This window comes from Leucopleurus acutus, assembly GCF_964270905.1.
Source record: "Leucopleurus acutus genome assembly, chromosome: 7".
NCBI lineage: Eukaryota > Metazoa > Chordata > Mammalia > Artiodactyla > Delphinidae > Leucopleurus > Leucopleurus acutus.
Window position 1 is genome coordinate 10,847,772 of NC_139150.1, and position 1,153,433 is coordinate 12,001,204.

General features: G+C 44.7%; 7 protein-coding genes across 12 annotated transcripts in view; 4 read left to right on the plus strand and 3 right to left on the minus strand.

The window, feature by feature from the left end:
• The first annotated feature begins 1,274 nt into the window (after positions 1-1,274).
• PSMB7 (proteasome 20S subunit beta 7) lies at positions 1,275-60,758 on the plus strand. The gene is made up of 8 exons (XM_082843499.1): positions 1,275-1,369; positions 1,804-1,897; positions 2,899-2,996; positions 4,531-4,671; positions 10,233-10,348; positions 29,785-29,843; positions 57,249-57,400; positions 59,962-60,758. Exons 1-8 carry the CDS (start codon positions 1,308-1,310, stop codon positions 60,071-60,073), a joined length of 834 nt encoding a protein of 277 aa, XP_082699625.1. The 5' UTR covers positions 1,275-1,307; the 3' UTR covers positions 60,074-60,758.
• A 319-nt stretch (positions 60,759-61,077) lies between these two features.
• Positions 61,078-145,730, minus strand: NEK6 (NIMA related kinase 6). The gene is made up of 10 exons (XM_082842432.1): positions 145,611-145,730; positions 103,487-103,605; positions 93,737-93,877; positions 92,218-92,280; positions 89,039-89,149; positions 84,526-84,634; positions 83,371-83,478; positions 72,640-72,734; positions 66,066-66,179; positions 61,078-62,805 (listed from the first exon to the last, which is right to left on the minus strand). Exons 2-10 carry the CDS (start codon positions 103,574-103,576, stop codon positions 62,695-62,697), a joined length of 942 nt encoding a protein of 313 aa, XP_082698558.1. The 5' UTR covers positions 103,577-103,605; positions 145,611-145,730; the 3' UTR covers positions 61,078-62,694.
• Positions 145,731-291,304: 145,574 nt separating this feature from the next.
• On the minus strand, positions 291,305-310,193 carry LHX2 (LIM homeobox 2; the record flags this gene model as incomplete). Of its 2 annotated transcripts, none has more annotated exons than XM_082843335.1 (5): positions 291,305-291,592; positions 301,091-301,296; positions 306,931-307,334; positions 308,310-308,512; positions 310,074-310,193. In XM_082843335.1, 5 exons carry the CDS (start codon positions 310,191-310,193, stop codon positions 291,305-291,307), a joined length of 1,221 nt encoding a protein of 406 aa, XP_082699461.1. The 2 variants fall into 2 exon arrangements, with proteins under 2 accessions (XP_082699461.1, XP_082699460.1); XM_082843334.1 differs by having other exon boundaries at positions 306,931-307,358.
• Positions 310,194-372,377: 62,184 nt separating this feature from the next.
• Positions 372,378-920,628, plus strand: DENND1A (DENN domain containing 1A). The gene is given in 26 exon segments (XM_082843076.1): positions 372,378-372,485; positions 416,343-416,413; positions 519,740-519,783; positions 543,071-543,120; positions 545,481-545,529; positions 545,532-545,542; positions 553,849-553,968; positions 633,427-633,496; positions 660,276-660,356; positions 664,277-664,330; positions 679,360-679,470; positions 699,180-699,280; positions 715,958-716,003; positions 739,528-739,629; positions 770,877-771,002; positions 853,942-854,046; positions 854,417-854,504; positions 856,423-856,463; positions 858,798-858,869; positions 860,093-860,149; positions 868,665-868,796; positions 894,720-894,776; positions 901,051-901,139; positions 915,095-915,223; positions 917,981-918,236; positions 919,331-920,628. Coding segments are annotated over 26 exon segments (3,270 nt in total). The 5' UTR covers positions 372,378-372,468; the 3' UTR covers positions 920,522-920,628.
• Positions 750,375-751,217, plus strand: LOC309963586 (mitochondrial fission regulator 1-like; the record flags this gene model as incomplete). The annotated part of the gene is made up of 1 exon (XM_082842037.1): positions 750,375-751,217. One exon carries the CDS (start codon positions 750,375-750,377, stop codon positions 751,215-751,217), a length of 843 nt encoding a protein of 280 aa, XP_082698163.1.
• Positions 920,629-924,795: 4,167 nt separating the features above from the next.
• On the minus strand, positions 924,796-946,280 carry CRB2 (crumbs cell polarity complex component 2; the record flags this gene model as incomplete). Of its 2 annotated transcripts, none has more annotated exons than XM_082841945.1 (13): positions 924,796-925,020; positions 926,932-927,049; positions 927,690-927,806; positions 928,642-929,425; positions 930,180-930,345; positions 930,924-931,432; positions 931,522-932,394; positions 935,785-935,898; positions 936,073-936,258; positions 936,756-936,895; positions 937,026-937,221; positions 939,564-939,903; positions 946,191-946,280. In XM_082841945.1, 13 exons carry the CDS (start codon positions 946,278-946,280, stop codon positions 924,796-924,798), a joined length of 3,858 nt encoding a protein of 1,285 aa, XP_082698071.1. The 2 variants fall into 2 exon arrangements, with proteins under 2 accessions (XP_082698071.1, XP_082698072.1); XM_082841946.1 differs by having other exon boundaries at positions 939,564-939,887; positions 946,187-946,280.
• A 157,199-nt stretch (positions 946,281-1,103,479) lies between these two features.
• STRBP (spermatid perinuclear RNA binding protein) overlaps positions 1,103,480-1,153,433 on the plus strand; it is a 68,306-nt gene continuing 18,352 nt past the window's right edge. For 3 of the 4 annotated variants that reach the window (XM_082842516.1, XM_082842514.1, XM_082842513.1), the window contains exons 1-15: positions 1,103,480-1,103,593; positions 1,106,816-1,107,036; positions 1,111,921-1,112,086; positions 1,116,404-1,116,548; positions 1,124,134-1,124,225; positions 1,124,762-1,124,857; positions 1,125,991-1,126,102; positions 1,126,770-1,126,867; positions 1,127,066-1,127,177; positions 1,137,796-1,137,888; positions 1,138,278-1,138,477; positions 1,142,717-1,142,875; positions 1,146,134-1,146,268; positions 1,146,472-1,146,612; positions 1,149,246-1,149,369. In XM_082842516.1, coding sequence (XP_082698642.1) covers positions 1,103,591-1,103,593; positions 1,106,816-1,107,036; positions 1,111,921-1,112,086; positions 1,116,404-1,116,548; positions 1,124,134-1,124,225; positions 1,124,762-1,124,857; positions 1,125,991-1,126,102; positions 1,126,770-1,126,867; positions 1,127,066-1,127,177; positions 1,137,796-1,137,888; positions 1,138,278-1,138,477; positions 1,142,717-1,142,875; positions 1,146,134-1,146,268; positions 1,146,472-1,146,612; positions 1,149,246-1,149,369 — 1,897 coding nt within the window. In that variant the 5' untranslated portion in view covers positions 1,103,480-1,103,590. Of the gene's footprint in view, positions 1,103,594-1,106,815; positions 1,107,037-1,111,920; positions 1,112,087-1,116,403; positions 1,116,549-1,124,133; positions 1,124,226-1,124,761; positions 1,124,858-1,125,990; positions 1,126,103-1,126,769; positions 1,126,868-1,127,065; positions 1,127,178-1,137,795; positions 1,137,889-1,138,277; positions 1,138,478-1,142,716; positions 1,142,876-1,146,133; positions 1,146,269-1,146,471; positions 1,146,613-1,149,245; positions 1,149,370-1,153,433 lie in introns of those variants that run through there. The other variant, XM_082842515.1, reaches the window with a different exon arrangement.

Below are 1,153,433 nucleotides of genomic sequence, written 5' to 3' on the forward strand. Positions count from 1 at the left end.
AAATATTTATTGAACACATAGTTGTGACAGGCACGGTTCTGGGTGATTGGGATGCCATTCATTCATTCATTCATTCATTCCTAGAAACAAGCTTGACACATAGTAGGTGCTGAGCAAATAATTTCATTACATAATTGAATCATTTAAATATTTGCTGAGTGAATAAATTAATTCAGCCCACAATTATTGCTGCTGTGATCTACTTGCTGTGTAAATTTGAGCAAGTTACTTTACGTCAATGAACCTTAATTTCCATCAGTAAAGTGAGTTGAATTACATAGTTACCTTTGAGGTTTGTTGGCAGGATGAAATGAATATGCTATTAACAATAATAGCTATTTATGGAGAAGTTCTACATGCCAGGATAAATGCTCTCTACATACAATTTTCTTTTTTTCTTTTTAAATTTAATTAATTAATTTATTTTTGGCTATGTTGGGTCTTCGCTGCTGTGCGTGGGCTTTCTCTAGTTGTGGTGAGCAGGGGCTACTCTTCATTGCGGTGCGCAGGCTTCTCACTGTGGTGACTTCTCTTGTTGCGGAGCACGGGCTCTAGGTGCACAGGCTTCAGTAGTTGTGGCGCACGGGCTTAGTTGCTCTGTGGCATGTGGGATCTTCCTGGACCAGGGATTGAACCCGTCTCCCATGCACTGGCCGGTGGATTCTTAACCACTGTGCCACCAGGGAAGTCCTCCACATACAATTTTCAATTTTCACAGCAGCTTTTTAAAAACTGAAATTAACATAACAAAAATTTCACCATTTAAAAATGTGCGGGGCAGTGGCTTTTAGTATATTCACAATGGTGTCTCTAACGACTAATGATGGTGAATAGCTTTTTTTACAGGCTTCTTGTTCATTTCACAGAAGCCTTTTGAGGCAGCTATTATCCCCATTTGACAGCAGAGGAAACAAATTCAGACAGTTGAGAGGACTTTTGCTCATTGCAAGGAGGTGGTGGAGCGGTGCCTGGAACTTTAGTGTCTCTGTCTCTGAAGCTCCATGTAGTCGAATTAGCAGTAGAAACCGCTCTGGTCTGGTGGGCAGGAGGCCTAGTCTCTGGTGTGCCCACCTTGGGTAAGTCCTTTCCCCCCCGACTTCTCCGGGTGTCAGTTTCTCCTCCGCGCCACTTGGGGTGCTATACTCCAAACATCTCCAGGCTCCTCTAGGAGCCCCTAACTCTAAGATCCATCACCCTAGCGCGGAGTTTCCTCCGCCCCTTCAGCCCTAGGTTGCCGGCGGCGCCGGAAGTGCATGGCTATTTTCGTTTGCTCCCGCCCCCGGCCCGGAAGTACTTTTTCGGGAAAGATGGCGGCTGTGTCAGTGTATGAGCCACCGGTTGGAGGTTTCTCTTTCGAAAACTGCCGCAGGTGTGGCCATGTCCCGGGCAGGGTTCAGGGCGGGAGTGGGAATGCGGTGCCGGGGTCGGAGTTGGGTTGCGGTCTGAGCCGGGAAGTCCGAACGAATGGTGGAGCGCGGGGCCCGCGGCCCGCGCGGCACCTGTGACTCAGGGGAATTAGGGCCTGAGCGTGTTTCTCCTGAGGCCGGGTCGGCTCTTCCACTTCCCCAGCGCACCGGGACACCCTCCATCTCCGGGACGGTGGTGCGGACCCTCTCAGACGCTCCCTTCGCAGAAAAGCGGGACGGTAGTCCTGCTGTTGGGAGGAGCCAATGAAACAGATGGGCTTGAAAGCAAATGCTAGTAGTTTTTGCTTCTCCCGAGTTCCCTATTAGAAACTCTTCGTGCCAGTGCGGCGCAATGTGGTCCTGCCCTTCAACCCTTTATTCTCTCATTTGCTCTCAGAAATGCCATCTTGGAAGCCGATTTTGCAAAGAAAGGATCCAAGCTTCCAATGGCCCGGAAAACTGGGACGACTATCGCAGGAGTGGTTTATAAGGTAAGCCGGGACAGGCTGAGAGCAGCAGTGTCAACTAATTTCAGGAACCAGGCCCCTTGGCCTCTTTTACTTCTCTGGGCTGTGTGAGGAAGGGCACATCTTACAGAGTACTATATCAGGAAAAGCTCCTTTAGGAGAGACTACGTCAGTTTTGTGCACTTATCGGCAGTTTATATTCCTTGCTCACTCTGCAGTTTTCGACAGGAAGCCAGTTTTCTGTCTTAAGTTACTACTTTAGGAAGCAGTATGATGTAATGGGAGAAAACAAAAATGTTTAACCATTTAGCTTTTTTGCGGCCTCTAACTTTGGGCAGGTCATTTTCCTTCTCACAGCCTCACTTTCTAATCCATCAGGTGGACATAACTCCTGACCTAAATTGTTGTAAGGGTTAAAAGACATAACTGGTTATTGTTGTTAATGGTAAAAAGTGACATCTTTTAAAAAGAAATTGACAGGCGTGGCTATTTTTTTTTTTTTTTTTTTTCCGGTACGCGGGCCTCTCACTGTTGTGGCCTCTCCCGTTGCGGAGCACAGGCTCCGGACGTGCAGGCTCAGCGGCCATGGCTCACGGGCCCAGCCACTCCGCGGCATGTGGGATCTTCCCAGACCGGGGCACAAACCTGTGTCCCCTGCATCGGCAGGCGGACTCTCAACCACTGCGCTACCAGGGAAGCCCAGGCATGGCTATTTTAATGGAAAGATGTCTGCATCTTAATCCAGACTTTTCTGATATTGGCTCTGTGATTTGTAAGGAATTCACTGAATCTCTGAGCCTCATTGAAAACAGGAATGATAGTTCCTACTGCCTACTGAGGGTTCAACCAATAATGTTTATTAATAAGCTTTTCGTTGAATGCCGAAAGTATAGCACAATATTTCAGCGCGTGGTGGGGTGGTTGGGGGAGCAGGGGATGGTCAACATTGTTTTTCCTAAACTAGAGTAGAGAACTGTGGTTTGTATATGTGAAGTTGTTTTAAAGTATATATTTCTTAAAAATAGGATGGCATAGTTCTTGGAGCAGATACAAGGGCAACTGAAGGAATGGTTGTTGCTGACAAGAACTGTTCAAAAATACACTTCATATCTCCTAACATTTAGTAAGTATTGATTAGTTTGAATGACTCATTTTTAAACATGTCAGGGGTAAAATTGAATTTACTCTTTCTCTCTAAAACCTGTTGTTAGCCTGTATTTTCTTTCTGTCTCCCTTAAATGGCATTTCCATCCATCTGAGCTAGCCATCCCCAAGTCCTCTTTTTTATTTTAAAAAATATTTATTTATTTATTTATTTGGCTGTGCTGGGTCTTAGTTGTGGCACCCTGACGCGTGCGGGATCTTTAGCTGCAGTGTGCGGGATCTTTTAGTTGCGGCATGCAGGCTCTTAGTTTCGGCATGCGGGATCTAGTTTCCTGACCAGGGATCAAACCCGGGCCCCCTGCACTGGGAGCACAGAGTCTTAACTGCTGGACCACCAGGGCAGTCCCTCAAGTCCTCTTTTTGCTTTAGTCTTCAGTTCATTTGGTACCCAGTTCTGCCTTCTGTGTGCCTTTTGAATCCACTCCCTTCTCTCCTTCCCTCTACTAAGGCCTTAGCTCGGATTCTTTTTTCTCAGCTGGATTATTGCAGTTGTCATTTAAATGGTCTCTCTGCCTTTGGCCTTTTCTTTATTTGTATTGTTCACTCTTCTGTCATGTTGGGTTTTGTAAAACATGGATCTATTATGTCCCTTTCCTGTTTAAAAACTTTTCAAGAGATTTTTCACATTTCCACACTGCTTTCAGGATAAAATCGAAACTCTAGCATGATATTCAAGGTCTTGTACAATTTCACAGAAAGCTTACCTTTTCATCCTATTTAGCTGCTGTCACTCTATGTTCCAGTTATACCTGCGCTGTCCCTATTTCCCTCATGTCCCTGTTCTCCACATGTCCAAGCTGTTTTACCCTTGCTTTTGCTAGCCCCTCTGCTTAGAAATGCCCTTTCCTCTTCTCTGTATAGTGTTTTTATTCTGTCCTTCCAAATCCAGCTCACATGAAACCTCTTCTCAAAGATCAGAGTTAACTGCTCTCTTCTCCAATTTCCTACAGCATTTTCTACCTATGCTACTATATTGTATTATATGTCTCCTCCACTCAAGTTTGAAATCAAGTGCTATTACTGTGTCATATTTTCTTTATTCTCAACACTTTGGAGCTTAGTACTAGATATTTGGTATCTAGTATCTAGATATGGTATCTAGATATTTGGTATCTAGTATCTAGATATGGTATCTAGATATTTGGTATCTAGTACTAAATACTTGGTAAATGTAAATTGCAAGGCTTTTGACATTCCTTGCTCTTTTGTACAACTTGGATATTTTCTAGGATCAGTAAAATGCACACTCTGTTCAGAACATAGAAACTAATGATTTGAAATATTCCAATGGGCTACAGAAAATATATTTGTATATAATTAGATGTGCATTCTTAATTTTATGTCTATTTAAGCTTGGTTAGAGCAGTTACAGTGCAGGTATACTCAAAAACATCTATGTCCCTGAACTTTGTGGAAGTTTTCCAAGAAGCTCCACTTCTAATTGAGCCCTTTGGTAATTGAATTTCAGCTACGTTTCTAATTGTATTTTTTAGTTGTTGTGGTGCTGGGACAGCTGCGGACACAGACATGACAACCCAGCTCATTTCTTCCAACTTGGAGCTCCACTCTCTTTCCACTGGCCGCCTTCCCAGAGTCGTGACGGCCAATCGGATGCTGAAGCAGATGCTTTTCAGGTAAGGTTCCAGGATGGGGATTTCTGTAGTATTTTTTTCTCATGTCTTAGATTTTCAGCCAAGGGAAGCCTGGAAGCTCGAGGAAAGGCATTAAGAAATACACATTTTATTCCAGAAATCAGTTGTTACTAAAAAGACACTTTAATTTCATAAGGCTTTTGATAATGTATTTGAATTTACAGGGTCTGGGTTTTTTTTTTTTTTTTTCATGACTGAATCACATGTGACCAATTGAGTCATTTCCTGAGGCTTAGGGTATTGCTGGATAAAAAAACCTTTTTTGTTCATAGTAAGAAAGAGCTGGAAGGAACCTTTGAGTTCTTCTTGTGAACACACACAAACACAAATGATTGTTTTTTCTTCCTTTTTTAGGGGCAAGATAACAGTGAAATGAAAAGTGATTATTTGTAGTTGGCTGTAAGTGGGTAGGATAGCGTTACTATTAACCAACATTTATTTGTTTGTGCCAGGCCCTGTGCTAAGTGCTTTATGCATGATCTCACTTTATCCCTTTAACTCTGAGTTAGGGGCTATTAACATGTCTAATTTGTAAGTGAACAAACTGAGGCTTAAAGAGATGCATTCATTTGCCTGACCTGACGTTCACTCCCTGCTGACTCCCACAGAGTTCCTCTTAGTAGTTTTGTTTCTCTTTAGTCCTTAACGATCACATCATCACTTTGTGTTTGTATAGGTCTAGACAGTTTTCAAATTTTAAGTCCATTTTCTCATTTGCTCCTCATAAAGAGAAGAGAAGCAATGTAGTATAGTGGAAATAGCCTGGACATTTAGTCTTGGGTTGGAATCCTGGCTTCTCCTTTTGTGACCTACCTTAGCTTTAATAAATTCTCTCCTCTTTCCTTCTTTATAGAATGTGTATCATGATACCTTTTTAAAATTTTTTAAAAAGTTGGTCAGAGGCCTATATTCTGGTCCTCATCATTCATTAAGCAACCTGCACAAGACATTTTCTTTTTCTCTGTCCCAAGTCGTAGCAGCTGCATCCAGGCCTGTGAGAGTTAAAGGGGAGCAGGAACAGAAGGCAAAGGTTGTAAGCCGGCAGCTCACAGGCCGTATTCAGCTTGTAAAGAAATTTCATTTGGGTCACATAGTGTTTTTAAAAAAAATAGTGGCAAATAATTATAAATTGGGAGCTTTGAATTTACAATATGGATTTCCAGCTTCTTCTGATAAAAGCTCATAAAGCGGGCGGTGATGTGGGACTGAGTGGCCGTTGTTGCCTTTGGAAGTGGGAGCATGTGTTCTGGCCTGTCAGACCTTGCATGGCTCACTTCTCTGTTTCCTGCCTGGCCCTTGCCTTCCTGTGAACTTGCAGGTCTTCGTCTCCAAGTGTAGCATGGCCCCTGGGCTCTCAGGAAGTGGATATGAGGTTTAATATAGCTACGCAGCAAGGCCGGTAGAATAGTTCCCATTTTACAGCAGAGGATACCAGGGTTTATGAGTCATATGGGCAGGAAGCCTGGTCCATATCTACCCAATTCCTACTCTGGCTGTACTGAGCCTTTATGTCAGTGATTTCCATTTATTTATGTACGTAATCATCATCCTAATCCTGGAGAATTATCACCTATCAAATAAATTCTTCCAGTGCAGTGTGAGAACTTGTTAAAGCACATCTGTTGTCAAGATAACTGAAGACATTTGTGATTTTGAATGTAAAGCTCCCTCTGGTGGTTTGTGTGGTGCATTACATTTAAAACAATTTTTAAATTTGTAAAATTGCAGTAAATATCATTTCAAGATTGCTTGCAGTGTCATTTAGCATTTAGCTAAATCTAGCAGATGTTTCTGTTAATCTCTTTAGAATGTTTCAGGAATTCTAAATTCTCTTTTTTCAGTGTTTTATTATCTTTAGTTTAACATACTTTGTAAAAGTTAAATTTTATCAAAGTTTTGAGAAGAACACAAAAATTTAAACCAGGATAATTATGGTTCTTTATGTCTTTTGACATTTTTGTTGAGTTACGTAAAGTGGGTCACTAGTATAAGAGAAAAATCATAGGATTTGACTTTAGAACTTTGCCTCAGATCCTGTCTACAATGCTCACATTTGTGTAACTTTAGGCTGTTCACCTCACCCTTCTTATCCTCAGTTTCTTCCTCAATAAAATGGGGATAATAGTTCTGTCTCTCTAACTTTTGGGGAGGAAATGAATAAAGAAACAAGGCTTATGCAATGCCTAGTACAGGGCCTGATACATAGTTAGATCCTCATTCAGAGGCTGAAAAAAGAATACAAGGTGTACTCTTGCTGTTTTCTTCCCCCTGAATAATCTATTTCCTTGTATGTGAATAAGTGAGAAAAGAGGGTTTGATAAACAAAAGTGGACGTCTTTTTCCTTCCTTAAGCAGTACTTTTATTTAACTTCTGTGGTGGCTATGTAGAAGATACCTGTGATACTTGTTCCTTCTGAACATAGAGGCTTCTTGTTGAGTCTAGCAGAAAGCTTTGATATGCTGTTCTGTATATACTATTCTGTATATACTATTCTGTATATACTGTTCTGTATTCTGGAAACTATTTGAATATGTAGAGGCTTTAAAATTTTATTTTATTATATTGTAATTTTTTTTTCCTTACAAAAGTACTATGTATTCATTGTAGAAAATTCTGAAAATACTGTAAAGCGCAAAGAAAAAATAGGCGAGAATCACATTTTGGCTGGTTGTATATACTCCTAGACTTTTAAATTTATTTATTCGTTCATTCATTCACTTGATCATCCCTTCCTCCCGTATTATAAGTGCATGTTCACAGTAAAAAAGCTAGAAGATATAGATAAAAAATTATAGAAATTATCTGAATTTCTACCACCTATAAGCAGTCGGTGCTAACAGATTATGGTACACTCTTCAAGGTTTTTCCTATCTTAAATAATACATATTTTGTTCTATAAAAATGGGATCATAGTTGTGCTTTCTATCCCATAATGTAACCTAATCTTTTCACCTACCAGTGCCTCTTCAATAGTTTCCATGTTGGGGTATTTCAAAAAGAAAACCTTTTTATAAATTATTATAAAAGTAATGTCTGATCATTGTAAAAAATTCAGACACTATGGAAATGTGAAAAGAAGCAAGTAGATTTCAGCTGACACTCTGCCACTTAAGCACATACACTGTGAATCTTTGAGATCTGTTTTCTTAGACCTTTTATACTAGGCATGTATACTCATGTATGTATTTGCAAAAATGGAATCCTGCTATATGTGTTGTTTTGTAAGTGACCCTGTTCACATAACAGTATATTGTGAATATTGTTCCCATCAGTAGACGAGCTCGGCATCCAGAGATTTTACCTTGAGCCCGTGGAGGACTTCTGGAGATCTGTAACTCCTGAAATAGTGAAAAATTTTTGTGTGTACACTTGTTATGGGCCAGGGTTCCACAATTTTAATCATTTTTTCCGTGGGGTCTGTGCCCCCAAAAGTTTAAGAACCATAGATCGGTATCCTAATTTTTGTTGGACCACAGTAATCTATTTTATTAACCAATTTTTGAAGATTAACAATATTGCTTACTTTAAAGTGTTTAAGGTATTGTAAGGTATTCTGCCGATCCTTTGGAATATAGAATCTTTAGGTACTTGTGTTATTAATTCTTTAAGCTATATTCTAAAATAAATTCCTAGAAGTAGAATTGCTGGGTCAAAGGTAGGCACATTTAACATTTTAATATATATTGCCAAAATTGTCCTTGAGAAAGATTACCATCGGTAGTGCATGAAAAATGCAGCATGGTTTTTAACGATTGTGTAGTGTTCCATTGTATAGCTGTATTAGTTTAGCTAATTCTGACTGTTTCCACTTTTTTAGCATCATAAGCAGTTACCACAAAAAACATTCTTATGCATTCATTTCTGCGTATTTGTCCTTTTATATCAATAGAATTAGATTCCTGGAAACAGAATTTCTGGATCCATTTTTAAGTATTTCATTGACTTGCCAAAATATCTTAGACTCTTCTAAAGTTATCGAACAGATTATGTTTTAGCTTGGAAGGGAACTAGCTGGTTATTAATTGACTTTAACTAAGCAGCGTGTTTGGCAGGCAGTTGATATAGTGGATCAAGCACTGGGCTGCGGGGGGAGTGGTGGATCTGGTGATTCTGGCTTCTCATCCCAGAGCGCTGGGATCTAGTCGTGACCCTTCTGCCAGCTCATGCGGCTTAGGACCAGTTTCTTCCCTTTTCTGGGCCTCTGTTCCCTCTTGAGGCTGCTTTTAAAATCCTTTCCTGCTCTTTATTTTTTCACTTATAAATGGAAGATTTGAAATAATAAATTGGTAATCAAGGGACACAGGAAATACTGGACTCGACCTAGAGCGCTTTCTGATGGGTAGCTATGTCTCAGACAGTCTAAAATTATGACTTTGATTGGTTCTTGTGTTATTTATATCAGTTTTAATGATTGTATCATTAGGCAAATTCAGCATGTGTTGGTTTCATTTTTCTTCCCAGAGATTTAAAGGCTCACAGTGGAGAACTTTAAATCCAGCATGTTTATCTAGCATAGCAGTTCTAATGGTAAAAAATTGAACCAGATACAAGGAAAGCAATCTGTAGAAGCGGAAAACCAACTAAGTAGAGGGTCCAAAGGAACAAATACGTGCAGAATTAAACAGAGGTGGGGGTGAGGCGGAAAATGTATTCTTGCCCATGTTCCTGAGAGATGCAGTTTCAAACTGTGGGCAGGAGCAATGGGTTTTATATAGGCTGTCATGGAGTTACTTCATTCACTTCCCTGCATGATGAAATACTTCTTTCTTTTACTCAGTATGAGCTCATATCTGTCATAATTTTGTGGATTTATTCAAGGGAAAGGTTTTTTTTTTTTTTTTTGCGGTACGCGGACGTCTCACTGTTGTGGCCTCTCCCGTTGCGGAGCACAGGCTCCGGACGCGCAGGCTCAGCGGCCATGGCTCAGGGGCTCAGCCCAGCCGGCATGTGGGATCCTCCCGGGCCGGGGCAGGAACCCGCGTCCCCTGCATCGGCAGGCTGACTCTCAACCACTGCGCCTCCAGGGAAGCCCGAGGGGAAAGGTGTTTTGACATTAGCTATTTTCCTATGAGGCTATGGTGAGGTTGATAATTTGAACAGCTTTAGTTGAGCAACAACTCACTGTTGACTTGGAAGGGAGCTTATCTGCTAAACACAGAGAGGTATGATGGGAGGGATGCTGATGATCTTTGGAGTAAGCCAAGCTTGGCTCTGAGGCTTAAAAATGTCTTTGGGTTGGTTTTCTCTTCTCTACCATGAGAATTATAGTGTCTTCTTTTGAAGGGGGTTGTGAGACTAAGATTATGTAAGGCACATGGAATGCCTCACACAATTTACAGTTTTTATTGGCTGATAGTAGATGTTCAAGTATGTTCGCTCCATTCCCTATTTTTTTCCCTTCAAAACAGTAATTATTTAATGAAGCAGTAGTAGTGTAAGAAAAGCTTTTTATTGTCTGACTTCAAATACAACTTTCAGTTAAGTTATAGTGATGCAATGTAGACTCATTTTTGTTTTTTCTTATGCATACTCTTATCACCAGGTATCAAGGTTACATTGGTGCAGCCCTAGTTTTGGGGGGAGTAGATGTTACTGGACCTCACCTCTACAGCATCTATCCTCATGGATCAACTGATAAGTTGCCTTATGTCACCATGGGTGAGTGTAATGTTTCCCTGATGTTTCAGAATCTTCTTATTTACTAAGGTGGTCTCTTAAAGTCGGTTTATTTCCTGATAGAGGAGGCAGTGCAGTACAGTGCTTTGATTCCTTCTACAAGTATTATTGAGTTCCTCCTAGGGATTAGGCCCTGTTTTATGTGCTTGGGATATAGCAGTGAACAAAATTCAGATACAGATTCTTGCCTGCAGGGAGTTTATATTTTAGTGGGGGTGGACAGACAATAACAGCAACAATTATAAATATATTTATATGTTAGAAAGAGATAAATCGTAGAGAAAAAAACAATGCAGGTGATATTGTACTTCAGTTATGCAAGATATTACCTTTGGGGGACACTGAGTCAAGAGTGTACAAAAATGTGATGTATTATTTCTAACATCTGCATGTGAATTTACAATTATCTCAAAACAAAAAGTTAAAAAATGTTAATGCAGTGCAAGGGGACTTGAGAAGGTTAAAGAAGGTTCATGAAGAAGGTGAGGTCTGAGTGGATGGGCCTCCTGGGCAGAGGGAAGGCTAGAGTGGAGGCCTCACTGGGGGAATAGGCCCGCACAGAGATTTTTTTTTTAAGCTAGAGTGACCAGAGTTCCTCTTTGCCACTTAATCTCTGAGGGATCCTGGGCATGTAATTCCTCTCTGAACCTTGATTTCCTTACTTGTGAAATGGTATCAGTAATACCTACCATGCATACCAGGTTATTTATAATGATTAGAAATAATGTGTATAAAGCATCTGGTCCAGTGCCTGGCCTATAAATAGTAGCTACGCCTTTTAGATCAGCCTTGTACATTTGTATTTTAGCTCTAGATGCTAGGTAAGAGTACTTTTTTTTAAATGACTAAAAAAGTGATAAAATTATATTTAGAAGAGTTGGGATTTTTGAATTTAACTTTCATGCTAAATTTCTGAGTGAAGTTGCATATGTCCAGGGACTTCCCTGGTGGTCCAGTGGTCAAGACTTCACCTTCCAATGCGGCGGGTGCGGGTTCTTTCCCTGGTCAGGGAGCTAAGATCCCACATGCCTCATGGCCAAAAAACAAAAACAGAAACAATGTTTTTTGTTTTTGTTTTTGTTTTTTTGCGGTACGTGGGCCTCTCACTGTTGTGGCCTCCTCCACTGTGGAGCACAGGCTTCGGAGGCCATGGCTCACGGGCCCAGACGCTCCGCGGCATGTGGGATCCTCCCGGACCGGGGCACGAACCCGCGTCCCCTGCATCGGCAGGCGGACTCTCAACCACTGTGCCACCAGGGAAGCCCAGAAACAATGTTGTAACAGATTGAATAAAGACTTGAAAAATGGTCCATATCAAAAATAAATCTTTAAAAAAAAAAAAGAAAGAAATTGCATATGTCCAGTAACTTGAACAGGTCATTTGTAGCTGGCGTTTTTCCAGCTGTTGTTTACCTTTTGCATTTTTTGTCTTGGTATCTTGGCTCTGCAGAGCCAGGAATAATGGCTGCCTTGAATAGTTTGGAAATTGCTAGCTTGAGACTTTGCTATTCCATTCCATGTAATGCACAAGCGTCTTATAAGATTTGTATGCAACAGATGTTCCATGTTTGTGAGAAGAATGATTTGTCCCCAGATACCGTATGGAATAATTATTTTTAAATGAAGATACTTACAGTAATTTTAGAATTGCTCTGTTCCATTTTATTTGTTATTTCCATCAAAGTAGTGTTTTTATTTCCCTCCATTTGATGCCTTTAAATGGTAGTAAAGGTGGAATAGCCTTTTCTATTAAGTAGTTTCATTTCTTCTTTTTTTTATTTAAAAAAAATTTCACACTTGCAGGAAAGTAACAAAAATGTACAATGAATAGTCATATATACCCTTTACTCGTGTTTGTCAATTGTTAACATTTTACCACATTTTTGCTCACTCTCTCATACATTATTGTTATTTTTTGGTGTATGGAACCATTCGAGAGTAAATAGCAGACACCATAACCCTCTATCTCAAAATCCTTTAGGATGTTCTCTTACATCACCTTGATAAAGTCATCAAAATCAGGAAATTTAATATTGATACAAAGCCTTTTCATTTTTAAGATGGAAAAATTGAATTGGTTTCTGTTGTTTTTGAACTGTAGTAATTTGTCTTATGAGCATAATCCTGAATTTAGGAAAAGTTGTTGAAAGTGAGTAAAGCAGATTTGTGTCTGCTCATTTCATTCCTGCAACTCCACTTTGTGCTCTGTCCTGGCTGACAGTGATCTTGCTTCCCTCCAAGTCCAATGTGAGTCCAGGGTGATGGCTCCACAGCTTTGATTTTATGGCATACTTCTGCTCAGAAATCATCACTCTCCACAGTCTGGTTTTGCTTTCATAAGAGATTAAGAAGATTAAGAAGAGCAAGACATCAGTAACACCTGATTTTAGATACACAAGTAAGTTGTTACTTTGAGGTTTAGTTTGTTTGTTCATCTGTTCATTTATCAACTATTTCTTGAGTGCCTTCTGTGTAAAAGCACTGTAGCAGGCTCCACAGAGAGAGGTTGAATGTCTGGATCCTTACCCTCAACATATTCCCAGTGTAATGGGGGAGATAGCTGTATAAACTGACAAGGGCAGTAGGTACAAAGGCCATTGGAGGCCCAAGGGAGAAAGGGTCTAAACTGGAAGATTTCACGGAAAGCTTCACTTCACTTGAGCTGAATCTTAAAAGAAGGATAAGTTACTTTCATTCATTTATCAGATATTTATTTAGCATCTGCTATGTGCTAGGCACTGGGAATATAGTGGTCAACACAGCACCTATCCTCAGAGCCTATAGTCTCTGCGGGAGATAGGAATTAAGTAAATACACATTAATCTAAAAGAATGCACTGTGCTAAGTGCCCTGGAGGAAAAAAACAGTAATAAGAGAGAATACAGGAAGGAGCATGTGGATAATGGGTGTTTGGGAAGTCCTTACTGGGCAAGTGACATGAAAACATTTTCTAATGAAAGTAATTTATGAACATGACAAAACATTCAAGTGGGGAAAAATATTACATGAAAAATAAGTCTCTTTCATATTTCCCCAAAATAACCACTGTTAAGGGTTTATTGCGTTTTTTTCTCAAGAAATGTTTTATGATCCATCTATATATATCTCTATCATCTGTCATCTATCTGTCAATCCCTATTAAAAATACACAGCTGAGGTCATGCTGTAGATTCTGTTCCATTACTATTAACTTGTTTTGAATAAGTTTTTGTATCAGTGCTTGTAGATCTATATCAAATCTACAACAACACCTTCATAGAATTGTATTACATGTCTCTACCATGATTTAGTGACCCATTCTCCTATTGATAAATATATGTCTTGGTGTACTTGTGTAAGTACATCTGACAAATTCCTAGTAGTGGAGTTCTGGATTAGGGTGTGTGCATGTATTGCTCAGAATTCTCTGTTGTAATCATTAGAATCACTGGATGATTTAGGAAAGGAGGAATTTTTATTTTTTAAAGGATCGTAGGTGGCTCACAGAATAGCTAGGAGGGCAAGAACTGGGTTTGGGGCCAAGAACAGTTTCAGAAATAATGCTGCAGAATGGGCCATTGCAGGCGAAGGCAGAATGCTGCAGATCACACTGCTGGCCCAGCTGGCGCAGGCCCTGGCTCGCTGCTCACTCTGCTGCCCTGGCTGCCTCATCTGTAACTGAGGCTTCCTGCCATCTCATTCACTGTCCGAGAGTTCCTTATAGGGAAGGGTGGGTGCTTGGTTGGTGATGATTGGTGAGGCTCAGTCGTCTGTTTATAAGGTGGGGGGGTTCCCCAGACATAGAAAGGAAGTATAGCTACTGGGCAGCCCCCAAAAGTGACAGATGGCTGGTCATACAGTGCATTTTACCTTTTGAGAGCTGTTGCCAAATTGCCCTCCAAAAAGATTGTACTAGTTTGTATTCCACCAAGAGAATATGAGAATGCCTTTCTCTTATAAACTCTCCTACTTTGGATATTCTTGCCAGTCTGGTAGGTGAAAGATGGGGAAAAGAAACACTTAAGCTGAGACCTGTATGATAAGTAGGAATTAGCCAGGAATTTGCCACCCTACTCCCTACCCCCAAGGGAAAGACTTTTCAGGCCCTGCAGTGCACGAGGGACCAGTATGGTCAAAGAACTGAAAGGCCAGAGTTTGCTGGATGGGTGAGGCAAGTGCAGTGGCTGGGGGGAGTGTTCCATGCTGGGGGCACAGCGGAAGAGGTAGAGGGATGAAGATGTACTGACGTTTAGGAGGGTGGGGCAGAGGCAAGGCTGGAAAGCTAGGCCGGAGAGAGTCCCGACGGTACAGGCTAAGTTGTTTGATTTTGTCCTGGAGGTTCCCGTCTACTCTTTTCAAGCCAGGGGATGATAGGATAAGATTCGCTTGTTAGAGCAGCCTGACAGCTGTCGGAAGGAGGATTGGCATGTGGGAAGTCTAGAGGCAGAGACAGAGATTACACCTGGCCAGAAATGTTTATGTGTGCATGGGTCCAGTGGCACAGGGATGGTCACGGTCGTCACAGAGAGCACTCAGAAACCAGCCAGCCATTAGGCCACATGCCGGATCTCTGACCATCCTCTCCTGTCTTCCTCAGTGCCAGTTCCTTCCTGGCTCTTGACCACAGTGTTGCAGTAACTCCTCCACCGGGGTCATCTTCCTTCCAGTCTGGCTTTAGACCCTTTTTCTTCTTCCTCCTCCACATGTACCTTAGGTGTTTGTGGCAATAGGCCCCTTGCCCCGCTCTGAACTGCCTTTCCCACCCCGCTGCTGCTGTGCTGCCTTCTTTCAGAAATGCGTTTCTGCCCGGAGCGCTCCTGCTCCTCATCCAAGGCCTAGCCCAGAGGCCGTTCCCTCGTGACTGCCCCAGGCTGTTAGCGAGTCCCTCTCCGGTGATTTGGTGTGCGGCTTGATTCCAGGATTGCAGCCGTGTCCAGACTCCACTCTCCCCAGCTCTTGTCCTTCCTGCCCCTACAAGAATCTGAGATCTCTGTCAGTAGAATCTGTCTCACTCCCAGAGTGTCACGGAGTCCTGTGTGACTCAGTGAATATTTGATGGTGAATTAATTTTCTGATTCTCTAACTTGCTTGTGCCAAAGCATGTGTAAAACCTAGTGTTAGAAACCTTAACTGCTCTTTATTGTTTGTGAACAGTTTACAGTACCCCTGGAGTAGAGTTGGTTTAGATTGTTCCATTTGTGTGGCTCCAGTTGAGCTGTAAGGGAACAGCACAAAGCACTGCATATGTGATAGGTCTTTTTTTTTTTTTTTTTTTGGCTGTACGCGGGCCTCTCACTGTCGCAGCCTCTCCCGTTGCGGAGCACAGACTCCGGACGCACAGGCTCAGCGGCCATGGCTCATGGGCCCAGCCGCTCCGCGGCAAGTGGGATCTTCCCGGACCGGGCACGAACCCGCGTCCCCTGCATTGGCAGGTGGACTCTCAACCACTGCGCCACCAGGGAAGCCCCTTTTTTTTTTAAAGCTTAGTATTATTTTAAATTTAAAGCATATTTGGAAGTGTCTCTGTGCCAGTGTCTGCTGGTGCCATCGCATTATTTTCAGTTAAAATTCTGTGCAAGGGATGCTATCATTACCTGCTTATTGATGAGAAACCTGAAACTTAGATTTACTAACCTGCCCATTGCTGCCCTGCCTGTAAGCAGCAAAGCTGGGATTTGTCTTTCAGCGCAAGCAAGCCTGAGCTCATCATAGCTGCTTTGATTTTATCATCTTACAGATATTCTTTCATTAAGCTATTAAGTTTTGCTCCTGAATACTAAAAATATTTATACAAATTCCCAAGGGGCATTTATTTGTTTGGCATATTTTCGACTGTTCTTTGTGTGGATTTTCTTTCCTGCGTATTAAAAACAGTATTTACTGAAACAGCTTTAAAGTATCAAAGGAAATTTTAAAAAATTATACACAATTCTACCATCCGAAGGCAATATGAATTTTATATTTCATTTCTTTCTGATCCAAGTCCGTTGTGAAGAGGCGCCTTTTATCGGAGAATGTGAAATAAAATACAGTTTTTGTGCTGTTCAGCTTTTGTCTTTGCCATTCTTTTAGTTTCTTTTGGCCATTGTTCACTTTTGAGCAGGGCTTGATACCTCTCCCTGCTGTGCGAGGTGTGCTGCGCTGCCTTTCCTCCTGATGGAGTTCTGGCTTCTGTGGAGGTGGTGGTGGTTTTTCTTTCTTCCCTTTTTTTTTTTTTGAGGGGATGGGGAGCTGGATATTGAGAGAACCCCAGAAGTGCCAAAATTTGGTGGTTTTGTTTTAATTCATGTGACTTATTTTGGGTGAGCTACAAACCAAACCTCCAGCTACAGATAAAATAGAAGGCCCTCCTAACTGAAATGTGCCCACAGAACGTTAACATTCCCTGTGGGATTGAGGCTTTCCGTAAGTGTGGTGTAAGTGAGAAAATGAATATTTCATGTAAATTCTCATGTTTTAGTGAAAGTAGGAGTTTTTTATTATAAGTAATAAAAATACAACTTTGTAATGAATCTTTTCTTTTTCGTGAGTGATTTGACAGTAAGAGCTGGAAGCTACAAATTACCTGTAAGACAAGGGTGTCTACATTTTGTCTACCCATGGGCCTGTATTGGCGACTAGCCAGGCGCCTGAAGGCTACTCTTAATTTATATCGAATAGAAGACACCTGTCTTGTCTTGTGCATCTCTAACATGCTGGCACAGCTCCTTGAGCACAGGGTCCAGGAGCCTCCTCGCTGAGGGCTTGCTTTCCCAAGGGTTTGCTTAAGAGAAGAGGGTATCAAACTCCTCGTGGTGTGGCCCTCCCTAAAACCTTTTTTGTGAACGGGGTGTTGGCCATAATGATAGCAGTGTTCGTCCAGCAGCTTGCCAGCTGCAGCGCCAGCAACTGTTGTGAGACACTTGACTGATTTAGTCTTTGCACCGCTGTGAAGTGGGTACTATCATCCCTGTCTTGAGGGTGAGGCAATTGAGGCTCAGAGAGGTATGCTGGGGTCACACAGCCTGGAGGTGAATGATCTGGCATGAGAGCCCTGGTCTCTGTGACTTTTCGCCCTTGGCTTTGTTATTGCTGTGAGTAGTGTGTGGCATGTGGTCCAGACGAAATGTGTTTTGGTCCATTCTCAGAAAAGAAGAAAGGACCCCTTAGGTTTCATTTAATTATTTATTTTTTAAGAAAATAATTTGTAAGAGACTGCAGGTGGTTGATTAGCGTGATTGTGGAAAACCAGGCAAGATTTTTGACTTTCCTTTAGTAAGAAAGGGAAAAGGGTTATAGTTTTTTTTTTATAGACAAAATACGGGTTCTTTTAATTCTCAGATTAATTAGCTTATTCTTTTAACTTGCCAGCTTTTCTTTATTAAGCAAACTGAAGTACTGTCAGGAGAAGCTTGGGGACCATCTTTTGCTGTTAGTTTGGCAGTGTTCCTTGTAGCTGCATTGGCAACATACATAAAATTTTTATTTTGCCCACTTATTCACATAGAGAATTAATATGAATGAAATTTAAAGCACGACATTCCTGGAAATGAGGCCCTTGGACAATTTAGGAATACTAACTTAAGGAATAAACATTGATATGCACCATTAGGGAAGACTTTGGGTCACTGCCAGGGCCGTCCAGGTAAAATTCTATCTCTAGATAAACTGGTTATACAATTTCCTAATTACTGGAATGTACCTCAAGTCCCAGTTTACAGAGCCCCCTAGCAATTAAAAAGATTCGGGACAGAGTAGTAAACATACCAGATGTCTCACCTTGTGGGCAAAGAAGCGTCTTAGAATTAAGTTGGAACTTAGGAACATCAGTAGGGAATTCAGACCTGCCATTTCTCCATATTTTTACACTAAAGTGCAACCTTTGTGCAGACATTTTGTTATCTCCACATGACTCGATTTGAAAGATTGTCCTGCGCTGTATCAAATCAGTGCACTATAAGATGGCAAGTATTTCTTCCACATTCATTTTCAATGCTGAAGTCAGATGTGAACTCAGCAGCACTGTATTTAGTTTATAGGTCCACGTAAAGCCTTCTCAGAGGGCACATGACCTTGTAGCTCTAGTGTTGCTGGAAATTCTTTTTCCTGACTAGTGTGGGCCAGGTGACTGTGCAGGCATTCTGTAAGCATGGGTCTCCATCAGGACTGGAGTGAGTCTTGTCCCCTGATCTCTGTGGGTCAAGGACTATGTGGTGGCGGGAACCCCATCCTGGTGGGAGCTTTGTCTGTACAGCCAGGGACCATCCGGAGCCGGCTTTTCTGTAACCAGCTGAGGTATTACCTAGAATGCTAGAGAAAGGGATGGAAGCCCTGGCTTCAGTCACAGCCCTGATTGACCAGAGCTAGTCATCACCTAACCTCTCTGAACCTCAAACCCCTCATTTCTAAAAAGAAGCTGATTTTTTTTTGACTTGAAGGTCACTGGGTTATTGGGATGCTGCCATGTCATGTGTGTGAACACGCTCTGTAAAGCACTATGTGCTTTTCCCCTGCATATGTTGTTGGAGTTGTTTTTAATTTTCTGAAGTAGGGTGGGATAGTGAAAAGAGCTGGGCTTTGTAGTCATACTGGGTTCAGATCTAAGTCCAACATTTATTAGTTGTTTGACTGTGAGTGTTGATTTCTCCTTCAGGAAAATGGAGGTTAGAGGATCTGTTCCATGGGTAATGTGTGAGGATTAAGTGAGATAACCACATGTAAAAATCTTTGTGTGTAGAACATCACTGATGTTTGATGCATGGTGTTCTGATAATTTTAGTGCTAACACATTCTGTGTGCAGTTCTGTGTACTGAGATTTTTCTGGCAGTTTTTCCTGCTTTGATTAATATATATAAGATGAATTTCAGAAGATTTAAAATGTGCGATGCATGGATGTTACATCTTAAAATTTGTACCACTATGGAATGCCAGGAATTAAGCAGCTGGGAACCAAAAGCCCATGAAAGTTGGGTTATGCATCTTGATTCCTGGTTGTTGCAATGGTGGTACTAAGCCAATAGATGGTGCCATTATGTTAGGAGATGAGAAAATATTTACTTCTGCAAGTCATCATGTTGTTTCAGGGAATGTAATAGAGCCAGTCCTTGCTGGTTCTTTATCTGTTCTAATTAGAGTAGACTTTGTTCTTGATTCTGTGTAGAAAGTATTAAATGTCTCGTAGGTAAAATAGTGAGATATTGAATTAATGTTAGGGTGCTCTTCCTCCTGTTTTTTCTGCTCTGACATTTCACCATGAAGTCTTTTGTGATTTGAGTTCAGTCCTTAGTCTATAACCAAATAAAAGCCCTTGCTAGGAGTACATTTCAGAACTTAAATGCAATGCGCACAGTTTTAAGTCCTTTGCTTTTTAAACCCCATTTCAGAGAGAGTGGGGTTAATTAGTTCATCTTTACCTGCTTTTGTTTCAGAATTGGCCCTACTACAAAAAGTGCCTTTACCTTCTCGTAACCTAGTGCTTGATGATCTTTTACTTTCTTGTTGGACAGACCAAGTGGAAAGTCATTTTATACATCAGAAGACTTTTCATGTGGAGGTCATGTAACTAGGGATTTGTTGGCAACCAGATCTGCCATTACTAGCTGTGTGTTTTTGGTTAGGTTCCTTTACCTCTCTGACCTTAGTTTTTTTTGTTTTGTTTTTTTGAATCTATAAAGTGGAGATAATGCCATCTAGTCCACAGAGGAATAAAGTGAAAAAATATATGTAACAGTGTTTTGCACATTTTTCCGGTAAATAGGATTTATTATTGTTTGCACAAGGCTCTATGGACAGATAAACCTTTACTTACAATTAAGACTAAGTGTGTTTTTATAAATTATTAAACTCTGTAGTCCTTTGTCCTAGAGGGTTCTAAGGGACAGGAAAACTTGGAAAAGGCCCGCAAAGGGATTAACTTGCAGTTTGGGAAGATATTTTGAAATGCGGGCCAGAGTAAAGGGTGCCTTTGAAAGACCTGTCAGCTCTAACTGCCTCGAACTCCTGCAGCGGGAGAGAAGTGTGTGCCCCGCGCTCTGCAGTGCTGAGTGAGAGCTAGTTTCCTGGTGGGGCCTGATGATTGTGGGAGCCTGATGATTACGAGAGGTAATTTTAAGGTAATTTTCATCCTCCATCTTATCCTTTACACATAGGGTTAGGTGATGACTCCTCTGTTTGAAGGAGAACAGTTTTCTGTCCTCATACCTTGTGGCATTTCATTAAAATACATTAATAAAACACAGCCTTTCACTTTTTAGGCCTGGATGCCCCAAATGTTAGTCTTTTCTTAAGAATAAGTGTTTATAACCTGTCAGGTCAATGAGACATTGCAGTTGCAATTATAAGAAAAATCCCTGTTCTCTTCGAGTGGTGTTTTACATTATTTACGTAGAGTAAAATTTAACTCCTTTTTGACTACATTACATTTAGAAAAGGAACTGCATTTTTTGAGAAATTAGTTTCTGAATGAAATGTTGTTGGATGCTTTAAAATCTATTTCTTAGCATATTAAATGGAATATATATATGTATGTATATTTTCATTGGGGATAAAATGACATTGAGGTACATTTGCTGATGAAAAGGAAGCATTCTTTCCCCTCACGAGGGGTTTAAATGTAATACTCAGTGCTTACTCAGGAGTGAAAACATCAAATTAAACTGCTTATGCTGACAAAGGGCAAATCTGGATTTCAGCAACCCATGCAAGATTGTCTGATTGCTTGGCCTGCCTCTCCTGGAAGCTTTTGGCCAAGACTTACAATGAAATGCATGCATACATTTGAACCATTTCAAGTCAGTGTCTGAGTTTTCCCAAGCTCTAAGAGGAGTTCCACTGCTCTCTAGTGGCTGAATGTGGTCCCCCGACACCAACATTCTTTTATTTTCATGAATCAGCTCTTCACACATTGGCAGTATTGGCCTCCAGAGCAGGCACCAACACCAGGAGACCAGACCTTGTAGACAGAAACAGACTGAAAAATGATCCCCATCCATGGGTCCGTGGAGAGCACCAAATTTTGTCCAGGATGAGTGGCCAGTTGACTAACAATGAGCAGTGTGAGTAAGCACTCTGTCAGGGAGAGCTGACACTGATGGATGAGAAAGTTCTTGGTGTTACTCTTTTATAGCTGCATACATCTTACACGTTGGCAGGCCACGGTGGCAAACAGGTCCTTGGGTGCTTAAAATGGACCACTTCTTAGCAGAAGGAGCAGCTCTTTTCCTGAAAAGATCTGGTTGAACTGATTTGGGGGAAAAGCAGTTAGAAATCCATTTCCTGCTGCCTCTCAGAACTTCATGACTTTGAGAGAAGAAATTTTAAAGACCTCCATTTCTGTTAAAGACCTGAGACTTGTTGAGAATGATTGTATAAAAGAGCCCCTGGAGGACGGGGACCTTGTGTTAGAGTATTTGTAACAGCTGACTTTTATTGAGCTTTTACTATGTGCCAGGCATTCTGTTTTACTTGTGCCATCTCATTCAGGTCTCAGCCGACCTATGAGGAAGACACATTCTATCATCTTCCCCTTTGTGCAGGGAGGCAGCCAGGGCAGTAGGGCTGCTGTCCTGTAGTTTCTGGGGCACCATTCACCTTGTGCTTGCTGTGGTGGTGCCGCCTGGAGCAGCTTGGCAGTCGTGCAGGGCTGGGAGGGCCTCAATGGTGTGCTGTGGGAAAACAGGCAGGAAGCTCAGCTGTGCCACATCTTTTGCATCCGTGTTCCAGAGCCTGCCGCTCAGTGGGCACCTGGGATGGTTGGTTTGAAAGAATGAGTGGAGAGTTGCCCTTCTGAAAGGTGCATGGGCTAAAGAGCCACAAGACCTAGATTTGAATCTTGTCTCCCCTTATTGCCTTTAAATCAGCTGAGCCTCAGTTTCCGTGTCTGTAAAATGAGGAAATACCTGCATCACATGAGTTAGGGTCTGGGACCGATAAGGTCCTAAGGGTAAATATTTTCCCTTCCCCAGTGTGAGAATTTGTGAGTCTAGACCTTATTAGAAAAAGCAGATTTCTACCTGCTGGCTTTCAGATCCTTCCTAGAGCTTGACTTAGAGCAGCATGTTTTAGAAAATTATTTGTCTTTTATAGTTTCTTCAGCATGTCTGATAAAATAGGTTCTAGAATTGCCAAGTTTGATTTCATACTTGAGTGAACCCTGACATGTATAAAAATAACACGTTTCATGTTTTAAAAAAATTCCCACTCTCCTTAAGCCATATTAATGGAGGCATTTTTTAAATATATAGAGCAAGTAAAAGCAATATCTTAGTAAAATTTTCTTGATACATTTCAAATTTTGTCCTGAGTTGGATTGTTCTCTCAGAAAAAGTTAGGATTCAAATTGAACTACTAATACTAATGCTGATAAACTAAAATCAGAAACACTCTCAGAGGATTTAGAAAATGGAGACTAATTTCACTGTTTTATTTTATTTTTTTTGAATGGGGCTATTTAAAAATAAATGCTTAGATACTTGAACAGCATTGCTAAATAGTGAATGGCATCTGTTTAATCATTTAAAACATTTAACTGAAATCCCAGTCTCATTTGAATTTCCAAGCAAAACAACACAAATTAACTGTATCCAGATGTGTGGAAATCATTCTGCTGTAATCTGAGCAAAAAGTAAGTTAGAAAGCATGCTTTTGGGGGTGGAGAGTTAAGAAAATAGAGCTGCTTCCATGCTTACTTGCTAATCTTAATTTCAAGCATTTGGCTCTGTAATTTAAGAGGCAGCACATGGAACAGAAGCAGTGTTGGACACTTTAAATTTAGGATGATTGGGGCTCACATTCCCAGATTTGCTAATCACTAGCTGTGTGATCTGGGCAAGTTCCTTATCTCCAAAATTCAGTGTTCCCTCCTGTGAAATGGGACTGCATTTACCTGCCATGTCTGAGGAGCAGACAAAACTCATGTGACTGTGCTTTGAAATTTCATAAAACACCACGTGGACTGTGTCTGTTGTGGTCTGTTTAGTAATTTGTTTGCCACATAGTATACTTCTGGATAAGTGAGATCTGGCTTGGTGCTGATATGCTCAAAGGACTTCATTGTTAAGATGATTTTATCTCTTTTTAAAAAATTTTGGTGCCTGTTCTAAGGAAGCCCTCCTAAGGACTGTGGTAGAGAGACATGGTGTGTTTATTTGTGATGATTGACTGCTGTTGTTCCTTGGGACTGTTGACGCATGCGTGGGTTGACCTTCAGGCCCCTGTGTACAGATTTCAGGACTAAGCTGCCTGCTGCTGCTGTTACACAGCAAGACTGTGACAGCTGGCAAGGTCTTGGTCTTTTGGCTTTTTTTGTTTTTAATCCCTTAACAAAGTTGAATTCTTATTTTCTCCAAGTGTATATCTTAAAAAATTGTAAGTAATGCATTGTCTTTGAAAAAAAATAAGAAAACACAAGTAAACAAAAGAGTGTAGCACCACCCAGAAATAAGCATAATTTTTAAAAATTTTCTTGCAGATGTGTATAATATGTATTATATAAACATATCTGTTAATTTTGCTTGGGAACATGTTTTTCCCTCAGTAAATATTGTATCATGGATATTGCCAAAAAATATTATATTTAATCACCATGTATATAGTATTTTTTAATTTTCCCTATCTCCTGATTGTTGGTGTTGGACCTTTACATTTACCTCCAGTTTTTGTTACTGTTGCTGTTGTTACTTTTGCTTTTTTCTAATCTAAACAGCGATCATAATGTCATTTGGGTACTTATCCATTTATTTCTTTAGAATATGTTTCTAGCAGAATTGCAGGTTTGGTGGGTGTGTATATAGCTTTATGCTTTCTGATTGATGTTTCTAAATTGTGTGTTAGAAAAGTTCTATCCATTTGTGCTTCTACAAGAATGTTAGATTGCCCTTTTTACTACATCTTTGTCAGCACTGGGTATTATTCTTTTTAATTTTTGCTAATCTAAAAGCCAAAAAATGGCTATTTAGTTTCAATTTATATTTCTTTGATTACTAGTGAACTTGAACAGTGTCTCTAAATGTGTATAGGCCTCTGCTTTTTTTCTTTTCTGTAAACTGCTGTGTCCTTTTCTCTGTTGGTGTATTGATGTTATTTATCTGTGAGCTCTTTTTACTTATTAATGCCCTGTGTGTTGCACATATTTCTCTGAGTTTCAGGGCTTATATTTTACATTGTTTACAGGTATTAGTCTTTTTTTTTTTTTTAAGCCAGTCGCTTATTATTAATAAGACAGATACTTCATTTTAAAAGCATGGCTGGTCACAACTACTGAGCCTGTGCGTCTGGAGCCTGTGCTCTGCAACGAGAGGCCGCGATAGTGAGAGGCCCACGCACCCCAATGAAGAGTGGCCCCTGCTTGCCACAACTACAGAAAGCCCTCGCACAGGAACGAAGACCCAACACAACAAAAATAAATAAATAAACTAAAAAACTCCTACCCCCAACATATAAAAAAAAAAGAAAAAAAGAAAAGCATGGTTGGAGATGTGACCCTTGTGGCGTTTATGCCTGAGCCCTCTTCTCCTGGAGGTCTGCAGTGTGGGTGCCCCATGGAGTCATCTTGAAGGTCTGAGGGTGAGTCAGGCCCTGGCAGTCAGAGATGGGGAGCAAGACCGTGCTTTCTGGGACTCACAGGGGCGTCTGTTGAATTCTTTTAATAAGCATCAAACCTGGACAGCCAGGGTAAGGCGGTGCCCACCCAGGTGGCTGCAGTGGATCAGGGGGTGCAGAGCAGTTTCTGTCCCTCGTGGATGAAAGAGGGCTGAGTTGCGTACCCTTCCCCCCATTCCTGTCTCTCCCCACAGCCTGCGTGCTGGGCGGTTTGGGAGTTGGTGGTTGAGCAGATGGGTGTGTGTGGATGGCGTGGGTGAGCTTGGGGAAGGACGGTGGGTGCAGAGGCAAGTCAGTGGGTAACTAGGTAGCCGTCACAGTGTCGTGCACACCCTCTCTCTAAACGCTGGTCACTGGATTGTACCTCGTATTGCTGTTTTGAAGAGCTTTGTTCTGAAAGCTGGCTTCTAGTGACTGTGGGTGGGCTGAAAAAGGCAGACTTGGTGGAGGTTGCTAAGGAGCAGCTACCTGGAAACTACTGATGAGACAGAGCTTTGGTAGAAAAATGCAGAAATGCAAGGAGGGCGTTTCATTCCTGTGATATCATAGAGTTCAGACCAGACTAGGACGTATAATAGGACATGGTTTTGTGGGTTTAAAGGCTTCTTTTCTTTCGAAAATTGACTTGCTTTACATTTGAGTTTGTCTTATATTCATCCCGGTGTGATAAATTAGGGAATAAATGTTCTTCTACACTTTATCAAGGCATTTATTGCTGTCACTCCTTCAGGGCCAGCTCCGTTTCCCCAGCTCCTCCATTTGAACCGTTGTACTCAAATCAGCCCAGCCTAATGTAGCAAATTCTATTTAGTGCTCACTGTGTGCCAGAGACTGCTAGGTATGGCGGATGCAGCTGTGAAGGGATGGACAGTTGGCAGAGATGAGAGTGATAAACTCTCATGGGGGTGTGGTGGTCAAGGAAGCCTTCTAGGAGGAAGTCATCTCGCAGTCGGGGTTGGATGGGTGCCTCGGAGTTCTGTGGACTGTCAAGGGGGCAGAGGGAATAGCACGTGCCAAGGTGGGATAGGCTTGAAATGGTCTGGGCATTTAGGAAATTCTTGTCAGTTTAGTGTTGATAGAGTGTCAAGTGTGTGTGTACATTGGGGAGGAGGAGGGGCTGAGCGAGCCAGAGACCTGGTCATGGAAGGTCATGTGTGTCTGCTCTGAACTATATTGTGGCCTGTAGAACTTTCTGTTTGAGAGAGTGACATAGGGTCACACCTGAGACAGGAATCCTGCCCGGTGCTTGTTAGTCCTGTAATCCTAGACAAGAAGCTTTATCACTTCACTGGGTTGCTGTGAGGATGACCAAATGACAACATATGATGTGTGGCCCACGGTGGGTGCCCAGACAGAATGCTCTTGTTCTTCCCTCTTGGCTTCCTTCTCTCTCCTATAAGGGAAATTGAGGGTAGGTCTCGTACCCCTTGCTCTTAGAGCTCGTCCTGCATTTGTGGAAAGCATATTCCCTCTGACATCCATTTCCTTCACCTGACACGCCCACTGTCTAAAGCAGAGCCCCCTATACCCGGTACACTGTCCCCTGGCTTTTCTGTTTGTTTAGTCCTTAATGGGAAACCAGGCCATTCTGACTGATTGTCTAAGGTGGCCTTGTTTTTGGAATAAAAAATCAGGGTAAATCCTTCAGAGGATTTTTGCCTTGTTTTGGGTATGAGAGTGCCAGGTTAATAGGTTGATGCTGAAATCATGGAATGTCTATGGACATTATTATTATTATGGTTTATGGGGAAAATGGGATATGATATTTAAACATTTTGTGAGTCAAATGGCTGCTCTATTACTATGGAATTTGATGATTTATTATATATAGTTTTAAGTGGCATTGAAATAAAATCTGGGAAACTTGAATTGAAATTATTTAAAAAGACCTGTCTCATTGAGTTTACCATCTTTTTTCTTTTTAATGGCAAACTCCTTGTTCCTTCCCCCGGTTGCATTGCCTTGAAATTATGTGAGGATTTGCATGTTGTTCTCTTGCCATTTTGGGCGTTTGCAGTCATATTTGAAATTCTGTCTTCTCTTTTCTAAGCAGCAGACACACATTCAGAGTTTCCTAGAAACCTGTTGACAAAGTCAATTGCACTCCATTTCCTAGCACTTCTGTGTACTTCTGAAAAGGGGGCGCCAAAGTCCTCCTTTCCTAAAAATGCTAGGAGCAGGAGCTAATTTGCAAGTGATTTAGAAATTGTTTTTAATGTTGAATTTCCCCTTTTTTTCAAGTTTATTTGGAGTCCACTTATCTTTGATCTCAGGGGAAGCAGAATCAGGCAGTTTAGCAAGCTCCTGTTTTCCTGAAAACATCTCAACTCTGTGCACGTGCATGTGTACACCTGCATGTATGTGTGTGTGTGTGTAAGTTGGTGTGTGTGTTTTGGGGGTGTGTGATGTAAATGGGGAAGCAGAAATACAGTGTAATAGGGATCCCTGTGTCCTTTCTATGTTTACCTCTCCTACACCTTCCACTCTAAAAAAAAAAAAAAATCACCGTGATGAGAAGCGTCACTACATTGATAGACACTTTTTGTTCTAAGAATTTAGATTTAGCATGTACTTCCACTTATGGAAATTTTTTCTGTGGTGGTGTTTCTCATGAAAAAAAGCTTTTGATAAAGGAAGAATTATTATATTAGGAGGGAAATAGTTTTCATTTCTTAAAGTATTAGGTGAAGCTAAGTAGAAGGAAATATATGTGCCTGGGAAAAATTAGAGTAAAATTAATTTCTTGTGAAACTGCGAAAGAAAGGATGGCCCAGGAGAAAATACAGGCTAGTAGTCTTTAGGGAAAGATGTCTTTAAGGTAAGTTGTGTTTCCCCTTTTACAGTAATTGATTACAGTTTTCCACAAAATTGTTAGCTCTTAGGTAAATAGCCGTCCTTCCCCTGTCCTTTTCTAATGTGTATTTCTGGCCTCTGGTGCGTTTACCCTTGGGCTCTTTGCAGAGACATTCTTGGACCAGGTTGGAAAAGAAGTATTTTTTTTCCTGAGGTTTCCTTATTTGCAATTTTCTTGTTTCTTCGTGACAGTTGTCCTCTGTTTTCCATACAAAACCAGCTCGTTTTTTACTACGAAGTCTGAGACTGGTTCTCACCAATGCCTTAAAACAGGTTACTTTCCCCCCTTGATCCCTGAAACTCAGAGTAAATGTGAGTCACAAAACATTGGTGAACTTTGACTCTATTTCCAGATTTTCCAGGACACATAAACTATGAAATTGCAAGGTTTGATTTTGGTGAATTTGTGTATATATATCTAGTTTTATTTGGGTACACTAGTTTTATATCTGTTTAATTTCTCTTTCCTTTCTAAGGGGCTTTTAATATCTCTTTAGGTTCCTTTTTTTTTTTTTTTTTTTTTTGTGGAGAAAAAATTGTGAGAGGGGGAAAATGGGGTTGCCTTTTGCTCCCAAAGCTTAAATGAATAGTCATTGCCCGTAATGCCGTCTATGCTCATAGCTTCCCCCTGCTTTAGATGCGATGTATCCAGTGCTGTGAAGGTAATGATCCTCAACCACAGCAATATTCCCTAACAGGAGTATCTGTCATATTCATTGGGATTACCATGTTCATTGATTTGTGTCTGTAAATCTGCTGTTTCTACCCTTTAAATTTGATCTATAATTGGACCTCCTTAAATGGTTCAGATAAGGTAGTCTGTATTTTCTCAATGCAGCGATGCTGTCAACTTCTCCTTTTTCATTATACATTCAGCAGACTTGATAAAATCAGCAGGACACCTCATTTGAAACTGTTTAATCGCTGCCTTTTTCCTTTGCTAAACCATTGAGGTGGTCAAGCGATGTACACAAATCATTTTAAATAGAAAATATGGTTTTCTCTGTGACCCAGCTAAATAGATAGTGTTATGCAAAACAAGTTAAAAAGTAATAAATGCCAAAAAAATCTTCTAATTGGAGTAAAAAATTGTGGGCAACTCTATCCTCTCTCCAAAAGTAGAGTATCCTAAAATATTGCCAGGACCCTGTAAAGACAAGATGATGGTTTTCTAAAGATTCTCTGGTTTCTGAACAAAACAAGTTTAAATTTTCATAGTGCTGAGCTGCCTTTTATATCCATTCAAAGGGAGCCCATACTTATTTGTAATGCCTTTACATCCTGCTTTTGTAGGGAGAAATTTGCTGTCTGTTAATATCTGTGCAGCATAACCTTTCAGCCATTTGCTATTGTGATGATAAATTTTTGTTTCTTTGTCTGTCATTTTGTCTACTCAGCTGTTACTCCTCAACGTACGAACTAAAAATAATAGCTCCAAATAAATGCCACATAATAAAGTGTTTTACAGTTGTAGCTGGAATAACCTGGTGGCCGTAGCTCACAGTCCTATTACCATTGCTGGTGCTGTAGTTTCTTCCCCGTGTGTCAAGGTGACTCTACCGGGGCCAGCTCATTAAAACAATCTATTCTTTCTAACTGGCTTGGTATTTAGTGCTATACCCAGCAGCCTGCCAAGGCACAGCTTTGGAGCACAAGAGTCACAGCGCAGGATATATGAAATTATGTGGCATTCATTTTTGAACAAATACAAATTATCCATAACCTCATTTTCATGCTTCAGGATTTTATTGTGAATGATTTACAGTTACTCCTGTCAATAGTAGAAGTAGGGCCAGTTGCAGGTTTACCCAAGACAGTGGTAAGTGTGACTCCAGGCTTTTGAAGAGCAGTGTTTACCTGGTTTTTGTGGCCCTATAGTGTTAATATTTACATTGTACTTGAATGTGACATTGGGTGTGCTTTGCCATTTTTACTGCCCTGAGGTAAACTTGAGATGGAGAAGCTGGGAGTTGGTAAATATGCTAAAAATGCATCTTTTTTCCTACAGGTTCTGGCTCCTTAGCAGCAATGGCCGTGTTTGAAGATAAATTTAGGCCAGATATGGAGGTATGTAAGTTCCTACAGTTTTATTCTCTTTCACATTATCTTTCTAGTTGTATGTTGCACATTTACAAATTGATTGCTGATTCCTCCAAAGTTTGAACAGCACTGCTGTTAGTTGGAATGCTCTTTGGCACAGGTACTGTGTTTGCTGAGAAGACTGGTTACTTGGGAAAGCTTCATTTTGGAGTGGCCTGCTATGCCCTCCCTCAGGCTTGAGGAGCCTGTACTGTTCAGCTTTTTGCTCTGGCCTTTGGGCTGTCTGGGAATCTTCTTGGCTGTAAATGCTGCTGCAGTGTAGCATGTTTTCTTATGCGTTATCACAATGTCTCAAAATGACAGGTGTTTTGTTTTTTCACTAAGAATAGAGAAACTGTGTATGTCTTTGCATGTCACACAGACCTGGCCTGAAAATGCGGGCAGTTTGAAAAATCCCTATAGGTTGTTCTGCATTTGGCAGAAGATGGGGACAATACCATGTGTGTAGTGGCCTGTTATCAGAGCATGATGTATGTATCTGGTGTCTCACATATATTTATAAGACATTCTTTTATTATATTTTCTTTGGTAGTGGGGAGGGTGGTATCTTCTGAATGACATTCCACCTGTGTCTGCGTTAATGATAGATGTACCTCCATTAAGCAACCCCCTAGACCCCAAAATCTCCAAGAACAAGCCACAGGTCTTTCATTGTCGCTTTGGAAGGAGTGTTCAGTATGCTTGGATACTTTATGGTACCATGTTATTCCTCCACTGTGCTTTATCCTCGCTGCTGAACTAGCTTGTAGGCACATTACGTCCTGAGGGCAGCCCTCATCATCTGCCCTTGTTTTTTCGATAGATGTTAATTTTTTCATGGGTAGTATCAACTTGTTTTCAACAGTTATTAGGCTGTTTATGAGTGGTTTGCCCTATTCCTTAATATGTAGGTTTCTGCTCTTCCTGCTTTTGCAGTAGTGTTTCGTGTAGATACCAGTGGGTGTTTCTGGGAATTACTTTTTGACAATGCTTTATGCCTAATCATCTTTGGAAAAGATTGCATGTTTAAAAGTTTTTGTTCTTCTCTAGCTCATTGTCATTAGAGCATCAAATGTCATTGGAGCTCGGAAGCTCCCTGATCTTCAGGTTTGGGCCAAGTGCCAGGAGAGCAGAGAATGTAGGGTCGTGGATGCTGCTCAGCCAGGACAGGGGTCTCCTGCCAGAAGCCACTACATCCTTGGTATTTGAGGATAGCACATGTAAGGGACTTGGTCACTGATGGCTAGTTTTCTCCCCTTTCTTGAATTATCTGCAGGAATTAAAACGTGTGACTAAAGATAGAATTTAGCTATAGGTGTTTTGTACTAGAAACAATAGTCTTGCTCCAATTAAGAATAGTAAACAGGTCCAAGTATCAACTGTAAATGAGATTAGAATTCTGTTCTCATTTCTCAATGTGAACATTTATTCCCATATCAGCATTATTTTCTGTTTGGGGTTCTTAAGTACAGAGGAAAAATAAGATATACTAGGTCACTTAAAAAGAAAAATTAAAAACGATCTCCCAGTTTTCAAACTAAAGGAGAGGAATTCCTAATGCTCCACAAATCCATTAGAACTAATGCAGGTATAGAGAGAAAGACTGATGATTTTCATTTAGAATATCACCTCAGTAGTGTCAGGCCCTCCTTTAAACCACATTAATCTTTTCAAATTTTCTTGAAAGCTGTGTCTGTTTCCAATTGATTGGGACTTCCATATGTTAAAGAAAAATGAGAATTGCATAAAAAGTTGAAAGCATGAGGTATATTAAAAGTGATTTTACAAAAATAAGCTCAAAATGGATTAAAGACCTAAATGTAAGGCCAGAAACTATCAAACTCTTAGAGGAAAACATAGGCAGAACACTCTATGACATAAATCACAGCAAGATCCTTTTTGACCCACCTCCTAGAGAAATGGAAATAAAAACAAAAATAAACAAATGGGACCTAATGAAACTTCAAAGCTTTGCACAGCAAAGGAAACCATAAACAAGACCAAAAGACAACCCTCAGAATGGGAGAAAATATTTGCAAATGAAGCAACTGACAAAGGATTAATCTCCAATATTTATAAGCAGCTCATGCAGCTCAATAACAAAAAAACAAACAACCCAATCCAAAAATGGGCAGAAGACCTAAATAGACATTTCTCCAAAGAAGATATACAGACTGCCAACAAACACATGAAAGAATGCTCAACATCATTAATCATTAGAGAAATGCAAATCAAAACTACAATGAGATATCATCTCACACCAGTCAGAATGGCCATCCTCAAAAAATCTAGAAACAAATGCTGGAGGGGGTGTGGAGAAAAGGGAACACTCTTGCACTGCTGGTGGGAATGTGAATTGGTACAGCCACTATAGAGAACAGTATGGAGGTTCCTTAAAAAACTACAAATAGGGGCTTCCCTGGTGGCGCAGTGGTTGAGAGTCCGCCTGCCGATGCAGGGGACATGGGTTCGTGCCCCGGTCTGGGAGGATCCCACATGCTGCGGAGCAGCTGGGCCCGTGAGCCATGGCCGCTGAGCCTGCGCGTCTGGAGCCTGTGCTCCACAACGGGAGAGGTCACAGCAGCGAGAGGCCCGTGTAACGCAAAAAAAAAAAAAACAAAAAAAAAAACTACAAATAGAACTACCGTATGACCCAGCAATCCCACTACTGGGCATATACCCTGAGAAAACCATAATTCGAAAAGAGTCATGTACCAAAATGTTAATTGCAGCTCTATTTACAATAGCCTGGAGATGGAAACAACTTAAGTGCCCATCATCAGATGAATGGATAAAGAAGATGTGGCACATATATACAATGGAATATTACTCAGCCATAAAAAGAAGCGAAATTGAGCTATTTGTAATGAGGTGGATAGACCTAGAGTCTGTCATACAGAGTGAAGTAAGTCAGAAAGAGAAAGACAAATACCGTATGCTAACACATATATATGGAATTTAAGGGAAAAAAATGTCATGAAGAACCTGGGGGTAAGACAGGAATAAAGACACAGACCTACTAGAGAATGGACTTGAGGATATCGGGAGGGGGAAGGGTAAGCTGTGACAAAGTGAGAGAGTGGCATGGACATATATACACTACCAAACATAAGTTAGTGGGAAGCAGCCGCATAGCACAGGGAGATCAGTTCGGTGCTTTGTGACCGCCTCTAGGGGTGGGATAGGGAGGGTGGGAGGGAGGGAGACGCAAGAGGTAAGAGATATGGGAACATATGTATATGTATAACTGATTCACTTTGTTATAAAGCAGAAACTAACACACCATTGTAAAGCAATTATACTCTAATAAAGATGTAAAAAAAAAGTGATTTTAACACTCTGCTAAAGTAATTTTATATTATTTATTTAGACTTTGGATTTGAAATGATTCAAAGGCCATGAACTTAATATTGCTGATTTAGGGAAGCAAAGGGAAATGTGAATCATCCCTTCAATAAAATTTCTGATATTATCAGTCTGAAGAGTTGTGTTCCTTAGATCAATTTTATCTATAATTCAGAGCACTTGTTGTTTTGTATTAGCTGCCAGAGCTTGAAACAGGTTTACTGAATTCCCATTTCAGGTTGTTAATTAAATTTACAATTTCAGGTGAGTGGTTTTTATTCGCTGAACTTACTGACACTTGACACAGACTGACAATCAAAAAAAGTCAGTTTATTAAGGAGAAGGTAGTACTTGCTTCTCCAGTGAAGTGACTTTAAATAGAAGGCAATGGTAATACTTTTAAAAATCTAAAGGGAGGGCTTCCCTGGTGGCGCAGTGGTTGAGAGTCCGCCTGCCGATGCTGGGGACGCGGGTTCGTGCCCCGGTCTGGGAAGATCCCACATGCCGCGGAGTGGCTGGGCCCGTGAGCCATGGCCGCTGAGCCTGCGCGTCCGGAGCCTGTGCTCCGCAATGGGAGAGGCCACAACAGTGAAAGCCCACGTACCGCCAAAAAAAAAAAAAAAATCTAAAGGGATATTAGATAATAAAATTATTGTGAAGACCAGGCAACTAACTGCTGGCCACCCTGCTTTCTTCTGGTGACGATTAAGTGATGTGATTTCAGTGCAAGGCCGAGACTGCTTAGGAAAGTTGAGAGAACCCTGTTTTAGTGACTTTGCTGTGAAAGATAATTCGGCCAGGGTGTCATTTCTGGCTCTGCATTTGTATAGAACTCATGGAAACATTTGGTTTCAAATTTCCAAACTTTATTTTTCTTTCCATGGAGGCTTTCTGTCTTTCTGTGGCAAGAAGCCCTCCATAACTTTTCTTTCTTGCCTATTTTGAGACTGAAGGGTTGGAATGACTAAGTCTGCTTATTTCCCTTCAGTAGGGGAAAGGATTCTGGACGTGTCTCAAACAAACCCAGGAGACCTGCCTCTCAGGTCTTGCATGGATCTCCAGGACAGTAACTGCTGCTCACTTCATAGAGAATTGCATGGGGAGGGGAAGTTTCAGGCTCTCATAATTACAAATCGTTTGCCAAACAGTGATTTTTAGGCCAGACTCATGAAACAAACTCTTGGCTTTATTGTTAAAACAAATAAATTAGGAAAAGCCCATAGTCTTTTTTTTTTTTTTTTTTTAACTGCAAACCTGTGCCTTGGACAGTGCTGGGCCTAGACTGTAGTATTTATGGAATGAAAGTCCCTGCCTCCTTAAAAACCTTTAATGTTTTCTCAGTGTCTTTGGCTGCACAGTCTGGTATGGTAGCCACCAACCACATGTAGCTGTTGAGCACTTGAGTGTAGCTAGTCTGAATTGAGAGGTGCTGTAAGTAGAAAACACATCCCAGATTTCAGAGACTGGGTCCAAAAGTTTAAAAACATATCTCATTAGTAATACGGTTACATGTTGTAACAATATTATTTTAAGTATATTGGGTTAAATGAAAATATTATTAAATTTTTTTCACCTATTTTTACTTTTTTATACGTGGCTACTAGAGAATTTAAAACTAATATGTGGTTCACATATTTCTATTGGACAGGGCTAGTCTTGAACTTGTCATTTGCATACTACATTTAAGGATTCTGCCATGTCTGGATGCCACCTCTACTGTTATTTTTCTTGAAAATTTTCTTTTACATCAGCTCACTGTTTTATAAATTGAGTTATCATTTACATAAAATAAAATGCACAGATCTGAACTGTATAGTGCGATAGATTTTGGCATTTGTAATTACCCAAGTAACCGTCAATCAGATCAAGACAGAACATTTCCTTCACTGCAGAAGTTCTCCTTGCAAGTCAGTTCCCTTTCCTCTCTTCCCTACAGCCACTCTAGTTCACCTATTTAATTTAAATTTATTTTTAAAATACAGTTTGTATCTATGAAATCCTGGGTTTGATATGATGGTTATTTTTCCCCCCAAGACATGAAAATGAGTGCATACTATTAATATAAATAAAAAATGTATTCCTGTATCACCATCATGTAAGCCCAGGGCTATTAATATTAAACTTAGGAAACATAGGTCTGCATTCCTTCTCCACTTCAACCCTTCTCGCCTGCTTGCTGTTCTTTGAATACAGTGTGTACTGGCTTGCTGTCGAATCCTGCTCGCTGCCGGTGCCTGCCAGCAATGCTCTCACCTGCTTCCTCATTTATTTGTGTTCCCGTACTGCATTGTACACACCTGTCCCATTGTTTTATGGCTGTTTTCAGGGGCATCTCTGCTACTTGCCGAGAGAGGGGAGACCCTTGAGGGCAGGGACCATGAAATCATCTCTCCTCTTCAGCTCCTGATGTTCAGTACATGTTTGTAGAGTTGAGACAGGATAACCCGGAGCTAAAGCAAAATCTGAGTCATCAAAAACCACCTGGGAAATGGAGGGGACTTTCTCTTCTTCCCATCTGGAAAGTGCTGAACTTTTTTCTTTTCTTTTTTTTTTTTTTTTTTTGAGATAACAGAAGAAGATAACTAGTACATTTCTCATATAATACACAGTATTGGGCCAGAGTCAACAAAGCAAACACCCCATTGAGTACACGGCCAAAATGAAGATGGGCCAAAGGGCAGATGCTCATTGGGAAATTACAGGCCAAAAAGCAGAACAGTGAAACCTAGCTGGGATTCATAAATGCCTAAGATGGGCTTCTGCCTTTAGAAGTAATCTGAACCAGTGATTTGCTTCAGGTAGAAGCTCTGACTCAAGGTTTCAGAGAAACTGCTGGCTAACTGTGAGTTTAAGGCCCATTAAAAATCTTTTAAAATTCTCATCCAGTTGTGGCCCTAACACTGCCTGTCCTAGTCTTGGGATGCTCATTTTCTTGTTTTTCTCCTTGCTGTTAGCCTGGAAGTTCTCTGAGGGCAGGAACTGTGCTTATTCGTTTCTATTTCCTCACACCTAAAATGGTGCATAGTAGGTAGTCAGCCAGTATTTGTTGAATGAGTGGATAAAAAGGTGTCAGAAGCAACCTTTCTTAGTTGGTCCCAGATTTACATTCCTTTGAAACAGTTTGATAACTTCACCTTTAGTGTTCATAGTTCTCAGATGGATAAAAATGAAGGCATTAAAAAATTGTATTACTGCTGATAAATCTCATTCTTTGTTTTTATCAACAAAGGTGCTTATTTGGACACTGTACCTATGTATTAGCAGAATAGTGGATTTTGAAATGTGTGAGTTGACCTAATGACAGGGGTCAGTTGTATTAGAGGGTTTTTGGTGGCGATGAATTGTGTGGAGCCATTCCCCTAGAATTTTTTTTTTTTTCCTATTGTTAAGGCTGGCATAAGAACTAAGCCCCTTATCCTGGTTATTATCCACAGGCTAGCTGGACAGGAAATTAGTGATAAACACACTGTGGCCTTCTGAGTCCATTTTCCAGTTAAGTTATGAGGAATTTGACCATTGTACCTGGAAATATGGTGTTAGCTTTGTGCGAGTATGTATCTTGAAAATTGCTGAAATAAAAACTTTTATTTTAGGGTGGGGAGGGTTAAGGAAATGAATCTGATAGCTTAGGTTAGTTTTCCTTCCATCCTGTTTCTTTGTAAGAAGGAATGTTTCCATTTGGCCCAGTGAGAAATTTAAAGTCTTGAAGATTATAATTCATAAAAATGGGTAGAAGATTAATATTTAGTCTGTCAAGATCAGTACTGTCCCCTCTTTGCACTAATTGTCAGAAAGCGTGTGAGGGCTGCTGAAGGGTAGCGGTGTGCGGCAGGACCCTCACATCACAGGGAGATGATTCAAAGGCAAACTGTCCTGCACCCTCTGGTATCGACTTGCAAATTAGCATCTGGAATCTAATTAAACAAGCTTAATGAAAGTAGCAGCTGAATACTGCTGGAAAAGACAATCAGCTTTTTTCCCCTCTCTGATACATACTCTGTACTATTGAAGTTGGTCAACAAACACATCATGTGAGCACAGTTAAAAAAAAATTAGCATTTATTTGAAGAATAGAAACTGTTTTTCATTCTGTTACGCATTTGGCATGCTTTGGCGTCCCATGAGAGCCATGCCACAGCAGATAGTGCACAATATTTATAAATCCATGACAGGCAATAATAGCAACTTGAAAAATTCTTTTGCTAGAATCTCAAGTTGAGAGCTGCCAAAAGCTGAGAGGATCAGATCTGCAGTGGCAGCTGCTGTGCCCTACAGTTAGAATTCTAGACTTTGAAGATGCTCAACTTAAAGAAATGAAGACTGCAGGCTTAGCCAATTTTTGCAGGTTTCTAGAGCTCTGGCTCTCTGCCTTTTGAAGATGAGTTGCTGAAGCTTCTACCACTGCCTGAGGCGTGCTAACACCAGCAGGATCTTTTTTTCCCCCCAGTCTTAGTGTGTCTTCAGTTTTAAGTAGCACATGCTTAGTCAGTGCCAACTGTGATGGTCCTTTTTCTGGTCACAATACCGAGGGATGAGCTCTTACCCTATACCCTTTAGAGAGAAGCTGCAAAGATAGATGGTGACGTATACAAGTGCCACTTCAGCCGTCTGATTTATGGAGTCATATTTTATCACTTGGCAAGTGCTGGCCTCTAGAGAAGCCCTTATTGCTAAAGATGTGAGCAGTTATCGCCCTAAAGGCTTGTGTTTACCTCACAAGCGTGATGCCAAACACGTAGCTACGGAGGAAACAGAATTAATCTGTCATATCAGGCAGCTATAGATCCACTTTACATAATGAAAGAGTTGATACCAATATGGTGTTCTATAGCAAATTTTAGAAGTGAGTGTAGTTTTTTGTTTGTTTAAGTCTAATAGTAGAAAGACACTGAAGTTTCAGATTTATTTGTGCCATGCAGACGGACAATAGTGTAAGAGATCTGCGTTATTTTGATTAAAAAAAAAGAATCTATTCAGTTTGGCACATAGACTGGTCCCAAGGGGAAGCATAGAGCATGAGTTCAATGTGGTCAGATGGAAAAGGGCACAGGAGCTTAGGAGCTAGAGGACTGGCCTGTGAGTGTGTTTCCACTGTACGCACGGCACGACTGTGGGCAAGCCACAGCCCGGCACTGTTCATCCAGAAGATGGGGATCCAGAGACCTGCCTGTGGGTTGCTGTCAGGATTAGATGTGGTCTGTAAAGCACGTCATATGACGGCTCACACAAAATTGGCTCTAAAATATGGCAGCTGCTTCTGTTTTTTAGTAATTCAGTAGTAGGATACAAACATCACATAGCAACGACTAACATTATTTGTACTTGTGTCAGGCTTGATGATATAGATATGATTCTTTTTAAAAAAAGAATTTATATTTTATTTATTTATTTTTGGCTGCGTTAGGTCTTCGTTGCTGCACCCAGGCTTTCTCTAATTGTGGCGAGCAGGGGCTACTCTTCGTTGCGGTGCGCGGCCTTCTCATTGTGGTGGCTTCTCCTGTTGCGGAGCATGGGCTCTAGGTTCGTGGGCTCAGTAGTTGTGGCTCGTGGGCCCTAGAGTGCAGGCACAGTAGTTGTGGCACACAGGCTTAGTTGCTCCACGGCATGTGGGATCTTCCTGGACCAGGGCTCAAACCCATGTCCCCTGCATTGGCAGGAGGATTCTTAACCATTGCGCCACCAGGGAAGTCCTAGGTATGATTCTTCTTTCTTGTCTGAAAGCTTAAAATCGGAGACAGGCCTAGCTAGTGGTCATGACAGTAGAAGAAGCCTGTTTAACACACAGCACAGGCTATGGAAATATTTGCCTTTTTGCTATGGGGTGAAGGTATTGAAAACACAGCAGTCATAGTAGCTGATGCTTTTTGAGTGCTTATGCTGTGCCAAGCTCTTTTCTAACAGCTTTGTCTGCATCATCTTATTTACTTTTCAACAGTCGTGTGCGGTCTGTACTTTGTTATCCCTGTTTTGTTGAGAAGAAAAATAGGGTGTAGGGAGGTCACATACCTTACCCGAGGTCACACAGCCGGGCAGTGATGGAATCATGGTTTGAACCCTTGTCAGTCTGGCCCTCCGATGTGATCGATCACCCTGCTCTTCTGCCTCTTTGCTAGGCCTGTAGTTCTTTGACAACAGAGTGGGGAAGACATCTTATTCCAGGTGAGCAGAGGTGTGGGCTGCTTGGGCTATTCCTTTTCTCGGATGAGGTCTTGTGAAGATGGCACGAAGCCAGATGAATGTCAGAGGAGGTGTATAAACCTCTTTGGTGAGCTCAGTGACTGGAAGGAACCCAGGGATGGAAAGATGCAAAGTTAGAAATACAGAGATATTGGGAAATATAAGTAAGTCCTTTGGCTATGGAAGGTTATTTTTTTCTTCTCTTTGAATTCATCAGAATTTATTTTCATCTTTTAATTGTCCTCCCCCGCAAATATCCTGAGGTTGTTCTTTCCCTCAGAGTTTTCAGATATTTACAGGGGAGCTGTTTTTCTCTATATAGCTAATGTTTAGATGGCATAGCCTTCTTCAAATTTAGTAATGAGACCAATAAGCCTTTAAATATTGGTGAATGGCATTTGTCCATTTGAGGCAAATCATAAATAACTTGAACCAAAAATAAATAAATAAGCAAGACTATCATATTTGAATAATGAGGTGTTCTTTTTACCCCAACTGCCAAAACTTTTTAATCTTCGTCAACAATTGTTCTGTCCTCCGTCTTATTTAGGTTGCATCTGTGCGACTCAGCTCAGGAGCCCTGACAAGCGGCATATGAATTCTGTATTCATTAGTGATCTTGATCCAAATGCCTCTGTCCCTGCCACGGGGGCTCAGGTGTGGAAGCTGCTGGCTAATCCCACCAGCTGACATTCAGAGGTTTAATGACTCCATAGGAAGGTGACCACTCGCTGGGAGGTTTTGCTGGCGGAACCCACACAGCAGACAATGGAGATCAAGGAAGATGATCAGTGTTTAGCTGAGCACCTTCCTGTGTGACTTGAACCCTGCTAGCATCAAACAGAGTTTTAAGTAAATGCAAAATTAAAAACAAAACAAAACAGAAAACTTGCCCTCGATAGCTATCATAAACAATGATTTTCCTGTCTGTATTGATATTGATGGTGTTTAAGACTGTTTTTCTTGTAGCAGTTTAATAGGTGTCAGCTTGATAAGCTGAACTTGACTCATTTTTCCAGATTTTTAGATTTTAAGGTTATGTTTGTCTGGTACTACATCTGTTTAGGTATCTTGTATATCTGAGAAAAAATATATATATTAAAGCCAAAATTAATTCTTATGAAATGTTCCTAAGAATCTATGCTGACATTTTTGTTTCTTGTGATCTCTAGCTTTAAAAAAATTACTATCAGAATGTGATTCTTTGATTGATGGGTGACATGTCACTAGATGTTTTGACTTTTTTTTAGGTCCTCTGTTCTAAAAATGTTGGATGCCTTATTATTTTAATAACAGCTTCATTGAGATATAGTTTACATGCATACAGCTCACTTACTTTAAGTGTACAATTCTGTGGTTTTTAGTATATTCACAGAGCTGTGCAACTATCACCATAATCCATCTTAGACCATTTTCATCCCCCTCAAAAGAAATGCCATATCCATTAGCAGTCACTCCCCATTTCCCCTCAGCCCTCCCAGCCCTAGGTAACAGCTCATCTGCTTTCTGTCTCTACAGATATGCATGTTCTGGACATTTCATACAATAGGAATCATACAATATGTCTGTTGTGACTGGCTTCTTTAACTTACAGTATTTTCATAATATTTCATCCTTGTAGCATGTATTGATACTTCATTTTTTTATGGTTGAATAGTATTCCATTGTATGAATATGTCACATTTTATTTACCCATTCATTAGTTAATGGACATTTGGATTGTTTTCACTTTTTGACCATTATGAATAGTGCTGCTGTGAACATTTGTGTACAGGTTTTTGTGTGGACATATATTGTCATTTCTCTTGGGTATATATATACCTAGGAGTAGAATTGCTGAGTCATGTGGTAACTCTCTATGTTTAACTTTTTGAGGAACTGCCAGACCGGTTTACAAAGTGGCTGGGTCACTAGTAGTGTATAAAGATTTTAGTTTCTGCACACCCTTGACAACATTTATCATTTGGCTTTTTGATTATAGCCATCCTGGTGGGTGTGAGTTGGTGTCTCATTGTCTTCACTGATGGATTCCTTATTGGTTAAGAACTAATGCAACTACAGAAATGTTTAAATGTAACTATTGAAACATTTGACACACTTCTTTATGCACTGGATTTGGGCAGTAATTGGGATAGTTGTGTGTTTAACTATTGGAAGGTCCCTTTTAGAGGCTCTCCCTGAGGCTGTTTCTGTCATTTGCTTTTGGTCCTAATTCCTGCTTATTTGTTTTCCTTAAAACCTGAAACATTAGACATAGTAAAGTGTGTCTTTTTTGTTAGATCAAAAATGTATTAATTTTTCTCCAGTAATTTTCTCTTGTTGTATTTAACGTTAAAAAAAAGTTTTTAGAGGTGTCAGAACCCAAAGATATAATCCCTGGGGCCCTGTATAGAATTATTCCTGGTAGTGATTTCCAGTGGAGTTAAAGACTTAATTTTAGAAATGAACAGATACTAAAGTTGGCCTTATGGTTCAGTGAGTGATTTGGAGAATTACCATTCAACCTTTAGAACAGATGATAAGACACTGTTGATGGTTTAAAGCTTCTCACCAGCATCAGATGTTTTGAGTTGCCCCCTTTTGAAAGAGTGAGTTTGTTCTCCTGAATTTGAACCCACTGGTGGGCCAGCTTTGGAGAGGCAGAAAAGAGAAAAGGACTTCTTGAGTTAAGTGTACTCCCTTGGATCTTCTTGCTCACATTTTCATTTTGTGGTGTTTTGTAAGGCAGATGCAAGTTCTCTCTGCTGTTCCACCTGATGATTCAAGAGCAGGACTTTGCTCCCTACCATACAGAGTTTGGAATGTCACAGATATATAATTGCTTCTCTCCCTTTGGATTCCTTCGTCTTCCTTGACTTAGAAATGGCCACTTGGGGCCAGGCCTCTGGAATTCAAGAATCAACAAATCTAAGGGAATTGACCCTCTGTAAAATTTGAAGTACTCCATTTCGAATTCTTTGAAGAGTAATGAGAACACTGCAAATGGTATACTGCCATAGTTATTGACTTTGAAAACTCGTTGTTGATTTTGCCACCAAAAATATTTCTGTGCAAAAATTTTTCCAGGTCTTCTGCCCTGCTGCGTATACACTGAACTTCATTTTCTTATATAATCAATAATATGTAATCGATCAGCAGGTGCTAATTGGGTACCAGCTGAATGCATACACTTGGTGCTGTAATTCAGAGGTAGTATTGAAAGAGACCATTCTGTATGATGGTGGAAATTCCTTAAACAGCTATGGGCAAAGTAGCTTGAAAACAAGGGATTATTTTACTCGGTAGTAGATAGGTGATTATTTATGATGCATTTCTTTGGAGCAGGTGTTCCATTTGAGATGTTTTTGCTTTACATATTTACTGTAACTGTGGAAAGGTAGGGGAAAATACACTGTACAGGAGAAATAGTTCACAAAGTATGTTGCTTGCTGCACCTGTGGCAAGGATCCAGCAGACAGAATGTAACTTCTTTGTGACCAGAGACTCTTGAATCAGAGAGCGGTAAGAGCTAGGGATAATGCTGGATAGAAATAAATGTTTGGTGACTTTCAACTATACAGGTGGAATTAAAAGGAAGGTGTTATTGCTGATATATTCGGCATCATGATATCAAAGAGAAAAATAGACTTCTTTATCTCTTATCAAATTGAATTGCCTTTGCTAACTTGGGACTCAGGGACATAATTTAAGGTACTAAAAAATGCTTCCTTTATGTAGGTTGTCTTTTTTGTTACTCAAGCCAAGCCAAGACTTGGAATGTCATAGCTCCTTGGGAAAAGAAGTAAAAGAAGCTCTTTTATTACTTACTGATTTCATTCCATTCTAGAAATCGTATTTTGTAAAAATTTTGAATCATAAAAACATTGAACGGTGGCTTTCAGGAGAAGATGGGAACCCACACCCTCCACCCCGGCTGCTTGAATTTCACTGTCAGAAGTGAGGCTCTGTGTCTCAAATCCAGGAGGTCAGCTGTGGGTAGAGACTTGCAAGCTCTTGAACAATGGATTTCTACTTTTCTTGTGTATAGGTTAGAGAAATATAAGAAATGAAATATAGGACTGAGTGTTACTGTATGGTAGCTTAGAATCTTATAAGTTTTGCCTTGGCAGGTAATTTGGCATAAATTGTTAATGTAAATCTGGGTTAGTGGTGAAGACGTTATTTTAGTAAAAAAGATAAACTGCTGATTAATTCAGCATAGAACTCAATTACAAATTGAAAGTGTCTCTGCGGGACTCCCGGACCCTAAAGACAGCAGATGTTGAATTGATACTCCAGCATATTTCACAGTGGTATGAAATATTAACATGGTTTATTATACTTGTGTGGTGTGCAGTATTAGAAAGGGGGAGGTAGTGGGCATGTGGGTGTGCAAAGCAGCCACACATTATACATTCGCTAATGTACACTGAAGTGTGATTAAGGATTTTGAGGAAGTTTTGTCTTCTTATTTTTAAAAAATCAAATAGCTCTGTGGAAAAATTAAGTTTAAAATAACATTTGGGGCTAAATATTTAAATGTGATACCTATGTATGTTTACATTGTACATGTAAATGAACATAAATATGGTAAACTTACTGACACAGGATATTTAAATGTTAAATGGGACCACTGCCTACAAGAGTAGGGGAACTTGAGGGCTTGAACTGTATTTTAATGAGTTAATTGTAAGCTTTCATGGGCTGGAACGTTTTCATGGGCTGCTGTACTGTTTTTACCTTCTGATCTAAAACATATGGTAATTTTAAAATGCCCCTATAATTTTCACAGGCAGAGAAGTTTCATTTCTAGCCAAAAAAAAAAAAAAAAAAGCTTTTATAAGGTTTTCATATATCTGCATCAACTCAAGGGGGGAAAAGTCAGCAAATTTTATGTATCGGAAGACCTGAATAAATGGAGCTGCCAATATTTGAAGGGATTGGCAATTCTTAAGAGGTATGAGAAAGTTGGCTTAGATGAGATATTTCAAAGCCATTACTACTATTATGACAGTTATTTTTTTTGCATCTCAGCCTGTATCAAGTCTAGGTTTTGCTAACCGAAGTAAAAACAGTTCCAGAAATAGCCAAATGATTACAGTAAGAACAAATGTACCTTGGATACCTCTGCTGTTTTGAAGACTTTTTTAAAAAGGTGCTTTCTCAAAGACTTCTGAGACACATAAAAGTTGGCAAAGGCAAACGCAGTGGGCAAAGAAACCAGAAGTTTCTTGGTACCTACACGACCGGAAGAACATCTTCTATATCCCCATTAGAGTCACCATTAAGGCTTCTGTAAACTATTGAGAGATGGTGGTCATTCTGAGATGTGAAGGGCGGCCTTGAGATCCATTCACCTGAGTTCTATTTATCTCCAACCAGGTGCCAAGCTCTGTGATTATGAGGCAGGGCCCTTTCTTAGTGACATTTACAGCCTAGGGGGGTGGTGGACAGGCCCACAAACAGTACTGAAAGTATGAGAATGGTGCATATAAGGGGGGTGTAGTGGTCACGATCAGAGGAATTGGTGAAATCTGTCTGGGGAACTTTAAGGTGGCCTCAAAGAGTATGTGACTCCTCACTTGAAATTCTTTTTGTCTTGGGGTTTGACGAAGGGGTGGGGTAGGGAGACTGAAGAGGAGAGGAAGCTATTCCAGAAGAGGGGCATCACCACATACAAAGGTGTGAGGACTCCTGCTCTTTTTCTCAGTTGTGTAATCCTGGAAGTTTGGGCAGCTGAACATGTTTGGAAATAGGAAAACAGAACTCCAGACAGTGTCTAAAGTTGTCTGAGTGGTCATTTCCCAAGTCAGTGTGGGCTTTTAATTAGCATCCGCTCTTCAGTGTGGGATAAGGCCGCGCTTAGCATCCCTGTCCCGGCGTGTGAATATTAGTTTAGAAAGCTGCCACGTTCCATTAGAGGTGGTTGTGTTTCGGCAGTGGGTGCAGGAGCTGTGTAGACTTTTCAAATGTCCTTTGAGATTTACGTTACAATGTAATTGGGAGATGCTGGTACTTAGTGTGTTGTGCATGGCAGAATGTGAGATTACCTGCTGTAATGAGACCCCAGCAGCATACCTCAGGAAGGTAGTTAAAGTTTTAACCTTAACAGATAATGTTACTTGCTGGTTTCTGTGAGGTAATTTATACCACTCTCCCCTAACCCTGAAATTGTGCAGAAACAAAAATTTTTTTAAATGATATGAAGTTGTGCTAAATAGATATTTTAAAATTCCACCTAGTAGTACAGATTTTTGAAAATATTTGCAATGAACATTGTATCTGTAGAACACAATCACACTCATAGTCGTTGTCACCCTGTCATAATGTTGGAATATGTTTTTTTCTAAAATCAGAACTGTGGTGATATTGGAATGCTGAAAAGACTTAAGGCCTCATTAACTTTGATTCCTTGACAAATATATTAGTTTCTTTTAACTCAGATAAGTTGAATTGGGGTGGTAGAGGAATAAGAACAGGGCCTGGTGGAAAGTGTATGCATGGACTTGGAAGAGGTTTAGGTTGAAGATTGATTTTTGCTTCTTCTGTAACACCTGTAGCCCCAGTTTGTAAAATATAAAACTCATTTGTAAAATGGGCTTAAAGTCAGTACCTGAAGGAATTGTTAGGAGGACCATATTTGTAAATTGCAGTCAGGCTTACAAAAGTTTGCTCTCTTATCCTCTGACTACTTCTTGCCCCAAAATGTTAAAAGAAAATTAAAATGCCTTTTTCTTGGTCTGTTTCAGTTAAGATTTACAATCAACAAATGGCCTGATGGGAAAATTAAGTTAAATGGTATCTTTTTTATTGACATACAAGGTGGTTAAAAAACAATTTGACTCTTTCTGTTTGCTGAGAGGTTTATGCTTTTTTTTTTTTTGCGGTACGCGGGCCTCTCACTGTTGTGGCCTATCCCGTTGCGGAGCACAGGCTCCGGACGCCCAGGCTCAGCGGCCATGGCTCACGGGCCTAGCCGCTCCGCGGCATGTGGGATCTTCCCGGACCGGGGCACGAACACATGTCCCCTGCATTGGCAGGTGGACTCTCAACCACTGCGCCACCAGGGAAGTCCTATGCATGTATTTTAGGGAGATATAAACATTTGAATGTAGTACTGATACAGTGAATTTGATAGGCTTTTTGCTTTGGGATTTGATGAATGTACATTCTGTATTAGAAAAATTCATCAGGATGTTCTTAACAAGCCAGATGAATGATGGAATGATAGAGTAGCATTATTTAAGCAATATGTTTGCAACTTTGAAGAATTTTAGAGGTACTTTAAAAAGATAAACCCATGAGTGATTAACCAGTTATATCTAAGGACTAGACAAGTATCATTACTGTTTTTGGATGCTAATTGTTTGGAGGTTCTGCTGTCCTGAGCGAAAAATCCATGGGCTCTGGAGTTAGACAAAACTATGTTGAACCTCAGGCCTTCTAGCTGTTGGCCATATGCCTTTGGGTTAGTCATTTTCCCTCTCTGAGCCTTGGTTTCCTGGATTTGTAAAATGGGTGTAAGGGGTAGTACCTACCTTAAAGGGTAATTTGGAAGAGTAAGTGGAAGAATGTACTCGGCACAGTGCCTGCAAACAGTAAATGTAAGTTCTCTTTTCTCCTCCTTTTAGAATAGAATTTCTAGTGAAGTATAATAAGTGAAAATGTGCTACTTAGTACACTTCTTATTGACACGGCAGTGAAGTTTATGGAAGATGCTCATGTGAACAGTTTTATGGCATCATTTTGAATTTTATTTGCAGTATAATTGCTTGTTTCATAATTGATTTGCTTTGAACTAGAGGTTGAAAAAACAAAGTGTACTGAGTTATTATCGGTTGCCCACTGCATTGGTAGTTCTGAAAGGGTTAAGCTTTTTTTTTTTTTTTTTTTTTTTTTGCGATACCCGGGCCTCTCACTGTTGTGGCCTGTCCCGTTGCGGAGCACAGGCTCCGGACGCTCAGGCTCAGCGGCCATGGCTCATGGGCCCAGCCGCTCGGTGGCATGTGGGACTGGGGCACGAACCCGTGTCCCCTGCATCGGCAGGCGGACTCTCAACCACTGCGCCACCAGGGAGGCCCAGGGTTAAGCTTTTGATAACTGTCTGTGTAAGTTAGAAAGAGGGGTAGAATCCAATCAGGTTAACATTCATCATGGGTTTCCTGCATACCAGGCACTGTGCTAGCAGTTTCTCCTGTGCAAAGAGTCTTTTAATCCTCATAACTGCCCTAGTGCTAGATGGTTTTAGGCCTTTTTTGCAGATGAGGAAATTGGGACTTAAAAATGTTGAGTGACTTTACCACCGGGGTAACATAGCTGTAAGTAACAAGACTAGATTCATACCTGGATCTCCTGGATCTTAATTCTCTTGCCTCTGCCTCTTCCCTCCTCCTACCCAGCCCCCATCACCATGATCAATATGGCAGATATATCCATTGGCTCCAGAAGTTTCTTTACGCCCTTTTGGAAGGCTCCCTCTTCCCCCAAAGAACCTTAAGTAACAGTGTATCTGAAGGCCATGTGTGCCTGGGGTCCCAGGAAAAGGTGGTTGCAGAGGCCTCGTGGAACAGTATCTGAGTTGGTAGCACCTCATGATCGGGCTCACCTGCCCCATCCTGTCTCTGCTTGTCTGCTTTACTTAGGCCTGTCTGCTTCTGCTTCCTCAGAACTGTACCTTGCACATGGCCAAACCCTTGTGACCATGAATCTCCCTTAGAGATTTCTTCTTTACAGTCTTTTGGCTCTTGCCCCCGTAGGTAACTACTCCCTTATACTCTTTCTGCCACACTCCAGAGGCCAGACAGGAGTATTTTGAAAGCCCTGCCACCAGTGAAGTGGCATTTAGAGGTTGGTTCCAGCCCAGGTCATTTTTTCCAGAACAACCTCAGTATACTTTCATTGGCTTTGCCTTTATCTTGTGCCTTTTTGGTGACACCTTCAGAGTTCCTGCTGCAGAATCTATAATTAAGTTAATCATTGTCTCCCATCAACCCGCCAGAAAAACAGCTGCCAAGAAGTTACAAAAGGCCTTTCTGTGAAGGCTGAGTTTGCTTAGAGTTTGGTCAGTGTTCACGACTGATGCTGAACGTCCAGGTGGCACTCTCTGCTTCTCCCTCTCCTGCACGCCCCCCCGCCTGCTGCCTCCTCCTCTCCCACATTCACCTCCCAGTCCTGCTGTTGGTCCTCCCCCGCCAGCCCAGGCCCACCATCACCGGCACTCCCCCCATCACCGGCACTCACGGGGAATACTATCTCCTGCTTTCCTGTCGCCTGCCTTTGGCCTCTCCTCCCCCACTGCTTCCAGGCTGCAGTTTCAAAAAGCACACATCTAACTACATCATTTGCCAACTTAAAATTTTCCATGTCTTCCCACTAGTGTGAAGGGTCAGCTCTCTGCATGGCCTGTGAGGCTGTCTGGGATTCAACCATGCCAAACTAGCTACCTGACCACACCCTTTCTCCTTCCCATTTTCATAGCTTTATTCCTGCCATCACTTCTGCGCCTTGGCTTGGCTGCCATTTACTTGAGTGTCAAGACTCAGCCCAGTCTTTATCACCCAAGCCCCGTGAGACCTCTGTACGCTCGTAGTTCCATTGTCAGCCTTGCCTCTTAAGGACTCTCACCATATGGTACTTGTTTCCCTCTGGACTCTACACTCTTTGTGGGCAGGATCTGTATCAGTTCAGGCCTTAATGCCAGTGTTTGTCATAGTGTCCGTGGAGTGTATTAGTATCAGAGCAGAGCATTAGTAAATGTTTGCTGAACTAAGCTGACCTGTACATTTGTTTCATGGGTTTTGCATCATTTGAAATTTGCCTCATTTTTAGCCATCTTTTTTTTTTTTTAGCCATCTTTAAATGTCCTAGAACAAGGGTGCTCTGTACTTCCTTGGATCTCCTTCCAGTCCTTCCTGATCCCTGTGGGGCTGTAGAAGCAGGATCATACAGTGTAACAGCCCCTGTAGCCTTCCCACGCACCCTACACTCGGCACAGGTTTCCTACCCTACAGGCTTTGGAGGTAGATAGGCTTGATGTGAACGTGGCTATTTTTTACCTTTGTTGTGACCAATTTACTTCATTTCTCCCCCGCCCACCTCTTTTCAGGCCATAGCCCTTGCAACATCTCCAGGAGTTTATCGGCAGAGTTATCACTGACCGCATTGTTTTATGGAGAGAGAGAAATATTATTAAGATCTTACTACTACCTGGGGCGGCTTGGTTTTCATTTGGAGGATTCTTGAACATATTTCTCACTCTTTCTTTAAACCCAGTCTTTCTTGTATTTTGTTTTTTTTCTCTGATTATATTTGATTCAGTGCAGCCTTGGAAATATATATTTGTATACACATATGCTGTGAATGCTGATTTCTTCTCCTTGTGGAAAGCAATATGTTCCCGTCTCTCTTGGTCCTTTTCCCTCTGGAAGCCTAGGTGTTTTTCCTTCCATTCGCTGTCTCAGAATCCAGCAAAACCTCTTGCCCACCACCTTTTTTCCTGTGGTGGGATAGGAAGACGTAGGCTTTGGTGGTGCCAGGCACTAACTTGGCACAGATCCCCGAGTCCCACTTAACACACAGCTGTGTGCCTTGATTGCACCAGCCAACCATTCTTGCCCCTTAGTTTCCTCTGGTACAGGTGGAGATAATGAGGATTAAATAAGTAACATAAGTGTTTGGCTCAGACCCAGGGATGTGGTGGGTGCCATGTTAGTTCTCTCACACCCTTACCTCTTTCCTTCTAACCCTTGAACTTGCTGCCACTTCTCTTTGTAAAGTCTGTGTGTCAGGGGCATTCCCTTCCCTTTATTCCTCCCAACAGCCCTTGGACAGAGGCATTATCCCCATTCTGATGGCCCCCTATGGCTCAGAGAGAGTTAAGCACTGTGTTCATTAGTGACCCAGTTCTTCCAGGCTTCTCTTGTTCTGGGATGGCCTTTCCTGGCCCATTGTGGTTGTGCAGCCTTTCATATCTCTCCTAGCCCGGGTTGTGCTCAGGCTTTTGCATCATTCAGTGATCTGGGACAGGCCAAGTTGGCAGGGACTTGGTTGGCAGTTCCTTGAATATGAACTCCCCTTCCCATCCCGGCTACAAACCTCTTAAATCACTCCTGCACCCTCAGCCGGCTTGTCCTTCATTATTTGCATCATCCAGATATTGGATGCCACAAAAGCTTCTGAGGGAAGAAATGGCAGCACCATCTAGACCTTAAAGACACAGTCACTAACTCACCCCCCACTCTGGACACACTTAGCACCCGCTGCAGCTCAGTTACACCTGACAATTCAGGTGTTTACACAGGCAGACCGCGTTAACCCAAACAGCTCAAGCCAAAAACAAAACTCAGACACCTTTGCTTTTGTCACACAGTCTACTCTGAAAAAAAAAATTAAATTAACTTTTTCCATTGTAAAATATGTGGCTATACAGGGGATACATCAGGTCTGTTGCATGGTACAGGAAGCACTGCTTTTGGGGGGACTGTTTTAAACACTTTCTTAAGCTGTTTAAATTTTATTCAACCATCAGCCATGAATGACTCCTTCAGGCCACATCAGTGGCATAGTCAGAACCTCAGCTTGTCAACAGGCCACTGCAGAACATTGTGTTTAAACCTCTTCCTTTTGTGTGTTTAACTGTCTTTGAATCCTCTTGCTCCCTGGTCCCCAGTTGGGACTGGTGCAGTTAGGGAATTAGCCCATTTTGGTATTGATCTGTTTCATAATTAATTTTATGCTTTAGTTTGGCAAAGCCGTGAATGCATTTGAAGTTGATGTTTCATTTTTTTCATTTGTCGACATTCATGCCAAGCACTGTGCTAGCTGCCTGGGATGGAAATGGCATGATTTTGGTCCTCTTTTTAGAGTCCAGACTCTTGTCACACCCAGACTTTAATCTGTTCTGCTGCAGATCATCAGAGCAATAGCTTTTTTTTGCTGTTTCAAATCAGAGTGACAAAAGATTATGCAGATTTTTTCCAAGATGAATTTGGACTGCTTCAATTCTTATTGAGTAAGATCGTTAGTTTTTAGTAAAGGAGCAAACTGTTGTGAACTAAATGGTCCTTGTAGATTTAACTGCAAATAGGAAAATTGTTGAAAATTGTGAGAGAGTTCAGCTATGATGCCACCCACATCCTTATTCCCCTCGAGCAAAGATAGGAGAGCCACTGTCCCCTGACTCTTGCCTTGCCGGTGGGACAGAAAGCAAAGGGGTGCCTCTGAAATGCCCTGAAGAACAATAGAGCCAGGGGAGCTCCCTTCTTTATGAAGAAGGCTGAATATTTCTTTCTTTTTCAACTGCCTTAACGTTAGCGCCTCAGCCACATAAATGGAATGTATTTTCCAGCAAATAACCAATTTTATTTTAACTTCCTTAAAAAATTTTAGTTACAAATCTATTGTTTCAAACGACTTGCCATATATGTGTATTTTCAGATTCCAAAGCTGTATTTTAAATAGTATGTTAGGTTTTTAGTCAAATGCATATTTAATATTTCGCCTGCCCCCAATGTAAGTAAAGCACTGTTCAGAAAGTAGAACTGAACGGTAGAATGTCGAGGGTTTATTTAAAGAGTGTTAATTTGATGCTGAACTGTCCAGGGTGCCCATTGGCTGGAGCACCTACATTTTACTCTGGTGACATTCCCAATCTAAAAATCACTTAAGTGAGAAGAGAAATTTGATTGTAGCTGTAGACAAGAATAATGTGGAAAAGTTTCTTTGCAGCACTACTTTGGACTTGTACCATAGCGGATGCTGAGGTAATCTATCAGTTTGTGAGTGTCTACAAAATGCAACTCTCTAGATAACAGGTTTAAAGTAAAGATTTAATACAGCCTCCATCTCCTGTGATGTTGCAGTGACAGTTTAAAACTCATTCTCTGAATCTCAGCAGACTTTATAGCTAGCAGTGGGCCAATATAAAGTTTAATAGCATTACAACACATAAATCATCTTTTAAAGATGCTACTAGTAGCTGCAATATTAAATGCAGACAGTCGCCTGTGTTATAAATAATTTATCAAACACCGTTTCAGATTAGCCTTCCATGCTGAGTTATTTATTTTAGCCTTTTCTGTACGATTCCTAAGGCACTTTTTGAAAGATCCATTACTGGTCAGTTTAATGAACTTGGGGGTCTGTTTTGTCCCCTCAAGCACTTGGGTACAGCTGTGGTGACCATTACATGGCCGACATGGACCTCTTTTTGCCTTTTACAAGTGCTGCCCATTTGTCATGTAGCGGTAAACGGAGCTGCACATTGGAGTCCAGGGACACATTGTGCGATGCAGTGATGGAGACAAACAGATAGCTCTATAAAGTGCTGCTTGTCACAGCTGACTTGTAGTACAAGTAGTACATCACTCTTATTGTAATCTCATTTAAGAAGCAGGGGCGGCCCGGGGGACTGATATTCCCAGTTAGTTTGGTCTTCGTAGCCATAAAGCAGGAAGTGCTCCTTTTATATTCTCTGAACTTTTAGGGGGTGTGCTCTTTGCTTGGATTAATTATTATAGGAGCTTCTCCACAGCACTGTGTGAAGATTTGTCAGCAGGTTTGTTTGGACCTCCTTCTTCTGGCCTGGGGTTTGGTACAGGCAGTCACTCCTTAGAGATAAATTGTGTTTCTAGGAGCCCTCTGGATTGCTGTATTAATAAATAAGTTACCATTTTTTAAGTAATAGCTATATGCCAGACCCTATAGTAGGTGCTTTCTATACTGCATTTTTATATGACAGAGGAAGAGCATGAACTCAGAGAGGTGAAATGACTTGCCCAAGGTTGCACAGCTGTAAGTAAGTAGGAAACTGGAGATTCAAACCCAGTCTGTCTGCTTCCACATCTGCCAGATGACCTTGAACCTGGGTTGCCCAATTAACTTTCGAGCACCAGGATCATGGTGATCTTTTGGCTGAGCAGCTCAAAGTAAAAGGAAGCTGCCATGGCGTGGAGAGCCTGTTTTAAAAAATTCATTATTTATTTTAATAGCCTGGATGAGTCTGGCTGCTCTGTCTACACATTGAATCCAAGTTCCCTTGTGACTAGCAACGTAAATCCATGAGCAGCTGGCCAGGGGAGCATGCTGGCCCGGCAGTGGGAGAGAGCCTTACAGCTGGGGTCACAGGCTCTGCAGGGCCCTCGTCAGAGCCCCTCTGTAGCAGCTGTCCCCAGGCGGATGCTGCTCAGAACTTACTAGGTCACTTTGCCTCTTCCAGAAAAGGGAGATGCAATTTCCTCATGAAGAATGAATCCTAAAGGAAGAAACAATGCTTCTGCATTTATTGTAAGCCAGAGACAGATAAAAATGTGGTGTTTTCCCCACCTCTTGCTTTTAGTTTATGGTTTTTCTCAGTAGTTTTCCTAAATATTTTGTAGCACGTGTTAAAGACAAGACTTGTTTAATTATGAAATTCACTATAAAGAAAACACAGTATGAATATGCCCAGTAGCATATTTGCATATGTGTCTAGAATTCTGGGTATGGCAATACTGTGGTAAAAGACCGTATTTGTCATATGATACAATTCCTGGCACATAGTAGGTGTCTGTAAATATTTGTTGAAGACATTAACTATGTAAGTAATGGGCAGACAAAAGAGCCTTGGTAATTTTCACTCTGCCTTTTGAGGGTTTTTGGTGGAGGTGAGGAATATGTGAAATAAGACTTTGGATCTTAATATTGATTTCTGCCATATCACATTGTAGAAATGTTTAAGTGGTGGTCTGTGGGCAGTTTGGGAAACAGTGCTTCCCCCTGCCATGGAAATGACCATCAGAGGGACTGCTAGCTGGCTCAAAGAGAAGATGGCAACCACCATCTTTCTCTTAAACTTGCTCAGGTTCTGAAGATCCTTGCTGATGGGGGAATGACACCCTGAATCAAGGGACTGCTGTCCACTGTCCCCAGCTTGCTCAGGAGCCCCCAGCTCAGAGCTGAGACAGATTACTTATGAGCTGGTGTGGTGCTGTGGCATTCTGGCTCTGGAGCCCAGTGGGCCTGTTTTAACTATTTATTAGCTATGTGGCCTTGGGCAAGTCATTGACACTCTCTCAGCCTTAGTTTCTGACAGTACCAACCTCAGAAGATGGTCAAGGGCAGGGGTAAAAATGATGATCATCATCAAAGTGCCTAACTCAGTATTTGGCACATTATAGTAGGTGCTTAATAAAATGTAAGCTTTATTCCATTTCATAACATCTTCAGTCCTGTGTGTATGAGAGGTGGGTAGGACTGGGGAAAGAAAATCAGAGACTTGTGATATTTCCTTCCTTAATGAATTATCTTCCCTGGAATTGGGGGTGGGGGGTGGGAGGAATTTAAACGGTATATTTCTCCAATTTTTATTTATTTTTATTTTATTATTATTAAATTTATTATTTATGGCTGTGTTGGGTCTTCGTTTCTGTGCGAGGGCTTTCTCTAGTTGTGGCAAGCGGGGGCCTCTCACTATCGCAGCCTCTCTTGTTGCAGAGCACAGGCTCCAGACACACAGGCTCAGTAATTGTGGCTCACGGGCCCAGTTGCTCCACGGCATGTGGGATCTTCCCAGACCAGGGCTCGAACCCGTGTCCCCTGCATTGGCAGGCAGATTCTCAACCACTGAGCCACCAGGGAAGCCCCTTCTCCAATTTTTAAAAGCATTACACTTAAATAATAGCACACATGATAATTTTATGAGTAACTCAGGCTATATGTAATATATTTTACACATTTTTAAGTTTTATAAGTTTATCTACTCACATTAAAGAATATTTGCAAAATAGAGGAAGATTCACCTGTAATCTCAGCATTGTCAGCATCCTGGTATCAGTGGATTGTTTGTAATGGATTGATGTCAGATATGCACGCCTAATACAATGTGTATATTTCAGTTTCTTGTAAGTCTTCCACCATCTCCGTCCCCAAATATAAAATAATTTGGGAAATTTAAATCTGCAGTACTAAGTGCTGCCAGTAGCATTTGTGACATCCACTTGGTACTATTGGCTGGCTCAGGGCATCAGCAGCAGTGATGAGAAAAGCAGTGATGACAAAGCAAAATAATAAAACAGCAGAGAAGAGGAGATGTAGGTCAGGAGCAGAGGTATAAGCAAGATGCTCTGATACACAGGACGCCCCCCAGCCCCACCCCACGGGTTATTTATTAACAGGCGCAAGTTGGAATGCTTTTGCATTTGTTAAGTTAGTGGTTGGATTTTGCCGTCTCTGTGGTAGCAGCGGCAGCGGCAGCGGCCATCTCCTGCTCTAAGGTGCTTTATTTGCTACCACCTTCACTGGTTCTGGTAAGGCTTTTGGCCTTCTTAGGCTTGGGAATCCCAGGAGAGAACTTCTGATTAGAGGATCATGTTTGAATGAATTCTGTGGGGCTGTATGTGCACAAGAGAATAACTGGTTCCGTTGACCCCACATAGGTGCCACTCAGGAAGTGGAAAAACCTGGTGGGATAAAGGTCAGAATAACCCGCCCAGCCCCTGCTGCTGGGTTGCTGAGGATCCCATTTCCAACAGGGCCTTCTCTATCCTTCTCTGAGTCTGAAGAGGGCGCTCATGTCACTGGAATCCCACTTACTGGCTTAGGGCCGGCAGAGGAGCAGGAGCTCTGAGAGCTCTCTCCCATCTTCTCAGGGCTTGAAGACAGTGGACCTGCTCTTTGATCTCAGGCTGGAATTTTGGGCAGGGCATCCGTGTTTCTCCAAGGATGTTACTTGGATGAGCTCTTTACTTCAGCTTGCATGTTTATGGACTCCCATGCCCTGGTGTACGGGGAAAGTGGGCTACAGCTCAAGTTAAAGTCTCTTCTTTGGGAGATTGGTTCATTTTTTGTCCTTGTTACATAGAGAGCTTGAACTTGGTGTTCCCCGGGTCCTGCCCTGCTGCCTCTGGCGCCTGCCTTCTGTTTCACTGCCCTGTTTTCTGAGTGCCTGGTGTGCAACCTGTCCTTCAGCCCTCCCTGAAGCTTTACGGACCCCAGCCAGTGTTCTCACAGCTTCTTCTCAGTTATCCGTTAGCCCTTATTACACTGCATTGTAGTTAACCTGAGTCTGATGCTTCTTGGTAAGAAATAAATTAATCTACTTTTCCACCAGTAATTCTTGGAGACTTAGACTTGCTCTTAAAGGAAAAGTAAGAGAGTGATTCAAAGAAAGGAATCACTTCAGTGAACATGCAGACTCATTAGTGGGAGGGGATAGATTCTTTTGGGCAAGAGGTCCCACCCTCGGCTCTGCCAACATTTCCCCAGGGCTGTGTTTTGGTGTTAGTTTTTTCCCCATGATATTGACTTTCTTCATTATGTTACCAGGAAGCAGATTCCAGCCATTTTTGGACGTTTTTGATCAGGGGCCTGCAAACTACACTCCATGGGCCAAATCCAGCCCAGCGCCCATTTTTGTTTTACGAAGTTTTATTGGTACAAGCCACGCCCACTTGTTTGCATATTGTCTGTGGCTGTTTTGTGCTACCATGACTGAGTTGAGTAGTTATGACGGAGACTGTGTATCTACAAAGTCTAAAATATTTACTACCTGGCCCTTTGTTAAAAGTTTCCCAGCCCCTGTTTTAGATGATAAATTGCCCTGTCAGCCCACAGTTCTCAGTTATGTGGTGAGCGTCTGATGTGAAGCAGTTTGTTTAGGAGGGAGTGTGTGCATAGGGAGCTTGAAAGGCCTGGGTCTCTCACTTACCAGCTGATAAACCTTGGGCAGATATTGAGGTACTTTGAGACCTTTCCTTCATTTATAAAACAGGCACTGAAAACAATGCCTACCTCACAGGTTGGCTTTCTTTTTTTTTCCTTTTCCTTTTCTCTTACTGCTTGTGAAAGCACTCTGTGGACATCAGAACAGGCCCTCCATTTGACTGTGGACACTATTGTTACTATTTGCTTTCTCAGGAGGAGGATGCCAAGAAACTGGTGAGTGAAGCCATAGCAGCTGGCATCTTCAATGACCTGGGGTCTGGAAGTAACATTGATCTCTGTGTCATCAGCAAGAGCAAGCTGGATTTTCTCCGCCCGTACTCAGTGCCTAATAAGAAGGGGACCAGGTAAGTGAAGGAGATTCTTCCTGTGGCCACCCTTGTTATATTCATGGCATCTGGACAGGGTTTTCTTGATTCTTACCCACGTTAAGTAAAGCCAGAGTCCCCAAGCCAGCTTTATTCAAGAGACCTTTGAATCATTATTTGTTTTATGATTGTGGGCTGCTGTCAGGTGTAGAAAAGTGATACAATTTGTAAAATGTTGATGGAAAGACTCCTAGACTGGGGATTGCGGGGAGAGCTTTGAATCACGTGCTGTCCTTTCTCTAGTCTCTTAAAGATGCCTCAGAATTCCGTATGAAATTCTGTAAGAAGGTACATTCTCCAGGGCATCCAACCCATAGCTTTTCCTCAGAGTGGTTTTCATTCCCTAGATGGTTATCAACCATTGGTTAAGAGTCTCTGAAAGTTGGCCTTGGGAGCTAACTGTTGCTTCCTGCTCTGGAGGGAGCCATGCCATTGAGCCCATGGCACGTGCCGAGCAGGCACTGCTCTCCGTGGTGCAGTCCAGCTCGGAGTCAGGGGCGAGCTTATAGTTGATTTGCTGGCGGAACTGGAAGATGTCCAGCCCTGGTGGCAGGTGAGCTGCTCATCAGCAGTCCTGTATGGCCGTCCAGCTGCCTGACCTCTTCCTGGAGGCCGAGCTGCTCAAAATGTGGCTTCTGAGCTCTGCTCCAGCGTCTTCATCTGAATGCACACAGCAGCATTTATAAACTGAGCCCCAAGCTCCGCTGGAGGAGAGCAAGCACATCACCAGCCACGATGGTGCTTTAACTCCCACCACATGTACTCAACTCCAAGTCAGGAGTAATTCACAAGGAACAAATAGAACAGAGAACCAGCAGGTATTCACCGCAGTGTGCGCTCAGCATTGTGAAGACGTGTTCACGATGGGGTAGGGCAGCACAGCAGCAAAGAGCTCTGGCTCGGGGTGGGGACCTGTCATGGCCTGGTGTGGTGACTTTGGGCACCTGTCTTGGAAATGATGGAGCAAGACTAGGTGATCGCTAATGAGCCCATGGAATTCTCGGGCCCTAGGTGGGGAGGGAAGCAACCTTTCAGGCCTGGGGCTGTGTTGGACCTGGCCTTGCAAGTTCCCATTGGCTCCTCTGCAGCCCTGTTTTGCAACCCACTGTTGCTTCAGGTAGAAGCCCTCCCTTCGTGCTGCTGAAATAGGTGCTGTAAGCCAGGATGGTGAGGAGGCTCTTGTTGTGTCCAGACCTCCCACAGACGTTGTGGTTCAGATGAGTCAGGCGCACAGAAGTCACATGGGGCTCTGGCTCCAAGGCCACAAGCTGCCACGGGTCCATCCAGCGTGGGGGAAGGAACAGCGTCTTCACACCAGCAGGGGAGGGGCGGGGCACATCTTAAAAAGGTGCTGCTGCTCGGATCCTTTCAGAGAACTTTGTGGGGCCTGTGGGAAGGTTCCGCAGAAATAAAGGCCAGCTTTTCTTGGCTGTGCCTACTCCTGCTTTTGTACAGAGCTCTGTTGTGTCGCCCTCTTCGAGCACAAGCTCCCATTTGAGAGGCTGGCTTTTCAGGGAGCACGTAGTCGTGGCACAGCCAGCAGCCTCCTCCTAGTCCATGCCAGGCTGACAGAAGTAGTGTCCCAGCTGGGGACAGATAAGAGACAGCTGGACTTGTGCTGCTGCTTGACAGTGTTGTAATTCCTGGCCCCACTGTAAAATCAGCCGTTGAGATTTTTATCTTCTAGACTGCCTTGTGCTCAGAGAAACCTCTGTCAGATTCACCTCGAGAAGGGTGGTATTGGGTGTGTCCTCGTGCTGATCTACCATGTCCCTCTTGAGTCTCAAAGAGTGTGGTCAAAAGTGACAAGCCCAGGGCTTCCCCGGTGGTGCAGTGGTTGAGCGTCCGCCTGCCGATGCAGGGGACGCAGGTTCGTGCCCCGGTCCGGGAGGATCCCACATGCCGCGGAGCGGCTGGGCCCATGAGCCATGGCCGCTGGGCCTGCGCGTCCGGAGCCTGTGCTCCGCAACGGGAGAGGCCACAGCGAGAGGCCCGCGTACCGCAAAAAAAAAAAAAAAAAAAAAAAGGTGACAAGTCCAGAGTCTGGCTGCGGGTCATTTTTATACTGTTTATGCTTCCAAATATTTTTAAAGTGTTTAAGGTAACAGTTATGTCATTCTTGTTACTTCAAGAGAGTGGCCATGGCAGCTTAATGAAAAGGATTCGCTTCCTCCTGGTTACTGAAAGGTACTTTAGGGAGGTTGAAGCTTGAAGGCAGAGGCCCAAATGCTTTCCAGCATCTTCTGGGGATGGTGAGGTGGGGAAGGAGATTTGAATGTCCACCTAGTGCCAGGTGCTCTGTATTATCTCTTTTCACGTGCATCATGTCTATGAGGTATCCCCATTTTGTAGCACTTGAAAGCCGAGGAAAGTGAACCTTGGGGGAGCTGAATCCTCCCAAGGTCGCAGAACTGGGAGTCAGGCGAGCCAGGATTCCAGTCCAGGCCTGCTTGCTGCCTGCATACTTGTCCCTCTCTCCAGCCCTCCATCATGCCCCTTGGGGGGATCCTAACTCTCTGCGTTTGTTTTTCTCTCATTAGGTTTGGCCGGTACAGGTGTGAGAAAGGGACCACTGCAGTCCTCACTGAAAAAGTCACTACTCTGGAAATTGAGGTGCTGGAAGAAACAGTCCAAACAATGGACACTTCTTGAATGGTGTTGGTGGATGTCTGGTTATTGCTCTAGAAGACTGGGGGCAATGGAGGCTCCCCCTGTAAGACATTCGGCCAGTGTTTGCTGAATGAACCCATTAAAAATGAAAACCAAGTTAAGTGGCTGAAGTCTCGGGGCTGTGTGGTTTTTTGGGCTCCTAAGGCCCATCGACCTGGCCTCCCCTTCAGGATGTTACTCCCTCCCTGAATACTACTCTGCGTTCAGGTGGGTGTAAGAGCAGTTTAACCCTTCTAAAAACAGACGAGGCCTCATTTGTTGCAGGAAGTCAGACTGGGTTGCTCTGATTCTTCAGTTGAACATTTATTACACGCAGCTCTTGTGCTAACTTACTTACTTTCTTTTTGTTCAGGGTAGCCCCAGGTTTTTGTTTTTGCTTTTTTTAGGATGAGTGCAGCACAGCCTTTTACCCCAACAGCCAAGTAGGAAAGAAATAGAGATGATCAGTTCTGAGTACCAAGAAAAAGCAGGTAGGTGGACAGTTTTGCTTTGCTATAGCTGCATGAACCTGGGTGAACTCCACTTTGGCCAGTTTCACGAAGTCAAAAGAATGCTTTGAGCCTTACTATCTGTAATAATTAGGATATGATCGTTTCTCAAACACTCAAGCCTGGTGAATGGTTGAAATTGTATACCTCCAGAGGGTCCGAGTAGTAGGCAGAATTGTTCTCATGGTGTCGAAAGCGGATGGCATGCAGAAAGCAAGTTCATCTATGTCCAACGCTGATACTGCCAAGGGAGACAGACACAGTAGGGATTCTGAGAGCCGTAAGCAGAGTATTTGCAAAAAATCTGTCTGGAATCAGAAAAACTTTCAGTGGTGAGTGCCTGACTGTCCCCCAGAGCGAGCATGGCTGGGGGGACAAGAGAAAGAGGCCTGGTGCCATGGTCTTCCAGAGTGAGCCCACTCTTGGGCCAGCCTCCCTCGTTAAACTGCCAGGAGTGGGTGGGGAGAACAATGGAATTATTTAGGATAGCAACTTGGCTGACGATTTATCAAAATTATCTGGGGAACTTAAAAAAATTCCCAGATTACTTAGAATGTCTGGGGCCTGAGAAATTGTGTTTTTAAAGGAGGCGCTAGAAATTGTGCTGCGGTGTGAAGCTGTTGTAAAATTACTCATGAATCGTACTCATTCACAGAAGGAACCCCGCTTACCCCATTTTATTTCAACCATGGAGAATGAGTACAAAGCAGAGGCTGCATCTGAAGAAAATTTCTCAAACCCGACAGTGTTACAGTAGAACAGAGTTCACACGTGGAAACAGCGCAGTGGCCCAGCCCAAATCCTTTATCCCCAGGGAGGCCTGGTCGGAGCTCCTGACCAGGACACCAGTGGAGCGGACAGGCATGTCCTCTTTCTGGAGGGCTGAACTGTCACTAAGTCGTGGGTGACAACTTAGACCATTTGAGGATTAACTTGAGTGTAAAAACAAAATTCAAACTATTTCCTTCAGAGCTTGAGTTTTCCTTAAGTTCACATTTATAAATTAGTCTTCACAGTTAATCCTATTTGGGAACAAGAAATAAATGAACACATTTCTGGTTTCCTACAAATAATACAGTTGTACATTAACTCTTGACTTACATGGTCCATGGACTTCAGCTTTGTGAAGGGGTGAGTGGCTATCATTTTTGGATCGTCTACAATGAACTGTAAGGTAACTTACATATTTTATTTCAGATTCTGTCAGCAACCCTGAAGGTAGATGTTATTAGTCCCATTTTACAGATGAGGCAACAGGCTCAGAGAGGCTAAGAAACTAGCCCAGGGTCATACTAGGAAGGTGCAGAACCAGAACTTGTACAGAGAATAGCCTGAGGGCAAAGCCCGCATATTTTTCGTATCCTGTGCTTCCTTCTCATGGAGGAAAACACTTAACACTGATCATTAAATGAACTGCCAGCATTCAAGCAGGTGAGGTGCCTAGTACTAGCAGGTGTTCAGGAGAGGATGGCTGAGCCGGGCTGCACAGAAAACACTCATGGCTTTCAAATACTATTTGCCTCTATACCAGATGCTGGGTTCGCCTCATCGTCATTCATCAAGTTATAAACGTAGATAAAAATATTAGGAGAATCTCCACTCTACTTAAAAAATTATTTCCACTTTCTCCCCTTACAAGGGAGTAAATTAAGCACACAGCTTGATTGTTTGAAAAGATTCTAAGAGCTAAACCAAACTTACTACTAACCATTTTAAAAGGCTCACTACAAATCACACAGTCTCCTGGATTCTCCTGTTAGTTCAAACCTTGACAGGTCACTGAAGGAATTATCCGAAAGATTCACATTACAATCCAGATATAAGAGGTGCCTCAGTGGCTCACTGAACCATCCACCATTGTTAACAACCCAGCTGAGAGTGTTCACAACAGTTTAAAGAAAGGACTTTCAAATTTGACCACCAGTAACACGTGACCAGTGCCCCTCCCCCCAGCAGCCCTGTATTCACCATCTGCTGTAAAGCCCAGCCCCTCTTTGGGGAACCTGCTGAACCCTCTTGTCTTAGTTGGTCTCGGCTACCAGGTGGCCACTTTGGAGAGAAGACTCAGGTAAGGCAGAGCGGCGTGGCTTCTGAGAAGGCGCGCTGCATCCACGCTCAGGTGCTCGAAGTCCACACGTGCATCTGTTTGGCAACCTGGTGCACGTAGCTGATGTCGGGTCTCTGGTTGGGGTCGGGGTGGATGCACATACTGACCAATTCTCGTAACTGCAAGGGAGAGAATGATAACGTATTATTCGTAAGCAGCCTTGTCGAGGCTCTGCATTAACTCATGAACCCTCAGGGCAACTAGAAGATGAGGAATGGCGCTCAAGACAGGTGAGCGGTGGGCGAGGAGTCACAGTCACCAGGGGAGAGCAGGACCCGCACCAGGCCTGTCTGGCCCCAAAGGCCATGCCTGGAGACCCTGAGAGTGGTATCTCCAAATAATTTTGAACTTTCAACTGCCTACACTACTGGCTAGATCTGTGTGTACAGTGTGTGTGTCTGCTGTCAGTCATGCAGATGCCCAAACCAGAGGACAAAACTCAAGGCAAGGGCTTATTGATCATAATAGATGTATTAACATGCAGCAGAGCTGCAGTCTGCCTACCCCCTGGCCTCTTTATTGTGCTCATGAAAGACGGAGCTTTTAATTATACGGACACTGAAGGCTGCTCCTGCCTCGGGGTGGGGGAGGGGCACCTTGATCCTCTGATCACCTCCATTCTTCTGATAGCCAGAGTGCCAATTATTTTAATGGTAATTAAAATAATGACCTTCAAAAGCCTACATCTTAACTTGCATCACTGGGCTCACTGCAATTTTTTCATTTAAATACCTGCTGCTGGAGGGGCTGGCCAGGGCCGCAGCAGGGAGAGGGGAGATCCTGACTAAGGGGGCTCACGGGGACTCTGCGGCCATGGTCAGCAAGTCTGGGGTGGGCACGAGGGTCATGCGGAGGCCTGGGCTACGGTGCACACTCCCTGTTTCACTCCTGAGGTGTTGTAGGCTGAGGGGCCTGGGGTTGCTCCCCCAGGAGATGCTCCAAACTGCCTGCTGCCTTTCTGGGGATTTCACTGCTTTATAAACACTCGGAAGCCCCTGGGCAGATGCAGCTGCGCCTGCAGCCGGCTTGGACACTCCTGGAGTTTGAGGTTGCCCACGATGAGACCATACTCTTCAGAACCTTACAGCATTCAGGGGAAGGTAGCTGTGGTTGGCCTCTGACAGGTTAAAGTGCCCAGGAGAACCACATTAAGGTAAAGTCTCTGTGGCCCGAATTGCTCATTTATAAACCACACAGTTGGCAATAAGTGCATGTTTGTAAAGTTCAAAAGAGAAAGTGTCTTATTTCCATTTCTAAGAGGACATATAACTTCACACGTGAGGTGTGCCGAGGAGCTCCAGTGCTAAGAATTAGCACCTCCAGAAGTTGCACGTAACCAGTGAAAGCCAGGTGCTCTGGGGAGTAGGAGATCTGGACGCTGAAGGACTGACTTGGGAGGGAAGAGGGCTGAGGGCTTTACGTGGACTTGTTCATTTCAGCTTCATAACCATGAGGCAGAGGTTATGGTTCCCATTTATAGATGGGGAAACTGAGGCACAGAGAAGTTGTCATTTGCTCCAGGTGGCATGGCTCCAAGCTTCTTAACAAATTCCAACAAACAAAATTCCAAATTCTAACGAAAGATGGGGAAGAAAAACCAAATGCAACTATTAACTTGGTGAAGAGCTCTAACTAGTTTTTCCTTTCCTGCCAACTTCCACTCCGGAGCATAAGTACTTCCTCCAAAGGTACTCATAAGAACTCTGCAGGAATCTGCGCTCCTGACCCTCACTCTGGCTGCTGGGAGTCCGCAGAGCCGCAGGCATGGCACTGGGAGCAGAGGGTGCCAGGAGAAAGGTGGCTGATGACCTTTCTAGCTGGCCTGCCGGGATACAGGGTTAGTGCACACTGGGGCACCTGGTTGCTACAGCTTGGCCGGCCCAGACCCAGGGCCCTGGTGGGCAAGGGCTGCTCCTTCCAGAGCTTTCAGGATTGTGAAGTGAGCAGCATGGATGGCTCCTCACTGTGGCTGGATGACTGGCTATAGAAGAGGGGCGGGTGCCCTCAAGAAACAGGATAGCGCAGTGGCTACGTGCAGGCCATCTGGGCCAAACCCTGCCTTCGCCACGAGCAAGTTACGTGACTTGGGCAAGTTACTTAACCAGTCTGTATCTCAGTTTCCTTCCTGGTAAAATGGCATTAGTGGGGTGGGGTAGGGGGGGATTCAACACAGTAAATCATAAACGTGAGCTGTTATTATTGTGAGGCAGTGGCCTGTGGTCCTGCAGGGTGGACCCATGGAGGACTCAGACTCCTGATTACACACACTAGCATTGACCTTGAACAAAAATAACCCATATTGAGCATTTACTCTGAGCCAGGCCCTGTGCTACGGCCAGATGATGATGGTTGTAAATGCATTGCCTTAATCCTTAATCCGGTAAGGTAGATTCCAGGATTATCCCATTTTACAGATGAGGAACCTGAGACTCAGTTCAGTGATTTGCCCAAGAAAGGTGAGGGGAGTGTGTAAACCTATGCATCTGTTTACACTTTTTTTTTTTTTTTTTTTTTTTTGCGGTACGCAGGCCTCTCACTGTTGTGGCCTCTCCCGTTGCGGAGCACAGCCTCCGGACGCGCAGGCCCAGCCGCTCCGCGGCATGTGGGATCTTCCCAGACCGGGGCACGAACCCGTGTCCCCTGCATCGGCAGGCGGACTCTCAACCACTGCGCCACCAGGGAAGCCCTGTTTACACTCTTAACCACGCTGTGCTGTAAGCCTGTCATCTCATCCTCCCTTTTTATCCATGAAGGCAAAGTATTAGGCCTGTTTTCAAGATGAGGGAACTGAGGCAGATGATGCTCTCCCACAGCCTCACCTGTCACAGCCTGATGGCCAGACCTGTCAGGCTGTCCTGCGCTCAGTGTAAAATATTGAAAATAAAAGGCCAAGGGGTCTGACCTAGGTCTGTGGTGGCAAGGAGACCAGGCTGCTTGCTTTGGTTCCCTGTCATGGGAGCGGAGGGGCCGCCAGCAGTGGTGTGGGGCCGGCCAGGCCCTGCTACCCCCTGCGTCTGGCTCCTGTTGCTGGACGCTGGGAGCCTGTCTCTGGGCCCCGCAGCAGCGAGCCTCCCACTCGAGCGCTGGGTTGGCAGCCAAACGGGCAGGAGGGTGCTGACGGGGCAGCTCCTGCTGGTTCCTGCCAGTGGGTGGCCTGCAGCCCTGCTGTCGGGGGGCCCACACTGGTCCCTGAGACCTCCGGTAAAATCAGCCTGCTTGTTTCCCCTTCTGAGTCACTTCCCCAGAAATCTTCCTTCTCGGCTCTGTTAAGTGAACCCAAGCTCAGCCCCACAGCCCTGGGATCTTGGAGCTGCCCCTCTTCGAGCCCTGTGGGTCGCCTGGAGCTCACCAGGCCCAGCCCCGGCGGCAGCAAACTCACCTTCTCAGAGTAATGTTCTCCGGGGAGAGGCGGGTAGTCACACTGCTCAATCTTCTGGCAGAGGGAGAAGAGGTTCATTTTATCTCCATAGAAGGGGCTCTGAAGAGCTGCCATCTGCAAGGAGAGGGGGATGAGAGATGAGTTTTCAGCCTTGAGGTCCAGGGCAAAAGGGGCCGCTGCAGATGGGGGTGTGGTGCTTCCGGGTCCTCACCGCAGCGGCTGTCCAGCCAGACTCCCCTGTGTCCTGAGGAAGCTGGGGTTCAACAGAAAGTGGCAGTTTTTACACAATCCTTGTTATATAAGCAAATTAAACAGGACAAACGTTTCACTGACAAAACTGTAAAGTCAGTAAAGAAGGGGCAGCCGAGTCCTGAGGGCCAGCCGTGAGCAGGCACACGCCTGGCCTCTGGTTTCCTCATCTAAAATGGACGCAGCTCCACCTGCAGGGCTGTGGTGAGGCTTGGCTGGCACAGGAGGCATCACAACCTGAGTGGACGTCGTCTGGCTCCATCCCGAAAGCAGGCCCTCTGCTGGGGGACCGTGGAGGCCCCAACGGGCTCTCACCCAGTCAGGGAACTACCCGGACTTCCCACCCCACCATTCAGAGCACGACGGGGGGGTGTCTTCAACAGGGGCACACAGGAGCCATGCTGCCCATGAGGCAGCCCAGCACGGCGCCCGCCAGCCATCTCCGCAATGGGATGCAAGCTGCCTGTCACTCCCGCTCACTGTTGCCTGCCTCCAAATGACGGCCCGACGACGCCTGCTAATGAAGTGCCGTTGGGTAATGTGCCCGCCTGTCCGTTTGGCCCTGGTTCCCTTCAAGGAGCCGGGCTGCCAGGGCCACTAGGCACAGACCCCACAGCCGGGGCCTGTGGGACACCTGAGGAATCCTCACTCCCCTTCAGGCTCCGGAAGGTGGGTGGGCGAACCCTGTCTCCGGGCTGGGGGAACCCGTGGTAGCCCACCAGCTTTAGTTTCCTGGTCTGCCCCACGCTCTGTTCACCCCTGTGAACAGGTCAGGTGATACCAAGAGGAAGAGCAGGGCTTCTCCTCCAGAAGAGCACAGGGGCCTTCAGAGCCCAGGCAGTGCCCTTGGGCGTCCAGATGGCCTTGGGAGAGGCAGTGTGGCCTGGAGACTTGGGGGGGCCAGGTGCCTGGGCCCTGACTGAGTGCTTTCAGGTGGGTGTCTCCTCCCCCTGGCCAGGGGCTTGGGCCCCTCTGAGGAGGGCTGGGAACCCACCTGGACGGTGAAGCCCACCCCTGCGGGAAGGCCCTGGCACTCGGCGGGGCAGGATGAGTATGCAGAGGCTCTGCCCGCTGTGGGCTCAGGCAGCCTGACTGAACTGGCTTTACCATCTAGCATGCAAGATGGCGTCACTTGGGTGATGTATTTCCAATAATTAAAATGAGGACCTCGGTGCAAAGGGTTAATTGGGCAGTTTCAAAAGGACATCTGTTGCTACAGTAGAGAGCAGCTGAGGCTCCAGGGCAGTCATTCGGGGTGATGTGGTGCCCTTCAAGTCATGGCAGGAGGATTAAGATGGATTTTCCTGGAAAGCGTGTCTGTTCAGAGTAGAAAGGATGTCGGCCCCACTAACACAGGCTCTGGTTTTTCACGTGTCTGACCTGGGAGAGGGACTGGGTGATCCTTTCGACAAGCCAGCCTGATCTGATTTGCACAAAACTTGCTGTGTGGGACTCCAGAAGAGCCCCAGAATGGCGAGGCATGAGCCCCGTATCTGCCGTTCCCTTCAGAGAATCTCTCCATCCTTCCTGGCACCTTCCCCACACTGTTTCAGAAAAGCTTTCTGAACAGGGTCAGCAGCGAGCTATGCCAGAGGAGCCCTCTCTGCCTCCCTGGCCCCCAGTGGCTTCTGCATCCATAAATGCAGATTCTAGCGGAAGCAGCGTCCCCGCCTGCTGCCCTCCAGCTGCCGGCCACGGGCCTTCCACCCAGATCAGAGCACTGGGCTGTGAAGGAACCTCTGGGGCTGCTTGAGACACTGGGATTAGAACGGTTACCCCGGATGGCGAGATCTCCTCGTACCGGCGACCACCCACCTCTGACTGGTTGAAGCAGAGGAGGAATTGCTGTTTGGGGCCTCGTTAGAACTGCCAAAGCCACGGCTCTCAGTGCTGCTCCTCAAACGCAGAACTTTTCCTGCCTGGCGTTACTGGGATGACACATAGCTGGGGAAATGGGAGAGTGTGGACACTTGCCCCCGCCGGGAGGGCTCAGGGAAACTGGTGTGTGACTTAAGACGTCAGAAGGAGAAGGGGATTCTGACTCAGAGTGGACAGCGACTGCCTTTGACTCTGGCCCTGTCAGGGCCTCGGACATCCATCTCATCACCAGTATCTCCCGAGCTCTTCCAGGAGTGAAGGTTGAACCCAGAGGTTAGTTGCCAAGCAGTCTGCAGCCCTGCTTCCCCACGAGGTGGGGGGAATCCAGATCATTCTCTGGCTCAAGCCAGAATTCCAAAGCAGGATTCCATACAAGGCACGGCTGCACCTGTCCCCTGGCCCACTTTCTTGCTGGTCTCAGCCTCCTCTGGCTGAGGCTGCGGTAAGAAGGCCCCCCACTGAGGATCCTGATTCCTTCAGCTCTGTGCTCAGAGCTGAGCTCCCATAGAAAAATAAATCAATCCTGCAGAGCCCAGGCGGCCTGCTGAGTGCCTCCCGGGGTGTGCCGGGTAATGAAAATAAAGCGCCAGGTCTTCCAACAGGCCGAGCTTGGGCATCCCTGCTGGGAGCTCCTGGAGGGGCCACTGAAGTGGCTGGGGGATCCTCACAACCGGGCCTTCCCCTCAAAGGGGCTCTGAGCAGAGGCCCTGCATCTTTCTCCAGCAGTCACGCCTTCCCTGGTGGCTGGAGAGAAGGGGAGAGGCCCTGGCTCCACAAGGACCACTGGTCCCTTCCTGGCTCCTGCTCACTGGAGGGCAGGCATCGACAACCTGGGTACCAGTGCCCATCTAGGTCACTTCCTTGCTGTGTGACCCTGGGAGGTCTCTCCGCATCTCTGAGCCCGCTTTCTCCCTTACAGCAAAGCTGGGACTCGCCTGGTGTGATTCTTGTGATTCACTACAGTGTCCAGGGCAGTGCTGCTCCCGGAGGCTGAGCTGTCTGGCCCGTTTCTCCTATGCTGACCTCTTCAAGACAGATCCCACTTGGCACCCACCCTGAGGAGCTCAGGCCAGGTATCGTGCTTTGTGGCGGCTCCTCACTAGCCACGGGTCAACATCAGCATCTTAAGTTGACCTCGGGAGGTCCTCAGTGGACATCTGGACGCCCAGGTGGAAGGGGGTGTGGTGGGCTGAATAAAGGCCCCCAAAGATGTTCATGTCCTAATCCTTGGAGCCTGCAAATGCGTTGCCTTATATGGCAAAATAAATTGGGCAGATGTGATGAAATTAAGGATCCCCGGATCGGGGGAGTGTCCCAGGTGATCCAGGTGGGCCCTAAGTGTAATCACAGTATCTTTATAAGAAGGCGCAGAGGGAGATTTCTGAGTACAGGAGAAGGAGCTGTGTTGACTTAAGTGATACGAGGAAGAGGCCACAAGCCAAGGCATGTGGGTGGTCTTTTCCTTTTCCTTGCCTTTAGTCCACTGAAATCGATTTTGGACTTCTGGCTTCCAGAGCGTAAGAGAATAATTTTACGTTGTATGAAGCCAATTGGTAATCTGTTACAGCAGCCGTAGGAACCTAACCCAGGGGGCTCCTGAGACTTCCAGCCCGCACCGGGGCTTGTGGGAAAGGGCAGGCCTGTCCCCACTGTGGGCAGGTTTTCTCTGGCTCTGTGCCGTCACCTGCCGCGTGGCCCAGGTGTGTTCCCCTGGCTCTGCCCAGAATCCTCGGATGTGATCTGGGTGTGCGGGTGAGGTGGGGAGCCTGTCGCAGATCTACAGCTGGCGCCCTCAGGACGCACCACAGGCTGTGCAGCGGGGGCTCCGGTCGTGTCTGGGGGTCGTTGCCTCCCAATTACCACGGCCCTTCCTGTCTGCTGGGAAAACGTCTGGTTCTGTCTTCCCACAGGGCTCAGGGGTGGCAGCCTGGGGAAGGGCCCCCACCGCCTTTTGCCCTTAGAGGGGCCGCCACGCCAGCCCTCTTCTGTGGGAGGCCCAGGGCCACTGGGTTCAGGTCAGCTGTCCCCGCGGACGCAGGACTTGACTGATTTCATTGACTTGCTACTGCTGACACGCCCCTCCCTGGCTGCGAGCCTCAGTGATGAAATAAACCGGCACCTCCAGGCTGGGGCGCCGCGAACAGACGCTGCCTCTTTAGAAGTGCGTTTAGGCGCCCAGGGCAGGGACTCAGGACTGCAGTCTGCCTCTAGGGAGCTGGTGGCACCAGCTCGGGAGCCCTGAGCACAGGAGCAGGGCCCAGTCACACCCTCGTCTACTGTTTGTCTACGTTTGAAGACTCACACGATTCACAGAGGCAGGAAGTGGCTTACAGAAATCCTGAACGCAGAATGGAAGAGTAAAGAACTCTGGACTAGGGACAGCATCCATGAGGGCAGGAGGACAAAGCCGAGTCTCCGAGGGGACAGACAACGGCTGGACTTTGGCTCCCCGCTGGCCAAAGCGAAAAGGGAAATGTGGCCAGCTCCTCACCGGCACCAGCTCAGGGGGCTCTTGGGCAGCGAGGTGGGCAGTAACGGCGCTGCAAAGACCTGCCCCGCACTGCCGGAGGGCCGTCTGAGCCAGGTGCCGTCCACACCTCATGAGGCAGGTGTGACTCCCATTACACTTGGGCAACTGAAGCTCCTGGAGCTCCAGGGCCTTCAGGGGGTGAGCGGGTGCTGAGCTCTGACCTCGGGTTGGTCCTTCTGACCGAGGTCTGGGCCACACCAGGCCCCGCCTCTCTCCCACCCAAACTACCACAGCTATGGGAGCTGCGTGCTCCCCACGAGGGAAGGATTCACAGCTTTGCCCTCCTCATCCCCAGGGGCCAGAAGCCACTCTGCACCCTCATCCACTGCGGCCCCACTGGCAGCACCGCCTGGATGCAGCTGCTCCCGTTCGGTGCTCATTAAAAGAAGTCCTCCTACAGCAGACGCCCCTGTGAGTCCCAGAAAGCACAGTCTGCTCCCCACCTCTGACTGCCAGGGCCTGACTCGCCCATAAACCTTCAAGATGACTCTGTGGAGCGCCCACACTACGGACCTCCAGAAGAAGGGGGCTCAGGTACAAACGCCACAAGGGCCACATCTCCAATTGGCTTCATCTTTACCCACAAGGCCACTCTTTTAAAATGAAATGTCTGCTATTAATAGGAGGCCACTGGCTTACAAAGAAAGATGCTGTGAAGTGTAAACCTTGTGGAGGGATCAGAGTTTTGATTTCATGGTCTCCGTCTGTAATGCAGGGAGCGGGGAATCCCAGTGCCAAGAGACCCCGACCGCATAGCTGCCCTGGTCCCTGTGCATCAGCAGTGGGCAGCTGAGTCCCGAAGTTTATACCCACGGGCCATGAGGTCAATTCCCACCATCGATACTCCCAAGGAAGCAAAGAAGTCAGTCTCTGCAACTCCAAGACACTCCTAGTGGTCCCGCAACATTATCCTGTGCATCGCTGCCCTAGGAGACTTCAGCTATCAGTTCCAAGCCAGATTCCAGGGATGCGCAAGTCCACCCCAGGGAGAGCAGAAAAATAATCAAGGTTCCAACTTTAAACCGAAACCATGCTTGGTGTCTCATAGCCCTAGAGGGTCCTCAAAGTCTTTCATAACTGTTATTTCATTCATCTGGCCTATGACAATGCAGGACAGCTACTATTCCCATTTTACAGATGAGGAGACCAGTGGAATCCTGCCCAGCACGGGATGGGCCAGGACCAGGGCCAGGGCGGTGGGAGGGTGTGGCCGCCAGCTTGGAGATACTAGAGGGCTCAGGCTTCCCCGCCTCTCACCGGCAGCTGCAGCAGCTTCGTGGCCAAGTGTGGCTTGTGCTCCCTAGACCCCCGGTTATCCAGGGTCCCCGGTGGCTGGCCAAAATGGATGGGGGCTTTACGAGTTCATGTTGTCTCACGTCTGAGCCTACCAAGACTCAGAAATATTCCTGTCCCTCCGTCCAAGGTGGCCAGCAGATCTGGAAACGGCCATCTGGTGGCTCCATCTCCCAGCCCAGGGGAGACAGTGGTGGTCTCTAGGGAGACCCACGTTGCTGAGCTTGGAAGAACGTGACTGCCCCTCATTGGGGAGCGTTTCAGAGGCATGGGGCCTGATCCATGGATAAATGCCAAATAGTGAACAGAATCACCCTGGTTACCAGGGAAACCGGGGCAGCCAGATCCCCCTGCCTGTGCTCCTTCCATCAGCAAGCAGACACTGGACTCTCCGTCTGGTTCTAGTTCATCTCCCTTCCCAGATCTGAGCATCCCAAGGGGGAGTGGCACCTAGCCTGCAAGTGACCACCCCTCTAACCTCTTCCAGCCTGACGCTGCTAATCAGGCAGACGTTGGACCGAGTGGGGTGAAGGACAGGACCCAGATGGTACCAGGCCTGCCTCAGCTGGGTGCCCACCATGCACGCCCCACCAAATGCCACTGAGCTGCAGGCCAGACACTCACCTCATACAGCAAACAGCCCAGAGACCAGATGTCAGACTTGAAGTTGTAGCCGTTCTCATGGATCCTCTCCGGTGACATGTAGTATGGTGTCCCCACTGAAACACAGCAAAAGGATGCGTGCTTATCCTCTGTGCAGGGGCTGCACAGGAGGGAGAGGTGGGGAGGGTGAGGGCTGGGGAGAGGCCTGGCCTCAGCCTCACCAGGATCCTGGGCAGCCCCCTCGCCCTCTCTTCCTGTCCCCTCCTCTGTCAAATGAGAGGGCTGGGACAGACTGGAAGTTCCCACGCTGGCAGGGCCCTAAAAGCCCCTGGAGATAGGGACCCACCCAGACCTGACAATCAGTCTGGGGGCTGAGTGGCTCAAGACTGGCGTTTCTGCCAACTGCCCGGGGGGAGTGGGACACAGTGGCCAGGCTCTGGGAAGCAACGGACCAAAATACCCTCTAAGGTGACTGTTTGAATCCCAGAAGAGTCCAGATAAGGCTCTCAACAGTGAAAACAACCACTGTGAACGTGGACCAACCACGGTGTGTGTGTTAGCCCATTTTACAGATGGGGAAACCGAGGCTCCGAATAGTGGCAGGACTGAGGTTCAAACACAGATCTTCAGGCTCCAGAAACTGAACTCTTAGCCACCACCCTTGGCTACTAGCACCAATCAGCATGTCTAGACTTGGGGTTGCCTGAGATTTCTTAGCCAGAATAGAAGAGATACTAACCATTAAAGAAAAGATTGATTAACTGGACTTCATTAAAATTAGGAACTTCAGTTCACCAAAAACCCATTCAGAGAGTTAAAAGGCAAGCCACAGAGTGGGAGAAAGTCATCTCAAAACATATACCCAACAATGGCCTCATATATAGAATATATTTTAAAACTTCTATAAATCAATATACAAAAGACAAACATCCCCCTCCCTCAAATTAGCAAAAGACTTGAAGGGGTATTTCACTAAGGAGAATATCCAAATGGCCAATAAGCACATGAAACGATATTGCGTTTCTCATTACTCATCAGGGCAATGCAAATTAATAGCACAATGAGGTACCACCTACCACCTACCCACCTGAATGGTTAAAGTTAAAAAGACTGAGATAAACCAAGGTGGTGATGTGCGGAGCAACTGGAACCCTCATGCATTGCTGACGGGGCCATAAAGTGGCACGATCACTGTGGCAGCATCTACTACAGCTGAACACTGCCTACACTATAACCCAGCAATTCCACTCCTAGGTACACGCCCAAGAGAAATGAGTGCTCTGTCCATCAAGAGACATGATCAAGAACGTGCAGAGTGGCTTTATTCATAATAGCCGGAAACTGGAAACAAATGGTAATCACCAGTAGAAGAGGTAAACTGATAATGTGGTCTATTCACACAATGGAATACTAAACAGCAATGAACAAGAGCAAATCTCAGGTATGCGCCACAAAATGGATCAACTGCACAGACGCAATGTTGAGGGAAAGTAGCCAGGCACAAAAGAGCACCCACTATTTGATTCCATTTTTATCAAAAACAGGAAAAATTACTTTATGGGGGAAGTGATCAGGAAAGGGCTTGAGAGAGCTTTACTGTATGCATATCATGTCTTAATTAAAAAGCAGAGGAGTCACACTTGAATATCTGGAGCTGGGCAAAGATGGGAGGATTTCCTGACAGGTGGTAAGCTCCCCATCGCCAGAGGCGTGCAAGCTGCAGCAGAGGGGCTGAATTGGCATGGCCGAGGAGGGGCCCAGGAATCTGGATTTGTAACCACAGATTTGTAACCTGAGATTCTGATATCAGTCCATTTGGAGGATGACTGTTCTGGAGGCTTTAGGACCAGATTTTAAAGGTTGCTACACAGAGGACATTTTCACTGGCCTGGAGTCACCATGTGAATGTGACAGTGGCTGCTGCTGTTTTGGCCAGAGTCTGTGAAGGGAGCTGGAGTCCAGTGTGGCAGAGGCTGAGCCTGAGATGTGGGCTGATGACCCTAGGAAGGAGGGATGTCCAGCACCACACGTGGGAACACAGGGGACCCTGGGAGGGGAAGAGGCCTTTTAATGAGCTAGACTAGGAAAGTGACGGGTGCCCCAAACCAGGGGCCCAGACTTCAGGCTGTCATGGGCCAAAGATGTTTCAGAGCAACTTATGTTTGCTAAGTAAAGGTGTTTAAATAAAACACAAAATCCCAACTACCATTTCGTGTCACTACTATTCAGTTTAACACTAGAACAAGTATTTGCGTTGGCCAAAAAGTTTGTTTGGGTTTTTCCATAAGATCTTAACAGAAAACCCAAACGAACTTTTTGGCCAACCCAAATAGAGACTCCATCTCAAGATCAAGGACAGTACTTCACATTGAAAAAGTTCAGCTGTTTGAAAACTTTATCGTCTTGCTTTTCTCATCTCATTGGAGATGGGTGAGAAATTCTATCATGCCTGACTTGTAGAGGCTGTGAACAGTGTTGGAAACCCACGCTCCTGGCATGAGCACGCTGGCGGCAGGACCGTGTTACCAAAGTGTCCCAGTGCCCTGCTCAGGGCTGGGTCATAGCAGGCACCTTCTAAGCATATACTCACTGAATCAATGAACCCATCTGCATGTTATCAGATAGTATGTAGCAGGGTTAACACTTTTTTTCTTGTAGTCTAACACACTATTTACTTAACTGATGTCTGCCCAGGAGGGACTACCTGATTAGTGCTTTATCAGGGTACCAAGCATCCTTTGATGGCAATAATCCCAGGAGAGCAGACATCACTTAAATACATGTTTTGCGAACTGTGTCATCCTATATGCATACTTAATGGCTGAAATCAGGGGGCTAATTGCTATTCAGCAGAAAGAGCTGTCAGTCAACACATGAACCCATGTGGGATTCTATAAGCAAACTGCGGCTTCCAGTAGCAACCCCTTGTATATTTCAGCCACAAGGGAGCAAAATGAAAATGAACGGGCAAGTGTGAAATGGATGACTTGTCATAGCCAAACCACAGGATGAAATCCAAACAGTTCTCACTTAACAGCGGGAACCTCAGACCAAACTGTAAGTGTTTCTAGCACTCAGGGTGCTGTGGGGGCACGTGCCTATGAGGTGAGAACAGTCTCCTGCAGAGAACAACCACAGGGGGCTGATGGGGTGCAGAGACAGCGGGGGAGGGGCAGAGGTCAGAGGCCCTGTCCTCAGTGAGGGACAGCAGTGCCCACCGTCTGGCTGCACCACATCCTTAAGACCCCTGGCCAACCCCTGCCCCCGACCTGGCCAGGCTGGGAGTGTGGGCTGGCCCTGACACCTCTCACCACCCTCAGTCTTATCCTCTGCTCATTCTAGATGAGTGGCCAGGCTTTGGTCTAGGGCTGCCTTGGCCAGGCCCATCCAAAAATGAAGTCTCTGAGCAGCTGTTCCTCCTGCTCCAACCCCGGCCTGCCCTCCAGTTCACCTCTGTGCCTCTGCCTCCTGGTGAGTTCCTCAAGGTCAAGTTAAACTGCCCCCTCCCCCGGCCACAGAGAGCTAGCTGCTTGGTGAGGTCTGGACATTTGGTTTGTCCCCCTGTCCCTCTGCTGGGCCTCCAGATCCCTGCCTCAGCCCTGCTTGGGGTAAAAGCCTGGGGGCACCAGGGAGAGAAAGGTCGGGGGCTTCACCACCCCTCCCCTCCACTCTCCACCCCAACCTTCTACCTCTTCATTGCTCCTTCTGCTTGTACCCCAGTTTCCACTGGTGTTAAGGGGGGGGAAGGCAAACGCCCAAATGTGATTTGTACTTTGTTCAAAGATGCCACTGCTGCATACGCCATTCCATCCATCCATCCATCCATCTATCCATCATCAATCCGTCTGTCCATCCATCCATCCACCCACCCATCTGTATTCAATGTTAACTGCGCCTTGACGCTGTGCTGGGCCCTCCCAGGAGTGGGTCCATCAGGAGGTGGTGAGTTGCCTGGCCCAGCAAGTGTCCAGAAGGAGCCAGCTGTGCAAGGAAAGACTGGACCGATCAGTGGCTGCAGCCAAACCACCTGGAAGAAGTTGTCAAAAACCTGAACCCCCAGCCCAACCCCAGGCCTGTGGAACCAGAACCTCCAGGGCTGGAACTTGGACACCTGCATCTCCCACAAGCTCCCAGAGTGTCTGATACGTGTTACAACCTGAGAGGGGCTGCGCAAAGCCTCCCAGACCTGCCCTCCTTTCAGATGCGCAGAAACATCGTGGAACAAATGAATTCATGAAGCATTAACGGAGGGAAGTTTGGCCGGCCACTGGGTCCTCATGTTCCTGCCTCTGGGCAGCTTCTCTTGTCCCCTGACCCCAGGGGAGGGGCTGCTCCCCCCCCCCCCGCCCCCCGGTCTGTGCTCTGCCTCATCAGAGGGGTTCTCACCTTGTGCTAGAGGCATACAAAGCTGCAGGGGGCGAACACAGCACCTCGTCCCGTTTTGCCAGCTTTCCCCGGGAATAAGCCTGTAAAACCCGATTTTTATACCAACAGGAAGTGCTCAAACATTATAAAGGATAATGCACAACCTGCGTGAGTTTTAAAGATAAAAATGAGAGACTTCAAAGAAGTTCCAAGCTTGCAGCGGGCCCTGGAGGATGTGACCCTGAACCCCGGGGGAGTGGTGATTCTGGGGAAGAGAGGTAGAAGCTGGCACGGGGAGGAGCTTCCACAGACAGTGGCCCTGAAGGTCTGGCTCCCTGTCCTGCCCAGGGGTGGGGTGGGGGGTGCCCCTGTGGGCCCTTCCAGCCGGCAAAGCAGCAGCACAGTCCCACGGAGATGCTCAGACGCAGAGCGAACACAGCCAGGGTCTCAAATCCCCTTCCAGCATCTCCCCGTCAGACCTGCAGGCTCCCAGCCCCGCCCCCAGCCTCCCCTCTGGGGATGGAGCTCTGCATATGAAAGAGGAGCCTAACAAACCCTGACCTTCCCCGCGTCTTCACCTGGAACTCCCAGATTTCAAACCGGGCAGATATCAGAGGAGAACGCGGGACCTCAAAGCAGAGGCTGATTAAAGGGCCCCGCTTCCCAAGATGCGCCACTCCTGTCAAAACAAACTCTGCCGTGTTTTGAAATGCTCACGGTGTTTGAAACATGTTCATTAGATATGAAAAAGGCAAAGATTTCACATGAAGGGGAGGCTGCGTCTGTGGGCTGCACTTCTTCCCCAAATGGTGGTTTTGAAAATGGCTGGGAAACGGGGTGTGGGTGCTGACACGCATCCGCTGGGCGGGCCGCGAGGCCTGGGCACCATCCTGACGGCAAAGGAGCTGCACCCCAGCCAGTCTGAACCCACTGCAACCACTGGTGAGCAGAGAACTGAACGGCTGTCTCAGCCTCGTCTCCCCATCGGTGGAACACGGGGTGAACTCATGGTCCTCGGGGTCCTCTCTGCCACACTTCAGAGCCTCGGTCTCCCTCTCTGGAAAAGGGGGATAGTTCAACCTCCTGGCACACAGACATGCAGGCAGAAGGGCTCTGGGAAGCCTCTGCTGCTACCACAGACCCCGGGGGGTGGAGCTGGGGGGCAGTGAGGGGAGTGGACTGAGGAAAGGGGGGCTGGGGGTGGCCAAGTGGGCAGAACAAAGGAGCAGGTGAGGACCAGATTCCTCCTCTGTGCTGCACGAGACCCCGGCCTATGAAACTCCCTCCCCGCTGCCCCCAACATCAATCAGGCCTCACATCCTGAGGGGGCTGGCCGCTGCCCTAGCAGCTCCTCCTCACCTGGACGACTGGCGGCTTAGCCCCCCGCTGTCCTGCCCCTTCCCACCTGTCCTACACCCCAAGGCAGGGGCCGTGTCCCTGCCCCTAAGGCCGACTGGCTCATCCCTCAAGAGAGAAAAGCCGGGTCCTCAGCCTGGCATTCGACTCCAAACTCCAAACTCTCCCCACTCCCCGCAACGCTGGAACTCTGGGCAGCAACACACACACATACGCACGCACACACACACGCACATCCCTACAGGCTCACCTGTGCCACCACTTGTTATCAAGTTCTTAAATTAATTACCAGCTGACCCCATGCCAGGCTACACTGGGCCCTCTGGAGAAGCAGCGATGTTGAGAAAACACTGCACTTTTATCAGCGTTGACTTGATTCCAGACTGTTATATCTGCCTATTTTTAGTTCCCACATGGAACATCTCTAACAGATATGAGAGTCAGGTAGCACGATTCTGCGCTTCTACGCAGGACCCTGTGTTTTCCAGGTATCAGGGGCTCATCCAAGGTGGCTCAGGGAGCCTCGGATGAAAACCCTGGCGTGGCCATGCCTTGCCCGCCACGTGGCTCTGGCTGGAGCACCACCCACCTGGCATCACAAAGGTGCTAGCCTCACTGCACCTGGAGTTCCTCCCCTGGTAACCGGCTGTGATGATTCCCACCCCCAGGGCGGAGACACCACCTGGGACATGGTTATTAGAACAGTGCTTCCCCCGCAGGCTGTGAGCTCCAGCGGGCAGGGGCCTCCCGGGTGAGCGGCCCAAACCTCTGAGTGAGTGAATGAACAAGCTGGGGTTTGCATCCTAGGCCCGGGTCGATTCCTCACTGGCCATCCCCTTGAGCCCTTCCCTTCCCTCCCTGCCACCAGCTCATCTTGTTCTAACGGTTTGTGTCCCTGAAAATGCCAGGGATGCGGCAGACAAGCCAGGAGCCACTCACCAGCCACAGGTGATCTCCCCCCGCCAGGTGTCAGCGCTTAGAACCTGGGCTCCGCCTGCTGAAGCAGGTTTTCTGGACCAGTTGTTCCCAGGTGTCCTGGGCTGCCAGGACGAAGCAGGAGGTCTCCAGGGACACATCTGCATGACGCTCTGAGCCCACACTGATGGGACCCTCGGGGCGCCTGGCCGTGGGCACACTCACGGGGGCGCTGTCCTGACAGGAGAGGCTCAATCCTCCTTCCCTGTGGCCCAGGACAAGCCCCAGGTCCCACGCGGCCCACAGCTATGAGGCTGGGCAGGCTTCCCCACAGGGCGCTGTCAGTGTTCCCCACCCAGAGAGCTCACTGGGCCCCAAGCCCACTTCCCGGCTGGTGCCGTGGAGAGCTGCTGACCCCCCAAGGGCTCCAGTCCCTGCCTGCCCAGGGACCACAGGGATGTGGTAGCACCTCTCTGAGCCTCAGTCCCGTCATCTGTCAAATGAAGGTATAAGCCTTATGGGGATAACGTTTTAAGAAGCAACATGTTTTTCAAACATCCTTTAAGCCTTGTCTTCTTTGTTAACCCACCTCCTTGGCGAGTTCAGTGACTATAGAAAACGGAAGTAAAGAGCAGCCCTGGGATGGGGTGAGGCAGCTCCAGGCCCCCAGTGGACCCTGGGCTCCTCATGCACAGCTGAGTCACGGAGCCCAGCACTGTGCCTGCACACAGTGGGCCTGCAGGAGACGGTTCTGCCTGCCCTCCCCCAACACCACCCTGGGACTGTCGGTCTCCCCACCAGTCTGGGGGCCCCCTGAGAGCAGAGAAGGCTGCATCCTCTCATGTCCCCATAACCTCACGTCTCAGGCCCAGCCCAGGGCCAGGGCGTTCGGCTCGGGAACGCGAGAAGGAGGGATTTATGCCCCACGGCCATGCCGGGGCTCAGCGGCCTGGGAAAGCCAGCATGCCCTGACCGCAGGTACCTGACAGGGGTTGCCCCCAACTGGACCTGTTCCCCCATCCCCCCGAGAGGCAGTGTGGAGCCCTGCACCGGCCTGGGTGTGAGCCTGCCTTACCTCCCACCCCTGATCCCAGCCCGAGGCTGCCCTGTCTCCTCTGCGGAGTGGGAAGGGCCTTGCTCTCCCAGCCCCACAATTTGTCTTGCAGCTGCTGCCGTTGCTTGGAGCGAGACTCTTGCTTGTAGCTTGTGAGCTGCGTGTAGGCAAATCTTTCATTTTTCTTTCATTATGCCGGCGTGTACTGTCACTTAATTTTTATGTATGCAATCCTTCCTGACAAATATGGTCTGCTGCCTGGTAATTCGTCTGACGCTCATTCTGTTCTGCGCTCTAATTACGGCTCCTATTCCTGACACCGAAGCAGCCGCTCTGCCACCGCTGGGTACCGCACCTGTCAGCCCGGCCATGGCATGACTAATGCCCTTTCATGCCAGCCTCGTGTTAGCAAATACGGAGGCGGGGAGGGGGCTGGGGGAGGAGGAGGCAGGAGGAGATGGGATGTGCATAAGCCCTGACGTGGGTCAGCAGCCTCCGGGGCAACGTGGCTGCCGGGGCAATGTGGCTGCCACCAGGGCATCCCCACATAGTAGGTGCGCAGAGATGCAATGGATGCATAATTCCTACCCACGCACAGGGTGTGGAGGAGACTCCGCCCCCCAAGTCCTTCCCGCGTCACGACGCAACTGCAATTAGTTCAATCTCCTGTGCCACCAAACGTGTGCACAAGACTTAGCTGTGTGCAGAACCTCGCTATGGAAAGGGGCTCTTTCTCCTGTGTCTTGGAGACCTCAGGCCCTGGGCTTTGGCTCTGCACTGATGCCGTCATGGGGCCTGGCCCTCAGTTCTCAGTTCTCGCAGCAGGGCCATGCCGAGCCCATGCTTCTCAGCTCGGTGGGCAAACGGCCCCAGGAGGGCTCCTTCCACCCACCACGCAGCCCGTCAGCCACTCAGAGGCCTCGGGAAGAGCCAGGCTTACCCGGGCGGCCTTTTCCCAAGTTCCAATTCCTTCTCATTAATATAATAAGTGCACCAGTCCAAGTCAATAAACTCACACTGTCGGACGAGCCCGAATTTCTGCCCGTTCCTAATGATGTGATCTTAACCAGCTCTGACGAGTGCCGCAGTCTCTTCCCCAGCGGGACGGAGGAGGGCTGGGGCCTGACTGACAGGGGATGGGAGACAGTGGCTTTAACTCTGCTCTTTGACGGTTCCCCTTGAATTTCTGGCCTTTTTGAAGCTCTTAAACCAGAGGGGTAAACGGTCCCAAACTGACAAGACACACTGATTTTCCCAAAGAGAAGGGTCTGAGGGGAGCGGGGAAGACAGTTTCCTCCCAGGAACGGGGGGTTGGTGGCTGAGTTCCCGAGGGAGATCCTTCCAGGACCTCTGAGCCTGGTCCCCTGGAAGAAGCATGGGCCCTGCACCGGGAGGCCTGCATTTGGGTCCTGGCTCTGCTGCCACACGACTCAGAAGAATCACTCAAGTTCCTTGGGTTTTAGATTCCTCGTCAGCACAAAGGAAGGATCCCACAGACCCTCACATCTGTTTGAGGCATGAATGAAGTGTCACGAACTCACGGGTTGGCGGGTCCTTGAACATCCTTTCATTCTGACCTAACGGAAGAGCCATGACACGCCAGCTGCTAAGGAGGCCGGGCCAGGGGTCCTCCGGGGTCAGGTGGGGACGAGGGTTTCAAAACGACACACACACACTCACACACACACACACACACACACACACACACGTTCCCAGCTGGAAGCTGCTGATCTCTGAGTTAGCATGTTTCTCCAGACTGTGTGCTACACCCTGAGAGCCTCCAGCCATCAGGACCTGTATGAACAGTGACAGTTTCCACCAGGAAAGTGTGCCTTCCAGAAAGCACCTCCGCCGTCACCAGAAGACGCTGTGTGTCTCCCGGCATGCCGCAGGCTCTCGGGGACAGGGAGACACGAGATGTACTGGCTGGGCCGTGGAGTGCGGGGCAGATGAGTGCAGAACAGAGTGGTTTTCAAGGGGCCAGGCCTGTGGACGCGGCAGCACACGGGGAGGTGAGCCTCAGGCACCGTCCCCTCAAACGCCACCCCAAAGAGCCAGGAATTGCTCAGGGAAAGGGGAGGTGCCCCTACACCCCTCCCCATCATGAAACGTTCCCCCACGGCCCTGGTCATAGCACATAGGGGACCCTACTTCTGTGTTCCACTGGGGACTTTGCTGGTTTCTAATTAAATGTCATTCTAATTAAACGTAAAATTCTCCATGGGTCCAAGTCTTGCATTCACTCACGTATCCGGATTCCGAAGCTGGGCAGTGCTTAACGTGACCCAAAACACACACGTGACCTCCAAGTCTCCACCGGCGTCCGGCCCTCAGCTCTCCAGCACTCCTGGGGTGGTGCCTACCCACTGAGCTTAGCATTCAAGGCCCCGCCCACCTTCCTTGCCACCCAAGGTCCCTCGACCCTGATCACCTCATCCCTTCCCCCATGCCCTGCCAGCTCCTATTCACTCCCCACAGCTCAGCTAGAAAGTCACCTCTACCGGGTGAGCACTTGGTCCCCACAGCTTTGAAAATGCCTATTTAAAAGCCCAAAACGGGAACAGCTCAAACGTCCCCCAGCAGGAGGAACAGCCCGCGTAGGTGAATGAAGTGTTGAGAACTCACGGGTTGGCAGGTCCTTGAACATCCTTTCATTCTGACCTAACACAAGAATCACGACGCACCAGCTGCTAAGGAGGCCGGGCCAGGGGTCCTCCGGGGTCAGATGGGGACAAGGGTTTCAAAACAACCAGACGCACACACTCACACATGATGGGATACCACGCGGCAACGAGAAAGACGGAGTGGCTGCCAGTGCGACCACAGAGCCACATCTCCCCATCCCCTAGAGCGTGAGCGCGTGAGGATGCAGGGGAGCCCCATCCTGGGCTCCTCGGGGCCTTGGTTTACTCCCCTCTGGTCACTGTTCTGAAGAAGAATGTCTGGGGTTCAACGAGGCATTTTGCTGCACTAACCAACCAAAGGCACCATGGGGACAGGGTCCGCATCTTCCCATGTCATCCAGGACCCTGCGGGGGGTTGGGCGTGGACAGGCCCCTTACCTAGGGAGTGGGCCGCGGTGGTCTCGGAGCTGAAGAAGCGGCCCAGGCCGAGGTCACCGAGCTTCACGATGCCCGTGGCTGTGATGAACACGTTGGCAGGCTTGATGTCTGCAGGGGAAGGACAGGGGTTGGTGTGGGATCAGAGGTGGGGATGGCTGGGGAGGGGCAGGACGGAGGAGGCGGCCTGGGGGTGGGTGGAGGGGAGGGCCCTTCAGGTGATGGGGGCTGAGCCGCCAGTCCTGCTCCCTCAGGGCGAGGCCCCAGCCCTGCCTCTGCCCAGCTGTGGACCTTGAGAAACGTAGCCTCAGTTTCCTCATCTGTGAAATGGGTCTAACTTCACTACGTCACAGGGCTGCTGTGAGGTCTAGGAGGGCAGGGATTTTTGCGCTCGTTTCCTCTTTTACAGCTAGAGCAGGCACTCTGAGAAAATTTGTGTAACAGATGAGGGAGGCGCTCAGGGAGGTAACCTGTGCTGTTCCCCAGTGACTAGGGCAATGCCTCGCACACGGCAGACACTGATAAATGCAGGTGGAATGAATGTATGGACGAATCAGTGAAGTCATCTACGGGACTCCTTCCAGCAGGCTCCTTCCTCACAGTTCAGGATGATGTCAACTTTCAAAAACACTTACCTCCTCTGCCCAGCCAACTCCTACTAAGACTTCAAAGCCCATATTAAAGTTCCCTTTTCCAGGATGCTTTCCTTGCCCTCCCAGGCAGAGCTGGTGGCAGTACTGGAACTGGCCATGAACCGGTCACCTCTCTCCCAGTCTCTCCACCCAACCCTTGCTGCAGCCCCCTCTGTGCTGGCTCCAGGCTGGTGTTGGGGGCTGGAGAGTATGTGCCGAGCATGGTCCCTGTCCTTGGGGTCCATGTAACTACACGGTATTTGGTGCTCCCACCATGGGGGGCCCCTGACAGGGGCAAGAGCCACGAGGCACGGGTGTACATTCGAGCCTGGGGCCTCACACGCCCATTCTCTGACCCCATAAGGACAGGCGAGATGCTGGACACCCACGGGATGGGGAACACAAAGTGGTCCAACTTCCACATGGCTGTCCCTTAAGAAGCCCGGAGCCGAGGGGAAAGCTGCGTCCTGGGGTCCAGCCTCCCTGCCGGCTCTGGGCCCCGAGGCCCCGGCGGGCCAGCACGTACCTCGGTGCATCACCCGGCGGGAGTGCATGTGTTCCACGGCGCTGCACAGCTGCACAAAGTACTTCCACACCGTCCTCTCGGGAATGAGCCGCTTCTGCTTCTTGAAATACTGCAGTGGGGGAGACAGACACATGGGCAGGCCTGGGTGATGGGCCGAGAGGAAGGGCAGCGGTAGGGTACTGGCCCCGTCCTATCCCCAGCAGTCATCTGTCCGCCGCCAGCACCAGCATCGGGCTCCCTAAGGGCAGGGCAGACCTTCCCCAAGGCGGATGTCCTGGACGGCTTTGCTGAAGGAATGCCTGGACCCCATGTTTTTCTTTTTTAAAAAAAATATTTATTTATTTAGGCTGTGCCGGGTCTCAGTTGTGGCACGCAGAATCTTCGTGGCGGCATGCATATGGGATCTAGTTTCCTGACCAAGGATTGAACCTGAGCCCCCTGCACTGGGAGCGCAGAGTCTTATCCACTGGACCACCAGGGAAGTCCCCCCGGACCACATTTTGAAGGCTACTCTCAATCACCCTTTCCCTGGAATCTCCTGGACACGCATCCGTCTCCTCCCACTGCCCGACAGGGAGTTCCTTGCAGGAGTGACTGGTGTGGACTCTCTGCCCTGGCCCTGCTCTGGCCCAGGATGGGGACCCACCCATGCTTGGTGGTTCAATCACAGCTCCCCTCCTTGGAGCCAGCGAACGCCAGCACACAAAACCATTAACAAGCATGGCGAGAACCTCAAGGAAGCGGGCTTGACATTCTCAAATGGACCCCCTCAGCTTCCACAGGCAAAACCTACTCTGTTGCCTGGAAAATCATACACAATGCTCCAGAAAAAAAACAAACCAAAAAACCAAAAGCCACCCGGGCTGCATGGAGGGAGCTGTAAGTAACCAAAGGTCCTGGAAGAAGTAAACTGGGAACGTGCCCTCGTCCACTGTTCAGATCAGCATCGCTCTGGGGGATCTCCTGTGAGCCAGGCCTGTGCGGGTCGGGGGGCACGACTCACATGCTGGTACCTTGGAACCAGGTTTTCGTGCCCTTCAGAGCAACCATCTTTTTCCAAAGCAGCCAGGGGAGAAGCCTTGGCCCCTTTGTCAGGGCAGCCGAGCTGGCACAGGGAAGACGGGGACCCAGGACACACTCCCAGCCTGGGATGGGGCATGGGGTAGAAGGTGGGACCCGAGCTAACCTCTGCTAGGCACATGTCACATGCAGTGTCTGTGCTGGGCCCCACACAGGGATGACTGCACCCATCTCACAGACAAGGAAACTGAGGGCCACATGGGAGCTAGTAAGGGGCAGAGTCACAACAGCTCAACCCCAGGCCTTCCACTCAGGAAACCCAAGTTCTTAACCCACTTCTAAGGACACCAGTAACCACCTGATGAAGGATCAAGATCAGAGAGGTTCAGTCACTTGCCAAGGGTCACCCAGCAGGGGCGGCAGAGCTGGGATTGGATGTGGGCCCCTCCAACATTGGGACAGTTACAGCGGAAAGCCCCTGGCCTGGCACTACAGCCCCAAGAGGCTCCATTCTCGGAGGAGGCCTCATGTGTGATCTGCCCCGGGCTCCTGGCACAGACCCCCCAGCACAGGACCCCCATCCCTCCCGGGCCACCCCAGACCTCTGCGGTGGGCCGGGCTGGGCTGTTATTTATGCCATGATGTTAGCTTATCCTCATTAGAGCATTTAAGTGGGGATGTGCACGGCTGTGAGCCGTGACTTTCTAAATGTCACGTCCGATTGGTGTGTGTGACATTTAGCAGGAATGTGCAGAGTCTCTGGTGGGTTCTGGGGTGGCAGCAGCTCCCGGCTTCACCATCCACTGTAAATAATGCCGGCACCATGGCCCTGGTGGTGTTGCTTGGCCCCTGAGGCTGGGGGCCCTAGGGACTCAGGGTCTGCTGGCCAGTGGCCTCCCAGGCCAGACCTTGGTATGGCCCCAGACTGAGCCCTGGCAAGGCCCCTGTTCCCCTCAAAATCCAGAGGTGGCTAGAGAGTGGGACAGGCCAGAGAAACCGAGCTGCTACCAGGCCCCAGGCACTGTGCTGGGTGCATTACAGACAGGGAAACTGAGGCACAGGGACCCGTCCAAGGTCACCCAGCAGGTGTATCTGACTCTGGGCCCAGGGTCTTTCTACTGCCCTGCCCTGCCTGTCCCGCCTGCTGGGGACAGCACCCAGCCAGGCTCTGCAGGTGAAGGGCCACAGCAGGGGGAACAGGCTCAGGGAGGGGCAGGGCAGGGTGAGGGGCCCCCTGACCGAGGGAGGGGAGGTGCCAGGCCAGGTGAGGAGAAGGGCTCCCGGGGCAGGAGGGCCTGAGGCACCCGGAAGCCGGGCCACTGCCCCCAGAAACCCAGGGGGTGAGTGACAGACTTGAACCCTGAGCCAGGGTTGGCCCCAGGGAAGCCTGGGAAGGGGCACGTGGTGAAGCGAAGGCACCCCACCCCAGGCCAGGCACAAAGGGTGCTGGACACCCACGTGCCTCCCTCCTGTCTCTCCTGGCTGGAAGAAGCTTGCATCCGGGTCCCGCAGCTCCCACACGGCCGTCCCCTGTGAGGCCCCCGGGACAGGGGTGGAAACTGAGGTTCAGGGAGGGGAGGGATTTGTAATTTGCCCAGCACCCCCTACCCCACTGTCTGACTCCAGCCCCACTCCATGGACTGAGAGGCTGTGAGGGGGTCTGGGGTCCACTGGGGCTGACAGGGTGCAGCACCCTCACCACAGGCCATATTCCAGGGTCTTTCCTCCCGCTGTTCTCCCCCCAGCCCCGCCCCTCCCTCCACTGGGCATCCAGTCCTTCTTCCAGAACACAAAGCTGATCGTGTTTACTCTGCACCACGAGTCTCAGGAAGCTTCTTGCTGACCTCGGGGCAAGGTTCCAAATCCTAAGCCTGCATATGAGGCCCTGGTTGGTCCGACCACCCTCCGCCTCACGCTCTCCACCCCTCCCCTTGCCCAGTGCTCTCCTGGACCAAAGTACTTTGTGGACCCCTGGGTTTCCATCCCTCTGGGCTCTGGCACAAGCTGTTCTGCCTCTGGGCTGCAGGTATCCCCTCATGGGTCTCTGCTCATGTGTCACCTCCTCCAGGAAGCCTTCCCTGGCTCCCACAGACCCTGAACTTGGCTTGTTCATGGCAGCTCATGACTGCTTGTTCGCAGCCCTGCCCTCCCATTAGAAGGTGAGCTCCCTGAGGGCACTGCCCCGCCAGCAGCATCCCTAGGTCTCAGCATGGGGGTGGGCACACGGTGGATGCTGGATGCATGCGTGTGCTGTGAGAGAATGGCATGGGAAGGAGAAACAAAGTGGGGCGGGGGTGGGGGGGAGAAGAAGAAGTAAGACGTGATATAGCACATCTGTTTCCACCAGGGATCTGTGTGGAGATTAACGTCCCTGCAAATGCATTAATATGTCAACGAAAATATAAAAACAGGTGATAACAGCTCAAGTAATGCCGCTTCCCAGAGACGCCTGTATTCCTAGGAGCCAAATTTCAGAATAGCAGGCGCCGGGCAATTAACTGCTCAATCCCCAGTGCCTGTGGGAAAGGTAGAGAATCCATGTCTGGCCCTGTTTCCAAGTGTGGCTGAGAGCAGGGTGTGGGCTTGAGCGTGGCCCAGCGTGGCTCACGGACAGACTGGGCTCCTGGGAGGGAGGCGATGCAACCCCACGACAGCGCTCTGTGGATGAGGGTCTCGCCAGCAGGGGAGTGAGAACCTTGAGGAAGGAGCAATGAGTGAAGCTGAGAGCTCAGGCCCGGGGGTCCCATTTAGAGGCTGTGCTGCCTCAAGCAGGTTACTGAACCTCTCTGAGCTTCGCTATCTAAGGACGATGTGGACTTGGTGAGTGATGCATGTACTCGGCAGGGCTGTGGCCCACCGTAGGTGCCCATCAGTGGAGCCGTGATGGTCCTCGAGACTCAGGCGGACCTGGTCCTGGGCCCAGGGAGGTGGGGCAGGGGGGGCGGGGCAGTCTGGGGACTGCTTGTGGGACTTGGCACGTTGCCCCACCACTCCGAGACCCCCAGCCTCAGCCATCATATGGGAAGGAAGACGCCTCTCCAGGGCCGGAGGGGCCGCAGGAAGGTCACCTGGGGGATGATGTCCACTGGAGGGCCCTAGGCCAGGAAGTAGAGACCTGGGCCAGAGGCGCCGGTCTGTCCCCACGTGTGGGATCCTCGGGCAAGTCTTTCAGCCTCTCTGGGCTCAGTTCTCCCTTCTATAAAATGAGCCAGTTGGCCCCAATAGACACTTTCCCAGATTCCATGAGCTGGGGTCCGACCTCCATGGGGTCCCCATCCCTGTGCAAGGCAGAAGTGGCCCACGAGCCACTGCCCATAGCTGGCCTTCTCCCAGCAAGTGCGGGTGGAACCCGAGAGGGGCCACAGCTGAGGCCTGTGAGCATCGGCAAGGGGGGCTGAGTGTCCCGCAGTGGCCACCTCTGCCTGAGGCCAGGGCAGTGAGGAACCCGGTCGGAGGAGGGGCCCCCGACCCGGCCCCCACCAGGCGCCCTCACCTTGATCATCTGCGAGAGGTCGCCCGCGTCTGCCAGCTCCAGCACAATGTTCAGCTCGCTGTCCTCAATGAACGAGTCCAAATACTTGATGATGTTTGGATGGTTCAGTTGCTGTCCGAAGAGAGAAAAAGAGGGAGTAGGGAGCCCCTGAGAGGCGGTACAGCTGGAGAGGTGGGGTGTCTGGGGGGAAAGGCCTGCGCTTGGGAGTCAGGCAGACCTGGGTGACACTGGGAAAGCCATTTTGCATCCCCGAGCCTCAGTTTCCTCCTCTGCAGAATGGACATAATGTTTTGGAGAGAAGTTGTGAAGATTACAGGGGCTGATACCCTTGAAATGTCTGACATGGTGACTGCACAGAGCTAAGACTCACTAGACACTGTGGAAATGACCCCCCTCTTCACCACCCAGGCCCCTCTAGGGCGGGGCCAGGCCCCCACTGCTCCGTCACTGCACTCCGCAGAGCACTTAGAAGTGTCCGTCTCCTTCCTTCTTCCTTCCCACTTCCTCAATTTCTGACCCACTTTTTTTTTTTAATTAATTAATTTATTTATTTATTTTTGGCTGCACTGGGTCTTCGTTTCTGTGCAAGGGCTGTCTCTCTAGTTGCGGCGAGTGGGGGCCACTCTTCATCGCGGTGCGTGGGCCTCTCCCTATCGCAGCCTCTCTTGTTGCGGAGCACAGGCTCCAGACGCGCAGGCTCAGTAGTTGTGGCTCACGGGCCTAGATGCTCCGCGGCCATGTGGGATCTTCCCGGACCAGGGCTCGAATCCGTGTCCCCTGCATTAGCAGGCAGATTCTCAACCACTGCGCCACCAGGGAAGCCCCTGACCCATTCTTTGTGAAATCTTGGGAAAAAAAATCATTCCTGGTGTGAAAGCTGCCCTGAGTGTGGTGCTCAGTGCCAGAGCCCTGCCTCTGGCCCGATCACCATCGCCCGTGTGTTCTCCAGACAGGACAGCACCCCACTGACTGGAAGTCAGCCCCTGGCTGGCTAACAGGAGACCCTGGCAACTGCTTATAACTGAAACTGTTTACACCAAAATGATTCCAGGATGTGGGGAAGGCACAGGGGACGCAAATATTCTGTCACGGTGTGGTCGCCTGCCCACAGGGGCTCCCCTCCAGAGGCCACTTGAAAGCACATTTTCCCAAAGGCCCAGAAGGTTGCTGGGCAAGGGACGTGCATCTATGCTGCATGCCGCCCTGCACCCAGTCTTGGATTCTGAAATGAGGGGAACGTCGGCAGACATCACACAGCCACACATCCGCCTCTTGTTCTCTCCCTAAGCCAGCCCTGGAGGCTCCTACAGGGCTCGCCTTCCTGCCCCACGCCTGGCAGCCTCTCAATGGTCCTGGCATGAACGGTATGAACGATGTCGCCCAGTGGCCCCTCCGAGAACCGTGTTTCCCTCTGTTTTGTAGGAAACACCTCGTGCCCTGGAACATCCTGTTGACTTCCACGGGCAGGCCGGGGAGGTGGGTCAAGTTCTGGAAAGGGGCTGGCCTTGGGGCAGAGGTTATAACCATGGCAACGAGGGCTGCCTCTGACCAGACGCTACACTGAGTCCTTCCAATGCATCTTCTCACTAATTCCACCAACACCTCTGAAGACACAGCACTGCTGTCAATCACCCCCTTTGACAAATGAGGAAACTGAGGCCCCAAGTGGTCAGCAACCTGCCCACAGCCCCACAGCTAGTGAGCAAGGGGTGGGTCTGCCTCGGAAGCCCACGGCCGACCGCACTTGGCGGCACTGCAGCCTGGGGGAGGGTCAGAACGCCCTCCCCCAGGAAGGCCGGGTTCACGCCACCTGGGGCGGCCTCACCAAAGGGGCTGTGGTCACACACTTCTGCGCCCAGGAACCGAACAGCCTGGCTCAGTGTGCACACGCATACAGTTCCTCACTCGTGTGAGTGGTACACATGCTCTTGGCCACAAGTGGGAAGACAGGGCAGGGTGATCATGACAGCTGTTCCCCAGGGCTGGGTAATCAGTTCCCAGCATCACAACCAGGTCCCGAATTTGACCATTTCGTAAAAGTTTAAAAATGTTATTTGAAGGGTATTTTTGGACCTGTGATAGCTACAAGCCTCCCGCCTCCAGCCTTGCCCCCAGGGCCCATCGAGGCCAGGGGCCACCCCAGCGAGCGCTCACAACTCCCATCTGGCCACGGCCCCTCCCTTGCTCGCAGCCACTACAGGGCCCCCCCTCTTGTTCCTATGTTCAAGTCTCACATCCTGAGTATGGCATTCAAGGCCACTACAATCTGCCCCCCTCCTTCCACACTGAATCTTAAGCCTGGGGAGTAGGGCGGGATCCCCAGGAGAGAGCAGCCCTTAGACCAGGCTTGGTCTAGTCCAGAAAGTTCTGTCATCTCTGACTCTCAGGAGGCCAGTGGGGAAGCCAACGGGGAGGGGAAAGGAACGACTACAGACACCACCACCATCCCTCGCCTTAGATGGGCCCCTGCACGTCTGTCCTTCACATGACCCTGCCCAGTCAGCCCAGCTCTGGCTGAACCAAGGACTTGCGCCCACAGAGGAGTGGGCATACCAGCTACCCCCTGGGGAGACCCATCCCCAACTGTGCCTCCTCCTTGTGGGAGACCTAGCAAGAGCCCAACAGGCTGACAGCTCAGGGGCCCTGGGCCCCTCCCGCAGCCAGAGCCCAGGGCCACGTGCTTGGCTGTTAACTCTACCCAGTGCCCCAGGCTGGCTTTGCTGAGTCTCCCCAACAGAGAGCATCTCCTGGGGGGAGTAAGAGGATGGGAGAGAAGAAAAGAGAACACACTGTGGCTGCATATTCAGATATGCGTGTCACCACGTGTAAATACAAGAATACGAGACTGAGAGGAAAGACAGGATGAGACAGAGAGGGAGACAGAGACAGACAAACTGAAGTTCAACCCAATGCCCACCCTCGCTCCTTCCCCAGTAGCCTGGTCCACGGGCCGCCACATCCAGGATCCACGTGGGACAAGGACAGCCAGTCTGGGGGCAGAATGAGGACTGGGCAGAGGTGAGGCGGGGTCCCTGCTAGGCCACAAGAAAACAAACAAGCTGCTGTCCCCCGCAGGTAGGTTGTTTCTGAATCTAACGGGCTGAGGGCTGTGATGGACATGATGCGGCCCAGACTGGCCCAAGGAAGTGAGGGACCCCCGCTCAGCCCAGGGCACTCACCTTCAGGAGGCCGATCTCCTTGACACAGTCCTGCCGGGCCTTGGCGTCCATCATCTCAAATATCTTGGGTGAGAGGAAACAGAGAAAGAGTGGTTAAAACCCAGCACCCCCAGAGGGGTCACGAGGCCCAGGACCCCAGTCCGGGTTCTCCCACCTCCTCGCCGAGGGAACCCTGTAAGGACAACAGTTCGTATTACTGGGTGCCCACCACGTGCCAAGTGCTGTGCTGACCAATTTCCACCAAATCATCAGGGCAACTCCCATGAGGCAGGAGTTACTGTCGCCGACTTACAGAGGAGGAGACTGAGGTCCAGAGAAGCCCAGTGACTTGCTGAGGTCGTGCACTGGTAAGTGGCAGGAAACATGCTTGGAGCCTCAGTCTTCACGTCTGTAAATGGGGCCAACAGCCTGACCTCACAGGACCGTCATGTGGACCGAGTAAGAAGAGGGGGTACAGCATGCGCCCCCTGACCCCCAGCCCCCCTAGTGTTCACTGTGTGGGTCCTCCCAGCATCTTCTAACTCACAGGAACAAACAGGAGGGCGACACTGCAGCAGCCCCACCACAGAACCCATCCTGGCACTAAAAACCAACACCAAGAGAACCCGGGTAAGCCCTTCCTTGGCAGACAAAGAGCAGAACACAGGCCTTTTCTGAACCGAGGAGCCCGTCTCTCCTCCGGCCATCAGAGGCCTCACGTGCAGCTCACAGATCAACAAGGAGGCGATCACGCTGGCCGGCTCCAGGCGGGGGGTCTTCGTCTTGTCTCCCCACCTCGTGACTGTGTCTCAGCTACCTTCTCTCTCCCGGGCCTCCTCTGCCCAGACTGTTAATCTCATTCTTTAAGGTAAATGAGCAAATAGAGGGACCCTGGAAGCTCTGCTGGAGGATTCAAGACCGTTCCTGCAGCAAAGCAGCGTTCAGACGGGCTCAGTGGCTCTCATGGAAAAGCTTCCTGCCCGGGCTTTGCTGCCTAAAGCCCATCTGCCCGACCCCACTCCTCTGTTCAGGAGGGACTCAGAGGTCGGGCAGGGCACTCAAGCCCAGAGCTGACCACAAGCGTCAGTGGCCACGGATCTGAGTCTCAGCTCCCTCCAGCCCTGGTGAGTTTTCCACCTCTGGGAGGATGAAGATCCCTACCCACAGGGGTGCTGTCACAGTTCCGTGAGCGCCAGCGTGATCCAGTATACAGCAGGTGCTCAGCACATGCTCCTTCTTCTTTTCCTTTATGGCTTACAGTGAGCTTCCACAAAGACAAGTCGCCCTGATTCTCCCACAGCCCCAAGAGTGAGATGAGATGGTACTAGTTTCCCTCATTTACAGAGGAAGGGGGAGGGGGAAGGGGAGGGGAGGGGAAGGGAGGGGGAGAGGGGAGGGAAGGGAGGGGGAGAGGGGAGGGAAGGGAGGGGGAGAGGGGAGGGAAGGGAAGGGGGAGAGACGGGACTAGACCAGAGCTACAATGTTCGGACACAAGCCACTCCTGCCATGTGGTCTTGACCCCATGGGGCTGTTGGCTCACCTGCACCTTCTTCAGAGCCACTGTCTTCCTGTCCAGCAGGCAGGTGGCCTTGTACACCTCGCTGAACTGCCCGCGGCCGATCTTCTTCTCAATCTGGAAGTCAGCCAGCGAGCAGCGAAAAGACAGGGCGTTCGGGTGCCTCTGGAGGGGAGGAACAGAGGGCATCGGTGACCAGCCAGGCAGAGCGGAGGGCCAGGAGCCGTGGGGGGCGGGGGCGGGGGGCTGCTGCCCCTTCCTGAGCTCCAGCAGTGCCCCTACAAGGTGAAGGAGGGACCCTGGTTGCCAACCCCACTATCAGAGCCCCCCTCGCCCCCTGGCGCTCTCCACACCAGCTCCATTTGATGCCAAGGACCCCACTCTGCAGATGTGATCTCTTCCGCAGCATTTATCGCCACCCCTCAGTATGTGATCACTTTTTCCTTTGCTCATTTCTGTCTCCGCCCCCTGAAGGCTGGCTCTGTGGGCCAGCGCCTTGCCTGCCTTTGTCACTCCTGAATCCTTTCCGTCCCGGTGGAGCCGGGCAGCAGAGTAGGTGCAATAAATGTCTAAGGAAGCAACTCACCGAAGTCACACAACCACGGGGAGGCCCTGTGGGCCCTCCACGTGCAACCTCAACCCTAACCCTGCAAGTCGTCCTAAAAGCGGCAACTTCCCTTCCCGGGGTAGCCAGTCCCATCACAGAGACGAGAACACGAAGGTTAAACTTGCAGCCTGACGCTCTGAGCCCATTTTTTGGATACACTGCCTCCTTTATGGCAACGTGAAGAATCTGGAGACTTCGTGATGACTCCCCAGGGGCCAGCGTTGAAAGCCATGATTAAGCTGTAGGACCTGCCCAGGGATGGAGCCAACAGGTGAGGCAGCAGTGGCCAGGTACCTCCCCGCCGCCGACACACACACAAACACACCTGCAAAGGTACTCTCGGGAAGAGGAGAGGAGGGGGCGCCAACGCTGGGCCCTGGGAGGGGAAGGGGGGAGAGAACGCCCCACGTCAGCCTGGCGGGACGTACCCTCCCTCCTGCTACTCTCAGGCGGAGGATCACTGACACTGGGGACCCTCCCCAGCGGGATGGTGGCATGAAGAAAGGGTCTCTGTTGTTGCCAGATGACTTCCATATAGTAGGTGTGCAGAAATGTGTGCAGGATTCAGTCTGGGGAGCAGGGGTGGGGCAAAGAACCCTGAAAGCCCCACTGCAGCAAGAATAAGCCGCTGAATTTTCTGAAGTGAAAAATGTCTCTTCCAGACTTGGGCCAGATCGTCTGAGAGTGTGGAAGATCAAGTATTTCACTGGGCTGTGTTCTGGAATTCTCCCTACTAGGAATGCCAACGACAGACCAGTAGGCCCTGGAAGAGCCTTGGGAACCCCGACAGTGGAGCCAATCAGCCTGGGTCGCTGGCTGGTGACCTTGGCGGTTACACAAGCCACCCTGTGCCTCGGTCTCCTCATCTATAAGGGAGAAGTAGGGTGGCCATGAGGGTCCTATGAGATCGCTGAGCCCTGCACACAGTAGGTGCTTCGTGGTTGCAGTCATGTTACTGGCAGGAGTGAGGAAGCCAGGGGGGCCCCGAGCAACTACCCACCGCCTCTGCACTGGCCCAGGCTCAGCCGTGGGCCAAGGAGACCCTAACGGGGACCCTCTTGCCAGGACTGAGAAATGGAACTCAGCCTCGCAGCCCGCAATCCCGCTGCCTCCTTCCCTCAGCAAGATGACAGCTGGGCCCGCCCCGACTCTGAAGTCTCCAGGACTCCAGAGATTTGAAGATGCTCCACCCGGGGACCCGAGCAGAAGGGAGGGCTGGCGGAGGAAGAAGACGATGCTCTTACCAGCACCTGCTGGTCTCTGTCAGGTAAGTTCTTTAGTCACAGCAACTGACCTACCTGTACGCTGCGTGTCCACCTAAGACAAGCAAGCATGCATTTACTGAGCGCGGACTACATGCCAGGCACCGTGCAGAATGCTTGCCAGGACCTGCGAGCGGACATCATCGCAATCTCCATTTCAGGAAACCGAGCGGAGGCTCCAGACCCCACCACGAGTAACGGCGGGGATTTGAACCCGGGGATGGGTACTCCAGAGCCTTCACCCTTCGCCTATACCCGTCACCCTGCGCTGTGTGGCCTCCCAACTCAGATGCCACTTCTGCGTTTCCTCTGAGACCCTGGGACTAGCCAGGCCTACACCTCCTGCTTCAGCCACCTGGGTCCCACCCATCCCCCCACCATGGGCCTCACCAAGTGGGCCCCTGTCTTAGTCCCCTTTCTGCCCCTCGAACTAAGGCTCTGACCCACTCGAAGCAAGTGCTCAGGGCATGTTTGTCAAATGACACAACGCAATGCACCCAAAACGGCCTGGTGCAGAAGGGACTCTGACCCAGTCACTGTCACTTCTATGGGTGCAGCTGAAATCACACACCCTAGAAAAAGGTAGCTTTCTTGGCACTTGGAGGGATCACACGTGGTCATGAAAATAACGACGACAAGCTTTCGTGTATTAGGCACCACTGTGCGTCCGCTGCTGTGCTAGATGCTTAGACAGGTCTCAGGACTAAAGTCTCCTAACGGCCTTGTAAAACAAGACTTTTTTTTTTTTTTCGGTACGCGGGCCTCTCACTGTTGTGGCCTCTCCCGTTGCGGAGCACAGGCTCCGGACGCGCAGGCTCAGCGACCATGGCTCACGGGCCCAGCCGCTCCGCGGCATGTGGGATCTTCCCGGACCGGGGCACGAACCTGCGTCCCCTGCATCGGCAGGTGGACTCCCAACCACTGCGCCACCAGGGAAGCCCAAACGAGACTTATTAATCCCACTTTATGAAGAAGGACGCTGAGGCACAGGCAGTGGGGAGCTGGGACTTGAACTCCCTGACGATAGAGACCCAGCTGCGCTGCCAGGTGACGTGGGGCAGTGAAGAGTCTGGGGGATGTGCTCACTAACGATCCTGGCTCTGCCAACGTGGGGCTGCTTCCCTCCGTGGCGAGTGGTCAGTCCCCAGTGCTCTCCACCCACCCCAAGGATGTTCCCCAGAGGCCACGTGGCCCCGCTCCACAGCCACTGGAAGCTCCCAGAGGATGCGGGCGACTTCCCAGCCACCATCGCTGAGACCGCCCTGCACATCTGCATACGCGATGACCCAGATTTGCATTTCCCGTCACAGCCCATTCGACCTAATTAGAGGAAAGTTCTGAGGAGGGGGCAGGTTACCCGGGCAGCAGCACAGCGGTGAGGGGGCTCAGGGGCCTCTGCTGCCCTTACAGGGGTTAGGACCGGGCCCTGTCCCCAGAGGGGCCTCTGCTCAGGTGGGGGTCACCACGGGACACGGGGCTCCTGGGCGCAGCTGCCTGAGCCAGCAGAGTCCTGACCCCGATTTAACTCAGGGGCTCGGAGACAAGCTGAACTGAGCTCTTGCCCCCAAAGGCCAGGCCTCTCCCTGCTGCCACCCACCTCCTGGGTGGGCCCTGGCAAGTTCCACTCTTGTTCCTGCATCAGAGAGAGGTCACCCATGATGGGGGATGTTAGAAACACCAGCCCAGGACTTCCCGGAGGATTCCAGGACAAGAGGGTCTGGGGAGCTCTAAACTGCTGGGCAAACACGGCGCTGGCCCCGAACAGCTCCCATGATGGCGGCTCCAACACATCCTCCTGATGGCCTGTCTGCAAATGGCTCATGCAACGCTTACTGTCCCCTGTTATGTCTGGGACCCCGTGCTGCCTCCCGGGGAAAATAAACACAATCCCTGGGCCCAGGTTGGCAGAGAGGTGACTGCCACTCTGGCTCTGTCGGTTGAGACACTAAAGCTGGGGCCTGGAGGCCTGGGTTCCAGTCCTGGCTCTGCCACTTCCCGGTGAGCCCTCTGGGCCTCGGTTTCCTCATCTGTCCAACTGAGATAATCAGCGCGCCATCCAGAGGGTTGTTGGCGGTTAAATAAGTTAATGAGTGAACACTTAGAAGAGGGCCCAGCACTTAGGAAATGCCACGTGTTTGTGTTATTATTACTATTGGGTTGGCGTTGTAGAATGTCTGGAGAATGGCAGCACCTACTTCCCAGGGGCTGGGGGTGAGCTGAGGCAGGGTGTGCCTGGCCTGGCGGGAGCCTGGCCCAGGGACCCAAGCACAGGGAGTTGTCAGCTGTCATTATCATCACCCCCGTCCACACCCCACCAAGGGTCTGTGCCGGGCATATTTCCAGCCCCAGGCTCTTTAGCTATAAAAACTAAAATGAATGTTTCTTCTTCTTCTTCTTTTTTTTTTTGGCCGCGCCGTGTGGCCTGTGGGATCTTAGTTCCCTGACCAGATATCGAACCCAGGCCACAGCAGTGAAAGCGTGGGGTCCCAGCCACTGGACCACCGGGGAATTCCCTGAAATGAATTTTAAAATACAAGAATAAGATCAACGACATCCCATTTCCTTAACACCCCTGATGCTGGGTACCATGCTGGATGTTTAAAGTACACCATCTCACTTAGGTCTCCCCAGCCCCATTTCACATATGAGGAAACTGAGGCTCAGAGAGGTCATTTACCCAACATCCTCTGGCTACAGGAAAGTGGTGAGGTGAATGTACCTGCAGCTTCTGACTTCACCGACCTTGTGCCACTCACCCAGGGCCTGTGCTAGACAACAGGCTCGCCTCCCTTTCTAGGCTGTGCTGTGGGCACCAGAGGCCATTTCTGACCTACTCATCCCCCTTCCCCAGAGTGGGAGCCCCTTAGCTCTCCCGAAAAGGTAGAAGAGATGGGTGGAGGGGCAGGGAGGAGGTGGCGGTAGGCCTGGGGAGGACTCGCGATCTCAGAGAGGAGGAGCCTCTGGGAGCAACTCCCTGGGCAGCCGGAGGAATTTGGTGGGATCAGGAGTCGATGACGCGGCCGAGGTCCTGAGTCACCTGCAGCCCCGATCGCACCCTCCCAAGAAATGGAGGACACGACCAGACATACAGCAGGGGGAGGGAGCGTCTTGGACCACCCCAGAAAGCTCGGAGAGACCCAGCTCTCTTCCCCAAGTCAGATCAAATTAGGCCACAAATGCTCCCCCCCCCCCGTGCTAATTTGAGTTTAAAATGTTTGAACCACAATAAGCCTCAGTCATCGACAAATCCTTTTTTTTTTTTCCAAACAGGAGCATAAAATTCCATGTTAAAAGAATAAAAATGCATTCGCCCAATTAATTTTCTGAAATCTCATTAAAAAATTTAGCCTGACTAAGTCAGACTTCTGACCTGAATTTTAATCATCTTTACACTGGATGGGTCTTTTTTCCCTGATATTTGCAATGCATCATTAATTTTAAGGCAACCGCTTCTATGATTTTAAAAAGCACGCTTCATCAGAATGACATTTCCTGTAAACGAGTTTCACCTTTAAAGACATCTGACATCGTGTGCAGGGAACTTCTCGTGGCTGCGGTACATGCGTGTAAAGCAATGCGCTTTAAATCTGTGTGGCACGAAAGAAGGGTGCGATTTACAAAGAGTCCATATTGTCAGACTCTGTGCGAGGCCAGCCCCACTCAGCTCTTCACGATCTGGCTAATTTTGTCCCCGAGGCCAGTCTCCCCTCCTGCAGCCCTCGTGGCAAGAAAATGCTCTGCGGGGCCGCAGGGCCTGGATCCACCCCTGGCTCTGGGCTCTGCCCCTCAACGGCAAAAAGGACACGTTACCGCTCATCTTGGTTTCCTCCCCCGCAAAATGGAGCTCTGAATAAGGTCTCCTTCTCTTGAGTTGGTAGGAGGACGAGATGAGGTAATGCCAGGCATCGCAATGTAGGTACAACCACCACGGTGACTGTCTCAGCTTGGAAGTCTGTCTACACTCAGCTTTGCGCCATCAGCGCGTGCGAGCGCCGAGCAAGACGCCGGAACGTGGGAGGCGCCTGATGACAAAGCCTAAGGCCGCCTCGGTTGTGGCAGCTGCCCCAGGACGAGCCTCACTGACCCAGCTCAGAGAAAGCTGAGCTTGAACACACGGATGAGAGAGCCTGGAACCAGCCCCAACGACTAACAAGCAAAGACCTGAAGGGAAACAAACCATAAAGAGCGTCGGCCCCCATGCCAGCAGGCTGGCCACGTCCTCTACCTCCCTCTCCCGGATCCCTTCGGTTACCAAGGGCAGTTGGATTTTCCCCCTGGAAGCCTCTGGCGTCTTCCCTCCCTGTGTCGGGCCCATTTAAGGCCAAAGCATCACGTGACCTCCCATTTTCACCTACCTTGTGCCTCGGGCCCCAGCTACCAGTGACCTAAAACCCAAGCCCCTTGTCAATTTAAACCCCAAATGGGCTCCCCATTTGCTACAGATTCAATTCCAAATGACAATGTGGATTCCAGGCTTTTCATAAACACCAGCTGTTACCTTTTCTAAGCACAGGTATTTAAATCCTTATCCAACCTGGCTGGTCCTGCACCTTCAGGTCTGGCTCTTTCCTCTTCCTGGAACATCCTCCTCTCCCTGTTTCGCCCCAAACTCCTGCTCATTGTCAGCCCACGTGTCATCTTCTTTCTAGAGACAGCTTTCCTTGTCAACCCTGATGCCCCGGGCAGAACAAGCCACCCCATTCTCTGGGCTCCCCCTGCATCGGTCCATCCCTCCCTGGGAGCCTCACCTCTGCATCATCTTTATTTACTTATGTGTCGGGCTCGTCCGCAGACCCAAGGCTGACCCAACGAGACAAGCACTTGCTGAATTTACAACACTTAGCAAACACTTTTTGAATTTTAATGGCTGTTAATATTTGGTCATTAAATCTTATCTATCATCATTGTTTTGGGAAGATTTTCATAAAGATTTTGGCGCAATGCAGAACTAATGACAGCTGTCCCCATCCCCTGCAAAGTTATGCACATTCCTCTGTCTCTGGACAGTGCCGAATATAACTGAACTTGGCACGTCCCAAGCAGGTTTGCAAAGACTTTCCAGATGGAAGACACATTAGCCAGGGATTTCTCAGACAAGAACACCTTTCTCCTTCTTGGAAATTCATGTGTTTCTTAGTGGGTCAGCTGAGCCCTGCGTTTCTTTCCTGATGAAAATGCTCTGAAGCAAATTGGTAAAACCATAAACCATGGGGGCATTTTAAGCTCTTCTTCTCAACTCCACTCATTCATTCATTAGAAACCTCAATAAAACCAAGCACGTTCAGCTTTCCCAAGTATATATGAATTTCACATATGATTCAACCCAGTTCAGCAAACATATTTTCATAGGCTGACAGCACCCAGAGCTAGAAAGTTCCTTGAAATGAACAAACCACTAGCCTTGGACACAGAAGGTTAACGAAAGCCAGAGTTTGAGTATTCGCTAAATTGTTCTTTCTACACTGGGGGTATTTCCAGCCCTGGGCTCTTTAGCTGTGAAAACCAAAATGATTTTTAAAATATAAGAATAAGATCAATGACATACCATTTCCTTAACCCCAACAACGCTAGGTACCATGCTGGGTGTTTAAAATATACCATCTCACTTTCTTCATGGCCCCATTTTACAGAAGAGGAAATTGAGGCTCAGAGAGGTCATTTACCCAATGTCACCTGGCTGGTGAGGGATGGAATTGGGAACCAAACCCAGCCTGGTCCAGAGCACAGCATTTTGCCATCATGCAGCCCGGCTCTTTTCTCTCAGGGTGATTTCAGGGAAACAGCAGTGCCTCCTGCCGTAAAGGAAAATGCCTGTGCCGTCACTTTGAGGTGTTTCTATGTCCTGAAAACAGGCAAGATTCCAGCCGTGATCTCTCCCCAGACAGTGTTTAAATACCAGTGCTCTATGAGACGAGGAGAGAGAAAGCGCCTGTTTTCATTCCAGCCCTGACCTGCAGCAGCCCCAGCGTCAATGCGGCTGTGCCCCAGGTCTGCAGACCCGGCCAGATGCTGGCGAACCAGGGGCATCTTTCCCGCCAGCCGCTAGCCAACGCTGAGTAATCGTATCTAATTACACTTAACTATGTCATTACCCACTCCAACGTGCGAGGAGACACCCAGAAGAGGCCGCTGCCACGGGCCCCCGCCTCCTCGCCTTGTTTGTGACAATTGTGGGGCTCCCTGCTCCGCCAAATGAGGCTGTAATTAACCCTGATTGCTCAAAATGCAACTGGCTAATTCTGGGAGATTAATCAAGGGGGACTCAATTGTTAGTGAACGACTTAATATGACAAATTGCTACATTACCCGAGGAAGCCCCACTGCCCCCAGCCATCGGGGAGGTGTTCTGGTGGGCCCTGGACCAGCAGTGTCTATGGGCTTCCCAGCTTTCTCCCCAAATTCCAGCCAGTAACTGGAATGGGGAGGATGAATAGCATAGATGCCTTTGGACCCCCTGTGCGTGTGTGCATGCACATACACGTTTTCTCCTACTTAACGCGTCACCTCTGTGTGAATCTATAGATGTGCCCCTTCCCTTGGGCTGATGCAGTGTCACACCAGGAAGCACAGTTTGATGACAGCTCAGGCGCAGGAGGATTTCAGACTCACCTGCCTCCTTGGCCAGGCACCTTTGGGCAGTGTAGAACCTATACAACCGTACATGGCAACCCTGCCCAAGCAGGTCGAACACCGGTCCACCTGAAGTCCTCCAACAGGACTAGGCAGTCAGAAGCTGTGACAATCCCTTCCATGGCGCAGGAAGGTGGCTGACTCTGAGTCTCCTCCTGACTTAGGTCTCCAGGCCTGGGACACGAGCCAACTCTGGACAATTACTTTTCATCATTCCAGGCTGCCCACAGGATGCTACAGCACCTGGCCCTGGCCAATCTGCCCAGCCAAGCTCTCTGTCCCCTCTAGTTCTTTGCAAGTCACTTCCTCCAGGAGGCCTCTCTGGTCCCCTAGTTCAGACCACGTTCCTTGCTGGAGTTCCACTGACCCCCAGTGTCTTCTGCTTTCTTTCTTGTCTTTCTCTCCTGTGAGGATGTGTGCTCCCTAAGAGCAGACCTGGGTCTGTTCACACACGGCGGTGTCCTGGGTGGTGCACTCCATGAATCTGCAGTTCATGAACTTGGCAGGCGAAGCCCCACCCCAGAGGCTTCTGTCCAGGAAGGGAGGCAGACCCAGGCACCAGTGCCCCAGCGGATGCGATCACGGCCATGACCTAGTGCCTGTGCGCAGGTGTGGAGACGGCACAGAGACGGGAGTGCCGTGGAACAAGAAGGCTCCCCAGAAGCAGCGGCGTTTGGACTGAGGCCTGGAGGTGTCAAGGAGGGCACCCCAGGCCCAGGGAATGGCATGTGCAAAGGCATGGGGTGTGCGAGCAGCTCACAGCCCCAGAAGCTGCCTGGCTGAGAGGGTGGGGCCCGTGTAGGGAAAGCAGCATCCCCGAAGCTCTGCGGGTCCTAGAAAAGCGGCTAAAGAGGCCCAGAACACAGCTGAGACCGGAAAGGAGGCAGACCAGCTCAGAGCCAGGAAGCGCACCCCGTCCGCTCGCCTGCGCCCCTCACTCTCCTTGGGGCCTCCACGACTCCCTCTACGTCTGTCCTTCTGAGCAGTGCTGACCCCTCTGAGATAACGCTGTTCCATTCACACGGAAACCCCAGGGACAGGACCAGGGCCTGGCATCCCAGCCCAGAGTGTGGGACAGAGAGGCATCTGTGTGTGTGGCTGACTGGGATGGAGGGCAGAATGGTCAGGTAGTGACTCTGCTCCCATCACTGGAAGCATTCAAGGTGCCTGGGGGCTGCCAAGGGGCATCCTTCCGTGGCCGGGACAAAGCAGCCTCAGGGATCTGTGTTCCTCCAAGACTCTCCAGTGCACTGCAGATGAAGGAGGAGGGCTTACCTGTGGGTCGGGAGGGTGCGCGGGCCCCGGGGTGTGGCAGAGGTTGTTCGGGCTCCCTCCATGGGGCAGGTGGCTAGGCTGTCCTGCCATCCTGCATGCCAGCCTCACGAGGACACGGGCTGCAACAGAAAAGAAGGGCTTTCTTACACACAGGCCTGTGCACTTTCTCTTCTCGATGGCCCTCGGATCAAGGAAGTAATTTCACTTGTCCCATTTTACAGATGCGCAGGCTGAGGTGCCAAGCTGTTAGGTAACTTGTCCTTGGTTATGCGGCTTGGAAGTGGCAGAACTAGCTCGACGGCCCATGTGACAGACCTCCCTCCATCACGCTGTCCCAACAAGGTTGCTAGGGCTATCCCCGTTGGATAGAGGGGAACACAGATTCTGTGCAGGGAAAAGTCTAAAGGTGCCCCCACCATCCAGCAAGGGAGGCGCCAGATTCAATGCCACACGTGCCGGACTCCAAAGCCCGTTCTTGCCCCGTTACTGTCCTCTGGGCCTCACCCCCATACAAACCCAGGCTGGCAGCCTAGTGGCCAGAAGAGAGAGACGTTGAGTCAGACTGCAAGTAGCAGCTGCAGGAAGGACCCCACATGCCTGTCCTTGCTGGGACCTGGTGCACCCGACACTAGGAAGGCCGAGGCCACGGGTCCTACTCAAGTCCTGCACAAACCTCCAGGCAGGGGCAGAGCCCTCTGCACAGGGAACAGCCCCCTCAACCTCCAGGGCTTGGGCTGCCACATCGGAGGCCCCCAGGAGAGTCAAGGATGCCACTCGCCAGCGGCCATAGTAACCGCAGTAGCTGTCCTGATTAATTGCCCACCATGTGCCCAGGCCTGAGCTAAAGGCCATCTCAGTACCACCCCCAAGATCGCTTCCACTGCTGGTGCCACAGGCAGCCTCTGCTGGCCTCCCCTGCAGACAAGCACTTCCAGGGCAGGACCCAGGGTCAGGCGCACAGAAGACGCTGTGTGGCTCGCGGTGCTCCTGGACGCAAGAGGGAAAGTGTTCCTCCTCGGGAGGAAAGCCCTCCGTTCACCCACAAGCATTTCTACAACACCTAAACCTCGGTGTCCAGGGCCAGGCCTGGGTTCCCCCAGGATGCCTGGAAGACACGGGGCGCAGGGCGGGCATGTGGCGAGGGCCCCCTAATCAGGCTGCTGTTCCTTCCACCAGACCCCGCCCTGGCATTCCCACGGGCACCTCTCACTTGACCCTCCCCAAACAGAACCCCGAAGGGCTGGCCAGGCTATCAGAGCAGCTTCATCTATACCCTCTGGAGCGCTGGAGTCCCTAGGAATCAATGACCCAGGAGGCGAGTGTGCAAGCCAGTTCCCCTGCCTCCGGTCAGGATGCTCTGGGGGTAAGTCACTCCAGAGACCCGAGCGGGGTAGTGATTTGGTCCGAGATCACACCCTGCTTGTCTGCCTCCCCCACTCCCTCGTGGTTTCCCCCATACAGTCTCGTCTCGGGGTCTGCTTCTGGAGAACCCAACCCAGGACATCGTCTTTCTCTCTAGACGGACTCTGCCTCTCGCCACCTGTAAGTCACCTGGTCACCTGCACCCCCAGCCATCCCCACCAGCCGAAGCCCAAGCTGATAGGCGTCGCCTGGTCCAGTGGGTTGGCAGGTCCTGCTGCGTGAACCGGGTGATCTGGGCAGTGGGAAAGGAACCCACACCGATGGGGCTGTTACGGTCAGGGCCACTGAGATCTGGTCACAGATCACACTTCCTTCCTCCCCACTGTAGCTCTGTCTGGTAGCTGACGGGCCAGCCCTCCCGGGCTTAGAGATGTCTACGACACCTGTCGGAGTCTGGCCACCAAGCCCTGAACTGCCTGCCGAGCTGCACCTTCGGCCTCCCCGCCTCTGCCCTTGAAGGCACTCCGAGCCTCTCTAGAATCTGCACGCTGGCGTCCAGCACCCATCCTTCCTCTGTGTCCTCAGGGCAGGCCCAGCTCCTCCCTCACACCCCTTTCCTCAGCATTTTGGGGTAAAACTGCTCTCTAGCATACAAAGTAGATGGCAGAAAGCAAGGACACATGGAGCAGGGGCATGGTCTGCAGACGGTACCCGCCTCAGCCTAGCGGGGAGGCCCTGGTGGCTGAGAGCAACCCGTCAAACCCAGCCCGGCCTGTGCTGTGTCCTGCCTGTGCAATTGCCGGTTTTGCTCCTCACGCACGGCATCTTACGTGCTTCGTCCTAACGTGTACATATAAAGAGGTAGATCTCGTGCTGTCGTCTCTTTGCTCTTATCTCAAAGGGGTGTCATGTGGAGGGTATGAAGGGGTGTGCCTGTACTTCTGAGGCCTCTCCCCAGCCCCATACTCCCACCTCTGCCCCAGCCCAGGCCTCGCCCCCGCCTGGACTCCTGGGTCTCCACCAGTGCCCGGTGCCCTTTCCGCCAAGCCCTCCTCCTCCAGATGGGCCACCAAGGTGGCTTCCTGCAATGCAGATGGGGCCACAGCACCTCCCCACCATCTGCGCCCGAGCTTCCGCACTGGAATGCACACCCCCCGGGTGACACAGTGAGGACCTGGGTATGAAAAGCCCCAGGATAAACAGATAAACACGAGCAGCTTCCCAAGGCAGTGCTGTTACTCAGGAGGGAAATGTGTGCGGCAATAAACGGGATACAGAGGGGACAAAATGTAAAATGCGCATGAATTTTAAGATAAAACCGGAGACTCCGCAGGCTCTGCAGCTGCTTCGGGCTGCAGCCCCAGACCCCTCGGGGTGACATGTTCACCGTCCTCTGCCCTTAGGGAGACCTCCGGGGGAAGGCTGGAGGAGAACTGTCTGCAGCAAAAAGGTTCTGTCTTTATCTCAGAAGGCACCAGGTGTGGCCCAAAGGCCAGGTCCACACGTGACTGGCTCACCTGCCCACCTGCTCACAGGCCACGCGGGCTGGAAACCACAGTGCCTCCATCTCGGGCTCCAACGTCCCGCCTCACCCAGCCTCCTAGGGCCAGCGGGCCTGGGTTTGTATCTCCACCCTGTCACTCCCCAGCTGGGACCTTGGGCAAGTCACACTGGGCAGAGACCTAGGAGGTATTTGCGAATGTCATTCCCCACGTGGCGATCTAGCATCTGCACCCAGAGGCGGTCTGCAGGCTCTCAGGAGCTCACCTTGTTCCTCACACAGGGCTCCAGGAGCAAAGTAAGGGGCTCTGGCCTCATCAGAAATAATAGTAATAATGATGGTAAGCCATCATTAAAGGGCCCATGCTGGGCCCTTTCTTTATACATTTCATCTCTGTTAGCCCATCTCACCACCATCTCACTAACACCACCTCCACGAGACAGCTTCTGTTACTGTTCCACTTTACAGATGAGGAAACTGAGGCACAGGGAGGTTGAGAGATTTGCCCAGATCACACGGATCACAGGTGGTGAAGCCAGGACTCAAACCTGTGATGCCACCTTTGCCCATAACCCCTGCACTGCACCCCTCAAAGGCTCTTACCAGCAATACATCACTTCCTTTCCAGTGGCTCCTTCAAGCCCCCTCCACTCAAGAATGGGGCAGTGCTGAGTGGGTAGGGGTGATCCCAGGGCCGGTGGGCCACGAGGAGCCATTCCCCTGACAGGGGGCCCAGAGCCCTCTCCCTTCGGGATGGCAGCGAGCAGATGCAGCACTGCTGTCCACACGCCTGGTGTGCCAACCCCCTGGGGTAAACTGCTGTGCCTAAGAGCAGTTCTGCCCGGAACCTAATAGAACCGGCTATACCTCATGTCCCCGCGAGGAGGAAGGGCCTTTGCTCCAGGAAAGGAGTGTGCAAGTCACAGCCCACCCCCGCACCCTGCCCCCCAGTGCCAGAGAGGGCCAGATAAAGGGTAAGGGGGCAGAGGGGGAAGGAAGGGGGAGGAGAGAGGGAGGAGGAGGGAGGAAGGAAGTGAAGGTTCTCTGAGGCGTCCAGTGGCCAGATCTCTTCCACTTAGCCTGGGCTGTTGACAGACCCATTTTACAGACGGGGAATCAGGCTCAGAGAGGGGAGACTCAAGGTCGTGTTGTGAGTAGGATACAGAGGGCAGATCTGAACCCAGCTCTGATTCCGACACGCCTCCCAGGTCCAAGACAGCCTCGGCCTCTTGAGGCTCTCCAGCGTGTTGGATTTCAGAAGATTTGCATTGTTTGTCTGCACCCCAACAGAAGCCCAACCCCTTTACCCTGGACATTCCTGCCAGAAACTCCTTCTTAGGGGGTTCAGATGCAGAAAGACCAAAGGGATCCGGAGGGATGAGACACGGAGAGCAGGGAAAAGCCCGGGAAAAGCCCCTCCGTGCACTGGGCACCTCCGGGAGCTGCCTGTGCCCTGCGGCTCCTGCCAAGTTGCAGAACAATGGGGCCCAGGCTGCCAAGCCCAAGTCAGGGGCCAAAAATCCGTGGAATGTGAGACCCGGAGCCCCAGGCCACACGGAGCTGCCACCTCAAAGAGGGCCTTTCTTCTGCCGGGAGCGGGCACTGGGGTGGCAGAGTGCTTCCCAGCCTGGGTTCCACACATGTGCCCGTCTACCAGGCACCCGGGGCCTGGATGAGGATGAGTGCCAGGGTAAGGCCGCGGGTCTGCTTGGGAGCCTGACTTTCCTGGGTTCAAATCCTGGCCCGGCTTCCTTTAACCACGCAGTGTCTCAGTTTCCTCATCTGGAAAATGGGGCTAACAGTAAGATCTACCTTTCAGGGTCATTGAGAATTAAATGTGTTAACAGATGTAAAATCCTCAGGACAGAGCCTGGCACATGTGAAGGGCCCTCTGAGGCTTTAGCTGTTACCAGCGTCATTACCACCGACCATCCCTGGGCAGTGGAGGAGGAATTGTCTCCATGTGACAGACACAGGAACTGGGGCTCAGAGAGCGGCAGGGACTTGCCCAGGGTCACACAGCTGGTAAAAGATAGAGCTGGGGCTGCTGGACCCCCAGATCATTCTGTCTACCGCACTGCACGGCCTCTCTGGAGCAAATACCCTCTTCGTCACTTACGAGATCTGGGGCTGCCTTTGCAAAGCCCCCCCGACATGCTCCTCCCGCCCTGGCCTTCGGCAAGCCTCTTACTAACGTGGGGTGTGTCCCAGGGAGACGTGGGGGCTTGGGTTTAATCCAGGCACTTCCTGGAAGCGAGAGGTTCCCACACTGGGCTGGGCTCTGAGGCTTGCCGAGAGGCTTTTCTTTTTTTTTTTTTTTTTTTTGGTACGCGGGCCTCTCCCTGCTGTGGCCTCTCCCGTTGCGGAGCACAGGCTCCGGACGCGCAGGCTCAGCGGCCATGGCTCACGGGCCCAGCCACTTGGCGGCATGTGGGATCTTCCTGGACCGGGGCACGAACCCGCGTCCCCTGCATCGGCAGGCGGACGCTCAACCACTGCGCCACCAGGGAAGCCCCCAAGAGGCCTTTCTGACCGTGACTGTCACCTGGGGCGCTTGCTTCCCAATTTCTAAAACTTCGTCTAGGGGAAAGTCACATCCCTCCTTTGTCTCCTGCCAAATACCACACTTCGTGGAGGCTGGCGGCTTATCGAGGCCGTACCCTCCCAGTAAAAGACGACCCAAGACACCAGAAGGCTCAGGCCAAAGACCCAGCTCGGGGCAGGTTTGGGGGCCTGAGTGGATAGGGTCGTGTGGGTGCAAGTATCTGTCCACACCTCACCTGGCTCCCCAACCCTGAGGTGGAAGCAGCGAGTGTCTGCCTGCCCGCTTCTGCATGCTGTATGTGCATGTATGCGTGTACGGTCAGGCCACAAGGCTTTGAGCCCAGCCGTGCTCTCGGTCTGTCCACTGGGGTAGGGGCGTCACTGCCCCTGGTTTGGGTGGGGCTGGTAAAGGCCCACGTGGCTCCCAGGCTGACGGGGAGAATCACAAAGACAACCTTGGAGACTCAGCTTCGGCTGGACCCGGACCCTGTGCCGTTTCTCTGGGGAAGAGGCCCCTTTTCACTCCTTCCTGCTCCATGAACAGCTTCACACGTTGTTTTCCCAAAGGAGGAAACCATCCTGGTGACTTCACACCCTCCTACACACACGGAATGAGTGACCCAACGCCAGTGCAGGCACCAGGGGCTATCTCTGCTTGTCCAGCAGGCTCCTGGCAACAGAAGCTTAGGATAGATGCCCGCTGCTGGGGGCCTTCAGCCAGCCGGGAGAGGAGAAGCGCCACAGACCAGTACGGCCCAGCACACCCCTATACAGATGGCGCTCTGAGGCCCAGCGGGAGACCAGGCAGCTCACAGGCTGGCCACTGGTGAGGCCAAGGCCGGACCAGCTGCAGCATCAGCCAGCATCCACGGCAACACCTCCCCTGAGCTGAGTAACCTGACATCTCCCAAGAGACGCAGGCGGTGCTATCACCCCCCTTTTGCAGGTGAGGAAACCAAGGCTCCACGGGAAAACGTGACTTGCCAAAGTCAGTCCACACAGAGGAGAGAGCTACCATTTGAACCTGCTCCTCAGACCAGGGAGCCTGTGAGTAACGAGAAAGGGATGCCACCGACTTCGTGTCCCCACACGAGGCCTGGGCAGTAAGGAACGCCCCACCCACGCAGACCGGCTGTAATGACGGCGCATCGCTAGCGGAGCCCGCACTGCGGGTGCGCCAGGCACGCACCAAGGGCCGTGCACGCCTCGTTCCACCTCACAGCCACCCTAGGTGGGGGCCGCTATAATCCACGTAGTGCAGAGGAGGAAATGAAAGTTCAGACTGGTTAAGCAACGGGCCCAAGGTCACCCAGCAGGCGTTAGGCAGAACTGACACTTGAAACCACGTCTGCCAGACTCCCGTAGTCCACACCTCCTTGGACAGTGAGGGACTGAGTGAGTGAGTGAGTGAGTGAATGAATGAATGAATGAATGAATGAATTCTGGCCCAGAGGTGTGGCTCTGGCTACTGTGTCCTTCCCCCACCCCGGCCCCCCTTCCCTTCTGGTCTTGGGATAAGCAGACGTTGCCCATTCATCACTTGACAGGAAGCAGCTCGATCTCAGGCCAGAGTCACGGGGGCCTTGGGAGCTGTCGGGGATGAGCCACAGATGGTGTCTGGTTTCCTGACTGGGCCTGGGAGCCCTCACCACCCGCCCCCACCCCCGCCGAAAGCCACACTTGCCACTCAGATTCCGCAGCTCCACGACCAGCAGGAGCCTGGCTTCTCTGAGACACGGGACCCCGTGCAGCCCCGGGAAGGGCGGTGCAGCCTTGCAGAGAGGTCCCTGAGCCCCCTCCTCAGGGCAGTGGGGCCTCTCACGGGGTGGGTCTGCAGAACCCGGAGGTCAGCGGCTGAGGGGCAATGCAGCACCCACCCAGCTCACCTCCCCGGCACCCTACCCCATCCTTTTCTTCCAGCTCCCCTCTCCTCACCCACCACCCACCCCCATCTCTCTCCAGCCTGGGGCCTCCCTCCAGAGCTCCAGACGCCAACCACCAAAAGTTCCAGGCACTGAAGACTCACCTGCCCTTCCCTGGGTCTTCATCTCAGCGACGGGGTCTCCTGTCTGCCCAGGAACCCGGCAGGAACCCAGGCTCCTCCTCCGGACGCCTCGCCCTCCCTCATAGCCCACACCTGGTCTTCATCCAGCGCTGCTGATTCTTTCCCCAAACAAGTCTCCACTTACCCAGAGCCCCTGCCCTCTGCTGGCCTGGCCCCTTCTCTGTGGGGTCCCTGTAGTTGCCTCCTGCCTGATGACCTGACCTCCAGCCCCACCAAAGGAGGGTCCCCCCACCAAGACACAAATCTCAACCTGCTTCTCCCCACCCAAAACCGCGCAGAAAAAGGCCCACACGCCTGAGCAAGGCGTCCCAAACTCCGTCCAGCTGGCGCTGGCCTGCCCTCCTTAAAGTCTACCCCGCCCCAGGCCCCTGCACGTGGGGGCCTCCCCTTCCCAACCCCTTTCCCTGCACGTGGGGGCCTCCCCTTCCCAACCCCTTTCCACCCTGGACCTTCCACACACCAGCCTCTGCCTGGAACCTATGACCTCTCATGGGGTAAAGTCCCCCTCCTGCGTCAGGACCGGGTCCTGGGTCGTAATCAGGCTCAGCACTTCTCGTGGGATCCTGGGAGAGACCCGCCCCCTACCTCATCCATAAAGAGGAAACAGCTGGACCCCGCAGGGTGGCCTCCCAGGGGCAGCCGGGTGGTACCAAGCAGCCTGCAATCTCCCAGTCAGTGGAGGGGGGCTCCTCCACCCTCCTGACGCCCCAAGCAAGAAACATCTGTGTCCACGCTCAGGATCCCCGAGGTCTCAGAGCAGGAGAGACCACCAGGCAATTCACAACACATCACACCCACACTGCAGGGCTTCCCTGAGCCTTTCTACAACTGAGGCGGCTCCAGATTGCCTTTCACTTTCTCCTTCTCGGGTAATAAAAGCCAATTCTGGAAGGAAAAAAATGTAGGAGCTGTAAAGGTCTCTCAGTTCAAGGCGCAATGAGGCATTTGGGTTCCACCCGGGAAGGCCTTTGGCTCCAGGACCTGGTGAAGGAAGATCCGCTGAACACTTGCTCTGCACCAGGGAGTGACACGCAGCACCTCGGCACACTCCTCCGCAACATCTGCGCTGCCCTCTTACAGAGGAGGAAAGATCGGGGCGAGGGGTGAAGTGACTTGCCAAGGCCTTGCCGCTCGCGGGTAAACGGCACGCACCCGTGTTAGGACCCAGATCTGACTCTCTCCGAAGTCTGGGTTTTAATCTCATCTACCTGGGGACATCCTTGGAGACCACTATGGAGCTGGGGGAAGCTGGGGGGTCTCACTCTGCGAGGAGCCTCAGACCCCTTAGGTAGGTCCACCACCCCAAGGACCCCTGCCCTCCAGGGAAAGGAACTCGCTCTCTCCTCGAGGCCTTGGCAGGCTCTGCCTCCCCTGCCTGGAATGAACTGCCTCCCGGCAAACCTGGATCCTCCTTCTAGGCCCAACCCAGGGCACCCGCTCTAGGCAGCCTTCCTGGACTCCTCTAGTCCGTCACTCCCAGGTTCCACCGACCTGGTCTCTGTGCCGTCACTGCCTGCACACATGTCTTCTTCTCCCTCAAGTGGAGATTTCCTCAAGGGCAGAGACCAAATCACTCTCCTTGTGGCCCCAGCAGGCCGCAGAGGGGGGGTGACCCAGTACGTAAACACCAGAAGCCAGGAGGGAGAAGCCTGGGGAGAGCAGAAATTCCTCTTCTCCCGTATCCTGTCTCAGACCACGACGGCTCCTGCCCTGCCAACCGACAGCCGAAGGGGGAAGCCCAGCAGAGCAGCCCTCAGGCAGATGGAGGCTCAGGGTCTGTAAAGAGCTTGCCCCGGGCCCAGGAGGACATCCATAATCCCACCGGTGGCCTCTACACAGGGGAAGTTCTTCAATCCCTGGCCTCCCCTAATTCCCTCTCCTGCTCTCTTTTTAAGGTTTGAAAGGGTGGCTATTCCTCGCAAGAGAAACTTCTGTGGAGAACTCACTGCTCAGACATCAGGAAGGGGCCCACGTAGCCAAGACCCACGCGGGAGACATAAGAATTCCTTCTCCTGTTTCCCTCGTCACCTCGGGAGTTCTGGCAAAGCCCGGGATCACCCAGCATGAAACTTCCCCCCATTAACCTGAGCAGTGACAAAGGTCATGCCGGGCTGATGGCACTGGCCCACGGGCAGCTTCCCCCAGGTGGGTGGTCAAGGGGGCAGCGGTGGCAGAGGTGCCACCAAGAGCCAAGGTCAGGTGCTCCGTGAGCCCAGGCCCCGGAGGTCGCAAGGGCCTGCCTCCCTGTCACTTGCTAGGCATACCCTCAAGGGCAAAGGCTGTAGCCCCAGGTGGCAGGAAAGGGTGAGGGGCTCCCCACAGCAGAGGCAGGGCAAAGGCCGTTACCTTGCAAAGTGGCTCCTGAGAAGCTCTGGGGAAGGTCTCGGCTCAGGGTTGAAGTAGATGTGAGCACGGTACCGGGACCTCTGGGGATCTGGGTGGCCTCCCCGTGCCAGGGCTGGTGAAGGAGGGGAGGCCAGCCCTGTCTCCATATGGGACTTCCCCTGCCCAAGACTCCTGTCCCCGGCCACTGCCAAAAGGGAACTCCCCCACCATGAGCTGCTCCAAAAATAGCTCTGGCTGCCACCTCCGTGGTGAAAGGGACTTGTCACTGCCACCAGGGAGCCCACTGCTCACCAGGGACTGGAATCTGATGGCAGTGGCCGTGGGGTCAGTCCTGGAGAGAGCGCAAGTGTGCCGGAAGCCAGGGGGCTTGGCATGCAATTACAGTCCACTCTGGGATTGCCCAATCCTGCTCCCCCATTTTACCCTCCAGGAAACTGCGGCAGGAGGGCAAGAGACTGGCCCCGGGCCATGGGCACAGCAGGACCCAGCCTCCTAAACCCACCCCATACCCACATGGTCAGGCAAAGGACTTGCCCTGTAGGCTCTACCAACCCCTCACCGCCACCCCAGAACCCAGAACGCTGACAGTAAACGCCGAGGTCCAACCAGCCTGGGAGGGATGAGGGGTGCTTCCCTCACCCACAGGGCTCCATTCCCACCCACCCCCATGGGGGCCAGCCAACGCTAAGAATCATAAATGTTCTTGCTGTCCCTTTAAAAGCTTAACCCTGGGGGCTTCCCTGGTGGCGCAGTGGTTGAGAGTCCGCCTGCCGATGCAGGGGACACGGGTTCGGGACACGGGTTCGTGCCCCGGTCCGGGAAGATCCCACATGCCGCGGAGCGGCTGGGCCCGTGAGCCATGGCCGCTGAGCCTGCGCGTCCGGAGCCTGTGCTCCGCAACGGGAGAGGCCACAACAGTGAGAGGCCCACATACCGCAAAAAAAAAAAAAAAAAAAAGAAAGAAAAAAAAAAGCTTAACCCTTCTAATCTCTCTTTTGTGAGCTGAACCAAAAATATCTGCTGCCTAAGAGATGACAGCCTTGGTAGGCAGCAGCCCTGGGTTCAAGTCCTGGCTCTGGCGCACCCCAGCTATGTGGGCCCCAGGGTTCTCGCAGGTAAAACTGGGACACAAATAGTGTGCATCGCCCCGGGCTGTGGAGGGCTCCACAACAACAGGGGCCTCAAAAGCGCTTAGCCCCAGGCCTGACACCGAGCAGAGCCCCAGTCACTGGAGCTACTGTTGATTATTAATCCTTATCCTGGCCCCGTGCTCTCGCACACCAGGCTGTGGATCCAGGATCTGAGTGTTCCCACCTTCCCTTCCTTCTACACCTCCTTCCAGCTGCTGGCTCCGTTGAGGGCCTGTGCTGACCACGGGTGACCCCAAGATCGCATGGATGGAAACCCCCTTGCTCTTACGGGGTCACAGGAGAGAACCCAGAAACACAGGGACGGATAACCGCAAGCCAGAAAGAGCATGAAAAGTGTCCCCAAGAAAAGGACTGAGAGACCCTCACTTCGTGACCCAGGCAAGATCACGGACAGCTTCTTCCAAGAGTTGGAGTCTGGGGTAGCCTGGAAGGAGAAGCAGGGTGAGCACCAGAGGGACGGGAATTCCAGCCGAGAACGCAGTGGGGTCAAAGGCACGGAGGCTGGCGGACCTGCGGGCATGTGGGAGAAGGCAGGGACGCCTCCAGGCCAGCCCCAGCCCTCCATCTCCGAAAAGAGCTCCCGTGGTCGGAACACGCCTTCCTCTCCAGAACGAAAGCCAGCTCCACCCTGGGCAAGACCCACCCCCACCCCCCGCGCCCCATCTGCAGCTCGACCGCGGGGACTGACGAGGGCATATGGCAGCTGAGGCCCCAGAGGACACACGGAGCCAGATCCTGGCACCGGGACTCGGCCACCTGCCGGCACACCTTCCCCGCCAGCCGGGCCCAACTGTCGGGCATATGCCAGGTGCCGGCCCCTGGGTGACTGCAGCCGGGCCCAGGCCAGCCGTCCACAGGCCTGGGTGGACTCCCCGCCCAGGCCCCGGCTCACGGGGCACCCCTGGAGGACCGTCCTCCACGACCCGGCGAGGTGGGCGGCATCAGCCTGCACGCACAGCAGAGGCTCCAGACGGGCCGGTTGGGCCCCCAAGTTGGGCACTTTCTGCCTAACCATTGTTTTTCTTCTGCTTCCGGCCTCCTTTCCGCTGAGAGGAATTCCCTCCAGGGCTCCCATCTAGGACACGGTAGCACCCAGGGAAAACACGGATTCCTGGAGCCTTCCTCTTCCTCCTGGGCCAGGATGGCAAGAACCTTCCTGAAGTTTACCTTGGCTCGGATCAGCCGCCATGCCCGTGGGCACACACGCACTGCCAGTCACTCCCCGCCTGTCCACCTGGGACACAGAAGAGAGGGTGGAGCTGTGCTGAGGGGCACAGACGGGCTCGCAGTCCCATCAGTGCCCAGACTCTCAGGGCCGCCTGGGTCACCGGGAGCCTCCAGCGTGACCTCCATGCAGCTCAGCGAGGCTCGGTCTGTGGGTGACAGTGTCTCCTCCATTAGTCCTGCCACCCCACGCAGAGTTACGGGCCAGCGCACCATCTCCGCTTCCAGGCCACACCACAGTGGCCCTGGACCTTCCTGTGTCACATTCCCCACGGGATCCTCGTGGACTCCGCGTCGGGCCTGGGAAATTATGAGTCCATTTTTAAGCCCTCGAGGGTGAATCCCGCTCTGAGCCACGGCGTGTGGCATGGTGGCTCAGGACTCACAGGGTCTGGGACTCTCAAAGGGCCGCGTGGCCTTGGGAAAGTCATGGCCTGTCTCTGGGTCTTGGTTTCGCCACCTACAACATGGGTGGGTCGGGCTCTGCAGTCTTGGGAGAGCTCTTCTTGTGCCAATACTTTTTATGAGGCTGATGGAGAATTTGCAACTCGCTGGCGTGCCCTGAAACTGAGCTCCAGGAGCTTGTTATCTAATCCTGTGCTCATGTCTGGGAGGAAAACCAGACCTTCTGGGTCTGGAATTGCTAAGGGACACTCTCTCTGACCTTGGAAGATTTTGTGAGCCCCCCAGCCCCCTGCACACCGCCCTCCCCACTCGCAACAAGCCACAGCCATATGGGGGGATGGCTCAGAGGCCTCCCAGCTCCCAGACACACAGCCACGGGAGTGGCGATGTGTACACAGTGCGGTCCACACACAGAGCACCCCTTAACTGCCAGGTGCAGGGCCAGATCCTTGAGGGGTGTTGGCAGCTCACGTGCTTACAAAACGACCCTGTAAGGCAGACAGTGCGTCCATTTGACAGATGAGGAAAGTGAGGCTAGTGAGGTCACGTGACTCGCTGGAGGTGTCCCAGCTGGAGAGAGGCAGAGCCTGGATGGAAATGTAGGTCTGAGTCCTCGTGGTCGTGGAGGAACCAGACCCAAGTGCTTAACGGTGTTGCAGAATCAAAGTAGGGGCCATTGATTCCAACTTGGGCCAGTCAAGGGGGCTGCAGGGAGATAGTGGCACTGGATCTGGGACCCAAGGGCCAGGAAGTAAGGTAAGGCCGCCCAGCACAGGCTCTGGAGTCTGACGTTCAAATCCTGCACTGCCTCTGTCCAGCCGCAGGAGCTCGGGTCAGGCCTGTAGCCGTGTCTCTGCAGTTCCCTCCTCTGTAAACAGGGGGCTGTGTAGGACCGACCTCGTGGGGCTGGTTATGAGGACCGCGTGGGGGACATGCCGGCAGAATGCCAGCAGCTCAGGGCTATCAGGACTAAGTATACACAAGAGCTCAATCAATGTGGCTGTTGCTACTATTATGCTTACCGTTATCACCATTAAAAACCAGTGCTGGGCTTCCCTGGTGGCGCAGTGGTTGAGAATCTGCCTCCAATGCAGGGGACACAGGTTCGAGCCCTGGTCTGGGAAGATCCCACATGCCGCGGAGCAACTAGGCCCGTGAGCCACAACTACTGAGCCTGCGCATCTGGAGCCTGTGCTCCTCAACAAGAGAGGCTGTGACAGTGAGAGTGGCCCCCGCTCGCCGCAACTCGAGAAAGCCCTCGCACAGAAACGAAGACCCAACGCAGCCAAAAATAAATAAATAATAAAAATAAAGGAATTCCCTTAAAAAAAAAACAGTGCTCATTCAACAGCGATATCCCTGCAACAAATATTTCTGGCAACCCACTCTGTGAACCAAGTGTCACAATAAGGCCGGTCTTCCTTCCCCAGGGGACCCCAGTCTCGTGGCCAACCAGGCCCCTGGGCCTGTGAATGTGGCAGGCGGGGCCCACGGCCTCTGGGGATCTCCCCCTTTTAGGGAGGATGGGAGAGGCCACACTGGCTCCTGCTGCATTCTCCCAGAAGCTGGAAGTGATGGCAAAGCATTTTACAAAGTTACCAGGACGATGAACCTGAGTCATCCCCCTCCCCCCACTGCCTCAATAAAATAAATCTTGGCCGGTGCTGGCTGGCGAGAGACCCTATATATTTACATGACGATCGTGCCTCATGATCACACGGCTCGTGATTCCAGCAAGCAGCGTGTGGCAGGGATGACAGTGGTCCTAGGAGACTCACTATTTTCCGGCGACTTTTATTGTCCATTATATCCCGGCGTTTACAGGGCTCTGCTCCGGGCCTGGCAGGAATATCGCACACGGTGGGGCTGGCAGGCCTTAATATTCCAGTCGCAGTGCTGCGGATCAGTTTTCGCATCTCATCCACGCCACCCCCCGAGTCTTTGTGTGATACCGAGACCGCAGGCAGCTCCAGGGGCCCTGGAGGGAGAGGGTTGAGGGGTCTAGAAGCACAGGTAGGCCCACCCAAGCCATCTGCTTGGTTCCAGTCTGCTGTCCCAGACCAGCGGACACTGCTAACTCCGTGGCCTTCCTTGGGCATAGGAGGGGGCTGCACAAAGCAGAGGGGTGCACAGGTGCACTGGAGCCGCGACTCATGGCTTGCAGGGGCTGCTTGCTAAATTCTCAGGGACTTTGTGAGACAGTTATCATGTTGGTGCCTTGCAATCAGGCACGCTAGGAATACTTACACCCTCGAAATTGGCAAATGCTACAAATCAAGGCTTTGTACAGATCCCTCTCCCTCCCACCCCGCCACCCCTCTGCCCAGGGACCTGTTTGTTAAATACCAGCATATCCCAGGGAGCGGGTGGCCCAGCAGGCCCTCGTGAGCACCTGGAAGGACACGCGGACTTAAGAGTCAGTTGTGAATCCTGACTTCCTCACATACCACTTGTGTGTGAACTTAGGTAAAGTTACTTCACTTTTTGAGCCTCAGATTTCTTATCTGTAAAAGGGTGACACACCTAAACTCCCAGGTTGCTGTCAGGATTACAGCACCTCGTGGCAAGTTCCCTGGGTGATGCTTGATATATAGCAGGTGCTTAATAAATGGTACCTATTGTCATTCACTCATGCAACACTTACTGAGCACCTACTCCGTACCAGACGCTGTCTGAGTGATAGGGATACAGAAATGCCCCAGGGGATGACAAATATCTAATCCTTCACATCCGGACAGATCTTGATTTTCTGCAGAGGGATTTTTACCCACACCATCTTACGAAGCCTCATGACAACTTTGATAGGTGGACACAGCAGGAATGGTGCCCAATTTTGAGATGAGGACATGGGGGCTCAGGGCTGGGCATGACTTGCCCGAGGCCCCTGCCAGGGCCTATCCAGATAGGGCTCAGCTCCAAGTCCACTCCAGGCCCGCCATGGCACCCATCTCTGAATTCCCAGGCCCGGCCGGGCTGGCCCCCCTGATGGTGCCGGGAGAACCCAGGGCGAGGGGACTCCGGGTCTAGGATCCTCGGCTCTAGCCTCGGCTCCACGGCTTCCCTGCTCTGGGTCCTTCCCCTCCTGGGCCCTCAGCTCCCCATCGGAAGGCTGAGAGGACTGCACTCAGGACGCTGTTGGCCCTGATGGGTGAGGGTCTGCCTCTAGGCTTCCTGGCTTGGCCAAATGTCCCTCTGTCCCCCCAGAGCCAGGGAGGTCTTGGGCATATAAACATCTCCTGAGCCCCAGCCAGAGCCCAGGAGAGCCAGGACCTCTTAAGCAGGAAGGAAGAGGGCCGTGAGCTGGGGCTCCCATCCCCCTATTCTGGGCTTGCCATCTCACCCTGCTGGCGGGGCTCACCCACCCATTTCACAGATGAGGAGACTGACGCTCAGAGAGGGGTGGTATCACCAGCCTGGGAGCAGGATTCATCTCCTAGGCTGGCAGCTTCCAGAGCTCGTGGCTGCAGTGCCCACCGAGCCCCTCGGTTCCGACGCCTTGGCGGCCTGCAGATGAGACCGTCCTGGCCACCCAGCCTCAGCCCAGAGTGGTCGAGGAGCGTTTCGCTGAAACAGGAGAACAAGAAAAGTACTGGCAACTCTGATGACTCAAATAACCTTTGAAACCAGGAGGTGGGCGGAAGCGGGCGGCATTTCTGATGGGTTTCACCTCACTTCCTAGAAGGATGTATCACCAGCTTCAGTTTAGTCAACACTCACCCGACCGTCAACGCAGACCTGTGCTCTGGGCGGCACGTCTCAGCTCGCTTGCCACCAAAGACATTACAGGCTGGCAGGTGGGAGTCACCCAGCCTGTCGTCGGGGGTTGGGGGGAACTCTTCTCATTTTACAGATGGGGAAACTGAGGCCCAGAAAGAGGGCAGGGGTTGGTTCAGGGATGCACAACAGGGACTTAAATCTTCAAACTCCTTTGCCAAAAGGTTAATTTTTCTCTTTGGGGAGATAGAAAAGGAGACTCTCTCGAGCTTTCAAAGGAAAAAAGGGAAGAAAAAAGAACTAGCAACTGAATGGAATTGCAACAAGGCCCCCAGCCAGCCCGAAGAGGTTTCCAAAATTCTGTACAGTCTGAATTCTTACGGGCTGAGGGGTCATGCGACTTCCCTTCAGAAGGCAGAGTTGAAACAGTCTGACTGAGGGGGCCAGGGGGAGGAGAGAAGTGTCCACAAGACTAGGAATCCTGAGTTTCTGTCTGGCTGCTCTGATGACTTTCTGGGTGACCACGGTTGAGTCCCTTGCCCTCTCTGGGCCTCAGTTTACCCTGATTTATTTACTATGCACCAAGCCTTACTCTAATGCACTTAAGTGAGCTTAACCTACTTACCCCTTATATAACACCGCTGGGGTTTGAAGCCAGCTAGCGTGGCTCCAGCACCCACACTCCAACCACTGAGCCACAGGGCCCTCCGGCCCGCAGCAGGCATATCTCCAGAGCCCTTCCTGCCCTCAGGGGCTTTGCCCATCTGTGGCCTGGATGCCAGCAGGCAGGTTTCTAAAGACACTACACCATCCTCCTTAACTCGCCTGCTGCTCTGAGCTGCTACCTTATCCGTGAACTCTGATTCCTTCACTTTGTTCAGCAGTCTTTATAACTATTTTAGCTTGGGAGACCCTCGGGAAACTCCCAGGTCACGGCAGCCAACGACCCACCTCTTTGAGCCTCGCTGGGAGCCGAGAGTCCAAGCAGGAACGGATGACCCTGCTCTGATGTCCATTTTGGAGTTTTACACTCAGGTCGGCCTCTGGGACCGCAGGAGGGAGATTGCCATTCAGGCATCCAAGAAAGAGAGAAAAAAACATCTATTCATAGCCAGACAGAACCTGCTCTATGGAAATCACGCTACCGACGCGACAAGCAGCCCAGCTGTGTAAGAGATTCCCGAAGAGCCTGACCTGGGAACATCCACGTGGAAGGCTCAAAGGCTTGGGTGGTCACCAAGCTTATAAAATCTGCCTGGATGCTCAACCATGAAATTCCTGAGGGCATAAGGTTCTGACCCAAAACCTGGGCTTGTCTTCCAAAACAAAATTCTTCAGACAACGGACATTTTTTGGCTTCAACGAACAGGCTGCTGGTCTCTGTTTCACTCTGATCTCTATCTAGAGTAAGGAACACCATGGTGAGAACATGCTCCCACCCCATGCCACGCACGGTGCCACGTGTTGGGGTCTACCCGGTCATTCCCAAAGGTGAGTGTTACTATCTCCATTTTGCAGATTGGGAGACTGAGGCTCAGAGAGGTGCTGACTCCCACAGCTGGGAGACGGCAAAGGTGGGGTTTGAAATCTGGTGACGGTCTGGAGCGTAGGGGGTTGGGGATGAATCCCAGTGGAGCCTGCTGTCTGCATCATGAAGGGGAGCTCCAGCCGGACATGGAAGCGTAGGGAGAATTCTGTGGGGCGGGTGCACACGGAATCTCGGACCCTAGACGCACACAGGCTTCCCTCCGCACGTGGGAAGAATCCCTGCAGAGGGACGGGTTGGGAGGGTTGGCCCAACAGCAATTAAAATCACCCCGTCGAGGCTGCCTCAGTCCCAAAGACACTGGAATCCACTAATTGGGAATGCGGAGCTGAGCACCCAGAAAATCTCCCACGCTGCGTTCGTATCATTGCATCAATGGCAGGTGATCATTAAACACACGTGCAGTGGCTGCCACGCCACTGTTTTACTCCTGGGAGCGGGAGAAACCCTGAATCCACTCATCTGAGGCCTCCTGTCTCACCAGAGACCTCAGAAAAAACCCCGAAGGATCCGCCAGTCTACTTCCTATACTTGAAAGCAGGAGGACAGGAAACCGAGGCTCAGAGCAGAGAAGTGATGTGTCCAAGGACATTAAACCGTTTGTTCAATCGACCAACACATAGTGGGACCAGCCTCCGTCCTCAGTGGGGCTCCTTGTTTAGAGAGAGACAGGAGTCGCATAAGCCGACACCTACAGCCCCACGGGATGGCTGCTTTGTACACCCAGGGTGTGGAAACACAGGGAAAGTTCTGTGCGGTCCGCCTGTGGAGGCGGGGGTGTTTCCTCGTAATAGGAAGCTGCTCTGAGCGGAGGAGCAGGGGGAGGCCACTCCCGGCGGAAGGCACAGCCTGTGCAAAGGCCTGGAGGCTAGGCGAGCCCAGCATCAGCTGCGGGACAGAGGCGCTAAGGACAGCAGTGGCCTCAGGTCTGCAGAGGGGAGGGACCGAACATCTGCACACAGAGCTGGTAAGGGGTGCAAATCCAGGGCCAGAACTCGGGTTTCCAGACCCCCCTTCCAGGGCTCTTTTGCACACTCTGCCTCCTGTGGTACCAAATCTAGGTATGATTTACTCAACGGGTTACGTGATGAATTAAAGCCCCAGTCACCGTTTAGCAGCACCCAGCCTCCACCTCTGCTACGTGCACACTGGCCTCCCCACCCCTTCCCTGGTCATCCCAGGTAACTGTCCACGGACAGGAGGAAGGAAATGCCTACAGCGCCTCCCTCTCAGGAGACCCTGCTGGGGCCCTATCTCAGGAGGGCCATGAAGTGTACATTCTGGGCTCCAAGACACTCTCTCCTATTTGGTATTTATTGAGCATCCAATGTGTGCCAGCCTCCGTGCCAGGCACCGGAAGGATTCATAAAAGGTGGTTACAACCTCTAACTCACTCAGCCATCCCCTAATCCCGAGATGGGCAGAAATCCCTACTCCTATCACCGGGAGAGGAGCTGTGAGGCTCAGAGAGGCCTGGGACTTCCTTGATCAAGATCACTGGGCCAGGACGGGTCGGGCTGGGACGCTCCCCCGGAAACGTCTGGTTACGGGGCCTTTGCCAAAAGAGATAAGCGTCCCTGGGGAAACAGAAGAGCCTGGATCCCTCCTTCCCGCCCTGCAGGCTGCCCTTTACCCACAAAGCAGGCAGAGGCTGCACTGGCAGGCGCCACCCAGAAGGGCGGGGCACTGTCATTATGGGGAGGGGCCCCTCTCCCAGCTCAGGGAGCACAGCCAGGGTTGGCGGCTCATGCAGGGAGAGGAGAGGCTCTCGGCTCTAAGCTGCCCGGGCCGGTGCCACGGAAGGACTAAGTGCTTGTGGCCAGTGAAGCTAGGACGCAGAGCACGGACACTGGGGTCAGCGACCCCCTGGCCAGGTCACCTCCCGAGTCTCTGAGTCTATTCAGCGGGGGTGACACGACCCGGCCCTGGCTATGGTGACAGCTCTCCCTCCCTGGACTGGGGTCCCTGGGCGCCATCCGTCTCCTCTGTGGGAATGTTGGTGGGGCCCCTGGGTACCCTAGTTAACCCAACCCAAATGGCTGCAGACACGCCGAAGTACTAAGGCTCAGCTACGCCCTATCCAGACAGGGCTGCCTCCTCACCCCTCCTGTACCAGGTCGAACAGCATCCCTACAAAACTCACGTCTACCTGGAACCCGGAAATGCGGCCTTAACTGGAAATAAGGTCTTTGCAGATGGAATCAAATTAAGATAAGGTCACACAAGATTAGGGTGGCCCCAAGCCAATGGCTGGCATCTTTAAAAGCAGAGGGAAACATGAACTCAGAGATGCACAGGGAGAAGGCCATGTGACAACAGAGACAGAGATTGCAGCGATGTGTCTACAAGCCAGGGAACGCCAAGGACTGCTGGTAACCACCAGAAGCCAGGAGTGAGGCATGGAACAGACTTGCCCTCAGAGCCTCCGGAAGGAACCAACCCTGCCAACACCTTGAATTTGGACTTCGGGCCTCCAGGACTGTGAGAGGATAAATTTCTGTTGTTTTAACCCACCCCGTTTGTGCTGATTTGTTATGGCAGCCCTAGAAAACGAATATGCTCCCCACCCCGGCCCACCAACCCCAGCACAGCTGGCTTTCACGTGCAGCTGCAGTTTCCCAGGTTCTCCAGGCACTGCAGACTTATCGAAGAGTCCCTCAGCCTCAACTTCTGTTTTGGGTGCTGCAGAGGAAGTAAATCAGTGGTTCCCAGGTCTGGGGATTTCACAGGCCTGTAAAGCGTCCCCCGAATTCTGAAGACAAACATAAGGTTGCCAACGTTTTCTGACATCTAAATAAAATTTCTATCTGTGATCACCATCCTGCGTAAAAGAAGGACACCCGACACAAGAAAGTAGCTGATGCCAGGCCTGTCCTTAAGTTTTCTCATGTCACCATGGATCAGCGAGAATGTCACACAGTTTGGGAACCAAACTCCAGCCGCTGTGCCCTGCTGGGTGACTTTTTGCAATCCTCGCCGAGGAGAAGGGAGGCTAGCCTCCTCCACTCTCCTCTGAGTACAAAAAGGAGGTTTTCTCCATCTCAGAAACTTGGCAAGTATATTCCAGTTAACCTGTGGGTAACTCCAGTTAATCCCCTCTGAGGACTGGGTGATCTCCCAGCCCGAGGGAGGCGTTCCAGGCCAGTCAATGAGGGAGGATCAAGAGGAAAAGAAAATAAAAAGGAAAAGGAGGAGGGAGAGGGCGAGAGAAGCACTGACCCTTCTTGTGAAAAGAAAATCAAATTGTGAAATCATGCAACAAGCAGACATCACGGTCCGCATGACTCCAGCCCTCTTCAAAGACACCTCGTAAACCCACGCCCAGCCTCGGAGGGAGAGGCCAGATGCCTGGCGCTGTGGGGAGGAGCTTTCGAAACATCTGGCCCCGGAGGCCTGATGACCCAATGGAAGCCAGTCACCCTGTGCTCCGTGACCGCTGAACCCACGTCTGCCTCGTGGTGACCAGAGGTGTGCCGGCAGAGCCGCTGGGGATAAAAAGCTGTCTGAGTTCAAAGAATGTTTCTTTTCCAGTAACTCGAGAGCTCTAATCCCATCTCAGAGATGCCCCCCAACACTGGGGAAACTCTGGCCTGGCCGTGCCGGGGTGGCCTCGCCGGGACAGTCTCAAGAACCTCAGATGATAAGGCCGGATGCCCTCGCCTTGCAGGGCTGGAGTCCGTCTCTCCCTCCCTCCCCTTCTGCACGCCCAGGCCAGGGGCAGGGTGGGCCCCAGTTCTCAGGAAGCCAGGAAACACACTCTTTTCTGGGCTAAATGCCCAGATTCCTTGAGCAGTCATAGGACACGCTTTTTCTGAGCTGATCCAAAGCCACAGGCACGGACTGGAAGCTTCTCTGGGCGGCATGAACCTGCGGGGACCCAGGCGCACCTGGAATTCCAGGCTGAAGGCCGGTCAGCGAGAGAGGCCCCAGCTGGCCCCGGATGGGCAGGGGCTCCACCCTGCCCCGGTGGGTGACTGAGGGCTCAGAGCTGTGCTCTTGTGGGCCTCTGTTTCCTTTCCAAGAAAACGAGGTTCCTTCATTCCGTCATCATTTGCCAGGCTTTTCTTGAGAGGCTCGCGGAACCAAGCACTGTCTGCGGCACAAGGCAGAGAGGGCCTTGTCCCTCCAGAGGTGTGTGGTCAAGAGGTGGATCCAGACATGGCAGCAAACAGACACGGTCATTTCTGACACAATAAGTGCTACGAGGGAAATGCAGCTGAGGAGTGGGCCGGCGGGTACAAATAAGGCTTCACGGGGTCGCTGGGACAATGAAATCAGATGGTGCAGCAAATTGCTTAGCAAATAATCAGCACTCAGCAGATAAGTGGTGTCCTCCCTTCGTCCCACTGCACAGGTGGGGCAACTGAAGCCAGAAAGAGAAGGGCTGCAGCAGGCTGTCTAAGGACTGGGGTGCTTTGGGGGCCTTACTGCCCCATGTTTCCTGGGCAGCCAAGAGAGGCCCCACCGGCCCCACCTGACCCTGCTGGACTCCCTGCTCTTTCTTGGTGGGAAAGCCTCTGATATCATGCCCCAGGCTAGACCACTGAAAAAGTCTATCCTTCTAAATCATCAGGCCCCCGGCCAGCCCACAAAAACCACCCGTTCTCCACCAGCAAGACTGTTCCAGCAGGTGAATGTCCCCCCTGAATTTAAATCTGGGGTCCTTCGCCTATTTGCTAGGAAATCTTGGCCAACTTTCATCACCTCTCTGAGCCTCACTTTTCATGATCTGAAAACGGGGAGCCCTCCCTAAAAAGCTTGCTTGACACGTTCAATAAGATCATGGAAGCAAAGTGCCCAGGGTGTGCCTGGCACACAGGAGGCCCACCTGCCCTGCCTCCACCTGCACCAAGGGAAGGGGGAGTGTGGACCTGGTCTGGGCAGCCGGGTCCAGCCCTAGGGGAGCTTGGCATCAGGAGGGAAAGGCTAAGTAGAGGGGCTAGCGCTCTAACCGGAGTGGAGGGTCAGACACGTGTGAAGAGCGGCCCCGCGCCTTCTTTGCTGGGTGTCTTGGCCACGACCCTCACCTCTCTGAGTCTCAGTCTCCCCGGCAGAAAAATGGGTTCTGGTGATGATGCAATGAGACCTCACCCAGGTATGTGAAGTCACCCAGACAGTATGTGGCACGTTAGTCCACTCGCCCTCATTCATCCAAAAATGTCTGGGCTGCATCCCAAGTGGGGGCTGGACCCTGTGGGGGGCCAGGGTGGGAGGGGTGCGGCCCAGCCCCTTGTTGGTGGGCAGACCCGTCTCCTCTAGAACCACCCTGGCTCTGAGAGGGGGCACAAAGGGGGTCCTGGGTTAAGCTAGGCTCACCCTCTGTGGGAAACGATGACCGGACAGATCCTGGGAACAGCCGGCTCACCCCCTGGGTGCCACTCACCCCATAACACGGCCTCACACCAAACCTGACACTGTGAGCCCCTCGCTGCGTGCCACACATCAGCTGTAAGACAGGCCAATGACCGGGTAGGCCAGGGGAACCTCTGAGCCCAGCCCGCTCCCTGCAACACTCCGCAACAACGTGCCACAGACAAACATTAAAGCTCAGAGCTGCTCGTCTGAACAGCTTCCCCTCTGACTCCCCCAGACCAACCGACCAATCAATCAGTCAGTCAGTCGATAAGGCGAGAATCGGAATTCAATCATGCTGACAATACAATGGGCTCCCCAGGAAGCGAGTTAGAAAACCGGGCCTCTTGCAGATTAATGAGACTGCCTGGAAATCTGGGAAAATAAATGTATTCCCGGGGCGGACGCACTCCCATTACCTCCGGCTTCTCATCCCAAGAAGACAACATGCAGAAATTCAGATTTAGGGAAAATAACACATCCCTGGCACTTTTTTTCCCTTCGCAAAGCGGCTGCTGTGAGCTTTACATATTTTATCATTTATTCACACACTGTCCCCAGCAAGTTGGTAGGCGCCGGCCTTGTTTTTCACAAGAAAGCTGTGAGAGAGGCTGGGGATGTGGAGGTGAGGGGCCTCCCGCCCCGACACCCAGCTGACAACGGGCTGGGGCGGTGGGTGGGAGAAAGCCAAAGGTTCTTTTTTTTTTTTTTTTTTTGCTGTACGCGGGCCTCTCACTGTTGTGGCCTCTCCCATTGCGGAGCACAGGCTCCGGACGCGCAGGCTCAGCGGCCATGGCTCACGGGTCCAGCCACTCCACGGCACGTGGGATCTTCCCAGACCGGGGCACGAACCCGTGTCCCCTGCATCGGCAGGCGGACTCTCAACTACTGCGCCACCAGGGAAGCCCCAAAGGTTCTTTTTGGGTGGAATTTCAGCCTCAGGCAGCTGAGAGGCTCTGGGGGAGCCCACAACGACAACCACACCAGCCTCCTGGGCCGAACGCCCTCCATAACACCAAACTGTTTGCCACACACGCCACCAAAAACGCCATCCTGGCCGCACCTCCCTCCCTTATCAACCTTCAAGGCTTCCAGGTAGTCGTGACTCTAGAGCGCAGCATCCAAGGCCTCCTTCCTCCTGACCCCAACCCCAGCTGACACCGGTCATCCACCACATCAGCTCCACAGAGCCTCTTACTATTTCCTGCAACCCACTGCTGCACACCTCTGGCCCCTGCACATCCTGTGCCCTCCACCTAGCTCCCCCCTCCCCCCACCTGGCTAACCCTACTGATCCTCAGGTGCTTCCAGGGGAGACAGATCTGGGTTCAAATCCTTGCTGTGTGATCTTGGATAAGCCACTTCATGTCTCTGGGCCTTGAGTTTACTTATAAAATGAAGCCATGCCAAGGTGAAAACTAGATGATAGCACATGTAAACCCCTGTTGGATGCTCTGTTAAAAAGGAAATAATAGCAGTAGGAGGAGGAGTTGTTTAAAAAAAGATAGCTGATAATTCTATATAAATAATTCCATACTGTTAAGAGAAAAGAGCTGGCATTTGTGGAGGAGGCACCGGGCGTGGGGCATGGAGCCCCCACCCCAGCCAGGCCTTTCCCCTCTCAACACACCCCCGCCACACGCAAGCCCCCTGCTCACAATGAGCCACTGGGGAGTCAACAGCCCCTTCAGTCTCTTGCAGGAATTCCTTGTTGCTTCCTGATTCTTCCTGTTCCCCCCTCACTCTTAGTCTGACCCTATGCGCCGTGGCCTCACTCCATCCCCACCCCCACCCCAAGTCCAGGCATCAAGTCAAAGGGCAAAGAGCTCATCACCCCTTCTTTACCGATGAGGACACTGAGACGGGCCCATAAGGAGTCACTCCTGAGGCCCTGAAGCAGTTTAAGCCACAGCGGAATATTCTTTCAACTTGCAGCCTCGACTTCGCCCCCTGACACAGGTGTCTCCAGGGAGGAGCCCAGACTGCTGACACTGGGCCCCTCCTCATCTCTGCTCCAGGCTGCCCATCTCTCCCCCACTCACCAGGCCAGCCCCCATCCCCTCTCATCCACCCTAACACCTGCAGCGCCCTCCCACATCGCCACCACCAGCCTCCACACAGGCCACGCATGTGCTTCAGGGAGCCACTCCCCAACTCAAGACCCTTCCAAACGCCCATCTCCCATAGGCTCAAACCCTGGATCATCATAGGATCGTAGGATCATCGCCCGTAGACTCAAACCCTTAAGGGATCACCTGCAGCAGCCCCATAAGGTGTGTGTCATGACATTCCTCCCCTCGGAACAGGTTCTCTCCCTCCAGCCAACCCATTTGCCCCCAACAGAGGCCTGGGCTTTGGACACAGTGTCTAAGTCTCGAGTTTCAGCTGTCTCCGTGATAACGACGCCTGAGGAGCAAACTGAGGGTGCATCACTCCTTCCCCCTCATCACTGTCACCAAGGCCTTCATGGGGCCAGGCCCTGGGCTGGGCCTTGGGCTCACAGAGGAAAGTCGGCTTGTCCCAGCCCTGGAGAGGCTCCAAGTCCAGGGGACTGACCCATCCGTGGGCCCAAGGGATAGGGGCACGCCAAGAGGGTAAGCACAGGGGGCTGTGGGGCTCAAAGCAGAGTCCTAAGTAGTGTCCTGAGGTCAGAGGAGACTCCAGGAGGTGGTGAGGTTTGAGAAGCAAGAAGAAAGGCATTACAGCCCAAGAGAGCCTCGAGTTCAGCACAGCAGAGGGATGGGGCCCGTCTGGGGGAGAAGGGGTGCAGCTGGACCGGACATTGCTGAATGCCAATCTGCCCACCTATGGGCTCTGGGTTCCCTGATTGTTACCTCCTTGGCCACTCCTCACCACAGTCCCATGAGGAACTTCATTTCAGAGACGAAGAAACCGAGGCTTGGAAAGGTTATTTACTCAAAGGCAGCCAGCAAATTAGTGACATGGAGGGGAGGGTCTTGGTTTAAATATGTGGGCACCTAAATCTCACCCCTAGAAGTTTAAATATGTGTTTTTAAAAACATTCACTATAAGAGAATCCCAATGAACAGTTCTTTCAGAGATGGCAGAGCCTTCATCTATCCTTCCTTCCGGTATTTGTGGAATTCCCAGCGTGTGTCAGGCACACAGTCTCGCCCTCCCCAAGTTTACAATGTGATGAAGCACACAACTAACTCAGAATGAGAACAATGACCCCTGGGGTCAGAGCTCAGGTTAAGAATTGTATTAACTTGAGTCTGGTCCCTCTCAGACCTCCTCTCTTCATTCTTGTGCACACAGCAGACATTGCTAGTCAATCCCAAAGCCTTCTCAACATGCCCTCTCAGGCAGCCATTACCAATCTATCAGAACTGGCACTGGAGGTGACAATTATTGCCATCCCTGTTGCCAAGGGGCACACAGGACGTTAGGCAGAGTGAGTAAAGAAAGTCCCTCCCCACTTCCCTCCTCCATTCTCAGGGGCCCAGATGCCTGAACTCCCACCATCAGATAGTGTTCAGCACTGCCCTCAGCCAGCATCATTGTATAACAGCAAAGACCCCTGGATGCTGGCTCAGTCGTGTGGAATCAGGGGCTGGAGCAGGGCAGGCTGGTGATGGGCATCTGGACTTGGGAGTCCTCGCTCTGCTACTTCCTATCACCTCTTGGAGGGGCACTGCTGTTCTCCAGAGGGCGGCCCAGGAAAACGAACAACCCCCGGAGCTACCACGTATGAAATATATGATCTGAAGCAAGTTTCTGGATTCTCTGAGCTTCTGTTTCATCTGAAAACAGAGCCAATGACACCCACTCCCCATGACATACCCAAAGCGGCTGGCACAGGGTCAGGCATATGTGACGACCCCATAAATACTGGGTCCCCCTCCTTCCCTTCCTCTGAACTCAAGGTGTGAGTTCAGGGTGACAAGCCCTTTCCTTATGCGTTGGGGGTAGGAGCCATCCAGGTCCTGTCCACTCTCCTCCGAGACGTGTCCCCGTGTGGCCTGCTGCCCCCTTCCTCCTTGGCCCAGTTTCTTAGGACCCAAGGCCCCATCCATTTGTAAGAGTTTGGTTTCTCTCTCTCTTTTTTCTTTCCTTTCCCCTCTAAGCAGAACTGCTTGGCGGCTGCTCCTGCCTCTGCTCCCAAGGCAGTTCCTAAGGGCCCGTGTTGTCCCGCAGAAGTGATGGCGGTAATTCCGTTAATGGGAAGCAAGACGAATGGTACCTGGTGCCCAAAGGGTACGAAGCGAGCCGGAATTGGAGGAAAGTGTTGCCGGAACACACCCTCCTTTGGGGCCTTATTAGGTCTTGAAAGAGCTGCCGCACTCTCTAAAACCTGCTTCTGCCAGCAGAAGCTTCATTTTACAAATATACAACAACACAAAAACCCGTAAATGGGAAGAAAACCCTGAAGACTGCGCTCCCTTGCTGCAGCGAGGCGGCGAGCTGCCACTCAGAGCGGAAGTCTTTAGCCTCGACGGCTCCGGGTTTAAATAAATGAGCCTGAACGCCAGCTCACCATTTTGTGAACACAGAACATGGATGTTTCTTTGCCGTTTAAGGACTGTTTGCCGGTGGTGGGACGGGACAGCTTTGGGAACGTTTCCTTTTAAAAGGCTTGTTGGTCCCAGATGCCATAAAACCCTACGGCCCTTTCATCAGTCCCAGGAGGAATCCCTGACACAGCTCTCTTCCCCCAAGTCACACCCACAGGCCCTCATAACACACCATCATCTCTCCCGGCTTCTCCTGCCCTGAGAATCAGTGGCATCTCAAAAGCAACTTCACTGCAGAAGGGGCGTCCGTTTCCACAATGACCCAAAGGGCTCACCCCTCCCCCCAGTTGGGGGTCAAGCTGCTGAACTGTTTTGGGGGCTTCAGTGTGTCCAAATGCAAAATGCGGGTGGAGGCCGGAGCTGGGACGGACATAGCCAAGGCAAATGACAGGCAGAGCAAGTGGACATGAAGTCAGGCTGCCCGGGGCTGTGTGACCTCGGCAAGCCGCGGAACTCCTCTGGGCCCTGGCCTCCTCATCCGTAACACAGGGCTAACCCCACCCACCTCCCAGCCCTGGAGCAAGGAGTAAATGCAATCCCAGCTCACTGGGCAATGGTCGCTTCCCAGGCCACTTTGAGCACTGATGGTCTTCTGTTCTCAGCACACCCTCCCATAGTACCCAGCATCACCCAGACACATAGTAGGCCATTCACACTAGAGCAGACTGGTTTAGGACATATGCTTCGAGAGCCAAAGGCCTGGGTGCAAATCCTGGCTCAGCCACAGACCCACCGTGTGCCCTTGGGCAAAGGACTCAGCCTCCCTTCCCTCGTCTGTAAAATGGGACTAATAGAACCTGCATCACACAGGGTCACTGAGGGGAGTCAGTGCCATAATACATGGCCAGGGCCTGCCTGGGGTGGCCCGGGGGCCAGCAGCCCTGAGAGGGAGTGGTTGAGAGTCCTGGGGGAGCCTGAGAAAAACTCCTACCTCCTAACTGGGAAAACCACTTTCTCAAAGACACTGGAGGCAAAGCAACCCAACGAGGCCATCTCGGGCCCCCTGGGAGAGCCGGGACCTTGAACAACAGGCAGCATGTTAAATCCCCAACAACAACCTTCCCAGGGCGTTAAGAGACTTCGGAGAGCCTCACCCCATGAGGCAGACTGGGGACACCAAGCCCCCCACATCACAGCCCCTGGTCATCTGTCTCTAACACCTGGACCAGGGGCGCTGAACCTGCTTTCCCCATTTCTTGTTTCCGGCCGGTCTCCCCACAGGAGTGCCAGCTCCATTTTGTCTCTTTTGTTCATTACGCGTCTTAGGACAGTGCCTGGATCTGTGGGATCAGTGAATGACCAAGCAAAGCAAGGAAGGGATGAACTCCCCGGGGAGGGCGGTCCTGGGCTGAGTGATTTCCAGCGTGTCCCAGCGTGGAGAGGTGTTCCTGAGTGTCACAGGTGCCACCACGCTGCAGTCCTCGCCCCACAGTGTCATGAATTCTCAATACGATAACGGCCGCCAACGGCTGAATGCCTGTTACGTACACGCTCACCTCACTGGATCATGAAAGAGTCCCCAGAGACAGGAACTGAAATTACCCCTTGCTTTGCAGTGAGAAAACTGAGGCCCCAGTGCGAAGCGACGAGCCAAGGAGACGCGGTGAGCAAGAGGCACAAGTGTGACTTGCATCCAGGTGTGTCTGACCCACCATCGCCCTGCTTCCTCTCTGATCCGAAGAGCAGCCCCAGGGCTGGCTGGATCGTGGAGGAGGAGAGCTGGAGTTGGAGCCTCGGGACCGCTCCCTGCCAAGAAGGGTGACTGCCCAGAGGCAGGAGCCGGCAGACAGCAGAGGCTGCGGTCCAGCTCCCTTCCCGTTCCACGCACACGCGGCGGTGGGGGCAGCGGCTCAGCCGGGCGGTGACCCCAGCCATCCAGCCACGCCTGGGAGTCTTCGAAGAGCAGTGGCTTTGGGGATCGCCCGGGCCTGGGTTCAAACCTCAGTTTTCCAACCATGTGGCTTATGGCTTTGGACCGATGGCTTCTTTCTCTGAATTTCAGGTATCCTCATCTGGAAAATGGGGTCAGCCTAAAATCGTTGCAAGGGTTAACTAAGGGAACACAGATAAAGCACTTGGTCAGATCGCTGGTGCACAGTAGGTACTAAATCATAAGCATTAGTGAACTCTCCCAAGCCTCCCTCATTCATCGCTTTGGGAATGGCCAGACATGTACATCCTGTGGCTGCCTGGCTCTCCAGTTCCAGGGCTGGGAACAGCGTGGGTGGCTGGTGGAATCCGAGTGCCCAGCCCTCTCTGATCTCCAGGGCAACACCTGCTTGGCATTGTTCCCGAGGAAACAGGTCAGCAACCTTATCATTCGATTTCTGACCCTTGTCACTCAGGAAGTCAGAGGCGATGGGTTTGTCAACACAATAACATCCGGCAACAACGTAAGAGATTAAAGCAGGGAGGGCGTTTTCAAGGAGGCCCATGATCACGGTGTGTCCTTTGCACGAGACGCCCAGGGTGAGGAGGGAGGCCAGCGGGCCACCTGATAGCGGTCACGTTCCGGGCCAGCGGTCTGTAGACGGTACCTCCCAGCAGAACTTTCCCTTCCAATAAGACTGGCCTCAACCACATGTCGAGACCCGATACCGGGACCTTGCTCTTTTTGAAGGGCTGTAGTTCTCCCAGCAGGGGCAGCTTCACGGGCAAGAGATCAGCATCGGCACATGTGGCCCTGTCCTCGGGAGGCAGCCCCTCGCTTGGAGTTCCATGCTCTGTGTGCACTCTCTCGAAAGTCTTCACCTTATCTTTGAACTTGTGTTTTCTAAGCGAAGTTGGTGGAACAATGGTGCATGTGCTGGGGGTGTGAAGTCTCAGCTCACAAGTGGTCCTGCCTTGCCCAGGGCGGGTCTCAGCTGCCCACCTCCCTGCCCCCAACAACCTCTGCTGTTCTCCACCCTTGGCAAGGGCGTGGCTGCAGACATGGCGAGGGCTGGGGTCAGGTGTGCCTGCCCACCGAGCCACAGGGTGGAGCCGTGGGCACCTGCGAGGGTCTGTACTCACCCTGTGAGTGTCCCTGTGCCCAAGGGATCATGGGCACAATAACAAATTAAAAACATCACGACAGGTGGGGAGAGAGACTGTGAAAGGAAGGAAAAAGATCTCTGCCTGCTTTTTGAACAGGGGACCTACATTTTCATTTTGTACTGGGCCCCCCAAATTACGTGGCTGGCCCTGCCTTCCATTTATTTATTGATCCTTGGGGACACCCCTGCACCTCTGCAGAGCTAGAAGACACCGCTCTCGGGTCTGAGGCCATCACTGCCTAAGAAGCTTCTCATAACAAGGCCCCCCCCACCCCCTACCCACCCTGCCTGCCAGGCTTGTTCTTTGAACCCCTATCATTGGTCACTTATTGCTGTCTTCTGGGCCAGGTCTGGTTTTCCGGTGCCAGGGATGTGACGGTAAACCAGATCACACAGCACTGATGGAAACAGGCAGGAACGTTGGTAGCATAGTCAGGCGGTCCCGCAGAGCAGCAGGGGGGGCGAGGTGGGAAGAGCTGGCACGTGCAGGCTGCCTCTCGAAAGCAGGGACGTGGGGGTCGGCTCTGGGAGACAGGCAGGAGCTCCTCCATCAGTAAGGTGGGGCCACCCTGACTCACCTCCCGGGGCTGTCGGAGACTGAAGGGGCTATCGCGCCTGAGGGGTGTCTCCAGCCGGCTGGGGCACGCACGGCAGAGAGAGGGGACGGCACAGGCACGGGACACTAATGCAGGGCAGTCAGTAGCGGACTCCCCAAATGACTGCAAAGCCAACAATGAAAAAATATCGGAGGCGCAGCACCGCCATATCCTGAGCCCCTACCACACGCCAGGCACCTGGCTAAGGTGGCTTGATCTCACCATCGGCCCCCTCCTGGGGTAGATATTTATTCCTGTGGTTTCTATTCCCACTTGACATTTTACAAACATCACCTTACTTTCTGTGGTTTAAAAAGTCCAGTTGGTACCGAGCACGGGGTCAACCATGCTTTTCTGATATGACGTGTCACGGATAGAGAAGAATTCACACTGACTAAGAGCTCAGACTGCACAGTTGGGCCAACCTGGGTGTGATCTTGGACCACCCCCCAGCTGTGGGTTCTGGGGCAGATCTGACCTGCCCTGGGCCTCAGTTTCCCATTTGTAACTTGGGGTTAACAAGAGTCCCATCCTGGAGGGGTTGCTGTGATGAGTAAGGGAGGTGACGTCAGTGAAGGATGCAGCACACAGCCAGTGCTTGACAAACGTCAGCCAGTGAAACCCCAAAACATCCAATGAGAAACCCGAGCATCGCGTGGCGCTTCCCGGGACCGTGCGAGTCTGCTCCCTCCTTCCTAGCATCTGCCACAACTCTGCTCCGAGACTGCTCTCTCCCCCCATTGTCATGTCACATCAGTCCATAAATATTTAAACAACATGTCATCAGATTATTATAACATATGATCTATAGCACTGATGTGCTGCAGTTCTGCGCATTTGGGCTTCATTTTCGGAATATCGAGACATAAAATATTTATATATTTAGCCAACCACGAGATCTCACATTCTGTCTCAAAATGCTGGGTGGTGGCAAGACGCTGAACTGACAGGCAACGTGTGAAGGGGATGCCTTGTTCTCACGTCGGTTCCTGGGGCATCTGGATTGTTTCTGGTTCATTCCGGGGACGTCATTGTGTGGCCCGTGAACGGTGGCTGGCCGGGTTTATCGCAGCAAGCAGAGGGCCGGGACTAAAAAAACCCCATAAGACGGGGCAACAGTTCAAATCACTTGGGCTCTGTCATTTTCCTTTCTGTATCGCCACAGATCTGCGCATAGTAGGTGCTCTTAAACGTCTACTGGAAAACAAGTCAATTCACCTGCAGCCCACAGCACCACCCAATGGGCTGGCGTCCAGCAGGGATTCAGTCACATTTGCTCCCCTGTTTCATTCCATCCCCACTGCCCAGCACCAGGCCTGGCCCGGAGTGGGATCCAGTGAATGTTGCTGGATGAACGGCAATTGAAGGAATAAACGCGTGACCAGATAAATCACTTAATTAGCTAATAAATGAATGCGGGATAATGACTCTGGTCATGTCTGCTGGTCGGAATTATACTGTGTAAGACCCTCCTCCAGAGAAACAAAGGCTCTCCAGTCACCCGTAGTGGGTAGGCAAAGGGGTTTTCCTGGGTAATTAAATACCTCGATTGCTAACATTAGCACATCACAGTGACCATATGTCTTGGAATTTTCAGTACTATGCAGTTTCAATGATGCCATCCCCTAAGCCATTCGAGCATCCAGGAACTTCTCACACACCAGCGACGAAACAGCTTCTTCCAAAACTGTCTCTCCTGTCCCCAAATGTCACTAAAATGCTTTTACAGACCACTGCTGTTTTGGGTGTTTGGAAACAGTGGTCATCATGTGTCCAACCTAGAGATGATCGACATCTGACGTCCTGGGAGGTCACAAAAGTATTCGCAAATTAAAGTTATTTGCTTGGAGTAAAAGTATTTTCTTTGTGTGTTCCCCAAATGCCATGCTGTCACCATCAAGAGCTGGCATGCCCCACCTTTGTCCCCAGCCTCTGCATAAAAATCCAGTCTTCATTTCCTCTTGGGTTGGCTGAGGCTGGCATTTAAAACAAACACAAAAGGCCACTAAAATTCCTGAGGGAGACGAACAAAGGAGATGCACACGCACTGAGTCAGGCAGGCCAAGTCCATGCTTGAGATCCCGGTGTAACTAAATCCGGCTGCACTTGGCTGCACCCGCCAAATGCATGGGGTGGGCTCCCTGTCTGTCTGCCATGTGCTGCCCAGTGGTCCTGCCACCTGGGCACCCACCCTGGTGGTCCACCAAGGCCACACCAGCTAGGGAATCGATTCCTCTTTCAACCCAGGATTCCCTGTTTTCTGGGCTGGGGCAGAATCTGGGCTCTTGTTCATTGGCTGCCAAGCAAATGTCTGTGCGCAGAGGTGGCGTGGGAGACTTAACCCCTTCCCCTTCCCTGAGCAACCCCCCCAAAGATATGTCCTCTAAAAAATAAGCGTGGTTTATAGACAATGCAGCTTTAAGACATGGCGCCCACCAACTCCTACCCAAAGCCCCCCCCCTACAGACTTCAGGAGGCACCTCTGCAGAAAAGGGGCAAAGGAGGGAGACCCCTGTAACTCTGGGAGGTAACCTCCGTGTTTAGGTTCCTCTACTTGGAAAAATCCAAGGGCAAGTCTTTCTCTCAGAAACCTTCTCTGCACAGGGGAGGGGCCGTCGGGCACAATTCAGCCTTTTGCTGGCCACTGGGAGGAATGAAGAGGGGGTGCTTGCAGCCAGTCGAGTTTGCCACCAGCTTCAGTAAGTCCATAGAAACATTCTTCAAGGATCCTGTCACTTACCCACTTAAACCTTTCCATCCATTCAGCAACTATTAATTGAACACCTGTGTGCCAGGCACGGTACTGGACACTGAGGTATAGCTGTGGTCCACAGACCAACTCTTACCCTCATGGAGCTCACATTCCAGTCTGGGAGGCAGATAACAAACACACGACGTCAGGGATGGATAAGGGCCCTGAAGAAAAATAAAGCTGGGCCAGGGAATGGGGAGTGAAGGACGTGGGATTAATTTTGACAGAGTGGGGATGGTGGGGTCTCTTTGGAGAAGTGACTTTTGCAGTGTCCCTATGAAGGCTAGGAACAAGTCATGGGAAGATTAGGAGGAAAAGGATTTCAGGGAACAGCAGGTACAAAGGCCCTGAGGTGGGAGTACGCTTGGCATGTTTGAGGAAAGGTAAGGAGGCTGGGGCAGAGTGAGTGAGGGGGAGACTGCTGAAAAGTAAGGCTGCAGAAGTAGCAGGGGCCCCACTGCTCTTGCAATAAAGACCAAAGCTCACAGATCCTGGGGGGCCTTGGCAGCCTCCTCTCCCACTATTTGCCCCCTTGGTTCATACTTTTCCTCCCAGCTGCCTAGGAGGCCCTCGGCCTGGCCTGGCCACCAATGACAGCCCACACAACGATCTGATTTCAGCCACAGAACAGCCACAGCCTGCGTGGGAGACCTTAGGCTGGTCACAATCTTTCTGTGGGCCTCATTCTCCCTATCTGTGAAATGGGAGGCTTTTAAGCTTTTATTTTTAAGCATCAGAAACTTTTCTTTTTTTTTTTCATTTCTTTTTTATTTTTGGCTGTGTTGGGTCTTCCTTGCTGTGCGCGGGCTTTCTCTAGTTGCGGTGAGCGGGGGCTACTCTTTGTCGCGGTGCACGGGCTTCTCATTGCAGTGGCTTCTCTTGTTGAGGAGCACGGGCTCTACACGCGCTGGCTTCAGTAGTTGTGGCTCGTGGGCTCTAGAGCGCGGGCTCAGTAGTTGTGGAGCACGGGCTTAGTTGCTCCGCGGCATGTGGGATCTTCCTGGACCAGGGCTCGAACGTGTGTCTGCTGCATTGGCAGGCGGGTTCCTAACCAGTGCACCACCAGGGAAGCCCAGAAACTTTTCTTATAAAAATTTTTTTCCAAATAAAATCAACCATTTTAAAGTAAAAATTAAGGGGCATTAGTACATTCCCAATGTTGTGGAACCACAACCTCTACCTGGTTCCAAAACATTTCCATCATCCCAGAAGGAAACCCTGTACCCGTTAAGCAGCTTCTCCCCATTCTCCCCTCCTCCACACCCCCGATAACCACCAACCTCCTTTCTGTCTCTAAGGGTTTATAGATTCTGAACATTTCGTATAAGAACCTTTCTTAAAATGACACCTGACCAAAACCTCCTTATATAAAACAGGAAGGAGGAGAAGGGCCGAGGCTGAAGACGGTAGGTTTATCTCTTCCCCTCCCCCTTCGGGGAGCTGACATCCCCCATCCTTAGTGGCCTTTCAGGGAAGGCTCTGATCCCAGACCCTTTCTTTTCAGAGTTCTAATCCTAAACTTGGGTTTCTAAGGCAAATCATCCCAAACGGTGCCCGAGAATCAAGGGCCTTGAGCCTGGCGTTACTGGCCCACTTGCCAGATGAGGAAGTAGAGGCTGGGCCCACATGAAGCCCTGGCCTGAGCTGACTGCTGGGGAGGTGCTGGATTCAGAGATCTCCAGAGCCTGCCGATGCTCTCCCCTCACCACACACACCAAGGTGGGGTCTCAGATGTGAAGAGCTGGCCAAAAGCCCACAGAAGCTACCTCACGAGGGCAGCCAGTCCCGGGAGACAAAGGTCACTCCTCTCCCTCGGGGAAGACAAGCCAGCCTGAGGGAGCCCCAGTAGCTTAGGGGGCGCCAAACACGCACAGTCTCCCTCAGCCCTCGCTGTGCAGACTCTCTGTGACGACCCTGTTGGTGCAGAGGGCCACCTGCTCACTTCCAACCAAGAACTGCCTGCCCCCGGCCCAGGTCTGCGACAGCCGCTCCGTCAGCACAGACCTCTGATGGGGCCAGTGCTGTGTAAATAATTAACAAAACATCTGCCTTGCTTAATAACACACCGTGGCTGACACAGCTCTCGGGGCCTCCCGAGACCCTTCAACTCCAAGACGACGCACCAAAGGCTCACTTTCCTCTCCGTGGGGCTGGCGGGGGGGCAGGGTAGACAGGAAAGCAAAATACTGATTTCTAAACATTTCCCTGAGATGCCCAGGGCTACCCTGACATTTAAATCTTGCCTCTTGGGACTTCCCTGGTGGCACAGTGGTTAAGAATTGCCCTGCCAATGAAAGGGACACGGGTTCAAGCCCTGGTCTGGAAAGATCCCACATGCCGCGGAGCCACTAAGCCCGTGCGCCGCGACTACTGAGCCCGCGTGCCACAACTACTGAAGCCCGCGCGCCTAGAGCCCGTGCTCCACAACGAAGAGTAGCCCCCGCTGGCTGCAGCTAGAGAAAGCCCGCGAGCAGCAATGAAGACCCAATGCAGCCAAAAACAAATAAATAAATTTATTAAAAAAAAAAATCCTGCCTCTTTCCAATCCTGCCAAATTGTCATTGTCTCCTCCACTCTATTTTGAGGGTCATGGTCATCGAAAAGTGCTTCAGTGGCACCTACCTGGAGGGGCCCCCGACACCCCCTTTTAACCTTGTTTCGGGCCTCAAGATACAGGGGCACTGAAAATGCTGCTGACAAAGAGATGACCTTCCCAGCCCTGTAACTCTGGGCGCGTCCTCGGTAATTAAATAGTTCCTGGTCTCTCACCAAGCACCCACGTGCTGAGTGTTTCATATGCATTATTTTATTTAGTTCTTCCCTAGCACTTTATGAGGTCATAATACTGCTCCTGTCTTCTGGATGAGGAAACAGGCTCCCAGAGGTGAAGGACTTCTTCACAAGCGGCAGGTCTGGGCCTCGCACCTCACTCATTTGGATTGTGGGTGAGTGCCTTCCCCCTCTGGGCCTCAGTTTCCGTCCTGTAAAATGGGCGTGCAGCTCTTCTCTGGATGGCGAGCCTGCCGAATTCTTCACCTGCAGCTTGGACTGATCAGAGCTGAGGGTGGTTTGCATGGTAACTCTGTCCCTTTGCAGGTCTCTTCCCGACAATCCCCAATTTCAAAGACTTTGGGGACAATAAGGAACAAGAGAGGGCAGGCCTTGGGGAAAGGGGTCGAGTACAAATTCCACCTCCACTGCCCACTTGCTGTGAGAACGGGTCTGAGGGACTAAACCCCATGGCCTCAACTACAACTCAGGGACCTCGGAACATTCTCCTTAAACAGCTCTCGGCTCTCCATTCACTAGGATCGAGCACTGCCCCCTCCCCCAGCCTAATTTTGAAGTGTGAGGGTTAAACAACTCCGGGAAACGCAGGCCCTGCAGGCTCTCAGTGGCAGCCTCCCTCCCCCTTCCCTTGTCGGAATTCCTTCACACTCTATGGAATTCTTACATAAAGCCCCTTTTTCTTTTCTGTGAGGTCACCATCATGCAGATGTCTAAGAGAAAGAAAGACTGGCTCCACATGGATCAAGGCCGTTGGAACTGAATGCGTTTCATATCCCAGCTGGCCACCTTTCAATTCTGTAGGCCCCTCATTCAGCCCCCCTCACCCCCCAAAACAGAGCCAGCTACAGTGTTGAGTTGGGTTTGGGGGGCAGTGATCCTGCTGGTACATGCTGAGAAGGCCTGGCGAGAAGACCCGGCCTTTGCCACCAGACCACCCGAGAAGTTGTCTGTGGGAAAATCCAGAATTGGAGGCAACGGCAGAGGTTATGTATGAGGGTTTGTTTCCACACAAGTAAGTCTTGTTAGAGGGACAGATGTCAAAACGCTAGATCACTCTCCAAGTTCAAGTTCCCGAATTAAACGTCACAGGAAATTACACCACCAACTGATCTGCCCCAGTGTCAGCTCCTGTCTGAGGAGGCCGTTGGTCTATTTCAGTTTGGGCCAAAGGAAGGGTCTGTGCGTACGCCACCCAGCTCAGACAGGGATGGATGAAGCCACTGGCCTGCTTTTTTTCTCCTTAAGTTAACATTTTCCCAAAAGGCTATCTTGTCACTACCCAAGAATCAGAAGTGAGAAAATAGGCAACTACCAAAAGCCACCGAGGGTCTTTGGCCAAACGTGGCCATCCTTCACCTTTCAAAGCAAATTCACAGACACCCAGGGGTGCCCAGACCACCCAGACACCCCCTCACTCCACAAGCACCCTTTCCCCAGAGCTCCAAGTTCTGACCACCATCTGAGGCGATGGCCAAGGAAGGGCCCATGGGCAAAACAGTTTCCTAAGAATGATGTCAGCAAAAAAAAAAAAAAAAAAAAAAAGAGAGAGAGAGAGATAAAAATGTAGAAACAAGGACTATTTTTACCTCCCCAAATCACAGGCCAGACGGGAGAGAAATCCATCAATGCCAGAAATGCGGCTGGGCCTTCGCACAAGATCTATTATTTCACACCTTAAATTAACGCATCTCAAAGCAATTTGCAAATGTTCATCAATTTGCAGAACATACTTGCAAGGGAGAGAAATACCTTTATCTTTTCAACACCAAAGGACGCTCGCAGGAGCACCCCACACCCAAAACCACACAGGTCTTCGCACACAACATTCCTTTCCAGTACAGTGTAGTATAAACCGTGGTGTAAATGGAAATGAACGGGGAAGAGAGACAGGCACGGGACTGAAATGGTAAGGAAGTGACAAGAAGCCTACGTAGAAATGATGCTGTTGTCAGATATTCAGAATTGAGAGTCCGGCCCCGTGGGGGTAACTCGCCATCATCAGGGGTCAGGACGCCGGGCTCTTCCTGAGGGCAGTGTCCTAGGTTGCTTCCACCCCACACAAGCCTGGAGGTGCCAACCCGTATTCAATCTCGGATGACTCACCAGGGCCCTCCACTCTCCACCCTCTACCTCCCTGGCTCGGTCTGACCCAAGAAGGGGAAGGGAATAGTCTTCTCTTTTTGACAACTGTTTTTGACACTTCCCTTCTGAAACCAATTTTTGGCACTTTGAGAGGAAAGAAAAAATGTAAACCGTGGCCCTTTCTATCTGACAGCTCTGGTTCCTCTGCACCAGAGGGGCAAGTGTGGACGAGGAAGGATGGCAGTGCCTTCAGGAAGACCTCTCCCAGAAGTCTGGAGCCCAGCAAAGAACCCAGCGTGTCTTAATCCGCAGCAGGACAAAGGCAGACAGACCTGGTTTAAAGTTAAGAACTTCAGCTCTGGAATCAGAGATGTGGGTTTGGATCCTGACTTTGCCATTTGCCAGTTTACGACCCTGCCCAAGTTACTTCATCTTCCTCTCTGTAAGATCAGGATAACAACCCCAAACGTTCGCACTGGGCCAGACACATGGTGCACAGCCACTGTGACCTTCCAGGTTCGGTGGAGAGACTATGGGCTCTGCCCAGTCACGTCTGGGTTCAAATCCAAGATCAACCGTATATCATCATGTGATCTTCAGCACATGATTTAATCTCTCTGTGCCCTAGTGCCCTCACCTGTAAAACGGGCATCATGATCGTTCCCATCTCATGATGTTGGTGAGTGGACTGAGTGAAATAAGGCAATTAAAGCTTTTAGTACCGCGCCTGGCACATGGAATACCCTCCATGAATGGTGGCCACTAGCCACGGTGCATAACTTTCATAAAATTGTGCACATTTCATCGCTGAGCCTCATTCTTCTCATCTGTAAGATGGAGATAATAACCCCTACCTCACAGTGAAAATTAACTAAGTGTACGTACGTTTAAAGCACCCAGCACCCAGTCTGTGCCCCTTCAGAAGGCAAATCCTGGTGCAATGGAAAGAGGATGGGCTTGAAGTCAGGCAGGTGATAGGATTCTGCTGCCACCTCCTCTCTGTGGTCCCAGGACACTGCTCGAACTCTCTGAGCCTTAATTTCCTTGTGCGTATAAAACCAGAAGCCACGCTCCACAGCCTGACTTTTGGGAGGACTGTGGCGCCCAGAACAGTGCCCGGCACACAGTGGGTGCTGCATAAATGTGAATTCCCTTCCCCCGCTCCTTCCTTGCTTGAAGCCTCCAGAAGTCCCATCTGGCAAAGCCAGGAGCTCCGTTTCTTGAACCCTGAACGGCCCTCTACCCAGACCAACCTGGGCTGCTGCTTACGTCGGAGACTTTAGTTTGCGGAGGTAGAAACTACTTTTTAGTCATTTCCGAAGCAGACAGGACGGCAGAGGCTGACAAACCGCAGGGACCATTTTAAATCCTGGGCCTTTCTTCTGGGAAGTTAGGCAAGAACCTTCCCAAATGTTTGCCCGTGGGGCTCTCTGCCAGGGAGTGACTCATCCACAGCTCCCCACAGGCATATTTTATTTGGGGGTGGGGGATTGAGGGAGGGCCTGGCCTTGTTGGGGGAGGGGAGGCAGCATTTCCAGCACACCCAGAGGTGGGTTTGGGGTTTTTTTTTTCATTTTTTAGGACAAAAAAGAAAAAGAATGTGGGTCTTTTTTGTTTCCTTCCAGGTTTTGTTTGCTAAAAGAAGACATCCAGAGTTCACTCAGTAAGCTGCTGCGTGGGGAACAGGCGTTTTCAGCCGGCTCTGCAGCCCTTTCAATGAAATTCTTCTTCCATTAACGCCACGGTTTTTAAAATGTCCCTCCAAGGTTCGCCTGCGCACACACTGAGCTCCTAAGACGACATGTTCCCCTCAGAAAGGCAAGCCAGATTTTGACAATCCAGAGGAACTAGGGAGCTCCAGAGATTCAAAAGTTTGCCTTAAAGCAATTAAGACTTTCGACTGCAGAGATTTTCAACATTTATAAAGCACACCAAAAACTGTCAGTTAAAACATCAAGGACAGACCTCGGAAGACAGTGTCCAAAGCCTGCTGTGATCAATTTGTTACCGTCTTGGGGGCTCACACTTGGAGCCCAGGCTCCATACAAGTAAATCAGATGAATATCTATCTACTTAGGCAGGCAGAGAGACACCCCCAGATACACAGACAAGTGTCCCCGGACCCCTGGTCTCCCCAGGGTCAGCCCCACCCTGGGCCTGGGGAAAGGGTTAAAATTCACCAGGGCCAGAGAGGGGCTAGAACAAAGCCAGGGGACACAGAAGAGTTTTTGGGAAAACTGAATACAGGTCCTCCAGTGCCAGGCCAAGAGGCTCCACCAGGCCCAGCGCAGCCCCAGCCCAGTCTGGAGCCCCTTGGAGGGTCCTGCCAGTGGTCCTGCCCAGGCCCGGCGGGGCTCTGCGATCTGACCTCTGGCCTCTCATTCACCAAAGAAAACCCAGCACCCACGGGGTGCCCACACCAGGCCTGCTTCTCTCCACGGGTTCCCCTGACATCCGGGCCAGCGGCGGGCACATCACGCAGTAGGCCTGGTGGGCGCAAAGCGGGGCCCTCAGCCTCCACAGCAAACATACTCGCACGCTCCTGTACACAAATTACACACTCACATCCACATAGGTACACTTTTGCCCTCAAGGGCTCATAAATACACACACAAATCACTTGTGAACGCTCCCACGTGTGCGCGCGCACACATACACCCAGAATCCACACATTCTCGGTCACAAAAATGAGATCCCACACGAAGCGCCTGGCGCATAGTAAACACTCAATAAATGCCTAAGCGGGAGCCATGCCCGCTTGCCCCGCACTCACTCACACCAAACTCCACCACCCCACCACGCCGACGCTCCGAGGTGCACACGCACCAACTCGGCCACAGGCACGCGCGCACTCCTGCGAACACACCAAGAGGGACAGATGGACACGCCGCCCACGCACGCTCGGACGCACGGCCGGGGACACACTCAGACACGCACGCTCACGCGCGTCCCGACCTCCCGCATGCACACCCGCCCGCTGTCCCCCGCGGAGCCTCGGGCGCGTGCGCGGGCACGCGCGCCCCGCTCGGCCCGAGAGTGGGTGGCTGCCCCGCGGCCCGGCCTCCGCCCCTTCCCCGGCCCGCGCCGGCCCGATCCGGTCGGGCCCCGGCCCCAGGCCGCTCACCGGCTCGCGGGCGGGCTCGGCTGCCGTAGGGAGGACCGGCGCACGGTCGGCGGGAGCGGTGGGTCCCACACGAGTTGGCGGCGCCGCAGCTGCACGCTCGTCCGCTGGGTTCCGCCGCCGCCTGCGCGGGCCCGCGCGCGCGCTCCCGCCCCTCCCCGCCGCGGGGCCGCGCCGCCCCCTGCGCTCGTGCGCGCTGCCGCCACGCAGGCTTGGGGGGCGCCCGGGCGGCGCCCTCACCGAGGCCGGATCCCCTCACTCTCCCAAGCCCACTTAGCCGAGGACCCCCTCCCCATTTCAAAGCTGGGGAAACTGAGGCCCAGATCACACAGCGAGTCAGGTCCAGCATCTCCCCTTCTTCTCGGGCTCTAGACACTTCGGGTCTGCAGTCAGTCAACCCCGTGGACCCCTCCCACGCATCTTTGCATACCCATCACCTAACTTTGCTCCGTCACAACCCAGGAGATACTAAAATCGGTTAATCAACAAGCGCTTATTTTGCGCCTGAATGCGGGCACTGAAGTAGGCTCCAAGGGTATCTCGCTGTGGTGAAGGCACTGCTCTCTGCCCTCAGAGGGCCAACGTCTCCTCATCTGGAGCTCCCCACTTCCTGTACACCCCAAGACCAGTAAGAATCAACGTGCAGAGGTTTCTGGAAGAAGTAAGACTCTGCTAATGAATGCTTAACACCCCCTCGAAGGAGACAGAGTCTGTATGGGGGCCCAAAGGCAGCAGCTCAGCTCCCTGCTTCACTTCCTAGGGGGACCCCACCCCCCAAAAGGGGACGCTCCTGGCCCAGACAGTTCCTGTTTCCACACTCGCTGCTTTTCCTCTACATGCAAAACTGTGCTGTGTCCCGCAGGAGGGCAGGAACCAGGGACTGACGCTGGCTGCCTGCCAGCTGTCCAGCTTGGTCACCGTGCTGGGCACAGGGGGATACCCACTGGGCCTGTTTGCCCAGTGAATGGACATGTTTCAGCTGGCTCGGATGTCTGACAATGATGACACCAACTGAACACCCACTGTGTGCCAGGCTCACGGCTGCACACTCTGCCTGCCTGGTGCTGTTCAGTCCCACAGCCATTATTTGAAGGAGACTTTATGCTGCTTTCGTGCCCATTTTACAGATGGGGTAAATGAGGCCTAGAACTGAAGCTTAGAGTAACAAATTCTCTTGCCCAAAGTCACCCAGCTGGTAAGTGGTTGAGCTAGAAACTGGACCACAGATGATCTGATTCCTGTGCCTGTGTGCTTAATTTAGGATGTGAACAGTAGGGTTCTGTGCTGCTGATACAAGAAGGGGCAGACGGGGCAGCAGCCCATCCTTGTAGAAGCCAGCCCTTCTACAAAGCGACAGGGATGAAATGGATCATTTTGCAAATTGGTTAGCCGTTAGTTGGGGATCTGATTACAGCCTCACCTCACATGATATACTTCACAATAAATGCCAGATAGATTGAACAGTTAAATGTAAAAAATAAGCATTGCAGAAAACAAGAGGAAGTAATAGAAGTTCTGAGATTGTGTGGCAGTCTTACTAGTAGGTGAGTGATATTGACTATATTCCTGCAGGAAACATCCATCCATTCATTCATTCATTCACTCGACACATACAGCACCTTCTATGGGTCAGATGCTATTCTAGGCACTGGGTTACAGTCATGAACAAAATACAGCCCAGACTCTCTTGGGCCTTCAATCTGGGGGTGGGAGGTGGGGGAAAAGAGAAGTATCTGGCATGGCAAGGAAAATAGGTTTGATGGAGAAAATAAAGCAAGGAGGGAGGAGGAAAGCCCCCCAGGGGTGCTTTTTCATAGAGAGTGCTGGGAGAAGGCCTCTCTGATGAGGTGACATTTGAACAGAGGGCTGTATGAGGGAGTGAGGGAAGAGGTCCTCTGTGTATAGGACAGGTTCGTGCTCCAAGAACCATCCTAGTACGCTACAGAGCAAGAACCTGAAATTCCTCTTTGAAGGAAACTTTGGGAGCAGCACCTGACCACCGAGGAAAGCAGCGCTGGGACCCCCACGCATGTCTGTATAAGAATCTACCATTTGCAAAGCCTGTTCCCAGCCTCACAGAGCCCCTGTAACAGGTACTCCCAGTGTCCTCATTTGCCATTTAGGAAACGGAGGCTCAGAGAGGTCAAGAAGTGTGCCACAGGTCACACAGCCAACCACCATCAGCAGAGATGGGTCTGGCTGCAGGCCAGCTGTTGGCTGCTGCTGAGTGTTAGGGGACTGAAGAAGTCCTGGCCGCCCACTTCCCTCCCTCTGGGACTATAATTCAGGAACAGGAGGGCCTAGGGCATCTGCTGTAGGCTTCTAGAGACAGGAGGGTGCAGCAGCAGGACTTGAGGGGTTGCGGGGGAGTCATCCCCACCCTGTTTTCCTGGCCTTCCTCTTCCTCACCTCCTACTTACTTCCCTCTGGCCTGGTCTCAGCCCCTGGTGACATGCTGGGGGGAAAATCAGGTTAAACTCTGCCCAGAGACCCTCCAAGTGCCCTGCACTACCCTCACTACCCTGGCCACGGCAGGGGTAGGTAGAGAGAAACGGTACAATGCAACCTGAGCCCCACTCAACTTTTGTTTTTAACGCAAAGCATTTTTCTGTGAGTCCCCAAATGAGTCACTGTTAAGAGGTGCTTTGCAAAACGAGTCCCAGAATTAGAATCAACATCTCCCCACACACAGTGCCTGACACTCCCTCCCACGGCATTTGTGAATCTTGTCTAGGAGAAAGGCTCTCTGTTCACCCCCAAGGGTTTCAGGATTAAGCCTGTGTCGTTTCATTATCTCTCTGCATTAGGGGAAGAGAAACTACTCTTGCTTGGCACCTTCTCCATGCCGGGCTCTGCATTTTCCCAGCATCCCTCGAGGTGGGGGTCAGGATTTCTGTTTTACAGATAAAGAAGCTGAGGCTCAGAGAAGGAAGCTGGTTTGGACCTGGGTTTACCAAAAGCTTATATTGTTGTCAGTATTTTGGGGGAGTGGTAGTGGGGGGAGAGGGAGCCATAAAGTACTAGGATCACACCATGTTCTTTGAAGCCCCTTTGTCCCAAATGTCCTCTTGCCAGCTTCCCGATGGTGGGCATTTTGGGGGGATGGTCTGGGTTTTCCCAGGAACTCTTGTTTGTTCTTATCGTCTGAGTGTGATTATTAATAGCACTCCTTTTCACTTCGAAAGTGTCTTGGTTTATTTGATAAACTTTAATTTAATTAAAGTTTAATTTAAACTTTAATTTAATTTAATTCAGATTTTACTTTATGAAATAGAGGCCTCTTGTCTGCTGGGCTCCTCTCCACCTCCTGATGTCTGTCTGTGTATCTGACCAAGAACTTTCACAAGAGTTTATGGGGATTTTCAGGAGCAGCAAACCCAGCTGGCTGGGAAGGGAGTCAGGACTGGAGTCAGGGCTCCCTTCCACCCCAGCTCTGCCCTTTGCTCCCTGTGTGACCCTGGGTCAGTTTCTTGACTGGCAAAATGCGACCTTGACCTTTTAGGATTTCCCCTTGCTCAGTGCAAGCTGGAAAACCAATTGAACATTTTGCTAAGGGCTGGGAATGCAGGAAGCATCGCTGCCCTCCATGCCATCATATGGCTGACTTTTAAAAATAGCAAACCTTCTTTTTAGCTAGTTTAATTTTTTAAAGATTTATTTTTTGAATAAATAAATGCCCACAGTTGCCCACAGTTCAAAGTTCAAAGGTGCAGGAAAAAAATGGTGAAAATTTCCTTTCCACCCCAATCCCCAGCTACCTCCTTCTTTTCTCTGGAGGGAACGAGTGTTGCCAAACACACTCTGTTCCCAGACAGTGTGCTTTGTGTGTGTGTGTGTGTATACACGTGCTTGTATTTTTTCTTCTCTTCTTTTTCATGCAAATGATAGCATCTGATCTACAATGCTATACAACTTGTGTTTCCTTCACTTTTTGGAGACTACTTCCTATCACTCCATAAAGAACTATTTCCTTGGGCTTCCCTGGTGGCGCAGTGGTTGAGGGTCTGCCTGCCGATGCAGGGGACATGGGTTCGTGCCCTGGTCGGGAAGGATCCCACATGCCGCAGAGCGGCTGGGCCTATGAGCCATGGCCGCTGAGCCTGCGCGTCCGGAGCCTGTGCTCTGCGGCGGGAGAGGCCACAGCAGTGAGAGGCCCGCAGTACCGCAAAAAAAAAAAAAAAGAACTATTTGCTTTTCTATGACTGTGTAGTATTTCAGAATATTTGCATTTAATCCACATTTAGCAAGCACCTTCTCTGTATACTGTTCTAAGCACTGTGGGATATGACAGAAGTTTCAGCCATGGTCCCTGCCCTCAGGGACTTATGGTATGATTGGGGAACAAGAAAAACAGAAAACATTGGAGGGGCATAGAAGAGCAGTTTCTCCAATGGCCCCCATGTTCATTGTGAGGTTTGGCTTTGGGGCTAATTTTTCTTTTTTATTATTCTCAGCTCCAGAGATGCGTTGGGTGGATGAAAGAGCCCAGACATGGGTTCTTTTGAAACTTGAAAACTCAGCTGTGTGCATTCAGGCAATCCACTTCTTCATTCTGGGCCTTGGTTTGCTCATCTGTAAAATGGGGACAGTCAGCCTCTATCACAGGATGACAGTGGTCACATGAAATTGTATTCCTGAAAATGCTTGGTGAAGAGTTAAGTGCTGTGCTCCTAGGCTAGAAGATCTGGGGAGGCTAAGACGATGCCCTAAGAAATGGTACATTAAGTGCAAGGTGTCAGCGCTCTTCTGCCCAGAGGGAATCATCCTGTAAGCTTTTCATGCTTTGCTGATCCTGTGATAACTGCTAAACTGTTATCTCCTCCAGCCTTTGGCAGCGTTAGTCGCCAACTTTGAGTCTGTTAGAGGCTTGACCTGGTAGACCCCCCCCCCCACCCAGGAGGCCCCGGGATGTGGGAACAACACAAGTTAACTGTCTACAGTTAAGGTGGTGGTGGAGGGGGACTTTAGGGATTACCATTCCAGATGGGACTGGCTCAAGGGCATGCAGACAGGAAGAGGCAGAGATGCACCCAGTGATGTTGCTACGTCCCTGCAGGTCCTGCCTCCAAACCTCCAATACTTGGTGTTTCAACAAACAGATTCAAACCCTGACTTGTAATGAGCACCAAGAACTGTGCCTTTCACGTATGTTCTCTTAACTGACCTCCTCAACTACAGTTTGAGGTAGTGATGCCCATTTGCCCATTTTGCAGATGAGCAAACTGAGACTCAGAGACTGTTGATAGTAAATTAACAAAGGAGTGGGTGCTCTGTCAGTCCCCGCTAGGAGCACTCAAAACCACTGCGCCCCTATGTAAAAGGGCTGGCATTTGTGGCTGCCGAGAGGCATCAGATGTGGAGATGGGGGACTGTGGAAATGTTATTTTGGCCTCCGAAGGATTTTCATAAGCTCACAAAACACTGGGACTTTGGCCCAGCTTTGCTTTCTGGATGCCTGTTCTCTCCTGATATTGAGCTGAGGGAGACTGTCTGGCTGTGGCTTCTTTTCTCTCCTCCCTGGGGGAGGGGTGGTGATAGATTCGCCTGGGCCTCATGCAGCTGCCCGGAGCCTGACACAGGGGAGACATGAGATTCATGGTGTGACTGGAAGTTCTTGCGTGCCCAGGACAGTTCTGGGCTATGCCTCCTGTCTCAGCATCAATGGTAGTGTCCCCTTTCACTCTCAAAAGTGTCCTGGATTGGACAATAAGTTATATGGCCACCCTGTTATTCATGTCAAATAAAACAATAACTTGCCAGGTGAATAAGTAACTGACCATCTCAGTCGGGCACTGAGTCACGCCCTTGCGTGGTCCACTCATTGGCTCTGTGTGTGACATGGGTGTCAATGTTCGGATGAGAAAGTTTACAGATGAGAAAATTAACGTGGTTAACCAGTCTGTCTAAAACACAATTTAAGGGGGCATCTGGTGAGTCCAGAATTCTGCTTTGAGCTGAGTTAGCAGGGTCCCATGCAGGCCATATTTCTCTCCCAGGCATCCAGGTGTCTACCTGGCTTTGGGGGCCAAGTGAGGGGTCCAACTGCCCTTCCTGAAATTCCTGGGACATGGGGCTAAAGTGAGTCTCCTCTGGGCCTGAGGCCTCCCCTGTGCCCACCACGGGGCTGGATGCTCTCAGAGCAGATGGAGGCTGGGAGACCTCTGGATTTAGGGCTGATGACACCATCCATCCATCGACCCCAGATACCCCAAAAGAGGGAAGTGCTCTGAAGGAGGAGATGGGCCTTTGGTTGCTAGGTTTCCCAGCCCTGCCCCTGGCTTTCTGGGAATGGGTGTCATTTTTCCAGGCATCAAGACATGCCAGGATTGTGCTGGGGGCAACGGGGTGGAGGGACCAGATGGAGGCTGGAGGCTGGCAGAACGGGCACGGGAGCAAAAGGAGGAAGACGGCTGTGGCGGGAATCAGAAGAGGCTTCATTGGGTTTCCCTGAGGAGGGGCTTCGCTGCCACTCCCTGCCCCCAGCCCCAAAGCAGCCCTCTGTGCCAGAAGTGGGAGCAGAGAAGGTCTAACCCATTGTTGGGAAAGAAAATGCATTTCCCCTCATTCAGTGATAGTCTGAGGGACTTGGTCCAGGGCGGCCATTGCTGTTTTGGGGTGATTCCCCTGAGGCAGGGTGTATGGGTAGAGAGGTGCATCGGAGGAGAGGCAGTGAGTCCTGGGGGCTCCAGAGCCCCTGAATAAGGAGCTGTGTTTGGGCACTGCTCAGCTCAGAGCTGCAGGCTTTGGGTTCTGAGCCGTGTTGCTCAGGCCGACCTAGGCAAGGCAGCCACTTTGACCCCACGCGTTCTGCCTGAAGCCAGTTGCCAAATACCACAACCCAGGCTCTGCAATCAGCCCCCCAGAGCTGGGCTGGGGCCAAGGCCCTCGGCAGAAGCTCAGCCCTGGAGCCAATCAGACCAGGCTTCGAAGTCTGCTTTGCCACCTACTGGCAGCACAGCCCTGGATGAAGCTACCTCACCAACCAGAGCCTCAGAGTCCTCACTGGGAAACCTTCTCACCAGGTTAGGATGAGATGAAGATACCAGGCCAGCTCCTGGCTGAAAAGCATATCAGTATCAACTGTTTGTCAGTCTCAGAAACTAGCACTTTACATTTTACAACTGTCATTTCTTTTAATCATCCCAACAAGCCAGTGAGATGGGCGCCAGGGTTACCTCCCTTTGCACCACCCATCCAGCTGGGTGTTTGCCGCAGTTTCTCTGCCTGACAAAACAGGCTCAGAGAGGTCAAATGGCTCGCCCAAGCTCACACAGTGGGGAAATAGTGAAGCTGTAATTTATGTGATATGCAGATACATTTCACTGGTACAGCTAGCTCCAGGGTCTTATCTATAAAATAAGCATAATGATACCATGAGTCACTTCCTACTTCCGGCAAATCCCATACTATATGCCTTTACTAGAAACAAAAAAATCCCTTAGTAGTGTTTGCCAATTTCCATGGTGTAAAGTACTCCCAGCACAGCCGATTTAAACCTATCAACATCTGCTCTGGAATTCCCAAATATTTAACAATCTGCTCTTATTCAACAGCTAGCTCTCACCAGCCAGTGCAAACCAGCTCTCATACATCACTGGGTCCTATTATCCCCCCCTTAGGCCCTATAAAGGGGTGGCCCTAGTCTCAGTGCTTTAAGGTTCCATTTTCCTTTGCTAGGAAAGAAGGAAGGCAGCCAGCCTGTACTGAGTACCTACCGTGTGCCAGGAGCTATGGCACTGCATCCAAACCTAGAACTTCCTTTAATCTCTACAACCCTTCAATGATCCCCATTTAATAGGTGAGAAAACTGAGGCTGACAAAGGTAACACCTACTGGCCACGGTCATGCAGAAAGTAAATGGCAGATTGACGTGTATACACTATTGATACTATGTATAAAATAGATGAGGACCTTCTGTAGAGCACAGGGAACTCTACTCAATGCTCTGTGGTGACCTAAATGGGAAGGAAATCCAAAAAAGAGGGGATATATGTGTATGTATAGCTGATTCACTTTGCTGTACAGTAGGAACTAACACAACATTGTAAAGCAACTATACTCCAATAAAAAATGTTAAAAAAGAAAAAAAACAGTAAATGGCAGAGTCAGTTCTGCCTGACAAGACTCCACCTGAGTGGGCTGCGTCTTGGGAGCTCTGGGTCTGACGTGGGCAAGCCCTGGCCCTTTCTGGGCTTCAGTTTCCCCATCTGTAAGAAGGAGTTGGACAAATCAATTTCTAACCATCCTTTCTGGACTAAATGAGTCATCATTTTAAGATTCCAAGAGCAGAGCGGGGTGAGGGTGAGGGCTTACATCAATGGAAAGAACAAATCCCTAAAGGGAAGGATTTTGCTTGTTAACAGGGGAGAGGTGTGCAGGAAGGGCATATTTCCAACTGTGCCTGGGACGCATGTACTTGGAGGTGGTGTGGTGCTGCAGAACCAGCCTGGATTTGAACTCTAGCACCTCCACTTCCTGGCTGTGTGACCGTGGGCTACTAGCTTCACCTCTCTGATTGGTCCTGCAAGAAGGATCTTCCTGTTGTTCTGGAAGCCTAAGGGGCAATGAAGGGTCCCCGATGTGCAAACTTCTGCACCAGGTAGATGTGGCAACGTCCCTCTACCTTTACAAACCAACACAACTTCTTTCCTTTTCTGGCCCTCATCTCCCCAAGTGGATTGAGCAAAAGCCAACCCTCTTTTCTCCCTGGCCTGGAAGCCCAGAGCAGCTGAAAGGGGATGGGAAAGCCTGAGGTTTCTCTTTCCAGCGAAGGCAGAAGCCAAGCCCCACCTCCCACCCCCCAACACACACACCCCCGTCTGGGCCCACCTCCCTCTGGCCTGCACCGGCTGGTTGGTCTTCTCAGATTTCTGAAAGCCTATGTTCCCAGAGGAGGCATTAAGGATGGAGGAATGCAGACCCGGGTGTGCCGCGCTGAGGGGGCTGTGAGAGAAGCAGTCTGGGGGAGAGCACCCCCCCCCCAGCCCCGCCAGCTGCATCCCAGCCCCCACCAGAGAGGAAGAGAGAGGAAGCGGAAAGGACAGCAGTACAGCAGCTCTCAGAGGAGTTCAGGATTCTTGCATGGGGAGGCGTGGGGAGTCGGGAGGGCCCAGACTACTTGCAGAGCATGAAGGCACTGGTGAGTCTGGGGGGGTTGCGATGACCGTGGACAGGGTCCCGGTGCAAGGGCGCTGTTGCTGAGGATGATGGAAGGGGAAGGATATTCTCTGAGCAATGATTGTTTTCTGAGCATCGTAAAGCTCTTTACCTGCAGAGCCCAGCTGTAACTGGGCCTTCCTGCCCCCAGCCTGAGAGCAGGCTTAGCAGGGAGTCACAGCTAAGAGGAAAACGAAGCAACCAACCAGCAAAGCAAATGCATGAGATTAAAAAAAAACCATCCAACTCAAATCCAATTCCCAAACCGCTGCAAAGAGGAGCAGCTCTTTACTGAAGCTCTTCTGGAACACTGGCAAGGGGAACTAGACTAATCAGCACGTCCTGCAGGAGAACGTCCTAGAGCCAGCGTGAGACCTCACGCCCTCTTCTCACGGTCCCTGCTCCCACCTCCCACCGCCCCTCCCCTCTGCAGCTCATTCTCCATTTCTGCCTCTCCTCTCATCGCCAGGGTCATAGATTCCAGTTTCCGTAGGACACACCAGGCTCGTGTCTGTTTATTACTAATAGTGCCCTCTTCCGTGCCCGAAAGTGTCCTGGCAGAGCAGTAAAGGGTACGGCCTTCCTCCCCACGCCCCACTGGCCGCTGAGCAAAGGACACCCATAGAAGGCGAGGGAGGGAGCGAAACTCTTACCCGAAGTGTTCTCATTTATTCTACACCATATCGACCTCGCCAATCAAGTCCACGTTCTAGAGATGAGGAAGTGAAGGCCCAGAACTTAACACTTGCTCAAAGTCAAAGATGCAGGACATCCCAAAATTGAGACTCAAGCTTGACTCTGCCCGAGTTCAAATCCCTCACGTTTCCCACAAGGTCAGGTAGCGTGGCTGGTCGGAGAGGATCAGCTTGGCACTCTCTTCATTTCCAAGGGAGAAATCGACAGGCTTCCTCATGCTGGCTATGGAGACCCTGAGGCCCAGAGAGGGTTTGTGCCTTACTCAAGATCACACAGTACATAAGCAGCAGAGCTTGTGCTAGAACCAGGCCCCTTATTCCCAAAGCATCCCTGAGTTTTTCCTGAGCAGACAGGGGGCCTCAGTGACACTCTGGGGCCCTTGACTGAGCCTCTCCTCCTAGCCCACGCTTGTTGGACCCTCTCCCAGGAGAATGGAGCCAGACCCCAAGCAACGCCGCTGCCCCAGGTAGATGTCATGGGCCTGGGATGGGAGGAGTGTACAGACCCCGGAAACTCCCACTGCTGTGCCCGTTCGTCAGGGTCACAGGCATGGAATGCCACATCAGAAGTATCCTAAATGAAAAGAAGGAAAAGAAAGAAGTATCCTAACTGTGTCCCCCAAACTTAGTTTGGTATTCAAGACCTTCTCTTCTCCCCACCCGCCATGTGCATCTTACGCTCCAACCATATGGTTCTAGGCAGACCCTGCTTTTTCTGGTCCTCAGGCCTTAGCACATGCTGTTCCCACTGCTGGGAGTGCCCTTTTTTCCCACATGTCTGAAGAATTCTTATCCATCAGGACACAAATCAAATGTCCCTTCCCAGGGCATCAGAATCACACTGATGGGTCTAGGGCTTGTGTACAGCCAGTGTCCTTTCTGATTGGCCAGTGACCATGGCAAGCAGGTTGTTAAATGTTTAGACCCTCCACTGTGAAGTCTCTCCTTTCCGCCTCCTGTCTGTATTGTACATCCCTCTGCTGCAGCCCTTGTCCCACTGGCTGGCTTGGTTCTGCCAAGCAGGAGCCATGACTGGTCCATCACGGCATCTCCCCAGGGCTACACCAGTACCCAGGCAGGTGTGCTAACTGTTTGGACACAGGTTCTGCTCCTTGGAGCTGGAGGGGCACCAGGAAACCTTAAACAGCTCTCATTCCTTGATGGGAAGCGCTTCCTATGGGCTCACCCCTTCCGTCTGATGAGTATTGGTCCCAGATGGAGAAACCAAAGCACAGTGAGATGAAGAAACTTAGCCAAGTAAGTGATGGGACTGGGACTTTTGGGGAAGGGTCAGGGGAAGTCACAGGGTTCAGCACATCTGGAGTGCAATGGATGAGGCTCACCCTGGGAAAGCCACCTTCGTGACCATGGTATCTCTCCTGCCAGGTAAGTTGGGGACTGGGATTTGAACCCAGGTTTCAACCTACAGTCTCTGCTCTCTCCATGCAGTCTCTGAATCCCAGGCAGCCCTGTTTGGGGAAGGGCAATCTCAGCTTGGGGGACTCGGCCCCCGCCTGCCGGACCCCTGCTCAGAAGAGTGAGGAGGGTGCTGACGAATGCAGGCTTACTCCATCCGCCTGCGGGGCCCCTGGCCGGGAGGGCCACATGACATGGACTGAACCTTTGCCCTCAGCCTCCCTTCTCAGGCCTCCAAGGGCAAGCCTGGTCTTTGGCTGCCCTTGGCAACCATTCCAGATAAGGATACTAGGAAGCAGTTCTGCAAAAGATGTGGGACTTTCCAGGACAGACCGAAAAGAGAAGACACAAATGACCCTCCCACACGGTCACATTAGCCCTGACCACTTAGGTCCTCTCTGTCCCAGATATCACCCACGTGTCCAACTGTTTGTAACTCTCAAGGGGACTTGAAGGTGGCTTGGTGGAACCAGCCCCAAGCCTGGAGTCATGAGATCTGGGTTCAAATCTTGGCCTCAGGGCTGAACTTGCCCTGTGACCTTGGCAAGCCACTTGACCTCTTTGACCCTTGCTGGCTTTGTAAATAAAGGGATTGTTGGAAAAATTAAACGGAATAATACGTACCAAGCGCCTAGCGTGGGGCTGAAGTTCCCTCTACAAATGGGGATTGAATTGGAGTCTGAAATATCCCTGTTCCTCCAGAGAAAGTCCCTTGTTTCCTTCCCTGCCAGTCTTGGTAATCTACAAATTCCCCAGATACGATCAGCACGCCTCCTTGCCTTAACTAATCTAGTCTGACCTTCATGCTCCGTGGGTGGGGAAAGCACAGTCTCCGCTTTCCTCTTCTGTCCAGAGCCCTCTCCTTTTGAGTCCGCCTAGGGAGGCCCTGGACCTCTTTTAGATGAGATTATTGCTCCGAAGAAAGTCCCTGTACTATGAAAATCGTAGAAATCGGAATCTTGCCACCTCCACCTCCAAGTGGTTTGAACTATTAATAATTTTTCAGAATTCGGCTGAGCTGCAAACCCAATATATGAAAGTTCCAATTTACTGAGCACAAAAGTCATGCCTGAGGATTCACTGCTGGGTTCATTTAAGTAGTCAGTTCCCCCGTGCTGTAAATGGGTCTCCCTTGATAGAATTTCAATCTCCACACGACTTCTCAGATGCTTCCATGGAGCCAGATCAAGCTGGGTCTGCCTGTTCCACGTTCTAGAAGTCACCTGAGCAGGCATTTCAACTGCAAGCTTCTACCCTGAGCTTCGTAGATCACGAAGCCAGCTCACATCCAGAATCTCACCTACAACAGACAGCAGAAGCTTACTGCGTCCATTTTCCAGTCTGAGAAATGGAGGCCCACAGGGTGGAAGGGGTTCACCTCAATTCCTGTGTGGAGTCAGGGCCGATGAGGACTACAGTGACCTTTCCCGGTGTCCCTGAGCACTCTCCAATCTTAAGGCAGAGTTTGTAACATTTCCTTCGCTGGTGATTTCTCTCCTCCCGGCTCCCTGTAACCAACAACGTGAAGTCCCAGTTTCTGAGGATGACAGCCTCGTGTCCTGGCATCTACTGACTTCTCCAGCCCCACTTCCGGTGCTCCCTTTGTGTTCTAGCTTCACAGGACATCCTTCTGGCCCTGCATGTGACTTAGAATTGTTGCCCATGTCAACCCCTCTGCCTCAAAGCTGCTGACGTGCCTGGGGATGGCGGGGACGTAGGGATGAAAGTCATAAATGGGTGAGTGTGCACTTAGGGCTGCGCTAGGATGAAGCACCCTAGACGCTCAAGGTGCAAAATGTAAGGAGATGGTTCCTCAGTAAGTTCCACATAGATTAGCATATGGCCCAGCAAATTCCACTCCTAGGTGTAAACCCAGAAGTACTGAAAACGGGGGTTCAAACAAAAATTTGTCCGTGATCGTTTATAGCAGCAGTATTCACAATAGCAAAAGGTGGAAACCATTAAAATGTTCATCAACAGATGAGTGGGTAAGCAAAATGGGATACATCCACATAATGGAATATTAGTGGCCATGGCCGTAAAAAGGAATAGAGTAATGGTATATGCTACAATGTGGTTGAACCTTGAAAACATTATGCTAAATAAAAGAAGCCAGTCACAAGTGGCCACATATTGTATGATTCCATTCATGTAAAATGTCCAGAATAGAGAAATCCATAGAGACAAAAAATAAATTAGTGGTTGCCAGGGGCTACAGAATGGAGAAATGGGGAAGGATTACTAATAGGTATGGGGTTCCCTTTTGGAGTGATGAGAATGTTCTGGAACTAGATAGTGGTGATGGTTCCACAACATGGTGAAGGTACTAAAAACCACTGAATTGTACGCTTTAAAATGGTTTTAATGGTAAATTGTATGTAAGGAAGAATCACTCTTGGGTGCCAGCCTGCGCTTGCAAGCCCCGGGGGTGACTGCCTTCTCACATTTTGTGCCCTGGTTGCCTCACTCTAAGCCTGGTCCTGGTGTCCACAGCCTCCCCCATGGATGAGAGAATTCTGTTTGCTTGTAACTTCTCCTCCGCCCACCACTTCCCTGGAGAATCCTTTCGTTTGGCAGTTCAGTTCATGGGCTGATGCAGAATAAGGACGTTTGGTAAAAAGAGGCAGAGACAGAGAATTAAGAACAGGAATTGTTTGGGAACAGCCAAGAAATACTTAATGAAGAGAAGAAAAATTATAGAGAAAGGAAGTGGAGAGGGAAGAGACAACTCACCAGGCTCAGTTTTTTAAACGGCTTTATTGAGATACAATTCTCATACCATACAACTCACCCATTCAAAGGGTACAAGGCAGGGACTTCCCTGGTGGTGCAGTGGTTAAGAATCCGCCTGCCAATGCAGGGGACACGGGTTCGAGCCCTGGTCCGGGAAGATCCCACATGCCCAGAGCAACTAAGCCTGTGAGCCACAACTACTGAAGCCCGCGCACCTAGAGCCCGTGCTCTGCAACAAGAGAAGCCACTGCAGTGAGAAGCCCACGCACTGCCACGAAGAGTAGCCCCCGGTCGCTGCAACTAGAGAAAGCCCACGCACAACAACGAAGACCCAACACAGCCAAAAATAAATAAGTAAATAAATAAATTTATAAAAAGTGTACAAGCCAGTGGTTTTGAGTATTCAAAGGGTACCAACTTGCGGTTATAAGAAGAGTAAATTCTGTGGATCTAAAGTACAGCATGGTGACTGTAGTTAATAATACTGTATTGTATACTTGAAAGTTGCTAAGAGAATAGATCTTAAAAGTTTTCACCACAAACACACACACATGATAACTAGGTGAAGTGATGGGTGTGTTAACTAACTTTGTTGTGGTAATCATTTCACAACATATACATATATCAAGTCATCTCATTGTACTTTAAACTTACATAATGTTATATGTCAATTATCTCTCAATAAAGCTAGAAATGAAACACATTTAAAATCTGGCTTTTAGTATAGTCACAGATATGTAAACTTATCAGCACAGTCAATTTTAGGACATTTTTAATCACCAAAAGAGAAACCATCCTCCCTTCCCCAAGCCCTTGACCTCTGCATCAGTGACTCAGTGTTCATGCCTACAAGGATGAGGAATCTCTGGAAGGAGGGGGTGAGCCTAAACCAGGAAGCAGCATGGCAGCAAAAGGCCCTGGGCAGTCATGGGTGGAGGGGTGTTTGGTTGGACCGCTGAAGAGAGCAACCTCACGGTCCCTAGCAAAGGCAAAGATTCGCATGCCTAATGACCCAGCAATTCCACTCCTGATTGAAACCCTTGAGAAACTTTTGTATTTGTGCACAAGAAAACTAAGTAAGGGCATTGGCTGCAGCAGTTTGTGATGGGGTGGAAAAAAGGACACAACCTAAGTGTCCCTCAACAAGGAAAAGAATAACTATATTTTGAAACATGCACACAGTAGGCTATCCCATGACTGTGAAAATGAATGACTACAGGTGCATGTTTCAACATGGACATGTTTTGAAACCATGATGTGGTATGAAAAAAATCAAGTTGTAAAAGAATGGACGTTGTCTAATGCCATATATGCAAATTTTTATCATACAAAAGCAATCATATATAATTTCTAACTTTTTATTTTGAAACAATTTCAGATTAGAGTTGAAAAACGGAACAAAGAATTTCTGTATACTTTCGGTTTCCCCAAATGTTAGCATTTTACCACGTTTGCTTTATCATCCTCTCCCCCATATTAAAAAATATATATATATACATATACACGTGTATCTATACATATATATTTGTGTGTATATCTGATTTATCATTCTTTCCCCTCCAATCTCACTCGGTAGGCGTATAGATATAGTTATAGATATAGATATATACACACATACATATATACACATACATACATATGCATGTGAGAGGCATGTTTATGTGTGTATATATACCCACATATACATAAGACATCATTTTTCTTTGAGCCATTTGAAAGTCAGGTTTATTGAGAAATGAGTTACATATGGTAGATTCATCCTTTCTAAGTATAGGCTTTGATGAGTCTTGGAAATTGAATACAGTCTTGTAACCACGACCTCAATTGAGATACAGAACACTTCCATTACTGCAAAAGTTCTTCGTGCCTCCTTGTAGTCAATCTTCACTCCATCTCCAAGTTCCTGGAAACCAGTGATCTGGTTTCAGCTCCTTTAGTTTTGTGATTTCCAGCCCATTATATAAATGGAACCATAGAGTGTGAGTCTTTAATATCTGACTTTAATTATTATCATGCTTTTGAGATTTATCCATGTAGAGATTGTCCCATGTTTCAGTAGTTCATTGTGTTTAATTGCTGAGTGGTATTCCACTGTGGGAATGACCAAGTTTTGCTTATCCATCCACCAGTTGTTGAGCATTTGGGTTGTTTCCAGTTTTTGACTATTATGAATAAAGCTGCTATGAATATTCATGTACAAGTCTTTGTATGGACATGTGTTTTTGTTTCTCTTGAGTAAATATCCAGGAGTAGGATCATTGGGTCATATAGTTAACTAAATGAAACCGCCAAACTATTTTCCAATGTGGTTGTACAACTGCAGGAATCTGCCAGCAATGTATGTTTTAGTTGCTCCACACCCTTACCAGAAGTTGATGTTGTCAGGACTTAAAATTTTAGCCATTCTGTAGGTGTGTAGTGCTGACTCACTGTGGCTGTAATTTGCACTGACTAATGAATAATGGTGTTGAGTATTTCATGCACTTATCTGCCACCCATCCATATGTCTTCTTTGGAGAAATGTCTCTTCAAAGCTGTTGCTCATTTTATTATTGGGTCGTTTGTCTAACTTAAAAGAACTTTAAGGGAATTTCCTGGCTGCCAAGTGGTTAGGACTTGGCGCTTTTCACTGCCAAGGGCCTGGGTTCAATCCCCTGGTCGGGGAACTAAGATCCCACAAACTGTGCGGCATGGCCTAAAGAAACAAACAAAGAAACAAATAAAAGAACATTAAAATTTTTAAATTCTGGATCCTAGTTCTTTTTTTTTTTTTTAATATTTATTTATTTATTTGGCTGCGTCAGGTCTTAGTTGCAGCACGAGGAATCTTTAGTTACGGCATGTGGGATCTAGTTCCCTGACGAGGGATTGAACCCAGGCCCCCTGCATTGGGAGCGTGGAGTCTTAACCGCTGGACCACCAGGGAAGTCCCTGGATCCTAGTTCTTTATCAGACATTTGTTCCCAGTCTTTGGTTTGGCTCTTCATTTTCTTAACAGTGACTTTCATAAAGGAGAAGTTTTTCATTTTGAGGAAGTCCAGTTTATCAATTTTTTGTTTTTTATGATTTGTGTTATTTGCATCCTAACAAATCTTTATCTGTCGAGGTTACAAATATATTTTCCTATATTTTCTTCTATAGTTTTCATAGTATTATATTTTACATTACGTCTAAGATCCATTTTTGAATTAATTTTTGTATCTTGTGAAAGGTAAAGGTTGAGGGTTTGTTTGTTTTTTTAAATAGATGTCATTGTTTCAGCATCATTTCTTTTATTTTTTTTAACATCTTTATTGGGGTATAATTGCTTTACAATGGTGTGTTAGTTTCTGCTTTATAACAAAGTGAATCAGTTATACATATACATATGTTCCCATATGTCTTCCTCTTGCGTCTCCCTCCCTCCCACCCTCCCTATCCCACCCCTCCAGGCTGTCACAAAGCACCGAGCCAATATCCCTGTGCCATGCGGCTGCTTCCCACTAGCTATCTACCTTACCACATTTGTTAGTGTGTATATGTCCATGACTCTCTCTCACCCTGTCACAGCTCACCCTTCCCCCTCCCCATATCCTCAAGTCCATTCTCCAGGAGGTCTGTGTCTTTATTCCTGTCTTACCCCTAGGTTCTTCATGACATTATTTTTTTCTTAAATTCCATATATATGTGTTAGCATACGGTATTTGTCTTTTTCTTTCTGACTTACTTCACTCTGTATGACAGACTCTAGGTCTATCCACCTCATTACAAATAGCTCAATTTCGTTTCTTTTTATGGCTGAGTAATATTCCATTGTATATATGTGCCACATCTTCTTTATCCATTCATCCGATGATGGGCACTTAGGTTGTTTCCATCTCTGGGCTATTGTAAATAGAGCTGCAATGAACATTTTGGTACATGACTCTTTTTGAATTTTGGTTTTCTCAGGGTATATGCCCAGTAGTGGGATTGCTGGGTCATATGGTAGTTCTATTTGTAGTTTTTTAAGGAACCTCCACACTGTTCTCCATAGTGGCTGTACCAATTCACATTCCCACCAGCAGTGCAAGAGTGTTCCCTTTTCTCCACACCCTCTGCAGCATTTATTGTTTCTAGATTTTTTGATGACGGCCATTCTGACTGGTGTGAGATGATATCTCATTGTAGTTTTGATTTGCATTTCTCTAGTGATTAATGATGTTGCGCATTCTTTCATGTGTTTGTTGGCAGTCTGTATATCTTCTTTGGAGAAATGTCTGTTTAGGTCTTCTGCCCATTTTGGGATTGGGTTGTTTGTTTTTTTTGTTATTGAGCTTCAGCATCATTTCTTGAAAAGTGAAAAGACTATTCTTTCTCCATTGCATTACCTTGGTCCCTTTGTCAAAAATCAACTGACTACATGTGTATGGATCTATTTCAGGACTTTCTATTCTGTCCCATTGATTCATAGGTCCAAACTTAGGCCACTATTACACTGTCTTTCTTACTGTTGCTTTATACTGTCTTGAAATAATGTAGAGTGAGTCCCTCAACTTCATTCTTCTTTTTCAAAATTGTTTTGGCTATTCTAAGTCCTTTGCTTTTCTGTGTATAGTTTAGAATCAATTTGTCAGTATCTACAAAAAAGTCCTCTGGGATTTTGATTGGGATTGTGTTGAGTCTATAAATAATTGAGGTAGAATTGACATCTTAAAGTATTGAGTCTTCTGATCCACGAACATTGTATATTTCTCCATTGATTTAGTCACCTTTGTTTTCTCTTGGCCGTGATTTTCAGTTTTCAGTGTACAAATCTTACTTCATTAGATTTACCCTTAGTTTTTTCTTTTTTTTTTGCAGTACGCGGGCCTCTCACTGTTGTGGCCTCCCCTGTTGTGGAGCACAGGCTCCGGACGTGCAGGCTCAGCGGCCATGGCTCACGGGCCCAGCCGCTCCGCGGCATGTGGGATCTTCCCTGACCGGGGCACGAACCCATGTCCCCTGCATCGGCAGGTGGACTCAACCACTGCACCACCAGGGAAGCCCTCGTGGTTTTTTTTTTAATGTTATTGTAAGTGGTATTGATTTTTAATTTTAATTTCAAAAAATTTATTCCTAGTACATAGGAATGAAATTGATTTTTGCGTATCAGTCCTGTAGCCTGCAACCTTGATAAACTTACTTATTATTCCTGTTAGATTTTTAGTAGATTTGGGGGATTTTTCTACACAGATGACTGTGTTATCTATGGATAATCAGAGTTTTAGTTATTCTTTTCCTATCTCTTTGCCATTTATTTGTTTGTTGTTTTATTGGACAGGCTGGGACATTCAGTACAATGCTGACAAGTGGTGACAGTGGATATCCTTGCATTGTTCCCAGTCTCAGGAGGAAAGCATTCAGTCTTTCACCATTAAGTGTGGTGTTAGCTGCAGGTCTTTTTTTGGATTCTCTTCATTAGGCTGTAGAAGTTCCCTTCTATTCCAAGTTTGCTGAGAATTTCTTTTTTCTATCATGAGTGGGTTTCAAATTTTGTCAAATGTTTTTTCTGCATCTATTAAGATGATAATATGGTTTTTTCTTTCTAAATCTGTTGATATGATGAATTATTTTGATTGATTATTTAGTGTTAAACCAACCTTATGTTCCTGAGATAAACCCCACTTGGTCTTGATGCAGTATTCTTTTTAGATATTGCTGGATTTTGTTTTCTAATATTTTGTTAGAGATTTTTGTACCTATATTCATGAGGGATATAGGTTTATAGTTATCTTTCTTATGTCTTTGTCATGTTTTGGTTATCAGAGTAATTCTGAACTCAGAGAATTAGTTGAGAGGTACCCTCCCCTTCTATTTTCTGAAAGAGTTTATGTATAATAATATTTTTTTCTTAAGTTAATTTAACTTGGAGAATTTACCAGTGAAGTGAAATTCACTGTGAATTTCCAGTGAAGTGAAATTCCAGTGAAGCCCTGGAATTTTTTTCATGGGAAATCTTTTATTAGCCATTCATTCCTATTCCTTAATAGATATAGAACTATTTGGCACTATCCTGAGCGTGCTTTGATAGTTTGTGTATTTCAAGGAATTTGCCTGTTTCATTTTTTTCTTTCTTTCTTTTTTTTTTTTTTTTTGGCCGCACCGCATGGCTTGTGGGATCTTAGTTTCCCAACCAGAGACCGAACTCGGGGAGCTGGCAATGAAAGCGGTGAGTCTTAACCACTGGACAGCCAGGGAATTCCCTTCCCTGTTTCATTTAAGTTGTCAAATTTATGGCCATAAAGTTGGGCATAAACATTCCCTTACAGCTTTTTAATGTTCCTTTTTAATGTGCAGGGATGTTCCTTTTCATTTTTGATATTGGTAATTTGTGTCTTCCTTTTTTTCCTGTTCAGTCTGGCTAGAGATTTATCAATTTTGTTGACATTTTCAAAGAGCCAGCTTATGGTTTCATTTATTTTCTCTTTTGTTTTTCTGTTTTCTATTCACTGATTTCTACTCTTATCTGCATTATTTTAAAATTTCTGCTTGCTTTGGGTTTAATTTGCTCTGCATTGTTTAGTTTCTTAAACTAGAAGCTTAGATAATTAGTTTGGGAACATTCTTCTTTTTTAAATGTATCATTTAATACTATAAGTTTTCCTCTATTATACGGCTTTAGCTTCATCACACAGACTTTGATATGTTGTGTTTTCATTGTCATTGAGTTCAAAATACTTTCTAATTTTCTTTGTGATTTCTTTCCACGTATTATTTACTGATGCATACAGGTATATTAAAAGTTAAAACAAAATCCATAGATGAAAATTATACACAACAACTTCCAGATGGGGCTTATCCCTGGGAGTGAGGGATAGATGGAAATGGGATGGGGAAAGTGGTAGATATTAACAATGCTCACCAACAGGTCAGTTCTTATCTTCTTCTAAGCACATGAGAGGATTACACTTCACTGCTCCTTTGAAGTTGGACATAGACACATGACTTGCTTTAGCCAGTGAAACATGCGCAGAACTGACTTATGCCACTGCCATTTGTAAACATTTAAGAACAAATGTTTGAGTCTTCATGCTCCTTTTCCTACATGGTGAATCCTGAAGTCTCCTACTGAGATCACAGCATCATAAAATGGTGGGGCGTTCATCAGCCTGGGTTCCTGAATGACTACAGTGAATACAGCTCTCTCTGGTCAACCCTCATTGGATACAGAGAATGAGAGAGAAATAGACCTTTCTTATTTAAAGCTTCTGCGATTTGGGGATTGTTTGTTATTACTACATAACCTAGTCTTGCCTGACTAATATAGGGAGCTTTGATTGTATTTGTTACGTTTTGGTTTTGGTTTTTTACAAATCTAAAACTTCATTTTTTTAACATGGGTAGTTGGTACATGAGTATTTGTTACAAAATTTTCTATAATTTCTGTGCATTTCAAATATTTAATTTTCTAAAGAAAAGAAATATTAGAGGAAGAGAGGAGGTTGAAGAGGAAGAAGCAACTGGGGAGATGAGTTCCTATGTTCTACAACCCACATTTTTCTCCATCTATCCTTTGGATTTGGTTGGGTAAATCAGGGGAGAGAGGCTTGACTGTTTCTCCAGCCGGATCATCATCTATGAACAGGTGCTCCTCGCCCTACTTCTTTATACCACTTGTCACCATCTGGTACATTATATATTTATTTGTATGTTTATTGTCCTTCATCCCTTAGAAGTAAACTCCTTAATATCAGGGACTTTATTTCATAACACCAGTGCTTAGAACAATGCCTGACACGCAGAAGCAATTTAATATCTGTTTATTAAATGAACACATGCAAAAGGTTGCTTCCACTGGCCATCTCTGCTCAGAGAGGAAAAAACTCCATCTTCTTCCTGTCCCACATTCCTTCTGACCTGCCCTTCCACCAAAGCAAACACACAATGCAGTTGATAAAAGTGTAAGCATCCCTTTACTCAAAGGTTCAGATACAAGTTCCAAAACCATGTTTTGGTGTAAAGTGTGTGTGTGTGTGTGTGTGTGTGTGTGTGTGTGTGTGTGTGTGCATGTGTGTGTGTGTGTGTGTGTGTGTGTGTGTGTGTGTGTGTGTGTGCCTGTCTGTCTGTCTGGGGATGGAATGAGGGGACCTGGGGGCTGTTCTCTTTGTGTAGCCATCTCCTTCTACTCCGTTGTCTGCCCAGGTGGGAGTCTGGCTAAGAACATCCAGCAAGGCATGAAGGACAGCACCTTTCCACCAAGACCCTCCCCACAGCCTCAGAAAGAAGCCTGGAGGTTGGCTCTCTCCAGCAGATGCAGGGAACATGGGCCTAGCTTCCAAGGCTGTTGTAAGGACCTTTGGCAGCCCCTGCCCCAACACTCAGCTGCAGAAATTCCCTGGCCACCTGGGCACAGAGACACTCTGGCTCCACCAGCCCACGCAGAAGCCTCAACTCATGTAATTAAACATAATGACACATGGTGTGAGCTCCCAGCATCTCATGCTCTAATGACACATCTGCTTCCCAGCTCATCTCCGGGGCCAGCGAGGCTCTAATTAGGTCTGGCGTCAGCAGGTGGGAGAGCCAAAAGGCGAGGGAGCAAGAGAACCCTAGCCTTAGAGTTCATCAACCTATGTGCCAAGTCCAGTTAGGCTACTTTTTGACTGTGGGTCTTTGGACAAGTCAGTTAATTTCTCCAAGCTTTCATTTTCTCATCTGTAAAATAGGGTTATAACTTTACACCACACAGGGCTGTTGGGAAGAGTGTGAGTCCTCTCCTTCAGGGAGGCTGCCAATCGGATTGGAGCTGGACCTGGTTGAGAATGGCCTGGGTCCTGGGGAGGGTCTTTGGATGCAGGGGAAACCACCAAACCTCCAAAGGCCAATTTGGCCAAAGTTAGTTCTCCAAAGGCTCATTGAAGGACCACTGCCCCATATTACTAAATTGACTGATTTTCCAAAAATCTGTTTAAGAAATATTCTTTTTATGTTCAATGTACATTTTTCTAATGGAACACCTAGCAGTGTTTCAAGGACTATTCAACGAGGCCAAAGCTAAGGGTCATATTTACTCTTTCAGTGCATTTATTCTTCTTAAATAATACCCTATGAATAGCTTTTCATAGTTTCACACGGAAAATTTTCATTAGAGACTGATTTTTTTTTAAAAAATCCCTTAAAAAGTCGTTTTCTGTTTCATCAGCACTTTAGCATCTGGCAGATTCTTTTGTAGATTTTGCTAAAGAGTTAACTCCACCGATTGTCCACATTTACTGCTTTGCTCAAAATATATTTCTTTTAATTATCTTTTTCTATTTTGATTTCAACTTTTATTAAAATCACATGCACTTTGCTCTGGATGCAGTCTCCTGTCTAATCTGCCTTTGCGCCCGATTCCCAACCACCAGAGGCAACTGCTTTCAGCAAGATACAGCAGCGTCTTTTTCCTTTGCCTTTATACTTCTAAATAACAGGCTCGCATGGTTCTTTCTTTTTAAAATTTTTACATAAATTTATTGTTTACTCTGACTTATTTTCTTTATTGAGTTAAATGTATAAAATAGCAATGTATATATAGAAGGATTTGACACATAATATATACAATCATCTTTAAAAAGTCAGGATGGGGCTTCCCTGGTGGCGCAGTGGTTGAGAGTCCGCCTGCCGATGCAGGGGACACGGGTTCGTGCCCCGGTCAGGGAGGATCCCACATGCCGCAGAGCGGCTGGGCCCATGATCCATGGCCACTGAGCCTGCGCGTCCGGAGCCTGTGCTCCGCGATGGGAGAGGCCACAACAGTGAGAGGCCCGCGTAATGCAAAAAAAAAAGTCAGGATGCAAGTTATGATAAAAAGTTCTTTTCTATCCCAAATATAGGATTATTTCTTTTTTTTTTTTAATAAAATTTATTTATTTTTGGCTGCTTTAGGTCTTCCTTGTTGTGCGTGGCTTTTCTCTAGTTGCAGCGACCGGGGGCTACTCTTCGTGGCAGTGCGTGGGCTTCTCACTGCAGTGGCTTCTCTTGTTGCGGAGCATGGGCTCTAGGCGGGCGGGCTTCAGTAGTTGCAGCACGTGGGCTCCGTAGTTGTGGTTTGCGGGCCCTAGAATGCAGGCTCAGTAGTTGTGGCACTCAGGCTTTGTTGCTCCGTGGCATCTGGGATATTCCCGGACCGGGGATTGAACCTGTGTCTCCTGCATTGGCAGGCGGATTCATAACCACTGTGCCACCAGGGAAGTCCTAGTGTTATTTCTTGATTTTCAGTTTTAGACATAATCTAAAATCCCTTTCCCTACTTCTCCTGGTCCATCTTCCTTATATGATTATATTATACATTTTGGTTAGATAAATACTCTGGGTTTAGTTTGTGACAATGTAAATATTGTTGACAGCCCAGCCATGTGGAGTACTATGATTGGTACTGGATTCGTTTTTAGGGGAGAATGGTGTTTTGAAAATATGACCTCAGTGCTAGGTGTGCTCATGGCTACTGAAGCATTGTTGCTCTCAGTCCTTCTCAGTGAACAGAGCCGAGAAAACGCAAGCACACACACACACGTTAAACCATGTCTGTCACTCATAGGTCCACTGGTAGTCCAACGCGATAAGGTTCTTCAGGGTCCTCCTTTCCATACTTGTACCTCCCTTGTCCACGAGAAACCTGGCTCCTTTAATCCTCGGCGGGTTATTCATCTTCTCCATCCCCTGTATAGACCCGTTCTCTAAACTACCAGGCTGCTGTCCCACCCAACTTTAACTCTGACCATAACGGCCACCATACCGCCCCATTAGGAACTGCCTTGTGAATTTCAGCTGGATGAGATGAGAAATGCACACAGGCAGGAGGAAAAAAGGAAAGGGGGAGGGGAAGGAGGGAGGGAGGGAGAGAAGATAGGCTGCCAGAGATGGGATGGTTTTGAATAGCTGTAGATTTCAGGGATTTTCAGGAATATTCAGTTTGTCTCTACCCCACCTCCCTGATGCTGCCGTTGGAGGGACTTGGAATAAAGACAGGAGGGAGAAGAGGTGGCACCCCAGCCTGAGCTGCAGCTCCCGGAGGTGGAGAGGGGTCTGGCTTCCCATGACCCTCAAAGGCCTTGCCAATTCATCTCATACACCTTGCTAGAAACGTTACAAATTAAAAACAAATTTTTTTAAGTTGGGGTAAATTTGGTTAGCTCAATGAGTTGGCGATATGGCAAACTGATCCTTTGATGAACTAACTCAGTCATGGTGGAGGCTGAGGGGTGAAGGGTAGTCTCTACTCACAGGCTCTGGGGTCCCTGCATCTAAACCCAGAGTGGCTCTGCTCATTTGCATTAGAACTACTGAGATTCGGAGTGATCTTTCTTAGGTTTAGAGAGAAAATTGAGCTTGGGTGCAAGCCCTGCTGTGCCTCCAGCTTGCTGTGACCCTGGGCCAGCCTCCTGCCTTCCCTGGGCTTCAGCTCTCCAGCTGGCAAAGAAGAGATTAGGTTCTAAGTTCTGTGCATCTCTGCTTCAGGTGGGTGACACATAGAGCTGGGGACCAGTAGAGTCCTCTTTGGCCGTCAGTTCCCAGGGCAAGGGAGACAGGAGCCACCTTCCGCATCCTCCCCAGAGAAGCAGGTCAGCCGGCTGGGCCTGGGCCTGCAGCCAAGGGGAACCTGGAGACAATGAGCCGGGTCACTGGGCGCTGGGGCAGGTTTATGCAACTTCCGCCCCGCGCCTGCAAACAAGACTTTGGCCTCAGACTTTGAGCTGGGCAGCCCTTCCCCTTCCCCCAGGACCCGGGCCACCCAGCTTAGGGGACAGGGCTGGGGAGCGGACAAGGTGCTTTCTTAGTCCCATGGGCAGCCAGGTGGCTACCGGTTCCTTGAGGAGGGTCCCACCAAGAGGTGTCAGAACACCTGCCGCAGGGAAAGTGGAGGAGGCTCCTTGTGACTGTGTGTGTGCACGTGGGCAGCTGCGCCGTGCCTGCGGCTGTGGTTATCCCCGCGGTCACCTGCATGGGCGCAGTCCTGGAGGGTGTCTGTCTGCTCGCGTGGGGGACAGGGATGAACGCAACAGCCTGCCCGGTGGGAAGTGTATCCTGGTGTTTGAGGACACCTTGGCGAGCTGATGTGTGTGTGTGTGTGTGTGTGAGCTCTTTGCATGCACACGTGTTATGGGACGTGTAGCAGATTGCATACATGTGAGATTGTGCATGTGGATGTGGTTCCCTGGGGGTTTGTGTAGGTGTGTGGCTGTGTGTGCTGATGAGCGCGCATGTGGGTGAAAATCCATGTATGTGTGTGCATTGGGGGTGGGTGTGTCTGCCCACTGGGGTGCACGTGTGTGCGTGCACTTATGCATGTGTGAGTCCCCAGATTGCTGAGCCTGTGGCCTCTGTGGGAGTATGACGGTGTGTGGCCTTGTGTGGCCTCTTTGGTACCTGTGAGTGACGTGAAGTATAGCTGCTCCTCCAAGTGCTGGTGCAGGACGCGTGTCCCTTGGGCCTTGGTCCAGCTTCTCCCATGCTTCACCCCTATGGCTCCCCGCAACCTGCCAATGACTCTGCAGACTTCCAGCAAGTCTCTGTTCTGAGCCCTCATTTCCCCACTTACCATGGAGGGGGAGGTTAACCTGGGGGAATTTTGGGGCTCCTCCTACCTTGTGGGGGCCTGTGCAAGCACCCCAGAAACATGCAAATAGGGGAAAATTGAGAGCCCAGAAATCCTAGGATTTACAGCGGTCCCTGGGTGAGGGGCAAGAGGCTTCAAAGTGACAGATGAAGCCAGGGACCCAGAGCCCCAGATGGGACACACCCAGGAAGGGCCTGTGAGACCCGCCAGAGCCTCCCATCTGACCAGCCTCTGCTGTGGCCTAGAGGCAGGGGGCTGGCTAAAGTGACCTCTACCCAGGGCTCTGGAAGGGAAGAAGGGAGGGGAGGACCTCTGTGAGCAGCCCCAGTAGGAGTCCCAGAGGTTTGGTTGGGAGGCAGGACTCCACCCCTCTACTCAAACGAGTCTGTCCCTGCCTCCTTTGCTCTTTGGGGAGTGGGGCCCCGGGGCAGCTGTCCTGGCTTGGAGGAAGCCTTCATTCCCCTTAGGGCTGGTTTTAACATTCAAGGCTTTGGCCTGAGTCCCAGGGACGATCCTGAAGGGGGAGGACAAGGTAGGCTTGCTGAATGGCTGCTCTGTCCAGGTCCTCTGCAAGTGTGGCCAGATGGGGCTTCCTTTGCCTCTTTCACTGCTTTCTCCTCTCCCCCGACTTCGTGCAGGCGAGCCTCTGGGAAGCCATAGTGAAGAGACAGCCTCGCCGCACATGACACGCTCCAGCTGCAGGAGACGGTGTTAACACCAGACAGCTTTGTTCGCCTTGGAGCAGGTTCACTGCAGAGAGCTAGAAGGAGCTAGAGCCCTGTCCAGCCGCCCTGTCGTGTGCCCTCAGGGGTCTAACTCCAGCCCTCCAGTATAAAGACTCTGGGCTTGGAGAAGAGGGAGGATGCCTCTCTCTCTCTCTATATATATATATATATATAGATAGATAGATAGATAGATAGATAGATAGATAGATAGATAGACGCCTGCTGTAAGAGTCAGGGCCAGTCAGAAGCCTCTCTAAGTATTTCAAACAGAAGAAGTTGAATACAGGGAATTGATTACACAGGAGAGGGAAGGGCTGAAAAGCCAGACAGCAAATGGTGAGGCAATCCCATTCGGGCAATGGCAGAAGCGGCTACCGCTCGTGGGCTGGAGGGACAAATGGGGGAGGTGATGATACTGCCAAGCAGTAGTTTGAATCATGGCAGGAGCCACCACCCACCTGAACCACCGAGGAATGGGTGGTTCTGCAGGCGCTAAAGACACAAAAGACAGCAGCCAGTGCTGGAAAAATGACACGCGGCCCCCCCACCCCGGCCCCCACTAAGCAGAGAAGGTAGGGGGGAATACCCTGGCTTCTCCCACTCCCCAGTCTCCCACCAGAACCTCCCATTGGCTCACCCTGGCAAAGGAGCCGGGGAAAAGCAGTTTGCAGGAGATGGGCAGTCGCATTTGAAAGCAAACGGGCAGTGGCCAGCCTGCTTTCTCATCATGTACTCTGAAGACTTGTCGGGAAAAGCAAAGCAATACCTGGCACCATCCCCAGGACTGTGGATATGATTAACTTTTGATAAGAGTTTGACGGACCGCACACCCTTCCCAGTGCCACAGGCTCCCTGAGTGGAGTTTCATGCCGTCCCCACCACAGTCCAGCAAACCCAGGACAAGACTCCCTGGGCCGTAGGTGAGGAAACGGAGGCTTTCGGAAAGGAAGTGGCTTCTCCCAGGCCCCACAGCTGGAAAAGGCAGAACCAGGGCTCACGCCCACATCGTGGGGACTTCAGGGACCGGAGCCTGGGAGAAAAGTTACGTCAGGTGTCAGGTGCTCCCGTTGGGAGCAGATGCTGATTATCGATCTGGGTTGGGGGCTCTGGGTAAAATTCTGAGACGGAGAGAGGAATTGAACCGGGTGAGGCCAGCCAGGAAGAGAGCCGTTGATGGTAAAATCTGGGAGCGTGGCGTAGCGGTGAAGAGCGGGACCTTGGAGCCCAAAAGACTGGGTCACATCTGCTCTGCCACTTCCCAGCTGTATGACGGGATCTCTTTGCGCCTCATTCCTTCACCTGTAAAATGGGTGTAATAGTGATAGTAGTACCTGCTTCACGGGTCTGTTGCCACCATTATGTGTTATTTTTATTTTTATTTTTGCAAGTGAGGAAATGAAAGCTCTGAGAGGTAAAGCAAACAAATGAAGATGGCACTACGAGGATGTATGACTGAAGTCTGTACTGAATCTGTGGCACTCTCTTGCATCCCTTCGTTCTCTGCCTGGCCCCCCAGACTCTTTCCTCTTTGGCCCGCAAGCCCACAACCCCTCACCACTGTCATGTGGATTCTCTCCACTCCTCTCATACTCCACCCTGATAAGCCACCTCCTCCTGCCGGCCTCCACGCTTCCTGCTGTCGCTGATCTCTGGGTGGTGGCAGCATCCCTAGTATAGTGTCTCAGCTCTTTTACACTCGAGCAACTAGTCCCTGTATTAACTTCCTTCTATTGAGAACTTAGAGTGTTTCAGTTTTCCTGAGGAGACCCTGTCTGATACTGTCATCACCCCCATTGCGGGTCTCCTTGGACCAGGCCCTCTCTGCACACTTTCCATGTGTTCATGGATTTAATCATGTTGCACTAAGCCTAGGTTAGGTACTGTTACCCCACTCTACAGAAGAGGAAGTAGGGGGTACGGAGAGGGGAAGCATCTGCCTGAGGTCGTGCAGTTCATGAGGGGCAGAGCTGGGGCTCCAAGTCAGGAGGTTCAAACCCAGAGCCCACGCCTTGACCACTGCACGTACTGCCTCACTTGCTGTCAGCCATCGTGACTGCCAGGGGACCGCTCAGCCTCAGAACCCTGACCCAATGGTGGACAGTGGCCTCTGTGACTTCCCTGTCTAGCCCCAAACGCCCTGCAACGGTGCTCAGAGATACAACGGGATGGTGTCTCCCATGTGTTCTCTTCTCCAAGCTGAAGACCCCAGGGTCTGGGGAGGGCCAGGAGGTGATTTCAGGCCCTTCCCCTCCAGGCACGCTCCCAGGTCTTCCTCCAGGGTCCTGGGAAGACCTCCCGCTCTGGCGTCTCTTCGTGTCCAGCCGTTCCCTCCACGCTGCCCCTGGACACTCCCAGGACCCTCGATGACTCACCCGCACAGCACTTTCACTTCCTCCTTCTCTGGAATAGGTTTTTGACCTGCCGCAGCTGCAGCAAGGAGGCCTCCTCACTGGGGGCTTGAAAGGCCATGAGGGGTGTCTGTGGGCCCAGGCCTGAGGGGCTGGAGTGCTGCCTCTGCTGAGGGCAGGGTGGTGGGAGACTTCCTGGGCATCCTGGCCAGACACTGACCTGAGCTGGACTCTGTCCAAATGGTCAGTCACCCCCAGCACCTACGCAGGCTGGCACACAGGGAGGTCAACTTAGCATTTTTTAAAAATTATTTATTTATTTATCTATTTTGGCTGCGCCACACGGCATGGGGGATCTTACTTCCCTGACTAGGGATCAAACCCATGCCCCCTGCTGTGGAAGTGCGGAGTCTTAACCACTGGACCACCGGCGAAGTTCCCATCCTAGCATTTTGAAGCTGGAATGATGCCACTCGTATTTATTGATGACACTGGAGGGACCCATCTTCACTCATTCGTTCATTCCCTCATTTAACAAATCCATCCTAGGCTCCTGTGTACCAAGCAGGCTCCAGCGGACCAAGAACCCAAGGCTTGGTCTCTGCCCGTGAGGAGCTCACAGTTGGCAGCGTGGTGGGTGGGGTTGGCCGGGGGGCAGATCCATAAACAGAAAACCCAACTCAGTAGGAAAGCCTTGGAGCTATTTCTGAGATCTCTTCACACAGTTTACCAGAAATGTTTACACCCAAGTGCTTCCTGATTACAACCTGGCTTCCTTTCTCCCCTTAGAGCACACGATAGCTCCCAGCTACTCCCAGAGCAGGCAGGGGCACGGCTGAAAGCTAAGCCTCCTTAGCATCTCAGCCCAGCCTCCTGGGTGCAGGTGTGCTGTGCTACACTGGGGGCAACATTCACATCCTAGTCTAAGTGGATGGCACCTGGTGAAATGACCCAGTTGTGGAGGTTACGCTCTTGGCTCGGCCATTGTCTGACCGTGTGATCTCAAGGAAGTTGGTCATCTTCTCTGAGTCTTGGTTTACTCATCTGTAAAATGAAGCTATTGATAGAACCACAGCATTGTGTTTCTTAAGAAGTCAGTAGATCATCCAGGCAGAGCACCTGGCACTCTAAACATGAAATGCCTGCTGTCACAATGAATGCTACTATTTATGATGAGGGTCTGTGAGTACCTGATCCTGCGTGCTTGCGAGTGTGTGTGTGTGTGTGTGTGTGTGTGTGTGTGTGTGTGTGTGTGTGTCTAGGGGGTGATCAGGGAAGGCTTCCCAGAAGAGGTGACATTGGTGTTGGGTGTTAAAGGAAAAAGTGGGGAAAAGCATTCCAAGCAAAGAGAAAAGGGCAGACATGGTTGGGGAGTGAGGAGGCTTTGGGGGATCCCAAGAGTGGCCTGACGTGTTCTCCAGCTTCTGGGCTGAGTTAGGGCTGGGCCTGAGCTCCCCAGGCCCCAAGGCTGCAGGCTGGCTGAGGGCCCCTGTTGTGTCTGGGTGGGTGGGGGCTGCCCCAGCTTGGTGTCTGAGGTGCTGGCAGCAGTTTCAGGCCTCTCACCTTTCTGCCCCCTCCCGTTTCCAGGCCCCCACTTCCTTCCCCTGCACAGACCACAGAAGCCCTTCAGAGGAAGCTGCTACTTATTTTAGCAGTGATCCCTGGACCCTCCCACCCACAGCTGCCCCCGCGCCCGGGCCCCTTTAGAGACACCAAGTTATTCTCTGAGCCTCAGCTCAGAGCACTCAGGGGTGAGGAATATTCTACCTGCTTCCCTTCAGCGGAACCAGGCTGATCTTGGAGCTGGGAGACACGACTCAAGCCCAGCCCTGACACTAACTTACAGTACGCTCTCCAAGTTCATCTTCCAAGCCCCCATGTCCCCATCTGTGCTACAGGACCTGACACTAGGCAGGAATTGACCTCTGGGCAGAGAATGGGGTGGGGTAGGGGTGGATGTACTGCAAGCCGGCCTGGCGTTTGGCTGGAGAGGCTTGAGAGAGTGTCTTGGGGAAGATCAGATTCGGGGGACCTGAAGCTTTGAAAAGTACTTTGAAAGTCCATCTTTAATAAAAAGAAAAGAATCACAAATACAAATTTACTTACGTAAGTGAATTTTTATTTAGAAAGAACCAGTGCAACCGAGGAACCATGAAGCCTCAGCTTTTCCAGCATAGTGGCAAAACTGCCTCTGGACAGGGCCCCCAAAGTCCTCGGGAGACAGTAGGGAAACTGAGGCAAAGGGAGAGGGTGTCACCAGCCCAACGGAGTCACACAGCTGGTGAGCGGCAGACTGGGATTTGAACCCAGATTTGTTAAAAATCAATGCCCATGTTTTACCCATTACCCTCGTAGCCTCACTGGGGTGAGGAGGGCATTAGGGAGGAGGGAAGAGTGATGGGCACACAGGGAGCCAGGGTAGCGCAGCACAGAGAGAACACAGGCTCTGCCCCTTTCTAGCTGTGTGACCCTTCCTGAGCCTTGGTGTCCTCATCGTAAAATGGGGTGATGTAGGGCAGTTGTGGCCACTGACGGCAGCTGGCACATGGCAGTTCTGTTTCTCCTTCCATTCAGGGCTTCTAAGTTCATTCCAAACCACGTTGATGATAGTAAAGGCTAACACTTACCTAGCGCTTACCTCGTGCCAGGCACTGTTTTAAGTACAGCGTCTTAAACCCTCAGTCATCTAATCCTCACAACAATACGATGAAGTACGTAAGATAATCAACCCCATGTTCCAGATGAGGAAACTGAGGCCTCAGATCCATGCTGGGCTCTGAGTTGGGCACCAGGACTACAGATGTGACACAGACGTGGTCTGTGTTCTTAAGGAGCCCAAAACTGGTGGGGACAGAGGTGTCAGCACGTGTATTATTAGAACCCCAGATGGATGCTGGTTTGGGGTCCCAGGAAAATCCTCAGGGAGCAGAGGGGAGGGAGGGATTCCTTTTGACTAGATGGCTTGGTGCGGAAGATGGCATTCGAGGAGAGCCCTGATGGATGCCTGGAGGAATTTTCCAGGTTGATCACAGTGGAAAGACGTTCCAGGTAAAGGGAAGAGCACATGCAAAGACAAGGAGGCAGAAGAGAGCTTGTGGGGAAGGGAAGGACCAGGAGGTTACGGATCTGGGGGTTGCAGCCAGGAGTAGCACAGATGAGGCTGAAGAATTAGCTTTTTGCCTTCTGCTTTCCTTCTTGGGTTCCACGCCCAAGCAGCAGCTTCAATACGGTGGAAGAAATGTCTGCGAGGGAAAGGCCTGCTGTGTGATGGTCAAGGGCAGGACCTGGCGCCTCAGCTAGAGGCAGTCCCTGACACCAGTCTCTTGGATTGGCCCTTTGCTGCCTCCCCTCCTGCTTTTCTAGCTTTGACAATTCAGGGGCCTTCGCCAGTCCTGCAGGGGAAGATGTGGGCCCCAGTTTACCCCAATGACCAGCTTCTCTCCTCCCCAGTCAGAGAAAGCTCACCGACCTCCACATGTCCATCCATGTGTCTGTCCACCCTCATGTCCATCTGTGAGTCCGTACTTGCAGTGCTTACCCAGAGCAGATGCTCTTCATGCACTGCCCGTGTCCCCTTGGTCCACCTTTGAGGTCCCTGCTCTGCAGTGATGGTGTCCCTACCACAGAGGCATCTTCCCATCTCCAGCTCCCACATCTCCACTTCCCTGCCTGGAACTTTCTCTGGTACCACAGAAACCTGACCATTTTCTTGCAGGGCACTCAGAAATACCAGGGCTGGAAATGTCCCCAGAGGGAGCCTTGCCCAGTGAGGAACAGAGGACACTGGCAAAGCACTCCAGCTTGCCCATCGCCGAGTCTGGGCACATTTCATAAACCATCCTGTGGGATCCCCACGGGACTGAGCTCCAAGGACCCACCCAGTAGCCTGTTCACTTGCGTACTTCTGCTTCCCGAGATCCCTGTCTCCCAAACTATCCACCTGCGCCCCTTGGCCACCCCATCCCCCTCCCGTTCATCTGTTCACGTGTTTGCCCAGGCAGCACATGCGCACGGTGTCTGCTCTGCTGGACGCTTTGAGAGACGAAATGGGCACAGCCTTGCCCTCAGGGCCCACAGGCCTGTGCAGGTCGACGTGGCCTCCCGAGGGGTACTCCTGAGCTCCACAACCCCCACAGGATGAGCTAGGGCAAGAGGAGAGCACGTGCCACGCTAAGCCACTTCCTCAGCGACTCGCGGTTGCCCACCCTTGGCTTTCTCCTGCATGTAACTTTCCAAGGAAGTTTCCAGCAGCCTGTGCCATGGCCGAAAGGAAGGAAGGAAGAACAATAATTAACACTTGTACCCCCTGCACACGAGCTGCTTGACACATATTAAAATGCATTCGTCTTCCCAGCAGCCCTAGGCAGTAGGTACTCTTAATCCAAACACCATTTTACAGATGGGGAAAGTACGGTGCCAAGAGTCTTGCCCAAAGGGGCCAGGTAATGAGACATTTCAATCCAGGCAGTCTGACCTCAGAGCCTGTGGTTTAGCATCTGTGTTTTACTGTTTGGAGAAGGAGGGAAGGCAGGAGGGGAATTGATTTGATGCAGAAGAAATGATTCAAATGCACATGAGGGTCTGGGAGGAGAAGGCAGGTCAGCTTAGAATAACATGCCTGAACCCACACTTCCACACCAGCGTGCCATGTGTACACAAAGACAAGTCTATACAAGCATGTGTGTTTTGCCAATGCAGATATAATGCATAAGTGTGCAAATACACACATGCTTTACGCACTCGGGGATGTGTTTATGCCTAGGTGCATGCATCGGGGGGTCCAGAGGCTGCCACACAAACACACGTCTGCATGTGCGAACAGGCATCAGCACACGTGCATATGCACAGACAGATGCACACGCGTGCACCGTATACCTTTATTTGCACCCATGAATGTCTCACCACCCATGGGCACACACACAGGTACCCGCATCCGTGGACCCCTGTGTACAACGACACACACAAATACAAATCAGTGGCCGGTTCGAATTCTTTGCTTAAAGAAAAGTTGTGACTGTATTAAAAATGTAGGACACATTAGCCAAATAATTAAAGTGAGGAGCGTGGCAGTGGGACTTCCCGCCACTCTCTCGGGGCCACCTGCGCTAGGCTGGGCTCAGCGTGGCTTCATCCTGTGCATTTGAGGGAGAGGCACTTTATTGCAGTAATTTATCACCCCCATAAATGTGGCTCCTCTGTAACGTGGAATAATTTGGGAAGAAATATGTTTTCAAAATTAAAAATGCAGTCGGCATGTGCCCCATCAGGTCTGCAGGGAGACATCGCAGCAACTCCGGTAACTGCCCGTGTAGCTCTAATACCTACAACTTCCATTATTTAAAGTGTGATTATATTTTTCCTGCTTGGAGCTTTGTCAGCTATAAATAAAATATAAGGGTGAATTGTTGTGGGGCCTGGTAAGCACTTCCATTATTGGTACTTAAGGGGGCTTGGGGATGGAGGGAACGGGCAGGGGGTGGGGAAAAGAAGGGAGGCCATTTGCAGGGTACCGACTGGGCCCGGAAGCTGAGCTGTGGGTATGGACGGGCCCAGTCCATTTTCTGGTCGAGAATCCTTTGAATCCAGAACGACATGAACTCAGGAACCTCGGCTCTGTTGCCCGAGTCCACCTCCAAGCATAGCGGGAAAACCACCCACAGCAGTTGCTGTCCGCAACGTCTCCCTACGGGCCTGCCCCCTCCTGGCCTCCCCAGGGAGTCCACAGTCATGGGACGCCCAGGGAAAAGGGGTCTGTAAGAGAAAGGGGTTCATCAACTAGAAGATGTTTGTTTTTCCACAACCAGGAGTTGTTTGTTCCAATCGAGTCCAGAGCTGTGGCTGGGTGAGAAAGGGGGATTCACAAGGAAGTGTGTATATGGATAGGGGCGTGGGTTGCTGGCTTTGAGTCAGAGAGCTATTCCAGAGAGAGAGCCACTAGGAAGGGAAGGACGCTCTTCCAAGAACGACCAGATTGGAAAACATATATATTTGTTTTGTCAAAAAGAGAAAAGGAGCAAATCAGAGCTGGATGCAAAAGAAAACTGGAAATCATCTCTTTGCCCTTCCTCCTGTGTCTTCCATGTTTCTCTAAACCTGAAAGCTTGGATTGGTGTCCTGGAAGCTTGGACTGGTGTCTGCCAGTTCATAGATACATGACTGGGGGCAAGTTTTTTTTTCACTTCCTTGAGCCTCAGTTTGCTTGTCTATAAACTGGGGCTAACAGTGCCCATTTCCAGGGTTACCGTGGCAGTTAAAGAAGATAACATCTATAGAGAGTTGGGATTGGCTCTTGCCGCACTCCAGGTGCTCAATCACGTTGATGAAATAAAGTCGAACAGGGGTCCAGCAATCATGCTCCTTGGTATTTATCCAAATGAGTTGAAAATTTAGGTCCACACAAAAACCTGCAAGCAAATGTTTATAGCTGCTTTATTCATGATTGTCAAAACTTGGAAGCAACCGAGATGTCTTTCAATAAGTGAATGGATAAACAAACTGAAATGAGTTGTAGGAACGGGAAGTTATTGTTTAGTGGGGATGGAGTTTCAGTTCGGGAGAAGGAAAAAAGTTCTGGAGAGGGGTAGTGGGGATGGCTGCACAACTTAAGGCCAGGTCCAACTGTACACTTAAACGTGGCTAAAATGGAAAACTTTTATGTTATGTATATTTTACTACCAAAAAAAAAGACGAGCTATTAAGCCATGAGAAGACTTGGAGGAAACAAATGCATATTGCTAAATGAAAGGAGCCAGACTGAAAAGGCTACATACTGTATGATTCCAACCATATGACATTCTGGAAAAGGCAAAACTGTGGAGACAGTAAAAAAGATCAGTGGTTGCCAGGGGTGGGGAGTGGGGGAGGGGAGGGAGGGATGAGTAGATGAAATACAGAGGATTTTTAGGGCAGTGAAACTATTCCACATAATACTATAATGGTGGATACATGTCATATCATGTTTTCCAGAACCCACAGAATGCACAGCACAACGAGTGATCCCTAATGTGAACTACGGACATTAGTTGATAATAATAATGTATTGATATTGGTTCATCAGTTGTAACAAATAAACCAGAGTAATGCAAGGTAGGGAAAATGGGGGGTTATATACGAATTCTGTGTACTTTCTGTTTCTTTGTAAACCTAAAACTGCTCAGAAAATCAAAGTCTCTAAAAGTGAAAAATTAAAACAAAACGTCTAGGGCCTCCCTGGTGGTGCAGTGGTTAAGAATCTGCCTGCCAATTCAGGGGACACAGGTTCGAGCCCTGGTCCGGGAAGATCTGACATGCCGCGGAGCAACTAAGCCCGTGCGCCACAACTACTGAGCCTGTGCTCTAGAGTCCTCGAGCCACAACTTCTGAAGCCCGTGCGCCTAGAGCCTGTGCTCTGCAACAAGAGAAACTACCGCAGTGAGAAGCCAGCGCCCTCAACGAAGAGTAGCCCCCGCTCGCCGCAGCTAAAGAAAGCCCGCACAGCAACGAAGACCCAACGCAGCCAAAAATAAATAAATAAATAAAGTAAAGTTCCCTTTAAAAAAAAAACAAAAGGTCTAAAAATTAATAATAGGGCTTCCCTGGTGGCGCAGTGGTTGAGAGTCCGCCTGCCGATGCAGGGGACGCGGGTTCGTGCCCCGGTCCGGGAAGATCCCACATGCCGCGGAGCGGCTGGGCCCGTGAGCCATGGCCGCTGAGCCTGCGCGTCCGGAGCCTGTGCTCCGCAACGGGAGGGGCCACAACAGTGAGAGGCCCGCGTACCGCAAAATAAAAAATAAATAAAAGTAATAAAAAGCACTGGGCAGAGGTCAGCACTGGCCTTTTCCTTAGATGCCATAAAGAGCAGGGCTAAGAAAGAGTGGATATATGTACATGTATAACTGATTCACTTTGCTGCACACCTGAAACTAACACAACATTGTTAATCAACTATACCCCAATAAAAATTATTTTTTTTAAAAAAAGAGCAAGACTGGAAGGCATCTTAAGCAATTGTTCCCCTGCTGGTTTCCAAACACTTTTTTTTTTTCCAAGCAAAAATGTATGGGGTTCCCAATACACTTAAAAAGTTTACTACGACCAGAGTGAACCGGATGGGACCAGCAAACAGGTTTGGACTGGCTCAAGCTACATGCTATGGGGGGGTGGGGGGGCGGTGCTCCCTGACTCTACCTGTCCACAGCTCCCTGGGTTGGCCTGCTTCAGCCCTGCTGGATCAGCGGAATTTTTCTGAGCTACATAAACTGATGCAGCTGCTTCCAACCTTTTGGAGCTGGCCCTAGCTGGTTGCATTTGTCCTAAACTAGCTCAAACCACTCTGAACTGGCTGAAATTAGGCCCAGATCTAGAGTCAAGGGGTGTCCCCAGATGGAGCCCCAAAGGGAAGAGAAGCTGAGATTCCATTTGGGAGATCGAACAGGGAGTCTGGATGGCTCAAGCTGGATCAGACCAGTGGAGACAGATGAGCACATTGCTGCTGAAGCTGGAGAGAGAGTGGGGGACACAGGCCTCTCGCCTCTGCCTCAGCCCCTGGAAAACCTCCCTGGAGGCCCAGGGCTGGGAGGAACAGAGGCCGTTTGGGTTGGGCGATGGGGAGGGTCATGGGAGGTGGGGGAGGAGGAGACTCTCCTGAGGACTTGGGAGGCGGGAGGGATGGGTGGGCCCGAGGGAGGGCTTTGTAAAGAGGCAAGACCTGGAGCAGGTCTGTGTGCTGATGGGAAAGGACCAGTGAAGAGGGAGGGGCTGATGACGGAGGAGAGAGGAGACAACATGAGGATTCAAGTCCTTGAAAAGGTGAGAAGGAACAGGACCCAGAGCACAAGAGGCAAGATTGGCCTCTGAGAGGAGAGGGGACATGGCCTTTGGGCTTCGGGAGTGAGGAAGTGAAGGCGATGGCAGATACAGCAGGTCCACGCGGTGGGGGGAGACTAGGAACCAGTCATGGCTCCTGGCACCTGCTCTCTAAACCTATGTCTGGGGCAAGGTCATCTACTGAGAGCCAGAGGGGTGGCCAGGGGGTGGTAAGTGTGAAAGAGAGACGTAGGAAGTGGTCACCCCAGAGAAGAGATACACAGAGGGCTCCGTGGGGCAGTTCAAAGTGCCCATCTGACGTCTGGGTGGTGAAGTTAGAGTGAAACCCGATTTAGAGTGAAACCAGGCAACTTGGCTGTGTGATTTTCTCCAGCAATATTTACCGGTGTGAGATGGCATGGGTGTCCGGAGTCACCAGGGGAATAGGGTGATGTGGTGATGGGGCTGATCAAGATGAGAAATGAAGCCAGGCGGGGGTCATTGGAGGGGAGCAGTGGTTAGTGGGAAGGGAGCTGGGCTAATGGATCAGAAGGCTCCACGAAAATCTGGAAACAACTGTAGTGGTGGCACTTGAGCAAGGGGCTGGATGGCTAGGAGACGCGGGTTTGTGTGGGGTGTTCATGGGGTGGGAAATTGAGGCCACGTCAGGAAGGAGACTTTTCCAAAGTCACACAGTTATTGATAGCTGAGGAAGAAACTCCTAGCTCTTGGTCTCTTCCTAAGTCGTTCACTCATTTATTCAATAAGTTCCTGTCAACTCTTTGTATGCTTTAGTAATTTCAATGCATGTGTATGTTGATTCTCAGCGGACTGGTTGCAGCAGCCATTGTGGGTGCCCCACCTATGTCCCCTAAGCACTTGCTGACGGTGTCTGATGCAGGCACCTGTGATCTTCTGCCCGAGTGCTTCCTCTTTACCCTGCTACAGAATTGATTATCAGAGGCCAGAAGCACTGAGCTGTTCACACCTTGAGAGGCAGCCGTCAGCCAAGGGTGCATAGCAGTGGGAAGATAAATACCCCAGCTTCCTTGCCCTTCGGGCAGGACAACGCTAGGGCATGTTCTACTCTGTCGGTCTCCCAGGGAGACAGAGCCTCAGTTGTCCATAGTGCGAATCTCCTTATTAATACACACTTTATTGCCTCTTCTTCTCCGTGTTCCTTCTCCATTTCCCTACTTCTGTTTTCCTGGGATAAACTTTAAAATAAACTAGCTGCTTATACTCCATCCTCATCTCAGGATTTGCTTCCAGGGACACCCAACCAAAGACAGTGGGTAATTCAAATGGTCCTAGGAATAGACTCTCAGGATGGGCTTCGGGCATGGAATCACTGACCAGCCAGATGGCAACAGTGACCATATTGTTGGTGGTGAGTGGAGTGGTGCTAACCCCTGGCGTGCTGTAGCCTCACCTTTGCTGAGACTCTCATCTTACTGGGTTAGAGGCGCAGGTGAAAGAGAAGGCGCTGATTTATCCAGTAGCTCCAGCGCTTGAGAGATGAGGGGGCAATGGGAACTCAAAGGACTGCAGTTGTTTTGCAACTGCCATGACAGCCCTGAAGGATGAAAACGACAGGCTCAAGTCAGCCCACTATCAACATGGGGCCCAGTGAGAAAGCCAGAAGGCTACCAGGGCAACACTTAAATAAGAGCCTTTTAATTCCTGAAGCTGGAGGGCAGACTGTGCTGAAGATCAGACCCAAGACCTAACTGAAAGAGTAGTGGAGGAACAAGGGGCTATGAGTCTTCTAGGCTGACAGAAGAGCTGGTGTAGAAAGGCTGGGACCCCGAGACCTGGCATGGGAACCTGAGCCCCAACGTCCCCTGAACCTCTGGATGGTAGAAATGTTTCCTCCTCTTTGCTACAGCCTCCCGGTGGTGGGAGGTAATGCAAAGGCCTCCCCTGGGGTGGCTGCCTCTCAGAATGATGTGGGTTCCTCCACGGCATCCCCTACTTCTCCTAATGGCTATGCAGACTGGTCACTAAAATCAGTTCTCAACGTGGTCTGAGGGGGGTTAGCATTTCCTCTTTAGTAGGAGGAAACAACTTATCTACCAAAAGAACTGCAGGACCCGGCTCATGTGTAGAGCACCCCTGGGAGGGGGTCTCGAAGGTTCTATATCAGGGCAGGGAGGATAGAGGCTGTCTGGGGAGAGGACTGGCAGGGGGCGCTGTCTAATGACTCAGGAGCCCTGAGCCACTCCTGACACTGCTGGAATGGCTCCATGAGGCTGAGACATGTAGACATGAGGCTTAGCTGCTCTACAGGGAGATGGAAATGACAAAGCCACCCTGGCAGAGCCCTGGGGAAGGGGCCAGGAGGCTCAGAGGGTGGACATGTGGGAATGGGTGCATCATGTAAGACCAGAGAATCACCAACATGCCATCCTGGGGTGGACAGAGGCCACAGATGAGTGCCGGCTTAAGTCCATCTCACAGTGGGTCTAATGGGTCCACGGACCCTCCCATGGTCATCTCTCCAGTCTCTGAGTGTGTAAATGGGACGGATGTACCTAACAGTTGGCAGAACCCTCACTTGGCTCCCTGCCCTGTGGTGTAGAAGACTTCATAACAGGGAAGGTGGAGGGGAGGGCCCTAAACTGCCCCCACCCCAGCCAAGATAGTAAATCAGAGCCAGGAATGGCAGAGATTAGCACCACCCACAAAGATGGGAAGGATACAGGAGTCGTGGCTCCTATTATATCCCCATTTGGTTCAGCAAGGGGAGCCCCTGTGAAAACCCAGCGGCTCAGAGATGACAGTGAATCACCATAAACTCAAGAGCGCGGCAGGCCCCATCGCAGGTGCTGCATCAGAACGTCACAGCCGCCGGCACCTCGCGTGGTTATTGATCTGTAGAATGTTATTTTCCATCCCCGTTGTAGAGGAGGGTCAGAAGCAGTTCATATCCACCTGGGCAGAGGGCAGTACATTTTCACTGATTTACCCCAGATGACGTTAGCTCTCGTGCTCCCTGTCACAGTGTCGTCTGAAGGGGTCTTGAGCCTCTGAACTGGGGTGGTTTTGCACTGTGTCGACTTAATTAAGCGAAACTGCATTTCCCAGAATTTCTTTCGCTGTGTCACTCTGGGGTAGTGGGTCACAGAACTCGCAGAGGGAGATTTGGAAGATGGACGTGAACAGCAGCCATGTTCATTTCACGCCTGGAAGGTGGGTGCACGGGATGGGGCGCTGGGGCAGCCCACGAGCGGCGTCACTGAGCTGCTGACTCCCGGGCCGCCTGTCGAGGGCAGCAGCTGAGTTCGCGGCTTCTCCGCCTCCTGCCTCTTCTGTGTGCCAGGCACTACCCCAGGTGCCGGGATGTGGCAAGACAGGCCAAGTTCCTGCTTTTCGTCATGCTTATAACTCTCTTGGAGGTCAGTGAGGGGCCCAGAAAATGCTTCCAAAACCGGTTCTTCACAGCAAGCCTGTATCCTCAACCACTTCCCTGTACAGTGTGATCCCATTGTTGTGGTTACAACAGTCAAGGCCATTCATCTTCCCATCTCTCTCTATTTCCATCTTTGTTTCTATCTCTCTCTTCTGGGTTTGTATCCAGAAGAACACACTCTGAACCATTAGCAGCGGTTATCTCTGAGAAGTAAAATCGGGAAGGAGAGTTTTCCTGTTTATTTTACATACAACCGAGGCAAAGAGAAATTATGTCATGTGCCCAGGATCACACAGTTGGTGAGCGGCAGAGCTGAGGCCTTGTGCCCGCTGCGGCTTACACATCCCATTTCCTCCCTGGCTAGGACGCAGTCCCCCGCCTCTCTCACCCCGTTCAGGCTCGCCTGGCCTCTAGATTTCCAACCCAGACTTTCCCCTGAAAGCCCCTTATGCTGTCACTGCCTTTGTCCTGGCTCTGTGGTGAAAGGACAGAATTAGAACCTGCCTCATGGGGGAGGGGGTGGCGATGGCTGCAGAAGAGAAGTGACTTTCAACTTCTAGGAATCGGCTCTGACAATCAGATAGGGCAAGGGGCTGAGTCACTGGCGGGCCCCACCAGCTGGGTTTTAATCAGGTCAGATGGTGGCAGGGCGTGAGGGCGGGTGGAGGTGCAGAGGCTCCAGATGCACTTCCTCTCTCAGAGGCCCAGGCCCTCGATGCTATTTCTGCCTCATCGGTGGGCAGGACTTGCCCAGCACGTGTCAATCCAGGCCAGCTGGCGTGGCCTAAATGTAGGTCCTACAATGTCAGAGCTTGAGAACCCAAAATGTCATTTTGCAGATGAGGATACCGAGACCAAGTGAGGTCAGGAGACTTGCCTGAGGCCACACAGCAAGTCAAAGTCGCAGCTGGAACTCAAACCCAGGCTTCCCCGAAAGCTACCACTTGCCTCCAGAATGAGTGCTCTTCCCAAATACCTCACTACCAGCCTGGGGCACTGTCCTGCAGCCAGTTCCCCTGGTGGGGAGGGGAGGGAATAGGGCACTGCATAAAGGATATTGTCAGATTAAATGTGCAAATGTGTACACAACTGCCTAGAACATAGTAGATACTCAATAAACGTGGCTTTTGTTTTTGCTGTACAATGATTTCCTAACTGACTTTGGCAGAATCCTGGGCTCTCTAACCATATCTCAGTGATCCTGGGTGGGAGGGGGTGAAGAAGGAGGCCGAGAAAATGGGGCTTGGGGTTCCCCGCCATTCTCCCTTCCCCCCACTGCCACACACACATATCCCCTACAGACCAGAGTATTTCTGCCTTTATCTGTCTTACGTTTTGGAGTTCTGCTTAATTTTTTTTAATGGTTCTGCTAAAACTCTAGCAGTCCACCTCTGCCTTCAGGTTGCAAACATAGAGAGGACCTACTGGGATCACAGAGAAATAAGAATCACGGTGCTGTTTTAACACATGCATTTGTTACGCATTTGACATACGCGTTAAGAAATATTACATTTGATTGTCGGTTTCCTGGGACCACAGGAGACTGTGGCCGCATCTGTGGGTTCCCACTCAGTTGCTGCGGGCTACTTCCTCCCTGGCTAATGGAACCCTCTCGGTTTGGTTGACCACTGGACACTGCTATGATTCACAGAGGCCCTTCCTCACCGCGAGGAGGGAGGAGATGTTCTCTAATGAACCAATCTCCGTGATTTCATCCCTCGTGCCAGTGATCGGTTAGAGCACAGGTGACAGGCCCGTGACATGACTTTGCCCATTAGACAGGAGGAGACATGTATGGGGGAGGAGGCTTCTGGGGAATGAGTCCCCTTTGATGAAAACCAAAAGATACATGAAGAAAAGCTGCTTCTTTCTCCTGCCTCTCCTCGGGGCTGCGTGAAGACATGACTCCTGCCCCTCCAGCAGCCATCTGAGACCTGAGGGGACAGGCCTGAGGAAACTGACGCCACTGCCCAGAGTGCCCGGACTCGTCAGCTGTTGCTATGATAATGCCACAAAACAACAGTCCCCCAAACTCAGTGAGTGACTCCTCAAGGTCACGGGTCAGCAGGTTTACTGTGGTTCAGCTAATTCAGGCTGGGCTGGGCACTCCGCTGCAGGCTGCATTGGGTTCCGGTCTATTCAGCGTGTGTTTATTCTGGGGTCCAGGCTGAAGGGGCCGCAGTGAGCAGAAGACAGCTCCTCTCCTGGCAGATCACAGGGACTTGAAGACAAAGCAACTCACACAAGCACTCTTATTAGAGACTTGGCTCACATTCCAATGGCCAGAGAGCTACACAGCCACACCCAGCACAGCGGGTTGGGATATACACCCTGCTCGCCAGGGGAAAGGGGGCCAGCAAATATCTGCTGACTGACACACTGCAGCCTAGCACAGAGCCGTGGACCTGGGAGCAGCCCCGCCCCCCTTCAGCTTTCTCATCTGTGAGACAGGACATTCTGCCAGCAGAGTTGGGGTTTCTACTGCTTGCAGATGGGAACGGCCAGCAGAAGCCGGGGTACAGGGAGGGGCTGCAGGGCCTCATGGGGAGAATTAATCTTTAGAAAACATGGATTCTGGACTAAGCAACAGGGCCTGAGCAAAACGGAGCATTCCAGATTTGAAGCCCCCCTAATTCTACTATCCCAGTGAGGTGTGTGCCACACAAGGACAGGAAGAAAGCTGTCGTGTGGTTTGAACTGAAAGAGCATCTTCATCAACAGCTGTATCACGTTGGGGCTTAAGCAACTCCACTGTAGGCACCTCCTGACTGAGCATAAAGCGATTCGTCGCAGACCTAGGAGCTACCTGGGCTTTGGGCTGGGAGACTTCAATAGGGTCTGAGGCTGGGCCGAGGCAGAGGCAGGGTCTGGGTGGAGCAGACGCTGAGTGCAGTGTCTCAGAGGCCAGTCGAGGTGCCCGCAGGGCCGGAGAGGTCCACGGCCCAGTGAGAGAGGCAGAGGCAACAGAGGCCAACACAGCCCAGTCAGGTTCATGAGCCCATGCAAGACTCCGCTGGGGAACAACCGGAACTATCTCATGGGGGTGGCAGAGAGGGGGTTTGAGGTGGACTGGCATTCTGGGACGAGGAGGTGGGCCGGGGACTGGGTGTGCATCTTCATGGGATACTTTTGCACGCATAGGCTGGTGAGACCTGGACAGCCTTAGGTCATTGGCTGAGGTTCTCAAGTTCAGCACCCACTCGGCTGCCCCTCCAAATCTCCAGTGCCCAGCCCCCAGCCAGAAGACAATGGGGAACATTTGCTCAATGGATGAGGAAAAACAGCAACAACAAGAAACATAAAGCAATAGCTGCTTCTGTCCAGGGGTTGTGGAGGGTGTCCCAGGAGGACTTTAGAGACACCTGGGGCGTTTAATGTCCTATAGACACTGGGGTTTCCTGCCTCCCTCCCTTTGATGTCTGGTACCCCCTACCTGATTTCAGGCAAGGGGGCTGGGTGGCAAAGGCTGGTCCACAAGGAGCCCATCCAGACTGGCCATGAGGCTCAGTGACCAAAACGATGGTCAGAGTTTGTGGTTTCAGTAGTTAAGCACAGGCACCCTGGTGTGTGTCCCAAATTAGTTATACGTGTGTGGTGAGGGGGGCCGGTGTGTCTCACTGAGCATGACCACAAGGCATCCAGGGACCACACTGGCAGTGGGGGAGGATGGTGATGGCAGGAGAGGAAAAAGGAGGAGAGGGTAGGCGGGTGAAGCCCAGAGGAACTTCTGGGACTTTAGGGAACTCAAATGTGTCATGGTCAATGTGACCAACAGGGCCTTGGGTACTCTGCCCACAGAATGTCACATAAGATCTTGCAACTGCCTTGCTGGGAGGGGTCGTTGTCACCATTTCACAGATGAAGGAGCTGAGGCTCCAAGACAGGAAGTAGCTTGTGCTGGAATGAAGAGAATGGGGACCCACCAGCAGCTCAGATGGCAATGGCCAAAGGGCCGGGGGATTCAAGCTTGACTCAAGTCAAAACTGATCGCCAAGAGGGTCCACCTGGGCAGGCAGGTGCGGTGAGCATCCTTTGTGCTCCTCCAGCCTCCCATCTCCCTTCTCTGAGACCTGCCCCACCCCACCGCAGGGCAGAGTCCCACAGATCCTGTTAGTACCCCATCTCTCTGCTCCCCTGACAACAGCTGGCTGGACTAGGGTTGGATGCTGACTCAAGCTGAGCCAATCAGCTTCTCTCTCTTGTGACTTTGGCATTGAGATTCAGAAATTCTGGGCTGCCTTTTTGGCTGGTTATTTGAAATGAGTCATAAGGCTGAGTTGGGGGCCATATTTGGCCACCTGTTCATAAAATACCTGAGAAAGGACTTGATCATAGAGAAGCTGAAATGTGCTTACAAGACAGAGAGATGAGAGAGAGAGAGAAAGATGGGAGAGATACAGCCATACAGGAGAGATCATGAGACAAGGAGAGAGACAGAGAAAAGAAAGTGAGACAGAAAGACAGTGAGAGGAGGAGAAAGGCAGACAGAGATGTGTTTGTGAGGAAAAAAAATGAGGAGGCAAAAAATGTAGAAAACCAGAAGTGTGTGGTATGATGGAAGATGACAGGGGAGAGGGGTTTTCAAGATGGAACCATTCCTCAGCCTTGAGTGCTGCCAAGAGGGTGAGCGATGCAACCACTGGGCCAGGAGTGGGGCTGGGGATGGGGGATGAGGTCCTCGGGGGCAGTGCTTCTCAAATTATAATATGCACAAAATCACCTAGGGGTCTTTTCCACCTTTGAATTCCGATTCCTCAGGTCCAGAGTGGGACCAGAGATTCCACATTTCTAACAAGCTCCCAGGGGATGCTGACGCTGCTGGTCCTCGGACCACACTTTGAGTAGCAAGACCCTAGGGCAGTGGTTTTCACCTTTGGGGGCATGGTAGCAACACCTGGGGAGCTTGACCAGCATGGAGCACATCTGGGACTAATTAAGTCAGAATCTCCAGGGATGGGGCCAAGGCACTGGGATGTTTTAAATTTCCACTGGTGATTCTAATGTGTAGCTGAGGTCAAGGACACTTACTAAGGAGTTCAGAGCAAAAGCCGGTGGTTGTAGATAGCTCTTCCTGTTGAATTCTTACATGTATATTATTATTATATTTATATTATGTATATTTATTATTATTTAATACTATTGTTCTTAGCGTTACTATTTATTGCAGTGCATTGATTATCACCATCTATTATCATTATTATTGTTACTTTAAAAACAGGAAGTGCTGATGTTTATTGAAGGATTGCCCTGTACCAGACACAATGCTATGTGGTTTGCATGTGTTATCGTATATCACAAATGAAGAGGTTCAGAGAGGTTAAGAATCTTTCCCATGATGACACAGCTAATACGTGGTGGAGACAGTTTGCAATCTCAGATCTCTCTGAATCAAAATTTTTATCCATTATTCTATAAAACTGTGTTTCTCAAATGTTCTTCATGATAAAGATGATCTGAGACACATTAAAATACAGATTCCTAGGACCTTCCTCCTGATAATTGGATTTATTAGCTCTGATTTAGTAATTCAGGTCTCTATATTTTGATCCCCAGGAGATTTTGAGAAACACTGCTATAATAATTAGTGCTAGGGTTGTGGCATATTATTTTATTGTTGACAATTATTCATTCCCTTCCCTGTAAGAGGATTATAAGCCCCACCCTTGCCATGCCTCCTAGTAGGTGGATAGAGTTCTCAGCACCACTGCCAGGCTCAGCTGTGTGAGTTGCTCTGACCTTTGGAAAGTAAGTGATGTGACACCCAAATGTCTAGCACAAGACTTGAACACAGCTGCCTGGTTCACCTTGCTCTCTTGCCCTTTGCCCTCTGCCATGGGAATGACACATCCCAAGGAGGAACTGATCCTTCTGCCTAGGTTGCAGAACAAGAAGACACACGGGGCAGGGCTAACCTGCAGTCCTTCTTGTGAGAAATAACAATTTGTTGCTGTAAGCCTTTGAGATTTGGGGGGTTGTTTGTTACACAGCACAGCTGACTAATATAATATTTATTTATAATATCATATAATAATAGTGGCCTCTATTGAGTGCTTTTATGTATGAAGCACTATATATATATAAATGATCTCTATTCCTAGCAAAAATAAACTGCAAGCTTAAGGATTATTATCTCCATTTTAGATATGAGGAAACTGAAGCTCAAAGAGGTGAGGTGACTGCCTAAAGTCACACTGCTAGGACTGGCAGAGCCACTGTCTAATTCCAAAGCTCTTCACCCCACAACTGAGCTTTCTTCCCTCTTCCCCTTCCCCTTCCCTCTCTTTCCCATCTCTCCCCTCAGCTTTCTGCCAGCATCGGTCCCAAGTGCAACCTGTTGGCAGAAACAGACATATGCAATGTCTAATTCACTTTAATTAAAATATATTTTAGTGGATTTTTTTTCCTGCGGCATAACTCATTTTGATGGGAACCCATTGGATTTTAATGGGAAACCTATTAGAGGAACATATTGTGATCTTTAATGAAGCTGGGCTGTGTGGAGAACCACCTACAGGTAATTAGAAGCCCTCCAGGCTCTTGGGGAATAAGGTGAAATGAACTTCGGTTTGTTTAAGACAATTAGTGCAGACAATGATCTGGGAACGAATTAAATGGTCCTTGATTAGGAGCAGCTGTGCAGGTGGCCTCTTCAGGAAAATGGGACATGCAAGTGGGGCTTTTAAGAAAGGGTGATTATTAGCGCTTATCTGTTTGTATTGGCAGCCGGCACTTCCGCCAGGCTGTCGATTTGATCAAGTGGCTCCCTCTCCCCACCCCGCCTCTCCACGCTGCCTTCCCTCATTGGTACATGCTCCTTCTGGGTCTGCCAGGTGTCTCAAGGGACCTGCCTGCCTCTGGTGGCAGAGAGGTGCGTCCACATTGGCAAGGCTGGGGGCCTCTACACTCCCACCAGGAAATGCTTCCATACTGATGGGCACTTCTGCACTGGTAGGATTGGGAACCTCTGTATTCTCAAGGATCACTGTTTCTACACTAGTTAGAATGGGTACTTCTGTGCTTATATGCATATATGTCTTTATATTTGAAGCTCTAAGAACCACTGTACTCTTAAGAGGAGGCATTGCCCCAGGTCTGGGATGGGCTCACCCCTGCTGGAACCCTTGGCAAATCCACATTGGGAGGAATAATAAATAGTGAATCGACCGTGCTAGGAACTTCTATACTATAGAGATGAGCATGTTTCTCCTTTGCCCTGAATGAGAGCCTCTGCACATGCAGGGAAGAATGGGAAGGCTGCCTGGAAGAAGAGACATCTAAGTTGAGTCCTGGTGGGAGTTAGCAAGAGGGTACTGCTGTATTGATGAGAATAGAGGGCACAGCTGTGGATGCTTCTACACTGATCAGAACAAAAGCATCTGCAGTGGTTGAGCTGGGAATGATCATCAGAAAGAATGGGTGAATCTGTACTGGCAGGGAAGGGTGCATCACACAAGTAGGGATGGGCATTTCTACCTGAGTAGGAATCCCTAAATTTGCTAGAATGATGGACACGTCTGTACTAGCAAGGATGGGCACTTCTATGCTGGCAGGGGTGTGGTCCTAGAAAAGAATAAAGTTTTTGCACTGAGAGGGAGGGGATTCTCTTCACTGGTGAGAATGAGCGCTTCTACACTGGTCTTTGATATCTCCTAACTCTTGACCAGTAAAACCAGAGTGATTCCTCTGACTTCCTCAGTCCCAGACCATTCCCTGAGCTTACGGTGTCTCAGCTCATAGCACAGAGGTCCTCTGCCCAGAGATGGAGGAGACAGCCATGCTGTGGATGGCATGGGGCAAGAGAGGAAGCAGGACCACAAGCTGTCTACTTGCCCAGGCACAAACTAGGAAGGGAAGAGCCCCCATCCTGGGAGATGCCCAGAGTGGATTCCAAGCAAACTTTCTGATACTCAGAAAGAGACCAGAGAGGGTGGCAGCCAGGACCCCCCACCAATACCAAGCAGCTCTGAGCCCCTTCCCCATCCCCTCACAGCTCTAGCTTCTGGCAGGGGCTGCTGTGAGATTCCCCGTGCAACCCTGACACGGGGCTGTAGCTAAAACATTGGTCTGGCAGTTTTCCCTCTTTAAGTTGAAGTGTGATGTTGGCAGGCAGTGAGCTGTGGTGGCAGGCTGCCAGAGGGAGCATGTGTTGGAAATCCTTGTTCCACGTTGCAGCAATCTGGGGCTCCCCCACCCACAAACTGCTCCAGAGCCAGCCAGCCGTGGGGGCCGGAGCCTCCCACTGATGCAGAGCAGCCACTGAGATTAGGGGATGGGGAGGCAGAAAGGCTTAGAGAAACCAAGGAGAAAGATGTAAATAGAGAGAGTCGGAACTGAGATGGAGCCAGAGAAAGACACAGAAAGAGAACCACAGACAGAGACAGAGACACAGAGAGAGACAGAGAGTCCGAAGGACAGAGAGTTCCAAGGAAGACAGAGAAGACAGAATTGAAAGAAGATAAGAAGCATGAGAGGTTGGATTAAAATGACAGGTTGGGTCCAGTCCTATCTCCTCAAATCTCTAGTTATAACAGAAAAAATATATATGTATTGATGTAAATGTGTTCTATTGTAATAGTTGTATAAATCAAGAAAGAAAGTCCTCAGTGAACCAGAAACTTTGTGGAATTCCAGGAAGATGGAAAGTAGACAGGCTTGGACTGACAGAGGAGCCCATAGCCTAAAACACATGAGGAGGGCATCACTGTGCAAGGAGGCAGGGGGTGGGGGTTGGCTCCAGGAATGCTCCCAGCTCAGAGTCAACAGGACCTCGGGGTACCCAGAGCAGCAGGGGGACCTGGGAAATCATGAGACTGAGCAATTGAGAAGCTGCATTTAGAGCAGCCAGGCTGGCCCACCTCTGCCCAACTGCCCCCCACTACTCCACCCCCCACCACCATTGCTCATGTGAGCAGCTGACAGCAAGGGAGTTTACCCACAAGCCAGAGCAGTGAGTGGATATATTTGGGTCTGAGAGTGAAGGACATGCCCTGGGGAATCCAGTGACACACTAGGAAGTAGGAAGAAGACCAACTTCTATCACATACCATTGGCGGAACTCCTTCACAGTGATGATCAGAGACAAGCTTTTGTGATTGAAACCATCCTTCAGAGACAGGCAAAAAGGGATTCTCAAAGCAAAGGTGAACAGAAAGCCAAGAATACCCAAGCATTTGAGGAAAATCAACACTCTGCAAGAGAGGCATCAAACTTAACAAAAAGAAGGCCTAAGACCAAAGGGAATAGACCCAAGAGAGCCAACACAAACAAAAAGAAGACTTTAAAGTAGTATAATTACCATCCCTAGGGAGATTGGAGAAGATATCATACCCATAAATTGAGAACAGGCTGTTACTAAAATGACTCACTAAGAGATCTTGAAATTTTAAAATAATTGTTCAAATTTAAAACTCAGTAGGTTGGCTGAATAGTAGAATGAATATAGCCAAAGAGAAATTGGAATAAATTTAAATATATGCAGCCCCTATGCCACTTCTAGGTGTATGCTCAGAGAAACACTTATGTTTGTGTGTAAGGAAACATGTATGAGTGTTCACTGCAGAACTGTTTGTAATAGCAAAAAACTGGAAACAGCCAATAATCCAACAGACTGGATAAACACCTTGTGGTCTGGTCACGTTATAGAATCCTATACAACAGACAAAATGAATCATCTAGAGCTATATGTATCCAAAGGGATAAATTTCAGAAATATAATGCTGAATGAAATAAAAAAGCAATGCAGAATGATAAATTGGTATAATACCTATTATATAAAGTTAAAACATGAATATAATAGTGTATATTTTTTGATGCATTCACTATAACATGGATGATTATACTCCAATAAAATTTACATTAAAAAACATACGTGAAAAGTGCGTATCCAAAGTACGTAAAGAACTCTTATGATGTGAGACTTCTTTATATAGATTTTAACAGAAATTCCACAAAAAATATATGAGAATGGAAATAGTTACATGAAAACATGCTCAGCTTCACTAGTCATTAGAGAAATACAAGTTAAAATAATAATGAGGTACCATTACATACTAAAGTTAAAAAGACTGGCAATACCAAGTGTTGGCAAGGATATAGAGCAACTGGAATTCTCATATACTGCTGGCAGGAATGCAAAATGGCACAGCCACTTTGGAGAACAGTATGTTAGCATCTTATAAAGTTAAACACACACTTAACATATAACATAGCAATTCGACTTCCAGTTATTTACCGAAGGCAAATTAAAACATATATCCACACAAAGATTTGTACATAAATGTTCATAGTTGAATATTACTCAGAACAGACCCAAACAGGAAGTAATCTAAATGTTTATCAACTGGGTAATGGATAAATGAATTATTGTATAACCATACTTGGGAATACTACCCAGCAATAAAAAGTAATTAAACATTAAATAAGGCATGCAAAAACATGGCTGAATCTCAAAAATATTATGCTAAGTGAAAGAGACCAAACTTAAAAGACCATTCACTGTATAATTCAATTTATATGAAATTATAGAAAAGGCAAAGCTATGAGGACAGAAAGCAATTGTTGTCTAGGACCAGGGTTGGCAAAGAGGATCAATTGCGAAGGGGTACAAGGAGGGACTTCCCTGGTGGCACAGTGGTTAAGAATCTGTCTGCCAGTGCAGGGGACACAGGTTTGAGCCCTGGTCCTGGAATATCCCACATGCCACGGAGCAACTAAGCCCATGCACCACAAATACTGAGCCTGTGCTCTAGGGCCCATGAGCCACATCTATTGAGCCTGCATGCCACAACTATTGAAGCCCTCTCACCTAGAGCCCAGAGTGGCTGTTAGCAGTTTACATTCCCAGCATCAGTGTAATAGGGTTCCCTTTTCTCCACGCCATCTCCTGCATTTCTTGTTTTTGCACTTTGTGAGGACGGTCATTCTGACTGGTGCAAAGTGATACATCTTTGTAGTGTTGATTTGCATTTCCTGCATGTCTGGTTGGCCAAAAAGGGCATCTGCAACAAAGACAAGCCACTTCAATGAGAAGTCTGTGTACTGCAAGGAAGAATAGCCCCCACGTGCCTCAACTAGAGAAAGCCCCGTGTGCAGCAATGAAGACCCAACACAGACAAAAATTAATTAATTAATTAATTTAGAAAAAAGGGGGTCACAAGGATACTTTTTGGGGTTATGGAATTGTTTTACATCTTGATTGTGTTGGTAGTTACACAATTTCACACAAATGCCAAAATTTATCAAATGGCACACTTAAAATAAGTGAATTATATACTACAGAAATAATACCTTCATAAAAGGTATTTAAAAGTTATAAAGGCCAAATTCAACATAACTGTTATCCCTAGACAATGAAAGAAGGGAATGGAATTGGTAAGAGAACAAAAAGAGCTTCAACCGTATCAACAATGTTTTATTTCTTAAAAATATAAATATGAAAAAAATAAGGCAAAATTGTAATAACTGACAAAGTTGGGTGGTGTGTACCAGTATGTTTGTTCTATTATTAATTCTTTATACCTTTCTGTATTATTGAAATACTTCAAAGTTGTTGTCAAAAGAACAGATTAGTGGGAATTCCATGGTGGTCCAGTGTTTAGGATTCAGCACTTTCACTGCCATGGCCCAGGTTCAATCCCTGGTTGGAAAAATGAGATCCTGCAAGCCACACAGTATGAAAAGAAAGAAAGAAAGAGAGAAAGAAAGAAAGAGAGAAAGAAAGAGAGAGAGAAAGAAAGAGAGAGAGAGAGAAAGAAAGAAAGATGGAAAGAAAGAAAAGAACAAATCAGTGAGTTAAAAATAAGCTGAGGGGGGCTTCCCTGGTGGTGCAGTGGTTGAGAGTCTGCCTGCGGATGCAGGGGACGCGGGTTCGTGCCCCGGTCCAGGAAGATACCACATGCCATGGAGCAGCTGGGCCTGTGAGCCATGGCCACTGAGCCTGCGCGTCCGGAGCCTGTGCTCCGCAACCGGAGAGGCCACAACAGTGAGAGGCCCACGTACCGCAAAAAAAAAAAAAAAAAAGGCTGAGGGATTCTCTCAGACTGTTGTGCAAAATGACTGAGTTAAAGACAATGACAAAAATAGTTAAATGACATAGAGACTAGATACAGAAGTTTCAAGATTCATCCAGCACTTTGTAGGTGTTCCGTAAGCAGAAGATGGAGAAAAGAAAACAATTAATTAATCAATAAGAGAACATTTCCATTGAAGAAAGGCAAGAGTCTTCAGGGTGAGAGGATCAATCAAGTGCTAAACAGATAAATGGAGGAGGGGAGTTCACCCCTTGGACACACCGTGGTAAAATTTCATGGAGAAAAGTCTTAAAAGCTAAAGTTAGAGAGATAGAGAGAGAGAGAACTGCTCACCCAATTGGCAAATAATTTCTCTTTGGAAGACAAGGAAAAAGAGCTTCAAATTTCTGGAGAAAATTGTTTTGATCTTAAGATCCTATACCCAACCCAACTAATCTTCAAGAGTGAGAGGAAAATGAAAATGTTTGGGACAGACGCTCTGAACAAAATTTATTATTCACAGAATCTGTGAAGGAACTACTCAAGATTGCTCTGTCATAAAAGAAAACAAAAATGAACACAAGGCCATAAAAAACATGGGATACAGGAAACACTGATTTTAAAAAAGAATAGTAGAGCAGAAGCAAGAAGAACTACAATCCTGCAGCCTGTGGAATGAAAACCACATTCACAGAAAGATAGACAAGATGAAAAGGCAGAGGGCTATGTACCAGATGAAGGAACAAGATAAAACCTCAGAAAAACAACTAAATAAAATGGAGATAGGCAAACTTCCAGAAAAAGAATTCAGAATAATGATAGTGAAGATGATCCAGGACCTCGGAAAAAGAATGGAGGTAAAGATCAAGAAGATGCAAGAAATGTTTAACAAAGACCTAGAAGAATTAAAGAAAAAACAAACAGAGATGAACAATACAATAAATGAAATGAAAACTACACTAGAAGGAATCAATAGCAGAATAACTGAGGCAGAAGAACAGATAAGTGACCTGGAAGACAGAATGGTGAAATTCACTGCTGTGGAACAGAATAAAGGAAAAAGAATGAAAAGAAATGAAGACACCTAAGAGACCTCTGGGACAACATTAAACACAACAACATTCTCATTATAGGGGTCCCAGAAGGAGAAGAGAGAAAGAAAGGAGCTGAAAAAATATTTGAAGAGATTATAGTCGAAAACTTCCCTAACATGAGAAAGGAAATAGCCACCCAAGTCCAGGAAGCACAGAGAGTCCTATACAGGATAAACCCAAGGAAAAACACACTGAGACAAATAGTAATCAAGTTGGCAAAAATTAAAGACAAAGAAAAATTATTGAAAGCAACAAGGGAAAAATGACAAATAAATTACAAGGGAACTCCCATGAGGTTAACAGCTGATTTCTCAGGAGAAACTCTACAAGCCAGAAGGGAGTGGCATGATATACTTAAGGTGATGAAAGGAAAGAACCTACAACCAAGACTACTCTACACAGCAAGGATCTCATTCAGATTCAGTGGAGAAATCAAAAGCTTTACAGACAAGCAAAAGCTAAGAGAATTCAGCACCACCAAACCAGCTCTACAACAAATGCTAAAGGAACTTCTCTAATTGGGAAATACAAGAAAAGAAAAGGACCTACAAAAACAAACCCTAAACAAGAAAATGGTAATAGGAACATGCATATCGATAACTACCTTAAATGTGAATGGATTAAATGCTACAACCAAAAGACACAGGCTTGCTGAATGGATACAAAAACAAGACCCATATATATGCTGTCTACAAGAGACCCACTTCAGACCTAGGGACACATAAAGACTGAAAGTGAGGGGATGGAAAAAGGTATTCCATGCAAATGGAAATCAAAAGAAAGCTGGAGTAGCAATACTCATATAAGATAAAATGGACTTTAAAATAAAGAATGTTACAAGAGACAAGGAAGAACACTATATAATGATCAAGGGATCAATCCAAGAAGAAGATATAACAATTATAAATATATATGCACCCAACATAGGAGCACCTCAATACATAAGGCAACTGCTAACAGCTAAAAAAGAGGAAATTGACAGTAACACAGTAATAGTGGGGCACTTTAACACTTCACTTACACCAATGGACAGATCATCCAAACAGAAAATTAATAAGGAAACAGAAGCTTTAAATGACACAATAGACCAGATAGAATTAATTGATATTTATAGGACATTCCATCCAAAAACAGCAGATTACACTTTCTTCTCAAGTGCACACAGAACATTCTCTAGGATAGGCAACCTCTTGGGTCACAAATCAAGCCTCAGTAAATTTAAGAAAATTGAAATCATATCAAGCATTTTTTCTGACCACAACGCTATGAGATTAGAAATGATTTACAGGGGAAAAAACGTAAAAAACACAAACACAGGGAGGCTAAACAGTACGTTACTAAATAACCAAGAGATCACTGAATAAATCAATGAGGAAGTTAAAAAATACCTAGAGACAAAGGACAATGAAAACACGACAATCCAAAACCTATGGGATGCAGCAAAAGCAGTTCTAAGAGGGAAGTTTATAGCTATACAAGCCTACCTCAAGAAACAAGAAAAATAGCAAATAAACAATCTCGCAAATAAACAATCTAAACTTACACCTAAAGGAACTACAGAAAGAAGAACAAACAAAACCCAAAGTTAGCAGGAGGAAAGAAATCATAAAGATCAGAGCAGAAATAAATGAAATAGAAAGAAAGAAAACAATAGCAAAGATCAATAAAACTAAAAGCTGGTTCTTTGAGAAGATAAAATTGATAAACCATTAGTCAGACTCATCAAGAAAAAGAGGGAGAAGACTCAAATCAATAAAATTAGAAATGAAAAAGGAGAGGTTACAACAGACACCACAGAAATACAAAGCATCCTAAGAGACTACTACCAGCAACTCTATGCCAATGAAATGGACAACCTGGAAGAAATGGACAAATTCTTAGAAAAGTGTAACCTTCCAAGACTGAACCAGGAAGAAATAAAAAATATGAACACACCAATCACAAGCAATGAAATTGAAACTGTGATTAAAAATCTTACAAAAAACAGAAGTCCAGGACCAGATGGCTTCATAGATGAATTCTATCAAACATTTAGAGAAGAGCTAACACCCATCCTTCTCAAACTCTTGCAAAAAATTGCAGAGGAAGGAACACTCCCAAACTCATTCTATGAGGCCACCATCACCCTGATATCAAAACCAGACAAAGACACTACAAAAAAAGAAAATTACAGACCAATATCACTGATGAATATAGATGCAAAAATCCTCAACACAATACTAGCAAGCAGAATCCAACAACACATTCAAAGGATCATACACCATGATCAAGTAGGATTTATCTCAGGGATGCAAGGATTCTTCAGTATACACAAATCAATCAATGTGGTACACCATATTAACAAATTAAAGAAGAAAAACCATATGATCATCTCAATAGATGCAGAAAAAGCTTTTGACAAAATTCAACACCCATTTATGACAAACACTCCCCAGAAAGTGGGCATAGAAGGATCCTACCTCAACATAATAAAGGCCATATATGACAAACCCACAGTAAACATAATTCTCAATGGTGAAAAACTGAAAGCATTTCCTCTAAAATCAGGAACAAGACAAGGATGTCCACTCCCACCACTATTATTCAACATAGTTTTGGAAGTCCTAGCCATGGCAATCAGAGAAGAAAAAGAAATAAAAGGAATACAGATTGGAAAAGAAGAAGTAAAACTGTCACTGTTTGCAGATGACATGATACTATACATAGAGAATCCCAAAGATGCCACCAGAAAACTACTAGAGCTAATCAATGAATTTGGTAAAGTTGCAGGATACAAAATTAATGCACAGAAATCTCTTGCATTCCTCTACACTAATGATGAAAAATCTGAAAGAGAAATTAAGGAAACACTCCCATTTACCATTGCAACAGAAAGAATAAAATACCTAGGAATAAACCTACCTAGGGAGACAAAAGATCTGTATGCAGAAAACTATAAGACACTGGTGAAAGAAATTAAAGTTGATATCAACAGATGGAGAGATATACCATGTTCTTGGATTGGAAGAATCAATATTGTGAAAATGACTATACTATCCAAAGCAATCTACAGATTCAATGCAATCTCTATCAAATTACCAATGGCATTTTTTACAGAACTAGAAAAAACAATCTTAAAATTTGTATGGAGATACAAAAGCCCCCCAATAGCCAAAGCAGTCTTGAGGGAAAAAAGCGGAGCTGGAGGAATCAGACTCCCTGACTTCAGACTATACTACAAAGCTACAGTAATCAAGACAATATGGTACTGGCACAAAAACAGAAATATAGATCGATGCAAAAAGATAGAAAGCCCAGAAATAAACCCACACACCTATGATCAACTAGTCTATGACAGAGGAGGCAAGGATATACAATGGAGAAAAAACAGTCTCTTCAATAAGTAGTGCTGGGAAAACTGGACAGCTACATGTAAAAGAATGAAATTGGAACACTCCCTAACACCATACACAAAAATAAACTAAAATTGGATTAGAGACCTAAATGTAAGACCAGACACTATACAACTCCTAGAGGAAAATATAGGAAGAACACTGTTTGACATAAATCACAGCAAGATCATTTCTGATCCAACTCCTAGAGTAATGGAAATAAAAACAAAAATAAACAAATGGGACATAATGAAACTTCAAACTTTTGCACAGCAAAGGAAACCATAAACAAGATGAAAAGACAACCCTCAGAATGGGAGAAAATATTTGCAAAAAATCAACGGACAAAGGATTAATCTCCAAAATATATAAACAGCTCATGCAGCTCAATACTAAAAAAAAAATAACCCAATTCACAAATGGGCAGAAGACCTAAATAAACATTTCTCTGAAGAAGACATACAGATGGCCAAGAAGCACATGAAAAGCTGCTCAAAATCACTAATTATTAGAGAAATGCAAATCAAAACTACAATGAGTTATCACCTCACACCAGTTAGAATGGGCATCATCAGAAAATCTACAAACAACAAATGCTGGAGAGGGTGTGGAGAAAAGGGAACACTCTTGCACTGTTGGTGAGAATGTAAATTGATACAGCCACTATGGAAGACAGTATGGAGGTTCCTTAAAAAACTACAAATAGGGGGCTTCCCTGGTGGCGCAGTTGTTGAGAGTCCGCCTGTCAATGCAGGGTACACGGGTTCATGCCCCGGTGTGGGAAGATCCCACATGCCGTGGACTGGCTAGGCCTGTGAGTTATGGCTGCTGAGCCTGCACGTCTGGAGGCTGTGCTCCACAATGGGAGAGGCCACAAGAGTGAGAGGTCCTCGTACCACAAAAAAAAGCAAAAAAACCAAAAACAACTACAAATAGTATTACCATATGACCCAGAAACCCCACTACTGGGCATATACCCAGAGAATAATTATAATTATTATATTATAATAATAATTATAATATAATAATTATAATTATTATAATTCAAAAAGACACATGCACCCCAAAATTCATTGCAGCACTATTTACAATAGCCAGGTCATGGAAGCAACCTAAATGCCCATTGACAGATGAATGGATAAAGAAGATGTGGTACATAAATACAATGGAATATTACTCAGCCATGAAAAGGAACGCAATTGGATCATTTGTTGAGGCATGGATGGATCTAGAGAATGTCATACAGAGTGAAGTAAGTCAGAAAGAGAAAAACAAATATCCTATATTAACACATATATGTGGAACCTAGAAAAATGGTACAGATAAACTGGTTTGCAGGGCAGAAATTGAGACACAGATGTAGAGAACAAACGTATGGACACCAAGTGGGGAAAGCGGTAGGGGGGTGGGGTGGCAGTGTGATGAATTGAGAGATTGGGATTGACATTTATACACTGATATGTATAAAATTGATGATCAATAAGAACCTATTGTATAAAAAAATAAATAAAATTCCAAAATTCCAAAAAAAAAAAAAAAGAATGGACAAACAACAAGGTCTTATGTTTAGCACAGGGAACTATATTCAATATCTTGTGATACACCATAATGGAAAAGAATATGAAAAAAAGTAATGTATATACAGGTATAACTGAATCACCTTGCTGTATATTTGAAACTAACACAACTATATGTCAATAAAATAAAAAGATTTTAAAGTAAAACAAAATTAAAACAAAATAAAAAAAATCGTAAAATTTTGTGGCTAAGTCTAATTTTTAATAGACAATAAAACAGCAGCAGTGGCAATGGCAACAACTACCCAGGAACTAAAACCCCAGATGATCTCAATGTGGGGTGTATTCAGGGGTGGAGAAGGGAAGTGAAAGTGTTCTTAACTTGTTCAAGGAGAGAGTGTAGATACTGAGGAACCCTAGACACATATAGAAAAATGTAAGTTTAAATATATGTTAAACATTTAAGAGAAGGAGATTTCTCTTTCTGAGTAAGATGTAGTAGGCTATGGCAGGACAGGCCTCTCACTACATTAACTAGGAATAAAAGAGATAAATTGCAAAATCATATTATTAAAAATATCACAGAACTATGGTAATGAGGACTAGATGAACTAAAATCCAGAGGAGTAAGAGCCCTTCCCATACGAGTTGGTGATCTGCCTCAAGAGAATTTTCCAATTCTAAGCTGGACCTGAGGATCTTATTTAGCTCAGGCTGAGGATCTACATAAGGAAAGAGAAGAGAACAAAACTTTTGATGATCTTGTAGAGCCAGTGGAATGGGTGGAATCTATAGGAGTACACAATGCAATGTGCCCACAGAACATTTTTTGAGTTCTGGGTTATGTGGGAGGATGAGTGGCTGAGCCCAAAACTTCTAAAAAGTGGAGTGAAATCTGTGCTTTAACAGTGCTTTATTGCACTAGAAGGAGGAAACTGCCACAAACACTGGTGCTCTCATCATCAAGAGGCTCAAAACTCCAAAGAGAAAAACGGAATCTCTCATAGTCATTTAGAGCTGAGGAGTCAAAGACATTCCAGTCTCTTAATCAAAAGCCCCCAGGGGTTTGGAAAAATCAGAGGTAGGCTGAGACTTACTAAAAGGGCAACTCAGCCCTGACCCAGCTCAATCCCTCATTGTATTGAAGTGATCAGTTCCCCCATTCTATCTGCCTAAACAGAGGATTGGGGAAACCTTCATCTGGAGCCTCTATGATTCTTTTATATACAATGTGTGGCATATTTTTTTTAAATTGCTAAACATGTATAAGGGCAGGGAAATGTGAAAAATAATCAATTTTTTAAAATAGAAGCAAACACTCAGATAAATGAAATATTGGAATTATCAGACAAGGACTTAATAACTATGATTAATATGTTAAATTAAATCATGGAAAAGAAGGACAAAATGAATGATAAGATGGAGAATTTCAAGATATTTGAAATTTATAAAAACAATCAAATAAGCATTCTAAAACAAAATTATGAAAACGAAAATTAGAACTCATTAAATGGGCTTAGCAACAGTTTAGACACAGCTGAACAGGTAATTAGTGAAGTGGAAAATATGTCAGAAGAAAATATTCAGATAAGTCAGCAGCATGGAAAGAGGCAAAGATGGCAATATATAGAAAAGTGACAAAGAGCTATGGGATACAACAAGAACAGGGAGCCTTCCTCTCTTTTCTCTGTTATAATTGTGTAATTGTTATTCACAAAGCAGGGAAGAGTGGTAATGTGGCAGAAAAGGTATTTTGGAGAGATAATACCTGAGAATTTTTCAAAGCTAGAAAGGCAGTAACCCCAAAATACAGGAAGTTCAGCAAACTGCAAACATATAAAACAAAGAAAAACCACATCTGAGGGCATTATAGGCAAAATATTGAAAACAAAAAAGAAAGATCATCTTAAAAGGGAAAAGAGACAGGGCAAGAGAGAGTCATGGACATATACACACTAACAAACGTAAGGTAGATAGCTAGTGGGAAGCAGCCGCATGGAAGAGGGATATTGGCTCAGTGCTTTGTGACAGCCTGGAGGGGTGGGATAGGGAGGGTGGGAGGGAGGGAGACGCAAGAGGGAAGAGATATGGGAACATATGTATATGTATAACTGATTCACTTTGTTATAAAGCAGAAACTAACACACCATTGTAAAGCAATTATACCCCAATAAAGATGTTAAAAAAAAAAAAGGGAAAAGAGACACTGAAGAGGAGGAGACACGTTACCACATTACCTTCAAAGAATTACAGTAAGACTTACAGCTGACTTTTCAATGGAAACCACAGAAGCAAGAGACAGTGGAATGAAATCCTTAAAGTGTAGAAAGAAAAAATCTGGCAACATAGAACGTTATACACAACAAAAATAGCCTTCAAAACTGAAAGTGAGATAATGATATTTCATATAAATGTAGGTTGAAAAATTCATTGTCAGCACATTGGTGCTATAAGAAATACTAAAGAAAAAATTTCAGACTACAGAAAGCTTTTTCAGATTAGGAAAATGAGCCCAGATGGGCATATGGAACTGCAGGAACAAATGGAGAATGAAGAAAATGGATAAATATAAGGGTAAAAGCTGTTTGTAACAGCAATGATGCAAATGTGTTGTGGAGCTTAGAAAATATATTAAAGTAAAATATATGACAACAATACTACAAAGGTTTGGTAGTGATAAATGGGGTTAAATTGCTGTAAGATGCTTGCATCCTTCAAAAAATGGTAAAAGGACCCGCAGCTGTGGTACAATATCAAATGGTCTAAATATACATGTAACTGGAATTCCAGAAGTAGAAAAGAGAGAAAAATCAGGTCAGAAGAAATATTTGAAGAGATAATAACTGAGAATTTCCCAAAATTAATGAAAGACACCAAATCACAGATCCAAGAAGCTCAGAGCACACCAAGGAGGATACTTTTTTTTTTAAGAGAGAGTTACAACATATTCAAACTGCTAAAAATTAAAGATAAAAAAAATCTTAAATCTTATAGGTGCCAGAGATAAAAGGCACACTGCATACAGAGGAACAAAGATGGGAATTATAGCAGACTTCTCACAGAAACTACATAAGCAAAAGCCCTTAGAATGACATCAATAAGGTTTTAAAAGGAAAAAAAAAACATGTCAACCAAGAATTATCTACTTAATGAGAATATCTTTCAAAAATTTAGGAGAGGGTTTCCCTGGTGGTGCAGTGGTTGAGAGTCCTCCTGCCGATGCAGGGGATACGGGTCCGTGCCCTGGTCTAGGAAGATCCCATATGCTGCGGAGCGGCTGGGCCCATGGGCCATGGCCACTGAGCCTGCACGTCCGGAGCCTGTTGCTCCACAGCAGGAGAGCCCACAGTGGTGAGAGGCCCACGCACCACAAAACAAACAAACAAACAAAAATTTAGGAGAAATTAAAACTTTTCAGATGAACAAAAACTGAGAAAATTCACAATCAGCAGATCCACACTAAAGACATGTTGGAAGATTTTTTTAGGTAGAAGGAATAAAATACCAGACAAGAGCTTGGATCTACACTAATAAATGAAGAACAAAGAAAATAGCATAAGTTAAATACAAAATTCAATGTATTGTGTGTTTATAGCATATAAAAAATAAAATGTATGACTAAATAGCACAATGGATGGGAGAGAGAAATTAGAAACGTACTGTTGTATGATCCTTACACTATGCATGAAACAGTATAATATTCAAAAGAAAAAAGAATCATAAACAAATATTGAATACTAATTAAAAATATGCATGCTAAAGTGCTTAAGGATGAGGTGTACTGATGCCTGAAACTTACCTTTAAAGACATAAAATATAAGATAGATTGGTGATTTGGTATCAATATTGAAAAACAAAGACCAACTATCACTGTTTGAAGGCAATAAGTGTAGAAAATCCAAGAGGGAAAATGATGAAAAGCTGTTATAAACTAGTAGGAGAATTTAGTAAAGAGTCTGGATATTAGAACAACATACAAAAATCAATGACTTTCCAAACCATTAGTACTAACCAATTGTAACATTTTACACAGAAAATCTCACTCATAATAGTATCAAAAAGTGTAGAGTACTCAGGAATAGACTTAATAAGAAAGGTGTCTAGCCTCTATAAAGAAAAGTGCACAACTTTATTGATGTAAGTAAAAGAATACTTAAAGAAAGATATACAGCATTCCTGAAGGAGAAGATTTTTAAACCACAAAAATTCTGTTCTCCCCAGATTAATTTATAAATTCAATGCAATCCCAATTAAAATTCTAATGGAAATTTTCAAGCTGATTCTAAAGTTTATTGGAGGAGGCAATATATACAAGAAACCTTAAAAAGAGACTTTTTAAAGAGACTTCACGGGACTTCCCTGGTGGCGCAGTGGTTGAGAGTCCGCCTGCTGATGCAGGGGACGTGGGTTTGTGCCCCAGTCCAGGAAGATCCCACATGCCACGGAGTGGCTAGGCCCATGAGCCATGGCCGCTGAGCCTGTGTGTCCAGAGCCTGTGCTCCGCAATGGGAGAGGGCACAACAGTGAGAGGCCCGTGTACCACAAAAAAAAAAAAAAAAAAGAGAGAGAGACCACTATAATCTATCCAAATGCAAAGTTATATCTATGAAAGCTTTGTGGTATTGATGAGGGAAGATATCAGTGGACCACCAAAACATATGGGATTTAAAAAAATAACTATAGGCACTTCCCTGGTGGTGCAGTGGTTAAGAATCCACCTGCCAACGCAGGGGACATGGGTTCAATCCCTGGTCCAGGAAGATCCCACATGCTGCAGGGCAACTAAGCCCATGCGCCACAACTACTGAGCCTGTGCTCTAGAGCACACAAGCCACAACTACTGAGCCCACGTGCCACAACTAATGAACCCCGCACATCTAGAGCCAGTGTTCCACAACAAGAGAAGCCACTGCAATGAGAAGCCTGGGCACTGCCGTGAAGAGTAACCCCTGCTGGACGCAACTAGAGGAAGCCCGCGTGCAGCAACAAAGACCCAACGCAGCCAAAAATGAAAATAAAAAAACTATAAAAGTTTTAGGAAAAAATAGTAAAAGAATATTTTCATAATCTCATGGCAGGAAAACCTTCATTACAAAAAAATAAAATAAAGTAAAAAGCAAACAGTACCTAAAAGGAAAATACAGACAGATATAACAAAACATATATAAAATTTCTATATGTACCTTAAGAGCTGGACTAAAGAATAACAAACGAATAACAAACGTTCCGTGGCTTACTCATTTTCTACCTGTGGCAGACATCATTAATCAATCTTAGAACAATTTCCTGTTGAAACTATACAAGGTTTTACAGTTCTCTCCAACAGGACACTTTGGGCAGACACTACCAGTCCGTTGTACTTAGCATAAAAGGTGAAACCCTTTGACACCCCAGTGATATACAATTCTTTCCTGTAGATGTGACCTATAGAGGTATTCATGAGCTTCCCAAGATAAAAAACTTTTGTCAGTAGAGATCATCCTGTTCCCTCAGAGCTCTCCTTGGTGCTGAAACTTGGTCTGAATCTCCCTGCGATGGATCCTGCCACTTCTCATGCTGCCACCATTGTTCATTAGGACCAAATTTCCCAACGCTACCAGAGATACACCTTGTAAATAAACAGGACCCAGACTATGCTAAGGGATGAGAAAAGAATAGTTCAAAAGTAAATAATTCTGAAAGGGAAGTGTTAGAATTTGTTATGAGGTAGGATCTAACAAGACCAGAACCCAGGCAATTGTGGGAGTCAGAATCAGAGAAGCTGTGATGAACATTAGAGCATCCTGTAAATCATGAGTGAAAGTGTGGGTAGGGGATGAGAATCCAATAATATCAACCTAGGTATCACACCTGGGACAGAGTGAAGATGAGGCAGGTCTTAGAGACAGGAAATCAGACCCAAGTTCAAGCAGTGGGAAAGGGGAGTCAGAAATAATTATATGGACATTGATTAAATTCAAGTGGACAGACTCTTGCTGGCTAATTGATACTTATTTCTTCATGGACACTTTCTTATCATGTGTCTCAAAGCCTCAACCCTCTAATCACATGGTTGACCTTCTGGCATGGTCAGCCTCCATCCTGAGTCATCCCATTAGCATAAACTTTCTAAGGGCCCACCACAAGTCACCTTACTAGCATAAACTATCATATGTGGTCTGAGGAGGCCATCACGAATAACAAAGATACTCCTGTCACTCAGGAAATGAGAAGGATTTGGTGGTTACCTTCCGGGAATCAGAGATAAAGGCCAGCAAAGTTCTTTATTACACACTGCCCATACCTTCATAAATTGTCCCTATGTTTAGCTCTCCCCAGTTTACCCAATTTGAGGATGCCATCTCTTTCCTGCTGGGACCCTGACTGGTACAAGTGAAACTAAAATTAGACGCATCACTTCTAGCACTTCCTTTGACAAGAATTTAGTCACATGGCCATACCTAGTTGCAAAGGAGCATGGAAATATAGTCTCTAGGTGGGTGTGCATGTGCCCACCTACAACTCTGCTGTGATGGAAGAAAGAAAGGATGTTTTTGAGGGAATAAATGGCAGCCTGTCACACTGTCTAGGCATTTTTTTAAAAAATAAATTTATTTATTTTTAATTTTTTGGCTGCATTGGGTCTTCGTTGTGGTGCACAGGCTTCTTATTGCAGTGGCTTCTCTTTTTGTGGAGCACGGGCTCTAGACTTGCAGACTTCAGTAGTTGTGGCAGGTGGGCTCAGTAGTTGTGGCTTGTGGGCTCTCTAGAGCGCAGGCTCAGTAGTTGTGGCGCACAGCTGCTCCGCGGCATGTGGGATCTTCCCAAACCAGGACTCGAACCCGTGTTCCCTGCATTGGCAGGCGGATTCTTTTTTCTGTTTTGTTTTGTTTTTGTTTTGTTTTGTTTTGTTTTTGTGGTACGCGGGCCTCTCACCACCGAGGCCTCTCCCGTCGCGGAGCACAGGCTCTGGGCGTGCAGGCTCAGCGGCCATGGCCCACGGGCCCAGCCGCTCCACGGCATGTGGGATCCTCCCGGACTGGGGCACGAACCCGTGTCCCCTGCATCGGCAGGCGGACTCTCAACCACTGCGCCACCAGGGAAGCCCTGTCTAGGCATTTTTAACATCTTAAAATCCTTGCCAATTTGATAGACAAAAGACGATGTTTTGTCTTTTTTAAAAATTTATTTTATTGAAGTTAGAAAGGTATTTTGTCATTTTAATTTGCTTTTTTTTTTTTTGCTCACTAAAAAGGAAGGCCACATTTTCACTTTTTACTGGCCATTTGCCTTTATTTTAATGTGATTTATCTTTTAGGTCTTTGGTCTACTTTTCCACTGACTTTTTAGAGAGTTTTACTGATCAAATGAGCTCTTTTAGGTTTAAAAATAATAACTCTTTTTTGTCAAGGGACTTAAAAAAACAACAAACCTAGTTGAAAACTGAAATGAAGAAAGTAAATATAAAAATCACAAAAAAGGGGGACTTCCCTGGTGGAGCAGTGGTTAAGAATCCACCTGCCAATGCAGGGAACATGTGTTCGATCCCTGGTCTGGGAAGATCCCACATGCCGCGGAGCAACTAAGCCCATGTGCCACAAATACTGAGCCCACGTGCCACAAGTACTGAAGCCCATGTGCCATAACAAGAGAAGCCACCGCAATGAGAAGCCCAAGCACCACAAGGAAGAGTAGCCTCTGCTCGCCACAGCTAGAGAAAACCCGCACGCAGCAACGAAGACCCAACGCAGCCATAAATAAATATCCCTAAAAAAAAAATCACTAGAAAGAGACGTCCCTGGTGGTCCAGTGGGTAAGACTCTGTGCTCCCAATGCAGGGGGGCCCTAGTTCGATCCCTGGTCGGGGAATCCCGTATGCATGCCACAGCTAAGAGTCTGCATGCTGCAATAAAGAAGTCTGCATAGGGCTTCCCTGGTGGCGCAGTGGTTGAGAGTCCGCCTGCTGATGCAGGGGACACGGGTTCGTACCCCAGTCTGGGAAGATCCCATATGCCGCGGAGCGGCTGGGCCCGTGAACCATGGCCACTAAGCGTGCGCGTCCGGAGCCTGTGCTCCAGAACGGGAGAGGCCACAGCAGTGAGAGGCCCGCGTACCGCAAAAATAAATAAATAAATAAGCTGGGCAATCCAAAGGCATTGATTACAAATCATGGCACGACCATTAAAAATGAAGACAGGTTGCAGGAACTACAGCAGACAGAGGACGTGGTGAATTGTACTGAACAAAATCCAGACTGTGAAAACCCTACAGGCCGAATGGGCAGATTTCCTCAACACATAGATTTTAAGGAAAAGAACAAGATGAAGGGGGAAACTGTAGATTAAAAGAATTTAGGCAGATTGAATTTTTTTAAATGTCCAACTAAACTATAGTGTCTAAGTGTATCCACTAGAGTGATAAAACTACAAAGAAATGCAAAGGAGTAACTGACATAAAAATCAGGGTAGTGGCTCTTTTGCAGGGAAGGAAGCAGCTGTGACTGGGCAGGGCACCGGGAGGCATTTGGGAAGCTGGCTAAGTTCTCTTTCTTGAACCAGGTGGTGGCCACAAGGGTGCCTGTTTATTATTTCATTAAGCTATACATTGTGCTGTGCAGCTTCTATCTCTCTATTTTATCTTATAATAAGAAGGTTTTTACAAAAGAAACTATGTTTCCCTAAAAATAGGGAAAGGTGTTATAGGAGAATGTTAGATTACATGGGAAATGCTCACACATAACGTGAAAAGGCAGACTGAACTTATCGAGCGATGCCTTTTTGTAGGTAGATGGATGGATGGATGGGTGGATAAATGATAGATGGATAGATAGGTAGGTTGGTAGATAAGACAGATGAATAGACAGATGACAGATGGGTAGATAGATAAATACAGTGAAAGAAATGATTATGGATGAAAATATACCAAAATATTGTTATTAGTTAATATCTAGACATGGGCTTTTTCTGACTTTTGTTTTCTTTCATGTTTCTGTACAATCTGAACCTTGTCCAGTGAATCTTTTTGTTTCCAAGGAATCTTTTAAATAGACTACTTTTATTTAAAGATGGTTTAATTTTCGGGGGAAAGAAGAGAATAAGGCACATACCAGACACCAGGCCAACCCCATGCCACCTGTCCCCGACCGGCCCAGCCCTCCTGCCCTTCCCTCTGCTGCTGTGGTTCCAGCAGGCACAGCATTTCACAGAGGCCCGCGTTTCTCGAGCCCTCACTCTGGGCCTCACCCTCTGCTGTTGGCTTCTTTATTCCTCTTGTCTACACTTGTCAGGAACATCAGGGTGCTGGGAGGGTCCTGGAGAGAGCATGGAAGCTCTGGGCTACCCCCATCCCCATACCCTTGTGCCTCTCTTTCATTTGGCTGTTCTGGGGTTATAGCCTTTATGATAAACTAGAAAATGCAAGTAAAGTATTCTCCTGAGTTCTGTGAGCTGTTCTAGCAAATTATTGAACTGAAATAGGGGTCGTGAGACCACCAATTTATAGCCAGTCGGTCAGAAAAACAGATGCATCTGGCATCGGAGGTGGGGGCAGTCTTGTCAGACCTTTAACTTGTGGGACCTGATGCTAATTCCAGGTAGGTAGTGTCAGAACTGAGTTGAATTGGGACTTCCCTGGTGGCAAAGTGGTTAAGACTCCGCGCTCCCAATGCAGGCGGCCCGGGTTTGATCCCTGGTCCGGGAAGTAGATCCCACATGCATGCCACAACTAAGAGTTCTCATGCCACAACTAAGGAGCCTGCCTGCCGCAACAAAGGAGCCTGTGAGCCACAACTGAGGAGCCCACCTACTGCACTTAAGACCCCATGCAACCAAATAAATAAATAAACATTTAAAAAAAAGAATTGAGTTGAATTATTGGACACCAGTGGGTGTCTGGAGAACTGGAGAACTGGTTGTTGGGTTCAGAAAATACTGCAGAATTCCCATGCCCATTTAGAGGATGAACAAACTGAGGCTCCAACAGATGAAAATAACTTGCCTGTTGTTCAAGATGTGGAAAGACCTAGCAGGAATTCACAACCGGGGCTGTCCGAATTCAAAAGTGGGTCCTTCATCCCTAATTTACACAACCCCACCCACAGGGACTCTTATTTGGTACCTTTTGCCTGATTTTTTTCTTTTAAATTTTTTGTAATGGCATTTATAGTAGAAGGCTCAGAAGAAAGAAACATGTGTGGCCAGGCTTTTTCACAAATATATCTCTTCTTTCTAAAACACTGAATAGGTCTTGGCCTCCTAAACACTCCCCAAATGACATATTAGGAGGAAATCTTACGTTTTTAAAGAAGCTCTTACTTTTCTGGTAGTGGTATTCATGTTGACTCAGGGAGAACACTGGAATCACACAAGGAAAAGATCCAAGGCCTCTAAGTGCACCTGCCCTGCAGGGCCGCCAGGCCCACTCAGCATGGATTTCTGCTGGGAGTCCAGCAGGGGGCTGGGAGTGTCTCTGAGGCTGGATGGGGGACCCCAGATCTGGCGAGGAGACAGCCAAGGACATGGGGCTCTCCTGGGAGACTCAGCTCAGAATAGGTCATTGTCTGAGTGAGGGTCAGGGCCAGGAGGAAGCTCATGGGTCTTCTCCTAGGCTGCAGAGGCAGGTGGGGACTGGTGGGTGGGTGCAGGATTCTCACAGGAGCTGGAGATGCAGTATCCCCACGTCGAGCTCATCCTCCAGTCCCCCAAGTGAGTGAAGAGCCCTGCCAACTGCCCAGAGCCCCCAAGATAGTCAGGACACATCCTCCACTCCTCCCTCCTTGCCCTCCCACCATGTCCTACCCACTCTGCCCCCTACATCTCTCAAGTCCTCCCCCTTCTCTCCTGCCCAGAGCTGCTTTGCCTGCCCAGGCCGAATAGCTCATGGCTGTGGCTCTGTGATGGACAGCACGTGACACAGTGCGTGAGCACTGCCTGCCATGCTCTGTGCCGAGCCCTTTACATGCATCAGCTCGCTTGATTCTCAAGGCCCCGTGAGGTGGACGCTATTACTAACCTCACTTTACAGATGAGGGGACTGAAGCCCAGAGCTCTGTCAGTTGCCAGCATGATGTCAGAGTCACACGTTCTAGTGAAGACTAGAACCCAGGCAGCCTGGACCCAGAGCCCATGCACTTCACCCCAGGCTCAGAGACTGAGAACGAGGGCTGTGGCATCAGACATGTCTGGGTTGCAAGCTGTGTGACCTTAGGAAATTCACTTCATGTCTCGAGTCCCGGTTTCTTCATCTATAAAACCAGGATATTGATCTTACCTTGAGTTGTGGAAAAGGTAAGGTGAAATAACACACATAAATCAATGGATGTTCGCTATTATTTCATCACTGACAGCCTTCCTGCCTCCCATCTCCTCTCCTGTGTCCCGCCCAGCAGGCTGAGTAATCTTTCTAAAATGCCATCTTGATTCCATTATTCCCTGATTAAAACCTTCCACATCTCTCCAAGGCTCCTCATTGCTTCAAGATACAATCCTCTCCCTTTACCCTGGAATTCAAGTGCTCCCTGATCTGGCCTCTGATGTTCTTTCCCCAAATCCTCTCCTCCCCCAGCCCCTCCTGATCTGGACCCTCCCTCTCATGTCCCATGCTTCATCCCCCCGCCTTTTCCCTTACGTGCCAGACTCCTCACACCCCTCCCTCTGCACAGCCTGTTCCAGCCTCCCCAGAACACATTTCCCCTCCATGTCCTCTTGGCACTCTCTGGCTCAGACCTCAAGACTCAAGTTGAAGTTCACCACCTCTGTGGCTCCCTTTCTTTTCCTGGGCGAATTGACCAACACTTTCCCCTCCACCCAGCCTTGTAACGCCTCTATTGTTACCCTTGCCATGTCTTATGGAGTTGTAGTTTCTGTCTCTGCTACTAGAATATAAGCTCTTTGAGGCAGAGACCGTATGCAGATGAAGCATGCCTGGCTTGAGGTTGGGAGTCCCAAGTGGCCCTGCCCCCCAGGGTTCCGAGGGCCACTTGGGACTTCCAAGCAGCCTTTCCATCTGTTTCCCTGGGGAGACAGAGAAACACCTGCCCGGGGAGGATGCGCTGACACCGAGGGTTGGGAGTGGCCCTCGTTGAAAGACACCTTTGGAGGGATCTGCCTAGCTCACAGTGATCCCCTTCTCCCCAAATTTTCTCCCACCAGAGGCAGACTTGGACATAGCTGATTAGACTATAGGTGGTGGCCCCAAATGGTCCAATCTCAGCCCAGAATCACATTCAAAGACACAAGAAACAGCCGTCCAATAGGATGTTAAGAATTCCAGCCTGTACCTGGATTTCAAGAACATTAAAGGGGATCCAGGTCAGAGCTCACGCTGCAACTTCTCACCAACCCCTCTGTTCTCCCCCAGGCTCTCACACTGCCTTTTCCACACCCAGTCTCCATGATGCCCCCTCCAGTTTCCCTCTCCTTCTTCTCCCTTCCTCCCAGTTCTTTATCATGTACATCAGCTCAGCCTCTTGCCTCTCCTTCCTTCTCTCTGCTCCTGTCTCCTATACCCATTCTTCTGACTCTTCATGACTCAAGATCTGGGAACCAGGTTGGCAAATGGTGGATGGAGGGCCCGGGCAGGGGATGTAATGCACTTGACACTGGCACATTAATAAACACTGTCTCCAACATGTACACCAGAGACCGGGCATATTAGGGCCTGGCACTTCCTTCTACTATTCTCTTATTCCTGATACGAGTCTCACATGCGATTTGAATAGTATTACCGTATTTATCCTCAGGACTCACCGCAAGCCCGTATCACCTGTCTTTTCCCACACCCTGTCAGCCTTTTATAGTTCACAAAGCCCTTTTACATTCCCTGTTTCCCTAGAACTCCACGGTAACCCTATGAGGGTGCTACTAGTATTGTCCCCATTTTACAGATGGAAAACTAAAGTTCACAGACACTAAATCACCTGCCCAAGGTGCCACCAGCAGAATTTGAACCCAGGCCTTCCTGAGTCCAGGGTAGAGCTCTTCAACACTGCTCTCCACTGTCTTTTAAATGAAATCCTCTCAACAGCTGATGCTGAGACCACCATCTTTATATTAAGATACACACAAGTGCACAGTCACACCCACCCACATGGAAATGCACCCAGGTTTACACACACATACACTCCGACGTGAAAAATGACTTGCAGACACCCACTGGTGCATACATACGCAGAACCCCGCAGGGGTGAGGACACAAACTTGGCTACACGTGTCCGCACGCAAATGTACAGTCTCAGGCAACACACGTGTGTGCACCACTAGAAAGTTTCATTAGTATGGACAAGAGCGGGGCCAACCCCACAGCTCCCCCTGTGGTCCTGTATCGCCGTTGATCACCCCCGGATCCCCCAGTACCATGGCCTGCCCTGCCTGAGCCCCTCTGCACCCTCTTCCTCCTGTACGTTCTTTGTGCCCCTTCCTGAACTCAGCTCTGCCACCAGACTCTGCTGGGACCTTGTTAATTTTAGAGCTGCAGGGAGCAAACCCTTAGAGAGAAGGGAAGGCTTTGCTAAGAGGTCGGGTGCCTAAGGCTCTGAGTCACTGCCAGCCTAGCCCCGCGGGGCAAAGTTTCCCCAGCTCAGCTGAGATGAGGCTGTGGTCAGCCTGGACCAGCTCCAGTGTCTGCCACAGGGACCTTCCCTGGCAAGCTGGCTCAGTGCTCCTGCCAACTCTCCCCTCAGGGCTGGGGACACCCTGGGTTGGCTCTGGGCCTGGAAAGGTCCCTAGACCAGCAGCCAGGGGAAGGGGATTCTGCATCGGTGAGGGTGGAGGCAGATCCCCGGAGTCTCCCTGATTCACTTCCCCTTTGAGGGCAGAGAGCTTCAGGGCTCTGTCCATTTGTGTGGATCAGAGAAACTGCAGGGTGGTTCGTAGGACCAAGGGGCCCACCCAGGAGCCTGGAGGGGAGCAAGCTATTTCTGGGTGGGGATCTTCACAAGAGGGAAGGAGAGAGTGGGGGAGAAGGAGAGGGAGAGACTTGGGGCTTGGGGACAAAAGGAGGGAAGCAGAGTGTGTCTTATCATGGGTGGAGTCTCCTGCTGGATGCAGAGACCAGGGAAGACCACCTCCTGAAGACACTTTCATCTTGCCATCTCGCACCCACCTCCATGACCCCTCACCCATCAGCCTGCCGAGACAGTAGAATGACTTTTTGGATTCATATTGATAACTTCTATTCCACTCAGGGCAATCAGTTTAGCCAAAGTGATGTCCTTCCTACCAGCCTGACATCTGGCTGGAAAGACCCTCCCAGGGTCCCTTCCTTGCTCTCCCACCTCTGAGACACACACGCAGCCTCCTGAGTCCCAGAGCCTCCGCCAAGAGTTGTCTACAAAGTTGGGCACCTCTGAGTCCTTGGCTGTCAAGGAGCGGCTCCCAGGACAGCCTGGGGGCACCTTTTCGGGCCCAGGGCCTGGGAGAGGTCTCTGAGAGCTCCCCGAACACACCCACCCTCTCTCTGCTGCAGAGAGGGAATGTTGTTGATTTCAGCATAGAGACCTCATTATTTTGCTTTCCAGACCAGAAAGCCCCACACGTGGAGTTAATTCCCCATCCTGACATAGGGCTAGGGCCAGCCAGAATTGGGAGATTTGCTGAATACCCACTGGACACCACTGTTTCCATCACAGGGTTAATTAGTCCCCAGGGAGGCTGCTTGGGCTGGGAGTCCAGAGACCCAGATGCTACGTCTGCATCTGCTGGTGACTATCTGGGTGAGCTTCATAGACAAGCCCCTTTTCTCCTCTGGGCTTCAGTTTTACCATCTGCAAAATGAGCAGGTGAACCTGGAACCCAAAGTCTTTTCCAACTGACTGGAACTTTCCATGACATTCTGTGATGCTGACATTCTGTGATGCTGACATTCTGTAACAGCCTACCACAGTCTAGGAGATCTAGGATGACGTTCCAAGTCATTCCATGACATTTACAGCCATCTACAGCATTCTAAGATGACATTGGAAGGCAGTCCTTGACATCCGATGACATTTACAACCATCTACAGCATTCTATGACATCTTTTGACATTTACAACAATTTATGACATTTACAAGAATTCACGATATCCTGTGACATTCTCTGACATTCCAGAGCATTTTACGACATTCCTTGACATTCAACAGCACTCTATGGCATTCTAGCCACGATATTCTGTGACATCCTAAATTTATATCATGTGGGTTTATCTCTCTTCCAAGGGGTCTCCCTGACATAGCCGGAGAGACCATATCTCCCCTCAAGACCCTCCTTAATTTTCCTCCTGCCCAAGATGCATGACGCTTCTGTGGTCAGAGGTCCTTGAACTGGGGCCTATAGAGCCAACTGGCCATTCCAGAATCCTGATATGGGCTTTGGGGTTGCAGGAGACAATCTCTCCAGCGACAGTCATCTCCTTAGGGTGTTTTGCTCCCAAAGAAATCTTTCTCCCATCCCCCGCTGCCACCAGAATATTCCAACTGATGACCCCCTTCCTTCAGGATAAGAGAGTCTCTTTGGCACAGTATTGAGCTTAAGCATATAATAGCAGATATTTTAAAAACTTTGACCTATGGGAATGGCAATGTTATATGGTTCTACCTAACGGAGCAGAAAGAATGTGGGAATGAGACAACCCCAGGGACAAATACCAGCGCTGCTATTTCTTAGCTGTGAAACTTTGGGCAACCTTGTGTGACCTCACTTTCCTCATCCATAATTGGAGATAACAACTTCTTATCTAAGGGGTTGGTAGAGGATTCAATGAAACAATGCAGGTACAGAGTAAGGCCAAAGATCTGAACAGCATAAGAAGGCCTCGAAAATCTTCCTCCTCCTTTTTTCCTTCCCCTAGAACAAGAGTAAAATAGCTCATGCATGAGATGGCACACGTTGAAAAAGAGAACCCAGGTTTTGGTCTTGGTCCAGCTACCTCCCCACTGTGTACTCCTGGGGTCTTTTCTGTGGACCTCAGCTTTCCCATCTGTTAAATGGGGTGGGAGACACTCAGATCAACTTGAGGACCTTCTGGCTCTGATGGTCTGGGCTTCTCTGGGGAGGGGAGGGTGACAGAACAGGGAATCCTGAAGTCTGGTGGGGTAAGCATGGGTAGCAGTGGGTCACCATAGTCTGTGAGGACAGGTCACTGCAAAGTGGGAGAAGCAGGTCAGACCTGAAAAGTGCTTCTTTCTAACCATTGTGAGATTACAGTCTTGGTTATAATGCTCCTCCTCCACAGCATTCTAGGAGAACGGCCCCAAGATCTCTGGCTGACGGGGTGGACAGGTACCTCACCCGGTGAGCGGTACGGTCTCCAGCCTTCCAGGCCCCTGAGGAGTGGGAACGACTCCGGCTGGTGTGGAAACCTTAAGAGACTGCGCCCCCTGGTGGCCAGGCTCTGTCGTTGCAGTACAGGGCTCCCAGTCCGGGGAGGTGACACTCGCTGACCAGTGGCTTGGTTCCGGCAAATTTCTTTCCAAGAGAATACTGGTAGCAGGGCTTGGAAAGAGGGTGACCCAAGTTGGGGCAAGCCTATAGGGCGGAAGGCTAGTAAGAACCCTTAAGTAACCTCTTCAACGGCACCTACTGTGTGCCAGGCAGCATGTTGGGCTCTCCAGCCCAGTGTTGAAAGTGAGGGATTGCTCTGCGAGCTCACAGCTCGGCGGGCTGAGGACCTACTATGTGCCCAGTTCTTATCTCCTGGACTCCTCACAAGACTCCTGGGAGGTGAGAATGATCGTTCCCATTTTACAGGTGAGGAAACCTATGTCCGAGGCCACACAGCTCTAAGGGGCAGAGCTGGGATTCATTCCTAGGTCTGGACGATCCCCAAGCTGCCCATCACATGATGTGTGTGTAGTAGGAAGAGCCCACGCGCTGCCAGGCAAAGGACTCATCCCGGGTAGCCTCCTTCGGGAAATGGGGCCTGTGAGGTGCCTGGGGGTCCCATAGGGGGGGAGGGAGTGTCCTGATGCCCACGCCCTGTGCCCAGTGGGACCTCCTCGCACAAGTGGGATGCTCCCCAGAGCCCAGGCATTGTTCTCATTGTCTCGGCACTCTCTTTGTCTCAGGAACCTCCCGGGCTGGCTCCTCCCCTGGCAGAGATGGGGGCCAGCTGCCTGGAGAGCCGGGCCGCACCGGCTGGCCATTAGAGTCCTCACAAATGCCTCTCTCACGGGACTCCCCACCCCAGGGTCTGAGGGAGTTTGACACGAATCTACAAATAGCCGCTGTTTTGTTCCTTTGTTGGAAGGAAGGGGCAGGCAGAGGGGCTCCAGCTCCTCTTAACGACCTGCCCACGAAGAACAAAGCCTTTTCTCTGCATCCGCTCTGCTTCCGCAGCAGCACCCGGGCCTCCTCAGCCCACTGAGATGCAGCCTGAATAGTGGTCCTGCTGGCGGAGGCAGGGCCTGGGTCCAGGCCTCCGAGCCGGAAGACCCAGGCCCCAGGCTGGCCTGCGGCAGTGCCCAAGGTGTAGTGAGGCCTGTGGGCGGGGCTCCGCGGAGGGTGGGGTCTGCCTGTGTCCCCTGACATCCTGTGTGATGTCACACCACGCGGCGCAGCGGATGGAGTATGGGACTGCAAATCGTTGTGTGTGGCTGTTTGTGGGCAGGTGACCGTGGGGTTGTGTGTCACTGAGCTGGGGACACCGCGTGGCTGTGTGCAGGTGACACCGTGAGTGAGTGAGCCTCACGACACACAGGTGATGCACAGTTGGTGTGTGTGGTTTGACACGGGGTGATGCGGCCAACTCTACAGGTGACACTGTGTGTGACTCTGTATTGCTGACCCTGGAGGTGGGGCTAACTGTGCAGGTGACATCGCAAGTGGCATTGGGGAAAAAAAACTGGGCCAGAGGTAAACACACCACATTCCTGCTGAAGCTTGTCTAGGGGAAAGGGGGGAAGAGTGGGACTTGGGAAGTGGTCAGGAGGGTCCCAGCTTCATCTGCAACGTTTGGGTTCATTTCTCGAAGGAAGAACATATGCATATATTACTGTCTAATTTTAAAAAGATTTGAAGCAGATGTGACCAACAAGTTATTTGTTATTAATCTAGGTGGTGTAATTCTGAGTGGTTATTGTACTGTGCTTTGGGGTTTTCTGAACTTTTAACCTCTTAAAATCATTAAAAGCAATACATGCTCATGATGGAGTTTGTTATACACAAAAGTTAACACTGACTTCATGTCAGGCACTGTGCTACATGCTTTACATAGATTATCTCATTGAATATTTACTACTGTCCTAGGAGGGAGGTACTCTTAGCATCCCCCATTTTATAGATGGGGAAACTGAGGCTCAGAGGCCCTCTGGCAGTTCTGCCAGCTCTCACCTCAACTTCCACACCACATGGGATTTCAGGAAATTTCAGAATCTCCTTATGACTTTGGTTAACCTTAATCCTTATCTCCCTATCTCCACATACAGTCACATTGTGGGTTAGGGCTCTAACGTATGAATTTTGGAGGGACACAATTCAGTCCATAGCAAACTCCAGGAGAGTTGGTCCCAACAGGGATTAGCCAGAAGGTGACCATGAGGGTCATCTCAGAGCCTGGGTACCACAGCCCAGGTTTTGAGGTGGCATCCTCAGATGATCTCTTCCTGAGGTGAAAATGGGGAGTGGAGGCCATAGCCTCTTTGTTATTAATTAGAACATCCCTTCACTTACCCCCTTAACCCACTGCCATCCCTCTAAGCCAGGCCCCAAAAGGTGGAAACTGGGGCCCTCCTGGCTCGCTGCCTCACTGCCTTCCTGCCTTTCTCTCACTGCTCCATCTTTGGGGTAGGATTTCCCCAGTGTCACCTCCTCCTTCCCAACTCTAACCACATGGCTAAATTTTTAATTGATAAATAGGAACTACAGGTAGTTGACTATCGTCTAGCTACAAAATCCTATTTTTGAATGTCTGAAGTTGAATGTGCCTTTCTCTTTTTACTTCTTCTATAATGTTCCCAATTCCCCCCAGGCCAATGGATGTTCCCTGACCAACTGTTGCAAAGATCAGAATTTTATTTTTAAAGTACATTAATAATTTTCAAACTATTAAGCCCATTTACACACAGAATTGTTCAGAGGCACAAGTAGAATCATCTAACACATATTGTTGTAAATTTTGCTTTTCATATTAGAAAACATATTAGAGATTCTATATCAGTAATATACATCTACTTTATTCTTTTTTGATAGTGCTATAGTATTCCAGAGTTGTAGATATACCACAATTTATCCAACCATAATTCTTCTGAAGGACATTTAAGTTGTTTCAAATATTTTTGTATTACTGGCAATGCTGTAGGGAGTAACCTGATCCTTGTATGCATGTGCTAGTAATTTTGTAGGATAAATTTTTACAGTGGAATTGCTGGCAGATAGAATATACATACTTTTCATTTTGATAGATATTACTAAATTGCCCCCTTAATTAATTACAATTAATGTAAAATTAATTTACATTTCCTCTAACAGCATATGAATGTGCTCATTTCCCCACCCCACTCCATCACTGAATATCACCAGTTTTTTAGTTTAGTAAATCTGTTGGGCAAAAAGTGGTTTCCTCACATGTTTTAATTTTCATTGTTACTAATGAGCTCAAGTTTTCTTCATCTATTTACTGACCATTTGTAATATTTCTTTCTGAAATACTTGACCATATACCTAGCCCATTTTACTATTGGATTGCTGTTGTTTTCTTATTTGTTTGTGGGAACTCTTTATATATTGTAGATATTACTCTTTGACTGCAATATAAATTACAGATACTAACTCCCAGTCAATTTGTTGGTCTTTTAAATTTCTTTGGTGCCTTTCACTGCATAAAATATTTTATTTTTGTGGAGTTGGATCTGCTTATCATTTTCTTTATAACTCCTGGGTTTCATGTCTTTCTTGCACAAGCCTTTTATGGAGTAAAGATATTAACCCTTTCAGTAAGAAGGGGTCTTTCTCTCTGAACATTGTCGGATGCTGCACCTGATTTGAGGTCCTGAGACTGCAGTCAAAGGAAGTCACCTACCCCCAGCCTGGCATGGGGGAGGGGGCATCCCAGAGGGTAGCGATGGAGGCACTGAGGGCCCCCAGTGATGTTTGTTGAACAAAACAAGCTGAACTCTTGGGAGCTGGTCCCTTTGGAAGGGCATGGCTTCTTAAGAGGCCCCAAGGGGGACCCTGGGAGGAGCCACTCATTGATCCTCAGCTGCCTGGGAACCTGCAGGAGGAGCCCGTGCCTGCCACTGTCAGGTCTCCTTCCCGCTGTGGCTCTGGCAGCCCACATTCATAGCCACTCACAGTCATTCCCACCCCAAAACACCAAACACAGATGACATACACACGGCCATGCAGAAACACAATAAAAAATGCATACGTGTATACCCACATGGGCATCCATGCCACTCCCAGCCAGAGGAACTTTTCTGAAATGTAAATCAAATCATTTTCCTCTCTTGCTTAAGATCCTTCAAAGGCTCTCCCACACCCCATGCCAGATAAAGTCCCAACTCAACCTCTTCTTGCACCATCTGGTCCCTGACTCCATTCCCAGCGTCAAGGCTCACCAGCTGCCCCCTGCCCCATCCCATGCTCCCAGTTCTCTAGGTGTGCCAAGCCCTCTCCTTCCCCTGAGCCTTTGCACGTGCTGTTCTCTCTGCTTAAAAGCCTTTACCCCAATACTTCATCTACTGACTTCTCCCAAACTAGAGCTTCTCAAACTATCTATGGGGTGGAACCAAGCTGGGTTTTTTTTTTCACTTTCCATCCCATGATGGAGAGATGTTTTTGTAGAATACAATAAAATAAGTTACTTAAAAAAACTTAAAAACAAAGTGAGGTATAACCACCTTGGAAAATAGTAGTTTTACATAAAGTTAAATGGTCACTTACCATATGACCCAGCAATCCCACTCCTAAATATGTACCCAAGAGAAATGAAAACCTATGTCCACACAAAACCTATATGATAATATTCACAGTGGTTTTATTTACAATCATTGTAAACTGAAAACAACTCAAATGTCCCTCAATGGTGAATAGATAAACTATGGTACATCTATGCACTGGAATACTATTCAGCAATAAAAAGGAAAGAACTATTGATACCCACAGTATGGGTGAATTTCAGATGCATTATGCTAAGTGAAAGAATCCAGACTCAAAAGCCTACATTCTGTATGATTCCATTTACATGACATTAAAGAAAAGCAAAACTATGGTGACAGAAAACAGATCAGTGGTTGCCAGGAGCTGGGTTTTGGGGAGGGGAGGGCACTGATGATAAAGGATCATGAAGGACATTTTTTTTTTTTTTTTTGCAGTATGCGGGCCTCTCACTGTTGTGGCCTCTCCCGTTGCGGAGCACAGGCCCTGGACACGCAGGCTCAGCGGCCATGGCTCACGGGCCCAGCCGCTCTGCGGCATGTGGGATCTTCCCGGACCGGGGCACGAACCCGTGACCCCTGCATTGGCAGGCGGACTCTCAACCACTGCGCCACCAGGGAAGCCCCATGAAGGAACTTTTGAGTGATGGAAATGTTCCGTATCTTGATTGAGGTGGTAATTACATGACAGTGTTTGTCAAAATTCATAGAAGGATACATTCAAAAGGGTGTATGTAAGTTATACCTCCAATAAATCTGACTTTTAAAAAAATGTAAATACAAATTCCATTTGCTTATTGTGGTAAAATCTATATAATGTAAAATTTATCATTTGAACCCTTTTTTTTTTTTTTTTTTTTTTTTTTTTGCGGTACGCGGGGCTCTCACTGTGTGGCCTCTCCTGTTGCGGAGCACAGGCTCCGGACGCACAGGCTCAGCGGCCATGGCTCACGGGCCCAGCCGCTCCGCGGCATGTGGGATCCTCCCGTACCGGGGCACGAACCCGTGACCCCTGCATCGGCAGGCGGACTCTCAACCACTGCGCCACCAGGGAAGCCCTGAACCCTTTTTGAGTGTACAATTGAGTAGCATTAAGTACTTTTGCGTGTACAACCATGTTGCATAACCGTCATCGCCCTCTATCTTCAGAACGTTTTTCAGCTTACAAAACTGAAACTCTGTCCCCATTAGACAAGAGCTCCCCATTCCCCCTCCCTCCAGCTCTTGGCAATCACCATTCTACTTCTTTCTCATTGTATGTATAGACCACATTTTGTTTACCCATTCATCCGTCAACAGATATTTTTGTTGTTTCTGCCTTTTGGCCATTGTGGATAGTCAGACTGTTACAAACATTGATGTACAAATACAAGCCCCATTTTAAAATGTATCAGATTCAACAGACATAAAATTACTCTGTCCATTTTCTCTCAATTTCATTATCCATCTCCCTAGTCTGCCTTTGGAGTAGCAAAGCCAGCCTGGTCCCTGGGCTGGCTGGACTCTACGTTTCCTGAGCCCCCAGTCATCCCCCACAATCCCCTGGGTGTGTCACACCTGCTGCGATGGTCTGTTTGGATCCAGAGCCTCCTGAGGTAAGACTAGGTCTGAGTCTTCTCTAGCTGCAGCCTTGGGGCTGGGGTCAGGCCCAGGCAAAGGGCTCAGGGAAACTGCAGCCAAGTGCAACACTCCCGTGTCTGGGGGCCACTGCAGGGGCAGGGCTTAAACTCGTATCTATCTGACGTTGTTGGAAGGTACATGCGGTGACACTGGCCCTGAGCTGGAGGCAGCGTTCAAGGCCTGCCCCTCTCTAGCTGTCATGCTCAGGACTCTTCCCGCTTGCAGGCGCTTCTGCTCCCTTCCAAGCTCAAGATGGAATCGCTCAGTCAAGGAGTACTAGTTTTTGCCCACCTTGTGTTGGCCCCTGAGCTGCGGGCTGGGCTACACAGGTGAGCCATGGACGATCATGGACGTTAATATGCGTATACACGTGTGCACTACATACATGTTTCCTAGGTATGGGGGTTTGATATGTGTGTGAGTTCCAGATAACTCAAATTTTGATTTTTTGAAAGAACAATCATCTCCTTTCAAAGACTAGGGGTCAGGGAAGGTGGTTTTAAGGCATGTTAGGAATATAAATCTCATTCCTAGTGGTTACCCTGGCACCTGAACTTCCAGGGGACCATAGAGAGTTTTTTTTAAAGGTGAAATATAGACACATGTCCACACTGACGTATGTGCTTACACATAAACACACAATACTGTATGACTAACCCCAGACTGGCCCATAAACGCATGCTTAGATATACACATAAACTCACAGACAACCACACATAATACAAAGGCCAATTGCCAATATTTATTATTTCCAATGAACCAAGCACTGTGTTAAGTACTTTACATATACTGCTACCTAATCCCTTTGCAAAAATCAGTCAGGATGAGCATTATAATTTTCACCCCCATTTTACAGATGAGGAAAACAAGGCTCAGAGAGGTGAAGTGAATTGCTTAAGGTCACAGAGCTTGGAAGTGGTTGAAGTGGGATTTGAATCCCAGTGGGTGAAAGTCCAAGGCCAGCGTGCACAATCATTAGACTGTTTGCTAACACACAGCTGCATATGTCACAAACCCACGAGTTCACACACAGATCACAGGTACTGACACATTGACGCACACCTATAGGCACACACATGCCTGTGGACCCCCACCTATGGCGTACTTGTGTGCAAAGGCACACACAGGCACATAAACACACAGTCAGTTCCCAGTAGGCTCACAGCCACACATTTTAATGTAGGCCACTTGCAGCTGCATACGCTGAGTTTACTGACTTGAGTTTGTGCAGAGCTAAGTCCAGACTCAGATCTGGGTCCTCGCATAGATTTCCTCCCTGCCTGCCCCCTCTTGGCAGGTAGGAGCTCGGGGATTGGGCAGTGCTGCGTTGAGCCCTGCCAGCTGGTGGCCCCGATCCTCTGAGGACGCCTCCCACTCCAATCCGCCAGGTAAGCAGAGCCACCCTTGGGGCCAGCTTCACAAAGCGCCACCCCTGGGAGCCTCCCAGGAGAGGCTGAGCTCAGGAAACCTTCCAGGCGGCTGCCACAGTGGCGCACCCCGGCCCCAGCCCACGCCTCCTGCTGCTTGCAGCTCCCTCTCCGGCCACAGGTGTGGATTATGGAGGCAACGACCCCCACCCCTCCTGCCTCATTTTCCATTCAGCCCCCAAGTCACCCCACGCCCCAGTGCACATGGGGCACAGAGCAGTGATACCTACCCCAGCTAGGAGTCAAGGAAGAGGGGTCTAAGCTGAGGTCTTAACCTGAAGGTGTAACAGGAATTAGCCGGTGAGTCGGAGTGGAGGAGAGCTTTAGCCAGAGGGCAGCATGAGCCAAGTCCCAGAAGTGAGAGAAAATGACACCTCTGGGGACTTGCAATTGATTTGTCATGCCCAAAGCGGAACAAAAAGGATTGCAGAGTGATCAAAAGCCTTGGTTATGGGGTGCTTTGAGTCTTATGAGACTGAACCTTCCCAGGGTGGGTAGGGGTGAGCTCACAACCACAAAGGCCTTGGGCAGCTGTCAGAGTGGCCACTAATTTAGGCCTCCCTTCTTTGGCCACCAGACCACAGAGCACGGCCACTGACGCTCTCAGACCCAGAGCACTGACTCACTGTCCTGGGGCCACTTGGCAGCCCAGGGCTTGCCCAGCCAAGCCGGTGGCCATGTCTCACCCTCATGAGCCAGGCCAGTGACACTTCTGGGTGGATATTACTATTCCCACTTTACAAGTGAGGAAACTGAGTCCTGCAGAGGCATCTTTTTAAAGCAAGAGATTGATCCGTCTAGAGCTGGCCATGAGCAGAAAGATCCCTCTGGGCGTGGCCTGGAAGGACTGTTCTTTCATCTGGGAGGGGCAGGAGAGAATCAGTGGGCTGGGAGGCCTGGGAACAGAGACTCAAAGATTGAGGCTGGATTCCCTTGGATGGGAGTGGGTCTCTGGTCTTTGGAGTGACCTCTCATGCCACTCCCAGCTTTAGCCCCCTCCCTGAGAGTCCGGAGACCCCCCCCGTTGCCATATAGACAGCCCCAAATAAATCTTTTTAAGAATCCTAGAAAATGCTGTTAATTTGTATGGTTCCCAAGTAATTTCCCTGTGAAGTAGGTTTATGGCTGCAACTGTGGTGACTCCACCCCTCATGAGAGAGACCCTAAATCCCTTTCTGTCCAGCCTCCAGCTCAAGCTTTCTCCTGAGCCCTGGGTCCTTGGTCCTCAGTGATCAGTGTCCCCTGGCCATGAGAGAGTAAGCACAGAATTAGGAGTTACACAGGCCAGAGTGTTCATCCTGATTCTGCCCCACAATCAGCTCTGTGACTTCAACAAGTCCCTTCCCCTCTCTGGATCCCAATTCCATCAACTGTAAGAATCGGGATGATTGTTAACTATTTCATGGTAGTTTCTTGCAATACTGTAGTGATGATTTAATGATAAAATGTATAGAAATGGCCAGCACCATGCCTGGCTCTTAGTAAAGACTTTAAAGTTGGATGGCGATTCTTAGAGGGCTCCATATTTTCTGTGTAAAAGAATCTAAATTCTGGGGCTTCCCTGGTGGCGCAGTGGTTGAGAGTCCGCCTGCTGATGCAGGGGACACGGGTTCGTGCCCCAGTCTGGGAAGATCCCACATTCCGCGGAGCTGCTGGGCCCGTGAGCCATGACCGCTGAGCCTGCACGTCCGGAGCCTGTGCTCCGCAACGGGAGAGGCCACAGCAGTGAGAGGCCCGCGAACCGCAAAAAAAAAAAATAAAAGAATCTAAATTCTGTAGCTCAGAATTCAAATCTCTTCTAAATCAGACCTCAGCCCAGCCCTTCAGACTTATCTTTCCCAGAGAAAGCAGTGGGGCTCAGCAGTGGGACTCAGGGGGCAGGAGGTTCTAGCTGTCCACTGGGCAGCACCCCCTGGGGGAGAGGGGCTGAGACTGCTAATGCAGCCTTATGACCTCTGCTAGTCTGGAAGGGCTCTGAGATGGGGTGTCTGAGCCTGTGGCTGGAGATCCCTGTGCCTCCATTTCAGGTGACCTGCATGACACCTCTTCCCCTTTATCAGCTCGGGCTGCCACTATCTCCCGCTGATCAAAGTTTTTTTCTTGGCCATGGTTGGAAGACAGGTGTGTGCCTGGGAGTGAATAAGACACTCCATTTCCCAGTGGCCCAGTTCCCAGTACTAAAAGACTCACAAACCAGGCCCTCACCAGCCTGAGCTCAAGATCACCTATGTTTGATGTTTGCCCTAGAGAGATCCAAGGTGGACTCCCCACTCTAGTGAGAATGGAGAGTGGGAGGTCTTTAGTATCTGTGGAGGCAGCAAGGAAAAGGGGCTAGAGCAATAGCCAGATACTTGTAGATTCAGATCCCAGCTCTATTATTTGCTGTATGCCTGTGGACAAGATGCTCTCTGTCACTGATCTTCAATATTTGCATTTGTAAAATGGGAGAAATGACATCTACATTGCAGACCCATTGGGCATATTATTTATTTATTTACTTACTTATTTATTTATTATTTTTTACTTTTTGGCTGCATTGTGTCTTCGTTGCTGTGCGCAGCTTTCTCTAGTTGTGGCGAGCAGGGGCTATTCTTCGTTGAGGTGCGCGGGCTTCTCATTGCGGTGGCTTCTCTTGTTGCGGAGCTCAGGCTCTAGGCTCACGGGCTTCAGTAGTTGAGGCACACGGGCTCTAGAGCACAGGCTCCGTAGTTGTGGTGCACGGGCTTCAGTAGTTGTGGCTCACGGGCTGTAGAGAGCAGGCTCAGTAGCTGTGGCTCACGGGCCCAGCCGCTCCGCGGCATGTGGGATCTTCCGGGACCAGGGATCGAACCCGTGCCCCCTGCATTGGCAGGCGGACTCCCAACCACTGCGCCACAAGGGAAGCCCCCATTGGGCATATTAAATGAGATGACATATGTACAGCATTGGAATAGTGCCTGGCACATAGCCGACTTGATAAATGTCCTCTTCTCCCAGCTGTTAGCACTAGTACCCAGGACAGCTCCCCATCTTTGCCCTCTTGGCTGCTGTCCACGGTGCTGATAAAAGATAACAGTCTTTTCCATTCTCTCCCCCTCGCTCCTCGTCCATTGACCTCTGTGATATTCTCACAGGTCTTAGAGATCAAGGGTAGTGATTTCACAATTTTCTCTCAAACCATTATCACCAGGCTTAAAACACAGTTGTAGAATGAAAGCTCTCATTCCCACAGTGGGCAGATGTGTGTCTTTTTCCTCCTGTACATTCCATTGAATGCCCATTGTGTTGGGTCCAAGAGCTCCAGCTTAATAAGTAGAATTATAATAAAAACAAGAACAAAGCACAATACTGGTTGTTGACCACGGATTGTTAACCAAGTCTTCTTATTACTCCAATCTCATAAACCATTGTCCAGAAATCCAAACATTTTCAACAGCACCTAATAATGCTTGCCTCCTCTCTTCCTTTCCAGTACTGATAATCTGTAGAAAGAAAGCACCAAGGCTCCCAAATCTCTGTTACTACCCATTTCTCCATTCAGGGGTGTGGTCAAAGCCATGATGATTCTCAGCATATCTTCCAGCAGGGCGAGTCAGAAAGAGACAAAGCAAGAAAAGAGCACGGGATTTGGAGTAAGCCAGATCTGGGTTTGAGTCCTAGCTCTGTTACTCACTAGCTCCCTGACTTGGTAACTTCTCTGAGTCTCAGTTTTCTTTTCTTTTCTTCTTCTTTCTTCTTTTTTTTTTTTTTTTTGAGCCTCAGTTTTCTTATCTATAAAGTGAAGTTAGTAACTGCACCTCCTCCATAGGGTTATTGGGAGGATCAAAGGACATGTTGCTCCTAAAGTGTTTAGTAGTATCTCAATAAAAGCTCCATTAATTGGTAACTATAATTACTTCAGGTATCTGAATCTGAGACTCAAAGAGGAGACACCCATCACCATGTGTCCCTTCCAGTGAAGTCAGCTTTAGACTCCTTAATGTTGGAGGCTGTCCTGGGGGCTTGGCTTTCCTCCCACTCCCATGGGCTGTTGTATCTCCCAGAGCACCAGTTTACTCCTCTTTCTTTCCCTGTTCATTATAACACCCCCACCTCCCCACACACACATACTACCCGTCTTGTCAATTTTTATTTAGTACAAGTCCACCTCTTCTGAATCTCATACAGAGTTTGGTTAATATCTATTGGAGACAGACAGGCAAACTTGGGCTTGAATCCTGGCTCAGCACATGCTAGATGTGGTACTTTAGACAAGTCACTTAGCCTCTCTAGCCTGAGTTTCCTCATCTGTAAAATGGTAATGATAATATCTCTTCCTCATGAGATTCTTACAAGGAGCAAAGGAGAAAATGCATTAAAGTTCTTAGCACAGATGCACATGGCAAATGCCGAATACCTATTAGCCATTATTGTTGCTCTTCTTGGTTTCCTGATTTTTGTTTCCATCATTCTTTTCAAGGGATGCTCTGTTTTCTCCCTGACAAGCTGGAGAGTAGAGAGTCTTACCTCAAGCTCTTTGGAAGCAGAGTGAACACCTGTATTTGGAGCCCATCTTGTGTACTCTCATCTCTTCAGGAAAGACATGCATGGAGCACAGCCTGGGTCCTCTGGGACTTACTTAGGGTTGGGATCCTAAGTGGAATACTCAGACTTTATGGTTGTCTTTGTTATGTTGTGTGTGTATGCGTGCACACGTCAGATTGTGTGCATGTATATCTGTGAGTGTAGGAATAGGTGTGTCATGTGATTGTGTGTGACTTTTATGGAAGTGCACATGTAATTGGGTATGGAAGAACATGTGAAAATGAGAAATGGTTGTGTGTGTAAGGTTACGTGTATGTGTGTAACAGGGGTGCAGCTGTTAGATGTAATGCCAGCTCTTCAGCCATCTGCAGGCTTGAGGGGTCCTGGGCAATTCACAAGGTTGCCGGTTGCCAGCACCTGCCACTCTGAGCACCATCTCAAGCCTGTCGTTTTGGAATAGCACGCTTCAATGACTCACAATCCTGCTTACTCGGAATTTTTCATCATCCAACCTAAGTGGGGTATCATGAAAATATTTGCCAAACACACCAATGGTATACTGAGAGGGTGGTTAGCTTTTTTAAGAAATTTTTCCAGTGCTTTAAAAATCACTCAGTTTGTACCCTCTTGTTTATAGTGAACGCTTAATTACCCATGATTCTTATCTGTTCATTAAAGCAATGCTCCTAAGGGACCGTGTCTTGACAATACAGGGTTAGTCATTAATTCGCATTAATTTGAAAGTAATAAAAATTTCACAGTGTCCCATAATTCAGACTTATCACTAATTCACAAACACCTTCCCCCCAATTATTCCAAATCAGGAAAGTTCTATTATTTAATAGCAATATATACAATACTCAAGGGAAATAATTTCTATGTCACTATTTAGAATTCAATAACAATAACATAAGATCTTCATCTGAATAGAGCTGAATTCTTTCAAGGCGCTTAGCCACCTATTGTTTTCTCTGATTCTCATAACAGGTCGGGGTGATGATGCCTGTTTGTCGGAGGGAAACGGATGCTCACGGTGGTGAAGCGAACTGCAAACCAGGCTCACAAAGTCAGTCAGTGAAGGCGGTCAGAATTAAATCCAAGGAGTCTCAGTGGACTCAGTTTCTCAAAACACAGTGAGTTGACCCCCCAAAAATTCAGAAGGAACTCTCACCCTTGACTGTGGGAGCAGGAAAGATGTAGTTCTCAGCAGTTTGTCATTTCATCTGCCCCAGGGCATTGTTTCAGGAAATAGTAAGAAACAGAAATTTTAGCAACAGGAAGGAATTCCTCAAAAACCTGCTCCTCTGTGCCTCCTTCCATTTTTTCTGCCTATGCTCAGCCATCTCCTAAACACCTCCTGTGTGCTGGCCTTGTGCTAAGGTCAAAGGCAGGCTCCCAAGTGGGTCTGTCAGCTGGGCTCAAGGACCTCACAGTCTAATGAGGGGAGGTGGAGACATAAAAAACAGTTACTCCAACCTAGCATGCCCTGTGGGGGCAGGGCAGGCAGTTCAAGGGATCGCAGAATAGGGTGACAGATGCCACCCTTCGGGGTGTGGAGTCGGGGAAGGGGAGGGATAGGGAGTTGAGTTAGCCAGGCCAGGTGTCAGGGGCTGAACTGTGTTCCCCAGGAATTCATATTGAAATCCTAAACCCCAGTATCTCACAATGTGACTGTATTTGGAGATAGGGTCTTTGAAGAGGTAATGAAGGTAAAATGAGGTCCTAAGGATGGACCCTAATCCAATATGACTGATGTCCTTATAAGAAGAGGAAATTAGGGCTTCCCTGGTGGTGCAGTGGTTGAGAGTCCACCTGCCGATGCAGGGGACGTGGGTTCGTGCCCCGGTCCGGGAAGATCCCACATGCCACGCCGTGAGCCATGGCCACTGAGCCTGCACGTCTGGAAAAAAAAAAAAAAAGAAGAAGAGGAAATTAAGACACAGACATGTACAGAGGGAAGACAACGTGAAGACACAGGGAGAAGACAGCTGTTCACAAGCCAAGGAGAGAGGCCTGGAACTGTTCCTTCCCTTAACCCTGCCAACACTTGATCTTGGACTTCTAACTGCCAGGATCATGAGAAAATACATCTCCATTGATTAAGCCATCCAGTCTGTGATACTGTGTTATGGCAGCCTGAGCAAACTAATACACGAGGACAGAATCCGTCATGTGAGGGGAGCTGCACATGCTCAGCTGGCTGTGGAGCACGGTTGGTGGGGGTAAGGGCAAGACTAGAGAAGGACTCCAGGATCAGAAGATGGGGGCATTGTGTATGCCAGGCTCAAGATTTTAGAGTTTTCCTAAAGGCCAGGTGGTACCATGAAAATTTTTAAGCTAGAGAGAAATAAGTCTCTAACTATAAGTACCCAAAAGGGGGGAAAAAACCAACAAGCCCATAACAGAACAAAGAGATCTTAGGAGTGGCCCCCCGAGGCTTCTGGCTCATGGAGATGACTACAAAGAAGGCCTTGCAGCAGAGAGAGAAGGCCACAGGCTACGAAATCAAACAGATCTGGATTTGAATTTCAGTTCCACTATTTCGTTCATGCATTCATTGATTCACTTGGCTCACAAATATTAACTGAGCACCTACTATGTGTTCTAGGCACTGGGAATGTATCCATGACTAAAATATGAAACCCTTGCCTTCAGAGAGCTTACATTCTGCCATACGCAATAAACAAATTCATCAGTAAATGTGTAATATGTCAGGCCGTGATAAGAGCTGTGGGGAGAACAAAGCAGGGAAAGGACACAGAGGGGAAGAGGGACACTTTTTTCAACCAGGCGGTCATCGGAGCAGAAACCTGGCGGAAGTGAGGGATTGCGTCGTACAGAGATCTGGGGTATCTAAGAGTATCCCAGGCGGTGGGACTGAGGCGCAAAATCTCGGCAGGTGTGGCAGACAGACTCGTAGCTGCTTTCCAACACTTCTAGGAATATGCAGAAGCCAAAGAGCCAAAGGCCACAGTTCCTGGGCTGGGGTGCCTTGAGCAGAGCGTCCTCAGGAGTGGTAGGGATGAAGGTCTAATCAGGCAGGCTGAGGAGTGAACAGAAGAGGAAGGGGCAGAAACAGCAGCTCCAGACCACTCTTGCAAGACTTTTTTCTCAAAAAGAGATCAGCCAAATGGGGTGGTGCCTGGAGGAGGATGCAGGGTCCTGGGAAGGTTTTCTTCCAGGAGAAATCACAACATGTTTGTGTGATGGTGGGATGGATCGAGTGGAGCGGGAAATTGCTGGCTCAGGAAGGAGAGGCAGTACTTGCAGGGGTCCGATCCTTGCTGGGTGAGGGGGAGGGTTCTGGGGCATTCCCAGGCAGGCACCTGCCTCACGAAGGAGCAGGGGCAGTGGGGAACACTCTGTGAGAGCAGGGAAGGTGGAGAAAGTGCGAATTCATTGGTGCAAGAAGGTTGGAGGGCCTGGGGCAGGTAGATTCAGGCTGGTGGTGCCCCGGAGCTGGCTTGGAAGAGCTGACGGTTACATTTTCAGGAACGTTTTGTGAGCTGGTTAGTAAACCATTGGCAGCTTGAAGTAGGCTACAGTGGGAACATTTACACCATGGAAATTGGCAAGTGCTACAGATCAATGCCTTCTTATCCAGAGAGCCATTGTCTAACATTTTCCAACACATCCAATCCAAAGAGATGGTTCTCTTCCAATTGCCTCAATGTATCAGTGAGCCTGGAAAGCAAGACAGTGAGCTGAGCATGAGGAAGGGGGAGGGGCATTAGAGATTTCAGGAGAAAGAGAGAGTTGTATGACAGTCGTCTTGGAGTCATGGAAAAGTCATGTCGACCAGGAAACTCTCTGGCTTGTACAGCAGTGCTGGGAACCCATTCCCTAGCCTCACGCCCCTGGGCAATTCGCTTGGCCACTCTGAGCCTCACTTTACACATCGGTAAAATTGGAGCTCTGATTCCAAGGTTATCGGAAGCATGAAGTGAGGTCAGGCACATGAAGAGTGCTGCCAGAGAAGGGGACAATGTACTGGCTGAATGGGCCGTGTTCTGGATCCTGGGTTTGCAAAAGAAAGAAAGGCTGAGGACATCTCTTGCTTTTGGCTATTCAAGGAGGGTGCCTAATGCCCCTCCCCGCAGCCAACCTCCTCCATGGATTGGGATGGATGGAGTCCAGCTTCAGGCTCAGAACATATTACCCCAACTTCCCCCGATCTACATATTTATCACAATACTGCAACCGCATAATTTAAAGTGGGTGTTAAAAAATATTCCAATGTGTTATGTGATTTTTGCATTCCTGGGTGAAGAAAAATTGCTGCAAGAAGGTGGTTAATTATTTCAAAAGGCAAATTCCATGGAATGAAATAAAAATAGACTCCCTGTCCAGAGGGAAAGTGAGAAACAAAGGGGGAGACATGAGGAGTGGTCCCCTCTGAATAGAATGTGAATGTTTCAAGTAGTGAGTGAGTACATGGGACGGACGCAGACTCTGGGCCCCTGTCACGTGGCCAGGAGAGAAGAGGACAGTGGGCAGAGAGGGTGCCAGCCAGGAGAACGGCGAGGGAGCTGTGGCTGCTTGGGACATGGTGGCGTCCTCGACAAGGGAGAAGCGTGGTGGTGCAGCGAAGTGGTTGAGTCTGGCAAGCATTGTGTTGACAAGCATTGGTTAAACTCGAGGCATGGAGGTGAGGGAAGAGGTAAAGTGGACTTTTTATTTAAGGGAAGGGTGGACAGTGGTGCCTTTTGCTGGAGGTCTGGATGAAGTCCAATAAAGAACCACATTCTTCCCCATCTCAGTTCTGATCAAATTAAGAAATAAGGCCAAGGCTGATGAAGGTCAGCTGTCACCTTCGTTCCTGACGAAAGCATATTTGTGGCTGAGAGCCAAACAGGCCTGCAAGCCGAGCCTCGGAATAAGGTCCGTGTACCCCTGGGAAGTGCTGAACTGGGGAGCCTGCCCAGGGGCATAGAGGAGCAGAAGAGAAGCCCTGTTCCCTGTGGGCAGCTTGCTCCCGGGGATAAAAGGGAAGCCCTGAGCCCAGTTGATTCTTCCCAAACTCATCAATCAGAAAAGTTACTCTGCCTCCTCTGGGGCAGGAGGGTGAAGGGAGCGAGGGAGCCACGAGTTATACTCACCAAGGCACAAGGAAGGCGGCGCCTGGCATTACCCCGAAACACCTTGCACACAAAGGGGGCAGCCAGAGAGACAAGCGGGCTTTGGGGAGGACAATGGATTCAGTGTTGGCTGTGGGGGACCCAGGTGCTATGCGACTGGTGGGTGGAGGTTTGCTTTGCCGTAGGGTGCAGGAGTCCCAGGGTCGAAGCTTCCCTCTCACTTGCTTCTAAATGATTTCTTGAGCAAAAGAGGAGGAAGTGGGAATTCCCTGGTGGTCCAGTGGTCAGGACTTGGCGCTTTCACTGAAAAAAAAAAAAGGAAGAAGAAGAAGCTGCTTTAGGAAAAGTGACAGGAACTTTGCATAAATCCTCCGTCTCCTCTCTCCGTCACTGCACTGAGGTCGGCTGTGTGTCGCTAACCCACCGGCTCCCTGCTTCTGATTCTTTTCTGCCCACATCTCCCAGTCCAGAGGAGTCTCTGGAGGTCTGTTGAATGAGTGGATCATTGCTGGAGAGGAAGAGGCAAGCCCTTCTCTCTACGGCAGCATGAAATTTCCTTCTCGAAACGGCTGAGTCTGTCACTGAACACAGACCTGCTTGCCCCCCACTGCAGGTAGGGGTGTGGGTTCATGTCTCAGTTTCTTCTCCAACTCAGACGTGGCCTCAGCCAGGTGAGTTAGATCAGCATTGTTGTGTGACGGGTGGCAAGTCCTGTGTCCTGATGCAATGAGATGGCAGAAATTGCTTTTATGAAAGGTGGCAGTGCTGTGAGCTGGCTGGCCTGGGAGGGTGCAGAAACCCTTCTTGGGGAACTCTGCTTCTTTATTAAGGAGGCACCCCCGTGAGCCCATTTGGTCAGGCCAGGCCTCTGGACAGGGCCCGGGGGAGGAGGTCAGACAGCGAAGGGTCAAACGGCTCTGCCTCGACAGGAGTTCAGAATTGCTCAGGGGCACTGAGAAGGAGGGGCTGGGGAAGACAAGAGCCTAGAGTGGGCCCCCACTGTGATGGGGGGAGATGGCATAGGTGGGAGGTGGGAGGGTTTGATGCCTGCCAGCAGGGACCACCTGACGCCCATGCAAAATTGCTTCCTCTACACACAACAGCTTTGCATGGGTCACTCTTTGGGGAATGAAGGAAGAGAGCTGGCAGCGCCAGGATGCCTTGCTGTGCCCAGCAGCCAGGGGAACCATGGCCCGTGAGGGAGCTGGGCATGAAAACGTGGAGCCATTGGAGAAACAAGCTGCAGTGTGGGCTTGAGACAAGCCCCCCCCCAGATAGACTGAAGGAAAGTGACAAGGTGACCGTGAGGGGGCAGAGTCAGGAGGGGGACTAGGTCCTGCTCTTCAAGGAGTCAGGGTGGTCGTTTTGTCTAGATACTAAGGTTAAAGGTGACTCCAGGATCCTGAAGGCCTCGGAGGCCCACGGGCAACACTAGTAATGAGTCACGTGCCCAGCGGTTTAGGGTCACCGCTATGATGACATCGCTTCCGCTCACTGGCTTTCTGTCACGACTTCTTGAGTGTGAGAGAAAGGGTGGGCCTATCAGCCTGTGCCTGCGAGCGCCAGGGTGTGAGCAGGTGGCTCATGTGAATGTCACATGTCATGTTTGTGACAGTGGAGAAAATGTCGTGTCTCACTGGCGTGGACGTAGACAAAGGACCAGATTGGTGGTGGACGGTGGGCACGTTTGGCCATCTCGGGGGCTGTGCGGGACACTGCCTCCTCCAGCCCCTGCAGCCGGGCAGTGGTGAGAACGCCAGGAGCTCGCCAGCCCCACCGCAGGCCCCAAAGAGGCCAACACAGCCCTGCCCTGAGCGCGTGGGGTGGAGGTGCAGCTCTGTAGGGACTGTGCCTGGTCTGTGTTCAGAATTGTAAGAGGTGAGCCTGTGAGGGGTTTTGAGGTTGGGATCGTACTTTACCATGTCTGAGGTTAGTGCAAGTGGCTGTGTAAGGCGGGATGTGGTGTATTCGCGTTTGAGGGGGAATGTATGTAGGTGGTGGATACACCTGTGTGCCTGAGGGGGCCACATTTGCATGTGTGATCACGTGTGTGTGCGTGTGAGCATTGGTTGGGAAGGCAGGCGAGTATTTGGGTGTTTTCGTCAAATGTTTGTGAATATCTGTAAGTGGGAGCGTGTGTGGTGCAATTGGAGGGGCAGGCATGTTCACATCTGTGTGTGTGTGTGTGCATATCAGTGCACCGGTGACCATGCGTTACTCACTGTGAGCCCTCTATGCCTTAGTCTCCTGGTGGGTGAGCTGGAGGTGGTGAGCGCCCACCTCCCGGTTTGTTTCCAGGATCTGATGAGACTGTGTGTACAGAGACTTAGCAGAGGGTCTGGCACGCAGTGTGGCTCTACCAGCACTTGCTACTATTACTGCAAGTGTGGTTTGCATATGCGGATTAACATCTGCATGTGTGAGTGGGTGTGTGGATGTGAAGGGGTGGAGGTGCCCAGGTCTCAGGTGCGTGATTCCTGGCGCAGGAAAACGGAAGACAGACGGATGGGAGACCCCAGGCCTAGGTGAGGTACTAGCTAAAGCCCGAGAGGCCAGACCCAGGCTCAGCTAGTGTCCCAAAGGCACTGAGCCCTTTCCCGCTGCCTCCTGGGAGGACCGAGGGCCTGGCCAGACAAGGGTTCAAGGGGCCACCCTGCCCTCCTGCCTCTGTACCTACCCAAAGGTCTGACAGGAGGTAGTGGCTGCCACAAACCAGCCAAGGGACCAATCCCTTCCCTTGCACACTGACAGCTGTGGCTCAATTAAAATCAACAGTTCACAGGTGTTCCTGGTAATGACTCAGGCACGGAAAGCTCCACTCCCTTTAGGGCTCTTCTAAAAAATTTCAGAGCTCTTTAAATTTTATTCACCCCCAACATCACACCCACAGAGGAAGTAATAAAAGAGGCTTGGGGAGGGGCACTGCACACACGTGTGTGCACGCACATGCTTGCTAACTCATAGACACATACATGTAGCAGCACACACAGGCACACCCCTTTGCCACTCCCACACACATGGACCCAAACATCCACACACCGAGACGCACACTCAAACACACAAACACACTCTCCAACACATGCCATCCAAATCCACACCCAAGCTCACAAAGCCCCTGAGTGACCCACACCTCAAACCCACTCAGCCGTATTGGCGTTCTCTCGCCATATAACAAATGCCCACAGACAGCTGCCTAAAACAATGATATTTATTATCTCACAGTTTCTGTGAGGTGGGAGTCTGGCATGGCTTAACTCCAGGTCTCAGAAGGCAGCAGAGAAGGTGGCTGCTGGGCTGTATTCTCATCTGGAGGCTCAAGTGGGTGGAAACCCCTCTCCACACTCATGCAGGTTGTTGGCAGAATGCATTTCTTGGCGGCCTGTGACGGAGGGCCCCAGCTGTTTGCTGCCTGCAGCTCCTTGTCTCACGGGCTCCCTCAACATGTCCACTTAACTCATCCAGCCAGCACAGGTTTGTGTTAGCGAGATGGAGCCGTGTGTGTGTGTGTGTGTGTGTGTGTGTGTGTGTGTGTGGTGTGTATTATGTGTATGTACCTAATCATAGGAGTGACATCCCATTACCTTTGCCATGTTCTATTGGTTAGGAGAAAGTCAGAAGTCCCACTTCACGTGCTCACGTACACTTAGCCACCCTGGATGCACACACTCAGAGATCGCACACCGCATAAGACCATCCGCCAACCCCTCTACCAACCCTGTACACGCACACATCCAGCCCACCTTGGAAGGTCCCACATAGGCTGGTCACTTGACACTAAAGCCACCCTGGTGGCCAGACACCCTCAGAAACGAGAAGCAAAGCCACTGCCCAGCACCTGCTCCCCACGTCACTGCCTCTTGTGGCCTTTTCTGGTTTCCTGGTTCCTGGTCCCACCTCTTCTCCACCCTCTGTTCATACTCCCAGCAACTGCACAGGCCTGATCCCTTGACTCCACCCCCAGATGGACACCCACCACCCCTTCCCCCAGCCTCGGTCTTGTCACAGCCTAGACCCCACCCCGTGTGACTGGCAGCTCCTTTTCAAGTAAAATCCGTGACACTTTTTAAAGTCCCAGCACTTGCACCATCCCTTCCAGCTTCACGTCAGCACAGATCCATTATTGTGGTGTCTTTGACAAGTCTATTCAATTGTCTGAAAACGTTGGTTAACAATGTAGAACCCTATGGCACATCACTAGAGACCTCTCCAGAGGCTGACAGTGTGGGAGGAGATGACAGGAACCTGGGCATCCTCGGGTGAATCACTTCTCTCTGAGCCTCAGTCCCCTTGTTTATAAAATGTGAATAAGAATTTTTCCTAATCAGTATCAATTAAAGCTAAGCCTACACCCACCCCACGTCCAGCAACTCCACTTCTAAGTATCTCCCACAGAAATACATACACGTTTCCATCAAAGCACAATTATAGAATGTCCACAGCACAGCTATTCATAACAGCCCAAACTGGAAACTACACAAACGTCCATCAGAATAGAATGGATTCCCTCTCTCTCCCCTTTTTCTCCTTCTCTCTTTCTCGATATACACACACACATACATACTTTTTTTCTGAAGTAACACAAGGACATTCTCTTTCATACCTTTTTCTTACTCAAAAAAATTTAATCCCGATTGAACGTGGACTGTAGAATAGAAGGGGAAAAAAGACTAGATTGGATACACACATTGTGGTGTATTCACACAATACAGCAATGGAAAAGAACCGTCTAGAATTGCAGGCACCAGCGTGTATGAGTCTCGCAAAATCAAGTGAAAGAAGCCTGACACAAAAGTGAACATACTTTGTGATTCCATTTACAGGAAGTTCAAAAAGAAGCAGAACCAATCTAGGGCATTAGAAGTCAGGGTAGTGACTACCCTTGGGGGAGACAGTGACTGGAAAGGGGACAAAACGGGGGCGGATCACATGGTTGTGTTCAATTTGTGAGAAGCCGCTGAGCTGTACACTTATTATTTGTGCAGTTTTCTGTACGGATGTGTTACAGCAACAAAAACTCTAAAATAACAGAAGACTGATGCTGGATGCCTGATGCGCGCCTGGTTCATAAGAGCCACTCCCGTTAGGATGAGCTCTTCCTTCTCTCTGAGAACATTCTCCTTCATGAGGGGGAGGGAAAAAACCAGAATGTTCTGTTTTCCGTTAGCATTATACTCGCACCCAGTAGTGAGTCTCTACCTCATGTCTCTCTCCCCAGACCCAACCCTGAACCTAAACCCTTTGGTTCTGTTCTAAACATTTTTCACAAGCTTTGACCTTTCCCCCCAGCCTTCAGACCTTCAAACCCTCGTTCCTACCCTGTCGTGCTCCCCCGGGTCCTCCTTAATTACTCTCCTCCTTCCTTCCTGGCTGGGCTGGGTAGCACGCCCGGGGTGTTCCCGCTGATGTCTCTGGCTGCCCCTCCCCTCCTCGCCCGGCCCTCACAGTCAGATTGTCAGCATTTCCTCTCTGCCATCTCATTCTGCAACTTCATAATCAGCCACAGCTTTCCTGTGAATTCTTTGACATCTACTCTCCAAGGGAAGAGAAAGCCCAGGGAGCAGAGTCTGATCCAGGCGCTGCTGGAATGCTGGCACAGCTGGGGACACCGGGCATCCTATCTGTGCGAGGACTCCCCAGGCCTCTGGGGATACAACCCAGTAGCGACTTCAGAACTGACAGGTGGGCCCTGGTAAACCAGGACTCACACTTTTGAATTAAAAACAGGTTTTAACCTGTGCATCTCGGAGGCTATCTGGGTCTCAGACAGATTTGTGGTCCTTGGTCTCTGGGGCTGGGTGACAGTGGCAGCGAGAGGGAGCTAGGGTCCACTGATATGGAACAGGAGTCAGAAAACCTTCTCCATAACGAGCAGGGAGTAAATATCTGGGGCTTTGCAGGCAAAACAATCTGTAAATGAATGCGTGGGGTTGTGTTCAAATAAAACTGTATTGGACTTCCCTGGTGATGCAGTGGTTAAGAATCCGCCTGCCAATGCAGAGGACACGGGTTTGATCCCTGGTCCGGGAAGATTCCGTGTGCCACGGAGCAACTAAGCCCGTGCGCCACGACTACTGAAGCCCGCGCACCTAGAGCCCGTGCTCCGCAACAAGAGAAGCCAACACAATGCGAAGTCCGCACACCTCAACGAAGACCCAATGCAGCCAAAAATAAATACAAATAAATAAATAACATTTTTAGAAGAAAAAAAAATCTAGCAGTAACAAAGACAAACAAACAAAAAACCCAACTGTATTTACAAGAGTAGTTTTCCAGCTCTTGATACAGAAGATATGCAGCCTTTGAGAACTTCCTTGAGTCTCTTGGCTGTGAAAACGTCAGGCCCATATTCCCTTCACAAGATTAATAAGATCATACCAACTGCTTTCTCCTTGTATTGAGGATTAATCTCAGATCTCCTCTTCTCTTTAACTACCCTGGGAAGGGATTCAGGTGGATTCCAAGTGTGAAATATTGGCCTTCACCAGGGTTCAGACCCATCACCCACCACAGGAATGACTCCCAAACAATGAATGGGCCCTAAGTCACCGAGACCACAGACAGGATTCATCCTGACTCCTTCCTGTCACTCATTCCCCATTGATTTCCTGCATCCCACACCTCTTCTTCCTGCTTTGTTACCCTTTAATGCAGGTCCTCATCACTTCTGTCCTGGAAAACTGTAGTGGCCTCCACTGGTCCCTCTCTACTCCTTCTTCTTCTACATACCTATGAGAATAATCTTTCCTCATTCAGACGGTGCTATGCCTCTAAAACCTTCCGTGGCTTCCCATGGCCTATTTACAAAGCCCACATTCCTTAGTTTAGTCTAGTGGACACTTATTATTTGGCTGCCCAGCCTCTTCCCATTTCGGGGACCCCTGTCCTCTTTTGGAAACCTCCCCTTAATCTCATGTTCCCAACACAAATGCACATTTCATCCAGAGGATTACAGCATAAGCAACTATATTAGGCAGCATGACCCCACCCTGAGCCACAGTTGATTGGCCCAGTGGTGGGCACGTGACTCAAGCTGGATCAATCAGAGGCCGTCCCTGGAATTTGGGCCCTGAAATGGATGAGAGGTCAGGCTCTTTGGATGGCTGAACCTTAGCACGCATAAACTTAAGAGGCCTTGTTGCCCATGCCCTGCCATGTGGACCCAGGAGAAGGAAAAGTCAGGTGTCAGAGAGAGCAGACAGAGAAGCACAGAGAGAAGTGGGGCATGAGACAGAGCTCATTTCCTGGGCTGGCTACCAGGGGCTTCAGGCCCTGGTTCTGTCTGCACCCAACCCTTGCCCTCAGGGAGCCAGCCAGGTCCTCCAACTCACCTTCACTTGGACTTGAGTCTCCCAGAGGTGCTTTCTGTGGCTAGCAGCCAAAAGTGAGATTCCAAATACGTAACAGTTGGACCATGTGGCCCTAACAATCAGTGACATTGGCCCTGGAGTAGGGTCTCAAAGATCACCTGGTATTCAGGACATTAACCCTTTAGTTGCTTGAGGATAGAAAGATCCAGCTGTTCCAGGGAGAGCCAGGGTGGCCTGGTGTCAGAAGTGGCAGTGGTTGCTGTCCAGGGATTTGGGCCAGCAACTATTTACCAACCAAACAGAAGTGTTACAGTATCTGAAGAAAATACCAGCAGAACAAACCAAACCAATACAGCCAGACCCTTCACACTCAGACTCCCCCTATCTTAGTCAGCCTGAGTGGCCATAACAAAAAACTGTAAACTGGGTGGCTCAAACAACAGAAATTACTTTTTCACTGTTCCAGAAGCTGGGAAGCCCAAGATCAAGGTGCCAGTTGATTTGATTCCTCGTGAGAGCTCTCTTCCTGGCTTACAGATGGCCTTCTCACTGTGGCCTCATGTAGCCAGGGAAGGGTAGGCAGGGAGGAGGGGAGGGGAGGGAGAGGGAGAGAGAGAGAGCCCTCTGGTGTCTCTTCTTATAAAGACACTAATCCCTTTATGAGAGCCCCACCCTCATGACCTCATCTAACCTCAATTACCACCCAAAGGCCCCACCTCCAAATACATTGGGGATAGGAATTTCAACATATGAATATTGGGGAGACACAAATATTCAGTCCATGACACCACCCTACCTTCAACATTCACTCAACAAACATTTATTGAGTGCCAGGTGCTGGGAATCAGTAGTTGGCCCCTGCCCTATACTGATGGTCACCCATGGTCACCATTCTGTCAGCATGCCCCACAGCAGTCCCTTTCCTTTCTTCCCTGACCTCTTACCAGCCTCCAAAACTTCTCCTCCTCTCAGAAGACCTCTCAGAACCTCCCTCTGCCCCTTTTATTCCCATCACTCTTCATACTCCTCTCCCTGAATCTATTGGAATTCACTTTATATTCATGTCCTCTGGGTGTCTGTCTCTACCACCCCTCACCCTAAACACACACAGGTCGAGAGCTTTCAGCAGATGGAGATGAGGTCAGGGTTATCTTCACCTCGCAGAACAGCAGCTAGCCCTGAGCTGTGTGTATAGCAGGGGCTTTGACTGCCCTCCTCATTGATTGCTGGTAATCCAGTTGTATTCTGCAGAGATGCTTTGCTGATGGGGTTTGGTGAGAAGCTGGAGCCAGTGGGATGACTGATAATTCTACAAGGCAAAGCTGATTGCTCTCTCCCCACCTTAAGTTTTCACTGTTTTCCCCATCCATTCCTTTTGGATAAAGGTCAAGCGCTTTAACCTTAGGGGTCAGTAAGCTTCTTCCTGATCTGGGCCCTGTGTACAGATCCAGCTTCACCTGGAAATTCCAGTCACGCTGAACCACTAGCCCTTTCTCCCCTCTCTTGCCTCTGACCCTTTGCACACGCTATTCTGTCTGCCTGCATCAGTCTCCTCAGCAACCCTCCTCTTTCTTCTGGCTAACACGTAGCTTGCTCCAAGAAGTCATTCCTGCTGCCCTCCCACCTCCACTCCCAGAGACTGATCTGATGGTCCCCTATGCACTCCCACAGGGCCCTGTACTTCTCTTGTTGTAACCTTTATCATGGTCATCGCCTATTTAATTGTCTGTAATCCTTGTAAGATCTACGTAGGCAGTAACTACCTCTGCCCAGCCTAACTTGGTACACACAGGACCTGACAGTGCCTAAACCTTGCTATTCAAGCGTGGCAGCATCAGTATCACCCATGCACTTGTTGGAAATGCGGCTCTTACTGGCCCTGCCCCAGTCCCCCAACCTACTCTACCACAATCTGTATTTTAACAAATCCCAGGGAACTTGTGTGCACATGAAAGTTTGGGAAACACTTATCTAGGTCAGCGATTCTCAAACACTGGGGAATTTAAAAAGCTGATGCCAGGGTCCCCTTGCCCTGAGATTCTGACATATTTGATCTGAGGGGGCCTTGCACGTCTGGCCTGTTTAAAGCTCTTCACGTGATCTAATATAGAGCAGGGCTTAAGCATCCCTGATCTGCTCAGTAAATAGCCCTGAATGAATGAACTAACATCTAATGAGCATTTCATAGACTCCTCACAACGACCCTGTGGGTGGGAAATAACACTGTCCCCATTTCATAGATGAGGAAGGTAACGCTCAGGCAGGGGGGAAGAATTGCCAAAAGTAGTGGCAGAGTCCAAAGCCCATGATCTTTGCCCTCCTCTGAGCTGCCTTCCAGGACAAGGACGAGGACAGTCCTCAGGAAGGAGGCTCTGTTCCGTCCTGCCTGTTCTCCCCGCACAGGCAGCAGCCCCTGTAGGCACGTGGGAAAACAAGCCCCTGAGGGCACCAGGAGGCAAAAACACACATAAATAAAACTTGAACCTCAGTGCCCGCCGTGAAGATGAGGCATATATTTATAAAAACCAGCAGAGCCACTGTTCCTCGGTTTCGTGTTTCATTTACGGCGAACACAAATAGCTTCAGCACGAATATCTGGGATCAAAACAGAGCTGCAGGTTCCGGAGCATCTGTGCTATAGGAGGTGCAGTATGCACTGAGATAATTTTAGCCAAATGTGTTATAAACAAGATCTGCAGAACCGCGCGGCGGGCTGAGTTTTGAAAACTTAGGATTCTAAATGTATAAATTGTTTGGAACATTTAACATCTAGTCATTAAGCAGTCACCCCCTTGCCCTTCGTTTTCAGTGAGAAGCTTGCAGTGCGTCAGCCTCCAGCTGACACCCCCTTCCCAAGTATTAAATAGGGACCACTAGGCTGTGATACGCACACACACACACACACACACACACACACACACACACACAGAGGTATGAGCGCACACACCAGCTGGTCCAGACCATTCCTTGGAAGGCAAGAGCAACACCGAGGCAAAACGTCCGTTCACCGCTGTGCAGGAAAGAATGTTTCTCAGGGACTGAGGCCTTTTTTTTTTTTTCTATTGAATTTTTAAAGTAGTCTTACACCTCAGGTTCCAAACAGGCCCCTAGGATGTCAGGAGGGAGGAGGGGAGGCAGGGAGGGAAGAAGGAAGGCACAGGGATAGTTATACATCATGATGTAGTCTACACTACCTGACTAGGCAAGGGTATTGTTCCCCTTTTACAGGAGATAAAACTAAGGCCGAGAGAAGTGACATGCCTAAATCATAGAACTGTCAGGAAGCAAAGCTGGGATTTCAACACAAAGGGAAATTGTTGAAATGGCAGCCAGATGGCAGACAGGGAGCCTTGAACCCACTTGAGTCGTTTCCTTTAGAATACCTGGAACCCTTCTTTTTCCTATTAAACAACACTATGCCTACATAGTAACAAATGGTACAGAAGAGGCTGTGATAAAAAGCAAGGCTTCTACCTTTTCCACCCAACCCCAGCCACCCATCCCACCTGGGAAAAACAACTTTTTAAAAAAATAGTTTGTCTCTCTGACTCTCTGGTGGGTAACTCGATATGTCTAGCTAATTTGCTTTTCTTTCTGTTTCTTGGTTTATCATCTTTACACAATATCAACCCCATGATCTGAAAGATGGGAATTTAGCTTTCTCAGTCTATCTCTTTTCCTGTTATTCTTCCAATGTTTGGAACTTAAATAATTATTTTTAAATCTTCCAACTGTTAACCTTTGAAACTTTAAATGGTATGTAAATAATTTACTTTAAACCATTTCTTGTTCACTACTGTTAAACCATCATTTCTTTTAAAGAATATTTCTTGGCTCCCTACTTTGAAAGCGAGGACTTTGCACCCCTGCCCTTTGTTCCTCCTTTCTTCCAGCTACAATTTTATTTTCACATTGTCAAGGTTGCTAGTATTTATATTCTGATCTTCAGTCACAGCCAATACCTCTGTGCTTTGGCCACGGTTTGACTCTAAAAACTGATATTCAAGAAAGGACATTTATATTATTGTGACTGTGTAAATATTATCCATTAATGAGTCAAGTAATATCTTAGGATTCCATTTCTTCTCTTAAAATCCAGTGTCAGGACCCCTGGGTCACTGGTAGGAGACGTTTCCTAGCATCACAGTCAACCTGATTCTCTTTTCTAAGCTCTGTCAAACACTCAAAACATTGCCACATTTTAGTTTGATTTGTATTTGGACCATGATTTTCTTACAAATTTTTGCTTTTCCTGGAGTTTTTAATTGCATTTTTTTCTTTCATACACTTTATTATATCTTCCTTTTTTTCAAATTACTAAGAGTCTATCAAATCCCCCATTTCCTCTTTCTGACCCATCCATTCTCCTTCTTCCTTCTGGACAGGTTGCTTTCTAACCCTGCAAACTCATGGTCCTCCTGCTGCCTTGGGTAGGGCCCACTCTTCCTGAGTCTCATGTCTTCCTCTTTCTGGGTGTATTTACTTTTTATTGCTAGAATACATCCTAAAAAGGGGTACATGGAATTATACATTGCTGTGTGTCTAAAAAATCCTCTCCCTTGTGTTTGACTGACAATAAGAATGGATTTAGAAGCTAAGTTGAGAATAATTTTCTTTCGGAATGTTAAAAGTATTTCTCCTTTGTCTTAGAACCCCGTGTTGCTGATGGAATGGCTAGTGCTCGTCTGATTCCATTCTTATGTTGTTGGACTGCTTTTTCTCCCTGAAATTTTTTAAGATTTCTCCTTTACCTTGATATTTCATGAATATGTGCCTAGGTATGGGTATTTTCTCGTTCATTGTGCTAGGTACCTTGTGGGTCCTCTCACTGTAAAGATTCTCTTTGGGAAATTCTCTATTTCTTCGGCTATTTCCTCCCTTCTGTTTTCTGTTCACTCTTCCTAGGGCTCAAGATGGTCCATATAGAACTCATCTTTATAATATATATTATATAAATTAAACTCTTTGAATTTTTGCTCTGTGTTCTGGAATGTATCTTCACCCTTATGTTCCAGGCTTTCTGGTGAAGTTTTTCTCTACAGTCATAATTTTAGTTCTTCAGAGTTATTTCTTGCCCTCTGATTATTCATTTTTTCATGACAACCTGACTTGGTTTCATGACTATAATATTTTCTAACCTGAGTATATTAATTAAGGATCTTTAAAAGTTATCTTCCATTCTCTGAATTAGTTCTATTTCCTCCAGATCAATTCTTTTAAATAGTTGAGGACTTTATTTTTTTTTAACTTTTTGTTTTATATTGGTGTATAGCCGATTGACAATGTTGTGACAGTTTCAGGTGCACAGCAAAGTGACTCAGCCATACATATACATGTATCCATTCTCCCCCAAACTCCCTTCCCATCCAGGCTGCCACATAACACTGAGCAGGGTTCCCTGTACTATACAGTAGGTCCTTGTTGGTTATCCATCTTAAATATAGCAGTGTGTACATGTCGATCCCAAACTCCCTAACTATCCCTTCCTCCTACCTTTCCCTGCTGGTAAGCATAAGTTCATTCTCGAAGTCTATGGGTCTGTTTCTGTTCTATAAATGAGTTCATTTTTATCATTTCTGTTTAGATTCCGCATATAAGGGATATCATACGATATTTCTCTTTTTCTGTCTGACTTACTTCACTCAGTATGACAATCTCTAGGTCCATCCATGTTGCTGCAAATGGCATTATTTCATTCTTTTTAATGGCTGAGTAATATTCCATTGTATATATGTACCACATCTTCTTAATCCATTCCTCTGTAGATGGTCGTTTAGGTTGCTTCCACGTCTTGGCTATTGTAAACAGTGCTGCAATGAACTCCAGGTCAACTTTTCTGTTTAGCTTCATGTTTCTCTTTCATGATGCTGGTTCTCTTCCTATGCCTGCTGCTCTTTGGGTGTCTGTTCATATTTATAAAAGGAATGGGTAGCTGGGTTTCCTCTGCTGTCTTGTAAGGAGATTAGTTTTCTCTGAGGCCTCTCACCAACTGAAGATTTTGACTGTGTGGTCTGGTGGGGTAAGGTGGGGCACGTGACTTGTGGACTTTGTTTTAAGGCAAATATGTTGAGAGCCAGCTGGAAGGCCCCCCAGATGTCAGAATGAGGAGACCTTCGCTCTAGATCACCAAAATGCATACCAGGAGCTTCCCCAGACAACATGCTTACTCTCTTTACACAAGAGCCTTCTACTTTTCAGCCTGGGGTAAATGCTGCAGGCTACTTTCTACACAAGGTTAAAGACAGAGCTGGAGAGACACACAGCTGTAATCCCAGGTCCAGACCTACAGGTAGTGCACTGCCTTCAGCACCTCTTCTGCCTTGACTCTAGGGCAGAATCTCTCCCTTGGCATCCACTGCCACCTCCTCTGTAACCCTCTTGGAGTGTATTCTAGGCTGTGCCCATTCCATCCATCAGCCCACTCGCATCTGTTTTCTACCTTTCACACATTTGTTGAAATTCCTTGTTTCCAGAGAAAGATGGTGAACCCTCTCTCTCTCAACATTTGCTCCTGTGGACTTATTCTTTGTTTAACTTAACTTTTCTCCTTTTATTTTTATTTTGTCAGGATAGGAGATGGGAGACAAAGGCATGGACCCAGTTGTGCATCTTGGAGTGGAAGAGCTGAATGCCTGGATTCCACCAGGAGTGACTGATGAGTACCATATTTTACAGGTTCTAAATATTAATGACTTTACATTAAAGTTATTTTGTATAATAAGATTATTTAATATTGTAGAGATTACATTAAGTAAATGACCACCCACCACAATGATGATGTCTTTACACATTTGAAGTAGATTTCAGGTAGATTCCAACTGTAAAGGCTGTCAGGAACTACATTTAACCAGGTAGCTTTCATTTCCTTACCACGTTGTTTCTCACAATGACGCAGGCATTGTGAAGCAGGCATCAGGGCCCACCCTTTGCAGACGAGGGAACTGAAGCTGAGAGGAATTGAGTTACTTGCTCATGACCACACAGTCAGGAAGCAGCATCCCCCAGAGAAGTTTCCAGGGTTTAGCAAAGCTGAGATCAGGTGGAATCTGGAAGGAGAAACTCCAATTTAAGAGAGAATGAACCCACAAATGGGAAAAAATATTTGCAAATCATATATCTGATAAGGGATTTGTATTCAGAAGATATAAAGAATGCTTACAACTCAATAATAAAAAGACAAATTAAAAAAAGTACACGTTGGGCAAAGGATCTGAATAGACATTTCTTCAGGGAAGATATACAATGGCCGATGTGTGAATTATATCTCAATAGAGATGTTTAAAAATAAGAGGGAAAACAGATGGGAAAAAAATGATGGAATGAAACCAGAATATCATCGTTTAATTTGTGGTGCAGTGCCAGGACAAAGCAGGAAGGACCCAGGCCAGCTGAGGTAGGGGTGGGGGACAAGTGAGACCATATTAGGAGTGGGGGGGTAGGTGGCACAAGAAGGAAAAGAGACAAACAGGGCAGGTCAGTGAACATTTTTAACAGTTACTCCTGACCCTTTGGGTGGCTGCACCTGTTTTAAGGTGACAGTAATCCTGTGTTATAGGGTGTAGTCTCCTGCTGGGAGGGTTCCCCCTCCCCTCACCCACTCCTGTCCTCCCCCCACCTTCCAATAACAGGCTCCACTTATAATAACAGCTAACTTTAGTGGCAGGCACTGGTATAAAAAACTCTTTTACAATCTTTTATGACAGAAAATTTAAAACATACATAAAAATAGGATGAACTCCCACGTCCTCATGCCCTAGCTTCAACAGCTATCGATGTTTTGCTAATCTTGCCCCATTTATGCATCCCCCACCAGCATGTTCTAAACTCTCTATTTATACATAGATCGTCTTGTTGAATTCTCATAACAAGCCCATGACGTCGATACTCTGATCATCCCCAATTTTTAGATGAGGAAACTGAGGCTCAGAGAGGTGAAGTCACTTGCCCAAGGAAGTGTCAATGCTAGGATTTGAACCCAGGACCACATGATTCCAGACCCTGTGTTTTATATTAACCCCAGCTGTGTGCAAAAGAGGAGTAGAGAAGGATGCCCCCATCTCCCTGCAAGCAACCCCCAATCTCAACACTTCCTGCCATCTTGGACCCATCTTGGAATGAGTGTTGACCCAGGGAGGTTAAGTGCTGTCAGTGCCAGAGTAGAAGTAGCAGAGTCAGAAGCAGGAGCTCTGCTATAGCTGACTCTGTGACCTTGGGTAAGTCACTGTCCCTCTCTTGACCTCAGGTCCCTCGTGTGTCAAATGGGAATAAGACTCCCTACCTCATAGAATTGTTGTCAGTTTTCACTGACACAAATAATAAAAATGCCCAGCATATAGTAGGTGCTCTACAAATAATAGTCATTCATTATTTTTTTTAGCAGCAGGAAAGTCATATGGAAGAGTGGGCAGTACAATCTACAGGCTAGTCTAAGCTGGGGGTCTGGGGTGTCAGGCAAGCAGAAGAAGGAGGACCAAACCCATCTGGGGTATCCCTTTTTGGTTGGAGTGGAGCCTCTGTAGAAATCAGGAGCTTTTTCTCTGTGGTTTCTTCCAGGAGTTTTATGGTTTCAGGTCTTTAATCCATTTCGAGTTCATTTTGTGACTGGTGGAAGGTAAGGGGTCTAGTTTCATTCTTTTGCATGTGAATATCCAGTTTCCCCAACACCATTTATTGAAGAGATTGTCTTTTCTTATTGAAGAAAAGTATGATTCTTGGCTCCCTTGTCAAATATTAGTTGACCATATATATGTGCGTATGTTTCTGGGTGCTTGATTCTGTTCCATTGATCTATGTGTCTATTTTTATGCCAGTACCATACTGTTTTGATTAGAGCTCTGTAGTATAGTTTGAAATCAGGAAGTGTGATGCCTCCAGCTTTGTTCTTCTTTCTCAGGATTGCTTTTGGCTATTTGGGATCTTTTATGGTTCCACACAAATTTTAGGATTTTTTTCTATTTCTGTAAAAAATACCATTGGAATCTTGATAGGGATTGCATTGTATCTTTAGGTTGCTTTGGGTAGTATGGACATTTTTAACAATATTAATTCTTCCAATCCATGAACACAGGATATCTTTCCATGGGTGTCTTCAATTTCTTTCATCAATGTCTTACAGTTTTCATTATATAGATCTTTCACCTTTGTGGTTTAATTTATTCCTAAGCATTTTATTGTTTTTGATGCTATTATGAATGGGATTATTTTCTTTATTTTTCAGATAGCTCATTGTTAGTGTGTAGAAATGCAACTGATGTTTGTATGTTGTTTTTGTATCCTGCAACTCTACTGAATTTGTTTATTAGTTCTAACAATTTTTTTGGTGGAGTCTTTAGGGCTTTCTACACATCCCAATTGTTCTAAACAACCCATTTTAATGATGTGGAAACTGAGGCTCAGAGTAGTTAAAGAACATGCCCAGAGTCACAGCTAGAACTCATGGTCCTGACTCATTTCAAAGTCTGCCTAACTCCAAAGTCTTCCTAACGCAAGGTATTACCTCTGCTGTTCAGTCCTTGAAACAGTACGAAGGACTAGATGGTATAACACCCATTTTTGAGAAGTAACAGAGAAGGAGAAAGTTCAGATTATGCACCTCAACACCTGTAGCTTCTTCCCCATCCCAACTGCTCTGCCACTACCTGAATGCATATGTGATGAGTGGCTGTCTATACAGAGATTGGGAGTGACCGTGTGCATCTGTATATGCCTCTGGGTGTTTGTGTATCTGTGAACGTGTGGTGCATATGTGTGTGCTCCCATTGTGGCATGTGTTGATATGTGTCTGTATGATGTATGTTGGGGGAGTGTCTGTGGCGTGTGTTGGTATGTGTCTGTGTGATGTGTGTGGTGTGTGGCGTGTGTTGGTATGTGTCTGTGTGATGTGTGTGGTGTGTGGCGTGTGTTGGTATGTGTCTGTGTGATGTGTGGTGTGTGTTGGTATGTGTCTGTGTGATGTATGGGGGGAGTGTGTGTGGTGTGTGGTGTGTGTTGGTGTGTGGATGGTTGTTGTGTGATGGTATGTGTGGAGATCTGTTTATATGGGGTGGTATGGGTCTTCAAGGCATGTTGTGCTGTGTGCATATGAGGGAGAGACGTGGGAGATGAGTGGCGCAGTGTGTGCTCCAGCAGAGGAGCTCCAGCGACCGGTCTCGGGCATGTTTTCCATCCTCGAGCATCCCAGCATCTTGCTGACACTGATCTGGGTCTGGGAACATCCTTCCTGAATAAACATGATGTCATTTCCATTCCATTCAGCCTGCACTGGGACAGCTGCTGTCAGCATCACTGAGGGAAATGCCACCTCGGCCCTGACAGCTGCCACTTGGCACACTTTGTAGAGAGCTTCTCCAGGAAGAAAAAAACCAACCAGTCATGCAGATGCTATTTAAAGTATGTTGCATCTTGATGAGAAATGTAGAGGAAGCTAAAGTGTGCTGGAGGGATGGCTCAGGACCCTGGGCTGGGAGGAGGGGGAAACTTGGGTGCCCATATCACACAGGCTCTATGTATCTTGGGCTAAGTATCGCCCTACCTCCCATTTTACAAATGAGGAAACTGAGGCCTAGAAAGGGGAAGGGACCTGCCAAAGATCAGAGAGCAAGTCAGAGTCACAGACCATGAGAGCTATAAGTCATGGTCAAAATTCCCAATCTAACTCCCACATTGTACCAATGGGGAAACTTTGGCCCAGAAAGGACAAGCAGTTTGCCCAAGTTCATACAGCAAATCAATGGCAGAGCTGTGGCTAGAACCCAGCTCTCAGGCATGAGTATTTGACCTTTGACTTGAACACACTGATCGTCTCTGTCTTGCATATAGTAGGAGCTAAACAAATATTTGTTAAATGAGATTTGCATTGCTTTGGATGGCTTAGAAATGCATTGGATTATTCTTTTCTCATCCCTGCCTTTCACAACAAGGAATATCATGTGCCTGCCTTATCCAGCTACTCTGGAACCTCTAATATCCTGGAATTAGTTTCTACTGCAGCAGGAAGCATATAAGATGCTCCTGGTCAGGTTGACTCTCACTCTTTTAAGTTGGTGCCTTGAGTATTCAGCAAACCCAGGTTTGAGTCTGACACTTCCCTGACTTCTCCTCCTTATCCAAACTCCTAATAGTGGCATTCAAGGTTTTTCACCACCTGATCTCTTTCCACCTTCCCATGCTCATCCCCATCTCTTCCCATTAACCAGTGATCCTGTAATTTCTCTTTCTCCCTGAGTAAGCCATGTCCTTTCACACCTCCATACGTGCTTTTCTCTGGAAAGACCTTTCTCTGCCTGTCAAACTCCTACTCATCCTTCAAGACCCTACTTTAATATCACAGAACAGGCAGAGTAGCTGATCTTGGGCTCACAGCCTCTTGGACATCCCTTGGTCATAAATCTTACCACAATGAGTTGAAGCTGATGATCTGACTCCCCTAAAATGTCAAGAGCAATCAAGGGCAAGAATAGAGACTGAGCGATGTCTATATCCTCAACATCTAACTCAGAGTCTGAAATAAAAAATGTTCTGAAGAAATGTTCATTGAATGAATGCCCTGCACAGTGACTTGCTGATAGGCCATGGCAGAAACCCTGGTCCAGAAGGCCAACCTGTCCCTGGAGAAGTGAGAGAAAGAATGGTACCAGCATGGCATTGAATTCCAGGCCAAATTAAGAAGTCACTCTCGAGCAATTCATAAAATTCAGTCAAATGTGTCTTTAAGATCTTAGCTCAGTCCTTTCTGGCCCACCCCTCCCACTGTCTGACAGCTCCACTCTCACACCCAATCCTGCTAACTCGCTTATACCTAAAGCATCCACCAGGCTTGCTTTCTTTTTGTGGCCTAAAGCTCTAAAATAACTTATTTCAACCTTAATCTCCAGAAAAGTTCCATTACTCTCATTGAGACAGACTGTCTTGGATGTTGGGAAAGCAATCTGACTCATAAAAATGTGTAAAGGAGCAGGACCTCATTCAACTTTCTCAGAGATCTCTGCAAAGGAGAAGAAAGGAGTTGAGAAATATTAGTAATAAAGGGATTTAGCAATAAAACAGAATTGGAAGTGAACTCAGACAAAAAGCACTTTCCTAATGTTTACAAAAGCTTTGAATGGCAGAAACTTACACAATAGATTCTCTATGGTTCCTTTGCTTTCTCTATCACCTCGTCTAACTACTTTATTTTATTTATTTATTTATTTATTGCGGTACGTGGGCCTCTTACTGTCGTGGCCTCTCCCGTTGCGGAGCACAGGCTCCGGACACGCAGGCTCAGCGGCCACGGCTCACGGGCCTAGCCGCTCCGCGACATGTGGGATCTTCCCGGACCGTGTCCCCTGCATCGGCAGGCGGACTCTCAACCACTGTGCCACCAGGGAAGCCCCCTAACTACTTTAGAATATTGCTGATATTGGCATCCTTCCGATAGACACCAGTCTCATTGATATGTAAAGTTCAGATAATCTTTGGCATCTTCAAAAGTGCTTACTTTTAACTTATGGAAAACTTATTATCTTTCTTATTTTTCTTTTAACTTATTGAGAGTACAACATAGGCAATGCTTTTGGACAAGGTAGGAATAGAAATCTCTCCTCCTGCCTCTTTTGAAGTCAATTATCATGGTCACAAAAGGGCAGAATTAGGAGAAGACTAAAGAATATATTATAAGATTGAGGTTATAAAATATCTGTCAAAGTATCTCAGAATCAGGTTAGGACTCAGACATCAGTCAGCTCCAACTATCAATGAATTCTCTGTAGATCTGTGAGTCAAACAGCCTGAGACTTAGGTCTCCCTAGGTCTCCCAGATGTGGGAGAGTGGATGGGCGGGAGGACTGATCCTATCGTTTCTAATAGAGTAAAGGAAGGCGTTGATGAACAGCCCTCTTAAAGAAGCGGTCATAGGGGCATAGCTGGAGAAGAAAAGGAAACGACTTGAGTTGAGAACCTACATGATGCCATTTAAGTATATGATCACAGTTATTACAACATCTCACTAAATAGGGTCAGCAATTTTCAAGGTGTGATTTGCAGATCCTAGACATCCCCAAGACTCTTTTGGAGGCTTTGCAAGTCAAACATTTTCATAGCAGTACTTGGAAGTTATTTGCCTCTCTTTCCTGTAGTTTGACATTAGTGCTGATGGTGAACAAGCAAAGGTGAATCGAGACAGTGTCATCAAGCTGTACTAACGATCATTATATTCTTTATCACCACACGCTGCAGTATAAAAAATGTCCCTGATGAATCGGTAAAAATTACTATTATTAAGTTTCAACCCTGGAGTAAATATCTTTCTAATATGCTGTGTAAAAAAAATGGGAAGTACACAGGAAGCCCTTCTGCTGCATATTTCAATACAACATTTGTCTCAAGGAAAAGCACTGTGTGACCGTTTGAATTGCGAGCTCAACTACCCACTTTTTTTTCACAGAATACGATTTTCCCTGAAAGTTCTTTCATGCGCTGTATAAATTTTGATTAATCAGACTTGGGCATTTGACAGACATTTCTTCAAAAATGAAAGAAGGAAAACAACTCTTGGTGTTTGTTGCCAAAGATAAAATTTGAGCTTTCAGGGGAAAACTGAGTTTGCTTCCTTACACTTAAAGACTAATGAGGTGTTGTCAAGTATAATTTTTTGATATTATATATTGAGATGTGTCACTATTTGGAAGATATGCCTAGTACAGTCAACCAATATTTTCCAAATGATGCATGTGTAGGTAAAAGACCCATTCAAAATGCAAGACAGGCCAATATATTTTTATGAAACAATACAAAATGTTTACTGATATGATTCAGAGTCTACATTGCAACTCACCTTTTAAAAAAATATGTATTTATTTATTTATTTATGGCTGCGTTGGGTCTTCTCTGCTGTGGGCGGGGGCTACTCTTTGTCGCACTGCGTGAGCTTCTCATTGCAGTGGCTTCTCTTGTTATGGAGCACAGGCTCTATGCGTGCGTGCTTCAGTAGTTGTGGCACACGGGCTTCGTTGCTCCACGGCATGTGGGGTCGTTCTGGACCAGGGCTGAAACCCGTATCCCCTGCATTGGCTGGCAGATTCTTAACCACTGCGCCACCAGGGAAGTCCCTGCAACTAACCTTTTAAAAACTATTACTTGTCAAGTTTTGGTGTAGTATCAAAGAAGAATAGCCATAATTATCTGAAAAGTCTATTAAAATACTCCTCCCTTTTTCAACTACATACCTGCATGAGATCAGATTTTTTTTTCACATAATTCAACCAAAACAACGTATCACAACAGACTGAATGCCAAAGCAAATATGAATCTAGTTTTCTTCTATTAAGCCAAACATTAAAGAGACTTGCAAAATGTAAAAGAATGCCACACTTTTAACAAATATTTTTTAAAATATATTTATTTTTCATAAAAATGTGCTATTTATGTTACTAGGTAATGGATTTTGTGTTGTTCTTTTTCAATAAATTCATGAATATTCTTAACTTTTTACTTTTAATATTAATATAGTAAATATCAATAAATATAACTAACATAAATTAAAACTCTTCTTGTTTATAAAAACAATAATTTTTAAGAGTGTAAAGGAATCCAGAGACCAAAATGAGATCCACTGCATAGAGTTATTATCTCCACTTTATAGAACAGGAAACTGAGGTCCAGGGAGGTAAAGGGACTTCTCAACAGTCACCCAGCTACTGGGTGATGAACCAAGATTTGAGCTCATCTGATTGCAAAGCCCACATTCTTCATCGTTCTCTACTTTATTGCCTTGACATTCAAAAAACATCTCAACAAGCACAGGAATCCTGCTCTGCAGCTTTCAAAGAGCTTTTGCTTTCGTTATCTGCTTTCATTATCACAACATCTTGGCAAGACTGGGATTATTTACATCTTCTCTGAACAGAAAGGGATACTGAGGCTCAGAGCATTGTAATGACTTTGCCCAAGGCCCCAGCTGGAAGGTGCAGGGCTGGGATTTGAGCCAGGATTTTCCAATCGTAGAATTTGCCTTCTTTTCACTACTCTCAGGTGAGCCAGTGTATGTGTCCATCTACACAGGTTCTCATACAATCACTTGTTGGAAACACTTTGACTATTTGAAGTAATTCTGTGATATTTACTTTATTTTTATTGAAGTATAGTTGATTTACAACGTTGTGTTAATTTCTGCTGTAGAGCAAAGTGATTCAGTTAAACATACCTATATACATTCTCTTTAATATTCTTTTCCATTATGGTTTATCACAGGTTATTGAATATAGTTCCCTGTGCTATATAACAGGACCTTACTCTTTATCCACCCTGTATATAATAGTTTGCATGTGATATTTACTTTAAAAGTACTTCATAATTTGGAATTAGGCTGGTTCATGTTTCTCATATACGGAAAAGTTAGTACATTTGGAAGATGGGGGGAGATTATAACGCCGGGATAAAACACCGTAACTATTTTTGTTCCCTAGAACAATGCGTTGATTCATAACTACTCAAATAAATTAACTTTCTTACATTGAGTGATTCATGTGCTGAAAGACAAAATTTTCATATCATTTGTCTTAGCTTGGATTCCTCAAGACAATGATTTGGGTGCAAATAATTTATTTGGGACATGATCCCAGGAAACGTGGTGAGGGGGTAGAAAAGTGACAGAGAGAAAGGAAAAAGCTGATAAAGGAAGGGTCCATTTATGCAGGGGTGACCACTGTGGGCAACTGGGTCTTAATCCCACTGAGGATCCTCAAGAGGCTGTATGGAACATGCATGCCTTAAAAGTGTCCGGCTGAGGGGCAAGGAAGCTGGAGTTTTGGGTTTTTTTGTTTTTTTGTCCGCACGGTGCTGCACGTGGGATTTTAGTTCCCCCACCAGGGATCTAACCCATGCACCCTGCAATGAAAGCACTGAGTCTTAACCACTGGACCACCAGGGAAATCCCAAGCTGGGGTATTTATCCACTAGTTCCCTTCCCTTGTTGAGGATTTCTGCTAGGGCAGTAACTCTCCATCACTTGTGACTACCCACAGGTGGGCTGAGAATGACCAGAGATGCCCTCAGGTGGAGAGATAGAGCAGGCCCCCAGCTTGTAGGGAATTGTCTGCAGGTGACCTTGGGATAGGCTGATGGGACATGGGTAGGGCACTGGCAACATGTGTCTAATAGCCACACCGTTCATTCCTTTATTCAACAAATCCATATAGGAGCCTCCTCTGTGCCAGGTCCTGTCCTGGGCGCTGGAGCTACAGAGGTGATTGACCACCTCAAGCCCCGCCCTCATGAAGTTGCACATGGGCGGGCTCTCATGACTGTACTTCATTGAAAGAGAAGAGTAGATCATGCTGCTTTCACAATAGCAACAGATGTTGGTTGAGTTAATGGATAACAAACACTTTAGAAGCAGACTTTATTTAATTAATTAATTAATTTAAATGATGCTTCTGTGAACCTGTGCCTGGGCATTTTGTTTAAAAGACACACTTGTAAAAGATTAAAGGTGCAATTGAAAAAGAAGAAGAAGAAGAAGGGAAAGGGTAGAAAGAATGCAACAGATGGATACTTAGAGTGTGTCATGATACTAATGGCAGCTCTCTTTTTTTTTTTTTTTTGGTAGTTAGGGTGATATTCTTATAAATGTAAGAGAGGCTGATGGTGACAATTGTATTGATAAAAGCAATAACTACAATTTTGCTGTCCCTGTTATGAGACACTTTGCACACATTTTGTCATTTAATTCACACAACAACCCTGATGGTTGGAAACTGTTAGCTCCATTTTACAGATTAGGAAACTGAGGCTCAGAGAGGTGCAGTAACTTGACCAAAGATATAGCAGCTTAAACCAAAGTTGATCTAAATCCAAAGTCCTGACTCTTCCCCAGCCATGTGGTGAAGGAAAGAGTAAAGAAAGGAGAAGAAATGGGTAAGAGATGGGGAAGGGGGAGGAGGGGCAAAGAGGAAGAAGAAAAGGAGAGGAACAAGGCAGAAGAAGGAGAACCTGTGGGAACAGAGCCACCTGTCACCTAACAGTTGTCTTCATCTAAATTAGGAAGAGGCACCCCTCTGAGCCGTCACAGCCCTACAAGCTTGGCTGGGAGGAACACATTGTGTGTAAAGAAAATGATGCCTCTTCCTGTTGATGGATGAAACTCTTACCAAGGCATGCAGCTTGGCAAGCAGAATGAGGGCTGGATTTCAGACATTCTTTGTCCCTTGCTTGGCGATATTGAGGGACGTGAATCAGAAGAGAATAAAGTTCCAGTGTGAATGGGTTCAAGGGAAGTAGGAGAGCTCCCAAGAGGGGCTGTCTTTGGAGGTCCCTCAAGTAGAATCATGAAGATGTTCAGTGTTCAGAAGCGACAGGAGAGCATTTGATGGAGAGAAACCTTTTCTCATCCACACTTCCATCTCCCATCCATCTTATTCATCTACCCACCATCCACAAACTCATTTGTGCTTCCGTCTCCTTCCCACCATCCGTGCACCCCTCCTTTCATCGTTCAGTCACCCCAAAAACCCTTGGAACCCACTCTGTGAAAATGTCTCAGTTGGATTCTGGGGGCCCAGAGGTGACTCAGTCAAGGTCCCTGCCCACCTTAAGTCTGAAGGGGGAGACAGAGGTAGTCAAGAATGCAAGTCCTCAGGGCCTTCAAAGAGATGCAAACAATAGACGTTAGGAATCAAAGCAGGAAAATGAAGAGAGAGGATGGGAAGGGAAGGAGGAAGACAAAGAGAGAGAGAGAAAGAGAAAGAGAGGGGGAGCGAGAGAGAGAGAGAGAGAGAGAGAGAGAGAGAGAGAGAGAGAGATCACAGTCTAAGAGGAACTGTGTGGAGACAGGAAGATATGGGAAAACTACATGGAGGAGGTAACATCTGGTTTAAGCTTTGAAGAACGGGTAGGATTTATTAGGGAAATGTAAATCAAAACCACAGTGAGATGCCACCTCACACCTATTATGATAGCTACTACTAAAAAAAACATACAGTAACAGGTGTTGGAGAGGATGTGGAGAAATTGGAACTCTTGTACACTGTTTGTAGGAATGTAAGATGGCACGGTCACTGTGGGAAACAGTACAGAGGAGCCTCAAAATATTAAAAATAGAATTACCACGTGATCCAGCAATTTCACTCAAATTAATTGAGAGCAGGGTCTCAAAAAGATATTTTTACACTCATGTTTATAGCAGGATTATTGACAACAGCCAAAAGGCAGAAGCAACCCAAGTGTCCACTGATGAATGAATGAATAAAAAATACAATACCGTATACACATACAATGAAATAGTATTTAGCCTTAGAAAGGAAGAAAATTCTGATGCATGCTACAGCATGACTGAATCTTGAGGACATTGTGCTGAGTGAAATAAGCCAGCCATAAAAGGACAGATACTGTATGATTCCACTTATATGAGGAACCTAGAGCAGTTAAATTCTTAGAGACAAAAGGTAGAATGGTGGTTGTCAGGGTAGGGGTAGGGGGGACAGTAAGTTGTTTATGGGTATAGACTTTTAGATGTACAAGATGGAGAGAGTTCAGAAGGTTGGTTGCACAACAGTGTGAATGTATGTAATACTATTGGACTGTACACTTAAAATGATTAAGACAGTAAATTTTATGTTATGTATATTTAACCACATTTAAAAAAAAAAGAATGGGTAGGATTTAGACATATGGAGATAGGGAAGAAGGAAATTCTAGGCAGAGATAATGCTGAGAAAACCCTGGAGGTACAAGATGAAACCTGAAGGCAGAGAAACATTCATTTTACCTTCAGCATAGACAAGAAGAAAGAGGCATGGCTAAGACGCAGCTTCCTCAAGGACCTGGGCAGGTGGCAGAAAGAGGGCTTGGATGGAACTGACAGGATGCAGGCACAGGAACATGTCTTGATAGAGAGGACATAGGATCCATCACTCCTTAGAGACCTCATAAGGTCTTGGAACTTTGACCAAGTCATCCCAGTTGTTTCCTGCAAGATGGAGATGGGGATACCTGCATCATGAGTCTCTTTGTGAATATCAATGAAGATCATGGCTGGGAAATGGTTTTTTATGCTAGAAATTCCTGAAGAAGAATAGCTATTGCTGTTATTATGTAGCAGCTAAGTCCAAACCAGAAATTAGAGTCTGGTTGATTATGGAACTACTAAACTAGTCATCCTTAGCATGGGTTGACATCATGGAAGTTTTAGTATTGTGATTGTTGAATAAGAATAAATTATTTTGATGCAGAGGATCCTAGAAAAAAGAGTGTGGATGTTCAAAGACCTTGTAGCAAAAGGGATGGTTTTCAGCCCTCTATTAGTCAGCTATTGCTATAATAAAGCTGTATAACAAACAGCCCCGAAACTCAATGGCAAGTAACAATAAGTATTTACTTTTTACTCATGAGCCTGTGGCTGTGCCAGCTCTGCTGGGCTCGGCTCCAGGCTTCAGGTCAAGTTTAAGTCTGCTCTGTGTGTTTCGCATTCTGGGAGCAGCAGCTATCCAGGGCATACTCCTCTCATGACGGATGGCTAAGACCAGGAGGCCAAGCAAACAACAGGAGTACCTTTAAATCTCTGCTGGCATCATGACTGCTAACTCTTCATTGGCCGAAGCATGTTACCAGGAGGCCCAACCCCAAAGCAAGCTGGAAAATACACCACGTGCTCTACTGGGAGGCACTGCAAAGTTGGATGGGAAAGCGTGTGACTGTGTATTTCACAGAAGCAATGAGGAGCTAGGAGCAATAATCCAGTCTTCTCTAGGCCTCCGTGCCAGAAGGATCAGCCGAAGAGACTGAAGGAACTGGGTTTGGGATAGATCCAATGAGGCCCCCAGCCCAGGTAATGCTGCTTCCGGGCCCAGCAGACAAAAAGTGACGCAGAGACCCGGAGGTGGAGAAAGGAAAATCCTGCTCCCCTGCCCACAGCCCCCATTTCCCCTCCACAAACCAGAATGCAACTCGGCTATCTTGAGGGCTCCTGGCAGAGGGGACAGCAAAGGACATCTTGCTGTGCCTGACAGGGACCGTGGGGGGCACCTGCAGCCCAGGTGGCTGTTTCTCCCTTGTGGGCTGGTGAATGGCCATGTGGTGCCTGGAGTGGGAGGATGTGTTCTGAGCACTTACCGGTCCTTCCATTGCTGGGGACAAACCAAACATCTGGGGAGACTGGTGGCACGGCTGGAGTCTTGCAGGCGACTAGGCCGAGACCAGGACCAGTTGGGGATTGGGGGCTGATGTCGGTGGGGCAGCATTTGTATTTACAGGCTGGTGAAGTCTGGGGTGGCCAGGCTGCCACTACAGTTCTACTCTAAAGATAGTTATTTAAAAGCAAAAAAATGCATATGCTCTTTGACCCAGCAGTGCCACTTTTAAATTTAACCTACAGAAATACACCAGTGACCGAAAATATGTGTATAGAAGGATGTTCATTGTACTATAGCTTGTAACTTGACAAGACTAGAGACAACTTAAACATCCCTCATTAGGGGGTTAAATTCATTCTGGGAATTCATCTAATGGGAGCCTAGGGCATGCCATCTTAGAAGGTCACAAACCTCAGGGGCCACCATGGGGGTACCCAGGTGGAATTGTTTGCCTCAACTGCTTCCTTCCTTCCACTCAGGACCTGGGAACATAGCTCTAGACATGAGGTCAGCTCAGCCCACCACTGCCTGGGCCCACCTGGGCTGTGGGAACTTCCATGGGGCACTCACAAGGGACCTGGAAACTGGGTGTAAAAGGCAGGGTCTTTCTCTGGTTTTCAGAAGGATGTCTGGCCCTAGGCTGTGCCGTTGTGCCTCCAGTACTTATGCCATGTGTGTTCAGTGGTAAAGAGCACGGGCTTTGGAACCAGACACCATGTCAAGTCCTGGCACTGGGCTCTGAAGAGACAGAGAAGAAGACCATGCCCTCAAGACGTCCCCACAGTGCAGGGTGTCAGTCACGGGCCCTGACAAGTCAGGGTGACAAGTGCTATGACAAGATACACAAGGGCAGCAGCCAGAGCCACAGGTCACTGAGTGCCCCCATGGGCTGGACCTGAATTATTTCTTATGCTCCCAACAGCCTTGTGACACGTGTTCAGTAAAAGTTATCTTAACTGACCTGCATGTAACCAACTTACCAGGCCATTGGCTGCCTTCCAATCCCAGGTCAGAAGACACTGACGCAGCTACCAGCGCTGGTGGCTCAAGCTTCTGTAGCATTCTTCACCTTACCCAAGCTCTGCTCCTACTGGCTGAGTCAGGAGAGTCTGATCCCCAGAAGGTTTGGCCAATTTGTATTTATTGTTGTGATCATATAATTTAGCTAAATAAAACAAAAATCATGAAATCTGACTGCAAGAAAGAGAGAGAGAAAAAGTAATGTTTTGAGAAAAACTAAGTCCAATGCTTTGGAAATATGCAATAAAGATGAATTGCTAAAAATAAATCTGTTGATTTCGTGTGAGAGAGTTTCTGGGAGGGAGGGGATAATAACAATGTGGAATTACAAATTCAAATTGCTTCATAAGTGTCCTTGCATTCCATTTAAAAAGAAAAAAAGAACTGGATATTTTTAGTGCCGCTCTGTGGGTACAGGCAAAACAGACAAAGCAGAACTCCAGCCAGAGGACTTGAACTCAAAGCAGTAGCTTTGGCCTATACCGATTGTTCTATGTTAGAACAAAAGGTTTAAAGTATTTATGACTCCATTTTTAATAACTGCCTTTCTTAGCCAACATTTTGATTATCTAAACAACTACTTGGACCAATCAGGTTACCTGAGAGTTTTCTACTGGACTATTATGCCCATTTTACAGATAAGGAGAGTAAGGCTGGGAGAGACAAAGTGTCTTGTTCTAGGTCACACAGCCAAGAGGTCCTGGTATTGGAAACCAGGCTGAGTGGCTTCCCAGCCAGGATCCTCTGGTGGGCGAGTCTATTGAGTGTGAACTAGAAACTGAGTGTGAGGGTGTGGGTGTGAGAATGAGTGTCTGTTTGTATGTGTGTGTGTGTGTATGCACATGCACATGTTTCTGACACGGGCTCAGTGCCAGCCTGGCCCACCTGAAGTTTCCTTTTACAGTTGTGCTCAGACACCAGCCCTGGTCCCACCTGTGTGACCTCCATGCAGAGGCAGGTCTAGACACCCCAAGGGAAGAGCCTAAGGGATCTAGGCTCTGAGGAGCAGGCTTGCACATAAGCAATCAGGACACAGCCCAGAAAGGCCCCCAGCTTGCCTGTCCTCCTGGTCCAATGAAGGCAGAAGGTGGTCAGCCCTACGAACTCCTACACCTTAAGGAGGGGCCCAGCCATGTTGGCAATCTCGAATCCCACCCCCTCCTCAACCATGATGAGGCTGCCCACATGGGCCCACTAGGAACCAACACCTTCCCAGGTGGCAGCCTCACCCTTTCCCAAAGGTGGTGGGTGTAGCTTCTGTATGGGATACCTCCAGACTCAAAGGACCCCAATTTGGAGCCCCTATACTCTGCTATTCTTCCTGAGAGCATGCAGGTCCCACGGCAAATTGGGATGGTGCAGGAAGAAAGCCAGGCAGCCTGGGCTGAACTCACCACTGTCCACTCAGGGAGGCCTGGGCAACGTGGGCATTTGTCCTCCCCAAGGCTGTCTTCTCATCTGTTAAATGGGGGTGGCAGCACCCACCTTACGACAGGCAGGAAAGGCTCACACTCAGACTATCTAGGTCCAAACTCGTGTTCTAACACTTGCCAGCTGTGTAAGCTTGGGCAGGTGACTTAACCACCCTGTGCTTTAGTTTTTCTCCTTTATAAAGTGGGGATGATAACTGTACCAGTCTATTGGGCAGTTGTGAACATAAAATGAATTAACACGTGTAAAAAACTTAGAATAAGGATGCAAGACACATAGAGTTATATCTGTCTGCATTACCATCATAATAATTTTTAACCTTGTGGGTGAGCAGGAAATTAAATGGATCCAACATGATGCCCATAGGAGCCCAGGACATCCCGGCTACCCCTCCCAGCCTAGGGAGAAGGTGGGGAAGACACAATGATGGTAGACCTGGGAACTGCCCAGCCCCTGAACCAGACTCTACTGTACTTTCTAGGGCATAAATATCCTTCCCATGCTCTGTACTGTCTGCTGTGAGCTCATTCCATGTCTTCTCCCTCATTTAGTCTAATAGCAGACCTCAGAAGGATTCTCATTCCCATTTTCCAGATGAGGTAACTGAGAAGGTTTCCAGGGTGTTTTACTGCCACCCAGAAGTTAGGATCCCAGAACATTCAAGTCGGAAAGACCCTGAGGGCTCATCCACCCCAGGGGTGGTTTCATCTCCCATGCAGCTGGGGCTGACTGGTCTCAGAGGCCTGCTTGAGAAGGATTTGGAGGCTAGATGGGACCTGAGACAGAAAGTGCTCTGTGATTGATTAGTGATGTCTTCCACGGAGGCAGGCGTGTTAGGTGGAGATGTGCACCCTTGGTCAACCTGTTCTCATCCATCCCCCCTACTTAGTGTATGGCTTAGAGATGGGAGGCACTTGCCCATGGTCTCAAAGAAGACAGTGCACAGTGGAGCTGCCCAGCCCAGGATCTGTCCTCTGCCTGGCACTGCATCATTTCCGCTTTCTTGGGGAGATATTTACTTAGTGCTTCTACCCTCTGTGGTCCTGGCTTCTAGGAATCCAGGAATTCAGAGTGGACTGAGGAGTCAGTGGGTGGCAGCCCCTGCCTCTGCCGCTGCTCCTGCCAGGTCCAGAGGCGTCTCGTGTGCCCCTGTGGGCTACCACTCTGGAGGTATTTGTTATCCAGAAAATTCAGGAGCTGCCCCCAAGGAGACTTATGAAGAAAGCAGGTCTCTGGTACGCCATCCAGCTGCACTCATCACCCAGGGTCACTGGGTGACCCAACAGGGTTGCTCCCACCGTTGTACAAGCACGATGCAAACGTGTACAGCAGAAGATGTTGGCCAGGCAGCTAGAGCAAGCAGGAACACGGGAAATGCACGGAAATGCACACACCCTTAAGCCAAGATTTGAAATTCATCTGTGTACACAGATACAGATTAGTCACAGATACTCAATAACAGAGAACCCGGAGAATATAAAGTAACAAATACCCACACACACCTACCACTCTGAGTTAACAAATGTAGATGATTCAACATTTTTGCTTTAGACATTTTTAATAAAAGAACGGGTGTTGAAGATTTTTAAGTTGAAGCCCTTTTTTATACCCCTCTCCAGTACCATTCCCTTCCTTACACAGCAGCAACGACCACCAAGAGTTTGGTATGCACCCTCCCGGTCCTTTTTTTTTCTTTTAATCTGGTTGCGCCAGGTCTTAGCTGCAGCAGGCGGCCTTCTTAGTTGTGGCCTGTGAACTCTTGGTTGCGGCATGCATGTGGGATCTAGTCGCCTGACCAGGGATCAAATTCGGGTCCTGCGTTGGGAGCGCGGAGTCTTAACCACTTCGCCGCCAGGGAAGTCCCACAGTCGGTTTTTTAAATCCACAAATAATACATAATATGATTGTCTTTTAAATTTTTACATAAGTGATGCCATATGTATTAATAATTCATTAATTCATCTCATTTATTTTTCTGTATGGTGTGAGATAGGGTCTAATTTTATTTTTTTTCCATTTGGAAAGCTTCTCCAAATGCTAATTATGAATAGTCCGTCCTTTTCCCTCACAAATTTGTAATGCTTTTTGATCATACACCAAGGTCCCATATAACTTGGGTCTGTTTCTGGACTCTCTTTTCTGTTCCATAGATTTGTTTGTCTACCTCTGTGCTAATAACTAAGATGTGTTCATTATCAAAGCTTTATAATAAATCAGGATTTTTAATGATTTATTTTTATTGAGGTAACATTGGTTTGTAATATGTTTCATGTGTACAATGTTACATTGTACATTTGTTTCTGTATACCCAAAAGTGTGCTCATCCCCCAAAATTTAGTTTTCATCATCACAGTTGATCCTCGTTACCCATTTCACCCTCCCCCTCACCCCTTCCCCTCTAATAACCCCTACTCTGTTCTCTGTATCCTTGTGTTGGTTTTTGTTTGGTTAGGTTTGTTCATTTATTTTTGTGTTTGTTTGTTTTTTTAACTCCACACATGAGTGAAATCATATGGTATTTGTCTTTCTCCATCTGACTTATTTCACTTAGCATAATACCTTAAAGGTCCATCCATTTTGTCACAAATGGCAAGATTTCATTTTTTTATGATTGAGTAGTATTCCACTGTATAGATACACCACATCTTCTTTATCCATTCACCCGTTGATGGAAACTTAGGTTGCTTCCATATCTTGGCTATTGTAAAGAGTGAAAATAGGGGTGCATATATCTTTTCAAATTAGTGTTTTCCTATTCTTTGGATAAATACCCAGAAGTGAGATAGCTGGATCATACGGTAGCTCTGCTCTTAATTTTATGAGAAACGTCCGGACTGTTTTCCACAGCAGCGGCACCAATTTACATTCCCACCAACAGTGCCTGTGGGGTCTCATTTCTCTGCATCCTTGCCAACACTTGTTGTTTCTTGCCCATTTGATAGTGGCCATTCTAAAAGACATGAGGTAATATCTCACTGTGGTTTTGACTTGCATTTCCCTAATAATTAGTGACGTTGGACATCTTTTCATGTGCCTATTGGCCATCTGTGTGTCTTTGGGAAAATGTCTATCCAGTACCTTTGCTTATTTTTTAATTGGGTTGTTTGGGTTTGGTTGTTGCTATTGTTGAGTTGTATAAGTTCTCCATATATTGTAGTTTGGCTATTTACTCCTGGTCAAATATATCATTTGCAAATATCTTTTCTCATTCAGTAGGTTGTCTTTTCATTTCGTTGATAGTTTGCTTTGCTGTGTAGAAGCTTTTTAGTTTGATGTAGTCCCATTTGTTTATTTTTGCTTTTGCTTCGCTTGCCTGAGGAGACATAGCTAGAGAGATATTGCTAAGACCAATGTCAAAGAGCATACTGTCTATGTTTTCTTCTAGGAGTCTTACATTCAAGTTTCTAATCCATTTTGAGTTGATTTTTGTGTATGGTATGAGACAGTGGTCAAGTTTCATTTTTTTGCATGTAGCTGTCCAGTTTTCCCAACACCATTTATTGAAGAGACAATCCTTTCTTCATTGTATGTTTTTTTCTCCTTTATTGTAAATTAATTGGCCATATGTGCATGGGCTTGTTTCTGGGCTCTCAATTCTGTTCCATTGACCTATATATCTGTTTTTCTGCCAATACCATGCTGTTCTGTAAATCAGGGTACTTGTTAGGGTAGGACCCCTACCTCACTCTATCTCAGATTTGTCTTAGCTATTTGTGCCCTTTCACATTTCTGTGTGAATTTTAAAATCAGTTTAACAAGTTTAATGAGAAATCCTATTGAAATTTTAATTAAAATTACATTGATTTTATTAATTAATTTGAAAATTAAAGTATTTATGATATCGAGTCTTCCTTTCCATAAGCATAATACATATCTTCATTTATTTCTTATGTGCATGTGTGTGTTCTTCAATAATATTTTGTATTTTCTCCGTTGAGAAACATCTTTTGTTAGTTGGCTACTAGTGTTTATAGTTTCAAACCTATCTTTTTTCTGTTACATTTACATTTTATTTGGTTATTGCTGATGGATAAGCACACTGGATTTTCTTTGTTGATCTCATATCCAGCAACATCAATTCCTTTCCAGTTCCAACCAGAAAGATGGGGAGCTTTGGACTTGGTAATTTGCAGGGCCCAAGGCAGGATGCAGTGCAGGCTAGGTGTTTTGCTTTGTTTTTGTTTTTTGTTTTTTTGGCCGTGCTGCATGGCATGTGGGATCTTACTTCCCCGATCAGGGATCGAACCCACACCCGTGCAGAGTCTTAACCACTGGGCCGCCAGGGAAGTCCCTAGGCTAGGTGTTTAGAGTATGGACTCGGCCATCTGACAGGTGAATGGGGTTTGAATTCTAGATCTGCCACTTACTAATTGGGTAAGTTACTTAATCTCTCTGGACTCATGATCACACCCATTCCCTGGGTTATTTCAAGGAATAAGGCAGATAAAATGCATAAAAGTGCCTAGCACAGAGAAAGAACTGATGCCGGTTCTTGTAATTATTACTAACTGGCTTCTCCTGCATAACCAGGGAGATAATTACCCATAGTAAAATAAATCAATTCTTGACTCTATTCATCATGGAGAAGCTACACTGAGTTGCCAGTGTTTAAAGCAGCTTGATCACAAATTATCCCCCATAATCAGTGATGGCCCTAGCTACTGCTGATTTGGAGCTCACATTTGAAACCCATTTGTTTTCTCTGTCTGTGCCATTTTAATACATGGCCTCCCATTCAGAGAGCAAATGGCCTGTCATTGACCGTCGATATGAGAAGCCTGGAGGACACCTGCCCATCTTTCTGACCCTGCCCCATGCCCCCACATCCTGAACCACTCTGAGTAATTTGGTGAACATCAAGTGATATAGACTGAATGTGCCCCCCGCCCCGAATTCATATGCTGAAATCCTAACCCCAATGTGATGGTATTTGAAAGTGGGGCCTTTGGGAGGTGATTAGGCCAAAAGGGTGAAGTCTTCGTGAATGGGATTAGTGCCCTTATAAAAGAGCTTTCCAGAGAGCTCCCTCACCCCTTCTGCCATGTGATGACACAGTGAGAAGATGGCTATCTTTGACTCAGGAAGAGGTCTTCACCTGACACAGCATCTTCCAGCTCCTTGATCTTGGACTTACGGATTTCCAGAACTGTGAGAAATAAATTTCTGTTGTTTGTTAGCTTAGTATATGTCATTTTTGTTATAACAGCCCAAGTGAGCTAAGAGACCAACTCAGACCATCCCCAATATACCCTTCAAACAATTCATGTAGCTATTTCTTCATAATGTGGAAACAGACAAATGGGCAGACATGCAATAATATTAATTTTACTGATATTATTAGTAGTACCACTGCTCTTCCTAAGATTCCTAAGACACTCTAATCGACTATTTACACAGGGTTCAAGTCCAACATCTACGAAGCCCAATGCCCAGAAGAGAGCTGGACATTGGGTATGGTTGACAAAGCAAGAGAAATGCATCTGGGTGTGAAGAAGGGCTTGGTAAACACAGTCAAAGGAGAACCAGAGAGTACACCCAAAAAGGACTCCAGAAAGTCCCATACTGTTTCAAGCTGTGGATAACATTCGTGTGCTTTGTTCATAGAATCCTACCCTGACCAAAGCCCCAGCTCCCAGGACTGCCCCCCAAGGGCTGTGGGAATTGCAACAATAGGATCTGGTGTATCATTGCTGATGGCACTAAGAGAAGCACTTTGTAGACATTATCCATTTAATCCTCCCAACAAACCACAAAGGAAGTGAATATCCCTGTAGAGGAAGCATACCTCAGGAAGGGGCAGGGCTAGGATGTGAATCCCAGAGCCACTCTGAGATTCTTAGTATAGTTTTTGTTTTTTTCCAAATGAGCGATTGCTATCATGGACTGCTAAGTATTATTCCAAGTTTAGCGAGTGCCTTCAGCTGGCCCTGTATGTAGTGCCACCGGGCTGCGGAGTTTTCTGCACTGCTGACTGTTTTCACCAGACTGAAGAGTATTTGATTGAGCTGATGAGTACTTCTGCTCAGCTGCTGGGTATGGGGGCAAGTCCTGAGCTCATCTGGGGGGTGATCTGATCGCCCAGCCATGGCCAGGGCCCTGGCTCTAGCATTTCCCTTGGGGTGCCCCCTGGCAGAACAACAACTTCCCAAACTCTGCACGGCAGCTGCTCTGACTTCTTGGAAATAGCTGAGGCTGGCACACCTCGTCCCTTCTTTCCCTGGGTTCCCAGGGAGCCTGAGACACAGCTGAGGCCTGGGTTGAGGTGGGAAGAGGCCTCTGGGGCCCTGATCACAGAGTTCACCCTGGCAGAAGCTTTGGGGCTCAGGGACCTTCCCCCACCCCTTTAAAATCTGCCAGAGTCAATATTGCCATAGACAGCAGCCTTGGCGATCAGAGGAAAGGGACTGAAAGAGTGAACTGCCAGGCAGATGCTCAAAGACCCCAAAGCCTCAGAAGCCATTGAGTCTACCACTCTAACCCATTGCACAGGTGGGGAGAGTGAGTCCCAAATCAGCCTCTTTACAGAAACCTTATAGGATCTGCCCTTGGAGACATATATTAGCAGACCTTGCCCTCTCCTCCCTGGGACGGGGCCTGAGAGGGTCCAGACACAGCTTATGCCCTCCATGCCCCACCCCCAATGCCTGTGCTTGACCTTCCCCTCTGGAATCGAACCACACATCCCAGATGCTAGAACTGGGGCCCCAGAGAACTCTGGGTTCACTTCCCATACAACACTCTGTATGTACTTTTAAAGTGATAACAAATCACTTGTCAACCTTTCCAAATTTATAACAAAGGTAGTATATGCTTTGCTAAATATACACCTACCCTATGACCCAGCAATTCCACTCCTGGGTGTATGCCCGAGACGTGAGTGCATATATCCACCAAAAGACCTGATACATGTGTTCACAGCATCCTTGTTCATAACAGGCCCAAACTGGAAACAACTAAATGCCTTCAGCAGGAGACTGGATCAATGAGCTGTGGTGCATTTCTGTGACAGGGTACTACACAGCAATGAGAAGGGAATGAACGACCAGCACGTGCAACGTGGATGAATCACATGTTTATTGTGTTGTACCAAGGAAGCCAGACGCAAAGAGTACTTACTTCATGTATATGAAGTTCAAGAACAAACAAAACTATTTGAGATGATGGAAGATAAGATAGTGACTACCTCTGGAGGTAACTGGGAAAACTGGGAAGGGGCAGAAGGGAACTTCCTGGGATGCTGGAGATGTCTACACCTTGATCTGGGTGTGGGTATGTGGGTATACATACATATGTAGAAAAGTTATCAAAAATACACTTATATACACACTTTATGTATGTTATGCCACATTCAAAAATTTAAAGTACATATAAGCTGAAAAAAATACAAAAAGTACAGAATTCCTGTCAGGGAGTAACAAATAATTCAGTAATGCAGAGTCTAGGCTGTATGTAGAGGAGGCCAGAGAATTAGGCAGTTGAGAAAGATTTTTTTTCTTAATAAAATAGGAAAATATTTAAATACAATAGAATATACTTATTTCAATGCAAAAGCCAGCATCATGCTTTAAGGGAAAACATTGAAGGCATTCCCATTAAAATGAAAAATAGGAGAAGTGTGACTATTATCAACACTATTATTCAATGTAGTTCTGGAGGTACCAGCCCACACAATAGACAAGAAAAAGAAATGAGAAGTATAAAAATCAGAAAAAAGGAGGAAAATTGATCATTACTTACAAAATCAACTTTAAAACAATTATAAATAATAAGAGAACTCAGTGAGGTAGTGGGTGCAAAATTTAATACCTGAAATTAATAGCCTTTATAAATACAAAACAGCCAGTTAGAAGAGATAATGAAAGAGAAGTCCCTGTTTACAATAGCAGCAAAAAGACAGACTATTTAGAAATGAACTTCACAAAAATAAAATGTATAAGATTTATTAGAAACATACTTTAATAAATTGCTGAGGGGAACAGAAGAAGACTTGAACATTATTGTCATGTATATATATTCTGGTAAAATACCAATAGGAATTTTAAAAGAAGCAAGCTGATTCTGAACTCCTTATGGCAACATAAGTAAGGAGATTCTGAGAATTCTGAGAAAGAAGAGTAATGAGTGGGGACTAGTCTTAATAGATATTAGAACATAGTATAAACCTACAATGATTTAAACAGTGTGCTATTGGTGCATTTTAGACAGATGGATCAATAGAACAGAATAGGAAATTTGAAAGCATATTTGTAGTGGGTAAAACTGTGTCCCCTCAAAAGATATGCTCAACTCCTAACCCCTAGTAGTGGGAGTATGATCTTATTGGAAATAGGGTCTTTGCAGATGTAATCAAGTTAAGATGAGGTCATACTGAATTAGGGTCATATTGGATTAGGCCTTAATCCAATGGCTAGTATCATTATACGAAGAGGGAAATTTGGACATAAACACTGAGAGGAGAGGTCATGTAAAGACCAAAGTAGAGATTGGAGTTATGCTGCCACAACCCTAGGAATGCCAAGGGTTGCTGGCAACTACCAGAAGCTAGGACAGACCAACTGGATGGTTTGTTCCACCGGAGTCACCACAGGGAGCCTGGCCCTGCTAACATCTTTTATTTATTTATTTATGTGTTTGTTTATTTATTTTTGGCTGCATTGGGTCTTCATTGCTGCACGCAGGCTTTCTTTAGTTGCGGCAAGCGGGGGCTACTCTTCATTGCAGTGCATGGGCTTTTCATGGAGGTGGCTTCTCTTGTGGGCTCTAGGCACATGGGCTTCAGTAGTTGTGGCATGCAGGCTCTAGAGCACAGGCTCAGTAGTTGTGGCGCACGGGCTTAGTTCCTCCGCGGCATGTGGGATCTTCCCGGACCAGGGCTCGAACCTGTGTCCTCTGCATTGACAGGCGGATTCTTAACCACTGTGCCACCAGGGAAACCCCCTGCCAACATCTTGATTTTAGACTTCTAGCCTTCAGAACTTTGAGAGAAAAAGTTTCTGCTGCTTTAAGTTACCCAGTTTGTGCTAATTCGTTACAGCAGCCCTGGGAAACTAATACAGTAGCTAAATGCCTACAGGAATTTAGTATATGACAAATGTAACATTGCTAATCAATAAGAAAAAGATGAATTATTCAATAAATAGCACTGGGACAACAAGATAGCCTGCCAGAGAAACAGCTGAAACCCTGCCTCACACCATACACCAAGGCAAATTCTAGAATGAATAAAACCTGGGAGTAATTTCAAAAGGATTCTTAGAGTAAGGAAAGCCTTCAAAAGTATAATTTGAAAAAATGAATCCATAAATGACAAACTTGATAAATTTGGCCACACAAAAAATTTTAATTCTTCATGAAAAATAATATAAACAAAGTCAAAAAATATATATATATTATAGACATATCATATGCTATTGACAAGGGCCTGATATTCTTGCTATTTTAAGAGTTCTTACTTATCAGGGAGAAAAAACAAAAAACCTAATTAAAAATAGGAAAAGTGTATAAATAAACAGTTCCCAGGAAAAGAAATGTAAATGATTCTTAGTCTTATAAAAACATGGTCAACCTCCCTTGTAGCAGGAAAAATGAAATTACAGCTACTAGATATCATTTTATATCTAACAGATTGACAAAGATCAAAAAGTTTGATAACATGCTGTATTGGCAAGGGTGTGGGAAACAGGCATTCTCATTCATTGCAAGTGGGAGGGCAAATTGGTATAACCTCCGTGAAGAGTGATTTGGCAATATGTAAGTAAATTAGAAATCTACATAACCTTTAACCCAGCCATTCCATTTCTAGGAATTTACCATACAGATACACTTGTATATGTGCAAGTTGATGTATGGATGTGGCCATTTATTGCAGGTTTGCTTATAATAACAATAGACTGGAAACAGCCTAATTTCCCATCAGTAGGGCACTAGTGAAATGAATTATGGAACATCTATTAGGTGAAATACTATGGACTGTTTTTTGTTTGTTGCTTGTTTTTCACAGAGGCTTTCAGGATCTTAGCTCCCCGACCAGGGATGGAGCCCGGGCTCTGGCAGTGAAAGTGCCGAGTCCTAACCACTGGACTGCCAGAGAATTACCTGGACTGTTTTAAAAGAATGGAGGGCTTGCCTGGTGGCGCAGTGGTTGAGAGTCCGCCTGCCGATGCAGGGGACGCAGGTTCGTGCCCCGGTCCGGGAAGATCCCACATGCCGCGGAGTGGCTGGGCCCGTGAGCCATGGCCGCTGAGCCTGCGCGTCCGGAGCCTGTGCTCCGCAACGGGAGAGGCCACAACAGTGAGATGCCCGCGTATCGCAAAACAAAAACAAACAAACAAAAAGGTTAGCAACTGGTGACTCCAGGAAGGTTATATGGGCGTTCATTGTATTTTTGTATTACTACTTTTCCCCGTGATTTTGAAATTTTTTCCAAATAAAAAGGTTTTGTTTTTAGTTTTTGCTGATAGTGTGTCCCACCCCAGACTCTATTAAATCAGAATCTCTAGAGGTAAAGCTCGTGAGCCAACCTTTTCTCCCAAGCCAGCTGTATTCTGAGAACCACTGGACCAGCACAAACCTGGGGTGACTGGGGCACCCCAGCATCTCACTGCAGGCTGCTTTCCTCCTCCATGGGGCGCAGGTAAGGTGGGCACGTGCAGGACTGGGAACTGGGAATTGGGGTCTGGGGGCAGACACTAGCTCCCCCTCGTTATCTTGGGGGAAGGGAGCCCTGCACTTTCCTGCTCTGGGATTGGGGGAGAGGAGGGGAGCCCAGTGCCAAGCCCCGCTTCCCATCCACCGCCAGGGCTCTCTCCGGTGGCCTGTGCCGGGACACGCAGGGAACCCTGGCCCTAGCAGAGCCCCTATCAGATAAGGCCGCCTCCCCCGCGCTGGCAGCCCTCGGAGCCCGCGAGAAGTTTACGTAAGCCTGTTGTTGATGGAAAACAAACACACAAACGGGCATTTCCTGGCCTGCTCAGAGCCGCGGCGGCCCCAGACGCTGGCTCACCCCAGAGCGGCTCCGTCCTGACAGCTCCCCTGGGGCCTCGGGCGAAACTCTGGGGGTCCAATTTGCTGGAAGCCCGGATCTCAGGAGACCACCCATAGCTCCTGCCCCAAAGCCCAAGCTACCCTGCACACGAGCCCAACATGCAGGGGGCGTTTAATTAATGCTTGTTCTTAACCTCTCTCCTGCGTGCGGGCCCTAGCATCAGCCTGGGCCTCCCGAGGACCCGACTCCAGCCCTGTCCCCGCCCCAGCCTGGAGCCCAGGTGGGGCCCATCCAGGCATCCATCAGCACCACTCTGTTGAGTGCTCGTTGCATGCCTGGCCCTGTTCTGGGGCAGCGCGGGTGATGGAGGTATGGGAACCAGGAAAGAACTGAGAATGGGCATAGCTAGCAGGAAATTAGGGGGGAAATCTCATCTATACATGGTGCCTCCTCCCTTGCTTTTAAAAGTAGGGAGAGCTAAGGCAGACCTTCACAAAGCTGTTGGAAAAAAGAAATGAGACTGCTGAGGGGGCCTTTCACCCACTCCCCATCCCATCCCCCTCTTTGCCTGGAGGGAGGCAGACGACCAAGTTTCAAATCCCAGCTCCGTGATCTCACCACCTTATGCCCAAGTCTCTTTATCTATGAAATAGGGCTAATTCTTGTGCCAACCTCAAGTATTGAGAATTAAATGAGACATTTTGAGGATTAAATGTGGTAATGACTATAAAACCTTTTTTTTGGCCATGCTGCACAGCTTGCAGGATCTCAGTTCCCCTACCAGGGATTAAATCTGGGTCTCACTTTGTGACCACCTAGAGGGGTGGGATAGGGAGGGTGGGAGGTAGGGAGACGCAAGAGGGAGGGCATATGGGGATATATGTATACGTATAGCTGATTCACTTTGTCATACAGCAGAAACTAGCACCCCATTGTAAAGCAATTATACTCCAATAAAGATGTTAAAATAAAAAAAAAAATCTGGGTCTCAGCAGTGAAAACCCAGAATCCTAACCACTAGGCCACCAGGGAGCTCCCTAAAACTTTAAAATCATAACTATCGTAATGTCAGGCACAAAATGTCACACAGAAACATGTCACTATAGATATAAATATATTATGCCCACCTGCCCTTTCCATCTCAACACAGATATCTGCCTTTCAAGGTGGGCTTTCCTGATCCCCACCATGGGTCAGGTGCCCCAGTTACATTCCCTTCCAAGTCCCCCTTCATCCACTCCTTCTGGCAGCCCTCCTCACCCATGTCACCACCCAGATGTGTGTCTTCCCCGTCAGACTGTTCACTCATTTTGTGCCAGGCTCTGTGCTGGCCCTGGGCACCCAGAGGTAACTCACATTCTAGCCCTGTCCTCTAAGGGGACTCCACCTGGAGGGTAGAGATAGATGTCTACAGAGAGCAAGGAATCACTATGAGAATATTATAAGAATTACAAAGGCTTATGTGGGCACAGTGCTGGCATGCTACCTGACACACAGTAGGTTCACCCCGAAACCATAATTACATAAAATGATGCTGTTTAACAGTGGAAAGACCTGGAGTCGAATGCTGGCTCTACCATTTGCTTGCTGTGTAAACCTTGGGCAAGGCACTTTCTCTGGACCACAATTTCTCCATTTATCAGGGGAGATGCTAACATTAAATCCCCACCTTAAGGCCCTGGTGGAATTCAAACAAGTTGATGCATGTGGAAGCACTTTCTATCAGAGGTTAACCTTATCAGCTACAAACTATCCTGTCAAGGCCAGTATGGGGAATACAGCCTCGGACAAAGGCTTTGGTTTCAGGACCCAGCCTGGACACCCCGTTGTTTTGCAACCTATGGCTAATGGCTCAGGCTCAGTTTCCTCATCTGTAAAGCAAGGATAGCAGTGTGTACCTCCTAGGATGCCGTGAGGAGCTGAGGAGATCACAATGATAAGAGTTAATATTTGTTGCACATTTAATCAATGCCAGACAGGGCTTTTAAGTGATTTTTGTACGTTAACTCATCTACTGTCATTTTACAGCTGGGAAAATTGAGGCAGGGAGATTTTAAGGTCTTGCCCAAGGTCACACAGCTGGGAAATAATCCTGGCAGTCTGGCTGTCACTGGAGCCCAAGGTCCTAACAACCCTGCCTCACTGCCTCCCGGGAACCTGTGTAAAGAGCTTAGAAATGCCACACAGTCAGGCCTCAGCAAACAGTACACAGTATTATGATTCTATTAATATATGTGTTTATATCATTACGATCTTAGTTACTCATCAATCCCTCCTCAGAGCAGGGCAAGCTGAAGCGCTTTGGGCCTGAGTGGGCGCCAGCTGAGAGCTGGCGCCATGAGCCCAAAATGTGGGCAAAGCTTTCTTTCCTTGTCACACCCAGTGAGAGTCAGCGCATGGGGCGGTGGGGCAGGTGGGTCCGGCACTGGGGCTGGCCCACGGTGAGCATGGATGTCACGGGTGGCCCCCTTTGCCCAGCCTGGTGCTGGACACCCACCTGGCTCCTGGAACAGGGCGGGGCCGGGCTGGAGAGGCCAGGGCAGACACTGGGCCTTTTGTGTCCTACTCCCCACGCAGCCCAGCCCAGAAACCCATCCCCACCCCTGCCCCAGGCTGGGCACAAGGTGTGCAGTGCCCTCCTGGAAGAGGAAAGAATTCAGGATGGAGTTGGGAGTCCAGCCAGTACCCTGGCTCCACTGCCTTCTGGCTGAGGTCCTTGGTCCAGTCCCTCCCTGCTCTAGGCCTGGTTTCCTCATCTCCAAGGGGAGGCATAGAGAGCTGGACTCAGTACAGGTAGGGCTTAGGGAAAGGGGAGGAAAGGAAAGTACTGGTCCTGAGGGGCTGCAGTGAGGGAAGAGGGCAGGGGCCTGGCCACCCCTCTGTTGGGTGCAAACGTGGTTAGTTTTTCACCCCCTCCTCAGACAGGCCCAGATCACCCTCAGCTCCCCGCCGCAATCTGCAGCACACACACACACCACCTTGAACACCTGTGTTCACCTGAGCTCTCATCCCTGTGCAAGCACACAGACTTAAACACACCCCTGAACAAAGACACACACGCCTGATCTCACACACACACACACACACACACACACACACACACACACCCGATCACAGACATATACAGACACACACTCCTAGTCATAGACACACATGGACAAACGCCCCTGAAAACAGACTCACACACGGACACACACACCTAATCACAGACACACACATCTCAACAAAGACATAGACAGCCCCAAATTAACATACACACCAACACGACTACACACACAGATACACTGACATCCAAACACACCTCCCTCCAACCCACACCCACCACACCTCGGTGCACACCTCACACCCTGCCTACCCATCATACACCAGGCAGACGGGCTTCAGTCCTCATTCGTGGAGGCCACTGGCGGGGTCGGCAGGGGGCAGAGTGAGCCCCCCAGGGAGCCCAGGATGGGTGCCTGGAATTGCACCTTCTCTTCTCTTCCCATACTTGGGGAGTCCCTCAGGCTTGAGCCCAGCACCTCTGCCCAGAGGCCCGCAGGAATGAGCCTAAAGGAAAGGAGGGCATTTGGGGGGACCTATTGTGTGCCGATCCCTGTGCTGTGTGCTTCCATGCTGTCACAGCCCCTTGACTCTGCCTAACGCAGTGCCTGGCACACGTTAGGGACTCCAAAGCAGAAGCTGAGGAAAGCGTCCAGAGCCCCGAATAGAATAGAGATCGGTCTCTGACCTCCCTGCGGGGCATTTCAACAGTGCAGACCCCACCGGGACAATGTCGCGGTGCACCGCCAGGCGGCGCCCTCCGCCCGGCCCCTGCGGGGGCTCTGGCGTCCCTCTGCCAGTTCCCGCTGTGCCAGGGCGGCTCCCCCGGGAGCTTCGCTAGGTCCCCGCGGGCGCCCCCGCAGGATGTCTCGGCTCCTCACCCTGCCGGATCTGACCTCAGCTCCGGCTTCCGCCCCCTCCCCAGTCCCCAGGGGCCTCCTCGGACAGCTCCGGGCTCGCAGCCGCCCCCTGTGCCCGGAGCCGCCCCCAAGCCCAGCCCCATCCCAGGCTGTCTGAGAACTTCTGAGGCCGTCCCACAGTGGAGCCTCCTCCCTCGCCTCTTCTCTTGGAGCAAAGACTCATAAAGGTGCCTGAAGTGAAAGACCGAACTGAACTGAATTGAATAAAGAGCAACAGCTCCCTCGAGCCGAGCAGAGCATCCTGTGGGCCAGGCACTGAGTCACATGCTTCAGAGTCCACAAAACTCTATGAAGTAGGCGTTACCATTACCTTCAGAGAGGTTAAGTAGCAGCAGAGTCTAGGGCCAAAGCTCTAAAGGCAAGATTCTCAGCCACAGTGAAGGTTCATGCTGACATTTATTCTCTCCAGGACCTAGGAAATATTTTTTAAGGACCCACCATCTGCCAGGCACTGTGCTGGGTGCAATGTAAAGAAGAACACGGGGATACTGAGTCATAGAGCTTACAGTGGCAGGAAAGAGAATAAAATAGATTCATCATTGATTTGCTCAATTGCTAAAGATATGTTACTAGGGACCCTGTGCCCAGCAGTGTGCCGGCAGTGCTGACCTAGGCAGGAAGAGGCCAGCCTCGAGTGCCCCTGTTGCAGGGTAGAGGTGAGTGGGGACAAACAGACAATTACTGCCCTGTGTGGTGAGTTCACTCGGAAGAACACAGTTACAGCACAGTCAGGAGGGAAGAAGGCTAAGCAGGAAAGGCTCCAAAAAGGAAGGGGCTTCTGAGCAGGAGTTTTTGAGGAGAGAAGCGGGGTAGGACCCCCATGCAGAGGGCCCACCCAGCATATAAATCATGGATGAGTTTGGTGTGCTTGGCTAGCATTAAGCCCAGAGATGGTCCTGAGTCCTGCACCGGAGGAGAGAGACCAGATTGTCACAGTCTCACACACCAGCTTAAGGACCAACTTGCTCAGGAGGGATGGGAAACCCAAAGCAAGGAGTAAATGTCCCAGATCCCTTTCATGCCTCCGTCATGTGACTCAGAGGCCCCTGATGGGAAGGATGGGCCAGCACTTTGATGTCTTAGAGGCATCGAAAACTTGACAAGTGCAAACCCCAAATCCCTGGTCATTTTCCCCCATCCTCTTGCCAATGACTTTTCCCACTGCATCGAAGGGTCCCACCAGCTGCCCAGTTGTGGCTCTGCCCCCTCTTCGCTCTCCCTCCCCATAGCCAGCCCACCTCTTCTGCTCCCATGCAGTCGGGTGCCCCATCATTTGAGTGACCGCACATTTGTCTCTGTCCCCAACTGCCCTGATTCATCTCTTCCAATTTCCTGGTGCTCTTGGAATAAAGATACAGGCAAGCTGCCTGGAAAGCCCATGGCCATGTCTCCAGCCCCAACTCCCACCATTCTGGCCCTTGCCCTGAAATCTCCAGTCATACTAGCTACCTTTGAGTGCCTTGGACCTACCGGGCTCAGGGCCTTTGCACATGCTGTTACTCTTTCTTCTCCCCCTCCCCCTCCCACTTGCTGAGTTAATTCCCACTCACTTATCTGATCTCTCAATAACACCTTCCTCCAGGAAGTTGTCCTTTCCCTCACCTGTGTGTATGGTCTCACATACACCTTATCACATACATCATTAGTTACTTTTGAGGCTATTTGACCTTTGTATCCCCCACAAGACTCCGAGTTCCATAAGGTACCGTCTTATTCACTGGTATACCCGGTGACCAGCACAGGACATGGCTCTCAATAAATGCCCTTTAGCAAGATGAACTTCTGCTGCTTACTGGCTGGGTACCCTTAGGTTAGTCCCTTCCCCTCTCTGAGCTTACACTGCTCATCCCTAAAATGAAGGGGCCAGGTGGGTAGTCCCCATCTCAGGCTGCCTATCAGAATCCCTGATTTTTAAAAGATGCACAGGTAATCATCATCATCATCATCGAATTGGGAGTGGAGAGTGGGTGGAGGTATGGATGTTACAAGAATGAATGAACAGTGATACCTATAGAAGCTGGGCAATGAGTACAGAGGGGTTCATTATACTTTTCTGTTTACTTCATCGATGTTTGAAATTTTCCATAATAAAAAGCTTTGTGTGGGCTTCCCTGGTGGCGCAGTGGTTGAGAGTCCGCCTGCCGATGCAGGGGACACGGGTTCGTGCCCCGGTCCGGGAAGATCCCACATGCCGTGGAGCGGCTGGGCCCGTGGGCCATGGCCGCTGAGCCTGCGCGTCCAGAGCCTGTGCTCCGCAACGGGAGAGGCCACAGCAGTGAGAGGCCCGCGTACCGCAAAAAAAAAAAAAAAAACTTTGTGTAAGATACACCAACCTGGGCTCCCCCACAGTGTGGGTATTTTAGATAAGCTGCTGGTTCTGAGGAAGCTAGTGCTGAAGCACAGGTCTGGCTAGAGGCTCTCCAAGGCAGCTTCCATCTCCAAATTTTCAGTGGTTCTCTCCTGCCCACATGAGTGCTGGTGGAAAAATCCTACACCCTGAGCGCCCTTCTGCCCTCTCCCTGGATCCCCCTGTGGCCTCAAACACTTCCAGGTCAGTCGCCAGATCTTCCAACTCACAAAGTTTCCCCAAACATCCACCCCCGTTAGGACCCTCTTCTGGGCTCCCTCTGCCTCTTGAACCTCCAGTCCAGGTGCACAAGACCCCAGGATGGGCCGGAATTGTCTAAGTGCCCCCAGCCACAGTGCCTGGCACAGTGGATGGATGGATTGATAGGTGCTAGCTGAATTTCTAGAACTGCAATGAAAATCTCTTTGTGGCCCCCAAGCTGTGTGATCCTGAGCAAATGACCCCTCCTTGGCTTCGTTCTCTGTGAAATGGAATGACACTCCCTGCCTCCTGATGCTGTGGGAAGGGCTCAGTGAGATAATGAACATAACGGCATGGCAAGTTGCGTAGGGCTTCCATCCCAGGCAGAGCCGGACTCTCCTTCCTTGGGGCTCCTGTAAGCCCCCGGGCTTCCCTCATGCTGACAGTGTCTGGCTGTTGACGCGTCTGTCTCCCAGAAAGCCTGGGAACCATAGGGAGGGGCCGTTGGCCAAATTATCTCCACGTCCCCAGACCTCGATGCCCAGCACTGGGCCGTGGAGAAAGGGAGGAAGAGAGGAGGGGGAAGATGGAAAGGAAGGTATGAAGGGCCCACTGGCCCTCCTAGAGTCCCCAGGGGCCAGAGGGTCCAGGGCGGCCCCTCCCTGGGGCCTCAGCTGGCAGATGAAGCCTGGAGGTGTTCACTCTTGCCAGCAGAACGCACAAGCCATAGCGGCCAACACTTCCTCTCCAGGAAGCTGGTTCTGCCATGTGGGACTCTGACCTGAGTACAGGGGTGGCAAGGGGGTCTGTCTGCTTGGTTGTATCCTGGGCCTGCAGCCCAGGAAAGAACAGGGGACTCGGAGGCATCTCCCCAAGGCCCCCAGGGCCAAGCTCCAGCTGGTGTTCAAGGCTGTCCATGAGCTGAACCTGACCCACCTCCACAGGAGCAACCCCGGCCATTAACTTACTCTCCACTCCCCACTGTTCTCTGTATCCTCTTGCCTGTGCCCAGGCTGTGTCCTTGCCAGGAATTCTCACCCTGCTCCCCTCCTCCACCCGGTCACCTTTGGTTCATCCAAGATCCCAACTCACATAACATCTCCTTGGAGTCTCTCCCAACTTCTTGAGACAACTGCTCACCCCTCCCCTGTAGCTCCCCTCATATTTAGTCAAACATGAATACAGCATGCATACATTCTCTCATGGAATCCTAACAATCCTCCTACAAGGCAGATAGCGTTGGCCCCATTTTACAGATTAAGATACTGAGGTTCAGAGTGGCTAAGTACCTTGCCAAAATTCTTGCAAGGCAGAGAAGACTGTGGAAGGTCTCTTCCATCTGCCCCAGGCCTCCCCTCTCTAGGGAAAAGGAGACTTCATAGGATGAGACAGGGCAGGGGACAGTCATTGTCAAAACCTCAGCCCCTGCAAACTGCCTAATGCCAGGCCTGGGTATAGGTCCCCAGAACCAGGAGGCTCTCCATGTTCACAGCAGGTTGGAGACCAAAAGGTTTCGGTGACGGTCCCTTGGTCCCCGCTGGAGCCAGCATGCAGGGAGGTGGCAACACTGCCCCAGAGTCTCAGGTAGCAGTGATGACAGCGTCTTCTCCCTCCCTCCCATCACCAGGGGACAGCGCTGGCATGGCAGCCTAAGCCCAGCCTCATCCCCTGCCCCACCGAGCGCCTGCTTTCCAGTCTGAGTCTCTGTTTATTTCTGCTGTCCTTTTGGTGCCACCTTCTCCCTCTCTGAGTGTCACTCTTCACCAGTTCAAAACGACCATCTCTATTCCTCTCGCTCTGTCTCTCTGTCAAGGTCTCTGTCAGCCTCTGAGTCTGTCCCAGGATCTCCCTTTCTCTCTGAGTCTTCTCTATCTCCATCTGCTTTTCTCTCCATCTTGTCATCTCTCCACCTGTGACTTTGACTCTGTCTCTTAACCTGGATCCCTGTCTCTTGTCTCTCTGCCTCTTCACTGCTCTGTGACTGTTCTCTCTCTTTCCATCTCTCTTTCCTAGTCCACTGCGGATCCGCCTCTCTGCCCTGTATCTTTGTCCCCATTGTCATCTCTCTCTGTCTCTGCGTCTGTGCGCATCTTTGTCATTGTCCCTTTCCGCCTCTGTGTCTCACTCTTTCTCTGCCTCTCTCCCCATCTCCCCGTCTCCGTCACTCTCTCTGGGTGTCTCACTCTGTGTGTGGTGCTCTCAGTCTGGACTCAGGGGAGAGCAGGGCCTTCTCCACAGCAGCCCCCATCCCTGGCCCAACAGCAGGCCCTGCTTCCAAAGTTGCTCCCATGTAGAGGGCAGGGGACCCCTGGGCATCATTCCAGGGCCTGCTGCCTCTGGGTGGCAGTGCTGACAGACAAGATAGGGATCGGACGCAGGTCCGTCCAGGCCTGAGCAAGGAGCACCGGGTTATGTGGGGGCGTCTGGGTGCCTGCAAATGTTTGCACATGTGCAGTCCGCGTTTGTGTGCGGGTGTCCCTGTGTGGGGTGCTCTGGGTGTCTGTCTGGATATATCTGTGAGCGTCTGGGCCTGTTTATGTCTATCTGCTAGATTTCTGCACGTGCGTCTTTGTGTGGGGCTGTCTGGGTGTGAGCACATTAGCCTGTGGGTCTATCCATCCATTAGAGCCTCAAGAGTGTGCCTGTGTCTGTGGGTCCCTGTGAGTACCTGGAGTCGGGCTATATCTGTGTGGCTGTCCACGGGCCAGGCCCTCTGCCTGCATTCTCTTACCTAGTCATCAAGGAGGTGTAGATTCTGTTACCCTATTTGACAGATAGAAGAGTTGAGGCTCTTAACCCACGTGCTTGGATGTGTGACTACGAATGTGTCTTCTTGAGGTTGAGAGCTTGGCATCTGGAGACAGACCTGGTTCAAACCCTGGCTCCTCCACCACTAGCTGCCTGACCCCAGGCAAGGTGGTTAATCTTGGGCAATCCTGACTTCATTCAGCAAAAATGTATCAATCAAAACCAGATAAAACTAATCCATGGTGCTACAAGTCAGAATAGGAGCTACCTTGGGAGGGGTTGACAGGGAGGGGGCCCAAGGGAGACTTCGGGGTGCTGTAAATGTCCTGTATCTTGATCTGGGCGGTGGTTACATGGGTGTGTTCATTTGGAAAACAGCAATCAAGCTGTTCATTTCAGAAATGTGCCCTTTATGCACATTATACATCAATATGAAAGTTTACAAAAAATTTATTGAGCTCCTACTATTTGCCAGGCATTAAATTGCAATAGAAACAATAGTGCTTTGTGTGTGTGTGTGTTTAACATTTCAGAAAGTGAGTCGCTTCAGGCTTGACATACTTTCAACCCATTCCTGCCCTACTCCCTTTCCCCACATGGTCCCAATCATGATGGCAGGAGGAGGAAGGGAGAGGGACCACAGTCCTGGGCTGGATTGCTGCCCTGCCCAACCTTGCCTGGCTGTGTTCTCCTCAAAGCAGCTATGATCTTCCCTCTGGGTTTTCAAATTGGTGGGCACTGTGGGGCATTTTGCTAGACGACGGCTGGCATTCGATCAAGCTGGTAACAGAGTACTCTGCAGTAGGGCTCAGGGCAAGAAACGAGAGGTATAAGATGCTCAGTGGACAGACGTCACACCTGCTTGACGCATCCAGCAATGACAGGCAGTGCCTGGATACACACATTCCTGCTCTCCACCTGCAAGGTCCTGACGTGTCACTTGTCATTCCATAAAATATATTGAGCTCCTACATGCCAGGCCCTCTGCTGGGCCCCTCAACACACCTCACTTCACCCTCACTACAACTGTCATATAAAGGTCATGACTGTCACCTTCCAGCTGAGGAAACTGGGGCCTGAAGAGGTGAAATGACTTCCTTCAGCTCACGCTGCTCCACAGTAGAGATTCCAACCTCATTCTGCCTGGCTCTCAACCTCCATCCTCTCTGGATGCATCTTTTCTCTGGGCTTCTGAGGTTACCTGAAGCTTTAGTAAAGGAACCAAATTCATTTGGTTTTGCCCTCTTGGAAGATTTTGAAATTTTGTGTCTTATATTAGGAAAACTTGAGCTTATGCTGCCCTTTGGTGACAGCGTTCACTCCTCATGGGGAAAGGCCTCCCTCATTGCCTGACATACCCTTCCAGCCCAGGGAAGAGCAGAAGAGGCAGGTGTAATGACCTTTGAGCTTTGTCAAAGGATCCAGCAGGGCGTGCTTATTTAATATTTGAAAGAACACATGCATGAATGAATGGTATTTTGCTTACATGCTCCCCACTTAGCACACGTGCTAAGATGATCTCTTGTCTGTCTCTGCCTCCACTCTAAATTCCTTAAGGGCAGGGGCTGTGTCTACTTCATCTCTGGATCCCAACAAGCAGCCCAAAGTCTGGCACAAAAGAGGGTCCCCACAAATATTATAAATTATTATAAATAAATATTATAAATAGGGGAAGACCTTGGAATTGACCTCTGGGCTTCAGTGAGACTCTTAAGTCCTGTGAATTCGGCACAGCTCTAAACAGCAGTGGCACCAGCTAGTTTCAGTAAGTGGTTTTATTACTGGTTAGATTTTACAAATTCTGATATTTGAACAGACTTCCACCTTAAAATTCTAAAACAACAAAGCGACTGTTGGAGGGGGTTTGATTTTTTTCCTTTTTTTTTTTTCTTTTTAGGACTATTCAAAGTAACAAACTTTTTTTTTTTTTTTTCCATTTTTGCTCTGGTCATAAATATACAGAGAGAAAAAGAGGGAGAGAAAAATGAACAAGTCATCCAAAGTATGGAGATAAAACAGTATTCCTAAGGCACGTGGCAGTCTTTGAAAATACAGAAGCTCTAGCCAACTTAAATTATTTGTTGTTTTTCCTCGCTCAGTCCACAAAACTGTACAGTGACACAAATGTTGTGTTGCAGATAGATCTTCCAAGTAATTCCAGTCCACACCGCTGTGTCTGCAAGGGGCGTAGTTATTTTCTTCCTCATTTTCCAGGCGAGATCCTAAAATGTGGTTAGTTAGTTGCTCAAAGCCTCTATTTTAAAATACACTTGGAATTCAACTAAAGATAATTTCTTTTTTAAAGAAATTGTGGGGCGGGGGCGGGGGGGCCGAGAATCATTAGAAAAGGTTGGTAAGAGTCGTTTGCGAGGGGCTGTGAGGCTCGTGGCCCTCCAGGTTGCCAGGCACAGAAGTTAAGACGGATGTCACAGTCGGCAGGGTGGGGCTAGTCAAGTCTGTGAGGGTGGTGGGCGTGCTGGAGGGGCTGAGCGAGGCGTTGGACAGCTCCGAGGCCGGTCCTGACGGCGTCCCCGTCTGTAGCGCCGCCTCCGTCGACTTGTCCACGCCAGTGTTTTCCTGCCGTAAAAGGTTGCGCCTGAACTTGGCCCGGGCGTTCTGAAACCAGACCTGCGTGGGGGAGAGGGAAGGGCTGGTCAGAGGAAGGCGGGCAGGACGAGGAGAAGAAGGGCAGAGCATGCCTCCAGACTGTTTAACTCAGAGATGCCAATCGGTGTTCTGCCGGAATGGGCAGGGGGGGGAGCTGTGTATTAAAAAGTTGGGCTGGCAATATCTTGTTTTGTATTTTTATTGTTAATACAATAAAAATGTCCTTTCCTCGAATTGCCTGTTACTGGGTTTCCCCTTCTGTTAGAAGTTTCTCAAATATTGTAGCCACTAGCCACATGTGGCCACCCAGCACTTGAAATGTGGCTAGCCCCAAGACGGCTGGTCTATAGGTGAGAACCACATCAGATTTGAAGGAAGTAGAATATCTCGATGGTAATTTTTATTTTGATTACACGTTGAAATGACAATATATTGGACATATTGGGCCAAACAGGATATATCCTTAAAATTAATTTTACAGGTTTCTTTTTGCTTTTTTAATGTGGCTACTGGACAGTTTTCAATGTAAAATTACATATGTGGCTCACATAGCATTTCTATTCTGTTCTGGGAGATTCACACAAACCGAATCTCGATCATTTTCCACCATGGTTGAGAGGTTCGTTTTTTTGGCAGTCGCCTTTAAGCGGGCAAGAGATCCCACAAATTCTTGTGGGTACCATTTTTCAAGTTTTTCATGGCAAGTCTGGGAAATACCAGAACGATGTAAAGAACACACAGGAATCAGTCAATAAAGAGTTACTAAGAGGAAGAGAAAGACGCAGCTCCTAATCCCTGCCGCTATCTGCTGGAGAAGCCGCCAGCATCCTGGACCACTGGGTTTCAGGTCTCAGGGCGGAGTGGACAGAATGGGAAGAGCTGCCCGATGAAAGATTCCCTCTCCCGACCTGCCATGTCCCAGTATCCTTTACGAGGGAGGTGGGGTGGGGGGCCCAGTTACTGAGCTCTGTGTGAAAAGAATGCCCAAGAGAGAGAATAAGGGTTTGCTTTCATTTTCCCTTGAGCACCAACACACGCACACATTCGCACCCAGACCACTGCACACAAGCCTGTACACACGAAGCATCGACACTTATCTACACAGCACCCCCCAGCCAGTATGCCCACCCATCGAACTGCACAGAGAGATCCCACTGTACCCCGAGGTCCTCAAAGTACTTTGGGAGAAGCCAAGAAAATCTGGGGGGAGGAGGGTTGGGGGATGGGGTGGGAGGTTGTATCTCCCAGAGAAAAAAGCCCAAAGGGCAGGGCCCCTTCCCTTCCCTTTGCGTGAAGAAAACGCTCGCCAGAAGCCTCCCGGTAAAACAGAGGGCCTTGGGGAACTGAACAGATTCTAGGGTGTCCAGCTGCGTCCTTCCAGGTGCGCCTGCATCTCCTGTCTTCCCAGTGTCTCAGACAGGGATCGGAAGGGCCAGCCCTCGGCCCCACCCTCCCCTGGGGACCACCCCAGCTCCAGGGGCCTGTGGCCTCAAACCCTCTTTTTGGTGGCCTGATACAACTTGGGCTCAATTAAAAAGCACAGCCTTTAGAATCCTGAAGTAAGGAGGGAGATGCAGACCCTGTGAAGTTGGGAAACAAAGCTCTCTCCCGCTGGATCCTTCCAGGAAGAAAGCACATTTTCCCTGGCCTTTGCCCAAAGCAAGCCCATCACCTCTTCTGGGGGCTTGCAAATAAGTACAGTGCTTCTAAGACCAGCCTCGATAGGCACTTCTTGCGACGGGGGCTCCTTCCCTGCCCGGCCTGCAGGAATCTACAGAGGTGGGACTCTGTGTCCGTCTGGCCCAGAGAATGACCGACGGAGAAAATGATGGAGAAAGCCCCCAGACACCCTCAGAGAGAAGAGGCGACTTCCCCAAAGTAACACTGCAGATTGGGGATGAGGAAGCCTGGAGCTGTGACACTCTTGCCACCATCCTGTCCTGAGCATGTGTGGCCCTGTGAGCGTCCTGTGGGCCTGACTCTCCAAGTGGTAGCAGGAGCAGGAAGCCCCGGGGGCAGTGCATCGCCCATCGGTCCAGGGCTCCAAGCCCTTGGGAAGGGCTGGAACAGTTAGTTGCTGGCTGTTTGCTATTTCTCTGGCGTTGCCCCTAACAGAGGTTTGTAAACAATGACACCATCTTCCACAACTGCCTTCTCTGCTTTACCGAATCTGAGGCGAATCTGGTGGATGAAAGTCAACAACTCAACTAAAAGCCATCTGCTGCGGGAGTTTGTGTGGAGTTTGTTTCTCACCTTAAGCCAGGCTTCACCAGAATTCTCCTGGGTATTTCAAAAAAATCCCCTCCCTAAGGTTGTTGGGACAGGGACCTTGTCTAAGTCATCTTTATATCCCTGGGGATATGGCAGAGGGACTGGCAAAGATTAAGAATCAGTCACATGCATTGAGTTAATAGTAATACTAACAGATAACATTTACAGACCTCTTCATGCCGGGCACCCAGCCATCCTCTAACATGCACGTCACAGGTTATCTCCATGATAGGCCAAGTAGGGAGGTACTATCATTATCCCCACTTTATAGATTTAAAACCAGAGAGGCTTGGAGAGGCAAAGTCACTTGCCCAAGGTCACACAGAGGCCAAACTGAGATTAAGATCCAGGATTATCTGCCATAAACAGTCCATGCTTTCCCTACCACATGATCCGGTGTGAGTCAGTGAATGAATGAATGAATGAATGAATGAATGAGTGAATAAACACAGAAGCAACTACGATGTAGTGGAAAGAGCACAGGCTGCAGCTCCCAGCTCTGGCTCTGCCACCGACCGATCAAGTGACCCCTGCTAGTCCCTTACCTCTGGGTCTGCCTCAGTTTCCCTACCTGTACAACAAGGGAGTTGGACCACACCATATGATCTCTGTGGTCTCTTGGAGTGCTGACAGGCTGCGATTCTCTGGCAGCTGCAACAAGGAGGATGATCTGCTCTACCCACCCATCTTCTTAAACTGACAGCCCTCTCTCTTCATCTCCAGGGAGTGCCTCAGTCAGGTGCCCAGGGGATCCCCAGTAGGTCCTGGGTGGAGGAGGAAGCCCACATGGGTACATGGCTCCTCCTCAGACACCCCCTGGCCCTGAAGGCTGAGCTTTGCCTCGCAAATCCCCTTCCCCAGGATTCTTTCATCAAGGAGACCAGGAGGGTCAGTGGGAAACCCACTCTGCCCCACAGATCCCCCCCAGGGCCACTAAGGAAACCAGCCAAAATACAAACGCTTCAGACCGAAAATGTCCACTGGCGGTTTCTTTTTATGACATCGAAACCAATGGCTGCATCCAAAGCATCTGACCAGATGGGACAAGTGGAAGTCACCACACAGCCACTCCACGCAGTCGCAGAGGAAATGTCTTGTGACGAATGTTATGTGAGGAAAAAAAAGGATAACAAAATGACATCCTCTGGTATTGCAACTTCATAAAGCAAAAAATAACGACCAATATTATTCACTCAGAAGGCAACGCCTAAGCAAAGTTCTAAGGATTTTACACATGAACTCCTGTTAGTGCCTTACAAGGTCAGCACTGATATTATCATCAGGTGAGGAGATTGAGGCCCAGAGCCCAGCCAAAGACGCAGAGATGAGATGTGCATCCCAGCAAGCCGGGCCCACGCCCCTACCCACTACTTAACTTCCAAACTGCACACCTGGATTACTGGTTTCCTGTGTCTTCACATGGGTAACTTTCCCCCCTAGTTTTCTAACCTGCCTGTATGGTGGTTCTATTATTTTATAAACTTTAAAGAAAGTTTTCTTTAAAGAATAAAAAATAATGAGCAGTGGACTGGATATCAGGACCCCTTAGGTCCAGTTCCAGGGCTACAGCTACTTTGCTCTGGGGCCTTGAACAAGTCGCTCCACCTCTCTGGGCTTCAGTTTCCTCTCTTCTAAACGGAGAGATTTGGGCCAAATCACCTATGAAATTCCATCCAACTTCAACCATCCGTGACTAGATCAAACACTCTGTACAGCCCTGTGCAAATGACATGCAGAACAATGCTCACTCTCCCCATTTTACAGGTGGGGAAGCTGAGGCTCAATGAACTGAAGTCCTAGTTTAAACCTCACCGCCTCAGGGAAGCCACTCCTGACCACCTCCCTCCCCAGGTCAGGTCCCCGTGTTTATGCTCTTGTTGCACCCCTATATTTCTCCATCCTAGCACTTCTTCTATTTTATTTTTGTCAAGAGTTAAATAAGGGTTCTGTGGCCAAATACACTTGGGAAATGTTGGACTAGACAAAGTTGAATCTCTTCAAGATTTCTCAATGCCTGTATTAATGCCAGTGTGCTCTGATCTCTAAGAGAAGGATGCAGTCAATCTTTGGCATTTCCCAAACTTATTTGGCCCTGGAATCATTTAAAGGTATTTTTACTATGAGATATTTCAAATATACAGAAAAATATAGAGGTCAATCTTATCACCATTTTAATTATTTATACAGTACCTTGCTGGACATTGTCTCCCCTGTGGACTGTACATTCCAGCCGGGCCTGTTCATTGCCAGGGTCATCACTGAATCCTCAGTACCTCATGCCCCGCCCAGAACACGGCAGGTCAGTGTATTTGTTGAAGTGAGTGAATGGAGGAAAGCTAGTGTCCTCAGTTCTTGAGCTCTCACATAGGTTAATGATGACTAACTGGTCATCTGAAGAATGCTTTTAATTTTTTTTTTTTTTTTTTTTTGCGGTATGTGGGCCTCTCACTGTTGTGGCCTCTCCTGTTGCAGAGCACAGGCTCCAGACGCGCAGGCTCAGCGGCCATGGCTTACGGGCCCAGCCGCTCCGCGGCATGTGGGATCCTCCCGGACCGGGGCACGAACCCGTGTCCCCTACATCGGCAGGCGGACTCTCAACCACTGCGCCACCAGGGAAGCCCTGAAGAATGCTTTTAAACTGCTGGTTGTTAAAATGTATTTTCCTTCAAAGTCACACTGGGAACCCCTAAGGAGACGTTCACCCATCCAAATCCATCAGCTCACCAGCCCCTTCCCCAGCCTAGGGCACCTTAATATTCTGCCTTCCTAATCCTTCCCCAGGAAGGAAGAGAGGCAATGCAGAGGCGCATGGATGTGCTGAGCAATGCTCTCCAAGAACTGGTAAAGCTTAATGTCTTAATGGACTTCGGTCCAAGGAGCCATTCTGTCTCCCGGTCACCTTGCCCACTGGTGACAAGTGAGTACTGTGATTGTCATGCTGCTGCTGCTGGTGACAATTCTGAGCACTTTTTACACCCCTAGGGCTTTACAACAGAATTCTGCTTTCCTACCAAGACACGGCATCTATGACTCACTCCTCCCCTTGTCCCCCATCTGTCCTGCTGCATTCGGCAGCTACATCCAAGGGGAGGGGGCGCTGAGAATCCCAATCCCTACACTGTGCCATATTGGAAAGAGCTGTGGACTCAAACCAATCGGGGCTTGACCCCTCCCATCACTTATAAGCTGTGAGACTCAGTGCAAGGGTTTTAGCCTCTCTGAACCTCAGTTTCCTCATCTGCAAAATGAAGATAATTAAAATTTCTAAATGTGTGCCAAAGGGGATGGTAGACTGAACCTTACTAGGTAAATGTGTATGAAATTAATATTTTTGAGTCCCTCATATATACTTTATAAATTACACTTTATGTCATCTTATTTACTCCTTGCAACCACCTAGTGAAGCACTGTTATCATCCTCATTTTATATAGCTGAAGCTTAGAGAGGTTAAGTCACTCGCTCATAACCATTCAGAGAGTAAGTGGGAGGGCTGAGTCTGGACCTCGTATCAGCTCCAAATTCCAGCAGGGATACTGCATCCCGGGCCTGCCGATTCAGTAACAGCCTAGAATCCACACACACACACACACACACACACACACACCCTACATCATCCACTTCTGGGAACTCAGCCTCAACCTCAACCTGCCCTGCCCTGCAGACTCTCTCCACAGGGTCGAGGTGGACCACAACCTGCAGGGGGCACCCAAGGCCTAGCACAATTAAGCTTGTGTAGCCAGTGATGAGAAGCCATTTCATGGGCACCTACTTTGTCTACTTTGTACCAGCAGGCACCATGCTGGAGCCTTCCCATTCATTGTCTCAATCCTCAGGAATCCTCAAGGTACAAGCTATTATTAGCTCCACTTCAAAGACAAGGAATTGGGCTCTGAGAGGAGAAGTTAAAGTGCCCAAATCACATTGTTGTTATGTCAGAAAGGACTTTAATCTATATGTTACCTTCCAAAGCCACACCACCAGCTGCTTCGCCCCAAACTGCCCCCATCCCATCTCCCCTAGCTGGCCCATCAGTAGTCAAAACACCTGGGAGAGAGCCCCACCCTGTCAATGCCTGGCTCCTGTGTCCTCAAGTAAATCACTTCACCTCACTAGTTCTTAAGCTTCTCATCTGTAAAATGGGCAGGAAAATATTAAGGTAAGGAAGACGAGTGGCTGGAAAGACAAGGCTTTGCAAACTGCTGCATAATCATGAGCTGCTGTGCTCTTAGGGAATACTAAGCATTTGTGCAGGAGATTGGGAGGTCTGGGAGGAGGGAGAACAGGGGTCTGATGTGTCCTGTGGGTATGACTGCCCTCACCCCAACAACGTACAGGCCATAAACGATACTCACACTCAGAGGCTGTCTCTGCTGGGTTGGCTTAGAGGAGAAAGGGCAATGCCCACTGATCAGACGCGCCTGGATGTGGATCCAGCTCTGCTATCTACCAGCAAACTGTGACTTGGGGCAAGTGGAAATCATTTGGGTCTCAATGTTTCCCATCTGTACAGTGGAGCAGAAGGGATCATGATGCTGACAGTGAGGACTCAATGAGCAAGTGTACTTCATGAGTCTTTCAACACATAGCAGACACATAGTAGAGCGCTCAAACATTTATTGATTAGTGCTTCTATCAGTGATTCTCTCTCTCAACTAGTCCCATGCCCTGGCTTTTCTGAGTCCCCATGGTGGAGAGGGCATGCAGGTGTGAACAGCCCTGGCTCAGGATTCTAGGGGAGGAAGAGCAAGTCTAGACCCAGGTCACACAGATGAACCCTTCCTCACATACAGGGTAGGTAATTGGTCTCTCCCCTGGTCTCCCATAGAAACTCCCTCCCGACTGATCACACTATGGGGAAACTGATTGTGGGTTTGTCTCGACACCTAATAGGTGAACTTCTTCAGGGCCAGGACTGTGGTTCATTCACCTCTGTGTCCCCAGGGCCTGGTGCCAATAGCTATTTGGTCAGATGAAAGAATGAGAGATAACTATGCTGGAAATCCAATGTGTTCCCAAATCAAGCTTCCTGCCTTACCAAGGCCAGCAGAGATCAGCTCCCCACTCCAGATTCAGACCCAACCATGGACATTTACTCTTTATTTCACTTAATCTGGATAATTGGCGAGGTATGTGCCCTAATGGTGCCCATTTTACAGATGAGAAAGCTATGGCTCAGAGAGGATAACTGATTTGTGCAAGACACACTGCCAGTGAGTAGACGGGCAGAACGGAACCCAGCTCTGCCTGACTTCAAGTCCCTGTTCCTGCCCCTGCCTGCTCTTAGGGCTTTTTTCACCGATCCCTTTTCCCCCACCAACTCACCATAAGGGCATCTAGAGAGAGGAAGGACTACTAACCAGAGAAAAGGCAGCAACCACAGATCCTGCGTCCAAATTCGCCCAGGGCTGAGGAACAGAGGGGGCGCCAAGAAGAGTCGCCCGACCTAATCCCCAAAAGGAAAAGTCGGAGGAAAACGGGCCAGCGGGATCTGAGACCCCAAGGGGCCGCCTCTGCTAGTGCCCTGGTCAGAGGGACCTTGGGCAAAACGGATCCCAAACAGGAGGGGCGGGGCCTGCGGGGAACTCCAGGGCGGGGGGCGGGCCCAGAGAGGCGCATCGGCGTCTCATTGGCGGGTCCTCAGCTCCCTCCGCTACGTCACTGAGACCGCGCGAGACCAAGCTGCGCCAGACCCGTCGCGGTGCGCCTGGCCGGCAGCCGGGGGCTTGGGCGCCCGGACTCCAGGCTTCCCGGAGATCTGCGGACCCTCGCCCGCGTCACAGTCCCATCCCGCCACCAATGTCACCTCCAAAACGCTTTCTTAAAAGTTCTAACAGACTCGCAAGAAAGCTTAGGGTGGCTTCACAGCCTTCGGTGTCGTCACCATCACCCTCACCCACTCGGTGTCGCCACCCACCCCCGGGCCCTCAGTCCTCAGGGCTAGGGGGTCGGTCGCACTGGCCTGCCCTCAGATTCCAGCACCACTCCTCCTGCTGTGGGACCATAGTCAACTCACTTCATCTCTCGATTTTCTTACCCAAAAATGTGCCTTGTTATCCCTACAGTCACACGTTCTGAGGAATAAATTGGTTAAACTAGCTATAAAGGGAGATATTCTCCCACCTTATCATTGTACAGATGTGGAAACTGAAGTCCAACCACCAGAATAATTGTTTATACTAGTTAATATCAGTTAACTGATTATTCTAGTTAATGTTATCCTAGCTACCATCCACTGAGCGGTTGTCAGCTACTGTGATGGGCACTTACATTATCTCAATTGCTCCTCCAATAAGCCTTCAGTGTAATTTCTTGTGCCCATTTCACATACAAGGAAACTGAGGCTCAGAGGAGTTAGGTGACTTGCCCAGGACCATGAAACGAGTAAGAGGAGGAGCTGAAGATTTTAAAAGTGGTGACCCAAGGCTCTGCCACAAGTTTGGGTCATACAGGCAGCTGGGATACCTGTATCCCCAAATGGGGTTCTTAACATTTTGGGGGTGGTGGACAGACCCTTAGGGTATCTGGTGAAAGCTCTGGATCCTCTCTATCAAGAAAGCACCCTCACATACAAGTGCAATGCTGCTTGTTTTCAGAGGCACCCATCTACTTCTACCCAGGGGATCTGCCCTAATCCCTCTCCCTTACAAACCTTGCTTCTGGGAGAGTCTGAGAAGCAACAAAGAAACAGAAGGTAAATCTAGAGAGAAACAGGAAAGAGAGAGAGAGAGAGAGAGAGAGAGAGGGAAACTATAGAGAGAAAGTGAGGAACAAGAAGCAGAAGGAGCAAATGGCTAACAGCAGGTGCCTTGGACGGGCATCCTGGTTTAAGGGGCCAAGGTTGCCGGTGGGGGTGTGGGGGGAAGCTCTGGTTTAACTGAAATGCTTGAACCTTTTACAACATGAGCATATTTGAGTGTCACTTGGGTAATAAATAGCAACTAAGAATTGCTTACAAGAAAGAAAAGAGACTGAGTGTGTAGACAAAGAGGACAGAGGGACACACAGACACAAAACAGAAACACTGAGGGACAAAACTTGAAGGAGAGAAGACAAAGTTAGAATGGAAAAAAAAAAGATTGAAATACAGCTAGAGATAGACTGAAGAGATGGAGAAAGAGAACAGAGAAAGATAAAGAGATAGGCAGACGTAGAGCGGAAGGTCCTTCCAAGGCCCACGGCCACTGTGGGATTCCACCCCAGGTCCTGACGCCACAGATGCCCCCACCCCTAGCCCCGGCCTGGCTGACCTGGAGGACCCGCTTGGTGAGGCCCGTCTTTTGCGCGAGCTGCTTCAAGTCCTTGGCGTCGGGGTTGTGGTTAATGGCAAAGTAAGACTTCATGGTCCGAAGCTGGTGGTGCTTGAAGGAGGTGCGCATGCGCTTCGTCTTCTGGCTGCTCGGGTACGGCTGGTCGCGGTCCAGATGCTCCGCATCGTTCTCGTTGCAGCTCAGGGCTGGGGAAGGAATGCAGAGGCAGCAGGTGAACCTCCTGGCCCGGACCCCCACAACACTGCCAATTCCACACCCACCCCACACTTCGCCAAATGTTTCTAGCCTCAGAACCACACGGTGGGTGCTGCACCCCGGTGAGGTGGAGATATTATCCCATTTTATAGATTTATAGGGGAGTCTGAGGTTGAGAGAGCCATCTACCCGGGGTCATTCAGCTAGGAAATGCTGGATTCAAACCCAGCTCTAGGATAATCCAAAAACCATTCTGAGCCATCATGTTACAATAATAATAGTAATAATAACAACAGCTACAACATGTCAATGACATTCAACTCCACAAGATGTGCTAAAGGGCTTTACATGCACATTTTCATCCTCAAAACAACCCTTTGAGCCAAGCATTATTTCCCCCTTTTTACAGATATTGAAACTGAGGCTCCGAAAGGGAAGTCACTTGACTGCAGACGCAGGCCCATGATCTCCCCGTTTCTCCCTGCACTCCCTAAGTAGGAATGCAGTCTCCAGTCTCCCCTGCCCCTTCCCCCCACACAGTGTCTGGGGCAGGCACCTGCAAGTCACAGGCTTCAACTCACTTTCCATACTCTCCACTCACTTTCAGTTCTCCCTCATCAGTTTCTACAACCAAAGGTACTGGCACGATCCCTTAGCCCTGGGCCGCAGGCACTGGGTCGAAGGTTGGAAATTGTATTTTGTAGCTTAATCCTCACCACTGCCCTATGAGGCAGTTGTTACCCAGTTTGACAAATGAGGTGAATGAGGCAGGGAGGTAAAGCTATGTTTGGAAATCTCATGGAGTGGCAGAGTTCTAACCAAAAGGGAAGGAAGCTGGAGGAAGAAATTAACATGTATGCCACACCCAGGGTATGCCTTTGGCTCTACATACATGGGCGGAGGGGGGCTTCACTACTGCTCCAAGGGGTGGCTACTGCTATTCACCCCATTTTAGAGATGAGGAAACTAATGCTAAGGAAAATAAAGCCACACCATTGGTTATGGCTGAGCCTAGATTCAACACTGCAGTGCTTGCCTCCTTGCTGTTTCTTTCCCCTACACCATAAAGGCAGGCAAAGATGAAGCATGACTCTTTGGGGAGCCCGTCCCCATCCAGAAGGGGCCCAGCTGGGCCTGCCAATGCCTGGAAGGCACCGGGGTGGGGGACAGGGATGGAAAACTTGGGCCTCAGAAAGTTGCTTAGCAACCTGGTGGCTGATGGGGACACGCAGGACCCCTCTCCAAGATCCCCTCAATACATCCTGAGCCATTCCACACATAAGGTCTTACTTTGGGGAATGCCTCATAAGAGATTAATTCATTCCCCCTAAAGTGGGCAACTGGGAATATATCTCCTGTCTCATCACATGCCCATAATAGAGCTGCAGATTTAGCAAATAAAAATACAGATTGTCCAGTTAAATTTGAATTTCAGATAAACAATAAAAAATTTTTTAGTATGATGTCTCAAATATTGCATGGGACATACCTATACTGAAAACTGCTTTGTTGTTTGCCTAAAATTCAAATATTGCATGGTATACACTCATACTAAAAAATTATTCATTGTTTATTTAAAATTCAAATGTTGTATGGGATACACATACACTAAAAAAATTTACTTGTCGTTTACCCAAAATTCAGATTTAACTGGGAGTCCTGCATTTTATCTGGCAATACTACCTCAGAAGTACTCCTGCTCTCCTGGTGACCTACTCCTCCCCTGTCCAAGTGAGGAGTGGTCGGTCCCTTGCAGAAAAATTTCACAAGATGCTGGTCTTGTCCCTAACCTAGGAGTTGTCAGCAAGTGGCTACACCTCCTAAGGGCTCCTCCCACAGGCACCCAGGCACCCAAGTCCTCCAGCCAGGCTACTCCCACTGAGAGTGCTCAGAGTGAAGAACGAGGATCCAGCAATTTAAAGGGGATCACAGAATGACTCCGAATGGGATCCATGGAAACTGCCCTGCCCCCACTGTGGGGAGCAACCCTCTTCTTGCCCCTAGTCCCCAGCTCCACGGGAGGGGGGGGCAGGCCTCCCCACAGGGGATCTCTGGGCCCATTCCTCCGCCCAGCCCCTGCCTGGGCCTTGCTGCTGTTAATGAGCTCCATGGGGACCCTGGCGCCCCACGAACCCAAGGGACGTGCCCTGAGTGAGGCCTAGATGGGGGGAGGTGGTTGGGGGAGGGAGAAAGAAAGGGCAGAGAAAGGAAAGAAAGGGACAGATGTAGAAAGACAGAGAGAATGGAGAGAAAAGGAGAGATGGTAGGGAGGGAAAATGGACAGAGCCAGGAAAAAAGAGAGAAGAGGCAGAGGAAAAGAAAGCAGTGGATATGGAGAGAACCAGAGAGAGACAGCTACAAAGACAGAAAGAAACCAGGAGAGACACAGAGAGAGCCTGAGGGGACAGAAAGGCCCGGAAATAGTAGGGATGTTGTGTGGTGGAGGGTCCAGGCCACGGAACTGAATCCCAGGTCTCAGGGAGACTGGGTCCCTGCGGGGTGGCTTTTTCGAAGCTGTTACAGGCTGGGAAGCGGTGAAAAGGGGAAAGGGAGAAAAGGAGAGGAGGGCAGAAAAGCAGTCGGCCCAAGGCAGGGAGGCCGAGGCCGGCCAGCGGCTGGGGCAGGGGGCTGCGCTGGGGGCAAAGAGGCTGTTGAGCCCAGATTTGGTCGGTGCCCCAGGCCCCGCACTCTCGCCCCCAGCTCCCCAGAAGGATCACGGTTCCCCAGGATTGGGTCCAGGGAGGAGCAAGGGGATGAGGGGAGGGGGAGGACCAAGCTTTCTCTCTCCTTTTTTTTTTTCCTCTCAATTAGGCCGATTCAATGGAGCTAAAGAGCTCGTAAAATCATGAATAATTTACTCGTGATCTGTTATTAACCCATCGGGTTTCGAGCTCTTGTCGCTGGGACTGAACCTGTAATCAAATCTGACTTCGCCTCATTTTACTAAAGACTAGATTGTAGGTTCAATTGTCTAAATAATGGATTGGAATCAAATCAGTAATTACGCCGCCAGGCACACACACACACAGAAAGCTGGGGCTGGGGGAGGCCCGGGCATCCGGCCGGTCCGCGCGGGACTCCCGTGGCCGCGGCGCGCAAACCCGGGCGCAAAGCGTGCGGCCCGGGCCCCTCACGGGCTCCGGCAGCCTTGTCCGCGACCCCGGCCGGCGGGCAGCCACGCTCTGGGGTGGGGTAGGTTTCAGTTCCGCCTCTGGGACCTGGGCTGCGCTCTCGGACCAGAGGGGCAGCCAGAGGAGGACCGCAGCGGCCATCGCCCCGGAAGGACTTTCCGACCCTGCGGCCCCGCCGCTCTGACTGCCCTTCCCCGAGCGAAGGGCCGGGCGCACCGACGGCGCCCCCTCGCCACTCTGCCCGAGCTCACCGCGCTGTAGTGAGGTGCCGCCGCTCCTCCACCGGACTGTCCCCCACAGCGATGGGCTTTGCAGGGGGTCCGTGTGGCTGGGCCCCTGGGTACGGGACACTCACACAAACAAGCTCGAGTCCTCACAGTCAGAATCACGCACACACGCACACACACACTTGCCCGGACACACCTCCGAAATCTCACCCTCCACGGGGCCCTCTTTCCAGTCCCAGCGGCCCCGCGGCCCACACTGCGGCCATTTCTCTCCTGCCAGCGCCGGGAGGGGAGGGAGGGGGACAGCAGCCAGACCAGGGGAGGCCTGGCCGGGGTGGAGCAGCGAGGGAGGCTCCCCCTTTTCCCAACCTAGTCCCGGGAGCTCCGAGTAAGCGAGCCGCAAAGCCACCGGCGGCACGCAGTGCGCGGTTAAGCCCGGGCCAAGGCCAGAGACGTGAGCGTCGGGAGAGAAAGAGACAGGAACAGAGAAACGGGAGACGCACGCAGAGAGAGAAAGTGGCGCCTAGAGAGCCGAAAGGAAATAAAAAGGAAGAGAGGGACCAAAGAGAAAATGACGAGATGGCATGCGTGGGGAAGTCTCGTAGAGGTGCCAGCTCCTCTGAAACTCAGCCTCCAGCCACATCTTGCTCGGTGCGGCGCGGCCTCGCCAGGGAGGGCGGCGGAGCAGCAAAAAGCACAAATCCACCTCGGTACCTCCTACCTTTCAGTTGCAAACCCGGTTGCGAACCTGTCTGCCAGGGAAAACATAATCCCGCTCCCAACCACCACGCGCCCTGTGGCCCAGCCCGCCTGCTGTTCCTACTGGAGGCCGACCCCATTTGATAAATAGACCGGCCTTGTTTTGGGGGACCTGATGTGGACTCCGTGTGGTCTATTCAGGGTGGTGGGTGACGAGGGATGGAAGTTTTGGAGAGCCGCATCTCTGGTAGAGCCTTCAACAAATATTAAATCCGCCTCGCAGACCTGGCCGCAGCCCCCTCACCATTTACCAGACTGGGGGCTGTATTTTCCTCCCAGCTCCGCACACCAAGACACACATGCCCCACGATCACCCAACAAGCAACTTCGTTGGAGCGAACAGGGGATCCCCACCCGCCTCCCATCCCACCCCCCGCCCCGAGCCGGCTCAGATTTTTAAAAATCAAAATAATCCTGACTTCTTCCCCACCACAGCCCTCTCCGCACAGTTCAGGGTTTTTGTTTTGTTTTGTTTCCACTTGTGCATTGGACTAAGGGGAAAAGGAGAAAGAAAACAAAGTCTCCGAATCCAATTCTGTCGCAGACGAAATAAAGAAAGTAATTGCAAATAAACTCTATCAAGTTCAGAAGCCCAGGGAGTCATAAACCTTTCCTGGCCGTGCAGACTTCGGGCAGATGTTAATGGTTCAATTTGCCGGGCCTCAGAACCCCCGCAGCTGTCCTGAGCGTGGAGGGACGCGAGAGGGGGCAGAGCCTCTCCCGGAACAACCCGGGGTTCAAAGATGCCGGAAATGCGAAACAAGTCCTCCACCCTACCCCGGCGCAAGGCCAGGCCTACTGGGTCCCAACCCGGGGCGCCGACTTTGGAGGGTCGCGGCTCTCATCCCAGCGCCCCGCTGTCACCCGGAACTCGGAGGAAGAGCCCCGGGGGGAAACTGAGACCTGGCAGAGCAGGAGGATTGGGTGGGACACTACGACCCACTTTTTCTCAAAGGCTCCTGGGCCCAAGTTTCCCGAGCCTGCCGCACTCAGGACACTTCGCATGACCCCGGCTGCAGGCCAGGCCAAGCTCGGTGCCCGAGGCCACAGCCAGTGCTTTCTCTTGGGACCCCCGCCGCTCTGCTTCGCTCATCCATCACCCCAGATCCTCTCCCTCAGCCACGCCAACCTAGAGCCTGTTTGGTGTCGGCTCTGCCTTGTTTTCTCTATCCTTGCACTTTCTGCACAGCAAAGTGGGTAAAAGGCCCAAACCAAAAAGCTGTTTCTAAAAAATTTCTCAGCGACATGGTCCTGCACCCAGAGCATCAGGACCATTAATGCACCCTCTCCTCCCGCTCCAGCCGAGAGCGCAAGGGCTGGAGCCCAGGGAGCTAATGTCCCTTCTGCCAGGTCGTCCGGTGAGCCTGGGGAAGCTAAAGGCTGGAGTACCCAGACTGCTATAAGTATACATGTATAAGACACTGAAATTCACTCGGCTCTTGGCCGCTGACGCAGTCAGTGCACTTTCCCTCAACCCGTCGGGGCGCTCGGGGCGCCTCGCACTCACCAGCGTTGTAGGCCGCCAGGTCCGCCCCGGGCCCGGGGCTCTTGCGCTTCCTCGGCCGCCCCTTCTGCACCGTGCCCACGCCATTGTAGTAGGGAAGACCCAGAGGGTTGGCCCCGGCTGCACCCAACCCCGCGCTCTTGGCCGCGGCAGCTGCCGCCGCTGCGGCTGCCACATCCGCGTGGTTGAAGTGCGCGGTGTACTCGCCCTGCAGCAGCGCCTCGAAGTGCAAGCGGCAGTAGACCAGGCTGTCCTTCATGCCGAAGTGGTCTCCCGTGGTCAGCATCTTGTTACACGTAGTGCACGTGAAGCAGTTGAGGTGATAAACCAAGTCCCGAGCTCGCATCACCATCTCCGAGGCCGAGATGCCTAGGTGGCAGCGGGCGCAGCGCTGCACAGAGAACCGCCTGTAGGGACCATCGAGGGAGGGACTGTGGGGACACACGGTTGGGTACCCCCCCATATCCCTCCTCCAAGTGCCATTGCTGCCACTGGTGGAACTCCACTCCTCAAGACTGGCAACCAGGTCTTAACTTGGAGGATGGGGGGAAGATGGAAGTAGATTTTGGCCCAGGTCTGGTCCTACCCTGAAATATAGTTTCCCTTCACCATTTTCATGCCTACAAAGACTCTACGCAGAGTCTGAGCAAGCCCTAGGAAAGCCTTTGCTGGGGAGTAAGGGGAACTTCTCAGTTAGCCCTTCCTCAACCTCTAATCCTACCCTCCACAGCAGTGCCTGGGCATCCTACAGACGTTTGTAATTTGTAAGAAACACAGAGACAGAGAGAGAGAGACAGACAGACAGACAGAGAGAAAGGGAGAGGAAGAAAGAAAGAAAGAGGGAGAGAGAATAAGCAGACCTAACCCTAAACCCAGAGAGGAGAACCAAGGAACCTGGAGTCTGTTAGTGATTCCCGTTCTTCAGTCCTGGCCAGTTTTCACTCCCATCTCCAGGAAAGACCCGGAAATGCACCCAATCCAATCCCCCAGCTCTCCCTCCAACTTTGTTCCACACCAGCCTAGACTGCCTGGGGTTGGGGGGGGGGGGGGGGGTGGTGCCTGTTTCTGTTCCCTCTAGTTGACCCAAGAAACTTCAAAGGGAGAAGGGTGCAAGGACCCCCAACCCGAGCTTATTTTTGGTCTAAGCTAAGAAGAGGACACTTTCTGCTTTTCTCTGGGTCCCTACACTTCGCAGATCTTTCCAAGATTTCCCTCAAATTGCTGTTTAAAAAGGATGTCATCCAATTTGTACTGGCTTGGAGAAGGGAGGACCTAGGTAGGGAACCCTCCCTTGGGACTGGAGGGAAGGCAACCGGAGAAGATTGCATCTGAGATGAGGGGTCCTGGGTGCCCAGGGCAGTGGGTCCCGAGGTGGGGGCTACCTGTAGTAGTCTTCCTTGCAGTAGATGCTTCCATCCTTGCTGAAACAGGTGAGCTCCGACTCCAGGTTGAGCTTGCACTCGCAGCACTTGAGGCAGCGCATGTGCCACTGTTTGTCCACCGCCAGCAGGTAGTAGCGGTCGGAGATCTTGCCCCCGCAGCCGGCGCAGAGCGCAGCGCGGTCACTGCTGATGGACGGCATGGTCTGCGGAGGGAGGGAGGCGCGAGTCCGCAGCGCCTGCGTCAGCCTGCGACCCCGCCGCCACGCCACGGGGAACCGGGCACCTGCAGCTCCCTCCGAGGCTCCAGCTAGCCCTAAACGCGGGGGTGGGGGTGGGGTGCCTGCCGGGGTGTGCGGTGCTCTTCCTGCACCCCAAAAGGCCCATATCCAGGGGGCTCAGGACCCAGGCCCGCCCATGCAGCCCAAGCCGGCCACAGGCCCAGGACCGGCTGCTGGCCTGGATAGATCTTCCTCCTTACTTCTCCCCCTTCCTGTCCCCTCTGCTCTTTTCCCAGAAAGGCTCATGCTGTGTTTGGGGACTGGGGGCAGCAGTGGCTACTTCAGCCAAGCCCTCCAAAAGCTTCCCCCAAACTGTTTCTTAAAGGAGCCACTCTGCTGGGTCCCAGGAAAAGGGGTAAGATGACCATTAAAAGTCACCCTCAAAAAAAAAAAAAAAAGTCACCCTCCACACAGACTCCTCTCCAGAGACTCGGTGGAGCTCCTGGCCCCTAATCCCAGTGATCTCTGGATCCTTAAGCCGAAGGTTCAGGCCAGGGCAAATCGCGGGGCAACCTCTGCCCCTCCACCACCTCTGCCACATTGTCTGGGGCCCTCTTGGGTCCTGGGAGATGGTGAGTGGGGTGCATGGGCACCCTCAAAGTCTCTGAGCGCAGGATAGGCCCAATCCAAATCCTCTCCTAACCAAACTGACAGGCTGAGAGGGTTTAACTGGGGAAGAAGAGCTCAGAAGCAGAGGCACGGGGGCTGCTGCTCTTGCTTTCCAAGCAGAGAAGCTTCGCTCGTGCTCCCCACCTCCTTGGCCTCTAAAGGTCACTTCTGGGCCCGGCTTGGGCAGCGTCTGCTCATCGGGCCCCCAGGGAGGTCTGAGGCAAGGAACTGGCTATTTGGGGCTGGGCTGGTGGAGCCAGGTGTGGAGATCCGAACGGACTCTCCTTCCACAAGAGCCAGGCCAGAGCCTGAACTCCCGGCCCTAACCGAGCCAAGTCGGGCCAGCCAGGAGGCCCAAGATGCGAACAACGAAAAGCCCTAGCCTAGAAGACTTCGACCCCTGAAACTGCGCTGGGACGGGAACCCCGATTGCCAGGAGGCGGGGAGAGGCCCAAGTCGGCTGGAGCCCCAGCGCTGCCGGTTTGTTCGCCTTCCCCGCGCCGCAGGCGGCGCCGCCAGCAGCCAGAGCCGAGTGGTGGAGGAGAGCGAAGGGCTGGCGACCAAAGAGCCCGTTGAAGTGAGAAGAGAGCCATCGGGCCGCGGGTAGGACTTCGCTCCCACTTCGGGAGAAATGCTCTCTTCCACCCTCAGCGTCTGAAATTTCGGTTTCAACCTTGTTTCCCTCCTCCGCCAGCAGCCGGGTTTCCCCTGAGCCGGGAGCTACGGGCCTTGCATCCTGTCCGCGGAGCCCCAGCGTCCAGTCCCGTGCGGCACGAAGGACGCTCCCCCAATTGCCCTCAAACTTAGGAGAGCAGAGGAGCAGACCGAGCCGGTCCCGTCCCAGCTTTTGGCCCCGACCCCGCAGCTGTGCGCCTACCGTCTCCGTGTCGCCGCGGTCGATGGCGGAGCTGATGGCGGGAGCCTCGCTCTTGGCCCTGCGGTCCATCTCGTCGATGACCCCGTGCACCTCGGGGCCCGACAGACTGTGGAACAGCATCGCGGCGGGACCGGCGGGGCCGGGGGCGCGGCTCCTCCGCGGGAGGGCTTGCCCCCCGCCTCAGCTGCCTGGCGCTCCCCGCGCTAACGGGCCCGGTGCATAGCCACCGCGGCCCCGGCCCCGCCCGAGCTCGGCTGTGCCCCCAGGCCGGGCTCCGGGCCCCGGGCGCCCGCGGGCCAGGACGCCTCCCGCCGAGGAGCGGGGGCAGCTACATCGCGGGGCGCCTGGTCGGCGGCGCCAAAGCCAGGGTCACAAGGGCACGGGGCGGGTGGGGGGGTGGGTGCGGGAGGGGGCGAGAGACCAGGGCAGAGGTCAGCGCCCGCCGCGGGCGCTTTCACGCCGCGGGCATCGCCCGCCCGTCTTCGGCGCCCCCAGCGCAAAGCAGGAGCGCAAACTCTGCCCGAGGCTGCGACGGCTGCGGTCGGGGCTCACCCGGGAGCGACTAGGTGCCCGCGGCCGCCCAGCTGCCTGGACCGCTCCCCTCCCCGGGATGTGCCCCCAGCCCAAGGCAACCCGCCTAGGCGCTGGGTCGGCTACTGAAGTAGGGGTTTCTCGGAAGCCGGCGAGCGGAGCAGAGACACCGGGAGAATTGAAGAAGAAGAGGAGGAGGAAGAGGAGGAGGAGGAGGAGGAGGAGGAGGAGGAGGTGGAGGAGGAGGTGGAGGAGGAGGAGGAGGAGGAGGAGGAGGAAGAGGAGGAGGAGGAGGAGGAGGAGGAGGTGGAGGAGGTGGAGGAGGAGGAGGAGGAGGTGGAGGAGGAGAAAAAAGGAGGAGGAGCAGAGTGGGAGGAGGAGCCGCCGGCCGCGGGCCCAGCCGCGCGCAATGCTCTCCAAGAGCGCGCCGAGCCCAGCCCCGGCTCTGCAGTCCGCGCCAGCCAAGCGTCCGCGCCTTTTCTACAGCCGCGCCTGACATCACGTCCTGCTGCCGCGCCATTGGCCGCCCGGCACCCCGGGCCCTGGCAGCGCGTGCTCCGGGAAGGCGGGAGACCCGAGAGGGAGGGGAGCAGCTAGAGGAGGAGAGGAGCGACGAGATGGTGGGAGCTGGTGGGCGAGGCTGGAGGGCGGGGGCGGGAGGGAGGAGGGAGAGCGCGGGGTTTAGAGTTTTAAGCTACAAACAGTTTCCTGCGATTGCTTCGGGAAGGAAATTTAAACCCTCTTTCCCCGCCGTCTCCATCCTATGAAGGCGCAGCCGCCAGAGGATGCTTGAGGAGGTCTCACTCTGGTCTCCCCTCGGCCCGGAGCCGCCCCTCGGGCACCGGCTGGGGAGGCCTGGGAAGGCAGGCCTTGGAGCAGAGCTGGGAGAGCCTTGGGCCGCTTGCCGCCGAGTTCTGCCTTCGGCCCAGGCTTCGCGCCGCGGGCTGCGGACTGCCGCGCAGGACTCCCGCGGACCCGGCTGAGCCAGAGAGGCAAGAACCGGTGGGAGCTGTGGCTCCTGGGGAGTGGGGCCAGCCAGCTTATCCTCCCTTCAAGTGAGCTAGGGCCCAATTAATGGTCCAGCATGCAGCTCCTCGCTCTTCCCGGTCTCTCTCCAGCCTGGAAGAGTGGGTGCGAGCATGGCTGTAGGAACTAGGAAAGGCATGGGTTCGGATCCTAGTTCTGCCATTTACTTGCAGTGTAACCTTAGGCAAGTGACTGAACTTCCCTAAGCCTGTTTCTGATCTTTAAGTGAGGGACAGGAAAGCCCTCTCCACATCACGGCTGTAAAATGCCGGAACATAGTAGGCACTAAGCAAATTCTTTCATCACTTCCTTTTCCCTCTCCCCCCTTTAAAAACTTTCCCACTCCGAGCTACATTAGGCATCAGTGAGGTTCTCAAAAACCACAGGCCCATTCTCTGTCCGCTGGGTGCCTCATGCCACAGACCCAGTTACTGAAGGGCATCCATCCTGCCTCCTGGCAGCACCACTTCTCCACCAACCTGGCCTGCCGCCTAAATCCCAACTGCCACCCCAACCCCCAGACTTTAGGCTCAACCAAGAATCTCTTGGGAGCGATACCCGGGTGTGTGGTGAAGCGGGATTTAGGAAATAAAAGGTGATTGTAGAGAAAAACTGAATGAGCTAGTCAGTTATAGAGTCCCATCTCCTGGCTCTGCTTTGGAGGCGGGTTAGTGTGAAGTGACTTGATTGCCAACAGGAGGTAAGGGGCTAGCCAGGATCTGTGTAGTTTATCTTACAGGGCATAGAATTGAGGCAGCACAAAATCATACTTTACACAAATCTTATATAAGTTTCAGGCATAAATATACGTGTGCTTGTAATGTCCAAGCACAGTCATGCTCATGTGTGCAAATGCACACGTTCATCTTTGTTGGCAAAAACACGGCCAGCAGGAATGTAGAGCTAGCACGTGCACTGCCAGTATAAGTGTACAGTGCCAGGCAGGAGGGTGCATCTATAAACTGGAAACTTGCACAGTTATATGTACAGTTGCACACTCAGGCGACTCTACCTAGATCCCTGCGAAAGATTCTCCGAGGCCACACGATTCTCTGAGGCCATGTTTTGCATATTTGCAAAACTCTTGAAGTTACAAGTATGTGTGTTCATGCTGCACATGCACGGATGCCCCAAGGCGAGGCAAGGAAAGGACCATAATCCCAAAGGTGCGCGTGCGCGAGTGTTCACACAGACGTGTGCTCTGGCGCCTGCACACGGCCAGCGCCCAGACACACGGATGCCTAAAACACAAGCATGTCTTACTGACGCATCTGGGGTACTTTCTTTCAAAGAAAGTAGGGAGTGAAAATCTAATCTGGGAGTCAGTGGGGTTCATTGGGAGGTCGCCCAACGTGTAGGAAAAAAATTGTTAACAACGCTGGAGTGTTTGTCCTTGGTGCAGCTCTGTGCCCAGGCTGGTGGTCGCAATACGTTTTCGAGAACTCGAGGGGCTGCCTTAGGAGCTGCGGGGCGGGGGGAGGAGCACTCGGTAACTCTTGCCGCGGGCTTCCCAAGAAACGTCGAAACACACCCTGCGTCTCTTCACTTCCCCCGTATCTGTAAGCGCACGCTTTCTTCGACACCTCACTGACCAGCAGCCCACACCCATCGCTGACCTACCCCAAATTCCCTGGCAGTCAGGATTCCCGCCGGGAGCGCCCGCCTATTTATCCCTCCGTGGCAGGCTGGGACGGGCTCCGGTCTGCAAAAGGCTCAAACCCATTTCCCGCCACGGGATCTGGGGACCCCTCCCCGCCCCCGGGTTCAGAGGCCGGTAACTTTGCTAATCTCCCCCAGCGGCGGGGGGACGTGGTACAACCTCTGAGCCCTGTCCGCGGAGACTAAACAAGGAGAGGAACAGGCTGTAAACACACACCCTGACACGTGAGTGACATTTACGCGGTGCGAGAAGCCGCAGCCGAGGGGATGGCAGAGGGTGGGGGGCGCAGGCAACCGCGGGTAAATGGAACCTTCTGGGGCGCCGGAAACAGCGGCCCCTCGACGCCCCTCCCCCAGGTAGGGGAAGAAACTCCCTAGGTCCCTTGAACCTGCCTTTTGTGGGAGGTGACAGGTGAACGGAATTCAGGTCTGGCTACTCTCGCCGCTGCCTACCTCCCCACCATCTGCTTCCTCGCAGACAGACAGACCGGGCGCATAATGAGGTAGCAGCCTCCAGCCGGCCACCGTGACTAACTCAGAACAAAAGCGCTCCCTCCACGCCTCTTCCAACAAAGGGGCCACCAGCCCCGGCGCTCCCCGAAGGCTGCGGGGCTCCCGGCTGCCGGCTGCGGAGCTGCGGGCGCGCAAACTTCCCGGGGCTCCCGGGGCTGCCGGCGCCACAGAGCCGGGGCCGCGGAGGGAGGAAGCACATGCCGCCCAGAGAAAGTGAGGCCGGGCCTGGCGGGGGAAGAGGGGGCGGGAGCCTGGCAGCCACGGAAGGAGGGTGATTGATCAGTGCGCTGTTCCCGGAGCTCCGTCCCGTTATTAGAGGCGGCCAAAGCAGGGCTACGCAATAACCGCCGAATCGCCAACTAATTGACGCTGCAGGCAACTACTTCATTGTGCGCGCTGGTTTTATGTCTTCATAGCCGGTGATTGACAAGGTGTAATTAGTCATCTCACTCGGTGATAAACATGGGCACCCTCCTCCCGCGGCATCAGGCCGTGTGTACCAGCAGAGGAAGCGATAGTTGACGCTGATATACCATTAAATCAAAATGAAGACGTTCAGAAGTGTGTGTTTGCTGTGACGCTCTGATGGTTTATTTCTCAAATACGGCACCAACAGATTTACTTGATTTGCAAGTTAACTACAACATTAACTGGTTTTATTTATTTTGCCTCTTCTTTCCTTTTCCTAGGCAGGGATGTTGCTCTTGGAGAATGTGAAGACAGTTTGCTTCTTGACAAGCGAGCGAACGGGCGCCCAGATTTTTGCAGCCTCTCGAGTCTCCCCCGAGGGAAATGCAGGCAGAGAAAACGCCTGATTTGGGAGCCACCAGGGAAGGATTCCGCGCAGGGAGAGCCGCCCTCTTTGGCCCCAGACCCGCCTGCCTGGGGACCCCCTTTGGGCACCGCCAATGGATTATCTGAAACACTGAGGATGGTGCCGTGGACTGGGGTGGGGAAAGCCTCTTGGATAATAACTGCAAAGAAGAAAGAGGCAAAGACAACTGTTTCTTCTCTGCTTTGCAGCAGGAAGAACTGTGTTCTTAAAGCTGTTGGCTGCAGTCACAGGGCCAGTTGCCTGCCTCGGTTCCCTGAGTAGAGTGTAATGTCTCCCGCTCTCAGGGTTGCACCCTTCAGCAAATTGTACTCCTTGCTCGGCTGCAAAGTGGGTCTTGCTTAGGGAACTCTGTGTGTGTGTGTGTGTGTGTGTGTGTGTGTGTGTGTGTATGGGGGTGTGTCCCTCTACAGTGAGGCTGCTACTGGAGGTGCTGGTTATTCATTTCAGAAACCTGGTGGTTTAAATCTTTAAAAGGGAGGGAGCACTCCTGGTTGGGCTCTCTAGAACTGCTGTGGTCTGTCTCAACCCTAATTCTGGTTAGAGAATGGCAAGGACTGAACAAAGCCACCAATATCTGAAAGTCCACTTCCAGTGTATCACACATGCCCCCAGGAACCCCCCAGGGGGGTAAGCGCCCTGCATTTTCCCCTTCTCTCTAACCTCTGTCTCTCATTTGTATAGCAGAGGAATGGTGATTCCTTGCCACCACGCAGGAATGTGGGGTTGTGGACCTCTCCAAGAAGAGATGGGGTGAAGCTGAGTCACAAGGATGGCAGAAAAGCCCCATATCTTCAACAAGGACCCCCCTTCCCAGGCCTGGGGGAGGAGGTGAAGGGGAGAGTGTTTTATATTATGTGAGAGGCTGTCAGTCAGCAAATCAGCTCAGGCATGGCCACCTCTTGATGATATCAACTCATTGCCTTGGTCACACCTTACAGAAAATCTGCTGGTTACCACTATTGACAATACAAATTAGTGGGGCCTTAGCTGTTTCGAAGAAGAACCCCAGTGTCTGTGGATAGATAAGTGGCTTGGCCCGACTCAGGCATGGAGGAGCCCGATTCCTCCTCCTCTTCTCCCTGCAGCGATCTGAACAGTTCCGAAACTGCCTCCCAGGGCGTCAGCTGAGCAGGTTGGGGGAACTAACCAGGGCCCTCTCTCTAGGGCCCTGTTAAATGTACTGAACTTAAAATGAAACACGAAGTGTGAATTTCAGGTTTGAACATGATGCATCAGGAAACGTGGAGGTTGGCAGCCCTTTCCTCCCTCCTGCCTTTCGGTAGCAGGTATTAATATTGTATTAAATGTTATGAGAAAGTAAGGGCTGCGGAGAGGAATGTACTCAGATGCAATTTTGTCAAGGTTTTTATCTGTGATTATGATTCCAGATGTAGAAACTCCCGGAGGAGGGAAATGAGGGGCTGCTGGCGTGTGACATGTGTTTTAAGGTGTTTGGCAGTGTTTCTCAAAGTGGTGACAAAACGTTCAATTTTATTACAGGGAATCGGCAAAAGAAACATGAATATACTAAGTCGGAGATTGTTCATCTCAGCAAAAGGATTTACCATTATTGATTAGGGTGGGGAAAATTTGTATCTGGGTCTGCTTAAATCACATTACATTGTCAACAATGTAAATCTGTCAGATCAGATTATTCTTAAAGAACAATTGTAACAAAATACACAATAGCTAATTGCATCTCCCCACCTACTAATTTCCATGCAAAGATGTAAACTATTCTGGAAGGAAAAAAAGTAAATATTGCAACAAGATGTCATTTTTTTTTTTCAACGGGTGTAACTACCACCATTCCTTGAGGGTAATTCTTCTTAATCTAACCCAGAATACTACCCAGTCCTAGAAGAGCCCCAGTCCTAGAATTCTGCCCATTTTGTTAATCTGGTTGCTTTTTAGATAGAAGCACAACTAACAGCTGTAAATTTCCTCACACTGGGAACCGCATTTTGCTAACAGGAGAATCAGGAAGATTGTGTGGAAAAAAAGTGGGGATGGGGGAGGAAGCAGCTGAACTCTTGACTAACTGACAACTCTTGTATTGACATGCATTTGAGACTGGAAAAATTCCTACCACGGTCTTTCTCCATTCAAAGGCATCTCTGCCACCCCTTTCTGACAGCAGGGCACCCCTAAACTCTATTTCCAAGCAAGGTTTCCTCATAAACATTTTATGAGCTTCACTTACACTAATCGACAGGGGTACCCAGCCAGCGCTGACTAGACTGGAGGAGGATTTGGTAAACATTTCCACAGAACAAAAAGAGGGGGTTTTGGCTAAAGATGCTGGACTTGGCTCTCCCCTGAGTCCCCAACCAGAGGATCTCTGCACACTCGCAGGATGGATCGCCCCATACCTAGCACACTCCATACGTCTGTCAGCCCATTTCACGAAGCTCACAAGTATTCAGCCCCAGCCTTTCCTTAATCCAGGCTAAAGAATGTTGATTTTGGTTTCCCAGCCACTGGCACTGTTTTACCATTACAAAAAACATACTCGCTCCGAGCACAAATCGCACCTTCTTGGGAAGTAAGAAGGTTCCTCTCCTATGAGGTGATGTAGGACGTGGTACCTTTCCAAGGGGAACAGTGAGGTTGCAGGGAAGGGAAAATGCTCAGCGTGATCACCACCTTCTCTCACCCTGCACTTTCAGCAGAGCCCTTTCTCTACCCCAGCCCAACTTTCCACTGGCTTGATTAGCAAATCTCTACTGCTATTTGGGGAGCTGGCATTGTCTCCTTAGGTGAGGAGTGAGTCATTTCCCACATAAGCTTCAGCCTTAGCCCAACCTCTTGCCCCCTCCCCCATTTTTATTCTTCCATTAATTAAAACAACTAATGTTCCATCGATTATCTTTGCATGAATGAAAATCGTTACGGGTCCTTGCAGGTATATGGGAAATTCTGTTTGCTTAAGTATTCACACTTTGATTTCCAATAGACTCATTTTCTCAGGCATAAAGAAATTCAAACAAAACAAAACAAAAACAATCTCCTGATACTTTGCAGTAAAGCACGAAGACCAGTAGTAATGAGTTTGTGCCGATCTCTTGCAGGAAGAAATGTTCAGATGGCCCCATTTTAGAACTGAATTATACTATCTGGTAAAGGCTTCTAGACAGTTAAGGAAAACATTGATAGGTCATCAGACCTAGGTTTTGAATTTGTGCTTGTGTTGAATCAGATGAGCTCATCCAAATTTACTTTTAAGCTACCATCAGTCCTCAAAAGTAAAGAGGCAGGGGACAATCAGCTCTATTTGGAATTTCCCAGCTAGTTGGCCATTTCAGCTTGCATCTCCATTTCTGGGGGCTGCCATAATTAGAGCGATCTATTTTGCATTTACTTCTCTTTGCAAGCACTACATTATTCACTCTTTCCTGTGCTTATTAAACAGTGCCACCTGCACCAAATTCAACAAAGCTCTTCCATCAGTCAGCCCAGTAAGGATCCAAGACCATATATTATCATTAATTGAAGCTCAATTGAATAGTTGACGATAGAGGCATGAGTAAAAGTAACACATTTTCTAGGACCTGCTTATAAGAATGTTTTAAGCTAAAAAAAAAAAAATTCCCCAAATTGTCGTTTTTTACAAACTCATTTCATTCTCTCTGTACAGTAATTCAAGCAGCAATTAGCAAGTCTTTTAATTAATGAACTATTCCCTGTATGTCACCAAGGTGCCTCCAGCACAAACGTCCTCCTTCATAAGGTACTAGAAAATGCAGTCAATATTTTGTCACCCAAAGCCTTCGAAGCTGACCACCTCGATAGCCCTAATACTATCAAAAGGATCTGAAGAGCCAGGGACAAAGCTGGGAAACAGAGGACAATTTTCAGAAAACTAGCCATGAATAATCTGAATCCAGAGAGAGGGAGTGGCAGGAGGAAGGGAACCAGAGACAGAAAGGAGAGGCAGAAAATGAATGTAGATAGATACCAGTGGTTAAAGAAAAGCACAGAAAGTTTGTAGCAAAGATGGGACCATCTCTGAGCCTCAGCTATAACAAACTCCATCAAAATGTTGATGATTTACACATTTTTAGGAGCTTGAAACCTCACTGTGCATTGTTCTTATAAAGCTTTCTGCTTTGTTCAAAATACTGCTTATCTTTGGCATTGTCAACAGCTCTGCATCTGGGAGAGATTAATTAAGTGATAGGTCAGACACAATGAGGTGAAGGGGCATGTCCACCCAATCAGGACTGATTCATCCATTTCTAGGTGAATCAACTTTGTTGAGGGATACCAATTTCAGTTCCATTTCCAGGGAGGATTTATCAATAGGAATGCCTGAGCTCCCCCAGTGAGGGGCTCTTAGCTGGAAAAGGTATTTCCAGACAGAAAAATCTAAAATCCACACTCTCTGTCTTTTTCAGATGTGAAACCAAAACATAACTATAAATTGTCTGTATGCTTAAGTTTCACTGATCTGGGTGAAGGCTGATTTTCTTGAACATGATCTTTCTACAAAATAGCTCATTGGATGATTACAAATAAGATTGCCATGCAACACAATAAAAAAAATTTTAAAGTCTGCTTTCTCTTCTCCCCCTTCCCAACTATTTCTCATTGCCCCTTCCTTTCAAAGTCCACTTTTAATTTCTAGAAGGCAAACTGAAAGAAAGAGACAGGAAAAAGAGGAGGAGAGGATGAAAGAGAGAATGAAAGAGAAATAGAGAGGTTTTCTAATGTGTCGGCTGAATTTTTCCAGACCAATTAGAGGTTATCTTTAAACCTTCACCACCACCCCCATACACCCCACACCTTTCTAAAAAATCTTTAGATTAGTGAGAAATTAGCTAATCAGGAAGGGCTATGTGGCCAGTTCACCCTATTCTTAACCAGAAGGGTCTTAAGGACCTTAGACCCTACTCCCCAAAATGACACTCTCCCCATCTCTTCAGCAGCATGTCAGTCTGGGTGAAAATTGTGGTTGCCTCTGTGTGTGTGTGTGTGTGTGTGTGTGTGTGTGTGTGTGTGTGTGTGTGTGTGTGAGAGAGAGAGAGACAGAGAGAGAGAGACAGAGATAGAGAGACAGAGAGAGACAGAGACAGAGAGGCACACAGACAGAGACAGAGAGGGAAGTAAACTCCCAGCCTGTGAATAATGCTCAAGTAAAGTGACTATTCCAAGCAAAACACTTGGAGTATTTTTACTCTACTCGTGAACACCCCTGCAAATGAAGTTCACCTTTTCCAAGGCGTGTGTGTGTGTTTGTGTATGTGGGAGTAAACAATGGTTTGTGTTTTTTGTAACCAATCAGCCATTTCCCCTTCTCCAAAGAAATGTAGAATGCCAGTTTCTTAACTATCCAATTCTTTAAATCATCTGGGATCCATCTATATTTATAAAACTGAGCAGAAACACTTAGCAGCCTGATCAATAGCCATTGACTGGCAGCGCACCTCACACCCGAACATGCACAGCTTGATCATGTATATTTGATCATCGAAAAATTCAAAGCATCTTGCAGAGTGTATCAAGCTTCCCATAAAATAGTCTATCTTTTTCTGTGGTCTTAAAAAGAGTGCCGGTTTCTCTCTCCCTTGCATTCAACCATCTATCTATCTATCTATTTACACATACACACACACACACACACACACACACACACACACACACACACACACACACCCCTCCCTTCCTGGAGAGTTTATTGCTCATATATTTGATGAAGAACAAGGTAATTAACTGCAAGGCTGTACATCTGGGCGGCACTTCATATCCATTGTAATAATAAAATTTTTTTCCCATTTCAGCAGAAGAAAGGCTAGTCTTGCCCACAGATTCAGAGGACCCCAGCATCCCCGTCTGCAAAGCCTCCTTTTTATAAATCCTGCCTCCCTCTTAAGTGATGGCATGCACAATTGCACCAAGGGGCACTCAGTTTATCTGTAAAAAAAAGCATAGTTGGAAAAGCTTGTCCCTTCTCAGACCTTCAGCATCAGCTACTGGGGGTTTGGAATAGACATGGCTGGCTCCTCTGTCCCTAGTCTCCTTGGCAGCAAACAGGGACAAGAGTCCACAGGGCTTGTCCTATGAAGAGCCACAAGTAGAAGAGGTGTATTTTGGGATCTCAAGGGTTGATGTCCTGAGCACATGCCACTAAGTTCCAGTATCCGAAAAAAGACTCAGCCCTGCAGACTTTTCTGATAGTCTGGGGTCAAAAGGCTGGTTCTAAGTTTCTCCATAAAGTATGCCAGATCTGTCCAAACCGCTCCAGTCATCTGGCCGGAGGACTACCAGCTGGCAGGCCCGCTCCAAGCCTGCAGCACAGCCTTTCTAACCGCAACCCCAGAGACCTCCCACCCCACCCCCAGCCAGCAAAACAAATTACCTGCAGAACCTCCCATTTCTGGAGTCCCCTGCTCTGTATTCCGAATCGTGCCCAGGACAAATTTCTCGGGACCCTTCCTTCTAAAAGCAGCAGCATCTGGGCCGAGGCTCCCTCCTTTATGTGTGTGTGGGGGGGAGACTTCATATGATAATACATGTAATATGATATAGAATGACAGAATGCATGACGGTTGCCCATAATACGGAGAAGTCAGTCAAAGGACAGAGGGGACATTTGGATAATTACCATCCATTGGCTAGTCAATCACTCGAACAGAGAGAAACTGCACAAAACCCACAATGGAGTTGGGAAACAAAAGAGACCCGAGCCAGACTCAGGATTAACCGGTCTAAAGCGATCTAAATGCTTTTGTATCTGAAGAACTGAGGCTCCCGGTTGCCCCCCCTTCCCACTCCCAGGGAACTAATTGCGGGGATCAGAGTTAAAGCCCTCTCCCTCCTTTCCCCTTTCTCTTTGTAGACTGCTCACCACGTAGAAAAAAAAAAAAAAAGATTTCTCTCTCTGTGTTCATTAAACTATTTTAAAGTTAAAGGGATGGGGGAGGGTGGCTCCAGGTGGGCCCTCAGCCCGGAAGCTGGGGTTCTTCAGCCTTGGAAGAGGCTGGGACAGTCTCAGTCGATCTCAATTCTTTGTTTCTAGGTGAAGTCTTCCCTGCTCGCCCCTGGAAACAAGTGCCCCGTTCACCTGGGCAGCTGCCCTTTGCCTGGAGGCTAACAGGGATGGCTGGTACCCTGCTTTGGATGAGGAGTCCCCATAATTGGCCCCTGCACTAGAAAAACAGAAGGTCCACCCCCTAGTTGAAAACTCAAATGGAGTCAGCACCCTCAGAATTACACGGCGTAAGGCGTAAAAGGGTGACAGAGAAGGGGGTCTAGCCTTCAAAATGGGTAAGAGAGAAGACGGTGGCAAATTGTGAGCAGACAGGATTTGCTTCTCAACTGGGCAGTGAGAAAGAGAAAGAAAATCCTTCTCAATGGGGCAAGGAGAGACTATGCTTATTTGGGGAAAGGGATGAGAAGAGACTCCTTCTGACTGAGAAAGAGAGAGGTAAAGAGGTGATTCCTCAAAAGAGACATAGGAAAATGGTCCCGTAAATGTTGAGACTCCGAGATGAAGGTGAGAGAGGAGGAGAATTCCTTAAAAGAGAAGATACAGACCGAGATGTCCGTAGCTGAGAGAGAGACTCCCCGAGTCCCGGGACAGAAAGATGGGTAACTATCTCACCCAATTCCCACCGGGTCCTCCCGATGCGATTCTAACTCTCCCACGGCCCTCCCGGCCCGGCGGGACTCGCGTGTCCCCGCTCCTTGGCAGCGGCGGCTCCCGGTCCCCGGCCCGCAGGTGCCCGCCGTGCCCCCGTCCGCACGTGCCCCCATCCGCACGCGCCCCCAGCGCAGCCCCCTACCCCTCGGGGCGGCCTGGGCACCTTCTTACCTTTCCGAGTCCTCCGCCGCGGGTGTGGCCGGCTCGGCGGGCGGCCCCGGGCCAGGGCCGGGAGGCGGGGGGCAGGGGCGCCGGGCTGGGGGGGAGCGGCAGGGTGAGGGCTGGGGGGGCTGGCACAGTGCCCAAGGGGGGCGAGGGGGCAACGGGCTGCCCCAGGGCCCGCGGGCGAGCCCGGCCGAGCCGGAGGAGGGGCGGGGGGCGGGGGCCCGAGGAGGGGCGCCAGGGCCCTGGCCGGCGGGCGGGGAGCTCCAGCCTGCGGGACCGGCCGGGGAGCCGGGCGAGGCGCGGGAGGGAGACCCCGACCCCGGGGAAGCGGAGGACCAGGCGCGCGGATCGGGGGTCGGGGGACGGTTTTGTCGCCTCGGCTGACAAATCAATCAGGGCCCGCCGAGCCGGGGCACTGCCACCGGCGCTGCGGTGCTCGCGGCTCCCCGGCCGGCCCGGCGCCGCCAGCTGCCGGCTGCCTCGGGTCCGCTCGGGCCGGCGTCGCGGGCGGGGCGGCGGTCATTAGGCTGCGGGCGCGTGCGGCCCGGGCGGGGGCGGAGGCCGAGCGGCGCCGCATCCCGGCCTCCACCCCCGCCCGCCGCTGGCCCGGGCCCGCTGCGCGCTCCCCCTCACCCCCGCTCCCCCGTCACTGTCACTAGCTCTGGCCGTTCCGTCTGTCCGTCTCTGCCCGCCTCCCTCTGTCTCTCTCCATCTCCCGGTCTCTGTCGCGTTTCTCTGTCTCCCTTCCTCTCTCGGTCCCTCCCGAGGTCCCCAGCTCTCTTGCTCACTGCGCCTCTGTATTCTCTGCAGCCGTGGTGCTCTCTTACCCTCTCTCCTCGGTCGCTCTCACCATTTTCTCCCACTCTCTCTTCTTTCTTGCTTGCTACCTACCCTCACTCTCCACCCCTTGCTCCCTTTGCTCAGGAGGACTATTTATCTCTCCCTCCTTGGAACAGCAGCCCCAGCCCCAGAATCCAACTTAATGCATTTTCTCTGCTCTGAGACCTCGGACAAGTCACTTCCTCCCTGCCAGCTGCAGTTTCCGTGTTGAAAGGAGTTAATACGCTGCTCTTGGTGATGTGGTTGGGAGGGGCGCCGCAGGCAGGGCATGCGGGAAGTGCTCAAGGACTCTGGTTCTCCCTCTTGGAGTTCATACTTACCCAAGTGCAGCAGCCACTGTGGCAGCCGCCTACGACCAGGGCTCACCAGGTGCCAAATGGGCCCCACAAAACCTCTGTCGCTAGCTTCCTGGGCCAGGACAAGTACCAAAAGTCCAGTTCAGCAGGGAAAGTCAAGGGTGGTTTCTTCTGGGATCTCAAAAGCCTCTCCTGAGGAGCATCTGTGGTCCCCAGGGCAGATCCCAGAGCTGGATCTGACATCTCAGGCCCTGTCACCTGTTGGTTCCTCCTTCACTGACACCAAGCAGAAGGGCAATACTCTTTCCTGTCCTTAAACCCAAGCAGGAGAAAGATTATTCCTCCCTGCCTTCACACACACACACACACACACACACACACACACACACAATGAATGACTTTTAAGCTTCAAAGACGTTTCCTGGGTAGAGTGCAGCTTCAGAGTCAGACAGCCTGCCTTGTGAATTGCTGTACCCTAAGTGTAATCCTCATTATGAATTTGTTGAATAAAAGCTAGACAGAAGAAATAACCTTCTACAGGCACATGATGAATACCATGGAAGATCCCAACCGCGATCCTAAAAGGGAGGCAGTTATTGTTCTCATTTCACAGATGACGAAACCAAAACTTAGAGTGATGTGACTTGCCCAAGGCCACACACTAAGCGGCCTTGAACCCACATCTGTCTGCCTTCATGCAATTTGCAGTCTAGCTGGGGAGACAGACTATAAAAAGCAATTCCATTATTCTTTCATGACAAGTGCCAAGTAGAGAATACAGTTGAGACCAAACATCCAGGGAAACTGACCTGGGCTGGAGGCTCAGGAAGGGCTTTCTCAAGGTGAGACCTGAAGTCAGGTGTGGGGCTTGCAGTTGGCAGGAAGTGGGAAGGTGCTGCTAAAGTGAAAGTGTTCCTGGAAAAGTGACCAGCATGTGTGAGGCTGGAGAGGTGGGCGGGGCCAGGCCTAGAGGGGGAGGGGCTTATAGATTGAGGAGGAGCCTGCACCTCAGTACATGCTAACCACATGAGTCCTGATTTCCCTTTTCTTGACTGGTAGGGGGAAGCCAGATTCAGTCCCCATACATGTCCTCTGCCTGTCGTCTGTCTTGGGGGTTGTCATCTCTTGTCCTTTCCTCTGCTCCATCCCAGCACTGTCCACCCGCAGTGTCATTGCCTGCCTTGGCATCTGTGTTGCCCCGTGAGTGTGACCTCCCCCAGACCACACATCCAGGCTTGGTTCCTTCCTCTCTGTGCCCCTACAGTCAGCCGCACAAGAGTGTCTTCAGCCGGCATTTGTTGTTGGACCGAACAGTCGGGAGCCATTGAGTGCCAGCTGTGTGCCAGGTTCTGTGCTGGGCATTGTCCCTGCCTTCCCAAAGTGCTTGTTTCATGGGGAAGACACTTTTGAACACACAGGATGGTAATGACCATTATGAAGGGGTCTTGAGGTGTGGGAACGGAAGCTGTTTGAGGGGAAGCCTGTCCTGGTCTGTTCACCTTGTACAGTCTTCAGGGTGTGGCACAGGGCCTGGTACAAGATGGGCACTCAGTAACATGCATTGAGAGGATGAAAAAGAAAAGTGAAGTTTAAATGCAGAAGGACTAAGGATAAATCGGAGTTAAGTGAGCCAGGAGAAAGGATGGGGAAACTTGTCTGTGAAGATCTAGATAAGAGCAATACACAGACAGGAGGAAAGAGGAAGATCTGTAGAGAGGGAGGGAGCGAACGCTTATTGAGCTCTTCCTCTGGGCCAGGCAGGATCTGGGCACTTTTGTGCAGTTATCTTGACTAACCTTCACAGCACCCCTGCCTTGGAGGCCCTGTTGCTCTCCCTTTTCTGAATAAGAATTGGGGTCCAGAGAGGTTAGGTCACTGGTCTGAGGTCACACAGCTAGTAAGAGCCTGCATCTGAATTTGAACCCAGGTCTGCCTGCTCCTCTCCACTAAAAAGAGGAAGCAAAAGAGGAGGAAAGGGAGGAGGAAGGAGATGACTGAGAACAAAAGAAGAGCAGTGGCAAAGGAATGAACTCTACGAGGAATTTTTCAGCTTAAAAACAATTCCCATTTCCTAACTCTGCAGAGGCTGGTGCGGGTCGATCTGAGGCGAGCCGGCCCTCTGACTTGCAGGAGCCTGCGGAGGGGCCCCAGCGAGCTGCTTCAAAGCCGGCCTCTTCAGTACAGGCGTTTTTAAACTTCACACGGGAAACTTTCCAGGGTTGACTTTTTGCACTTTGTTTCCAAATCAAGAGATGGGGAAGTCCCTGTCAGCCCAGCGGGGAGGAGATCTCAGTGAGAGTCTGGCTCTGGGTTTCCAGGCTTGGCATCAAGCTCCCCGACCTCCCAAGGGAACCTGGAGGGTGGGGCAAGGGGGAACCTGTCCCCTGCCCTCAGTGGGTTCCCAGGGAGAATTCAGGGTGTGGGCATGGCAGCTGATCCCTCCTCGGGGGTGGGGGGGATGAGGCTTCTCTTCCTGTGTCCTTCCAAGCCTGTTTCTCACTGGGTTCCTGGTGGTGTTTGCTGACAGGTGTGACCGGCTCACGAGGGTCATATGTGTGCCTGGCTCACGAGGGTCATATGTGTGCCTGGCTCTTCTCTGCCCAGCAGCCTCCAAACCACAACACACCGTCTGTCATCTGATCACCATTGTGAGAGGTGGCAAGGGTCTTCTTAACCCTCAGCTCCTTCTGATTTTTGGAATTCAGATTTGGATTTTGGATGTACATCAAGAGGCTGGCTCCATGCATTTTAATTAAGCTGTCTTTTTTCATTTATTACGAATACACTCCTCTTAACTATGATTTATTTGTTAAACAAAGCACCATAAGCCATCACTTATTCATCTTAATTTCAACAAAATTAAAGTAGTCGCTGTTAGATTGCACCTAATTGCGCTTGCAAGGAAGAGAATGGAGATGTTAATCAAAATAAATTGAAGATAAACAATAAAATCATTACATCTTTGCGGCGGTAAGTGTAACTAATCAGTTTTGACTCCAAGCGACCAAATAGGAATAATGAATGTGTCACCAAAGACACATTCATTAAGGAAAGCCACAGCGGCCTGGGTCCTCGGGGCAGCAGACAGCCATCCTGCCCAGGTGGCCCTGAGAGTTCCTGCCCCCCTCGGCTGGGCAGAGGAGCCCTGAGGAGCGAGGGCAGCGGGGAGGAGGCTCAGAGAACAGGAGAGAGTCCTGGCTGGAAAGCCCCGAGGCTGCCCTGCTACAGAAGGGTTCTCTCAAACTGATGAGAAAACTAGAGGTTCCAGGCCCATTTCTGGACGTTGCAAATAACCAAGGATGGGGAGAGAGGCCAGGAGAGAAACAGACAGATATACAAGAGACACAGTCAGACACATGCCAGGGGACATAGAAGAGATGAGTCCAGCAGAAAGAGACAAGGAGAAAGAGAGACAGGCAGACAGAAAGAGACCAGGACGAGAGGCAAGGAGATAGAGGGAGAGCAAGTCCAGGGATGGACAGACGGACAGGATGGATAGAGTAAAGAGTCTGCGAGGAAGAGGCAGCTTAAACAGAGTGATGGAGGAGGGATGGGGACTGAGCCCCGGTGGCAGAAGGGAGACGGAAGAGACAGAATCAGGCGGGTCTGCAGAAGTGGAGGCTCACTGGCCTGAAGGAAATCATCTTTCCTGTGAGGACAAGACATAAACACAATGTTAATTTCAATCCAGTTAAAACTCAGGAGGTTTCGGGTTAGGATTCTGGACAGAGTGTTCTTTAGGAGTCTGTCCAGGTAAGTGACTATCAGGACAGAACCCCTGTACTGGGCTCTGGGAACACAGAGGAGGAGGGTGGCACTGAGGTGGGGGAGACAGGAGAACACCTGGGGTGGTGGGCTCATCCTCAAACTGCAGGGATTTTATGAACCTAAACAGTCCAGACTGAGGTCCCTTCCTCATGTCACAGGTTTCTGTGCCAGCCCTTGGGTCGCTAGCCCGGCTCCTGATGCAGAGCCAGAGAGATGCCAGCCCAGGCTGCTCTGGCTGAGGCTGTCCAAGCGGCAACACTTTCCAGGCTGGGAAAACCAAGAATGTGGGCAACTCTGGGAAATGGGAAAATCCGAGGACGTGGCCATCGTGGTAAGACTGGACAACCAGGAGAGACAACCTGAAAGACACATGTGTTTTGAATACCTGCCACGTGCCTAGCCCTGAGCTGGGCCCGACAAATACAGAGTTGAATCAGATATAGCCTCCCTATCTCAATTTCCCCATCTTTAAAGTAGGATTAATAATAGAGCCTTCTTTCTGTGTTTGTTATAAGATTAAATGACTTAATATATGTGAAGAGCTCGGAACGGTGGCTGACCCTTGGAAAGGACTTTGTGTTTGTTAAATAAAAATATAATAAATCCCTGCCCTCAGGGAGTGCAGAGTTCAGTGGAGGAGACAGACTCATTAGCATTCAAGTTCAGTCCAGTGGGGTAAGAGCCATTACAGATACACTTCAGGATGCTCTTGGGGGTCCAGAGTGGAGATGAAGCCCCCAGCAGAGCAATCTTGAAGGAGGAGTAGGAATCAGTCAGATGAACGGCATGGGGATAGGGAAAAGAATATTCTGGGTAAATGGGCCATGTGAACAAAAGCATGTGGGCAAGAAATGACAGGATGTGCCTGGAGATGTCAAGCAGATTGGAATTGAGGTGAGGCTGGAGACCAGGGACTGAGATCTTGATGTGTCTTTGCAGAACCAGTGAAGAGCATCTGAGTGGACATTTATTCTTTTTCATTGTTGCTGTTTGTTTGTTGTTGTTTTGGCTACTCAGCAGTCGTTTGCTATACTTGGAATGGGACTTTTCTTTTGGGATTGCATCTTCCCCCTTTTTACCCCTTCGTCCCTCCCAGTCCATGTGGTTCTAGTAGAGGCAACACCACCATGACTCCAGGGGAAGGACCTAGACCTAAGCCAGTCAGCACATTCCATTCCTGTGGCCATAGTGATTGGTTGAGGGAAGGCTAAGCGGGCCCAATGGGAGCCAATCCAGGACTTTGGCCTGAGGACCTGACAGAGGTCTTTGAACCTTTCTGCTGGTCTCTAATCTAACAGGATGCAGGGTTTAGGGCTGCTGCCACCATCTTACCGTCATGTGGAGCTTGAAACCAAAGCCAACAGAACAGAAGGCAGCATGACAGAGCAAAATGAGTCCCAGTGACATCGTTTGAGCCCTGAATCCAGCCAACATGAATCTAGCCTTAGCTCTTGGCCTTTTTGGTTTCATGAGCCAATAAATTCCTTTTTGTGTAAGCCAGTTTGGGTTGGGTTTTCTGTCACTTGGAACAGACAGTTCTAGCTGATAGGCTTCAAACAGGAGCGCGATGCTGTCGTGTGTTTAAGTAACATCACTCTGGCAGTCACAGTGCAGCAGAGGGACTAAAGGGAGTGAGCTTGGAGGCAAGGAGGCCAGAGGGGAGACTGGAGTGGTCATCCCAAAGAGGGCTTATGATGAAGAGCAGGCCGAGCCAGGGACTTCTGTCACCACCAGTGTGTTAGGTTCTTACTGCCGCCGTAACAAATCACCGCAAACTGGGTGGCTTAAAACAGCAGAGAATTATCCTCTTACAGTTCTGGAGGCTGGAAGTCTCAAATTAAGGTGTCAGCAGGGCTGAACTCCCTCTGAAGACTGTAGGGGAGAATTCTTCTTTGCCTCTTCCAGCTGCTGCTGGCTCCAGGCATTCCTTGGTTTGTGGCTGCTTATTCCCACCTCTACCTCCGACTTCACATTGCTTTCTTCTCTGTGTCTGTGTCTTTTCCTCTTCTGCCTCTTCTAAGGACACTTGCCATTGGACTTAGGGTCCACCTGTGTAATCCAAGATGACTTCTTCTCAAGTTCTTTAACTTAATTACATCTGCAAAGACCCTTTTTTCCAAATAAGGTCACATTCATAGGTTCCTGGACATGTACATATCATTTGGAGGTCAGCATCCTTAGTGAGGACTGCCTAAAACAGAAAGAAGTGTTTCCAACTCCAGTTCTCTGTGGAGCCCACTTCACTTCTCAGAGCCTCAGTGTCACCATCTGTAAAGTGGGTCAAGATGACCAACACACTAGGTGACAGAATTGTGTGAACACTAACATCCAGTTCAAATACAGGAATTTAAAGAGAAATGAGAAAGCAGCTTCCATATTGCTGCCTCCCGTTCATGCCCTTTTAGGAGTATTTTGATGGCAAAAAACAGGACCAAGTTTCTCCTAAAAATTCTTCTATTCAGTTAAAGAAAGATGAAATTGTAAGGACTGCCACCTTTTCCCTGAGACACAATGAGGCACAACAATGATATTCCATAAATGTGCGCTCCCTTCCCCACCTTCAACTCATAATAAGGAAAGGGAATTCAAATTAAGATAGACCCATGGGGAGGAGAGGAGTTGAGTTCCACCAACCTGGAATCTCCTTCCAAGTGTCCTCAGCTGGGACCTTGAGGACCCTGCTCAGAAGTGCTTCCCCATCTCAGCTCCCCTCCATCTGGAAGCTCTGCCTCCTTCAGTCTCCTGCCTGACCAGGTGAACAGCATGGTCATGACAGCTCCATTTACTGAGCATTTGCTCTGTGCCAGGCAGAAGACTCAGGGGTTTCCATGCATTAGCTCAGTTTTCCTATTAACAGAGTCTATTACCGTCCCCTTTTTATAGAAGAGGAGACTGAGGCTCAGAGGGGGATGTGGCTTTCTCAAAGTCACACAGCCAGCAACTGCTAGAGCCAGGTCTCCAGCCCAGATCTGTCTGGTGCCAAAGCCCACGCTTGTAACTAGGGCACTAACCTGCTGGGGTGCAGACTCTGCAGGGCCAGTGGGGCTGGGGTCTCCCAGGCTGGCAGCAGGAAGAGGTAATCCCTCTAACGGTGTTGGGCCAAGGTGGCAGTACTTTAGCTTCATCTAGGGAGCTCTATCAAACAGGAGGGGGCCCCTAAATTCCTCTTTGAAGTGGGAGCCAGAGGCAAGAGCTGCCCTACAAGGGATGGCCGGATGCCACGTGTCAATGGAGGGCCAGAAACACACCAGCTACACCCACCACAGTAGAAGTCAGCATAACTCAGAGGAGCCTTGAGTTGGGCACCAAAGTCTGTTGGTGGGCAGAGGGAGGACCTGTTTAAGCTGAAGAAATGGAGGCCTTAAAACCCACTATATAAAAATTAAACACAGAATTACCGTATGATCTGGCCATTCCACTCCTACGTATACATCCAAAAGAATTGAAAGCAGAGATTCAAACAGGTATCTGTACACTCATGTTCATAGCAGCATTATTCATAATGGCCAAAAGGTAGAAGCCACCCAAGTGTCTGAGATAGATGAATGGATAAGCAAAATACGGTATATATATACAGTGGAATGTTATTCAGTCTTGAAATGGAAGGAAATGCTGACAAATGCTACAACATGGATGAACCTTGAGGACATTATGCTAAATGATATATGTAAGCCACTTACAAAGGGACAAATACTGTATGATTCCACTTGTATGAGGCACCTAGAGTAGTCAAATTCCTAAAGACAGAAAATAGAATGGTGGTTGCCAGGGGCTGGGGAGAAGGGGAATTGGGAGTTACTGTTTAATGAGGGCAGATGAGAAAGATGAGAAAGTGGAGATGGATGACAGGAATGACTGCACAATAACGTGAATGTACTTGGTGCCATTGAACTGTATACTTAAAAATGGTGAAAATGATCAATTTTATTTTATGCATACTTTACCACAATTAAAAAAAACAAAGCTGGGAATTCCCTGGTGGTCCAGTTGTTAGGAATCCGTGCTTTTACTGCCAAGAGCCCGGGGTTCGATCCCTGGTTGGGGAAGTAGGATCCCACAAGCCACACAGTGCAGCCAGAAAATAAAATAAAATAAAATAAAATAATTTTTAAAATAGTTAAAAAAACCCACAAAGCTGACATTTCCCTTACTTCTAATAAAAAACTTCCTAAACTAAAAGGCAAAGGCAACCCCCCCCAAAATATAATCCTTATTGAGTGCTGTGTGTCAGGCATTATACTGAATGCATTCCATTCATCATCTATTTAGCCCTTTGCAACAATCACAGTGGTAATTATTTCTCCTAGTTTCCACATGAGGAAACTGAGTCTCCCAGAGACTCACCCCAGGCCTTACAGCTAGGAAGGACCTTGAACCCATGCCCTTAAACTACTATGCTCAGAGGGGGAAATCGACTTGCCCAGGAGCACACATCCAGAAAGTGGCAGCTCCAGGCTTGTCACACTTGCCTTGGTGCAGGGGCAGAGTGAAAAAAAATGGGAAAAAACAGAAGACTTTGGCATGTTTAACCTCTGGGCAGAGTGGAAAAGCAGCCCGGAGGCTGGCAGGGAGGGTCTATAAGAGGCCAGTAGGGAGCCCAGCCTTACAGCAGATATCTTTCATCTTAGAAAGTCCCTGGGACAGCTTTTCCACCCTGTGTTTTACTGCCTGCTGGGAGTTGCAAGGAATCAGAGCATGTCCAATAAATGTTTTATTCCATCCTGAGCTGGCCCTCCTCTTGGGCAAAATAAGCTTCTTTCTCCAGGTGGAAATGAAGGGGCAAGTATTTCTAGGGCAACTACATAGGGAATGGTCTCATTATTTCACACAGAATAACCAGCTCAGAGAGGTAAAGCAGCTTGCCCAGGCCCACACAGCAGATCAGCCCCCAAGGTCCAAACCCAGGGTGCCTGGCTTCTGGCCCAGGACCCAGCATATACTATACTCCACTCCGGAGCTGTCTGAGAGTTGGGGCTGCCTCCATCTCAGCCTCCGGGTCTCCCTTCTCTGTTCTTCTAATGGAGGAACACTCAGCAGGCTGTGGCCACTGAATCGCCAAGTCATCAAAAATCTATGATGGTGACTTTTCTTGGGAAGGCCCTCCCTGGTGGGACCTTCTGCCTCCTTCTCCAGCCCCATCTCCCACCAGCCTCTGCCCTCCCTCCTCCCCCAGTTCCTCCAAACCACTGTCTTCTTTCTCACTCCAGGCCTTCACCTCTGCTGCTCCCCATTCTAGAGGCTACCCCACCCCCTACTTTGCTGACGTACCCACGGCTCATTCTCAGGTCTAAGCTTGAATGTCTTCTGGGAAGCTTCCCCTGATCTTTACCCTGTCAGCACCTGCACCCTCTACCACACATGCACGCATACACACTCCTACACACTCATACATATATACTCACTCTCACACACACACATACCCACTCACACTCAGACACGCGCACACACACACACACACCCCTTATCTAGTGTTCATGGCTATGTCCCCAGTGCCTAAAACATCACCTGGCACAGAGCAGGCCCTCAGTAAATTTTGACAGATTGAATACATACACGAGAAGAATGCCATCAGACTCATTTAACCATCCTGGATCTGTCACCAAGCAAATGAAGAGGCCTTGGGCAAGATGTTTAAGCTCTCCAGGACTCAGTTTTCTCATGAGTAAAATGGGTATAAAAAAGAACCTTCCTCACAAAGGTGCGTGGAGTCAGTGAGTGATTCTATGTAAAGTGCTCGGCCATGACCTAGGTCATAGCAGGGCCTTAGTGAACCTTGTGTACTGCTGTGCCTTGAAGCTTGTGCCCTCACCATAGCCCTCAAGTACCCTCTGTTGAGGAGAAAAATCATATGCGCAGAGATCAATATCTGCTTCCGAAATCTGTGAGCTCTTGAACTGGAAGTTTGAGGCACACAAGCACCTTGGCCTTCAAGGACTTTGTGATTCAGTGGAGGAGAAAGACCTTAAATAAACAACAGAGTGTCAGCGGGCTGTGGTAGAGGGGTTCTCATGGGAGCCCCAAGGATGGCTTCTCAGGCGATGTGAGGCTGGAGCTTTGTCGGGAAGGAAAAGTAAGTTTCCCAGGCAGAGATTTAGGTGGAGGGAAGTCCTGTCTGCAGAGGGAAGAACATGGGCAAAGACCTGAAGGTATTACTGAGAACCGTGAATCAATCAGAAGGACAAAGTGCCGGCTGCGGGCTGGAGGGGGCTCAGGGGAAGGTTGAGGCCAGCCAGTGAGGGGATGTAAGGGAGCCTCCGTGCTAAGAGACCTTTGACCAGTAGGCCAAAGGGAGCCGTGGCGAAGTCCCAAGCAGACTGGGGGTGAATATTAGAGGGTGACATCATCAGATTTGCTCTCTGGAAAGAGTGTGAACAGGGCTTAGCCCGGCAGAAGAGATTCCTTAGAACATGTTCCCCCTAAGTTCATAGAAATAAAAGTCAATGGGATTGGGGGTCAGGTAGACCTTGCTTCCTCTGGCTCCTCACTTTAGGGCTTTGTGGTAGTAAGTGGCTGGCCCTTCCTGAGCCTGGAGTCCCCATCTGTAAGTCAGGGACAAGAAAGGTGACATGCAAGTGTGGCTGAGAGGATTTGGCGAGATTCTGGGTGTGCAAGTGCCCCACGAAGCAGTCACACAACCAAGTCTGGCTCCTTCCTCTTTGGGCCCAAGGAAAAATTTACCCCAATTATCTCAAGGACTTGGGTGTGACCAAAGCTCCAGGTCTGTTTTATGCCCATTAGCCAGGCTCATTCCAGAAGCAGCCTCTGGGACTTTCCAGAGCATACCCCTTATTAAAGACATCCTCCAGCGCTTCCCTGGTGGCGCAGTGGTTGAGAGTCCGCCTGCCGATGCAGGGGACACGGGTTCGTGCCCCGGTCTGGGAGGATCCCACATGCCGCGGAGCGGCTGGGCCCGTGAGCCATGGCCGCTGAGCCTGCGCATCCGGAGCCTGTGCTCCGCAATGGGAGAGGCCACGACAGTGAGAGGCCCGCATACCGCAAAAAAAAAAAAAAAAGACATCCTCCAAAGCGGGTGGGGTGCCATCACCCGTGTAGACCTGGCCGCGTCTCAGGCAGAGGCAGGTGGACCTTTGTAGCTGCACATCAGAGCTGCCCACCCCTGATCCCAGGGATTAGAGACAGAGTGACACAGACCCTCGTGCTCAGGGAGACGTCCTTGGTGCAAACCTTCCATCCACCTGGCTAGCACACCCTCCAGGATGCAGGGAGATGAGGGCCTTCAAGGAAATTCAAGGCATACTGGGCACAAGCTACGAGTCCAAAGAGTTTACAAAGTAGCTGGGAATATGTAACGTTCCCTCCCTCCCAGCACTGTAAACACATTAAACATTGCTCTTTTCCCCTAAGAGGTCATGCTTTGTTAATAATAATCACATCGACCATTCGCTGAGCCTTACTACGTACCAGGCACCTTGCTAAGTTTTTCCTTGGACTGTTCCTCTTTAAACATTGTGAACTATATACAGTTGTCAGTTCCATTTCACAGACAAAGAAACTGAGGCTCACAGAGGTTACTTCACTTGCCAAATCAGCCATCTGGAAATTGGTTGACTGGGACGTGAATCCAGGTCCCAAACTGTTTGTTTAAAAAGCCCCTGTCTAGGGGCTTCCCTGGTGGCACAGTGGTTGAGAGTCTGCCTGCCGATGCAGGGGACATGGGTTCATGCCCCAGCCAGGAAGATCCCATACGCTACGGAGCGGCTAGGACTGTGAGCTGTGGCCGCTGAGCCTGCGGGTCCGGAGCCTGTGCTCCGCAATGGGGGAGGCCACAGCAGTGAGAGGCCCGCGTACCGCAAAAAAAAGTAAATAAATAAAAACAAACAGACAAACAAATAAATAAATAAAAATCCCCTGTCTAGGAAATTCCCTGGTGGTCCAGTGGTTAAGACTCCGTGCTTCAACTTCAGGGGGTGCAGGTTCAATCCCTGGTTGGGGAACAAAGATTCCACATGCTGCGTGGCATGGCAAATAAATAAATGAATGAATGAATGAATAAATAAATCATCCTTCTTAAAAAAAAAAAAGCCCCTGTCTAGATGAGGAGATGGAGGAAAAGATGCTATCAGCTGGGCAAAGGCTGGGCTCGGTTGGGATCTGGGAGGCAGGTAAGGGGGTCTGTGGGAGGTTGCTAAGCAACATGATGGATAGACTAGAGACAGAGCAGGGACTGGTCTCACTGGGGCTGCACTGCCAGACACCAAAGTGGGAAGAGGGGGCTGGGGGACCCCTCACTGATGCTTCTTACAGCCCAAACTCATCTCTCACCTAACCCATCTTTTGCCCAAACACGTTTTCTGGCTCTCCATTAATGTTAGGGCAAAGTCCAAATCCCTCAGTCTGGCACTCAAGGCCCTTCACGAGCTCTCCATGCCTAACCCTCTGGCTCCACCACTGCCCCTCAGCCCACAGGAGAGCCTCACTTCTCTTTCACCATCCTATGCTTTCGCACATGTTGACTCTTCCTGCCTTTTCCATTTGATGAACCCTGGCCCATTCTTCCACACCTAGCTCACACGTCAGGGAAGCCAAGTCAATCTCTCCTACTTGGTACATCTGTGTGTGTGTGTGTGTGCGTGTGTGTGTGTGTGTGTGTGTGTGTGAGAGAGAGAGAGAGAGAGAGAGAGAGAGAGAGAGACTCTCTGTGTCTCTCTGTGTTTCTCTATCTCTAGCAGAGACTAGGTCACAAGAAATGTTTGGGAAACAACTAATGAGCCAATGGAATGGACCAAGGCTACAGCTATGCTCATAGGAAGCTCAAAATGCTGTCCCTGGGAAAGAAAAGAAGTGAAAGTCCATGGGAGAGGTCAGGGTGGCTGGAGGGTTAGTCCAGTTACCTTTGACTGGCTAAATTAAGAGACTCCAAGATTTTTGTCTCAAGAAATATTTTTAATGGGCTTCAGATGACTCATTCCTTGACAGCCTCACCCCACCCATAACTTCCAAAGGGGCCTCATGCCACTGCCTTAACTCAGAAATCTTCCCTCAGCTCCACTCACTCACTCACTCCATTCTGTAAGTCAGGAGAGGTTGGGTTCTGCTGCAGTAACAACCCCCCCACCAAGAGTCTTCGTGGTTCATCCTGTATGTACACTGCAGGTCGGCTGGGGACCTCTGCTCTAAATTGTTCCCCTCAGGGACCCACGCCGAGCGAGGCTCTTTTTCTGGGCTTCTGTGATTGCTGAGGCAGGGAAAAGTGAGCACCGTAAGTCACTCACCGGCTCTTAAAGCTTCTGTTCAGAAGTGACTCACATCACTTCTGCTCATACTTTACTGGCCAAGGCAAGTCACATAACCACACCCAATTCTACATAAGGCAGCGAGCTGCAATCCTCGCATGTGCCTTGGAAGCTGAGAGACTGAAATATTTAGCAAATTACATTAAGTACCACTCCACCCATCACCTTTTACTGTGCACCTACTACTGCATGGCATGCATGGCAGGAGTTCCAGAACTGGAGGGGGAGAGTGTTCTGCTCACCTGTTACCTCTGGGGTGTCACCTATGACCCGTTTCCATGCTGTTTCATGTCGCCAAAACTCTGCACACATAGTTTCTTCTGCTTCAAATGCCCTTTCTCTCTTCAGCACTTGGCAAATTCCTACCCTTTCTTCTTCCTTCTCTTCCTCCCTCCCTTCCTTCTTTCAGTTAATAAATATATACTGAGCACCTCGATGTGCCAGCATGGTGCTTCGTGTTTCCAAGATCCAGCTCAAGTATATCATGTGTTCTTGGAGGTCCTCCCCAATCCTCCCACTTCAGAAACAAGTGCCCTGGGTTCCTAGCACCTTGAACATCATCCCTCTGCGTGTCCCTTTGGCTTGTAAGTATCTGTTTCCACACTGTCTGCTCATTAGGCTATGAGTTTTGCAAGGGCAAGGCCTGTTTCTCATTCATCTATCTCCCCAGTCCCTGTGCTTTTGCTCAGAGAAATATTGTTAACTGACTGGCCAACCGGCTGACTGAATGAATGAATGGATGTTCAACAATAACTTGCATACAAAGTAGGAAATGACTTCCCACTACATGTAGAACAAAATCCAAACCCTTTCCCACAGCCTACCAGGTCCTGCCTGATCTGACCCCGGCCTACCATCTTCCAGTTCTGATCATCTTTCAGACCATCAAACGCCAAGCTCATTCTTGGATCAGGGCCTTTGCACCTGTCATGCCTTCCTCCAGGAATGCTCTGTTTCCAGTTAATCACTGGGCTGGCTCCGTGGCCTCATTCTAGCCCCAGCTCAAATGCTACCTCCTTGGGGAGGCCTTCCCTGACCACCCAGTCTAAAGGCGGTCCGCACTGTTCTCTTGAGCACATTACCTGTTTTATTCTGTTCAAAACACTCTCCATCTGAAGTTATTTAGTTCATTTATTTGCTTGTGTTCCTATAGTCGGCTCCCTCTTAAAATATGAAGTTCAGGGATCTTATCTGGTCTGTTGACAGTGCTGTCGCCGGAGCCCTGAGGAGTGCCTGGCACAGAGCAGCTGCTCAATTCATATTTGTGGAAAGAATGAGTGAAAGGTAAATGTGACATATTATCTAAGAGGGGTGCAGCCTAAATGGGGGGATTCAGCTGTTTCCTGCCTGCCAACCAAGCCAGAAGTCTTGAATCCCTTGGCCTTCCATTGCTTCCTTAGATGGTGGGGGCGGATGCCTGCACCTGTGCTTCTAGGACACTTACACTCTTTTTTTTAAAATTAATTTTTATTGGAGTATAGTTGATTTACAATGTTGTGTTAGTTTCTGCTGTACAGCAAAGTGAATCCGTTATACACATACATATAGCCACTCTTTTTTAGATTCTTTTCCCAGATAGGTCATTGAGTAGAGTCCCCTGCACTATACAGTAGGTCCTTATTAGTTAGCTCTTTTACGTATAGTAGTTAGGACACTCACACTCATGACGCACACATACACATGAACCCCGTGCAGCCGTCCCTCAGGTCAGAAGAAAGTACTTGGTCTGGAGCAGAGAGGTCCTGCAGGCCGCCTCCTTGCTCACCTAATTCTTGGCTCCAGGCCGCATTTCTGCCCACTGCCCGAGCCCCCAGCCCCATGCAGCTGTGGCATAATCCCCAGTTTTAAAGCAGGCTTGGGTGTTGCTCCTATTCTGCCTTTGAGGAGAGGGCACAGGGCAGCCATAGCAAAGCTGGCAGGGCAGACAGAGACTTCAAAGGCTGCGTCTTTAACTGTCGGTTGCCAGGTAGCTGGGAGACCAAGGGGCTCGAGGCAGGGTGGGGCGCAGCTGGGAGCAGGCAGTGCCCACACGTGCTGAGTTTGGGGAGGGGGCTGTCTCCCCTGCTGAGGCAAAGCATCTTCATATTTCCTTTCTTCTCTCGGTAGCAGGTGACAGGTGAGAGCTCCTGAAGGGCAGCCTGGGGAAGATTCATCACTGGGTTCTCTGCACCCTATATGGGACAAAATGGAGTACAACTGTACTCTCACGTCCTCCCAAAGTGTGTCTTCCTTGCAGTGTGGGGAAACCAGCCCTTTTCTAAGCTCACATTGGTTCATTTTTTTTTTTTCCAGAGGACAACTTTGCAGCCTATAAACACACTTCAAAGCCGCACACCCCGTGACCTGTAATGTGCCCTGCAGGCACAAACACAAGTATGCATAGATCCACTTAGTAATGTGCTCCTTTAGTTGTTCACACAAAATGATTTATTGAGGTTCCACTATGTACCAGGCACTGAACTAGGCACCGAGACATTCTCATGAACACACAGACATGATCCCTTTAGTTTCCCTTAAAAAATCTCAGAGCTTAGTAAGGGAGAGAAGCATTGAATAAGCTATTCACAGTAATCCTTAGTTGAGATTATACTAAGTACTGCAAGTGAGAAGTGCAGGGCACGGAGGGAAAAGGTTCAAGAATCCTTCCAGACTAATAAGAACCTGCTGTATAAAACAATAAAATAAAATAAAATTCAAAAAAAATCCTTCCAGCAATGTTTTTTGTAAGTGAAAAAAGGTAGCAAGCGAAATATGCATCCGTAGGGGAGTGGTAAGAAAAATTGTAGATCTATACTTTGAATTACCATGTACCTATGTCTTGGTCAGTTTGGTCTGCTATAGCAAAAATACCATAGACTGGGTGACGGGTGACTTATAAAAATAATTTTATAGAAATTTGTTTCTCACAGTTCTGGAAGCTGAGAAGTCCAAAATCAAGGTGCTGGCAGATTTGGTGTCTGGTGAGGGCCTACCTTCTGGTTCACAGATGGCCATCTTCTCACTATAACCTCACATGACAGAAGGAAGCGGGGAGGGTGCTCTCTAGAGTATCTTTTATAAGGGCACTAATCCCATTCATTAGGGCTCCACCCTCATGATATAATCACTTCTCAAAGGCCCACCTCCAAATACCCTCACGATGGAGATTCTGTTTCAACATTTGAATTTTGGGGGGACACAAACATTCAGTCTATAGCAACCTATTAAAAAGAATGAGGGATTTCCCTGGTGGCGCAGTGATTAAGAATCCACCTGCCAATGCAGAGGACACGGGTTCGAGCCCTGGCCCAGGAAGATCCCACGTCTATTGAGCCTGCACTCTAGAGCCCACGAGCCACAATTGCTGAAGCCTGTGCACCTAGAGCCTGTGCTCCTCAACAAGAGAAGCCACCGTGGGCTTCCCTGGTGGCACAGTGGTTGAGAATCTGCCTGCTAATGCAGGGGACACGGGTTCGAGCCCTGGTCTGGAAGGATCCCACATGCCGCGGAGCAACTAGGCCCATGAGCCACAACTACTGAGCCTGCGCTTCTGGAGCCTGTGCTCTGCAACAAGAGAGGGCGCGATAGTGAGAGGCCCGCACACCGTGATGAAGAGTGGCCCCTGCTTGCCACAACTAGAGAAAGCCCCCACACAGAAACGAAGACCCAACACAGCAAAAATAAATTAATTAATTAATAAACTCCTACCCCCAACATCTTCTTTAAAAAAAAAAAAAAAGAGAAGCCACCGCAGTGAGAAGCCCACTCACCGCAACGAAGAGTAGCCCCTGCTCACCACAACTAGAAAAAGCCTGCGCGCAGCAATGAAGACCCAGTGCAGCCAAAAATAAATAAATAAATAAATTTATTTAAAAAAAGAAAGAATGAGGCAGGTTATATGAACTGACAGTGAACAATGTTCTCAATATAGTGTTAACATTTTTTAAAGGTGTATGGCATGCTTTATTTCTGAAGTGCGAACAATTATTTGTGTGTGTTATTAACATTTGCATGGGGAAAGACTGGAAGAATATGTTCCATATTGTTAACAGCTGTTATTTCGGGGGAGAGGGATACCTGTGACTCACACTTTTTAAATGTTCCAGTGATATTTGAATTGTTAAAAATAGGCATGAAGGGGCTTCCCTGGTGGCACAGTGGTTGAGAGTCCGCCTGCCGATGCAGGGGACATGGGTTCGTGCCCCGGTCCGGGAAGATCCCACATGCCGCGGAGCGCCTAGGCCCGTGGGCCATGGCCGCTGAGCCTGTGCGTCCGGAGCCTGTGCTCCGCAACGAGATAGGCCACAAGAGTGAGAGGCCCGCGTACCGCAAAAAAAAAAAAAAAAAAAAAAAAAAAAAAAAATAGGCATGAAGTACTTTCATAAAGAGAAAAAATAAAGATTTGAGGCAAAAACTGACGCTGATCACTTTTTTTTTTTTTTTTTGGCTGATCATTCTTGAGATGATCCAACCAACCAGAATCAAGGGCATTCAGAGAGTAAAATCTTCCTTCTTGAAGACAAATTTCCTTCCACCTAGGATTAAATTTAAAGGAAGAATCACAGTAACTGGGGGCATTGAGGGCACTTTACAGGTCAGCATCATGCAGTGAATGGAATGTGAACTTCAAAGTTGGGGAGAACTGGGTTCTTATCCTGGCTCTTCAATTCTCTAGCTGGTTGATCTGGGTAGGTCACTGGGTCTCGGTTTCCTCTCCTGCAGGAAGGTTAGAATAATCTCTTCCTCACTGGGTTGTTTGCAGATTAAATGGAATGCTACATTAGAATTTTCTTGGAAAGCTACAACTCGGTGATTCTAAATAGAGGGAATGCCTTTGCCAGACCTGGAAGCATCATATGGAATTGTTGGAAGAAAAAAAATAATTTTGTTCTTGGCTCTTCTTGCAGGGAAGTGGAGTTTGCTTACATCATCCACCTAGGAAATCTCAGTAACATGCCTTGCTCGTTGATAAGAAGCAGTGATTTCAGTGTGCTTCCCTCGGCATCCCTCTCTGGCACAGAGGAAGTATCAGAGTTTGCTGACTGAATAAATGAACGACCTACTCCAACCTAGAAGTGACTTATGGCTCAGCCAGTGTGAAACTCAGCTGAACAATTCACTGAACAAAATCCACACCTCATTCCCCAGATAGTCTTGGTAAAATTGTCTGTGAAATGTCTTAAGCATAATCACACCAGGCACACTTCCACAGCTAATACTTTGTTGTATTATATGGAGTCTGGGGGCTGCTTGGACCTAAGCTGTGTCTCAGGGCACTATTCAAGGGGTTCTGGCTTCAGTGGTGATCTCCAAATCAGAGAAAAAAATAGAATTCTTATGAGAAACTCAAATAAGATACCATTTTATTTTTACTACATGCTACGCGTTGTCGTAAGCCCTTTACCTGGATTAACTCACAATTCCCTACAATACATACTGGTATTATTCCCATTTTACAGGTGAAGAAACAGAGATCTGCTGAGGGTAATTTGCCCAAGGTCACACGACTAGTAAGGACCCCAGTCAGGGTCATCAGAGAATACAAGGATGACAATCACTGTCCCATTCATTTAGTACCCACACAAGTCTGACTTTGGGCACAACGCTTCCAACATCTCATGCAAATCTCTCAAGTCTCCAAGGGTGAAGACCAGACTCTCATTTTGCGAGTGAGGAAAGTGGCCCAGAGGTGCAGAGCCTTGCCCAAGCACACACAGACAGGAGCCCAGATCCTTCTGGCAGTCTGAATCTAGATTTTGAGGCTTTTCTACAAAGCTGACTTCCAGCCAGCAGGTGGGTGGGTAAAAACCGAAACTAGGGGGGCACCTGGGGCCTCAGAGCTTCACGCAGACACATGGGTACCAGATGGGTAATGGTCAGACTGATCCCGGGCCCCACCTACCCGAGGGGTTGCGCTTCTGTGTCCCTCCCCTCCCCACCCCACTGAGGTCAGGATCAGTCCAGAAGCCTGGCAGGCTGAGGCCAGGAAAACCCAGCTTGGGGCTGCCTGTCCTGGCCCAGTCCTGAAGGCCTTCATGGAGAAGGGAATGTAGCTACCCAGGAACAAGCTGCCCTGGCACACAAGCCCAAGGTGGAGACAGAGGCTGATGGAAGGGGGGCCCATTGTCCCCAGTGCAGGGGACAGAGGCACCAGAGAGAGGCGGGGACTCCTCTTTAGTCTCCCTGCGTCCCACTACCCCTTTTCCTATTCCTCTTCTACCCTGAAGCCACAAGGATCTTTTTTTTTTTTTTTTTTGCGGTATGCGGACCTCTCACTGCTGTGGCCTCTCCCATTGTGGAGCACAGGCTCCGGACGCGCAGGTTCAGCGGCCATGGCTCACGGGCCCAGCCGCTCCGCAGTATGTGGGATCCTCCCGGACCGGGGCACGAACCCGTGTCCCGTGCATCGGCAGGCAGACCCTCAACCACTGCGCCACCAGGGAAGCCCCACAGGGATCTTTTGAAAACACAAATGTGACTCTACCACTCTCTGTTAATGACCTTTGGAATAAGGTCCTGGCTATTTAGCTTGGCTTCCAAGGTCCTCAGAGTATGACCTGGCTTTTGCCTTCCTCTCTAGCCTCATCTTCTACATATCTTCCACCCCCCCTACACACACACACACACACACACACACACACACACACACACACACAGTGTCATTCTGAACGTAGTTTCCTGGAGGTACCAGGCTCTCTACGCTTTTATATCTTTCTACCTGTTGTTCCTTTTGCGTAGAATGTTCTGTCTTCCTTCCTTGCCCAGCTAACACCTACCTGACCTTGATGTTGATCTTCACAATTCAGCTCTGGCAACACTTCCTCCAGCAAGCCTCAGGGACCCCAAAGCTGTGTTAGGTGCCCCACTTGGTACTCTAGCACCCCCCTCCCCCCATCACTGTGTTTATCAGGCTGGATATGAACTGTTCTGCGGCGTGTCTCCCTCCTTATATTATGAGCTCCTCTCAGGCCAGACCAGGCTGTCTGCTTCACCTCTACTTCCCCTGAGCCCAGCCAGGCCCCGTGGAGGGCAGGTTAGGGCTGGACCAGTCGTTGCTGGGTGAATGAATAAACCAATGAGGGAACCCCAAACGCTTTCCCATACTCTTCTCCTTTCTGTCTCTTCTTTCAAGACTGTGTAACCCGCCCCAAGACGGTTAAAGCATGGAGATGCTCCAACATATTAGCAGCGTGAGGACCAGGTGAAAACAAATGGTTACCAGGCTGCCACGCCACGTCCACCAGGCTCCTGCTTGTTCCTGGCATCACATACGGTCTATACGCCTGCCCGGGAGAGGGGCTGAGCCCAGAGGAGTCTGGGGGCTGCAGAGCTCAGAGTGTGTTGTGTTGTGTGTGTGTGTGTGTGTGTGTGTGTGTCTGATAGGGGAGGAGGAGGAGAATAGAGGGGAAGCAGAGAGATAAATGAGGAGGGAAAGAAGGGAGGAGAAAGAGAAAGTGATGGAGAATGAAAGAAACAGAGAAGGCAGAGAAAGTTAGATGGAGATGAGAGGAGCGGGGAGGGGAGATGAGGGAAGGGGAGCTGACTGTATACCACTTACCCAAAGGAGAAATGGAAATGAAGCTGTGACTTCTTATGAGCTTGAAAGCCAGTAGACCAAGAATTCAGCCAGATAATGGGACTCTCGGGAAACACAGAATCCAAACAAGGAGAAGACAGGAAACTGGACTGTGAAGGTTTGATCACAGAAGGTCTCCCAGGGTCCCCTGACCTCACTCTGATGTCACTGTATCCAGAATTACCCTTAGACCCCCCTCCACACCTGCTTCTCAGAGGATCCTCCTGCTTGAAATTTTCTAAGCCCCCTTCTGGTGGCCGACACTGGCTAAGCTGGCTGTGTCATCTGGGTGTGGTACTCTGAGCTTAGGGCCTTCATGGACCCTAGGATTCATTTCTCCCCTTAATCAGATGACTGACGAGCTTCCAGACTTGTGCCCACATGGACCAGACATACTCCAGTTCTAGGAAGACAGTCCGGTGAGTAGATAACTCTTTCCTGGTGGCCCATGTGGAATTTTGCAAAATCTTGTGAGATTGGGCCACCAGAATGGTGCTGACTTGCTGATTTTGAGTGACTCAAATTGTTTGTATAGACAGGAGGCCTGCAAAAGGTATTTTCCCAGTGCCCTGCACACTCTAGGAGGGGCCCTGGCAGCACCTTCAGATCAGCCAGGTTGGAGTGGGGAAGGGGTGTCTCTCTGAAGAGCTAAAGAAATGATGGTTTTAAGCCATTAAGTTTTGGGATTTTTTTTAAAAAATAAATTTATTTATTTTATTTATTTTTGGCTGTGTTGGGTCTTTGTTGCTGCATGCGGTTTTCTCTAGTTGCAGTGAACGGGGGCTACTCTTCATTTCAGTGCGCGGGCTTCTCATTTCAGTGGCTTATATTGTTGCGGAGCATGGGCTCTAGGTATGCGGGCTTCAGTAGTTGTGGTGCTCAGCTCGGTAGTTGTGGCTCGCGGGATCTAGAGCGCAGGCTCAGTAGTTGTGGCGCATGGGCTTAGTTGCTCCACGGCATGTGGAATCTTCCTGGACCAGGGCTCGAACCCGTGTCCCCTGCATTGGCAGGCGGATTCTTAACCACTGCGCCACCAGGGAAGCCCTGGGATGGTTTTTAATGCAAAAATAGCTAATGGATATATCCACAAGGCCCTGTAGGAGCTTCAGCGGAATGGCCTCTCCTCCCTCAAGTTCCCAAGCACTATGCAGACATCTGTCTTACCTTGATCTCATGTTGCAGTGGCAGGGAGATGCATCCTAACTCTCCTCCTAGACTGTGAACCTCTTGAGGGCAGGGAATCTGGCTTGATGTTTTTGCCTGACTCTGGGGCCCTTAGCAGGCAGGTAGGCAACTAATGTTGGTGTGTGAACACATGGGTGGCATCAGTCCACTCATTAACATGTGACACAGCCAATCAGGACAGTCTCATCAAGCTCACAGCAGTAACCATCCCATGCATATGAGTTTCATTCATTCATTCACAGGCAGGGATGGAGCAGCTCCAAGTCCCCACAGCTGAGGAGCTCATGGCCAAGTTGGAGAGATAAACTCATACAGAATAGATTGCAGCGAAATGAGGTAAGTACCATGATGTGTAAAGAGCAGCGAGGAATTGCAGTATGGGGTAGTGGCTAAGAGTGTAGGCTTTGGTGTCAGAAAAGCTGTGAGCTCAAGTCTCAGCTCTGTCATTTACTTGGGCAAGTTACTGAACTTCTTGTACCTCGTGGTGGCATACGGATGAGATTATTTATGTCTATCGCTTTGCATAATTCTTAGTGAATAGTAAGTGTTCGTATTGGTCCTCAGGATAGTTGTTACAAAGGTAGAACAAAAGATGGAATCATAATAATATGGGTCCACAATTTCAAAATCCTAAATGCTCTGAAAAAGAACACCAACATTTTTTTCCCAGAAGTTTAGTGACAAAACCTTGCCTGACCTGACATGAAACTATTTATAATCTTCATTTAGTGTGTGAATATTCAGGAATGTCCTGCAGAAACAGTAATGATTTTAATGGTGGCCTGCTCCATATTCTGCCCAAGCTTTTTTTTTTGTAAGGTATGTTATATGAAATTTAGCTATTTGATAAAATCCGAAAACTTCTGAATTTTGAGGCACATCTAGCCCTAAGGCTTACTGTCCTCAGCATTCCACACAGAGTAACTGTTGTAGTCGGTATGTATTTGGCCGGAGAAGGGGAAAGGTCTGGGAAGTTTTGCGCGGAGGTGACGGTTCAGCTGAGTCTCAGAGTTGGGTGCAGATTAGCCATGGGAACAAGGCAGGGAAGGGCTGGCGGGGAGAGGGTGAGGGGAGAGCACCAGGATTGGAGTTTGGCAGAGACCACCAGAGCACTGAAGGCCTCGTGTGCAGAGCCGAGGGGTTTCCACCCTATCCAGTTTCAGCAGCGGAAGGGCCAGGTCAGAGTGGCATTTTAGGAAGATCCAGGTGGGCAAAATACTCCTCCAAGTGTCTTGCTAGAACTCAGAATCACTCTGCCTCCAGCCTCCCCCAATCCACCCAGACCACACATGGAAATGAGGCTTCTTTGGCATGGTTTGCCTGGCACAACTCAACTTCTAGAAAACGTATCTGTAAGAATCGATCATGCCATGGCAGGAAACCAACAAGTAAGCAGGCAAGTGTGGCTCTGGGGAGTGGGGAAGCAAGGTTCTGCGGGCAGTCTCCAACCCTGATTCCCCTGCCGCCCCACGGCTTCTGTGGCATTGTGGCTGACCTGGCCCACAGGACAGGCCCAGCCCCGGAAGGGCTCACAGCTCAGTTGCTCCTGGTCTCTGCTCTGTGACGGCTGTCACACACGCTCGACAGCACCCATTTGCAGCCCAAACAGACACTGTTCACTTCTCAATTTGGTTTCAAATTTTGCTCTTTTTGTTCCTGTTTTTCATTTAGATTTTTGGCTGGTTCAAGTTCGACAGGCAATTTCGACACTGAGATTGAGGGGAGAGAATATCGCCTGTAAAAGAGCAGATGATGTGTGTGTCTTGTGATGTTATTAATTTTAGAGGGGCCCTAGGAGGGCCCTTACACAAATCGAGTCTGTCAGCCAGGTCTCCTGGTTTGTGGCACCCCACTGTCTTCATCTAGCGTGACCACCCACCCCTAGTTTTTCAGTCCCCTACCCTTAATTCATAGCCCTGCTCCTACCCCCCAAGGCATCCATGCTTGTGTATTTAATGTGACCTTTCAACCCATCTTCTATATCTTTATTCACATATATGTAAACATATCGCATTGCTTTGAGTGTGCCTTTAAATTTTTATGGAAGTGATATGTCATACATCTAATTCTGTTACTTACGTTTTCCTTTTGACATTATCTGTAAGTCAACTTAAGTCATTCCTTTCAACTGGTGTAATATTTCATCTCATGCATTTCCCACATTTTATTTATCCATTTCCTAACCAAAGGACGTACAGGTTGCTTCCAGTTCTTTGTCACTTTAAGCACCGTTGCCATGAGCATCTTTGTACTTGGCTAGAACACAAGTTTCACAATCAACCAAACCTGGATTGAATTCTGCTTCCACTGCCCCTTCATCGTGTGACCTTTAGCCGCAGTTCCATCATCCGTTAAAAAAAGGAGAGGAAGAATAATAGTGACTTCTCACACCAGGCCACATGCCCAGTGAGAACAGGCCCTTACATGCCTTCTTTACTGCTCCAGCCACAGGCTTCTCAGAGCCTGGCATCAAGTAAGTGCTCAATAAATATGTATTGAATAAAATGAGTGTTGCGTAGATCACCTGACATACTACATATGAAAGCGCCTTGGAAATGCTAAATATACCTATACAAATATGAGTTAGTTTTATTAACAGTTCTGTAAATAAAATTAACAATCCATGTATAATTCCAATAAATTAAAACATATTTAAATAACACCACTACCAGGGTTTACATTCTGCAGGTGTCCCGAGTTCTTCTGCCTCTTCTTCCTACCCACCTTTCTTCACATCCGGAAACAGTTTCTGAAGATTAATCAAATGGGCCTGGTTTGGGACTGGGAAATCCTAGACTGGCCTGCCAGACCATCCAAAGGCCTCCCCCGGGCCACCTTGGCCTATAAAACCCAGGTAATGCCATGCACCCACTTCACTAAGGTGTTCTGAAGATTAATTATGGTTCGTAAAGGGCTTTGAAGATGAAACGCACTTGTTATGGAAATAAATGCCTTGAGAGGCAAAGCTTTCTTCAAGTCTTCCTTCACGCCTTCTCTCTTGCTGTTCTTGCCTTTAAAGAGCCCTGGATGAGTTCAGAGGTAAGGGTAACCTCCCCACGACTCCTGTGGGAAGCCGACTTTGAGTATAGACTTCTGCAAACAACATATAGATGTGACCCCTCGCTGCTAGTTTTAAAATTTAAACTCCTGCTCTATTTCCTAAGTAGCTGAACTAAGCTGGTTCAAAATACATTAAACAGATTCAGCAATGGGCTGGTGAAAAGTATTTCCAATACTGAGCTTTTTGCTTCCAAATTTAATTATTCAAATTGGTTTAAAAAAATTGGGTTCCTTCTCCCCACGTCTTCCCAGATTTAAATATATTTGAAGTGGAGGGAATGTGAGCCAAATGTCTTCCAATGATGCGGCGGAGAAAGCCTAGGTGTTAGTGTCAGATCCCAGCTTGCTGTGGGCAAGGTTTGTAACCTTTTTGAACTTCAGTTTCCCAATATGTCAAATGGGGTTTGTAATAACTCATATTAGGGTTATCGCCAGCAGTAATTGAGTGGATGTAGGAAGTGCAAGTAGAGTTCATGCAATAAATGTGAGCCATTAATAGTAACACAGCGAAACCTGGTGGCAAAGGTGGTGTCATCCCCACTTGACAGATATGGAATCCGAGCTCAGAGGGGTGAGCCGCCTTGCCATCATCTTGCAGAGGGAAAGTGGGGTGCCAGGATTCAAACCTGCTCTGCCTGACCCCAAAGCCCTGGTCACCCACCAGTGGCCTCATTCCCTGGATGCAAGTTTGTTTCCTAAAACCAAAGCCTGCAGTATATGCCAACCCCAGCAGAGACAGAAAGAGGGAGCCCAGTGGAGCCACTGAAGCCTGGAGGGTGGCAACTCCATGCCACTGAGTTGTTTAATCCCAGGTTTCTGCATTATAATGGCATTCCATATGTTCACTCCTCATTTCTCACTATCCTGTTAACACTTGCTTGCCCAGGTGAGAAGTGCTGACTAGAAGCATGTTTTCTCACACACCACGGCGGCTATAACATCCTGGTGGCTTTGAGGGCTCCTGACACTGAGGGGTGCTCCTACAGTGGAGGGTCTCAAGGCTGCTGAACTTTCCCCTCAGTCTAGGCCCGGGGGCTTCATTTTAGCTCAGATTGAAGTCAGCTTGGCCAGATCCCTCATGCAAGCTCACTTTCATTCGTGTCCATGCACTGGTCTTCCTTCTTTCTTTCAACAGACATTTATAGAGCTCCTACTACGTCCCGAAACACTGCTTGGTCACCCTGTTCAGTGTTTCCCACCTGTCAGACACTGCACTTTTTAGGCATCATCTCATTTAAACCTTACAACAGTGCTTTGAGGTAAATGTTACTATCATCACCATTCTGCAGTTGAAGAAAAAAGACTCAAGGGCACAAGCGAGTGTCAAAGTAAGGAATGGACCCCAGGTTTCTCTGACTTCACCGTGTGTGCTCTTAACCATGACAACATACTGCCTTCTTGAGGGCAGGCCAGCATCTCATTCATTTCTTAGCACCAGGCCTATAGTGCCGTATACAGTAGGTGCTCAATAAATGCTTGCTGTTGAATATATACCTGAAGTGCTGGGTGATCACTAACACTTGTATGATGCTCTACAGAGTTTGCAAACTGCTTTTCACAGGGAAGGTCGGTTTCATGACCCCGCTTTATAGATGCAGTTTGCAGGGTAAATAACGCATTTCAGGGCCATGAATAGATAAGAGGCTGGAGCTTGGATTTGACTCAAATAAACTCACAGTGAAGACACAGCACGCAATGGAGCTGCAGAGCAGAGAAGTATCAATCTGGTTGAAAAATATGGAAATTACAAAGCACTAGAGCTTAAGCTGAAATCATATGAGCTTAAGCTGAAATCATATGCCCAGCACATGTTTTCTGAAAACATTCACATCACTAACATGGTTGGTGTGAGGTTTCGGATATTAAAATTATGAAAGAGCAAAGCAAGATGTGAGAGGCTGAGATGGAAAGAGAACAAAGCAAAGTTTAACCTTGTCACCACCTCCTAGAAACCTCTCAAGGATCCAAGTTTCTGACCCAAATTCATCCTGAATAGTACAGCGTGTGGCTGGCAACCATGCTATAAACAGGCAGATTTAAAGATTTGAGACAATGTTCAAGTCCAAACTCAGTTACTTTCCAGCTATGTGACCTTGGACAAGCATCCTTGACCTCTATGTGTGAGTCTGTAAAATGGAGATAAATTATGGCTTGCTGGGATGGTGAGTGTGCTTTATAAATGAACATGTCACATGTGTGTATATATATATATATATATATATATATATAAAATTGTTTAAGATATTAATATTATTAATTTATTAATAAACTAATCAATTAGTTTATTTAATTAATAAACTATAGTTTATAATAAACTATTAATATATTAATAGTTTAATATAACTGCTATATAGGTTAAACTACATTTTGTTACAATAATAATAAGCAAGCCTAAAACTTCAGTGGCTTAATGCAATAAATGACTTTTTCTCACTCATGCTCCAGGTCCGTCATGGGTCAAAATGAGGACGCTGTTCATCTGGTTACAAAGGGACTCAGGCTGAGGAGCAGCCATCTTCTTGTTTATGATTATTGTCTCTAAGGGGAAAAGGGGACTTGGAGGTTTTCCCCTGGATAATCAGGTGTCCCGGCCTGGAAATGACACATATCACTTTTTACTCACAATTCATTGGCCAGAACATTTCACATGGTCCTACCCAATCATCAGGGGTTCAAGAGGTGCAACTCTACTGTGTGCCTATAAGGGGAGAGAATCAGAAATACTTGTTAAATGGTATCTACCATTCCCTGAGCATTTATCTCGTGCCAGGATGCATTTATCTGGTGCTGAGGGTTTTTCAGATACACCTCTTAATTCCCTCAACAATCCTCCAAAGCAGGGACTTTTATCTTCAGTTACTACTTGGGCAACCTGGCACTCAAAGACGCGAAGTAGCTTGTTCAAAGGTGCACAGTGAGTAACTAGCAGCATCAGAGTTGACAGCTAGGTAAGAACCCCTGCTCGATCCCCTGAGTGAGAGGCAGTTATCCGAACCAGGTGGTCAGACATATTGCCGGAGCAAGAACTAGTATTAACTGAGTCTCTCCTACGTATTAGTCTATTTACTGGCATCCTAGTTATGCCTGAGAGTTCATTTCCGTGTTAATGACAAAGAATCTGAGGCTCAGAGCGGTTAAACAACTTGCCCAGGGTCCACAGCAGAGGTAGCTCTTGAACCCACGTCTTTCTGGGTCTAAAATCTGCCCCACTCCTCCTTATTATTAATCATAGTAATGATCATTACTTATTGTTTATTATAGTAATGATAGCACGTTGGAGTGGGAGGCAGAGTTTGTAAGAGCATGGATGGCAGAGCTAGATTGAACTTGGGTTCTGCCACTTCCTAGCTGTGTGACCTTGGGTAAGTCTGTCACCTCTCTGGGTCTCAGTTTCCAAATCTCTAACATGGGACTAATAATCATACCTACTTCATGGAGTTGCAACAAATAAATGAGATTGTCATCATGATGATAGTAATAACTGACATTTTTCAAGAATTTACTGGGTCTAGATACTGTGCTCTGTGCTTTACAGACATTCCTTTTCAACTTTTTATTTGGGAATAATTTTAGATTTACAGAAAAGTTGCAAAGATAGTACAAAGTGCTCCTGTATCATCTTCACTCACCTTACTCCTAATGTTAATATCTTAACATAACCAAAGTACATTTGTCAAAACTGAGAAATTAATATCGGTATGACACTGTTAACTAAACTACAGACTTTATTCACATTTCATCAGTTTTCCCACTGTTGTCCTTTTTCTGTCTCATGATTCAGTCCAGGATAAAACACTGCATTTAGTCATGTCTCCTTAGTCTCTGCTCACCTTTACATGTGTTCTTTCATCCTCATTTTCTGTTGAGGAAACTGAGGCTCAGGTGATAAAGTCACTGGCCAAGGTCACAGAGCCCCTGAGTGGTGGAATTAGAATTCAAGCCCAGGCCTGTCTGATTCAAAGCCCAAGTCTTTACCATTCATAAAGAAATTATCAGAAAGAAATCCAATGTTCTGAATCAGATCAGCACACAGAGACTACGAAGCTCAGAGGGAGAAAAAAGACTAAAGCAGAGAGAACTGGCTTCACAGCTTTAGAATACTAACTCAGCATGATCTCCTCAAACCACGGCCAAACTCCGGGCAAAATGTTCAGTGAGGAAGAGCCTCAGGCAGGTGAGTGTGCACCTCGGGAGCTATGCGGAGGAATCAAGCTGAGCTCCGGCTTAGCCACTAGCAGAGGGCGTTCCCCAAAGGGCCAGGCTGCCCACTTCCTGGCAGCAAAGCCTGCTGCAGAGCATCCTGATAGAGGCAGGAGGTCAGCAGGATGGGGGCCAAAGACAGGACCACAGAATTCATTTAACAGGTGTTCTGTGGTGGCTCTCACTGCCCAGAGCACAGAAAGGAGTGGCTGCACCCAAACCAGCCACCGCAAATGCGGCCTTATTAATACCTCCCATAAATCATCTCGGCTTGCCTGGTATTTTAGGTCTTTAAGCTGCAGGGAGGAAGAAACAAGAGGAGAGTCCTGGTCTTTTGTTTCTTTAGGGGGAAAGAAGGGATCCAGTTGGAGCAGTCAGTGCATGGAAATCCAAGGGAGGGCTCTCTGATCCTTCCTGGAGCCCCAAGCCCTGGGTGTCAGGCCCAGGTATGGCTGCTCCAACACAGGGCTGGGCAAACAGCAGGTGCTAGTGACTACATGTTGAGCATGTGAGCAAGTGAACTAAGTAACTCACATGTTCTCCAGTACCTGGTACAAAACATGGTACCTACTAGGGACTCGTGGGAAAGAAAAGAAATTAATCAATTTACTTAGATCTGTGCCAACATGCAGGATTCGAACTGGCACTTGAAATCCTTTAAATGTTTGTTGACCCAATGGATGGGCCATGATTAATGTCTCCAGGGATAGATGTCTCGTCTGTGGATTGCAATCCGTTAGCACAGAGATGCAGTGGGCCAGAGTGGCTGTGAATACAGAATCTAGGGCTAGGGCTCTTAGGGTTGAGTCCCAGCTCTGCCACCTACCAACTGTCTGACCTTGGGCAGGTCACTTAGCCTTATCTGTCTGTAAAATGAGGGATGAAGATGGTGATAATATTATCTACTTCAGAGAGCTGGTATGAGGATTAAGTGAGTCAAAACACACACACACACACACACACACACACACACATCCCCAAATGTGTGTGTGTGTGTGTGTGTTTTAATCTGTTCATCTGGAACTTAGCTCAATTTTATAACTGAGCCTGACACATTGTCAGCACTTCACAGGGTTAGCTATCATAAGAAACCTTCCTTGCCTCCTCTCTCCCCCCAGCCCAATTCTAATTTAAATGCCCCTCTAAACCTGACTTAGAGGCACCCTGTGTGTAATCTATTACAGCATCTATTTAAGTCAGCTAATATTAGTGATTGTGCAATGAATGTTTTTAATGCTCAATAAAACCAAAAATCTTAGAGTGCATCACACAGAGCAGGGAGAATCCCTGTTTTGTGTTTCCGTTGTAACACATATGCATGTATGGGTTCAGGGTGGTGATGTAAAATGAATTTCTTCCAGTGGGTCACAGTAGAAAGTCTGAAAGCCACTACCTCAGAAGGGAAACGCTAAATGGTCTTCCTCAGCAGAGAAGAGGGCTGGCTAGCCCTCAGATGAGTTTCGCTATTCACTTCCTCCTGGCCTCTGTGGCCCAACGACCTCTAGGAAGATTTCACTCCTCTTCTCCATGCCCCATGTGCTTGTCCAGTGCTGTATATGTAGGTCTATGGTTTATACAGAGAATCACTGAGCAAAGCTCAGACAGGCATTGCACTGGGTCTTTCACACACCTTAGCTCGTGTAATCTGCCCCACCAGGCATGAAAGTGGCTCTCAAAGTGTGGTCCCCTGGGAGCTTGTTAGAAATGCAAATTATCAGGCTGAATCAGAAACTCTGGGGCTCAGAAACCTGTGTTTTACAAAGAACTCCAGGTGATTCTGTTGTAATCTAAAGTTGGCAAGCCACTGCCCAGTGAGGGAACTGCGTCGCCTTTGGGGAAACTGAGGCTCAGAAAGAGGAAATGACGTCCCCAAGATCACCCAGGGAGGAAACGACCAAATCAGGATTCCAACGCAGTCCCCACAAGGTAGGACAATTTTTCATGAGCCCATCCCTCCCACTAGATACTGAGTCCTTCCTGGCAGAGGTCAATACTGATACATTTCTATTTTCCAGACTTTATATACAAGTGAGCCTGATCTACAAGCGCTCTGTGACCTCCGATGGCTGGATAAAAATCATACACAGCCATTAAAAATCAACCCAGGTGGATGCTCTCATCGGGTTCAAATGGGCATAACAGCCCCAGGCTGGAAAAGGAGATACACATGAGAATGGGGAGGGCGCACCTCTTGATCAGCAAATCTCCCGAGAGCCCCTCATGCAAGTTGTAGCCCAGAGCCGAGTCATGCTCAGCTTTGACTCCACTCTTGAATGGGTGTCAGTTCCAAGAGGCTGTGTGTGTCCGGGGTGGAGTGGGGTAGGAGCCAGGAAATGGTTAACAGTTTGATAAAGTAAAAAAAAAAAAATTCTCTCGTGGTTGTGAGACTTTCCAATAATGAGAAGTCAACACAATTAGACAAGGCACTAAATTTGTGTGCAGAATGCCAGCTGTCACTCTTCTTGACTAGCTCAGATCAAAGAAACGTATTTTATCTCCTAAGTTATTAGACATGATAAGGCTATTAAGCGGAGATATTGTCATAAGAAATATAAGAACATAAGAAATACGTTGCTTGCTTTGAAAATAAACATCTCGCCTTTGCTTCTTTTTCTCTGTGAAAAGCTGAGAGAAATCAAACTATTAACTTGGGCCTTTCCAACACGCTCGCATCCTGTCATCTTTTCCCCCAATCAGATCTGGGATTTTAGCTGCAGTCCTTCTCCGTCTCATTCTAGAATGTCTGAATATTTTGGAACTATGGGACTGAGAAGCTGGGCAGAGATGCCTGTTAGCTGTAGTCTATCCCTGCTTTCACCAGTCTTAACAGAACTTGCCACTGTTCCAAAGCTCTGTTTGCTTTGAAAGGAGTTCATCCTCAGATGTCTTTCCAAGTGCTTATCCTTATCCTTTCTTCATCTCTAACCTAGATCTGGAAGAGCTCATTCTTTATTTCTACAAGTAACAAGGCTGATTGTCTGGACCGAGAAGGGCGCTTGAACTGATGACGTTCTTTGCTTCATTCACTGATTGCGTAGGTGCTGAGGAGCTCTAGGGGGAAAAGATTTTGTAACACTCAGGGTCTGAGATGGAGAGAGGGGACATGTTCAAGAGGGGATACTGAAAAGGAGTTCAATGAAGAGACTATTTGCATGGGTAGACGGGGCTATGGGATGCTGAAGCACCTCAGGATTAGCAAGAGAAGGGAGCCATTACTATCCTTGGTGTGAGAGGCAAGGAGAAGGGGGGCTTCCTGAGTTTGATGAGAGCTGTAGCTGCGGACAGGTGCCAGTGATGTGGAGTCGTGGCCATGGAGAGAAGAGGCAGCTTCTGCCAAACCACAGTGTACGGGGTGTGAGGCTCCATCCCTCTCCCCTCCTGCCCTCCAATCTTCTGCTGGTGTTCCCCATTGGCTGAACCCAACCAGACGCCAGAGGGCAGCGGAACCGGGGGCACAGAGCAGAGTGATGGAGAGGGGAGAGTGGATCTGGGGAGCACATGGAGAATACCCAGTAGGCACTGAGCCCTGCCCCCCACAGAGGTTTGGACTTACCCAGAGTTGGGGTGGTGGAGACCCTGTTACATGGCAGGGGAAGGATGAGCTCTGAGAGAACTTCCCATCAAGTTGTTTGGTATAATGAGAGAGACTTTAAAAGGAAGGTGAGAACAGGCACTAATGAAACCCATTCTGTCGTGTGCCCCAGATAACAAAGGGCTACATCCTTGAATTGAAAGAACCTAAATACTTCACTGAATTCTGTGACACTCAGGCCTCAAACAGCCTTGCTGTGGGGACCCGCCCTCACCAACTGAGCACACAGAGGGGTGCGTTCTCCTCACTTCACAGGGTGATGAGCAGCCCTGGATGGTGGCTCGAGCTGCAGGCCCAGAGGTACCAGAAGTGCCCTCTGTACAGGGCCCCACCAGTCCTAGTCTGTCCAGATGAGACAGTGTGCGATGTCCAGGTCTGGGATGTGGACAAATGTAAGCACCCCTGTGAATCCCAGACCTGCTTGGAACTGTGAAAGCCTGGTTTTCTAGAACCCAGAAAGAGAAGACTTTGTACTAATGCACTTGTTCTCACAGGCTGGCGAAGCCTGGGACCTTTTCCCATCCTTATGGCTGACCTTCAAGGTAGGGATTCTGGCCCATTTTTAGAAATGAGGATTTGGTTCAGAGGAGGTCATGGGCTGCCCCCTTCCGGACGCTCCCTCGTTCCCTCTGCTTCTGTCACACCAGCCTCCTTGCTGGGCTACAACTTGCCAAGCTCATCCTTCCTCCGGCACCTTTGCACCGGCCCTTCCCTCTGCCTGGAACATTCTTCTCCCCCAGGTATCCACATCATTCACTCCTTCACCTCACTTAGCTCTTTGTTAAATGTCATCTCTTCAGAGAGCCCTTCCCCGAGCACATGACCAAAACAATTCCCCTTCCCACTGAGTTTTTCCCGCTACCCTGCTTTCGCTGTGTCACATGCTGCAATCGGCTAGTTTTTGTTTTGTTTTGTTTGCTCATTTGTTGACTGCCTGCCCCAGGCTCCATGGAGGCGGGGATTTTGTCTCATTCTTAGAACAAGTGCCTAATTCCCTAAAAATCACATAAGGATTTTTTTTAGGTGAAACTCACGTAACATAGGATTAACCATTTTAAAATGTACCATTCAGTGGCATTTGGTATATTGACAATGTTGTGCAGTCATCACCTTCAACTAGTTCCAAAACATTTTCATCACCCCCAAAGGATACCCTGCACCTCATTTCCTCTTCTCTTCAGCCCCTGGCAATCAACAATCTGCTTTTTGTCTCTATGGATTTGCCTATTCTGGACATTTCATATCAGTGGAATCATACTATGTGTGACCTTTGTGTCTGGCTTCTTTCACTTTACATAATGTTTTCAAGGATCATCCATGTTGTAGCGTGTATCAGTGCCTCATTCCTTTCCATGGCTGAATAATAGTCCATTGTACGAATACGCCACATTTTGTTCATTCATTTGTTGGTTGATGGACATTTGTGTTGTTTCCACCTTTTGGCTATTATGAATAATGCTGATAAGAACATTCATGAACAAGTATTTGCTTGAATACCTGTTTTCAGTTATTTTGGTTGTATACCTAGGAGTAGAACTGCTAGGTCATAAGATAATTCTATGTTTACATATAAAGGTTTTAAATAAATATTTGTAGAATGAATCAGCGAGTGAGTGAATGAAAGAAAGAATGAAAAAAATATCCAGGTCTTTCCAACTCCCAGGCTTCCTCTATTCTGTCACATTACCTCCCCAGGTAATGAAGGGGACTTAATGGCCCTGGGTAAACTGAGGTCTTATCTACTGCAGGACAGTGCCATGCACTGACTGGCACATAGTAAGTGCTCAGTAAAATACCGAGGCATATATAAGTAACGTTGCAGAGACCATTTTTGTGCATTTATTTTGTCTCCATCATTGATTGTTGATGTCAGATTTTTGAGAAGGGAAATGACTATATCAAAGAGCATAAACTTCTAAAAGTCTTTTGACACATCCACCAAATTGCTTTCTGAAAAGGCTCAAATTTTTTCATGACCGGTCTGGAGAGTGTCTGGGCTCATTTAGAGTGCTCTAACGGGTGGCTGATTGCTTCCTGTTGGAGGAGGCTTTCTTCTGGAGCTGTCTCTACCATCATCTCTGGCTAGGTCAATGGTAGCTGGGATGATTATTAGTGTTACTTTGTTTTTCTCATCTCTGGATCTCAGTTTCCCCACCTGTATGAGGCACTCCAGCCAACATGTGCTTCTTGGAGTTGATGGTCTTCTTTCTCTTGAGCACTGGCCCCGACTTGAGCCCAGGATATACCCCGGCCAGTTCGAATCTCTGTACTTAGAGGCCTCAGGAATGCAGCCTTCCGGAAATGAGGCTAAATTAGTTCTTCCAAAGAAAATGCCCATTTGGAAAATGACTTCCCATGTCTGTGCAGCCATGGACTTGCCTTTCTAGCCGTGTCAGAATGCGTTGTGCTTGGCATTAAATGAAAGCTGAGTGGTTTATTACTGCTGTTAGTGATTATTTGTGTGGGGCTGTAGGTGTACACAGCACCTTACAATGCCCAGAGGAAACCGGAACAGAGGGCAATGTTTCCACCCTCAAGGTACATCCTGCCTTGCCTGATGGTGAGGATGGGCGCCCATTGGAACTGGACAGGCTCACACAAACCAAGACTGTCTGAGTGACTGGGAAGAGCTGGAGGAAGGGAGCAAAACAGGATTTCTCAAGTGCCTCTATGTGTCCAGTACTTAGCAGACATGATCTCATTTAATCTGCTAAATAATTCTAGGGTTTAAGGATTTTATCTCCATTATCAAGTGAGGAGATTGAAGTCTAGGCTGGATGCTCTTTTTCCCAACTGTGTCAGGGGTGATGATACCACTGTGGATACATTTCCTGGGTGAGGACTGCAGGAGACAGTAGCATGTCCTAGAATCCTGCCTGACTTGGAAGTTGGGGTGAGCATGTGGGCTTTGGAATCAAACAGACCAGGGTTTAAGATTTTCTCCAACCCAGGAACATGGGATGAGTCACTTCTCTTTCTCAGCTTCAGTTTTCCTCTCTGTAAAATGGGGATAAGAACCACTTCTACCTGGTGGTTCATGTGAGGATTAAATGAAACCATGTATGTACAGTGTGTGGTACATAGAAGAGATCGACAGTTGTTGATCCACCACCAGAAAGAGTTGAGGAGGGACAAGGGGTGGGGGAAGTACAATGGGTGCTGTTATCCACAAGTCACTTAATAGCTTGATGCCTCAGTTTCCTCATCTGTTAAATGGGAATGATCAAGTGTCTTCCTCACAGGGTGAGTGGGAGGATTAAATGCATTAATACAAGTAACTGCACTTAAAACAGTGCCTGGTGTGGGATAATCGCTCAACACATCTCTGCTATTATTTTCCTAACCCTCTTGACTTTGGGTTGGATCAGGAGGCCCTACAGAATAAATCATCTGTTAGGAGGGGGTGGGGAAAGAAAAAGCCACAGTGAGGAATGTTTGATCCCCTAGCAAGGAGGCGAGGGATGTTCTGGCTCTTAGGCCCTGGTGTTTTCTGTCCTACCTCTGGGCTCTGGGCATTGGGGTCTGGTTGGATAATTGGCATCACCTATTCTTGAGATAAGAGCTGTGTTAAGAACCTGGTCTGCCAGGGTGAGGAGGGGGCAGGAGCACATTGTGAGTTATCATCATAAAGGAGCAGAAGAACCCTGAATTGGGAATTTCCCTAACTGTGAGGATGGTGACCTAACCTCATTGAGAGGCTGCGAATTTGAACTCCGATTATATACAGAGAGCCACTGCAGGTACATGTTTAACAGTATTGTTTATTGTGGGGGGTGGGCACATATTGAGGCTCTGCATATGCTGTTCCCTGCATGAAATTCCTACCCGCACCCCCTCCTATTTTCTTTTTTAATTAACAAATATGTGTGTATGCGTACTATATGCCAGACCATGGTATTGACTGGGGCTTTGCCTCCTAGAGCTTATCTCAGATAGTCAGGCAGGTACCATCTACATCTCAGGTTCCATGCAAGATTTCCCTCAGACAGAGGAGGAACCCAAAGACTTTCTTTGGTGTCTTGATAAAATCTGAAACCAAACACACAGACCCATCGCTCCTTGCCACTCTTCGGTTAGATAACTTCTTCTCTTAATCGGGGTGTCAGCTTCAATCTCACTTTTTCTAGAAGATGCCACTGATGGTCCCTGCCAGAGGTCAAGTCTCCCTGTTACATGTTTCCATCCTGGACTTCTCCCTCATCCAACTCATCATGAATTGCCATTATGTGTCATATAATTTAATATCACTCCCTCCACTAGACTGCCACCTCCAAGAGGGCAGGGGCTGTGTCTTTTCTCACTTCCATACCCCTCAGCAACAATTGTCCAGCAATCGGGAAGCCATCAATAGAAACTTATTGAATGAGGAAATGGACGGAAAAGAAAGCATTCTGAGGGCAATCATTTAAAATAACTGAGCATACACATTAAAAACCTTGTCTTTCTTCCTGCTTGAGCAATGGAGATGAGAGACTAGAGCTTTGGCAAACCGGTTGAGCTCGGCCTTTTGGGGCCGAAACAAGAAGAGAGAATTATTTTTTATTTTTCTCATCTGCTTCTTGTTGCCGGATGCGCCAAAGGCAGCTGAATGTAGGCTTTGCTGGGTCCACAAGGGAAGCCCCTAAAGGTCTCCCTTTTGAGGCTGGGCCTCCCCACTGCCAGGCCTGTACCTCTGTCTGGGGTTTCATCTACTCTTTCGGGTCTGGCTCCTTCCCCCACCCGCCTCCCCGCTGCTTGAAAATCTTTTTCTGTCTACCTTTGTTTTGGGGTAAGTGCCTCATCTCTCCCAGGAGGGCCCAGGGCCTTGTCTCCCCTCAGGGCCTGGAGACCCGGGGCTGGACGTGCCAGCAGGCCCCAGCCACTCAGACCCCCGCAAGGGCTGGGCTGGTTGGGATCCGGCAACAGTTCCCTCCAAACTCCCAAGCTGACTGCAGACATTTGTGCTGTCAACAGAATTGCAGAAAATGCAATTCGTGTTGTTAATGAGCAGCTTGTTTGGGTAAACAAACCAGGTGAGGTGAAAAAAGTGATGCTCTCCAGTAGAAAACACAAGTGAACATTAGCCAGATGGAGAGCTGCACGCTTCCACACGCTTCCTTTTCAGAAAGGCTCTGGGTGGCTGGAAAGGACGCCCCCTGCACTGCATGGGAGCTGGGACTCTGCGCACCTCCTGCCTGGCCTGGATTTCCTCCCAAGGGAGCAGAGACACCTTGTACCCTGCACTACCCTGAGCCTGGCACCGGCCCTCCCGTCCTGTTAAGCCTTTACCTGTTCCATCATTAGTTCTCATAGCACCATGCCAGGGGTTGTTATGAAATCCATTTTACAGCTGGGGAAACCGAGGCTTCAAGATGAGGAAGAAGCTTGCCCAAAGTCAGGATGGTGGATTTGAACCCAGGTCAACCTGACTCTTCAAGTCTGTGGTCTCCCCACCTTTCCACACAGTTCTCTGCCCTCAGCCCTGCCTCCCTGGCCCCTCTCAATCTGATGGAGGTGTCTGTGGCTGCCATGAACTACTTCCTCCCTCAGACTGTGAGGTTGAGGAAAATGTTAACTTCCCACAGCGGGGAGTCCCTACCTGACTGGTCAGGATGGCATGGATTTCTGAAAGTCGTGCAGGTGGATCTTTGACCAGCTTCTCCATAACAGTGTGTGTGTGTCTGTGTGTGTGTGTCTGTGTGTGGATGTTTACCCATCCATTCCAAGGACAACCCATGTGGCTTGTCCCTGGAAAATCAATAATTTAGGGGCATTCACATCCTCTCATCATAAACTGACTGTGTCCTGCGTCTAGATCATTCAGGGAAACACACACACACACACACACACACACACACACACACACACATATGGCTATGGCTATATTTTACAAACCTGAATTATTTGGTTAATTACAATGGCTAAATCTGTCCCCCCATACAGACAGGACCAGGAAGAGGGAGGTTCAGATTGCTGGCTCAAGTCTGCATATGTTTCTGACTCTCTCTCTCTACATTGCTCAAGAAGAAGAAGAAGAAAAAAAACCCACATTACATTCATATGTTATAATGCCATGAGTTATTTCCCCCTTAGCATTCAAGGGTAAAGAGTCCATTAAGCTGTCATCAGCCACATTACCAGCAGGAGAAGTCGGGGCAGACAGTTTGGCTTTGGCCGCCCGGAGCACACATGCTCTGCCCCAGGATGAGCACTCTGTGGTGTCCGTGTGTGCGCTGCCCTAAAAGCAGAAATCAATTACTCCCACTGCTGTTAAAGAGATGATCTGGTTGGGGAGGCTTGCTGTGAATGCAGCCACTGTTCATTATTGAGCTCTTTATATATATCTTTTTTACTACAGGAAAACTGAGGCTTGGGGAGAGAAAGAAACTGTGTCATAGAACCAGAGCCTGGTACATGCTGGGGTTTGATCCATCATCACCCTGACTCCAGACCCTGGGCGTTTCATCACTAAGCCATCCTGCCTCTCCTGCAAGTGTTGGTTGTTTATTCTATACAGGATGCCTATGTCGTAGAAGCTCCCAGATTTTGAGGGGCTGTATACTAAATGTCAGGCCCCACATATTATCTCATTTAATCTTCACCACAACTCTAAGGCAAGTGCTTCTAAGAGCTCCATTTAACAGTTGAGGAGACTGACTCTTGGGAAATGGGAAGGGACTTGCCCAAAGTCACTCAGCTCAAATGTGGCGGGAGTGTGTGAATGGAAGATTTGTTTTCCACTCTGCCATGCTGCCATCCAGCTAGGGACACAAGCCTGGAAGCTGAGGGGCTTCCCCAGGCAGCTGACTTTTCTGAATTCAGATGGGTTTTCACAGAGCAGCTCAGCTCCTTCCTTCATGTAGGTGGAAGCCTTCCCTTTGAATGAGCCAATTATGTTCAGAAAGCAAAAAATAATGTATGCATATTAGCTAATGAGGATGCTGCTCAGGATATTTTTAGCTGAGCTGAGAGAGACAGAGAGAAGAGAATGAGAATTGGTAGAAAGTTGTTTTGGAAGAAGAGGCAGCTTGGGAATCAGACAGCCCTTTAGCACAACTCTCAGCTCCTAAATTGCTTTTGGCTGGGTGACTGTGGGCAAATCACCTCTCCTCTCTGAAAATGTTATATCTGAGTACCAAACTTTCAGGGGTGTTGAAAGATTGAAGATAATGTGAGTAAAGTATGTGGTCAATGGTCACCAATTGTACCTATGATAATTCTTTTTTCAAATACTCACTGCTGAGTCTTCAGTGTTTATGGATATAATAATTTTATTCTTGTTACCTACCCATGAAACAAGTACTAACAATACCTCCGTTTCCCAGATGAGAAAACTAAGTTAAGGTTAAGTAATTTGCTCTAGTAGGGCCAGGATTCAACCCCAGGCAGCCTGTGCCCTAACCATCACACATACTGTCTCTATTGTTCCTAAAGAGATTTGACTTTCGCCACTGGAAGCAGAGCTCACAAGAGGTTGGGTCATTATTTTCAGGAGGTAGAGCCACCTTTGAGGACCTCAGTAAGTTACCTACAAATTAAGAACACCTCTGTCATTGAACTGGATCAGAGGATCTCCTTCCCAGTGTCGTGGCCACTCTGACTGACCAACAAAAACCCTGCCCAGGCCAAGAGGTCAAAGAACTATGGTATTAAACTCCACTCAGATGCTAAGGCAAGTATGTTACCATCACTCACTTTGTGTTCCTTGATTTGTGAAGTGGAAGATATATTAGGATTGAAACTTTAGAATTCCATCAACTATATTTTCTGCTCATAACCAAAATACTAAAATGGTTATGTGAGCCTTAGGAAATGGGGCAGTTGAAGTAAGTAGGGAAAATAATTTACATTATATATATTAATGATATATATAAATACATAGGGGGAAAGGTATAAAATAAAGGAAAACTGTCAAAGAGTCCAAGAGTACAATGGGGCAGAGTCCTACAAACTCTCCAGCTCACTCCCAAAAGGGTGGGGGTACATGGTGACCATTTTCAACATGGAAGAGGAGAACAGGACCTCTGGAGTTTAGGCCTAAAATACTGGTAAATCAGGTGGAAGTGGAAGCAGCTCTAGAGCAGGGGGCCCTAGAAGTCCTGACAAGCAGAATTAATACCCAAGGTGGTTTGAGAAGAGCCAAGGTCAGCGCTGGATAGAAAATGCACGTATAAAATTTAAAATAGAGGTAAAAATAGAGGTGCAGAGAGAAGGAATGTGGAAGAACAAATTGCAAGGTAGTGAGCCGGAAAACCCAGAGATCTGGGCACCAGGGGCAAGGCAAGGGGGTCAGAAGCAAGTTCAGGAACACAGAGATCCTTTTACAGGGTGTCCAGTCTGTACTGTGTCTAACCCACAGACCCTCTTATTTATAGAGGTATACCCGGCAACGAGCATTAGGCACCAAGCACACAGTAAGGCCACTGAAAATGTTTGCTCAATGCTACACTGAGGGGCTGGGGAGAGGAATGGGCCTCAGCTGGGAGCAGAAGAAGAGTTCTAAGCACGGGACCGGGCACATAGGAGGGATTCAGTATGTGAGTGAATGGATTGTTGATGACACCTACCTTGGGTCTCTAAGTACTAACAGTGTTAAGCCAGATACACTGATTGTTTTAGGAAGACAGCAGGAGGAATGCAGGATCCAGAGCTGGCGGCTGGTGACACTTGGGAGAGGAGCCGGTGGCCTGTTGAGGTCCTGTAGGTTCTAATGGGAATTCAATTCATGTTGGCATCTGGGTAAAGCTTAAATCAGCGGTTCCCACAGACCCAGTGATCATGGAGCTGTATCACCTGAGGAACTTGTTAAACCCACAGTTTCTGATCTTGCTTCTAAATCAGAATATTCAGGATCAGAACCCCGGACTCCATATGGCTAACAAGCATCACAGGTGATGCTGATACACATGGCTAATTATGGGAACCAAGGCCTTAAATCATCAATTCTCACTGGCCTTTCTTAGAGTTTGGCTTTTATTGGTAGTTTGTTGTTAAGAAGACAATAGTTCACATTGAGCCATTACTAAAAGCAAGGTAAATCTGTGTGCTTCACGTGAGTTCACACATTTAATTCTCACAGTGACCCTGTGAGGAAGGCACTATTATCCTCATTTTACAAATGAAGGCACTGAGTCTGAGAGAGGTTACTAATTTGCCCATGGTCATGCACACAGAGCCCATGCTCTTAGCTTCTATAACAAAAGACTTAAATACATCAATCTCCATTCGTGTATGGCCAGGAGAGGACTACAAAGGAATTACATGTGCTATATATTCTTGTTTTTTTTATTTTTTAACAATATGAAGTTATTATTATCACTAAAGAAAATATCTGATGAATTAATGAATAAACTGGTGAAAGAAAACCATAGTAAAATAAAACATTATATCTTAGGGAACGAACAAATAAGCCCACGATAGTAGTTAGGGCATCTGGGCTGAGTCCTGGTTCCATCACTTTCTGGCTGTTTCACCTCAAGTAAGTCGCTTACGCCTACTGTGTATCAGCACCTTCATTTTTAAAGCAAGGACGATAGCTCTCCCTGATTATTGAGCAGTTGGAAAAATATAAACCAATAAGTATTTGCAAGGTATTGAATAGTATTGTTAACAATAATGGAATAATGAATCATACAATCAGAGAGCAGGTGGGCACCCTGGCTGGGGTTACTAACCAGTAAGGGGAAGGGCTCAAGCACACCTTTAGCCCCCAAAGAAAACAAAGACCTTTCCCTATAGAAAAATTAACTCAAGTTAGATAAAAACCTAGATGTAAGAGCTAAAATTATAAAAACTCTTAGAAGGAAACATAGGGGGAAAGCTTTACGACATTAGATTTAGCAGTGATTTCTTGGATATGACACCAAATGCACAGGTTACAAGAGAAAAAATAAATTGGACTACATCAAAATTTTAAACTTTTCTGTCAAAGGACACTTCAGAATGAAAAGGGAACCCACAGAATGGGGGAATGTATTTACAAATCATGTAAATGATAAGAGGTTAATATACAGAATACATAAATAACTCCTACAACTCAACAACGATGACAACAACAACAAAACAACCTGATTAAAAAAGGACTTAGACATTTCTCCAAATAAGGCATACAAATGGCCAATAAGCACATGAAAAGATGCTCAGCATCACTAATTAGGGAAATGCAAATCAAAACCACCTCACACCCATTAGGATGGCTACTATTAAAAGAAAACAGCAACTAATTCACACCCATTAGGATGGCTACTATTAAAAAAAACCAAAGGACTGGACTTCCCTGGTGGCACAGTTGTTAAGAATCTGCCTGCCAATGCAGGTGACCTGGGTTCGATCCCTGGTCTGGGATGATCCCACATGCCGTGGAGCAACTAAGCCCGCGCACCACAACTACTGAGCATGCGCTCTAGAGCCCTGGAGTCACAACTACTGAAGCCTGTATGCCACAACTACTGAAGCCTGCATGCCTAGAGCCCGTGCTCCACAGCAAGAGAAGCCCGTGCACCGCAATGAAGAGTAGCCCCGGCTCGCCGCAACTAGAGAAAGCCCGCGCGCAGTAACGAAGACCCAACGCAGCCAAAATAAAAATAAATAAAACAAATATATTTTAAAAAAACAAAACACACACACACACACACACACACAGAAAATAACAAGTGTTGGTGAGGAGGTGGAGAAATTGGAACCCTTATGCCCTGCTGGTGGGAATGTAAGACAGTATGGTGGTTCCTCAAAAAAATTAAAAATAGAATTACCCCATGATCCAGCAATTTCACTTCTGAGTATATACTCAAAAGAACTGAAAGCATGGACACAAACAGTTATCTGTACACCCATGTTCATAGCAGCATTGTTCACAATAGCCAAAATGTGGAAGCAACCCAAGTGACAGATGATTGGATAAACAATGGAAAGGATGGAGATTCTGATATATGTTTCACCATGAATGAACCTTGAAGACATTATGCTAAGTGTGATAAGCTAATCACAGAAGGACAAATACTGTGTGATTCCACTTATATGAGGTACTTACAGTAGTCAAGTTCATAGAGACAGAAAGTAGGATGTGACTGCCAGAGGCTGGGGGTGGGAGGAATGGGATATATTGTTTAATAGGTAAGTTTCAGTTTAGGACGATTTTGGAAAAAGTTCTGGAGATGGGCGATGGTGATAGTTGCATAATAATGTGAATATACATACTACCACTGAACTGTACACGTAAAAATGGTTAAAGTGGTAAATTTTATATTATGCATATTTTACCACAATGTAAAAAAGAAAATATGAAAAATAGAAGGTAAAGATGTACTAATTCAGTTTACTAAGTTCAAATTTAAGAAAAAAATTAGTACCAAATCTTGTTCTGAGGCTCATTATTCTTAGGAAATGTGCCTCAAATGAGTAAATAATTCAATATTTATTAGTCACTGCCTGCATGCCAAGCTCTGTACTAGATGGTGAGGTCTAGATATGGACAAGCTGATATTTTTCCTGTCTTTATCAATATGACAGTTTAGAAGAATAATAATCTCAGGAATTCCCTGGCTGTCCAGTGGTTAGGACTCAGCACTTTCCCTGCTGTGGGCCCTGGTTCAATCCCCAGTCAGTGAACTAAGATCCTGCAAGCCGCACGGCAAGGCCAAAAAGAAACAAACAAAAAAACAAAACAAGAACAATAATCTCATTTATTAAATACCAAATATTAAGCAGGAAGCTTACATTCTTTATTTCATTTCATCTTCATGAGGTGGGTATTATAATCCCCTTATCAAAGATGAGGAAACTAAGGCTCAGAGAGTTTAACTTTCTCCAAGTTCACTCAACTTTCAAGTTGGGTCTGCCTAATTCCAGAGTTGGTTCTCTTAACGACTGGTATGTATTGCCTACAATCACCTCTTAGGTGATCCACAATGCACTTTGCCAACCTGCAAGTTCCCGAGAAGTTCAGTAAAGAAACCCATTTAACTTGGTATGATTCTGCATATCCCAAATTTACCTCATTACATAACCCTCCTTTTTTGGGTGAGGGGAGCAGCACCCCTATTTAATTGAGCTGTGGATTCTTCCTGCAGACTATAACCACAACACCCAAGAGAATTAAAAACATATGTCCACACAAAAATAATCATAGGAATCATAATCGCCCAAAAGTGGAAACAACCCCAATATCCATCAATAACAATTGTGCACAAATTGTGGCCTATCCATACAATAGAATATTATTACACAATAAAAAAGAATGAAGTACTGATAGATGGTACATGGATGAACTTTGAAAATATTATATTAAGTACAAGAAGCCAGACAGAAAGGCCACATTATTAAATGATTTCACTTGTATGAATACGCAAATCCACAGAGGCAGAAAGTAGATTCATGGCTGCCGGGGCTCGGGGGAGGGCAGGAAAGGTGAGTGACTGTTAATGGGTACAGGGTATCTTTGGGGGATGAAGTGTTCTAGAATTAGACATTGGTGGTAGTTGCACAACTTTGTGACTATGCTAACAACCACTGAATTGTACACATTAAAATGGTGAATTTTATGACGTATAAATTATATCTCAATTAAAAAATATATATAATCACAACTAAGTATACTAGGAATAATAGACCACTGGCCCAGCAGTCCTGCCGTTTCATACTGTATCATTAATGGGGTATTAAAACTCCTTGGGGTTGCTCTTCTCCCCTCAATAGACACAATCCTTTAAATCCTGAGCAGAAAAACCAAACAGGTACAGAGGAGTGAGAGCCAGCTTGGAAACCCAGGAGCATCAGTGTCTGCATGGGTGGTATCACACACACTGTTGGACTTTTTATCTGCTAGATGTGCTTAGTTAGCCTATTCTGACAAGAGTCTATAAGGTAAAGTTCCTAAACCCCTTCTCATCACCAGCAGGTTTTAATTCCAACAGGTGATCCTGCCACGTACTTGGCAGAGAGGTCTCCTTTTGTTTGAACGACATCAGATTCACTTAGATGTAAAGGAATTATAAAACAGTAAGCTACTGATTAGAGAATTTTGGAACTGAAAAGGACTTTGGAGAGAGGTCATCTGGCCTGAATCTCTTACTTTGGATATAGGGAAACTGAGGGCCAGAGAAAGTCAGGGGCTTGTCCAAGGTCACACAGCCAAGCATGGCTTGGCTGAGATTGCAATGTCTGTACTTCCCTTCTTCCCTGGAAATACACCACCCATCCCGGCTTCAGCTGTGCACATGATTTCTGAAATAAAGGCTATATTTCCTAGTGAGATGTGGTTGTATAACTAAGTTCTGGCCCATGGAATGTAAATGGAGCAGTAGGTGCAACTCCAGGGGAATGTACTTAAAGATTAGGGCTTGGGGTGGGGCATGACTGTCTTCCTTTCCTTTGGCTTGGTCACAGATTAGAAGGTGAGGTAGTTCAAGCAGCCATCTTGGACCATGAGGTGGAAGCTGTATCTGGAGAATAGGGGAGCAAGAAAGTAGGATTCTGGTTAACCAACCTCAAAGAGGTCACAGTCTGAGGAACAGAAGACACGTTTACAACCTAATGCAGAATAAACACCAACCCAAGACCAAATCAGCTGCCCTGTCCTGTTGATATGCCTTTAAATCTTAGAGTATGATTTATGGAATTGTCATACCAGCTCTGGAATGTTCATCTCCTGACCTTATGTGAAAGAGAAATAAATTTCTATTTTTTTCAGCCACTGTTACTTCAGTCTTCTATCATCCACAGTTGAACTGACTTCTAATTGTTTTAGAATGTAAACAATTACATCCTGGGCTGGGAACTCAGGTCTACTGAATTCAAGTACAGGACGATTTATTATGAAGATTATTACTATTGATAATAGAAGCCAAACTGTGCTAAGCGTCTTGCATATAATAGTTGCTGATAATTTTTGAGTGCTTACTATATATTAGTCACTGTTTACGTACTTTGTAAGTGTCATTAACTCATTTAATTCCCATGCCACCTCAGTAAGATAGAGCCATTACCATAATTTCCATTTTACAGACAAAGAACCTGAGGCACAGAGAAAGGGAATCACTTACCCGAAGGCACATATTTAGTAAGAGACAGAGCTGTGATTTGAACCCAGGCAGTCTGGCTCCAGAGCCTGCCCTCTTAATTCCTCCATCACACTCTCTCTTATGATGTGAGCTCCTCCTTGAGCTCTCTACCCATTCTATTGAGGAGGAAACTGAAGCAGATGATTGTCTAACCATTTGCTTAAAATCTCTCTGCTAGTCAGTGTCGGAGCTAGCATTAGAAGCCAGGCTCCTAACTCCCAGTTCAATGCGTTCTCCCCAGACCACCCTGCAGTCTCAGAGGCCACCTGGACAGATACATAGCCCTCCCCATCCAGTCTCCCCCTCTATCATACACACACCACCACCACCGCCACCACCACCCAGCAGGCACTCAGACATTTTTGTGGCCAGGATGGCTACAACCTCCTTTGAAAAGCAGCCAGCTTTGCCCTCCACCAAATAACTCTGTTTTATTTATAGTCTCCTGCTCAGAGCTTTTGAACTGGCTGCTCATTCCAGGCAAGATCTTGATAACAACTGTTCCTTGGACTAGGTTCATAGGAAACTAGGTGAATAAACACCACAGAAGCCCTGCCTGTCTAGCAGAGCTTTGCTCCTGGGGTTGTTTATAAGTCAGTGTTGGTGTCTGGATGCAAAAGATTTGAATTCAAAATGGCAGTTTGGACATTTTAAATTTTTGTTTGTTTGTCTGAATTCAAAAAACTTCATTCTGTGCCTTCAACAACCTCAGGGCATAGGCAAAAGAGAGATATTATCTTTATCCAGAATGTAACTCCAAAAGGAGTTCTTGCTTTCTCTGCTCCCTGTCTGGCTGGGACTAGTTACTGTAGTGACTGTGGGGTGGGGAGCCACTCCATGATTTTATAAGAGCTAAAATGTTAGAAGAGATGAATGGAATTTCAGAACAGAAAAGTGTAAAAAAGAGAAGAAAAACCTAATTTCAAAAGTGAACCATGAACCTACAGTGTCTTCTGACTTGTGGCCAAAGGTGCCATCCTAAAGCATAACTATGTCACGTGTCTGGAATTATTCGGCCCGGATGCTAATCTCCACTCCACCAGTTGCTAGCTATGTAACCTTGAACACATGCCTCAGTTTCCTCTTTGTGAAAAGAGGGGGTAAACTCATAAGATTATTGTGAGCATTGGTGCTAACCATGTAGGGGAAATAGAGTGCCTGCTTCAGAGAGGGCACTCACTCACCCATGCACTGAACAGTAGCTAATGCTAGTGATCATTACTGCTGGCTTTGTGATTCCTCCAGGCCTAGAGGGGATGATATTGGGGCGTTCATTAAAATGAGCCCAACGGGGAGCAGGTTGGTGATCTTGGCTCTCAAGTACCTTCATTTGCCTTGACTTAGTCTCTGTCAGGGACTGTTATGGTGACATGAGATTTCGCTACTGGAGGCCCCCAAATGGCTAACAAAGGGAGGCAGAGATCCTCAAGGGTAGGGCAGAGCAGAGCGACTAAATGGGTCCTATGAAGCCCTCAGGTGGCTTTCCTGTGGGGATGTGAGATCTCCTTAAAGATCTAAGAGGTTTAAGGTCTAAGGGGGTCTCCATCAAGAACCATGTTGGGGAAGTGGCTGGTGTGACAGAGAAGAGGGGCTATGGCTCCCTTAAGGAACTTACTGCAAGGTATGGGATTTTCAAAGGAAAAAGTTGTCTCTTCCTGGAGGCCTGAATGGGAGACAGATTATCTCTAAGCCAGAGCCACTGGCTGGGAGGACTCCACAGGAGAGGAATGGGTAAAGGTTTCTTCAGGTGAGCTTGGGGATCTCTGTGGGATGAAGATCTTTTCAGGGGGGTTGTAGGTGTTGGTTTCTATAGGAGAACAGTGGGAGGGGAGGTCTTTAGGGGCCTGCGCCCGGAAAGCACCACGCACCGAGCTCCACGAGTCCACCGCCCTCACGCGGCACTGCCTCCCGCTAGCGGACTACACTTCCCGGCAGCCCCCACGGGCGGCGGCGGTGCGGGCGGGAGGGGGCGGCGGTGTGAGAGGCGGAGGGGGCGGCGCGCGCCGGGCACGCGCGCCGGCGACCATGGCGTTCGCCGGGCTGAAGCGAGTGTATTAACCCCGGGAGGCGGCGGCGGCGGCGGCGGGGGAGCGAGCCTCGAGCGGGCGGGCCCCAGCCTGAGGGAAGGGAGGAAGGGGCGGGGAGAGCGCCGAAGGGAGGCCGGTCGGCCGCGGGCGGGCGGGCAGCGCAGCGCAGCGCCGAGCGGGGCCCGCGGGCCCATGAGGAGGCCCGGGGACCATGGGCTCCAGGATCAAGTGAGTGCGGCCGGGCCGGGCGGAGCCGGGCCGGGCGAGGGGCGGCGAGGCCGGGCAAGGGCTGCAGGGCAAGGGCTGCAGGCCTCGGGCCGCGCGGGGGACTTGTTGCCGGGGCCCAAGGGGCTCCCCGCGTGCCGGCGTCACGCGGGGAGGGGGACGGTTGCCATGACGATCCAGGGAGGCGCGGGGGCGGGGTGGAAGGGCGCTGGTGGTCAGTTGTCCCCTTCTCACCTGAGGGCGGGAACAGCTGAGATTACAAGGTGGACCCCTCCCCGGGGTTACAGAGAGCCTCTGAAAACGGTCACACACCTGTTGGGGGGAGGGCGAGAAATCTCTAGAAGCAACTCCCCAAATGGGTGTTTGGGGCGCCCCTGAGAGTCGGGCAGGTCCTGGCTGCTTAAGGCCTGCGGGCCCCCATAAAAGTCGCGTGAGATTTTCAGAGGGAGGGGCCACTCAAGGACTGAAGGTCTGGATGGCCCGGGGAGGAAGGCCCTTTTCTCTCTGCTCCTGTTTCCCCCTTCTATCTATGCAAGTCTCCCCACAGCGAGGGCCAAAAGCTGTGAGGGAAGATACCTCTGTGCTGTAACCGAGCACCTGATCTTGATAATCGTTGGAAAGGTTTTGTAATTCAATCTGGCAAATTCCCTCACTCATTCATTCATCTGGAGTCCCTGGTGAGGGGTTAGTTTTCCCCGGAAAATGTTGATACATCTGACTTGGGAACCCATTGAAACATTGTTGCCCTCTTTCTAGACCTAGAAGTTGACTTTGGAAAGTGCAACTTTTATGCAGTCCCATTTGGGTGTGTTGGTTTGAACTCTATCTCCCCTCCCAGCCAGGTCCTCTTTTGGCCTCTCCCTTCCTCAGTTCCAGAACATGAGATGCCTTATCTCTAATCACTAACAAATGTTCACTTTTTCTCTATGAGTAATAGAATTGTTTAACGGCACTTACAAACCCTGTTAGCAGCACAGGCTTTTCCTTAAAACAGCTTTCATAGGATACTTTAAACCCGCTTACAAGAAAGTCTGAGACATGTGTTTACTTCAGCATTTTGAGAATTATGCTAGGGAAGTTTGAGAGGGGAAGGGCCTTATGAGTGAAATCTAATAATTATTCAAGCATTGCATCTCTTGTCCCGTCAATGTCCATGCAGTGTTTCCTTTGCCCAGCCTTGTAGACCCCTGACCGGCTTAGGCCTCCATTCACAAAATGTATTTTAACAGGCTGCAGCAGCCCGGAGACTAGAAAAGTTTGCTTATGATAATGAAAATGGAAGAGTTGGATGAGTACACTGTTAATTCTTGATTTTTGTGGAAATGAGGGGAAAAAGAAGCATGCTCCAAATACGAGCTTAAGAAGCTTGGGAGGTAAAAAGACGTAGTGGGTGAAGCATTGGGATTAAAGAGGCACTCCAAGTTCAGCTCCTGCTTCCAAGTAAGAGTTGTAAACTTGGGATTTCAATAGCACTTAGAAACACTTCACAAAAGCCACCATAGAGTTGCAGAGTATACTTGTGAGGATGCTTACCTTTCTTGTTACAGAGAAGTTCAGAAACTTGCCAGATGTGGGGCAAGTCAGTGTCAGAATCAGCATGAAAATCCAACAAGTGGAAGTTAAGATGACTAGGCATCAGGTCTCTGTCTTGCTCTTGAACGTTGCAGGTTGGCAAATACATACCTTAAGAGTGGTTTGTGGAGCCCATCTATTTATCTCAGCGCTTGGGCGAGAGAACTTATACTAATGCATGAAATTCTGTTAAGCAAATTAGTATAAGGGATAGCCCTTTTGATCTTGAAACTAGACTGCTCGGTGATAAAAACTTAGACGTGGGAATTATGTTAGCTTGTGGTGAGGCTGAAAGAGTATGAAGAGAGAAGTTATGAGAAGTAGTTGTGATTTATGGTGACTGTTGACTATGTAGCTTCTGCCTGCAGGTAGGAATGAGGATGGACAGGTGGTGAGGAAGCCATCTTCTTAGGCGCTCCCTTAATTTTGGGGGGAAACAGGGCTTTGATTATTACTGACCGTCTGTTCCATCTTGATAGGAAAGAACAGACTGAGCTTAAGGTGTTCACCCGGCTGAGGTGTAGTCTAAGTGTGCAGGCTCTATTTTGTAGGACAGTCTTGGGGGTGGGGGAGGAGAGCATGGGGTGCCCCTCTGAGCAGGAGAGCGCTCTGGCCGCCTGTGCTTTCTCTCCTCATCTCTGATATTGTGTGGTCCAGTCACGCTAGCAATGTGGAATCAGATTTGGATTCCTATTCCGGTTCTTTTGTCTGCTGACTCGGAAACTTTGTACAGACTTTGTACAAATACCTCTTTCTGCCTCAGTTGCTCTGAGGGTAAAATGGGGAAGACTATATGTTGCAGGGTCGTTATTCGCAATAAACACAGTATCAACATGACTGCTGGGCCCATATTAAAAAGTCGGTAATTGTTAGTTTCTTTTACACCTTCTCTATCAAAAGACTAAGAAAACTGTTATATTTTATACCAGAAATGTCAGAGAACTGTGAGTTTCAGGTAATAGAGGAAAAGGTTTTGATAATCCAGGAATTAGACTGAACATGCAGAGCAGGACATAAAAATTGATTAAAAACAGTACTCTGCGTAATTGTGAAGCTGGTCTGTTATGTGATCAGTAGTAAAGCAGGTGAGTTGCTAGGCACAGGTGTTGAGGTTCAGTGCTTGTTCAGACTTTCCTTTTAAGCTAAGGCTGGTTGAACACAGTCTCTGTGTCAGGCATGGTGGTAGTGCTTTATGTGAACCATTTTATCAAATCCTCACAACTGTCCTGTGATGTAGCTACTGTTGGCTACATTTTTCAAATGAGAGAGTGGGGGTTTATAGGCCTTAGATCAGATTTCATCCCGAGGAATCCTACCCTGATGACAGTGCCCTGCCCCCACCCCTCCTCAGCCTAGGCCAGGTGTCCTTCATCCATGCCCCCTCTTCCCCCACCTAGGCCAGGTGTCCTTCATCCGTGCCCCCTCGTCCCCACCCTAGGCCAGGTGTCCTTCATCTGTGGACCCCCCCGCACCCCACCTAGGCCAGGTGTCCTTCATCTGTGGACCACCCCCCCCCCCGCCCCAGCGTAGGCCAGGTGTCCTTCGTCTGTGGACCCTCTCCCCCCACCTAGGCCAGGTGTCCTTCGTCTGTTTCTGTGGCTCCCTGTGTTTATCACTGTCATAGCACTAAATCCGGTTCCTTGTGTGTCTCCTATACTAAGCCCGACATAAACTTCTTGAGAGCAGGGACTGCCTTATTTGTCTCTTGAGTTCCCTGTGTCAAACCCAGTACCTGACACATGCTGTTTAGGAAGAGTTTATGGAATGCTTTTAAGAAATATGTTAGGATCTGAATTAAGTTCCTAACTAAAGGCTCTGGGTTGAATGTACATAGAGCTAAAAAATAACAGTTTGCTATTTGAACTCTTGAGGAGGAAGAGTGTTTAAGTGTTAAGTTTTTAAGCCAAATTGCCCTGGTCTAGGCAGCAGTTCCTTATTTTTTTCTGAAGAGTGTTTAGTTCATGTTCATTTTAATAAAGGAAACTTGTCTTGCCTCAGACCAAACATCTACTTGACAAAGGAAAGAAAAGGTCACCAGTATGCAGGTAGCACTCTGGAAAGCTCCTAAACCTTAAACCTGAGCAGACATTTATTTGTCTAGAGAGATAAAAGGAGCAATGGTAACTGCCAGTCTTCAACAGGTATGTTTAAATCTTATTTAGTGTTTGAGTGATCCCAGTGGACTGGAATGTGGTTAATATGAAGCAATTTAACTGATAATGTAGACACACAGCAGGAAACTGTGGCAGTTTAATATTGCTTGTGGTGACATCCTAGAAATTGTTTCCAGGCACCAAGGGCAGGAAGTGGATTGTAAGTAATTGAAAGAAGTATTCTAGGTGAGTTTGAAGAAACCCGACATTTATGGACTTGGAAAGAAGCATACTCAAAGATATGAAGGCATACAGACAGGACAGGGCAGCTGATTGGGCTTTGTGGTGGTGTTTATTCTGCATTATCCTGGATACCTGTCTTCAGTACTATGTTATGTGCCCGGTAGTATGCTAAGTACTAGGGACACAAAAATGAAAAGATCTTGCTTTAAGGCTCTCCAAAGTAGTAGTGAGACAGGAGTGTAAAGCAAAACCAACTCCCTCCAAGTCCCCTCCCCACCAGGAAACCTGAGTGTCGGACAGTAAGATCATTGCTATCATGGAGATGGAGCCCGTGATGAATAGGTGAATAAGTGAAGGAGAGACTGTCTCCTAAGGAGGGCTTCCAAAGAAAGAATGCTTCATCAAGATGATGTTTCAGTTGAGACAGGAGAGATGAGTAAGGGTGTGAAAGGGGTAAGAATGGTGGCAGAGGGAGTAGAAGCCATGGTGATGGCTGTGGTGATCATGGTAGTGACAGTGGTGGTGGCAGTAGTGGTAGTAGTCTCAATAGAGGGTGCAGTATGTGTGAAGACAGGACACATTAGGGAAATAAAAATGTTAATTACCACCTAATAATACCCAAATAAAGATGTTAAAAAAATGTTAATTACCACCTAATAGACACTAAAATGCCAGGAATTGTTAGACATTGGGAGTTAATGGGAATAATATTTATTCCTACTTTCATGGAGTTTACAATCTGGTGGACCTGACAGATTAAAAAAATCAGTTCACGTAAAGCTACGTGGATGTGCTATAAACACAAGTTGCTGAGAGAGGATGGTGGGAGTGGCTGCCCTATTTTAGATAAAAGTAGTGAGGGAGGGCTTACCGTGGAGATGACATTGGAGCTGAGACTTAAAGGATGAGAAGTCATTAGCCATGTAAAGAAACTCACAAAACTTCATTCCAGGCAGGGTGGGGCTTACCTGAGGCCTCGAGGCAAGAAAACCCTAGAAGGATTCCAGGAATTGATAGTGGGTTTGGGTAGTGACTGATGGCTGGGAGGCTGGGGTAAGGTCAGAGAGAGACTGGGGCCCTGAGCAGGGCCTTGTAGGCTGTGGTAATCTGCAAACAACTTTACTAAATAAACCGTAGTATAACACTTACTCTTTTACAGTATATAATTAAATGGTTTTCAGTATACTCCAAATACCACTATCCAAATCCAGAACATTTTCATCACTCCAGAAAGAAACCCCATACCCATTAGTGGTCACTCCCCATTCCCCCCAAACCCTCTCAGCCCTAGGCAAGCACTAACCTACTTATTGTTGCTATAGATTTGTCAATTCTGGGCATTTCATATAAAGGGAATCATATAAAATATAATCCTTTGTCTTTCCCTAAATGTAATGGTTCCCAGGTTTATTAATGATATAGCATATATGAGCATTTCATTACTTTTTATCATTGAATAATATTTCATTGTATGGTTAAACCACATTTTATTCATCCATTCATCAGTTGTTAGGTATTTGGGTTGTTTCCACTTTTTCACTGTTAGGAATAATGTTGATGTGAACATTTTGTTTGGACATATGTTTTCATTTCTCTTGGGTATATACCTAGGAGTGGAATTGCTAGATCATATGGTAACCCTTTTTAAGGAACTGCTAAACTGTTTTCCAAAGCAATTGCACCACTTTGTGTAAAGTGATATCTCATTGTGGTTATGATTTGGTCCACATGAGTTGTGTAGAAAACGAAAGATCAGAGTAGACAGAGATAGGCTCTCAGAAGAGGGTGAAACTGGAACTGAAAGAAAAGTGAGATTTGGAGAAGGGAGGAGGGATTTCTGGGGGAAGAACAGCAGAAGTTTTATGACTTGGAAATGGGGATAAGCCCATCATTGTTTTCTGATACAGAGAAGCAGCCTTGGCTTTTTAAGATTGCTCTGCTCCAGGCTTTTTCTGGATAGCCCATTAAAAGATTCCATTACCAAAATGCACCACAGGCTGGCTTCTTCTTGAGGCCTGTTGTGTAGCACAACTGACATATCTTCCTTCTGTGGGATAAGACTAGGGAGTTGAAATGTGACTTCCTCTCCAGGGCCGTCCCCTGCCTCTTTTTCCTCTTTCCACCATGGTGCTCCCCTCCCAGTCTCCATAGAAGAGAGTACAAAGACTTGGGGTGGTGGAACAGAAGTCTTGCTGGAGACTAAGCTCCCCATTATTAGTACCCAGAAGCAGTCCCTTGAATTTTCATGACTTTTCTGGAAAATGTTTTGCTGCAACTCCATCATTCTAATTTGAGTCATTGCAGTCAACTTGGAGGGGTTTGCACAGCAGATAGGAAGGTTGAAACAGGGAAGATAAAAACCTGGAGTATTGCTGTAGGAAAACATGTTTTTATTCACACTGTTAAATCTGTGTGTAAGTTCCAGGCTGGAATTCTTGTGAGTTGCAAAGGTTCAGCCTTTTACCTGGCCCTAGGGGGAACTAATCTCTGGATTTGAAACATCCTTTTTGCTTAAAAGAATTTTGTTCTAAAATGGAAAGATAAACAAGGAAGTAAACCAAAGGAAACAAAGCAAAGTTGGTCTCCTCTACTTTAATTGAAATCCATACTTATTCTTTCTAAGTATTTCTAAGTATGGACTTGAAAAGGAGCCAAATAAAGGAAGTAACAAAATATATGTTCAAAATATATGAGTTCTTATAGAAAAGGTAGGTTACATCCCAAAAGTTTATTTGTAATTTGGTTATGGCAGTTAGAATGTATTTTTGGGATTTCCTTGGCGGTCCAGTGGTTAAGACTCCACGCTTCTAATGCAGGGGGCACAGTTTCGATCCCTGCTTGGGGAACTAAGACACCACATGCAGCACGTGCAGCCAAAACCAAACCAAAACAAACAAACAAAATGTATTTTTCTCTTAGAGATACTGTTATGTATGTCAGCCATAAGGACATTCCAGATGAAAGGAACTGTGTGTGTAAAAGAGATTAGGGAGATGACAGGTATAGCTGAAATACAGAATATGTGGGAAAAGATTATAGGTGTTGAAGTTGAAAAAGCAGGTTTGTGCTACTGGGATCTGATGGCATTGAAGGATTGAGTTGGGAATGTAGTATGATGAGACTTGGGTTTTTAGGAAGATTACTCGGGCAGCAGTAGTTTAGGATAGTGGTATCTCTGGGCTGTGCAGCATGATCCATGGGGGTGTGAAAAAAAAAATATTAGAACCTATATTTGTTTCTATATCAATCTTCAAAATTTGTTTTTGTGTTTTCTGATAATATACTATAGATGAGTATAGTAAGACATTCTTATAATTTATAAATAAAAATACATATATCAGATGTATGCTCAAATTTTTTTACTGATAGGAATGTGTGCAAAAAGTTGGAGACCACTGGTTTATGGAAGTGTTTATACTGCAGAAGATCAAGGTCCAAAGTGAGGTTTTAGTTTTCAAAAGAAAAAGGACGACTTTGAGAGAGATTTTAGGGAGAATTGACAAGACCTGGTGACAAATTACATGTAAGAGGTGAGAGAAGAATCAAAGATGACTTGCCAAGGTTAGCAAAGTTATATTATAAATGAGTGTTTGGAAGGTGAGGACTGGTTATATAATGTGTTTGCTTTTCTGAGGAAAAGTGAAAAGTTATAATTGGGAGAAGGCATTTTAGTCTGTGGTGAGAAAGGAAGAAATCTTTAAGGGCGCCGTAGTGAATGTGTGTGCTTGGTTAGATGAGTAAGATTTCAAGTGGGCTGGGCCAAGTTGCTGAGGGGAAATTTGTCCTTGTTAGATTTAGGAAGAGAAAAAATAAACTTCTGAACTCACTTTAGCCACAGGAAAGGTTTCAGGGATGTTGCATTGATCTCGCCTAGACTATGAATAAATAGGAGGAAGGAAACCAATCTAGAGAAAGATGCTGTTTGACTTCAAGCAAACAGTTCTTGTATGCCAGGGCATGAGAGGAGCGAGGGGGATGTGGGCCTCGGAGACGCTAGGGTTTGAGTCCCCACAAACACGCACGATCCCCATCTGAGTTCTAAGTTTCTGAGCCTCAGTTTTTTAATTTATAAAAGGAAACTAATAAATTCACCTCTAGTGTTGTTGTGAGGATTAAAAGCAACCTTATGTCTAGCCCTCAGCGGAAAAATGACCGATTAGTAAATGGCAGCTGTCATTAATATTGTTTGGAGTGGATGGGACACTCTTGTCTGAAGAACCTAGGGTTAAAAAAAAAAGTCAAAAGAAAGCAAGTGTTCCTTTTTATAGTTGTTGTTTTTTTTTTTTTAAAAAGACAAAGTATTTGCTTTTTCTCTGTATGTTAGGATGATGTGTTGTATATTTTACTGAATTTATTGGAAGGTTTGTGATCCTGGTATGTGCAAAGCACTATTTCTCTTACTGGTTGGGAGAAAAGAAGCTTAAAGTCTACTAAGAGAGATAAGATGAGCATGTAAATAATTAAAATGATAATAGCGTTTAAGAATGTTTTATGCCTCCTCTTTCACCAATAACTAAAAATTTTATTCAGTTTTAGAAAAGATTTACCCCATTTATATTTATCTGTTTAGCTGGTATCAGTGTTCACTTCTTGTCTTTTTAATATAACTTCATTCCTTTTTTTCTGAGTGCTAAAATTATTTAAATTTTTTTATTTTGGAAAAATGTAAACATTATAATAGTAGAGAGAATAGTATAATGAGCCCCCAAATGCCCATCACTCAGTTTCAGCACTTACTAATTTATGGCTTTCTTAGTTCCATTTATAGATAACTGACCATAACGCTCCTCTGCCTCCTAGTCCTAGATTATTTTGAAGTAAAGTATGTCTGGTTATCTCTTTTTGATCCATTAATTTATTAGGGGCTATAAAATGGTGATATTTTATTTCCATCATTTCTTCTTGATATTAGCTAGAATACTTCTATAAAGAAAAACTTCTTCATATCAACTGTTTACCCTAAGGTGCAGTTCATATAGGAAAGGCAGAATAAATATTTGATTCAGTTTATTCATTTTTCAGACTGAGTTAGTTTCCTAGCATTTTCCCAAGGTGACTGATTCTTTTTTTTCTGTCACGTGAAACGCATAGATTTAAACCTGTTTGCTGTATTTCACTCTACTGTAGTTATCCTCGTTGATGTTAATTTGCCCTATCTTTGTCTAGTGGAAGCTTCTTTAAGTTAATTTCTAGAGTCCTTTTGACAGAATCTCAGTAGTTTTTAGTAGCTCCCTTGCCTTTTGGTATGATGAGATGTTGCAGACTCATTTTGCATGTTTCCTGCTCCAGACCTGTTTTCTGCTGTTCCTCTAAGGAGTCTTGCTTCCTTTTGGTGGGAAATGGTGTTAGAGATTAGAGTCTGGGTTTTAGAACTTTTTTTTTTTTGCTACTAGGTTATTTCTAGTAGCAAATATTATTATTTGCTACTAGGTTATTTCTAGTATATTTGCTACTAGGTTATTTCCAGTAGCAAATATTATTATTTGCTACTAGAAATAACCTAGTAGCATTATTTCTAGGCTTCTCCAGGGGTCAGAACTAGGAAGAGTGTGTGTGTGTGTCTGTGTGTTTAAGGTAACTACATCACATGTTCACATTGGTATTTACAATTCAAGACCATAGCATTTTAATTTAACCTCATTATTCTTACATCTGAATCTCTTATCACTCATGTCAAAAGTCCTGATTTCCAGTGACACCAACAGAAGTACTCTTTTTGCTTTATCCCACAATATCCAAAAACTCAACAGCAATACCAACATTACCACCAATAATATGTACTGAAAACAGGTTTTGGGTTTTTTTTTTCAATTTGGCGATTCTTTTTGTCCTTAGAGTATATCACATTAGGAATATATAGTAGTTACTGTTTTAAAACTAGAAATAGTTTCTCTGTGGTTGTGTCACCAACTCAATTCATAGTGTTTTTTTTTTTCTCTTTCAGTCTTTTGGGATTGCTTTTTAAAAATAATTTTGTTTTATAATTATATAAAAAACTTCTGTGGTTTCAAAGCCAAATCTACAAAAAAGGTATATTCAGAAAAGTCTAACTTCTATCCTTCCCACACCACCCTGTTTCTTCCCTCCTCTGTAGGTAACTAGTTTAAAATTTTTTTTTTCATTTTTAATTTCATTAGAAAAAAGTAAACATGTAAGTATATTCACACTTCCCCTCACCAACCCTTCAGAGAAATGATAGCATTCTGTGTGCACTTTTCTCCTTTACTTTTCTCATTTTATACCCTCTAAAGAGATCACTTGTAGTAGTACGTATAGGTCATCCTTATTCTCTGTAGCGACAGCATAGTACTCCATTGGATGGATGGTCCATGGGTTATTCAACCAGTCTCATGCTGATGGTCATTTAGGTTGCTTCCAGTGTTATATGATGCTATAATGAATAGTCTTGTGTATGTGCCTTTTTTGTATTTATACCATTATACCATTGGGATAGATTTTTAGAAGTGGGATTGCTGGGTCATAGAGTAAATTTATATGTAATTTCACTTTAGTAAAATTGTAAAATAGTAAAGTAAAATTTTACTATAGTGAAAAGTGTCAGATTCTCCTCCACACAGGTTGAGCCAGTTCATATACCCATATATGATAGTGCCTTGTTGCCTTACAGCTTCACCAACAGAATGTGTTTGTCAAACGTTAAAAATTATTTTAGTCAAAGCTATAGATGCACGTGTTAACAAATCAAATAGTTGTAAGAGCTCATGATGAAGAGCAGTAATTCTCTATCCTACCTCACACTCCTTCAGGAACAGCCTCTACTAACTGATTTTATTTTCAGTTCCTCTGGTGGTTAACCTATAACCCTTAGATACATCTCTGTCTCTTAATTTAATTAACTTTAGACAGTATTTGTTGATACCCTGAAACGAAAGATGATGAGTACCTTTATAATACCTCTCTCTTTCCTCTTCCACTGTTTTATTTTGAATTTTATTTTATTTATTTTTTTATACAGCAGGTTCTTATTAGTTATCCATTTTATACATATTAGTGTATACATGTCAATCCCAATTGCCCAATTCATCACAACACCACAACCACCTCCCCGCCACTTTCCCACCTTGGTGTCCATACGCTTGTTCTCTACATCTGTGTCTCTATTTCTGCCCTGCAAACTGGTTCACCTGTACCATTTTTCTAGGTTCCACATATATGCGCTAATATACGATATTTGTTTTTCTCTTTCTGACTTACTTCACTATATGACGGTCTCTAGATCCATCCACTTCTCTACAAATGACCCAATTTCGTTCCTTTCTATGGCTGAGTAATATTCCATTGTATATATGTACCACATCTTTATCCATTCGTCTGTCGATGGACATTTATGTTGCTTCCATGACCTGGCTATGGTAAATAGTGCTTCAATGAACATTGGGGTACATGTGTCTTTTTGAATTATGGTTTTCTCTGGATATATGCCCAGTAGTGGAATTGCTGGGTCATACGGTAATTCTGATTTTAGTTTTTTTAAGGAACCTCCCTACTGTTCTCCATAGTGGCTGTATCAATTTACATTCCCATCAACAATGCAATTTCTCCACACCCTCTCCACTATTTGTTGTTTGTAGATTTTCTGATGATGCCCATTCTACCTGGTGTGAAGTGATACGTCACTGTAGTTTTGATCTGCATTTCTCTAATAATTAGTAATGTTGAGCAGCTTTTCATGTGCTTCTTGGCCATCTGTATGTCTTCTTTGGAGAAATGTCTGTTTAGGCCTTCTGCCCATTTTTTGATTGGGTTTTTTTTTTATAGTATTGAGCTGCATGAGCTGTTTATATATTTTGGAGATTAATCCTTTGTCCGTTGATTTGTTTGCAAATATTTTCTCCCATTGTGAGGGTTGTCTTTTCGTCTTGTTTATGGTTTCCTTTGCTGTGCAAAAGCTTTGAAGTTTCATTAGGTCCCATTTGTTTATTTTTGTCTTTATTTCCATTACTCTAAGAGGTGGATCAAAAAAGATCTTGCTGTGATTTATGTCAAAGAGTGTTCTTCATATGTTTTCCTCTGAGTTTTATAGTGTCCGGTCTTACATTTAGGTCTCTAATCCATTTTGAGTTTATTTTTATGTATGGTGTGAGGGAGTATTCTAATTTCATTCTTTTACATGTAGCTGTCCAGTTTTCCCAGCACCACTTATTGAAGAGGCTGTATTTTCTCTATTTTATATCTTTGCCTCCTTTGTCGTAGATTAGTTGACCATAGGTGCGTCAGTTTATCTCTGGGCTTTCTATCTTGTTCCATTGATCTATATTGCTGTTTCTGTGCCAGTACCATATTGTCTTGATTACTGTAGCTTTGTAGTATTGTCTGAAGTCAGGGAGTCTGATTCCTCCAGCTCTGTTTTTTTCCCTCAAGACTGGTTTGGTTATTCGGGGGCTTTTGTGTCTCCATACAAGTTTTAAGATTTTTTGTTCTAGTTCTGTAAAAAATGCCATTGGTAATTTGATAGGGATTGCATTGAATCTGTAAATTGCTTTGGGTAGTATAGTCATTTTCACAATATTGATTCTTCCAATCCAAGAACATGGTATATCTCTCCATCTGTTGGTATCATCTTTAATTTCATTCATGAGTATCTTGTAGTTTTCTACATACAGGTCTTTTGTCTCCCTCGGTAGGTTTATTCCTACATATTTTATTCTTTTTGTTGCAGTGGTAAATGGGAGTGTTTCCTTAATTTCTCTTTCAGATTTTTCATCATTAGTGTAGAGGAATGCAAGAGATTTCTGTGCATTAATTTTGTATCCTGCAGCTTTACCAAATTCATTGATTAGCTCTAGTAGTTTTCTGGTGGCATGTTTAGGATTCTCTATGTATAGTATCATGTCATCTGCAAACAGTGACAGTTTTACTTCTTCTTTTCCAATTTGTATTCCTTTTATTTCTTTTTCTTCTCTGATTGCCATGGCTAGGACTTCCAAAACTATGTTGAATAATAGTGGTGAGAGCGGACATCCTTGTCTTGTTCCTGATCTTAGAGGAAATGCTTTCAGTTTTTCACCATTGAGAATGATGTTTGCTGTGGGTTTGTCATATATGGCCTTTATTATGTTCAGGTAGGTTCCCTCTATGCCCACTTTCTGCAGAGTTTTTATCATAAATGGGTGTTGAATTTTGTCAAAAGCTTTTTCTGCATCTGTTAAGACGGTCATATGGTTTTTAGTCTTCAATTTGTTAATATGGTTTATCCCATTGATTGATTTATGTATATTGAAGAAGCCTTGCATCTCTGGGATAAATCCCACTTGATCATGGTCTTTGATCCTTTGAATGTATTGTTGGATTCTGTTTGCTAGTATTTTGTTGAGGATTTTTGCATCTATATTCATCAGTGATATTGGTCTGTAATTTTCTTTTTTTGTAGTGTCTTTGTCTGGTTTTGGTATCAGGGTGATGGTGGCCTCATAGAATGAGTTTGGGAGTGTTCCTTCCTCTGCAATTTTTTGCAAGAGTTTGAGAAGGATGGGTGTTAGCTCTTCTCTAAATGTTTGATAGAGTTCACCTGTGAAGCCATCTGGTCCTGGACTTTTGTATTTTGTAAGATTTTTAATCACAGTTTCAATTTCATTGCTTGTGATTGGTGTGTTCATATTTTTTATTTCTTCCTGGTTCAGTCTTGGAAGGTTACACTTTTCTAAGAATTTGTCCATTTCTTCCAGGTTGTCCATTTTATTGGCACAGAGTTGCTTGTAGTAGTCTCTTAGGATGCTTTGTATTTCTGCGATATTTGTTGTAACGTCTCCTTTTTCATTTCTAATTTTATTGATTTGAGTCCTCTCCCTCTTTTTCTTGATGAGGCTGGCTAATGGTTTATCAATTTTGTTTATCTTCTCCAAGAACCAGCTTTTAGTTTTATTGATCTTTGCTATTGTTTTCTTTGTTTCTATTTCATTTATTTCTGCTCTGATCTTTATGATTTCTTTCCTTCTGCTAACTTTGGGTTTTGTTTATTCTTCTTTCTCTAGTTCACTTAGGTGTAAGTTTAGATTGTTTATTTGAGATTTTTCTTGTTTCTTGAGGTAGGCTTGTGTAGCTATAAACTTCCCTCTTAGAACTGCTTTTGCTGCATCCCATAGGTTTTGGATCATCGTGTGTTCATGGTCATTTGTCTCCAGGTATTTTTTGATTTCCTCTTTGATTTCTTCAGTGATCTCTTGGTTATTTAGTAATGTTTTGTTTAGCCTCCATGTGCTTGTGTTTTTTACGTTTTTCTCCCTGTAATTCATTTCTAATATCATAGCGTTGTGGTCAGAAAAGATGCTTGATATGATTTCAGTTTTCTTAAATTTACTGTGTCTTGATTTGTGACCGAAGATGTTATCTATCCTGGAGAATGTTCCGTGCACACTTGAGAAGAAAGTGTAATCTGCTGTTTCTGGATGGAATGTCCTATAAATATCAGTTAAATCTATCTGGTCTGTTGTGTCATTTAAAGCTTCTGTTATTTATTTTCATTTTGGATGATCTGTCCGTTGGTGTAAGTGAGGTGTTAACGTCCCCCACTATTACTGTGTTACTGTCAATTTCCTCTTTTATAGCTGTTAGCAGTTGCCTTATATTGAGGTGCTCCTATGTTGGCTGCATATATATTTATAATCGTTATATCTTCTTCTTGGATTCATCCCTTGATCATTATGTAGTGTCCTTCCTTGTCTCTTGTAACATTCTTTATTTTAAAGTTTGTTTTATCTGATATGAGTATTGCTCCTCCAGCTTTCTTTTGATTTCCATTTGCACGGAATATCTTTCCAGCCCCTCACTTTCAGTCATATGTGTCCCTAGGTCTGAAGTGGGTCTCCTGCAGACAGCACATAGATGGGTCTTGTTTTTGTATCCATTTAGCAAGCCTGTGTCTTTTGGTTGGAGCATTTAATCCATTCATGTTTAAGGTAATTATCAATATGTATGTACCTATGACCATTTTCTGAATTGTTTTGGGTTTGTTTTTGTAGGTCCTTTTCTTCTCTTGTGTTTCCCACTTAGAGAAGTTCCTTTAGCATTTGTTGTAGAGCTGGTTTGGTGGTGCTGAATTCTCTTAGCTTTTGCTTGTCTGTAAAGCTTTTGATTTTTCCATCGAATCTGAATGAGATCCTTGCCGGGTAGAGTAACCTTTCATCACTTTAAGTATATCATGCAACTCCGTTCTGGCTTGTAGAGGTTCTGCTGAGAAATCAGCTGTTAACCTTATGGGAGTTCCCTTGTATGTTGTTTGTCGTTTTTCCCTTGCTGCTTTCAGTGATTTTTCTTTGTCTTTAATTTTTGCCAATTTGATTATTATGTGTCTCGGCGTGTTTCTCCTTGGTTTTATCCTGTATGGGACTTTCTGTGCTTCCTGGACTTGGGTGGCTATTTCCTTTCCCATGTTAGGTAAGTTTTCGACTATAATCTCTTCAGATATTTTCTCTGGTCCTTTCTCTCTCTCTTCTCCTTCTGGGACCCCTATAATGTGAAAGTTGTTGCATTTAATGTTGTCCCAGAGGTCTCTTAGGCTGTCTTCATTTCTTTTCGTTTTTTGTTTTCTTTATTCTGTTCCACGGCAGTGAATTCCACCATTCTGTCTTCCAGGTCACTTATCCGTTCTTCTGCCTCAGTTATTCTGCTATTGATTCCTTGTAGTGTGTTTTTCATTTCAGTTATTGTTCATCTCTGTTTGTTTGTTTTTTAATTCTTCTAGGTCTTTGTTCAGCATTTCTTGCATCTTCTCGATCTTTGCCTCCATTCTTTTTCCGAGGTCCTGGATCGTCTTCACTATCATTATTCTGAATTCTTTTTCTGGAAGGTTGTGTATCTCCACTTAATTTAGTTGTTTTTATGGTGTTTTATCTTGTTCCTTCATCTGGTACATAGCCCTCTGCCTTTTCATCTTGTTTGTCTTTCTGTGAATGTGGTTTTTGTTCCACAGGCTGCAGGATTGTAGTTCTTCTTGCTTCTGCTGTCTGCCCTCTCCACTGTTTTATATATTTATATTATTTCTAATTTTTATAATGGTTACATTTTAATGTAATATACTTAATCCTCTATTTCATTCACTTTCTTGTTTTAAAATTTTATTTTATTTATTTATTTTTGGCTGCATTTGGTCTTCGTTTCTGCATGTGGGCCTTCTCTTGTTGCGGAGAGCCGGGGCCACTCTTCGTTGCGGTGCGCAGGCTTCTCATTGCGGTGGCTTCTGTTGTTGTGGAACATGGGCTCTAGAGTGCAGGCTCAGTAGTTGTGGCACATGGGCTCAGTAGTTGTGGCTCACGGGCTCTAGAGCACAGGCTCAATAGTTGTGGCGCATGGGCTTAATTGCTCTGCAGCATGTGGGATCTTCCTGGACCAGGCCTCAAACCCTTGTCCCCTGCCTTGGCAGGCGGATTCTTGACTACTGTGCCACCAGGGAAGCCCCTCATTAACTTTCAATAGTGTCTTTGATGCCCCACTTTCTAAGGGAAGGATAGCTCTTCTACTTTCTCTTAGCTTATACTTTTACTTTTATGTGGTCATTTTCATTCTCATCCAAGACCAGGACCAAGTTTTCCTCTATTTATCCTCAGGTTAACTCTGAAAATTGTGTTATTATGAATATTTAAATATTGTTTAATACAGGTCATGTAGGGTGCTAGGATAACACTTTCTTCCTTTTTGGTGCATTGTCATGATCCCATTTGAAGGAGCATGTTCTTAACATCAGGGTCATATAACTTTTTATAATCCATTCAGAGTTTAAAATTATGCTAAATTTCTTTTGTCCTGTATCTGGATATGTATATATATTTTACATTTATATGCACAAAATAGCACCAGACAACAGCCTTGTGTAAAGAGCAGCCCAGGGCACCACATGAGTACTTCCATCCTCATGTTGGCAAACTGAAACCTCTACTTTGCAGCCTTTGTGGGGGCTGGGACATCTTTGGGAGCCTGAGCTCTGGCTTCGACTTTGGCCTTGGTGGAAGCCTTAGATCAGCAGAGGAGTGTCATTAGAAGAATGTCTCCCAAGCTTTCAGGACCTTGAGCTTGACAGAGGCCTTGATGGTCTTCGTTTTATTGGTTTGCATCTTCTGTAGACCATTCTTGTGTTTCTCAAAAAAGTTCAAGATCCTTAGGAACTTAGGTTCCTCCTCCTTAAAAGATGTCTTTATGATTAGGGTTTATTGATGCCATTTTGGAACTAGTTATATGTGGTGTGGTTCTTGGACTTGGCCATACGTGCACTGCTGTTTGTAGCGCAGAAAGTGCTTGAGACTGGAAAAGAGTCATATCTAAATTTGGATTTTTAAAAATTGTATTCTCTCCCTCCTGTCTCCCCTAGTTTTTAAATCCCTTTTTTCTCCCTTGCATTATTTGCTTCACCATATGCTTAATTTTTTCCAAACTTGCAATCATACTTGGAGTTTTATCGGGGCTTTGTTTTTTTTTTCCTTTTTCCTGATGATTTCTTCCTAACTTCCTGTTCTGATCTGTATAAAGTCAGCTATATTCTTGTAATTCTGGAATGTCCCTTCATCACTCTCCCATTTCATTATTTCCTGGCCCCTGTGTTATTTTAATTTGTTTGCTGGAGGACAGATTTAAGTTCTTGTAGGAGACAGTCACATCAGTGGACTTTGCTAAAGGGTGCATTTGAGTTCTTGCAAGTCTTTTCGTGTCTGAAAAATGTCTCCTTTCTCACACTTGATCAGTAGTTTATATGGTCATCGAGTTCTAGGTTGGAAAAATTTCCTGCAGAGCTTTGAAGGCATTTACCACTGTCCTTTAGCTGGCTTCCTGTGACACTGCTCTGGAAGGGGAAGGGGGCACTCTGCCTTCATATTGTCAGGTTGGGGTATATGACTAGGTTCCCTGTTAAGCCTTCCTTCACACCCAGGATGCAGAATTCCCCTTTACTGCAGGGTTGGGATGGGAGTTCTGGTTCCCTGGAGACCTCCACCGATATCTCCCTGGCTGGGTGCAGTGGTGCCTTGTTGCTGTTCCCTCCATGGCCTCATTTACTGCCACATGAGAGTGGCAGGCTCTCCACAGCCTCCACTGAAACCACATTGAGAGAGTCTTCATTACTGTGCAGTGGGGATAATGAAAACCCAGCCTCCCTACTTGGCTTCCTCTAACACCAATGGGCAGGGGGTGGGTGGATGGGATACAGTACAGCCTGGCAAGGGTAGAAATCTAAGTTCTCTCCCTGCTCGTCCTTTGCTGACTTGAGTGGTATGAGACCACACAGGTTTCTCAGTCATGTTTGGCTGTATAGTTTGGTGCTTATTTTCTGAAAGTTTCTGACTTGTTAGGCTGCCCCTTTTCAGGTTATTTAGTTAGAGAGAGCTGACTTTTGTTGGAGCTCTTTTTGGTCTTCATCAATTGGTGTTTCAGGTTGCCAGGTGCTGTAGTCATGAATGGATGTTCAGTTTTATCAAATGCTTTTTCTATATCTATTGAGATGATCGTATGATTTCTCCCTTTGTTAATGTAGTGAATTACATTTATTTTCAAATGTTTAACTTTGCATTGCCGCGATAAACCCATTTGGTCACGATATCCTTTTTATACATATTGCTGGATTCAATTAACTAATATTTTATTTTTTTGTTTGCATCTGTAGTCATAGGATATTTTGGCTATAATTTTTCTTTTTTGTAATGTTCTTGTTCGATTTTGGTATCAAGGTCATACTGGCCTCATGAGAAAGAGGACTATATTAAAAAACTATTCAAGAAGTGGTATGATTTTTAGTGTAAAAAGAAGTTATCAGTGGTTACTGATTTTTTGGATAGACAAGGGAGGTGTCTATATTGAATTTAAGAAAATTAAGTATTACTCATAAGTAATGAGAATAGGAAACTGCTTATATGTGTTTCCCTAAAATATGAGGGGTTAGGTAATCCCTCCCTTCCCCCTTCCACATTCACACTCACTCTCCCTTCTCAGTTTTATTTACACAGATTTACTTTTTTTGGCTGAACAATTCAATATCAAGTTATGGTCATCATGATGTTTTATCTCTTAGTATTTTAGCATATATCTCCTAAGAACAAGTATATTTTTCTATATAACTACAATTCTTTTATCACCATAAAGAGATTTTACATACATACAATAATGTTATCTAACAAAATTCATATTTAAAATTTCCTAGTTCCAATACTGTCCTTTGTAGCTGTTGGCTTTTGAGTCTGAGTCTAGTTAGGGATCATATGTTGCTTTTAACTGTCGTGTTTCTAGTTTCCTTTCAGCTATGATAGTTATGCCTTTTTTTTTTTGTCTCTGACATTGACTTTTTAAAGAATCCTGACCATTGTTTTGGGTAATGTTCTACATCTAGGATTTGTCTCATCGTTTCCTCATGCTTAAGTTCATGTTTAAATATTTTGGCAGGAATACCACATACCATAGGTAATGTGTCTAATACTATGCATTTGTATTCTGCTTGGAAGTCACTGGTTTTTCTTTCATCCTTATTTAAAAGGCTCTCATTTGTTGTCTTTTTATCCTCTTCTTTTCTCTCCCTTGTAGCTTTCTGTTGCTGTTTTGTTGAAGTCATGTTTCTGTTCTATTTAAGTATGCCACTTTCTTGACATAATATTAATGTTTTTCGGAAGTATGTTTGTTCACCAAGAGATGATATTCTCTTTCCCCCATTTGCAATATTTTTAACAGGTCTTTTATTTTCCATATGCTCTTGAACAAGGGGGGCTCTGTCTAGATTTGCTGTTTGCCACAGGTGGGATGAATGGGGTACCATGGGCACTGTTCTTTATTCCCACGGGTGACAGTGAGATCCCCTTCTCAGATCTGTAGTTGAAGAACTCGTTCATGTTCATTGCTCCCAGTTGAATTCCTAGTGACTAGCAGGTGTTTGCACTACTGAGGTAGTAAATACTGATTATCAGCAGAGAAAGACAATTCAGAATGTGCTGGTTTAACTGAAGGATGCAGCCTGGGGTGTCTCATTTGCTGTGACTAGTATATAAAGTTAGTCTTTCTAACACTGATCAATGAAAGTTGTTTCTCCTCTGCCTGTTAGCTGGTTATTCTCTTTGGTGCCAGAGGATAGGTAGTCATAGCCTGGAATTAAGAAGGAAGAAATTATAGAGTGTTCTGATGGCCTACTTCTTTTTTTTTTTTAAATTAATTTTTATTGGAGTATGGTTGCAGCCTACTTCTTAATCTTTTTTTTTTTTTGTGGTACGCGGGCCTCTTCACCGTTGTGGCCTCTCCTGTTGCGGAGCACAGGCCCTGGACGCACAGGTTCAGCGTCCATGGCTCACAGGCCCAGCCACTCTGTGGCATGTGGGATCTTCCTGGACTGGTGCACGAACCCGTGTCCCCTGCATAGGCAGGCGGACTCCCAACCACTGCGCCACCAGGGAAGCCCCTTCTTAATCTTTTCTCAGGCAAATTGGTCTGACCTTTCCCACCTTGGTCTGACTTCCTCATAGGAAAAGTTCCATATTGCACAGGAAAGAACAATTTAGCAGGAATATGAGTTGCACGTTATTAGTTCAGTGGTGCTCAGACATGTTCAGGTGATGGTGTACCTAAAAGTAATGGTATTCTGAGGAATACTATGAAATATTTATGTATTAAATTTCAAACTACATTTTTTTTCCCTAAGTCAGATACTACTTTATATTATATTCTAAAACAGGGAATAGCAGGTGAAAGAGGTTTAAGAAAAATTTATAGTAGGAAAACTTAAAATTATATTACCTTAGTTTTTTCATGCAAATTGGGAAAAGGCCATATATGGCACCTTAGTCTATTTCCCAAACCACCAGCGTTTCAGGTATTTTACTGAAATCCAAAAAAAAAAAGAATAGTTGATAAATTGGACTTTATCAAATTTAAAATCTTTTACTTGTCAAAAGACACTTTAAGAAAATGAAAAGACAGGCCACAGACTTCTAAAAACTCACACATTTGACCAGTTCTTTCTATTTCCACTGCTGCCTTCATATAAAACATTTGTCTAACATATATTTATATATAAACTCAGTATATAGACTTTTACAACTCAGTAAGACAGAATCCAATAGGGAAAAATGGACAAAAGATTTGAACAGGCACTTTATCAAAGAAGATATACAGATGGCGAATAAACTTGTGAAAAATGCTTAGCATCATTAATCATTAGGAAAATGCTAATTAAAACAATATTGAGAATGCCCTAACACACCCAATAGAATGGCTAAAATTAAAAAGACTGACAGTATCAAGTGTTGGTGAGGATTTGGACCAACTGGAACCTTCATACATTGCTGATGGACTCAGAAGTGAGGCTTGAAGTTCAAAGCTAACTTTATAGGGTCATTTTTCTGAGCTTTCCTCTCTCTACTATCTCCCCAGTTCCCTAGGGCTCCCTTTTTGTTCTGCTGGTCAGAAAGTAGGGGCTTTATTAACCCTGTTCTGCTTTGCTCTTCCCATGACTGCATCTATAGTCCGGACCTAGCAGTGGGAGGACTGAGAAGATTAATTACATTAATTGGGCTTCTTGAATGTGTGAATGTGTATCTGTTGTCAGTTCTGGAAATTTTTCAGCTATTTTCAGACCCAGTACTAAGTGAAGAGGGGAACCCAAAAGGGTAAACAGAGTATTAAAACCAGCTTTCTAAAACCTGCTATTGGTTATAACCCATTCTTTTCTCCTCTTCTAGAATATTGACTAGTTTTATATTATATTTTCTGTGCCTATCTTCTGTGTCTTTAGCTTTTATTGAAAAAATATTTTTTCGGGCTTCCGTGGTGGCGCAGTGGTTGAGAGTCCGCCTGCCAATGCAGGGGACACGGGTTCGTGCCCCGGTCCAGGAAGATCCCACATGCCGCGGAGTGGCTGGGCCCATGAGCCATGGCCGCTGAGCCCGCGCGTCCGGAGCCTGTGCTCCGCACGGGAGAGGCCACAACAGTGAGAGGCCCGCGTACAGCAAAAAAAAAAAAAAAATATATATATATATTTTTTTTTTTTCTCTCTCTTTCTGAGTACTATTCTATATATTTTCTGTATATTCATTAATTCTCTTTGGTTGTATCTTTTCTGCTCCTAAGCCATCCATTGTGTTACTCTTATTTTGAGAAATTTTTTGTTCTTTTTCAATTTTGCTTGATCATGTCATAATGTCTTACTCTTTATTAATTTTCAATCCCTTTTATTTCTTTAAGCTTATTAAACGCATTGCATATCCAGACTTATAATTCAAGTATCTGAAGTCTTTGAAAGTCTGATTCTGCCATTTTTTATTTCTGAAGTTCTTATTTATGGGCTTTGTTTCCCTGAGGGTTTTCAAATTTTTGCTCATGAGCTCATTATTCCTGGAACTTTTTGTGAAAATTATTTTGAGGCCAAGGTTGAAGTGAATTTTTCCAGAGATTATGTAATTCTTTTGTTAGTGTCCTATGGCCACTTTTAGTTTGTGACCATTTCAACTTAAATTCCTGGGTTGAGGTTTTTTTTGACCATTCAGTAGGAATCCCTTGTGAGAGACAGTTTGTGGTTGAACTTGCAGAAAGATTTTTCCTTTTTTTTCAATACCAAGTTTTGACACTAGTGGTTTTTACTATAGTTCCTGAATGTGTACATGTGTGGATGGGTTTCTATCTTGATCACCTTTGTAGTTCCCGTTTAAATTATGAGGGAGGGGTATCTATTACACTTTCTACCTTAGGTTGAACCTTAGTTTTTTATTGCATTCCTTGAACCCCATTAGATTGGGAGAATGAAGCTTGCATTGGTCTATGTAAATGCCCTCAAGGAGAAAGCTAGTTTGTGTGTTTTGATTGCTTTCTTGGGTTTCAGTCTTCACTTAGTTCTTTATCTGAATCTTCCTTATTTTCTTGTAAGCTCATCAGTGTGTTTATTTGAGGAGATGAAAAAATCCATTATTTATACTTGTTTTCAGTGGAAGTTGAGAAAGGTACTTAGCTTGTCATATTGCCAGAAATGGAATTTTGCAGCTGCAGTTTTTCCAAGTTTTAATCAGGCAGATTTAGTTGCTATTTTTCAAACTTTACATGAACATTCATACCTCTGTACTTTATGCAGGCTGTTACCCCTGCTTAAAATCTCTCTCTCTTCCCCAACTAGCTAAATCCTGTTCATCCTGCAGTGTTTGCTTCAGGTTCTCCCTCTTTCTGATGCTTCTCTTGAATGCTTTAGCTCAGCAGTTCCCAAATGCTTGGAATGTTTATACCAATAAAATTTTTAAAACAAGTTTTGTGGAACTGCATAAAACTGGTCATCTCCTCTCACCATTATTTTTGAAAAGAAATTACATTTTTACATCAAGAGAGCAGGAGGAACATCATGTCAGATTAGAGACAGTTTTAAAAATTCAATTAAATACCTTTCTATGGAAAACACACTGCAGTGTCCCATTTCCCCCCTCATTTTGCAGCTGACTGGAAATGGCCTCAGTGCCGACTGTCCACAGATAATCAGACCCACAGCCTTAGCCCAGAATGTGGTCTTCAACTTGCAAACCCACAGCATTTTGTTGTACCTTTTATGTGACATCTAGTCATGTATTTCCTCATGGTAGCTCATGTTTGACTGTTTGCCTTTATATTTTATTATGTTTTGTCTCGACTAGATTGTAAGCTCCTTAAGAGCCATTATATGTATGTATTTAGATTACTCATAAATGTGTTGAATGAGTTAAATTTAGATGCCACAGATGATAGCTGAAACCTAGAAATATGTACAGAGCACACATTCGAGTGTATCACAGCTCTCTTGTTTATTTCCCAAGAAAAAAGAAGTTTTAATAGGAATTGTGAATCTCTTACTCATCTCTCTTTGCCTCCTCAGGGAAATTAGTTCAGTTAAGAAACTTAGTGCTTGTTAAAAGCCAAGCCTTTTGTTAAGGGGCTGAGAATAGAACTGAAGTGAAACAAGGTTCTCAGTCTAGTGGATAACATGTACATAAAAGTAGAAAGTGTAGCCTACCTCCTGGGAAGCCTTATAATAGAGCTTTGAAACAAGTCTTGTGACAATGTAGAGAGAGCAACTGAGTTTTGTAAGGGAGTCAGAGGAGCCTCCAGAGAGGACACATTCATTCATTCATTCATTCAGCACATATCTCTTAAATGCCAGCTACTTGCCAACCACTGTTCTAGATGCATCTTGAATGAATTGGACATTGTTTGGGAATAGAGCAAATTTAGGCAGGGAAATTGGGATCCAGAACATGTCCTTTGAAGTAAGAACAGGCCTGGGTTTAAGATATTTGTCCTTGGGCAAGATATTTGTCCTTGGGCAAGATATTTGTCCTTGGGCAAACTATTTAACTTCTCTAAGACAATTTTGTAAAATTCAGAAATACTCCCTACCTCACAGCGTTGTCATGTGGATAAAATGAGGTGTAGTGTATAAAGTGCTTTGTTCAGTGCCCTGCCCTTCTGAAATAGCTCAATAAATGGTAAAATTCACATACACGGCATGCGGGGTGATTAAGGCCTGATGAGAAGCGCAGTTGTGACTGTAATACTTGTGTGTGTGTGTATGTGTGTTGGTAGGGGGTGGTGGCAGATGAGGCTGCAGGGTCTAGCCAAGGCTGAATCGCAAACAACCTTGCATGTCATGCTAATGAGTATCTTTTTATTCCTGAATGCATTTGGGAGCTTTGGAGTTTATATTTTTGTCTTTATTTTCTAAACTGTGTCGTGGCATGCTGAGCTGTAGCATAGTAATTAAGAGCATGGAGTTGAGCTAAAATGCCTGGGTTCTAGTCCCAGTGTCTTCATTTCCTACATGCCTGACCTCAGGCAAGTATTTTAACCTATCTGTACCTTAGCTTCATTGGTAAACTGGATAATAAACATACCTATCTTATATGTTTGTTTTGTTTGCATGTATTCTCTTTGAGCCACTTTTGTTTTTAAAGCGATGGAACTCTTTGTCAGAGGAAATCTTATTTGAAAATTAGACATCTAAAACAGTAAAAGTAGTTCTGTGTAGTGGGTCCCTTTCATTTCTCTCCCTTTCCCGGTGAGACATATCTGCCCTATCCAGTGAAAACCACTGCCCCAGAGCAAGTGACCGAATGTCTTCCACTCAAGTATTTGTTGAATTGATATTCAGGGCAAAGAACTTTTATAAGTTGGGAACTTGGGAAATTATCATTTGTATTAATCTAAATCAATATTTTTATATAGAAATCATGAAACTTCGTGTTAACAACTAAAATATGACTGTATTTTGCAAAGAAGATTGCAAATCTTTTTGATTTAGAATAATAGAGCTACAAGATGTCAGAACTGGAAGAATTGATTCTTAGAGATCTGTTTAGAGATGGGGAAATTGAATTCTAGAGAGAGAAGTCTTTAAAGATATGTTACAGCCAGTCCACGTGTGCTCATGTGTTAGTCCCCCTGGGCCACTGTTTTCTCTCATTTCTTGCTCAAAGATGCACAGTAAGTTCATGGCCAAAACCAGGGCAAGCAGAGAGTTTTCATCACTCTAGGACTCATGTTTCTTTACCTACTGTAGAACAGCGAGAGATTTTCTTGGCTTTAATGTTGACTTTGCTCTGAAGGGTTATTTGGTGGTCTATGGATTGTTTTCTGTTCTTCTAGTTGGTCTTGAAGTTCTCTGAAGGACCTTGGACTTGGGCTGCTTAGGTATTCCAAGATGCCTTTCCTTATATCGATAAGTTTTTATGTCTGTGATTAAGTGCCATCTATCAATAAATCTAGAGCATAGGCAAACTATATGAAAAGTAAAGATGTTTTAAATTAAAAATGGGCATTTTATTATTTACCTGGGTGAGTAAGCAGACCAACTGTAGCTGAAAATCTTATGGAAAATTAAAGTTTTCCTGTCTCTTAGTGATCTTTATATTAAGGGAGTAGCAGACACTTGAATAGGTGTCCTTGGGAGGTCACATAGAGCCTGGACCTGAACACTTGGGGGAGCTGAGGTTCCACAGTCAGTCTCTCAGGCACTCCCACAGCCTCCAGGCTCTTCTACTCTCTCAAGGACCAAATAGACTCTTGTATTGGGTTTTCTCTATTTCCCTCCTCTCTGTGGGCTCTTCCTACTTGTGATCAGTGTTGGCACTATTATTTAAGTAGGTCCCAAACCCGCTGGCTATGTACTAGAATCACCTGGGGAACTTAACACTTTTTTTCAGGGACCCCATCATGGACCCTCTGAATGACAATCTCTGAAACCTGGGAATCTGTGTTTTCAAAAAGTTTCCTCAGGTGATTTTGGTCAGTTAATAGACCTAAGTTCTAGAACAAGTCATATAACTGACTCCAGCTCTGTGACTCAGTGCTGGATTCCAGGGAAGAGAATCTGACTGACTCAGCATGTCAGGTATCAATCCTGGTCCGTCCCCACACCCGCCTTTTTAAAAGGGGAGGGGTGTGTGTGTGTGTGTGTGTGTGTGTGTATGTGTGTGTGTGTGTGTGTGTATACACACACACACACACATGGATATAGCATGTGTGTGTGTGTATATACACACACACACACACACACACACACGGATATAGCATGTATATATCCACTTCTTAGTGATGGATGAATTAATAGCAGTTTTCAAGGTTGCTGTTAAAATTGAATGTTGCTGGATGTTTTCCCCCAAGTCACAGAAAAATATAACTAACTGGAGAGAATACTTCAATTTTAAGCAAAATTTTCCTTTTTTGAATAGAAATTCTTAATTTGATGTAATCAAATCCATCAAATTTTCACATTATGGTTTGTGCTTTTGAAGTCTCAAATCCTTAGCTATCCAAGTCTCTGGTTTTGACTTTGGACACCATTAGGGAATGATTACAGAGAGAAATTCCTAGAAGGAGGTCAGCTGGAAATGGAAAAATTGTAGATAGAAAAGGGAGAATGAGATTACCTCAATCTAAATTCCAGATTCTCTTCTACGTAGATGGTTGTGTTATCTTCAAATAGGAGCAATTTAATTTTTTCCTTTCCAGTTCTTATGACTTTTCTTTTTCTTTCCTTATTGCCCTGGCTAGGCTCTCTAGTGTGATAGAGAGGTGGTGAGGATGGACATCCTTGCCCTGTTCCCAATCCTAGAGGGAATATAGTTAGTCTTGCACCATTAACTATAATGTTAATGGTAGTTTTTTTTTGTGGAGGTCCTTTATTAGGTTGAGGAAGCTAGTTTTCTGAACTTTTTTTTTTAATCATGAATGTGTTGAATTTTATTAAGTGCTTTGTTTGCATAAATTGATACAATTATGATTTTTATTCTTTGGCTTATTAATATGGTGTAGACTTCATTGATTTTTTCAATATTGAGCCAGCCTTGCATCCCAGGAGTAAACTTCACTTGATCATGTTGTATATTATTGAATTTGCTAAAATTTTGTTAAGGATTTGCATGTCTATATTTGGGAAAGATATTGGTCTATAGTGTGTGTGTGTAGAATTTATTTTATTTTTTGGTACTGTCTGTCTGGTTTTGGTATCAGAGTAGTACAGGCCTTGTAAAATGAGTTGGGAAGTGTTTCTTCCTCTTGTTTTCTGGAAGATATTGTATAGAATTGGTATTAATTCTTTAAATGTTTAGTAGAATTCTCCAGTGAAACTGTCTGCATCTATGAGATGATCATTTGGCTTTAGTTCATGTTGTTACATTTCTGATGTTCTTTATTCCTTGGTACAGGTTTGTATTTCCATCTAGCATCTCTTCTTTCCACTTGAAGGACTTCTAACATTTCTCGTAGTGCAGGTTTGTTGGTGATGAATTCTTTCAGCATTTGTAATGTCTGAAAAATCTTTATTTTGCCTTCTCTTTTGAAATATTCTCTGGGAATAGAATTCAACGTTGTCAGTTTTTTCTTTCAGTACTTAAAAGATGTTTCTCTGCTGTCTTCTCATTTGCCTTGTTTCTGACAAGAAATCTGCTGTCATTCTATTCTTTGTTCCTCTGAATGTAACACGTGTTTTTTGTTCTGCTTTTAAGATTTTCTCTTTATTACTGGTTTTGAGCAATTTGCTCATCATCTGTCTTAGATTTCTTCATGTTTCTTGTGCTTGGGGTTTGTTGAGCTTTTTGGATTTGTGCATTTATAGTGTTCATCAAATTTGGAAAGTTTTTGACCATTATTTTTTTTTCAGATATCTTTTCTGCTCCTTTCCCCCTTTGGGGATTCCAGTTACTGATATTTGAGGCTGCTTTAAGTTGCCCTACAGGTCATGATGCTCTTTTTTTGTTTTGTTCTTGAAGTTTTTTTTTCAGTTTCATCTTGGATAATTTTTAAAACAATGTCTTCAAGTTTACTAGTCTTCTGCAGTGTTTACTCTGTAGTTAGTCCCATTTAGTGCATTTTCCACCTAGTATGTTGTAGTTTTTATCTCTAGAAATTCATTTGGGTCTTTTTAAAATTTCCCATGTCTCTAACTTTTTGAACACATAGAATACAGTTATAACAACTTTGAATGTCCCGACTGCTAATTGTAACATCTATATAGTTCTAGGTTGACTTCAGTTAACTTTTTTCTCTTCACTTTGGGTTGTATTTTCCTGATTCTTTGCATGCCTGGTAATTTTTTATTGACTGCCAGACATTGTGTATTGAACCTTGTAAGGTGCTGGGTATTTTTGTATTCTTATAAATATTCTTGGGCTTACTCAGTATAGTAATGTGAGGCAACCATAGGCTCATCTTATTTGTTTTCCATATCTCAAGGGATTGCTGTGCTATGTTGCCTAATGTTTTGAAAACCACTGTTTCATATATTTTGTCAGTTAAGTTACTTTTAAAGAGTTTGATCCTTCTGAGTCTTGCTTTTAAGATTTGTTAGGTGGGACTGAAGCAGTACTTGGTCTGGGGATAATTATAGCCCATTACTAAGGTAATACCCTACTAGGTACTCTGCCCAATGCATTATGAATCATGAGGGGTTTTTTGTTGTTATTGTTTTTGTTTTTTAACGTTGGTTGGTGGGAACAGGCATTATTTCTGGCCCTTTGTGAGTACTAGGCACTGTTACCTCTAATCTTTTCTGATGATTTTTCTTCTAGCCACAGTAATTTCCTCACACACATGTACTAATCAATACTTAGCCATAAACTCAAAGGGGGCCTTTTGCAGATCTCTGGGGTTCTCTTTCTATGTAGCTGTCTCCTCTCCAGTACTCTGTGCTGAGAAAAAGCAGATCTACTCTGTCATTCCTGAATACCCTGGAACTTTGGTAATCAGCTCTCAGGGAGGCCCAAAGGACTGCCCATGGAGAGCTCAGGGCCTTGAGCCCAGTGTTCTGAAGATCTTTTCAGTTGTCCTTAGGTGTTAGCAGTGCACCTGGATTGCTTTTTGAAGGGGGTGGAGGAGGAAAATAAATTGGCTATAGTAAGTTTCATTAAAAAACAACAACAACAAAATTCAGCAATGTATAAAAAGAATTATACACCACAGTCAAGTGGGATTTATCCCAGTTATGCAAAGCTTGCTTAACATTTGAAAATCAGTTAATGTAATCCATCACATCAACAGGTTAAAGAAAAAATAACACATGATCATATCAATAGATGCAGAAAAAGCATTTGATAAAATTCAACATCCATTTATTATAAAAACTCTTAGTAAATGAGGAATAGAGGGGAACTTCCTCAACTTGATAAAGAATATCTATGAAAAATCTACAGCTTACATCATACTTAGTGTTGAGACAATAGAAGCTTTCCCATTAAGAACAAGAACAAGACAAGGATATCCCCTCTCATCATTCCTTTTCAACATTGTACTGGAAGTACTAGCTAATGCAATAAGACAAGAAAAGGAAATAAAATGTATACATAATGGAAGGAAGAAATAAAATTGTCTTTGCAGATGACATAGTCATCTATGTAGAAAATCTGAAAGAATTTACCAAAAAAAAAAAAAAAATGCATAGAACTGGTAAGTGATTATAGCAAAATTGCAGGATACAAGGTTAATATACAAAAGCTAATTGCTTTCCTATATACTAGAAATGAGCAAGTGGAATTTGAAATTAAAAACACAATACCATTTACATTAGGACCCCCCAAAAATGAAATAGGTGTTAATCTAACAAAATATATACCAGATCTGTATGAGGAATATTTCAAAACCCTGAATGAAATCAAAGAACTAAATAAATGGAGAGAGATTTCGTGGGTAGGAAGATTCAATATTGTCAAAAATGTCAGTTTTTCCCTACTTGATCTATAGATTCAAGGCAGTTGCAATCAAAATACCAGGAAGTTATTATGTGGATATTGACAGACTCATTCTAAAGTTTATATGGAGAGGCAGAAGACTCAGAATAGCCAACATAATATAGAAGGAAAAGAACAAGGTCATATGACTGACACCAGCTGACTTCAAGACTTACTGTAAAGCTATAGAAAACAGCAAAGTGAAAGAATAGGCAAATGGATCAATGGATCGACAGAGAGCCCAGAAATAGATCCACAGAATATAGGCAACTGATGTTTGCCAAAGGAGCAAAGGCAATACAGTGGAGCAAAAATGATCTTTCCAACAAACAGTGCTGGAACAACTGGATATCCACATGCAAAATACTGAGTCTAGACACAGACCTTTCTTACATCCCTCACAAAAATTAACTCAAAATGGGTCATGACCTAAATGTCAAACACAAAACTATAGAACTCCTGGAAAATAACATAGGAGAAAATCTACATGATCTTGAGTACGATGATGACTTTTTAGATACAAAATGAAACATGATCCATGAAAGAAAGAATTGATAAGCTGGACTTCATTAAAATTAAAAACTTCTGCTCTGCCAAAGACAAGAGAATGAGGGAACAAGCTGTAGACTGGAAGAAAATACTTACAAAAGATACATTTGATAAAGGACCACTATCCAAAATATACCAAGAGCTCTTAAAACTCAAAAATAAGAAAACAACCCAATTAAAAAACTGGGCCAAAGGTCTTAACAGACACCTCACCAAAGAAGATACACAGATGGCAAATAAACATATGAAAAGATGCTCCACATCATATGTAATCAGGGAGATGCAAATCAAAGCAATGATATACCACTGTATACCTATTAGAATGGCCAAAATCCAGAATACTGACAACACCAAATGCTGGTGAGGATATGGAGCAGTAGGAACTCTCATTCATTGCTGGTAGGAGTGCAAAATGGTACAGCCACTTTGTTTTTTGCTTTCTTTTTTTAATATATATTTTTATTTGGTTGCACTGGGTCTTAGTTGTGGCAGGTGGGCTCCTTAGTTGTGGCATGCAAACCCTTACTTGCAGCATGCATGTGGGATCTAGTTCCCTGACCAGGGAACAAACCCAGGCCCCCTGCATTGGGACCACGGAGTCTTAACCACTGTGCCACCAGGGAAGTCCCAGTACGGCCAATTTGGTGGTTTCTTTCAAAACTAAACATACTCTTGCCATACAATCCAGCAATCAGGCTCCTTGGTATTTACCCAAAGGAGTTGCAAACTTATGTCCACACAAACACCTGCACGTGGATGTTTATAGCAGCTTTATTCATAATAGTTAATACTTAGGAGCAACCAAGATGTCCTTCTGTGGGTGAATGGATAAGGTATGACATGTCCAGCAATGGAATAAGATTCAGCACTAATAGGAAGTGAACTCTCAAGCCATGAAAAGACACAGGAATTTGAAACGCATACTACTAACTGAAAGAAACCCATCTGAAAAGGCTACATACTGTATCATTCCAACTGTGACATTCTGGAAAAGGCAAAATTATGGAGACAGTAAAAAGATTGGTGTTTGCCAGGGGTTGGGGGTGGTGGGTGGTACATGGAGGGATGAATAGGTGGAGCACAGAGGATTTTTAGGGCAGTGAAAATACTCTGTATACTATAAAGATGGATACATGTCATTAGACATTTGTCCAAACCCATAGAATATACAACCCCTAGAGTGAACTGTAATGTAAACAATGGACTTTGGGAGATAATGATGTATCAATGTAGGTTCATCAACTGTTATGAATGTACCACTCTGGTGGGAGATGTTGATAGTGCAGATGACTGTGCGTGTGTGAAGGCAGTAAGTATGTAGGAAATTTTAAAATTTTCCTTTCAACTTTGCTACAAACCTAAAACTTCTCTTTAAAAAAAAAGTCTTAAAAAATCAGTGGAATAGGGACTTCCCTGGTGGCACAGTGGTTAAGAATCTGCCTGCCAGTGCAGGGGACACAGGTTTGAGCCCTGGTCCAGGAAGATCCCACATGCCGTGGAGCAACTAAGCCTGTGCGCCACAACTACTGAGCCTGTGCTCTAAAGCTTGTGAGCCACAACTACTGAGCCTGTGTGCCACAGCTACTAAAACCTGCATGCCTAGAGCCCGTGCTCCACAACAAGAGAAGCCACCGCAGTGAGAAGCCCACGCACCGCAAGGAAGAGTAGCCCCCGCTTGCTGCAACTAGAGAAAGCCTGTGTGCAGCAACGAAGACCCAACACAGCCAATAAATAAATAAATAATTTATTTATTTAAAAGAAATCAATGGAGTATTAAATTACATGAATGTATACAGTTGCAAAAACTCCTAGAACTGTACACTTAAATGGGTGCATTTTAGTGTATATATATTAATATAGATACGATTGTATATTATATATGTAGAGTTGGTTTAAAAAATAGGAACTCTAGCCACACTGAGTTCATATTCCAGCTTTGTCTCTTACAAGCTGTTGACCTTGGGAAGTTAAGCTTTTATTTTTATTTTACTTCAGTTTCCTCATCTGTAAAATAGGAATGATAATAGTAGCTGTTTCACAGGTTGTTGGGAAGATTAAATGAGATAATACGTAAAAAAGTGCTTAGAACAGTATATGACACAGAGGTAAGTGTTTAGCAAGTATTAACAAGGTTTAGAAGCTGCTTGCTATTGTGCAGAGTATCTGCTCTTTTTAAATGTGGTAATGATATTAACCTTCCTCTCATAGGCTTGGCTTGAGGATTAAATGAGAAAGAACATAAAAACAAGTCATCAGTAATATAAGCTATTTATTTCCATATGTAGGCTCCCTGAAAATTATATGTAATTTTCCCTGGGAAGTTAGTGAAGCTTTTCATGAGCTCTTTGGAATGGTCTGTCACCCCCACCCCTAATCTAGGATTAAGAGTTGCTACTTTAAACAACCAGAGAGTAATTTTTGAAAAGTCATGGAAAAGTTATGGGCTTTGTAATCTGAAAACCAGGAATCAGTTGGAGTATTACCACATCCTAGCCTCAGTTTCTTTTTCTGTTAAACAGGGAGGGTAATACTATCCCACTACCTTGACAAGGTTTTGACAGGCAGGTTTAGAAATGTAGGTGAGAGTTCCACATTAACCATAAAAGTATACAAATAGTCACAGTATTACCGATTGAGAAGTAAAGTTGTATATCAGAGATTCTTTTGATTTTCATATATTGCATTTGTTCAGGAATTTTTCCCTGTAGAGGAGATTTTTTTTTTTCCACTTTTTGTTAAGTGTGAACTCTTACCCCTTGTTCTTAAAATTCATTTATTCCCTAGATTAATGTTTCTATTTGGATAGTTCCTTATTTTCTGGATTGCTTTTAGTAACAGTGTTTGAAAGCTTAAGAGTTTTGAATCTTTGAAATACACAATAATGTCTGGATTACTTACAAAGCCTGTGATTTGTAAAGTGAAGCAATTTTATTTTTTATAATAAATAGTACTCTTTACCTTGGTTTAGTATCTTTTAGTTCACAAAGCACTTGCTTGTTTTTCTTTCATTTGATCCCTAAAACAACTTTTGAGATGAGCAGGGCAGATGTTATCTCTTGATGGAGGAGGAAGCTGATGTGTGAAAGGGTAAATGGCTTGTTCTAATCCCATAGTGAGTAAGGGATTTACCTGGGATTGGAACCCAGACTCTCTGATATTTAGTCTGGGGCTCTTTCCATAGATCCGCATACTATTTTTGTGAGAATATCTTGGTAAAATCAGCTCAGGGAAATTGCTATTATGGTTGTTTTTGTTTTATTAAATTTTTTTAAAAACCAGAATCTTACAGAAAAGTTGGCAATATAGAGAACTTTTCGAAAAACAGTTTTAGGTGAGGTGCTGACCTGATACCCCATCACCCCTGAATACTTCAGTGTGCTTTTCCTACATACAAGGGCATTCTCCTGTATAACCACAATACAACCATCAAAATCAGGAAATTAACATTGATTCATTACTATCTCTAGTCATTAGACCTCGTTCATATTTCAGTCGTCTCAATAACATTCTTTAGAGCAAAACAATCCAGTTCAGAATTATACATTGCATTTATTTGTCATGTCTCTTGTTTCCTTCAGTCTTTCCTTGATTTTCATGACATTGACACCTTTGAAAATTGCAGGTCAGATATTTTTTAGATGGTCCCTCAATTTGAGTTTGTCTGATGTTTCCTCAAGATTAGATTCAGGTTAAGCACCTTGGACAGGATTATCATGGGTGTGATGCTGTGCTCTTCTCATTGCATTCTAGTAGTTTGTCCATTCCTGACGGTGATCACTTTAATGACTTGATTAAGGTAGTTTTTGCCAAACTTCTACACTGAAGAGTTACTCTTCGTCATTGCAATTAGTAAAGATTTTATGGGAAGATACTTTAAAACCTCGTAAATACTCCATTTCTCATTAAGTTATCAATTTATTCATTTATATCAGTGTGGGCTCACAGTTTTCTGTTTATTTGATTGGTTAATAATCTGTTAATATCATTATTGATTTTGATGCTCACATTACCCAGATTGGCAGTGGGAGCCTTTTTAAGCTGTCTCCTGTATCCTTTTTTGACATGTCCCCATCATTCTTTGAGCACTTCTTTGCTTTCTGGCACAATGGGATGTTTCAGTCTCATCTTGTACTTTCTCTGCCCCAGCCCTGGAATCAGGTATTTCTCCAAGGACCCCGGTTGCTTTTAGAGGATGGTTGTATTTAGAAGCCAAGGTCTGGGTCCTAGATATGCTCATTGCTATTGGGGTGTTACTCCTGCCAAGGCCCTTTCAGTAGACAGAGCCAGGAAGTATGTGTGTGTTAAAAGTCAGGTCATACTTACAGTTCTCTATTATATATTTACTGAAAACCTTGAAATCACATTAGTATCTCCAATTCAAATTCAACTCCGTAGAACTCATTCTATTATGGTTTTCTGCTAACCTCAACTGTGAGAAAGCAGGCCTTCCTTACTGGTCTTGGGCTTGCGTTAGGCATGCTCCCCCATCACCTTCCACCCCATGCGGATGCTCTACTCATTTACCTTGCTTTCCTGGGATTACAGTGGTTTGACATGCCCCTGCTCTCCCACTGCCCTGTGGATGCCCTGCTTGCCCTCTGATTCCCCATTATGCTAGGCAAGTCTCCTCTCACCCCACATAGCCTCCTCATACCTGCCCTGGCTCCCCACCCCACTCTAGGGTCCCTCGTGCTTGGACATGCTCCTCACCCTCTTGGCCTCTGATACCTGTGTTGGGCTGTCCCTCCATGGGGCACCTTTCACACTCATTGTGTTTCAACATCCTGGTCGTGGCTGCCCTTGAGCATGAATGCTTTTTCCAGCCCACTCAGGTTCTGGCTCCACATGCCAGGGTGCTTCCCCTCAGTGGATGCCTTCCTCATTCACTCTGATTTAACATCATATTGGCCAGGCCACCTCTTGCCGTGGACGTTCTCCTTCCTCGCTCATGATCTGATGCCTCTTGTTAGGTCACCCCCTCTGAGGGACATTTTCCTCACCCTGCTCAGGCTTTGACATCTCACGCTGAGCCATCGCTGATGTGGGCATCTACCCTGCTCTGCCCACATGATAGTTTTAGGAGTAAATTGTTCAGAAAGAGTAGAGGAAAACTTAGGGAAGGGGAGGCTCTTAAAATTTTTTTGAGGACAGAAATATTTATTGACAAGGAAATGGATGCCATCTTTGCAAATGCCATTAATACGATTGGAGAGTCTGGATTTTACAGGGCTGCTCAGCACAGGAGAGAATTTATTAAAAGTGCATGGAGTACTGCACATCGTGGAGGGATGTGCAGGCTCTGTCCTTCTGCTTGGGATCCAGCTCTGCTTCTTCCAGTTAACTTGCTTTGCACATTGTGGCATAAGAATCTTTCCATAGGAATCTATAGTAAGGTAAAACTTTGTAACTCCTCTCATAGTAGTATCTATGTATCTTTATTAATTTGATCCTGAGAACAGTATTAGAAATGAAAAGTTAAGTGCAAAATCTTGAAATGACTTGTCTGTATAATTACACAACTAAGTTAATCATTTTCTGACAAGTCTCAACAGTGACAGCCTTCTTCTATGGAGGTGTTAACTTGTTATGGGTTAGAAAGCACCCTTTGATACAGCATTTTCAGCCTGGAAAAACGGCTTTAATTTCAGAGTCTACTGAAACAAATGGAGACTTGTTGGAAATATTAACACTACCTTTTTTGCTTGTATATCTAGCTTAAAGGAATCAGTGTTTATTAGGTGATGTTTGCTAGCACTTTCTGAAGTGTATACAGTTACTTTTGACCGTGTTGTCAACTTTTTTTTTTTTTCCTTGTGGTACGTGGGCCTCCCACTGTTGTGGCCCCTCCCGTTGCGGAGCACAGGCTCCGGACGCGCAGGCTCAGCGGCCATGGCTCACGGGCCCAGCCACTCCACGGCATGTGGGATCTTCCCGGACCGGGGCACGAACCCATGTCCCCTGCATCGGCAGGCGGACTCTCAACCACTGCGCCACCAGGGAAGCCCCATGTTGTCAACTTTAAGACAGTTCAGTTGGTATGAATTTTGAAATACTATACCTCAGCCCACTCGGCATATAAATTTGTAACTAAGGAGACAGTGCTGAAGTTTTACCCTAGTCCATAGAGAATAGGTTGCTATTTTGCTTTAGAATACTAGCTGGTGTGAAGATTTGATAGCTGTGAAATGAGTAAGGGATCCCAGTACTGTGTGTGTCTCAGTTTGTACTTCTAAATAACAAAGGGTTGAGGGCCTAGCATGATGGCATAGTTATCATATGCAGCAGATACATTTTGTGAGGAGTTCGTGTTACATTTTTCTCCTAATCTCATAATATGTTGTAATTGAAGAAAAGTAGGTCCTAATTGAAAGCTGATGATCCAGCAGAGTGATCAATAGCATGATGCTCTTTTAAAAAAAATTAGCTTTCCCACTGCCTGAATATTGTCAAAGCCTTTGTTTCATGACTTCAAGCTGAGTGTACTTAATCATTTTGAGAACATGGCCCTGAGCACAGAGCATGGCCCTTCCAGTCAATCACTGAGAATTGTGTTCAGAAGAGTGTGGTATTGAATAGAAATGCTCTCTTGCCTTACTCTCAGGCTTCATTCTCCCAGAGGCAAGAACCTACCAGACCTCCCTTCTTTCAAACACATTTTAACTGCTTGTGTGTCATTTTTCATATTTAAGAGCCAAGGCTGTTGTCAGCAGGTGTGACTTATTGATACCTTTGACTCCAAAGGAAAACATCTTACAGAATAACAGTCAGGTATAAGCAGTGTATATTCAGTAAGTTACCTCTTGTTAGAGAAACAGTTACTGGGAACTGGAAACTATGTGTCAGATGTTGGAGGAAAACTCATTCATCAAACATTTATTGTGCCAGGTGTGGGACTAGGATATGAGAAGACATTTGGTGCCCTCAAGGAGCTGCCACTCTAGTGGGGAAGACAGATATTTAATTAGAGGCACACGGGTGGTTCTCCACCTTGGCTGCACATTGGAATAAGTTGGGGAGGTTTTAAAAAAAAGAACAGACAATGCCTAGAGATTCTGATTTAATTGTTCTGAGGTGTGGCCTGGGCGTCGGGACTTTTAAAAGCTCCCCAGGTAGTTGTGATTGTGTCAGGGTCGAATGTGGTAAGAGCTGCAAAAGTGGGGAAGTACAGGGTGCCTTGGGAGCACGGAGGAGGGGCACTTAACCCAGTCTAGGATGTGAGTGTGGGGGGATTGAGAAGACTTCCCAGAGAGGAGGAAATGCCTGAGCTAAGGCTTGATGAAAAGACTGGACAGATAGTTCCTTCCAGAAGAGCAGCTGAATAAGGTAGAACAGTAAAGTGGTTAGTGCCTTTGGATGATCCATGCTGAGTCTGCCACTACTTTGCTTTGACTTTGGCTAGTTTATCCTCTGAGTTTCAGTGTCCTCATCTCTAAACTGGGGGTAATAATACTTACAGGGTTGTTGAAGATTATCTGAGATAATGCATGTACAGTGCTTAGGATCATGCCTGGCACCTAGGAAACAGATACGGGCTGTGGTATGGTAATGATGTTGTCATTAGAGAATCAGAGCATGGATTGTTCAGAGAGCTACAAGTAGTTCTCTATAGCTGGATCTTAGGGTGCAAGACTGCACGAGGTAAGGGTGGGTGGCAAAAAAGAGCTTGGCAGATGGGCAGAGTTCCAGATCATGGAGGTATAAGAGTATAAGGCAACTAATGATGGGATATCATGGCAGAACCAGGACATTTCCATGGTAATATGTTAAGATATGATGTGCTCTGGGAAAGCTTGGGTCTGTATTGGAAAATGGCTCAGAATATAGTATTTTTAACTTCATTACATGTACTGAATTAGCAGGAGTGTTAATAGGACAGAAATAGGATTTTCAGTTCCTTTAGCCAAGTAGTTAAAAATATTAAGCATCTTAAAGAGTAATGGAGGAAATGAGTAGTCTCAAGGTATTCAGTAGTTCCAGAGATTCTCTGGAAATGGTTACAGTATTAGTGGTTTAATAAAAATATTAAGTAAGAGTTGCTTGGCCATTTACATTTAGAGGAGACACTTTAAAACTTATTTTTTGATGTGCAGAGAAATAGAAAATGCTTCCATCTGCATTGGCTTCACTGGCCCTTATGTATATTTGTCGGTATGTTATGTAACTTGTCACAATGTCACAACATTAGTCACTACTTCTTCTGGGTCCCTTTCTTTTTCTCTTCTTCTGGGACCCCTATAATTCGAATGTTGGTGCGTTTAATGTTGTCCCAGAGGTCTCTGAGACTGTCCTCAATTCTTTTCATTCTTTTTTCTTTATTCTGCTCTGCAGTAGTTATTTCCACTATTTTATCTTCCAGGTCACTTATCTGTTCTTCTGCCTCAGTTATTCTGCTATTGATCCCTTCTGGAGTATTTTAAAATTCATTTATTGTGTTGTTCATTGTTGCTTGTTTCCTCTTTAGTTCTTCTAGGTCCTTGTTAAATGTTTCTTGCATTTTCTCTATTCTATTTCCAAGATTTTGGATCATCTTTACTATCATTATTCTGAATTCTTTTTCAGGTAGACTGCCTATTTCCTCTTCATTTGTTAAGTCTGGTGGGTTTTTACCTTGCTCCTTCATCTGCTGTGTGTTTTTCTGTCTTTTCATTTTGCTTATCTTACTGTATTTGGGGTCTCCTTTTTGCAGGCTGCAGGTTCGTAGTTCCCGTTGTTTTTGGTGTCTGTCCCCAGTGGCTAAGGTTGGTTCAGTGGGTTGTGTAGGTTTCCTGGTGGAGGGGACTAGTGCCTGTGTTCTGGTGGATGAGGCTGGATCTTGTCTTTCTGAGTGGCAGGTCCACATCTGGTGGTGTGTTTTGGGATATCTGTAGCCTTATTATGATTTTAGGCAGCCTCTCTGCTAATGGATGGGGCTGTGTTCCTGTCTTGCTAGTTGTTTGGCATAGGACGTCCAGCACTGTAGTCTGCTGGTCGTTGAGTGAAGCTGGGTGCTGGTGTTGAGATGGAGATCTCTGGGAGATTTTTGCCGTTTGATATTAAGTGGAGCTGGGACGTAATATCGCAGCTGTGGACCAGTGTCCTGAAGTTGGCTCTCCCACCTCAGAGGCACAGCACTGACTCCTGGCTGGAGCACCAAGAGCCTTTCATCCACACGGCTGGCACAAGGTGGCCATCCCTGGTTTCACATCAACATGGTCTCAGGCACAAACCTCCTTGTTTTTCCATTTTGTCTTTAAGTTACTTGTTGAACCAACCGGCCCGCCGTCCCCACGACTGTCGCGGCTTTGGCCGCCGGGGCCCCTCCAGAGCCGGCAGCCTCAGTGAGGCCGCCCTCCCCTCGGGCTCCGGGGCAGTTCCGTGATGGTGGAGGGAAGAGACCCCGAGCCAGGCGTTCCAGCTCTGCGGAAACGCGGGCTCCGTTCTCTCACTACTTCTTCTGTAATGTTACATGTAAACGATCATGGATGAGCATGACTATAACTTGTATAGTCCAGTTTAGTTTGTTCTTAGGGTTGTAGTCAGCTTTTTTCTTTTTTTTTCCCTAAAGAGACTGTCATAATCTTTGGCTCCATGTAATAGAGCTCTGGCAGCTATTTGAACTGAGTAAGAAACTTAGGTAGTTTTATTATGCATTACAATGAGGCAGTAACTATGGGTAACACTAGAAGAGAAGTTAGCTTCATTGCTTCCACAAATGCTTATTTTCTTTGAAATCTTTTATTGCAAAAGCACTGTTGAAATGATGGATTATTGAGGTACACCTTATGTTTATTTTATGTTATATGTACAAATTATTTGGAAGAAGAATTCCATTTAACTAGATCAGTGGTTCTTAAAGCGTGATCACTAGTCCAGCAGCATCACTATTACCTGGGTACTTATTGGAAATGCTAATTCTTGGGTCCTACCCCAGAAACCCTGGAGGTGGGGCTTCAAATCTATCTTTTAACATGCTAAAGTTTGAGTCATAAAAGTGTATAATCACTCCGGTCATTTATTGAAATCCTTTAGACCCCAGGAAAGCTAGTCTGTACCTCCTTTATTCCTTCTCAATATTTATTTGATTCTGGCTATGTGCCAGGCACTGTTTAGGTACCTGGGAAAAACTAGTGGGTATGACAGACAAAAATCCCTGCTCTCCTGCAGTTTACATTTAGAGGAGGGAAACAGGTTGTGATTGGTGTGATGTGGAGAATTAAAATTCGATGGTAGAGAGTGTGTTGGGGAAGGCCTTTCTGAGGTCAGGTATAAGCCTTATTTTGAATGACAGGAAGGACCACCTATATGAAGATCAATACAAAAGGCTATAAGATAGGAATGAATTAGGTGTGTTGAGGAGCAGACAGAAGGCCAGTATGGCTAGAGTGCAGTGGGCAAGGAGAGAGAGGTATGAGACAGGCAGAGGCCAGATAATGTAGGACCTTGTAAGGACTTTTTTCCTTCTCATTTTTTTAATTATAGTAAAATGCACATAACATAAAATTTATCAGCCTAACCACTTTTCAGTGTATGGTTCAGTGATATTAAGTACACTCATATTCTTGTGCAACCATCGCCACCATCCATCTCCAGAACTGAATTTGGTGGGCTTTTTTTTTTTTTTTTTTTCCCCCGCTTAACTGGTGGATATCAGGAAATGCAAGTCTGAGGAAGAAAAGTGCCATTTGTTAAGTTAGAAATGCTTCTTAGAAATCCAGATGGGGAAGTTGAGCAGGCAGTTGCTAAGGGAATCTGGGGTCAGGGAAGAAGTCAGGTTGGAGACAGGATTTTGGGGCTCATCAGCATTTGCCTGGTAATTAATGCTGTGAGACTGAATGAGATCGTTTAAGTAATGAGTGTAGACAGGGAGAGGTCCAGCACTAAGTTCAAGGGTAGGAGAGCTTATGTGAGAAGGAATCAGCAAAGGGGCAGCCAGTAAGGCAGGAAGAATACCAGTTGAGAGTGATGTCCTGGCAGGCAAGTGAAGAAAGTGTTTGGAGAAGGAGGGCAGATCAATCAGCTGTGTCAAATGCTGCTGAGAGGTTAAGACAAGCATCGAGAATTTACCATTTTGGCACATTTTAGCAATGTGGAGGTCATTGGTGATCATGACAAGTTGTCTCAGTGGTGTGGTGGGTTCAGAAGCCTGGTTGAAGTGTGTTAAAGAGAAAGGGAGGAGAAGCAGCAGAGATATAATGAGTTTAGACAACATTAGGATGTTCTTCGCTTAGAGAGATAGCAGATCTGTACAAACCACCTTAACTTAGTGGCACAGGTTAACATGTCGGAGCTCCAATGTTAAAAAATTTGATATGTAACACCTTTGTATGCTCATGTTTTTTCCTTTCAGTTTTTTAAATGGGGAAAAATAAGCTTAAAAGTGGGCATTTGGGTAAAAAATGCGTGGAATCTCCAAGGAATCTCCATGGAGTCGTAGGGTCCTGCAGAATACGTTTTGAAAGTCATTATCTTAATCCCGAGGAATGAAATTCTGAGATGAAATTCAGCCAGTTGCAAAATAGGCTTAAAGATATTTTTAGATTTTAGAGGGAATCTTCCTCGTACTCTTCAGATGACCTTAGAACATTCCTTTCTTTCAACAAACCCTCTACTTTGAGATTATTTGAATGAAGGGGATGTTCCATACGGTATTTTCCACAGATGTTTTGGTCACCAGAGGATGCTGACCTTGTAGGTCTTTTTGTACTCTCTTGCAGGAAAAAAAAGGCATGAAACATTTTTAAACAGCTTTCTTAAAACTTGAGTTTACTTTTATTTAGTTAAGTAAGATACTCTGATTTAATGTCTAATTTAAAAATTATATTGGACAAAGGTATATTTAAATTCCTTGACTTTTAGAGCAGCCAACTCTTTTCACTCTAGGTACTTATTTAAGGCACAAGCCCAAATTTCTTCTCAGTGAGGAAGTAATGATCCTTCACATGAGAAATAAGTAGATCCCTGATCGACAGACAACTACCCCTGAGGAAGTAGAGGGAGTATTACGGTATTTTACTGAGTCTAAGATGCCATTATTTATAAGATGCACTGTTACTATATGTACTACTTACTACCAGGAAAGAAAAAAATGTTGCCATTTAGAATTGTAAGATGCAATAGATTGTAAGACTTGGGAAAATGTGGGGAAAAAATTTCATCTTAGAATCAATGAAACACAATTTGAGCTCCTGGAGGTCTGAGTTGCAGCTCTGACTGTGTTTCTAACTAGTTGTGAGACTACTGACAAGTCACTTAGAATCTCTTTGCTTCAGGTTTCTCACCTGTATGGTGAGGGTGATGACTGATCCACATACCTCATAGGATTATAATGAGGATGAAATGAGATAAATGAGATAGTTATTTTGAAAAGTGGAATCTACTGGGCAAATTCAGGGTATTTAGTTGATTGAAATTAAGCCTTAGATCTGATTAGGCAACTCAGAAAGTTTCTTCTCTGAGCTTTGTTGTCAGGTTTAAAATAGAATTCAGTCATAGATGTTTGAATGTGTAACATTTTCTTCTACTAAATGATTTTCATGCAACCTGGAAAGAATCTTTTTATTGTAGTTTTAGAATCAAAGAGAAAATCTGAAGATACTATGACTCCGATGTTCTTATCACTCAGAATGAGCAACTGTTAACATTCTCTTAGTGCTATGATCTTTTAAAAACTTAATATAAAATATTTATGACATAAAAAGGTAAAAGGATATAATAATGAACATTCATATACTTGCCATTGACAATTTCGGCAAAGCCCCCTATTAGCATCCTGTCTTTATTATAGCCTAATGAGATAGGATACTGTTTCTCTTATTTGAGTCTTTAAAACCTGTAAATAAACAAGTTAACTTCATCTGAATATTTTATCCTGGCATATGAGGGAGAAGGTTACTTTGTGCTAGTGTTGCCTTGGTTTGAGTTTCCTCAAAATTCTATTTATGGTTTTGGAGATCAGCTGTGTAAACTGGAAATATGACATCTGTAAAATCATAATAATGGCTAAGCTATTATATGCCAAACATTGTATCTAGGCAATTTTTGTGTGTTTTCTTTACATTTCACAATAGTTCTTCTGGTTAGCTATTTTCATTTTATAGATTAGGAGGGCGTGGCTCAGAGAAGTTGAGTAACTTGTCCAAAGTTCCACAGCCATTAAGTTGCGGAGCTAATGATTTTAATCAAAGTCTGCCCTATACCTGCATATTCTATACAGCCTGCATATTCTATACCATGCTCCCTCAATACTTGTCAGTAATCACAATCTGTTTCTTTTATAGGCAAAACCCAGAGACCATGTTTGAAGTGTATGTTGAAGTGGCCTATCCTAGGACAGGTGGCACTGTTTCAGGTATTTGCATGTTCCATTATGATATGGCGTGTTTGTTTATTGTATGAGCTAGCCATGCACATTGGATAATATGTGAATATTCTAAACGGTTACTTATCTTTAAGTATGTTTAAGTGTCTTTCCCTTTTATCTGTGCCCACATGATCCTAGGGAATGGAAAATAATTGCAGTGAACAATTTAAATTAAGAGTTTTACTATAACAGCCTTGAAATATGGCTTTATTCATTGTAATCATTGGGTTTTGGTTTGTATCTTTCAGAGATGCCTGGAAGTCAACTATTTAGTGTGAAATATTGTCACCTTGCTAATAAGGAAGGTTTAGAATTAGGTTACAAAATAATATAAAGGGAAATCTCTGCCAGTAAACTGGAAGGAGATGTTTGAAATGGATTTAGTTCAGTAAATTTTGTCAGCTGGTTAAAGAAAGGTTGGAACTTAGTTGAAGGAAACACCTCCTCTGGCTTTAGCTTTTGGACTAATTTGCACATGTATTCCTGAGCAACAGGGTCTTGGATAAGGTTAGAGTATCTTGTGCAGGTTGAGTAAATCACTTCTTGACCTAAAATCCTTCTTGGTTAATGAGAAAAAATAACCTTCTGACCTAGTGTTCTTTTTCCTGGTGCCTAAGAGAGTGATGCATTTGCCAAAGGTCTGTTAGGGAGCGGCTCTTGGTCCACCCACCAACAGTTGCATGTATTATTTGGTGTTTATGGAGAATGAATTTATTTGGATTAGAAACTTGGAGTAATCAGGATTCCAATGGTAGTTATGCCCGTAATTGGCTATACAAACCTTGGACATATTTTCTACTTCATTATTTTAATTAGATTGTAATACTCATAAAATAGTTACCTTTTATTGAGTATCTGTTGTTCTGTTGTCCTACATGCTTGACATACATAGTCAGTCCTTACAATACAACCCTTAAAGATAGTTGGATGGTGTCTCCATTATGCCTATGAGAAAACAGAATCTGAGAGGTCAAATAACTTACCAAGATTTTACAGCTACTGTGTGGAATAGCCAGGGTTTTAGGTTCAAGTCCTCTTCATTCTGCTAAGTTGCCTTCTTGAGGGCAGTGACCATGTTGTACACATCGCTCCATGTCATCTGCAGGGCTTTGTACAATGTCACCAATATTTGTTAAAATGAATACATTTCTCAATATCAAAAGTGAGAATTGCGTGTGCTCCACTTTCTGGATTATTTCATGAAGGCTGTGAAACATGTTATATAAACTTATGGTCATTCTAGAAGTAGAATGTTAATATTCATCTTAAGTTATGCCTCTAATTGTGCAGACCATTGGATTGGGAAGGGAAGTAGCTGATACTAGGTGTGTTCGTGCAGCAGTACCTCTGTGAACTGACTAGTCAGAGTAACCAGTTGGTGATGGCTGTGATTTGACAGATTTAAGGACAAAAACTTTTCTTATTTCTACAGTTGCTAATGTTCCCCCTTTCAATGCTGTAGGATTTTTTCCCCCAAAGTTAAAATGAATTTTCTTGGGGAATGTGAACAAAGTTTGATGAGTACAAATAAGAAAAAGGAACAAAGTGGAGTCTTTACCTTATCCTCTTCTCTCAGCCATCTAATTCCTCTCCCCATAGACAACTCTTTTCTTGTTTAACCCTTTAGTTTACTTTTTAAAAACTTTAAATTTTGAAAATATTTTATTTCAAGTTTTTTTTTTTTTCGGTACGCGGGCCTCTCACTGTTGTGGCCTCTCCCATTGCGGAGCACAGGCTCCGGAGGCGCAGGCTCAGCGGCCATGGCTCACGGGCCCAGCTGCTCCGCGGCACGCGGGATCTTCCCGGACTGGGGCACGAACCCGTGTCCCCTGCCTCGGCAGGCAGACTCTCAACCACTGTGCCACCAGGGAAGCCCTGAAAATATTTTAAAAGATAAAAGTTACAAGAATAGTTAACGTGCATACTCCCTTTTCCTTAGATTCATCAATTGTTACTATTTTGCCACATTTGCTTTATTACTCTGTGTGTATTTTTTGCTGAACCTTTTGAGAATAAGTTGCAGACTTTGTGACCCTTCACCTCTAAATACTTCAGGATATATCGCCTAAGAATAAGAACATTTTCTTAAATAACTCCAGTACAGTTACCAGAATAAGAAAGTTAATGTCATTTGTCCATGTTCAATCAGTTGTCCCAATAATATCCTTTATAACACTTTCGCCTCTGATCCAGAGAATTCAGGATCATGTAATCCGTTTAGTTTTCACATCTATTTAGTTTTTTTTAGTCTGGAACAGTTTTGCAACCTTGTTTTTTTTTAAACCCTTTGTGAAATGTTTTTGAAGAAATTAGGTCTCTTGTTTTGTAGAAAGTCCCTGGATTTGAATCTGATTGTATCCTCATGATTAGATTAGGTTATGGATTTTGGGTGGGAATATTTCAAACGTGATATTGTATCCCTCTCAGTGTATCATATCAGCAGGGACATGATGTCCATCCCATTATTTGTGGAAAAATGTGCATAAAACTTTTGTGTACAGTTTAATAATTATAAAGTGAGTACCCATGTTACTGCTATTCAGGTTAAGACAAATAATATTGCCTGGTTCTAAGGAAATTCTGGTCCTGGCAAGAAGACCCCTGCCCTAGCCCTGTGCTTTAGAGGGCCCTGCTTTGGCCCTCTTCTGAAGTGCCCCCTTCAGGCAAGGAGTCTGTGGGGCCTGTGGGACATGCCCATTTAGAGCCCAAACCCTTCCATCCTAGACAAACTTTGAATACCTAGGATCTAAGAATTTCTGGACCCAGTGGCCCCAGGTTTATTTCCAGAGTCTGTGTGAGTCTTCTCTAGGGTTTGTCCATCTGAGGGTAGACTGGCTACTGGTGTACACACCCCTAGGCCCAAGGGGTGGCCTAAGGGTATCTGTTTGTGGGGAGTAGGGTATGCGATGGAGCTTGGGCTTGTGAGTGGAGGTGACTGCATCCCTGTGTGTGAGGTTCCTGGCAGTGTGGGATGGAAAAGGGGGAGATGGACAGTGGGCCAGTGGCCAGTTTTCCCTGAAACATGTTTCTACGTGGAACTCTAAGGAATCCAAGAATTTTCAGTGTGAATCTGTCCTTCCAAGTAGTTATGATAGGAGGATGGAACATATTTTATTTAATAGTTTGTTAGCTTATTTCATATCTTGTAAATATTTAGACATATGGTTTGTGGGCCTCTGTTTGTACTCTTGCCAAGGCCCTGTAAATGTTAGAGGTGGGGCTGGCCAGTGCCCCAGAAGTCCCTCCACTCCCCTCCTTCTCCAGAGGTAACTACTATCCTGACTTTTATGATACTCATTTCTTTGTTTTTCTTTGTAGCTTTACCACATAAGTATAGTTCCTTGAAAAATTTAATTTAGTAGTGCCTGTTTCTGAATTTTATAGAATTATTCTGTGTGTAGTTTTGCTGCTTGTTTGCTCAAGTCTGTGAGGGTCCTCTGTGTTGTTGTGTGTCATTTATTTTCACTGCAGTGTAATACACTTTAATATTATATCACAGTTTATTCATTCTACTGTTGAAAGCACTTGAAGTTGTTTGCAGTTTTTGGCTATTACAAGCAAGGCTGCTGTGATCTTTATACATAAATCCTGGAGCATGTAAACATACTTTTACATAGGATATATACCATATTTGATTACTAGATAATGCTAAACTGTTTTTCAAAGTTGATTGTGCTTGTCCACACTCCCTTCAGCAGTGTTTGATAGTCTTTATTGTTGAACATCTTCATTAGTTCTTAATACAATTAAATTTGTTGGGTTTGGCCAACCTGATAGTTGTGTGGTAGTATCTCCTTGTTGCTTTTATTTGCATTTTCCTGGTGACTAATGAGATTGAGCACCTTTTCATATGCTTATTGACCTCGTGAATACCTTTCTTTTTAAAGTGCCTGTTCAAGGCTTACTCATTTTTTAATTGTTTTCTATCTTTTCCTTGTTGATTTATAAGAAATTGTTTGTCCTGCGACTATTAATTATCTGGTCAAGTGTGTTGTAGATATTGTCTCCTACTCTATGATTTGTCTTTCCCTCTCTTTCTGGTATCTTTGATCAAAACTTCTTGATTTTCATATCTACAGTTTATCAATGTTTTCCTACCCTACAGATAAGAAACTATTATCCTATATTTTCTTCTGAGAAATTTATAGTTTTGTCTTGCACATTCTTTAATATATCAAGGATTTTAATTTTCTATTAGATGATTAATATCCAGAAAAGCTAAACTTAAATTTGATTCCTTATCCATGATTTTTAAAAATTGGGAAACTAAATAAAGCCAAATTACTAAGATACACTATTCCTCTGCATAAAATGTGTTTTTATAAAATGGTCAGGTACTTCTAAATAATACCTAAAAAATTACCTCACAAAGAAAGAGGGTGACAAATGTGAGAAAGGCTGGTAAGAAATACTACTAGACGTTAAAGACAGTTCTTTTTCCCATCGATTACTTTTAATGTCTGAACTAGTGAAGGTATTGTCAACTCTCATGTGTTCTTTGCTCTGAAAGCATTTCATGACATCCATGGAAGGGACATGTATTTTGTCAGTTCTACTGAGATATTGCATCCAGACCTGTGGCACTGAGTGAGACATCTTCCAAAGATTGTGCAAATAAAATTTGGGTACACAAACTGAACTCATGGTGCTGCTTACTTTCTTTGGGAATTCGTAAGATTTCCTAGTTCCTAATACCAGTGAATAAGCTGTCACTTAGTATTTGATTTTAGGTAACTTTTGTCTACTTCTACAACCTTTTTTTTTTAATACAACTTATTATATCTGCCTTTTTCTGATACTATTTAAGCCTTATTTTTGCCATTTAGATGATTGCAAAGAACGTGTCTTAAAATTAGTCTTTGTTCATTGGATCTGCATCTCTGATCTTTGCCAAAATATCTGAGCAAACTTAAATATAAACCTTACGCTATACAGTACTAGTGTCTGGGCATAATCTTCTCTTTGAAGTTTGTTTGCATCCCCCAGAGGGCTTAATTCCCTGCTGTGAGAAGGTGGGTTAGAAAGCACTGAAACTACTTTATGGGTCTTTAATTGGAGGATTTAGTATACATTTTGTTCTATAAATTTCTGTGGGAGTTTCATTCTTATGATTTTTTCTTATACTGTGGTATATTATGTTCTCATTGTAAATTAAAAAAAATACTAAAAATTTTCCAATTATTTGAGTACATATTGGCAGATCATCCCTGGTGTGTATTTTTTTCTATTCATCTTTAAATTTTTTTAAAATTTATTTATTTATTTTTTGGCTGTGTTGGGTCTTCATTGCTTCCCGTGGGCTTTCTCTAATTGAGGTGAGGGGGGGCTACTCTTCGTTGTGGTGTGCGGGCTTCTCATTGCGGTGGCTTCTCTTGTTGCAGAGCACGGGCTCTAGGCGCATGGGCTTCAGTAGTTGTGGCACGTGGGCTCAGTAGTTGCGGCTCGCGGGCTCTAGAGCTCAGGCTCAGTAGTTGTGGCGCACGGACTTAGTTGCTCCACAGCATGTGGGATCTTCCTGGACCAGGGCTCGAACCCATGTGCCCTGCATTGGCAGGCGGATTCTTAACCACTGAGCCACCAGGGAAGCCCATATTCATCTTTAAATTTTTAGTAGCTTGTTTTCTTACTAGTTTTTGACTATGTATAAATTTTTAGAAATTTTTAAAAATTACAAAGAAAAGAAAAATTATTACTCAGTAATAACTACTGTTAATGTTTTGATTTATTTCCTTGTAGCCTTCTTTTGTGTGTGTATGTGTGTGTGTGTGTAAATATATAAACTTCCCCCCCAACTTCTGCTACATGTGTGTGTTTTCCATGTTCTCCCTCAAATCATTAAACTTTTCCTAAAATTATTAATATAGCTTTGTAAAAATCATTTTTTTCTTTCATTAGTTCTGTTTTATTTATTTATTTATTTTAACATCTTTATTGGGGTATAATTGCTTTACAATGGTGTGTTAGTTTCTGCTTTATAACAAAGTGAATCAGTTATACATATACATATGTTCCCATATCTCTTCCCTCTTGCGTCTCCCTCCCTCCCACCCTCCCTATCCCACCCCTCCAGGCTGTCACAGAGCACCGAGCCAATATCCCTGTGCCATGCGGCTGCTTCCCACTAGCTATCTACCTTACTACGTTTGTTAGTGTGTATATGTCCATGACTCTCTCTCGCCCTGTCACAACTCACCCTTCCCCCTCCCCATAACCTCAAGTCCGTTCTCCAGGAGGTCTGCGTCTTTATTCCTGCCTTACCCCTAGGTTCTTCATGACATTTTTTTTTCTTAAATTCCATATATATGTGTTAGCATACGGTATTTGTCTTTTTCTTTCTGACTTACTTCACTCTGTATGACAGACTCTAGGTCTATCCACCTCATTACAAATAGCTCAATTTCGTTTCTTTTTATGGCTGAGTAATATTCCATTGTATATATGTGCCACATCTTCTTTATCCATTCATCCGATGATGGGCACTTAGGTTGTTTCCATCTCCGGGCTATTGTAAATAGAGCTGCAATGAACATTTTGGTACATGACTCTTTTTGAATTTCGGTTTTCTCAGGGTATATGCCCAGTAGTGGGATTGCTGGGTCATATGGTAGTTCTATTTGTAGTTTTTTAAGGAACCTCCATACAGTTCTCCATAGTGGCTGAAGCAATTCACATTCCCACCAGCAGTGCAAGAGTGTTCCCTTTTCTCCACACCCTCTCCAGCATTTATTGTTTCTAGATTTTTTGATGATGGCCATTCTGACTGGTGTGAGATGATATCTCATTGTAGTTTTGCTTTGCATTTCTCTAATGATTAGTGATGTTGAGCATTCTTTCATGTGTTTGTTGGCAGTCTGTATATCTTCTTTGGAGAAATGTCTATTTAGGTCTTCTGCCCATTTTTGGATTGGGTTGTTTGTTTTTTTGTTATTGAGCTGCATGTAAATTTTGGAGATTAATCCTTTGTCGGTTGCTTCATTTGCAAATATTTTCTCCCATTCTGAGGGTTGTCTTTTGGTCTTGTTTATGGTTTCCTTTGCTGTGCAAAATCTTTGAAGTTTCATTAGGTCCCATTTGTTTATTTTTGTTTTTATTTCCATTACTCTAGGAGGTGGGTCAGAAAGGATCTTGCTGTGATTTATGTCATAGAGTGTTCTGCCTATGTTTTCCTCTAAGAGTTTGATAGTTTCTGGCCTTATATTTAGGTCTTTAATCCATTTTGAGCTTATTTTTGTGTATGGTGTTAGAGAGTGATCTAATCTCATACTTTTACATGTACCTGTCCAGTTTTCCCAGCACCACTTATTGAAGAGGCTGTCCTTTCTCCACTGTACATTCCTGCCACCTTTATCAAAGATAAGGTGTCCATATGTGCATGGGTTTATCTCTGGGCTTTCTGTAAAAATCATTTTAGTTGCTATAAATTATGACATCATGTTTATGTGCTATATTTACTTGTAATTACATCTTTAGATTTTTTCCAGGGTATTTCTCTTGTAAATAATGCCAGTGAACATCTTTTGTGTATAATCTTGTTATTTAGGTATGTGAGTTTAATGTTTTAAAAAGAAGTAGGATCATTTTGAGTAGATCTTTGATCTATCTTCTTACTTTTTTAGTGCTTTCTTTTTTTTTTTTGCCAGTTTCATTTTGTGTACTCTAATTTATGTATTTGTTCAAGAACCCACCAGAAAATGAATATAGTCACCTCCAGTTGTGAAAGCTCCCAGAGCTGAGTTCAGCCTGTCTGACTGAAGGTCTGGAAAGAGGGTGCTCTTGCAAGAGGGATGAGCTTGCCCAGTCCAATGATCAGATGGTATTGGCATGCTGAAACTCTGGAATGCATTTCAAATACAAGTGTCTCGTTACAGCTGGCATCTCTGAGCCTGCTGCAGGCACTCTTTTTTTTGTTGTTCTTAAAATATATATTTTTTAACATCTTTATTGGAGTATAATTACTTTACAATGGTGTGTTAGTTTCTGCTTTATAACAAAGTGAATCAGTTATACATATGTTCCCATATGTCTTCCATCTTGCATCTCCCTCCCTACCACCCTCCATATCCCACCCCTCTAGGTGGTCTCAAAGCACCGAGCTGATCTCCCTGTGCTATGTGGCTGCTTCCCACTAGCTATCTATTTTATATTTGGTAGTGTATATATGTCCATGCCACTCTCTCACTTTGTCCCAGCTTACCCTTCCACCTTCCCATATCCTCAAGTCCATTCTCTAGTAGGTCTGTGTCTTTATTCCCGTCTTACCCCTAGGTTCTTCATGACCTTTTTTTTTTTCTTAGATTCCATATATATGTGTTAGCATACGGTATTTGTTTTTCTCTTTCTGACTTACTTCACTCTGTATGACAGACTCTAGGTCCATCCACCTCACTACAAATAACTTAATTTTGTTTCTTTTTTTGCGGTACGCGGGCCTCTCACTGTTGTGGCCTCTCCCGTTGCGGAGCACAGGCTCTGGACGTGCAGGCTCAGTGGCCATGGCTCACGGGCCTAGCCGCTCCGTGGCATGTGGGATCTTCCCGGACCGGGGCACGAACCCATGTCCCCTGCATCGGCAGGCGGACTCTCAACCACTGTGCTACCTGGGAAGCCCTTACTTTTTTTTTTTTTAATTGCCACAAAATGCCAATCTCAGAGCCTCATTTTTCTCAACTATAAAATTGGGGCCCTGATAGTATCTACTTCATTCAGTTGAAAGGATTAAAGTAAAATGCACAGTGCGTGGGACATGGGAAGTTCTTAATTAATGGGAGCTGTTGTTATTTATCATTTGTTTTGAAAGATTTAATTTTTTTAGGAGATGATTTAGGTTCACAGCAAAATTGAGAGGGTGATACAGAGATTTCCTGTATATGCCTGCCCCACACATGCACAGCCTCCCCTATTATCAGTATTCCCCACGAGAGTGGTATGTTTGTTACAATTGATGAACCTACACTGACACGTCACAATCACCCAAAGTCCGTTGTTTATGTCATGGTTCACTCTTGGTGTTGTATATTCTGTGGGTTTGGATGAATGTATAATGACATGTATCCACCATTATAGTATACAGAGTATTTTCACTGCTCTAAAAATTCTGTGCTCTACCTGTTTAGCCCCCCTTGCCCTCCACACACTGTCCCCTTCCCACCAACCACTGATCTTTTTACTGTCTCCAGTTTTGCCTTTTCAAGAATGTCATAGAGTTGGAATCATACTTGTATGTAGCCTTTTCAGATGGGTTTCTTTCACTTAGTCATATGCATTTAATGTCCCTCCATGTCTTTTCATGGCTTGATGCCTCATTTCTTTTTAGTGCTGAATAATATTCCATTGCCTGCATGTGCCACAGTTTATGTATCCATTTACTTACTAAAGGACATCTTGGTTGCTTCCAGGTATTGACAATTATGAATAAAGCTGCTAATAAACATCCATGTGCTGGTTCTCATGTGGACATAGGTTTGCAACTCCTTTGGGTAAAGACCAAGAAGCCTGATTGCTGGATTGTATCGCAAGAGTATGTTTAGTTTTGTAAGAAACCACCAAACTGTCTTCCAAGGTGGCTGTACCATTTTACACTCCCACCAGCAATGAATGAGAGTTCCTACTGCTTCATATCCTCATCAGCACTTGGTGTTGTCTGAGTTCTGGACTTTGGCCATTCTAATAGGTGTATGGTAGTATAACATTGTTTTGATTTGCATCTCCCTGATTACATATGACGTGGAGCATCTTTTCATATGTTTATTTACCATCTGTGTATCTTCTTTGGTGAGGGGATTTCTTTTTTAAAAAAATTTATTTATTTATTTTTGGCTGTGTTGGGTCTTTGTTGCTGCGTGCCGGCTTTCTCTAGTTGCGGTGAGCGGGGGCTACTCTTTATTGCGGTGCGCGGGCTTCTCACTGCGGTGGCTTCTCTTGTTGCAGAGCATGGGCTCTAGGCGCGTAGGCTTCAGTAGTTGTGGCATACAGGCTCAGTAGTTGTGGCTCACGGGCTCTAGAGCGCAGGCTCAGTAGTGGTGGCGCACGGACTTAGCTGCTCCGCGGCATGTGGGATCTTCACGGACCAGGGCTCGAACTCGTGTCCCCTGCATTGGCAGGCAGATTCTTAACCACTGATCCACCAGGGAAGTCCCGTGAGGGGGTTTCTGTTAAGACCTTTGGCCCATTTTTATTTATTTATTTTATGTATTTATTTATTTTTGCGGTACGTGGGCCTCTCACTGCTGTGGCCTCTCCCGTTGCGGAGCACAGGCTCCGGACGCACAGGCCCAGCGGCCATGGCTCACGGGCCCAGCCGCTCTGCGGCATGTGGGATCCTCCCGGACCGGGGCACGAACCCGCGTCCCCTGCATCCGCAGGCGGACTCTCAACCACTGCGCCACCAGGGAAGCCCTGGCGCATTTTTAAAATTGGGTTGTTTGTTTTCTTATTTTTGAGTTTTAAGAATTCATGGTATATTTTGGATAACAGTCCTTTATCAAATATGTCTTTTGTAAATATTTTCTTCCAGTCTATAGCTTGTTTTCTCATTGTCCTGATATTTTGTCTTCGGCAGAGCAGAAGTTTTTAATTTTAATGAAATCTGGCCTATCAATTATTTCTTTCATGGATCATGTTTGTGGTCATCACCATAACTAAGATCATGTAGGTTTTCTCCTATGTTATCTTCTAGGAGTTCTATAGTTTTGTGTTTTACATTTAGGTCATGATCCATTTTGAGAGAATTTTTGTGAGAGATGTAAGAAAGGTCTGTGGCTAGATTCAGTATTTTGAGTGTGGATGTCCAGCTGTTCCAGCAGTGTTTGTTGAAGAGACCATTTTTGCTCCATTGTATTGCCTTTGTTGCTTCGGCAAAGATCAGTTGACTAATTTCTTTGGGTCTATTTCTGGGCTGTCTGTTGATCCATTGATCCATTTGTCTATTCTTTCACCAATGCCATCCTGTGTTGGTTTCTATAGCTTTATGGTCAGTCTTGAAGTCAGTTAGTGTCAGTCTTTGAACTTTGTTCTTTTCTTTCATATTGTGTTGGCTATTCTGGGCCTTTTGCCTTTCTCTGTAAACTTTAGAATTAGTTTGTTGATATCCATAAAGTAACTTGCTGGTATTTTGTTCGTTTTTGTATTGAATCTTTAGATCAAGTTGGGAAGAACTGACATCTTGGCAATATTGAGTCTTCTGATCTGTGAACATGGAATATATCTCCATTTATTTAATTCTATGATTTCGTTCATCAGAGTTTTTTGTAGTTCCCCTCATATAGTTCTTGTATGTATTTTTTTTTTTTTTTTTTTTTTGCGGTACGCGGGCCTCTCACCGCTGCGGCCTCTCCCGCTGCGGAGCACAGGCTCCGGACGCGCAGGCTCAGCGGCCATGGCTCACGGGCCCAGCCGCTCTGCGGCACGTGGGATCCTCCCAGACCGGGGCACGAACCCGCTTCCCCTGCATCGGCAGGCGGACTCTCAACCACTGCACCACCAGGGAAGCCCTCTTGTATGTATTTTTGTTAGATTTATTCCAGAGTAGCTGTTATTTTAAATTCCGATGTTATTTTTATTTAAGGCAAGAGTTCCTATCTGTGTAGAACTCTGCTGTCCAACAATTGTTATCAGTCTAACACAGCTGAAAAATGGGAAGTAAGTAAAAGTAACTAGCCAAAATAGATTTCTCAGAATCCATGCATTCAAACTTAAATCTTTTATTCATGGGAAAGCACTTAGCTTATGTCCTATGTGCTTTGCTTTGACCTGAGGATTCTTCTGTATTATATTGATCAGCACAGTTATTGATTATGCTGATGACATTAAATCATTGTATTAGGGCTCTTTGTTGTAAGTGGCAGAAACCCAACGAAATCTGGCTTGAGCAAAAAAGGGAATTTGTTGGCTCTCAATACTGAGAAGTTGTAGTGGTAAAACTGGTTTTGGGTTTTGCTGGATCTAGGTGTTCTACATATATTTTCATAGATTTGTCATATCTTTATCTCTTGGTTTTCTGTCGTCTGTGTTTGGTTCATTTCTGGTCAAGTGCTCCCTATATAATGGCAAAGATGGCTACTAGCAAATTGAAGATTATATTCTACCAATTTAGTCACCCAAGTGGAAGAAGAGTGTTTTATGTTTTTCTGAGCCATTAACCCAAGGACCATTGTAATAGGCCTCGTTTGGGTCATAGACTGATCTATGAACCAGTCATGATGGTTTTGGGTAGGTTACTCAGATGCTGATTGGGGAATGAGGGAGTATGTATGTGGGAGGCCTATTCAGTGCCACTTGGATTCTCTAGCCTGAGAATGGGGCAGGGTAGTTACTCAGAGGAAAATCTGGTGCTATTACCAGAGGAAGGGAGAATGGATGCTAAGCAGGCAAAATAAATATACATTGCAGTCATCAAGAAAATGTTTTGTTCAAAATATTTTTTTCAAAAAAGCAGTGAGATATATAATGTAGTTTGGAATTACAACCAAAAAGTTAAAGTTTCAGTGCTGAAAAATGTGGGTCTTCAGCTTTCTCAAACTGCCACATAAGCCTCATTTCCCCAGGAGTATACATGACTGAGGTCTTATTATCACACGTCTATTTTTCGGTTAGAGTTCTTTAATCACTTATTCTTTGAGCACTCACTTTAGGTTCAGCACTGTGCTAGACCATAGAAAGTGGAACGTGAGCTCTGTAAAACAGGAACTGAACCTCATGTTTTAAATGCTTAGGACACTTTTTTTTTTAACCTTTAAGAAATTATATTCTAGCCTTTGCATTTATTTTGGTATTATTTCACAACACTTTTTGCATTTCCTTCTTTATGTTGCATTGAGAACATGCAGTCTCCTCAAAGGCTTTCATTAGAAAAAGAAATCTTCAGAGAAGCTATTGCTATAAGCTTGCTTTGCCCAGCAGGAAACTTTAATAAGTTGCTTGATTTAAGACAGTTTTTTTTTTTTTTAACCTTTAATGTGTTCTTAGGCATTAGAATTTTATGTTATCACAAAGCCTTATTTGAAGAGAAAATAGATGCAGATGAATTGCTGTCTAGATTATAACAATGTCAGTAAGTATCTTCATGGATAATTTGTAATAGAAACAACATAATGGAAAGACTGTAGGCTTTGAAGTTAGATTTCTTCTGCCACCAACTAATTGTTTGACCTTGGAAAAGTTATTTAAACTGATTCTAGTTTGCTTCTTGTTTAAATGGGACTTATATCTATTTGTGAATTAGAGACAATATGGATTAAAATGTTGAACACACAAACAAGTACAAATTAGGCATTCTTTTTTTTTTTTTTTTTTTTTTTTGCGGTACGTGGGCCTCTCACTGTTGTGGCCTCTCCCGTTGCGGAGCGCAGGCTCAGTGGCCATGGCCCACGGGCCCAGCCGCTCCATGGCATGTGGGATCTTCCCGGCCAGGGGCACGAACCTGTGTCCCCTGCATTGGCAGGCGGACTCTCAACCACTGCGCCACCAGGGAAGCCCCCAAATTAGGCATTCTTGTGATGACTTAATTCAACATCATCCTTAAATGAAAAATAAAACCAAAAACCCAAACTTCAAACCAAAACAAACTCCAAACAATAAAACTTCCTGCAATTGTGATTTTGTTAAGAGATTAAATTTTCCTTCTGATATAATTAATTTAAATTCCTTTTGAAATGGTTCAGATACTAGAACAATAGTGAGGTGAAGATATTGAACTCACTTGATGAAAAGAAAACTGTCTGAATAACCAATTTTCTCTTTCAGAAAATGTAGGATTAATTCTGAGTTCTTTCCAGAAAAGCACACTTTGGACACATGGATAATTTCAAATGATTAACCTGTATATTTTTTTCCTCATGTCACAGTTCAACTTTAACAAGAACCCAATGATCAGTCCTCAGTTACCAGAGTTTTTTCTTTTTTTGTTTTGTTTTAACTGTCTAGTTGTGAGAAGAGCCAAATGCCAAGAAAGTAAGCTGGTATCACAGATTTATTAAAAGAGCCCATTTCTGGAATATGGTCTATAATTAGTGTATATTTAGCTCAGATTTCTGTCCTCAATGGTAAGCATCACTGATACTCAGAATGTTGCAGCTGACTTCTAGAACATCACAGGAAAAGGGTTCCATTAGTTTGTTAGGTTGTACTTAGTATGAAAGGAAAATTGACAGAAGTATATGGGAAAGATTTTCTACAAAGACTGAAATGAAAAATATTTTCATCATGGCTCTCAATGAAGTAGAAAATCAGCTCAGCAGAACATTTAATTTATTCCCTCTTCCTGCTAAGTATTTTGGTTAATAGGAGTTCCTGCTCCTCTTCCCCCTAAAACTTCAAAAGTATAATTAGCAAAAGTCTAGTTAAGAGCATGGTTTCTAGGATCAGATCATCTGGGTTCAAATTCCAACTCCACCTATGACTTAATTCCCTGTGTGATTTTGGGCAAATTACTTAGTCCTATCCTTGTCTTATTTAGTTTCCTAAATTGTAAAATGGGGATGATGATGGTAGTACCTCATAGTGTTATTGTAAAGATTAAATGAGAAAAAAAATATTAAAGAATTAAGCACAGGACACAGCACAGAGCACTCCTCAGTTTGAACTATTATTAAAAAAAAGTTGGACTCATTTGTTTTGATTCTTCAAACTAGAAGTTGAGGGTCATCGGGGGTCTGAACTGGGGAAATGTCATCTGTTCCTACTGAAGGCTCATTTCTTCTACACTGTGATAGCAGGGCACTGGGACCAGATCTAAGGCAGTTCTAGGCCCAGGGCATTTGGAAGCCTTCACTAGGCCCTTTCTTGCCTCTAGTAGCCCTAGCAAGTCCGGATTAGGTTTTGAAAAAATTCTTAATCCTGGGGGTTGGACCCTGGAACAAGCCGACCTAATTTTTCTTGGGTTTGCTGAATGGAGATTGAATTTACTGAGGTTTTATTTGGGCTTCTCTGGGTCTGCTGTAGGATAAAAGTTCAGGTCTAGACCCAATTTAAATTGAGATTTAGATCTGTCCACTACTACATTTCCCCCATTTTGTTTAGAAAGGTGTTTTTGTATCATACTTCACCCATTCAGCAATGTTTTTTTTTTTTTTTTAGTTTATTTTTAAAATTTATTTATTTGGGTTTTTAAAATTTTTGGCTGTGTTGGGTCTTTGTTGCAGTGCATGGGCTTCTCATTGCAGTGGCTTCTCTTGTTGGGGAGCACAGGCTCTAGGCACGTGCGCTCAGTAGTTGTGGCTTGCAGGCTCTAGGGCGCAGGCTCAGTAGTTGTGGCGCATGGGCTTAGTTGCTCCACGGCATATGGGATCTTCCCAGACCAGGGCTCGAACCCGTGTCCCCTGCGTTGGCAGGCGGATTCTTAACCACTGAGCCACCAGGGAAGTCCCTCAGCAATGTTTATTAAAACTTGCTGTGTGATAGGTACTGGGGAGGGGAGGAGGCATTTCAGACAGAAGGCAGAGCATTTGCAAAGCCATGGAGGAATAGTTTATTTCTTTTTATTAATAAGGAATCTGACTTTTAAGCAGATTCTGATCAGCTTGAGGGACCCTGTGTGATCACACTCAGTCTGTCAGTTCCGTGAGGGCAGAGGTCTTTGTTTATTCAGTTCATTGATGTGCGCCCAGCACCTAGAACAGTGAGTGGGGCGTGGTAGGCACTCAGTACATGTTTTTTGGACAAATAAATGAACTGACACAATTCCAGCTGTTTACAGTGAACCTTGATATTTTGATTAGTCTCTGCAGTTTTATTGTTGGTAAATATCTCATTTCTAGTAGGTTGAATGGCTGCTCAATTTGCTATATTTTGCTTTTTAACGGAAATCTTTGGGTAGAACTAGGGGGAGGGCATTTATTTTAGAAGCAAGAGTTATCTTGCAGTTTTCTCTCTAGTGATTTTTCTGGAAGATGTTATTCTGCCTTTTCTACGAGCAGATGTGCTCAGGATGAGAAGTTTAAAGGAAGGCGCACTTACATTTGTCCCACTAGGCGAGGAATGCCTTTTCCTCTCCATTTAGTACGTGTCCATCAGACTTCCCAGAGTACAATGAGGCATTTACTCCAGGCCTCGGTGACAGCCCATACTTTTTGCATTTTAGGCTTTTTCTGCCACCCCTGGGAAACTGCCTAGTGGTCTGGCATCATGAGAATTTGTCTTACTAAAAGCTGCCCATCCTCTCCTCTAGCAGAAGCAGTGGGTGCAGTGGAAGGAGCTTTGGAGTTGGGTCTGAATTATGGCTCCGCAACTAATAGCGATCTGACCTTGGGGAAGTTACTCATCTTTTTTGTTTTTGCACTTGCAAATATGAGTTTGTTAATGCTTATCTTTTAGAGTTGCTGTGAAGATTAAATAAAACACTATAAAATAATTAACAGTGCCTAGTTTGTTTTCTTCTGTCAAGTCATTGTCTTCTACTCTTTCAACCTCCTGACATGAAAGAACACCTATATTATTTTTCATAGCTTGGAGGACTATAGAGTCTTTGAAATGCTTGATAACGATTTTCTGTGTGGTTTTTTTTTTTTTTTTTTTTTTTTTTTTGTGGTACGCGGGCCTCTCACTGTTGTGGCCTCTCCCGTTGTGGAGCACAGGCTCCAGACGCGCAGGCTCAGCGGCCGTGGCTCACGGGCCCAGCCGCTCCGCGGCATGTGGGATCCTCCCGGACCGGGGCACGAACCCACGTCCCCTGCATCGGCAGGCGGACTCTCAACCGCTGCGCCACCAGGGAAGCCCCCTCTGTGTTTTCTTCTTTCTTTTTCTTTTGATGAGCAATGTGGAGTTTTGTTAATGTATTTCCAAAGACATGGAAAAACTACTTCACAAAAAGACTTACATACTTAATTAAAAAAACTTATATACATAATTTAAAAGTTTTCGAGATATAAACTTAAACTAAGGGTCTTTCAAGGGTCCTCCTTTGCCTATGGAGGGCATAGCATGGTTTCATGTTTACATGTTGGTGAGTGTGTGAGTGAGAGAGGGAGTGGGGAGGAAGAGAGAGAGGAAAAGAGAATGAAAATATATGTGTGGTGAAAGAGATATTTTAGCCTGCTTTTGTAACTTTAGCTTTGCTATGCAATGTGCCAAAAGTTATTTCTCCCTAGGGAGTGTCTCTTTCAACAGTTTGTGAAGGCAGCATAAATTCTCACTTGGTGTTCAAGGAAGATGGTAATACAATTTAGTACAACCACAGTATTTTTTTTAACTTGTTAGAAACCAAAATGTGATTGCAGTGGCAAAGTTGTCAGCGCGCTCAAGTTTAACAAGTGTTCGAAGGATTAGTAAAGGAAATGTAGTTTACTCTGCAGCTTTTATGACAAAGAATTTAAAAGGTTTTGCTCTAAGCCCCACCATGTGTTTCTTCCTTTTCTCCAAAACATACCTCTAAGCTGAAAAGAGAGATGAATCTCTTAGGGAGAAACTATTAACTCCGAGGGAGTTTATCATTGTTTGAGAGGAAGCAGAGCATTTACATTTGAATCGACTCTGAGTGTAGTTTGTGCCCTAATCTCGTTCGTCCTAGAAGTTGGTGAGGAGTTTAAGTACTTCCTACTTTGTGTTCTGGTCCTTGTAGTGCCATCCTAATTTTCTCAGGGATCATAAATTTCCTAATTCAAAGTAAGCAAACTTCTGAGACACTGTGCTTTGGCTTTGTATGGAAGTACTTTCTGTAGTTGTCGTAGTCATCTAAGTAGGGCCATTGGCCAGAATTGTCTCATTTTCACAGCATTGATGATCGCACTAAAAATACTATAAAAAAGACAAAATATTACAGGAAGTTTGAAAGAGAGAGAATAAAATCACCTCCATTGCAATCCCACTTTCAAGTTTCGAATACTCCCATTTGACAACCTTGCAGTTGGTGTACATTTTAATTAAAAAATTTGTTTTTACTTTATTTTTTGGTGTACATTTTTAAATGAGAGAAAGTAAGACCTTAAGATGGTTATCGTAGGGACTTTCCTGACTGTCCAGTGGTTAAGACTTTGAGCCTCCACTGCAGGGGGCACAGGTTCCATCGCTGGTTGGGGGGAACTAAGATCCCGCATGTCCTGCGACGTGGCCAAAAGAAAGATGGTTATCTTCAATATTTCAATTAATTTTTGAAGGTTCCATCAGAGTCTTATAGTTTGATTAACCAGTTGTCTGTTAATTATACATATAAATTCAGCCCTTTTTAAAACAAGACAAATTATATCACTCTCAAGTTATAAACATTTGTGACCAAAATTTTGGTATTACCTTTTTTAAAATTTTTTTTGTTTTTGGGCTGGGGGGACAGGGAGAGAGATCAGGGAGATGGAGAGGCAGATAGAGGAATAGAGAGAGGGCTGAGAAAGGCTGTGTCAAAGATAAACTGTTACAGATGGAAATGTTTTTTTTTTCTAAGTCCAAAATTTGTAAGAACCCTTAAATTGAACCATTTTCTGAGATCAAAATAAAGTATTATTATCTTAGTATTTTGCTCTATGATGAATTAACGTACCATTTCTTTTAAAAAATTAGTTATATTTTAGGGATTCTTAGGTGTGCTTTTAGTGCTTTTTTCTAACAGTGATTATTTTACTTTCTTATTTTACTTGAAGGGCATTCTTCTGATGGTGGATTTAGGTCATTTTAGCCTAAAAAGAATAGAAATCTACCTGAAAGACTTGTTGTTGGGAGAAATTCTTTGTATTTGCTCTCATAAATTGTTAGACAGCTGTGTCCTGGACTGGAGTTAGCTTTTGTAGCAGCTGTGGAGTCCTCACCTTACATAAAATGTTCCCAGTGAAAGTTTGCTGCTGTGACTTGGGACTGTCATTCAAACCCACCCCAAAGAAACAGGGTGTGTATAATACTTCATGGGTGTCAGATGAGGAAATCTTGTTGGAGCTATGGTTTAATTAAATCCAATGTTTTTTTTTTCTCTCTCTCTTTTTCAGAGGAATTAGTAAGTTAGGGGTTGGGGAGGTAGCCTATGCTTGTTCCTTAGAGATTGGGACAAGAATTTTGCCTTTGCTGAAAGAGCTTGTGTGGTAAGGGACTAGCCTGAAAATGATTTGCCTGGCATTTGCACTGGGCATATTTGGAAAGGAAAGCCTCTTTGCATTGTGCGTTTAAAAAAGTGTCTGTAAGCGTGCTTAGAAAATGGCAGCATTTGCTGGTCTTGGCTGTCAATGTCTTGCTGCTATGGGCTGTGTTTAACCAGAAAGGGAAACTCAGAGTAGAAAAAGTCTCACTCCCAAGACTTTACAAGAAAACCCCTCTTTGTTGATTTATATATATATATTTTAAAGGAGCTTGACATCTTCATCAAGTTCACAGTGGGCCTGCTTTGTTTGCTTTCTCTTGAATGCTTGATAAGATTTTTCTTCTATTGTTTTGTGCAGCAAGAACAGATCTTTCCATGGCTGGGGTGGGTTTTTTGTAAATCCACAATATGGTCATTGTCTGGTGGTGAATAATTGTGGCTGCTTTTTGTACAACCAGAACTAAGGCTTTGGCTGTGAACAGATTCCTTCTTAGCGTGAAAAGGGACTAATCCATGTAAATACAGCCCCAAAATAAAGCTTTACAGAAAAAGGGGAAGGCCGCTAAGCAGGAGGGCACAGGTCAGCAATTTAACCTTTAACCTAACAAATAAGAAGCATGAAAGTTCCAGAATTGGTTTACAAAAGAAAGCTCCTGTGATCTGTCAGTTTTTCTTTTCAGGAGGGAACTGGGTGAGAGATCTGACTGACAGCTAGTGCCTTTTAACTGCAGACTGAAATTAACTGCCAAATTGAAACTTGAATATTTGAAGGAGAATTTTTCTTAAATAAATTGAGATGTCAGAATAGGCTGCATAAGCATTGGTCAGGTCTTACGTAGGATTTTTATCCTTGAAGTGGGGGCATAGGCATGGACTGGACTACCTTTAAGATCCCTTCCAAGTTTAATAGTCTGTGGTCTGACTCTTACCAGTCAAATTAGACATGAACTTTGCAGTTTAAGGCCAGATGAAACTCTTTCACTTTTCTAGTATTATCACTGATACCCTTTGTAGACTTTTCATGGCTCCATAAATTAATTGCAGCCTTTACTAAAGATTTGTTAAGAACTTTTTGTAAATATAATTAATGTTTTCCGCAAAATAGCCGTCTTGAGATTTCATAATATGTACAACTTTTACGACCTGATGCACTATTAGAAACTCTATTGTGCCATGTGGAGCACTGTAAAGCGGGGGAAGCAGGCTTTCTTTCATGTGCTGCTGTTTTGTTCAACATGCTTAGGCATTATTAGCAGATACAATTGAGGAAGTTAAAGCAGCAGAAAGTGGAGTCTAGGTGTTTATTAGGCAGTGCAGTGGGGAAGTGGGAAACTGAAAAATGAAGGCTTGCCCTGTTTCCTACATGGACTTGAAGAGTTAAGAAAATAAGGTTTGTGCTAAGTGGTAAGTTTTACTTTTGTGCTGTTGTACTCATTTACAAACTTTGCAAACAGTTTGTATTTATTTAATCACAACAGGTAATCTTGTTAATGAGTGTTAGTTTTTGCTTAAAGCATTAATGCATCCGAAGTCAGCTGTTGTATTTCACTATAGAGAATTCTGTAACTGATAAAAACTTTAATGACTGAGAATCATTCAGATTAAAAAGAAACAATAAACTAATGGCTTTAAAGTAGGCTCCCTGTAGATTAATAAGAATAGTAATTATACTGTGTAACTCCATTGCAGAAACAAAGTCCCAGGGATGATTCTGTTTTAGTTTTTCAGTTGTTCGTAGTATGACTTGCAGCTTGTTTAAAACTTGTTGTAAGGGCCTATTGGGCTGTCTCAGTTTCCCTTAGATCTTTAGAGGCCAGAGACAACTTAATGTTACAGATTAAAATTAGCTGAAAGTTAAGTGGTTACCTTCAATTAGCTCACCCTCTTTTTCCTAGCTCATTACTATAGCCTCCTAACTGGCCTTTATGCTTTCCTTCACATCCATATTTAATGTTGTCATCTGAGGGATCTTTCAAAAGCACAGCTGAGACCACAGCACTCCCCTTCTTATATTTTTCTGTGTCCTCTTTTCACCACAAGCTAAAGTCAAGCTCATTAGCAGGGCAAATGAGGTCTTGCGTGATCTATCCTCTACCTATCCCAGCTTCATCTTGGCACACTCCTCTACTTCTAGATATGCATTTTCCTATATGTCCCAACAAAATTTCATGCGTGTTTTCTATTTCCACATCATATTTAGTTTCCCAAAAATGTATGAAGGGCTGATATCTTTAAAAGGGAGATCTAATGATGATGCTTTGAAAATAGCTAACATTTTTTAGGCTTCATACTTTGTAAACAGTACCATGTTCTTTTATTTGATCTTCACAGCAACAGTATGGAATAGGCAGTGTTCTCTGAGAGGTGCTCCATAAACATTTGGATGGATGAATAAATGAATGAGTGAACTATGGAGTCAGAAAACTGGAATTACAGTCCAAATTCTCTTATTAGCCATTTAACCTCTTTGAACCTATTTGCTAATCTGTGAAATTAAGTCTGCACCAGTCTTGATTGTCACAGTAAATGGTATGTGGACTGAATGAAATAATGTACAGTAAATGCAAATGCTTTTCAAACTGTAAACCCCATGCAAGTGTTTGTTACTGTTGCTAATCTTCTTAATTTATTCCAGGTCCTATAAATGAAGAGAAAGCATTCATGGTTGTAGATAGATTTGTGCGTGTTTTTTTTTTTAATTAATGAATTTATTTATTTATCGCTGCATTGAGTCTTTGTTGCTGCACGTGGGCTTTCTCTAGTTGTGATGAGAAGTGGCTTCTCTTTGTTGCGGAGCACGGGCTCTAGGTGCGCAGGCTTCAGTAGTTGTGGCACGCGGGCTCAGTAATTGGGGCTCTTGGGCTCTAGAGCGTGGGCTCAGTAGCTGTGGCGCACGGGCTTAGTTGCCCCGTGGCATGTGGGATCTTCCCGGACCAGGGCTCGAACCTGTGTCCCCTGCACTGGCAGGCGGATTCTTAACAACTGCACCACCAGGGAAGTCCAGATCTGTGTTTTAATGACTGAAAAAACATCAGAACTGTTTTATTCATATCATGTTAAAATGTAAGCCTATTTTCATAGCAAACAGAAAATGGTATACTGTAGTTTTCTTTCAAAAGGAAAATGTCAGATTTATACTGTTGGTAAATGCTAACAAAGCAAGTGCATACTGTATTGTAACTGGGTGTCCATGCAGCGTTTGTGGTCTCTTTGCTGTATGTTCTCTTTGGCCTCTCAGGAACCTTAGGGCTATATTTGCCTTCTAGCTCTGTGAGCTATATGCAACTTTCTTAGTAAGCTTTTTTTTTTTTTTTTTTTTGCGGTATGCGGGCCTCTCACTGTTGTGGCCTCTCCTGTTGCGGAGCACAGGCTCTGGACTCACAGGCTCAGCGGCCATGGCTCATGGGCCCAGCCACTCCGCGGCATGTGGGATCTTCTCAGACTGGGGCACGAACCTGTGTCCCCTGCATCGGCAGGCGGACTCTCAGCCACTGCGCCACCAGGGAAGCCCAGTAAGCTATTATTTTTATATGCATTTTTTATTATGCGTTTTTGTATGCTATTATTTTCTCTGGCTTTACTTTTCCCCCTTTTAATCTTCCCTTTGTCCTTCGTCCCTCAGTTTACATGTGTATTTTTTTAATCCTTTTGACTTCATGTATTTTTTTTAAAGTCATCTCCGATTGTTTCTGGAATGTGGTGGAGTTTAAACTCTCCCAGTGTGATCTCAGTCACACCTTGGTTTCTGCTATCACCTACAGACGGATAGTTTCTGTCTGTGTCTTTGACCCAGACTCCTGAGTGCCAGACTTGGCTCCTCTGCCAGCAGCTGCTGCTTCTCAATGTCCCACAGGTTCCTCAAATTGAATATAGCAGCCCTTCCCCCCAGTCTTCTACACTCAATCCTGGCCACTCAGCAAAGAAAAACTGAAAAGCCAGTCCTAAAACTGTTCCATCTATTCTAAGGTCTTGCTGAATAGCATTAGTACTCGTTCATTTGCTCACTTCCAGAAGCCTGAAAGTCATACTTGACTCTCCCTACATCCATTTGAACCACAGTATTTTTTCCCCATGTTTTTAAAAAGCTTTGAAAATATTTTAAACAATCTCAAAGTTATAGAAAAGTTGTAATTACACTTCAAGCAAGTCCCTCCCTCCCTCCAACCTGAGCCATTTGAGAATAAGTTGCAGACCTCCCCTTCAAATAATTCAGTATTTGCTGCAAACAGGGCGATTCTCCTGTATATAACCACAATATACACATCAAAATGAGGAAATTAACCTTGATATAGTCCTGCCATCTAATTCCCAGTTTTGCCAGTTTTCCCAGTAATGGTCTTTAAAGCAATAGGATTCAATTCAGAATCACAAATTGCATTTAGCTTTATGTCTCTTTAGTCTCCCTCAGTCTCGAACAGTTCTCAGTCTTTCCTTGATTTGCATTATCTTGACATTTGAGAAATGTAGGCCTCAATTTGTGTTTGTCTGATGTTTCCTTATGATTAGATTTAAGTTAAGTGTCTGTCTTTGGCAGGAAAATCATAGAAGTAATGCTGTGATCTCATTATGTCAGGTAGTGCACAGTTGCGACTTGTACCACTGCTGAGGATGATTACTTGATCACTTGATTAGGGTAGTGTTTGCCAGGCTTCTCTATTGAAAAGTTACTCTACCTCTTTGTAATAAGTGTTTTGGAGGAAAGTATTTTGAAATGATATAAATATTCCATTCCTCATTACACTTTCAGTTTATTTGTATATTTGACTTTGGACTCATCATTTCCTTTTTTACGCAAGGTTATTATTGAATTACCCAGACTATTTTAATAAATTGCATTATTCAGTTTGTTCCAGCTTTGATCAGTAAGAACCAGCTTGAAGGGGCACCTATGCTCTTTTGACACATCCTCACCATTCCTTGAGTACTTCTTTGCTTTCTGGCACAAGATGTTCCATGCTCATCTTCTACTTTTCTTTTCTTAGCTCTGAAATCTGCCATATTTCCAAGGAGCTTTGGTTCCTTTTAGTGGAGAATGCTATTTAAAAGCCCAAATCTCGGACTTCCCTGGCGGTCCAGTGGTTAAGTCTCTGTGCTTCCACTGCAGGGGACATGGGTTTGATCCCTGGTCGGGGAACTAAGATCCCACATGCCACGAGGCACAGCCAAAAAAAAAACAAAAAACAAAAATCTGGATGCTGGGTGTGCTCATTGCTCTTGAGGTGTTGCTGCCCCTAGGCCTTCCTGGTGGACAGAACTAGAGAGTATGTGATGTGTCTGTGAACACACATACATTTACATCTAAGTGTATTTCTGTATCCATCTGTGAATATTAATGTACTTCCAGTACTTCCAATTTCAATCCAGCACCACAAGATTCATTCTGGTTTTCTCCCTTTCCATATTATTAACTTCTTTTTTTGGCAGCAAGCAGCCTGGTTCCCATTATTATTATTATTATTTTTTTTGCGGTACGCGGGCCTCTCACTGCTGTGGCCTCTCCCGTTGCGGAGCACAGGCTCTGGGCGCGCAGGCTCAGCGGCCATGGCTCACGGGCCCAGCCGCTCCGCGGCACGCGGGATCCTCCCAGACCGGGGCACAAACCCGTGTCTCCTGCATCGGCAGGCGGACTCCCAACCACTGCGCCACCAGGGAAGCCCCCCATTATTCTTAATACACTAACTTATTTTATTATTCTCTTGTACATGACCAATCTCTCATCATGGATGCCACCACCTCCTTCCCAGCATGGATGCCCTCCTTACTCCACTAGGGTTCTGATACCACATTGGCACTCTGCCTCTGCCATATGAATGCCTACCTCATCCAGCTTGGGCTTTCATAATGCATGACAGGCTGGTCCTTCACTGTGGAGGCCTTATTCACCTTGGGTTTGGACACCCCCTACATGACTGCCACCTTCTTCCATGTTGTTGCCCTCCTCCTCCTGCTCAGGATCTGATCCCCTATATTAGGCAGCCTCTGCTTGGAAGTCCCTTCATCCTGCTTAGGTGCTCTGACACCGCATCAGTTCACCTTTTTACATGGAAACTCTTTTCAAACTGTTTTGGCTCTGATAACCCATACCAGCCAGCTGGTCCCTGTGGATTCCTTCTTCTCCCTGGTTGGGCTTTGACTTCCAATGCTGGGCAACTCCCCTGTGTGTATACCCTCGTTATTCTTCTTGGGTTCTGACACCATATACTGGATTGCCCCTTAGAGTATGGACACTTCTCGTATTCTTGGACTCACTCTCTCTGTATTGGGTGCCCTTCTATGTGGACACTACCCTGGACCACTGTGGTTACTTCTCACCAACTGTGGATGTGTACCTTGGCTTTAGGATTAAACTGTTGATTAGGAAGAGGGGGAGAGAAAGGGGAAGTCTAATTTCTTGATCTCTTTCCTATCATTCTTCTTCATCATCCAGCTTTGCCTTTGTCTTAGTTCTGGCTCTCCTTATTCTTCCTTGAATTACTGCCACTTAATTGGTTTCCTAGGCTGGAGTCTTCCCCCTTCTAACCCATCTTCTGCTGTCAGTGAGATGTGTATGTTAAACAGAGTAATCACGATCATATCTTGCTTAAACTCTGTAATGCCTTTCCATTACCTATATGGTAATACTCAAATCCTTAGCATCATACGAGGCCCTTCATGACTTGGTGCCCACTCTTCCCTCTTCTCTCACCACCTGTCATTGACCTTGTGCTCTACCTGAATCACTTAAATCTCTTCTGCTTCCTCCTTTTTCTGTACCATCTTCTTTCTCCTTTCCCACTGGTTTACTTGCATTTAAGACTCAGATCAGGTGCCCCCTCTTCCAGAAGACCTTCTTTAATCATCCCTTTTCTCTGTCTACCCTTACCTCTTCCTCTCCCTGACCGCATTCCAACTTGGTTAGATGACTTTCCTTTTGATACCCTGCATATTGTACCATAACTGTCTTTTCTTTTATTCTTTAGGTCAGGAATGAAGTTGCTTAAATTCTTTCCAAAGGGTAACCCACCCTATTCAGTAGGTAGCTACCTAAATGAAGAGACATTTAAAAATACTTGTTTTAGATAATTTCTCATTCTGTAGAAGGTATTTTGTCCAAATAAGCAAGGCAATGTTAGTATCAGTTGTTTGTGAGGCTTTTGAAATGGCCCCATTTACTCTGAACTAGACATTATAATTGTGTTTTTTAGAGTGGGATTTTACCTGTAGTTACATTTACTTCTAGAATATCTCCAGGGACTTACCCTTGTTTTTCCTAGCAGGGTGGAAAAGAGATTTAGTATGTATCAAGCATTGGTTCATTATCTTCTCTTTCCCATCCACTGCATTTATTACCACTATGTGTGCAGTAGGCTGTGCAGTGTCTGATATTATCTAGGTGACTGATAAAGATATGCTTGACCAAGAGACAGAAGAGGAGAGACAGACTTCATTTGGATTGTTAACCGTTTGCCTAAATTGATTAAATCACTCAATTTATTTGGTTTTTGGTTTGCTTTCCGGGTCAGTTTGAATTTTATTTTTTTGATATGAGGCAAAGTATTAAACCTCAAGGGTCTCAGTAGTTCTTTAGGAGAGCTGTGATTGGGGTCAAGCAACAGTCTTAGGTTCCTGGGCAGAAGAGTTAGCTGAGGGCTGGAATGAATGTTCACTACTTGCCATTTGTTTAAGAGAGACCAGGAGGGTTGATTTGCCAGAAGAAAAGTACTAAGAATGATCAGGCTTAAAATGAGGTATGCAACAAATTCAAAACTGATTTATAAATACTTTCATCTGACTCAGTTATTGCTGCCCAATATTTGTTTCACCCAAGGTTTCCCTTTTCTTGCAAATTACATGCTCAGACAATAGAAGTGACTTTTTGAAGGTGAAGGTATATACTTAATTTTCCCAGAAAGATATCTTAGAAGTTGCTCTTTTAGATATACTGCAGTAATTATCTAAAAGAGGTTCTGCTGCTTCTGAGAAATCTTCCAGGCCAGTGAAAGGAGCAGTAGTCTTACTGAGAAGCTAGCATCCTCAAGACAGAAAGATGTCTCTAAGTGCTGCCCTGGAGTGGTGCTGAATGGTTTCTTTACTCTGTCATTGAGCTCTTATTGTGTCAAAAAAGAAATCTCCTGAAAACCCTCATGGAAGGATTTGTTCCCTCAAACCAGAGTGTTAGCAGAATAAACTACCTGGAGCTCATAATTTCAGTGTCTTCCATTCAGGAGCCTTTTTACGAAAGTGTTGTTTTAAGTGAAATATTTCCTTCCCCTTTCCTTCCCTCCTTTTTTCCCTTCCTCCTCCTCTTTTACACAACAGCTGGGGAGTCAATTCTACTCTTCCCTGTTGATAACCTATCACTTACTATTTACAGTAAAATTAAAAATGAAAAAAAAAATCACCTTTGGAAGGTTTTTTTCTTTAACCAGTTGTACTCTGATCAGATAATGCTTTTGAGCTGTGTCAGGCTACTAAAATACAGGTTTAAAGGGTGATGTTTGGGCTTCCCTGGTGGCGCAGTGGTTGAGAGTACGCCTGCCGATGCAGGGGACACGGATTCGTGCCCCGGACCGGGAAGATCCCGCATGCCGCGGAGCGGCTGGGCCCGTGAGCCATGGCCGCTGAGCCTGCGCGTCCGGAGCCTGTGCTCCGCAACGGGAGAGGCCACAGCAGTGAGAGGCCCGCATACTGCAAAAAAAAAAAAAAAAAAAAAAAAAAAAAAAGATGTTTTCAGGATGTTCTTGAGAATCAGCTCTAATTTTCAGTATTCCATACACTGTTATGGTCTATAAAGTGATCATTCTTGTTTTTGTTTTTGTTTTTTTTGCGGTACGCGGGCCTCTCCCGTTGCGGAGCACAGGCTCCGGACGCGCAGGCTCAGCAGCCATGGCTCACGGGCCCAGCCGCTCCGCGGCATGTGGGATCCTCCCGGTCTGGGGCACGAATCTGTGTCCCCTGCATCGGCAGGCGGACTCTCAACCACTGCGCCACCAGGGAAGCCCCCCATTCTTGTTTTTAACTGCTTAGTGTTCCTGTTTCTTTGAGGGCTGTCTCACAAGTGCCCTGGAAATGTGACCTTGTCTATATCAGAGTGGATCTGCATGACCTGAATCCCTGACATCCTGGGCTTGCTTCATATACTGATTCATACAAACAAGTAATTTGAGGGATTATTCAATGTTATGGATATAAATAAAATAAACACTTTGTTTCTTAAGGAGTTTAAATTTGGTGAGGGAAACAAATTGTAAACCAGCAACTATAAATATTTGGGGTAAATATATTAAACATAGGCACAAGGTGCTATGGGAGCTCAGTAGAGGAGTAGCGAGCAATTTTGTACCCAATTGCTATGGAAATAAATGTACACTCAATCTCCCCCAAGGCACCCCCAAAATTTAATCCCATTACAGCATCAGCTTATACCCCTCAGTCTCCTGAACTATATATCAGGCTTAGATGAGAATGAGGTGCCTTAGATATAGTTCCTTAACTACAGCTTCTCAAGCACAGGTCCTCTTAATTTGTGAAGTAAAGAGAGAAGTTATTTGTCCCCATCACCCCCACTTCCTCCTTTATTCCTTCCCCAACATATAATGGTGGGACAGGCATAAGACAACTACTGGAGACACCCATCTAATAAAAGGGGGCAGTGGGAAGTACATAGGAGTACACAGGAGACTGTGCACCATAGCAGTTCTGAAATACAGCTGGGCACATGGTGGAAGTTTCTTGATGGAGACTCACTCAGTACTCTCCCTGCCTGAAAACAATTATCCGTGGCTCTTAGTTCCACCTTCTAGGCATTTGGGTTTTGAGTCATCTTTTCTTTTTCAATAAAAGGGAACCTGTGCTAGCAACTCAGTAATTTTCTCAGCCTGCTTCAGGCCTGTAGAGTTTGGTGATTCAAATGCATTTTTTTTTCCATTTTGTATTTTCTCTGTTCCTTTTAGTCCAAGCTGGCAGTTTTTCTGCCAATACAATTCTCTTTAAAAATCCTTGGTTCTCTTGTGAATCTATTGGAATTACTCCTTTGTATAATATTCATATCTACAAATGAGATGAGCCCCTTTCTACTTTGGGTTTCTAATTAGACCACTGACGAGCTATACTCTTCAACTTCCTAAAAGCCCTGTTTTTGACTGAATGATTCTCTACAGTACCACATTGGATCTTTTGGAGGTCTTACAAAGAATTTTAAAATTATGCCCTCAGCTTCATCTTGAGACAGTGGTATCCTAAGAGTGCCCTGGGTTTGATCTTTGTCCAGAAGCTATTTCTTAAGTTTTACATCATTTGTTGTTGGGAGAAGCTGGGAATGGATAAACAAATTGCGTTATGTACATATAATAGAATCCTAGTAAGTAATAAAAAGGAACAAATTGTTGAGCAACTTGGATGGATCTCAACATGATTATGCTGAGTGAAAGAAGCCAGAATACAAAAGAGTACATACTCTCTGATTCTGTTTATATAAAATCCTAGAAAGTGAAAACTAATCTATAGTTTGTGACAGCAAGCCCATCGGTGATTTCCTAGGGATGGGTGGTGGAGAGTGGAGAGGGAGAGATAGATTTCAGAGGAGCAGGAGGAAACTTTTAGGGGCGGCTGACTGTAGTCATGGTTTCATGTGTTAATACATATGTCAAAATTATACATTTCCATTGTTTTATTTTCTTTTTCAGTCTTGTTATTAAGTATGTCTCTTGTAAGCAGCACATAACTGGATCTTTTAAAATGCAGTCTGATATCTGTGTCTTTCACTGGGAATGCTTTTTAAGTTTTCTTCCCCTCTTTGGATTAGTCAAGCATTTTTATTCTATTTTTTTCCTCTTATAATGAGAATTTAGATGCTTTTTCTATGCTTTTAATAGTTAAACTAAAAATCATGGTGGCTATGACCTACATAGAGCTCACTATGTAACCAGATGTTGTTCTCTATGCTTTACCTGTAACTCATTTAATCCTCACAAAAACCCTAGGAGTTACAATGTTTTAAAAATTAATTAATTAAGTAATTAAGTTTTGGCTGCCTTGGGTCTTCGTTGCTGCGCTTTCTCTAGTTGCGGTGAGTGGGGACTACTCTTCGTTGTGGTGAGTGGGCTTCTCATTGCGGTGGCTTCTCTTGTTGCAGAGCGCGGGCTCTAGGCGTGCGGGCTTCCGTAGTTGTGGCGCGCAGGCTTAGTTGCTCCATGGCATGTGGGATCTTCCCAGACGAGAGATCTAACCCGCGTCTCCTGCATTGGCAGGCGGATTCTTAACCAGTATGCCACCAGGGAAGTCCCGGAGATATTATTTTTGTCTCAGTTTTATGGATGGGAAAACTGTGGGATGGAGACATTATTTAACTGCCAAGGCCACATGACTATTAAGTAGTAGAGGCACTACTTTACAACTACACTACTAAGGTAGTGTGCTTTCGGAGTCTGTGATATTAACTGATAGAAATATACAGTCTCTCTGAGAAATTTTAGCATGCTTATGTAACCTAGCAAAGTTAATTGGCATCTTTACCCTCCTCCTGAATACTTTATATAGTTTAACTTTAATCACTCCTCTCCCAGTTTAAATGCTTTTATTGTTGTGTATTTTACTTTAAACCTGTAAGACATTATTATTATTTTTTAATATAGCCAGTTATTTAGATTGACCCACATATATTCTACTTTCTTTGTCTTAGGTGTCTTCTTGCATCTCAGACTTTTTCCATCTGGGATAATTTCATTCTTTCTTGAATAGTCCTTTTGCTGCTGGCAAATGTCTGTTTTTGTTTATATGAAAGTTTTCTATTTTTTCCTGGATTGGTACTTTTTTAAACCACATTGGAGATGTCATTTATTTATCTTCCGGCTTCTATGTTGCTGTTGAAAAATCACTTTCCATTCTAATTATTATTTTTATGTAGACAGGCTCTCTTGTTCTTCAGTGTAGCAATGACATATGTCTACTGGTGGATTTTTCTTATATATCCTGATTAGGATTTAACTCTTTGAGATTGGGATCTCTTTTTTATATCTCTGGTTATTGTTTCTCCCCACCATTATTTCCTTCCTTCTTCTGGAACTTTGACTAGACGTGGATTGGACCTTCCCACTTTGTCCATCACAATTTTTAACCATATATTTTTGTATTTTCCATCTGTCTGTCTGCTGCATTTCAGTAAATTCTTCAAATCTTTCTACCAGTTTACTAGTTTTCTCCATAGCTGTGTCAAATTGCTGTTAAAACACCAATTTAGTGTTTAATTTAAATAAATTCTTTACAGCTTTATTGAGATATAATTCACATACCATACAGTTCTCCCATTTAAAGAGTACAGTTTTATGGTGCTTGGTATATTACATTAATTTATTTAATGTGAGATATATATCTCATAAAATTTGCCATATTAACCATTTTAAGCTTACAATTCAGTGGCACTGACTACATTCCCACTATTAAGCAACCATCATCACTATTTATTACCAAAACGTTTTCATCACTGAAACAGAAACTCGCTAAGCATTACGCACTAACTCCCCATTTCCCTTCTCTGCAGCCCCTGGTAAACAGATATACATTCCTTTTTTTTTTTTTTGAATTTTATTTATTTTTTATATAGCAGGTTCTTATTAGTCATCTATTTTATACATATTACTGAATATAAGTCAATCCCAATCTCCCAATTCGTCCCACCACCGTCCCCTTGGTGTCCATACATTTGTTCTCTGCATCTATGTCTCTATTTCTGCCCTGCAAACTGGTTCATCTGTACCATCTTTCTAGGTTCCATATATATGCATTAATATATGATATTTGTTTTTCTCTTTCTGACTTACTTCACTCTGTATGACAGCCTCTAGATCCATCCACGTCTCTACAAATGACCGAATTTTGTTCTTTTTTATGGCTGAGTAATATTCCATTGTATGTATGTACCACATCTTCTTTATCCATCTGTCTGTCAATGGGCCTTTAGGTTGCTTCCATGACCTGGCTATTGTAAATAGTCCTGCAATGAATATTGGGGTGCATGTGTCTTTTTGAATTATGGTTTTCTCTGGGTATATGCCCAGTAGTGGGATTGCTGGGTCATATGATAATTCTATTTTTAGTTTTTTAAGGAACCTCCATACTGTTCTCCATAGTGACTGTATCAATTTCCATTCCCACCAACAGTGCAAGAGGGTTCCCTTTTCTCCACACCCTCTCCAGCATTTGTTGTTTGTAGATTTTCTGATGATGCCCATTCTAACTGGTGTGAGGTGATACCTCATTGTAGTTCTGATTTGCATTTCTCTAATATTAGTGATGTTGAGCAGCTTTTCATGTGCTTTTTGGCCGTATGTCTTCTTTGGAGAAATGTCTATTAGGTCTTCTGCCCATTTTTGGATAGGGTTGTTTGTTTTTATAGTATTGATCTGCATGAGCTGTTTATATATTTTGGAGATTAATTCTTTGTCCGTTGATTCATTTGCAAATATTTTCTCCCATTCTGAGGGTTGTCTTTTTGTCTTGTTTGTAGTTTCCTTTGCTTAGCAAAAGCTTTGAAGTTTCATAAGGTCCCATTTGTTTATTTTTGTTTTTATTTCCCTTACTCTAGGTGGTGGATCAAAAAAAATCTTGCTGTGATTTACGTCAAAGAATGTTCTTCCTCTGTTTTCCTCTAAGAGTTTTATAGTGTCCGGTCTTACGTTTAGATCTCTAATCCATTTTGAGTTTATTTTTGTGTTTGGTGTTAGGGAGTGTTCTAATTTCATTCTTTTACATGTAGCTGTCCAGTTTTCCCAGCACCACTTATTGAAGAGACTGTCTTTTCTCCATTGTATATCCTTGCCTCCTTTGTCATAGATTAGTTGACTACAGGTGCCTCAGTTTATCTCTGGGCTTTCTGTCTTGCTCCATTGATCTTTGTTTCTGTTTTTGTGCCAGTACCATATTGTCTTGATTACTGTAGCTTTGTAGTATAGTCTGAAGTCAGGTAGTCTGATTCCTCCAGCTCTGTTTTTTTCCCTCAAGGTTGCTTTGGCTATTCCGGGTCTTTTGTGTCTCCATACAAATTTTAAGATTTTTTGTTCTAGTTCCATAAAAAATGCCATTGGTAATTTGATATGAGTTGCATTGAATCTGTAGATTGGGTAGTATAGTCATTTTCACAATATTGATTCTTCCAATCCAAGAACATGTTATATCTCTCCATCTGTTAGTATCATCTTTAATTTCTTTCATCAGTGTCTTATAGTTTTCTGCATACAGGTCTTTTGTCTCCCTCGGTAGGTTTATTCCTAGATACTTTATTCTTTTTGTTGCAGCGGTAAATGGGAGTGTTTCCTTAATTTCTCTTTCAGATTTTTCATCATTAGTGTAGAGGAGTGCAAGAGATTTCTGTGCATTAATTTTGTATCCGGCAACTTTACCAAATTCATTGATTAGTTCTAGTAGTTTTCTGGTGGCATGTTTAGGATTCTCTATGTATAGTATCATGTCATCTGCAGTGACAGTTTTACTCCTTCTTTTCCAATTTGTATTCCTTTTATTTGTTTTTCTTCTCTGATTGCTGTGGCTCGGACTTCCAAAACTATGTTGAATAATAGTGGTGAGAGTGGACATCCTTGACGTGTTTCTGATCTTAGAGGAAATGTTTTCAGTTTTTCACCATAGAGAATGATGTTTGCTGTGGGTTTGTCGTATATGGCCTTTATTATGTTGAGGTAGGATCCCTCTATGCCCACTTTCTGGAGAGATTTTGTCATAAACGGGTGTTGAATTTTGTCAAAAGCTTTTTCTGCATCTGTTGAGACAGTCATATGGTTTTTAATCTTCAGTTTGTTAATATGGTGTATCACATTGATTGATTTGCATATATTGAAGAATCCTTGCATCCGTGGGATAAATCCAACTTGATCATGGTGTATGATCCTTTGAATGTGTTATTGGATTCTGTTTGCTAGTATTTTGTTGAGGATTTTTGGATCTGTATTCATCAGTGATATTGGTCTGTAATTTTCTTTTTTTGTAGTATCTTTGTCTGGTTTTGGTATCAGGGTGATGGTGGCTTCATAGAATGAGTTTGGGAGTGTTCCTTCCTCTGCAATTTTTTGCAAGAGTTTGAGAAGGATGGGTGTTAGCTCTTCTCTAAATGTTTGATAGAATTCACCTGTGAAGCCATCTGGTCCTGGACTTTCGTTTTTTGTAAGATTTTTAATCACAGTTTCAATTTCATTGCTTGTGATTGGTGTGTTCATATTTTTTTATTTCTTCCTGCTTCAGTCTTGGAAGGTTACACTTTTCTAAGAATTTGTCCATTTCTTCCAGGTTGTCCATTTTATTGGCATAGAGTTGTTTGTAGTAGTCTCTAAGGACCGTATTTCTGTGGTGTCTGTTTTAACTTCTCCTTTTTCATTTTTAATTTTATTGATTTGAGTCCTGTGTTTTTCTTGATGAGTCTGGCTAATGGTTTATCAATTTTGTTTATCTTCTGCAAGAACCAGCTTTTAGTTTTGATCTTTGCTATTGTTTTCTTTGTTTCTGTTTCATTTATTTCTGCTCTGATTTTTATGATTTCTTTCCTTCTGCTAACTTTAGGTTTTGTTTGTTCTTCTTTGTCTAGATCCTTTAGATGTAAAGTTAGATTGTTTCCTTGAGATTTTTCTTGTTTCTTGAGGTAGACTTGTATAGCTATAAACTTCCCTCTTAGAACTGCTTTTGCTGCATCCCATAGCTTTTTGATTTTTGTGTTTTCATTGTCATTTGTCTTTAGGAATTTTTTGATTTCCTCTTTGATTTCTTCAGTGATCTCTTGGTTATTTAGTGACGTGTTGTTTAGCCCCCATGTGTTTGTGTTTTTTACATTTTTTTCCCCTGTAATTAATTGCTAATCTCATAGTGTTGTTGTCATAAAAGATGCTTAATATAATTTCAATTTTCTTAAATATACCGAGGCTTGATTTGTGACCAAAGATGTGATCTATCCTGGAGAATCTTCCGTGCGCACTTGAGAAGAAAGTGTAATCTGCTGTTTCTGGATGGAATGTCCTATAAATATGAATTAAATCTATCTGGTCTATTGTGTCATTTAAAACTTGTGTTTCCTTATTAATTTTCTCTCTGTGTGATCTGTCCATTGGTGTAAGTAGGGTCTTAAAGTCCCTCACTATTATGGTGTTACTGTTGATTTCCTCTTTTATAGCTGTTAGCAGTTGCTTTATGTATTGAGGTGCTCCTTTGTTGGGTGCATAGATATTTATAATTGTTATATTTTCTTCTTGGATTGATCCCTTGATCATTATGTAGTGTCCTTCCTTGTCTCTTGTAACATTCTTTATTTTAAATTCCATTTTATCTGATATGAATATTGCTCCTCCAGCTTTCTTTTGGTTTCCATTTGCATGGAGTATCTTTTTCCATCCCCTCACTTTCAGTCTGTTTGTGTCCCTAGGTCTGAAGTGGGTCCTTGTAGACAGCATATATATGGGTCTTGTTTTTGTATCCATTTAGCGAATATGTGTCTTTTGGTTGGAGCATTTAATCCATTCACGTTTAAGGTAATTATCAATATGTATGTTCCTATTACCATTTTGTTAATTGTTATGGGTTTGTTTTTGTAGGTCCTTTTCTTCTCTTGTGTTTCCCACTTAGAGAAGTTCCTTTAACATTTGTTGTAGAGCTGGTTTGGTGGTCCTGAATTCTCTTAGCTTTTGCTTGTCTGTAAAGCGTTTGATTTTTCTATCGAATCTGAATGAGAACCTTGCCGGGTAGAGTAATCTTGGTTGTATGTTCTTCCTTTTCATCACTTTAAGTATATCATGCCACTCCGTTCTGGTTTGTAGAGGTTCTGCTGAGAAATCAGCTGTTAACCTTATGGGAGTTCCCTTCTATGTTATTTGTCGTTTTTCCCTTGTTGCTTTCAGTAATTTTTCTTTGTCTTTCTTTTTTGTCAATTTGATTACTGTGTGTCGGTGTGTTTCTCCTTGGGTTTATGCTGCCTGGGACCCTCTGCCCTTCCTGGACTTGGGTGGCTATTTCCTTTCCCATGTTAAGGAAGGTTTTGACTGTAATCTCTTCAGATATTTTCTCGGGTCCTTTCTCTGTGTCTTCTCCTTCTGGGACCCCTGTGATGTGAATGTTGTTGCATTTAATGTTGTCCCAGAGGTCTCTTAGGTTGTTTTCATTTCTTTTCATCCTTTTTTCTTTATTCTGTTCCGCGGCAGTGAATTCCACCATTCTATCTTCCAGGCTACTTATCTGTTCTTCTGCCTCAGTTATTGTGCCATTGATTCTTTCTAGCGTATTTTTCATTTCAGTTATTGTATTGTCCATCTTTGTTTGTTTGTTCTTTAATTCTTCTAGGTGTTTGTTCTTTAATTCTTCTAGGTCTTTGTTAAACATTTCTTGCATCTTCTCGATCTTTGCCTCCATTCTTTTTCCGAGGTCCTTTTATCAGCTTCACTATCATTATTCTGAATTCTTTTTCTGGAATGTTGTCTATCTCCACTTCATTTAGTTGTTTTTCTGGGGTATTATCTTGTTCCTTCATCTGGTACAAAGTCATCTGCCTTTTCATTTTGTCTGTGAACAAAATTATCACAGACAAAATTATTAAATTTTAAAAAGATAAAAAGATAACCATATTATCTTTCTGTGAATGTGGGTTTCCTTCCACAGGCTACTGAACTGTAGTTCTTCTTGCTTCTGCTGTCTTCCCTCTGGTGGATGAGGCTATCTAAGAGCCTGATATACGTTCTGTTTCTATGAATTTTCCTAATCTAGTTTCCTCATATTAGTGGAATAATACAATATTTATTCTTTTGTGTTTGGCTTATTTCACTTATGGTATTTTCATTGTTTGTCTATGTTGCAGTATGTATCAGAACTTCGTACCTTTTTGTGACTGAATAATATTCCATTGTATGTATATACTGTATGTTTATCCATTGATGGACATTTGGGTTTTTTCTACCTTTGGCTATTTTGAATAATGCTGCAGTGAATAGTGGCATCCAAGTATCTGAGTCTCTGCTTTCAATTTCTTTGGGTATATACCTAGAAGTGGAATTTCTGGATCATATGGTAATTCTGTTTTTAGATTTTTTGAGGAACTGCCAAGTTGTTTCCAAAGCAGATGCAGCATTTTACATTCTATGAAATAAAAAGAAATATATGTCTCTGCTCCCAGTTTTTGACACAGGGCTCCTTGGAATTTCCTGGGAGACAGGAGTATCTTTTGTTCTAAAGAGGCAACTCTGAGTGTGCTCCTGGGTGGCTCCTGGCCATCAGAAAGACCAAGGTATGATTAGAAGCTTAGAATTTTCAGCCCATTCACCAGAGAGGGGAGAGGGACTAGAAATGGAGTTAATAACTGATCATGCCTACGTGATGAAGCCTCCATAGAAGTCCCCTTACTATGGGATCAGAGAACTTCCAGGTTGGTGAGCACACCTGTGTACTGGGAGCATGACGTACCTGAACTCCATGGGGACAGAAGCTCCTGCACTTGGGACCCTCCCAGACCTACATCTGGCTGTTCAGCTGTATCATTTATTACATCTGCTATTAAATAATAAATTGGTAAACATAAATGTTTCCCTGAGTTCTGTGAGCTGTTCTGGCAAATAACTGAATCCAAGTGGAAGAGGTCATGGGAACCTCTAATTTGCAGCCAAGTTGGACAGATGTTGTGGATAATCTGGGGACCTACTACTTGTGATTGGCAAATGAGGTGGGTGGCAGTCTTTTTGGGCTGAGTCCTTAACCTGTGGGCTCTCATGCTATCTCCTGGGAGATAGTGTCAGAATTGAGTTAAATTGTAGCTGATATCGTAGAGAATTGCTTGGCATGGGGAAAAAAACACACACATTTGGTGACAGTAGTGTTGTGAGTGTGGTAGTAGTGTGAGTATAAAGGAGAGACATAGGAAGAATGGGTTTTTCCTCAGCACATTCCCACCAGCAATGTACAAGAGTTCCAGTTTCTTCACATCCTCGTCAATACTTGCTATTGTCTGTGTGTCTTATTATAGTCATACTAATGGATGTGATGTGGTATTTCATTGTGGTTTTTATCTGCATTGTCTATTGACTAACGATGAAAAGCATCTTTTCATGTGCTTATTGGGCAGTTGAATATGTTCTTATGTTCTTTGTTCTTTAAAATCTTTGCCTATGTATTGGGTTACTTTTGTTGTTGTTGTTGTTCTAAGAGTTCTTTGTAAATTTTGGATACAAGTCCCCAGTCAGGTATATGATTTTCAAATACTTTCTTTCATTTTATAGGTTACCTTTTACCTTTCTTGACAGTGTCCTTTGAAGCACAAAAGTTTTTGATTTCAAAGTCCTATTTATTTTTGTTGTTTGTGCTTTAGGTGTTGTACGTAAAATAGTCAGTGTCCATCCAAAGGGCAAGAAGATTTACTCATGTTTTCTTCTAAGATTTTAATAGTTTTATTTTACATAGTTGGTTCTGTGATCCATTTTGAGTTGCTTTTTGTATATGGTATAAGGAAGGAGTCTAACTTCATTTTTTTGCATGTAGATATCCAGTTGTCCTAGCACCATTTGTTGAAAAGACAATTCTTTCTCCATTGAAATGTCTTGCCTCCTTTGTTTAAAATCAGTTGACAATTACAATTGTAAATGTTTATTTCTGACTCTATTTTTTTTTGGTCAATTAGAGATTTATTTTATCATGTTGATTCCATCAGATTATCATGTATGACTATGCCATCATTTATTTAGTGCACTGACTATTGATGAGCAATTGGATTACATTTTTTTAAATTTAATTTGTTTTTATAAGCAGGTTCTTATTAGTTATCCATTTAATACATATTAGTGTATATATGTCAATCCCAGTCTCCCAGTTCATGACACCACCACCCCCTCACCCTGCCACTTTCCCCCCTTGGTGTCCATACATTTGTGCTCTACATCTGTGTCTCTATTTCTGCCCTGCAAACCGGTTCATGTGTACCATTTTTCTAGGTTCCACTATAAGCATTAATATACGACATTTGTTTTTCTCCTTCTAATTTACTTAACTCTCTATGATAGTCCCTAGATCCATCCACATCTCTACAAATGACCCAATTTCGTTCCTTTTTATGGCTGAGTAATATTCCATTGTGTATATGTACCACATCATCTTTATCCATTTGTCTGTCGATGGGTATTTAGGTTGCTTCCATGACCTGGCTATTGTAAACAGTGCTGCAGTGAACATTGGGGTACATGTGTCTTTTTGAATTATGGTTTTCTCTGGGTATATGCCCAGTAGTGGGATTGCTGGGTCATATGGTAATTCTATTTTTAGTTTTTTAAGGAACCTCCATACTGTTCTCCATAGTGGCTGTAACAATTTCCATTCCCACCAACAGTGCAAGAGGGTTCCCTTTTCTCCACACCCTCTCCAGCATTTGTTGTTTGTAGATTTTCTGATGATGCCCATTCTAACTGGTGTGAGGTGATACCTCATTGTAGTTCTGATTTGCATTTCTCTAATAATTAGTGATGTTGAGCAGCTTTTCATGTGCTTTTTGGCTGTATGTCTTCTTTGGAGAAATGTCTATTAGGTCTTTGGCTCATTTTTGGATTGGGTTGCTTGGTTTTTTAATATTGATCTGCATGAGCTGTTTATATATTTTGGAGATTAATCCTTTGTCCGTTGATTGATTTGCAAATATCTTCTTCCAGTCTGAGGGTTGTATTTTTGTCTTGTTTGTAGTTACCTCAGCTTTGCAAAAGCTTTCAAGTTTTGTTAGGTCCTGCTTGTTTATTTTTGCTTTTATTTCCATTACTCTAGGTGGTGGATCAAAAAAAATCTTGCTGTGATTTATGTCAAAGGGTGTTCTTCCTCTGTTTTCCTCTAAGAGTTTTATAGTGTCCAGTCCTACATTTAGTTCTTGAATCCATTTTGAGTTTATTTTTGTGCATGATGTTAGGGAGTGTTCTAATTTCATTTTTTTTTTTTTTTTGCGGTATGTGGGCCTCTCACTGTTGTGGACTCTCCCGTTGCGGAGCACAGCCTCTGGGCGTGCAGGCCGAGTGGCCATGGCTCACGGGCCTAGCCGCTTCGCGGCATGTGGGATCTTCCCAGACCGGGGCACGAACCTGTGTCCCCTGCATCGGCAGGCGGACTCTCAGCCACAGCGCCACCAGGGAAGCCCTAATTTCATTCTTTTACATGTAGCTGTCCAGTTTTCCCAGCACCGCTTATTTAAGAGACTGTCTTTTCTCCACTGTATATGCTTGCCTCCGTTGTCATAGATTAGTTGACCGTAGGTGCATTGGTTTATCTTTGTATCCTGTTCCATTGATCTATATATCTGTTTTTGTACCTGTACCATACTGTCTTGATTACTGTAGCTTTGTAGTATAGTCTAAAGTCACCAGAGGTGATTTCTCCAGCTCCATTTTTCTTTCTCAAGATTGCTTTGGCTATTTAGGGTCTTTTATGTCTCCCTACAAATTTTAAGATTTTTTTTGTCTAGTTCTGTAAAAAATGCCATTGGTAATTTGATAGGTAGGGATTACATTGAATCTGTAGATTGCTTTGGGTAGTATAGTCATTTTCAGAATATTGATTTTTCCAATCCAAGAACATGGTATATCTCTCCACTGTTTGTGTCATCTTTCATTTCTTTCATCAGTGTCTTATAGTTTTCTGAGTACAGGTCTTTTACCTCCTTAGGTAGGTTTATTCCTAGATATTTTATTCTTTTTGTTGCAGTGGTGAATGGAATTGTATCCTTAATTTCTCTTTCAGATTTTTCATCATTAGTGTAGAGGAATGCAAGAGATTTCTCTGCATTAATTTTGTATCCTGAAACTTTACCAAATTCATTGATTAGCTCTAGTAGTCTTCTGGTGGCATGTTTAGGATTCTCTATGTATAGTATCATGTCATCTGCAAACAGTGACAGTTTTACTCCTTCTTTTCCAATTTGTATTCCTTTTATTTGTTTTTCTTCTCTGATTGCCATGGCTAGGACTTCCAAAACTATGTTGAATACTAGTGGTGAGAGTGGACATCCTTGTCTTGTTCCTGATCTTAGAGGATGCTTTCACTTTTTCACCATTGATAATGATGTTTGCTGTGGGTTTGTCGTATATGGCCTTTATTATGTTGAGGTGGGTTCCCTCTATGCCCACTTTCTGGAGAGTTTTTGTCATAAACGGGTGTTGAATTTTGTCAAAAGCTTTTTCTGCATCTGTTAAGACGGTCATATGGTTTTTAGTCTTCAATTTGTTAATATGGTGTATCACATTGATTGATTTGCATATATTGAAGAATCCTTGCATCCCTGGGATAAATCCCATGTGGTCATGGTGTATGATCCTTTGAATGTGTTGTTGGATTCTGTTTGCTAGTATTTTGTTGAGGATTTTTGGATCTGTATTCATCAGTGATATTGGTCTGTAATTTTCCTTTTCTGTAGTATCTTTGTCTGGTTTTGGTGTCAGGGTGATGGTGGCCTCATAGAATGAGTTTGGGAGTGTTCCTCCCTCTGCATTTTTTTGCAAGAGTTTGAGTAGGATGGGTGTTAGCTCTTCTCTAAAAGTTTGATAGAGTTCACCAGTGAAGCCATCTGGTCCTGGACTTTTGTTTTTTTGTAAGATTTTTAATCACAGTTTCAGTTTCATTGCTTGTGATTGGTGTGTTCATATATTCTATTTCTTCCTGGTTCTGTCTTGGAAGGTTATATCTTTGTAAGAATTTGTCCATTTCTTCCAGGTTGTCCATTTTATTGGCATAGAGTTGCTTGTAGTAGTCTCTTAGGACCGTATTTCTGTGGTGTCTGTTGTAACTTCTCCTTTTTCATTTTTAATTTTATTGATTTGAGTCCTGTCTTTTTCTTGATGAGTCTGGCTAATGGTTTATCAATTTTGTTTATCTTCTCCAGGAACCAGCGTTTAGTTTTATTGATGTTTGCTATTGTTTTCTTTGTTTCTTTTTCATTTATTTCTGATCTGATCTTTATGATCTCTTTGCTTCTACTAACTTTGGGTTTTGTTTGTTCTTTTTTCTCTTGTTTCTTTAGGTGTAAGGTTAGATTGTTTCCTTGAGATTTTTCTTGTTTATTGAGGTAGGCTTGTATTGCTGTAAATCCTTCTTAGAACTGCTTTTGCTGCATCCCATAGGTTTTGGATTGTTGTGGTTTCGTTGTCATTTGTATGTAGGTATTTTCTGATTTCCTCTTTGATTTCTTCAGTGATCTCTTGGTTATTTAGTAACGTGTTGTTTAGCCCCCATGTGTTTGTGTTTTTTATGTTTTTTTCCCCATAATTCATTTCTAATCTCATAGTGCTGTGGTCACAAATGATGCTTGATATGATTTCAATTTTCGTACATTTACTGAGGCTTGATTTGTGACCCAAGATGTGATCTGTCCTGGAGAATGTTCCCTGTGCACTTGAGAAGAAAGTGTAATCTGTTGTTTTTGGATGCAATGTCCTATAAATATCAGTTAAATCTATCTGGTCTGTTGTGTCATTTAAAGCTTGTGTTTCCTAATTAATTTTCTTTCTGTGTGATCTGTGCATTCGTGTAAGTAAGGTCTTAAAGTCCCCCACTATTATGGTGTTACTGTCGATTTCCTCTTTTATAGCTGTTTGCAGTTGCTTTATGTATTGAGGTGCTCCTGTGTTGGGTGTATAGATATTTATAATTGTTTTATCTTCTTGCATTGTTCCCTTGATCATTATGTAGTGTCCTTCCTTGTCTCTTGTAACATTCTTTATTTTATTTATTTATTTATTTTTTTGCGGTATGCAGGCCTCTCACTGTTGTGGCCTCTCCCGTTGCAGAGCACAGGCTCTGGACTCGCAGGCTTAGTGGCCATGGCTCACAGGCCCAGCTGCTGTGTGGCATGTGGGATCTTCCCAGACTGGGGCACGAACCTGTGTCCCCTGCATCGGCAGGCGGACTCTCAACCACTGCGCCACCAGGGAAGCCCAACATTTTTTATTTTATAGTCCATTTTATCTGATATGAGTATTGCTCCTCCTGCTTTCTTTTGGTTTCCATTTGCACGGAATATCTTTTTCCATCCCCTCGCTTTCAGTCTGTATGTGTCCCTAGGTCTGAAGTGGGTCCTTGTAGATAGCATATATATGGGTCTTGTTTTTGTATCCATTTAGCGAATATGTGTCTTTTGGTTTGAGCATTTAATCCATTCACATTTAAGGTAATTATCAATATGTATGTTCCTATTACCATTTTGTTAATTGTTATGGGTTTGTTTTTGTAGGTCCTTTTCTTCTCCTGTGTTTCCCACTTAGAGAAGTTCCTTTAGCATTTGTTGTAGAGCTGGTTTGGTGGTCCTGAATTCTCTTAGCCTTTGCTTGTCTGTAATGCTTTTGATTTCTCCATCAAATCTGAATGAGATCCTTGCCGGGTAGAGTAATCTTTGTTGTAGGTTCTTCTCTTTAATCACTTTAAATATATCATGCCACTCCCTTCTGGCTTGTAGAGTTTCTTCTGAGAAGTCAGCTGTTAACCTCATGGGAGTTCCCTTCTATGTTATTTGTCATTTTTCTCTTGTTGGTTTCAATAACTTTTCTGTCTTCATTTTTGTCAATTTGATTACTATGTGTCTCGGTGTGTTTCTCCTTGGGTTTTTGTTTCCTGGGACTCTCTGCCCTTCCTGGACTTGGATGGCTATTTCCTTTCCCATGTTAGGGAAGTTTTTTTTTTTTTTTTTTTTTTGCGGTACGCGGGCCCCTCACCGCCGTGGCCTCTCCCGCTGCGGAGCACAGGCTCCGGACGTGCAGGCCCAGCGGCCATGGCTCACGGGCCCAGCCGCTCCGCGGCATGCGGGATCCTCCTGGACCGGGGCACGAACCCGTGTCCCCTGCATCGGCAGGCAGACTCTCAACCACTGCGGCCCCAGGGAAGCCCTAGGGAAGTTTTTGACTGTAATCTCTTCAGATATTTTCTCGGGTCCTTTCTCTGTGTCTTCACCTTCTGGGACCCCTGTGATGCGAATTTTGTTGTGTTTTATGTTGTCCCAGAGGTCTCTTAGGTTGTCTTCATTTCTTTTCATCCTTTTTTGTTTATTCTGTTCCTCGGCAGTGAATTCTACCATTCTATCTTCCAGGCTACTTATCTGTTCTTTGGCCTCAGTTATTTTGGTAATGATTCCTTCTAGCGTATTTTTCATTTCAGTTATTGTATTGTGCATCTCTGTTTGTTCTTTAATTCTTCTTTGTGTTTGTTCTTTAATTTTTCTAGGTCTCTGTTAAAGATTTCTTGCATCTTCTTGATCTTTGCCTCTTTTTTTTTTTTAGGGAAATGAATTTACTGATTTAATTTATTTAAAAACTGTTCACCACTGTTTTCCACTGCATAGCATCAATAAACTTAAAAAATGTAGAAGATGATGATGGTACTGCATTTCTAAACAACTTTCCAAGCCACTACTTTTGGCTTTTAGAAGTAATTTTTTTCTACTTTAGAGTGCTCATGATTTAAATAACGCTGAAGATAATAGATAAAGGTAGGTAAAGGTATGTCATGGAAAGACTGTCAAAAGAGTTGATACAAGATATCAAAGGAACAAGAATGGAAATCCGTGTTGGGCAGATAACAGTAAACAAGCAGAAATGGTAACCATACAAAATCAACATGGTCAAAATTGTCAATGGAATGGAATGAACTATTCTTGGCAGAAATCCTCCCCTACCTAAGCAGTTTCAGTAATGTCGGTGATTTCCTGTGCGGTATCAGGATTATGGAGTTAGAAATGGAATGCTCAGAATAATCAATGAGGAAATTAGTTTATCTAGGCCTCAATCCCTTCATTTGAAAAATGAATAAATGTATATATGACTGCTGCACAAGAGGCAGGATGTGTAACAGTTAAAAGTGCAGGCTGTGACTATCATTATATAAGATGTTACTAATGGAGACAGCTGGGTGATGCGTACATGGAACTCCTTGTAGTATTTTTGCAACTTTCTGAGAGTCTGTTATTATTTCAAAACAAAAGTTTTTTTGTTTTGTTTTGTTTTTTTGCGTTATGCCGGCCTCTCACTGTTGTGGCCTCTCCCGTTGCGGAGCACAGGCTCCAGACGGGCAGGCTCAGTAGCCATGGCTCACGGGCCTAGCCGCTCCGCCGCATGTGGGATCTTCCCGGACCGGGGCACAAACCTGTGTTTCCTGCATCGGCAGGCGGACTCTCAACCACTGCGCCACTAGGGAAGCCCAAAACAAAAGTTTTTGAAAGTATTATACAGGCATGAAACCAGACCACCAGGGTTTAAATACGGGCACAACCAATTACTGGCTCTGTGCCCTCAATCAAGTTATTTATTTTCTCATGTGTAAAATGTGGTTAAAAACAGTATTTACCTGAGAAGGTGCTGTGTGAATCAAATAAGCTAATACATGTAAACCATTCACAACAGTGCTTGTCACATAGTTTTTCCCCCATTCTTTTTCCGAGGTCCTGTATCATCTTCATTGTCAGTATCCTGAATTCTTTTTCTGGAAGGTTGCCTATCTCCACTTCATTTAGTTGTTTTTCTGGGCTTTTATCTTGTTCCTTCATCTGGTGCATAGCCCTCTGCCTTTTCATCTTGTCTGTCTTTCTGTAAATGTCGTTTTTGTTCCACAGGCTGCAGAATTGTAGTTGCTCTTTCTTCTGCTGTCTGCCCTCTGGTGGACGAGGCTATCTAAGAGGCTTGTGCAAGTTTCCTGATGGGAGGAACTCATGATGGGTAGAGCTGGGTGTTGCTTTGGTGGGCAGATCTCAGTAAAACTTTAATCCACTTGTTTGCTGATGGGTGGGGCTGGGTTCCCTCCCTGTTGGTTGTTTGACCTGAGGCGACACCACACTGGAGCCTACCAGGCTCTTTGTTGGGGTTAATGGCGGATTCTGGGAGGGCTCACGTCAAGGCATACCTCCTAGAACTTCTGCTGCCAGTGTCCTTCTCCTCACATGAGCCACAGCCATCCCCCGCCTCTGCAGGAGACCCTCCAACAGTAGCAGGTAGGTCTAGTTTAGTCTCCTATGGGGTCACTGTTCCATCCTCTGGGTCCCGATGCGTACACTACTTTGTGTGTGTCTTCCAAGAGTGGAGTCTCTGTTTCCCCCATTCCTGTTGAAGTCCTGCAGTCAAATCCCGCTAGCTTTCAAAGTCTGATTCTGTAGGAATTCCTCGTCCCATTGCTGGACCCCTGGGTTGGGAAGCCTGACATGGGGCTGAGAACCTTCACTCCAGTGGGTGGACTTCTGTGGTATAAGTGTTCTCCAGTTTGTGAGTCACCCACCCAGCAGTTATGGGATTTGATTTTATTGTGATTGCGCCCCTCATACTGTTTCATTGTGGCTTTTCCTTTGTCTTTGGATGTGGGTTATCTTTTTTGGTGAGTTCCAGTGTCTTCCTGTTGATGATTGTTCAGCAGTTATTTGTGATTCCAGTGCTCTCACAAGAGGGAGTGAGTGCACGTCCTTCTACTCTGTGCCATCTTGAACCAATCTCCTCTATTTCTGGACTCTTAATTCTGTTCTTATCCTCTGGTAGTACTGTGCTGTCTGTTTTCTTTCTTTCTTTCTTTTTTTTGCACTGTCTTGATTACTGTAGCTTTGTAGCAAATTTTGAAATTGAGAAATGTGAGTCTCCCAATTTTGTTCTTTTTTTGAAATCGTTTTGGCCCTTCTGGGTCCCTTGCATTTCCATATGAATTTTAGGATCAGCTTATTAATTTCTGCAAGTAAGCCAGCTGAGATTTTGATAGGGAGTGAGTTGAATTTGTAGATCCATTTGGGGAGCATTGACACCTTAGCAATATGAAGGCTTACAATCCATGAACATAGAGTGATTTCAATTTATTTAGGTCTTATTTTCTTCCTATAATGTTTTATAGTTTTCAGAGTACAAGTTTTGCAGTTCTCTTGTTATATTTATTCCTGTGTATCTTATTCTTTTTGATGTTACTCTAAGTGGAACTTTCTTAATTTCATTTTCATATTGTTTATTTGTAGTGAATAGAAATAAGGATTTATTATTGTATAGTGATTTTTTTTTATCCCGCTGCAACTTTGCTGAACTAGTTTACTCGTTCTAATAGTTTTTTAATGGATTTCTTACGATTTTCTTTATATAAAGATCATGTCACATGCAAATACAGTTTTACTTCTTTCATTCTAATCTGGATGACTTCTTTTTCTTGCCTAATTGCCCTAGCTAGCACCTCCAATACAGTTTTGAATAGAAGTTGTAGGAGTGAATATCCTTGCCTTTTTCCTTATCTTGAAGGGAAATATTTAGTGTTTCACTCTTAAGTATGGTATTAGATGTAGGTTTTTGTAGATGCCTTTCATCAGTTTGATGAAGTTCTTTTCTATTCCTAGTTTGTTGAATGCTTTTTTATCATGAAATGATGTTGGGTTTTATTAAATGTGTTTTCTGTGTCTGTTGAGGTGGTCATGTTATTTTGTTCTTTATTCTCTTGATATGATTTATTACATTCATCTGTTTTTGGATGTTAAACCAACCTTGCATTTTTGGGATAAATATCAGTTGGTCATGGTGTATGGGTCTTTTTTTCCCCCCATCGTTTCTTTAACTGGAATATAGTTGACATACAATATTATGTTATTTTCAGTTTCACTACATAGTGATTTGCCTTATGATTACCATGATCAGTCTAGTAACAATTTGTCCCCATACAAAGTTATTACAATATTATTGGCCGTATTCCTTATGCTGTATATTACATCCCCACAGCTTATTTATTTATTTATTTTATAACTGGAGGCTTGTACCTCTTAATCCCTTTCACCTATTCTGCCCACCCTGTGTATAATTCTTTTTTTTTTTTTTAATCAGCAGTTTGGCTGTGGCTGCTATACCTGCAGGTGCGGTAGTCCTGCTGTATCACTGAGTCTGTTAGCCCACTGCTGGGTGGAGATGGAGCTGCTCAGCCCTGGCTTAATTCTTTGTTTATGTGTTGCTAGATTTGGTTTGCTGATACCTTGTTGATTGATTTTTGCATTTCTATACTTTTCTTGTGATATGTTTGTTTGGTTCTGATATCAGCATTAATTCTGTCCTCATAGAAGAGTTGGAAAGTTTTTCTTCCTATTCAATTTTTTGAAAGACTTTGTGAAGAATTTGTATTAATTATTCTTTAAATGTATGGTAGGATTCATCAGTGAAGTAATGTGAATCTGGGCTTTTTTGGTTTGTTTGGTGGAAGTTTTAAAATTAGTAATTCATTGTCTTGTTATAGGTCTATTCTGATAATCTGTTTCTTCCTGAGTTTTGGTAGTTTGTGATTTTCTAGGAATTTGTCCATTTCATCTAAATTATCTATTTTGTTTTCATACATTTGTTCATAGGATTCACTTAAAATCCTTTTATTTGTGCAAATTTGGTCCTTACGTTTTTTCCTTTTACTACTCACTCACACAGTTTGTACTTGCAGCCACTGCAAACTAATTATCATTTTCAGATGCTTTTCCTCTGTCTAAAATGCCTTTTGCCTTTCTCCATTTGAGGGATTGTTGTTTATCTTTCAAGATAATTTTCTTCACGTAATCTTCCCTGATTGTCCAGGCAGACTTTGTTTCTCCTTCCTTTGAACTTCAGTGCACTTCTGCACCTTTGTTATTGTGTTTGTTTCTTTTCAAAGAGCAGCTCAGCATCTTGTTCATCTCCTTTTCCTTCATGAGGAGCATGGGGCCTGATACATAATTGTTTCTTAGGAATTGCATGTCGAATAAATGAATGAGGTATGAAATTCTTCCTCTGAGCTCCCATTCCATTTGGATGCCTCAGAGGCATCTGAAATTCAAAATGTCTAAATCCTAACTCATGATCTCCCCACTAACCCTGTTGAAGATCTGGTCTACTTCCAGTGAGCAACACTTTAAAAAATTGTAATCCAGTTCTGCATGCTAGAAACCTACTGCGTTTATGCTGGTCACATACCTTCCCACTCAGCCTGTTCAGTGTATCACAGGTATTTGATTGATTTACCTAAATGTCTTTAAAAACTCGTTCTTTCCATCTCAAGCATCACTGTCCTAAAACTTTCTCACCTTTTATTTTTTTAAACTAGGCAACTCGCATTCCTTTAGCTCTTACCTCAGACATTACTTCCTAACGGAACCCTTTTGAGATCACCAAAGTAAACTTGTGGCATATACTGTATTCTCTTGTAGCATTTATCACAGCTTGTAATTAAGTTACTTGTGTGGTTATTAGTTTGTTTGAGCTTCTCCACTGGAGCTAAAACTCTGTGAGGGTAGGATTCCCTGCTGTTTTCTTTACCACTGTATGACCAGTGCTCAGTACTAAGATTTAATAAATGCTTATGGAATGAATAAATCAGGGACAATGAGACAAGTTAAATGGAAATGCTTTTAAAGTGAAATTTGCTAAGGAAACATTGTTTTGATCTCTTAACATTTAGAAAACTGATTAGTTTATTGAATTTACAATTTCTTTGTTTGGATGTAGAGAAATTCTAAATTTTAGTGTTATTTAAGGGTGGATCATCTTTGATACATCCACTTATTGCTGATTAGGTTTTGTTTACTGGGATTATGGAATTGGTATAGCTGTTACAAAGTATATGGTAAAGTCTCTCTGGAAAGCACTATAATACTTCTCAAATAACACCTTCTTGGTAATTAGCATATTTGGTTTAAGACTTCACTTAGCACAAAATGGGTTGCAGAAAGCCAAATCCTCGTATATATTCAAGTAAAGGTGATGACTTTCTTCACGATAGAGCAGAGATGAAATAGCTCCCACATTTGTTATTCTGAATGGAGCCTTGGGATAAAATTCCAAGCAGCAGAATGCCACTTAACATTCTGCATGCTATTTTGCTCTTTAGTAGTATAATTGTAGAATGAGGCAATAAAACCGGAGAGGATATAATATTTATACCTGTGCAGGCACTTCACATGATAAAATGTCACACGGGACTGTTTACTCCATGCCAGTTATTTGGATAATGCCCCACCTGCCTAGAGACGGGGTGCTGAGTCTTGCATAAATCTTGAAAAGAAGGTTAGGGTTAATTTAGTGAATTTTTCAGCAAGAAAAAGGAATACATCGTGTGTGATAATAATAATGGCTACTCTTTGAGCACTGTTTTTGTGCCAGCACTGTACTGGGCCTTTGGAGACCAGGGAGGGACAAAAGGGGAGAGAATTAATATCAGTGAGTACCTTCCATGTGTCAGTTACTGTGCTATACACTTTACTTACAACATATCTAAACATTATAACAATTCTGCCAGGTAGGTGGTGTTATCCCCGTGTGTACATGACTGACTCTTGTTTATCTCATAAAAAAATTCTAATGACCTCACTGGAGTTCTGTTATAATTATCGTATTTAAAGTTTGGTATGTATGTATATATATAATTTTTTTTTTTAGTTTAAATAGTCGTCTTTTTTTTTTTTTTCTGAGACAAAAAAAGATTAATGAGAAGAGACAAAGAAACATCAAAGAGCTTTTTCCTCTGATTGCTGTGTTAGAACTTTTGCCTGAAAATAGGTTACATTCCTTCTGTTTTCAGAATCCTCATTAACTTTACATTTTAATGATGTTCAAGGCAAATTACACCATTTATGGTCAGTGCCATAAAGGGATGCTTAAAGGGGACTTAGAAAAAAAATTTTTTTTGAATGGTGGATGTATTTACTCCAGGAATATAAATTGATGCAGAATTCTTAAGAAGATAGACAAAAAATTCTTGAAATGTGGGGTTGGTTTTCCATTTCCGACTATCCTAACAACTTAATTCAGAGGAAATTATTTGCAGCTTAAGGTAAATTAATCATTGAAAAGCATATTTATAATACTCAGGAGCATGTATATGGAACCAGTGTCCTACATTTATTTTCAAAAATAGTTCCAGTTTCTCATTTACTTGGATTTAAATTGAATTTTACTGCTTAGCTTTAGAAATAATTCATAGGTGGTATATGCTCAACAGGAATAAATGAAGACAGCTTCTCCCAGTTATGAAAAAAGCAAAGGTGATTGAAATGCTAATATGTTGATAGACAGATTGTATTTGCACAAGAATGAGGGAATATGCTGTAAGGTGGAACTCTTCACAGGATTCCAAATTATTTAATTTAAAAGAACAATATGAACTGCAGAGCTGTGCTTTCATTGTAAGCTTCGACTGCTTAATTATTATTGGATGATAAATTAGAATAAATTGTCATGTTGTGTCAAATACTGTTTATTTCCTCAACAATTATTTGGTAAGTGGATTAAGGGAAATTGGCCTGTCTGTTGAGGGAACTGTAATTACGGGACTGCCCATCTAATATCAGGTATTTTATAAGGTTTGTACTCCTGTTTTTAAATGTTTAATTGAATCCTTTTTGTGTGCCAGGCAATGGGCTAATTTCCTTGTTAAGGCTTTTTTGAATGCGAGGAGTGGAATTTCACTAAAACTAGCTCAAGAAGGAAGGGATGGAAGTAGAGGAGTCTATTGTACAGGGAAGAACAGGAAGCAAATTCTTTCGCTACTGGCTTCCTTGGTTCACTACTTACCTTGATAATGGTTCAAATTGGCATCCTCAGACTATATGATCTTTCAAGCTTGGCTTCCCATGGCTAACAGACATTTTCTGTGTCTGTTCCCAGCATAGAGCATGTGGCTCAGCCCAGGCCTGGGATGATACCTGTGGTCACCCAGGTGTGTTATGCTACACTGCCTTTTCTGGGGGCCATAGGTGAGCAGAGAGTGAAACATGGCTGGATTGATAAGGCATGACTCTTGCCCATGTGTGCCTTTTGTGGAGATGATATACACGTAAAGATAATTTCTACTTAATGTGCTGAGGACTTCCCTGTAAATAAGTGTTTGAACTCTCTCAGTCATCTGCAGTGTTTGGAAACTGAGGAAATGGTTGGAGGTTTTGGGGTTTACCATTGAGGACAGGTGATGTGATTTTCTTTTGGAATTAGATTTCTAAGTTAGGACTCCCCAAGAGTCCATAGCTGTTATTGGTTCCTGCTTGCCACTATGCAAGGAAACTGAGTTTAGAAAGAAAAATAAATTTTCTTAGTTGGGTTTTCTTTCCAGGTGCCACATAGAGTGATTGGCAGAAATATCTAATGCAGTTTAAGGAAGTTTTTGCAGTGTTTGGGTTTGGTCCATTGTGGCTAATGACTCTTGATATGGCTACTTCCTTGTCAACATTTCAATTTTCTAATGACCTGGTTAAAAGTGCTGGTAGGTTCTGCATTTGCTCTTTAACAGTCATCATCATTTTTCTTCTGAGTACTGAAATGGAGCAAACTTAAGAGGTAGGTAACAGCGTGGATATGACAGCATTTGTTGAGCTTCTATTTGATATGTATATACATATATACATTTATATACACACACATATGTGTACACACATGTATATGCACACGTGTGTATTTATTCTTCCTGGAGCCCATAAGATATGAATTATTGTCTTTATATTTGTTCCAAACCAAGGCACAGAGAAATTAACTTACCCTAAGATAATATAGTTAGTAGGTAGTAGATTGGTGATTTGATTCTAGGCCTGCTTCTTCCCACTATACCATGCTGCTTCCAAAAGAATATGCCTATGTCTACGATATCTCTGTTTAAAGATAATGGTTCAGGTGTGTTCTGAACTTCTCTGTTGGAACAAGGTTTGGCTTTAGTATGGTTCAGTTAAAAACATAAGTTATAGTTCAGTTACTACCATTTATAAGCTGTGCGATGATAGGCTGGGTGAGTTAGCTTTTTATTTTTTTAATATGTAAAATGGAATTATTAATGGGGCCCATCCTAGAGGCTTGGTATGAGGAATAAAGGAGCTAGTATGGTTTTTTTTACAACATGTGTTTCTGTAATGAAAATTCACTCGTAGGCAATTGGAAAGAGGAATGTGTGAGTGTTGGAATAATGTAGAAGTTGCATTGGTTTGTATGTTTTATGCCTCCAACTTACATTAGCTGAATTCAAAGTAGACCAACAGTTTCTCTTGGTCTTTACATTTGAGCACATTTTCACTTTCTTTATTTTTGCCTTTTCTTGGAGATCTTTAGGAAGAGAGATTCTGACCGGGAGGTTTGGGGTGAGATTGGCAAGGATAGAGTCAAGGACTCTTGAGTTGTGCTTGCAGCCTTTCCTGATAGAAATTATATAGTCTTGAAAGATAATTTTAAAATAGTTTAGTTTTTCAATTTTCAGAAAAGCTATATATGTCTGTATGTTTGTATCCATATTTTTAACCCTGGATAGAAGAATCTGGTTGCTTCTGGGTTGTGCTGATGCAACAAGACTTTTAAAGTTGTGTTTTCTTCTCCTTTAACTTGACCTGGTTTGTTGAAAGATGCTCAGTCCTTTTGGGAGCAGGCAAAGGGGGCTAATTGTGCAGTATCTTTGTTGAGTGATGAAACACTGGTATCTGTGAAGGCAGTGGGATGGTGTATCTCTTTGATTATTTTAATACAGAGAAGGTAGGAATATGGGAAAGCAGCCTGCATAGTCTAAGATGCATGGGTTTTTATGCTCAGTTTAGAGTTTAAATCCTGGCCCTTCAATGGTCAGTATACTAATGTGGGTGAGGCACTTAATCTTTTTGGATCTCAGTTTTCTCATCAGTAATACAGAATTATTGCCATCTGCCTCCTAAGGTTATTTTGAAATTTAATGTCATAAGACCTTTAATGATATAAGGTATTCAGAGCCCCTCACTTACTGTAGGTATTCAACAAATGTTTAGTAAGGGAACTATAGAAGATAATAGAAATATAGTTGTAGCCTGTTTTGTGCAATAAATATCCCAAAACATTTTATAGTATTAGTGTTTTTTGTAAACTAGCCACTGTTAAATGAAACAGAACTTCTTTTTAAAAAGTAGTGAATTCTGTAATGTGAATAAACACCTATTTTAAAGACAGCATTAAATATTATTTTAAAAAAAGCTTTGTATACCTGTATGGAAAATTGTTATAATGCAGTAGTATTTTAGTATTTCCTCAAACTTGAAATAAATAGTGTATGATATTGTCACTTCGAAAGAATTCTAGAATATGAAATATTAAAAAACTTAAACCCAAAGTATAATACATTTTACCTACCTACCTACCTTTTGGGCCACTTTTCTTTTGGAAATTTTATGATATATCCTCTCATTTTTTTGAAAACTGTATTCTTTTTTTAACCATATTTTTCTTCATTATAATTTTATTTGAAAAAATAAATGTGTGTTTGTTTTTTTTTTCTTCCTCTTACAGGCAGCCAAGTTTAGTGAATAAAACACCTATAGTCAGGAAATTTACATGAGCTTGGATGCATTGTTAACTCTCTGATTTCCTCAAGTCTTATTAATTCATATGTGAATTGAATTGATATGCCAGGGGTATCATTGCCTATTAGCCTTTCCTCACAGTTATTTTGTAAAAGTGCACGATTGGTGTGAGAGTGCTGTGAACTCTTTGGAAACACAGTGCCTTGGACATACTGGGATAAATTTTGTTCATGACCAGCATGACCTACCATAATCTGCCAGTGCCTTGTTTATGTTATTGTCAATAAAATTTCAGATTCAGCAAAGAATCTGTATTATCCTTGAAACTTTACATACCATATGCCTAGAGCCAAGAAAAATAATAATAGTAACTGTTAAACACCTGCTTTGTGTCAGACACACTTTTGGATACTTTACAAATAGTATCTTTAATCCTTATACTGCTTCAAGATGGAGCATATTCATCATTTAATTGATGGAGGCTAAGAAAACTGCCCCCAACCATACTGCTTTTGCCAAGCTTCATAGCTGGAGCTCTTCCCCACTTTTATACCCTATATTCATAGAAACCCTACTGTAGATAATGGAAATCAGAATGTATTTTGATGGAAAGTTAGTAATTACCTTCTACTTATTTTTTCCCCCCATTGGAATAAATGAAGTGCATTGTGGAGCAGGGAATTTTGAGTTTTTGCTGTAGAAAGGTACTTAGATTTCTCTAACCCTTTAGGGAAATTAAGAGGAAAATTCAGAGATATCCAAGATAGAGTGAGGGCAATTAATAGTTTGTGGGCAGAGTCTAGATTAACTAGACTTGTGGAATGACCCTTTGATTTTTGAGTTTATTATTTTGATTGGGTATTTGTGTGTGGTGGAGTTGGAATTGTGATGTATGTGCTTGGTCCTCATAAAACTAGAATTTTTTTTTCTCTCCATGATTGTGTCGTTGAAAGCTTTCTTTTATCATTTTGCTGCCATATGTGTTTGTGAAAATCAGTTGCGTTGTAAAAATTCTTACTTCCTGGAAACCAGAAACCCATTCAGTAAATGTCCCTACCCTGACCACTTCCTCTTCGTTATTTCTAAATGATAGTGCTGTTCTTGTAGCATTCCAGGCGTTCATCTAGCTAGGATTCCTTTTTCACATTTGCTCTTTGGTGCATTTTCTCCCGTTTTATTTTGTTTCTTTGTCCTCATTAGGTCACCAAGTATAATAGAAGAGACATTGGCTTTGTTTTTTTCTCTAAAGCAAGGTATTTTAGAGGGAGAGTTTACCAGTGATAAGAGCTGTTTATGTCCTAAGCGATTGGTTTGTAATTAATATTGCCTGGGCTCTCGCATGTTGGCAGAATTGGCAACAGCTTGCAGCATTTTTTTAAATTCACTTTTCTTTTTGGTATTTTGACAATGTCATTTGTATTTAATGAACAAGTACCTCAGACAGGTTAAATGTGTTAAAACACGGAACGAAAAGGATGGAAGGAGACCCAGTGCTGCTTAGAAACCTTGATCTTTTGCCAAAGTATTTAAACAATTTAGTGTTTTGGTTTCCTAGCTCCAAGCTTCTCCTCAAATCCCTTGCTAATTAATCCAGTTAATGCTTTGTAGACTTACTATATGCAGTGCTTTGGCTTGTTCGTCTATAATTGAGAAGTCCATTTTGTTTCTTGGAGCAAACCTAAGCTCTGTTCTGGCGCAGTGCTACACAGCGGGCTTGCAGATGTGAGTAGTTTTTTGTCTTTAAAACCCTTTTGAATGTGTATGTATGTACATATATTTGCACGTTCCCTGCCCTACATAATACTTAGGCTCAAAATTTCAAGATAAAAAGAATGATACAAAATAGAAAATATAAATAGAAAACTGATCTTCCACACCAAACTAAAGAACTGATTAAATGCCCCCTCTGCTACTTACTGTGTACAAATTATTTGACTTTCTAAGCCTCAATTTTCTCATCTATAAAATGGGAAAAGTAATCCTATCTTTCTCATAGTGGTGTTGTTTTGATAAAATAAGTATCTTAAATGCTTAGCAAGTGCCCAGCACATAATAAAACTCAGTAAATGATACTGATTTATTTTTTATTATTATTATGCTGTGATCCTTATGTATTGAATAAATTATTTTGGTGCTTGCTAAATTTTGGAGTAGGTAGATACCTTTCATCTGTTTTTCTTTTGGCAAAGGAGTTTCAAATGTCTTAATTTGTGTCAAGGATATAAGAATCAAACACACATTCTTTTAACAGTAGTAATAATAAGAAATAAGCAACTGTATTCTGCTTAAACTATGGTTTTGAGACCCACTGTTGTGTGTTAGCAATACAAATTATCTTTTTAAAGTTTAAAAGATGAATTTCTCTCATTTTCCTACCGGAAAGCTTATGTGCAGAAAAATATATGGGCTGTTTTTTCCCCCAAGTTAAATCAAACATGGAGGCAAATGCAGGAACCTTCACTGCTGGTGAAGCTGATGATGACTTTCTGAAGTCCAAATAACCCATTTCTGAAATCCTAATATTATGCCTTTTAAGCTCAGACTATATCCTGTTGATTCAGAATTAATAGGGTCCTCATTTGATCATTATAGGAAATTTCACATTCCCTCGCCGACCCTCAAGGATTTTAGAGAAGAAAATTGGCTGACAAAACATGTTACATTCTAATTTTTTTCCAGCTGATCATTTTTGTTTTTATGTTTAGAAAAAGTTTATTTAAGCACACAGGCAGGAAAGTAAAAAATTATAAGTTAAAAACTTGATTAATTATAACAAAGTTAAACCATCTGTGTTACTCCTACCCAGGTAAAGAAAGAGAACATTTACCAGCATCTTGCAAGCCATCCGTATGTGTCCTTCCAATCGTCACCCCTTCCATTTTCCCTAAAGAGAACCATTATCTTAACTTCTAATAACATTGATCATTTTTGCCTGTTTTTGAACATATATAAGTGAAATCATATAAATAGAGTCATGAGTGTATTTATTTCTTCACTTGACTTCTTTTGCTCACCATTACATTTATGAGATTATCCTTGTTGTGTGGTACTATAGTTTGCTCATTTCTTTCCTTGCTATACAGTATTCCATTATATGAATATACCATAATTGATCCATTCTATTGTCTATAGACATTAACACTTCCCCCTTGTTTTTGGCTATTTCAAATAATGAAGCATATGTCATCATTTTTTTCTTTAAAAATTAATTAATTTATTATTTATTTTTGGTTGTGTTGGGTCTTCCTTGTTGCACGCGGGCATTCTCTAGTTGTGGCGAGCGGGGGCTGCTCTTTGTTGCAGTGTACGGGCTTCTCACTGCGGCGGCTTCTCGTTGAGGAGCACAGGCTCTAGGTGCGCAGGCTTCAGTAGTTGTGGTGCAGGGGCTTAGTTGGTCTGTGGCATGTGGGATCTTCCCCGACCAAGGCTTGAACCCGTGTCCCCTGCCTTGGCAGGCGGATTCTTAACCACTGTGCCACGAGGGAAGACCCATATGTCATCATTTTGAATATATTCGGTGCTTACGTACTCACATTTCTGTTCTTTTAATATACTTAGGAGTGAAATTGCTAGGTCATAGAGTGTGTGCATATTTAACTTTAGCATAAAATGCCAAGCAGTTTTCCCAAAGTGGTTAAACCAATTTGCTTCTCATCTAACTATGTGTGGGAGTTTCTGTTGCTCCACATCTTCACCAGCACTTAATATCAGAAGTCTTTTCGGGCTTCCCTAGTGGCGCAGTGGTTGAGAAGTCCCGCCTGCTGATGCAGGGGACACGGGTTTGTGCCCTGGTCCGGGAAGATCCCACATGCCGCGGAGCGGCTGGGCCCGTGAGCCATGGCCGCTGAGCCTGCATGTCCGGAGCCCGTGCTCCGCAATGGGAGAGGCCACAACAGTGAGAGGCCTGCGTACCACAAAAAAAAAAAAAAAAAAAAAGTCTTTTCAATTTTAGCCATTCTGGGTGGTTGTATAGTGTATTTCATTATAGTTTGCATTTTCCTGATTAGTAATGAAGTTTGCATTTTCCTGATTAGTAATGAAGTTGTCCATCTTTTAATATATTTATTGGTTATCTGGCTATTTTTTTTTTCTTTTAGGAGTTTTTTGTATATTCTGTTTATAAGTCCTTTGATGGTTGTATTTGTTACAGTTATCTTCTATTCTGTGGCTTATCTTTCCACTCTTTTTTAAAAAATTGAGGTAATATTGGTTTATAACATTAAGTTTCATGTGTATAACATTATATTTCTACTTCTTTATACCCTAGAGTGTGCTCATCATCAAAAATTTGGTTTCCATTCACCACTACAGTTGATCCCCTTTACCCATTTCATACCCCCCACACCTTTCCCCTCTCGTAACCACTGCTCTGTTCTTTGTATCTACATGTTTTTGTTTGGTTTGGTTTGTTCATTAACTTTGTTTCTTTGTTTTTAATATTCTACATATGAGAGAGATCATATGGTTTTTGTCTTTCTCCACCTGACTTATTTCACTTAGCTTAATACCCTCAAGGTCCATCCATATTGTCAAAAACATCAAGATTTCATCTTTTTTTATTTTTATTTTTATGACCGAATAGTATTCTCTCGTATACATCTACCACATCTTTTTTTATCTATCCATCCATTGATGGACACGTAGGTTGTTTCCATATCTTGGCTATTATAAATAATGCTGCAATGAAAATAGGGGTGCATATACCTTTTTGAATTAGTGTATTTGTATTCTTTGGATAAATACCCAGAAGTGGAATTTCTGGATTGTATGGTACTTCTATTCTTAATTTTTTGAGGAATCTCCATACTAGTTTCTATGGGTGGCTGCACCAATTTACATTCCTGTCAACAGTGCTTGAGGGGAGACTTCCGGGAAGATGGCGGAAGAGTAAGACGCGGAGATCACCTTCCTCCCCACAGATACACCAGAAATACATCTACGCGTGGAACAACTCCTACGGAGCAACTACTGAACGCTGGCAGAAGACCTCAGACCTCCCAAAAGGCAAGGAACCCCCCACGTACCTGGTTAGGGCAAAAGAAAAAAATAAACAGAGACAAAAGGATAGGGATGGGTCCTGCACCAGCGGGAGGGAGCTGTGAAGGAGGAAAAGTGTCCACACACTAGGAAGCCCCTTCGCGGGCGGAGACTGCGGGTGGCGGAGTGGGGGAGCTTCGCAGCCGCGGAGGAGAGCACAGCAACAGGGGTGCGGAGGGCAAAGCGGAGAGATTCCAGCGCAGAGGATCGGGGCGACCGGCACTCACCAGCCCAGAGGCTTGTCTGCTCGCCCGCCAGGGTGGGCGGGGCTGGGAGCTGAGGCTCCGGCCTCAGTCGGAGCGCCAGGAGAGGACTGGGGTTGGCAGCGTGAACACAGCCTGCAGGGCGTTAGTGCACCGCGGCTGGCCGGGAGGGAGTCCGGGGAGGGGTCTGGACCTGCCGGAGAGGCAAGAGACTTTTACGTCCCTCTTTGTTTCCTGGTGCTCAAGGAGAGGGGATTAAGAACGCTGCTTAAAGGAGCTCCAGAGACGGGCGCGAGCCGCGGCTAACATCGCGGACCCCAGAGACAGACATGAGACGCTAAGGCCGCTGCTGCCGCCACCAAGAAGCCTGTGTGCGAACACAGGTCACTATCCACACCCCACTTCTGGGGAGCCTGTGCAGCCCGCCACTGCCAGGGTCCCGGGATCCAGGGACAACTCCCCCGGGAGAACGCTCGGCGCGCCTCAGGCTGGCAACGTTATGCCGGCCTCTGCCGCCGCAGGCCTGCCCCGCACTCCGTGACCCTCCCTACCCTCCCGGCCTGAGTGAGCCAGAGCCTCTGAATCAGCAGCTCCTTTAACCCCGTCCTGTCTGAGCAAAGAACAGACGCCCTCCAGCGACCTACACACACAGGCGGGGCCAAATCCAAAGCTGAGCCCCTGGGAGCTGTGAGAACAAAGAAGAGAAAGGGAAATCTCTCCCAGCAGCCGCAGAAGCAGCGGATTAAAGCTCCACAATCAACTTGATGTACCCTGCATCTGTGGAATACATGAATAGTCAACAAATCATCCCAAATTAAGGAGCCGTGTGGATGAAAGGCTCTTGGTGCTGCAGACAGGAGTTAGAGCGGTGCGTCTGAGGTGGGAGAGCCAACTTCAGGACACTGGTCCACAAGAGGCCTCCCAGCTGCACATAATATCAAACGGCAAAAATCTCCCAGAGATCTCCATCTCAACGCCAGCACCCAGCTTCACTCAATGACCAGCAAGCTACAGTGCTGGACATCCTATGCCAAACAACTAGCAAGACAGGAACACAACCCCACCCATTAGCAGAGAGGCTGCCCAAAATCATAATAAGTCTACAGACACCCCAAAACACACCACCAGACGTGGACCTGCCCACCAGAAAGACAAGATCCAGCCTCATCCACCAGAACACAGGCACTAGTACCCTCCACCAGGAAGCCTGCACAACCCACTGAACCAACCTTAGCCACTGGGGACAGACACAAAAAGCAACAGGAGCTACGAACCTTCAGCCTGCAAAAAGGAGACCCCAAACACAGTAAGATAAGCAAAATGAAAAGACAGAAAAACACACAGCAGATGAAGGAGCAAGATAAAAACCCACCAGACCTAACAAATGAAGAGGAAATAGGCAGTCTACCTGAAAAAGAATTTAGAATAATGATAGTAAAGATGATCCAAAATCTTGGAAATAGAATAGACAAAATGCAAGAAACAGTTAACAAGGACCTAGAAGAACTAAAGATGAAACAAACAATGATGAACAACACAATAAATGAAATGAAAAGTACTCTAGATGGGATCAATAGCAGAATAACTGAGGCAGAAGAACAGATAAGTGACCTGGAAGATAAAATAGTGGAAATAACTACTGCAGAGCAGAATAAAGAAAAAAGAATGAAAAGAATTGAGGACAGTCTCAGAGACCTCTGGGACAACATTAAATGCACCAACATTCGAATTATAGGGGTTCCAGAAGAAGAAGAGAAAAAGAAAGGGACTGAGAAAATATTTGAAGAGATTATAGTTGAAAACTTCCCTAATATGGGAAAGGAAATAGTTAATCAAGTCCAGGAAGCACAGAGAGTCCCATACAGGATAAATCCAAGGAGAAATACGCCAAGACACATATTAATCAAACTGTCAAAAATGAAATACAAAGAAAGCATATTAAAAGCAGCAAGGGAAAAACAACAAATAACACACAAGGGAATCCCCATAAGGTTAACAGCTGATCTTTCAGCAGAAACTCTGCAAGCCAGAAGGGAGTGGCAGGACATATTGAAAGTGTTGAAGGAGAAAAACCTGCAACCAAGATTACTCTACCCAGCAAGGATCTCATTCAGATTTGATGGAGAAATTAAAAACTTAACAGAAAAGCAAAAGCTGAGAGAGTTCAGCACCACCAAACCAGCTCTACAACAACTGCTAAAGGAACTTCTCTAGGCAAGAAACACAAAAGAAGGAAAAGACCTACAATAACGAACCCAAAACAATTAAGAAAATGGGAATGGGAACACACATATCGATAATTACCTTAAATGTAAATGGAGTAAATGCTCCCACCAAAAGACACAGATTGGCTGAATGGATACAAAAACAAGATGCATGTATTTGCTGTCTACAAGAGACCCACTTCAGACATAGAGACACATACAGACTGAAAGTAAGGGGATGGAAAAAGGTATTTCATGCAAATGGAAACCAAAAGAAAGCTGGAGTAGCAATTCTCATATCAGACAAAATAGACTTTAAAATAAAGACTATTAGAAGAGACAAAGAAGACACTACATAATGATCAAGGGTTCGATCCAGGAAGAAGATATAACAATTGTAAATATTTATGCACCCAACATAGTAGCACCCCAATACATAAGGCAAATACTAACAGCCATAAAAGGGGAAATCGACAGTAAGACATTCATAGTAGGGGACTTTAACACCCCAATGGACAGATCATCCAAAATGAAAATAAATAAGGAAACACAAGCTTTAAATGATACATTAAACAAGATGGACTTAATTGATATTTATAGGACATTCCATCCAAAAACAACAGAATACACATTTTTCTCAAGTGCTCATGGAACATTCTCCAGGATAGATCATATCTTGGGTCACAAATCAAGCCTTGGTAAATTTAAGAAAATTGAAATTGTATCAAGTATCTTTTCTGACCACAACGCTATGAGACTAGATATCAATTACAGGAAGAGATCTGTAAAAAATACAAACACATGGAGTCTAAACAATACACTACTTAATAACGAAGTGATCACTGAAGAAATCAAAGAGGAAATCAAAAAATACCTAGAAACAAATGACAATGGAGACACGACGACTCAAAATCTATGGGATGCAGCAAAAGCAGTTCTAAGAGGGAAGTTTATAGCAATACAATCCTACCTTAAGAAACAGGAAACATCTCGAATAAACAACCTAACCTTGCACCTAAAGCAATTAGAGAAAGAAGAACAAAAAAACCCCAAAGTTAGCAGAAGGAAAGAAATCATAAAAATCAGATCAGAAATAAATGAAAAAGAAATGAAGGAAATGATAGCAAAGATCAATAAAACTAAAAGCTGGTTCTTTGAAAGGATAAACAAAATTGATAAACCATTAGCCAGACTCATCAAGAAAAAAAGGGAGAAGACTCAAATCAATAGAATTAGAAATGAAAAAGGAGAAGTAACAACTGACACTGCAGAAATACAAAAGATCATGAGAGATTACTACAAGCAACTCTATGCCAATAAAATGGAGAACGTGGAAGAAATGGACAAATTCTTAGAAAGGCACAACCTGCCACGACTGAATCGGGAAGAAATAGAAAATATGAACAGACCAATCACAAGCACTGAAATTGAAACTGTGATTAAAAATCTTCCAACAAGCAAAAGCCCAGGACCAGATGGCTTCACAGGCGAATTCTATCAAACATTTAGAGAAGAGCTATCACCTATCCTTCTCAAACTCTTCCAAAATATAGCAGAGGGAGGAATACTCCCCAACTCATTCTACGAGGCCACCATCACCCTGATACCAAAACCAGACAAGGATGTCACAAAGAAAGAAACCTACAGGCCAATATCACTGATGAACATAGATGCAAAAATCCTCAACAAAATACTAGCAAACAGAATCCAACAGCACATTAAACGGATCATACACCATGATCATGTGGGGTTTATTCCAGGAATGCAAGGATTCTTCAATATACGCAAATCAATCAACGTGATACACCATATTAACAAATTGAAGGAGAAAAACCATATGATCATCTCAATAGATGCAGAGAAAGCTTTTGACAAAATTCAGCACCCATTTATGATAAAAACCCTGCAGAAAGTGGGCATAGAGGGAACTTTCCTCAACATAATAAAGGCCATATATGACAAACCCACAGCCAACATCGTCCTCAATGGTGAAAAACTGAAAGCATTTCCGCTAAGATCAGGAACAAGACAAGGTTGCCCACTCTCACCACTCTTATTCAACATAGTTTTGGAAGTTTTAGCCACAGCAATCAGAGAAGAAAAGGAAATAAAAGGAATCCAAATCGGAAAAGAAGAAGTAAAGCTGTCACTCTTTGCAGATGACATGATACTATACATAGAGAATCCTAAAGATGCTACCAGAAAACTACTAGAGCTAATCAATGAATTTGGTAAAGTAGCAGGATACAAAATTAATGCACAGAAATCTCTGGCATTCCTATACACTAAGGATGAAAAATCTGAAAGTGAAATCAAGAAAACAGTCCCGTTTACCATTGCAACAAAAAGAATAAAATATCTAGGAATAAACCTACCTAAGGAGACAAAAGACCTGTATGCAGAAAATTATAAGACTCTGATGAAAGAAATTAAAGATGATACAAATAGATGGAGAGATATACCATGTTCTTGGATTGGAAGAATCAACATTGTGAAAATGACTCTACTACCCAAAGCAATCTACAGATTCAATGCAATCCCTATCAAACTACCACTGGCATTTTTCACAGAACTAGAACAAAAAATTTCACAATTTGTATGGAAACACAAAAGACCCCGAATAGCCAAAGCAATCTTGAGAACGAAAAACGGAGCTGGAGGAATCAGGCTTCCTGACTTCAGACTATACTACAAAGCTACAGTAATCAAGACAGTATGGTACTGGCACAAAAACAGAAATATAGATCAATGGAACAGGATAGAAAGCTCAGAGATAAACCCACGCACATATGGTCACCTTTTCTTTGATAAAGGAGGCAGGAATGTACAGTGGAGAAAGGACAGCCTATTCAATAAGTGGTGCTGGGAAAACTGGACAGCTACATGTAAAAGTATGAGATTAGATCACTCCCTAACACCATACACAAAAATAAGCTCAAAATGGATTAAAGACCTAAATGTAAGGCCAGAAACTATCAAACTCTTAGAGGAAAACATAGGCAGGACACTCTATGACATAAATCACAGCAAGGTCCTTTTTGACCCTAATGAAACTTCAAAGCTTTTGCGCAGAAAAGGAAACCATAAAGAAGACCAAAAGACAACCCTCAGAATGGGAGAAAATATTTGCAAATGAAGCAACTGACAAAGGATTAATCTCCAGAATTTATAAGCAGCTCATGCAGCTTAATAACAAAAAAACAAACAACCCAATCCAAAAATGGGCAGAAGACCTAAATAGACATTTCTCCAAAGACGATATACAGACTGCCAACAAACACATGAAAGAATGCTCAACATCACTAATCATTAGAGAAATGCAAATCAAAACTACAATGAGATATCTCACACCAGTCAGAATGGCCATCATCAAAAAATCTACAAACAATAAATGCTGGAGAGGGTGTGGAGAAAAGGGAACCCTCTTACACTGTTGGTGGGAATGTAAATTGATACAGCCACTGTGGAGAACAGTATGGAGGTTCCTTAAAAAACTAAAAATAGAGCTACCATGTGACCCAGCTAATCACACTGCTGGGCATATACCCTGAGAAAACCATAATTCAAAACGAGTCATGTACCAAAATGTTCATTGCAGCTCTATTTACAATAGCCCAGAGATGGAAACAACCTAAGTGTCCATCATCGGATGAATGGATAAAGAAGATGTGGCGCATATATACAATAGAATATTACTGAGCCATAAAAAGAAACGAAATTGAGCTATTTGTAATGAGGTGGATAGACCTAGAGTCTGTCATACAGAGTGAAGTAAGTCAGAAAGAGAGAGACAAATACCGTATGCTAACACATATATATGGAATTTAAGAAAAAAAATATGTCATGAAAAACCTAGGGGTGAAACAGGAATAAAGACACAGACTTACTAGAGAATGGACTTGAGGCTATGGGGAGGGGGAAGGTTAAACTGTGACAAAGCGAGAGAGAGGCATGGACATATATACACTACCAAACGTAAGGTAGATAGCTAGTGGGAAGCAGCTGCATAGCACAGGGAGATCAGCTCAGTGCTCTGTGACTGCCTGGAGGGGTGGGATAGGGAGGTGGGAGGGAGGGAGACACAAGCGGGAAGAGATATGGGAACATATGTATATATATAACTGATTCATTTTGTTGTGAAGCTGAAACTAACATACCATTGTAAAGCAATTATACTCCAATAAATATGTTAAAAAAAAAAACAAAACAAAACAGTGCATGAGGGTTCTCTTTTCTCCATATCCTTGCCTACACTTGTTATTTCTTGCCTTTTTGATAATAGGCATTGTAGCAGGTGTGAGGCAATTGTGATTGTGATTTGCATTTTTCTAATAATTAGTGCTCTTGAACATCTTTTCATGTGCCTGTTGGCCATCTGTATGTCTTCTTTGAGAAAATGTCTATTCAGTTTCTCTGCCCATTTTTTAAATTGGGGTTTTTGTTTTGTTTTTGAGTTGTATGAGTTCTTTATATATTTTGTATATTACCCCTTTATCAGATATATCATTTGCAAATATCTTCTCCCATTTGGTAGGTTGTCTTTTCACTTTGTTGATGGTTTCCCTTGCTGTACAGAAGCTTTTTAGTTTGATGTAGTCCCATTTGTTTATTTTTGCTTTCGTTTCCCTTGCCTGAGGAGACATATCTAGAAATATATTGAGAAAACTGATACAGTGAGCATATTGTCTATGTTTTCTTCTAGGGGTTTTATAGTTTCAGGTCTTACATTCAAGTGTCTAATCTATTTTGAATTGATTTTTGTGTATAGTGTGAGATAGTGGTCTAGTTTCATTTTTTTGCATGTGGCTGTCCAGTTTTCCCAACACCATTTATTGAAGAGATTATCCTTTCTTCATTGTATGTTTTTTGCTCCTTTTTTGTGAATTAATTGTCCATATGTGTATGGGTTTATTTCTGGGCTCTCAGTTCTGCTCATTGATCTATGTATCTGTTTTTCTGCCATTACCATGCTGTTTTGATTACTGTGGTTTTGTAATACAGTTTGAAATCAGGGAGTGTGATACCTCCAGCTTTGTTCTTTTTTCTCAGTATTGCTTTGGCTCTTTGAGGTCTTTTGTGTTTTCATCTAAATTTTAGAATTTTTTGTTCTATTTCTGTGAAAAATGTCCTTGGGATTTTGATAGGAATTGCATTGAATCTGTAGATTGCTTTAGGTAATATGGACATTTTAACAATGTTAATTCTTACAATCCATGAGCATGGAATACCTTTCTGGTTGTGTGTGTCATCTTCAGTTTCCTTCAATAATGTCTTACAGTTTTCAGTGTATTGGTCTTTCATCTCTTTGGTTAAATTTATTTCCTGGGTATTTTATTCTCTTGATAGGAGTATAAGTGGAATTGTTTTCTTAATTCTCTCTCTGCTAGCTCATTGTTGACATATAGAAATGCAAATATAGATTTTTGTGTGTTGATTTTGTACCCTGCAACTTTACTGTATTCAGTTATTCTAATATTTTTGGTGGAGTCTTCAGGGTTTTCTATATATAAAATTATGTCATCTGCAGATAGGACAGTTTTACTTCTTCGTTTACAATTTGCCTTTTGTTTCTTCTTGCCTAACTACTCTGGCTAGGACTTCCAGTGTTATGTTGAATAAGAATGGAAAGAGTGGGCTGTCTTTCTACTCTTGATGGGGTCTTTTGCTGAGTAGAAATTTTTACTTTTCATGTAGTCCAGTTTATTAATATTTTCTTTATAATTTGTGCTTTTTGTGTCCTATTTTAAAACTCTTTCCCTATTCCAAGATTTAAAAGATTTTCTTCTATATTTATACTAGAAGTTTTAACATTCAATTTTATCTTTCATATATAGTCTGTAATGCACCTGGAATTGATTTTTTTGTTGGGGGGGAGGGGAGTATGGTATGAGGTGTAGGGCAGCTGTTCTACTGCCTATGCCACCTTTCCCTCCCCCCTGTCTCCCCTACTTTTCATTAATCAAAAGTCCATATATGGATGAGTCTCTTCCTGATGTAGTCATCTTTGCTCGTATGAATATCAACTGAATGAGTACTGAAGTTTTAAAATAAGTTGTGTTATCTAGTAGAGTAAGTTCTTCCATTCTGTTATTGTTAAACATTTTTCTTGGTTATTGTTGGTCTTTGTAGTTTCATGTAAGTTTTGAATTGGCTTGTTAATTTCCTTAAAACACCCTGCTAGAATTTTGATTAGGATTTTATTGAATTGGTAAATTTGGAGCAGGTTGATTATTTACATATTTAGTTTTCACATGGAGAATATGTAATGAACATGACATATTTCTCCATTTAAGTCTTTTGTAATTTCTCTCAATTATTACAGCTATCTGCATAGGGGTCTTGTTCATCTTTCATTAGACCTGTTTCTGGGTATTTGGTATTCTCTGCTATTCTAAATGGTGTCTTTTAATTAGAATTTTTGACTTTATGGGTTCTGTTACAATTCTCTTACAACTCTTCACCTCTGCTGCTGTAAAAGGGAAGCAACCATAGACAATATGTAAACAAAGGACAGGGCTGTGTTCCAATAAAACTTTATTTACAACAACAGATGGTGGGCTGGCTTTGATTCTGAAGCTATAATTTGCCTATCCTGCCTTACATCATTGATTTCCAGCCTTTCTTGCTTTCTGGTAAATCTTTTAAAAAATAAAGGCTACATTTTCCCCTATAATCATGATTTTGGTTGTATCACACAAGATTTAATAATGTTTTAATTTTAAAATTCAGTATATCTTCTAATTTTTATTTTGACTTTAACCCACATGTTATTTAGAAGTGTATTGTTCAATTTCCAACCATCTAGAGATTTTTCTAATTATTATTTATTTTTTAGCTTGATTTCAATTTGGTCAGAGTACATAGTCTGTTGGGGGTTGGCAAACTATGGCCCAGGGGGTCAGACATCTGTTTTTATAAGTGACATCTTATTGGAATACAGCCATACTCATTTGTTTATGTATTATCTATGACTGCTTTCTTGCTACAACAGCAGAATGGATAGTTATGACATAGGCCATTTAGTCCATGAGCCTAAAATAATTAACTGTGTGGCCCTTTAAGAAAAATGTTACTGATCCCGTTCTTTATGATTTTAATCATGTGAAATTTGTTGCGACCTGGTTTATGGCCCAGAATTTGGTCATTTTTTGTAAATGTTCCATGTGTCCTTTAAAATATATGTATTGTGCAGTTGTGGTTGCAGTGTTTTATCTATGTCAACTAGGTCAAAATCTTTTCAATTCATCTGTGCCCTTACTAATTTTTTGTTGTCTTATTCTTTTAGTTGAAGGAGAAGTGTATATTAACCATAATCATGAAATGATATTTTGTTATTTCATTTATCCTTGTAGTTCTATCAACTTTTGCTTTATACATTTTAGGTGGTGTTATTAGGGGTGCATACTAATTGAGAATTATTTCTTCCTTGTAAATTGAACTTTTCATCGTTACGAAAGGACCATTTTCATATCTAGTAATGATTTTTGTCTTAAAGTTTACATCATCTGATATTTAAAAAATTGAGATTTAATTCACATACCATGAAATTCACCATTTTAAAGTGTACTATTCAGTGATTTTTTGCGGGGGGGAGTGTATTCACAAGGTTGTGCAATCATCCCCACTATCTAATTCTAGAATATTTTTATCACCCTTAAAAAGGAACCTCATGCCCATTAGCAGTCACTCCCCATTCACCTTTCTCCCCATCCCCTGGCAACCATTAATCTACTTTTGTCTCTATGGATTTGCCTATTCTGAACATTTCATATAAATGGAATTATACAGGATATGGCTTTTTGTGCCTGGCTTCTTTTACTTAGCATAATGTTTTCAAGTTTCATCAATATTATAGAATGTATCACCACCACATTCCTTTTTAATGGTTGAAATAATATTCCATGTGGCCCATCCCAATCTTAACTCTCTCCTCCCTTAAAATAACCGCTATCCTAACTTTATAGTAATCACTTTCTTGTGTTTCTTTATAATTTTATCACTCAGGTGTGCCTTACTAGGCAGTGTAGTTTAGTCTCATACATTTAAAGTTTTTTAATGTGTCCCTTTAAATTTCTTTTAAACTAGAAGCTTACCTTACACCCTGTTCTTTTTATTGAAATTTATCTGCTGAAGAACACTGGGCATGTGAATTATTAGTTTCCCATAGTCTGTATTTTGCTGATTGCATACTCATGGTGCACTTTAAAATGTTCCTCTCTCCTTTGTATTTTCTGCAAATTGGCTCCTGGGTCCAAAGGCTTGCTTAGAATCATGTTTGATCTCTTTGTCAAGACATAGGTGGTGGTGTGTGTGGAGGCACAGAATGTCCAGTTGTCTCCCTTTATGTTAACAGCTGTTGTTGTTCACTGCCTAGATCCATTAATTTGTTAGTAGGAATACTTGTACAAAGAGATACTATTTGTCTACTATTTGGTGAATGTGTTACTGTTCATAATTGAAGGCAAGGTAAATGGTGGTTTCTTCACCTTTGTTTACCAATTTTCAGGATAATGAATTAGTTTGTATTTTCCCGCTTCTTTGTATGCCTGGTAACCTTTGATTGCATGCCAGAGATAATGAATTTTACCTTGTTGGGTGCTGGATATTTTTGTATTCCTATAAATATTCTTGAGCTTTTTTCTGAGACATAGTTAATTTACTTGGAAACAATTTGATACTTTGGGGTCTTGCTTTTAAGATTTGTTAGTGCCAAAAGCAACATTTAATCTGGGACTAATTATTCCCCATTACTGAGGTAAGACCCTTCTTTGTACTCCACCTAGTGTCCAGTGGATTATGAGTGTTTTTCCAGTCTAGCTGGGAGGAACAGTCACTGTTTTTGCCCTTGTATAAGTGTGGGCATTCTTCCCTTTAAACCTCTTGGATGATTTTTCCCCGTCCTTGGATAATTTCCTCACATGCATGTGCAGATCAGCACTGTCCTGAAATACTCAAGGGGGACCCTCTGAAGATTTCCAGAGTTTTCTGTGCATTTCTTTCCTCTTTGGTACTCTGCCCTGCTAACTGTAGCCACCTTGATTTTCCTTGACTTCCTCAGCTGTGTCTCTTCAACTGAAGGAGTCTGCTGGGATTCTCCTGGCTTTACCTTCCAGTGCCTTGGCCTGGAAACTTTCTTTAGGCAGCAAGCTGGTACAGCTGTAGGCTGGTACAACTGTAGGCTTACTTTGTCTCTCATTCTCAGGGACCACTGTCCTTCACTTCCTGATGTCTAGTGTCTTGAAACTGTCGTTTCATTCTTTTTGGCTTGTTTTTGTTTTTTTTTTTGGTTCAGGCTGGAAGTAAATCTTGTCTTTGTAATTATTCCATCTTGACCCAAAGCCAAGTAATTTTACTAGACTTTGTCTTGGTGTTAGATGTTCTAGGTCAATATTCTCAGGTACTTGTGTTTATTCAATATGTAATTTCAGATATTTAATTTATTTATTTATTGTACATTTTAAGAAGTTTTCTTGAATTAAATATTTTTGGTAGTTTTTCTCTTGCTTTTGTTTTCTTTTTGTCCTTTATTATGCATCTGTTTGATTTTCTTTGTCTCTGTCTTCAACATTTGCTACTTTATTTTGAATTCTTTCTATTTTCTCATTTCTTTTGGACATCCCCCCACCTTATGTTTCTCTTCATGCGTTACCTGTTGTTTGAGTTTGTTTTCATGTTTCCTCTAATTAGTTTTCATATCTGAAATGATTTTTTTCTTTTAACTCTAATTCTTTCCTGAGTTCATTACCTCATTTGTACACTTTTATAGCTCTGACTTCCATTCTTTTGTGTCTTGTACAATTTTCTTTTTTTTTAATGTTGTTTTTAAACTTTATTTATTTATTTTTGGCTGCATTGGGTCTTTGTTGCTGCACGCGGGCTTTCTTCTAGTTATATGTGAAGTTAATTTTACTGAACTTGTAGAAGGACGAGTGGTTAGGGAGCTTTTATAACTTCACTAAGCTCTGTCTTCTGGTGTTTGCATTTGGTAGTTAAAAGCATGTAATGATTTTCTACCTAATCTTTCCTGGCTCTGTTCTTCTCTGTCACTTCTCTTTGCTTCCTCTCTAGTTTTTCTGTTCAATTTTAATTTCACCCCCAAGTTTCCCTTCAGTGTAGGGCCTTATCCTGGAAGAAGGCCCTAGATGAGTATTCAGAGTTTCAAAAACTGTGCCGCTGCCCCCCAACCTTCTTCCCACAATATCACTTTCTTTCTTTTTTTTAAATAAATAAATAAATTTATTTATTTATTTATGGCCGTGTTGAGTCTTTGTTGCTGTGCGTGGGCTTTCTTTAGTTGTGGTGAGCAGAGGCTACTCTGCATTGTGGTGCATGGGCTTCTCATTGTCGTGGCTTCTCTTGTTGCAGAGCACGGGCTCTAGGTGCGCAGGCTTCAGTAGTTGTGACACGTGGGCTCAGTAGTTGTGGCTTGCAGGCTCTAGATCTCAGGCTCAGTAGTTGTGGCGCATGGGCTTAGTTGCTCCGCGGTATGTGGGATCTTCCCGGGTCAGGGCTCGAACCTGTGTCCCTTGCATTGGCAGGCAGATTCTTTTTTTTTTTTCTTTTTTTTTTTTTTGCGGTACGCGGGCCTCTCACTGTTGTGGCCTCTCCCGTTGCGGAGCACAGGCTCCGGACGCGCAGGCTCAGCGGCCATGGCTCACGGGCCCAGCCGCTCCGCAGCATGTGGGATCTTCCCAGACCGGGGCACAAACCCGCGTCCCCTGCATCGGCAGGTGGACTCTCAACCACTGCGCCACCAGGGAAGCCCAGCAGGCAGATTCTTAACCACTGCGCCACCAGGGAAGCTCCAGAATATCACTTTCATCTTTGATCTTTTCATTGGGTGGAAAAGTCTAGTTTGGCAGCTAATTTTTTCCAGAATTGTAACAGTATTATCTCATATCTTCTGGCTTCCATTTCTTGTACTGGAAAGTCAGTTATAAGTCTTATTGTTATTCCTTTGGTGGTGATTTTTCTTCTTTTTTTCTGGCTGGTTTTAAGGTTTTCCTCTTCATTTTTCGTTTTCAACACTTGTACTGTGTTGTATTTATATTTGTCCTGCTTGAGGTTTAGAGTGTTTCTTGAATCTAGGATTTGATTTTTCACATTAATTTTCACACAATTCTTACCGTTATTTATCTCTTGCCTGTAACCCTATTGCCCCCACCCCCCTGCCCTGGGAATCCAATTGCATATAAGTTAGACCTATTCACAGTAGGTCATATATTTCTTATTCTTTTTTTTCTATATTCCATATTTATATTTTCTATATTGTCTTTTTGGACCTAATCTGAATATTTTCTTCTGGCCTATCTACCATTTTACTGATTTTTCTTTTCAACTAATTGAGTTTTCTGTTAAACCTGTCTATTGAATTATTACTTAATTATATTTCCAGTTCTGAAATTTCAGTTCTTTATCATCTCTAATTTTCTGCATAACACCTCATCCTTCTTATCTCCCAGTCAGGGATTTCGATCATTTGAAGATGGGCTTCAGTCTCTGAGGATTTATTTATTTCCTTTTCAGTTTTATCATGGGGTATAATTATTTGGGGTTCATGCCCGAAGCCTGAGGTGCTTCCTGAGATGACCTCCCTTTTATAGGCCTTGAATTCCAGTTTCATCCTGTTAACCTGTTGGTGATTTGAAAACTCTGATCACCTTTTAGCCTCTTACTTGCCTTTCCTGGAATCAGCCCACATCTTTAGGAGAAATGTGGCCTCAAAGGTAGAATAATTTTTTTTTTTTTTAAAGGATCTCTGGGATCTTGGCTCAATGTAATTTGATACTTTTTTGGTAATTCTTTGATGCCTTTGAACGGTTGTTCTTTTTTATATTTTATTCATCTGTTCTATTTTTTCTGAATAGAAACATAGATCTAAATCCTAGTTCTCTTTAACTGGAGTGGAAATTCAGCTAGCTTTTTTAAAAGGAGCCCTTTATTCAGGCACTGGTTTAAGTTTGTTATAATGTTTCATAATCATAACATTCATTCCTTGAGGAAGATGGTACTATCCCCATTTTCCTTATGAGGAAATAGATGTTTGAATAGGCTAATGAAGTTGTCCAAGATCACAACAAAATCTTTCCCTTGAGGCAGTAAATAATCCTGTTCTAGTCCACCTTCTCTTTCAGACTTTGGACTTAAGGATAACAAGTACCTTGGTATTAAATGGCAGGGACACAGGAAATCTAAGTGATAGAGAAACAAGTCCAAATAGAATCAGTATTATGTGGGTGTATATATGTAATGTAGACTATAGAAACCTATAATTAATTTTGTATGCATGAATAATTGGATGTGAATCCACCCACACAATTAGTTGAGTTGTATTTCTCTGTTTTTCAATGGAAAAATACTTTCCAAGTATTTGCCATACATTACAAGCTTTGATTTCCTGTTAAATATCTATGTATGTATAATTTTCAATCCATAATGTATGATTAATTAGGGGTTTGTTAGAATTTTAGAAGTTATTTTCCAGCTTTAAGTTAGGTTTAAATTATTATTTCTAGAGTCATACGTTACACTTTTTTAAAATTTTCATTTTGCTTTGGATCATATTCAGTTTGAAAGAGGAATTTTTAAAGAACTTCTTGATAGACCTCCAACTAAGAGAATCTAGTTGGTGTTTGAGCCTCACGTCTGATGAATGAGATGGTTGTCCACAGAATATGTGCCAAAGTTGGTGGGTTCTGGGACATGACAGATGGGATGGCAGGCCATGGCAGAGAACAGAAATAGATTAGATGGGGATCCAAGGGAAGATGGTATCTTGAATCAAGCCTGAGGAGCAAGATGAAAATGAAAAGAGGAGAGCTAGTAATGAGAAGCTTAGCCAAGAGAATCAAGGAATGTGGTGTGAGGAGTGGTTTGATTCAAGTAGTCTGGAAGTAAGGTGATGAAGGGGAAGTGTGTGCCGCAGCGGTGACTGGAGGATCACAGGGGAGAACACAGTGGCCTAGAGGAGGCTTTCTGGCCCAGACACTTGGAAATAAGTTTTTAGAGTCCATAGTTCATATCAGGAATCTTCTGTTCTAATAAACTTTCCCTAGGTTCTGCTGCCTTAACAATTAATGGAAAGGACCCCAGAAATCTCAGTAGCTGAGAAAAACAAGTTTATTACTTTCCCACAGTATGTTTTGGTTGTAGCTCTGCTCCAGGGTCAGCTTTGTATCTCAGTCAGGGACCCAGACTGAAGGAGCAACGTTCAACTGAGACATGCCTTTCTCATGGTGAAAGGAAAAGAGAAACAATGCAGTTGTAATGGCCTGTACAGCTTTGGCTTCGAATTGGCACAGGTCACTTGCATTCGCATTTCTTTGGCCACTGCTTCCACAGAGAAGGGCACTGCAAGTCATGTGCCAACAGGCAGGGATGTATAATCTCTCCAGGGAGGAGCAGTGAAAAATTGGGTACAAAATTACAATCAGCCACATCTTCCTTTCCAGGTGAGACTTTTGTGTGATAAGTGTGCCGTCTTGTAGAATTAGAGCCAATTTACCTTATTTCATCACTTCTGGAACACATTTTCTCCCATAGTTTAATGTCTGAAATCACTATGCATCTTACAATAGATGGGGTCTTATAATCACTGCAAGCCAGGCAGCTGTCATGATGTCATTGCTGAAGCATGGAAGAACTTAGCTCTTAGTCCTGGTGATATGGTTGGACACCTGCAACTACTGACATTTCAGAACCATTTGAGAAAGGAATATGAATCTAGATTTTCACTGTCTATTGACATCCTGTAGTGAGATAAGCATCCATTGTGGTATGGGTGTCAGCAGCTTGGAAAAAAATCGTGGAGGCAGTAGTGGAACATTAAAAAAATTTTTTTTTTTTTTTTTTGAAAAGCTGCATCACCGAGTGCTCCTCGTAGCACAGGGGATGATACTGTTAGAAAATGTCTGGATTGAGGACTTTGAGTTGAAGTGATTCAGAAGAGTTGCTCTCTGAATGTGAAGAACTTTTAGAAATACTGTCACTAATTTATTGATTTATTGTGGTTATATTTTACTTATTATGTATGTATAATAGTGTTAGATGAAAAAAATCTGCTCTGAAGAAATAAATTAATTTTACATGGTAAGAAACCATTACACTGTAATTTAATTCCCCCTACTTTTTTTTTTTGGATAGTAATAGACTGGTGGTGCATCTTACTCTCAGTGTCTTATTAAAGTCTATGGAATGTGGTAAAAATGCTTCCTGCACATTAAAAAAATGCTCAATATTTATTGAGTAAATGGAGCCAAGGTTTCTTTCTTAGAAGGCCTTCTTATAATACATACCTTGAAATTAACTTTGAACTAATTTTATTCATTCTAATTGTAAATAAGATTTATATAAGATGTGTAAGTAATACCAGTGTTCTTGAACTGAAATTTCACTCCATTGTTTGGGACTACACAGTGAAGTTAACCTTTTTCTCCAAATGGTAAAATTTTGGTAAGGAGAGTTTTGTTTTATTTTCTAAGTATTTAATCTTATACTAGAGTAGATGGCTAAAACCTTCACTTTTAAAACAAAATAACAGCTTATAGTAGTACCTTAGATATAGATTGTAAGGTGTGCTGGTGTCAGGAAAAAATTGCATAGAATATCTAACTTGTCTGGAAGAGTATTTTTGCCATTTTGACATCTTTCACTTACTTACTATGTGACCCTCTCAGTTTTGAAGTTACCTAAGTGTTTTTAATTTAAATTATACACATTAGAAAAAAAGTTAATAATATGTAACCTCTTGATGATTTTCCAAATCTAAAAAAAAATACATTTAACAGCAAATTGAGTACATACTTTTCACATTGCATTCAGCAAACCACTAATGAGGCATTGTGGTAGAGTTTACAAAGATGAATCAGCACTGCTCTGCCTTCAAAGAACTTTCATTCTCTTGTTGGCAAGTGATTGGGAGTTAAAGGTATTGGGTTTGAGAGGCACTGTGGTTTAGAGTTCAAGAGCTTAAATTTTAGAGCCTTTCTAGATCTGAGTTTAAATCTTGGTGTTGCTCCTTTGTCAACTTCTATGAAGTACTTCACCTTTCTAGCCCTCAGCAGCTTCAATAGAGTGGTTGTGAGTACCTAGAACATAGTAGAAGTTTAATAACTGTTAGCTGATGCTGTATCATATTCATCATTGTCATAATCATAATTCTCATCTTTATTTGGATGTAGTGAAAGAATTTTGATTTTGGTGTTAAATAGCCCTGGCAGGATTCCAGTCTGTCTCTGACATTTTAGGTGTGTGATATCACACTGTCTGTTGAATGGCTCCTCTTGAATTTCTCCTTATAGGCATCTCATACTGAACTTAGGATCTTTCCCCCAAATTTTGTTCATTCTGTAGCTTGCCCATCTTAGAGTTGTTTGTACTAGAAACCTGGGAGTCATTCTCTCCCTGTCTCTCTGTCTTGGTCTCTCTGTTTCACTCACTCGCTCACTCACTTTTATCTCTCCAATTCTACCTCTTATCTCAAGTCTGCTAACTTCTCTTCACCTCCATTGCCGTGACCTGTGTCAAAGTGAGAAACAGTATGATCAGACTACTGTTATGGCCACCTAACTAAACTTAGGTTCAACTTTGCCTAATTCTAGTTCATTCTCCATATCTGATCCCCTTCAGGATCTTGTAAAATCTCATGCAAGCACAGATTACCCCCTTCCTTACAGTTAATCTGTTTTGTAGGTATTAGGGGCAAATGCTCAAATAATACAAAGTTTTTCCTGTAATCCACCATAAGGAAAGACTGTGGTCAAGTTACAGAGTTCAGTTTTCACATTTTCTGGTGACATTTATTTTGGCAAATTTGGGAGATAAATTTAAATTGCAATATAAAAATTTTCCAACACTCAGAGAGATAATTCCTGTTATTTTATTATATATATATATGCAGTCTATTTTCTGTTTATACATGAGAACACTGTGTTTTTTTTAATGAATTTGAGATGAAATGAGTATTTTAGAGGAAATTACATATTACCAAAGTAGAAGAAGAAGAAGAGGTAGAAAACTTACCTGGAACAACATTCATGGAGGAATTTGATAAAGTTGTCAAAATACTACTCCTAAAAAGTTGCCAGTTCCAGATGGTTTGGCTAGTCACTATTCACATCTTTGCACAGGTGCCTGTGCTATTTAAACTGTTATAAATGTTTTTCAATGGCATTCTTCTTCATCTTACTACATTGTTGTACCCAAACACAAAAATATTAGGACAAAAAGATAAGACAAAAGAAAAGTACAGACTAATCTTATTTATGACAAGAAAACTGACATGGATAATCAGGGATAATGCTATTCTTCTGGCTATTTTTTGAAATCCCACAAGAAAATCAATTTAATGTATTTTGAATATAAAATGCTATTACATTATTCACTCTGAATATAAACAACTTATGAATTAAAACTTTAATCCTACAAAAGATTATTTATTACTTGTAAGATATAGAAAACAGCAGTAAACATTTTTTTATTTTTGGTTATCTATTGCTACCTAGAAAAATCACCCCAAAATTTAGCTACTTAACACAACACTGATTTATTATTTCTCATGTTTCTGTGAATTGGCTGGGCTCCCCTAGGCAGTTCTGCTGCTCCACAAGGTATCAGCTGGAGTTGCTCATTCAGCCAGGAGCTCAGATGTCCAAGACGGCTTCACTCATGTGTCTCATGCTTCACCTGGGTGGCTGGAGCAGCTGCATCCTGGCTGAGCCTTTCTCTGTCCATGTGGCCTCTCTTCATTCAGAAGTCCGGCCTGAGATCATGGAAGCCAGATCCCGAAAGGAGGAAAGCAGAACCTGCCAAGCTTCTAAAGGCCTAGGCCCCAAAATGGCTGCATAATTTCCACTGCATTCTGTTGTTCAAAGCAAGTCATGAAGTCAGCCCAATTGAAGGAGAGGGCAAATTGACTCCATGACTTGGTGGAAGAGTGGCATGTGCCAAAGGGATGGTAGTAATTGTTGGTGACATTTTTGGAGACAAACTACCACATTAGCTTAAATAGAACATTGCTAAGGCCTTGAAGCCCTCTGTTTGCTCCTTCCCTGAATCTGCCCTCCTATTGTCTCTCATTCCCACCCTCAGATAACCACCCCCCCTTATTTTTTCACATTTTCTTGCTTTTCATGATTATTTTACCAGGTATGTAGGTATCTCTAAATAATGTATTATTTAGTTTGCTTGTTGGTATGAATTTATTTCTTAAGATAATCTTTTAAGTTTTAATTTAGAATACCTACATTGAAGATTATTTATGAAACTCAGAAAAGCAAAAGGAAAAAACTAAAATAGCTTCTAATCTCAATTCCTAGGTATAATCATTGGTAAGATTTTGGGATATGTTAACATACATGTACACCGCCCCCCCCCCCAATTTGTATCAAATATTTCTTGTTCTCTGAATTTCTTTTTTCTTGAGTTTGGATGGCAAGGCTACTGCATTATCTGAATCTATAATATTTGGTTCCTGAATTTTGGATGACAAATAGTAAGAACTTGGATTTTCGAGAGACTCATCCAGACATTTATTTGACTGTTAAGATGGTTAGAGTTTGGATAGTGAAGGCTACCTCTGTATGTGTACGTATGTGTGCATGTGGTTAAATGGTGTGTAATTTTAAGCAAAGGAGGCAAAGGATGGAGTGTATAGTAATGCTGCTCTTTAAAATTTAGAATGGAGAAATGGTCTCAGTAGATAGTTGTTAAATACTATTCTGCCACAATTCTCAAACTTTAGTGTGCATGATAATCACCTGGAGAGCCTGTGAAAGCACAGCTTGCTGGAACCCATGCCCAGAGTTTGATTAAGTAGGTCTGGTGTAGGCCTGAGAACTTGTATTTTTAATAAGTTTCTTTTTCTTTTTTTTAATTTATTTTTGGCTGCGTTGGGTCTCTTAGTTGCAGCATGTGGGATCTTCATTGAGGCATGTGGGTTCTTTCACTGTCACAGGCTCTTTGCTGCAGTGCGCGGGCTTCTCTCTAATTGTGGTGTGCAGGCTCCAGGGTGCATGGGCTCTGTAATTTGCTGCATGCAGGCTCTCTAGTTGAGGTATGTGAGCTCGGTAGTTGTGGTGCATGGGCTTATTTGCCTGCGGCATGTGGGATCTTAGTTCCCTACCCAGGGATTGAGCCCATATCCCCTGCACTGTAAGGCGGATTCTTTACCACTGGACCACCTGGGAAGTCCCAATAAGTTCCTAAGTGATGATGATTCTGCTGGCCCAGGGACCACACTTTGAGAACTTCTATTCTACCATATGATTTTTGATGGATGTGTTTTAGTTCATCACATAAATGTATCATTATTTAGTCAATCCCTTGTAAGACAGGTTGTCTAGTTTTGCTGTTGTAAACAATATGATAATGACCATCATTGTGTACATTTATTAACATTTCCTTTTAATATGTTTCTAGAAGTTGAATTACCTAGTCAAAGAGTTGGCACATTCTTAAGGCCTTTATTATATAATGCCTAATCATATTCCGACTGTATCCATTATATTCCATCTACGAAGATATGAGTGATTTCAATGAACATTCTAAAGTCTCTGAGGAAAGTTACTCCCAAAATAATTTAGCATTGAAATAAGTGTGTAGCCTTGTTATTATTTTGTGAGGGTAATAGTCATTTGGATATAAAAATTCCAGTATATTAAAAAGTTGATCAACTTATATTACAATTACACCTTACATATGGATGATTAGCATTTTTAAGTGTATGTCTTCAGATAAAAGGATCTGTTCTTCCTCAAGCCTCCCAACATGTGGACCAACATGCTATTTATTATTTATAATCTCCTACAGTGAAATCTCTGTAATTTTACATTTCCTGTTATAATTTGGTATAATGATGAGTTATCTTTCAAAGCAGTACTAGAGATGGTAATAATCTCTGATCTTGAAGGCCAAAGATTGGTTCTGAATCTTGTCCCTGCCACTTAGTTTGTGACCTCATTAATAATCTGAGCTCTAAACCTCAACCTTGTCATTTCTGAAAGGATGATAGTAACACCTGGAGTTGTTTATATAGAGAGTTTGGATATTTTTAGAACAGGGCAGTATTCTCTTGCTGTAGCCCATGGAGTTCTGCCAGAAGTGACCTGCTTCCTCAGCCTTGAGGGAGGATCACAGGCAAGAGACCAGTTAGCCATCAACAGCTCTTTCCATTCCCAGTGGCCATGTTTTTGCCTCTGAGAAGGTGTGGGGATAGAGTTAGTGGGGCTGATGAGTACTACTGTCTGCATTTAGAATACCTCTCTTTATTTTCCTCTTTTACATATCCACTATACTCCTTTAACTTTTTCACTGGATTGTTTTGAGGATTTTATGAATTCTAAAGCTTGTGAAAGCTCTTTGAAAACTGTCCAGTCCTTTGTGAATTCAAAGTAACGTGATGTTTTTCTCTGTTCAAGGAACTATTGAAATGACTCACTCCGTGGCCCCCAAGGGTAGTTTTAGAGAGACAGGTAGTTATTTATATTCCTCCAAATTGTCTTCTGATATTTGTTATAGATTTTACAGATATTTGTCATAGATTTTTGATTCCCAAATTAACGTTCCCAGTTAACAAAGGGTCATGTTGAATAAGTTTGTAAAATACTTACCTGAAATTATAAATCTCCTTAGAAAGAACTTCATCCCAGCATTTAACTTCTCAGCCTAGCCCATGAAGCCTATTTCACCTTCTTCTTCCTTTTTTTTTTTTTTTTTTATTTAATGGGGAGAGTTTGGTGCAGAAGAAAGTTTGGACTTCGAAGTCATACAAATTTTAGATTAAATCTTGACTCTGTCACTTAATAGCTGCATAACCTTGGGGAAATCAGTTAACCTCTAAGATTTGGTTTCTTCATCTGTAAATTAAGAATGATAGTGCCGATCTCATGGGATTGTTGTGAAGATTAAAAACGAAAATGTTAAGTCAGTTTGGGGCCTGTTGCCAAATAGGTCCTCAATAATTGTTTCCATTCTATTTATCCTCTGGATATATTGCTGTAAGTTTTCCTTTTGAATTATTACACCAGTTTTTTTTGTTGTTGTTGTTCAGAGTGCTAGATTGTCCCGAAAGACTAAATTATAGATATGTTTTAGCCTCCCCATATGTTAGATATTAGGTAATAAAGGAGAATAAAGTCAGTTTGGAAGTTAGATAGGCCATAACATTGTATATCTTTAGGAATTCTCTTAGAAAACTTGCTTTTAATAAATTAAAACCATTTCCCCCTTTGGTGGTGGTGGGAGTTATTAGAGGTTATCCCTGATCTACAGTACAATGGCTATTTGCAGTAAGTGACTTTCTGATCCTTTTTTTGATTAGACTTGTTCAGTGTGTTGCAACTGTCTGTAGTCATGTGAATTTATTAAAGTAGTTATATGGTCAATATGAGGGGGGTGTCAGACTTTATACGTTTGCTGAATATCTAGTTAGGAATACTGCTTATGCTGGTCAATGGTTCCTGCTGATTTAAAAACAGAAGGTGCATATGTTGACAGTGCTTAGATTGTATAAAATTGGTTGCGTTGGCATCTGACCCCGCAGGAGAGCAAATTATATCTTGAATGAATAATTTTAAAGAATAAAGCTGTGTGTGATATCTTTGTTGTGAAAGTACTGTTTCATTTCCATCGTCTTAGTTTTAATAACATTTAATTTCCTACCCAACCACAACACTTCTTTTCTAGTGGGGTTTGGCCTTTATAGATTGAATCATTTTCAGTTTTATATTTTTAATGAAAAAGCTTGTCAGCATTAGGAATTCCTTTAAGGAATTGGAATTCATTTGTTTTCAGCTAAAGTTGGAATCATTGCTAGACTCACAAAAATATCACTCAGTGAATGAGATCTAACTGATCAGTTTAAAAAATATTTTGTTAGTATTAATATTATTCCAATTATTGCCTCTTTAGTTTTTCTTTAAATATTTTTTAGGTAGCATCACTTGGACACAGGAAACTAGTGTGCATTGTTCTATTAATAAAGAAGTGGTTGTTCTCTGATTTGATTGTTTGAATTGTGTGAATTGGAGAGTAATTTTTTTTAGCATGACACTTTGGGAACTGCTACTTGGTTAGGATACTTTTGTTTCAAGGTCTCTTTGAGTCAGTTCCTATTAAAAGTGAAATGTGACAACCTGCATAACAATGAGAATATTTGAACAATACAATACTTGTATTATTATTGTATGGCTTTGAGGAGAACCTCAAACTGTGTCTAATTGAATTTATTATGCTTAATGAATTTTTTAAACCAAAGAGTACCTTTTTTGTTTTCTTGACCATTGCATTTACATTTTTAAGTGGATGTAAAATATACTATAAAGTATGTAGAATGAAAATTTGCAGCCTAAAAGGTAATTATACAGCAGTTGCAGTTTAGCATTTGCAAAGAAATGCCATAAAAAATTATATTCTCAATAAGTTAGGTTTTAATAGATGGCAGGAGAAGGAAGGGGTAAAAATATTGAATTAACATTTGCTTTATTAACAGTTCCTGTGAATTTTTGTAAAAGAATTGATCACAGTGAATTTATTTAGTAAATTATCAATGTTCGTATTACATACCTCCTGAAGAATGCCGTATAGCGTCATATTCAGAAACATATCATTAACTAAGATGGTGTTCTTTCCCTTTTTCAAGAGAACAAAGTATTCAAATTTAGCTGCTTGAAACTAGCTACATTATGTAAATTATTGTGGTAAATGTAACATTATGTAAAAATCTCCAAAGTAGTTACATGAGGATTTATATCGGTGAAATAATTTTTGTTTATGTAAGTATCTCTGTGGATGAAGTTTAGAGATGATTGAAGCAGTGTTAAATGAACCATTTCTTTTCTCTTAATATTGTAATTATTGAAGTAAGCATTTACCTTGTAGCCTTTTTCTAAACCTAAGCTTTGGAAAGGAGAGGGAAGCTTTGAGATTGTGAAGTTTGAGGGCTAGGTAAAAGTTTGGATTTGTGTCCCCATGAAATGCTCTTAAAACTTGGTATTTCATGATTCATGAAAGAAAGCTGGTAGAAGCATCTGACCACTTTGCTGTTGCTTAGTATTTTCACTTGCTAGGTGGTCCAGTTATCTGTTTGGATTCATTGTGCTTTTGTTGGATAAAGGTGAAACAGGTCTTTCTTTGGGTCTAAGAAAAATTGACCCAATGTATTCTGGTATATTCTGTCCTACCAAATATCACTAGCTATGACTTATCATATTTAAAGGAATTAAGACATATCAAACTCTCTAAGCATTTTTTGGATGAGGAGGGCTTTGCCAGCTGCCCTTAGGAGTTAAGGAGCAAAATGGCTGTCACCAGGCAGTTCTATTTGAGAGACATTTGGCTGTCCATTTGAAACAAGTTTCCTGCCTGCTCATACCATTCATAAAAATAAATTGCAGCTGGATTAAAGAACTATTTTAAAAGCAAAAGTTCATAACTTTTGAAAGAAAATGTGAGGATATTTTTAAAGGTATGGATAGGAAAGGATTTCTTAAATAAGATATCTTAAATAAGATATCACAAATCATGATGTAAAAGACTTGACTACACTAAAATTTAAAATTTTGGTATGGCCAAAGTAACTATAAATGAAACAAAAAGAAAATGATCAGACTGAAGGAAAAATTTTGCAAGGCTTGGGATCCAGAATATATAAGAAATTTGAAAGAAATAAGTAGAAAAATAGGCAAAAATATTAAATAGCAAGTCACAAAAGAAGAAATTCAAATGGTTAATAATCATATGAAAAGATTACATCACGAAAAATCAAGGAAGAATACAAATCAGAACCATGAGATACTATTTCATATGTGAGACTGGCAGAAAATTTTAAAAGTTGAATAATACCAAATATCAGTGAGCATGTTGGGGAACAAAAACTCTTAAATGCTTTGGCAATACCTAGTAAAAGTAAGTGGAAGGTTTTCATATACTAGGAACCAGCAGTGTCACTTATATATAGGTAATGTAGAGGTATTCTCACATGTGCACAAGAAGACATAGTCAAATGTTTATAGCATTTTTTTTGTAGTAGAAAAATATTGAAAACTTAAATGGCCATCAGTAGGGGGAATGGATAAATTATGACTTATTCATAGTTAGAGAATATTATAGCAGTTAAAATGAATGAATCCAATCTACTTGAGACAAAACGAACAAACCTCAAAAATATAATTGTGAGTAAAAAAAGCAAGTTTAAAAATATTACATACAGTAAACCAGATATGGAAATGTTAAAAACACAAAACAACTGTATTTTTTGTCATGGGTACATTCGTATGTATTAAAAGTATAAAAGAGCGAAGGGGAAGGCTGCATACCAACCTCGAGACAATGGTGACTTCTGGGAAGGGGAGGAGGAGGAGAATGGGATGAGGGTGGGAGGTGGTGCTTTAGCTATATTTGTAAATAGGAATGTTGCAAAAGTTAATATTTGTGTCCATCAACTGGTGAGTTAATAGACAAAATGTGGTATATTCATATAATGGGAAACTATTCAACTATAAAAAGGAACAAACTGCTGATATATGCCATGATGTGGACAAACTTGAAAAACATTATGCTAAGGGAAAGAAGCAAGATGCAGAGACCACACATTGTATGATCCCATTTAGATGAATGTCCAGAAAAAGCAAATCTAGAGGGGCAGATAGATTAATGGTTGCTTGGAACAGGAGTAGGAAAATAGATTGACAATAAAGGGACATGAGAGACTTCATTAGGTTGATGAAAATGTTCTAAAACTGACTTAATGATGATGGTTGTACAACTTGCTAAATTTACTAATAATCATTGAATTATATACTTAAAATGGGTGAATTATGTGATATATGAAATATACCAAAGTCAAGTTACAAAAAAGTTAATATTTGTTAAATCTCTATGGCAGTCAATATAAGAGTATTTCAGAGGTTCAATTAAAAATTATTAAAAAGGACACCTTTTCATGTCACTTATACGTGTTCTGATCACTTCGTTATTTTAAATAAGGTATTGCAGTTTACAAAGAGGTAAATCCAGAAAGTTAAGTGTACAGCTTAATGTATGTATATACTTGTGTAACCCTTACCAAGATCAAGTTCAGTTATGGTACAGCAGTGTGACTATAGTTAACAGTACTGAATTGTATACCTAGTTGAAATTTGCTGACAGGGTAGATCTTAAGTGTTCTTACCACACACACAAAAAGGTAACTGTGTTAGTTAATGGATAGGTTATTTAGCTTGATTGATTATTTCACAGTGTTTACATATATCAAAACATCAAATTGTACCTTAAATATATACAATTTTTATTTGTCAATTATACCTCAGTAAAGCTGGGGAAAACACCGGTTGTGGCACCCTAGAAGGTTCCTTTGTGTATCCTCCTAGTCAGTATCTTCCCTTCTCCTCCTGCCCCTAGAGGCAACTACTGTTTTGATTGTTATCACTCTATATTAGTCTTGGTTTTGAATTTCATATAAGTGGGATCATCTTGTGTCTTTTGATCAAAATTCATCCATGTTGTTGCATGTAGTGCATTCTTTCTGATTGCTATGTAGTATTCCACTGTAGGAATATACCACAATTTATCCATCCTTCTGTTGATTGACACTTTTGTTTTACCATTAGCAATAAAGCTACCATGAATATTTTTGTATATGTCTTTTGGTAAACATGTACACTTATCTCTCTTGGCTATATGCCAGTGATCTCCCTGAATTCCATGGTTGCTTTCCTAGAAGTAAAATTGGTGGTTTAAAAGGCATAGACATTTAAAATTGATTCTATTTGTGCTGGTGAAAATGATACTAAATTACTTTCCATCCAACCACACTCTTAATTACCAAGTATATGAGAGTGATTATTTCCCCAGATTTTCAATTTCCAGATGTTTCCCATACTTTGAACCTTTGCTAATCTGCTGAGGGGGTGGGGGGAAAAGACAGCAGTTAAGAGATTGTAAAACTTCAGCATCTCTTTGCCACCCTTTTCTGGCATCTTTCAGTGTGGTAAGGTATGGGGTTTGGTGTCCCATCTCTTTGGGAAATGCTTTCAATTTTGGAAGATGTGAGGGGAAGGAGAGGCCCAGTTGATTGTTTAACAGGGTCTGGTCAAGGCTTAAGGCAAGAAGGGTGAAAGAATTCAAGTTCAAATTGAAATGTTGGTTACCTAGGTAACTCCAGATTATGTTGATGTGAAAGGAGAGCGGATACAGTTCTCTAGTAGAGGCTACTACTTTCTTATAATTTACCTACTTACCCTTCCTTTCCAAACTTTAATTTCTGTTGTACCTGGGCCATTTTAGGAGAGTATTTGTTGTGTTTTATCAAGGAGAGACTACAAGATCATGTCTCTTGATGCCCTCTTAATGCCTAACACACCACTAGTAGTGAGTGCATAAAAATAATCTTGCAGTGAATGACCCACTAGTGCACTGGACCCCTTTTTTTCACTTGGGAAGGGAAATGTTGTCAGGATAGTCTGACAACCTCACATTGCTGGTTCTCAAGATTGGACCTTCTTGGATAGGGCCAATGATGGGCAACCGAGGGCAAGGACAGGGTAGGAGCCCAGGATGAATTAGTAAGGGCTCCTGTTGGGCGTAACCAGGATAACAGGACAAATGTAGAAGATCAGACATCTCACTTGGAAAGGAATGGGAGCCAACAATACAGCAGGGTTGACTGGGAAAGGTCAGGATTTCCAGTACAGCTTGGAAATAAAGCTTTGGTAAAAACTCTAGCGCTACGTAAACAGAAAGTCACAGTCAGAGGAACTGTATAGTTGGTTACCTCCAAAGTTGTTTATAGTTTTTATACGCTTTCTACATGTGAGTGGCCTTGGGAGGAAAAGGAGTGTTATGCATCTACTAAATGCCAGTCATTGTTCAAAGTGCTTCACATCCATTATTTTACTTAATCCTGTAAGTTCCAGGGGGCCCCAGAAAGGAGTGTAGCTGAACTTGGTTTTGTATGTTGAGCTACTGTGGCAGCAGTACATGGGTTGTCTTCCATAGGGTGAGATACTGCCTGGACGTAGAACAGGGCTGTGGTGGTACAGTGGGGTGCAGGGTTGGTTTGTCCCTACTAGGATGTGTAGGGAGAATGTGTGGTCAGTGTCTTGGGAAAGCATTCTCCAATCTGTGTTTGCTGCATTCCTGTGAATTCAGTCACCCACAGACTGCAGCTGGGAAGAACCAGCCCAGACAAAGCCTCATTCCTATTCTCAGGGATGAGTTGTTTGTTTATTCAAAGGTATCTGTGTGAGGGACTGTGTGAGCAAGTCTTTGAGAGGCAGTAAGATGACAGCTTTTGCTGCTATACCTTTGTCTCAGTGCACCCCTGAGCACAGGCTAGTTCTCTGAGAATCCTAGTTTATTCGGGCTTGGAGAAGAGCTGGAAGAAGTTCCTGAAACTTTGACAGTGGTTAGCTTTAGGCACCGTGGGGTTTGGATTCTTTTTCTTCCCTCCCCTTCCCCTTGTGTACCAGTCTCTGCTGCCCACTTAACTGCCCTTCTACCCCCAACCTCCAACAACCCACACATCCTGTACGCCCTGCTTATCAAGCCCTGGTTCCTCACCTGGCTCCACTGAGTCATCACGCCCTTAGCGTGATTGTAGAGCCCAGAAGCTAGGAAAACCTTGATGAATTCAACCCAGGAACAACTGCCTTGTAACATGGAAGCACACAGGTGATGGTGTTTATAAGACTACTGTGGAAATGCAAATTGTGGAGGAGAGGTATCATAGAATTACTCCAAACCAAGAATCCTATTATCTCCTACCAGGTTTTACTGGTTCTTGAAATGGAGGCTGGGCCTTTACAGAATGCAAGTTTCATAGTAATGGCAAGAAAGAGAAAACCCCTCCACTTTATGAAGTGAAAGCATGGAAGCAAAGTTGTGGAGCCAGGCAGAGAGGATGAGTGGAGTCTTCAAAATTCTCATTGTTGTGTCAAGTGTGTAGGTCTGGTTTAGGATAATTATTGAGTTAATTGCTTCTTAACGGGGAATATTTATTTTAGTGTTCAGATTTCCTAAATCCTTAATTAAAAAATCATAAGTAGAATGATATTAAAATAGCCATGCTGCTTAAATTTAGAATTTTGCTTCATTGAAAGGACTTTAGAATTGTTTTCTGTCGCTTGGGAGTCTTATTTACTCTGTAGGGTGGTTGGCCACAGGGAAAACCAGAAAGAAGTGCTTTCCTCAGGGCCACTCTGCTTTAAAGGTTACTTAAAGGCATGGATGTCTTACCAAAGCAATGAGTTGTCTAAGGATTTTAGATCATAGAATCATAGAATTTAAGAGTCAAGAAACATCGTTGAGTAAAAAATTTCAGTTTGTATTTGAGAGAATTCCGGTTCAGAGACTTATTAATGATCACATAGTGGCAGAATCTAGGCCTGCTGATTCCCAGTCCAGCACTTTAATATTCATGCCAAATCTTTCTCATGTTATAATGGCTATTGCAACTGTCTAAAAGCTTACTAAATAAATGACTGTGTGCTATGAGTCAGATATTGTTCTAGGTATAGAGGATTCAAAGATAGTTAAAAGTGGTTCCGTCAAGAAAGCTAGGGTTAGGTAGGGAAGGTCAGTAGTAAATGGAAGATTACAGTCCAGTGTGATAAATACAGGACAGAGGTATACACGAGACGTGTATCAGTCAAAGTCCAGTTGAAAATAAGAGAAACTACTCTATCAGAAAAAGGATTGAATACAGAGAATTCTTACAGAATAATTGGAAAGGGTGGAAGAACAGGCTTTAGGCTGAATCTCCAGGAATAACTTGCAGAGAAACACTACAGAAGTAACACACCAAGAAAACTACTACCTCTGCCACGTCAGGAAGCTGGGGGAATCTGGAATCTGTCACCCCAAATGTCAGCCCCAGGATATTCCCACCTTTGCCCTCTGGGCTCAGGAAGTCTCCATCAGGGGTGTGCCTCCAGAGCCATCATGCCATTCCTGCTAGTTCTGCATCAGAAAAGTAGATTCTTCATGTTACCTCCTGGCTCCCCACTTGCCTGTGCTGATTTCAAGTCTCACCAGGTGGATCTGATAGGCAGAACCTGATTCACACCTGGTATCCTAGTTGCAGGATCCTGTAAGAGATAATTTTTAGCCCAACACCTCTCTAATACTGGAGGGCCCATAGAGGGAGATTATAAGAGGTGTCAAAATAGTAATGTAAAAGTAGTAGTAATAACAGTAACAGTAACATAATGTAATAATAACATATATATAATATATAGAACATATATGATGTAAATAATACAGTATGTGTATATATATACACACACATGCTTTGGAAATATATTACCAAATTATTTGCCAGAAGGAGTAGTTGAATTTTTGTTCCCTTCCTTCATTCCCTCTTTCATTCATTCAGTATTTATTTGCTAGGCTTTATTCCAGGTTCTGGGGATAGAGTAGTGAACAAAAAAGGCAAAAATCCCTTCCATTTTAAATCATACATAGCAGTAAGGCAAAACATAATAAGACAGTATATAGTATGTTGGGTGGTAAAATGTGCTAAGGAGAAAAATAACTCAGGAAAAGAGACTATGGCATGGCGGGGGTAGGGAAAAATTATAATTTTAAATAAGGTGATTGGGGAAGACCACACTGGGAAAGTAACTTGTGAATGAAGACTCATAGGACATGCCTCATTCCTTGATGTTTATCTGACAGAGTGAATGGCAAGGGCAAAGGTCATGAAGTGGAAGCATGGCTTGCATGTTTGAGGACAACAGATAGACCAGCCTGGCTGGAACAGAATTAGGAGGGGAGAATATTAGGAAGTGAGGTCAGAGAATTGCTGGTGAAGGGAAGTCATAAGAGGACCTGGCTTAAGTTGAACAGAATTACTGTGGCTGCTGTTTCAAGAAGAGTCTATAAGGAATCAGAAGCAGAAGCAGGGAAACCTTTCAGGAGACTGTTGTGGTAATCCAAGAGGGAAATGATGGTGACTTAAACCAGAGTGGTAGTGGAGGAGGTAGAGAGAAATGGTCAGAATTTGAATATATTTTGAAGATTTAGTTGACAGGATTGGCTGACAGATTGGATTTGAATGTGAGGGAAAGATCAGGAGTTCAGTTATGGACATGTTAAATTTGAGATGTCTGTTAGACATCCGAGTGGAGGTGTTGAGTAGACAGTTAAATGAGTCTGGAGTTGGGAGAGGTCTGAGCTGGAGAAATATAAAGTTGACAGTGCATATTTGTATTTGAAGTGATGAAACTGAAAGAGACCAGCAAAGGAGGACATCAAGAAGAAAAAGTGAAGAAGTGCAAGGACTAAACTCTGGGGCTCTTCAGTAGGAAGAGGTCAACGAGAAGCCCAAGGAGCAGCAGTGAGATAGGGAAGTGGGATGCTCTGGAAGCCACATGAAGAAAGTGGTTCAATCCGCCTGCCAGTGCAGGGGACTCAGGTTCGAGCCCTGGTCCAGGAAGATCCCGCATGCCGCAGAGCAACTAAGCCCGTGCACCACAACTACTGAGCCTACGCTCTAGAACCTGCGAGCCACAACTACTGAGCCCACATGCCACAACTACTGAAGCCTGCGCGCGTAGAGCCCATGCTCTGCAACAAGAGAAGCCATCACAGTGAGAAGCCTGCGCACCATAAAGAAGAGTAGCCCTCGCTCGCCACAACTAGAGAAAGCCCGCGCGCAGCAATGAAGACCCAACACAGCCATAAATAAATAAATAAATAAAATAAAATAAATAAATAAATAAATAAATGAAAGTGGTTCAAGGAGGAGGAAGCAATCAAGGGTGTCAGTGGTGCTAAAGGTCAAGTAAGATGAGGACTGAGGATTAATAGTTGATGTCAACAGTAAGAAGGTCATTGGTATATGAGTCGTTTCAGAGAAGTGCTGAGTTGAAAGCTTGGTTGGCATGGGTTCCAGAGAGTAGGAGGACAGGAATTGGTGACAGTGAGTATAGATACTATTTTGAGGAATATAGCTTTAAAGAGAATGAGAGAAATGGGGTGGTAGCCATGGTGGGGAGCTGGGGTTGACCTTTTAAAAAATATTTGTAGAAATAACAGTTTGTTTGCATGCTGATGGGAAAGATCTAGCAGAGAGGTAAAATTAATAGAACAAGAGAATTGGTAGAGCAATGACTGAGTTGCTGAGAGGAGATGGGATCCTAGCTCACAAGTGGAGGAGGGGCCTTTGCAAGGGACACGAACAGTACTTCATGGTAATGGGATGAAGGCAGGTCTGTGGGGTTGGAGATAACTAGTGGTAGAGTGGTGGAGGGAGCTTGTGAGAGCTCTCTTCTGATCGCTCGGTTTTCTCAGTGAAGGGGCAAGTAAGATAAATGGTGGCAGTTGAGGTTGGGGAAAGTTGGAGGTCTGATGGGAGAGGAGAAAGTATGAAATAGTCACTACGGAGAGTGAGAGAGTAATGACTTAAGGAAAATGTGGTATAATTACTAAGTTGCATTAAAGCTCTCTTACAGTGAGTAATCCAGATTTAAAGTTAGATTAGTCAGCACAGTTGTGTGGTTTTCTTCAGCCACAGTCAGGCACATTGTGGTGGCTTCTCTTGTTGCGGTGCAGGTAGATAGCTGGATTTAACAAGGATTGTGGTTTTGCCAAGGGAGGACGACAAAGTAAGAGAGGCATGAAGGAGTCAAGGATGTATGTAAAGGAACAGTTACAAAATAGAATTTAAGCTAGGTAAGGAGGATAGTGTAGACCCGAGGTGGATGAAGGGCAGAGAAAAGATTGATAGAGTGAATGTCTCTGTGGGACTGAAGAATGAAGTTGGGATGCTATAGGGAATGAACTAGAAGGAAAGGAGGTAGATCATGGTTGGAGACTGAGGTACTTGACATTGTGATTATTGAGGGGGTTTCAGTTATTGGTAACTGTAGAGTTTGGGTATGACCATGGTAGTGAGTAGCTGAGACTGGGTAGAGGGCAAGTTCCTTGGTGAGGAGGAGGCCAAGGAATCAAGAATTCCAGGATTTAGAAAGATCATCTATGTGAATATGTAGTAAAATCGGTAGGATCGTGCTGGGAGTAGTGGTAGAGTGAGGGGCAGTGCACCAGGATCCATCAGATTCAAGGAATGAGGAGTGACCCTGGGATCAGTAGATGACAGCAGAGTGGGGAGTGGGGTGTAGTCTGGTGACTTGAGGCTGAAATCTGGGGTTTTGGAAAATGAGGGAGAAAGTTCTGGAAGTGTCAGCAAGGAGCAGAGGCCACCTACCCCACCTCCAGGCCAGTCCGAGGAGGGGTGGAGAGGAAACGTTTCACCACTTGAGAGGGCTGCAGAGGAAGCCAGCTTTTGGCCACAGTAAGAATGTGATAATGCGAAGGGAACTTCGAAGAGGTTGAGAATTTTGCTGCCGGCTGAGCATGAGTGCTAGAAAGCAACTAAAGGAGCTTCTTGAGTCGGGGAGCAGTGTAAGTGAACGTGCCAGTTTTGCTGTTCCTCTAGCAGCTACATGTAAAGTTCATTGCACTTTTGATAGAGGACATGGTTCCTTGTTTTTTAATTTTTTTTAAGTACTAGGGTGATTGAATGTTAATTCATATAAGAATATATATCTGGCCACATTTATAAATTCTGATGCCTAACAGCATGTTTTGGAAGCATCTGATTTAGATGTGAAAAGAGGAGAAAGATGAGCAAAGCATGTCAAGTTTTGTGGGAAAGTGAATTGATCAGGCAGTCTAGATTTGGGGATTTATTTTTAAGAGATAGAGATGAAATGGGGTGGGTTGGTCTTAACGGCCAGGCTAAGGATTCTAGCTTTTTAATAACATAAAGGTCTTAAAACATATCAGAAGTGATATAGGTCCTCAGAAGAATTAAATGTAGAATTGCCATCTGATCCAGCACTTCCACATCTGGATAAATATCCAAAAGAAGTGAACGCAGGAATTCGAACAAATATCTGTATACCCATGTTCATAGCAGCATTATTCACGATAGCAAGAAGATAAAAGAAACTTGTGCCCATAGATAGATGAGTGGATAAACAAGAGGTGACATGTACGTACAATGGAATATTATTCAGCCTTAAAAAGAAAGGAAATTCTGACACATTCTACAACATGGATGAGCCTTGAAGCCAAGTGATGAGCCAAGTGAAATAAGCCAGTCACAGAAGGACAAATATTGTGTGACTCCACTAGCATGATGCACTTCAAGTAGTTAAATTCATAGAGTCAGAAAGAAGCATGGTGGTTACCAGGGGCTGTGGGGAGGGAGGGAACAATGGGGAGTTTTTTTTAATGGGGTCAGAGTTTCAGCTGGGGAAGATGAAAAAGTTTTGGAAATGGATGGTGGTGATGATTGTACAATAATGTGAATATGCTTAATGCCACTGAAGTGTACTCTCTTTATTTATTTGTTTGTTTGTTTATTTTTGGCTGCGTTGGGTCTTCGTTGCTGCGCACGGTCTTCCTCTAGTTGCAGTGAGCGGGGGCTACTCTTCGTTGCGGTGCACAGGCTTCTCATTGCGGTGGCTTCTCTTGTTGTGGAGCATGGGCTCTAGAGCGCTGGCTTCAGTAATTGTGGTGCATGGGCTTAGTTGCCCCGCGGCTTAGTTGCTTCCCGGACCAGGGATTGAACCTGTTTTGCCTGCATTGGCAGGCGGATTCTTAACCACTGCACCACCAGGGAAGTCCCTGAAATATACTCTTAATGGTTAAAATGGCAAATTTTATGTTATGTATATTTTACCATGCACACACACAAAAGTGATAAAGGATGTAGGTATTGCTTCTCTAATGATACAGATAACAACTAGCCAACAATGGCTTGTTTCTCCGGGGAAGAGAGGTGGAAGTTTGGTATAAGAGTCTTCTGGTTGACGGGCATAGCATGTTTCCCTTGCTGGGGTGTCAGCTTTATCTATGCTGTATGTGCTAGTTTGGCCTTAGTTCTCAGTGTGGTTTAGAGGTACTTGGAAACGCATTTTCTTACACAGGAAAACATTTTTTCTGTGTTCTTATTCATTCTGTTTAGCCAATGACTTTTTTCATAGATGATACAAGGATAACCTCTAGCTTTCAAAATTACTCTTAAGTTTTTTAATACGAATTTATCTTTGAAATACTGTATTTACTAGTTGAATTGAGTGCTAGTTACTTTGGAGTCATTTTATTTATATCCTGAACTTGGCAAAGAAATTTAAATAGAGAAATTGGAAAGCTCTCATTCATAATCTGTTAGGCGTGTTTCATGACAACATGTTTTAGTTATTTGTCCAGATGTATTCTTATTGTTGAGTCACAATGATGACTAGAAGACAGATCAACAGGAGGACATAAATAAATAAAGCCGAAAAGGAAAACCAGTGTTGGACTCTTAGGAGTCTGATGATTCTAGGCTGAATCCCAGCTCTGTTACTTAACTCTGAATGTGTTCTTAGTGAGCCTCACTTTTCCTATTTATAAAATAAGGATACATCTACTACCTGGTGGAGTTGTTGTTAGGATTAAATAAGATGATAAACTACCTTTGGCAACGACTGGTATATCTAGGCATTCAGTAAGTGGAAGCTGATAGCATTATAATTATTACTGCAAAAATCTTTAATGAAACTCTGTTTCTGAAATCCAGAATGCAAGTTTAGAAAGCAAAGGAATTAGCAGAAAGGTCCTTCAATTTATACAAAGATTCACCTCAGGGTTTCGGTAAGTCTGGGAGAGTCCCTAGAGCGTTTGATGTTTACACATCATTAGCAAACAGATGCTAGGAGGCAAATAAACTGTATCTAAAGGATTTTTGAACCATTGATGATGGAGAGAAAATCAGTTTCTGATAAAGTTACAACATTTCTAAGTAACTAATAGCAGACCATGGGAAATTTTTAATTGGGCTTTTAAAAGTTTATTTCAGGAGCACATGTATTTCCAATTTGAGGCACACCTATACATCTGTAGCCATCTAATTTATAGTGCTTGCTTATTTCTCCACTGGGGTTAAATAATATAATAACAACTAATATTTATTGTGCACCTACTATAAGCCAGTGTATCTTTAGGAAGCCTGTAGCATTCAAAGGCTTCTTTTCAATTGGATGTTTTGAAATTGGCCTTCATCCATTTGGAGAGACAGGGTATTTAATGAATTTATTTTATTCTATTCTATTTATTCTGTTATGGCAGCATATCTGTTGGGTATATATAATTGGCAAGACATTTTGTAGGAGACAAAGCTAAGTAAAACATGGGCCCTGGACTCACAAAATACTTATTCACTAGGCTGTTCAGAAGGAGCGTGTGGTGGTATGACATGAACCCTGATGTAGTCCTGGACTCTACACCTGGCTCTGCCACTTCTTCCCTGAAGCTTTTTCTGTCTCGGCCAGGACTAGGCTCAGTGCCCCTCTGCTAATCCCTACCAGGCCCTGTGATGATTGCTTGTTTAATTCTTTGTATTCTCTATTAGAGTTAGACTGTAAACTCCCGGAGAGCAAAGACTATGGCTTATTCATCAACTGGGCCAGTCACATCAGAGTATTCATACTGTGTATAAATACTAACTTTCTAACTTTGGGCTAGTGATAACCTATGCTTTCTTTAACTATGATAAAATTGATTGTGATAGTCCCAATATCATAGGTTTGTCATGAAGATAAAATCAGATATTTTATGTAAAATGCCTATTATAGTGCATGGCACATAGTGGGTACTCAGTCAATAGTTGTATTTGAGTAGGTTAATTATCTCTTTTCACCAAATTTGACAAATGTGATATATCTATTAATGAAGACCATATGCAGTGATATCACTTTTGTGGTACATAAAGGGCACAGCTGTTCTTCAGGTTAAGTCTGACGTAATTATTCACATTGGAATAAAAATTTTATACTTACGGTACTTATTCAAAAAGGTGGAGTAAAACTAATCTTAACTCATAGAGAAATTAAATGGAAGCCCGAGATTATAACCATTAAAAACTTTCATCAGTATTTATCAGTTTGATAGATTTTTATGGATTAGTGTTCCAAACTTTGAACCAATGTAAGAAACCCTAAATACTTAAATAATAATGAAAGTTGAAAACTAGTATATTCAGTAGGGAAAAAGGTAAGTGTAAGTGATCATGTTCTTTTGATTTTTTTTTCCCTTCCAGCACACCCTCTCTTTTCCATTTAAAATCTCCCTTTGGAATTTGACTTAGGTTTGATTTTTGGGTTTATGCAGCAAAGGTTTGGTTAACGATCAGATGTATATTTCCTGTAGGTGAAATTGGTTATGAGAACTATTTCAAATTATCAGTAAGTAGTGGCATTTATTTACTGGTCAAAAGCTATCAGCATTCTCTAGGAAGAAAGATGAAACTCTGTAGATTTTACTGCGTAAAGTCAATGGACTCATTATTTGTAGAACAGCTGATGCATTTAGTACTTGTTGGTTCACTTAACTGGTAACTGTTCTATATTCATAACTCCAACAACTGAAAACAATAGGTCAGTGTCCGCTGTTTATTCATAAATAGTCACATCAGAGCAGGATGTATCTGAAAGGCAGAGTATGTTAGTTTGAGGAGGAATCTGGCACACGAATGGTTCCATTGCTTGCCATACTGAGGTGGGTTGTGCTCTCCTTTACTGAATAATGCTGTTTGGATTTTCATTATAGCTGTAGATGGTGAACTGTTCCTGTGTTTGTCAGGCTGATTGCTGTGAAGTAGTATTTGAATGTATTTTAAATGCCAGTGTTGAGGGGAAAGGCTAGAATAGAAACATGGTTTAAAATTGGTGATGACTCAAAGTTTTTATGTCTTACAGTCTTCATGTTTTATAGCAAAAAAGTTATACCTAGAATAGATTTTTAAAGTAAGAAATTCCATTTGTGCATGCAGTACTTCATTTAAAGTACTTTGAGATGACTTTTTAAAAATTAGTGAAGTATACTCCTTTGTAATTTCAGAATAAAACCTGCATTTTGGAATCAGTAATATTTTTTGAAATGAGTAATTTTCAATTTAAAAAAATTAAAAAAAAAAGACAACATAAACCATTTTGTTTTATTGTCATGGAAAAGGAAAATGTGTTTTTTTTTGTTTGTTTTGTTTTTTTTACTATGTGAAATATTCTTTCCAAAAATATTTTTTAATAAGTGAATTTTAACTATCATAAATGAAATAATTTACTAGAATAATTGTATTAATGGTTCAAGTATTTTATAATATAAAGTAAGCAAAGCTGACTTTTTATAGCTATAACATTTAATAGGTAGTGTCCTTGAAGCTCTTTATTAGTTTAGTGCAGTCCAGTTTGCAATCGTACTGTCAAGAAACTTTAATTCTACATTATACAAAAAATTAACTTTTCTTCTTGAAGATTAAAAGAAAGTTTATTTTTAAGTGTGTTTGGAGGAAGATTGAGTTTGTCCTCAAAATGTACAACTTCTTGGACTATTTTCTGAGGGTCTACATTTTTAATATATAAAAATTGAAAATGTCATTAGGGAAAGAGCAGTGTAATGGACTATTACCCATTTGCAGCATATTCCCATCTTCTCATCTGGAAAATTAAATCTGATTACAGCTGGGATTAACATTTATGGTTTTTGGGGAGAGGAAGATAGTATCTTAAACTCCATGAAATTGAACAATGAGATTATGTTGTTTATAGCTAATTTCATTTTTAAAAGTTTTTTTATTTTTTAAAAATTTACTATCATAACATTTATCATCATAACCATTTTTTATTTTTTTATACATTTATTTATTTATTTTTGGCTGCATTGGGTCTTCGTTGCTGCGTGCGGGCCTTCTCTAGTTGTGGCGAGCAGGGGCTACTCTTCATTGCAGTGAGTGGGCTTCTCATTGCGGTGGCTTCTCTTTGTTGCGGCACACGGGCTCTAGGTGCACGGTCTTCAGTAGTTGCAGCACGTGGGCTCAGTAGTTGTGGCTTGTGGGCTCTAGAGCGCAGGCTCAGTAGTTGTGACCCACGGGCTTAGTTGCTCCGCGGCATGAGGTATTTTCCCAAACCAGGGCTCAAACCCGTGTCCCCTGCATTGGCAGGCGGATTCTTAACCACTGGGCCACCAGGGAAGTCGTATAGCTAATTTTAAAGTCTCACTTTTAAGGAGCAGATTTTTGTCATTGTAAGCTTTAAATGTGTTCAGTATTTTGTCTCTTATTGACTGAAATATCCTAGAGATAATGACTGGATAAATTTAGTAGGCATTAAATGTAATGTTTTCTGCCTTGATACCTAGCATGCTAAAAGTGAAAGCAGTGTAGATTCCCATGTTAATGGCTATATTTGCAGTTTCCCTTATATTTCTTAAAAGAGCTCCAGTTATATAAGACTAACATTTGACAGCTTTCACAGAAAATGAAGTCAGTGTATCTTTCAATAATCAGTTAAAGTGTCATGCCTTGACCCTTCAAATGGAGTCAGTCATTAGTGTGACAGAGAAAAACGGGAAAATAATTTGGTAAGGTGTGTGTGTTTGTATGCTTATTAGTTACCAATCTACAAATGAGTCCTCATACATAAGCACAGTACTTTTATGAATTATTTTGCATTTCTGTTGTAAAAGATCTGTCTACCACGTTTTCTAGAAACTTTAAGCCTAAGGCAGAACTCAAGGTTTTTTGGATCCTGTGTAAAATAATTTATAGTGCCTTTCCAGTAAGTCTTGCCCAAACTCTTATTCTATTAATTAAACATCCTGTGGCAATCTGGTATATCTTAAAGATTTAAAAGTATGTTATAGTAAAAGAGTAGAAAACATGGACTATTGAGATTGAAGAAAATTAGCTTTTCTTTAAAAAAAAAGTAAGGCATTTGTTCTGAGATCAGTTTTTTTTTGGTTTCTGTTTTTTTTTGTTGTCAAGACACAGGCTTTTAAGCATGGTCATGTTCTGCGCCTGAATGAGACTGTGCTGTTGGGAGTCCTGTACTGTGAAATGTCTGTTTTAAGTATAGAAATGCTTTTGTGACCTCCAGTAGAAGTGGTGCACATGTGTCTGTGTGGGGTCAGCCTCTTGCATGGTTGCAGTGCTGGGAGAAGGTACTGGCTGGTCAGATTGACATAATGCGAAACCTTGTTCTAGAGCCAGCTGTCTCTTTTAGCCTTATGTGGTTAAGTCATGTGTGGACTTTTCTATACCATACATCTTGCTAGCAAGATATTTTAAATACTTTATAACAAAAGATTGTATTTTCCTGGGAGATGATGAAGTTGATTTTTAATTTTGTGAGAATCTATTACTTGAACCTGGAGAAAGTTTCTGAGAAAGAAGGGTAATGCATTACTATATGTTCTTAGTTTTCTGTCAGAGGGACAGTTCTTAGAGAGAAAGCTTGACATATGCTGATAACTGTATTCTTACTGCCAATTGCCTAAACAAATTGTTATGTTACTTTTTTCCATGGTAGTACTCTCATCTGCAGATTTTTGTGTTGAAAGTTAGCTGTTTGGTGACACTGTATTTGGCAGTGAGGGTATGAATGTGAGAAGACGTTTTGGAGCATTAGCAATTATAGTATTGGATAGTGGGTAAAGAAATAGATACATAAATATTAGATCGATGCACAGTTTTCCAGTGTATGTTATTTTCCATATAAAGATATAGAACATTTCATAAAATGTTACCAGACCATTTAAAACTCAAAGAAATGCAGCTGATGCAATGAAATACATAGAGTACTTGTAAAAACATACAGACACGAAAGTGGATTCCTGCCAGACAGAAAATTTAAAGGCGGTTTGCTGAACTGCAGGGTGCTAGGTTTTGTACATGTGCCATGCTGAAACTGTTAGTAAGGCGGGTGTTGTGTTGCTTGAGAAAAGCAGATTGTATTTGGACCTTTTTAACTCAGATGTTTCCAATGTCGATATTTTGGTGACATTATGGCATTATGATCGACTCAATGTGAAACATGATTTCAGCCTCCTGTGCAAAATAGACATTTAAAGAAAATTCATACAAATTATTTTTAGTTTTTGTGTTAATTTTTACAAAATGGCTTTCATAGTTTTGTTAACTATCAGACTGGATCTTTGAGCTAATTGAATGGAACTTTATATAGGTTGGGCTTTGGTTTTAAAAAGCATTGCCTTTTTTTTTTTTTGATGTTGCTTTTGAGAGTGTTAAAGACCCATGAAGTTTGCTTTTGTAAATCTCAGGGCCTTAAAGAAAGGGAATCAAAAGCTTTATGCTTGAATCATAGTAAATAATAATCCATGTATTATCTTGGAACATGATTTTGTTAAAATCTGGGAATCTCACTCTAGGGGTAGTCTTAGGGCAGTTGAAGGGATTTAGTTGATGAAGGTGTTTAGTTGATGTTGCCTACCACTGAGGCAGTGTTTAGGATGATATGATGGTTTGAATGACCCCCATCTTGGGGTTCCATGGTCATCTTTACCTTCAGTGTATTAAAACAAGTTGATTTTTCTTTTCACCTATTTTCCTTCTCTTTTTTCAATTCTATGTTGTATATATGAATAAAATACATTTTAAAAATGACAAGTTAATTATTAATGTAGTTTCTTGTTAACAGTTGGTTTAGTTCGTTAAAGAGATTTAAAGACCTTTCCTTTCCCACTTACAAGCAAGAAACATTTTTTTAAATTGGAGAATATACCACAAATTTTGGTTTCTGATATTCATCCCCTCAGAAAATGGTGATAAAAAATAGTCTTTGGTTTTATTCCCTCTTTATTTCCATTGGTATTTTGTAGTTCCCAAGAAGCAAACTATTGCAGGAAAGAGGACCTGATATTAAAGATTTATATGTGAGTCATTTCTGTGTGAAGTTTTCTGGGTAAAGAGTAATTGTTAACCACATGACAACTGGAAGAAAAAAAAAAAAAGCCTTAGATTATTTTGCGGCTTTTCCAGCCTCTGTTTTACTGTGTTCCTCAGGGACTTAGAGCTGCATTTTTGTGGGGGGTGGGGGCAGGTCTCAGTACCAAATTTTAAATCCTAAAATACCAGTTATTTTGCTGAACGAAGTCATTTACATATGTGTTAGGAATCACAGCCACTGCCCTCTTTTTGGATCCTCTACCCCAACCCCACAGTACACTTTTAGAGGTTTGCTGGGCTCGTAGCTGTCTCTTTGCATCCTGCTGGCCCGCCCCCAATTCCCCCGCCTAGACCTAGTGCTTTTCATGCCACACCATTAGCGCCCTCTGGCCTCCTGTCACAAGAGGGCCAAGTCTTTGTGTGCTTTCAGCCCTTTAGGCCAGAGAGAATAGAAGCAACAGCTACTTCCTCTGACTTACCAGGGCAACCCTGCAAGATACTGCAGGAGGGATTATGCCAGAATTCTACTAGTCCCAGTCTAGACATGTCATTGGTCTCTTCCTAGTATTTGAAGATGAGGGTAAAGAAAGTCAACCAGAAGACACTTCAAGAGCCGAAGTAATCTACAGATAGTTTCAACTTTTCTGCACCACCCATTTTGGGAAGATCTTCATTTGGTGTGACCTTTTGAATATTCCTACTTTTGTTATTAGTCTTGAGTTTTGAAAAATAATATCCATTGACTTCAATGACTTGAAAACTGATATTTCTAAGATTTAAATGTAGTTTGTGAATAGGCCCATTATTTTCTCCCTTTTTGATTCTTTAACTGCAGAACAATTAACCGCATTTTTATCTTGTGGCATGGAGGGCTTTAACTTTTACATGGATTCACTTTCATGGAGAAGTAAACTGGTATTTTAAAGGATATATATGAAAACTGAGAAGTATATATTGTGATCACTGTGGTTGGGGACCTTCAAATATTGTGCTTTTCCACAGCCTTTTGCATTGATACATGATTTCTCAAATAGATATTATTCTGATCACTCTTCTTAATGTGTCTCTGAGGAACCAGATCTCTCTCTTATTAGAAAAGATTGAATGTTTTCCTAATCAATAGCAAGTGGAGTGCTAATAGCTTTTAATTAGTACACTTCTGTATTGACTTACAGACGATGCCATTGGATTATCTTGCAGTTATGATTGAAGAATCAAGTGACCCCTTTCCTAATTCTATTTTAAACAGATGGTCATGAAAGATATCTTCACCTATGTATTTTTAGTTTCTGAGCAAGTCTAATTATGTTAGAACATAATATCTCATATCATGATATTTTGTTAACTCTGACAAGCTAAAAGTGTATTGTTTTCTTTTGAAGAAAACTTCATCTGTTTTCAAGAGACCATGAGTATTTTGAGAAGGATATATTTTATTTTTAAAAGCAGGGAGTTTTGCATTTGTTCCTTGAAAGAATTCTTATCTGATCCTTCCCTCCACCCTGCCCTCTCCCCCACCCCACCCCGCCCAAACACACACAAGATCTGAAACTGGCCTTTAAGGTGGTTTATCAAGCCCACATCTGTAACTATGAAAAGGAGGCCTCTGATAAGAAAAGTCAGGCAGGTTTCCGATTGACTTTCTCTGGAAAAATATATCGAGGGCAATTTGCAGCTGGCAAAATTTTTTGCATTAGGTAATAGTCTAAAGTTAACAGTAGTATCAGGTCTTTAAAATTTTTCTTTTTTATATTTCTGGAGGAGGGTAATGGGAGTGCCTTGCCGAGTCCTTCCTTGTGCTCATCAACATAGCAGCCTCAGCTGCCCCCCTTGGATCCCCTGCCAGGGCTGCTATCATCTTCTGATCAAATATTAATGTGTGATCCTCTGCTTGCTCACTAATCCAAAGCCAATTAATATTATCTGTCAATTATTTACAGATCCTGAGGTGCAGAGGCAATTCCCGGAGGACTACAGTGACCAGGTTCGGAATGCGTAATTAATTTTTTACATGACAAAATTTATTTCAGAGTCGTTCAACATATTATTACTGTTCTTTTTACTGAAAGAGATAAATGAATTTTTAGAACGGAAGAGAAACAGTAATTAGGAACCCAAGACAAAAAGTAAAACATATTGAAGTAGGATCGAAAATATTGGTGCTAGATTTGGGGTGTTACCTTCAGGGGAAGAATGCACAGAAAGTAAGGAAGAAAACCTATCACAAATTTTACTTTTTATTTTGCTACAGTCTGCAGTTCATTAGCAAATCCTTTTTGGATTGCCTGTGAACTTTTTTTTTTTATGCTATTTAAGCAGGCAAGAACTGGCGTAACAAAAAGGTAAGGATGGAAGTTTATAACATCTCCTGGAATTGGAAATAGATTATGAAACTGTGTTATGGTAGTCCTTGAAGAAGATACACATGCGGGAATGGTCTTTAGGGTGAGGGTGGTTCTAATGATGGTAGTGAAAGTTGTTTGGCCAATTGGTCTTGCCATCTTGAATTTCCTGCATTCTGCAAACATGGAATGAATGGAGTGGAAGGAACTATTTTACTCACAAAATACTGCTGAAGTTCCAAAGCTGCTCTACTCTTTATAATTAGATCCAGGTTATACATTCTGGATTCCAGTTTCTATCTTGAGAAATATTAGTAATGTTTTGTAGCTTTTTGGGGAACCTTACATTTTTAGTTCAAACATGCAATTTGGTATGCTTTTTTAAAGCAGTTTTGAAATAAAAGCATTCTTGATTATACAATAAAACAACTTTTTAAAGCCTTTCACATGTGGGATATTGTACATAATAAAAACATTTTTCTGAAGTACATTCATTTAATTTTATATACTAAAAGAATGTCCTTGAATGAGGATAAGTACAATGGAATATAAATATCCAGTACAGTAGTAGTAACACCTTTGCAATGTGGCTTGCTGTATAGAGGGCAAGGTATCTGATACATCTTTAGGAATATAAGTGGATAATCAGGATAATGAGATGCTTTGTCATGAGATTTTACTGTACAAGAGCCCAAGAAAACTGGTATGGATTGCTTTGCATGTGATCTCAAGACTTTAAAATGAGATTTAACAAAAATAGTAATTTTCTCACTCTACCCCTTGCCTCATCTTCCAACAGGAGAGTTAGATTTTTATCTTACCCTAAATTGGTATGGGATTGAGCCCTTCGGATTTAATTTACACAATCCAAAGATTATAGGACCTTTTTATTAATGTTTTTTTTCTTTCGACAATGTTTAAAGGGTGGAAGATCTTAAAGTATTACTTAGAATAGACTTGAGGCCATAGCTCTTAAGAAAATCATTCTTTTAAAATATTGTTGTCTAGGTAAATAACCTTTGTGGTCCCATGATCTGAATTACCCAATGAGAAAAAATTATGTAGGAGAAAACTTAAAATAACATAGTTAACATCTGGGTTTATTCCTTTAAACATAGTTTCTTGCTATATCTGAAAATTTGTGAGCACCATGATCTTTTTTTTTTTTGGTGTAACTTTAAAAAAATTGCATGGTAATATGTTCATTAGCAAAAAGCAATTTAGGAAATAAAAATAAAGCAAAAATAAAAGAAAGAATGAAAAGAAAGAAACTACAGGTCATTGAAATTTTACTACTCAGATAACTACTGTGACAATTTGGTATTTATTTTTTCATGTTTAGTTCTTTGAGTATATATATGTGTTTATGTTTGGGTAGAGTATGTATATATACAGGTACTCCACATACAAACACGTGAAATATGAGAGAGAAATAGAAATATAGATTATCATCAATTTTGTCACTGCATATGGAGCCCAGTTTACTGACTAAGTATTGTTGTGTTGTGAACTTAGTTCTCTTTATTTTAGTTAATGGATGATCTTACAAGTATTTTATATACTGAAGTTGGAATTCAATTATAGTAGGAATCTAAAAAATAACTTTTAGCTATTTTAAAGTGCTCTTAGGATAGGCATTTGTTTTCTTTGTCTGGATCAGTGACTTAGTTTTGAAATTTGGAGGTTGATGCTCATAGGCTGGATGTGGACTTATGAGGGTATGCACATCACTGCCTTATTTAGCATCTCTTCCAACTTGACACACAGTTTCCCTTCTTTACCACATGTAACTCAAGAATGAAGGATGAATGAAAGCTCTACTTTGTTTGGAGAAGTTACCTCAAAATTCCAAGAAATTTGAGAGTTGATCTATTAGTAAAGGAAATGAGACCTGCATGTTTCTTACTTACATTTTTATAATTTGGATTCTGATCTTATGTGTTTTCTTTTTAGCATTTGTTGGATTATGCCAAATTATCTTTCCCTTTGGTGTGCTATTATAAAGGGATTCTTAGAAATATTTCTATTACATACAAGCTTTAAATGCTGAATGTGTACTTAATCTAGACAACATTTCTAGTATTAAAACATTTATGATGCAATCCATAAGGAATATTTGAGATAATTCACCACAAAATATAGCACTTATTACTACACACACACACAACCCCCCCGCCTCCCCAGTTTTTCTCCCCATTCGCTTAAACTACTAGTGCTTGTTTTTACATATAGTGTATTTCCCATGTACCAGCACACTTGATCAGAGACGCTTGCTGCTGCTAGATGTTTTATTCTGTGTGTTCTTTGTACCTTACAGTAAAAGAATCTGTCACAAATTATTGTGGCTCACTGCTTTAGAAACTGAGAAAAAAGGGAGGTTAGATTGACATCTGTGACTGAATAATGATGACCAGCCTTTTGGCTCTCCTTGAGCCACAAAGCTAGCACTGCCTTTAGAGTGGAAAAAGAAGTAAGAAGAAAGGGGAGGGATAAAAGAGAGTTACAAATCTGTGGTCCCAGAGATGTATTACTGTTGGGCCAGTTGTCTGTGTGGTATGATAATCCATTTTGATCTTCTCTGTCTTAATTGTCTGCTAAAGACAAATGGGCAGTAAAAGTTCATCAGTTTCATCTTTTTGCTTCTCGTTTAGAAGCAGAATAAATGATCCATCACTACAGAAGTAGCCTTTCTTTCTGACACGGAAGTAATGCAGACCCAACACGTTTTATTAAAATGTTTTTCCCTCATTATTTCAGTCCTCTCAGCTCTGATAGATCTTACTGTTTCATAAAAAATGTAATCTGAAATGTAAATAAGGGTCTTGATACAGAAGGAAGAAGTAATGAGCAGCCTGAGCCACATTTTCGGACTCTTGATTGTAATTACTGACAAAGTGATTTCTCTGTGCCCCATTTTTTTTTTCTTCCTTAAGTTGTCTGTGACACCCTCAGACTGCGATGACATCTATGGTTTAAAACCATTAAATCACTGTAGCACTCAATATTTCATTTAAAATCTGGTAGGCCTGCTATCTTAAAACCTGAAAGTACAGGCTTTGTTAATTCCTGAAAGATATGCAATGCCTATGTTTTCTAAAAGAGAAAAACAAACAACAACAAAGGCAAAAGCAAGGTCTTTTCATAGTTCATATTATTTATTCATCTGCTTTTGTTTAATGTTTACCTAGTTTAAATACTAAAACATTAACATTGGTAGGATCCTGACTTGGAAAGGATCCTGCATTTGAAAAAAAACCACCTCTAACAACTTACTTGTGAAATTTAAAGAATTGTATCTCTCATAAGCGTAATCCGAATTAGTCTAAATCATTTTTTTAACGTTAAGATGACTAAATTACAGACACAATTTTCAAGTTACTTTGAGTTTGGTAGCTTAAACCAGATTCTTTTCATTCTCTTACTACAAGTTTAGATAATGTGGCTCTTAATAAAGCCTGTCTAAGAGAAAATTTTTGTTAAAGAAGAACAGAATCACAATGTGTTTCTTTCATTTCTAGAAATGGTTTCTCAAAGATACCAACATGTCAATCTGGCATTAAAAATAAGAAAACAAAACATGAATATCTTTCCCTGCTGGAAACAGCCTTGTAATTAATTAAATGGATTTATAATTATTCTATTATGTTTACTGTATTCATTCATAATTATGGAAATAAATGGTAAAACTTTATTCATTGTGATTAGTGCAGTTTTAATGAATATTAATTGAATTAAAGGAGAAAAGGATAAATTAACGTGTTAGCAAATTATGGTCACCACTCTCATCAAAACCCCATCTTTGGGTTCAAAACATATGATTTTTCAGATTAAAAAAGAGGCTTTAGTAATTATAACATGTAGTATGGGATAATTTAGAATAAAGATATAATAACATATCACAGAGATTTCCATAAATAGCCTTGTAATGTGTCAAGTACAATAGGCATTACACCTACCATTTAAAAATGCATTATTTATTATATGATTTACTTCTTGTACTAAAACATTAAGAATTAGTAATTTGTTCTCACAATTGCACTTTTTATAGCCTGTTTGTTCTAAGAGTGGCGATTAGAGTTTAGTGTGCTAGAAGTTGCTTCTCCACTGTGCTCATCTATATTTTGATGAAATATAGCAAGTGTCTTAGAGCTCTTTAACTAGAGGTCTGAACATACCCACCCGTCCCTGTACATGTAGATCACTGTTCAGAGCTGCAGGTAATTTTTCTTTCCACTGGCACTGAAACAGAGGTTATAATGAAACCAACAGTCTTTATACATTTATAGAAACTATAAAAATTTTATGGAAATCTTTATATAGAAACCAACAGTGTTTCTTGTATAAGCTCTGTAAGCAATGTAGAAACATGGTACATTGGGAAAAATAAAAAGGTGCCCTTTCTTTTATGGTTATATATGGTCTGTGTGATTTTTAAAATTTCACTATAGGCAGTTAAGCAAAGTGGAAAAACATGCATCACCTATATACTAAAAAGGAACAAAAATATGTTGCATAACTTAGGCTAATTGTGATGGAAATCGGCATTTCTGAGTTGCATGTAATTGCTTAAATATGGAGTTTTCATTTGTTCATGCTTCAGGTATGCTCTAAAAAAAACATTTAAACTCAGTTATTCACAGTGTAACCTATGTAAGTGGATTGAAAGATTCTGATTTGAAAGACAACGGAGATAATATTTAATCAAGGCTCCCTACTTGCTTGTTGGTGATTGCCTCCTTCTTTTAGTGAGCAGCTGTGTATGGAAACTTGCAAGTTACTTTCTTCAAAATCTTGATAATCCAGAGACTAAACATTTCTATTCAAAACTTGTTCATGTCCTGATGCATTGAAAGAATACTATCTAATAGGAAAATTATAGATATAATCCACAGCTCCTACATTTTTTTGTTACTGTGAAAGGAAGCTTCATTGCACCAACATTGTGTAATATGACGTACATGTACAGTATTTACACAAAATGGAAAACAAATGATAAAATTTGATTTTCCCATTATTGTCAGGCAGAGAAACATAAGCAGCAGTGTACCTGGTTTGTATAAAGTGTGACATTGATTCCACAAAGGTTCCACCAGTCTTTCTATAGTGACTTGTCTAAGCCATAGGATCTTCAAGTTGGAATTGAAAATTTGGGTTTGTGGGTTTTTGGGCCATGCATTCACCAAGCTCACAAAGAATGGAATTGGACCTGGGTGTATCCTGTTCCTCTTGGAAACTTTTGAGCTTTCTTTATTTTCCCCATTCTTCTCCAAAGTAGGTGCTATCATGCTTCCAGCCTACTCATGCAATCCGTTCGGATTTGATCCACTTTAAATGGTGAAGTCAAGTTTGGTTCTGGAACCTTTTCATGACACCATATGACATGGAACAGAATTTGTCATTTCATTTGAATATTATCCAAAGGATTTATTTATATAAGGTTCAAATGGGTCACCATTTAAAATGGCTCCACAACTCAGCCTTAAAAAGACTAACTTAAAAGTGGCTAAACTTTCTGGGTTTTTTTCCCCCTCATGTCTGTTTTTGGTGGCAGAAACTGTGTTGGAGACTAGATACGATTTGGTGCATTAATCGTGTGAGAGTTTAATAAGTGTAGTGTCTGCAGAGTATGAGCTGGATACCATACCAGGTAAAGATGAAGAAAGATGTAGAAGATTTCATCTCCCCCTTGAAAGACCTTACTGTCTGCTAGGCTACAAAGGTAATACATGTTCAGGTTGTTTCAATAGCTTGTAGAACAATGGCAAGGCCAGAAATTGGGGATATCTCTTTGAAAACTAGGACCTTTGGGTAGTGATGCCACAATGTAATCACATTTCTGCAATTTCTTGTTTTTTTTGTTGTGAAGCCATAGAAGTTAGTAAGTTAGCCAGAGTGGTACAGAGAAACCCAAGTGGAAAGTCTTGGGGCTGCCTTTAAAGAAGATCATCTTTTAAGTCTGTTTTAGATGTGTGCTTTTCTAAAAGTCACTGTTGATTCATGGATTTTTTTGAAACCTCTTGCTCAAAAAGGTCAGTTTCCATATTTCTTAGTAACTTGTCAGCCTGGGATTATAGGTAGAAATGTAATTTTCTCATCCACAGATAGAAACTCTTAATTTCTTCAGACCCTGAAACCTGGGAGGTGACTGTTTAGTGTAATGGCAACAAAGCACCCTGCTGAAGCCGCTTTCTTCAAGTAGTGGGTCAGTATCCACAATTGCCACCAAATGTAGCCATTTTGACGGACCACATTACAGAGTCAAAGATTTTCATTGATAGATTGCAGATGTATAAATGCATCCCAGATTAAGTGTCTACTTCTTTTTATATGTTTAAAAGTGTCCCATTCTTGATGATTGCCTTGTTTAAATGTTTTTTAAGTTACAGGCTCATGGATGGGGAAAAATAATCCTAAAAAATTATCTATCACAGGTTGCCTCTTATTTCTCCCTGTGCTGTTACAAGTCAAATTTATCACCTTGGATGAATGCTTTTCAAGTGTTTGCCGAAGAAAAACCACTTTGTATATAATAAATGCTATTCTGTCATATCTATATCTTTCATTCCCCCCCACCCCCATTTCCAGAAAAGGGTGAATTTAAGAATGGGATGGGGGGCTTCCCTGGTGGCGCAGTGGTTGAGAGTCCGCCTGCCGATGCAGGGGACGCAGGTTCGTGCTCCGGTCCGGGAAGATCCCACATGCCGCGGAGCGGCTGGGCCCGTGAGCCACGGCCGCTGAGCCTGCGCGTCCGGAGCCTGTGCTCCACAACGGGAGAGGCCACAGCAGTGAGAGGCCCGCCTACCGCCAAAAAAAAAAAAAAAAAAGAATGGGATGGGGTTGGACTGGCTTCTTCTTCTTCTTTTTTTTTTTTTTTTTTTTGCCATATGCGGGCCTCTCACTGCTGTGACCTCTCCCGTTGCGGAGCACAGGCTCCGGACGCGCAGGCTCAGCGGCCGTGGCTCACGGGCCCAGCCGCTCCGCGGCATGTGGGATCTTCCCGGACCGGGGCACGAACCCGCGTCTCCTGCATCGGCAGGCGGACTCTCAACCACTGTGTCACCAGGGAAGCCCTGGACTGGCTTCTTAATGAAACTGTATTTCAAAACCTTAAACATTTAGCCAAACTCAGTTGAAAAAGTGATAAATTTTCTGATTTAAGGCTCTTCTTTTGAGTTGAAGATTTCTTCTCAATTTGGTCACTTCCCAGCTGTTACAGTTATATAGAAGGAACCCATTAAAAAGACAAATTCTTTTTGAGCTATTCTTTCTGAAGGCATGCCAGGCTATAGAGCTATGTTGTACAACTACTTACTTGAATCTGACTCTAGGAAATGGAAGTAGGCAATCCCTATTTATACATTCTTATTAGAAGTGTTCTCCTGGTTTTATTCTGGCTCCAAAAAAGCCCTGGTAAATTTTAGACATCTCTGAATACTACTGGATGGTCTTATTTCTGGTGAGTTACTCAGTGATGATAACTAAGTGGACTGTGGCTGCTTTTGAGAGCTGTAGTCTGAGTCTTAACTTTAACCTCATTTAATCAGTCTCTGTTGCTTGTTTGGATGGATCTGCAAGTCTGCAGTCATCAAGCCCTTGCCCTGTTCATTATCCCTCCTAAATTGCTCTCTAGTCTGTCCTAGTCTGCTATTTCCCTCTGCATTCACACTCTCAGCTTCTCTCCTGTGGAGTTTTCCTAATGACCTGCAACCTAATGACCTTGTAATCACTACATTCTATAAGATGGCCAGAGATGTCTTTCTAAAACCTAAATCAAATCACACCATTTCTCTTAAGTCAAAACTCCTGATGGTTCCCTGGTGCCTTCAAGATCTACTGCAAATTTCTTTACTTGGATTTGAGGCCCATCACAGTCTGTCCTTGCCCCAACCTCCAGCCTGGTTTCCTACCACTTCCCTTCATAACCAGACATAGAATGTCTATTTCCCAGCATGATTAGCTCTCTCCCACCTCTATATTTTTGCCCAAGATGGTTTTTTTGTTTTTGTTTTTTTTTGGGTGTTGCTACTATTTATTTATTTATTTATTTTTCACATGTTTATTGGAGTATAAATGCTCTACAATGTTGTGTTAGTCATCACTAATCATTGGAGAAATGCAAATCAAAACCACAATGAGGTATCACCTCACACCAGTCAGAATGGCCATCATCAAAAAATCGAGAAACAATAAATGCTGGAGAGGGTGTGGAGAAAAGGGGCCCATCCTGCACTCTTGGTGGGAATGTAAATTGATACAGCCACTATGGAGACCAGTGTGGAGATTCCTTAAAAAACTAAAAATAGAACTACCATATCACCCAGCAAGTCCAAGATGTTTTTATGGTTAAAATGCCTTCCTCAGTTCCCCCTCCCACCCAATATACTTCTTTTCAGCATTAAATGCCCTGCTTATATCACTTCCTCTGTGAAACTTGCCCTGACTGAATTAGTCACTCTATCCTCAGCACTTGGAGAGCACTTGGAGCATTGACTCCTTACATTGTATTGTTTATTTACTATGAACTCTTCAAGTACAGGAATGACTATAATCAGTGTTACTGGCTCTTCTCAGCAGCTAGGATAAATTAGGGGCCAGTGAATGATTGTGAATATAAAGTATGTAATACACAGACATAATTGCTAAGGAGTTCAGATTCCAGAAAGGATAGTACAGAGCATGGCCTGTGGAGCCAGACTGGGTTTGAATTCCAGCTCTGTCATTTACTGGGATTTACCTCTTTGGGGTTTCATTTTCTCACCTGTAAACTAGAGTAATCATAGTAAAGATATCATAGGATTCTTGTGAGGTTTAAGTGATTTTAAATGTGTAGAGTGCTCAGAATAATACCTGGCATTTAATAATAACCAATTATTATAGAGTGCCTACTATTTTTAGGGGGTGGATTCAAGGTAGCAGGGTAACCTGGTTTTGGTGCTTTTGTTTTATCAGGTATTAGGATTATGTGTGATAAATTTGCCTCTAGAATTTCAGACTGATCCTAGGAAGAATTCTGAAAAATCTTTTCTTTCTAAGCCCACACTGTTCTACAGCAAAATTTAGAGAAGTCACATAGGTAAGAGAAATTTGTCAAGTAAAGATGAAGAGATAACCAGAAACAGTTTCTGAATATTTATGTTCTATAATGTACGGAAAATATGGAAACTCTTTAAATGGTGATGAAGGGATTTTAAATAACTAATTAATTTTATTTCTGTTGTGAAAGCTGTGTTGAGACTTTCCATTTTCAAAACCTCAGAATTTAGTAATGGGTCCCACTGTCCTTGTAAATTAGCCTTTTTGGTTGCATGTAGTACTTTTTATTATTGTGTTAACTTTCATTTTAAAAATATATGCAGTAGAGTTAAGATTCCTCTAGCTACCATAATTTCAAACTGTCTAACTGACTGAAACTGTCAGTTTCAGATTTCAAATGTGAGATAACATGAAGCCCAGACTTTGAACTATGTATATATATGTCTGTGTGTGTGTGTATGTGTGTGTGGGTAGAAATGCAAAGGATAATTAAGATTGTTTTTAAATAAAATTGAGCTTACCAAAAATCATTTACTTTCATATCAACCTTTTGAAATATATAATATTGTTTCACATTGCTTTTATTCCTGGAATATTTTTATGTAATATTTTATACTTTTATTTATATAATATTCTAAGTATTATTAAATATTAGATATTTATATAATATTTTAAATATCTAGTCTGCTTGTCTAGTAAATGCTGACCCAACTCTCAAAAGTCAGCTCAAATGTCACCAGCTCTGAGGAGTCTTTGATATCCCCTGGGTAGACCTGACAGTGCCTGCCTTTTTTCCTTGACCATGCTTTCAGAAACCTTAAAACCCGTTATTACACATACTTGTTTATGTATCCTTTCTCTCTCCCAGGCAGAAAGTCAGGGATTCTTTCCTGCTACATGTCCACATCTGTAGGACCTGGTACTGTACATGGATGCTAATAGGCCAAATATTTGATATATAATAATAAACAACCAAATAGTGTGCACACTGTGATCTTTGGGCTCAGAATTTGAACAAAGTAGGACAAACCAAAACATACCTTTATTAAATCTCACCTTGCCTAACAGAGAGGAATTTAAGATTCTTATATTTGAGTACATTTCAAATATGATGCCTCGTTAGTAACATCTAGTTTTAGAAGTGTCAGCAGTAATTGATAAGAACATTATTTTTATTAGAGAACTCTTCCAGCCTGCCAGATACGTATCATTCCTAGAGATCTAAACCCCTGGTAAATTGAGAAATATTTTTGCATTTTTAAAATGTATCTGTTATAATAAACAGATTTAATGGCAGCTAAAATACTTTTCATTATTCACTTATTTCTTAACAAATATCATCCCCTCTAAAAATTTTAAGTGCCTTTTTTTGGGTATGTTTGGCCCAAAGAATAGTAGAAGGCAAGTATCCCCATGTTATATGAGATTTGGCTTTGGAAATGTTACTTTGGGCAAAGGCTTTACTTTTTCAGCATCATTTTTTTTCACCTATAAAACAAGGAAGTAATGAGGATTTTGTAGGAGAATTAGGCATGATGTGTACACAATACCTGCATTAGTCTAGTTTAATAAATGTTTTCTAATGTAGCGTGAGGAAAATGAAGCAAAGGGAAGATTTTGCCGTTTCCATGTCATTGTTGATGTCTAGTATTGCGCTAAGCCCTAGAATGTAGATAACTCCTTAATGTGGTTAAAGAGCTTGGAGTCAAGAGATAAAAACTAACTCTTCTAACACCACTCCCCAGTTTCCCATTACAAGGCAGATGGAACGTCTGTTTGTTCTTTCAGTACCCTTCAGACAAGCCATGGTTTTCCCTCTCTCTAAGACTAATGACCATAGCATCCAATCCAGGACACTTGTGAGAGCAAAAGGGGGCACCATGATTACACAGAGATAATGAGCATAACCAGGATGTTCTGGGCAAGCTGGCACGTAACGTTACCCTAACCTAAGACCTTTTGATACAACAAAAATCTTTTACTCCACTGCTGCAATTGGAAAGCAAGGTGGGAAGAGCTTGAGCTCCTAGGAGAATGAAGTTGGGTTTGAATCTTAGCTTTTCCATCACTATCTATTTCCAATTAGGCAAGCTACTTCACCATTCTACCTGAAAGTAACTTTACTTGGCTTTCAAGGCCTCAGTTCATGTGTAAGAGGGTGATAATATCAACATCAGATTACTGGTAGGATCACTGAGTATATATGTAAAGCTTCTAGCACAGGATGTGACACTTATTAGCTGCTTTGTCAGTCTCCTTCCACTTGTCACTTAAGCCCCTCCAGAGTATTTGGGAAACAAAATACAGGCTGAAACAGAAGAAACTTAGGTAAATCAATTAGATACCTTAAATTGTATACATAATTCTTAGCTTTTAAATCATAAATGGTAAACCCTTGACAGGAATGACTAATATTACATTTATACAGACTTTAATAGTTTTCTCTATTCCTTTCATTTTCTACATCAAGAATAAATATTGATTCTCTGACAAACTCAATTCTCCTTTGGTCCATGTGGTCTCACTGCTTTCCTATGAAGATTAAACAAGAAGACATGTAGACTGTTAGGTTCTGAAGAGAGATTTAAGCTGGTCCTATTTAAATCTATTACAGTTCCTATGTTGCTGTCTTCAACCACAACCCCTCTCCCTGCTGCCAGGGTTATTATTAAGGCTCCTGTGTGAGGCTCCTCCTCCATCTCGGTGGCCTGACAGGCATCCAGTTGTGTGTCTGTCCCTTCCTGTGGAAACGGAGGGTCTTGAGATCTATGGACAGTCTGATGATAGGAATGACGGCAATAGGAGTAGCATGGGAATTCAGGAGACAAGAGGAGCTCAGTGAGAATAGCTTCTGAATCCCCCTGGAATCTAGAAGACTTGGGAGTAGATAGAGGGGTTAGGAAATGACATGCAAGTGGTATGCAAAAGATTCAAACCCTCCTAGTGACTTCCAGTGCACAAGAATCAAGTCCAGACTCCTTAACATGCCCTCTAAGGCCACATGTGATTTGGCCTCTGCCAACCTGTCTAACCCCATCTTCTGCCACTCTCTCCCTTGCCTCCTCTGATCCAACATGCCAGGCTTATTTTAGTTCTTTGAATGTGCCAAGGGCTGTTGTTCAGTGGCCCTTGCTCATGCTGTTATTTATTTACTTATTTTTGGCCTTCTTCTCCCTATCCCTCTTGCAATCTTTGGCTGGTAAACACCTGCTCATTCCTCAAGTCTCAGCTCAAAATGTCGCTTCCTGAGATGCCTATCTTGACCCTTCCATTCTAAATTCAGGCCCCTGTCTTTTTGTCTTACAGCACTTTCTTCTGTTCTTTCACAGCTTCTGTCACAGTTCCAACAATGTATTAGTGTATTCCTTTGCACAGCATCTGTCTTTCAACTAGATCAAAAACTCCATGCAGACAGGGTCTTTAGCACATTGTCTGATACTAAATATATTATCTTGCCTAGGGAAATGTATCAGTTTTCTTTTCTAAGATGACTTGGAAATATTCTTGATTTCTGGGGCTCCCTTGTCTCCTTCCTTGTTAATTGACACTTGGGAAGGTTTCTTCAGAGTTATTTTGAAATTCAACAACCACAGCAAATATTTGAATCAAAGTCACATGAATGGATCATCTGTCCCCCAGCAAGTGTTAGTAGTGAGATTCTTTCTTGTTCTGATGGCGTGAAAGAGATTAGCAGGCAGCAGCTTACCAGGACCTAGATGGTACATCTGGATTTTCGACATGTTGCGCTTGAAGTAACTATGGGACATGGGACAGAACTGTCAAAAGGCAGTTGGAATGGGCGCCCGGAGCTGGAGAGGTAGTTTATAAATGAAGATTTGAATTTGAGTCATTTACACAGTGATGGTAATTGAGATTAAAGTGTAAGTAGACTATGTTAATGGAGGAGGATACAGAGAGAGAAGAAGGAAGATAAATTCCTGGGAATACATATAAGGGAAAGGAGTTGGGGGGGCAGAAATTGAGGAGTGAGAGAGGCAGGAAGAGGCCCTTCTACATCTAACAGAACGTTGGGTGTACATATAACGTATTTGAGTGAATGTGGTGAGGAAAGCACCAGAAAAAGCTTTCTTCTCTTTTAATATTGCTTTTTAAAATATTGTAAACAATGGAATCACTTTGCTGTACAGCAGGAGTTAACACAACATTGTAAATCAACTATACTTCAGTAAAATAAAATTTAAAAATATTATAAACAAAATAACTCTCAAATTGAAGAGCTCTTGAGAATCCAGAGAGCATGATTTATCTGTCAAGAAAACTCCTGGACCTAAACTGTAGTAGTGAACTGTTAATATAAGAAGGAATTGTTTCTCTGAAGAGTCCATGCCACAAAACAGCTGTGCATTCTGAGTAGTGGAAATATGTTTTCTTTTTAATTCTTTGTATTATTTTGTATTTTAAGTAATTTTTCCAAAAGAGAGTATGCAATAGACATTTGGCCATTTAGCAATAATCATGTGTGAATTGTTGGATCACCAGAGAACCAACATGATTGACATTGTCATTTTACCTTTCAGGAATTTCTAAATTTGAGTTTTGGGGTGTTCGTGAGTTTGTTTGGGTAATGGTGTGTGACCAGCTCCTTGACACTCTAGATCAGAGGTTGGGGCTGGTTTTTTGGGGCCTTTGAGCTAAGGTGATTTTTATCGTTTTTGAAGAGTTGGGAAAAAAAAAACAAACCAGAAGAATCTGTGACAGAGACCATAAGTGGCCCACAAAGCCTAAAATATTTACTACCTGACCCTTTATAGAAAAAGTTTGCTGAGTCTTTCTTTAGTTTGTAAGTTGTGTATGAAATAAACCAAAAATTTCATAAGAAAACCTCAAATGATGACTGCAGTTCCAGAATGTCTTACATGTCTTAAGGCTTTTCTTTTAAATAGTGACTTAGCTGTTAAATTATGAGAGCACATTTTCTTTGGTGATATATGAACTTGATTGATTGAAGACTGCTTTATGTGACTTGACAGTATGGTCAGAGGCCTTCTGTACTGTATGGTTTATCACAGAATAGTTCTGGAAAATGTTTAAACCTATTTTGGTTGTGTTTAGTTTATCCCAGGCAGCCTCAGGTAAACACTAGCATTGACGTGTTGGAGCAAGATATGTAAAGTGAAATAAAACATATATGTGGAATTGAATTATTTTCTTTGTATTTTGCTGGCCCTCTGAAGAGACATTTTCTAGTTGCAAAAGAGTAAAATCTTTGAGTATTAGATTTTAGAAAACTATTTGAATTGTATACTTTTTTATATCAATAGTGTTTCATATCACTTGCCTTCTGTCTTTGTAATGAGATGTCGTCGATCTATTCTGTTCTGAGTATAAATTTCCTCAGTTCTTGAATCCTCCTGATATTGTTCCATCAGAATTTGCAAGTTGTGGGAAATAAAAGTTGATTATGAAACAGTTCTGTAATTGGAAATGACTGTGAACCGAGGCCCTATCTAATCAATTGCTAAATAATTCCCTCTCAAAAGCGGATTTGATATTTACATTTTGATTTTCATATTCTGCTCACAGTGTTTGTTGACAGTGTCTGACATCCCCTGCCACTGGATAAATAAAGCCTATTATTTCCTTTTTAACATTTTAAGTGATTACTCTCATACAAGAGCTAAGGTTAAGTATATTATCAAACTATCATCCTGTCTATTTGAAGAAGCTGGGAATCTTGATTAATATGCCTTGTTAACTGATGATTTCAGTTCCATACTGGTAGTGCTAGAATAATTTGTATAAACCAAGCAGTACAGATTCCTTATTTTAGCACTAAGACTTACAAAGGCTTCTTTTAGCAGCCTTTAATTTTGTACCTTTGTATGTGACATAGCCTGTGGCTGTGATAGCTACTGTGAATCTCCAGTTGTTTGGGGATGAAAGGAGGAGGCAGCTGGAAACTCGGTAGCTGCATCTAGCTGTCTACCTAGAGAAGGCCTTGATTTCAAGTTTATCTAAACAAGCTCGACTAATCCCAACTATCTAGGGGGATCCACTGTCAAAACAAGCAGCGTGGCCCTGAGGCAAACACAGCTATACAGAAATGAAGGCTGGGGCTTCCAATACTCTGATGACTGCATACTGGAGGCTTTTTTCCCCCCTGAAAGAGGGTAAGAGAGGTAGAATTTGCATAATGCCTTTTCATTGGAAACTTTTGGAAGGCTGACAGACCTCCAGCTTATAGATCTGTAGCCACAATACATAGTCTATAGGAGAATCCTTGAATGACCTAACCATATTGAAAGGAAATATAAAAGCGTCCAAGTATAGCCAAGTGAGAGAGGAAAAGAGGCTGATGCATTGTCTAACATCTGCTGTACTTCTCGTTAGTTTTGTTCTTTGCTATTCTGTGTGGACTTTGGAGAAGCCTAAGACAGCCTAACATGAATCCTATAATCTTCCTTCTGAATATTTATGTAGCGTGCCAGCTTCTAAGCTGTCCTTTGCGTTTTCCTACTTCCCCCTCATTTTCATGCTCTCAAATGAGGCCAACATTTCAAAAGCTAAATAAATGTTTGTGAATGTTTATAAAAGATTTGCATAAATTTGTCCTTGTCTGACAAAGATCACTTTTTTCTTATGCCAGTTCTGAAAAAAATTTTTTTAAGGTTTTGGTGCTTGTCTTGACAACAAAGTCCTGCATCCCAGAACAATGATTGCTGATTAAGTGGGTATGCAATTGTGATTGAATAGGCTTTCAAGATACTGGGTAAAAAGGCCTATCATCTGAAGGCTGAATTATAGAATTTAGAAAATGTTATCAGAAGTACACATTTAAATCTATTTTTTTGGTACCATATCATTAGGTTAGACAAAGGGTTCTTACAAGTTAAAGTATAACTACCCACGGTTTTAAAAATCCACTGTATAAATTTTAATAGTTAGAATGTTTCAGTAACTCAGAATATCACTTTTCTTTCCTATGGTTGAACATATTTAAAAATAACTGTTAGACCTTTAGGGGCTTTTGGGAAACTGTAAGGCTACCAGTTGTACGTGTTAATATGGTTATTGGGATGGTAATCAGAGGAAATATACCAGGCAGTCCTTTAAGATATCTGAATGTACAGTCATACCTTGAGAAAATATAAACTACATGGAATATGTGTTAAGGCTTAATTATAGGACACACACACACACACACACACACACACACACACACACACACACACACACACACACACACACACACACACACACACACACACAGAGCCCAGATACTCATGCCGCCGATGTGTTTGCTGAATTCATTTATTTTTTAAAATTAGAATGGATTTTGTGGGGTGGCAAGGGATGTTGTGGGTAGAGGTGCTAATTTAGTTCAGAGATATTCGAAGATTGGCAGGAGAGAGAGGTAACAGCCAGTTCTGTTAGTCCTTTGGTTGTATTGGTTTAGAGGTTTAAGTTGTCATTAAGGCACAAACTAGAGCCACTTCTCTGACACAGTTTTTATCACATCTGCTAGGCTTGTGTCCCAAGAGGAGACGTGGAGAGCAGTGAATTCAGCATGGGCCCATTATCGACTGCTTTTTCGCGTGTTGTAAAAGCAGTGAGACCTCAGGGAGGCTTGGAGCCTCCTCCCGTGTAATGTCCAAGTCAGATTTGAAGGACTGGTGGCAGGAAAGCTTTGGCCTTGGGGTATGAATTCTAAGAAATAGAGGCACAATTAAGTTTAAAAAATTCAAGGACTTTGAGCTTGATAATGAAAGATTTTTTTCTAGACAAATGTAAGTAAAAAAGTTGCCCATCTGTGCACATTTTTGTGTGCACTTAAAATATTTAAAAGCTGACAGATTTTAAATGCTTATAAAATAGTATTTCTATTAGTGCTCTTTTTTTTTTTTTTTTTTAATAGTATCTTCCTGAGGGCAAGTTGCTTCTTCAGTGAAATCATGTTTGTAGTTTCACTGTTGGGACTCTGTTCCTTTGGTATGTGCTGACTTGTGTGTCCCCCACCAACCATTCCTCCCCCCGCCCCCACATTTTCCCCAACCTTTCTTTCTTTTAGATAAATTCATAACATAAATGTTCAGATAATAGGATTTCAAATGTCTAAGGAAATGAACAAAGCAAAATATTGTAGAGTAATACTATTAAGTGCAAGGAATTATATTACCGATACCACTGAATGCTAATTGCAAGAGATTCAAACCAAATCATTTATTCATTTTCGAAGTATTTGAAACAGTGTCACAAAGTTTATTGGTGTTTAACATTGACCTTATAAATATAGCTCTCTCATTTTCAAACCTTTTGCTATAAGGTTTAAAGTTAATAAAATGAAATCCGAGAATATAGAATGTTATATAATATCGTACTTTGGGGACAACTTTAAGTAATTTTTGAAGAAAGGGAAGGATACAAAAGGATAAAGTGATTGTGTTAAATTAAAAAAATTTTTGTATAAGATTCAGTATTTTTACTTTAGACTTCAAAGGTCATGAAGATTTACACTTAAAAGTAGTTCTGGAGGTGGCTCTTCTGCTGTTGTAAGCATTCCACCTATATACTTAGTGTCCTTGATAATTTAGATATAAAGTTTACATGGTACAGAAAATGGTGAATTTCTATATCTTATTGTAATTTAATTTTTGAATTACAACATTGACTATGCATATTAGATATTACACAAGTTAGCATAATGATAACATATGCATGACTCAAGATTAAAGTTTATAAAAAGTGAACTGAGTGTAAATATTGAAGTATACCAAAGAAAAGAAGCAGACTCTGTAGCATTTGAGCAGCGTTGTTAGAAATTTGACCCGGCTTTTATGTTCGGGTGTTGAAAGGCCTTTCTGTAAAATCCCTTATTCAAAGCCTTTTCTCATTGGAAAAAAATAAAAGTTTGGTTGTAACTATAGTATGGATCTTGGGTTTAAGTTGACATTTATAGGGAAGGAGAAAAATTGTATTTCCTGTTTTCATATTTAGGAAATTTCTGGTCAACATTGTTGAACTTGGTGCTAATTAAGCTTCTAAGAACTTCTTACCATTCTGTTTTACTCTTCTGAATCATAAGCATTAAAACCTCTGTTAGCTTTCACTTGGAGTCCCTGGTTTTAACTTGAAATGGCTTAAGGTAGAAATTTTGCTAGCTTTTTTGTATGTTTGGATTTTGTGTGTGTTCTGTTTTTAACTTTCAACTTGAGTTTTGAGATCATCAATCAAAGCCTTTTCTTTCAAGTCAGTTGCACTGATCTCACTTGCAGGACTTAGAGGGTCAGCATTTACCTCATGCTATTAAAAATTGTTTTTAAACATAGAAATAGAATATTTTAGGAATTTGGGCTCCACAGATCTTTTCATCACACATCTACATTCTGAAATGAACAAATAAATTACATATGAGAGACTCAGGAAATGCTCTCCTACTGTCTTCCTGCTTCTTCCTCCTTCACTCCTTTTTGGACAAAGGTGAATTATCGACCACTATACCAGCAATTTCCAAAGAGGGTGATTGTAGCTTTACATATTTTAAAATACATTAATTTATTCAAGCAGTCTCTTTGCTCTATTTAGATGTTTTCCTGCACACATTTTCTTTTTCCTTTTGGACTACTGAGAATGTGCCTCACCTCCCAACATTCTGTGACCCCAGTGGACGTTATAATCAGCCTGCACTTTTGTCTTTCAGATGGCATTTATTTGCGGGGTGCGTATGTCTGTGTTTGACTGTCATTTGTTTTCATCTGCCAAATACAACTAATTTTTGTTTATGGGTTTCAATGAAATAATGAAAACAAAGTATTTGACATCTGAACTGATGGCTGTTGCAGTATCTCATACACCTTCCCACCCCGCACTCCAAATTCAGGGGGAATTGGTTTAGCCTCTCATTATTAATAATCCTTGTTAACTACATCAAATTTAGTCTTCGAAATTTTGCCTCCAGATAGGATTCTATTATGGATAATATTATAAATGTAAAATTTTACCAGGTTTTTAAGGGAATAGCTCGGTTTCATTAGAACATAATCGACTTTGTCCGGATTGGAATAAGGTCCCTTGATGGGCCTTCTGACTGTATGAGAATTCAAACTGGGTGAAATGAATCCAAAGAAGACTGAGATGAAACTTGAATTCTTTTCACTTGCAAATGAATCCAGTGTTAGGGTTGTTGATTTCATATTTTGGTTCACACTCTGAGATTTGGTATCTCCTTGTGGGCAGAGCTTTGTAGATGTTGTTGCGTTTCTACTGCATTGTGCGATCTGCTGCTTAATATACCCATAACTGAAAGGTTAGTGCAACTGCCTGCCCTCCACGCTCCCCCCCTGCCCCTTCTGCTCTTACTTATTCCCACATGAAGTATTGTATATTGTGTTGGGAAGAAAAGCCCTTTTGGAAATTGCCTATTTCATAAATTGTCTGGTGACACAAAGGGGTTGAATTCTGTATTCTTGTCTCATTTATTTTGAAAACTTTGCTACTGAACTCACCTTAATCAATGAGCTCAGTGTTGTCTCCAATAAGTTATGTGTTGGATATATTGATTGGGAGGGATTTTAGAAAACCCGTCTGGGGTTTATAATGTCAGCAGTGTTTTGATTATGAAAAGAGTTGGAACCTGGGGACATGGAACCAGGTGGCAAATGTCCTAAAGCCAGTAGTGACATGGTGGACTGGTTCCCTCCTGGGATCTAGTTCATGCCCTGCACTTTAACTGTGGTGACTGGCTACTATAGATGCACTTTTTGCTCATTAAAATGTTAAAAAATCAAACTGTACATAAAAAGATTTGTGAAAATATAAACTTGGGAATTGATCTGGAGAGCTGGCACAATCTTCCCCACCCCCTGCCTTAGCAACGAGGTCATTTACATTTCATCAGCTGTATTGCATCTCCAAGATCCGATTTATGATTTGCGTGGCAGTTGAGGTTGTACTGAGGCTGGTCGTCTGAAAGAGCTTGTGTAGGCAAGGGAGGGAGGGAGAAAGAGAGAGAGAGAGAGGAGAGAGAGAGAAAGAGAGAGAAGAAAACAGGAGAATTACTTTCTACAAAGAAAGTTCCCTAGCCAGAGACACAGGTTCAAGAGAGAAAAATGGGTTGGTAACTGGCTAGTGACTGTTTTCCCAGTAAAGTTAACATTGAAAGACTGTGGGACACTCTGCTATAAGCATGATGCTCAACATATGTTTAAATCAGTGTTTTAAAGTCCCCTCTCTCAGAGAGTGGTACTTTTCATATTGAAGTAATTGTGTTTTTCTTTGGAAAGAGAGGATGAGGTAGTTACCTGTTTATATATGGGGAGAACATCAGTATTAAGAAAAATTGGTTTATTTCAGCAGTTTTTATTTACAGGAAACATTACTTGTTTTCCCCTCCCTGTTCCTGTCCTCCCCTTCCCAAACTGAGAAGTTTGATTTTTCAGTTCTGATTGAGATAATGTGTGAATTTGCCTAACACAGAGCAATGCTCATTTTTGTTTTCTCCTCTGACAGCACACTACTGTGCTGTTTGACTTAAATTGGAATATCAAACTCTTGTAATATCATAAACATGAAGAAACATATTGTAATGCACAAACATGTGCCTACATTTGCCTATATTCCCTTCCCTCCTCCCCATCCCCCTGCCCCATTGCTTAATTAGACTTATCACTGCTTTCTTGGGTAAAAAGGAAAGCTCTTGGGAGGTGGGTTGTACTCAGCCTACATTGGGTATTTTGATATTTGTTCTAATATTATCTGACAGACAAGTTCATGGTTGCTTATTACTCTTGACATTAGAAAGTGGTAAGTAGTTTCTGTATTGTAGTGAGTAATAAGTTGGGCATATTAGATTTCTCTGACTCTGCTGTAGCCATGGGGGTCCTTTCTTTCAGAAATCTTGAGGGCTTTTGTCAGCTCAACTCCAGCATAGAGTAGAGGAGTACGTCTGCACCTGTAACTTTTGAAGGGTAAAGGATAAATGTCTTTGTAGCTGGTGTTCGCAATGAGTGAGCACTGGGGACTGAGTTTTAGAGAATGCTTGGTACATAAACTAAAGTCAAGCAATGCTCTGTGGTATTTGAAACTTGATGTGAAAGGAATTTGTAAGGAATTTCTTTTTGTGTGTAAATCCTAAGAGTTTTGTTTATGGGGCTTATAATATATTTTATAATGAAAACTGCAGACATTAAAATGAATGTGTTGTATGATCTCTTTGCCAATATTTGCCTGATAATAACATTATGCATTGAAAAATTGCTATTGTTCTTCTGATTCCCCATTACCTATTGCAATTTATTTTACTATGAGTTTTAAAACAGTATGTGTACGGTCTTATGAATATGCCACATTATGAAATTAATTAATGTATCAGTAATGCCTCAGGTTATGCTGAAGTACTCTTACCCGCCCTTTTTCATTTTTCACTTTTCTATTCCTTTACTGTATCATGACATGCCTTAACAGTGCTGTGATATACACCCAGCCCAAAATGATATTAAAAAAAATAGGATATGCTCAATTGAACTATGTAGGCAGAACATGCTCTGGCAGAGAAAGTCAGTGTGCTTTCTGCTTCATTGAGTGGGTTATTAGATTGATGTGGTTTATTTCTTGAGTGATAGAACTGGTTTTAAAAATAAATGAAGCGAGAAGCATCAATTCAGTTAGCATTGATAATTCATTATTATTGGTTAGAAAAGTGCTACATTTGTAAACTGATCTTTAATTTATCACTTGGATTAGGATTTGCAATGGGCAGGTTTGTTTTAATTTGAACCAGCTTCTCAATGACCGAAAAATGTGTTCTTCATTTTGTCTTGAAGTTGGATTTTAAATAGTTAAAAAGCAAATCAAATGCATGAAAGGAATACTTTTTTAAAATTTATAACATTGGTCTATGAACTTATGATAAGCACCAACTGTGGTCTGTCCAAGTCTGCAGTTAAAATTAAGTCAAGTTAGAGAAAATTCTGTGAAGGAAGTAATGATTAATTACTTGGGTCTGTGTGTTGCTGTTTGTATATATTCTGTGCACGTGAAATGTATCTATTGGGAAAAGTCGCACACCACTGTATGTTGTGTCTCATATAGTATTCTTAATGTTAGAAGTTTCTCTTTTATGAGTAAGTCTTTGAAATGTCACTCTGGGTTTTTTTTGTACCCTTTTTGTATACTTCCCCTGAGTAATGTGCTTGGTTTTATGTACCTACATATTTGTAAAAAGACATTTAAACTGGTAGTTTGCTTTGGATTTTTATAAATTACAAGCAGGTAAGTGTGTTCCATTTTGATAATGACGTTTAATGATAATGACTAAAAATACTGCACACTTAAAATTGTTATAGTTTGATTACAAAATAAATTCATGCCAGAAATGGCAACTTCTTTATAAAGTAAATAAAGTTTTAAACTCTAAAAAAATGTAGTTGACAATGTTCGGGGACAATTATCTTCCAGTTGGTTTTCTATTTTGCTTGTGATTTGGCCTATTGATGTTGGGAAGCGTTGTCTAATCCTGGCCCCCTCTGTTCCTAGGTAACAGGCAAAAACGGTGCCAGCAACAGCGGCCCTGCCAGGCCAAACCCATGTGGCTCGGTGTTATTCACTCTGATCCATATGGTCAGGCTGGAGATGGTCCCTGGAGGGGTGTTAACACTCAGCAACCCACCCGCCTCCCTCCCTTCAGAGCTTTCCTGCACGGCTCCTGCTGCTTGCCCATGTGTGATTCTTGATTAATTTTTCATTTTTAATGAAGTTTGATCATGTTTATTATTTCTCATGATTGACTGCCTGGTACTCCTCCCATGTAATTGATAAAGCCCATATTTCTTCATCTGTCTCCTCTTTCTTTAGGGTAAAGTTGCTAGATTGTGTGCCATGGTTAATGTTAGATTTATTGGTCCCATTAGATGTATAAATTATCTCTCTTTCTCTCCACAGGAAGTTCTACAGACTTTGACCAAGTTTTGTTTCCCCTTCTATGTGGACAGGTAGTGTCAGATTTTCAAACTTTACTAGAAAAAAAAGTGTCAATAAACCTGCTATGGAAAATAAAAACCATACCATTCTTAACATTCTGTCTGTTTAACCATGATTTAAAACACCTATGTTCCAAGGAGAGTTGCAGTATTCTCCTTTCCTGGGGATTTTATTGACACTATCAAAAAGTTTAAAGCCTAGAGCTTTGCATTGGTTAGTTTGTGAGATATATTTTGCATGACATTAAATTTTTTATTTCGGTTATCAGACTCAAACCATGATTAAGAATGGTTGGTATTTAATCCAGTGCTATTTAATTTTTATTGAAATAGGAATATATTTGACTTAACCAAGTAGTATTGCATAACTCCATGGCCTTATGAGTATTATATAGACTTTGTTTTTCTTAGACTTCAACTTAAAATTTAAATCAGCATAGGCCCAACTTGTTTAAAGGTGTTCAGCTATTTAAAAAGCACATTGCCAAATAGTGTCTTGCATTTTGTTTAGGTGTCTAAGAATGGTATCTCTGGGGAAATAAGCATTTTCAATAGATTTCTAGACTAAAAAATTAAAATCATCTAAACATTTCCTTAGTATTTGCATTATGATTAACTGTTTCTTGAAGTGGTATGAATATCAGAACTTGAAGATAATTAGAATAGTCTGAGGGTCTTTTTTTGTTTTTTTATTTTTAAATAAGCCAATAGCTTATTTTTAAATGACTTATTTTAAAAAACAATTTTAGAAGAGCTTTTTTAACTTATAAAACTATAATTTACTAATAATGCTAATAAAATGACAAAACAGTCATCTTAATCTTATTTTCAAGGAAGGTCTACTGTATTTTTCATTACAGTTTAAGCATTGTTTTTGCAATCATTTATTTTTTCATTTGATTGCTGCCTATTCGTAATATTGTCTTCATGGAAAATTGAACTATTAGACTGTATAAATGTTAAGTTCCACTTTTAGCGACAGAGGTTTTAGAAAATATCATTATAAATAATAAGTGGCATAATCTGTTCCAAGAAAGCTGTGCAATGTGCCCATCTTCAGGAAGGTTCTACCATATATTTTAGTATACCCAGACGAGGCAGACCTGAAGGAGTTTAGTGATTTAGAGTGCGTGTGGGTAGTGTACTGCTTGGATCTTTTCTACACTCTGTAGTAGCAGTGTCCTGGTTTATTTGGCATAAACCTAAAAATGGTGTGAGATGAGAACTGGTAGCCAAAGGAGTTTAAAAGAATACTAAAAAGCAAAGGAGTACTAAAAAGCAGCTTTGGAATGTTGCCAGCTACTTATAATCACTGTTTTCTGTGGTTCTAACATGTTATTTTTTAAAGCCAATCAACCATCGTAGTATTTCCAGACTCGGGCCTTTTAAAATCCTGGTACCAGGGCTGTTTTAGTAGCAGGTTGATGCTCAAAACAGAATAGCCTTAATTTTAAGAGGGTCAGCCTTTGTAATGAGAGTCTTCTTGTCTCTTCTTTATCCTGTTCCTTCTAAAAATAGCAAGGAAGTAGGGTTTTGTTTAGAGACGTTTAATGCAAACTTCACATTTATATGTATGAATTAGTGATGCATGAAATCTCCTCCAGTTGCTTATAAAATGTATTACAAATTATGGCAAGGGCATATTTATACAAATTAATAAAGGTGAAATGTTTTTAAAATGTCACTAGGTATTTAACAAAGAAAAATAAGAATATATCTTTACTTGACTCCTTGATAAGAGTGGTGATCTGTTTTGGATAGGTATTCCTTAATTGACTTTATAAACTAATATTAGAAGAAATAAGCAATGAGATTAAATCCCTCCCAACACACACACACACACACACACACACACACACACACACACACACACACACACTCCCTATCTCATGCCCCACACACATCTTTACTTACCTACCTGTCTGGGTGATTACATTCTGAAATGGAAGAAAAACAGAGTCCTTAAGTTATAGTGCTAAAATCTGTTTTGTCACCAGTAACGGCCGATGTCTTTATTTTGTTAGAAAAACATCTTTCTTCTAAAATGCTTCTCTCCAAATTACCCTCCCCTAATCGTGTTCCTCATTTTTTTTTTTTTCACAAAACAATTTGGGACAGAAATGTCTCTTTATGGGTATATTTTAATCTTTACTGTATACAATGGTTCTTTCTTACATTGTGTTGTATTATGCACCCTGTAGGCATTGATAACTTTTATTGATACAAAAAAATCAACTTAGTTGGGGGACTATATTTTTTCTCTTCTGTTGCCCCGCTTCTAACTGTGGCATACTTCACTGCAGAAGAGATAATAATAATTAAGTTTGTTTACAAAAAAGTACAAAGGTTCTAACGTCACTGCTTTTTATTAGCTCGCAGTTAGCACTGTCAAATGGATATGCCCAGATTCTGAGGCCCACAATGCCCCGCAGAGGTATTTATGATATTGTTTGACTTAGAAAGTATGTCGTCATGGGAGATGAGTAATGCCCCGGGTGATTATGTTCAAAAAAGAAAGCTACCTAATCTTTTCAGTATCTGTGCTTTTCTACCTCAAGGAACAGTAAATACAACTTTCTGACATTTCTAGTCTATATCAAGAGTGGGATTTTCACAGTCGTCATCAAATCACCCATTAACATTGGCATCTTGCTGTCTCTTCTGTTGTTTTAAGGTTTTTCTTTCTGAAACTAGGACTTATGAAAAATAATAATGCTGGTAGCTCTTCAAAAGAAAGTGCTTTCTCATGTGTTATCTCATTTTATCCTTCTGTCATAAAAGATGAGAACAAGTGCTGTTATCATCACTGGAAGAAATCTAAGCTGTAGAGAAATCGTGACTTGCCCAAGGTCCGCTTAGGCTGCTAGCACAGTCTAGACATCCATCTCCCAAATGAGTACATTTCTCAGTAGACCACCTTGTGGGAAGACTAGTCACCAGATAGAGGGAGGTAAGGAAGGAAATTAATATTTCAGTTCTTAATTGATTCTAGTCAACATGCTGGACATTTTTACAGTAATACCTCATTTATTCTTCCCAGCAACTCTAGGAGATAGGTGGCGGTGGTATCTCTTTTACAAAAGGGCAAAGGAAGGTTCAGAATGTGTAGCATTATGTTGGGTGGTATGGAAATGGTATCAGACTTGGAGCTCTGCTGTCCATGCATTTCTCAGTCTAGTCCAGAGTGTATTGTAAAGACACAGTAAACAATATCTATCCAAAAGGATAATGAGTTTGGGAAAGACTGAGATGGTCAGAGAAAACATCATATAGTGGGTGAGGCTTGTGTTGAGACTGCAAGGACAGCAAGAATGGGGTAAGTGGAAGGGAGAGCCCAACACCCCACATGCGCTGAAGAACAAGGTAGAGGAGAAACTGCGAATGAGCCTAGAGATCATTTGGCCAGAGCAGATGGAGCCTCCTGCTGAGAGGGTAATGTGTGCCGTAAGAGCTTGGGCTCTGACTACAGGAGGCCTTGAAAATGTGTGGGAATGAGACCACAGGATTTTAAAGCTGAAATTCATCTGGCTTAAGCATCCCATTTTATAGAAGGGAAAGTAAGATCCATAGAGGTGAAATGACTTCCTTATGTCACAGCTATGTAATCACAGAGCCGGGGGGCGGGGGGACGGATATTCTTATTCCCAAGCCAGAGTTATTTCTACCCTACCCTGTACTTGAAGCACTTGGTGGAAAGGAGCAGTGAAATGACAGTGCTGAGATCCCTGTATCACTCTCAAAAAGTTTTTATTCTTGATGAAAGCAGGCTCTTCAAAAAAATAAAAAAGATTTGAATCCCATTTCATATTGTGGTGCTACTTACTTGCTCTTGATAGCTGGCAACCTGCTTCAGTTAGTCAAAGCACTCAAGAGACTCACTGGATGGTGGAAAAGCTATTCTCCATGTTTGTGCTTATCTTCTTTCAGAACCCAGAAAACCAGCTACTATTCAGTTGTCCTGTTAATTATACTAGTACACACAAGTGACATGAGCATGAAGTGAAATGACATCTTTTCAAGGGCAGAGGCACAGTTTAATGGTTTAGGATGTAATCACAGATGCAAATGTGGTTCAAATGCTATTTACCATTTTATTATGTATCTGTTATGTGCCACGCATTCTGTTGTGCTCTTTTCCTGCATTAAAATCTTACGCATTTGCAAGGTTGCCATTATCATAATGCCACATATGAGGAAACAGAGGCTCAGCTAGGTTCGCTAATGTGCCCAAGGTCCCACCATTGGTAAGTGGTGGAGCTGCTGTGGGAACCCACGTTTGTCTGACTTCCAGTTCCATCATACTTGTTCTATATCATACTGCCGTTGTTAGATCCATCACACCACAAAGAAAGCCACCAAGCAAACTCTTAACATTTATTTCAAAGGCAATATGTAGTTATTGTAAAAAAGTAGAAAATTCAGGTAACTGAAGACAATGAAACCCATTTTTATTCAGATAATTGAAAGAAAATGAAACTAAGGTGCATGATTAGTGCATTAGTATATGTCTGCCCAGATCTCTCCTCTCGCTTCCACTTCTATGCATTCATCCTGCTGTGCTTTTCAAAACTGAATCCATTTGGCCACTTGCATCCCTTGTTTTCCACCCTTGGTTTAGTCCCTTGATTTAGCTTAAGCTCTTGGTTAAGCTGTACCCCATGGTCATTTTCTGTAGCATTTGAGAACCATGAAGCAATTGGGCTTTAGTGGACAAAGCATCGGGGGTATCAACCAGGAGACCTAGGTTACAGTTTTGGTTCTGCCGTTGACTTGCTCTGTGCCGTGAGGCAAGTGGCCTCTCCCATGAGTACCTTAGTTTCTTCATGGATGAAATGAGGGAATTGAACTAGGTCTCTGCTGTTCCTTCTGGTTTTGATTCTTTGTTTTGTTTTGATACTTTTCCATTCTCCAGTTATGATTCATTTTTACATTGTCGGGCTCATGTAGATGAGGGAGTGGAGGGATCTCTCTTCTTAGAATTGTCCAGTGAGTTTCTCGAGCAGAGTGTGTGACCTGCTCTTGGTCCCCAGGCATTTGGGGTCAATGCCATCTTTGCCACTTGGATCTTTGAGCAAGGAATGTGAAAAACTCGAGTTTTAGGCAGATGGAAGTTGTGTTTATGGAAAGAAACTGTGAGGCTCATGTAACTAAAGGTTGGGAGATGTGGTAGTTTGATAAAACTTGATTCCCGCCTGATGTCTCATATACAGTGAAGGAAAGGAGAAGCAGCTCTTATGGATGCCTTGCAGTAGATGGCCCAACAGGTCAGCTAGGAAGCTGTAATGAACAGAACAGCAAAAGATTTCTATTCCATCTCTCAAATTTTATGATTTCATAGCAATGGTAATTATTTTCACTGTGTACCTATCAGATGTCATTTACTTTGTATACATTATTTCTAATCCTCAAAACCACTTTGCAAGGTAAGTATTATTCCCATTTTAGAGATGAGGCTCAGAGAGGTGCAGTAACTTGCCTGTGCTCACATCCGTAGTGAGTGGCATATCTGGGATTCTAATCCAAAGTCCAAACCTTACTGTTTCATCTTCTTTCTCCTGCATCATAAGTCTCTGCCTCTATTGAATCATTCCCAACAGCTTAAAAACAAGCTCTGGTATTCCTCCATCCTAAAAATAATACCCATCTTTGACTCTTCATTCCCATTCAATTACTGCCTAATTCTCCACTTCTTGGAAGAGTTACCTACACACTTTAATTTATTGCTCAGCCCTCTTCAGCTTGTCATTCTACTAGAGCTTTTCTTATCAAGACTGTCTAAAACCTCCATGTTGCTCAATCCAATCGACATTTTTTCCTCTTATCTTGATGCCTGTGGATTTGGTCGACCACTCCCTCCTGCTTGTTCTGCCTGGTGGCCCTTCTTTTCTTCTTTGATGATCTCTTCTCTAGCCATCCTCTAAATTGCTATTTCTGTAACTTAGTCCTGGATCCTCTTCTGTTTCTCTCAATTCTCTTCCTAAGTGATCTTATCCTTTACCATGGTGTTAAATACCATCTTTGTATAGATGATTTCCAAATTTATAGCTCCAGCCCAAACTTTTCCCCTGATTTCCTACGTAGTATGTTCAGCTATGTACTGGACATTTCTATTTACAGGTTTCTTAGACTTAACATGTCCCAGATAAAACTCTTGGAACTCTTCCCAAACACGTTAGACTTTCCTACCATTAAATGGTAATATGCTGCCTTTTTACTCCATCTCAGTCCATCTGCTGGCTCTAACTTGGATCTATCCACCTGATCCATTTTCACTCTCACTACAAGAGTTAAGCCACCATCCAATCTCACCTGGACTATTGCTGTAGCCTCCTGACTGTTTTCTCTGTTCCTACTTTTGCCTTCTTCCAAACTGTTCTCCACGTAAGAGTCAGATAAAAATTTTAGAACTGTAGGCCAGACTGTTATTTGCTTGATTAAAATCCTTCAATACCTTTCCATTGTCCTTATTAATCAATCAATCAGCCAATCCTAATTCTTTACCATGGTCTATGGGGCTCTCTGCATGATCTGGTGCTTGCTTTATCTTGCACCTTGTTAAGCCACTTCCTCCCTGTCTCTGGGGCCTTAACTGTACTGGTGACCTTTTAGTACCTTGAACATGCCCAGCTCTTTCCAGCTGAAGAATCTCTGTGCAGCTCTTTCTCTGCCTGAAACACCCAGTGCCCTGCTTGTGGAGTGGCTGCTCCATGCCATCCTTTAGGTCAGTATTGTCAGCATTTTTGAGAAGCTGTCTCTGACCACATTGTCTCAGTAGGGCTTTTCCTTCTCTTCCATTTTCTTCTGTCTTTGTTCTTTCTTTCGTTTCATATAACACTAACACAAGCTGTATGCTTTGAGTTTATTATGCTTTCTCCAACTAGACAGGAAGCTCCACAGCAGGATGGATGTTGTATATCCAGCACTTGTTACGGTGCCCAATATAGTTGCTCAGTTTGTAAGATGGGTAACTAAACTTAAAAGTGAGGCTGATAGGGCTTCCCTGGTGGCGCAGTGGTTGAGAGTCCGCCTGCCGATGCAGGGGACGTGGGTTCGTGTCCCGGTCCGGGAAGATCCCACATGCCGCGGAGCGGCTGGGCCCGTGAGCCATGGCCGCTGAGCCTGCGCGTCCGGAGCCTGTGCTCCACAACGGGAGAGGCCACAACAGTGAGAGGCCCGCGTACCGCAAAAACAAAAAAGAAACAAAAAGAAAAAAAGGTGAGGCTGATATAGAAAATCTGATTTCTCACTGGAAGATTGGAATCAAACTATCCATCCACTTGCTTCATGCCATTTATACACTGAACCTATAAATAACTTGAATATTAGGCACAGTGCTGTAGGAGGGGTCTTGAGTGGCTGACAGGCATTTAAGAGGCAGCATGAATTGTAAAGTCTGTGGTTGGAATGGTCATTACTTTTCTCCTCTGTTTTCCGTATTCACCTAGGCATGGGAAGCACAGCTAAGGGTGATTTTGGTCCTGGTCACCTGGCTTAATTCTGGAAATAACTCAAATTTGGTTTTTCTTGCTTAGTGGGAAGTATAGTTAGTCTGTTTGATGAGACAACTATTTGAATTCCTCACATACCTGATTTCCTTAAACCGAGTTGACAACTTCTTTGGAGGGTTTTCATCGTGTTTGGTGCAGCATGGAAAGGACTTTGAACCAGAATTGGGCTTGGGTTTTTATTTTGGTCCTGGTTACTTTGAAAAAAGCAAACCCAAACCACCATCACAACAAAACACCCTGAGCCTCAGTTTCCCCATCTATGAAACAAGAGAATTGGACAAGATGGTTTCTAAGATTCCCACTACCTTTAATCATCATGAAATCTCTGATTCCTGTAAAAAATGCACGGATTCTGATCCTGGAGGTAATCACAAAAACTGCAGCCTTTAAGGGAACCAACCCTTTCTTTCCCCAAAGTCATTTTTTATGGAGAAATAGTAGAGAGGGAATGACAAATTCCTTGAAGATTCAGACTCCTTTGAGTTAATCTGAACTCAATTTGACTGTTAATTTGAGTGTCCAAGGAAAAAATATTTTAGAGTTTAATGGTCTGGGGCTTTTAATGACTTGTACTTCACCCTACTAGGAATTTAAAAGGTGAATCAACTGAGAATAATGTGTCCCCTTCTAAGTTGTGGCACCCCAAAAAGAATCTTTTTCACTTTAATGTAAGAATGAGTAACTCACTTGGTCACCCAGAGGACTCCCCCTTGCTGAAAGGCAGCCTTCCTTCCTCCATTTATAAGTATTACAAAGCTGAGTCAGTCAGGAAGATTCTAAGCAAATGGATGATTTTAACATGAATTTTAGTTTTCATTCAGATTGGTAGCAGCTTGTATCTCTTTTATTAATTGTTCCTACAATGGTCTAGCCTTTATACCAAATGCTTATCTCACTTATTCCTCAAATATGCTTTGGGTTGGGTGGTAGTTTCCAGAAGAAACTGAGCTACTTAGAGGTTAAGTAACTTGCTAAATTAAGGCCCAGTTAGCAAGTGATTGAATTGGGATTTGAACGAAGTAAATGAGTAATGAATCTTTCTTTGAGCCTACAATGTAGCTGAAAGAATTTTCAGCCTTTTTAAAGGTAGTGAAAAGATAATAGAGAAATTAATGACATTCAAATCACAAACCAAGTTGTGTTCCTTCTGTGTCCTTTTCCTAGAAATCCTGTGTGTTTTCTTTTCATCTAGTCCTATCAATACCCTTTCCTTCTAGGATGCTTCTTTTTAAACAGTCTAGAAGTGAAATCAAACCCTGAGTTAAAATAATGAACAGTCATATTTTACATGATCACATGATAGTATTTCATAAAAGCATGACCTTATTTGTAACTTAGAATCATCCTGACCTGTTGGTTTAAATATTTCAATAATGCAGGTTTTCCCCCTCCCCCAATGAGGCCCACTTTTTTCCCCAATCACTTTAATTATGTGAGCTAGAATCCTGTTTCTCACACATCTTTAGTTCTCAACCTTGTTAAAATTAATCATATAATCCCCCTTTAAAACATAGTATTAAATCACCATAGTAACACAGTATCCAAGCTTTATAGATAAAACATAACAGCCATAAGAAGGTAGTTTGGTGTCCCCTTGACAGCTCTATAACTTTTATAGAAATATGTTCCTTCTCCTGGCTTGTGTAAGGTGGAGGGATAGCATTACTTACTTACACCTGTTTTATTACCACATTGCTTTTAAATTGCTACCTTGTTTTTGTTCATCTTCCTAGTTAAAAAAGGAGTGTTGGAACATTCTTTTCTTTCTGAATTATTTTCTTGTACTCTCTAACCACTCCTTGAGGGCTGGAATTGTTTCCTTTAATATGACCAGTAGGGTCCATTGACCTTTTGTTCTGGAATACCTTGAAAGTCTCTTTAATTTTCTTATGTGGCCTGTATAAAGGAGTTTTAGGGAAAAAAAGGCTATCCATATTTGAAAACTTAATTCACATCCTATCAAAAAACTCAATCAGTCTGCCTTTGGAAAAGACCTGGTGAACCATGATTTTTCATTTCTACTGACAATTTATAACAGATTATAGGTGAGAGCATCAATTTGAATATTTTATCAATTTGAGTATATTTTGTAAAATATGTTCTGTATAAGATACAATACTAGTTAATGAGTTCCTTTGAATAATTCAATGTCACATTCTAAAATATTATGTTAGCATAAATTTGTGTATTAGAATTTGTAACATTTAGCTTCTTTTTAAAAAGGAATCTAAGCTAACTGGTAAACTGATTTTAAAAAGTGGATTTTTTAAACATTTTGTAACTTTAAAAAAGAGTTTCTAGATTAATGTGATTAGTAATATGCTTTTTAATTTTTTGAAGCAGATGTTTTCTATTTTATGTGTGGTTTGCTGATTTTTGTGTTGATGCAGGAATTTTTAGCTTTTATCTTAAATGTTTTTCTTTAAAACCTTGTTTCCATTTCTTAGAAAATACCTTGCATTGATAAGACATTTGCTATTTCTGTCCTGTAAGATATAAAATATATTCCTCATAAATTCGGAAATTATGAAAGATACAGGAATTTAGGAATATAACAGCTAACCTTGCCCTCTTTTGAATTCCAGGTCCTCCCCTTAGTAGCTCTGTGAACTTGATTCAGTTATTTACCTATTCAGTTCTATAGTTTCCTTTTCTGTAAAATGGGAACATCTTCTAAATTCCAGGGTTGCTGGGAGAGTCAATGAGATGGTATAATATCAAGTGTCTAACTTTGTGGCTGGTACTTCAGTTCTGCTGTTGCAATCCCTGTTATTTTCTGAACTAGAGGAATGATCAAGTGAGCATCATTACCAGCGAGCTGGCAGAGAGGGCTTTGGCGTCAGATGGGTCTGGGTTTAAAATTCAGCTTTTTGCAGTTTACCAGCTGGCACCTTAGGCAGTGCCACTGTAGGTTATTTCTTCATCTATAAAATGAGGTTAATAGAATGCACCTTTCAGAACTGGATGCAGTGATCAACAGGGACACCTGCCTGAGCTCAGCTAGTAGGAGGTTTGGTAGCTGTGATGACGTGGTCACTGCTTGCTGTCATTTTTTTGTTTTTAAATACTAGCTCACAGTCTGTTCCCTTGAAGTGTGTAAATTTTAAGTTCATTTATAAAGAATTCCACTGAGAAAGGAAATGTTACAGGTTCAACGACTTGTTGTGATTAGATACTTTATCAGGAAACTTACTGCACATTCATTTTCCCCTTTGTTCTGTCTCTGCCGCAGCCTCTCAGTTAGCCAAGTTGGCCAGAACTTCACGTTTGTGCTCACTGACATTGACAGCAAACAGAGATTCGGGTTCTGCCGCTTATCTTCAGGAGCCAAGAGTTGCTTCTGTATCTTAAGGTAAGGAAAATGGCTTTGGCTATTGGCTAGTTCTGTGAAACAATGTCAGCATTTGCGTTGTTCTTCTGTAATTAAATTTTCCAGCTGTTCTTTTTATTTTCCTATCTGTTTCCCAAAAGTCACTGCACTTGGGGCGAAGGACTTCACAGTGTTGTCCTTGCACTTTAAGTTCTACAGATAATTGTATTTATTTATTTGTATCACATCCCTTGGGTGGGAAAAGGGATCATTGCTTCTGGGGAGTGTGTAGAAGCTGGAGAATCAGCATGGCTTCAGTTCCTCCTGCTGTTATCTGGAGCTGTCAGAAATTAGCCTGTTAGGCTTTCCCTTGGACATTTTGTGTATGTAAGATTATTAATAAAGTATGTGTCTGTAGCTCAGGACGTCTTGCAGACACTGATTGTGTCCTTCTCAGAGTAACACCCCTGCCCGCTTTGGGTCAATGAGTGAGTAACTGTTTCCCAACTTGGCTCCCTCTGTAGAGGTTTGAAAAAAGTGCAGAATCCTGTAAGAAGGCTTCTTTAGGTCTTCTAAAACCCCCTTCATACACTAGAATCATACTTGCTTACTGCTCCATTTCCTCCTGCCAGAGACGTAAGGCATGTTCTGGGGTGGGAGGATGTGTGGAAATCTGATTTTGGAGCTGCTGGCTCTGGGCTCCTGCTGGGAGCCTCCTGAGGGGGAAGTAAAGGCATCCCACACACCCTCCTCCCCATCTGCCTCGGTTAAGTAGGTGTCAGAGGGGCCTGCCTCCTGTCTCTCTCTGCTCATGTGCAACAGCTCAGGGCAGGACAGCAGGGAGGCGCCCCTGACAAAACCCGGGTCCCCAGGCTTGGGGCTGGGGATAAGAGGCCAGACCCTCTATGAATTCCAGAAAGGGTAGTTCTCTGGTGTACTAGTCTCTGCACTTTCTTCTCCTCCTCACTAGGAAGAGACCGCCCCTGCCCCCCAAACACACACACCCTCACACCATGAGCAGGTGAGGGCTGACTTTCGAAGTGCCTGAGCTCGATAACTGTCAGTCGGGACTGCTACTTCTGCGTTTCTCTACACAAATCTTATTATCATTATTATTTTTAATCAGTGAAATCCACTTTCTTCTTCATCAAGCATAGCATCTAATTTGGGCCCCAGAGAACAACCGCTGGAAAGGCCTTAAGAAGAAGGGACAAAGCCGGCTGCTTGTGAGGCTGCTGTGCTCACGCACACCTCAGTAGTCTAGGCCCAAGGATTGCCTGCCCAGGGTATTAGACTCTGATGTAAATTACCACTTACTTTTTATTTAACAGTGTTTTTTTCAAGAAAATTTTCTCTTCCATTTTTGTCTAATGGTATATTTCAGCCTTGGCTAGGACACTGCATATTTATGTAGTCATTCAAAGGAGATGAGGGTTTAAACCACGTTCTTGAAGTTTTGCAGAAAGGTTTTTGTCCCATGGTGTTTTGGGTTGTGATGTTTCTTTCAAAGCTTGGATGTGTGTGTTGGGGGAAAGGGGACTCTTGAATTGCCATTATTGCATTCTCTCAGCAAATTTCAGAGAGTGAAAATCTGTTTATTTAAAAATTTAAGTTTAAAGATTGCTCGCATCCGATTCTGGCGTTTGACTCTGTGTGTCTACATGTAGGGCCATGGATTTCATGTTTGCGAGAAGCTAGTTGAATAACCTCTTGCTGTCATCATTTAGAATGAAAAATAACAGCAATTTGTGTGTTTTCTGTCTGTTATACTAGCTTGGAACTATGGAAAAAAATTTGGTGGGTTAATTCATTCATTTGTTTGTCAGCCCTTAATTGAATGCCTACTATTAGCTAGTCCCTGTCCTTGAAGAGTTCCCAAGACGAGCTGGGGAGACAGATGATTATGCTATAGTATGCTATATATAACACATAGAACGACCCCATGGCATAATGTCTTCTTACTGTTGATAATCTAGTGCCAGAGGATAGTGGCTGTAGTTAAAAATAGTCTTCTGTGAATCCTGGGACCTGAATTTCATGGGCATTTAACATGAGGGCGGAAGGCTCTCTTTTCTTATCCACCTTTTGCTTATATACAGGGCACACAAAATGGCACTTTCCCTGTGCTTGGTTTGGAAACATTGCTGGGCCGAGACTAGCATATGAGTGGAACGGTTTCTGTTAACCCTGGATGACTGGTTGGTGACATGTCCAGTGGAGAGTGGAGAAGTCTGCCAAGAGAACATGGGTGGGATTTGGGTCTGGGTTACATTATAAGTAACATCCTCTTTTGCTGTTTGGTCTCCTTCCTTTAGTTAACCTGTGTCTTGAGGTCCAGTCATCTTTCTCAGTGTGCCTAGTACTATAGCTCAAGTCTGCTCGGAAGCCACCTTTACTTTTGTTTTCCATTTTTTCCCATGAGGGAGGTAGTTCCTAGTGATGGCATCCAGGCAGGCATAGCCTCCACTGTTCTAGGATTAACTTCTTAGGGTGACTTTCTTTCTGGCTGCTGTCCCAAGCTCATATGCTTCCTGGCCCATATGAGCGACTGGACCTTTCTGCCTTCACACATTTACCCATCCTCCCAGACTCAGCTTGGCCACTTCTCAGAGTAGCCTTCTCCAGGCAGAGGTAATCATCCCATCCTCTAGATGCACCCAGCATGCTTTGCACACTTCAGTTACACACTCATAAGCCTTGATCTTCCTTTGTTTTTCTCCTATTGAACAGTTAACTCTTTAGGGGTAAAGACTGTGTCTTAAACAACTGTGTATCCCCAGCACTTAGTGTAGTGCTCGACCAAGATATTGTGTGCATGGCCTTCAGAGACAGGGAGATCCGTTCCATTCGGTTGGAAGAACAGGAAATGGATACTGAGGGCTCTGAGTGAGAGGACAGGCCACATTGGACACTAGTTCAAAGAGAAAATATGAAATCCAGTTATTGGTTCATATTACCAAACAATTCATGTTAGTCATAAGAGGTGCACCTTTGAGTGTCACAGTGGAGATTCAATGACACAGTGGACAGACATTATGTCCATAAAGGACTAGGTCATCAGTATTTACAAAGTTTGAACTTAATTTCACAATGAAAGGTTCTTAGACATCCTTTATTCAGTATAACTTATTAGGTTCATTGTGAGGGGCATTGTCCTTCCCCCTAGAATGTAAGCTCCATGAAGGCTTGGAATTCTTACCTTTGTTTGTTTTGTTCACAAATACACCCAAAGTGTATTTAAGAATGTCTGCACATAGTAGACAGTTAGTAATACTTGTTTTATGAAAGATTGAATCTCTGAGTTTTTTTGTTTCTTTTTTTGCTGTATGCGGGCCTCTCACTGTTGTTGCCTCTCCTGTTGTGGAGCACAGGCTCCGGACGCACAGGCTCAGTGGCCATGGCTCACGGGCCCAGCCGCTCTGCGGCATGTGGGATCCTCCCGGACTGGGGCATGAACCCACGTCCCCTAGCATTGGCAGGCGGACTCTCAACCACTGCGCCACCAGGGAAGCCCTCTGAGTTTATTTTTAAACATTTTTTCAAAGTTGGTTTGAACTCTTGTCACCAGCTAACCTTGACAGAGATGTAGTTGTACTGAAGTATAAGTCTTGTTAATGAAAGTACTGTGGTATATAAAGTCAAATGCACTATTTCTTCCCCCAATTGACTGGTTCTCTCTATTAAAGCATTTTAATTTACCTTGAGAGTCACCATTATATTATTTAACTAGCTGCTAGTTAAATAATCTAGTTAATACTAGATTAAAAGCACCAGCTAGGAGAACAGGAGTTACGGGTAAGTTAGTTGTTCTTCATTATAAACCCAGGAATCTGAGAAAGTATTTTAGCATTTTTAGATAGCACCATCTGAATCTGAGATATAATAAGTATTTACCTCTGAAATCTTTCAAATATCATAAGACAGAGTGACCTAAATCACTTTTTTTGTGGCTTCTATTGCCCAAATAACACATGCCCCATCAAGGCTTAAACTGTAATGAAATATGCTATTTATAGCCAACTTCTGGTTTTGGATGAACAGAAGGAATGCCAGAGTTCAAACCCATAACTGTATTGCTTGGGGTTGGGGGGAGTAGATTATGGAAGATAAGCCATACAATATTAAATTTCTTTACTCTTTATAAAGGAACTTTAAAAATATTTGTGTTCTACAATTTTCCCCTGTATATATAGGGATCTTATTTCAGCTCTTGAGAAAGCTTGAGTAACTATCTTTATACCCAAATAGGATTGTTCAGAACCTATTATACATTTCGGGAAGAAATAACTTGTTTCATCAAGATGGTATCTAAAATTTTTTTAGTTTAACATTTAAAGTTTTTATTCAATTAGTATCTTTGTATCTAGTATATACCAGGAATGAGCAATGTATAACACGTGGTCTTTGGCCTTTATTTACCTCGGGGTCCCATAAAATAGACACAGAGATCTAGCCCCAGCTCTCCATATGAGAACCTTTCAGATGTCATATTCATCCAAGATTTTGGTGAGCTGAATTTTCTGAACTTGGTATTACAAACTGAAAACAATGTATACTTTTTGTCCTTTACCAAATATAAAATAGAATATATTTCTGGGTGCACTGTTCCCAGGCCACCTCTGATTTTGATACCCACTTCCCATTTCACTTCTACTACCCTTACTGTCTTAGGAGCCACTTAATCTTTGGGAAGGGACTCTGTAAACAAGTAATTAAAATATAATGTGATAAGTGCTATTTTAAAAAATATGTATGTGTAGGGTTCTTTGGGGTAACAGATTAGGCAGTGCCCATGTCTGCCTTGGAGAATTAGAGAAAGTGTTGCTGATGGGTTCCAGTTAAACTGGGTCTTAGAGAATCAATGGGGGCTTGCCTAGAGGAGAAAGGGAGAAAAGCTCTCTGGGCAGTGAGAACTGGTACACAAAGGCCCAGAGAAATGAAAGGTATAGCAAGATGAAAGAATGATGAGAATTCTGATGAGAGGGTGATAGCAAGAGATGATGCCATACAAGTCTTGGGGCCAGGCTGTGAAAGCCCTTGTGGGACATGCTCAAGATTTTGGATTTATCCCATAGAAAATGGTGCGCCATGCGATGGTCTGGGGCAGGCGTTAGAAATATTGTTTTTACACCAAGGGTAAAGTGGCTTTTGTACATGAAATTGCTATCTACACAGGCTTGGGATTTTCTGGTTATTGTTAGAGGGATGCTGCACATCACTTTGGGAGTAACACCTGATTTAGATTGGAATTTTCAAGCCTCAACTTTAGTTGTTTTTTTTTTTTTAAATTATACCTTAATGAAATATGTTCCTTGGCCCTCGTTGGGGAGTTATTGTCCTTCTTCCCATGCAAATTGGCATGTGGGCTTATGTTTAAACGTTAATTGTGTTAAGTGAGAACCATCCTCCTTCTGGAACACTTTCTGTCTTAATGGCAGGAACAACTGTCGCATCCTTTTTTCATCTGTATTGTGCTCATTTCTACTATAAACAGGAAAGCTCAGTTTTCACAGGGAAAAAGAAGCTAGAAGTAATAGAGTCTGGTTTTGAGAACTTTGGCTTCTCTAACTGTTCCAACACATACAGTTTAGGAGAAAAATCAAAGGACTCTTTCCTTAGGCAGGTGCAGTGGCAGAAGCCCTTTTGGATTGTGTTTTAGCTGCTTTGGTTTAAAATAAGTCTATGGGGGATGGGGAAGGGAGTTGGGAAGGAAGGCTGTGGGGACAGCTCCCAGATTTTTACCTTGAAAGCAGGTGCTGCTGAAATACTCCAGAAACAGATGGAACCTCCTATTCTTGTTTTAAGCTATTTATGGTTGTCTCGCCTGAGGGTATCCTGCTATACAAAAATGCACAGCCTGATGTTTGAGGGCAGTTTGGGCATCAAAGCTGGGGCCCCTCTGGGAGAAATCAGCCTTTCTTCCCAATGCCTTAAATGCCATTTGGGAAACCTGGATCTTTCATACTATTTAACAGAAGACTTTCCTCTGGTTTTCAAGTGTTTCCATCTCTCTGGGGCTGTTTGGTTTCTTTTTAATTCCTTCCCTTAAAAGTACGATGGGTACAATGTTGTTTTCTGGATGGTCAACTGGGAGAAGGCCTGATTGCTATGCAGATTATAACTCCACTCATTGTGGGTCCTGGCACATGGCTCTGTCAGAAACTGAACCCATGGGATGGGGCTTGCAGAGGCTCTGGTTTACTAGGCCTAGGGCCCTTTCTCAGAGTATTTTGAAAGGCTTGCAGGGGGATGTGTTCATCAGAACATCACTTTGTGGGAGGCTGTAACTTTTTCTTTCTTAATTAAAAAAAATGAAGTGGTTGGGGAATGTTGCATGTTTTATTGCCACACAGATGCTTTCATGCTTTGAAATGTATAATCCTCTAGGGAGTCACAACTCAACAATAGTAACAAGCTGTACAGTTTTAAGAAAATCACCTTTAAAGAGGAGAAAGGAAGATAAATAAAATTGCCCTTGCTCTCCTAGCAGCCTGCTGTTTGAGGGGCTGGGAAGCTGGAGTTGGAAGGACAGGTGTGTCTTCTGCACCAGCAGCCAGCCTCAGGGCCGCCCACCATAGGAGAAAGCTTCTTTTCTCCTCCTGGTCCTTTACAAAGGAAACCAGCCTGTGAGTTGTGAGTATTTGCAAATCTAAGACTTTGGCTAAAAGAAAATTTTCATTTTGAGATTGAATGAGTTGGGCATTACAGTAGACATGGTATCTTCTCACTCTGTTTTGAAGGCAGAGCACTTCCTTTTCCTAATGCTCACGAAGCTTAGTGTAGGGCAGCAAGTGAAACCGCCCTAGGAACTCCAGGAGTGCACTTTTTTGTTGTTTCCCCTCCATAGCTTATTCATCTTGCTGCCTCTAGCAACTGCTGCTGATGGCTAATGTTATACCGTTTTGTAGATGGATAGAGTTAAGTCAGGAGAGCTCACTATAGAGGATTTGGAAGGGAAGGGAGGAATCAGCATTTATTTAATATGCCAGGTGGTTTATATAATTCTCATTTATTCTTATTGGAACCTTATGAAATTATCTCCCTTGTAGAGATAAAGGGCTGGAGACTGAAAGAGATACAGTGACTTGGCCAAGGTCTCACAAAGAGTAAGTGAAGGAATTTGGTTTGGAACCTAAAATCCAACCCAGAGCTCATACTCTCAACTGCTTTGGGCTTATTGCCATACCTTTATTTTGTGTCTGATTCAAAACTTCAAGTTTTATTTTCTTGCCACCAAGCAAGCTTTACGGGTTTCAAAAGTTTGTTTCTCGGGCTTCCCTGGTGGCGCAGTGGTTGAGAGTCCTCCTGCCGATGCAGGGGACACGGGTTTGTGCCCCGGGCCGGGAGGATCCCACATGCCGCGGAGCGGCTGGACCCGTGAGCCGTGGCCGCTGAGCCTGCACGTCCGGAGCCTGTGCTCCACAACGGGAGAGGCCACAACAGTGAGAGACCCGCGTACCGCAAAAAGAAAAAAGTTTGTTTCTCTTCATACATATTTAGATAAAAGAGCCATGATCAGCTGTTTGCCTTTACAGAATGATCTCAGAGGTGAGTTTAAAGAGCTCTTAAGAATAATGTACTACAGCCCATCCTTATTTTATATATGATGAAATTGAGACCTGTTCCAAGTTCTTTAGCTGGCTAATAGCAGTCTTCTGACCCCCAATCCAGAGTCTTGTCCAGGATATGGCAATGATTTTTCCAACTCAGGAGAATAAGCCCGAGACCACCTGTGACTAAGGTTTTTCAGGACTCAGTAACCTCCAGTTAGCATCAAAAGTCACATCCGCTTTTGGCCAGCGTCATTGCAGTCTGTGTGGACAATCCAACCATACTATTATAAAGAAAATGATACAGTTTTGTTTAAATCTGATGCAGGGTATGTTTGAATGGAAAACCAGTAAAACTGATCCTGCTTTCTGAGAGAAAGAGAGTCTTAAGAATTCCATATGAGGGACGCTTTTTGGGAGACAGGGAAAACATTCTATAGGAGAGGCCAGTTGGTGCTTTTTGGTTGAGTCTGAGTGTCAGCAATTTTTATTGGACCTCCCTGCAAGCAAACCACCTTCCTACAACAGCAACAATAAGCAGAATGTATTTATTTGAGCCTTATCTTTGCTTTTCACTGGGCAGGGGGTAGAAAGGAAAATAACTCAATATGCTTCACACCTAAAATTGCCCTTTGGATCTAAGCTGCACTCTTATTTTAAGAGCAAGATAGATTTGTGAATACAAAGAAGAGTCTGAATTTAGGTTTTCTGGCCCTTCCCAATGATCAGTTTTAGAAGCAGTAGGAGGCCTAACATTTATCCCTCGTGGAAAGGCCCTGGAAGACTGAGATAATAGTGTGCCTCTTTACATCATTTCAAACAGAAAACTCATTATGCCATCTGAAGTTTGAAGAGCCCACAATTCTTACAATCAATTATGAGTCACTTATTTTTAAGCTGTAATTTTTTTGAGATTATGAAGATATACTTCCTCATTAGAAGACTTTAGAAAATTTCAGAAAAGTAAGAAAAGCAGTCTATCATCTTATGACTCTAATAATGACTAGATGTGTTTCTTTCCTTGGATTGGGATCATGCTGTAGATATAGTTTTCTACCTAGCTTTTCCATTTATCATATTGTAAGCAAGCATCTTTCCATATCATTAAATATTCTTTCCTGAGAATCTTTTTGACTGTATAACTTATTTTTGTGAGATTGATTTATAGGGGAAGAAGCTCTTAGTTATCTTAAAAAAAAATTTCTTGCTAAGACTTAACATGCTTTTAAAAAATGGATTTGTTCCAGTGAATTTGTCATTCAGCTAATTACTTGGTATTTTTGTTTAAAAGAAAAGCTCAACTACTTTTTATCTTAACGTGTGAGCTATTATCCAATTCTTGACAATGAAGAATAATTATTAACTTATGAAAAGTGAACATAAAAGTATGGAAATAGTATCAAAAGTCTTATTTAAATCAAATGACAAATAATGTGTTTAGTTTACTTTTCCTTTTCCTATTTTCACTTTGACATATCTTCAAAGTAATCCTTTTTATTAGTGTGAGTTGTGTTGTAAATTGCAAAAATAATGTAGCATATAGGGAATGCTTTTAAAGTTACATAGCAATATAAATTTTGATTTTTAATGTATTACATTCTGAATGAAAAGAAAGTATATGCATCTTAAAACTTTATGTAGAGATAACTTAGGGAATTTTTAAACGTTGTAGGTAAAATTAAGTTCTGTGCTGTAGTATGCAATGGAAATTGAATAGGTGTTTATTTCTCATTCATGGGACATGTAACTACCAGTAACCTTCAGCAAAACTAAGGGCAATTGTCCTCTAACTCAATTCACAAGTGTTAGACTGCCACTATGGAGACTTTTAATCCCTTATCTATAATATAAAACAATATTTATTACAAAATTAATTCTGAGAGGCATTATTTATGGTTTCTAATCCATTGTATTTCAGATGTCTTTGAAGTAAGGTGGGTGGAGCTTTGTATGTGGGGTTAATTGTCCCATTGTTCATTTATTCAGTCTGGTATTTTAACTAGCTCTTTATGTGTATTAATGAGCCCAAAATGCAGCAAAAATGCTGGGCTCTAAAAAAAACTTGACATTTTAAAACTTATTTAAACGTGTGGTGGAAAAAGAAGTTGAGTGAAATTCAGTGTCCTGTAGTTTTTTTGCCTGAGCTCCTAATGACTGGTTTCCTTTAAAAAATTATTTTTTATTTTTTAAATTCTAGTCCTGTAAGAAAATGACAAGTTTTTTGGGGGGATAAAAAACTAAAAGCCACACACACACACACACAAAACCCAAGTCAAAAAGACTCTAAAGAAACTATATTTGCTAGTGTCCAGTTTTCTGCTGAGCTAGGATTTTTACCATCATCTGTTTAAAAAAAAACACACACATATATAGTAATTTTCATTATCATTTTAAAGAAATTTTTAATTTGTACTTTTTCTTTTTTATTAGTATGTGGAAATATACTAAATGTTGATTATCCTCATTAAGTAAAGGTAGCCATTGTTCCCTAACTACTGGAAACAATACTTGTTTTTATCGTTTTTCTCTTTATTAAAATTCCCCCGAGATTATACTTCCAGGTCTTTTTATTTGAAGGGATAGTTTAACTTTCATACAATGGGACTCCCTGACTTTGTCCTCTCCTCAGATTTAGTACTTAAATTGGAATGGACATTGGTACTATATTTGATTTCTTTTTATCTTCTTAAAAATTGGATTAATAATATAAAATATTTTTACTTACCCATCATTCATCTTTTTTCTTTTTTTAAAGGAATATCTGTCTATTTATTTATTTATTTATTGTCTGCGTTGGGTCTTCATTGCTGCGCGTGGGCTTTCTCTAGCTTGGGTGAGCGGGGGCTACTCTTTGTTGTGGTGCGCGGGCTTCTCGTTGCGGAGCACGGGCTCAAGGTGCGCGGGCTTCAGTAGTTGTGGCACGTGGGCTCAGTAGTTGTGGCTGGTGGGCTCTAGAGCACAGGCTTAGTAGTTGTGGCACACGGGCTTAGTTGCTCCGCAGCATGTGGGATCTTCCCGGACCAGGGATGGAACGTGCATCCCCTGCGTTGGCAGGCGGATTCTTAACCACTGCACCACTAGGGGAGTCCCCCCATCATTCATCTTTGTCTCAGTTATTTCAGTGGTGAATTGAGGATAGTACTAACTGAGAATTTTGTTGTGATGACTAATAAAACAGCACTTGATAAATTTCTTTGTGTGTTATATCTACTGTGTAAGTGTTTAACTACAACCCTGTGCCTTTCTTTTGTAAACTGTGAACTGTAACCTGCAAAGAGAAAGAGCACTGATTTTAACTATATGTACACACATAAGTATGTATACATAAGTGTACATATATATTATATATACTCACATAAGTACAGACTTACATAGCAAATACTCAAGTAATCACTAAGTTAAGAAATTTCCAGCACCCAGAATAATATTTTCGCCTATGTATGTATCCCTGAGTAATATGGTATGGTTTTGTCTGGCTTGGAACCTGTATGAATTGAATTATACAATTTGGAATTGTTATTTTAAGTCTTCTTTTGCTTAATTTTTGAGATTTATCTATGCTGTTTCTTTTCTTTGCTATATAGGTGTTCCATATTGTATGACCATACTACAGTTTGTTCATACATTCAACTGTAGGTGGCCATTTGGGCTGTTTCCAGTTCATGGCTTTAATGAACATTTTTGAACAGATATCCTTGTACACAAAGGCACTAGGTTCTTTGGTGTATGGACCTAGGAGTTGAATAGCCAAATGTCTTGGGTACATACATCTTCAAATTTATTGGATAATGCCACATTGTTTTCTAAAGTGGCTATGCCATTTTATGGTTCTGCCAGCTGTGTATAAGCATGCTTCTAGTCCTACACTGCTTCCCCGTCTTGCTTTTTAAAGAAGACATGCAGCTTGCTATTCTCCTTTCACGAAGTCTGTGAGATCTAGGTGTTGTCCCTCTTTATTTCCCTAAAGATTAGTCTGGCCTCATTGTCTGAAGAGGCATTGCTGGAGAAAAAGACAGTGCTGGGGTTGGAAGAGGCAAGTTGATCATCTCTGACGTAAAATGAGCTGTAAGGTGGCATGGCATGAAGAGCATGGTCTGGAGTCAGAGCAGGACTTGAAATCCTAGTCCAGCTGATGTAGAAGTGTGCTTTTAGGTGCTCCATTTACTCTTTTTGAGCCTTAATTTCCTCATATCTGCTTTTTTTGGGGTGAGGACTAGAGATAATATAGGCAAAAAATCTTGGTAAGGTAGTCACTGGTACCTTACAACATTACATAGTGCAGGAGTTATCAAAAGAAGGATAGACCAGTTGTAACATACACATGCCATTGTCATAGATGTGATTTGTGTGGGCATGTACATAACCAAATCTATGTGAGCCTGGTCACATCAACTTGAAGATGATACTTGGTGACCATGAGGTGGACACTTACACACTGTGGGTCAGGGTGGAAAATGATGCAACATTCCTGGAAAACAATTGGCAATGTATATTCAAAACTTTTAAAATTATTCCCATTTTTGGAATCTCCTAAGGAAAACTCAAATATATGTATAGATACATGTATGAGGATGTCTATTATAGCACATAGAATGAAAAATTAGAAACAATTAATGGAGGGAGATAGCTAGGTTAATACCATTAAAATTATGTTTTCGGTGATTAATGACATGGAAAATATCTAGGACATAGTGTTATGCAAAAAAAGCAAGAGATGAATTTTCATATATGATATCTCTATTTTGTAAGAAATTTATAGAAAAAAAACCTGGTGGTTGAATATCAAAGCATTAACAATGAGACTAGTTAGGTAATGGGATCACGGGTGTTTTAAATTTTCTTTTTTGTATTTTTTAATGAAGCAGTTCTTACAGTTTTATCCTGTCAAGTTCAATCCAAATATTTATTGCACCACAGTTTATGTGTTTTTTAATTTGGAAAAATGATAACTACCTTCATATAGAACATGATTCCCAGTATAGGATGCCACAAATGGTAGTACTTTAACTACCACTGATGCTCTAGTATGTGTTTTTCTCCTCCTAAGTTTGCAGAATGGACTTGAGCTCTGGAATAAGACCTGTGTTTCAAATTTTCATTCTACTACTTACTAGCCATAGGAATGGAAGGAAGTCACTTCATCTTTCTGAGCCTCAGTTTCCTCATCCATAAAAACAGAAAATACTTCCCACAGTAGCCGTGAAGATTAAATGAGATTTTTGGTGCTCAATTCCAAGTAATTATTCCCATGTTGCCTTGCAAGATTTAAAAATGCTATCAGCTATAAAGTGTACCGTAGAGGTAAAAACAGATTTTCAGGGGGAAAAAAGGGGCTGTATTGAATTTTCAGATTGATTTCACGAAGCATCTTGATTTTAGAAACATTAAAAATGAGTAACAGTTCATCTTAATTGAGAAATGATTGCATTAATTTCACAGTGGGATATTTAGCACCTATCCTATAGATTATCATTGTTTTACACTCACCTAGTTGACCTTTTAATTTTCTCAGAAATTTCTGTTGTATTTGTGTGAAAGGACTAGGAACCTATTCCCAATTCGTGCCTCAAACCTGCTTTTTATGGCCTCAGGATCTCTGTCATAACCCGTTTTATGCTTTCACAAACTGAGCCCCTGGGGAGCTGTCTGCACTTTTCAGTGTGATCCAGCTGAATTCCTTCCCTTCCCCACTTGAGCCCTTTGATTTGCCAGGTTTTTGTTCATCTACCCTAAGGATGGACTGAGATTGCTGAGCACGGCCTCTCTTGTGGTGCAAAGTGAGAATTGTTTCTAATTGAGCAGAAACATGTGGAAGGATCAGGAATATCTCAAGGGATTACAGAAAAATTCCAAATTTGTACTACTTACAGCTTGTGTTTAGAACAGGGTCTGCTGGGAATAAATGTTAGTTAGTGTGGCCTGTGACCTTAAAAACTGTTGACATGGACTTCAGCCAGAAACTAGCCACAGACCTCCTTTGTTAAACTCATTCATAGCTCTTTGAAAACTCTAGTCAGTGAAAGTTGCCAGCTCCAATCTAAGCAGAGCCCTTTTTTTTTTTTTTTCCCATGCTTTGGAAACAGAGGACGCCCCTTAACCAGCAAGGCTTCTTTAATAAGACTACATGGCCTTAAACGCAATTGGAATTGACAACTTCCTGGCTTGGGTTTGCCAACTGGCAGGGCTGTGAAGCCGAGGGGACAAACAGCGTTGGGGCGCTGTGCACTTGTGTTTGTGTATGTGCAGAGGAAACTGAACTCCAGAGCACTGCGATACCCCTTCACTCCAAAAGCAACACTGTGGCCTGAATTGGACACATCTTCCTAGTGTTCTGGCTGGGGTAGACAATTCAGAATTCTCTCTCAGCATAAGGAAAAAGAGAAAATGACTGCACTTTCTTTCTTTCTTTTTTTTTTTTTTTTTGCGGTACGCGGGCCTCTCACTGTTGTGGCCTCTCCCGTTGCGGAGCACAGGCTCCGGACGCGCAGGCTCAGCGGCCATGGCTCACGGGCCCAGCCGCTCCGTGTCATGTGGGATCTTCCCGGACCGGGCACGGACCCGTGTCCCCTGCATCGGCAGGCGGACTCTCAACCACTGTGCCACCAGAGAAGCCCTGCACTTTCTTTTTGATGGCGATGATTCTGGCCTTTCCCTTCTTTCCTCAAAACCCTTGTTTTAATCTTTTCATCGGTGTTGTGTTGCTCAAATATAGAACAACACATTTTTGGATGGTACTCAGCATCCACTCTGGAGTTTTACTTAACAAATTTCAGTTTCTATCAAGCTGAAGGGATAGTCAGGATATCTCTTCATTTTACTGGTTGAGGAAACTGAGGCATGAGGATGTTAAGCAGTTTCTTCTCCCTTGCTCTCTATCAAAAGGAATCTTAAGAAAAGTCCTTAAATGATTTGCTGCCCCTGCAAAGCAGCATAGTAATTGAGACTAGAGACTAATATTTTCTCTGGTTTTCATCTTTAATCCAAAGACTACATTATGTGAATTTAAAGACAGGGAGGCAAATAGAATGTTTAGAAAAAATGAATAAGTTAATCAGACTAGAAAGAGAAAGCAGTTATTCTGCTTACGAAGTTGATTTATTTTAATACTGTAACATGTTGATGGTGGCTAGGAAAGCTATCTTGGTTATGAATTGTCATCCTGAGATATACAATCATATCAGTCTGTATCTCTGTCTACTTGACTACTTGTTAAATTTTGGTTGCTGGAATATAATATTTATTTCCAGTTATGCTGTTGAAGTTGTTATTTTTGACATAAATACTCCAGCAAACTTATCACTTCTAAAAGCTGCTGAGGTTTGGTGTGATTTCAATCAGGCATATGTGAGGAGAAAAAGGAATGTCACATTGGCCTAAGAATCAATGGCACATAGGCTAGGAATATGGAAACTCTACGAAGAGAAATTATATAATTTCCTAGAGACTTTATAAGAATTTAGATGTGATTAAAAGAGAACGCAGGAGAGAACCTGATCTATCGTAGGTGCTCCATAAGTATTTGTTGAATGAATAAAATTGGTAAAGGAAACTTATTTCCCAGTCTCAGTATTTGCCCGTTCACACACACACATATAATATCTCTTCCTCAAAACCCTTACCTTAGAGCATTTATTACTCCCACAGAAGGTAGATGATGCCCTCATATTTTAATTACCTAAAGTTCTAACACAAAGCTTTTAGATTTAGTCAAAACTAGATTCAAATTAGCCACATGACAAATCAAATCACTTAACTTTTTCTGATCCTCATTTCCCACATCTATAAAATAAAGATAATGAGATCTACTTTGTAAAGTTGTTAACCTATAGGTAAAAATGTTATCTCAAACACCTGATTTAGGCGTTAGAAACACAGAATTGTTTTTCAGAAAGGAACTTATTTTCATCATTTGTTTCTCTCCTACCCTCTATCAGAGGGAGTCGTAAGAAAAGGTCTCAAATACTTTGCTGAGTCTAAGACTCTCCCTGCTCATACAGGGAATGTAGTTACTCTGAAGACCCAAACTCTAAATACAATAGAAAATCTTTATTAGCCTATGGAAATGATGGTTGTTTTCTGTGCCTATGCGCTATACTAAGAGTAGATTAGATTGTTAGAAAATATATTTAGATAAATAGATGATTAAGAAAGCCAGATTCTATTTTTCCTTGCTTTTTGTCAGTTAAGAAGTTGCTAGTAATTTTAGAACGTTACACAGTACAGAGAATTACATAGAATTCTTTGAACTTGTGTTGAGTTCCGTTTCACACAGGATTTCACTGTAAGTGCTCTCATTCTTAACCACACTTAAAGGTTGTTTTACAAGTATTAATTCTGAAGCTCTCCCCCATTTGAGCTGATGAAACCGTTGGTTTTTATAACCTCTCTATTTATTATGTGAGTCTCAACCTTGGTGTTTTGTGTGAATAGCAAATTATATGAAGCCCTTTTTTCTGTCTCCTACATTCCAGGGGTTTAAGAATGTGCTCTGAACAAGGTGGAGGAGGGTGAACAACTCTCATGTGTAGAAGAGGGAAGATTATTTGTCAGATTTTATTTTAAGGGAATATTTTCCCCTAAGAGTTCATAAAATGAGAGTATGTCATCTTTTCTTCTAAAGATTTTCCCCCTAATGCTACCTCATTTTCCAAACTTTCATTAATAGCTCTTTGCAGCTGAAGCAAATATTTTAGATCTTTCTTGTACTCTCCTCCAGCTGGGAGTGTCTCTCACACATCAAAGGCAGATATGAGCCTCTCATTAAAAGATACTATGAGTTCATCATCTCAGAAGAGTGGGACCTGAAAACCTAAGATAACTTTCAGCTACAGGTCCTATCTAAGCTGGAGTGAGATTTTTCCGTGGTTTACCACATTTCTTTTCTCAATTTGTCACTCCCAGATGCTTGAAAGTCTGGTTTTCTCTCTTGGTTTTATTATATCTGAAGATTATCCTTATTCAGAATAGGAACTTAGTTGTAGGGCTTAGGAAAGATAAATGCTTTAAAATTTATTTTTAATAGGAAAATAAAGAATCCTCACACTTAGGAAGGAAGCCCGAAGTTTGCTTGTTATTTTCTCTCCCTCCTCTCCTACATGTGTTTTGTGCTAGGCCTTCTTAGTCCCTCACTGCACTAACTGTTCTAGGGTCTATAAGGGAATTAATTTGAAACTTAAGTCAGCTCTGAAAATTCTAGAAATCCCTCTTTTCCTACCTTTTGCTAATGAAAAGCAACACTGAAATCAGAGTTATTCAACAGATTTCTTGAGAATATGGCAGAAAACTGGTTATGTCCTTCAGATTTTATTTTTGAAAGCATTTCTAGATTAGGGTAAAGGCTGGAATGTTATACTCTAGCTAAAAGACATACTAAATGTTTTCAGCTTCTTTTATATTTATATGTGCACAAGCATACATGTGAATGTGTTATAACAAAATATTGCAGGTTTCATCATTTGATTAATAGCCACAGCAAATCCAGATTATGTTTTTTCCATAGTATTTACTTTCCTTACTTTGGTCATTTTCAAGCTCTGTGTTAGTATTTTCTAGCCAAAGGTGAAAGTTGTCCTCAGATAAATATTAGGATGGCCTGCCTGCCAAATCCTAGGCAACCCAGTGAATTACTCTCTTTGATAGTAGAAGGGTCTAGTTCAAGTTGCTCTGAATGGCATTTAACTATAAAACAATAGCCTTAACAAAAGTTGCTGGTGTCCTTCAAATTGTTTCTGTACCAGTAGCCAATTCTTTTGGCACTTTAGGATATGAGGTTTGTTCCATTAATAATTTAGAGTGCAAGTTTTCAGAGCATTACAAAGCCAATGAATGGAGGCGCGGGGGGTGGACAGAACAGTATATAGATGGATTGAACATGCATGAAGTAAAAACTGAAAAGCAAGCAAACAAAAACATCACCTCCCCCCCGCCCCCCCAACACACGTACCCACGCACGCACAAACCCAGAAGCTGTTGACTTGGCAGTTTTTCATTCTTTATGGCTCTAGGGACAGGTTTAAATTGGGATTTTTTTTTTTTATTTTTTTATTCTCTTGTGCTGTGTTGAACCGGAAGGCAGTGTTTGATGTAATCTGGCCCAGATGTCAGCAGTGTGCAGCTTTGTGATGATTATTTATCTTCAGGTTTTTACTTTGTAAAAGGAGAATCAGCAAACAGTTGTTTAGCATCATAAGTTTTATTCAGTGACTGTTTTTGAGATTCTGTGTGTGTGTACAAACTAACGTAGATTAGTTTAAATATGCTTTAAATGTAATTTCATTTTAGCTATTAATCTTAAAATCCTCTGTAACAAATGCTGGTTACGAGTCCCCTGATAAATGTTAGTATGTTTAGCGCTTTGCATTCTGGATATTGTTCCTCTTATTTCAGTTTCTCGTTCTTCTAGGAAGTTTTCTCAGCTAAGACCATCAAAGTGGTGGGCTCTTTTTTTTTTTTTTTTTTTTTGCTGTACGTGGGCCTCTCACTGTTGTGGCCTCTTCCGTTGCGGAGCACAGGCTCCGGACGCGCAGGCTCAGCGGCCATGGCTCACGGGCCCAGCCGCTCCGCGGCATGTGGGATCTTCCCGGACCGGGGCACGAACCCGTGTCCCCTGCATCGGCAGGCGGACTCTCAACCACTGCGCCACCAGGGAAGCCCTAGTGGGCTCTTTTAAATGGTCTTGGAAAAAATTTTCTCAGAATGTTAATTTCCCAGGATATTTGTATTTTCTGGTTACATAATAGCTTAGAATGTAAATGGCAAAACGTCAGTAACAGTTACCAAATAGCAGTCCATTTAGTCACTTGGATTTCAGGTGTATTTGTTTTAAGAGTATTGTTTTCAAAATATTTCCAAAGGATGGGAGTTGCTCAATCCACTGTTTGCCCCCTTTGAAGTGCTATGATGGCTGCTAAATCCCCTGAAGAAAATGGAGTTTGAAATCTCTTCCTGGGACATCCTGTTATCATAATACTATTTTAAAGATCAAGGGATGCACATGAAAAATCTTTGCTTCTGTTATGTTTTTTCCAAACACAACTAGGTTTCTTAGTAAATTTAATTCAAACGACACAATTACATAGTGACTGATTTCAATTCAAGGTTAAATTTTAAAATATTTTCCATATTGATGCCAACAGTAATTCTAACCTAGTATAATAATAATTCTAACTCAGGCAGGATTAACTACTATACTCCTTTAGCTCACCTCACTGGCTTTAATGAAATTTTTGTCTGTCTTAAAAATGCCAGTAAATTACATTGACATTCTATAACTTTAAGATCAATAGCATCACAGCATTGGTAGTTAATTAAGACAGTCTTCATTGGCAGCAGTGTAGTATATAGGAAAGATTAGTTTTAGGACTTGGGTTCAAGTTTTGTATGTACTTCTGCTAGGCCAGGTGACATTGGGCAAGTTGTCTGACCGGTATCAACCACATCTATAAAATGAGGGAGTTGGACTAGATAGTTGTCAATGTCCCTTGAGACTCAAATTTTATGTGAGCTTTTTTTTTTTTTAAATTCAAGTCATCTTATTAAATTCCAGGGAGTTCATTAGGGCTTTATTGCTATAATTCATGTTTCTTGGATGATTCTTTCCTTATTCCCCTGAATGCTTTTGAGATGCATGATCAGAGGGATTCTAGAAGTTTTAGTATGGTCTTGCCAATGCATGGACGTATTTAAAATTTTTTTTAATTGCTTTTGATTCTTAGCATTTTTGTCACTTTTAGATGGAACATTAAATATGAAACCTCTTTCATTCTTAAAGTAGGTAGGGACAGTGGATCTACGCTATTACTGTCTTTCCCCTAATAGCTCTCCCTGGGGAAACTAAGAGGGCAGGGCACTTTTTCCTTGCAACGTTGTAGAATGACCTAGCCTGGAACCCTTGCGTAGTAAGAGAATAACCACTGGATCAGGAAAGGAAAGACCTTGGATCTGGACCCCACTCTGAGACTCATGCACTATGTGCCTTTGGGTAAGGTGCTGGGGTTTTCTCCCTGTTTAAAATGGTAAATGATAATGTTAGCCCTTCCAAGCTCACGGTACAGCTCTTACAGATCATCTTTTCTCAAATACTTACTGAGACATCCTTTTCATTTTTTTTCTTTGTGCTTTTAGCCTCAATAAAGACAAAATTGCTATTAGTATGTATAATTATTGTAAGGAATTTTATTTCTCATCAGAACTACATGTCCAGCTATGAGTATAATTGTAGAGAAAGTGTATTCTAACTGTCTTCAGTGATTTTTCTAAAAGGTTGTTTTGGGAATTCAGAATTCTTGGTTAATAATAAAACTTATTAAAAGGAAATATACCTCAACACTTACCATTTTGAAAGGATAATTTATAGAAGTTCAGGTAAATACCGAGTGCTGTGTATGCAGTGAGGGTGATGAGAGGAGATCAGGAAGCCAGCTTCTCAAAAGTCTGCAGCATCTTAAAGCTTCTGGCAGTGAGTGCTGTGATAGAGTAGAAACAGAGGAGCTTTGGAATCAGACAGGTTTGGGTTTGCTTGCCAGCTGCCCACTTGCCAGCTTATGATCTTTGTTAAGTTACCTCGCTTCTTGAAACTAAGTTTTTTTTTCATCTCTGAAATTCAGATATAAGGACCCACCTCAAAGTGTTGTTGTATGAGATAGTGTTTGCAAATCAGCAGAGTCCTGGTAAACAGTAGGGGCTCTCTGTGAGTGGTAATTACTCATTCCTCCCTGGATGAACAGGTTTAGAGCATCTAGAAACAGTTATAGTAGGATTGGAGTATTTTAATCTTCATCAACTGGTTAATATTGGGAAGGTCACTGAGCCCTTAGATGAATGTGTCCTTTGATTTGTCCCTTGATTCTCCTGGGGAAAAAAGCCCAGAATATAAACTCAGAAGGTTCAAGTCCCAGCTCTTATTTTTCCAGCTACATCTCCATGAGTGTATCCTAACTTTTCTGGACTTCTTTTCCTCCATCTATATGATGAGGACAATCATAAGTCCTTCAAAGTATTATGGGTATCAGATAATAACACATGACACTTCTTTGTAAGAATTGAATTGATCTCTATACAAGTTTTACCTGGTGACCAACTTGAAACCTAATAGGGCTTTTTTTTTTTTTTTTTTCCCTCCAGCTTTGTTCCCAAGCCCTTCCCTTTCTTGGGATGTGTTAACATAAGAGAATGAGACAGAGATTTGCCATAGTAGAAGCCCATCACGTTTAGGGAACTGAGTGCTCTGTATATTCACATACATTATCTTATTCAGCCTTTACAACAGTTCTGCAAGGGAAACATTATCTTTATTTTATAGAAGAGGAAAGGGAGCCTTGGCAAATAGTTACTAGCTAATAAGTTAATATTAGTTATTAATATTATATTGTCAGGATTTGAAATTAGCTCATCTGATTCTAAAATCCATATTCCTCCTACTTTTATGTGCTGCTTCCATCACATACTTTCTGCCTTATCTGACTTAGGTTACGGAGACATTTATTGGGTGTCTATAGGTGCTGGGTATTGCACTGTAGGCACTGGTGATGCAGTATTATACAAGACACTCACATTAACCATATTCATATGGCCCAGGGTCTGAAGGCAGACACATAATTAAACAATAAGTTGTAATATTGAGCCCTGCTAAAGAAAGCACAGGATATTAGATGGCTATGTAAATGGTTCATCATCTGTGTATATTGAACACTTTCCTCTGAAGAGTTGACTTCTCTTGGTTTCAGGTATCACAGTATAATCTTACCACATTATAATCTTAAAGTAGTTCTGCCTTGGGGGTGAATGTAACATCGTTTATTTCCATAATTTTAAAAAAACTTGCTAAAATATGCATAAAAGTAAGTAACAGCTCATATTATTAAATGCTTACAATTTGCTGAGTGCTTTCCATGCATGCTCTCATTAAATCCTCATAATAACCTTGGGAGAGGGCACTATGGTCCCCATGGTACAGATGAAGAAACTGAGGCTTGCAGAAATTAAGTTGCTTGCCTAAAGTGATACAACTAAAAAGTGACAGAATTCTTCTGATTCCAGAGCCTACATTCCTAAACAAATTCAATTAGATAAGTGTATGTATTAGAAAAGTTTAAATCTATTTCTTTTTCAAAATTAAGAGATACCATGACTTTTAATCCAATTTTGTCATTTTTAGTTTACAGAAAATTCACTTTTTGTAACATACGGTTTTATGAGTTTTGACAAATGCAGGGTCACATATCTACTACTGTAATCAAACTAGAGTTCCGTTAAGTCCTTACAAATTCCCTTTGTAGTTAAACCCTCCTCCTATTCCCAGCCCTGGACAATGACTGATCTGTTCTCCATCCCTAGAGTTTTGTCTTTTATAAAATGCCACAAAATGTAATCATATGATCTGTATCTTTTGGGGACTGGCTCTTTCACATAGCTGAATGCGATTAAGTTTCACCCATGTTGTGTGTATCAGTGACTCATTCTTTTTATTGTTGAGTAGGTATTCCATTGTATGGCTGTTACAACAGTTTATTTATCTATTCACAAAGGATGTTTGGGTTGTTCTAGTTTTTATGATGATGAATAAAGTTGTTGTAAACATTTGCATAAAGGTTTTTGTGTGAACACAAGTTTTTGTTTCTCTTGGGATTGCTAGATCATATGCTGAGTATATATTCAGTTTTACCAGAAACTGCCAGACTGGTTCTCAGAGTGGCTGTATCATTTTACATGTCTACCAGCAACGTATGAGAGTTCCAGTTGCTCCTCATTTTCACTAGTATTTGGTATTATCACTATTTTAAAATTTTGGCTATTCTCTTAGGTGTTAGTGGGATCCATTGTGGTTTTAATTTGCATTTCCCTAATGAGTGGTTTATTTTAAGCATCTATTCAGGTGCTTATTTGCCATCTGTGTATCATCTTTGGTAAAGTGTCTGTTGAGTTTTAAGAGTTTTTAAAGTATTCTTGATAACAAACCTTTTGTCAGATATGCGATTTGCATATGTTTTCTCTGAGTCTGTGGCTTGTCTATTCAAAGATTTTAATTTTGATTAAGTCTTCATACATCAGTCTTTTATGGATCATGCTTTAGGTGTCGTATGTATTGCCTAACTTAAGGCTACAAGATTTTCTCCTATTTTTCTTTTTTGGAAGTTTTATAGTTTTATATTTTACATTTAGGTCTGTGATCCATTTTGAGTTATTTTTTTCAAGGTATGAGGTTGAGGGTTTTTTTTTTCTTCTTTGCATACAGATGTCTAGTTGTTCCAGCACCATTTGTTGAAAAGTCCATCTTTTCTCCATTGAATTACCTTTGCACCTTTGTCAAAAATTGACTGTATTTGTGGGATCTGTTTCTGAACTCAATCCTGTCTAAGTGTCTATCAACACCAGACTGTCTTGATTACTTTAGCCTTGTAGTAACTCTTGAAATCAGCGTGAGCCTTCCAGCTGTGTTCTTTTCAAAATTGTGTTTGCCATTCTAGCTCCTCTGCCTTACTACATAAATTTTGCTCTTTTAGCTCCTTGGCTTTTGATATCTACAGAAAATCCTACTGGGATTTGGATTAATACTGGGTTGAATATGTAAATCAGTTTGGGGAAAGTTGACATTTTAACAAAATTTTCAGGTCTTTCAATCCATGAAACAGTACATTTTTCTCTTTAGGACTTCTTTAATTTCTTTCTTTTGTGTTTTATAGTTTTCAGTGTACAACTCCCACAATATATTGTTAGCTTTATACCTAAATGTTTCCTTCCTGTTTGTTGTTGTTGTTAATGTAAATGATACAGTGAAAAAATTAAATACTAATTTTTCATGACTTTCCCACTAATTTATAGACTTTGTTTTCTGAAGGTATTTTCCCATCATTTAGGGTCTTTAGCAAGTAAAAGATTATTTCTTTTTTTTTTAAAAGAAGATGTTGGGGGCTTCCCTGGTGGCGCAGTGGTTGAGAGTCCGCCTGCCGATGCAGGGGACGTGGGTTCGTGCCCTGGTCCGGGAAGATCCCACATGCCGCGGAGCCTGCGTGTCTGGAGCCTGTGCTCCGCATACGGGAGAGGCCAAAAGAGTGAGAGGCCCGCGTACTGCAAAAAAAAAAAAAAAAAAAAGAAGATGTTGGGGGTAGGAGTTTATTAATTTATTTTATTTATTTTTGCTGTGTTGGGTCTTCGTTTCTGTGCCAGGGCTTTCTCTAGTTGTGGCAAGTGGGGGCCACTCTTCATCGCGATGTGTGGGTCTCTCACTGTCGCGGCCTCTCCTTGTTGCGGAGCGCAGGCTCAGTAGTTGTGGCTCACAGGCCCAGTTGCTCCGCAGCATATGGGATCCTCCCAGACCAGGGCTCGAACCCGTGTCCCCTGTGCTGGCAAGCAGATTCCCAACCACTGCACCACCACGGAAGCCCCCTCTCCATTTTTATTACCTCACAGGGCTAACTTTTTTGAGTGATGGGTATCCTTTGAAAATCTGCTGAAAGCTCCAGCAACTATCTTAAAAAAAAAGTTTTTGGATGTCCTTATAAAGTTTTATAGACATTAAGGCTTTTCACAAAACTCTTTCTATAGTCTCTGGAGCCCAGGTTAAAAATCCATACTCAAGACCTCCTTTTTTTTTTTTTGTTCAGTACGCGGGCCTCTCACCGTTGTGGCCTCTCCCGTTGCGGAGCACAGGCTCCGGACGTGCAGGCTCAGCGGCCATGGCTCACGGGCCCAGCCGCTCCGTGGCATGTGGGATCTTCCCGGACCGGGGCACGAACCCGTGTCCCCTGAATCGGCAGGCGGACGCTCAACCACTGTGCCACCAGGGGAGCCCAAGACCTCTTTTTTATGCACTAATTTTTTCCCCCCAAGTTATCAAAACCACCCAGTACTGTATTCTCTCCTTTGACACTTGGGGTCAACACTACCTATCCTGGGTGCTTGCATGTGGGCAACTGGTAAAAGCCTGAGGCTCTTCCTTCTACTACTCTTCATTCATTCTTTTCATCCTTTCATGCTGGGTACTGGGGATTCAGCTATGAATAAAGCCCTATCCCTGTCCTCAAGGGCTTCACGGTCCAGTGCATTTCGGAAATAGCCATGCTTGGAATGGCTAAAGTTCGTTCAAATGATGTGGAGTGGCAGCACGGAGTAGTGGAACAATCTGGATTCGTAGTCAGACTTAGATTAAATCTCAGGCTAGTTTTTATTGAATTATCCTAGGCCTTTGTGTAGAGGGAATAATGATATTAACACCTGTCTTACATCATTTCTAAATGAGAGCTTTTCTTGGTAAAATGACTTTTTCCAGAAATTTAATACACATAAAGACTTCAGAAGAATGCCTGTTGAAATCTAAGCCTTTAATAAAGTTTAGTCATTATTAGCAATTAAAACTTTTTATTCAACAAATATTTGAGGGTGAGTGAATGCTGTGAGTCGGGACCTGTTAATGGAGACAGACATAGAAAGAAATGTCATAGTGCAACCGAAACTTTTTAAATTTGAGGTCTAATAAAAATATCCAGCTAGATTTTACTTAAAATTCGTTTAAATAGTGAGTAGAAATTATACTTGGCTGTGCAGTTTTTCTTCCTTGCTAAAGGTTGTGCTTGTTTTTCTTTTGTTGTTTGCTGTTTACCTGTTAGAATCCAGTTTATAAGCGACCGCATAGGTATTTATTTCCTCAGGAAGAAAACTGCCTCAGGATTTCCATGGCATAATTTGTGACAGGATTAAGTTATGCCACCTTTGAAGTCAGTCACAGCCTGAAAGCACAAGAAGTTGTTTACAAAGGAGCCCATCGATTCTCCCTCTTTCTCTGGAAGCATCCGAGCAGTGAGACTCGCACAGTCTGTTTGGCACAGTGGCTGCTCTCAGCTGGCCTGGGGCCCTCCTGCTGCTGGGCAGAGAGGATGCGCCAGAGCTCTGCTTGTAGCTGAGCAGAGCCCACCTGCAGGTCTGCTTGTGGTTAACTGGGGGCTTGCAACTGTGTACCACAGCCTCTGGTTTTGTTGTAATATCTTGTCCTTAATATTTTCTATCTGGCCAACCATGACCTCTAAAGACAGACACAAACCAGGGTTTGAATTATGAGGAGTGTGATGCTAAAATGCTTCCAAATCACACTCTAGAACCTGTAGTCATGGGCAGCTGCCTTTGCATACTGGAGAGAAGGAAACTTTTCTCCAGTTGGTTTGCAAAGCATTCAGTCACATCAAAGACCTGAGCCACTCAGCTTTTAAGTGTCTTAAAAGGCTTTGTAAATTCTGTCTCTGAATGTCGCTGAATTTTAGCATTTAACTCACAGTTATGCTACTAATATTGAAACTTTTTGAAGAAAAATATAATGAGGGTCATGAGAGAGTTTTATATTCAACTTCTAAATTTTTAGCCATATCAAAATCTTTAACAATTACTGAGGCTTGGGGCATACTTAATTGGTGTCATTGCTCTCTGAATGGTATTACAATTGCAGGGATGTTTTACTATAGACTTAGAGAACTCATTGAAACTGAGATCTCAAAAATGACTAAGAGTTGCTTTTGGATTTCTCTTTGCTAAGAATTTTCTTGTAGATAGATTTGTTAACGGCTTTTGAGCCAGATTGAAGTGGTATACAATAAAGCCAATTTCATGTTTTTGAGTCATTAGAAATCAATTTAGAATATTAGTCAAAATTAGAATGCAAGTTCAGATTTTGACAATTTTGTATCAGCTGTGAGAGCACTGGGAATTGATTTGTATTTTTACAGCTTGATTCTTACAGGAATTGCTAACAATCTTTTGTCGTTTTATTCTTAGAACATCCTTTAGACTAAGAAAAATGAGTTGCTCCTCCCTTTTTTAGAGGACAGACCTGTGCTCAGAGAGGTTATGCTCTGGCTTCAGTGGCACAGCCTTGAAGAAAAGGCTAGAGAGGCCTGGCCAGGCATTTTGCTGCTCAGACCTCAAGTCCATGCTGCCACCTCCTGTCTGCATCCTAGCTTTCATTTTAAATCAACCAGGCTTTTCTTCTCAAATGTGCTCAATGGATATTTTTGCAATTTTATGGTCCTCTGCTTCTTTTCCTGTTCTCTTCTCCTCGCCTTTCTTCCTCCTCACTTCAGGTGGTGAACTGTCAGTGCCAAAGTTGAGGACAGATTTGGCCTGGAGCCAGCATTGAGAACGCAGTGTTTATTTTTCAGTACTTCCAAAGGATGAAGTTCATACTAATGTCTCGTTAGGAAAGTTTAGGTATGTGTGATTTTAGAGGTTGATTAGATGTTCCACATGTGTGATCTCTGGGATCCTTCCTCTCTTCTGAGGAGTGGTGCTTGTTTTATATTGTGGCTCTCAATTTCCAACTCCAGGGGTAAGGATGAGAAATGCAGGTTCAGTGGAAGATCTCAAATGACTTTAAAGATGAGAGTGAGCACCACTGCTAAGACTACAAAGGTTGGACCCATTCAAGGAAGGAAGAAGAATGGAGGAAGGAAGGAAAATTTGGAATTTTCTTTTTTAACAATCTGGGCAGCAAGCAAAGGTCTAACTAGAGTAGTCTGTTATTGCTGTATAAAATTGATAGTATGTTATAGTTATATATGCTGTAGTTAGTTATGGTCCTTTCATTCATTAAATAAATATCAGTTCAATAAATATTTACTGCATTCTACTGTGAACAGGGCAATGCAAAGATGGGGTGTTCTTGTGGGAGAAGATGGTAAAGCTAACAATTTGAGTGTCATAAATGTATAAAACAACCAAGCCCTAGGGAAGGGCACTTAACTTGATGAAGTCAGGAAGTGAGATGACATGAAAAGGGCAAGTGAGAGTGTTACCCAGGTAGGTGGGGATTGGGGTAGGAACAGAGATTAGAAAGAGCAAGCAGAGGACCGGAACCAGGGGACCACAGTGCTACTGCAGAGCAGCAAGTCACTCAGTGTGCCTGCAGCAGAGTGGCCCAGGGTGGGGAGGAACAGAGAACAAGGACCTCACATGCCATGTGTGGCTTTTGGACTTGAACCTGACGTCAGTGAAGCGTGACCCAGAGAATCTTGGGGCAGTGGCAAAATCAGACGTGTGTGTTGGAAATTCTTTTGGCTCCATTTTAGAGGAATTAGTTGCTAGGACAGAAGGGAAGCTCTGGGGGCCTGCGTTAGGGCAGAGTAAGTGAGCAAGTGAGCGAGCTTTGCAGCCTAAGGCAGAAGGTAGTTCTCACTTAGTTATACAGTTGGAAGGACCATCATGTATAGTCTGAATCTTGAAGGCTTGTAATCCAAAAGGCCTATTTTTTGTACTTAAATCCCTAGCATTTGCCTTTAAATGCTCATGGAATGTTCTGTTGAATGAATGAATGAATGAATGAATACCGTTTCTTTTGGGCAAAGGCGATTAATTCAGTCTTCTGATTCCATCTTGCTGAAACTAGTATTGTTTGTCTTCCCCAAGTGTACACTCACAAACAGCAGGACTGAGGCAGTCCACATGGATACTGAGTGGCCCCAGGAAGCCAGTCTTGGATTTTAAAACTTGCCATAGATAAATAAGCACGAGTTAGTAAATAACCGCGGACCAAACCATTTCAAAAAAAAAAAAAAAAAAAAGTGAAATTTACTCTGCCGTGATTAGTCCGAAAAGGTTTGAATATATTTTAAATAGCCCTGATAGTTAGAAAAGCGAACGTTTGTACTAGTTGTGGGCCAGGTGAAAAGACTGTATTTTGGTGACTGAAAGGATTGGAGGGGCAGTTCTTCTGATCTTTTGCTAGACTGAGCTGGTCCTCTACTTTGATGACATTTGAAGTTGCAGGCCCCTTAATGAGAGTAACTGGTCTCAACCTTTCTTCCTCCTCTTTTCACCTTTGTCCATCTGCCCCCCAACCCCTCCCACCACCACCTTGGCCCCTCATCATGCGCAAACCTTCCTCCCTTAAAGAATAAGAGCATTTCCCCTAGGAGCTCAGGCCATCAGAGATTGCTTCCTCTTCTGTCCCCCCAACCCCTCGTTTCCTCTGTTTCCTTCAAGACTTAGTTGTGGGTTGCGGGGAGAAAAACCTTTTTTTCTCTCGTGCCAATCCATTACACCTGCTTTCAGGGACCTTCCCCTGTCTGAATAGGTGGTGATTTTGAGCTACATTCTGGTGTAGAAGGTATACTCTTTAAAGAAATGTGCACATATTTAATTGATGATCATGGCATGGAGGGAACAGAGTAATTGAGTATACTGTCCATTTTCAGGATGGAAATTAGAGCCAGCCCTTGATTAAGAGCTGAGGTAGTGTGGCACAGTGAAAGCAGAGCGGCTTTGAACCCGCAGATTTGAGTTCAAGTGTTGGCTTCCCCATTTACCAGATTTGTGACTTTGGGCGGATACCTGAGTTTCATTTTCCTTCTCTTTAAAATGGAGATTAATAATTCCAGCAGAATCTCCGTTGCTATAAGGATGAAGATCAGATAAAATAATAGATGTTAAGTACTAGTTCTGTGTTTGACACCAAGCGAGTACTCTCAGGAGGGCAGTTGCCATCATGATGTCATCCATAGCACTAGCAGCATAGCATGCTGTGGAGAGAATGGGCTTGGGAGTCAGGACAGGGTTTGAATCCTGGCTCAGCCACATTCTGGCAGTGTGTGTGATATTGAGCAAGGTACTTAGTGTCTCAGAGCCTTAGCTTATAAAGTAAGAGTGGCGATTTCTACCTTACAGGGCTGTGGAAAGTAGAGATAATGAATGTAAAGCACTAGTACAGACCCTTGGCAAGTCGTGGACACTCCCATTGTAGTCCTTTGTTACTGTCATCTGAAAAGAACATTTTCCCAACAAAGCCTCTAATTTCAGTGGCATTCAATTTTGACCCCAAATTTTGATTACTTTTAATGTTACTGCAGCAGAAGAGTGCTCAGAAAATAATCATCCCAGTGTTCCTCTGGACCTGGAACGTATGAGGAATCAAATGCAAGCATATAATCCCCAATATGAATCTTTGTAGGAGACTCTTGTTTCAACTGACTTGAGAAATTGCCCTGAGTATGGAATGGATGTCAAAACTTTAGCCAGAGCTGCAACTATAATCACATTATTTTGCTGCTACTCAGTGGAGCTAAGAAAGCTTAAGAGTATTACCATCTGGGCAAAGCCAACCAATGGTGAACTGTGAACTGCTTACCAAGTTAACAGAAACTCTTGCTACCTCGTTCATTAATTAGGCCTTTATGGCACACCTTCTCTTGGTTGCCTGGCAACCGTAATAGCAGTCATTAAATTCTGTCATTTTGTATTAACCCTTTGGCCCTGGGTGGATTGGGAGCCCCCACCTTAACACTAATGCATTTTACATTAGTACATCTACCTGGGAAATCCCATTCCCTTGACACATAAGCTGTAAAGAGCAAATAGCCAGATTCCAAAAACAGAAAAATTTTCTTTTTTTTCTTCACATTAGTGTATGTGCTTTTAAGGCTTTGCAAAATGTATCTGTCAGGATGGAGGCCATCTCCCAATTTGCTGACAGACAGACATAGCAGACACCCAGCAAGATGAAAAGACAGCTAGTTTCCCAGAAAACAGGAGCTGCCTGTGACTTCTGCGGGCTTATGGAGGAAGGAGCCGGTGTGAAAACCAGATGGGAGAGTTGTTAAGAGTTGTATGTTTCCAAATTTGCTTTTGTAGCTGCTTTGCAAAAATTTGGACCGTGCATGCTAGAGCGATAGGGCCATTCCAACAGCACAGTGTTTGGCATTTCAGCAATGGATTAGAATGGTAGGAAAGAAACTATGCACTCTGGCAAAAGCTGGAGGAAATGAAGTGGCCAGAGGGCAACCTGTGGGAGAGGGTGAAAGGCTCTTGCAATGCTCTGTCCATTAGGTTACTCACAACGCCATAAATGTAAAAGCAAAGTGTAAAAATCCTAAATTAAAATGGGGCTTAGGAGTTAAAAATGATGCATATCCAGTTTTCTTGAGTGGACTAAAATGATATGGGGCGTGTGTGGTATAGGCGAAAGAATTCAATTTCACAGAAATACTTACTTTTCTCTTAGTAGGAAAAAAAATGGGAAGTTAGGTTTTGGTGTTAGACAGATCCCCCCTCCGCTCAGTGGCTGTGTGATCTTGCACAGTTGGCTTTCTTTTTAAACTCCATTTCTTTATCTATGAAATGGGGATAATCATTTCCCTTCATGGTGTTGTTATAGGGATTAAATGAGTTACACTATATACATCTTGTAGTCAGGATTTGGCCCATGGTATGGACTCTGTTCGTTTTTTCAACAAATGAATATTGGGGCTATAGTGGTAATCAAGAAAATCTCCACGCTCGTAAAATTTACAGCCGCACTTAGTATCAGAGCCTCTTTGTCCTTCAGTTTCCCAAAGAGACCCAGAGAAGGTGTTACTTGTCCAAGGTTGTTTGATCAGAGCTGAGAGTGGTATCTGGGTCACCTGACTCATCTGGTGGTCTTTCAATTAAATCTCATGTAGACTGCCACCAAACACTGCCAAGTTTCTTGGGCTGTAATGTAACTGCATATTTACTCTTTCTCGGTATATTTTACATAGTAACCTTAGCAGGCAAAAGGAAAAGTAAAATAGGAAGTAGCATATTCACTCACCAAGACAGAGTTATTTGTATCAGACTTAAAAACTAGATTATGGGGGCTTCCCTGGTGGTAAGTGCTTAAGAATCCGCCTGCCAATGCAGGAGACACGGGTTCGATCTCTGGTCCGGGAAGATCCCACATGCCGCGGAGCAACTAAGCCCGTGTGCCACAACTACTGAGCCTGTGCTCTAGAGCCTGCGAGCCACAACTACTGAAGCCCACACACCTAGAGCCTGTGCTCTGCAACAAGAGAAGCCACTGCAATGAGAAGCCCGCGCACTGCAGTGAAGACCCAACACAGCCAAAAAACAAAAAAAAGCAAAAAACTAGATTATGTATTTGTATTTATGGTTCATGTGATTATGGTAAGGTGGTCCCCACTTTAAAATCTTGGCATAGTTTATTGAGAACAAAAATTTATTCCTTATTCCTCTGTCCCACCAAGAATATATGTGATACTAACAGCATCTGGGATTTTAAGTGGCTACTGTTTGTAACAAAGCAGTAACTTCCCTGAAGGAGTTTTGTGAGTTGGGAGAACTCACAAAGGCAATTAATTTTGTTCTTCAGAGCAGTGCCTCCACTGACTTAGTTTGCACTTCATGCAAGCTTAAATTATAACCCAGGAGCCAGCCGTACCATGATCCGATTTGATATTTAGTTTTGATTTTATTGGTAGTTGTCTTTAATAGATGTCTTGTCATGTGCGTTTTCTGATTATTAGTAATTTAAATTGACTCTGAGAATGAAAGGAAACCACAGGCATGAAACTGATGGACTGTGACTACAGTGGTCTTCCAGCTTTCAAAACAGCTGTGATGCCTCGGCAGGCTCCCTTCCTTCCGCCCTTCTCCCTTTTAAGGCTTTGAACACTCTTTCGTCTAATGCTGAAAATGAGAGCTTAATACTGTTACCGTATGGGAACCTTTAAAACACAAATGGGCATCGTAAGTGTTCTTTCCTCTTTGAAGGTAAGTGTTGTCCATGGGTCCACTCTCTACTTGATCAGATCTAATTTGACCTAGGAGTAGAGATCTGTGAAGATGCTAACTGAGAAACAATGATTGCAGGAAAGGTAATTTCCCTTGTTCTTATGCTGTGCCTTTCCATCACTCGCTAGAATTTCTTACGGTGTCTTTGTTAAGGGAATACATGAAAATATGCTTTTCTCTGCGGTGCTTTTGGTAGTGACCAAGATCACATATATCCTGAAAGAGGCTTCTCCCTAGAGTGGTCCAGGGCAGCAGAAGGCATGCTCTTAAGGGACAGTTGTTGTGGCTTTAAAATCCAGTGTTGGTCAGGCTTCCCTGGTGGTGCAGTGGTTAAGAATCCACATGCCAATGCAGGGGACACGGGTTCGAGCCCTGGTCCAGGAAGATCCCACATGCCACGGAGCAGCTAAGCCCGCGAACCACAACTACTGAGCCTGCGCTCTGGAGCCTGTGCTCCGCAACAAGAGAGGCCACTGCAATGAGAAGCCTGCGCACCGCAACAAAGAGTAGCCCCCACTCACCGCAACTAGAGAAAGCCCTCGTGCAGCAACGAAGACCCAGTGCAGCCAAAAATAAATAAAAAATAATAATGATAATAATAAAATAAATAAATTAAAAAAAAATCCAGTTGTTGGAGCATTAATTTCCCTGAGCTCCAGTCCTGAAGGTGATGGCCCTAGAATCTGGATACCTTGGGTTAGAATCAGCTGAGTTTAAATCCAGAGAAATGGGCTTCCCTGGTGGCGCAGTGGTTGAGACTCCGTCTGCCGATGCAGGGGACACGGGTTCGTGCCCCGGTCCGGGAAGATCCCACATGCCGCGGAGCGGCTGTGTCCGTGAGCCGTGGCCGCTAAGCCTGCGCGTCCGGAGCCTGTTGCTCGGCAACGGGACAGGCCACAGCAGTGAGAGGCCCGCGTACTGCAAAAAAAAAAAAAAAAAATCTAGAGAAATGCTGCTTAACCTCTGAAAACCAACCCTAGGTAGTTTGCTACAGAATTCTCCTCACTCACCCACTAACCAAGCGTGTGTTGAACACCTCTTTTGTTCAGGTGTCTCTGTAGGGGAAGGAAGTAAGTTAGTATAAGGGTGAATGAAGAATGGAGGAGCTGTGCTTTCTGTCTTCAGGCAGCTCCGTCTCTGATAGGATCATCTGACCAAGGCAGGTGTTATATGAGTGAATTTTAGAACCTCATGCTAGTGATGTACTGCCAACCCAGGGTCTCTGAGCCTCAAAGAGTTACTTTTTGCAACAATGTTGTATTCTCATTTCTCTTGCTAATCCAGAAAAGTTAAGCTGTGAACAAAACATATATTGGAAGTCAGTGAAAAATAATTTTTAAGAAGTCAGTGAAATCTGTTACTGAGAAATGTTTGTTCCTGGCAACCAACCTGTGGACTCTAATTAAGAAGAGAGAGCCTAGAGTGGCATCCATTTCAATTTATCTGTTCTCCACAATTTCCCCCATTGTTTTATAGTTATGGTAATATACAGGCATGTAAAAGTGTGTGAAACTGTGCTGCTTTTTTCATACCAGCGCACTTATGGCGCTCTCTTATGAGAGTGCTGGCTCTGAGGGTTTTTGTCCCGCCAAGGCATTGAACAAGGTGGCCTGGAGGGAGCCACTTGAACACTTTCTCAGCCTCCCCCACCACTGGTGCTAGTATCTGTGACTGAAGCATCGTACAGAAGAGAACACCAGTCCCAGCCCACCAGAATCACTTTTGGGAGTGTTCTAATGAAACAGTGCTGAGGGTGAGTGCTGGTCACCACCACCCAGGCTGATCCAGCCAGCTGTGCATTTTCCAGCATAAAATGCCACTACTTTGTCTTTCCTTTATTTGATCAATTCCAACATGCCTGCTAGGCAAGAATGCTTGTAATTAAACACATTACTTTTTAAGTAATTTTAAAAGTAAATTCCAGTCTTTAGATGACCTTTGTCTGTAAGCCATTGGTTTAGCTTTATAAAGGGACATCATTTTGGGACTTTTTTTTTCCCCCTCCTCTCCCTATATGGAAAGGTATAGTGGCAAAGTCAGATAGATCAAGGGTCAAATCTCAGCTCATCTTTTATGAACTATATGTCTCTGGGCAGGATGTTTCACTTCCGAATGTCAGTTCAGAGATAATAACATTATTAATTAATCAACTAAATAATTATTATCCTCTCATTGTGAGAATTAATTATACTATATGTGAGAATTACTGGCATATTAGGATGTTTAACATAGTCTAGTTTTTTTTATATTCTCACTCTTTGTCTTAATTTTAAACTTTATTCATTGTATTTACCCTGATTTGTGGGGGAACTATATAGTTTTAAATGCCATAATAAGGAGTTTGTGTAAAGCTGTGATGAAAAGCCCAAAGTCCCATAGCCCTACTCGTATGAACAGTTTCTGTGGAGAAATGGAAATGCTATTCTGAATTGACCTAAACCAGTGGTCCTGCGCTCTAATCTCTGATTCCCAGATGATAACAGATGTCTCTTAAGTGATTCCAGGTGTTCTGAACATAGTGAAATCTCTTATCCGCCACCTCCACAGTTACTCCTTAAAGTTCTTTTATATTACCTCTTTAATAGTATTTGAAGGATCGGGATTCCTTGACAGCTGTTGGAACTCTAACTCCCTACTTGAAGGGACGCCGCTTTTAGTCCTCAGGTGATCTCCAGACTTTCATGCTCTACCGTTTGATTCGGGCCCACATGCCAAATAGTTTTAATATGTTCTCCTTTTTTATTAAACAGATTTTGTCATGTCCAGGAGATTTCCTGCTGGTAGCAGCTCTAACTTTTTCTCACCATCAAGGCATTCCCTGCCCCTTGTTAACACTCAGCCAGGGATTTTCTGCATACTTCTGTTCACACACAGTATTCCCCTTGGCATCCTGTAGACTGTGAAGCCTTCTCTGACCACCTTCAGATTCAGTACTCCCTCTTCCATAATTTAGAGTGTTTTATGCATACTTGTAGTTTCAGGCCTTTAAAGGCCCATATTTACTTTGGAGGAAATACTCATTTGTCAGATCTGAGCTTCACTTCTGTAGCAGGAGCTGAAGTATTTAGGGAGAACTTTCTGTCAAATCTGAAGGAAATATGGAAGGCAGAATGATGTAGTTACAGAGTTGAACTTGATTTCTAATCCCAGCTCTACATTTTAATAGCCTTATGACCTTGGGCTAGTTACTTTTGCCTTTCAAGTCTTCTCACATTAGGCTGTATTTATTTTGGTTTTTATCCTATTCTAAACCCACTTGAAAGAAAGAGAGTGGAGGTATTGGCTTTAGGTAGAGGAGGCACAGACATTTCTTATGTTGTAACAGAAGAGAAAGAGGAAAGATTGGGTATAGATTTGTATACATCTGGTGCCTGGCCCATGTAGTTGTCATCATTGTGGTAGTAATGGCTAAAATTTATGGCATGCTTACTCTGTGCCAGGCACCATTCTAAAAGCTCTAAACATGCTTCTTATTTAACTTTCACAACTACCCTGTGAAGTTGGTACTATTCTTATCTCCAATTTAGAAATGAATAAACAGAAACACAGAGAGGTTAAGTGACTTCTCCAAAGGACAAAACTGGAATAAGAATGTAGGTGATCTGGTTCCAGAGCCCAGATATCCAGTGGTGTTTAATAAATAATGAGTGAATGAGTGACTATTGTTGGAAAGTTGAGGCAACTCCTGTCTGTTAGTTTCTGTTTTCTTTTTTTTTTTTTTTTTTTTTGCGGTACGCTGGCCTCTCACTGTTGTGGCCTCTGCTGTTGCGGAGCACAGGCTCCGGACGCGCAGGCCTAGCAGCCATGGCTCATGGGCCCAGCCGCTCCGCAGCATATGGGATCCTCCCGGACCAGGGCACGAACCCGTGTCCCCTGCATCGGCAGGCAGACTCTCAACCACTGCGCCACCAGGGAAGCCCAGTTTCTGTTTTCTTGATGAAGCAGTTGGTGAGATCAGATACTGAGAGTAAGGAGGAGAGTATATGGAGAGTAGATGTTTGAGTAGATAACGGAGAAGATTTAAAATAGTCGTGTAGGGGGCTTCCCTGGTGGCGCAGTGGTTGAGAGTCCGCCTGCCAATGCAGGGGACACGGGTTCGTGCCCCGGTCCGGAAGGATCCCACATGCCGCGGAGCAGCTGGGCCTGTGAGCCATGGCCGCTGAGCCTGCGCATCCGGAGCCTGTGCTCCGCAACGGGAGAGGCCACAACAGTGAGAGGCCCGCGTACCGGAAAAAAAAAAAAAAATGTAGGCTGACTAGTGAGAAAAGAATTACTGGATGGTGTTGAAGGCTTAGTTGATGCTGTAGAATTTTTAGAGGTATAACATTGGTGGAGAATTTTTTCCCAGCTGTGCATATCAGCCTAAATGTAGATAGGTACAGAGAAGGTAGATAGTTGGATTCATTCAGGGATAAGGCATTTCCATGCATACGTGATGAAAGGACAGGAGACGTGGACCTTTAGGGTCTTAATGTGATGGACCTCCTGGATAAGGCAGGAGTGAAGAAGATAGGATCTGATAAAGGGAGAGAATGAAGAGACTATCAGTGATGAGGGTTAAGAATGAGTATAGCAGGAGTTGTAAGGTGAACAAACACCAAGCGTAGGAAAGTAGGTTTAGAACTGGGAAGTCTTGATTTGGCAATGAGAAGGTCAAGGGGAGACCAAAGGAAAAGATGGCTGAGGTGCAGTAAAGAAGGTGGTCAGAAAGATGACAGGTCACTGAAATACCTGAAAGGCCAGGGTGTTGGATGTCTGTTTTTGTCAGATGTACAAATGGTATTTCTGCGTTTTGGTGGTATTTCACAGTAGCAGTGGAGTTGGAAGACATAATTTTTTTTAATTCATGTACAAATATTGATGGATATTTGTTTATTCCTTTTTGTATAAACATTCTCAAATACCTGTTACTCATCCAAGGTAGATGGGAGAGGTAAATTGAAATGATCTCTTTCAAGGTTTTTTAGTTATGTTATAATTTTTAGGGGGTGTGAGGACCCTAGCAACATTTTTAAGTTATCAGAATTTCTTAAAAGCACAAATCAAATTTGTATGATGCTGAATTTTCTTTAGATAAATCACCTTTACATGACTTGACAGTCAAACTGCACTTGGGTTATCTTTCCTTGCCTGGTGAGTGATCAGAAAGGATTGCCTAGAGTGATAGTTTTGTTGAACTCAGCCTTCAGAATTTGCCATTCAAACTCTGATAGTGATTTCCCAATTGCTTGTTACCTGTAACCAAACAAAAGGCCCTCAAAACTCTTAATACATGGTGCCTTGTTACGAAATCTGTTTAGCAGTATAAAAAACAAAACAGAACAAACTCTTTCATTATATTGTTCTGTAATTACCTTTTCTTCATTTTTATAATTTTAGATGAATGCTTTTTAGCAAAAATAAATGTACGAATCTGAATATTATTTATATAGCTAAGGAATTATTTATATAGTTAAGGAATTTGGATTTTGAAATCAGAAAGACCTGAGTTCAAAACATTGTCTACCAGTTGCTGGCAAGTTTGAGAAAGTTATTAAACCTTTCTGAGTGTTGGCTTCTTTATCCCTAGTGGTAATTCTTAATTCATTGAATTGTGGCAAGGATTAAATAGCTTGTATAGGTAAATGTCTGGTACATAGTAGTTGCTGAACAAATGTTAATTTTCCCTTTAAAATACCTCTCTCCCCATATTCCATTGAATTTTAGATCATTTGGCCTGAGGAAACCTTGGTTTCAGGTTCCTTAGATTCTAGGTGGAAAATTTGCCATACATTTTCTAGCTCTCATGAGTATGGCCAAGTTTTAGGGGAAACTTCAGTAGGTACTATCAGAAATACAGTCCACAATGTAGGTACATTGTATCTGGCAGAACTGGCTCCTGCAGAGCTGGTGGGTGGACAGTAGCCATTGTTGAGCAGTAGGTCATGTACCAAGGACATAGTAAGTTTTGATGCTAGCGGAAGGCGGGCCTTTGCAGAAAACTTAATAGGATATGGGAAAGTGCCTGGAGGTAGGGGGAGGAGGGTGGGGCGGAACAGCCCTCTGGCTTTCTGAGGTCAAGTTCAGAAGTTTAGCAAAGCAGAATCAGTGCCAGGCCAATCATAGAGACCTGAGGGTAATCTAGTCTGGGGAGAATGAGGCAGCAAAGCCTTCAGAGCAGAGCTGATCCCTATATGAGAATTGATGCTTGATGAATACAAGAAGTCTATCCCAAAGGCACCAGAACAAAGAGCATACCTTCTCACCTGGAAACTGGGGCACTAGTGCCCAGAGAGGGGCCAGAGGCAGGGATAGGGCTGGGGAAGAGAAGTCCCAGGAATTGAGGAGGCCAATATAGAGGGCCCACTGAGCCAACAGGAAACTTGTCTGCACCATTTAGGCCTTCTCCCTGGTCTGGTTGCATAAATGCTTGGCATCTTCACTTTTAGACAGAACAGACCTGACCATTTAAAACCTGCTGGTTTGTGGAGTGATAGCTCTTGACATGCTAATCAGGTGGCTTAAGGTTGATTCCAGAGGAACAGAAGGCAACCTACCGATAGCCAAAAGGGCCTGAGGCAGGAGTGGTTATCCCAATGCTGTAAATGAAATTCAAGTCATGTGTTTAACCCAGGGTCACCCATTTAGTAGGTAATACCTGAAAGTGGAGTGCTAGAGCCAGTGACATCATGAGGAAATTGAGTGATCATTTGTTAAGAGATTAGAATCCAGTTAAAAACAAAATTCAATTTGGGATACTGAGAATGCTAAAAGAGATGGAAAACAGAAGTCTCCAGGAGTTTTTCTTTTTTAAAATTTTATTCCCAATTATGTAATTAGTACATGCTGATTGCTCATCCTACTGCACCTGCCAAAGTGAAGGTACTATAAGAAAATAGAAGGGAACCCCCCCCCCGCCCACATAACCCTCTACTGTGTGTAACAATTACGGCATATTATTCTTTTAGGGTTTTTTCATATACATACTTACAATATTTTATATATGGTTATTGAAATTTTATTTTTCCAGCCATGAATATATTTAGGCTCTGATGCAAATGTACAGCATACCAGAAAATTGAAGAAAATGACCCATAATGTCATCTACCCAGAAAACTTAGGTGTTCAGAAATGTTATACAAGCAATATATCAGCGTTTTCTTTGGAAATCATTTAAATCATGCGTAAATATTTAAATAATATAGACATAATGCAAGTCTCCTTTGACTGCCCTTCAATTCCAGTGCCCTATCCAGCACAGAACTACATAAATAGTTATTGTATGTATTATTTGATGCACAAGAAAGAATAAAACATACACATAAGGAATGATCAAACGAACACCTGAGAATCTACTGTCTTACTTGAGAACATGACCAATGGCATTAAACGTACTCCTGTTGATGGACACGTGTCATTTCCACGTGTGTGTGTGTATGTTTACTAGAATAAACACTGCTGTTATGAACAATCAGAAGATAAATTCTGCGAGCTCCTGCTACCACATCTTCTGACCTGTCTGCAAGTTTGTCCATTTTTTCTGCTTTCTCTCCTGTTATCAGATGTACTTTCCAGATTCTCAGCAAGAACAAAACCCTGCATCTGTATACTAGATCCCATCCCCTCTTACCTACTCAAGATATGATTCCATTAACTCCTCTCTTTCTGTTCTGGATTGTCATTTTACCCCCTCTCTCCTGTATCTTTCCCATCATTGTTCAAGCATGTGGCTGTTTCTCCCATCTTAGAGGGGGAAGTAGGAAACCACTCTGTTGAACCAATTTTTGATGCATTTCATCATATCATCTCCAGGGAACTCTACTTTCCTGTTTTCCTACTATCTCCCAGCCTTTTCTTTCTGTCCCTTTTTCCGGTTCTTCTCTAGGTCCCCAAATCTTTTAACAGTGGTGTGCTCCAGGGCTCAGTCCTTGTCGTCTTTTCTTAAAATATATTTACTCCCTTGATTACATACAGTGTGGTGTCATGGCTATCAATACCATCTGACAACTCCCCAAATTAAATAACAACCTCAAACCTGGGCTTTCCCTTGATCTCCAGTTGTCTGCAGCAGCTCTTGGCTGTCCGGAAGGCAGTTTTACATAACAAAGTTGAGCTTCTGATTTTCTCAGTCTTCACCATCTCAGTTAATGGCAATGCCATCTTTGCATTCAGTCATGCCAAAAACCTTGAGCTGTCCTTGACTTCTCTTCAATATGCTGTGTATCAAATCCTTTGGCAGAGTCAGCTTTAGCTTATATTCAAGTATATCTAGGACCTGATCACTCTCTTCACCTCCACTGCTACCACCCTAGTCCAAGTCACCACCGTTTCTTGCTGGATTGCTACAGCTATTTTCCCTGACTCCAGTCTTAACCTCCCAGATGCGACTGTTCTCAAACAGCGTTCCTCATTTGATCCCAGAACACAGAAAAGGATTTAAATGACTGTTTTCTCAGTTCTCCCAAGGCTGGTCATAACTTGTATTATTCTTGATGTATAGAAGAGTAGTTAGTTCATTACATACAAAGGAATACTTAAGGCGTTAAGCTTATCACCCCCCCACCCGTTTTACTGAGATATAATTGACTTGTGACACTTTATTGGTTTAAGGTGTACGACATACATAATGATTTGACATATGTATGTATTGTGAAATGATTATCACAGTGCATTGAGGCGTAATTCTTTTCTTAAATTCCCGGTTGAGAAAGAATGATAATGTCTGTATTTGGCACAGCATCTAGAGGGGGCCTTTGAAAAGGCTGTCAAACTAGACCACTCCTTGGCCCCACGTCCTCCAGTGGTTTCCTTCTGAAGGAAAAGTCTTCCCATTACAAGGCCCTAGGCGATCTGGCTGCCTATTTACCTCTCCTTACTTCATTTCTATTCTTCATCTCACCCATTCTTCTCCAGCCATACTGACCTCTGTGTTGTTCCATCCGCTTGGATACTCTTCCGGATACGTTACTCGCTCTCTCCTCTTCTTCAGTTTTGGGTACTGAGAATGCCACCTTCTTAGTGAGGCCTTCTCTGACCCACCTGTTTAAAATTATCCCTTTATACAAATGCCCCTATCCCCTTGCCCCAATTTATTTGTTTAACGATATCTTTATTTTCTCTTTTTCTTTTCCTTTCATTTGCTCTCATTATCCTAGGAAATTTTATTTCCCTGTTACCACTTACCTCTTCACTTAGCGTTGTCTTTCTCCTTCCAGTATTTAACACTCATGTCCATCCCCTAGATTTTACAATTGACGTTTTATTATACTTGCTCCATCACATGTCTATCTATCCATCAATATATCTTTTTTAATGCATTTAAAAGTAAGTTGCAGACATTAGTACACTTCACCTCTAAACACTTCTACTTGAATGTTATTAACTAGAATTCAGTATTTGTTTCCCATTCTTTTTTCTTTCCCTTCCTAGAGAAAAGTTATATATTTGGTGAGTTGACAGTTGCATACACTTGTGTGATCCAAACCCTTATCAAGACATAGAACATTACCGTCACCTCAGAAAGTTCCTATATGGTCTTTCACAGTCAGTCCCTATGCCTGTCCCCTAAAGGAAGGCTACTTCTATGATTTTTATTCAGTAGGTGTTTTCCCTGTTCTAGAACTTCATATAACTGAAATCGTATGTACTCTTTGGTGTAAGACTTCTTTTATTCAGTGTTATGTTTTTGAGATTTATGCAGGTTGTTGGTTTATTAATAGTTCTTTGCTTTTTGTTGATGAATATCCATCCATTGTATGATTATATCACAGTTTGTTTACCCTTTCTCCTATTTAATGGACAGCTGGGCAGTTCCAATTTTTGGCTATCATGAACAAAGCTGCTATGAACATTCTTGTACAAATCTTTCAGTGACCACAAATTTTCATTCTCTTAGGTAAATGCAGGAGTAAAAATGCTGGATCATAAGATAGTTGTATATTTAGTTTTATAAGAAGTTGCCAGATCTTTTCCCTAAATGATTGTGCCATTTTGCACTGTCACCAACTACGTATGAGAGGTCCAGTTGTTCTACATCTTCACCAATATTTCATGTTGTCAGTCTGTTTATTTTTAGCCATTCTGGTGGGTGTAGCTCATTGTGGTTTTAATTTGCATTTCCCTGGTAACTAATGAGCAGTTTTTTAAATTAATTAATTTATTTATTTTCATTTTTGGCTGCGTTGGGTCTTCATTGCTGCACGTGGGCTTTCTCTAGTTGTAGCGAGCAGGGGCTACTCTTCGTTGTAGATCGCGGGCTTCTCATTGTGGTGGCTTCTCTTGTTGCGGAGCACGGGCTTTAGGCACACAGGCTTCAGTAGTTGTGGCATGCTGGCTCAGTAGTTGTAGCTCGTGGGCTCTAGAGCGCAGGCTCAGTAGTTGTGGCACACGGACTTAGCTGCTCCACGCATGTGGGATCTTCCCGGGCCAGGACTCGAACCTGTGTCCCCTGCATTGGCAGGCGGATTCTTTTTTTTTTAACATCTTTATTGGAGTATAATTGCTTTACAATAGTGTGTTAGTTTCTGCTCGGAGCTAAGCAGGGTCAGGCCTGGTTAGTACCTGGATGGGAGAGGGCAGGCAGATTCTTAACCATTGCGCGACCAGGGAAGTCCTAATGAGCATTTTTTAATGTGTTTATTGGCACATGAAGAAAATGTTTAAATCTTTGATTTTTTTTTTTGAGTTGTAGCAATTCTTTATATATTTTAATGATACTGATCCTTTGTCAGATATATGTCTTGCAAATATTTTCTCCCATTCTAGAGCTTGCCTATTTTCTTTCTTTTTTAAAAAAAAACATATGTATCTATCTATCTATCTCTTTGTTGGCTGTGTTGGGTTTTAGCTGTGGCACGTGGGCTTTTCTTTAGTTGTGGCGTGCAGGCTCTGTAGTTACGGTATGTGGGCTCTCTAGTTGTGGTGCGCAGGCTCAGTAGTAGCGGCGCACGGGTTTAGTTGACCTGTGGCATGTGGGATCTTAGTTCCCTGACCAGGGATCAAACCTACATCCTCTGCATTGAAAGGTGGATTCTTAACCATTGGACCACCAGGGAAGTCCCTTGCCTGTTTTCTTAATACTGCCTTTTGGGGAGCAGAAGTTCTTTATGTGGATGAAGTTTATTTATCAATATTTTCCTTTTGTGCTTAATGCTTTCACTGTCCTAAGAAACTTTTGCTTACCCTCAAGTCATCTTCCTATGTTTTTTCTTATGTTCTCATTTAGAACATATGTTCTTTTATGTTTTCATCTAGAAACTTTATAATTTTACATTTTACATTTAAATCTGTGGTCTATATGCAATTCACTTTTGTACATGGTGCAAGGTATGGGGTCAATGTTCATTTTTTTCCCACGTGGTTATCCAGTCATTTTAGCACCATTCATTGTGAAGACTTTCTTTCCCCTGTTGGATTACTTCGGTGCCTTTGTAGTGATTGTGTTAAGTATGAATCTATTCTATGCCATTGATATATTTATTTATCCTTATGCCATGCTGTCTTGATTATTATAGCTGTTTTTTGAACTTTATTTTATTATACAGCAGGTTCTTAATAGTTATCCATTTCATACATATTAGTGTATACATGTCAATCCCAATCGCCCAATTCATCACCCCACCACACCCACCCCACCGCCGCTTTCCCGCTTTGGTTTCCATACGCTTCTTCTCTACATCTGTGTCTCTATTTCTGCCCTGCAAACTGGTTCATCTGTACCATTTTTCTAGGTTCCACATATATGTGTTAATATACGATATTTGTTTTTCTCTTTCTGACTTACTTCACTATATGATGGTCTCTAGATCCATCCACTTCTCTACAAACGACCCAATTTTGTTCCTTTTTATGGCTGAGTAATATTCCATTGTATATATGTACCACATCTTTTTTTTTTTTTAATATTTATTTATTTATTTATTTGGTTGCGCCAGGTCTCAGTTGCAGCAGGCGGGCTTATTTGCGGCTAGTGGGCTCCTTTAGTTGTGGCATGCGAACTCTTAGTTGCAGCATGCGAACTCTTGGTTGCGGCATGCATGTGGGATCTAGTTCCCTGACCAGGGATCGAACCCAGGCCTCCGGCATTGGGAGTGCAGAGTCTTAACCACAGCGCCACCAGGGAAGTCCCCTTGTACCACATCTTCTTTATCCATTAGTCTGTCAGTGGGCATTTAGGTTGATTCCGTGACCTGGCTATTGTAAATAGTGCTGCAGTGAACAACGGGGTGCATGTGTCTTTTTGAATTATGGTTTTCTCTGGGTATATGCCCAGTAGTGGGATTGCTGGGTCATATGGTAACTCTATTTTTAGTTTTTTAAGGAACCTCCATACTGTTCTCCATAGTGGCTGTATCAATTTCCATTCCCACCAACAGTGCAAGAGAGTTCCCTTTTCTCCACACCCTCTCCAACATTTGTTGTTTGTAGATTTTCTGATGATGCCCATTCTAACTGGTGTGAGGTGATACCTCATTGTAGTTTTGATTTGCATTTCTCTAATAATTAGTGATGTTGAGCAGCTTTTCATGTGCTTCTTGGCCATCGGCATGTCTTCTTTGGAGAAATGTCTAATTAGGTCTTCTGCCCATTTTTGGATTGGGTTGTTTGGTTTTTTAATACTGAGCTGCATGAGCTATTTATATATTTTGGAGGTTAATCCTTTGTCCGTTGATTCGTTTGCACATATTTTCTCCTGTTCTGAAGGTTGTCCTTTCATCTTGATTATGGTTTCCTTTGCTGTGCAAAAGCTTTGAAGTTTCATTAGGTCCCATTTGTTTATTTTTGTTTTTATTTCCATTACTCTAGGAGGTGGATCAAAAATGATCTTGCTGTGATTTATGTCAAAGAGTGTTCTTCCTATGTTTTCCTCCAAGAGTTTTATAATGTCCAGTCTTACATTTAGGCTTCTAATCCATTTTGAGTTTACTTTTGTGTGTGGTGTTAGGGAGTGTTCTAATTTCATTCTTTTACATGTAGCTGTCCAGTTTTCCCAGCACCACTTATTGAAGAGACTGTCTTTTCTCCATTGTATATCCTTGCCTCCTTTGTCATACATTAGTTGACTAGGTGCGTGAGTTTATCTCTGGGCTTTCTATCCTGTTCCATTGATCTATACTTATGTTTTTGTGCCAGTACTATATTGTCTTTGTAGTATATCTGAAGTCATGGAGTCTGATTCCTCCAACTCCGCTTTTTCCCCTCAAGACTGCTTTCGCTATTTGGGGTCTTTTGTATCTCCATACAAATTAAAAAAAAATTTTGTTCTAGTTCCATAAAAAATGCCATTGATTTGATAGGGATTGCATTGAATCTGTAGATTGCTTTGGGTAGTATAGTCATTTTCACAATATTGATTCTTCCAGTCCAAGAACATGGTATATCTGTCCATCTGTTGATATCATCTTTCATTTCTTTCAGCAGTGTCTTATAGTTTTCTGCATACAGGTCTTTTGTCTCCCTAGGTAGGTTTATTCCTAGGTATTTTATTCTTTTTATTGCAATGGTAAATGGGAGTGTTTCCTTAATTTCTCTTTCACATTTTTCATCATTAGTATATGGGAATGCAAGAGATTTCTGTGCATTAATTTTGTATCCTGCAACTTTACCAAATTCACTGATTAGCTCTAGTAGTTTTCTGGTGGCATCTTTAGGATTCTCTATGTATAGTATCATGTCATCTGCAAACAGTGACAGTTTTACTTCTTCTTTTCCAATTTGTATTCCTTTTATTACTTTTTCTTCTCTGATTGCTGTGGCTAGGACTTGCAAAACTATGTTGAATACTAGTGGTGAGAGTGGACATCTTTGTCTTTTTCCTGACCTTAGAGGAAATGCTTTCAGTTTTTCACCATTGAGAATGATGTTTGCTGTGGGTTTGTCATATATGGCCTTTATTATGTTGAGGAAAGTTCCCTCTATGCCCACTTTCTGGAGAGTTTTTATGATAAATGGGCGTTGAATTTTGTCAAAAGCTTTTCCTGCATCTATTGAGATGATCATATGGTTTTTATTCTTTAATTTGTTAATATGGTGTATCCCATTGATTGATTTGCATATATTGAAGAATCCTTGCATCCGTGGGATAAATCCAACTTGATCATGGTGTATGATCCTTTGAATGTGTTGTTGGATTCTGTTTGCTAATATTTTGTTGAGGACTTTTGCATTTATATTCATCAGTGATATTGGTCTGTAATTTTCTTTTTTTGTAATATCTTTGTCTGGTTTTGGTATCAGGGTGATGGTGGTCTCATAGAATGAGTTTGGGAGTGTTGCTTCCTCTGCAATTTTTTGCAAGAGTTTGAGAAGGATGGGTGTTAGCTCTTCTCTAAATGTTTTTTTTTTTTTTTTTTTTCTCTAAATGTTTGATAGAATTCACCTGTGAAGCCATCTGGTCCTGGACTTTTGTTTGTTGGAAGATTTTTAATCACAGTTTGAATTTCTTTACTTATGATTGGTTTGTTCATGTTTTCTATTTCTTCCTGGTTCAGTCTTGGAAGGTTATACCTTTATAAGAATTTTTCCATTTCTTCCAGGTTGTCCATTTTATTGGCATAGAGTTGCTTGTAGTAGTCTCTTAGGATGCTTTGTATTTCTGCGGTGTCTGTTGTAACTTCTCCTTTTTCATTTTTAATTTTATTGATTTGAGTCCTCTCTTTTTCTTGATGAGTCTGGCTAATGGTTTATCAATTTTGTTTATCTTCTCAAAGAACCAGCTTTTAGTTTTGAGCTTTGCTATTGTTTTCCTTGTTTCTATTTCATTTATTTCTGCTCTGATCTTTATGATTTCTTTCCTTCTGCTAACTTCGGGTTTTGTTTGTTCTTCTTTCTCTAGTTCCTTTAGATGTAAAGTTAGATTGTTTACTTGAGATTTTTCTTGTTTCTTGTGGTAGACTTGTATAGCTATAAACTTCCCTCTTAGAACTGATTTTGCTGCATCCCATAGGTTTTGTATCGTCGTGTTTTCATTAAGTTTTTTCTTTAGGTATTTTTTGATTTCCTCTTTGATTTCTTCAGTGATCTCTTGGTTATTTAGTAACGTATTGTTTAGCCTCCATGTGTTTGTGTTTTTTACGTTTTTTTCCTTGTAATTCACTTCTAATCTCATAGTGTTTTGCTCAAAAAAGATGCTTGATATTATTTCAATTTTCTTAAATTTACTGAGGCTTGATTTGTGACGCAAGATGTGCTCTATCCTGGAGGACGTTCCATGCGCACTTGAGAAGAAAGTGTAATCTGCTGTTTTTGGATGGAATGTCCTATAAATATCAATTAAATCTCTCTGGTCTGTTGTGTCATTTAAAGGTTGTGTTTCCTTATAAATTTTCTGTTTGGATGATCTGTCCATTGGTGCAAGTGAGGTGTTAAAGTGCCCCGCTATTACTGTGTTACTGTCAATTTCCCCTTTTATGGCTGTTAGCAGTTGCCTTATGTCTTGAGGTGCTCCTATGTTGGGTGCATATATATTAATAATTGTTATATCTTCTTCTTGGATTGATCCCTTGACCATTATGTAGTGTCCTTCCTTGTCTCTCATAACATTCTTTATTTTAAAGTCTATTTTATCTGATATGAGTATTGCTACTCCAGCTTTCTTTTGATTTCCATTTGCATGGAGTACCTTTTTCCATCCCCTCACTTTCAGTCTGTATGTGTCCCTTGGTCTGAAGTGGGTCCCTTGTAGACAGCATATATATGGGTCTCGTTTTTGTATCCATTCAGCAAGCCTGTGTCTTTTGGTTGGAGCATTTAATCCATCATGTTTAAGGTAATTATTGATATGTATGTTCCTATGACCTTTTTCTTAATTGTTTTGGGTTTGTTTTTGTAGGTCCTTTACTTCTTTTGTGTTTCCTACTTAGAGAAGTTCCTTTAGCATTTGTTGTAGAGCTAGTGTGGTGGTGCTGAATTCTCTTAGCTTTTTCTTGTTTGTAAAGCTTTTGATTTCTCCATGGAATCTGAATGAGATCCTTGCCGGGTAGAGTAATCTTGGTTGTAGCTTCTTCCCTTTCATCACGTTAAATATATCATGCCACTCCCTTCTGGCTTATAGAGTTTCTGCTGAGAAATCAGCTGTTAACCTTATGGGAGTTCCCTTCTATGTTATTTGTCGTTTTTCCCTTGCTGCTTTCAATAATTTTTCTTTGTCTTTAATTTTTGCCAATTTGATTACTATGTGTCTCGGAGTGTTTCTCCTTGGGTTTATCCTGTATGGGACTCTCTGCTCTTCCTGGACTTGGGTGGCTATTTCCTTTCCCATGTTAGGGAAGTTTTCAACTATAATCTCTTCAAATATTTTCTTGGGTACTTTCTCTCACTCTTCTCCTTCTGGGACCACTATAATGTGAATGTTGTTGCGTTTAATGTTGTCCCAGAGGTCTCTTAGGCTGTCTTCATTTCTTTTCATTTTTTTTTTTCTTTATTCTGTTCCACGGCAGTGAATTCCACCATTCTGTCTTCCAGGTCACTTATCCATTCTTCTGCCTCAGTTATTCTGCTATTGATTCCTTCTAGTGTAGTTTTCATTTCAGTTATTGTATTGTTCATCTCTGTTTGTTTACTCTTTAAGTCTTCTAGATCTTTGTTAAACATTTCTTGCATCTTCTCGATCTTAGCCTCCATTCTTTTTTGAGGTCCTGGATCATCTTCACTACCATTATTCTGAATTCTTTTTCTGGAAGGTTGCCTATCTCCACTTCGTTTAGTTGTTTTTCTGGTGTTTTATCTTTTTCCTTCATCTGGTACATAGCCCTCTGCCTTTTCATCTTGTCTATCTTTCGGTGAATCTTGATTATTATTATACCTTTAACGTGAGTATTAAAGATTGGTAGTAAATATGCTCCAACTTTTGTGGTCTTTTTCTAAATTGCTTTAGGTATTTTAGATCCTTTGCATTTCCATGTATGTTATAGAATCAGCTTGCCAGTTTCTATAAAAACATCTGGTGGGATTTTGATTGGAAATGTGTTGAATCTGTAGCCCAATTTAGAGAGAAAACATTATAACAGTATTGAATCTTTTAATCCTTGAACATGGCATATCTTTCCATTTATTTATGTCTTTAATGTCTGTCAGCAGTGTTTTTATTTTTCAGTTTAAAGGGCTTGCTTGTCTTTTGTTACACTTATTCCTATGTATTTTATGTTTTTATTACAATGCTACAAATAGAATTGTTTATTTTATTGTATTTGCCAATTGCTGTATATAATACACAATTGACTTTTTGTATATTGAGCCCGTATCCTGTATTCTTATATCCTTTGACCTTGCTAATTTCAGTTATTTGTTCTTATAGTTCTTTTATAGATTCTCTAGGTAAAGTAAACAATCATGTCATCTACATATAGCGACAGTTTTACTTCTTCCTGTTGGATTTTTATGTCTTCCATTTCTATATCTTTCTTTATTACACTGGCTAGGACCTCCAGTGCCATGTGGAATGTTAAACAGAAGTGGTAAGAGAGAATATCTTTGTCTTGTTCTCAATCTTAGGGGGGAACAGTGTTTTACCATCAAGTAAGAGCTGTAGATTATTTTAGAGATGCCATTAAATTGAGGAGGTTTCCTTCTATTCCTAGTTTACTGATGGTTCCTGTCATGAATAGATGTTGAGTTTTGTTGTTTATTCTGCATCTGTTGCTATAAACATCTCTTTTTTCCTTTATTCTTTTAAAATGGTAACTTATCATTGATTTTTTAATGTTCTACGAGTCCACTTGATAACTATATTTTGTTCTTTTTATATATTACTTGTCTTGGTTGGCTAATATTTGATTTAGAATTTTTGTGTCTGTGTTCATGAGACATATTAGGTTATATGTATTTTTATAATGTCTTTGTTCTTTGTTGTTATCAGAGTTATTTTTCTTCCAAAAGTTTGACATTTCTTCCTTTCACTTTTAAACCTTTAATCCACCTGGAATTGCTTTTTACGGATACTGTACAGTTGGGATCCATTTTCTTCTCCCCACCGTGTGCACAGTTTGGATATCCAATTTTCCCTGTAACATGTCTTGAATATCCCGTCTTTCCCCTAGTGATTTGCAGTGCCCTGTCATAGGTCAAGTTTTCCTACATGCATGGTCTTATTTCCGGCTTTTCATTCTGTTTTATTAGTTAATTTGTCTATCCTTGTGCCAATAACTTGCTGTGTTGATTATGATAGTCTTAACTAATACCTGTCAGGAAAGTTTCCTCACTTTTCTCAAAAAATATCCTGGTTTTCTTGTTCCTCTATTCTTCCATGTAAATTTTAGACTGATATTATCAAGTTTCATAAAAAGTCACAGTGATTTTTTTTTTTTTTTTTTTTTTGTGGTACGTGGGCCTCTCACTGCTGTGGCCTCTCCTGCTGCGGGGCACAGGCTCCAGATGCGCAGGCCCAGCGGCCACCGCTCACGGACCGAGCCGCTCTGCGGCACGCGGGATCCCCCCGGACCGGGGCACGAACCCGTGTCCCCTGCCTCGGCGGGCGGACTCTCAACCACTGTGCCACCAGGGAAGCCCCACAGTGATATTTTGATTGGACTTTTCATTGAATACAGGGGTAAGTCTGAGGTGAATTGACATCGTTCGTAATTGAGTCTTCCTACCCAATTTTTGAACATGATGTAAGATTCTTTAGGTCTTATTTTAATATCATTTAGTAACATTTAAAAGTTTCTTGGGACTACCCTGGCAGTCCAGTGGTTAGGACTTGGCGCTTTCACTGCTGTGGCCCGGGTTCCATCCCTGGTTGGGGAAATAAGATCCTGCAAGCTGCACGGCACGCCAAAAAAAAAAAACAAAAACTTCCATAATGATCCTGCATATCTTTGTAACATTTTTCCCCTAAGAACTTTTTTTAATAGCTTTTATAAGTGGCGTCTTCTGTTGTTTAGAAATTCAATTGATTTTTGAATATTGATCTTTTTGCCCAGCTACCTAATTAATTCTAGTAATTTATTATAGTTTCTTTTGGTTTTCTGATAGAAAATCGTGTAACTTATAAATGACTGTTTTGTCTTTTTTTTCCTTTCTATTCTTTATACCCTTTATTTTCATGTTCAGTTGTGGTGCCCTGTATCTCCAGGGCATTGTTGAGGAGAAACAGATAGTGAATATCCTTTTATTGTGCCTGATTTTAAAGGAAGTATTTTAACATTTTTCCAGTAAGATGGGTCTTAAATATTATTCTTTATTAGATTATGGAGGTCCATTGGTGTTTCTAATTTGCTTTTACTTGTTTGTTTAATTTACTTGCCACAAATGTTATATCTAATTGTTGTTCTTAAATGAAATCACTTATTCTCTCATGCTGTTTTTTTTTTTTTTTTTTGTGATACGTGGGCCGCTCACTGCTGTGGCCTCTTCCGTTGCGGAGCACAGGCTCCGGACGCGCAGGCTCAGCAGCCATGGCTCACGGGCCTAGCTGCTCTGCGGCATGTGGGATCTTCCTGGACTGGGGCACGAACCTGTGTCCCCTGCATCGGCAGGTGGTCTGTCAACTACTGCGCCACAAGGGAAGCCCTCTCATGCTGTTTTTATTTGGAATTCTGCATTTTCACAGTGCTTTGCCTCTGGTATGGATTTCTTTTGTCTTGCTTGGGATTTCTGGATCAGCAGTTATGGAATACCAATTCTGGAATGTTCTCAGCCATTATTTCTTTAACTATTGCCTCTTCTCCGTTCTTTTTATTATATCCTTCTGGAAATCTGATTAGAATGTGTTCAACTTTTTCACTCTCTTTCATGTTGTTTATCTTTTTTCTTATTTTTTTCTTCTATTTGTCTATTTAAACCATGTTATGGGTAGTGTATCTGGGTTTATTTTTCAGTTCACTAATTCTACCTTTACTTGTATCTAATCTTTTCATTTTGTGAAGTTCCATTTCATTCTTTTATAAATCTACATGGCTGTTCATAGTCTTCAATTTTCTACTCATTTCCATTCTTTCTTTAGTTTTTTAACACATTAGACACTTTTTTATATTCTGTACCTGATTATTTTAGTTATTCATAAAGCATATTTGGAGGGTTTATTTTTTGAGGCCTTGGTTAGATTTTAGTCCCTCTCTTCTGGCTGTCACCTAGGAGTCCTAATGATTACGGTGCTCTATATATTATCTGTTTGCCATTTTGTCCGACTTTGTAGGTAAATTTGGATTGCAGATCTATGTGAGAGCATACTTTTAGTTAGAAATTGTCAGTGGAGATTTTTTTTTTTTTTTTGTGGTACGCGGGCCTCTCACTGTTGTGGCCTCTCCTGTTGTGGAGCACAGGCTCCGGACGCGCAGGCTCAGCGGCCATGGCTCACAGGCCCAGCCGCTCCGCGGCATGTGGGATCTTCCCGGACTGGGGCATTACCCGCGTCCCCTGCATCAGCAGGCGGACTCTCAACCACTGCACCACCAGGGAAGCCCATCAGTGGAGATGCTTGCCTTCCACCCTGTGAGAGCATCAAGAATGAAAAATTCTCTACTGGCAGAATGCATTCAAATTTTTTTACCCTTCCACTAAAGATGTAGTCCACAAGCTTTAGGTTGTAGTGTCCTTAGGAGGTTTCTAGGCTTTACCTCCTTTCAATTCTGCCTTCTATCTGTATTATTTGGGAGCTCAAAGTGCCCATAGTTTGGCAAAGAGCTTCAGGGTAAAAGCCAACTTTGTTGCTAATTTTCGTCTCTGAGTTCGAGTTTCCATTTCATTTATTTTGCTCTCTGGAGCCTTTACTTTTTGCCAGATTAGCAGTGTGTTTAAAGTTTGTGTGTGTGTGTGTGTGTGTGTGTGTGTGTGTGTGTGTGTGTCTGTACTGTGTCTGTATAAATATATAATCTGTGATTTCAATTATATTGATTGGGAGGGTTTTTCAAAATATCTCCATATGCCAGAATGGAAGATCTAAAGAAATGTAAACACAGACACACACACACACACACACACACACACACACACACACACACACACACACACACACACGCTCTTTGTCTCTCTCTCTTACCAGTTTTAAGTGTATACTTTAGCGAGTTTGACAAATGTATACAAATGTGTAACCACGACTATAGTCAAGATATACAACATTTTTGTTCCCTCAGAAGTTCCTTGTTCCCCTTTTAGTCACCCCCAGCAACCCTATGCAACCACGGATCTGTTTTCCTTCACTATAGATTTGCTTAGTCTTTCCTAGGATTTCACATAAATGGAATCATACATTATGTTCTTTTTCAGGTCTAGCTTCTTTTGCTCAGCATAACATTTTGTGGTTCATCCATGTTACATTTATGAGTAATTTGTTCTTTTTTATTGCTGAGTAGTATTCTGTTGTATGGATGTATCCCAGTTTATTTACTTCTTGATAGACATTTGTGTTGTTTCCAGGTTTTGGTTGCTGTGAATAAGACTGACGGAAACATTCACGTTTAAGTTTTTGTATGGACATATGATTTTTCTGGGTGTTATGGTATGATAACTTTATAGGAAACTGCAGAATTGTTTTCCAACAATATACAAGAGTTTCAATTACTCCTCTTCCTCACCAACTGTTGGTACTGTCAGTCTTTTTCATTTTAGTCTTCCTACTGAATTATGGCAGTATCTCATTGTGGCTTTAATTTGCATTTCCCTGATGACTTATTATGTTGAAAGTCTTTTCATGTGCTTATTTACTAGAAGATATTGCATATCATCTTTGGTAAAGCATCTGTTTAAATCTGTTGATCATTTTTAAGATTGGGTTCTTTGCCTTATGATTACTGAACTAGGATAGTTTTTTTTTTAATATGTTCTGGCTATAAGTCTTTTATTAGATATGTGCTTTGCAAATATTCCTCCAGTCTGTGGCTTGCCCTTTCATTTTCTTAACAGCATCTTTCACATATCATAAGGTTTTAATTTCAAAGTCCAGTTTATTGATTTTTTTTCTTTTATGGTTCATGCTTTTTGTGTCCTGTGAAATCTTTGCATAATACAAGAGCACAAAGATTTTCTCCTATATTTTCTTCTAGACACTTTATAGATTTATCTCATATTTAGGTCTTTGATCCATTTCTATTAATTTTGTATATGATGTGAGTTAAGGAAATTGGTATTAAAAGTATAAATTATAATTAATAAAACAGTGCTTTTATAATAGCATCAAAATAGTAAATACTTAGGGGTAAACTGAACAAAATATTTTCATGACCTAGACACCAAAAAGTATAAAACATTGCTGAGATATGTTAAAAGAAGATCTAAATAAGTAAAGAGATAAACCATGCTCCTGGATTCAAAGACTCCCTGTTGTCAGGATGTTGTGATGCCTAACTTGGCTAGGCTCTGGTGCCCAGTTGTTTGGTCTAATACTAGTATAGATGACGCTGTGATTAACGTTTATAATCAGTTGACTTTAAATAAAGGAGAAAACACTCCAGAATGTGGGTAGGCTTCAACCAATCAGTTGAAGGCCTAAGAGCCAAAAACAGGCTTCCCAAAGAAGAATGAATTCTGCCTCACAATTGTAAGAGAAATCCTGCCTGAGGGACTTCCCTGGTGGCACATTGGTTAAGAATCTGCCTGCCAATGCAGGGGACATGGGTTCGATCCCTAGTCCAGAAAGATCCCACATGCCGCGGAGCAGCTAAGCCCATGCACCACAACTACTGAGCCTGTGCTCTAGAGCCTGCGAGCCACAACTGCTGAGCCCGCGCTCCGCAACAAGAGAAGCCACCGCAATGAGAAGCCCACACACTGCAGTGAAGAGTAGCCCCCACTCGCTGCAACTAGAGAAAGCCCATGTGCAGCAATTAAGACCCAATACAGCCAAAAATAAATAAATTAATTAATTAATTTAAAAAAAAGAAATCCTGCCTCAGTTTCTAGCTTGCCGACTTGCCCAGCATATTTTTGACTTGCTTGAACCAATTCCTTAAAATAAATGTCTTTATTTATATATGTCGTATTGATTCTGTTTCTGTGGAAGACCGTTAATGGTGTAGATGTCAGTTCCCCCAAATTGATCTACAGGGTCAGTGCAATACCACTAGGCTTTTTAAATAGAATTTGACAAGCTGGATTTTAAAATTTGTTTGGAAATTCATATGGCAAAGGACTTAGCCAAAATAAGTTTGAAAAAATAGAATAAGTTTGGAAGAACGATATTGCCTGATTTCAAGTCTTATTGTAAAGCTATAGTAATCAATAGTAGACATTGTGGTATTGGCACAAGGATAGATGTATAGACCGATGGAACAGAATAGAGAATCAATTGATTTTTTTTTTTTTAATGAAGGTGCCAGGATGATTGAAAGGGATGGGGTAGGATCGTCTATTAGGAAAAAATGTTGATGGAACAGTTGGATATCCACAGGAAAAAAACGCAGCTGACTTTTGAATGAATGTGTTTTTCAGTACAGAAGAAGAAAATATCTTTAATTCCACCATCCAAAAGTAGAAATTGTGGTGCATTTCCTTTTAGTCTTTTACTAATAATATATGCAATATGCATATAATGCATATGGACATAATACATTTTTTTCCACTTTCTTTTATGTGGCTACTAGTAAATTTTAAGTGACGTAATAGTTGATTTATAATATATTCGTTTCAGGTTTACAACATAGTGATTCAATATTTTTATAGATTATTTTCCATTTAAAGTTATTATAAGATATTGGCTATATTCCTGTGTTGTACAATACATCCTTGTTTGTTATTTATTTTATACATAGTAGTTTGTACCTCTTAATCCTCTACGCCTAACTTGCCCCTTCCTCCACATATTCTAAAATTTACATATTTGAGATCATATACAGTTTTTATTTGATATTCTTTTTACATATTTTTGTAACATTAAAATTTTCTCCCTGAAGGACATTTTAATGGCCACATAAAACTAAATCGCAAAGGAGGCCCATACTTAATCTCATTATCTTTACTGTTGGAATTACTAATTATAGTAATAGTAGCTGCCATTTATTGATTACTTTCCGTGTGGAAACTGTGCTGAGCGCGTCACATGAATTATACTGTTGAATCCTTATGACAACTATTTCCGGCAGTTAGTTCCATTTTAAAGAAAAGGAAACCAAGGGTTTTTAAGTGACTTGCATATCTCTAATGTGTGAAGCTTGGTTTTATAATCACATGTCTTTTATTCCAGTCCCTAAGAAAAACACGCTGCTAATTTTTAAGCTCTTTACATTTTTTTGCTGTCATGAGTAGCTCTGAGGTAGGTATCATTGTGTAAAAATCATTGTCTGCATTTCAGACATCTGAACTTCTTTTCCCCTGCCAATCCTTCATATAGTTTATCCATCCTCATCTAATGAAATATTTTCAAAGCCAGCGTGGTTTCCAACATAGCACGCAGGGCAAAACAGTGTACAAACTGCAGAGCTGTCCTTTTGGTTGATGAAGGCCGAGGCCAAATAAGCACCAGGCCAGGTCAGGCATTTCTGTAGGAATACGTATCTGCAGGGGAACGGATCTAACTAAATATTTGGAACTAACTATCTGGTGGTTACTCGTTTTGGAAAACAAAGGGGGAATAATTTTTAGTAGTCTGCCCCCTAGGACATTTAGTCCCACTTTAAAATGGAATTATGTAATGTTGGTCAAGTCACTTAACCCCTCTCTCTCTACCTTGTTTTCTCCACCCCAGAGAAGGCCACTAAGTTTATGGCCAAGTGAAATGTTCTAAAGAGGTAGTATAGCCCAGTGGACAGACTCTTCTCTGTGATTTAGAAGTCACTAGGGAGGCAACAAGGTCTTGTGGCTTTGGAGGGACTTGGGTTCAAATATTTAACATTTATCAAGTGATCTGAGCCTTTCTGAGCCCCCCTGTTCTAATTACTTAGAATGTAGCGTGCGTGCACAGTGATCTTTTAGCAAAGGGATCTTTTCTCAAAACTCCTCGGTTTGTTCCCTGGATTCATCCTTATTAGGGCTTTGATTCTGTAGAAGAAGCAGGGTAATCTACCACTCCCACTCATGTGATTCAAGTCTTCTTTCCTCTAAGGAGTTACTGAGTTCCACCTCTTCTGTATGACTTGGTAATGATAGAGTTAAATCATCTTGGTCCTTAATTTCTGTTTTCTGCAGATCTACCTATCCGTTGCGTTCTCTTAACCTGTTGTTGAGAGCACAAGTGACCTGAGATAGGAAGTCATGCCTAAGTTTGTGAAAGGGTTGTTTTTAAGCAGCCTAAAGATGGTGTTTATGTTTAGAATGTCCTTTCATTTTCATTTCCAAGTTTAAGGCTTAAGTACCATTGGTGTTAGGGGAGAAAGACGAAGCAGCTTTAATAGTCTCTCCGTTATTCCTTGTGTCACTCTACAACTCCGGTGGCTCTTGGTTTTTATACTGAGTACTGAGGCTCCAAGAATCCTGGAAACCCACCGTCGAAGAAGAGGAGGAAGACTGATAGATTAAAAGTTGGAGAAAACTGGTGGGTAGATAATGTCCATCCAGTTTCTCTCACCTCTGCTAATGGGAAGATGTCCCTTTAAATTTTCTGTCTGTATTGATAGGAACACAGTGAGTTTTGCTTGGAGAAACCTCTGTTAAAATGGCTGTTTTTAAATGCAAGAAAAAAAAAGTAATATGGAACCTAGGTGGAGATGAAATAAATATGTATGTGTACATATTTATAAATATGCATAATTTTTTTCCTTTTCTCTTCTTAAAATGCCAAGAGGGATATCTGGGGAACAGGATATACTCTGCAAGCAGCTCTTCACTATGATGGAATTTGGGGATTCCTTTTAATGAATGCAAAAGACATGCCTCTTTCGTTGTTTGTATAGCTCTGATTTCATTTTAAACTTTAACTGGCACTTGTTAAGTTAGTGTAGTAGCAGGTATTTTGTAAGGCGTGCTGTTAACAGCATCTTACAAGGTTTGTTTGGAGTGAGTCACAACAGGGTGCTGGTCAGTAGAAACTGTTTTAAATTTGTGTTTTTTATTTTTTGTTTTCCTGTGCCCCGCCTAACTAACCTTGGGAGGATATGATATGGATAAGATCTCCGTCATAATTTAGAAAGGAACATACTCGATCCTTGCCTCTTCTCCGTCTAATGAGTTCGTGTAAAAAATATATCAAAAGAAATTCTCATAGCGAATCCTCACATTTCAAAGGGGAGTATATTTATTATAAGAACTGCTGATTCATTAGGAATGCTTCCTAATTCGAACAGCAACAGCTGCTTCTGGTTAGAATAAACTCTGTCTCTTTTGTGCCCTCTCTCTCCAAGGAGAAGTTAAATTTTGGTTTAAGATTTTTGTCCTGCTCTAGCTTTTCTTCTCCCTTTTTTCACTCTTTCTCAATTATGATGCCTTATCCTCCTCAGTGTTCACAACCCATTATACCCACCCCCCACCCTTAAAAATGACTTTCGTTAAGATTATAAATGCTAATAAAACTCTTCTGATAATGTGGGTTTTTTTGCATTCACAGTGGCAATGGAGTGTATTGTATAGCAGTAAGAAAAAAGTTGAGACACGTTGTAGTCATGAATTCTAAGTGTAATAATTTAAAGTACAGGGAGCATTTCAGAAACTGCCATTGTCCGTTAAATGAAACCACTGTATTAACGTATCATAGCATGCTGTTCTAATCACTTTTCTCTAAATACCAGCTTTTGAAAGAAACACGGCTGTATTTTTTATACAAAATCTGAAATCGTGTAATTGAATGGCTTGGCAGAATAGGTAAATGAATGTAGCAACATGCATTCAAATATGTCCCTTTGGTTTGTAATGAACTGATTGAAGTTCACAGTTGTAAGACTTGCCATTTTATTTCCTGATTTTACATTCTGGACCCAGACAAAGGTGCCAGTTTTTCTGTATTAACAGGAAAAGGAAGAAGAAAATTGTTCATAATAATCAAGTGGCCCTGTTTGGCGATCACTATTGGATCCTGAGCTCCAGTAGCCTTTGTTCAACTGTTCTCTGTAAAATAAAGTTTCTTCTAATGTGACCATTTCTATTTGATTTTAGAATTATTAAGCCCTGTTAGGATTTAAAGAAATTCTGTCACATATGATGGGGCTGGTCATCTGCTCTGTGTGTGTGTGTGTGTGTGTGTGTGTGTGTGTGTACACGCACGCACGCAAGCTCGTGTGACAGATAATCGGTGCCTATGCACACTTCTCTCATAGCACTTATCTCAGTAATTACCCTTGTTGATTTATGTGTCTTATTTCCCCTCTAGACACTGAGCTCCTTAAAACTAGAAACTACATCTGATTCACCTGTTAGCCCCAGGACCCAGCAAAGGGCCTCACAGTCAATATATTTTTGATGTCCATATGAGCCATAGAATACTAAAACCAGATGTGTGTCAGAACAGATATCAAAATGTACAGTAGACAGAAAGATCATCAGGTTTGGAGCTAAACAGACATTATTTCAAATCCTGGTTAGTAAGAGACTGTGGGACTTCTCTGTGGAATCCGATTGAAATTTTGATGTTTCAGGACAATTCCAGATATTGAAGACCGCAACTACACTAGATTCTCTCACACAAGAGAAGCCATGTTCTTTTGCACCCTAGTTGGTAGAAAGTATAGCAGAAAAAGAAACGAGAGAGTAATACTGAGGGATTGCTAATCCATTCAGTGAGGACAACATTCTGGGTTTGTTGAGATACCCTTTTGATTCTGCAAATGGGTGGCTCTGGGTAAATCCCTTCCACTCTCTGGACTTCCCTTCCTTCTGCTACAAAATGAGAAGGTTGAATAGTTGAGAGCAACTGGCTGCTCTCACACCCCCTTTGCCTCATCTAGTTGGGCAGGTGGCAGAGAGCTTGGGTTCTGCTTTTTCTGGTCATGGAGCAAACCCTTGGCACTACCCATAGTATTATGGTCAGACCTCCAGTCTGGACATGTTTTCATAGCTATAGGAGAAAGCATGGTGCTACAGAGGTAGGATGTACTACAACCCCAGTGTAGACAGATTAGTTTCTTTCATTCACATGTGAGATGTGTCTTACTTAATTTATTAGTATTAAATAACATAGCTAATGAAGTTTGTAAATAACATACTGTTTCAATGCATTAGGTGTGGACTGAAGGTATTCCTGTAACATTTCCTCACTTGGGGCAGAGCAATAGCTAGTGCCTTGGTGTTGTGATATATCGGAATGTTCATGGGAATATGTCACTATAAAAATTTGTCTTTCATGGGTCAGCAGTGGGGAAAAGGCGAAAATATACAGTGTGACTTAAAAGTCATGACAGAAACTATGATAGATCATGATAGTGGCTACATACTGTATTACTTCATTTATATGGCATTCTGAAAAAGGCACAATTATAGGAATAGGAAACAGATCAGGTGCTGGGAGTGGGGAAGTGTTGACTACAAAAGGGCAGCATAAGCAAATTGGGTGGTGTGGGATAGAGGTGTTCCGTGTCTTGATTGTCTGTGGCTGTTACACAGCTGTGTGCGTTTGTCAAAATTCATAGAACTATACAACCAAAAGAGTGAATTTTAATTGATGTTAAAAGGAAGTAAATTTTAAAATGGTAATGGTGGGAAAAACAGGTGGTAAAGAGGTGATCTCAGTATAGTGTGGTAGACACCTTGCAGCGGGTGAGGGGGATTGATGGGGGTACAAGGGAGCATTTTGGGGTCCTGGAAATGTTGTATATACTGATTGTGGTGGTGGTTAAACAGACATATATGGTTATCAAAACTCCTCTAGGGCTTCCCTGGTGGCGCAGTGGTTGAGAGTCCGCCTGCTGATGCAGGGGACACGGGTTCGTGCCCCGGTCCGGGAGGATCCCGCGTGTTGCAGGGCGGGTGGGCCCGTGAGCCATGGCCGCTGAGCCTGCGCGTACGGAGCCTGTGCTCCACGACGGGAGAGGCCACAACAGGGAGAGGCCCGCGTAGCGGGGGGGGGGGGGGGGGAAGAACTCCTCTAAATGTACACATAGAATGGGTGGGCTTTATTGTATGTAAATTATAATTTGAAGTTGGTTTATGAAAAAGAAAAAGGACCATGAGCTTTGGAACCAGAAGACCTTACTTCAAATCCTGAACGGTGCTTTACTAGCTTGGTGATCTTGAGCAAGTCGCTGTACATCTTTGAGCCTCCATTTCTTCATCTATTAGTTATAGCTGAAGATTCCCCATGTCATGTAGCTCAGGTAAGGAGTAGAGATGGGGAGTAGAGATAATGCCCTTGAACTGCTGGGTCACTGCCTGCCATAGCTGAGGGACTAGATATTTTCATCCTGTGAATGGTTCAATGTGGAGAACTGATCTTTAAATTAACTGAAGTTGCTCTATTTTAGAATAGAAGTTAAGTTCAAATATTTGTGAAAGGTAAAAATGTTAACATCCATATGTTTAACGACAGCTCTTAGAGTCTTATTACTGTTGCTGTCTTTTATATCATTGTAGCATACTAAATCTTCTAGGCTTAAGTCTTATTTAATTAGTCAAGAACAATACGTAATATTCCTTCAGTCAGGAAAGCCTAAGGAACTATTTACAGTGTTATCTTGAGAAGAGTCATTCATTGAGGAATGATTGGAAAAATACTGGTGACACATTTATGATCCCTATCTTTTTTCCTTTGTTTTCATTCTGTCTTTGAAATGAAATCATCTTGTATCAAGTGGATAAATATTTTTTTCCTTTTTTTGGGGGGAGGGATAGTGTATTTTTATTGAAGTATAGTTGCTGTATAATACTATATAATTTATAGGTATACAATATAGTGATTCACAATTTTAAAGGTTATACTCCATTTATAGTTATATTCCCCATGTTGTACAGTATGTCCTTGTAGCTTACTTTATACCTAGTAATTTGCACCTCTTAATCCCCTCTCCCGTTATTGCCCTCCCTTCCCTCTCCCCAGTGGTGACCACTGGTTTGTTCTCTATATCTGTGAGTCTACTTCTTTTTTGTTATATTCACTAGTTTGTTGTATTTTTTTAGATTCCACAGGGAAGTGATATCATACAGTATTTGTCTTTCTCTGTCTGACTTATTTCACTTAGCATAATGACTTCCATGTCCGTCCACGTTGCTGCAAGTGGCAAAATTTCATTCTTTTTCATGGCTGAGTAGTATTTCAAGTGGATAAATATTAATAAAATTTCTATTGACCCTAGTTCCCTCTTTTATGACAAATACAGTGTGAAAAGTAATTGTAAGGAATATACATATGCTTGTGGTGCTCAGCATTTTAAAGGCATTTAAAATAATCCAAAATATGGCTTAGAACCACTCGTTCTCCTGAGAGAGCAGGTAGACATCTCCTACCTAACAATCATAACAGAAGCCGTCTGTTTGTGAGTGCCTGGTATGGTCTGTGAACTCTGATGGGCACTCTGTATTATTTGTATTAGGAAGTTATTATTAAATTTGTATTAAGTTGCCTAATTCTTTCCATACCAATGGCCTTGTTAGGTAAATAGGAAGTATTGCCCTTTGGCAGAGGAAAGTGGGCTTGGAGAGATGAAGTCACAGCTCAGGGGGAGCCCTCTGATAGGTTGGGGAAGCACACCTGTTGCTGCGGGCTATCCTCCTCTCCTACCATACCACACAGTGGATGCTGCTTCTGCAAGAGTCTCGCTCTTCAGGCCAGCCTTTGCCTAATAGGAACTCATTTTTTAGTTCTTCTCTTGGAGCCAAACGCTCTTTTTAATTGCATTCAGTAGTCTCTTTAAGTGATTAAAAGAGCATTGACATAAGCCTTCACTGTTAGAACCTTCTTCCTAGAGGACTTTGCCAGCTACTTGGGTCTTAGAACCTTTGAGTTTATCTGCTTCCAGACTTCCCCTTTCAGTTCACCTCTCACTCTGCCATTAAAGTGTGCTTCTAAAAAGACAAAGCTGATCAGATCCCTCCTCTGCTTAAAACTCTTCTTTGCTTTTAGGAAAAGAGCTAAACTCCCTAGTCTTGCACATAAAACTCCTCACAAGCCGGTCTTTTTGGATTTCTCTAGTCTCAGCTTCTTCTGCCAAGAATTCCATCTGCACCCCCAACAGAACCTCCCCCCCGCCCCAAAATCACACAGAGAAACATCTTGCCCTTACCTTTAAGTGGAAACCAACCACCCCAAGCCATTTGTAGTCCATTGTCTCTATGCCTCTGGAATATTTTGTCCCCTCCAGATGGAAGTGCACTTTTCTTTCATCTAACTACTCTTCCTCATTTAGCTAATACCCCGGTCTGGTTGAGACACTTTTCCTCAGTATTCCCACAGCTGTCAATGCCTCGTTGTATCACAGCAGCCTCACATTGCATTGAGATTAACCGTTTCCATGTTTGTCTTACCCTGAGAGACCTAGGTTCCTTGAGGACAGACAGTGCTGTGTTTCGCTCATGTATTTATCCTGGCTGTCTAGCACAGGCTGGTGTGTATTGATGCTTGCTAAATGTTTATATGAACCATCCAGCCTTGAGGATTTGGCCTCAAAATCTAACAGGGATAAAAAAGACTCTGAGCCTTTTTTCTTCCCCCTCTCAACTTAGGGTGGCCTTGCACAAGTGAGTGTGTCTCCTTTCTGAGATCCACCAGGGTTTATGAAGGCTGACTGCTCCCACAGTGAGGAAGGTCACTGAAACCCTTATTAACCAACCACCCCTCCCTGGAGCTGAGATCCATGTTAAGCGTGGTGCAGTGGAAAGAGCATGAGACTGGTGTGATCAGTTTGTTAAAGAGTGCAAACGTCCATTTCAGCTAGAGAACCTCTTTGGGAACTGAGTCATCACAGTTATTAAGCACACTTAAGGAAACAAGAGGATAGGCTTTCGATTCTGCTCTCCCTATCCAGTCCACCTCCCTACCACCAAACAAGATGACTTGGAAGTTGGTAGGCAGGGAGGATCATGCATGTTGCTTTTTTTTAAACTTAAAAGTGCATAAAAATAATGCATATTTATTGTAGAAAGTTTGGAAAATAAAGGAAAACACACAAAATGAAAAATCATCTCTATATATTATAGAGCCTGCTTTTATATCTAAATATATAGTAAATATTTTTCTATGTTGAAATACTTTTCTGTAGTCTGATTTTAATGAATATATAATATTCCAAGGGGGGAGGGGCAGTATAGGGATAGAGGATTAAGAGGTACAAACTATTATATACAAAACTACAAGGATATATTGTACAACACAGGGAATATAGCCAGTACTTTATAATAACTATAAATGGAGCATAACCTTAAAAAGCTGCGAATCACTATATTGTACACCTGGAACTTATATTGTATATTAACTATACTTCAATAAAAAACAAATAAAAAATAAAATTTTATGCTTATAATTATAAGCTTGTGATTTTTTCTAATAATATCAAACTTTAAAAAAAATAAATTTTACACCTGAAAGTTTTAAAAAATATTCCATTATTTTGATAGTCCAAATTTGTGAACCATTATTGTACATTTAGCTTAGTTCCAAGTATTTGCAACCATGAATAAGATAAAGTACTTAAAATGCAACACAACCTTTTTCTAATTTTTAAGGCACTGCATGCTCAATACATAAGCCTTAGAAAATGTAGAGAAGAATGTAGATGGAAACAAAGATTATCTGTAATCCCACAACCTAGAGATAAGCACTATTAATTTTTCATCTTGTAATCTTTCTATGAGTGTATGATTGCATGTGATACATAATTGCGAACATTGCTTCTTTTCAATCTACATTTGACCCTTGAACAACATGAGGTTAGGGGTGCAACCCCCATCGCAAGTTGAAGATCCACATACTGCCTCAAAAACAGAGGAAATGATAACAGACTCACCCAAGGGCAGGAAGCTGAAACAGTTTGGATAGAAGCAGGGTTCAAACCCTAGTTCTTTTGATTCCACATACTATGATCAGTAATTGAATGCAAACTTTTCCCTTCAGTTAGTTAAAGATCTGTAAAATGAAAATACAGGTACTGTATTTACTGGAAAAAATTCATGTGTAAATGGACCTGCACAGTTGAGTCAACTTTATATTATTTCATGGGCATTTTCCTATAGTATTACTAAAAATATTCTAAACCCTAATTTTCTGTTGCCTGGATTTATCATAATTTATTTAGCCATTCTCTTAGTACATACTTAGATGTGAGTACATATGTTTCGCTATTATACACATGGTAAAGAACTTCCATTTACAATATAGTACCAAAAAATTGTTACAGCATTTAATGCTGGTGGAAATAAAGTAAAAATAATTCCTGCATACATTTTTTTAACCTTCATATTCTGCTTTTTTAAAAAAATTAATTAATTAATCTTTGGCTGCGTTGGGTCTTCGTTGCTGTGCGTGGGCTTTCTCTAGTTGTGGCGAGTGGGGGCTACTCTTTGTTGTGGTGCACAGGCTTCTCATTGCAGTGGCTTCTCTTGTTGCAGAGCATGGGCTCTAGAGCACAGGCTCAGTAGTTGTGGCTCACGGGCTTAGTTGCTCTGCAGCATGTGGGATCTTCCCGGACCAGGGCTCGAACCCGTGTCCCCTGCATTGGCAGGCGGATTCTTAACCACTGCGCCACCAGGGAAGTCCCCATATTCTGCTTTTAATGGTTACTGAAAGATAATTTTCCTGCTCTCTTTCATATTATATGAGTTTAAGAATTTATGTCAGAGAAACCTGTTTCTGCCAGCTTTGCTGGCCAAGCTTCCTTTTTCTAAAAATTAGTTTTTAGGGTTTCTTTTGAGGGAGACACACAACTGGTGGTGCTGCTGGGGACTGCTGACTTACGACTTGTTTAACCAAACACTTGACCTTCCTCTAACCTACCATACTTTAAGAGAGTTAATAACACCAATTTTAGACTTTTTTAGCATTACGGACTCCTCCTGGATTATAATAAAACATAAGCCATAAGCACAAAGATTGTTTTAAAACTAAGGAGTGGCCGAGGGGCGGGATTTTTTGTCAGGGAAACAACAGAGAGTGACTAACGGCACTTTATGTTTCAAATCTGATCACCCAGTAGTGGACACCCACCTTCTCAGGTTGCTCAGGATTGGGTTCCTCCATCCTGTTGAAGGGCTCAGCTGAGGAAACTGCTCCAGGCTCTGGCTGTGTTCTGTGATTATGGTGCAGAGAAAACGCATGCCTTAGCTCCTTGCACAGAGGCCCAGCCATTGCTTCCCACATTTTCCAAGTTTTGTTTTTGTTGCCTCTATCAGATCATTCCTAATGCCATAATGGTTTCACATACAAATTTAAATCAGGGACCTACTTTAGTGGAAGCTATGCCTTAGTCAACTCTCTGTCCAGTGCCTGGCTTATATCAGGCAATGAATGAATGAAGGAAAGAAGGAACGCACGAACGAACAAACGAGAGCTAGCTATAAAACAAATGAGCATTGTCCCATTTTGACAATTTGAAAACACCTGATCACATCTAAAGTGTATGTGCCGTCTAGTGTGTACTTCACTGATACTGTTCCCTGAGGAAGATTTTTTTCAGAAAAGTACCTACTGGTATAGCAAGCCACATAGACCTGGATCCAGCCCTGATCTACTCTGTGGCTGTGTGAGTCTGAGCAAGTTACTTACTTTTTCTGTGCTTCAGTTTCCTCATATGTTATCTGGGGATGTAATGGTACCTACTTAATAAATTACTATGAGGAGTAAATAAACAAATGCATGTAGAGCTCCTGGCATTTGGTATTCCAGAATGAATCGTGGTCTCTACTATTATTTTTTTAATCAGTTTGGTACATGATGAGTGGTAAAGGTACTTGGTACGAGGTGGATCTTGCAGTTGGACAGATTATACCCTGTTCAGCAGGGTAGCTGTGCCTCTGTGTGTACAAGAAATTTGCTTCCCTTGTGTTAGCCATGGAGGTTTTCTTTGGAGTAGGAGAATCTGCTGGGCAAGACAGATGCCTGTGGCAGAATGAAGCGAGGAGAAGGGTTGTTTGGCTTATACAAATTCCTGTTTTACCTTCCCTTAAAACCTCAGTCTCATTTCCAAAAACATTTTGGGAGAAACCTCTTGGTGAGAGAGTTGCTCTGTCACGAAAGGTAACTTGAGAGCAGTTTCCTGTCCACCTTTCTTGCCAGCTCTCTAGTCGCAAGATCCTGCTTTGTACCCAAAGGAGTCTTTGAACATCAGCTGTCTTGAACAATCTCTAGTCTTATTACTTATTTTAATGTTCCTTGCACAGGTCACTCTTGGATGTGGTGCTCTGGGCAATCTCACCCCAGAATGCTTCCCTTCCTTTATTTAACCTCTGACCTGTGAAAACAAGAGTTAATCAAGAGTTCTAAAGTAGCAAAGAGGAAGGGGAAGTGTTTGGTTACAAATTAAATATGAACAAGTCATAAGTCATAAATCCCCAGTAGTGCTACCAGTTGTGTCTCAAGTTGCATGTGGTACAGGGTGTTTGGGTTATAAATTCAAGTTCAGGGCTCTCTGATTGCTTGGGGGTAGGTGGTTGGTTAGTTTTCTTTTGGCCTAAAACTCTTTGCCTTCCAAAACATTACTTTTATTGGACCAGCTACATTTATATTCTACCTTCTCTCTATGTGCCCGTCTCTCCTTTTTCCTTTCTTTACCTGCCTGCTTGCTTGTGTTGATTGGTGTGCTGTCCTGTGAATTGAGACAGAACTGCTTTCCTGAAAGAAGTTAAGCATATGGAAAAAGTTGCCAAGGAAAGGCATTGAAGCATAGAGCGTAAATGGTTTTAAGAGACAGCCAGACACTTTTATAGAGAGATTTGTGATTGAATGACGTAACAGAGATCTGCAGAGATCTGGGGTGGAAATGAACTTAAATGAGTGCTATTCGTGGAAAACTGATGCCCTGTCTAATCTAGCATTTCCTTAATTGTCACCATAAGCATACATTTAAAGCTTTATGCTTTAAATTTTAAAAAAGGCAACAGTCTGTTTAAGAATCTATGACACAGGCCATTGTTTTTTTAGATAAGTTCTTAAAAATACACCTCTAAGGTAGCAGAGGCATTGGGTTTTGACACGCAGCACTGGAAACTTAAAATATCTCTTTTGCCATGCTTGATTAAAACATTTTAAATTGAGCTATTTATATTTGTGTTTCCGAATATAACATGTACGCTAATTCCTAAAGCAATAAAGAGCTGACACATGACTAGTGTCCCTGGAGCTGGCAAAGTAAGAAAACATGCTGAACTGTTGGGAGGCAGCCAAAGTTGGATTGCTCAGAACGCTTCGAGCTGAGGGACCTTTGGAGGCAAGCTTTCATTTTATCAGGGCATTACAGTAAGAACTGCAAGGTAAGAATTTTAAATCCTAATCTCAGGATTGACTATTGTACTTGATCAGGTTGTACAACTGATACTGTGTTGTGTGGAGTGAGTAGGATAGAAATCACATTGGACTAGTTTTGTGTCTGAGCTGTGCTTTTAGTAACTGTGCTGTCCTAGGTAAGTTACTTCACTTCTCTGAGACTCAGTTTTCTCATCTGTAAAATGGAATGATAGTTCATCTCATAGAGTTGTTTTAAAGAATAATAGTTCAAAGCACCTATTGCTTGATAAATTTCCCGCTTTTCTCCATTAGCTTCCACTTCCTAGCTCTGAAATGAGAATAATATCAAATGGTGTCTCAGTGGGATAATTAATTTTGTTGTTTACTTCTGAAAGTAGGACAGGACTTCTTGTGTAGCCATTTCTTCCTTTTGTTGTGTTTTTCATTTTCAGTAGAGACAATGTGTTTCTCTTTTAGTCTGTGAAAGCTTCTGTAAGGTGGGCCATGGTTAGACCCTCACTAACCCATTATATTATATTACAGTAGTAATTTAAACCATAAAATAAGATGCTCTGAATGGGGAAAAAACTTGCAGGTGTGTGAATACAGGAGGTGGGCTGCATCATAAACTCTCTTAGGAAAATGATGAAAGGCCTATGTGCTCATCCTCTCTGGGCTCAATGGAAAATATCTGAGAATTACACTGAATTGTCAGTGCAGGTGTCATTACTCCACAGATCTTCTGTTACCAACACTTCACTGGTGATAACAGAAAAGTGCCTCCTTGCTTTCCTCCTGAGCAATCTCCCTCAATCATAGTAATACTGTCATAGAAAAGAAGACGACACATCCGCTGTCTAAAAGCAACAATTATTGAATACCCATCAAGAGGGAAAAGAGCCTTGTTTCCAAACTCAAATCCAAGTGTATGTTTGGGTAGATTTATGTAAGCACAGATGTTTTACGGGAGCTTGTTGGTTTTTTTCCTAATGCAAATTAATATTTCTGCTCATTCAGTGCATATAACATATTTTCCTGCATAGATGTAATAGGTATCACAATGGGATATTAATTATGGACACAAGTCAGAGATTCTTGAGCTTAACCAGATGCCATAATAAATTTACAATTTGAGATCAGCAACTGTGAGCAAAGCAGAATGCTCAGATTGAGTGAGACTTGCTCTGATCTCCCAAGGGGGATTGTTCGTTTTTTCCTATTTAGGTTCCTCCAACTTTTAATCTTAACGGCAAAAGAGTACAATTTCATCAGGGAAAACCATTGTTTATTCTGTTCCAGGCTCAATGGTGGGTGCATATGTTTCCCCCTAACAACAGCCATGTGAGTGTAGATAGTATATCGCCATTTCACACGTGGGGGAGAAGAAACACAGTTCAGGCCACAGCTAGTGACAGAACAGTGGGTCTCCTGACTTTGCAGTCTGTGTAAAGTTGATCAGCGAAGTGTCATTTCCTGTGGGAAGACTTTCCAGAACCTCTCCTCTGTTCCCTCTGTGAACCTCTGTCATAGCACTGACCCAGCGCTGCCGACAGTATTTGCCAATGTGTCTGCTTCCTTCATGCGACAGTGAGCTCTCCAAATGCTGGGTCCTGGGTCTCATTCCCCATGCACCTTGCAGAGTGCCAGGCATATATTGGATGCAGCTTAATAAATATGGAGGAATATGTGATTTCATGGATGATTGACTGCAGCATTTGAAAAGTGAATGATCTGGAAATGTGTGATGTTTGGACTGTAAACGTCACCTCAATTTTAAATTCCAGAGTATGTTCATTGAAGTTTAGTGTGGTTAGCTCAGGAGGTTGTGGTATGTTTTTCTCATAGGGAGGAATGTGTGCACCTTGGTGCTAAGGCTGTAGTTTGAGAACTGTAGACTAGCACACAAGGATGGTTTTTGTTGGGCTTAAAGATGGGAATGCTTGTTGGCTGAGTGTAGGCTGAGTGTTGGCTGAGAGAGAAGATGAGTCTTATAGAAGGCAGTGCGGTTGGAGACTAGGGTCTTCCCACTTTCTATCTCCAATTGGGAGAGAAAGGGGAGGGCATGAGAGGTGTAGGAGTGGGAGAAAGGGAAGCTCATGTTAGAGATATTCTCTTCAGTAAGTTTGGAGAGAAGAAAATCTTCTGAAGAGCAGGAGAGATGGATTAGAGATGGGAGAAAAAGAGTAAGTTTAGGGCAGACTCTGTGGGAACATGGGGCCTGATACACTAGCGGATTAGAGGATTCTTGAGCAGTTTTAGAGGTTCACCTGTGCTTGAAAAATTAAGTTGCCAAACTACAATAATGAGCTTGGTTTTTGACATTTTCCCATATTACATCTTCCCATAGTACTTGAAGTAGAAACAAAAAAAGTAGATAGCAGGGTTTACTTGTGTTGAAGGGATGGACAAGGAGCAAGAAATCTTAAGTTTGTGGGTACTTCTTGATCTGCTTAGAATATTTATTTGCTCACTCTATTTTAAATTATTTGTCACTCCAGCAGTCCATTGATAGGAATTGGTTTTGGTTCTGGATCATTTTTCTAACCAAAATGCTGCCTCCTAAATTTGGAGCCCCACCTCCCAATAAGAGTTGGTTGACTGTTTCTCTGTGGCTCTAGTGGTAATGGCCTTAGTAGAAACTATAGGGATGAGTTACATCTGTCAAGGGAAGTTCTGACTTAGTGGATGTCTAACATGTGCCAGGCACACACTAGAGATTAAACAGTCAATATACAGTCATGATCCTTGCTCTCATGGAGTTGATACTAGTCAAGAACTGAGGTGAGTCTTAATATAGGGTAAGCCCAGGACGGCCTCATATGCTGGGACTAAAATGCATTTATTTAAGTGGGACCAAAATTTTATAGTAAAAATGGGGGGGTTATTTAGAATTTTTATCTAGAAAAAACGAAACAAACTTTGAAAATCAATTCATTTTGACAAAATCTAGCTTTTATTCCAACAACACATTAATTCTTAGAATAATGAGTCAAGTGAGTTTTTTGTCGGTGGTGGTATGATTTTTCAGACATAATAACACTTCATGTTTGACTTTCATAGCATAATCATAAAAGGAGTCGTTTTACCAAAAGTTTTTGAGGACGCCATCAATTCCCCAAGGCCTCTCTTAACCCTTTGATACTGAATTCATTTTCCTTTGATGTGCCCCCATCCTTGTTTTTCTTGATTTTTCTCTTCGTCTCTTGTTACCTGGTCTAATGCTGCCAGGTCTTTATCAGTCACTTTTCCTTAGCTCTGAGCGGTTGTCCAGCATCTCTAACAAGGGCTTCATGAAATCCTGCATCGTTGCAAAGGTTGAACTTTTATTTGCATTTTTAAAAATAAATTTATTTATTTATATTTTTGGCTGTGTTGGGTCTTTGTTACGGTGCACGGGCTTCTCATTGTCGTGGCTTTTCTTGTGCAGCACAGGCTCTAGGCACACAGGCTTCAGTAGTTGTGGCACACGGGCTCAGTAGTTGTGGCTCGTGGGCTGTAGAGCGCAGCTCAGTAGTTGGGGCGCACAGGCTTAGTTGCTCCACGGCATGTGGGATCTTCCCGGGCCAGGGCTCGAATCCGTGTCCCGACCTGCATTGGCAGGAGGATTCTTAACCACTGCGCCACCAGGGAAGTCCTTTATTTGCATTTTATTGTAGACATTTGACCAACGAGACACTGACAGAGGAGTAGGTATAGATGCTAGTCAAACTGGAAGGGCTAAGTGGGGACTTACTGGTTTAAGCGGTCATATCATTTGTGAGTATCTTCCTCTTATAACAGGTTGTAATTTCCTGTCTGCTCTGGTGACTGCGGGGCCTGATGAATTCCTATACAGAGTCCTGGAGGAACCTCTGAAGCAGACACCAGGAATGTTAGGCAGAGAGGGACAGGAAGAGTATTCCAGGCCCGGGGTTGTGTGTCTCTGTATACATCAGTTACATTAGTTAGATGGTGTGTATCTTTTTGTAGAACAGGAAACTGAGTCTTTGAGAGATTGCTTCCCTGAGGTGTCACAACTACTAAGTATCAGAACTGAGATTCATACAAGGTTATTCGACTCAAGTCTGTGTTCTCCCGATGTCCCATGCTGCTCTGCTTGTTTAAATTTGGGGGTTGGGGGTTGGTAATATGCCAAGTAGCCTTAGCCAAGGGATGCTTTGTCATCCAATGAATCTTGGCAAAATCTGCTGGCAGGAAGTAAGAAAAGAAGGGATACCTCTCTTAGAGTACCTGCAATGAAGTTTTAAGGGCTTCTTAGGCAGTGGAAATCACAAAGAAAAGTTGAAAGACTGTATTGCATGTCACTCTTCTTAGCTTTAAACTCATCATTCGAAACATGAGTAGATGCACATCTGTGGCAAGCCCTCAGGGAGGTACTATTTCATTATATCTTCTAATATAATGGTGCCTGAGTGTTTAAATGTTAAACTTTTTGTTATAAAGTACTTTTTCATTTCACTTTCATACTACAGCCAGGGCATTTTGTTGATCTTTTTCAAATTATGTGTATAACTAGATCATATATGTGTGTGTGTGTATATATATATATATATTTATTTATTATTTTTTTTTTGGCTTTGTTGGGTCTTCATTGCTGTGCGTGGGCTTTCTCTAGTTGTGGCAAGCGGGGGCTACTCTTCCTTGCGGACTTCTCATTGTGGTGGCTTCTCTTGTTGTAGAGCACAGGCTCTAGGCGCATGGGCTTCAGTAGTTGTGGCATGAGGGCTTCAGTAGTTGTGGCTCACGGGCTCTAGAGTGCAGGCCCAGTAGTTGTGGCGCATGGGCTTAGTTGCTCCTTGGCATGTGGGATCTTCCCAGACCAGGGACCGAACCTGTGTCCCCTCCATTGGCAGGCGGATTCTCAACCACTGCGCCACCAGGGAAGCCCATAACTAGATCATATTATCGAAGTTTTTCTTTTTAGGGTAGCAAAGTGGACAGTGGTTCTGGTAAGGCTGAGATGACCCACTGGGCTATGGTGAGGGGGAGATAATCACTTTCTGCCTGGCTCTAAATACTCATCTTCAGAATGTTGCTTCTCTTTAACTGGCCCTTTGGTTCCCCACCGATTCCAGAATAAAAAGGAGGCCCGTGCATTTGGCATATGAGAGCCCCTCCAGAGCCTGGCCCTTCTGCCCCTGCCTCATCTTTGTCCTCCTGTAGCCTGCACACCCTACTCTCTGGCTATTCCAACTGCACCAGTGGTTTGTGCCTACAAGCCCTTGCTCATGAGTTTTCCCTGCCTCTAATGCTCTTTATCCCCACCCATTCCAACCTTCTTCCCTTAGGCAGAGAACAACCTCTTTCAAGACTTAGCTGAAGCCCAACCTTCTCTCTGTGATGCTATTGACTCCCACTCACAGTTGCAACCAGCTCTTCTCTCTGTTGCATGCCCCTCCCTATAGCCATGGTTTTAAATTTTTTATTTTATTTTCCCAACTCATCTCATTATTCTGTATACTCTAGTTGGTCTACTGTTTATTTATTTATTTGGCTGCACTGAGCCTTAGTTTTGGCACATGGGATCTTCTTTGTGGCATGCGAGTTTTTTTTTTTTTTTTTTTTTGCAGCATGCGGGATCTTTGTTGTGGCATGTGGGATCTAGTTCCCTGACCAGGGATCGAACCCAGGCCCCCTGCATTGGGAGTGCAGAGTCTTAACCACCAGGGAAGTTCCAACTTATGGTAGTTTTTATGGAAGAAGAGACTTTTTAGATTCTCTCCTCCCCATTTTATTTTTAATTTTGAAACAACAACAAACATACAGAAAAGTGTGAGTATAATACAAATGCCCCATTTGGGAAATATTGCCAAAATAATACCCAGTAACCCTTGAATACTTTAGTATGTGTTATAAAAGATTCTTTTTTTACATAGCTACATTACAATCATCAAAATCAGAAAATTAGTATTAATTTTGATGCAGTACTACCATGTAATACTTGGACCTCCCATTTGTGTGTATGTGTGTAAGTGTGAGTGTATATAAAGGAATAGTTAAGGATCACATGTTGCATTTTGTTGTCATGTCTCTTTAGTCTTCTTATTCTGAAATAACTCCTCAGTGTTTCCTAGACTTTTATGAACTTGACACTTAGGCTGTTAATTTGTAAAAGCTTCTTCAGTTTGGGTTTATCTGATGTTTCCGTAGGAATTAAGTTCTACTCTGTGGCAGGAATGTAATAGTATTCTGCGTTCTTTTCATTGCATTCTTCCAGGTGGTACACTATTTCAATTTGTCCCACTACTTGATTGAGGACATATCTCCTAGGATTCTCCATTCTTTTCCCCTTTTTAATTAAAAGGTATACTAGGAATATCCTCAAACTATCCTTACCAAACTTTTAATTTGCTTATTTATTCCAGCATAGACTCATGGTTTCCTATTTTAGTTATTATTAAATGATCTCTTTCTATCCTTATTTGTTTTGATGCTCAAATTGTCACAGATACGGTCAGTAGGAACCCATCCATACTAGCTTTTGTGTCCCATTGGTATGCCCTAAGCATATGTTGAGCACTGCCTTTTTTCTAGCACAAGGTATTTCCCAGCCCTGGCCCTGGAATCAGACATTTCTTCCAGGAGCCCTGGTTCCTTCTAGTGGAGAATGGTACTTAGAAGCCAGGATTTGGGCATTAAGTGTGCTTATTATAATTGGGATGTCTATGCCAGGCCCTTCAGTGGCTAGAGCTAGAGAATATATGTATCTGTATCTGTAATATCTGTAATAATGTACATACATACATTTGTATTTCTTTTATCTCTCTCCATGATTTCACATAGTTACATCTAATTCCAGTTCAGTGTGGTAGGGTTCATTCTTATTTTCTCCCTATTCATATTAGTAACTCTCTTCTCTAATAGTAATAAGCTTGGTTTTCATTATATATTTACTTACTTGATCAGTCTTGATCTATTCCCCTGTGTGTAACCAGTCTCCCTCTTTTGTAGCCCCCCTCCTCTGTGGCTGCCGTCCTCACCCCATTTGAACTCTGACTGTAGGCAAGGCAGTCACTGCTGTCTCCTCCTGCCATAGACATCCTTCTCAACTGCTTGAACTCTGCCTTCATGGAAGCCCTCCTGTCCACTTAGGCTCTGGCATCCCACACTGGACTGCCTTCCAGATGCTCTTTTTTAATCCTCTTGGGTTCTAATACTACTCTAGTCAACTTCTTTCTACTGACATAGATGCTTTCATTACCCAGTGCCAGGCCTTTCCCCTACTTATACACCCTTCTTACCCCTTTTGAGTTCTGACACTCCAAGCCAGGCCACCTCCTGTGTAGACACCCTCCTTATCCTCCTGGAGCCCTGACTTTCCCTTACCAGGGAACCCTCCTCACCCCACTTGGGCTCCAAAACTCTGTGCCAGTTTGTTCCATCTGGGGGATATCGTCCTCTCCATGCTTGTGCTGTGATGTCCTGCTCACGACTACTCTTCTCGCAGGTGGTCACCTTTCTCAACTTGGTCCGCTTCTGCCACCGTTGCACCCCATCTCTCTCTCTCTCTCTCTCTCTCTCTCTCTCACACACACACACACACACACACACACACACACACACACACACACACACACACCTCTACCTTGCTTGGGCTCATTTAATGGCTTTGAACTGAACTATTAGCAAGTGAAGTGGGAGAGCTTTTTAAAATTTGTAATGGTTTTCTATTTTAGTACTTAAGACACTGGAGTGGAATCCCATCATATACACACTATTCCAGGTCACTCGTACATGTGTGGGAATGATTATACTGAAAGTCCATTCAGTGGAGTGAGATTAGAAAAGTGAGTCATCTATCTATCCTCTGTTGGACTCAGTTCCTAAGTTCACCTGGAGGATAAGCAGCTCACCAAGCTGACAGATTTGAACAGAGGCAGTTTTCATTCAATAGGTCCCCCATTCTTGGGCCATCTGCTTTGTTTCTATACAAACCAAGTCTGCTGTACATTGGAATCATCTTAAGGGAATTTTACAGGTGATTTTGACTGTGAGCCATTTGACTCTATGTGCAATCTCTGGGACCTGCCCCTGCACTTCACACAAAGGCTTGTGATAGCCCACACTAGTGAGGTCATGTGTGTAGGAATACTTGAGTGCTGCCTGAGCTCTTCTCAAGTTTAAGAATTTATATTGCCTCACACAAAACAGAAGCCTCTTCATTTGACTGTCAGGTCAGGGAGTAAGGACAGACCCTGGGACAAAGTTACCTGACCTATGATTTGGCAAGAGAAGCTTGGATCAAGGCCGGTGCCTGGGAAGCAGACTTTTCCCATTTTGGCTTTTTCCCATCAAGGCTCTGCTGATTGGGTCATGATAATGCTCATTTTGGTTTAATAATTTGATCCAAAAGCCTACGCTAAAGAAAACACTTGGGGAAGTGTTCCAACCCCCCAACTAAACTATTACTCCTTGTTGTATATGTCTTTTTCCCACGTAGGACCATGGCCATCTTGAGTGCAGGGACCCTTTGTGATTGGGATTTTGGGCCCCAGCCTTGGACTGAGCCCACCACATGTTGATGCTTTGCATTGCAAACTCGAGCAGTTGCATTAAGGTAGCAAGTGGAGCAGGCGCCGTCCTTTAGCCGTCCCGGGAGGAGCAGTGTAATGGAGTGTTTGTTTCCTGTCTCTGGATTGGGAAGTAGTGTTTACTCCATGCTGACAGACAAGTACAAAATGGAGTGGAGGGTCTCCATATCCTCACCTGCACCCTCGCAGGCAGCGTGAAGCTGTTGTGTCCGCACTAATGAAGCAGTACAGGAAACGCCACTGGATAAAGTTCAGCTGTGAACCCTGGCCTCCCAACAGGGGAAAAGAGGGATCCTTTGAAGAAGACAGCTGGGTTTTGGTTTCAAGACCTTAACACTGCCATCACTAGATATTCATCTGTCAGTGCACAGGGGACAACATGTGGGGAACAGTTGTGTCCAGTCAGGCTGAAGGAAGAAAGAGATGGCTGATTTCCAGGGTAACTACAAAACCGCCCATGGCTGAGGGCTCTGCTTAGCGTAGCCAAAAAGAATCGATTTGGTGAGGTCGAGGCTGAGTGTGAGAACCTGGGCACAGTCTGCTGTGGGCTGGGTGGCCGTACCATGTCAACCTCCTGCATCCTCACAGCCCAGCAGGACGCGGAGGTGTGAGGTTCTGGGCCCAAACTATGTTGGTCAGTTGAACCTAGTGGCCAAAACTGCTTCCTATATACCACAGTCCTAAATTATCAGAGAAGCAAGCCTGTCCCAAGTCACTTGATCAGGACTTCCTAAAATAACTTCAGCTTTTCTCTCATTTACTTGAAGCCATGGTTTCCTTACAAGAAAATATTTTCTCTTCTTGCTTCCCCTCGACCCCTTCCTGCTGGATTTAACTAGTGGTATTTTTTTCTTTCAGGGAAAAAAAAAAGATATTTGTAATCCTTGGTTGAATTTGTTTGCTACCAGTCCTCTAATCTGGGCAGGAGTTTTCTTCTGAGGGGATTTATTGTTCCTTCTATAATGGCTTTTAACTCAGCCGAGGTTTATTTAACAGAATAGGAAGGGAGAAACTTATCTCCTCCCTAATCCCTCTTGAATGTTTACATTACTTTGCCAAAGTAAATGCTGTGTAAAGTGGCAGCAGTCATTTGCTCTGTAATAATCAATATGCAGCTGCCAGAGCTGATTGAAACATATTAACATAAGTGATAATACTGTCATAGAAGTGAAAAGTTAAGTTGCTTATCAGTATATTGTGATAAGCTACTTAAATTTTACAGTAGCATGTGCTGGCTTCAGACAGACGTTAATGACAGAGAACTGTGCGCTTTATCTGTCCTCTCTATTGCCTCTCACTTCATTTATTACCCTCAACGGTACAGCTGGTAATCTGTCCAGGGCGCTGATTTCCCTCTGCTTGGCAGGATGGAGTCAGTGCTCCACTCTATCAGTAACGGATACTGTTAGCGCAGCAGGGCAGATGTGAGCAGGTCGGCAGGCGCTTGGTATGACGCTCTTCCCACATGAGTATTTGATATTGCTTTGGAAAAGTTTCTTATGGAGAACAAAGCCATTTAAATTTTAAGTGAAAAAACTTCTTGGGAGTAGGGGTATGTTTCAACAATAATTCTATAGCAACAATGCGCCTTCGTTGTTAGTCTTTGGTTTCGTTTGTTCTATCAACACTGAGCACTGAGGGTCTGCTAGGCTCCATGCTTGGTCCTAGGAAGACAAAGTAAAGAAAGATGTGATCCTTCCTCTTCGTCATGCTCAGTCTGCTGGGAAGACAGACACGCCATCGAGGGCCACATGGTGTGTGGACTGTTCTAACAGGAGTTTGCACGTGACAGGGCAGCACAGAAAAAAGGGAATTAGGGCATGAGAGGTGGGGATGGGGAGGGGGTGGGGAACTGTTAGGAGGATGAGTAGAAATCAGCTAGACTAGATCATGAAGGTCAGAGGGAGAAAAGTGCCGAGTGTATGCAGTGCAAGCTCTGGCAGGCTTGAGGATGCCTGGACATTCCTCGGAGCGTGGCTGCAGTGAGAGGAGTATGTATGTGGGGCTGCAGGGCGAGGACAGCCGGAGACACAGTCAAGGACCTGACAGAGGAGCCTTGAACACTGTCCTAAGAAGTCCCATAGTGATGGGGCACCACTGCAGGAATTTAATCCAATGTGCCGCTTAGATTCGCACTTTAGAAAGACCATTCTGTGAGCCACACAGAGGGTAGAGTAAGGTCAGGACCAGGCTGTCATCAGAGTTAAGGGACATGATGGTCAGAACCCGGTGGAGGGTAGGGTGGGGTGCAGAGTTAGAGCTCTTTCTGCAGTAAGTACAGGGAAGGGTGCATTGTAATAGAAGGTTTAATGAGTGGTTACAGGCTCATGGGGCCTTTGGGACACCTTGCACATAGCAGCAGTGGAAGTGCTGTGTGTGTGTGTGGCTGTGTGTGTCCAATCATGAGAAACTTGAACAGAAGCTTTCCTGGAAGGGGTGGGTGTGGGGTCTGGGGGGCTATTCAGAGATGGTTCCTGATTGCAGAGTCTGCTTTGAATTTCTTCTCTGTGAACCTGTTCTAGCTCTGAGGCATGGGAATAATTTATAATGGACATTCAATCTTCTGCCTTACACAGGCAATTTTTAAAAATCTCAGAAATAATTAACATTTTACCAGTCTGCGTTTCCAGCACAGCCTACGACAGGAAGGCTCTTCACGATGTAGAGAGAAACCGAAATGTACCATCTTGAATTAGCTCCTGGTTAAAGTTTTTGACCTGCGTACTAATATTCCATGTGTTTCCTCTTCTTCCCCCAGCTATCTCCCCTGGTTCGAAGTATTTTATAAGCTGCTTAACATCTTGGCAGATTACAGGACAAAAGGACAGGTATTTGCCTTTTATTTTATTCTTTTTAACAACTAAACTTCAACTTTCATGCCTTGTATTTCACTAAAACATTTACTAAAAAAGTAATGCATTCCCGTTACAGAAAATTTGGGAAATTCAGAAAGCAGTAGGAAGGAAGAGAAAAATCACTCCTAATACGTGTCCCTCCCCCGCCCCCTCCCCCCACCAAATAAATATTGCTAGCATTTTGGGATGTTTTCTTCCTTTACTTTTTGAATTAAATAAGTAATAAATAGACGCTTCGCATTCGGAGTTAATAGTCACCATCTTACATTCCCAGGCAGCTCCACAAGTTCATCGTATGTATTAAATAATAATTTTGCTGAGGCACAAATTTGAATTGCTGGGATTTGTGAGTAAAACACTTAACTGGCAAGTGACCTAACCAGCTGTCCCACTTCCCATTTCAGTAGGGCTTTCTTGTGCTTTTACAGTAATTTTTTTAAGGGTCTGAAAATCACTTTAAAAGTTCAGCTCTACCTCACTGTACTTTTGGAAGAAATGGTATGTTGAAGTACCCTCCATGGGCGTCAAGGGGCAACTGGATCTGTATTTAGACTTTTCACGCCCACAGTTTTTAGGTACCGTAATAATAGAAGCATTTCCCCCATGCTAATAAAAACGTTGTAAATCTTTTTCACAGCTGCATACCATGTACCTTGGTTTACTGAGACATTTCCTATTACTGGAAATTTTCATTATTTGGGATTTTTTTTCACTATTATAAGTGTAGCTATTAGCATCTTTGAGCATAAAACATTTTCTTCATTTTGGAATGTTTCCTTAAGAAGAGAATCTCAGATGGGCCATTTTAAGGTTAGTGGACATAAACATTTCAAAAACATTTGCCAAACTGCTTTCCAAAAGAATTGTACTGTTTTCTTAAAAGATAGATACCCTTTACTGGCAATGTACAAGAGTGCCCAGGTCACCATACTCTCACCAGTATCATTTGTTGAATTCATTGTGTTCTTGACAAGTGAACAGTTCTCATTGTTTTAATTGCATTTCTTTGATTATTAGTAAGTTGAATATTTGTCCATATATCTAACTTCTTATATTTTCCTTTTTTGTAAATGGCCTAAGATTTTTAATTAAAGAGATATATTATTATTAACTGTTAGAGAATTTTTTTCATCATATTTTCTACAGAACATTAGTTCTAAGAAATGCTCCACTCAAAAAGGGTTACCAGGGCTTCCCTGGTGGCACAGTGGTTGAGAGTCTGCCTGCCAATGCAGGGGACACGGGTTCGTGCCGCGGAGCGGCTGGGCCCGTGAGCCATGGCCGCTGAGCCTGCGCGTCCGGAGCCTGTGCTCCGCAACGGGAGAGGCCACAACAGTGAGAGGCCTGCGTACCGCAAAAAAAAAAAAAGGGTTACTATAGTTGAGTGATACTGGGTCAGGGAAAGGGAAAGCTGTGTCTCATCTTTGTCTCCTTAAGATTCATGTAATATAGGCTCTGAAAAGTCCTACAGTGGAGAAATCTGTGTCACCCAAATATTCCCAACTTATTTGGCCCCATATGCTTTTAATTCCATGACAAGTATTAACATTCTGAGATGCCAGTGTTTCCTGGAACACACTTTGGGAAATGCTAATTTTGGAGAAAAGGTGGAAATTGTGTGAATAATGGATAAATCTTTAAGTTAGATTGACTTACTGGCAAATGTATTCCAGAGACCACAGTAAATGGGAGGAATAACTAATAGAAATGGCTCCCTAGATCACTACACTCACTCTGAAAGGATGCTTAGATATCAGGGATTTCTGTCCTAAAAGAAGTGATGTACTCTTTGATGAATGAGTTAAGAGGCCACCTTGGGTCTGTTCATTGATTGCTGATTCACAGTTCACTTTTGTCAAACATTCAGTTTTTCATTCAAAATTAAAAGAGGTCTTTAGTAAATAAAATTATATAGCATGTAGGCTCTTAACAGTCTTAGAATTGGAAGTTAACTCACATTTTTTTTCTCTCATATATAAGCTCCAGTCAGTTAAAAAAAAAAAAAAACTTACTAGACTTTGGAAAACATGTCTTGGGATACAGGAAAGATTGGGTAGGTACAAACTATGCATAGGAGAGATAGGATTATTACCCTGTAAAATTGGTGTATCCATCCTCTGCGCTGTTGCCCCAGATAAGGACCCTGCCTGTTGGAGTGTTAAAGACTGAGATTAGTGATGTGTTTTAGTGAAGTCTGTTTCCCTTATACAAAGGACTCTTTTTATTAAATTTCTTCTGGTTAAAGGAATTATGACACACATGATAGGTAGTCTGCCTACAACTGGCTTAATTGTTTGCAAGGTGTGGGTTATCAGATTAGAACATGAGGAAAGAGCTTTCATTAAAAAAACAGAATCCCTTCCCCAAGTCCAGAAGTCATTGGGAAAGTTGGGCAGGGTAGGTAGGCTTCAGCTGGAGGCGTGGGGAGTGACCATGATGGCTCAGCATGGAGTGCCTGAGCCTAAGCTACATTATGAGAGTGTCTGTTTAATTCACTGACACAACAGGGTTATCAGGCCCTGAGTAGGGCAATGATGGCATCCCTGTGGAAGGGATGGCAGAGGGTGAGGAGGGCATCTAAGCCAGAGAGCAACCTGGCTGAGGGTGTTGGAGGCTGAGGAGTGAGGCATTTATTTTTGTGGAACAGTGGTGTCAGTGGCTTGGCATCATCTGGGCACCAGATATCAGAACTTCAGTGGGATCTAGAGGAGCCCTGTGGGTAAGAGGACAGCAGCAGTGGCCCAGCACTAGGGTGTTGGAGCCTGGGGTGAGGAGGGCATTTTTTATTGGTGGGAGGTCTGAGGGAGGGAGGCAGACATTGGTGGCCTAGCATTGGCTGTCAATGTTCGAGCAGGGCAAGGAGGGCATCTCGATGGAGAGGGAGGTAGGGGCAGTGAAAAAAGATTGCTTACATACAAGCAAGTAAATATATTAGGAAAACAGGGGCAGGATTTTTCACTTTTGTTAGATTATTGTTACAAATATGTAAAGGGAGGAAACTAGAATGATTCCCATGTTGGATTAGAATTAGAGCCATGGGTATGAACCCATGGCTTTCAACATATGTGATATAGAAAACAGAGATGTAACTGTGTATTGTAGGGGTGTGTGTGTGTGTGTGTGTGTGTGTGTGTGTGAGTGATATATTCCCTGTCTCTATCCACGGAAAGGGTCTGGGGTCAACTATACACAAGTAGCAATGAGCACACCAAAGTGCCCAAATCTTGGTTTCTGAATTCATTTCCTACTAAAAGGAGCCAGGACTCCCTGAAAAAATGTCTAGTTCCAGAGCTGAGGTAGGGAAAAGTATGAGTCTGTAATATCTTCTTGTGCCAAAAGTAATGTCGTGCTCAAAACATGATGGAGAGAGGGGAGGAATCAAGATAGCGCAAGAGGAGGACGTAGATTCACCTCTCCTCATAAGGACATCAAGAATACATCTACAAATGGAGCAGTTCTCACAGAGCACCTGCTGAACACTAGTGGAAGACTTCGGACACCTAAAAGGACCAGAAAAATCCCCACGCAACCGGGTAGGACCAAAGAAAGAAAAAAAGAAAAGAGGAAACAGAAAGGGACCAGCACCCCTGGTGGGGAGCTGAAGGTGAGGAGAGGTTCCTGCACTCAGAGAGACCCCCTCAGGGAGGTAAATCAGCTGGGACAGAGAAGGAGCTTCAGGGCAGCGGAGGGGAATGCAGCAACCGGTCTGTGGAAGGCAGGAGAGAGTAAGATGTGCGTGCGTGGTCTGTGGTGCAGCGCTGCGCACCCCAGCCTGAGTCGTGTGTCTCCTGGTATGGAGGGGTGCTGGGTGCTGGAAAGTGGGGTTTGGAGAGCGGACCCACGGAGGGCACAGCTATGGTCTGTGAAGAGACAGCCCGAAGGGACGAGAGTAAGGAACTCCACAACCGGGCAAGTCTGCGGAAGCCCAGGCCACCGAAGAAGCAAGGCGCCATTGCTGAGTGGTGCACAAGGGGCGGGGCGGCCAGGGCAACCCCCTTCCCCACCCATCGGCCCCTGCCTCCACAGGCACTGGGAGGGTCACCCATCTGAGCAGGATTGCCCTTGCTTCAAGCCAAGGCCTCCTCTGCCTGCGGAGGCTCCGGGATCCTGAGCGCTGCCCCCACCAAAGCCTCCTCGGGAATCAGCCCTGGGCGCCCCAGCCTGAGACAGGAATCGGCCAAGGCAGGCAGGGGCTGAGTGCTAAAGCGTGGGGTTAGGAGAGCGGACCCAGGGTGAGAACGGCTATTGGCTGCGTGGAGACAGGCGGAAGGGACTGGAGTGAGGAGCTCAGCTGTGTGGAGACAACCTGAGGGGATAGCAGTGAGGGGCTCCGCGGCCAGGAGCACTTCTGGAGGAAGAGTGGGCTGCCTTGGAAGCGAGGCGCCATTGTTGAGTGGCACACAATGGGCGACGCCGCCATCCTCGGACTCTCTCCCCACACAGCAGCCCCTGCCTCTGCAAGAACTGGGCGGGACTCCCACCGGAGCAAGCACGCCCCAGTCTGTTGCAACTTCCTGCCAGTCCCGCCCCTGCAGGCACTAGAAGAGGATCCCATTGGAGGAAGCGCGTGCACCCCACTTGTGGCCGCCTTATCCCTCCGCGGCCTGAGCCAAGCAAGTGTGCCTCAGTCAGCCGCCGCTTTTTCCCCCTCTCACCTGGGCGAGGACCAGATGCCTGAGGGTAGCCCACATGCAGAGGCACAGGTGGGACCAAAACCAAAGCTGACTCCCAGGGGCTGTGCAGCGAAGGCAGAGAAACAGAAATCTCTCTCTGCAAGTGCACAAGCTGCAGATTAAATCCCCGCGATCGGCTTGGTATACCCTGCGTCTGTGGATTATCTGAAGGGACAACGAGTGCTCCCACAACTAAGACTGGTCTAGCTTTAGCAGCTGTGGACTTTGGGGGCAAGTACACGCGGGAGTTGGACCAGGTCAGAGTCTCAGCTGCCCCCACTGTGCCCAAAGCGGGCCCAGAGACCTGCCTAAAGGTATTGGAGGGCCTCCTGGAGAGGCGCGGGGTGCTGTGGCTCACTGTGGGGGCAAAGACACTGACCGCGGAGGCCCCAGGAAAATATGTGGTTTTGGTTTCATTTTGTTCTGTTATTTTATTTATCTTTTTAACATCTTTATTGGAGTATAACTGCTTTACAGTGGTGTGTTAGTTTCTGCTTTATAACAAAGTGTATCAGCTATACTTATATCCCCATATCTCCTCCCTCTTGCGTCTCCCTCCCACCCTCCCTATCCCACACCTCCAGGTGGTCGCAAAGCACCTAGCTGATCTCCCTGTGCTATGCAGCTGCTTCCCACTAGCTATCTGTTTTACATTTGGTAGTGTATATATGTCCATACGACTCTCTCACTTTGTCCCAGCTTACCCTTCCCCCTCCCCGTGTCCTCAAGTCCATTCTCTAGTAGGTCTGCGTCTTTATTCTTGTCCTGCCCCTAGATTAGTCAGAACTTTTTTTTTTTTTAGATTCCGTTTATATGTGTTAGCATACGGTATTTGTTTTTCTCTTTTTGACTTACTTCACTCTGTATGACAGACACTAGGTCCATCCACCTCACTACAGATAACTCAATTTTGTTTCTTTTTATGGCTGAGTAATATTCCATTGTATATATGTGCCAAATCCATTCATCTGTCGGTGGACAGTTAGGTTGCTTCCATGTCCTGGCTATTGTAAATAGAGCTGCAATGAACATTGTTGTACATGACTCTTTTTGAATTATGGTTTTCTCAGGGTATATGCCCAGTAGTGGGATTGATGGGTCGTATGGTAGTTCTATTTTTAGTTTTTTAAGGAACCTCCATATTGTTCTCCATAGTGGCTGTATCAATTTACATTCCTACCAACAGTACAAGAGGGTTCCCTTTTCTCCACACCCTCTCCAGCATTTATTGTTTGTAGATTTTTTGATGATGGCCATTCTGACTGGTGTGAGGTGATACCTCATTGTAGTTTTGATTTGCATTTCTCTAATGATTAGTGATGTTGAGCATCCTTTCATGTGTTTGTTGGCAATCTGTATGTCTTCTTTGGAAAAATGTCTATTTAGGTCTTCTGCCCATTTTTGAATTGGGTTGTTTGTTTTTTTTGATATTGAGCTGCATGAGCTGCTTGTAAATTTGGAGATTAATCCTTTGTCAGTTGCTTCATTTGCAAATATTTTCTCCCATTCTGAGGGCTGTCTTTTCGTCTTGTTTATGGTTTCGTGTGCTGTGCAAAAAGCTTTTAAGTTTCATTAGGTCCCATTTGTTTATTTTTGTTTTTATTTCCATTTCTCTAGGAGGTGGGTCAAAAAAGATCTTGCTGTGATTTATGTCATAGCGTGTTCTGCCTATGTTTTCCTCCAAGAGTTTTATAGTGTCTGGCTTTACATTTAGGTCTTTAATCCATTTTGACTTTATCTTTGTGTATGGTGTTAGGGAGTGTTCTAATTTCATTCTTTTACATGTAGGTGTCCAGTTTTCCCAGCACCACTTACTGAAGAGGCTGTCTTTTTTCTCCATTGTATATTTTTGCCTCCTTTATCAAAAATAGGGTGACCATATGTGCATGGGTTTATTTCTGGGCTTTCTATCCTGTTCCATTGATCTATATTTCTGTTTTTGTGCCAGTACCATACTGTCTGGATTACTGTAGCTTTGTAGTATAGTCTGAAGCCAGGGAGCCTGATTCCTCTAGCTCCATTTTTTTTTTTTAACATCTTTATTGGAGTATAATTGCTTTACAATGGTATGTTAGTTTCAGCTTCACAACAAAATGAATCAGTTATATATATACATATATTCCCATATCTCTTCCCGCTTGCGTCTCCCTCCCTCCCACCCTCCCTATCCCACCCCTCCAGGCGGTCACAAAGCACCGAGCTGATCTCCCTGTGCTATGCGGCTGCTTCCCACTAGCTATCTACCTTACGTTTGGTAGTGTATATATGTCCATGCCTCTTTATTGCTTTGTCACCGTTTACCCTTCCCCCTCCCCATAGCCTCAAGTCCATTCTCTAGTAAGTCTGTGTCTTTATTCCTGTTTCACCCCTAGGTTTTTCATGACATTTTTTTTTTTTAATTCCATATATATGTGTTAGCATACGGTATTTGTCTCTCTCTTTCTGACTTACTTCACTCTGTATGACAGACTCTAGGTCTATCCACCTCATTACAAATAGCTCAATTTCGTCTCTTTTTATGGCTGAGTAATATTCCATTGTATATATGTGCCACATCTTCTTTATCCATTCATCCGATGATGGACACTTAGGTTGTTTCCATCTCTGGGCTATTGTAAATAGAGCTGCAATGAACATTTTGGAACATGACTCTTTTTGAATTATGGTTTTCTCAGGGTATATGCCCAGTAGTGGGATTGCTGGGTCATATGGTAGTTCTATTTGTAGCTTTTTAAGGAACCTCCATACTGTTCTCCACAGTGGCTGTATCAATTTACATTCCCACCAACAGTGTAAGAGGGTTCCCTTTTCTCCACACCCTCTCCAGCATTTATTGTTTGTAGATTTTTTGATGATGGCCATTCTGACTGGTGTGAGATGATATCTCATTGTAGTTTTGATTTGCATTTCTCTCATGATTAGTGATGTTGAGCATTCTTTCATGTGTTTGTTGGCACTCTGTATATCTTCTTTGGAGAAATGTCTATTTAGGTCTTCTGCCCATTTTTGGATTGGGTTGTTTGTTTTTTTGTTATTAAGCTGCATGAGCTGCTTATAAATTTTGGAGATCAATCCTTTGTCAGTTGCTTCATTTGCAAATATTTTCTCCCATTCTGAGGGTTGTCTTTTGGTCTTCTTTATGGTTTCCTTTGCTGCGCAAAAGCTTTTAAGTTTCATTAGGTCCCATTTGTTTACTCTTGTTTTTATTTCCATTTCTCTAGGAGGTGGGTCAAAAAGGACCTTGCTGTGATTTATGTCATAGAGTGTTCTGCCTATGTTTTCCTCTAAGAGTTTGATAGTTTCTGGCCTTACATTTAGGTCTTTAATCCATTTTGAGCTTATTTTTGTGTACGGTGTTAGGGAGTGATCTAATTTCATACTTTTACATGTAGCTGTCCAGTTTTCCCAGCACCACTTATTGAATAGGCTGTCCTTTCTCCACTGTACATTTCTGCCTCCTTTGTCAAAGATAAGGTGACCATATGTGCGTGGGTTTATCTCTGGGCTTTCTATCCTGTTCCATTGATCTATCTTTCTGTTTTTGTGCCAGTACCATACCGTCTTGATAACTGTAGCTTTGTAGTATAGTCTGAAGTCTGGGAGCCTGATTCCTCCAGTTCCTTCTTTCGTTCTCAAGATTGCTTTAGCTATTCGGGGTCTTTTGTGTTTCCATACAAATTGCAAAATTTTTTGTTCTAGTTCTGTGAAAAATGCCAGTGGTAGTTTGATAGGGATTGCATTGAATCTATAGATTGCTTTCGGTAGTAGAGTCATTTTCACAATGTTGATTCTTCCAATCCAAGAACATGGTATATCTCTCCATCTATTTGTATCATCTTTAATTTCTTTCATCAGTGTCTTATAATTTTCTGCATACAGATCTTTTGTCTCCTTAGGTAGGTTTATTCCTAGATATTTTATTCTTTTTGTTGCAATGGTAAATGGGAGTGTTTTCTTGATTTCACTTTCAGATTTTTCATCATTAGTATATAGGAATGCCAGAGATTTCTGTGCATTAATTTTGTATCCTGCCACTTTACCAAATTCATTGATTAGCTCTAGTAGTTTTCTGGTAGCATCTTTAGGGTTCTCTATGTATAGGATCATGTCATCTGCAAACAGTGACAGCTTTACTTCTTCTTTTCCGATTTGGATTCCTTTTATTTCCTTTTCTTCTCTGATTGCTGTGGCTAAAACTTCCAAAACTATGTTGAATAAGAGTGGTGAGAGTGGGCAACCTTGTCTTGTTCCTGATCTTAGTGGAAATGCTTTCAGTTTTTCACCATTGAGGATGATGTTTGCTGTGGGCTTGTCATATATGGCCTTTATTATGTTGAGGAAAGTTCCCTCTATGCCTACTTTCTGCAGGGTTTTTATCATAAATGGGTGTTGAATTTTGTCAAAAGCTTTCTCTGCATCTATTGAGATGATCATATGGTTTTTCTCCTTCAGTTTGTTAATATGGTTTATCACATTGATAGATTTGCGTATATTGAAGAATCCTTGCATTCCTGGAATAAACCCCACTTGATCATGGTGTATGATCTTTTTAATGTGCTGTTGGATTCTGTTTGCTAGTATTTTGTTGAGGATTTTTGCATCTATGTTCATCAGTGATATTGGCCTGTAGTTTTCTTTCTTTGTGACATCCTTGTCTGGTTTTGGTATCAAGGTGATGGTGGCCTCGTAGAAGGAGTTTGGGAGTGTTCCTCCCTCTGCTATATTTTGGAAGAGTTTGAGAAGGATAGGTGTTAGCTCTTCTCTAAATGTTTGATAGAATTCGCCTGTGAAGCCATCTGGTCCTGGGCTTTTCTTTGTTGGAAGATTTTTAATCACAGTTTCAATTTCAGTGCTTGTGATTGGTCTGTTCATATTTTCTATTTCTTCCTGATTCAGTCTTGGCAGGTTGTGCCTTTCTAAGAATTTGTCCATTTCTTCCAGATTGTCCATTTTATTGGCATAGAGTTGCTTGTAGTAATCTCTCATGATCTCTTTTATTTCTGCAGTGTCAGTTGTTACCTCTCCTTTTTCATTTCTAATTCTATTGATTTGGGTCTTCTCCCTTTTTTTCTTGATGAGTCTGGCTAGTGGTTTATCTATTTTGTTTATCTTCTCAAAGAACCAGCTTTTAGTTTTATTGATCTTTGCTATTGTTTCCTTCATTTCTTTTTCATTTATTTCTGATCTGATTTTTATGATTTCTTTCCTTCTGCTAGCTTTGGGGTTTTTTTGTTCTTCTTTCTCTAATTGCTTGAGGTGCAAGGTTAGGTTGTTTATTCGAGATGCTTCCTGCTTCTTAAGGTGGGCTTGTATTGCTATAAACTTCCCCCTTAGAACTGCTTTTGCTGCATCCCACAGGTTTTGTGTCGTTGTGTCTCCATTGTCATTTGTTTCTAGGTATTTTTTGATTTCCTCTTTGATTTCTTCAGTGATATCTTCATTATTAAGTAGTGTATTGTTTAGCCTCCATGTGTTTGTATTTTTTACAGATCTTTTCCTGTAATTGATATCTAGTCTCATGGCGTTGTGGTCAGAAAAGATACTTGATACAATTTCAATTTTCTTAAATTTACCAAGGCTTGATTTGTGACCCAAGATATGATCTATCCTGGAGAATGTTCCATGAGCACTTGAGAAAAATGTGTATTCTGTTGTTTTTGGATGGAATGTCCTATAAATATCAATTAACTCCATCTCGTTTAATGTATCATTTAAAGCTTGTGTTTCCTTATTTATTTTCATTTTGGATGATCTGTCCATTGGTGAAAGTGGGGTGTTAAAGTCCCCTACTATGAATGTGTTACTGTCGATTTCCCCTTTTATGGTTGTCAGTATTTGCCTTATGTATTGAGGTGCACCTATGTTGGGTGCATAAATATTTACAATTGTTATATCTTCCTCTTGGATTGATCCCTTGATCATTATGTAGTGTCCTTCTTTGTCTCTTCTAATAGTCTTTGTTTTAAAGTCTATTTTGTCTGATATGAGAATTGCTACTCCAGCTTTCTTTTGGTTTCCACTTGCATGAAATACCTTTTTCCATCCCCTTACTTTCAGTCTGTATGTGTCTCTAGGTCTGAAGTGGGTCTCTTGTAGACAGCAAATATATGGGTCTTGTTTTTGTATCCATTCAGCCAATCTGTGTCTTTTGGTGGGAGCATTTAGTCCATTTACATTTAAGGTAATTATCGATATGTGTGTTCCTATTCCCATTTTCTTCATTGTTTTGGGTTTGTTATTGTAGGTCCTTTCCTTCTTTTGTGTTTCTTGCCTAGAGAAGTTCCTTTAGCAGTTGTTGTAGAGGTGGTTTGGTGGTGCTGAACTCTCTCAGCTTTTGCTTGTCTGTAAAGGTTTTAATTTCTCCATCAAATCTGAATGAGATCCTTGCTGGGTAGAGTAATCTTGGTTGCAGGTTTTTCTCCTTCAACACTTTCAATATGTCCTGCCACTCCCTTCTGGCTTGCAGAGTTTCTGCTGAAAGATCAGCTGTTAACCTTATGGGGATTCCCTTGTGTGTTATTTGTTGTTTTTCCCTTGCTGCTTTTAATATGTTTTCTTTGTATTTAATTTTTGACAGTTTGATTAATATGTGTCTTGGCGTATTTCTCCTTGGATTTATCCTGTATGGGACTCTCTGTGCTTCCTGGACTTGATTAACTATTTCCTTTCCCATATTAGGGAAGTTTTCAACTATAATCTCTTCAAATATTTTCTCAGTCCCTTTCTTTTTCTCTTCTTCTTCTGGAACCCCTATAATTCGAATGTTGGTGCGTTTAATGTTGTCCCAGAGGTCTCTGAGACTGTCCTCAGTTCTTTGCATTCTTTTTTCTTTATTCTGCTCTGCAGTAGTTATTTCCACTATTTTATCTTCCAGGTCACTTATCCGTTCTTCTGCCTCAGTTATTCTGCTATTGATCCCATCTAGAGTACTTTTAATTTCATTTATTGTGTTGTTCATCGTTGCTTGTTTCATCTTTAGTTCTTCTAGGTCCTTGTTAACTGATTCTTGCAATTTGTCCATTCTATTGTCCATTCTATCTCCAAGATTTCGGATCAACCTTACTATCATTATTCTGAATTCTTTTTCAGGTAGACTGCCTATTTCCTCTTCATTTGTTAGGTCTGGTGGGTTTTTATCTTGCTCCTTCATCTGCTGTGTGTTTTTCTGTCTTTTCATTTTGCTTATCTTACTGTGTTTGGGGTCTCCTTTTTTTTTTTTTTTTTTGCAGGCTGAAGGTTCGTAGTTCCTGTTGTTTTTTGAGTCTGTCCCCAGTGGCTAAGGTTGGTTCAGTGGGTTGTGTAGGCTTCCTGGTGGAGGGTACTAGTGCCTGTGTTCTGGTGTATGAGGCTGGATCTTGTCTTTCTGGTGGGCAGGTCCACGTCTGGTGGTGTGTTTTGGGGTGTCTGTAGACTTATTATGATTTTGGGCAGCCTCTCTGCTAATGGGTGGGGTTGTGTTCCTGTCTTGCTAGTTGTTTGGCATAGGATGTCCAGCACTGTAGCTTGCTGGTCGTTGAGTGAAGCTGGGTGCTGGCGTTGAGATGGAGATCTCTTGGAGATTTTTGCTGTTTGATATTATGTGCAGCTGGGAGGCCTCTTGTGGACCAGTGTCCTGAAGTTGGCCCTCCCACCTCAGAGGCACAGCACTGAGTCCTGGCTGCAGCACCAAGAGCCTTTCATCCACAGGGCTCCTTAATTTGGGATGATTCGTTGTCTATTCAGGTATTCCACAGATGCAGGGTATATCAAGTTGATTGTGGAGCTTTAATCCGCTGCTTCTGAGGCTGCTGGAAGAGCTTTCCCTTTCTCTTCTTTGTTCTCACAGTTCCCAGGGGCTCAGCTTTGGATTTGGCCCCGCCTGTGCGTGTAGGTCGCCGGAGGGCGTCTGTTCTTTGCTCAGACAGGACGGGGTTAAAGGAGCCGCTGATTCGGAGGCTCTGGCTCACCCAGGCCGGGGGCTAGGGAGGGTCACGGAGTGCGGGGCGGGCCTGCAGCGGCAGAGGCCGGCGTGACGCTGCAGCCTGAGGCGCGCCGTGCGCTCTCCCGGGGGAGCCGTCCCCGGATTCCGGGACCCCGGCAGCGGCGGGCTGCACAGGCTCCCCGGAAGGGCGTGTGGCTAGTGACCTGCGCTCGCACACAGGCCTCCTGGCGGCGGCAGCAGCGGCCTTAGCGTCCCATGTCCGTCTCTGGGCTCTGCACTCTTAGCCGCGGCTCGCGCCCGTCTCCGGAGCTCTCCCAAGCAGCGTTCCCAATCCCCCCTCCTCGTGCACCAGGAAACAAAGAGGGACGTAAAAGTCTCTTGCCTCTTCGGCAGGTCCAGACCCCTCCCCAGACTCTCTCCCGGCCAGCCGCGGCGCACCAACGCCCTGCAGGCTGTGTTCACGCCGCCAACCTCAGTCCTCTCCCGGCGCTCCGACAAAAGCCGGAGCCTCAGCTCCCAGTCCCGCCCGCCCCGGCGGGCGAGCAGACAAGCCTCTCGGCTGGTGAGTGCCGGTCGGCCCGATCCTCTGCGCTGGAATCTCTCCGCTTTGCCCTCCGCACCCCTGTTGCTGTGCTCTCCTCCGCGGCTCCCAAGCTCCCCCACTCCGCCTCCCGAAGTCTCCACCCGCGAAGGGGCTCCTAGTGTGTGGACACTTTTCCTCCTTCACAGCTCTCTCCCGCTGGTGCAGGACCCGTCCCTATTCTTTTGTCTCTGTTTAGTTTTTTCTTTTGCCCTAACCAGGTACGTGGGGGGTTCCTTGCCTTTTGGGAGGTCTGAGGTCTTCTGCCAGCGTTCAGTAGGTGCTCCGTAGGAGTTGTTCCACGCGTAGATGTATTTCTGGTGTATCTGTGGAGAGGAAGGTGATCTCCGCGTCTTACTCTTCCGCCATCTTCCCGGAACTTCCCCTCTAGCTCCATTTTTCTTTCTCAAGACTGCTTTGGCTATTCGGGGTCTTTTGTGTTTCCATACAAATTGTGAAATTTTTTGTTCTAGTTCTGTGAAAAATGCCAGTGGTAGTTTGATAGGGATTGCATTGAATCTGTAGATTGCTTTCGGTAGTATAGTCATTTTCGCAATGTTGGTTCTTGCAATCCAAGAACATGTTATATCTCTCCATCTGTTTGTATTATCTTTAATTTCTTTCATTAGTGTCTTACAGTTTTCTGCATACAGGTCTTTTGTCTCCCTAGGTAGGTTTATTCCTGGTATTTTATTCTTTTTGTTGCAGTGGTAAATGGAATTGTTTCCTTAATTTCTCTTTCAGATTTTTCATCATTAGTGTATAGGAATGCCAGAGATTTCTGTGCATTAATTTTGTATCCTGTTACTTTACCAAATTCATTGATTAGCTCTAGTAGTTTTCTGGTGGATTTAGGATTCTCTATGTATAGTATCATGTCATCTGCAAACAGTGATAGCTTTACCTTCTTTTCCGATTTGGATTCCTTTTATTTCTTTTTCTTCTCTGATTGCTGTGGCTAAAACTTCCAAAACTATGTTGAATAATAGTGGTGAGAATGGTGAGAATTCTCAGTGGTGAGAATTCTCACCATTGAGAATGATGTTGGCTGTGGGTTTGTCATATATGGCCTTTATTATTATTATTATTATATTATTATGTTGAGATGAGTTCCCTCTGTGCCTACTTTCTGGAGGGTTTTTATCATAAATTGGTGTTGAATTTTGTCGAAAGCTTTTTCTCCATCTATTGAGATGATCATATGGTTTTTCTCCTTCAATTTGTTAATATGGTTTATCACATTGATTGATTTGCATATATTGAAGAATCCTTTCATTCCTGGGATAAACTCCACTTGATCACAGTATATGATCCTTTTAATGTGCTCTTGGATTCTGTTTGCTAGTATTTTGTTGAGGATTTTTGCATCTATGTTCATCAGTGATATTGGCCTATAGTTTTCTTTCTTTGTGACATCTTTGCCTGGTTTTGGTATCAGGGTGATGGTGGCCTCATAGAATGAGTTTGGGAGTGTTCCTCCCTCTACTATATTTTGGAAGAGTTTGAGAAGAATGAGTGTTAGCTCTTCTCTAAAGATTTGATAGAATTCGCCTGTGAAGCCATCTGGTCCTGGGCTTTTGTTTGTTGGAAGATTTTTAATCACAGTCTCAATTTCAGTGCTTGTGATTGGTCTGTTCACGTTTTCTATTTCTTACTGGTTCAGTCTCAGAAGGTTGTGCTTTTCTAAGAATTTGTCCATTTCTTCCACGTTCTCCATTTTATTGGCATATAGTTGCGTGTAGTAATCTCTCATGATCCTTTGTATTTCTGCAGTGTCAGTTGTTACTTTTCCTTCTTCATTTCTAATTCTGTTGATTTGAGTCTTCTCCCTTTTTTTCTTGATGAGTCTGGCTAATGGTTTATCAATTTTGTTTATCTTCTCAAAGAACCATCTTTTAGTTTTATTGATCTTTGCTCTTGTTTCCTTCATTTCTTTTTCATTTATTTCTGATCTGATCTTTATGATCTCTTTCCTTCTACTAACTTTGGGGTTTTTTCTTCTTTCTCTAATTGCTTTAGGTTTAAGGTTAGGTTGTTTATTTGAGAGGTTTCTTGTTTCTTGAGGTAGGATTATATTGCTATAAACTTCCCTCTTAGAACTGCTTTTGCTGCATTCCATAGGTTTTGGGTCATCATGTTTCCACTGTCATTTGTTTCTAGGTATTTTTTTATTTCCTCTTTGATTTCTTCAGTGATCTCTTGGTTATTTAGTAGTGTATTGTTTAGCCTCCATGTGTTTGTATTTTTTACAGATTTCTTTTTTCCTGTAGTTGATGTCTACTCTCATAGCATTGTGGTTGGAAAAGATACTTGATACGATTTCAATTTTCTTAAATTTACCAAGGCTTGATTTGTGACCCAAGATATGATCTATCCTGGAGAATGTTCCATGAGCACTTGAGAAGAAAGTGTATTCTGTTACTTTTGGATGGAATGTCCTATAAATATCAATTAAGTCCATCTTGTTTAATGCATCATTTAAAGCTTGTGTTTCCTTATTTATTTTCATTTTGCATGATCTGTCCATTGGTGAAAATGGGGTGTTAAAGTACCCTACAATGATTGTGTTACTATCAATTTCCCCTTTTATGGCTGTTAACATTTGCCTTATGTATTGAGGTGCTCCTATGTTCGGTGCATAAATATTTACAATTGTTATATCTTTTTCTTGGATTGATCCCTTGATCAATATGTAGTGTCCTTCTTTGTCTCTTGTGATAGTCTTTATTTTAAAACCTATATTGTCTGATATGAGAATTGCTACTCCAGCTTTCTTTTGATTTTCATGTGCATGGAATATCTTTTTCCATCCCCTCACTTTCAGTCTGTGTGTGTCCCTAGGTCTGCAGTGGGTCTCTTGTAGACAGCATATATACGGGTCTTGTTTTTGATACATTCAGCCAGTCTGTGGCTCTTGGTTGGAGCGTTTAATCCATTTACATTTAAGGTAGTTATCGATATGTATGTTCCTATTACCATTTTCTTAATTGTTTTGGGTTTGTTATTGTAGGTCTTTTCCTCCTCTGGTGTTTCCTGCCTAGAGAAGTTCCTTTAGCATTTGATGTAAAGCTGGTTTGGTGGTGCTGAATTCTCTTAGCCTTTGCTTGTCTGTAAAGGTTTTGATTTTACCATTGAATCTGAATGAGATCCTTGCTGGGTAGAGTCATCTTGGTTGTAGGTTTTTCCCTTTCGTCACTTTAAATATGTCCTGCTACTCCCTTCTGGCTTGCAGAGTTTCTCCTGAAAGATCAGCTTTTAACCTTATGGGGATTCCCTTGTATGTTACTTGTTGTTTTTCCCTTGCTACTTTTAATATTTTTTCTTTGAATTTAATTTTTGATAGTTTGATTAATATCTGTTTTGGTCTATTTCTCCTTGGATTTATCCTGTATGGGACGCTGCACTTCCTGGACTTGACTGACTATTTCCTTTCCCATATTAGGGAAGTTTTGAACTATAATCTGTTGAAATATTTTCTCAGTCCCTTTCTTTTTCTCTTCTTCTTCTGGGACCCTTATAATTTGAATGTTGGTGCATTTAATATTGTCCTATAGGTCTCTGAGATTGTCCTCAGTTCTTTTCATTCTTTTTTCTTTATTCTGCTCTGCAGTACTTATTTCCACTATTTTATCTTCCAGGTCACTTACCCGTTTTGACTCAGTTATTCTGCTATTGATTCCTTCTAGAGAATTTTAAATTTCATTTATTATGTTATTCATCATTGTTTGTTTGCTCTTTAGTTCTTCTAGGTCCTTGTTAAACGTTTCGTCTATTTTCTCCATTCTGTTTCCAAGATTTTGGAGCATTTTTACTATCATTACTCTAAATTCTTTTTCAGGTAGACTGCCTATTTCCTCTTCATTTCTTTGGTCTGGGTTTTTACCTTCCTTCTTCATCTGCTGTGTGTTTCTGTCTCTTCTCATTTTGCTTAACTTAGTGTGTTCAGGGTCTCCTTTTAGCAGGCTGCAGGTTCATAGTTCCTGTTGTTTTTGGTGTCTGCCCCCAGTGGCTAAGGTTGGTTCAGTGGGTTGTGTAGGCTTCCTGGTGGAGGGGACTGGTGCCTGTGTTCTGGTGGATGAGGCTGGATCTTGTCTTTCTGGTGGGCAGGACCGTGTCCGGTGGTGTGTTCTGGGGGTGTCTGTGACCTTATTATGATTTTAGGCAGTCTCTCTGTTAATGGGTGGGGTTGTGTTCCTGTCTTGCTAGTTGTTTGGCATGGGGTGTCCAGCACTGTAGCTTGCTGGTTTTTGAGTGGAGCTGGGTCTTAGCGTTGAGATGGAGATCTCTGGGAGAGCTCTCACCATTTGATATTATGTGGAGCCAGGAGGTCTCTGGTGGACCAATGTCCTGAACTCGGCTCTCCCAGCTCAGAGGCACAGGCCTGACAGCCGGCCGGAGCACCAAGACCCTGTCAGCCACATGGCTCCGAAGAAAAGGGAGAAAGAAAGAAAGAAAAAATTAGAATAAAGTTATTAAAATTTAAAAAATTATTAAAAAGTAATAAATTAAAAAGTAATAAAGAAAAGAGAAAACAGAAAGAAGAGAGCAACCAAATCAAAAAGTAAATCCACCAATGATAACAAGCGCTAAAAACTATACTAAAAAAACAGAAAAAAACCCGAGGACAAATGTTCAAAGCAAAGCGATACAGACAAAATCACACAAAGAAGCATACACATACTCACAAAAAGAGAAAAAGGAAAACATATATATATATTGAAAAGAAGAGAGCAACCACATCAATAAACAAATCTACCGATGATAATAAACTCTAAATACTAAACTAAGATAAACATAAAACCAGAAATAAATTAGATGCAGAAAGCAAACCCCAAGTCTACATTTGCTCCCAATATCCACCACCTCAATTTGGGGATGATTCTTTGTCTATTCAGGTATTCCAGAGATGCAGGGTACATCAAGTTGATTGTGGAGATTTAATCCGATGCTCCTGAGGCTTCTGGGAGAAATTTCCCTTTCTCTTCTTTGTTCACACAGCTTCTGGGGTTCAGATTTGGATTTGGCCCCACCTCTGCATGTAGGTCACCTGAGGGCATATCTGTTCTTTGCTCAGACAGGCGAGGGTTAAAGTAGCAGCCAATTAGGGGGCTCTGGCTCACTCAGGCCAGAGGGAGGGAGGGGTATGGAACGCGGGGTGAGCGTGCGGCAGCGGAGGCCGATGTGATGTTGCAACAGTCTGAGGCATGCTATGTGTTCTCCCGGGGAACTTGTCCCCGGATCATGGGACCCTGGCAGTGGCAGGGAGCACAGGCTTCCAGGCGGGGAGGTATGGATAGAGACCTGTGCTTGCACACAGGCTTCTTGGTGGCTGCAGCACTAGCCTTAGCGTTTCATGCCTGTCTCTGGTGTCTGCACTGATAGCCGCAGCTCACGCCCATCTCTGGAACTCATTTAGGCGGTGCTTTGTATCCCCTCTCCTAGCCCACCCCAAAACAATGGTCTCTTGCCTCTTAGGGAGTTCCAGACTTTTTCCTGGACTCCCTCTGAGCTAGCTGTGGCACACTAGCCCCCTTCAGGCTGTGTTCATGTAGCCAACCCCAGTCCTCTCCCTGGGATCTGATCTTTGAAGCCAGAGCCTCAGCTCCCAGCCCCCGCCCGCCCTGGCCAGAGAACAGACAAGCCTGTCTGGCTGATGAGTGCTGGTCAGCACCAATCCTCTGTGCAGGAATTTCTCCGCTTTGCCCTGTGCACACCTATTGCTGCACTCTCCCCTGTGGCTCTGAAGCTTCCCCCCTGCCCACCACCTGTCTCTGCCAGTGAAGGGGCTTCCCAGTGTATGGAAACATTTCCTCCTTCACAGCTCCCTCCCAGAGTTGCAGGTCCTGTCTGTCTCTATTCTTCTGTCTCTGTTTTTCCTTTTTTCTTTTGCCCTACCCAGATACGTGGAGAGTTTCTTGCCTTTTGGGAAGTCTGAGGTGTTCTGCCAGCGTTCAGTAGGTGTTCCATAGGAGTTGTTCCACGTGTAGATGTATTTCTGTTGTATATGTGGGGAGGAAGGTGATCTCCACTCTTATACCTCTGCCATCTTGAAGGTCTCTCCCTATTTTTATATGTTCTTTAAGAAAAACGTTTTAAAATATATTTTTTATTTTTCTATCTTTATTTTACTCTTTTGTGTTTCTTTGGTTTTGTTTTTCTTTGTTTTCTGTTTTTATTAGTTTTTTTTTCATTGTTTTCATTTTGGGGTTCAGTTGTTTTCTTGTTTTGGGGGGTTTTTTGGCTTTTTTTTTTTTTTTGCTTGTTTTTGTTTGGTTTTGTTTTTATCATTTGTCTTGGGTTTTGTTTGTCTGTTTCTCTTCTTTTGCTTTTTTTCTTTCCTTTTTTTTGGGGGGGGCCATGCCATGCAACTTGCAGGGTCTTAGTTTCCCTGTCAGGGGTCAGGCCTGAGCCCCTAGGGTGGGAGCGCCAAGTCCAGGACTGCCAGAAAATTCCCAGCGCCAGGGACTATTAATTGGGGTGAACTCTCACGAGGTCTCCACCAAGATCTAAGATCTCACAACTGCCTGCAGGCTCCACTGCTGGATGCCTCAGGCCAAACAACCACCAAGACAGGAACACAGCCCCACCCATCAGCAGACAGCCTGCTTAAAGTCCTACTAAGCTCACAGACATCCCAAAAAATACCCCCTGACGCAGCCCTGCCCATCAGAGGGACAAGACTCAGCTCCACCCACCAGAGCTCAGGCACCAGTCCCTCCCTCGAGGAAGCCTACACAAGCCCCTGGACCAACCTCACCCACCAGAGGGCAGACAACAGAAACAAGAAGAGCTAAGACCCTGCAGCCTGTAGAGAGCAGACCACAAACATAGTAAGTTAGACAAAATGAGATGACAGAGAAATATGTTTCAGACAAAGGAGCAAGGTAAAAACCCACAGGACCAAATAAATGAAGAGGAAATAGGCAATCTATCTGAAAAAGAATTCAGAGTGATGATAGTAAAGATGATCCAAGATCTCAGAAATACAATGGAGGCAGAGATCGAGATGATACAAGAAATAATTAACAAGTACCTAGAAAAACTAAAGAACAAACAAACAGTGATGAAAGCACAATAACTGAAATGAAAAACAAACTACAAGGAATCAGTAGCAGAATAACTGAGGCAGAAGAATGGGTAAGTGAACTGGAAGATAGAATAGTGAAAATAACTGCCACGGAGCAGAATAAAGAAAAAAGAATGAAAAGAAATGAGGACAGTCTCAGAGACGTCTGAGACAATATTAAACAAACAGACATTCAAATTATACGTGTCCCAGAAGAAGAAGAGAAAGAGAGAGGGTCTGAGAAAATATCTGAAGAGATTATAGTTGAAAACTTCCCTAACATGGGAAGGGAAATAGTCACCCAAATCCAGGAAGCACGGAGAGTCCCAAACAGGATAAACCCAAGAAGAAACATGCCAAGACACTTATTATTCAAACTAACGAAAATTAAATACAAAGAAAAACTAAAAGCAACAAGGGAAAAGCAAAAAATAATGTACAAGGGAATCCCCATAAGGTTATCAGCTGATTTTTCAGCAGAAACTCTGCAGGCCAGAAGGGTGTGGCAGGATATATTTAAAGTGATGAAAGGGAAAAACCTACAACCAAGATGACTCTACCCAGCAAGGTTCTCATTCAGATTCGACAGAGAAATCAAAAGGTTTACAGACAAGCAAAAGCTACGAGAATTCAGCACCACCAAACCAGCTTTACATCAAATGCTAAAGGAACTTCTCTAGGCAGGAAACACAAGAGAAGAAAAAGACCTACAAAAACAAACCCAAAACAATTAAGAAAATGGCAACAGGACTGTACATATTGATAATTATGTAAATGGATTAAATGCTCCAACCGAAAGACACATACTGGCTGAATGGATAAAAAATACAAGATGCGTATATATGTTGTCTACAAGAGACCCACTTCAGACCTAGGGACACATACAGACAAAGTGAGGATGGAAAAAGATATTCCTTGCACATGGAAATCAAAAGAAAGCTGGAGTAGCAATACTCATATCTGACAAAATAGACTTTAAAATAAAGACTGTTACAAGAGACGAGGAAGGACACTCCGCAGTGATCAAGGGATCAATCCAAGAAGATATAACAATTGTAAATATTAATGCACCCAACATAGGAACACCTCAATACATAAGGCAGATGCTAGTCATAAAAGGTGAAATCGACAGTAACTCAGTAATAGTGGGGGACTTTTACACCCCACTTAACACCAATGGACAGATCATCCAGACAGAAAATTAATAAGGAAGCACAAGCCTTAAATGACACAGTAGACCAATTAAGATAGACTTACTTGATATTTGTAGCATATTCCATCCAAAAGCAACAAAATACACATTCTTCTCAAGTGCACATGGGACATTCTCCAGGATCGATCACATCTTGGGTCACAAATCAAGCCTCAGTAAATTTCAGAAAATTGAAATTGTATCAAGCATCTTTTCTGACCAGAACACTGTGAGATTAGAAATCAGTTACAGGAAAAAGAAAAACTGTAAAAAATATAAACACATGGATGCTAAACAACATGCTACTAAATAACCAGTGGATCACTGTTGAAATCAAAGAGGAAATAAAGAAACAAATGACAGTGAAAACATGATGACCCAAAACCTATGGGATGCAGGAAAAGCAGTTCTAAGACAGAAGTTTATAGCAATACAATACCACCTCAAGAAACAAGAAACATCTCAAACAACCTAACCTTACACCTAAAGCAACTAGAGAAAGAAGAACAAACAAAACCCAAAGGTAGTAGAAGGAAAGAAATGATAAGATCAGAACAGAAATAAATGAAATGAAAATGAAGAAAGCAATAGCAAAGATCAATGAAACTAAAAGCTGTTCTTTGAGAAGATAAACAAAATTGATAAACCGTTAGCCAGACTCATCAAGCAAAAAAGGGAGAGGACTCAAATCAGTAAAATTAGAAGTGAAAAAGGAGAAGTTACAACAGACACCACAGAAATACAAAGTATCATAAGAGAGTACTACAAGCAACTCTATGCCAATGAAATGGATAACCTGGAAGAAATAGACAAATTTTTAAAAAGGTACAACTTTCCAAGACTGAACCAGGACAAAATAGAAAATATGAACAGACCAATCACAAGTAATGAAATTGAAACTGTGATTAAAAAATCTTCCAACAAACAAAAGTCCAGGACCATATGGCTTCACTGGTGAATTCTATCAAACATTTAAAGAGGTGACACCTTTCCTTCTCAAACTCTTTCAAACAATTGCAGAGGGAGGAACACTCCCAAGCTCATTCTATGAGGCCACCATCACCCTGATACCAAAACCAGACAAAGATATCACACACACACACAAAAAATCACAGACCATAATGTTCTGGTGAACATAGAGGCAAAAATCCTCAACACAATACTAGCAAACAGAATCCAATAGCACATTAAAAGGATCATGCACCATGATCAAGTGGGATTTATCCAAGGGATGCAAGGATTCTTCAATATACACAAATCAATCAGTGTGATACATCATATTAACAAAGTGAAGAATAAAAACCATATGATCATCTCAATAGATACAGAAAAATTTTTTGCCAAAATTCAACACCCATTTATGATAAAAACTCTCCAGAAAGTGGGCATAAAGAGAACCTACCTCAGCATAATAAAGGCCGTATATGACAAACCCATAGCAAACATCATTCTCAGTGGTGAAAAACTGAAAGCATTTCCTCTTAGATCAGGAACAAGACAAGGATGTCCACTCTTGCCACTCTTATTCAATATAGTTTTGGAAGTCCTAGCCATGGCAATCAGGGAAGAAAAAGAAATAAAATGATTACAAATTGGAAAAGAAGAAGTAAAACTGTCACTGTTTGCAGATGACATGATACTGTACATAGAGAATCCTCAACATGTCACCAGAAAATTACTAGAGCTGATCAATGAATTAGGTAAAGTTGCAGGGTACAAAATGAATGCACAGAAATCTCTTGCATTCCTATCCACTAATGATGAAAAATCTGAAAGAAATTAAGGAAACACTCCCATTTTCCACTGCAACAAAAAGAATAAAATATCTAGGAATAAACCTACCTAGGGAGACAAAAGACCTGTATGCAGAAAAGTATAAGACACTGTGAAAGAAATTAAAGATGATACCAACAGATGGAGAGATATACCATGTTCTTGGATTGGAACGATCAATATTGTGAAAATGACTATACTACCCAAAGCAATCTACAGATTCAGTACCATCCCTATCAAATTACCAAGGCCATTTTTTACAGAATTAGAACAAAAAATTTTACAATTTGTATGGAAACACAAAAGACCCCGAATAGCTAAAGCAATCTTGAGAAAGAAAAATGGAGCTGGAGGAATCAGGCTCCCCGACTTTATACTACAAAGCTACAGTAATCAAGACAGTATGGAACTGGCACAAAAACAGAAGTATAGATCAATGGAACAGGATAGAAAGTCCAGAGATAAACTCACATACTTATGGTCACCTAATCTATGACAAAGGAGGCCAGAATAAAAAATGGAGCAAAGGCAGCCTGTTCAATAAGTGGTGCTGGGAAAACTGGACAGCTACATGTAAAAGAATGTAATTAGAACGTTCCCTAACTCCATACACAAAAATAAACCCAAAATGGATTAAAGACCTAAATGTAAGGCCAGAAACTATAAAACTTTTAGAGGAAAACATAGGCAGAACACTGACATAAATCGCAGCAAGATCTTTCTCGACCCACCTCCTAGAGTAATGAAAATAAAAACAAAAATAAACAAATGGGACCTAATTAAACTTCGCTTTTGCACAGCACACAAAACTATGAACAAGACGAAAAGACAACCCTCAGAATAGGAGAAGATATTTGCCAACGAATCAGCTGACAGGGATTAATCTCCAAAATTTACAAACAGCTCATGCCGCTCAATATCAAAAAAACAAACAACCCTATCAAAAAATAGGCAGAAGACCTAACTAAATAGATATTTCTCCAAAGAAGATATAGAGATGGCCAACAAACACATGAAAAGATGCTCGACATCACTAATTATTAGAGAAATGCAAGTCAAAACTACAATGAGGGGGCTTCCCTGGGCGCAGTGTTTAAGAATCCCCCTGCCAATGCAGGAGACATGGGTTCGAGCCCTGGTCCGAGAAGATCCCACATGCCACAGAGCAACTAAGCCCGTGCACCACAACTACTGAGCCTGTGCTCTAGAGCCTTTGAGCCACAGCTGCTGAAGCCCGCGCGCCTAGAGCCCATGCTCCGCAACAAGAGAAGCCACCGCGAGAAGCCCGCACACCGCAACGAAGAGTAACCCCTGCTCGCCGCAACTAGAGAAAGCCCGCGCACAGCAACGAAGATCCAACACAGCTATAAATACATACATACATATATACATACATACATACATACATACATACTACAATGAGGTATCACCTCACACCATTCAGAATGGCCATCATCAAAAAATCTACAAACAGTAAATGCTGGAGAGGGTTTGGAGAAAAGGGGACTCTCCTACAGTGTTGTTGGGAATGTAAATTGGTACAGCCACTATGGAGAACAGTATGGAGGTTCCTTAAAAAACTAAAAATAGATACATGCACCCCCGTGTTCATTGCAGCACTATTTACAATAGCCAGGACATGGAAGCAACCTAAATGTTCATCAACAGAGGAATGGATAAAGAAGATGTGGCACATTTACAGTGGAATATTAGCCATAAAAAGGAATGAAATCATGCCATTTGCAGAGACGTGGATGGGCCTAGAGACTCATACAGAGTGAAGTAAGTCAGAAATAGAAAAATATTATATAATATCACTTATATGTGGAATCTAGAAAAATGGTACAGATGAACTTATTTGTAAAGCAAATATAGATACACAGATGTAGAGAACAAACAAATGGATACCAGCAGGGGAAGGGATGGTGGGATGAATTGAGAGATTGGGATTGACATATATACACTACTGTGTATAAAATAGATAACTAATGAGAACCTATGCACAGGGAACTCTACTCAGTGCTCTGTGGTGACCTAAATGGGAGGGAAATCCAAAAAAGAGGGGATATACGTATATGTATAGCTGATTCACTTTAGGGAAAATGAGTGATCGCACAATAGAGACCTCAGGTGAATTAATCAAATGATTAAAGTGAACATCATCAGAAATGGGATGAATTGAAATCTGAATCAATAGAAAACATCAAACAAGTGAGTGTTATTTTACAAAATGGTTGGTCTCACTGTCAGGTTCATACAAATCCAGGAAAGACTTAGGAACTGTTCCTGACTGATGAAAACTAGAGAGTCAACAGCATTTGAAGGCAACATGTGATTCTGAACTGGATAATTTTGCTATCCAAGGACGTTATTGGCACAGTTGGCAACACTTGGTGGGATCTGAGGATTAGATGGTAATGTTGTTTCAGTGTTAATTTCCTGATTTTGATGGTTAATTGTTGTTATGTAGGAGAATGTCCTTTTTATTTATGGATGTTGGGACATAATGTTGGTAACTCTCAAATGGAAATAAAGTTTTTTTGTACTGTCGTGTGATTATTCTGTAAATTTGAGATTGTTTCAGAGCAAAATTAAACTTGTGTACCTGCACAGGTTCATTTCTACCCCCTGAGAAATTTGAGTAACTTATGAATTCAGATTGAAACAGGATTTTACTTTGGGCCCATCCTCTTTTCCCTCTCCTTTAAATTCACTCACAAAGACAGCTGTGGAACAGGGGAGAGGGCGCTGGGTTTGAACACAGAAAACCTGTGATTAGCTCCTGGCTGTGCAACTTACCAGCTGGATGATTTGAGTCAAGTTCCTTTACCCTTCGGAGCCTTAGTTTTCAACCTGTAAAGTGAGGTAGTTGTGAGGCTCAAACACCTACCAAATGGGTACAAATGTAAGTTTATTACTGTTTTATCAGCACAGAGAATTCCACAGGGTGGGAGAAATAGCTTTTGGATAATTCCGTAAACAGTGTTCTTTTGAGCATTTTAAAGGTGAACCTGTTTTCAGTCGAAGAATTTGTAGTGCTTTGCATTTCATTTTGTGGCTCAGTTTCACTAATTAAAATGCACAGCCACCATCCTGTATTCCATGCTGTTGTAGTAGTTCATTTTTAACTTTCCATAATTGGAGGCTGCTGTGTATCCAGTGAACACTCAATAAAATTAATTGAGGGTAATGATGATGAAGACAAGATCTATAGTGTCATCGTTATTTCTCCCTACCACCCCCGCCCTGTAAGCTGGGGTTGTTTGCATTTAAAAGTTGTTGCTATGGAGTTGAGAGGATAGATGTGCTGAGAGCTTATGGTATATGATCCATAAAAGGCGGTCATGGTAGGTGTCTCACTAAGTAGAAAATGTCAAACTTGGTGTGGGCGGATCTGTTTGGCTTTTTTATTGAGCCTAAGCAGTGTCTTTTGTCCAACCCTACTTGAATATCAAACCTATTTCTGTTGTGTGCCCAGACCTCCCTGCAGGTCTCTGACTAAGGGCTCAGCCCTGCCTTTGTTACTTAGGCCTTTTATTTCTTTCAGGAGAGTCAGTGGAATGAGCTTCTTGAAACTCTGCACAAACTTCCTATCCCTGACCCAGGAGTATCTGTTCATCTCAGCGTGGTAAGTGGCGGCAGAATATTAGCAATCACTGAGAAACCTTTCCATTATTAACAGTAAGAAAGAGCCAAATGGGATTGTTTTCTGTCATCCGCACCTTCCCCACCTCCAAGTACTCTGAGACCTCAAGACAGGCCAGGGAGATGTATTTCTTTCTTTCTCTGGGATTCCATGAGAAATAGATCCCAAATGCCCCCAGGCTCCTCTCTTCCTGGCTGTCATCCCGTCGCTATCATCTCCTGAATGGCAGATGCTGGGCTTGGAATGGGATGGCTGACCCCTGCCTCCTCAGCCCCTGTGGGGCTCCTTGCCTCGTGCTTTGCCCCCTAGCACTGCTGTGTCTGCCCCTTCACTGAAGCCCATCCTGCTACCCCCGAACCTTCACCGCCTTTCCCCTGTTTACCAGGGTAACCCCCTTTAGCTAAGGTTGTCTTTTTTTGCCCCAAGCAGCTTGTACACTTTGCAGTACTTAGTCACAAAACACGTTGGAACAACCTGTTTTCCTGTCTCCACCACTGGACTGTATGCCCTCAAGCACAGGGATAGAGACTGTCTAGCACAGTTCCTGGCCAGATCGTTTCCTTGAACTCTTCTATGTACATGCTATGTGGTCTGTAGTGTGCCAGGGTGGAAAAGCCTCTGAATTACAAATTGGGAGATTTCAATCCCCAAGTCATAGTTTTGCCAATGACCTGAGTGATCTTAATCAAAACCTTTAACTTCGTGGGTCTCAATTTCCTCATCTGTCAGATACGGCATCAGATAAGGAGTTCTTTTCCATATTTCAGTTACTGCGGTTCTCTAGGTCAAACCCTTGTCACCACCTTCATCAGAATTCTCAGATGGATCCCCTTTGACCAGCTATTGATTATCCAGGGGCTGTTTCCCCCATGTTGTGGGGTCTGAATGTTTAAGAAGTTTTGTCTTTCAGCTTCAGTAGAACCAGGTACAGTGTTGGTATTCAGTGGTAATTAACTTGGTATTTTCCCTCTTAAAGAAAATGAACATATAGGGGGGTTTTTTCATGATGATCACATTGAAAGCAATATTACTGCCAATAACTAATAATAGATCTGTTATATACTAAGTTCCTAATTTATGCCAAGTATGCATCTCTAGTGTTCAAAACAACTCTACAAATAGATATTAGCATTCTCATTTCATAGTTGAGGCTTAGAGAGAAAAAGATTCTTGCCCATCCAAGGTCATGTGGTTAATAAGTGAGATCGGGGCTTTTAAACCCAGGGCTGACTTGCAAGCCTATGTTCTTTCCACTAGGCCATGAGTGTTGAAAGAAAGGGAGGAAAGAAGGAACTGGTAGAGGTTTTTGCTCATTTTAATGGAGCATAGGAAGGAAAGAAACCTTTTTCCAGAAATTTGTGTAAGGAAGAGTGTCTGGAAAAGATGAAGAAATGAGCTTTAAACCTGCCCCAGTCATTGCCGCATAGCGAAGCAACTTTGCCTTTGTCTCTGTCCCTTTTCCTAAGCAGCTTGATCTCACCGTTTCAGTCTGTAATGACATCTGACAGGTAGCTGGGGAGTAGCCTGGATGGGTCACCAGCTACTGGGGAGGAAGGGCCTCTCCTTCCTTTGAGTGGCTGCCAGGCCTCAAGGACAAGCCATCGCAGGGGCAGGAAGAACTGTTGAAGGGGGGGTGTTGCAGCTGTTTCATGCCAGTGGCTTCTAGGAATGTTTCTGACCTCCTCTGGTCCCAGCATTTCATGGGCGATGGAGCAAGACAGAATCTCAAAGGACAGCCTGGGGAGTAGTTGGTTTTGGAATTGAGTAGGCTCACTATTTACAATCTGTTGCATTTGTAAAGGCAGATATTTTCTTCTTTCCTCTTCACAAGGAATTCCTCTCTCCATGTTGCATTTCTGAAGGGTTAGTCTCAACTGTATTATAGAGCCTGAAAAATTGATAAAATGGCAGTCTTGGACTTTCTGTCTTGAGTCACGAGAGAATGTTTCTGTGTGTCTTCTATAGGTGATTGAGAAAAATAGGAATATAAATGAACAGTTGAGAGAGTAATAATAATTTTCTATTAAAATACCATTTATGGAATGCTAGGCACTTCACATATATAACATTTATTCTTCACAGCAGTTCTGAAGTAGATATTACAATTCCCATTTACAGGTTAAAAAATTGAGGTTCAGAGCTATTAAGTGAAGTGGGCTAAGATCACATAACTATTAAGTGTCTGACTCTGTGGTCCCTGTCCTTTCTCCCTCACTATGCCGATCCTTATTCTGTGACTCCATCACCATGTGGACTTCCATTACTGAACATTTCCTGGGACTCTCTTTTAGCCATTTGGTATAGAATTTGGTATCTCATGGCATCAAATTTAACCTGTATTTTACTTTTATTATTTTAATCCTCATTGTTGACTTGAATTAATTAACTAGTTTCCAGTTAGTTTCCCATAACTAATATGCTACATAATCTCTGTCATAATACTTCATAGATAATGTTTTGACACAAACCCACAGATTTTGGAATAGTGCACTGCAGGGGGTGTTTTTTAAGTTATCTTTTAATTTTTTTTTCTTTTTACTTTTCAGTTTATTAGTTTAATTCAAATGGCTTTAGCTATAATTTTCTCATTAAAAAGCACAGGTATAGCAGTCTGTTATCGTGGAAAGAGCATAGCTCTAGTTATGCAGACCTGGTTTCAATCCTAGTTCTGTCACCTACTAGCTGTATGACCTTAAGTCACTTTACCTCTCTAAGCCTTAATTTACCCATTTGTAATATGGACATAATATCTATCTTAAATTTTGCTGTGGAAATTAAAGATGCTATTTATAAAGTACCTGATATAAAGCCTTCCATGCAGCAGGTGTTCATAAATATCTGCTGAATATTAGACAAATAGCTTATACTGTTATTGTTGCTATTTTCGTTATTGCAGTTGTCCCCCAGGCCTTTCATTTCAGGAAGCCTGTACAACTCATTTTTCCAGAGACCTACTTATTTTGCAATTATCCAAGAATGGGGAGTGGGGAGAACTTCCTGAAATGTCACTTGGGGGTCTAGGTTTGAACTTTGGCCATGGCTAAGCTGACTTTCTCTGTATGTGACCCTTCCTGGCCTTTGCACAATCCCTTCTTTAATTGGCCAGCACCAGGCTCTTTCCATTCCTGCTTGCCATTGTTCTCTGAGTCTTTAGTAGCACGGAGGAGGTGTCATCAGTTCAGCCTGTTTTCATTTAACTCAGACACATGCTTGTTACAAACATGGAGATGCCTCCTTGAAAGTTCTCTGAACAGGTCAGGTTTTCAACTCCACTGAGTCTCCAGCTCCCTTCACTGGAATTTGCACTGGAAGTCAGGAGGCTTATTTGCAGAGCATGCATAGTGGAGAGACTTTCTCCACTGTTAGCTATCTGCAGTGTCTCAGGGCAGCAGTCCTTCCACTGGAGCTGTCCTTAACATCCCTTGGGCCTTCGGGGCAGATTTGGCCCGCAGCTTGTAGATGGATATAATTTCAGGTGCCGAAATGAAATGGCAGGTTTGGTTGGTAAAGACCATTCCTAAGTGGACCTAGTGATATTTGGTCCCTAGTGTCCACTTGCCTCACTGAACAATAAATTATGAAGTCTGTAGCTTTCATGTGTTCAGAAACCTGCAAACATCGTAAAAGAATTTGGCCTTTAACTTCCTTGAGCTGTTCTTTTGTATCTCAAAGAAGTTCCTCTTTCATAGAAAAGAACTCCATCTACCAAACGAATGATTTAATGCATTTGGCTTTAATCCAACATTATCCTAAGGAAATATTCCATAGACTGTTCTCTATGAGTGAAACTCTGTTTCTTCATCTGAGTGAGGAATTATCTTCAGATCATTTACCTGATTTCTGAATAATGTGCTTGTTACATACTTTTGCAGAAATAAATAGCTTTTGTTTTTCTTTTCCAGCATTCTTATTTTACTGTGCCTGACACCAGAGAACTTCCCAGCATCCCTGAGAATGTGAGTACTTGGGCAGGGGTGGATTAAATTTTTATTCCTCTTTGTTTTTTTTTTTACTAATTTTGAAAGAAAATAAAAGGATATATTTTCCCATTATAAAAATAAAGTATTATGAAAGTAAAACCAAATAGAGAATATTTTAAAAATATAGAAAGTATAAAGACAAGGAAAGATCATTATTCATACTTCTCGAAGGTAATCACCTATTAACATGTTGATGTCTCATTGTAGTCTTTTTAGAATGTATTATTTACATAGTTAGAATTACCTATTACATAAACATTTTGCCATTTCATTCACAGTCATTTTTGTTGGCTGCATAATATTCAATTTGCTATGTAGCTTATTTAGCTATTTCCTCGCTGTTGTGAATTTAGGGGTTTTTAGTTTTTGCTGTTGTAAATAAAATGCTTCTATGTAAAGAACTTGCCATATAAAGATTTCTTTATTAGGGTAGATATACTCAAGTAAAATTATGCTCCTACTACATTTCTATATTGACTTTTAAGAAAGTAAAAGTAATTGTGGGTAGAAGTGTGAGGACCCCCATCCCCACCTCTTAAAGACTTAGCAGTGAACTTGAGTCTGAGGGAGCAGAGGGTAATATTTGCCCTCTGAACAAGCCGAATGACGTTATCTAGCCTAGGCTTAAGACGTATTTTCAAAATGTTTTACTCGGATTGTGAATAGTACTACGTAGAATTAAATATAGAATCACCACCACTAAGGCACTTGGTTGCTTTTTAAATTGTGGCAAAATGTACATAATGTAACATTTACTGTTTTAACCGTCTTTAAGTATATATTTCATTGGTAAACACATTCACATTGTTGTGCAACTGTCACCAACATCCATCTCCATTTTTTCATCTTTCCCAACTGAAACTCTGTGGCCATTAAATAACCCTTTAAACAACAACTCATTTCCCTCCTCCTCCCATCATCACCTGGCAACCACTATTCTTTCTGTCTCTATGAATTTGATTACTCTAGGCACCTCATTTAAGTAGAATCATACAATATTTGTCCTTTAGTGTTTGGTGTACTTCACTTAGCATAATGCCTTTGTGGTTCATCCATGTTGTAGCATGTGTCAGAATTTCCTTCTTTTTTTAAGGCTGAATAATATTTCATTATATATACATAACATACTACATTTCATTTATCGGTCGATGGACGCTTGGGTTGCTTCCACCTTTAGGCTATTGTGAATAATGCTGCTTTGAACTTTGGTGTACAGATTGAACTTTGTGTTCAATCCTTTTGATTCTTTTGGGTATGTACTTGATTACTTTTTTAAAGTACTGGAATAAGTCAGGTAATCACATTTAATTAATGAAGTTAGGCTATAGTGTTGTGATTAGGTAACAGTCTTAATAAACTGGGATTGTCGAAGATATTCACAAAGTTTACTATCTATGTGATTAGGCTCTGGTGGAAAATATTGCTTTTTTTGGTTTGACATTAAGTAATAAAAAAATCCACACCACAGTTACCATTTTAACAACAATAGCTAATGTTCATTGAGTACTAGTGCTTGTCAAATAAGGTATTCAATGCTTTACCTGTATTTTCTCATTTACCTCTCGTAATAAGCTTAGGTAGTCAGTACCCTAATTATTATTTTATATAAGGAAACAGAGGTCCTGAAAACTTAAGTAACATATTCAAGGTCCTACAGCACAGAAATGGTAGAACTGGAATTCAAACATTGATCTTTCTGATACTAGAAACTGAGTTCTTATATATTGTGCTACACTTTGAGCCCATAATTTTACCCTTCATCTCTCAAAAAATTCCACTGAAATGATAAGAGAACTATAAAATTAAGGAGAAAAATGTCCACGTAATGGCAGAAGGAGCCACCATGAGCTAGAAAATTTGAGGAATTTCTGCAATGTAAAGGAGATGGTTATTGAGCAGTCAAGAAGGTGTAGACAATGAAGGAACCCAAAAAGAACTGGAAAAGTCCTGCAGAAAGAGCAGAAGCCAGGGCTGTGGCATGGAACATTTATAAAAATTGATTATGGGGCTTCCCTGGTGGCGCAGTGGTTGAGAGTCCGCCTGCTGATGCAGGGTACACAGGTTCGTGCCCCGGTCCGGGAAGATCCCACATGCCGTGGAGCGGCTGGGCCCGTGAGCCATGGCCGCTGAGCCTGAGCGTCCGGAGCCTGTGCTCCGCAATGGGAGAGGCCACAGCAGTGAGAGGCCCGCATACCACAAAAAAAAAAAAAAAAAAAAAAAATTGATTATGTGCTAGATTGCACTGAAGAATTCAAAACAGGAAAACTCAAACTCTTACAGGCCACTGTCTTTTATTACAATGAAATAAACCTAGAAATTAATGATGAATAAAGATTTTTAAAATATTCATCTACTTGAAGGAGTGGTTGGGTCAAAGAAGATAAAACATTGAAATTGGATATTATTTAGATAATAATAATTATCTAATAATTAGTGAGAACACTGAACAACAAAAACCTAACAGATTTGGCCAAAACTACTCTTGTGAAAATTCATAGCTTTGGATGCTTTCATTATAAATAATAACTTTAGAAAATTATGAACTTGACTTGCAATTCAAGAAGCCAGAAGAAGGATAGCGATAAAAAAAATCCAAACTTGAAGAATAAGTTACAATGTAATTAGTTAGAAAATATTGTTAAAGTAAAATTGAAAAATAGACTTTTTAAAAACTATATTTCTAAAAACAACAAAATAATCTTAGACGTATCCAATAAATTTGAAAATTGTGATAATATAAAATTTTCTAGAAAAATGTAACTGATCCAAGTCACCCTAAGAAATAGGAAATATGAGTATAGAATCATAACTTGGAAAGATTAATGGAGTTCTATTGACCTTCTCCACCCCTCGCTGCTATGAATGTGTCAGGTTTAGTTGGTTATATAGGCATGGTAAGGAACAGATATTATTACTGTTTAAACTGTTCCAAGTCATAGGAATGGTATGTATATATGTGTATTATAAGCAGCAAAAGAGGGCTTCCCTGGTGGCGCAGTGGTTGAGAGTCCGCCTGCCGATGAAGGGGACGCGGGTTCGTGCCCCGGTCCGGGAGGATCCCATGTGCTGCGGAGCGGCTAGGCCCATGAGCGATGGCCGCTGGGCCTTCGTGTCTGGAGCCTGTGCTCCGCAACGGGAGAGGCCACAGCAGTAAGAGACCGGCGTACTGCAAAAAAAAAAAAAAAAAAAAAAAAAAAAAGAAGCAAAAGAAAAAATCATTGTAATCCCTGAGAAAGTCATGTTCTGAGTTTTTCTTTTCTTCATTTCTGTGATAGTAGTAGTTTTCAAGTTGTTCTGCCTGGAGCCCTGCCTGAGGTTCTTTGGGACATGGGAAGGACTGAGGGAGCTAAACGGCTGACCCACCAGGGCATGGATGCTTCTGCTTTATTCAGAGCAGGTTCATTTCTATCTACTTAAATTGGGAATTCAGTAATATTTTGTTTGAGATAAAAGGGTTCTTTTGATTTTTTTTTTTTTTAAAGCTTGGAAGCTACATTTTAAAAAACACAATGGGGGAGGATCATATCAATTATATACCTTTATACCTGCTTTTTCTATGACAATGTATTATGAACATTTACCTGTGTTATGAAAAATTCTTTACAAATATCTTTGTTGTAAAAAAAATCAAACAATTCAGAAGTACATATTAAAAAAAGTGAAAGGTCCCACATTACCACCATCCCAGCCCCACCATCCCTCCCCCACCCCAATCCCATTCTCCATCCAGAGTTTGATGAGTGTCATTTCAGACCTTTCTCTATGAATTTACATGTTAAATGTATGAATCCTTGTGTGTTGTAGACATTTTTTTAGACATAAAACAGTACTATTCATACTGTTTGGCAACTTTTTTTTTAATGTACTCTCAAAACTGTTCATATCTTTCATCTATGTTAAGTGATATTTTTATTTAATGGTATTTTATTCTTATGAAAGTAATACATATTAACGGCTTAAACAAACATGTAATATCACATAATTGTTGATGAAGTTTCCACATTTTCCTTTATTCCCCTTCCCCAGAGGCAGCTACCTTCAGGTTTTTAGCAGTTGTAGTATTTCTCTCCATGTGTTTACCTGACATGCTCATATTGCTGTTCTTAATTTTTCTGTTTCAGATAACAGTTATTGACTTTCTCATGGAAGATGAATTTAGGTCTTTTATTACCTCTGATCCCCTCTCCTCCAGAAACACACATATACATAAAGTATCCTTTTCTCACTCACGTTTCCCCTCCCCCATCCTTTCTCTGTCTTCAGGAAAAAATTTAAATCAAAAGTTAATGTTTACATTTCAATGAGCAAGCTGAATCATATGATAGATTATGATAAGTTTTCTTTCTTATACATTTGTCAAATAAGAGTTCCTGGATTTCACATCTTACTGCTTATCTTATTCCTTTATTTTGGTGAAACATTTTCCAGTAGTTTCCTGACAGTGTTGGGGGCAACATGTTTAGACCTTGCATGACTGCGAATGACTTTATTCTACTCTTGATAGGGTTGGGAATTACCCTCAGAGCTTTGAAGACATAGCTCCATTGACTTCTAGATTTCACGTTGCAGCTTAGAAGCCTTGATCCATTCTGATTGCTGGGGTCTTTTTTTGTTTTTATTTTGGGTGGGGTTTTTTTTGGATCCTTTATTTGTCTCTAGTATCTTGAAATTGTACAGTGATTTGCCTTGCTATGGGTCCATTTTCATCTACTGTGCTGGATATTTGGTGGACCCATACAGTCTGAAAATTCATGTCCTTTAGAGCTGGGAAATGTTCTCACATTATTTCTTTGAAAAAATTCTTCTTTATTTTTTTCTCTTTTCTTTCTCTGGGGTCTCTATGGTGGCATGTTAAGCTTCCTAGTGTTGATCCTTTAATTTTCATAACTTTTCTATTTTCCATGTCTCTTTTGGTCTTCTTTCTACTTTCTTCAACTAATCTTTCCACCCTTTTGAATTCTTTACTTCTGCCATCACTGTTAATATCCAAGAGCTTTTTGGTATTGTACAATAGATTATTCATTCTTTAATGGCATCTTGTTTCATGGGTGCAACATTTCTTCTTATTTCTTTGACACTGTTATTCATAAATTAAAAAATTTTTTCTTCTCTTTGCATTGTTTTCTTCCTTAGAGGTCCTCTCTTCTGTTTGTTTTGTTCTGTATCTTTGATTGTAGAGGCCTTTCCTCAAATAGGTGCCCAATCCTATCTGCGTGAGGCCTTAAAAAGCTAATTGGAAGCTCTGTGTTCATGAATGGGGCTTGTTACCTGGTGGGCTTTACTGTAGATCATGGCTTAGAGGCCTGGCTACTGGGGATGAGGGGAGGATTTTAAATGTCAATATCAGAATCTTTTCTTTTGGACTAGTCAGTTTTCTCTTGCCAGTGACTGTAAGCTTCATAACACGTGTTCTGGAAGCTGAGTGGGGTGGTAAGTTATAGGATATGAACATTTAGCATGTATACTTTAAGCTCCCCTCCCATTTTTTGTTTAATTCTTTATCCCCTGTCCTCAGCTGTACCTAGTGTTCCCAAACCTTTCTGGTTACTAGAAAGTAAACAGTTTTTCCTCAGGAGGGGTGCCAAAAGGCCAGTTGACTAGCTGAGTGAGCTGGGAGAGGAGAATCTTGGGATCGAATTACTCTTCTTTTTATCGGCACCCTTCCCCTAGCCTTTAGAGGTGCTTGGTGTCTGCAGTTCCTGAACTTTTTTGGAGTTCTGTGGTGTGAGTTGGGTTGGATGCTTGCTGCCCTGTGCCCCGGGCCCAGCCTTTTCTGGGCTACCAAGTCATTCTTCTTTAGTTTCTCAACTGAAGTTTCGGTTGACACTCTTGATACCTGGAACCAGATCATTCTTTGTTGTGCAGGATCGTTTTGTATGTTGTGGGGTGTTTAACAGCATCCCTGGGCTCTCTCTACCCACTGTAAGATGGTACCCCCCCCCCCAAGCTGTGACAACCAAAAATATCTTCAGACATTGCCAGAAGTCCACTGGGGCGAATGACCCAGGTTGAGAACCATTTATTTAATAACATCTGGCTTCCAAAAAATTGGACATCTCTCTTCCATTATTATCTTTTCTCCTGTTCTTTGAGGTTTACATCTTTTAAAATTATTTCATTGTGACTTTTCCTGGCAGGGGGTGGTGAGGATTGCATGGTATCAGGAGAGAGAAAATATGTATTAAACAAATACATATGTTTAATCCACCATATTTTACTGGAAATCCCCACGTATTTTAACTATGTTTAACCTACTAACAGACATTTAGATTGTCTCTAATGTTTTGCTATTATAACAATGTTATAATAACAATTATTGCCTAGGTTAAGTTCATCTTTCTATTTTTTAATTTTAAGGACTGAGAATTACTCAAGAACTTTAAGGTACCTGAAAGTCCTGACAGTTTCTCAATTTTCAAAACCACAATTACTGAGATTAGAAATAGTGTAGGAAAAAAAATTTTTATCTTCTTCATAACCCCACCTCCAATTCCTGTTTGCACTGTATGCTACCTCCCCTGCCCCCGCCATTAAAAAAAATTTGCATTCCCTCTGCTGGTTTTGCCACTAATGAACCAATTCCCTGTGTATGACCCATTGTCCCCTAAATCTTCCTTTGCAGACCAGTAAAAGGCTGGCCTTGTTTGTTTCTAAGTGAGAATAATAAAAACAATCTGCCAGACTCCTAACATACATGGTTCCATTTAAATCCTTACAGCTATTCTGCGAGAGGTAGACGTGAGCCTCATTTTACATGTGGGGACCCAGGGCTCACAGGCCTGAGGTTATAGCACAAGGTCTGCTTCCAAATGGGGTGTAGTGACCCAGGTTTGTAAGGAACCAAAACATTTTGTTTCCATTATACCCCCCTGCGTCCCTACAGTTGACTTTTGATATTCGTGAGGAATGGAAAAAGGAGAAGAAATGATTTTTCATATTTCAAGTATGAAATGAAGCAGGAAAGCTTTTCCTCTAAGGAGAATCTGAACTTTTGTAGGACCAATTTGTGTGATTTTTGACATAGAATCGCTATTGAGCTCTAGCCACGTTGAAATTTGCATTTTAATCTCTTGGCAGGTTTTCAAGGATTAATTTAAAATGACTAAATTGCTGCATTGCAAATTGAAACAAGCAATAATGAAGGGGTTGTTAATATGATATAGTCTGCTGTAGTGGAAAGAACATGAGTTTTGGAGACAGCCAGACACTGGGCTCCACCACTCTGGGACCTTGGGGTACTTACTTATATTCTCAAGCCTCCTTATCTAATAAAGGAAAGTGGGAGGAACAAGTGAACTATTACATGTAAAGTTCCAAGTTCAATGCCTGGTGCCACAGAGATACTGCTTTTGATGGTCCTTTCTTTCCCTTTGTCCTTCAGCTTTCCTAAAATTCTAGTCTTAACCTCTCGAGTTGTGGCCAAGGGCTAGGGAGCATTACTCCTTGGAGCTTATCTTTTCTTGGTTTTTGCTGACATTTTTGGTTGTGAAGAGCAACACTTTTCATGGAGTGTATGTTTGGCCACAAAAGTCTCTTAGCAGCCACCATTGACTGGAAATGGTACAAGAAATAGAGTCCAGGACTCTAGTGCCTGTCATGTGGGAGATGTTGTGTACACATTTATTGATTATCTCCTCTTAGGGACTTCTGAACTAAGAGAATAAGCAAAGAAAAGGGTAAAAGGACTTTGGGATATGGAACTTGATTCTGTCAGCAGATAATTATATTCTTCTGGACAGCTTCAGAGAAGGGTTAATGTGAGAGAGAGAAAGGAGGTAGTATTGATTGAACACGCACTGTGGATCAGATCAGGTACTATTTGTTATATCATGAAATCTTCACAGCAGCCTTACAGTATGGTTGTTATCCCTGATCTGAAGAGGAGATAGAGCCCAGAGACATGAAGTAAATTACCCCTAGCCACCCAGCCAGTAAATGCTAAACCAGCATTCACGCTCAGGTCAGTCTGATTCCATCACCAAGACGCTGCTGGGTCCTGGGCCTCTGCTCCTTGGCTCCCAGTACCTTCCTAAGAAATCACTCATCCTAAGTGTAAAGTATAGAATTAATTGTGTGACTGTTTTTATCAGTTCTCCTTCCATAAGGACAGGGATCAGATTTTTTCATCACTGCATCTCCGTAATTAGCACTGTACCTAGAACAGAGTAGATATTCAGTACGTCTTTACAGAATGACTGAATGATTGAATGAATGAATGAATTAGCAATGCAGTCACTCTCAGGAGAAGGAAAAATAACAGTTCCTTTCACTTGGCTTTTGGGCCAGTGCGTCTGCAAGATGTTAATGAAAAGCAAATGGAGAAAATTAAGTCTTTCCACTTTCAGATCCCTGTTGAACTTAATTCTCATTATTTCTACAATTTCTGTGTAAAAATATTTTCTTCTTTTTCACTGAAAAACTATCACTATGTAATTGCTCTTCAGGGTTTTTTCTGTCTATCAAGTTAACACATGTAGGAGTGAATTTTATACAGGCAATAATTAAATGAGCATAAATCTTTATAAATTTAAACAGTTGACCTGCATTTTAAAAAAAAGTCACAGATCATGAACAGATATGTATTCATAATTACATTGTAAACTGGCTCTCTAAGGAATTTTTTTAGTGGCCAGGGTTTGAAGTTTACTTTTGATTAATGGATAATCATATAGACCTTCTTTTAGAATATTAAACAAACCTGTCTTAATTATCTGGCCTGTGTCATACCAAGTGGTTAATGATGCGAGGAAAGCATTTAGAACGGACAGTTGCATATAACATTGCCCAGACTCCACTTTGTCAAAAGATGCACCATGATATAGAAAAGATTTATGAACTCATCATGACTTTCAAAAATAAACAAAGTTGAAGTGGTAGTAGAAGACCTATTTTCAAGTACTGAGATTATAGAGAATTCCATTGTTGCTGTTAAGAGTTGTCAGGTAATTGTTTATTCTAATGGTTTTTCCATTCATACAGAGGGATAAAAGTTGACCTCCGGGTAAACTCTGCTTTCTTTCCTATAAGATACTTCTCTGATTTGATTGCTTATGTGAGTTTGTGGGATTCCTTCTCCAACAGATTATTTTAGAATCCAAATTTATAATTTCTTTTTAAGAATCCTACACAACTAAAATGACCTAAATTCTTATTTTAAAAAATTAATTGAGGATTTTAAAGGTTTACATTATGGTAAAATAATCTGAGCAAGAGTTATTTCAGGAAATAAGGCCCATGGACAAAACCAGCCTCTTGCCTTAGAAACCTCCTCCAGACACAGTACAGTAAGTCTTTATCATCTATACTGTGTATAAAGCTGAGAGTGACAAAGACTGATAAAATGACAGACCGTGGGGCGGACTAGCATCTGTTTCGAAGGCTCCAAGGAGTACCCAGCTTAGAGTCAGTTCTTTAGTTTGGGGATTATCTCATTTCCCTAAGGTTCTGAACCTAAGACCCTTTTTCTCTGAGCCCCACTGTATCCCCTCCCTTCCGAGGCCCATTCCACCTCCCATCACCACCCCCACCCCCACCTGCTTCCTCACCCGGGGCGTGGATCGCAGTGAGCCTGAAGTCTCCAGCCACCTGGATCGGCACAGGAGCCAGCAGGGACAACTAAAAGGGAGCAGCCATTATGGGGCTTCTCCTGGGGGAAATGGGGTTTTGCCAAGTGTCTTCCTTTCTTCTTTGTCTGGATTTAGAGCCACAGAGAGTTAGAGCTGGAAGTGTTCTTCCGCGCTGTTGCTTTTGTAGAAATGAAAAGCCTGGAGAGCCTTGTACGTGCCTCTTCTGAAGCTCAACTTTCGGGCTGCTCTTTCTCTGTTAACCAGAGACCTTTCTCGGACTTGAGCCCTGTTCGGCCTGGAAAGTGGTCAGCTTTGTGTCCCTGCTACCCAGCCCTACAGAGTGGGCCCAAATAATAATTACTAGGCATATAGGAGGATGCTCAGAGGCACATAACTATATGTAACTGAAAATATGCTTAAACTCCATGAATAGAAAAGGAACGTTCTTCCTTAAGCCTAAAAACTTACTAGCACTGAGAAAACTGAGCCCTTTTGAGCATGGACACTGGGAAGCAGTCCGTCTAAGCAAGGTTTTCCTTTTTAGCAAGTGAGTCACATGGAGGAGTAATTGTCAGGGAATAAAGAGGGTGGTTATTTAGGCTTCACCATGATGGCATTATAACCCAGGACACAGGGCCTAAGACTAGGTGGACAGCAATACCATGTTTGACAGGATTGATGGTTCTTTAGAAGGAGGAGTGATCCTTCATTAAAAGACTGGACTCTCCCTTTAAAATAAACTTGTTGGGCAAGTGGACAGATGTGGAGCACAGGAACCTGGAAGTCTGGGCCTTGTCCCAGATCCTTCCTGCCCCCTTTCAGAGTCTGATCCATTGTCAAGTCCTGTGATTCCACTTTACAGAGATCTGTGACATTCATATTCAAAGCTTTTATCTGAATAGCTTGTACTCATTCTTTCCCTGAATGTGGCAGTAGCCTGTTAGCTGCTTGCCCTGCCTCCTGCTTGCCCTCTCTTGTGCGTCCTCTACAGGACCTCTAGGAAGATCTTTCCGCAACAGGATAGGACCATCCTGATTCTTCAGCAGCTCCTTGTTACCTCCCTGTTATTATCAAGTCTAGGCTCCCACAGGATCTGAACTCAGCTCCCCTGCCCCAGCACGCTCCCTGCCCTGCACCCTGCCCTTTACTCCACTGACCTGCATAGAGCTGCTCTCTCCCCCTTGCCTCTGGCTGGAACACGCTTCTCCCCCTGTCCCCTAAGTGAACCCCCTGTTGGGAGGCCCAGAGAAGTATCTTCTCCTCTGTCAAGTCTTCCCCAGCCTTCCCCCCATATCCATCTGGCAGAGTTGAATCTTCCCTTCTCAGCCAGCCCTGGCGCATGTCTAGCCTGGATCACAGTTCTTGGCATATGAGGTTTCTGGGTCTAACGCTGCTCCTAGAAAATGGGGATCATGTTTAGTTAATCTCTGCAGGCCTAGCTCCCAGGGTGGTACTAAGCACTTAGTAGGAGTCAAACAGGTGTCTGTTGACTGGCTGATTATAGGAGACAGAAATGGAAGATTGAAGACTTAGTTCCACTGAAGCCAAGTGCTGGGAGAAAGTGGCATACCTGTGTTTTTTAATAAATATAAGCTCACAATGTGTTCTGGCTACAGTCTTAACTTAGGACAACTTGCCATGGAAGCCTTCTCTTCTTATTCCTCGTCCCCTGACCTCTCTGTGAAATGTACACCTGCCTCTGTGTACAGTTCTCCCTGCCCCCCTGCCCCAGTTACCTGAAGAACAAACCACCTATTTCTTTACATTTTAAATGAATGTAGGGACTTCCCTGGTGGCACAGTGGTTAAGACTCCGCACTCCCAATGCAGGGGGCCCGGGTTCGATCCCTGGTCCGGGAACTAGATCCCATATGCATGCCACAACTGAGAGTTTGAATGCTGCAACTAAGGAGCCCGCTTGCTGCAACTAAGACCCAACACAACCAAATAAATAAATAAACAAACAAAAATGAATGTAGCCACTGACACCTTTAAAAGCTCTCCCTCCTCCAGCTACCTTACCTGACTTTGTGAGTCTCCAGTGTCAGTTCTTTTCCTGTGGGCCCTTCATCATTACTAAGTAATTGATCACTTCATCCAACTCAGACCCAAGTTTTCTGAAGTCAAGTGGTCCATTCTTCCTAACATACCACGTTGTCCCCCTTCGAGGCCCTCGTGTTTCTCTTATACCACCCTGTTCACGCCTGAGCTAACGAGCAGTAGTCTTCAGTCAGTTGCTTTCTCCACTCATTGATTCTCTCTTTCATCAAACTGCTAAGATGATGGGGTACATCATTTTACCCAAAGGGATCTCAGTCTGGTGGCAAAAACATACTTGTAACTGAGTGATTATATGATAGAGACAAATTGTCATGGAATCACAAAGGGCAGCTTGACAAATGAGGAGTTGAGGAAGCCTTTCAGGAGAAGGTGACATTTGAGCTGAGTCATGAAAAGTAAATGGGTGTCCTCAAGGAAGAGAAGAGCCTTCTAGGCAGAGGAAACAGAGGAAGTAAAGGCCTGGGGGTGTGAAAAGCATGGCAGGTCTGAGAAATTGAGGGTGGTTGTAGCTTGAGCTACCGGATTCTTAAAGGCAGGGGGAAGGAGGCCCCTCTCTCTGAGGGCTTTTCTTCTGAGATAAGGCTTGATGGGAGCTGCAAGGCTCCCTCCAGGTGTTCCCAAGGTCCGTTCTGCCCCACAGGTGCTGCTGTGGCTGATCGAGGTTTCCAGTCCATTCCCACCCACTCCCACTGCCTAGGCGGGTGGCGTCCCAGAAGGAAAGAGGCAGGGAGGAAGCAGATAAGAAAGACAGCTTCTGTTTAGACACAAATATCTTGGTAATCAGCACAGATGGGATGAGAAATACCAAAAAAAGTACATGACAGTTTAGAGAGAATTTGGTTAAATGTTACATATTTTTAACATACCTGTGTAGAGTTTTTGGACCAAGCACCTGAATCCTTCAGAACCTGGTTGGCCTGGGGGTTATGCCTCAACCAAGTGGTGTTTTTATTTCAGAAATGTTCCCTTTCCCATCCACAAAAGTATCCTTGTGATTTTTTTTTCTCCCACCAAAATAAGGCGCAGGATTTGTCTCTGACGCTGTGTCTCCCTATTTGGACGGCAAGCTGTGTAACATATTTCTACCCAGCGTGAAGCTTCTTGGCAGACTCTTGAGGCCACGTTTTGGTGGCTTCAGAGTTATCTTTGGATCTGTCAAAAGTGCTAATGGGCTTTCTGGCCTTCTTTAAGCTCCTCATTTCTATTTTCTTTTTACTTCCATCCTCTCCTAAAAGAAAAATTCATGTAATTCATCAGCAGTTAAGCATTTTACTGAAATGCTCAGCTGAGGGCCTTGTATTTTTGTTTGCGAGAATAACTCTGCCATGTCACTGTCTTCAGAACAAACCCCACCCTGACTTCATTAGCTCAGCACTCCTCAGTCCACTGGGCCAGAGGTACACTTGTTGACTAATTTATACTGCCTTTCTTGTTTGCTCAGTTTTGTTTTTCAAGTTTGTGTGGCGGTTAGAGCAAGAGTTTGGGGTTCAGGAAACCTGGTTTTGAAACTTGGCCCTGTCCATCTGGGTGACCTTTGGAAGACTGTTTAACCTTCCTGAGCCTCAGTTTTCCCATCTATAAAATGGAGATGATAATGCCTTCCTCAGGGTTGTTGAGAAGATTAGAGAGAACGCAGGTAAAGTACCTATTTTCTGGCCCACAAGGATTACTCAATAAATGGAATAACAATTTTTAACAGAAACACTTTTTCTTTTGCCATACTTTGATCCTGCATGTTCTTTCCAAATACAAGTTTTATCTACTATTTTTAGTGGTGGTTAAAAAAAAGAAAAACAACAACAACAACAACACAGGTTTAAAGACAAACCCACCCAAGACTGAGCAATGCCTTATCCGCTTACTATATGACCTTGGTCAAGTTACTTCTCTGTGCCTCTGTTTTCTTATCTGTATATAGAGATGATAATGTTTGTTCAAGGAGTGGCTTCAAGATGAGTGAAATAATATATATAAAGCTTCATATATTGTAGATATTTAAAAGTATTTAAGAGGGAGAATGTAATGTAAGGGAAAGTATAGGGCTATGGTGTTGCATCTGTGTCCAAAATCTGACTGTACCAGTTACTGAATCTCTCCCAGACTTAGTTTACCTATATGTTGGAAAGAATAATACCTCATTGGATTTTTGTGAAGATTGCTTAAAATTACACGTTTAAGAGTACCTGGTCCAGTGCCTGGGACTTGGTGGGTAGTCAGTATGCAGACCTATTAATTCACTCATGCTTTATTTATAAAGGTCAATAGTTAACCTGGTACTCAAATCAAACAATAATAAATCATAAGTGCTCATTCTTATTCCCAACCCATAATATTGTCAAAAAGCACTTTATGCTACTTTGCATATAAAATCCACCTGGTTTACTTGAATTTATGGGTTATGGATCTTTCATCATTATAAACTGCAACCCCTGGCAATAGCCATCCTTCCCTCTCCAACCCCCTTCATTTTCAGAGGATTATGTTGTATGGCATTGAAAACCTGTAACATTGAAGAAATTAGCATATTCATGTGTATTATTAAAGTCAGGTGGGTATAGAAAAGGTTGCAGAAATGAAACACATTACACTTTTTCTGAAATCTGAAGAGTACCGATCTACAGTACTAATAAAAGGAGTGAAGCGCAGGCTACACACAAAAGCTAGTTTAAAACACTGCTTTGTCACAACTTGCTACTCCTTGTCTTCAATGGCTTTTTCCCCCTTTTGATGAAATACCTGGAAATTGTAGATCTTGGAAATTGCTTTACTTCCAGCCGAGGCATTTTAGAGAATATAAACCGTGGAGGAGGGGACCCCAGCAGTGATGACAGGAGAGGAGCATGCCTGGCCTTTGCAGGTGGGGCCTGTTGGACAGAAGCAGGCTCTGTGCCAGAAGCATTTTGGTCCCTGGGTACTTTCTTTTGCTTAGACGTATGGCACAGTGCATTGGGAAAGTTCTAGGACCCAGAGTCAGAGGATATGAGCTGCGGTCTCATCTTCACTGCTCATTAGGTTTTTTGATCTTGGCATCTCTCTCTTGCCTTGGTTTCCTCATTTTTAAGATTGCAGACTTCTTGTCCAGCTCACCTTTCGGAGCTGACGTGAAGAACAAGCACAGTGCTGCCTGTGACTTCACGTTGCAAACTGTAATCACCACCCAAAGGTGTGATTGCTCAGACTCCTTCATCTCTAAGGTCTCTTCCAACTTTACATTTCATGATTTACATGTGAGTGAGATTTGGCCTCCCAGGGAGCAAGCATAGGACTGGGGAAGAGGGGAGTATACTTTCTGATCATTTTCTGTTTCGGGTGCTTCTGTTAGATTCCGTTTTTAATAAGAACAAAGTAATCCCCAAACCTCCCTTCTTCTTTCTCCTAGAGAAATCTGACAGAGTATTTTGTGGCTGTGGACGTAAACAACATGCTGCATCTCTACGCGAGCATGCTCTGCGAGCGCCGGATCCTCATCATCTGCAGCAAGCTCAGCACTGTGAGTAGACAGTCGAGGCGGGCTTTTGAATTTTATTTTAATTGAAAGATGTATCGGAAAGATTAAAGGAGAGTTTAGAAGAAGGAATCAGCCACAATCCCTTCAGGTAGTAACATGTCATTTTCATTAATTATTCATGTTCCTTCACAGTGTCAATGCACATTTCATTTATTCTTGTAGTTTCACAATCAATTATAAATAGTTTCCCATTTGATCGTGTGTTATGAACACTTTACATATTTCCACATTCTTCCATTATTGTCATTTGTTATATGTCTGTATCATATTCCATTATACTGATGTGTCATCGCTTGCTAAATCTTTTTTCTCTTCATGGCCATTTAGGTAGTTCGTAGTTTAATCCTTTAGTAGCTAACACTGCAGTGAACATCTTTCGGCTGCATTTGACTGATACAGTTTGTATTCTAAGCATTGGGACCACTGGGTCAAAGGACTGAATAAGTGCCATGACTTATGGATGCCAAATTGCTTCCCAAACAGGCTGTGCTTTTTTATAGTGGATGCTGCCAGCTGTGCGTGAGTGTACCATTTGCACTGCAGCCTTGCCAGAATTGTGTGTGTGCTCGTGGACATGTGCTTTAATTTACCTAATAAAATAGGCATAAAATGGTATTGCAGGTTTGCTTTATTTTTAATTTCTTTGGTTAAAGGTAACAACATTTTCCATGCGTTTCCCCCCCCAATTTGCATTTTGTTAATGTCTTTTCTCATTTATCTTATAGGGCTCTTGATTTAAAAAAAATAAATTGGGATGAGCTCTTTTTATATTGTAAAAACTTTTACTATATAATATAAATACTTTCCTTATTCTTTTTATGTTAGTTTTTTTAACTTGCTAAGTATAGGAGTTTATATTTTTCCCAGTATCTATTATGAAAATTCTCAAACACAGAAAACTGAAATCAGTTTGCAGTGAACATCCACGTAATTCCATCTAGATTCTGCCATTAACATATTTCTATGCTTGCTTTGGCACATCTTTATCCATCTATCCATCCCTCATACCATCCATCAAGCCATTTTATTTTTTGATGCATTTCAAAGTAAATCACAGACATCACTATGCTTCCCCTCAATAATTGCGTATGTTTGTTATTAACTAAAGTTCAATATCTGATTACAGTATCTTTTTTTCTTTATGAGGTAAAACTTACATAAAGATATTGACTAGGAGAAGTTGACTGTTTGAGAGGGTAGAAAGACCTTCTTATGGTGGGAATTTCCCTATTGAAGTTCCTATGGATAGAATCATAGGCCTATGATTTACCGATGTGTTTACCTATGAATTCAAGGCACCTAATAATGCAAACTTAGTGAGACCATTAGAGTTTTCTTTATGGTTTTCATTGTAATTTTATTATTTTTTTGGTATTGTTTGCTTGTCAAGAATGCACAATTTTTTTTTTTTAATTTTTTTTTTATGTTTGTGGTATGCGGGCCTCTCACTGTTGTGGCCTCTCCCATTGCGGAGCACAGGCTCCGGACGCGCAGGCTCAGCGGCCATGGCTCACGGGCCCTGCCGCTCCGCAGCATGTGGGATCTTCCCGGACCAGGGCACGAACCCGTGTCCCCTGCATCGGCAGGCGGACGCTCAACCACTGCGCCACCAGGGAAGCCCAAGAATGAACAATTTTTTAATTGCCTGCTAGGTGCTAGGCTTACAATGCATACTAGGTGATAAAAGCATGGCCCTTGCCCTCAAGGGAAAAACAGCCCATAATAGACCTCTTGCTTTGTTTTGCGTTTGGTTTTAAACTCGTAAGTGTAGTTGGTAATCTCAGGGCCTGAACACCCAGACTGAGGTTCAGAATGAGAATATTGTCAACCAGATTTATCATTGCCTCTTTATGAGGCTGGATAGATTAAGAGTACGTTTGAAAGAGTCTAGTCCCTAACCAGTTACTGTTGCTTTGAAGAATTAAACTTAAGTAGAACAAAAGTAGGACATCATAACAGTGGAATTGAATTCCCATGGTGTTTTTGAGCCTTTAATATGTGCCAGGCACTGTGCTAAGCCCTCTTCATCTATTAACTCATTTAATTGTCACTACAACAGTTTGTAGTAGGTTCTGTTATTTCTCCATGTGATAGATAAGGAAGAATGTATCTTCTGCGTGATTTTGTTTAGATAAATGTAGGGGATTAAACACACACAGTTATTTCTGCTCCTTCCCAAAACGAAAATGAAATAAAGGAGTAAATCAACAAGCACAAAGAGCAGATGCAGCAGAAATCTTAGCTATTAAGAAAATGCTGTTATCAATGTTATGCCAACATTCAAAAACTAAGGTGAAATGAACAGAAAAATATAATTTACCAAAATTGAATTAAGAAGAAATATAAAAATTGAATAGGTCATTTAATTTATAGAAATTGAATCAATATATAATTTTTTTTCCCAAAGCACTCAGCCTGGATGGTTTTACAGGTATGTTTAATCAAATATCTCAAGGAACAGGTAATTTCAATCTTAGACAAACTCCTTAAGAGTCTAGAAAAAAGAAGGAACACCCCCTGAGCTTTTCTTGTGACACTTGTATAATTTTGACATTCAACTACACGAAGAGACACTACAAGAAAGAAAAGTTATCAGCCAATCTCACTCAGTAACATAGCTGTAAAAATCTTAAACAAAACAGTAGCAAATACATAAAAAATATAATTCATAATAACTGAGTTGACTTTATTCCAGAAATGTAAGGCTGATAATACTAGAAAATCTGTTACTATAGCTCACCACATTAACATATTGAAAGGGAAAATTCAGATGTTCAATAGAGAAAAAGCATGACCGTGTTCATGAATAGGAAGACTCATTATATTAAAGGTATAAATGATGTATATTATAGGTTACATATAATTCCATTCAAAATCCCAGTAGGATTTTACATAGTACTTGGTAACCTGATTCTAAAATTAATATGGAAAGCCAAAGGGAGAGCCAAGATATACTTGAAGAAAAAGAATGGGTGATGAAGCTTGCTTTACCAGACATCAAGACTTTTTATAGACCTCTAGTAACTAAGATGCTAGTAACGGCATAGGGATACACAAATAGACTGATGGAACGGAATAGAGATTGCAAAAACGGACCATGTGTGGGGGTTCTTCATATACAACAGAGGTGGCATTGTAAAATCTGGGGAACGGATGGACTTTTCAATAATTGATAATCCACATGGGGAAGAAAAGGGAGATAATTTATATCTTACACAACTTGGAAAACTGAATTCCAAATGGATCAAGGACTTAAGTGTCAAAGGCAAAATTTTTAAACTTTAGAAGACAAAATAGGAGAATAAATTTCTGTGATCTTGGAGTAGAAATGGATTCAGTTAAATAATGCAAAATATGCATCATATAAAGGAAAAGATTAAAATTGTGAATTTTGTTCATTAAAAAATACCATTCAGGGGCTTCCCTGGTGGCGCAGTTGTTGAGAATCTGCCTGCTAATGCAGGGGACATGGGTTCGAGCCCTGGTCTGGGAGGATCCCATATGCCGCGGAGCAACTAGGCCCCCAACTAGCAACAGAGCCACAACTACTGAGCCTGCGCATCTGGAGCCTGTGCTCCGCAACGAGAGACCGCTATAGTGAGAGGCCCGCGCACGGCGATGAAGAGTGGCCCCCACTTGCCACAACTAGAGAAAGGCACAGAAATGAAGACCCAACACAGCAAAAATAAATTAATTAATTAATAAACTCCTACCCCCAACATCTTAAAAAAAAAAAAAACCATTCAGAGAATGGAAAGACAAGGCACAGGCTGAGATGAGGTATTTGCTATATATAAAACTGACAGAGGATTAATATCTGAAATATATAAAGAACTACTACAGTAAAAAAAAAAAGCAGAAGACAAATCTATCAATAGAAACATTGGCAAAAAGCACAAATAGGCATTTCACAGAAGAAACCTAAATGGCTAATAAATATATGGAAAGATGCTCAACCACATCAGTAACCACAGAAAAGCAAATTAAAACTACAGTAATTAAAACACTAGGTTTGCAAAAATTAGATGTCTGATAAAGCCAAGTGTTATATTGCAGATGTATTGGAGAATTTCATGTACTACTCTTTGAAGAGTATGTGGCATAGAACTATTTGCATATGCCCAACACTTAGCAGTTCCACTCCTGGGTGGAATTGTGTGTGTGTGTGTGTGCGTGTGTGTGTGTGTGTGTGTGTGTGTGTGTATACATACACATACCTACACACTCTTTTTGGTCATGTATAGTGGGGTACATGTGCAAGCATGTTCATAGCAGCATTGTTTTGGGTTTTGTTTTTTAAACCTGGAAAGAGCCCACATGACCATCAACAGAGAACTCATAAATTGTTGCATAGTCATACAGTAGAACACTGTGTAAGTGAAGATGAACTACACTATCAGCATGGTGGGGTCTCTAATACAGAATTCTGAGTAAAAGAAACAAGCTACAGAAGAATATACAGTATGATTTCATTAATATAAAATTCAAGTAAGAAAAACTAAATGGTATATTATTTAGGGATACATACAAACTACGGAGGGGGGAAATGATTAACAGAAAATTTAGGTAGTAGTTTCCTCAAAGGGAGTGAAAGGAGTATAGTTGGGAAGAGGCATATGTGGGACATCAGAAGTATTATTTTCTGTCTTGAGCTAGGTTAGGGATCAGCAAACCTTTCTGTAAAGGGTCCAGTATTGCAACTACTGGACTCTGACCTTGTAGTCATTATTGCAGCTACTGGACTCTGACCTTGTAATTTACAATCAGTAAACTAGTGAGTGTGACTGTGTTCCAAGAAGCTTTATTTACAAAAATAGGAGGCACATCAGACTTAGCCTTCGGGCTGTAGTTGGCCAACCCTGAACTAGGTGCTGGGTTTTGACATGTTAAGTTTTTCTCCTTTAAATGTCACTTATATGATCTACATACTTTCATATGTATATAGTTTTTAGAATTTTTGAAAAGTTAAAAAAGAAGATACCAAGCCCTTTTTTTTTTTTTTTTTTTTTTTTTTTTTTTTTTTGCGGTACGCGGGCCTCTCACTGTTGTGGCCTCTCCCATTGCGGAGCACAGGCTCCGGACGCGCAGGCTCAGCGACCATGGCTCACGGGCCTAGCCGCTCCGCGGCATGTAGGATCTTCCCGGACCGGGGCACGAACCCGTGTCCCCTGCATCGGCAGGCGGACGCTCAACCACTGCACCACCAGGGAAGCCCAACCAAGCCCTTTTATCATGAAATTTTACAATACAGGGATAGAGACAAAATAGTTCTTGTACAAAGGTTAAGAATCAAACTTGCACAAGATTTTGCAATGGCAATTGTAGAAACCAGAAGATAGTGAAGCAGTGTCTAAACTTCTAAGGGAAAATTATTTCTAACCTGAAATTCTGTCCTTATCTAATGGAAGTGCTCAGGAGAGAGTGGCACCAGCCCCTACCACACCTGTCAGCCTCCTGTCGTCACTAGTCCTCCACTCACCTTCTCTATTGTGGATGTACTGTCCATCCTTTCTAGGCCAGCCACTCCGCTTGTCCACCTGACTTCATTCAACAAATATTTTTTGTGGCACTTTCATAGGTACTGGTGATACAACAGTGAACAAAATAGGCAAAAATCCCTGTCCTCATATGAAGCTTACATTCTAGTATGGTAGATCTTCAATAACTGAGGTGAATTAAATATATGGTACAGGAGCTAGTTCTAAGTACAAGGAGTACAGTAAAGCAGAGGAGGAGAGTGGATAGGGACTGGTGAGGTGACAGGGATTACCGTTTAGATAGATGGCCAAGGAGTGCCTCATAGAGAAAGTAAGACTTCAGCGTCCTTCCTGTTCCCTTACGGAAATTCCTCCAGCACTGAGCTCCTCTCTCCTGCATCATTATTTTTTTCTTCTCTACTGGTACATTCGTAGGCACTTGCTAACACAGTATAGGGTCTCCCAAACTTCAAAACAAAACATCCTTAACCACATTCCTTTTATCCCATTTGTTTTCTTCCTTTTAGAACAAAATTCCTCGAGAGATATTTCTGTTTCCTGTCTAATTCCTCTCCTCTCATTCTTTCCTCTGTCTTGTGTTAGGATTTAGCCCCCACCTCCACTGAAACGGCTTTTGTTCAGTCACCAGTGACCTCATGTCAAATAAAATGAGTTGATATTAATACTTGCAAAACTCTTAGAACAGAGTCTGGCATAAGGTGTATGTGTATGCTTTTGATAAATTATTAACATCTGTAATGGGAAGTCAAATGTTAATGTGTAAAAAATTTTTCATAATAAATTTATTTATTTTTGGCTGCATTGGGTCTTAATTGCTGTCCGCGGCTTTGTCTAGTGGCGGCAGGCGGGGGCTATTCTTTGTTGCAGTGCGCGGACTTCTCATTGCCGTGGCTTCTCTTGTTGCGGAGCACAGGCTCTAGGTGCGCGGGCTTCAGTAGTCGTGGCACACAGGCTTAGTTGCTCCGCGGCATGTGGGATATTCCCGGACCAGGGCCCGAACCCGTGTTCCCTGCATTGGCAGGCAGATTCTTAACCACTGTGCCACCAGGGAAGCCCTAATGTTTAAAATTTTAAATCAAGAAATCATGAGATGGACTGCTATTTGCCAGTAGTATAAGCCTTTAGCAGTTTTTGTTTTGTTTTTCAGACTATAAACACATTACTTTGACTGAAAAAAAATTTTTTTAACAAGCAGTTGACTCTTAACTGAGTTCTGAGTTTTACTAATTGATGGTAGAAATCTCTTTCGGGAAGGGGAGGGGTCTCCTTGTACCTCACATGGGATCATTAGCATCCTGACCAGTTATGTGCAGTTTCTCTGGGGATAAGTAGCTGAGCAGACATCAGGGTTTTTTTGTTGTTGTTGTGTTTTTTTTTTTTGTTTTTTTTCAGACATCAGTTTTATCCAAGCCTCTGGACCCCTTCAATTTCAGAATTAAAAAGTTTTCTAATTGTTGTCTTTTACTTCCTTAATAGTGGCTTTTTATTATCTTCTCGATGAAGGAGAATGCAAAGGCTACTTTAGCCTGAAGTTTCTGATGACCCTCTCTTGACAGATCCAGATGTGGCCTGTCATACCTTGACAAACCAGATTTTTCTCAATTTTGTTTGATAAGATGTAGGCTTAATGCTTCTCAGAGCCATCAAGAATCTGAAAGATAAAAGCTGTTGAACACCCCAGAGTGCCGTCTTCCATAAAAATGACTGTGCGTCAATAGAGACAAACCCAGCCATATTTAGTCCAGAGTCAGGTAATATTCATTTCAGGCTTTCTCGGTCAATAATGTTGTCATATTCTGTATAAGAAAAATGTTAAGTTTTTGTTCTTTTTGTGCAGTTAATGTATATTGATCGTTTTCCTTTATAAATGATAAATAGAGAAGGCTTAACTACATCTTGTTCTCTAATGTAAATACTTCAGTGAGATTTCTTCTAACACAAAGGCCCTATTTTTCTTACAGATTTTCATATCTGAGTTTAACTCATATTGCTTTTTTGATAACTCTTCTGGATAGCAAGTAGGTCTAAAATAAGACCTTTATAGCGATAATATCATCTAATTGCAACAGAAGTCCTAGAAGAGCAATATTATCCCATTTTACAGACTGGCCCATCCACTCAGAGAGATGGGTTAACTTGCCCAAGGTCACGTCCTAGTCATAGAAGAGACAGATATGCAGGTGGGTCATTATGATGCAGTGTCAGGGGAAGGGAGCCTTCGGCTTCAGGAAAGGGAGAAGCAAGCAATAATTACACGTACAAATGACTCTTAGCCCCTTCAGAGTGCTTGCTGTGGAGACCAGGTTATGTTTATCAGGTGCCACCTCTTAAACGAACATCAGAATCCTTGTGTGGGAACTGTCACAAGAACCAGAGGCACATTGTTAAGAGTATCTGTCACACTTGAGGGAATCTGAAAGTTCTCATAAACAGCCAAAAAGATACTCTGAGTCAAAGCTGGTGGATGATGTGGCTGGTGGAGCTGGTAAGGCTGGTTTGGGTAAAAGGTATATCCTGATTGTGTAGTATTTAGGGAAGCTTCTTATGTAGCCTGTACATAGCTCCAAGACTACCAAAGGCGTATTGACAGCATCCGTAGATTAAGCATGTAGGACACCCTTCTTTAGATTTGCTCTATATTTTATATGGCAGGTCCCCAATTATCCCCCACACTCTTTAAAAATTCTCTTAACCTTTTTGAGCCACCTACTATGTGCCAGTTACTGTGCTAATCTTTTTTTTTTCCCCATTTGTTCTTGCAGGAACCCTAAGAACTAGTTGGTTTTATTTTCCTTTTTCAGATGAGAATATTGGCAGTTGGAAAGTTGAAGTGCCTTGTCTAAGTGAGCAGCGGAGATGGGATTAAAACCCCCTTCTCTTGGCTCCAAGCCAACCCCCTTCTTACTATCTCATACTGCCCTCCTGGTAGCTCATTTGTCATGAGTTCCCTTTGACACTTGTACCCAGAGAAATATTTTTGGTATGATTCTGTTGACCATGGATCTGAAATCACAGAAAGAATTTCAGTCTGGATATTGCCTTGGAATGCACACCTAAGCTTTTCACTTCAGATTTAGTGAGCATTTTCTATGTGCCTGGCACCAGGGAAGCAGAAGGCCAATATGTGAATCTCTAACTGGCATACTGACCCTATTGGCCAAAGCCCCGTTTCCATGAGCACCATTCAGATTCAGTCCACTCTGTCTGCGTGTTGTTAGACTCTCCCAGCCCCACCTGTGCCGCTCCTCTGCTATGAGTCCAGCATTGGTGCGTCCCTGGGGCATGTCTCCCCCAGCTCACTGTGGCTTCAGGTTTTGTGTACTGCAGTTCCTTTCAGCCCCTGTGTGTCTTGGCCCTAATCGCTCCCTCTATGACATAGGGGTGCTGCAAGAAGTTGTGAAAACTAAGAATATCCAGTTAAATGATGACAAAAGCATATTTACTTTACAAAGGAATGTGTATTTGTTTTATTCAGCAGGTGCTTTTTAAAACAAGTTCTTAGGAAGGAAGCACAGTTTAGTGGCAAGACTGTTACCTAATTAATTGAGCCTCCACACCTAATTATTTGTGTGGTACCCATAACTGTGAAAATAATTACTACTTTTCTGATAGTACATCATATAGAGAAGGAAAAAAAAAAAAAAACCTAATATCTTCTCCCTGTCAGTGTCTTCCTGTTAGTCCGAGAGAATGTGGGCTTTGCGCAGGTCTTGGACATTGGTGGCCTGGAGAGTGGTGGGTGATACTTGCCTCTCCCCCACCCACCCCACCCTCCACACCCTCAGGTCTGACCCTTAGTAGACACTTCAGTGTTGGCGTGAAGGGATGGGTAACTTCCCAGCCTTGCTCCAGTCCTGTCCCATCCACTTCCACTGACAGCATCCACTATCTTATCACCACCTGGTCTTGTGACCTAAGAAGGGCCAATTTGTAGACTAGGGAGTTTTTCAGATTTAGCTTCATCTTTACTTCTTTCCTGATGAACTCCACCTGGCCGTGACTACCCCAGCCTGTGTAGTGGGTTGGGTATCTAAATGATGTGTGTAAGGCTTTCCTAGCTCTTCTGGGCTAGAAGTAACTAATCCTGTTTGCTTATCTGCAGCCCTTGAAGCCTAGATGAGAGTGGCAGTTTAAGAAGGTTTGAAATACTGGACTAGAGCCAGGGCCTCTTTGCCTGCGCACTCCACTCTGCATGTTCCAGCCGTAGGAACAAACTGCATTATTTTGTTTCAAACTGTGCTCAAGGGAAGCCAAGACCTTGTAACTGGAAACTTACCAAACAGAGAATTCTAAGACTAAATTTAGTGTTCCATTTAAAAAATAAAATAAATCGAACATTTTGTCTGTTCATCTTTTATATGTTAAAAAACAGAGAGATTAACCTAGTTCACACTAACAACCTAAGAAGAGTATTCAAAGAAGTGAGAAGAAAACTAATCCCTTTTGGTGAAGAGGGAAATCCTTAACAAAATGTAATGAAGTGGCATGAAACACAGACTCTGCAGCCAAACTTTCAAATAGCATAGCCTGTCTAATCTCCATCACATAAAATTTTATTGTGGCTCAGAGAATATTAAAAACTTAGAAATAGATGAAAGGAACTTCCATTGGCAGGAAATAGGAGTAAAGATTGGTATGTTTTATTTATGTGGTTTTTCTCTGGTTTTTAAATGTAAATACAATTAACTGCTTTTTGAACTATGTTCTCCATGTAATCATGTGTGAGTTCGTTTTCTCTTGTTCATGTTGAACTATAACTAGAATGAAGAACCTTGATGTTATGGAGACTATATAAACTATGTAATATAGAGAGTAACAACAGTTTAATTTGCAATACTTTAAAAATTGTTGTGACATCAACCAGCCATGGTCTCCCTACTAGTTCTTACCTTCCTCTCCTGCCTCTTGCTTCAACACATTGAGCACATGTTTTGGACTAGCCAGAGGATTCAGATTGTTAGTGATTCCCAAATTCTGATCCATGGACTAGTTGTGTTAGAAATCACTCAGAGAATTTGTTAAAAATTCAAGTTCTTGGGCACCACCTCCAGACATTCTGATTCAAAAGATCTAACATGGGACCGTGGGATGTCTATTTTTTTAAGGTTCCTCAAATGATTGATACACAAGCAGATTCAGAACCAGTGAATAGACAGTTCTCTAAGACAGTATTTATTCTTTGATTATTTTGCATCATTAGAGTTCCTTTCATTTTGAGACTGTGTAATAGAGGCTGATTAAGTTTGTTTAGAAAATATTTGTGAGTACAGATTAGCACTAAAAAATTCTTTGTTTCCATATTTCTCTTTGAGAGACCTCTGATTTTGACATTGGCAGGTCTAGAACAGGACAGAGCTAAGTATATCCTATTTAAGGTCTCAGTAATGTTGGGTGCTGATGTAGTCCACCAGTGTAATTTTAGATACATGTGTATAAATAGATCTAGAGAGGTGATGTTTCTTTTTAGCCATTGCATTGAGAACATTGGCAGGGTATCTTGTTTATTATTTTAGTAGTGTGGTCAATTTGTGAGACAAATCGTATGTTCTTTAGATTATAAGACTGATAGCTTTTTTATATGACTCTTATGAATCAGATCTCTACTAAAAAACACTAACAGGTAATATTCAAGTCACTGACATCTTAATATACTTGCAAAAGCCCTAAATGGCACTCACATTGGCAGGCATCTGTGTGGATTTCGTTAAAGAAACTGGAGCACGTACTATGTGCTGAGTCAGTGAGAATAAGAACTCAGAATTTCCTATGGCCTCTGCAAGCTGAAAGTGTGGTCCCTGGTGAGCAAGTGTCGTGTGATGTGAGGTTAGACTAGGTAGTTAGGGGCTAGTATAGACCTTGTGAAAGTTCACATTTTTTCTCTTCTGCTATCTCGATATCTACGTGTTCTCCCAGCTAGATGATTCAGACAGCCCTGCTTCTGCTGTATTTTCCCAAGAAAAAGGACAGCAGGGCTGAAGGAGAGAGCACCAGACTTCAAGTCAGGATGGTTTTGTTCAATTTCTACCTGTGTAACTTAATCCTCCCTAGCCATGTGGCCTTGGGCAATTTACTTAATCCTTCTGAGACTCTCTGTCCTCTTCTGTAAAAAGAGGTTAGTAGTAATACCTCCCTCAGGGTTGTTGAAAGGATTCAGTGGCCATAGATATGAAAGCAGGTAGCCCATTGCTGGCACATACTACTCATTTAGTAAATGTTGACTCTGAATCCTACCTTTTCAGGGCAGTAAGGTCTGATTTGACTTTCAGAAGCAAAGAAGGCAATAGAGATCCTGGAAGAGCTCTGAAGATTTAATTAGTACAACTGGTGAGAGTGGATGGTGAATGAATCCAAAAAAACAGAGAATAGTCATGGCAACTCGTATGAGATTTTCCATATCCACCCACTTCTCACTAGTCACATAGTCATTGACTAAATTGTCATTTCTTCTTCAAGTCTCCAGTCATCACTACGTAGAGCTGGAGTGGCCTAAGAAGCTGCTATGTTCACTTGACCTAGCATTACCACCTGACCAGCCTCCCAGGGAGGAAGACTAACCGCTTCCTGTCTTCATCTTTCCAGGTTCTGCTCTCCTGCCTCTCTCTCTGGGAAGCAGGCCTGATTCTTGCCCCAGGCAGAATTAACGATTCCTTCTTTATATACTAGCACACTTGAACCTCTGTTACAGCATCTCTTTCCTAATGCGTTTGTGTTGAAGTTGATTATTCGCAATTTGTTCTATTTTAAATTGCTTGAGGGCGTGGCATGTACACATAGTGGATACTCAATAATTGTCGGATTAATACAGATCATAGCACTGAGGCAGTTTCCTATGAGCTAAGAGCACGAACTCCAGAGCTAGACTCCCTAGGTTTAGAGCCTACTTCTGCCACTACTGTGACCTTACACAAAGTCCTTAACATCTAGGAATCTTAGTTTCCTCATCTGTAAATGGGAACAATAATGCTACCTACCTTATAGGGTTGCTGTGAAGATGAGGTGAGTTAAATAGTACATGTAAAGCACTTAGAACAGTGCTTGGCAGATAGTAAATGCTGAGTAAGTGGTCATGGTGGTGTCTGTTTATAGCTTCAATCTTTCTGAATGTACTGTCACTTTCTGAGGTTGGATTTGTCTGACAAAACTATGCAGGGGAAATTTTTTTTTCCCTATGCCTTCAAATCTAGTAACTCCTACCACCTTCAGGTTTCTTGGTTTCTTTTTCACATGTGGATGCCTGACAGATAGGTTCTCATGATTCTGTGTTCAGTTATGCTTGCTTTCTTTTAAAAAATGAGATTCTTTATTAAAGCAATATATAAATTAGCTAAACATAAATTATGATCTTAGAAATATTTTCAAAGAAATGTAAATATCCACTTATACTAGACTTGGGGATGAAAATAGATTTCTTCTTGAGTGCCAACTTGGATCCACTGCCAACGGTTGCACTTTCAGAGGGATCCGCAGGCCATGTCCTCACTCCACAGTCAGAGTATCTGTCATAGGCACGGAATGGAGAAGTAGCTGTCCATGTATTTAAATGAATTGTTATCAATCCCAATGTAATTTTACCTTTTTCTTTTTCATCTTAAAAAAAAAAGTCTGCAGTTTCCTCACGTATGGTGCTATAGGCTTATTTACACTGTAGTTTACTATATCATAGTATCTGCCTCTGCTTTGGTAGCTAAAGCTTTTCTCTGGCAGTTTTATTTGCTTTGATGTTTTGAAGTGTCAGATCTTGGCACGAAACTTGTTACCCTTGTTAATAACTTACTCTGATTACTCTAGTTAGTAGGTAGCTTTAAGAAAAAAGAAGAGAAGGCAGAAAGAGAAGTGATTGAGTAGGCAGGTGATTGCCTGGAAAAGCTTCCTTCTTGCCTGGATGACCTTTCTCTTAGTGTAGGGCACTCGACTTGACTCCATGTTGCTGTGTTGGTTTTTGTGGGAATTTTTTCCTTCCCTTTCCCCAGAGAATAGTGGAGAAGCAAGAGGTATGATGAGTTCCACCCAACTGAATGAAAAACTACTTGAAGATAGATTGCCCTTCCCACCCTACAAAAAATAAATACAGAAAGCATTACATTTCAACTTCTAAAAAAAGCAGGACATTCCTTCTTTCTACTCACATGTCCGGCATCTGTCTAGAAGAGCTGAAGGCCTTTGATTTCTGAGGCTTTCTAATTTCTCTTTCTGCTAAAGCATCTTTGGTAGTTTCTTAAAAAGCCAACTCTTCCCTCACTAACTATAGTAAACACAATTTTAACCATTTATAATTAAAGGTTTTTCTCATACTCTTCGAAGGGTTGAGTACATTAACTTTTCAGAGTCCCCGAAGGTTTTACTTAAAACTTTTTGCTGATCTTATAGTGGGTTTTACATGTACGAATAAATAAAAATCAAAACACTGTTTGAATCACTTGTCTGAACCATGGCACCATTTATTTCCTTATGACTACAAGGGTGGCTTATGATTAAATAGAAGAATCTAGTTCTCAAATTGAGAAAGCTAACAACTTCTCTAAGACACATACGGTTTTCTACAATTGCTCTACATAGGATTATTTTTTGTTGAAATGGGTAGATTGAAAAGTGACCCTTTAAGGTTAATAATGTGGTACTCTTTCTATATTCTTTGTTTTATCAGTTTCCTGATGTTTATGTTCAGAGGAGAAATCCAAATGGCTCTAACCCTGTGATGAAGCAGGTGTCAGTTTAATCTTTTAACATTCTGAGTTCTTGGATGTGAATAGTGACTCTGACCTCTGATTTTTTTTTTTTTTTTTTCCTCTTTCAACTTTTGGAACCTGGAATCTCATACCTCTTCGGAATTTACAGCTTCTAGTTGTGATCTGTTAAGCAATTGCAATTTGTTAAATGTCTGATAATCTTGTCTACCATTCCTCATGATGTTAGGCTGGAGACATTCTAGCATTCCCCAAACATTTACTCAGCACCTGCTCTGTGTCAAGCATAGTTAGAGATAAGGAGAGAATCAAATGTGGTCTCTATCCTTGTGGAGCTCACATCTTTAGTCTCATGCCCTTGGTCTCCTGAGATAATCTACCTCTGAGATCCTTAGAGTGTCAGGGACCAAGCATGGAGGAAGGCTGTGCTCTCCACAGTCAGGTGATGGAGATGGGGTGGCTGAACAGTGGTGGTTCCTGGATAGCACATGAATTTCAGGTGCGCCCCTGTGACTGCAGAGATGAGAAAGCAAGACCAACTTTGAGACTGAGTCTGTTGCACTTACGCTTAGTCAAGTATGGCTGAGGAAGGGAGCTGGGGCAGGGGAGGAGAATTCTTTATGTCAAAGGATGGCAATTGCTCTAGATCAAAGTTGTCAAAGCTGGAAGCGGGGACAGGGATCGTGTAGTCCAGCCTCTTGTTTTCCATATTGAGACCCAGGAGAGGAAGTGACCTGCTCAGATCAAAAAGAGATTTAGGGCTTCCCTGGTGGCTCAGTGGTTGAGAGTCCGCCTGCCGAAGCAGGGGACACGGGTTCGTGCCCCGGTCCGGGAAGATCCCACATGCCACGGAGCGGCTGGGCCCATGAGCCATGGCCGCTGAGCCTGCGCATCCGGAGCCTGTGCTCCGCAACGGGAGAGGCCACAACAGTGAGAGGCCCACATACCGCAAGAAAAAAAAAAGAGATTTAGTGGAAGCTCCATGAAAGTATGTGACAGAAAGCCAGACTTTCCAGTAGGTGCGCCCACACTGGAATCTAAACCTTTTAATACTCATTACCTCATTGTCTAGAATTTCCTATGGATTAAAGATACTATACCACCTTACTTAAATGTAACTAATCCTCAGGAAGTGATCAGCTCTGTGTTTGTTTTTAAAATGATTATTTTCTGTTAATTGGCATTTTGCTTTAGATATTTGGTCATCTAACAGCAAGGCAAATTCTAGATAATTTTCTACATAATTTGGCCATGCCAACAGGGACAATATTTCACCTAGCTCAGAATCCTGGGCATAATGTATTGGCACAGCATAGGCACTCAACACAATAGTTAACTTATGCATTGTGGAGATGGCCATTATAGTCTGATAGACCTGGATACGAGTCCCAACACACACACACACACACACACGCACACACACACACACACGCACGCACACACACACACACACACACACACACACACACACACACACACACACCCCTAACTCTAAAATAGTACTTTGCAAGATCCTAAACCCCCAGCATGGTGCGTGGCACATGCTCTGTTGAAATTCCTTTTTTTTTTTTTTTTCCCCATGTTAATTGCAGAGTTACTCTTAGGAATCAGCTGAATTGGTATCTAAGATTGTGACAGTCTGGGCATTATCCCTAAGTAATACCTCAAACTGAAAAAAAAAATGTGTCTTTGTGATTTTTCAAACCCTATCATTGATGGCTCTCCATTCATGTCCTACCTCCACTGCCTTCTCCTTTCTCTCCCTTTGCCTCAAAGGAAACTATGGAGCCATATAGAAAGCTCCAAAATCAGACTGACCTTATGTACCTTTAATTGAGGACAGAATTTGCGAAAAGTGAGTCCAAAAACCCACCAGTGGTTTACTTTACAATTTGTGTCCTGGCTAGACTGGCTGTTGGCTGTGTAATTTGTCTAGTTTTGTCTGGAGTCTTAGACTATTCAGCTGCTTCAGGGCAAAATCTTTTGGGGTGTCATTAAATGGGATTGATAATTGGCTTCTGATGAATATTCATTGTGACTAATGACTTTGGGCAAATTTTACACATACTATCTTTCTATTCTCCCACTGAGTGAGATTTTGATAGGATCATTTTCCTCAACTTGCACTTCAATTAAATATTCACAATACTCCTTTGTTGACTACAATCCAAATTGTATACTTTCATTACTTTTAAATTTTGTATTCTGTAAGGAATGAGCTTAGGCCTTTAGGATCCTTCTTTTTTCTTAATGGGGTTGGTTTTAGAGTTTTGTTGTGTTTTTTTTAAGTAAGTGGCTAATGATAATTTATGGGATGTATGTTATTTCTGATTAAGCATAGATATGTCATAACACTTTTCTGTGGTCCACTTAGCCACTATTTCTAAGAAATGATGCACATTGTTTGTGCTATTTAGTATTTTGGAAAAGAGCCAAACAACTCCTTGTTTGTTTTCTTAATCAAATGGGTAAAAGCATTTTACTCCAATTGCAGCGCTTTGGCCCTCAGAAAACCCCACAATGAAAATGATGATCAGTCACCTTAAAAGTTTGATTTTTATGAGGGATAAGTAATTTTAAAACCTTGTCATTTAGCTTGCTAGGGGTTTTTTTTGAGGCTAAGGAGACATGAAAAGAACATTGTCTGAAGATAAGATCTCTGCCACTGTGTCGCTTGAAATAGGATTTTGACTCAAACCAATTTAAGCTAAAAAGAGGCAGGTATTCAAGTTCTCTCTCAACCAGGAACATTCTGTTGAATGACTTTTTCAAAGAGAATTACCAATGAATACATGTGATGACGATGCCTTACATTTGTATGGCACCATATAGATTTTTAAGTGCTTTTATTTAGTTAGTTATTGTGTTGTAGAGTTACAGAGTAGGCATATTATTGAATAAGTGGATGGATGAATCCATTGACTTGATTTTCCAGAAGTGGCATATTTGTATTTCTAAGCTTGCTGTTATCGTTTTGGAATTTGAGTCATATATATATATACCCTACTCTGTGAGACTCAATGAAAATGTTGGTCCAGTACTATGAAAAGCCAAGCCACTGACTATCTTTATATTGTGAATATATTCTAAGTGTGAATTGTTTTTTATTTACTCAAGAAACATTGCATTATCTAGCACATATACATACATGCATATGTATATATATATTGTGCCACTGAGCAAAAGAGAGACAGGGTCTTTCTGTACTTTACAGTGAGAGGACAAACATACAGTCATAGTCCCATTAATAATGGGGGCACATGCCCAGTGGAGCCATGCAAGGCTTTGCAGAGGAAGGTAGTGCACAGAGACCCGGGGCAGGAGGAGTTTGCTAGGGGCACAGATCTGGGCCAGTGGGAATACAGAAGGGAGGAAAAGGAGTACATAACTACTCCTAAATCTGCAAATGATTTATTCCAAGGATAAACTTGGAGGAAGTAGTAGAGATTGTGGCTGGAGATGCTTCTCTACAGGTGGACAGGGAACTGGTGAAGACATGAAGACATGCCTGTTCCAGGTGTGCCCCCAAGTACATTTCCGAGCAGGATGTTACATGACTGGACCTGCACTTTAGTAAGAGTACTTTGGCAGTTGGTTAATGGATGGGGAGGAAGAGCTGGGGCCAAAGGCCAGGGTAACCCTCCAGCCTGACTTGAGGGTGGAGTTGGAGTAAAGTTGGTTCATTTTCCATTCACTCAATACCAGCAAAGATTTTTTATCTCTTCTAAGCCCAAAGAGATTAGTCATGTATACTATGACAGACAGCCACCGTTATGTTGTAACCTACCGAAATGGGTTGAGAAAAAATGTGTTAAACCTACAAGCCTTGGCAGAGTCACTGGGAACTGCTCTTGCGAGCTTGTTGGATAAGCTCCTGTTCATGGCATGTACCTGATTTAAAGAACAGGGTCTGGAGGGAAAAGGAGGGGGAAATTTAGGCCCTGGATTTAATACACAGCTCTCACAACTGTGAACCATCAGCAGCATATCCAGTTTAAAGCTGTTCATGTTACACTAACCTCTGGGATTCCTTTAACTGGGCCTTGGCGCGTCACTCTTTTGCCACGTAAATGTCCTTCTGTCAGCAAAGGCCAGTTAACAGCTTCCAAAAGAAGCAAAGTCCTCAGGGGAACAGGCTTCCCAGAAACCAAAGAAACATCAAAGAAAAAAGGCAGAAAGAAACATTTGTTGTTGACTTTTGTCACTTCATAGTCCTATCTCCAAAGGTGTTGGTTCTTTTTCCTTCTTTCACTGTATTGAATTTTGTAGCAATTTTATTCCATTGTATCTTTGTTTCCTAATTTTTCTGTTATATAAAATACTGATTGTATGAAGTGACTAGCTCTTAAGAAAAAAAAGAAATATGAAATAGGGACAAGTCAGAAGAGGAGGGAGTGGAAGGATTCGTCAGTAAACAGTGCTGGAGCACTTGATTAACTAAGTGGAAAAAATAAATTCTCACCTCAGTCCTTAAACCTAAATTAATTCCAGCTGGATTAAAGAGTTAAATGCTGAGGAAAAATTTGGAGGACTTTCTTAGTATAAAAGCAGTAGAAACCATCATGAAGGAAAATATTTGCCCATGTAATTATTTAAGCCTTCTCTTTACCCAAAAATTCAAAGAAAATTAAATAAGGATAAATTATTTTCAAAAACATTGCAAAGGATTACTATGCTTTGCATATCCAGTATTTGCTTTTAAATCAATTAAAAAATGCTAATTCTCATTAGAAAAAGTGGACTAAGAATATGAACAGACCATTTACTTAAGAAATATAGTTTAGAACATATAACAAGATGTTCAGCTTCAGTCATGATCAGAGAAATAAAAATAAAATGAAGATAGGGACAGTGAGGTACAGGGAGGCCAGCATTCCAGTACATGGGTGGGGGGGTAGAAAGAGCCTCAATCCTTCTCTATTTATTATATTAATACAATTATTATATTTATTAAGTGCCTTAAAATATTTATAACCTTTGTCTTTAAATTCTGCATCTAGGAACCATATATAAAAATTATTGACCTGATCCGATTATATGAATTAATGATGGAAGAGTGGTTAAATATAGTATGGGAAATTCATTGAGTGGCATGAAAACATGTTTTCTAAGAATGTTTAAAGATATGGGGAAAATGCTGGCAAATAATGTTAACTTAAGGGCAAATCAACACTGTCTTTACAGTAATCCTGATTTTTATTAGAAAAATCCATATGCATGTAATACCCCAAAATGTTAAATTATTTTCAGATGGTGAAGACTTTCCTTTTATCCCTTTCTCCATTTTCTAGATTTTTCTACCGTCATTGTGAATTAGCTTCATAATCATGAAAAAAATACATTGTTTGGAAAAGGAAGCTCTTATTAAATTTGAATTAGGGTCATTGAGTTAACTTATAATTTTAAATATATTGATAAGTATATATTTAGTTTTATTGCTGAACTCAAACGACAGTGTCTCCTGACTTTAATTGTTTAGCTCTGAATCTCTAATTTGCTTCCGTTGCAGTTGACTGCTTGCATCCATGGGTCTGCTGCGATGCTCTACCCCATGTTCTGGCAGCACGTGTACATCCCCGTCCTGCCTCCACATCTGCTGGACTACTGCTGGTAAGGCCACTGCTTACGCTGTCCTCTGCTTTTCCTTCTCCAGAGAATGACCAGGCAAGTTAGGTCTATAACTTGTAAGGCAGTTGGTGACTCTAAATTAAAAATACTAACTTCAAAGTGATCTGAATTTTAGATCACCTGATTGCATGGCCTCTTTGTTTCCAAACAGCTTTTCATATATGTCATGGCATTCTTAAGAGTTCAGGTGGATAGATAATACCTTCTGCATTCCTCAGTGTAGGGAAACCAAAGCACCAAGGAGTTGTGTGATTCTTTTTTTTCCTAAGACACATTGGAAACTGGTGTCAAGAACAATTGAGATCCCCAAGGTCTTCAAGTTTCAGCCGTGCCGTGGCACGTTTTGTAAGACTTGCCCTCAGCTGTGCTTTGAGAGCACAAACCAGCCTTCAAAACTCTCTGAAGTCTTTTGAGGGGAATTTCACTATTCAGTGAAATGTGTTTTAGTGGAAGGAGAGAGGGGAGGAGGGAGGGAGGGAGGCTGACTTGCTTTAGAGTCAGCTAACCACTTGGGCAAGTCACTTGGCTAAAAGCTTTGTTTTCTCATCTGCAAAATAAAGTTGTTCTATACATAATTATGTGAAGATGATATGAAATAACGTGAAAGGATACCATGTAGAAAAGCTGGCTCGTAGTAGATGCTCAGTAAATGTTTCTGCAGAATCATCATCTTCATCACTTTCTGTCTCCAGTAGATCAACAAAAAAGACTGTGTGATCTAATGTCCTTATAAATAATTTCTTTCCCCAGTGTATTATGATTAAAGACATTATCTCCATACAGCTCAAGTCAGCAGAAGTTGATAAGGGAGCGATACACATGTATAGAAAAGGCTGTGCACTGTCTGCCAGAAATTGAGAGCTTCAGGAGAGAGGGCCCCATTTGAGGGGTCACAGCCCTGTTACTTAAGAACAGATGATTCAGGACATTTACCATTGGTTCAGAGAGATTGAGTCCAGGTCAGTCATAATTTTTGCCAGGATCTCCAGCCCGTTTTGCAGTCCTCTCAGTGAAAAGGTTCACCCAGGTAGCCAAATTATCCTGGGAATTTAAAGGTATTCAGGAGTCCTTCTCATATTATGTGTTGGGCTCATCCTCATCGCAAGAAGCCATGGGTTCAGCAAAGTTGTAGCTCAGGGCCGTGAAGTGAAGATCAGCGGCCCTCTCTAGTGCATAGCACTAAGTGAATTGGCTCATTTCTCTCTTTAGTGTGTATCTTTCTTATCAAGGTGGGTCTCTTTATCCATGCCTTTCTCCTACCTCTCATGAGATTAAAGGGCAATTTCTCTGTATAGATTTGTTGCTTCTTTTGAGCTTCTGAACCAACTCTATTGGTTTTTTCTGCTGTCACGTATCTCAAAGGAAAGGACCGTGTTCTCTATCCAGTTCTCTGTTTGAATGAAAGATTGGGGGGCTGGGCAGAGGCAGACACAGCTGCCAGAGAGGAGGAAAGAGGCAAGGGGAGAGAAAGAACAAGCATACCCAGGGAAGGTGGAAGGGAGATAGAAAGAAGAGGTGGGAAAGGGGACATATGTCCCCTAAGACAGACTCACACAGTGACACCCAGTCCCCTTAAGCACAGAGGATCTGCTGACACAGTGCCCCAGCCCTGACATACAGCACCCTTCACAGGCACCACCCCCCCTCCGCAATACATGGCCCCATACTTACACACACAGACAGAGGTCCCTTCCCTACAGACATGTGCCTCAGGGTCCCCCACACACCTCACCCCAGACATGTGCTCTACAGGGAAACCTTAGAGTTCTCCCTGGAAGAGACTCACCTGTGTGTCTTGATGCTTCAGGTAGGAACCCCCAGGGGCTTTTGTGTGCAGGGATTGGTGGAGCTGAGAAAGTCATTGGAGTCCCTCTGCCTCCCTAATGGTACAGCTTTCACTTTCCATTATTTGGAAGGTTTCAGTTGCCAAATTGTTAGCTAGTTGAAAACCAGCAGCTTAGAGCCCCAAAACTATGGAGAAGAAAATGCTCTGTCAGTAACATCAGTGGTAACAATAGTTGCCACTGCTGAATCTCTCCTTTGGCCCCACTCGTTGGACCATCTCCTTACATCTGTGATCTCATTTAATTTTTCCAGCAACCCTGTAAGGCAGGTATTATTAGTTCCATTTCATAGGTCAGTAAACCAAGGCCCCTAGAGGCTTAATAACTTACCCTAAAATAGATGTTATATATGTATGATTCCAGTTTTACAAAAACAAACAAAAATTATGTGTATATATGACACAAAAATTAGATACACACACACACATACATACATACATACATATAGAGAGGCAGAAATCTGAAAGGAAATACACCAGAATGTTAACAGTGATTTGTGTTGGGGAGGAGGGGAGGAATTCCGCATGATCTTTATTTTCCATGCTTTCAAATATTTCTGTCGACACAATGAAAAAGTATAGTTTTTTTATAATTGAAAAGTTTCATTTAAGAAAAAAATCAGTGTTTATTCTGGCCAGTTGTTCTTTCCAGCTGCCATCTCAGGTCGCAGCCCTCCTTTCTTGTTTGCTTAGAGGATTTATTAGCTGTTTCACTCTTTCCCGTGGAAGCTGACCCAAGATCCTCTTTTCAACTTCCTCTCAAACTCTAACCCTTTCAAGAACTGTCACCAGCCTGACCGAGAGCAACGGTGCTGACAGCTCTAACCGAGAAGGGGAGACTTGGCAAGGACGGCTGTGAAGCCCTTGTCACCCCAAACTTTCACTCCAGAAACTCAGAGTTAAGGCTGGTAATTTTTGGAGCCTGAGTGGGTTTTGTGATTAGGTGCCATATTGGAAGTTTCTGTTTGTGTGATAGCAGTCTCTCTCCCATCTCTTGTTTTCATGAAAGGACTTTTTGACATCTGACATAAGGATGATTACAGGCCTGTGGAGATTGGTATCTGTTTATTAACTGCAAGATGTAGGAATGATGAAATAAAAGACCCCAAGAGAAAAAACATCCTCTATTCAAGGCTTGATTTGATCACCTTCAGCCTACTACCACTGCTTTGGTCGGAAACTACAAATGTCATGAAATTTGAGTCAATGCTAATAACTTTATTCTGTTGTGCTCGGTGACTTTCACCACCGTTGAGTTTAATCTTTGGTGGTAAGAGCCAGCAGGGATAACTAGCATTTTAAATAATGTGCTAGGAGCCTGAAACATGTAGATTTGAAGGAGGTTTGTTCCTCTGCAGATGATTTAAATGTTAAGTACGTCCCCATGCAGGGGATACACGAAATGGAATCTGAAAACTATTATCTCCTGTAGAAATGAACTCTCAATTTACTCACTGCACAGGAAGGGCAGATTCTAGTCATTTTCACTGCCAGCAGGTGCCCTTTCTATGCATAATAGACTTCGCAAGTGTAATTAACACATGAAGACCACTGCTGCCAGTTTTTCTTCAGGTACATGCTGCTAGGAGTTTTCAGGACAACAGTGTAGGTTGTAAGAGCTTTTTACATTGCAATTGAAGATGAGGTGTTCATTGACTTTTGGACAAAGACATGCTAAATGGGGCTGAGCCTAGACCCTACTATTGGTATCATAGGTCGTGGACCCAGAGACCCCGAGAGCTGTAATGTGGCCTTTGGTAGAACAGAAGTCAGTGTAGCAAAGCTCTGGGATGCAGTGAATAAATAGAAAGTATGATGCTGAAACCCTGCAATTATGTGGAAGACTAATTGCACATTCACAAATACAACAACCAATTATTTAAGTTAACTTTAATTAGAGCTATAATCACAAATTTTAACTATCTGAATAAATCCATTAAATACAAATAGTCTGCCCTAAATATTTCCTAAATTAATATTTTTTCATGTTCCTTCCCATTTTTGGAGAGGGTGGTCAAGAAAGTGCCTGGGCTTTGTATTCAGACACACCGAAGTTCAAATCTGTTTCATCTCTTACTAGCTGTGTAACCATTAAAAGTCTGTTTTACCTCTCTGATCTGCCATTTCGTTTTCTGTGAAATGGGTTCGCTTTACCTACTTTGAAGAGTGGCTTTAGGAATTAGAGTTACTGATCATCAAGTGGCACATAGGGGCCATTTAATAAATGGTGGTTGCTCTTACTATGGTTATTATAAACATGGGGCATGGATTTTGGTTTCCAGAAGGTCTAACTCACATCAAACGTTCTTCTTGCTTCTGCTGCCTTGTGAACTCAAGGGAAAACTTTATAATTCATCTTCTCTTTTTACCCATCAGATTGTTTTTATTTTGATTTTTTTTTTATTTAACTTGGGTTATTGTATGGTTGTTTTCATTTGCAGCTGTGGCATAAGAATGAAAAGAAAAGAAACAAAAGCAGATGGCAGAGAAAACGAAAGGAGTAAGACATTTCCAGCCCTTATGAATATTTAAAAACATGTGCTGCTGGTTCCTTTCTACTTAGATCTGTGCCATTCTCTTGATTTTGAAAGTGAAAATGAGAATGTTCCCTACCTTGGCTGATGGCAGCCCTGACCTTGGCCAGTGTTGGAAGAGCTTTCCCATTTCTGGGACAAAAGGATTAACTTGCTGATGAAAATCAGTGTTCCCTTTCATAGTAATAATCACCATCTATTGAGTACAGCGTGCAAGTCAAGCTCTTTATAAACATGATTGCAAATCTTTAAAATCAAACTGTAAGGTAAATACTAGCTCCATTGTATAGGTTAGAAAATTGAAGCTCAGAGGGGTTTAGTGACTTACCCACCATGACACAACTAAGAAATGGTAGAGCCTGCGCTTGAAATCCAAGGCCATCTCATTAAAGTGTTCCTTAGTAATATCCTTTAAAGAATTATGGAATAAGTTGTACCTATCACCAAGATTTTGTGAAAAAAATCCTTTACATAGGCTTTTTGATGACTTGCTAATAATTGCGGACTTACGTTATCATTCATTATTCATTCGTTCAACAAATATTTATAGAGCACTTAATATGTACCAGGCACTATGCTATGCTATGCTAATTAAATGTTGCTAATAAAAGGTCCCAGTAGAAGCCATATGGTATTTCCCATGTAAATACTTTTTTCTCCCTACTCCTTCAGAAGTAGTCCTAAATGAGGACCACAAATCAGTTCCCAAATTGAATTGTACATTTGGATTATTCTGGACACCTGTTAACATATTTTCAAGTATGTGATAAAATATTTCCAAAGCAGATCAGGGCAGGTTCATATTTTACCCCCAAAAAGGCAGCCAGGCCAAGAGCCAAGTTAGTAGCGAACTCCTGATGTTCTCTGAGGGCATGGTTGAACCGAAAAGTTAAATCAAGTGTGTACAGTTAAGGTTTGGATTTTGTATTTGACTTTGTAAAACACCTCATATTTTCTGACATTTCTCGGTGCCTCTGGAATCCATTCTTCCACCCAGAGTGGAAGATTCTCTGTAAGACGTACTAGTTCTAGCCTCTTTATCTGTGCTGTATGTGGGGTTCTGAATCAACCCCCACAGGCTGCATCATGTATTCCATCTAGGATTTTTAGCAAACTGTCTTAATATGCCTTTTCACAGGGTGCGTAGTCCATGTGGGTGATGGGGCATCAGTCCAGACACAGCTGTGAAGTGACAGCTGGATGATCAGAGCTGGGTCCATTCTAATCTCTGTCTTCACTGATGCCATGAAATTTTGCGCAGGGAATAGATTGATGCTAAAGTAAGTGGGATTGTTGATACTCTTGGTGGCAGTGATAGCAATCAACAAAGTGTGGTGTGGTAGAAACAGGAAAACCCGGCTTCGGTTCTGGCTTCCCCATTTACTAGTTTTGAGGTCTCTGAACACCCCTGAGGCTGTTTTCTCTTCTGTTGAATGTGAATAGTAATAAGCTACTGATGAAAAGCAGGTGTTCCATAAATAGTAGGTACTATTTTTGTTATTACTGACTATGTGTATGTATTTGTAGTCAATATATATTAACGTGTATGTGTTTGTATATGTGTATATATAAAAATGAACCAACAATCCAATTCAAGTTCACAAGACCCAAGTAAGGTGGAAGTGGATTAGGTAGACAAGTATGACCGAAATTCTTTTCTATTTATCAAACGCTGGGCTGTGCAAGTTTTGTTCAAGGTTGAATTCTAACACATAAGTAAAAACTGTGTCGTTTCCATTTTGCAGCAAGTATTTATGAGTGCCTTTTATGTCCCTGGCATTGGACATAGGGAGATAGGAACTTATAGATGGTTCCGGATCTGAGGAAGCACTGCTTCACAAAAGAACTCAGGTGTCCAGGCAAGAGTTGGGAGGTTTTTTTTTTTTTTTAAGCTAAGAGGCATCAAGGGGCCATGATAGGTCCATTGCTCTGGGGGTACAACCACTGCAACAGGAGCTCATCTGGGAAGGCAGGAGGGGATAAGGACCAGGATTTCAGTTTGAAACAGAAGGAGGAGGTAAGGTGGGTCTGTGCTGGGCCTGATGGTTAGAAAGTGCACAATGTGTGCTGGTTGAACAAAGTGAAATTATAGATTCCTGGGTAAATCCCTTAGTAAGATTTGGCTGAACTTGACCTTGAGGTTTGAGCAGAGAGGGTAAGGAGTAGAAAATAATTCGGGCTTGGAAGTCAAAGCTCTGGGTCCAAATCCTGGCTCTGGTCCTACTGAATTTATGTCTTTGGGTGAATGACACAGTCTCTCTTTCCTCATCCACAGAATATAGCTAAAAATATAGTTTTCCGTAAAGAGCCTGGCATCAAGTAGGCACCTAAAAGGAAGTTGTTAGGTAATGACAGTCACTGAGCCCTATATTGAGATGCACCTTCATTTTCTTCAGCAGCACCTAAAACTGAAAATGCCAAGAGCCTTTGGAGGAAGCTTTGGACAAGTTCTGAGTAAACTGTCTCCCTGGTGGAAAAATGGGAGAGAGAAGAGATGGCTCTTTGCATTATCTATGCTGTGGATTCTGTAGGAATCTATATCTATACTATATAGGTTCTATAGGAAAACTGCCTTTTCAAGTTCTCCATTTGATTTTTAAAAATTGAAATGTAGGGCTTCCCTGGTGGCGCAGTGGTTGAGAGTCCGCCTGCCGATGCAGGGGACACGGGTTTGTGCCTGGTCCAGGAGGATCCCACATGCCGCGGAGCGGCTGGGCCCCTGAGCCATGGCCGCTGAGGCTGCGCGTCCGGAGCCTGTGCTCCGCAATGGGAGAGGCCACAACAGTGAGAGGCCCACGTACCGGGAAAAAAAAAAAAAAAATGAAATGTAATTCATATACCATAAAATTCATCCTTTTAAAAGTGTACAATTCAGTGGATTTTAGTGTATTCACAAGGTTGTGCAGCCATCACCACTAATTCCAGATCCATTAGGTTTTTAATACCTAATTTTTATCATTGTTGGTAAGGTAATCCACCCTTATTAGTTAAAATAATACTTTTTAACCTTTCAGAAGTATATATAGCAAATGCAAATGTTCTATAAAAGTGAGTAGTCTGTGTAGATGGTTGGCATCAGACCCTTAATCTGATCCCTCCAAGGTGCCCCTGCTGGCACAGATGCTAGGAGTACAGTGTGTGACAGTGCTCATTCAGCCTCAGCGTTGACATTCCTGTGAGGGTGCTGAGGCTTGCAGGGTTAGAGGAGACATAGTGTCCCTTTACCATGGAAGTGACCCTTCCGCAGTCGGAGATGGTGGTTGTTGGCTTGCCCACCCCCCCTTCAGGGCGCTCTCCTGACTGCAGCCCACCGCCCCATGGTCCTTCACATCCTTTGCTGCAGCATCTACATCTGAGTGTCTGGACCCACCCTGCCAGTCCCACCCTCCCAGTCCCCTTTCTGCTGCCTGATGTGGTTAGGGGCAGCAGCCTGCCTCCCTTGCCCCAGTTTCTGCCTGGCCTCCATGGGACATAGCTGGCTCTTATCTGTTCTTATATGACCAAGCCTTGGCCTGGTTTTCCATTTCTTGTGATACATCCTGTATGTAATTCCTCACTCCTCCCTGACCTGGAGCCTGTCTTGAATCCAACACTTAGAAAACTCTGGAATTTCTAAGACATAGTGAAGTGGTCTCTGCAGCAAAGACATTCTACATATGTTCATGGTCACCAGTAGAGCAGGAGCCACAGACCATGTAATGCCATCCTCAGAGAAGCTTCAGCTCTGGAGGAGGTTACCTTGTGGCAGGGATTTGCGGTTGTGTCGCTACCTCTCCCACAACGAGAATCCATGAAGCACCAGCGTAGTGCTAGGCTCAGAGTTATCTCTCAACAAATGTGGGTTTGTCTTCCCTGTGAATATTTGAAAGAATGAGAGACTAGGCTAAGAAGGTAATTGGACACTACGCACCTTGGCATGTGGCGTATCTTAGTCCTGGAAAAACAAGAAGAGATTTTTTTTCCCCCTTGTTACCACTTGGGTTTTCAACGTTTACACTCTTTTGGGGTGTTACTTTCTCTTGGTTTATTTATCCATAAACCTCTTTTTCTCTTATTTCTTCTGTACATCATTCTTTCCTGGATTTCTACGAGGGTCTCATGGGTTCCTGGTGGCTCAAACCTGAGACTTCCTTTTGTGACCTGGCTCTGGCTGTCAGTGGTTCTCACTGAACTCTCTGGGGCGATAGAGAGACCTGTCTCCTGACCTTTCCTCTGTGATTAACTTCTCCTGCTGCAGTGGTCTTAGCCATGGAGCCCTTCCTGATGTTTTCCAAGTCTGTCTCCTTCCGGTAGACTGAGGAGGCATAAAAGGGCGGACTACTCTAGGCTTTGATGTTGACCTCTCTGGGTTTTCGTCCAGGCGTTATCTTTATAACTTTTGTGTTTGTTTCGGTTGGGTTTGGTGGCTTGGAGCGCTTTCCCAACCCCCAAGGTTACCCCAGGAAGCCACAGGGCCACACTTAGGAGGGCATCGTCCCCCCTCCCCACTTTCACCCTCAGCTCAGATACACACGTGTCTCGCATTAGCAGGCCATTTCCAGTGACCAGCACCGCGCGCCCAGCTCCTCCACTGCTGTGAGCCCCATGCTCTGGCTGCCGAAACCACGGATGGAAATGAGGCAGTCTGTGCCGCCTCTCCTAATCTGGGGTTGCTCCTGTCCTCATACGTAGGGATCCTCCTCCTCTGTTGCTCATAAATCAGGGAGGGCCGGTTGGAAACCAGACAAGAAGTTAAATACTTTTTCCCCTAAGAAAATCTCGATTAACTAATGGCATTCGCACCCCTTCTACCTTTCAAGTCATATTTTCTGCCTCTCACCAGCTGTGACCTTTGTCAAGTCACTTAACCTCTTGGAGCCGTGGGTTCCTCTGTGAATTACGGAGATCAGCCTTTCAAGATTGCTGTGGGAACGAGATGAGGTCATCTTAGGTCCGCCCCGCAGCACTTTGTAAGTCTCCTCACGGCAGCCTACACACATACAAGAATATGCTTATTGGCTGTCTGCTATTAATTGTAAGCTCCAAATAGGTAGGGATCAGAACTATTTTTTCTCTCCTCTATCCTCAGCCCAAGGTGGTGCCCAACGTATAGTAATATTTACTGACTGAGTAATATTTACTGACTGACTGACCAGCACACGGAAAACACTGAGCACGTAGTAAATGCACCGTAAGTTGTTAGTTTTCTCTCTTTCCCTCCCCGGTTGCCTTTTTAAAATGGAAGCTCCTGAGAGACTAGTTTATTTTTCTCTATGGACACCGTGAATCACATTACAACGCTGTTTCCCTCTTTGGGTTGGCAGCTGGAGGACTCAGAGCCAAACCTGTGGCCGCCCCAGCAGGTGTGCAGCACCTCATGGCACACATAGAAGTGCTCACTCACTCCGACTTATGCTTTTTCCCTTTGCCCCTATTTTTTTTTCCTATTTTTGCTGCTGTATTGAACATATTTCTATAAACTGCCGTAAATTCTATTTAGAACAAGAAAGGGTGTCAATTCATTTAAGCTAGTTGGCAAATGTAGTTTTGTTCTGGCTACAAAATGTCCACTTGCTATTTTATTTTTCAGCTGTAATTATCAAATACCCATTTTTTTTTGTTAAGTGTAACATAATGGTTAAAAAAAAGTTAATGTAAAGCAACAGTAGTATAAGAGACTCTTGAAGTAGGAGGATATGGGCTGGAATCACCATTAACTGTGACCACGGGCAAGTTTCTGAGAATCCCTTTTTTAATCTATAAAATGGATGGTATAAATTGGATTATTTGAGGATTAAATGAGATAAGGGCTCCCACACAGCCCTTGGTATTTGGTGAGCACTCGGCACATACCCGCCTCTTTATTCCTCCTGCTCTGCACACAGCCCCACCATGGACTCTAGGGAATCAGAAACAAAGTTTGGTTCTCCTGTGACTGACAGTCTGGAATAACCATACAAATTAGCGCGTGCTTTATGCCAAATGGGCAACCCAGACAAAAGCCTCTGAATAGGGAGGTGTTAGCAAGCCCGGCGTGATCTGAGAAGTGGTGCTTGGCGGACAGCACAGGTTCAGTAGGACTTAGAGGAGGCGGGGACTGGGGCCCACGGGGACACTCGTGGCTCAGCTCAGAGGCAAGTTGGGGTTCCTGTGGTGAGGGGCTGGCCGGAGTCTCGGACAGAACTTGGAGGGGCCCGGGACTTGGCACAGCTGCTGGCGGGCCCCCAGGGAGCAGGTTAGAGCAAACCTCCGAACCTCCTTCCACTTTTCTTCCGCAGCCGGGCACGTGCTGGGCTCCTGGGAAGCAGTGAGCTTGCTCTCTCTCAGTGTGACAGACTTGGGTTCTAGTCTCAGGGCTGCTGTGACCTCAGTGAGTTGTTCAGCTTCCCAGCCCTCGTTTCCTCATCTGTATGGGGGGCGGTGCTGGCACCTACCTCATACCGTTGTCCTGAGGGTCCAGTGAGAAAGTGCCTGTCAAGCCCTTAGCCTAGTGCTGCCTATGGCAAGTGCACCATGAACGGCACTGGCTCTTCCTGGCTCCCTGTGCGACACTGGCCATCGCATTAGCCTGCGGCCCATCTGTCTGGTCACTTTCAGGAAGATGAAGACTAGGATTATCTGTGTTCTCCAGCAAGGTGTGTTGTATGGTCTTTGTTCGCTTTCTTTTCCCCGTTCTGTTGTCCTTTAACCTCTCTAGCAATGCCAGGCTTTGTTATTTCAGAGCAGAATTTTAAACTGTAAGACAAACTGTGTTTACACGTTTGTTTCTTTTCAAAAAAGAAGGAGGGGAGGGAGGGAGGGAGAGAGGAGGGAAGAAGGAAGGAAGGAAAGCTCAAATGAGTAAGACCAAGAGTTTTCCTTTCCTTTAAAGACAGTGAGCTGAGGAAAGACTTGTGGGCTCCCTTTGCAGATCTGGGTATTTGGCTAAAAAGGTTGAGTGCCTCTGAGAGGCGAGATGGGTGCTGTGATGTGTACACTGTAATGCTCACTATGCTTTAATATGGGAAAAGAAAAAGAGTAGACCTTCCAAACCCCCGGGTAGCTCTACGCTGTAGCCTTACTAAGGTCAAAGAGGTGTTGCTCCTGGGGAGGCGGGGGTGGGGGCCCTCCTACCTCTCTCCACATCTCATCTCACCTCCCCTCCCCTCCTCTCCCTCTTTGTCTTGGGAAGCTGCCTTTTATATATTTGAGCAGCCAGTGTTCCTTTATTTCACCTGACTCTTTTCCAATTAGTAGCCGCTCACCTCAGGGGAACATAATTAAAAGGGCTCTAGTTATCTGGGGGAAAGGAATTAACAAATTGAGAAAGTGCAGTAATAATGAACGGGGACTATAGGATCATTAATAAGTCTGCAGTATCCATATTCATGCCTGTCCATTGCTAGGAATGAGCTCATGCTGCAGGACTTACCTATAAGAGCAGTGCTCTGCATTGCAGGTCTGGAGTTGGTGAGAGGACTGGGTGAATAGCCCCCTTGGTTTTCCAGCACGCCTTTTCTTTTGGCTTAAGTTCTGAGTATGTGCTGTGGGACAGTATAGGCTTTCAGTCCAACAGCCCTGACTTTGAATTACAGCTTCACTCTAGCTTTGTGACCCTGGGGCAAGTTACTTCACCTTTCCAAGCAAGCCTGTTTCCCAATCTGAAAATGTGGATAGCAGTGACACCTTGCAGAGTTGCCTTGAGAATTATGTGTGAGTGATGCACAAAAGCACCTGGGTTATAGTAGCTCAATTGACATTAGTTCCTTTTCCCCTTAAGAGGATTCAAAGTAAACATACCTTTCAGGTAAAGGTCATTATGTCGTCACTGCCTTGACACTAGCAATATAACCCCTCTCCTTTTCAGGGGAGAAGGAAGAAAGAATAGCTTTTACTCTTCCAAGATGACAGTGATGAAGTCAGATAGTGCCGTAATTCCCAGAGAACAAAGGCCTAGGGCAGATACACCCTGTCCCGCTACTCAGAGATGTACAGTGGCAACCCACAATCGCCGTCAGCCACAGGGCAGTTGTGACACGGTTGTGATGGCCCGCCTATGCATGAACTTGGTCGTAGCTGTTAATATTATCACCCCTTTAATTTAATCATGTGCATTGTTGGTTCTGCACATGTTGTATCTAATTGCCATTTAAAATGTCTTCCAAATTGCAGTCAGATTCAGCATTGAAATGTAAAGTCAGTGTGAATGGTGAAAGGCACCAGAGCAGAGAAGCATAGTGTTCATTTACTATTGGTGAAACAGATATTTGCGTTGATATTTTCTTGATAAGCAATAAACAAGTTCTTTCTGGGACCTAACAAATGAAGATAGCATCTAGATAAAGTATTATGTTTTGTTACTGAGATACCTTGGATAAAACAAGGGCATTGATGACTCTGAATCAGAAAATGATTCAGAAGAGTCAGGTTCTGAATGTGAAGTTTCTTAGGACTAGCTTAACCAATTTTTTGCTATATTTTCTTTTTAAGAAAGCGTGATGAGTGGTTTTACAAATTTGTCATTCTGTGTGATAAGCAAGTAATGAGTCATAGTTTACTTGGTGGTTTTTGCATTTTGGGTGGTACATAAAATCAAGTTTAAATGTTACCCTCTGAAGAAAGTGATAAACAACCCTACTGAGCTCAGTAAGTAGACAGGTGACAAGGGAGTGTGCTTGGGGTCAGAAACTCATGTATAGAGGTGATGCATGTCAAACACCTCACGCTCATCATGGAGTCTCGACTGTCCTCACCAACACTTTGCCAGGTATCCTTCAGAACCAGGGAAGGAACAAGAAACCATTCTTTGGGCACTAAGAGAATGGGTCCAGTCATACCAGCCATGCCAGGGCTGTGAAGAGAACCCACTTGGACATAATAGCTTACTGAGCCTACCATGTGCTGCTCCTGTGCTAGGCACTTCATGGATTCTCTCTAATCCTTGCAACAATCTTGAAAGATTTCCACTGGGGCTGGTACTGCCCTTTTAAAAGACACTTTGCCAAGATATAACGAAAGATATTAAAAACAGTCCTGCCCTTTGACTTGGTAATTCCGTATTTGGGAATTCATGCACATGAAGTTGTTCATTTTCATTATGATGTTACTTATAGTGAAAAGTTGGAAGTGGCTTAATGTCTAACTCTAGCAATAGGGTTCAGCAAATTAAGGGACATCCATACTTGGTTGAATATTACATAGTCTTTAAAATAATCACAAAGTTTATATTATAATATGGGAAATGTTAATGTAGCCAGTGAGAAAACAATAAAATATATGCACTCTATAATTTCAAAGATATTTTTAAATATTAATGTTAATATTGGAGGAGAATAATACAAAAATAAAAGTAGTTGTGATAAGATGACTTGATCGTGGGTGAGTGTCCCCTCCTCCCAAATTTCTCTTTACAACAACAAGAAAAAACAAACAAAAGAGAATGATTCAGTAGCTGCAAAGACTATTGAGGTATATTGAGAATACAAATTGTTTTCAGAATGCAGGTAGAATTACCCAGTTACATATTTGCTACATTCAGATGTTAAGGAGTCTCTGGGGTTTCTTTTTTCCCTCTCTCCCTCTCCCCACTTGAAATTTGTAATCATTGTATTTGCAGAGCAAAAATGCAGTAGATTCAGGGACACATTTGAGGTTTTATAAGCAAATGATGACACAGTAAAAGGTATTTGTCCAAATTTGCATTCATACAAAACATGGTGTGCTGTGATTTCAGAATAAATGTGTTTTAAATATTTTCTAAATACAGAGCTGTTGCAGCCCTAAGTTGGCTAAGAAACTACATTTCTATGACAGGCCATAATTACCCTTTGGTAAATTATTGGGCTTAAAAAAAAAAAAAATAACCTACCTAATGGTACCTGAAGAGTGAGTCTCACTTTGTCCCTTTCTACATCTGCCATCACTTCTAAGACTCCTTTTTACTCTCTTTCATTGATTTTTATTGCAGGACAAAAGGGCATGGCATTAAAACCTACATATTTAAAATTCTAGAAATTTTTTTTTTCAGATAAGAGCCTATATAGTCTCAGATAAGAGCCTAAATTATACAGAGGCTTTTGCTGTAGGTATTTATTTTTACCTTTTTCTCACAGTTGTTTGAATGTCCTTTTCTATACATTAATTCATTTGTTGGAATTTCAGTTCAGAAATTCTAATTAAAACTCAGGGTCATTTGTCACTTGCATGACAGTGCTGGTAGGAGCTGGGAAAGTTTATAAGATTTGGTTAAATATTATGGATTTGAGTTTTCTCCCTTCTATGTGTTTGGCTGTACTTCTGGACACATTAATAAGTGGCCATTTTTCTGGAATTCTGCACTCTTCCTGCTTCCTTTCATTACATTAGGCAAGGTTCCACTAGATGAGGCATTTGCAGTCTTAAGACTTCCTGCCAGGGTTCAGACTTTGTAGTTTTGACATTGAAGCTGTCGTGTTCCTGAAGCTACTTAATTAGAAACACATTCATTTCAATGTACACTGGAGAAAGCTTGGACAGCAGAGCCAGGCACACTGGGAAGTTTGAGCATTTGTGTAGCTGGCAGCTAAACTAATGGTTTACAGTTTAAGGGGAAAAAATATCATAGGGCATTTCCGTGCCCCTAGAAGCGAAGGGAAGCTGAATGTGCACAGCAGATACCTTTTTTAAAAAGGAGAGAAGAAGAAGAAGAAAGACAACTCCACTTTCACTGCAGTTTTGTGTCTAATTCTTTCTTTGGCTATTATCAAATCCAAAAATCTTCTAGAAGAATAGTTGCCAAACTGGGCTGCTAATATTCAAGACTGTTTTACAGGCTCCCAAGATATATTCCTGCAGAGGTCTGTAGTAAGGAGAACATTTTATATTCTGGGGAAGGATTTTTGCTTGAAGAATTTTATTTGTTGAATGGTAATGAGGGAATTGTGCTCTTTCTTATTTTTAAATGTTTGAGCAATTTTAAAATGCACATATGATGTTTAAAAAACCTTCGTTGCCCATCCATTGCTTTCAGGATAAAGCCTAAACTCCTCAGCATTCAGTGGAAAGCAAACCTCTCCTTTTTCATTTCTTACCCCTCCTCACTTCCCTACCCTGTCCCCAAGAAAGCCACCCTCCTAGGTCCACTTCCATGCCACCAGCTGCCCCAGAGGAAAGGTACCTGGGCACCTCAAGTCTGAGCCAGGTATCTTTCCACTGGGCTCATAAAATACCTTTTTGTACCTTTCTCAGGATGTATCACATGCTGGAGAGACAGATGGAAACACTGTCAATGTCTTGCTTCCTCTCTACTCCTTGACCTCCCTACCTGCAGGAAAAACACTGGGTGGGAGGCGGGCCTGGGGATTTTAGGTCCAATATTACAAAGTCAGTGTGGCATGGAGGAAGAGGGTTTGGAGTCAAATCCTAGGGTTGCCGCTTGTTTTAATGGCATTAGAGAAGTGATTTAAGCTCTCTGGGCCTATTTCCTCCTCTGTAAAATGAATATAATACCTACCTTGTGAGGTTGTGTGGGTTAGGAAAGATGAATTTCAAGTTCCTTGTATAATGGCTAGCCCATTTATCGTTGGTAAGTAGCATCATAATGATAATTTATATGTGTGCCCCTGAAACCAAAGGAAGTCAATCCATAATGCCCAGGTTTTAAAGCCCCTGGAGTTGGGTTCTCATCTCCTGCTCAGTCACTAACTAAGGGAACCCATTGCTCTGGGAATGAAGCAGTTGGAAGGGGCTTTTTGAATTAGTGTCATCAGATGGCATGTGTGCAGTTGGGGTGGAGATGCTTGCTGGCTTTGATGCACTTCGTCCAACCAGAATGAACAGTTAGATCACATCTCTTGATGGCAGGAGGAAACAGCAAATAAAAAATCATTCCTCTTTGAAGCACATCATGCCCTCCATCTGACATTGTTAACTGCTTTTTCTGTTGTAATCATGGCAACAGTGGTTCCCATTTGTACCAGGAACTGCACTAATCACTCGACGTATATTTTCTCATTCTGATAGCAAGCTGCCAGTTAGATTCCAAAGTGCCATTTTAAAGATAAGGCAACTGAGGCTATGCAATCGCATGGCTGCTACTTAGGGACTAATGCCAGGGTCAGTGCTCTTCCCGCCACCCATGCTTTTAAGGCTGCCCACATTTTGAAATTCTTCCGAAGTTTCTAGGCTTGGGAACAAAATGTCACATTAGGATTTTTGTTGTGAAAGGAAATGTAACTGTGCATACGTTTATTAAAACAGTTTTTCTCCAAATAGTGAACCATGTGTAATTTTCTGTCAGAAGCAACAGACATTAAAGCAGCTGTGTGTCTCTGTTTCTCTTCACAGCGCTCCCATGCCCTACCTCATAGGAATCCATTTAAGTTTAATGGAGGTAAGTGGGCTCCTCTCCTCCCCAGATATCTCTGTTTGCGGTTGTGTTTTGCTATGTGGCAGTGGAAAAGACGCAGTCTCTGGATTCACAGCTCTACACACGGGAGCGTGTCAGAGCAACGCCTCATGCACAGAGCTGAGCGTTCAGCTTAGACCCTTTCCACTGGGCTCTTGTTTCCAGTGTTTTTCCACTTTGTTTGGAGATTGTCAATTTTCATGGGTGAGGGAGTGAGGTTCAAAGAGGCAGGAGGAAAGGGTTCTTTAAGGGTTTGAACGAGGGAAGGAAAATGATTCACTTTTCAAAATGATGTTTATTCTAAAACACTGCAACAATATTATATTACATTTTTTCTCTGTAGAAAATGTGGTATAGAAAATATACAGAAGTATAAGTAGGAAAATTAAAATTATCCACAATACCATTATTCCAGATTCAAACACTGTTAGCATTTTATTTTTCTTCATCCTCGTCTTTATTCTGTGAATATATATTTTGTATAAATGTACTTCACTGTTATGGTATAGAATTTTATGTCTTTATTTCATTTAATATTATGGCATGGGGATTTCTACATGTTTTTGTCTACCCTCAGTAATAATTTTTAATTTGCTACCGGCCCTTCCACTGTTTGGATATGCCACAACTTAGCCATTTTCCTATTACTGTTGGACACTTAAAGCTGTTTATAATATTTCACTATTATAAATAGCATGTCAGTGAACATCTTTATGCATAAGGCTTAATCTGCATCTTGACTTAACTTCCTTAGCGTAGAACCCCTAAAGTAGAAATGCTTGGTCAAAGCTATGAATCTAAGGCCAGATTGCTTTCTGCATGGCTGTACCGGTTAGATAGCAATTCTTTTAAGGGACTTTTCTGTGCTTTTGTAAGTGCCACTGGTTTGTAGACATGAACCCTAAGCTTTTCCCTCCTCAGGAGAGAGCTGAAATTTGCACTAGAGCAAAATGGGGCAGGAGGTAGGGGGCTTGCCTGTTTTGCACAGGAGATAAGCTCTCAGAGGGAAAAGCTAAAGCCATGTCCGTCTGTGATGATGCTTTGCATGTCTTAAAGGAAGTGCTACTTCTCTTCTTCTGTTGCCTTCATTTCACGTCGACGAGGACCACCTGCTTCTTCACTGTTGCACACTGTGCTATTGTGCTTACGAAAATGAAACAAGTTGGTTATCGAAAAACCTGTTTGTTTGACATTGAGAATCTTGATCAAAATAGACCACAGAAATCTGCTCAAATTTCTAATTTGACAGGACGGCCATGTGGCTCCTACATTCTGTTAACAGTTCCTCCTTGTCATCACCCAGCCCTGAGCACATACAGTACACAGTTTATGGACTATCTTGGATGGTGTATTTAGATTAGCTTGAAGAGATTTCTTCTGTGTTTTACCTTTGTTTGTCAAGTTTGGGGGTGTATTCAAAGCTCCTGTGTGAAAAATTGAAAGTGAGTACTTGCTAATAGAACTTTCGTGTCAATTGTTGTACAGTTGGAAACTCTAATCTAAAGACCATTTGGTCTATCGGCATCCACGGCTCTTTCCTGCCTCTTCTGCCTTCCAGGCTGTTCCAGCACGGGTTTTTTCAGGCTCCGTTTCACAGCCCTTTACCTTGAGCATTGTCCAGGTTTCTAGTCGTGGCTTGCTTTTCTTTTCTATATGCCCTCTGGCCATCTTTTGTAAGGCTTTTTGCTTTTGCCACCAGGGTAATGTCAGTGACTCCCAACTGTGATTCTAACACTGGCATGCCTCTCTCTGAACTTAAGGCCCAGAGCTGCAAATGCCAGTGGAAGGTCACCAAGATGTACTGTCGATGTCTCAAACTCAGTCTTCCCCAAACCCCTTATTACACACACCCGTCGAGTTACTCCACTCCCCTTCCGCTGTTCCCGGTCCCCGTGAGTGGCACCACTGCCTGAAAAGGCACCAAAGTGGGTCACGCTGAGCATGGCTGAGTGTCCTCTTTCTCATTTCTTTCTCTCTGAATAGTCACCAAGTCTCTGCCATGTCTCTCGCCCTGTTCCTTCCTCGCTGCCTTCGTTGACGTTTTACCTTGCTTTCTTAGATTTTTGCAAAGCCTTATTCGTTCATTCGAGAAGCAGGATCAAGGCCTCTTGTTTGCCGAACATTTTGCTAGGTCGTGGAGGTATGAAGATGAGTATGAAATTCTGGTCACTCTGCCTTTAATAGCCTGCCTTCCAGCCTCCTCTGCCCTACCCCCGAGTCCTGCTCAGGCTCCCCGCTGCTGTCAAGCCTCCTGTCCTCTCGCTGTCCCTTGTTAGCCAGTGCTCTGGCTGGTCTCTGAAACACCCCCATCCCCACGCCCCTGCATGGCTAAACCTTCTCTTCCCCAGCTGTTGGAGGAAGTCCTCCCGTTGGCCGTTGTCTCTGCTTGCTGTACCTCTTGCTCAGGATGACAGCTGTTTGCTTCCCTGCCCTCTCCTTCAGCCCTAGGAGCAGGAGCTCTTTGGGAACAAGGCCTGTGCTTCATTCACTGTGGTGTCCTCAGCACCTAGCAGGATACGCAGCAGGTGCGTTCTGAAAAGAAAGATTGAGTGAGTGCTTGGAAAGCTGGAATTTGGAACACATTTAGAGCCTTCCCGTAGGCATTGCTGTTGTCAGGGAACCCAGCACCATAATTTTACTTAAAGGTGGAGGGAGTAAATTTTTTTACTTTTTATGTGATTGTAAGTAATTTAAAACAAGGGTTTTTTGTAGTAAAACATGCCGTGCACAACAGGCATAAATTTTGAAGCTGAAACTTGAGACAGAGTTTTGCACTTAGGTGAATGGGTGCAAGTCCACTCTCCTTGGCCTTTGAAGCGTTTTAAATGAGGAGGTTTGGGAAGCACTGGCCAAGATAAATCTTAGCCCTGCTGATTTAAATTAGGGAGGGTTTGCCATGCTGAACTACTATGTGGTCAGCACTAAAAGAAAAACAAAAATAGTAGTTACCCCACTCTTGAAGCCAGCTAAGACACTTTCCAAGCAAAATAGCGTTTCCTGCATGTGTGAGGCAGCTATGAACTACCAAGTCATGAAGTACAGTCTCCTGATCTCCTCCCATGGATTTCAGCTCAGACTCGGAGTCCTCCGGTCATGCTTTTTGATTGGGCTTATCTGGTTCTATTAGACCTTCAAGTGAGAGAGATGGTTCCCTGAGATTTCTTCCAGGAACCATGGGCTATAATGCTTGGGGGTGGAGCTCATACCTGGGGCCAAAGGAAGACTCTTTAGGGAAGGAGATTGGGAAGGCCCATCTCCTCTCGCACACTAGTTTTCTTACTGGCAATTCAGCAAAAGGCTTATTTTTGACTGTCTTGTTATTTTTTCTTGAAAGCTATAGGCACCTTATTATGCCTTTGCATATGTGCCAGAATTTTTTAAACTTCAAATGAATGTGGCAGATGTTCATAAAAGTTTAGAAAAAGCTACCATAGGAAGACTTTTTAACCATTTTTATGACACTCAAATTTGTTGCACAAAAAGAAATATAAATTATAACCTACTGTTCTCATTTGAAAGAAGGTTATTTGGGGGGAAGATCTAATTCTAGCCTTCAAGCTCTTACAGGCTGTCCTATTTGTTAAGTGGTAACCTAGTCACCTAAAAGAGTACACCTTCCTTCTAAAGTGACAAGTTTCTAGCTGATCGTCATTCTTAGACCTCCACTGCCTTTTTATATCCTTTCTCTCATTTAAGCAAACACTAATTTGAGGCTGGTGGTAAGTTAGCAGGATAGCCAAGGGTTTTGGCATAGACCTAGTTTCTTCTTGGAGAGAATGATCATGTTAGCTGGCAGCTAGGAAACACCAAAACGCGGCCAGATTACACAGTGACTGTTTCCTTTCATTCCCTCCACCTCAGTTGAGTTCAGGAGATGCTCTGCAGCTCCTCTGTGCCATGTCTGGTAGCAGGTGCCAGGTCAGTGCTGGTAGATGGGTTCCTTTTCCTTTTTGATAAATGAAGACCTTCCTTTCCAAGCCTCACAAATAATGCTTTGTGTACAGACCTCAGAGCCACATGAGGGATGCATGCAGAAGGTGTTCTGTATCATTCCTGGTGATGGAATGGTCAGGAAGGAGGAAGGAAAGGTGATAGCAGTGACACAGTGCAGGCAGAGGCTCAGGTTAGACTGCAGATGAAGCTCCACCTATCTACAGAGGCAGTAGAGTGTGGTGGTTAGAATGTGGACTCTGGGTTCTGGCTCCCCTACTTCCTGCTTGTTTGATCTTGGGCAAGGTGATGGACCTCTGTTTTCTCACCTGTAAAATAAGGGCAATGGCCATAGCTCCCCCCTATAGTATCATTGAGGGATCTAGTGAGATATGCTGGCACATAAAGAGTTCAACAGAGGTCAGCAACCGTTGCCATTTTTATTTCCTCAGTGGCCTTAAAGCCGTTTACATTGTTAAGTTGATGCCTTTGAAATTGTGTTTTAGGGACTCTTGGGTTCCAGGGACCATCACCTTCATTCCCTAGGGAAAGAATTTCACTAGAATTGGCTTGTGCCTGCTGTTTTCTTCTGGTTGACAATGCTGGGGGCAATGTGTCAGGGATGGGAGTGGTGTTTTTAAGGAACTTGATAAATGCACTTCCAGTTCCCTGCTTGACCACTCCCTTGCAGTAGTAATTTCAGGTGTGGTACTTTGTCTCTGTATCTTACTTTCTTCATCTATAGGAGTGGTTAGTCCCCATCTCTTAAGATTGTGGTAAAGATTAAATAAATGAGTCCTGTATATGTCCAGCATATCCCAGTGTCTGGCCTGTGGTCGGTACACAATACACATCCCCTTCTATAGTAATGTTTTGGTAGCCTTCTGTGTACCAGGCATTGTATCACACTAGGGGTTCTATATAAAATGGTGAGTGTGACATAATCTGTGCCTTCAGAGTTCTGTCTAGAACGTATGCAGACAAGGAGAAAGTAATTGCAGGGAATTTGAGAGGCTATAGGCTCTGGTAGGGAAGACAGTGAACTGAGCCTTGTGGGCTCTGCTTCTCAGAGGAGAGGAATGCCTAAATGGAAACCTAGCAGATAAATTTGAGTTTCACCAGGAGGACAGGGAACAGCATCTACAAAGACTTAGAGTGTAGACCATGGTGTTTCCCAGGAAGTATGAGCAGTTCAGTGTCTGACAGGAGCGTGGAGCTGAAGGGGAGAGGAGCACTGTGGCAGGCAGGCAAGGGCCAGGCCATCCAGGGCCTTGTAAGCCGTGTTAAAGAGTTTCAGCTTTACAGGGCAACGGAGAGCCATTGAAGGGTGTAAATAGGGGAGGGTCAGGCCTCCTTCTCCTGGGCCGTTAGAAACACGGTCCTTCCATATAAAATGCTTGGAAACGGCTTAACCATGTTCATAAAGTAAATTGTTGTTTGTAAGGATCAAGGTAATTCTTAAGTAAAATTACACACCACAAGGGGCTTCCCTGGTGGCGCAGTGGTTGAGAGTCCTCCTGCCGATGCAGGGGACACGGGTTCGTGCCCCGGTTCGGGAGGATCCCACATGCCGCGGAGCGGCTAGGCCCGTGAGCCATGGCCGCTGGGCCTGTGCGTCCGGAACCTGTGCTCCGCGGCGGGAGAGGCCACAGCAGTGAGAGGCCCGCATACCACAAAAAAAAAAAAAAAAAAATTACACACCACAACCATGTACATAAAATTCAGATGTGTTAGCGTCCCAAACCCAAGCTTCCAAATGATTTCCTTGCTACCAAACTACCAAACTGTGGCAGAGGTGTTTGTAGTGATGACTTACTTTGAGGTTTCAAGCACCATTTTTACTAGATTTTTGTTTCCTCTCTGTTTCCAAGTACTCTTTATGAATTAGATAATCTTTTTACAGTGCAGTTTGAGAGGATAAATTTAGGTTATATACTAAATGCTAAGTTCCAGGCAGTAGGAACAGGGGAGTGAGACCCAGGTACCACAGGGGTCTACCTACCTCTCCCACCAATGCAATTTCAAGAGACATGTGATGGGGGCATGAGGAGACAGGCCCAGCTCACAGCTTTCCTCTCTTCCTCACCATCCTTTATGTAGGAAGGCTCAGCGGGAGCGCATGGAAGCCTGGTTTTACAGGTGCACCAAGTGCTTGGGGCAGCGCTGAGCCACCACTCCAGGGACACATCCCTGTCCACACTGAAGCACCTCTCCGTCTCTGGGATGCAGAGGCCATATTTGTCTGTGTCTGCAATAGTTTAACTGTGGAGCCTTTACACAAAATAACAGCACTGACTTATTTACAGACAAAGAAAAATAACTTTTTTTTTCCCTTTACCTCTAAAAGAACCTGAATTGCTGTCAGCTGAACTGGTGCCATTTTAACTAGCTTTTTCTTTTCATTTTTCTCTGGCATAGGAAGCCTTTAATCCCTTGTTCATTTTTTTATGTTTATTTTTTTTAAGTTTCACGGTCAGTGTAGAAGAGTGTTTCTTGTTTACCATTGTACCATTTTGCTTCTTCACAGGACTCCACAGGTAGACAGTATAAGATGTAGTTTGCCCTTGTTAATACTGTGATTCATGCAAAACTCTCAGCCATAATTATATGCAGGTATAGGTGGTGACTTGTGCATGTGTTCTCACGAGAATTGAGAAACTCCATGTGAGATCTCTTTGTTAGTGATAAGTAATCAAAGTCCTGCTTTGTAAGATGGTGATATTTGCATGAAAAATTCCACCTGGTAGTTTCAGTCATAGGTTCATGGGGAGAGATTTAGCAAGAAAGGGAGAAGGTTGGGAAGAAACTGCCGTCTTCTGTGTCCTTGTTCCATGCCAGACACAGTGCCCGGTGCTGTACCTGTTCTCACTTTTGCACATCCTAAGAATCTCTCTGCCAAGGAGGAGACATCCATATTTGCAAATGGGGAAGCTGAGGCTCAGAGAGAGAAAGTAGTTTGCATCCGGTCCCTCCGCTGTGCTGGGTTTGTCAGACCCCAGAGCCCCTGGATCAGGCTGTGTGGGTTACGCCTAACCCTGCCGCAGTCCCGGCAGAGGTTCCCAGGACCTTTGCCTGAGCTCTTCCTTCTCGGCGCAGCCTCCAGGCCATGCCCTGAGCACTGTGGTGAGGGGACGGAGGGCTCACGTCTGGCAGCCTCATATTTCTCCAGAGGAAAGCTCTGAGTACACTTGCGACTGGGGCTGGGTTACTTAGCCTCTCCGAGGCTCCATTCTCTAATCAGTGAAATTAAGCTAATATTATCCATCTCAGAGAGTTGTGAGAACTAACTGATATAATGGATGTGAAGAGCTTTTTAAAAAATTCTACCAAACATTATTCTTCATAGTGAGTAGTAAAAACAAGAGACAAAGTTTAGATCAATGAAACCCTGACGCTTGCTTAATTATATAAAGAGAAAAGTAATTGGACAGTAGCTTGGTCTTGCTGGAATTTCCTTAGCGTGCTGTTATCAAGCGATATCACATGTGAATCTGTCACATCCAGTGCATTCAGAGTGAAAATTCAGCAGCTCTGTTCAACTTAGGGCCTGAAGAATGTTCTGGATTTCGCCTGATGGATTCCCCCTGGAAGCTCTCTCCTCCTCATGTGGCGTCTGCTTTTAAATGTGTGGTTCTTAAATGCCACTTAGCCTAATGTTGGAATTAGTTAATATGAAACAACTTAAAGCCCTAGTAGTAATTTATGTTATCAAAGGGAACAAGTACTTCTGGCTGATTTAAGTATCTCTTGCAGTCAGTACATTTTCAGTCTAATTTGTCGTGACTGAAATGTTCTCTTGTGAGATGAGATAGCCCTCTGTTATAGATTAGAAAAATTGAGTAATTTATGAGGGAGAGTCCCAGTAGAAAATGTGAAACCATCATTGATGCTTTTGTTTTCCAATTTTCCTATCATCACTTAGCCAGTCAATTTAGCAACGTTAAAACTGACTTCAAAGAAGACCCAAAGTTTCTAAATTGTTACTAAGAGGAGCTTAAACTAACCAAATTCCTGTCAGATTAACACAAGGAGCAGCATGCAGGAGGCTGTGGGGCAGAGCGGAAGAGCTCTTGAGCTCTAGAATCGAGGGGACCTGGATTCAAATTCTAGGTCCGCTGCTACTGGGAGACTTTAAACAAGCTCCTTTGTTTTAAGGAGAAATCAGTTTAGCAGGGGGAAAAGTACGGCTACTAAATCTCACAGTTCGACCACTCCGTACAAAACTACTATTATGTTATCCTCTGAAGAGATGCCTATTGGAAATATTTAATAATAATATCAACCATTGAATGAGCCTCTACCAATATACATGGCACTTGAGCTGTATAATTTTTCATTGTCACGCCTTTGTGAGGGGTGCTCCTGTTTTGCAGATGGGGATGTAAAGGTGTCTCTTTGAGCTTCAGACTCCTTGGGTAGATTCTCCACTTCATAGGAGTTTTTTAATGAGGAGTAAATGAGAAAATCGGTACCTGACACGTTGTAGGCGCCAAGTAGATGGAAGTGATTATCAGTATTATGTGTGTGTAGAACTGGTAAATTTTCTTTAAAATAAGCTGAGACATCTACCTAAAATTGGCTCTGCCCTTTTTTTCAGCCTCCTTTTGTAGTTTTTATTGAGTGACTTTTTCTAAATCAACATTAGCTTAAAGGCACTCTCAACTGAATACAGCCACATGGGACTGGTGACTTCTTTTCAAACTCCTTGCAAGTGATTAGGGGCGGGGCCATTGTGGGCGCTCAGAGACCAGCAGCATGATGATTGAAAAGCGGCGCCCTTGGCCTAGTCAAATCCCACTTGGAATCAGGGCACATGTGGTTTTGTTTAACACCATGCTCAGCAGACTCATGGTACAGGTTTGTGACCATGAGACGTTTGTTGTTGATATGTGAGGTCACCACAGTAGGGGTGTTTGTCAACCAAATTAAACTTCCTCTTAATGACCTAAAATAATTGATTCGGAAGGCCTTTAAATGGGCCATGGCAATGTGTAAGCAAGCTGAAATCTGGCATTTTCTGCACAAATTATTGCATATTGTTGTTTTGTTTGTTTTGCTTTTGTTGGGAAAAATGTGGCTGGACCAAGGGCTGAGAAGGCAGGCAGTGATCCTGAGTTTGAATCCGAGCTCCACTATTTGTCCCTCTGTAACTTGGGCAAGTCGCCGAGCATCTGTGCGTGTATGCTTAACATCTCCATCTGCAAAATGGGGTTACCTGCCTCAAAGTGATGACAATTAGAAATAATATGGCTAAAGTTCCATGCACATTAGTAGGCCCTCACCCAATGGTAGCTATTACTATTAATAAAGTATTTCCAATAGGCATCTCTGAAGAAGAGCACTTAATAATAATTTTATACAAAGTGGTCAAACTGTGATATAGTAACTATTCCTTTTTTTTTCCCTTTACTAAACTGATTTCTCCATAAACTGCTCTCCGTACTAAACTTAAACATCCATAGAGAAAAGTGTGACTAAAATTGGAGCCTATAAACCTCTCTCTACATACTGTCTGATTCTCAGCTGATTTCAAAATGAATTTAAAGTTGAATATTTAAAATATATGCCATTTAGGCTACAAAAGAAGTGGGTTTTTTCTTTGCCCATTGGGTTCAGACATTTGTGACCTAAGCTCAGGCCATTGCAGGTAAGGAATGGGGCCACCGTACTATTTTTGTTTAGAAACAAAGGCATGGGCTCAGGGCTTTTCCTAAGTATGATCAACAGTGGCAGTTAAGTTGGACGTTATCAACATCCCACAGAATGGTTTATGTGCCCTGCCTAAAATCCTTTCCTCCATAAACCCAAATACCTGACAAAAACTAAAAGCTTCAGACTGGGGCTGCCTAGACTTCTGGACATGTCCTTAACCAAACAGAATATCTGTTAAACCCTGGTGCCTGGGAGTCAATTGTTTTAAAAGATGCAGTGGTAATAAATTTATATCCTGCCTCTTCAGCATTTTATTGAAAGTATTTTGTACTGACCGAACGGGTTAAATTATGAAGCTTGATAAGTACATATGCACATTACCCATCCTTAGCTTTAGAAGAAAAAAAAAGGAAGAAAAAGATAGCTAGGATTTTGGAAGTCATCCCAATTTTTAAAAATAAGAGAATTTGGACATTTTGGCATATGGGGTTTTTTAAATGAAATTTCATGGAACTGAAAACAGTCAATTTTAGGTTTCCAAAAATTGTTTTGATTTTCATTGGTATAAATTTGCTGCACATGGTTTTAGGGAAGTTCTGAGAGATGCATTTGGGACTTCGGGGTTGATTTTTTTTTTTTTTTTTGAGCTTTGCGATTTATTTTTAAAAGGTGATTTTTTTTTCTAACTCAAAGTATAAATCGGAGGAGACCAGAGTTCCATTTCTAGGACAGTTTTTGGTAATGACATCGTTAAGCATTTCCAAACAACTGGACTTGGGGCTGAACTATTGGGCATCATTTCAGCACCGTTTGGACACTGCACAGCAGATCCCTCTCCCCCTCATCTCTGAGTTAGAATCTCGAGGCCAAGTGATTTGGGCCATTCCATTAGCAGCAGCTGCTGGTGATAAGCACTGTGAGAGTCACCTGTGTAGGGTCAGGCTTATTGCACATCAAGGTTCAGCAGTGTCGGAAGAGAGGGAAGATGCCCAGGAGGGGGCTCCAGGCCACCTGCTGTGTGAGGATCAAAGGGTTGAAAGGTCAGAAGGCACAGCTTCCTTAACCATATCTGTCTGTGCAATAGCTATTTCAGATTGTAAATCTTGGCGATTTCATTAAGTCCTCCTGGCTGCTACTGGGGCATTGAAATAATAAAATTTTATATCTGTTGCCTTTCCTGCCTCTGGCAGCCAGGCTGATACATTCTCTGCAAAATGGGGCATCTTTATGAAAACCTTTCCTGGAAGGATCAGAGCAGCCTTAATGAAGCCTCCCTCAAATTAGGAAGTTGGGGTTCCTAGGACCTCATCCTCATGTTTTTTAAAAAGAAAAAAAAAAATCACACAAACTGTTTAGCAGCCTTTGGGATTTATGTAGCACCTCTCTTCTGAAAAGCTGGTCCCCAAATATTGCCTATTGCTAAATGCTTAATCGTACAAACAGGATGAGAGGTGAGCTTTCCCAGTGCTGCTGCTTATTAAACAGGCCCTGTTCTAATGACCACAGGGTTCTTTCTTTTAGGCAGCCCCAAGCAACTATACAGATATTACTTCCCACTCAGCAGACCTTTCAGGTGTTTTGAGAGACATGTCTCCTGAATATGATTTTCCAAATATTTTTCCTAGATCTTAAAGTTGTTATGGACCTTTAGGGCTCCTTGGCTCTCGGGCAAGACAAATCACAGTAATGGCTGCCCCTTTACTGCCCATATGTTTAAGACCCCCTGTAGTTTGTTTGAAAAGTTAAGAGATTTTCACAGTGAAGGTGCCATTTCTGAAATTTAAAGTGTTCCTTTTCACTGGGAGATAAGTTCGCTCTGATTAAGTCCGTAATTCTCACTAAGCCATGTTTATGGGGGCAATAAACAATGTTTCAGCATGCTTGTTAAATTGGGTTTCCAACCTCTCCACTCTTTAAAAGTTGACATTTCAAATAAAAGGCAGGTGGAGATGGGAGTCCAGGTTTGCTGTGCTTGTGATGAATGAATGATGGCAAGTGGCAGTTGTGGGGGAGGAAGGAAGGCCCTATTTTATGAGAGGGTGACTCCAAACCATTTTGGGACTAGGGAATCAACATCCCCTTAAACCCCAAGTGAAACTCTTAAATTCAAGTTTCGTCATTTCAAATTGGATGGATACTATTTTTGAAATACTGCTGGACGCACTACACTCATCATTTAATTTTCACAACAAGTCTGTGCTATGGAAGTGGTGGCTTTGCTTTACAGATGATGAAATTTGGGCACAGAAAGGTTAAGTAACTTGTCCAAAGTCACACAGCTAATAATTAGCAGGACCAGGATTCAAACCCAATTATTTTGTTGTGTGAAATATTTTAGTGTGTACAAATAATAATAGTAAGACCCTGCCTTTAGGGTCTTTTTGTTATTATATATCTAGCCTATGATAAGTCTATGTATGGAGGTTACAAAAGAAATATGTGATCTGGTCACTGTCCTCAGTATTTGCTAAACCAGGAATGCTCCACAGAGAGAAGGGGCCCAGGCTTTGGGGAGTGGCAGTCCAAAGCTCAAGTCTTGGCTCTGTTATTACTCTGGACCTGGAACAAGAGCTTCATTTTTCTCTTCTGTGAAATGAGAATAATAACGGCTATTCCATGAGGATCAAACGAAATCAGGTATTTAAAAATATAGTGTTTTCAAACTCGATATTTTATAGATGACAGTGGTGAGTGTTACTGCAGTGTATGTAAATATAGTATGGTTAAACCAGTTACTTTAAGGGAAAAGTGACAGGTACACATGAAACAATTAGAAACATCACTAATCAGGTTTTAATTGAGGATCCAAGTATGTGTTGCCCACTGTACTTGCTTAGGACCAAAGAAGGCCACTTGCTGTGGGAGCAGGAATAGTCAGGAAGGTTTCGTAGAAGAGCAGGGTTTTGCAGGATGGAGATAATCATGGTGATCCATGTCTGGGCCATCTTCACCTCTTACCAAGTGCTCTGCCACCTCATCTCTCGTTTGCATTTTGCAGCAGTGGTGAAGGGTGTTGACACCTTCCTTGTCCTCTTTTTACACATGTGGAAACTGAATCTCTAGCAGTAGGAAGGGTGTTTCAATTTGGGGCAAAACCCCAGCAGTGTCACGCGTGTACATGGGCTCACCCCTCCATTTCGGGGGCCAGAGTGGAGGCCAGAGTGGATGGTGGTGCTGTGTTGGGTGGACTTGTAGAGTGAGCCCCAGAGCTGGCAGAACCAAAATCTCAGAGGGAGGCTGGCTGGCACTGACTGAGCTTCTGCCCTGTGGCTGGCCCTTTAGGAAGCACGTGTCCTACCGTAACTCGTTTTAATCTTCTCAACAATCCTGAAGGTGGGGATCAAGACCCAGTCTCACAGAGAAGGAACCTGATGCTAGAGGAGGCAAAGGGCCTTGCCTAAAGCTACCTGGCTAGTAAGTGAGTGAGCCAGGACACCAACCTTGGGACTCTGCAGCTCTGGGCCATGACCATCCTGAGGAGGCAGCTGGGCAAGCTCTGTGTGAATGGAGATGTTCCACCAGATTGAGATCTTTTCCACTCCATATGACTATGCCTTTTCTTATTGATTATAATTTATTGATTTATAATTTCTTATTGATTATAATTTACCCCTACCCACACTCCCACACACAAGTGGACCGGGAGCCCCTTGAGTTTAGAGATCATGTTTTAGTCATCCATCAGTTTGACATGACTAACTAAATGGGTGAATGAATGAATGTCCAATGGATGGATGGTCAGGAAAGGAGGGAAAGCACTATTGAAGAAATAGCCCCTTTGCTGACCTGGGTTGAAAATCTCTGGACTTGTTAATGAGAGTCAGTGCTTACTACCTTGTGAGGAGTGGATTTGGCCTGACCTGTGAGGTGCTTACACCACTTCCCTCCCCTGCCAAGCTTCTGTTTCTGTTTAAAGCACACTGGGAAATTCCAGCAGTGTTTTCAGGGGTCCTCTGAACTGTCAGGCTTAGATTTTTAATTTTGCAGAGCAGGAAGGAGCAAATCAGTGACTCCTGGCTCCAAAGAAAAGCCACTGCGTTTATCAACTGCTTGGCAGCTCAGTGACCTTTGGGGCCAGAGGAGGGGAAGGAAAATGTCACTCTTCCCTCTGTGTGTATCTGAGATTTCAAGAGGGAATAGAGAGTTTAGACTACCTGCATATTTGCCTTTCCTCTTCTTGTCCTTTCCACTTTCCTTCTGATTTCTCTTTCCCTTCCTCCTAGGAGGCCAGCAGCTCCCCGTGCTGTTCTTTGTTATGTTCTCATATGCATGCGCATGCATTTGAGTACATTTGATGTGGGCTGTATAGTGGAAAGAAAGAACGTTGGCATGGAGAACCCAGATTCAAATCCTTTCTCTCACAAGCATGTGAGAACATGGGCAATCTGTTTAATCTCTTTAGCCTCAGTGTCCTCATCCATCCAATGGGTACAGTATTCCATAGGAAACCCTCTCCCTTGAGAATTTTAATGGAGTCCGGACCAACCATCAAGCCACTTGGTGTGTCCCTGACAAACATCTATTAAATTACAGTTGCTCAGTATGTTTGTGATGGAAACAACGTGTCAGAGCAGTTAGTAAGGTGCATTGGGTACTACAGAGTTTTTGGTGTCCATCTGGGTTCAACTGCTCTGGCTCCACCGCTGCTGAGCCATAGGACTTTGGACAAGTTACTTCACCTCTGTGCCCCTGTATTTCCTTGTCTCTTCACAAGGGTGTCGTGAGGATTGCGTTAAATGGTACGGCATGGAAGGACTGGGCCGCGGGAGGAGCACATCAGCTAGCAGCTCTCCTTTTCTTACTGTGGGCGTCAGGCACGTGATGGATGCAGAGCGTGTAACACAGTTCCGGGCCGTGCAGGCCCCTGGGAAGTTAGCTGTCCCTCAGTCCACACGTAACCGGGAGTATAGGCAGCCTAAGAGGTGACTGTGTGAAGACCAGCAATAGTCGTTTAGGGTAAAGTTTAAATGGACGAACTATGAAGATGTAATTTTTGGTTTTGTTTTAACCATATTCCCTACCTTTCAAAACTTAAAAAAAAAAAAAACAACCTGCCAAGAAGTCAAGAAGTCATACTTAAGTGAGACATAAACTATAATGCCAGGAGCCATATTACTCTGCCTTTTTCAGAGAGAAACAAACACTGGACTTTCTCTGAGCCAAAGCAAAGCACTCTGTGGACTTCGTAATGCTCTGATTTAAGAGGATGATGCATCCTCTTGAAGCAAAGTGTCTTTGCAGGTAGTCATTATAGACCCGTGCCCTTTGCTTGGTGGTCTAGATGCTGGTGTCAGAGGTGCTGCCTTAGGTGCTGGCGTGGCCATAGGAGAGGAGACTCCTTACAGGCCTCAGGGGTCACTCCAGCAAGGAGAAGGCCTGCCTGTATAAAATGAAGAGCAAGGATTTGTGCTGGTGATGTAATCCAGGGGATCCAAAGAATGGTCAGGAGCATGTGCTGTCTCCCTGACTGAGCACGGTCCTGCCTGTAGCCAAGACCAGTACCCTGGGCAGATGGGAACATGGCCACATAGGTATAAAATGAATTTTTCCATGTTTTTTTCTTTTTACTTAATCCTGTCACAACCCTATGTAGCCCCATTTTATAGAGGAAGAAACTGAGGTTCAACTGTGTTTAAATAATCTGCCCTGGGTCCTGTAAGTAGGCATTAAAGAAGATAAAACTCAAAGCCCAATCTGACTCCTACTCAGTTCTGCTGCTCTCCCAAAGCAGGCTGACTCAGGACTGCAAATGTCCCTCGGAAGGTACCCAATAATATTGCTGCTTTGCTCCTCAACTGGAGAAGGGGCAGGACTGATTGGAGAAGCAATAGGTGTCCGGGAAGGGTCTACCTTTGCAAACAAATTTTCTGACAGTGAGATATATTCTAGATTGAATCCTTTTTATCCATAGAATTATTGCTATGTTGTTTTCATAATAATAATAGTCAATACCCAGTGCTTATTATATGCCAGACACTATTCTAAGTACTATACGTATATTAACTCATTTAACCACCATAACAATCCAGTGAAATCTACATTATTTGCTTTTCCTAAACATTTCACTGAAGTATGAGATTTATGGGAAGGGTACACTCATACGAAGTATAGAACAGGGTGAGTTTTTACAAGGCAGGCATGCCATGTAACCACCACCAGACCAAGAAACAAAATGTTACCAGCCCCAGAAGCCCCTCTTGTGCCTCCTTGTAGTCATTCTCCCTCTGACCCAAGAGTAACCATTATCCTGGGTGTCAGTACTATTTTAATCTCATCAGACACGTGCGGAAACTGAGGCACAAAGAGGTTAAAGGGTTTGCCCAAGGTAACACAGTTATAACTGGCGGAGTTGGGATTCGGACTCGGGCAGTCTGGCTCCAGAGAATGTGCTCGTGTCCCTGAGACATAGCCAGGAAAAAACAATAGGTTGGTGGTAGTTTTCAGTGGCACAGAATCATAGTAGTGGAGTCATTAGCCTTTGCCTTTAGTCTGAAAATCAGTTGTTCAAATTCGTATAGTCTTGGAACTCTAATCCTACTTTCAAATCGCAAGGATAGAAACTCGCTTTTCAGAGCCTCCCATTCATTGTACTTACTGCAATCAGGTACTGTGTTAAATTCTTTACATGTATTATCCCGCTTAAACCTCCAAACACAGCTGGACAGTAGGTAGTATTATCCCCATTTTATAGATGAGAAAACTGAGGCTCAAAAGTGAAGAACTAACTGAAGGATACTCTGTGGCAGAGGCAAGGCTTGAATCTGGCTGTCTCATTCCAGAACCCACGTCTTAAGCTACCATGGTAATGCCTATCTTACTTTCTGTGTCAACTGTGAATTAATTCTACACACGTTAATCATGATAATTTTATGTGATTATTGTCATTGTCATTATTATTGTTACTCCCATCACACTTCCTTGTGCAGACTCTTACATTGGGCTTACGTTGTCCATTTGGGCTCACATTGACATCTGTGCCAGGCCTGCCTCCCAGTAGAGTGAGAGGCCACAATATTTAATTCATTCTCCAATTAATGAGCATTTGCCCTGTGTCAGGCACTGTGCTGGGCACTAGGGATGCAGAGACAAATAAGACATAGCTCTGCCCTCACGATGGTCCTGGTGAAAGGACAACAGAAGAGATTCACCGTGTGCTGGCTCATTTATTCCATGCATGCCACCTCACTGACACCCCCCCCCCCAACAACTCCCATACAAGATAAGGACCCCCGTTCTCAGCCGAGGCAGCGGAGGTGGATCTGGGCCTCTGCTCCTCAAGGTCCAGCACCAGCTTCTTTCCTCCACCTCCAGCCCCTGGCTTCCTCAGCCAGGGAGACAGCACATGCTTCTGACCATTCTTTGGATCCCCTGGATTGCGTCACCAGCACGAGTCCTTGCTCTTCATTTTATGACCTGGTTCTAAATCCTGTCTTTTGTCACTAGCTGCCCAATCCCCTCCCTAGATAGGCAGGGTGAGCCCCATCTGTGCAGAGGACTGGTGTGGTTTGAAAAGGTACAGCTGATACTTTATATTTTAGCGCAGGAGTTGAGGGGACCCATTGTTTTCATACAACCAACTTTAGAAAGCAAGGTTCAGTAGCATCTTCTTGACTCGAAAAGATACACCGAAGGCATAGTGATCCTCAAGTGGACCCCACTTTTACATAGGGATGTATATCATGGGCATTGGATTCTATATTTATCCTAGAAGGGTATGAGTAGAAAAAAAAGTTTTAAAAACCTTAGGCTAGACAAAAAAGGAAGGAAGCAGGGCGCAAAACACAGCTGCAAATCAGAATTTACATTGGTGATGGTTCAGGGCAGAATTACCTTGTCGTGTGGGATTTGGTCACCATCATTCATGCGTTGTTATTTTTCACTGTCTGTTATGACTTTAGTCTGTGTTCTGAACATAACACTAATATGTTTATCAACTCATTGTGCTGTAATTTATACACAGCAAACCATCCATTTAAAGTGTACGATTCAATGAATTCTGAGTTTTATACATTCATGAAACCATTACTAATAATGATATAGAATATTTCCATCACCCTCAAAAGACCATTCTTTTTTTTTTTTTTTTTTTTGCGGTACGCGGGCCTCTCACTGTTGTGGCCTCTCCCCTTGCGGAGCACAGGCTCCGGACGCGCAGGCTCAGCGGCCATGGCTCACGGGCCCAGCCGCTCCACGGCATGTGGGATCTTCCCAGACTGGGGCACGAACCCATGTCCCCTGCATCGGCAGCTGGACTCTCAACCACTGCGCCACCAGGGAAGCCCCATCCTTTTTTTAAAAAAAATATTTTGTTGCAGTGTTTTGGGGTTTTTTTTAATTTATTTTATTTATGGCTGCATTGGGTCTTCGTCGCTGCACACGGGCTTTCTCTAGTTGCGGCGAGTGGGAGCTACTCTTCGTTGCGGTGTGCGGGCTTCTCATTGTGGTGGCTTCTCTTGTTGCGGATCACGGGCTCTAGGCGAGTGGGCTTCAGTAGTTGTGACTCGCGGGCTCTAGAGCGCAGGCTCAGTAGGTGTGGCGCACGGGCTTAGGTGCTCCGCAGCATGTGGGATCTTCCCGGACCAGGGCTTGAACCCATGTCCCCTGCATTGGCAGGCAGATTCTTAACCACTGCGCCACCAGGGAAGCCCCATTCATTTTTGTTTAAATTTTATTTTATCTTGAGCTTCTCATGTGCCAATCACTAGTCTACATGATTTAAAAATGTTAACGCATGTAATCCTCATCACACACATGAGGTGTAAGCACTGTATACAGAGGAGAAAACTGAGGCACAGAGAAATGAAGTGAAATACCCAAGTTTACACAGCTGGTGAGTGGCGGAGCTAAGTGAGAACTCAGACAGACTGGCTTCTGGATCCTGTGGGCTTCCTCTCTAGGCTCTACTTCCTGTCGTTCATTCATGCATTCATTCATAAATTGCCTGCTGTGGGCCAAATATTGAGGTAGGAGCTGAGAATACAGAGATCTGTCTTGGTGGCCCCAAGAAGCCCACAGACCAGGGAAGGAGTCAAATGCCTGTATTAATGACTCTACATTGATGTATTTTTCTGGTTGTGGGAGTAAACCATAGGCTACCGTGGGGAAAGGCAAACTTTCTGCTCCCTCGGGCCCCTTGGGGTAAGGTTAGCCAGGCTCCACTGAGGTTCCGAGAAACATTGAGGGAGACGGGACGGACGGGCAAGAGAGCCGCTGTTGGTTGAACGCCTCTTATGGATGTCCTGGCAGTCTTGCTAACTCTTCTACGTACATTCACTTATGTAATCCTCATGACAACTCTATGAGGTGGGTACTATCGTGATCCCCATTTTACAGATGAAAACCTGGAGAATTTATGAGGTTGAGCCTGTATCCATTCAGCCGCCCTGACCACCTCCCATATTCTGATTTTTCCCTTTCTTGTCCTGAAAGGCAGAGGTCAGACTAAGTCTGTCCGTGACAAAGTATAAAGGGAAAGACATTTTTGATTAATAATATTTATGGGAAGATGCCATTTTTGTGTGTTTCTCTGTGTAAGAAATGCCATTTGGAAAGCCGGTGTGCATGTCAGTATCATTTTTTTTTTTTTTCATTCTGAGAAAAAGCCTATAGAGTCTGGTGGGGGGAGGGTTTGCAGCTGGCAGGAGCTTTGGCATATGTTGTAACTAAAAAGAGAGGGAATGTGTTGGTGGGACGAGCTACCGGAGAGCTGTCTCGGTGTGCTGCGGTACTAGTAAGTGTTTTAATTGGGTAGGGTTTTTGGAGGACTATTTTGACATCTGCTCGTGTCTTTGCTGATTTTTCTTCACTTAGAGTAGGAAACACAAGCTGTGGATAAAATGACTTTAAAATAATTGGAAGTAAAGATATCTCTCTCAAAGTCGAATTTGAGAGGGACATTTCTTTAAGAAGTGGAAAGGAAATTCCACTTCTAGGAAACCATGCTAAAGCACAAGGCTTTATGCCTACAGATTTCACAACAATATTATTTATAATAATTTCTTAAAAACTGGAAATAGCCAACAAAAGGGGCTTAATTGGGTTTATTTCTGTGAAGTGGAACGTTTTGTAGCAATTAGCAATGATCTTTACAAAGCTTTTAATGAAGTGAAATATTGCTTATATTGTAATAAATGAGAAAATCAGAAAGAAACATTACGAATTGTTTCAACTGTGTTTTAAAAAGTAGGGATTGGGGCAGAGGGTTGTGGAAGGAAATACACCAAAACATGATCTCCAGGTAGAGGGATTAGGATAACCACAGTTTTCTTCTTTGAACTTTTTTGTCTTTCCCATTTTTTTTTACATATGTAATTTTTATGATACAAAAGACGTGTCATTTTGCGTGAGAGAAAGCAAGCCCTCAGGGTGCTGGTGTAGCTGCATGCCCTACGTAGATACTTGTTCTGAAGTCTGAGCAACTGGTTTGAGGACATCTTCAGAAGAGTCAGACTGGGTTCAGAAGTCAACTCTGCCACTCCCTAGCTGTGTGATTTGGACCAGTTTCTTTGACCTCTCTGAGCCTCCTCCTTACCACAGAGCTGGTGATACCTCCCTCATAGCATAGTCAGGGTTAAATGCGGTCACCCAGTAATGGCCCAGTTTCCTTCTCCATCTGCACCGCCCACTCCATCCCCCAGTTTGAGGGGCTTTGTTTTGTTTTTTGCCTTTCTTCATTCCTCTTGTTTCCTTGAGCCTTTCAGGGATAGGGCACCATCCGGCCAAGCTGGCCTCCGATTCTTTCCTTGGGAACATGAGCTTCAGGAAGGCCCTTGAGTCCCCGCCAGCCCCTTTGGAAGAGGCCTTACCACCAGGAGGGCAGCATTGTCCTATGAGAGGAAACTGTGCCGACCCAGCTCCTCCTGGAGCCTGGTGCACGGGCATTTTGGTTACTAAGGGGACCCTGGCCTGCTAAGTCAGAAGAAAGAGCCAGGTTTTTTCCTCTTCTTCAGCCTGCTGCCATTGTTCAAAAAGTAAACACTCCACACAGCTTAAGCGGCAAGTCCTCCAACCAGGAGTGGGAAGAAATCAAAAGCCCATTCCAGCCCAGCCATGGAGAGCCCACAAGGGCTGGTCTGTGTCACTGGGCCCCCACTGGGAACGCAGAAACAACACCCAATTCTGGTCCAGAATCAACAGCCCTGTCTCTGGGCCTTTCAGACCGAGCCTCCTCTCCAATGGCCGGCCCCCTTGCCCCCGTCTGTTTGGGGCTGTCTGGAGCTCTTTGGAGGTCAGATGAGGCAAAATTGGCGATTGTGAGGTGCAGCGACCCTCAGCTCAGTCCTCAAGGCCTGGAGTCACCGGCTGAGTTCCGGAGCCCCTCGTGGCCGCTTCTCCGATTCCGTGTCCAGTGCCAGTCTCAGCCTTTGAAGTGAGAGCCCAGCAGTTACCAAGAGGGGCCAGAGGATTTTTGCCCTTAGGCCACTGCCGCTACAGTTTCCAGACTGGCCGCGGGTGACGTGTATATTATAAAAGCAACAATAATAGCGACTGTGAGGCCTACTGTGTGCCCAGTGCTGTGCACACACCACCTCTGTTCGCACAGCAGCCCCGGGGAAGAGGGCTGGGGCGGGGTGAGCAGTCACAGCTGTCTTCTCGAGTTTACAGATGAAGAGGCCGGTTAGGAGCCACATAACCTTGGGCTAGCCACTTCACCTCTCTGAGCCTCAGTTTTTCGTCCTGAAATGGTGATCCCTCACCTCCAGCTACTGTTGAAAATGAAAGAATCTGTGTGAAAGTACTTTGAGAGCTCTGAAGTGTGATGTAAGTGAAAAAGGTTCTTGTTGAGGCTGTTTTGTAACTTCCTGCTCGTGCACTGCGAAGTATTTATCCTGTCGGACTGCAAAGTGAGGCAGCTGAGGAGCCCTGGACAATTCACCACGAGGCTTAATGTTGTCACCTGTAAAATGGGATTGTGCTTTGTGAAACACTAGTTATCAATGCTGTTTGCTGATAGCTTTTTACCCTGTGAATAAAGCAGTCAGTTAATATCAGTTTTGGGGTTTGGAGGAAAGAATAAACTTCTAAGTAGGCAAACCTGTCCCTCCCCCTGCGCTCTCAGCCCACAGGAAGCATTTAGTAAATGTATGAATTGATTGATAGGTTTGTGGACTGACTAGCCACTGGAAAAGTCAACAGCAGAAGAAATTTGAGGCTCCTGGTCTTGTTGAGCGGAAGGGTTCCAGGATCCTGCCCTCTGGGAGTGTTATTTCAACCCTAGGAGGCTTCTGACCAGCATGGTTCCAACCCTCCTGCTGGGAAGAATCTCAAAATGTTTACTTAGGTACGAAAATTCTGTCCTAGAGGCTGGGATTTGAGACAACAAACATCAACCGATATTAATGAGCCCTTACCAAGTGCCAATCATTTTTTCTTTTTTTTTTGCGGTACGCGGGCCTCTCACTGTTGTGGCCTCTCCCGTTGCGGAGCACAGGCTCCGGACGCGCAGGCTCAGCGGCCATGGCTCATGGACCCAGCCGCTCCACGGCATGTGGGATCTTCCCGGACCGGGACACGAATCCGTGTCCCCTGCATGGGCAGGCGGACTCTCAACCACTGCGCCACCAGGGAAGCCCGTGCCAGTCATTTTGTTGGGTGCTCGTTATTATGCAGTGCTGAACCAAACTGATGAGCCCCTGAGGGAGGGGTCTCCTGGAGCCAGCAAGGGGAGGCAGGCAGGCAAAGGGGTGCTAGGGCTCAGAGCAACAAGGATGGCAGAGGTCAGTTTCACTGGGGGTGTCTGATGACGAAGAGGTTGAGGTGCAGTGCAAGAATATGAGCTGTGGAGGTGGCCGGTACTGTGTTACCTCTGCCACTCACCTCACCTCTCTGCACCTCATTTTCCTCAAGTTACCTAACATGAAGGTAATAGTGTGCACTTTGCAGGATTTGATAAGAATTAAATGAGAATTAGTAAGTAAAACATAGAGCAAGCACTAGTAGGCATCTACTACACTTTAATTGTTGTCCATTTCCAGGGCATTAGCAAATGGGTCTTTCTGCTTAATCAGGACAAAATGAAGGTTCTAGACTCTAAAGAAATGAGCTTTGATATATGATGGGGTAAGAGGATTGAATGAGATTGGAAGTGGTAGGTAGGCAGGAGGGAAGTAGAGATGGATTCTAGCGGTGGGTAAACAGTGTGATTGAAAACTAGCTTACATACAGTCTTATACTTCTACAGACGATGGACAGTTGCTCCCAGATGGTGGGCTCTTCTTTTCTCCATACTGTACCTTCATCCTCTCACCAAACACGAGCACCTAGTAGGCACAAGTCTCCCTTACCCTTCCTACTACTGTACCAGTAGAATAACGAGTTATGGCCAGAGCCTCGGAGCCATGATTCACTAGCTGGATTTCTATGGAAAATGGAACCAGTTTGAAAGTGTGACCTTTCTACTTAATGTTAAAGAGAAATGTTAATGTGTTAACACTAGGCTGTACAACGTATTCCATACCCCAAAATGCCAAGAGCCGACAGAGATGGGCAGGTAGTCTTTGGTAAATGAGAGGGGATGGGTTGAATGGGGCTGTCATAAGACCCTAGCTGCATATCAGAGTTCCTGGAGCCAGAGGTTTAGACTTCAGCTTCTTCTTCTTTTTTAATTTGAAAATATAGGAAAAGAAATCATGTTGGGGTGTAAAGATCTCTCCCCCTAGCTGTGTGACCTAGGGCATGTTAACTTAGTCTCTGAAACCCTTTCCACTCCTGGGACTTGGGGATGACCATACAAGCTCACAGAGTTTTTGTCACAGTTAAATGGCCTCACACATGTGAACTGCCTGGCATTGAGCCTGCCACGGAGTATACCTTTGTCAAATGTCACTTTTCTTCCCTACTCCCCTTTCCCAGAGAAAGCCAGAGAAATGTCTGTGTCTTCGTGGGGCTTCAATGATTTTCTCTTCTGGATTTTTTTTCTTACTTGCAGAAAGTCAGAAACATGGCCCTGGATGATGTCGTGATTCTGAATGTGGACACCAACACCCTGGAAACCCCCTTTGATGACCTCCAGAGCCTCCCGAATGACGTGGTGGGTAATGAGCCCTTGAGTTCTGACTCCCGGGAGCTCATGCAGTGGACGTGAACATGCCTTTGGGGAGGAGAAGGGATGGATACAGCTGTGGTTTTCCTGTAGCCTAAGAACTGCGGTTGGTTTCTGTTACCTCTGGAACCTTTGTCTCAGTGAAGGAAGTTGGGAGGTGGTTCATTTTTTTAGTCTTGTTTTGCTCTCATAACCCTCATCTGAAGTGACCCCAGGGTCTAGACGGCCCCTCTTTCTGTGGAGCCTGGGGGTCTTGCCATCCTCATTGCCATTGCCGTGTCCAGAGAGCAGGACAGCCTCCCAGGGTAACCCCACTGAAGGCGGGTGGAAGGGCTTCAGTGTGAGCAATTTGGGGCACTTCAGACCTACGTTTTTTTTCCTGTGCCATCGTCAAACGCAGCTGTCCTCACGCAGCGGGGTGTCTACTGCCAACGCTCTGCATGTGGCTCCACGCGCCCTAGATCTTTCTTAGTTACCTCAGGTCTAGACAGAAGGTAGGCCTATTTAGCAAAAAGCAACTGGCTGCCACATTTGCCACACTGACATCTGACCACACACCTGTCTCATGTTGCCACCCAGAGCTGCCTTGTGGGTGGCTGTTCGAAGTAGACCCAGCCTCCCCCATTGTTCATACGGATGAGGAGGGTCGGGGCTCCCTGGGAAGTACAGTTCTGATGTTTGTGGTTTGGCCTCCAAAACTCTGCTTGCGAGAAAGTCTGTAAAGTCACACTGGCTTACAGACTGGAAGGAGTGGGTGTTCCTGGCCGTGTGTGCTGATGCGCGGCTGGGCTTGCGTGGTGGCAGGTGGCCACTGCCGCTGCATTACTGCCAGGAGTCCCAGTGGCACTTGGGTGTTAGCTGTCTGGGAGAGATTGCTGCTTGTTGGTGAATGGTTTGCAACAGGGTTTCAGACTCCTCTGCTCTTAACTCACTGTGAGATTTTGGGGGGTCCTTTGTGTTCTGTAAGGATGTGTCCTTTGTGCCGTAATTAAACAGTGGCTACAATTCATTGACTTCTATGTGTTAAACACTCATCACTGACTTCCCATTTACTCTTCACACAACTCTGAGGAAGGTATTTCTCTTATCCTCACTTTACCTCACAGAGCTAAAAAGAGGGGGAGCCAAGAAGTGAACCCAGCTCTGTCACTCCACAGACCCCCGAGCCCCGCCGCCCCCTAGGTGCCTTCTGCATTCAGGGTCTCACTCAGTTGGCATCCTAGCCCCATGGAGTAGGTGAGGGAGAAAAGAACCTCAGGGAGCACGTGTCTTGCCACAGATCATACGGCTGGTGGGGGCAGAGCTGTGATCGGAGCCTAGTCTGGATGACACCTAGCCCGTGCTGTCTCCAGTCCGTGTACACGGTCCCACTCTGAGGTAGAGAGAGATGACAGCGTAGGAAAAATACAAGTGCCAGACCCTATGAGGTTTGCTGTTGATCATGTCAGGACAGGGTACGTGGTTGGTGTCTCAGGGCCTCTGGGCTGTAATTTGAGTTCTTTTTGGTCCAAGGAATTTGAGCTTTCTATTCCGGTTCCCTTTCAGTGGAAAAGTTCTCCTTTTAAGTCATGGGTGTCTTAGGTATGGACCTTGCAAGTGCTGAATAAATGTGGCAAGTGAGCCTGGGGTATTTGAAGTACAAGGAATGGCCAGGGGCCCCAGGCAGCCCAAGATGAGTGACTGATGGCTCAGAAACCATGGAGTGGACTGACTATCCCATATGCAGTGCTCTGAGCCAGGGCTGGGCATCAAATAGCAAAGATGAAGCAGATCTAGTCCTTTCCTTCAAATAGCATATTCCAGTGGGGGAAACAGACCTGTGAATCACATATATCTCAGGGTATAGCGTAACAGGGGCCACAAAGAAAATAGGAATCAGGCTCAGAGGAGCCCAGGGAGAGGGCACTGAAGGCTTCCTGCAGATGGCGCATTCCAAGATGCCTTTCAGGTGATCAGTGAGGTGGCCTCAGGGAACCAAGGAAACTTGAGCAAGTTATTTTCCCTCTCTGAGCTTCAGTTTCCCATCCTCAAAAGAGGACTGCTAGGCCTGTCATTAGATCGTTGTGGCAGGTAAGTGAGATGGGGGTGTTCATCAGGTGCTTGACACCGTGCTCACTTGTCAGTGTTTGATAAATGGTGCTGCATTTGTTCTTAATAAAAATCATTGCCAATAATTACAGCCAGAGTTAGAGGACAATTGGTTCCCTCCATGTCCTAACAGTTCTCAGCCCACATGAAAAGGACCTCCCATTTGCAAGCTGGTTTGTGGAGGGTTGAGAATGTTCCACAGCAGTTGTTTCCAGAATGGGGCTTTAGACTCATCAAAGATTCCAAGATAGTAGTGAGGAGGGAATATGGTCCATATAGTACTTACTGTGTTTCAGTGGAATTCATAGATTTGATTTTTTTTTTTAACTCAGAAAACCAGTCTTTTATTTTTAAAGCTCTGCCATATATCTCTAGTGGGTGTCTATGGTCACCTGCCACACTCGTTCCAGATTGTCCGTGTAGCCAGCAAACAGAGTCTGGCCAACAGCAGACGAAGCCAGAGAGTCACACTGGGGCAGCCGTGCCTTGCTGCTGGTACTGATAACTCGTTGCTTCAGTTCATCTACAATGACCTTGCCCTTCAAGTCCCAGATCTGGATGCTGGGCCTGTGGCAGCAGAGCCAGTGTCTGTTGGGGCTGAAGCACGGGGCGCTGATGATGTCCACCCCATCTAGTGTTGAAAGGTGCTTGCCTTCATTGAGGCTACATGAGCTGTCAAGTCCTTGAGAGGGGAAATCTTGTCCGGTACACCTTTGCATCCTCTGCTCGTGGTACAGAACCAGGTCCTTTCAGTGTATCAGCATGTCCACAGTTGACCTCACAATCTCCCCTTTTGCCAAAGCTACTTGTTTACTGCATCTGACAGATTCTGCTTCTTAAACTTTCCCAAATCCTTGTCTCCATCCCTCCTAAACACCACCTAGTCCAAGCTCTTATTTCTCTCCTGTACTGTTTCCCTCAGCCTCTGAACTGGTTCTTCAGACTCCAGCCCTTCTTCCTCATGTACTAGAGAGCCCTTTCCAAAACATAAATTTAACTTTATTTCTTCCTACTGAAAACCATTTCATCAATGAATATAATTTTAAAAACAAAAAACAAGTTCTGAAGATAAAAACATCCTTCTATAACTTCCCAGTGCCTACAGATTAGAGGCAAGTTTCTTTTGTTGGCTTTGGAATCAGACCTTTGTTTAAATTCTGGCTTCTTTACTTACTAATCATGTGATCTTGGGCAAAATTATGTAAGCTCTCTGAGCCTTAGTTTCCTTATAATATATGGTTGTGTGAATTAAATGTAATGAATATAATATGTATAAAGCAGTTATCCTCTGAGCTCTGTAGGTGGTAGTCAATGATGATGAATTACGGATGCAAATGATGGTTAGCATGGCATGCAGGGCCCTCCTTTATGATAGGATCCTCCCATTTTTTTCCCATAACTTTAGCTCTTTCCTGTCCCTGCTTCAAACCCTATGTTATAGGTGTTTGGAATTAGTAGTTCTCCCAAGCTTACATGTTGTTTCATGACTTTATACTTTGCATACAGTTTCTTTTGTCCCAAATGTCCTACCCCATCTGTCAATCACTAATGAAAAATGAAACTCATTTTTGAAAACTTAGGCTAAACCTAAGTCTGTAAAAACCTTCCCTGACCTCTCCAAGTAGATTTGACCGTACCTTTCTCTTTGTCCTCTCAAACCCTTATATTGCTTATAAAATTATACTTACCATCCAGCGGTATAATTTATTACACATTTCTGGCTTTCTCTTTTAATTGTGAGTTCTTTGAGGGCAGGAATCAAGTTTTATTCATCTTTGTTTCCGAGGGATGTAGCAGCCACTGAATAGATAGATGGAAGGATGGAAGGGACATGTGGATTGGGTTATTTTGGTAGATGAAATGTTGCAAAACATGGCATCCATGCTGGAAATTTTATTAAAAGAGGCCTTTGTTCTGTTTCTAGCCATGATGGAATAATTGGAACTGAATTTCTCCTCCCTCCATTTACAAATAAAACTCTGGGCAAATATGAAAACAGCTGTTTTCACGTATTGGACAACAAGCAGTGCAGGAATATAATCCCTGAGAGAAAGGAAGCAATTGAGAAGAGGCCTGTGATCCCCCTGGCTTTCTGCCTTGAGGCATTTTCTGGACCCTGTTGCCAGAGGGGACTCCCCAGCAAAGCACACCATCTTGCTGAATCAAGGGGGTAGAGATCTGAGTTTGAGGGAGAGGTGGTTTAAATTTGTGGGTCAGAGTACCAGATAGGAGGGAGCTACTCAGCAAAAATCTGAATTGAGTCCCCTTCACTAACCTTCTGTAGGCTGATCTGCCCGTGTGTAGAGGGGAGCTCCTAAGAGTAGGAGCCATTCAAGCTCCAGCCGGCCAGAGTAAGACCTTGTTGATCACTCAGGCAGTCGTTAGAGACCCACAGAGGCCATGCCTTGGTGTAGTAGTCTAAATTAGCTCTAGGGTAAAGATGATTTTAGCCCTGCCCTAACACAGCTTAAAATCAAGCCTTGAGGAACACAAAACAGATCTTCTGTGATACTGGTAACGTGCTGGCTTTTGATCTGAGTGCCAAGTACGTGGGCAAGAATTTATCAAGCTGTACACAAATGATATGTGTCCTTTTATTATGTATGTTAAACTTCAGTAAAAACTTTTAAACAAAACCATTTCTTTTTAAGTCTTATCAGGATCAACCTGATATACAGGAAAATTAACCTGTCAAAGTAAACTTCAACCCTCTTTTAAAAAAGACAGCAAAATCTGACACCCAACAATGTAACGTTCACAATATCTAGCATCCTATCAAAAAAAATACTAGACAGGTGGGAATGTAAATTGATATAGCCACTATGGAGAGCAGTATGGAGGTTCCTTAAAAAACTAAAAATAGAACTACCATACGACCCAGCAACCCCACTACTGGGCGTATACGCTGAGAAAACCATAATTCAAAAAGAGTCATGTACCAAAATGTTCATTGCAGCTCTATTTACAATAGCCAGGACATGGAAGCAACCTAAGTGTCCATCAACAGATGAATGGATAAAGAAGATGTGGCACATATATACAACAGAATATTACTCAGCCATAAAAAAGAATGAAACTGAGTTATTTGTAGTGAGGTGGATGGACCTAGAGACTGTCATACAGAGTGAAGTAAGTCAGAAAGAGAAAAACAAATACCGTATGCTAACACATATATATGGAATCTAAAAAAAAAAGGTCAGAAAAACCTAGGGGCGAGACGGGAATAAAGATGCAGACCTACTAGAGAATGGACTGGAAGATACGGGGAAGGGGAAGGGGAAGGGGAAGCTGTGACAAAGTGAGAGAGTGGCATGGACATATATACACTACCAAACATAAAGTAGCTAGCTAGTGGGAAGCAGCTGCATAGCAGCGGGAGATCAGTTCAGTGCTTTGTGACCACCTAGAGGGGTGGGATAGGGAGGGTGGGAGGGAGGGAGATGCAATAGGAAGAGATATGGAGACATATGTATAACTGATTCACTTTGTTGTAAAGCAGAAACTAACACACCATTGTAAAGCAATTATACTCTAATAAAGATGTTAAAAAAAATACTAGACATGTTGAGAATCAGGAAAAATGTAACCCGTAACCAAGAGAAAAATTAGTTAACAGAAACAAACTCAAAAATGACGATATGATGGAATTAGCAGATGAGAACCTTAAGATAGACATTATAAAAGTTATAAGTATGCTCATGAATTTAAAGGAAGACTTGAACTAAATGAGGAGAGAAATGGAAGATATAAAAAGAATGAATGAAAGGGAATATCTAGAGGTGAAAGATATAATACCTGGAATGAAAATTTCACTGATAGGATTAAAAGGATATTAGACACTACAGCACAAATGATCAATGAACTCGAAGACATAGCAATAAAAACTATCCATTATGAAGCATAGAAAGGAAAAAGACTGAAAAAAGGTTGACAGAACCTCGAGGACCCATAGCACAATATCAAGAGGACTAACATACATGTAATTAGAATCCTAGAAGGAGAGGAGGGTGGAGAGAGACAGAAAAAATATTTAATGAGATTATAGACAATTTTTTTTCAGTTTTGATGAAAACAGTCAACTCAGTTCCAGGAAGCTGAATGAACCTCGAGCATAATAGACGCAAACAAAACCACACAAAGGTGCATCATGATAATTACTCAAAACAAGTGATACAAAGAAAAGTTTAAAATTAGCTAAAGAAGAAAGACACATTATGTAAAAGAAAAAAGTGATTACGGAAGACTTCTTGTAAGAAACAACATGAACCAGAAGATAATGGAATGACATTTTTAAAGTAATGAAGGAAAATTTTCTTCAACCTCGAAATCTATATCCAGTGAAAATATCCTTCAAAAATAAAGGCAAGGGCTTCCCTGGTGGTGCGGTGGTTGAGAGTCCACCTGCCGATGCAGGGGACACGGGTTCGTGCCCCGGTCAGGGAAGATCCCACATGCCACGGAGCGGCTGGGCTCGTGAGCCATGGCCGCTGAGCCTGCGCGCCCAGAGCCTGTGCTCCGCAACTGAAGAGGCCACAACAGTGAGAGGCCCGTGTACCACAAAAAAATAAAAGATAAATGAGTATTTAAAGTAAATAATATCAGTGTATTATGTGCTATACGTAGAAGTAAAATGTATGACAACAGTAGGACAAAGGACAGGGGGAGAATGGAAGTATACTGTTTTAAGGTTCTTAAATTATATGTAAACTGTTATAATATTATTTGAAAGTAGACTATTAAGTTAAAAATGTATATTGTAGGATTTCCCTCGTGTCACAGTGGTTAAGAATCCGCCTGCCAATGCAGGGACACAGGTTCGAGCCCTGGTCTGGGAAGATACCACATGCCACAGAGCAACTAAGCCCATGTGCCACAACTACTGAGCCTGTGCTCTAGAGCCCATGAGCCACAACTACTGAGCCTGCGCGCCTAGAGCCTGTGCTCCGCAACAAGAGAAGCCACCACAGTGAGAAGCCTGCACACGCAACGAAGAACAGCCCCTGCTCGACACAACTAGAGAAAGCCCGTGCACAGCAATGAAGACCCAATGCAGCCAAAATTAAATAAATAAACTTTAAAAAAATGTATATTGTAAACCTTAGAAGACCGCTAAGGAAAAAGAAAGTGGTATATAGCTAATAAACCAATATTGAAGATCCAAAAGATTTTGGAGGCGGGAAGGATAAAGGAACCAAACACAGATGGAACAAATAGAAAAGTTAGCAAGATGATAGATTTACCCAGCTATAGTGATTATTACATTAAATGTACGTGGTCTAAATACTCCACTCATTGGAGATTATTAAATTATATTTTAAAAGTAAGACCCAATTATATGCTGTCTACAAGAATTCCACTTTAAAGAGTCAGATGAAAAGTAAAAGGGTAGAGAAGATATACCATACAAACACTAATGAAGAGAATTGGTAGGGGAGAAGAGACAAATCTTCCTTATAAAAGAATTTCAAATTAATATCTGTAGATATTGTCCTGTCTAGGAGAAGGAGCTTAATCTCTGTGTCCGCACCACACACACACACACACACACACACACACACACACACACACACACACACACACACACACACACACACACCACACTTGAGTGTGGGCTGGACTTAGTGACTCACTTCCAAAACTAGTGTATATAAAGGGAAAAAGAGTAACTTTAGTGGAGAAATGGCAGAAACTACCTTAACCAAGTGATGTCATGTGAATGTCACTGTAAACTTGATATGACGTGATGAGGAGGATATGTCACTTTTGTGTTATTCTTTCCAGAAACCCAGTAAAATCATGACAAAACCTTCAGATAAACTCAAGAGGGACGTTCTATCAAATACCTGACCGGTACTTCTCAAAACTGTCAAGGTCAGGGACTTCATTGGCGGTCCAGTGGTTAAGACTCGGTGCTTCCACTGCAGGGGGCACGGATTCAATCCCTGGTCGGGGAACTAAGATACCGCATGCCGCGCAGTGCAGCCCCCCCCCCCAAAAAAAATTTTTTTTTTAATTGGAATTCTGGGTTGAATTCTAGGATAGAAAAGACGCATTAATGGAAAAACTGATGAAATCACAATAAAGTTTGGAGTTTAGTTAATAATAATGTACCAATGTCAGTTTCTTAGTTTTGACAAATGCACCATGGTAATGTAAGATATGGGAAACTGAAACTGCGTTGAGGAGTATCTGGGCACTCTCTCTACTATCTTTGCAACTTTTCTGTGAATCTAAGAATATTCCAAAATGTATATTTTTTGAAAAAGAGAAACAGAAAAAAGGAATTAAGGGAGTATTAGTAACAATTTGATGCCTATAATTTTGACAAATTGGATGAAATGAACAAATGCCTTGAAATACACAGATAACATAAAGTGACTAAAGAAGGAATAGAAAGTTGAAAAATAGTACTGTTTCTATTAAAGAAATTTGAATTTGTAATTAATTAAAACTTTCCCACAAAGAAAACTCCAGGCCCAGATAGCTTCACGGATTAGTTCTATCATATATTTTAGGATACATCTTACACTAACTTTTTCAGAAAATAGAGAGGAAAGGAACACCTTCCACCTTATTTTATGAGGTCAGCATTACCCTGACATGAAAATCAAACAAAGAATTTACAAGAAAAAAAAATATTGATCAATATACCTAATAAATATAGATGTAAAAACCTTTAACAAAATATTAGCAAATTGAATCCAGCAATATAAAAAGGATAATACATCATGATCAAATGTGTACAGATTGGTTAAATATTTGAAAATAAATCAGTGTAATTTACTATATCAACAGACTAAAAAAGGAAAACTATATCGAAACATAAGCCAAAAAAGTATTTTAGGAAAAATTCAACATCTGTCCTTGATAAAAGCTCTTAGCAAACCTAGGTATCCTCATAGTGATAAAGAGCATCTAGGAAGAACTTAGAGCCAACATACTTTGTGGTGAAAGACTGAATGCTTTCCCCTTGAGAACGAGAACAAAAAAAGGATGTTAGCTCTTCCCATTTCTATTCAGCATTGTACTGGAGGTTCTAACCACTCACTAAGACAAGGAAAAGAAATAAAAGCCCTAAAGGTTAGAAAGAAGGAAGAAAAATTGTCTTTATTCAGACAACATGATCATGTATATGGAAAATCCAAAGGGGGTCTCATAAACAAATTTAGCAAAGGTACAGGATAAGGTTAGCGTATAAAAACCAAATGTACTTCTATATACTAGTAATGAGCAATTGAAAAATGAAATATTTTAAAGTACCATTTTAAATAGCATACAAAACACAGAATACTTAGGAATACATTTAACAAAATATGTGCAAGATTTGTATACCGAAAGCTATAAAACATTTCTCAGAAAATAATTTAAAAGACCTAAACAAATGGAGAGATACTCCACTTTTTGGATTGGAAGACTCAATATTTTTAAGATGTTAATTTTTCCTAAATTGATCTATAGATTCAATATAATCCCAGCCCAAATTCCAGATGGCTTAAAAAAAAAAAACAACTTGAGCTGATTCTAACATGCACATGAATATGCGAAAGATCTAGAATAGCCAAAACAATGTTGAAAAAGAACAAAGTTGTAGGACTTGTGTTACCTACTTTTAAGACTTCCAGTAAAGTTATAGTAAATGCAGATCAACATTGTAGGTAAACATAGAGTTCAATAGAACAGAATAAATAGTTCAGAATTAGGCCCACACATAAATGGTTAATTGATCTTCAACAAACATGCCAAAGTAATTCAATTGAGGAAGGATAGTTTTCTTCAACAAATGCTACTGGAAGAACTGGATATCTATATGGAAAAAAATGAGTGTTGACTTTTACCTCTTTCAAATATTAGCCCAAAATGGATTATAGACCTAAACTTAGAGGCAAAAACTAAAATGAATAGAAGAAAAGATAGGAGAAAATCTTCATGAACTTAAGGTAAGCATAGTTTTCTTAGTTAAGACATAAAACACAGGGACTTACCTGGTGGCGCAGTGGTTAAGAATCTGCCTGCCAATGCAGGGGGCATGGGTTCGAGCCCTGGTCCTGGAAGATCCCACATGCCACGGAGCAACTAAGCGCATGCACCACAACTACTGAGCCTAAGCTCTAGAGCCCTCGAGCCACAACTACTGAGCCCATGTGCCACAACTACTGAAGCTCGTGCGCCTAGAGCCTGTGCTCCGCCAGAAGAGAAGCCGCTGCAATGAAGCTCACATACCGCAACAGAGAGTAGCCCCCACTCACCGCAACTAGAGAAAGCCCGCGCGCAGCAACGAATACCCAATGCAGCCAAAAAATAAAAAGCCACCATTTTACAAATGAAGGGGCAAGCCACAGACTGAGCGAAAATATTCTTGATACTTATATCTGCAAAAGGACTTTTTCCCCAGAATATATAAAGAACCCTTAAACTGAATAATAAGACAGCAGCCCAATTAAAAAGTAGGCAAAAGACTTGAAGAGACACTCAACAATAAAAGATATTCAAATGGCCAATAAGGCTGTGGCAGGAGGGGCCCTGAGGAAGATAAGTCTGGTGTTTCTCAAAATGGCCTGATATGAAGGCTTCACGCCTCCTGCCATTCCAAGCCTCCAGAGCTGCCCTGTGGCTGCCTTGTGCTTCAAGTGCAGGAGCCAGTTGAAATGTCAGGAATGGAGGCCAATGTGACCATCCCAATCTGGCAAAACAAGCCGCGTGGGGCTGCTCAAAGTATAGTGAGAAGAATCGGGACCGACCTGCCCCTGAAGCCGTGTCCCCGGGCATCCTTTGAGACCCTGCCCAACATCTCTGACCTGTGTCTGAGGCATGTACTGCCAGTCCCTACTCTGGCTGACATCGTCTGGATTCCTGCAGATGTAGAGGAGACTTATGTCCTGGTCAGGAGCGATACACGCCCCCTGAGGCACACCTGCAAGCCCAGCCCTCTGATCGTCATTCAGCGCAATGCCTCAGTGCCCAAACTGCGTGGGTCGGAGGAGAGGCTTCTGGCCTTGAAGAAGCCAGCCCTGCCAGCCCTTGGCTGCACCAAAGAGCTGCAGGATGAGCTGAGCCACCTGCGCAGCCAGATTGCTAAAATGGTGTCAGCTGATGCAGGAAGTTCAAATGTCTCTTCTCCCTTACCTTGTTTTGGATCCTCGTTCCACTCTACAACTTCCTTTGTCATTAGTGACATCACCAAGGAGACCAAGGTACAGGTCCCTGAGCTTCCATCAGTCCCCCTGCTTTGTTCTGCCAGCCCTGAATGTTGCAAACCAGAACACAAAGCTACCTGCAGCCCGTCTGAAGAAGATGACTGCGTCTCTCTGTCCAAGGCCAGCAGCTTTGCAGATATGATGGGTATCCTAAAGGACTTCCACCGAGTGAAGCAGAGCCAAGACCTGAACTGGAGTTTATTGAAGGAGAAAGACCCTGCCATGCTTACCTCTGAGGTCCTAAGGAGGAAGTTTGCTCTGAAGGAAGAAGATACCAGTAGAAAAGGAAACTGATAGCACTCAGCTCTGCAAACTCAGCCTCAGGCTCCTGGAATTCCTTCAATAGCTGCCTTCCTCACCGCAGATGCTTCTGCCTCTCAATTAGAAATCTTCTGCAACAGTCTTGCCGAAAGCTAGAGCTTGGACCAAGAGAAGAGCTGCACTGTATGTTTTCCATACTTCAAACCTTAGCAGAAGCTAAGGCCTGTTTTGAGCTGAGACACGTTACAGGTAATTGTATAGGTTGGAATGTCCCAGTTTAAAGGGTGAGATAGAAGTTTCTGGTTTTTCCTTGCCCCTGTGTGAAAATAGGTCCTAAATGAATGACTGACTTCACTGCACTAGACCCCGTAACTGGTCTTACTGAACACTTTGTGCCCAGCTGTCACTTACTCTGAGTGGCTTCCTTGCAGCAGAGCAGGGCTGAGGGCAGGGGGCTATGTTTATGTGCACATTCACAGAGCAGGGAAGATCTTATGCTGCTCCATCATGAACTGACACCAGTGCCCAGGAATCACTCCCTCCCCCTTCCCGGTCCAACACCTACATGTAGAGGTCGGGCCACTGGACCAGCTGACACTTGGGCTGCTGGGAGGCCTGGACTGTTTTTTTCTTAAATATATTTTGTAATACTGTACAACCAAATCTACCCTCCAAGGCCCTGGGGCCTCATTGGTTCCACTAATTGAAAGCTCTTTCTCTTCCACAAACTTTAGTTTAAGCCCAGTAGGAAAGAGAAATGGAGAGGGGAAAGAGAGTACCATCCTTCTTCCAGGCCCTTGACTGCTCCTTTGCATTGGGCCAAGGTTTTTACCTACCACACCGTCCATGACTCGGATGCCCTCAGGTCCATTTTCTCTACGGTATGTATCCTGTGTGTGTTTAGGTTGAAGCACTACCTGACATTAAAGGAAGGATTTGGAGAGAAAAAAGAAAAACAATAGCCAGTAAGCATAGGGAAAGATGTTCCATGAGGGTGTAAATTGATACCACAAGGAAGGTACTGCTATATACCCACTGGTATGGCTAAAGTAAAAAGACTGCATTTCTTATAAATGAGTATCTTAAACAAATGTTTACTCTGTGACCAAGTAGTTTCAGTCTTAGGTATACACGCAAGAAGATGAAAACTTATGTACACACAGACACATGGACGTGAATGTTTTTAGCAGCTTTGTTCATAATTGCCAAAAACTGGAAACATTCCAGATGTCCTTCAACTGGTGAGGGACAGTGGTGTACCTGTAAAATGGAATACTACTTGGCAATCAAAATAAACTAAGTACTGATCTATCCAACAAAATGGATGAATCTCACATTATGCTAAGTGAAATAATCCATTTATTTGACGTTTTGGAATAGGCAAAACTGTTGAGCGAGAACTCGGATGAGTGGTTGTCCAGAGCAGGGCTGGGAGGAGCAGCTGACTGTCAAGGGGTGTGAGGGGATTTGGGGTGACGGAGCTGTTCTGTATCTTGATTGTGGGGATGGTTACATGGCTATGTGCATCTTTCAAAATTCATAAAACTAGCCACCAAAAGTGGTAAATTTTACTATATGTAAGTCATACCTGACTTAAAAAATTTTTTTTTAAAGACTGACAATAACAAGTGTTAGGAAGGATGTGGAACAACTGATCTGAAACTTTCATCACTGATATCGGGAGCATAAAACAGAACAACCACTTTGGAAAACAGTTGGGCAGTTTTCTCTGAAGTTAAATGTACACCAGCAATATAACCCAATAACCCCACTCCTGGGTATTTATCCAAGAGAAATGAAAATATATATCCAAACAGGTTTGTACACGAGTGTTTATAGCAGCTTTATTCACAGTAAACAATACCTGGTAATAATCCTAATGTCCATCAGCTGATAGATGGAGAAACACTATATTTTATCCCTGCTTTCTACTACATGAGTCATTATTCATTGTAACATACTTGTGATACACAAAACAACATGGATGAATCTTGAGTATATTACACTGAGCAAGAAAAGCCAGACACATGAGAATGTACTATATGATTTCATGTATTTAAAATCTAAAAGAGAGAAAACTACTCTATAGTGGGCGAAAGCAGGCCAGTGGTTGCCTCGGCCTGGGATGGAGAAGGCAGGAACTGATTGAAAAGGGCAGGAAGGAACATTCTGAGGTGAAGGAAATGTTCTATTTCTTGATTGTGGTGATGGTTACACAGATGTATATATTTGTCAAAACTCATTGAACTGTACTTTTTAAATATATGCATTCTATTGTATATTAGTTATGACTTGATAAAGTAAATTTTCAAAAGGAAGAGGACTTGGAAATTAATTTTAAAAAGGAAGTTCTAATATTGATTAGCTTTCAGAGCAACTCTGCTGATTTTCACATGATTTATGAACATGGGTTAAGGGGTAACTTTGGAGGCAGGGTGGCTCTGGCTTTCTACTAGTTACCTAGACAATTTAGTGTTAAATTTTGTAATCTTAGTTAGCTTTTTGTACCATTAAAAAAAAAAGAGAGAGAGTTGGCAAGGTTAATACTGTTGTACTTTGCTGGGTTCCATGAAACTTGCCAAATGTACTGCTTTCACTGACAATATTGTATTGTTCCCTAGCTATGGATTTGGGGAAAGGAATATGGCAAGAATAGTCCATCTTTTATTGGTATAAAGGCCTGTTTACAGACTTCTTTTTTTTTTTAGTAAATTTATTATTTATTTATTTTTGGCTGCATTGGGTTTTCGTTGCTGGTGTTTATCTCAAGCCCATGTGGATGCTTTGAACAGAAACATAATGTCCCTCCCTCCGCAGCCATTTAACCAAGCACTCTTCATCTGTTTCTCTCTTAAAATTTAAAGAACATCTCTTGTTCCTTCAAGAGTGTTACGTATACACTGTTTAGCCAACGGGTAAAATTTGTAGAGCTTTTTAAAAGCTTGGCAAAAGAGAGCTCAGACGCTTCCAGGCTTCATACCACACCTCATCACTGATTTCCCAGAGCTCAGTTGGGGCCCTTTCTAATATTCTTTGGCCTGAAACTCACAGGTTTTTGTGTATGCACGTGTATGCGGAGACCTTTACCATCTGCTTACACTCTCCTTTCTTTTACTTCGTGCTTTCTGTAACCTGATCAATGCTCTTCTAAATCAGGCTTTCTTATGTGGTGATATATGTAATAGGACATTAAAATACGTATTACCTTTTGACTCAATAATTCTACTTTTAAGGGTTTTTTTCTGGCAAATCCTTCTAAATGGAGAAAGCCACCTAACCAAATAGCATTGTTTATGTTAACTGAAGTTGGGAACAACCTTAATATCCAAAATTAAGAGGAGTGTTTAAGGTGATCTATTCCACCGCCATTCAATGGAGTGTACCATACAGTCACTAAAAATGATTGCTATGAAGAATGTGGGCAACACGGGAAATGCTAAGGATACAGTTCAGTGGAAAAAGCAGAATATTGAATGATATATCTACCATGACTACAATTAAGAAAAACAGCCAGATACTCAGAAGTAAGAGTTTTAAAAGAACTTCCAAATTATCAACAGTGGTATATTAGGATAGTAAAGTTATGAGTTAACATTTTTTTCTCTCATTTTCTAAATTTTCTGTGATATGATTATTACTAGTTTTATGATGGAAAACTCATCTTTCCTCCTCTCTCCTGAAACACTTGAATCTTGGCTTTTGGCTTTATGGTTTGTATGTCTTCAGGACTGTAGTTTCTCTTTCTTCTCCATATTCTTTGGATAAAAAGATCACAAATGACTTAATGATGCGTTTTAAATCACTTAAACTTCTTGTTCTTCCTTGGTGGAATTTTTGAGGGATATCCAAGAGGTTTCTAAGCATGTGAAGAGAGAGAAACCATGTTGAGCAGTCTTCCTTGGTGTGAGAAGGGGGAGAAGGCAAGGGAGGAAAGATACTGTTTACAGAGCACCTGCAGTGCCCCAGGCCAGAGTAGTTTCCAGTCCTTCTATGCTGCATCCAATCTTCTTCACAAGCTGGACGCTGACCCCAGGCAACCTCTCAGCCTTATCTTGCATCACTTCAGTACTCATACCCCGTTTCCCACCCACTAGGAGAGTGATCCCATTCCCCAAGGCCTCATGCTCTTTCACATCTCTATGCTTCTTTCCATGCTATTCCCTCTGGTGAGGATACCGTTCCTTCTCTACTTGGCTAAACCTATTTGCTCTATAGGGCACTCCTCAAATGTCACTTCTGTGATGCTTCCACAGCTCGGCACTGGAATTTCATAACATTTTTCCCATACTTCTTTTATACCACGTACTATATAATAACTCTTTCCCCTCCTAAGCATTTGGGCTTTACATGGTTGTGAACACAGCCCTGGCACAATGCATGACTCACTGGGGCATTCAATGAGTGTTTGTGGAATGAGTGAATGAACGAAAGAATGATCAAAATATGCAATCTGCTTTGAACTCTAGATCTTGGAAAACTCATTTATTCAACATTTGACTCTTCACTTTGTACAAGTATCTGGAAAAGCAAAGATCTGCAAAGATCAGAGTTCCCTTTTTAAAAGAGACAGGAGAAATTCAGTGTACATTACAGCTACAATTTACTGGGTAAATTGAGTGCCAAGCATTTTGACTCTTTGGTCATGATTACTAAATGCCATTGGGATTTTACTTTACACCCTAAAAATGGATTTCTTCAAATTGCAAGTAGTCACCCATTAGTGAAACCATAAAATCAACTTAGTGGGTCACAGCAAGCTTTTTTTTTTAATGGAGTTGAACAAGGAATATCAGAGTATATCTCAAATAATATGGGTAAGCATCAATTCATGAAACTCTTAAATATACGTAATATACATATAATACTGGTTTACAAAATATAATACATTCATTACTCTGCAACACAGTAAAAAAAAAAAGGAAAACTATTGATACATTATGACCATTTTAATCATTAAAATTCATACCTTTTAATGTGTGAACTACCATTTCATTGTATGGATATACACCATAATATATTTGGCCTGATAATTTCAAGTTTTGCGTTCTTTTTTTTTTAAAATAAATTTATTTATTTATTTGTTTTTGGCTGTGTTGGGTGTTGGGTCTTCGTTGCTGCGCACGGGCTTTCTCTAGTTGCAGCGAGCGGGGGCTACTCTTTGTTGCGGTGTGCGGGCTTCTCATTGCAGTGGCTTCTCTTGTTGTGGAGCACAGCTCTAGGCAGGTGGGCTTCAGTAGTTGTGGCTCACAGGCTCCAGAACGCAGGCTCAGTAGTTGTGGCACACCAGGCTTAGTTGCTCTGCGGCATGTGGGATCTTCCCAGACCAGGGCTCGAACCCATGTCCCCTGCATTAGCAGGCAGATTCTTAACCACTGAGCCACGAGGGAAGTCCCTCAAGTTTTGCATTCTTTTTTTTTTTTTTTTTTTTTTTTTCAGTACACAGGCCTCTCACTGGTGCAGCCTCTCCCATTGCGGAGCACAGGCTCCGGACACGTAGGCTCAGCGGCCATGGCTCACAGGCCCAGCCGCTCTGCGGCATGTGGGATCCTCCCGGACCAGGGCACAAACCCGTGTCCCCTGCATTGGCAGGCGGACTCTCAACCACTGCGCCACCAGGGAAGCCCTTGCATTCTTTTAAACAGCAGTATGATGGACATATTTGTAACTAAATCTCTATATCACTTACTTGAATTCCATGAATTGCTAGAAGTAGAATTTCTGAATCATATAAAAATTTATATAAAAATTTAAGGCTTTTGATACATACTTTTAAATACCACCACCTCCCCCCAAAAATTATACCAGTTTTCACTTTTATCAGTAACATGAAAGTTAGCACTTACTCTTGAAAAATTGTTTAAAATTCATATAATTTTTTTTTGGTGGAAACTATATGCATGTGCAGCTATCCCAGTCACCTGTGTGAGGCCCAGCAGTCCCTTGGACCCTGTACTTCTCTTCTGTGCTGTGAAACTGGAAAATGGACAGTGGCTTCCTAATTACATTCCTGTCTTCAGTCTCTTCTAACTCCAATCAGTTTTCTGGTCTTTCTAGAATAAAGTCTTCCTTGACCCTCCCTCAGTAGTTGATTGCTCTATCTTTTGTATTCTCGAAGCACATGGCACACCCTTCTGTTACAGCACTCGTCATGTTATATCGGAATTATTTTTGGCTTCTTGTGTCCTCTCTTCCAACCCCTCTAGGGTAGGGACTAAAAACTCTTCCTTCTTTACGTTTGTATCTGCCCCAGAGTTAAATATATAGCATGTACTCAGTAAATTTTCACTGAGTGAATGACAGCATCTTGTTTAATTATGACCTCAGGACTGGTTCAAATCACATTAAAATTGGGCTATACCATGTAGGTGACTGTCTGTGGGAGTCCAAAGGCAAAACTTTGGTTCGGGAGGGCCCAGATTCAAATAAGCCCGGAGTCTAGGGCTTCCCTGGTGGCACAGTGGTTGAGAGTCCGCCTGCCAATGCAGGGGACACGGGTTCGTGCCCCGGTCCGGGAAGATCCCACATGCCGCAGAGCGGCTGGGCCCGTGAGCCATGGCCGCTGAGCCTGCGTGTCCAGAGCCTGTGCCCCGCAACGGAAGAGGCCACGACAGTGAGAGGCCCGCGTACCGCAAAAAAAAAAAACAAAAAACAAATAAGCCCGGAATCTGCTTGCTGCCTCTTCTCTGGAGTACCCCCGCTTAGAATGCTGGTTGGAGAGAGAGCAGTCTGCTCAGAGATAGCCTTGCTTTGTTAGGCCATTGCTAACAGCTTTGTTGGCTGGAGCTTCTCTATGCCATGTTTTTTCCAAAGGCCCGGAAACTTCAGACCCTAGAGATGCTGCTACAGGGCCTCCTAGGTGCTGGTGTGCCATCCTACCTTGTGAGTCAACAATGCATTTAATCCCAGAAGCAAGGGAGCAGACATCACAGGCTGTCTGGCTTAGTAGTCTGGCCCGGGAAATGTCTGAACTAATAGTAGACCTTGCAAAAAACCCATTCTTAAAATCCCAATAGGAAGAAAAATGCCGAGTGGGGAGGTGGGCGGGCTCTGATTGTCTTGAGTATCTTATGTAACTCTTTATGTGTATAGACCTTGTAGACTTAGTATCCTTGTGGAATTGATCCTTCTGCCACCGGTAAAACATGTATCGTTAGTATTCTCTAATAGAATGTTTATTCATTCAACAGGTATTTCCTATGGGGAAATGTTGGTCAAAGGTTACAAACTATAACATGAATAAGTTCCAAGGATCTAATGTACATTATGGTGACTGTAGTTAGTAATACTCTATTGCATACTTGAAATTTGCTAAGAGAGTAGATCTTAAGTGTCCTTATCACATACAAAGAAAAAGTAACTATGTGAAGTGATGAATATGTTAATTAACTTAATTGTGATGATTATTTCAAAATATATACATTTATCAAATCATCACCTTGTACACTTCAAATATGTATAATTTTATTTGTCAATTCGACCTCAGTAAAGCCAGAAAAGACAAAAGAAACCAAAACAGGCATTCCCTGAGCACCTACTATGTGTCAGGCTTTGTATTGGGTATAATGGATGCAGAGATGATTAAGACATGCACCTTATTCCCAGTGAGATCACTGGCTGGTTAGTAAAAGAGGTAACAGAAGGCTGGGCTGCCAGTATTGCCCCCACTTCTCCAATCCCAGACCATTCTCTGTTGCTGTAAATGAAGGCATAATCTGGAACATGAATGTCACTGTTCAACTTGAAACGCTTTAATGGTTCCTCGTTTTCTTCTGAGTAAAATTCAAGCTCCATAATATGGCCTTTTATAATCTAGTCTCTGCCTGCCTCTCCTGGCACATCTCTTGCCGCTCTCCTACCCACTTATACCAGCAGCTTTGTTTCCATCCACAGGAACCATTCAGAGTGTCCCAAAAGGGCAGATCAGTAGCCAGTTCAGGATTGGAGATTATTTATCCAGCCAACGTTTTCTGGAGGTGTGCTCAGTGTGTTGGACCATAGGAACATAAAGATGTACAAGAAACAGTCACTGTTCCTGGAAAAGGAGAGATGAGCATACTGGGAGCGGGAATGGAATGCATTGAGGCTGGAGTTGTGAACAAAAGTATAATGCGTTTGGGCAGGGAATAATAGTTTAGTCCAGCTGGTGCACAGGATGTGTGTTTGGGAGGGACAAAACATGAGACCAAAGAAGTAGGTGGGAAGGACCAGATGGGAAATGGTCTTCTGTCATAAAAACAAGTCTGGACTTCATATTTTGGGCAGTGGGGAATCAACTAAGGTAGTTAGGTCAGGTAATGACTAGACTAAGGGTGGAATGTTGGACCCAACCTCTTGTTGCTTCTCTGGTTCCTAGAATCTAGCCAAGCTCTCCCCACCCCAAATCTGATATTGGACTTGGGTCCGGGGACAGTTTGCTGAAGAGAATTCGTATCAGTATCACCTATCACCGTTATCCAGTCATTCGTCCCTCATGCTTTAGGGGATTGTCTGTAGGTCTCTCTTCTGTGTTGGACCACTCTCCATGACAGTGTCCACTCCGTGACTTCTAAATTTCATGTAGGAAGGAAAGGAGCATCGTGATCCAGTGTGCCTTGCCCTGAGTGTGTGTGTGTAGGATTTGTCAACAATTGAGTATTTTATGGGAGTTTATGGGACTTCATTAAAGATGCTGGAGCAGAAGCACTGTGGGACATCAGAAGAGACCTCAGCAATAAACCGCAACTCCAAGCTCTGGAATGCAGTAAATGTTTAAGAGACTTCCTTCCTTTCATTACTGAATTTTACTTTACTTTTATACCAGTTAAGAGTTGTGTTTTATTGGTTGAAATTTCTTGATTCCGTTTTCCCCAGGTCTGTTTAAAAGCTACATTTTATCCTTGAGGATGTTTGGCTCCTGATAGAGGAAGTGCTGCCAGCGAATTCAATTAACTGGCAGAGCTCACAGATATACACGGATTTCTTTTTTTCCTTCTTTTTCACAACTGCTACATAAACACAGCTGGGTTTAATATTTGTCGTAACAAAGATTTAACTTGAATCGTTTTACTCTGGGTAATTAATGCTTGGAATCTCGGCTACTTCTTCATTCATTTGTGATCTGCGTTTTTGACTCTGGCTATCTAGATAATGAAGTGTGCTCCTCTAGGTCTTTGCCCTGCCTTAAAACTGCTTAATATTTGGCCGTTCCCACTAGAGAGCAGATGCTTTTCTTTGCAAGAATTGAATTTCTGTCAGCTCTTTTATGCATCATGTGTTTGGAACTGTAAGTGGATCAAGTTGTTCATCACAGCAGGGACACTGTGAAACACATCTATTATACACACTTCCCACCACCCCCCTTCCTGTTTTGTTTTGTTTTTTTTCTCCCCTGAGGAGGTGGAGATGCCCAGATCCCCTTGGGAGATATCTCACTCTGTGTGGATGTACCCATGTGATCCACCATGGATCCGGCCTGGCTACATCCCTAAGCATGGAAATCTATATCCATTCAGCCCAGGATTGTTGCTGAGCCGAATCCTGCTTTTATCTTTGTAAACACCAAGCACTTCATTAACTCCCAAATACACATAAGTTTGGGTCACTAGATAAACCCACTAGGCTTAGCATAATGAGTGACATTTCAGTCATTGATGCCCCAGAAAATGTTAATTGTGAGCCCATTATTCTTTTTTATGCTAAAATAATGGCTTGGGTAGTTTTGGCTTTGGAGTTGGGTTAATGTGGAAGAATAATCAGCATCTATTAGGCTCCTGCTGTGTGCCAGGTACTGTGTGAGAGGCTTTGAAAATCTTGACATTCAATCTACATAATAATCCTGAGGGGAAGGGGAGGTACTTTACCCCTTTTTTGTTAAATGAAGAGAAGAAAATAAGATGCCTAAAGACATCCAGCTAATAGCAAGCAGCTGAGTCAGAATCTGAACTCAGGGTTTGCTAGACATACATTCATTGGTTGATCGATGCATGGATTTATTGTACATGTTCATTACATGCAGCCGCTACTCCATTTGGGTTGTCCCATTCCACGTCAGGTCTCAGGCCAGCTGATCGGCTTTTATGAACACCTTTGTATCCATCTGAACATGAACTATTGGTGGTGATTGAAATCATTTATTTAGTTTTGCTTTTTCCATCAAGCTCAATGCAAATACAATCCAACTTCCCAAAGCAACCTACCATTTTCTTGCAGTTTTCATCTTGTGAATTTCAATCCCTAGCTTCAGCTTTGAGCTGACAGCTGAAAATTCCAAATCTAAATAGTTTAGTTTGTCAACACAGCTTTGAAAAGCAGGAGTCTTGATGATGTTCCTACTGTGATATGCTCATCTTTTGGGCCTCAGATAATGCTAAAGGCAAAAGTGCATTCTAGTGCATTTTTCATTGATATCATTCAATTTGCAGGAGTCATTATGGGACATTCACATGTCTGAGTGAAAGACCGCTGATCTGTGGGATTAATTATAGTTAAATGGAGAGGTGGCTTTTGCTCATGAAGAAAGTCAGTCTCCTGATAAACATTTTTAGGTATGAAAAACTTTAGTCTTCCTCCAAATACTTTTCATTAGAAGCAAGCATTAGTGTCCTGGTTCATTAGCAATAGAGTAACTGCTTTATTGTTGATCTGCAGTCCATTTTGTTGTTGGAAGATGTCGGTATTTTTTTTTTAAAAAAATTGAAGTATATGTTGTAAAAAACATGCTTTATAACTTTCCTTTTACAAGAGTGTATCTCTCTTTTCAAAGGTAACTTACATTTGTATTTTGTGCCTTGTGTTTGCAAGAGACTGGTTCTTGGTTTATTCATGTTGACAACTGAAAAGCCTTAGACCTAATTAAAAGAATTTCCACGAGCACCTTTACTGAACCATTTCATTACCCAGCACTGCACAGATTGCATTGTGAAACATGATGATAGTTTAAATCTGACCTTTAAACCTAAACTGCCAGAAGTATGGGGGAGAAAACCCTTCTTTGAAAATACTCTGTGGATACATACATACACAGGCATACGTGCATGAACACATATGGATAGAAATAATCTTTATTGAATGACCACCTAATATTATAAATACACATTTACTTTGAGCTCAAATCTTGTAACCTTCTTTAGTGTTCAGCTGCATTAATTGTGTGTGTGTGTGTGTGTGTGTGTGTGTGTGGTGTGTTAAAACTAAATTGTTTTTTAGGGAAAACAAAGACAGTTTCACTTCGGGCAAAAAAAAAAAATGTGTTTGGAGGAAGATGAGTATTACAAATAGATAGGAAAATGCAAAAATCTTTGCTCCTGTGTGTTTCCATTTACAATGCGGAGGTGCTGGGATTAACCAGGCAGGGAGGGGGCTGGAGTGCACTGTGAGTGCAAGGCTCCTCCTGAGCTTTATTTGGCAGATAGTAGAAATGGACCTTTTTGTTTTTAAATTGTACTTTTTTACTCCAAGAATGTCATCCTGAGGACTTGATAGTTTGTTCTCAGGATGCTCAACAAAGCCATTATAGCATGTAGTTAAGTAGCCACTCACATAATGAAAATTGATCCTTTTGTCTGACAAAAAGCTGCTTAGAATTGTAATGCTCACCTCTTAACTTTCCGACTTAATACTCGGCCCATAAGATGTCAGGAGAGACAGAGGGAGCAAAGACCTGGGCCGCTGGGGTCATAGCCGGCCCCAGCTTGGAGCTCCGCGTAACTAGCACAGTCCCCACTCCCCCATGGAGAACCCGGCTCTTTGAGGGAAAATCGGATGCAGAAGAAGCAATTAAAGCCAACCGAGGTCAAGGTACAACCATGTTCTCAAGTAAGAAACAGAAAAGCAAGGAATGAAAGGAGGCAATAATGGAGATATATTAAGTTGTGGAAAAAAATAAACCAGTATCGTGGACAAATCTAATTTGCTGGTCTGAGAAATCCTGGCAGCAGTAAGAATTAATGGAATAGCACAGACTTTGGAGTAAGACCGACTTGTGCTTGACTTTAGCCTCTGCCCCTTGCTGTACTATCTGTGTGAGATGGGGCTGAGGCTCACTTTTCTCATCTGTATAGTGGGGATAACTGTCTCTGCCTGGCCCACTTGTTCTGAAATTTTAATACAGTGCTGGGCATAAAAACACCTACCATGGCTATTGGTACCTAGTAGAGTGCTTGATAAATACTAGTTCCTGTTCCTTTTTCCTGATGAATTCCTGGTTTTCTCAGAAACTATTACTGGGAAAGAGAGTAGGGTGAGATTGCCCTTACATATCAAGACTTTTTGCTTCAAATTTAGGCAAGAACTAACTAAGGCACAGAGAGATGCACCGTGCCATTTCATTGCCCACGTGAAGGTAGCAGAGGAGCCAACATACACATGCCCCTGAGGATGGGAAAAGAAAGCAATAGTTCCTCCTCCCCTCTCCAGACCCAGACGTTCCCCAGGAGATCTTATAACAAAGCTTGATGTCTAGTTTATTCACGAAAGGAAGAATCAATCTGCCTTAGTCCTTAAGGGCTATTTTATAAAGGGGGAGAGAAAGTAATTCTATTGCCCCCCTTCCAGCTGCTGCAGGTGTCTGATTTATCAAAAAAAAAACAACTTTTAACCTCAGTTCTGACACTGAGCAGTTAATGCAAGTGGACCCCCTGCCCAGGATGACTTGAGTCAGATTTTGAGAAGAACTGTATCTCTACTTGCAGTGTCGTGCCAGCACTGAGGGTGGCCATGGTCCCTGCCTCCCTAGAACCTTCAGTCTAATGGAGGAGACAGACGTTAATGGACTGCCACATAATACATCATCACTTTGCTGTTTGTCCCTGAAGGAAAGGTACAGGGACAGTATATGACAAGGGAACCTTGGCCTAATCTGAGGGGGTCAGACCGAGGCAGTGGTATTTGAGCTGAGATCTAAAGGATGAATAGTAGTTGATCTAGGACCTTGGGTTGTCCAGTATGGTAGCTACTATCCACATGTGGCTATTTAAATTTAAATTGATTAAAATGAAATAAAATTCAGTTCCTCAGTCGAAGCAGCTACATTTCAAGTGCTCAGTAGCAGCTACCACACTGGACAACACAGGTGACCGATTATCTGTGGAAAGGCCTGTTGCACGGTGCTGAATGCTAGGCAAGCGGGTGACGGTGGAGAGAGCACTCCAGACAGAGGAGTTAGCCTATCCAAAGGTCCTGGAGTATAAGAGAGGCCAGGGCAACTGGAACCCGGTTGGTGTGGTCGAAGCCATGGAGGGGGTACAGGAGCCTCGGATCTGAAAAAGGCTGGAGCCTTGCAGGCCAGGCTAGGACTGTCTTTATCCTCAGAGCAACAGGGAAGCTGCTGAAAGATCTTAAGGTGCCAGCACTGATGGAAAGAGGTGGATAGGAGTGTCTCAGAGGTGACTAGGTGAATAGCCGTCCTTATTCTCCTCTCCCCCTACAAATTGCAACCAAGTGATGAAGAAATAATCTTATACTTGTTGAGTGGTATAAATTGCAAGGGTTATCTTCATCGTAGCGGGAAGGAAGATATGTAAGCTGCTGGTTATACAAAAAAAGCTAAATATGATGATGAATACAATGGGAGAGCCCCTTCTGAAGTAGTAATAAGCTAACTTGTGGCTGGTCTGGGGGAGCTTGACTGCAAGCCCTCGGGAGCTGGGCCCTGATCATATGAAGCTCTGTTCCCAGCACATCTCCAGCATGGGGCTTGCAAAGATTAGGCATGAACAAAAGTAACAGAACTAATGTGCCCGGAGAAAGAACTATTTGTTCTGACAGGGCATCACAGAAAGTCAGCGGCTTTTTAAAAAAATTTTTAATAGAAGAGTTTTTTTAGAGAATGAGATAAAGAGTATCCCAGGCTTAGGGATAGTTTTGAGGCCTCTGAGATTGAGTAGAAGATAAAGTTGGAAACAGAGCTGGAGCCAGACCCATAGAAGGCCTTGAATATTGTGCTAAGGAACTTGGACTTTATATGTTAGCACCATGGAGTCACTGAAAATTTTAGAAGAAGGAAGTGATATGATTCAACCTCTTGTTTTAGAAAGATAATTCAAAGTGCAAAGGATGGATTAGACCAGGAAGAAAACAGGAGAAGGGCCACCAGTTGAAAGACAGGTGCAGTAGTCCAGGTACTAATTAAACAAAACACAAAGCCAGGCAGTTTGTTATGTCAGTTCTCCATTTACATGCATTATATTTTAATCCTCACAGTGTATGTATGTTACAACTACCTCATTTTACAGCAAAGGAAGCTGAAGCTCAGAAAGGTTAAGAAAGTAAGGAAGACTGATTTCTAATCTTAGACTTGGCTCTTGTGACTCAAGCTCTACACTCTACTGCCTGAGGAGTGCGTGGGGATAGAGGAGCAAGTGAAGCCAAGAGACCCCAGAGGTAGAGCCTGTAGTGACCAGGGCAAACAGGAAGAGGGTGCGGGACGGGGTGGGGAACGCTGCATATGTTACTGGACATGTGGCACGTGCAGTGTTGTGTAAGACTGGCCCCGTTGTCCACTTTAATTCATTCAGCCACCAGAGCTTCATTTTCCTTGCAATTTTGGTTGCATCTTAGTGATGACCCTCTGCAAAAGGGAAATGGATGAGTATCAATTTCTCCCCCAATCCTTCCCAACTGAGACCGTTTCTTCCAATGATCATTCACTGAAGAATGTAATCCTAGACTTTCCTCCAAGCACGGAGGCTCGGCCATTGGAAATGCCTTTTAAGATGTCAGAACACTCGCTCATCTGTTCTTTTATTTAGCAAAAAGTGCTGAATGATGACACTGGGCAAAGTACTGCTGGACCACTGCTGGCCCTTCTAGGAACTCACAGTCTAGCAGGAAAGGTAGTAGACACTACAGTTCACTGACAACTCGCAGTCCAAGGGGGCCCAGGCTGGGCGTCATTAAGCCTGTCTTAGTGGTCAGGGAATGCTTCACAAAGGAGGGGACGTTTGGATTCCCTCTCTCCTTTAACCCAAGGCAATGTTTAATTTGACTATTAAAGAAAAATACCTCATTTAAATTCTTTATTATAAAAGTAACATGTTTTTTTATAAAGCATAATCAAAACAATAAGAAGTGCATAAAACAGAAAGTGAAAGCATCCCTACATGGTTAAAGTTTGATACGTGGCATTTTAGATTCTTACTACGTATATATATAAATGATTTTTATACATATATATTTTTTTAAATCATTCATGTTATATATATTGCTCTGTAACTTGTGTTTTCTCCCCATTTGGGTGTAGTTTGTGGACATCTTTTCATGTTAGTTCACAGAGTACTGCCATTTTTTTTTTTTTTTTTTTAGCAGCTATGCAGTATTTCAAGGATGTGGTATAATTTACTTAATAGGCCCCTACTCATGGACACTTGGATGGTCTTTCAAAGGGTAAATAGATGTTCACAAGTAGGACAGAAAGGGACAAGGGACAACTCCATCTGAGTTGTCAGCATGTGTTTGGGCTGGAGGGTAGTATATGCTTCTGGATAGCAATTCAGTATCAATCAAATACCCATTACGGGGGGCCAAGGGAAGCGAGGCCAGCTGAGGAAAGCGTCACAGACTACTCGGAGGAGTTGGGATGTTTTCCTGCAGGTGGTGATGGCCAAGGGTGGGGGCACTGAAGGATTTTGATAGAGATCAGATTCATATATTTCCAAGAATACTGGGACAGCTATGGGTAGATGGCGTTGAAGGAAAACTAAAGACAGAGAGCCCATCTGATCTGGGAAACTACTCCACTAACTGGGCCAGAGAAGATGGGTAGAGCTGAGCAGCACAGGGCCAAGGTCATGGGCACTGAGAGATTCAGGATATATTGGCAGGAGGGTGGTAAGATGTGGAGAATGGTCGTAGGAAGGGAAGGAGAAGAACGGAATCTAACATCTGAATCTAGCCTAGGAGACTGGCTGGATGATGCTGCGGTATCCAAGATGGGAAAAGAGGAGGAGGAGGGAAGTTAAGATGCTGACAAGTTCAATTTTGTACTCTCTTCCCTTTGTTTTCTATCTCCCTCCTGATACCTCGATAAAGGAGGAAACCACCCTTGCTGGCTTTTCTGTCCCCCCAAATTATGTCTGATGATCCCTGACGTTAATGACTTGACCAGCACCCCCAGGAGCACTCAGAGCAAGTTGGGTTTTAGATGTATGACTGTGGGTTATTTAAGCCTTAGATTTTCCTTCCTCACTTTTAGTTAAAGGACAGTATGCTGTCACCAGTTATCAGTTGTGCATATACTTGAAGTTTCAAAGTTTGAAGTGCTGACAAAAGCTTCTCCTTGTTGTAGGGTGAGGAGAGGTCTTCAGGAGTCTTGGCCTGAGTGGTCACAGGGGCACCAGGAGCCCAGGACCACTTGGCTGGTTCCAGAGCAGCTGGGGCAGGCCCGAAGGCACACACTCCTATTTGCTTAGTTACAATCAGCTATGACTTCTTTGTGTAAAATGGTAATGAGGCCATTAGGAGAGGCTCACCTGAAGTGCAGCCTTGTGAGTCCAAGGTAATTAAACACCTCCCGAACGAAAGCAAAAGGCCAAGGAAGGTTAAGTGAGGAATAATCTGCGGCACAGGTGGCCCAAGGGCTTTGAGGAGACAAAAGAGAGACACCGGCTTGTACTGTTTCAAAGGATGGAAATGTCACCCTCGTCCCGGGAAAGGCAGGACTTTTATTATTTGGAGGGTGGGAAGTGGGCAATATTTTTAACATTTTAATAAAGCATATTTCTTTTTCACATTGCTATTTCAAGTTGGAGGTCCATGACAGACTGCCAGGGCACTGAGTGGCCTGTGCTGCTTCTCGTGAGCTCTCACCACTGTGGTGCTGGGGCGCATGTGTGCCAGAATCGGGGGGCGGGGGGGGGGTCACGATAAACTGAATATTTCCACCCAGGTGTCATGACAGACTCCAGGCTACTTCCAGAGGAAAATTGTTTTCCTTGGCCCACGTCTGAGTGGAGATGGGGTGGCTGCCCCCTCAACGCATGTTCCCGTCCCTTCTGACTTAGCCAAGAAGTAGATCATCCCACCTTCACTCACTAGATTGTCCAAGCATGTGGCACGCCCCTTGAGCAGCAGCACAGGATTTCTTTCCCTACACTCAGTAAACACGGATTCTTTTTATTTTAAAAGATCTGGCAACAGAGGATTCTTGCCATTCGGTTTCTTGCCTCAGAATCTCTGCTGTCTCCACATAAAAGCTTATACATGAATGTTTTTAGCAGCGTTAATTATTATTATTAATTAATATTATTAATAATGAAGCTGATGAAGAGATAAAATGTGGTCTTTCCATAGGATGAAATATTATTCAACTGTGGAAAAGAAGGAAGTACTAATTAAGTGCTACAATGTGGATGAAACGTGTTTATAATGAGCAGTATGCTAAGTGAAAGAAGCCAGTCACAAAAAAAAGACCACCTATTGTACGATTCCATTTGTAAGAAATGTCCAGAATAGGCAGATTCGTAGAGACAGAAAGTGGATCAGTGGTTACCTAGGACTGGAGTGAGGGAGGAGGGTGAGGATTAGTGGGGAGTGAGAAGTACCTGCCAGTAAGATGGGTTTTCTTTTTGGGTGATGAAAGTGTTCTGGAATTAGATTATAGTGATAGTTCTACAACATTGTCACTATACTAAAACTACTGAATTACAGATTTTAAATGAATGAATTTTATGATATGTAAAATATATCTTAAGCTATTACAAACCCCTTATCAGAAGCTTGGTAATAAGAAATAATGTCCATGGAGCATTTCAAGAGTATATGTAATCCGGGCTTCCCTGGTGGCGCAGTGGTTGAGAGTCCGCCTGCCGATGCAGGGGACACGGGTTCGTTCCCCGGTCCGGGAAGATCCCACATGCCGCGGAGCGGCTGGGCCCATGAGCCATGGCCTCTGAGCCTGCACGTCCGGAGCCTGTGCTCCGCAACAGGAGAGGCCACAACAGTGAGAGGCCCGCATACCGCAAAAAAAAAAAGAGTATATGTAATCCATCACAGATTCTTAATATTTTTAGGTTCACAGGCACCTTTAGGAACCTGAGGATAGCTATACAGCCTATACCCAGAAAAATGATCATTACTCATTCATATTAAAAATTTGTAGATGATTCATGGACCACCTGCATCTAATTTCCTATTTCATCTTTAAATTTTACCCTAAATTTTATCCTTAAATAATGTCAGGCCCGTTAGGTAGTCCTATATCTAAGCCCCATATAGATTTCTGAAATGTTCTCTTCATATGTCACCTACATGCTTAAAAACAGTCATTAGCTTTACCTTTATCTCAAAATGAAGGAAAAAATTTCTTAATGTATTCACAGCTCTTGACCCCTGCCTTTCCCTTTATCCTCATTTTAAGCCATATTCTCCATTCTCTCCACTGAAGCGACAGTTCTCCCTAGTCTCTGAACTCCTCCTCACTACAGTGTCTTTGCAAATGCTGATCCCAGTGTTTGGTACACTGTTCCTTCCCCTCTTTGCAAGTTAATTACTTCAGCTCATCCTTCAGATCTCAGTCTAAGCCTGTTTCTCTCCGGGAAGCCTTCCTTGACCTCCTTGGTGAGCTCTATCACAGGCTTGTCATGGTAGCAATGTCATATGTATTGGTATTTTCTTCACGAGAATATAAGTTTAATGAGGGGAGGACCCTTGTCTGGTTTTGCTCACCATTGTATCACCATTGACTCAAGGCTACCAAGTTGCACAATTCCAGGGACACTTTTCACATGGAACATAGTGTGAGTGGTGTGCCCAGAAGTTGTGCAATATGGCTTCCTGAGATGGATGGCATATTGGAAACAGACCAGGAAGCTTAATGTAGTCTCTGACGTTGAGGGCAACAACCGTCATGTCACACAATCTTTCCTACATTGAGGACTCATAGGAAAAAATCTCTTTTCATTCTCACTTTCAGGAAATTTTGTGTTCATGTGTGCAACTGCTTTGGACCCAAAGAATCTCACAACTTCTCATGTTTCCCTTTTTGCTTCGCCATGACTTTCTTGTCTATTTTGTTTTAATCTGTTGGGTGCATATCTGTAAGCTATATAAGTGTGTTTCTGTTAGTCTATATAATGACTATTCCTTTAGAATATGAGGTTTATAATAATATATTATACATATTATATATACTTTATATCTATTTAATAAATATATAATTTATAGTACATTTAATAAATACATATTTAGAGTATGAGGTATATTATAATCTGTTATAAATAAGCCATTTATTTCCAATATTTGTAAGGAATCTGAAGAGGAAATGGAATTGGAACTAAAAAAATTTGTGTAGTTTGGGCTCAGATTATAAGACTTCAATTACTATTCCAACTTGGTCACTTCTTGGGTTTGTTACTAGGCATGTAATATAACCTCTCTGAGACTGTTTCACCCTTGTAAGATGGGAGCACAATCCCTTTCCTACAGGATTGTTGAAAGAATTAAGTAAGAAAATTTATGTGAAAGCAATTAACCTGGCACATTGAAACTGCTTAGAAAGTGGTTTTGTTTTTGTTTTTATTAGATACTCCCTAATAGGAGCAAGATTTATTTAAATTTCAAAAACCTGCCCCAATACTGAATGTGTGTTTGTTCTCCCAGCAGTTGATGTGTCAAATCCATCCCCATCCTGGGGGTTCTCTAGAGCTCTGTGTGTGCTGGGTGTAGCCACCCATCCTCCTCCGACCCTGCCCTCAGCCTCTCTCTCCTTTGTGTCACCAGATCTCTTCACTGAAGAACCGGCTGAAGAAGGTCTCCACAACAACTGGCGATGGTGTGGCCAGAGCCTTCCTCAAGGCCCAGGCCGCTTTCTTCGGCAGCTACCGAAACGCTCTGAAAATAGAGCCGGTGAGTAGCCTCTTGGCATGTCATGAATCCATGTTTGGTCAGGGCCACAGGAAACCTGCTATTCATCTGGTTGTTGAATTCACCAAAAGAGGTTTTGTGTGTGTGTGTGTGTATTGGAGGGCTGGGGGAGTGGCCTCCCCTCGAGCTACCTCTTAGCACAGGGAAGCCGAGCTGCCCTGTGTGAAGCACTCTCTGCTCCTGTGAATGTTAGGGCCCCTCCCCTCCCTGGTCAGTAGCACCCTCTGTGGGTCACAGTGCTCAGCACTGCACACACACCTGCTCTCACTGAGGAGTCCAGTAAGCCTGTGAGGTAGCAGTGATCATCTCCACTTGACAAATGGGGAAACCAAGGCTCACAGAAGCAATGACTTGCTGACCAGTGGAGGGGCCAGGTAGGTCGGCCCAGTGCCCATGCTTTCCCACTGTGCCTCAACGCCCTTTTCCTGCACGGGGACCTCTACTCCACACTTGAGGAAGCAAGGCATCCAGGGAGCTCACTTCTTAGAGGTTCCCAGAGTGGTCTTGATGTATTGACTACAAAGTATACTGAGGACTGGGGAAAAATGTCTTCTGCCTCCATGGCCCTTCAACCTTTCTGAGCCTCTGTTGCCTCATCCGTGAGGTGATTAGTTATAGTGTGGACATGAAGACACCAGGTCATCCCTAAAACCAAAGAAGCTACCAGCTCTCCCAGCTTCAGTGAGAAGCTTTCATTGGATATCCGCCTCCTCGTAGGCTCTTGGCCAAGGAGAATGGAGAAAGTGGCCCAGGGACCTGGGTCGCTGCATAGGAGAGGACATTGGAGGGGACCTTGCTGACAGCCCTTTTCTCTAGGGAGCACGGAGCTCCATTCATCCTGAACAGGCGGAGATGGCAGCCACACCCAGCCTAGTCACAGTGGCTGTGAGGGACCAGCCCAGGTCGCACTGCCTGTAGGTCAGGATGTTTGTTTTTGTTTTAACCCATAGCATTTTATTAGATTAAATGACAGAAGATGAGTAGATATCAGGCAGTGCATTTCATGTGCAGACTCTAACAGTGAATCTTGACCATGCTTCCTCATAAGCCACAGTTATACCTTGCTAAGTACTTTTTCACTATTATGACTCATTGCGTGTGTAAGTGAAGCACAGAGTGATAGCAAACACCTTGTTTTCCCTTCACCCAGGGCGCATGCTCTGTGAAGTGGCTGGGGCAGGCTGCTCAGGGAGCAGCAGCCTAATGCCACCTTGTTCCTTGTCTTCCATCCAACACTTGGGCCTGACTCGCTAGGCTGCCTCAGCTTCAGGCAATGTCATGGTCACATAATAGAAGGGATGCACTCTCTTTGCTTCCTAAGAAATACTTCCCTTAGGTCCTAAAAAGCCCTTCAGCTTAAAGCACGTTTCTCACATCCTGCTTGTCTCCAAGACAGGTGGCTCTGATTCTTTGTCCTGACCTTGGGCCCATCCAAACCAGTCAGGTTCAGTGCTGTTTTGAGAGCTGGTATAATTCAAGGAAAATTCTGTCTTCTTCCCATCTTTAAAGTGAGAATGGGACAACTGGCCCAGTCCTTTCCTTAGGCTGCTGGGAACTGATAGACATGAAGTATTTCCACTCTTACAGTGACATCATTGTTGTCATGTATACGTCTAGAATCCAGAGGCTGCTGAGTCTGGTACATATTGCTGGGTGTATGATCCGGGCAAAAGTTGCTCCTCCAGAGAAGTTTATGGTTGTACTTGCACTTGGCTCTCAAAGGCATCGGATTTAAGGATGGAAGTCCTGGAGTTTAAAGCCTGGCTCTGTACTTGGGCACTTAATCTCTCTGAACTTCAGCTTCTTCACTGTGAAATGAGAATAAGCATATCTATCATTCTGCATTTCCAGATGGTTATAAGGAGCTAGTGAGCCATAGAACCTCTCATAGGAAAGCTGAAACTTGGAAAAAGAAAGACAGCAGCATCCCTTCCTGTGGTGGGCATGGGGTTATCTGAGTGAGCAAAGGCTTGGAGGCAGGACCCTTCATGGCCCCTTTGTCTGGAGTCATGGGTTTGGGTGGGGAGATGGGGCTGCAGGAAAGGTTGGAGCCGGATTTGACAGAGCCTTGGATGGTAGGCTAGGAGTGTGGGCAGAGATGAGGTGTGACTGAAGTCATGTTTGACCAGTAATCCAGTGCTGGACTGAAAAGGAAACTGGAAGCAGGGGCTGGGGGATGGCTGGGGGACTCAGAAGAAAGCCCTCCAGTGGTTACACCAGGAAAAGGTACCACGAAGAAGAAATGACTAGATGAGTCTAGAAATAGAAAAAATACGGGAGATGAGGGGCAAGAAATGTCAAAATATCTCCCAAGATTTGGATCAGGAAGAGAATGATGATGCCCATAGTAGAAAAAGGGAAAGCTTGAAGTAAAGGTGTCCCCAGTAGCAGATTTATAATGATAAAAACATGGAATGGACTAAGTGTCCATAATGATAAACAACTGGTTAAGTAAATTAAAGTATATCCATATGATAGAATATTATATAGCCATTAAAAGTAGCATTTTGAGGATAGGCTGATGAGTTTGGTTGTAAACATGGTACATTTCATTGAATTTTAACTGTCATTCCATCATAAGATGTACCACTATTGCATGTATCATTAAGAAAGGGTGCTGCCAATTATAATTGAAGGATGCCGTCAATTGTAAGACATCCAGATTTCAGAGATGTTAAAATGTGAAGAAATTTGTGTCTTAGAATCAGTGAAATAAGGCAGACTTGTCGTGCTTTGGTCTGATTTATCTGTACTAGAATGGCTTTTTTCTGTAAGGCCAAGAGGGAAGCCAGAGGGCCTGAAAGTTTCTGACCAAGCCTTACCATGTTATCTAGATGGTTTTTAAACCATAGATTTAATTATAGCCAATTTTCCTCATCTAAAAAATGGAATAACAACACTTCCAATGCCAGATTGTTTGTGAGATTAATTAAAATAATGACTGCACAGTGCATGTGAGCTCAAGAAGGGGTCAGGGGTTTTAGAGTCAGGCCACATGGTGGGGGTGGTGCATGGGGAACGGTGATTGGGTGAGCCTGCTTGGGTGACAGGCAGCACAGTGCTGAGGGGATAGGGGCCACATTGTCTTTAGTTGTTTCTCTGATTATTTAAAAAAAAACAAAAAACCAAAAAAACCCTGCTCTTGGTTTTAAAAAAAAAAAAAAGGTTTAAAGTAACAGGACTAGGGACTTCCCTGGTGGCGCAGTGGATAAGAATCCACCTGCAGTACAGGGGACACGGGTTCAAGCCCTGGTCCGGGAAGATCCCACATGCCACAGAGCAGTAACAACTATTGAGCCTGCACTGTAGAGCCCGCAAGCCACAACTACTGAGCCCGCGTGCCACAACTACTGAAGCCCACGCGCCTAGAGCCTGCGCTCCACGACAAGAGAAGCCACCACAATGAGAAGCCCGTGCACCGCAACGAAGAGTAGCCCCCGCTCGCCACAACTAGAGAAAGCCTGCACGCAGCAATGAAGACCCAACACAGCCAAAAATTAAATTAAATTAAATCTTTTAAAAAATAAAATAAAGCAACAGGCCTAGAAATGAGAAAATACCCATAATCCTACCATCTGGAGTTGAGATAACATGTTAACATGTTTCTACCAAGGTTCTAGGGTTTGGGGGGGGATTTTATTTTGTTTTGTTTTGTCTGTTTGTTTTTGAGCCTGTTTTCCTCATCTTTTTTAAAAAATTTTTATTGGTGTATAGTTGATTTATAATGTTGTGTTAGTTTCAGGTGTACAGCAAAGTGACTCAGTTATACATATACATATATCCACTCTTTTTAGATTCTTTTCCCATATAGGCCATTACAGAGTATTGTGTAGAATTCCCTGTGCTATACAGTAGGTCCTTATTAGTTATCTTTTCTATATACAAGGGGGAGGGGGGATAAGTTGGAAGATTGGGGTTGTTTTTGTTTCATTTCGGTTTGGGGTTTTGATTTTTTACTTTTAGTTAGTTGAGATATTCCTGGCAAAGCAATCCAGTTCCCTGTTATTTAGTTTTGTCTTTTAGTATATCGTAAGCATTTTTTCATATCATATAAAAACTCCTCTTTTTTTTTTTTTTTTTTTTTTGCGGTACGCGGGCCTCTCACTGTTGTGGCCTCTCCCGTTGCGGAGCACAGGCTCCGGATGCGCAGGCTCAGCGGCCATGGCTCACGGGCCCAGCCGCTCCACGGCATGTGGGATCTTCCCAGACCGGGGCACGAACCCGCGTCCCCTGCATCGGCAGGCGGACTCTCAACCACTGTACCACCAGGGAAGCCCTGAAAACTCTTCTTAAACATTGGCTGCACATCTCCCATCAGGTGACCCCAGTGGGTCTCAACTCTGGCTGTGGATCAGAATCACCTGTGGGGCTCTTAAAAAGGCAGATGTCTGGGCCCTACTCACAGAGATTTTTATCAGGTTCTTGCCATCTGAAACCAGTGCCGAGGCCCACCACATTATCCCAGCACTGGTCCTTTTGATTGTCAGTAACCTTTCACCATCTTAAACCACACTGTGGTGAACATCTTTATATAAACCTTCATTCCATGGTCTGAATTATTTCCCTTGGCGGCATCCCCAACGTGGTTTTACTGGGTCAAAGGGCCCGAGTACACTTAAGGCCTTCGATTCATAAAGTAAAGGAGAAAGCTGGTGGCCAGAAGTGGTTGGTAGCCTTGAGGGGAGACTCTGGGACAGGTCAAGTGGAGAACAGTCCGTGGCTGAGGACGAAGACTGCCTGCAGGGGCGGGCTGGGAGGAGCGTGTGGGCACAGAGGGTGCCAACGGGGCGCACCGCACAATGCAGCCTGGGGGCTTTTCCCACCTGGGCCAGCGGCTGCCATCATGGGACTTGAGTCACTGAAAAGTCACAGGGTTTGGGTTTTTTAAAACATGAAACATCACAGACTCGACGGTGCTCCTTTCTGCTCGGCTCCCGCGGGACCCCTCAGGAGGAGCCAACCCCAGCCCAAGAAGCAGAGATGGGCCACAGCTCCTCCGCGGCCCAGAGCTTGCTTGAGATTTTCAACTCCTTGGCCTTTTTTTTCTCTCCTACTGGAAAAAATTTAAAACGCAGCTGGCTGGGGAGTCTCAAGCTTTATTTTCTTTCCCCTGCCTGGAAGAGAAGAGGAAGGTGGCCCCCTTGCTGAGGCCCGGCCATGTGCCAGGTGCCAGGCTGCTCTTCTCCGTCCGTGCCTTCTGCCATGTGCCTGTCCCAGAGCCAGAGGACCTTTGTGGGCTCCCCGGTAGGGTCTCTCTTCAGGGCCAAGTGACCTATTCCTCCCGAGGATCAGAAAGTGAGACGCCAGGGTGTCCAACCACAGCCGAGTCTCCTACCTGCTCGGCGGCCTCCAACAGGCTTCACCCCTGAGTTGCTTTGCATCCGTAGTCTCAGTAATTCCCCGTGACTGCCCCTTGCTGTCCGCGTTACAGATTTGGGAGAGGGGCTGAGGTTGCCTTGACTTCCTGGCAAGTAGCAGAGGCCAGGAATCGGACTCAGGTCGGCCTGACTCAAAAACCCAGGTTTCTTCCACCCCACCCTCTCGCCTGCCTTTGTTCTGGTTTCCTGGTGTTCCACGTTAACAACTCTTTCTCTGCATTTCCAGCGCTGGGCATGGGTCATAGCATAGCAGAGGCATCAATGCTTGTATTTTGGAACAGTGGTTGGAAGGATGGGTGAAAGAAATGGAAGAACAGAGAAGTGTGTGGGGCCGGGTTTGGCCCTTGACCCCTGTTCAGTACATACACATTGCTCCTGCCCTGTCTTTAGGCTTTGGAGATTGGTCCTGCCTGGCAGAGGGGAGAGTGTAGGCAAATCAGAAGGGCATGTGACCCATTTTTCAATCACTCAGAGAATATCAGGTGCAAAGCCCAAGGTATTTAACAATATCGGCCAAGCCAACTTGTTCTTCTCCACTTAAATGACAGAACCACAAGCAGCCAGGCAGCTCCATTTGGAAAAACCCCCTTTATCCGTGTCAAGCGACAGCCCAGGCTCCAGCTCATTTATTTAGGCCTTTCTTGCTCTCTGACACGCCTCCTAGCAGTTGCCAGGCAACTCTGGGAGTAGCAGTGTGTGTTAGGGATTAACTAGTTAGGGCTGGGGTCCTTTTTGGCAGGAAGGGGATAAAAGACAAATGCTTTTAATTGCTAGGCCAAGCATCCTTTCTCTGCTGGGTAGAAGATTGCAACTTTGGGAGGATGTGTATAGCAGTGTGGGTCTTGAATTTGCCTCGAGTCCCCTTTCTCCCTCCTAGGGAGAACGAATGAATTTTAAAAAGAATCTTACTTTACCTCACTCCTTTGTTTAAAATTATATCATCTTGAAATCTGAATAAGACTAAACCACCACCCTCTCTTTGGAAGACACAGTGCCCTCAGTTTTAAAGAACTTTCAAAAATAGAATTGTGTGCTTTAATTGCATCCTTTTTTCTGTCCATAGTTTCTTATTTCATAGCTCATGGCTAGGTGGAATCATCTTAAGGCAGTGCCTGTGAAGGTACTTTTCCCATGTTTGGCCCATTGCAGGTCCCTGGTGAATATTAGATCAAAGAGCAAAACTGATGGGAATTGGTGCTTTAAGATGCATCCTCTTCTGTGCCGGTAGCTGTGGAAAGGCCAGTATAGATGGAGCACTGTGAGAGTTGTTTATTCAACAAGCTCGTGTGGCTCTCTCTGGGCCAGTGTGCTGGCTGGGCTTCCCCAGGATGCATGGAGCCCAGCCCTGCCCATAGGGAGCGATGGCCGAGGTGGGGACAGTAAACTGGCAGTCAACATCAGTACCGCGAAGGAGGCTTGTGAAGGCAGCAGCCAGCTCCTCCAGTGCTGCTTGCTTAGTCCTTCCCAAGAGGCCCGGCTTCCAGATTCAGCTGTGGGTACACTGGCCTCATCCACCATACAGCCCCAGATTTGTCACATGATTCTGCTGAGTCATATTTATCCACCCAAAACCCTTGAAGAGAGAGAAGTTAAGATAAAAGCAGATTGATAGCCTGGCTTGCAAGCATGAATGGACAGGGTTATGTTGGGGCAGGTCAGAAAAATACTGTATATATCTCTCTCCTGGTTGAGTAACACCATTGATCTCATGGTTTAAAAAAAAAAAAAAAACCCAAACTGTATTTATATGTTTTTAGTGTAACAGAAGTAGAAAACTATGTACAAACTAGAAAAAATAACACTGTAGTTCCACTGAACTAACGCAACTACCTCAACTACAGTTTGTGTATTCTTATTATTTTTCATTATGTCAAGCTTTTACAAAGTTGCTTTCAAATCTAAGTTAAAAGTTTTTTTCTCCTCCATTTAACATTATTACATCCTAGGCTTTTTTACACGGCTGCAGAATAGTCTATCAAGTACAGCTACCTTAATTTCTGTAAACACTCTCTCACGTCAGACCTTTAGATTGTTCCCAGTTTTTTGAGATTATCATTAATATTTCCACCAGACATCTTTGTGACTAAAGCTTTGATATGCCTTATTTCGATGTCTTCTGAGTAGAAGAAATACAAGTCTGCACGCAAGAGCCTGACTTTGGGTGCTAACTTGTCACAACATGGTTAGGAAGCAGATTTCTGTTGACTCAGCCTAGGAGCAGCTCAAAATGGAAAGAATTAAGAATGCTTCGTGGTGTGCGCTCCCTGCCCTCCACAGAGGCAAGCAGAGTATACCCAGAACACATATAAAGGATATTACTGATTTGTCTGTGCCTCTATCTTGTGCTAAAAAAGAAAAAGCTTGAGGAACCTTAAAGCAATATGTACAGTAAAACAAGATGAGATAAGGAAGTGACCAAGGGAAAGGAGAAATTAGATGAAGCCTGGAAGGGGTGATACGCACACCCCTGGGCTGGCTCTGAGATTCTCCACACAGCTTGGCAATGGTCGAACTGGGAGTCAAATCCATGTCTGTCTCTCCAGAGCCCTTGCTTTTCTTCTTTTTTTAAACTGTGGTAAAACATAAATAACACAAAATTTGCCATTTTAACCATTGTTAAGTTACAATTCAGTGACATTAATTACATTCACAATGTTTTACAACCATCAATCACTATGTATTTTCAAAATTTTTCATCACCGCAAACAGAAACTCTGAATCGTTAAGCAGTAACTCTCAATTCCCCCATTCCACCAGCCCTTGGTAACCTCTAATCTACTTTCTGTCTCTCTGAATTTGCCTATTCTAGATATTTCATATAAAGGAAATCATATCATATTTGTCCTGCGTCTGGCTTATTTCAGCTAGCATAATGTTTTCAAGGTTCATCCACATTGTGGCATCTGTCAGAACTTCATCCCCTTTTACAGCTGAATAATATTCCACCATAAGTATGTATATACCACACTTTGTGTATGCATTCTTCCGTTAATGGACACTGGATTGTTTTCACCTTTTGGCTATTCAGAATAATGCCACTATGAATATTCCTGTACAAGTATCTGAATCCCTGGTTTCCATTCTTTGGGGTATATACTTAGGAGTGGAATTGCTGGGTAATATAGTAATTTTACGTTTACCTTTTTGAGGAACCACCAAACTGTTTCCACACAGAGCCCACGCTGTTTTTAAGTGGACAGTGGTATGTTTGTGAAGCATGGATAGGTACCCATGAATGTTCTGTAGGAAGAGTTGGTGAAAGATTTTCTTATTTCCCAGTTTGTTTTAGGCAAGTAGGTAGGGTATTATAGCCAAAACCCACAGGCCTCAGCTAAATAGATGCATTGACACAGGAGTATATGGTGGACTAGAGAAGGGGCTGGTGAATTACTGGTTACGATTTTTTCTCATTTCAGTGTTCATCCCAAGTCAAGATCATGTCCTGGGAGTGAAGCAGGGTTAAGGGGATGGGCTCCCAACACCAGGGCTCCGGGGACCAGCACTGTAGCTCTCTGCCTCTGAGTGGCTAAGAAGGCTCCTGAGTGTGATGGAAAGAGTGTGGTCTTTGGAGTCACCTGAGTTTTAATCCTGGCTCAGTCATCTGCCCGAAGATGACCTGAGTCTCAATTTTCTCATCTGTAAAATGGAAATAATGCCTACCTTGTAGGACTATTGAGAAAAATAGCAATAATGTAGCTTTTTGCTGATAGCAGATTTCAACTAAATGAGGATGACCTTTCCTGGGTGACAATAAGGTAAAGGAGGAAGGGGAGGAGATGAGACTGCCACATTCTAGAACAGTGGTGGTGGCCATAGTTGTTCAGCAGGTGTCAGGCTACCTGGAACCAGTGGAGACACGAGATTCTGGCCCGTTTATTCCTGTCTTTTGAAGTAACTATGAAAGTTCAGCTTTTATCTCAAATAATGCATAAAGGATTTATAAGAAATCCCATTTAATTATTTCCTTCAGCATTTATTTTATATTTATTCATTCATGTTACTACTCACCAGCACTTACAGGCAAATGGGAGGGGTGGTACCAAGGTTTTAAAAGTCAGAAATGCATTAATTTCTAAAATGCATAAGAGAAAATATAATTGAGAATCTTTTTTCCTAGTTCATCAAAACCTTTTTTGCCTATTGGGAGATGATCCTTGTTCGATATTGACACGAAATCTCCACTGTCTACTTCCCAGGGACACTGATGTGGCTTGGGAACACAGTTTGGGAGTCCTGGCACCTTGAGCCCCACAGTGAATGCTCACTGAACTAAGAGCTGTTGTTCTAGAAGTAGACTGCCCAAGTAAGAAGTCGGTCCTTAGGTGAGAGAAGATGAGAACTGGCAGGAAATCTGCTTCAACACAATGATCAAGCTTAACTGTATGATTTCAAAGAGCATCACTGAATATGATCAAAATGAAATCCCCATATGTTCTAAAATACTTGAAAAATAAAACACAGCTAGTGTATCTTAGACTATCCAGGAGGAATTCCAGGCTTTAACTTGATCTCATTTAATAATCCTGGCTCCTTTCTTACTTTGTTCCTATAGGATGGGACCATGTTTGGTACTCCTTGGTGTCCTTTACATAGTCTAATATTTAGTAAGTGCTCATTAAATGTTTGTTGAATAAATGGATGAACAGATGAATGAATAATACCCTTTTTCCCCATACTATGCATCAGAAAGACTGGTGGTCATATTTCAGTGTTGCACAATATAGATGCTTAGTTTTAAAAAATCATCCATCCACAGCTTCATCTTAGAGCATGAGAAGAAGAATCTGACACAAACGCCACACCGTGAACATGTAAATGTAAAACAAGGGCACAACCAGCATCTGCATGGTAGCTAACCCCAGGCAGTTAGGATCTGGAGAGGATCATCCTCTGTGAAATCACCACGTGCAGTAAATATTCAGTTCTCGTTAGGAAAATACACGAGGCGAGTATATTAATGGAGTAAGCTGAATCCATCCTGGCAGTTTTATTTTTGTTAACATAGTTTTTATATTTATTTATTTGGTTGGTTGATTGTGCCAGATCTTAGTTGCGGCAGGCGGGCTCCTTAGTTGCGGCATGCGAACTCTTAGTTGTGGCATGCACGTGGGATCTAGTTCCCTGACCAGGGATCGAACCCAGGCCCCCTTCATCGGGAGCGCGGAGTCTTAACCACTGCGCCAGATACAGTTTTAAATACTGTATCTCTGCGGAAGCAGTGGCAAAGAAATATGGTTATTGTTACCAGTGTTTTAAGTCAAATGATCTCGCTTTAGGGTCTCTTACTTTTTCAGTGAGACTCTGAAAAAGAAACCTTTCTGATCCATTTTCAAGCAGTTACAACATTTGACAATTTAGAGCCTGAAGCAGTGTTATATGACTTCACGTACATAGCTAGACTGTGAGCTTCTTGAGAACAAGATTTTGTCTTATTCCTTCTTATACGCCCAGCACACACTAGACGTTCAGTAATGTAAGGAGGAGTGATAGTGGGTTTTTTCTGTGGAGGACATTATGGTATTTATGGTGATTAGGGGATAAAATTGTAGATTTCCTTCCCCCACCACGCAACCCCTCAGACATGCATCCACACTGATCTTCTATGAGGTGTGGGGTATAGTCTCAGAAATAGACAGTCACACTCAGCCTTATGCTACCCTTTCACAAAGGAATGGAAGCCACAGTGGAGTGTCGTGATTACTCATGTATCCCTGGCACGGAGCCTGGTACATAGAAGGTGCTTGATAACTCTCTGTGGAGTGAATGAAATTAGAATAGTCCCTAGTTACAGTGTCCTTAGTAGTTTGGGAGCTGAAATACAGTTTTGTTAAATAAATCATTGAGACTTGAAATACTAAGAAAAAGAAAACAATATGAAGCATCTGTTCTATGCTACATTCTTTATATATATGTTCCCTTATTTGATTTTTACAGTCTTCATATGGAGGAAGTGGTGTGGTCCCATTTTACTGATGAGAAACCAAGGCTAGGAAAGGTTATGTCACTTTTTTAAGAAGTGGCAGAGCCAAGATTGGGCTGTCTCCCATCTGTCTGATTCTAGCAACCATGCTCTTTCCTCTGACCGCTCACCCCAGTGGTGATTACCATATAGTCTGTGTTATGTACAATTTGAGGTCATTTCAGAAGAATACTGAGCTGGTCTCTTAGGAGTCAATGTCTCTAATCTGTGCAAATGTTTCTTGAAAATACAGGTAAACTAAAACCATTTATAAACAATTTTACAAAGGGGAAATTTCAAAATTTTAGATATATTCTTAAAAACATCGCTTTAATAGATAATTTTAGTTGCCTAATATTTTGTTGTTTAAATATTTGATATTTACGGCGATAATTGGATGAAAAAGTGACACTTTTAGGTACAGCCCTTCCTCCTCTTTTCCTTGGCTGACACCTAGTGGCGAGCTTTCTGGTAGCAGTGTTAATCCAGGTGCTAAATATTCCTGATGGGTGGTAGTTTTTCAATTGATATTAGGATTTTTAAGAAAATCAATTATTTTCATCATAATAAAGGCTACATTAATATAAGGTTAATTTTTTATGGATCATCATAACAATGGAACTTTTATCTGATTTAACATGAATTTTAAGTCAATTATAAGCAAACCTTAGCAGGAAATGGTTACAAGTATTTAAAATCCTGGTGTACTTGTTCCCCCCACAAACCTGACCTGGAGACCACCTGTCCAGGGCACTGGCTAGCGCACACTGACAAGTAAGACTCGGTCCTGTTCTTAAGGGCCGTGAGGGGCAGAGATAGAAGGTAAGCAGAGAGTTGCGCTAAGTGTGGTAACTTCTATAGCGGAACGTTGTACAAGGTGGTAAACATCCAAAGGCACGACCAGTCTCTTCCGCCTGGATGCTGAAGGCAAGCTTCCCAGGGAAGGATGCACCTGGGATGGTGCCTTGCAGGAGGAGTAGCAGTTCCCCAGGAGCAGGGGCAGAAAGTAGCCCTTGCAAAGGCAAGGGGCATTGAAACTACATGGCATGGTCGTCCATGAAAGACCTTGAAGGCCACAAAGGGGTTTAGCATTAATACCATAAACCAGCATTTCTAGAAGAGTGGTCCTTGAAATATTAGATCCACAAGATATTGATATGTTTTCTGATCACGTAAAATTTGTGATCGTCACATATTGCATACTATAACTTTTTTTAAAGATATTTACAATGTACATTACTACAGCCCTGCTGTAAAGAAATCAGGTTAACTTTGCTTAACCCAGCATTTTTCAAAACCCTTTTCCCCACAGACTACCTATTAACATTCCATGCATCTACTACTTCTCACCACAGTTTGGGAAACACTGCTGTAGCTAAAGATTGATGATGAATTTTTCTTGCTATTAGGCCATGGAATTAGGATACCAAATGCATTCATTTCACCCCAGTCTCATTGCTATGAGCCTCAGGGAAAAAATGCATGTTCCTTTTCCAAAGCATTTCTTGTCTAGTCAGACAGAGGACTGTGGCCAACAGGTGGTCTTGCGACATAGAGCCTAGCCATCACTCAGCTTTCTCAGCGCAGGGCCACAGGCCACCAGTCCCTGTCCCCTCAGTCCAGCTGCTTGATCCGTGTATCAGTCAGGATCTAACCAGGACAACAGGAACCCCTTCATATGTTTACAGGAGGGAAAACAAGGAAATGGTTATCCAGCTGACAAGGGAGCAGAGAGGTAATCCAGAGATTAGCAACAGCAGAGGTGGTGGCCTGTGTTCAGGGCCAGGGTCACCTGATGAAAGCTGGGACCTGTGGGTCTGTATTGTGGGTGCTTGGGTCAGAGAGGAGGTGAACCACTGCTGGACAGCCCACCCCAGCAGGGTAGAGAGGAGAAACACTCAGCCTCTCCCTCTTCTCCTCCTCTTCATCTCCCACCAGCACCTCACACGTGCCAAACCAGTCAGGAAGCCAGCTGACTCGGGAGCCCAGGGATCTCAGCCTGCTCTCTGTACAGAATAGAGAGAAGTGGAGAGTGGGTCTGAGATCAGACGGGCTCAGAACCAGCACTCCCAGATCCTGGATATTAAGGCTATTTAGTGACACCCCCCACCCCCGGCAAATAATAAACAACATGGTGAAGTTAAAAAAAAAACCTGGTTTCTAGTTAGACCTGGTGCCAACCTGGACTCTGCCTCTTCCCAGCCGTGTGACTCTAGGCAAGTGACTATACTTTCAAGAAGGTTAGTTCCTGAATTGTAAAATAGGAAGGAGAATCTCTACGTAAATGATACCTTCACAGGGCATCTTTGACATATGTCTGGCTGGTTCCTATTTTACAATGAAACAAGAACAAGGTATTTTAAACTTTTGGGGTTTAGCCTGGAACTAACAGGAGTATTAGAAATCCACACATGTTGATTGACTACTCCAGACTTCAGTGAATTGGCTGGTGTTTTGTTAGCTAGCAACTATTATCTAGTAGATGTCTATTTTCTTAATATATTCACTTCCTAGGGGCTTTGGAGTGGGGGGCAGCTTCTAAAGTGTGCAGTGGAATATTCCAGTGTTGGCCAGGTACCCCGCATATGTTGTAGTTAGTTATCAGTTCAGTACAGGCTAAAGAAAGTTGCGATTCCAGGAAAGCCACCACTTAAAGAGATGTGAAACCTCTGGAAGCCCTTCCCTGCTGAACCACAGGTTTTTAATTTGTTTTATGGGGATAAAAATGCCACCCTCCTCAAATTACTTTCAGAATTAAATGAGATGGTGGATGTAAAGCACTTGTTCTCTATTAATTCCCCCCACCATCCACAACAGACTACGGAGGCAGCTTCCCTTTTATCCAGTGAATGCCCAGTTCACCAGCAGTCACATTCCATGGAAGTGTGGCAGGAATTTTGGAAAGCCTTTAACCGGAGATTATTTATGTTTGGTTTGCTGGTCCCTGTTAGTGATGTGACCTGGCAGATCTCCACTCACCCTGCTCTCCTCAGTCACAGCTCATTGGCATTATGCATGAGCCATTTGCTTGAGACTTTTCTCTGCCCATATTCCTACTGTGATGCACTTTTACTCTCATCTTCACAGCATTAAAAATGGTCTGTGGGTTTGAGGGTGTCCTGAGCAAGTCAGTTGCCAGCTTAAAAGGTCATTATCTATTCCTTTGAAGGGAACTTTTCTCCTGAGTTGATTAGTTTTATCCTCCGTTTTGGAATGTTAGGCAAAAGAAATACGGGAGGGAATACCCGCTATCTACTGAGCCCCTACTTCTTGCCCTTTACTTCTATTTTCTTGGTTAAATGTGCGTGGTATGTATCCCCGGTTTGATAGGGAACTTAAAGCATAGAGAGTTGAAATAATTTAAACCAACAACTTTGAACAGACATTTAACAAGACCCTACTATGCCAGACACTGTTCTGGGTGCTCGGAGATGCAGCAGTGAACAAAACAAAGTTCCAGCCCTCACATCTCTTATATTCTAGGCAGACACAGACAGGAAACAAAGGTGAAAGTCAATATATACTGTATCAGGTGGTGATAAGTGTTGTTCAGAAAAAGAAAGCCAAGGAAAGGGATAAAGAGAGCTCCCAGGTGAGGTAGATGCTGGTAGGAGATGGAGCCAGGATTGGGGGCCCCGGCTGTCTGCCTCTAGAACTCACGTTTTCTCCACTGGTCCCATGCTGCTTCCGATCCTCTTTGGTGATGGTTTCCAGCATCTAGTGAAGAAACGTGAACTCTAACATTTCGCCTCTTAGTCTGGAGTTGATAATTCAATGTCTCAGGGTGGTGACTTTGCATTCCTAGGGTACAGAAAACATTTTTGCTGCACTCCCTGCTGTCAGCAGCATGGAGCTGTTTCTTTCATCTCTCTGGTTTCCCAAACACATTTAATCTTGATGCAGAAAGCATCAGCCAGCTTGGACTCAAGCCCTCGTGCTGGGGAGATCAGTCTGTCCTAGAAGAGGGTCTCTGTGACTACCGGGCTCAAAGGAGCCCATGCCTCTTTTCTCTCCACTTCCAAGAGGTGATGCTATAGGTAGTAGCTTTTGTAACCTTAATATCTGTTTCCTGATCTTTAGTATTCAGTAAGTCAGTTTAATTCCAAAAGTTGAGACTGAGCACGAAGAGATGGATCAAATATGGAACCTGCCCACAGGAGTCATATAGACCTGGGTTCTACTTTTCTATTGATGCAATTCTGAGCAAGTTTATTAACCCCTTTGTGCTTTAGTTTCCTTATCTGTAAAAGGGGGAGAACAAATGTAATCTGTCTCATAGGATTGTTGTGAAGATTAAATGAGATAATACAGCATGGGGCCTCGCACGTGGAAAGAACTTAATATTAGGTGTGTTTTTAAAAAAACTTCGTATTTTAGAGCAGTTTTAGTTCACAGAAAAATTAAGTGGAAGGTACAGAGATTTCCCATATAACCTCCTGTCCCCACTCATGCAGAGCTTCCTCCATTTTCAACAATATTAGTTTTTAAGTAGACAAAAATAACTCTTTAATTTATAGCTGAGTTTTCTCTACATTCTATCCTGTGAGAAAACAGTGGAGTTGATATGAAGGTTTCTTTTTCAAAGTCAAGATAGTGTATTTTAATGAAAAAGATAGTAAGAATTCTCATCATGACGACAATATTTACAAAGAAATGTTGACGTTCAATCATTACAATATTTCCCACTAGATAGGTATCATTATACATTTTAAAAAATCTTTCTATTGTAAAACAAATTGTAAAACAGATAAAGAAAACTGCCTTAATCAGATAAACGACTAAAGACCAACACTACCCAGGACAAAAGTGAAATTTCACCACCCTCTCCGGAAACCCCTTCAATCAAAATCCTTTTCCTCCTGCCAAAAGTAACCACCATCCTGACTTTAGAATTTTTTAAAAATAGTTTTATTACCCAAATGTGTATCCCTAGATGCTATAGTTTAGCCTTGTCCATTTAAAAAAAAGTATATGGCTTTTAAAATTCTCTTTTAACTTATAGGTTCCTCCTCCGCCCTTTCATGCTGATTGCGTGATCATGGTGCTCTTCACCATGTTCCTCTGTCCTCTATATTTCCTGCTAATTGGCGACTGGATTTTGAGATTGGATAGACTAAGGTTCAGTCTTTTTGGTGAGATTGCAAGTGGTATTTGGTACGTCTATGTGAGACATATTAAGTCTGGTTGCATTTTTTTTTTTTTTTTGGTGATTTTTAGTAGCCAGTGATGCTTAATACCTATATCTCTTTATTCATTGGAAGTTGTAAAATGATGATGTTCTCAGTTTATTGTTTATTTTTCATTTATTGGTTGGAATATTTTTATAAAGAGACACTTTCCTTCATTTACTATTATATATGTTCTTACCCAGTGTCACAGTTCATATAGCAAAGACAAGATAAATGCTTGATTCTTTCCTATATTTACCAGTTTTTAGTATAAGAATTAGTTCCCTAACACCCTCAAAACATGACAGTTCTTTTGTATGTGTATTATTATAACCTGGTGGATTTAAACATATTTTATGGGTTTGGGTTCATTGCAATTATTATTGTTATTGAAACTCACACTGTACCATTTTGCTCAGTGAGAATTTCTTCAGGTTGGCCCTGAGTTGTTGTTTTTTTGTTTTTTTGTTTTTTTTTTAACGTGACCCTAGCTCCCTTGTTATCTGAAATTACAAGATGCTCCAGGCCCATCTTGTACCTTTCCTGCCCCCAAACCTAGAATCAGACAATTCTTTAGGAAGCACTGGTTTCTTTTAGTGAGAAGTAATGTCTCGAGACCAAAACCTGGGTGCTTAGGATACTCACTGCTGCTGAGTTGGTCATTGTTTCCAGGCCTTTTCAATGGACAGAGGAGGGAGATACACACACATATACATGTATACATGTGCATATGTGTATATATATAGTTTCCTCCATTCCAAATTCAAAATTACAGACCTTTTGCTTAACCTCTTCCCTATTACATTTGTACTTCCTTTCTTCTGTGCTGAGGATTCTGGTTCTAAAGGGCACAGGGGATAATAGAATTACAATATCCCATAATTACTCATTTATTTTCATATACAGCAGCTTCAGTAAACACTGCAAATGTTACCACCAGCATGATTACAGATTATCTTTTAACTTTGTTTTGCATATTCTCTCCCTATTCTCCCAGCAGATTTTGGCTAGTTGAACTGTATTTACTTTGCTAAAACACACAGCCATTACACACTAGACTCTCTCCCTCTCAGCCCTCATTTAGTCTCAGGCTTCAGGTAACTGTAACCAGTTCTAATGGTGATAACTCTTTGGCCATTTCTGGTTGTCTGAAGCTGGCTCCCTAGTAGATTCCTCAGGAAGGCTCAGTAGAACAATATTCCCTCTGTAGTTAAAGATTGATAACAATTTTTCTGTGCCCTTTCTAGATGAGCCAGTTTTGCTGGATATAAAATCCTTGGCTTATACTTTCTTTCCTTGAATATCTTAAATGTGTTACTACATTTTCTTCTGGCAAAAAGTGTTGCTGTCAAAGTCTGATGATAACCTTAATTTTCTTTCTTTAATAAATCACATGTTCTTTTTTATATTAGAGCCTAAGTATTTTTTTCTCTTCTGAAGTCCAGTAATTTTATTAGACTGTCTTGGATGGTCATTTTGGGTCTGTCATCTCAGGTATATAATGTGGTCTTTCAACATATATGAAATATACAATTTCAAGTCTTTTTTTTAATACCAAGAAAATTTTCTTGAATGATAGGTTCTAGCACTGGTTCCATTCTTTTGCTTTATTTTTCTTCTTCAGGGGCTCCAATTATTTGTGTATTTGATCTTCTTTGCCTATCTTCAATATTTTTCACTTTCTTTAAAATCTTTTTATCTCAGTTGCTTTTTAAACTTTATGTTATTATTGAGATTGAATTCATCTTTATTTTACTTATTTTTTCTTTTGCGGTACGCGGGCCTCTCACTGCGGTGGCCTCTCCCATTGCGGAGCACAGGCTCCGGACGTGCAGGCCCAGCAGCTGCGGCTCACGGACGCAGCCGCTCCGCGGCATGTGGGATCCTCCCAGACCGGGGCACAAACCCGCGTCCCCCGCATTGGCAGGCGGACTCTCAACCACTGTGCCACCAGGGAAGCCCCTCATCTTTATTTTTGATTTTTGAAGTTTTTCTCTTTTTCTTTTGTTTTTCTTAAAGCATCATCTCTTGAGTTGATATGCTCTGGTATTCCCTCTAGTTTACTCTTCATTTCAGAAAATTTTTCTTTTGTTTCTAATTCTTTCCTGAGTTCTATCCCCTCATTTCTGAGTTTTCATAATTTGTATGTATGTTGTTCTTTCATACTTTGTATAATCTTTTTAGCATCTTTAGCTCATTTTGAAATAGTAGATTGCAGGGGGTTTTTTTATAGCTCAATTTTTATTTTATTTTATTTTTAATTTTTGGATTTTATTTAATTTTTTTTCTTATACAGCAGGTTCTTATTAGTCATCAATTTTACACACATTAGTGTATACATGTCAATCCCAATCTCCCAATTCATCACAGCACCCCCCCACACCCCACACCGCTTTCCCCCCTTGGTGTCCATACACTTGTTCTCTACATCTGTGTCTCAATTTCTGCCCTGCAAACTGGTTCATCTGTACCATTTTTCTAGGTTCCACGTATATGCGTTAATGTACAATATTTGTTTTTCTCTTTCTGACTTACTTCACTCTGTATGACAGTCTCTGGATCCATCCACGTCTCTACAAATGACTTAATTTCGTTCCTTTTATGGCTGAGTAATATTCCATTGTATATATGTACCACATTTTCTTTAACCATTCGTCTGTCTATGGGCATTTAGGTTTTTTCCATGACCTGGCTATTGTAAATAGTGCTGCAATGAACATTGGGGTGCATGTGTCTTTTTTTTTTTTCTTGCGGTATGCAGGCCTCTCACTGTTGTGGCCTCTCCCGCTGTGGAGCACAGGCTCCGGACGCGCAGGCTTAGCGGCCATGGCACACGGGCCCAGCCGCTCCATGACATGTGGGATCCTCCCGGACCGGCGCATGAACCCGCGTCCCCTGTATCGGCAGACGGACTCTCAACCATTGTGCCACCAGGGAAGCCCGCATGTGTCTTTTTGAATTATGGTTTTCTCTGTGTATATGCCCAGTAGTGGGATTGCTGGATCATATGGTAATTCTGTTTTTAGCTTTTTAAGGAACCTCCATACTGTTCTCCATAGTGGCTATATCAATTTACATTCCCACCAACAGTGCAAGAGGGTTCCCTTTTCTCCACACCCTCTCCAGCATTTGTTTTTTTTTTTTTTTTTTTTTTTTTTTTTAACATCTTTATTGGAGTATAATTGCTTTACAATGGTATGTTAGTTTCAGCTTCACAACAAAATGAATCAGTTATATATATACATATATTCCCATATCTCTTCCCGCTTGCGTCTCCCTCCCTCCCACCCTCCCTATCCCACCCCTCCAGGCGGTCACAAAGCACCGAGCTGATCTCCCTGTGCTATGCGGCTGCTTCCCACTAGCTATCTACCTTACGTTTGGTAGTGTATATATGTCCATGTCTCTTTATCGCTTTGTCACCGTTTACCCTTCCCCCTCCCCATAGCCTCAAGTCCATTCTCTAGTAAGTCTGTGTCTTTATTCCTGTTTCACCCCTAGGTTTTTCATGACATTTTTTTTTTAAATTCCATATATATGTGTTAGCATACGGTATTTGTCTCTCTCTTTCTGACTTACTTCACTCTGTATGACAGACTCTAGGTCTATCCACCTCATTACAAATAGCTCAATTTCGTCTCTTTTTATGGCTGAGTAATATTCCATTGTATATATGTGCCACATCTTCTTTATCCATTCATCCGATGATGGACACTTAGGTTGTTTCCATCTCTGGGCTATTGTAAATAGAGCTGCAATGAACATTTTGGTACATGACTCTTTTTGAATTATGGTTTTCTCAGGGTATATGCCCAGTAGTGGAATTGCTGGGTCATATGGTAGTTCTATTTGTAGCTTTTTAAGGAACCTCCATACTGTTCTCCACAGTGGCTGTATCAATTTACATTCCCACCAACAGTGTAAGAGGGTTCCCTTTTCTCCACACCCTCTCCAGCATTTATTGTTTCTAGATTTTTTGATGATGGCCATTCTGACTGGTGTGAGATGATATCTCATTGTAGTTTTGTTGTTTGTAGATTTTCTGATGATGCCCATTCTAACTGGTGTGAGGTGATACCTCACTGTAGTTCTGATTTGCATTTCTCTAATAATTAGTGATGTTGAGCATCTTTGCATGTGCTTCTTGGCCATCTGTATGTCTTCTTTGGAGAAATGTCTATTTAGGTCTTCTGCCCATTTTTGGATTGGGTTGTTTGTTTATTTAATATTGAGCTGCATGAGCTGTTTATATATTTTGGAGATTAATCCTTTGTCCGTTGATTCATTTGCAAATATTTTAATCTATTTTTTGCAGTTTTAATCTATTTGTGGGCATATCTTTCAGTATATATTTTTGTGGACATATCTTTCCCCTATTTTTCTTATAACTTTGTGGAGGATGTTACCTCAATGCGTTTATGTAGGATTTTACCTCAATACCTCTGCCTTTAGGCAAGAGTTCATATCTAGGCTCAGTTTCCTTATCTGTAAAACTGGAACATTAATACCAATTTTACAGAGCTGTTATGAGGATTAAATGCATATTACCATAATGTGTATAATTACCACATTGTAGATGCTCAAAAAAATGTTAGTTCCCAACCTTCCTCCTCCAGTCACAATAGCCTTCTTAAAATATTAGTGTGAATGTCAGACTTCTAAAAATGACTGTTCGGTGAGTGACATGTACTTCTGTACTTCGGAGTATGGTAAGCCAATTACCTTCTGTGGTAGATGGGCTTTCTATGTGTCTTTTAGTTTTTAATTCTCTTAAAAGAAAGGATTTTTATTTTAAGGACAGTTAGGTAACTGCCATTGTCTAGGTTTCCCAATGCAGATTTTACTTGATTTTTCAAAGGGAGCTATGATAAAAGACGCAGACCCTACCTCCACACTTGAATTGCATTCAGGAAGATTTCAGACGTTAATAGTGCTTCAGCTAACAGTGATAGATTGAAGTAAGAGTGGAGGGTTTGACCTGAATTGAGGAACATTCTACAAAATAGCTGGCCTGTACTCTTCAAAAATGTTAATGTCTTGCAACAAAGAAATACCCAAGAACTATTCTAGATTAAAGGAGACTAAGAGACAGGACAACTGCATGCAATATATGAGCCAGGATTTTCTTTTGCTGTAAAAAGACATTATTGAGACAATTGGTGAATTCCGAGTAAAGTCTGTAGATTAGATTTTTACTGTACCATTGTTAATTTCCTGATTTTGATTATTATACTGTGGTTATATAAGACACTGTTCTTGATTTTAGGAAATACAGTTTGCTGTAATGCTTGTTTTTTTTTTTTATAAATTTATTTCTTTACTTTTATTTTATTTTTGGCTGCATTGGGTCTTCGTTGCTGCGCACGGGCTTTCTCTAGTTGCGGTGAGTGGGGCTTACTCTTCGTTATGGTGTGTGGGCTTCTCATCGCGGTGGCTTCTTTCGTTGCGGAGCATGGGCTCTAGGTTCACAGGCTTCAGTAGTTGTGGCTCGCAGGCTCAGTAGTTGTGGCGCACGGGCTTAGTTGCTCCGCGGCATGTGGGATCTTCCCAGACCAGGGCTCGAACACGTGTCCCCTGCACTGGCAGGCGGATTCTTAACCACTGCACCACCGGGGAAGCCCTGTAATGCCTGTTTTAACAACACAAGATTGTTCGAATGCAGTTGATGTATTAGGGAACAATTTGAGCATAACGTGTTCAATTATGTTTGATTATGCATGATATCCATGAGAAATACTAGGTGAATGCAGAAAACTGCACCCAAATGAACCAAAATTTCAAATTAACCAAGACATGTAGCAATACACAGAATGCACACATGTACGCACCTCTGACAGCTACCTCAGTTCACCATGTGTGTGATGAGCCACACGCTTTCTGTCCACAGTGGTCTTTCAGTTCTTCATCCTTCTTCCACCACTTCAGAATCTACCCACGTGCTGCAGTCCTTCTGATGCCCACTTCCACAGCAAATTTCAGGTTTTTTAAAGGTAAAGATGACATTTATTGTAGTATTTATATATTTCTTACCCACTGAACATGTATAAAATGGTGTACTGTTTTTATCAGGTTTCTGTCTTATTTCTAACATATCACTGATGAAGTTTTTGAGCATTGTGCCCCAAGCATGGTGAGTTTTAGGAAGATATATGTCACATTATAGCAGAACTGACTATACTTAAGTATGTAGGGGTCAAGGGACATCATGTCTTAAATTTATTCTCAAATGGTTCAGAAAAACATTTTATACAGATAAAACATACATGTAATATAATAATATGTGTGTGGGAAGAGAGAGAAGGTAAAGCCATTGTGGTAAAACGTTGACATTTGGGGAATCTAGGTGATGGATAAATAGGAGTTCTTTATACTATTCTTGCAGCTTCTCTGTAAATCTGAAATTATGTCAAAATAAAAAGTTGAAAAAGAAAAAAAGAGTAGAGGGTTGGGGAAGCTATTTTTTTAATTGAAGTTCAAATGTGAAAAATGAAGGAAGTTAAAAGGGAAGGGAAATGACTCAGCTGGGAAAAAGACCAAAGCAGAGGGGGAGAGAGATCCTAAACAAAACTTCTACAGAGTAGCTTGAAACGTGAGCTTAGTTTAAGGCAAGCTGTTTATAAAATATGATAGGAAGACTACATCTACAAAATGGACAAGGGAGACATTTTGCTTTTCCAGGAAGATTTTTTTGGGAGTCTAGCCCAGAATACCGAAAAACCTGCATATATGGAAGTTATATAAATTAACAATTCTAAATTATTTAGCATCTTTTTTCTCTTCCTAAACAATATAAGGATTTTAATATACTTTAACTACTCATTGTGCACCTGTATCTACAAATCTTAACATTATTAGAATATTAACTTTTAAAAAAAAAAACATTAACAGTAAAACAGACTGTAGTTTTACAATTTATCAACATCTGTGTTTACCATTGTTTCCCTGTGGGTTCACTTTTCTTCTTGCTGAATTGTATCTTTAATATTTTGTTCAGTGAGGATCTACAAACCCCTTTCATCTTTGTATGTCTGAAGTATCTTTATTTTGCTATGACTCTTAAAGGATAGTTTATCTGGATATGAAACTGTACATTGACAATTTTCCTTCTTCCTTTGAAAAATTTGTCTTTTCTCATCTGTTTTTATTGGTGAAAAGTCTGTGATCAATCACTTGTCATTCTTTTATAAAAATCCATCTTTTCTCTCTGGGAACGTCTTTCACCTTATATTCTGCAATTTTACTATCATGTATCTAGGGATGGGTTTATTCATGTTCCTTGGTACTCACAGTTTTCAGTCTGAGGGCTCATCTTTCTTCAATTCTGGAATATTCTCAGCCCTTATCTTTTTAAATATTACTTCTCTGCCAAACCTAGAGTTTCTTTTGTTTGGTTGGTTTTGGTTTTTATTCTGGAAACTCCTATATAAATATGTTGGTACTTTTCAATCTATTATCCAACTACTCTTTCATCTTCTTTTACTCTTGATCTCTCTCTGCTTTGTTCTACTGAACTCTTCAGTATTATCTCCAGAATAGGTGATATTCTCCTAATTTTATGGATTTTTTTTTAAAAACTGAGATTGGAATTTACCCTAGGTAAAATAGCTAATAAGAGGTAAGAGCCTGGATTTGAACCCAGATCTACCTAACTTCTGACCTGGGTCCAATCATTTGTGAATTAATGAGTTCATCCCAGAAGTTAAAACCCCAAAACAGTGCAATAGCTTCAGATCACTGCATTATTCCTGTCATGTGGGTGGATGTAACTGGGAGGATGAATATGACTACAGCCTCAGCCTGTGCAGGATGCCACATGCGAGAAGACCTGAGAAGTGTCAGGAGTTATATTTGGCCTCTTTTCCATTTTCATCCTATGTTGTTTCTGAGAAAGGAAACTTTAGTTCCTTTTTATCTTTCATGGTGCACAAAATTTTCCATCTTTCCCATTCTTTTGGCTGTCTAAATAGACTGTTCACCAGGGTTTGTTTGTGTACCACTTATCTCTTCTCAGCAGAATTTTGGTTTTGTTTTATTGGGCAGATGTTGTTAAACTTAGAATTTTTCAGCCACAGGAAAGTGCTGAAATGTTTACAATGTTATTCTATAAATAAGAAAAGTCTATTGTTATTTTTCAACATTTGTTAAGCACCCACAGAATGCTGGGTGTTGAGTATCACTATAGTGGGGGAAGGAAGAATCCAAACTCACACAGATTCTTTTATGCGCAAATCACATCACTTGTAATTTCTTTGTAATATTGTATCTGCTGTTTATCCCGAGTAGCTCAGTAACATTTTGTAGGAGCTCACAATCACCCAGTTTGGGCATTACAGCCAAAGATGAGGGTGACACATACATTACTTTGTCATTCATTCATTCATTTTAAAAATATTATATTAATCATGTTATTTGACAGGGGAACTCAAAGGCCCATGAGGAAACAAACATGAAAAACAGTTGTAATGCAGTAACATGAAGGAAAGTTCTAGATAAGGGAATGGCACAAAAGAAGATGTGATTAACTCTGCCAGGATACGTTAAGGGTGGCTTCCCAGGGGAGTAGATTACTCACTTGAAATGGGTCTTGAAAGAGTTTTCCAGAAAGCAAAAGATTACTTTAAATAGATGGAACAGCGAGAGTAGTAACCCTTTAGAAAAGACTTATTTGTTCCACATGACCCATGGGAATGCATGGGTTCGCCGTGGCGCATAGGCTGGGTTATAGAGCGTGTCTCTGAATGATAACACTAGGAGGCAGGGGCCAGTTTGTGGAATCCTTTAACTGCTTCATTTGAGGTTTGGGTGTCCTCCTGCAGTCAGTCAGTCAGTCAGTGGAGCCACTTAAGGATTTGAAGCGGGAACGTTTGCATTTCTGAAGGCATCAAGAAAGTTGGTTGGAAGGAAATGAGACCAAAGCAGAGGCTAGTGAGAAGGCTGTTAATAGTTCTGGGAAGAAAAACTGAACTCAAAACTCTAAAGCAGTGGAAATGGAGCAAAGAGAACAAATCTGAGAGAGAGTTAAGAGATAGAATCAGTCAGTCAAAAAAATGTAGGGCTGGGGACTTCCCTGGCAGTCCAGTGGTTAAGACTTCGCCTTCCAATGCAGGGGATGCGGGTTCGATCCCTGCTCGGGAAGCTAAAATCCCACATGCCTTGTGGTCAAATAACCAAAACACACACGAAAAAGAAGCAATATTGTAACAAATTCAATAAAGACTTAAAAAAAAATGTAGGGCTAGCTGGAAAGGGAGTGATCTAGGGTGACTTCTAGGCTCCCAGCTTGGGAGCCTGTATGGAGAGTTTTTTCACACCATCAGGCTCCAGCAATGAATATGGCAAATATTTCTTCTCATCTTGGTTTCTGTCAAGCAACCCCCAATCCTGGAGGAAATCAACAACATTGGTTTTCTGCAAGAACAGTGTACTAGAGAAGCTACCCAAGAAAAATGGCTTCACGTTCTCAGCAGCTTGCTAGGAAAGTAATGAGAACAACGTGTGGAAGCTTAGTTCTAATTTAACGTCTTTGGAGGAATCCTCTCCTTTGCACAGAATAGCTTTGATATTGGGTTCGTGACTCCTGCCTTTAGCTCTCTTTCATCATTGCAGATAGAGTGCTGGTCATGTGTCTTACCAGCCAGCTCTATTGTCATGTACCTCGAAATGTTCTTTTTGAATAATTAGACTTATTCACTTAATTTTAAAAAACATTTCTGATGCCTGTTATGCACCCTGCATGGTGGCAGGTGCTTTTACATGTCATCTCATTTAATACAGCAACCTGAGAGGTAGGTGGTAACATCAGTTTTACAGATGAGGAGCTGAGATTCCAAGACATTAAACGATCAGTCCAGGTCACAAAGCAAGTCACTTGCAGAATCAAGGGTTAGAAGCTGATTCATACCAGAAATCTGCTGTTTTTTTCCCTACCATCCTATGGCCGTCCACTCTTTTTTTTTTAATTTATTTTTAAATTTTTATTTATTTATTTTTGGCTGCATGGGGTCTTCGTTGCTGCACACGGCCTTTCTCTCTAGTTGTGGCGAGCAGGGGCTACTCTTCATTGAGGTGCGTGGGCTTCTCATTGTGGTGGCTTCTCGTTGCGGAGCACGGGCTCTAGGCACGCGAGCTTCAGTAGTGGCATGCAGGCTCAGTAGTTGTGGTTCGTGGGCTCTAGAGTGCAGGCTCATTAGTTGTGGCGCAGGGGCTTAGTTGTTCCACGGCATGTGGGATCTTCCCGGACCGGGGCTCGAACCCGTGTCTCCTGCATTGGCGGGCAGATTCTTAACCACTGCGCCACCAGGGAAGCCCCGTCCACTCTTACAGCATGAACTTTTTTAAAAAACAAATGCACCTTTCTTTGAGCTCTCTATTCGCTCATCCGTTCATTGTTTTAACCACAAATAGCCCCTCCTATGTCTCAGTAATCACACTGGGCACTGGGTTAGCAACAGGGAATGAGACAGACGAGTGGAAAGAATGACAAGCAAATAGGCAATTATAACACAGTTTAATGGGTGCTCCAAAGGGGAAGTAGAGGATGAGATTGGACCCTAGGAGAGGCACCCAACTAGGAACTAGGGCTCAGTGAAGGTGCCCCAGGAGAAGTGATATCCAAGCTGAGACTTGAGATGTGAGAGTTAGCCAGGGAAAGGAGAGAGGGAGGCATCCTCTGAGGGTAACAGACATTGGCACAAGGAGCGGCGTGGTGAGAAGTGAAATTTAAAGGCAGGTTTGGGCCAGATCAGGGAGGACCTATAAGCCATGTCAGGAAGCTTAAAATGAATTCTGGTATCACTGGGGCAGCGATGGAAGAGTTGTTAAAGCAAGGAAGCTGCATGAATATGCAGGCTTTTTTTTTTTTTTTTTTTTTTTTTTTGGCGGTACGCGGGCCTCTCACTGTTGTGGCCTCTCCCGTTGCGGAGCACAGGCTCCGGACGCGCAGGCTCAGCGGCCATGGCTCATGGGCCCAGCCGCTCCACGGCATGTGGGATCTTCCCGGACCGGGGCACGAACCTGTGTCCCCTGCTTCGGCAGGCAGACTCTCAACCACTGCGCCACCAGGGAAGCCCTATGCAGGCATTTTTTAAAGGCAACTGTGGTGGTAGTGTGAGAAGAGAACCGATTAATAGGAAGGCAAGCTTGAAGGCAGAGACCACCCAGGAAGTTGTTACCATAACCCAGGGGAAAGATGATGGCGACCTGGACTGGGGAAGGGACTGAAGGGGTGGAGAGAAGTGGATGGGCTTGAGAAACATGATGAGGTAGAATCCCCAGGTCTCGGTAATTGAGTGAATGGAGAGAAGAGAGAAGAAAAGCAAGGCTGAGCCAGGTGACTGGGTAGGGCTATTCCTGTTCCCTCGGATGAAGGAAGAACCAGTTTGGGAAGGAAAATGAGTTTAATTCTATACACGTTGAGTTTGACTTGTCAGTGGACATCCATCCAAGAAATGTCCATGAGATGAGAAGTGAGGGGTGGGATGGAGATAGAGATTTGAGAGATGTCAATATATGGGTGATAAATATTTAACCAGGGGAAGTATATGGCATAAGAGATAAAGAAAGCATGAGACAAAGAACGTCTGTATGTAAGAGGCTAGCAAAAAAAGGGGAGCCAGTGAAGGAGCCAGAGAAGGCACATCCAGAGAGATGAGAATAAAACCAGGCTAACACAGCAAAGCCCAGAGATGAGAGTGCTTAGTAAACGTGTCTAGCCACTGAAGAGAAGTTAATTAGATAAAGACAGAGACTCTCCTGTGGGTTTTAGCCACAAGAAGGTCTTGGGAGTCTTGGGTGAGATTAGACAACTCCTCTGGACAGTTTGGCCGGTAGGAAGTGGAGAGAGGGGATCATGGTAGCCAGATGGCTTTATAGGAAGGAGGGAAAACTGGGGACAAGGAGGAGAGTGTTTGTTTGTTTTAACACTGGAAGAAACATGAGCACATTGAAATGCTGATGAGAAAGGAAGGGGAGGTAAGGGGATTTGACAGAACCAAGGCCCTGAAAAGGAAGGAATTTGGCAAAGCAGGGTGGTTAGGTTGGCCTTGGAGCAGAGAACAGGCCCTCTGCCTGAGTATCAGTGGGGAAGGAAGCCTGAGGGGTGGGGGTTCTGGTGAAGGAAGAGGGGGAGGGGAAGGGGGTCCATCTGATGGTTTTAACGTTCTCTGAGATGTTCTCTCTGCAGTGTTCAGGCAGGCGTGTGTGTGTGTGTGTGTGTGTGTGTGTGTGTGTGTGTGTGTGTGTGTGTGTGTGTGTGTGTGTGTGTGTGTGTATTTTGGGCAGTGGTTGGGGACAAGAGGGACAGATCAGCAGCTGGAGAGGAGAGAAGGTTTGACCAGAGAATGATGGAGAGCACTCACTGGGTGAACCTGGAAGGCGTATGGTTTTCTTTGACCTAATGCTGGGGGTTTGCCCATTAGTGAGGAGCAAGTGGACTTTCCACGGTCTGCCTGTTTTGTCCTGTGTTTGGAGGATGTTCCTAAATGCTTTTCCTCTGTGACTCCTGTGGAGAAGGGTCATAATGCCAGCTGGTTATTGTTCAGTGAGTTATCGATCAGAAAGAGAAGGATCCGGTGCAAGCAGTCTTCTCTCTGCCCCCGGCTTGTGGCATTTGTCTGCCACCCACCTACGTACACAGGTGGCTGAGGCAAACTCTCAAACAGTGTCTTCTCTCATGGACTTTAGATGGTTAGCACATATTTCAGGGAAGGCCTCAAAAAATGAGGCTGGAATTCTTGCTATGCTCCTTCCTTTAGCCACCTTCCCACTCGCCAGTGAGAGTGAATTGAACCCAGCAGGCCAGATTGTGCCTAACAGCGGCCCTGAGAGCAGGGGAAAGAACCCCTTTCTACACAGAATCTCTCCAGAGAGACTGCTCCACTTGTCTAGGTTCCAGTACCAACCTCTACTATCCCAAGAACCAGCTGTGAACTTTCCAACTAGTGACCTGTCAATCTGAATCTATTCAGCATACCAAGTAAACAGGACAGGTTTTTTAATCAGGATGGCTTGGGTTCAAATCTCTAACTTACTAGCTGTATGACCCTGAAAGCAAGTCACAGCTAGTTGGGCTCTGGCTCCACATCTTATTGTACACATGAAGTTGGAATTACCGCTTCCCATGGTTCTTGTTGGGTGAGGAGCATCTCATCAACAGGGTGAGGAAGAGCACGTGGCGTGCAGTTGGGGATCTGCCTGTCATGTAAGGGGTTATAATATTGTCCATGTGTAACGTAGGTAAGGGACCTAGCCCGTCAGCTGTCAGGAGGCAGCTCTCCCTAAATGCTCAACCTTCCCCACACACCCCTCCTGAAATCTGTTTTGTTTTGTCAATTACTGAATGTGATCTCCTAACTCCATATGTAAGCAATTAGATGTGGCCTCACATTAATGCTTTACCTCCATATTTCTCCCCCACGCTAGATTGTGAGGTTTTTGAAGAAAAAGAGAGTTTCTTATTCATCTCTATATCCCTAGCACATAGAGTGGCCACTGAGTGTTCATTCAAGACTTGGCTCAGATGCCACCCCAACTCATAAACAGGTTTGCATATGGCTCCATCTCACTTGCAGGCGGGGACAATGTCCAGGACGTCTCACGTCCCCAGTGCAGATATAGTGTGCACTCAGTAAATGCCAGTTGCTAGAATTATTAGGTGAAGTTTTCATCAGCCCAGGGCCCAGGACATAGTAGGAGATCATTAAAAGGTAGCTGCTGTTATTAACACACACAAAAAAAAGAAAGAAGAAGAAGAAAGATGGGCACCTAGTCACCCACTTTGGCATGAAGTATGGACATCGATTGGAGGACTGTTTTAGAGAAACAGGATGGCCCTTTCTTCATTTTGGGGAGGGGAGGAGGGTTAACAAGAGAGTCTTTTTCAAGTGTTTGCTCCATCTTGCTGCTCCTTTACTATGTGTGCCTGCTGTTGCTATGGCAATTCTTTAAGCAGTCGAATAGAACAGCCCTGAGTTGTTGCAGACCTGCTCTAATTGTTCCCATGCACCAGGCCTGCCCACACGACCACTCTCTGCACAGCATTCCCTTTTTCAGATGCGTATTTTCATAAATCTCTGGGCATTGTGCAGCTCCCTTGCTCCTGTGACATTGCCATCCTCGGGTAGAGGGCACAAGAAGCAGCTCTGGGTGGGGGAGAGCAGTCTGCCAATTTTCCCTGTGTGAGTGAGCCGTAGAGACCCCTGTGCTCAAGGGGGTAGTAGGATGCAGGCACAGCAGGGCCTTAAAACCAAACAAAACATTTGTGGGATAGGTTTATTATATGTATGTGCCATTGTTGGGCAATTTAGTCATCTTTTTAAAGCCAACTTACCAGTCCTGCGCCCTCCTGCCAGGGGGGCCCAGTTCATTGTGTAGTGAGAACTTCTGGTTTCAACCTGAATTTGATTAGGAAGAGCTGATACTGAAAGACTTGAAGGGAGTTAGTGTGTATTGTGTCCCTCCTGTGTGCCAGGTACAGGACACTTTCTATGTGCTCTGTCACTCAGTCCCCAAAGACATTGGGCAGGAGGTACGGATGGGAATAGTAGGACCCCAGTTACAGATGAGGAGACTGAAGAGTGGAGATTTCATGTCAGACCTAAGGTCATAGCCATTGAGTTCATGGCTAGGACTGGAGCCCAGTTCTCACTGATTCCAAGGCCTGTGCTCTTTTCAGTGGGCACTGTCTCCCAGGAAGGTGGCCAGCCTTTGGCAACCCTGGAAAGCCAGATCTCAATTGACTTGTGGCACATGGCACTTAGGCAACACCTGTGTTAACATGAAAGGCGCTTCCTTTAAGGAATCATGAAACTTAAGGATGATCATAGGAACAATTTCATCATAACTATAACTAATTTTGAGCATTAACAATATATTAAAGTCCAAGCTAAGGTCCATATCATACTTAATCTTACCAAAAATCAAACAAACTATGAATTAGGTATTATTCCCACTTTATAGATGGGGAAGTTGAAGCTCAGAGATGGTAAGTGACTTGCACAAGGTCACACAACTAGGTGTGGCAGAGCCAGGATTCAAATCCAGGTCTCACTCCAAAACCTCTTAACCACTGGGCTGCTTATTTGGAAATGGATGTTCCATATACATTAAAAACTTTTCCTGTGAATATTCCAGGAAGCTTAATAGCCAATGGAAATTTTTCTTTCTATTCCTGAGAAATGTAAAAAAGTTTAAACTCACACTGCACTAGTGCCTAAAGGAACTGGGGAACTGCATCTCTGCGAGCTGGCTCGGTGCAAGGAGTCCGTGTTTACGGTAGGAACCCTTTACTATAACGGCTCAATCCTATACTACATTAGGATGGTAGAATTGTATTTTAAATTTTTTCTTTGTCTCTTTTTTCTTTTAATGTAGTTTGTTTAATTAAAAAAAAGTGGGAGAGGGAAAAAACAACACTTTTCTCATAGAAATGGTATGAATCCTACTCTAGAAGTGAGTTTTTTTTCTTAATACTTTACAACAAACACTCTCATTCGTTCATTCAAATAAGTTTTATTGAGGGCCTACTGTGTGCTAAACACTACACTGGATTGTGGGCGGGAGAGAACAGATTGATGTACCAGGAAGTTTTCAGCTGCTGGTGACAGAAATCTGGCTGAAATAATAAGAACTTTATTATCGATCATAGAAAGCTCAGAGGTGGGCAGTTCTGTGACTGGCTAATTGAGCAACTCATTGATGATATCAAGTACCCCATTCTTTCATTCTTGAGGCTGCTGATTCCAGCCTACTGGCCATGCCACCAGATAGCTTCCCTCATGGTCTCAAGATGACTGTGTCACTTGCAGGCGTTACATCCTCACAACAATCTCAAAAGGCAGCAAAAGGACCTTCTCTTCCTGGCATCTCTTAAGATTCAGAAAACCTTTGCCCGAAGCTCTCCTGGTGACTTCTCATGCATCATTGAACAGAACTGAGTCATATGCCCATGCCCTAACCAAGCACTGATAAGGAAGTTGAGACCACTGGGATTGGCTTAAATGTGAGGACCCACCCCCTGCCTCTAGGATGGGACCTGAAACATTTGTCCTCATGGAGGAGGATGGGGGCATGAACAAATTGGGTTTGTGTTAGAAGAGGAGGGAATGAGGCAACCAATAGTAGTGCCTAGAGATAGATGTCCTCAAGAAGCTTACAGTCTAGTGAAATAGACACAGTAAACAAGGAGATGGACATCTATATCATTTAAAATGTTTCCTCTGAGTTGTACTTCAGTGCTTCGACTTCACATGGAGTAGTTGAGGAAGTCTTCTTGGAGCTGACCTTTCACCTGAGAGGTGAAGGGTAAGATCAGCCAACCAGGTTGAGTGGGGGCAAGAAAATGTTCCAGGCACAGTGAAGGGGTTAACACTGCACTGAACCAGAAGGAACTAGGGAGCCCAGGATGTAGCAGTGGAGGAGGCACGTGGCCTGAGTTGAAGCTGGAGATTTAGGCAGGGCCAGATCACACAGGTTTTGGAGGCCATGGAAAGGAGTTTGGATTTTATTTAAAGTCAGTGAAAATCCAGTGAAGCGTTTTTAAGATAGGTGTGACACAACCAATCTTTTTTTTTTTTTTTTTAAATCATGCTGGCTGCTGGGAGGGGGACCTTAACGGAAGCACAGAGAGCAATTAGAAGGTCACTGTGATCGCCCACGCAGGAGATGGGGGTGACTTGGACTTGCATGGTGGCAGTAGGAATGGAGGAGAATGAGTTCTTTTGAGATGGGATCAATGTTACTTACCAGGCAGTGTGCTAGGTGCGTCCCCATGCCTCCTGTCCAGTCTTCTCTGTACTCCTATACAGTAAATTTTTTTTGTAAAGTAGATTATTATACCCACTTTATAAATAAGAAAGTTCCAAAAAGTGGCCTGCACTGGGTCATGGCATTCAGACCGAGCCAGAGCGGGGAGGAAGAGAGCTGGATTCTGAGAGAAGTAGGCAGGACCAACTGAATTAGCATTGCACTGGGATTGTTTTCCTAGATGAAGCTTTTGTTTTTGAGGGTGATATTTTGAGAACTGCTGTCTCCGTGGGAATATCTTAGTTGTGTACAGCAGAGCCATCTCTGCATCTAACATTTTCTTGTTTAACCCATGGCTGTCTTTATAATGAGTGCCTTCTTTATATGGGGTTATCAGAGTAACTGAATCTATTTTACAACTAAATTAATGATATCCAGCAAACATTTATTTGCCTGCTTTTCTATTTATAATATTGTTACCAGCTAATTGACTGAATGTTCCTACTTATAGGGTCCTTTGTGCTAGATAAAATCCAGCCCACGAAGGTGAATCCCTAATGCCACTCAGGGCTACCCAGTCACGATGTTTCTCTTCTTGTTGTAATAACAGTAGCAACCATAAAAATTTACACCAGGGCAAAGGGCCAGGTTGAAACAACATCCAAAAAATAATATATTGTTTTTTCTGATTGTCAATGTAATGTACTTTCATTTTAGAAAATTTGGAAAAAACAGAAAAACATGAGAGAAAAATGTCACTCACATTCCCACCACTCTAAGGCAACCAGCGTTAAATTTTGGTGCATTTCTTTCCAAATGTCTTTATGCCTTTTTACATAATTGAGCTCATATAGTCAGTACATTTTTTTTCTTCTTTTTTCATGTGATCCTCATCATACCGATTTTCCTCAGGCCATTAGATAGTGTCTTTATGAATGGCTATATAATTCCTTTGCTTAGATTTGCCACAGTTTACTTAACTGTGCCCCTCTGGAGGGAAATTTAAATCTTTGTTGTTGGTGGTGGTTTGATGTGAACAACTTTATAGAGAGAGATTCATTGGCATTTGAGTTTTTCCTTAAACTAAATTCCCAGCAATTTCAATGCCAGATTAAAGGATATGCATATTTTTAAGGTTCTTGATATACTTGTCAAATTACTTTTCATAAATGTTTTACTGTTGTCCATTCTTATCTACACTCTACCCTGGGCTACAACTAGGAGTCTTTATTTTTTATCTTTGTTAATTTAATGTGTGAAAATAATTGAATTCTGTTTTAATTTTCATTTCTTTTGATTACTAGTGACATTGAACTTCTTCTCATGTGTATGAGCCAGATACTTATTTTTCTGCTACGAAACCTGCCTTTTGCCCATTTATCTTCTGGGCTCTCTTTGTTTTTTATTTTTTATTTATGTGAGCTCTTTATGTAAAGATTTCCAAATATACCCAAAAGTACAGAGTACAGATCCCTCATCTATCCATCACACAGCTTCAACAGCCATCAACATTTTGTCTTATTTTTTTCACTTATTTCCTCTTTTATTCTGCCCACTCTTTTTGCTGAACTATTTTAAGACAAATTCAGGTACTGTATTTCATTTTAAGTTATAGTAGTAAGCACTGTAAAAAAATTAAGAATTTGGCATTTTCTTTTCCCCTCAACTTTTTTATTTAAAAGAAATTCAATCCTGTGGGAAAGCTGAAAGAACAGTGCAATGAATACCCATTTAACCCTTCACCTAAGTTCACCAACACTTAATGTTTTACACATTTACATAGCCTTTCTAAATATGTATACACACCTCACTTCTTGTTTATTTTTTTGCTGAATCATTTGAAAGTAAGTTGCAGATGTCATGATACTTCACTCCTAAATATTTCAGCCTTTGTCTCCTCAGAAGCAGTACATTCTGTACCATAACTACACAGTCATTATTACTCTCAAGAAATGTGACGTCGATATAAAAATATTATCAAATATACAGTCTATATTCAGTTTTCCCAACTGGCACCAAAATCTTTTATAACTGTCTTTCTTTTTTTATATACCTGAGCTCAAAACTGTATTTGGTTGTTACTGTCTCTTTAGTGACCTTAAATCTAGTAGGGTCCCCTCGCTTTTTGTTTGTTTTGTTTTGGTCTTCAGTGACATTGACATTTTTGAAGATTCCAGGCTACTTGTCTTATAGAATGTCCCACAATGTGGATTTTCTGATTGTTAACTCATGACTATATTCCAGCATGACAAGATGCCTCAGGTTCATCTTGTAAATTTCCTGTCCCAGATCTGGAATCAGTCCTTTCTTCAGTGAGCCCTGGTTCTTATTAGTGGGGAGTGGCATTTAGAGACCATTTTCTGAATACTGGGGGTAGTCATTGCTACTGGTCTGTCATTACTTCTAGAGCTTTTCAGTGGACAGAGTCTAGATGTGTATATATATATATATATATATATATATATATATATTTTATGTTTGTTTTCCTTTTGGTTTTTTGGCCATGAGGCATGTGGGATCTTAGCTCCCCAACCAGAGATCAAACCCGCATCCCCTGCACCAGAAGGCGAAGTCTTAACCACTGGACTGCCAGGGAAGTCCCTAGATGTATATTTTTAAAAGAAGGAAAAAAATGAGTTCATACTGATTTTCTTTTCAAATTTAAAATTTCATAATTTTTACTTTTTAAATTTTATACTTATATGATTATTCTATCTTGAAATTCTTCATTCCTAAAAAATGTTCATACAATGTAATTATTTGTTTTATCAATATTTATATAATAGTTTTAAAACTAAAACATAAAATTTATTGCTGCCAATAATTTTCAAATTATGATTTTTTTTGGGGGGGGGGTTCTTGTCATTAAAGAATGCCCCTTGGGCTTCCCTGGTGGCACAGTGGTTGAGAGTCCACCTGCCGATGCAGGGGACACGGGTTCATGCCCCGGTCCGGGAAGATCCCACATGCTGTGGAGCAGCTGGGCCCGTGAGCCATGGCCGCTGAGCCTGCGCATCTGGAGCCTGTGCTCCGCAACGGGAGAGGCCACAACAGTGAGATGCCCGCGTATCGCAAAAAAAAAAAAAAAAAAAAAAAGAATGCCCCTTGAGGATATACAGTTAGAATATTGTCTGTAGGGTCTGTTGCAGTAATTCTTTTCTCCAAGTGGTTATGTCACCAATGTAATATATAGTTAGGTTCATTTGTTTCAGTATCTTTTCAATTCTTAGGAATTCTTTAAAATTTAATTTTTTTTTAATCTTATGAACTCTTTACATAATTTAGAATATATAACAAGATTCATTCAGAGAAATCAGGCTTTCATCCCCATTCCTTCTACCCTTATACTTCCCTCCCCCATAACCTCTATTTGTTACTTAAAAAAAAGTAACTGCTGCATACATTGTTCTGCATCTTACCTTTTTTGCACTTAATCTTTTCTGGAAATCAGTCCATCACAGTGTATAAGGATCGTCATCATTCTTTTTTCACAGCTACCTAATGCTCCATAGAATGGATGTGTCACAGTATTTTTCAGCCAGTACCATGTTGATGTTCTTTGGATGTTGCTATTAGATGTCACAGTGAATTACCTTGTACATACACCATTTTGTATTTTTCTAAGTATATCTTTGGGTTAGGTCCTAGAAGTGAGGTTGTTGGGTCAAATGGTAATTGCGTATGTAATTTTGCTAGATATTGCCAAATTCCCCTCCATAGGGGTTGTAATTTTTTTTCATTCCTATCCTGTTATCCCCCAGCTTCACTAGTAGACTATATTGCTAACTTATGGATTATTTCCAATCTGGTGGGTAAGAAGTGATATCTCAGTGAAATTTTATATACATCCCTATTATGCAAGTGAGGTTGAATATCTTTTCTTACATTTAAGAGTAATTTGTGGAGGGGGGGTTCTATAAACTATATGACTGTCTATTTTCTATTGGGTAATTTTTCTTCTTGATTTTTTAGGAACATTTTATATATTGGGTTGAATAAGCCTTTTGTTTATGATACAGTTTACAAATATTTTTTTCAGACGGGGAATCTTTTAGATGATTCTTGACATTTAGTTTCTTGAGTGTCATGTATACTCTTTGTCCCCAGCTGATTCCTTCCTATCTTTTTCATCCTAGAGAATAGAGGCTTTGGGAATAGGTGTTGGGCAAGGCTGCAATGAGATGAGGAAGGTTTTGAGTTTTCATCTAAGATATATCTCAAGCAGACACCCTAGTGGGTAGTGCAGGCAATTATCAACAGGGGTGTGTCCCACTACTCTGTAGTCATTTGCCTTCCAGGCAGCAGCAAGCTCAGCTGTACTGACCAACCCATCCTGTCCATGAAGCAGCCAGCTAGTCCCTTCCTACCAGTGGTCAAGGGCAGCGCTCTATGTGTTGACTTCGGAGCCAGCTCAGGGCGGCACCAACCCAAAGCAGTACTTCCAGTTCCTTGTGTAACCTGGGTGCAAATTGCCTAGTCCTTTTGGGCCTCCGTTTCTCCAACAGTAAAAGGAAGAGATGGACTGGATGTAGTCCAGAGACTCTTCCAGCTCTGATGTCCTCAGACCCTGGGCCTTAGTTGGCTTCCTGGCAAGCAGGGAAAAACGTGGAGATCTTGACAGAAAATTACAGTGTAGCACTGAGGTGTATAAAGATTCTTCCATTTGCATCAGTCCTGTTGAATCTCACTTGTCCCATTGGGACTGACCCTAAAAAAAAAAATGTATTTCCTTCTTGAACTTTCCAGTAACACATGCATACAAGGTAGACAACTAGGTAGGCATACATACATACAACAAGGTAGGCATACATATAGACAACTTAGAAACACCTTTACCACTGAGTCAGTGGTAGACTTGGGCTTCCCACCTGAGCCTCTGACCCCAAAGCCTGAGCTTTTTGCCCTGTGCCAGGCTCATTCTGGGTGTGGAGTAAACAAGGAGGCCTGGGCTGCAATGAGAATCAGAGTCAACAGAGAAGCGAGCCCTGAGCTCTTCCATCCCAGAGTTCAGGCCAGGCCGCCTCACAGGTCACCAGAGAAGAAAGGCCAAAGGTAAACAGGCCTCAGAGTGACATTTCAATGGATGTAAACTTGAATGATCCAAGTTCCTGTAGCTCATTCAGAGAAGAGCCACAAGTTGTATGTAGCTCATTCTCTAGTTTCCAGAATACCAGAAATGTTTTAAAATATGGCAGCATGTCTTCTTCAGATTATGTAAATTGCACAACAGTGAGGCAAACACACTTCGAGGCATCTTCACATCTCGTTTAATTTAATCCTCACAGCATCCCTTAGGGTATGTATCATTCATTATCCCCATTTTCCAGTTTAGGAAACCGAGGCTCAGAGAGATGAGGTAATTTGGCCAAGATCACATAACCGTTAATGGCAAAGCTAGTATTAGAACCAACATCTGCTGGCTCCAAATCCGCTGCTCCTTCCACTGTTCCAGGCTGCCTACAGTTCTTTACTGTTGCCAACCAAACTTATATACACCCTTTCTGGGGCCACCCCACACACTTGGGAGTCTTCCAGTTGCATCATTTCTGCTACGTTTCTGGCTTCTGCTTTGTAGAGATCTGCAGCGCTCTGTCATTGCCGGCTGCTGGAGTAACCAGTGGGCCCGTGCAGCAAGGAAGGAGCACTGAAAAGAGAAGCGAAGGAACTCTAGTCCCCATGGTGCTAAGAAGGACACTCACCTTTCCTCATTTGAATCTATAAGTCCACGTCCCAGGATGCTGTTCTTGCCCGAGATCTGCGTCTATAGAGGCCTCCGAGCTTTCAAGTGAAGTGAGCCGAGTGCTGGCCCATTCACTCGCACCCCACTCCCGTGGCCAGGGGCCACGCTCCCCCTCGAAGCCAGCACAAGGCGAGGTCCTCATGGGGCCGGGCCCTCTGCGTTCACAGAGGAAAAATGAAAGTTGCTTTATTCCCCGGTTTCTTCATAGCTCCCATTATGCCGAGAGGGCTCCACAGTGAGGAGCCAGGGCTGTGATATTTCTGCTTCAGCGTGAGAGATTCATATGTTTGACTAATCAATTCTTTGGCACTGACTTCCCGGCCTGCATTTTGTTCTCTTGCTTTTGATCGTCTGTTTGCCTTTTTGCTATTCTGCTGGCTCTTGTTTGGAGCTTTTATTTTCCAGGAACACTTTGACCTCCTCGATCTTCTGTATTCTTCTCTCTCTCTCCCTTTGTCATTTTCCTCTCTGATTTTGGTTTCCCGTGTGATTGACCGCACACAGCTTCCACATACGAGCAAAGCAGAGACCCTCGAGTCACAAGGCCCCAATAACTGCTGGGTTTTGTTGTGAGAGCCAAGGACCCCAAACCACAGCCAGCCCCCAGCCCCCCAGCCCAGCTGCACTGCAGCTCTTCTGCCTCTCCTGTCCCCAGCCCAGCCTCACCCTGCAGCATCCATCACTGGTGTCGGCTTGGGCTCTGTGGTTCACAAAGCCCTCCTAACACATGCAGCCGACTGTCAGGGAGGAGGCGCAAGTGCCAGTATTGGTCACATTCCTCAACTGAAGAAACTGGGGATTGGACGTAAGAGGTGACTTTCCCAGTGTTCAGAGCTAGTAAGCAGCCAAGCAGGGAGCAGACCCAGGTCTGCGCTGAAGCCGGGCCTCATTCTGCTGCACTGCTGCTACTGCTACAGTAGTCGGTTGCAGCCGGGGCGGGGGGGCACCCTCCTCTGAATTCTTCTGGTTTCAGTGTTTTCTTCAAGTTTGAGAATGTGCTAGGAATAAGACAACATTATGATAATTGGAAATTCAGTCGTTTTTCTCTATTCTTTTATACTTTTTTAGATACAGTTTAACACTTCACACTTCACCTGGTTCCACCTTCGTTACCTTTGACCCTTCCTTGACATTTATTTAGATGCTCATGGCACCTTCGCTTTGAACTCTGGTTAAGAGAATCAATAACTTTTAAAATAAACGTTTTCCCTCGCTGAAGATGTGCGATTAGTGAATTACATACATGTGGATGTCCACTTATCTTTTTTATTTGTCCAAAGATTGTGGCACAATTATATGAAAATAGTAAAGGAAAGTGATTTGCCATCAAATTAAATTACCTGCTGTGAAGTTGCAGAAACAGCTCATTTTATTTCATTTTCCAGAACAGAGCATTTCACAGAAGATGGGAAAATGTAGAGAGAGAACTTCATAGGTGTCGTCTTAGAATTTATGAACCATGAATGATGCATTTAATTTGAAATAGCTGTATTTTCTGTAAGCATGTATGAATGCAAATTTCAAAGACATACTGGAATTTGACTCGCTCCTATCAGGTGCAGACACTGAAAATGAAAGTTAAAAATGTGCCTTTTGCCAAACTTTGCTACTTTCATTTTAGGAGCCTTGTCGAGTGTAACATTGGCTCTGGACTTGCCAAGTCTAGCTGAGGCAGTATTTTCTTGATTAGTTCCATCTCTCTGCCTGTGTTATTTGGGAGCTGTCAGATAATGTCATCATTAACCCATTGCCAATGTGCTTGAAAAAGAATCCTGAAACTCTAGCTGGATTTCTATGCTAGAAGTTAAAAGATGAAAAGCAAGTTGTTTTCTGAGTGAATACATTTTATGGGGAACTGAGTAAAGCCAAATGAAACTTCACAGGGGAAATGGAAACTGTCTTTTGACTCTCTGAACACTATTATTTTAAGTTATTTTAAGACAAGAAGTAGTATTTCTATATTAATATTTTCCTGCCTTAATCCATTTGGGGGGAGGGAAATCATAATCTCACATAATCAACTTGAATGGCTCTCAGCCTAGAACCTTGCACATAAACACATAATGAATGAGTTAATACACTTAATCATAACTAATGTTATCCTCAGTTATAATAAAGATGCCAGTTTTTAAATTTGAATCATTTACTGTATTAGATGACATAGGTCATCTTTTTGTAGATAATAATATCTATTTAGAATTCCCTTTGGGACACAAGTTATAAGAAAAAATCGTAGTGGTTACAAATTTGTTCTGCTCTTCCCAGTTACCCATGCAGAAATGTTATGTGTTTCTTTTCAGAGAGTATATAGAAATTTCGAGCCACCTCTGGGTTCTAAAGTTCGAATGTGTGTTTATTCTCTTTGTCCTGAAAGCAACATCTCTTTGTGGAAAGAGCCTTGAACTTAAGACAAGCCTGGGTTGAAGTGGCTGTGTGACCCTGGACAAATAACTTACCCTCTCTGAGCCTGTTTCCTCGTTTGTGAAAGGGCCTTGCTTACCCTTACCTCAGTAAGTTGTTATGAGGGCAAATGTGGAAATATTTATTAACAGTAATCATAATAATAGCACTTACTCTGTGTCAGGCACTCTTAAAGCACTTGACACATGTTATCATTTATCCTCACAACAACCCACAACAATCCTTTTGTACAGATGAGAGAACTGAAGCATGGAAAGCCTAACTAAATGACTTGCCCAAGATCACACAGTGTTAGTGTCTAGCTCCAGAGTCCTTGCTCTTAATCACCATACTGTGCTGTCTCTCAGAGCCTGGCATGTAGTACGTGTTTAATAAATGCTCGTTGATAAATCTGGAACCTGTCAGCTCAGGTGCCTGAAGGGCACACACTCATGCATGCTGAGGGGCAGTGGCACAGTGACGGCTTCCTAGCCTACTCTTCTCCACCACAGGGCCCTTGTCCAAGGGAAGCCACATTGCTAGATAGAAGAACTAGCACCTCTGACCCAAGGCCATCTGGGATCATCATGTTGCTGGGGAATCTTTAAGTATTCTATTTCTAAATTTCAAAGCAAGCTTAGGCTATATTTACAGCATTTAACATATGAAAAATCGTTGGGAAAGTGGGCTTTTAAGTGGAACGGTTGTGTAATGGAATATTTCACATTCCGGTTCAGCCATAAAGCTCAGGGCTGATAAACAAAGCATCTGAATCCAAATGGCTCCTCATCTGACCCCAATTAAAATAAAGATTTCATTCCATTCTGTCCTGACAAAGAGGAACATATTGTTGCCTTTAAGGGAGTTTGGTTTAGTTAATGAAAGAATTTTTTCATTTCCCGCCCCCCAAATACATTATCTAATTAAATAAGATTCAATTTGTTAAGACTTCTGGTAGAGACATGTTAACTCTTTTAAAGCTGTGTTGATTACATGCCTCGCGACGTAGAGGGTACTTGTAAATCCCACTTCACAATCCATTGTTTAAAGAAATAATCCCAAGTCATGGTGAAGACAAACATTATCTTCTCCAACGTATGTCTGTTTACACATCTATTACAGCAACCTGTGTATGTAGGTAGCATGGATTCTGTATAAAATATCACATATTTACATAAAGTTCTGTTTCCTTAGAGGCATTTGTACTTGTACATATTGTAATTTACCAATCACCATACATCTGTCCATATAGAATATCTCATGCAAGGAGTTGTAGCTCTTAAAATATGTTAGGTAACATAAGTTGGATATTGATGCCAAATTATCACAAAGTTCCTTCAGAGTTACATTGAAGAAATATGTGACTGCCATCATTTAACATTAAGAGTGAACACCAGCCAACTTTTCTGGAGGTGCGGAGTCGGGGGTGGGGGTTGGCTTTTCTTGTGTCATGCTGTCACTGCTTTTTTGTAGCCATTTCTATGTGTGCCACAGCTTATCATGACTGTTGAGTCCGTAATTACCAGGCAGCACATTTTGGTGTCATTACAGAGAAGTTCAGCTCAGCTAGGCATGAGGAGGCAGTTGGATTGCGAGACCCTGATTGGTCACCTCCATACCCCCAAGGAATTGCCTGTATAGTCCACGGAGCTGCAGGGAAAGAGGGCTGGCCTGGGCATCAGGAGAGCTGCCCCTGGGAGAGCCCCTCCCTTCTCTGGGCTTCGGTTTCTTCATCTTTAAAATGACAGAGCAGAGTCAGCAGATCTCTGAAGGCCCCTTTGCTCTGCCTTTCTCAGATTCTGTATTCAGTAGAGCAGAAAGTACATGATGCTTTTAAATCCACTAAGAATTTATAGTCAGATGCTAAGGATTTATGTTCTGAGAAATAAAAAGTCTAAGTCTATAAAACCTAAGGCATTTAAACCACATTAAAAAAAATCTGTTACTTTGCATGCAATGGCTCCTTCTGACTGAATAGCAAGTATTTACTCAGCATAATTGAGCACCTATCCTGTGTAGGCCTGGCACCAGGTGTTCAAAGCTGTATCATTCATGGCCCTGCCCTGCAGGAGCTTATCTCCTGTGGTGGGGGGCTGGGGGTTGTATGAAAAGCAAGTAAAGAGGTCATCCCTTTGTTAAAAGGGATCCCTATAGCATACTCGGTGGGGAGGGGCACGGGTCACAGAGGAGGGGATATTTGGGCTGGACCTTGAAAGGCAAGTGCAGTTTTACCAAATGAGGAAGGGGTACTCTTTCTAGGAGGGAAGGGAGGGTGCAACATATTGGAGCAAAGCAATGAGTTCTGCAGTATCGAAACATGGCGGTGGGCTGAGGAAGGGCCAGAGGGAGGGATAAAACTAGAAAGGAAGGTTTGTGAAATGTCTCAGACTCTTAGCAGTTCCATTCCAAGGAGTATGCCCAGTGTTTTTCAAACTGGTGGTAATGGGTGTTCTTGCAATAAAAAGGGTTCTGTGACCATCAGACTCTGGGAGTACAGTTGACTTGATTCACCTCTTGGAAGTACACCGTGTACAATAAAGACTCTATGTGTGCTCAGCAATGACCCATACTGAATTTGGTTTCTCAAATTTTTAACCATCAAACCCTTCTGAGGCAGAAGTCCTATTGATGCTGTGGAGCTAACTTTAGGACATAGAGCTTGAGATGGGAAGTCCCACTGGAGAGCTGCAGTTGGTAGAAATACAAGATCTGGTCAGCATTTTAGAAAGATCACTCTGACCTGGAGGAGGGACTGGAGCTGGGGGAGAATGGCAGGGGAGCATCACCAATATCTGATTAGACACCTGGTTACACCTGGAGGTGTTCAAGGTGCATTTCAAGGAGAGCCCCCTTTGGATACAATCCACACCTTCTCCGCGGATGTGGGCCTTCCGGGAGTGCTACAGGCAGGAGGCTGGCCAGATGGTGATAGTCAAAGTCATCTGCCTGGCAGCCTTGCCAGAGCCCGCAGATAGAATTGGTGACTGACACAGGATGGGCTCTGGGTTAGGAGGTTGGAGGCAGAAGATGAAGACTTCTGCTAAAGACTGATGCTGAAGGTGTCCCTGGTCCCCTGAAGCCATTTGTTGGGGGCCTGCTATGTGCCAGGGACTGTGCCAGGTACTTTTACATACACTCCCCGACTATTCCTTGAAACCATCTGACAGGAATTGCTGTTGTTCCACTTTGATGAATAAGGAGAAAGAAGCAGAGAGAGGGTGGTTGACTGGTCCGAAGTCACGTGGCTGATAGGCCTCGAACCCATCCAATTGACTCCCAAGTCCATGATCTCAACACTGAGCTGTACGGCCTGCCCCAGAAAGCCTCCATGTAAGAGCCCTGAACAACTGCCAGGCACTGTGCAAATCACCTTGCATGCACTATTTAATTTACTCTCCCCAGCAGCGCTACCAGGTAAGGGGTGTTATCCCTGCTTAATCGATGAGCAAACTAAGGCTTTGCTTAGTAGCCAAGGTCACAGCTAGATGTTGCAAAGCCAGGTACTGAACTTCAGTCAGCTGCTCACTACTCCTCCTTAATAATTCTGAGGAGGTTGTTCCAGAAGTAGCTCAGAAATATTTCTCTGTAGACATGTTAGAAAGTTGGTGGGCTTTAGTTTTGGTGCAACAGTACTCTGGCTCTGAGCTGAGTTGAGCCCAATGGTTAGATCCTGACCTTGATGCTGGAGATGAGAAACCCAGATTTGAGTGAAGACTTTTTACATTAAATTCAGCACATGTTGTCAAGCCCCTACTCTAGTCCTGCCACTGAGCTCAGAGCTGGAGACTCGGACACGAGCAGAACCCTGCCTTTGCCCTCACTGTCATGTGGGAGAGACGTGTGGAGAACTCTCAGCGCGGCATGTTAAGTGTGGTTATTGAAGGCTGTTCAGGGAACCCAGAAGAGGGGTTAGGGTAGGCTTCACAGGAGGTGTGTCTATGGTGGGTCTTAAAGGATAAATAGGAGTTTGCAAAACTGTGAAGGGGGAACGTGTCTGAGCTTATTTTTGTCTCTTGGATTGAATGTCGATGATCCACTTAGGAACAACAGCAGTGTTCACGGAGAGCTTGAAACTGGTACTCTTGGTGCTCTTGGTGCCTTGATTTGCTTTTAAGAAAATCTAGTCCCACCCTGCCTGCCAACCTGACATGGTTGGAATCCTGAGTTGTAGGAACCTGCAGAGGCCTTCTGCCTCTGTCTTCTCTGAGTGGCATTTACAAATGTTTATTCATTCAGAGACCATGGTGTATCCAGGTGACCTGCTTCATTTAAAGTCATACAAGTGATGAAACCTAAGGGGAAAAATAAGTAAATTTTCAGGCTTTCTGCTTTTTAATTAAACTTTCCCCTCCCATGTAGGCTAAGTGGCTGATATAAGCGTGGGGCTTTTGTTTGCCCAGGTGTGAAGGGAGGATGCTTGCTTTATGCTGGGCTCTGAGGGTGCAGAGAAGGGAGGACCCAGGTCATGCTTGCCTGGTGCTCAGAGATGAGTAGAGGAGTCAGAGGTGTTTACTGTGGGCAAGAAGTGCCCTGAGGCATTTTCCTGAGGAGGTGACGGAGCTGAGCCTTGAAGGATGAATTACCACTGTCCATCAACCTGTAAGCAGGAGAAAGTGGTTGGATAAAATTATAGGGATCCCCTTATGACACGTGGTTTTATGCCCATAATTCAGGTGAGGAAACGAAGTACTGGAAACAGCTAAGTGATTTGCCCAAGACTATGCATCTAGTAAGTGACTGAGCTGGGAGTTGAACGCCAACCTGTTGGGCCTCAAAGCCCTGGCCCCCTTCGTTACAGCTTCTGCTCACACCTTTACTGTGTAGCTTCTTCTTCCAAGCTCCTGGATATTTTGAGTAGTATTTTTGCTTTAATGGTGGTTAAAACTCTTTTCACAAAAGAAAAATCGTTGACCTTTGCTAAGACGTGGCATGGAGAGAAAGGATGGGCTAGAACAAGGGAGACCTGAAGTCAGATCCCAGCTCTGCCCCTGACTAGCACACTGGGGATCTTAAACAAGGTATTTTACTTCCGTGAGCCTCCCCAGTAAAACAGGGACAGTCATTCCTGCCTCACAGGGATGGTCGTGGAGACCGACTGAGAGATGTGTGTAAAGTGAGCCTGTGCAAAGTCACCTAGTGGCCGCTCTGTAAATGGTGTGTTCTCCTTCCCCACCCTCCTGTGTTGTACAGAACTCTTCTTTATAATCAGAACTTCCCAGCAGTTATTTCACCCAAGGCTTTGCATATTTAACCATCTCTTAGTTGTCAGCATTTAAATTCTTCTATTAAAAGTGTCTTTCTGACGTGAACCCTAAAATTGCACACATCTTGTTTCCTACCCTGTTTCATACCACGTCCACTCTTAAGGCTCCTTGCACAGTAATTACCACCTTTCCCTCTCCCAGCGCGGGGTCTGGGTTGATGAGGCAACTGCTACTTTTTTGGTGTTGCTTATAAAACCAGTGTCCCATTCCCCAAGGTTTGGGTGGGACTTAACTTGAGAGGTGGAGTTGGGACGGGGGGAGGTGTTTGTGTGTTTGTTTGTTTTAGGTGGCAGGGAGATGGGTCTATGGAAATAAAACTAGAAACAGCCAGTATTTGTGAGGTGAGCCATAGAAGATAGAGTCAGCACACCCAGTTTTTAACAATTGAAATAATTCCCACAAGGCACTCTCCTGTGCTGCTGAGAGGAGTATGGAAGCGGCGTGGCAGTTTACATCAAGAGCTTTAAAGATACTCAGGCTCTGCTGGATTCAGCAAGCTTTTCTTGAGTCACTGCTGCATGCGGGGCCCTACACTAGGTGGTCATCTCTACGCTGTAGCTGCGCACGCTCAGGTAAAGGAAGTCAGCTTGGGAGCCGGCACTTCCCACACAGTGCTGGTAGGTGCTGTGCTAGCGGGAAGCATGAGGGTCACGGAGCCCCACAGAAAGCTTACCAACCCCGGCTCGAGAAAGGGATGCCGGGCTCAGTGTTGAAGGTTGTCACTCAAAGAAAATTGGTAGAGGGACCCAGCATGGAGCTGAGCAGCACGGGTTGCTGTGTGTCTGGAACATACCAGAGGAGGCGGGGGCGTGAGGGTGTGCACGTTCTGGTCCTCAACCGGCGGGGGCGTGCTGGGGGTGCACGTTCTGGTCCTCAACCCAAAATGAGCTTGATTTCAGCGTGGTGCAGTCAGCCCCACCAAGACGGTTCTCGCCAAGGGCACAGGCAATACACAGGCTGCAGTTTTAGCTCTGCTTGCTCTAGCACATCAGTAAGTGTCCTAATAGCAGCTTCTCATTAAATTTTATCACAGTCCTGAATGCACCAGTGACCTGCACACTCTTCCAAGTAGGTCTGATTCATAGGACATTTGTGCAATTCTGCAGATTTGAAAAGGTATTTATTCTCATTTTTGCCTTCCCAGTCCAGCAGAAGTTCTAATGTGTGTAAGGCAGCTTTGATAATTAACAAAGTGTGTTGTGGGTACTGAAGCAGGAAAACTCAGGACTGGGCCATCTCGCATTGTGTACTTATGCATTTAAGCTGTGAATACTAGTGAAATCCTTAAAATGAAGACCTGTTTGCGTTAAAAGTAAAAAAGAGTCCATGCCAAACTTGTCCTGTTCAAAATCACTTGCTGAAGCTGAGCTTTTTGAACTCTGACTAGTACTTAATTTTAGCTACTTTTTTGTTAAAAACACCAAGGAAAGCAGTGAGGCTTTCAGATCTTTAAATTTCCTTTTTTGGGAGAGATGACAGTGCTTCTCTAAAGTTTGTTTCTTACCTTTCCACCTTTGAACAATTGATTTTGATTAGAAACATTACACCCAGCATTTACTTTGACATCCCAGAATACAAACAGTCATTTTAATGATTTTTTTAAAAAACAAAATCATGACAGGGACATCAATCCTTTGCCTGGTGTATGAAGGCCTGGTATATTAATTGGCTGTCAGATTCTGAAGAAATATTGGATTAATGTGCTTGATCATAGCGGTCTGTTCAGAGACTGAAGTTTGATCCTGATGTCCCCAGTCTCTCTGCTTAATGCAATTACAGATATGCATTCAGGACATTTGAGTGGATTGCATTTCATTAATATGATTTGAGGGGACAACACTAGGCTGCTGTTGGGTCCTCTCTGACAGCTAATTATAGAATGAAGCGTGTATACCGCTAAGGAACAATGGTGCTCTTAGTGGGGCCATTAAAACAATAGAAACATAGTGCTTAAAAACTCTCAGAGAGTTACTTTCCATACTTGTCATGGGCCAGCAAGATGGCTCAGAGGGGGAAGTTAGAAGGAAAGAAATGGATGGGAACTGGAGGGGTCTCTGATAGCATGACTTTTGCTTGTCTTTGAAGGAATCCAAAAGTCTACCCTATTGTCCTTCTCTTGGGACACTGCTTGCTTAATATTGGTCGGGGCTTCTTTCAGGATAAGTAAAAATCGTGATCTTTGACCACACAGACCTGATACTTTGCCCCTCCCCTTTGCCTCCTCCCCAGCACGCCTCCTCAAGGTGTCTTTCATAAAGTGGAGAAAGTGACCATTTGGAATGCCCATAGTTTATTAAATTATTCCTTTGAGGAGAAAAAGGGGCCTTGTCTTGTGACTCAGCCACATGGGCCATTCAAATGTCTACCCGTGGAGGGAAGAGCTGCGGGGTATTAATGAAAGTGTGTCCTCCTAGGGCCATTTACAGCTCCCTGAACCCCAGCCTAACTAAGACCGTCCATTCGAGAAGCATTCAGTTGACTCCTACTGTGTGTCAGCACTGCTGGCTGTTGGCAGTAAAAAGATGAATAGGGTGCAGCCCCTTGTCCCTGAGCTCAAGTCCTGTGAGGGAAACAGACATTTTTAAAATATACATGAATAAGCCAGTGATGGGTTGGAGTAGATGGATGTATAGAAGAAGTACAAAAAAAAAAAAAAAAAAAGGAAGTCTGAAGAGAAGGTAACATATGAGGCGGACCTTAAAAGTTAAGTAGAAGTTTGCTAACAAGTTAGGAGGTGAGGTGGAGCTTCTAGAGAGAGGGCAGCTATGCAGAGGCTAGGAAATGGGATTGTCAGATTGTGTGTCCTTAATACAGAGGATCTGGCTTGATGACCTGTCCAAGGACCAAACTGAAATAGTATTCTTAGCTGCTCTCCTAAGGGTGTGTTCTTCAACCTTGAGTCACCCTTGCCAAGGCTCCCCAGAGGCTATGGAAAAATCTTGAACTCAGTATCAAGAGTCTCGGATTGTAGCCCTAAATCTACCCCTAAAAGCTGTGTATATCCCCCAAAAGTCACTTGGCCTGTTTTCTCATCAATGAAACTGAGATACCACCAACTCTGCCAGCCTCATGGGTGGATCAGGTTTGATTAAGGAGGGTGCAGTTATCTGCCCAGGCTCCCCCAGCGGCTGGGGAGTGTCAGAGCCAAGAGCCACACTCAGATGAGGCCAGCTGCAGGGCCCACCTCCACCATGCGGCTCCAGCTTCCTTCGGAGCAGCGGTAAAAAGTTGGTATTATTGGCTAAGTAGGAAGCTTTAGGGTATCTAACCTCATATTTGGAACCGCTTCAGGTAGTACAAGGTGACAGGAAAATTCCTGGCACTGAAGCAGCTGTCAGCTAAGAGACTCTCAGGCCTGGCCCACTCAGAAATGCGCTCTACCATCCCACCAGGAAAGGGGAAGAGCGCCTGGCTGCATGTCAAGATCCTCAGTTTCCCGGGATATAGCACCCTTAGTGGAGGGGATTTCCCCAGCAACCTTTGCAGAACGTTTTTACAGTCCCGGAGACAGATTATCCCAACTACCCGCCCCCCCCCCACCCCCCGCCAAGATGTCTGCTTCTCTTTCAAACTGCTATCAGGAGAGAGAACCAGAAGCTGTTCATGAAGCAGTCACCCTCCAGTCCCCCGGCCTCCGCTCTCTCCCCACAAGCTGTCCTCCTCCCACCTGTAACCCTTAAGCAGTTCCTCATCACCCAGCAGTGCTTCTCAGAAGGCAGTGCATCCCTAAGGCAGAATGCCCAACTTTGACCCCCAGAACTCAGACCCCTGGCCCCCGCTGAATTCCTTCAGGGATGCACACCCCTGTTAGAAGTGCCACGCTGGACTGTACGACGTAGGGCGGAGGCTGTGACTCTTCTCTGGCTCCTGGCCTGTCACACAGGCACTCCATGAAATCTTGGGTGAAGGAGTATCTGAAACCTAAGAGAATTAGGAAGGGTAGAGAGTTACCACTGTGATGGCTCCGCCCTCTGCTGTGAAAACGGCGTTGGCAGCTCCAACCCTCAGTTTTCATTCTGACCAGTGAGTCACCTCCCCTTTTTTATGCTCTTGGTATTCTGAGTGATCGCTTCAACAAGAGGAACTTGGGGCTCAGCAAAGGGACAGGGGACGGATGCATGACTAACCCGAGTCCCTCCCTCCCTACTGCCCACAGTGGTGGAATGGGGATGACAGGCCCGCCCTGCCTCCCTCAAGGCTCAAATGCCACCACATCAGGGAGTGCTAGCTTCCTGGGTCATCACACCATCCCTGGTGCATCACCTGGTGGCTGGGAGAGTGGTTCGGGGGTGAAAGGCCAACCCTTAAGAGGGCCCTGGGGCTCGCGGCGCTGCCTGGGAAGTCTGCTTCTGCCCACCTGAAGCCTGCTGCAGCATGCCGGGCAAGTCTTCGGTCTCATCAAGAGTTCGTCGGGTGGCAGTGCTGTTATTCCCCAAGAAGCTCAATGGGCAAGCACAGAAGCCCCTGCCTTCTCTGAATTTTATGTGCTAATTTCTCCATGGGTAGCACAGCCCTGCCAGGGCCTGTTTCCCTCCTATTACCTGGCTGGTATTTTTCTAATGGCTCCTTTCCTAATGATGCTCAAACAAAGAGACTATGGCGGAGGGTAATGCACCACCCCTGCCTCTCACTCCCTGGTCATTCTTGCTAACAGGCTCAGCCTCGCTTCACAGTCATTATCACATGTCGCACTGTCTTTGGGATGCAGAGGTGATTTGCCAGCTCCATAATGCTTCATTTTTACTAAAATGAAGGCAGAGCAAAAAAAATTCTTGCATTAAAAAAATGTACACTTACTCCTGACAGATCTGATCTTAAAACCCTCCTGTGCCCCCCAGTCTGTAGAGGATAGCATCTCAACTCCTTGGCCTAGCATCTAAGACCTTCACGATCTGGCCGGTGATTGCCTCTTTTCACTTCCCTTCACATTCTCCTCTCTCCTCTCTCCGCATATCCTCTTGTGGAGGGACTTGCTCTTTAGGGCCCTGGGCCCCGGGCTACTCTGCTCCATGCTCTGGCTCGTGCACTCTTTGCCCGGAACACCCTCCAGACTCCATCCGACCAGGTTCAAGGCTCAGCGTGAGCATCCCACCCTCTGTTCCTCTGTGTCGCTTTTCCATGACAGCCCCAGTGGGATCCATCCCTTCCTCTTTCAGGCCTTCTTTATGCCCAGGCAAGCCTCTGTCCCCTCACCTAAACCCTTTATCACCCTTATTTGTGTGCCCGTCTCTCCCAGGAGGCTGCAGTCACCTCAAGGGCAGAAGCCCCATCAGAGTCCTTGGCGGCGCCCAGTGTCCAGTACACAGCTGACAGACGTTCCCCTATGAACGTCAGGGGAAGGAAAGGAAGCCCTCTCTTCCAGCCAGTTTGCTTTACATTAGAGTTACGTGTGCCTCTCCCACCAGGCTGTGAGAGCCAGTACCCAGGTCAGAGACAGCCGACTGGCTCAGCAGAGAACTCAGCCAAATCTGGGCTCACAGAGGAACAGGGTGTGGGTGGGGGTAGGAGATAAAGCGTTGAGTTGGGGACATGTTGATGTTGGGGTGTCCACGGTACATGCAGGTAGAGGCGACTGGTGGGTAGTGAGACGTCCAAAGCAGAGCTCTGGGCTTTCCAGGATCTTCCATGGGCTGGAGGCCTCTCTAGCCTTGGCGTCCATGGGGAACTGGAGGTGTCCTTTTCCCATGACATGGCAGATGGAGTGCTCACACAGAGACCCTTCTGGCGGTACTTCTGTTCACCATAGTCAGCTGGGAGCCAGCAAGTTGACAACATTAACGAGGAATGTTCACTGCACACCTCACTTGTAAGCTCCTTGATGGCAGGGACCATGCGAATTCAGGCCCCCCAGTGCCTTCATCTGACAACCAGAACCATACGGGCAGCCCGTGAGGGTCGGCCAGAATAAATCTATACCCCCAAGAAGACTGCTCGCCAGAGAAAACAGCTTTGGCAGTGTACGTTCTGGGTTGTCAGCTAGACAGCCAGCCATTCTACTTGATGGTCACACTTAGATCTCGGAGTTGACAGGGGCCTTAGAGGACATCCACTTCTATGTACATCCTCTTCTGCAGGTCAGCTGGCTGTGCTTACACACTCCTGGTGTCAGAAAAACTCACTCTTAAAGAGCCAGATCTTCTGATCACAGTTTTCATCCTCTAGTCCTAGTTTTATGCTCTGTAGCCACATAACACTAGTATCACTTGGTTGTGATTTTCCTACCAGTCCTAGAAGTCCTTCTGCACTCAGCCTTCTGATCCCAGTTCTTCAGCTAGTCTCTGGAGGGCTCTAGTTTGTCGTTGTCCCTCCTAAATGCCTAAAATACCAGATATTCCACTTGAGATCTGCTGAGAAGAGAACTTGGTGGGCCTGTCCCCACTCTTACTCAAGACATGTGGTGTCCAATACAGTAGCCACTGGCTACAGGCGGCCCTCGGACACTTGAAATGTGACTAGCCGAAAGGAGATGGGCTGTAAGAGCAAAATATACAACAGATTTCTAAGACTTAGTGAGAAAAAAGAATGTTACATGTTGAAATTAGTTACGTGTTGATTTTCCATATTAGTTACATGTTGAAATTATAATTACTTTATATATTGGGTAAAATGTAACACATTATTAGAATTAATTTCCCCTGTTTCTTTTTTTACTCTTTAAATGTGCTACTAGAGAATTTTTTTTTTCTTTTCAGTTGTTTATTTCTCTTGTTGCAGGATGAGGTAGAAATTTGCCCCAGAACCAAATTAGAGAATTTTAAATTGCATGTGTGACTGACATTATATCTCTATTGGACTCTATTGCCCTGAGTGCAGCTCTAGATTTTCTACTTCTGTGAATGTAGCAGGTTGCATTATTCTTTTTTTGAACCATATCACGCTGTCGGCCATTGCTGAACATGTATTGAACATAAAATTCTGCCACTTTTACACCTGCCATACAAATTTCTTTTAAAACGGGTCAGCCTTGACTAGTACTTGTAGAGTTGATTTTTTGAACTTAAGTGTAGGAAATGACATTTGTCCCAAATACATCTCAACTTATTAGTTTCAGCCCATTGTTCCTGTCTCCTGAGAATTTTTTTCAATCCTTGCTGTCACCATGTCCTTTACAGATTTGATCAGCGTTTTCTGTGCTTCTATCTAAGTTGCTATTGATGATGTTGGTTGGCATCAGAACAAAGTAGAGAGTTCTACCACACACAAAGCTCATTGGCCAACAGTTTTGATAACAGCTACAAACCCACCATTTAGCTGTGGTTGTTCAGCCCATGTTTCTCCATTTTGCCCACATGGAGACTGATTTTCTCCAAATGTCTCACTAACTGCAGCCTGTATTGTACCTAAGGTAGCCGTCTCCCTTCTGCCCCAGCCTTACCCCCAAGCTACCTCACCACCTATTAGGAAAAGAAACACAAAATCTGATATGACTTACTCTCCTGCTTTTAGACACCAAATGGATTAACTAATTTTCACTAAAGTGTTAGCGACTAATAGGGGCTGAACATGACTTTTGTCTCTTAAAAGAGAGCATACAACATTTAACTGGGACCTTCAGTACTACAGGCAGACAGAGAACTTTGTTTGGAGCCATACCGCTGAGGCAGAGTCAATAGGGAAGAAGTTTGGGGCCTTAGGGGAGGAGGAATGGGGCCTTGTCCAGTGCCCCTCAAGACTTCCCTCATTAGTTGTTACTGAAGAATGGTCTTTCCTACAGTTGGTAGTGAAGACCCAGTCAATGCAATCTAGTGAGTGCCAGGATCTGTAGGTGTGTATGCCCACTGCTGTGCTAGCAGTTCACGTGGAGTGCCTCTTCCCACACTCTCTCTTAATCTCCTTTAGTCCTAGTAAGTTTCAGAAATAGGAATTGAACCTCTCACTCTAGATCACGTGCTTTGGGCATGACTTTCATCTATGGTCTCAAACCCAATCCCCTCCTTTCTAGCAAGGTGTGTAGTTTTGGTTTTCTCCTGTAGCTGTGTGTGTGTGCGTGTGTGTGTGTGTGTGTGTGTGTGTCAGAGGGAACAGAAAGATATTCTCTTGACTGGCGTAGGGCAGAGGGGAAATCTTTTTTCCCCTTTCTACCTTTGAAGCCCTCACTATAGGAAATGTTTTGAGTGTGGGAGGCTAGAGGGGAGCGTTTGCAGACCTCCTGCCTGCCTGAATTGTAAGCATTTGTCTTTCCTGGGTGGCTCGCCAGGCCCTTTCTCCCTTTCTTTGGGCTCACAGATGAAGGCAGGCACCACACGAAGGTGCCTGTTTTCAAGTGCACTGCATGAGGGATATTCACTTTATTTCTGGTTTATGGAGCATTTTCCCCCCAGAGGACAGAGTTTACTTTGTGTAATGTTAACATATTGCTGTAACACTGTCTCTTTAAGAGAATTAACATCCTCCACTTTGCAGATTTTGAGATTCCTGACCAGAGAGTCTCTAGTTCACAGCCATAAGGTGGCGAGACCTCTCAGGGACCGAAAGGAGGGTCTTTTACAGAACTGAAACTGAGATGGGGTGGGGCATGATCCCTCGGGCACAGAATTAGTGGAGGATGGGGAGCCTTGTGGATACCTTGCGCATCAAGAAGAGAATGATTTCTTAAGTCGGACCAAACAATTCTGGTCCACTCCTCCAGCCAGAAACCAGACTCCTTCATTTGGGTCTGTCTCAGAGGATGTGGTGTCTTTTGCATTTGGAATTAGCTGGATGTAATGAATTCTGGGTTTTACATATTTATTACCATTGTCCATGCTCCCTCTAGTCTTGTAACCACTTCTCCTACCCAGCCTGACTCCCTCCAGGGAGAACAAGAGGCAGTCACAGAGGCAGCTGGGGGAGGGAAAGCTCTGTCTGGCTTACAGTTGAACAGGCAGGGTTCAAATCACGACTCCTTCAGCCATTCATTTACTCCAGCAAAGATTTATTTCAGCCGTGCCCAGGGCCAGGGCCTGTGCTGATGGACAGAGTGTAGGGATGAATGAAAAGGTCTCTGCCTCGAGATCTTACCTACTGTGGAGGCCCACCTGTAACCATGAGGAGGACACCCCGTGGTAACTGCTGGATGGAGGGCTGTGGGAGCTCTGCTGGAGACGCCAGGAAGCATGCTTCAGGTCACAGGGGAGACGACACTCGAGCTGGGCCTTAAACGGGGAAAAGTAGACATTTGCCAAGCTGTGTGATGGGAAGCAACTTACTTCACCCTCTCTGAGCCTCAGTTTCTTCATCTGTGAAATGGGGATTATAACATGTACATAAAGCACCAGAGCTCCAGACATACCAGCACCCCTTTCAGAGTGCTTCCTATACTGTTACTGGGAACAGGTTTTGGACTCCTCTGCTCCCCTTTTTAATTCCAATTATTTTAAAGCTATTGATTTTACAGGACATTGTGTATATTGATATTTTCGTGACTTGTTGTTCAGACCGAGAAAATGGTGGAAAACATTCTAAGGGATCTCAGGAAAAAACTCTGAGAAACAAACAGTGGTTTTTGTAAGGAGCATGTGGCGCCAGAAAATGTCCACAGGACAGCTACAACCAGGAGAGCTATTTGGAGGCCGCAGGCGTTGGTCTGAGAGCAGCCTCGGGTCCTGCCATGTCTTTGCTTGTCTCTGGTCTAGAACTGTGATCTTGCCTCATAACTAAAAGGCAAGAGGGGGAGAAATGAATATGGAGTCTGTTCAAGTTACGACAATAGCAGCAATAATATTGGGGAGGAAAAAAACCCTGCAGGCTGGCTATAATGGCCCTAGACCTGGTTAAACCCTGGCTTGGCCTCTCTTGGTTGTAGACAGTAGAACTTTAACTTGGGCAAAAAAGTCAGGAGGGAGAATTTCTTGGCTCACATAGCTGAGAACCCCAAGTCTTCCCTTGTTACAGCCATGGCTGGATTCAGGAGCTCAGATGGTGTTATCTCATCTCTCATCCATCACTCTTTGGCTTGGCTTGGCCTAGCTTGGCTTTGCCTGTTAGTTTTTATTTCAGACGTTCTCTTGCTTTGCAATAGAGGCATGAGGGCCTGTGTGCTCCTTAGAGCTTGAAATGAGTCTCCACCCCTTGTGTCTGTGCATCAACTCTCAGAGGAGACTGCTTAGCCCAGCTTGGCTACATCTGGGCCACCCTGAGCCAATCACTGACCAGAGGATGGGGGCCTCCAGTTGGCCCCCAGGTCACATGCCTGCCCCTTGGCTGGTTGGGAGTTGGCAAGATCAGCTCCATTAGGAAGAAGGAGTTTTCTTTTTTTTTTTTTTTTGCAGTACGCAGGCCTCTCACTGTTGCAGCCTCTCCCGTTGCGGAGCACAGGCTCCGGATGCGCAGGCTCAGCGGCCATGGCTCGTGGGCCCAGCCGCTCCGCAGCATGTGGGATCTTCCCGGACCGGGGCACGAACCCGTGTCCCCTGCATCGGCAGGCGGACTCTCAACCACTGCACCACCAGAGAAGCCCCCAGAAGGAGTTTTTTTACTTCCCATTCACGATGGAATGGGAGAGAAAAACATGGGAACAAGTGGTCAGTGGTAGGATGGAGGGTGCCCAGAAGATGGAAGGACTACAGAAGATTGGTTGGGAGAGGGATGGAGTTGGATATCAGGTGAGACTTCACCAAGGTGCTCATAGCAAAGCTGAGGCTCTAAGGGCAAGGAGGGTGTCACCAGCAAACTGACCCTCAGAGTGTGTTGGCTGGACACTTGCTGCTTGGTTGGCGCTGGCTTTGAGGGCTCCTGTTGGACATGGCTGCAGGTGTAGAAGGTTGAGGGGGGCTGTGTGGAGTGGGTCTCATGGGGGAGACAAGGAGCTAAGCTGCTTCCTTCCCTGCTTCTCAGGAGTCTCTGAGGGCATGTCACTGAGATGGAGAGCCTCCTGGGAGGCTGGCAGCCGGGCCGAAGCCGGTGAGAGCTCTGTAAACAGTGCAAAAACTCCTCGGCACCAGCATCCAAGAGCCCAGTTTTCCAGGTGCGAGCCTCTGTGCCCCTATGGCCCTGCCCAGGGATGCCCTGCCCTTTGGCGAGCTCAAGCCCAGAGTGGGGACTTTATTGGGATTATTTTCCCACTCCCCTGATGATCAGCTTTTTTTTGCAGTACGCGGGCCTCTCACTGTTGTGGCCTCTCCCGTTGCGGAGCACAGGCTCCAGACGCGCAGGCTCAGTGGCCATGGCTCATGGGCCCAGCTGCTCCACGCGGCATGTGGGATCTTCCCAGACCGGGGCACGAACCCATGTCCCCTGCATCGTTAGGCGGACTCTCAACCACTGTGCCACCAGGGAAGCCCTGTGAACTACTTTTATACGTGGTTTATACTTTTGCGCCCATGATCTTCTTACACTCCTTTCACAGATGAAGGAATTAGGGCTCAGGGCTGTGACCTGACCAAAGCCACAGAGCTGAGAAAAGTGGCAGTGCCACAATCCATCCATCTGTTCTCTCCCCACCGCCCTCCCTGCCGTCCATCCCACCATGCATCCAATGTATCCATGACACCTCGGGATGCCAGCCACTGAAGATCCCAGGGAAGCAGCCCCCGGCCCACAGGTCACTGAGCTCACAGGCCAGCAAGGAGAAGGATACAGAAAGAGAAATCCTCCCAGTGCCAGCTAAACATTCATGGTGGCTAGAAAATCTGGAATTCTAGGCATGAGAGTTTCATCTTCCACATGTGGAGGCCAAGAAGGAGACTGTTTGATCCATTCCTTATATCCAGGAAAACTTGTAAAACCCAAGGCACAACTTCCCAGCACATGCTCCTCAGGGGTGAGGGAACACTGAAAGAAAAGCGTGTGTGTGTGTGTGTGTGTGTGTGTCTGTGTGTGTCTGTGTGTGTGTCTGTGTGTGTCTGTGTGTGTCTGTGTGTCTGTGTGTGTGTGAGTGATCTCCTGGTGGAGCATGGCAGGGGGAGAGGTAAGGCCTTTCAGCCTCTCCAAAGGCCGTGGTCAGGTACTCAGGTGTGGGAGCCTGCTCACAGCCCCTGAGCCTGATCTGCTTGTGCTCAGTGGAGGAGATTACAGAGCTTAATGATTAGCTCCTTCAAGCTGCAGCTGATGCCAGCCTCTACCCCCTTTACACCTAATTAGTCTCATTAATGAGCTCCTCTGCTCTCCATAGAGAGAGTTTCCTCTTTGGAATAAGAGGCAAAAATACCTTGCCCAGGTAGATTGCTGAAGCCTTTAATTATTGCCCACACCTGCTAAGCCTTGTGACTCACACCCAGTGATAGTGCTGAGCTGAAGTGGGGCTTGTTTATAAGCATGAGCAGATTTTAACTCCTTCAACACCAGAGAGGCTTTTGATTTCAAGAGACACATTTCCCCAAGGCTTGTCACTTGCTCATTTCAAGTGTGCCAGACTCTGCCCCTCACATGGAGTGTCCCAGGATGGCAGAGGCACAGCTCCTGCCCTCAGGAAGCTCAGGGTTTAGAGTGACAGGCAAGAACTACGGAGACACTTAACAGGGGCTGCCATTTACCACACCCCTAGCACGGGTCTCCTGTGACCCTTGAAATGAAACTTTGAGGCAGACATTACCACCTCTGTGTTACAGAAGAGGAGATTGGGGGCAGAGTGGTGATGTCACATGCCCCAGGTGCCACAGGTGGGAAGGTATGGAGCTGAGCAGGGCCAGGTCTGCTGGCCGCTATGGCTGGTGGACTCGCCACGCTTGCCCAGGGTCTCCCTTTCGTGCCATACCATTCAGTGAGGGCCCCAGAGGGGGCAGGAGTCAGTCAGGCAGGTGGATGATGTGTGCAAGGACCATCCAAGCAGAAGGAACCTGGGCAGAGACTCAGTGGTGAGAGCAACCCTGTGTGCGTTCACAGACCCGAAGGCACTTAGTATGGCCGTGGAGCAGGGAACGAGGGGCAGCGAGGCAGGAAGGGCAGGCAGGGGCCAGAGCGGGAGGCCCTCAGATGCAGGGTGAAGACTTCGGACTTCCTGACACTGCACCCTCCCTGTGACCTAGGTAGCACCCAGTACATAGTAGGTTATCAATCAGTGTTGGTGAATGGAGGGACAGTCACCATGAAGGCGGGACAATCACTGAAAGTTAAAGACAGGGGAGGGGGCTTCCCTGGTGGCGCAGTGGTTGAGAGTCCGCCTGCCGATGCAGGGGACACAGGTTCGTGCCCCGGTCTGGGAGGATCCCACATGCCGCGGAGCGGCTGGGCCCGTGAGCCATGGCCGCTGAGCCTGCGCGTCCGGAGCCTGTGCTCCGCAGCGAGAGAGGCCACAACAGCGAGAGGCCCACATACAGCAAAAAAAAAAAAAAAAAAGACAGGGGAGGGACAGTATCAGAGGGCTGGCTGGAAGAATCCCTGGGTGGCACTGTCTGCACGTGCTCTGATGGGTCAGATGACACTGCGATCCGAGGGTCAAGGCCTCATCACTGCCCTTTGCCTCCACATGAGAGGTTTGCTCTAAGCCGCCCAGGTGCTAGGGAGTCGAGGTGGGATTCAAACCTAGATCCATCTGTCTCCAGAAACCAAGCCCCCTCCCTTCACCGTGTGGCCCGCTAGATAGACGTTTGCTAAATGAATGGGGACACAAAGAGTTTCCTGGCGTGGGCTCCCTGGATTCTGAATAGGGAACTTTTAGGATAGACACTCGGGCTTCCCAAAGACCAGAGCTGCCAACTCAACCAAGTCACTCTGACCAGATTTAGACAGATTTTTAAATGAATAAAGTAATATTTAATAGCTTATATTGGTTGACCACAATTACTAGGAGATGACCCGTTTACTGTGCAGTCCTAGGAGACTGGGAATGAATAGGACATTAATAACTACCAACCATGAGTCTCCATTGCATGTCTGGCCCTGAGTCAAGTACTTCGGGGAACTGTCTGTTCCCCATGACAACGCTGTGAGGTAGGTTGCATTGTTTCCCTTTTACAAACGGCAAACTGAGGCTTGGTTAGCTTAAAAATGTTCCCGCAGCCACGTGGATACTGAGTGACAGAGCCGGGTGCCCCGCCCAGCCCCCTGTGGAGCCTGAACCACGCCAGAGCACACCCTCCCTCAGAGGCCATCGGCGTGGAACATAGTCAACACAGGGCACTTCCTTCACGACAGATGGAGCGCAGGACAGACCCTGACAAACACCAGTTTTCAAGTATCGGGTCAGCTGAAAGCTGGGGAACCCACAGAGCCCCGGGTCTGGGCTGGGAATCCTCAGCTTTCCAGATAGAGAGTCTGCACGCAGAAGCAGGCATTGCAAGGCCCAGGCTTTGCTCGCTGAGTTCCTGGATGCCGCCTTGGGGGGTCATCAGCAGCCAGGTGGAGGGGCTGAGGAGCCCCTCAGCCAGGCATTCACCGGCAGCTCTGGAGCACCTTCCATGTGCCAGGCCCTGCCCTTGGGGTTGGGGATTCAGTGGTGAACAAAACATAGTCCTGACTCGAGGCCTCTGCGGGACTCTCAGAATGGCGGGGGCACCGTGCAAATTTGGGACAGGCTTCTTTTTTTTTTTTTTAATAACATCTTTATTGGAGTATAATTGCTTTACAGTGGTGTGGGACAGGCTTCTTAAAGGCATAGTTTCCTGAGCTGAGTCCTGATGGATGAGTACACAATTGCCAGGTCAAGGGAACAATCGAAAACGTGTATAATGTTTGTGTTAAAAAGGAAGAATAGGGGCTTCCCTGGTGGCGCAGTGGTTGAGAATCTGCCTGCCAATGCAGGGGCCGTGGGTTCGAGCCCTGGTCTGGGAAGATCCCACATGCCGCGGAGCAACTAAGCCCGTGAGCCACAACTACTGAGCCTGCGCATCTGGAGCCTGTGCTCCGCAACAAGAGAGGCCGCGACAGTGAGAGGCCCGCTCACCACGATGAAGAGTGGCCCCCGCTCGCCGCAACTAGAGAAAGCCCTCGCTTTCTCTAGTAGAAACGAAGACCCAACACAGCCATAAATAAATAAAATTTAAAAAAAAAAAAAGGAAGAATAGTGTTCACAGTGGATTCCAACCACGTGCTAGTGCTTTCATCCTCACAGCATCCCCATGAGGCTGGCGGCATCAGCTCCATCTTCTTGGGGAGGTAGCTGGGCTCAGACTGGCCCAAGTTCACTTGGCTTAAAGGTACAAGAGCCAGGATGCAGAGTACCTGCTGGCTGGCTCAGCATGGGCACAGAATCTGCCGTGGAGGACAGGTACTTCACACACCCCAGGGTGGGGGTCTGCTCAAGAGGCTTTGCTGAGGTCCGGCTCACTTTCCTAAGCTGGCAACTCTCTTCTGAGCAGCAACAAAGAAGCATAATCAGCTTCAGCTAAAGTGTTCCCCCTTCAGGAAGCCCTCCCTGATCACCCTCCTCTGGCAAATAGCAGGGACAGTGATGCCTACTGCACACTTGTCTTAGTCACTAGCTGGTGGCAGAGTGGCTGGTAGACCCTGACACACACACCCCCGCTTCCTTATTTGGGTTTCTTCATCTCTTGGAAGCTCAGTCTCTTCACCTTTACAACAGGAATAATGTAGCTAGTGGGCAAAGGCTGAACAAGCAAGGCCACCTTGCACAGTACCTGGCACAGGTGGGCATCAGTAAACGTGCACTTCCTTCCTGAAGGAAGCTTAGACTTCCCCCACCATTTCATTCTCCCACTCCCTCAGCCCTATTTCCACTTCTTCCTGTGCATCCTCGCTGTTCTGGTAGGTTTCTAGGTAGTTGCTGTCCTGCCTTCACCATTTCCACCAACTAATAGCTGCTGTTTAGCTCACCCGTGCATATTTTAGCCTCATAATTTTTCTTCCTGAATCAGCCTGTGCAGATTCTAATCACCTCCCGTTCTCTTCCCTGAATTCCCTCCAATTTAGAGATTCAAAAGAGGTGCTTCTCTGCATGAACATGCTGTGATTCAATTTGAAAATAAATTTCTCCTGGCAGCAGCCATCTTTCTGAAAAGTGACATTTAAGACTGACAGTGGACAAGATTGTAAACAGGTTTCCAATAAGAAAAAAAAAGTCAGTGTTAAGTGCATTCTATGAATTTTTTTAAACAATGTGTGCTCGTGTGTGTGTGTGCGTGTCTATAATTGCAGCCTTGCTGTGCAGCCGTCTGCTCCAGGAAGAATTCTGGGATGGTGTGGGTCTGTTTCGAACTATCTTGGTATTCTTTTACTTTTCAGAAAGCGGCTTCATTTCATGGGACTCACTCCCATATATGATTGTAGACGGTTCATTCATTTATTCATTCATTTAACACACAGGTATTCAGTGCCACTTGTGTGCCAGGCTGTGTGCTCTCTAAGGGAACTGTGGGCCAATAAGGCGGTTCACTGCCTACCCATAAGGAGCTCACGTCCCCAAAGGGGAGGCCGGTGGGTGAGCAGGGAACTGTATGAGGTGATAGAGGTCGGCTTAGGGTGCCCTGGGAGCCCACGGAAGTTCCAGAGAGGGGGGCCCTGGGGACAGGGGCCGCTCCTGCAGACCATGACACCTGAGTTTGGCCTTGTAGGATGAGTAGCAGTTAGCCTGGTGAAGAAGGGAGGAAAGAGAAGAGCGGGAAGGTCCAAAACAGTATGGTTGGTGCAGGGGAGCTGCCGGCAGCTTGCAGTGATTGAGACTTCTGGTCTGCAGGGGGAAGTGTCAGGAGGTGTGGCTGGAGGTGCCTTTGGGCACGTGCCCAATTGAGAGGAGCCTCGGAGCCCTCACAGAGGCAGCCGGAGCAGGGCCGCGCTTTCAGCGGGTGTGATGTGATCAGATGGTGGGAGTGGTGCACCTCCGGGTGGTGGTCAGCAGGATGGGGTGTTTAGGAAGTAAAGCCCTGCGGCAGAAAGTCTGTTACCTTGTGTTTCTCTTAACACAACTTTGTTCATAAGTACCTCAGATTACCAGCTCTCTTTTTTTTTTTTTCTTTTCCCCCTGTCTATCCTGACACGGGGAATGTATTGCTAGTAAAATGAACTTAGCTGACACTTGCTTTCCCCATTCATCATTACCAAATAAAAGCTCTTTCCAGGGGTTCTTGGGATAGTCTTTTAACAGTCCCCCTGGCTGGAACCACACATGACCCTGCAGTTATCTTCTAAAGGAAGCAAGAAGTGAGAGGCGCCCAGTGTACCACCAGAGCAAGAGGGAGAATCGTTTGGTCCCTGTGAAGAGGTTATTGGCAAAAGGCCTTAGGGGTCCTGAAGGGGCAGACAGGCCAGTGGGCAGTGAAAGGCCTGGAACTGTCCAGTCAAAACTCTGTCATCCACGTGCTCTCTTTGGGCAGCTTCTCTTTTCCTTCTGCCAAACACCGACCCCCACTAACCCTGGGACAGAGGGAAGGGAGGGCTAGGCAGACAGCCTGTCGCAGGTCAAATGGAATTCCAGAGTCATCTTTCGGGGTCACGTAAGCATTAAATAAGGTAACGATTGGGAAGCCACCTTAAAAGCCGAAAGAATTCCCAAGTGAAGAGAATTAGAAGTTGTTTGCTGGTAATCTGGGACCCAGTCTGATGAGGGGCAGGGTTGAAAAGAATAATTGGAATGAAACTTGTAAGTGATCTTGGAATGTCAGTTTTCTGTGTAGCTCCTCTCATCAAGAGCAGATGAGATTCAATGATGTTAGCGACCTTTTGAAAGGTGGCAGAAGGAACCGAGCCTTTACACTTAGACGTGCCTAGATGTGAATCCTCACCCACCACCTACTCGTTACATGGTCTTGGGCAAGTCGCTTGACCTTTCAGAGCTTTATTTCCAGATCTGTAAAAAGAGGATGGGTGCCTTCACGTGCCTGTCATGTACACGTCTATGTGCAGGGGGGAGTGGGGCGGGGAGGGGGGTGATCTCCCCACACTCTCCGAGGGGAGAGAGACGGACCAGTTTAATCATTACTCTTCCAGTGCCTGGCTCATAGTAGATGTGCAATAAATAGTTTGTTTTTCATTTATAACTCACTTTTAGTACTTCCCTGTCGGGCTTCCCTGGAGGCGCAGTGGTTGAGAATATGCCTGTCGATGCAGGGGACACGGGTTCGTGCCCCGGTCCGGGAAGATCCCACATGCCGCGGAGCGGCTGGGCCCGTGAGCCATGGCCATTGAGCCTGCGCGTCCGGAGCCTGTGCTGCACAATGGGAGAGGTCACAACAGTGAGAGGCCCGCGTACCGCACTAAATAAATAAATAAATAAATACTTCCCTGTCACTAGGTCAGCAATAAATTGGATAACCCAATGTCATGTTTGGTGTCCCCTCAAGACTAGTTGATTGTGGAATAATACATCCTGCCTGCCACCACCCTTGCCCCTCTGAAGTCTAATATTTCATGTCCCCCTGTGGGGTTTTTTTCCCCAACATTTCGTTGCAAAATGTTTCAAGCATACAGAAAAATCAAAAGAATTTTACAGTGAATACCTACATACCTACCAACTAGGTTGTACCATTAACATTTACTATGCTTGCTTTATCACGTATCTGTCCATCTATCACTGCATCTTTTTTGTTTGTTTGTTTTGGGGTGTTTTTTTTGCGGTACGTGAGCCTCTCACCGTTGTGGCCTCTCCCATTGCGGAGCACAGGCTCCGGACGCGCAGGCTCAGCGGCCGTGGCTCACGGGCCCAGCCGCTCTGCGGCATGTGGGATCTTCCCGGACTGGGGCACGAACCCGTGTCCCCTGTATCAGCAGGCGGACTCTCAACCACTGCACCACCAGGGAAGCCCTGCATCTGTTTTTTGATGCATTTTCAGAGTAAGTTGCGGATATCAGTACAGTTTCCCCTAAACAATTCAGCATGTTAATCGCTAACTAGAATAATACTGTTTGTGAAGAGCAGACACTCAGTAAATGGTTACTGCTATTACTATTATTATTATTATAATTATTATTATTCAGGAAAGAAAGACAGTCATGGTGATTTGATATTCCCAAAGGTAAGACACCTGCTAGCCACATGTTGGGAGGGGCCTGCCATTTCCTGGGAAGCAAACTGTCCTTATTTTGTGGACTGGTCTCAGGCAGGGAAATGGCTGGAAGTCACAGCCACCACGGTGCCCCTGGCACAGACTTCAGCCCATCCCCTGGGTGCTCATCCCCTTGACAACCTCCAAAAGCCTTTGGAAGACTTAATAGCCCAACTGTGACAATGGAGGTTGAGACTGGGCACTGAGGACAGAGTGGTGATGAAGAGAAGCAGAGCTACTGTTCCCTTAGCGCTTACAGTCTAGGTCAAGCACAGACCCGAGCCAGACCGCCTGGGTCAAATCCTGCCTGTGCGAACCTAGAAAAGTTAACTCACATTTCTGTGCCTCGATTTCCCAACTGTGAAACAGGGACAGCAGCAATATCTACCTCACGGGGTTGTTATGAGGATTAATTGAGGGCATACATGTAAAACGCTTACAAAGGTACCTGGCACCTGGTAGGCAAGTGTAAGTGTCTACTACTCTTGTTAACTGCTATTCCCCCAACCCAGGTTCCCAAATGCGTTATAATCATCTGAGCAGCTTTGTAAAGGTCTGAGCCACAGCCCAGGAATATGCATTAAAAAGACCCCCCCTAGGTGAGTCTTCTTGCAACACCGGATGTAGGAACCATTGATCAAAGTGATCAACAAATGTTAGCTCCCCATACAGGTGATGAAACTGAGACTCAGAGAGGGAAGGAGCATGCCCAAGGGGACACAGGTAGTAAAGCACTAGAACCAGAACACCATCTCAGACTGGTGACCCCCACCTCCAGGCTCTTGGGCAGATACTTGCCCCAGATCGGCTGGCCAGTGTGCTGGGCCTTGACCCAAATCTGGGTTCTCCACAGCACTGTGACAATTCTTCATGGTAGAGGGTCCAGTAGAACTGAATCAGCTATTTGGTCTGGAGAAGATCAGCTCTCAAATAGGAAAATCCCTGTATCTCACATATTAAGACATTTCCCAACTCTGTTAACCAGGAGTCGCCCAAATATTTAGAGTCCTCCCATCATTCGATAACTCCTTGGAGGAGGTGTGTAAGAAGTTATCTCCCCACATGGGCTCTTCACCTGCATATGTAGATGCAGAAATATTCATGCCACTCCAGCACTCTATCTGGGTGACTCTTATAATTAATATTTACTTAAAACAATCATTAGTCTCTGCTGGGCGACATTAAACCCACGTTAGCAATATTTTTAGCCGGGCCTTCCCCACACCTGCGATGGCAGGCAAGTGTGGCAGCAGGAAGCCCTGCGGTGCTTTATAAATAAGCCTCCACGCACCTGGACAAGCCCTCCCCACACGCAGTGACTCGGGCAGCAGGCTGGGCCGGGACGCGTCCTGATGGGAGCCCGAAGCAGCCCACACCTCCAGTCCGGGTCCTCACTACACTTTATGCCCCGTCCACCGAAAAGGAAACTCATTTCTCCTGAGATAGCATCGCAATATGGGCCCCAGGCTAGACCCACATGAAAGGTGTAATTTTTCCCAAAAGGGTTGAGAATTTCTCCAGTAAGAGTGAGAGGATCATGACTACCTTTATTGGATACTAACTGCTTTAAGTTCACTTTTCCCGTTAAACCACACAACAGCGTGACAGGTATGTCCTGTTCTCCTCCTTTTCCAGAAGAGGAAACTGAGGCTCAGAAAAGGTGACTGCTTCCCCAAGGCCACACAGCCAGGGGGTGGGACTCCAGCCTGCTCTAACTGAACCCACGCTTTTCACTACACTCTTTCTCATCCTCAGTCTTACTTGATGCTGTTAAATCATCAGGAAGAAGGGAAACGTTTATTGAGTGCCTACTATGTGCCTACATATGTTGTCCCAACTGGAATTAGCTCATAGGAGGTAAAAATGATTATTCCCATTTAATGGATAAAGAAGCCGAGCCTCTAGAGAATTCTCAGTTGCTTCCTAAAGACCACACTGCTAGTAAGCATCAGCCAGAATTCAAACCCAACCTGATGCTCCAACACTAGATGCTTTCCCACCTCGCCAAAGACATAAATGAGAAATTTGCCATATTCGTGGGCAATGAAGCGTCATATGGAACCTAAGATTTTGTCATTTTCCTGCTCCTCAGATGATAATGAGCTTTCTGCCTAAAATGAAGTTTATAAAGAACTTTTATCCTGGTAAAAATTTTATATAAGATTTTATTATTTTCAGGGATCTTCCATGATTATTTAATTTAATCCTTGAAATAACCCTGTGAAAGTAGGTGTTACAAAGCCCACTTTACAGAGAAGTAAACAGAGCTTGGAGAGACCCAGTGCTTCCCCAGGTGAGTACCGGCCCAGCAGGAGCTCAGCCACAAAGGCTGTGTTCTCCCCACACTTGCTCAGCATTGCTCCCGAGCCAGGATCTGTCTAGTGGGGCCTAAAGAGAGAGGAATTTAGACACTTTTCATTAAGAAAGGGATTGGAAGGGGGAGGAGCCTTGCGGCAGTGGAGCCCAACGTAGAGGACCCCTTCATTAAAGGTGGCGACATTTCCTCACCCACAGGAGCGGGCTGGAAGTTGTGATGGTCGGAGAACTACAGAAATAGCAGCTTTCACACTGATTCCTACACGGGAGGAACTGGTGGTTCCAGGGCAGATAAGAATGACTTTACAAGATGAAAATGATCAGTGAGGGCACACAGGTCTGGAGGGGAGCGGAGTTGGCATTTTTTGGCCCTGCAAATAGCTGCCCATCTGCTCTCTGTCAGAATATGTTAGGAGTGCATCTGGATCGCTGCCCCTGAGTCTCAGCTCCAGGCTGGTCATGTGCTTGTCTCCACGACAACTCCAGGAGCGGTGTAAACTGCTGCGCTTTGAGCCAGATGCTGCTCTGCACATGTGGTCTAATTAGATGGTGTTCCCGGCCTCCCGCCTCCCTCCACTACCCCTCCCAGCATACACACCGCGTTCTCTCTTCCCTTCCTCCTGCTAACCCTCATCCTCGCATCCTCAGTCTGTTTGTCTTGCTCTCCACCCCGTTGGCGTCTTTCTCAGAAATGTTCCTGTTGCCTATCTGCAGTGAATAATTCATTCAACACAGCATCACAGTGCCTGAGCTGACCCAGGCACTGTGCTAGGAACTGGAGATGCAGAGCCAAGTAAGACTCACCCTGTACCCACGCGGAGTCCGCATCTAGCGAGGGAACGCCCGGGCAGCCAGGAGTGCAAAAATGGCAGGAAGGGCTATAGTAGAGGCGAGCACAGGCGCTGCGGAACCCCGAGCAGGGACACCTAACCCAACCAAGGCAGGAAGAAGGAAGGTGAGGGGGAGTGTCCCAGGGCAGCTGTCCCCCAGTTAATCCTTGAAGGGCGAGGGAGGGACTTCCGCAGCCTGGCGTGTAGGGGGTAGATTCAAAGATGAGGCTCTGAGAAAATGAAGGCCTTCCTCCCTGTGAATGAAGTCTGCTCCTCGGACATGGGAAGCTCAGCTCAGGGCTGGGTGGGTTGCTCAGGGGCGAGCCGCCAGCATGTGCTGAGTAATTATTTTTTGCACCTTTCTTGGCAGTTGTGTATTCTAGGGGTCCGGCATTCACAACTCCTCAGATCTCTGGCTCTCAGGGAAGATGCCCCCAAATAAGGAAGGAGAGAGTCAGCATCTCTCTCACTCACCCCATCTGTGGCGTGCCCCTTGAGCCCCAGGGACTTCACCTCCTCAATGTGCACCGCCTCGCCACGGCCCCGCTCCCCTGCTCGTGGCCTCCGCCGCTTTGCCATCTAGCTAGTGCCTGCTCCTCCTTGGAGCTTGGTTTTCGTATCAGCACCGCGCCCCACTCTATACGCCGGAGCCCGCCCAGCCCCAGCATAGGCACCCTGTCTGTGCTCTCCCAGCACCCCGTCAAAGGTATTTGTTGATGGAAAGAGGTAGAATGTCCCGCACAAGACGAAACACCCAGCTCTCAAAGGGCATCTGAAAAGTGCTGTTAGGACCTGAACTGCCATTGTGCACCTGCTGTGTGCCCCTCAGAATTGGCACCTGGACAAATATTATACCATTTCAAACCTCTTGATATAGAGTAGGTAATATCCCCAATTCACAGATGAGGAAACGGGGCTCAAAGAGGCTCACTTGCTTCCCCATTCATGGAGCTCTGGGCTGCACTGAGCCTCTGTTGAATCCCCGGGCAGTACATAATCCCCACCTAGAGACTCCAGACTCCTTGGGCTGGGGCTGCAGTACGTGGGAAAGGATTTTTGTTGTGTGAGAAATCATCTTCTGTATCTCAAATTCCCCCAGAAACCCAGAGGGGGAAAAAAAAAGTTCAGGCAACTGAGCATGCTCAGAGTGCCCTGGGGTGTTGTAGGAAGAGTCTGCCTGGGCTTTGGGGACAGGCAAAAGGGGCTTCAAGTACAGCTCTGGCACTTTGCAGCACTGTGGCTTTGGGCAAGTAATGTCCCTCTGTAAGATGAGGATCAAGAGCTTCTCTTAATAGGGTTGTTATGCAGATCCAGCCTTCGGCCAGGCAGGGGCGCCGTCCGCAGAAGGCAGCTGGTGGGGGGGAGGCGGTGATCCCTTTTCTCCTCGCTCCACGTCATGGTCCTGACTCCACTGACCCAACACATGTCCTGGGCAGGTAGTGCATGTCACGTGCCTTGATGTGAATCGCAGAACGCATGCTCTGGGCAGAGAACTATTTGGGGTAGAACACCAGGTTTTTCTTGCCCCTCTAGGAGTGGAGCCCTGAGCTAACTGTTGTACACGAATCACCTATTGATCCCCGCATAGCCCCAGGAGGTAAGAAGTATATCTTACATCTTGGGAATAAGAAAACTGTCTCAGAGGGCTCAGGGCCTTCCACTGTGCTCTCAAGGTAGTAAGTGGCAGAGCGGTCATTCCCACTCGAGTTCATCCCCTGTTCCCAACTCTGCACCGAGGGCTCTGCACACGTTCTCTGTGAGGGGCTGTCGGTGACCTCATAGAGAAAGGCCCTTTTTAGAAAGGCCTAGTTGGGTGTCTAGAAACAGCACGTGTTAGCTCAGCACCTTCCCATCTTACAGATGAGGAAATTGAGGCCCAGACAAGGAAAAGGAATCAAAGCCAAGTCGAGTGTTTCAACTCTTCTCTTTGTGCCCTTTCCCCTTCACAATGCTGCCATTTATTCATGACTAAAAACTTGCTGCCAAAGCCTCCTGGGCAACACACACCATCCAGACACCGGAGGTTGGCCCTGAATAAGTGACATTCGGGAGAGGGCTGGTCATAAATCAGTGACCCCGTAAGTGAGCCCAGTAATCCAGCGTGTGGACAGTGCTGTGGATGAACTCCCTCGGAGCCGTGTGCCAAGCACTGGCAGACTGCGTATCTTACGTGAGGTCCGTCTTTTTTCCCCTCACTTAACTCAGCTAGGGGGTTGGGATTTTCCCTCTCTACATACTAATTTGTGTTCCTCCAGTTTTATCTCCATGTCCTTTAAAAACCTTCCGATCCATGAGTCCCGTGTTCCCATGGCCACAGCTAACATTGGTTCTCCTGCTGGTCACTCTTCAGATTGATTTACGTTTCTCAAAGGGGCCCACCAGGCCCTCCAAACCCACCTGCTCTCCTGTACATGCTCTCAAACTGTCTTCTCCTCACTCTCAGGAAACGAAATCCTCTTCTCTAGTCAGTTTGGCACATCCTTTCCTGGGATTTGGAATGCACGGGTCATTGTGTTAAAACCCAGAATCTGGCTCTCGGTGACAGCAAGGCACGCTCTGGTGGCCAAGCAAAAGGTTGTTTGACACAGAGATCTCGGCCTGTCCCTGTTTGGTGTCCTGCTGGGGAGAGCACGGCGCTCCGCTGCAGTGAGGGGTGGTCACCAGTTCTCACTGACCCAGCCGCTGCTCCCTGGACCTGCCAACATAACGATGTGAATGCTCAGAGGATGACGATAGGGATTATTTCTGGCATATTGGTAAGAAAACGGAGGCTCCAGGATGGGTGGCCCCTGTGTGCAAGGAGTGGAGCCCAAACCCACTCATCTCTCCAGAGCCTGCTCTCTTCATCGCCACCTTCTGCTCCATCTCCGAATTGCTAGGACAGTCCCAGGGGCGGCTGATAGGTCAAATACTATCTCGTGGTTATTTCTTTTAAATAACATTGTGTCACATGAGCCCCAGGGGCCAGTCAGACTTGGCTTCAAAGTCTGGCTCTGTCAGTGACCAGCTCTGCAGCCTAAGGCTGGTGACTTCCCCTTTCTGAGCCTCAGCAGCATATCTGTAAAATGGAGGTCGCGGCGACACCCACCTCACAGGTTGCCTTGAGTCAGCGAGATAATGCACATGACAACACCCAGGGCAGGTGGTGCTCAGCGAGCAGCCTCTGTTTTAATCGCCGCACTTGCTTTCCCCGTCGAGCCGCCTCCATCTGCATTCTTATGGGAAGGAAATCTTCCACGGGTATGCACGAGAACCTGCTTCATTGTGTCTCCTCAGCTGGCTTCTGCGGGCCTCCCCGCTCGTCTGCCATCCCGCGCTAATCAGGATTTCCTGACTTCCCCCCGTTTGTCTCGGTTAATGCAGAAGGAAGGGGCTGCTGGCACAGAGGAGCCAGGCATGGGCCGCCGTGCCTGTGATTTGAATGTCTTTACTGTAATCTAGCGAGTGTGTGTGGGGGCTTCTGTCAATACCGAGCGGCTGGCCCGCCTGAATGGGCGAATGCTGTCAGCCTGGCTGTCCCTGCCCCTGCAAACCATCCGAGCAGCCCTCGTCGGGCACCCACATTTCCCCCGACTTAAATCATCCCAGTAGTGAGCCGCCTTCACAGTGACACATTGATTCTTTGTTTAGGGCTTATTATATAGTCACAGGGGCCCTGGCTGAGAGGCTGTCCCCAGTGTACCTGGACTACCACACCCATGGTTCAGAAGGCCAGATTGGCCCTGTCATCCCCAAACGTGGCTCAGCGCAACCCAGCCAGAGCCATGACCGTGGCTATGCAGGGACCACCTTCCAGTACCCCTGGTGGCCCTCGAGCACATACCACAGCATGCCTCTGAAGCTGGGGAAGAGCGTGCTTGCACTTGGGAGTCATTCAGACCCACCAGCTCTGGAACCGTGGGCAAAACATTTCACTTGCATGAGCGTCCTTTCCTCATCTGTAAAATGGGAGTCGTTTATGGACGCCCCCAGCTCTGGTGAGGGTTCAGGGAGGGGAAGGTACACATTGGTCCAGAGCAAGTGCTCAGCTGGCATCGGCTCCCTCTCCCTAAACTCATGTCTGCTTCTGGCTAACTTGAAGTGATTGGATCCCGCTAATCCTGCTGTCCCAGCTCTCCCACCCTCCTTCCCTGCCTTCCAGTAAGTAAGAATTTGGCATTCTCTAGGCTGGATATCGCACTAAGCCTTTTCCGTGTTGCCTGGGAGCTCACCCAGGTTCCTTGGCCCCCACCACAGCTGACCCCATGAGGAGGGGCCAGTAGGGACGTACTGGCTGCCCAGGGGAGGCTACAGAAGCACCCTTCAGACTTCAGAGCAAGGTTTTGGCTATGCCGCACTTTGGCCAATGACTTGGGTATTTTATTAGGAATTTGGAGGTATATAAACAAAATGCAGAGAGGGCAGACAGCAGAAGCAAGAAGAACTACAATCCTGCAGCCTGTGGAACAAAAACCACATTCACAGAAATATAGACAAGATGAAAAGACAGAGGACAATGTACCAGATGAAGGAACAAGATAAAACCCCAGAAAAACAACTAAATGAAGTGGAGATAGGCAACCTTCCAGAAAAAGAATTCAGAACAATGATAGTGAAGATGATCCAGGACCTCGGAGAAAGAATGGAGGCAAAGATCGAGAAGATGCAAGAAATGTTTAACAAAGACCTAGAAGAATTAAAGAACAAACACCTAGAAGAATTAAAGAACAAACAAAGAGAGATGAACAATACAATAACTGAAATGAAAAATACACTAGAAGGAATCAATAGCAGAATAACTGAGGCAGATGAACGGATAAGTGATCTGGAAGACAGAGGGGTGGAATTCACTGCTGCAGAACAGAATAAAGAAAAAAGAATGAAAAGAAATGAAGACAGCCTAAGAGACCTCTGGGACAACATTAAACACAACAACATTCGCATTATAGGGGTCCCAGAAGAAGAGAGAGAGGAAGGACCTGAGAAAATATTTGAAGAGATTATAGTCGAAAACTTCCCTAACATGGGAAAGGAAATAGCCACCCAAGTCCAGGAAGCACAGAGAGTCCCAGGCAGGATACACCCAAGGAGAAACACACCGAGACACATAGTAATCAAATTGACAAAAAATAAAGGCAAAGAAAAATTATTGAAAGCAACAAGGGAAAAACGACAAATAACATACAAGGGAACTCCCATAAGGTTAACAGCTGATTTCTCAGCAGAAACTCTACAAGCCAGAAGGGAGTGGCATGATATATTTAAAGTGATGAAAGGGAAGAATGCACAACCAAGATTACTCTACCCGGCAAGGATCTCATTCAGATTCGATGGAAAAATCAAAAGCTTTACAGACAAGCAAAAGCTAAAAGAATTCAGCACCACCAAACCAGCTCTACAACAAATGCTAAAGGAAGTTCTCTAAGTGCGAAACACAAGAGAAGAAAAGGACCTACAAACACAAAATCTTAAAATTTGTATGGAGACACAAAAGACCCTGAATAACCAAAGCAGTCTTGAGGGAAAAAAATGGAGCTGGAGGAATCAGACTCCCTGACTTCAGACTATACTACAAAGTTACAGTAATCAAGACAATATGGTACTGGCACAAAAACAGAAATATAGATCAATGGGACAGGATAGAAAGCCCAGAGATAAACCCACACACCTATGGTCAACTAATCTGTGACAAAGGAGGTAAGCATATGCAATGGAGAAAAGACAGTCTGTTCAATAAGCGGTGCTGGGAAAACTGGACAGCTACATGTAAAAGAATGAAATTAGAACACTCCCTAACACCATACACAAAAATAAACTCAAAATGGATTAGAGACCTAAATGTAAGACCGGACACTATAGAACTCTTAGAGGAAAACATAGGAAGAACACTCTTTGACATAAATCACAGCAGGATCGTTTTTGACCCACCTCCTAGAGTAATGAAAATAAGAACAAAAATAAACAAATGGGACCTAATGAAACTTAAAAGCCTTTGCAAAGCAAAGGAAACTACAAATAAGACGAAAAGACCGCCCTCAGAATGCGAGAAAATATTTGCAAACAAATCAATGAGCAAAGGATTAATCTCCAAAATATATAAATAGCTCATGCAGCTCAATACTAAAAAAACAAACAACCGAATGGAAAAATGGGCAGAAGACCTAAATAGACATTTCTCCAAAGAAGACATACAGATGGCCAAGAAGCACATGAAAAGTGGTTCAACATCACTAATTATTAGAGAAATGCAAATCAAAACTACAGTGAGGTATCACCTCACACCAGTTAGAATGGGCATCATCAGAAAATCTACAAACAACAACTACTGGAGAGGGTGTGGAGAAAAGGGAACCCTCTTGCACTGTTGGTGATGGAATGTAAATTGATACAGCCACTATGGAGAAAAGTATGGAGGTTCCTTAAAAAACTAAAAGTAGAATTACCATATGACCCAGCAATCCCACTACTGGGCATATACCCAGAGAAAACCGTAATTCAAAAAGACCCATGCACCCCAGCGTTCACTGCAGCACTATTTACAATAGCCAGGTCCTGGAAGCAACATAAATGCCCATCGACAGACAAATGTATAAAGAAGATGTGGTACATGTATACAATGGAATATTACTCGGCCATAAAAAAGAACGAAATTGGGTCATTTGTAGAGACGTGGATGGATCTAGAGACTGTCATTCAGAGTGAAGTAAGTCAGAAAGAGAAAAACAAATATCGTATATTAACGCATATATGTGGAACCTAGAAAAATGGTACAGATGAAACAGTTTGCAGGGCAGAAATAGAGACACAGATGTAGAGAACAAACATATGGACACCAAGGGGGGAGAGTGGCTGGGGGGGCTGGGGGGGTGATGAATTGGGCGATTGGAATTGACATGTATACACTGATGCGTATAAAATGGATAACTAATAAGAACCTGCTGTATAAAAAAATAAAATGCAGTTGGGTTGGGACTGCTGGTGATAAATGGGGCCAGATTCTCTGGCTTTCTTTATAATATTTCTTTATTCTTAAGTTTTTAAAAATGAGTGTTGATTGGTCTGGGTGCTGTGCTGGTCACTTTCACCTACCCCCGTGGTTCTCAACCTTGGCTACATTAGAGTCACCTGGGGAGTTTTAGAAACTACTGAAAAAGTGCCCCGGGTGATTCTAATGCATGGCCAAGGTTGAGCATTGCTAAATACACTATCACATTCATCCCTGTTTAACCCCCCAGCTATCCCCATGTGACAAGTGGTGAGAATGGGGATCTGAGAGGTGCAGCTGTTTGCACGCAGGGGCAGAGCTGGGACTGGAACCCAGCTCTGTGTCCCACTCACCCATCTGCCTCTTCCTGGAGTGACTCAGCTGTTGTCCGTTGCATGCCAGCCGTGGGGAGTAGATCAGAGCCTCCAGGAGTCTGCAGTGGGCTGGGAGTGGCCAACAGGCACAGGTGGTGTTGGTGTGGAGGCTTGGAGGAGGAACGGGGGCGCCCTCTTCACCTGAGGGTATCAGGTAATGTTCTCACAGGAAGTAACGTGAAGAAGGAAGCCAGAGGAGTGAGAGTGTGAAAAGTGGTTGGGGGGTGATCGACAGTCCAGAATTTCTGGAAGGGAATGAGTTATGTGGAGAAAGGTGGACAGCGTCGTAAGCAAAAAAACATCAGCTGGGGAAGGTCACAAAGAGCCTTGAGTGTCATGCTCAGGTGTTTAGAAACCCCACCTCCGTCAACCCACAAACTTGCCTGAAGCTGTTCTATGCTGCGCAATCAGATGGCAAACAGAGTCAATAACCAGAGTTCCTACGGAGCATTAGCCTCTGAAGGGAGAGGGGAGAAGAGAAATGTGAGGCCAGGTGGGCCTCACTGGTGTATGGTGTGCGACTGGGGCCCCACGCTCAGAAAGGCCTGTGCCTGGTTTATGCTCTGCCGTCACCGTCTCCAAATTCTTAGTAATTTTACCTTCAAACTCGTGCTTTGTGAATGAAGTCCGATGGGACAGTAGAGCATGTGCAGGAGCAGAGGAGATCTGCACAGACACCCTCCTAGGAGCCTTGCCTTCCTCCTCTCACAGAGCTGCTCCAGCCCACCCAGTGTGAGTGGAGCTCACTTGCAGGGTAAGCGCGTCAGTGTCTGTGGCCGAGGCACGGGGCACTGACAGCCCCCAGAGGCCTCACTCTGCGTCAGAACCAGAACTTCTTCACACTGAGAGAAGGCAGTGGTGTTCTAGGAAGCACCAATGACCACGGAAATCTATCACATTCCTTACTCATCCTTGTGTTAGCCAACCGCTTCTTGGGAAAAGGATGACATGGAAGGAGAGGAAAAGGTGGAAAAAACGTGGTCCCTTTTCCTTTCTCATCAGTAAGCCGAAGACAGAGAGTGTTAATAAAATGTGCGTATATCAAGAACTGAAATTAAAACAGTTGAGTTAGTTTTGCGCAGCGCTTCCACTGTCTGGTGAGAACAAAATACAAATGCATATATGATTTACAAAATACGATTCCACATATGTTAGCATTCAGAACTGGCATTGCACGATAAAAGCTGAACAATAAAAGCTATGCTAATAATTTAAATTCTTATTTTTTCTTTACATGGAATGACATTAAATAGCAAACTTAAAAAACACCATAAAGGGTCTAGAAAGAGACCATGAAAAAAGAAGAAAGCTTCATGTTGTAGTGCTCAGCAGCGCTTTTTCCTGCACATTCACTTTGCACTGGGTCCCCTAGTGCTCAGCAGCGCTTTTTCCTGCACATTCACTTTGCACTGGGTCCCCTAAATTATGTTACCAGCCTCAGCAAAACTCAGTCTCTGCCCTCAAGAAATGGTTATTTGTGCAAAATTTATTTGCTGTCATCTGTCTTAATCTTCTAAGCAACCCTAAGAGGTGGGCCAGCCTTGAGTAATTGTTGCAGATGAGGGAAGACAAGTCTCTTGAGACCACGTGGCCAGTATCATCAGAGTCCAGGTTCAAGTCCAGGTCTTTCTCACCCCAAGACATGTTCTCTCCCCACCATGTTGTGTTACCTCAAATGGATCAGAGTTCTTTTTTAATTTTTTTAAAGATGGCTTTACCCAAAAAAAACCAAAACCAGCCCTCTGGTGTGCCAGTTGTCACGCTGTACTGTACTTATTTGTTCCCTGAATTAGGCAAGATTCCTTGGTAACAGGAGCTTTTCTTTTTTATTTTTGTTACGGAAAATTCAAATATATACAAAATAAATAAACTATGTATCCACTGCCCAGCTTCTACAACCATAAACATTCTATCATTTAAAAATTTTTTAATTATGGTAAAATATACATAAATTTTACCACTTCAGCCATTTTTAGGTGGACAGCTCAGTGGCATGAAGTACATTCGCACTGTTGTGCAGCCATCACCACCATCCATCTCTAGAACTTTTTTCGTCTTGCAAAACTGAAAGTGTGTACCCTTTAAGCAACAGCTCCCTGTCTCTCCCGCCAGCCCCTGGCAACCACCATTCTACTTTCGGTCCCTATGAAGTTGACAACTCTAGAGATAAGTGGAATCAGACAGTATTTGCCCTTTTGTTGCTGGCTTATTTCACTTAGCGTAATGCCTTCAAGTTTCATTCATATTGTGGCATGTGCCATAAATTCCTTCCTTTTGAAGGCTGAGTAATATTTCATTTTATGTATATTTTGTTTATCCATTCATCTGTAGACATTCGGATTGCATCCATCATTTGGCTTTTGTGAATAATGCTGCTATAAACATAACATTCTGCCATTCTCGTATCATCTCTACATACCTTCATCTACTCCCCACCCGTCATTTGATTATTGGTATTACTTGTAGGAACTGTATTTTATTCATCTTTGTATTCCCCTAACTCAGAGCCTGGCACACAATAGGTGTTTTAAAAATGTTTGGATGGATGTGAATCTTCCAAAATTATCATTTTTTAAAAATTTAAGCAAGGTCCATAAAGAGGGGACACCTCCTTTTTTCCTTAGAATTTCCGGGTAAATGTGCACATAAAATTTTGATAAAAATTAAATTTGTGAAGGAAAATAAGAATTTGATACTTTGAGTATGGATCCGCAGAACAAGGAAAGATGCCAAGGAATCTGATGGGAGATTTTATTTTTATGCCAGTACCCACAATGCTGTGGATAAAAGCCACTTATTTCTGGAAGTATCAAAAACCTTTGGAATCACCAGCTTCACCTGTTAACATAGATGGACTCATTAATAATGGAATTTCCAATTGATTCCATGTGTCAAGAGGATAAACCAAGAGTAAAACTTGTCTTTCCATAACAAAGTCCTTGATAGGGTTAAGCAGCTGTGTTTAACTGTCCTTCGGGTCATAGATGGAAAACTCTACTAATGCGATCTGAGCTTGAATGCTCACGGCCTGACTTGCCTGAATTAACGTCACTATCAGTCAGTAACCCCAGCGCCTAGAGTGTCGCCCAAGAAGACAAAAGGTTTAATCCTAACAGGAGCCTAACAGGAGAACTAAATCGGCACTTCTTGTAAAGGAGGGAATTAACGAGAGACCTTGCCTTCTCCCCTCCGCTGCAGAGAGCAGAGTGGGGGCAGCCATTTCAACCGCAGGAGGAGGTGGACAAGTGGGTGCAAATGGTTAGGTGTCCGGTTGGTTCCATGACAGAAGGAGCACCTCCTTCACGATGCCTCGCCTACTCCCTCCCGGGAGTTGTTTGTCTCTGAGGGGCTGGTACTCTGAGTGTCCACTAGGAGAACATGAGGGGCTCCCACTTTAAAGAGAACGCTTGTACTCCCCAGCAGGTGTCCAAGCGCAAGCAAAGCGGAGGCCCCAGGGAAAACCCAAGTCTACAGCAGACCGTGCATGAGATGGCTGAGCTCTGGAGGCCACCTCGTATTAAACCCCGACTCGGCCATGTGCGGGTCATGTGACCTCAGGCAAGGTACCCTACCTGCTGTTCTGTAAGGACCAGGTGAACCGTGATCATTGTCATTTCCTTAGAAGGTGAGTAGTGCAGGGGAATGCGCCCTCTGTGCCTGCTGCCGGTCAGACCTTTATACGTGACTCTGAGTGACAGTGCAGGGTCAGGGTAGAACAGTTGCCCTGAATGGGTGGGAACGGCTCACCTAACTGACTCACCCTTCCAGACTCCACTGAACGTGCCGACTTCTCCTCATATGTCCGCACCCGCTGCCCTGCAAGGACCAGCCTTTTCCTCTCTGACTCCAGTGCGTATTTTGCCACCCAGCCCAGCAGCACGACACTGTAGCCAGTACTTGTTTCCATGTCCAACTGACACTGCTGATGTTGTTCTTTAAGCTCTCTGTGGAAAGAGCCCCCCTTGTCGACGTTTCCCCTGAGTCTTTCCCATCCGTGCCCATGTCCTTCTGTTCGTTTCTATGGTGCAGACATCTTACCAGGGGATGTCATCTCCATTAAGTAGACAACAGGCCCCAAAATGTTCTTGTCTCCCCAAAGATGAGATTCTTTCTGCTCTCCTACAGCTAAAGCCTGCCTCAGGCTACTCTTCCATGCAAATTCGGTTGCAAACTCTCTTGAATTCATTGGTCCCTCGGCAGATTTCTCCTTCCTGGCAACACTGGGCCAAAGCTCCAGGAGTGAATGCTAACAGCTCCAATGAGCATTTCCTCTGAGCAGTTCTAAACTCCCTGGACATAAGCGTCACTCAGCCTGGCCTCGTACTCTGAGACCTCTCCACCATCAGACTAAGCGGTGTCTCAGCCACACAGAGATCGCAGGGCTCATGTGACAGGAGCCAGGCCAAGCACATTCTGCAGCTCTTTAACCAACATCCTCGAGCTTCTACCTGGGGGCTGGCTGCTGCACTGTCCCCAGGAAGTATAGTGATGCATCCAGCAGGGCCTCTGCCCTCTCGAGCTTCTGGTCACAGGGACACCAGTGAAGATTACCCAGCACCCAGGGTGCACAAGGCACTGTGGGAGCACTGAGCAGGGGTGAGTGACTGCCGCACACAGGCCTGTGTTTAAAGCATGACAGTCCAGGTGGAAGGAGTAGAGCTGGCAAAAGCACGGAGGAAAGTGGGAACGGACATGGCCTGTGATTAGGAGACACCTCTGAGGCATAAGGTGTGCGGGGGAGCATAGGAAAGTGACACAAAAGGACTCTGGAAAAGCGAGGGCTCTCTCAGCTTAGGGAAGGTTTGTTTGCCTGACTAAGGGGCAAGGACTTGTTCTTTCCTCCCCCGCACAGGAGCTCGCGTGTGTGACACTTGCTGTTAGACAAACGGGGACTGTTCCTGCCCCCATGAAGCTTATAGTCTAGTGCAAGAATTAAATAATCACACAAATGTAACATCTCCACCAACAAAGTTCTTGAGTAGGATAGTGACATGATCCAGTATGCATTTTAGAAATCACTCTGGCCAGAAGGATTGAAGTGGACGGGGAGGAACGAAACAAGAGAGGGACATGAAGCTGAACGTCCACCATGGCAGTCAGGCCCGTGCCAAGGGATAGAGAGCAGGGGACAGACAGATGAGATGTTGCAGTGGGAAAATGGGAAAGACTAGGGAATTGATAGGCCTGCTGTGAGTAGCTATGGATAATGATAACTTCAGAAAGAAAAAAAGATTTAGAGTGCAGTCCAGATGGGATAGTAATTGGGAGTTTTGGCCATTCTGAGTTTGAGGTTCTGGTGGGCCATTCAGGTGGAGATGGAGACATATGGGTTTGGGACAAGAGACGTCTGAGCTGACAGTGTTTATCAGGAGTGATCAGTGTACGGGTGACACTGTGCTCGTGGATGAGGCCTCCTGGAGAGAGAATTAATTGCCCTGCTGTGGTTCCAAGGGTGAGGAGCGACACTTCTAGGCCACAGGAATGGAATTCCAGGTGGGCTTCTGTTGGTTCTCACTAGCTGATCTTTCCACTGTTCAGCAAGGAAGGTATAAATCCATGCCAAAGTAATAAATGTCATGAAAACCCTTTTTCCTGAGGAACTGGTGTGTGTTTTTTCCTCACAGACAATATAACATTTGCATTGTTCCCTTCTTCGGTGGCAGCCAGGAAGCTCAGAGCTAATTTTGTAACTGAATTTTAGAAACCATATAGGATCTGCATATCCAGATACTATTTTCCCAAATAAATACGTTTTGCATATTTATGTATTCTCCAGCGCTGATTTTTTTTCTTTGTTTTAGGTGCTCATGTAAGCTGCCTCAGATTCTTTGTAAAATTAGGTGAGGTGTAACTGTATAAAAATAAACATTCCCCTCACCCTAGTATTTTAGGGTCATCCTTATCACCCTTGAGCAGTAGGTCTGCCCAGTTGCTGAGCTAATATTGGCTGGATTTAAGCAGGAGGGACTCTTGGAATTTACAGCCGCTACACAGTAACTTTAACACTCACCTAACTCATTAAAGCAGGATAAAAGTAGAGCTTCAAACATCTGTGTTTGCCACCAAGTCTGTGAAGGGAGAGGTACCTTTAATTTAGTTCAACATGTAAAAGTCTGATCTTTCAGAATTGAGAATACACTGTTGAAATTAAAGACTTGTCTGTGTAGATGAGCACTCCACATACCTTCAAAGAAGGAGTGAGGTGCTGACTACAAAGATGGGTGGTTTTTTAAGCTCAGGGTGTCTCTTCTTGACTCATAAAATGTAGTCCTCATCAAGCAGCATAAGCACAAAGTTGACTGGATGATAAAACTTATTTTTGATCATCCCTGGTTTTTAATATAATTAATTATTTTAAAATTATAACTCGCTACTGGTTAAGCTCACTCTGTAAATAGTTTCCACACTGCGTTCCACGGCTGGTGCCTTAGGAACTGCAAAGGGGCAAGTGGGGGGCGGGGCACCACCCAGCAAGGAGAGCCCAGCCTCCATTCCTGCCCCCAGCCCTCCCAGAGCAGCTGGGCTGTTGAATGCGGCAGGTCTCCTTCTGCCTAAGGTGCTGTCCAGAGAAAGAGTTCCTCTCCTGAAACTGAAAAGAAGAGTTTGGAAATCATCCCCCGCGAAGGGCACATCCCACTAACTTGCTGTTGGGGTGTGCCTGTGGCTGATATGGAAGGGGCGGGGTGGGGTTTGGAATACTGCCTTTGGTTCCCACCCTGCCTCTTACCCTACGACCTTGGGAGATGTCTTTTCCTCTCTGAAATAACCTCCTCATCCAGAGTAGAATGCCATCGAGCATAACAGCCACTTCACAGGTAAGTGAGGATTAGATAAATCAGCAGATGTAGGAGTGCCACCTAACAGAGTACAAGCACTGATCTCTCTCACTCCATCCCTCTAACCCTCCTCTCCCCGTCTCATCTCTGTCTCCCAGGAAGAGCCAATCACCTTTTGCGAGGAAGCCTTCGTGTCCCACTATCGCTCCGGAGCCATGAGGCAGTTCCTGCAGAACGCCACACAGCTGCAGCTCTTCAAACAGGTGCCCGGCACCCTCGCCTGTTCTGCACCTGGGTCCCTGGTGGGGTTTCTGCAGCTGCCTCCACTCTAAGCACTGAGGCTGCAGGCATGGGGGGAACGCAGGCCTCAGCCCAGAGAGGCCCAGAGTCTGGGGAGGGAGATTGGGTGAGATTGGCTCAGCCACCAGACGGAGCCTTTGCAAATATGCCGTGCAGGTTTATAAGTTATCATAAACACGCAGCGAGTTTTTCAGAAACTTGCCTTTTTAAGCTCACAATTCCAAAGACCCTTTCCTGTCTTGGTTCTTTGGTCATCTACTAAGGAGCCCAGCTGAACGTCCTTTCCCTGTTCCTTTGCACTAGCTGTTACGCTTTTGTTCTTTCTTTGTATAGTTTATCGATGGTAGATTAGACCTTCTCAATTCCGGTGAGGGCTTCAGTGATGTTTTTGAAGAGGAGATCAACATGGGCGAGTATGCTGGTGAGGGCATTTCGTTTTTCTTTCTGAGCTGTGGGCTGTCTGTGGGATTGGGGTGTGTTCGCTAGGAGTGGCAATGACTTCTTTTTTCCTTCACTGGGGATTAGAGAGACTGATTGCAACCTTGGCCTTGAAGTGTTGGAATTCCTCTTCATGTTCTGATGAGAGGCACATTGGCCCATCTGAAGTCCTCTGTGCTGGGGTCACTTGCTTCTCCTGGGTGGGCGAAGTCTAGGTAACGTAGTGGCCTGCACGATGCAGTGGAAAGCACATGAGGAATCGAATTAGGAGACCAGGATTCACTGCCCAGCAGTGAGAACTTGGTCGAGTCACTTCACCTCGTTCAGCTGAAGTGTTCTTATCTGTGCACGGAGTGTAACAGTGCCTACCTCACAGGAGTCCTGTTGAGATTAAATCAGAGACCCCAAGGAAAGGTTTGTGCAGTCGCCCAGGACAGACCCAGGCAGAGGATCGCGGCTTAGTAGATGTTTCTGTAAAATGTGAAGATCATCGCGGGTGCCCTGTCTCTGCAGGCCTTTAGAACCAGAGGAATCATCCTCTCATTTTTCAAAGGAGGCATCTGAGGCCCAGAGAAATGTTAGTGGCTGACCCTGCCTCCTGAATCCCAATCTGGCTGCCTTTGCAAGACCCAAAGCCTCAGTCTCTGTCAGCAAAGTAAAACTAAATGCAAAACAATAATAATCACACTACTAGCCCCCCCTTATTGCTGGGCGTGTGTCTGGTCTCGACTGTGCTGATAATCCAACTGGCAGTCCATAAACTCATAGAGCCAGGTGTGATCTCACCTACAGACCCCTTTGTCAGGCCCTACCAGCCTGTGCTGCATGGAGAGCACAGTAATCAATAAAACTGGTGTGTGAGTCGTTGATGAGCATTTCCTGGACATCTACTGTGTCCACAGCCCTGTACAGTAAGAATGGGGGGCCCAGTTCTGCCCTCAGGGAACTTTTAGACTGATGGGAGAAAGCTCATAACTAAAGACAAATACAGACTAAGCCACTGCAGGAAGAGGAGCAGACGCGGGGTTTTGTGCGGGTAGAGCAGGGCTCTATTAATGCTCGCTCTGTAACATGAGGGCTTCACAAAGGAGGCGGGTTTTGAGTAGCGTTCTAACTGTTGAGTATGGGTTCTGGGGAGAAGACAGGCTTTATGTGTTGCTAAACTAAGTCTAGTCATTCGGACTCCTAGAAAAGCTGTCTGCCGATAAGACCTACTTATCCCACCAGATAAAATGAATCAGTTCCTCCCAGCACCTCCTTTTTCTTTCCCTGTCACTGCTTAAGCATGAGAAGGGCCGAGTGTATGTCCAGCAGTGTGCTTACACTGGACACACAGCCCTGTGGTTCCTGCCGTGGTGTGGCTCACAGAACTTTAGAGAACGTGGACCTCTGAATGGGTGTTACCTATTCTAGAGGGCTGTTGAGAGGAAGGAGTAAGAGAAACAGAGGAAATGACTGAGCTGGTCCCTGCAGCAGAGAGAGCAGGGAACGGTGGCCAGGCAAGGGGAACAGCATTTGCGAGGGCATGGACGGCTTGGAGGAGGTGTGGCCAGGGAGCCTGAGGTTGTGCAGGATGGAAGCACAGGATGGAGAGGCAGAGGGTGGGTAGTGCCAAGACAGGACAGGGGAAGAGAGCAGGGTTGCTAAGAGGCCCGACCTCTATCCAGTAGGCAAGGAGGAGGATTTGGGTTTGTACTCGGGGCGCTGATAGGATCAGATCTCACTTTGAGAAAGGAAACCTGTGGCAGCAGCTCCTTCAGGGAGTGGTGCATGGGAGCCTCCGCGTGATTCTCCAGATTCGAACTTTCCAAGTCCTGCATGCTGAAAGCAACTTGAGGAACTCCTGAGGGCATACACATGACTTCTTTAAATACCAGCTTCTCTGCTTCTTCCTTCCCCAGGGAGCGATAAACTGTACCACCAGTGGCTCTCCACAGTCCGGGTAAGTGTCACCCCCGCAGAGCCACCTGGGCCCCTCCTTAGCCTCCTGGCAGCCCTCCTCTTCCCCTGCCACCCACCAGGCTGTCATTCGGCCCAGGGCGCTCTGTTCTCCCAGCTGAAGATGCTTTTGTTTGTAAAGCCAGGCCGTTCTCGGGCCAAGGATGAGACTGTCCAAAGCCATCCTTCGGTGAGGATGATGAGAGCCAGGGGAAGCGTCCGTGTCTCAGGAAGCAGGCCAAGGCGTGTTGAAAGGATGTTGCCATCTTAGAGCATTTTGCGGGGTCTCCTTCTAGGGCCAGACCAATTGGGAACTCTTCATGGGAAAACCAAAAATTCGTGCCTCTTGCTGCTCTGAATATGTTTCACCGCAAAGGCTCCTGAGAGGATGGAAAACGCATCCCTGAGAGTTTTCATCCCCTCGCTGTTGTTGTGAACAGTTTTTTATTGTGTTGGAAGCCAGGTGCTTAGGGCTTCAGAAGCCACTAAAGAATTCAGATGCTTGCCTTTCCTTTACGTGGGTTCATGAGTGAGTGTGTACCAAAGGGCTTCTGTGTGCTGGGCGCCACGCTGGGTGCTGGGGAGACAGTGGAGAGCAGGACGCAGGCCCTGCCCTGGGGGAGCTCCCGGCCTTACTGGGGAGGAAGGCACATAGACGGGCAGCTCCGACATAGTGTGACAAGTGTTCTCTCCTGCTTGTGGGCCAAGTGCGCTACTGCCAAGGCAGGTTCCTTGGAAGTGGCTGCAGTGGGCCGAGAGTAAGCAATTCCTCAATGAAAGGCTTCTTTTGTTCCTCTCATATGGCCAAACACGGCACTTGGCAAATCACAGACAAGCAATAAGGACTTGTTGATTGATTGATAAAGGGAGTTTTAATACTCTAAAGAACCATTGAAATAGGATACTGAGTAATTTTGGAAAGCAGTGTGGAATATGTGAGTGGGTGAAAATTTCCTATTATCCTACAACAGAGAATGCTTTCTAGGTCAGATTTTGAAGTTCTTAATTAAAGCTCAAATTTTCTAATGCAGGCAGTTACCAAAAATTGTGCTAAAAGTTAATCCTAATAATTACATAGCGTATCTTACTCTGTTGTATACGCACTGGATCAGGTCTCTCTCTCCATTCAAATCAGCTGGAATTACCACAGATCTGATTATGTGATGCATTTGGTTAAAAATCTTCTGGAGTGTGGACTCCTTGTGCTGGCCCTCTGTGGGCTGACCCTGTCTGGCTCTCAGCCCCACTTGCCAGTCCTCCCGTGATGCACGGCCCTTGTTACTCACAGAACACACCATGGCTTTGCAGCTTCTGCACTTATTTATGTGCTGTGTCCTGTCCCTAGAATGTTCTTATCCTTCCTCTCCCCACCATGAGCTCCTACTCATCCTTCATGGACCAAATATTTCATCCTCGAAAGCCTTCTCCGCCTTTCCACACAGTGAGCTGCCACCACCCTCCTTGTGCACACGGCCAGTGCGGCTCTCACCATCTTGGGTTGCACTTGTTTACCCCCCAGACTGGAGGTCTTTGAAGGCAGAGACGGGTCCTCCGGTGGCTCGGTACCCTCAGAGCCTAAGCCAGGACGTCCCCACAGTGAGCCCTCACAAAACGCTTCATCCACATGCGTTGCCTCCTCTGTGTACTGGGAAAGCCTTCCCTCCTCCTTTTGCTCCCCTGCTCTCCTGAAAAAACAGAGCCAAAGAATCGGTGTGTCGGATTTATACTAAAGTATAAACGACGAACGTCTGTGGCTATTCATTCTTTCCCTTTGTCAAGATGTATGTGTTAGGGAGGCAGCCTACCACCGTGATTTTTAAAAAACAACACAGAAAACCAGGGTGAGGAAAGAAGGGTTCATGGCTTAAGGTAGCCACAGTAGCCGGATAATCTTGCCTAAGTGGGCCCCCAGTTTCCTGCCCTGGCTCGGTGTTAGTTAGAGTCCATTGTTATTAAACTTCCCTTAATGTTGTCCGTGGTAACTGGAACTTCTTGAGAAGCTGTAGATCACTCTGAGGAAACCCTTGCCTCAGAGAGCCTGTGACGAGCTTTCCTCCCAGCCAGCAGACAGGCGCCAAGCAAACTACTGAGCCTGGGGTCTCCCCGCTCAGCTAGTTTATCTCCATCCTCATTCGCCACCCACTCCCATACCCCCCCAGAGGGATTCCGCCGTGGCCGTAACTTAATTGCCCGGGACCAGTCACCATCTAGGGCTGTTTCTCTAATTAAGTTACACACTTATGAAATGTGGCTTAACTTGATTAAAGAGAAGAGGTCTTTGTTGGTGTTGGCCTACTATATCTTCAGTCCAAATTGCTAACTGGCGTTTTTATTATAGAAAGGAAGTGGAGCAATTCTGAATACTGTAAAAACGAAAGCAAACCCAGCCATGAAGACTGTCTATAAGTTCGTAAGTACTGGTCTTGGTCTCAGGATCCCAACAAATCTGTTCCTTAGCATGACGAGACTCTTAAATAGTCCTGATCCTATGTTGCAGAGATGGTTCGGGGGCTGCTGTGTAATTTCCTAAAGCTCTCAATGCTCTTAGAATTATTTGGCATTGATGTTTTATGACCAGGTCAGTGACATTTTTAATTTAAAATGTTTCTACACACAGTTGCTGCAATAGAGAAAAGGGAGGCTACTGGTTTTAGCTTTTAAAATGTAGACAGGGTGGCTAAAATTCAGGCTGCTCCACGCCTACATCCCTGAGAACCAGAGGTGTGGTCTGTCAGGTGTTCTGGCAGACCTTTCCTACACGTATCCTTGTTAGAATGTTAGAATAAAGCAGCTCCTTTACAGGTTACTGAAGAGTGCTCCTGGTGGGACACACCCCCGAATTTTTGTCCCAAATTCTTCATCATCTCTCTCATCACTGCCCTATATAGGAAATGCATTGTTTGTGAAACTCGTGCCCACAGCAGAGTGAAAATAAGAGAACACACCAGTTCCCGATGCTCCATCTTTTACGGGCCTCAAGTATTTTTTCTCATGATTTCTCTTGCTTGCTAATTTGACTCTGAGCCACTTAACTGGGGTGGTTTTGTTTTATTTCCATTTTTAATTTTGTTAGTCCTTTCTGTGCTTAAATTGTAGCTATTTTAATGGGGCGGGTGGCTGCCAAGAGAACCACACAGGTCTTAGAATGACAGAAAATAAAAGCCAGGGTGTCTGCCGAAATGAGATTTAAGAAATGGCATCAGAGAAACCCAGCGATGTGTCTGTTCAGCCTGGGCAGAAAATTGGTCCTGAGGCCCTGCCCTGGTGAAGTGTAATAGATATACTGAATCTTGCAGCTGAAGAAGCTTCTGCTCTCCTCTTACTGGTAGCTGTCACCAGGCTGCGGAGATAAATAATTACAGAGAGCAGAAGAAGGGCTTCGGAGGGGAAAAAAAAATCAGTCCCATCAAAATGCAGAAAATAAAATCTCTGTAGCCTCTTTAAGGGATTTTTTTTTTTTAACCTTTCAACATTGTATTTGTTTTCATAGCCATTATGTTTTCAACTTGATGATCCCATTTTTCCTTCCTTTTTCTAGTAATCAGAGAAGGTGATTCACGATGGACTGAAATCAAGCATAGTCCCTGCTGGAAACAGAGAGGGAATCTTAACTTAAATTAATTTTTCATGCAGGCAAAAGATCATGCAAAAATGGGAATAAAAGAGGTGAAAAACCGCTTGAAGCAAAAGGTACTTGAAGTTCTTATTCAAAATGTATAAGCACCATGTATGAAATGCGTGGCCACAAAAAAGTACGATGTGATCAATAGAGGCTGTTTGATACAGTGTTGTTAGCACACTTCAAAATGCATTACCAGCTGTCCGGGAGTTTTCACACTGTTATAAATATTCACAGACAAAAAACTGTCTTCAAATAACATTAAGACTGGCTTAAACCCACAAAGGCAAGCAAGTTCAGAGTTACCACTGTCAGTCTGTCCCCTGCCCGCCCCACCGGGCCTGAGCTTCACCAGGGTCCATAAAAATTGGCTCGGCCTCCCCATCCCGGCACCACCACCGCCTACAGCTGACCTCTGCTCTGGGGCTGACTGTAACCAAAACCAAGAAGCATCTCCAGGAAATGACTGCCATGGTTCTGGCACGCACGCGGCCGCCACACAGAACAGGGCACAGAGGGTGGGTTTGAGGAGGACACTTCGGGCTCTACTCACAGTTCATGTGTGAGACTCAGAGGGGCAGGGAGAGGCTCTGATTGTCTTCTCGGACCATCAGTAAAATCGTATAAAATCATACAAACGACATCCTGACTAAGAGTCCCCCTACCTGATTCTCTGGACTTGTACAGAGAGGTTCATACAACAGAGAGGGCATCTTTATATTGTTATGAATATCATCGTCATTAATAGCATTGCCAGCCTTCGTTAAGCACTTTCTAAGGATGGTCCAGGCCAGGAGCTTTCACATTTAATCCATAGAACAACACTGGGGGGTCTTATTCTCATTTCATGTGTAAGGGAACCACGGTTCAAAGGTGGCGTAATTTGCCCAAGGTCATGCTGTTCGAGCCTGGCAGAGCCGAGATTCGATTCCAGATCCATCTACCTCAGTGTTTGCTCTTACCACTCTAGTATTTCATACTGCCTTCCTGAAACAAGTGTTTTGTTTTCCAAAAGGTGTTTGAGATCACTTATTTCATTATTCCCACACCCCCGAAATTTACCAGGCTAATAAGGGCCTTCGTCTGTCTCGGGAGTTTTTTAAAAATTGAAAGCAGTTTTAATTTTAGGAAGTCAGAAAGGACCTCTCATTAACTTGAAATGGTCAAAGGAATTGATTCCTTAACTTTAATTGCAAAATAATTTGTTCTGACTAAGATTCAAATGCTTAGTTTCAGCTGAGAGTGAATTTTTAGCAGCTGAGATTCAAGTCCTGAAATTAAAATCTTGCTAATGTAAATTCACATAGACCTTAACTGTGGTCTGTTGCACCCTGCCAGAGACTGGCAAGTGGAATTCTTTACTTGGATGTTATTTAAGTCCCTAAATATACCTTTTTATCTCCTATCCCAGTCACATGTACCTGAATTGGACTGCTGATATAAAATGGAGGGGCAGGGAGGGCGGAGCTCTCACCAGGTTTTCCCTCCTTGATAACTGCATCGGGCTAGTATTAGAATATTACCTAAAGTAAGCAAAGAAAGGGTCCCTCCTCAAGCAGAGGACACGTGTGCCTCCTTGGTCAGATCCACTCTCTGCAGGCCATTGCCTCCCTCCTCGTATGAGTAAGCATCGGGCCTTAAGAAAATCCCCTTTTTATGATGTGTAACATTTCTGCAGATAACCAGTTAAGCTCAGGTTTTTGATGTTGTTCAAAGGTTCACTTAAACAATCTAGATCACTCTCCTTCACGCCATCTCCCTTTCCTTTCCTTGATGGTATCTGAGGCAGAGCCTTTTCTCCCCTTCTCCTCTTCCCCCGCCAGTCTTTTCAAGAATAGCTTCAGGAGATAATGTTCTGTAGAGAGTGTCAGTACATTTCAGGTGACACAAATGGTGACGGCATTTCATAGAAATGCGGCTTGTCACCATCGGACTGTTGACAGATCTATTAGTGCACCCTTTTCAATTTTCACTTTTCCCCCCCTTCGGTTTTACAGATTTCTTCAGACTTGATATTTTGCAGTTGTTCTCGGAAGAGCTATTTTGTAATTGAAACTCTCGCATTGTTTGGGACAGATGGGACCGGGTCTTCCACAGTGCTGCAGCTCCCCTTCCTGAGCTAATTTAGGACTTGGCTTTGTCTGACCTCTCTCAGTGCGGTAGAAAATATTTCCTTGGCTTTTTTGTTCCTCTCCTCTGCCCCTTCCCCTTTACGTGGCAACATATCTGTGTGGCTCCCTAGATGCGTCCAATACAGACATCTCAAGTTTGGTTTCTGCTATGAAATTGAGGCAATTCCCAACAAAGACCCAATTTTCAAATGTACTGGGTTGCCACCCGGCCTCCTCTAACTCTGCATAGCAATGGTGACCCCTCAGGTATAATCAAGAACCCAACCTTGCCCTCTTCACTCTCGCCTTGGGTTTGAATTGCAAATAGAAAATGTGGGGCTGACCTGTGGAGAGGTCACCATGGTGTGTGGAGGGTCCATCTCTAATACGACTGAGCAGGGCCCCTTCTCCATCCCTCGTTCATTTGTGCTGCAGACTTTCAAAGCATCTGAAAGAGGCGCTTTCAGGGTATCCGTGTGACCATTGGCAAATAATTGTTAATAGAGACTGTAGTGTGGCTTTATTCCATACCTGCTCTGCTTCGGCCCAACAACAAAAAAAGAAGGAGGGATAACACATTTCTCTGGATAAATGGAACAAGGTGGTCAAGTTCTTCTATAGCTTGGCCTTCTTTGAAGTTTAACTTGCTCAAAATTAGGAAGAAGAAGAAATGGCAAAGAATGCTACCCAGCCGTCGCTTTCTAAAGGGAGAATGCAGTGCTTTTGTCCAGAGCACCTCCCTGCCAGAGCTGGCCTGCAGGAGGATGCTGTGTGGCTGGGCTTGCGGCTCTCGACAAATCGCATTCTATTGCAGCGCCGTACGCAGCTGGCACCAGAATGCCCTGTTTTAAAAGCAGTGGCTGCACACACATTCTTTCTCACCTACAGGAAACATTAAGATGTTTACATAAGGATGTCATTCTTTTGCCTGTCGGGGAACCCCTAAAAAATTATCTTTTTTCTTCAGTATCAAAATCAAAATGACTGAATCAACTGTGTCCATTTCACAGCCCCCCCTTTTTTTTTTTGGCCGCACCACACAGCTTGCAGTATCTCAGTTGCCGGACCAGGGATTGAACCCGGGCCACAGCAGTGAAAGGGCCAACCAAGTCGTAACCATTGGACCACCAGGCAATTCCCTCACCGCCCTTTTTAAATCTTTGATCTTTTAAAGATAAATTGAGCTTGTTGATTTAGAGTCTGTGCGATTGAAAGGAGCAAACTCACAGTTGGGTTAGTGAAGGCTTGAGTTTCTGGCTAAACGTTTCCTAGTGTATTGAAGAGAGTGAGGAAGCACGTGTAGGGCAGGGAGATCCCGGTAGACTCTTGTAGAACAGACGTTTTCACACCGTATCACACAACTGTCAGCTCCCTGTCTCCGCTGCAACCTCAGTCACAGACATTCCAACTCTGGATACTATTTCGATATCAATATTCATATTCTAATTTGCATTTGCTGTAGTGTGAAGTAGACTGGAAAAGAAGGGCACTGCACAAATCCGAACATGGAGCCCAGCAAGCTGAGTCAGAGATGGGAGGCCTCGGCCTCCCAGGAGGCTTTAAAGCTCCCCCCTGCAATGTGGAGTGGTGTTTAGGCTTCTGAGGCAGATGGATGAACCGAGTTCAGTGCTGGTTGTGTAGGATATTAACTGTGTGACATTGAGTAAGTTACTAGACCTCTCTGAACTTAGTTTTTCTCATTTGTAAAGTAAGGGAAATACAGATGTTTGCTGGATTGTTGTAAGGATTAGAAGAGGTAATGGATTTAAACAGCAACACGTAGTAGCCACTCGGCAAATGGGAGTTACCATCCCCTCTGTCCTCTCACATCCCACACCTGGAGCAACCAATCTGTCCACACACCTGTGGGCACAAACCCTGAGAACATGGCTGGCGTGGGATCCTCTCCCTTTTGGTCCTCCACACACAGAGTAGTCTTCCAGGCACCCTGCTCCCTACCTCCCCTGGGCCAGGAATGTTCTCCTGGAACCTCTGCCTCATGAAGTCACATCCTCAGCTCCTTCACCCCAGCTCCCACCCAAGGCCACACAGAGACCCCTTCCTTCTCTGGGTTCCTGCCTCCAGGCTTCTCCTGGGGACTCTGGCCCTGCCTTCTCTGCAGACAGGTGGAAATTAGATCCCAGTCATGATTTTTTATTCCAGCTTGGGGAAGGTGATACGAATCAGATTATTTTCTGACTCCTTTGCTTTACCGAGGGATGGGAACTAATAGTGTCCCAGCTCTGAGCCGAGCTGTGGAGGCTCCTGGGAAGAAATCGGCCGCCCTGCAGTGGCCTCTGATCTGCAGCTCTGTCTAGTGTCTTCCTCCTGTGTGACTCTTCAGGAAGGAACAGATTTACACTTCCCACCAGATTCATGATTTTGATTTGTTTTTTGTTTTAATTTTAATTTAATTTAATTAAGTTATTTATTTTTGGCTGTGTTGGGTCTTCGTTTCTGTGCGAGGGCTTTCTCTAGTTGCGGCGAGCGGGGGCCACTCTTCATCGCGGTGTGCGGGCCTCTCACTGTTGCGGCCTCTCTTGTTGCAGAGCACAAGCTCCAGACGCGCAGGCTCACGGGCTTAGTTGCTCCGCGGCATGTGGGATCTTCCCAGACCCGGGCTCGAACCCATGGCCCCTGCATTGGCAGGCAGATTCTCAACCACTGCGCCAGCAGGGAAGCCCTTGGTTCTTTTTTTTAATGACACTTTGAACATTTACAAATGAAAAACATGTTTGTTGGAGAAAATTCAACAAATCCGGCAAGCAAAAATAAAATAACCTCATTTTATAACCTGCATTTTCACTAACTGTATCCTGACCATTTCTCAGACCACTAAATGTTTCCTGCACATGTTGTTGTTTTAAATGGCTACATATAATTTTATCTGATGGATATACATACATTCATTAATCTCATTATTGGACACTTTAGTTCCCATTTTTTCTAGGCAAACATCCTCATAGGTAAATCCATGCGGGAATTCTTAATTATTTCATCCAGATAAATTTCTGGAAGTGGAATTAGTGGGCCAAAGGCCCTTTACCTCTTGTAGGGTTTTGATAGGAATTGCAGTTTGTGTTCCTACCAGAAGGGTATGAGAGTGCCCGTTCTCCCATACTCTTTGCTGATGGCATCTTAGTTAATTCTTGGAACACAATTTCTTTAATCGTGAGCACCAGGAGTTGTGGTTTTGGATCCCTACAGTGTGTAAGGTCTCTACTGGTACCTACAGTAGAGGACGTAAACGGGCCCTATTTCTTTCCTGACTAGGGCTCCTCCCGCCCTGCTCTCTAGGACCCTGGGAAGAAGCAGCCATCCTTCCCCAGGTGGAGGAAATAGTGAAGAAGTTAACAGACTGGTGGGGCGAGCTACAGGACTTTGTAAGAAGCCTTGGGCACCTTTGGCTCTTGTAACTAAAGAAAATTAGCGTGCAGCACTGCTTACTGATGCACAAGCACGTGTGTATATTGGACACATTTGCCTTCCAAATGTTCAATTCAACAAAGATTCGTCAGAAAGCATGTACTATATTCCAGGCTCTGGGGCAGAGAACCCAAACCCCAAGGCATTCAGTCTATAGGGATAAGATAAGTGTGCAGATAGCACACAGCACGGCAGCTTAGGATCAGTGTGACAAAGGGGTTTCTGAGGACGAGGTCACACCTGATGATTTGTTGAGCACCTTCTCAACTCAGAATACCTTCTCTTGTGCTATTGTCATGGGTCGATATGGTATAAATGCCAGAAATCACATTGCTCTGGGCTCCTCCACTTTCTAGCCGTGTAGCCTTGGGTAACTTGCCCTCTCTGAGCCCTGTTTCGTCACCTATAAAAGAGCGATAATCCTATTTACCTTGTGGCTCTTCTGGAAACTAAGTGTGATAGTGAAGGTCAAGGGTCTGGAGAAGTGACTTCAAGTAGTAGACACTCAGCACAGGGAAGCTCTTCCTTTTAGATGGTGCTTTTTCCATTTTGCAGGGAATAAGGCTCTAACGTTCAATTTGTGCAGGACTTTGACATTTTTCAACGCTTCCTCACATCTCATCTCATTTAACCCATTCTCTTAGTAGCTTTGAAGTTTGCCAAGCAGATGGTGTCCGTTGCAAAAATAAAGAAATAGGTGCAGAGAGGTTGAGTGAATTGGAAAGATCAGACAGGTAGTTAAATGGTAAAAACAAAACCTAAGAAATTTTTACTTAAAATTTTAACCTAAAAATTTAAACTAAGACATTTTACCCAAAACGGCCACAGACATTTTTAAAAATAGTTATCATCTTATAGTTTTCATTACTATCAATATTTTCTTTCTAGATTACCCTACTGCTTCATGTCTTTATTTTTTTCCCCAACCAATCATACACACATGCAATATTTTTCCTAAACTAAAAGTGAATTTTTTTTTTTTTTTTTTTTTTTTCTGTTTGGCTTTACTCAACCTCTTATGTCTGTCCTCTCAGTAACCCCACTGGATCCAAAATGCCTCTTTTGCCCTTTGTTACTTTCTGACACAGAAGGAGCCCCTCCCCATCTTTGTTCCACTTGACCTGAGCACCTTAGGGCAGCCCCTTTCCAAGAAAGCTTTTTCTAATTGGCTGGCGGCAACTTCTCTCATCACTGAGCCTCAGCCAGGCTAAGACTCGGGGGCCACTTGATGCAAGCCCTCCCCGCACAACCAAAAGGTCACCATTTCCCTGTGTTGTTACCAAGCAGTGCAGAGACTCAGCTGGGTGTGTGGAGTTGAACATATAGAGAAGAGGGGTGGGGGAGGGATCCCTATTGTTTATTTATTTTTATTATTAAAGTGTAGTTGATTTACTCCCTATAGTTTATTGAATACCTTATTAGTAGGTACTCAGTTATTATTATTGAGTCCTGTTCAAGACTCGTATGTTGTTTAATCTCCTTTACTCCTCATAGCTGCCATAGCTCCATTTTACAGATGAGGAGACTGAGGCTCAAAGATGTTACATGTGTTTCTTCCTTAATGCATTATCATTTAGTAAGGGATCACTTTCATCCATGTGTCACCGTTCTCTCTATCTGACTAAGTAAGAACAGCCACTTGTCTTTTATGTGCAGAATTTAATGAGTACTAAGGGTGTGTGTTTTGTTGACCAAAGTGTGTATTTGTTTTTGCAATGAAAATCATTGGAAACTGTATTTATTATTTTATTCTAGCTGTTATTTTTACTTAGAAAAAAACAATGATTTAAATGTTTTTTATGTGTACCTTTAATCTCTGCCTTGCTTCAGTGAAGATTTAAGCAAGTTTCATGACTTGAATAAAGCCATATGATCCACATTGCACAACCTGGCACCATCCATGTCCCAAAGAACCCATGGGTACAGTCAGCTGCCAGCGTTAGGCAGAGGAGCCATTACCTGCCTGTGGCACATTGGGATTTTTCTTTACCTTAAAATTTGACTTCATTCATCACAAGCACAGATTAAATGTAAATTTCTGATTTAAAAAAAAATGACATTGGCTCCCTAAATACCCTCCAGGTCATAGAATCCTAACTTAGACTTCGGTCTCTTTCTTCATTCTCTGCCAGAAAGACTAGGGCTAAGAAAGAGGGAGCAGAAACACATCGTTTTCACAAACAGTAACATCATCAGTAAACAAATGTGGAGAAAATGTCCACACTCACAAATAATCAAAGTAATGCAAATTAAAACAACGATGAGGTCTAATTTTTCACCTCTTAAATTAGCAATACATTTTTAAAACGATGAGGCTAACACGCACGGTGAAACGGATAACACATCCATGGCTGGTGGTTGGTGTAAATTGGAAAGCAGTTTGGTAGAATGAATAAAAAGCCTTAAAAATGTTTATGTCTTTTGATCAAGCAGTTTCATTCCTAGGGATTTCAGTAGAAGAAATAATACAAAAGAAAGAAAGACTGCAGTGTTTATCACTGTGATGTTTAGATGTTTAGAAAGTTAAAAAAAAAATTAGGAACAATCTAAATGCCCAATAGTAGTAAGAATGGTTTATTAAATTATTGAGTATCTGCTCAGTGAAATATTATGCATCCATTAATTATCATTCTAATGACTATGGAGCACCGTGGAGATGCTTATAGTAGAAAAAAACAATGTAAAACCATGCACGAGCTATGATTGCAAGTAATTTTTAAATGTCTGCGTGTGGACAGAGTGAATATTTGAAAATTAAAATAACCATGTAAGGTAGTAGGATGAAACATTCCCCCCCACACACACTATTGTGAATTATGATGTTATCTTTGTAATTTAATATGCATGATTTTGGTTTCTCTACTCCTTAAAAGTCAAAGGGCCAAGTTAGCCTTCCGTTTCCTTCATCTTTAGCAGGGGGATAGGCTCAGAATGTCCCAGAGGGAGTTCCCTGGCAGGCCTCTTAGCGATGGGGTTGGATGGAGCCCCTGTGCTCATGGCAGGGGTCATGACCCTGACACCAACCCCCTGACCGGGCTTCTCCCTGCAGGACATCACCGAGAATGGCTGTGTCCCCACCACAGAAGAGCAGCTGCCGAAGACGGCGCCGTCCCCACTGGTGGAGGCCAAGGACCCCAAGTTCCGAGAAGACCGGAGGCCAATCACAGTCCACTTTGGACAGGTAGGTACCCTGGCCCTTCCATCTGGGCTTTTTGTTATGTTTCAGCAGAGGATATAGCACATGTAACAGTTTTTCATTTCGGCTCTCTCTGGCAAAACAAAACAGCTCCATGGAGTTTTGCACGTCTCAAAGGTTCGCTTGGTGCAAACATGTTTCAAAAAGGTGAATTTTCAGAAATTTTGAGGAGACAGTATGGCTCTGGTCGTAAACCAGCTGAACTGTTGAATGAAGTCATTAAATGCAGCTGCTGCCTCCCCACTCCAAGGTACTCCGTTTAAGGTGCCTCTGTTAGCTAAGCATCTCATTAGAACACTTTAGCATCCCAGGCCCTTCTTTGCACCTTCAAATAAAAGGTAACAAGCAAAGTCTTAAAAAAAATCAATTAGGAGTTCTTTATTAATGTACTTCCTGAAAATCAATTCTGGGTGTCGTGCTTCTCAGAGTAAACACTCACGCTACGATTCTCATGATCCGATTCTGTAACCAACTGTTTTCGACCTGAGCGTTTAAAAATTGTCCAGTTGTTTGATTTTTTGCTCTTAAGTAAAACATATAGAAACTGAAAATTTTCTTATCCATTTCCTATCAGTGGTTATATTTTTGGTTGAAAAAGGTTGTATACCCTCCTCTACTCTTGAATTAACTCTCTTGATTAGCAAAAGTCATAATTTTTTTATTTGTGAGAAATGGCTCTGTTGGCAAGCTATGACTGTAACAAGAATTTGCAAGGTTATTCATTCTTAAATCACCTGATTCTTTAACCATTTATTAGATGATGAATTCCATCCCCATGATTTAAATAATCTTCATGGTTTTATCTTAAATATGATGCTATTTTATCACCTAAATGATCTAGAAGCATGCATTTAAAACGTTCCTGCCTTTAGCAGACATTTATCAAGTGCCTGCTATGTACCAGGCTTTGAGCTATTTAGAAATGAAGGGAACTAATGAAATTGTTGCTGTGGGTTATTATTGTGAGGGATGAGTTTGTTGAAACATTAGAATCTTCCTCTGTAATCGATATTTTTAGATAATACATTCATACGTCTTAAACTTGGGGACATCCATCCCCCTTTTCTGATTTTACACTTAAAAGGGATGTTATAAAAATTGAAATGTAGCCCAAGAAAGAAACGTCCACAGGGCAGTGCTCATCTGATTAATGATTATCTTCAAATTGCGTCAGTGTTTGCGCCCCTGAGGAGCTGCCTCCTCCTGGGGCTCAGGCCCGGCTGGAGAAATCTGCGCCCCAGTTCCCTGGCTGTGTTTGCTGAAAGCACAGCCTCAGTCGTCGCCAGCATGGCATTCCAGAGCCAGCTTCCTGCTTTCCTTTGTCCTCATTCCTGCACACACTAACCTTCCCATGAAAAGAGCCCCTCTCTGGAGTTTGGAGCCCATTACAGAGAAAGAGGGGGCGGAGGGGGAGGGATTTCATGGTGTTAAACATTCCGTTTTCGAAACACAAAAAAGGAGGCCCTATTTGAAATGGAGAAAGACCTTCTTTCCATTTCAGCGAGAAGTAGAGATGCTTTAATGTCATTCCCAGCTAAATGCAGAATAAGAGCGTGTGTGCGCACGGGTGGGGGATAAACAATTAAAAAAGCCACCCCAAACTCTGTTGAAATAAGAGCTGTCTGTGCCTTCACAGGTCTGTAAACTGGAGAGGATGAAAGTGGCTTTTTTTCCCCAGTTTGTCACTTCCCTCACGTGGCTGCCAGCATTATGCAAGTGTACAGGAAGGCAGGGTTTTTTTTAATGCATGCATGTGGATTAAGGTCAAGCCCCAAGTATCAGCCATGCAGCGGGCTCTCCCTTACAGCTGCAGCCGCAGAGCCTACCCACAGCCGCGAGATGCCTTAATTGAGACGTGCTGTCAAAGTGACAAACACATTTGCATACAGTCTACACTCTATTTATTTTCTCTGGAAAGGTCTACAGTCTGCTGTTGGTTGAACATTCTTAATCAGTTTGCTGTAAGTGAACTGCCAGCCAGCTCACTTGTGCCGGCCGCTTCTTCATTAGGTGACAGATTAGCTGCAGGGGGGATGGGCCACAGAAACCGCAGACCTCTTTCTTTTAACTCTTTCCAGCTTTGCCCTGGTACTAGCTTGTCCTTCAGTCCTTCCCTGGGCGCCTGCTTTGATGGGCCATTGACCGGAACACGCCGCATTTCTAGAGCACCTACTACCGGCAGACATGAGTTTTAGGGGCTAGGTAGTCTCAAAGAAGTCCTTCGAGTTCCATTTCAGAATTTTTTGCCACTCTCTCCTCTGTACTCCATCTGTACCATTTTTTTTACTTGATATTTTTCTTTAAACAGACTCCAGCCTGACATTTATACCAACTTTACCCTCATCTTATGCAATGATTGTTGGTAAAACCATAGTTTGATGTACTGGTCCAGTGTTTTTCAAAGGTGTATCCAAAACAACTTTTTTAAGTGTCCATCCATGTATCACCTAAACTACTCATGTAGCCCCAGCAGTACATATTCTCCTCTTGGAAAACATGTGTCATCTCTGTCATAGTCCTTTGAGGAAGGGATCATTAGCTGTATTTTGTGGACCCAGAGCCCGACCTCAGGGACCTTCCCAGGGCCACACTGTCAGCACAGAAACCCAGGACAGTTCAACTTCAGAACCCATTTCAGGTCCGTCACCAAGCAGAGACATCAGCTTCTGTTTGAAATGTCTAGTAAAACTAATGTGTCCTGGAAAAATAATTTAAGCTAGCCAGACAGTGCACACTAACCTCAGAAAGACCCTTGCCTTGAGTCTGTGTTCCTGTGGATTTCATTCTCTAAGAACAGTTAGCTTTCCACTGGGGGCAGAGACTGTTGAGATCTTTATTACATTAATCCCTCCACCTTGCAAAGCTAGTGCCCATGGAGCCAGCCAGGGGACTCCATGAAGACGTTTGGCAGGGAGGCAGGGAGCCCAGGGGAGGCCTTTTCAGACCCCCTGGGGGAGAAAAGGTGCTCTCTTGCCTCTACTGCACCAGAGCTTCCTCTTTCAAGGCTATGACCATTCCTCCCTTTAATTCTGCATCTATTCATCCATGTATTGAGACCTACCATGTGCTTAAAAAAAAAAAAAGTACTTGTGGGGCGTTATAAGGGGGACAGAATAGCAAGTGGACAGCCCAACTCAGAGTGATGAGAACAGTGAGAGAGGTAAGCTCAGGGCACTCTGAGGGCCCCACAGGGGCAGCCTCTTCACCTGCAGGACCACTGTCTGTAGACCTAAGCTGAACCCTATAACTGAAAGATATTTTGTCAACAAACTGAACTCACTAGCATTTCATTTGTTTTCTAAAGCAGACATACATAACGCCCCTCAGACCTCATCATGAGCCATGTCAATAGTTCCAGACAAGGGCAAATAAAGGGATTTTTAGTTGGCCTCTACATCCTTATCATGTCTGATTTCTTTAGAGTTCAAAAGTCTCTGACTTGAGGGACTTCCCTGGTGGTCCAGTGGTTAAGACTCTGCACTACCAGTGCAGGGGGCCCGGGTTTGATCCCTGGTCAGAGAACTAGATCCCACGTGTCACAACTAAAGATCCCACATGCTACAACTAAAAGATCCTGCATGCTGCAACTAAGACCCGGTGCAGCCAAATAAATAAATAAATAAATAAATTTTTTTTAAAAAAGTCTCTGACTTGAGAATACCTATTCCTACCTTGGAAAATGTTTAGGTTTAGGGAGGCTGTAAATAGCTTTTCTTTGTTATTTTTTTAAGCAGTGTTTTTGGTATTTTTAAAATTTTATTTATTTGGGGGTGCATTGGGTCTTCGTTGCTGCACGCGGGCTTTCTCTAGTTGCGGTGAGCGGGGCTACTCTTGGTTGCTAATGTGTTTGGGCTTCTCATCGCGGTGGCTTCTCTTGTTGTGGAGCACAGGCTCTAGGTGCACGGGCTTCAGTAGCTGCGGCGCTCTCGGGCTCTAGAGCGCAGGCTCAGTTGTTGTGGCTCACGGGCTTAGTTGCTCCGCCGCATGTGGGCTCTTCCCGGACCAGGGATCGAACCCGTGTCCCCTGCGTTGGCAGGCGGATTCTTAACCACCGCGCCACCAGGGAAGCCCCCTATAAATAAGTTTTTTTATTCTCCCAAGTTCAGAATCAAATGAGAAATAAGGCCCAGGAGACAGTCAAATGAGGTAAAAATGCCAGCTTTTTTACCAATAGGCTAAAAGGAGAATACTGCTTTAGACCTGAGGCCAAATGGGCTTGCTGAAACCTCACCTCCAAATTGAAAAGACTGAGCTACTCCCCACAGGAGACGTGGACAATTGCAGGCAGCGCCCAGGGTGCCTGTGGACTGACTGATGGGCGGGGGCGGGGCCACCGGGAGCACAGAGCCTGCTCAGTTCCTTCTCCCAAAGTCAGAGGGAAACGCTCCTCCTCCCCTGGGCAGCCGAGAGCAAGAGGGCGCAGAGAGAAGCTAAGGGCTCCCCCACGCTTTTCTCTCCTGGGCAGGGAAGTGGACATTCTCTCTATTCTGTGGCTGGGGAAGGAGTGAGGAAGCCCTGCCCTCCCCAGCAGGGTCTGGGCGCCCCTCAGCCAGACGTCTTGGCTTGACCCTTCCCCATCTGAGAAATCAGAAGAGGCAGCACCCCCATGGAAACTGCTCTGCTCCCTGCGCTTAATAAGTGGACAGGCCAGGCGCTTTCACTTCTGTACTCGTTTAATCGAATCGACATTAGCTGGTAAGGAAGAAGGCCTCGTATCCATTGTACGGCTGGGGAAACAGGCCCAGAAGATGTTTACTTGAGTTAGGAGCTAATTCATACTCCACCCCCAGCAGCACCCCTGCTTCTCTCGCCTGAGTGCCGCTCTCCCTCCCCAGCTTGAGGAACTGGCCTGGCAGTGGCACCCAGTGACACTGGATTCTAGTCCTGCACACGTGCTGCCACCTGCTGTGGGCCTCGGCCAGGGGCTGGGCCTCCTCAGGAGGTGGGAGGACAGGGCAAACCCACTCCAAGGCCCCCTTCGTTGTGTTCCCCCCACCAGTTGATCCTACAAACAGAGTAATTGCCTGTCTTCCAATCTGCTAGATTCCAAAAAGTGTGCGTTGAAAGGTCTCTATTTAGAGAGCAAAGCTCTCTAAACCTCTTTAACATAAAGTTTGAAAAGCCAGTTAAACCAAAGCTCAAACTAAGCGCTACCAGGCTTCCAGAGACCTGGGACGGAGTGGTTTGGATACACCCCCAGAAGCAGCTCTTGGAATACGGTTGCCTGCTTATCTGTGCATACGGAGAGTTGTGCTTTATAAGCGTGAGCTGGGTCACTTAGTGCCAGTCTCATGCTGCTTTGGAGAAGCTGCCCAGCCAGCGAATGCCTTCTCAGCACCCTCAGCTCTGAGCGCCCTGAGAAACCCCTTCTGTCCCAATGAGTCTGGAAGTCACACACGATTCCCTTCAACTCAGCCGCTGCCTCCCAAACACCTCAGACAGATGTTCACATGTTTCCAGATACCTCACACCACAGGCCTGCAGTCTGAATGTGCACTCGCGCCACGTTCACCCCCCTCCTCCATCTCCCACCACAGCGAGGTCCATCCACAAGCTCAGGTCCACTCCCCACGCCCCAGAGCCTCTCTCTTCTGCCCTCTGCCACCGCCCAGTCCCTCTCCTCTCCAGCGCCTCTGACAGCTTTGGTTCAGGCTGCGTCATCGCTCACCTGGACCGCTCCAGAGCTTCCTAACTGGCCTCCGGGCCTCCAGACTCCCCCGCACTGCATTCCCCACACAGCCTCACACACAAGTGGCCATGCCACCTCCCTGCTCCCCGTCTCCCCTGAAGATTCCACCTTCGCCCTCGGCAGAGCCCGCGAGGCCCGGGGCGATCTGCCTGTCCGCCCTCAGAGCATGTCCCTCTGGTAAATCTTCCCGACTGATTTGGTCACTCCTGTGTTTGTGCTGCCCCAGAACTTGGCACATGCAGTGCATCTCACGCAGCCTTGTAACCATACCTTTAGGCCCATGAGAATGTGAGCCTGGAACATCCACCATAGGGCTTGGCACTGACCTGGCAGTCAGTAGATGTCTTGGGGTTTCATTATTGATGTGGATTTTCAAATTGCTTAATAATTAATTGATTATTGTTTAAGTACTTGTTGTGTGTCCAGGTTACTTGGTTTTATTTCCATTGCTATGCTTGTAATTCCATTCATTTGAAAAAGGAAAATGAATATTCCATTAGTGGTCAAAAACTACTTCCAAATCACTTTCCATAAATAAGGGTTCTGTTTCCGAGTAGAAACAGATTTGTGTTATAGGAATTTAGATCCTGTCTCATTCTGTGTTTTTATGAGCTCCTAAGGTCTAGTCCTAAATGCCCCAGGAACGGAGGGGAGGGGAGAGAGGCGAGCACTGGGACACCCCCAGACTTCCAGGATGGGTCGACCTGGAAAGGAAGAAAGCTGGGAAGAGAGCAGGCAAGGGAAGGAAAGGCCCGGTGTCCCCTGAATTCTATCAAAAAAGCAAAGATTTTATCTGTAAAAGAGACTGAGCTGTATAACCAAATGCAAGGTATGAACTTGGATTTCTTTTTTTAAAAGCTTCCAAGATATTCTTGGGAAAGTTGGAAGATCTGAAGATGGGCTGGGGTGTTAGGTGATATGTTAGAGCTATTGTTGATGTATGTCATGGTTTTTAGGGGCTTATCTTTATGCCTCAGGGGTACACACTGCAGTATTTAGGTGATGTCTGAAACTTGCTTTCAAATGGTATGGCCAAAAAATTACACACATGCACATGCACAGGCACGCACATCTGTAACAGCCATTCACAGAGAGAGAAAGCAAATACAGCCCCCATCCCCCCAAGTATGGAGCTGCTGAAAGGCAGAGGCTGATCAGCTGAAGAGGGTAAAGCACAGCTTTTAGCATCAGGCAGCTGTGGACTTAAATTCAGTTCTGGCACTAACAAGCTGGTAACCTTCACTACGTAACTTAACCTTAGTGAAATCAGTTTTCTCAGCTTTAGGGTGGGGATAATAATACTCACGTCATAGGTCTTTATAAGGATTGAGGGAGGTACTGTCTGTCTGGATCAGCGCTACACATGGGCGCTCGGTAAACATCAGTCTCTTTCTCCAGTGGAGCAAAAGCAGAGCCAGATGTCAGTCACCCACTGACACGGCCTCCCAGTCAGCCTGTCTTCCCAGCGCCCATCACACCGCGGCTCTCAGAACACACACCCCTCAGTGGCAGCCCCCCTGCACGTGCACACGTGTAACTGACCCTCGTGCCTACAGCTCTTGTGGGAAAGTCAACACCTAAACCGAGGAGGGCTGGCATCGTGGGGCAGGGGGAGAGGCACTGGGGGCACGGCAGGGAGATGGCGCCCAAGTCTGACTCACACACGTGAGGGGAAGGGGCCAGGGGGCAGGTGGGGGCACCGGGCGTGAGTGAGCAGGTGAGTGTCGTGGTCTGCCATCCGACGTCGTTTTCTTGGCCTAACTTACCAGCTGTGCCTTCACAGGCCACGAGGCAGAGCTCTCTGCACGATGCTCCTTCAAGCCCTGTTGTTTTCAAATCGTATTTCCCCCTTTTCCGTTGCCCCTTTTTCCACTCTTTCTACCAGATTTTTGCGTGAGAAAGCGAGCACGACTGGGGTGGCCTCCCGCTCCATTCCCTCCAGCTCCCGCGTTCGCCTACAGGGTGACCAGCAGGCAGCTCTGCCTTCAGTGCAGGCTGGTGGCTGTGCAGAGTTGTTCTGACCCACGCCCTGCCGTTACCGAAGCAGTGTGGTCCCTAACTGGTAGTGGGTTTGTCAGGTCTTCTGGCGAGGGTGGCTGGCTGGTCCTGTCTTTCCAGGTGGCCTCACTTTCTCATAGCCCAGGTAGCCCAGAGACAGCTTTCTGATGCCAGGTTAACAAGGCCAGGCTTTGCTCCGCAGAGCAGACATGTTCGATTTCAAGAGGAAAAACTTGCCAGTCAAAAACAGAGAAATCAGATTCTGGAAGTTATAAGGATTGGGTTGAAAAATCCAGGCTATTTCTGATTAAGCGTGTGTTGTTGCCTTCTCAGCTAGGATGCCACAGGTAGCTCAGGGGCTCCTGATGTGCCGTGGAAGGGCTGAGAAATGTCAGCGGCCAAATGAAAATCCAGGTTCAAAGTAGCAATTTGCTTTCTAAGCTCCACCACCTGACCTCCATTCAGCACAAGTTAAGGAGGACTGCAAAGGGCCAAGGACCATAGTCCAGCCCCTCCTGCTAGGCCTTGGGCACCTTCAAGCAGTTTGAGCACGTCTTATGGTCGAAGAGCAGTGAGGGAGGGGAGGGGGGCCATGAGGCTGAATTGCTCACCACATGCCAGGCACCGTGCTGAGACCCGGAAAAGGGGGTCTGTGTTCCAACTCCGGTTCCCACGAGTGAGTCCACTGAGTCCTTTTAACCAGCCTACTGGGTCTCAGGTATCATCTCCTCTTGCAGAGGAGACAGGCTGAGAGAGATTGGGGGCTTAGCCAAGGTTTACAGCTCAGGAGCAACAGTCAGGATTCAAAGCCATGTTGTCTATTACTAGACCTCAGGTTCACGCTCCAGCTCTGTGCTAAGAACATGGCAGTTTCCTGCTGAGTTTGTAGTGATGGGGCCAGTGCAGCAGCCTTGGCAGGTGGCCCAGGATCCCAGGATGTTGGGCCACAGGTAAGGCCTTGTTTCTGGTTTCCTTCCAGATCCCAGGCCTTCCTTAATATTTCTGGGCCTCGGTTGGCACCAAGACAAGAAAGTTAGTATTCTGCACCCAGCGTAGACTCTGCACACCAAACCCATCACTAGACACCAGAGGCACGCTGGGTGCTCTCTTCGTATGTGTGAGGGATTAGAATGCAGGATAGAAACTGGGCATGTGTAGGAGTTAGTATTGGGGGTGTCAGGGGCCAGCCCAGCCCCTAGAGACCAGGGGCAGGGCTTATACTAGGAATCTCCATCAATTAGGTTACTTTGGATTGCAAGAGACAAAAGAAAAAAAATTGTTCACTCATACCAGCTTCAAGTATGACTTGATCCAGGCATTAAATCATGTCAATCAGACCCAGTTTTTTGCTGCATTCTCCCGGCTTGGCCTCCTCTGCTGGTACCATTCTCAGGGAGGCTCTCCCTGGCTGCAGCAGCTCTGGACTGTATCCTTCCAGGGGTGAGACCAGCAGGAGGGTGTCACTTCCTAGTGACTGCCACACGAGGCATGGGTTCACTCATTGAACCAACTTTGATCATATTGCCTGTCTTAGAACCCATCATTGTGGCCAAGGGTTTTCTGTTGGCCACGAGTAAGGCTCTACCTGAAACACATACCTAAGAAGCACAGGAGGGGTAGTTCCTGGAAGGGAAATAAGGGGGCTATTATCAAAAGAAGGGAAAACAGATAAATGTGCACAGAAGCCAAACAGGAGACATTGTCCCAGGCCCTTGTCCTCTTGTCTGATGGCAGAGAAAGGTTCACACCCAGAGTGGTGGGGATCTTGAAATCAAGAGTATACATGGTGGAGGGCCAAGGTCAGAGGTCACCCAGGGCACCAGATAGAGAGGGGACAGGTGAGTGCATGGCAGGGAGGTACGAATCAGGGCTTGCAGGTTACAGAGATGGGCACAGTTGCCTGTGACAGCTTCTGGGGAGTGGAGTGTGCCGAGTCAGCAAGAGCCAAGAACCTAGGTCACTTGTTCAGCAGATAATCACGGATACCTGTTCTGTGCCACATCTGTGAAAACAGGGTGACGATCGCAAGGCCCCTGCCTTCAGGGAGACCACGGTGTCACAGTGAGTGGTTCAACTTAATCCTGGTGGGCAGAATCCATCTGGTGGTTTTGAAAGGCACAGACCTGTGCTGTATGATCATGCCGCAGAGCATCTCAAAGTCCCTTTTCGTTTGTTTTAAACTCCAACCAGTTTGGTCCTCGGGGTGATTCCCCACCGGCATGCTCAGGAGGTGCCCGTCACCTCATCACTGCTGACTTGCTGGAGATCACTGCAGAGTAGATGCAATGTTTAATTATTGCCCTTGCTCTCCATCCGCTTCAAGGACTAGGTAGAGAGCCCATTGTCCTCGTTTAGGTGGGAGCAGCCTCTCCAGGCTGTGTCTCAGATACCTGCTGATGGTTCTGAACCTGAGAGACCAAACAGAGCCGCTGTTCTAGCCTGTTCTAGGAGGGGGTGGCAACTGACTTCAGGTGGAATTCCCTGCACCTTGCCCCATGGCTTTCTCTGGCTGGTTGCAGTAGAGAATTCTTGCCTTCTAAATCGCTCCTTTGGCCCAAGGTAGAGTCTCCAGAAAGGTCCAAGTGAAATACACCAAGGCGTGGAAATGGGGCTGGCCGGCGGGAGCCTGGTGGATGAATGAAGCGTCGAGTCCAGAAGGGCAGGAGTTCTGAACTGGACTTTGCACCAAGGGAGCTGTCTTTGGTCCTCCTTCCCTTGGACAGAGCTCCTCCCCAGCTCTGGCCTGTCCCCTCTGACTCTCCACTCAGTGGGGAGCTCGGCTACCCCTGTGGTTTCCAGCACCACCTTTGTTCTGGCAGCTCCAGTGTCCGCTCTTCATCCAGCCCCGCCTCGCGAGCTCCACTTGCTGCAGTGTCTTAGTCTGTCCCTGGCCTTCCCCAGACTTGCCCCACCCCAGTTGCCCTTGGATGTCAGCCGCACCGCACCCGTACATCCCTCAAATTCCTCGGGTCACCCGTCGCTCTCCTCCACTGGTCTGTGAGGCACAAGGGGCATCAGAAAACATCAGCAAGTAGTGAGATAGGAGGGCCCGTCAGCCCTCCACAGTGTGGGTCCCTCTCCAGGATTCTATCCCCGGGGCACAGACTTGCTGGATGAAAAGGAGAATTTACCCAGCCACCAGGGCCCCCTCCCAGCCCCCTGCCCACGGCTGGGCCTGCTGGGCTGGAGGTACCTGCAGTCCTTGACATCTGGCCAGTTCCTTCTCACCCTGTGAGACTCTGCTAAGTGTCCCCAGCCCAGGCAGAGTCCCTTCCTCTCCTCTAGTGCCCAGCACAATTCCGTGTTCACTCCTTCACCAGCTCCTCATGGACGTCTGCACCAGGCCAGGCCTCGTGCTGGGCGCTGGGGGAACCCAGAGATGAATGGGCTCCTACTGTCTCCAGTGCCAGGAATGGCCTTCCTCTTCTGCTCCAGCTGACAAAACGCCATCAACCTTTCAGGGCCCTCTCAAGCGCCTCTCGCCCCACGAGCCCTCCCCGACTCCTCCAAGCAGAGCCATCCGTCCCCACCCTGGGCCAGCACCGTCCTGCACCTGACGCACTGTCACCAGACAGGGAGAGTGTCGGCCTCATCTCCGTGACCTTAGCACCCTTGCAGGGCCTGGTGCAGATGAGTTGCCCAGTGAGTCTGGGGAGTGACCAAGTGGTGAGCGGTGAATACACGGAAGGCGGTGGGTCGTGGGGGGTGAGGGCAGCTCTGTGCACTCCCCATGCCCTTGAGCCACCAGTCAGTTCAGGGCAGGAGAAATCAAAAAAGGGAGGTGGCTCTTGGTCTGCAGGCCTGAGTTCACTTGAGGACCCCTGCGTGCGGTGCCGTGTGTGCGTGACAGGCCTCCTGCGTCCCCCAAGCCTGTCTACGTTCAGCAGTGTGACAGCAGGGTCTCTTTGCCAGAGGACTGACCAGAGCCTAAAAACAGCATTTCTTTTAAGGTCTGTGCTGGAGCAGCTCGGAATGCAGCTCCCTGCCAGGGAGAGATTGAGCCCAGCGGGACAAGAGCAGGAAATCTGATTCAGCGAGACCAGAGGAGGCATTTTCTCAGATTAGAATTCTATGTGCCAAAGGTGGAGAGTTTATCCCAGTAGGGAAGGGGAAATAAAACATAAAATATTGAAAATAAATTCTATCCCACAAGCACAATCCTCCGGGAGAATCAACTCAGTGTTGCTGCCGGTGTGGGGAGTCCCCGCCCTGTGGCCACGGGAGCGCTGTGCCCGGAGCTGCCTGTCACATTGTCCCCCATCAATCCCTGAACCCTGCTGTGGACGAGGTAAACGATTAACCTGGCCGTGCTGGGGGAAGGGGTGTCAAGGACTACCTGAGAAGTGGCAGGCTGAGGAGGCGTCGGATGGGTCGGGTCAGTTTTCATTCTCATGCAAACCCCTCCACAAGTATCATCTCACTGCATCTTCTCAACAACCCTGTGAGACTGATACAGTTATTATTTTCCCGAGAAAGCTGATGCTCAGAGAAGTTAAGCAACTTGCCCAAGGTCACACAGTAAGTGGCAGAGCAAGATTTCCAAACCAGGTCTACCTGATGCTGGACCCCAGGCCCTCCCCTCACTGTACCCCTGTCATCGAGCCTTCTGCCTCAGTTCCTTCTGGTTCCTGGGGTATCTGGTTGTGGCTGCCAGTGGTTTGGGGCACGCTTAGACTCCAGCAGTACGGCTTAGGGTGGCTAGGGAGGTCAAGGTCACTGTTCTGCTTCTCCCCCACTCCTGGCTAAGGTTGACGGCTACTTCCTGGATTTGAGACTTTGCTTCCTCCCCAGAGTAAACCTAACAGAGCCCTGGATTCCTTAACACAGGGGTAAGAACAGCAGTGGCGCTGCCCTTCTGAGCGCCTGCTGGGCTCTGTGCAGAATGCTCTGCAGGTGTTTGCATTTTCTCACGTTATCTTCCCCAGACTGATGCAGGAGGGACCACGAGTGCCCCACTTTTCACTAGGGTCCTGCCCTAATCCCCTGGCTGGTAGGATGGATTCAGATTCAAAACCCTGGCTTCTTCCATCATACCGCCCATCTCAGCTGACGTGGGACAGCTTGGTGGTGACGGCAGCTCCCTGGCAGCAAAGGCTGCTTGCCAGCCTCCTGCACACTGGATCTGAGAGGGCACTGACCGTGTCCCTAATTTAGGTCACTGTTTTTGCCAGCTTAGTTTTATTGTCAGTCTGCTTAGTTCCATGTCTTCTAGAATATTGAATCACATTTAGTTTATACTGCAAAGAATTTTAAAATGTAATAAAAGTACTAAAAGAGAATGTATAAAAGGGACTTCTCCCAAGGGATCGCTGATTATATCCCACTTAACATGCAAAATGTGATGGGCGATTAACATTGCCTGGCAGCAGTCTAAACTGAATTTCTGAGATGTTACTGCCCATAACCATGGTATGGTTCCATGGTTACAGCTACCTCTCAGCCCTCCTAGGGATGCCCTACTCCCTGACGCCTTCTAGATGGATCCCTGTTTGCACTTTCTGGAGAGGTTGATAGAGAATGTTTCCAGAGGGGCAGTAGATTGAGCCTTGGTAAGATGGCGTCTCGGGAGGCCAGGTGGAGTGAAGCGATCAGCAGAGATGGTGGCTCTCCAGGTGTGCTGACCAGGGGATGGTTCTCTCCACAGAGACAGGGTGGGACAGAGGGCCACTTTCACCCCAGAGCTGTCTACCAAACACTTTCCATTGCCCAAAACCATGATGACCAGCTAAGAATTCTTCCCCTGCTTTTTGTGATTAAAAATCCTGATGCCTTGGAGTATTTTGCCAGGCAGAACTCTGAGTCACTTTTTTATGCCTTCATTAATTCTTCCTTCACTTATCCAACATACTATGAGGCACGTCGAGCTCCAAGCCCTGTCCAGGTCCCCAGGGTCGCGAAGGAATGAGATGTGTGTCCTGCCTTCATGGCACTCTTTGTCTGGGAGACACAGTGAACAAACCATGCAGAAAGAGAAATGCTGGTAGAGGCAGCTGGTGAGGTAGGCGGAGGTAGACAGGGGCCAGGCCCTGGGGGAGCTTGAATCATACCTTGTGGGTGTCAGGAGCCAGTGAGGGATTATATTCAAGAGAATGGCATCTGGGAACATTCACTCTGGGCCACTGCTAGAAGGGGTGGAAGCAGGTGAGGCCAGGAGACCACTAACAATGCTGCCAGCATTCAGACGAGAGCTCGTGGGATGTGAGGATGAGGGAACGATGGGAGAAAGGTCCAGGGGACCAAAGGGACAGGACGCCGTGGTCCGCTGGATGCCCTCCGTGGGAACTGTTGAGGTTCACCTTGGAATGGCACAGGGCTGGATGCAGGCTGAATTTCTCTTCCTCTAACCAGCATGCTCTAATGAGATGTGAGGCACAGCCCATGATGAAAGGAGTGTCTGTTGGGATATACGGGGTCAATGCGGAAAGGCTCTGCAGAAGGACAAAATGGCCAGCTGAGAGGAACAGGGCACCTCCACCCTCACTGTCCTGCTTTTGCCCTGGGGCTGTCTACCATCCTCCTTCCTTTCCCCCCTTGCTCTGGGACCTGTAACCAGGGTACCCATGGCTTACTCTACCCCATGCCCCATCCCAGGGTAGGAAAGGTTAGGGCTCCTTCTCGCTGGGTTGCCAGCTCTTCAGCGTCCCAGGGCATTTCTGCCAAGGATGATGTACAGTATTATGCTAAACCAGCTTTACAGACAGCCCCTTAAAATGCAAGCCTCTGTCTGTGATGGATGGAGAACATCCAGCTGTTTAGCCAACGCCTTATGGTTTTTGCAAACCTGCAAGAACCACACATGGGCATCTTGTGAGGCCCGTTATGCCAAGGACCCCATAAATAAATAGCAGAGTCTGTCTTGGTGCGTCAGGGCTGGAGTATGGAAATAGAGGCACTGCATAAATAATACAGGTTTACAAGGTAAATACACAGCACGTTAGCGTGCGCAGCCATAACCAAACCACCCCACGTAACAACCACGATAAGCTCCAGGGTCTACCATGTGATTGGCTTCCATCCATCAGTGTGCATGCGGATTCAGAATGACCGCCGAAGGGAGGGGTCCTCCTGCACACTGACCTTGAGGCCTTGGAATCGAGGCGAGTGGTGAGATCGCAGGTGGGCACCCTGACCCAGAGCTCTGCTGCCAAGGTGTGAAACCTACCACGGCCATGTGTTCCTGCAGATGTCTGAAGGTCTGCCGCCAAGCAGCAGGCTGATTAGCACCAAGGTGCAGGATGCGATGGGTTGCACCTACAGGAAGAGGGCCGGCTGGGGGAAACGGATTTTCTCATTATGCAGATTCTCTCAGACTTAGGAGGGAGCCAGTGGATCGACTTCCCAAGCTTAAATGACTCTCACCAGAGCCCTGTAACTTTCAGCCTTTCACCCTGAAGGTTGGGCTGGGTTTTCAGAAAGTCAGTTTCCCATCTCCGCCACCCCTTTCTCAGCCCTGAACCCCACTGGGCATCTGGAGCTCCGAAGAGGCAGCCGACAGAATGGCCGCTGGAGTGGGTGCCCCTCCCCTCGGTTGTAATGGCACAATGCTGGATTTCAGTATTTTAAATGAAAAATATATGCAGTTAGCTGTGCACTGACAATGTCCTTGAGGATTTGACAGTGAGATTTTCCAGCAGTTGGTCTTCGTTAGGATCCTGGCGGTGTTTAATAAGGCAGTCGAACTGCTGGCACCTTGGGTTCCTGTTTGTTCTCCGAGGGCTCTGGGGCTGCTGCGGTAAGCACATCGACCAGAGCTGATCATTACAAGGGCGTACGCCACCATGAATAAAAATGTCACACGTTTTCCCATCTCACAGCGGTACAGAATGTCAGTCCTGTCAAACACACGTTGCAGGGAGCTGTGTGCAGTCCGTACAAATTGGAGAGCTGCATTCCCCCCCAGCCTTCTGATATTCTTCATTTGAAGCTGAAGAAAAACAGTTGTTAACCTATTAGCTAGGATTTTAAACTCTGCTGAGGCGGTGGAGGGCTAGACTTTGACACAGATAGAAATGTATGCCAGGGTCCAGGAATTTTAAAAACAGGTTCTCCATCCATTTGTTCTGAGGGAAGGAAAAAAAAAAAAAAAAAACCTCTGTCTGGCGAACCTGACTGTCTTTAACAGACACTGGGGAAATTTGGGGATATTTCACATCTAAGCTTCCCACCTTTGCATTCTCCTCGAAAAGTCTCTTGCTCTTCAGGGTGGCCTTGGGCTCAACCTGTTAGACCAGGATATCTCTAGCTTGGGAGTTTTTCCTGATCAGAAGCATGCCGTTCCTGATCAGAAATATTGCCAGCCTTGTGGACAGTGCGACTCAGTGATAGGATGACAACTAGTTGGTTCACATTAGTCAAATGCTGGGCAACGGCCTTACTGATCATTTGAGTCTAGTCCCACAGTCTTGGGCGAGCATTTACTTTGAACTGACTGCGTGCGGGCCTTGTGCCTAGAGCCCAGGATTCAGATGTGACCAAGACGCCACGGCACTCTCGAGGAACCCCTCGTCTTTAGGGGAGGGACAGAAGAAAGAAGCCGGGCTCTATCCAGCCAGGAAGAGAGGGATAGCTTCCAGGGAAGGGACAGAGGCTTGAGGGATGAGCTGGACCCACCAGGTAGGCAGGTGCAGGAAGGGCACCCAGGACGAGCACGTGCGTTGTGAAGGGCTGTGGCACGTGAGTGGCAGGGCATGTCTTCGCAGGGCTGGAAAAATGGGCTGCTTGCGGTAGGGTGGAATATGGGGTGGGTGGGCCAGAGACTGGGTCTTGAATGGCCTGCCGAGAACTGTCTGCAGGACATGACCAGCTCCCCGAGCTGCGGGTGGACCAGGGCGGGGGGAGCCGGTGGCAGGGAGAGCAGCGTGGAAGCTGTCGTAATCACCAGACTCCCTTTCCGGAAGATGCTATGCGATCCTATCTGTACAACTACAAAATCGGGAGAAGATCTTTATTTTAATTTCCTAGTGGTAGTACTGCTTGGGGTGGACACCATTCCAGAGATGATAAATTAGCCTTGGTTTTGCTGAGCTGGCCCCAGCCCTTAAATGCACCGAGCAAACCCTCCCCAAGTCAGGACACAGGCCTGGTGAAATGTAGGCGGCTGCAAAGACAAACCTTTCTGTGTGGTCAGAATGGACTTAGCAAGACAAAAAACTCAGAGGATATTGGGGGGAGGAACTCCCCAGGGAGAGGGGAGCACCCTCATTCTCAAGGGGATAAGATCCAGCATCTTCCTTCTGCCGTTTGTGTATCGGGTCTGATGGAAGGAGTGTGGGCTTCTTTGGGGTCAGACTTCCCTGGGTCTGGAGCCTGGTTCGGCCACCTGTTAACGGTGAGGCCTGGGCAAGTCACTGAGCCTTGCAGACTCGGTTTCTTCATCTGCCAAATGGGGATTTTACCTTTTCTGCAGGGTTGTTGGGGTCATTAGAGACCTTACAGGCAGAGCTTCTAGTACAGAACCTGGAACATAGCCAGTGCCTCAAAACAGCTCCCCTGCCTCTGTCAGAGGGGGATTCTCTCTCCCAACATCTGGAAGCCCCTCCTGGCATCCCCCCCCCCTCCTGGGAATGTCACCCAGGCACCCTTGATGGCATCCCAGATGGCTGCCCCCATGTAGGTAGCAGCGAAGCCCCCGCCTCCTGTTTCTGTCTGGGCAGAGAATGGCACGCGTCAGCAAGGCTCCCTGCCCCTGCCCAGCCACGGCCCGCATCTGCTGCCTGACCTCGGGCCGCCAATGGGATGCCACCTATTCAGACCGAGCAGCTGCACCTGACTAAAAACAAAGGGCTCCCCTCCCCCACCCCACTGCTGTCCCCCCTCCCTCCCCCCGCCTCTGTCCCCCAAGCGGCCTGGGGTCACCCGGCCCCCTCGCAGCCTTCCCTCACAGCTGCCTTGCTGCTTTTGTTCAGCATGTGAACTTCCCCATCAGCCGAGCTCCTTGCACGGGAAGTAATCAGGGATCTTGACAAGGCTTCAAACCACAAATGCCACTACAAATTAACCAGCACCGCTACAAAATACTACTCCTGTCAACATCGGGGAAGAATGCGCTGCTCCCAGGACTGGGAGGAACCGCCTCTCAGCTCAGCTCTCACTGCCGCAGAGTGCCTGGGCCCAGCAGGGAGAGTGGCCTCGCAAGGTGACTTGTTGAGGGGGCTGAGTCCCCGGCAGCCGCTCTCCAGAGACGACGGCGTACAGAGCCGACAGCAGGTGCTACAGCTTTTCTTCAAGGGCCACCTTCAGTCCCCAGCACCACTGCAGAGGGTGCCTTAGGACGGCGAGTTGCAGGCATGTGGGAACCTCCCCCCGGAGTCCGACAGCCAGCTTCCTAACGTATTGTGCGAATTTGGGCCGGAGGGATTATGGCAGGGCTTCTATCCAGAGGTTTAGGACTGACTGAGATATACTGGGTAACACCTGGCCCGTTGAGGGTGCTCCAGGATGAGGCCCCTCCCAGCCTCCCTTTCCCAGTAAGAAGCACCTTGTCATCGTGTACGGGCAGGATGGAAACTTCTTCCTCAGCTCTGATGCAGAAGTCCATCCTGTGCAGTGTCTTTCCATGAGCATCCCTCCCAGATGACAGCCTGGAGCTGGGAGTTACCTCTGCGGATGCTGCAGGGCCCGAGGACCCCAGGGTCCGCTGTGGGGGCCCAGGGCCTGCCCAGTGCTGTTGGCACAGAGCGAGTGCTGTAGGACACCAGCGCTCAGTCTTCTCCAGCATCCTTGCTGACACTCTGAAGCGGAGGCAAGCATTTGATCCTCCCCAACAAGCAGGATCAGCTCTATCAAGTGTGGACGAGAGGATTCAAGATAATGACAGGAGTTGGGGGACAGGCGAGAGCTGTGCCTGAGAGAGCTGGTTGGGCATTTCAAAGGAGACACTCCACACAAATATAGCTTCAATACACTCCTTTTTGGAGGCCTATCAAAAGAAGCCCTCTTTTATTTTCATACCTTGCATAATAGCGGCTCTCCCTTCCCGAGGAGTAGAGGAGCCTTGCTCTCAGCCCAGAGGCCCTTTGTAAAGCCGCAGAAAGCTTTGTCTTCCTCCCCAACCAGGCCCGTTTCATGCACAGGTCAGAGCATTGATGTGGCTACTAGCCAGGAAAATTAACCAGGTGAACTCTTCCCTCGTTAAACAGTAACAGGGTTTAATTGTGAATTTTCCCTTTTACCCTCTCCATTCCTGGAAGCGTATCTGGTTGGGGCACATCCCTGGCACAGAAGAGCCCGCAGCATCTACCCAGCCTCCCCTTTGGGGATGCCAGGGCCTCTTCCAAGTGAGCTAGATGGGAGTCTGACAGAAAAGGGACAGTTCAGAATACCATTCAGACCCAAAGGACCTGAGACCCCCTTTGAGGCTGACCTTGGAGGCCACCGTTCTCATGCCTCCAGCCGCCATCGGGCATGCCCCACCTTCTCTGGCCCTCAGAAAGGGTAACGGCAGGGGCTCTGGCTGCCACCTCAAGCAGGTTGCCTCCCTACCCCAAGCTTTGCATGCATAGACCTCGGCCTTGAATGAAGCTGCTTGATCCCTGTGGCCTCGGGCATCTCCGATCTTCTGCCCCCTTCCCCTCACCACCGGTCCCCGCTTGGGGTCTGGCCTGTCCGCCCACTGACTTTGACATTTCACTTTCTGTGTGGCCTTAGGTAGCGCCTGTTTGCCCTCCCTGAGTCTGCTTTACCAGCTGTGAAAAGGGGAGGCTGATTCTGACCTTAAAGGGATGTTAAAGGGATAGTCCAAGGTGCGTCCTCCATGGGGACTGAGGACATCCGTGCACTGGTTCCCAAACAGCCGGCCCCTCCCACGTCCATCACAGGACTCCTGCCCCAGTGCACAGTTAACTTGAGACGAGCTCTTCGACCCTCTTCTGAAGGCCTGTCATCCACTGCTTGGTGTGACCCTGGGCAAGTCTTTGCCTCCGCTCATCTGTGAAATGGAATAATGACCCTCATTCCCGGGACAGCAAATGCGCTGGTTAGGCGTTAGAAGACAGCGGGCCACCGGAGCTTCGGTTCTGCCCACCTCGCAGGCTGCCCCCACCTGTATAACCCTGCTTCACTCTCTGCCCCACGTCCACGCCTGGCGGTGAAGCATTTTCCACCCTGCAGCCCCGTGTAGGGCGCCCGTTCATTCATGCCACCCAGGTAATTAAGTTGATATTCCAACACGGCTTCCCCCCCCCCCCGACCTTTTGGAAACAATGTGTTTTGCTGCATCAACAAATTAACTGCAAATCAGATGCTGTCCTCATAAATGTGGGTTTCATATCCAATGAGCATACTCACCTGGTCCACACGGCTGACAGATATAAACGCCGAGGGTCAGGCAGAGACCGTCAGAGGCCAAAAGAGTTCCTCTCTTCTCTGGGACTTCCATGTCAATCACACTTCGGGGCTTACCCTCTCACGTTCACATCTCCCAGCAGTCACATGCCAGCTGGCGACTTGACAGCATGGAGGTCTGGGCGGGCCCCTTGGCCGGAAGGGAGTGTCTGTCCTCAGGAGCCCACCCATCCTCCTCCCATCCATCTTTGACACCACGGCCTCTGATACGTCCCTCCCTGCCTAAATCCCTCCCACTGCACTCAGGAGGAAATCCACACTTCTTAGGTTGACAGTCAAGGCCTCGTATTATGTGACCCCACCCACCAGCCGTTCCCCCTGGCCTGCCCCATCTTCATATTCACCCTCACTTGGTTTTGTTGGATCACTGGGGTTCCCATCTCATGCACCTAAATTCTGTACCCCCCCATCGGGTAGAAGAGCCCCTCCTTGGTACCTCCACAGACCTCTTTCCACCTGTATTATAACCCCACCATCAGAGTGGGAGCCCTTTGAGGGCAGGACTGGGTCTTATTCACTGGTGTGCCTCTTGCCTGTACAAAGCATACTGCATGGTTTGTTGAATGAATCAACACGTGAATCTCCTTTGGAAAGCACTGGAAAGAGATGCTCAAATAAGGAAGGAAGGGGAGGATGTCAGTCATTCTTTCACCAGCCTTTTCTCTAAGGCACAGATCTCTTAACAACATAGTGCAACTTCAGAAGGGATATGGGTTAGAAAAACCGAATCAGAAAGGATTCCAGATGACTCTGGAAATTTTGGTTGACAAGGATAGCACAATGGACTAAGGATGCCTGCTTGTTTTAGTTCCTGCTACTAGCTCTGTGACCTCATACTAGTCACTTAACCTCTCTGGGCCTCCTGTTTCTTGCCTCTGTTACAGGGAAATAACGCTCCTCTAACTTGCCTCACCAGGGAATGTGAGGCTCAAAGGCAAGAAGGGAAGTAGAAATGCTCTGAAAGGAAAACGCATCATGTAAATAGAAGAGATTAGTAAAATCCAGTCCCTTTCAACAGCGCCCTGCTCACAGCACACTCCCTTGAAAAACCAAGGTCCTCACGTTCACAGGACTCTTCTGGGAAGACTGGTGGGTTTAAGGGAAGGACAGAGGATTGGATGGTCTTGTTTCATCGGCAGGTTGCCAGACCAGAGCCTCCCACGGCTGTAATGCACCCTTGTAGCCCCCTCACACCAGTGCTTGTGACTCAGGAGTTATTTCCATTTTACAGAAGCGTTAACTGAGGCTTAGATTAAATAACTTGCCAAATGGCAGAGCCAGTATTGAACTCAACTAGAAAATGACAGAGTCAAGACACGCACGTGAGTCTTTCCACCAAATTACGTGTCTTGGGGTTTTAGCCCAAATGCTCTTTGTACTCTAAGAAAGGTATTTTTCCGTGATGTGGGTCAAATTCCATTAGACCACACACTCCTTAAGGACAGACTGTGTCTTAGTCTCCTGAATCCCCAGGGCCTGGCCCCAGGTAGTTTTTCCCTCACTTCGCATGGGGGAGTGAATCTGCTTCCCGACGACACGTGACCCTCAGGAAGGCATGTGCCTGCGCCCCATCCCTCCTGCCACAGCTCAGCTCACGCAGTGCCAGATGAATTGTTGAACAGAACTCTTCTTAGCCGAAGGTTGCCAAAGGCTCAGCCTTTCTGAACTCGCTTAAGAATCAGCAGCCAGTGTATCTAGGGTACTGAGGATCACATGCGACACGACTTCTCTGCAAAAGTGCCCAGACCTCTTGATTCTCAGCTCCAGGGCTCCTCTGGTTTTGTCTCCTCTTCCTCCAGCAGTGGGAGGAGCCCTGGGTTGGCAGTCAGGCGGCCTGGGAGCAGGTCACTTCCCCCCCCTCCAGTCTGTCTCCTTGTCCGTGGAAGGCTAAGCTCCTGGCACCAGAGCCGTGGGAAGAGACAGACAAGCGCGCACTGGCCCTGGCCCTCAAGGAGTGCGGCCGGGGTGGGGACCCCGGCTCACGGACATGACTTTCACTGTATCTGGCCAGCTCTGCAGTCATGTCAGACCTCACCTCACCCTGTTACAGCCCCATATTCAGTTACTCCCTGATGCAGCTTCCCCAGCCCTGGAGCCACGTTCTAGAAAACGGTATGTCGAGTTGATTCTCCCCTAGCTTCTCTCTTCACCCCCTCCTCCCGCCCAAGATACCACCATTCCACCCTTATGGGCTGTTCTAACTGTCCCCAGAGCTGTGTCCCCCACTCTCATGCCACCCAGCATATTTGGGAAACTGCAACCACCATGACCCAGCAGCCCTACTGCTTCCTCCCCTCCAAGAAGCAGAAGCTTCTTAGCAGCGTATCCACTGTGCGCCTTGCCCCGAGGGATCTGCCGTGATATACCCGGCATCCCTGCAGTGGGTCCTCACGGCCACACTCAGGACAGTTGTACCACGTTACCATTTCTTGGTGTCTAGAAATTCCCCTGGTTTACTAGCTTCTAGGTTAGGTGTGGTCAAGGGGCTGCTTTCCTCCCACCGTTTATAAATTCAGTTACAAAAGAACTAGCACTTCCTGATGACAATCAAAGCAAAATAAATTAATCACAGAATCTAGAGAACTAACATGTGTTGAGTTTCTACATGTGCCAGGAAGCTTCAGCCAAAAATCTTTGCTGAGCACCTATTTAGCCAGTACCATACTAGATAAACAGAGAAATGCAATGAGTGAGCTGATAATTACAGCCTTTGTGCTGTGAATACATGGGGGGCAGAGCACCTGACCCATGCTCCTCAGGGAAGGGCAGGGAGGGCCTCCTGGGGGAGGCAGCGCTTGAGCCAGACAGTGAAGGACAAATAAGAGGCACCAAGAGTGAGACAAAAGGAGATGCAAGGTGTTTAAGAATCCGCCTGCCAATGCAGGGGACACGGGTTCGAGCCCTGGTCCGGGAAGATCCCACATGCCACGGAGCATCTAAGACCATGCGCCACAACTACTGAGCCTGTGCTCTAGAGCCCGCGAGCCACAACTACTGAGCCCACGCGCCACAACTACTGAGCCCACGCGCCACAACTACTGAGCCCACGCGCCACAACTACTGAAGCCCACACGCTCTAGGGCTCGCGTGCTGCAACTACTGAAGCCCTTGCGCCTAGAGCCGGTGCTCCGCAACAAGAGAAGCCACTGCGATGAGAAGCCCACGCACCGCAACGAAGAGTAGCCCCCGCTCGCCACAACTAGAGAAAGCCCGTGCACAGCAACGAAGACCCAGCACAGCCAAAAGTAAATAAAAATTTAAAAAACACTTGAGCTTTCAGGGAGAGCAAGGGGCTGAGCGGGGCGGGGTTGGTGGGGGAGATGCACCAGAGATGAGATTGCAGAGGCTTATGGGTGGGGCCCAGAATCCGGAGGGCTTTGAGCACTTCAGTTAACATTTTCCAGGCGATATTAACAGGTGTTATAGGGGAAGTGAGTCTATATCCAAATAAATGTGGGAAATGGGACTTTTACAAAAAAAAAAGGAGTTAATAGTGTTTTGCCTGTTCACGGTAAGGTGTTTTATTGCAAGGGTTGGCGGCCTTTGCTGTGTTAACCAGCATTGTGAATCCCCAAATGGAGCAAGACACAGCACTTCCCAGACTTGTCTGGCTGGAGAACCCCCTTTTCTTCTTTCATACAATGCATCTCCCAGGATGGTTTCTCAGAAGACACCTTGGGAGATGCCAGCCTTCCACTGAGATGCTTTAGGCTAGCAAATGACATAATTGGGCGTGTATTTTTTTAAGTCCACTCTGGAATAAGCATGGAAGATAGATTGGGAAGGGGAGAGGCTGGAGGCAGGCAAACCTGATAATGATGATAGTTGCTGGCGTCTATGGGCTGAAGATCTTGGCGAACATCTTCTCATTGAAACTTCCTAACAGCCCCCTTGGGTAGGTAGTGCCATTACCTGCATTTACAAATGAGGAAAGTAAGGCTTGATGGTTAAATCTTGGGCCACAGGATGAGTGGAGGGATGGGGTTCAGTCTGAGATTGTCTGACCCCAGAGGTCACCTCCTGAACGCTGCCACCCCCGCCAGCAGGGACAGAAATGCAGGTCAGAGGTGACTAGTGGTGAGGGCTCTGGGGCTAGAGAAGGAGGTCACCCAGAAGCAGAGTGGCCGAGGACAAGGGAAGCTGAGGGTGATGGGGGAAGTGGGGGTTGTGTGTGAGAGTCGGGGGGTTGGGACAAGGGCAGCAGCCTATGCACTTGGTGGCCATGCTCATCTCGTTGGGTGGCATCCTAACCCCAGATAGCCTCCAAATGAAGAAGGGTCACCGAGCACAGGTTGGCCTACACTCCTAACGGCACAGGATCTGGGAAGCCAGACTTTATCTGCATCCACATATGCTCTCGAAGTGCCATGAGGGACCCCAGTTCTCCACCAAGTCAGTCGGCCAATTTTCTCCATAGGCCACTCTGACAGGCCCTTTGCTGACACCAGGGATCCAGGGACGCCTGAAGCATGGCCCGTCTCTCCGGGAGCCGGTTGTAGAGAATGAGTTCTGAGGCAAGTTTACTACCTGGAGGACCACTCCAACCAAGTGAAGCTCTGAAGTGCTGTCCACGAGAAACGTAACAGGAGCCACACATGCAAGTCACATACGGAATTCTAAATTTTTTAGTAACTGCATTTAAAAAGTAAAAAGAAACAGATGAGATTAATTTTAATAATATATTTAACTGAAATATCCAAAACATTTTCATTTCAACATATAATCAATATAAAAAATGATTGAGATATTTTGCATTCTCTTTTCAAAGTAAGTCTCTGAAGTCCAGCGTGCATTTTACACTTACAGCGCGTCTTAGTTTGGACTCGCCGGGTGTGGCCATTGGCTCCTGTAGTGGGCGGTGCAGGTCTGGACTTTGTGGCGTGCTGATGGACCTCTGTGAACCGCGAGGTTCACAGAGGACCCAGCTGGAAGCCTCCCAGGGCTCACCGAGCGTCTGTGACCTTGGTCTAGTGTGGACCTTCCCTCTCCTTACTCTGTCTGCCCATCCGCCCCACTGTCCAGGGCATCTAGATGGGCAGGCCATTGACAGAACAAAGCTTGACTTTCGAGATAAAGGGTTTGAGGAGCGAGCTAAGAGGTCTGTGCTCTGTTGATTTTTATTCAAGTCCTGAGTTCAAAAGTCAAGCATTTTGTGCAAAAATGTTATTTGTTCCTCAGACATTTACTGAGCAGATATTTTTTCCCGAGGCACAGGGATGAATCCCTTAAGGAAATGAACATCTGAAGGAGAATGGGGGGCGGGGAGGGGAAGATACGTGGTGGTAGTGAGCGATGAGTCAGAGCACTGAAGGCAGCATCTGACCTGCGTGAATTCTTGAAGGATAAGTAAAGGTTTGCCAGGCACATCAGGATGGGGTTGGTCATTCCACCTGCTGGGCAGGCAGGAAGCAGGCCTGAGAGCCTCAGGCCATTTGAGGGTCTGCTGGTGAGCACAGATTGGGAGGGGTCTGGGTGGGGCAAGGCAGAACCCAGGTCTTGGAGGATTTGGAATGCCAGCCCAGGGCCTTGTTGAACTGTGTGTGGCCCCAGGACAGGAGGGGACAGCAGAGGTCTCGAAGCTGGGGTGCGGCAGGGTCACATTGCATTTTAGAAGATCCCCCTTGGCCTGTGTGGAGAATGGCTGAGGAGATCCGGCGGGGGGGCCTGTTTGGAGGTGATTACAGTGATCCAGGCTCGAAGTGGAGAGGAGGGCCTCCGACACGGGATGTGCAGGAGCCGGTGACCGGCCGAGGCAGCAGGAGGCGTCGAGGACGGCCCTTGGGCTCCCGCTTGGGGGGCTGAATGCTTGGAGCCATGTGTGGAAATGCATCAGACCATCTCCGTGTGTACTGATTCCTTAAGTTTCCACTTTAATGCAGCCGCAGAGACTCCATCCCACTCGCCCGCCGCCTCCCAAGATACAGCGCTCGAGGCCCGTGAGTAGCCAGTGGTACTGCCCTCCCACCTAACACTGCCTGAGCCGTCTCCCCGCCTGACTAAACCTCGGGGGTCTGAACTCAGCTGCCTTGCCGAAGAAAACCATGAAGTGGGTTATTCAGCTTCCCGCTGTGTGGCATGTCCCTGGACTTGCACTTTCTGGGCTTCTCTCTCCTTTTTCTGAATCAGTTTGGTGACTCGCAGGTCAGAGCTGTAGGCAGCAGGGCCGCCGTGTGGTGTGTTTGCCGTGTGTGCATCGTTCGAGCGCATCTCCTGGCTTGAGCCACGTTGCTAGCCAATGAGCTTAAAAGGCTGCAGCTGCCTCTTCCTCACAAAGGAAGCAGAAATCTGGCAGCAGGGGTCTGTTGCGCCAGATCTTGGTTTGCAGATGCATTTGATATCCCTTCCTGGGGGGTAGAGGCTACGCCCAGAGAATATTGAACCGGCTCAGATGGAGACCGGGTCGCCTCATCTCCTGGGCCTCACGTGGGGCTCCACCCTCCCAAGCGAAGCTCCAAGTAAGGGCGGAAAAGCAGGATGAGATGTGATGAACCCACCAACACCTGGGGCTGGGTGGGCAAGGGAAAGAGACCCATCCGTGTTTTCTCAAGAGAACATACCTTGGGAACATACGGGGTGTGGGTCCCATGTTGAGCATCGGTGAAGTCCTTTTTCTTGTGGGCTCAGGCTTTGGTCGTGCTGAGAGGCCTGATAACTTTAGCAGGTTCCCTTAAAGTGGGAAGGAAACTTGCCGGGACCATTGAGTGAGGGCTGTTTACCAAGAGAAGAGTTTCTCTGTTTCTTGTTCAAAGCGGCCACCACTCTTGCAGTCCAGCAAAAGCGGCCCTCAGAGTTCCCCATGAGCCCGAGTCCCGCTCCCTCCCGCCGCCCCACAGCGGTGTCCACATCCATCTCGAAAGGTGTGGCGGCCCAGGGGTGCAGCTGACTAGGCGGAACTGTATCTGTTTCTTTTTTTTTTTAATTTAAGAGCTTATTTGAGCAAAAATTGATTCGAATCAGGCAGCACCAAACCGGAAGTGGTTAGGAGCGCTCTCGAACTGTGTCTGTTTTGAATCCTAGGCGCACGTTCCCAGCATCGGTTGGGTGGCCGCTCTCTGCGCGGATATTGGAAAGTTCTGTGGCACTGTTTCCCTTCCCTTCCCTACCGCATGTGGGAGTTAGAGGGCTGGGGTGGAGGGAGCCGTGACACTGCAGTTCCAACCACGTGTGACAGATCCATCCTGTACCCCAGTCCAGCCGTGATCAGCACTGCTGTCGAGGGGCTGGAATGTTTCTGCTCGCTGTCATTGGAAGGAAGTCACAAACAGCAAAAAGAAAGCGCTTTGGGGGACAGGAAGCCAGCTACTGGGTCAAAGCTTGTGTGATTTAGTGAGAATTTCAGTACAGTCATTAGCAACATGGCTTTGGAGAGTAGACAGAGCCAGGCTTGAGACCAAAGTTGTGTGACTCTGGGCAGGTCCTGAAGCTCTCTGAGCCTCTCTCCTCTCTCTCGAATACACCCTCATTCATGGAGGTTTTTGTGAGCATGATAGAGATGACATTTGTAAAGCACCTAGCACAGTGCCTGGCACACAGTAGCAGTTCTTACTCTTCTTAACAGGTTTCTAAATCTTCCAGCTTCTAAGGAATGACCCAGTTTCTTAATAATCATCATTCACCTAGGATTTTCATAGTCGGCAAATCATTCTTGGCCACATCAACCCAGCTGAGCCTCACAGTAACTCTATGAAGTAGGCATCGCCTCCACCTGTTTTAGAGATGAGAAAACCGAAGCCCAGTGACTTAACCCAAGTCCCTCAACTACACAAAGGGGTCACCAGACTCTAGAACACATGGTCTTTTCAGCATACCAAGCTCCCCAGACCCTTCATCTCCATCTCCACAGAGTACAAAGGACTGGGGCAGAGCCTTCAGGTGAGAAAAAATTCATCAGCAGCCGGCTGGGCTTCCTGTGGAATCTCTGCGGCAGTGTTAGATCCTGGCAGGCATGCAGAGGTGAAGGGGATTGACGTTTACTGAGCACCTTTTGTGTGCCTAGACTGTGCTCCTTTGTCCTTACGACAGCCTGCAGGAGGCAGACGCTGTTTCCCCAGATGGCAGCCGAGACCACACAGATGATAAGAGGCCACACTGGCCTTTGAGCCCAGGCCTGCCTCTCTGCCCTGCCTCTCCCCACTCCTCACCACGCAGCCTCTCCCAGGCCAAAGTCATCCAGAGGGTAGCTCTCAGAAGTCCTTGAAGAGACCTAGGATCCAAGACAGGCAGGGAGTCTCTTAGAAAGTGTGATCCGGGGCAGGATTGCTCCCCTTGGAAGAACTCAGGTACTGGAGACAGCTACTGTGGGCTCCACGTTGTGTCACCCGTGTGGGGACTCCTATAGATTGGGGGGCGAGGGGGCTGGAATTCAGCCACATCCGTTGGCGACTGAGGACTTGGGAAGGCAAATATTGCCCTGAGCAAAGCCTGAGCAGCAGCTGCCTCTGCCTCCGCCCTGGTGCAGGAGGTGACCAGCCCGGCACGCAGGGCTGCACCCGCCTTGGGTTATGAGACTTTGAAGAGGCAGGTACCTAGCAGAACTGATTCTCCTGGGCCTGGAAGTCAGAGAGGCCTGTCCTGGTTTGAATCACAGCTTGGACACTTCTTGACTGTGTGATGTTAGGCCAGACGCATACCTTCTCTGAGCCGTAGTTTCATGATCTGTAGAATGGCTTGCTACACCTACCTGGTGGGGTATGAGGTCATATATATGTAGCACCTAGCACAGTCCCTGGCAAGAGGTGGGTACACGTACCCCAGTTCTGCCAACCCAAACACCTCTGCCAAGCAGAGTCACTATGGGACTAATTTGGGAGCCGTAGAAGTTTTGTGCTTTCTCGGCCTTGCGTTCCCCAGTGCGCCAGGGTCTGTTCACTCCGAGTGCATTCATGCAAGCATTTCCAGTGGGCACCACTGCACACTAGGGGTGAACCTGGGGCACGTGGGCTATGGAACCCCTCAAGGGCCTTGAAGAAGATGGCCTGACAAGCTCCCATGTCAGGAGCCACTGGCCCATAGCCAGGCTTTGCCGGGTCACTTAGCTGCAGACATTCTGGGCAGAAGTGTGGCCATCGGCCCAGGGTAGTGGGAGCATGGGGGCTAGCCATTCAGCCTTTCTGGAAGGAGCCTTGTAGCCTGGCACCTGTGGCTGGAGTTCAGATGTGACCAGAGGATTTAGATTTTCTTTTTAAAAAGAAGAAAAAGGAAAAAGCAGAAGAAAGCCTTGCCAGTGTCTGGTGGGCCCAGGGGAGTGGGCCGGGGCGTGCAGGGGAGAGGCAGGCTGTGGTCGGCTGCATGTGAAGCGCTTTATAAGCTCTGTATTTATTATTTCTTGCTCACCATTAAAATCAAATGTACTCGGTGCTTTTGTATTCAATACACATTTAACCCTGCCGACTTAGATTTCTCAGGTTTTAAATCCAGTGGGGAATTGGCTGGTTTCCCAACTTTCCCCTCAAGTCCCCCTTGAACAGAGCTCCAAATCCCTGTTTAGCATTTTCTCCCCCAGCGCTGCTGGGATCCTAGCACTGGTGGGGCCGGTCGTAGTTGTGTGTGCATGTGGTTTCTTCCCTCATCCCCAGCCCCCGCCCTTCCTAAGCACCCCGGAAAGACGGATGTGATCGCTGAAATATGACAGGCCAGTTGTCTGTATCGTCTTGTGATTCGGGCTTAATTAAACCATTTTGTCTGTGTGTGTCTGTGCCTGGTTACGGCTCTAGCTGTACGTCTGCGGCCGTGTGTGTGTGTGTGTGTGTGTGTGTGTGAGAGAGATTTGTGCATGTGCCTTCTCCTCCTGTGTGTGCCTCTGTGAGTGTGTATTTGTGAAACTGGGCATGTTGGTATCTCGAGGCCTGTGCGTGTCTCTGGGTGGTTGTCTGTCCATGAGTATAATTTTGTGTCTGCTATTTTGTGTGTGCTTTGTCCACACCAGTCAGATGTGTGTGTGACTCTGGGTGTGTCTGCAGCCACGCGGGCGACTGTCTCTGGGTCCGCCGTGCCTTTCTCCCTCCCCTGCTTTGCCGCCTCCCTCCCCCTCCCGCCCCCCCTTCCTGCTCTGTCTGGTTTATCATCCCTAATGAAGCAGTCTTCTCCATCGATCCTGCTGATTGCCAACCCATTCCTTTTGTTTGTTGGCGCTGAGCCATTCAGCGGCGCTCTGACAGCTCAGCTCGTCTAATTAGCTCTGTTGTTCTTTTTCCCCATGTTTCACCACGTTGCAAGTTCAGTTGAAGTTGCCACAAACTTAATCCCCCCATTTCAGCCACAAGTTCACATTCCTAACCTGCCTCTATTGTACAAGGAGCAGCTGTGGGCGAGGACAGGCGAATGGGCCTTAATGTCTGACCTTCCCAGAGCCCCACCCCGGGACCTCCGGGGCAGGGCAGCGCTGCCCTGACTGCACCCTGCCTTTGTGGTGCAAAGTCAGGTGCAAACCAGGTGATCCTGTTTACCAGCTGCAAGAGGAGTCCGGCTCTAGGCCGGGAAACCGGTTCAGGGTTCACACGAGTGGGGGACGGATCCATTCGTTTATTCAGCAGCCGGTGACTGGATGTCTGCTTTGTGGCAGGCACTGTTCTAATAACAGTTATCATAATAGCAACATTATTATGCACTTCTTAGGTTCCAGGCAGCAACATCCATTTCTAAAAATCTTGCTGAGGGGTCACTGTAAACCAGGCAGTGAGCACCGTGCTAGGCAAGGGTAGGCCACCATAGATCCATCTTCTAATTTGGAGACACCCACACCCCGTCTTCTTTTTGTTGCTGATAAGGTCACAGAGAAACAAGGCGAGCGTTTATTGAGCCCCCACTGTGCGCCAGGCCCCGCGCCGGCACTTTCCCCGCATCATCTCATTGGATCTTCACAGTAATCCCAGAGCAGACGGCAAGTTTGGTGGAACGCACTTGGCTCTTACCACGTCTCTGATTTGCCAGACCAGGCCGAGATCAGACTGGCCGTTCCACAGGAAAAACTCTGGTTAGGTCAGACACGTGGAGACATGAGGGCTTGATGAGATTATTAAAGACGTGTCTCTTACACAGCCAGCTTCTGTGATCTGTGTTCCGAAGCCATTGTGTTGTGTCGCCCACCAGTGCTGGGTTGGGGGCTGGTGGGAGGGTGGGTTCAGGGAAGAGGGCGGCAGGGATTGGAGTGAGTATGTGCTCCTCTTCCCTGTCTTGCCTGCTAAGCTCAGCGTCCGTGGCGTTTCCCGCCGTGGTCCCTCATCTGCAGAGAGAAAGCGGCCCCCGCACTGGGCTGCTCATTCTTTCTTATTGGCAGCAAAATTCACAGACAGGCTTTCTTCGCTTTCTCCAGTCCTTCTCTGGTGGTGTTCAGATGATGGTGCCGGAGTTAAAGCCAGCTAATGTTGACTGGACCAAATGAGTATCCTTCTAAGGACGCCTAGAAATTCTTAGCCTAACTCTCATCACGGGCTCTGGTGGGAGAAGGGGGTGTCTTTTTATATGATCCCTCATCTTGGCTTTCGGAGGCCTCAGGTCAGAAAAAAACTACCTTGCCGCTGCAGCCTGGTTGTGGACAGGGAAGCCGTGTACTTCACTGCCAATATGCCCACCTCCAGCCCTTGAGCTAGGTCCGCGTGGTGAGTGCAGTGCCCACACAGGCTGTGTGGCTTCCAGGCCGAGCCCCGCTCAGGAGGACTAAGCCGGGATGCCCAGGGACTTTTATTGGCGCTTTAACGCTGTTAGTATTTGCTTCTCCCCACTCCCACTTAGAGAGGAAAATAGGCCTCCTGTAATTCAGTTGTAAAAAGAACAAAATAGGCATATGTACCCCCAAAACAAAGTCTAAGTGAAACCTTTTTGTTCTACCAAACTGGTTTCCGGGTTCCAGGAGAAGGCAAGAGGGACTCGTCATTAATGAGAGCCTCTTTGTTCCGGGTCCTGCACAGACAGTGTCTCACTGAACCCTCGAGGCAGCCCTGAGAGGAGGCAGGTGGTGCCACCCCCGACCTGCAGATGAGGACACCCAGCCCTTCAGAAGAGCCTTTCCCCTTTGAGTGGGCCACAGAATTCCAGTTCACGGGTCGGCTGCAGGTTCAACGGCGTGTCTCCACGATAAGCAGAGCCTTTGAACCTATGCTGTGAAAATTCCTCAGCGTTTGTCTTAGGGCCACTTATCTGCATCTTGAGAACGTTCCTACGTGGCTTTTCCAACTGAGCCTTTCTGGGGATTTCCCCCTGTGCCCATTCTAGGTGCGCCCTCCCCGGCCACACGTCATTAAGAGACCGAAGAGCAACATCGCGGTGGAAGGCCGGAGGACGTCCGTCTCGAGCCCCGAACAGTGAGTACCCTGTTCTCCCCTCCCCTGTGTCTGCAGGAGCCCAGCGGGGCCAGCGCTTTGTGGAGACCATGTGGCAGCCCCGGCCTTTGAAAGGCTTCCCTGGAGCCCCGAGCGGGTGTTTCACAAAGAGGTCAGTCGGGGAACACGGCTTGATCTTCAGTGTCAGTTCTGCTGGCAGTTGTCACAGCCAGCAGGAGGCCCCAGAGGCCAGGGAGCCGGGCACCCGGGCTGGGTTTTGAGCGGTGACGCCCAAGGGGTACTCAAACAAGCTCAGAAAAAGATTCTAGGCCTTTTCTTATGCTGAAGATAGCTGGTCAGAAAAAGAGAGTTAGGAACCTGGTCGAGGAGGCAACCTATTTAACGAGGGCCTCCACCTTCCTAGGCCTGGGCTGTTCCGGGTCTCCAGAGCTCAGATTTATACACAGGACTGTCCTCATCCACGGCCCCTCCCCCACCAGTACCTTTGCTCACCTGTGCCTTAGCGTTTATTTTATTATGACTTTGCTTTCCTACCACCCCTTGGGCCCAGAGCTCCACGGGACAGGTGCTGGGTTTTATGCCCAGTACCAAGCATAGGGCCCAGCTTAGAATCACTTGCTGGGTAGACACTGGGTAGATGAGGGGAATGACGAGGCAGCTGGGCAGGCAGTGGCCAGAGGCTGAGCCGTCTGAATGTGGGAGGCTTAAAGCTGCTTGCGGCCCCGACTTCAGAGCCAGCTGGAGAAGGTAGCACTGCTTCCGTCAGTCCACCGTCCACACGGCCGGTGGCTTCTGCCCAGACAGCTCAGCAGCTACACACCGGCTTCCAGTGATGCCTTGAAACAGTGCGTGAAGCCATCTTGGTCTGGGGTTGTTGGGGGAACCAGAAAAAATTTGCCCCTGGGACCCTGAGGTCCCTTGGGTGAAGAGGGGAATGCTCCTCGTGTCTGCCTTATTTTCAGAAAAGTTCTCAGGGAAGGAAGTTAAGGGAGATGGGAGATGGCACGTCCTAGCCAGAAAAGGAGCCAAAAGGAAGAAATAATTCCCAAATGTCAGGCTGTGGCCTAGCTCGGGTTGCAGTCCACTTCAGCTCTTCCAGGATTCTCTGGTTTATAGGATGGTATCACTTGAGACTATCATGTTGTTACAGAACCAGCCTACCTAGACAGCCCTCAAACCTGTGTGTGTCTGTGTGTCTTGGGAGATGCTTGGTGATGCAGAATTTGGAAGTCGGACTCCAGAAGTTGGGTGTAGGTTTAACTTTTGCTGTGCACAATAGGACGGTGGGAATCTTGAGGACTATTTCCCTGCCATGGATTATGATTGCCCCCTTGTGGAGAAAATGCTGCATGTCTTCAGAGTGCCTCAGACCCCAAAGATTTCTCCTTAGGGGAATGAATTTAGTCACTTTTCTTTAGAGCCATCTCTTTAAAACTGGACTAAATATTTTAGACACTGTACTGGGATACAGGGTCATGGTCCTGTAGATATTGAAATGCAAATCCAGAATATCCTTTCTTTGCACCAAAAACACCCTGGACCAACAACACTTCCCATTCTACAGAAAAGCATTACCCATTTTGTGGCCGGTTCCCCATTAGAGCTCGGACTCCCTCACCACGTTTATTTACACCGTTGCTTTTCCAGCCCAGTGATAGGGAATTGCTTCATCAGTATATGCAGAGAGCCAGTGTCTGGTAACCCCATCATTCTGGAGATTACCAGAACTATGTCAGTACCACTTTTTGTGGGTTTTTTGTTTTGGGTTTTTTTTTTGGCAGTACACCTTGTTTTAGATTTCTTTTTGGGAAACATTTGGGGTTGAAATGAACCAGAGGGAGCCGCGGTGGCTAGTTTAGTGGGTTGGCAAATTGGCAGTGATAGAAAACGAATGACAGGTTCTCTGTGATCGTACGTAACAGTGACCTGGGTCCACCAGGAGATAGGGAGGTATGTTTTAGAACATCATTCCGAGAGTTTCTGTTCACATTTTTTTAATGTGATGGGGGTGGGACATGGGGGGCCGGCAGAGCTGTTCTCCCATAATGCCAGTGACATTTCTGGTGCAACCCGGGTGTTTTCCTGCGTCTCTTCCCATGCTGCCTTCTCCCCCCCCCCCACCCCCCGTTGTGCTCCTCCACTTCCAAATGCCATGTCACAACAGCACTTGGATGTGTTTTTCTCAACTGTCATCAGCTCCAGCTGGCAAGACCAACTTCTTGAAACACAGGAAGCATCCAGCGGAAAATATTTTAATAAAACAGACTCCTCATAAAATATTGTTTTGGGGAGGAAGAAACCAGCCCCACCAATCTGTCAGCATTGTGTCGGGAGACACAAGAAGACAAGCTGGCGGGCAGGAGCCACATCCTAATGGGCCTTTGTTGCTGGTGGTTCAGTGTTGGGCACACGGACTCGGTGCCTGGCCCTTTAATCTGGCCTGGATTTTCTTGAATCACAGATCTTTGTCTCCACTGGGAATATCAAAGTGCATCGGAAACTTAGAGGATTTGGGAGGCAGAACGAGACACAGGATCTTTGCAGTTAAGGGAAGGATTCAGTCCTCCCGACTGCTTGCCCCAACTCTCACTTCCAAAGAAGCACATTAAGTAATTAACCTTGTGGACAGCAAAACGGAGCTGATTAAGAATTAGACAGTCTCCACGGCCTCCTGCAGCAGCTCAGCATCTGGAGTTCGTCGAGGCCCAGTAGCGTCACCAGCAGCTCTAAGACCACTCCATCCATTGAGGTCCGTTTTTTGCTTTCTAGCTCACGTCCATTCTTGCATCCATTCATTCAGCAAATATCTTCAAAAACCTACTACGTGTGAGCTTCTTAGGACTTTTAAAGGAGGCCCCAAAGAGAATCCCAGTGCCGACTTCTTTTGACTTGCATTTTCCCAGAAAGAAATTTTTCCCATGTCAGATTTTCTTCCCCAGTGGAAGGTAGGTGTCCTAGCCCCTCAAAACCATGTGATAGCAATTGGAAGAACAATTTACAAAGACTTCTGGGGAAAACATTCCCTCTGTTTTTCTGTTAACATTAGCTAATTAATATTCAGTGACTACTTCTCCTCAAGAAGTATTAGCTACTTACATTATTATTCAGAACAGGGCTGATGGTATGCCCCGAGGATCCCCTGGGGTAAGAGTTGGGGTTAGGAGGAATCAGACAGCTCGGGCTGTGGGTCAGAAGCCAGGTGGCAGTGAGTACAGTGGAGCACCTCATGTGTTCTAGGTCCTCTTAGGCGTCCCTTCCACAGAACAGGAACGCTGGCTCAGAAAATGTATTGACCAGTGTTCCAGGGTCATCCAGTTAGAAAGCGGCATGGCCAGGACTCCAAACGCTGCTCAGTTTCATTCTCTCCATTGCACTCTGCTGTCCACGGGGGTCCATTGTTCTCCTGGCTTTGCCCAGGGAGACAGCTTTGTGTCCTGAGAACCACCTTCCTCTCTGGGGAAGGTTCCCTGGGGTTGGGAACCAGAGCTGTTCATTCCTCTTCCTGCCAAGGAGGCAGTGTTCCCTGGTGCCTGAGTGTTCCTATCTGGGGAAGGAAAGAGAAGTAACATTTACTGAACATCGCTTAAGATCATGAAGGGTAGGTGGTAGCTTTACCATTTAACAGATGGGGAAACTGAGGCTCAGAGAGAGACTTTCCATAACTTGCCCAAGGTCTCAGGACTGGAAAGTGGGGAGGGCCTGGCCCTTTCTTCTTCAGCATCCAGGCATTTTGTTAAGAACCTAGTTATGACTATGAGCTACTCTGAGTGGTGAGGACGATGGCGGCTGCAGCGGGCACGGTGAGGTCACAGCTCCACACCTGTTAAAGGTGGGCTTTGGTTATTTCAGCGGGAGCGTGCATGGCTGCCAGGCCCTAGCTTATCTTCCCTTTGGCTTACTAGATATAGGGCAGTTTCCCTGTATTTCATCGAATGTGAGACTTTGAAAGAGCTGACAGCAAGCCCTAAAAGGCAGTGCTGTGCTAAGTACTGCCCGCCCCTCAGGACCACACACAGCGAGCAGACAGAGGCCAAAGGCGGGGGTGGGGGGGTGGGGGCGACCTACTGGTCCCCAGGTGCCTCTCTCTTTCACTCTTTCACTGCCATGAGAGTTGGGAGGGAGATAGTCACAAGCAGCCTCCACCTTCTTTAATCTTCGCAATAACCCAGAAGGGTAGGGCTGTCTTCCAAGTCCTGATGGTGACGGGGCTTGTACTCAGTGTGGATCTGAGACGTGCCCAGTCCCAGCCCGCTGCAGAGCCCGAGCTCTTGCAATGCACACCTTGTCCTCTAAAGGTGGCGCACAGAACACCCTCCAGTCACCCGCATCCTGACTGGCTGCAGGCTGGTTATTTGGAGTCCGTTGTACTAAGTGAGAAAGGTCCAGATTCAGCCACCAGGGGCCCGTAAGCCACTGCCCTGTCACCTCCCTGGCCAGAGGCACGCAAAAACATGCTCTTTTCCAGTAATTTTGTTTGTTTTTAAAAATAACCCAATAGCCTTATAGGCAGGCTGGAAGTTAGGGAGAAGAGACAAGTTCATTCATCCCACTACTTCAGCTCAACAATGTACTAGCATTTCTGCAGATTCCTGTCCAGTCTTTTTTCTAGATATATTTTGCAGAGCTGCCAGCTTCCTTGCAATATCCCACAGTACAGACTTGCCTCATGTCCTTGTAAGCCCCATTGGTGGTGACCACAGAAGATCTCACTGTGTGTATGTGTGTGGTCTGCCTGACCACGCTCCTCTTATGGGATTTGTAGATTGTTCCAGGTTTTCACAAATGTGAAAAATGCCTAAGTGAATGTCCTTGTTCTCCAAGTTTTTTCTAGTTGTATATTATTGTAAGAACAACTACCATTAACTGAGCACTTTACGTATGTTGTTTTGTTAAATCCTCACAAGAACTCTGGGGGCGAAGGTAGGTATCATTAGCTCTATTTTATAGAAGTAGCCGCCACTCTGAGAGGTGGTCACCAACCTTGGTCACACAACTAGTTAGTGGCAGAGCTGAGCTTCAAACGCCTCTAACGCCAAAGGCCAACCCTTAACGTCTTATAGGCAGATTTCTGCTCCCTGTTACTAAATAACTTTCTGACAGAATTGTACCACTTCACACTCCCGTCAGAACTGTGGACTCCCTGGGAATCTGCGTCTGGGAGACCCAGAGGAACGTGTGGCTGGCATTAGAAATCCTTCTGGCCAAGGAGAACGTCTGCAGGTTGCGCTGCCTGGGCAGGCTGTGTGTGCACCAAACGGCCAGCCCACACTCCTCAGGAATTGGAGAATCTGCTCTGCATCTGAATTGCACTGCGTGACCCCAGCACCCAAAGCCCCAGAAGATTAAAATAAGATCAGAAGAAGCTGCCAGAAGCATTTAGTGGGAGCTCTGCCCAGAGACCAGGTCTCAGAACACTTTGCAATCGTACCTTTTCATGCTGGTTGCACACATGCGCTGGCAGGAGATGACATGCTGCTCCACCCCCACTTCCCCCAGCCCCAGCCTCCTCGAGACCTGCGCTCAGCGCAGCCCCCTGGCTGAGGGTCACAGCCGGACCCCTCTCCCTCCTGCACAGACCCAGAGCTGCCCGAGGGTGGGGGCCTGGTGCGCAGGCCTGGCTGGGCGTCCGCAGATCTGGGCAGCACCCTGGCCCACCAGCTGCCAGTCTGAGACCGTGGGCAAGTCTCTTTGCCTTCCTTTTTTTTTTTTTAACGCAATGCCTGTTAACATCTCGAAGAACACAATTTGGGAAACTGCCCACGGGAGCCACACTAGCATCCCCAGCAGCAGCGGGTGCTGCGGCCTCACCGGTCTGACACTCCCCCCAACACCTCCGCCACGAGCTGCACGCTCCCTCCTCGCAGGGTCACCATGCCTGGGACTTCTGGCATAGCCGTGACCTGCCACGTTGTGCGTCACCCGCACGCACCCACACACACTTTCCCACCCGGTAGCCTATGAGCCGGGCAGGGTTGTGTGACCTTCAGCTTTGACTCTTCAACTCCCCGACCAGAGCCTGACCCAGCTCTGTTCGGGGATATTTACTGAATGAGTGAACGAAGGAATCACTGAGAGCAGCTTACAGCCCAGCGTCCTGGAGACGGGGGAGGGTATCAGTTAACAACCGCAAGTACGTAAAGAGCACCTACTATGAGCCAAGTGTGATCAGGATGTGAATCTGAAGCTACCAGCACGTGCCCAGCCTGGCCCTACGAGAGCCAGAAACTGTGATCAGCCCCGGGAGCAAATCTCCAAGATGCCAGCTGGGCCCTGAGCCCCAGGGGGTAGGGGCAGCTGTCTGGGCACTACCCCCGGCAAGCTGCCAGGACACCAAGCAGAAGGGCACAGACCCAGTTAACAAGGTGAGAGGCGCCTGACCTGACTCGGGCCCCCTCCCCTCTCCAACGGTGGGGTTCGGGCCCCGGAGACAAAGCCAAGCCAGAGGCCAGGCGTGGAGCCTGAGCGCAGACTGGAAAAGCAGGAGCTGCCGCAGAGCCTCCGGGGATGTGCAGCAGCCCAGGAAAACACGGGACCTCCTCGTCTCCACCACTTCTGCCTGCTGCTTGGAAGGAGGGACTCTCCCAGGAGCTGTCACAGTAGGGCGAGTTAGTTCCAGCTGGAAAGCCAAGCCTTCAGGAAGCCCTCAGAAGAGGTGCCCCATCCTCAGGGTGTCACTGAGCTCATTCTCCTCCGAAAGGCTTCGCCACCCCATCAAGCACCCTCCCCATTCCAGATTTCACGTCACCATTTCCCAAGTGCCTGTTTCAGGCCCGGTACTTCGATATATGTCATCTTGGTGAACCTCCCCTGCTCCCCAAAAGTCTTCATAGTGAAGGCACTGTTAGCCCATTCAGCCACGGGGGAACCAAGGCTCTGACAGGTGCCGTGACCTGCCCTGGGTCCAGCACAGATACCAGGGTCTGCTGGGTCCCGCGTCCGTGTCCACTGCTTTCTCACCAGCCACCCCCACTGACTGCTGCCACGGTCCCTAGAAAAGACTTTGGCTCTCAGCAGGCAGAGCCTGTCCTCGGCGTGAGAGGCAGTTGTTCCTCACAATCTACACAATTGCTCTTCCAGGTAGGGAAAGTGTCCCCTTCCCCGTCTTCCCTCCAGCAAAGGCATGAAGGGTGGGAAAGTGAAGCCAGACCTCTGCGCCTACGTGAGTGTCCACCCAGCGCCTGGGAAAGGCTTCTCAGCCTGCTGGGCGTGGGTGTGGACAGGGGAAGTCGACACTAGTGATCTCTGTGGAAGGAAGGAAGATAGACAGACAGACAGAGATGGGTTGACAAATAAATGGATAGATGAACGAAGGTTGCAAAGGCAAAGGGCACCACCAATCCAAGAGATGGAGATCAGGGCAGCTGAGCCCCCCATCACACCCTGACCTCGCACGTGGCCTTTAGCCCTCACGCTGGGGGGAGGCCCTCCTCCAGCTGGTCCCTGCCAACCCTGCCTGCCTCTTCTCTTGAAACCCCACCCCAGCCTCAAGCCCCTGTGCCCCCTCCTCCACAGAGACACCTCCAGGCCATTGTGCGGCCTCTACTGGACTCAGATTAAAAGCCCCATGTCACCTCCCAAATGGAGGCTTGTCCAGCAGCCCCTGAGCCAGGCACGCCCACCACTGCACTGTGGCAGAGCAAGTCCCTAGCAGGGTGGGCAGGACCTGGCCTCACACTCGCCCATCCCCTCTGGACCAGTCCATGTGACAGGAAGGCGCCTTCTCATTGGTGATCACGGCTCATTACAGCAGTGAGTCTCTCGTTACTGTTCTAAGTAGACATTCACATACTGCTGAGTACAGAGATCCCATGTCCAACAGGTTCCCGTATCTGTCATCAGGCCTTCCTCCCTGGGAACAGTCCCAGCCTGGCCCCAGGCCACACAGGGAATAGCTCCAGTGCAAGTTCCGGAGCGTCCCCCGTGGGTCCTGCACCAAGCTTGTTTCCCCCAGAGACCCCTCTGACTTGCCTCAGAGGCTTTTTCTCTGTTTTTAACCCACGCACGTGCTAAGGTGTGCTCTAGAGTGTCAGCCCTGTGTAGCGGTGCTGGAGGTGAGGCATGGCGGCGTCTCTAGGCGGGGGGTGCTCGCAGATCATTCTGATGTGCTGTGACGTGCCCAGCTGGGGACCGGTGACTTTGGGAAGGTCTTTGAAAGCAGGGACCACCCGATTTGTCCTTGAACACCTAGGGGAGACTCTGCTCAGGGTGAAGCGGCCCAGAGTTTATTTGTTGGCAGGTGACTGTGGCATCTGGGTAGTAACTGAACAGGCACTGGGCACTGTGCAAAGCCCTTTACGAATATTTTCATTCAACTTTTGTGGTAAGACTAACTGGAGGGCTATAGAATCCCCATTTTGCAGCTAAGAAACTGAGGTTCAGGGAGGTACAATGACTTTCCTGAGGTCATCTGGCTGGCACGTGGGGATTGGTGGGAGGCTGGACAGACGGGCCTCGTCCAGGGGCCTGTCCCTGCCTGTCAGCCCCACAGGAGCCCGTAATCAAGGGAGGCCAGAGCGGCCAAGACATTTAAAAGTAAAGATCCTTTGTGCAGGAGTGAAATGATCCTTTAAAAAATGATCACCAGCTCCCCTCGTTACCTCTGGAGACCAAGTCCCTGCTGACTTTTTCCCCTTCTTCATCTCAAGTACATTTAAATGTCAATTAAATTTGAAATATCTACATTTGTCAGCATTTCATTTTGGGCCAGCGTGACGTGCTGCTGATTTGTCCACGCGATGTGACACGAAAAAAACTCTCGAGATGCAGATCTTCCTCATTAAAAAATAAGCCTGTGCGATCCCGGCACGGCAGAGAGCCACAGAGCACGTCCCCGCTTCCTGACGCCGTGTCTCTGACATGGTATTTAAAAAGGAACAGCCGCGCCTGTCACCACTGTGACACGCGCACGCTAGCCGGTGACACGTTAAACCAAACATTAGAAAGGGTTCGGGGAGTCATCTGCATGGGAACTCCGTGCCGAGATGAGGTGGGCAGAGGCGGGAGCAGCCGTGGGAGGTGATGGGATCTGAACGTGATGGACAGCGGGCCTTTCTTTCTCGCCGAGACTCCGGCAGTCCTTGCTGGGTAGCCAAGTTCACCACGACCTGCCTTTTCACAGACAGCTCTTTGTGTATAATAAAATCCAGGCAAGTGGTGGGTGGCAGACTGCAGGGTAGTAGCTGAATTGGGTTAATGAGGGAAGAGGTACGCGCTTTTTTTTTCATATTCTGCCTTAAGTAATAAAAAATTTAAACCTGGACATATTCGACGGTTCGTCCTTTATCTCTGACAAATATCTGACTGTATGTTTCATGGGAGAACATGAGCAGCTGAATTTAAATAAGTTTATTTTGAAATCTCACCTTTTATCAAAAGCGGAAGGGGAAACACCCTATTTCACCGTTTCGGGTCCACAGAACTGAAGAGGCAGGATCGCAGAGTGGTTCAGAGTTAGGCATATCTGGATTCCATGCTCTACCCTTAACTTCTGTGTGACACTGGGCAAGTGACTCCCCCTCTCTGAGCCTTGGCTGCTTTATCTGAAAAATGAGGATGTGATGAGTAATTAATCAGAAACTGTATGGACAGCATTTAGCCCAACACTAGGAAATACTGCTGGTGTCATCATCCTTATCCGTGTGGTCCAAAGCCTGGACCTGAAGAAACTCTGATCAAACCACATGGCAGAGTTCTCATCTGGGTGTTCCATCACTCTTGAGAGACAGATGGTGTATCCAGGAGACACCCTGGACCTCTTCTTGAAGTCAAGACTGCCCGACCAGCCTGGCCTGGCCAGAAGAGCTGTCTGGAGAGGAAAATGGTGAGCTGTAAAGTGAGGCTCCCTGTCTCCCCCCACCTCACCCCCAAGCGCCCTCCGTGATCTCGTGTGTGGGAGGCACTGGATTTTGAAAGTGATGGGAGGTGCAGCAGCCTGAGCTGATGAAGCCAAGGTCCAGTCCAGCACAAAGGCTCTTTGCTCTTGTGTGAATCCAGACATTCCTGGCGTTCAGCTAACGTGCCAAGCTGTGCTCTCTGCTTACTTGTCAAAGCCAGAGGAGGGGGCTGTGCTTGGATGGGTGTTGGAAAGGCATTCAAGATGGATTTGAGGGCCACCCAAAGCCTCATTCAGTTTGACCCAAGCAGAGGTGTGGGTCCCCCTCATACACATCTACGACCAGCCCAGAGGACAGGAAAGAGAGGGCCCTGGACTCATCACTTCCTGGCTGGGTGGCTTGGTCACACCTCTCCCCTTCACACCTCTCCTCTTCACCATGAAGTGCTCAGCTAGGACTGGGTCTGCTCGCTACAAGCACGCGGGAGGTGCCTCTCGGTTGGGTGCGTGGATGAACAGACGGACAGGTGGATGGACGGACTAATGACAGCCTCATCCTCTGTAAAATCTGTACAGCGACGCCTTTCTGCTTCCTGCTGGGGGGAGTGGTAGAAATAACCTGTGTGAAGCCCGTGGCACAGTGCCTACTTGTGGATATTATTTTAAGCATTTTTCTGAGACTCCCACCTGCCCCAATATACCTAACACGCTCACCCCCAGACGTGGTCCCGTTCTACAGGTCTATATTCTTTTTCATGTTCTTTTCCATTATGGTTCATTACAAGATATTAAATATAGTTCCCTGTGCTATACAGTAGGACCTTGTTGTTTATCTGTTTTATATGTAGTAGTTTGTATCTGCTGATCCCAAACTCCTGATTTATACCCCCCTTTCCCCTTTGGTAACCATAAGTTTTTCTATGTCTGTGAGTCTGTTTCTGTTTTGTAAATAAGTTCATTTGTGTCATATTTTAGGTTCCACATATAAGTGATATCATGTGATACTTGTCTTTGTCTGATTTACTTCACTTAGTACGATAATCTCTAGGTCCATCCATGTTGCTGCAAATGGCATCATTTCATTCCTTCGTATGGCTGAGTAATATTCCATTGTATATATGTATCACATCTTCTTTATCCATTCATCTGTCGATGGACATTTAGGTTGCTTCCATGTCTTGGGCTATTGTGAATAGTGCTGCTATGTACATTGGGGTGCATGTGTCCTTTCACATTAGAGTTTTCTCTGGATATATACCCAGGAGTGGGATTGCAGGATCACATGACAACTCTAGTTTTTTTGTGTGTTTTTTTGACAACTCTAGTTTTTTAAGGAACCTCCATAACATTCTCCATAATGGCTGCCCCAATTTACATTCCCACCAACAGTGTAGGAGGGTTCCCTTTTCTCCACACCAGAGAGGGGACCCTCTTATACTGCAGCCACGAGCTGAGGAAAGGGGCATGTGCCTGGCGGGGATCCAGAAGAGGGGTGAAGCTGGTGTGTGCGGGGCCTAGTCTCTCCAGTACGCTGGCTTCCAGTCATTCCCTTAGCAAACTTTCCTCTGCACTAACGCTGTGCCATGGGTGGGGAGAGAAAGAAGAACGTGCCAGGGCCCCTGCCCTCGAGGACCTCCACTCAGAAATAGAATTGCAAGAGGTTCGACTGTATTAACGAAGCGCTAAACCACGCAGCCCAAGGAGAAGCCAGCTCTATCTAGGGAGAAAACTCTGCTGGGAGCTCCAGGAAAGCTTTGTAGGAGTGCAGTTTGAGCTGAGTCTTGCAGGCCAAGGGCAATCAGTGCACCAGGCAAAGGCAAGGGCAGGTGGCAGGAGGTGGCAGGGAAGGAACACAGAGGTGGGCGGGGCCAGGCGCAAAGCATGGTGTCTGCCCTGCTTGGAGCTTGGACTTGGCGGCCCTCACCCCGCCCACCCAGTGTGTTCCACGAGCTCCCCAGAATGCAGCCTGAGGCAGGGTGCCTGCCCCCCTCCTCGGGAGAACAGTCCAGTGCTGGCGAGTGAGAGCGGGTCCCCCAAACTCTTAAACAGACGTGTAAGTCGTTCCAGACACACCTGAACATTAGTACCGCTGACATTTTACCCACCGCATGAAGCCACAGTTCAGAGCAGCAGGCTTGCAGGTGTGAAGCGGGAGAGTGATGAGGTCAGGGCTGTGATTCAGAACAGGATTCCAGTGGCCCTCCTGCTGGGCCTTGTTTTATGTCCCGGTGGACGAGGCAGGAACCGGGCAGCCTAGCCCCTGTGCTGGCCAGGGCACGTTTCTGCAGGTCAGATCCTCCCACCCTCTCTCCTGAGTTCAGAGGAGAATGAGCCTCCTAGGCCATGCTCCCACCAGTCCAGGACAGGCTGAGATACATCTTGTCCCTGACACGCAGCAAGGCAGCCTGGGAGAGGAGAGGAACGCTGTGACCTCCCTGTGCAGCCCTCAGGCAAGTGGCTTCCCCTCTCTGAGCCTCAGCCTCCCCTTCAGTAAGAGGACAAAAGTCTTTGCCTGGCTAACTTCCAGAGACAATGCGAGGAAATGAAGGGTTCAGGTGTGACAGTGCTGGGGAACTCAGCCCTGGGCGCCAGCTTTGGTTCCACTTTTAAAAGGGCAGCATATATTTGGGTAACAACTGGCTTATGACTGGTGATGGTGGACCATAGCAGCAGCCGGTCACAATCCACTCTCCCAATCCCCACAGGGAGAGCTGCTGTCCCTCACTTACTCTCCAGCCCTGGTGCCCATGCGCATTTTTGGACATGTTTCCTCTTCCTGAAATGAAACCGGAAAGGAATTGCATCATATAAGGCAAAGAAAGGAGACTGCTCTGGCTGGGGGTGGAGGGGAGAGGAGATAGCCCCCCATCAGGTACCCCTGTGTCTCCTACCCCACCCACCTCCCCAAAGTTCACCATTGCCCCTGGGATCCTCGGTGTGCGTCCAGCCCGCTGTACAGGGCAGAGGCGTGGGCTGCCTGCTCCCCAGCCGCGTGCCGGAGCAGCAGCCATGGGGCTGGGATTTGAACCAGGGGCTGCGGGGTCCAGCTCCCCTCTCCCAAGCACACACCTCTCGCGGGCCCTGGTCAGTGTATAATTCATAAAAGCTGGCGTGGAGTTTCTCTGGGCTGTGTATGTGTTTGTGTTTATAGAGGTAGAGCTCACAGGTGGCTGACAAGGGAGATGTATTTTTTATAACAATGAATATTTAATTTCCACATCACAGATGAAAAAGACTCTCTGAAGAGGCATCTGAGGGAGACTCCAGAGAGCGGCCGCTAATCAGAAAAGGGCCTTCTCGCGAGTGCCCTTCCACATGGCTCACTTTCTTCTTGAGCTTTTTTATTTTTTATTTTTTCCTGATTATTGAAGTAGATATGCACATTGGAGAAAACGGAGAAGACACAAAAATAAAATTTGGCAGAGGGGAAAAAATCCATAATCCACTAGCTTTTTAAATTTATTTATTTATTTATTTTGGGGGGCTGCTTTGGGTCTTCGTTGCTGCGAGTGGGCTTTCCCTAGTTGCGGCGAGCGGGGGCTACTCTTTGTTGTGGTGTGTGGGCTTCTCACTGCAGTGGCTTCTCCAATGCAGGGTACATGGGTCCCCTAGCTTTTGTTGACATTTAGACACATACCTTTCCAGTCTTTTTTCTGTGCATTTTCCCATAAGCAGATGAGAGAGAATGCAGTATAACTGCAATTCTGCATCCTGACTTGTAGATTTTTCTTTATAAACATTATAGTTAATGGGAGGATACTCTTCAGCCAACCATACCATAATTCACCTCACCAGATTCCTACTGCGGAAGTTCAGGTTGTCTCATGTTTTATAAACATAGCAGTAATGAACATCTTTGTGCATAATTTGTTGCTACATTGGGGTTATCTAAATGGAAGTGGAATCACAGGGTCATAGATGCATTTAAGGCTCTTGACACAGGTGGCAAACCCGCAGTTTCTTTTCTGTTTGGGACCAGCTTCCTCACTGTGGGGCCCGTCAGGCCTTCTCCAGGCAGCCTCCTCCCCGGCCGGCAGAGGGAGGCCAGGGTCAGGTGCGGAGCCTCAGGCCTCCTTCCCACCCCGCCACGTGGAGTCCCGAGGTGCCTCCTAACTGTTTTCTCTCTTGTCTTCCTCCGCCCCAGCCTCGTAAAGCCCTTGCGACACTATGCTGTCTTCCTCTCCGAAGACTCCTCTGACGATGAATGCCAGCGGGAAGAGGGCCCGAGCTCTGGCTTCACCGAAAGCTTTTTCTTCTCCGCTCCCTTTGAATGGTCTCTCCTTCCTTCTTCCATTTCCCTGAGCTCGGCTTGGTGACTCTCCGGGGCCACTTGGAGGGCTGGGGGTGGCCAGCTTGCGCTTGTGTGTGGGGAGGGGGTCTGGGGCTGCTGCCTTCCGGTGCCAGCTTGCAGGACGGACACCCCCTCTGTGTGCCTCCTCTCAGGGCGTCATTCTGCCAGCCCCATGGGGGCTGTGACCATGGGGTGAGGTGACAAGAGTGACTGGGCTCTAGAGGTGTGAGACAGGAGCATGGGTCTCATTCCTTTGGGGAAAATGCACTTGGCTGTTAACGGAATTGGTGGCTGCGGTTTCAGCTACAGTTGGCCTGGTTGTTGCTGCCCGAGTCTTCCTTTATCTCAGCACATCTTGGAAAGCCATGGAGATGGAGCGTCAGATTTTAAGTTTTCAAACAATGTTACCGATGAGGAATGTATGTATTAATGCTGGCATGTCCAAAGGTTTTACTGACCTGCCTGACTTCAAGATAATTTTTATCATTATTATTTATAGCCTAAGCCTTCTAATTACAAATTGCAATAAAGAAAGAAAGAAAAAGAAGGTTCACCACGATCCAGCCGCCCCTGGAATTGGGCTTTGGTGGCCGCCCTTTCTTTGCAATTCCTGCCTCTCCACGCACAGGCTTTTCAGGGCTGGGACTGAGCAAAGGGACAGCTTTGGTTCTGTGTGTATTTGTTTGCATGGTGTTTTTAATGGAAGCCTCTAGGGGAAGGGAACTGCCCATTGCTGAACACACACAGCAACCCTTCGGGGAGTAAACCGTTTCAGCCAGATTATAGAAGAAGGACTCTTCCCCCACCTTCCCCCTCCCAGCCCCCTTCACCATCTCCCTGCTCCCAGTCTCTCCCCCGAGGCTGGGCCTGTGAGTTCCTCGGGGCACCTGATAAACCCAACAGCTCTGCTCCTGCCGCTGCCCGCCCCCCAGGGGAGGAGGGTCCTGGCCCTTTCTGCCACCAGCTCACCTGTGACCACGGGCAAGTCAGTCCCCTCCTGATGTCCTCACCTAGAGCAGTGGCCTAAGCCAGTGTTGCCCAAGCCTGGAATGCCACCTGGTCTGTACAGTGAATCTTATTCTTTAAAACTAGAAGAGAAGCCTTGTCCTAAGCAATAATATTCATGGTATCATAGGCTTAATATATGTTATTTCTATTATTAATTAAAGTAAAGATAGCATCATTGGAATAAGAAAAGTTCATCCATGTATCAACTTAAAATCACCTTGCAGGTAAAGGCACCCACACAGGTAATGTCCAAGGACTCTCCCACCACGGAGTCCAGCAGGTCACGTTCTTTTTAAATTAATTGATGCCTTAATTATTTAAAATAATGCTCACTTCCTGAGCCACGATCTATGAAAAGCATAGGCTTTTGTGTGTGTTTAAAAGGGAAGTGGCCATCTTAACTCAAAGCAAAATGGGTTCCTTCTAAAGAACTCTACTTCCTTAACTACGAAGCACACTGGCTTTTCTTTATCTCCTTCACTGTGTTCAAACTGGGTCAAAGGAGCTTGGTCAGATGGCTTAGTCAGAACAAGTGAGAGACTTCAGAAGTCTCTCATACTTGGCTTCCATTTCCATCTCTTGCCAGGTGCTGTGTGACATACGTTCCATTACTTAGCCTCTCTGAGCTTCAGTTTCCTCATCTATAAAGTGGGGGGTGTGAGTCCTACATCGTGGGCTGCCTGTGTGGCTTCAGGGAGTTAGTACAGTCTGATGCAGTCCTTGCCAAGAGTCAGGGCTGTTAGTTGAGCCCCTTCCCTCTGCCAACTGTCCCCTGCCCAGGTTCGTGCAAGTGGGCCTCCAGGACCAGCAGGTGGCACCCTTCCCCCACTTTACCAGAGCCGTGGGCAGTTTCTGCCTGACCCAGGAGCCAGAGCCTCATGGTTGGAGGATGTGGGATGCTGCTCTGGCCCGGGCTCCACTAGAGGTCTGGGCAGCGTTCTCCAGGTACCCCGGGGCTCAGGCTTGTGAGAAGGGATAGCAAGAGGCACCCTGTGTCACCTGCACCTGGTTGACTGCAAGGTTTTGGTGCATGAATGCTGCTAACAGCCTCAGCATGCCTGCTGGGCACCAGGCACTGTATTTGCTCATGTAGTCTCCACCACCAGCTGCAGGGGAGTGCAGTCTGGAATGGGGGAGCGTATGAGGCTCAGAGAGGTGGTGACTTGCCCAAGGTCCCACAGGAAGAGATGGCACCAGGGCTGGAACTGAGGTCTGCACAGGCTGAGGCCCAGATGGTTCCCCACTGAGGATCCTGGGGTGCACTGGGCAGCTCCCTGGGGAGAGTTCTCCCAGCTCAGTTCCCACGAGCTGTTCCCAGGACCTGCTGCAGGGGTGGGAGTGCAGACAGTGGGCTCAGGATTGAGTCTTCCTGCCTGTTCCCTCTCCAGACGTGTCCTATTCCTCACGCCTTGTGTGAATGGCGTGTGAGCCCACTAGCCAGTTCTACGGTGGGTCCTGTGGCTTGGAGGAAACTAAGTGGGCCCCCCAGTGCAAGCTAGAGCCAGAGCAACTTGCCCAAGGTCCCTGAGTGAACAGAAGCCATGTTCAGCCCAGGTCTGTCAGAGTGCCGCTGCCCAGACGCCTACACTCTCAGGGACCCAGGACAGCTCTCCTCTCCCAAGGCTCCCGGGTGTGCTCCCCGAGGCCTGGAAGCTCTCGGGGGTGAGGGCTGCTTGCTTCTCCCGGGGAGGCTCTGAGTAGGAGAATCCAGCCTGCTCTGCCTCCTCCCAGGCCGCAGCCGTATCGGACACTCAAGGAGTCAGACAGCGCCGGAGACGAGGCGGAGAGCCCTGAGCAGCGAGCGCGGGAGCCTGTGGGCCCCACCCCAGCTCCGCCCGACCGGGCTGCCAGCATCGACCTCCTGGAGGACGTCTTCAGCAGCCTCGACATGGAGGTCCCACTGCAGCCGCTGGGCCAGGCCAAAAGCTTGGAGGACCTTCGGCCCCCCAAAGACCTGAGGGAGCAGCCGGGGACCTTTGACTATCAGGTATGCTGCGGGGGGGCGGGGGGCGCTGGCTGGGGGTACTTTCTGCACATGAGGTAGATTTCCCCATGTGACAGTAAAAGACACCAAGGGAGAAACAGTGACTTTTCTGAGGTCCTCAGCCAACACTCAGAGTCACTCTGACTGCAAATCCTGCCAGGCCGGCCAATGGCCAGACCCACCCGCCCCCCCACCCCGCTCACAGGGATCACTGGAGAAGATGCTGGAGCCTGATGGAAATCTGCCCCCCACTTCTGCTTATGCATCAGAGGTGGGCAGGGCTATGACTCCTGGTGGAACTGGGATTAATGATCCCAACCCCACCAAGGCTCCTTGGAGAGCCTGTGAATCAAAGTTCCTGGGCTCTGGATAGTAGCATGTGACCCCTGACCTTCCTTGTGACTTTCAGTCAGGCACACCTCCTCTCTGTGCCTCGGTTTCCTCACTTGTGACTGGGGGCTGCTGACTCTGCAGTCCTTGGGTCACAGTGTGGAATTCACAAAGTTCCCACGTATCTGATGATTGACGCTTGCCCCTCTGCAGGGAATTGCTCTTCCCAGGCTGCCCACGAGGGAGCTCAGGCCAGGAGAAGGGATGTGACGCCCAGGTCGTGGGCCCTATAGGTGGCAGAGCTGGGACTTGAGCCCAGCCCTCCTATTTCCTTCCCAGCCAGTGTGCCTTCACCCAGGCCCCGAGCCTCACTTGCCCTCTTGGGCTAATGGGTGGTTGAAAGTGCCCGCACGCTTTGAAAAGTAAAATGGGCCACCCCAGTAGAGGGTCAGTAGGTGCAGTCCTTTTCCTAAAACTACTTGGCAGCACTGGTTTGAAAAGACAGAGCTTTCTCTGGAGGCCCTTTGTGCCACCCAGTGAGAGAATCCCGGCCTCTAGTGCAGACAGACCTGGGCTTGCTTTCTGCCGCCGACCTGGGCCGAGCCCCCAACTGCTCTGGGTCCCAGGGACTAGTCAGCCACACTCCCGGGACCACAGTCCCAGTGTCCACCTGGCACACAGGAGGGCGGGGGGGGAGGGGCACATGCTGCCTGCCAGTCTGTCTCAGGTCAGCCTGTGGTCATTGCCTCCCTCATTCCCTCTAACAGAGGCTGGACCTGGTCAGGAGTGAGAGGAGCCGTGGGATGCCGGGAGCCTTGAAGCTCGCCCACCCACACAACAAGCTCTGGAGCCTGGGCCAGGACGACATGGCCGTCCCCAGCAAGCCTCCTGCCACCTCCCCCGAGAAGCCCTCGGCCCTGCTTGGGAAATCCCCGGCCCTGCCCAGCAGGCCCCAGAACCGGGACGGCATCCTGAACCCCACCGACAAGGAGGAGGTGCCCACCCCCACTCTGGGCAGCATCACCATCCCCCGGCCCCAGGGCAGGAAGACCCCGGAGCTGGGCATCGTGCCCCCGCCCCCCACTGCCCGCCCGGCCAAGCTCCAGGCTGCCGGCACTGCCCTCGGCGACTTCTCCTCAGAGCGGCTGCAGGCGGAGCGGGAAAGGCGGGCTGCCCTGGGCTCAGCCGCGATCCCCGGGCTCCACCCCAGCACTGCCCCGCAAGACCCCACCGAACTGCTCCAGCCACTCAGCCTGGCCCCGGGGGCTGCGGGCACAGGCAGTGATGCCCTGCTGGCCCTCCTGGACCCACTTAGCACAGCCTGGTCAGGCAGTACCCTTCCACCAGGTCCTACAGCCCCAAATGTAGCCACCCCATTTACTCCCCAGTTTAGCTTCCCCCCCATGGGGACCCCCACCCCATTTCCACAGCCATCACTCAACCCCTTTGTCCCATCTGTGCCAGCGACACTGCCTGCCATGCCCCTGGTCTCCACACCAGCTGGGCCTTTTGGGGCCCCTCCTGCTTCCCTGGGGCCTGCTTTTGCCCCCAGCCTCCTGCTGTCCAGTTCTGGCTTCTGTGCCCCACAGAGGTCTCAGCCCAACCTTTCTGCCCTCTCCATGCCCAACCTCTTTGGCCAGATGCCCATGGGTGCCCACTCCCTGCAGCCCCTGGGTCCCCCAGCAGTCGCCCCTTCAAGGATCCGAACATTGCCCCTGGCCCGCTCAAGTGCCAGGGCCGCCGAGGCCAAGCAAGGGCTGGCGCTAAGGCCTGGAGACACCCCACTCCTTCCTCCCAGAGCCCCCCAGGGCCTGGAGCCAGCACTGCAGCCATCTGCTCCACGAGAGGCCAGAGACCCCTTTGAGGATTTGTTACGGAAAACCAAGCAAGATGTGAGCCCGGCCCCAGCCCCCGGCTCAGTGGAGCAGCTCAGGAAGCAGTGGGAGACCTTCGAGTGAGCGGGCGCTGAGTGCTGGGGGCGAGCTGAGGCCCGGCTGCCCACCGCGGCAGCTCTGCGGCTGGCCGGCCCTGCTTCCCCTGCTGCTGTTTCTGTCCAGGTTCTACTGGTGGGAAGGGTTGGGAGCCCTGTCTGCTGCCCCTCCTCCTCTCCACACTGCCCATCTCTGGAGAACGGCACCAGTTCCAGCCTGGGAATCAACCCAGCTCCTGGGCACTTGTCCCGCCCTGCCACCACCCCTCCCCTGCACCCCTGATTGGGTTTTGCACTAGAGAGGTCATCTGGGCCGATGATTGCCCCAGACCCCATCCTACCCAGCTTCCTTCTGGAAACTGCCCACCAGGAGCCCCACGCCGCCTCAGGATGTGTCCTCCTGAGCCCTGTTCTCCTGCCCCAACTGCAGCCCAGCCCTGCACACCCCACCTTGATGGGCGCAGGCATTGGCAGTACCCTCGGCATGAGCTCGTGCACGAGACGCACATGGTTTGGAGTTTGCAGTAAGGAACCCCCCTCCCAGGCTGGAGGAGCTACTGGCAAGGCATTTCCAAATCCTCTCTAGCAATATGCACACTCGTTCTTTCCTGAGTCTTCACCCCAACCCCCAAACTTCGTTTTTCTGGCTTGGTAGGGACTTGGGGGCTGAGGCGTCCTTGCAATCCCTCCCGGTAGCCAAAGCAAGCCCCAGACAGCCCTGCGTGGGGCCCGAGAGCACCAGCAACTCTGATCTGTAGACAACAAAACGGCAACAGGTAAATCTGAGAGCACCAGGAGGGGCCAGGCTGCCGCCCCGCACTCTCCCTCTGGTCCCCACAGGTTCTCCTGGTCTTGAGTTACTGTCAAGCGGGACTCGGCTTCTTGCTGAGTGGGTCTAAGGGGGCAGAGTTGAGGAGCAGACACCCACATTCCCACTGGAAGACCAGGCTTAGCACCACAGAGGTGCAGGAGTCCCAGCTGCCTGGCAGCTTGGGGCAGGAGGGCACCGAGCCCCTCTCCAGGCCCCTGGGGAGTGGGCGGGCCTGGCCTCTCGCACTTCTTGCAGCCTGGAGGCAGGAGAAGGGCTTGGAGCCGCCCCTCCCTATTTCCCCGGAGGCCAGCATCCCCAAAGCTAAGTTGAAACGTTTTGTTATTGTTTCTTTTATCTTTCTTTTCCTTTTTACTTTATTGATTTGATGAATCTTGAAATTGACTAGTTTCAATAAACCAAGTTAAAATGTGGCCCAACCATTTAAGAAAACAACCATCTGAGACATGCAGGAAATTGGGAGCATTTGGACCTCATTTCTCATTTCCTATTTATGAACGGTCAGACATGCAGTCTCAGGGGTGTCTGGCGGGGCAGGGGAGTTCCTGGAGACCTCGTAACCCCGGGGAGCCTGGTCAGCATCCGAGGGGCTAGGAGACCACCCCCTCAGGTTTGCTCTGACGCGGGGTGTGAAGAGCTGCTGGCGCAGCACGCAGCCCCTTCCTCCGTCAGTCAGAGCCCCTCGGGCAAGTCTTCTGTCTAAATCTCGGCAGTGTCCTCTGGCTGCTGGAAGCGGGGGAGCCGTGTCATGTCTGGGCCATGTGGGCACCTCTAGGACACTCAAGTGTTTCAGTAGAGATTCCAGATCCACCCACCCTGGGCAGACCCCTGAGCCCCGTCAGGTATAGGGTAGCCCACCCAGTGGGCAGAGTCTAAGGCAAGAGGTACCAGGTGGCCCCAGGGAAGCGGAGCCCACCCCCTGGTCTCCCTGGCTTGCTGGGGCCTGGTGGCAAGCGCTCCACATTCACATGAGCACTGCTGTCTCTCCACTTGCTGGACTGAATGTGAAAATCCAAGGATGGATTGTGTGTGTGCGTTCAATAAAATCTTCTTGGGGAGAAGGCTGGTATCCCTGTGTCCTGAGGAAGCTCTGCGGGGAGGCGAGGCCTCAGGCATCTTCAGCATCCCTGTTTGCAGAGGTAGAAGCCGGGCTTGGAGCAGTCAGGGAAGGCTTTGACACCTGGCCCACTCCTAAGCCTGTTACCATTCGGGCCTCTGAGCCCAGCTTAGCCCCTTCTTCTTACAAGCAGGACCCAGGGGCTGGACTGGTCACAGGTGTGCACAGGCCTGCCGGGTCCACGGAGCAGGGCTGCAGGTCACCAATGATGTTGAAGGCACCCAGACTCCAGGAAAGAAGTTCAAGGGGACACCTGGAGCTTTACTCCCACAGACCTCTCAGTAGCAAGGGCAGAGCCTGGAGTCTGCACCTCTATTGGCTGTGCTGGGGAGGGACACCTGGACCAAGCACCCATAGAGGGTGTTAGACACACCCCGTTCCCCCATCTGCCCTTCACTCGGCTCTCTGGGCTGTGTCCCCCTCCCTGGGCTGCGCTTGAAAATGACAGGTACCCAGAACACTTAGAAGCAAGAGAAGGACGAAAAAGAACAGCCCAGCTTTTATATATTGGGGTTCCACCCAGAATGTCTTGTCTTAGGAGTCTGCAAGAACACAGGTTTGCCAAATCTCTGACTTAATAAACTAACCAAGGCACCAGCTGGGGCTAAGTTGTTGCTACCAGATGTTTTCTCCTCCACTTTTCCAAGAGTCAGGGAGAAAGTTGGGGGAAAAGGTGGTCCCACCTCCTACAGGATAAGGACCAAGCAAGCCCCGTAACCTAGTGTTCAGGGCCCTTCCCATCCCAGTCTCAGCCCGCTCACCCCTTCCCTTGCCTCCATCACCACATGCCTCCACCTCACATTTGACTCCTGTGCCTCTGGAAGCTGGCTGAGGCCCCTAGGGGAGATGGGTAAAGTCCACCTCCAGTCGAGAAGTGGAAAGGGGTCTCCTGGCCTTGGCACAGGGGGCGCTGGCCTGGGAAATGGGAAGGACCAAAGGGCACATCTCCAGGTCAGGGACCAAGGGACTCTGAAGCTCAGAGGCCAGGCCCTCAGGCAAGTGCCCCTCAGAGATCAGAGATCCACGTGTGATGGCATCACCACGGAAGGGACTGGAAGCAAAGCGGCCAGTTCTTCCCTTCATCTGTGTCTGTCCACAGGACCAGCCCCGACCCAGAGACAGTGCCAACATTTGCCAAGCACCTGCCTCAGCAAACAACCCTGAGGGCTCCCTGCGAGGCCCTCCTCGAGTCCTCCCAGCGGCCATTAGAGAGGTGACTGGTCTGCAGGTGAAAGAGCGGACTCGCCAGGCAGCCTGGAGAGGAGAGCGCTGATGCCGGAGGGGCTGGAGAACCACAAGGTGGGCAGGGAGGGTTGCTCCTCTGTCATCATCACCCTCTGGCCCCCTTGCTACCCCTCAGGGAGGCCCCTTCCCAGCTCTCACCCTCTCCCTTCCCGACACCTTGGGATGACCCAGGCAGCCCTCACAGCGGACTGGACTTTTAACGAATTCCAGAGCTCCTTCCCCACTGTTGCCCTGCCCATCCTCACAGCAGCCCCGTGAGGTAGGCAAGGGCTGCTTTCCTCATTCTGTAAGTGACAGGCCTGCAGGAGGAAGGCTGCAGTGGCCAGACACCCTCCCCCGCCCCCCCGCTCCTGCAGGTCTGCCCCTCAGTCCTGCATCCCAGCGGGTGCCTGGCTGCCGCAGAGGGCAGAGACAGACCTGCCTCAGGGAGCACTTGTTTGGGGAGCCAGGAGCTCACACATTAACCTCTGGCTCATGCCCCCCACCCCACTGATTTCCAGCTGCCTCCAGGGCCGGGGCAGCCTCCGGAGGTGGGAGAAGTTGCCGGAGCTGGGGCTTTGGTCCTTGGGCAAGCCCTGGCCTGGCCTCCAGGAGAACTCGTGGCCCTGGGCTGCCCCTGCCCCAGGGCTGAGAAGGTGGTCTCCACTGCCCAGCTGCCCCTCCGCGGGGTCACCTGCACTCACTACACAGTCACGTGCACAAACAGCAAAGACGTGGACGTGCCCGTGAGCCCCATCCGTAACACTCACACTGGTACCTGCAGATCAACAGGCCCAGGTACAAACACACGTGCACGCGCGCACACTCACACACACTCCTGAACACGTCGTGTGCACCCGCAGGTGCTCCTCCCGGCACAGCCGTGTGCCTGCCAAGGTTAAGACCGGGCGGTTGGATGGAGAATGTCCACAACCTCGCCAGGCCTCTCTCTGCTTCCCGGAGCGCGCCCCTTCCCATCAGTCCAGGACGGGGCAAGGGGCCACTTCCCCAGCCGGTATCCTGGGCCCGGCAGCAGCTCCCCGAGGCCCGGGAGGCTCCCGAAAGTGGCCTCCTTCGGTCTCCAGGTGGAAGGTGAGGACCTCACAGGTGCTGGAGCCACAGCCAGGTGGGCCTAGATGAGTCTCTCCTCGGGTGGCACCTTGAGGACACTGTCCATCTCCAGCCGGGCTCCGGCCACCTCCTGCTGGCTTGGGCTGTAGGTGCCCTCTGACTGGCGGCGCTTTCTGGCCGCCAGGATCCCTGAGAGGAGCCCCAAGAGGAGGAGGAGGAGGCAGGCGCAGGCCGCAGGCACTGCCACCTCCAGCAGCGGGAACGGCAGCGGCAGCGATAGGCCCTTCTGGAAGAGATGCAGTAACACGCCTAAGACCATGGAGGCGGGGAGACCCCCCAGTTCCTTCAGAGGAGAGGAAAAAGCATCGCTGGGCGGAGGCTTCCCTGGGAGGTAGTGAGAGACTTGGCCCCAGAGGTATGCAAGCGAGTGCCTGGGAGCTACCTATTAGAGGCACCACAAGGGGATTCCTGTACAGCAAAGGGGTTCTGGCTAGGAGGAGAGAAAACACATTTATTGAATGCCTACTAGGAGCTGAGCACCGTGTGTGGGATTTCATGTAAACCTTACAATGATCTGATGAAGCGGAAGTGAGGACACCCCCTTTCTTCTGTGAGGACAGGAATCTTTGGTTTATTTTGTTTACCCGTGTATCCCAAAACGCACAGCACAGCCTGCTCAGTAGGCACTCGATAAATATTAGAGGAGGAAACAGAGGCTTTGCCCAGATCCCCCCAGGCACATGACTAGTGGGTGTCAAGCCGGGACTGGCACTGCCCTCTGTCCGCCCCCAACGCCATGCCCATGCCCAGCTCACACCACCATTCTTCAGTCTCAAATTCCAGCCGAAGGTCCTTCCTTCAACTGGCCAAGGTGGGCCTCAGTGCCCAGCCCTGCCACCCTGCCTCTCTCAATAAACACCCAATCTGAAGTGATGGGACCTGATCCCTCCCGAACCCAAAGGGCAGTCTGGGTTTTTAAGTGTCTGTGGAGACCATGCTCAACCCCTAAGTGGGAGGCATCTCAGGAGATGCCTCCCCAGCCAGGGGGCCCGTGCAGGGCATGAGCTGCAGCAGGCCGACCTGGCTGCTGGCGAGCTCAGAATCCACCAGGGCGGGCCCCCACCCGCCCCCCGGAGACTCAGACCAGGCTCTGGGGGCCCAGGAAACCACCTCTCTGGCTCGTCACAGACACCGGGATGCCCCCATCAAAGATTCTACAGACCTGGAGTTCTGAAGCTCCAGAATCACAGACTTCCAGGGGGCAGAGGCCCAGGGCCTCAGATTCACCGGCCCTCCCTCTGTCCCATGAGACTTCTCAGCCCACTGTGACCTGGGTCCCAAGTCTCAGCCCCCAGCCCTGAAGAAGGTGCCCAAGACTGTAGAGAAAAATTCATCCCAGCCCTGAATGGGCCCTCCCCAGGCTCCGGCCCTGGGCACTTCAGGAGGAGCTGTAAAGCCATTTCCTCCCTAGGAGGAGGGTGGCGGGGGACGGAGGGAGGGTTGGGGGGGAATGTGTGCCAGCGGCTGTAAAGTTCAACTTGAAAGGAAACATTCCCCAGAAGCAGGGAGGTTTGGGGTTTATGACCCAGGCCGCCAGAAGCCTGTGGAGATCAAGGCTCCTCCCCAGGCTTCGTCCCTCGCTGCTGCGCCCACTCTGGGCTCACTTCCCGCTGGGCCTGCAGAGTCTGTTCTGCCCCTTAGTGGGGAGGGGGCCAGAGGGAGGTTCAAGCTCAAGCTTCCGGCTGGCCCCCATCTATTCGGACCCCTCCTCAGCTGAGCTTCCCTGGGGTCAGGGGCTGCCTTCACGGCAGCCAGGCCTTCCCAAGCCTTCTCTGGCTCAGAATCCCGGGCTCCCCACATCTTCCTACTCTAGAATCCTGGCTCAGAAACCACCAGAGATTACAGGCTCTCGTGTTCACCAACGTAAATCCCAGAATTCCAAGATCCTGTGGGCCCTGAATCCTGGCCCAGATCAGACTTGGCAAAGCCCAGCTGTTTCACTGCAGACCCCAGAGTGATGCTGGGGGCCCCTCCTGTGTGGGAGTGTGGAAGCGGCCTGAGTCTCCTTTCCCTGCTCCCCCCGACCCCGTGACAGGCCTGGCCCAGGAACAGCTCCACAGGTGCTGTATACGCCCCCCCGTAACATCATCTCACTAAAGTCCAAAACAGGGCACCCACCCCCTCGGGCATCACTCACCACCACTTCGCAGAACTGGCCTGAGAAGCTTGCACTGCAGATACATTCATAGACCCCACCAGCTGTCCGGCAGGTGCCGCCATTCAAGCAGGGGTTGGCTTCACAGGGGATCTGACACCTGGGAGGCAGGGACAAGGGTGGGGCTGAGAGAGCTGCTCCCTCCCAGGCTGCCTCTTGTTCCCCCAGCTCCTTTACTTCCTCAAACCCTCCCCCACCCCCTACACACACCGGCATCAAAGCTCATTCATCCACTGTCCCCAGCACTGTCCCTACCTGACTGGGCCCTGCCAGGTGACTGATGCTGAAAGCGATCTCCGTCACCTACCACGCCCCTTCACCCCAGCATTCATGACAGAATGACTGTCACTCCACCAGAAGCACGGGGGGAGCCTGTGTAAAGCCACCTGCCCAGGGATGCTGACTCTGTCTGGAGCGGGCCCAGAACCTGCATTTTTACAGTCTCCCCAGGTGGAGGAGTGGGAGGTGGGCTGAGCACGGAGCTCTAAGAAACACCACCAGGCAACTACTTCCCAGCAGGTGTCTGCATAACCCAGGATGGTCTTGGAAGCCCCAGAGGGAAAGAATTCAAGCAAGAGAGGTGCACTGTCTGGCACTGTGACGACAGTGAGGGCTGAGAAGGTGAGCAGGGATCCACACCCCACTTTACCTGCCCTGGCTGGAGGGGGTCCAGAGGCCCGCCCTGCCCGACTCTGCACACTCAGCAGCCCACCTCCCAGGCCCCTGGACCCCAGACCCACCTCTGGCCAGCAAAGCTCTCCTGGCAGCTGCAGTTGGCACCCTGGGGCCCACCCTCACACGGGCCACCATCGAGGCAGGTGACATTCAGGCTGCACTCCTCTGGCAGGACAGACAACCTGAGGAGAAAGCACAGAGGCTGGCCTGGGGACAGGACACCCAGGACCTGGCCCACCCCCCCGCCCGTGGGTCACTCAGGCGACCCGAGCCTCTGCATTGTCATCCAAGGAATTAAGAGCCACCTCCTGGAGACCCTGCCGTCAGTCCTGGAAGCCGTGTCTAGGGTGGAAGGGGTGGGACATAGGGCTGCCACTCTGTGACTCCAGCCCTACCCCCACCAAGGTGTACAACATCGGGCTGAACCCTTCGAGGCCGAGTCCTCCGAGGAGCTGATGAAATGTAAGTAGTCTCCCGGGGCAAGAGCAGCCTTCTAGACATAGAGCTTGGGCCTGACGTTCTTTGCGTAGAGAGGGGGATTCAGGCCTCTGCCAGATACCACTCCGTAAGCTTGGCTCCGAAAGGAGTGGGGAGTCATGGCCAGACTGAATAAGGGAAGCGGTCAAGACTCGGACCATCTCTGCCTGGCCCCGTCCCTCGGGACTGACGAAGGAGGGCATCCGTGGTGGGCAGCTCAGCAGGAGAGCCTCTAGGCTTTCTTCCGACACTTAGCTCGGGGTTCCCCCACCCTGACTGCCAGACGGCAGCGTTATCGCAAATTCAAATTTACCCGGGTGTCCTGTATTTTTTCTGGCAACTCTAGGGGGCTGCTGTTCCCGAGTTACAGATAACAGCGCGGTGGCTCAGAGAAGGGACGTGGCTGGCCCACGGAACCAGCGCATCCGCACCCGGGCTTCCGGACTAGTCTGACCCAACCCCCGCGCCCGGGATCCCCACCCCTGCCCCGTAAACGCTGGACCCTTCGGACCCTGGCCGCCCCCGGCTGGCCGTGCGCACCGGCAGCGCGGGCCCGCGAAGCCAGGCGGGCAGCGGCACTCGAAGCGGCCGTCTGGGCGCGTGTGGCAGCGGCCGCGGGCACAGGGCGCTGAGCGACACGGGTCGGCGCGGGCCTCGCAGCGCGGACCCTCCCAGCCCAGGCCGCAGGCGCAGACGAAGGCGTCGAAGAGGTCGCGGCAGACGCCGCCGTGCAGGCAGGGCGAGGGGACACACACGGGCGCACCGCGGCAGCCGAGGCGCGGAACCGGCGCGCCGGGCCAGGCCGAGAAGGGCTCCCGGGACCCGGGGGCCGCGTCGGGCCGCGGGCCTGCTAGGGGCAGCGGGAGGCCGCCGAGCGCCACGCGGCCCAGGCAGCCCGTGAAGTTCTCGGCCAGCAGGACGCGCGCGCCGCCCGGGCCGCGCAGGAAGTCCAGGTCGCTGGCCAGGCCCCGCAGCGCCACGGGCGTCGCCGCGCCGTCCAGCCACAGCAGCCAGCGCGACGCGGAGGCCGCGGGGCGCTCCATGGCCAGGCGCACGCGGTGCCAGGCGCCGTCGGCCACGCGCGGCCCGGGCGCCGGCAGCACCGCGCCGGGCAGGCCGGGGCCACTGCGCACACCGGCCGCCAGCGAGCCGTTGCGCACGGCCAGCCAGACGGTGTCCGGGGCGCCCGCGGCGCGCAACAGCCCGGCCTCGGGGTCGCGCGTGCGGAAGGCCAGAGAGAGGCCGCTGAGCGCGCGCCCGGATGACGCGTTGTGCCCGCTGAATTCCGCCGGGGGTCCCTCGCGGAACGTGGCCTCAGCCACACCTGCAGGGAGAGAGAGAGTCAGAGGACGGCCTATCGGTACCCAGCCCAGCCCAAGCACACCTGGGTGATGCGGGGACCCGCCTGCCGCCCCCGTTCCCCCCACCCCCGCGGTCTGGGGGCGGGGGCACACACACACACGCACCTATCATCTAATCCCAGGAACTGTTCCCCCCACCTCATAACTCTCTACCTCCAAAGAACCAGCGCCGGGCTGGGGAGACCTACCCTACTGTGCCCACCCTGCCCTCCAGGTCACAGACCAGGCAATAATAACACCTTGGAAAATCTGCCTCCTTCTCTCCTTAGTGAAGTGGCCCTGTGTCATCACCGTGGCTCACTCTTCACTGCAATCATTTTAATATTATAACACAGTCATCTTTTAAAACTGCTGACCATGGCCTTCTCCTGCTGGTCCTCCCATGGCTCCCCATTGCCCTTGGCAAAAAGTCCCAAGCTGCCTGGCCTAGCATTCAAGGACCCTAGCAACGCTGATACCTCTACTTGTGTTTCAGTTCTTATAAACCTCATGCCTTTGCGCGTGCTTTGCCCCCTTCCTGAAATGTCCTTCCCTGTGCCCGGTCAGAGTCTTATTTGCCCTTGAAAACCTAGCAAGTGCTCTCTTCCTCCAAAAAGCCTGGGCTGGGGCTGTTGGCATCCTGGTCCAATGTCTCTGAGTCCTGAAGGCAGGGGTGGGATCTAACCCAGCTTGGGCGTCCAGCACCCAGCATGTGGGCTTTCCAGGGCAGGCACTCACAGACAAAGCCATCAGGGACCTCCTCACAGGTGGCAGGCGGGAGACAGGGCTGGCCAGGACACCACAGCTGCTGGGCACATGTGGGCCCAGTGAAGTTAACAGGGCAGGTGCAGTGGAAGTCATTCCAGGAGACAAGGCAAGTCCCACCATTGAGACAGGGCTGAGGCTGCAGGAGAATCAGGGCAGGGACTGGCTCAGGCCTGGGGCTAGCATCGCCCCACCATAACCATCCTTGCAGTGGTTCTTCATTGAGCACCTAGTACAGATACATTACCTCCTCACAAACAAACAGAAAAGTAACTAGCTTTCCCATTTTACAGATGAGGAAACTGAGGCTCAGAGAGGAGAAATCACTTGCTGAGTCACCTAGCCAGTAAATAGAGGAGCCAGAGTTCACACCCAGGCTATTCCAATCCTAGAGCTGGTTGGCGCTTTGTTCATGAACCTGGGTGTCCCTGTGCCCCAAGCAACTCCCGCAGAAAGGCTTGGGCAGCCCTCTGCCTGGGTCAGGGTGTCTGTCTCAGATTAGGACTGAGAGGAGAGGTATGGAGACTACCATAGGGCAAGAGCAGCTGGCCAGAGAGGAGATGAAAGTGAACCCTGCTCTGTCTCTCTCCAGCACTGGGACCTTGGGTGGGCACTCCACCTCCTGGTGCCGACCTGACCAGTAGAAGGACATGCTAACCTCCAGCGAAGCAGGGTGGATCCCGGAAAAAGGACCCACCCTTTCCCCGTGGCACTCACACTGCACGTGTCCTCGGAGACACAGCCCATGGTGAGGTTCCAGGACCGCCTGCTGCCCGGCACACTGGGCAGGCTGGAGTTCTCCAGCAACGGTGGAAAGAAGGGGAGGTGGAGGCTGTTGAGTCGCAGGTCCTGAATGCAGCCTCGGAAGGGCCCACCCCAGGGCTGGGCGTCAGCAGGGAGGAGCCTCCCGCCCACGTGCACCTGCTGCCCCAAGCCCTGCAGCTGATCAGGCCCAAAGCTGAGCGTCACCAGGTGGCGCAGCCCATCATCCCAGCGCCCGGGAAGCACCAGGGCAGGACTGCCCAGCACCTCAGCCCGGATCTGGCCCTCACGCAGGAACACTGTCAGGCCAGCTACTGAATCGTTGGCAAGTTGGAGCAGAAGGCCAGCACGTTCCCGGGTGCGGAGGAGGAAGGACATGGTGAGGTTGGGGCCTGGCAGCTGGTCGAGCAGGAAGGAGGCAGAGCTCAGGGTGCCCCCCAAGCCAAAGGTGGCAGCAGGAACCTCTGCAGGGAGAGAGGGTGCCGGGCATGAGGCCTGTGGGCTGGGGGCAGGTACAGCCCCTGCCCTGGGGCCCACCTGGCTCGTTCCTCACCATCAGCACATGTGGGACCGCTATAGGGCCGGGGGCAGTCACAACGGAAGTGAGTCCACAGGTCCACGCAGACCCCTGCGTGGGCACAAGGCGGAGGCTGACACTGCTCCTGGCGCCCGCAGCCCAGGAGGACATTCTCGCCGAGATCCTCAGGCAGCAGGAGGTGCCCGTCCACGTGCACGTCCTGGAGGCAGCCCGTAAAGGCCACACCACCCAGCTGCGTGGAGCAGAACCCAGCAGGCGTCGGGGCCGGGGAAGCCGTAGGAGGCGGGGCCACAGGACTGGAGGCCACACAGAGGTGGGCAGGGCAGCCCTCGTGCCAGAGCCGCATCTCCAGGACCCCGAAGCGGAGCGTCACCTCCACTCGGTGCCAGTGGCCGTCGTTTAGGGGCAGGTCCAGCAGCCTCAGGATGCACACATTGTTGCCGTGACTCCAGAGTGTGGCCTGAAGCGTGGTCTCCACCAGTGCCAGCTCCAAGCTGCCCTGAGTGTCAGAGCGAGCGGCCAAAGCACCAGCAGGTATCGTAGTACGAAACCTCAGTGCCAGACTCAGGGAGCCACCAGCTGGCACCGAAGCCCGCACAGGGTTCCCAGCCACAACGGAGAAGGTGGTATTCTGGTCACAGAAAGGTCCGTGGGTACCAGGTGGGCAGCGGCAAGCATAACTGTGGACCCCTGACTGGAAGGTGGGGATGCAGGTGGCGGCCAGCGGACACGTGTGGCCTTGGCAGCCAGCGAGCTGCACGGAACAGTCACGGCCACCCCAGGCCTCTGGGCACCAGCAGATGTAGCCCGCCACGGTGTCTTCGCAGGTCCCGCCATGGAGGCAGGGCTCCGACAGGCATTCGTCCACATCTTCCTGACATGTCAGGCCTTCAGGAGAGACCAGGCCAAGGCTCAGCACCCAAGGCCAAAAGCACGGTCTTGACCCAGAGCTTAGCTGCCTCTTGGGACGGGGACCTCAGTATCTATCAACCAAACCCATTCCCAATTTCCAAAGGATTTCTCAAGGTCCCCGGAAGTCCCCAGAGGCTGGAATCCAAGGTACTCCTTCCTTTACCATATCTTGTGAGTCGATTCAATCCCCTAAATACTCCCCAATGCCCCCTTTCCTCCCAGCTCACCTCCCCTGCCTCACCAGCTCTCTAGGCCATAGTCTAGTGTCCTCTAGTTCACCAGCCTCCACCATCCATCTCTACAAGTAGCCAGAGATCTCTTTCTAAAGCATCACCTGGCCAGGTTCCTCTGCTACTTAAGGTCCGATCACTCACCCTGGCATTCGAGATTCCTCGTGGCCTGGGTCCTACCAGGAGTTCATATGTCAACCCTGCTCCCTGCAAACCCTGAGCTGCCTGTTCCTCCAAACATTTCCTGGGAAGTCCTGCCTCTGGGGCTTTGCTCATAGCGCTCTCTCTGGAATGCCTCCTTCTCCCTAATCCTGCCTTTCAAACTCCGACTCATCCAGCAAAGCCCAGCTTCACATGGCCAGTACCCTAGAAGGCTTTCTCTGACTCCCAACTCCAAGCTGCTGTGTCACTCCCAGCTCCTTGCCCACTCCCAGGCACAGCTCCCCAGAACCCAGTATTGAAAATATCTGTTTACGCAGCTGAGATCTCCTCCAGGGGCCTGGATATGTCATTGGTGCCCAGAAAAGGACTTGGCATGGCCTTTGTGGCCAGAGAGATGAAATGGAGGAGGGAGTGGGGATGGATGTATGCATCTGTGGCACTCGAGTAGCCCCTGGTTCTAACCCCCCACCCCCATCCCTCTGCCCTAGGGCCCTGGCACTGGCTGTGAGGTCACCCTCCCCTCCAGGGGCTCCCATGCCAGGTGCTCTGGCCCCAGCGTGGGTCAAGAGGCTACAGCCCAACCCCTGCTCAGCCAGAGCCTCCACAAGACCACTGAGGCCAGCCCTGCCCATGTAACCCAGCCAGGGGAACCCAAGCCCAGAGAAGCCGCCAGGATTTGAATCCTGGCCCCAGTCAGCCCACAAACACCACCGCCTCCTTCTGGGGATGGCCAGTCCCACCTCCCCCTGCCCAAGGCCCCAGCCCTGCATACCTGCCAGGAGCCACAACACCCCCAGGAAGGTCCGCAGAGCCCGCAGCCCCATTGCATTTCCCCACAGACAGGCTGAGAGTGGTGGGCAGGCACCAAGGCTGGGGAGCAGAGCTCCCCGCCTGGCCAGCCGCCTCCTTCAGAGCTGGCTCAGGAATGCCAGGCACTGGCCTCCCCCACGCCCAGCACAACCCCAAGGGAGGATAGGGGCGGACCAGCCCCACAGCCGGGGTTCCCCCTCCGGGTCCTTGACCTCAGAGGTCTGACCTCCCTGCCACCCATCAGCTGAGCTCAGCTTGGGGAGGAGCTGGGCTCCCGCTAACACTGTCGAACCTGGGGGGATGACACGCCCTCTCTAAAGCCTCTATGGCTTCATCTGTAAGATGGGGATTTAGAACCCTACCTCGTGGGGCTTTGGTGAGGAGGGAAACAATGCAGAGAATACTCTTCAGATGCAGGGCATGCTGCAGTGGGCCCAGTGTGTGCCAGGCACCCACGAGGCCACTGTTTCTGGGGCACTGTGCCTGGGAGTGGGCAAGGACTCAAGGAACCTCAGCCCATGGGGCAGGAGATGGGTTTTCAGGGTGCCCAGAGGTTTTGGCCACCCAGAAGTGGGATGCCGAGCCCCCAGCACCTTTGGGGGGTGAGAGTGGAAGGGACGGTGGTGATCACCACCTCCTTCCCCCAGGCAGGGGAGCCTGTGCCCAGCAGCCGTGCCAGGGAGAGGAGGCAGCTTGTCGGAGCAGGAATGCGGGCGGGTGTGGGGGAAGCGTCACAGGCATTCCAGAGGGGGCAGGGACACTCCGTGCTGTGTGAGGAGGTCCTCGGTTCATCAGTGTCCGCAGGGAAGGGTGTCTGTGTGTCTCCGCATCCTCTGTACCCAAGGCAGGGAAAGGCTTTCTGCAGGCCCAGCTCCTGCCCAGCACACCCCAAAGGTGTGCCCAGCTCTCCAAAGGTCAATCATCCTTCTCCAGACACTGCCCACAGCTTTCCGTAACAGCCCCCGCTGTCCAGCACACTCCCCCATAATCCACCACACCCCCCCCACCTCCACCACACACCCCCCACCATACTCCCTCCACCACACACCCCCCACCTCCACCACACTCCCCACCACACTCCCTCCACCACACTCCCCCATAATCCACCACACCCCCCACCACCACACTCCCCCCACCACACTCCCCCCACCTCCACCACACACCCCCCACCACACTCCCTCCACCACACCCCCCACCTCCACCACACCCCCCTCCACCACACACCCCACCTCCACCACACCCCCCTCCACCACACACCCCACCACCACACTCCCTCCACCTCCACCACACACCCCCCACCATACTCCCTCCACCACACCCCCCCACCTCCACCACACCCCCCTCCACCACACACCCCACCACCACACTCCCTCCACCTCCACCAACCCCCACCTCCACCACACCCCCCCACCACACTCCCTCCACCTCCACCACACACCCCCCACCATACTCCCTCCACCTCCACCACACCCCCCACCACACTCCCTCCACCTCCACCACACACACCCCCACCACACTACCTCCACCACACACCCAACCACACACACACCCACCATTTTTACCTCCTCTGTCCTGGCCGAATTGCCCTGTCCTCCCTGCAGGCCCCTTGGCCTCTGCCCAGCCCTTTGATGTCAGGTGTCTAGGGCTCTCTCTGCCCAACACTCCACACTTTCTCCTGGATAACCTTGGCTGCCTGAGACTCCAGCTGCAGGACCCCCAGTCTCAGGCCCCTCTCCTGGGCCACAGACCCCAGATCACCAGCCCCCACCCAGGCTCCTCCCTGTAGGTGCTCCACAGGCACTCAGACTCAGTATGGACAAGGCTGAGCTCACCATCCTCTACCCAATGTCACCCAGGGCAGAAACTCGGCCAGCATCCCTGACACCTCCCACTCACACCTGGAAAAACCCTCAGGGCCTGTAGCGTGCCCCTCATAAATATTTCTCAACCTCCACTCCAGAAGGTTTTCCCCCCACTCCCACCTCCAAAGCCCAGGTCCCAGCTCAGTCCTCTTACCTGTCACCTGGCCACTACACCCACCTCCTCCCTAATGTCCTTGACCCCATCAATCCAGCCTCCACACATCAGCCAGAAGGAACCTTCTCGCCCCAGGTCCACCGCATCTGACCTTGCCCTGCCCCAGTGCCCACCGCACCCCAGGCACCTGTGTAGCCATCTGAACAGTGGCACTGGAAGCCATTGGGCAGGTCCTGGCAGAGGCCTCCACTGAGGCATGGCCGTGAGGCACACTCGTCCACGTCCACACTGCAGTCGTCCCCTGCAAGAAGCCCAGCTGTGGTTTCCACAGCTCCCTCAGAGCCAGACTGGAACTGGAAAGGGCCCATCTTATAGCTAGGGAGACTGAGGCCAGAGAGAGGTGCTTGAACCCAGCTTCGGCATCCCTCCCGCGCACCTGGACACTACAGACCTGCTTCCCTGGAAGGGGGCTCACCCTCAAAGCCCAGAGGGCAGCGGCACAGGAAGCCAGCAGCATGGCGGAAGCTGAAGGCTCCTGGGAAGGCGGCCTGGATGCCCCCATAGAGGGTTGGGTCGGAGCGCTGCAGGCACTGGCCCCCGTGCTGACAGGGGCCCACTGCACATTCATCCTCATCCACCTCGCACCGCTCGCCGCTGTAGCCTGGGGACACACACAGGTGGGCGTCAGGTCACAGGGGGTCACCAAGCAGCACCCCTCCACTGCTGCCAGGCCGGCCCAGGGCCAGGCGGGGACAACAGCTCAGATATGGTCACGGACATTCCGAGGGAGGGACACACTGAGGGGGTAGGAATGACCAGTGCAGGCTTCACCAGCATTGGCATCGTGTTACTATTATTACTAGCATTACTCAGCGCTCTGCACGTGCGGGGCCCTGTACCAAGGCTTGATGGGCGCTACACCTTTTTACTCTCCTCAGAACAGCCCAGGAGCAGGTGCTGTGATTAGCCGTGTTCAGCAGATCAGGAAACTGAGGCTCAGAGAAGTTGCACTCACAGGCACACACCGGGCTTAGTCCACTCAGGGTGTGTGCGCACCGCCAGGTTGTCCCAGGGCAGTCCTCCTCAGCCTGAGCCCCCGCCCCACTGGGCGTGCGGGGGCGCACGCGCACACGCTCTCGCGCACGCGCACACACACACCTGGCCAGCAGAGGCAGCGGAAGCTCCCGAGGCCCTCGAGGCAGGACGCGTTGTTCGCGCAGGGCGCCGACGCGCACTCCAGCACCTCCTGCTCGCAGCGCGCGCCCTCGTAGCCCGTGTCCCCGCAGTCGCACCTGAACCTGCAGGGGGGCGCGCGACCGGAGCTGAGCACGCGCCCGAACCTCCAGCTCCCCCTATCTCCATCGCGCCCCCCACCCCGCCGCCCACCGCGCAGCCTCACCGCTTGAGGGCACCCGGCCGCCCGCTCACCCGTTGACCAGGTCGTGGCATACGCCCTCGTGCACGCACGGCTGGCTCTGGCACTCGTCCAGGTCCAGCTGGCAGCTGGCGCCCCCGAAGCCCGGCGCGCACACGCAGCGGTAGGAGCCCAAGCCGTCCAAGCACGAGCCCCCGTGCAGGCAGGGCGCCGAGGCACACTCGTCCACCTCCGCCTCGCAGGTCACGCCTGGACAGGAACCGAGACAGAGAGATGGCCGCCCAGAGGGAGAGCGAATGAGGACGAGCCAGGCTGACCCGAAACCTGCTCCAGACTGACCAGAAGCGGAACGTCAGGATCCAAAGAGAGAATCCGTTGTTCCATTCATCCAGAGCAGGTGTTTCTTGCGCCAAAAATAACAGTGGGGTTGAAACAACACAGACATCCCTGCCCCCTTGAGCTCATACCAGTCTAGCCCAGGAGACGGGGATTAGGTCCATATTACGTAAATGAGGACTGATTTTTACTTTTGATAAGCTCAACAGTGGGTACGTGCTAGCTCCTGTGACAGCAAGAGGCAGGGTCTTAGCCTGGGGTATTGAGAGTCAGGGAAGGCTTCTTGGAAGAAGAGACTTGAAGGATGAGGGGGCATTCGCTGGACTAGGATAGGGGGCTGTGTGAGAGACTGTAAGTCTCTCCAGAGAGACTATTGGTGAAGACCTGCTTGGGGCAGGGGCATGATGCCCTAGGGCAGGGGTGCATGGAGGGTCGGGGAGCAAAGGGGAGAGTTAAGGAGGTGGGGCAGGAGTGGGGAGTGTCAGGCCTTGGGGGCCAAGTAACACAATCCGAGTTTATCCTAAAAGTTTTAAGCAGCTGATAATATAGTCCTCTCTACATTTCGCTCTGCTGGCTTTTTGTGGAGGGTGTAAGGAGGGACCCCAGCAAGGAGGGGCATCCCCGGTGGGAGATGCTGGACCAAGGTAGCCAACTCCTTCAGGCTTTCCCTGCACTGTCTTGCTTTTACACCTGGAGTTCCTGTGTCTTGGGAACCCTCTCAGTCCTGGGTAAAACCAAGACGGTTGGGAGGCTCTCAGGGGAGGGGCTGTGGAGATGAAGGGAGATGGAGGATCTCAGGGTTTGGAAATGTACTGCCCGAGCTCATCGTGGAGCCCGCTTGTCATTGTACACTCCAGTGGCCCTGCCTCTACCCCCTAAGTGGGATTGGTCGTGGGGGTCTGGGGACCCAGCTGGCTCCAGCTGGAACCTTCCCGCCTTCCTGGCTCAGTGAGCACAAAACAGGGGCCCTCCTTCCTGTGACCCAGCCCCACTCCCACCCTCTGTGCCAGGGGGAGCCAGGCCCAGGCCGCCTGGAATCCCAACCTCCCCCGCCTGGCTAGGAAGGGAAGGAGGAGGAAATGAATCACAGCAGACACTGCCCCCACTCACATCCACAACTCACCCAGAAAGCATTACCCAAAGCGTCTGAGCACCACACATCTGGGCACGCACACACCTGCTGGCACCCACACACAGACTTTCCCACAAACGCATTCAGGGATCCCAGACACCCATGGGTACTGGCAGACACAGAGGCCTTTACGTGACCTACTCACACATCCACAACTAATCTATCCAGACACCTGAACTCTCAAATGATGAGAAAGGTACATGGAACCCGTTTCCAAAGTTCATTTTCATCTTTGTGCTGAGATCCATCTCTCCACTCTATGCCCCCTCTCCCAGAGCCCAGCCCCCAAGTCTGTACCTCTTACTCTGAGGTGACCTCAAACTGCCCTCTGCCCTCAGAGAGAGTCATCTGAATTCAGGGTTGAATAGAACCTGGAGTGTCCACACTGCAGGCTCCCAGCTGCCCTAGACCTAGCCTCGCTCCCAGACCTGTCCCTAGCTGCGCCCTCCTTCCTGACTTCCAGGCAGTTGCTCCAGGATGCTCTCGCCTTGGAGGGTGGATGGGACTGGGACAGGGCCATACTCTGGAGGAGGGAACTGTCCCCCTCAAGACAGCAGAGGTCCCTGGGGGTACATCTCCGTTACAATTTGAGCAAGTCCACCAGTGTCTCTGCGCAGGAACTCTGGGGCTCCCGCCCCCAGGGCAGAGGGTGCACATGACAACCTGAACCATACCGGGCTATCACGCTCCAGAACCATCAGACGAGCCACCAGAGGATGTCTGTGCTACAGCCTGACGGGTCTGGAGTGAGTCGATGCTAGAAGTACCGTCTAGATGTGTCCTCGTTAAAGCCAAGCCAGGCACGTCTACACTCTAGTCCCAGAGATGCCTGAGAGGGGTCTCCACTACCAGCACCACCTGAACCCTACAAGGGACTGAAGTAACATTTGTCCAGTGTCTGTAGTGTGCCAGGCGCCGTGCCAGCGCTCGCTCATCACACTCTCAGGTTAGCCCGAGAAGCATTAATTCCGCAGCATGACCAAGAGTGAGTACACCCTAGAGCCGCCAGGATGCCTGGGGGTGTCTCTTCTCTAAGGTCAAAGCTGAATTCGTGATTTGACAACTCTGAGCCGCTGATGGGGTCGACATTACACACGCCTCTGGGAAGAGCTGGGGCCATTACCTGCGTAGCCGAGGGGGCAGTGGCACTCGTAGCGATCGGCCAGGTTGTGGCAGGTGGCCCCGTGGTGGCAGGGCCGGGACGCACACTCATCGATGTCCAGCTCACAGCGTGGGCCCTGGAATCCGGGCACGCAGTAGCAGCGGAAGCCACTGGGGTCTGGAGCCTGGGGCACACACAGAGCGCCGTGGTGGCATGGCTGACTGGCACAGCCCCGGGGCTCCAGGGGCCCACAGGTATAGCCACCATTCTCTGTAGCCTGGCACTCGGTCCCTGGAGCACATGGGTCTGAGGCACAGGCACCCGGGGGGTCCGAAGGCGCCGTTCCTGTAGAGAGAGGAAACTGGCTGGGCAGGGTGGACGGGGGCTACCGGGACACTCCCCTCCCCACACCCAGGCCCATCCCCAGACCCCAGAGTCAGCAGCAGGGCTCCGTCAGGGAGCGCCAGGGGCTCTACACACCAAGTGCCAGCAGGCTGCACGCATCTGCACCCAGAACTGGGAATGGTTTCAGGGATGCCTCCATAGCAGGGAAGTAGGACCCGGGATGCCTGGCTCCCCGGGCAGGATTAGTGAGCAGACGCCCACTAACCCTGTGAGCTTTTCGCTCCACGGTGTCAGTGCAGCCCCGCAGCGCCCCTCGGAAGCAGGCCCTGTCAGGCTCATTTTACAAGAGAGCGGATCCAGGCTCCAGAGTGAAAGTGAGGACTTGCCTGAGGTCACACAGCAAGTTCGTGCTGGCTTAGCCCTCAGGGTCTGTCCGTGTGCTCCAGCCCCACCTGGGGAGGGGATCCCCGGCCTGCTCCCTCCCAGGAGGGTGTCTCCTCCCACTGCCCACTCCACTGCTCCCGCTGGGGGTCTGGTAACTCCATCCCTGCGTGAAACTGGAGATGGAGGACTTCAAAGGCCCCTCTCCCCCCTCCACCCCTCCTCCCCTCCTGGCCCTGCTGGCCTGGGAACTTCTCAGAGGATCCCTGGCCCTCACAGTATCCGCCGCCATCAGCAAGTGTGAGTGGCCAGACTGGCCGGGGTCACAGGGTTCAGGGCAGGTATTGAAACCAGCCGACTGAACTCCCGGCTCCAGCCACTGCGACATCTCCACAAGGCAGAGCTCCCTCACTTAGAGGGTCACCTCCTGATCTGGAGCCCGCCTCCCTCCCACCCTCCCTTGCTAAGAGCCTGTCAGTGTCATGCCGGCGTAAGAACTTTTGAAGCTTCGAAGTCAGACAGCCCTGGGTTCAAATCCCCACTCGGCCAACAAGCTATGAGACCTTGGGCAAGTCATTTCTCCTACTGAGCCTTCGTTCCCCAATCTGAAGAGGGTTAATAATAGTACGTGCCTCGTAGGATACGGAAGGATTGAGAGCCTCAGGGACGGCAGTCAAGTGCCCACTCGGGGTAGGAACTCAGTAAGTGATGGAGGAACGGGAGCCGCCCGCGAGAAGGAGGCACCTCGGACGGACCTGGGGCTCCGAGAGGCGCCCCTCCCCCACCCAGGTTGTCAACCAGACACTAACCAGGCCCCGGAACAGCTTCGGGCCCTGTGCCTCCCCTCCCCCACCCAGCGAAGACCCCCCCCCCCCCCCCAGATAAGGCTCGACAGCCTCTCAGGCGTCATCCACATTCCACCAGGCAGGGCTGTCCACCGGCCAGCCCCCACCCTTGCCAGCCAGGGCCAAGCAGGATGGGGGACAGGGAGACACAGGTACCGACCGACCGATGGACCCAGGGAGAGAGCCCAGCTGTCAGCCCCACCGCCCAGCTCCCAAAGCACCTGGTACGGCTCAACATGGGCTCGCTCTCCAAGATCCTCACCAAGAGGGGGTAGGGCAAGCACCCCCCCAGGGCCAGGTGTGTGGCGAGGGGACAGAGGGTCTGAAACACTGTCAGGCCAAGATAGCCTTCCAGGGCTCTGGGCTCCACACACCCTCTCTGCCCGAAGCTCCCCTCCCCCGAGCCTGGTCTCAGCAGTGAGGGCAGGGGCCATCTGGGCCTGTCTGAGGGGCTTATGGGCAGCTTGTCTTCTTCCCACCCTGAGCCATGGTGGCGGATCAGTGTAAAGCCTGGTCCTCCAGGGCTAAATAGTCCGATGCGGGTGGGAAGATGGTCTGATTCGGAGGGGCGATGCTCTGATGGGGGTGAGTGGATCAGGCTCCCTTGGGAAAGGACACAGGTTTGGGCATCAGACCCGGCTTGTATCTGGGGTGTGAACAGTGCCCGCCTTGTGAGTGTTGTGAGGGGCCACTGAGGGAACGTGAGTGAAGCCCTGGCACCAGCGAGCCTTCAGCGAGGGCTCTGGCCATTACAGTCGGGGTCCCTGGACCCAGCACACTCAGGAGGAGCAGCACAGTGGGCACAGCTCCCACTTGAAGGGCCCTGGCTGTTGGGTCCTATGCCAACAGGCCCTTCGTTTAATCCCAGCAAGCGCCACCCCTCATCTGTATGACCCAAGGGACCCCACCCCAGTCTGGAGCTTTGCCCCTGATTCAGAGCAGCCTGAGGAGGCAGCACTTGTGGGGACAGCACTGTGGGAGCAGGTGGGCCATGACGGAGCCCCAGGAGGCCGAGCCCAGCCCCACTGGAGGAAGGAGTTCCTGCAGGCAGAGAGGGAGGGAGCTGTCTGCCCTAGGAAGCCTGCAGTGGTGCCAGAAGCCTGCATGTGAGGCACAGCCGTCTCTCTTGTGTAATCTCTGTCTTCACAGTTACCTTAGGGGGTGGATAGAGCTATCATTCATTTTTTACAGTTGAGGAAAGTGAGGCTCAGAGATAAGTGACTTCACAGTTCCCTAGGAGGGGCTGGAATCCAAACCCAGGTCTCACTGCTCCAGAGCCTCCACTCTGGGGGTTCCAGAATCACCCCAGGACCTATATAAAGGATACGGATTCCTGGGCCCCACTCCAGACCCAGAGATGCAGAACACTTGGGCCTGGGGCCCAAGAATCTGCATTGCAACATGCTCCCTGGGGACTCCTTTGCACGTTGAGGCCTGGGAACAAGCACTGACCTTGGGCTCTCTGCCTCCAGGGAGCGAGCCCGGGGCTGAGGGGAGGAGAGGTGAGGATGGCGGGATGGAGAAGGGGCCTTCCCAGCCTGGCTGGAGGGGCGTGGCCTGTTGCCAGGGTGACGAGGGGCCTGTGCTTATCTTTACAAATCCCTCCTGACCTCTCAGGCTGCGTGGGACGACCTGGCGGGGGAAGGATTAACGGACACCCGCCCCTCCCCTTGGACCTGCTGCCCTGCCCTGGGAAGGCCCAGAACCCACCTCCGGGAAGAGAATTTTCTTCATGGAAAGGACAGGATTATAATAACAGGAACCATTTCGTGAGTGCACGTGTAGCTGTGCTACACATCTTGCATCTATTATTACATTATTGCGTTTGATTCAAACTGGAAAAGGTGGGTGCCAGTAAGAAAACTGTTTCTCTAACTCAGAGAGGTTGATAAACTTGCCCAGGATCATTCCTCAAAAAACGAAGAAGCAGCTCATTTCCAGACTTCTGTGAAGTCCACATCTCCCAATGCATGTGAAATTCCCACTTTGCAAACTCTAAATTGCCACCCATGTATTGTCATTTTAGAGCATTCTAGCCCAGCCTCCCCCAGGCACTGAAAGAGTCTCGGAAGGCTTGCCTGGGAGTGAAGGTTCCAATATCAGCCTGGGCAGAGCGGGCAGTCTTCCCTGTCTATCCAGATCCAGCTGCTAGCAACTGCACGGTGCTTCAGGCTTCACTCCGTGCCTAGTTACTCCAACTTTATTTGCACTTGTAACAGGCCTAATGAGAACCGCCAACGACTAATGAGAAGTGTTTGCTGAGGGTGGGTTTTGTAAAGCTTCTCATCTTGACAAGGCAAAAAAGAGAATACATCTGAGAAGCCACCCAAGATCCCATAAGATGTGCTTCTGGCATAGGGAAAAAACTGCCCATCTAATAGCACGAGGCCCCAAGGGGAGGACTGCATAACGGTGCAGCACAGCTGAGGCAGAGCCATCGGGAAAGGGCTAAATGCCTCTAATAAGGCAGCAGAGTTTGGAATAGTCTTTTACAAAAATGTTTATCACCTGAGGTTAAAGACATAATTTTGGTAACCCCCACAATAGCTGTCGCGGATCCACTGCCTACCCTTTGCCTGGCGTTGGCAAATTCCAGTGTTTCCAGACCATGGTCTCAGAGGGCTGGGGCCAAGGAGGCGCTTCCTGGAATGGGCGTGAGACCGGGCAGAGGGGTTCCCAGGCCTGCCACCCCAGCAGGCCACTTTTAACTATTAGTGGCTTCCGGCTCCTTTCTAAAATTTCCTTTGAAACGGGATTCCATGCCAAACCTAAGTTGGAGGACTGCTGCATTTTCTTATCGGATTCTTGTAGCAGCCCTCAGAGTGAGCTGGTTTGCCCCCTTTAGACAGAAGCACAGAGAGGAGATGTGACTTTACATAAGACTAGTCCCATAGGCGCCTGTGAAATCCTGGCCCTGCCACACACAAGCTGTGACTCTGGGCAAGTTACTGACCCTCTCTGGGCCTCGCTTTCCTCCTCTGTAAGCTGGGGGTATCAGAGTCGACTTCACAGGGCTGTTGTGAGAATTAAATTCGATCATGTTGGTCCAGGAGCAGCACGTACAGGCTGATGGTGTTGTTCACTGGCCAACAGATCTTTACTTGGGGCAAACACCGACTATCCAACAAATCCTGACGTTAGAGCATTTGTGTGTGGCTCCCTGCTCCCTGCCTCTGTCCTGCAAGCCCCCACCCAGCTCTGGCTGGAGGAGGGGCCGGACTTGGGGGCTGGACTTGCTGCCCCTTTGTCAGCTGGGCTCCCTGGTGTGCAGGCAGCCGGGAAGGATGTGAGAGCCCCGATGTGCCCCATTGTGCTCCAAGATGCTTGGCGCTCTCCTAGCAACCAGCCGGGACTTTGTGGCAGAGTAGGCCCAGGAGGGAGGGGCCCCGCTCAGGGCCTGGCAGGGGTGGGTGGCAGAGCCAGGGGCCCAGGGCATCCAGAACCCCCATCCCCTCTGGAATGGAAATTACTTTTCAAGTGACATCATCCCTGGCCCATCTCCTCCTGGCAGTCAGGGCTTGGGTCCTGGCATCCAGAAATGTTCATACCCATAGCACCGCACCCCAGCTTTCAGGGATCCCCAGGGAGGGGGCTCCCTGTGCCAAAATTGCAGGGGGAAAGGCTGGTCCTGGGAATCCCAGCAGGGCTGTGTGCGGGTGAGTGTGTATGTCAGCGTCCGCTCCCTTCGGTAGCATGCATCTACTTAGTGTCCACTTTGCCACAAGGTTCACGTGAAGGTACATCTGAGTGTGAGTGCACACCTGTGTGCAGGCACGTGTCACGTACAGCTAGGTGTGTGTGCTTGAGTGCATGTGTGGCGGGTCTACACGTGCCTGTGTGCCCTTGTACGTGCCACACCACTGTGCTGGTGTGGGGGCAGTGCACGTGTGTGTGTGCAGGTGCATTTGTGCGATCTGTGCGTGCACGTGTCTGTGTGTGTGCACTGTACGGTAGAGGACAGACCAGGATTTCATGCCCCTTGTGCAGAGAGCAGGCCCCCAGCTCCTCTTTGGTTTGCCTCAGGGGCCCAGCTTGTAAGCCCCCATCCTTCCCTGAGCCTCAGTTTCCTCCCTTGCAAAACAGGGGCCTTGTCCTCCACAAGGGCCCTGCGGAGAGGAGACGAAGGTTTTGTGAGCCGGGCCGAGCGAGAGGCTGAGGAAGGCCCCAGGGAGGGGCCTGAGAGGTTGGACCCACATCCTGGGACTCTGAGGAGGTGGGGACTCCCCCGCTGCAGCGGAGCCCAGGCCGCCCTCCTGCACAGGACTTCCCAGGCCTGGCCCCGTAGCTATAGTGACCAAGACAAAGCATCCCCCAGACCCCCCAGGAAGAATTCCAGGCTGGCGCACACGTGAATCCACTTGGACAAAAGCAAAAACCTCTTGGTGAACGGGGTCTGGCTTCACGAAGCCCTTTCAGCTTGATCTGGGAACGCTGGGGGGCGGGGAGGGGGCAGCGGTGGACACATGTGTTCCCAGATGCCCAGCCACTCCCCAGGGACGCCAGAGCACCCCCAGCCCCGCAGTGCAGGCAGGGTGATCACCAAACGGAGGGGATGCAGGCAGGAGCCCTGGGTCTCCTTCCCTCTTCTCCACCCCAATCCACTGGGCTGGGGTCTGCTGCCCCCACCCCACGTCCCCGTGTCGAGAGCAAGGACACAGTTCAACCCACTCAGTAAGTTGCACCCCGCAACTCGCGCTGGGATATAGCCCACCACACGCACAGAGCCTCAGACACAACCCCTGGCTCACGCGGGACAGCTGCCCAGCCTCACAGCTTAGACGTGCCTACAGCCCACAGCCCATAACCTGCGCACAGCTCACATGAGAGCCCCCAGACTCGGGCCTCACAGGCCAGCACAGCCCAGCCCAACACCCCTCCAAGACACACGGCCCACCCGTTACCCGGACCCCGGCCGGTGGCGGTCCCCCCACAAAGTCCCCCGCGACCACGCAAGCTCCAGTGGCCCCCAGATGCGCACCTCCCTGCAGCCTGCAGTCGGGCCCGGCACCCACACGGACACCCCACGGCCTGGGGTGCTGCCCTGGGTCCCCCAAGGCTCGGCCCCCAACTCACCGACCGGGAGGGCGAGGGCAGAGCCCCCGAGCAGGAGCAGCAGGAGAGGGGCCGGGGGCCTGGGGTCCCGGGTCCCAGGCCGGGCCAGCGCCATGGCAGCGCTTTGCTCGGCGGCTGTGGGAACGGGCGGCCTGGCTGGCTCCACACCCCCGTCTCCCTCCAACCAGCACTAATGCCGTGGACAGAGGCCCGGCCCCTCCCGCCTGCCCCTCCCCTCCCCTCCCCCTCCCCACCCCGCCCTCCCAGGCGGCTCCACCTTGAGTAGGGTCTAGAGGAGGGGTCTGACCCAGCCCGCTCCCCAAGCCCAGGGCTCCGGACTCCAGATGAGGCCTTGGGGGCCCCCATGTGTCTGACCTTGTCCAAGGGCCCACCCTTCTCTCCCTCCTGACCTCCCCCCCGCCTTTTCCTCCCACCTCTCAGGTCCTGCTGCCTCAGCCTCCTCATAGACATTTCTGTTCTGGGGGCTGTTCTTCTCACTAGATGATACCAGCTACTCCCAACTCTTCCGTGATCCCACCCTGCCCACCCCCATCTTCTCTTAGCCCAGGCCTCCCTCCCCAGCCCAGCCCGAGCTCCCCTCCCACCTCCTCTCTGCTGGAAGCCCCAGCCCCTCCCACTCAGCTTGTTCCTCCCAGCCTGCTCCCTCCCAGGGCTGCCCACCTGAGAAGGCATCCCGCCTCCCCCCCCACCCCTCCAGCACCCCCTGCAGCTGACGCCTCGCTCCCCACTCCCCACGTTCAATCCACTGCGAGCTCCTGGCCGCTCCTCACCTCCGTGTCCCTCAGTCCCACCCCACCTCTTCACTCCCATGGGCCCCACACTGCCACACACAGCCCCTCTCACCCCCGCCCTCAGGATGAGGCCCCCGGCTCCCCCGACCCTCACCATCCCTTCAACCGCCATACTGAGTCTTTTCTATTTCTCCCCTTTGGCCTAGATCTTCTGCCTTTGCTGTTTACAACTCCAAAAACCGCATAACGATCCAAGGCAGCCCATTCTAGGGAACTGGCAGCTCTAACTAAGCAGCAAGCTTTCCCTCTCCACTGGCTGGGAAGTCCTTCCTGTTGTCTAACCTTACAGTCTCCTGCTGCACTTGATGTTTGCTTGCCCCAGGCTGGAGAGGGAAATGTTGTTTGGGTGGAGAGGAGGAGTTCTTGCGGGGACCTGGACCCAGGAATCTAGGTCATCTCAAAGGCACTACAACATCAAAAAACAGCCCATTCTTCCACTGCCCTCAGCTCCAGTGAAAGGAGAATCCCCTTGCTGAAAGGACTTCCTGAAATGAGCAGCTGGCCCCTGTGCCTGTTTGGCACAATTCAGTGACCGTGGACTCAGGCCACCCAGGCCCTATGCTGGGCTCTGGATGTGTCCCTGACACCTCGAGGGCACAGTCTGGAGAGACAGAACTGAGTAAATTGGTGGAGCTCCAGGCTGAGCTTGAGGGATGGGCAATGGCCCGTGGAACTTCCAGGAAGTGAGAGTGGGCGTCACACAGGGCATAGGCAGTGGCGCTGGTTCTCCAATGCTGGGGAAGTGCTCAGAGAGGACACCAAAGGCCTGGGTGGACCCCTTGTCCACATCCCTGCTCCATCTCCACCCTCCAGTCCTGGTCCTTCTGGGGTAGGAGTTGCTTCTTGGTTTCTGGAGCTCCCCATACTCCCAAATCACCTTTAATTCCCTGCCTCTCACATATACCAGGAGCCCGTCCCCCTCCACGTGGCGGCCCCTCGCCACTCTGTTGGGAAAAGCACAGTCTCATCAGCCGAATAGATCCAGGTTTGAGCCCAGCTCCACCACTGACTAGGGAGTGACTCCAGCACGTGAATTCCTTTTCTGGGCCTCACTTTCCTCATCTGTAACATGGGGGTGATGATGAGTTTAAGCAGCAGTGCAAGTTCTCTTTATTCTGCTTCTCAGAGATCCAGGCAGCCCCAAGCGGAGAACAGGAGGACCACGAGGCTCCCACAGCCCCCTGGGTCTCTGGATACACAGACACAAACACCCACGTTTTTACAATGAGCTCCGAGGTCAGAAGGGCGCCTGAGCTCTCCTTCCAAGCCCCGCCCCCTGCCCCCTGCCCGGGTCCTGCAGCCGCCACGCGCCACCTTGTGGCCAGAACTGGGAGTGTCCTGCGAGGTCTGTGGGGCACCCAGGCGAGCGATGAGGACACTGAGGGAGGGATGCGGGGAACTAAACTGCACCCGCAGGAGGAAACAAGTGAGCGGGAAGGAGGGGCCCGGGAGTCAGGTGGGCGGCAGGCAGGACTGAGGTTAGACAGGGCCGATCATCCTGACGCACTTCCCGGCCTGGATCTGGAGAAGAGACCGTAAGAGTGGGCCAGCCCCTCTGAGAAGATGGTCCCTCAGGAGAGTCCACTTCCCCCATCCTCCCGACCTGGGGGTGGGGCTGAGGAAGGGGAAAGGAAGCCACCATAATCTCATCTTACCTCCTCAACGACGCTGCAAGGTCAGCATTGACCCCATTTTACAGATGAGGAAACTGAGGTTGGGGGAGGTGAGATTGGCTGCTCAGGGTCCCACAGCTAATCAGTGCAGGGGTGGGATTCGACCGGGGGGCGGCCCAATGCCACCCCCTTTCCCTCCCCAGCCTCTGACTGCAGGTTGACTAACTGTGCTGCATTCAACTCAGGAATTATTTGCTGCCCTGCTCCCTGGTCAAGGGCACCCAGTCCTGGGGCAGGTGCCCACCAGCCTTATGGAGATGTGACAGTAAAGTTTAGTGGTTTGGTAATGCCTGCTTTGGCATCAGGCCCCTTGATTTGAATCCTGATTCTGCTCTGTGCCCTTAGGCAAGGTTTTGTTGGTCTGTCTTTACTTTTCTGAACCTTAGCTTCCCCATCTGTAAATTGGGGTAATACCAGTATCAACCTCAGAGTTCTGTGATGAGTGGGCTGCTGCCCGCAGGGCCCAGGTGGGGGAGGGGGTGGTGGGGGAGGGGATGGTGGGGGAGGGGATGGTGACACGGGGCTGCTTCCCACTCAGGAGAAGCCTCCAGACTCTCCCAAGGTGACCTCTGCCCTGGATGCCCCCACCAGGGTCCTGCATCTCCCTTCTCAGGGGCTGTGTGATTATTCTGTCTGTCCCCTGCTCCCCAGCCAGATCCACCCTCTTCCCTCTCTGCCCTGCTCATCCTCTGGCCTTCCTCACGGCTCCCTTCCCCGGGAGGGGGAGGCAGCAGGAGCAGGGAGGGCTCCCGCTGCTCTTTCTTCCTGCACTGGGTGCACCGCTGACTACAGCTGCAGCGGAGGCCCCTCTGCTGCTTCAGCTCTCACTGCTCAGGTAATGCTGTTCTCTCTGTGGCCAGCTGTGGGGCCACCTTCAGCCCTGACCTGGTTGGGTCTCTCCGAAGCCTTCCTTCTCCACTGTCATCCACTCCCTCCTTCTGGGAACCCTCTCCCCTGGCTTCCCTCCTACCTGCCTGGCTGTTCCTTGCTCGCTTTCCCCCCAGAATGTTGGGGTGTGTCTGGGTCTGCTCCCAGCCCCCTGCCCTTCTCAAACGACCCTCCCCGGGTGAACTTCCTGACCAACCCAGCTCTCTCACGAGCCCTCTACCCGTGGTTCTTAACCCTGTTTCAACTCCCCCTTGGTAACAAATATCTTGTATCACTCCTTATTACCCTGAAATGAAATGACGTGCGTATGCATACAATTCCCCAACAGAAAACGATCCCAATGCCCGGACTGAAATATCAGAGCGAGCCATTGTAGGCTAGCGGTGAAGTGCACAGACACTGGTTCAAATCCTGGCTTCTCCACTTCCCAGCTGTGTGACCTTAGGTAAGTTACTTAACTTCTCTGTGCTCAGTTACCTCCCCAGTCAAAAAGTTTTTTGTTTTTTTTCTCTATGCAGCACTTTACTGCATAGAGTTGTTATCAGGATTAAATGAGTAATTATTCACGAAGCATTTAGAACAGTGCCTGGCGTATGTTACAAGCTGAATGAGTGTTGGTTAAATTTAAGATGATAGGTCTTTCAAGTTGTAAATACTCTTATTGACTACACTAGAAGACATGATAAAATAATGAGAAGCTTGCACCTATTCATAGAACCCCCCTGAATGCAACAGCCCCAAATGCAGACCTATGCAGGGTGAGGTATTGGCAACTCAAATACCACAAGCACTGTTGAAATTAAGTAGGTAATTTTCCCAAACGGTGGCAACCCTGGGTAAGGTTCTGAACAAAATAAAGAGCAGTCTTCCTTCAATTTACATGGAAGCTGTATTTCTGGCAAATTCAGTGTATGTTAAAGCTCAGAGCATTCATGCAAAAGTGCTCTTATTTCTGTGCAAGCCAGACCTGGGTTCTGGGCTCAGACACAAGTGTTTTTCCTTCACGTGAACGTCTGGCAGGACATTCAAAAGTCAAAAGGCACGTGGAACTTTCTCCATGGTGTGGAATGTCCTGCACGTTGCAGGGCAGCCAGCATCCAGGGCCCACCCACTAAATGCCAGTGGGGCCCCCAGTCATGAAAACTGAATGCACCCCCACAAATTCCCCAAATGGCGCCCAGGAGGCTCCTGGGTTCTACACCAGCTGCCAGAGGGACTTTTCCAAATCCCAGACTGTCGACTCCCAGTTACCCTCAGGCCAAGTCCAAATTCCTGAACCCGATGCCCAAATCCTCGTCATGCAGCTGCCGGCTTTACCTCCACAGATGCGGACCCATACCACCAGCATACCACCCATACCACCCTACACCCAGCTGTGCCACGTCCCCAACCCCAACTGAACACGCACACACGCATGCACACATGCACACGCACACGCACACACACACACGCACGTGCACACGCACACTCCCTGGCTGGCTTTTGGCTGACTAGTCTTTGCTCTTGGGCTCTGCTCCCCGGAAAGCCCACCCTGGTTGAATGCTGTGCTGACCTCTGGCTGATCCTTTAAGACCTGGCATCACTTCCTCAGAGCAGCCTTGGTTACCCCCAGGCTTGGTTAGGGCCTCTTCTGTGCTCCCACAGACCCCACGGCTTTGATCGAAGCCCCCAGGACTGATTGACCATGCCCTGTTCTAGTTGCCAGTATAGATGTCTGTACTCTCCTGAGCAAGGGCACGTAGTAGGTGATTAATACACAAGCAAGGTCCATTGAGCCCTTGCCCTTGGGGAGCTCACATCTAGTAGAAAGACAGACGCACAGACAGTGCTGGGAGGCGGTTGCTCAGAGCCTGGTGAGAGCCCTAAGGACAGAGAGGCCAGCTATCGGAGGGCAGCTTCCCAGAGGAGGTAGGAGTTTTCCAGGTAGAGGGGAGGCAGAAGACATATCTGGCTGGAGACCCAGCGTGGGCAAAGGTCAGGTGTGGAGAAGGCATTGTGCCATCGTACCTTCAGGACGGCAGACGGGTGAATATTGCCCGAGGTCAGATGTGGAGGGGCTGTGATCCGAGGTGAGGCTGGTGAGTCAACAGAGGACAGCTTATGAAGAGCTTGTAAGGTACCAAGGAGGTTGGGCTTTGTGCCGGGGGTACTGGGGAGCCATAGAAGGGGTTAAAGAAGGGGGGTGACATGATCAGGTTTGCATGTGGCAGAGTGTCCTCTGGGAGGAGTGTGGCAGATGCACTGCAGGAGGGCAAGAGTAGAAATATTCCAGGGAAAGGTCACGGGGTCTGAATTAGGACAGGGAGGAAAGTAGAGGACAGGGATGAGAGTGGGCATTTGAGTGGCAGAAAAAACAGAATATGGTGTCTTCTGGGGCTGAGAAAGAGGGAGAAGGCTGGAGTGTGCAGGATGCCTCGGGGAGGGGGATCCAGACCCCCCCCCACCCCCGTCCTCTCCACTCTAAAGGACAGCCTACAGGCCCCTCTGGAGACACTAGAGGGAGCTCCAGGATAGGCCAGGCCCCTCTCCCACCAGCCGCCAGCCTCCACCCGCTTCTCAGAGGGGGATTGGACCCGCCCCACGGCTCAGATGTAGGCTCTGGGGTTCCTGCCAGGGCCTGGACCAAGCCCAGTGGCTCACAGTCTCGGGCCTGCCTCGTCCTCCAGCCACTGGCTTGCAGGGGTGGGGGGCCATCTTGCAAGGGTGGGCAGGTGGAGACAGAGGTTGGGGATTGCAGGCAAGAAGGACTGACAGCCCGTCCCGTCGCACTCTGTGCCCCATCTCCTTCTCCCCGTGGAAGTAGGGGAGCGACCCATCCAAGGTCACACCACTGTCACAGCAGTTAGGGGATGGGAATGGACCAGAGCTCCCCAGGTCAGAGCAGCTCGGGAACTAGAAGAGTACAAGCCACTTGTCTACCCGCCACCCTTCCTACAAAATCCTGGGGTTGGAGAAGGGTCCCGTGAGCCACCTCCCACATCACCTGGGACCCCCAGAGGCAGGGGAGATAGCATTCCAGGCACAGGGGGTCCATGGGGAGAGGCATGGAGGCAGGGGGAGGCTGCAGTTTCCAGGAGTAGGGCAGAAGGCAATGTGGCAGAATTGCAGGGAGCAGGGGTGGCCCAGAGGCGACCGGGAGGATGGGGCACCATTAGGGAGGCTGGGTGCCGCCAGGGAGAAGGGGGGAGCCTCGGTGGCAATGCCAGGACAGCTGGGCATTTGCGATGGGTGGAAGGATCGCTCCGGCTGCAGGCAAGGGAGTGGCAGAATTACAATTTTTGGAAAAATGATCGGCCTCTCCAGTTGAGTCTAAATAGTACAATCTTTTAAACTTTTATGAAAACAAAGAATGAATAACGAATGGAGACACTGAAACAGGAAATCCATTTACTTTTGAATCTGATGGAAAGGGCAAATCGAAACCCAAAATAATGCTAACAGGATTTTAATAACCTGTAACAAAACCTGCCCACAACACCATCAGAGCTCACTTCCAGCTGCCTCGTGGGCTGAGCCAGGAGCCTGGAATCTGGAATCCGAGGCCTCGTGAGCAACAAAGCTTCCCAAGGGGAGACTAAGGCTTAGATGAGGCGGGGTCTATACGAGGTCACACAGCAGAGCTGGACCTGGAGCAAAGACTCCTGACTCCCAAGCTTGGGTCTCTCTCTGTACACTTCTGTGTGTCTGCACACATCACACACCAAACACACACACACACCCCCCACAGGAAATGCTCTACAAACTCAGATACGCAAATACCTGGACGGATGCAAGATTCCACAAGCTCACAGATTCACTCACATAGACCTACACCTGCCTGGATAGAAGTGTGCAGACGTCCCCATAGTGCCCCCCAAGAGCACCCCAATATATACAGGAACATGCTCACCTTCATACACAGGTGCTCACACATGTACATCTGATCATTCCAAATCTAAAGCTCAGGTATGTATAGACACCCACACGGAACACACACCGCCCCCTGCAGATAGCTACAGATAGACACAGGATTCAGAACTCTCCTTCAATGCACATCTACAAACACACCACTCACACATAACAGACGCACAGACTCCCATTCGTTCACAGACACACACAGTCCTATGGCCACAGGCCGACACTCTGGGCTAAACAGCCATATCCCATGCTCACATCAGGGTCAACGTGGAGTGTCCAGAGACCACACCTTGCCTCGGCAAGGGCCTGGGAAACTGAGATGGGCAAACTGCTGCCCGCTGTGGGAGCCCAAGGACCACACCCTTCGGAAGAGCCAGGGTGGTTCATTGCAAGTGCGCAGGCAGCTCTGTCCCCCAGCCCCGGCTCCGCCCCCACCCCCTCCTCACCCCAAAGGAGTGCGTAAGCGGGTGTGTTCCAGTGTGTGCTATGGGGGCGGGGCAGGGCAGTGTAACAGTGGAAGGAGAGAGCTCATCTACCACACCTGGGTTTAGGATTCCTTCCCTCCCTCCCTCCATCTGATATTTAATGAGAACCTTCTGTGAATCAGGCAAAAACAAGATGTGGCCTCTGCACCCAGGAGTGCTGTCCAGGGGTGAGCTGGCACACCAGAGCTGAGCTGTTGTTACATTACCATGGTGACGATGGCTGTGAGGCCCCAGAGAGACCTGGGTTCCATCTGGGGCTGTGGGACACTGAGCGATTCACGTCCTTCTCTGAGCCTCAGATTCCTCATCTGAGAAATGGGAACCACCTGTTGGATTTGTTATTCGAATCAAATTCAATAGTGGATGTGGGGAGAAAGGGGAAGTTTCAGTAAAATAAGAGTGGGATGTTTATCAGACACCAGCTGTGTGCCAGGCCCATGATAAGTGCACAGGCCCTGGAGTCAGAGAGGCCTGGCTGGGTTCAAATCCCTGCTTTTCCAGGACTAGCTCTGTGAGCTTGAGCAGGTTGCTTAACCTCTCTGAGCTCCTCCTTTCTCACCTGTAACATAGGTATAATAAGAATGCCCACTTTATGTGAGTGCTGTGGGATAGTGCCTGTAAAATTCTTGGCCTGAGGCCTGGCCCAAAACAGGTGGTCATTAAGTTCGTTCCTATTGTTATGCATCAGCTCTCCTTTGTTTGGTCACCTACTAGCACCTACTGTGAGCCAGACATGATTCGAAGCATTCTCCAAATTCTGCCTCATTTAATCCTTCTAACAGCTCTATTATCCCTGTTTTACAACTGAGGAAACTGAGGCACAGAGAGGTCAAGTCACTTATTCAAGGTCACACAGCTGGTAGGAGGCAGAACTGGAATTGGAAGCCAGGTCTGTAGGCCTCTCTAAATCTATCTACAAGGCATGCACTTTCCTCTTGTAGTTCAGAGTCCTCCTCCCCTCTCCCCAGCAGCAGCCCCTGGTAAATAAATCATCCAGTAACAGTTTCTAATTCCCAGACTTGGTTGCAAATGAATTATTCACACTGTAAGGCCTTCAAACCGCGGGCTGGGCCTCATTACCCAAGAAGGGCCACCCGCCCACAAGATGCCACTCCCTCCTCTGGGCATGGGTCCTGGTGGGCCAGCCAGAGGTCGCCAGAGTTGGCGAACACCAGAGCCCCGCACCAAGAACTGGGCAGAGCATCTTTCCTCCTCCCATTCCCAGCCTTTGCTTTCTAATAAGCTCATAGCCTGGTGTTGTCAAGAGAACAGAAACTCTGGACTCAGGCAGTCCTGGATTCCAGGCCTGGCTCTGCCCTAAGCAGCTGTGTGACCTCAGGCAGGTGGCCTACCCTCTCTGAGCCTCTGGGGAAGGCTGACCAGCTGGCCCCACTTCACACTTTCTCTTCTCCCTGCTTCTGTGAGCTGAGGCCTGTGCTGCTCAGCCAGGCCCTGTGCTGGAGGCTGGGGACAGAGATCCTGTCCTGTGGGGACGTCCAATCTCCATGTGTCATTCTTCTACTCTCAGTATCCGGCTAAGACCCTGGTCTGACCCAGAGCCCTGAAGCGGGTTGTAGGGGATCCTGGAGGCTCCAGAGTCCCCTTCAGGGCCGATTACCCACCCCAGCTGCTGATGGCTCACGGGGTTACGCCCCCTGCCCGGGGCAGCTGGAGGCCAGTGCCTGACTGATGTGAGGGTACAAAGGCCCAGCTCCCAGTTGAGACTGGGACAACTGTGAAGGGTTGTCACAGCTCCAGGGAACCCTGCAGGGGCCTCTGTTGTAACCTCATCACCGGTCAGCCTCTCTCTCTCTGCCCGGCCCTGCCTTCCCGTTTCCTTCCAGGTGGACATGCCCCAGTAAACCTGCACACAGTCCTCCAGCTCGGAGTCGCTTTCCAGGAACCCAGCCTAAGGTACTTGTCACAGACAGAGCCCAACCTCATCATTGAATGAGACCCAATCCAGGTCACCAATACTCAGTACTGCTTACAGGCTGAGCCTATGTCCTGCCCCGATCCACGCTCTGATCCTGGTCCCAGACTGAGCGCTGCTGTCAGTCGCAGTCTGAGCCCTGACTTTAACCTTAGACCTGGTCCCAGGCTGAGCCCTGGTCCCAGGCTGAGCCCTGATCCTGGTTCCAGATTCAACCCTGAGCCTGAACGGAGGCTGAGCCCAAGTAGCCCATGGAAGTCAGAGGACACTTAAGACAGAACTACGGGACAGTAAGTGGGAGGTAGGAAGGGACTGGAGTCTGGCTGAGACCGAGGGTAGGACCAGAGTAAACCTCACCGGAGGAGACCGACTGACAACCCCGTCAGCCATGACGGCGGAGTCACAGAATCTCACTTCCCAGAGAGGTATTTTCAGAAACAACTAACCAGGATCTTCTTCGTGAAACAAAAATATGAACCAGGAATGATAAGAGTCATCACAATCACTGCCCTTTCTCAAGCAGGGAGTGTCCTGGGCACCACGGAATCATACATCATGACCCTGCTGTCTCCTCAGGACAACCACGTGGGGTTCTCTCGTCACCCATTTGACAGATGAGGAAGCCTTAGCTGTGGCAGAACCAGCATTCAAACCCTGGACCATTCTTTGCTTCTGTGGGATCTAGGCTCAGGCAGGAACTGGTCTCCCAAAGAAAGGCCCCCATATCCCCGAGCCTGCCCAGGGCAGCAGGGCAGTGAGGAACAGAGTGGTGGGCAGTCTGTGAATCTGTGTAACTGCAATCAACCCCAACTTCAGGCAGGCCCCCGCTCCTCTCAGGGCCCTCCGATTCATCTGCTCTGGTTCCCACACCCATATCCTTGAGGTAGGCATGATGGTTATAGGCACAGATGAAGAAACAGGCCCAGGGAGGGGACACCGCCTGCCCAGGTTTGCAGAACTGGGATTCACTTTGAGAATTCCTGATACTCAGTCTTCCACCCTCTGTTCATCTATATGGGAGAATGAAGGCCACAGCCAACAGAGTGAATGTTTGGATCCTCCAAAATTCATAAGCTGAAACCTAACCCCCAATGTGAGGGTACTTAGAGGTGGGAGTTTTGGGAGGTGATGAGGTCTTAAGAGTGGAGCCCTCAAGAATGGGATTAGTGCTCTTATAAAAGGAGCCCCAGAGAGATCCCTGGCTCCTTCCACCTGTGAGGTTATAGCATAAAGATGGCTGAACCAGGAAGTGAGCTCTTACCACGCACTGAATCTGGTACCACCTTGATCCTGGACTTCTCAGCTTCCAGAACTATGAGAAAAAGTTCTGCTGTTTAAAGGCACTCAATCTGTGGGATTTTTTTTATAGCTGCCTGAGTGGACTAAGTGGCTAAGGCGCCACTTTCCCCATCTGTTCCACACTGTTGATTCTTCCATCCATCTATCCACCCATCCATGCATCCCTCCATGCCTCCGTCCGTGCATCTATCCATGCATTCCCCATCCATCCACAGCTGTGCAGTGAGCATCCTCTAGGTACCAGGTCTGGGCTGGGTGTGGGGACAGGGTGGGCAGGGCCTACCCTTTGTGGCATGTACAGGCTGGCAAAGGAGCCACATATTAGACAAACACACTCACAAAAAACGAATGCATCAGCGCTGGGAAGAAGCAGCCCAGGACGCTGTGAGTGGGTGTAACAGGGACCGTCTCTCCTGGGAGTGTTCCCTGGGCCTCAGGGAGCTGGTAGGCAGGAAACCTGCTGAGATGGCCCTGTAGGCTTGGCCTCAGGGGACAGAAGCTCCCAGAAAAGCGTGAATAATGCCCCAGCTGAGCCAGCTGGCTTGGTGGGGCTGTAGCCAGCCCGCCTGGCTCCTCCAGCAGGTGGGGTCCTGGGGGCTTGACTGCAGCAGGAAGTAGGTCAGGAGGTGAATGGTGGGTGGGGGCCTTTGGAAAATCTCCCCCCCAGATTTGCTTTGCAAACCGTGCCAGCTGGGGCCTGAAGCCTCCAAGAACTGTATCAGAGCTTTAGGAGACAGGAGAAAGGTTATTTCAGGAAGAAGGAACGGCATGAACATCGGCATGGAGGTGGGAAACAGTAGGCAGACCTGGGACAGTGGAGCAAGGAGAGGAAAGGGGGTGGGAAACTGGGTCTCGGCCCTCGGGGATTTCATAGCACCCTGGGGAGCCTCGGGTCCCACCGGACACCAGTAACAGTAACTGCTGCTGTTGTTGAAAGCTGACTACTGTGTGCCCAAGGAGGGTCATGCTGGATCTCATTTCCTCCTCACTAGATCCAGTAAGGTGGTTACTGCTAGGTCCCTTTTTACAGATGGAAAAACTGAGGTCATGGTGAATTCCCTGGAGGTCCAGTGGTTAGGACTCTGCACTTTCAATGCAGGGGGCGCAGGTTTGATCCCTGATCGGCAAACTAAGATCCCACATGCCGCACCTCACAGTGAAAAAATAAAGATAAATAATTAAATTAAATTAAATTAAATTAAAAAAGAAAAACTGAGGTCAGGAGGGGTGCAATCTGTCACCTAAGAGCACAGAGTTAGCAAGTAAAGGATTAGCCCATGCCCTTAACCCTCACCTGTCGTGCCCTGGAAACAAAGGGAGGAAGTCCAGACACAGGGTGGGCAAGGCCCACACTGGCTCCACCTGTGGTCTTGTCCATCTCTTGCCCTAAACAGAGAGCTTCTTTACCTCTGTCACCACATGACACGAGGAACAGAATTGGTGCTTAGAAAATACTGTGAATGAATAATCATCCTAAGAGCAGACACTCCTAAAGTGCTCACCATGTGACCACGAGCCTTTGAGGTAGGTACATTATTACCCCCATTTCACAGGTAGGAAAACTGAGACACAGCTGGGAAGTGGTGAAGCCATGATTCACCAGGCAGCAAGTACGTGCATAAATTAATGAACTAATTGATGAATAAATGAGCGTGAGCCAGGATGAGGGAATAAAGGAGAGAAAAGGTGAGTAAGCATGCGAGGTTTTGAAGGAGTGACGGAGCAGCCAGGGTGAGAGGTTGGTCTTGCAGAGTGGAGCAGAAGTGGAGGCCATCACCGCTGTTCCACCTCCAGCTTCCAGGAAAAGGCCCCATTCCCCTCCTCTCAGGGAGGCTTGAAGCCTTTCCACGCTGTTGCCCAGCAACGGTGCCCTTGTTACCGCCCCCCCCTGCCCCCGGCCCCACCCCACTTCAGTCAGCCAGAGCTGTGGGGCTGGGGCCCTGGCAGGTGGGGTACCGGGCTGGGGAAAGGAAGCTCAGAGGCCGGAGAGGTGGGCCTGGGTGGGCTTCAAGACTGGGAGAAGAGCCCTGAGTCCCGTGGGGAAGGGCTGTTTAGACCAACCTTTATTCTGAGGGCATCTGCCTGGCACAGGGCAGGTGGAGATGCCCAAGACTGCTCATGGCAATGACCACGGGCCTTGAGTTGGAAGTCCTGATTGGAGGAGATCTTGGATGACTCACTTTCCCTCCTGAATCCACTTCCTCATCTGCAGAATGGGGATATGGTGCCTGCTTCCCAGAGGGATGGTACAAGGATAGGACCGGCACAGGAAGGCTTTGCACTGGGAGGGGACGGGCTATTTTTATAAGCAAGGAGTGTGTAAACTAGCTCTAGAGGACAAAGAATACTGGGGCAAAGAATTCTCAGAGTTCCTCTCCAAGAGAGGATGGGTTGCCCTGCGGGAACCCTGGAGGGCTCCCTGAAGAGGTGGGCCCTGAAAGACTTTTCCAAGTGGAGATGGGGGTCAGAAGGAGGAGAGGATTCCTGGCAGGGAGCGGGGCGGGGGAACAGCCCGTGCAAAGGCCTGGAGGCACGAGACTGGAGCCCATTCAAGGACAGCTACTGTTCATTCACATTTGCCTTTAACCCTCACAGCAACTCCATGAGGCTGGGAGTACTGCTCCCATTCCACAGGACAGGAAACTTGGCTCAGAGAGGGTAAGGCACTTGCTCCAGGTGGCACAGCCGGTGAATGGCAGAGCTAAGTCCAGCGCACTTTCTCCTGCATTGTGCACTTCCAGGGAAGCAAGCGGCTCAGAGGAGTGGAGCAAAGAGGGCAAGGGGAGAGAAATGCCGTGGGGCCCGGGGGCCTCCTCACGCCACAGGGAAGGGGCTGACTCTGTGCAGAGGGTGCTGGGGAGCCATTGATGGTTTCTAAGCTGGAGAGAAATGACCCAGGCTAGGTCCTCAGGTGCCCAGGTGCTGTCCAGGCCATCTGTCTCCACCTCCTACACCTCCACCCTGTGTATCCATCCACCCACACTGTTTCTCAGCCAGTTGAGAAACCATGTGTGACGGAGGAGAATGTAAAAATATATATGCAACCGAAAAACAACGAGCTGACAGAACACAGCTATAAATACTCTGACGGGTGCGGAAACGTTCCTGCAATCCTGCTTCCTGCTGCCTGAGGAGCGGGGGCATGGAGTTTGACAGGTGGGGTGGGAACTCAGGGGAGGGAACGGGAAAGCGGACAACCACGTGTGGACCTACTTTGTGCCAAGCGCTGCGAAAGCGGCACATCTCTGGGTCTTCACAAAAACCGTCTCAGAGAATCACCACTGTCATCCCGATTCACAGATAAGGAAACTGAAGCGCAGAGAGGTACGTCATCTGGCCAAGGTCACACAGCAGTGGACCTTGGGAAGCCGTGGAGCTGGGATTCCAACAAGCCCTGCAAAAGGGCCAACTTTCTGAAGAAGAGAGAGTCAGCTTCAGGCTCCGCCTCCCTTGCTCCTTGCCTAGGGCCAGAGAAAGCGTCAGGCTTCCAGGACCTCCCCTGCTTACATGCCTTCCATGGCTCCCCAGAGCCCTCCAGATAAAGACCAAATTCAAGGCCTTTGAGGCCCTGTGATCTGGCCTCTGCCCACTCCCAGAGCCCACCTCCTGCCACTGCCCCGGATTTCGGAGCCACAGTCAGGCCACGCTGACCTGCTCTCAGGACCCCTTCAGGGCCCAGCGCTCTCAGCCTCGGTACCTACTGCTCCCAGAAGTTCCATCCACCTACACCGGGGCCTCAGCTCAAGTGCTGCCTCCTCCTGGCCTCCTCCACTGGTCAGATCCTCCTGTGCTTTCCCTGCAAGGCCTGAAGTTCAACTGTAATCAGGTGGGTCATTACAGGTGATGGGCCGCAGCTGTGAGGACAGGGCCAGGCCCCGGCGCAGGCGCTGTGGCCACAGAGGGTTTTCCCCCCAAGGGCTCAGCCGCTCAGGAGGGCCTGTGAGAGGTGAAGTAGGTGACTACCACGTAGATACTCCTCTCTGGTGGCCTTGCAGCTGCTGGAGAGCCTGGATGTGGTGACGTGAAATGGGACTGAAGGGGAGCTGGCCTCAGGCTCTGGCGGGAGAAGGAAAAAAAGGAGGAAGAAAGATGAAAGGGACTCCTGGGGCCCCCAGGAGAAGAAGAACTGGAGATAAGTTGGCCCCACCTTTCGGACCTTCATCGTGTCCCGGGTCAGCTTTCCACGAGTGGTCTGAGCCTGTTTGCACCTCTGGCCAGTGTGAGCATAAAGGTAAGGCTGCCAATGGGGTTATTTGTTCCCTTTCAGACTTTCCCTATAGGCCAGCGCTGCCCAATAGGAACGCAATATGAGCAGTTACGTAATTTTTAATTTGAATTTTCTAGTAGCCACTTAGAAAAAAAAGAAGCAGCTGAAGTTAATTTTAATGTTTTATTTCACCCAAAATATCCCAAATATCATTTGTACATGTAATCAAGATAATCACTGATATTGTTTTTTATTTTTATTTATTTATTTTTGCGGTACGCGGGCCTCTCACTGTCGCGGTCTCTCCCATTGCGGAACACAGGCTCCGGACGCGCAGGCCCAGCGGCCACGGCTCACGGGCCCAGCCGCGCCGCGACATGTGGGATCTTCCCGGACCGGAGCACGAACCCGTGTCCCCTGCATCGGCAGGCGGACCCTCAACCACTGCGCCACCAGGGAAGCCCTGATATTGTTTTTTAAACTTTTTTTTTTTCTACTAAATCTTCAAAATCCAGTGTGTCTTTTACACTTACATTTTGGACGGGCTGCATTTCAAGTGCCGAAGAGCCACATGTGGCTACTATGGTCAGAGAGCTCGGCTCTAGACTGTAAACTCCATGAGAGTCGGGACAATGATTGTACCCGTTGCTCTTATTTCCAGGGTCTGGCATGTAATGGAGACTAAGGGAATGTTTGTTGAATGACTGGCTGACTGACTAGCTGAATGAATGAATGAGTAAATGTCTGAGGCCTTGTTAGATCAAAAGCCAATTCCCCTCATGGGCCATGGAAGAGCCTAGAAATAAGTTCTAGTCCCACCTCTGCGTCCAGTGCTCTGCATGACTATAAATGAGTCCCTTGCCTCTTGGGCCTCTGTTTCCCCATCTGTACAATGGGTTGGGGGATTGGACTGTATGATACTTTTTCCCCCCCAGGCTCTCAGTAGAGTTTCTCCAAGGGAGCCCACTCTTCTCTCTGCAGCTCCCTTCCCTGAGTCAGGTCCCCAGAGAAGTTCCCTGCTCCCTCAACCCCCCTCACCCTTCCCTCCCTCCTCCTGTGGGTGACAGGAGGTCTCGAGACAGGCCTCCAGGTGACCTTCTGTGCAGAGCAGAGCCGAGCCCTAGGGGGGAAACCAAGGTAGGACTCCTGCCACAGGGCAGCCACACAGAGAGCAAAGCCAAGGTGGGTGCTCAGGCCTGGCCCTGCTCCAGCTGCCCCTGTCACTGCCGTGTCTCACATCTGTTCAGAGCGGGGAAGAGACCGGGGCAGGCTTAACCCTTTGATTCTGCAGAGAAGGAAAAGGGAAGCCAAGAGATGTGCCAAGACACAGTGAGCGGGGCAGAGCTGGGCCTTTGTTTTCCTCATCTGAAATATGGACACAAAACCTGCCTGCATCCCATCAAACATCAATGCCTCAAATCCAGGCTCTGCTACTTAACAGCCCTGTGACCTTGGGCAAGCCGCTTTACCTCACTGTACCCCAGAGTCCTTATTTGTAAACAGGGATGAGAAGGATGCCAGCTTCACCGGTTGTTGTGCCCATGAAGTGTGTTAACAGACGTAAAGCTTTCACACGGCTGCCGGGCACACTCTAAGTGCTGTACAAGGGGTAAATGTTATTAGCCTTCACCATGGTGCTAATTCTGCAGTTCAGATGAGGCGATGGGTGTGACCAGGGTTTGCAAACTATAAAGGTCTCTCCGGAGAGGCAGGCATTTTTGGGTTGCAAAGGACGATGCAAACTACAGAACACGCTGTGACTTGCAAAGTGTTTTGTAAATGTTGCCGCATTAAGGAGGCGACTGTGGATTAGCTTTTTATAATCCAAAAAGCACTTCAGAATCATAAACCACTTTAGAGGCCGTGGAGCTCTTTGTAAGGGCTTTCTAGACTGTTGAGTGCTGTGAAGTCTGAAACAAGTGGCCTTTCAAAAGCATGGGCAAGTCGCAGGGTGGGAGTGGGTAGAGAGAACAACCAGAGCTAGAGGAGAACAGCAGCCCATTTCCCCTTGTTCTCGTCCCCGTCACCACCCCTGCCCTTGCTGGCCATGCAGAGAAACTCCAGCCTATCTGCAGGTCCCTGTGATTCTGTTCTGAGGCCAGGGAGGCCTCTCGGCATTGCCGACTCAGCCAAACAGGAGGAGTTCGGCAGGAATCAGCCCCATCTTCCTTGCGCTCCTGCCTTGTCTTTTTTCTTTTTTCTACCACAAAGGCAATGAACCCGATGCCCTGGGGTGACTGGGAAGGTGGCAGGCTCCCAGGCTGCCCGATAACCTTGCTCTGAGGCCCAGGCTTGGGCCTGCTCCGGAGACCCAGGCCGAGTACCTGCTGCCCCATCGCTGGCAGAGCAGCAGGGGTTCACGGGCTGAGGACAGGTGAGGGCTGCCACCTTCCGACAGCTGTGGGGGCAGAGCGAAGGCCTGGCCTGTGACGTTCCTGGGTTCCCATCCCAGCTCTGCCACTTTCTCATGGGTGACCGTGGGCAGGTTCTCTCACTTCTCTGAGCCAGAGTTCCTCAGCCATAACGTGGCTCCTTGTGTGTATGTCACCCCTCTTTGTGTGTATGTCACCTGTGCATATGAGTTCTGTCCCTTCTTTTGTCCATAGGCCTGTGGGCCTTCTAATGAAAGAGAAATAGAAGGTGAGGCAGCTTCAACGGGGTAGGGGTTATGAGCATGGGTTTTCAAATCACAAAGACCTGGATTCAGGGAATTCCCTGGTGGTCCAGTGGTTAGGACTCTGCACTTTCACTGCTGAGGGCCCAGGTTCAATCCCCAGTCGGGGAACTAAGATCCCACAAGCCACGTGGTGCAGCCAAAACAAACAAGCAAATAAAAAAGACCCGGATTCAAATCCTGACCCTGCCCCGTGCCAGCTGTGTGCCTTTAGGCCTGTCACATCACCTCTCTGAGCCTCCATTTCCTCATCTATAAAATGGGCATAATGATAGTTGCTACCTCATAAAAAGTTGGTGAGGATTCAAAGACGTGGTGTGGATGGCATGCAATGTACCAGATCCAGAGCACAAGACCTGCTCAGTCAGTGGTGACTGTGATCTCCCCTCCCCAGATTATTCTGTACTCCATAACGCCACACACTGCTCCTTCACGGGCCTCCTCACGTTGGCAATTACTTGATAAAAAGCCCACCTTCCCCTGTCACCCTGATGGCAGCTGGGGCCCTGGGCACTCTGGATGCAGCTAAAGGCTTCCATTCCTGGACTTCCTTCAGAGAAACTTCTTTTTCCCAGCCCCTCTCCTTCTTGTCCCTCGGCTGGGTGGTATTGACCCCAAAATGCAACTCAGCTCTCTGAGACCCTCACACAAACCATGCGAGAGCAACGCGCCCTTTGCCCTAGATTTCCTAGACCAGAGAGGGTCTGCGCCGCAGCTACGTGGGCGAGTTGAACAGATGCTGTCGGAACCCTGCTCTTGCAGCGACCTGGCTCTGATCACCCTGCCCCTGAGCCCAACTCAGGCTCTCTCCCTCCTGCCCTACCTTCTTCTCTTCCTCTCCTTCCTTTTCAGAAGCAAGATATCAACATTGCCCTCCTGCCTCCTGCAGTATAATTCATTTTTCTGAACAAAGCCAGAAAATTCCTAGCAGTGGTGAATATAGGTTTCTTCCTCTGGTTGCATGCACTGGTCTGTACATTTCTCGAGGGCCAGTACTGTGCGCCGTGGTCACCAGTTGTACCCCAGCACTCAACCCAGTGTTTGACCCTATGAACATGTGCTGAGTAAATGAATAAATGAGTGCGGTGGGCTACCGAGTCAGGAGGAGAATGGAAGCTGCCCTGTATGCTTGTCCAGCCCCTCTTCCCCCTCTCTGTCTTCCGAGGGGCACCGGTGGTGACAGAGAAACAGGGCTGTGGTTCCCAGGACCAGCTGCATGTCAGAATCCCCTGAAAAGCTTTTAAACACCAAGGCCACTTGGTTCTCGTTCCTCTTCCGGGAGATTCTGATTCAAGTGATCCAACAGGGGTCCTGATGATTGAGTTGTTTTTTTTTTTTTTTTTTTTTTTTTTGTTACGCGGGCCTCTCACTGTTGTGGCCTCTCCCGTTGCGGAGCACAGGCTCCGGACGTGCAGGCTCAGTGGCCATGGCTCATGGGCCCAGCTGCTCCGCGGCATGTGGGATCTTCCCGGACCGGGGCACGAACCCGTGTCCCCTGCATTGGCAGGCGGACTCTCAACCACTGCGCCACCAGGGAAGCCCTGATTGAGTTCTTTAAAATCCTAGTTGATCCAAATCTACACCACTGAGACAGAGCAAGAGGGTGAGTTCTGGAAACAAATGGGTCTATGAATGCCCATGGAGTTTCCACCTGGATCCCTCCATGGATCAGGCAGTCTGGGGGCTGGTGTCCAGGGGGAGGGTCTGGCCAGATGGTGGAGAGGAAGTTACGTGGGCTTTAGAGTCATTGGAGTTCTGGGTTCAAATTCCCAATTCTACTTCGTTCCAGCGCTGTTGCCTTGGACAAGACACTTCACCCATCTAAGCTCGTTTCCCTCCTCCATTAATTGGCAATCAGAATTCCTGCCTCACAGGCTGTTGGCATCAATCAGTAAGAGAATGTCCTCTTTAATTACCTGGCACAGGGCGCAGCTTGGAGCCGGTGTTCCGTGAAGTGTGGTTCTCTTGGCTTCCTGAACAAGCTTTGGCGTGGAAGGGGGCGACAAGGTGGCCCCAACGCTGTCCTGAGTACCTGGTGGGAAGAGCACTGGACTGGGAGAAAGGAGGTGTGGACTGTCCTGGTTCTGGCCCATCATGATGTGTGACCTGGGCCAAGTCATTCAACCTCTCTGAGCCTCAGTTTCCTCATCTGTAAATAGAGTTCCAGCGGTGCCTGCATCTCATTGTAACTGTACAGTGACATCATGCTGGCAGTTGGCCATGGTGGGAGTATCTACATTAGGAAAATTGGCAAACATTACAAATCAGGACTCCCCTGCCCCACTCCCACCAGTCAGTTTACCAGCATGCCACTGGGACTCAGATAATAATACCCTTCACCACAGCTGTTGGTAGATTCTGAGAGCTAGTGCCTGTTAAGCCCTTAGCATAGTACCTGGGACTTAGCACAGCACCTGGGCACTAATACATGATAGTTAAACACACTTAACACTTATCAGCCTTCCCTTTGTCTCTGGCCTGGTATAAGGTGATCACATCTGTCATCTCATTTACCTTTAACAACCTTAGGAAATTTCTAGAGGAGGAAATTCAGTTTCAGAGAGGCTTGCTGACTTTATTTATTGTATTTTATTTTATTTTTATAAATTTATTTATTTTATTTATTTATTTTTGGCTGCGTTGGGTCTTCGTTGCTGTGCGCGGGCTTTCTCTAGTTGCGGTGAGCGTGGGCTACTCTTCATTGCAGTGCGCAGGCTTCTCATTGCGGTGGCTTCTCTTGTTGCAGAGCACAGGCTCTAGGCACGTGGGCTTCAGTAGTTGTGTCACGCGTGCTCAGTAGTTGTGGCTCTCGGGCTCTAGAGCGCAGGCTCAGTAGTTGTGGTGCACGGGCTTAGTTGCTCCGCGGCACGTGGGATCTTCCCGGACCAGGGCTCGAACCCGAGTCCCTTGAATTGGCAGGTGAATTCTTAACCACTGTGCCGGGAAAGCCCAGAGGCTTGCTGACTTTAAATGCAGTTAAATTTTGCAGGCCTACGATGTGCTACGTTTATTCTTCTATATCCGTTTCATTTCAGCCTCACAACCCCCTTTTTCTCATTACGGTTGAGGAATCAAAGGCCCAGAATGGGCAAGTGACCTGCCCAAGGTCACACAGTGAGCCCAAGGCCTTGGTATCTGTCTTGAATGCTCATGTGCTGGCCTCCCTTCCCACCACACCCAGCTGCATCCCCTTCCGGATGAGGGCGAGCTTTGCTGATATGATCTCTCTGGCTCTTTCCAGCTTTGACATCCTCGGTATTTAAATCAGCACATGAATATTTCATGAGCATCCCCGGCACAAATAACCCCCTGCCTGGTTATGTCAGGCTACAGCCCCAGTCGCTAGGCCAGGGTGCACCTGCTCTTTGCGAGACAGGCAATTCCGCGAGGCCTCCCAGCGGCGGCCAAGGAATCGATAGCCTTTAAATAAGTAATTAGAGGAGCTGAAGACGTCGGCACATCCAGGAGCAAGCGGGGGAGTATAAACTCCTAACTCTCCCAGGCTCACTGGGAAGGGCCTGGTTCTGTTTCTTGGTCAAGAAATGTGACAGGGCCTGGGACGGGTGAGGATGCGGAGGTGCAGGGAAGAAGAATAAGGTGGAGACAACCAGCACTTCCTATGTGTCAGGCTTTGTCTCATTAAATACACTACCCAACATTCTCCTAAAGACATTGAGGCTCAGAGAGCGTGAGCCGGTTTCCCAGGGCCACACAGCTAGGAAGTGGTACAGGTCTCAGGCCTGCCTGACCTCAGAGCAGGGTTTCTCAACTTAGGTGCTGTTGACATTTGGGGCTGGAAAATTCTTTGTTGGGTGCTGGGGCTGTCCAGGGCATTGTAGGATGTTTAGCAGCCCTGGCCTCTACCCTCTAGATGTCAGCAGTCCGTCCTTCCCACTTGTGACAATCAAAAATGTCTCCAGACATTGCCAAATGTCCCCTGGGGGCAAAATTGCCCCCAGCAGAGAATCTGTGTTGACTTTACTACTCCTTTCCTCTGCTTCTGGTGGCTTTTATGATAAGGATCAGAACCTTTCTCCCAACCTAGAGAGGCAGCTCTGGAGCCAGAGCTGTCTAGGTGAGAATATCAGCTTGTTTACTCACTGGCTGTGTGACCTCGGACAAGTTCACAACCTCTCTGTGCCTCAGTTTCCCTATCTGTAAAATGCCCCACCCCCGGCAAAAGTAATATATCATGAGGTTTAAATGAGTTCCTACTATATGCAAAGCACAGAGAGCAGTGCCTGGCCCATAAGTGTGGGCCATTGTTGCCATCCAAGGACCTTTGTGACTACGTGCCAGCCCGAGACCGCAGCCTCACTGGTACCGCTCTCTCCGTGAGAAAAGGGAGAAGGGCCACAGTCGGAGCCTGGGAAGAAATCATCTTCGACAGCATCTGCTCTTCTTCCCTTCCTGCCGCACCCCTCCTCCCACCAGCCCTGGAGGAGTCAGAGAAAACAGCCAACAAGGATGGCCATTTAGTCCCCACAGGATCACGAGGTTATAAGAACAAAAGCTGCCACTTCCTCTCTCCCTGCGATGCTGTCTGTGCATGGACACCATCTGATGAGAATGTAATTCCTTTTATGATCCAGGAAGGTACAAAAATACATATAAACAAACACATTTTATCACTGGAGTTGGTCATCACATTTTATCGGTCTACAGCATGTGTTTTTGTTATACTGATATCTGGTAGAAGTGAGGTTCCGGAATGCTGTCCTCGTTTGGGTGCTTTAGAGAAATAGTATCGAGAAGCCATTCCGGGGCCTATGCTTACAGACACAGCCCCCACTGCAAGGAGTGTGTGTGTGTGTGTGTGCGCGCGCGCAAGTGTGTGGCTAAAATTCTCCCTTGCCCCAGAAGGGAGGGTCCCTAGAGGCTACCTGGTCCAGGTTCTCATATAGTCAAGGAATCTTTGTGTGTGTGTGTGTGTGTGTGTGTGTGACTTTTTTTTTAATTGGAGTATAGCTGATTTACACTGTTGTGTTAGTTTCAGGTGTACAGCATAGTGCTTCAGTTATACATATACATGTATTCATTCTTTTTCAGATTCTTTTCCCATATAGGTTATTATAGAATATTGAGTGGAGTCCGCTGTGCTATACAGTAGGTCCTTGTTGGCAGCCAAGGGATCTGAGGCCCAGGGCAGGGCAGTGCTTTGTCCAGGATCACGGAGCAGCTTGGTTCAGCAGCCATGTTCAGAGGGTATCAGTGATCCCCAGCTGCTGCTCTAGCCAGGCCCCCAGTCTCTGTGGTACAGTGGAGCTGTCTTTCTGGCTCACATGGCAGGTATTGTGGTGGATGGTGGGTGGATGGGCCTTCCATGTGGTGATTCAGGGACCCAGGCTCCCTCCTTCTTGTGGCTACACCCTCCCCTAGAGCCTCAGAACCACCTGCTTTTGGCTGGATGGGGGAAGAATTTGGAGGCTTGCAGGGTTTTATGGATTTTTACGGAGACATTTTTTTTTTCCCTCCCTATCCCACCCCTCCAGGCAGTCACAAAGCACCGAGCTGATCTCCCTGTGCTATGCGGCTGCTTCCCACTAGCTATCTACCTTACGTTTGGTAGTGTATATATGTCCATGCCGCTCTCGCGCTTTGTCACAGCTTACCCTTCCCCCTCCCCATATCCTCAAGTCGATTCTCTAGTAGGTCTGTGTCTTTACTCCTATCTTTACGGAGACTTTTATGTTGGGCCTGGAAGTGTCTCAGGCCACTTCTGTCCATGTTCCATCAGCCGACCCAAGGTCACATTCGATACCTAACTGCAAGGAAGGTTGGGAAGTATAGCCTAGCTGTGCGCCCGGCAGGAAGAGGAGACGGACGGGTGAGCAGCTGGCCGGGTCTCGGTGCCGGGCCCTGGGCTGCAAGCTGCCTGGGCAGAGATGGCTGACGTGGAGACACAGGTGACCCCCAGTTTGAGGTTCCGAGTAAGGGCTCATCTTCTTGAGCCCGGTCTATTGATCACTGGGAGCCCATGACTTCTCTCTAGAGAGACCCCACCCCACGGTAAGTCTAAGACTCCCGGGGTCCTTGCTAACTCATTCCAAATGGTGTCAGCAACCCTTGTCCCAAGATGGTGAAAGAACCCCACCACCACTACAGACGCTGACCGGGGCACGTACTCTGCACCCCCAGCAGCTAGAATATGGCCTAAAGTGTGGCGAACTGACACACCCTCCCGGGACTTTGAATCGTTCGAGTGACACAGAGGCCCAGTGTCCGGCAGGACTTTAAAGGCCACTGCGGCAGAATGGCACTGTCTCCAGGTGCCAGCAGGAGCCGTGGTGACCAGCTGGCAGGCATGGCCTTCAGCGTGGCACCTTGGCTGGGCTACACTCTGCGAACACTCTGCATTCCCGTCAAGCCTGTTTGTCCAGTCCCGCCCCCCCCGCCCCGCCCCCATCAGTTGCACATGCCACCTGACACTTTCCCAAACACCTCCTTTAGGTTAACCAGAATCAGTCTCCACTGACAGCTGCGAAGAACTCTGCCTGCTGTAGCCTCAGCGCTGCATCTGGTCACCGACCCACTCCCTGCAAGGATCTCCTTTGCTGGCAGCTTCCTCCAGGGCCATCCCAGGCCCCAGACAGGTCTAACAGCTTCCACCCTCAAGGGAAAGGCCAAGGCTCCCATCTCTTCCCTCCAGGAGATTTCAGAGCAAATTTCTAATGTCTTTTTACACTCCTTCCGCAGTTAAGGTCCTCAAGAGGGCTGTGGACAGAACCAGCATAATTGGTGTTCTTTGTAATCCCATGTATTTTATTTTATGCATCTAAAACCATTATTCTTAGAAGAGGGCTACAGTCTTCACTTGATGGCAGCGGGGTCCAGGGCCCCAAGAAGGTGAGGATCTCTCTGGGCTGTTGACCCCAAACTGCTGGTACCAGGATTCCTTCCTCCACAACATGGGGCTCCTTGGCCTTATGAGACCCCTACTGGTTTGAGGACCAACCCATCCTCCCTGCATGGTTCCTACTGGAAAAAGATCCCTACTTTTTTGGGGGGGCCAGCTGCTCTCCCCACCCTAAAGAGCTTGGTGGGCCCAGCAGGAGTTGCCACACTGTCACATGACCTCACTCTCTAGCTTTGGCTGATTGGTTAAGGAGGGGTGGGCTCCTGACCCAAACCTGGCCAACCAGCTCCTTCTCTGCAGTTGTCTTTTTAAAACCGGAACTGGGGGAAATAGTTATACCCTCCCTGGTGGGGATTTGGGAGCTAAGAGCAGTTCTGTTTTCCACAAAGTAGGGGAAGCCAGTTTGAGTAGGAAGGGAAGCTGAAGAGAGATAGACAGAGACAGAGAGACAGAGGAGAGGAGAAAAAGAAAGAAAAGAGAAGAGAAGAGAAGGGGAGGGGAGGGGGCTGGCAGCATCCTAGCCCCTGGTCCAGCTGTGACCCTGCCCCCCTGGCAATCTGGTTATTCATTGCCTCCTTGAGTTGCCCCCTTTTTGCCTTGGCTAGTTGGAAATGGAGTATGTCACTCTTTGTCTTGTTTCCACTGAATCCCCAGGGTCCTCACAGAGCCTGGCACATAGTAGATGTACAGTCAACACCTATCAATGAATGAATGAACAAATGAACACATTCAAAAGAAGAAAGGATGTCCAAGGTACAGAGGGGAGAGGGATTAACTCTATGTGGGCAGATGTCAGGAACTGCCTGGGGTTGGAGGTGATATTTGAAGTGGGATTTGAAGGGCGAATAGGAGTTTTCTGGATGACGACTGTTGGGGGGAAGAGGCTAGAGAAGACAACAGGGACTAGGTTGGAAAAGGATTAAGTATCAGACAAGAAATTAGGACTTCTACAAGTAGGGACTGATCTAGGTCTAAATCCTAAGTGGTCCTAATGATGCCAGAGCTCCCTCCGGGTATCACCCACGTGAGTGCCTGGGCACCCTTAAGCTCCCCCGTGGCCCTGTTTATATCAGGAAAATCGGCCCCCCCCCCAACAACTCTCCTACAGCTACCCTCACAGGGGGACCTCATAAGCCCCCTAGATCCGGAAGACAGACCCCTCTCAGTCTTGATCTTCCCTGACCTCCGAGCAGCTTTCCACGTTCTGACCTTCCCCTGCTCTGCTCCTCCCCGGCAGCTCCTTCTCTGTCCCCCTGGGGTCTCCTCTCCCTGGGTCCACCGCTGTTCCTTAAATGTCAGTGGCCTCCCAGTCGCCTTGCTCTCCACTCACCCTGGACACTCTCATCCACTCCTGTGGCTTTGGGAACCACTTAGAGGTGGGGACTCCTGAAGTTCCACCTCCCATCAGCTCCAGACCCAATTACCCAGTGACTGGACCTTCTGTGCCCGGCTGTGCGGCAGGCACCTCAGACTCAAACCCCTCCCAGACCAGACTCTTCACCCTCCCCCTCCCACCCGCTCTTTGTATCCGCGTTCTGATTACGGGCACTTTCCCGCTCTACCTGCCAGTGAGGAGCAGATGCCTGGTCCCCCAGAAGAGAAGGAAACAGGCTGGCAGAAGGGCAGGACTGAGCACACAGACGCGTCTGTCTGACTCCATCCACGTTGCCTGGTTAAGACTCAGGACGGGTCAGTTTCTCACCTCTGACCCCCAGGCCTCCCGGGGCTGGGGCAGTAAATGTCGACCTGATTGATTTCCACCATGCTTGGAAGTAGCGGTCAGCTGCTGACCACACTGTCAATTATTCAGGCTCCTGGGACTCTAGCAAGAGCGACGGTTTAACTAAAACACAGCTCTGTTGTCCTCACACCCCCCACTTGCCCTCAGACGCCTGGGCAGGGATGGCCAGCCAGCCCAGGGCACCTCCGCAGGCCCTTGCTCCACTCCCCAGCACGCACCTCTGTCCAGGATTTGCAAGCTTCTCTGTCCTCAAATCTCTTGCAGGTATTCTCAGGCCAAGGCCTAAAGGACAGAACTGGGACCAGGGGCAGGAAGTGACCTGAGGCACATTTCAGTTCAGTTTCATGGGACACAGACTTTTCTTGTAACCAGCAACAGATGCCCTGGGAGGGAGGGAGGCCCCAGTGCCAGTGGGCGCCTGCTGGTCTATAGCAGACTATGATTGGGAGGAATGGTCATCCGTGAGGAGACAGCAGGGCTGGCGAAGAGAAATAAGTAACATTTTAAGCTTGTTTTAAAATTCGCAAAACTCTCAATAACGTACGTCATCGTGTGGCCTTAAGTCTTTTTTGGAACCAGGTGGGACATAAACAAAAATGCGTTCGCTTGCTGAACAAGCAGGCACTTTACTAGGGGCTACAGGGTGAGGCAAGAAGATCAATTCAGCCCTGCCCTCAAGTAATTGTAGTACTGAATGCTAATAACAAGGGGACTTACAATGTGTCCGGGAAGGTTCTAGACTTGCGACGTGCTTCAAAGCACACTACTGTCATGACCACCCAGCAAGGTGGCTGCTGGAACTGTCTCCATTTTACAGGCGAGGAAAGATTTTACAGATGAGGCACAGAGCGATGCAGCCCAAGGCCACACAGCTGGAATTTGAGCCCAGGTGCCTGACTTCAAGCCGTCTGACCAACGTTGTGTGAGGGGCTTTGGTCAAGGTTAGTCGGACGATCACATACATAATGATCTAAGGACAGAGCCATGGAGGAGAGATCAGAACCAATCTATCCAGGTAGGGGGAAGGGGCGATGGGTCAGAGAAGGCTTTCTAGAAGTGTCCTTGGAGCTGAGAACTTCCAGAAGGGGAGTTGGATAGGGAAAGAGTCCAGGGAAGGAAGGACCTTCCGAGCTGGGAGCCCTACCAGAGTGAAGACCCGGGGGCACCAGTGCCCCCGCCAGGACGCCCTCAGGGCAACAGGCAGTGCAGAACAATAGCTGTGCCTCAGCTGCCGCCCTGGGCTGCGCCCACTTCCTCTCTGTCTGCCGGCTGTATTTTTAGATCTCTTACTTTCCCTCGGCCAGTTTCTTATAGTCTCCCACCATGGTGTCTCTATCTCTGCCTCTCCTCCCGAGGACCTGAGTTGTGGGGCTGATGGGAAGACCCGGCTTCCTCTGAGGCAGGTACTGACTGGTTCTCTGGGGTCCCAGGGCCCCCACTCCAACGCCAATCGACACCAGCTCTCTCCGTCTCTCACCCTGCAGTGTGCTTTCTCTCTTTCTTCCTGCCAGTTCACTTCCACTCCAGTCCAAGACCCCTCTCTGGGCACTGGCAAGACAGACCTAAAAATGACACAGGCACCTTTAACATCATATGTGCTAGAGTCAGGGTGAGCATACTTGATTCATAGTGCAGCCTGGGACATGCATGAGAGTAAGGGGATTCTGCTAATAATTACGATGGGGCCACAGCGTAGACCTGGGCAAACCAAGATGCAAGGTCACCCCAGTTAAATAGAAAGAAGGAAAAGTGAGGGGCGACTTGACAGATGGAGGACAGGTAGAGGGGAGTCTCGCCAGGGGTAATGGCGTGTGCAAGGGTGGGGACAACTGGCAAGTTTACGGTGGCAGTAACGCAGTACGTGTGCTGCGGAGAGTCCAGGGTGGACCGCAGGTGGGAAAAGGTGCACAGTTTGGAACAACTAGAACAGAGTGGCAGAAACCCTGCAGCTCTGCCAACCCTGGGCCCACGGCAGGCATCACTAATTGACCGCAGCACTCTCCTCACAGCCCTCGACACAGATCCGGGGGCCGGTCACTACCAGTTGTCAAGCTGTGCACAAGATGAAGCCACCAGGGGCTAAGCAGTGGGTACGCGTGTGGATTTAGCTGGAGCTGAGGCTGGACTTCAAATTGAGAGAGGCCTAGAATATTCTCTAGGTATTAGGAACCGTAAGAGGATGTTAGGGGGAGGCATAGAACTAGACTAACATTTTAAGAGTTTTAGGAAGGTCACTGCCATTGATGGAAGGAACTGGGGCAGGGGAAGCACTGAGGGGCCTGTCCAGGTGAGAATGGTGGGGCCCCGATTGAATGGGGAGCAGAGAAGTGGGTCTGACGGCTGAGGAGAGTTTGTCATGGAGCAGCAAAAAGAAGAGGAAGGTGGTTAGGATGACTCCCGGGCCTCTGGGGTCCCAGCCCAGCATGGGCAGACGCTGTCAGCCAGGCAGGTATAACAGCACAGCAGGAGGTCCCGATAGGAATCTGCATCCCAGAGATCACCCTGAGGCTCTGAGCCTCCAGTGGGAGACAGGCCAACAGATGTGGTGGGTTTTGCCGTGCAGAGCATCAGAGCATGGAGAAATGGGAGCCCAAGGGTACTGCCTGTAAGGTCTGGGGGTGACTGCGAGAGGGGACATTGACACGTCATTCCCCGGTTGGACGTCTGCTTAGCCATCGGCTGCCACCTGCCCCAGGGCCACCAGAGGGGGATGTGGTGGCACAATGCCAGGGTCAAGTCCTCTGGGTTCTGGCTCCTGGGAGGCAGAGAGGTTGAGCAGAGCACAGGAGTGGAGGTTGAAGGGGCCAGAGGGGCAGGCTCCCTGGAACCTTCTCAGCTTGGGGCTGGAGTCTTGGCACTGGAGGGATGTGGCTGAGGGGTCCCTGGAAGGTGTAGTTTGTCTGGGGAGGGACCACCAGTGCCTGGGGGAGGGGCTGGGAATTAAGTCCCTGGTCAGTGGGACCCTGGGGGCCTCCACCTACTACCAGCAGACCTGCAGGCATTGAACTAATTCCACCACAGACACGACTCACAAAAGGGGAACCGCAGCCTGGCCAGGTGCCACTGGAGGGACAGCCATTTCCCTCCTTCTTTGACCCTAACCCCAGCTCTGGGGGTGAGCCCAGAGGAAGGGTGTGTGTGAGTGTGTGTGTGTGTGTGACAGACCACACATTCACATGCACACACACTCACACCTCAAGCCCCCAGAGCTACCAGCTTACCTTACCTTGTGGAGGAAGAAGCAAGTTTAGAATAAAATCTGAGCCCAAAGTTTTTTTTTGTTTTTTTTTTTTTGAGGTACGCGGGCCTCTCACTGTTGTGGCCTCTCCCGTCGCGGAGCACAGGCTCCGGACGCGCAGGCTCAGCGGCCATGGCTCACAGGCCCAGCCGCTCCGCGGCATGTGGGATCTTCCCGGACCGGGGCAAGAACCCGCGTCCCCTGCATCGGCAGGCGGACTCTCAACCACTGCGCCACCAGGGAAGCCATAGCCCAAAGTTTTAAAACAACCCGATCTTAACCAGAATGAGCTTGCTTTTATAACCAAAAGTGTCTGAATGTTAGAAACTGGATCAAAATACTGTCAACGGTGCATAACTCCCCACTGGTGGAAGGGTTCACAGAGTCCAGCCGGCAGCCATTATTAGAAAAATAAAACTGTGCCATAGCTGTAACGCAATGACCTAAAAGTCCTTAATAAACCGTTTACGAGGGGAACACAAAAAGGGCATCAGATTTGAAGGGGAAAGACTGTTAGAAATCAGGATGGAATGAGGCGTTACTGAATGTATCAGACAGAGGGACCCAGGAAGGACACCTGTCTCTCCTCCACTCACCCGTTGGCACACGGCCTGGGGCAGCTGTGTCACAGGAAACGCGGGGCCACTGTGTTATTGGTTGGGCTTCTGCCCTCAACCCAGTGCCAAGCACCCTCACCCAGGTCAGTTTAAGGCCCAAGGAGGCCTCTCCCTCCAAGGCCAAGCCCGAAGTGGGACAGGCCTGAAGCAGCAAGGTCATGCAAATGACCTTCCAGAGAGGAAGGAGCCTGCAGCAGCGAGCTTGGGCCACGCTTAGCCAACCACCTCTGCAGCAGGGATGGGAAGGCAGCAGAGGGAGAGCACAGATGCTAAGGCACAGGAAGAGGAACGCTTCAGCCAAGTGGGGGGCACGGCCAAGTGTGGGATTGGATTCCCCCAGCGCCCACCCACTGAAAAACGTGGCTCTGTCGGGGGACCTGACCCCGAGGTCTAGCTCTCTCCTGGCGGGGTGGGGGGTAAGGAAAGGAAGGGGCTGAAGCAAGGAGCGCTGCTCCCAACGCCTAGAGCTGCAGAGAGGAGTGTGGATCGGGGCCTCTGGTGTGAGGGGTGTGTGGCAATCCGGGGGAGGGGGTGGACACGAGGTCGGGGAATCTCCGGAGGTGGACGCCTGGGCATCATCAGGTAGAGGGGATGCTGCAGCCTTGGAGGGAAAGCAGAGGACGGGAAGAGGCAGCGAGGAGAAGGGAGCCTCGGAGAAGCCAACTTAACATTTAGAAGAGGGAGGAAGAGCTGCAGGAACTCGCCTAAGAGCCCTGCAGCGGCCAGATCCTGGCCGTCCTCCGGGCCCCTCTGGCAGCTGACAGGATGCGTCTCTCAGCTGCTCTGGGAAACCTAATGGCCTTGAGTCTGCCCAGGTGGGCAGCGGGACAAGTTTACCTCCCGGCTTCCTGCATCGCCGTCCTCGGGCTCTGGCTGCTGCTGAGGGCTGCCTCTGAGACAGCCCCTGCCCCGGCCAGTGGTGCCCTCCCCCGGGGGGCCCAGTGTTCCAGAGTGTCTTCTCATCAGAGTTTACCAGGCAGGTCTGAATCTCTCTCCTGAGTCCCCGGCCAAGTTCAGCCTGGCTCCCTGGCCCTCTCTCTCCTCTCCTTATAGCAGGAGCCATTTGAGGCCCGTCTACAGGTATAGCCACATGCCAGGCCCTGGGACCCTTCCCACCTAAGGCAGCAAAGCCAGCCCGCTCCCCCTTAGAAGCTCCTCTCTGTGTCAGTTCCGACAAGAGGGCTTATGCTCTGGGTCAGACACACAGACCCAAGGACTCCAATCATCTCCCTGGTCCCTTTCTCACATACATCATTGGCCCACCCCATGCCAAACGTAAACTGGAGTCTCCAAGGCTGGAGGCTCAGGGATGCAAAGGGGGAGCTGATATTCTCAGGGTTTGGGGCCTCTCTAAGCCTCAGTTTGCCATCTGTATGGAACCCATTTGTCAGCTGGAGCCTCCCATCCCTTATGATTTCAAAAATATCAGTTCAAATCTGGGACTTCCCTGGTGGTCCAGTGGTTAAGACTCTGCACTTCCAATGTAGGGAACATGGGTTTCATCCCTGGTCAGGGAACTAGGATCCCACACGTGGTGTAGCCAAAAAAAAAAAAAAAAAAAATCAGTTCAAATCTATATTCCATACCCTGTGGAAATGCAAAGATATCCCCAATGCTTTGGAACGTTCTGGAATGATTTACATTTTGTTACACTCCCCTCTGCATCAGAGTGGCGACTTCTGCTAAATTCGTTTAGTGTCTGGATTGGGCCTCTGACCCAGGTCTGCTGTTTTGTTTCCACACAGCTCTTACTGAGACGTGGAATGTGGCCGTCGCCTCCCGCTATTTCCACCAGAAACCCACCACAGAAGGTATTTGTGTGTAAGGCCGGCAGAGGGAGATTTAGGGAAGTCAGAGGGATGGTTTCAAGTGCTACGATAAAAACAACTTCAAACGGACATTGGACAATCCTGTTCTTAAAAGTTCTTTGGTCAACCTACCCCGGAGAAGCTTTCATGGGCCCCTTTATCTCACCCAGTTCCCCAGTCTCATCCTGGCTCTTGTCGTTTTTTTTTTTTTAATCGAAGTATAGTTGATGTACAATATTATATAAGTTCCAGGTGTACAATATAGTGATTCACAATTTTTAAAGGTTATACTTCATGTATAGTTACTATAAAATATTGGCTGTATTCCCTGTGTTGTACAACAGTCCTGGCTCTTTTCTTCATCTTCCTTTTCACATCTCTCTTCCTTGAGAGTCAAAATAGTCCAGTAGTTAAGCACAAGAGTTCTGTTCCCAGATGGCCTGGCTCTGTGAGCCTGGCTTTGCGTCTTATCAGCTGTGTGATAAGATGGGAGTTACCTAACCTCTTTGAACCTCAATTTCATCTGTTAATGAGGATAATAAAAGCTGAATAGGCTTAGTGGTGAGGATTTCATAAAGCCATCCACGGGAAGCACTTAGAAGAGTGTTAATAATGTCAGCTGCTATTATTATCATTATTATTATTATTATTATTATTTACCCCTCCAAATTCTTCTACTCTCCTAGGCAGAACAATTCAACCTCCTCAGGCCCTGTCCCATACCCAGCCCATCTTTGCATATTCAAGCCCAGGAAGTCTCAGGCACAGGAAGGAGCGTTCTTTGAACAGGATAGGTCCTCCTCTAGGCAGTCAGCTGAGGTTGTGAATGGACTCCATCACAGGTAAATGAGCTGAACAGTGACCCCCCCCACTTTGGTATATACTAAACAAACGCTATGCCCTTTCTTCCTCTTTCTCTCCTCCTCCCCTCCCCCAGCCCCATTAGGCTGAAAGTAAACAGCAGGGACAGCAGTGGCAGATCCAGGGCCTAATGGGAATCTGTCTCCAACCTTACTGAACTACTGGGAAAGAGCTGCTGTCTTTCCGCGTTCTCTACACAGCCTGGAGTTGCTGTGGCCATTTTGTCTACCTCATTGGAAAACCTACCTAACAAGGTAGGAGAGACAGCTTCTTGGTGTATCATTTGAGAATTTGAGATCCTAAATTTCACCATACCTGGATTTATCCCTTGAGTTTTCTAATTTTGTGAGCCCGGAAATCCCCTTTTTCTTGTTTAAACTAATTTGATTTGAGCTTCTGTCGTGTAAAATTGAATAAATCTTGACTAATCAAGAATTTCAACTAGGGGCTTCCCTAGTGGTGCAGCGGTTAAGAATCCACCTGCCAATGTAGGGGACATGGGTTTGAGCCCTGGTCCAGGAAGATCCCACATGCCGCGGAGCAACTAAGCCCGTGCACCACAACTACTGAGCCTGTGCTCTAGAGCCCGAGAGCCACAACTACTGAGCACACGTGACACAACTACTGAAGCCCACGTGCCTAGAGCCTGTGCTCTGCAACAAGAGAAGCCACCACAATGAGAAGCCTGTGCACCACAGCAGAGCGTAGCCCCAATCACCGCAACTAGAGAAAGCCCACGCACAGCAATTAAGATCCAACGCAGCCAAAAATAAATAAATTTATTTTAAAAAAAAATTCAACTAAAAATAGAGTGTATTATAAAATGGTGGGGGGAGCTTCCCTGGTGGCGCAGTGGTTAAGAATCCGCCTGCCAGTGCAGGAGACATGGGTTTGAGCCCTGGTCCAGGAAGATCCCACATGCCGCTGAGCAACGAAGCCTGTGTGCCACAACTACTGAGCCTGCGCTTTAGAGTCCGCGAGCCACAACTACTGAGCCCATGTGCTACAACTACTGAAGCCCGCGCGCCTAGAGCCCGTGCTCCCAACAAGAGAAGCCACCGCAATTAGAAGCCCGCGCACCGTAATGAAGAGTAGCCCCTGCTCGCCACAACCAGAGAAAAGCCCGCATGCAGCAACAAAGACCCAACGCAGCCAAAAATAAAATAAATAAAATAAAATAAATAAATTTCTAAAAAAGGGGGGGGGATGTCATAGAATCCACTGCAGAAAGCATAACCAGAAACCACAGGAATGAAAGGCTGCCTCCGACTCCATGTCTCTCTATGGATCTCTTTCCCTGGGCCCACACAATCTCCCATTTCTGTTTTTTCTCTGCATATCCCCTTCTTTTTTTTTCCTCTGCAGACCAGCGTTTCTGCTGACTCATTTGCTCATCTAGAAAAGGTCCCAGGGCTGATTATCACTGGCCCAGATTGCGTCATGTGACCACCCTGAACCATTCATTGTGATTGGCCAAACAGGGGCCATTACCTCTGGATGGGTCCAGGCCCACCTAAACCAAGTAGACTAAGAGAGGGTGAAGAATGGATTTTCTTTAAAAAAAAATCAAAGTGCTGTTGTTGGAACAATGGGGAATGAGTGCCAAATACCACCCACCCACCCCCCAAAAGTCTCTAACATGGTGCTGAGTGAATTTCTGTTTTACAAACCACTCCAGCCCTGAGTAAGCTCAGGCCCAGTCCCCAGTCCCAGAGGAACAGCTCTAATGGAAGCTTTCACCTGTGACAGCAGCTTCTGGAGAGCTGGTTTGCTTGGGCTTTCTCTAATCTCTGTTCAAATCATACCACATGCCAGAGGGGAACTGGTTCTGACTGTGGCCCTAGCATGAGGCCCTTCCATGGCATCATTGGAGTTTTATAAAGGCCCCATTACATGGAATCATAAGGAGGTGGGGGAGTTCCAAGGCAAGAAGCCAGGGAGTAAGGAGGGGATCGTGGAAGAGGTGACCTCAGAACGAGGCCTTCAAGGATGGACAGTAAGAACTTCTCAAGGCTGCATCAAAAGACAAATAATGGCAAGTGTTGGTGAGGATGTGGAAACTTGGATCCCTCATGCACTGCTGGTGGGGATGCAAAATGACACATCTGCTTTGGAAAACAGTCTGGCAGGTCGTCAGAAAGTTGAACGTAGAGCTACTGCATGACCTAGTCATTCCACTCCTAGCTGTATACCCAAGAGAAATGAAAACGTGTTCACACAAAAACCTGTCCATGAATCTTCACAGCAGCATTATTCATAACTGCCAAAAAGTAGAAACCACCCAAATGTCTACCAGCTGATGAATGGGTAAATAAAATGCGGTTTGTCCATACAATGGGATATTACTCCACCATAAGAAGAAATCAAGTACTGATATCTGCTACAATGTGGATGAACCTTGAAAATCTTAAGTGAAAGAAGCCAGCCACAAAAGACCGTATATTGTATTATTCCATTTATCTGAAATATTAGGCATAGGCAAATACATAGAGACAGAATGTAGGGACTTCCCTGGTGGTCCAGTGGTAAAGAATCTGCCTTCCAATGCAGGGGATGTGGGTTCAATCCCTGGTCGGGGAACTAAGATCCCACATGCTGCAGGGGCAACTAAGCCCGCGTGACTCAGCTACTGAGCTCGTGCGCCTCAACTAGAGAGCCCATGTGCCACAAACTACAGAGCCCATGTGCCCTGGAGCCCGTGCACCACAACTAGAGAGAGAAAACCCTCACGCCACAACTAGAGAGAAGCCCGCTCACCGCAACTAGAGAGAAGCCCGAGCACTGCAACGAAGACCCAATGCAGCCAAAAAAAAACTTAAAAAAAAAAAAAAAGAGACAGAATGTAGATTAGGGATTGTCTATAGCTGTGGGGGAAGGAATCGGAGTGAATAAAGGGAATGCTAATGGGGATTTGGAGGGAGATGCTGCAAATTGACTGTAGTGATGGTTTCATAATTTTGAATACAAATTACGCAACAAAACATTGAATTGTATACTTTAAACAGGTGAATTGTATTGTATGTGAATTATATCTCAGGATAGCTATTACCAAAAAAGAAGAAAAAAGAATATACTGGAGGTAGGAGAAGGGGGCCTAAGCTGCATAGCAGCCTGGGAGCCCTGGGATGTCAGGGCCAACTGTCTGATAAACTGGCCGCCCTTCCTGCCCCTCACCCCTTGGATTCCATAACACGTGAAGGGAATTGGGGCCTGAGAGTCCAGCCCTGGAGTGTAAAGAATAGCCCTCAAACGAAAAAGGGGAGAAGAAAGTCTGTCTCCAAGGCCCGAGGTGGGCAGGACGCTCCAGGAGGAAGCAGAGGATCCAGGTGACTGATGCCAGCTTGGGTCACTGGCTCAAGCGCCGGGGAGAGATCAGAGACCTGGTGGCACAGGGCAGCATGGTGACGTGTGCCGGGTTCCTTGGTGTTAAGGCTTGGCCCTGGATGACCCCCTCCACTCTTCCCCATTCCCTGTCTTTGGAGATGGTTCTGACACACTGTAGCTGATTGTGCAGGTATGGACCTCTGACCCCAGCTGAACCAGTCATGGTCCTTCCTCTGGAATTTGGGATCTTGACAGAGGACGAGCCCTTCTCTCCAAAGGGCTAGAATATATGAGCTAGAAGGTTGTGAACAGCCATAGCCTCCCTGACCAACTCCCTGTGGGCAGGGCTCAAAAGAAGAGGAAGCTGTTTCCCCAGCTGATGGGAATATTCCGAGTTCCCAGTGGCAGGAGCTCTAAAGTGAAAGCACCTGGGAGCACTTAGGCAGTGTGGGGATCTGCGAGCCTCCTCGGGAGAGCCCTGAGCAGCCAGAGCGGCAGCAGAGAAGCAGGTAAGGAAGATTCTTGGTGAAGCAGCACTAAGGGGAGGAGGTGGAGGGAGGCTGGGTGTCCCAGCAACTTCCCTGGAGAGGGGTTTGGAAATCAAAGACCAGGGCCACTGATAACCACTGCCCTTGGCCAGCAAGTTCTAGGGAAGGAAAACATCCATGAGTAGTAGTGACATGATGGCCTTGTTAATGTTGTAAATAATACATATATTGTGCCAGGAGGCCCAATATACTTTTCAATGCACATTCACCTCCGCACTCTCATTTGCTCCTTCCCCATGTATATTGGAGAAAGATGTATCGTGCTCTGGGAGCTGCCAGGCCCACAGCCCCTTCTAGAATAAAGCTACCTGGGTGACCCACCCTTGCATACTGGATTAAAGTGTGTACCTGACACAAAGGCAGCCAGTGGCCTGGGAGCCCAGTACCCAGCACGGATAACAGTGACCAAATGAGCCAACATGCCTCTCTCGGGGCTTGGGAGGGAGCCTAGAGAGGCAGAGCTCTGTTTTTGCAAGGCAAGAAGCCAAGAGACACAGAAAGAAAGCAGAGAACAGAAGCCGAGAATGAATAAGAAGTGGTGGTGGCAGCCAGGAGGTGGGATGGAGGTAGGAGAGAGACTTCAGTGGGGCGGGGCAGGGAACAGGACGGCTGAGAGGAGGAGCCAGCGCAGGGGCCCTAGAACAGACCAGCTTTGGCTGGCGGCAACCCATGGCCTGGCACCAGAACCGCACTGGACCCTCAAGGGTGTTCCTGGCCCCGTCTGCACAAAATGGAGTCAGGAGGCTGCGATTCCGGTCTTCCTTGCTGGAACCTTCAACAGGTACCACCTGAGTCATCGCTAGTCCTTAAGGCAGCCACACACACCCTGGTTAATCTCTGGCCTAGCAGGAGGAGGCCATTCCTGGCCAATGTCAGCACATCTCGGCAGGGTCCTTCCTCTTGTCTGCCCCTGAACCCTCTCTTCATCACAGGGGTCCCTGTCAGGGGCAGACCATAGGAAAGACCCTCTGTGATGTGGTGACATCAGTCAGGCCTTCAGCCTGGACAGTTCAGGGATAAGCCTCAGGAGAGGTACCCAAAGCCTGGGTTAAAATTAAAAAATTAAATTAAATCAAGGCATTAACGAATCTTCCATTCCTTCCTTCCTACCTTCCTTCCTTCCTCCCGTTCTCCCTCATTCTCTCCCTTTCTCCCTCCCTTCCTTCGTTTCCTCAAGCAAACTTGACTCTTAAGCGTGTCACTTGCTAGCTCAAGCATCCAGCAGAGTCTGACTGGTGTTTCTTGCCCCAATTCCAAATTCAATCTGATTGGCCCAGTTTGGGTTAGGTGACCCCCTTGGTCCAATCAGCTATGACCAAGGGAACAGGGTTATGTAATATTCATATGGCTGCTGGGGTTCAACCCTGGTACTAGGGCTTCTCAGAGGAAAAGGGAACATGGTGCAGATTAAGACCTAAAATATGTGCACTAAACAGAGAGAAACAAAATCAGGGGATGGGAATTAACATTTTCAAAAACTGACATAGGTTGAGTGCCCTACATACAGTTTTTAGTTTACCTAAATCCTCACGACAACTCTATGAGATAAGCGTTAATAACCTTGTTGTGCGGTGAGGGAAATTAGACTTGGGAAGTTAAGGCACTTTCCCAAGACATTGGGTCTAGGAAGGGGTGTGTCTGCCTGAGGGTCCAGGATGGTGTGAGTCCTGGGATTATGCGCTTTTCCTCTTTCCTCTGTACCGCGCTGCCTGGCACGAATTTGAAATGATGTTTCTGCCCCTGTTTTGCTGAGTCTCAAGACTCCACCAACTCAGTTTCACTGAAGGGCCTTTGAAACTTTCAATCTCATCATACAGACAAGGAAGTAGAGTCCAGAGAGGGTTAGTGTCTAGCACAGAGTTACACAGGGATTCAAATGCAGAAAAGGGGCAGGCACCCAGGTGTCCCAAATCCCAGGCCAGGGCCCTCCCCAGACAGCAGGCCACCTTGAAGGTGTCCTATTTCATGGCTTCTTTCTGCCTGCAGAGCTAAGGGGTGAGGCTACCTCAGAGTGGTTCCTGCCTATCTCTCTAATTCCACTTTCTCCTCCAGTTCCTCCTTCTCTGTCCGTCCCCTAAATGTAACCATTGGTTCCTCCCCTGGGAAGTACCCTAGCAGCAAGGGTACTGTGGCTCCACAACTGACCCTTTGCTCTGCACTTAGGACTGCAAACTCCCCAGGGGGCATGCTGTGTCTTTCATCTTTGACGTTCCCTAAGTTCCTGACCCAAACATCAAGGGTGTGCTCCATAAAGACTGAGATAAGTGTTGGATAAGATAAGATAATGAGGTTATGTGCACCTATGTTGCCACTGCATCCGTACACCCACCATCCATTCATCCACCATCTATTCACCCGTCCATCCACCTGTCAGTTCATCCATCTGTCCATTCATCTGTCTAACAATCATCTATCAAGCCCCGGATCCAGGCAGACTGGGCCCAGGAGGGGAGCTCTGGGGATGCCATGCTTATTCATACCTCCGTATCTTTATTCACGCTGTTCCCTCTGCCTGGAATACCCTTTCCATCTTCCTTCATTTGACATTTAACTCATCTTTCAGCCATGACCATAGCATCATCTGGACAGCCTTTCCCAAAGCCCAGACTTGACTAAGAGACTTCTTCTGTGTCTCAAAACACCTTTTACACTTATCACATTTTAAAACATAACAGCCTTATTGAGATATAATTCACATACAGTTACCGAGTCCAAGTTCATACTGCTGGTTGCACGACAGGCCAGTAAATCTAGGGACTAGTTATTGGGGCAGGGAATAGCGACTTTATTTGGAAAGCCAGCAGACCGAGAAGATGCTGGACCAGTGTCCCAAAGAATCATCTTCTCTGAGTTAGAATTCAGACTTCTAAAAGGGGAAGAGGTAAAGTCCTGGTTCCAGTCAGACTCCGAAGGGGATATGTTAATTTCTTCCTTCCTGCAGCCATTCACATGTGGGCCTGGTAAGGGGGTTTCCTATGAGCTAAACAAAGGTATTTTATCTTAATGCTCATTACATGGGTGGCAGGGTTCCCAGAGATGGGCCATTATGTATAATTTAAGCTTATAGGCAACATCCCTTTGGTGATTAACTTGTAGCAAAAGCAATAGAATACAAAAATTAAAGTAAAAGAAACATCGAATATGGAGTCAGATTTGTTCTTCCCTATTACAGTACCATAAAACTCATCCTTTTAAAGTGTCTAGTCCAGTGGTATATTCAAAGTTGTGCACTAATTTCAGAATACTTTCCTCACTCCATGAAGAAACCCTGTACCTATTAGCAGTCATTCACCATTTCCCCTCAACTCCTCTAAACCTTGGCAGTCAGGAATCTACTTTCTGTCTCTATAGATTTGCCTACTCTGGAGATTTCATATAAATGGAATCATACATCATGTGGCCTTTCATTCAGCGTAATGTTTTCAAGGTTCACCCATGTTGTAGCATGTGTCAAGACACTTCCATATTTTTAATAAGGGTTGAGAACCTAGATCCCCTTTTGGTAGCTTTGGCCCTTTCTGGTCCTCAGGGGAGCTAAATAAAAAAAAAAAAAAGTCCATATGGTTGCAGAGCCTTAAGACTCCTAGAAAAATTATTGGAAAACCAAAGACAGAAAGAAGCCATTTCTGGCTTTGAAGACGGAGGAAGGGGCCACGAGCAAAGGAACACAGGCAGCCTGCAGAGACTGGAGATGAGAAAATGGATTCTCTCACCAAGCCTCCAGAAAGAATGCAGCCCTGCCCAGCTCACATTCTTCATTTTAGCCTTGTAAGACCCTCTGGAGACTCTGACCTCCAGAACCATAAGATAATTAGTTTGTGCTGTTTTAAGTTTGTGTGTAACTAAGTTTGTGTTAATTTGTTACAGCACCAATAGGAAACTAATACAGATTTTGGTACCTGGAAATGGAGAGCAGGACTGCACCTAATTCATCTCTGAAGCATAAGGAGGCGCTGTATACCAAGTAAGCATTTAGATTCTGCCTCAGCTGATCAGCGTTTATATCACGGTGTTTGCATGTGTGTGTCCTTGAGCAAGTGATTTGTCCTCTCAACAGAATTTCCTCATTGGTGAGATGGAAATGATAACTATATTCCTTCATAAGATTGTTGTAAAGATTAATGAACAGCATATGTGTCAGTACTGAGCACCATGCCAGGCCCATGGGGAGCACTGAACAAATAAATGTTAACCAGTATTACCACTATCACCATGCATCATTAACTGTTTCTTGAACTGACCTTAATCAGGGCTAACTCCTCCTCCCCTTGCAGTATCTAAAGGGACAGGATACTTGGGCTTAATGTGGGCTGGACTCTGTAACCAAGAACATTGGCTCCTAACACCTGAGGCTTCAGACAACAGCCATATTCCTCAGGCAGTTGGCTGTACTTGGTTCTAGATGTTTGTCTAGTTTGGAGTGGGACCGCCACCAAGGGCACGGAGACAAGGGTGTCTCAGTGCATAAGAAGGTGAGGGTTGGAGCCAGGAGAAGGATGAGGGATGCTAGGTGGAAGCAGAGTTGGCTGAGATGGGGCAATATGGTGAAGGATGGGCGACAGGGAGGCTGGGTGGACTCCTGAGTACCCAACATTTACCCCAGACACCACAATGAATATTACGTGCTACCTCTACTAGGATGGCTAAAACAAAAAGACAGACAATAACAAGTGTTGGTGAGGATGTGGAGAAATTAGAGCCCTCCTACATTGCTGGTGGGAATGTAAAATACTACAACCACTTTTTTTTTTTGGCCACACTGCGTGGCTTGTGGGATCTTAGTTCCCAACTGGGGATTGAACCCGAGCCCTCGGCAGTGAAAGCTCAGAGTCCTAACCACTGGGCCACCAGGGAATTCCCAACTAAAACCACTTTTGAAAACAGTTTGGCATTTCCTCAGCTAGTAAAACATACAGTTACCATATGACCCAGCAATTCCACTACTATTATATGCCCACATCCACACATTTGTACACACAAAAACTTGTACATGAGTGTTCACAGAAGCATTTTTCATAACAGCCAAAAGCAGAAACAACCCAATGTCCATCAAATGAGGAATGGATGGAAACAGAATGTGATATGTCCATATCCAATACAATATATGTATATATTATCCAATACAATAGAGTATTATTGGCAATAGAAAGGAATGAATTACTGAGACATGCTACAACATGGATGAACCTTGAAAACATGTTGCTAAATTAAAGAACACAGACACAAAAGACCCTATGTTGTATGATTATTTATTTATTTATTTATTTATTTATTTATTTATTTATGGCTGTGTTGGGTCTTCGTTTCTGTGCGAGGGCTTTCTCTAGTTGTGGCAAGTGGGGGCCACTCTTCATCGCGGTGCGCGGGCCTCTCACTATCGCGGCCTCTCTTGTTGCGGAGCACAGGCTCCAGACGCGCAGGCTCAGTAATTGTGGCTCACGGGCCTAGTTGCTCCGCGGCACGTGGGATCTTCCCAGACCAGGGCTCGAACCCGTGTCCCCTGCATTGGCAGGCAGATTCTCAACCACTGCGCCACCAGGGAAGCCCTGTATGATTTTTTTTAATATGAAATGTCCAGAATAGGCAAATCCGTAGAGACAGAAAGCAGATTCGTGGTTACCAGGGACTGGAGAGACGGCAGAAAGGAGAGGGGACTGCTAATGCCTACAGGGCTTCTTTGGGGTGATAAAAATGTTCTGCAAAACAGGTAATGGTAATTGTTGCACAACTCAATATATCACTGAATTGCACACTTTAAAGGGGTGAATTTTGTGGTGTGTGAATTATAATCTCAATAAAAGTGTTATTAAATAAGTGCTAGCCATCTTTGAGCACTTCCAGTGCGCCAGCAAGTGAGCTGAGTACACGTTTGATCCCATTTCATTACCAGGTTTTGGGGACAGGGCTGACCTATTGATGAGCCTGAGCTGGACCCAGGTGAATCCTACCTTCTTGGAGGGAGGTGAGGAGGAAAGAGGGAGAGAGGCCCAGTTTGGCTGACAGGTGCTCCCAGATGGATAAGGGATCACTCACCCAAGGGAGTGATGCTGAAATCATGGGGATGAGCATCCCTGAGACATGAGGCCACCTGGAGAAAAGTCAAAGAGCGGGTCAGATGTCTCCATCTGTGGCTGCCTAAAGTCAGGTCTCCAAAACAGGGAGCCTGGCCGGCTCTCACTCTATGGCCCTCTCTACCCCAGAGGAAACCCTGTTGTCTTTAAGCAGGAGAATGACACACCCAATTGGTGGAAAATGGACTGGGGAGGAGGCAAAAGGAGAACCAGAGGGATGAATTAGGAGGCTGGAGCCATCACCTGGAGTGAGGTGAGGTAGCTTACACTCCAGTAGGGGAGATGGGCAATATAGTAGGTTTCCCCAGAGAAACAGAACAATGGGATATGTACCTATATATATATATGCCTATATCTACACCTCTATCTCTGTCTCTATCATCTGTATTTATATCTCTATCTATATCAAGAGATCTAGTATAAGGAATTGGCTCATGCAATTTATGGAGGCTTAGAACTCCCCAAATCTGCATTTGTCAAGCTGGAGACCCAGGAAAGCCCGTGATATAATTCCAGTCTGAGTCCAGAGTCCTGAAATTCAGGAACGTCCATTGTATAAGTTCCAGTCTGAGGGCAGAAAAAAAGCAATGTCCCAGCTCAAACAATCAAGAAGGCAAAGTTCCCACTTCCTTGGTCTTTTTCTTCTACTCGGCTCTTTATTGACTGGATAAGGGCCACCCACATTAGGGAGAACAGCCTGCTTTACTCAGTCCATTGATTCAAATGTTCATCTCATCCGAAAACACTCTTACAGACACCCCCAGAACGATGTTTGACCAAATGTCTGGGCACTCTGTGGCCCAGTCAAGTTGACACATAAAATTAACCGTCACAGGTAAACGTATAATGTGTGCTCAGGGAGCGATGAGAAAGTAAGAAAACAATGAAGCAGGGTGAGGAACTCGAGAACCGTGGGGACAGAATGACAGGCAGAGAGAGTGTCAAAAATAAATATTTGTTAAATGAAAGGCTGAATCTTGCACTCCTCCAGATGCTACTTTTTTCTTTATGCCCCAAATCACTTTGCCTTCTGTTAGGTTTTAACTGTAGTGAATGCTATTGTCACTGGGAAATAAGGTATTTTCTATTTTTTTTTTTTAAAGAATCAGCAGCTTGAAAGATACCACGTTCAAACATTCTGGAGGAATGTCACATTTGATATGGCCACTGGACACGCTTGACTTCTTCTTTATTTATGATTTCTGGCGCTTTTCCTTTGAGGCCGCTCAGAATAGCTTCTGATCCTGTTCGCTCACAGAAACGGTGAAATCAAATCTTCCTGCGCTCGCCCCATCGGAGGCCAGTTTGCTTATGTAAGCTGTTCCCGCCCTCACTGAGTAACTGGATGGTGAGAGCAGAGCCCCGTACAGATTTCAAATGCGGCTCTCTTCACATAAACATCTTTGACTTGCATACTATTCTTCTGGTAAATTACATTTGGTCGCAATCGATAGAAGTTGTGTGCGCCCTACGGGAGACCACATTCGAGCCATTTGCTCTTCACTAACCTCTTTATACCCCTTTAAATGTTTTTGGTCTTTCCCTCAGTGATATTCAAATCAATGTCCTGACTTATTTATCCTTTGGAAGTCTCAGTATCTGCCTCAGTATTGCACCACTTCTGTTTGATTGCTTTTGTTGAACTTCTGCACCCTGGGCAAAACAACAGGCTCAAAGAACTATCTGTCATGTGGGTGTGACGTGTGTAAGTGTGAACGAGTTTGCATGAATGTGAGTGTGTATAGCCTAATAGAGTTGAAAGACCTTTGAGTTTGAAATCAAACAGTTCTAAGTTGGAGGGACAGTTCTTCCATGCTCTAACTGGTAACCTTGGGCAAGTCGTCTCATGGGGGCTCCGTTTCTGCAGCTGGAAAAGAGAAATATAGGTCTATACCCAAGAGAAATGAAAACATACGTCCACATAAAAACTTGTACATGAATGTTCATAGCAGCATTTTTCATAATAGCAAATAAGACCCAAATTACATCGATGGATGAATGGATAAATAAAATGTGGTATATATCCATACAATAAAATCCATACAATAGAATATGATTTGGTTTTCAAAAGAATAAAGTACTGATACATGCTACAACATGGATGAACCTTGAAAACATGATGCTACCTGAAAGAAGCTAGCCACTAAAGACCCTGTGTATTAGAGTGCCAGGGCTGCCATAACAAAGTACCATAGACTAGGTGGCTTAACTAACAGAAATTTATTGTCTCCTAGTTCTGGAGGCTAGAAGCCCAAGATGAAGGTGTTGGCAGCATTGCTTTCTTCTGAGGAAATCTGTTCATGCCTCTTGTAGCTTTTGGTGGTTTGCTGGCAATCTTCGGTGTTCCTGGGCTTGTAGAAACATCACCTCAATCTCTGCATTCATCTTCACGTTGCGTTCTCCCTGTGTCCAAATTTCCCCTTTTTATAAGGACACAAGTCATTGGATTACGGTCCACCCTAAAGACCTGATTTTAACTAATTACATCTGCAACACAACCCTATTTCCAAACAGGGTCACATTCTGAGGTACTGAGGGTTAGGACTTCAACATATGAATTTTGTGGGGAGGAGACACAATTCAGCCCGTTAATACCACATATTATATGATTCCATTAATATGAAATGTCTGGAATAGGTAAGTCCATAGAGACAGAAAGTAGATTAGTGGTTGCCAGGGGCTGAGAGAAAGAAGGAATTTTGAATGACCGCTAATGGATACAGGGTTTATTTTTGAAAGTGTTCTGAAATTAGATAGCGGTGATGATTGCACAACTCTGTGAATATACTAAAAACTAATGAACTGTACCCTTTAAATGGGTGAACTGTATGGCATGTGGATTATATCTCAAAAAAGCTGTTTTTGTTTTGTTTTGTTTTGTTTTGTTTAAAGAATGCGTGCAATGCTGGCCGCTCTTTCCTGCCCTGTTAGGGTTCTGCAGATCATGTGACTTAATGCAAGTGAGAATGTTTGGGAAACTCTCCAAAGATAAAATACAACTGTAACCTTTGGTCTTCAATTTTTAAATGCCTTTGGTATTTGTTAAGTGCATTCCACCCTGCATGGTGGATTCCCTATTAATTCCAAACCTTTCTAATGTAATAAGGAGAATTCCAGCTCTCCTTAACAGCCAACTTGAACAGTTGCTGCAAGCTCACTGTCATATTACTGAGAAAAACATCTTTCCTAAACCTGTGATTCCCACGAAATGGTCATCCTTTCCGAACGGATGTCTCTTTTACCACTGAATTTATCTCAGTGCAATCTCTGGAAAGCACCTTCAAGCCTTTGCATTTTAAGAGACTAGTATTTTCCTGCAGCTGCATTTTTTTTTTTTTTTTTTTTTTTTTTTTTACGGTACGCGAGCCTCTCACCGCTGCGGCCTCTCCTGCTGCGGAGCACAGGCTCCGGACGCGCAGGCCCAGCGGCCACAGCCCAAGGGCCTAGCCGCTCTGCGGCATGTGGGATCCTCCCGGACCGGGGCACGAACCCGCGTCCCCTGCATCGGCAGGCGGACTCTTGACCACTGCGCCACCAGGGAAGCCCCTGCAGCTGCAATTTTGCTCTTGTTGGATCACAGCTAGTTCTTTCACCAGAGGCCAAATAAAATTTCATGAAACAGTTGGAATTTCAGCGGCTAGCAAAGTCCTTTCTTGTTCTCTGAGACGCTTTCAGGCGTCTGCCCCTCCCTAACCCCCAGGGGTTGCTGCACAGAGCCTAGCACCTCTTAAGGTCAAGCCTTAGGGACCAGTATGTAGGCAGCCAGCCTGTTCAGCTGCCTCTGGCCACAGGAGCGGTGGGTATCCTATTCTTACTCATGACCTTGGCTGTAGGCTTCATGCCTGCTGTAAGGTGAATTGTCTGAGTTGCAGGTCTCTCAGGTAGCCTGTCTCCGGTTCTCTGGAATGAACTGCGTATAGATTAATAGGTTGTAGGTAAACAGTGCAGTTGCCGAATCCAATTTGGCAAAACTTAATTTTCAATCCCTCCAATGTCCTCTTCTCCTATCTACCTGCTAGATTTTATGCTTTGGGGCCATTTCAAATTGGCCCCCGTCCTAGCTCTCCGCTCCCATGCTGTGTGACTTTGGCTGAGCTGGTTAACCTCTCTGGGCCTCAGTTTCTTCAGCTTTCAAAGAGGGTAATGATCTTTTTCTCATAAGGCTGTGAAGACAATGGAATGAGGTTTTTCTGGTACGTACTGAGAGCCTGACTTAATGTTGGCTGTCTCTCTCTCTCTCTCTCTCTCTCTCCCCAGCCCTGAGGGAAAGCAAGGTTGCTCTGCACCCTGACTGAGGACTGAGACACAGTGGAAAGAACACTGCCCTCAGGGTCACATGCACCTAATTTGAAGTCCCAGCTCTGTTGTGACCCTGGGCAGACCCGTCTCTTCCCATGTCACTGGGGTTGGGGAAGGGACCATGAGAGGCACATGGGATCACGGATAAGAAGCTGCTTAGAAGCCTGTAAGGAGCTGTCTGGCTGGGAGAGTCTGTTGTCACAACTGCCCTTCCAGAAATCATGTGACCTGACACCCTTCACACCCACCCAGGCTGCTCCTCACGGGACCCCACACTCAGCTCCACTTACCTAAGACCTGGGCAGGTTTCCCGGCTCGCAGGAGGGCAGCCTCCAGGTCCCTCTCTGCAGCCTCCAGGTCCCTCTCTGCAGCCTCCTCTGTTTTCCTTTCTCACCACCCTCCCAGCAGATGGCTTCCTAGCCCAAGGTGGCTTGGAGGAGCCCTGGGCCAGCTGAGCCTCCATTTTTGCCTGGTTCATGGGGGCGTGGCACTACTGAGGGACCAGGGAAGCTCCTCCCAGTCATTCCCCGCTCAGCCACTTAGAGCAGTGAGGCCCTGGGCACGTTCCTGAAGTCCTCTCTGCTTTGGATGTCTCCTCTGTATGTTGCAGATAATGATAGCTCCTCCCTTGTGGGTGGCCGTGTAGATTAAATGTCATCACGCATAAAGAATTTAGATCAGAGTCAGGCACATAGTAAGCGGTCAACAAATATTTGAGATTACTGTTGCTTATTCACTCAATTATTCATTCACCGGACACCTTCACTCTGCTGGGTGCTAGGCACACAGATGAATCAGATGGAGACCCCGCCTTCACGGGGCTCCCAGGACAGAGGGGCAGGCAGACAAAACTCCGGGGTCACTAGTGGACGCAGTGATAGCACAGGGTCGGTACAGTGGGAACTCCTGCACAAGTGATAAGGAGAGTGGGTGGTATGGGGCCGCTGGGAGAGGCACGGACTCCTCCGAGGTGGGTCAGGAGAAGCCTCTGGAGAGAGACCATGTGGCTGGGCCATGTAGGGGCGTAGGAAGTCACCTGCTGGAGGGAAAGGCCCGGAAGAGGGCGGTCCAGGCATGGGAACAGCACAGGCAAAGATGCAGAGGCTAGGAGAGCAGGGCCCGCATTTGGAGGTGAAGCGTGAAGGTGAAGCCGCACACCCTTACCCCTTCTACTCATCTGGAATCTGCCCGTGGGGTCCTGCTGTGAGCAGCTGTGTGGCCAGGAGCAGGCCACAGGTGCCCAGGAGTAAACCCCCCAGAACTGCCCTCAGCCAGGACGAAAGGGCAATGGCAGGGAAATACCCTAGAGCCCTTGCCCCTTGCTGTGGCAGCAACTCTAACTGGTGTTTCATCCCACTTCCCAGAAGTCCCCAGAGGGACAGAGCCCCAGTGCTAGGAATGCGACCTGCTTATGAAAGCATGCTATACTGACGCTCACCTCCAAAATGCACTGTTTGGACCCCAGTCCTTTTCTCAGAGGCTGCTTCCCGGGAACCCCAGCCTAAGACATCCAGCTACGAAAGAGCTGACCAGACAGGTGGACTGTCCAGAACCCTCTCCACCGTTCTGGCGACTTGATTAATTCTTCTAGCAATTACTGAGGATTTGGTGTATGGCCAGCACCAGACTAGACACTGAGGGAGAGTTAAGCAGTGGAGAAAAGAGTCCCTCGAGATGCTCTTTGAGGAGGTAAGACATAGCTGTGAAGAAGAGAAAACACAAAGGCTGGGAAAGGTAGAGATCATTTAGGGAAGAGCATGCAGTCGGGTGCATTAGATCCCAGCGCGGTGCCACAGAGGGAGGGGGCAACAAAAAGCTGAAAGGACACGCAGGGCTGGGGCCAGTGTGTGGACACAGAAGCCTGGAACGCTTCATCTGGGTGGTTCTCTAAATGATAGGCAATAGGGAGCCCCGGAAGGATTTTGAGCAGTGGGGGGATGGGGCAATCTCTCTGTTAGAAGGAACCCTTGGGACCCAGTGCAGGATGGCAAGGAGTGGGCAGCTTGGGAGGCAGCTGCTGGAGCAGGGTGGGCTCGGTGCTGTCTCAGCCAGCCCGGCTCCAAACGGATCTCCCCCCAGACTCAGAAGGGCCATCTTTTCATAAAAGCTCGGAAAGCTTCCTGCTTTCCCACCCTTCCTTTCAGACCTGTTTCCTGCTTGGCCTCCAAACCTATTCCCACTCCTCCTACCTTCTCCCATTATCTCTGACTTCAGAATGTTTGCTTTGGCTCCCACTGTCTCCCGCCCGCTCTCTCCTGCGGTTCATGGTGGATACTCAGCAAAAAAACGCTCCTTCCTGCAAGCCGGCTCAGACTCACTGGGGCGGGATTGTCTTCTTTCTACTTTAAGTAAACGGAATTGGAGCAACCTTGGCCTTGGAAGACAGACTTTTTCTTCTAACGACTTTCCTTCGAAACCACAAATGCATTTTGTCTCGATTTGAGGTGGTTCTTGCCTATCGGCTCAGCAACCTCAGGGCGAGTGCAAAGCGGCAACCGGCAGCCTTAAGGTTTCGCAGCGGATGCTGTGCTTTTGGGAGAAGTCGATTTCTCTGTGAAGAAGCCGAGAGGGCAAAGATAGCACAATTCTCTGTCCATTCAATAAACGTCTAAGAACCAGGCCTTGGGCTGGGTCTCCGAGGATGAGACATCTCCTCCCCAGGTGCCCATGGCCTTGTGGGGGAGATGGACAGAGAGACTGGTCACAGGAAAAGGTACAAAGTACCGCAGGGTCCACACTGACCTTGCACCTGCACCGCAAGGATCTGTGCAACCTCGGGCAGGTTATTGAACTTCCCTCTGCCTCAGTTTCCTCATCTACAGAAAAGCAATAATGAGAGTCCTTCCTTTAGAGGGCTGTTGGGAGGATTAAGGTAAGATGCAGGAAGGGCTTAGCACAGAGCTGGGAGGAGTAGGCACCAAGTCAGTGCCACTTCTTCCTCTTCTTTTTAATTCTCATACCATAACACTCTCCCTGTTAAAGTGTACAGTGGTTTTTAGTATATTCTCAAGGTTGTGCACCCACCACCACTATTTCCAGAACATTCTCATTTTCCCAAAGAAACCCTGTACCCACTAGCAATCACTCCCCCCAATTTCCCCTGCCCCAGGCAACCACTAGTCTACTTTCTGTCTCTGCGGACTTGCCTATTCTGGATACATATATACTTTTTAGTATTTATTTATTTATGTGGTTGCACTGGGTCTTAGTTGTGGCAGGCGGGCCCCTTAGTTGCGGCACGCAAGCTCCTTAGTTGTGGCATGCAAACTCTTAGTTGTGGCACGCACGTGGGCTCTAGTTCCCTGACCAGGGATCGAACCTGACCCCCCGCATTGGGAGCACAGAGTCCCAACCACTGCGCCACCTGGGAAGTCCCTATTCTGGATATTTTATGTAAATGGAATCACATATATATGTGGCCTTTTGTGCCTGACTTCTTTCACTTATAATGTTTTCCAGTTTCATCCATTTTTATAGCATGTAGGCAGCACTTGATTCTTTTTTATGGCTGAATAATATTCTACTGTTTTAAGGATATCTTGTGTATTCGTTCATCAGCTGATGGTCATTTGGGTTATTTCCACTTTGAGGCTGAGTAATGCTGCTATGAACGTTTGTGTACCAGTTTTTGTGTGGATATCTGTTTTTGTTTCTTTTGGGTGCGTACCTAGGGGTGTGATTGCTGGGTCATATGGCAACTGTATGTTTAACTTTTTGAGGAACTGCCAGGCTGTTTTCCAGAACGGCTGCACCAGCTATTCCTGACTCCACATCTCAAAACACTTTCCCACACACCATCATGCCACAGCCCAGAGGGGAGCTGTTATAGCACCGGCGGGGAAAGCAGTAAGCTCAAAGCCCCAGGGAGAGTTAGTGACAGAGCCAGGGGCTGAACCAAGAACCTTGGGGCCCAGATTTACCGTGTCACCCTTGGCACCCAGGATCCATCACTTGGATTTTTTATTGTGCCCCCAGTGGGTGAGAAGTGGTATGAGGCGTGGCCTCTGCTCGTGGCAGCTCGCTTTCTAGAAGGTCAACAGTGACAGCCCTAGCTTATCTGAGCTCCCCCAGTTGCCAGAAGGCCCTGAGCACCCCACCTCCATCCCTCTCAGCAGATCCCTGAGCCCAAGGCCAAGGAGAACAGTGGCACGTATGATCTAAGAATAGCTGTGCTGTACCAGACAGGTAGGTGGTGTTTCTGGGGTGGAGGGGAGCCCTGGGAAGCTCCCCTTCCCAGCTGTTACTTCTCTTGCCAAGATTGGAGCCCAGCAGTGAATCTCAGACTTCCTGGTGGGGACCTTAGCCCCATTCCTCACCCCCACCAGTCTCTCCCCTTTTGTGACCTTCCTATTCATCCAGTGCCTCACCAAGACCAGACCTGGGCTAGACTCCCAGGCCCCTCTGATGCTTTGCTGAAATGACCCTGAACCATAACTTAACCTTGTCAAAACTCAGTTTGCTCATCTCTCACACCTATCTCAGAGGGTAGTTGTAGGAGCAGCAAAGGGTACCAGTTAAGGGGATGAATTTGGTGCTCAGACGAGGATTGGTTTGAGATGGGGCACAGCCTCTTCCGTACTAGCTCTGTGACCTTGGGTAACTCACCCTACCTCTCTGAGACTCTCTTTCATGCTTGGGAGAATGGGGTGCCTGTGAAGAGTTGAGCAAGGACTCAGTAAAGGACAGCTATGGTTATTATTATTATGCAGATTAAAGGAGATTGGCCAGTGAAGCACCTGGCAGAGTGCCTGGCACATAGTAGGTATTTGGTACATGAAAGCTATGGTCATTATCCACCCCTGACTTTGTGCAAGTGATTGGTGAAGGGCTTGAGGACCAGAAGGAAGGTGGCCTTGCTTATTACCCAGACATCACTGCAACCAGAAGATGAACTCCAAAGCATGGGCAGACCAGTGGTCAGAGCAAGGCAAGCCCACAGGGTGCTGGGAGTTTGGGGACAGAACCAAGAGATTAGTGAGCTGAGCATGAAGAACAGAGTGAGGCTGGTTGAGTGGGAGAGCCGCCAATGAAAGCCTGTGGAGGGACTTCGAGGGCTGCTGGGCTTTAAGGTACCCAAATGCCTGCTGTGTAAGCAGCCAGGTCTATTTAAAGGACTGGGGACTGAGTGCTTGCTTTGGAGATGCCTTAAGCTTCCTGGACTGATGAGCCACTTCCCAGCGTACTTTGGCGGTGTCACATGACTCTTGTGTCTCATGCAAGAAGAACAGAAAGCTGAGTGTGAGCTAGGGAGCCCAGAAGCCAGCAGAGACCATGGCAGGCTTCCTGGAGGAGCTGGCCTTGCAGAATGAGCAGTGTTTGCCAGGAGTAGAGAGGGCAGGGGTCTGGGAGGGAGGAAGGCACAAAAGTTGCTGCACGGGGAAGAGCAAGGAGATGAACCTCCTTTAAAAAATGTGATACAATTCAAAATGATACACTTTCATTGTAGGACATTTAGCAAGGGGGAGTTATAAAAATACAATTAAGAAAAGGAGTCAAGTAAAAAATCTTCAGTAATCTCACTTCCCAGAGGTAACTAGTACTAACATTTTGGTGTGCTTTTTTCCACCTTTTCTCTATGTGTGTATATTACTTATGTTCCTTTTTTCTTTCTTTTTTTAAAAGCAAAAATAGACTCATGTAATACATACTGTTTGTGACCCACTTTCAAAAATGCATCATGAACTGTGTTCCCTGTCATTAAATATTCTTCTTCACCACTATTTAATGAACTTATAATATTCTCTCATATGAATGGAACATAATTTATTCAAGTAATTTTCTATTCTTGGGTATTTCAGTGGTTTCTAATGTTTCAGTATCATAAGCATCTTCTAAATGAACATCCTTGTGGCTGAAACTCTGTGCATGTCCTTAATTATATCCTTGGGATAAATTTCTAGAAAAGGAATTGCTAGGATAAAGGGATGTAGGTTTTAAAGAATTTTAATACATATTGTCAAATTGCTCCCCGGAAAGCTTGTACCGACTTACACTCCAGCTAGCAGAATACAGGGAGCCCATTCTATCATTTCCACTAGCATTGTATAATTTTTTTTCTTTGTGAATTTGATAAATTCAAGACACTCATGAATCCAAGTTTCCTGAGATGTAAGATGATGGTGATAATAAAGACGTCTATCATGGGTTTGTTGTGACAATCAAAACACATAGCAGCAGGTAGGATACGCTTGAAAAGAAAACATAACTGACAGTTGTTAGTGATTATTCTAACTCGATTATCCCTGGAATAAGGAAGCCCTGTGAGTCAAGATTGAGAAGATACTTGGAAGCCAGCTTTGTAAAGGGCTTTATCTTCCCTTTAACTACAAAATTAATATATGCTTGTAAAAATGGAAACCACCCACAGCTGGGATGGTAAAAAAGTGAGCGTACTCCTTCCCTCCCCCACAATTCTCTCCCCAGAGATTAGATATGTAGCCTGCTACATCTTCTCTAATACCTTTACAAACTCTGTATGTGTGTGTGTACACCCATGTATATAATTTACTGTTGTTGTTGTTTTGCAAAATGGAATCCTATATAGGATTTCACTCCCATCTCATGACAGACAGATCTACCTTACTCTTTTAAACATTTGTTTGGATTCTACGGCTGGGTAAGGCATGATTTGCTTATCTTTTCTCCTAACAACGCAGCAAGAGCTCATCCTCACATGCGTGTCCTTGCGCAACGAGCTGGTATCTCTCTAGTTTGGGTTCCTAGCAGTGGGATGCGAGGTCAAAGTGGTTAGACATTGTCATACTGTCAAATTGCTCTTTTAACTCTAAAAGTTCTGAAAGAAACCTGAAGCGAAGCTGGGATCTGTCTCCAGCACCAGCTTCTGGCTGTCCTCCGCCTTGAAGCAAACCACAAAGGAATCTTCTTCTTGTTAATTAACTGGGGTTTTTATTAAACACCTTAGCAGCTAGCCAACCGCTCTGACCCAGCCATTCCTGGGAGACATCTTGATGAGAAGTTTTGTGTTTTAATTTATACATCTTTGATGACAGCTTTTGTGTCAGAGTGCGTCCTCTATAATCAAATATTAAATTATCAGAGAGACACTGTTCTTCAACAGAAAACATGTATGAAGCCCTTACTCTCTGCCAGGGGAGGGAAATGTAGGCACTAAGTTTCTGCCCCCAAGGATGCAGAGTGCAGTGGAGGAGCTGGGGACTCATGCAAAGAATGATGACACGGCGTGATCATTGTATTACAGGGGCATGGGGACGGGACCAAAGCTGTCTCTCTTTGGGGAGTCAGGAAAGTGGATGTTCAGCTGGATCGCAAAGGCTCAGGAGGCCTTTGCCAGGTGAGGAAGGGAGAAGGAATTCCGGGCAAGGAGAACAGTGTGGGTGAAGGCCCTCCGTTTGAATGGGAAGCAGCAAGTTGGAGTCTCGTGTGGCTGAGAGATTAGCTGTAGGGTCGGGGAGGTAAGGTCTGGGGGAAGTCCGTAGGAGATGAGGCTAGAAAGGGAGGTTGAGGTAAAACCATAAGGGGCCACAAATGTCAGGTCGAGGAGCTTACGCTTTATCCAGTAGGGGATAGTGAGCCATTGAAGGTTTTGGAAAGAGGTGACACCATCAGACCTATGTTTTAGAAAGATCACTCTGATGATATTCGGAGAGTGACTCAAAAGAGGGTAAAACTAGAGAAGAAAAGACCCATAATTCTTTTTTTAAATAAATTTATTTATTTTATTTATTTATTTTTGCCTGTGTTGGGTCTGTTGCTGTGCGTGGACGTCTATTCTTCGTTGCAGTGCACGGGCTTCTCAATGCTGTGGCTTCTCTCATTGTGGAGCACGGGCTCCAGGCACGCGGGCTTCAGTAGTTGCGGCACATGAGCTCAGTAGTTGTGGCTCATGGGCTCCAGAGCGCAGGCTCAGTAGTTGTAGCGCACAGGCTTAGTTGCTCCGCGGCATGTGGGATCTTGCCGGACCAGGGATCAAACCTGTGTCCCCAGCATTGGCAGGAGGATTCTCAACCACTGCGTCACCAGGGAAGCCCTGACCTATACATTTTTAACTAAAGCTATTAATGTTACTAAAATTATATAAAAATGCGAATTAAACAACAAAGACTGTTTAAAAATCTGTGCCTAGTTCTATGATAAAAGGTGGAGGAGACCCCAAGCCTAGAGAACACACTTCCTCCAGCCCCCATCACCGCCAGCTGGACTGGAAAAATAAGACACACCATCAGTTCATGATGCAGGCTCATTTGTAATCAAAGGAACAAAACTGAAAGTAACAATGAGATGCCTTATTTCACTTAGTATTTCAATACCCAGTTTGGCAAGAGTGTCAAGAAACAGGCACTTTTTTATATGGTAATGGCAGTGTTCGTTGAAACAGAGTTTAAGTTATGGGAAACCTTAAAAAAAATTATTTGTGGGAATTCCCTGGTGGTCCAGTGGTTAGGACTCTGCACTCTCACTGCCAAGGGTTTTTTTTGTTTGTTTGTTTGTTTGTTTTATTTTATCTTTTGGCCACACCGTGCAGCATGTGAGGTCTTAGTTCCCTGACCAAGGATCGAACCTGTGCCCCCTGCATTGAAAGCACAGAGTCTTAACCACTGGACCACCAGGGAAGTCCCCTGCCAAGGGGTTTGATCCTTAGTCAGGCAACTAAAATCCCACAAGCCGTGCAGTGCAGCCAAAAAAAAAACCACCACCAACAACAACAACAAAATTATTTGTGCCTTTTTATCTAGAAATTTTGCCTCCAGGAATTTATGCTAAAGATAATAATAAAAAAATGAAAAAAAACTTGAGGATAAAGATGTTTATTACTCTGTTATTTATGACAGCAAAAGATTGGAAGGACTTAAATGTCTCAATTAGGGCAATTATTAAGTAAATTATGGTATGACTACATTTTTGCACATATTAAAATCATGTTTTTAAAACAATACCTAATAGCATAGGAAAATGACTGCTCTGTAATGCGTTTAAAAGCAGTATATAAAGCTATATAGAGCATGATCCTATTTTGGTTTTCTAAATATGTGATCAGTTTCTAACCCTCTCTATCTGGAAAAAATCCACAATATGGTTAATTGTGGGTATCTGACTAAATTTTATTTTCTTTATAGTTATTATTTTCTAAATTTTCTGTAGTCAGAATGTAGTGCTTTAATAATTAGAAAAAGCAATGAAATTTTTTTATATATTAAAAAAAGGCAAAGGAGGGCTTCCCTGGTGGCGCAGTGGTTGAGAGTCTGCCTGCCGATGCAGGGGACACGGGTTCGTGCCCCGGTCCGGGAAGATCCCATGTGCCGCAGAGCGACTGGGCCCGTGAGCCATGGCCGCTGAGCCTGCGCGTCCGGAGCCTGTGCTCCGCACCGGGAGAGGCCGCAACAGTGAGAGGCCCGCGTACCACAAAAAAAAAAAAAAAAAAAAAAAAGGCAAAGGAAGTCCCTGCAAGTAGAAACGATACAAGTGACTAATAAACATGAAAAATACTCAATCTTGCTAGCTATTAAAAAATGCACATTAAAGCAGCTTTGTGATACCATGTTTTAACTGACCAACTTTAGAGGAAAAACTTGCTAGTATACAATATGCATTGGCAACAGTTTGGTAAGAGAAACACTCATATACTGAAAATTTGAGTCAGGCTTTCTGAAGAGCAGTTTGGCGATATATATCAAAATCATTAAAAATGTGTAATTTTTCAATAAAGTTGATTTTAAAGATGTATAACTGTGTTCCTTGGATATCTTAAGGAAATAATTAAGGAATTGTGTAGAGTTGTATAAGCAAGAAAGCTTATCACAGCACTTTTTAAAAATACAATAATAAAGAGTTGTTTGTTCTAGAACTGTATTTATAGACATGGAAATGTGTATAACATATCATTAAATTTTAAAATATGGATAAAAACCTGCCCCTGGTGTTATCCATTAAAAAATTATATATATAAAAAATACATATATATATATATAATTAGGTATGGAAAAGGGTCTGGAAGAATATATGCCTAAATGCTAATATTGGTCATATTTGGGTAGGCGAGATTATGGCTATTTTTAAATATCTTCAAAATAAGAACTTCAAAACCAATTTAAAAACCTTTACAGATTTTGAAATACAGATTAAAAATTCAAAAACCTACCAGTTAACACGCAGGCTGAGTGCTCAGAGCTAAGTGTTACCATGGGTTCTGCAGGGTTAGCCTCTAGAAATAGGCCACAGGAGCCTCCCTGGCTGAGTGAGAGCCCTGCTCTCTTGGTCCATGGAGAAAACGTTTCCAATTTGCCTTCCTCCTTGGGAACAAACCTACCTGTAGCAGGATGACGAGGCTGGGAGAGGCCTAGACCACAGGGCGGGGCCAGTACAGGCGCTTGTAATCTGACCCCTTGGAACTGCTTCTGCCCCCTTTTCTCTGCTCCCTACCCCCCAACACTGCACTCCAGCAATTCGGAGCTCCTTTGAGTTTCTCAGCTGAAACTTGCTCTTTCTTTCCAAAGGACCTTAGCTGGTAGAGTCCCTTCTCCCTGAAATATTCTTCCCTCCTCCTTCCCACTCCTCCATCACCTGGGCAACTTCTGCTTCCTGTTTCATCTTAAAAGTTATCTCGGGCTTCCCTGGTGGCGCAGTGGTTAAGAATTCGCCTGCCAATGCAGGGGACACAGGTTGGAGCCCTGGCCTGGGAAGATCCCACATGCCTCGGAGCAACTAAGCCCGTGCGCCACAACTACTGAGCCTGTGCTCTAGAGCCCGAGAGCCACAACTACTGAGCCCGTGTGCCACAACTACTGAAGCCCTTGCGCCTAGAGCCCGTGCTCCACAACAAGAGAAGCCACCACTATGAGAAGCCCGCGCACCACAACGAAGGGTAGCCCCCGCTCGCCGCAACTAGAGAAAGCCGGTGCACAGCAACAAAGACCCAACACAGCCAAAAATAAATAAATAAATTTATATTAAAAAAAATTTATCTCCTACTTTTGGCGATGAAGGTTATGTTTATTACCTTGAGTGTGGTGATGGTTTATGGGCATCGATGTATGTCAAAACACACCAAATTTTACACCTTCAATATAGGTGTAATTTATTGCATATGAATGATACTTTAACAAAGCTGGAAAAAAAGGTCACTTCCCCAGTGAGGCAGGTCTTGAGCTCCCTCTGTCCCCATGTGCAGTCCCCCAAACCACATTAACCTTCTTTAGTCTGTACCGTGAATAGGAGTAAATGGCTCATGTTTTGCATGGCGATGAATGAATGAATGAGGTCAAAGGAGGTCCAGCCTGTGTTTAGAGGGCAGTGGAGCAGCGGAGACTCCAGGAGGGAGGAGGGGGCGTAGTAGGAAATCCGGAAATGGCAAGTCCAGAGAGGTGCTCAGAAGTTGGACGTCAAGCCAGAATCTGGGTCTCCCATCATTTGTGGGGTCAGGTAGGCAGGTAGTCTGCCCCAGTCTGAAAATTGAGGAGAATAATAATATTAGTAACTATCATATTAATGTTAAGCATTATTTTTGTTGAAAATTAAATGAGTTAATCCACGTACAGGGCTGAGAACAGTGCCTGACCTATTGGAGATGCTAAGTGTTCATATTGAGCCTTGTTTGGCTGTGAATAGCCCTGGTGATCGGTAAGTCTGGGAGATCCTGGTTATAAACCTTTGGTCAATTTGGATTCAGGTTGATGGTGGGTGACTTCAGGGGTCATCTCCTCTCCCTAAGAGACCCGTCTCATCCTCTGTCCTCTTTCACCCAGCTGCTGGAACCCCCATCCCTTCAACCCTCTCTGCAGTGCTTGGAACCCCTGCCAGTTTCCCTACATTATTTTGCAAAGCTGTCTTTCTAAAGCCTCCTCTCTCCTATCGACAGGGAAGCACATATGTTGCAGCTTATGCTTCTATTTAGAGTTGGGAATTTGAAAAGAGAGTGCACGCACACATGGACAAGCATTTGTGTGCATTCTCGTGTGGGCTTATGGTTGTGAACACGCGTGTGCCTGCACACACACATGTGCTTGCCTGTAGCCACGTGGTTGTGGGTTTACCCATGTTCATGGGAACATGAGCTTCTGAATGACTGCATGAGCACGTGGATGAGCATGTGTTTGGAGTACGTACACACATACGTGTGAGCCAACAAAGGTACCCACGACCATGTGCTTTTTTGTGTGTGGTGTGGTAGGGTGTATCCCATGTGCGTCTGGGTTTGTGTGCATGTTTGCACATATGTGGTTTTGTGTATCTGTGTGCATATGGTGTGAGTTTGCCTCTCCTTACGCCCCAGGAGGCACAGCGGCAAGTGCAAACTACAAGAAACAAAGGAATAATCTGCATAATTTAGCCTTTGATCTCTGCCACCCCCAATCCGCCTTTGCTCTTACTCAGCTGCCAAGCTGTTTCCCCAGCCCTGCGGGCTCCATCTTTGAGCTTTGTCTTCTAGCAGCCTTAGCCTCTCCTTGCCACCCCATGAGAGGAACAGGGCTAGAAAAAGGTAATGAGCATTCATTGAGCGCCTACGGTGCACCAGGCACCTGTACCAGGTGCTTGACATACATTCTCAAATCTCTGCAGCAATCCCGCAAAGTATAACCATTTTCCCCACTTGACGTTTGAGGAAGCTGAGAATCAGGGGAATGAAGCCATTTCTCTATGTGCTGGAGCTACAATTTGAACTCAGGACTGCAAAGCCTACACTCTTTCCGCTCCACCAAGTTGTCTCCCTGGAGCATGCCTAGCGGCCAGGTACTGAGAAGTCAAAGCTGCAGCCAGAGCGCCTGAGGGAGGAGATGTCCTGGGAGACACGGTCTGATACGGAGGGAAAGGGAGCATAAGCCGGGAATCAGTAGGGGCCCCAAAGGCTGGCACTTACTCAGTTTTCATAAGGAGGGCAGAGTGGAGAAATCCCAGGTGTCTGAGTGGTCCACGGATGGAGTGGGGAGAGCAAGGGATGGACCGATAACAGAAAGAGCAAGGATGAAAAGCATCACCTTTTCCACCTCTATCTTCAGGACCCTGGATAGGTTACATCAAATTTCTCCATTTTCTCAGCTGGAAAATGTGCGTGGGAGATGGACTTTAGGTTTTTACAAGCTCTTGTTAAAACTAGTATTTGTTGATCTCTTATTGGGCTAACTCATGCAATCTCACAATCATTTTATAAGATAGTTACTATTATTGTTCCCATTTTACGGATGAGAATATTGAGGCTCAGAGGGGTTACATTGCTTGCCCAAGTGGCAAGGCAGGACACAAACCTGGGGGCTGTCTGACCCCAAAACCCCCACTAGGCTTCCCTGTTTTAACGTTCACAGGTATAAAATACCAGTGACATAGCAGGTACTCAACAAATAGTAGCTAAAAATAATCACGGTGATGATGATGATGATGAAAGTGTGTTTTGCTGAGAGTTGAAGCGGCATTAAATTCCTCAGGTGTCAAATTTTCTGAAAAATCCCACACTATTGTGATCTTTTTTAGAACAAAGACTTCTTTCCTTTCTGTTCCTGTGACAGCCAGACCAGACTCAAAGCCCAGCCACCACTTTTAAGCCTTGTAGCTCTGAGTGCCCTAACCAATCTGGGCACCATTTTCTTATCTATAATGTGAGGATAATAATAGCCCTGGACAGTTCCTCAAAAGTTTAACCATAGAGTTAGCATATAACCCAGTAATTCCATTCCTAGGCGTTTACCCAAGACAAATGAAAATAGATGTCCACACAAAAACTTGTACATGAATCTTCCCAGCAGTGTTATTCATAATTGCCAAAAAGTGCAAACAGCTCAAATCTTCATCAGCTGATGACTAGATAAACAAAATGCAGTATATCCATACAATGGACTATTATTCTGCAATAAAAGGGAGTGAAATATTAATATGTGCTGCAGCGTGTATGAACCTTGAAGACATTATGCTAAGTGAAGGAAGCCAGTCATAAGAGATCGCATATCATATGATCCCACTGATATGAGATGTCCAGAGTAGGCAAATCCTTAGAGGCAGAAAGTAGATTAGTGGTTGCCAGAGAGAAGAATGGAGAGTGACTGCTAATGGGTACGGGATTTCCTTTTTGGGTGACGAAAATGTTCTGGAATGAGATCGTGGTGACAGGTATACCACTTTGTGAATATACTAAAAACCACTGAATTATACACTTGAAAAGAAGGAATTTTGTGTCATGTGAATTATATCTCAATTTAAAAACCCAGCTTGACCTCATAGGGGGGTCGTGAAGTTTAAATGAGATAATTTATGTAGATCATTTAGCACAGAGCCTGCTTTGTAGCAAGCACTCATTAAATGGTAAATATTTTTTTTAAATGCTAGCTACTGTGACTATTGTTGTTATTACTAAATAATAGGCGTTGCTTTTAATTGCCTAACCTCCTAAGGGCTTCAGACTCCTCACCTACAAGCAGAAGCAATACTCCTTTAATTGGTTAGGGTTTCTTAGTCATATACACACAACTACTCTGGCTCATGAGTAAAAAGGGAATTTATTGGAAGGCTGCAGTATGGATGACTTTGAGGCAAGGACAAAGAGCCAGGCTCAGAAAGAAAAGGCCCGGGCTTCCCTGGTGGTGCAGTGGTTGAGAGTCTGCCTGCCGATGCAGGGGACATGGGTTCGTGCCCCGGTCCGGGAAGATTCCACATACCGCGGAGCGGCTGGGCCCGTGAGCCATGGCCGCTGAGCCTGCATGTCTGGAGCCTGTGCTCCGCAACGGGAGAGTTCACAACACTGAGAGGCCCGTGTACCGCAAAAAAAAAAAAAAAGAAAAAGAAGTTTGGGGTGGATTATAAAAGGCCTTGAATGCTGTGTCAAGGCATTTGCCCTTTATTCTAAGAAACAATCAGGGAGGACCATCTCCTGAAAACCCCACGGCATGCTCAGAGCCCCTGTGGGCTGTGGTCCACATTCCCCAAGCCTTTCAGCTGTGGGACCCCTAAACAACTTACTTAACATCTTCAGCCTTCTGTTTCCCTGTGCATAAAAGGTGGTCACATTTTGGGTCACCGTGGGGCTTAAATGAGATAGTAATATTCGCAAAATACTTAGAACAGTGTCTGGCCCAAGGGAGATGCTCAAAAAATCATAGCAGTTATTTATATATAAAACATAATTAAAAACTCTGCCGCACCAGGTTGGTGGGAAAATCAACTGGGATCAAAGAAGTTACAGCACTTTGCACATGCACAGTGCTATGTCCCGGAAAGATGTTTCCTTGATTGGGATCACCACTGGCAATAAGATATACCTTTAGGGACTTCCCTGGTGGTGTGGTGGTTAAGAATCCTCCTGCCAATGCAGGGGACACCGGTTCGAGCCCTGGTCCGGGAAGATCCCACATACCGTGGAGCAACTAAACCCGTGCGCCACAACTACTGAGCCTGTGCTCTAGAGCCCGCGAGCCACAACTACTGAGCCCATGTACCACAACTACTGAGCCCATGCACCGCAACTACTGAAACCTGCGAGCCTAGAGCCTGTGCTCTGCAACAAGAGAAGCCACCACGATGAGAAGCCCACGCACCGCAGTGAAGAGTAGTCCTCACTCGCTGCAACTAGAGAAAGCCCACATGCAGCAACAAAGACCCAACACGGCCAAAAGTAAATAAATAAATTTATTCAAAAAAAAGACACACTTTAGTCCAATTACAGTTTTTTGGTGAAATAAAGTAACATTAAATGTACACATTAATGATAAGATGGAGTCTGAATTCAGAAATATTAAACTATGAAAAGGGTGTGTCTTAGAATGCAGGAAATGAAGTAGTGATAATTCAATGTTTCAAATAATTAAAGAATGTTCTCATAGAGTCTATTACCAATTTCCCAAAACTTAGAACACAATATTGCTTACTTAATGCTAAAAGGACACTGAGCATAATTTAATCTTTCCTTGAAGCTTCTGAATTTCCTTGAAGGCAAGATCAGCAATTTTAAAATACACTTTTAGATCCTCTAGCTCAATGGTTCTCAACTCTGACTGCACATTAGTATCCCCCTGGGAGCTTTTAAAAAATACTGTTGCCTGGGTCCCATTTCAGACCAATTAAATCTGAGTCTCTGGGGGAGGAGCCTGAGCGCTGGAATTTTTCGAAGCTCCCCGAGTTATTCTGAGGCATAGAGAATCTGAGAACTGCTCTTCCCAGCAGAGGTTGCCATTGTGTTTGGAGATGAGGCTGAAGAGGTCTGTGGAGGCTGGATCACAGAGTGTTTCACACACTGCAACACAGAGGCTTGGGGTTTCCCTGGTGGCGCAGTGGTTAAGAATCTGCCTGCCAATGCAGGGGACACGGGTTCGAGCCCTGGTCTGGGAAGATCCCACATGCTGTGGAGCAACTAAGCCCATGCACCACAACTACTGAGCCTGCGCTCTAGAGCCCACGAGCCACAACTACTGAGCCCAAGTGCCACAACTACTGCAGCCCGCACGGCTGGAGCCCATGCTCTGCAACAAGAGAAGCCACTGCAGTGAGAAGCCCGCGCAACACAATGAAGAGTAGCCCACGCTTGCCGCAACTAGAGAAAGCCCGCGTGCAGCAGCAAAGACCCAACACAGCCAAAATAAATAAATTAAATTAAATTAAATTAAAATTAAAAAACAAAAACACAGAGGCTCACTGTTACCCTGTAAGATAGGGAGTTACTGAAGACTTAACAAAATTGTTCATCCAGTGTGAGTTCAAGTTAGAATGACCACTCTAGTGACCTGTGGGGCTGAACTGGAGTTGATAAGTTTGGAGGAAGAGAACCTAGAGTAGAGGCCACTGTAACTATCCAGATTGTATCAGTTATCTATTGCTGTGTAACAAAACAGCCCCCAAATCTGGTGGCCTAAAGCAATGATTTATTTCTTATGATTCTGTGGATTGGCTGGGCTGTTCTGCAGGTTTCACCTATGCTCCCTCATGCAGCTGCATTCAGCTGGTGGGTTGGTTGGGAGCCAGGCTGGCTGGAGCAGCTGAACCTCTCTCCAAATGGTCTTTCATCCTTGACTTCTTCTTAGCATGGTGATCTCAGGGCAGTGTTTTAAGAGAGCGGAGATAGAAACTGCAAAGTCTCTTAAGGCCTAGCCTTGGCAGTCATACAACAATACTTCTGCTTGATTCCGTCAGCCAAAGCAATTCACAAGGCCAGCCCAGATTCAAGGGGTAGGGAAAGAGGCTCCACCCCTTGACGGGAGGCAGGGCAAAGTCACATTGCAAAGGGGTGTGTGTGTGTGATAAGAGGAATTTGTAGCCATATTTCACAGTCTACCATACAGATGGAAGATGCTGAAGCCTGGCCTATGGCAGGGCAGTAAAAAGAAGTGAATACATTCATTCAGTCAGTCAGGTAGCCGTTCATTCAATAAGTATTTATTGAACACCTCCTGTATATCAGGCTCTTTTCTAGGCACTGAGGGGGATAAAGCTGTAGCTGATGATGGTAGAGTACTACTCTTATGGAGCTTACAATCTAGGGGTAGGGGAGACATACAATAATACTATGGTACAATGTGAAACTGAAAAGTGCTGTGAAGAAATATAAAGTGGGATAAAGGATGAGAGAGAACTATTTTAGATGGGGTAGTCCAGGAAAGCCTCGTTAAGTAAGTAAAATCTGAACAGAAGCCTGAATAAAGTGAGGGAGAGAACCACGCAGATGTTTACAGGTTGGGAGGAGACCAGCAAGTGCAAAGACCCTGAGGCAGGAGCATGCTCCATCTGTTTGAGAAATGGCAAGGAGTCCCATGTGGCTGGGACACAGTGAGTGAGGGAGAGATTGAAAGACTGAGGTGGGAGAGGCAGGTAGGGGTCAGAGGGTGTGGGACTCTGTAGGACATAATAAAGACTTTTGGTAAAGGGAGAAGCCATTGGAATTGTATGTAAGACTGAACATAATCCTTTGTTCCCAGACGCTGATTCTAGCTACTGGGTTGAAAAGATTGAAATCAGGGTGACCAATTAAGAGGTTATTGCTTGGACAACAGTTGTAGTGGAGAAAGTGGTGAATAAACATCAGTTTCCAGGTATATTCTGAAGATAGAGCCAACAGAATTTTCTGAACTATTGGATATGGGGTGTGGGAGAAGGAGAAATTCAAGAGCAGTCCCAAGATTTTGGCTTGAGCAGCTGGGTGAATTGTGGTGCTATTTACTTTACTGTGATGTGAGGATCCCTGGGGAAAGAATAGATGAGTTGAGGGTAATCACAAGTTTGGCTTTATTTTTTTAATTTTAATTTTTTAAACATTTCTTTATTTTTATTTTATTGTTTTTGTTGTTGTTGCTTGGCCGCACCGCACGGCTTGCGGGATCTTAGTTCCCTGACCAGCGATCGAAGCCGGGGCCCCTGCAGTGCAAGGGCAGAATCCTAACCACTGGCCCGCCAGGGAATTCCCACAAGTTTGGTTTTAGATGTCTGAAGCTTGAGATGCCTTTTAGATGTCCAAGTGAGGTTACTGGGTAGGCAGTTAGCCCCCAAGTCTGGAGTCCAAATTGGGGCTGCAGATGGCAATCTGAGCATTCTCCAGGGCTACGTCAGACCTTGAGACTGGATGGATCACTTAGAGAGTAGGTTTGCTAGTGAGGAGATCTAAAGATTGAGCCCTAGGGCACTCCAACATTTAGAAGTAGGGTTGAGGGGAAGGATGCAGCCCAATGAGATTGCGAAAGAGTGGCCAGTGAGGTGGGAAGATAAGGAAGGCATGTGGAGTCCTGGAAGCCCAGGAAGAAAATGTTTCTAGAAAAGAGCAGGAACAATGGTGTTGAATGCTGCTGAGGCCTGGCAGAGTCACAGTGCCAAGACAGGATAGGTGCATTAGGTAGGAGGTAAACAGGCAGAGAAAAAACTGACCATTGGGATTTGACAACATGGAAGCCACAGATGACCTTTTTTTTTTAACTTTTTTTTTTTTGGCTGCACCACACAGCATGTGGGATCTTAGCTCCCTGACCAGGGATGGAACCTGTGTCCCCTGCAGGGGAAGCGTGGGGTCTTAACCACTGGACCACCAGGGAAGTCCCAAGCCACAGATGACCTTGATAAGATTAAGTGGAACAGAATGCAGTGGAACGAGGAGGGAATAGGATAATTGCAGAGAAAGGCGTCTGTGTGTGTGTGTGTGTGTGTGTGTGTGTGTGTGTGTGTGTGTTTAGCTGAGAAAAAGGGGAGTATTTGTGTGTTGGTGGAATAATTTACCAGAAAGGGAAAGTTATCAATGATGCAGGAGAAAGGGGGTCAATTGCAGAAACAAAGGGCACGTGATCCAGTGGTCACAGGCAGCAGCTGGCCTTAGGTAGCAGCGAGGACAGTTGCTCCTTTGTATCCAGAATGAGGGCAGAGCTCAGAAAGGGCTCAGAGGCAGGTAGATTGAAAGATCTGGCATTAGGAGGGTGTGGAGAGTCAGGAGGCATTTGGAAAGTGGAACGAGGAATGAAAGCAGTGACTTTAGGATTGAAGGCGGCTCCCAGCAAGACCATCTCTTATCAACAACCTCTCCTAACACCCTGTCCGTGCCAGGCCTGGCGCCAGGCAGAGGGGGTCATGGATGACTCACCCAGTGTCCCTGCCGATGAGACATCACAGTCTAAGGGAGACAGACCTGTAAAATGACAACTTCAATACAATGTGCTAATAATAAAGACACGTTCAAAGTGTTTTGAGAACAAAGAAGGAGGGAGTAACTCTGGCTGGAGGGGTCAGAGAAGGCTTCACAGAGGTGAAATTTAAATGAGGCTTCAAGGAGGATGAGAATATTATCGGCCGGCTGGAGGAGGAAGGTCGTTCAAGGTGGAAGGAACTGCACGTGAAAGCCGCTTTCACATGATGAGAAAGATCCTTTTACTGCTTTTCTCCCTGCTCCACCTGTCTGTCTCTTTTCTTCTTGCCTCTCCCCCCACCCCACTCCCAAGCTGTTGTCTCTCAGGCTTTCTCAGTTCAAGAGGAAATTTTTCTTTTTGGAAAGTTTAATAAACTTCAGTTCAGCCTGTACTGAGTCATGACAAAGGTGTGTTTCACACTTAAACAAACGTCTCAGATGTTATTTTTTGCATTGAAGAACAAGCTATTTTTAAAGAAATCCAAACTCACTGGGACTCAGCAAGGACGATTTCTGTGACCTGTTTTTAAGAAGTGAGCTTTGGAAAGGAACATAGTGGCCAGCGGTGGCAGCATCAGAGGACCTCCTGGCAATTCTTCCCTTTAAATGTTTCAGTGAGCCAGTGAGTAGTTTCACCTTACTAAGGTGCTCATTTTATCTTGGCTATCTGGTCTTCTGGAAAAGTCTCAGGGAGTATGCAACAATTATTGAATAACAGAATGAGGGGAGATGAGACCACCACCCTCTTAGAGGTAGTGGTGGGGAGAGATGGAGAGAAGAGGGTGGATTTGAGAGAAGTTTAAATAGAGCCAGGAACAAGGGGCAAGGCCATTTCCCCATGCTTTGGAAGTGTCCTGTACTCAGCTCTGTATTGGTAGCCTGTCATGGTCGTCAGTTTCTTCCCTCTTTGAACATGCATATACCCCTCCCCCACCACGGAGTCTATACCTCCACCCCCCCTTGAATCTGGTCAGGCCTGTGACTACTGTGATCCATTGAACACAGGGAAAGTGACGCTGGGCCAGTCCTGGGACTAGCTTTAAAAGCTACTGCTGTGAGAAGCTTAAGACATATGAAGAGGCTACATATAGGTAGTCCAGTTCACATTTCAGTTGAGCTTCCTAGCCAACAGCATGAGTGCACCATCTTGGACTTTGAGCCCCGTTGAACTTTCAGATGAATCCAGCCCCAGCTGACCTCTGACTGCAACTGCATGAGAGACCCCAAGTGAGAACCACCCAGTTAAGCCCAGTCAACCTACAGGGCCATGAGAGATAATAATTACCAATATGTTTTATTCCATGATAGACATATTTTAAAATAGCAACACTAATATCATTACTAGCAATAAGATTATTGAGAGGAATTTAAGATTTGTTATTGTTTTTTCCCCTTTATCCTTAGAATATATCTCATTGAAGATGTATGGTTGAAAGTACTTTGTTTCAAGGTCAATTGGGGTAATTCTTTTCGTTATCTGGGCATGTTAGCAACCTCATAAAGTTATGTTCGTGTTTTGGCTTGTTTTTCATTTTAGGGATTATTTAAAATTTTATATCACTTAATGATTTAAATATTTACATGAATCATTTATGAGATTTCAAAGTCAAAGCTATCTAACAAGGCTCATTCAGAGAAGCCTCACTTCCAATCCTTTCCCCTCTACTCTGTTCTCTTTCGCCCCTGTAAAACTCCATTTATTTTTTATTTTTTAAAATTTATTTATTTATGGCTGCGTTGGATCTTTGTTGCTGCACCCGGGCTTTCTCTAATTGTGGCGACCGGAGGCTACTCTTCGTTGTGGTGCGCGGACTTCTCATCGTCGTGGCTTCTCTTGTTGCGGAGCATGGGCTCTAGGCGCGCGGGCTTCAGTAGTTGTGGCTCGCGGGCTCTAGAGCACAGGCTCGGTAGTCGTGGCGCACGGGCTTAGTTGCTCCGCGGCATGTGAAATCTTCCCGGATCAGGTCTCGAACCCGTGTCCCCTGAATTGGCAGGCGGATTCTTAACCACTGCGCCACCAGGGAAGTCCCAGAACTCTTTTTAAAGCTTGGTTTCTCACCCTTGGCACCACGACATTTTGGGCTGGATTATCCTTTGTTATGGGGGGCGGGGCCTATCCTGTGTATTGTGGGATATTTAGCATCATTCTTGGATCCTACCCACTAGATGCCAGTTGTTATAACAACCAAAAAAACGTCTCCAGACATTGCTAAATGTCCTAAAGGAGGGGTTGGGGGGATGGGGAGGGAATTACAAATAGCTGAGAATCTCTGTTTTAAGGGAAACGATTTCTTGCTGGCTTGAAAATTTGACCTCTAGTCTAAGATATCTGCATTTAATGTTAAACTCATCATTTTAGGCAATACCTTTGCACCAACATGAGCACTAAATTTGGGGCATCAGGAATCATTTACAGGATGGCTGTCCCAGTGATCCAGAATATGCTTTTATTATTATTATTTGTAGATTATATTTGAAGCCAAGACACACATTTAGAAACTTCTGTTAGAACTATTGGACCCTAAAAATGTGTCCATTCAGAGATCCAGACAGCTCAGTGCTTTCCCTGGTTTGCAAAGTACAGGGGTTGGGTGATTTCTTAGGGCCTTCCTGCTGTCTGAAAGTATTCTTGTTCTAAAAGTCTAGAAACTTGCTTTTCAAACTGGGGTGGACAGCACAGTGATTGAGGACACCAAGTTGAATCCCAGGTCTTCATCAGCTCTGTGACATAGTGCAGGTTACTTACCTTCCGGGAGCCTTAAATTAAGATGAAAATTGTGCCTACTTTATAGGATAGTTGCAAGGATTAAAGACATAATGCATGTTAAGTGCTTAATGTACTGGCTGGCATATAATAAGTGCTTAATAAATGTTGGCTGTTAGTATAATTACCATCAGGGCTAGATGGTGATGTGCCAGGGAATATTCAGAGCCACCTGATAGATAAGGAACATCTTCCTAGAGTGTGAATTTCTTTTTGAAGTGTTGGAAAAATGGGCTTTGAATTTTTCTCCTAAAGGGAAGTAATTTAAAATGTTATTTTCATGTTAAAACAAACATGGGAATAAAAAGTGAAATGTGCATGAATTTAAAAGATAAAATGTGAGACTTCAAAGAAATTTTATGCTTGCGGCTGATGAATTTGGGCTTCATCCTCAAACCTCCAGGGAGGCTGTCTTTCCCTCCTTTGCTGGGAAAGTTTCAGCAGTAGATCTGGGCTGTTTTGCTTCTTTCACTGATACAAGTATCAGGGATATTAGAAGACATTCTGTAAGACGTGGGGACTCTCTGACCAGGAATCCCCGGTGTCTTCATGTCTTCTTTGAGGTTTGTTACCTGAGGAAGGGGACTGGGAAAATTTGCTGGGCACACATTCAGTAAATATTTAAGTGACTACTCTGTGCCTGGCACTATTCTAAGGCATACAAAGAGAACAAAGCAAAGAAACATCCTGCCCCCGTAAAACCTTCAGTCTACTGGTCATTCAATATCAATAGCTATCATAGCCTCAACAACAGAGCTGAAATGGGGAACAGTAGGGGCAATAAGTTTGGCGTTTAGGGGAAAGATCCATCATTTATGGACAGTTGAGTAGCATGTGAGACATCCAAATAGAGATCCTGAATAGGCTGTTGAATGAGAGTCTAGAGCCGTAGTTCTCACTTGGAGCTTTTAGACATTTATGGTGGAGTTTGGGTAGGCATAATGGCATTTATTGGGAGGAAGCTCAGAATGCTAGATGCCCTGCAATGTATGGACAATTACACATCATGAATTTTTGTATTGATTTTTTTTTTTGGCTGCACTGCGGCATGTGGGATCTTAGATCCCTGACCAGGGATCGAACCCGTGCTCCCGGCAGTGGATGCGCGGAGTCCTAACCACTGGATCGCTGGGGAATTCCCTGCATCATGATTTTTTTTTTTTTTTTTTTTTTTTTTTTTTTTTTTTTTTTGCGGTACGCAGGCCTCTCAGCGCTGTGGCCCCTCCCGCCGCGGAGCACAGGCTCCGCACGCGCAGGCTCAGCGGCCATGGCTCACGGGCCCAGCCACTCCGCGGACATGTGGGATCCTCCCAGACCGGGGCACAAACCCATGACCCCTGCATCGGCAGGCAGACTCCCAACCACTGCGCCACCAGGGAAGCCCCATCATGATTTTTTGAACGTCACACTGGACATTTACATAGGTGAAAGTCCTGTGTACAATTATCTGGGCCTAACAACTAACTCCCATTTTCAAACAGAGTATATTCTAGCATGATTTTAATATTCCAGGGAGGCAAATACTGTGCAAAGTGAATGAAGATTACACCTTGTTGTGTTCAGACTCTACCAAGAGTTATTCACCTTTTCAGAAAACTGTGTCAGCAATGGCAATTTTGCTGTGATAGCTGAGTTTCCTCCAATTGACACCTGAAGCTGTTGATTTTGGGTCAGTTGTTCTCAAACTACAAGGTGCATGTGATCACCTGGTGATCTAGTTTCTTTTCTCCTTCTTCTTTTTTTTAAGAATAGAAGAGACTGTTTGGATAATAATGGAAGGAATCCAGGAGAGGCTGACCACAGCAGAGAGGGGCACATTAAGGCATGAAGTTCCTTAGAGGGTAGGTAAGGAGGGCGTCCAGATGCAGGCAAAGGACCTGGCCTTGGTTGAGAAGAGCCAGTTTTTGTAAAAGGAGGGAAGGAGGAGAGAATGGCTGGAGATACATGTAGATTTAGAAACGTGATGGCACAAAGTTGAGGGATGTCATATCCCCTAGGTCCCACCCCCCGACCTAGGGCACGACTAGCCACCTTTCTGTCTTCAGCTTCTTTCTATAGAACTGGTCTATGGTGGGGAAATGAAGAAGAGGGAGACCAGACTGACCTGTACCTCCCAGGGCAAGTGCTTTGGAAAATAATATACAAGTTAGATATTACTATTACTACGAATATATTATTATTGTTCCTCTAGGTCAGCCCTGACCGATAGGACTTTCTACAATGATGGAAAAGTTTTATATCAGAGCCATTCAGTATGGGAGCCACTAGCCACATGTAGCTACGGAGCACTTAAAATATATCTAATGCAGAAGAGAAATTGAAAATTAAGTTACTGCCTATTGTATCGGATAGTGCAGCTCTGTGTGTTTTCTGCCTCTGTCTCAACGTGGTCCTTCAAATATGAACGCCCTCTCTAGAGGCTGGTGTCCTTTGAGACCAAGAGCACTGGGCTAGGAGTCAGACCAGAGTCTAATTTCAGCTGTGCCCTTCTTTCCTGGCCTGGTGACTTGGGGCAATTCACTTCCTTCTCTGGACCTCGATGTCCTCTGTTTTCTTCTCTTCTGTGGGGAGATGAGAGGGTCAAATGAGCTAAGAGTGTGAAAGTACCAGGAACTGTGAAGGGCTGCACATCACTCAGGCAGGGCAGCCAATTCACCTCCCTTTCTTAGGTGCCTTCTGGAAGAATAGCACAGCGCTATGCCAAGTATATACTCCAAGGACGCCTCCTCAGAGGACCCTACTTCTCCCCTCCCCTCCCCATTGCCCGGAGGCTCCCCTCTCTGCGGGCCATTCAGTGTTATTATTTGATTAAAGTACGTCTCTCTCTCACTGGCCTTGAGCCCCATGAGGGTAGGGCTGGGTAGCTGTTTGCTTGCTTTTGTGTCCCTAGGGACTAGCACATAGTAGGTTCCCAGTATATATTTGTGCAGCCAATGGATGAAACAAGAAGTGCTAGTATTTGAACTTAGGTGTGATATCAAAGCTCACTGAGCTCTAGAACTTTACAACATCTATTACCTTCCCCGGTTTATAACAGTGAAAATACTGGAAAAGACTCAAACACCCAACATAGAGGTTTGGTTTAATTAAATCATTCTTAAGGTACAACATTATGCCAAAGAGTATTCAGTGACACAAAGAGAGGTGTAATTACTTTATATTGTTAAGTGAAAAAAAACCCCAGAAGGTGTACTATAATCTCACTTCGTAAAAGTTATATATTTTTATGCCTAGGAAAAGCTTGGAACAACAGATACAAATATATATATATATTTTTTTTGCGGTACGCGGGCCTCTCACTGTTGTGGCCTCTCCCGTTGTGGAGCACAGGCTCTGGACGCGCAGGCTCAGTGGCCATGGCTCACGGGCCCAGCCGCTCCGCGGCATGTGGGATCTTCCCAGACCAGGGCACGAACCCCTGTCCCCTGCATTGGCAGGCGGACTCTCAACCACTGCGCCACCAGGGAAGCCCCAGATACAAATATTAACAGTAATTACTATCACTGGGTGGGCTTAGGAGGTGATACCTTTATTTATTTCTTTTCCTAAAACTTCTATTTGATTAAAGAATGCACCTAGTATAGCTAGAAAAGCAAAAATAGAGCAAGAGTAGACTAGTCATTGCCTGTGGCTAAGGGTGGGAATGGGGATTAACAGTAAATGGGAATGAAGGGTTTATGGGGAATCTAAAATGATTTGAAACTGATTTATACTGACGTTGCACCACTTGGTAAAGTTACTAAAAATCCCTGATTTGTATACCTGAGATGCATGAATTTTATATGTAAATATACCTCAGTAAAATTTTAAAAATGTGCTTTATGTATAATGTATATGTATTCTTAAAAAATTAAAACAGGGGCTTCCCTGGTGGCGCAGTGGTTGGGAATCCGCCTGCCGATGCAGGGGACGCGGGTTCGTGCCCCGGTCCGGGAAGATCCCACATGCCACGGAGCGGCTGGGCCCGTGAGCCATGGCTGCTGAGCCTGCGCGTCCGGAGCCTGTGCTCCGCAACAGGAGAGGCCACAACACTGAGAGGCCCGTGTACCGGGAAAAAAATAAATAAAGAAAGAAAATAAAATAAAACAGTGCAGAAGTATTTAGTCCCCCAACTCCACGCCCAATTCTACTTTCCAGGCATAACAGTAGTAACTGGTGTTTAATCCCTTCCAACCTTTTTCTATGCAGAATACAAGTATACATACACATTATAAGTACATAATTTTCTGCAATCTTCTTCTTTCTCTGGACATACGTTATAGGACATGGAAAACTTAAAAGTAGCTGCCTTGGAAGGTGGGATTAGGGGTAAAGAGAGTGGAGGGGGGACAGGAAGGAAGAGACATACTTGAAAAATTTTACTTTCTTTACTGTGGTTTCATTTGCATGTTTTTGTCAGGAATGTTTGGAATTCTAAATCCAATAAAGATATTGGAATAAGAGGAAACAGAAACAGACTCACAAACACAGAAAACAAACTTTTGGTCACTAAAGAGGAGGGGAGAAGGGAGGGATAAATTGGAGTATAGGATTAACAGATACATACTACCATATATAAAATAGATAAACAACAAGGATTTACTGTATAGCACAGGGAACTATATTCAATATCTTGTAATAAGTAACAACAAAAAAGAATCACTTTGCTGTACACCAGAAACTAACACAATATTGTAAATCAGCTATACTTCAACTAAAAAAGATATTGGAGGGGACTTCCCTGGTGGTCCAGTGGCTAAAACTCCACACTCCCAATGCAGGGGCCCGGGTTTGATCCCTGGTCAGGGAACTAGATCCCACATGCCACAACTAAGACTTCGCATGTCGCAACAAAGATCCCGCACGCGGCAAGGAAGATCCTGCCTGCCACAGCTAAGACCAGGCACAGCCAAATAAATATTTTAAAAAATATTTGAATAAGAGATACCATTAAATGCTTAATGCTGTCCAATCCTCCTATTTAAAAAAAATTTAAAATTTTACCAAGTGCCAAGCACCATACTTAGTTCCTGAGATATATTTCTCATTGGATCCTTAGGACAACCTTTTGCATATTGTTAGGTCTGACATATTATTATCTCACTTGACCCCAGACTTTTTTAGTTCAGCTTGTCTCTCCTCCCCCAACAGACTCATGTCCTTCCTGCAAAGCCCAGCTTTAATGATCTCAACTCATGTCCTTCCTACCCCACGAAGGTAGAGAGATGACGCTGTCCTCAAAGTGCTTACAGTCCAGGGAGGTGACAGACAGCAAAAAAACTACAATCTAGTGTTATAAGAATTCATGGTTTCATGGGGCTATGTGCAAAGCAGTGGGAGTTTAGGCAATGTGTTGAAGGCAGCCAAGGAGTTCTGCAGAGAATACATTCTGAGCTGACTGATAAGAACACCAAGGAGTTTTTCAGGAGGATAAAGAAAGGTATGGTGGTTGGAGGTGGGGAGAGGGTATAGAAAAGGATTTGGGGCCTAGCACTTGACTCAGGAGGCTTAGAAGTGCCATATTATGTCAACCACAGTTCTCAAGTTCAGTGTAACTGGAGGGTCAAGTTGGCCTGAGGAGGGGGCAAAGGCAAGGGCGTGTAACTTGAAATTTAAGGCCAGATCATCAAAGTCTTTTTTTAAAAAAATGTATTTAATTAATATATTTATTTATGGCTGCATTGGGTCTTCTTTGCTGTGTGTGGGCTTTCTCTAGTTGCAGTGCACAGGCTTCTCATTGTGGTGGCTTCTTTTGTTGTGGAGCACAGGCTCTAGGCATGTAGGCTTCAGTAGCTGTGGCGTGTGGACTCTAGAGCGCGGGCCCAGTAGTTGTGGCATACGGACTTTGTTGCTCTGCATCATGTGGGATCTTCCCGGACCAGAGCTCTAACCCGTGTCCCTTGTAACCCATGTCCCTCGCATTGGCAGGCAGATTCTTAACCACTGAGCCACCAGGGAAGCCCATCAAAGCCTTTTAAGTTGAGTTAGGGTGTTTACACTTTATCCTGTGAATGAAGCAAAGCTGTTAAAATATTTGAGCCTAGTATGTTAGAAAGATGGAAACGCCCCAAATGGAGCCGCTGTGGGAGATCCCTCCCGTACCCCCAGCTCTCCAAGCCTTGGCTCTGTGTGGTCAGGCCATTTCCACCCTAGGCTGGGAATTCCTTTAGGGCAAGGACCTATCTCATTCACCTGTGCATCCCAGCCCCCAATACAGCACCTGTCATGCATGAGGTACTCAGTAGTAGGGGCCCACCTCGCTGGCAGAATGCTGGGTACCAAGAAGGTGCCGGGATAGTGAACGTAAAATAAAAAGCAAACCTTCATTTCTTCCCCAGCATAGGCTGGGCAGGGGTTCAGCCAAAGTCTGACCTAACTCTAAGGAGGTCAGAGAGGTCCTGGCCCCAACTCATTCCCAGGGAGGTCCATGAAGAGTGGGAGAAGGAGAGGAGGTTGCTGACTAAACTGCAATGTGCTAGGAGAATTCGCACCTATTGTCTTTTATCTATCCCTCCAACAGCTCCTAAATCGGAATTATTGTCCCAGCTTCCCGGACCAGGAAACTGAGGATGAGTGGTTCTGTAATTTGGTCAAGGTCACACAGCTGGTTGGTGTAGGAGGTGTGGAAGCTGGGTTCCAACCTTTTAACTAGTCAAAGCTCCCTGGGCTCCCCCTCCTCCACCTGGAGAGGCATTATGGCACCTACTCCGTTTGCGTAACTACTTGAGTTGGCGGATACCGAGCACTGGGGCGCTGGGCGGGAAAGGCCGGCTCGCCCCGGCGGCGGCCGGGAGCCGCTCCCAGATTCGGAAGTTACGAAGTTTCCGTGCATTTCGCTCGCCTCCCTGCGCAGCTCGTCCCCGCTCCGCAGCAGTTACGCCGCTAGCGCAGCGGGGCTCAGGTGCTGCAGCAGGAGGGGGCCAGGCGCTGGGAAGAAGGCGGGGACGCAGTTTACGTAAGCGTCCGCTCGCAGGTGCATGCGGCCGCCACCAGCGTGTGCTCCCTGCGCGCTCCCAGGTGCGCAGTTGGCGCAGGCGGTGGCGCGGCACGGCGGCGGCGGGCGCTGGCAGGCGCTCTCAGGTGCGGCAGAGCGCGCGTGGAGGGGGCGCGCGGCGAGCGAGGGGGCGGGCTTTCCGTTTCCCAGCAGCCGCGGGGCCCGCCCCCCGGCCCGGCCAATGGGCGCCCTCGGATGCGTCACGTGCTCGCCGCCGCCGCCGCCGCCGCCGCCGAAACGGAGACCGGAGCCGCGAGCGCCACCAGGGCAGCAACCGCCGCAGCCGCCGCCGCTGGGCTGAGGAGTCGGAGACGCAGGCGGACGAGGTGGCGGCGGCGGCGGAGCGGGAGCGGGGACCGGGAGCGGGCAGAGCGCGGCGGCGCGGGTAGGCTGCGGCGGAGGGGCAGGCGCCTGCGCGGCTGGCCGTCCCGGGCGGGCGGCGGTTAAGGCGGCGGTTGAGGCGGTTGGCGGTGCCGGCCCGGGCCCCGCATTGTTTGTTGTGCGTCCTTAGCAGCGGCGGCGGTGGCGGCAGCGGCGGCCGGGGCGGAGAGCGGGGAGCAATCCCGGCCCCCGTGGCTCCGGCATTGTGGCGGCCGCCGCCGCCGCAGTTGCGGTACCCCGGCCGCTTCGGGCAAGGGCAGCGGGCAGCCTTCCTCACCTTTGGGGGGCACAGCGTCCCGGCCCCGAGCGAAGGGAGGGCGTGGGCAGTGTGGGGGGACCTGGCACCGGGGGCTCTGGGTGGGATAGAGGACGAAGGGTTCTGGGCAGGTGTTGGAGGACGTTGGGGGCAGGGGCTGGGGGAGAGACTGCGCGGGGGCGGGTGGAGGGTGTGGGCAGATTTGGGGGAGAAGGAAGGGTGAGGGATCGGCCCAGTGGAGGCTGAGGGCCTTCAGGCAGGTTCTGGGGACCCATGGGGGCCGGGGCGAGCGCGGAAGGGCTGGAGGGCGGTCGGGCGAATGGGGGGCAGCCCGTGGGGGTTCGGGAGGGTGTGAGGGAGGCTTGGGGAGGGCAGGGGCGAGTGTGATGGGAATGGAAGAAGAAGACTGGGGACTCAAGGGAGTCATGGAAGAGGCGATGTCCCGGCCGGGGCTGCGTGCGAGGGACAGGGACTGGGGGCAAGATAATCAGGAAGACCGCGGACAAATGTGAAGGGAAATGCGGAGGTGTGCGGCTCGGGGACAGTGTGGCAGGGTGAGCGTGGAAAGGGTTGGCGGGGAAGGAGGGTGTCGGGGGGGGGGGTCTCTGGAGTGATGGTGAGGTGTTCAGGCAGGAGGTGCCGGAGGATAGGCCCAGAGGCTTCAAGAGACCTGTGAGAGGTGTGAGGGCAGTGTCTGGCCAGGAGGGAGGCAGGAGGGTGTTGAGGCTGGATAGAAGGGCCCTGCCAGGGGAAAGCATGTGAGGGCAGAAGGCAGGTATCTCTCTGGTAGCCGTGCTCAGGGGAGATGAGTAGAGGGCAGAAGGGGGAGGGCATTTGGATCAGGGTCTGAGTTTGAGGGGTTTGACAGAGAAGTGGGGACAGTGGGAGAGAGTGATGGGATGGAGAGGAGATGCCGGGGCATTTAGCGAAGAACAGGACAAGTGAGTGAAATGGAAGGTGTTCTTTTTTTTGGTGGGGGGGCCATGCCACATGGCATATGGGATCTTAGTTCCCCTGCATTGCAAGTGTGGAGTCTTACCCCCTGGACCACCAGGGAAGTCCCTGGAGGGTGTTCTTGAAGGAAGTATGGATGAAGGTGGGGGAGCAGCAAGAGAGGGGACTTCTGGGTTGGGGAGACCTTGGAGGGGACAGGTGGAATGGAGTGTGTGTGAGGTGGAGGGCCAGAGGTGTGGGGGGAGGGAGATGTTCTTCGAGTGGCAGGTGAGGTGGGGAGGGGGAGCAGATGGAAGGAAATGTTTCTCGGGCAGCACGTGTGGAGGGAAGTTGGGGACAAGGAAAGAGGGGGGTGGAGTGTGTGGGAGGGAAATCAGTAGAGGGGATGCGTAGGGGATAGGTTTGAAGACAAGTATACAATATGTGCAGGGAGGGAAGCATGGGTTTGGGGGGCTAGATTTTGTCTGGTAGAGGGAAGGAGGTAGGTAGGGAATAAAGGGAAGGAAAGGGGGAAGACGGGATATCTTTGGGTAGAGGATGTAGAAGAATGCGTAGTGCCTGTAGTGGGGTAAGGAAAGGGTAAGGTGGGGATGTGTGTGGACATGTCTGTTACTAGAAAGGGGTAGGTTGTGTATTGGATTGGGGCAGTGGTGGGGAAGTAGGAGGCCCAGGTTTAGAGCAGGAAGTGAGTATTCAGGCTGGAGAGAATTAGGAAATCACATTGCTTCAAAAGAGTATGGAAAGAGCGGGTCCTGAAGTGTGGAGAGAGATTGGAAAACTTGGGGTCTTGAGAGATTAAAAGGGCCACAGTTTTTTAGGTCACTGTAAGTATACAGAAGAGCGGAGTGTAGAAGTTGGAAAAAAAAGAAACTAAAGAGGAGGGGATTAAATTCTGACCTTCACAGGAACTGGAGAGTGTGTGGGGTTGTGTGTGTGGATCCTGGAATGATGGTACTGGAAAATGGAGAACATTAAGCCCTTTACCATATATGAAAGTTCATGCTTCTAGAATCAGAGAGATCGTGAAGCCTGATTTTAGTTCCAGAACCCAGTGAATGGGTAAGGGCTAAGGGAGACCTGAGTACACACTCCCAAATTTGGAGGAGTTGTGTGGTGGAGTATCGTCCTAGTGCATTGGCCAGATGAGTGGGCAAATAGAAGAGGCATACAGAGTCAAGAGGAGTACACCAAGAGTGAACAGAAACAGAATTGCAGCAGGTGAAGGGCAGATGTCTTTGTGAAGATACTGCAAGAGAGCAGGGCCCAGCGTGTTTGAGGGCTATGTATCAGAGGGAGGAAGGGATACCTTGGTGCAGTGTCTCAGGTACCCTGGTGCTTTCTGGGTAATAGGGCAGTTTTCAGGCATTTGAGTGATGTAATATCTGAGTCCCATGCTAGAGGCAGACAGAGGTAATGTACATTCAGCTTCTGAAAGTGGCAGGAATGGAGCTCTATGGCTCTTCAAGGTGCAGATAACAGATCCTTTGTTGTCAGCTTTTATCCCCAAATAGTTCATGTAAAATTTAGTTAGAGGCTTTTGGATTTTCTGGTATTTTAATTTAAGTTGAGGAGTGCAGTGTTAGCTTTATTTAGGAAAGACTTCATAGATTGTGTGGACATATGGAATAACCTTTAGGGGTTTGAGCACAGACATTTCAGCAGGTCTCATTCAGTGTTCTGTGGCTTGTGTTAGATTCTTTGGGATTTGGAAGGATTAAGGAAACTGCTTTGAGATTGCCTCGGTAAGCAGGGTTTTCTACAATCTTGGAAAACGATTTCCCTTTTGACAGTTGAAAATTCAGTCTTGTCAGATTTTGCAAAAAAAATGATTTCATCATGTTGCAGAGATAACTTCAATTATTGCTTTGTGGGCTTCATGTATTGTATAATGTGGTACCTAGTATGATCTCAAATAAAAGGTCCTCTTTGGTACCTTGGGAAGCTTTCTGGGTTGATTAGTTTTCTTCTTTTATCCATTTAGGAAGTATCTAAATTCTAAGTTTGAATAATGCAGCCATTGTAAGTTCAAATAATAAGTTTGAGTGGAAGTGGGAATCTTGCCTAAACATAATGAGAGCTGAGCAGAACACCACATTTTAAGTAATCTGTATCTGTAAATATAAATATTTTAAAAATAAACTGGAAGCTAATCATTTTTAAAATTCAAATTTGAAGTGTATACTGAAGCGTATCATGAAGGCAGCAAAGTAACGCTCTAAAAACATTGCTATAAGATTTTATTTTTGGAGGGCAAAGTTTTTAAAATATAAATGGCTTTGATTGAAACTCTTAGTGGTATTTTGAGATTTTATATATGTGTTGAATATAATTATAAGGATCATGTTTGACCCCTTTGGCTTCCTGGCAGATAATTTGAGCAGTAAGATATAAGATGAATAGAGTGACCTTTGAAAATTCTCTCCCGTATAACTATTGTTTCCTCCTTGTATTTTTAAAGTCCATTGTGTTGGTTCATTTCATTGATTAGGCGCAAGCAGTACTTTCTTGTTTAGAATACTCAATTCTGGCATAGTGTTCTGATTATATGTATTGTTCCGTGAAGTTCTATGGTTTGGGATAATTTGTAGGCACTTTAAAATATTATCCTAAGTTTATGAACCAAGGAAGGCAGGTTGTTTAGACTTTGTAGGCTAAATAATTGGGTCTGGTTTTATTTTCACCGGTGACTTGCTGGACAAGATACTTAATCCCTTTGTGCTTGTTTCTCCTCCAGAAACCTGACTCTTTATCTATCTCCCATGAGAATTGAGATGGTTTATATAAAACAAGTTTAAACCTTTCACGAAGATTAGGACTATGTAAATAGGGGTAATAGATGTTATTTCTTTGGTTCTTTTTTTCCTTTTAGCCTGGTCAAATAATAATTAGTACTTCAGAGTTTGGCGTTAGATGGGTTAATTTGTAATGAGAAACTTGGATAGAGATGAAACTTCTGTGAATATCAGAGATATCTGCAAATTGAAGTTTGTTCATTCTTTACTGTCTACATATCTTTCCTGGCTCATTTCTGCAGCTGAGTATTGGTGCTGATTTGAATTCTTGAGTCAAGCAGAAACTTGTGAGAGACATTCTGAGTTCTAAGCATGAATTTCCAGACACAGAGTACTTTTCTCACTCAGTGAATTCAATTTTTAAATCAGGAATAATATAATTTTCCTATGTTTTTTGCAGAAAATTGATTAATTCTGAGTGACTTGAACAGAAAAATGGGGCTATCGCTTCTTCTAGTGGCATTGAGACTCCTTTTTCAGATTTATTGCATACTTTTTCCTTTTTTAAGTTTTAGTTAGCAAATAATTACCTATCCATTTCCAAGCCCATTGACAGGTTATGCTCTATTTGAGGGGCAGTGATTTTCATTTTATTTATTTATTTATTTTTTTGTGGTACGCGGGCCTCTCACTGTTGTGGCCTCTGCCATTGCGGAGCACAGGCTCCGGACGCACAGGCTCAGCGGCCATGGATCACAGGCCCAGCCGCTCCAGGGCATGTGGGATCTTCCCGGACCGGGGCACGAACCCGTGTCCCCTGCATCGGCAGGCGGACTCTCAACCACTGCGCCACCAGGGAAGCCCCTTCATTTTATTTTTATTTATTTATTTTTAAAATTTATTTATTTATGGCTGCATTGGGTCTTCGTTGCTGCGCGCAGGCTTTCTCTAGTTGCGGCTAGCAGGGGCTACTCTTCGTTGCGGTGTGTGGGCTTCTCATTGCGGTGGCTTCTGTTGTTGCGGAGCACGGGCTCTAGGCGAGTGGGCTTCAGTAGTTGTGACACGTGGGCTCAGTAGTTGCGGCTTGTGGGCTCTGGAGCTCAGGCTCAGTAGTTGTGGCGCATGGGCTTAGTTGCTCCGCGGCATGTGGGATCTTCCTGGACCAGGGCTCGAAGCCATGTCCCCTGCATTGGCAGGCAGATTCTTAACCACTGCACCACCAGAGAAGTCCCAGGAATGATTTTTAAATGTTTATTTAATGTTGTGTTTGGTTTATTAGTTGTAAAAAGCCTCCAGATCTGGTCCTGATTGACATTGCAAAAATGTAAATAGTAAGTTGCTTTATTAGGCATTAATTTGCTTGAGCTTGGTAATACCCAGCTCTGATAGTCTTTCTATGCTAGCTGATCTATTCTTAATAGTTTACTCTCTTTTATAACATGTTTGGACACCATTACCCATCTTACTGCTCTTCTGCTTTCATTTGTTTTGCATAGACCCTTTTATTGGAAAATTGGTTGTTTTAAAAATTTTGTTCAGCTGTAGAAAAACTTTCTGACAGGTAATTATGAGAGGCTTCATAATTCAGTTTAATTTTAGAAAACTGTTTATTGAGAGATGTAAGTTAAATTTATACGTCAGTTAAAACAGAAAGGAATAAAGTAATGAGACCAGATTAATGGTGAGCTGAATATTTAAATGGTTTGAGCCTGAAAGACCTGCAAATCTTTAACTTTTAGGTCTTGCATTAAATAGTGAGGTGACCAAATGACCTGGTCTCTCACCTTCATGTCTTTTATTTCTTGTCCTGAGGGTCCTTTAAGTGTATCATTTTTGAGAAGTATGGTGTCTGTCTCAACAATATGTGTGTTGTGGAGTGAATGAAGGCAGTCCTAAATTTTAGTTATTTGATATTCAAATTCTCTTAACTTATGACATAACTAACACTGTATAGAACATCTGCTTTCTTTAGTTAACTTTAGCACAACTCAAAAGGGTGCAGTTGATTATATCAATAATTAAATCACAGCTTTGGGTTGTGTGACTTCATGGTTCATTTCCATTTGAAAAGTGAGAATTCTGCAGCAGGTTGTGTGACAAATTCTAAGGCATTTCTGGGTCATGGATAAGGTGTAGTTTCTTACTGCACCTGCAGAATTTCCTGTTCTTTGCAGTTTTCCAGGTGCCAGGGCTTTTCATGATATCCAGTTGGTTAGATCAGCATTTTGTTTATGAGTTGAATTTAACGATATTAATACCATTGACCTAAAGCAGAAAGTAATTGTCCTAAAGACTCTGTGTAGATTTTTATTTATTTTTTATGATGCTTACCTGTTTTGTCAGTTTACGTCAGCAAACATGTGCTGGCTTTAGGCTCAAAGGCATGTTTTGTGCCAGACCTGAGATTTCTTAGTAGGGCTCAATAATATTGTTTTGAGTAAAGAACACGTCCTTCCCTTGATAGATTGACCCTTAATGTGAAAATGGAGTCCGTAATTTTGGTTACCTGTGTTTAGTCAGCCTAACTAAAAATCAGTATATTTTAAGACAGCTGGGTAGTGTTTTGTTTCTAAAAGGTAAAATGAAGGCAGTTCATTATTATTATTTTTTGTTGTTGCGGTACATGGGCCTCTTACTGTTGTGGCCTCTCCCGTTGCGGAGCACAGGCTCCGGACGCACAGGCTCAGCGTCCATGGCTCACGGGCCTAGCCGCTCCACAGCATGCGGCATCCTCCCGGACCGGGGCACGAACCCGTGTCCCCTGCATCAGCAGGCGGACTCTCAACCACTGCGCCACCTGGGAAGCCTGTTCATTCTTTTTTTAAAAATTTATTTATTTGTTTATTTAGTTTTGGCTGGGTTGGGTTTTCGTTGCTGCGCGCAGGCTTTCTCTAGTTGTGGCGAGCGGTAGCTACTCTTCATTGCAGTGTGCAGGCTTCTCATTGCAGTGGCTTCTCGTTGTGGAGCATGGACTCTAGGTGCACGGGCTTCAGTAGTTGTGGCATGCGGGCTCAGTAGTTGTGGCTCTCGGGCTCTAGAGCGCAGGCTCAGTAGTTGTGGCACGAGGGCTTGGTTGCTCCGTGGCATGTGGGATCTTCCCAGATCAGGGCTCGAACCCGTGTCTCCTGCATTGGCAGGTGGATTCTTAACCACTCTGCCACCAGGGAAGTCCCAAGGCAGTTCATTCTTACGATGTTTATAATTCCAAGTAAGTCTGAAACTCCTCAAACATTGCATCTAATCATGCAGTGATTAGGCTTTTATAGAGCTTAGGCAACCTACATTTTAACCTAATGGAACTACTGGATACTGGGTGGCTCTTGACTTAACTCTGGACAGCTCAGTTTTAGTTAGCAAAGTTAGTGAACTAGAGGGGAAAGGTGTTGCAATTTTGGTAGTGTAGGTTAGCAGCTGGAGAGAATAAACATGTAGTGCCCTTGGTATACATATTTTCGGTTGCTTTTGTTTTTAAAAATGTATTTATTTACTTATTTGGCTGCATTGGGCCTTAGTTGTGACACGTGGGATCTTTGTTGCAGCATGCAGGATCTTTGTTGGGGAATGTGGGATCTTTCATTGTGGCGCGCGGGCTCTTTGTGGCACGGGCTTCTCTCTAGTAGCGTGTGGGCTCTGTAGTTTGCAGCACTCAGGCTCAGTAGTTGCCACACGTGAGCTTAGTTGCCCCATGGCATGTGGCATCTTAGTTCACCAACCAGGGCTCGAACCCGCATCCACTGCTTTGGGAGGCGGATTCTTAACCACTGGACCACCAGGGAAGTCCCTTTCGGTTGTTTTTGAAGTAAGCTCTAAATACGCTTATAACGTCAAGTTTAGCATGGGAGGACAGATATCAAAAATAGTAGTGGGGCTTCCCTGGTGGCGCAGTGGTTGAGAGTCCGCCTGCCGATGCAGGGGACATGGGTTTGTGCCCCGGTCCGGGAGGATCCCACATGCCGCGGAGCGGCTGGGCCCGTGAGCCGTGGCCGCTGAGCCTGCGCGTCCGGAGCCTGTGCACTGCAATGGGAGACCCCACAACAGTGAGAGGCCCGCATACCCAAAAAAAAAAAAAAAAAAAATAGTAGTGATGAGGCTTTTTAAAAGATGGTATCTTAAAAATAAGTATCAACTGTGATGCTTTCTGATAAGCCAGCTTTGTGGTAAGTGTTGTGGAGTTACACAAAATTGGCTTTTGACATTGGTCAGTATTGTTTAGTAGTGTTGTTTATTTTTAGAGCTCAGGGTTCACATACCTGGACTTTGGTCCCTATGATAGTTGTGTAGGTGAACAGCAGAGTATTACATTTGAAGAAATGGAGGCAAGAAGAGTTGACCCTGGAGCAGAGATAAGCAGGCTTTCAGAACACCCTTTCAGAAGTTGTATATCAAATTCCTGATAGTCCCCAAATTTGGCAAGGAAGGTTGATGGCTGCAGAAATTTGAAACCTGCCTCCTGCCTCTTTTAGTCAAGGCACCTGAGTACAAGGCTTTTTAAGGGCTACCTGGAATATTGCTTGTCTTTCTTAGGAAACTCAGGGTCCTAGGATTATGCAGTAGCACTGAATCTGAGGGAAAGGGCTAGCACTTGGGTGGACTCTCCTTATAGGTATGCCCAGAGGTGACCCTAGTGCAACATCGATTGCTCTATTGGGTAGTAGAAGAATGTTTTTGACACAAAAAGACTTGGCTCAGAGGTCTGATCCTGCTGTTTACTAGTCATAGATCTCTTTCCTCGTGTATAAAATTGGAATAAAACCCCTAATTTACAGAATTATAGTGAGGATTAAAGAAGATAAGAAAATTGTTTGTAAGCTGTGAAGCACATAACTTTCTTTGAAAGGAGGTTTGAGTAGAAATTAAGGACAGGCTTTGAAGTAATGAGCAATTTGACTCAGAGGACCTGGATTTTTTTTTTTTTTATCATGGCATTTTCAGATGTACATAAAAGGGAACAGTACGGTGAACGTCCATGTACCCGTCATCTAGCTTCAACAATTACCAGCATCTTGTTGCTCTTGTTTCATCGGTCTCTCATTAACAATTTTTGTTGTTTTTGCTGGAGTATTTACAGCAGATCTTTTTTTTTTTTTCCCTGCAGTACGCGGGCCTCTCACTGTTGTGGCCTCTCCCGTCGCGGAGCACAGGCTCCGGACGCGCAGGCTCAGCGGCCATGGCTGACGGGCCCAGCCGCTCCGCAGCATGTGGGATCCTCCCAGACCGGGGCACGAACCTGTGTCCCCTGCATCGGCAGGCGGACTCCCAACCACTGCGCCACCAGGGAAGCCCCTACAGCAGATCTTAGACATCATATGCTTTCATCCATAAATACTTCAGTGTGTATTTCTAACAGATAAGAACCTCAAAAAAAAACCCACAAAACTATTTTAACCCTCTAAATTAACAATAATTCTTTATCTAATACTTAGAAGGAGCTGAATTTGAAACATAGCCCTACCACTCACCAGCTTTGTGTGTTAATCAAATTACTAGCTCTCTGAGCTTCTGGTTCCTTATCTGTAACATAAAGATAATACCTCATGAAGTTATTTTGAGCTTAAATGAAATAACACATAAAATGCCTAACATGAAGTTTCTCAGTAAATGGCCCAGCCTCCTATGGCATGTGAATTAGAATTATGGGTTGCCCTCCTCCCTTCTTGAATATCCCAAAGAATAACAGTACTCTGAAATTATTGCCCACTAACCTAGTGAAATTTCTCATCATTGAGCTATTTGACTCTTCTGGTGAAATTCTGTTAGCAGTTGAAATCATGTCCATCTTCCTTCTTTCCTGCAACATCATTATTCTCTTGTCTACAGGCTCATTCCAGTCAGCATATATATGCTATTATTTAATCTATTATTTTTTTAAATGACCTTTTCTTGACCACACTGTCTCTCCTAGCTACAACCCAATTTCTCAACTTCTTGAAAAAGTTGTTTCTACTCATCTACAGTTTTCCTGTCTTCTCCTGAACCTACTGCAGTGAGACTTTAACTCCATCACCGTACTGAAACTGCTGTTGTCAAAACTACCAAGTTTAATTTTTACTTGATCTTTTAGCAGCATTTGGCGCAGTAGATGCCTCCTTCCTTGAAATACTTTATGCTCTGCTTTCTAGGACACCACACTCTGCTGGTGTTCTTTCTACCTCCTTGGCTTCTTCTCAGTCTCCTTTGTTGGTTCTTCCTCATTACTCCTACCTCTTAATATTGGACTGCCCCATGGGATCTCTGCTCTTTATTCTCATTCTCTTGGTGATCTCATTCAACCTCATGACTTTAAATACCATATATGTGCTGATGACTCCCAAAATTTTTATCTGAAACTCCAGGTTACTGCCTATTTTGATACCTCCACTTACATATTTCATTGACATCTCAGACTGAACTTGTCCTAAATCAGACTCCCTATTTCCTCTGCCCCTCTTGTCGTCTTCCACATCTTAGTAAATAGCAATTTCCTCCGACTTTCCAGTTGCTCAGGCCAAAACTTGGAGTCATCCTTGACTCTCTTCCTCTCACACACATCTGACCCACCAGGCAATCTTGCCAGTCCTTTCTTCAGAATATATCCAGACTCTGACCACTTTTCATCACGTCTACTGAGTTGAGTCTACATCAGCTCCTCTGAATTACTGCAGTAGCTCTTTTTGCTTTTGCCCCCTTATAGTCTGCTTGCAATACTGTAGCAAGAATGATCCTTTTAAAAAGGTAAGTCAGGTTTTTGTCTCCTTCTGGTCAGAACCCTTAGTGATTCCCCATCTTTTTCAGAGTAAAAGGTCAAGTCCTATCAAGGCTGTAAGTGATTGGATCCCTTCTTTCCTCTTTATTTGTTTGTTTGTTTGTTTATTTATGGCTGCATTGGGTCTTTGTTGCTGTGCGTGGGCTTTCTCTAGTTGCGGTGAGTGACGGCTTCTCATTGTGGTGGCTTCTCTTGTTGTGGAGCGTGGACTTTAGGCACGCAGTCTTCAGTAGTTGTGGCTCGCAGGCTCTAGAGTGCAGGCTCAGTAGTTGTGGTGCACGGGCTTAGTTGCTTTGCGGCACGTGGGATCTTCCTGGACCAGGGCTCGAACCTGTGTTCCCAGCATTGGCAGGCGGATTCTTAACCATTGTGCTGCCACGGAAGTCCCCCTTCTTTTCTCTCTGACCTCTTTTTTTTTTTGCTTACTCCATTCTGACCACAGTGGCCTTCTTCTTGTTCCTTTAACGTGCCAGGCGTATTCCTGTCTCAGGTCCTTTGCATTTGCTGTTTGCCCTGCCTAGAATGCTGTTTCTCAGATATATGCGTGGCTCCATCCTTTTCAGGTCTTTGTGTGTATCTCCCCTTTCCAGTGAGGCCTTTCCTTCCCACTCTGTTAAAATGGCAGTTCATCCGTTTCTGGCCCTCCCTAGCCTCCTTTTCCCAGCCTCTTTTTCTGCATACCACTGAAACAGGTTAACTTATAGTATATTTTCCTTGCTTATTTTGTTTATTGCTTTTTCCCCTTCACTAGTGTTTAAGCTCCATAAAGGCAAGGATTAATGTTGGTTTTGTGTTCTGTAGATTCTAAAGCATCTAGAATAGTGCCTGGCACTAAGGCACTTGAGTATTTGTTCAGTGAACTATTCTTTTATTAGTTGTAGTCTATTACTTTGGTAAAGGATATTATAGTTGTAGTGTTTAGTTGGAATTTTGGTGTTTACTATGGAATACTGTGCACCTTGATGTCTTTTTGATGTATTTCTGATTCTTCTGAATATCCTTTCTTCAGACTGCTAATAGGTTTTATTATTTATTCATTATAATTTTGAGTACTTGTTATGTACTATGCTAGTTGCATTGGGGGATACAAAGATAAAACATAGACCCTGAACTTTAAGAGCTTACGGTCTATGAGGGGAGGTGATGGTATGATTTTGAGATATCTGTAAGATTTTTTTTAAAGTAAGTACTTAAAATGGTCCAGAAATTTAGAAGAGCAAGGAATTATTTCTGCTAAGGGGAATAAGGGAGAGACTTGAGAGGATGTGGTATGTGGTACCTGTGCTGAGTCACAGGAAAAAGTGGGATTAGATTATGAGATAATGCGGAAGAGAATTCCATACGGAGGGAACTGTGTAGGCAAAATAAGAATGCTCAACATTTCTATGGAAAAGAACGAGTGGTTCACTTAATTAAAGATAAGGGAATATGAAGGAAATTGGTAGAGTGTAAGTTTGGAGTGGAATATTGGAGTCACTGATAGAGGCCTTGAATGTAAGAATGAGGAAATCAGACTTTTTTCTGTTGACAGTGAGGCTTCAGTGAAAGGTTTTGATTGAGCAAGAGTGGAGGGATGTCATTAGAGCTACCTTTATGAATTTGACAACTTTATGTGAAAAGAGGCCAGAACACATACTGATTAAGATGCTGTTGTAACAGTTTGAGGAAAAAAGTGATAAAGGTAGTGCAAGTGGGTATAAAAAGAATGCCTTGGTACTGACGAAACTTGGTAACTGGATGTGAGGACTGAGCTCCAAGTCTACAAGGTTTCAAGCTTAGTTGACAGGCCGGCTGGGGTGTCCTGAAGAGAAGTCGGGAAGCCAGGAGAGGTGGGATCAGGGACAGGTTTAGTTTAGTTTTGGTATTGAGTTTGCAAGTGTGGTGGTGACACCAGGTGATTATTGTTCTGATAGAAAGAAAGTCAGGAATCTTTTTATAAAGTATGTGCATCTGTGGCTTTATGCCTTCATTTATTTTTTATTTTTTTATTTTTTTTTTTGCCGTAAGCGGGCCTCTCACTGTGTGGCCTCTCCCATTGCGGAACACAGGCTCCAGACGGGCAGGCTCAGCGGCCATGGCTCACGGGCCCAGCCGCTCCATGGCATGTGGGATCCTCCCTGACCGGGGCACGAACCTGTGTCCCCTGCATCTGCAGGTGGACTCCCAACCACTGCGCCACCAGGGAAGCCCCTATGCCTTCATTTTGATACAACTAATTGGCAGAAAGAGAAGTAAGATTCAATTCTGAATCTATCATTGAGGTCTGAATCTAGATAATTGATTTGGGAAACTTCTGATAAGTCATCCAAACTTTTCTTTTGATTTGTAAGTGGCTCCACTTGTTTCACTAAGTTTGTCAGATAAGCTGCTTTAAAGCACTTCAGCAGCTTGATACAACCTAAATGTTATCCTTTGAGTGTCCCTTTACTGCTGATTCACTGGCTGTGGATATCTAAGGAGTGTCTGTCTTACCCCTTTGAAAACAACAGAATGGGAGTTCCGAACTAGTTACCTCGATCACTTTGTTGAGATCACTTTGAGTTAAAAGGTTTGCATGATCATGCCGTAGCCCTCTTTTTTCCCTTAGGACTTAGCGTTGTATTGGAGGAAGACAAGCCCTCTATGCTAATTAATGGCAGTTAAGGTGTTAGTTGCCAAAACATTTCTTTAACAACCTAGACTTAACAAAATACCAGAAGATATCAGAGGATTTAGCTTCTATTCCAGGCAAATTCAAGAACAGAATAAAGTCCTTTTAGATTTATATCCTTTTAAAGAGCCTTGTAGCAGGAGGAGTTTTTGACCCCAAGGTTATTTATAGGAAAAAATTATTTGCAAAATACTTTGATTAATGTATACAATTTTTATTTATAGGCTAGCTAATGATGCATGATATTTATATTTCTATACTTAATGCATTTTTATTTTTTAAATAAATTTATCTGTTTATTTTTGGCTGCATTGGGTCTTCGTTGCTGCACACGGGCTTTCTCTAGTTGCGGTGAGTGGGGACTACTCTTCGTTGTGGTGCGCAGGCTTCTCATTGCGATGGCTTCTCTTTGTTGTGGAGCACGGGCTCTAGACATTTGGGCTTCAGTAGTTGTGGCACGTGGGCTCAGTAGTTGTGTCTTGAGGGCTCTAGAGTGCAGGCTCAGTAGTTGTGGTGCACGGGCTTAGTTGCTCCACAGCATGTGGGATCTTCCTGGACCAGGGCTCGAACTCGTGTCCCCTGCATTGGCAGGAGGATTCTTAACCACTGCGTCACCAGGGAAGTCCCCTTAATGGATTTTTAAATAGTTGAATAAAAAGACATTATTGAGTTTGTTAGTTGAAAACTTGCAGTTCACCAGCTTGGTTTAGAATGATCTTGAGCTTACCACATTAGTCATCTCTGAATTCTCTTCTTTTGTGCTTAGATCATCATGTCAGTGAATATGATTTTGGCAATATCCTTATGGAGGCTGTTCTTGTTTTCCAGTAAATAGGAGTCAACAGGACCCAATTACCCTGAAATGAGAAAGTTTTCCTATTTAGGATAACTTACATTTTTCAGTCCAATGGAGGTGTGGTGGCTTTTAGTTTGTATTATATATGTTGTAGTTAATTTTGCAGATGTAGCACATATTGTAATTTTTTTTAATCTAGGCAATTTTATTTCACATAATTTGTTTGCCAGGACTATAACATGTAACATCTTAATCTTGTGAGGAACCTGTGAGATTCTTTTAGTCTTGCTTTGTTCTTTGACAGATGTAGAACTCAAGATACATCCAGAGTGGCTAAGGCACTTGTCCAAAATCACACACCTCACTGGTGGCAGAGTTGGGATGAGAAGTGGATTTCTTGACCTCCAGGCTTGGGCTCCTTCCACCGTCTCAGGCTGCTGCATTAGAAATGTAGACCAGAAAACTTTGAATAAACTTAGTTTAACTTGTCACATTGCTGGCACCTAATGACGTTCAGTAGGAACAATTAGGATATTTTTTTCCTTGTTCCTTCTGAAAATTAACAGTTTTAGATCAATCATTTTAAAGTGAACAATTTGGTGGCTAAAATTTAGTACATTCACAGTGTTGAGCAACCACCACCCTACCTAGTTCAAAACATTTCCATCACTCCAAAGTGAAACTCCTGACCCATTAAGCAATTTGAAAAATTTTTAAGTGATTAAAATAAAAATCTTTAAACAATTAAAATAAAAATCTTTACTATGACGAGGTCAACAATAGCAGGTTTGTATTAGAGGTCACCCATCTCTGATTTGCCAATGAGAAATAAAGAGAATCATCTTTAATGCTATTTAGTAGTAGATGTTATTATACTTAACAAACAACAGCAGCATTACAAAGAAAGTGTCAGGCACATAATGATTAACAGTACTAATAGCAGACAAGCATTATGCATATTATCTCTAATCTTCACACTAGCCTTTCAGAAAGGTTTCTCTATTTCAGATAAGAAAACTAAGGCTTTGTTCAGTAACTCTGAAATCACTTAACTGTTAAGTTGTGGACTTGGGATTTGAATCCATGTCTATTTGGTTCCAAAAGTTTGCAAAAAGCAGCAAATGGAAGGGATCATCTTCCCTGGTCCTAGGGGACCAAGACTGTTTTAGCAGGACAGCGTATAAGGGAAGGGGAGTTGAGTTTGCTGGTCTTGTTAGTGTCTGCAGTAATAACCACTTTCTCCTGACCAATTGATATCCATATTCCATAGGGGGAAAGCAAAATAGGAAATAACCTTTGGAACTCTTTAATGGACATTATTATAAACAATTAGAAGAAATTGCATTGTAGCTACTGAGATGTGTTCTTAGAAATTCTATATTTCCTTTTTTCCTTTCCATTTATTTTTAGTGAATTGTTATTTGATTTTAAAATTATAAGTTGATTTGCTTGAGTAATTAGTGATTAGTCATAACAGTATTGGAGCTTGATTGACTTTCCATTTTAAGATACTTTAAAAAAGTGGTCGTTCACTTCCAAAGAAGAATAACTCAAATTGTGTGTGTTGAAGGATTTTGTAATTACACTTTTGCCCCTGTTGAAAAAAACCCTAATTGTATCTTTTTTAAAGTTTGAAAGAACTTTAGTAGGCCAATTTTCAGTTATTCCCCTGGAAGTGGCAAGTCACCTCATAAACCTTGTCACTTTTTTTTTTTTTTTTTTTGTGGTATGCGGGCCTCTCACTGTTGTGGCCTCTCCTGTTGTGGAGTACAGGCTCCGGACGCGCAGGCTCAGCGGCCATGGCTCACGGACCCAGCTGCTCCGCGGCATGTGGGATCTTCCTGGACTGGGGCACGAACCTGTGTCCCCTGCATCGGCAGGCAGACTCTCAACCACTGCGCCACCAGGGAAGCCCACCTTGTCACTTCTTACTGTGTTTTGAATGATGTGACTTCTCCTGAGTAATAGGCACTGGAGTAATTTGCTTCGATATGCTGGATTTTGGGTAAAAAGGATGTAAAAGATAGCTTCCTGGCTACTTTGGACAAAAGAGATTTTTTTTTTAGGTTATGTGAGCATAAAAAGAATATAAGCTGTAGCCACAGCAGCCATCTCAGATGTCCTGAGTTTAAGTGTATTGATAGATGTCCAAAAAAGTATAGATTTTTGACAGTGACCTTGTGACTTTTGCTAATATCTAAACAGTAGGTACTTACATAAATGGATTTCAAGCTTTTAAAAACTTTTTATTTAAACTTTTAAAAATGCCCTTTTAACTTGGCTCAAATATTACACATCATTTTTCTCCTTTGACCAAGGGATGAGTTTTTTTCTCTCTGGAACCAGGAAAAACATGTCATAAAGAGTACAGACTTTGGGATTGGTCAGATTTCAAATCCTTTCTCTGCCACTTACTAGCTGTAAGACCTTCTCTCACCTTTTAAAATGAATATAATACCTCACAACTTTGCAGAGTAGGATTAGAGAGTGATGTCTCTTAAGGGCTCAGCACAGTGTCTGGCACACATTAAACTGTGTTCAAATTGTAGTTTTTGTAGAAAGAAGTCTAAATTTTGCTAGCCTAGACAAATATCAGTGCAATGCAAATACAGTAAAACCTCGTAATGTATACTGTTCTGCAATCAATACATTTCTTCTTGGTTTTTTTGGGTTTTTTTTATGTTGAAGTGCCATGTGTCAGTTTTCACAGCTTCCTGCAGCTTACCCTCCTTTCCTCAGGAATGCTTGGCCAATATCTCCATTGATTATTGTATGATTTACCTCATAGAAGAGATGGGGCTCCCTATACAAGCTAATGATGAGGCATTTGCTCCTCATAGCAATCCTTCACTGAGGTGTTCGTGTGTTGCATGCTAACGGGTTCTTACCACCTTCAGAGATGTCTGCTGGCTGAATGCCCAAGCTTATGTCAGAGAAGGAAGCTCTGGTTGCTTGGAATGAAAGAGGTACACAGTGCCTGCTTAGTGTGTATAGTATATTTTATGATGATTGTTAGTATTAAAGCATGAAAATCTATATCCTAGTCTATTAATGTTACTCATTACTTCCCCCATTACTTGTTTCGCTTCTGTTGTTCTGTTCAGAAAAGCGTACAAAAGGCCTTTTACTCTAAACTGTAGGCTTGAGGTTGTGATGAATTATAATCTAAGAATATCAGTTATGGAGGGGACTTCGGAGATCAGCTCGACTAACTCTTTTATCTTGTAGATGAGAAAACTGGCTGAGAGAAGTTGCGACTTGCTCAGGGACGCAGAGAGCAGGTGACAGGTCTAATTTCCAGTCTAGTGTTATGAGCTAACCTGGTAGAGTGGGGAGAACACTGGACTTTGAGTCGCCCAGTCCTGATTTTGAGTCCTAGTTCCACCATTTATTAACAGTATGACCTTTGTCAAGTGCATCCGAGTCTCTTTCCTGCCCTGTTATACTTTGTTTGCAGGGTTGTGAGGATTATGAAGTAATGTAAGTAAAGCACAGTACCCGGCATAGGCTATGGACTCAATAAGTACTGTATACTATGTTGTACTGTTTTTCTTGATTACTTAAAACAGGTCATATGGCTAAGTGATTATTCTTTATGAAATGGGAATCAGTGAGAATGGTTGATGTTTTTGCCAAATCCTTTCACTGAAAATCTAAGTAGTAGTTCATTGTAAGAGGGCTGCTTACTGCAAAATGAGAGCAAAATTCATTTTGCGCTCAAGAGCTGCTCCGAGTCGTACAGTGTTGATGTGGTTCCTTCCTGGGAAATGTCTTCATTTCCCAGGGAAAATGGGCATAGTATGGGGAACACCAAAATCAACCTACATGTAGTTACGCTAGCAGTTCTCAAACTTACTAAACTTAAGATTCCTTTACACCCTTAAAAATTATTGAGGGACCCCAAAGATTTCTTGTTTATATGAGTTACATCTGTTGAAGTTTATATTATTAGAAATTATATCAGCTAAAAATGTATATATTTATTAATTCATTTAAAAGTAACAAATGTTAAATTATATATGTGTAAGTATATTTTTTAAGATTTTAGGTTTTAAATTTTTGTTTCAAATTACAAAAGTAATACATGCAAATTAAAGTAATATAGAATCAAAATAAAAAATGAAATTATTTAATTCCTGTCATATACAGACTGCAACCCCTGTGGTCAAGAGTTTAGCATGTATTCTTCCAGAACTATTACTGTGCAGTTATAAATTCTCTCTCTCATACTACAAATGTTGATTGGTGACTTCGTTTAAAATAAAAATTGTATATATTTAAGGTATACAACATGATGTTTTGATAAACATATACCTATTGAAATGATTATTGTAGTTGAGCTAATTACCATATCCATCTTTGGTATAGTTACCTTTTTTTTCTTTTGGTGGTGCGACCACCTGAAATCTACTGTCTTAGCAAATTTCTAGTATCCAGTACAGTATTATTAACTATAGCCATCAGGCTTGACATTAGATTACTAGATTTATTCATCCTATATAACGATAACTTTTTACCCTTTGACCAACATCTACCCATTTCCCCCACTTCCTGCAAATGATATATTTTTAATGAAAAATAACTCTTTCCCAAAACACAAAATAATTTAGCAAGAAGAGTGGCATTGCTTTTACATTTTTGCAAATCTCATTAATGTATAGCTTAATAGAAGACAGCTGGGTTCTAATAGCTGCTTCTGCATTTAGTCTGTTGTGGTATGTTGTTCTGGTTGAATTTGGCTTCACACAGATTTGAATTTGAAACAGGGGAGGTGTATTTTAATAGCCTTTTCTGATAATTGTGGATATTCTTCTTTAATACTATACCAGTTCCCCTTCGGACTTCCCTAGTGGCGCAGTGGTTAAGAATCCACCTGCCAGTGCAGGGGACATGGGTTCAAGCCCTGGTCCGGAAGATCCCACATGCCTTGGAGCAACTAAGCCCATGAGACACAACTACTGAAGCCCACATGCCTAGAGCCCGTGCTCCGCAACAAGAGAAGCCCACGCACCGCAACGAAGACCCAACTCAGCCAAAAATAAATAAATTTATTAAAAAAAAAAAAACCCAAACTTGACAAATGGTAGTTTCTTAATGGAATTTGAAACCAGATCAGTGAGCTTTTCATATTTTGTCACATTAAAATTTATTGATCTGTTGAAAAAAATTATTTATTTATATTTCTGCTGCGTCTGGTCTTAGTTGCGGCACGCGGGCTCTTAATTAAGCAGTGCACGGCTTCTCTCTAGTTGTGTCGCGCGGGCTTATTTGCCCTGCAGCATGTGGGATCTTAGTTCCCCGACCCCCTGGTCGAACCTGCATCACCTGCATTGCAAGATGGATTCTTAACCACTGGACCACCAGGGAAGTACCTGATCTGCTGCATTTTGAATGGATCTTTATCCATACATAGTTTTGTAACATTGTTACATTGGTCATTTGGAAAATGTTGGTTCACTGAATTATGTTGAGCTTCCAAATGTGATGCATTTCATTTTGTTATATCTCTGTACATTATGTAGCCTCTGGAAAACTCTACATTTGTGAGAGAATGAGAGTTAAAAAGGCATGTAATGCCTTAGTACTACTGTGAAAATACTTTTGGCCTTGTAGACCCCTGAAAGGGTCTTTAAGACCTCCAGAGGTCCCTGGATCACAGTTAGAGAACTGTAAAGTTAGACAAATTGGTAAATTAAAGATAGTGACTAGATTTGCAGACTGCTGCTTAATAATGGGTAATCTGGGAATTAAGATGGAATGGATTGTTGTATAAGTCTCAGAAACTGTCTTTTTCCTTGAAATAAGAAGTGGCCTAATTTTGAAATGCAGTGAATTGGTCATTGAATATTTAAGTGCTTTTTATAGATAAGACTTTGTGTTAAGGTACTACTATGCATTATGAAAATGGATTCCTTCTCTTCAGTAGTTTATAGTCTAACTAGAGAGGTTAGACATACAATTTCATGACAAGATAACTAATGCAGTGTTCTCTGTAACAAGTGTGACATACAGTGTTGGGTAGAATGAGTTTTAAATAGGTGAGGGAGGGACTTCCCTGACAGTCGAGTGGTTAAGACTTTGCCTTCCAATGCAGGGGGTTGCAGGTTCGATCCCTGGTCAGGGAGCTGGGATCCCACAGGACTCACGGCCAAAAAACCAAGACACAAAAAACAGAAGCAATATTATAATATTGCTACAAATTTAATAAAGACTTAAGAAATGGTCCACATCAAAAAAAAAGAAAATCTAAAAATAAGTGAGGGAAAGAGGAGGCCATTGTCTTTATGGGGGAAAAGTGTAGTGCTTATTCAGATAGTCATAATGTCAGGCTAGACTGGAGAATTCATATAGAATAATTAATCTAGGCTTGCAAAATTAGATTGCATTTATATTTTTATTCTCACGTTGTTACCCTATTTTTTTAGGATTGTATGTTTTCCAGTATTTTTATAGCTTCTTATTTGTCTTTTTAAAAAATAATTCACTGTGATGTGGGTAGGACTAGTTATCTATCAGACATCTATCGAAAAGTTATAACTATTTGATAAATAAGAAAACAAGATGAAGTAAAATGTGCCAAGAACACTAGATATGAGTAATATGTTATTGACACATATTAGAATGTATATATATTTTCAGAATAGAATGAAAAATATTCAGATCCCTTTCTTTGGGGCAAAAGTATGTATGTATGGGTATACACAGTAAATATCTCCACTCAAGACTTTCCAGGAATATTTTAATGTTGCCTAAAGTACCTTGTGTACACCTTGTGCTTGGTTCTTCCCTTATTAGGTGTTACAAAGATTTTTAAAAATTTATAAAATGCCTAGCATGAGAAGGCACTCATATGGCAGCTATTATTATTGTTGTTGTTGTTATTACAGCTTTTTCAATTCAGGGTTATCTCTAATGTACCCCTTAGATAAGACATCAGACTTCTCAATAGTGTGAGTGTTCTGACTAGTCCCTTTGTTTGAATATAGTAATTCAGCTATGTTGGCCTCCATTTATGGAGTGCTCATCACTTTTTCAGGCACTGTGCTAAGCACTTTACATGTGTTGCTTCTTTAGATCTTAACAGTTTCACTGTGAGGTGAGTAGTGGTGTTTCCGTTTTATAAATGAAAAAAGTGAGGCCTGGAATGGTTAATTGAGCAAGGTACTTACTAGCTAAGAAGTTGTGTAGCTGGGATTTGAACCCTCATCTGTCTCCAAAGTGAATTTTTTTTTTTTAAATTTTATTTATTTATAGCTGTGTTGGGTCTTCGTTTCTGTGCAAGGGCTTTCTCTAGTTGTGGCAAGTGGGGGCCATTCTTCATCACGGTGCGCGGGCCTCTCACTATCGCGGCCTCTCCCGTTGCGGAGCACAGGCTCCAGACACGCAGGCTCAGTAATAGTGGCTCACGGGCCTAGCTGCTCCACGGCATGTGGGATCTTCCCAAACCAGGGCTCGAACCCGTGTCCCCTGCATTGGCAGGCAGACTCTCAACCACTGCGCCACCAGGGAAGCCCTCCAAAGTGAATTTTACATTTCTATTTGGGCAGTAACTTTTAAGGAAATATTTTGGGATTGTAGTGGGAATTCTGCTATTTTTCAATGGACAACTATTTTAAGGGGGAGGGTGGTAGTTGGATGGTGGTTATTCTCCTCCTTTAAAGTTATTGATTGGTATTTGGATTCCAAACTTAAAAAATTATTTTTACTTAGTTGCGTGATGAAATTATGGTAAAATAGTAATGAATTGAAAATTTTCAAGGTGACGTTTTGCTGTGTTGGTGAACAGTTTGTGAATTTTTACAGCTTGTTTTAGGCCAAGAATTAACTTACCTTTACTGTCTAATAATTACTCTTTGATTCAATAATATGGTTATAGTCACATTTGAAAGAGTATTGTGGCTTACAAAGCTGGTTTGAGGGAAAAAAATTCATTTGTACTGGCAGTCAGCCAATATTTTATAAGCTACAATTTTCTTTTGAATAGCTGGTGGTTTGTAGCTCCATAATTTGTGGTTCTTCTGAACTTGTAAAAAGATTACACATATTTAAAAATGACCTTATCACTTTAATGTTTTAAGCACCATACAACTGTCGAATTCTGTTATGGGATAGGATTCTTGTGTTTTTATTTAATTTACCTGGGCTGAGAATCTGTTTTAAATTAATAATTTATACAGTGGAATTCCCCGCCCCCTACCCCCATTCCAAACCTCCAAACAAACCTAAAACCAAAAGCTATTTGGGTAATGTAAGAGGCAGTTAAAGGCAAAGGAAATGTGGATCTCTCTACGCCAGTCTGCCAAATCCTTGCAGTATCCATGCTATTCCATTTCCTAGACACTGCTACTCGGATGTGTTAAATTATGTGGTATGTGGGTTTGTTTGGGTGTGTTTAGTGTTCCTGCATGACATTTAGTTTTAAATCGTTTTTTTTGTGTGATGCTGCCACTGCTGCTTTTTCACATGCAAGTGGAAAAGAGCACTTCATTTGAAATGCTTCGTGTTCTGTGCCTTGTTCTCATGGTTTGTGTGTAGGTAGTTAAATTTGTGAAAATCATGAGATTGTTTCAAATCCTTCCTATTGATTTTACGTTAAATCTTAAATGGAATATGGTAACCTTTTTTGCTTGAAAGATTTTGGAAAGCCAGATTAATAGTTCCATTTTTACATCTGTAGAAGTTTCACAGATGAAAGTGAACCTAGAATTCAACTTCTGACTCAAACTCCATTACCAAGGAAGGACGTTATTTAAAAATATACCATAATGAACTGTTGTCTTTCTAGGGCTAATTCTTTGAGTCTTCTGTTTTTGGAAGGTGGGTGAGATTTGGGTTAAAGTTTCCATGTATCAGTGGAATGATTTTTGTAGCTAAGATTTTAGCAAATTGTTAATGGCCAGATCCTTAACACTTGTTAATAATCTTGGCATGCTAAGAAGGGTTGCTTTTGAAAAGACTCTCTTACTCTGGCAGATACTAATGCTCAGTCTTAACTGCACATTGGAATTATCTGAGAGCTTAAAAAATGCAGATGCCTGGGTTTCACCTTGAGGGAGTCTAATTGAGTTGGTCTAGGATACTGCCTAAGCATCGGAACTTTTAGAGGTGATTCTTGTGTGCACCTGAGGCTGAGACCCACTGCTCTGGGAAATTTGTCAGCCCACCCAAGAGGAAATACTTGATTTTAGAGAGTATATCTTTATCTTTGGAGCATAAAAAACTTCTTTTTTTGAGATAATTGTAGATTCATTTGCTGTCGTAAGAAATAATAAATTCATTAATAATCCATCAGTATAATTTGGTCATTTCAAGAATGTTATAAAAGTGGAATCATATACTATGTAATCTTTTCAGATTGGCTTTTTTTACTTAGCATAATTCCATTGAGATCCATCCAGGTTGTTTGAATAGTATCAATAGTTTGTTCATTTTTATAGCTGAGTAGTATTCCATGGTAGGTAGGTATGTCTCAGTTTGTTTAATTGGGGGACATTTAGATTGTTTCCAGTTTTTGGCTGTTACCAATAAAGCTGATGTGAACATTTGTATACAGGTTTTTGTGTATACATTTTCATTTACCTGGGATTAACGCCCAAGAGTGCAATTGCTTTGTTGTGTGGTAAATATAATAGTTTTGTAAGACACTGCCGTACTTTTTCAGAGAGGCTGTAGCATTACATTTCCACCAGGAAATGTATGAGTGGCTCAGTTTCTCTACACCTTAACCAGCATTTGATGTTATTACTGTTTTTTAAGGAAAATTAACAGACTTTATTATTTAGGGCGGCTGTAGGTTTACAGAAAATTGAACAGATAATACAGAGTTCCCATATGTATCTTCCTTCCTCACTGGTACCCCCTTTTATTAATATCTTGCAGTAGTTAAATTGATAGACCAATATTGGTACATTATTAACTAAAGTCCATAGTTTACATTAGGGTTCACTCTTCGTGTTGTTCATTCTATGGGTTTTCACAAGTACATATACATCCACCATATCATACAGAATAGTTTCACTGTCCTAAAAAAAAATCTCCTGTGTTCTACCTATTCATCCCTCCCCCACCCCCAGCCCCTGGCAACCACTGATCGTTTTCCTGTCTCTATAGTTTTCCCTTTTCCAGAATATCATATATCTGTGGCTTATTAACCTTGGAATTTCAGTCTGCAGTTGGTTGAATCCACAGATGTGGAACCCAACGGGCTTAAGCATAGTGGATACCAAGGGATGACTGTAATTGGAATTATATGTTTATATAGCCGTTTCAGATTGGCTTGTTTCACTTAGCAATATGCATTTAAGTTTCCTCCATGTCTTTTGGTGGTTTGATAGCTCATCTTTTTAATTGCTGAATAATGTTCCACTGGGTGGATATATCACAGTTTGTTTATTTATTCACCTATTGAGAGACATCTTATTTCCAGTTTTTGAAAATTATGAATACAGCTGCTATAAACATTTGTGTCCAGGTATTTGTGTGGACATAAATTTTCAACTCATTTGGGTAAATATCTAGCAGCATGATTCCTGGATTGTATGAGACTGTACTTAGCTTTGTAAGAAACTACCAAATGGTTTTCCAAAGTGGCTGTACTATTTTGCATTCCCACTATTTTGCAATGAATTATTTTTTATTTTAGCCATTCAGATCAGTATGCAGTGATATCTCATTGTGGCTTTAATTTGTATTTCTCTGATGGCTAATGATATTGAACATCTTTTTATGTGCTTATTTGCCATCTATATGTCCTTTCTAGTGAAACATCTTTTACTCATTTTCTAATTGGATTGCTTGTTTTTGTTTTTTTACTGTTGAGTTTTGAGCATTCTTTGTATATTTTAGATAGAAGTCTTTTGTTGGATATATGGTTTGCAAATATTTTCTCCCAGTTTTTAGCTTTTTTTTAAAAATCTTCTTAACCGGGTCTTTCATAGAACAAAGGTTTTTAATTTTGATGAGGTCCAGTTCAGGTTTCCTTTTACAGGTCTTGCTTTTGGTGTCAAATCTGAGAACTATAGACCTAGCTCTATGTCCTGAAGATTTTCTGTAGTTTTACATTTAAGTCTGTGATCCATTTGAATTAGTTTTTTTGTATAAGATGTGAGATATAGATCAAGGTTCTTTTTTTTTTTTTTGCCTATGAATGTCCAATTCCTCCAGCATCATTTATTGAAAAGGCTATCCTTCCTCCATTAAATTACTTTTGCACTTTTTTCAAAACTCAGTTGGACATGTTTGTGTGGTTCTAATACTGGTCTCTATTCTGTTCCATTGATCTATGTGTATTCTTCTGCCAATACTCTATACAGTCTTTTTTATTTTTTGCGGTACGCGGGCCTCTCACTGTTGTGGCCTCTCCCGTTGCGGAGCACAGGCTCCGGACGCGCAGGCTCAGCGGCCATGGCTCACAGGCCCAGCTGCTCCGCAGCATGTGGGATCTTCCCGAACCAGGGCACGAACCCGTATCCCCTGCCTCGGCAGGCGGACTCTCAACCACTGCGCCACCAGGGAAGCCCCATACAGTCTTTTTTTTTTTTTTTTTAAATATTTATTTATTTGGCTGCATCCAGTCTTTTGGCGCAGTTGTGGCACGTGGGATCTTTCGTTGCAGGGCGCGGGCTCTCTGTTGCGGTACATGAGCTTCTCTCTAGTTGTGGTGTGTGGGCTCTGTAGTTGTGGCACACGGGCTCCAGAGTGTAGCTCAGTAGTTGCGGCACGTGGGCTCTCTAGTTGTGGCTCGCGTGCTCAGTAATTGCTGTATGCGGGCTTAGTTGCCCACGGAATGTGGGATCCTAGTTCCCCAACCAGGGATCAAACCATGTCCCTTGCATTGGAAGGTGGATTCTTAACCACTGGACCATCAGTGAAGTCCTCCCCATGCAGTCTTGATTACTGTAACTATATAATAAATCTTTAAATTGGGTGGAGTGACTCCTCACCTTTTATTCTTTTTCAGAATTGTTTTAGCAATTCTAGATCTTGTGCTTTTCCATACAAATTTTAGAATAAGTTTGTGTCTAAGAAAAATCTTGATAAGAATTTCATTAAATCTACAGATCCGTTTGTGGAAAATTGACAGCTTTACTATGGTGCATCTTTACCTTTTGTTTTATTTATTTATTTATGGCTGCGTTGGGTCTTTGTTATTGCACGCGGGCTTTCTCTAGTTGCGGTGAGCGGGGGCTACTCTGTTGCGGTGCGTGGGCTTCTCATTGCAGTGGCTTCTCTTGTTGCAGAGCATGGGCTCTAGGCGCACAGGCTTCAGTAGTTGTGGCGCTAGGGCTCAGTAGTTGTGGCTTGTGGGTTCTAGAGCGCAGGCTCAGTGGTTGTGGCGTGAGGGCTTAGGTGCTCCACGGCATGTGGGATCTTCTTGGACCAGGGCTTGGACCCGTGTTCCCTGCATTGGCAGGCAGATTCTTAACCGCTGTACCACCAGGGAAGCCCCACCATTCATTTTAAATAGATTGGAATGAGATTAGAGAGAAGGAGTTCTGTAGAAAAAGTACTCACACTACTTCAATTGGGCGGAGAGATTTGTTTATAACTAGCAAAATATTAACTTTTTAAGTGCCCCCCCATTTGGTGCTAAAAAACACCATTAATAGAGCGATGGAAATGGAAGTAATTGTTAATTTACTCATAGATATATTCACTCAACACCTTTATGAATATCTGTTGTGGGCCAGGCACTGTTTTAGGCTCTGCAATACAGTGATAAATAAGATAGGCAAGGTCCTTACTTTTGTTGTTGACCTTGTGTTCCTGTGTGGAAATAGAAAACAAATAATCAAGGAGTACATCAGGGGGCTTCCCTGGTGGCGCAGTGGTTGGGAGTCCGCCTGCCGATGCGGGGGACGCGGGTTCGTGCTCCAGTCTGGTAGAATCCCGCATGCTGCGGGGCGGCTGGGCCCGTGAGCCATGGCCGCTGAGCCTGCGCAAACGGAGCACGTGCTCCGCAACGGGAGAGGCCACCGCAGTGAGAGGGGCCCGCGTACCACAAACCAAAAAAAAAAAAAAAAAAAAAGAAGTACATCAGTTAAGTGCTATGCAGAGAATTAAAATGCAGGTTGATATTAAGATAGGAGAGTGATGGGGTGGCTAGTTGATTGGATGATCAGGGAAGGCCTCTGAAGAGATCCCGTTTATGGTTAGATCTGAAGGTTAAGAAACAGTCAGCCTTAAAAAGAAAAGGAAGACTCTTCCAGTCAGAGGGACTGCTAGTGCAGTGCAGGGACACAGTTGGTATGTGGGAGGAACCAAAAAAAAGGACAGAGTAATTGAAGTGTAATAACCAAGAAGAGAGAGGAAGAGCGAGAGAGCGAGATACAGATGAGAGTTTGGTGAGGTAGGCAGGGCCCAGATCAGCTGAGACTTTATAAACCTGGGTGAGGAGTAAGTATGGTTTTTATTCTAAGGATGATGAGAAGCCCTTGGAAGATTTTGAATAGGGGAATGAACAGGTGTGATGTTTTAGACAATGACTCAGTTGTTGTTTGGAGAAAGGATTGTACATTGGGGCCAAAATAAAAGCAGGAAGATGATAAGGAGGCTATTTCAATTTAGGTGAAAGATGATGCTAGAAAAAGGATTCAGGATGTATTTTAGAAGTCGAGTTATAAGATATATTGATAATCTACGTCAGGACTGAATTTTTCCCTTTTAGAGCTTTCGTGGATGGTTATTACTGTTTACTGAGATGGTTAAGACTTGGGAGAGGAGTAGGTTTTTGGAGGAAGAATTTCAGTGTTTTTCAGTGCTGTCAGGCATCAATTGGTTAGAGAAGTCTAGAGTTCATGTAGAGGCCAGGATTATAGGTATAGTGTGCTGATCTGTAGATAGACATTATTTAGAGTCATGAAACTGGGATAGGCCACTGAGAAGAAAGTATGATGAAAGACAAGGGCCAAGACAGAGCCTTGGAGCACTGGAACATTATGAGGTCTGGAAGAGGTGGAAGCAGAGCCAGCAAAGACTAAGAAGGTTTAGTCATTGGTGCCTGGCTCTTTAGTTTGCTCCCTTGAATTCATAGACTTGATAACATTAAAGAAAATGCAGTATCCCTAGATTTTGGTGTGGTGGGCAGACAACGCTTAGAATTTTTATATGTAACAATATAACAGTTTCATCAAGAAAGCATCATGTATGTATACAGTGTGTATATATATTCACATATATATGACAATTTTATATATATATATATAAAACAAGTAACTGCTCTGGGTCTAGTGTTGTGCTAAAATTAGGGGCGACAACAAAGGAAGTGTAAAATATAGACCTTGCTTTCATTGAACTTTGATGAAAAGGGAAGTGAAAAAAGGTAATTAAGTGTAAGCTATGGTAGTTGGAGAGGATTTCTTAGAGGAGTTGGGGCTTAAAGTGTAAGTAGGACTTAAGTAGGCAGAGGAGAAGAGCAAATCCAGGTAATAGAATAGATATGGTGGAAAGAAAATTGGCTTTTTAGACAGAAGACTTGGTTTGAATGTTGGCTCTATCACTTAATAACTTTGAGACTTTGTTTAGTCCCTTTGAGCCTGTGTCCCTCTTGGGGGCATAACTGCCTCCTCAGGGCTGCTGTGAAGATGAAGACTGTATAGGTTACCTCCACTGTAATAGTAATGCATTAGTTCTGTTGTTGGATGGCTGGTTCACAGATGCTATTTTTATTAACATGCTTCATAAATTCAAATGTGTCATTTAGTAATTTGTATTTATCAAATATTTTATAACTTTCAATTAAAAATTATTTAGGGGGCTTCCCTGGTGGTGCAGTGGTTAGGAATCCACCTGCCAGTGCAGGGGACACGGGTTTGACCCTTGGTCCAGGAAGATCCCACATGCCACAGAGCAGCTAAGCCCGTGAGCCACAACTACTGAGCCTGCACTCTAGAGCCTGAGAGCCAAAACTACTGAGCCTATGCGCCACAACTACTGAAGCCTGGTGCCTAGAGCCCATGCTCTGCAACAAGAGAAGCCACTGCAATGAGAAGCCTGCACACCGCGACGAAGAGTAGCCTCTGCTCGTTGCAACTAGAGAAAGCCTGTGCACAGCAATGAAGACCCAACGCAGCCAAAAATAAATAAATAAAAATAAATAAATTTAAAAATTATTTAGAGTGCCTAGCTCAGTGTGAGGCATTCAGTAAATTGTAGGTGATAATCATTATTGTTACTCAGCGCAGGCTGTAAGAATAGCATGGCAAAACAAGATGACAGTCCCTGCCATTCAGGAGTTTTGCTCTTGGTGTTAAGTCATACTCATGAATGCAAGGCATTAAATGCCCTGGAGTCTAAATTTGTGGTTACAGGTACAGATAAAGAGGTCAGGATAAGCATCTTCCCTAGGCCTCATTGTGGCATTGACAGTAAATGTGGCCAAGGAAAAAAATTAAGATTTGGATAGGCAGAGAGGGCAGGGTAGGCATTCTATATACTAAGAGGGCTTTTATTTTATTTTATTTTATTTCATGTATTTATATTTAGGGATAGCAAAGCATAAATGTTACTGTCACTGCTGAGGAAATCATTAGTAGCACTTAAAAGATTCTCATTCTAAAAGTTGTGTAATGTTTTAATTGAATTTACCTTTTTCCTTATACAGTTTATTGAATTTGTGCCTGCTCTCCAGATGGCGTTATAGTGTAGAATTTATTTTTGGAGTGTCCTTTTTAAAAATATGGAATTGCTTTTATGATATACCTAGGTTTAATGTCTGTTACCAGTTTTTGCTTGTATGTGTATAAAAAACAAAACTATTTTATGCTGTAAGATTTATTGTTACAGAGGCAGGGCAGATTTCTGAAGTTTCCTTGGTAATTTCCCTTCACATCTTTGGATTATTTGTTTCTCAACTGTTTATAAATTCATGTGCATATGTGGGCTGCTAGGATGACTATGTTTTGGAAGACAGTGCCATTAGAGTCCCTGTACAGCCTGTTCTGAAATTGGGTTGTCTTAATACAATGCACTGTTCTCTCTTGGTCACTGTAATGGTTTGCAAATTGCCAGACCCCAGGTCATGCTTCTTGAATGCAGCTGTCTTTCTTGATTTCTGGAAGTGAAATGAATGGCATCCTACCTCCTAGTCAGCAAGGAGCTCTTAATTTGCCTTTCAGAGAATCTAGGTTTAATTGCATATCTACTAGAATACTTTGCACCACTAACTAGACTATAGAGAACCTTTGATAGCATTTCAGTAACCTTCCTTACTGATACGTGATCAGCTCAGTGAAACTGTACAGAATCATGACTATTTTTTAGTTTTAATAATAAAAGCTGACATTTACTGAGTGTTCTTGTGCCATGCACTCTGCTAAGCAGCTTTAAAACATGGAATTTTTTTTTCACTTAAACATCACCACACGTAATGAGGTGAGTACCGTTTTTATTCCCACTCTACATGTGAGACAAGAGAGGTTAATTTCCTGTCCCAGCGTTATACACTTAGCAAGTGGTAGAGCAGGGATTTGAACCTAGGCAGTCCAATTTCAGGGCCAATTCTCTTATCCACCGTGCTTTACAGTCTTCTCAGATAATGTCCATCTGGGAAACTGTCATATTGGGGATTTTATCTTTTATGTGTTACTTGGTGGGAAGGCATTGGAAGCTTGTTAAGTTCTTGTTAGGGATTTTTTAGTTGCACCCATCACCTTGTGTGAGGGGTTGGCCATTGTATTAGTTAAGTAACCTCAGCTGCTGAATTAGAGCCCTGAAATACGTTGGCTAAAATGCCAAAATACAGTGCATAATAACCCAGAGCAGGTGTCCACCTCAGCATGTGGCTCTCCTTTATATAGGCATTTAGGGACCTCAGACATTAGGGCTGATGGGGATTCTACCATCTTTAGTGCCTGGCTTCCAAGGTTGTTTTTGTTGGAAGCATTCTCTAAGTCAGTGAGATGGACGTTGCAAATATAATTTCTGCCCACTTTGATTGCTGAGGGCTTAATCTCATTGCCTTATCTAGCTGCAGAGGGATTGGGAAATGTCACATCCTTTCTCCTTGCTGACTAAGAGGTAGGATGCCATTCTGTAGTATTTTGAGTATTTCGTCAGTGTTGAAATGTTCTTGGGAGGAGTTCATTTTCAGCTACAGAATGTGAAGGTGGGTAACCTTTTCCCAGCTACAACTCTCTTACTTTGGAAGAAACAGTGGATTTTGGTGGATAGTTAGCAGTCTCCTCCACAGTTGTAATGCTGTAGATTTCTATAGGAATGTCAGAGCAGCCCGGTGCTGACGTTTACAAAGTATGCTTGCACACATACAACTGTTGCTTCTTGGACCAGCTCTGTGAGGTAAGTAGATAAAGCAAATAGTGGTATTCCCATTGCAAATGAGAGAACTGAGACTCGGGTGATTAACATTGAAGGAAACCGGCTAGGAAGTTGTAGAACTGGGACTTAAATCCAGATCTCATGGCTTCAAAGTCAGTGCAGTTTGTATAACACACCATTTTGGGGGCAGAAAATGCTATACAACATTTTTTATGCTTACTGCTATCACTGTTCTTACATCTTTCCTTAACAGTGTGTCCAATATAATATTACTGATGTCCAGTATAATATACTGACAAATTACTGGTACAATTTGGTCTTATTTTGAAGATTCAGAAAGTACATCAAGAACTTGCATTGCTTCATTGTCATCATTACATTCATAAATGACATCATACTTTAGATATGCCAGTTAATGAAATACCAGGCAGCAGAGGTTTTACTCTCTTTAGAAGTTACATTTTATAGCCTTGCTTCTGGTAGATAAAATGATGTGTAAAATGAGCAAAGGAAATAAAAAAGAAAATAAAAAACAAATAAAATAATTGCGGCAGTTACATTTTCTCTCAGTAGGAAAAATATATTCCTTTTGAAACAGTGCTTATCTATGTAATTTCACAGATAATTTTGCTGTACTTACTATGTGGTAAAAAACATTTTAGTACATGCTAGTCAAGAAATTGGGAACATTTTCCGCTTTGTAGCAGTGAGGGCCTTTTTCCTTGCTGACACACTACAGGTAAGATGCCATTCTGTAGTATTTTGAGTTTTTCATCAGTGTTGAGATGTTCTTGGTGAGGTGATTTCAGCAGCAGCGCTTGTGGGAATCTGATTTAGGGGTTGGAAGCTGTGGACTACGATAGAATGTTAAGTATTTGTACAGATGGATTATTAATCAGAGAGTAAGCTGGAGACTTCTTCACATCCCCATTTTAATATAACAGAGACAGCAAGCTCATTCTGGTTGACTTATTTTTGGTTATTTTTCTGGGAACCCTTGGAATGATTTCAGAGGAGGTGACTTTAGTACAGCTGAATTTTAATAGAAGTAACATGATTTAAATTTATTTTACATATAGCAAACTACCCTTTCAGCATTCCTTACAGCTTTAGTTTTGTTATGAAAGGGACAGAGATCAGACAAAGAAACACCATTCTGTTTGCATCTGACTGGTGATCTGTAGCTCTACGGGATAAAGTGTATTTTGCTGAAGTTGTACCTTAGGGATCCAGTCTTTGCTTAGATTTTCAGTTGTCTGACAAAATATGAATAGAAATATAGTAATTGCATCATAATTCACTGAAGCCTAACTGCAGTCTTTATACAATACAGACTAGCATTCCTTAAATGCTTTTGCAAGAATAAATAGCTATCCAGATCTGTAACCCATTATTTTAGTGTATACACTCTGAATAAAAAGATAGATTAAAAAATAGGATGAATTAAGGCTTATCCTCCAACCTCTGTAGCTTTGAGTTATTCACTTTTGGGAAAAGTACATGTTAAACTTTGACCTTCTACCACAGACAAGGAATGCAGGCAAATGTACTGCTAAAATTCTGTCAGTGCCCCTTTATTTGCTAAAATGGTGGGACAGCACTTTCAGGCCATTTTAATGAAGTTCAGTTACAGTGAATGACACGGTATGTCATTTGAATCCTGGTCATAATATGATTCTTGTATTCACTTGTATTTATAATTTGAATGTGTAGTACAAAAAAATTAAGCCAGTTGGACAAATACAAAATATTTAAGCTGAGATGAGGCACTTCATGTAATATTACTCTTTGAAAAAAAAGATCTAAGACTACAAAGGAGGATGGAAAGAGCATGGGTCCAGGGTTTGAGTTTGAGCCTTGCTAAAAAGTTGTTTGGTGACTTCGGGCAAGATACTTCACCTCTTTGGGTCTTAGATTCTTAGTTTTCTCTTTGAGAAATAAGGATCTTGTATTAGTCTTTTTGACCATTTTCAGCAGTTTGTGATTTTATGATTCTTATCTCCTTATTCTCCTAGTGTGTTTTTCTGTGTTGTCAAGAGAAGGTTTACGGTATAAAGCTGCTAGCTCTTTTTCTTTTGTCTTGATGAATGGTCTTGATAGTAGAAAACATTATTTGAATTTTCCCATCTAGCTTTATTGTGTTTTCTAAAACTAGTTTTAAAGGAGACATGAAATAAGAAGTATTTAGTTTTACATTTTAATTGTGCCTCACTGCTGTCATAAAACAAGCATGTGAACTGGAAGGACAAAACACTTTTAAAACCTCTTAATCAGTGAAAGGAAAACACCTAGGTACCTATTGTATCAAACTCCTTTGAAATTTCATATTAAGGCAGAGAGCAATACAGTCAGTTAATGTGAGTATATATATAGACTTTGTCTGTATAAGTCATTGCAGATGTATTGCTGAAAAATGTTTTAAGCATTTTGTTATTAAAGTTTAAACATGCAAAAAAGTTGAAGGAATTGTACAGTGAACACTTATATATTCTACAGTTAGCTCAGCAATTAACATTTTCTTTTATCTGCTTTATCATGTTTATCCGTCTATCAGTCCATCTTTTTTTATTTTTATTATTTTTTTCTGGTACGCGGGCCTCTCACTGTTGTGGCCTCTCCCGTTGCGGAGCACAGGCTCCAGACGCGCAGGCTCAGCGGCCATGGCTCACAGGGCCAGCCGCTCCTCGGCATGTGGGATCTTCCCGGACCGGGGCACAAACCCGAGTCCCCTGCATCGGCAGGCGGACTCTCAACCACTGCGCCACCAGGGAAGCCCAATCCATCTTATTTTTGATGTATTTCAAAATAAGTTGCAGACATTCTTACAGTTTATTCCTAAGCACTTCGACATACATGTAACTAGCTGGAGTTCAAACTTGTTACACTTTTTTAAAAGTTAAAATTTACATATGTAAAAATGCACAACTCTGCCATGGATGGCATTTATTAGTTGAGCACCTGACATTTCCAGGGCCTGTGCTAGGCTAGCAGATAGATAGAAGAAACAGCCTCTGCCTTCATGGTGCTAATAGGAGAAATATGTGTAAGAAAGTAAATTCAGGATTTCTTGGACCTTTTAGTTGCTAGTAATAGAAATCTGTAGGATCTCAATATATAGGTCTTGCTTTCAAAACTCAAGGGCAGGAATCAGAGGGGCTTCTAGGAATAACTGGAACCAAGAACTGGAAGGCTGATAGGACTGTCACTTCTTACCTCTGCTTTACTCTGCCCATCTGGTCCTTTCTCTTTGGAGATCTGCTCTCTTCTCTTTTTAGTACATATGGTAGAATATGGCTTCTTCCATAGCCTTTCTTTTAAAACTAACAGTTCTCAGCCACACAGAGACACCAATTTTCTATTTTAATTTCAATTCCAAATTCCTGGGAGGGGGAATCTGATTGGCCCAATCTGGTCCACCTATGCTTGAGGGCAGAGTTTTGAAGTACATATCTCCTGTTGGAAGCCTACCTTTCTGTAAGGAGCTAAGTAATGGGGATAGAAGAGACTGTTCCCGGAGCAAGTGTGGGGCTATTGTAAGGAGGCTGACATTGAAAAATGTTTCCAACTCCAAGTGTGATAAATAATTCTACAGACAAGCACAGCATACACAAATAGTATAGAGGGGGAATCAATCACTATTTAGGGATGGAGTGGGGGTCAGAGACAGCTTCCTGAAGAAATTGGTGGCTGAGTTGGGTTTTGACAGATAAATTCAAGTACAGCAGTGGGAAAGAAGGATATGTGCTACAGAAGAACAGCAGTAGAAAGATAGTGTTTAGGTAATTGTAAGCACATTAGTACATTTGTAGTATACTTTTTGAAGTGGGGCAGGTTTGTTAGCGGCAGGGGAGAGAGAGAGGTAGGTAGGGAGATAGACAGATAGATATTTAGGTATGTAGATAGATCAGGGCCAGTTCAAAGGAGAATCTTACCTTGCTAAGATGGGAAACCAGGAGGAGTAGATGACGATCAGATTTATTAAGCGATCATTTCATTGGCTAAATTGGAGGCAAGTTCATCCTCGTGAGAGCCTGCACTAAGAAAATGGCAGTGAAAAAGGAGAGGGGAGATATTTAGGCAGTAAAATCTTCAGTACTTGGGATTTATTGAATGTAGGGGGAGAAGGAGAAATCTTAAGATGATGCCCCCTGGTCTTCTGATGGGTGACTGGGTGAATTGGGATACCAGCCAAGATAAGAAATGTAGGATACTGAGGTGCTGTTGGTTGTGCATTTCTTGATCTGGCTGATAATTACAGGCGTAATTTTTTAGGACTGTTAAATTGTGCATATATGTTTTATGCATTTTTCCGTACATAAGTTATATTTCATAATCTAAAATGTTACAGAATAAAAAGAAACAGAAAATATGCTTTGGGAAAAAGATGCTGACTTTAGGAGTGGACATTTGCATCTGGGGTGTCCATGCGACCTTCCAGATGGAGATGTGTAGAAGGCAGTTGGATATGAAATTTGAAGTATGGGAGAGAAGTATGGACTGCCAATGAAACGATTAGATTAGGTTTGTAGTTCACCTGCCTGGCTGTGAGTTAGGATCTCCTGGAGAGTTAAAAAAAAAAAAAAATACAACCTAGATCCCACCCCAGCCCAATTAAATCAGTCCTTGGTGATTTATGGTGGTATGAGGGCACAACGTCTAGCTTACAAAGCTCCCTGTGCTGCTTATTCTAATGCACAGAGATGAGAACCACTGGGTTGCAGGGAAATTACTTATTTCCTATGTTTTGTGATTGGGAGGTAGAGTTGAGCAGAGAGGATTTTGTAATTGCTTTAGAATTCAATATAGGTATATATTTGGGGGACATAATTCTTAAGACTTGTGCTTTCCCGCCATTATTACCTGAAGTTAAAAAAGGTATGCTTTTTGTTAAAATAATGATGCACATGTGTTCTTGAAGAAAAATATGTGGAAGATGCAAGCTGTTTTAGTTAAAACAGTTTTAAAACAGATTTCCTTTGATGAAATGGCTATGTCTCTCTAATTTTAATTATTAATAATGTATAGTCTTTGCAGCCAAACACAGAAAATCGCCTCATCAGCTGCAGTGTCTTTGAATAGTAAATATGAAAGACAATGATTGGTAAATGAGTTGTGTGTGTGATGTAGTCTGAAAGGCAGACAGCTGTAAATGCTGAGCAACTGTCTCTGATATATGTGATATGGAAAGGACAATTGTTCACTGGTTTGTCTTTTCATTCCCTCACTGCATAGCTTTGTAACTCATCAGGGTCCTGTATCCATCAATAAGTATTTATTAGCACATGGAATATGCCACGGGTATATTAGGAAATTTATGTAAGTTACTAAATAAATAGATTAAAATGCATGGGACTTGCACCAGGCATGCCAGTGTTTGAGTTTTGGATGGCATATAAAGAGCAGCAGAGTGCAAAATTATTTGATAGTTATAAGAATCCATTTGCTACTCAGAAACTGGAATGATTTCTTGGGTTTGAGCCTTTAGGTATGACTTACACATAGACGATTCTTCTAACTCACTGGCCTCTAGTCCCTTGAACTCTCCTCCTCTAGTGATTTTGTTTTCTATGGACTTCATTCAGACCATGGACCTCAGGCCCATGATCTTACCACTTTTTTCATTGTGTTCTATCTTCTTGATGTTCTCACTCCCTTCCTCACCCAGTGTAAATTCCATAGCCAGTCATCATACAAACTGTTCTGCATATACCCTCAATTCCCATGCCCTTCTTGCTTTATCATATTATCATAAATTTGGCAAAATTTATAACCCTGGTGAAGTCTGACTCTCCTACTCTGTACCTGTACTTGTGCATCTGAACATAGATGGAAAAAGCATGTGTGCACATGCATGCGTGCACACACACACTCCCGTAACTGTGTTGACTGATCTTAAAATTCATGCCCTTGAACCTCAAGGGGTCCTTAATGATGCCAGGCAGTCATATGTACGTAGTCCATTCACTCTGTCACTCTTCTAGACAGCTCTTTTACACTATCACCTTTCTCTTTACACCCATAACACCTTCTCTCCCATTCATCTGATGACTTTACTTCCTAAGAAACTTCCTACTTCATTAAGAAAACTCAAGCATTCTGTGCATATGCATTCTGCTCTCACTCCTGTTAACATAGATAAACTATCTGTGCATCTATCAAAGGTAATTCCTTTACTTCTGTACCAAATACCATCCACTCTCAACTACTCAAGGATATTGCTCCAAGAATCACCCCCCCCCTCCAATTTCCTGCATCACTATTTTGCTTTCCATTAGGTCATTCATCAGCATATAAACATGTTATTTTTCCCAGTTTAAAAAATACTTTTTCTTGACTCCACTTTCATTGCCAGGTACTGTCCCATATATTTGCCCTCTGTTGTAGCAGAACTTCTAGAAAGTTGTCTCTATTCAACTGTTTCTGATTTCTTCCCTCCCATTCTCTCCTATTTTTTTTGTTGAGATATAATTCACATACCATAAAATTCACCACTTTACGTGTACAGTTTAGTGGTTTTTAGTATATTCACAGAGTTGTGCCTCTGTCACCACTGTCTAATTACAGAACATTTTCATCATCCTATGAGAAACCCTACACTGCTTAGCAGTCACTCACTATTCCTTCTGTTCCCCAGTCTGTGGCTCTGCCTATTCTCTTGGAATCTGCCTGTGTCTCTATGGATCTGCCTATTCTGGAAATTTCACATAAAGGGAATCATATAATATGTGACCTTTTGTGTCTGGCTTCTTTTACTTAGCATGTTTTCAAGGTTCACCATGTTGTAACATCTATCAGTACTACATTCCTTTTTATGGCCTAATAACATTCCATCGTATGGATGAATACCACGTCTTGTTTATCCATGAGTTTTTGGACATTTGGGTTGTTTCCACTTTTTGGCTCCTATGAAATACACTGATATGAACATTCATATTCAGGTTTTTGTGTGAATGTGTTTTCAGTTCTCTTGGGTGCATACCTAATTGCTAGATTATATGGTAACCTTATGTTTAACATTTTGAGGAACTACCACACTGTTTTCCAAAAGGACTGCATTTTACATTCCCACCAGCAATGTATGAGGGTTCCAGTTTCTCCATTTCATTCTCACTTAAGCCAACTTGATTCAATCAGGTCCTTCTCCTACTTCTTGACTGAAACTGCCTTTGGCAAGGTCATCGGGAACATCAAAGTACCAAAATTCAGAGTATGTTCTCAGTCATCATTGTGTTTGACCTATAAACAGCATTTGACACAGCTGATTACTCATTCCTCCTTGGTACATTTTTTTTACTTTTGGCTTCCAGAATACCACACACATTCTTTTCCCTCCCTCTTACCCCCCATTTTATTGGCCAGTCCTTCTCAGTTTCTTTTGTTGTTTCCTCCTTTCTCCCTGCTTTTTAAAATGGAGTTTCCATTGGGGATCCTATCTATACTTATACATCTTTTTTTTTTTTTTTGTGGTACGCAGGCCTCTCACTGTTGTGGCCTCTCCCGTTGCAGAGCATAGGCTCCGGATGCGCAGGCTCAGCGGCCATGGCTCACAGGCCTAGCTGCTCCGCGGCATGTGGGATCTTCCCGGACCGGGGCATGAACCTGTGTCCCCTGCATCGGCAGGTGGACTCTCAACCACTGCGCCACCAGGGAAGCCCTACTTATACATCTTTTAATACTGTCTTACACTGGCTCCCAAGTTGATAACTCTGAAATCTCTTTTTTTGTATTTCAGAGCCAAATATCCAACTGCCTACTCAGCCTCACCAGGATGTCTAATAAACATCTTAAAATGGAACATGTCTAAAGCCAAACCCCTTTCCTGCTCTGTCTAATATGCTCCACCTACAGGTCTCCCTGTCTTTGATGAAGACAATTTCATCCTTCAGTTGTTCAGGCCAAACACCATGGCATTAACTTTGCTCATCCTTTCTCACATGCCACATTCAGTCACATGCTAGGAAGTCCTTTTGGCCTTACCTTCAAAGTATACGCAGAGTTGGAACACTTCTCCCCACCTCCACTGTTGCCATCTTCTTGGTCCCATCATCATCTCTCACCTGGATCTTTGTAAAAAGATTCCTCATCAGACCCTCTGCTGTATGTATCTTTGCCTCCAACAAGCTAGCTCAACACAATAGCTGGAAGAATCCTTCAGGAATGTGTCAGAACATAATCATTTTCTGTCCAAACACTACTTTGGCTGCCCATTTCACTCAGTAATAGCCAAACAAGGCCCTGTTTCGTCTGACCCCATTATTTGTCCAGCCCCATCTACTATTGTTCTCCCTGGTTCACTCTGTTCGCCTTCTTGCTACTGTTCAAGCAGGCCAGGCATGTTTTAGATTCAGGGCCTTTGCATTTGCTGTTCCTTCCACTTGAAATATTTTTCACTTCTCTCAGATCTTCTCAAAACTCACTTTGTCAATTAAGCTTACTCTAATTTTTAATTCCGTAACTTGCTTTTCCTATACTCTGGGTTCCTCTTACTCTGCCTTTTTTTTTTGCATAGCACTTGACGGTAATATTGACTGCCTTACTGACTTATTTATGATGATTATGATATGTTGCTCTCCCTCCCAATCCCTCTGCTAGGATGAAGCTCTATGTGGGCAGGGATTTTTGTTTTGTTCACTGATGTGTCTTAAGTGTTTAGAACAGGGGATGGCACATACTAGCCATTCAAGAAATATTTGTGGAATGAGCAAATAATGGATAGCTTTATGAGGGAGGTGGTATCAGAGGCAGGCCTTGAAAATTTTTGATAAGCAAAGTTTTGGGGAGAAAAGAACAGCTTGGAATATAATTTTTCCCACTCCTCTCTTTGTGTCTTTAGCAAAATCTCCTTATCTTTCAAAGCATGGGCATTTGAATTGCACCTGAGTTTGAATCTGCTTCTTACTGTATATGACCTTGAGCAGGATTTATGGCCACTCTTGAGTCTTTTTTAAGTCATTTTTATTGAGGTATACTTTACAGAGTAAAATTCACCCTTTTTGGGTATACAATTCTATGAATTTTGACAGATTTTTTCAGTCATGTAACCACCACCACAATCAAGATATGAAATACTTCCATCACTGCAAGAAGTTCCTTGGGTTCCTTTGTAGTCGGTTCCCTTCCTTTAACTCATGCCCCTGACAACCTGATGTAATTTCTGTCCCTATAGTTACGTTTTTTTCCAGAATGTCATATACACGGAGTCATTTAAGTATGACTCCTTTTTTTTTTTAACATCTTTATTGGGGTATAATTGCTTTACAATGGTGTGTTAGTTTCTGCTTTATAACGAAGTGAATCAGTTACACATATGCATATGTTCCCATATGTCTTCCCTCTTGCGTCTCCCTCCCTCCCACCCTCCCTATCCCACCCCTCCAGACGGTCACAAAGCACCGAGCCAATATCCCTGTGCCATGCGGCTGCTTCCCACATGGCATGTAGGATCCTAGTTCCCCGACCAGGGATCGAACCTCTTTCCTCTGCAGTGGAAGCGTGCAGTCTTAACCACTGGACTACCAGGGAAGTCCCAAGTATGACTTCTTTTGATTCAGGCCTCTTTCATTTCGCCTAATGCTTTTGAGGTTCATACATGTTATGGCATGTTTCAGGAGTTGATTTTTTTTAAATTTTATTTACAGTGATTTACAGTGTTGTGTTAATTTCCGCCATTTAGCAAAGTGATTCAGTTATACATATATATTCTTTTTCATATTCTTTTCCATTATGGTTTATTACAGGATATTGAATATAGTTCCCTGTGCTATACAGTTAGGACCTTGTTGTTCATCCATCCTATATATACTAGTTTGCCCATCTGCTAATCCCAAACTCCCAATTTATCCGCCCCCCGTCAACCACTTTGGCAACCACAAGTCTGTACTCTGTGTCTGTGAGTTTGTTTTTGTTTTGTAGAATAGTTCATTTGTGTCACATTTTAGATTCCACATATAAGTGATAGGCATTGATATCTTTTTACTGCTGAGTAGTATTCCAGTGTATGGTTGTACTGCAATTTGCTTATTCATTCACCAGTTGATGGATTTTTCAGTTTCTAGTCATTAGTAAAGTTGCTCTAAACATTTTCATGTATCATCTATCTATCTATCTATCATCTCTATATCTATGTCTCTGCTAAACCTGTATATATATAGTATACATATATTTTTTGTGGTGGGGGGGAGTTGCGGACATACATCTTCATTTCTCACGGGTAAGTACCTGGGAGTGGGGTTGCTGGGCTGTATGGTAAGTGACTTTAACTTTATGAAAACTGCCAAACTGTTTTTCAAAGTGGTGAATCTTTTTTCATTTTATCAAATGAGACTATTAGTTAGGACTCGTAGTTGGAAACAACAGAAATTGACTCTGGCAAGGAAACTTCTGAATAGAATATTTTTAGGTGTCTCATAGAATCCCTTGGAGGGCTGGAGAGACAGGCTCAGAAGTTCTGTATCCCACAATGTTATCCTAGGCACAGATACTGGAGTTTCAACTGCCAACACTGTTGGGGAATGCTGGACGCTGTAAGTAGAACTGTGGTCTCTAGAAACCAGATGAAGCTGCTCTGCTGCTAGCACTTGCCAGAATGGATTCTCTGAGGGCCCAGCTTCTTTGAGTCATTATTTTTGCATCACATTCTGGAGGTGAGCTCTGTCTCATGAGGTGGGAGACTCCCTAAACATGGAAAGGGGGTTCAGATGTGGGGCTGCTAAAATTAATGACACACATATACCCCAAATACCTAACTCCAGAGGTGGTTGTGATTAGATAAAATAATGTCTGTACAGTGTCTAGTACTAGATGCTTCCTACTTAGTAGGTTGTAAATGTTAGTCTGCTTCCCTGTCTGCTGCTTTCCCATCTGTCTTTTTTAGGTAAATTTTTAGTTGAGCTTTAATAAAACAAAGTACATAAATTGTAAGCATATACAGCTTGATGCATTATCATGAAGTGAACTCACCCTTTTAACATGAAGAAGAAGAAATAGAACATTACCAGCACCTCAGAAATCTCTCATGTTGCCCCTCCTGGAAACTGCCCACTCCCTCCCAACCCCCTGCCCTGTCAGGTAACCACTATCCTAACTTTGACTAGTTAGCCTGTTTTCAAACTTTATATAATCAGAGCTGTATGTTCTGTTTTTTGTGTGTGATTTCTTTCAGTATTTGTGAGCTACATCCATGTTCTTGTGCATGGCAGGAGTTGATTTCACATTGTCCCGTTGTATGAATGTAACAGTCTGTTGATGGACATATGGGTTACTTCCAGTTTTTGACTAATACGTGTAAGTGCTGCTATGAATATGAACATTCTTGCACATGTCTTTTGGTTTACATATGTGCACATTTCTGTGGGTGTGTAACATGGAGTGGAGTTACTGGGTCATGGGTTCTGTGTATGTTCAGCTTTAGGAGAGAATGCCAAAAAGTTTTCTAAAGTAGTTTTCCCACTCTGCACTCCTCTTAGCAGTACATGTGAGTTTCAGTTAGTCACATCTATCTTTTTGACGTGTCCTTTCAGTAAAACTTTTTACCCCAGTGTAATATTTGTTTGATTCTACCTAATCTTATGCTTCTCTCTATTATGTTACTAACTCTTTGATGTCAGATTCCATGTTTCATTTATCTCTGTCTTCTTAGTATTAAGTACAGAATATAAGATATACATAGTAAATGCTCAGTGAAAGTTTCATGAAAAAAGTGAAAAAAGAATATGTCTGTAGGCTGGAATAATCCTGGCATTTTTGGTGGGAGAGAGACTTCAGTGATCTGACTGGAATTAAAAATGGATGGTATATTGGAAACAGTGGTGGGATAGGATGGAATTAAGTCAGGTGGAATCTGATTGGATTCCATAGGTAATAAATAGCCCTTTTTGGTTCCTGAACTGGGAGAGAATTAATGAAAGCTGTTTTGTTCTGTGAATGAAGAATTGTGTTTTTCTTTAAAGGTATGCCCAGCTTTTAGGAAACAGTTACAAAAAAAGATTTGGACCTGTGATTGGACACAGATTAGACAAGGCATGGGTTGGTGTTTATTTGTTTAGCTTTATCTCTTAGATCTTAGTTTCTTTATAAATGGAGCTCACATCTTTCTTACAAAGATTATAACTAATATAAAAATACGAGTAGATTTTTTTCTTATTCTCTGCATATTATGTGGCAGTCCAAGGTTCAGAACTTTTATTTATTTTTTAATTAAAACAATTCTTTTTTTTTTTTGTGGTGTGCGGGCCTCTCACTGTTGTGGCCCCTCCCGCTGTGGAGCACAGGCTCCATACGTGCAGGCTCAGCGGCCATGGCTCGCGGGCCCAGCCGCTCCGCGGCATGTGGGATCTTCCTGGACCAGGGCATGAACCCGTGTCCCCTGCATCGGCAGGCGGACTCTCAACCACTGCGCCACCAGGGAAGCCCTAAAACAATTCTTTTACTTTGAGATTGAGTTCTTTTTTTTTTTCTTATCTTAAAAAAAATTTTTTTTTGAAATATAGTTGATTTACAATGTTGTGTTAGTTTCGGGTGTACAGCAAAGTGATTCAGTTACACATAACTATCTGTATTCTCTTCTAGATTCTTTTCCAGTATAGGTTATTATAATATATTGAGTATAGTTCCCTGTGCTATACAGTAGGTCCTTTCAGCACTTTTAAAATGTATGTTGTAGAGTATAACTTATGACAGAGAGGAAATTCAGCTTCTGCCAGTGTAAATCCATTTGGAATTTTGACTGACTGTCGTTATCTCCAGAGTGGCTTGCCCACCTTCTCTTCTGCCTTGTTGTTGTTCTTCTACACTAGCACCTTTGTTTTTTTGTGTGTGTCAGAAATCAAAAATAAAACATTTATAAAGTGGCTTGAAACTTCTTCCCTTTGAAGCCTTATACCACAGAAGGGAGGGGAAGGGGAAGTGGGGGAGGAAAGTCTTCTTTGGATAGGAAGGGAAAATAACTACATGGGCTAAGAAGGGAAGGGAAACTCTTTACAGAAGGGAAAAATAACCTTACAATATGGCTGGCATTCACCACCTTAACCAAGTGATTAAACTTAGGATCACTATCAGGTACTCCCTCACTTGGTACAGTAGAACTACATAACATCATCTCTAGTTGTATTATTGCCAGAAATGAGGAAATAATCAGAGAAGTTGTAATGTGGGGTATTTGATAAGACACTTGGCCTGCACTTGTAAAAAAAATACTGACATGAAAAACAAAAGCAAAGATGAGACTTTTTTTTTTTTTTTTTTTTTTTTTTGTGGTATGCGGGCCTCTCACTGTTGTGGCCTCTCCCGTTGCAGAGCACAGGCTCCGGATGCGCAGGCTAAGCGACCATGGCTCACAGGCCCAGCAGCTCCGCGGCATGTGGGATCTTTCCGGACCGGGGCACGAACCCGTGTCCCCTGCATCGGCAGGCGAACTCCCAACCACTGCGCCACCAGGGAAGCCCCTAGTTAGTTAACTTTTTAAAGGCTGTTTCCCGTGAATTCGAAGTAATAATAGTACTTACCTCATAGAGTTGTTGTGAGGATTAAATAAAGTAATATGTGCAATGTACTTAGGACAGTATCTGGAACATAGTAAACACAATTTAAGTGTTAGGTGTGATTTTATTATTATTGTTATTATTAAATAAAATTATGCATGTTAGTAACCAGTTCCTGGCACAGGGTTAATTGCAATTCTAGTCACTAGTAGAATGTGTATAGGATAAATGTTATTAACCAAGTTGTATTTTTATACCTCTGCACCTAGGTATAGGGAACATAAAACCTTTGAAGTTGTATTAATGTATGTAGATGAGCTATATAATTCACTTAGGTCTTTTCCCCATTGTATCATTTTTGATTACATATTATATATCATTCCTAATCTACTCCTCAGTTTATTCATTTTATCATTAAAAATAAGAGTGAAGAAGACATTCTGTGTTAAGAATCTGTAGTCAGAAGAGAGGGAAGGAGGTAGTGTTAGTTAAATCTCTGAAGAAACAGGATATCATAGAAGGAAGCTATAAAGATGCCATAGGAAAGATGCAGGAATTGTGCTGGTTGCCGAATTTAGAAACATTGTCTGTTTAACTTAGTTTCTTCAGGAAATTGTGTGCAACCTGAGGATGCTAACTAAGCTTCCGTTACAGGTGTAAAGAATAAAAAACTGCCTTCTCTGTTAAAATTTTATTCCGAGGGATATTGTAAAGCCATCGAAGCATCAGGACTGACAGACTAGAAATGCATTCAAGTGAAGGCTCATTAATCTTTAAGAAGAAGAAAAGCAAACATGTGTCAGATGGGGCTTCCCTAGTGGCGCGGTGGTTGAGAGTCCGCCTGCCGATGCAGGGGACATGGGTTCGTGCCCCGGTCCGGGAAGATCTCACGGCTGGGCCCGTGAGCCATGGCTGCTGAGCCTGCGCGTCCGGAGCCTGTGCTCTGCAACGGGAGAGGCCACAACAGTGAGAGGCCCTCGTACCGCAAACAACAACAACAACAACAACAAAAAACCGTGTCAGAGAAGCAGTGTGGATTTGCAATATTAAAATGCCAGTGTCTTTAATTATTGTCATAAAGGACAATGGGAAATAATTTAAGAATGAACATCACTTACATATTTCTTTTAAGGTTAGGATAGTTACGCATTAAATCAGATGTTTTTAGTGACGATAACCTAACAAGTAGCTAACTGTAATTTTAAGTGAGGCTTAACTTTAGTGACTTTATTAAAAATTATGTAGCTGTGCATTGATTGGATTGATTTCACTAGAGAAATTGCTCTACAGGTGCTTACAAGTGCTGTTATTAGTGCTAATTAATAATGATTTGAACCTTTTTCTTTTAATTGGCTTTTTTTTTAATAAAAAGAGAATTCCTGTAAAAACTCTTACATTTTCCCTATTTTCTGTATTCTTTGTGTTTCTTATAAATTGGCAAGGGACTAACTTTGCATATGGTCTGTTATTTTTGGAATAAGAGACTTTTTTTTCCTCTCTTCTTTCTGGTCTGCTTCTCTAACCTTTAACCACCCTGTTAACAGATGTTCATTTTATCCTTCTGCTCCGTCATTTTGAATAACTGTTTTTGAAAAAGGCCATCTTCTAACAGTGACTTAAATTTTCTTATGACAGCATCATTTAGGATTGTATAACTCTTATTCATCATGACAATTTTGATTTTTGAAGTTCCTTTTATCTTTTTGATTGAGTTCATATCCGTATATAATACTGGATGGAAAGCCTGTCCTTACATTTTAGGTTATTGGATGATCATCTCTTCCAGACTGCTTAGCTTAATTTTTAGTTGGTTGACAATACCTTATGAAGCAGATAAAGCAGGTGTCTTTTACCTGAGGGAACTTTAGTGTAGGGATCCACAGATTTAGGTGCACTTAACAGATTTGGGTTCAGACTATAGATTTGCCTTGTGGTGCTGTTGGACAATTTACTTAACCATCTGAGTCTCAGTTCCTCAACCTTAAAATGGAGACTGATCATATGCTTTTTTTTTTTTTTTTTTTTACCTTGTAGGGCTGATGTAAATATTAAAGTAGATGATTAGTGTAAAGTGTCGTGTACAGTCTGTGGAACATAGGGGTCAAAAATAGAGGCTTAACTGCCAAGGTGATCATTTTACCGGATTGGTCATGTAATTGTGTATGATACAGCAGCAGTGTTTACAATTTATATGAGCAGTTTCCTTAAATGAATTATCTGGGAATAAAGCACCTTCAGGATGTATTGTGGTCAGCATTTCAGTTGAAGCACACTCTTAAGAGCTTGAATTTGATTCTCAGCAACCAAAGGGTACACAGTAGCTGTGATCTTAGCATCTACTTGCCTATAGCCTGGTAGAGAGATAGCCCTATGGCAAGTTGTCTGTTATAAGTTATGCGTCTAGCTGTGCTGCAGCTATGGAGAATGATGAGGAGCTGTTCATATGGCCCACTAGAAGTACCAGGACAGAATCATAATTGGGTCGTTAGTCATTTATTCATTTGACAAATGTTTGAGAGCTTACTGTCCAGGCACTGTGTCATGCACTAGGAATACAGCAGAGGACAAAACACGATATCTGCCTTCAAGGAACATGTAGTTACAAAACTGGTAAGTGGTGAAACATAAGGCAAAACTGGTGTAATGTAGTGTACTGTAATCAGCCCAAGCTTGCCAAATGGTTGAGGAGTAGAGGTGGAGGTCAAGATTGGGGAAGGCTTCCTACCAGAGGTGCTGTTTAAGCCGAGTGCCTAGTGAGGGTAGAGGGTTTAAGAAGTTAAGGATGGTATTTTGAAAATTTCATTCCACGAGTTCAGCATCTTATTTCTTATATATTTTTTTAATTTTATTTATTTATGGCTGTGTTGGGTCTTCGTTTCTGTGCGAGGGCTTTCTCTAGTTGCGGCAAGTGGGGGCCACTCTTCATCACGGTGCGTGGGCCTCTCACTATCGTGGTCTCTCTTGTTGCGGAGCACAGGCTCCAGACGCGCAGGCTCAGTAATTGTGGCTCACGGGCCCAGTTGCTCCGTGGCATGTGGGATCCTCCCAGACCAGAGCTCGAACCCGTGTCCCCTGCATTGGCAGGCAGATTCTCAACCACTGCGCCACCAGGGAAGCCCCTCAGCATCTTATTTCTGGGAATAGGTTATTGAGTAAGCATGCTTGAATCTAATTTCCAGCAGAAAAGTGGGAAATCAGATTTCAGAGATCCTTTCTTTCTCTCCATATTATCGGGCATGGGGAGTAGACCTAACTTTGTGCTCTGGAAAGACAAAGGTCCAGGATCACTCTTGGAAGCTGATGGCCTTCTCTCTCATGGAATTTTAGAACATTACCAGCAATGTATGTATTGAGTTTTTAAAATTTGGTTACAGTAAATATTTGTTGACTGAGTAGCAAATGGGATTGGCATGGTTCTGGTCTGTAGCCCAACTTCAGCCTTAAGATCTGAGAGGCTCAGAGATTGGGTGAGCTAGTAGATAGTACTTAGAACATTGGGCTTTGGAATCAGTCAGTTGACTTAGTAACATTGGTTATTAAACATAAATAAACATGAATTCATATCTTGGCTCTGTCACTCACCCTATGGTATTGGTCAGTTAACTTAATGTCTCTGTTAAGCACTTCAAAGACATTCTTATTTAGTTTGAAAACAATTCTTGTTGAAGCAGATGATTCCTCAGGGATGAGAAACCCAAGACTCAGATGAGTTACATGCTTATTCTTTTATACATATATATGTGTGTGTGTGTGTATGTATAAATGTGTATATATACAAATATATATATGCGTATGAGGGAGAATTAGTTTTACACTTTGGTTGGGATGAAGGAAGCCTTCCTGGAGAGGTAGCTTTTGAGATCGGTGGGCCTTTTTGGCAGATGCTTTACAGCATAGTGAGTCACAAAGAGCTCCAGTTCTGTAGACAGGTGGTCTGGTTTGAATCCTGGCTTTGCCACTGACTAGCTGTTTGATCTCAGATAAGTTATTTCACTCCTTTGGACTATTGTTTCCTCTGTAAAATCGATATAGTCACATCTCTCGCAGAGGGTTGTTTTTTTTTTTAACATCTTTATTGGAGTATAACTGCTTTACAGTGGTTTGTTAGTTTCTGCTGTATAACACAGTGAATCAGCTATACATATACATACATCCCCATATCTCCTCCCTCTTGCGTCTCCCTCCCACCCTCCCTATCCCACCCCTCTAAGTGGTCACAAAGCACCAAGCTGATCTCCCTGTGCTGCGGCAGGGGGTTTTTGAGGATTAAATGAAGTGATGCATGTAAGATGCTTAGCCAAGTGCTTGGCGTACAGCAAGCACTTGCTATTATTACTGTGGCAACAAGCTCATGGTACTGTACTACTGTCTCTTGAGTTCAGGACTCACTGTCATTGGTTCGATTGGAAGGGTAAACTCCCATAATATAACACTGTACTTTTCAGAGTACTTCCGCAACTGTTAGTCAGTTGATCCTCACAGTAGCCTTGTGAGGCAGGCATATAGGGCAAGAGGTATTATTTTTCAGGAAGCAGAATCCACAGGGCCAGGGGAAAGGCCTTTATAGCTGTTAGTGGCCATTCCAACATTATAGCCCTGGTCTCCTGACTTACACTCTGCTTCTTTTTCTTTAGTTTTCTGTGAAATAGAAGTCATTCAGCAGACCTGAGTTTGCATTTAATCACTGACATTTACTGGTTACATGATCTTGTCAGAGTTATTTGAGTCTGTTTTACCGTCTGTCAAGTGATGAAACTTTGAACCACACAGGATTGTCTGTCATGCTAAATTTACTTTGCGTAATGCTTTATAAGAATTGCTTTGTGCAAACTACTATATATAAAATAGATAAACAACGAGGTCCTACTGTATAGCACAGGGAACTGTGTTCAATATCTTGTAATAACCTATAATGGAAAAGAATATAAAAAAATATGTATGTATAACTGAATCACTTTGCTGTGTACCAGAAACTAACACAGCATTGTAAATCATCTATCCTTCAATTAAAAAAAAAAAAGAATTGCTTTGTGTAATGTTGTAGGGGAATGTGTATTAAGATGCAAGTTTATTCACTAATTGTTATCTTATTTGCCTAGTGATAATGCCGGTAAGAAATATTCCTATTTCAGTATTGCCTTTAATGTTCTTATCCTGCTTTTTAAGGGTAATATCTTTGATAGTGATGTGAGGACTCCATCTTGGGAAAACCTAGGAGACCTAAGAGTGTTTTGATGGGTTTATAATAACACTTCACAAAATAATTGAATTCATTTTTCACATTATTACTTGCATTGCTTGGTCTTTCCCTTTTGTGTGTCTCTGTCTCTCTGTTTCCCTTTCTCTCTCTCTCTCTCTCTCTCTCTCTCTCAGCTTAATATTACTCAGATGGTTGAGCGCTTTAAAGCTTTTCAGCTAATAATAAAGTACATCATTTAGAAGTTTGAAGTTTGTTTCCCACTGGAAATTCACACAAGGGGATGCTTTTTACATATGAAGATCATTCTTCATGAGTGTTTATCAGTTATTTATATACTGTCTTCCTTGTGAACCTCTGTCAGAGGTAGGTGAATATGTAGTTCTGTAAATACCATATTAACTGGAAATTACGAAATGTAGAAATTAAGTAGAACAAATTGTTTTTATATTCTTAATTTTTTCTTGAAACATTAAATATATACCTATGCATTTGTCTATTAAGTGGTTGAGTTGTTATGAAAACCCCAATTTTAAGTTTTCTAATAACTGAGAATATCTGCATTAAGGAAGAAATTTTGCATTTTACTTGTTCTTTTTCTGTACAGAAGGTTGGGGAAAATTGCTGAGGTTAACTTCAAAGTGTCACTTATGAGTAAGAAGACTTTTTTGAGTTGGCATCTATATTTTAAGAGCTGGTGAGAAACAAGTCATCCTGTGAAAAGTAAGGATGTTTTCTGTGGATCATGGAAGTTTTTGTTTCCTTTCCAGTATGTAGCAAGCTTAGAGCACTTACTACATTGCAGTTTCATGAATACTGTTGTACTGAATATACCATGAGTTGAGTCATAGTATGTGACTTTTACATAATAATAGGCATAATAACTTAGGATACTATATCAGAAATTCATATTTTTTGTTATCCACATTAGGAAAATAGCTTAATAACTGTTTATAGCTGAGTGGTTTTTATTTAAATAAAAAAATTATATCCCAATCAGGAAGATCAAAACTCAGTTTAGTAAAAAGTTTAACATAGGCTAAGAAGCTTTTTAAAAAATTGGATAATGTGCACAGAATTGGATAATGGATTAGACATAAACATTGTTTATGACATGCTCTCATTTGCCCATGGATAGTCTGTTTTTGTATTATTTTTAAAAATTTAATAAGCTCCTGTGAACCCACCATCAGAACAGAAGCTAGCCCTTAATAACCTACATCTTACTTTATAGGGTCCCCCAACCATCCTTATTCCAGTTCCTACCCGCAACAGAATTCACAGCTGGAATTCTGTATTCATCATTCCCTTGCTTTCTGGTTTTGTATATACCTTTATTATATCTTTATGGATTCTTAGATTCTTTTTATTCTGGTCTTAATTTTACAAAAAAGATATCATTCTATATGTAATCATTTGGGACATAGTGTTTTCACTTAATATTGTACTGCTAAGATTTATCCATATTGCTGCATGTCACTGTAGTTCCTTCACTTTGCTGAATAATAATCCATTGCATTAATATACCATAGTGTATTCATTTATTCTCCTGTGAATGGGCATTTTGCATGTTTTCCAGGATTTTGCTGTTTTGAACAATTTTGCTATGAACACGCTAATGTACACGTCGTGTCTCTTGTACGTGTGTAAGTTTCTCTTCATGTATGCTTAGGAGTAAAATCCCTGAGTAACAGAGTATGGGATTATTCGATTTGTGGAAATTATGCCAAACATTTTTTTCCCAACATCCATCATAAAAGTCCCTATGGATCTATACCCTTTCCAACACTTGGTATTGCCAGACTTCTTAATTTTTGCAGCTTTAATGGGTATAAAGTGGTTTTCATTTTTATTGGTCTTGTGGTGTTTTTTTTCCCCCCCTGTGAAATGCTTGTTTATGACTTTTTTCTGTCCACCCTCCTTTAAAAAGTCTTTATTTAGCTGCGCCAGGTCTTAGTTACAGCACACAGGATCTTCGTTGCAGCATGAGGGATCTTTTAGTTGCAGCACACGGGCTCTTAGTTGCAGTATGTGGGATCTAGTTCCCTGACCAGAGATTGAACCCGGGCCCCCTGCTGCACCGGGAGTCTTAGCCACTGGACTGCCAGGGAAATCCCTCCCCGCTTCTTCTGTGTTGTCTGCTTTTCATTTGGATTTTAAGTCATCTTGGTATATTTTTGGTACTTATGTTGTATGTATGTTTTCCAGAAGTCTTTTCAGTTTGTAACTTGTTCTTTTTTTTTTTTTTACGTCTTTATTGGAGTATACTTGCTTTACAATATTGTGTTAATTTCTGCTGTATAACAAAGTGAATCAGCTATACGTATACATATATCCCCATATCCCCTCCCTCTCGTGTCTCCCTCTCACCCTCCCTATCCCACCCCTCTAGGTGGTTACAAAGCACTGAGCTTATCTCCCTATGCTATGCGGCTGCTTCCCACTAGCTATCTGTTTTCCATTTGGTAGTGTGTATATGTCAGTGCCACTCTCTCACTTTGTCCCAGCTTACCCTTCCCCCTCCCCATGTCCTCAAGTCCATTCTCTATGTCTGCGTCTTTATTCCTGTCCTGCCCCTAGGTTCTTCAGAACCTTTTTTTTTTTTTTAGATTCCATATATATGTGTTAGCATACGGTATTTGTTTTTTTCTTTCTGACTTACTTCACTCTGTATGACAGACTCTAGGTCCATCCACTTCACTACAGATAATTCAATTTCATTTCTTTTTATGGCCGAGTAATATTTCATTGTATATATGTGCCACATCTTCTTTATCCATTCATCTGTCGATGGACACTTAGGTTGCTTCCATGTGCTGGTTATTGTAAATAGAGCTGGAATGGACATTTTGGTACATGACTTTTTGAATTACGGTTTTCTCAGGGTATATGCCCACTAGTGGGATTGCTGGGTCATGTGGTAGTTCTGTTTTTAGTTTTTTAAGGAACCTCCATACTGTTCTCCATAGTGGCTGTACCAATTTGCATTCCCATCAACAGTGCAGGAGGGTTCCCTTTTTTTTCTCCACACCCTCTCCACCATTTATTGTTTGTAGTTTTTTTGATGATGGCCATTCTAACCGGGGTGAGGTGATACCTCATTGTAGTTTTAATTTGCATTTCTCTAATGATTAGTGATGTTAAGCATCCTTTCTTTTTTTTGAATTTTATTTTATTTATTTTTTTGTACAGCGGTTCTTATTAGTTATCCATTTTATACATATTAGTGTATATATGTCAATCCCAATCACCCAATTCATCCCACCACCTCCACCACCACCACCACCACCACCACCACTACCACCACCACCACTTTCCCCCCTTGGTGTCCATATGATTGTTCCCTGCATCTGTGTCTCAATTTCTGCCCTGCAAACCAGTTCATCTGTACCATTTTTCTAGATTCCACATATATGCGTTAATATACAATATTTGTTTTTCTCTTTCTGACTTACTTCACTCTGTATGACAGTCTCTAGATTCATCCACGTCTCTACAAATGACCCAATTTCATTCCTTTTTATGGCTGAATAATATTCCATTGTATGTATGTACCGTGATGTTGAGCATCCTTTCATGTGTTTGTTGGCAATCTGTATATGTTCTTTGGAGAAATGTCTATTTAGGTCTTCTGCCCATTTTTGGATTGGGTTGTTTGTTTTTTTGATATTGAGCTGCATGAACTGCTTGTATATTTTGGAGATTAGTCCTTTGTCAGTTGCTTCGTTTGCAAATATTTTCTCCCATTCTGAGGGTTGTCTTTTTGTCTTCTTTTTGGTTTCTTTTGCTGTGCGAAAGCTTTTAAGTTTCATTAGGTCCCATTTGTTTATTTTTGTTTTTATTTCCATTTCTGTAGGAAGTGGGTCAAAAAGGCTCTTGCTGTGATTTATGTCATAGAGTGTTCTGCATATGCTTTCCTCTAAGACTTTTATAGTGTCTGGCCTTACATTTAGATCTTTAATCCATTTTGAGTTTATTTTTGTGTATGATGTTAGAGACTGTTCTAATTACATTCTTTTACATGTAGCTGTCCAGTTTTACCAGCACCACTTATTGAAGAGGCTGTCTTTTCTCCATTGTATATTCTTGCCTCCTTTATCAAAGATAAGGTAACCATATGTGTGTGGGTTTATCTCTGGGCTTTCTATCCTGTTCCATTGATCTATATTTCTGTTTTTGTGCCAGTACCATACTGTCTGGATTACTGTAGCTTTGTAGTATAGTCTGAAGTAAGGGAGCCTGATTCCTCCAGCTCCGTTTTTCTTTCTCAAGATTGCTTTGGCTGTTCGGGGTCTTTTGTGTTTCCATACAAATTGTGAAATTTTTTGTTCTAGTTCTGTGAAAAATGCCATTGATAGTTTGATAGGGATTGCATTGAATCTGTAGATTGCTTTGGGTAGTATAGTCATTTTCACAATGTCAGTTCTTCCAATCCAAGAACATGGTATATCTCTCCATCTGTTTGTATCATCTTTAATTTCTTTCATCAGTGTCTTATAGTTTTCTGCATACAGGTCTTTTTTCTCCTTAGGTAGGTTTATTCCTAGGTATTTTATTCTTTTTATTTCAATGGTAAATGGGAATGTTTCCTTAATTTCTCTTTCAGATTTTTCATCATTAGTGTATAGCAATGCAAGAGATTTCTGTGCATTCATTTTGTATCCTGCTACTTTACCAGATTCATTGATTAGCTCTAGTAGTTTTCTGGTAGCATCTTTAGGATTCTCTATATATAGTATCATGTCATCTGCAAACAGTGACAGTTTTACTTCTACTTTTCCAATTTGGATTCCTTTTATTTCTTTTTCTTCTCTGATTGCTGTGGCTAATACTTCCAAAACTATGTTGAATAATAGCGGTGAGAATGGGCAACCTTGTCCTGTTCCTGATCTTAGTGGAAATGGTTTCAGTTTTTCACCATTGGGAACGATGTTGGCTGTGGGTTTGTCCTATATGCCCTTTATTATGTTGAGGAAAGTTCCCTCTATGCCTACTTTCTGGAGGGTTTTTATCATAAATGGGTGTTGAATTTTGTCAAAAGCTTTTTCTGCATTTATTGAGATTATCATATGGTTTTTATCCTTCAATTTGGTAATACGGTATATCACATTGATTGATTTGTGTATATTGAAGAATCCTTGCATCCCTGGGATAAATCCCACTTGATCATAATGTATGATCCTTTTAATGTGCTGTTGGATTCTGTTTGCTAGTATTTTGTTGAGGATTTTTGCATCTGTGTTCATCAGTGATATTGACCTGTAGTTTTCTTTCTTTATGATATCTTTGTCTGGTTTTGGTATCAGGGTGATGGTGGCCTTGTTGAATGAGTTTGGGAGTGTTCCTCCCTCTGCTGTATTTTGGAAGAGTTTGAGTGGGATAGGTGTTAGCTCTTCTCTAAATGTCTGATAGAATTCGCCTGTGAAACCATCTTGTCCTGGGCTTTTGTTTGTTGGAAGATTTTTAATCACAGTTTCAATTTCAGTGCTTGTGATTGGTCGGTTCATACTTTCTATTTCTTCCTGGTTCAGTGTCGAAAGGTTGTGCTTTTCTAAGAATTTGTTCATTTCTTCCAGGTTGTCCATTTTATTGGCATATAGTTGCTTGTAGTAATCTCTTATGATCCTTTGTATTTCTGCAGTGTCCGTTGTTACTTCTCCTTTTCATTTCTAATTCTGTTGATTTGAGTCTTCTCCCTTTTTTTCTTGATGAGTCTGGCTAATGGTTTATCAATTTTGTTTATCTTCTCAAAGAACCAGCTTTTAGTATTATTGATCTTTGCTATCGTTTCCTTCATTTCTTTTCATTTATTTCTGATCTGATCTTTATAATTTTTTTCCTTCTGCTAACTTTGGGGCTTTTTTTGTTCTTCTTTCTCTAATTGCTTTAGGTGTACGACTAGGTTGTTTATTTGAGATTTTTTTTTTTGTTCCTTGAGGTGGGATTGTATTTCTATAAACTTCCCTCTTAGAACTGCTTTTGCTGCATCCCATAGGTTTTGGGTCATTGTGTTTTCATTGTCATTTGTTTCTAGGTATTTTTTGATTTCCTCAGTGATTTCTTGGTTATTTAGTAGTGTATTGTTTAGCCTCCGTGTGTTTGTATTTTTTACAGTTTTTTTCCTGTAGTTGTTATCTAGTCTCATAGCATTGTGATCAGAAAAGATAATTGACATGATTTCAGTTTTCTTAAATTTACCAAGGCTTGATTTGTGACCCAAGATATGATCTGTTTTGGAGAATGTTCCATGAGCACTTGAGAAGAAAGTGTATTCTGTTGTTTTTTGATGGAATGTCCTATAAATACCAGTTAAGTCCATCTTGTCTAATGTGTCATTTAAAGCTTGTGTTTTCTTATTTATTTTCATTTTGGATGATCTCTCCATTGGTGAAAGTGAGTTGTTAATGTCCCCTACTATTAATGTGTTACTGTCAATTTCCCCTTTTATGGCTGTTAGCATTTGCCTTATGTATTGAGGTGCTCCTCTGTTGGGTGCATAAATATTTACAGTTGTTATATCTTCTTCTTGGATTGTTCCCTTGATCATTATGTAGTGTCCTCTTTGTCTCTTGTAAGTCTTTAAAGTCTGTTTTATCTGATACGAGAATTGTTACTCCAGTTTTCTTTTGATTTCTGTTTGCATGGAATATCTTTTTCCATCCCCTAACTTTCAGTCTGTATGTGTCCCTAAGTCTGAAGTGGGTCTCTTGTAGACAGCATATATATGTGTCTTGTTTTTATATCCATTCAGCCAGTCTGTGTCTTTTGGTTGGAGCATTTAGTCCATTTACACTTAAGGTAATAATTGATATGTATGTTCCTATTACGATTATCTTAATTGTTTTGCGTTTGTTACTGTCTTTTCCTTCTCTTGTGTTTCCTGCCTAGAGAAGTTCCTTTAGCATTTGTTGTAAAGCTGGTTTGGTGGTGCTGAATTCTGTTAGCTTTTGCTTAAAATTAGAATCTGTAAAGATTTTAATTTCTCTGTTGAATCTGAATGAGATCCTTTCTGGGTAGAGTCATCTTGGTTGTAGGTTTTTCCCTTTCATCACTGTAAATATGTGCTGCCACTCCCTTTTGGCTTGCAGAGTTTCTGCTGAAAGGTCAGCTGTTAACCTTATGGGGATTCGCTTGTATGTTATTTGTTGCTTTTCCCTTGCTGCTTTTAATATTTTTTCTTTGTATTTAATTTTGATAGTTTGATTAATATGTGTCTTGGTGTGTTTCTTCTTGGATTTATCCTGTATGGGACTCTGTGCTTCCTGGACTTGATTGACTGTTTCCTTTCCCATGTTGGGAAGTTTTCAACTATAATCTCTTCAAATATTTTCTCAGTCCCTTCCTTTTTCTCTTCATCTTCTTGGACCCCTATAATTCGAATGTTGGTGTGTTTAATGTTGTCCCAGAGGTCTCTGAGACTGTCCTCAATTCTTTTCATTCTTTTTTCTTTATTCTGCTCTGCGGTAGTTATTTCCACTATTTTTTTTTTTTTTTTTGCGGTACGTGGGCCTCTCACTGTTGTGACCTCTCCCATTGCGAAGCACAGGCTCCGGACGGGCAGGCTCAGCGGCCATGGCTCACGGGCCTAGCCACTCCGTGGCACGTGGGATCCTCCTGGACCAGGGCATGAACTTGTGTCCCCTCCATCGGCAGGTGGACTCTCAACCACTGCGCCACCAGGGAAGCCCTATTTCCACTATTTTATCTTTCAGGTCACTTATCCGTTCTTATGCCTCAGTTATTCTGCTATTGGTTCCTTCTAGAGAATTTTTAATTTCATTTATTGTGTTGTTCATCATGCTCTTTAGTTCTTCTAGGTCTTTGTTCAACGTTTCTTGTATTTTCCCCATTCTGTTTCCAAGATTTTGGATCATCTTTACTATCATTACTCTGAATTCTTTTTCAGGTAGACTGCCTATTTCCTCTTCATTTGTTTGGTCTGTTGGGTTTTTACTTTGCTCCTTCATCTGCTGCGTATTTCTCTGTCTTCTCATTTTGCTTAACTTACTGTGTTTGGGGTCTCCTTTTCGCAGCCTGCAGGTTCAGAGTTCCTGTGTTTTTGGTGTCTGTCCCCAGTGGGTAAGGTTGGTTCAGTGGGTTGTGGAGGGGACTGGTGCCTGTGTTCTGGTGGATGAGGCTGAATCTTGTCTTTCTGGTGGCCAGGACTGCGTCCGGTAGTGTATTTTGGAGTGTCTGTGAACTTGTGGTTTTAGGCAGCCTGTCTGCTAATGGGTGGGGTTGTGTTCCTGTCTTGCTAGTTGTTTGGCATGGGGTGTCCAGCCCTGGAGCTTGCTGGTCGTTGAGTGGAGCTGGGTCTTAGTGTTGAGACAGAGATCTCTGGGAGAGCGCTTGCCGATTGATATTATGTGGGGCTGGGATGTCTCTGGTGGTCCAGTGTCCTGAACTCAGCTCTTCCACCTCAGAGTCTCAGGCCAGACAGCCGGCCGGAGCACCAAGACCCTGTCAGGCACACAGCTGCTAGTGTTGGAGGGTCTCCCGCAGAGCTGGGGGGTGGCTTTCACTCACCGCGAGGACAAGGACACTGGCAACAGAAGTTCTGGGAAGTACTCCTTGGCGTGAGCCCTCCTAGAGTCCTCTGTAACTTGTTCTTTCAACTTCCTTTAGGGTTTTTTTTTGATGAACAGAAGTTCTAGGTTTTAATATACTCAACTATATTTTATTTTATAGTCAACACTTTTGTGTCTTTACGGAATCGTTTGCTTTTCTTTTTTTCATTTTATATGCCAATATCTGTTAACATTAAAGCTGACATTTAAAGTCCTGAGATTGCACTGGTAGAATAACAGTGAAGGAAGAAGATAGTTTAGGAAAATGAAAGCAGAATGAGAAACATTTTGGCATATACCCATGTGTATGTATAACTAGTCATTGCTCATTCCCAACCCCCAACAGAAAATAAGTCATTTTAAAAAAGCTGGATTCACGTTTGTGCTTTAAACTCAGGTACCTGTGTAGGGATCACAGGTCTACTAGTCAGCGTGACTTTTCCCTAAACTCTCACCAGCCTGTGTTTCTTGAATGATTTACCCTTTCTCTGGACTTTATTATATATTTCATTTTTTTTTTCGTGTCATGGCTGTTGGTGAGAAAATGATTATGACCTTTGTGATTCATTTAGACAAATATTAAAAGGATGTTACATGAATGTGTTATTTATATTAGAAATTACTTCTAGAATTTGAAAATGGTTGGAATAAAGCTTAACCTAAAGAAATTTGTGGTAAAGCATTCTATAGTAAAACATTTTCAAAAATTATTTTTTCTATACCCTGATTTTAAATTTCAAAAAAGAGCTTCACTTAAATGCTATTCTGCTCCTCGTTCAGCTTATCAGAAGCATTGTATGACAGATACCCATATCTCCTGTCACTTCTATAAATGCACTCTGTTTTCTAGCAGATTTGAATTCTGGAATCCCTTCACCTCCAGGGAATGTCTGCGCAAGCATACACACGGACACACACACACTCATAATAGACACTATATTCTTTCACAGCTATCCTTTTACATGCAGTTTCTGCTGCTGGGAGAACTTCTTGTGCTTTATTTATTTATTATTATTTTTTTCGGTACGCGGGCCTCTCACTGTTGTCGCCTCTCCCATTACGGAGCACAGGCTCCGGACGTGCAGGCTCAGCGGCCATGGCTCACGGGCCCAGCCGCTCCGTGGCATGTGGGATCTTCCCGGACCAGGGCACAAACCCGTGTCCCCTGCATCGGCAGGCAGACTCTCAACCACTGCGCCACCAGGGAAGCCCCTCTTGTGCTTTATTAATAAGGGTATAGTTGTTGCCATCACAGAAATAACCTGTATTGGTGTAGTGCTTTACCAAGTGCTTTTATGTACATTTTCTCAACTTTAACCCTTACCTAAAGCCTATGTGTTTGGCAGGACAAGTTTTAGTCCTACTTTGGGCTGGGCTAATACTAAGGCTCAAAGTCATAAAGTCAGCACTTTCCTGGTACGTTAAGATGCTTAGTAAGTATTTATTGGATGGAGGAATGGATGAATGAATGAATGGCTGTTCTCACCCTCATGCCCTTTGGATTATATCATGGCTGCAGATTTAGTTATACCCCAGCAGAGGACTTGGTATATAGTAGAAACTAGAATGTTTATTGACTACAACTTCCGCTTCTGGCTATGTTGGAGTAATGTTCTGGACTAGCCTTCTTGCCTTAAAAAAACTGTAAAACTGGACAAAATATATGAGGCAGCTCTTTTAGCCTTTGGGCAACAGGCCTGTGGTCTTGGAATTCATGGAATGAGCCCCATGATTGACCCTGATTTCTACCTGAAAACAATTTCTTGAGCTGGGGTCCAGGCAGAGCATTGTGGCCTTACTGTTCTGAGCTCAGAATTTGGGACAGCTAAAATGTCTAGCATCTTCAGGGCAGGACCTTGGAGAAGAGGAAAGTGTGTAGGAGGGGCGCTCAGATGTTTGTGTGTGGGTCTCTTGTGAATTCTTGGCAGAGGGTTGGGCGTCCATGAATGAGAAAGACCAGAAGGGTGCCTTAGGGTTGGGAATGGAACAGAGATACTAGAGGTCGTACAGCTGGGGGATATTGGAGCTCTGGCCCAGACGGATTTGAGAGACATGATGGACACCCCAGGCAACTGATGAAACACTGGAAAGAACATGAGATAAAGCAGGGATTGGCAAACCGTGTCAGTAAAGTTTGTTAAAACATATCCACGCCCATCATTTACATATTGTCTGGTTGCTTTCAGTCTACAATGGCAAAGTTCAGTATTTGCCACAGAGACATTAGGGCCGGCAAGGCCACAATATTTACTATTCGGCTCTTTAAGAAAAAGTTTTCTGACTACTGCCCTAGAGTTAAAGCCTATTCTCGACCTTCCTATAGCAAAGCCTATGACCAAATCTAGATCTTCCTGTAACAAAGCCTATAAGGCAAAATCTGCAGGGGAGACAGAACTTGGAGGTTGAGTTCTCCCAGGTTAGGGAAACTTGGGAAGCATCTTGAACTTTCCATAGATACCCTAACAAAAGTATTACTTGACATTTTATTTAAAATTAGAATGTTTCTGAGCAGTATTGCCTCCTGTAGTGCTTTGGGACCTTTCTAACAGTGACAGTGGCTTTAGCCTACACTCTGATACTTTGCAAGTCTTTGGTTACTCCCCTGGACAAATTCTATGTAAGAATATGTCTCATTCCACTTTAAAAGAAAAACCCTGTAATCTTTCTTGATGATGGAACTTTCTAGGATCTTCTATCCAATGTCAGTATTTAGTTTAAATTGAAAAAGTTGCTAATCCCCAAAGGCTAGAACCAGAGCTAAAGTAGCTTCCGATTTAAGAGGAACAGGCAAGGTTCCTTTTGTTTCTGAATATTTACAAATTGTTTCATGCATATAGACAAAATAGAATAACAAAAAACTGGATGCCCACCACACATAGCTTTTTTTTGCATGTTAATGTTTTGCCAAATTTGCTTCACATTATTTTTCTAAGAAATAGTATCTCAGATACATACTGTGTGTGTATCCCTCCCTGATCCTGTTCTGTCCCTTCTTTTCCCAGTGATAACTACTCTTGAATCTTTTGCTTGTCGTTACGTTAGATGTTTTTATACCAACAAAGTGTGTATGTTTGTATCTATAAATTATATGTAATATTTTATGCATTTTCAAGTTTAAATAAAAGCCATCATTTTGTACATATTATTCTGCAACTATTAGCTTTTCCACTCAGCCTTTTTTTGAATTTAGACATGGTAAAATGTATCATTGTAATTCATTTACTACATGATTTGTATCTTCATTCTTTTGTTGATGGACATTTAGGTTTCCAGTATTTTGTGATTATAAACAGTGCTAAAGTGAATATTGGTGTTATCTGTCTTACTGTGTTTATATATTGGAGTTTCTCTAGATAATGTAACTGGAAATAGTATTGTTGCTTGTAGTATATCCACATCTTTGACTATCAGTTATTACTGAATTGCTTCGCAAAATGGTTTTATCCTTTTATAATTTCACTTGCTTTGGTTTGCACAATTACATCATGGGTACTCTAAAGCAGACACGTTGTACCTGAAGAAAATATGACATATGACAATCTCATTTTACTACAGATAAATTGAAAGTTGGTTGTTTAGATTCTTGATAAATTTATTCCTGTTTAAAAACCTTCTTATGGAAATGTTCAAACCTGTACAAGTAGAGAGAATCCCTGCGAACCATAGAGAAAACCTCCATCATCAATTTTCAGTAATTATTAACATATGGCAGGCCTTATTTCATTCTCCCTCATCCCCTCAACTAGATTATTTTAGAGATCACAGATTTTCATTTAATTTCATCTGTGAATACTTTAGTGTATATACTAATCTTTTTTTTTTTTTGGTACGCGGGCCTCTCACTGTTGTGGCCTCTCCCGTTGCAGAGCATAGGCTCCGGACACGCAGGCTTAGCAGCCATGACTCACAGGCCCAGCCGCTCCGCGGCATGTGGGATCTTCCCGGACCGGGGCACGAACCCGCGTCCCCTGCATCGGCAGGCGGACTTTCAACCACTGCGCCACCAGGGAAGCCCTATACTAATCTTTATATACTATATATCTCCTACCCCCCCAAAAGAAACCCACAATACCATTGTCACCACACAATACCATTATCACCCTCCAGAAATAATTCCATAATGTTATCAAATATTCAGCATTCAAATTTTGCCAATTATCTGTTTTCTCATTTTATCTACACTATTTAAAATATGATTACATTGTGAAAATATATACTTTTAAGGAATATATTTAAGCAGTGTCATATAAAATGTACTCTTAGATTTCTGGTTTTTCATAGAATCATGTTTAAACAAATGGTACCTATAAAGTAATCTAGGTGTAGTCTAACCCTTTTACTTTGTAAATGAAAGAATTGAGGCTCAGAGAGGTTGAAATTTATTTAAAATTGGCCAGCTCACTGTAGCAGAGTTGGAATTAGAAGGCAGATCTTCTGACCCTAAATCCATTGCTCTTACACTAATTACATAGTGTTGCCTGTCTCATGTTTTTCATCAGTTTTCTAAATCTGGCATTTAAGTACTTTTTCCAGTGGCTTTTCATAAATATCAGACTACTGTACTGTCTGTACAGTACTAATCTTGTGGTTTACAACAGGTTGTATTTTAAAAGGAGTTTGTGAAAGGGTTGAATTATAATATCAACACTTGTGCCAAAGATACTGAGCTGTTCTGAAAAGCTGCTTGTCTTTTCTGACCTAGATACACAGTTTCCAACTGTGGCAGAGGATGCCAGAAAGGGAGAATGAGTGCTGGCAAGAGGCTGGAAATTAAATTATTATATTACTGAGGAATCTAATATAGTTCTTCATTTTTAGCACTGTTGTATGTGAAATATTTTCTGTATTGCTGTAATACTTGGTGAATCTGTGTACTTTTTTGGCATACAAGACCTATTGTTTATTTTGCTAAGGTGAAAACAAAAAGACTTCTTTTTGTTTTAAAGTTGGTGGTTTTTAACATTACTCCTTGTTTATTACTAGATTGCAGGTTCTGAGGTCATTTTGCAAACCTAACTAATTAAGAGAAATAATCTTGTCCTTTCTGTCTTCAGATATGGTTTCTTTGTGATGCTCTGTCCTGTAGAATAACAACAAAAAGTCTTTTGGGAACCAAAGACAATATTTGAACCTTGTTTACCAAGGTGCTGGTTTTCCCTCCAGTGTTAAGTGTGCTGCAGCGGGCACAGTAGGGCAGAGAATACTGTTTCTTGGCACATTCATTACCACTTTTTTCTTTTGATCAGAATTGTCACCAGATCTGTAAATTCTAAAGATACTCTGATGACCTCTATCACAGCCATTTAGTGAGAAGGCAGTTAATAGGTACTGAGGCACATATAGTTCAGGTGCTACTTCATGTTTAATTGTGATTTAAAGGACTAGATCTTTTAAAGATCACTGTGCAAAATTAAATGTATACCTGCTCTTTGATTTGCTTGTGGACACGGTGATATGAATCGTAAAGATGCTGGAGACCCAACCCGAGTTCTAGGGATAGCTCTGCCAATGTGTGATCATAGACAAATAATTTAACATCTTTGTATATTTGTGCTTTCACATTTTAGAAGTTTAAAAAATGAAATTTATACCATTCTGTTTTTTACTACTTTTCAGGGCTGTTGTAAGCAATGAATGTGATGCTATATGAGAAAATATTTTGAGAAATTCATTTGAGTTTCTCCTTTGTGCCAGGTATTCTATGTTTGCAAAACAAAAAGTAAGCAAAAGATGTCATATGGCAATAGTAAATCCTATGGAGAGAACAGGGTCAGAGGTGTGCTGGAGGAGGGCGTGCTGTTTTATATAGGGTAATCAGGGATGGGCTTATGATAAGGTGACATTTGAGCAGACGCTTGAAGAAGTAAGAGGAGGTATGTGGATGTCAGGGGTAAACTAGCTAGGTTCCAAGGGTGCGGAATTGTGTGCCTTGTTTGAGAAATAGCAAGATACCAGTGTGGGTGGAACACAGTGTGTGAGGAGGGGAGTGATGGGGGATGAGGCCAAGAAGTTAATGGGAATCAGATTATTGGAGATTTATAGGCCATTATGAGGTGTTTACTCAGAGACCAGAAGCATTGGAAGGTTCTGAGCAGAGGAATGACATGACCTAATTTTTTTTAAATTTTAATTTTATATTGGGATATAGTTGATTTACAATGTTGTGTTAGTTTCAGGTGTACAGCAAAGTGATTTAGTTTTATTAATACATATATATCTATTCTTTTTCAGATTTTTTTTCCCATATAGGTTATTACAAAGTATTGAGTAGAGTTCCCTGTGCTATACAGTAGGTCCTTGCTGACTAATTTTTTAAAAAGTATTTTATTTGGTTGCGCCAGGCCTTAGTTGCGGCCAGTGGGCTCATTAGTTGTGGCTTGCTGGCTCCCTACTTGTGTCATGGGAACTCTCAGTTGCAGCATGCATGTGGAATCTAGTTCCCTGACCAGGGATTGAACCCGGACCCCCTGCATTGGGAGCGTGGAGTCTCAACCACTGTGCCACCAGGGAAGTCCCTGATTTTCTATTTTATATATAGTAGTGTGTATATGTTAATCTCAACTCCTAATTTTTCCCTCTCCCCCCAACCATTTCCCTTTGGTAACCATAAGTTTTTCTATGTCTGTGAGTCTCTTTATATTTTGTAAATATGTTCATTTGTATCATTTTTTAGATTCCACAATATAAGTGATATCATATGATATTTATCTTTCTGTGTCTGACTTACTTCACTTAGTATGATAATCTCTAGGTCCATCCATGTTGCTGCAAATGACATTATTTCATTCTTTTTTATGGCTGAGTAATTTTCCATTGTATATATGTACCACATCTTCTTTATCCATCTGTCTATTGGTGGATATTTAGGTTGCTTTCATGTCTTGGCTGTGACATGACATAATTTAAATTTTAAAGGGAACACTGGTTACTCTTGCTGAGAATAAACTCTAGGTGGGGAAGCAAGAGAACAAGGTAAAAGTGAAGAATTTGGTGATGGATCAGATGTGGATGTGAGAGGAAGAGAGGTGTCAAGGATGACTCCCCCAGGTTTTTGGCATGAGCTGCTGTAGGATGGGGTATTTGCCTTCTTTTGAGAGAGGGAAGACTGGGAGTGAGTAGCAAATCTCGTTTTAGTTTTGTTTTTTTGAGGGAGGAGGTCACGAGTTGGTCTGGGACACATTAAGTTTAAGATGTTTATTAGACATCTAGGTGGGTATGTTGATTGTGTACTTGAATGTGAGTCTGAAACTCAGGGTGATATAAATTTGGGAGTCCTCAGTGTACACATGGAATTTAAAGCATCAAGCCTGGATGATATTGCCAAGGGAGTGTGTGTAGAATAGTAAAGAGATTAAGAGTGAGGTGTGTGTCCAGAGGCACTCCAGCATTTAGGTTGTGGATATAAGAAAGAAGGGAGATGGCAGAGTAATTTATGAAGTAGGGGGAGAGCAAAGAGGGTAGTGTACTGGATGGGAGCCAAGGGAAGTAAAATGGTTAAGCAGGGAGCAGTCAGCTGTGTCAGCTCTTGCTGAGAAGTTGACTAAAATGAGGGCCGAGAATTGTTCACAGCATTGAACTCCATGGACGTCCTGTGGGACTTGACAAGAGCTGTTTCGGTGGAGCATCGGGGTGAGAGGCTGATTGGGGTGAATTTAAGAGAGAATGGGAGGAGAGGAAATGGAAACCAAAAGTGTGAACTCAAAGAATTATGCCTTAAGAGAGGCAGAGAATCCGGCCATGGGGAGGCAAGAGGTCAAGGAAAGTTATTCAGGAGAGTGGAGGGGGGTGATTACAGGAGTGATATTCTTGAGGGGATAGGATCTAGAGGATTTGAGTGGAAAGATTTCCATTAGATAGGAATAGGGACAGTTCAGTTGTAAAACAGGAAAGAAGGAAGAATATATGGGAAAAGATGCAGCAACGTTGATATTTTGCATGAAATAGGAAGCAGGAGGATGACCAGTTGAATGCAAGGATATTGGAAGAAAATACAGATGTGATGAGACAAGAGAAGATGTGAAATAATCATTAGGAAAGTGGGAAGTGAATGAATATTTGTTTTTTTTAATGGGGCTCCTTGGGCGTTGCAGGTGTTTAGCATCCCAGGGTACCAAATGCCAGGATTACCCACCTAGTCATTGTGACAACCAGCAAACTTTACCTCACGTTTTTAAATCCCCCAGGGTTGCAGTACCACCCCTGTTTGGGAACTGTTGATTATTGGGCCTTTTGAAGTTAAATCATGAATTTAGAAAAAGAACTGGGACTTCCCTGGTGGTCCAGTGGTTAAGACTTCGCCTTCCAATGCAGAGGGTATGGGTTTGGTCCCTTGTCAGGGAGCTAAGCTCCCACATGCCTCTCGGCCAAAAAACCAAAACATAAAACAGAAGCAATTCTGTAACAAATTCAATAAGGACTTTAAAAATGGTCCACATCAAAAAAAACCTTAAAAAAAAAAAAAGAACCAATTAGCACTATTGTGTGATTTCCCCCTCACCCCCCTGCCACATTCCAGGGTTACTGGTGGGGTATAGTTAAGAGTCTTGGGTATGATCAGGGTTGGGGTTTTGCCAGGGTAGGATAACAAAGGAAATTGCTGGTGAAAATCAGTGATAGATGATGGATTGTGTAATTTCAGTTGGATAAGGACAGAAGTGAGGGCATGCAAAGGGTGAGGGACTCTGAAAGGTGGTTGGGTTAGTAGATTATGGGTCCTGGTGGGGAGTGGGTACCTCGGGTAGGAAAGGAGATGAGAACATTGGAGGAAAAGAATACAAGGATTTTAGAAGGATCATCTATGTGGTTCTGGAAATTACTAAGAATTATGCCAGGAATTAGAGATGAACTAAGTACTAAAGTCCGTCCTGTAGGAGTGGAAGGAAGTTTGGGGGATTAATCTAAGATGGGTGAAATAAGGCAAATAAACAGTGGAAATTGTGCTTATGGAAGAAGAGTCAGAAATTGCCTGTAAGTCACTATGATGATGACAGCTGTGGAAATATATGGGAAGAGACAGTGACATTTCAGATGGAGCCTTCTTGGATTCTACAGTTAATGGCACTCTCTAAGGAAAGAGAAATCTAGGGTTGAATTCAGATTTTTATTGAGCCTCTCCTGAGTGCAGGGCACTGTAGGTGCTGTGGAGATAAAGATAAGTAATTTCATTAAGGAGCTTGTGATAAAAATAACTAAAACTGAGTAATAGAAATGTCATAAAGGAAGTTGAAAAAGGACTGGATGGCTCAAAGAAAGAAGAAATTTATATTAACCTCAAGTATTAGGTAAGACTTCCTGGAAGGGTAGATTTGAGATGGACATTTGATGAATAGAACAAGGGCAAATCATAGTGGAGTAGAGGTTGCAGTCCAGGTAAGGGAAGGGTTTAACTTGGAGCTTAGCGGTAGCACATTGTATGGTATTCTGGGGAAGATTCATTATTCTCTTTTTGGCTGGAACTACAGTGATGAGAGAAATGACAGGGACAGAATTGCATACGTGTTGTATTATGGAGGGCCTTGGTGACACCCAGTATTTGAGTGGAATGCCAGTTAAGCTATTGAGTAGTCAATGAAAGTTTTTCTAAAATTTTATTTATTACTTTATTTTATTTCATTTAATTAATTAATTAATTTGCACTGGCCTTAGTTGCAGCAGGTGGGCTCCTTAGTTGTGGCACACAGGCTTAGTTGTGGCATTCATGTGGGATCTAGTTACCTGACTAGGGGTCGAACCCAGGCCCCCTGCATTGGGAGCGCGGAGTCTTAACCCCTGCGCCACCTGGGAAGTCCCCATCATTGAAGGTTTTGAAGGGGAGCTTGATGTTGTCAAAGTAAAATTTTCCCCAAAGATGGGCTGAAGTGGGATAGAATAGTTTAGGAGAAGATAGATTCCTGTAATAGTAAAACATGGCAAAACTATTCACAGTAGTATACGAGACTTCTGTATCTTTGAGTTATAAACATCTTTAGTAGAAAAACAAAGACTGAAACTCAGGATTTCCATTCTCATGCTGTATCTCTTTTCCTGTTTTGAATTTAGACAGTTTGCCTCATTTATGTTTTCTTTACATGGCTCTCAGAACAGCACAGTCTTCGTTTTCCTAGTATCTCTCAGGCACTTCTCTGGCTAGTTGTGCCTCTTTTTCCTGTTCGTTGGTGCACCTACTCCCTTGGTGATCTTGTGGCTTTGCATACTACCTATATGCTGAAAAGTACCAAATTTATAACCTAATCCAGATCTCTCTTCTAAACTATAGGTTCATATGCTATAGTTGCCTACTTGTATATCTAATAATTATCTCCAGCTTAACATGTCCAAACCTGAATTCCTGTTCTTAATCCCCAAACCGCCTCTCCCTGCACCTTCCCTAACTCAGTTGCTCAGGCCAAAAACCTTGAAGTCAATCTTGACGCCTCCACCTCGCTCCCACTCCACATCCATTCTACTAGGAAGACATGCCATCTTTCCCTTCAGAATGTATCTATTCTCTGATTGCTAAACTTTCTTAGTGGTCTCCTTCCTTCCACCCTTGCCCTCTCTACAATGTATTTCAACATAGCAAGCATAGTGATCTTTTAAAAACATGAGTCAGATATTGTCAGTGCTCTGCTCAAAACCCTCTAAGGGTTCCGTGTCTCACTCAGAGTAAAAGCCATAGTCCTTAAGATGACTAGAAGGACCTCCTGTTTTAGGAATTGACAAACGGTGGCCCCTGGACCACATTTGGATCCATTGCCTGTTTTTTGTTTTGTTTTTTTAAAAATTTTTTTATTTTGCGGTTTGCGGGCCTCTCACCGCTGTGGCCCCTCCCGCTGCGGAGCACAGGCTCCGGACGCACAGGCTCCGCGGCCATGGCTCATGGACCCAGCCGCTCCGCGGCACGTGGGATCCTCCCGGACCGGGGCACGAACCCGCGTCCCCTGCATCGGCAGGTGGACTTTCAACCACTGTGCCACCAGGGAAGACCCAGTGCCTGTTTTTGTGTGACCTGTGGGCTAAGAATGATTTTTACATTTTTAAATGGTTAAAAAAAAAAAACCTGATACTTTGTGACATGAACATCATATGAAGTTGAAATTTCAGTGCCCATAAATAAAGTTGTATTGGAATACAGCCACACCCATTTGTTTGCACACTGTGTTATGGCTACGTTTGCACTACAAAGGCAGAGTTGAGTAGTAGAGACCTTATGGCTCAAAAGCCTAAAGTACTTTTTATCTGGTCCTTTAAAGAAAAAGTTTGCCAACCTCTGCCCTGTATGATGTGGTTCGTCACTCCCACCCTCAGTCCTCATTGCCCTTCTCTCCCCACCCAGCCTACTCCAGCCGTCCAGCCACAGTGGCCTCCTGTGCCTCTATCTAACCAGGCACAGTCTTCGTCCCCTGCCAGGAATGCTCGTTCCTGAGATCTCTGCATGGCTCACTCCCTCACCCCATCAAGGTTTGCTCAGGCATCACCTTCTCCATGAGGACTGACCATCTATTTAAAATCGCACCCTCCTCTGTATAGTACCTGCACGTACGTGTGCTGTCCCCTGCTCTTTTCCATAGCACCTCACACCTTCTCACATACTGTTTAAATTACTTGTTTTTACATTTACTGTTTTTTGGTTGTTTCCTCAACTCTGGACTTAAACACAAGAGCAGGGCTTTTTGTCTGTTTTGTTCACTGATGCATCCTAAGTGCCTAGAACAGTGGCTGGCTTATTGTAGGTGCTCAATAAAGACTTGTTGAGATGCACTAAATTTTGGTTCTTTAACCAAATGAGTTGTCTAACTGGTGGATAGAGTTCTTTCACTTCTGTCACTATTCCATCAGGAATGGGGAAGGGCTAGTGTGTGTGCTTTCAGTGAGGAGATGTGGTTTCCTGTCACCACTTCCTTGGATTGGTTACTTGATAACATCTTTTTCATCCTGCTCACTGACAGTAAGTGTTCAGAAAGCATTCTGATTGACCTAGCCGGCTTGTACAGTGCATTTTATGTTAGCGCTGCAGCCGTTGTGCCATCCTTGTTTAAATTGTTAATTGAGCAGGAACCTTTTGGCCTGAGCCCAGTGTTGCAAGGCTTCAAGTGATGTGGTGGGATTGAGCTTTTCCATCATTATAGGTGTTTTGGGGTAGGGATGAAGAGCTGGATTTTTGGAGTAGGTATAAGTAATTTAAAGGTTTTTCAGTTTAGCATTCCCCTAGTGCCGTTTTAATATAGAAAATAAAAGGAAATTTTCTGAGGAAAGTACGGAAATTCAGTATTCTTTTCACATTAGTATTGTACAGAAACTGAATGCCACCACGTAGGGAAAGTTTAGTTTATTTGAAGGGATTTGGAGGAAGTATTGAATTTATATGTATTTGCTCTTCTCTTAATGTATCTGAATTGGTTCATTTTCATATGCCCTGTGCTATCAAGCACAGTACCAAGTTACAGAACAGACAATTAGTAAGTATCTATTTACTGGTAAATCTCTTTATCTTAAAGTAATCCTCTTTGGCTTGTCAGTGAGGTATCTTTTTCTAATTTTATTTGCCCATCTTTAATATAGTGGACATGTGATTGTTCTTTTGTAATGGAGAAGTAAAGCCTGGATATTTGATTTTCACATAGCTCCTTCTAGAGAGGTTGCAGATGTTAGTATTAGCAAAATTTAAAGTTTTCTATTCAGTTATTATTTTGAGAGTAAATAATTTCTTGGATTCTATGTCACACTGTTTACAAGACATTATTTGGAATTTTTCAAGAAAGTAGGTATATTTAAATATTTTTTGCCTTAATTTTTAATATTTTCTCCTAATTGCATTTCAGAAAAATTCCTAAATATTTGACTAAATTTTATAGTTTGAATATAGAAAGCATCGTCATTTTCCAGTTTTGAGATTTCATACATTACAAAAACCTAGCTTTGTGGGCTGGGTAGCCTGACATCTAAAGCTTTCACCTTTAAAGGTTAGTTAAAAAGGACATACAACGCCACCAAAAATATGATCCATGAAAGAAAAATTTGATAAGCTGGGATTCATTAAAACTAAAAACTTCTGTTTTATGAAAGACACTCTTAAGAGGATGAGAAGACAAGTACCAGACTGGGAGAAAATCTTCGCAAAACACATATCAGATAAAGGACTGGTATCCAAAATATACAAAGAAGTCATAAAATTAAACAGACAACCCAATTAAAAAAGGGCAGAAGACCTGAACAGACACCTCACTAAAGAAGGTATACACATGGCAAATAAGCATATGAAAAGATGCTCAACATCATACGTCATCAAGGAATTTCAATTTCAGATGATAGTGAGATACCATTACACACCTATTAGAATGGCTGAAGACCCAAACTTTGACAGCACCAAATGCTGATGAGGATGTGGAGCAGCAGGAACTCTCATTCTTTCCTGGTGGGAATGCAAAATGGTACAGCTACTTTGGATGAAAGACAGTCTGGAAGTTTCTTACAAAACTAAACATAGTTTCACCATATGATCCTGTGGTCATACTCCTTGGTATTTACCCAAATGGGTTGAAAACCTGCACACGAATGTTTACAGCAGCTTTATTCATAATTGCCAAAACTTGGTAGGTGAATGGATAAACAAACTGTGGTATATCCAGACAGTGGAATATTTTTCAGTGATAAAAAGAAATGACATGGAGGAATCTTTTTTTAAAAATATTTATTTAATTTATGGCTGCGTTGGGTCTTTGTTGCTGTGCGCAGGCTTTCTCTGGTTGTGGTGAGCGGGGGCTACTCCTCGTTGCAGTGCGCAGGTTTCTCATTGCGGTGGCTTCTCTTGTTGCTGAGCACGGGCTCTAGGCACGTGGGCTTCAGTAGTTGTGGCACGTGGGCTCTAGAGCGCGGGCTCTAGATCGCAGGCTCAGTAGTTGTGGTGCACGAGCTTAGGTGCCCTGCGGCATCTTCCCGGACCAGGGCTCGAACCCGTGTCCCCTGCCTTTGGCAGGCAGATTCTTAACCACTGCTCCACCAAGGAAGTCCCGGCATGGAGGAATCTTAAGTGCATATTGCTTAGTGAAAAGACTACATGCTGTATGATTTCAACTATGTGACATTTGGAAGAGGGAGGGTCAAATAGGTGGAGCCTGGGATTTTTAGGGCAGTGAAACTGTTCTGGATGATTCTGTAATGGTGGGTGCATGTCATAATCCTTTTGTCAAGACTCAGAGAAGGTATAACACAAAGAATGAACCCTGATGTAAACTGTGGTCTTTAGTTAATAATATTGTATTAACATTGGTTCATTAGTTGTAACAAATGTACCACACTAATGCAAGATGTTAATAATAGGGGAAACTGTGTGTGTGTTAGGAAGAAGTGGTATATGGGATTCTTTCTATTTCCCACTCAATCTTTCTGTAAACCTAAGGCTGCTCTAAAAAAACAATGTCTATTAATTGAAAAAAATAGTAGTTAATAAAAAAAGTGATACACAGGCACACACATGCCCATATATACACACTCCACGCTCTGCATACAACTACTCTTACTTAATAAGTAGAACACAGCTAATGTTTATCTGAGCTCTGTTTTTCAGAGAAATACATATCTGATATATATATCAGAGAACGTATATCTGATATATAAGCAAAACATTTTATTTGATACTTGAGGTTTTTTTCCCTTCTGAAGCCATATATTGAGCATATACTATATGCCAAATACTTTTAAGTATTTTTAACAACCTGTCTCATTTAGTTTGAAGTAAATACTGTTCATCTCATTGCACAGGTGAGGAAGCTCTGGCTAAGAGAAGTGAAGTGGCAACGAAGTTGGTAGTTGAATCTAGACCTGACTCCAAAGCCAGTGTCCTATATGGCCTTTGTAATTCACATAGACATATTTGTTGAAAGAGCTAAAGTTTATCCACTAACATAAGTGTAAGTGCCTTTAGAGCAAAAATATTATGGAAAGGGATTGTCTTGGTTTGAATCTTAGCTCTGGTATGTACTTTTGCTTTGTGATTTTAATTAGATTATATTGTCTCTTTATGCTCTAGCTTCCTTATATGTTAAGTGGAGATATTAGATTGTTGTGGGACTTCCCTGGTGGTCCAGTGGTTACGAATCTACCTTCCAATGCAGGGGACTCGGGTTCAGTCCCTTGTTGGGGAACTAAGATCCCACATGCCACAGGACACCTAAGCCCGCCCGCCACAGCTACTGAGCCTGTGCGCTCTGGAGCCCACACACCACAACCTGCATGCCGCAATGAAGATCCCGCGTGCCGCAACTGGGACCCGATGCAGCCAAATAAATTTAAAAAAAAGATTGTTGTGAGGATTAAATGAATTAATATATCAAAAGCTCTTAGAACAGTGCCTGGTACAGAATGTGAGTCCCATAACTGTTAGCTGTTAATTAGTAGTGGAATATTTTCTCACTGTATAGGTTAAGGAAACTGAGACCCAAGGAAATTAAGTGATTTTGAGTCACATAACTTTCTAAGGTCACAGAGCTATTAAATGGTGAAGTTGAGTCTTTTTTAAAATTTCAAGGCCAGAATTTTATCCACTAAGTTAATCACTTTTTTAGAGAGAAACTCTTTAAAAATGTGTTGCAGTTTCTATCAGCTCACAGTCTACCAAATATAACTTTTTTTTTTTTTTCAGTCAGATATAGTAGGGAAAAATCATTGGGCTATGACTTAGGTTTTGGACCACGCTTTGTCCCTGATTAGTTGTGTGACTTCTTGAATATCTCTGATTGTAGTTCACTTTAAACTGAGGGGTAGGTGGAATTGGACCACATGATTTCTAAGTTCCTTTTACAGCATCGACAGAATATGATTCTGAGATGATATCATGAATTATTGCACCATGCTATAATACCCTGAAGTTCCCAGAGCTGCTTTTTAAAAAAAGAAATTTAATTTTTTATACAATTTTAAAAGGCTACACTCCATTTACAGTTATTACAAAATATTGGCTATATTCCCCGTGTTGTACAGTACATCCTTGTGGCCTATCTTATACCCAGTAGTTTGTATCTTATACCCAATAGTTTGTATCTTATACCCAATAGTTTGTATCTCCTACTCCCCCACCACTGTTTTGTCCCCCCACCCCCTGCCAGTAACCACTAGTTTATTCTCTGTATCTGTGAGTCTGCTTCTTTTTGTGTTGTGTTCACTAGTTTGTTGTATTTTTTAGATTCCACATATAAGTGATATCATACAGTATTTGTCTTTCTCTTTCTGACTTATTTCACTTAGCATAATGCCCTCTAAGTCCATCCATGTTGCAACAAAGGGCAAAATTTTGTTCTTTTTTTATGGCTGAGTAGTAGTCCATTGTATTGGGTTGGCCAAAAAGTTCCTTCGATTTTTAAGTAAAAATAAAAGACGCATTTTTCACTTTCACCAAAAACTTTATTGAACAACATGTTCACCATTTCGTTCCACTACCTTCTGCCATTTTTCAGGCAAATTCATAATTCCATCTTCCCAAAAATTTTGTATTTTTTTTTTTAATTTTGTATTTTTGAGCAAAGAACTGTTCCAGGTGCCTTTTACCGTCTTCCAGGGAATTGAAATTTTTTCCATTAAGAGAATTTTGTGAAGACCAAAATAAATGGAAATCCGAAGATTCAATGTCTGATGGATATGGTAGATGAATCAGAACTTCCCAGCCAAACAGTAACAGTTTTTGCCTGGTCATGAAAGAAACATGCAGTCTTGTGTTATCCTGATGGAAGATTATGCGTTTTCTGTTGACTAATTCTGGGCACTTTTCGTCAAGTGCCACTTTCAGTTGGTCTAATTGAGAGCAGTACTTGTTGGAATTAATCATTTGGTTTTCCAGAAGGAGCTCATAATAGAGGACTCCCTTCCATATACACAACATCACCTTCTTTGGTGTGGTTGGTGGTGGTTCATCTCGCTTGCCCCATGATCTCTTCCATTCCACATTATTGTACAGTATCCACTTTTCATCACCCATCACATTTGTTTTAAAAACGGAACGTTTTCATTATGTTTAAGTAGAGAATTGCTGCAGAAATACGGTCAAGAAGGTTTTTTTCGCTTAACCTATGTGGAACCCAAACATCAAAGTGATGAGCATAACCAAGCTGGTGCAAATGATTTTCAGCGCTTGATTTGGGTACTTTGAGTATGTCCGCTATCTCCCATGTGGTATAATGTTCACTGTTCTCAAGTATTGTTTCGACTTGATCACTATCAACTTCAACTGGTCTGTCTACCTGACCGTGGAGCATCGTCCAGCAGGAAATCTCCAGCATGAAACTTTGCAAACCACTCTGACACGTTTGATCAGTCACAGCACCTTTTCCATACAGTGCACAAATCTTTTTTCTTTTTTGCGTTTCAGTGCGTTTTTACCTTTCTTGAAATAATAAAGCATAATATGCTAAAAATGTTGCTTTTTTCTTCCATCTTCAGTATTAAAATGGCTACACAAAAATTCACCCATTTTGATAAGTCTTTATTTAAAACTCCAAGTGTTTTTAATTTTTTAAATTATTTATTTATTGGCTGCGTTGGGTCTTCACTGCTGCGTGTGGGCTTTCTCTAGTTGTGGAGAGCGGGGGCTACTCTTCGTTGCAGTGTATGAGCTTCTCAGAGTGTAGTCTCAGTAGTTGTGGCACACAGGCTTAGTTGCTCTACGGCATGTGGGATCCTCTGGGACCAGGGCTCAAACCTGTGTCTCCTTAAGTATTTTTTTAAATGCAAGCTGATGTGACAGCTGTCTCATACAATCTAACAAAATTGTTTTGAATGAAGTTAAAGACAACTAAGTGCTACTAGAGCCGTCTTATGGGAAAAAACCAGACGAACCTTTTGGCCAGCCGAGTACATATATACCACATCTTCTTTATCCATTCATCTGTTGGTGGACACTTACGTTGCTTCCATATCTTGGCAATTGTAAATAATTCTGCTATGAACATTCGGGTGTGTGTATCTTTTCGAATTAGTGTTTTTGGGTTTTTTTAGATGTATTCCCAGAACTGGAATTGCTGGGTCATAAGGTAGTTCTATTTTTAGTTTTTTGAGAAACCTTTACACTGTTTTCCACAGTGGCTGCACCAGTTTACATTCCCTCCAACAGTGTTTGAGGGGTCCCTTTTCTTCACGTCCTCGCCAACATTTGTTATTTGTGTTCTTTGTTATGATAGCCATTCTGACAGGTGTGAGATGATATCTCATTGTGGTTTTGATTTGCATCTCACTGATGATTAGCTCTGTTGAGCATCTTTTCATGTGCCTGTTGGCCATCTGCATTTCCTCTTTAGAAAAATGTCTATTCATTTCTTCTGCCGCTTTTAAATTGGGTTGTTTATTTAATATTGAGTTGTGTGAGCCATTTACATATGTTGGTTATTAACACCTTATCCATCATATGGTTTGCAAATATTCTCTCCCATTCAGTAGGTTGTCTTTTCCTTTTGTTGATGGTCTCCTTTGCTATGCAAAAGCTTTTAAGTTTAACTAGGTCCCATTTGTTTATTTTTGCTTTTATTTCCTTTACTTCAGAAGACGATACAAAAAAACATTGCTGCAATTTATGTCAAAGAGCGTTCTGCCTATGTTTTCCTCTAGGAGTTTTATAGTGTCCAGTCTTATATACAGGTCTTTAATCCATTTTGAGTTTATTTTTGTGTATGGTGTTAGAGAATGTTCTAATTTTATTGTTTTACATGCAGCTGTCCAGTTTTCCCAGCACCACTTACTGAAGAGACTGTCTTTTCTCCATTGAATATTCTTGCCTCCTTTGTCATACATTAACTGACCATAAGTGCGTGGGTTTATTTCTGGGCTGTCTACCCTGTTCCATTGATCTATGCGTCTGTTTTTGTGGCAGTACCATACTGTTTTGATTACTGTAGCTTTGTAGCATAGTCAGAAGCCAGGGAACTTGATTCTTCCAGCTCTGTTCTTTCTCAAGATTGTTTTGGCTATTCGGGGTCTTTTGTGTTTCCATACAAATTAAAAAATTTTTTGTTCTAGTTCTGTGGAAAATGCCATTGGTAATTTGATAGGAATTGTATTGAGTCTGTAGATTGCCTTGGGTAGTATGGCCATTTTAATAGTATTGATTCTTCCAATCCAAGAACATGGTATATCTTTCTGTTTGTGTCACCTTCAGTTTCTGTCATCAGTGTCTTGTAGTTCTCAGAGTACAGGTCTTTTTTTTTTTTTTTTTTGCAGTACACGGGCCTCTCACTGTTGTGGCTTCTCCCGTTGCAGAGCACAGGCTCTGGACGCGCAGGCTCAGCGGCCATGGCTCGCGGGACTAGCCGCTCCGCGGCATGTGGGATCTTCCCGGACCGGGGCACGAACCCGTGTCCCCTGCATCGGCAGGTGGACTCTCAACCACTGCGCCACCAGGGAAGCCCTCAGAGTACAGGTCTTTTGCCTTCTTAGGTAGATTTATTCCTACGTATTTTATTCTTCTTGGTGTGATGGTAAATGGGGTTGTTTCCTAAATTTCTCTTTTTGTTACTTCATTGTTAGTGTATAGAAATGCAACAGATTTCCGTTAATTTTGTATCCTGCAACTTTACCAAATTCACTGATGAGCTCTAGTAGTTTTCTGGTGTTATGTTTAGGGGTTTCCATATATAGTATCATGTCATCTGCAAACAGGGACGGTTTTACTTCCTTTCCAGTTTGGATTTCTTTTATTTCTTTTTATTCACTGATTGCTGTGGCTAGGACTTCCAAAACTATGTTGAATAAAAGCGGCAAGAATGAGCCCAGAGCTTCTTGATGTATAGGTAGGGTGGTTACTCTCCATACTGATGACTGAAAAGTGCTATTGGTGATCCACTGTTTCTCCACTACATCAGCTTTTACTTAACATTCTTCCCTCTTTTTCTGCTTTCAGTCAACCTTCTTAATATGTTTGACTTATTGGTTTTACCTTTTTATAGCGAGCAGCTTGTGGACTTTGTTTTCAGTTCTCACCTGTGAGCAGTTTAGTTCAGTTCTCATCAGTGCAGCAATCTTTGGCTGCAGGATTCACAGCTAAGTACTGAATGGTTGAATCTTCTAGAATGGAGTAGGGTTGGGAATGGGAAGTGCCAAAGACTCTAAATTGTATAGTGCGATCTTTATACAAAAGGTATAATTTTAGTGACAGGAGGATCTTTGAGATATCTCTTACCATGGGATCATGTTTTAGTTTGTTTCTTAACTTTGTTATATAAAAGGACCTTATGAATTGCAGCATTATGTGTTCCCTCCTTACCTTGATTTGATATGTGTAGTAATCAAAGTAAGTTCTATCTATTCGTTGTTACATAATTTAAAAAAAATCAATCTTCACTAGCTTATTTCAGGTGGATTTTGTTAAGTCAGAGTCAGGGAAGTTGGTTATAAGATATGAATAGTGTTGCATGTAGGTCACAACTGAGTATCATTTGACTGTAAATGTGGGTCTGTTTTTTCATTTGTAGTATTGGGGAGAGTTAAATGTCACCTTTAACTTTCCTGGTCCCAAGAATTCAAAAAGGATTTTTTTCTTTAAGAGAGCAACTGATAGGAAATTATTGTAGATAGAAGTAAAAGGGGGGGGCTTCCCTGGTGGCGCAGTGGTTGAGAGTCCGCCTGCCGATGCAGGGGACACGGGCTCGTGCCCCGGTCCGGGAAGATCCCACATGCCGCGGAGTGGCTAGGCCCGTGAGCCATGGCCGCTGAGCCTGTGCGTCCGGAGCCTGTGCTCCACAACGGGAAAGGCCACAACAGTGAGAGGCCCGCATACTGCAAAAAAATAAAAATAAAAGTAAAAGGGGGTTTCATTATTTAAGGGAAAATTTAAAGGAAAGATATTGAGATGAAGAGGGAGCTCTTTCTCTGTGGGTGTTTACATATCCTGTGGTGTGTGTTACTCCTGATAACCATGTAAGGCATATGTTCTATTTTAATGGTCTCTCTCTAGTTTTTTTGTTTTTTTTTACCACTGGGCTTATATAAGGACTTCAGTGCTCAGAAGAGCTTATTTTTTACCTTATCTGGAATAAAATCTTATAAAAGTGGAACAAAGGGGTAATAGAATGGTGTTTAGGCCTCTGGGCAGAAATATACTGTGGGATTCTGGTGAGAGTCATCCATGGGTAATGAAATCAGGATTTAGTGAATATTCAGGAGTCTGGCATAACAGTGCATATAGGTTAAGAGAGAAGTAGGGTCTCTTGGGGGTTAGGGGAGCAGAGCCAAAAAAGCATTCTGAATTTTAGGCCTAAAATGATTAAAGATGAAACGTGGTTCCAACATTTGCTGTAAATCTGATGGCAGTCTCAAATGGAAAAGCTTCATGGTTACAATCAACAGTGTTATATTTTCAGGTGTCTTATCTACTTTTCAGATAGGTCTGACTAATGCCAGTTTCTATTGAAAATCTCATGGTTAATTGCAACATTTTTGCCACCAGTAGTAGTATTACTTTTTCCGGTTGTACTTCTTTAATGAATCTCTGTCTGTTAATGTATTCATCTCATTGAGTGCAAGTCAGCCAGCTGCCACATTATGGCTACCAGGAGGGTTATTTTTCTGGCCATATCACTTAGGCTCTTGGGCCCAGGCCTTCAAAGGATGTATTAGCTTTTTGTTTAAAATGAAGTAATTTTCCTCTATAAAGATTGTTTCATTTTTGTCAATAACATGTTTATGGGTTCCACACTCTGATATGAAACTAATTCTAAATAAGCATTTTTGAAAAGTTGTTTTTCTTTTTCTTTTGCAGGTATATTCTAGAGAACAAGTCTTCAGACACCTTTGCCGTATTGACTCTGAGCTGTCAGGGGACTCAGGCTTATGAGGAGGTACTGTCACAGAAAACAGTGTCTAGTGAAGACGACAAGAAAGAGGGAAAAGGATCGGAAGAAGAAGCTAAAATACTGTAGAAAACCATGGTAGGTTATTATTTATGTTTCCTTAATTTAGTTACCAAAGATCTCAGTCGCTTGAAGTTGAAACCGTTAACAGTGAGGGCAAGTGAAAAAAAGTGGTGGTAATTTTTTGCTCCAGTGTATCAGCTAAAGATGGCATTCTACTATTTAAGCAAAGCAAATGAGTTCAGATTTATTACGAGCCCTTTAAACCACAAGATGGAGCCCCATGAGCCTGCAGGCCGTAAATTATTAAATACAAAGGAGGGAATGCTCATAAATAATATTTTCTAATAAAACTGGCATTAGCAAACTGATACAAATGGCTAAGGTGACCTTGAACTTGAAATTATGTAATTTTTCTCTAGCTTTCTACCTGAAACTCAGTTTTTTTCCCATGGAAATTAAAAATCCTGAACCAGTCCTTTAAGTACTGATATGAAGGGTTTGGAGTTTATAAAATGTGTGAGTATTTAACTCAAAAAGACACCTTTTTTCACATGCTTTTAATTTTAAAATAATAGGGTCAGGTGTTGAGTGTATTGAGGGCACTGAACTGAATATCATGGAAACCTTGCTTTTTGTGGAAAGTTAATACTTAAATTGAATTTGAGATGTTAGATGAGGTCATAACATCTGGTCCCTAACTTTTTAATTGGTAAAATGTGCTGAATATTTTTCTCCTCATATTTTGGTTCTGGACGATGCTGTGTGAATTTTTCCATAAGTGAGAAAAGGCTTTAAAAAGATGTTGTAAGTGAGGGAAAAAGCACAAAAATATTAATCATCAGTATGTTTGAAATATGTTGTTTAGCAAGTCTGATGGTATTTCTTTAAATGACATTTGATTTTTTAAAAATCTGTTTTAGAGGTTATAACTTAGTTGACTTACTCTTTAAAGAAGGAATTCTACTAATATTTTAGTTCTGGATGGCGGGGAAAAAGTGTTAACTTGGGATTTTCTCTGTCATTTACGTTTATGGTGAGATGTGAAAAATGACACTGTAACTTGTGTTTCTTCCCATATAAATTATTTGCCTTTTCAGCTTATTTATCTACTATAGTCTTGATATTCTTTGAACTTAAAGAAATGTTTTATATGTATTACTTGTCATAGTTGATGAAAATTCCTTTCCTAGTTTATTCATTTTAAATGTAGCTTTAGATGTCTGGTGTAGAAATTTTGTGTTTACGTAGTTTAATTGGTCAGTAGGTGCTTTCCAGTTTTGCCTTAGATCTCTCAGGTTTGAAAGAGAACTTTGTTTCTGCATAGTTCTTCCAATTAATTTTTTAATACTTAAAATCAATATGGAGCTTATTTGGGTAAATAAGGTAGCTTTCTTTTTTGGGAGTGGTAATACCATTCATTCAGTTCTTTCATCACTGTTTCATGATGCTTGTCCTATCACATCCAGTAGATTCTTGGGTTTAACATTGGCAGTCTTATGTTTTTTGTGAGAGAAAGGCCAAAGGTTTGTGTTAGGTAGCAGTGTGTAATTTTCCTAAGGTGTGGCCAGTGTGCAGGACTGAGTAACTTAATTTAGTAACTTAGTAACTCATCATAAAACTAAATGACAGAGAAAATCCCAAGTTAACAATTTTTCCCCCACCATCGAGAACTAAAATATTAGTGGAATTTTTTCTTTAAAGAGCAAGTTAACTATCAATAAGTTATAATCCCTAGAACAACCTAGCATCTCCAATTTGTTACATGGGTCTTTTGTTTTCTTGTTAACTTATTTTGGGGTATATAAGTAAATCTCATGAAGTGGTTAAAAAGTTTTTTTCTTTGTAGCAAAAGACTTCTCCAGTTGGAAAACTGGTCATGGACTTTGAGAGCAAGAAAGAAATCTAGACAGAGATTGGCTTTTGTCTAGAAAAAAGGAAAGCTTCATGATTGATTTTAGTAACTTTTATTATGTAATAATTGAGGGTTTCAAAGGATTACTTACCTTTTTAGTTATAGCTTGCTTCATTTTGTAGGGGACAATGATACTGTAGTATTAATTTACTAGTGTCCAAATTAATCTGATTTTAAAACATTGACATTCAAACAAAAACAAAAGAGACAAGACTGATAAAGCATTGCAAATATATTATTTTGCAGTAAAGACTTTAAAACAAAATATTTACTGTCTGCTAGCACATAATTTCATGTAAGTTAGGGCACTGTAGCCACCCTTTAAGTCAAATACTTTTGGCTTTATGGAAACTCACCAAGTTTTCCTTGTTCATTTTGCTCTGTACTGGTACAAGTGTCTTTATGGTATTTGTAAATTTGGAAATATTCAAAGGTTTTTGGATGTGTGACTCATGAGTGTGAAGGATCTACTCTATTAAATTTTCATGAAATTCATTCTGTTTCTAGGCTGTAATCTGTTCCACTGATTTCTGGGCCAGCATGTCATTTTAATTATTGCTTTTAACATTTTTGATATTTTAGCATAATGGTACCACCCATCCACCTTTGTAGAATAGTTCTTGATACACTCATGACTTCCCTCCCCCCACCCAAAATGAGCTTTAAAATTATTTTTGTTGAGTATTAAAATCTATCTTGAGGGGATTTTGATTGAGAATGTGAATACATTTGTAAATTAGTTTGGAAAATTAATTCTTTTACAATATGTATTTTCCCCATTCTGGAATTTGGAATATCTCCTAGTAATCTATTTAAAAAATGAAAGCTGCACACCAAAGTTTGAATGCCAAATAATAAATAATATTCTAATGTGGTCCATAGTTTTACTATCTTGTTCACATATAACTTTGTATTTTGTGTTATTACTATGTTACAAAATCTCAATTTTTCTAGATGCAGAAGTGTCCAGGAGTTTGGAAAGGAGTGACTGGGTATCATGAGTCACCCATATGCATTTCTAGATACTCTGTCGAAGCTAGGAAGTATCTTGTTTCTTGTAGATGATGTGTGATATGGATGACCTTTTTTGACGTGGTATTGAAAACACATAGATTGAGCTAAAATGTGGCATATACATAATACTGAATGTAACTTGGGTGAACTCTTCCAAAATATGAAGGAAAGATCTCTAATTTTCTGGTGTGGAGTTTGGCAGGATGGGGTTTTACTTCCTTTCTTGAGCAGTTTTTCATTGCCTCAGTGTTAACTGTTTCACAGCAGTTTGACAATTAATGCTATGACTTGACTTAAATATATTTGTAAGTCATCCTTTTCAGGTAACATTTCTTTTATTGAAGTAATAGTTTCCTTTCACCTTCTGACAGAGATCTATTAGATCTTTTGCCAATGATGATCGCCATGTTATGGTGAAACATTCAACAATTTATCCGTCTCCGGAGGAACTTGAAGCTGTTCAGAATATGGTGTCTACTGTTGAGTGTGCTCTTAAACATGTCTCGGATTGGCTGGATGAAACAAATAAAGGCACAAAAGCAGAGGGTGAGACAGAAGTGAAGAAGGATGAGGCTGTAGACTCCTATTCCAAGTGAGTGTGACCTGACATTTGTGGTGCTGTCCTGTAATGCCCAGGGTCCTGTCCCACTGGATTACATTTGCTGTTTGGTGTTCTTTGGGTTCTCTCATTTATACGACTGTAAACAGGAAGTAAATGTTTGTGGAATTTTTCTGAGTTAAATTTGCAGGGAAAGCAAGAAAGGAATAATGATTAGACCAGAAAAAGAAGATAGACCTGTTCAGGATGCCTTTCGAGGGAGCAGGCACCAAGCCCTTTTAAAAGAAACTTCTCTTTTTCGGAGGTTATGCTCTGTCGTCTTTTTCATGTGTTGGTTTAGCCTCCTAAATTCAGAAATAAATAGTAGTGTTTTTGGTCTCTGGGAAAATCATAGAATGTCATTTTTGTCAGGCATTTAAAAATCCTGGTGTAGAAGAGAGAGTGCAGGAGAATATACTGTAAAGGTTTTTATGACTGTATCTGCCTTGTTGATTTCCAGGATCCAGTACAGTATCTTGCATATAGTAAATGCTCATTGGGTATTTGTGGAATGAATGAAGGCCTAATGGGAGCCAGACCCTTCAACAATTATAGCACAGTATTCCCAGTGCTGCAACAACAGTAAGAGATTAATGAGATGAAGCTGAATGACAACTAGGAAACTTTTTATGCCTTGCTAAACTTAGAGTTATTGTTTTGAGCAATGTCACTATGATTGGAATAATTGTATGGTTTACTTCGAAAAATGTAGCTCATTTGACTCTATTGTATTAATAGGATTAAGAACATTACTTTGGCTGCAGCTGGTAAATTGAGGATAGAAGTTACAGAATTTTTTCTCAGGCTTTCAATTCTAAATCTGTGATAAGTAGATAATAGTGGGAAGGTAGTAATAAATTGATATCTTTAACTGAGTGATAGTGTAACCTTTCCATCTTCAGATGAAAGAAAATCAGTATCAGTTTTTAGCTGAAGAATGTATTTTCTTGACTTTGTTAGCTTTTTACGGGTAATATATACATTGTATCTAGTCAGGGACTTGTCAGCTAGAAGTTTCTTGGCAGTAATTCACTTTTTCTTGCATATGATGGCTTTAAAAAAGATACTGTCAAATTTGGGGGTTCTTGGTAATTAGTAGTATCATCCAGTAATCTAGCCCATTCCCAGTGCAAGTTAAATCCCAGTCCCTGTGCAAGTGAAATAGTCATGCATTCCTTATTTATTGATTGACTGATTGGCCACGCTGTGTGGTTTTCATGGTCTTAGTTCGTGGACCAGGGATTGAACTCCGGCCATGGCAGTGAACATGCTGAGTCCTAACCACTGGACCGCCAGTGAGTTACCACATTACATATTTAAATTGCACGTTGGAATGTGTTTATACCCTTTTAAAATCTTTTTTTTTTATTGTGATAAAATACATATAAAATTTGCTATTTTTACTATTTCTAAGTGGAGTTTTAGTTTTCAGTGAAGTTCAGGCCTTCTAAATACATCTTCTGTTTGCTGTCAAGGCTGAGCAGACCTTTGGAAAGTGCTCCAGTAGACTTTTGCTTAACTGGATCAGGTCACTGAGTTTTCAAGGTTTTTAAAAGATAACATACTCCGTGCTTTGTTTGGATCTTTAAATAGAGTGCTCTGTGTGCAGGCTATTGATTGCCTCTGTAAAGTGTTTCCAGTTTGTGGAACATTCCGGGGTTGAGCACTTGTGTATGGTTCTTCCCATGTGGTAGAACTCAAGGAGTGCAGCACGATCGTGTCCTTAGAACAGAGGCGTCCAAGAACAGAGGTGTGTTCTGGTCATAGATACGTATTATGCTCCTGGAGTATGCTAAGCACTACAGAGGGCATAGAGATGGGGAAAGCTAGCTTATATTTACTAAGCACCTCCTGTTGCCAGAGACTGGTAGGCAGCTTTAACCTGTGTGCTGTTACCTTACCTTTTTACAAGCTGACTCACAAGTCAAATAAATTGAATAAGTTTACACTATTTGTATTTTAGGAATATTAGCTTAATTTTAATTAGTTCCCTATATCTGGGTCACTTGCGTTATAATACGTCATATTCAAATTCATTATTAAAATTCAGAACTGAATTAGGACTTAGTTTCTCTGCTCAGTCATGCTGTCTTGTACATGATAAGACCAAGTATATCATAATTATGATATGGAATTTAATAAGCAAGCTAATAATGGCTAGTTAAGAATGTCTACCATTTATTGGGTGCCAATTACTGTACCAGATTACTTTTCACATTATTTTACAACAAACCTGCTAGTCTCTATTATTGTTATCCCCCTTCTCCACCCCCATTTTACTTAAGAGATTTCCACTACTTATGAAAAAACAGGAACTCAGAATCATTAACAAACTTTAACTTGCTTAAGGTCAGTGAATGAGTGTGTGGTGGAGTCAGGATTCACATTCAAGTCTGTCGGACTCCCGATCCAGTTTTCTTAGCATCTTTACTTCACGTATCTGTGACAAAAATGTGAAAATACAGAGCAGGGAGAGACTATATGCTGGTTCGGGGGATCAGAAAAAACTTTATGAAGGAGGTAGCGTTTGCAGTAGGTCCAGAGGATGAGTAGGGTTTTGTCAGGCAGTGGAAGTGGAAGAAGAAATAAATCTCAGCAAAGATCTAGGTGTGAGAAAGTATAGGGACTGTTTAAGGAATATTGAGCTATTAATATATCCCAGGCTCTGGGCTAAGTTCATTACTTACACTAATTAAATGACATTCTCAGTACCACTCTGAGGAAGGTATTATTTCTTTTCTACAAATGAGAAGGCAGGCTCAAAAGAGTCAAGTAATTTGTAATTTGTCCAATGTCACACAGTAAGTGGCAGAGCTGGGATTCGAAGCAGGAAGTCATGCTGTCTCCTCAGTTGCCTCCCAATATGCTCATGTCTAAGTGTTCAGTGGAATACCAGGAAAATAACAGGCAGAGTTCCATCCATGTGGTGCTTTTGGAAGACTGTTCTGGTTGCAACATACTGCGTACATACAGTAGCTGAGATAGATGGTAGGGGTTAGTTTTAGGAAGGCCAGTGGAGAGGAAGTTATTGAGGTGGTCTAGGTAAGAGGTAGTAAGAGCCTGAAAAGAAGCTAGTTTGAAGGCAGGGGTTTGAGGGTGATTACAGAGGGGGAATTAAAAAACTGTTACTAGATTTGGGAGAATGAGAAGATGAAAGAACAGGGATATAGAAGAAAAAAGAATCAAAGATGAGACTCTGTTCTTTTTTTTTTTTTTGCGGTACACGGGCCTCTCACTGTTGTGGCCTCTCCCGTTGCGGAGCACAGGCTCCGGACGCGCAGGCTCAGCGGCCATGGCTCACGGGCCCAGCCGCTCCGCGGCATGTGGGATCTTCCTGGACCGGGGCACGAACCCGTGTCCCCTGCATCGGCGGGCGGACTCTCAACCACTGCGCCACCAGGGAAACCCTAGACTCTATTCTTAATATCAAATAATTCCATACTTGGTTCACTTCCTTCAAAATGCTTTTTCTTTCTTTCTATACTTGTACCACCCTTATAGTTTTTCATTGATTTAACGTTTACTGAATCTCTAAGGAGTGTCAGGCACTGAGCCGTGGCTGGGTTATTTATAACTTCCTGTCTTGTTTCCACTGCCACAATTTACTTCTGTCCCTTCTCCTTTCTCTAGTTCATTCCCCACTCTGCTGACTTGGGCCCAACTCTGCTGATTCTTTGCCTCCAGCTAGAATGACCTTTTTTTCTATTTAACCAAATCACGACTCTGCTGAAGTCACACTTGCAGGTTGCCTTGCTTGACCTCTCTAATTTTGACCTCTCTCTTTTCTGAAATTGGGAAGCAGCTGTAATTATATAAAGAACTTGAGTGTTACGGTCAGACCGACTTGAGTTTGAATCTCGGCTTTGCCATTTTACTCTCTCTGTGAACTTGAGCAATTAATCACTTTTTCTGAGATTCGCATTCCTTGTCTTTCAAATACAGGGCTCTCTTTGTAAGGTTTAATGAGATCTGTGGCACTCAGTTTATTCTCAGATGTCACCTTTCTCTTCCCTTTGAAGCAGGTTTTAAACAGCTTTTGTACTTAGTCTGCAGTGTGAGCCTCAGGAGCTGGAGAGTTTGGAGCTCCTTTAGTATGTTTTCCATACTCAAACAGTTGCTTGCTTGTTGAATGACCGCTCAGTTTAGTTACATTTTCACTTGTGATTGAGGGAAATGAACCAATAAGAAACTTTTGGTATTAAAATCAAGGATAGATGTTAACAGTATTCTTACGCACCATTCATGACTTGATGTTCTTTGAATGTTTGTTCTTTTAGCTACCACTGGATATGGAATGCCTGTGTTGGCAGATCATCTTTGGGTTCCTCAGCTCTTTACTTTTATCACATTATTCTCCTTTCCCCAGAAACTTTTATGGATTCCTAGAATGCTACAGCTAGAAGGGATGAGCTAAGGCTTATCTAGTGGATAGCCATTTTACAGTTACATATACTGAGCCAGCAGGCACCACTAGGAGTAGAGCTCAGGTCTTTTAATTTCCACCCTGATGTTCCTTCTTAGTATACCACGGTGTTCATGTTTCTCACAATTCTTTAATTACTTAATTAAAAGACAGAAGGAGGAAGTTAGAAAAATTGAAAAGATATTTAAGGGGATACAGTATTTTTGGATTTTCCTAAGCAATATAGATTTAATAAAGTATTGAAAGATCTGTAGTCTGAAATATTCTCCCTATTGATTCTTTGTGGTAGATAGTTTATGAGCCTTAAATCTGAGATGTACTTTTGCAGAATTTTGGATATTTGGATTTATGTTCTCCCTTATCAATTCATATGGTTAGCCAGAAAGCCAAGTGATGATGAAGTTATAGTTTGGGAAATAGGTTGTGAAAGTAATCATTCAGACTTTTATTTTTAGGGATCAAGGTGGTCGGACATTATGTGGTGTAATGAGGATTGGCCTGGTTGCAAAAGGCTTGCTGATTAAAGATGATATGGACTTGGAGCTGGTTTTAATGTGCAAAGACAAACCCACAGAGACCCTGTTAAATACAGTCAAAGATAATCTTCCTATTCAGATTCAGGTGAGTACAGTTTAATTGTACCTCTAGGAGAATTTGTAAAAAGGTAAAAATAGGCCGTGACCTTGATAAATTTAATAAGAAATTGGTAATAGTAAAGGGTAGGTACAGACAAGAGGAATTGCTACTCTGGGTCAGTGACTCATCCATCACATCTAAGGCAAACTTCTGGTGATTAGTATTAAGGATATATTTACCAAATTAAGATGGCTCTTAAAGTACAGTCTTAAATTTTTCAGATGTGTCTTGCTGACAGTCTTCATGTTTTCCAGACTAGGCCTCTCAGCATTATAAAACTCTTAGAAAGGTTGGTATAATGCAGAAAAGAATTGAAAGATCAAAAAGAGCCTAGACAACTGGAGACTTCCATAGATGATAATTTTTTAAATTGAAGACTGTTAATTTAACTTCACTCATTCATTCTGTTAATGGAAAGTCGCTATTAATTCCTTGTTTCCAAACCTTTTTCACATTGGGATGCATTTAGACAATTTTAATGTTGTCATGCTTCCTGGAGGATGCTGCTGGAGGCTGAGGGCTCCTCAGGGCTGAAGTCAACCGGTTCGTCTGGGGCTGTGGTCACCTTAGGACCTGCTCTGCCAGCCTGCTCCAAGGGCTAGTTGCATCACTAATTGGGAAGCAATGATCACCTTTCAATTTCAGATGTGTTATCTGTGGTATAATTAGATTATAGCTTTTTGATGATTTCATATCAGTTAGTCCTTACATCCATGTCACATAAATAGATACGAGTATACAAGGTCAAACTGTTGAGTTGTTGAATGCTCTCTTTTTTTGTTGTTGGTTTCCTGTATTTGTATTTCTTCTAAAGAGACTTTTTCCCCCCAAGTAATATGAATTCTAAATTTGTTTTTATTAGCTTTGTTACTGGATCATTTTCTTTCATATTCACCAACTGATCTTCAAAACCATCTTCCTGATTTTTTAATCTACTGTTCCTGACACTCAAATTTGTGTTACTTGTTGACACATTCTCCTGTATTAACTTCTGGAGCACTGTTTTATTTTATCATTTTTAGATCTTAAGGTTTTCTAAGTGACTGAACAAACATTTGGCTTTTCCATTTTCAATTCTGATTGAAGAAAGGTTTCTGTTCTTTCAAGGGTTAAATTCATTTCTTTTAAAAAATTATTTTAAATCCTTATGTGATCATTTGGGGAGGGAGAGTGGTAAGCAACATGGAGTACAATAAAGCTTTAAGAAATGGAAAGCTCAGTAACGGTTTTCTGAATAACTATACTTTTGTTATCAGAATGTTAACAAAATTCATCTTTTTTCCATTATTTTTTATATTGTTTTAAAATTTAATCTTTATTTCTGCTTTTATTGTAGTGAACATTGTTACTCTTAGATCTATGCTAAAGCAGTGATCAAAGGGTTGGACATAGAGGCTTTTCCAACCATCTCACCCCCTTTTCTGTTCCACTTAGTGAGTCCTGTTTATGAGAGTGGTCATATTTTCAGGTATGTCAGGATGGAAAAAGGGTTGAGAACCATTTGCACTAAGAAACTGAAGTTCTTATCCTGACGATCTGTCGTATTTCTTGAGTATTGAAGATAGAGGAGATTGGAGCTTCAGTTGCATTAATAGAACTTTCTCTGTGTAGATCACAACTGTGTGAACTCTGCATTTTCTCTCCTGAGTGAGGGTCTTTATTTCTGGGCACCACAGTTTTAAAATGTTCTTGTCGAGCTAGCAGGTGTTCAACGGAGGGACCCAGGAGAGAGTGTGGGCTGTGTAAACTGTTTCAAAGTTGAAGAGAGGAGGGCTTTTTAGCCTAGAGAAGCCGAAAAAAGACACAAATATCTTTAGATCTTTGAAGAGCTTCTTGGAAAAGGTAAAGGTGGCCTGAACTCTTAAGACCAGTGGTGGACATTATAAGAAACAACAGAAATTAACACAGCATTGTGAAGCAATTATACTCCAATAAAGATGTATTAAAAAAATTTTCTTTTTAAACTGCTGAAAAAAAAAAAAAAGAAACATATTTGAATTTACCATAGCCAATAGAGTAATCCGGCAGTGAAACCGGCTGCTTTGTGTGATGGTTAGATCCATGACCATAGGTGTTTGGGTAAAGGTACCCAAATAAAATGGGTATGTAATTGTACACCCATTTTATATTAAATTGTATACATGTACACACATATATACACCCACATATGTACGCATAAGCACAGACATAGTTTTATTACTAATAATATTTCAGAAAATCATTTTAAATGTGATTTTTACCTTTAAAAATCACTACCTCCCCTTTGTTTTCTTGGTGTTTATTTGGAAAACCAGTCTCTGATATGATATGATCTTATTTTCTTGTGAATTAAAAATCTTTTTCCTGAGCACTTATTATAGCAAAACTTTCAGTTATCAAAGTACCTTAATTAATTGGGGTTGTACCTTACCTTTTCTCTACATACTCTTTTCTAGGGTGATTTTAGTACTTCCTTGAGCAAGGGAGAAGGATGACCAAAACCAGAATCACTTAGAATTAGTCTAGCCCAAAACTCATGCCATATGTTTATTACTTTGGATGTGTCTTATGGTGATCTGCATGTATAATTTTTTTTAAGACATATACATGAGACCTATATTTTATTTTTTTAAATTTTATCGTTTAAAATATTTTTCTATCTATCTATCTATCTATCTGGCTGTGTCGGGTGTTAGTTGTGGTGTGCGGGCTCTTCATTGTGTCACGTGGGCTTCTCTCTAGTTGTGGCGCATGGGCTCAGTAGTTGCAGCACGTGGGTTCTCTAGTGGCCGTGGGCTCTCTAGTTGTGGCACGTGGGCTCAGTAGTTGTGGCATGTGGACTCTCTAGTTGTGGCGTGCAGGCTCTAGAGCGTGCAGGTTTAGTTGCCCCGCGGTATGTGGGATCTTAGTTCCCCAACCAGGGATCGAACCCGCATCCCCTGCATTGGAAGTTGGATTCTTAATCACTGGACCATTGAAATTTACTTGCAATTTCAAACTAAATTGAAAAATTTAGTTTGCTTTTTCTCTGATACATCTTTAATACTCTTATAGTGGCAAAATGAATGTGAGCCGTTTTCTGCTTTTTCTCTGTATTCTAGTTCTGGTTTTTCTAGCCACTGTGTGGCTTTTCCCTTCCTTGGTTTCCTCTGTTCAAAATTAAGGTAATGAATTTTCTATTTTCTGTCTTTTTTGGGATGTTTAATGGTAAAATGCTAGTTTTATATAAATGGCTTTTAGTTCTTTCAATGCTCGGTGATGAGCAGAGACCCAGGAGTGTTTCCATTCAGCTATTTATGTCAGATAATAGATACTAAATTTCACCACCAAGAATGGCCCTGCACAACTTATTAAACTATTAACTTTAATGATACGTTAAATATAACAATATATGATTCTAATTGGTGATTATTTTTTGTATGTGTATAATTGTATGTTAAAAGAAGCAATGTACATTTCCCTGTGGATGTCAGATGACTTGCCCTGAAGAAGGTCTCACTTGAATGATCTCTGAGACCTGTTGTTAGGAAGTTAGTTACTTGTTTATATTAACTTTTTTGCTGATGAGTGACTGTGCAGAGATCCTTTTTTATTCATTCTTACTTGATTTTCTTTAAAAATCTACATAATCTTATATAAAAACCTATCTAATCTTATAAGTTCTTAGCAAGTAGGAGTTCCTGTTTAGGCTGTCCTATCAAAAAGTTATCAGTTTAGAGCAGTGGTCCCCAACCTTTTTGGCACCAGGGACCGGTTTTGTGGAAGACAGTTTTTCCATGGGGGTGCATGGGGGGGAATGGTTTAGGCAGTAATATGAGCGATGGGGGGGAGCAGATGAAGCTTCCCTTGCTTGCCCGCCACTTACCTCCTGCTGTACGGCCTGGTTCTTAACAGGCCACGGACCGGTACAGAGGAACAATTATAGAATAATAAACTGCTGGGAATGCTCTCTAAACTGGGGGTTTATTATTCTATAATTATCCTCTGTAATAATTTCAAGAACAATAATTTACCTTTTCTCATATAATGATGCTTTTGGTAACTTTCATTTTCAAATATTAGAAAGAATGGTTTTAAATGTTGTTTAATAATTGTATAGATGATTGACATTGTGGTTGCTATTTGAGGGATGGAGAAAGGATTTGCTGGTAAGTTGGGAGGAGAGAAAAATGTTACCTCTACACTAAAGAACTAGTTAAAGACTATTTGCTCTTTTAGCACAGTAATACTAATCGTTAATAACATTTAAAAACTTAAGGGGCAATCATTCATTTTTTGAAATTTTAATTAATTGGGTATTTTTGAAATCTCTGTGACTTTCAGAAACTCACAGAAGAGAAATATCAAGTGGAACAATGTGTAGATGAGGCATCTATTATAATTCGGAATACAAAAGAACCCACGCTAACTTTGAAGGTGATACTTACTTCCCCTCTAATTAGGGACGAATTGGAGAAGAAGGACGGAGGTACACATGTGTATATATATATATATATATAGATAGATAGATGTATATATATAAATATATATTTGTTTTGTTCACATAAGCACTCTCTTGAATGCTATGTTAATTGTTTTATGGATTTAAGAAATACCTGTCTTCATTTGTTTTACGCCACTTATAGTATTTTAAGCAGCTTTATTTACACAATCACTGTATTTACAAAAATGTTTATATTGGAAATATAAGATACGTTAATTAATTCAAAAACCTGTGCTTATCATGTTGGTCTTAAATCCACTTTAATTTTTATACTGTTTTGGTGTTCTGTTTTACTTTGTCTAGTATTGCAGTGTTATTGGTATCAGCCAACCTATTCTGTGTGGCTTGGTTATTAGGTCTGATTCTAGGGTTAAATGTGGTTCAAAACAGTATTATTTTCAAATTTACTCACTTATTGTGTCAAGTTACTCATTTGCACATCTCTCTTGACTTCTAATAACTATATAACCTCTTAAGAATTATGCTTTATCTAATTGCCTAAGTGTAAATGTTTTATAATGTAAGAGATACAAATTGGGGGACTGATTTTTTTTTTTAATAAATAATCTTTAGTAAATTTCTTTTCTAGGAGGTTTGTGATCCTGTTAACATTTAAAATTTTATATATGTGGGAATCATGCTTTAAACTAACTTTCTTCTGAAGCTGAAAAGAATTTCTGCATGGCAATGCCATCGTACAAAAGAGTGATAAATCTCTTCAGTTTTGAGAAGTAATGATGGAGCTGGGTTTCTTTTTTGATATTTTTATCCTTTCACATTAGCTTGTTACTGCCTCTCAGTCCTGTCACTAGAAACTTGCCATGTGATATTTCCCCTGTGTCAGACCTTTGACCAACTGGCCCCTCCCTATCATGACAATTTAGAGGCAATGCGGCTTAACTGGACCAACGTGGGGTGGGGGGGGAATCCCTGTTGCTGTTTTTCATCACTAGACATTCAGCAGGTTCCATTGCTTACTCCCCTACCTGAAATACCAGTGCAGCAAGAAGTATTGGTTAGTGTCTTAATTTATTTCAAGTTGATGATAAAGGAAGAAAAAGACACATTTACCAGAGATGTTAGAATTTCGAGTTTTGGCAGACATGACTCAGGATTTCTTAAAGTAAAAGTGATAGACTCCTTTTGTAAAAAGTCTTCTGGGGTAACTAAAATCAGCTATACCATACCCGACGGATATAAACTAGACACATTTATGAGTCATAGCTTAAAATTAAAATGCATCCTATCTATAATTAGGTTTATGCCTGTACTTTTTTTTTTGGCTGCATATAGTATCTCTAACACCTCTGAAGAACCAATCTTAAATGGCTTAATTTCTTTAACAGCTTTACAGTTCACCATTAACTGTAGAACTATAAAATGATTTCTGAAGTATCAAGATAATTCTGTTAATTCTGGTAAGCTGTGTTCTCTTGACCCTCTAGTGTAAAACTAACCATTTCTAAGTATAGTTATAATTATAGATATTATTAAAAATTCTTTGAGTATAGAGAGATGAAAGAAGATTGAAGTTGCCAAAGGCTAGATTTGTCTAGATTTGAAATTGCCGAAAACTGGATAATGTTTGCTTGTAGCTGTAGACATCCCTTCCATTACTTTAAAAGTATTGAGAATATCAGGCTTCTTTTTCCCCATGGCTTTGTGCACTTACATGGGATTTTATCAGTTTTCAGTGATGCCCTTAAGCTTAGTCTGTTGCCTTTATAACTTTATGTTCAGAGAACCTGAAAACAGATTCTTAGAATATTGCACCCTTACTAGAAGACTAGTTATTACAGAATGGAATTTGTAGGAGAGTAGGAGAGTTATAGTCTCTATTCAAGGTGTTTGGGTTACTAAAGGATCCCAAGACCTCTTTATAATATGAATCTCATCAGATGATGTTAGCATAATTGTGTGGGATCAGGTAAGATGAAAGAATCAGCTTGGATCTAATGTTTTACACGTTACTTCCTCTCCTTTTAAATGGCAGAAAGATTTGCTTTGCCGTTTTCCTTAACCTCACTGCCCTGTTGACTCACTTGTTATCTCTTATAATTTGCTCATTTTGTCTAATTTGGACTTTGTCAAAGTTTTGTTTTTTTAAAATTTTTAATTTATTTTCGGCTGCGTTGGGTTTTTGTTGCTGCGCGTGGGCTTTCTTTAGTTGTGGCAAGTGGGGGCTACTCTTCATTGCGGGCTTCTCATTGCAGTGGCTTCTCTTGTTGCAGAGCACAGTCTCTAGGCACACGGCTTCAGTTGCGGCACACGGGCTCAGTAGTTGCGGCGTGCAAGCTCTAGGGTGTGCGGGATTCGGTAGTGGTGGCTTGTGGGCTCTAGAGCGCAGGCTCAGTAGTTGTGGCACGGGCTTAGTTGCTCCGCAGCATGTGGGATTTTCCTGGACCAGGGATCGAACCCGTGTCCCCTGCATTGGCAGGTGGATTCTTAACCACTGCGCCACTGGGGAAGTCCCTGTCAGAGGTTTTTGATCTGCACTAGCAGTTTTTTGTATTCCTGGGCAACTTTGAGGATCCAGTATAACTAAGCATTTGAGATCTGGGCTATACAATTCTGTAGGATTTGTTTTATCACACCAGATGGCTCCTCTTGCCTTGATGCAGTTCTTTTCAGCTGCATGGGGCGAAAGCACAAGATTCATTTGGGTTCCAGGAATTTCTGAGTTTGAGAGAGATCTCTTTAAAAAAATCTGCATTCATTTTCTTTCTCAGAGTTTAAAAAAATAGGCATTGTAACTTTTGGGGAGACATTTTCCTATAGAATTTCGATTTCTCCCCTCCCACAAAACAAACAGGCTGTTCACAATACATACCTTATGTCTTTCTCTTCCCTCTCTTCACTTGCCACATATTTGGGTAAAATCAAAAAAGGGAAAAAAAGTCTGAGAGCAGGCAGAACTGGAGGACTGGGGCAGGTGAAGAGCATCACACTTACCTCCTCAGGGTTGTCTCTGCAGAAGTGGATCTATCTAACTACTCGTTTCAAATCACTGTTTAGATTTTCAGTGGCCAGAGTACATAGTGAATCTCTCTGGTGTGGTTTAATGTTTCACAGGTAAGAGTTCTCCTGTGCCGCCAGTCTTTTTTCCATATTCTAACCCTTTACTTGAAGGCCCTGTAGAATAACCATTCCCCATAACTACATGCTTCCTGCTAAAGAAGGCACAGGAGAAAAAGCACAGACCTTGGTGCCTGGCAGCCAAGTGTTTGATTCTTAACTCCATTAACTATTACTCTGTGACCTTGGACAGGTTTCTTTATTTTAAAATGTGGGTAATGAATACTTTAGAAAGTTGTTACATGAGAGAATTTATGTAATGTAACCTGTACGATACTCAGCACAAAGCGATTGCTTAGTAAATAGTAGTAGTTACTCAGCTTACTAAAAAATGTCACAGCACAAACTCATCTACTCAAAGTGCCTTGAGTTCACAGTGAGAATAATATGTACATGATAGGTCTGAAGAAGTGAACGTAAACACAGTTAAACTCATAAATAGCCATTGAAGTGTAGTATTGGAATAAGTATACTGTATTTGCTGCAGTGCTAATAATGAGCTGTCTCACTATAAAGTTTATGATTCATTGAGACAGGTGTCTTTTTCCCTACCTCTGTCCTTTATCCCTAGCACATGGAGTGGTACCTAATACTTAGTAGGCAATCAAAAGAAAATCTGTTAAATGAATTTTTGTAGCTAGCATATTATCTGATCAAATAGAACTGTCTGGTATGCAAGAAGCATTAACAGTGGACATCTCAGAATTCAAGTAATATATATTGAAGATTTAGCTTTGTTAAGGTATTTTATAACATACTGTGTTATAAGCACTTTCTCATATATGATTTATTTGAACCCTCACAACAGTTCTATGAGGTAGATAATTGTACTGTTGTATAAATGAAGAAAGTCTCACGTTTTACCCGTTTCCTCTGACTCTTAAGTCCAGTTACTATCTAGGATGATCATAGGAGCATCTTAGCTGATTTAGTTATTCTGAGCATCACACAGTCTCAGCTTCTTTTGGTGCTTGTGATTTTAAACCAGAAGTATATTTGCTATGAGTCTGATAAATCCAGCTGCTTATTGTATTTACAGTGCAATTTGAAACCAAGTGGATAGGGAAACTACAGAGGCACTTGTGGCTAAGGCTAAGATAAACCGCAGCCCTCAGTATGAAGATAGGTTCTCAGGGGTTCACAGAGAAGCTGCCCAAGAGTCCCTTTTCCGTATTTGTGCCAGTGTGAACTTCTGATGCTTTTTGGCAGAAGTTCGCTAGCGTGAGTCCTGCTAGGTGGCAGACCAGTCCAGAGATCACAACTAGGATTTATAACAATGCCGCAGGCTTTATTTTCCTGCCTTCCCCAGCTGCTAGACCTACATTATCCAGTGCAAACCTGTAGCCACTATCTTTCCAGTGGCTCACTGCCTACTGAGGCACTGAAGAAAAGTGATATCTAGTGATGTTTCTACCATAAATTAGGAGAACAGTGCTCTGTTTTACCCTAGTGCTACATTTACTTGTTCACATTATTGTGGCCTGAGATTTCGCACGGGCAGTGACTTGAAGCATAATGTCTGCTCTCCGCAAAGCCTCAAGGAATTAGGAGAAGGGACTGCATGAGTATCTTCAGGCTACCCTGGAAATGCTGTCAACTCAGTAGCTCAGCTTCATTCCAACTTTGAAATGTTAAGGAGGCCTTCGTGATAACTCAGCTTGGTTATTTTACCTTTGAAGAGCCCAGGTTCCAGGCACAGAAATCCTATTTAACACAGTCATGTTCTGGCTTTTCCCCACCCCATCTCCAGGCTAGTGTTTTTGTGAACGGGCAAAGAGTTAGCTTGCATGTAAGGGAAACTGACCAGCATTTCCTGCCATACGGTGTGTTTCTGGTCACTGATCTAACCTCTAACCAAATAAATGAAGTTAGGCGTAATAGACTTCTTTTCAGTGCTTCCATTGTTTCGAATGTTTTATGTACCTTCATGCCCTGATACCAGGTTACTGAGCAGTGAAGTTTTTAAAAAGCTGTTTTCTTTGCTTTTGTCATTTTTGTTGCTATCCCCTATCTGTTTTACTGGTCACTGTAGGAAAAAATGAAATGGCTCACAGTTCCATTGTTTCCAAGTTAAAGACTCCAAGATGCCTTTTTATCAGAAAAGCTTTGCTTCCCCGCAAAATTGAAACATCTATGTTAAAGTTCACACGGAAATGTTAAACTTGAGGTTCTTCTTTGAGAAGTAGCAGTGTTTTTCCAGCAACAATCCTGTGATTGCCACATTAAGTAAATTATTTTTTTAATGAATGAAAATATAAAAAACTATGTAATTAATTATATAAAGGAAATAGGCAAGCAGGGCTTATAAGTAGCACTGCAGTGCCATATAAATTTATATAGTTTTAAAATAAGAAACTTTGAAGAAGATAAAATAAGATAAATGATTACATCTCCTCTGCTGTTTCCCACCTCATGAATATTGAAACATTTTGGATCTTTTGACTTTTTGACGGTCAGAGCATGAAGAAAAGAAACATGGCCATTGTGATGGTGATATAAAAAGGAATCTGGTGGAAGTCTTCTGTTCACTGCCTGTCCCTTTCATCTCTTTTTAGTAGAATCTGCTGCCTCCAAATGTTGACTGTCTGTAGCAAGCAGATGTCAGTATTTTTATTTTTATTTTTTAATAAGAATTAATGGATATAATCTGACTTTGGGAATGAAAGAATTTGTCTAAACATTTTTGCCATTAAATAGAAATGTCTCTGTGGTGATGAGCAGATGTTAATTACAAGCTCTGTTCACTGGACGAAAGTATCAGAAAGTTCAAAGAGTTGTTTTGCCTTGTCTTTTCCTATCCAAACTTCCTCTGACTCACTCCCTTCTTCCATTGACCCTCCGCTTCCAAATACTCCTACTTGATAAAATGATAGAATAAAACTTAGTTTGCTTTACTCTTAACTTAAAGATTGAAGTCCTAAAAAATAAGCACGGTCCATACCTTTTCTTGGGATTACATTATTTAGCAGTCAGTCAACCTTTGTCATGTCTAACTTTTAAGAGATCCTAATTGTTCATTTACAGTAGTTTGTGCTACCTTGTACGTGAGCTTTACACAGATGCTTGTATTGACCACAGTTAAACATTTTCACATATAAACATGAAAATGAGTGAGTTGTATGCTTTGTGTCATTAAAAAGACATAATTAAGCAAGGCCAGGAACTAGATCACCTATGAAATAAGTACCCATAGTATGTTTGCTTATGTTTATAAATAAAAACATATTAACAGTTCTTTTTGAGGCTTTCCATTTTATGAGTAAAAAGCGGTGATGAAATGAGACCCCGTGTTTTGAATTTGTTGGCAGAGATTAATGTGAAACAATGCAAGTATCTGCTGTAGAGCTCGCCTGGTCAAAAAATAAGTGTGTAGCACTTCAGCCTTTACATGTTGCAGCCAATAAGGAAAGCCCACATAGACATACTGCTGAGTTTGTGACTGTCATGATTATACCAGGAAGGAGTGTTGGTGGACTTGCTAAGAGAGTTCTTAAAAGAGGATGGTGAATATGACTTAATTGGATTAGTCAAAGAATTGTTCTCCAAGAAACATTTGTATGTTGTATGCATTTAAGTAATGCACCGAGTCTTCAAAAGTGTAAAAACCCACTTCCTAGTGGCTTAGAGGAAATGAATTTGGCTATCTAAACGTGGGCTTAGTATCTTGTGACATCTTCTCGAATATGGATGTTTGTCACTAATCACACATTTGAGTTCTTAATTTTGCTGCTCTGGGCCATCTAATCCAACTTTGAAATGTTAAGGCAAGTCAAATAGTTGTACTTAGATAGTATTTTTTGCTGCTTTTTGAAAAAAAGCTATGTAAAACTTGAAGTGTATTTCAGTGTTTTTCATATTTGTAGTTTTAATAATTTTGGTTTAGAAAAGAAATAATTAGAAAACTCCAAGGTAACACTGGCAGAGTTCTCATCAGTGGGGTAAAGTTTCTATTAATGGTTATCTTGTTGGATGAGTTTATTCAGTTGTAAAAAAATAAAATTGCCATGCTGAGTGTATTCTTAGTATATCTCAGATTGATGACCTAAGAGAGCCCTAATTTTCCTTAAGAATTAATTAGTGATTAAAATCCCTTCTATAGCGAAAAATTGTTATTGCTAGTGGTCCCAGATTGCCACTCTTTGTCCCCTGCCAAAGGAAAAAGTGCTATGTACCTATTTTGTGCCCTGTGGTGTTATATACATGCTTAATAAGATCCCAGATTGGATGTAGCAGTGGTCATTGATTTGTTTACTGAACGAATGCCTTTGTGCTCCTGTTGGACTTGTGTGCAGAATGGCTCTGTTGACTGTTTACTTAAGTAATCATAGTGCACATAATTTAAAAAGAAAGCAACAAAGCCAAAACCTGAAATCTTCTGGGAGTCTTATTAGTTCACTCAAATGCTGCTCTTCTTTTTATTTTTATCGTTTGGTAATTTGACAGGAACCCCTTGGTCAAACTGTATCTGTCTCTCTTTATCCCATTTTCCCATTAGAAAAGGTTGCGATGAAAGATCCTCCGGACTTATTGGACAGGCAGAAATGCCTGAACGCCTTGGCGTCTCTTCGACATGCCAAATGGTTTCAGGTTGGCTCTTTGTTATTATCTTATTGTTATTGTAGCCTTGTGCAGGTTTCATTTGGAACACCTGCCTCTTAATGGTTTCTGTGTAATATATAAAACAGGGGTGCTCTCTGCCTCTTAGGGTTATTGTAGGAGCAAATGCTTTAATTTAGGTAAAGTGCCCAGTATAGCTTCTCCTGTGGTTAGTGATATTTAATTATCACATAATCCTTTTTGGCTTAGTACTCTGAATTTCAAATGATAGCTTATAAAATCCAAACATGGGGTGAGAAAAGCTAAAAGTTCAGACAGAGTTGCCTGGAAATGGGGTTGCCATGAGGCTATAAAAGTGACTTTAATAATATGCTTCCTTTACTTTAAAACCTGCCTTTCTAAACCATAATTTTACTACTCTTAAGAACTTGATTTTTTTGTTTACTTGACAATTTATGAATGACTAACTAATTAGTATTCATTTTAAAGAACCTATCCGTGATCAGTGTCCTTAAAATTAAGGGTGGATTTCAACAGGGATATTGGAACCATTTCGTTTGTTTTAGGCAAGGGCAAATGGATTAAAATCATGCGTAATTGTCCTCCGAATTCTGCGTGATTTGTGCAACAGAGTCCCCACATGGGCACCATTAAAAGGATGGGTAAGTACTTAAATATGATTAAAAGCAAATTCTGAAGCTATAGTTAGAGGAAATCCTGTAGAAATTATATGTTACTGTAAAATGGCTATATTCTGAGTTAGCTAAGGTGTGCATTATCTATTTTTGTTCTGGAAAAAAATTACAGATCTTTTTATATGAATTCTTTTTTATGAATATAACTTTTCTACTTCATCATATTCATACTATACAGACTGAGCTATTTTTTCTGACAAAAAGTTTCTATACCTGTTAAAAGTAAGTGTCTTCCTGCACTTCACTCTGCACTGATGGTTGATTATTCTTCACCTACTGCCCAGGAAAGCCTGCGTGACTGGCACATTTCTCTTTCAGTGCTACTTCCGTTTAAAGTAAAAATTACCTGGTATACCAGTGTAAGGCTCCCTTACCCTCTTTTTCTTTCTTTTTGAGTATAGACACTTAAAAATAAGTTCATATTAGTAATTGAAGTCAGGTGAATAGTACACTTAACTGTAGTTTATAATGTATATTGCCAAACTTACTTAATTTGGAAATTATTTTGCTTGAACCAATTAAGACCCAATAAAGAACATTATAAAACAAATAAAGCTATAAAAGGGTCATTTTAAATTAATTTAGCAATTATTACTTTGATATTGGCATCGTGAGTTTTTAGTTTATTAAATATGGAGATTTGGTCCTTCTTTAATTCCAGTTGTAGTAGTTGGGGCAGGATGTCTGAAATGAAGTCTTCCTGTGGTTTGAGTGCTTCCTAGGTTAAGTGGGAGATACAGGTGGGCTGGGTTTGAACACTGATTATTTATTGGCTATTACTAACCTATATGAAGGCTTGTTAAAACTTTGTTAAGTCAATTAGATGACTGCAGTTTCTTAAGTAATCCTTTCAGGGTAAATAAAAATAAAATTTTGGTGACAAAATGTCTTCTGAATATATTATCTCAAAAATGGTTGATTTAAACACTCTGGCTGGGGTAAAAGTTGATAATCAAGTGGGAAAAGTTAATTGGGCCCCAAATGTTAAATGGACTTTAACCTTTTTGGCCTCCATTGTAGATAGAAATGTCAGCTCACATTTAACTGGAATCCTTTTAACACTTGGTGCATGTACTAATTTGTAATTTAATATCTTCTAGCCACTAGAGCTTATATGTGAAAAGTCTATAGGTACTTGTAATAGACCTTTGGGCGCTGGGGAGGCCTTGAGACGAGTAATGGAGTGTTTGGCATCTGGAATTCTACTTCCTGGTAAGGGTTTCAAACTCTGGAGGCAGAAGAATCAGAAAACTTTCATTTTAGTTTAGTTTTCTATTATGTGCTAAGTTTGTCCTCTGCCCAGGGAAATGATGTGTAGGAGTTGTTTTGCTTGGAATTTTAGCAACTAGAATGCTTGAATGTTGGAGAAGTGCCATAAAACTCTCTCTCAGTAATTGTAATTTATGTTCCATATGTACTAACATAAAAGGTACTAATAAGATATTGTGTCTGCTATGAATTTACTTCACCTAGAGCTTTGAATTTGAAAATGTTTATGTTGAGTTAAAATGTATGAAGTTCATTCTGTTTGCAATCTGGTGATTAATTTGGAAAAATTAAATTTGGTCTTATTTTCCATATGTAATCCCTTTAAAGATTTGGGATGATTCATCATGCCATTTCTAAATTCTCAGAGTTAAAACCCAATTTCGACCTTAGATATACAAGTGACTTCTAGTAAAATAAGGACATTTATATGCTAACATACTGAAAATGAGTGTCCTTTTTACTCCATTTAAATTGAGGAGATTTTTAACCTCGTTCCTTAGTTTTTTTTTTCTTTTTCTCTCCATTCTTTTCTTTCTATTTTGTGTTAGTTTATTGAATTCTAAACTCAGTTCTGAATGATACTTGAGTTTTTCTTTTGCCTTTGCTAAAGGGGGTCCTGGTCTTCATGATCCTTGCGAGAGGGACCCAACAGATGCTCTGAGCTATATGACCATCCAACAAAAAGAAGATATTACCCACAGTGCACAGGTATGAGATGGGCCATATCACTGTGGTCTATTAGAGGGATATCATGTAATTTATTTAAACACTTTATTCTTGCCTGCTGTTAGGGACTTTTGTCATCATAATAATAGTACTTGATGAATGTGTTTTTAGCTAGATGTTCTAAGGGCTTTATGAATGAAACATTTGAAATTTGAATAAATACAATCTTTTGTTCTTTAGCATGCACTCAGACTATCAGCCTTTGGCCAGATTTATAAAGTGCTGGAAATGGACCCCCTTCCATCTAGTAAGCCTTTTCAGAAATATTCCTGGTCAGTTACTGATAAAGAAGGTGAGTGTGCAAGTTTTTTATTGGGGTTGGATGTGTGCAGTGATGGAGATGGCCATGGGATGCGTCTCTTGTTAGAGCTGAGAGAACTTAATTTTTAACCCAAGTCATATAAGAACGTTTATTGGTTTTCTTCCATCCCATTAGTGACATCAGCTTGCTGTCATTTATTCTTATTAGTGACGAACTCATTTGGCTATGTTGATCAGATTCCATTACTGCATAGACTTAGGGACAACACTTTGAGAACCGCTGGTCTGAGGCGAAGAGAAAAGTCACAAACGAGGAGGAGACGTTGTCACGGTCACTCATCAGTTTGATGATCTTGTCATACTTGGAAGTGTTAATGTAACCAAGAAAGAGAAAACAAAAACATAGAGGAGGAGAAAAATGTATTGGAAAATTCAGGACTGTCTTTCATTTGTACTAGTCTGTGTGAACTCAGATTAGAGTTTCAGCAGAAAGAGCACAGGCGTTAGTGTCAGTGTGACCTGGTTCCAGTCATAGCGCCCCTGCTTACTAGCTTTAGCTCTTGAGCGATTAGTTCATCACTTTATGTACTGATATTATTCCAACCTTATTGGCTGTTGTCAGATTAAAATGCTCAATTCAGTGCCTGGAAACAGTAGATACTCAAATGCAAATCCACTTACTCTTCTCATTATGCCACAAAAAACATTCCTCCCTCCCTCCCTCCCTCCCTTCCTTCCTTCATCTCTATTTATACTAGAAGGTGGGATGTTTAACACCATATTTTCACCTGGGACAACCCACCTACCACAAATGATATTATTCTAATAATTTTGATATGACAAAAATAGTGGAATGGCCCAATCTGTTTATTTAAACACTGGAATTCCAGTGGGTCTAAAGACTTTTCAGGGAGTCCACCAGATCAGAATTATTTCATAGTAATACTAAGGCTTTGTTTTTTCACCCTTTCCACTCTGTCTTTCATGAGTGTATAGTTGTCTAGAAGCTGTATATGACCTGTGATGGCATCGTCACTCTGATGGCTAATGAAATTTTTTGTATATTGCATTAAAATTTTTTTGTTTTAACTTCTAATATGCTAAATATTGATAGATATTACCCACAAAACAAAGTTTTTCGGGTTCTCAATAATTTTTTAAGAGGGTAAAGTGGTCCTGAGACTGAAAAGTTTGAGAATCACTGCCTTACTCTGTAAACTCCTCAAGGGTAAGGAATCCTCTAGACCTCACCACATAACTATTACAAAACCAATGCTCAAGAAATGTTGTGGAATGAAAGCTGTTTTCTTCCAGAGGGTGCTCACATAGCAGCAAAGAATTTTTGAAAGAGATTCACATAGCCATGTCTCTGGATTGAATGACTGAATAAATATATAATAAATGATTGAATAAATATGTCTCAAATATATGTGTAGATTCTTATGGTTAATAATGAAAAATTTTATTTCAGTCACTGAATTCATAGCAGTTCTTTGGGTTTTGTATTTTTTCTTTCTCTAGATAGTAAAAGTATATCTATTGTTAACGTGACTTAGTTTTTTATGGGTTTTTTTTTGTTTGTTTTGTTTTGTTTTGTTTTGTTTTTAACATCAACAGTCTTTCTCAAGAGTTTGGGAAATGCTGGTCTGTCAATTTATAGCTTAAAATAGAACCAGACAGTTGGTGTTTCCCTTTGAGCCCTGTCAGTTACTAGCTACATGACTTGGGCAGGTCACCTACACATTCTGTGCCTTAGCTATAAGATGAGGGAGCCAAGGTCATTGCCTCCAGACACTTGCTGCAGTCTTCCTCATACTTTCATGTTTTTACCACCTAGCCTCCTGACATTTGCTTTTAAACTTTATTCTTAGAATTCTTGGTGATTTCAATATGCATTTAGATGATTTTTTCTTTTTCAGAATTTTGACTTCTTAATTCCTTGACTTCCTCTCCCACAAATACCTTGTCTTCTACCTTACCTCAGGTGCCCATTCTGTGGACATATCCTAGACCTTGTCTTCAATAACTGTACCTGTGCCCTCTCCCTAATTCATTCTCAAGAATCCCACTTTGTAAACCGCCTCTCATCATCATACTGTCAGGAGCAATCCTCCTGCCCCAATTCTCGAACCTCACCATTGATTCTGTTAACTTTTCTTAGTCCCTCTCCTTCCTCATGTACTCACTTCTGTCCCTTCTCTGCTTATATTCACGTGGTCTGTCATTAATAATCATGCCCTAGCATATACCTTCACTTTGTTGATCCTGTCTTCCTGACAACTCTGGTTGAAATCCAACTGTGTGCCTACACCAGGTTGTTGGACATCGTTGGAGAAAAAAATACATAGTCATCTTAACTGTTTTCCCTTTAAGTTTCAGACATTAACCTTAAGTAGACTGTTTGTGTTGGCTGGAAATCATCCTGTAAAGTCTAGAGTTCCCCAGTTTTCCTAGACAGCTGTTGCAAATCTTCTGTCATTTCACACTTCCCTCCCCAGGCCTCCCTCTCGTCTGATGACCTTATTTGCTGGAAGTACTCATGCGCTTTGCTTTCCCTCCCTTGACCGAATAAAGACCAGCCTTTCTGCTTGTCCACTATATCACATTCCCTTTTGTCTACAAATGGACATTATTCTAGCAGTTCTTTCTTTTCTCACCAGCATCATTTCCTCCTTTTCTGCTTTTCTACTGGATCATTCTCATCAGCATAAAAACCTGCTATAATGCCTCCCATTTGGAAGACAAAGCTTAACTCCCCCTCGATTCTGCAGCTTCCTCCCATTTCTCTGCTCCCCTTTATAGCAGTACCTTCAGAAAGAGTGGCCTATTGTTTCTTTCTCCTTTTCCACACTTTCTTTAAAACTTATTCTAGGGGCTTCCCTGGTGGCGCAGTGGTTAAGAATCCGCCTGCCAGTGCAGGGAACACGGGTTTGAGCCCTGGTCCGGGAAGATCCCACATGCCGTGGAGCAACTACGCCTGTGCACCACAACTACTGAGCCTGTGCTCTAGAGCCCACGAACCACAACTGTTGAGCCCACGTGCCGCAGCTACTGAAGCCCTTGCTCCTAGATCCTGTGCTCCGCAACAAGAGAAGCCACCACAATGAGAAGCCCGCGCACCGCAACGGAGAGTGGCCCCCACTCACCACAACTAGAGAAAGCCCGCGCACGGCAATGAAGACCCAACACAGCCAAAAATAAATTAATAAGTTAAAAAAAAAACACAACTTATTCTAATCAGCCTTTCTTCCTTGTCACTCTACCTAAGTCTGTCCTGTGACCTTCACGTTATTGCGTTCAGTGGTTAGCTTTCAGTACTCATCTTAGGCAGCTTTTCAGCAACACTGGACACAGATGAACACTTATTTCTGGTATATTTAGTTATGAGATATGGCACATATATATAAAAGTATAAAATATTTATCATTTAAAAAGTAATTATTTTGGGCTTCCCTGGTGGCACAGTGGTTAAGAATCCACCTGCCAATGCAGGGAACATTGGTTCGAGCCCTGGTCCGGGAAGATCCCACATGCCATGGAACAGCTAAGCCCGTGCGCCACAACTGCTGAGCCTGTGCTTTACAGCCCGCAAGCCGCAACTACTGAAGCCTGCATGCCTAGAGCCTGTGCTCCACAACAAGAGAAGCCACCGCAATGAGAAGCCCGCGCACCTCAATGAAGAGCAGCCCCTGCTCACCACAGCTAGAGAAAGCCCACGCACAGCAGCAAAGACCCAACACAGCCAGAAATAAATAAATAAATTTAAAAACAAGTAATTATTTAACAATTCCATATAATCACCATCCTAGTTAAGAAACAGAACATTGTCACCTTCTCAGAAGCCATTTATTTATCCTGTACATCACCTCCGTGCCCCATGAACTACGATTCCTGATTTTTTGATAATTGTTTCCTTGATTTTCTTTAAAGCTTTTCCACCTTTGTGTGCTTTTTAAACAATTAATTGGATATTGCCTAGAACTTTTTAGAAATGGAATCATATTGAGTTTAATCTTTTGTGACTGACGTCTGTCTGTCCAGCATTGTTTGGGATATATTCATGTTATTGCATATAGCTATAGTGCATTTTTATACCTATATAGTATCCATTATGAATATACTACAACTTATCCATTGTGCTTTTGAAGGACATTAGGATTCTTCTTATTTTTTGGCAGCCACCCACATTGTTGCTGGGAGCCTTCTTATTCATGCCTCCTGGAGTATAGATCCAGGAGTTACTGTGGACCAGTATACGACCTAGGAAGTGATATATATAGCAATTTATGTTGCCACCAGCAGTGTATGAAAGTTCCTGTTGTTCTGTATCCTCAACAACATTTGGTACCGTCAGACACTTTTTATTTCTTTTTTTTTTTTTGCGGTACGCGGGCCTCTCACTGCTGTGGCCTCTCCCTGCTGTGGCCTCTCCCGTTGCGGAGCACAGGCTCCGGACGCGCAGGCTTAGTGGCCATGGCTCACGGGCCCAGCCGCCCCGCGGCCTGTGGGATCTTCCCGGACCGGGGCACGAACCCGTGTCCCCTGCATTGGCAGGCGGACTCTCAACCAATGCGCCACCAGGGAAGTCCGTCAGACACTTTTTCTGGCATGAAATACTACTTTTTTTTGACTTCTAGGTCATTACTTTATCTTGGGTCTGCTATCCCACTGCCCTTTCCTCAGCTGTCTTTGTTTTTCCTCATCTTCCTGATTTCTGAATATTCGTATCCCAGGGTACAGACAGACCATTTCTCTTTATTTACACCCATTTAGACTCTTTAGGAGATCTTATCTAGTCTCTCGTCTTGAAGTACCTTCTATTCAGTGAAGATTCCCAAATGTATGTCTTCACTCTAGACTCCCAGCCCTTGACCTCAGCCCCAGCTATGCAAGTGTCTCCTCATTGTCTCCACATGGATGTCTAACAGACATCTCAAACTTAAGATGTCCTGTCCTTACTCTGCTTCTCATCTGTTCTTTCCATAGTTATCACCATCCCAGCCTTTGGAAACTCTATGCATCTCTGTGCTCAGGCCAAAAACCTTCACCCTTGAATCTTCTCTTTCTTTCACCCATATCCAAACCATCAGCAAATCCTAGCTGTTTTACTTTCAAAGTGTGTCCAGTATTCAGCTGTTTAATTTCTTCACTGCTACCATCCTGGCCTAAACTGCTGTCATCTCTTACCCTTGTTATTGCAGCATCTTCCCTATCTGGTCTTCCTTGCCCCTCTTGTCTGTTCTCAACAAAGCAGCAGTCTCTTTTTGTTCCCCTTAACATTTTATCTATAATTACAGATTCATAGGAAGTTGCAAAGATAGTACAGAGAGGTCCTGTGGACCCTTCACCTGGTTTCTCCCAATGGTTACATCTTATGCAACTTATAGGAGAACATGGAAACCAAGAAATTGACATTTATACAATGTGTGTATAGGTTTTATGCCATTTTATCACATGTGTAGGTTTGTGTAACCACCATAGCAATCAAGACACAGAACTATTTCATCACCTCAAAGATCTCGTTTATGCTGCCCCTTTATAGTAACACCATTCCTCTTCCCACAGTCATCCCCAAGCCTTGGAAACCACTGACTTTTCTCCATCTCTATAATTTTGTTATTTCAAGGATTTTATGTCAATGAAGTTATCATTATCTGATCTTTTGAGATCCTCGTCCCCCAACTCAGCATAATGCCCTTGTGGCCCATCCAAGTTGTTTGGCATGTGTCAATAGTTTTGTTTCTTTTTGCTGTTAAGTAGGATTCCGTGGCATGAATGAGTCAGAGTTTGGTTTAACCATGCACCTATTGTAGGACATTCTGTTTGTCTCCAGTTTTGGGCTATTACAAATAAAGGTGCTGTGAACAATCTTGTGTAGGTTTTTGTGAGCAATTCACAAAAACGTAGATTTTTGTGTGTTAGATTGGCCAGCAGTTTTCCTTTGTTGTAATGTTTCATCAAGTTTTGGTTCTGAGGTTATGTGGGTCTTATGAGTTGGGAAGTGTCCATCCTTCTTTTTCTGTTCCTTGGAAGAGTGTGTGTAAGATTGATGTTATTTCTTCCTTAAATGTTTGGAAGAATTTATCAGTGAAGCCATTTGGGCATGAGGTTTTCTTTAAGGAAAGGTTTTAAATTATGGATCTGATTTCCTTAATAGGCATCGAACTATCATCTTCTTATGAGAGTTTTGGTAAATTGTGTTTTTCTAAGAATTTGTCCATTTAATCTAAATTTAAAAATAAAGTAGTTTATAAGATCCTTTTATCTTTTTATTGTCTGCAGTATTGATGTCCTGTCTTATACGTTTTGTACCTCCTTTTTTTCTGATCGCTCTCACTAGAGGTTTATCAGTTTTTTTAGTCTTTAAAAAGAAATAAACTTTTGACTTTGTTGATCATCTCCTGGTATATGCTTGTATTATATGTCATTGATTTCTGCTCTTATCCTGTGTTTTTCCTCACTACCTTCTTTAGGTTTAATTTGCTGTTCTTCTTTAAATATTTTGAAATAGATGAATACATTGTTGGCGTTTTTTTTTTGTTTGTTTGTTTTTTGCGATACGTGGGCCTCTCACTGTTGTGGCCTCTCCCATTGCGGAGCACAGGCTCCGGACACGCAGGCTCAGCAGCCATGGCTCACGGGCCCAGCCGCTCCGTGGCATGTGGGATCCTCCCGGACCGGGGCACGAACCCGTGTCCCCTGCATTGGCAGGCGGACTCTCAACCACTGCGCCACCAGGGAAGCCCCTGTTGGCGTTTTTTTAAGCCTCTTACGTTATCATATATACTATTAAGACTAAGTTCTCCTTTATGCCCAGATTTATGTGCTTTGTACTCTTTTTACATTAGCATTTTCATTATCAGTTAGTTAAAACTATTTTTTAATTTTCCTGTTATCAGTTCTTTGACATGTAAGCCATTTCGATGTCATTGCTTAATTTCCAGACAAATGAGGATTTTTTAGTTATCTCTATTTTTTTAATTTTTTAAATAATTTTTTAATCTTTGGCTGCGTTGGGTCTTTGTTGCTGCATGCGGGCTTTCTAGTTGTGGTGAGCAGGGGCTACTCTTTGTGGCAGTGCACGGACTAATTATGGCGATGGCTTCTCGTTGTGGAGCAAGGGCTCTAGGTGCACAGGCTTCAGTAGTTGTGGCACTCAGGCTCAGTAGTTGTGGCTTGTGGGCTCTAGAGCGCAGGCTCAGTAGTTGTGGCTCCCAGGCTTCGTTGCTCCATGGCATGTGGGATCTTCCTGGACCAGGGCTCGAACCCATGTCCCCTGCATTGGCAGGCAGATTCTTAACCACTGTGCCACCAGGGAAGTCCGTTATCTCCTTATATTTGAGCTTATTTATTCTACTGTGATCTGAGAACATGCTTTGTGTGATTTTTTTTCCTTTGGTAGTTCTTGAAACTTCATTTATGGCTCAGCACATGGTCAGTTTTTATAAATGATTCATACTTTGAAAAGTATGTATATTCTGTAGTTGGTAGAGCCAGAATATTCTTTACATGTCAGGTTGCATTTGTTCATTGTGTTGTTCAAATCTTATATACCTGTATACACACACACACACACACACACACACATACATACATACATACATATTTTTTTAACTTGTTCTCTTAATTACTGAGAGAGGTATGCCAATTCCCCTCTATTGTGGATCGTCTGTTTCCCCTTGCAGGTCTGTCAGTTTTTAATTTCTACAATTTTGGCTCTTTTATAGTTTCAGATTTTCTGCCACATATTCTTCTTGATTTTTTATTTTGAGCATCCTAATCATTCTTTTTAATAAAGTTTGTTTCTGAAAGAATGCTTCATCGTCTGGGTCTCTTTGGGATCTGTTTCTGTTTTCTACTGCTTCTCGTGATTTTTGATCACAGTATCTTGTCTTCTCATGTACCTGTGTTTTGTTTTTGTTTTGAGTGATGGAGACTTAAATTTAAAAATTTTGGAGGGAATTAAAGCTTAGAGTAATGATATAGTGCTCCAGGGAGGATTTATATTTGTTTCTGGGAGATGACTAGTGGAATTGGCAATCTGGATCATATTAATGCAATCAGGGATTAAGGTGATTTGAAGGTGGGCTTCAGTCCTTCTGAGATCCAGACTATTTCTACTTCATTTACTTCTAGCATGTGGCATTGCAGAGGCCCAACCCACAGCGTGGGGAATTCACCAGGCCTTCCCCTTTTGGAGGTCCGTAAAGTCCAGTTTTTGACCCCTGAGACCTGGGGTGCCTGAGGTGCTCTGTTCAGTTCTTAGTGGCTTCTTCTGGATGTGGAAGATACCCCCAGGGGAAGTGTGGCCCCCAGAGTAGGGTTTCCTTTGTCTCTCGGACCTTGACTCTATAATTCTTTGTTGCCCAGGAACAGACATTTGGTCCATCTTTTCTGGTTGCTCTCATCTATTTCAGTTGACTTACTTTCTCGTACTAGAAGTGGAACTTGTGTATTTTGCAGAAGCTCCTCTGGTGACTTAGTGACAGCTAAGGTTGAGAGCTCCTGCTGCTGCTCATCTTCTGCTCCTGTCCCGTCCTCGTCATGCCACTCCAACCACTCAGGCCTGTATGCTGTTTCTTAGCATGTTCCTGCCTTAAGACCTTTGTACTTGATGTTCTCTCTTCCTGGGGCTCTTTCCCCACATAGCTGAATAGCTTACTCTTTTACTTTCGTTAGATCTTCATCAGAAAGCTACCTTATCTATAAGTGATACCTTTCTGACGGGCATCACATGTAAAAAAAATAGCAACACATCCTCCTCCGTAAGCCTCTTATTTTTCTCCATTGTGCTCGGGACCATATGACATGTTGGGCTTAGTCTCCACCACCAGATGCAAACTTTTTAAGAACAGGGACGTTGTTTTGTTCTGTTAGATGTCCAGCACCTAAAATTGTCCTGAACATAGAAAAACTATTAATATTTGTTGCTGGATGAATACATGAATAAAATTGTAATGAGGATGATGAAAGTACAGGCTTCATAGGGTGCTTGTGAGGCTTAAATAAATTAATTCATATAAGGTATTAAGAACAGTGCCAGGCATATGGTAAGCCTTCACCTATTGCTTTTAAAAATTGTTGCCTCTGAAATGGTCACTTCTTATTTCTAGATACTGTAGATGTTGAAAACAACTTGCTTTTTGTAACACAAGCCCATCCCCCCCCCACCCCGCCGCTCCCCCCCATTACTATTATGATTAGCTCCAGATTTTACAGCCCTTGTCCAAGGGCAGGGATGGTAGAATGAAGCTTAATCCATGCAGCACTGTTCACGTAGCTGGAGGATTTAGAGAATAGATCCATACGTCTAAGCCAGCTGGTGAATTCCAGGCAATCAGGGAGCAGCTTTTAATGTAACTTAATGAGTGGGAGAGTGATTGAATAGATGTTGTTCCTTTTTAACTTTATCTCTTAAAGACTGCATTCTGGGAGACTGGCAAACTCACAGTTTTATGTAATGCAAATGAAATACAATACTAAGCACATATAAGCAGATATTGCCATCTGTTGAAGAGAGCACATCAAGATTGATTGACCTGAGTGGTAAGTATTGACTCAAGCAAATGCTGAAGTCAGTGTTTACCCCAAGGGACAATAAATCTTGATGATCAGAGAATATGTAGTTAATCTCAGTGTTATTACAAGGTTTCACTAAGAAGTATCTGGAAATCTTATGGCATGAATCTTTTGAGCATAACTTTCCTTTAGGAAAAACCCAACAACCAACTTTTACGTTGAAAACACAGAGTTCTTTAAAGTAGTACTTGGACAGGTTGATGAGCTTTTCTCTGATTGTTTTTATCTTGGACAGCAAAGCTCCTGCCTTATGTCTTGACGGCATTATTAACTAGCTGCTTTATCTAAGAAATTGAGTAATATTAGTTCAGTTAGTTTTTGTTCCATACCCATTATGTTGCTTCTGAGTCTTACGTTAGATAGTTTATAAGATACAGACAAGGAGAAAATATCTTTGACCTTCATGGAACACTAAGGAAACACAAGGTCTCTGTATATGAAATAGGCAATGACACAAGACTACGTATGACACTTTATATTTCTGATACCATAGAAACTCTTCTAAAAAGTTGAGATGAGAGGGAAACTGAAGAAAACTTCATGGGGAAGATGAACTGTAAATAAAATCTTGAATAGAAATTTGAACAGGCAGACAGAAGAATATGTCATAGTATGAGAAATAATCAGATTTCCATAAGCATAATATTTAACATGTGGACTTTAAAAATTAATAGTATAATAAATGTGAACTTATAGAAATATTTGAAGAGACATAAGTGAAAATAAATCTTACTGCCACAGATAACCACCTTTAACATTTTGATACATCTCTTTCCAGACTTTTTTCTATTTATGCATATACAGATGTGAATATTATGCATAGATATTTGTATGTGTATATGTGAATAAATGGGAAAATAAATATTTATAAAAAGGGATAATATTGTTTCATAAAGATTCACTTAAAACTTTTTGCTGTTACAAGATTATAAATATTTAATTTATCAGTGAAAGGGTCTTATGGTCCTTGTGATTCCTAAGATTTTTCCTTCCTGAACATATTAGGTACATTTGGTAGAGTAAGTAGAATCATTGTTTTGACTGATAATGAATCTCTTGTAATTGTTTAGGTGCTGGGTCTTCAGCTCTGAAGAGGCCATTTGAAGATGGATTAGGGGATGATAAAGATCCCAATAAGAAGATGAAACGAAACTTAAGGAAAAGTGTGTAAAATCTTTATTCTTATAGATGTTAACTAGAAAGGATTTATGTCTCAGGAAAATAAAAATTAAAAAGTGATTGATTTGATTGATTTGAATTGGAGTTTTAAGAAACTGATTGAATAACTTTTGTCTCCAAGCATCATTTGCTTAAAATATACTGACAAACTAAAATTAATGTATAGCTATGGTAATGCATATTACTTTTACAATGATGTTACCATAATTATTTAAGCAGTAGTTTTAGAATTACTTACGAAGTGAAGTTAATTTATATGTGCGTTTTGAAATTCTTTTTTAAAATCTGAATTTATAGTGGTCACTAGGAACCTACAGAAACAGATTAAAGCAAAATGGTTTAACTTCTGATCTTATTCCTCTTTCTCTTACAGTTCTGGATAGCAAAGCAATAGACCTTATGAATGCACTAATGAGGCTAAATCAGATCAGGCCTGGGCTTCAATATAAGCTCTTATCTCAGTCTGGCCCTGTCCATGCCCCAGTCTTCACAATGTCTGTAGATGTGGATGGTACAACATATGAAGCCTCAGGACCATCCAAGAAAACAGCAAAACTTCACGTAGCAGTGAAGGTACAGTATTTCTTTTACTCAACAGTGCTTTGTTATTTTATGTTGTAAATAAGGTGCTTGTTTATCTATAGTAAATTAACAGAATTTTTCAAGATTTTAATGACAGTGACATACAGTCTTTTGTCACCTCTGGATCACAAAACTCTTCTTTTTTCGGTTATAAAATGTGTTGATCATATAAAATTTGCAAAACACAAAAAAGTAAAAGAATAAAAACTGTTGGTTGCTTATCTCTGAGGCAGTTCATTAATATTTGTATATAGTATATACGTCCAGTCCTTTTCTGTTTCTTTTTTTTAGGTTGAGCTCACAGTGTATATGTAGTTTTATGCTCTGATTTTTTTTTTTCATTTCACATGTCATCAGTGTTTTTCTATGTTATTAAAATCTTCATAAATAATTTTAAATGGCTGTATGATTAACATGATATAGATGTACTATTGTTTGTTTAAACATTCCCCTATCATTGGATATTTTGCTGTTTGCAGATTTTTTCTGTCATAAATAAATTTAATGTGTTTTTTTTTGCATGTGGTGCCTTTTCTGTATTTCAGAATATTTCCATAGAGAATAAGGTCCACGATTGAACCAGTCAATTATGCATATAGGTTTATAGAAAATTCTTAAATATTGGAATCTCTCCATGACTACATTTGACCTCTTGCAGACAAATGGGAAAATGTCAAAGATCAAGTAGATGGAAGATTACTTTTCACTAAAGAAAAGTTCTGTTATGTTACAGTATGACATAAGATGTAATTGGTCTGTTTTCATAGTCATTCCAGTTTGCAAGTATTATTAATGTAGATGCAAACATTATCCTAGATGCTAAGGATACAGCAGTGATCAAAATAAAGTCCTTGCCCTCCTGGAGCTTGCATTCTAGTGAGGATAGAATGGGGAGAAAGACAGCGGGATATACAAATGGGTCAATTATTTGTCAGGTAGTAATAAGCACAATGCAGAAAAATAATAACTAAGCTGTAAAATTATAGAACAATATGTTATGTTGTTTACAAAAGGGGTACTTTTTAAGTATGTTGAAATAGTATGAGTTTAAAATGAGGCAGAAAAAGAAAACTAAGAATGAGGGAAAAAGTGAATTTAGGAATAAGGCTAAAAATATAGTTTAATAACTTAGCTGTAAAGTATGCTGAGAATGAGTCACAAATTTGGATCTAAGTTCTCTAGCATCTGACCCAGAAAGCTTTTGAAATATCAATATCAATTCACTGTCTATGACATAAGAACAGAAGGAGGAGTGTGGCTGCCCAGCAGCACGTACCCTAAAATGATGAAGATTAGTGGCCAGTCTTCCCTTTCCTCCTCTAGTCCTTTTTCCTGACTGTCCCTCACAAAGGACACCTTTAAGGACATAATCAGCCATATTCCATGAAAAGAATCTTAATCATTGTGGGGAAAAGATCGGCTGAAGGGGACAAGGGGTAAAGCCCCTCTGCAGAGGTTCCAGAGCCATCGGCTCTCTACTGTGCGGAAGCCACGAGTATGACTTTCTCCTGAGTGGAGAGCCATGGGGTAGGGTGTGCTGCATGTTTTCACTCTTGGCCCCTTGTCTTTGAGGGTATCAACTTTCTCAGTCTCAACCCCTCTCCAGGAGAAAACAGGCATGGTTACCCTGGATTTTCCAGTCACCTTGTTTCCAAGAATCATTTTGTGATTTTTCAGCTCAGTTGATGTGTTTATTAGGCTTGATTTGTTTGCCAGACATTTGAAGCTCACTTTTCTTTGGTATACCAGTTTTTTTGGCCTTAATATATGTTTTTTTAACTTTTTTTTTTTTTTTTTAAAGGGGGCTTCCCGGACCAGGGCTGGAACCCGTGTCCCCTGCATTGGCAGGTGGATTCTTAACCGCTGCGCCACCAGGGAAGCCCCTTAACTTTTTATTATGAGAATTTTCAAACACAAAGTAAAATAATGCAGTACACATCCATGTGCCCATTATAGAACTTCATCAATTGTCATCATTTTGCTAACCTTGCAGAAACAAGTGTTAATTATAATCAGAGATAAAACAGGATTCAAACTTAGTGGAAAAGAGTAAAATATCCTCTTTTACCAACAGTCAAATGGTGAAGGTGGGCAGAAACATTGCATGGTGCAACATGGTAAAGTAAATAGAGGGTTATGGTCCTTAATAGGAGGATGCATCTTGCATGAAAGGAGGTGGGACATATATTATAGGCCCCTCTTCATGCTGCAGGAAGAATCATGGCCTTAATATTGATTCCAAACAAACTGATTCTATAGGTCCAAAAACTCCATACTTTTTTCTTTTTACTTCTGTAGCATATGTTAGTTAATAATCTTAGAATATGTTCATAGAAAAATAATCTGAAAATTTTTTGTTAGTTGTGCTGTATTGCAAGTACACTTCTAATATCCTTTGAGATTATCCATCAGTTATATAAAATATTTGTAAATGTATTGAAATGTGTTGCTACAAAAACAATAAATGAATCTGATATGTGTGGAAAAGGCAGAGAGAAGTGGTGTTAAATAATTCACATTAGACTTTTAACAGTCTGTATTAAATTGGGAAATTGTGTCTTTAGTTTTTTTTGGAGTAAACAAATCAAGTTTCCTTGGGACTCTTGGCTTTTGACTTGCAGCCTGTGTTAGCCTGGTGTTAACTCCAGACCGATAACTGTTCCTTCTGAGACGCGATTTCTTAGGGAGAGCATATTTGCAGGACTCAGGCAGTGGAGAAGGTGTTTTCTTTATAAATATTGACAAGGGTATAGGCAAACGATGTTAGTGTATTTAGTGCGAAGTCCTACCTGAGTACTCTTAGAACTTACGATGTTACAGAAGTATTCTTGGCCTTACTCCCAATGAATATAAGGAATTTATTTACGATTTGAAACGTTCAACAGAATGTCAGGTTCTCCATATGAATTGGGTGAATTAATTTCAAGTTCTCTAGGTACAGAAGTCTACTTCTGCCCATTTTTTGTTTAGAGTAATATTTTATTTATATTGGCAGAATCCTTTGTACAGAATGCCATTGTTTATAAAGGCTAGACTGTTTGGCTACTCATTTGTGTGGCAGCCAATAACAGTTTTTTGAGACACCTATTGGGTATGGTTGGGATTATAAAGAAATATGCTGTTGCTTTTACACTCCAGCAACTTTAAACATTAGTCAAAAGCTAAAACAAATATAGGGATTTTTAGGCACCTAGTTCTGGTACAGACCTTTAAGTCAGTAACTGACAATGCAATGTCAACCAGTTTGATAGAGGCTTATAAAAATGCTAGTGCACATATTCTTCTGCAAACATCTAAAAAGCAGTTTAACCTGGAAGGAGATATTAAACGGTGTACAACACACACACACACACACACACACACACACACACACACACACCACACACATACACATACACACACACACACACACACACACACTGTTCTGAAAACTGTATTTTAAAAAAGATGAGAAATGCCAGGCATGAGTAGAAATATAAGAAGAGTGAACATTGGGGGAAGCCATAATGTAACCGGGCCTTGAGAGGCAGGGATGGAGATACAAACCTAAACTTGTTCCTGGTTCACTTAGTGGTAGAGAATAAACCTAGAGGCTGAATCTTTTCTTTCAAGTCTCGATTATGGTTTTAAGTGGAGAGCCAAAGGGATGGATAGTAGAAAGCTTCAGATGTAATTTTGTAATTAACAGGCATATTGGCTCCAAGGTAAAGAAAACTCCTTGATTTCCCTTCTGTGCTAATTTCCCCTATTGGATTGAGTCATAGAACTTAGAGGTCAATTAATCAGTCTTCCTGCTTTGCAAATTGGAAAACTGAGGACCAGAGGAGAAATAAAGAGTTAGAACATCAGGTGTTTTCCTTTCTAGCCTCGTGTACTTTTCATAGTGTGCGATTTTACTTTCCCCCTCACCTCACTGGTTGAACTTGGCTATTCTGTTTCTCTACCTCTCATCTCCAAATTAAATGAACCCAGGGTAGCGTTTGCATTTCTGTTTTCCGTTATTTAAACCTAAATACTCTGAGGAGGTTTCCCCCATTTTCCACGGTGACACTCTGGGAGGTAAAACTTTTTTAACCGAGGATTTATAGATTTAGCACCATCTTTCTCTTTCTGCAAGGTGTTTCACCGTTTCAAATGTTGTGGGTTTGAAACTGTTGTTCTCAATATTTCATCTGTTCTCTGTGGTGTCTGGTATTTGAATAAAACTGAATCTTAATATAATTTGTACAGGTACTGCAGGCAATGGGATACCCAACGGGCTTTGATGCAGATATTGAATGTATGAGTTCCGATGAAAAGTCAGATAATGAAGGCAAAAATGAAACAGTGTCTTCAAACTCAAGCAATAATACTGGAAATTCTACAACTGAAACCTCCAGTACCTTAGAGGTATACTTATATATTTTTTTCCTTGGAAAAAAAGTAATGTATGTTCATTGTCAAAAATTTGAGAGGTATGGAGAAGTATAAATGAGATAATCAAAAGCATATACAAGTGTATGTATTCCAGAGGCAGTCATTATTAATATTTTGCTTTATTTATATCCAGCCTTTTTTCTATGTGTATTTTTTATGAAGGCAGTCATATTTTCATATAGTTTTACATCTTGTTTTTTCACTTAACTCTAAAAATCGCTGTAAACATAACTGTATACTGTACAACACATGGATGTATCCTAATTTAACTAGCATTTCTCCTTTGCTGGCCATGGGAGTTGCTTCCAGCATTTCAATCATAATGTATCAGGAATGTCATAATGTATCCAATCATAATGTTTCAGGAATGTCAACAATAACTGAAGAGTGAAAAACAAAAAGATCTAGGGACTTCCCTGGCGGTCCAGTGGTTAGGACCCCATGCTTCCACTGCAGGGGGCCCCGGTTCCATCCCTGGTCGGGGAACTAAGATCCCACAAGCTGCTGTGCTATAAACGAATGAATGAATGAATGAATATGTGTATGCATGTATGTTTGCAAACTTAAAAAAAAATCTAATGGGGAAATTTAGAATTATTCGAAATTTGTGCTAAGCTATGGGGGTCAGTGGGGTCATCATTGAGTTGGTCCAGCCCTAAAGAGGGCGTCTGATTTAGTATGTTCCTCAGACTCTTGAGCAAGTCCTGACCTATGACATATTGTCAGAGATAATAGAACGAGACAAAAATCCAAGTACTGAGTATACACGGCTTATTTGGGAATTCATGGGGCCCTTGCTTATTACATTCTACATAAGAAAAATTGGCTTTAAATAACCGCAGGAGCTTACATTAAATTTAAAAAAATGTCATTTGTAAGAATGAGTATCTATCAAGGACTTAGTGGACTATAATTTTTTCCCCTTTTAGTACCTGCTTACTGCTAGATGCTGCAGAAATTGTGTCCAGAGCCTTAAGATGTTCTCAGGATAGAAGGGCAAAAGATACGCTCATAATTACAATGTAATGTGATAAGCACCGTGATTGCAAAATGAATTTAATAATGTATAATCTCAAAGGAGGATGTGATTATGAAATGTACACACATGTAAAATCAAAGGGAGTAAACTGTGAGCTTGGTTTGAGATGATGAGTAGGATTTTGCTATGTGGGGAAGAGGTGGAAAGAAGGCATTCTGGGCCAAGGAATAGAAGGTATAATATCTGGAGTTGTGAAAGTAAATGTTTGAGAAGTACCAGGTAGGCCTGTATGGTGGGGACTGATGGGGCTGAGGCCTGTGGAAGCCATGCCTGACTCCTCATGTGATGCTGTGGAGGATAGACGACATGGCCCTGGCTTTAGAGAGGACCAGTCATTCATAAGTGGTTGTCACAGGCAGGCCAAGATGGTTTGCTGGCAGTGTTGTAAATAGTAAGAGAGAAAGAGCGCATTAATTATGAGGTACAGACTGTTAAGTTCAAAGGGAATTAAGAGAGCAGCGTGGGCTAAACTAATAGCAGTTACGAGAGTATGTGGAGGTTCTGGTTGTGAATCCATCTCTGCTTTGCTTCTGTATAATCTAGTAATGGGGAGGGGAGAAAGCTCTTATTCTTCATTAAAATAGTAATAATTGATTAGAACCGCAAATATTTTTATCTTGACTCATTTTTATAAAGTGATTTCAGATTTGGAAAGCAGGGAGTGATTACCATAGTTTCAGAAGTTACTCATTACCTTTTAAAGATGGACTCCAGAAATTTGCCTTGAAATTAAAAAGATGTAGATTATTAAAAACTCTTCAAGAAGTGGTTTATTGCAAAAGACCCAGGAATGTTTATTAAAATTGTCTTTAAAAATTGTCCAGTGTTTCACTTTTATAGCATCAACCACTTATTAAATCAGTGTAGAGTATGTTAAGAGAATCTTGCTGTCCATTAGGTTTACATACATGAAAATCCTATTATATGTAATAATTCATTTTTGTTCAGCATTTCTTGAGCAATTACTGGGATAGAATTACAGACATGCTCTCTAACCTCAAAAAGTGCTCAGTCGTTGGGTCTTTCTAAAATTTTGTGGTGTTTTGTGGTTGGTTTTATTTTTGGTGCTAGCCTCTCTGTTTGAGCCTTCACACTCTTACGTGAATTACTTCTCTTCCTCACCTCTAGTCTTATCCTTATGTCAGTTCTTTCCACCACTCCTAGAGCAGTTTTCTAGTCTAATCGTGAATTTACCCAGATTTAAGTCTTTCAGTGGCTCCCTATTGTCCATGATAAAGTCGAAGCTCATTTGCATGACATTTGAAGTCCTTTATGATTTGGCTCCATCAAGAGTGTTTCTAATCTGGTTCTGCTTTCCTCTTCTCACTCGCTTAATACAGCCAAATGGAACTTCTTGCCATTTCCCAAACAAATGGTCTTTCTTTTTCTTGGGCCTTTGCATGGCTGTTTCTTCTGTCCAGAATGCCCTTCTCCTTCGTTTCCTCCTTCTCATGGTCTGGTACCTACCTTTTAAGGTCAGGTTTGCATGTCACTTCCAGGAAAACTATCCTGTTTGCCCTAGAAAATGATTCCTTGTACTATGTTTCCATAATATACATGGGCTCTATAATGTACATTGTTTTACAGTGATTAGATCAATCCCTCCTTCTGTACTCTAGCTCCTTGAGGGCTGAGAATGACTGCTTTTATTATTTTTAAATTTCAGAATTCATGGTCTGTAGCCTACTGTTTTTACTCTAGGTGCCGTTAAATCTCTTTAGAGAGACTGAGAGGTGTGTAGGCACATTTTGTTTCCGTCTCCCAAATTGAGAGTTATTTCTTCCTAATCCTAAAGATGAAAAACAATGAATGCTCAGGTGCCATGTGAGTCTCAACTGTTCTACCTACATTGTCAGTCATTTAGAGTATTGTTCTTAGATCTTGAACACCCCAGATCAGACCCTGGAGTGCCATGTGATGGCAAGGCTACACTGCTTTTGAATACTGATCTGTTGAGACAGCCTGCTTCCATGGCAGGCTGGCCAGATGACTTACTGTGATGTTTACTGCTTGTAGAATTTCTATACCTTTAAAGATATTTTACCATTTGTATACAGAAGCGATCATGCATCCTAGCCCCTGAATGCTTTAAAGTACAATTCTTGAGCCTCTTTGTCAACGGAGACGTAGTATAATTGTATTAATAAGAAATCTAATACTCTAAAATCTTACTTGATTGAACCTCCTTTTAGGTAAGAACTCAGGGCCCTATCCTCACAGCAAGTGGCAAAAATCCTGTAATGGAGCTCAATGAAAAAAGAAGAGGTCTTAAGTATGAACTCATCTCGGAGACTGGTGGAAGCCATGACAAACGCTTTGTAATGGAGGTGTGTACCTAGATACAAGCCAACCTTATTTTTCCCCTCAAAGACATAGGATATCCTCAGCTTATATATAAAAAAGCTTTAGACTGAGTCAAATCTCATGGTGCTGTTTGACTTTTGGTGTTTTCTGTGTTGTGACACATTTAAATTAAAACTACGTAGAGGAATTGCATGGGATAATTGCAGAGTGTTGTTCTTGATTTTAGGTAGAAGTAGATGGACAGAAATTCAGAGGTGCAGGTCCAAATAAGAAAGTGGCAAAGGCAAGTGCAGCTTTAGCTGCCCTGGAGAAGCTGTTTTCTGGACCCAATGCAGCAAATAATAAGAAAAAGAAGATTATCCCTCAGGTATGAGTTAAGCATTAAACCTTTGAAAGATATTACCAGAATTAAATTTCCTTTCCTGTCTTTGTGGCACTTCAGGTTTTTCTAAAGTTACTTCTTTTTCTTGGATTTGGCAACCCTTGCTTTGGGTTTGATCATGAATAATAGAAATATGATTAGTGGTTCTCTGTTCTGTGGTCTTTTAGGCAAATTATTAAATAGAGACTATTAGCATTATTTGGGGGATTTAGGTCATTCTTGAAGAGGTAGAGTGTTGGAGGGTTGGGACTTTAATGAGATACTAGCATTTGTTTAGTTTAGGGAAGCTGCCAAGAGTATTTGGGGCTTACTCTCATCAGAGTCTGCAGGTGCTCTTCCATTTCCTTTCCAGTTTTGTCCTTTTGCATTATTTATTTTGGGTTTTCCTTTGAGGGCGTCACAGTAGAACTTGACCCTTTGTTGCTTCTGTTCATTACCGACATTGGAAATGTCAGAGCTGCTAAAGGCCCAGGATTGTAACAAGGGTTGCAGTAAGAAAAGATGGCCTCCTAATTGCACGCTTTTGAATAACAGATTCTTCTATCCATTCATTTACGTATTCAAAAATATTTTCTAGACATATACCATGTGCACGATTGTGAGGGAAAAGGAGATACGTTAACTATAAGACACATTCTCTCCCTCGTGGAGAATACTGGTATAATAATGTCTGAATATATTATGTGATAGGAACAAGTCAAGTAAAAATGTTTAGACTAATAGAAGGAAGCTTAGATTATTTAAGATTCTGTGTTAAATACGCATATGCAAAGTCCATTATAAGAGGTTAGAATAGCTCTCATTTTATAGACGAGGAAATGAGGCTTGAGCAAATTAAGATACCGCTTGTAGTAACATAGCTAATTGATGGTAAGGGTTCCCTTTGAAACCTGGTTCTTCATCTTCCAAAGATCATTGGCATGCTCCTATTGTATATTATATCCACCTTAGAAATTTGTGTTAATTTAAACTTCTTGTATTTACTATAATAAACACTGCTTATATTCTAGAATTCAAAATATAAACAAAGAAAACGAACTTTTACTGAGATGAAATACAAATAAAGCGTTTAAATTGCAGTGGTACACATGTAGAGAGAGGATAAGTGGATTTTCTTTTTCTAAAATCTTCCTAGAATATGTTCTAAATTAGTGGAAGGATAATTGTTACCTTGTTTGTTTTGGTGTGTTTCTCTCATGCGTTACATCTTGTATATGGGTCAGTTAATTTTAGTGTTTAAAAAAGCCTGTGCTATGTGCAGATACTAGGTAGTTAGGTTTGGTTCTAGGAGACAAGAGCTTGCTTTGTGTGGAGTCACTCTGCTTCTGCCAGACTACTACTTTCTGACTGCATTTGACTAAGCTGTGTTTTAAAAAAAAATGCCCGCATGAAGTTCACTCATTTTTAGAAATTTTCCATACTAAAAGCTATAGAACTCACGTGTTCAATGTGCTTGACAGCCAAGAAGCAGTCTATTTTGGTTGGATTTTTTTCAGCCAAAAGGAAAAAATGGCTGTTCTCTGTGCACGATACATTCGACCTTGAAACTGTCTTCTACCCAGTTACAGAGGCTATCCTAGGATTTTTTCAGTGAGAGATAAATGTGTATATGCACTGACTATTTAAGCTGTCTGAGATGCTGTTGACTTGATTGTACAATGCCTTTGAGGCTCTGCACCTCCTTCCCTGCAGCTTGCTTATAGCAGGGAGTATTAGCAGTTTTATGAGCTTGAGTTTTTATAGCATCTTTATATTAAAAAGTAAATATAATATGTAATTTAAAACTAGATATTTTCTTATTTCTTAAATTTTCAGTTTTGGAAAAGAATGTTCTAGCAGCCCTGTGTACCGTTACTCTTTGTCCTTATCTGTTCTACTTTTCAGAGCTTTGTATCTATTTTCTCAGTTGCTCTTTCTACTCTGAAGTAAGGAAAACAAAATGGGTATCATAATTGTCATTTTGCAGTTATTGGGGAGACTCCCATAGAGATTATGTGACTTTACCAGAGTCCCATAGCATTTTAGGGCAAGAAGAGACTTCAGAGGTGATTCACACACACACACAGAGACACACAGACACACACACATACACACAGAATTGCATGACCTTCCTGAGGTCTCAGTTACTTACATCAGGAACTGGCATCCACACCTTTGGTCTTCCTGTCTTAGTTCCTTTTTTTTTTTTTTTTTTTTAAAACCCCATTCAGGTTCACAGCTAACTCCAGGTGGTTTGTTGTGCTATTTTTTTGTTTGCTGGGGGAGAATTCAGTAAATTTTGAACCTAGGTATCAAGTGTCTGTAATTGCTTTAGTCAGGCCTAAAATGACTTTGGATGTAATTTGACTGCTGAAATTTGTGTGCAGAAAACGAACTCTTTCTGGGTAACCCTCAAGTGAAAGGAAGAATTTATTTGCATACTTCTGTGTGCCAGCTCTTCTCCAGAACAACTCTGTAAGATAGATGTCATTTTCATTTTACAGATTATAAACTGAAGGTTCAAGGTCATAGACGACTAATCTCATGTACAGGCTCAAGTTTCTCATAGAGGTTATACATTACAAAGTTGATGAGATGATCTTATTTCTCTCAGTAATGAAATGTGTTATTTTTAACAGGCAAAGGGTGTTGTGAATACAGCTGTGTCCGCAGCAGTCCAAGCTGTTCGGGGCAGAGGAAGAGGAACTCTAACAAGGGGAGCTTTTGTTGGGGCCACAGCTGCTCCTGGCTACATAGCTCCAGGTATAGTGCACCCTGTGAGACATCTGCCTCCTTTTCTGGGCCAGAGTTCCAAGAACAGCCTCTCCTTTATTTTCCAGTGTTATACAGGGTTTCTGGAAACATAATATGGGTATAGGATGGGTGTGCACCGAATTTCAAAAGAAGAGAATCTACAGAATGTTACAGGTTTTCTCCTGGAATCTGCTGAGTGACTAGAGGCTTTCTGGAGGGAGGTGACAGATGAGGAGTATTGCGCTTGGTTGAGGGGACATATTTTGACAATGAGATATGAGCTCAAAGATATTCCACAGATTGGGAGTTTGGATACCTGAGCAGAGTGTATTCGGTGGGGACATAGATGACAGATTGGGTATCACAGGTGAGAAAAATGGCTGGTAAGAGCTACTTAATTGGGGTGAAGCCTGGCGATGTTAGCATTTCTTTAACTCTATGTTGGGGAACCATCAGGGGCTAAAGAAGTACAAAAAGAGGAAAGGGGGAACTTACTTATCTAGAGCTGAGTATACACTAGATACTTTCATATAAATGATTTCACTTAATTGTTTTTAATCTTCACAGTGTTTCCTCAAGTAGAAATATTTTCCATTTTTCTGGGTGAGGAAACTAAGTTTTAGGGAGGTAAGGCAACTAGCTCAGTGTGAGACATCTTGTAAACAGCAGAGCAAAGATTTGAATGTCGGTGTTTCTAATTCCAAAGTTTATATTCTTTCCATTTCACCACATGGCTTGAGGAAGATGGGAAAAGATGCGCTCTGCTTGCCTTCTCTTCTGATCCTTGTATCATCTCAGCAGTAGCTGTACCTCTGTCTCATTAAAATCAAATTCTCTGTAATATTGCAAGTATGGAACTTTGAACTTGACAACTAAACCACTAGTAGTTGTTGATCAAGATGAAATGGTCATAAAGATTGGGTCTTATCCTGTCATTATTTTTTTGCATAACACTCTTAAGAAGTTCACTTAGGTTGTGGTTTTTTTTTTTTTTTTTCTAAGAAAGACTTAGAATAGGCTTTTTGGGAAGTTCTGTGGATGATGTGGCTTTGGAATTAAGCTTCTAGAAGTTGATCCCAGTAGGGGCATAGCTCAAAGATGTGTCATATAAACAATGTGTACTCTTATTCAAATATTGTGTGCCTGCTTTGACACACAGCAGACATGGATTTTGTTCTCCTGCAGCGTTTGGTCTAAAGGTGAGACATACTAATGGAATACTCACGACTGACTGAGTTGCTGTGATGAAGGAGAGGGGCACGATGCTGTGAGGGAACGTGACAGAGAAACCTGGTCTAGTCTGTCGGGGACTCAAAGGTTTCCCTGAAGATGTGACACTTGAACTGAGCTTTGAAGAATGAGTAGGGGTTAACTCAGAGAAGATTGGGACAGAAGAACACCTCACACAGAGGGAATAGCACATCAGCACCCTATGGTGCTGGTAGGAGGGAACTTGGCTCATTTGAAGAATTAGGAGGAGGCCAACATGTCTGTAGTGTGGAGAGCACTGGGTGTGGGTGAAGGGGGAGGGGGTGGGGGGAATTTGGGCTAAAGTGGGTGCTCAGTCCTGTCCTGGAGGCTGTGGTTTGGATTTTGGTCTTAGCACCTAAGTACGGGGGACGTCGTGAAGGGTTCTAAGAGGAGTAATTTGTAAAGATCTTTATTTGTAAAGATCACTCTCTGTAGCATGAAGAATGGCTTGTAAGGATAGAAGTCGGCATGCCAAGACAAAGTAGAAGGTTTTTGTAAGCTCAGAGACTAGACTAGAGGCCATGGACGGATCTCCAGGGGGTGTAGGGAAGTAGATGGGGGTCAAGAAGTGAGCAGATGGAAGAACTTCAGAAGCAGAATTGATGGATTGAATGTGGAGAACGAAACAGAGTGAGGTTTCAGGTCCCTCCCAGGATCTTATGCTGGAGGAAGTAGGTTGGATGGCGGCACCATTGAAGGAGACAGAGAGCGCTGAAAGACAGTGTAAGAGGGTGGTTACAGTTTGGTATTTTTTGTGTGTCCAAAATTAAGACATTTTCCTGTGCATCTCACTATTTCTATGGAAATTTATTTATTTATTTATTTTTGCCTCATTTCATGTCTTATTTAAAGGAAGCAGCTTTCATTAAACAGTAGTAGGCAGGTTACTGAGGTGAACTCTCTTGCCTTTGGTGACGTGCTCGTCCAGTTTTGTCCAGCTGCTGGGCCATGGGACGTTTCCCTCACGCCCGAGGGGTCAGCAGCCATCAGCTAGTGGCAGTGATTGTGAGAGGAATCCTGCTGTCTGCCTCTCTGCTCTGTAGTAGCTTCTCTCTTACATCATTGCACTGACCTCTGTGAAAGGCCTGTCTTCTGAAGCTTTTAAAAAGGAAGTTCTTTTATAGCCTAGAGAAGATTCAGATTAGGTCAGTTTGGATTATGAATAGGCTATATGCCATTTGCAGAGTGTATTTTGTGCAGCAGGGAGTGTAGTAAGTATTTTTACATATGTTATTTAATTACATTCCTCTGCCATCAGTTTCTGCAGAAGACTGAGGCTCAGAGAGGTTAAATAGCAGGTGCAATTCAGAGTCACCTTAGTGAGATGTGAAGTCAGGATTAGAACCCCAGTGGCCTCATTAGTGGCCAGCTTAGTTGTTATAGTTTCATCTCTTTAAGGAGGTTTTAGTAAAACGTTTGAAACTGTAGCCTTAGCCAACCAGCTACCTTTTCCTGGAATAGATTTGATATACAGCCTTCTTTTTTAAGCATTAATCTTTTTTTTTTTTTTTTGGCTTCTGATACTTTTCCTACTGTATATTTCCTACTGCTTATTTCAGCTGCCTTGTGTCCTCTTGAAATATATGATTTAGTGAGCACTAAAGACTAAGTTGTACAACCCGCAGTTTTATATGACTTAAGTATAGACTAAAAAGTGAAAAACTTTATCTCTAAGAAAATGTTTCAGTTAGTCCCCAAAAGCAATTTACTTATTCAACATATATTTGAATGTTTTATCTCAAACAAGAGATTTAGATCTGAGCATTCAAAGATGACCAACACTTAGCGTCTGCCCCTGTGAATGCTCGGGGTCACATGGGGTAGGAACAGACACTTGAGAAAGTACCGTGTGATACGATGCAAGCTGTGACATGGGGTGGGCAAAGTGAACGGCAAGCCTGGGGGACTTTACAGAGGAGGTGATAGATACCTAAAGGATGAGTTGCAGTTGGTCAGCTAGAGAAGAAGGAAAAAAAAAATCATTCTAGCGGCAGAAATGATTATAGAAAAAGGGGCTGTAAAGTAAAAAAGCTTGATTTGTTTTGGGTACAATGTGAAGGGCCCATGTAGATTTTGTGCCCTTGTTCTATTTTAGAAACCAGTTTTTCCTAGAGATTTACCCAAGTGATTTAGTAGTTATATGTTTTAAAGTCATTTTACTGAAAGATTAAAGATTGTCATTTCTATTAACGTAGTATTTCTAATCCCTTTAAAACTATAAAGTAACTTGGAGGGTTTCCCATTTTATAGATGAAAGTGGCAACTCAGAGGTTACATATCTAAGGACATATAAGAAACTAGTGCCAGAACTAAATGGTTCAAAAACTTTTGTGTTCTTTGTACTTTATTGATAATATGAGCCTTCTTCATAGGCACCAGATGCTAATGGCAATTTTAACAACATTTACTGAGAGACCCTGTGCTGGGGCCCAGAATTCGGATTTCAACAAGACATGGACCTTGCCCTCGAGCCCACAGCCTGATCTGTGCGCCCTCTTCAGTGGCAGTTGAGGCTTTAGCCTGCTCTGTCACTGCTTTCTGAAAAAAAGACTTGGAAATGCCTATTTTCCAACTCTGAGAAATTGGTAACTTGAGTGGTTCTAAGTATTCTTTTGTTGAACAAATTAAATGTGTGAGTGGTTACTATATGCCAGACATTCTGCTAGGTTCAAGTGTTGCAAAGATGTATAAGACTTGAGTCTCTGCCATTCTAGGGGGGAACACAGACAAAGGGTTGATAATTATAATACAATGTGGTAGGTGTAGTGAGAAAGAAACAGGATATTCTGGTAGGTCAGGAGAGCTTGGTAGGCCGCAGTAAA

What these genes read in the sequence shown, in the direction of transcription:
- NEK6 (XM_082842432.1), bottom strand. Translation starts at nt 103,576, where the DNA reads ATGGCAGGACAGCCTAGCCACCTGCCCCATGGAGGGAGCCCGAACAAC. An exon ending in CGCACCCTCCCGACCCACAG is followed by an intron (nt 93,878 to 103,486) that starts GTAAGCCCTCCT and finishes CCTCCCCTCCAG; the next exon opens with AGGCACCCGAACGCCCTGTC. An exon ending in ACCTCTCGCAGATGATCAAG is followed by an intron (nt 84,635 to 89,038) that starts GTGAGGGCGCCT and finishes CCCCCACTGCAG; the next exon opens with TATTTCAAGAAGCAGAAGCG.
- PSMB7 (XM_082843499.1), top strand. Translation starts at nt 1,308, where the DNA reads ATGGCGGCTGTGTCAGTGTATGAGCCACCGGTTGGAGGTTTCTCTTTC. An exon ending in TCTTTCGAAAACTGCCGCAG is followed by an intron (nt 1,370 to 1,803) that starts GTGTGGCCATGT and finishes ATTTGCTCTCAG; the next exon opens with AAATGCCATCTTGGAAGCCG. An exon ending in TCGCAGGAGTGGTTTATAAG is followed by an intron (nt 1,898 to 2,898) that starts GTAAGCCGGGAC and finishes TCTTAAAAATAG; the next exon opens with GATGGCATAGTTCTTGGAGC.